Source organism: Ovis canadensis, chromosome 26 (assembly GCF_042477335.2).
Source record: "Ovis canadensis isolate MfBH-ARS-UI-01 breed Bighorn chromosome 26, ARS-UI_OviCan_v2, whole genome shotgun sequence".
NCBI lineage: Eukaryota > Metazoa > Chordata > Mammalia > Artiodactyla > Bovidae > Ovis > Ovis canadensis.
The window spans coordinates 38,603,739-39,757,171 of record NC_091270.1 but is presented as its reverse complement, the minus strand read 5'-3'; the positions used below and the strand labels follow the sequence as shown (position 1 = coordinate 39,757,171).

The 1,153,433-nt window shown below is 40.5% G+C and overlaps 5 protein-coding genes, 2 long non-coding RNA genes, 2 other non-coding genes and 2 pseudogenes across 22 annotated transcripts; 7 read left to right on the top strand and 4 right to left on the bottom strand.

Annotated features, from left to right (window-relative positions):
- Positions 1-45,150: 45,150 nt before the first annotated feature.
- On the bottom strand, positions 45,151-93,168 carry LONRF1 (LON peptidase N-terminal domain and ring finger 1). 2 transcript variants are annotated; one of them, XM_069573148.1, is made up of 12 exons: positions 92,175-93,168; positions 67,591-67,709; positions 66,226-66,348; positions 63,095-63,244; positions 62,320-62,560; positions 62,123-62,219; positions 60,124-60,238; positions 57,040-57,161; positions 53,893-54,051; positions 53,617-53,779; positions 48,819-48,971; positions 45,151-46,507 (listed from the first exon to the last, which is right to left on the bottom strand). In XM_069573148.1, the coding sequence occupies exons 1-12, from the start codon at positions 92,920-92,922 to the stop codon at positions 46,349-46,351; spliced, it is 2,349 nt and encodes a 782-aa protein (XP_069429249.1). In that variant the 5' UTR covers positions 92,923-93,168; the 3' UTR covers positions 45,151-46,348. The 2 variants fall into 2 exon arrangements, with proteins under 2 accessions (XP_069429249.1, XP_069429250.1); XM_069573149.1 differs by lacking the exons at positions 57,040-57,161; positions 60,124-60,238 and having other exon boundaries at positions 92,175-93,115.
- Positions 93,169-99,960: 6,792 nt separating this feature from the next.
- On the bottom strand, positions 99,961-226,351 carry LOC138431014 (uncharacterized). Of its 2 annotated transcripts, XR_011253496.1 has the most exons (5): positions 226,206-226,351; positions 159,329-159,408; positions 155,906-156,009; positions 147,404-147,459; positions 99,961-101,615 (listed from the first exon to the last, which is right to left on the bottom strand). It is a non-coding gene; the product is annotated as an uncharacterized lncRNA (long non-coding RNA). The 2 variants fall into 2 exon arrangements; XR_011253495.1 differs by lacking the exon at positions 99,961-101,615 and having other exon boundaries at positions 145,544-147,459; positions 155,906-156,013.
- A 58,002-nt stretch (positions 226,352-284,353) lies between these two features.
- On the top strand, positions 284,354-346,011 carry TRMT9B (tRNA methyltransferase 9B (putative)). Of its 7 annotated transcripts, XM_069573144.1 has the most exons (7): positions 284,745-284,951; positions 285,322-285,472; positions 310,115-310,379; positions 319,937-320,133; positions 328,052-328,206; positions 337,121-337,294; positions 344,191-346,011. In XM_069573144.1, the coding sequence occupies exons 5-7, from the start codon at positions 328,053-328,055 to the stop codon at positions 345,210-345,212; spliced, it is 1,350 nt and encodes a 449-aa protein (XP_069429245.1). In that variant the 5' UTR covers positions 284,745-284,951; positions 285,322-285,472; positions 310,115-310,379; positions 319,937-320,133; position 328,052; the 3' UTR covers positions 345,213-346,011. The 7 variants fall into 7 exon arrangements, with proteins under 7 accessions (XP_069429246.1, XP_069429244.1, XP_069429245.1 ...); XM_069573143.1 differs by lacking the exons at positions 284,745-284,951; positions 310,115-310,379 and adding an exon at positions 284,389-284,655; XM_069573142.1 differs by lacking the exon at positions 284,745-284,951 and having other exon boundaries at positions 284,954-285,472.
- Positions 334,311-392,980, bottom strand: LOC138431015 (uncharacterized). The gene is made up of 3 exons (XR_011253497.1): positions 392,900-392,980; positions 390,230-390,324; positions 334,311-334,937 (listed from the first exon to the last, which is right to left on the bottom strand). It is a non-coding gene; the product is annotated as an uncharacterized lncRNA (long non-coding RNA).
- Positions 392,981-413,631: 20,651 nt separating this feature from the next.
- On the bottom strand, positions 413,632-931,645 carry DLC1 (DLC1 Rho GTPase activating protein). 6 transcript variants are annotated; one of them, XM_069573135.1, is made up of 18 exons: positions 931,541-931,645; positions 830,483-831,630; positions 727,396-727,545; positions 719,565-719,705; positions 626,365-626,398; positions 443,420-443,491; positions 437,904-437,985; positions 431,537-431,600; positions 428,555-429,963; positions 427,493-427,669; positions 424,880-425,039; positions 424,552-424,750; positions 422,713-422,926; positions 420,952-421,066; positions 419,114-419,332; positions 418,100-418,317; positions 417,189-417,362; positions 413,632-416,168 (listed from the first exon to the last, which is right to left on the bottom strand). In XM_069573135.1, exons 2-18 carry the CDS (start codon positions 831,503-831,505, stop codon positions 416,048-416,050), a joined length of 4,572 nt encoding a protein of 1,523 aa, XP_069429236.1. In that variant the 5' UTR covers positions 831,506-831,630; positions 931,541-931,645; the 3' UTR covers positions 413,632-416,047. The 6 variants fall into 6 exon arrangements, with proteins under 6 accessions (XP_069429236.1, XP_069429235.1, XP_069429238.1 ...); XM_069573134.1 differs by lacking the exon at positions 931,541-931,645 and adding an exon at positions 845,028-846,145; XM_069573137.1 differs by lacking the exons at positions 626,365-626,398; positions 719,565-719,705; positions 727,396-727,545; positions 830,483-831,630; positions 931,541-931,645 and adding an exon at positions 596,858-597,393.
- On the top strand, positions 465,525-466,064 carry LOC138431150 (2-iminobutanoate/2-iminopropanoate deaminase-like). The gene has a single exon (XM_069573371.1). It carries the CDS (start codon positions 465,582-465,584, stop codon positions 465,993-465,995), a length of 414 nt encoding a protein of 137 aa, XP_069429472.1. The 5' UTR covers positions 465,525-465,581; the 3' UTR covers positions 465,996-466,064.
- Positions 905,120-907,630, top strand: C26H8orf48 (chromosome 26 C8orf48 homolog). Its single transcript, XM_069573140.2, has one exon. The coding sequence runs from the start codon at positions 905,593-905,595 to the stop codon at positions 906,400-906,402; it is 810 nt and encodes a 269-aa protein (XP_069429241.1). The 5' UTR covers positions 905,120-905,592; the 3' UTR covers positions 906,403-907,630.
- Positions 931,646-1,000,715: 69,070 nt separating the features above from the next.
- Positions 1,000,716-1,000,787, top strand: TRNAS-GGA (transfer RNA serine (anticodon GGA)). The gene has a single exon. It is a non-coding gene; the product is annotated as a tRNA-Ser (tRNA).
- A 3,372-nt stretch (positions 1,000,788-1,004,159) lies between these two features.
- On the top strand, positions 1,004,160-1,006,237 carry LOC138431163 (cytochrome b5 reductase 4 pseudogene; annotated as a pseudogene).
- Positions 1,006,238-1,012,708: 6,471 nt separating this feature from the next.
- LOC138430917 (DNA methyltransferase 1-associated protein 1 pseudogene) lies at positions 1,012,709-1,013,963 on the top strand (annotated as a pseudogene).
- A 2,565-nt stretch (positions 1,013,964-1,016,528) lies between these two features.
- Positions 1,016,529-1,016,600, top strand: TRNAS-GGA (transfer RNA serine (anticodon GGA)). The gene has a single exon. It is a non-coding gene; the product is annotated as a tRNA-Ser (tRNA).
- Positions 1,016,601-1,153,433: the final 136,833 nt, after the last annotated feature.

The window sequence follows — 1,153,433 nt, the reverse complement described above, 5'->3', positions numbered from 1 at the left end:
TTTTTACCTAAAGACAGAGCCAAAGATCTCATGGTTTTCCTCTTGAGTAGAGAATGGCCCTTCCCCCTCTTCAGTCTGGGGGACAACAGACGGTCCTGAGAGCCTGGGCAGAATAGTCGCAGTGCAGAGGAGAGATAAAGACCCTCGGTCAGGTCTGTTCATTAAACTGCAAAGGCAGAGGAAGGAGAAGGCAAGCTCCTGTCTTTGCTTTGTGTTCTCTAGAATCCCACCAAGTGACCCAAGGCTGCAGTATCAGGCAAGTGGGCGGCTGTGTATTTCAAGGTGTAAGTGTACCACTGGGTCCACGGTGTTGGCAGAGACTTGGAGGAGCAGTTGGACCAACAAAGCTACGGAAAAGAAGGATACCAATGACACAAAACTTAGACACGAAAAAGAAGTTTTCAGAATGAATGGTACTGGAGTGCAGGTATAAGGATCGGGGGAGAGGTAAAGTGAGGAGAGATGGAAAAGACTGAAAAAGAGAGAGACAGCAGGGAAATAGAATTGAGAATACTGGGACCAAAGGACTTCCAGCCTCTACGTGATATGAGGTTTGAACGTCAGTCACTCTTACAAATGTCTCATCAAGGAGAGCCCACCGGACCAAGGTCTGTCTACACGGAGTGAAGCAAGCCTCTCCCACCTCTCTCTGTCACCCTTCAAGGGGAACCTTGCCATCCAGAGGGAGCAGATCTCAGATGGTGACAGGGGTGATGCTGCAGCTGCTCGGCGTCCACTCTCTTGGTAAGAGGGGACAGAGAGGAGAAGTAGAGCAATTTCAGGAGAGAGAGGAGGACAAGAGGAGGAGAAGGGATCCTGAATGGGGGTTCTGATGCCCCTGGGGACTTAGAAGTCCAACATAGGAAACGCGGTGATGCCGGAACAAGAGGTTCAAGTGATCACCTGTCACCCACAGGGAAACTGCAGTCAGTGGTCACAGAGGTACCTGGATCCTCTGCCCATAATGGGACAAGTGCCCAATATTAGATGCCATAAATCTGATGTCAACCAGTGTTTTTGATCTTCCCTGATTTCATGCATTGGGGAAGGAAATGGCAACCGACTCCAGTGTTCTTGCCTGGAGAATCCCAGGGACTGGGGAGCCTGGTGGGCTGCCGTCTATGGGGTCGCACAGAGTCGGACATGACTGAAGCCGCTTAGCAGCAGCAATCAGAAATCAGTCCTGAGTATTCACTGGAAGGACTGATGCTGAAGCTGAAGCTCTAATACTTTGGCCACCTGATGCTGGCTCATTGGAAGAGACCCTGATGCTGGGAAAGATTGAAGGCAGGAGGAGAAGGGGACGACAGAGGATGAGATGGTTGGATGGCATCACTGACTCAATGGACGTGAGTCAGAGTAAACTCTGGGAGTTGGCAATGGACAGGGAAGCCTGGCGTGCTGCTGTCCATGGGGCCGCAAAGAGTTGGACATGACTGAGCGACTGAACTGAGCTGAACCAGAGCCTGTCAGTTATTTTGTAAGTAGACTGGAGTGCTGGAAGGAAAAAAGAAAGTTAATGGCTTTGGGTACTTAGCCTTGGGTAAGCCTCTTTGTTCTTCCTTTTAAAAATATATTTATTTATTTAAATTGTGTCTTTGGCGACATCAGGTCTCTGCTGTGGCACGCAGCGTCTTCATTGCCTCATTCAGGATCTTTCAGATGCAGCCCATGTTTCTCCAGTTTCGGCACCTGGGCTTAGCTGTTCTGCACCATGTGGGATCTTAGCTCCCCAACCAGTGACTGAATGTGCATCCCCTGCATTGCAAGGCAGATTCTTAACCTCTGGACCACCAGGGAAGTCCCTGTTTATCCTTCCTGAATAAGAGCTTTAGGTCTTGGAGAGGCTCACTCATCCACATAGATTTTTCAGGCTGTTCAGGGTCCTCTGTGTCCTTTGGAGTCTTGGGGAAAGGGCGGTGGGGGTGTGATTCACAGGAAGGGTTGGAATGTGGGTCTTTGGATTCCTATAACATATTAGTGGAGGCGGGTGTCAACTAAAAAATATAGTCACAACGTGAAAGTAGAGAGTTATTTTTTTTTTGGTGGGAATGTTTAGGACTCCAAGCCTGGGAGATAGCATCTCAGTAGCTCTGAGAAAACTGCTCCAAGGAGGCAGGAGGGGGAAGTCAGGCTATATACAAATTTGCAACTAAGGAAGCAGGGAGTCTGAGCATCAAAGATCAGGTATCAAATTAAGGAATTTAGCCTTCTATATATGGGAAGATGCATGCTTCTAGGCTCACTGAATTCATTCCTTTCATATGCACCTCAGCTATCTGGGGCCAATCCTGTTCCCTGTTCACCTTAAGGAGTGGCAGATGGCTGCTTTTTGCGTTCCCCCAGCTCCTCAGCAATCAGCATAGAGGGTGGCAGCATCCACTGGATCGCAGTTTTGGGAGCCATCATTCACATTTGGAGGCCAAAAATTTCTGATGGCTGTGACATTTCTTGTTTATAGATACGGAGGGAGATATTTTCATTTCACAGTCCCTCTCCATGGTCATAAATCTGACTATATTTGGGAGACATTTCATGACCTTTTTTTTTTTTTTTGGTCCCCTGTTATTGGGAGGCTCATCTAAGATCAGGCGAAGGTCCTTGTTGATAAGTCACTCCAGGTGTTAATTTCTGGATGATGCCTATTGATAAGTAATAAAGGATGTTCTGGATCCTCTATCTTCTAACTTAATAGGATCCAGGAGATATTCCCCTTATTGCCTCTTCCTACACCTAGAATCACATTACTACAATTATTCTATGTCATAAACGTGATCTATTTCTTCAAGATGTTTAGCCATCATTAATTTGGCCAGAGGCCTGGTTATACATAACACAAAAGACAACAATCTTAAAAGATTAAAAGTAATACAGCTAATAAGGTGATTAAAGTTACAAACAGGGATTTAAGGCATGGGGTTTCAGAACCAAACCATCTTCCTAAAACATCACCCATTAGAGGATTATCTGGTACGTAAGCACAACATTCAGTTTGAATTATAGCACAGGTGCTCCCTTGAGATGCTGTAAGGACATTAAGGGCCATATGATTGTGTAAGACAGCTTTTCTCCTCATAGAGATGTCAGAATTTAGTAGACTAATAGCCTGGTTGCTATCATTTAATGCCTTTTGAGTAAGGGTTGTTAAAGCTTCAATGTGAGAAATAACATTTTCCAATCCTACTGAAGGTGCAAAATGGCTGCTGTGTGATCATACCAGTGAAACACTGATCTCTTGGGTCATGGGACTCCTATTAATGGTAAATTTGCAGGAGTCACATTTAAGTTTGTACATAAGTGGCCTCGAGCCCCACGGAATCCTAAAGTACATCTTTCTGGCTAATCTGGTGGAAGCCAGGGTCATAGACTGGATCCACAAAGCCATTGAGTCCAGTTAGGTACTAGCCAGTATATTTCTGGACATCTAATCCAATCTGTCCCATATCAATCACTATCTTTAAAGAGAAATGATACTTTGGCAGTTTTCATAAGACACTCAGCCTAATTTTCTAGTGTTATTTGGTTAATTATCTTTATTATGATTGAATTGTTCCCAGCATAGGGGGCCTTTAGGCTTAGATGACCATAGCCTGGTGTTAGCCAGATAAATCCATCCCTTGAGTGAGTAAGTATCTCTCCTAATAGTCTAGAGTTTACTTTTTTGTTTTTTCTTGACTGGAATTGCTTGTTGCTGTTACTGAGCTTTTGAGTAACCTTAAGGGAAAATTCATATTTATGGCCAGAATTAGTATGTTTGATTGGTCAAGTGAGTGAGTCCCATCTAGTGATATCAGTAGTAGCCCAGACAGAACTATAATTCCTTTCTTCTAAAATAAACTAAGAGCCATCCAGTCAGAGCCTTGGCGGGGAGAAACCCATCAAGGTAAACCAGGAGTACTGGATGCAGGTAATTGACCACAAACACAGCAGTTTGATTTATTTCTAAAACTCACATAAGATCATGCCCATGATAGGCAAAACATTTGATTCATATGTAAGAGTCGAAGAAACTAAAAAGAAAACTTATGAACAATCATACAGGTGAGGTCCAGCATCTTGTGTCAGCTGTCTGCTTGTAGTATCATCTTCTTATCCTGGCCATGGTGATTTCTTATTATTAGAGCATTGTTTTAAGGTGACTTTGAGGTCAGCAATTCTCACTATAGACCAGTCTGGTACAGGAGCCCTTTTAAGGTGGGAAATGTGAATTCAAGGGTCAATTACCTTCAGTTTTGCTGTGCATGACCTAGTCAAAAGAACCTAAAAAGGGTGCTTCCATTTAGGTTGAAGGGAGTCCTTTAAGTAATCTCCTTTCCAATAAACATAGTCTCCTGGTTGTAAGTTAGGGGACATCTGGTCTTCATTTGAGGATAGATTACTGCAATAAGCTTTAGAAACAAGTTTAGAATGACTTGCCAATAAGTTGATTAAACCCTTGCAATAATATATCTCCCTTAAGTAATGTCAGAGCATATAGTCCTTCACCCAGTCTCATTGGTCCCCCTGTAATAATCACAAAGGGAGATAAATGATGTTTGCCGAAGGACTGGATCCGAGGTTGCAGAAAACCAATGGAAGGGCCTGCGGCAAAAATAAGGAATAAGAAATTCATAATTTTAGCCAAATGAGTTTTAATTGTTCCGTTTGTCCTGTTCACTAACCTATAAGACCTGGGCTGATAGACACAATGGAAATGTTGCATAATCGGCCAAATTTTACAAATTTCCTTAACAACTTGTCCAGAAAAATGGGTCCCTCTGTCACTATGTAGTTCAGAGGGGATTCCCCAGATGGGAATCACTCTAAAAGCAGTTTCCCTACTGATTGTGCTGTGGCCCTTCTGCGTGGTTAAATATTTAAGTACAATGCAGTTAGGAAACTTGGATATTTTTACAATGTATAACATCTTAGTATAATCACTAGAATTATGACTGATAATATTATATCAGGACATGTCGGATGTTAAGGATTCCATATATATTTTGGAATATCTGTATTAATGATATTTATATATTACAACCTAAAAGTTTGTTTTCAATCACTTGATAATGTGTTTAAATTAAAAATAACAAATAAACTTAGCTTAACATTCATCTCTGAGGTTCCTCAGATACGTTTCTTTGAAGCATCCATCCTAGAGTCAGCTGGAGGCTAAAAAGCATAGTTAGATTTTGATATTTGGGAAGTTTGTCAGAAATATCAAAAAGATTTTAAAACACAGAATCATGGGTCCCTGAAACAATATCTATTCATTTAACCAAGATCACAAAGAAAATAAATATAGATCATTTAAAGGTACAGAAACTCACACGAACTTTTATCAAAATTGACACTTAAAACAGAAATAGTTTCCAGTCTTGTATTAGCTTAGTTAACTTCACTCTAAATTTAGTTAATCCTGACTATGTATAAAACCTTTCCCACAGAGTTCCTCTTTATAATCTCTCATCACTTTTTGTATCCAGCCTGTTTTTCATTTTTCATCCAAATAAAATCAACCAGCTCATTTTTTTACTAAAATTTAATTTCTCATATCTTTTTTACTAAAAACATGCATTTTATTTCCTACTGAATTTGAAAAGTTACATTTCTAAAATATGCTTTGAAGTTTTTATTCCAAAGTTTTTATCTTATTTACATTTTCCTTGAAGTTTCATCATGTTCAGTTATATTATTGCAAGAGATTAGTAAGTTCTTAGGTTTAATAAATAAGTACAATAAAGTATTATACTTAATTTTCATGACTCTTAATTGACCTCTATATTAATTCAGATCTATAAGCTTTAACCATTACTATCATGTATCAACTTAATATTGAATATTTCCTGGTTCAATGAACCTGAAAGTCATCTGGCCAGTTTTCTTTAAGTGCTTTTTATTAAAATTAAATAGAGCTCTTTATAAATTCAACTTTAATATATCTTTTTGAAGTAGAAATATCTCATATGTATAATGTACACACAGATGTAACAAACTAGAGATCTCACGGCTTTACTAAAAGATTTAGATATGAACAAAGTATTCAGTTCAGTCGCTCAGTCATGTCCGACTCTGCGACCCCTGGGACTGCAGCATGCCAGGCCTCCCTGTCCATCACCAACTCCCAGAGTTTACCCAAACTCATGTCCATCGAGTCAGTGATGCCATCTAACCATCTCTTCTGTCATCCCCTTCTCCTCCTGCCCTCAATCTTTCCCAGCATCAGGGTCTTTTCAAATGAGTCAGCTCTTCTCATCAGGTGGCCAAAGTATTGGAGTTTCAGCTTCAGCATCAGTCTTTCCAATGAACACTCAGGACTGATTTCCTTTAGGATGGACTGGTTGGAACTCCTTGCAGTCCAAGGGACTCTCAAGAGTCTTCTCCAACACCACAGTTCAAAAGCATCAATTCTTTGGCGCTCAGCTTGCTTTATAGTCCAACTCTCAAATCCATATACAATTACTGGAATAACCATAGCCTTGACTAGACGGACCTTTTTTGACCAAACAACATCTCTGCTTTTTAATATGCTGTCTAGGTTGGTCATAATTTTCCTTCCAAGGAGTATGCATCTTTTAATTTCATGGCTGCAATCACCATCTGCAGTGATTTTAGAGCCCCCCAAAATAAAGTCAGCCACTGTTTCCCCATCTATTTGCCATGAAGTGATGGGACCGGATGCCATGATCTTCGTTTTCTGAATGTTGAGCTTTAAGCTAACTTTTTCACTCTCCTCTTTCACTTTCATCAAGAGGCTCTTTAGTTGTTCTTCACTTTCTGCCATAAGGGTGGTGTCATCTGCATATCTGAGGTTATTGATATTTCTCCCAGCAATCTTTTTTTTTTTAATTTCAGCTTGTGCTTCTTCCATCCCAGCATTTCTCATAATGTACTCTGCATATAAGTTAAATAAGCAGGGGGACAATATACAGCCTTGACGTACTCCTTTTCCTATTTGGAACCAGTCTGTTGTTCCATGTCCAGTTCTAACTGTTGCTTCCTGACCTGCATATAGGTTTCTCAAGAGGCAGGTTAGGTGGTCTGGTATTCCCATCTCTTTCAGAATTTTCCACAGTTTATTGTGATCCACACAGTCAAAGGCTTTGGCATAGTCAATAAAGCAGAAATAGATGTTTTTCTGGAACTCTCTTGCTTTTTCCATGATCCAGCGGATGTTGGCAATTTGATCTCTGGTTCCTCTGCCCTTTCTAAAGCCAGCATGAACATCTGGAAGCTCACGGTTCATGTATTGCTGAAGCCTGGCTTGGAGAATTTTGAGTATTACTTTATTAGCATGTGAGATGAGTGCAATTGTGTGGTAGTTTGAACATTCTTTGGCATTGCCTTTCTTTGGAATTGGAACAAAGTATTACAATATTGATGTAATTTTACTAGTTAACATTTGGAACACCTTAAGATTGCTTGCTCAGATGATTAAGGTTTAGTATCAGTAAGGTTTGGCTGAGGGAACATTTGTAGCAGTTTAGATTTAAAACTGCCACTTTTTCCCCTTGGTTTGCAGGTCTGGCCTGCTTATTTGGGCCTAGTATAGGTCCTTGAGGCTTCTATTCATATTCTGGTTTAGACATTTGCGAGACGAAGACAGTTGTTTATTTTTTCAAAGAATGGTTTTGTCACCTAAAGTTGCTGAAATCAATGGCAAGATTTTTATCAAACTGAAATGTAATTTGCCAAGTTCAATGTTTTATAACTTTCGGTTCTGTTCAGTTCAGTTGCTCAGGCATAACCAACTTTTTGCAGCCCTATGGACTGCAGCACGCCAGACTTCCCTGTCCATCACCAACTCCCAGGGCTTGTTCAAACTCATGTCCATCGAGTTGGTGATGCCATCCAACCATCTCATCCTCTGTCGTCCCTTTCTCCTCCTGCCTTCAATCTTTCTCAGCATCAGTTTTCCAATGAGTTCTTTGCATCAGGTAGCCAAAGTATTGCAGATTCTGCTTCAGCATCAGTCCTTCCAATGAATATCCAGGACTGATTTCATTTTGGATGGACTGGTTCGATCTCCTTGCTGCCCAAGGGACTCTCAAGAGTCTTCTCTAACACCACAGTTCGGAAGCATCAATTCTTCAGTGCTCAGCTTTCTTTATAGTCCAACTCTCACATCCATACATGACTATTGGAAAAACTATAGCTTTGACTAGATGGACCTTTGTCGGCAAAGTGATATCTCTGCTTTTTAAAATGCTGTTTAAGTTGGTCATCACTTTTCTTCCAAGGAGCAAATGTCTTTTAATTCCATGCCTGTGGTCACCATCTGCACTGATTTTAGAGCCCAAGAAAATAAAGTCTGTCATGGTACCTGTTGTTTCCCCATCTATTTCTCATGAAGTGATGGGACTGGATGCCATGATGTTTGTTTTTTGAATGTTGACTTTTAAGCCAGCTTTTCCACTGTCCTCTTTCACTTTCAAGAGGTTCTTTAGTTCTTTTTCACTTTTTGCCATAAGGGTGGTGTCATCTGCATATCTGAGGTTATTGATATTTCTTCCACAATCTTGATTCCAGCTTGTGCTTCTTCCAGCCTAGCATTTCTCATGATGTACTCTGCATGGAAGTTAAATAAGCAGGGTGACAATATACAGCCTTGAAGTAATCCTTTCCCAATTTGGAACCAGTTCGTTGTTCATGTCTGGTCCTAACTGTTGCTTCTTGACCTGCATACAGATTTCTCAGTGTTATTTCCTTAGTGGCAGGTAAGATGGTCTGGTATTCCCATCTCTTTAAAAATTTTCCACAGTTTGTCATGATCCACACAGTCAAAGGCTTTGGCATAGTCAATAAAGCAGAAATAGATCATCTTCTGGAACTCTCTTGCTTTTTCCAGAATCCAAAGGATGTTGGCAATTTGATCTCTGGTTCCTCTGCCTTTTCTAAATCCAGCCTGAACATCTGAAAGTTCTCGGTTCATGTACTATTGAAGCCTAGCTTGAAGAATTTTGAGCATTACTTTGCTAGCATGTGAGATGAGTGCAATTGTGTGGTAGCTTATAACTTTAGAGTTTTAATTTATCATGTCTTCAAAGGTTTGTATAAAGCACTTAGCAAAGATTTTTCTGAGTTTATAAATTAAAGCAAAGTCACTTTTTAAAAATTAACCCTTGAATGTTAGTCCCCAGTTTTCTTATTTTGTATGACTGAGGTAACTATTGGTTTCCTTAGTACATTTAGTTATTTTCTTAGTGGCAATCTATATGCCTTGCTTGAAAGTGAAAGCCACTCAGTCGTGTCCGACTCTTTGCAACCCTATGGACTATACAGTCCATGAAATTCTCCAGGCCAGAATACTGGAGTGGGTAGCCTTTTTCTTCTCCAGGGGATCTTCCCAACCCAGGGATTGAACCCAGGTCTCCTGCATTGCAGGCAAGTTCTTTACCAGCTGAGCCACAAGGGAAACCCAAGAATACTGGAGTGTGTAGCCTATCCCTTCTCCAGCAGATCTTGGAATTGAACCAGGGTCTCCTGCATTGCAGGTGGGTTCTTTACCAGTTGAGCTATCAGGGAAGCCCATATGCCTCATTTATCCCACGGTATAATTAAATAAGAGCTGTTAGCACCTTATATAAAGACCATTTATATATGCCAATTTATATTGTTGTTGTTCAGTCACTCAGTCACGTCCAACTCTTTGTGACACCATGGACTGCAGCACACCAGTCTTTCCTATCCTTCACCAAGGGACTTGCAAGAGTTGTCTCCAGCACCACAGTTTGAAAGCATCAATTCTTTGGCACTCAACCTTCTTTATGGTCCAACTCTCACATCCATACATGACTAATGGAAAAATCATAGCTTTGACTAGACAGACCTTTGTTGGCAAAGTAATGTCTCTGCTATTTAATATGCTGTCTAGGTTTGTCCATCTTTCTCCTTAGCTGCTCCTTGGTCTCGTGCATAGGTCTTTTCAGAGGCTGAGTATCTGAGTATATAGGTAGAAGGGGCAATGGATGGGATCAGTATCATTCCTATTATGGCAGCAAGGCTGCTTTCTTTGCTTCCCAATCTGCCCTGGGGGTTCCTTGGATAATCTGAGAAATTCCCTTTTGGTGCCTGTTTTGGTGTTGGATCTGTTTCTATGAAATGTAAAACCTCAGCCTCATATTTTATAGAATTTCTTGCTCTTAAAAGTTCTCTTTTTCTCCTGATAGCTGTGTGGGCATGTAAAATAAGGATGGCATATTTTGAGTCTGTGTCTCCTTCCTCTAGGGTTAAGGCTCAGGTTAGAGCTATCATGGTATCCTTCTGGCCTGAAGTGTTGGGTGGGAAAGGTTTTGCATCTCTGACACTATGAGTATTCACCGTAGCATCCCCTGCCCTCCTGACTGTGTCCTTCATAAAGCTACTGCCGTCAGTAACCATTCTTCCCCAGAATTTTCCAGTTCCTCAGTTAGATCAGACCTACTGGCATTAAACCTGGTTAAGGGATCTGAGGCAAGAATGTGTCAGCTCTGGGCTCTCACCAGGCATAAGCGTAGCCGAGATGAGGATGTGGTTAAGTTTTGTGGGTTAGCTCTCGGGAGTCAAGGAGCATGGCATGGTATTAGTAAGACAGCCTTCAGTTAGCCAATAGAGGCCTTTAATGTCTGGAATCCCTTGCCCTTGATAAGGTATATGGACTTCCTGTGGGTGTCTAAAAGTAAGCTTGTGAGCTTCTTTTACTAGTAAAGTAGTAGTAGCTACTGCCCAGAGGCAGCCACACCAATCTTGGGCCATGAAATGTAGTTTTTGTAAAAATACCTAACAGGCTGAGGAACTTGCCCAGTTTCTCTATGAGAACCCCAGAGCTGTGCCTTGCTTTTCAGCCATATATAAGATGAAGGGCCTTTTCAGGCTGGGGTGACCTAGAGCAGAGGCTTTGGTGAGGGCCTGCTTGATATCAGTAAAAGCCTTTTCCTGTTCCCCTCATTCTAAAGTAATAATTTTGACTCTGAGCCTTAGTGATTTCATGTAGAGGCTTAGCCATTAGCCCAAATTTTGGAATCCACATTCTGCAAAATCCTACCATGCACAAAAAGGTATAGAGATGTTTCTTTGTCTTTGGAGTTGTTGATACTACGTCTCTAAGCTGTGTCCAGCTCTGTTCATGGGATTTTCCAGTCAAGAATACTAGAGTGGATTGCCATTTCCTTCTCCAGGGGATCTTCCCAATCAGGGATTGAACCCGTGTCTCCCGTGTTGCGGGCAGATCTTTGGAGTGCTTAGGCCTGATATAGCTTGTTTTCTATGTGGAGGTAACTGTCTATTTCTGAGGTTGCGTAGTGTAGTCCAGATATTTACCTCATGGCTTTGACATTTGTTGTGCCTTTGAGAGGCTCTGTAGCGCCCCCAAAATTAAGGACTTAAATGGTCTTTTGATCTGAGCCCTCTATGGTGAGGTAGATATTAATATGTCATGCACATCCTGTAGAACAGCCTGTTCTTTGAGGTGTATCTCACAGAATTGTTTTCCTAGGCCCTGGAAGATCAAGTGTGGACTCGCCTGAAACTCCTCAAGGCCATAATGTCCAGGTGTATTTTTACCTTTGGCCTAAGTGGTGGTTAGTCCACTCAAAGGCAAACATATACTGTAAGGAGAGATAGACTGGATGAGGTTGAGCACAGTAAAGCCTAGGCATCCTCAGGGATTTGAGGTGATATTTCATAAGGATCGGCCACACCGGGGTGAATAAGGACCACAGCATCATTTCTTGCTCTAAGTTTTTCTACCGCTCGATATTCCCCAGGAGACTTAATGATGGGAAAAATAGGAATATTGCATGGAGACTGTCAGGGCCCCAAGAGGCCCTGAGTTAAGAATGTATTTATGAGGGGTTATAAACCAATTCAATGGGATTATTGTCTCTTGTTAGGCTTAGGCCAGAAGCCACTTACCCCAATTCTTACAGGTTGGGCATTGATGGCCCTCCTGGGTTCTCCTTGTTCCCAAAATGCAGGTTCACTCCCTGTAGACTATGGCTGGGGATAAGACCTTGCTCTTCTGGTTGGTCTCATGTAGTCAGAGTCAATATATGGGGCTGGTCCAGCTGTCCTAATTGTTTAATGGTCCCAAGGAGCCCAGGAGGTCCCTCCTCAGTAGTGGGGTAGGACACTGAGGGACAACCAAAGGCACGTGAGATCAAACACTGTTCAGGTTGTCAAGGGAGAGGCCAGTGAAGTAACAGGGGGGAGGGTTTCCATTGACACCAGTCTCTGTGCAGCTTTTGAGGAAAGGGGCCCACTGTGAGCGCTCAGGACAGAGTAAGTGGCTCCCACATCCATTAAAAAAACCCGATCTTCCTACCTGCCACATTAGGGACCACCCAGAGCTCCTTGATAGACATCTCAGAGGGAGCCCCCAGAATCCGCCCCCATCAGTTTAGCTTGATCCCTGGCCTGTCTTTTCTCACTTTGGGCTCTCTCTTCCTCTTCAGCTTGATCTCAATTATCGAATATGCTAAAGGCCACCTCTAGGAGTTGGGTCATTGGGGTTTGGGACCTAATTTTAACTTCTATAGTTTCTGCCTATCATCAGGGGCAGATTGACCAAATGTTGTGCCACCAGGGGTTGACCCTCAGGAGGGTAGGGGTCAATGTTAGTAAATTTTCTACAAGCCTCCACAAGCCGGTCCTGAAAGAGAGCTTTGTTTTCTTTTTCTTATTTGTTGTTATTCAGTCACTGAGTGTGTCCGCCTCTTCGGGACCCCATGGACTGCAGCATGCTAGGCTTCCCTGTCTTTCGCTATCTCCTGGAGTTTGCTCAAACTCATTTTCATTGAGTCAGTTATGCCACCCAACCATTTCATCCTTTGTATCCCCTTCTCCTCCTGTCCTCAATCTTTCCCAGCATCAGGGTCCTTTCCAATGAGCCAGCTCTTTGCATCAGGTGGCCAAAGTATTGGAGCTTCAGCATCAGTCCTTCCAGTGAATATTCAGGGTTCATTTTTTTTTTATGATTGACTGGTTTGATATCCTTGCTGCCCAAGGGGCTCTCTAGAGTCTTCTCCAAGACCATAATTCCAAAGCATCAATTTTTCAGCATTCAGCTTTCTTTATGATCCAGCTGTCACATCTGTGCATGACTACTGAAAAACCATAGCTTTGACTATACAGACCTTTGTGGGCAAAGTGATGTCTATGCTTTTGAATATGCTGTTTAGGTTTGTCATAGCTTTCCTTCCAAGGAGCAAGCGTCTTTTTATTTCATGACTGCAGTCACTGTCCACAGTGATTTTGGAACCCAAGAAAATAAAATCTGCCACTGTTTCCATTGTTTCCTCATCTATTTGCCAGTAAGAGATGAGATTGGATGCCATGATCTTAGTTTTTTGAATGTTGAGTTGTAAGGCAGCTCTTTCATTCTGTTCTTCACCTTCATCAGTTCAGTTCAGTCACTCAGCTGTGTCCGACTCTTTGCAACCCCATGAACTGCAGCACGCCAGGCCTCCCTGTCCGTCACCAACTGCTGGAGTCTACCCAAACCCATGTCCATTGACTCAGTGATGCCATCCAACCATCTCATCCTCTGTCATCCCCTTCTCCTCCTTCCCTCAATCTTTCCCAGCATCAGGGTCTTTTCAAATGAGTCAGCTCTTCGCATCAGGTAGCCAAAGTATTGCAGCTTTGGCTTCAACATCAGTCCTTCCAATGAATACCCAGGACTAATCTCCTTTTGGATGGACTGGTTGGATCTCCTTGCAGTCCAAGGGACTGTCAAGAGTCTCCTCCAACACCACAGTTCAAAAGCATCAATTCTTCGGCGCTCAGCTTTCTTTATAGTCCAACTGTCACATCCATACATGACCACTGGAAAAACCATAGCCTTGACTAGATGGACCTTTGTGGACAAAGTGATGTCTCTGCTTTTTAATATGCTGTCTAGGTTGGTCATAACTTTCCTTCCAAGGAGTAAGCTTCTTTTAATTTCATGGCTGCAATCACCATCTGCAGTGATTTTGAAGCCCCCAAAAATAAAGTTAACCACTGTTTCCACTGTTTCCCCATCTATATCCCATGAAGTGATGGGACCAGATGCCATGATCTTCGTTTTCTGAATGTTGAGCTTTAAGCCAACTTTTTCACTCTCCTCTTTCACCTTCATCAAGGGGCTCTTTATTTTCTCTTCACTTTCTGTCATTAGGATAGTGTCATCTGCATATCTCAGGTTATTGATATTTTTCCTGGCAATCTTGATTCCAACTTGTGATTCATCCAGCCTGGCATTGCCCGTCATGTACTCTGCATACAGGGGCTTCTCTTGTGCGCTAGTAGTAAAGCACCCACCTGCCAGTGCAGGAGAGGTAAGAGGCACGAGTTCCATCCCTGCATCAGGAAGATCCCCTGGAGAAGAGCATGGTAACCCACTCCAGTATACTGGCCTGGAGAATCCCGTGGACAGTGGGGCCTGGCAGGTTACCTTCCATAGGGTCACATGGAATCAGACATGACTGAAACAACTTAGCACACAGACACTCTGCATATAAGGTAAATGAGCAGAGTAACAATGTACAGCCTTGACATACCCCCTTCCATCTTTGAATCAGTCTATTGTTCCATGTCAGGTTCTAGCTGTTGCTTCTTGACCTGCATACAGGCTTCGTGGAAGGCAGGTCTGGTGTTCCCATCTCGTCAAGAGTTTTCCACAGTTTGTTGTGATCCACACATTCAAAGGCTTTAGCATAGTCAGCGAAGCAGAAGTAGATGTTTTTCTGGAATTCTCTTGCTTTTTCTATGATCCAGATGATGTTGCCAATTGATCTGTGGTTCCTCTGCCTTTTCTAAATCCAGCTGGTACATCTGGAAGTTCTCAGTTCATGAACTGTTGGAACCTGACTTGAAGGATTTTGAGCATCACCTTGCTGGCATGTGAGATGAGCACAGTTGTGCGGTAGTTTTCTACTTAGGTTACGCCTTCGACCCTTTCATATTAATTGGCTTTTTGATAGGGTTTTTCATCACTTGTAATAACACAGTGGATCACATGTTTCATCACTTCTATTCCCTCCTGGCAATTATAATTTCAGTGTGCCTCCTGACTTGAGACTACGTCTCCCCCATAAGAAAATGTTCAGGTTGGTCCCTGGCAAGCTGGTCACTATTCCCCTGGGCTACTGCCCAAATTCTGTTTTTTCTCAAGGCCAAAGCAAGTACTATAGATGGGACTATTTGGATATTCTTCTAAGTTAAAGCCCAGAGTTAGGGCCTGAAGCCCTGCAGCAAATTTACTAGTGTCTTCAGTAAAAGTTTCTGGTTGCATTGGGCTAACTCAGTTAAAGAGAAGAGAACATGTACTCTGCCATTTCACCATTTGCCACTTCCCTTCGAGAACATATTTTCTCTGATCCTGGATGATAGGAAGTTCCACTATGAGTTACTCCAGGGGCATGAGTCTCCATTCAGGTGTGATGAAGGTATATGGGACATAGGGAGGTGACTTTTGAATTGGTCAGAGGGATCTGGGAAACTCGGCGGCACTGGAAAAGCAATGGAGACTTGGTTTCACCCCTGAAATTGGGGAAAGTTGTAAGAGAGTCATTTAAGATGTCGAGAGTGCTTTCTGATTCGCCAAGCTTTTGCTTACAGGAACTGGGTAGAACTTGTTTTTAATACAGAACCATGAAGGCTTGAACAAATCCATTTTGGGACAATAAAGATCCAGTTGCAAGATGGTATTGTAATTTAGAGACCCATATTCAGGCCATTTTTCTCCATCCCCCTAACTTGCATAAAGGCAAGGCAGTGTTACAGTACAATTTAAGTTTTTCCCTTTTCACTCTATTTTTCATAATTCACAATTTGAGATCTTCCAGATGTTAAAGAATCTTTCTGCAATGCAGGATACCTGGTTCTGTCTCTAGGTCAGGAAGATCCCCTGGGGAAGGGAATGGCAACCCATTCCAGTATGCTTGCCTGGAGAATCCCATGGACAGAGGAGCCTGGTGGTCTATAGTCTGAGTGAAGTTGAGCAAGCGAAGTTGCTCAGTCATGTACGACTCTTTGCTATCCCATGAACTGTAGCCTACCAAGCTTCTCTGTCCATGGAATTTTCCAGGCAAGCGCACTGGAGTGAGTTGCCTTTTCCTTCTCCAGGGGATCTTCCCAAGCCAGGGATCGAATACAGGTCTCCCACACTGCAGGCAGATGCTTTACCGTCTGAGCCACCAGGAAAGCCCATAGGTCTATAGTCTATGGGATCATAAAGAATCAGATATGACTGAGCAGCCAACACTACTACTACTAAGGATACAGTCCCGAGGTGTTTCTTCTGGCTTAGAGGAAGATCCTCCCATGTTCAGTAACCTGCAACCAAGAGCGCTCCCAGAAATGAAGTCCAGAGTCCTGGAGACATTTACTGGGAGGTTCTTGTCAGAGGGGTTTGGAGTGTCCTCTGAATTCCCTTCTCATCTGATAGGAATTTGAGGGTCCTCTACTCTCCCATCAGTTCCTAACCAGATGTCTCTGGTCCACCCAGTCTCTCACATGAGGGGTACCTGATAGGGGACGTTTGAAGCAGTGCCAGGGTGTCATCAGGACTCTCCTTGAGGGGGATCTGTTGTCTATAAAGTTCATGTCCTATAACAGTTTTCCCTGTGTTGGGGTGTATTCCTTGATATTGAGAGTCTATTAAACCTAGGATGTGGCCTCCTTGGAAGTGGCCAGCCCAGTAGGTAGGTGTAACAGTGTATGACCTGCCAAAGCCTGGAGTAAAGGGGGTCCCAGAGGTGCAGAAAGGAACCTCCCAGAGGAACTGGAGTTGGGCTCAGTGGACGATGTCATGGGGGTCAGAAAATGCGGGCCTGGAGGTGGGAGGATTCTCATGGGATTTTTTGGACATAGAGTAGGGTGAGAGACTGGACAGCAGAAGAACCCAAAAGTTTTTCCTCTGTCTTTTCAGCGGATGTGATAAAATTGGAGAGGGCCTGATGATTCTATTTGATGCAGGCAACAGTGAGTTTGGACAGTGTTTCCTGTGTAATTTAATATATCAAATGAACCCAGTTTAGGATATATTTTTGGGGTGCTCCAGGGGCCCTTTGAAGCACCATAAAGTAGGTTGAGGTCAAAAGAGCTTTAGTTAGAATTTGGGGAATGTGTCAGAAATCTCAAAAGTTTTTTTTATAACTGTATTTATTTATTTTTATTTTTGGCATGCTGGGCCTTTGTTGCTGGGCAGGCTTTCTCTGCTTGCAGTGAGCAGGGGCTACGCTCTAGTTGTGGTGTGTAGGCTTCTCGCTTCGGTGGCTTTTCTTGTTGCAGAGCCCTTGGGAGCGTGGGCTCAGTAGTCACGGCTCCCAGTCTCTAGACACGGGATCAGTAGTTGGGACACTGGGGTTTAGTTGCTCCGTGGCATGCAGGATCCTTCCAGACCAGGCATTGAACCAGAGTCCCCCTGCATTTCAGGTGGATTCTTTACCAGTGAGCCACCAGAGGAGCCTGTCAAAAAGTTTTTAAACACCCAGTCAGATAGAATCACAGAGGAAAACTAAACTATTACTCATTGAGCTAAGGGGAAAAAAAATTTTTCAAAAGTAAATACAGATTACTTAAGGGCACAGAAACTCATCATCTGATATCAAAAGGCGTATTCCAGGAAAACTGTTCCCTTGTGAGAGAGAAACCAAATCCACTCCTGCATCAAATCAACCTATTCTTAATCAAATGTGTCTACCTAATTAATTTAATCCAACTTTATAAAACCCTGACCACATAACAAAATTCCTTTCTCAATGTTCCTCTTTCACAAACCTGCTAATTTCTGTAGCCGTACTTTGTCCCTTATTTTTTCCCCATTCAGAAATAGCCAGTTCCAGGACAAGATCACCCTTTTCCCTTTCAACAAAGTACATTTCCTTTCCTCATACCTTCTTCTCCGAAAACACCCGTCCTACTTTCCTTAAACAACCATGAACTGTCTGCTATGTTAGCATTGTATAGATTAGTAAAAACAGCTCAAGGTGACACAAATCATTTTTAGTTTTTCTCTCACAGGAAACAAAAGTAGGCAAATTTGGACCTGTTTAGCCATTAATATTCCCAATATTTTATCTTATTTGAAATGGCCTGGATGCTCAATGAATTCCTGTCATTTAACTTAATGTAGTTTCAGTTTATCAACATTTGGAAAGGGTATTTTAGATAATTATTGCTACAGAGTTTACCAAAAAGTTCTTATCCCAGTTATATTTACTCAAAAATTTAATCATATCAGCCTATTTTCCCTGTTGACAAATTTAACAACAGACACAATATGCACTTATTATAGTCAGTAACCCTACATATGATAAGATAATTGTATTTAATGTTGATCACTCTAAAGTCAGGTATGCATTAATTAAATGCACAAGTTGAAGCTAACTCCAATACCAGATATTAATTAAATGTTGACTATTTCCCAGATTACATGAACCTGAAATGTATCCTGGGAGCCTCTTTGTTATTTCTGAGAATGTATATAAACTCTCCTTTTCCTTTAAGCCCATTGAATACAGCTCATTTAGAAGTTAATTTTTACATAAAGACAAAACCAGAGATCTCATGGTTTTCCTCCTCCATTTTATATAAATGGCTCTTTTTTTCCATCTCAGTCTGGGGAACTACGGATGAATCAAGTAGTTGCTGAGAGCCCAGGCAGAATAGTTACCTAGGAAAAGCAGAGGAGGGAGAAATGCAAGACCCTTACTGTCTTTTTTTCTCTAAAATACCACCAAGTAACTCAAGGCTGCTCTTCAGTCGCTAAGTCAAGTCTGACCCTTCGAGTTCCCATGTACTGTGGCTAGCCAGGCTTCCCTGTCATTCATGATTTCCTGGAGTTTGCTCAGACTCATGTCCATTGAGTCGGTGATGCTATCTAACCATCTCATCCTCTGCTGCCCCCTTCTCCTCCTGATCTCAGTCTTTCCCAGCATCAGAGTCTTTTCCCGTGAGTCAGCTCTTCCAATCAGATGGCCAAAGTACTGGAGCTTCAGCTTCAGCATCAGTCCTTCCAATGAATGTTCAGGGTTGATTTCCTTTAGGATTGACTGGTTTGATCTCCTTGCAGTCCAAGGGACTCTCAAGACTCTTCTCTAACACCATAGTTCAAAAGCATCAATTCTTCGGTGCTCAGCTTTCTTTATGGTCCAACACTCACATCTATACATGACCACTGGAAAAATCATAGCTTTGACTAGACGGACCTTTGTTGGAAAAGTAATGTCTCTGCTCATGGGCTATTGAGTTGTGGCACGTGGTCTTGGTTGCTCTGCAGCATGTGGGATCTTAGTTCCCCAGGCAGGGATTGAACTTGCATCCTCTGCATTGCAAGATGAATTCTTAGCCACTGGACCACCAGGGAATTCCCTATTTATCCTCCCTGAACAAAAGCTTTAAGTCTTGGAGAGGCTCACTCAAAAAATCCACCTGGAGTTTTCAGGTTGTCCAGGGTCCTCCATGTCCCGTGGGTCTCAGGGGAAGTGGGGGATTCACAGAAGGGCTGAAAGTGAGTCTTTGGGTTCCTATAACATATCGGTGGAGGCAGGTTTAATCCTGGACAGATGAACCCAGGGCTCCTTGCAGCGTAACTGCTGTCCAGTGCTCAGCAGGACTTGGTAAGGTCCCTTTCATTTGGAAGTGGATGGTGGTCAGGGAAGTCATCTTTTGAAGTCATCTAATAGAGCACCCATTCCCCACAGTTTACAAGTCTAAGTGAAGTCGCTCAGTCATGTCTGACTCTTTGCAACCCCATGGACTGTAGCCTACCAGGCTCCTCTGTCCATGGGATTCTCCAGGCAATAGTACTGAAGTGGATTGCCATTTCCTCCTCCAGGGGATCTTCCCAACCCCGGGATTGAACCTGGCTGTCCCGCATTGTAGACAGACACTTTACTGTCTGAGCCACCAGGGAAGTCCTTACAAGTCTAAGCAAGGGAATTATATACTTCTTTAATTAGTTATTGGGCTTCCCTGATAGCTCAGTTGGTAAAGAATCTGCCTGCAATGCAGGAGATCTGGGTTCAATCCCTGGGTTGGGAAGATCCCCTGGAGAAGGGATAGGCTACCCACTCCAGTATTCTTATCTGGAAAATTCCATGGACTGTATAGTCCATGGGGTCGCAAAGAATCAGACATGATCAGAGGATAAAGCATCTGCCTGCAATGCGGGAGACCTGGGTTCGATCCCTGGATTGGGAAGATCCCCTAGAGAAGGAAATGGCAACCCACTCCAGTATTCTTGCCTGGAGAATCTCATGGACAGAGGAGCCTGGCAGGCTACAGTCCATGGGGTCGCAAAGAGTCAGACATGACTGAGCGACTTCAGTTGACTTGACTTAATTAGTTATTACAATAAATCAAAAGAATGCCTCAAGGCTGTAAAAGCTTTATCAGACCCACTCCCACAATTTACATTTTAAGATAACAGGATTAGAACTTAACAGTAGAAAGATTTTACCAGGCCCACTCCCAAAATATACATTCTAAGATCAGGATTAGTCAGAAGGTTTTCAGGAAGGAGAAACTGTCCTCAAGCAGGATACATGGTTGTTATATAATCCTTCAGTTCAGTTCAGTTCAGTCACTCAGTTGTGTCCAACTCTTTGCGACCCCATGAATCGCAGCACACCAGGCCTCCCTGTCCATCACCAACTCCCAGAGTTCACTCAGACTCAGGTCCATCGAGTCCGTGATGCCATCCAGCCATCTCATCCTCGGTCATCCCCTTCTCCTCCTGCCCCCAATCCCTCCCAGCATCAGAGTCTTTGCCAATGAGTCAACTCTTCGCATGAGGTGGCCAAAGTACTGGAGTTTCAGCTTTAGCATCAGTCCTTCCAAAGAAATCCCAAGGCTGATCTCCTTCAGAATGGACTGGTTGGATCTCCTTGCAGTCCAAGGGACTCTCAAGAGTCTTCTCCAACACCACAGTTCAAAAGCATCAATTCTTTGGTGCTCAGCCTTCTTCACAGTCCAACTCTCACATCCATACATGACCACTGGAAAAACTGTAGCCTTGACTAGACGGACCGTAGTCGGCAAGGTAATGTCTCTGTTTTTGAATATACTATCTAGGTTGGTCATAACTTTTCTTCCAAGGAGTAAGCATCTTTTAATTTCATGGCTGCAGTCACCATCGGCAGTGATTTTGGAGCCCCAAAAAATAAAGTCTGACACTGTTTCCACTAATTCCCCATCTATTTCCCATGAAGTAATGGGACCAGATGCCATGATCTTCGTTTTCTGAATGTTGAGCTTTAAGCCAACTTTTTCACTCTCCTCTTTCACTTTCATCAAGAGGCTTTTTAGCTCCTCTTCACTTTCTGCCGGTTATTGATATTTCTCCCGGCAATCTTGATTCCAGCTTGTGTTTCTTCCAGTCCAGCATTTCTCATGATGTACTCTGCAGAGAAGTTAAATAAGCAGGGGGACAATATACAGCCTTGACGTACTCCTTTTCCTATTTGGAACCAGTCTGTTGTTCCATGTCCAGTTCTAACTGTTGCTTCCTGACCTGCATACAGATTTCTCAAGAGGCAGGTTAGGTGGTCTGGTATGCCCATCTCTTTCAGAATTTTCCACAGTTTACTGTGATCCACACAGTCAAAGGCTTTGGCATAGTCAATAAAGCAGAAATAGATGTTTTTCTGGAACTCTCTTGCTTTTTGGATGATCCAGCAGAATCCTTAGTACAGAGTTTAAACTGAGTTGTTTGTTGTGTGATCATCAGTTCCTTACTTAAAAAAAACACTAAGACTTTATGTGACTAAGACTAAGGAATGTAGAGAGAGAGAGAGAAAAAAAAAAAAGATATTTGTCCTTTCCTCCTCCTTGAGAATTCCAGGCCCCTATCTCCTCCTTGAGAGCCCCAGACCCCTTTTTCCTCCTCAGGGGTCCTGGACTTCTTATCAACCTGCCTAGGAATTGACTCTCTCAGGATGGCCTTCCATAGGTTGTTTCAAAGAGGCTTAACCTAGTGGTTGTTTTAGGGGCTGCTCTGACCCTTATGAGAGCTGTTGACAAGCAGGCGTTACCACAGTTCTGATGTTTCCTGACAGAGTTTGCCCAGGGCTTTCTCTAGAGTATGATTAGCCTGTTTTATTTTTCCTGCGGACTGAGGTCTCCAGGATGAATGAAGGTGGTATCTGTAAAAGCTGGTGCAGAACTTCTGTTGCAAATGAGGGGCCACTGTTGCTCTGAAGGTGGTGGGGCAAACCGAACCTAGGGATGATTTCTACTAGAAGTGCTTTAGCCCCTTCCGCTGCTCCTGTCCTAGTGGGGACCCCCTCTACCCATCCAGTGACAATGTCTGTGAAGACTAACAAGGATTGAAGCCCTGGGGCTTGTGAGGGAGATCTGTTTGCCAGTCCACTCCTGGAGAAGTCTCTCATCGCTGGACTGAGCTAACAGGATGGGGAGGCTTGAGGTTGCCTCTTGGATTGTGAGTGGAGCAGAATCTGCAGGCTTAAGTAGTCATTTTGGTTATTTCTGGGAGCCCTTCCCCTGTAAAAGGACAGAGAACAATGGTAGACATTGCATTTCTCCCCAGATGGAATCATGTGACCCTTTAATAATTTTCCACTGGGAGAAAGAAGTATGAGTGATTTCTCATGAACATCTTACTCCTTAGTTCCTCCTTCATCTCACAAGCAGGTCTCTTTGGAAGCTGAGTATCTGAGAAAAGGTTAGAAGGGGCAAGGGGTGGGGTCAGTGCCATTTCTGTTATGGGCATCAGGGCTGTCTTCTTTGCTTCTCAACCTGCCCCGCAGTTTCCTTGGATAATTTGAGAAGTTCCCTTTTGGTACCTGTGGCAGTGACTGAATGTTACCTGTTTTGGTTTTTGAGCTGCTTTTATGAAATATAAAAATCTCAGCCTCATATTTTATAGAGGAATTTCTTGTTCTTAAAAGTTATATTTTTTTCCTGACAGCTGCATGGACATGAGAAGGAAGGAAGGCAAAATTTGAGTATGTGTATGTATTTATAATTTTTCCTTCCTCTAGGGTTCAGGCTTAGGTGAGAACTATCAAGTCATCCTTCTGGGCTGAAGTGTTGGGTGTTAAAGATTTTGCTTTTCTGATACTATGAGCACTCACAATAGCATTCCCTGCCCTCCTGACTCTGTCCTTCATAAAGCTGCTACCATCAGTAAACCATTTGTCTGCAGGGTTTTCTATGGCCTAGTCTGTTAGATTAGACTTATAGATTAATCTAACAGAATAGGTTCAAGGGTTCTGAGACAGGAGTGTGTTGGCTCTGGGCTCTAATTAAGCATAAGCGTAGCCAGGACGAGGTTGTGGTAAGTTTTGTGGGTTAGCTCTCAGGAGTGAAGGGGCACAGTGCAGTGTTAGTAAGACGGCCTTCAGTTAGCCAGTCGTGGTGTTTAATCTTGGAATCCCTTGTACTTGATAAGGGGTCTGGACATCCTGCAGCTGTCCAAAAGGAAGCTTGTGAGCTGCTTCCACTAATAAAAGTGGTGGCAGCTCCCGCCTGGAAGCAGCCAGGCCAACCTTGGGCCATGAAATCTAGTTTTTGGAAAATACCCAGTAGGCTGAGGAACTTATCCAGTTTCTGCATGAGAACCCCAGAGCTCTGCCTTGCTTTTCAGCTGCATACAAGATGAATGGCTGATTGGGGTGACCGTGAGCAGGGGCTCTGGTGAGGGCCTGGTTGATATCATTAAAAAGCTTTTCCGGTTCTTCATTCTAAAGTAATGATTCCTTAGCTGAGCCTTAGTGATTTCATATAGAGGCTTAGCCATTAGCCCAAATTTTGGAATCCAAATTCTACAAACTCCTACCATGTCCAAAACAGTACAGACACGTTTCTTTGTCTTTGTTGTTGTTTAGTCACTAAGTCATGTCTGACTCTTTGAGACCCTGTGGAGCCCAACAGGCTCCTTTGTCCGTGGAATTTCCCAGGCAAGGTTACTGGAGTGGCTTGTCGCATCCTTCTCTGGAGGATTTTCCCGACTCAGGGATTGAACCCACGTCTCCCGTATTGCAGCCGATCTTTGCAGTGCTTTAGGAGGAGGCAATGGCGACCCACTCCGGCACTCTTGCCTGGCAAATCCCATGGATGGAGGAGCCTGGTAGGCTGCAGTCCCTAGGGTCACTAAGAGTCAGACACGACTGAGCACTTTCACTTTTCACTTTCATGCGTTGGAGAAGGAAATGGCAACCCACTCCAGTGTTCTTGCCTGGAGAATCCCAGGGACGGGTGAGCCTAGTGGGCTGACATCTATGGAGTTGCACCGAGTTGGACACGACTGAAGCAACTTAGCAGCAGCAGCCTAAATATAGCTTGTTTTCTATATGGACATAACTGTGTATTTCAGTTTGTAATATATCCCAGATATTTAACTCATTGCATTGAGATCTGGTGTGCCTTTGAGAGGCTCTGTAGCCCCCCCGCCCCCCAACCAAATTAAGGACCTCAATGGTATTTTGATCTGAGACCTCCATGATGAGGTATATATTATATCATGTACCTGCAGTAGAATCACCCATTCTTATAGCTGTATCTCCCATAGTTGTTTTCCTGGGGCCTGGGGGAACAAGTGTGTGCTATCCTGAAAGCCCTGAGTCCATACTGTCCAGGGGTGGTGGTGCATTTGGCCCGAGTGGTGGTTAGTCCACTCGAAGGCAAACAAATATTGTGAGAGAGATGGACTAGGATCCAAAAGAAGGGCTCCTTGAGTTCGAGCACAGCAGAGCATTTAGCATCCTCGGGGATCTGAGGTGATGTTTTATAAGGATTGTGCACAAAGCTGTGTAGGGACCACAGCATCATCTCCTGCTCTAAGGTCTTGTCCCACTCAATATTCCCAGGAGACTTAACAACCGGAAAAGCAGGAGTATTGCATAGAGACTGGCAGGGCACCAAGAGGCCATGTGTTAAGAATTTAACTACAAGGGCTTCTAACCCTTTCTTTGTTTCCAGCTTTATTGGGTATTGTCTCTTACAAGGGCAAGTGGCTTCTAGCCTAAGACTAATTCTTTCAGGTTGGGTATTTAAGGCCCTCCTGGGTACTCCTTGGTCCCAGAATGCAGGTTCACTCCTTGTAGAATATGACTGGGAATAGGACCTTGCTCTTCTGGTTGGTCTGATGTAGTCAGAGTCAAAATGTGGGGCTGCCATATGTCCTACTTGTTTAATGGTCCCAAGAGAGTCCAGAAGGTCCCTCCCCAGCAGCGGATTAGGACACTGAGGTACCACCAAAAGGCGGGATTGAAACACTGTTCAGGTTTTCAGGGGAGACAACAGTGAAATAGCAGGTGGGAGGCTTTCCATCGACACCAGTCCCTGTGCAGCTTTTAGAGGAAAGAGGCCCAGTGTGAGAGATCAGGACAGAGGAAGTGGCTCCCTCAATTTAAAAAACCAGTCTTCTTACCTCCATGTCAAGGACCACCGGGGCTACTTGATGGAGACAGACTTCTCCCAGGCTGCCTTAACTGTGCAGCATCTTGTGAGTGGGAGCCCCCCGCCCCTCCCCTTCCAGACCAAGGGCAGCCCCTTTTCCAAAGACCTGTTTGTTTGCAGGCTGGGCATGGTTCAGGAGGCTCTTTCTGGCTTTCTTGGTTGTGCCAGCAGGAACTGTCTCCCAGGAGTGGTGGGGTCAGTGTTATTGGTGTCAGTATATTTTCTGAAAGCCTCCACAAGCCACCCCTGAAAGAGGCCTGGGTTTTCTTTTTCTTCTCGCGTCACTCCTTTAACCCTTGTACACTTAATGGGCTTTCTGATATCCTTTCTCATCCCTTCTAATACACAGTGATCTTATGCTTCCTGACTCTGTTCCCTCCCAGAAATGATAATTCCAACAGGGCTCCTGACTTGGGTCGGCATCTCCATTCATAACAGAATGTTTGGGAGGGCCCCTGCCAAGCTAGTCACCATGTCCCTGGGCTACTGCTCATATTCTCCGTTTTTCCTCAGGAGTACAACATGTAGATAGGACTGCTTGGACATCCTTCCAAGTTAAATAAAAGGCCAGAGTTAGGACCTGAAACCCTTCAGCCAACTAACTAGCCTCTTCCGAAAAGCAACCCACTCTCTATTATTGGCGGAGGGGAATGCATTTGAACGTCAAAATGGAGTAACTGTGCCAGAACTAGGGCTTCCCCAGTGGATCAGCAGTAAAGAACCTGCTTGCCAACACAGGAGCCACAGGAGACCCGGGTTTGATTCCTGAGTTGGGAAGATCCCTTGGAGGAGAGCATGGCAACCCACTCCAGTATTCTTGCCTGGAAAATCCCATGGACAGAGGAGCCTGGAGGGCTGCAGACTATGGGGCCGCTCTTTGTGGACAAAACTAATGAGATTGAGCACGCAAATCAGTTAAAGAATAGGGCACATGTACTTTGTCCCTGAGCCATTTGCCACTTCCCTAAGAGGTCATATTTCCCCTGATCCTAGATGATAAGTTCCACTGCGAGTTACCCCAGAGGGACCCATCTCTTCTTCTTGGCGTAATAGCCAGTCTGCCCGATACTGGGCGGAAGCTCCAAAATTTATAGTTTGGTCCATAAGCCCCCACGCCCACACTCCTAGAGGTGGCCTTTGGGGGTATTTAATAATCAAGACCATGCTGAGGAAGAAGAGAGAGTCACAGGGAGAGACATAGGGACTAGGGACGTGGAGTTGTGGGTCAGAGGGATCCAGGGAGGTGGGTGAGCCCAGAGAAGTGAGTGCTCTGAAGAAGTAGGGGTACTGTCAGGAGTAGGGGGGGCTCAGTTCCCCCTCAGGAGTTAGGGTAATTAGAAGGGGATCATCTCAAGAGAGTTCTCTGGTCCCCTGGGCTTTTGATAACAAGAGTCTGGGTAGAATCTTGGCAAAGGGCCATGAGGGCTTCAACATAGGGAATCTCAGCCCACTATCCTAGCTTTGGGCAATAAAGATCCAATTGCAGAATGGTGTTGTAATTTACAGAGCTATTTTCCGGCCATTTTTCTTCACTGCTGAACATATACCCAAGCAGTGTTGCAGTAGAATTTGTTTTCCCTCCTTTGTGTTATTTAGCCACTCAGTGGTGTCCAGCTCTTTGTGACCCCATGGACTGCAGCACCCCAGGTTTCCCCGTCCTTCACTATGTCTGAGAGCTTGCTCAAACTCACGTTCATTGACTCAATGATACCCTCCGACCATCTCATCCTCTGTCACTCCCTTCTCTTCCTGCCCTCAGTCTTTCCCAGCATCAGGGTCTTTTCTGATGAGTCAGTTCTTCACATCAGGTGGCCAAAATATTGGAGTTTCAGCTTCAGCATCAGTCCTCCCAATGAATATTCAGGGTTGATTTCCTTTAGGATTGACTGATTTAATCTCCTTGCTCTCCAGGAGACTCTCAAGAGTCTTCTCCAGCACCACAGTTTGAAAGTGTGTCTGTTTTTAAAAGTACCCAAATTCTTATGCATACACCCAGAGGTGTTTCTTCCAGCTTGGACGGGCTTCCTCCCATGCTGGGTAACCTGCAACTGAGAACAAAGGAGCTCTGCTAGGCACGGAATCCGTGCCCTGGGAACGTCACAAGGAGGCACCTGAAGGAGACTCAGAGCATCCTCTACATTTCCTTTGATCTTATTGCAGATGGGGTTTGGAGTGTCTTCTGCTTCCCCACTGATTCCTACCTAGACGTCCCTGGTCATCCTTGGTACCTTGTGCAGGGTGTCCCCTCATGTGGCCAAGAGAGGACATTTGAATCAGTGTTAATCCGTTGCCAGGATTCCACTGGGGATAGATCTGTTGTCTAGAGAGTTTATGTCCTATGACAAGTTTTCCTACACTGGGGTGTATTATTTATGATTGAGCATCTACCAAGTTTATAATGAGGGCTTCTGGGCAGTGGCCAGCCCGAAAGGCTGTGCCTGGCAGTGTGTTGGCTGCCAAGGCCTGGAGGAAAGGGAGTCTAATAGATGCCAAGAAGTACCCTTGGAGAAAGTGGAGTTGGGTGTTACAGATGATGACACAGGGTTCAAGACCCAGGAGCTGGGATGTAGAGAAATTCTCATGGTATATATTTGGACACTGAGTGAGCTGAAAGACCAGACGGCAGAAGAACCCAAATTCCGTGACCCTACTATCTGGTGGCTAAAATAAAGTCATCAGGCACTTCCTAATTTCATCTGACACAGGCAACAGCGAGGCTGGCAGCAGCGGGGATGCAGTTTAGGAATAAGGTCCAGAAGATCCTTCCCTTAAAGCGCCTGGGGATACAAAGTGAGAAAGAGATCTTGCTGTGCGAATACAGTGGGACAGAAAACCACAGACGGGGCGCCAGATGGGCCAGAGACACGGAGAGAATTACACACAGAGACCCCTTGGGCTCCCTCATGGCCAGAAATCACATTCCTGTCGGCTCCCAAAGGACAGCGTCAGCAGTCACCCAAGTGTTGTTCGGATCCACACGGCCTGGGGGACGTCCCTGGCCACCCTCAGCTGACCGGAGTCGTAACACGGGGAGTGCGCTGAGACCATGCCCCGCGGGTCATGAAAATAAAGCGAAGCAGCGAGTGAAGGATGGCACGCGCAGAAAAGTCAGGGGCCTTGAGCTGTGGCCGGCGAAGCCCACAGTTTACCTTGGATTCTCAGCTTTTGGTACCAAAAATGATCTTGGGTGGCCTCCACCTGCCACGGCCTGAAGTGGGGTCTCAGTTCCCCAACCAGGGACTGAAGCCAGGCTGCGGTAATGAGAGCACCGAAGCCTCGCCACTAGACCAGGAGGGCCAGTGGCCAGTTTCAAGACCCTAGGTCATCAGCTTTGAGGAAAGAAATTTCAACAAAGAGATGGAAGGTAGTGAGACAAGTACGTCGTCTATTGGGGGCGGGGCCGGGGCGGGGGGCGGTCAGGAAACGTGTGGATAGACACGCAGGCAGACTCGGAGAAGTTGCACTCTTGGAGTAGTTCAGATCACTTACGTGGGTCGGTTCTGGGTTCCCTCTGGCCAGTCGTCTTGCCTTGTCTAGCTCTGAGTCCATGTCTGGTCCACCTCAGGGTCCTCTCCTCATGCCTGCGCACCTTTTAGACAAGATGGATTCCAGTGCAAGGGTTTCTGGGAAGAAGAAAGTCTGGTGCTCCCTGCTTTCCTTGACCTCTGAGGAACCTTTCTGTGTGTGTGTAGTTTGGGAGGTCTCCTTGACCTCAAGACTGAGAAAGGTATCGCCTCCTCTTCTTCTCTCCAGAAAGGACTCAGCTCCTCCTTGCTCCTGCCATTATCTTTATCCTGGAGTATCTGTTCACAGAAGACAGATTCCAGCTGCTTAGCCTGGGGCTCATTATAACTTCTGCCTCAGTGAGAGTGGACATCCTTGTCTTGTTCTTGATCTTAGAGGGAAATGATCTCAGCTTTTCACCACTGAGAATGATGTTAGCTGCAGGTATATCATGAAGTTGCTCAGTCGTGTCTGATTCTTTGCAACCCCATGGACTGTAGCCCGCCAGGTTCTTCCATCCAGGGGATTCTCAGGCAAGAATACTGGAGTGGGTTGCCATTTCCTTCTCCAGGGGATCTTCCTGACCCAGCGATCGAACCCAGGTCTCCGGCACTGCAGGCAGACTCTTTACCATGTAAGCCACCAGGGAAGTTGGTCATATATGCTCTTTATTATGTGGAGGCAGGTTCCCTCTATGCCCACTTTCTGGAGACTTTTCTTTTTCCCATCATAAGTGAGTTTTGAGGGCCCTGGGACTTCCCTGGTGGTCCAGTGGTTAAGAATCCACCTGCCCATGCAGGCGACACAAGTTCGATCCCTGGCTCAGAAAGATTCCAGATGCCGTGGAGCAACTAAACGCATGGGCAGCAACTACAAAAGCTTGAGCTGCTAGAGCCTGCCTGGTGGCTCTGCATGGGGCCACCACAGTGAGAAGCCCGCACACTGCAACTAGAGAGCTGTTCGCCACAACTAGAGAAAGCCCTCCTGCAGCAACGAAGACCCAGCACAGTTGAAAATAAATGGGCATCGAATTGTGACAAAGGCTTTTTTGGCATCTGTTGAGACAGTCATATGGTTTTTATTCTTCCATTTGTTAATGTGGTGTATCATACTGATTGATTTGCTTATACCGAAGAATCCTTGCATCCCTGGGATAAATCCCACTTGATCATGTGTATGTTCATTTTAATGTACTCGGCTTAATGGATTCAGTTTGCTAGTATTTTGTTGAGGAGTTCTGTGTCTATGTTCATCAGTGATATTGGCCTGTAATTTGTGTGTGTGTGTGCATGTGTGTGTGTGATCTTTGGCTTGGTATCAGGGTGATGGTGGCCTTATAGAATGAGTTCAGAAGTGTTCCTCTCTGCAATTTTGGGAAGAGTTTCAAAAGGATAGATGTTAACTCTTCCTGAATGTAGAGTTTGCCTGTGAAACCATTTGGTCTTGGGCTTTTGTTTGTTGGGAGTTTTAAAATTACAGTTTTAGTTTCATTACTTGTGACTGGCCTGTTCATATCTTCTGTTTCTTCCTGGTTCATAAATTGACTTTCAAAGTGATCATTTTTAAAGTCAAGTATTTATTCTGATAGTTGCCATGCTTAGCATGTTTTGTGCACCCACCCTCTACCCCTCTGAGATACGTAATGAATATTTACCTGCTAGAAAATATGTAGTTATTATTTTCATCATTTTATAGATTAGAGAACTGAGGCTTGGAAAAGGTAAGTAGCTGATCAAAGATTTCACATTTGGCAAATGTTCATAAAAATACTCATTTATCTTTAAAGACCATGGGTAAAAAGTGTTCCCCTTCTAATATGGATGATATTTTTCTGGAATAGAAAAAAACACTTAAAAAACACTATGGCCTTATGTAAGAGCATATGTTTTGTCCAAATGAGAAATCCTTAAGAACAGCGATCCAATTCCTACTGAAGCGGAGGTGACCGGCCTCATTTTATCTTCAGATGGGGCAGCACCATCTAGTGGTGAAGAAAGACATAGCCCCAGTGAATGGTTTTCCTCATTGAGTGAGTGAAGTCCTCAGTCGTTATCTGACTCTTTGCGACCCGGTGGACTGTAGCCCACCAGGCTCCTGCGTCCATGGGATTCTCCAAGCAAGAATACTGGAGTGGGTTGCCATTTCCTTCTCCAGTTTCCTCACTGGACAAAGTTAAAAAAGATAGTCGCTTGGTTGTATCTGATTCCGTGGACTGTGGCTCGCCAGTATCCTCTGTCCAAGGAATTCTCCAGGCAAGAACACTGGATTGGGTTGTCATTCCCTTCTCCAGGGGATCTTCCCGACCCAGGGATCGAACCTGTGTCTCCTTCATTGCAGGCAGATTCTTTACCATCTGAGTCACCAGGGAAGCCCCATTCTTTATTCTTCATTGGACAACTAACCCCATTTTTAAGGGTTACAGAGATTTATTTCAGACTCCTAATTCAAAGTAAAATGACCAAATATGTTAATCATTTTTACATGGAAAAGTTTTACAACAAATACTAAGAGGTGATGATTGAACAGAGGTTCAGGCCAAAGGCTTGCATAATGGGAGAACTGATAACTGAAGATGGCTCCAGGGACCCAGAGCTGAGGCGGAGGCGGTCTGGTCTGCGAAGGGAGGCATGAGGCTGGGGGCTGGAAATGAGGGCAAAGCGGGGCGGGGGGGGGGGGGGATTAATACCTGTGGGAGTCAGGAAGGTTCCACTCAGGATTTGATCCCAAGGTGCCATGGACATCAGACCCCATGTTGAGCAGAAGATGAATAGGGGGAAAGTGAAGAATAATCCAGACCCTGAACAATGAGTCCTCAATGTTATTCCCACACTTGGCACCTGCCTTCTGCTCTGGAGACAGGAAGGACCTTGGAGAAAAATGCAGCCACACGAATCCCTCAGGGAGAAGGCTGTTCGTCTGATGTCTTCTGTGAAGGCAGTGTTGACCTGAGACAAATACATGGCTATTTCTCCAAAGACAGGTTTATTCAGGATCAGCAGGAAATTGTACTTCAGGGGCTGCAACCATGGCAAACAGCATGTGAGTCTGCCACATGGCAAGGGCAGAAGAGCACTTTTACAGGGGGGAGGAATGTTGGGAGGGCTCCAGCAAACAGAATCCACGGCTTGTCCTTTTTTGTTGTCCAGTCACTAAGTCGTGTCCGACTCTTTGCTATCCATGGACTCCGGCATGCCAGGCTTCCCTGTCCTTCACTGTCTCCCAGAGTTTGCTCACATTCATGTCAGCGATGCCATCCAACCGTTTCATCCTCTGTTATCCCTTTCTCCTCCTGCTTTCAATCTTTCCCAGCATCAGGGTCTTTTCCAGTCAGTTGACTCTTCGCATCAGGTGGCCAAAGTATTGAAGCTTCAGCATCAGTCCTTCCAGTGAATATTCAAGATGAGTCCTTACCAGGAAAGAAGAGATATTTCTTTTTCCTGTCAGTCTGCTGTTGTCACAGGACCCGAGAGCTCCCCCTTCTGGTCTCCATACTCTTTTAATAGAAGTTTCTGTTTATTTTTTCATACCAGCCTTTAACAAACCCAGGACATGGGGTCTCAAGAGACTTGGACATGACTGAGCAACTTCACTTTCACTTTTAACTTAACAAACCCAGCCCTACTTGTTTGAGTCTCTCTAAAATATGAATGGATGGCCAAAAGTCATCATACATTCAAGGAAAAGCACTGGCATGAAAAATGAAGACCAAAACCAACAAATGGGGAAAAGAAGCTGAGTGGAAACAGGAGATGCAGGAAGGGAACAAAAGCTATAGTTAATAGTGTCAGAAGAGAATGTTGGGGGGGGGGAAAGGGGGAGAAGAAGAGGAGAAAGGGGAAGAAAACAGAAAAAAGACTTTGAAGTTGATAAAAATGGTAATTGAAATAATTTGTGATTAAGTTTTGAAGGCTAATGTGGAAATTCCAGGTATGTTGAACATTAAGAAAAAAAGGAGATAGAAAATAGACAAAAGAAAACTAGAAGTTGAGAACAAATCCAAGTGGAGAAATCCGTCTAAAGGAATTTTCAGAAAGAGAGGAGAGCAAAGAGAGGTGACTTGTGGTCCTCCAGTGGTGTCTTGGCAGGGCCTTTCCTATTTCTTACGATGGGTACTTAGTAGGTCTCTCAATAAAGCCATGGGTTATCCCGTTCTGGGAAGTGTTCTGGGAGGGCTCTCCATGTCCACAGAAACAGAGCTTATTCTTTTCAAATGCTTCATAACATTCTGTTGTCTAGAACTGATAACAGTATGTTTAACTACCTGTTCTTCCATTGGTGAGCATTTAGGTGTTTCTGTGTCTTGGCATTACAGATTACTCTGTAAGCTCTCTCCTTGCAGAAGCTTGGCTATTTCTCTTAGAAATATACCTCAAGGCAAGATTTCTAGATCACAGAATATGAGTATTTTTAAGTTAAAATTCAAAGGTTGCCCTATATGGCACACCAATTTATGCTGTCACCAGTTGAGCTTGGGGGGGCCATCTCCCCACACCTAATAATGGATGCTAATGATTTATTGTTTTCTAACCTAATGTCTTAAGGTGACATCTCTTTATCATCTTTTTAAAAAATTTACTTTTGGCTCTGCTGGGTCTTCGTTATGCACAGGCTTTCTCCAGTCGCAGTGACTGGGGGCTGCTCTCTGGCTGCAGCGCGCCGGCTTCTCACTGCCGTGGCTTCTCTTGTCATGGACCACAGGCTGTGGTGCAAGGGCTCAGAATTCGTGGCACACAGGTTTAGCTGACCTGTGGCATGTGGATTCTTCCTGGACCAGAGGAAGACAAACCCATGTCCCCCTGCATTGGCAGGCAGATTCTTAACCACTGGACCACAGCGAAGTCCTCTTTATTGTCTTAATTTGCATTTTCCTGACTACTATTGAGGTTCCACAGTTTTATGTACTAATGATTTGCATTTCTTCTTCCTTGAATTGGCAATTCATATCCTTTGAATATTTATATTGGATTATTTGCTTTTTCTTACTGATTTATAGGAGCTATTTATATATTCTGGACAGAAGTTTCTATCTCAGAAGTTGTATTTTATTCTAATCAGTTTTGTCTTTTAACTTTGTTAAACATCTGAATTATAAGGAGAACTTCCTGAAGGCAGGGACTCTGTGTTACTCCTATTTGTTGCCAAGCATCTGGCCAGACACATTATATGTTCACATTGTGTGAATGAAACGGAAGTGACTGTGGCTTCACAGCCGCCCTGAAGGCATTTTTACAGGTGGCTCTGCAGCCAAAGCTCTCGGTGACTTCTCACACTGGGGGGGACTTCTCACACTGGGGGGGGGGGTGGGGGTGGGGGGGGTGGGGGGGGGTGGGCAAAGACCAGCTTGAATTTAAGCTGTAAGTGGATCACAGGAATGCCAGTGACATACACTCCCAATCGTTAAGAGCCATAAAGAACCATGGTAGGTATGGATCGCTGAGAAAGCATCCTCTGGTTATCTTCCTCAGCCTAAAACCAGGATCTAGTCAATAGTCTAACATAGTACAAGGGTGTTATCTGTGTGGTTTGACTAGCTTACAGAGATGCATATATCTTTAGGGTCAGAGTCCACATGGCTCAGATGGTAAAGAATCTGCTTCCCATGCAAGAGACCTGGGTTTGATCCCTGTGTCAGAAAGGTCCCCTGGAGAATTCCATGGACAGAGGAGCCTGGTGGGCTACAGTCCATGGGGTCATAAACAGTTGGACACAACTGAGTGACTTACTGTCAAAAAGTTTGATTTGACAGTGGACTCATTGTCCCTTTTCATATTTCAACACCAACAGGAAGAAAAGTCAACCAAATGGGAGATAAACTAGTAAAAGATTGTGGTGTAGGTGAAAATTCACTACAGATAGTCTTTATGTGGCATCGTTTTAATAGCATGAAGTTTGAGATTTGGCATTTATTCATATGTTAGTGTCAATTGTTACAAATTTTGAATCTTTGAAAGCTCATGGGTGGAATTTTTAGATTTCTTGAGATTTATTTCTACAACTGAGGAAATGTGACAGATGGAGCTTCCTGCTACATTGTTGTTGTTTTTTTCCAATTTTCTTCTAATTTAGCTTGAAAAAACCTCCAGCAAGCCTCTCCTATCTAAAAACATGTCCAAATAGTGAACAGAGCCCTTATGGAGCTGGAAAATTCGAATGCGAGGAAGAAATGAGGAAATTTTGCTTGTTGCTTATTATATGTATTACTTAATTTTCATATAAAAATGTGCTATATATTTGTAATTACATTAAAACTAAGCCACCAAAAACAATTATCTAAGTCTGTGTGGTGAGCAGTCAGCCTAACCCTTACTTTTAAGGTTTGGGCAGTACTCTTCGCTGAATTTGCAAGTCTTCCTGGTAATCAGTGTGAGGTAGGAAAGGAAGTGTGAGCTTTGTTATTTACAAGCAAGTCCCCCTATTTCCTCCATTTCCCCGAGACTTTCCTAAAAGCATGACATCTCAGATTGCAGTTATCTTCCTGGCCACCAGGGGACGCTTACGTGCCTCTACAGGGAAAGAGATTTGAGTTAATCTCGACAGAAATTTTTAGAAATTCAGGATATTTAACAAATCACCGTATTATCCCATGCAAGTGGAGTTTAGGTGTTTCTTGACATATCTTTATGAACAGATCAGAAAATTTTACCTTGCTAAGAAATTCTTTTTTCTTCTTAAGAAAAGCTGGCATTGTGTTTCAACCTGAAGATACCCGTATCTAAACTCTAAACTCATAGTTAAGATTGTAGGCATTAGATTAACAATCAAAACATGCAGAGTTTACACATATTCACCTCACTCCAAATCGTAGGTTGACCCCACGTAGGTAAAACGTCAGACATCTCTCAGACTTGCCCGTGCCTACAGGATAACTGAAAAACATTTGCTTCCTTCCTAATCCTGGGTTACATTGCAAAGCAATATTCCATTAATTTAATACAACAAAATGGCACAAAACCCAGGGCCAACCAATCCTTGGGTTTTCCTAGCAGTCGAGAGTGATTCCAGCACCCTTAGCCTCACAGCCTTTTTTAACTTCCCCACTGTATTTGTCTTCATTAAAATATATACACAAACGCATGACTCATAATAGCAAAAAGAGGAGAGCGAAAAAGTTGGCTTAAAGCTCAACATTCAGAAAACTAAGATCATGGCATCCGGTCCCATCACTTCATGGCAAATAGGTGGGGAAACAGTGTCAGACTTTATTTTTGGGGGCTCCAAAATCACTGCAGATGGTGATTGCAGCTATGAAATTAAAAGACACTTACTCCTTGGAAGAAAAGTTATGACCAACTGGCTATGGTTTTTCCTGTGGTCATATATGGATGGATGTGAGAGTTGGACTATGAAGAAGGCTGAGCGCCGAAGAATTGATGCTTTTGAACTGTGGTGTTGGAGAAGACTCTTGAGAGTCCCTGGACTGCAAGGAGATCCAACCAGTCCATTCTGGAGATTAGCCTTGGGATTTCTTTGGAAGGAATGATGCTAAAGCTGAAACTCCAGTACTTTGGCCACCTCATGCGAAGAGTTGACTCACTGGAAAAGACTCTGATGCTGGGAGGAATTGGGGGCAGGAGGAGAAGGGGACGACCGAGGATGAGATGGCTGGATGGCATCACAGACTCGATGGACGTGAGTCTGAGTGAACTGCGGGAGATGGTAATGAACAGGGAGGCCTGGCGTGCTGCAATTCATGGGGTCGCAGAGTCAGACATGACTGAGCAACTGAACTGAATAGCGAAAAAAAAAAAAAACCTGAAAATAAACCATGTCTATCAATAGTAGAAAAATTGTAGTAAACTCATAAAATAGTATGACAAGGAAAATGAACAAACTATAATAATCATCTTGATTGAAATAAGGCAAGCACAAAGAATATATATCATGTGATTCCATTTATATAAATTCAAAAAGTTAGGATTGATCAATGGTTTTAGAAATCAAGGTAGTTTCATTTGGGGAGGAGGTGAGGTAATAATAATTTGGAAGAGCAAGAGGCATTTCTTGGTACTAGCTTTATTCTATTGCTTAAATCAGATATCTTCATTGTGTGATAGTTCATTAAAACTTTACATTTTTGCTGTCTACACTTTTTAATTTTTATTTTATATTGGAGTATGGTTAAACGTTAGTTTCAGGTGTATAGCAAAGTGAATCAGTTATGCATTTACCTATCACCACTCTTTTTTTCGATTCTTTTCCCATATAGGCCATTGTAGAGTACTGAGTAGAGTTCTCTGTGCTATACAATAGCTCCTTATTAGTTATCTGTTTTATATATAGTAGTGTGTGTATGTTAATTCCAAATTTATCCCCCCCTTTCCCCTTTGGTAACCATAAATTTGTTTTCTACATCTGTAACTCTATTTCTATTTTGTAAATAAGTTCATTTGTACTATTTTGTCTAAGATTTCACATATGAGTGATAGCACATTTGTGTTTCTCTGACTTCACTCCAGATGCCAATTTCTGGGTGCATCTGTGTCGTTGCAAATGACATCCTTTTGTTCTTTTGATGACTGAGTAGTATTCCACTTACACACACACCACATCTTTATCCATTTCTCTGCTGATGGGCTTTTTAGGTTGCTTCCATGTCTTTCTATTGTAAATAGTGCTGCAATGAACACTGGGGTGCACGTATCTTTTCAAATTATTATTTTCTCCAGATATATGTGCAGGCATGGGATTCCTGGATCATATGGTGGCTCTATTTTTAGTTTTTGAGGAACCTTCATACTATTCTCTATTGTGTATGGTGTTAGGGAATGTTCCAATTTCATTCTTTTACATTTAGCTGTCCAGTTTTCCCAGCACCGCTTACTGAAGAGACTGTCTTTTCTCCACTGTGTAATCTTGCCACCTTTATCATCGACTGGGTGACTATAGGTGTGTGGGTTTACCTCTATACTTTCTGTGCTGTTCTGTTGATCTATATTTCTGTTTGTGTGCCAGAACCATACTGTTTTGATTACTGTGGCTTTGCCTGTATCTTTTTGAATTATGATTTTCTATGGATATATGCACAGGAATAGGGTATCTGGATCATGTGATAGTTCTTAGTTTTTTTTAAGGAACCTCCATATTGCTCTTTTAAAGTCATTATTGCTTTTAATTGGAGTATAATTGCTTTGCAATGTATTAGGTTCTGCTGTATAGCACAGTGGATCAGTTATATGTATACACATCTCCTCCAAGGTCGTCACGGAGCACCAAGCTGAGCTCCCTGTGCCATGCAGCAGCTTCCCTCTAGCTGTTTTACACCTTAGTGTATACATGTCAATCCTAATCTCCAATCTGACTCACCCTCCCTTTCCTCCAAGGGCCACATGTCTGTTCTCTGCACCCATATGTCTCTTTTCCTGCCCTGGAAAAAGGTTCATCTGTACCATTTTTCTAGATTCCCCATATATGCATTAATATATAATAGTCGTCTGACTATTTCACCCTGTATGACAGACTGTAGGTCCATCCACATTTCTCCAAATGACCCAATTTCATTCCTTTTTTATTAAGGAAAAAATTTTAATTTATATTGGAGTATAGCCAATTACCAATGTTGTGATAGTTTCAGGTGGGCAGCAAAGGGACTCAGCCATACATATACATGTATCCATTCTTGCCCAGCTTCCCCTCTGCTCCAGGCTGTCATATAACATTGAGTTCCCTGAGCTATACAGTAGGACCTTGCTGGTTATCCATTTTAAATATAGCAGTGTTTACGTGTTTATCCCAGACTCTGTAACTATCCTTTCCCCCCGTCAGTGTTCGTTCTCCAAGTCCATGAGTCTGTTTTCTGTTTTTCAGAAATCATTTCTTTTTAGATTCTGCAATTAAGGGATGTTGTGTGACATTTCTCTTTGTCTGACTTACTTCACTCAGTATGACAATCTCTCGGTCCATCCATGTTGCTGCAAATGCAATTATTTCACTCTTTTCAATGGCCGAGCAACATTCCATTGTGTCTAGGTATCACGTCTTTACCCTTTCCTCTGTTGATGGACATTCAGGTTGCTCCTCTGACTTGGCAACTGTAAACAGTGCCTCAGTGAACACTGGGGTACATGTGTCATTTTGAACTATTGGTTTTCTCAGTATATGCCCAGGAGTGGGATTACGGGTCCATATGATAGTTCTACTCTTAGGTTTTTAAGGAACCTCCCAACTGTTGTCCACAGTGGCTGCATCAGTTTACATTCCCGCCAGCAGTGCAAGACGGTTCCCTGTTCTCCACAGTGGGAGGAGGATTTTCTTGTCCGTGTCTCTCGCTTTCACTGGCTCTTCTGAATGGATCTTCCAATAGATGCTTCTAGAGTCTTCAAAGCAGAATTATTTTGAGTCTCATCTGTTGATTCATCTTTAAGTCCCTTCCTTTCTTCATTTCTGGCAATTTTACCTACAAATTTCCCAACTCTAGTTACTAGAATCAACCGTGTCTAAAAGAAGTTTTCAGCCAGTTTCAAACCCACTTCCACGTGGCTTTTGCATCAGAATTCTTGTTGTCAGTCTGAACTGAATGTATTAATGTCCTGAGATTGTGGTACAAAGCATCACGAACTGAGTGGCTTTAAACAATAGAAATCTATCCTCTACATACTAAACCAACAGAGCCATCTTCAGAGTTCATGATGGAGTGGGGCATCTCCACCGAGGGGGCCCAGGATAAGAGAGAAACCCCCTTATTCACCAGGCAGGTAAGCACTGAAAAGTCATCCACTGATATGAACCCAGGCAGCTGGGAAAGCATAAACCACCAACACAAACAAAAGGCCTCCAGCAAACTGTTTTGATTTTTGTTAAAGATTAACAATTGTTAAGTAGAGCCTCGGGTACTGAGTTGAAGGATGAGCCATAATTTGAGAGACGAAAAGAGAAAGTGAACCAGAGAAGGTTATTACTCACAGGTCCTGGCGGAGGTCCATGGCAGCCTCTGGGGGCCACGCAGAGCGGCTGAGGCGGGAGCAGGCAGAGCGCCAGCTGCAGAGGACCGGGGGCGCGTGCCATTATTAGGGTCCACAGGCGCAGTGCTTTGCAGGCCCTGGGCTAAGGCACAGTTCATTCAAACCATAAACAGCAAGGTTTAAGTAAGCTCCAGGGGCTCTTGGGCACAAGTGGAGAAAGCTAGGAGGCAGGAGAGACTGTTTATCAGCAGTCATGTCAGGAACTTGTGACTCCAAATTGCTGTGCAGAGCACACGCTCGTGGTTCAAGGCCCCTGCTGGCCCCTTAGTCACACAAAAGGATGCCAATACTCCAAGTATTAAGGAATAGCTTAGTGAACCCCTCAACACAAACCAATGCCCAAACTTGAAGACATATCAAAGCAAATGATCTCAACTGAAACACAAAGAGGAAAGAAAGGGGAAGCACAACAGAGCCTCAAAGATCTATGAAAGAATATCAGTGGGCTAACATGCAAGTAATTATAAAAAAAGGGAAAAGAAAAATGCACATATGGAAAGATGCACGTGTGTATATATGTGTGCACTGATTGCATCGTTTGATAACTTTACAATGAAATACTAATTCTGAAACTCTGAACAGAATTCAACTATTTTTCATACTGAGAGAACAAGGAAGTTATTAAAAAATTGGAGTGCCCAGGTAAGAATCTAGCTCACTTAAAAGAACAGAAATTGGATTTGCATTAGGTTTTCAGCAGCAACATACATGCCTGGGCTTAGAATGGGCTCTAGTATTTCAGAGGAACCCAATCAAAGGCTGCACACTGAGAGACCTGGTTATCGCCATGTCTATTTTCACTTGGCCCTTAACCACCCTGTCTTGGGCTTCAACATTTGAATACAAGAGGTAATTCCAGAGTCTCCTCTAGCTCTACTGATGTGGAAACATTCCCGGAACTAGAAGTATGTTTTTCTTTCACTCACTGGCTTGCCCAAGGAGTTACTACCACCTTTCACCTTGTCATTTTTTCTTTGTTGTCCTTGCTTAGATGTGTTCTAGCATGTTAGGCTGTTCCGTGATTTGTTTCTGTAGGTTGCCACACTGCTACTTCTCTGTCTTCATATTCAGTTTGTTAGTGATGATAAAACTGAATTCAGGAATCTCACATGCACACTCCTTCCTTCCTCCTTTCTTTCACTTTCTGGAAGGGTCCATAGCCTTATGTTGGCTAATTTCAGTGACTGGCTTACAGTTAAATCAAATGGATTAAGATTTGGGAACCACTGAATGTGTGCGGGTGTGTTAGTTGCTTAGTCATGTCCGACTCTTTGCAACTCCACAGACTGTAGCCCACCAGGCCCCTCCGTCCATGGGATTCTCCAGGCAAGAACCCTGGAGTGGGTTGCCATTTCCTTCTCCAATGCATGACAGTGAGAAGTGAAAGTGAAGTCGCTCAGTCATGTCTGACTCTTTGCAACCCCATGACTGTAGCCTAGCAGGTTCCTCCATCCATGGAATCATTGAATACTTAGCAACAAAGGCATTTCAAAGAATAGAGATGATAAGCATGGGGTACATAAGTATATGAGATTTTTCCATTGCTTTGAGTTTTTAATTTGGGTCTCTGCTACTTGGAACAAGGTGGGATAAGAAGACCCCACAGTCTGACATTGGGTTGAAGATTGTTTTTCTGTAGCTAAGTTGTGTCTGACTCTTTGAGACCCCATGGACTGCAATATGCCAGGATTCCCTTCACCGTCTCCCGGAATTTGCTCAAACACATGTCCATTGAGTCGGTGATGCTATTTCAACCATCTCTTCATCTGTCACCCCTTATCCTCCTGTCCTCCATCTTTCCCAGCATCAAGGTCTTTTCCAATCAGTTGGTATCAGGTGGCCAAAGTATTGGAGCTTCAGCATCAATCCTTCCAATGAATACTCAGGGCTGATTTCCTTTAGGATTGAAGATTAAGAGCATTTTAAAGATCCTTGATATACATACCCTGCAATACTACTTTCTAAAAAGGTTAGCAATTTACACTACTCCCCAAAATATAGGGCTGAGCCTGATCTATCTTGGTGAGGTGCTTAGACACAAGTTCTAATGCCATTACTGTAAAACACACTCCTCCTCCGAGTGGAAAGCCTGTAGTCAAGAGTCATGTCAGTCATTTTCAGACCTTCTTTGCAGTCTCAGAACTTGATGTGGGGTTAAGGTTGAGCCAGACTGCCTGGGTTCAATCAGTTCTACCATATATTAGCTGTGTGATCCTTTGGCAAGTTACTTAACTAGTGTTTCTGTTTCTTCATCCTTACAAAGACACTACTTCACAGGACTTTTCTGAGGATTAAATGTTGAGTGTCTACCACATTTTGAAATGAAGCCTATATGCTTCTCAATATCCTACCGTGACAAAAAAAATTTCCTTAAGGATACATTTAAATTTTGGTGAACAGCCAAAAAGTATCTGGAAGCAGGTAAGAGAACTCATTTATTAAGCTACTCATAAATGTCTTCTTTTTAAAAAAAAATGTTGGCATTTACATGCTGGCTTAGGAAGAAAATTCATCTCATTGAGCCAGTCATCTCCCTGTGGATCGATGAGCCAATTTGAGTTATTGCTATTTTGTCTGTTCTTAGTCACCTAAGTTTGCTTTATTGTCCCATTTAAATGGATGACCTCCATTCCCTAAAAAAGCCCGTAGGTTGTTTTATTACTCTTGAGTCAATTACTTGTCTTGTTTTTTCTCTGCTCGTCTTAATAGTTGTACAGATAGACATGAAAACTTAGAATCTCTCTGCCATGTCTTGATCTTTCCCTCCTACCTTGCTCTACTGACCTCTGCACTGTGTTCTGGAAAGGACCCCAACCCACCTTCTGCCTCATTCCTTCATCCTGTGTCTGAATTCATCCTTCTGTTTAACTCACCTGCTTAGTATATTTTTATGATTCATTCACTGATTCAAAAAACTAGGCTTCCAGGTGGTGCCAGTGGTAAAGAATCCACCTGCCATTGCAGGAGACGCAAAAGACGCAGGTTCCATCCCTGGGTCAGGAAGATCCCCTGGAGGAGGAAACAGCACCTCTCTGGAGTATTCTCACCTGGAGAATCCCATGGAGAGAGGAGCCTGGCGGGCTGCAGTCCATGGGGTCACGAAGAGCTGAACACGACTGAGCACTTTCACTGCCTCTACCCACCTCTCCACTGTGTTCTGGAAAGGACTCCAACCCACCCTCCACCTCATCCCTTCATCCTCTGTCTGAATTCATTCTGGTTAACTCATCTGCTTATTTTTATGACCCACTCACTGGTTGCCAAGGACTGTCTGAGGAACATATTTTAGATCCCCAGGTAGTTTTTGGAATTGCACGTCCTCCAATCAAAGGGCACAGGACTTGTTTTGTTTAGAGTGTCTTTCCGCAAATTCATAGGAGTTGACTGTCTACTCGCCTTTGTTCCTTCCTGTGGCTACTCTGGTTCAGTCCCAGGCAGCCTGTTTCTGCTGACCGTGGAGAAGGCTGGGACACAGCCTACGTGAGGGAGGTTGGTAGCTTGCTGTCTGTGCCTGAGGGCTCGCCACCCCTTTGGGGATCTGTGGCTATTTATGGTTTCGTGGTCTTCTCTGGCCCAACGCCCACATTCAGTGCTTTGGCCTGAGAACAGCTGCTGTTGCTGCCTGCTGCCTAGGCCAAGTGGGAACAGGCCAGACTATCCAGCCACCTCCCCAAGGAATCTGCCTGAGATTCTCTACCAGTCTGGGGCTCCCCTGTAGTTCTCCATTTCTATAAAGCTATGCTCTCCTCTGGTCTTCTATATCAGATCCTGTTTCCAAATCTCAGAAATTCCCCCAGAACACACTGACTTTGGTTTTGCAGCGCCATTCGATTTCATTTTCTTTACTGTCACCATTTTGAACTTGGGGAGGAAAGCAAGATAAAGGTATTTTCTCAATCTAAACATCTTTATCCAACTTCCCTTTTTAATTGGCATTTATTTCAACTCTGTTCAGTGGTCAACCTATGTCTTGGAGATTACGTTTGTCTAAACTGCTAGACATTAGTCTCAATACTCGAGAGGCTTTATGTATTTAATTCAGGTATCCCCCATAAATGCTATAAGGAAAGTGCTATGGATTCAGGGTGCTAGCTGAGTGAAGGTGTTCAAGTTGACCTTGAGGAATAGGAAGAACTGCACATGTACAGACAAGTGTTTAAGAAGGGAAGAGCAACAGCCAGCTACCTTGGCTTGAAATATGGAATTCCTGACAGAACTTAGTCACTTAAAGTGACAAGAGAAAATATGTCAGATTCTTCTGCTCTTCCCCCACTGCCCCCCCAATAAACTGAATGGGAATTATAGGAGGAAAAAGATTTCCAAAGATTAAAAAAAAAAAATCTATAGACACAGTAATTATCAGGTATCATTTACCACAAAACCGGGGTCAAGTGATAAATAAAACCCATGAATTTCCATTAGAAAGCACGTGTATACAGACAGAGACCATTTGCTGCTGCTGCTGTGTGTGCAGACACACTGCAGAAACATACCACAGATGCAGATATAACACCAGTAACGCCTACTGCCATGTGACACATAATTTGAGAACTATCCAGGTGAACTCTTCATTGATACCGCCCAGACACTATTTAACAGACATTAGATAAAGTTTATTATAAGAAAGTGCAATCTAATACTTCAGAAACTACTCATATGGTACTTTTGGGAAACTGCTCATTCTTTGAATATTTTCTGTACAACTATTCAAGATTCTTGAGTAGCATAATTGTGGGGACAAAGGGTGGCCCTCTAGGCAGTCACTTCTGCCTTTTTGAAAAATAAAAACATTCGATATTAAGATGACTTATTTATATTTGAAAAATTCTAGCTGAGAAAAATTCTAGGGCTACTGGGGACCTAACTAGTTAAAACTTTGGTCAAGAGGAATCAGTAAGAGTCTTATCTTTATCCTTAAGGGACATAGATTTTTTAAAATTATTTTTAACTGGAGAATAATCACTTTACAATGTTGTGTTCATTTCTGCCATACATCAATATGAATCAACCAAAGGTATATATATGTCCTGTCCCTCTTGAACCTCCCCTTCCCACCCCGACCCACCCCTCTAGATTGTCACAAAGCACCAGGTTGAGCTCCCTGAATCATATAGCAACTAGGGACAAATCTTTTAAGAGGTTGCAAAATGTGTTTTAGAGGATGGGCCTAGAGCTTCCTTAAGACACTTCACTGTTTGGTCAAAAGACGACCAAAAAAACATTTCAAAAATATTTTGAAAGCTGTATTATTTACATCTCATAACACAAAACAGTAAAGAAAACTCAATGTTCTTTTTTTGACACTGACCTAATAAGAAAAAAGTATTATGAATTTAGCTTTTATTCAAAATTAAATAAGCAAAAGCAAAATTTTTAAGAAACTTTTTACAAATTACTTACATAAAAGAAAGTTAAGAGGGACAGTCACAAGTCTGCAACAAATAATTACAAAAGTATCTAGGGCAGCATGAATACAGACCATGTCACAGCATAGTGACCTAACTGTGATATGAATAAGGCATAACTAACATTGGCACCAAGACCAGGATTTAAAAAAAAAAACATACTTTAAAAGCTTAGTTCTACATTAAGCTTCTTCTCTTCCCTCAGATCCTTAATGGGTTTATACTATGTAATTTTTTTAAACAAACACATCATGTCAAACTATAAATTACACAGATGGGCAGTTAATGTGAAAAGCCCCCCCTAAAATGTACAAATGAACTGGTACTGAACTGAGTTCTCCATTTACCTTTATGTACAGTTAAGTGTAAACCATATTTTCACAGTTTTAAGTGTTTTATGAATAGATGCACAGTACCAAGTCAGGTTTGCAGTTGTTCCTGAAAACTGGCTCTAGGTTCTGCATCCGATGCCCATCGGCTATTGGGATGCAAGTATTTACATAAATAAGAAACTGTGTCATAGTCAATGGTCAAGACGGTTCAGCAAGAGCGGTATTTCCGACAAAGAGTGATACTCAATACCATAGCTTAAATACTTGTGCAAAGTAAGCATTAGGACAGAGAAATCTGAGGCAAATTCAATTTGCAAAAACTTGTATCGCTACTGTTGTAAACTTGGGCAATAAATGACCCTCGGCAAGTACTGCTCTCTATGGCTTTTTTTTTGTTTTTTTAAATTTTAAAGCCAGAGAAAATGCACTCATACTACCCACACGTGCAGAGACACACACACGCACACACCCACCCCACATACACACACAGTTCTCATTTCATTTAGAGTATGGTACATAGTGCAACTTCATCACAATGTAGAGGTTTAACACACATTCAGTGTGTGTTTTTCTGTGCAAGTTCTTAGTGGTCTAAATCCTAGTTGAAGGTATTCGTTTGCAGAACCACATGACTCAGGAGGTTGAAGAAGAAAAAAAAAACAACAACAAAAAAACAGTTTCCTTACATTTCTCAAACCAGCACTGGATGTGCAAAGGCAGCGGACAACCTGGCCATCACCCCAGCCAGATTAGGGTAATTTTAGAGGAGGATCCAAGCAGTTGGTTACTTAGATTGGTCTCTGGAAAAATAAGTCAGTATATGCTGTATCTTTGTCAACCGTTCTTTCAAAGACTTCATTGACAAAACCGACAGCTGATAGCGGGGGTCAACGGGAAGGACAGCAAGAAGCCACCAACACCAGGCCGGTCCATTAGGGATTGCCTAAGAAGAACCCACATTTTATAATGTTAACAAAACAAGTAGTTATGTAGGCCCAGAAGCAACATACCACCACCAAGCTAATCTGGATTGAGCAGTTCACAGTGTCAGATTCTCTTTCTAAATAAAATCTCCCTACCGTTTTCCACCGTGGCTGTAGCAACTTCCATTTCCACCAACGTTCCCTCTTCTCTACTCTCTCTCCAACATTTGTTATTTGTGGCCTTTTTAAATGACCTGTGTGAGGTAGTAGTCTTTATTTCCTCATTGACCGATTGGTTTTTTAGTAGCATACTGTTCAGTTTCTATTTAATCATTCTCACTTCTTTTCCTGTAGTTGATTTCTGATTTCTATACTCTTTATTTAGTGAATGAGGTTAGCTCTGTGTCCTAGTATGTGCACTTGAAGAGAATGAACTTTTTTGGATGTCTATTTAGAAAAGACTTTTCATTACTTCTTTTAGGATAGGTTTAGTAATTGCTGTATTCTTTTACTTTTTGCTTTTCTATGAAGTTGTCTTTCCTTCTATTCTAAATGATAATCTTGCTGGGTCGAGTATCCTAGGTTGCAGGTTCTTCCTTTTCAGCGCTTCCAATATATCTTGCCACTCCTTTCTGGCCTGCAGTGTTTCTGTAGAGAAACCAGTTGACAGCCAAATGGGGGTGGGGGGGGGGGTCCCTTGTAATTAACTGTTTTTCTCTTGTTGCCTTTAGAATCCTCACACTTTTGTCATTTTAATTATAACATGTCTTGGTGTAGGTTTGTTTGGGATCCTCTGTGCTTCCTGTACCTGGAGATGTGTTTCCTTCTTTAGATTTGCAAAGTTTTCAGTCATAATTTCTTCAAAGACATTTTTGATCCCCTTTTCTCTTTCATTCCCGTCTGAAATCCCTATTATGCATAGACTGGCCCACTTTATTTTATCCCATAGGGATCTTATAGTGCCCTTTTTTTTTTTTTCATTTGACTTCCTGTCTGCTGTTTTGATTGGGTAATTTCCATTATTCTGTCTTCCAGAACACTTATTCTTTTCTTATTCTCTCTTCATGATTCATTCTGCTATTCATTGCCTTCAGCTTAGCTTTCATCTCAGCAAGTGAGTTTCCTAATTTTTCTCAGCTCCTCTATAGTTTCTAGTTCCTTCCTAGAACAATCTGCATTTATGTTGATAGCCCTTCTTAATTCCTTCAATTATTTTCACTGCCTCCTTTTTGAACCTGCTGTCTACTAGACTGAAGAGGCCTGTATTTCATTGTTCTCTCGGGGAATTCTCTTGGGTCTGTTTACTGGGAGTGCCTCCTCTGCGTCTTCATTTTACTTACATTTCTCTTACTCTGGGTTTAGAAGAAACAAGTAAGCACTGTAGTCTCGGACGGCTATTTACAAGTGGGAGCACCCCTGCACAGCTTGTGTGGGTTTAATAGATTTTGGCCAGAGTGCTGTTTGGTTTGGACGCCTGCTGCCTCTCTCCTCAGGATGCCTGGTCGTCGCCCCTCACTGGGGGCACGCGGCTCCTGGATGCTTCTGGAAGGGCGGGGGTTGGCGCCCACTCAGGGAACCCTCGGTGGCAGCAGCGAGTGCGGCCACCTCCAGAGTCCGGAACGCAGCTAACACCCCCAGAGCTCGTGTAGTCAGCCCCCTGCTGCCTGAGAGAAGCTCCTATGGTGGTCCTGCGCCCCCAACAACGGCGTCCTGCCTCTCTGGCAGCCCAGGCTTCTTTCCGTGCTCCCCCAGCAGGGAGCGCCACACCTCAGCCCCTTCAGGCTCTGACCTCGGAAGTGCCCCCTCTTCCCTGCTGGCCTCCCTGCCAGTGAGGGACCTCCCAGGAACTGTTTCTCCCTCATGGCTCCCTCCCAGGGGCGCAGGTCCCATCCCACTTCCCTTCTCTCGTTTTTCCTTTCCTGCCCGGTTATATGGAGATTTCCTTGCCTCTTGGAAGTCTGAGGTCTTTCCATCAGCATTCAGTAGGTGTTCTGTGAGAATCGTTCCATAGGTAGATATAAGTTTGATGTGTCTGTGGGATCTTGATCCGACCTCCTATGTCCCACATTTGACTCCTTATCCCTCACTAGACGGCCTTTCTCCTTCTCTGGCACTCACTCCTAACAGACATCTCAGCTCACACCTGTTTCCTTTCTCTTCCTATATAAGATGCAGTGGGTACCACTGTGCTAGAAATATATGGTCATGAGTCTAAGGACCAGGCCAAAGAAATGTTGAATGAAACTCTAAAGATGAAGAAACTTAAAAATCTACCAATTTGAGTTTACACACAGAGTGAAACTTTTGGAAACAGTATCAAAGCCATCGTACCTGGAGGTTTTCCTCCCGCCCAGGCATTGATCCAAAGTGCTGAAGAATCTGGCTTCGAAATCTGTCTCTTAAATTCTGAAACCAGCTGCAGGCTTGAGAGTAGACCAAATCATGAAGTTGCCGGAGGTTCTCTATTTCATCTTCATTCTCAACCTAAAAATACAACAGTAAGATGTCTGTGTTTAGTCTTCCCATCCACACTACCAACGTTATAGAAGTGGGGGAAAAATATTAAAAAAGGAATACCTGTCTCAATGCTGGATTAGAGTGTTATTTTTTTAAAAAAGCTTTCCATTTTTTATTGGAATATAGCTGATTAACAATGTTGTGATAGTTTCAGGTGGACAGCAAAGGGACTCAGCCATAGGTATACACGTATCCATCCTCCCCCAAACTCCCCTCCCTTCCAGGCTGCCACATCACACTGAGCAGAGTTGCCTGTGCTCTACAGGAGGTCCTTGTTGGTTATCCATGGCAAATAAACCAGAGTGTACATGTCGACCTCAATCTCCCAAACTATCTCTCCCTTGCATTCCTCCCCCCGGAAACCATAAGTTCATTCTCTGAGTCTGTTTTGTAAATAAGTTCATTTGTCTCGTTTCTTTTTAGATTTCCACATACAAGGGATGTCATATGATATTTCTCCTCTTCTGTCTGACTGACTGCACTCAGCAAGAAAATCTCTAGGTCCATCCATGTTGCTGCAAATGGCATTCCTACTTTTTATCGGCTATGTAATATTCCACTGCAGATAGGTACCACTCCTCTGTTGATGGGCATTTAAGTTGCTTCCAAGTCCTGGCTATTGTAAACAGTGATGCAGTGAACACTGGGGTGTATGTATCCTTTCAGACCATGTTTTTCTCTGGGCATATGCTCAGGAGTATTATTCTTATGAACACAGTAAACCCCATACACTATACATTTCTGCCTCACATAGTATCAATAGGCCAGACTAAGAAAGAGAGCAAGGCCTGACCTCCCAGCACAGCTAACCTGGCCTTGCCGAGTTAGCAGTCCAGCTGGGAGGGGCAAGATGGAGAGTGAGTTCTCAGATAAAGGTCTATAGGGACTGGGAACTCATCTCTATGGATCAAGGGCCTTTGAAAAAAAGCAGTGGAACAGAAAAGCAGAAGAATACAGTTGCTACAATGAAAGGTAAGACTGGGGGAGGTCTCAGGTGCAGATCTGCTGTGGCAAAAGTAGGAAGAGGACAGAGGACAAGTGTAATTACAACTTTTACCAGGGAGTCGGGTCAAAAAAACAAAACAAAACACGCAATAACTTAGCATAATAAAGCCAGAATATCAAAAGATAGAGAATACATTATGCAGTGATGAAATTCTGCTGTAAAGTCCTACCTCCATCCCCTCTGTACGCTCTCTCGACTACTGGTTCATCAAACCGCAAATACAAAATTAAATGCTCAGCCTTCCAGCCTAAGATCCCAAACACTAGGCACAGAAAACACAGGTGGGAAGGTTGAGTGTGTGTGTATCATCCGTCTGATATTGATTTCTTTACCACACACTCATATTCCACTCGCTCTGTGCCAGAGGGAACTGTATTTCACGTACATTGATGCATCTGAACAAATGCGGCCTTAGTCAGCCTTTCATATGTCAAGGATGACTTAGCATACAAACAATGAGACTCTAAAAAACATCCTGATATGTAAAAGGTTAAGACTATAGTACACAAGAGACAAAAGAATGTAACTTTTTAATTTTTTAATGACTTGAAAAATAAAACCAAAGATGAAAAAGCATCTGCTTTTTCACAACAGTGTGGATGTGCTTAATGCCACTGAGGGGGTACTGGTACAAAAGCAGACATATGGATCAACAGAATGGAAATGGAGAGCCCAGAAATAAACCCAGAAACCTGCAGTCAATTCATCTTTGATAAAGGAGGCAAGAGGTATTGGAAAAGTTGGACAGCCACATACAGAAAAATATAAACTGAAAATGCCTTAAAGATTTAAACCTAAGACATGACACCATAAAATTTCCTAGAGGAGGTCACAGGCAAAACGTTCTCGTAAGTCAGTCTCCCAAGGCAACAGAAATAAAAACAAAAAGATGCTCATCACTGCTAATTATTACAGAAATGCAGATCAAAACTACAATGAGGTACCACCTCACAGTGGCCAGAATGGCCATCATTAGAAGTCTGCAAAGAACAAATGCCAGAAAGGGTGTAGAGGAAAGGGAACCTTCCTTCATTACTGGTGGGAACCTAAGTTGGAACAGCTACTATGCCAAACTGTACTAAAAACAGAATTACCGTATGATCCAGCAATCGTACTTCTGGGCATACATCCTGATAAAACTGTAATTCAAAAACATACATGCACCCCTGTGTTCACAGCAGCACTATCCACAGTAGCCAAGACACAGAAACAATGAATGCATAAAGATGTGGTACGCACTGCTAATGTGTAATCAACAAGGTCTTACTGTATGCACAGGGAAATCTACTCAATATAATGTGGCAGCCTAAAATGGGAAGGGAGTTTGTGGGGAAATGGGTATATATAGCTATGGCTGATTCCCACTGCTGTCCACTTGAAACTATCACAATATAGTTAATTGGCTGTACTCCAATATAAAATGAAAAGTTAAAAAAAAAATGTACATACATACCATACTACTCAGGCATAAAAAACTTAAAAATGCCATTTGTAGCAACATGGCTGCAACTACAGTGAAGTGAAGGCAGAAAGAGAAAGACAAATACCATGCGATATCACTTACATGTGGAATTCAAAATTTGACACAAATGAACCTGTGGAACAGAACCATGGATACAGAGGATACACTGGTCGTCGCCAAGGGAGAGGGGACTGGTGGAGGGATGAGGGAGGGGTTAGCAGATGTAAGCTTTTATATACAGAATGAACAAGGTCCTACTATATAGCACAGAGAACTATGCTCAGTATTCTATAATAAATGAAAATGGAAAATAATTACATTTTTTAATATTTTATGTATAAATGAATCACTTCACTATTCAGCAGAAATTAACACAACACTACAAATCTACTATACTTCCATTTTTAAAATCTTGATTAAAAAAATAAACATGTTACTTGTTAAAACTATTACAAAAGAAAAAAGTATCTAGTTTCCAGCCTTATAAAATTCAAGGGACCAAACCATGAACTTTGGTAAACAAGGAATGATAAAAATCATAAGTCTTGGTTAGAAAAAGGAGCTAAAAAGCTGGCAGAAGTTTTAAAGTTATGGAATTTCCTTGCAATAACAGAATCTAAAATGTTATTGAAAGAAAACAGAATTACAACACCAAGGGAAAAAATAGCCTTGATATAAAAAACAAATTTGAGATGATTTCCCAGAATGAACAAGAAATCATTACACAGATGAGGCACTAAGATGAAGAAAAATTTAGACATTCCTATAACTACAACATAGAGAATTCAATTCTAAACATCAAATCCCTAATACTTTCAATATTCTATCATATTGTCATATTTATATGTCATATACATATATAGTCAAGGAATTTTGTCAGCAAATCCAATATATGCAGATGTAAATTTACACAAAACTAAGTTTATTAGTTTTACAAAAAATATCACCTTTAGGAAATGAGTCCATTAATCAAATATGCTAAGACACAGACTATATCAATCAACTCAAAATTCCAACTCAATACTTCTAGCTCACTGCACAAAGTTTTCCCATAGCATCTTTATAATAAAATAGGATAGGCAGTAGCAGATTTAATGAAGTTTATCAGCAGAGAAGCTTATCAAGACTGCAATGATAAAACACAGCACGTGAAGCCAGAGAGCTGGCTTTAAATTATTATCATCTTAGCAAATTATTACTAATTAAAACTCCTGAATCCTACTTTCCTTACCTGCTATCTGACTTTTGAAAATTCAGTGAGCTACTGTTTGCAGAAATGCCCAATGCTAACACTCAGTAAATGCTGCTTGGGATGATCAAGCAGATCAATGAACAAGTGATAATATAAGATTTTCTCATTTTCTAATGCCCTTCCAAAGAAAACTGCCTTTAATTTGATATTTATAGTATCTCAAATCATTTTTCTGGTACCTAAACTAACTGCAGATGCTAAAGCAGGTACTAGAAATGTTAAAAGGGTAGCATCAACCCTATTCAAGAAAATTATCACACTAACCCTCCCCAGGTAAGATATCACCTATAATTATACTGACAGTGCTGTATCTGTGATGCTCTAGAGTTTGTGTCTATGTTATCACTGAGGTTATCTTAAGCATATCTTAATATAGAGAACCATTCAAGGATTTCATGTTTACTTTTACACCGAAGTTCAACCTACTGCTGACTGTATCAGCTTTTACTACTAATTAATTTAAAAGGGCAGGACTTAGCAGGTTTCATAACTTAGGCTGCAAGTTCAACACCCTGCTTTTGTTAAGTAACTGCCGTGCAGCTACACATGTGACTACATTCTAGGCACGGTGGTGGTTGTCAAGGAAGTAGAAATGAACAAAGTCTAGGCTGTGGTCTCCCAAGGTCTCTTGGAACTCATAGTAATTAAGAGCAAGATGATATTAAGGTCCACCTGAAACTGTCACAACATTGTTCATCAGCTCTCCTCCATTATAAAATAAAAATTTCAAAAAACAAAATGAGAAGAAGGTAAATGGAGCTAATTTGCTTAAGTATTAATGAGGGTCTCTGACAGGAAGAACTGGTTAATGTGCCTAGAAAACTGCAGCTTTCACGCCTGTACAATGCCTAGGACAGAGTATACCAATACTCAAAAGGGTAGGTTTTAATACCTTAATATCTTCCAGGTATTCAATGTCTGCAGTGCAATATCCATCTTTCATTCCTCTTTTTAAAACCCTAAACCGCTTTCCTCCAACGGTATCAACCACAGACCGTCCATCAGGCAAGAAATGTACATTTCTAATTTGTAACATACAACCATAATCTGCAAAACTAGAAGAAAAACTCTAGTTAGTACCAAAAGTTCAAGCCACAGACATGCACGTTCTCAGCAATATTCACAGAAAACTCAAGAATCAATAAAAACATTTAGACAAAAAGCATACCTATTCTGTGCATCACTGACGCACATCCCAAACTGTTTAGTTCCAGTCTGTATACTTCTTCGAATCATCAATCTGTATCTTGGCTCAAATACATGAAGAGGGCAAGGCACAGTGGGATAGGCCATAGTGCAAACAAATATTGGAACATTCTTGGTCAAGCTGAAGAAGAAAAAAATTGCATTATTATATATCAGAAGATACAACAAAAATGAGTGAAACTTTCAATAAATAGTAGAAAACAAAAATGTACTCTGAAATCAGGTAATTTTCATTCTTGGCAGGAATAAGAATCAACATCCCCTTCATTTAAGCTCATGTTGATACAATATTAATCCTAAAACTGTCTGCAATCCTCTTACAAGTAAATTCAAATTTATAAAGTTGTCATATAGAGCTATGTACTTTTATGAATAAAAAAGCAATTGATTGTAACTATATTAAAAATGTTTAAAATATTTGTAACATGACAGTTATTATCTTCTATCCATAAAACACTCTTACTCTTAGACAACAATAAGTGAGCTCCTGCAAAGGACAAAAAACATTTTAAAAACTTTGTAGTCACTAAAATATTTCCTTACTAACAAAAGCAGGTAATTCAATGGCATACAATTTTTTCCAGATAATTAAAGTGATACAGTTTCATTCCCAGATTGGCAGGAAATATGAAGGATAAAGGCAGTGCTCAGTTTCTCATTAATCTAAAGAAACCCTTTGGCAAGGGTATGGGGGAAAACTGGCAGTTGACGGGGGCAGTTTGAAATAGTACAACCATACTGAAGAAGAATTTGGCTACATACATCAAAAAATTTTTTTTAATATTCATATCCTTTGAATCAACAGGTGTGCTTTTTTCTGCAAGTATTGTAAAAATGTTCAATGTGTATAGTAGCCAAAACTTAGAAGCAAAAAGAGCCAACCAGTAAAATAAATTATGATGTAACCATAAAATGAGATACTATATTTAGACTTTAGATTAATGAGAAAAGGTATTAAATAATAGTAAAATAATCCCATATTTGTTTATAATGTATTTATATATATTAAAATTAGGAAGGACATATGCCAAAATGCCAGTGGTGATTACCTTTGAGTTACAAATTATGGCTGTAACTCCCTGCCCACCCCACCCCCACAACTAATATTTTCTACTCTTTCTTCAAAAAGACCACAATGTGAAGTCTATATGTAATACATGTTTAACATACAAGTCCTAATTCCTCTACTTTTAAAACTGTGTCTTTTACCATCACTATTACTCCTTGGAAGAAAAGTTATGACCAATCTAGATAGCATATTCAAAAGCAGAGACATTACTTTGCCGACTAAGGTCCGTCTAGTCAAGGCTATGGTTTTTCCTGTGGTCACGTATGGATGTGAGAGTTGGACTATGAAGAAGGCTGAGTGCCGAAGAATTGATGCTTTTGAACTGTGGTTTTGGAGAAGACTCTTGAGAGTCCCTTGGACTGCAAGGAGATCCAACCAGTCCATTCTGAAGCAGATCAGCCCTGGGATTTCTTTGGAAGAAATGATGCTAAAGCTGAAACTCCAGTACTTTGGCCACCTCATGCGAAGAGTTGACTCACTGGAAGAGACTCTGATGCTGGGAGGGATTGGGGGCAGGAGGAGAAGGGGACGACCGAGGATGAGATGGCTGGATGGCATCACGGACTCAGCCGTGAGTCTGAGTGAACTCCAGGAGATGGTGATAGACAGGGAGGCCTGGCGTGCTGCAATTCATGGGGTCGCAAAGAGTCAGACACGACAGAGTGACTGAACTGCACTGAAGCACTCTTATGAACATAAAAACCAGGGTGGGGGGACACAACCCAGTATATCTTTTAATTAGCAAAACTTGTTAACTACCAGAGAATGAGCTACCCTTAAGAAAACAGCCCAGTTAGTACACAGCAAGATTCCCAAGGCTTCTCTCCATCACACACAGCTTCCCTTGCATCACTACTGTCATTCATGAATTCCAATCTGTGTGTGTGTGTGTGTTGGCGGGGGGGGGGGGGGGGGGGGGGGGGGGGGGGTGGTCTGGTCCTGTCATTATGTTTAAGTATTTTAAAAATCTGAAGCTTTCTTGTATCCAGATTTTTGCAGTGTTGGTCCAAAAGGTCTATAATCCACACATTAGAGTATTTTCTATCACAAAGTCACAATAAAATATCAGTTCCATCAGAAGACAAACCACTGTCAACTCTTTCTTCTACTGAAGGCCACTGACCCAATGACAACATTTGGTGGACACATACTAAAAACAAAAGGTCTGTAAAGCACAGTTATTTTTTTCTTAGAAACAGAAAATGTTCTAAATTTATATTAAAAAAAAAAAACTAGAAATAGCATGTAAAAATTACAATTTTGGTCTTCAGTGTCCAGTTAAAGTGGGAACAAAGAAGAGTTAAGAAATTAGAAACCCAGTGAAGAAACTTGGAGACTGCAGAAAATGTTGAAAGAGGTCAAGTCATGGAGGGAAGAGAAAAGAAGAAAAGTGTGAGAAACCAACACACAGAGCAACAAAACCAGCTCCAAATTACCCAGCCCTGATTAGCTTTCTATGTGCTCTCAGTAGCACCCTGCACCACTGAATCCCAAAGGTACCACCAGGTTTTCCACCTTCCTGATACTAAGTCAATTATGTGAACAATCAGTATCTTCATTGAGATTTTAGCCCCTAAAGTCATCCCTTCCAATTTCAATCTCAGGTCTCAAGGTCCCACCCCCTTGCAAACCTCTGATTGGCTACTCCCCCTGCCAATCCAGGCCACTTACCCTCTACTTTCTCCTGTGGGCGGGGACTGACAGTTGAGGGCGGCAGTTCCCAGCAACCACCTCCACCAGCCTGACGTCCCTGGAGGAACACCCCGCCCTCGGCTGCCCCCCAGCTAAAAGACTGCTTCAGTGTGGAGAGCTGTCAGGAAGTCACTCCCAACAGAACATCTGGAAGTTACCAAATAAACCTGAAAACTTCTGAATGTTGAAGACAGGGGAAATTAACCAATATTTGTTTACGATATGCCTTTGACTAGACTGGGTTGAACTACAGACAGAACCCAGCTGGCTGTGCGGAGGCTTCTCCTCATTATTTCAGAGGGTAGTAGTTTGATTTGATTATGTTAATTTGTATGAGAAGAAACTTACTGTGAGAGTTCAGCAGTTTCTTCATCATATATTTTTTTTCTCTCAGACAGCTCATCAGGCAGATACTTCACTATTAAATCTTCCAACAGCTGTGTGACACAGTACCTCCTATCGGCTAGATACTGAAAGACAACATTATTTTACATTCCAGCACTTTTTTCCCCCTACAGTACAAAACAGGTAAAACAGTTTAACTCATATAGTAAAGCCTTTATTACATATTTACCCAGTCAGTTCTGAATTCATTAGGAAAAGCAAGGAACAATGCAATGGATGCTGTTAAACTGGAAAACCTGCCTGAAGCTTAGGTCAAGAGCATTCAAGGTAAGTCTGCACCTGAAACAAATTCTGTAGATAAGACGACCCTTGTCTTGCTAGGATCACACACCATTAACAGCAGTCAGCCCTGCTCCTGCTGTCTCCCACACCAGAGGTAAGTTCCTTCTGACAGTGCATGCGTATCTGAAACTAACATTTTAGTCGAGAAGCAAAAATAAGGAATACAGAAAATAATGAATTTGCCTTATTTAAGAAAAGCAAAGTTGCTCCCTTTTTTTGTTCCAGATAACTTTTCTTTCAGATTTTTCTTCTGCTGTCATCCCACTGTGACTATTGATGCCCTTATCTTATCAAGAGGCTGCTTTTCCTATGTGAGTCACCCTCTGGGTAAGGTGGTACGTTGTGCCACTCCCATAATACTCTGAACTCTGATACATTTTTGTGTTACTCTCTCTTCCAACTGCCAAAAGCCATCTGACTATCCTTCAAGGTCTGGCTGCAATTTTACCTTTTGCATAAAGTGTTCCTTAATTATTTTTCTGTCTCCTAGGAATAACCTTTAATGTATAGAAGGCAGCTACCATACCCTGCACTATATTAGCTGGACAGGGATATATTATATCTGTGTAACTAAACTAAGAACTGCATAGAGCCAGGGACCAGTTCAGAGTGTGTACACAGAATTCTGAACAAAATGTGTGTGTGTGTGTATGTCCAATACCAATTTGCTTAATAATGAGGAAAACTCTTGTGAGACAACCACAAGATAAAGAGAAACCAGCTTTTCCTCTAGATCCAGCAAAAATAAGGGTTTTGTCAGTATCTAATGAAGTACAGAGTAGAAAATATGAATGGTGGGCAAAGGGCTTGTACTTGTGGTTTTTAAACTTCAGCATGAACCGTGGCTTGTTAAAAGTGCAGACTGCTGAGCCCTCACCAGGTTCTGATTTAATGGCTCTGGGGAAGGGTCTGCGAATCCGTATTTTTAACAAGTTCCCAGGAGATATAGATGCTGCTGGTTGGGGGAACATACCTTGAGAACAACTGGACAGATGTACTCTTGAGCAGATAATATACACATATATATAGATAACTTAAGAGTTTATTATAAAAGTAATCAAATTTGAGATATAAAAGCAATTTCAAAGTAATAAAGACGTTTTAAAACTTAAGACTCATGTATTAAATTTGGGAAATATGGCTTCTCTTCCATTACTGGTAAGGATCTAAATTTGTACATTACTTGAGACCTAGGCAAGTTGGCAATTGGTTGTAAGAGTCTTAAAATATATGACCTTTGATCCAGTAATTTTCTCCCAGGAATTTATCCTAAGGAAAGAGTCAAAGACACTGACCATCATATACTTAAAAAAAAAAAAAAAAAAACTTAAATGCTCCAAAACAGAAAACTGTTGTATCATTGGACTAGTACGCTGCTATGAAAATCACATCTCTGAAATGCATTCAGATGAAAAAATGAGCAAAGTAAGTAGGAAGAGCAGAAAACTAGAGCATATCCATTTTATCCGTGTAAATGTATTTTTAGACTTTACCAATTATACATGGTGTCTTCAAGTCAGGACAAAGGATAAAGTTATTTTTAAACAGTATGTTAAGTTTCTAAATAACATCCTTACTTTGTTTACCTTAGAGCTTCAGACATTTAAGGTGTGATAACTCTAAACTTAAAGCATAGTAAATATATAAGCGTATCAAAAAACTCTGAAAAACCAGGAAAGATAGCATGTTTTAGAGTACTTTATCTGAAAACAGAGTCTAAAAGTTGGAAATGTAAAACTCTTTAAGAATAAAGATTTATTTTAGGTTTCCCGATTCTGTAAACATTCTGTTTTGTGTTCTACTACATATAGGGTTGCTATGCTGTATGAAATGTAACAATACATATATGCTATATGATATCCGTACAGCGCTATGCTTTCTACATAGGAAATAACTATTTTTAATAGCAAAATGGTTTTCATCAAATTCCTACATCGTATTTGCAAGACACTTACTTTCTTAAAATCTAGAGACAGAATCACCCTCCTGGATCAATGCTACCACTGCAACAAGAATTCTAAGGCTCTGGCCTCACCTTTGAGGACATCAAGCAGGACTGAAGAGGGTGCTGCCCTCCCACTGGTTACAGAAGAGACCCACCTGAGATCCAGCTGTTTTCCTAATGCAGGTGATCGGTGCAGACCACCTGCCAGACAAGGAGGGGTGTGGGAAGCTGTGCCTCCCTCTCCTTGCCAGGCTACCACTTTCTAGAACTGCACTGTCCAATGTGGGAGCCACTACTCACACGTGCCTACTTAAATGTAAATTAATTAAAAGTACAGTCCCTCCCACACATGTGGCCAATAGCTGCCATGTTGGCCAGCATAGATACAGGGCATTTCCATCAATGTAGCAAGTCCTACTGGACAGTTGGTCCAGGTGTTAAGGGGACTGACTGAGGCCTGAAATCCAACCTAAAAATGGGGGTGGGCGGCAGGGCAGTTGAGATTCCCCAATACTGTCATTAAAATCAACATATTCCTGACCAGGTACTTGATCACACCTCAGCTATTTAAAAAATTAAGTATGGGGATTCGGTCTTCAGACTGCTTTCTCCCACCCTCTCCAAACTCACTTTCCTCCAATACTAGCAGATGGGTAATGAGACATGCATGATCCCTTTTGGTCAATCAATATGTATAATGTAATATATTCTGAACCTAATAATCATTATTTCTGTGGCTAAGTAGAAATCAAACCATGTTGCTACACATAAGAGCAATAAACAAATACACAAATGTTTACCTCTTTTAAGCTTTCTTTGCAAAGAGGACAATATGGTGTGTGATCTAAACAACGCTCAAGACAGTTCTTACAGAATGAATGTCCACAAGGGGTTGTCACTGGCTCAAAAAACAACCTGAAATCAACCAGAATACATGTTAGTTTTCACCATAAGCCGTCCACTGGAAAAACTGAACAAATAATGGAACCGTAACACCAGCTTCTGTTTAGAAGAGGAAGGAGGGCTTGACAGGCACGAGAGGAGGGAAGGACCAGTGGTAAATGCCAGGTACAGCCTCCTGAACTGTTTAAAAGTTTACCATCATCAGGGGTACCCTGCTTGGAGCTGTACGGACTAATATCACCACCACTCACAGGGGCTACTGCAGCCTTGCAACGGGGCTGGTCCAAACTGAGATGGGCAGTACTTCTAAAATACACACCAGATTAGTGCAAGATTAACACTGTAAACTGTATCATTACCTATTCATTTGTTTTTGTATATACTCATCACTTTAAAACTAGTTTTCTTATAAAGCTTATAAAAGCCTTACTATATGAAATTCATTCAAAATAATCCACTAAATATGACCATTGAATCCTAAAGAAAACTGATGCTCAAAACCAGATGTGGTACTCAAACAATATGGAAAAACTTAATTTTCCTTACATTTTAGTTATTTCCTGAAACACAATACTTTTTGGGAGTTCCCAGAAGTATTGTTAGATGTATAGGTACTTCAGAAATCATCGGGGTCTGATCCCCTCACCTTAAGATGAAGCAGCCAAGCGTCAGGATCAAGGGACGTGGCTCAGAAATACCTGGTGTGGCCAGTTCCAGGTGCTTGACACACTGTTCCCTTGCCTCCATCACAATTTTTATAAATGGAAAATGTTCTTTCCAAATTATCAGTCTTAGAATTACAAGCATTCACATAATGGAAATCCTTATCCAGTGTCACTTAAAAAGGATTTTGGAGTTAAGATACATAAACAAGACAGAATCACATACACACAATGCATCACTGTATTCTTTCCCAAATCTAAAACCATGGAGTCTCAGTAATAACATGTATAGCTTTTACAGTACAATTCCTCAGATACTTTCTATATTTTAGTCATTTGATTCTTTTAAGACTTAAATATAGCATGGTGGTAAAGAATCTGCCTGCCAGTGCAGGAGACGTGAGAGATGCGGGTTCAATCCCTGGGTTGGGAAGATGCCCTGTAGAAGGAAATGGAATCCCCCTGCAGTATTCTCGCCTGGAGAACTCCATGGCCAGAGGAACCTGGTGGGCTACAGCCCACAGGGTCGCAGAGTCAGACACGACGGAGAGGCTGAGCACTTGTGCACGCGCACACACACACAAATCCTGACACCACCTTCCAAGTGAAAAGTCAAAGTTAGCTGCTCAGTCATGGTAAAGAAAGGGAATGGGCCCACCAGGGAAGCCCCTTCTAAGTAAGGAAAAGCTAAATAAGGTTCAGAGATTATATTATTTGCCCATGATGTGAAAGGAAAACCAAGGACTAAAATTCTTATCTTTTGGTTTTTAATTCACTACTCTGTTACTTCACATTGCTTATTCTTAGAGTTCAGTTCAGTCACTCAGTCGTGTCCGACTCTTTGCAACCCCGTGGACTGCAGCACACCAGGCTTCCCTGTCCATCACCAACTCCCAGAGTTCACTCAAACTCATGTCCATCGAGTCGGTGATGCCATCCAGCCATCTCATCCTCAGTCGTCCCCTTCTCCTCCTGCCCCCAATCCCTCCCAGCATCAGAGTCTTTTCCAAGCAGTCAGTTCTTCGTGTCAGGTGGCCAAAGTATTGGAGTTTCAGCTTCCGCATCAGTCCTTCCAGTGAATATTCAGGACTGATTTCCTTTAGGTTAGACTGGTTTGATCTCCTTGCAGTCCAAGAAAGTCCAGTTTTTACAGAGTAGATTACCTTTATCTACTCTGTACTTATTTATTTACATTAATATAAAATATTCATCTCATAAAATTTGACAAACTTACCTCATGCAGAGAGAACACTCAAAATCTGAGACATCTATTAATTCTTCTGGGACATCACCATAAGTTAATGAAAACGTACAGACTTCAGTGGGAATTTCTATTAAAACAAAGAGATGGGGTTATATTTTTTAGGAAAAAATTTGGAAGCCATTCTGAATAAATCAATGTGTTTTCTGTGAGTGTAGTGAAATTTTTACCTCCCTGTCTTTTCAGCTTATTTCTTCCATCTTCATTTACAATCACATCCTGGTCTAAAAGAGACAACTTTCTTTTCAGCAGAACACCTTTCTCTTGAATGCAAAGTGAGGGTTCCGAGGACACTCTTTTTAAACAGTCCTCTCTGGCAGGCATGTCTGTTGAATTTATAGCCTGTGCTGACCGAGCACGGTTTAGGCTTCCTTTGACAGGCTCTGAGGTGACCTCTGCTATTTCTTCATTCTACAAAAAAATGCAACAAATAAGGGTAACTGACTGTATGTTTTTACTGCCCTTATTGCTCTCGCCAAGAACCAAACTGAAATGAAACTGTGATGTCTTGAAAGGTTTATTTTATTGTCCATTTAAAACAAAACCAACTTTTAATGCTAAAACCCTGGCAAGTAAAGGATTTTTGTCAGTACTTAGAGAGACCTGGACATCAAGCTGACTTCTATCATAATGAGGTTTAAGTAGTCATGCTAATATAGTTGTTTCTACTACAAGGAAATTAAGATAAATACAATGTTCTGTTTTTTTCCAAGAGACAAACGTTTCTGACATTCAGGAGATGTAACATTGTGACTAATGAGTAGGTATGTCACATGAAAGTTTTTAGTGTAAAATAAAAGGTCACAGATGGAATCCTATTAAGATAAGCCTTACTAAGTTAGTACCTACACAGATTTTAGTATTAATATTTGAAACTAGGAAAGCGAAGATCTTGTCAAGAAAATGGATACACTAAGCCTATGACCGTCTCTTCTCACCCCTTACCTGCTCTGGGCTCAGCTCACTGGCAGAGTGAGACTCTTCCATCACTGAAGGAAAACTGAAAGGTTTGTTTTTAATACATGGTAATGAATTCCAGGAAGAGTCCTTCAGGCCTTCTTTTAAGTTTTCAGGTGACAATAAATCACATAAAATCTGTAAGGAAGGTATCATAAAGAATAATGAAAAATATAAAATATTTTATTAAGGATAATTTAGTTACTTAATATTTAAGAGGGCTTCTCTTGTGGCTCAGCTGGTAAAGAATCTGTCTGCAATGTGGGAATCCCTGGGTTGGGAAGATCCCCTGGAGGAGGGAAAGGCTACCCAACCCAATACTCTGGCCTAGAGAATTCCATGGACTGTATAGTCCATGGGGTTGCAAGAGTCGGACAAGACTAAGCGACTCTCACTCACCTCACTCATTCAATATTTAAGAATTTCTGGAAAATTTCATATGGAGTATAAACTATAAAAATATCCAATCACTGTTGTACACTTAAAATAATATTGTAAGTCAGCTATACATCGACTACAAAAAGAAAACTTACAGCTAATATTATTTTTAACGGGCAGGGAGGGAACAGGTTAAGCAAAAAAAAAACAAGGACTTCCATGTTGATTTTAAAGGTCCTGCCAAAACCAAGGTGTGCCTCCAAGGGGGTCAAACCACATCAAAGAAATGGTTCAAAAGGAGGGCTCAGGGGTGATTAGACTAGTGGTGTGAGAAGGTGCCCAGGTAAAGGCTGACATGTATATATAAGGTTTGTAGAAAGAAGAGATCTTAAAGAGAAGTGGGAAATATTTACCTCTGACCATCAGCAAGTCCCATCCTGTCAATATAGTTAATGGTTCATCCCAATGTATATTCTAAGGCTGAACTTAGACTGTTTATGTGAACTTGGACCTTTAACCACAGAACTAAAATTCCATGTGTTTACAGTGAATCTAGCTTCTCCCTGAACCAGTGACCTGTGTGGTCAGTCACCACCCCCGGCATTATCGAGGGCACCCCATGGCAGCCGGCCCAAACGGAGGCAGCTACAGTATCTAAACTCTGGGTGCTTCTCTCAGAAATACCTCAAACTCTCCAACAAGGGGATGACAACAGAGGAACAGACTGGCTACAAGGAAATGAGAGGGATTCAAATTTGTTTGCTTGTCAAATAAGCTGTGTGTATATGTACAGCATATACACATTTCTTAAAGTCTCAATTTGGAAGTTTGGTTTTTCAGCTGTTCTATCTGTCAAGGCACAAAAGTCAGAATTTTCCACAAATCTTTATAATGTAAATAAAAAGGAAATATACATGGTATTAATGGAAGTGTGTGTCCCTGTAGGTGCTCAAGCAATAAACCATTTAATGAATAATCACTAAAGAATTTGGATATGTTTTTATATTTCCCCGATTAAAAAAAAAAAGGTATTAAACATACCCTCACCCTAGAAGACAGTTACTTGACTCCTAGGTATTTACTGAAGAGAGATAAAAACGTATGTCCACAAAATGACTTGTAAAAGATTGTTCGTGGCAACAATTAGAAACAATCCAAATGAAAATCACCACTAACTGTATTTATCACAAACTGTGATATGTTCATACCACAGGATACTTGGTGAACAATAAAAAAGAAAAAAAGTTGCTAGATGTGTCTCAAAAACACGTTGAGCGAAAAAAGAGTATATACAGTGTATGTGAAGGTCCAGAACAGGCAGAACTAGTCTGTGGCACTAGAGGTCTGAGCAGTAGCTCCCTCTGGAAGCACAGAAAGAGGAGATCTGCTGCAGAGGAGACGAGGGAGCTTTCCAGGGTGATCTGAAAGAGTCTGTATCTTGACTGGGGTGTTGTTCCACGTGTACAATTTCTCAAAACTCACTGAACTATAAAATGCCTTTTATTATATGTAAATTATACCACCATTTACCCCCCAAAAAGAAATAATATTTCAAGGCTGTGGGTATTTTGCATTCACTTGACCTTATTAACCAACAAATAATTACAGGAAAGTAAGGATACCCAGCAGCATGGAAAATGCAAAACTATAAGCCCTTATAAAGTCTGCAGTCTCACCAGGGAGATCACTTTAGCAAAGAGAGCACAGTTAAGAATACACACAACAGTAAACCATCTTTTGTTAAATCAGTGGCTGGAACATGTATGCAAACAAACTTCATGGAGGATGTTGGCTTATTCATAAAGCATTTGGAATGCAAGAAAAATCCCAAAGTTCTCTTACTTTAAGGTACATAAGAATCTCCTGAGGTGCTTGTTAAATTATACTCTAATTCCAGAGATTCTAATTCCAAAGGTCTGTGGTGGGACCCAGGAAATCTTTGTGTTTACCATGCACCCGAGATGACTCTGACAAAAAGCCATGTTCTGAGCAACACTAAAAACGCAATTAACGCTGTGGCCTCTTTGGGGGACACTGAAGGAAACAACATGACTGGGCACTGAAATTTTATTAGGATAGATTTTCCCAGAACATTTTTCAGAGACTCTAGTCTTCCCAGATGTTCTGTGAGTAAATCTGGCAAAAGCTGAACGCTGTTGTCATGCTAGCAAAGCAAAAACTCTTGAGAGGGGCTGAAGAAATCTGTTTGATTGGTTTAACCCAGTGTTTCCCAGAGTCATTTGATCAGAGAACCCCTTTTCCTTTTAATTAACACCTACCACTGAACAAACTCTGGAAAGTGATGTATGGAGTACTGAGAAAATTAAGGCAAAATAAATTGAGTGGGGCAGTACTATTGGCAACCACGGAAAGCAAGCAAAGTTGAGACCTGAAATGAAAGGCAAAGGAAGCCAATAAAAATTCCTGAGCAGGAACATCATGACAACAATGTTTAATTAGGAATGACTGGTCTGGCTCCCATGGAACAGACTATTAGAGAACATCTAAATTTAACTAGGCGAAAGTAATGCATTTAACTCTCTCTGAAATGTTCTGATTTGGGTAAGAACTCAATATGCTAATAAGCATACTGAACCTGAAAACCCCTCATCAAACTGCTACTAAATCTGACTTATGGACACCCCTTATGTCCTTACCCCAAAAGTCTAGCGGGCGTTTGCAAAAAGACCTGTGTTGTCGGGAAACTGGCTGGAAGTGTTAAGAGTTGTTAAACGGATTACCTTTTCTACTTCTAGCTTTGCAGGTGCGAAATCTTCATCGAGCGCTAAGCACTGAAGAAACAGTTGTAAGGCATCACCTAAAAAACCAGCATCGTGGAGGACTTTTCCTTTCCTGAAGTACACCTTCAATAAAAGCACACATACCCAACTTTTATGGATGGAATTGTTTTTTGAAACATCAATATCACGTAAGGTTAAAAATAAAAGTTCTGCTTGGAAATGTTCATTTTGAAACTCTGAATGACTCTCAGGAGCCCAAAGCATTTTACAGGCACATTTACACCCTACCCGGGATAGGCACCTATGATTATGAGGTCCAGAAAATGACTCCAAAGCCACATTTCTAATTATATCCCACCAATGGTAAGTCCAGAGGATTCTTTCCTGTTTAATGGTTTTAAGAGCTTCCCTGGTGGCTCAGTTGGCAAAAGAGTTCTGCAACGCAGGAGACCTGGGTTCGATCCTCGGGTTGGGAAGATCCCCTGTAGAAGTGCATGGCAACCCACTCCAGTATTCTTGCCTGGAGAATCGCACGGACAGAGGAGCCTGGTGGGCTACAGCCCATGGGGTCTCGCAAGAGTCAGACATGACTTAGCGACTAAACCACTGCCACCACCAAAGCTGTCTGTACAAATCATTTTCCCTCGTATTCTTAACACTGATTTGACTTGTACCAACTGGTCATGTCATCATGAGATTCTGAATCATTTTCTTTATTAATTTATAAATTTTAGAGCATCCTTACTATACAGTCCTCAAAGGCATAGCTTTGAATGCAGAAAAAAAAGCCACATTAAAAGATGATTTTTAACTTAAATAACATACATGGGAGATGGATTGATTTGCCTTGACAGTATTGGTAAAATGGAGAATTCGTAAACCGATTATATAATACATACATGCTGCAAATCTTTTTTCAAAAGACCATGGGCAAGGCCCCCATCTACCGTATTGAACGACTGCCTCATCACCCAGTTCCCGTCACAATGCCTCAGTCAGCTGTTCAGCCACAGAAGCTCTTCTCTCTCCTTTAATAAACCTCCTCCACTGATAACTTCTTTGGGTCCATCTCCACAATAGTACATCTTTGAGGAAATGCTGTATATTAAATTCTTTTTTTTTTTTTGTCCTGTGCCACGAAGTCAAGTTGTTCTCTAGTTAAGAAACAAATGTTTCTTATAGTCTAAAAAACTGTCAGATGATATTCATCCACTCAAAATATTGACCTCAGACTTCTAGAACTATTCCATATATTTAAAAGAAATCGCCCAATCCATTTCGTTGTGACTTACAATCATAATTGAAATGCATATTCCCTACAGTTGAACTTCTTAAATGCATGCAAATGTAAAACAGTAATTTTACCTCAGGCCAATTTGGCAGCTGAAAGAGAACTGCATTTAAATCTTCTATGGCTGCTTTAAACTCCTGGAGGCCAGCATACGATTCAGCTCTGTAGATTTTCAGAGTCAAGTCGCTGGGCTCTGAAATCAATGTTATGAAGGCTTGATTATTTTTAAAAGATTACTGTATAATCCACAGAAACATCATACTAAAGTAAGAACTGACTCAGCGATTCTAGTCAATAACCACTGACGCAAAGGCAGTGAGCCAAGCACAGTACAGGTGCAACCCACTGGCATACTGACATTTCTCTAACTTACAGCAAATCCTTATGGTTAGATTATTTTAGTGGAGGAAACTGATTTTTTTTTAAAAAACTGAAAATATTTTGATAATATGATCACCCCTAAGAAACTGAATGTTTTCCTAACATAGGCAAAGATTTAGAAGATGTATCTCAGATGTTTAGAAGATTTGTCTTTTTGTGGTAAACCTTTTTTTATATCTGATTTTGAAATCTTTATAAATGACTACATGTGTTAACTACTGCACACAGAATTCCCATAGTTACAAAGACTGACCGAGGCACGATCTTATGAGAGGACACGGTGGTCCTGTTTCTGGAGGAAATGGGTTGACACGAGTCAGGTTTCTTAAGAGGGAAAATTTTTTAAATTCCTGCCATTAGTAAGAACAGGATTGGATGGCCCCAGAATGACTTACTTTCAAATATTTGAGGGTAAAAAGCTTTAGGTGATAATTTCACTATGCTCTCTGTCTCTACTTGAGAAACCGAACTCGTATCCAAAGGCACTAAAACTTCAGACACTTAGCTGGTTCACTGATGGTACTACAATCAATTCCTACAGGTCACGTGGGATCTAGGAAGATGCTACAGATGAGCCTATTTCCTACAGACTCAGATGCAGAGGATGGACACATGGGCGCCAGAGGAAAGGGAGGGTGGGACAAACTGAGAGGTCAGGATGGACATAGATACACTGCCATGCGTGAAACTGCGTGTGGGAACCTGCGGAGCGGCGCAGGGAACTCAGCTCAGTGCCCTTTAATGACCTGAGGGCTGGAGGCAGACCCAAGAAGGAAAGGATTTTGTATACTTACAGCTGCTTCACTTCAGTGTATAGCAGAAACACAACACTGTAAAGCAATTATATTCCAATAAAAAAAGGTAAAAAAAAAATTACTACAGGTACATGGATTCTGAAACTGAAGTGTAAGCCAGAAATCAATTTTCAATTATCTACAGATGACATTAACTTGACTCTTCTTTTTAAAGCTATTATTCATCTTTAAAGGCTTCCAAAATGTATGCTTATAAAATACAGCATTCGTTGTGGGAAGGGCATAAAGACCTTACCACCCACCGTCCTGGGCAAACAAAACAAAAACTATAATAAAACTCCTTAATAGCTTCCTTTACTCTAGTTTTTAAATGATTGCTTTTTTACAGATAACTCTTGATTTAACAATTAATCAGACAAGCCTTTTCCAGTTGCTGGTACTTAAGAACTCAAACTGTTACCTCAAATTTATACCAATGAAAAAATTTTAAGAATAAAATTAGTATTTCATGAAAATAGTTCTTACTTCCTAAGCAGAAAAAGACACGTCTGGAACATTTCATCTTTCGTTTCTTAAAGCAATATAATTGTAAATCATTATCTGAACAAAAACTCATAGAAACTGAAAGCTCCATGTGATTAATCAATCAAGAATGAGGAGTCTCAGCACCAAGATAGATAGATGCTGGAGGGGTTTCAAAGATGTTACTTTCTCCTTTTCTCTGAGGAGCTTACAGTCACATTAGGAAATCCCATTTTCTTGTGAAATGGCATCACGTGGTCCTGACCAGACAAGCACAACTGGAGTCCGGGAAACAGGGAGCAGCAGGTGCCCAACCGGTCCAAGGAGTGGTCACCACAGCAGCGTCCAGCTCCCTGAGCTGGAGAGGATGGGGACCACGTCGGGCACAGCTAGGGTCCTGCCAAGAGCACCCCTAGGACCCGCCTGTGCTCCGGCACCTCCAGAGAGAGGGGCTTCAGTCACAACCAGCAGCCCCCTCCACACTCGGATCCGTTACTGGATTGCTTTTCTTCTCACGTGTTTCCTTTTACAGCAGGTCCCCCGACACGACCCTGGAGGTAGTGCCCACGGGGACCTCGTGAGTACCCTACGCTCTGATCAAGGTCTTTACCGCTTGGCGCTAAAGCGCCAAGCTTCCCCAGGGCAGTGCAGCAGGAAGGGGCTGGGGAGACCTCCATCTTTACAGCGCCAGGTCAGTCCACCATGCTCCTCCCCTCCGAGGATGCAAACAAGGAGCTCAAGCTACCCAGGCTCCCTGGAAAGCTGGTGTCTACTGGGATGAGAAGCGTGGTAGACCCGCAATGGAGATGACAGGAGGGTCAAATCTTAAAACTCTTGTTCCCCAAATCCTTGTAGGTTCTGTTCTTACTGAGCATTTCACATACCAATGGAACAGTGATTTTGACTGACTGTTGGGGAGGGGGGAGCCTCATCAGTTGAGTTCAAACTCCCAGAACATTATTAAAGAGATTAGGGCCACCCCACTTGTTTCCTTCAAGCCCTTCCTAATTAAAAAAAAAAAACAACCACCAATGCATGATTGAAGCCCTCTGAATAGTATATGGATACAGAACATCTGCCCTCTGTGTCCATTTGTGGGAAAGGCAACTGCAAAAAAAATGCCATCAGCCAGGCTGTGTCATTAACTCAAGTGTTTAACAGGCAACAGATATTTATGATCTGCTCCGGGCGAGGTCCCGCGGACCCTGGGATGAACTGATCACCCCTCTGCACGAGCCACCGAGGAGGGCCTGCCCCTCAGTCTACGGCTGCAGGTATGCAGTGCCTGGCGCATCACAGACTCGGAAATATAAGGATGTGTCAGGGCCGAGTGTACTGGGCAGGATTTAATTCCTACCTCTTCTTTTTTTTCACCCTACCTCCAGCTGCATCAGATTTCCAACAGCCAGCTGTGCTTTTCCTCAGGCTCAGTACACTTCCCACACCTCAGCACCCCCAAAAGGATATGTGTGCTGCACTGTTAGTAACACTGACTGTCCAAATCTAACCTTTACCACAGTCAGTTTTACCTCCTCTAGTATTTCCCCAATCCATCCCAGGTCGTTTCCAATCCAATTGCTAATAACAACGTTTTGAAAGCCAAAATTAAGCTAAGACTATTGTAACAGCTTGCTAACTGCACACCCTGCCTCCAGTTTTATCTATACGTACCTCACCATCCACAGATATAGTTATTTAGCACAACATCCAAGTTCCTGCGTGCCTGGGTCCTGCCCATCTCTCCAGCCTTATTTCCCATCAATATGAGCCTCCCGGTGAGTCCCAAGAGGACCTAGCTACTCAGCCCCATGCACGCCTTTTTCTACCTCATGCCTCCTTCCTTTTCACAGAGCTTCCTCCTTGTGAGACTCCCCCTACGCAACTCCCCTCTGTCTGGACAACTTTCTCTGATCCAGTAAGACTCAGCTCACCAACCTCTTCTCCAAGACGCTTTCGTTTGCATCTACTGCCACTTGGCATTCCAGAAGGATTCAGAGCCTGGAAGCCAGACAGCCTGGCTGCAACTTCTGCTCCTCCACTCACTCACTGTGAACTGGGGCAAATTACCTCTGTACCTCAGTTTCCTCAGCTATAAAATCTGAGTTTTTTTTCCACCTATGGTCAACAAAGGACGCAAGACTATACAGTGGAGAAAAGACAGTCTCTAATAAACAGTGCTGGGAAAACTGGACAGCTGCAGGTTAAAAATGAAATTAGAACACCACACATAAAAATAAGCTCAAAATGGTTTAAAGACCTAAATGTAAAGATTCATAGACAAGCAAAAGCTAAGAGAATTCAGTCCCACCAAACCAACTGTACAACAAATGTTAAAGGAATTTCTCTAGGCGGGAAACACAGAGAAGGAAAAAACCCATGAACATACATATTGATAATTACTTTGAATGTAAATGGATTAAATGCTCCAACCAAAAGACAAGGGCTAGCTGAACAGATATAAACACAAGATCCATATACATGCTGTATACAAGAGACCCACTTTAGACCTAGGGACACATACAGACTGAAAGTGAGGGGATGGAAAAAGATATTCCATGCAAATAGGAATCAAAAGCAATACTCATATCAGATAAAACAGACTTTAAAATAAAGACTATTACAAGAGATAAGAAAGGACACTACAGAATGATCAAGGGATCAATTCAAGAAGAATATACAACAATTATAAATACTTATGCATCCAACATAGGAGCACCTCAATATATAAGATAAGTGTTAACAGCCATAAAAGGGGTAATCGAGAGTAACACAATAATGTGGGACTTTAACACCCCACTTACACCAATGGACAGATCATCCAGACAGAAAATAAATATAGAAACACAAACTTTAAATGACACAACAGACCAGATAGATTTAATTGCTATTTACAGGACATTCTGGGGCTTCCCTGGTGGCTCAGACAGTAAAGAATCCGCCTGCAGTGTGGGAGACCTGGGTTCGATCCCTGGGTTGGAAAGATGCCCTGAAGGAGGGCATGGCAACCCACTCCAGTATTCTTGCCTGGAGAATCCACATGGACAGAGAAGCCTGGTGGGCTAAAGTCCATGGGGTCGCAAAGAGTCAGACTACAACTGTGCGATTAAGCACAGCACAAGACATTCCACCCGAAAGCAGCAGAATACACATTCTTCCCAAGTGCACACAGAACATTCTCCAGGATAGATCACATCTTGGGTCACAGATCAGGACAAAGAAAATTTAAGAAAACTGAAATAGTCTCAAGCATCTTTTCCAACCACAATGTTATGAGATTAGAAATCAATTACAGGGAGAAAAATGAGAAATTATATCTGACACTGCAAAAGAACTGAAAAAAAAAACCACACACACACACACACACACAGAGGCTAAATAGTGTGCTGCCAATAACCGAGAGATCACTAAAGAAATCGAAGAAAAAAAAATACACAGAAACCAATGGTTTTTCTGGTGGCTCAGTGGTAAAGAATGCACCTGCCAATGCAGGAGACATGAGTTTGATTCCCGGTCTGGGATCCCACATGCCCCGCAGCAACTAAGCCAGTGCACCACAACTCTTGAGCCTGTGCTCTTGAGGCCGGTAGCCACAACTACTGAAGCCCGTGCATCTAGAGCCTGTGCTCCACACCAAGAGAAGCAGCCACAATCAGAAGCCTGTGCACTGCACTAGAGAGCAGGCCCCACTCACTGCAACTAGAGAAAAAGCCTGCACAGCAATGAAGTCCCAGCACAACCAAAAACAAAACCCACAATGATCCACAACTTACGGGAGGCAGCAAAAACAATTCAAACAGTTCTAACAATCAAGAAACAAGAAAAATCTCAGTCTAACCTGACATCTAATGCAACCAGAGAAGGAAGGACAAAGAAAACACAAAGTCAGTAGGAAAGAAATCATAAAGATCAGAGCAGAAATAAATAGAAAAGATGAAAATAATAGCAATCAATAAAACTAAATGCTGGTTATTTGAGAAGATAAAATTGATAAACCTTTGGCTTTAGCCAGATTCAAAGAAAAAAAGGGAGAGGACTCAAATACTAAAATTAAATGAAAAATGAGAAATAACATCTGACACCACAGAAATACAATGATCATAACCGACTAACTACTACAAGCATCTATATGCCAATAAAATGGGACAACCTGGAAGAAATGGACAAATTCTTAAAATGATACAACTTTCCAAAACTGAATGAAGAAGAATTTTAAACTATAAACAGACCAATCACAGGTAATGAAATTGAAACTGTAATTAAAAATCTTCCAACAAACAAAGTCCAGGACCAGATGGTTTCACAGACCAATTCTATCATTTATTTAGGAAATTAACACCCATCCTGCTCAAACTCTTCCAAAAAACTGCAGAGGGAATTCATTCCATGAGCCCACAATCACCCTGATAGCAAAACCAGACAACGATATCACAAAAAAAGAAAATTACAGACCAGTATCACTGATGAACATAAATGCAAAAATCCTCAACAAAATACTAGCAAAGAGAGTCCAACAACACATTAATCAAACACCATGATCAAGTGGGATTGATCCCATGAATGCAAAGATTCTTCAAAATATACACATCAATATGATACTTCATATTAACAAATTAAAGAATAGAAAAAACATATGATCATCTCAATAGATGCAGGAAAACCTTCTGACAAAATTCAACATCCATTTAGATAAAAACTTTCCAGAAAGTGGGCAAAGAGGGAACAGACATCAACAGAATGAAGGCCATGTACGACAAACCACAGCAAACATCATTCTCAACGGTGAAAACTAAAAGCATTTCCTCTAGAGGAACAAGACAAGAATGTCTGCTTTCACCATTTTTATTCAACATAGTTTTAGAAGTCCTAGCCATGGCAATCAGAGAAAAAGAAATAAAGGGAGTAAAAACTGGAAAAGAAGAAGTAAAACTGTCACCATCTGCAAATTCCATCACACTACACATAGAAAACCTGACAGATGCCACTAAAAAAATACTAGAGCTAATCAATGAATTTGGTAAAGCTGCAGGATACAACATTAATGCACAGAAATCTCCTGCATTCCTATACACTAATAACAAAAGATCTGAAAGAGTAATTAAAGGAAACAATCCCATTTACCAATGAAAGAGAAAGAATAAAATACTCAGAAATAAACCTATCTATAGAGACAAAATGTGGTGCTGAAGTTACACTGTCAGACAGTTCGGAGTTGCCTCACTGCCTAGAAATCTGTCGGCAAAGCTGCCAAATGAATAATCTGCCTCAAGTCCATGTTGTAGGACTCACCTGGGGTCATGTATCTCGGGATCTTCTGGCTCCACCACCACAAGACATTATTCTTGCATCTGATGTATTCTTTGAACCAGAAGGTAAATCTTTTTTTCTTCTCAAGTCAATTTAACCACAGACACAATGAAATTAAGTCTATTAAGAAGTCTTTTCTTCCCAGACTTTGAGGACATTCTAACTACAGTTTACTTTTTGATGCAGAAGAACCCCAAAGTGAAATTGTGGTCTACTTACCAGGTAAGAAGGTAAGCCTGAATCCTGGTTTAAAACTATAAAACACTGATTACAAAAGAAATCAAAGATGACACAAACAGATGGAGAAATATACCATGTTCCTGGACTCGAAGAATCAATTCTGTGAAAATGATTATACCACCCAAAGCAATCTACAGATTCAATGCAATCCCTAACAAATTCCCAATGGAATTCTTTACAGCTTTAGAACAAAAAAATTTACAATTTGTATGAAAACACAAAAGACTCCAAATAGCCAAAGAAATCCTGAGAAAGGAAAATGGAGAGACATCAAAAGCAGAGACATCATTTTGCTGCAGAGTCAAAGCTATGGTTTTTCCAGTAGTTGTGTACCAATACAAGAGCTGGACCATAAAAAAAAGTCTGAGTGCCAAAGAATTGATGCTTTCAGACTGTGGTGTTGGAGAAGACTCTTGAGAGTCCCTTGTACTGTAAGATCAAATCAGTCAATCCTAAAGGAAAAACCAACTCTCAATATTCATTGGAAGGACTGATGCTGAAGCTCCAATACTTTGGCCATCTGATGCAAAGAGCCAACTCACTGGAAAAGACCCTAATGCTGGGAAAGATTGAAGGTAGGAGGAGAAGGGGGTGACAGAGGATGAGATGGTTGGATTGCCTCACTGACTCAATGTACATGAGTTTGAGCAAACACTGGGAGGTAGTGAAGCACAGGGAAGCCTGGTGTGCTACAGTCCATGGGGTCACAAAAAGCTGACTGAGTGACTAAAAAACAAGAACAACAACATGCAGCTCAATATCAAAAACATCAGCCCAATCAAAAGTGGCTGGAAGACTTAAACAGACATCTTTCCAAAAAGACATACAGATGGGCAAAAGGCACATGAAAAGACACTCAACATCACCAATTATTAGAGAAATGAAAATCAAAACTACAACAAAGTATTAGTTCATACCAGTCAGAATGGCCATCATCAAAAAATCTACAAACATTGATTAGCTCTAGTAATTCCATTCACCATTAAAACAAAAAATAAAATAAAATAAAATACTTAGGAATATATCTACCTAAAGAAACTAAAGACCTATATCTATAAAACACTGGTGAAAGAAATCAAAGAAGACACAAATAGATGGAGAAATATACCGTGTTCATGGGTTAGAAGAATCAATATAGTGAAAATGAGTATACTACCCAAAGCAATCTATAGATTCAATGCAATCCCTATCAAGCTACCAGGCACATTTTTCACAGAACTAGAACAAATAATTTCAAGATTTGTATGGAAATACAAAAAACCTCGAATAGCCAAAGCAATCTTGAGAAAGAAGAATGAAACTGGAGGAATCAACCTGCCTGACTTCAGGCTCTACTACAAAGCCACAGTCATCAAGACAGTATGGTACAGGCACAAAGACAGAAATATAGATCAATGGAACAAAATAGAAAGCCCAGAGATAAATCCACGCACCTATGGACACCTTATCTTTGATAAAGGAGGCAAGAATATACAATGGAGAAAAGACAATTTCTTTAACAAGTGGTGCTGGGAAAACTGGTCAACCACTTGTAAAAGAATGAAACTAGAACACTTTCTAACACCCCACACAAAAATAAACTCAAAATGGATTAAAGATTTAAACGTAAGATGAGAAACTATAAAACTAGAAGAAAACACAGGCAAAACACTCTCCAACATAAACCACAGCAGGATCCTCTATGACCCACCTCCCAGAATATTGGAAATAAACGCAAAAATAAATAAATGGGACCTAATTAAAAGCTTCTGCACAACAAAAGAAACTATAAGCAACGTGAAAAGACAGCCTTCAGAATGGGAGAAAATAACAGCAAACAAAGCAACAGACAAAGAATTAATCTTAAAAATATACAAGCAACTCCTGCAGCTCAATTCCAGGAAAATAAACAACCCAATCAAAGAGTAGACCAAAAGACCAAACAGACATTTCTCCAAAGAAGACATACAGATGGCTAACAAACACATGAAAAGATGCTCAACATCACTCATTACCAGAGAAATGCAAATCAAAACCACAATGAGGTACCATTTCACGCCAGTCAGAATGGCTGCAATCCAAAAGTCTACAAGCAATAAATGCTGGAGAGGGTGTGGAGAAAAGGGAACCCTCTTACACTGTTGATGGGAATGCAAACTAGTACAGCCACTATGGAGAACAGTGTGGCGATTCCTTGAAAAACTGAAAGCAGAACTGCCATACGACCCAGCAATCCCATTGCTGAGCATACACACCGAGGAAACCAGAATTGAAAGAGACACGTGTACCCCAATGTTCATCACAGCACTGTTTATAATAGCCAGGACATGGAAACAATCTAGATGTCTATCAGCAGATGAATGGATAAGAAAGCTGTGGTACATATACACAATCAAATATTACTGAGCCATTAAAAAGAATACATTTGAATCAGTTCTAATGAGGTGGATGAAACTAGAGCCGATTATACAGAGTGAAGTAAGCCAGAAAGAAAAACACCAATACAGTATACTAACACATATATATGGAATTTAGAAAGATGGTAACGATAACCCTGTATGTGAGACAGCAAAAGAGACACAGATGTATAGAACAGTCTTTGGACTCTGTGGGAGAGGGCGAGGGTGGGATGATATGGGAGAATGGCATTGAAACATGTAAATTATCATACGTGAAACGAATCGCCAGTCCAGGTTCAATGCATGATACAGGAGGGATGGGATGGGGAGGAGGGAGGGAGGGGGGTTCAGGATGGGGAGCACATGTAGACCCGTGGCAGATTCATGTCAATGTATGGGAAAACCACTACAATATTGTAAAGTAAAAAAAAAAAATCTACAAACAATAAATGCTAGAGAGGGTGTGGAGAATAAGGAACCTTCTTGCTCTGTTGGTGAGAATGTAAACTGATATAGCCATGGTAGAGAATTGTATGGAGGTTCTTTAAAAAACTAAAACTAGAATTACCATATGACCCAGCAATCCCACTTCTGGGCATACACCCTGGGAAAACTGTAAGTCAAAAGGACACGTGTACCCCAACATTCAATGCAACAGTACTCACAATAGCCAGGACATGGAAGCAAAGCAAATGGCCAAAGACAGATGACCCAACGTTCAATGCAACAGTACTTACAATAGTCAGGATATGGAAGCAAACCAAATGCCCAAAGACAGATGAATTGATAAAGAAGATATGGTACATGTATACAATGGAATATTAATCAGCTATGAAAAGGAATGGAACTGGGTCACCTGTAGAGGTGTTGATGGACCTAGAGTCTGTCATACAGAGTGAAGTCAGAAAGAGAAAAACAAGTATCATGTATTAACGCATATATGTGGAATCTAGAAAAATGGTACAGATGAACCTAAATCCAGGGCAGGAATAGAGAGGGAGTCATAGATCACGGACACGTGGACATAGAGTAGAAAGGAGAGGGAGAGATGAGTTGGGAGATTCACTTTATTGCACAGCAGAAACTACTATAACACTGTAAAGGAATTATAATCCAATTTAAGAAGAAAAGACCTAAATGTAAGGCCTGGTATTAGAAAATTCTCTCAAGAAAACATGGGGAGAAAATACTCTGACATAAATCTCAGCAATATCTTTTTAGATCTGCTTCCCAGAGTAATGGAAATAAAGCCAAAAATAAATGGGACCTAATCAAATCAAAAACTTCTTCACAGTAAAGGAAACCATAAAACAAAAAGACAACCCACCAAATGGGGCTTCCCTGGTGGTTCAGTGGTAAAGAATCCACCTGCCAATGCAGAAGACTCAGGGTCAATCCCTGGGTTGGAAAGATCCCCTGGAGGAGGAAATGGCAACCCACTCCAGTATTCTTGCCTGGAAAATCCCATGAACAGAGGAGTCTTGCGGACTACAATCCATGAGGTCTCTAAGAGCTGGACATGACTGAGCGCACACGCGTGCACAGAATGGGAGAAAATATCTGCAAATGAAACAACTGACAAAGGATTAATCTTCAAAATCTGCAAACAGCTCATGCAACTCAATGCCAAAATAAACACCACAATCAAAAAATGGGCAGAAGGTCTCAACAGACATTTCCCCAACAAAGACATACAGATGGCCAAGAGGCACATGAAAAGATGCTCAACATGGCTAATTATTAGGGAAACGCAGACCAAAACAACGAGATATCACCTCACATCAGTCAGAATGCCCATCATCAAAACCAATAAATGCTGGAGAAGGTGTGGAGAAAAGGGAAACTTCCTACACTGTTGGCAGGAATGTACACTGGTACAGCCACTATGAAGAACACCTCCATACTAAAAATAGAGTTACCATACGATTCAGCAATCTCATTCCGCAACATGTATCCAGAGAAAACCAGAATTCGAAAAGATACAGGTACCCCAATGTTCACTGCAGCACTATTTACAACAGGCAAGACACAAAAGCAAGCTAAATGTCCATCTACAGGTGATGGACGAAGATGTGGTACACAGACACAGTGGAATACTATTCGGCTATAAAAAAGAATGATACAGTGCCAGCAGCAGCAGCATGGATGGACTTAGAGACTAGCGTACTAAGTGAAGCCAGAAAAAGACAAGAAAATACCACATGATACTGCTTATATGTGGCATCTAAAAAAAAAAAAATGATACAAATGAACTTATTACAAAACAGACACAGAATCTGCCTGCCAATGAAGGAGACTTGAATTCAATTTCTGGGTCAGGAAGATCCCCTGGACAGAGGAGCCTGGTGGGCTACAGTCCATGGGGTTGCATACAGTTGGACACGACTGAGAAGTAAACCACCACCACCATCACATTTGAAACAGATAACCAATAAGGACCTACTGTACAGCACAGAGAACTCTGCTCAATATTCTGTAATAAACTAAATGGAAAAGAATTTAAGAACAATACATGTACTATATATATAATTGAATCACTTTGCTATATACCTGAAACTAATACACTGTTAACCTAACTCCAATAAAAATAAAAACTTATTTTTATTCAGAGGATAATTGCTTTAGAATGTTGTGTTGATTTCTGCTGTACAAAGAAGTAAATCAGCTAAAGGTATGCGTATACTCCCTCCCCCCACCATCCCACCCCTCTAGGTCATCACAAGGCATGTGAATTGAACTTCTTGGCTATACAGCTGCTTCCTGCTCGGTTCTCTCTTTTACATGTGGCCATGTGCATTTGTCAACGCTACTCTCTCAATTCGTCCCACCCTCTCCTTCCCCCAGTGTCTGCAAGTCTGTTCTATTTCTGCCCCGCAAACAGGTTCATCGGTACCATTTTTCTAGATTCCATGTATATGTGTTAATATACAGTATTGTTTTTCTGACTTACTTCACTCTGTATAACAGGCTCTAGGTTCATCCACCTCACTACAACTGACTCAAATTTGTTCCTTTTTATGGCTGATAAAATAAAAGTTAAAAAAAAAAAACTACCCCCAAGGGAAGAACTGAACTAATTTTCAATAGACTTTTTAAATGCAAAAATATACACAAAGGAGCAAAGGGTAAGAATTTTAAATATGTGAGAATAATTTTTTTCAGTTAATACAGTTATTTGGTAACAACAAAAACTACAAACTGTTCTAAATGATCTACAGCCTTCAGAACAATCCTATGTGGGTCTAACATTGTTCACATTTTTATAAAGAAACTGAGTACGGAAAGTTTAAGTATCTTGCCCAAGACCAAACAGCTCGTAAGTGAAGGATTCTAGATGCTCCCTCCAGCCACCTGGATCCAGAGTTCCTGCTGTTCACCTTTGCTAATAACAGGGCTCACAGGGCGTACTTACAACAGGGCTTGGTACATTATAAGCTCTACTTAAGTGTTTGCTATTACGATTGTGTTCCATCACTGTATGTGCGTGACATATATTTAATTATAAAAAAATCTGGTTTTGAGCTCCCTCCATTATTTACTGTCTCTGTATCCTCTATTCCTGCTTTGATAAATGTCTGCTGAAGCAGGGAAAATTCATTAAAATCTGTCCCCTTGGGCTCGTCAATCCTTGCCCTCATTCCCTCTTCTCTTCGACATGGTGGTATTGTCAGTACTTAGGTCAGTAAAACAACTGAAATAAAATTCTGCTACACATCTGAGGAAACTAGCTTTAAGTGGTCCAAGGTACCACATGGGCTGCAGGAAGAGAATTCTCCAAAGTGGAGACTTCTCAAAGAAATCTGTTTTCCAGTAGGTGATGGATAGTAAGAGGTGTGTACACATCATTTATCTTCAAGACACTTGTTTTGAATAACAAGTGTTATAAAATATTTACCTAGAAACTTTGAAAAATACAGAAAATTAAGAACCAAAGATCCTTTTCCTACCACAAAGCAATTCATTAAAATCTGTCATCTTAAGCTCCTCATGAACTAAGAAATAACCAGTGTTGGCATATAACCTGTACTTTTTTACCTGTGTGGGTAGATTACATTTTTAATGTATAGTTTTATGAAATATACCATATATACTGTGTATAATCTGCTTTTTATCAATGTGATTATATCCACAAGATACTTAATGGTTGCAAAGTATTCCATTATATATACCATCTATGTAAAATTCCCTATTCTAATTTCTGCTACTGTAAAAAGTACTGCAATGAACACTTACCTATAAGCTTTTACATATCAGCTTATTTCCTTATTTTCTAGAAAGCTGAGTGTGCAGAAAGCTATGTAGATATATTATACAAAGTCTTCAATATATTCTGCTCACCTTCCTTTTATAAAAATGTTACACTCCCAGAAGCTGTGTGTTTTTGTTTCCTAGGAAAATAGGAATGAAGAAGGATGTACGCTCACCTCCTCCTGAGAGAACACCAAAATCACAACTAGCTGTTGAACAACCACCGACAGGAGGATGCTGGAACCTACCAAAAAAGATACCCCACATTCAAACACAAAGAAGCAGCCGCTGCAAGACAGTGGGAGGGGCACAATCATGATAAAATCAAATCCCATACCCACCGGGTGAGTGACCCATAGACTGGAGAACCGTAAGAACTGTAATACCAAACAAGTTCTCCCACTGTTGTGAAGGTCTGGAACCCCACGTCAGGCTTCCCAGCCTGGGGACTCGACAAAGGGGCTGGCTGGGAATCCCCAGGGAATCTGACCTTGAAGGCCAGCAGGATTTGATTACAAGACTTCCACAGCACTGGGGGAACAGAGACTCCAGTCTTGGAGGGCACAAACCAAACCACGCGCACACCAAGACCCAGAGGAAAAGAGCAGCGACTCCACGGGAGACTGAACCGAAACCACCTGCTGGAGTGAGGCTCTCCTGGGGAGGTGTGGGTCGGCAGGGGCCACGCACAGGGGCGGGACACTGGAAGCAACAGGCTGGGAAAGTCCCCCTCGGTGTAAACCCTCCTGAAGGTAGCCATTAAGCTGACCTTAGAGCTGGGGGCTGGGTGGCCTCAGGCCAAACAACTACCAGGGAGGGAGCGAAAACCCACTCATCAGCAGACAATTGGATTAAAGCTTCAGTAAGCAAGGGCGTCCCCACCAGAGCAAGACCCAGTTTTCCCCACCACCAGGGAGCTTACACAAGCCTCTTAGCCTCCTCCATCAAAGGGCAGGCAGAAGAAGCAAGTAGAACCACAATCCCACAGCGAGTAAAACAAGCCACATTTCAGAAAGTTAAGGACTTCCCTGGTGGCTCAGATGGTAAAGAATCTGCCTGCAATGCAGGGAGACCCGGGGTTGATCCCTGGGTCGGGAAGATCCCCTGGAGAAGGGAATGGCAACCACTCCAGTATTCTTGCCTGGTGAATTCCATGGAGAGAGAAGCCTGGGGCCTGGCAGGCTACAATCTATGGGGAGCAGGGAGGCAGACACAACTGAGAGACTAACACACAACCAGCATGAAAAAGCAGAAAGTTATGTCCTAGATGAAGGGACAAGGCAAAACCCCAGGAAAACAACTAAAATGTAGAGGAGATAGGCAACCTTCCAGAAAAAGAATTCAGAATAATGATAGTGAAGATGATTCAGGATCTTGGGGAAAAAATGGCAACAAAGATTGAGAAGATGCAAAAAATGTTTACCAAAGACCTAGAAGAACTAAAAAAGAAACAGATGAGTAGTACTCTAGAAGGAATTCACAGCAGAATAACTGAGGCAGAAGAGGGGATAAATGAGCTGGAGGACAGAATGGTGGAAATCACTGCCACAGAACAGGATATAGAAAAAAGAAGGAAAAGAAATGAAGACAGCCTAAGGGATCTCTGGGACATTAAACAGACCAACATTTGCATTATAGGGGTCCCAAAAGGAGAAAAGAAAAGACCTGAGAAAATATTTTAAGAGATAATAGCTGAAAACTTCCCTAACATGGAAAAGCAAATAGTCAAGTCCAGGAAACACAGAGTCCCAGGAAGGATAAACCCAAGGAGGAACACACCAAGACACATAGCAAATCAAACAGACAAAAATTAAAGACAAAGATAAAATACTGAAAGTGACCAGGGAAAAACGACAAATAACATACAAGGGAACTCCCATCAGGCTATCAGCTGATTTCTCAACAGAAACTCTATAATCCAGAAGGGAATGGCATGATATACTTAAAATGAAATATTATGCAAGGGAAGAACCAACAACCAAGAATACTCTATCCAGTAAGACTCTCCTTCAGATCTGATGGAGAAATGACAAGCTTTCCAGACAAGCAAAAGAGAATTCAACACCACCAAACCAGCTTTACAACAAATGCTCAAGGACTTCTCTAGGCAGGAAACAAGAGAAGGGAAAGACCTACCTACAGAAAATAAACCCCTCAAATTAAAAAAACAGTAATAGGATCATACATATTGATAATCACCTTAAATGTAAATGAATTAAAAGGACCAACCAAGAGATAGACTGGCTGAGCAGATGAAAACACACGGAAAACACGTGCACTTCCACTTATCACATCACTGTGCTTGACCCCCCAAACTGTATGTATTTATTTCATATTATTAGGTTAATCATGTTTCCATTATGGCTTGCAATTGTAATTATCTTTTATTTTTTGTCTGGCTATTGATTGTAAGAACTGATAAACATCTTTTACTACTGTGATTATGTAACTATTACCCACTTAATATCACTGTATCATGACTGGTCAACAGAAAAATAGAATTCTGTATCACCAAAACTACCATTTAATAGGAAAACCTGTAATCACTTTTTAAAATCCAGATACATGTCATAATTATCATGGCATTTTTGGGGGGGGGGGAAATGCCCAGATATTGCTTTTTCTTTTTTGCCAGAGCTCCAGATATGTTTCTAACGAGCTGCTGCTGCTGCTAAGTCGCTTCAGTCGTATCCGACTCTGTGCGACCCCATAGACGGCAGCCCACCAGGCTCTCCCGTCCCTGGGATTCTCCAGGCAAGAACACTGGAGTGGGTTGCCATTTCCTTCTCCAAAGCATGAAATGAAAAGTGAAAGTGAAGTCGCTCAGTCATGTCCGACTCTTAGCGACCCCATGGACTGCAGCCCACCAGGCTCCTCCGTCCGTGTGGTTTTCCAGGCAAGAGTACTGGAGTGGGGTGCCATTGCCTTCTCCTTCTAACGAGCAGCCATGTTTAAAAACAACTGGACTATATGAGGAGCTTTTACTTTTATTTAGTTTGTTTCACTTTTTCTATTTCATATTCAGTGCTCCCATTTCATTTACTTTATAATTTCCAATTTCTCCATCTCTCCCTTTTTTTTTTTATGTTCTTTCTCAAGCACAGTAGAAAAGCTTTAGTATACATATATATATATAAATAATATGTATAACATATTTTAGAAAATGAATTTCTGCCTAATTAAAAAATTTTTGACATTTTGATTCCATTTGTTCAACTTATTATGAATAGAATGCTAGATTTCTAATTTTAAAAAATATACATGCAACAAGCAACAAAGGTTTACTGCATAGCACAAGGAACTATAGTCAATATCTTGTAATGGAAAGTTAAAAAAATAATATGGGTATATGTATAACTGAATCACCAAGAATTCTACTTTTTGAAATTTAGTAATGTTTATCTTTTTGCCACTTTTTCTAAATCTCCTATGGACACTAACAACAACATATGAGATACAAAATTTTAAATATATCTGTGTAGGATATAAGATTAATATACATTAATTAAACATAAATCTATTACATTCAAGTTATTAACGATATCATTCAAGATGCTCTGATTCTTTATTTATTCTGCACTTTATAAAATATTCTTAGAGAAAAGTTAGTATGGCTCATTATGATTATATATTATTTGTTTTCCCTTATATTTCTTCTGATGTATGTTTCTTTGTTATTAGGTGTCTAATGGTTTACAATGTCTATCTTCTTTGTGAACTTTTTATCATTAAAAAATATTCCTCTTTGTTTCACTTAAAATAATTTAAAAATACAAATGAAAAACAGCATCATTATTTTAGTGTGCCATTTCTCAGTGAGTTTGACCTTAAAACTATTTATTGGCTATTTGAATTATTTATGTGTAAGTATAAAAATTCCCTGTTCATTTCCTTTTTATCATTCCTCTTGAGTGTCTTTTCTTTTTATATTTATATGTTCAGCTAGTTTAAGAATTCCAATGGCTAACTGAAATACCAAATTTTTTCTGTAGAACTTGGTTATCACAGTTACACTAAGAGCTGCTGACTGACAAGTTATTAGTGATTAATAAAGTCCAGGAATAGTAGTTTGGCATACTAATTAAGATCATAACCACTAGATTCAGAAGATCTGGGTTCTGATTCACTTTTGACCATTTATTTAACTCTTTGAACCTCTGTCTCCTCACCTATAAAATGCTCAAGATACCTACATCTTAAGACTGTTGTGAGGGGACGTCCCTGGTAGTTGAGTGGCTAAGACTCCATTCTCCCAATGAAGGAGGCATGGGTTCGATTCCTGGTCAGGGAACTAGATCCAGTCTGCCACAACTAAAGATCAAAGATCCTATGTGTGGCAACTAAGACCCAGCACAGCCAAATAAACAATTTTTTTTAAAGGGATGCATGTTAACAGTTAACACAAGGCCTGGCACATAAGCGCTCAATAAATAACAATTACTGTTAAATTACAAAATATTTCAAAACAAGTTGATAAATAAATGACATCAGTTCTTAATACAAGGTAAAGTATTTTCTACATCTTTTACTCAAATAATCCTTAGCCAGGTAAGAAATATCTTTGGGCTTCCCTGATGGCTCAGAGGATAAGAATCGGCGTGCAATGCCTGAGACCTGGGTTTTATACCTGTGTCGGGGACATCCCCTGGAAAAGGAAATGGCTAGCCACTCTGGTATTCTTACTTGGAGAATTCCATGGACAGAGGAAATATCTTTAGGGATTAGTAATGCAGGTTGCACAAAAAGAGGGGAAGAGAAAAAGAAAAAAGAATGATCCTATTCTATTAACACCACAAGAAAAAGAAAAAAAAATTGAACAGAAACTTCTGCTTAGCATTTTAGAGTTCTCTTAATATCTTTATAACGCAAGAGGCAGTAGTGAAAGTCGCTCAGTTGTGTCTGACTTTTTGTGACCCCCATGGACTATACAGTTCATGAAATTCTCTAGGCCAGAATACTGGAGTGGGTAGCCTTTCCCTTTTCCAGGGGATCTTCCCACCCCAGGGATCGAACCCAGGTCTCCCACATTGCAGGCAGATTCTTTACCAGCTGGACCACAAGGGAAGCCCACGAATACTGGAGTGGGTGGCCTATCCCTTCCCCAACCCAGGAATCGAACCTGGGTCTCCTGCACTGTAGGTGGATTCTTTACCAACTGAGCTATCAGGGAAGCCATTAGAGGCAGAATACTATACAAATACATTTAAAATTATACTTGAGTACACCTAAGCCTCCAGAAATATTTCACTAAATATAAAAACAAGACTGAGTAAACCAAAGTTTAATATATAAATAATGAGAAATCTATGATAACTGAGCTTTGGTAAATCTTTCATCATTTGCTTGATGAATAAAAAGTAAAAACACAGAAATTATTTTAAACAGACCACTTAAGAGTTATTTATATAACCCCCTTTTTCATTTTCTATAACAATGAGAAAATGCTGTTATAACAGTGACCGTGAGGCACTGCAAAAATCCTAAAAGTGGACTTCTGAATTAAAGGAAAGATGAATCAGAGATATACAGGATACACATTCAGTTTGTTAGAAATCAGTTAAGCAATAAGCCCCTTTTCTAACTATTTTCAAGAAATACTAATTTGCTGCAACTTTAGGAGGAACAAAAAACACAAACTCTCTTGAGGACAGGCACTTGATTTTATTCACCTCTGTATTTCCAACACCTAAAACAAAGCCTAGTATAAAGCAAGCACTTGATAAACACTTGTTAATAACAAGAACACTTAAGATTTATATGCTCATTTTAAAATCAATAAGTCTTAGAAGCAATACCCACATGCCCAGTTTCTGCTTTCAGTTGTAACTTGGTTACTTGCTTGCCTTTAGAAAGTCACTTTCTTGGAGCTCTTTTTCTACATTCTATGAATTCGGGGTACTAATACAGCCTCTCCTATCTCACATGATCTTTGTCGCTCAGTCCTGTCCAACTCTTTCCGACCCCATGGACTGTAACCTATCAGGCTCCTCTGTCCATGGGATTTTCCAGGCAATAGTACTAGAGTGGACTGTCATTTCCTTCTCCAGCAGATCTTCCCGACCCAGGGATTGAACCCAGGTCTCCTGCATTGTAGACAGACGCTTTACTGTCTGAGCCACCAGGGAAGTCCTCAGTTAATGGAAGTGAAAATGTGTTGCGAAGTATAAACCACCATATAAATGTCAATGTTTACTGTTTCAAGCATTTGGCAGAGTAAGTTAGGGCATACGTAAGTTTGCATGGTAAGTCACTTCAGTTGCGTACAACTCTTTGCGACCCTATGGAATGCAGGCTGCTAGGCTTCTCTGTCCATGGGATTCTCCAGGCAAGAATACTGGAGTGGGTTGCCCTGCCCCACTCCAAGGGATACATAAGTTTGAAGTGAAGCCTGAGTTTCTCACAGCCTTGTCTGACTCTTAGGGGATAAATTAAATTCAAATCTCTTCATGTTAACCTCATTGACTAATAAAATGTTAAAAAACCTTTTACATTTTCTTTAAATGTATTCAGTATTTGCCTACAATTTGACTAATCTTTTTTTCCTGGTGGCTCAGATGGTAAAGAATCTGCCTGAAATGCAGTTCGATCCCTAGGTTAGAAAAATCCCCTGCAGAAGGAAATGGAAACCCATGTCAGTATCCTTGACTGGAAAATCCAACGGACAGAGAAGCCTGGCAGGCTACAGTCGATCGGGTCTCAAAGAGTTGGACATGACTAAGCACCTAACATACACATAATTTGACTAATCTTTTTATCAGGAAAGCCTTGCAGCATCTATATTTTATTGATATATGCTAAAATGTTACTACTAATTAACATATGTAGGCCAGAATCAGGATTTAACCCTCACTGTTAATATACCCTGGTGGCTCAGATGGTAAAGAATCCGCCTGCAAAACAGGAGATCCGAGTTGGATCCATGAGTTGGGAAGATCCCCTGGAGACGGGAACAGCAACCCACTCCAGTATTTTTGCCTGGAGAATTCCATGACAGAGGAACTTGGCAGGATACCCACCATGGGGTCATAAAGAGTTGGACATGACTGAAGCAACTCAGCCCGCACACATGCACTGGTAATATTAATGTGGTAGAGATGAAAGAACAGGACTTGATATTATAAGATTTAGATCTCAATTTTAGTTAAATCATCTTCTAGCTGGGGCACAAATTTTACATTTTAAGAATATTTTAATTAATATTTACTGGGTATTTATCCGCCTGGCACCATTCGGAGCACTTCACATGTTTTGACTCTCTTTAATTCTCACAACAGGCCTAGGCTGTTGTTATGATTGTTATCTATGAGGTAGACACGGCTCACTTTTCAGATAAGGAAAGCAAAACAGGGAGGTTAGACACAGGGAGGTTAGAGCAGGTGGAGACTGCACTGGGATTCAAACCCAGGTCGTTAGACACCAATAGGCACAGCTCTAACTACTAGGCAGTACTAGGCACCTCAGGCGCTTCAATTTCCCTCTGAGGATAATAGTACTCCATAGAATTCTTTGTGACAATGAAATGATATAAAACATTTTGAAATACCTGACAAGGAATACATAATTAATAATCAAAACAGAGATTTCCCAGTGGTCTAATGGCTAAGACTCTGCACTCCCAGTGCAGCGGGCCCAGGTTCAATCCCATGTCAGGGAACTAGATCCCCGCACGCTGCATCTACAGATTCCAAACGCCACAACTAAAAACAAAACAAAAATGAACCCACATGCCTCAACAAACAGAAGATTCTGAACGCTGCAAATAAGATCTAGCATAGCCAAACATTTTTTTTGAATATTAAAAATAAAACTTTTTTCTCCAAGTGTTTTAAATAAAATGTTCTCTTCCCTGTGACTTTTATTTACTTTCTAACCATTTTAAATTATAAATTATACTGTTCTGTTGGTCTTCTTTGTGGAGAGAGGGGCAAGCCAGTGTAAAAATTCATTAAAAATAAAACAAAGAGCATAGCTGAGTGGGATCATTTTAAGAGTCTTAAGTATAAAGAACCAAAGCAGAAAAGATCTTTACATAATATTCCTGAATACCAAAAAGACAAAGTTATGAAACATCCAAAAGTTAATACCAAAAGATCAATGGATTAAATGTTATCTAAATATATTTCAATTCAACAGAAACTTATGTAATCTCAATGGGAACGTTCTGATTTTGGCAAAGGTTTTCTAGCTTTCCTTTCTTGTTGAAAGGGCTTAAATTTGGATGTGTGTGGGCTAACTGTAGACTGATTAGTTTTTCTACTTAATAGTATTTACTTGTTTCATTGCAAGAATTATACGAAGAAATTATAGTCTTTTTCCACTGTTAGCAATAATGAAGGTATCTGGGGTACAGCTGTCCCATTATACAAACACATTTCAAATGCCTTTCTAGCTAACTAGCTCTCAAAAAGTTAAACCTTAACTGCACAAGTAGATTTATAACTCTACTAAACCTTTTTATTTACCCTCATAAACTGTTAAACACATAATATCTGCGCTCCATCAACTATAATTTGTTAGCTCTAAGATTTTTTTCTTCCTACTTTGTACTAAAGATTCAAAGGATGAAAAAAGTTATCCTCATTAGTACCAATCAGACACATTTCGGAGTATGGAATTACAGATTTTTCAAAGACCTAAAACTGAGGAGAAAATGGACGAAGTCAAAGGAGTCTTGGGTTCTAGTCCTGCAAAAGTAGAATGAAGCAGCTGAATGGACAAAATTCCCACATGTAGTCTATGCAAATTGAAAAAAAAGGAGAAAGAGTAGATATTTCAATCTTTTCCTGTTAAAAAATAATATCCTCAATCCCAGGCCCAAATCTTCTTTAATTAAAAACATTATCGGTCATAGAACGCAAAGCTAGATCTTAATTAGTAAATACTCCCTGTTCTTCTGTGGATTAGGACCTGAGTTTTTTCAAAAAGCCTAATTTAAGAGGTCAAACCATTTAAATCAGTAGGAGTTAATAATGAATAGGGCTGTCAGTAAGTTTCTCCTTTATTTCACACTAGTGGCAAAAAACTTCCTTGGGAATTGATGCTACACATTTTCATCGGATGAGCCCTAACGGTAGGATGAATCCTGATCCAACATTTAGAAGAAATTCAGGACACACTGTTGCCTCCACACATCAGCTGGATGTGTGACTGTGGACCAGTCGGGTCACTGCCCCAGCTTCTGCTTCCTCATTTTGAGGAACGTGTCCTAGATGGTCTGTCCTTCGTTGACCATCCAAACTCGATTCACCCAGAGAGAATGAGCTGCTGAGGAATTTTGTCTTCCAAATAGTTCTGTTTTGTTCTGGGTCTATCATGCTACTTCTATAACTGCTACTGCCCGTAAAGATACTGAAAGTATATGAAAGCATGCCAAGTTTGCGGTCTGAATTCTAAAGGTATTCAACGACTTAACATGATGACTACTTCAAAATGACTGAGCGCTTAGGGTTAAAAAAAAAAAAGCTTCCAAGATGCTTTCACTTACAGTTTATAAATGCACCTCAAACCTCACATCAGTTTATCTTCTTGGTGATTAATTCTACTTCCTTGGTGGTTAATTCTCCAAGTATTATTCTATTCCACCTTGAAATATGCTTACTTCACACAAGGGTTAACAAGGACAAAACTGACACTTCAGGCCTTGATCATTGTGTGGGAAACCGTCCCGCGCATCACTGGATACTGAAAGAGCCTCCGTGGCCTCTGCCCACTATTTGTACCAGCACCACTCCACTCGCACAAGGGGTGGCCACCAAAAACGTCTCTAGATATTGCCCCTGATAACGTCCCAAGAGTGGGGGTGGAGGGAATACCCATGGTAGAAAACCACCGATTTTACAACGCTTCATTTTACACAGCTAACTACCTCCGCCAAGGTCTCTTTCCACAGCCCCAAACCACCTTAAGAAAAGTGGCTAGCCTAGGTTAGCAGGCTGAAACTGCTTCTTGGCGGCGAAAGAACAGACCAAAGATCTTCAGAGGCCCTTCGCCGCCAGAGCTTGATCAAGAGTGTGGAAAGGCAAACACAAGCGTGGCCACGAACTCCATCAGAGACTACCTCTATTATCTTCACCGTGAGCTACGTGCATTCGAAAGGAAGCACAAGCGTTTCTGAAATAAGCACGCTGTGAAACAGACAGGTGGACACCATCAAGAGGCAGCAAGTCTCTGGGCGTTCTCATTCAAGACTGGGACAACCCTGGGCAGCTCCGACCGGGCCTCCGGGTGCGGGGTGCGGGCGCCCAGCTCCCGCCACGCCCACCCGACGTCACCCGTTACACAACGCCCTCCACCACCCCCACCCACCCCGGCTTATGCAATTCTGCCTCCCGCGGCTTCCAATTGCCCCGGTGACTTTTGCGGGAGACCAAGGTATATACGTTGCACGCCCATCCTCGGCTGGGGATCCACTTCCCCGCCCCGGCAAGGAGTCTCCCCGCGGCGGACCCGGCCCGGGCGGCCAATTACCGGAAAGAGCGCGGCAGGAAGCGAGCCGACGCTCAGGCTCGCCCAACACCCTCCCCATCCCGCGCTCGCGCGGCCTCGCCCGGCCACCCGCTCCGCGCCGCTCCACTCGGGGCGCGCCCGCCACAGCGCCAGGCCGAGGCGTAGGAAACCCCGCGCCGCGTCACAGTCGGCTCGAGGGCGATCCCCATTGTGACCGAAGCACCTCGGGGCACCGCCCCTTCCCACACACACCCCCCAAAACACACACAACCCGGGACCCCAAGACGCAAGCCCTGGGAGGCAGCTGGCCTGGGGCGCAGACGAGCTTGGGGCCGCCCCGCGCGTTGGGAAGGAAGGGTGCGGTCGCGGGGCCCGCGCGCTCACCTGCTCGCAGCTCCTCGCAGGCGGCGGCCAGGGCCTCCCGGTAGCGCCCCTGGTGCAGCAGCTCCCCGAGCCGGCCGGCCGCCCGGGCTCGCTCCCGCTGGCCCGGGAACCACTTTTCGGCCAGGTGGTTGAGAACGACGCTGGTCCTGAAGCCGGAGGAGGCGGTGGCGGTGGCGGTGGAGGTGGCGGCGGCGGCGGCGGCCGGAGGCGGCCGCGGGGAGGTCCCCGGGGCATCGGCAGCCGCGGCGGGCGGCAGCCGGTCCCGGCAGAGGCGGCAGCGCGCGCGGAGCTCTCTCCGCAGGCAGCGGCGGCAGTAGCTGTGGCCACAGGGCACGGTCACCGGCTCGCTGAGGAAGCCCCGGCAGCCCAGGCAGCTAAGCAGCCCGCCGGCGCTAACGCCGCGGTGGGCGCCCCCCGCCGGACTCGCGCTCCAGCCCAAGCCGTGGCGGAGCCGGTAGTTGAACACCAGGCAGTCAACCAGGGTGCCGAGGCACTCGGGCCTGACCGGGGCGCCGCGGCGCAGCGCCGCCGCGTACGCCTCCAGCGCGCCCTTCAGGTGGCCGCCCAGCGCCAGCAGCTCGCCCCGGCGGAGCAGCAGCTCCCAGCGCTCCGACTCCGCGGCGGCGCGCTCCAGCCGGTCGCCGCCGCCGCCGCCGCCCACTTCCCAAAACCGGCCCTGCCTCTGCGGCCGCGAGTCCACCTCCTGGCTCCCTCCCGGGGAGCTCCTCGCTACGGCCGGGGAAGACATGGCCCGCGGACGGCTGCTCTGCCGCCGCCCGCCGCCACGGTCCCCGAGCCTCCGGGGCGCGCGGCTCCGCACGCGGCCCGCGAGCAGGGGGGCGTGGCGCGCGGACACGGCGGGGCGGCGCGCGCCCGGGAAGCCCCGAGGGCGGGGCGCGGCGGGCGCGGGCGGGGACGGGCTGCGCGGCGGCGCCCGGGACTCCCCCGCACGGCCCGCGGCCGGGTCCCGGAGGAGGCGACCGCCGGCCCCGCCCCTGTCGAAGCCCCTCCCGGCGGGAGGCGCGAGGTCAGATGATCCCCCGGCGGGGATCTAATTGGCTTCTCCGGAAAGAGGGGCCTGGCTTGTAACTGAACAAAGCACGGAGGAGCCCGAGGCTCCATCCCCCACCTGATTGCTCCGCGGGGCCCTCACCCCCACCCCCAGTCATAGATTCTCCCCTAACCTCTTCTTCGCTGGCACTTCTCCGCCCGGCAGCCGGCCTCGCTGGGCTGAGGCCCAAATCACCATCCCTCTCCTGACATAAACACCCACCTAAGTTGGGACCCGCCCCCCCGTTCCTGTCCCCTGGGATCTTCCCAGTGTAGTTTACCACCGGTCCGGTGCTCATCTGCATTTTTACTGGTTTATGCCCAACTTCCCTGGTGGCTCAGAGGTTAAAGCGTCCGCCTGCAATGCAGGAGACCTGGGTTCGATCCCTGGGTCGGGAAGATCCCCTGGAGAAGGAAATGGCAACCCACTCCAATATTCTTGCCTGCAGAATCCCATGGACAGAGCAGCCTGGTGGGCTACAGTCCACGGGGTCGCAAAGAGTCGTACACGACTGAGCGACTTTACTTTCATGCCCAACTTACAGATGGACACGTAGAGGCCGAGGTCTCAGGGAAGCGCACAGTCAGTGGGACGACTTTGTGACTCCCTAAGTCTAGAGTAGGTCAACTTTAGGAACGAAATGTGGCTCAGATGGTAAAGAAATCTGCCTGCAATGCGGTAGACCTGGGTTCCATCCCTGAGTCGGGAAGAGCTCCCCTGGAGAAGGGCATGGCCTGAAGAATTCTTCTTGCCTGAAGAATTCCATGGACAAAGGAGCCTGATCGGCTATAGCCTATGGGGTCGCAAAGTCAGACACTGAGCAACTAACATTCTATGCACACACTACCTACCTGACATGACTCCCTGAAGAGTGTAAGACAATTTTGCTTGGTGCCAAATTACTGCTGCTTTTCTAGTTTAAAACTCAGTCCCCCATCTCGAGGGAGGAAGCCCACAGGTTCCTCTCCACAGTTTATTTACTACTGCACAACTGGCTAAGGCCTACATTTGGCATTTTTTAAAGAGAAAACGCCAGGATGGATGTTTTTCACGAGGCAGTTACCATATCACTGCAACCCAAGCAAGGTCTGCAGTTTTGCCCACAGGAGAAGGAAAATGATCTGGTTTTTGTATAATGGGTTATCTTTCCTTGAAACTTGGTGGCAACCAGTTTAAAGCTCTCTGTTGAAAGTACTGATAGATTTGATTGTAGGGTACTAAATTGTTAGGGGCTTCCCTGGTGGCCCAGGCAGTAAAGAATCCACCTACAATGTGGGAGACCTGGGTTGGATCCCTGGGTGGGCAAGATCCCCTGTAGGAGGTTACGGCAACCCGCTCCAGTATTCTTGCCTGGAGAATCCCCACAGACAGAGGAACCTGGTGGGCTACAGTTCATTGGGTCAAAAAGAGTCAGACACTACTATGCAACTAAACACAGCACACAGCATAGATTGTTAAAGCTGTCCTTTTTTCAAAGGTTAGAAACAATGGCCCAGAGAGGGAAAGCTATTTGCCCAAAATCACACAGCTAAAAATATACAAAGGTTTAAAAATCACTCTACTCTTAGTCTGCTATTATTAGATCTTAAATAAAAATATTTCGCATGAGATTTTCAAAACAGCTAAAGAGAACATTAACCTGAGCATGCTATGTCTGAACCTGGCTAACGTTCCATCAGCATCAGGCAGTTAGGCTCAAAACTGCTTTGAGTTACACGTATTTCTACTACACAACTAGCAAATCTCCCTGCCCTCAAGGGAACAAGGAAAAAGCCTAGGCTCCTGTTCCTATAGGGTGCGGAGTTCACTCATCATCCACACTGAACCTAAGCAAATTGGAGCTGAAACCCCAGGAGCAACTTCCAATCAATGGAGGTGGGGTGTATTGCGATTGATTCACAAGCACAACCCTGAATCTGATTCCAGGCCCCTGAGTTACTGCCATCCTTCAATACACTGAAGATGACATTAGTCAGATACCCACAAACTCATCTGAAACTTGAAATCGTAAGTAATAAAACAAATATCCATATGCCCATGGACGTTTACTTTTGTGATGTATTCCTATCCTTAACAGCCACTTGCAGAATGTACAGTAGTAACTACTTAACACCTGGGGTTCATGATTACACAAAAAAGTATAAGTTGATAAATATGCTTATATTTCTTATCAAATATAATTCAGGTTTAACTAGGGGATTTCCCCCCAAAGTAAAATATAATATTCAGAAAATAATATGAAACATCATTTGTCCTTTGGAATTTCTTTCCCCAATAAATGTGACAAATAGCCACATCTGAATCTGGTGTGAAATAAAATAGTACAGTTTTGATAATATGGGGGCAGTGGATGGGACTGTAGGAGGAATCTCGCTGTGTTCTCCTTGGCATTTCTGAATGGTTATAATTCGTGTTTGCTGGTTTATACATTTACATAACTGGTTCTCATTTATGTAACTTATTTATGTAAGAGGTTGTACTGCCTCTGTGGCCTTTGTGTGCTGCACAATTTCCCTCTGAATCAGGAAGTCTGGGGCAAAACTCTCACCGGCTCTAAGACAAGTTACTTGTCTGTCATTCTGTGCCACCACGAGAGGGTATGTACTTTGATGTGGCTGCGTTTTCAACTCAGAGGAGAGAAAAATTAGTATCTTTCTTCATTCATTTTTTTTTTAAAATTGGACTTTGGTCTCTGACTCACCCAGCAGCCTGCCACGGAAGAGAGGGAATCCTGTGTGTGTGTGGGGTGGATGAGGTGGGGCGGTGGCGGGGGGCAGGGTAGCTAACCTCCAGACCAAGAGGAATAGGATGGGGTAAAACTCTCCTTTCTTTCCCTTCCAGCGTTACTTACTTGTGCCTTTGCTAACAAAGTAGTAAAATGATGAGATTTGTATTTCATTTCAGTTTTTTTGTGTTGTCTTCTAAAATAGATCAGTTATGTAAGAGTACGAAGAAAAGCATATCTGTTTCCTAATTTGGAAAATGCTTATCACCATCATTCCCTGCGTATCCCAGCCCTCCCCCGCCCCCACTGCGCCAGAAGGAGCCTTTTCCTGATATAGTTAGGTAAACTATTTAAGCATCATGTAACACAGTGCTTTTCCTGTGCACGAGTCAGCTGAAGATGTGTATCTGGACCTCCTTTTTTCTTTTTCTTTTTTTTTAAACTGTGGGTGAATTTACCATTTGTTTCTTCACATTCTTACCATTAAAAAAGAAGACAGACAGAATTTAAGCTTTAAAGAGCCAAGCGAAATTATCTCCTCTTCCTGATTCATTTCAGTTAGTAACATTCTGGTCAATGCATTGATAACAGTCAATTCTAAAATGAAATATAATCAGTGTGTAGCCAATAGCATATTGATACGTAAGGCCCAGATGGAAGGGAGTTTAGAGCCCACCTGGCACGCCCCTCGTTTTACAGCCATGAGGATACTGAGTCCTGAGGAGCTGCTCGCTTATGAAAGTCACATTAGACAATCCACAGACCTGGACCGCGTCTGTGCCTCTGTGCCAGGCAGGAAGCCTCTGGCCTCGCTGAGCCTCGTCTGCCACCTGTAAAATGCCAGAACTGGAACTCTCTTAGGTGCCTCCTGCCTCTGGAGCAGAGTCCTGGGGGTTGGTTTGAACACAGTGAGAGGAGGCAGATGGTCTCCCAGGCACAGGAGCGCAGCAACGTGACACCTGATGAAAATGTAACAGCAGAAGGTGAAGGCCGAAAAGCAAAAAGGAGGGATGAGAAACACACTTGATGGGTGCACACCCAGCCATGTCCTGAGGAGGGAGAACCAGCCCTGGGACGTGAGCGTTTTCAGTTGCCGGACAGAGATCCCCCACCACACACACCTCCTCGCCCCTTCTAACAGTCTCTGAGAGGCTGGAGGAAAGCCTGGGGGAGGGGAGCTGGTTACATAACTTGGGCATTTGTGGGGAAGTTTATATAAGATGCTAAAAATACAGTATATGATTGCAGTAATGGTGTTCTAAGTGAAGAGCCCTAATGAGCACAAACTGAGTAGGTTAAATAGAGGTGATGGTAAGTAGATGTCTAAACCCAGTGGCCTGCAATGACTACTGTCTCACCAAGTTTATTGCCCAGTATTAAAATAATGTTATCCTTGGTAGCTCAGTATGTAAAGAATATGCCTGCAGTGCAGGAGACCCGGCTTCGATCGCTGGGTCAGGAAGATCTCCTGGAGAGGGAAATGGCAACCCATTCCAGTATTCTTGCCTAGGAAATCCTATGGACAGAAGGGCCTGGCGGGCTACAGCCCATGGTTGCAGAGTCAGACACGACTCAGTGACTAAACCACCATCCCCATGGGGAACACCATCAAAGGGCTCAAGAGCATCATCCTTAGTTCTTTTCCAATACTCTGAAGAACATAGAAATGCTAAGGACAGAACCCATCTTCTATTTTACTGGTAGTCAAATTGATAAAACGAATGCAGTTCCCAGTATCAAGCTGTTAAACAGAAACAGACACAGGAATAAATTCCACACATTATTTAACAAGTTCTGAGAATTAACCACATACAAATCCCCTGGTATTGTCTATGCTCCTTCCTTCTCCTCTCACCCCTCACCTTAGCACTTACTGTCACCTGAAATACACACACACACACACACACACACACACAGAAAGTGTGTATGTCTATCCTCCAAAATGTAAGCTCCTTGAGAACTGGGATTTCTGCCTGTCTTGTTCACTGATGTGTCTCAAGCACTCAGGGCATTAGATAATAACTGCTGAATGAGTCACACACAAATTAATGCTATCACCTAATACTCTTCACCCTAATCAGAGATAAGAAGACATTACCATTAACACACTAGGACAATTTATGTTCTTCATTTCTCGTGTTTCATACCTCCAATCAGGCCTGCCAGAATATCCTTCTAGTTCTGCTTTTAGAATATATTCAGACTCTGACTCCTTCTCTCTGCTCCCTCTGCTTCCCAACTCCCTGCCACCCCCACCATCAACCTGGCTCAAGCCATCAGTATCTCTACTAAAATAACATCATGGGTTTTGGTACTCTTTAGGTAAGAGAGAAGATTTTGCAGGTGGGAACAGATAAAAAGAAAATTATAACCAACAAAAAATATGTGTACATATGTAAACATAAATCAAGAAAACAAATACCTAACAGTCTAATATAGAAAACCTTTAATAACTTGAAAATTATAAAGCACTACTCATTTGGATAGAATCTAGCATTATTACTACTACTGCTATTTGGAAATGCTTCTTAAACTCCTGGGTGTATCAGAAAATCTTTGAACATTTGAGAAGATCTGCTGGGATGCTTATATGGGTCCAAAAATTCTTGGGAGTTATCCTCAACTCCTCTCTTTCACTCACACTTCATGAATGGTGGGCCAGAAAATCCTTTGGGCTCTACTTTCGAAATATATCCAGACTCTGACCCCATCTCGCTCCTCCCCTGACACCACGCTGGTCCCAGCCACCAGCAGCATCTCGCACCTAGATTCCTGCCACTGGCCTCTGCTGTTGTCATGACACCCTTTCATTGTTACCAGCATCTTCGTGTGCTCCTCGAAACACAGCAGTTATTTCTTGTTTTAACTCAGAAGAAAATCCAAAGGCCCATCCATGACCCAGAAGTCAGTACTCGGTCTGTCTCAGCCTCCAGCCCATTTGCTCTCTCCTCACACTTCTCCAGACCCACTGGGCTCACCAGGACCTTGGTCCTTTCTGTTCTCCCGGTCAGCGATACTCTTTTGCCAGAGATCTTCCAGGCTGCCTTTCTTTCTTCCTTTAGACTTTGGGTCAAATGGCACCTGTGATGTCTTGCCTAGTCTCCCTATCTCTTTTTCCAGTTTTTTATCTTTGGCTTTTATCACTAATATAACTGTTACGTTTTCTTTCCCTTATTTATTGTCTGTCTCCTCCAAGAGTATGAGTTCTACAAGGGAAACTTTATGTAATAAACTGCTCTATTCTCTGTTGGATTTTCAATGTCTGCTGCTACTGCTAAGTCGCTTCAGTCATGTCCAACTCTGTGCGACCCCATAGACGGCAGCCCACCAGGCTTCCCCATCCCTGGGATTCTCCAGGCAAGAACACTGGAGTGGGTTGCCATTTCCTTCTCCAATGCATGAAAGTGAAAAGTCAAAGTGAAGTCGCTCAGTTGTGTCTGACTCCTAGCGACCCCATGGACTGCAACCCACCAGGCCCCTCCATCCAGGGGATTTTCCAGGCAAGAATACTGGAGTGGGTTGCCATTTCAATGTCTAGAACATATAAATAGAGCCTCAATTTAAAAAAAAAACTGTGGAGTGAAAGAATAAGGAAGGGGCTCTAGTGCAACACACAGAGGGTGCACAGAGTGAACACACACGTGTGCTCTGGGGCTCAGCTTCTGCTTGGGATGGCTTTGGCTGTTTGTGCCACAGTTGGAAGTCTATGGATTTAAGGATACACAATGCAGTGTATGAACCACTGTACGATCACAGCTGGACTTAACCATATAGAATGGAACCTCTAACATGGTTTCTTATGACAGGATCTGACAAAATAATATTTGAGCTAGAGACGTAGAAGTAGAGTTGCAGCATCAGCATACTTAAAAAAAAAAACAATACCCAGTGAATTTACTCCTTGAAAGTTCATGAATGGACCCTCAATCTGGTAAAGTCCCCAGGCCCATCAAATGCAGAGGAGCCTCTGCTCCCATCTCTTCCCCATGTGGTTTTGTTTCCTTTGTACATTTCTGAGGTTATACAGCTTGACTGGGCTGTCACCTGGTTTAGAGGATAAAGCCATGCGGTGCATTTTTGCTTGACTCATTTTCAGCTCATATGTGACTTTTTAAGAATCTGAGTTATTAGATAAATCATAAGGATTTGAGGTTGTAATTCATAAAATAATGAGTGACTTGGACAAGGTGAATGTTTGCAGAATTTCATCTGAAAGACTGGAGTATGTTAGCTATATGGGGAGGGTATTGGAGCTGGTGAAGGAGATGGAAGCATGTGAGGTAGGAAGACACCTCTGACTGGGTTAGGGCAGTGATCTGTGTCCCAAGCCATCTACAAGGTCAGTGTCATGAAAGGAGAGATGATGACCCCAGATGATGGAAGACTTCCTAACCAGGAGGTGAACACATACAGATCAGAGTCAAGACGAGGACACAATGGTAGAATGAGCAACCAGATTAGTTGTTAAGAAAGTTACGAGAAAAAACAGGAGAAGAAAGGCATGAAACACAGGTTGATATGCATTATAGGTGATCTTTTTTCAATGTCTAGCACATGCTGCAGGTCAGGTTAGTTTAGGTAAATGCAATAGAGAGAAGAATCTCTCTTTTATTTCTCTACCAATGTAACATATCTAGGTGAGGAGACAGTCGTTCAGACTTAAATGAGAATGGATGCTCTTTCAAACTTGATGAAATAAACAAGATAAAGAACTCTTTCAACTAGTATGGAACACTAGTTATCACAAAAATAAACAAAATATATTAAAGAGTTGTAAACAAGCTAAAGAATGGGTACATTAAAATACTACAAAAGGAGGTCAGACTCTTGCTCTTTAGTTCCTAATTCATGTCTGACTCTTTTGTGACACCATGAACTGTAGCTTGCCAGGTCCATGGAATTTCCAGAGAAAGAATACTGAAGTAGGTTGCCATTTCCTCCCCCAGGGGATCTTCCCACCTCAGAGATCGAACCTGAGACTCCTGCATTGGCAAGCAGGAGTTGTCAATGGTTCTTTACATTGAGCCACCAGGGAAGCCCAAGTGAGACTCTACAGAAATTTAATTTAGTAAAAACAAACAAACAAACAAACAAAAAAAAACAAAAAACAATGATGCTTTCCCAAGATCCAGCCTTTGAGTTTTCTGTTAGTAACAGGATCCTGGGCTGAATGGTCCAGGAATCTCACCCAGTAGGATAGCTCCCATATTCTTATGTCTCTCCTTAATTAATCCCATTGACTCCATTATGAAACCAAATCAAAAACACATGATAATTATGAATAAAATGCCTTGTGATCAGAAATATCTTGATCATAGCTCTAAGCAAAACGTGAAACATAGAGTATGTTTTGGTATACAAGTGTCAGTGTGATGATCCTTCCCACTGCTAGCTGACTAGCTCATAGGAACTCCCAGGATTCTGGCCACTGATTTAACCTGTCTGCCTTCTGATGCCCTCTCTCAACACCTGCCGTCTTACTTGGGTTTCTCTTATCTTGGACGTGGGGTATCTTTTCATGGCTGCTCCAGCAAAGTGCAGTCGCTGCTCCTCACCTTGGACGTGGGGTAGCTCCTCTTGGCCGCTGCCCCTGACCTTGGATGTGGGGTAGCTCCTCTCCGCTGTGCTCATGTGCCATCGCAGCTGCCATCAGAGGGCAGACAGACTGAAACCACAATCACAGACAATGAGCCAATCTGATCACATGGACCACAGCCTTGTCTAACTCAATGAAACTAAGCCATGCTGTGTGGGGCCACCCAAGATGGACGGGTCATGGTGGAGAGGTCTGACAGAATGTGGTCCACTGGAGAAGGAAATGGCAAACCACTTCAGTATTCTTGCCTTGAGAACCCCATGAACAGTATGAAAATGCAAAATGATAGGACAGTGAAAGATGAACTCCCCAGGTCAGTAGGTGCCCAATATGCTATTGGAGATCAGTGGAGAAATAACTCCAGAAAGAATGAAGGGATGGAGCCAAAGCAAAAACAGCACCCAGTTGTGGATGGCATTGGTGATAGAAGCAAGGTCTGATGCTGTAAAGAGCAATATTGCATAGGAACCTGGAATGTTAGGTCCATGAATCAAGGAAAATTGGCAGTGGTCAAACAGGAGATGACAAGAGTGAACATCAACATTCTAGAATTCAGCGAACTAAGATGGACTGGAATGGGTGAATTTAACTCAGATGACCATTGTATTTACTACTGTGGGCAGGAATCCCTTAGAAGAAATGGGGTAGCCATCATAGTCAACAAAAGAGTCCAAAACGCAGTACTTGGATGCAATCTCAAAAACGACAGAATGATCTCTATTTGTATCCAAGACAAACCATTCAATATCACGGTAATCCAAGTCTACTGCCCCAACCAGTAACACTGAAGAAGCTGAAGTTGAACAATTCTATGAAGACCTACAAGACCTTTTAGAACTAACACCCCCAAAAGATGTCCTTTTCATTATAGGGGACTGGAATGCAAAAGTAGGAACTCAAGAAACACCTGGAGTAACAGGCAAATTTGGCCTTGGAGTACAGAATGAAGAACGGCAAATGCCAGCAGAGTTCTGCTGAGAGAATGCACTGGTCATAGCAAACACCCTCTTCCAACAACACAAGAAAAGACTCTACACATGAACATCAGCAGGTGGTCAACACCAAAATCAGATTGATTATATTCTTTGCAGCCAAAGATGGAGAAGCTCTATACAGTCAGCAAAAATAAGACCGGGAGTGGACTGTGGCTCAGATCATGAACTCCTTATTGCCAAATTCAGACTTAAATTGAAGAAAGTGAGGAAAACCACTACACCATTCAGGTATGACCTAAATCAAATCTCTTATGATTATACAGTGGAAGTGAAAAATAGACTTAAGGGACTAGATATGATAGACATAGTGCCTGATGAACTATGGATGGAGGTTCGTGACACTGTACAGGAGACAGGAAGCAAGACCATCCCCAAGAAAAAAGAAATGCAAAAAAGCAAAATGGCTGTCTGAGGAGGCCTTACAAATAGCTGTGAAAAGAAGGGAAGTGAAAAGCAAAGGAGAAAAGGAAAGATATACCCATTTGAATGCAGAGTTTTAAAGAATAGCAAGAAAAGATAAGAAAGCCTTCCTCAGTGATCAATGCAAAGAAACAGAGGAAAACAATAGAATGGGAAAGACTAGAGATCTCTTCAAGAAAATTAGAAATACCAAGGGAACATTTCATGCAAAGATGGGCTCAATAAAGGACAGAAATGGTATGGACCTAACAGAAGCAGAAGATATTAAGAAGAGGTGGCAAGAATACACAGAAGAACTGTACAAAAAAGATCTTCACGACCCAGATAATTACGAAGGTGTGATCACTCACATTCACTTAGAGCCGGACATCCTGGAAGCATCACTACCAACAAAGCTAGTGGAGGTGATGGAATTCCAATTGAGCTATTTCAAATTCTAAAAGATGATGCTGTGAAGGTGCCTCACTCAATATGTCAGCAAATTTGGAAAACTCAGCAGTGGCCACAGGACTGGAAAAGGTCAGTTTTCATTCCAATCCCAAAGAAAGGTAATGCCAAAGAATGCTCAAACTACTGCACAATCGCACTCATCTCACACGCTAGCAAAGTAATGCTCAAAATTCTCCAAGCCACACTTCAGCAATACGTGAACTGTGAACTTCCAGATGTTCAAGCTGGTTTGAAAAAAGGCAGAGGAACCAGATATCAAATTGCCAACATCTGCTGGATCATGGAAAAAGCAAGAGAGTTCCATAAAAACATCTATTTCTGCTTTATTGACCATGCCAAAGCCTTTGACTGTGTGGATCACAATAAACTGTGGAAAATTCTGAAAGAGATCGGAATACCAAAGCACCTGACCTACCTCTTGAGAAACCTGTATGCAGGTCAGGAAGCAACAGTTAGAATTGGACATGGACCAACAGACTGGTTCCAAATAGGAAAAGGAGTACGTCAAGGCTGTATATCGTCCCCCTACTTATTTAACTTCTATGCAGAGTACATCATGAGAAACGCTGGGCTGGAGAAAGCACAAGCTGGAATCAAGACGGCCAACAGAAATATCAATAACCTCAGATATGTAGATGATATCACCCTTATGACAGAAAGCAAAGAACAAAAGAGCCTCTTGATGAAAGTGAAAGAGGAGAGTGAAAAAGTTGGCTTAAAGCTCAACATTCAGAAAACGAAGATCATGGCATCTGGTCCCATCACTTCATGGGAAATAGATGGGGAAACAGTGGCAGACTTTATTTTTCTGGGCTCCAAAATCACTGCAGATGGTGATTGCAGCCATGAAATTAAAAGACGCTTACTCCTTGGAAGGAAAGTTATGACCAACCTAGACAGCATATTCAAAAGCAGAGACGTTACTTTGCCAATAAAGGTCCGTCTAATCAAGGCTATGGTTTTTCTGGTGGTCATGTATGGATGCGAGAGTTGGACTATAAAGAAAGCTGAGCGCAGAAGAATTGATGCTTTTGAACTGTGGTGTTGGAGAAGACTCTTGAGAGTCCCTTGGACTGCAAGGAGATCCAACCAGTCCATTCTAAAGGAGATCAGTCCTGGGTGTTCATTGGAAGGACTGATGTTGAAGCTGAAACTCCAATACTTTGGCCACCTGATGCTAAGAGCTGACTCATTTGAAAAGACCCTGATGCTGGGAAAGATTGAGGGCAGGGAAAGATTGATGCTGGGAAAGAAAGAAGGGGACGACCGAGGATGAGATGGTTGGATGGCATCACCAACTCAATGGACATGGGTTTGGGTGGACTCCGGGAGTTGGTGATAGACAGGGAGGCCTGGCGTGCTGCGGTTCATGGGGTCGCAAAGAGTTGGACACGACTGAGCGACTGAATTGAACTGAACTGAATTTAACCCGATTCTGACACTGGTTTCTGTCTGTGAAAATTCAGACCTAAAATCTCTGACTCACATCTCAGGTGACAATACTTCTGATCCAGTGTGAAAAGAACCAAAGATTCCCACAGGCGCATTTATGACCAAGATAATGTTGCTACAAGTGCCTTTGGCCTTAGAAGATTTCTTAATCCAGATATTACTATACTGCATCAACGTCCCCTAGTACATCAAAAGAGGTTTAAAAAAAATTAAGGTCTGTCCCTTAGGCAGGCTTTTTTAGATTCAGATCAAACCTTTCTGACCAGAAGGGGTATTCTGAGTAACTAAACAGCTCCATTTTTGTTTCCCTTAAATTTGATGTTGCCAAGTTATCTGGCCCCAAATATAACTAGATAACTCAAATGCAGTCAGCAAGAGCTGAATTTATGAAGCTTTCATTTATATCTGTTTACATAAGCAACTTGCTTTAAGAATGTCATGGAATTGTTTATATGACAAATCAAAGCTGCTTTGTGTTTCTCTGGGGAGGGGGGAAATAGAGCCATTTAAACACGTAAGAGAAGTTTCCAACTGCCGAGACAGTGTGAGTTAAAAGACACTGCTGCAGGCAGTACTGCCAAAAATGGTTTTACCCAGAAGGTAAGCCACTTGAAGAGTAAGCTTACCTGGTGGCTCAGATGGTAAAGCGTCTGCCTGCAATGCGGGAGACCCGTGTTTGATCCTTGGGTCGAGAAGATCCTCTGGAGAAGGAAATGGCAACTCACTGCAGTAGTCTTGCCTGAAAAATTCCATTGACCGAGGAGCCTGGCAGGCTACAGTCTATGGGGTCGCAAAAGAGTCAGACATGACTGAGCGACTTCACAAGCCACTCGGACACTGCACACCCATGTGCAAAAGTTTCTCCAATTCCGAGTATGATGAGGGAGTTTGATATATAATTTCTAAGTTCCCTTCCAGCTCTGAGAGGCTGTAATTTCTGCACAAATACATCCTTGCTTTTTTGATATTTTTCCAGTGGAAAACCAAGTCGTTTTGGTCCATATGTGAAACCTACTTTTATAATTCAGAGAAGGTAATGGCACCCAACTCCAGTACTCTTGCCTGGAAAATCCCATGGACAGAGGAGCCTGGTGGGCTGCAGTCCATGGGGTCGTGAAGAGTCGGACATGACTGAGCGACTTCACTTTGACTTTTCACTTTCATGCATTGGAGAAGGAAATGGCAACCCACTCCAGTATTCTTGCCTGGAGAACCCCATGGATGGGGGAGCCTAATGCGCTGCCGTCTCTGGGGTCGTAAGGAGTTGGACACGACTGAAGCGACTTAGCAGCAGCAATTTTTATAATTAAGGCCTCCATTGGTTCCGCCCACAGTGGAGTGGGCAGTGCCCTAAGGAGGCGGAGTCGACGCAGGCACACCATACTTCCTCCCAGGGCATCGGCGCCATGGTACGGTTTGGGGTGGAGGGTGGGCAGTGGATAGTGTCCCTACCCCGAGGGCGAGGTGGGGGGTGGTTACAGGGGGGCGAGGACAAAGGGCGGTGTGACGGCGCTAGGTCACAATGGTCACAGAGGGTTAAAGGTGGCTCCCTGGGATGTTTTAGGTGGGGGCTTGAGGAAGGCAAGCAGTTGAGCATCTCGGCCCAGGTTCAGGAGTGAGAGGGTGAACGGGCCTCTCTATGAGGCCAGGGGCGGGCTGGGGGCCCTTCCTGAATGCGCCACCACGTCTCTCTCTGTGCCCTTGGATGCACGCGGTTCGGATCCAGACCCTTGGCTCGTACCCAGCTGGCTGAAAGGACGAAGGGTGGGTAATCAGCGCCCCCATCCCTTCCAAGTTGCCCCTGCCAGGGTGCTCTGGAGCAAGAAGGAGGCCCTGCGCTCAGCCACCTGACCGCCAGGCCTGCTGAACACCCCGCGGCCTGCGATATGCGGAGCCACGCAGAGCTATATTGAAAACAGATGGCCATGAACTATGCATCCAGGTTACCATATTACCCAGGGGAAGGCTGCATGCGGTACGCGTGATTACCACCTGCACAGAAAGCTACAGCTGCACAAGGGAGAGTGTGCTAATTCAAGTGCACACTGATCTTTAAGAACGGCTCTAACCAGATCAGCAAGAGAAGTGATCAACAGACGCGCCATATGCAAATGCTGACTGGGAGCCTCCTATCCACCAGTGCCAGCCTTGCAAGACCTGGTGCTATGCTGCTGGCCCGACCAGTTGTGAGGAGCTTGCCAGGTGTGGTGAGACACCCAGGGAAGCAGCGGGGCCCTACAAAGACCTTGGAGCTAACCAGGCAGCTTCTGCTCAAGTGTGTAAAGATAACCATCTACAGTCAGAACAAACAAACAACAGCCCCACCTGAAACTTGGCACTGGCCACTCTTTTTCCCCTTCAGCTGCGTCCCCGTCAGTTCTAAGAGATCACTCTACTCATCAGAAAAACCTTGTTTAGCCCTCAAGACCATCAATGGAGCCTTACACTTGTAGCCAGGCCATCCCAGCTGAGGAACACAAGCGACTTACCTGTGTCTGAAGCCAAGCCCAGTAACCATAGAGCTCCAGGGAGCAGGAGACAGCCCCCAGGTCTACAGCAGCTGCCTTCCCATCGTGTCTGGGGCCACCTCCTCTATTAACACTACAGGTGAAGAAGTCCAGGATGCCGCCTGCAAATCCTGTGTTCACGGAAGCACACTGTCTCTCCCGGTCACAACAACTGTGTGCTTAACAAAGGAGCAGTGGTGGTAATGGCATCAAACCCAAGGTGGCAGAGGGGAGCGGGTAGAGGTCACCCCTTTATTCTTATTCTTCAGATAATTACCTTGGTAAAATATACAGCATGCACCAGTGTTACAGGGCTTTATACAGTTGTTGAAAATGTAGACATTAATAATATAAATATAAGTAAGTGTGCCATAAAATGTGTAAGAAAAGAATATTGTTTTTCAACAGTGAGTGGGAGAGAGGTCGTGAAGTGGTGGCTACATAAGAAAATTACAGGACTTCCCTGGTGTGTCCAGTGGCTAAGACTCCATGCTCCCAATGCAGGGGATCTGGTTTGGATCCCTGATGGCGGAACTAGATCCCATATGCCACAAGTAAGAGTTCACGTGCCACAACTAAAGATCTGCATGCTGCAATGGCTCAGACGGTAAAGCATCTGTCTGCAATGCAGGAGACCTGGGTTCGATCCCTGGGTTGGGAAGATCCCCTGGAGAAGGAAATCGCAACCCACTCCAGTATTCTTGCCTGGAGAATCCCATGGGCGGAGGAGGCTGGTGGGCTACAGTCCTCGGGTTCGCAAAGAATCAGACACGACTGAGCGACTTCACTTCACTTACAGCCAAAAAAAAAAAAAAAGAACCCTAAAAACATAACTACGTATGATCCAGCAATTCCATTCCTGAGCATTTATCTGAAGAAAATGAAAATACTATTAGAAAAGATACATGCACCCACCCATGTTCAAAGAAGAAGCATTTACAATAGCCAACATATGGAAACAAGCTAAGTGTTCATCAGCAAATGAAAGGATATGGAAGAAGTGGTATCTATATACACAATGGAATATTACTCAGCCATAAAAAGAATGAAATTTTACAATTTGCAAGAGCATGGATGGACCCAGACCTTTGAAAATAAGTCAGACAGAGAAAAAACACTTATATGTGGAATCTAAATATAAAACAAATGAATAAAACAAAATAGAAACAGGCTCACAGATACACAGAACAAACTAGTTGTTTGAGAAGAGAGAGGGATTAGAGGAGGGAGGAGGAAAGAGGTAATGTAGGAGATTAAGATGTGCAAACTATTGGGTATAAAAGAAATAAGTTACAAGGATGTAATGTACAACACAGGGAACATATCAAATATTTTATAATAACTTTAAATGGAGTATAATCTCTAAAAATATCAAATCACTAAGTTGTACACCCAGAACTAATATAATATTGTAAATCAATTATATCTCAATAAATAAAGAAGACGGTGTGATGCTACACAGTAACATCATCCCAGCAAGCAGCAGAGTGAAGTTGCTCAGTCGTGTCTGACTCTTTGTGACCCCATAGACTGTAGCCTACAAGGCTCCTCTGTCCATGGAATTTTTCAGGCAAGAAGAGTACTGGAGTGGGTTGCCATTTCCTTCTCCAGAGGATCTCCCCACCCAGGGATCGAACCCAGGTCTCCCACATTGAAGGCAGACGCTTTACTGTCTGAGCCACAGAGAAAAGGTCTTTAACCTCCTGAAGGCAGCATTGTGGTTGGGTGACTGCCTTTGCTCATGTTAGTGACAAAGTACCTTCAAAGTATTCCCTTAAGTGAACCACACAACCTAGCTTATACATCATCAAATGCAACTGGGTATTCCATTGTCAAAGTAGATGCCACTTATTAGCTACTATGTGACACAGGCATGTGCATTATCTCCTTTCCCTTAACAGTCTTTGAGACAGGTACCATTAACCACATTTTACCGATGACAAAACTGCATTGAGTAACTTTCAAAGTTGCACAGTTAATAAGAGGTAGAGCCTAGATTCAAACCCAGAGCCAAAGTTCTTAATAGCAACCAGGATGTATCTGGGCATTTTGGGGGCAAGAAACTAGAGAAGGGGGCTACTCTGGACAATAAAGAGATAAGTCATAGCTTTCTTACAAACATAAACAACTTTGTTTTAGAGGTAAAGAAAACAAGCATACACCATTAGTGACTAGGTAGAACACAAAGGATCCCTGCAATAGGAAGTGACGTCCAATTAAAGATGAAATAAATGCATAGATTCAAAGCTATGGACCATAAAGAAGACTGAGCGCCAAAGAATTGATGCTTTTGAAATGTGCTGGAGAAAACTCTTGAGGGTCCCTTGGACAGCAAGGAGATCAAACCAGTCAATCGTAAAGGAAATCAACCCTGAATATTCATTGGAAGGATTGATGCTGAAACTCAAGTTCCAATACTTTGGCCACCCGATGCGAAGAGCTGACTCATTGGAAAAGACCCTGATGAAGATTGAGGGCAGGAAGAGAAGAGGAGGACAGGACAACGAGATGGTTGGATGGCATTACTGACTCAATGCACATGAGTTTGAGCAAACTCCAGGAGACAGTGAAGGACAGGGAAGCCTGGAGTGCTGCAGTCCATGAGGTTGAAAAGAGTTGGCCACGAATGAGTGACTGAACGACAACCACATTGTGTATTTTGATGCCACTCTCCAAAGAGCTTGCACCTTATTGTGCAAACTTACTGAAACAGGATGTTGTGTTGTATATAAAGCACAATTCAACAGATGCATGCTCTGAAGGGAACTGACTCCTAGCCAGTGATGCACTGGTTATGAGTTTCTCTCTCCTTTCCTTACATAAGCATGTTTATGCAACATCAATACGCAGAGCAATAGCCAAAAGATGTTGTGATAACTGACGAGAACAGAGAAGTTCTGCCCAGCTCAGCACTTCTGGACAGTGCTGCCTTATGAAGAGGGTATCTCATAGTAAGAGGTGCTCACCTTGAGAGCATAGCCCCTGGAGATGCATAGTCAGTTCATTTATTCTGACTGCTTCTTTTGGGTTGATGGTAGTCTGTCTTTAATTTCTATTTATGATTATGTTTTTCTAGTTGCTTAATTAACTGTACTTAGTTTTGGCTGCACTGGGTCTTTGTGGGTGTGTGTGGACTTTCTCTAGTTGCAGTGCACAGGCTTCTCGTCGTGGTGGCTTCTCCTGTTGCCCAGAGCATGGGCTCTAAGGCGCTCGGACTTAGTTGCCCCGAGGCGTGTGGAATCCTCCCAGATCAGGGATCGAACCCCTGCCCCCTGCATTGACAGACGGAGTCTTAACCACTGGACCACCAGGGAAGTCCTATGGTTAGGTTTTGATTTAAGGAACTATAAATTTGTCAAAGCTTAAAAAACTTTATCAAACTTAAAAAACTGACCTAGCTGAATACCTGGTCACCTTCCTAAAGGTCTCTTGAAAGAATTCTTTGTTAGGAAGTATTTTAGACATAATGATTTATAATGGTATTTACGGAGCTTAATGTTAGGTCTGAAGGATTCACTTGTAAATTATGCAGATTTGAGTTACATTCATGCTAATTGTGTTAGTTTAGAAAAGTGTTTATATAGATATTAAATCACTGTGTTTTGGGAGACACTGTTCTACTAGACCTGCCTGTGGTTAGACCTGATTACTTCAGTCTTCCTCACCACTTCAGCTCTTATTTTAATTAGTGTTTATGTGCACCCCATAAGTATATAATTATCTGTACATATCTGCTCTACACCCTCTAATTTGCTTTGACTCTTTTTTTTATTGCATTTAAGTTATCTTTTTAGTATCTATCTATATCTATCTATCTATCTATCTATCTATCTATCTATCTATCTATCTATATATATATATGTCTTCCTCCTCCCCAAGCCTCAAAACTCCTAGCAAAATATTGTTAACACACACAGGATTTTGTCTGACAGTAGAGTTCCAAGTCAATTAGCAAGTTTCGAGTCTTGCAGCTTTGGAGATGTCTCAAAAGAATCAAGCCTAAATGATTCCTCCCAGATACCAGTCATCTCTTGGGTGGTTTCTTGTCTTTCAATTACTTGTTTATGTAATCAAATGGCCACGGGCTCCTCTGAGAGCCTGTGTTAGAAGGAAATTCAACATCTAAACGAGCATTCATCTGTAAAGGATCTTACTGTGTCTAGAGGCTAAGAGAGTTTAAATGCACATCTATTTCTATATTATTCACTTCCTTTCTTATTCACTTTTTTCCAGGCTTTTCCCTCAGATCTATCAGTAATACCTCATTTCCGCAAGCCTGTGCCTACAAGTATTTTCAGAGCTCTTTTGCCTCCATCACTTAACCTTATTTGTGAAAACCAAATATTTTCCACTCTGAACTTCTCTAATGGTTCAACTGGGAGAGTGATTGTTTTCCATGGCAAAGCAGTCTTCACTTTACAAACGAGACCAAGGACCTCTCATCTCTTCTTTGTATAAATATGAATTGAGCCCATTTTGCAGGATGAAAAGAGTTCTGTGAATGGACGGTGGTGATGATACTACAATAATGTGCTTAATGTCACAGCACTCTACACTGAAAAGTGGTGAAGATGGTACAGGTTCTGTTAGGTGCAGTTTGCCACGACTGTACAGCGTCTGTCCTTGTGCATTAACTGTGGGCCTGCACTGTGCTCCCTGCTGTGGCCATGACGCTGAGTGACACCTCCTGGTCCAGTGGGACAGTCTGGTCTCCTGACCAGGTCGTGCTTCCAGTGTGGCACAGTGCTGTGCAAGGTGTGTAAGCTATGTCACTGTAACTGAAAACCTGGCAGTGGGCACCTAATTTACCTACAGGGACTCTGAGAAAGACTAACATTGAGAGGTGATGTTAACATGAGATGGGTCTGCTTATTTCAAGCTGGCAGAGAAGAGTTTCAGCACTGAGGGATCGGCCAAGGCAAAGGGTACAAGGTCAGGAATAATTCTATGTGTCTGAGCAATGATGGAAGGAAGGCCTGGAAATTCATGGGGATAAAGTATGGAAGGACAAGAAGTTGGAGAGGAGCCAGCATCCAGATCATTCAGGTAAAAAAAGATTTGGATTTTACTTCAGGTAAAAGGAAAGCCACTGAGAGGTTTTAAGCAGGCGGACTGGCCTGGTCTTATTAATATTTTAAACAGAACACTCTGACTGCAGTATAGAGGCTGGGTTGGAGAGGGAAGAGTTGAAGCAGAGAGGATAAATAAGAAACTTTTGAGAATAAAAATATAGTTTAACTTAAAAATGCAATGGAAGGGACTTCGCCAGTGGTCCAGCAGCTAAGACTCCGTGCTCCCAATGCAGGGGGCCCAGGTTTAACCCCTGATCAGAGAACCAGATCCCGCATGGTGCACCTAGGGATCCCACGTGCCACAATGAACACTTGGTGCAGCCAAACAAATATATATATATATATATATTTTTAATCACAATGGGAATTATATTTTTAGGGGCTACCTGAAAGGTAATGCAAATACATAAATGCAAAACACATCTATCAGTATTGGTTTGCTTTGCTGTAAGAATCTAAACCTTTTATTTGACCCCACCCCCCTTTTTCTCCTCTGTCAGTACACTTTAATTTGCTTTTCCTTGTATTATTCCTGAATATACAGTGAATGATTTTTGACCAATGAGAGAATTTACAATAAAGCTATCTGTAACCTGTCCCACATGTTAAAGCTCAATATTCAGAAAACAAAGATCATGGCATCCAGTCCCATCATTTCATGGAAAATAGATGGAGAAACAGTTGAAACAGTGGCAGATTTTATTTTGCAGGGGGCTCCAAAATCACTGCAGATGGTGACTGCAGCCATGAAAAAGACTCTTACTCCTTGGGAGAAAAGTTATGACCAACCTAGACAGCATATTAAAAAGCAGAGATGTTACTTTGCCAACAAAGGTCCGTCTAGTCGAGGCTATGGTTTTTCCAGTAGTCATGCATGGATGGGAGAGTTGGACTATAAAGAAAGCTGAGCACCAAAGAATTGATGCTTTTGAACTGTGGTGTTGGAGAAGACTCTTGAGAGTCCCTTGGACTGCAAGGAGATCCAACCAGTCCATCATAAAGGAGATCAGTCCTGGGTGTTCATTGGAAGGACTGATGTGGAAGCTGAAACTCCAATACTTTGGCCACCTGATGGGAAGAGCTGAGTCATTGGAAAAGACCCTGATGCTGGGAAAGATTGATGGCAGGAGGAGAAGGGGATGACAGGGGATGAGATGGCTGGATGGCATCACTGATTCAATGGACCAAATTCCGGGAATTGGTGATGGTTAGGGAGGCCTGGCGTGCTGCGGTTCACGGGGTTGCAAAGAGTCGGACATGACTGAGCGACTGAACTGAATTGAACCTGTCCTGCATCACTCGTATGTAATGTATTACCACTGTGATTATTTAAATATTGATTGAAAAAGATAGGCTAAGCAACATTTCACTGGCTGAAAAGATGTCCAAAATTATTGACTGCGGTCTGACCCTCAGAGGTTGGTATTGTCTTTCCCCTGCTTCTTACGTGAACCATCTTGATTCTTCCCTGGCTGATGGACTCTTCTGGAGTCTGAAAAGAAGGGACCTGGAGAAGGAGCGCATCTTTGGAGTGGGCCACATACGTCAAGAGGTGTCTGTTTCAGCACTAAAGAATTGGAACGTTTGAATCGCCCAAAACCAAGAATTGGCAGAAAACACACGTGGAATGAGGGCAGATTTCTCATCGCCAACAGTGAAGATAAAGTTGCACTGATAAAAATGTCACAAGGCATTCCTGGCAACACTGGGTCATCAGCCTTCATCTCATGAAGCAGAAAGATGTAAGAGCATACTTCATAACTGTGCCTACTGCATGACTCAAAACCCTCACGGGCTGTTCAAACCACAGAACGGGACTCTGTGTCCCTACCCTCGGGGCGGTGATCTCAGCACCACCATCTCACTGGCAAACTTCCCACGCTCTTCTCTGTGGCTCACCGGCCCCAACCGCCTCTCCACGTTGCTCTGTGTCTCTCAGAAAATAACTGAGAACAAAGTGTAGATGGAGGAAAGTGTTTACTGGTTCAAAGATATTAACTGCTAAAACAAAAAAATTTCCCATAACCTTTCAGTTAATGAAATAGTTTTCTCTTCCCTCACGCAACAGTCTATGCTGAGTTGGAAGATGGTGATGAGGGGACGGGGTTGGATCTGCTGCGCAGAGTCACTGGGGAATCCGAGCTGCTAGAGGCCCTGCCTTTGTACACAGGCGGCTTCTTGGGGAGGGAGTGGGAAATGGAAAGTTGTTCAATAGGTATAAAGTTACGGTCATACCAGAGGAGTTCTAGAGCTCTGTAGTATAACGTGGTGCCCCTCCTTAGCAATATGGAATAGTGCACTTGAAAGACCACATGGGCTTTTCTTTCCATCGACTGAAGCAACTTAGCATGAGGATGACATATATTTCAGATTATTTTTCATTATAGGTTATTACAAGGTATCAAATATAGTTTCCTGGACTATATGGTAAGTCCGTGTTGTTTATGTATAGTAGTGTGCATCTGATACTCCCATACTTCTAATTTATCCCTTCCCCTCCCGTTCCCCGCTGGTAACCATAAATTCATTTTCTACATCTGTGAGTCTCTTTTGTATATAGATTAATTTGTATTATTTTTAGATTCCACATCTAAGTGATACCATGTAACATCTGTCTTTTTCTGTCTGACTTGTCTTGCTTTGGATTATTCTTTCAGAGAAGAATGTATGAAACAGACATGTGTAGCTCTAGTAACGTGAAAGTGAAAATTGCTCAGTCATGTCCGACTCTTTGCGACACCATGGATGTAGCCCACCAGGGTCCTCTGTCCATGGGATTCTCCAGGCAAGAATACTGGAGTGGCTAGCCATTCTCTTCTCCAGGGGATTTTCCTGACCCAAGGATTGAACTTGCGTTTCCTGCACTGCATGCAGAATCTATTGCAGCCTTATCACTCTTAATTGAAGCCATGAAATTAAAAGATGCTTACTCTTTGGAAGGAAAGTTGTGACCAACCTAGACAGCATATTAAAATGCAGAGACATTACTTTTTCAACAAAGGTCCGTCTAGTCAAGGCTATGGTTTTTCCAGTGGTCATGTATGGATGTGAGAGTTGAACTATAAAGAAAGCTGAGCGCAGAAGAATTGATGCTTTTGAACTGTGGTATTGGAGAAGACTCTTGAGAGTCTCTTGGACTGCAAGAAGATCCAACCAGTCCATCCTAAAGGAGATCAGTCCTGGGTGTTCATTGGAAGGACTGATGTGGAAGCTGAAACTCCAATACTTTGGCCACCTGATGCAAAGAGCTGACTCATTTGAAAAGTCCCTGATGCTGGGAAAGATTGATGGCAGGAGGAGAAGGGGTCGACAGAGGATGAGATGGCTGGATGGCATCACTGACTCAATGGACTGGACAGGGCGGCCTGGCGTGCTGCGGTTCATGGGTTCACAAAGAGTCGGACACGACTGAGCGACTGAACTGAACCAAACTACTCTTAATGTCTTTTGACTCACTGGAATTGACGATAATGTAAGATCTACAAACTCAAAACAGACTTTTAGTTACTGATGCTTATCAGACACCTGTATTTTAATACCATGACTAAAATGAAGGAGAGTAAGGGGAATTCCCAGCACTCAGATGAAACTTGAGTGCTTCAAAAACCAAACTCTGATTCTTTGGGCTTTTTTTTTTTGGCAATAATTTTAAACCACTTTTATTTATGCTGCTGTTAAGTCCCTCTGCCTAAACCTACTGAATCAGAAGTCTTGTCTCAACAAGCCCTCCAGGTGATTCTGAAGGATACTAACATCAGAGAACCACTGAGTTAGAAACTAGCTAAGTGAGGATCCTTGGAACGCTGGTGTTCCACTTCTGATTGTCACATTGCTGGCTGATTATGACTATTAAGTATTTTCTGATTAAATGGCTTTATATTCACTGTGCCAATACTAAAACTCATATCTTTGGGAACGATTCTTCCAGATTCAATCAAAATGTCAAAAGAACTCAGAACAGATTAAGTCATTACATTCTTCTTCAAACAATGCATGCAAAATGCCAGCCTAAGAAATGTACAAAAGTTGCAAATCAGCTATATTCCAATATAAAATATTTTTTTAATAAATAAGGAAAAAAAAAGAGAAATGTACAAAAGTGAAGTGTCCCAGTTGTGACTAAAGGGTGATGGTGGTAGACCTAGAACCTTACTTGTTGACCTTCCCAAGCCCCAAATCTGTCCCTCCTCTAGCCCTACAATGGCCCTGGAGTCACTTCTGTGGAGTTTCTGCAGGAAATACTTTTTAAAAATTTTTATTGGGAGTACAGTTGATTTACAGTGTTCTGTTAGCCTCAGGTGTGCAGCAAACTGAGTCAGTTATAAATATATCCAGTCTTTTATTATTATTATTTTCCCATATAAACCATCACAGAGTACTGAGTAGAATCTCATGTGCTATACAGCAGGTTCTTACTAGTTATCTGTTCTATTAATATATAATACTTGCTTATTCAGTCACTTCAGTTGTGTCCGACTCTTTGAGACCCTATGGACTGTAGCCCACCAGGCTCCTCTGTCCATGGGATTCTCCAGGCAAAAATAGTGGAGTAGATTGCCATTTTCTTCTCCAGGGATCTTCCTTACCCAGGGATCTAACCCATGTCTCTTTGTCTCCTGCATTGGCAGGCTACTTCTTTACCAGTAATGCTACCTGGTATTACTGGTAAGCCCTTATTCACATACATAGTACTGTGTGTCTGTCAATCCTAATCTCTCCAATTATTGCCACCCTCCACCCCTTATTCCCTCGTAACCATAAGCTAATTCTCCACATCTATGACTCTACTCCTCTTTTGTAAATAAATTCATTTGTACCATTTTTTTTAAAGATTCCACATAAAAGTGGTATCTTATGATACTTGTCTTTCCTCTGTCTGACTTAACTTCACTCAGTATGTCAATCTCTAGGTCTACCCATGTCGCTGTAAATGGCATTCTTCTTCTTCTTTTTTTAATGGCTGAGCACAGGATATTGAAAAGCATTTGCTCATAGACTAGTCACCTGGCCCTTCATTACATACTGCCTTGGCCTTGTACCCAAGCTTCTCACACTCAGTCATCTCCTAGAACCATTGACAGAACTCAGGGGAGCTCTTTATTACATTTGTCAGTTTCTTTTAAAGGCTATGACTCAGGAACAGACCGATAGAAGAGATTCAAAGGGCAAAGTGTGAGGATGAGGGAGGGTGTGAGGGGCCCTGCCCTCTCTCAGTCTGCTGCCCTCACTGAACCAAGACGCATCGCCCACCCCACCGGGAGGTTCTCTGAACCCTGTGGTTTAGGGGGGTTTAGGCAGATTCCATTCTATAGGATTAGATCAGTGAACTCAATGTCTGGGTGCCCAGCCCTTCTCTTCTCTCTGGGGCTGAGAGTTCCAACTCTCCAATCACACAACCTGATCCTCTGGCAACCAGCCCCCGTCCTGAAGCTACCAAGGGATCCACCAAGAGTCACTTCAGTGGCATAAACTCAAGTATGGTTGAAAGGGGTTTGTGCTAAATAACAGAAGACACTCCTATCACTTCTACCCCTCAGGATATTCCAAGGGTTTTAGAAAATCTGTGTCAGGAACCATTGACAAAGACCTAATACATAGTTCTTAAAGCATCACACTTCTTATACTTCCCTTTTGCGTTATTTTATCATTGTCTTTTGTTCGTTTAATTTTTGCATGGACTCAGTTTCTGAGTCCTTTCATGAATAAAGCAGAAGAAAAGATCACGGAGCACTAAATAAGGTAAAGGGCACACAGAGCAGACATGCTATCAAAACCAATATAGCCAATAAGACAGCCAGGTAACTAAAGGCATGGGTTCCGTGTGCAGTGCATTTCTTGTATTTTTCATAGTTCTTGTATTCTTCCATGCCAACTAAATGGAAGAAGGAATATAACTGGCACATGGAAGCCCAGCAAGGTGGCAATGAGAGTCAGCAGCTATTCACATGGTTTTTTACTTAAATCATATAGGACCTTTATTTTTCTCCAATGAACCCTATGTTTAGGAAGATTTTATTCGCTAGACCAACTTACTAAGTAATAAATTATTTCTCCAAATTCTCATCATGTAGATATAGGTCATACATTCTCAACGGGGGCAAAAAAATGGTTTCTATGGAGTGGCTAAAAATATCTTACTCTTCTTATATATAAAGCACAGATATATATAGACACATAGACATACACAGTGCAGAAAAACATCTGTAATATATCTATGGTATTAAAGTGTCACAGGAGGGTTATTAGGAACAAAAATACATCTAAAAAGATTCCTCAGGGGATGATAATGGGAAAAAAGGGAATGAAGCACGCATATAGGGCTTCTCAGCTGGCATTGATTGTAAAAGAATCCGCTTGAGATTCGCGGAGACTTGGGGTTGATCCCTGGGTCGGGAAGATCCCCTGGAATCCCCTGGGAGAAGGGACTGGCAACCCACTCCAGTATTCTTACCTGGGAAATTCCATGGGCAGAGGATCCTGGCAGGCTACAGTCCATGGGGCCACAAGAAGTTGGACACGACTGAGCAGCTGAGCACAGGCACCCATATAAATGACTCCCAATCAGAAGATTTGATCTGTGAGACTTACCTGTATTATCACATTCAGTTGGAATTCCAGTCAAGAGTAAATAACGTCAGGACTTTCCTGGTGGTTCAATGGCTAAGACTCGGTGCTCCCAATGCTGCAAGTCTGGGCTCAGACTTGGTTGGGGAAGTAGATCCCACATACTGCAGCTAAAGATCTCGTAAGTCCCAATGAAGGGGGAAGATCCCATGTGCTGCAACCAAGGCCTGGTGCAGCCAAACAAATAATAAAGGAGAATAGCAGGCAAAAATGGGGGTAGGGGGTCACAAAATCACATCACTGAGTAAAACAGGAAGCCTGTGAAGGGTTTGAAGAGAGGAGTCCATGATGTGATTTTCACCTTCAGAAGTTGGTTGTCTTGCAGAGAACAGATCTTGATTTGGTACGCATGAAAGAGACCAAACCAACTGGAAGACTACTGCAGAGGTCCAAGCAAGAAACAGTGGCGGCTGGACTAGGATATTCTGATTCGGGATATGTTTTTACAATATGTTTTTTAAAAAAATCCAAAACAGCTCAATATCCCCATAATAAAAGTTTTAAAATTAGGAACTGCAGTATTATCCCAAAGTTCTAGGTCTTACTTGGGGGGAATCTTTGGTAATTCTTCAGGTTGGCAAAAAATAAATCAATAAATCTCACATCCATAGGAAAATTTTGTTTGTAGCTGGACTGAATTACTATTTGGACAAAGAGTGGCTCTTATTAAAAGACAAGCTTCATATGTTTTACACAATATGTGTGCTCAGTCACTCAGTCATGTTGACTGTTTGTGACCCCATGGACTGGAGCCCTCTGGACAGGCTCCTCTGTCCATGGCATTTTCGAGGCAAGAATACTGAAGTGGGCTGTCATGTCTTTCTCCAAGGGATCTTCTTGACCCACAGACTGAACCGTGTCTCCTGCATCTCCCACATTGGCAGGTGGATTCTTCACCACTGTGCCACCTGAGAAGCTCATTTTGTTACATGGATGTTCCTTTATTTTGGAAGCTGTCAGTATTTCCTTAACTGCAAGTAATCTAAGTTGATATAACATGCTATATCCTGTAGCTATTGAAGTGCATTTGTATTTCCAGAGCTCAGAAAGTACACAATAAGTATTAATGAATCTTTCTGGGCAATTTTTAAACTTCTGGCATTGATCAACTGTTACACTTACTGTGGTGAAACTTTCTTCCAGATAAACCCCGAGTTTGGCTCTGAAGTCTGTTTTCCAATCCTATTAATCAATTTTGCAAGCTGCCTCAAATTCCTTTTGGTGAAAGACTGTCGTAAATAAGTAAAAATAATCATTGGTTAGTCCAGAAGTGGGGAAGTACAAGCTAGTATTACACGCAAGGCATCAGGGTTGGGACATATTCTGCATATGGGAAAGACCGTTTCTTCTCTGTGGTTATACGGGTCATACACTTGTTTATCATCCTCTCCTCGCTGCTGCTGCTGCTAAGTCACTTCAGTTGTGTCCGACTCTGTGCGACCCCATAGACGGCAGCCCACCAGGCTCCGCCATCCCTGGGGTTCTCCAGGCAAGAACACTGGAGTGGGTTGCCATTGCCTTCTCCTCATCCTCTTCTCAGGCTAATACAAAAGGCTGTAAGGAGCATATAATCCAAGAGTCTACTATCAAAACAAGTCCATCTCATCAAATGTGAGCTTCCACTTCATTTTAGCAATGACTTGAGATCATTTGTGAGGGGTTATAAAGCATGTTTTCAGAATGGGCCTGTATTTCTTACAAAGAATAGAATTTATAAGGGAAAACTAATAAGACTTTTAAAATAGAGACTTAAACTGGCTTATTCATTTCTGGAGTGAGAGTAAATTATATTGCTAAGTCATATGTGGGTTTCCCAGGTGGCTCAGCAGTAAATAATCCACCTGCCAATGCAGGAGACATGGGTTTGATTCCTGGGTCAGAAAAATCCCTTGGAGTAGGAAATGGCAACTCCTCCAGTATTTTTGCCTGGGAAATCCCATGGACAGAGGAGCCTGGCAGGCTACCGTCCAAAGGGTCAACAAGAGTCGGACACAACTAAACAACTGAGAAAAGTATTCACAATATTCCTATATTTGTAGACCCCAGAGAACTCAAGACACCCAAATTTTTGGTGTTTAGGAAGTCAGTTCTGATCTATACCAGCCAAGACCAGGAGCCCATTTACAATATTTGAAAACTTTAATGGAAGTTCTAACTAACTTTGCAGCTCTAGAGATGAACTTTTACAGGAAAAGTAGCAAGCCAGCAAGCGCCTACAAATGTTTGAAAGTCAGCAAGGGCCTACAAATGTTCAGGGGTGTTCTCTTTAATTCTTGCTCTTAAGACTAACTTTTTGTAGTTGGAAAAGACTCTGATGCTAGGAGGGATTGGGGGCAGGAGGAGAAGGGGACGACAGAGGATAAGATGGCTGGATGGCTTCACTGACTCGATGGACATGAGTCTGAGTGAACTCCAGGAGTTGGTGATGGACAGGGAGGCCTGGCATGCTGCGATTCATGGGGTCACAAAGAGTCGGACACAACTGAGCGACTGAACTGAACTGAACTGAACTGAGGTCCTTATATGAAAAAAGAATGTATTTTGTTAGAGAAAAACAAAAATTGAATTTATGGCTAATTTCTCTCAATCGTCTTTTTCTACAAGACCTTACTCCAAGGATATTCAGAGAAATAACATTCCAGTTCTAGAGACAGTTACCAGAGTCTCACACACTACAGAGTCAACATATTTCATCTCTGGGTTGCATGTTTTAGCATTCTAAACTGCCTTCTTTCCAACACAGCTGGGCACTAAATTTCCTTCTCAGAAGGTGACTAAAGCAGTTTGGGGATCGTGGTAATGTTGTATCACTGTTATTTCTGGATTTGCTGGCTGTCCTTCTGTTACCTAAGAGAGTGCCTCATATTTTTGCGGAACTGTACACTCAAATGGGCATAGTTAATGTGGTGGCATGACTAGGATTTACTCAAATGGCTCTCAGGAAAAATAAAAACAACAGAAAGAAAATGATAAATCAAATGTACAATGTTAATGACTGGGTGATGAAATGAAGGTTTTTTGCATGATTCTTGCAACTTTTCTGTAAGCTTGAAACTATTTCAAAATAAAAAGTAAAAACCTTTCAAAGGGCACAGTTTGAAGAGCCTCCAACTGGCCAAAGTTTGCACTATGTGAAGCTCAAAAAGAAAATGACTAATTTTAATCTGATGAATAAATAAGAATCTATGAGTCCACAATGATATTTAACAAAGGCTGAAAGAAAACAAGAGGAAGGAAGGGAGAAAACAGGAAAGAGAAAAAGAAGTGGCAGTTAATTTGAATTTTAGTTTAATTTGAATTTTTTAGAGAAAAAAATTAAGCATTTACTCTGCCATCAGTGCCAACAATCAATAAACAGTGTGTCCTAAGAAAGTTGATGTTTGACAGAAAACAACAAAATTCTGTAAAGCAGTTATCCTTCAATTAAAAATAAATAAATTATAAAAGAAATAGGAGAATTTTATGTGAGCCAAGCCAAGGAGTATAGCCCAGGTAACATGGATTCAAGAACCACCTGAACTGTGTTCTGCTGTACTATAAAATTGGGCAGGGGGTGAGGGAGGGTGGGCTTATGTAGGCAAAATCCACCAAGTTACATAAATTATTTGTACAGAATTAGGACTAGAGTTGGCAAGAAGTGAGAGTGCTTGTTAAGCAAGGATTGGTTGGGATCCAAAATGGTTGCACAGTTAGAAAGGGAGACCTTGAGATCCTAAGCATGCAGCTGCCAGCAGATACTCTATCGAAAATGCCTGGTGGGGTCCTTGAGTTTGACACAGTCCACAAAATTCAAGTTCTCAGTGATACAGGAACATGTCTGAACAATGGCCATCTGGCTCCATTCTGGATGCCTGAACCACAGTTACTCCATTTTGATTTTCAAATGATCTTAAATAGGTTGTCATGGTCCTTTTTTTTTTTTCTTTTAATGTGGACCATTTTTAAAGTCATTATTGAATTTGTTACAATACTGTTTCTGGTTTTGTTTTTTGCTTTTGTTTTTTTTTGCTCTAAGGCAGGTGGAATCTTAGCTCCCTGACCAGGGATTGAACTCGCACACTCCTTATTGGAAAGCAAAGTCTTAACCACGGGTGACCATCAGGGAAGTCCCTCATCATGATCTTTATGAGAATAATTATCATCATCACCAGTTGCTGAGTAAAAGGAATATTTTCTTTTAGGAAGAATGTCCACTCACATGTTAAAGAAATGATAGATTAAAAATCACCATTTAACAGCCACTATATGTGTACCTATGGCTGAGTCATGTTGATGCTTGACAAAAAACAACAAAATTCTATAATCCTTCAATTAAAAAATAAATAAATTTTAAAAAAACAGCCACCAAAGAAATAATCAATTATACAAAGATCATTAGTGCATGCTGGGGGAAAAAAGTGTGTGTGTGCGTGTGTGTGTAAATACACAAGTAAAGAGATAAAAAGTGAAATAATGATATGTTATTGAATCTATGATATGGGTGTACAGACATTCTCTGTATTATCCCTTCATCTTCTTTGTATGCTTGAAAAGTTACTAACGTACAAAATCCTTTTCAATATCAATGTCACTCTATATTTGACTAGAGTATAGAAATCAGGAAAGAATCCATCCTATCAGTTGTTAAAAGACTGTGGAATATTTATTGCTTTGTTCACCCCCTCAACCACAAAATATATTAACGGAGGGGATTTTCTGCTGGCCGCTGAATTTAACTAAAGACCTTAATCTCTGAGAGCTGCAAGATGATTTGCTTGGCAGGTGCACAGAAGTGTTCAAGAAAACCTGGCATGGGGGATATGTCCTTAAGTCCCCCATTGATGAGTACTCCTGGCACCAACCACAGAATCAGGCTGATTGATATTCTGAACCTAGAAATTAAATCTCCAGCTGCACTTGAGACTTACCATCTGAGAGTCGGTATTATTCACATACTAGGATAACTGAATTTTTTCTTATTCTCTACTCTTATTAATATACACCTATCTCAAGAAAATTCTGAGGAAACGGTAAATATTAAATTATGTCTTAAGTCAAATAAATAACCTAACTCTACAACTAAAGCAACTAGAAAAGGAAGAGTTGGAGAACCCCAGAGTGAGTAGAAGGAAAGAAATCTTAAAAATTAGGGCAGAAATAAATGCAAAAGAAACAAAAGAGACCATAGCAAAAATCAACAAAGCCAAAAGCTGGTTCTTTGAAAGGATAAATAAAATTGACAAACCATTAGCCAGACTCATCAAGAAGCAAAGAGAGAAAAATCAAATCAATAAAATTAGAAATGAAAATGGAGAGATCACAACAGACAACACAGAAATACAAAGGATCATAAGAGACTACTATCAGCAGTTGTATGCCAATAAAATGGACAACGTGGAAGAAATGGACAAATTCTTAGAAAAGTACAATTTTCCAAAACTGAACCAGGAAGAAATCGAAAATCTTAACAGACCCATCACAAGCACGGAAATTGATACTGTAATCAGAAATCTTCCAGCAAACAAAAGCCCAGGTCCAGATGGCTTCACAGCTGAATTCTACCAAAAATTTCGAGAAGAGCTAACACCTATCCTACTCAAACTCTTCCAGAAAATTGCAGAGGAAGGTAAACTTCCAAACTCATTCTATGAGGCCACCATCACCCTAATACCAAAACCTGACAAAGATGTCACAAAAAAAGAAAACTACAGGCCAATATCTCTGATGAACATAGATGCAAAAATCCTCAACAAAATTCTAGCAATCAGAATCCAACAACACATTAAAAAGATCATACACCATGACCAAGTGGGCTTTATCCCAGGGATGCAAGGATTCTTCAATATCCGCAAATCAATCAATGTAATTCACCACATTAACAAATTGAAAAATAAAAACCATATGATTATCTCAATAGATGCAGAGAAGGCCTTTGACAAAATTCAACATCCATTTATGATAAAAACTCTCCAGAAAGCAGGAATAGAAGGAACATATCTCAACATAATAAAAGCTATCTATGACAAACCCACAGCAAACATTATCCTCAATGGTGAAAAATTGAAAGCATTTCCCCTAAAGTCAGGAACAAGACAAGGGTGTCCACTTTCACCGCTACTATTCAACATAGTTCTGGAAGTTTTGGCCACAGCAATCAGAGCAGAAAAAGAAATAAAAGGAATCCAAATTGGAAAAGAAGAAGTAAAACTCTCACTGTTTGCAGATGACATGATCCTCTACATGGAAAACCCTAAAGACTCCACCAGAAAATTACTAGAGCTCATCAATGAATATAGTAAAGTTGCAGGATATAAAATCAACACACAGAAATCCCTTGCATTCCTATACACGAATAATGAGAAAGTAGAAAAAGAAATTAAGGAAACAATTCCATTCATCATTGCAACGAAAAGAATAAAATACTTAGGAATATATCTACCTAAAGAAACTAAAGACCTATATATAGAAAACTATAAAACACTGATGAAAGAAATCAAAGAGGACACTAATAGATGGAGAAATATACCATGTTCATGGATTGGAAGAATCAATATAGTGAAAATGAGTATACTACCCAAAGCAATTTACAAATTCAATGCAATCCCTATCAAGCTACCAGGCACATTTTTCACAGAACTAGAACAAATAATTTCAAGATTTGTATGGAAATACAAAAAACCTCGAATAGCCAAAGCAATCTTGAGAAAGAAGAATGGAACTGGAGGAATCAACTTGCCTGACTTCAGGCTCTACTACAAAGCCACAGTCATCAAGACAGTATGGTACTGGCACAAAGACAGACATATAGATCAATGGAACAAAATAGAAAGCCCAGAGATAAATCCACACACATATGGACACCTTATCTTTGACAAAGGAGGCAAGAATATACAATGGAGTAAAGACAATCTCTTTAACAAGTGGTGCTGGGAAAACCGGTCAACTACTTGTAAAAGAATGAAACTAGGTCACTTCCTAACACCGCACACAAAAATAAACTCAAAATGGATTAAAGATCTAAATGTAAGATCAGAAACTATAAAACTCCTAGAGGAGAACATAGGCAAAACACTCTCAGACATAAATCACAGCAGGATCCTCTATGATCCACCTCCCAGAATGCTGGAAATAAAAGCAACAATAAACAAATGGGATCTAATTAAAATTAAAAGCTTCTGCACAACAAAGGAAAATATAAGCAAGGTGAAAAGACAGCCTTCTGAATGGGAGAAAATAATAGCAAATGAAGCAACTGACAAACAACTAATCTCAAAAATATACAAGCAACTTCTGCAGCTCAACTCCAGAAAAATAAACGACCCAATCAAAAAATGGGCCAAAGAACTAAATAGACATTTCTCCAAAGAAGACATACGGATGGCTAACAAACACATGAAAAGATGTTCAACATCACTCATTATTAGAGAAATGCAAATCAAAACCACAATGAGGTACCACTTCACACCAGTCAGAATGGCTGCGATCCAAAAATCTGCAAGCAATAAATGCTGGAGAGGGTGTGGAGAAAAGGGAACCCTCCTACACTGTTGGTGGGAATGCAAACTAGTACAGCCACTATGGAGAACAGTGTGGAGATTCCTTAAAAAATTGCAAATAGAACTACCTTATGACCCAGCAATCCCACTTCTGGGCATACACACCGAGGAAACCAGAATTGAAAGAGACACATGTACCCCAATGTTCATCGCAGCACTGTTTATAATAGCCAGGACATGGAAACAACCTAGATGTCCATCAGCAGATGAATGGATAAGAAAGCTGTGGTACATATACACAATGGAGTATTACTCAGCCGTTAAAAAGAATTCATTTGAATCAGTTCTGATGACATGGATGAAACTGGAGCCGATTATACAGAGTGAAGTAAGCCAGAAAGAAAAACACCAATACAGTATAGTATACTAACACATATATATGGAATTTAGGAAGATGGCAATGACGACCCTGTATGCAAGACAGGGAAAGAGACACAGATGTGTATAACGGACTTTTGGACTCAGAGGGAGAGGGAGAGGGTGGGATGATTTGGGAGAATGACATTCTAACATGTATACTATCATGTGAATTGAATCGCCAGTCTATGTCTGACGCAGGATGCAGCATGCTTGGGGCTGGTGCATGGGGATGACCCAGAAAGATGTTATGGGGAGGGAGGTGGGAGGGGGGGTTCATGTTTGGGAATGCATGTAAGAATTAAAGATTTTAAAATTTAAAAAATAAAAAACTAAAAATAAATAAATAAATAAATAAACAGTGCTGCGATGAAAAAAAAAATAAATAAATTATGTCTTGTATTCATGAATACTCAATCTAGTATTCTCTTCACCTGAGAACTATCTCCATGATGGAACAGGGCAAAGAGAAAGCTCAGGATTTCCCTGGTGGTTCAGAGGCTAAGACTCCACGTTTCTAAAGCAGATTTCCTGGGTTCAAACCCTGGCTGGGGAACTAGATCCCACGTGTTTCAACTAAGACCCAGTGCAGAGAAATAAATAAATATAAAAACAACTTGGAGAAAGCTCATCAATTCTAGCAAACTTTAGTGCCATCCTCAAATCAACAAATCCACTCATAGCTCATCTCCAAAGAAGATGTCCAGTTTCTAAAGCCATTCAGTATAAAGCTCTTACAGTAAATACAATTTTCTGCACAAACATAGCACAGTGATTTCTAATGTTTCTATTCTTGTTGCAAAATATATTTAAAATTATTTTAATATCTAAATCTCTGAATCATATCACATTGAAATATGACATGTCTTTGTGGATAAAAACAGATCTGACCTACAACTGCACTGTTTATGTGGCCACATGGCCTACTGCTCCCTGGGGACCAGAGGTTCACTTTAGTGACAGTATTTAGCTAACTGAAATGAATTGCTATCATATGCTCAAACTGGGCCATCTATCACAGGCCTGCCACAAACTCTAAGATGGAATAAGCCAGCTCTACAATCATGTGCAGCAAAACTCCCAAATGATACAGGGGAACAGTGGAAAAATAGAATTGCATTAAACTGTAAGTTCCAGGGACAGTTTGTTGGGGGTAAGCAGCATAAACAACTTTGTAGAAAACTTTCAAAGATCCTTGCTTTATATACATCATTCGTTAAAAAGGATGGATGAGCTCTCATTTTAGCATCTAGTAACTCTATAACTGTACTTCAAGGGAGTAATGGTGTTCAAACTGGGGTGCACACTCTTCTGGATATGTACAAGAAGATTCACTGGAGAAGTTCTATTTACTTTTCACCTAAACACAAGTAAGTTTTACTAGTACTTAATATTCAGGTTGACACTGGAAGCATCCCTCCAGCTACACGTTAAGCTGCTATTGGGTTATGACCTATGGACACCAAGGAGAACCTGATGGGACACCGCACATGTGCTGACAAGCACCTTCAGCGTCCAGTCTATTCGTATAGAAAGCTGTTTTGCATGACCCAGGGAAGTTGGGGAATGTGTTACCAATGGATGGGCTTGGGAAAAGAGTTAATACAAAAACAAGTGCAAACAGCAAGGTCCTACTGTGTGCCACAGGGAACTACATTCAGTAGCCTTTGATACACTATGTGAAAGTGAAAGTCGCTCAGTCAAGTTTGACTCTTTGTGACCCCATGGACCACACAGTCCATGGAATTCTCCAGGCCAGAATACTGGAGTGGGCAGCCTCTCCCTTCTCCAGTATAACGGAACAGAATATGAAAAATAATAAATGTGTATAACAGAGTCACTTTGCTGGACAGCAGAAATTAACACAGCATTGTAAATCAACTATGCTTCACGAAAATTTTTAAAAATACTAAAATAAAGGTAAAAATATGTCTTAAGCAGAGACCCAACTGAGCAGTGAACCCATAAATAGATGTCATTTTCAAGGCATTCAAATCTAAAGAACTTACAGGTGGTAGAACTACTTCTCAGTGGGCTGAATAATATTTATTATCTTGCTAATCTTCAAACAAAGCTGTACGTTTAAATAGTTGTGAATTGTACGTGGTTGGCTAAATGTGGGTAAATTTCTATATTGAAGGTCCAGGGGCACGGTCACTAATTATAATCAGGGAGTGAGCCAGTTCCATCAAATTAGCTGACGTGTGAAACAAGAGAGCCCTGAAACTGCAGTTCTCACGGGAAGAGGCTGCAGGAAAGCCAAGGCCTTGAGAAAGCACACGAGGCCGGGCCAGTTGACTTGATGACCCTCCATCACACTTCAGGTGCTCTGAGCAGCTTTTGGATTTGATTTTGCTTGAGACACTGAAATCAATGCAGTTTACCCTCTCGTCTAGGAATACGCGGGGCAAGAAACATTTCCCATTCCAACCAGAGGTTCTCAAAGTTTGCATACTATAAGGCCAACTGTAATAGTAAAACAATGAAAAATTACCTGACATTGCTCTATGAATGCCACTGTGGTCAGTTTACATGCATTATCTATATCATTACACAATGTTTCTGAAGAAGTTTTATGACCCTGACCACACCTCATCTTAAAACAATCATGACTTAATGTCTTAATTCATATAAGCCAAAGACATATGCAGACTTTCTTTTCCCTGATAACCAATTAAAAAGCACAAGTTTTCTTTACACAGATATTTCAGACTTGTTTTAATTCAGTTCAGTTCAGTTCCATCACTGAGTCATGTCCGACTCTTTGCGACCCCATGGACTGCAGCATACCAGGCTTTCCTGTCCATCACCAACTCCTGAAGCTTACTCAAACTCATGCCCACTGAGTCGATGATGCCATCCAACCATCTCATCCTCTGTCGTCCCCTTCTCCTCCTGCCTTCAATCTTTCTCAGCATCAGGGTCTTTTCAAATGAGTCAGTTCTTTGCATCAGGTGGCCAAAGTATTGGAGTTTCAGCGTCAGTCCTTCCAATGAATATTCAGGACTGATTTCCATTAGGATGGACTGGTTGGATCTCCCAACACCACAGTTCAAAAGCATCAATTCTTCAGCACTCAGCTTTCTTTATAGTCCAACTCCTGCATCCATACATGACTACTGGAAAAACCATAGCCTTGATTAGACAGACCTTTGTTGGCAAAGTAATGTCTCTGCTTTTTAATATGCTGTCTAGGTTGGTCATAACTTTTCTTCCAAGGAGTAAATGTCTTTTTAATTTCATGGTTGCAGTCACCATCTGCAGTGATTTTGGAGCCCCCCAAAATAAAGTCTGCCACTGTTTCCCCATCTATTAGCCATGAAGTGATGGGACCAGATGCCATGATCTTCGTTTTCTGAATGTTGAGTTTTTTAGCAGACTTTTCCACTCTCCTCTTTCACTTTCATTAAGAGGCTCTTTCATTCTTCTTTGCTTTCTGCCATAAGGGTGGTGTCATTTGTATATCTGAGGTTATTGATATTTCTCCCAGCAATCTTGATTCCAGCTTGTGTGTTTTAATTATTCCAGCCTTATTATTCCAGTAGATGACTAAATCTGCTTCCAACTCCTTCAATGTGAAGCTTTTCAAAATGCCATGTATGAGGGACCTCCCTGGTGGTTAGGATTCTGTGCTTCTACAGCAAGGGGCTTGGGTTCCATCCCTGGTCAGTTCAGTTCAGTTCAGTCGCTCAGTCATGTCCGACTCTTTGCGACCCCATGAATCGCAGCACGCCAGGCCTCCCTGTCCATCACCATCTCCCAGAGTTCACTCAGACTCACATCCATCGAGTCAGGGATGCCATCCAGCCATCTCATCCTCTGTCTTCCACTTCTCCTCCTTCCCCAATCCCTCCCAGCATCAGTCTTTGCCAATGAGTCAACTCTTCACATGAGGTGGCCAAAGTACTAGAGTTTCAGCTTTAGCATCATTCCTTCCAAAGAAATCCCAGGGTTGATCTCCTTCAGAATGGAGTGGTTGGATCTCCTTGCAGTCCAAGGGACTCTCAAGAGTCTTCTCCAACACCACAGTTCAAAAGCATCAATTCTTCAGCTCTCAGCCTTCTTCACAGTCCAACTCTCACATCCATACACGACCACAGGAAAAACCATAGCCTTGACTAGACGGACCTTAGTCAGCAAAGTAATGACTCTGCTTTTGAATATACTATCTAGGTTGGTCATAACTTTTCTTCCAAGGAGTAAGCATCTTTTAATTTCATGGCTGCAGTCACCATCTGCAGTGGGAACTAAGATTCCATATGTTGTGTGGCATGGTCAAAAAATTAAACAAAACAAACCATATTAAAGACCTATTCCCTGTATCTCTGTGCTTCTGATTAAAGCCCAGCCCAGGGACTGCTGAGCTCTGTGGTAACTCTCAGTATCCCAGGGCCCACTTGGGATTGCTCAGAAGTGTAGCTCGAAACAAGAAGTTGATGCCATCTAAAGCTACCTCCTGGCTCAGAGGGTAAAGCATCTGCCTGCAATGCAGGAGACCCGGGTTTGATCCCTGGGTCAGGAAGATCCCCTGGAGAAGGAAATAGCAACCCACTCCAGTACTCTTGCCTGGAAAATCCCATGGACAGGGAAGCCTGGTAGACTACAGTCCATGGGATCGCAAAGAGCCGGACACGACTGAGCGACTTCACTATACACTATAAAGCTACCTTCTGGTTCATGGGGGGCCCTCCAGGAAGATGGAACATATGTTATCTCATTCCAAATTTTCTTTTCTGGAAAGAGGAAAAAGAAGTGTAACAACTATTCATGAGAACTTAATATGGGCTCTGTGGTTCACTAAGTGCTATTGTATTTGTTCCCTGGAGATGGAAATGGCAACCCACTCCACTGTTCTTGCCTGGAAAATCCCATGGACAGAGGAGCCTGGCGGTTACAGTCCATGGGGTTGCAAAGAGTAAGACACTACTTTGTGACTAAACAACAATAACATATTTGTTATTTTACATGTTGGCAGGCTCCAGAGTCACAGGACCTCATTCACACCTTATTACTCCATTTATGAGTTATTTGGGCCTTGGTTTCCTCATTAGGAAAGAAAGAATAATAATAACATCTACTTCATAGGATTGCTCTGAGGATGAAATGAATATTTTTTTTCTGGATAAAGTGCTGAGAACATGATAGTTACATAGTAAGCTGTCTAAGAAAATCACTCCTGTGTTTACTACAACACACTCCACTTCTGTATTTTTAGTTGGAAGGACTGACTGCTGAAAACCAATTCACAGAAAGGTGCTCTTCAACTGAATTTGGACTTTATGCCTTTGACTTCCCCTCTGCCTGGAACAATAGTGTAACTAACCTGTTACTGGCTTGAAATATGTTATTTCTTTATTGGTTTATGAAATTTTGGCTTGCAAAATATTATTATAAATGATAATTCCTGTAGTGAACCTGTGTTAAATAAATTACTGGTGAAGACAGTCTCTGAGAGTAGTTTGCCTCCAAATAAAACATCTGTGCTTCTGACCGACCATCCATAAATCAAATGTCCCCATGATCCCTTCCTTGGGTTTGACCGATTTGCCAGAGTGGCTCACAGAACTCAGGAAAACAGTTTACTTACTAAATTACTAGCTTATTATAAAAAGATATAACTCAGGAACTGCCAGATGGAACAGCCGCAAAGGGCCAGGTACATGGAAGGGGCTGAGGCTTCCACATCCTCTCTGGGTGTGTCAACCTCCTAACCCTTCCACTTGCTCACCAGCTGGGGAGCTGTCTGAACCTCATCATTTGGGGGTTTTACAGAGTCTTCCTGAAGTAAGATGGCCAATGAAATCTTTGGTCATCTATGATGGGGCTTCACAGGTGGCTCAGATGGTAAAGAATCTGCCTACAATGCAGGAGACCCAGGTTTGATCCCTGGGTCAGGAAGATCTCCTGGAGAAGAGAATGGCTACCCACTTTAGTATTCTTGCCTGGAAAATTCCATGGACAGAGGAGCCTGGCAGGTTACAGTCCACGAGGCTACAAAGAGTCAGACATGACTGAGCAACTAACAGACACACACACACACACACACACACACACACATACATGAAAGATTCATCCCCCAGCACCTCTCCCCTCTCTGGAGGTCAGGGGGTGGGGCTGAATGTTCCTACCTTTTCAATAGCCAGTTGGTTCCTCTAGTGAATAGCATCCATCCCTAGGGGCTTTCCAAAAGTCACTTCACTAACATAAACTCTGGGTGGTGAACAAAAAATGAATAACAAAAAACACCTTTCTCACTCTTATCACTCAGGAAATTCCAATGGTTTTAGGAACTGTGCCAGGGATAGAGTCAGAAGACTAACTATATATTTCTTATTATTAAACACAGTATCACAAAAGCACTCAACACAAGTTGGTTGGTTTAATCTAAATTCTGATAACAACCCTACAGGGTAGATAATAATAATTTTCCTTTTGCATGGAGAAAGTAAGCTCAAAGTGATTAAGCAAATTTTCTTGGTCCCGCAGCAAGTTAAGTGATGATGCTGGTATATTTGTACCTGAGCTAGTTGGCCTGACTTGATATTTTAAGCTCTTTTCTGTCCACCACACAGCTTCAAAGAGAAAAGTGTATATGGCAGAAATGAGAACCAAGCAGAGACTTATGAAACAGAGCGTCATCCTGTGGGGCCCTTCCAGGGAACAAAGGCTTTCCTGTGCCCCCCGTTTCTGGTGTGTAGGAAAAAGCCTTTAGCCTTCTAGACTTCCCCTGAGTTCCAGAGGGCAGATCTGAGCCGTTACTAATTAGGGAAGGTGGGGGGTGCAGAAACAAAGGAAAAACAGTCAGGAAACCACAGCGCAGCATGAAGACAAAGTCCTAGTTCCTTCTCAAGGGATGTATACAACCATCTGATGCATATCTTCGAGTTGTTCTACAGGAACCAAGGCCCCCACCCAGGTGGAGGATGGCAACTTTGGGCTGAGCAGGAGAATTCCTGGAACACGGCCCTGTTACCTCACCAGCAACCAATCAGGAGAAAGTCATACCTCCTTCAGCCCAAATGCTGCCTTTAAAAATTCTTCCCTGAAAATCATTCAGGAGTCTGCCCGGGTCTTTCGAGCACAAGCTGCCCATTCTCCTTGCTGGGCTCCGCAATAAATCTTCTTCTGCCCCAAGCTCTGAGGTTTTGGTGTGTTTAGCGTCCCTGTGCACTGGGCACATGGCCTTGGGTGTGACAACACTTACAGTACAGGGGAGGCTATCCAAGTCATGTCTGTCCTTCATTCCTATTTTGGTCAAAATATCTGGAGATCAGATTTGCTCTAAATTCTTTCCAGAATATAATGATTATGGTAATGAACTGTGAACTCTAAATTCTGAGGAGCTATTTTATGAGTTGTGGGAAAATCTAATTATTTCTTCAGTGATATGGAATAAGCTATGTATGGAATGTGGCTTTGGAGTTTCAAGTTTAACCATAAAACTGTTATTCTTGTTACTAGAATGGTAACAAGAACCAATTTAAATACCTACCCAAGTTCTGAACTACTTACTGCCTGTACCTCAGCTTTCCCCCTCTTCCCTCTTCCATTTACTTCTACATATGTTTGTTCGACACTAGAAAAACTAAGCCTTTTTTTTTTTTTCCCCCTTAGGAACTGAGATGCTTTACTTCTATAAGTAAAGAATCCCTTGACATTGAGAGAGCTAGCAAGGAACAACGACACAGCATGCTTTTCTTTTTTCCATGCTGTAGGGAAGTGGGATAGTTCAGGCACCACATCTATTCTCTTACATAAGACTTATGCAAGAGATGTGAGCCAGTTTTTTCCTGAAACAGTGCCAGAGCTAATTCAGATATTGAAGGGCCTCTGCTTCCTAATATTCCTGGTAAGCATGGCATAAGCTTACTTTACTTAGTTCACTTAGGTTATTTTTAAACCACATGGGTAAACACACACATACACACATTTTAAAACATCCTTGCCAACACAGTGGAAGCTCATACTGTATTTGTTCAAGTGTGCTTAGCCTGGGTGGGGAAGGGGAATAGAGAAAGGTTTGGGATGGTTCACGGTACTTTTTCAATCTTTCGTAGAAAAGTACACAATAATTGAAGACATTTTGGAAACAAGCTATTGATACTCATCTGGACTTTGGTAGGACAGAACTCCCACGGGGAAGGCAAACAGTCCTGTTAAGTGGCTCAGCAGCTGGAGTTCTCTTACTTCAAGTGCGGGGTTTCCCAGGCGGTACAGTAGTAAAGAGTTAGCTCACCAATGCGGGAGACTTAGGAGACATGGCTTTGATCCCTGGATCAGGAAGTTCTCCTGGAGTAGGAAATGGCAATGCACTCCAGTATTCTTGACTGGAAAAATTCCGCGGACAGAGAAGCCTGGTGGGTCGCAAAGAGCTGGACATGACTGAGCATGCACACACACACTTTAAGAGTAGGGAGAGTCAGGCAGCTAAAAGCGGAGTGACTCTGCCAGAGACAAAGGGGAACTCAGAAGCAGAGATAAATCAGAGATCTTGTTTGGTCGACCTGAGTCTCTGGGAGTGTTGTGTCCCAACCTTGCCTTTCCTCTAACACATGACTTGTGTTGGCTGGCTGAGCATAAACAAGTCCTGTTAAGATACGTTTAGGTGGGGCACCCTTTTTCTCACATTGCAAGGTAGAGCGCACAATCTCAAACCCAAGTATCAACTGACAGTCGAGCCAAGCAAAATAGCTATTGTAAAATATTAGTAAACAAAAACCTCAATTAAATAGAACCTGGAGACCAGAATGGGGAGCGCTCAGGCCCTGTGATGGCATCAAAGACCAGCGTTCTTTCCTGGCAAGGACTCAGCCAACGAAGAGCCATGGACTCTTTGTTTACTGTACTTTCCCCCAATTTCCTTTCCTCCTTTATATAAATATTCTTTCCGTGCTGAGTGAGGACTTGCCCGTGGCTCAACAAGTGATTACAGACCCTGAGTTATAATTCTCTACTGATCCCAAATCCATCATTTATTTTCCAATTATATATTTTTTATTTATTGTTAATTGAAGGATAATTGCTTTACAAAATTATGCTAGTTTCTGCCCTACATCAACAAGAATCAGCCATAGGTATACCTATGTCCCCTCTCTCTGAGCCTCCCTCCCACTTCCACCCCATCCCACCCCTCCAGGTTGTCACAGAGCACTGGTTTGAGTTCCCTGAGTTATATAGCAAACTCCCACTATTTATTTTACATATGGTAGTGAATATGTTCCCACGCTACTTTCTCCATTCATCCCACCCTCTCCTCCCCTCCTCCATGTCCACAAGTCTGTTTTCTATGCCTGCATCTCCATTGCTGCCCTGCAAATATGTTCATCAGTACCATCTTTCTAGATTCCATATATATGTGTTAATATATGACATTGTTTTTCTCTTTCTGACTTACTTCACTCTGTATAATAGACTCTAGGCTCATTCACCTCATTAGAACTGACTCAAATGCATTCCCTTTTATGCCTGAGTAATATTTCATTGTGTCTATGCACCACAGCTTCTTTATCCATTCATCTGTCAATGGACATCTAGGTTGCTTCCCTGATCTAGCTACTGTAAATAGTGCTGCAATGAACATTGGGTACCTGTCTTTTTCAATTATGGTTTCCTCAGGGCATATGCCCAGGAGTGAGACTGTTGGGTCATATGGTAGTTTTATTCCTAGGTTTTTAAGGAATCTCTATGTTGTCCTAAATAGTGGCTATATCAATTTACATTTCCACCAACAGTGCAACAGGGTACCCTTTTCTCCTCACCCTCTACAGCATTGATCATTTGTAGATTTTTTGATGGCCATTCTTAAATGGCAACCCACAGCAGTATTCTTGCCTGGGAAATCCCATGGACACAGGAGCCTGGCAGGCTACAGTCCATGGGGTTGCAAAGAGTTAGACACGAGTGAAGCAACTTAGCATGTATACAAGCATTCTGACCATGGGGTCCCAAAGAGTTGGACATAACTGATCAATGGAACAACAACAAAAACAATCCTGATGAGTGTGAGGTGATAGCTCATCGCAGTTTTGATATACATGTCTCTAATAACAAGCGATGTTGAGCATCTTTTCATGTGTTTACTAGCCATCTGTATGTCTTCTATGGAGAAATGTCTGTTTAGGTTTTCTGCCCACTTTTTGATTGAGTTGTTTGTTTCTATGGTATTGAGTTGCATGAACTGCTTGTATATTTTGGAAATAAATCCTTTTTCAGTTGTTTAATTATTTTCTCCCATTCTAAGGGTTGTCTATTCACCTTGTTTATAGTTTCCTAACCCATCACCAACTTGATGGACATGAATTTGAGCAAGCTCCAGGAGTTGGTGGTGGACAGGGAAGCCTGGCAAGATGTAGTCCATGGGGCTGCAAAAACTTGGATATGACTGAGCAACTGAACTGAAACCCATGTTTACTGAAGAAATATCTAGCAGTCTGTTCGATTCAGGTCAATGCTATCTATGAATAGAAATGATGAATAAGATATCTATTTATCTATTTATGAATAGGAAATGAATTTTAACCAAGATTTTTAAAAAATCAAGTAATTAATTGAAAAAGATGAGTTCACACTATACATTATGAACTATATACACTTAATTAGAGCTTAATAACTTAACTGAGCAAATTTTAATACATGGTGAGAATTCTAATACCACTTCATATCTATCCTTTCTTCCTGACAAGTGTTGAGTTGTTGACTTCTTTCAACGTGTCTGGGAGCATTGTTTCTGTTCTGGTTTGGTCAGAATTCTCATCTTACATTGAGCCTCCAGGTTCTACTGATCTTTTTATATATCTTCTGTTGAGTCTAGAACCAGGGAGTTTTGTTCTGAGTTTGTCACTCTTATGTATTAAAGCAGAAAATAGTCTCTTGTATTATGACTGTTCAAAGTACTAGTTTTAGGTATGGTCTCCACCAGCTATATTTAAAGGGCTGCAATTCTCCAAGTATCCCTGTAAAATACTTGCCACATAATGGAATTGTCTTCTCTCTTTATCATGTGACCTCGCATCCTCTCCCTCCAGAAACACCTTCTGTATTCTGCCTTATTAGGGCATTGAAAACAGCGATTTCAAGCAGGAAGAAGTAATTTCTGGATCAGACCTGAGCAGATATGTCCCCTCTATTGTTCTAAGTCAATTAACATCCTGACACTTTCAAATCATTAAGAGCTCCACCTGGGAGCAGAACTTCAGAGTTTAACCGTTAAACCATTTCAAACTCACTAACAGTTGGGCCTTATTAGAATCACGTGGCCCATAATATGAACAGAATACACTTTTTAAAAACTTCCCAAACAATAAATATAACTGCCATATTTGTCTCTCAAAATTTGATTCCTCCAAGAGATATTTCATGTTTTAATCTATCCAATTAATGGAGTCAGAATAGAACCAGCTATGGTCAGAGGGAACGATGGAGACACTCAAATTCCATGGTTTTTTTTTTAGAGAGAACAGGGTATATTCTGCATCTTTAATTCTTCTCCTGAAATTCTATACTGAGAGGTACTTCAATCATTACTTTGAATGTGAAAACTAAGTTATTCCTGTGAAGGGTTATATGCTCTCAAAGGTTAATATCTGAGCTGAATTTAGTGAATAGATACCTTGAAACAAGACAGGCTCTGCTAGATGCTGTAAGAACAGACAAATGTGCCTTGACGCTTTGTGCCACGGGACAAGGTAGCAGAGACCGAGAAGCCGTTAATATGGTGGGGAAGGGAACTAGAAACTAGCATTGGCCAGTTCCCTGCAGTGTGAGAGGCTGCCTAATTCCAGACTGTTGCCTTTTGATAGGAGCAGTGAAGCCTACAGAGAATCTCTGGGTCCAGACCAGCACTGCCCAACAGAGCTTTCTGCAATGATGGAAATACTGTCTATTTGTTCTATTCAGTATGGTAGCCACTGGCAACATTTGGCTTCTGAGCATTTAAACTGTGGCTAGTACAACCACAGATTTAATTTAAAATGTTAAGTATAAATAACTACATGAGGCTAGTGTCTGTTGTATTAGACAGTGCAGGTTTAGACCATGTTCCTTTTAACAGTTCTGCCTATATGTTGCCAAGATCAAATATAATTCTAATTCTTTAATATCCCTTCTTCATTTTTTTAATTCAAAGAATATTTTCAATTGAGGTATATCAAATTAGTATTACTACTAATTATTACTTTCATATATTAACTTCTTACTAAGTACTGAGTTCATTTATTATTATTTTAACTCTAACAACAGACCTTAAAGATAAATATTAACTTTTTCTTAATAGATTAAATAAACAGGTTCAGAGAGGTCATGAAGATAGGAAAGGGCATGTCTTTGGATCTGTCTTTGAGGTCTTTATTCTTTCCCCTACCTCACACTAAAGACATGAAACATATAAAATATCTTACAGTTACTTTTCTGGATCACACCATACTTTAATTATACTTTATTAGCATGAATAATAGAATTTATCCCCCCTCCATCATTTCTATACCTATGTCTATTTGATACAGCCAAAGAGAGCTCACTGATGTCCACAGCAGAAGTGGTTCTCTTAGGAAATACAAACAGAATCATAAAAGACATGGACAAATTTATGACTAAAAGGGCTATAAACTGCTATTATCCTTCTGGGATATAGTTACTTTTAAAGCTTGTTAGGTAGCACAGTCACAAATTACCATTGCATGTTGCTTGAAGTAGCTATTCATAGCTGAACACTATTATGGATTGACCCTGGCATGACTCGGTTCAAATTCCTATGTTCTTATGATAGGCTATTAACAAATGAAGGAAACAGAATTCTATCTAAACCTCAGTTTTAAGTTAATAATTTACTTGTTTAGGGATGATATCAAGCTTTATCAGTATCATTATGCAAAAATATTAACTGCTTGAAAATGTAAGACATATGAAAATCAAACAAAAGCAAAAGTATTCAAATAAATTCATGAATTCACAGGAAGCAATATTAATTTTAGAAAAGGCAGAAAAACACAACACAGTTGTAAATGAACCCAATTAATGAATTTTTAAGTGCTCTTTTCAGCTGTCAGATTTAGTTTTCTCAAACCAGAGTTTAGATGGTGGTAAAATGAGCAAAAATGGAAAAAGAATAGACTAAGTATCCAATCAAAGCCACAGTGTCAAAAGAAAGCCAGATTTTTGAGCAAGCAAGTAAGGTCAAGGCTCAGCTGTTTTAGGAACAAATGGCACCCTGCAACGTGAGCTGAAAAAGAACTCTTAAAGCTAAGAGTTAGTCCTCAGGAGAAAACCAAGCAATACACAAAATAAAGCCCATGGTAACTGGCAAACTTAGAGTGGGTCAGGTATTCTTAAAAAGCCCACATGGGTGGGCAACTGGCTTGGCTAGGACAAGGGATGCTACAAGTAGGGAGAAAATGAAGTCAACAACGGAACAATTCAGCCACTAGGAAGACTGCTACCATATAAGACAAGAAATAAAGTCTCTGAGAAGACGGTATATGGTGTGGTCTGAATGTCTGCATCCCCCTCAAATTCCTATGCAGAAATCCTAACCACCACCCCCAACCCCACAGCAACGTTACACAATAGAGCCCTTGGGAGGTGCTTAGGTCATGAGGGTGGGGCCTTCATGAATCGGATTAGTGTTCTTATAAGAGATCCCTCTGAGCTCCCTCACTCCTTCCACCATCTGTGGGTACAGAGAGAACGTGCTGGCTGTGAATCAGGAAGCTGGTGGAACACAACCATGGCTGGTGCCTTGATCTCTGCTCCAGAAATGTGAGAAATGACCTTCTGCTGTTTGTAAGCCACCCAGCCTGTGGGATTCTGTTAGAGCAGCTCGAATGGACTAAGAGAGTACAAAAGCCTAACTACTGAAGAACTAGGGTTGAATGAAAGAAGCCATTTGTGTAAGCCGTGACTATACAGCTGACAGAGAGCTAGAAGCATGGCTGACTCATTGCTGAGCAAGCAAGCCACTCCCTCGCAGTCAGGGGACAACGACGTCTCAGCTAGAGTAGGGGTGTAGCTGGACCAAGAGACGCCGCTGTTCAGTCTTTAAAGATGGTGTGACCACTGATGTGTAACCTTCTTGAGAAGATATCATGGCTCTAGGAAATAACACTGAACACATCTTTTCTTGTGGCTCACTGGGCAAAGGTTGAGGTGCCAGTTCCCTTATGTGCCCATGAACAGACACGAAGTGGGGGCAGTGGAAGCTTGGAAGGGAGCAGGGAGCACGGTAACCTAATTCTTACCTTCCAGCTTCTCCCTAAAGGCATAGATGGAATTAACCAGAAATTTTCACCCTGATGGTGTAGGAACACCCTTTGTAACACAGGTGTTTTCTGATGGCAACAGCAGATGGCCCTCTTTTCATTTCACTGTCCCCTTTCTTCCCTGTGAGAAGCAAATGCTACAGTGTCTTTCCTGGGTCTTTCCTACCCAGGAAAACTGCAGAATGTTCCTTCTATGTTTGCTTCAGGGATGGGAAAAATGGTGGGTACAAAAGGCCATACTTCTCCTACAGTGCCTAATAACATGTCTCCGATGCCCCCTGGCAGTGAAGGGCACACCCTAGGAAACTCAGATGTCTTGATGCTCTTCCACCAGGCAGGCATTTAGACCCTTTCGATAGCTATCTATTGTGTCTCTCCATTCATGTGTGAAAAGTCATAGGAGTTGCGCTTAAGTGTTTAGCTTGCCTTTTTTTAATCTGATAGGGAATCTGGCTTCTGAAAGGAGCCAAGGATGGGGAAGAAATGGGGAAGGTGTATTTTGGGGCCCACTCTCCAAAAGGTGGCAGGGAAATCTGCTTTCGCTCTTTTCCATCTCAATTTTTCGTTGTTTTGCATGTTTGATTCTCCCTCATAACTCCGGGGTTTAGTTTCTTTTTGAAACTATAAATTGGGCTAGAATCACAGAACACTGGAGCTACTTGGCAAAGAATCAATGTCTCATAATTATCACAAGAAAAGCATTAAAACGAGCAAAACCTATTAAGAATATTCCTGTAGACATTTATAGATACTTTCTGTAATAAAGAATGAAGTTTATATTCTGTCTAGTAGCACAATATGCTCAGGAGGAGGCAAAGATGCTATTGAACAGTGAAAAAGAACATTGCAAAGAATTTTCCAGTCACACAGTTTTAAGGATGATATTCTAAGATGGGGATAAATCTCATAATTGGAATCATACTTTCTGAGACCTAATTTTAAAAGTTTAAGCTTCTGGAAATCTCTTACTTGTTTGTTTACAGTTATTCTGAACATTTGTTTTCTGTTATCTATGATGAAATTTGAAAAGAGCTGGATCCTAGACTAGGGGAGTGTCCTGCTTTTGCTTAAAAAAGCCCTGTTGGTTAGCATTTTTGCACGACTTCTGAAAGTTATCAGAGGTGAGAAAGGTAACTGAAGCTCCCAGAATCACGAAAAACTACAAAAGAAGCTCATTTTTATAAACAGTATTGTCTTATGTAACCCCCTGGAAGACACCCAGTTCTCACTTCTAAGAGCTCTTATGAGTCAATTTGTCATTTGATATTTTGTAGAGTTTGCAGTAAATTGGAAGAAGTGAATTCTTCTATTAAACTTCTATGGTAAACTAAATCAACGCAATTTTGTACTGCAGTTCTATGAGGGAAGCTATTTTATCTCCTGTCCTTGCCCCGCCGGTTCCCAACATCAAGAACAGTTTCTTACACGTGCTATAGGCACAATAAGTATTTGCAACATGAAACTGAATTTTGAAAAAGTTTCCTTTTTTAGGGTATGGAACTGAAAAAAATATGAAGCCAGAAAGTCTCTCAACCGCCACCCCCATGAATTCCCACCCCCGCTCCCCGCTACTACCCCTCACAAGTGTCTGCCTTTCCTGGGACTGGTGATGAGAATAAACCAACAGGAAAACAGATGCCGATTTATTAACAGCTGGGCAAAGAACTCAATCATTCCAACTCAAGGCAGATTTGGCAAATAAGCTTTAAGTCTTGGGCAGCTCAGCTGGTAAAGAATCCACCTGCAATGCAGGAGGCCCTGGTTCGATTCCTGGGTCAGGAAGTTCCCCTGGAGAAGGGATAGGCTACCCACTCCAGTATTCTTGGGCTTCCCTGGTGGCTCTGGTGGTAAAGAATCCACCTTCAATGTGGCAGACCTGGGTTCAATTCCTGGGTTGGGAAGAACCCCTGGAGGAGGGCCTGGCAACCCCCTCCAGTATTCTTGCCTGGATAATCCCCATGGACAGAGGAGCCTGGTGGGCTACAGTCCATGGGGTCGCAAAGAGTCGGACACAACTGAGCACAGCATTGCACAAAGAAGGCTAAGAAAGGCTTCTTTTTGTTTGGCCCCTGAGTCTAAGATGAGCAGGAGTCCACTTAGCCGCCAAGATGCATCAAGATAGACAGAAGAAGGTCTTAAGGCAAGACAGCAGCACCATCAGGGTCCTGGGCTTGAAGCACAGAGCTGACCGTGTGGACACAGGAAATGACTCAGATGAAGCTGTCCTTTAACACACCGATATTCTGACCATAGTTAAAAAGTGGCCAGTGGGAGGCTCATGTTCTCACTAACCAGGAAACCACTGGTTCTACTCTGGATGGGGCCAGTGGAGGACTCGGGGGGCAGGGCAGAAGAATGAGGGTGCCTGCCCTCCTCCTGTACAGAGGTGGGGAGCGGAAGGGGAACTGAGGGTCCCCTGACAGGGAAGCACAGACACAAAGGTGGCGAGTGAGTGTTGAACTCTCTTGTTGGATTCCTGTTGAACTCTACTCTCCAAGGAAACCAGGCCATAGAGTTGGGATTTTTGCCCTGGACCCAATTCAATACATGAATGGTCCCCATTGGACTTCTGCTTGACACCCCCAACCCAGCTTCAACCTGTCCATTTTATTTCCCTCTACTCACTAAACTGCCACTAAATTAGACTTCTTTTAAGTTCCTTAAACAGTCTCTGTACTTTTCTGTCTCCACATCTTTATTTTATTCCCTTCCACCACTCTGTCATAAAACTGCACAGTGGGCCCTCCATATCCGAGGGTTCTGCATCTGTAAATCTGACCAGCTGTGAATGGAAGATATTATTTTTTTAATTCCAGAAAGTTTGGAAAGGCAAAACTTAAATTTACCTAGTGCAGGTAACTATTAACAGAGCAGAAGCCTGCAGTGCTGTAGTTCATGGGGTCACAAAGAGTCAGACACGACTTAGCGACTGAACGACGACAATAAGTAATGTAGAGATGACTGAAAGTATATGGGAGGATGTGCATGGGTTATATGCAAACACTGTGCCATTTTATATAAGGGACTTGAGCATCCGTCCTGGAACCGATTTCTCACAGGCACTGAGAGATAACTGTACATCCTTCAAGACCCAGCTCAGATGACACTTCTCTATGACAGTCTTTGGTCACCCCAACCAGAAACAGTCACGTCTTCATTGGTGTGCCCGATGTGTGTCTTATAGTGCAGACAGCAAGGATCTAGCAGGTGGAGTCTGAAACCTGGCTCCCCAGGCTTTTAGCTTTGACCTTGAGCAAGTTATCTTTTTTCATTACTAGATTTCCTCATAGTATTTTATGTAGGGAGATGCCATGTCATAGTGATTGATATCATGGTTTTTCCAGTAGTCATGTGTGGATGTGAGAGTTGGACTATAAAGAAAGCTGAGCACTGGAAAATTGATGCTTTTGAACTGTAGTGTTGAAGAATACTCTTGAGAGTTCCTTGGACTGCAAGGAGATCCAAACAGGTCATCCTAAAGGAGATCAGTCCTGAATATTCATTGGAAGGACTGATGCTGAAGCTGAAACTCCAATCCTTTGGCCACCTGATGCGAAGGACTGACTCATTTGAAAAGACCCTGATCCTGGGAAAGATTGAAGGCAGGAGGAGAACGGGACGACAGAGGATGAGATGGTTGGATGGCATCACTGACTCAATGGACATGAGTTTGAGCAAGCTCCAGGAGTTGGTGATGGACAGGGAAGCCATCATGCTGCAGTCCACAGGGTTGCAAAGAGTCAGACATGACTGAGTGAACTGAACTGAACTGAAATTATATAATGCCTGGCAGACAATAAGTCAGTCTCCAAAAAGGAAGCCTACCATTACAGCTGTAGCCATCCTTAGCATCGATTCAAGAAATGGTGAAATTATATTTATGTGTAGACTTATCTCCTCCTACTGTATAATTCACCTAATGTGGGAAGGAATTTGCAGCTTCCCATTTCTGTATATCTCTCACCCTCACCCCAGCGTCTCACATGATGCACAGAAACAATATAGGTGATCAACAGAATGGACTTAAATGCACCAAAATAGACTTGGCTGTCTATTGTACATCAGTTCATATCCTACTCAATCATTAATTGCTGCTTACCTTAAAAGGGCACCGTATAACCTAATTAGTACTGTAGAACACTACATATACTCATTTACTCAAAGTATCAGATGACCAAAGTTTGTATTTTTGCAATCAGATGTTCTTTTAAAAACAGAGCTTTGTTTGAATAAAGAATTAGAACCTATTAATCTTTTATCCTAACGTTTGCCGAGCCCCTGCCAGAACTTCAGGCTTTGCCAACCTTTTTTCCTCCACCTCTTTAACAATTACTTTTTTTAGATTTAATCTGATTTTGCTGTTATAGCACACTCATCAAGATCGCGGAACGAATAAAGATTGCTGAAATGATGTTCATCATTGAGGGTAATGACGATTCTCTACAATCTGTACTCTGTGTCTCTCTGTTTGACCAGGGCAGGCTTGTGCCACAGCCCGGCTGGAACCACGTCTAAACTCTGTAGAGTAGACAGATCCTTTCTGTGAGGGCTGAATCGATTCAAGCATATGCCTCTTAAGCTCAGCTTGGGGGGGGAAAAAAAATTAGGAAAAAAATAAAACCAACCTGTGAGTATGGGAAGTTTACATGCCATGAACTCCACACTATCATTAAAAGCAGAGTTCTTCCAGAATCTGGAAGTAACCAACAGGGCCCCTTTGTTCCAGCCCTGCAGTCCTAAAAGAGCAGTTCCAAGACAAACAGCCTGGAGGGGCACCCAGTTGGCCCTGGGCACGCCTGCCAAACAAGCCCAAGACGGTTCCCAGGAACCTTCCGCGCCGGCTGAAGTGTTGACAGGCTCGCGAGCAGAAAGATCGGGCTGTTAATACGAATCTACAGCTCAGAGTCAGAAACCAACCTACTCATATTTCCCAGCCCATCCACCACTCCCTTTCTCTCTTCACAACAGTCCAAGTACAGATTCTCTCTCTCTTTTTTTTTTTTTTAAAAACCTTCTTCCAGTAAAGTATTTACGTCCCCTGCTTTCCTCCACCCGGAAAAAACATAAAAAGCTGTTAAGGTTCTTATTAATGCCAAGTGGAGTCAGCTCAGCTCCCTCTCTGCCCGCCAGCCCCACCCCCAGCCCACAGCCCCAGCCCCACCCCCACCCCAGGTTCTCGCGGATTCCAAGGGAGGGGGGGGGCGAGGCGGGGGGAGGGGCGGCCTTGGCAGCTGCGCCCGGTCCGGGTCCGCCCTCACCTCCTGCTCGGTCATGTCTTCTTGGGGCCCCATGGGACATGGAAAGTGTCTTTTGCTTACAGAGAAAGCGGGAAGCCCTGCAGCCCATGAAGCTTTCATTTCACTTTCTTCTAAAAAGTCTTTTGTTTTTCTAAACACACCTCGAAGACTGGTCTGATGGTTTTAGAGACATCGGTCCATCCATTCACAAGATATTAATGCTAGCTAGTGAAGCTCTGAGTTGGTAGACTTAAAAGTTTAATGAGAGGTCAATTAGACCTCAAGAAAGCTGGAGGGAAAAGTCAATGAGTCAGAGAGAAAGAGACCGAAATGTTAGCTGCTCCAATACTGATCTTCGTCTGTTTCTACAGTAATAAAACCCTTGACATTGAGCTGACATACCTGACCACCTAGAATAGAGCCTTCCTCTCTCAGGTTCCTCAGCAGCTATGGGAGGCCATGAAACTAAATTCTGGACGATGGGATGGAAGGAGCAGCTCTAAAGGCTCTTTGCAGAGCATGTTCCTGAGTCCAGGGCAAGCCCATTCTTCCAGCCCTTCCTCAATCCTGCTGCTTGACCAGGGACCTGGTGCCAAAGACAACATCCCAGGAATGACAACCCAGGAGTAATAAGACAGAGGGACCTTGCACGATGCAGCCACACCACCACCCCTGGAGTGTCTATCCCTGGACTATTGCATGAGAGAGCTACATTCCTATCTTGTTTATGCTACTGTTCTTTTGAGTTTCTATTTTATTTCATGTAGCCAACAATAATTTAAACAGAGTTGGGTTTTCCGTGAAGTGAATGAAGCATAAAGTCAGAAAGCCTCCCTTGTCTGGGATTATTCCAAGGCTGGAGGCGGAAACTTAGTGTTGTTTGCATGGTCATTTTGTATTCTTTTCCTTAATGGGTTCCCCTAAATTGCATAGGCCCCACAACCCTGAATTCTTACCTTATCTTCAGTAATTCAATGAAGCTCTTCATGTGTGCCTCTTCTGGTAAGCCAACCTGAAATAAAGAACTCCATAAATACGTCCATTTTCTCCTGCATGACATAAACTTGAACATACTTGATGAGATTTAAGAATATTACTGCCCACTGTTTCTCAAAGTATACATTGCTAGATAACAATGATTGTTGTATGAAAAAAGAGTTTTATGATAATGTAATTTGGGGAAATGCAATATAATCTAAAGCATTTGTGTCTATGATTTTAACTTTAACATCTCTCAGAGGATTTAATTTGCAAGTGTGAATAGGGAATCTTCCTGAGAAAGAAAAGGCTGTGTTTTTGAAACTTGAAAGTCCCTCCGTTATGTCTGACTCTTTGAGACCCCATGGACTGTATAGTTCATGGAATTCTCCAGGTCAGAATACTGGAGTGGGTAGCCTATCCCTTCTCCAGGGGATCTTCCCAACCCAGGGATCAAACCCAGGTCTCCTGCATTGCAGGCAGATTCTTTACCAGCTGAGCCACCTGAGAAGCCCAAGAATACTGGAGTGGGTAGCCTATCCCTTCTCCAGAGGATCCGCCCGACCCAGGGATCAAACCAGGGTCTCCTGCACTACAGGTAGATTCTTTCTGACTGAGCTACCAGGGAAGCCCAGGACAACTAACCATCTCTCCTCTTCTAAGGAGTAGTTTGTGGGCTAGTTTTCTGTGGAGCAAGATTCAGAAATTCACCAGGTCTCAGCTGGAAATATTTTTATGTTTTATGTTTTAATATTTACTTTAAATTTTATTTATTTGGCTGCACCAGATTATAAATTGCAGCATGCAAACTCTTAATTGCTACATGTGGAATCTAGTACCCTGACCAGGGATCAAATCCAGGCCCCCTGCATTGGGAATATGCAGTCTTAGCCACTGGACCACCAGGCAAGTCCCCTGTGTTTTATTTTTATAGCATTAGCAGAACAAGGTGATTTTTCTTCCTCATCTTTTTTTTAAGTTGCTGTCTGGAGTTTGTTGCCCAGTAAGCAGGAATGCCAACAACACTGCCATTTTTAGATTGACACTGGCCCAACTCTCAAGTCTCCAACAAAAGCTAGGAATATTATGTACAAAGTATTAGATCACCTCTGCAGGAAACGGTGTGATTTCAGAGAAGCTGGGGTCACACTGAGGTTTTATCTCCCATGAGGAGGTTTTTTTGATAATGAGGTACAAAAAGATACAACCACAATTGAGAAGTAGTTTGCATAAAATATCTTTTTTTTCCCCCTTATGTCAATGCTTGTAGAAATGTCCCAGCTCATTTGTGAGTTAGAATCTCATTACAGGGAAATAATTAGTCTCCATGCTTCTTGCCTTTAACTAAAACTTTAGCATTCACACTTGTATTTGTCTTCTTAAGTTTCTGTAAGAGTTCCACAAACTGGGTAACTCAAAACAACAGGATTTTACTTTCTTGCAGTTCTGGAGGCTAGAAGTCTGACATCAAGATGTCAACAGGGCTGTTCTTCCTCCGAGACTCTGGGGAGAGTCCTGCCTTGCCTCCTCCTAGCTTCTGATAGTAGCCTTCAGTCCTTGGGGTTCCTTGGCTTACAGCTGCATCCTACAATCCCTGCCTGTTTTCACATGGTTTTTCTCTTTTCGCAGAGGTTAGAACTTCACCATATCTTTTGGGAGGATACAGTTCAACCCATAACAACACCAAAGAACCCTTACTTATCTGCGGGGCAGCATGCTGTCATAGTGGACAGAGCTCAGAGTTAGGGGTCAGAAACTCTGGACAAATGTCTAGCCTACATTTTCATACACATACTGAGAATAATAATACATGCCTTGATGTCCATCTAAGGGTTGTGACAAAGATCTAGAAAAGTGCTTTGTGGCCTCTCAATGATAGTAAGTGCTATTCCTATCTTTAAGGAGGCACATGCTCAGTGTGGGCAATCATCATTTAGTATAGAATCCCTTGGGCTTCCCAGGGTGGCTCAGAGGTAAAGAATATGCCTGCCAATGCAGGAGACATGGGTTTGAGCCCTGGGTCAGGAAGATCTTCTGGAGGAGAAAATGGCAATCCACTCCAAAATTCTTGCCTGGGAAATCCCAGGGACAGAGAAACCAGGTGGGCTACAGTCTGCTGGGTCACAAAGAGTTGAACATGACTAAGTACATACACAGCAGCAGCGTATCATCCCATAGCTAACTGTAGATAACCATTCTGACCTCTAACTCATACAGCTACTTACTAGACAAGGGGAAGATGTTTTTCCCCTTTTTTGCTGCCCGTGCATTGTTAACCAAGCAAAGTCAGGTGGTGAGGTGAATCCTCGCAAGTGCAGCCAACTCAGAAAATGAATATGAAGCACTGAGTAATGAGAAAATGCCCATAATGCTTTAATAAAATTCCCTGCGTTTTAACTCAAAGGACTGAAAAATGTTAGTGAAAGGCTTTTTTTTTTTAAAGACTAGATATTAATGAGTATATTCAAAATTACTCAGCATTCATTGTACATAAATGGCAACCCAAAGTTTTTGATGCAATAATAATAAAGCAGTAGAGCCGACTCATTAGAAAAGACTCTGATGCTGAGAAAGGTTGAAGGCAGGAGGAGAAGGGGACAACAAGAAGACGAGATGGCTGGATAGTATCAGTGACTCAATAGACACAAGTTTGAGCAAGCTCCAGGAGATGGTGAAGGAAAGGAATCCTGGTGTGCCGCAGTCCATGGGATTGAAAAGAGTCAGACATGATTGAGTGGCTGAATAATAGCAGAGTTGTGGTTCTTAATCTGAGGTCCTTGATCTCTAGAGTCACTGGAGATAGTAATAGGAATTTGCATACAAGCTTTCATTTTGCCTAAGTCTTTTCACTTAGTTAACTAAAGTTATCATAACTAAAACGTTCATCTTTTTTCTTGGGTGTGAATTTATTACATAATTTTGACTATACTGGTTTTCTCACGTTGGGTAGATATTCTCCTTGGCAACCATATACCTTTTTAAACAAATACAAATGAATCAATTATGATGACACATTTAAAATCATTTAAAGAATCAAAATGGAGTAACTGGTTCAGGCCACCAAAATGGAGCTAGGTGGTTCTTATGGATTTGGTTTCAGACCTGTTTTGGCATTACAGAGAACCTGAATTGTCTCAACTGTATCAAATTCGCGGACACCACCAGCGTTTTCAAAATAGTATCTGCTAGCAGCTGCCAGCTACAACCTTCTGGTCTCAAGGTTGTAATTTATAACTATGCAACCATTTCAGAACACAGTCAATCCTTGCTTAACATGCACTCTTACTTCTTGCTAACTCCAATCCTATTTTTTGACAAACATCTTACATAACTTATCAGTTCAGATTGTTATTGATTATCTGCATCAATGTTTATATGTGTAGTTATTTTAGTATACAGAATCTTAAGAAAACATGAGAACAGAGGGAGATTGAGATCTTAAGAAAGGATTCTTAGTAGTTAAAATGTCGAGAAAAGGGTAGATTAAAAAGGTGGATACTGATCATATGACCCCCCTTTTCATGAACACAGACAAAACAAGGCAGTCTCCCAAACTCTTTGTTCTATTTTTACTTAAAACCATTACTTGACTTAAATGCCTTAAAATCATTACTGTGACCTTCTAGAATTTCCTGAACAGTTTCTGCTATTTAAAATGTAGTTGGCTGATTCCTTTCACATTTCAGAAATTTCCTGTATCATTTTAATGATTATGTAGAGTATGACTTTGCTCTCAGCATTATAAGTAAACAGAGCCAACACACTAGGAAGAAAAATTTATATATTTAGGCAAAACCTTAGAGAGGGCAGAAAGCTTTTATGATGTGTGGGCGCATGCGTACTCAGTCATTCACTCATGTCTGACTCTTTGTGGCCCTCTAGACTGTAGCCCTCCAGGCTCCTCTGTTCAAGGGATTTTCCAGGCAAGAGTGCTGGAGTGGGTTGCCGCTTTCTCCTCCAGGGGATCTTTCCGACCCAGGGATTAAACCCACATCTCCTGTGTCACCTGCTCTGGCAGGCAGATTCTTTACTATTGAGCCATCTGGGAAGCTTTTATGATACAAAACCTGAAGTGAGACAAAGTCTGGGAAGGTAAAGTCACCATTCCTGAAAGGTCTCAAACCCCAAATCAGATTACTCTACACAAGGAGCCAATGATGTTCTAGTAGATTTATTGAAGCCATCATGAAGATGTTTATCATGAAGATCCCACGTAGACCCCACACTGTCTGGAATCCCTGAGGAAATCAATAGAAACGGCATCCTTGACCATTCTTAGCTGGTTTCTATTGCTTTCCCTGAACTTTAATTTTATATAATCTTATTTATCATACAAGTTTTCCTGTGTGTACATGCTAAGTCGCTTCAGTCATGTCCGACTCTTTGCAAACCCATGGACCATAGCTCGCCAGGCTCCTCTGTCCATGGGGATTCTCCAGGCAAGAATACTGGAGTGGGTTGCCATGCCCTCCTCCAGGGGATCTTCCCAACCCAGGGATCGAACCCGCATCTCCTGTGTTGTCAAGAGGGTTCTTTAGTGCCACCTGGGAAGCCCCACAAGTTTTTCTTAGAACTGCATAGATCTTTACAACAAAGCACTTTTCACTCCCTGGGAAGGATGTTCCGGAGGCCAGGGTATGCTTTCCTTTCATCCAGAGACTCAACGTTAAGCAGCTCCTTGTCTCTACCTTTTCCAATAACTTGTTTTAAAATCAGTTCATTTTCTTTCAAAGTGGGGTATCACATAACATTCTCTGCTGGAGGGCATATGGGGTGAGAAAAATCACTCCTCTAAGTGATTTTCAAAATGTATCCTTTCTCATAAGGTATATCATACATACATATCAGCATGAAGGGCTCTGCTCAATGACATTTTACTCAGTGAACCTATTTGTGGCGCCAGAAATAGAAAAAGAAATCAAAGTTGGTCAGCACTCTAGATGCCCCTCTAAAGCCACCTTCAAATCATTTCCAACCCTACTCCACCCCTGAAAATAACTTAAAAAAATTTTTTTATCACTACAGATTAATTAGTCTGGCTTTAGTCAGAATATATGCATCTGTACCTGACTCAGTTTCCTATTTGTTGAGGCTGCTGAAGCAGTGAGTGGTTCATTTTTATTGCTGACTCATACTCTGGTATGAAAATGTAACAATTTACTTTTTTGTTCTATCTTAGATGAATTTTTGGATTATTTCTAACATTTGACTATTAAGAATACTGCTTCAATAAAAATTATTGTGCATGTCTTTTAGAGAACACACATATATATTTCTGTACATCACTACATTTTGCTATTATCTATGCTCTGGATATTATTTGCATTTATTGTGTCTGTATGATAGAATATAATATAATGGTGTGTTACTATGTATCTCTTCTCAACTCCTCATTCAAGAGCATCAGGTAGGTAGCATTACACTGGTTTTGGTGGCAATAAACACACCATAGAGACTGGCAATTACTAAAAATCAGGACTTAAGTGTTTTGTTGATCATCAAGACTTACAAAGATGGGGAAAAATATTAATAATGCAGATAAAGTGTAAATGTGTATCATACCAGTAGTCACTAGATTGTTATAGCATAAAAATAGAGAGAATATTTTTGAATATTTGAAAACCATTATTCAATTCAGCAAGCAATTGTTCCTATTATTGACAAGTGAGTGAAGCTTCAAAACATGTGTTTTTGGTTTCACTTTGTTTTACTTGTGAACATAAAAATATCAATCAACATTTATGTTGGATATCCACTTGGAAAATGTTAACCATTTGTTAGAAAATCTCTGGTCAGAAGGTACAATTATGTTCAGTTTTAGTAGAAAAGACCGAACAGTTTTCTAATTTACACTCTTATCAGCAGTACATGAGAGTTTCAGTTACTCTTCATATGCACATGTACTATTTCATTGCAAGTACTTTTTTTTTGAGTTTTAGTCATTCTGATTCATCTGATATTTGCTGTTGTTCTTATTTGCATTTCCCTAATGACTAATAATGTTGAGCATCTTGTCAGTATTAATTAGCCTTCTGAATATCCCTTTGGGAAGTGTCTATTTTTATACCTTTTGTGCACTTTCTTATTAGGTGGACTGTGTTTTTCTCATCACTTTGCAGGAATTCCTTATATATTTTTTATATATCTTGTATCTGAGGTCTTCTATCTTCTAAAGATCTTTGTCAGATATACATCTGACCACTTGCAGCTTAACTTTTCCTTCTCTTGATGGTGCTTTTAGATCTTAATTTTAATACAGACCTATTAATCAACCTTTCCCTTTATGGTTTCAGTGATTCATTAAAAAATATTAGCCTACACCAAGGTCATGAAGACACTCTCCTAGGTTACATTCTAATAGCTTTATTGGTCTTTCATGTTTAGATCTATATAGTGTCCCAGGAGTCAATTTTTGTAGGTGATGTGAGATGCACATTTAAATTTGTTTTTTCTACATAGGTTTTCAAATTCCATCTAAGTTTTCCAAATGGATACCCATATACCATTTGTTCAAAATACCATCTTACCCTATTGCAGTATAGAGTTGTTCAGTTGCTTAGTTGTGTCTGACTCTTTGTGACCCCATGGACTGCAGCATGCCAGGCTTCCCTGTTCTTCACCGTCTCCAGGAGCTTGCTCAAACTCATGTCCATCGAGTCAGTAATGCCATCTCCCATCGTCCCCTTCTCTTCCCCTTCAATCTTTCCCAGCATCAGGGTCTTCTCAAATGAGTAATTTCTTCACATCAGGTGGCCAAAGTATTGGAGTTTCAGCTTCCACATCAGTCCTTCCAATGAATATTCAGGACTGATTTCCTTTAGGATGGACTGGTTGGATCTCCTTGCTGTCCAAGGGACTCTCAAGAGTCTTCTCCAACACCACAGTTCAAAAGCATCAATTCTTCGGTGCTCAGCTTTCTTTATAGTCCAACTCTCACATCCATACATGACTGCTGGAAAAACCATAGCTTTGACTAGATGGACCTTTGTTGGCCAAGTAATGTCTCTGCAGTGTAGAGTAACTGGTCATAAGCTGAACAACTGTCTATCTCTTTATGGACTCTGTTCTATTCCACTGGTTTATCTGCCTTTCCATGTATCAAGACCACAGTGTTTAAAATAAGTCTTGATATGAGGTTGTGTAAATTCTGTAACTTGATTCATCCTCAAGATTGTTTTTATTATCTTTGGCTTTTTATACTATCATAAAAATTTAGAATTAGCTATTTCTCGAGAGAGGGATCAAAAGGGAGGGGATGCCACATAACATAATCTGTTGGCATATAAGTAGTGCGATTAGTCTCTCCTGATTTTGATGATGCATTAGGCTTATGAACTCCAAATTAGAATGACTTGGGCAGTAAATAGTAGAGGACTTCAAATCAACTGGTTTAAATGTTAAAGCACTTTGTTATCTCAATAAACAAGATTTTATTCACAGTATGATCAATATCTCTGGGTTCACTTCTATATGATTGTCTTCCATGTGTCTTGGTTTTATCTTCAGGCTAAAAGATCACCTCATTTTCAAGTAACATGTCCGTAAATAACAATATTCAAAGGAAGGAGAACTCTTTCTTTTTTAGGTTTTTCTTAGGACAAAAAGTTCTCCAATCAGACTTCCCCCTCTTGCCTCATTAGCCAGAATTATATCCAATGTCTTTGCCTAAATCAAATACCAGTTAAGAGAATGGGACCACCATGAATGACTCAGATAGGACCTTGGGCTAATATTATTTCTCATTAGGTACATGTTCTTGCCAAAGAGGGTGTCTATCTGAACAAAAACAGAGTGGTAGCTATAGGGTAAGTATATAAATGTTTCTGCTACAATTTCCCTTTGGTTACTCAACATCCAAACACATTCTACTTCTTCTGTCTTCACTTCCAAAGATAACTATGCTTGTGTGAATGAACATGAGTGCTTTCTTAGATGGATGAAAATAACCCAGTGTCTCTTTTAGTTAATACGTCCAGCTCCAATTCTGTGTCGCTGGATGTTGTGAAGTCTTACCAGAGCCTTCACTTCCCAGATGAACCAGTGCCAGAAATCCTCTAACACTCTATCTCTTTATAGTCCTCTCTATGCAAATATAAGAGCAAACCTCACTGCAGTTAGGGGACATTTTGAAGTGCTCTCAGCCCTTGATTTGACATCTGCGTGGATCCAAGGTCCCTTACGCCAGGGGAGCCGGGCATCACTGAGCCCTTTGTACACATGTTCCTGACTCTCTCCAAGGCATGATCATTCAATGATGATGAAAGTTTCATTACTGCTGCTCGGTTTCTGCTTAGACATGAGGCATTTTATGATTCCAGTTAATACAAGATACCACTGCAGAACAGGAATAACCAAAGCACTTAATCACAAGATTGAGCCTTCTGATCTTGAGAGACAATGCTTTCCTATTTTAACAGTCACCACAGGAAACCCCAAAAACAGTACTCGGAAGAGGCTTCCAGGAAAGCAGAAATACTCACTGAGTCTCAGGAGGACTGAGCAGATACCTTACTCGCTCTATGACTTGGTCAACGGGTACGAGCAGTGTCATGCTTCAATCTCATCCCAGCAACCCTGCTCCGGACTTGCTAACAGAGAGGAAAAGAAGCAACAGGGAGGGATAAAGAGAAGATCAGGACCTGTCTGAAAGTCACATGCTTACTCATCCCCACTTCCCATATATCTTCCTCTGAATCACAGAATGGTGGAGAATCTGGTAAACAGGAAGGGGGAGTTCCAGCTAAGACACAATCTTTGTAGATATTCGGTCAGCTGAGTTCAGTGTCATTCATTTAAGTTGAAACTGATAACACTTTATTGAGGTGGTCCAAAGCAGACAGATCTGTATCTAAGCATCTTATTTTTAGTGACATATTTTTAACTGTGGGTGTGACCTCTGGGAAAGTTATGTAAGCAATCTGAGGCTTAGCACTATCAATAACTAGCAGTTATTCAGGACAGGTGGTTAATAGTAACTGATGCAGTATACGTGATGCCTGGCACATGGCAGTCAGTGCTGGGTGACGCTGAATTGTCTTCCTGATTACTGATAAGGATGGTGTGTGCGTGACAACAATAAGACAAAGAGCTTTGGCAGACTCAGTTCTCATAGCCACAAATGGTATTAAGTACAAGAAAAAAACCTGGAACCTCTCCAAGTAACTGACAACACAATGTAACATAATGGAAAACAATTGCCAAGTGAAATCAGAAATCATGCAAAAAACTCTAACAAAAGTGATCTTGAGGGAATTGCTCACAGAATACACACATCATCTATTGATAACATTTGTGAGGTCAGGATAAAATATGCTATTTGCATTTCCAACGGAAGGATCATGTGAGCTGGATCACGAGAATTTATGTCAGTGGTGCTCTGAAAAAACTGCCACTACGCCACATCAGTTGCTGTTTAGTCACTAAGTCATGTCTGACTCTTCAGAGCTAGTACTTGATGTTATTTCCAATAGACCCCAACCAACCACAAGTGTTAGCACCATAAATCAATTTTCCTAAGACCTCATAGTCTCTGGATTAATCACACTTTAAAGTTTTGAGCTGAGAGAACAAACAAAATACAGAGAGCTAAAAGCAACTATAAATCTTTCTGGATCAGCAAATTTGATATCAGTGCTATTCAGGCCCCCTCTTTGAAATTTTTGTTTATTGAGCTAAAATACATCCAACATACTTTGAGCATTTTAAAGTATACAGTTCAATGGTTTTAGTACATTCACAATGTTATACAACCATCACCATTATCTAATTCCAGAATATTTCCCTTACCCTCCAAAAAATACCTCTTTTTTTTTTTTTTTTTTTGGCCAAGCCACGTGGCCTGTGGGATCTTAGTTCCCTGACCAGTGATCAAACCTGCACCCCCTGCAGTGGAACTATCGAGTCTAACCCACTGGACCACTAGGGAAGTCCCAGAAACCTTTCTTTTCAAGTGAACATTTGGAGGAGGAACCTATTGATTCCAGTACTAACACATATTTTCAGACTTAATTCCAAAATACAATTTAAAAAAAATATACTAGGGAAAAGGGGGAAACAGGGAGAGAGAAATATGGTAGCGTATTGTAAGCATCGATAGTGCATTATGCCTGGCGTGGCCTTCCTGCAAGGAGGCCTGCAGTGATCTCCGCCTCCTGACAGCCACGCCCTGTGTGACCCCCTCCTCCATCCAATCAGGCCTGGTCAGGGGAGCCGACAGAATACTGCAGGCGGGATGCCAGGTCATTTCCTAGATAGGTTTATAAACGACAGGGCAGTTTTCCCTTGCTCTGTCTCTCAGATCTCTCCCTCTGGGGGAAGCCAGCTGCCATGTCATGATGACGCTCAAGCAGCCTATACAGTGGCTCACCTCTCAGGAATCAAGGCCTTCAGCCAGCAGCCATGGGAGGCAGCCATCTTGGAAGTCAGTCATCCAGCCCCCTCAAGCCTTCAGATAATGCGGCCCTGACCAACACCTCCTGAGAGAGCCAGAACTACCCAACCAAGCTGCTGCTGGATTCCTCAGTGTTAGACACTGCAGGTGATGATAATGAAGGTTTTCAGTTCTCATTATCAGAGAAATGCAAATCAAAACCACAATGAGGTACCATCTCACGCCTGTCAGAATGGCTGCTATCAAAAAGTCTACAAACAATAAATGCTGGAGAGGGTGTGGAGAAAAGGGAACCCTCTTACACTGTTGGTGGGAATGCAAACTAGTACAGCCACTATGGAGAAGAGTGTGGAGATTCCTTAAAAAACTGGAAATAGAACTGCCTTATGACCCAGCAATCCCACTGCTGGGCATACACACTGAGGAAACCAGAACTGAAAGAGACACATGTACCCCAATGTTCATCGCAGCACTGTTTACAATAGCCAGGACATGGAAGCAACCTAGACGTCCATCGGCACACGAATGGATAAGAAAGCTGTGGTACATATATACAATGGAGTATTCAGTTCAGTTCAGTTCAGTTCAGTCACTCAGTCGTGTCCAACTCTTTGCGACCCCATGAATCGCAGCACGCCAGGCCTCCCTGTCCATCACCAACTGCCAGAGTTCACTCAGACTCACGTCCATTGAGTCAGTGATGCCATCCAGCCATCTCATCCTCTGTCGTCCCCTTCTCCTCCTGCCCCCAATCCCTCCCAGCATCAGAGTCTTTTCCAATGAGTCAACTCTTCGCATGAGGTGGCCAAAGTACTGGAGTTTCAGCTTTAGCATCATTCCTTCCAAGGAAATCCCAGGGTTGATCTCCTTCAGAATGGACTGGTTGGATCTCCTTGCAGTCCAAGGGACTCTCAAGAGTATTACTCAGCCACAAAAAAAGAACGCATTTGAGTCAGTTCTAATGAGGTGGATGAAACTGGAGCTATTTATACAGAGTAAATTAAGTCAGAAAGAGAAACACCAATACAGTATATTAACCCATATATATGGAATTTAGAAAGATGGTAATGATGACCTTATACTCAAGACAGCAAAAGAGACACAGATATGAAGAAAAGACTTTTGGACTCTGGGAGAAGGCGAGGGTGGGATGATTTGAGAGAATAGCATAGAAACATGTATATTACTATGTGTGAAATAGATCACCAGTGCAAGTTTGATGCATGAAGCAGGGCACTCAAAGCTGGTGCTCTGGGACAACTCAGACAGATGGGATGGGGAGGGAGGAGGGAGGGGGGTTCAGGACGAGGGGACACATGTTCACCCGTGGCTGATGCATGTCAATGTGTAGCAAAGACCACCACAATATTGTTAAGCAATTAGTCTCCAATTAAAATAAATTAATTAATTAAAAAAATAAACAACAGCAAAAAAGTAAACTAAAACAGAAAAAAAGAAAGTTCCACACTGCTAAGTTTTGAGGTAGCTTGTTAGCAGAGTAATAGATACTTACGAGAGTGGTGTCAGAGGAATGACTGAGCAAAGCTGCCAGCAGGAGGAGACGAAGTACAAGTGCCTTATAGAGTGAAGCGTCTGAAACACACAGAAATACAGAATTACAGTCAACGCGCAAATCCTCTACCCACCACTCAGCTTAGACAGGTGGGACCACAGCTTCCCTTATGGAGTCCTTTCTCTGCCACCAGTGCCCTATTACAACCTTTTTTCCCCATCAAGACAGTCGTTGTTCAAATAAAACCGAACTCATACAGAAATCAACAGAGGGGCACACACAATGTGATTTTTTTCTGCATTCCATTTATGCCTAGAGATGGAGTACTTTTATCCTCTCCATCTTCCTAAGGATGGAGCTGAGAGAAGGCTGACAAGTTATCTTCCAGAAGGTCTTTCTAATGTTCTCTGTGTCTATTTCCACTGGATTTTTTTTATGAAAGAGGTAAAACAAACAAAATGAAACAATTAAAGTAAATGCATGTATACTATCATGTAAGAAACGTATCGCCAGTCTAGGTTCGATACAGGATACAGGATGCTTGGGGCTGGTGCACTGGGATGACCCAGAGAGGTGATATGGGGAGAGAGGTGGGGGGGGGGGTGGTTCAGGGGTTCAGGATTGGGAACTCATGTACACCCGTGGCGGATTCATGTCAATGTATGGCAAAACCAATACAGTATTGTAAAGTAAAATTTTAAAAATTAAAAAAAATAAAGTAAATGCAAATAAAATGGCAAACCACTTTAGAATAACTGGGTGGGGGGGGGGGTCAAGGAAGAGACAGCTTGAAAATGTTAAATCAGGAATTAATATCTTTACCATTCCTTGGTTTTCTAGAAAAGGGCTGGTTTCTCCTCTCCTGCTCAAAAATACACTCAGACCCTCTATTCTTTGAGTTGCGTAAACCACTCCACGTGTTTTCTCCTGGCACCAAAATATGTTTGGATAATTCAAACCTCCAGTCTGTTCAGATCTTGTTGAAACGTGTTTGCTTTGCTAACTCCTAGTAAAGTAAATGTACTTTTAGAGCTTGGTCATGGACTTAAGTCGCCAGATGTTTTTGCCTGATACCATGTCTTCCTGTCACCTTGTCAACAAGTTACCAGAGGTGGGGTTAATTCTCATTTTGCAAGAATGTGACCCAGAAATGTGTTTGATGAGCCTGGGCCCTGGTTATCTCAGATTTACAGAGGCTCTTAGATTACAGCTCTGAGAATAAGCCAGAGGCTATCGTTACTCCCCTTCAAGATCACAGTGAAGGAGCTGGAGCAACTCAGTGAAGCTACAAGCCACGCTGTGCAGGGCCACCCAGGACGGACAGAACTGTGAAGAGTGCTGACAAGACATGGTCCACTAGAGGAGGAAATGGCGACCAATCCAGTATTCTTGCTTGGAGAACGCCGTGAACAGTATGACAAGGCAAAAAGATAAGACACGGGAAGATGAGCCCCTGCAGGTCGGAAAGGAATCCAATATGCTACTGGGGAAGCATGCATGAGTATAGTCGCTCAGCCCTGCCTGACTCTTGGAGACCCTATGGACTGTAGCCTGCCAGGTTCCTCTGTCCGTAGAATTTTCCAGGCAAGAATACTGGAGCAGGTTGCCATTTCCTTCTCCAGCGGCTCTTCCCAACCCAGGGATGGAACTCTCATCTCATGCATCTCCTGCATTGGCAGGTGGATTCTTTACCACTGTGGCCCCTGGGAATCCCCATGTGTGGAGGGCAATTACTAACAACTCCAGAAAGAATGAAGAGGCTGGGCCAAAGCAGAAAGGACGCTCAGTTGTGGTTGTGCCTGATAGTGAAAGTAAAGTCCGATGCTGCAAAGAACAATATTACATAGGAACCTGGAATGTTAGGTTCATGGGTCAAGGTAAATTGGACGTACTCAAGCAAGAGACAGCAAAGCGGAACATCGACATCTTAGGAAGTCAGTGGTCTAGAATGGATGGGAATGGGAGAATTTCATTCAGATGACCATTATATCTACTACTGTGGGAAAGAATCCCTTAGAAGAAATGGAGTAGCCCTCAGAGTCAACAAAAGAGTCTGAAATGCAGTACTTGGGTGCAACCTCAAAAATGACAGAATGATCTCAATCTGTTTCCAAGGCAAACCATTCAACATCACAGGACTCCAAGTCTATGCACCAACCACTGATGTCAAAGAAGCTGAAGTTGACCACTTCTATGAAGACCTAGAAGACCTAGAACTAACATCAAAAAAAGATGTCCTTTTTATCAAAGAGGCTTGGAGTACAGAAGCAGGAAGTCAAGAGATACCCAGAATAACAACCAAGTTTGGCCTTGGAGTACAAAATGAAACAGGGCAAAGGCTAAAAGAGTTCTGTCAAGAGAACACGCTGGTCATGGCACACATTCTCTGCCAACGACCCAAGAGATGACTCTACATATGGACATCACCAGATGGTTAATACCGAAAGCAGATTGATTATATTTTTTGCAGCCAAAGAAGGAGAAGCTCTATACAGTTAGCAAAAACAAGACCTGGAGCTGACTGTGGTTCAGATCATGAGCTCCTTATTGCAGAACTCAGGCTTAAATTGAAGAAACTAGGGAAAACCACAAGGTCCTTCAGGTATGACCTAAGTCAAATCTCCTATGATTATATGGTGGAGGTCATGAATAGACTCAAAGGATTAGATCTGGTAGACACAGTATCTGAAGAACTAAGGACAGAGGTTCCTAACACTGTACAGGAGGCAGTGACCAAAACCATCCCAAAGAAAAAGAAATGCAAGAAGGCAAACTGGTTGTCTGAGGAGGCTTTACAAATAGCTGAGAAAATAAGAGAAGTGAAAGGCAAGGGAGAAAGGGAAAGATATACCCATTTGAATGCAGAGTTCCAGAGAAAAGCAAGAAGAGATAAGAAAGCCTTCTTAGCTGAACAATGCAAAGAAATAGAAGAAAACAATAGAATGAAAAAGATAGAGAGCTCTTCAAGAAAACTGGAGATATCAAGGGAACAAACATTTCAAGCAAGAACAGACACGATAAAGGACAGAAATGGTAAGGACCTAACAGGAGCAGAAGAGATTAAGAAGAGGTGACAACTTAATACCCAACTGAATGCAGGGTTCCAGAGAACAGCAAGGAGATATAAGAAGGCCTTCTTAAATGAGCAATGCAAATAAATTTGTTTTCAAAGAATTACATTACCATACAGCATGCCTCTCTCTCTTGTAAGTGGAGAAACTGCCTATCGGCCTATTATCACAGGTATTTTTTTTGGTAATGTAACAAAAATTTAATATTATAAATGTGACTATAATACTATGTGCCATACACACTGCATAAAGATCCATTCATTGGTGTATAGGTTAGAATACTGTGAAGCAATCTTATCCATTGCATTAGGCTGCTGCTGCTAAGTCACTTCAGTCATGTCCGACTCTGTGCGACCCCAGACACAGCAGCCCACCACACTCCCCCATCCCTGCGATTCTCCAGGCAAGAACACTGGAGTGGGTTGCCATTTCCTTCTCCAATGCAGGAAAGTGAAAAGTGAAAGTGAAGTCGCTCAGTCGTATCTGACTCTTAGTGACCCCATGGACTGCAGCCTACCAGGCTCCTCCGTCCATAGGATTTTCCAGGCAAGAGTACTGGAGTGGGGTGCCATTGCCTTCTCCTGCATTAGGCTACTATTAAGCAATTGCACTGCTGCTTCTTTAATTATCAGTGTATAAATCATTATATAAAAAGAGGAAAAGAAATAGAAAAATAGGAAAACAATAGAATGGGAAAAACTAGAGATCTCTTCCAGAAAACCGGAAATACCAAGGGAACATTTCATGCAAGGATGGACACAATAAAGGACAGAAACTGTATAAAGACCTAACAGAAGCAGAAGATATTAAGAACAGGTTGCAAGCATATACAGAAGAACTATACAAAAAAGGTCTTAATGACCCAGATAACCAGGATGGTATGATCACTCACCTAGAGCCAGACACCTGGAGTGTGAAGTCAAGTGGGCCTTAGGAAGTATCACTACAAACGAAGCTAGAGAATATGATAGAATTCCAGTTGAGCTATTTCTAATCCTAAAAGATGGTGTTGTTAAACTGCTGCACTCAATATATCAGCAAATTGGAAAACTCAGCAGTGGTCACAGGACTTGAAAAGGTCAGTTTTTCATTCCATTGCCAAAGAAGGGCAATGAAAAGGAATATTCAAACTACCATACAATTGCACCATTTCACATGCTAGCAAAGTTATGTTCAAAATCCTTCAAGCTAGGCTTCAGCAGTACATGAACCGAGAACTTCCAGATGTACAAGCTGGGTTTTGAAGAGGCAGAGGAACCAGAGATCAAATTGCCAATATTTGTCTGATCATGGAGAGAGCAAGGGAATTTCAGAAAAATATCTACTTCTGCTTCATTGACTATGTTACAGTCTTTGACTGTGCGAATCACAATAAACTATGGTAAAGTTTTAAAGAGATGGGTGAAACAGTCCACCTTACCTGTCTCCTGAGAAACCTATATGTGGGTCAAGAAGCAACAGTTAGAACTGGACATGGAAGAACTGTTGTTGCTGTTGTTCTGTCACCCTGTCGTGTCCAACTCTTTGCAACCCCATGGACTGCAGCACACCAGGCTCCCCTGTTGCTCACAATCTCCTGGAGTCTGCTCAAACTCATGCCCATTGAGTTGATGATGCCATCCAACCATCTTGTCCTTTGTCGTCCCCTTCTCCTCCTGCCTTCAATCTTTTCCAGTATCAGGGTCTTTTCCAATGAGTCAGCTCTTCGCATCCGGTGGCCAAAGTACTAGAGCTTCTGCTTCAGCATTAATCCTTCCAATGAATATTCAGGAGTGATTTCCTTTAGGATTGACTGGTTTGGTTTCCCTGCTGTCCAAGGGATTCTCAAGAGTCTTCTCCAACACCACAGTACAAAAGCATCAATTCTTCGGTGCTCAGCCTTTTTTGTGGTCCAACTCTCACACCCATACATGACTACTGGAAAAACCATAGCTTTGACTATATGAACCTCTGTTGGCAAAGTAATGGCTCTGCTTTTTAACATGCTGTCTAGGTTTGTAACAGCTTATCTTTCAAGGAGCAAGCATCTGTTAATTTCATGGCTGCAATCACTGTCCGCAGTGATTCTGGAGCCCAAGAAAATAAACTCTGTCACTGTTTCCATTGTTTCTCCATCTATTTGCTATGTAGTGATGGGACTGGATCCCATGATCTTCGAATGCCATGGAGGAACTGCCTGGTTCAAACTTGGGAAAGGAGTACATGGGCTGCATGTTATCACTCTGTTTATTTAACTTGTATGCAGAGTACATCATGCAAAATGCCGGACTGGATGAATCACAAGCTGGAATCAAGATCACTTGGAGAAGTATCGACAACCTCATATATGTAGGTGATGCCTTAGGAACTAAAGAGCCTCCTGATGAGGGTCAAAGAGGAGAGTGAAAAACCTGGCTCGAAATACAACATTAAAAAAACTAAGATCATGGCATCCTGTCCCATCATTTTATGGCCAATAAAAGGGGAAAATCAGATGCTGTGACAGACTCTATTTTCTTGGGCTCCAAAATCACTGCAGATGGTGACTGCAGCCATGAAATTAAAAGTCATTGGCTCCTTGGAAGAAAAGCTACGACAAACCTATACAGAGTATTAAAAAGCAGAGGCATCGCTTTTCCTATAGGTCCATATAGTCAAAACTATGGTTTTTCCAGTATTTGTGTACAGATGTGAGTGTTGGACCATAAAGAAGGCTGAACACAGAATTGAGGCTTTCAAACTATGGTGCTTGAGAAGATGCTTGAGAGTCTCTTGGACTGTAAGGAGATCAAACCAGTCAATCCTAAAGGAAATCAATCCTGAATATTCATTGGAAGGACTGATGCTGAAGCTGAAACTCCAATAATTTGGCCACCTGATACGAAGAGTCAGCTCACTGGAAAATTCCTTGATGCTGGGAAAGACTGAAGGCAAAAGGAGAAGAGGTTGGCAGAGGATGAGATGGTTAGATAGCATCACTGACTCAATGGACATGAATCAGAACAAACTCTGGGAAATGGTGTAGGACAGAGGAGCCTGGTGTACTACAGTCCAGGAGTTGCAAAGAGTCAAACACAACTTAGGGAATGAAAAACAACTGTCCAGCTATTAACATCAGAAGTTGGTAACCCAAAGGAGCTCATCTCCTGTTCCATCAAATAAAAACACGACACAAATACATATTGTTAACTGGGTAAGAAGGTCAGACATTGGCTCCATGGGCCAAGTGGTTTATAAAACAGGCCAAAAAAGGTCATCAGACACTGCTTTGGTCTCTCAGAATCAGGTGTTAAGACAAAATTATAGTCTTTGAGCCAGACTCCTTTCTGCATCTTTCTCCTCTATTTCTATTGGTCTATTTGGACTGTGCTTTGTTGGTGAGCTTACTTGTTAATTAAAAATTTTCTGTTGCTTACATTTTGAACTATTTCAATGATAAAGAAAAGCTCAGAAACAACATAATGGAAATCCGTGTATGCAATACCAAGACTGAACAAATGTTAAAATTTAGATTGTTTTTTTGAGAATGAACACAATTTAGGCAAAATCAAGACTAGTTCCGTGGTGGACAGGCCGTTGGGTTGTACCCAACGAACCATACCTGTGTAAAGTCCCCTCTGCAGAACCTGTGACTTCTTTCTAATTGACAGAATGTGGCAAAGATGATGCAATGTCCTTCTTTTAATCAGATTATGCTACATGGCAAAGGCTAAAGGATTTTGTAGATATGATTAAAATCCCTAACTAGTTGACCTCAAGTTTACCCAAAGGGAGATTATTCTGTTTGGGCCTCATTTAATGAGGAAGTAAAAATAAAAATTAGTCACTCAGTCGTGTCCAACTCTGTGACCCCATGGACTGTACTCCACCAGGCTCCTCTGTCCATGGAATTCCCCAGGCAAGAATAATGGAGAGGGTTGCCATTTCCTTCTCCAGGGGATCTTCCTGACCCAGGGATCGAACCAAGTTCTCCCACATTGCAGGCAGATTCTTTACCATCTGAACCACCAGGGAAGCCACCATTTAATGAGGGGGGCACCTTAAAAGGGGAACAGGGGATAAAAGACTTCTAAAGACTGAGAACCTCTCTCCTCATCACTGGCTTTGTAAAAACAAGCTGCCTGTATTCTACAGTTGCAAAGAAATGAACTGTGCCAATAACCAGAGGGAGCTTGGAAGCAGATTTGTTTCTAACTGAGGTTCCTAAAGAGAACACACTATGGTTAACACTTTGATTTCAGCCTCGTGAGACCCTGCTCAGAGAACCTAGGAAAGCCTTGCCCGGATATCTAACCTGCAGAGACTGTAAGATAGTAAACTGGCATCAGTTTAAGCTATGAAGTTTGCAGTAATTGTTACTCATAGATTTAAAAAAAAACCTAATACAAGCGCTGATCTCATTTCTTCATCTCCTTCCCCAGGGTATCCCATGAAATGATGTTCAGCTTTACTAGAAGGAAGGGAAATACACATTTACATAAGGAGATGCCATTTCATACTCTTTAAAATTGACAAAAATCAAAATGCCTAACAACCCCAATGGAGTAATAGGAAGTGTCATGTATTGGAAGTGGGAATGAAAACTGGTAGAACCATTTCAGAGAGAGGTTTATGATGCTTTTGTGATCTAACAAGTTAACTTTTAACAGCTTTTCATACTTTTTACTACATATATTCTGCATGAAAGTGAAAGTCACTCAGTCGTGTCCAGCTGTTTTCCACCTCATGGACTGTAGTCCATGGAATTCTCCAAGCCAGAATACTGGATTGGGTAGCCTTTCCCTTCTCCAGGGGATCTTCCCAACCCAGGGATTGAACCCAGCTCTCCCACATTGCAGGCAGATTCTTTACTAGCTGAGCCACCAGGGAAGGCCAAGAATATTGGAGTGGATAGCCTATCCCTTCTCCAGTGGATCTTCCAACTCAGGAATCAAATCGGGGTCTCCTGCATTGGAGGCAGATTCTTTGCCAACTGAGCGATGAGAGAGTGAAGTAAAAGTCACTCAGTCATGTCCAACTCTTTGTGACCCCATGCACTATACAGTCCGTGGAATTCCCCAGGCCAGAATATTGGAGTGGGTAGCCTTTCTCTTCTCCAGGGGATCTTCCCAACCCAGGGATCAAACCCAGGTCTCCCACATTGCAGGTGAATTCTTTACCTGCTGAGCCACAAGGGATGCCATAGACTTTATTTTAATGTATATTATTCAGAAACAGTTGGTATTTTGAGTGTTTTAAATTTTATGTAAGTAGCATACTTTAGTAACTTGATTTTTTACTTAATATTCTGACATTAAAATTCATCTACTTTTATACTTAACAGATTCTTCTTTTTAACTCAGTAATACATTCCATTATATTACAATATAGCACAGTTTATTCATTCTTCAAACTATACTGGGGCAACCACACCTGTATTCATCTTAGGGGCAGTTTCCCTAGTGATTACACTGAAAGTGAAAATTTAAATAAGGCTGAGCATCACTTTGTATGTTTTTGGTCATTCTATCTTCTTTGCTAAATGCCTTTTCATGTTTTTTACCCATTTTCCTGCAGGGTAGTTATTATTTTCTTTGTTGACTTAAAGGGTCACTACAAAGCTAGTGGAGGTGATGGAATTCCAGTTGAGCTGTTTCAAATCCTAAAAAATGATGCTGTGAAAGTGCTGCACTCAATATGCCAGCGAATTTGGAAAACTCAGCAGTGGCCACAGGACTGGAAAAGGTCCGTTTTCATTCCAATCCCAAAGAAAGGCAATGCCAAAGAATGCTCAAACTACTGCACAATTGCACTCATTTCACATGCTAGCAAAGTAATGCTTAAAATTCTCCAAGCCAGGCTTCAGCAATACATGAACCATGAACTTCCAGATGTTCAAGCTGGTTTGAGAAAAGGCAGAGGAACCAGAGATCTAATTGCCAACATCTGCTGGATCATCGAAAAAGCAAGAGAGTTCCAGAGAAACATCTATTTCTGCTTTATTGAGTATGCCAAAGCCTTTGACTGTGTGGATCACAATAAACTGTGGGAAATTCTGAAAGAGATGGGAATACCAGACCACCTGACCTGCCTCTTGAGAAACCTGTATGCAGGTCAGGAAGCAACAGTTAGAACTGGACATGGAACAACAGACTGGTACCAAATAGGAAAAGGAGTACGTCAAGGCTGTATATTGCCACGCTACTTATTTAACTTGTATGCGGAGTACATCATGAGAAACCCTGGGCTGGAGGAAGCACAAGCTGGAATCAAGATTGCCAGGAGAAATATCAATAACCTAAGATATGCAGATGACACTACCCTTTATAGCAGAAAGTGAAGAAGAAATAAAGAGCCTCTTGATGAAAGTGAAAGAGGAGAGTGAAAAAGTTGGCTTAAAGCCCAACATTCAGAAAACGAAGATCATGGCATCTGGTCCCATCACTTCATGGGAAAAAGATGGGGAAACAGTGGAAACAGTGTCAGACTTTATTTTTCTGGGCTCCAAAATCACTACAGATGGTGATTGCAGCCATGAAATTAAAAGACGCTTACTCCTTGGAAGGAAAGTTATGACCAACTTAGACAGCATATTCAAAAGCAGAGACATTACTTTGCCACCAAAGGTCCGTCTAGTCAAGGCTATGGTTTTTCCAGTTGTCATGTATGGATGTGAGAGTTGGACTATAAAGAAAGCTGAGCACCAAAGAATTGATGCTTTTGAACTGTGGTGTTGGAGAAGACTCTTGAGAGTCCCTTGGACTGCAAGGAGATCCAACCAGTCCATCCTAAAGGAGATAGTCCTGGGTGTTCACTGGAAGGACTGATGTTGAAGCTGAAACTGCTTTGCGGAGAGCTGACTCATTTGAAAAGACCCTGATGCTGGGAAAGATTGAGGGCAGGAGGAGAAGGGGACGACAGAGGATGAGATGGTTGGATGGCATCACCGACTCGATGGACGTGACTTTGAGTTAACTCCAGGAGTTGGTGATGGACAGGGAGGCCTGGCGTGCTGCAGTTGATGGGGTCGCAGAGTTGGACACGACTGAGCGACTGAACTGAACTATATATTCTGGCTCTCAATCTCACCAGTTTTATGCATTACAGGTGGCTTATCCACTCATTCCCTTTCAAAAAATATATTTATAGTGAACCTTGTTTTCTCACCTGAAAAATGTGGATTATACCATGTACCTCACAGATAAATGACAAGACATCCATGCAAGCTTCTGCTCCCATGCCAGGGACACTTTAGATGGTCAGTGAATGTGAGTTTCCTCCATCTCCTTAAGGATCTTCTGGATACAAGAATAAGGCAGTGCCTAAAAGAATGGACTGGAAGCGGACTGAAGTCTTACTGAATCCCAGTGTCACCCCCTTGCCAGTATTCTGATCTTGGACCACACTGCTTTAAGTCATCTAAGCCTCAGTTTGCTCATTTGTAAAATACAGATCATAATGCTTGCTCTAACGAGTCACTCCAAGGAATAAAGCTCTGTCTTCCACAGTGCGTATAAAACAATGAGCTATCAGAACAACAGCAACTGCTGTCATTATTATCATTATTATTATGGAAGATGAGAACTGCAGAAAAATAACAAACAGAAGGTGGAATATGACAAAGTCTCCCCATGTGAGACACCAGCTAACTGGTATCACAGGCAGAGGTGAAGGAGAGATTACATCCAGTCAAGGGTTGCTGGCAATTCAAGGAAGGTTTCACAGAGGAAATGTCATTTAAATGCAGCTTGGGGGACCTCCGTGGTGGTCCAGTGGCTAAGATTCCAAGATCCCAATGCAGGCGGGCTGGGTTCCATCCCTGGTCAGGGAACTAGATCTGACAAGCCTCAACAAAGACAGAGGATCCCAAATGCTGCAACTAAGACCCAAGCAGTGAAATAAATAAAAGAATATTTTTAAACTGTAGCTTGGAAGAAGGGTGGGTGGGATGTAGATAGTTAAACCTGAGGAGAAAGACAATTTTGCAAATAAAACCAAAAAATGCTGAAGTATTAAGCAAAATAAATAAAGAAACAAACAAAACTCCTAGTATTCCAGCTGTGCAGAAGCGTGGGATAACCTGAGAGGGGCTGTCGACATCCTGAAAAGGAACATCAAGACTAGATCAATGGAAGCTCCTGGATGGCTTAGGACTCTGAAGTCAGATGGTGATCAAAGAGCATTTAATCTTTGGAGATATCAAAGTATGATACATTTTGCATGAAAGAGAATCACATGCCCTAAAAAAAGGCCCTTGCTGGGTAACTACAGAGTGCTTTGGGCTATGGGATCACACTTGTCACCCAGGAGTCCGTGAATGAGTGCCTGGAGGTGGCAGTGGGGAGGACCGGGGACAGTGCCTGTGACTGAGATAAAGGAGTCCAGCAGGTGTGTTCATGGAATCAGGCCCTGGGTCAGCGGCCTATGGAATCCAGCTTGGAGCTGCTATTGACTCCCATCCTGCACTAGGAGTCAACCAGGTAGGCATATTTCCTCTCTTACATGGGATCAGTTCTTAAATAGGACCCAGAAAAGGCAAAGTGTACAGTCTTCTTATAGACAAACCTGGTAGCTTGTCAGCAAAAGAATCCGCTTGCAATGAGGGGATGCAGGTTCAATCCTGGGTCGGGATGATCCCCTGGAGGAGGAAATGGCAACCCACTCCAGTCTTCTTGCCTGGAGAATCCCATGGACAGAGGAGCCTGGTGGGCTTCAGTCCATGGGGATGTAAGAATCAGACACGACTTAGCGATTAAACCACTTACCACCACGGGGCCAGATAGTAGTTTCACAAATATTTTGTTTTAAATGTGGGTGAAACACATTTACCTTCAGGAAGTGTGGCTTTGGACAAAATGTGCACCACCGATTGGCCATTTAAATCATAGAATTTGGCTGTACCAAAATATATTGGACTTACAATGATCTTTGTTTCTTGTGTTTTATCTGGATTTTTTTTCCAGTTTATCACATGATTGCTAACTTCAAAAGGTGTTTTTGGTCTTTCTTACATAAGGAATCTAAAATATTCAAACTCAGAGGAGCAGAGGGTAGAGCGGTGGTTCCCAGGGGCTGGGGGAAGATGGAAATGGGAGGTATTAGTCAAAAGGTACAAAGTTTTACTTACACGAGATGAATACATCTTAGAGAGCTACGGTACAGCATAGAGCCAATAGTTGACAAATACTGCACTGAAAATTTGTTAAGAGGGTAGATACTATGTTAAATGTTCCTATACAGAAAAAAATTATAAGTACAGAGGGTGAGAGGAAACTTTTGGAGGTGATGGATATCTTTATGACACAGATTGTAGTGATGGCTTCATCAGTTCAGTTTTAGTTTAGTCGCTCAGTCGTGTCCGACTCTTTGCGACCCCATGGACTGGAGCACGCCAGGCCTCCCTGTCCGTCACCAACTCCCGGAGTTTGCCCAAACTCATGTCCATTGAGTCAGTGATGCCATCCAACCATCTCATCCTCTGTCGTCCCCTTATCCTCCTGCCCTCAACCTTTCCCAGCATCAGAGTCTTTTCAAAAGAGTTAGCTCTTCACATCAGGTGGCCAAAGTATTGGAGTTTCAGCTTCAGCATCAGTCCTTCCAATGAACACCTAGGACTGATCTCCTTTAGGATGGACTGGTTGGATCTCCTTGCAGTCCAAGAGACTCTCAAGAGCCTTCTCCAACACCACAGTTCAAAAGCATCAATTTTTCAGTGCTCAGCTTTCTTTATAGACCAACTTTCACATCCATACATGACCACTGGAAAAACCATAGCCTTGACTAGACGGACCTTTGATGGCAAAGTAATGTCTCTGCTTTTTAATATGCCATCTAGGTTGGTCATAACTTTCCTTCCAAGGAGTAAGCGTCTTTTAATTTCATGGCTGCAATCACCATCTGCAGTGATTTTGGAGCCCCCCAAAATAAAGTCTGACACAGTTTCCCCATCTTTTTCCCATGAAGTGATGGGACCAGATGCCATGATCTTCGTTTTCTGAATGTTGAGCTTTAAGCCAACTTTTTCACTCTCCTCTTTCACTTTCATCAAGAGGCTCTTTAGTTCTTCTTCACTTTCTGCCATAAGGGTGGTGTCATCTACATATCTGAGGTTATTGATATTTCTCCCGGCAATCTTGATTCCAGCTTGTGCTTCCTCCAGCCCAGCGTTTCTCATGATGTACTCCGCATACAAGTTAAATAAGCAGGGGGACAATATACAGCCTGACGTACTCCTTTTCCTATTTGGTACCAGTCTGTTGTTCCATGTCCAGTTCTAACTGTTGTTTCCTGACCTGTATACTCAAGAGGTTTCTCAAGAGGCAGGTCAGGTGGTCTGGTATTCCCATATCTTTCAGAATTTCCCACAGTCTATTGTGATCGACACAGTCAAAGGCTTTGGCATAGTCAATAAAGCAGAAATAGATGTTTCTCTGGAACTCTCTTGCTTTTTTGATGATCCAGCAGATGTTGGCAATTTGATCTCTGGTTCCTCTGCTTTTTCTCAAACCAGCTTGAACATCTGGAAGTTCACAGTTCATGTATTGCTGAAGAGTGGCTTGGAGAGTTTTAAGCATTACTTTGCTAGCATGTGAGATGAGTGCAGTTGTGTGGTAGTTTGAGCATTCTTTGGCATTGCCCTTCTTTGGGATTGGTTTCACCGGTGTATACTTATCTTCAAACTCATCAGGTTGTATATATTAATATGTATAAAAGTACTGGTTGCTCAGTCATATCTGACTCTGCAACCCCATGGACTGTAGCCTGCCAGGCTTCTCTGTTCATGGAATTCTCCAGGCAGGAATACTGGAATGGGTTCCCATTTCCTCCTCCAGGAGCTCTTCCCAACCCAGGGATCAAACCCCAAACTCCTGGCAGGTGGATACTTTACTGTCTGAGCCACCAGGGAAGCCTTGAAATATGTATAGATTTTTGTATGTCAATCACAACTTAATAAAGTGGTTTAAAAATGCTTTGTTCTTATATTATTGTTTTGTTAACAACTGAACATTCCAAAACCTATTTATTTATTCATAAGACAACTGACTTTCAAAAGATAATGAGATCCAGCTGCAAAACTGTATGTATTCAAATTAGGAGTCTGAGGTTAGAAACATGCCTATTTTTTTTTTTTTAAGCAAGTTCTAGGCTTCAGCATGCTGAATGCCTTTTCTCAATAAGGAAATGATGAGTAATTCTGTCAGCAAAACCAGACGGGCATCATGCCGCAAGAAATGTTTATCCCTTCACCTCTATCACCTGTTAGAAAAAAATCCAAAGACATTTCTAAAGGAAAGACAGACAGCGTTGACAATGAAGTTACCCTACTGCTGTCCTTCTTGGTCTAAAACGATTCTGCTGGTGTTGACTGCCCAGTGAGTATAGATTGAGCTGAAATGATCTTTGCAAGACCAGCAGCTCTTCTTCATTTTCTGCCAGGACTTTTGTAGTATCTGGCAAGAAGTAAGTAAACAGCGGTGTGTTCACCATTATCAATTGATCACCATTTCTTAAGAGCCATTTCAACATTTCCTCTCATTCTAACCTAATTGGTAGACAGCATAGGAAGCTTTTTAAAACAATGCCGTTGTAATGAAAGCTTATTTGTCCAGGACTTTATAAACAATGATTAAATTTTTAAAAATATTTATGCGGCTGCATCAGTTCTCAGTTGCAACACGTGTGATCTTCGCTGCGGTGCGTGGGCTTAGCTGTCCTGTGGCATATAGGATCTTAGTTCCCTGACCAGGGATAGAACCTGTGTTCCCTGCACTGAAAAGTAGATCCTTAACCTCTGGACCACCAGGGAGGTCCCACAATGACTAATTAATCTGAATACCACAACCTCTTTTAAGACAGAAGATAAAGAAGTATGAAATGGACAAGTTGATAGCTAGCTTTTAATTCTTTATCTCAAATGACTTGCTGGCTGGATGTTTCATGAAAACGTGCTCTCTTTTACAAAACAGGGAAATGGGTCTCTGAGAAGTTCCTTGCCTTCTCCTAGTACAGATGTGATGGTGGTTCTAACCAGAAACACAAGTCTTAGGACTCTTCATCATTTATGTCTGTTGTCTGTCAATTTATGATTTGCAAAGGACACTTGAAATGCTATTTCTCATCAAGAGACTTTTATCTTTGTCAATAAATTAACTGAGGCAATTTTTAATATTCCTATCAATTTGCTGTAATTTTCCCCAAGTAGCTGCTCCAGATGGTGCGTTAGAAACCAGAACACAGGGTATGAAATGTTTTCAGGATACAATGCCATCTCTAATAATACTTCCTTCTAGATAACACGGCTAACCTTTTTCCTTCCTAATACTGTCTAATTAACCAAGAAGGGAGCTGCCAATAGGAAAATTCCAATGTTCCCGTTCAGAACTAGGGCTTTTTTTTTTCTTATATAGACTTCAGCTCCTGCAAACCTTGGGGGAAACACAGCTCACAGTAGTGAGCAATTTGGCCTTGCTGGTAAAGAAAACATCACACTTCTCATCAGTTTCATTTAGAATTAAACTCGAATCATTGTTTTGAAGATAACAACAAGCTGCAGCATTGATATTTTATGATACGGTTCCAGGGGCACAAAGCAAACATTGAGGCCCGGACACTTTCCTCTCATGTTCTGCTCCATGTTTTGCTTTTGTCTTCCTTTGGTCCCAGTCCTAAGAATCCTTAGGTTGAGCACAGGACTCTTTTGAAAAAGTAAGTCTCTGCTCAGATCTGGTTTATAGGCTCATCCTTGTAGTCATGCCCCTGACGTTTTAGAGACAAGACAGCATATGTGGGCCCCTCAGGGGCCTGAGTTGCACAAAGTCTTCTCAGGTTGCCTTCTGCAAAATTTCCATAGCACTTTCTCTTCTTCCCATGAAATTCAACACTATTAGCCTCAGGTCCTTAAAAAATGGAATAGGCTTGTGGTTGGGCAGCATCCACGAGGAAGAAACTGGAACCCATTGTCTCCCATCCTTGGCCTTGGGCAGCACACTCTCACTGCTGGCAGAGGGAGCTCGTGACAGATGGGACGTCAACCACCACTTTCGGAATACAACTTGGCTATGCCCGGGCCCCGTTTTCAGTTTCTTGGCAGCTTGTTTTGGTAAAAATAAGTCATCAGCGTGAGACGAGTGTAGAAGCATCATGTGAACAAGAAAGGTATACACTGTAACTGCCTTGTCTGTGATCCAAGATAAGATCTTGCATAGACCTTCTCCTTCCCCACCCAAATCTCTGATGTAATTTAAACAGTCTAACCTGAACGCTGAAACAGTCCTTCTGGGATTAAAAAACAATTCTCAGGGATTTCACTGACAGTCCAGTGGTTAGTACTCTGTATTTCCACTGCAGGAGTCATGGGTCTGATCCCTGGTTGGGGAACTAAGTTCCCACCTGCCATACGGCCAAAAAAACCAAAAGAATTCTCTTTTGGATGCAAAGCCCTGTCTCTGACCATCCTTCTCTCTGGGTCTTCTCCTAAGATGGTGCTGTTGGTATAGGAGGTGGAAAGGGGTGACCACACAACTTCTTGAGTTTGGGGACTAAGGAGTACTCTGATCTTGTGTTGAATCTGGAGCGTGATCTGGCAACATCTTCTAGCCTCTGGCATGATGTCGCTTGATCAACTGCTTCCAAACCTGCTGCCCAGGGCCAAGGAACTCATGGTTCCATGTTCTGGGCAATGCTTCCAGGTGGCACCGGTCAACTCTCACAGGCGGGCTCGGTGTCTCTGCTTCTTTCACTGCCTGCTGACTCCCCAGTCTTCCTTTTATCCTCCATGTGGTCTACCCTTAGCCTCTATGTGAGTCACACTGCCCCATGCTACCAGCCCCACGGCAGCTCCGAGGGCCCTCAACACGGGAAGGAGAGTACCGTGGGAAGCCGTTTTTCTCTACCTGACCGCGCTGTACCTCCAACTTTATTTGGATGGACTGTTCCTTGTCTAATAGGTGACCCAAATGAACAAGAGTCCACGTGCTGATTTTAGATAACAACTTTCCGAAGGAAGACTCAGGACACGTTCATCAGGCCATCTCGCTCCTCTCTCTCCCTTTCCCTCAGCTCCTTGTGGCCTTTGCATCATCATCTCAGGGTGGAAAAGGGCAGCTCTCTTGCCCTCATCTGCTCCGTCTGCCCCTTCATAAAACTCTAAGCCGAAGAAAAAGATAAATGAATTGAAAAAGATAAATGAAATGAAAAGGATAAATGAATTAATCCTTTCTTATGGTAGAATCCTTGCCAGAAAAGCCTTTGTTTTGCTTCATTTGAGTGACATGTCAAATATTTTTTAAAGCTCTAAGTGTTTTACTTTGTTTAGACTAAACCACAGTGTAACTGACAGAAGCTGAACATTAGGTGTCATTTTGTTGTTTGTCGTTAGTTTGTTTTGTGTTCCTTTTATAGAACATCTCAATCCCCTTCCCTCCCTCAGGCAGATGACTACCTGGAATGCCCTGGGAACAAGGCCACGCATTAGGAAAGTCAGAAGTATAAAAGCACATACATAATTGTTAAATCATTTCTCCCATGACATTTATGCTGTCCCAAATCTTCACGGAGATCTACCAGAATAAGTTTAATTGTTGATGCCGTTGTCTGGAGGAGGAAACTAAGATTCACCTTTTAAAAAACAGATTTCACACTGAATCATGCTGGCTCCAAAGACCAAGCTCCTTTCCTGGGTGACATGAAGTGAAAGCTGCTCAGTCATGTCTGACTCTGCAACCCCACGGACTGTAGCCCGCCAGGCTCTCCTGTCCATGGGATTCTCCAGGCAAGAGTATTTCAGTGGGTTGCCATCCCCTTCTCTAGGGGACCTTCCCAACCCAGGGATGGAACCCGATCTGCTGCACTGCAGGCAGATTTTTTACTGTCTGAGCCACCAAGGAAGACCAACCATGCTGCTTGGAATAGCCGGAAGTTTAGATATAGATCATGAGCCAAGAGCGGAGGTCAAAAAAGAACCATGTAAATGGCATCATCCACATGGACTACAGTACAGAGCCAGAGCAGAGACAAATGTGGTTCCCGATTCCATGGTCCCAGGCGATCTCGGGAGCGTGAAGGTTTAAGTAAATACCAGGCCATTCAGTAGAAGGTCTGATTGCTTGTTTAATAATAAAAACAGAATCAACTGATGACTTCATTAAAATGGGGCAGGCTTTGAGGCTCATTCTCTGAATTCTACTTCATCTGGGAAGCCCAGAGATCGTTCCATAATCTTGTGGAGGGAGGAAGAATAGATGCTGCTATTCTGACTTCTGTATCCCAGGCTTCCTACCAAGTCTCCGCTACTCAGGTCAATGTCCTACGATTGGCGTTTAGAGAATTTAAAGATTAATGGGTATCATCTTCATAGCTAGATACTAGATACTGCATCTCAAGCCTGCTTCATTTTAAGTTTATAAAGACATGGTTGTGTTTTCAGTTGTAGAGTTTACTCCATGCCCATTTCATTCTCCTCCCTTGTTTTTAATTGATATTATAAAGAATGGTGATGAATGAACAAGAAAGCTGGAAGAACAAAGAGCACCCATCTGTGGGCAGGGAGAGGAGGGCATTCCTGCGTGAGCATGACCTCAATGGGGCGTTAGAAAGGGAGTGAGGTGGGAAGGACAGCCTTGGGAGAGGAGGTGGCCTGGTGTGGAGTGTGAGAGCCAGACTGGGTAAGAAGGGCTGTGTGTGCAGGGTGGGAGTGCCTGGGAAGTCACAGCCCTAAGAACATCAGGAGGGGGTCTTCCAGCAGGGACCCGGGGGTGCTGGAGCCCAGGTGTGGTGGGAGAAGCGTCCACATGGAGGAGAGGGTTATGACAGCAGTCAAGAGATTGTTTACCTACTGGGGAATCAATCAAAGAGGTAACCACATTAAGGGTAGTGGGAAACAGATTTCTCCCCATCACAGAAGAGAGAAAACTAAACAAGTCCAGGGCTGTTGGACTGGAACTGAAAGTATCAGTGTGAGCATTTGGCTTTTCAATATATATCAAGGTAGATAAAGAGATACAAATAGATTTAAACATACAGATGAACACACACACATATAGTCTGGCTGTCCGCTGACAGCATCTTGGTGAACTGATGCTCCAATAACTGTGAGTATCTAGTATTCAGACCTAGTTTTTCAACACCGTTCTCCACAAAAGGAAGTCAAGGTTCTTAGAGGACTGGCCAGTTCAGGGCCGAGGCAAGGAATGTACATGATGAAACAGAAAGATCTTTTTTGTGTCCAAAACTGAAAAAAGTGCTCAAAGAATGATGGAGGCACGGCAAAAGGACACAGGGGCTCCCACTGGTCATGTCTGGGACAATCTGTCCTTCAAAATAAGTAATCCTACTGGGAGATTATGGGTTTCCCTGGTGGCTCAAGGGTAAAGAATCTGCCCACCAGTGCAGGAGATGGGGGTTCAATCCCTGGGTTGGGAAGATCCCCTGGAGAAGGAATGGCAACCCATCCAGTATTCCCGCCTGGGAAATCCCATGGACAGAGGATCCTGGTGGGTTACACAGTCCGTGGGGTCACATGACTTAGTGACTAAACAACAATAACAACTGGTAGATGATAACCTATTAAAAAAACTAGGAAACTATGAGTCACACAGATATAAATAAGTAAGTTTCATGAAGATTGGGGTATTTCTTCTCAAAGTACCTTTGCACAAAAGACTTATTAGTTACAAGGAGAAAAAGAGTCGCCTGGCATTGGAGAGTGCAGCAGAAGACACTTTAGTCAAGTGATCAAGGTGAACATCACCAATAACAGGAGAAATTGAAATGAGGCCCCACCAATCAAATGCAGTGAGGAGACCTCAGCATCACACTGGGATGTTCTCAACAAAGATGCAAAACCTGAATCCAATCACGAGGAAGCGACAGATTACTCTCCACTGAGGGACACTGTACAAGGTACTCGCTTATCTTCAGAAGTGCCAAGGTCGTGAACATCAAGGAAGTGTGAGGAACAGTCCAGAGTAAAGGAGAATGAAGAGACCACTCTGTGATTCTGAACAGGATGCACTGGCCATAAAGGATTTTCAGTTCAGTTCAGTCGCTCAGTTGTGTCCAAGTCTTTGCGACACCATGGACTGCAGCACACCAGGCCTCCCTGTCCATCACCAACTCCCAGAGTGTACTCAAACTCATGTCTATTGAGTCGGTGATGCCATCCAACCATCTCATCCTCTCTCCTCCCCTCTCTTCCTGCCTTCAATCTTTCCCAGCATCAGGGTCTTTTCCAACGAGTCAGTTCTTCTCATCAGGCGGCCAAAGTACTGGAGCTTCAGCTTCAGCATCAGTGAATATGCAGCACTGATTTCCTTTAGGATTGACTCCGGCACAATTAGCAAGGAAGGAGGTCTGGGGCCCAAAGATAAATTTGTATCGACATCAATTTCCTGATTTGGAGGTGGTCTTATGGCTCTGTACAATGCTGCTGTTTGTAGGAAATGCACCCTAAAGTGTCCTGCCATTATGGGGTGTAAGGTTGGTCTCACTATCAATGATTCAGAAAAAAAAGGTCTGTGCTATACTGACACCTTTCATGTGAAAAACAAATCTTTAAATAATATATTAGAAAATATGTAAATATGTAAAGAAGTTTAAATTTTTTGATATTTAACATAAACTTCAGATCCTGGCATATTTATTTCTACAGCCATCACAGGTGATTAGACAAAGGTGTCTAGTCTGATTTGAAGCAGAAAAATGCAACTAGTGTGAAGCTTCAGGTTCAGTTTCTCTGAATTATCATTATTATTATCATTATTACTACAGTTTAAAATCATTGCAAAATGTATGGAAAAGTTGTAAGAACAGTACGCCTTTAACAGTACTCCATAAACCTTTAAACTTCACCCAGATTCAACACTTGTTAACATTTTATGAGATTCAGCTTTTCACCTCTGTGTTTTCTTCTATCTGAACTATCCTATGATAAGTTGCAGACAACACACCCCTTTCCCCTTAAACCTTTCTGCCACTATAGAGACAGGCAAAATATATAAGATATATATATATAATTTACTTATTTTAATTGGAAGCTAATTACTTTACAATATTGTGGTGGTTTTTGCCATACATTGACATGAATCAGCCGCAGGTGTACACGTGTCCCCCCTCCCGAACCCCCCTCCCACCTCCCTCCCCATCCCATCCCTCTGGGTTGTTCCAGTGCACCAGCTTTGAGTGCCCTGCTTCAGCTGGTCATCTATTTCACATATCTTTACACAGAGCTATCTACCTATCTATATGCATGTGTGCATGGCTCAGTTGCTTGAGTCGTGTCCAACTCTGTGATCCTATAGACTGCAGCCCACCAGACTGCTCTGTCCATGGAATTCTCCAGGCAAGAATACTGGAGTGGGTTGCCATGCCCTCCTCCAGGGGGTCTTCCCGATCCAGGGATTGAACCTGTGTCTCCTGCATAGCAGATGGATTCTTCACCACTGAGCCACTGGGGAAGCCCATATATCTACCTATACATAGACATATCCATATTTATATAAGTATATTCTTCTACATGACCACAGTGCAATGATCAAATTCAGGAAGTACAGCATTGATATAATATAGAGAGTCCATATTTTAATTCTGTTAATCATCCCAATAATTTCCACATTTCTTAGTGCAAGATCCAATCCAGGTTCAACTATCACATTAGCCTGTCATGCCCCCTTCATCTGAAAGAGTCCCCAGACTTTCCTTGTCTCTCATGATATTGACAGTTGCTTTGTGAAGCATTTCTCCATGTGGGTATGGTGTCTTTCTCTGGATTATTTTTCTTTTACCTCCTCTCTTTTCTTTGCCAGGTTTTCCCAACTGTTATAGATAGCCCTCTTTCTATGTTCTTGCTGCTGCTACTGCTAAGTCGCTTCAGTCGTGTCCGACTGTGCGATCCCATAGACGGCAGCCCACCAAATCCCAGAAACAGACATTTGTTCTGCTGGGCAGATTGCTCAGTTCAGTTCAGTTCAGTTCAGTTGCTTAGTCGTGTCCAACTCTTTGCGACCCCATGAACCACAGCATGCGAGGCTTCCCTGTCTATCACCAACACCTGGAGTCCACCCAAACCCATGTCCATTGAGTCAGTGATGCCATCAAACCATCTCATCCTCTGTCGTTCCTTTCTCCTCCTGCCCTCAATCTTTCCCAGCATCAGGGTCTTTTCCAAGGAGTCAGTTCTTTGCATCAGGGGGCCAAAGGATTGGAGTTTTAGCTTCAACATCAGTCCTTCCAATGAACACCCAGGACTGATCTCCTTTAGGATGGACTGGTTGGATCTCCTTGCAGTCCAAGGGACTCTCAAGAGTCTTCTCCAACACCACAGTTCAAAAGCATCAATTCTTCGGCGCTCAGCTTTCTTTATAGTCCAACTGTCACATCCATACATGACCACTGGAAAAACCATAGCCTTGACTAGATGGACCTTTGTTGATGAAGTAAGCGTACTCTGCTTTTTAATATGCCATGTAGGTTGGTCATAACTTTCCTTCCAAGGAGTAAGCGTCTTTTAATTTCATGGCTGCAATCACCATCTGTAGTGATTTTGGAGCCCAGAAAAATAAAATCAGCCACTGTTTCCACTGTTTCCCCATCTATTTGCCATGAACTGATGGGACCAGATGCCATGATCTTCGTTTTCTGAATGTTGAGCTTTAAGCCAACTTTTCACTCTCCTCTTTCACTTTCATCAAGAGGCTCTTTAGTTCTTCACTTTCTGCCATAAGGGGGGTGTCATCTGCATATCTTAGGTTATTGATATTTCTCCCAGCAATCTTGATTTCAGCTTGTGCTTCATCCAGCCCAGCGTTTCTCATGATGTACTCTGCATACAAGTTAAATAAGCAGGGTGACAATATACAGCCTTGACATACTCCTTTTCCTATTTGGAACCAGTCTATCGTTCCATGTCCAATTCTAACTGTTGCTTCCTGACCTGCATATAGGTTTCTCAAGAGGCAGGTCAGGTGGTCTGGTATTCCCATCTCTTTCAGAATTTTCCACAGTTTATTGTGATCCACATAGTCAAAGGCTTTGGCATAGTCAATAGAGCAGAAATAGATGTTTTTATGGAACTCTCTTGCTTTTTCCATGATCCAGCAGATGCTGGCAATTAGATCTCTGGTTCCTCTGCCTTTTCTAAAACCAGCTTGAACATCTGGAAGTTCACGGTTCACGTATTGCTGAGGCCTGGCTTGCAGAATTTTGAGCATTACTTTACTAGCATGTGAGATGAGTGCAATTGTGCAGTAGTTTGAGCATTCTTTGGCTTTGCCTTTCTTTGGGATTGGAATGAAAACTGACCTTTTCCAGTCCTGTGGCCACTGCTGTGTTTTCCAAACTTGCTGGCATATTGAGTGCAGCACTTTCACAGCATCATCTTTCAGGATTTGAAATAGCTCAACTAGAACTCCATCATCCCCACTAGCTTTGTTCATAGTGATGCTTACTAAGGCCCATCTGACTTCACATGCCAGGATGTCTAGCTCTAGGTGAGTGATCACACCTTTGTGATTATCTGGGTTGTGAAGATCTTTTTTTGTACAGTTCTTCTGTGTATTCTTTCCACCTCTTCGTAATATCTTCTGCTTCTGTTAGGTCCCTATCATTTCTGTCCTTTATTGAGCCCATCTTTGCATAAAATGTTCCCTTGGTGTCTCTAATTTTCTTGACGTGATCTCTAGTCTTTCCCATTCTATTGTTTTCCTCTATTTCTTTGCTTTGATTGCTGAGGAAGGCTTTCTTATCTCTCCTTGCTATTCTTTGGAATTTTGCATTCAAATAGGTATATCTTTCCTTTTCTCCTTTGCTTTTCGTCTCTCTTCTTTTCACAGCTATTTGTAAGGCCTCCCCAGACAGCCATTATGCTTTTTTGCATTTCCTTTTCTTGGGGATGGTCTTGCTTCCTGTCTCCTGTACAGTGTCACGAACCTCCATCCATAGTTTATCAGGCACTATGTCTATCATATGTAGTCCCTTAAATCTATTTGTCACTTCCACTGTATAATCATAAGGGATTTGATTTAGGTCATACCTGAATGGTCTAGTGGTTTTCTCCACTTTCTTCAATTTAAGTCTGAATTTGGCAATAAGGAGTTCATGATCTGAGCCACAGTCAGCTCCGGGTCTTGTCTTTGCTGACTGTATAGATTGTTCACAACATACGATTTATTCTAACTTTAAAAAATGTTTCCGGATGAACAATGGATCAATCCCTGAGAAGTTTCAACAATTTAGAATTATATGAGGACCACAAACAGATTTGTTGAAAAGAACTCAGTTCACAGTTGGAATGAACTCTTTATCACTGACTAAAGAACTAAGAATAACTCTATGTAGGAAGATACAAATCATGGGCTCACGAACCATCATACCCACAGTATGAGATCGGTGTTAATTACCAACTGCGTCTTTCTAAACACCTCTAAACCTCTTAGCCTGGAGGAATGAGAGTACCGATTCTGTTCCAGAGGGTCTTCCTCGTGTTGGCTCCGTGTTGGCTCCGTGTTGAGCTCTCACGCTGGTTCCTTCCTTAATACCAGCGCACTGCTGCGTTGTAAGGAGATGTGTAAGTACATAGCGTGAAAAGACAGACAACTAATTGTAAGGAAAGAGAAAACAACCTGAGACCAAAGGAGCTCTTAAGTGGGCTTCATTTCAGGGAAGGCAGGGTGAGGTGGGTAGGATTATGCTAAGTACAGAAACAGAATATAATGTGCTAACTATGTAACAAAACATCCACCTCGTTTAGCAGTATCATAACCCCAAGGTTCTCACAGTTACAGTCTTTTCATGCCTGCCAATATGGGTAACCGTCAGCTTATACACTATGGACATGATAGTGGACAATTTAATAATATTGGGAATATGTGTCCGGCTGGAAGAATGGTGCCCTAATCATATGCATATTTCCCCTTGATATCTGGATAAATTATACGATATAAAAACCTAGCAGTATTAGTACACATATCCTTCTACTGAAACAACTCTTAGCTTGCCAGATGGAAAGGTCATTTAGTAAATGTTTAAACAAGCATTTAACAACATTAAAATTCTTTGCTAATATTTTAAAATACTCTCCTATGAATAAGGGCATTTTGTTTTAATCTGCTTCAGACGCAAAACACAAGACTTTAGAGAGTTGAGCTAGGCCTGCTTCCTCGGCTTCCAAGTCTGTGCTGCCACCTGGTGCTCCGAGGGCCTCAGACTTCGACACAAACGAGTTTGGTATTTCCTGCTGCCTGCTGGACATTAAACAGGATGTGTCTCTCACTGCAGCCTCTTCCTGTCTCGCTGAAGACGCCGCAGCTTCTCACCCCTGACTTTCCTATTCCTGCTACTGTTCCCAACACTGGGCACGACGCTGACCCACCCAGTGCCTGACTCATCGATGCCTCTTAGCTGAATGAACGAACGGTGCTTGCTATCCAGACTAGAAAACATGAAGCCATTTTTAAAGGCTGCTTCTTCTTCTCTCCCCCCATCAAATGGTCAGGACTCTTTTTACCTTCTGCCATCCCTTAGTTTAAATCTTTACAGTGTCACGTCCAGACTAATTCTCACTTATGTGCCTCCTCTTCCAACTGAAATCTCCCCCTCTTCTTCTTTCTGCCAGCATCTTATTTTTCTTGAATGCCTGTAGCCTTTGCTTTCTGTACCAGAGATGTATAAGTAGGAGGTAGTCAAGAAGATAAGGCTTTAGAATCAGTAGGTACGGGTCTGAATTCCAATTCTGTCCCCTACAAACTGGGTAAGTTAAACACATTAATCTCCTTAAACTTCAATTTCTTCATCTGTAAAATGGGAGTAAATAATCAGTTGTTCCAGGCATATATACATACATGTAAAGTGAGGCAGAGCAAGACTGTTATTTTTAAAGACTACTTTCATCTGAGTCACTGGTCAAGGCAGAATAATATTTCTTAAAGAGAGAATTGCTCTTTTGTTTAGAAAATATTGTGTCTTTGGGTTTGAAAGGCAAACCTATATTTCTTATTCTCCTTCTACAGAAGTCTAGATCATGCAAAGAATTGAATTCAAAGAGAGCTAACTTTCTCTGCTGAATAAAGTATTTGAAATCAGATATCTCTAGCCAGCCCAGGAAAGAGGGCATAAGGTTGATGAGGCTGAAATATGGAGAGAAGGTGGGCTAAGTGGAAGGGGACTTTGGAGGGAAGAGAAAGTCTTAGTTGCAAAATATTCAATTTTAGGTTATTTTCTATTCTGTACTTAATTTTTCCCTTTATTTTTTTCCCTTCTAACTCCAGAAAAGTTTGTTGCTATAATGTATGTGTGGGAGTGAGGTTTTAATGAATGAAGAAGGGAAGACTTTCATGAGTGGGCTTAAGAGGGAAGAGGATCAGCATACAAGGGATGGCTCAGAGGGGTGTGCTTGAGACTCAATTCAGGAGGAGGAAACCTGGGGAGAGGAGGCAGGAGGATGTAACACTCACCACCCACTCTGTCTCCCTCAAGACACACTGAGGAAGCCTCCCAAGAAAAACAAACCCTGCCGCCTTGCTGGTGGGAATGTAAATTCATGCAGTCATCATGGAGAACAGTATGGAAATTCCTTAAGCAACTGAAAACAGAGCTACTACCACATGATCCAGCAATTTCAGTCCTGGGCATCTATGCAGAAAAGATGAAAACTCTTAATTCGAAAAGATATATGCATCCCAGTGTTCACAGGAGCTCTATTCACAATAGCCAAGACAGAGAAGCAACTTAAGTGTCCACTGACAGAGGAATGAATAAAGAAGGTGTTGTACATAAATACGACGGAATATTATTCAGCCATTAAAAATGAGACAACGCTGTCCACAACAACCTGGATGGACCTAAGTGAAGTAAGCCAGACACAGAAAGACAGGTATCATATGGTGTCACTTATCTGTGGAATCTAAAAAAACCCGGTACAAATGAACTAATTTACAAAATGGAAATAGATCACAGACACAGAAAACAAACTTACAGTTATCAAAGGGGAAAGTGGAGGGGGATAAACTAGGAGTTTGGGATTAACAGATACACATTACTATATACAAAATGGATAAGCAACAAGGATTTACTGTATAGCATGGGGAACTATATTCAATATCTTTATATAAATGCGACTGAACTGAACTGAACTGATACAATATCTATATATATATATAATGGAAAGAAAATGAAAAATAAGACATGTATATGTATTATATATATACAATATATTTATATGTATGTATGTTCAAAAGCAGAGACATTACTTTGCCGACTAAGGTCTGTCTAGTCAAGGCTATGGTTTTTCCTGTGGTCATGTACGGATGTGAGAATTGGACTGTGAAGAAGGCTGAGTGCTGAACAATTGATCCTTTCGAACTGTGGTGTTGGAGAAGACTCTTGAGAGTCCCTTGGACTGCAAGGAGATCCAACCAGTCCATTCTAAAGGAGATAGCCCTGGGATTTCTTTGGAAGGAATGATGCTAAAGCTGAAGCTCCAGTACTTTGTCCACCTCATGCGAAGAGTTGACTCATTGGAAAAGACTCTGATGCTGGGAGGGATTGGGGGCAGGAGGAGAAGGGGACGACAGAGGATGAGATGGCTAGATGGCATCACTGACTCGATGGACGCGAGTCTGAGTGAACTCTGGGAGTCGGTGATGGACAGAGGGGCCTGGCGTGCTGCGATTCATGGGGTCGCAAAGAGTCAGACATGACTGAGCGACTGAACTGAACTGAAGTGTGCTCAGTCACTCAGTCATGTCCAATTCTTTGCAACCCCATGGACGGTAGCCTGCCAGACTCCTCTGCCCATGGAATTTTCCAGGCAACAATACTGGAGTGGGTTGCCACTGCCTACTTCAGGGGATCTTCCTGACGCAGGGATCGAACCTATGTCTCTTGTGTCTCCTACATGGCAGGCAGATTCTTTACCACTGCACCACCTGGGAAGTCATGTATACATACATACATACATATATACATACATACATATATATATAGAGCATATATTTATGTATGTATATTTTCAAATGTAACTCATATGCATATGAAAAAATATATATGTATAATATTATACATATCTATTACACATACATATATATATATCTTTTTCAGATTCTGCTATAGGTTATATACACACACATATGCATAATGTGGTTCCCTGATGGCTCAGCAGTAAAGAATCTGCCTACAATGCAGAAGATGTGGGTTCGATTCCTGGATCGGAAAGTTCGCTTGGAGGAGGGCATGGCAATCCACTCCAGTACTCTTGCCAGGAAAATCCCATGGACGGAGGAGCCTGGCAGGCTATAGTCCATGAAGCTGCAAAGAGTCAGACACAACTTAGTGACTGAGCATGCACATGTATATAATACATATACGTATAAAACTGAAGCACTTTTGCATATGTCTGAAACTAACACAACATTGTAAATCAACTGTACTTCAATTTTAAAAAAGCCCACCTCCCCCCAATGTTGTGTGAGACTTTGCACATTATGAGGGATAGAGGCTCCAGGCATTTTATCTCAACATTAAAAAGAAACAGGCCCACAGAAAGCCAAAGGACATGGGACCAACAGAGTTACATTTGAAAATCAGTTCACGTGATGCCTAAGGGAAAGGAAGCACTCAAAGAGAGTACGTTAAGAATAACAACTGTGTCACTATCGAGCCACTATCATTCTCATTTATTCAGAATCTTGTATGTGAGTGTTATAGTCCATCTCTTAAAGTGCTGAAATGGATTTCTGATTATGTCTTTGTGTGCACTGGTATTTTTCTCTCCACATGAGTTTCTCTCCAATACAGTTTAAACTCTGGAGACTGAGGGCCATAGCTGGGTTTTCTATACATGCTCCAAAGCTCCTAATCTGATATGCTGTACAGAATAAACTCTCAAAATGTTTTTTGATTGAGCTGCCCTGGTGTGCGGCACCAACTCTGCACTTACGTACTCCACTGATTCCATCCAGGAACCACCTGGACAACTTAACCTTTAGATGTTCTCCAACTCTCAGCTCCCTCCCCTTCCAAACCTTTAAGGATGGGTTCCCCTGACAGAGAAACAGATGCTTTCAGATTATACTTTTTGTCATTCTTGAAAATGTGGGCTAGGTTGAGATTTTCAATTAGCAGCATGAATGCTTCATTGAAAATGGGGATCACTGTGGAAATGTTAGCCCAGTGAGGCTACAGTTTGGAGCCTATCCAAGGACGTCCATGAGCAAAAGGACCTCCTCACTCGGCAGCTCTGTGCAGCGGTCCGTAAACCGGGATCCGGGCAGCCCCGCTGGGGTGAGGCCCCAGTGAGTTTATTCACGTGGGGAGGCTAAAATGGCCTCCATATAACTCCCCACCTCTTTTTTTTTTTTTTTTTTTTTTGCAATCTGTGGTTCTGAGAAGATGAATGTTTGACTTATAGCTAGAGTCACCACCTGTGACATTGCTTCCTTATTATCCACTGGAGCAGAGCATGGAGTATTCTCTGCCCCCGAAGAATCATCAACATCTGAAGTAGGGGCCACAAGCAAGAGAAGGGGTGGGGAGAGGAGCCGGGACTTGGACATCTCTTGCTCCTGGGACACCTAAGACTCATTCATTATTCAATAAAACCTACAGTTTTGAACCTCTCAAGTTGTACTCATTTTCTTATCATTGAACAAGTTTATCAGTATAAAAATTTAATGCTATAGATAAGGCTGGAGAAGAAATATTTACTGTATCTAGGGAAAATTAAAGGGAAAAAAACCTAAAAGCATTGTTTTCTAGATTACTAAAATCACAGATTTATTTTTTACTCTATTTCACTTTATACTTTTATTAAAGTATAGTTGACTAATTAGTCAACTCTATATTTTAATAGCTTATTCTCCCTACAGAGTTATTATAAAATATTGACTATATTCCCCAAGCTACATAAAATCACAGGTTTTTTAAAATGTGCATTTAGAAGGCCTGAATTAAATATTTTTAAATTACAAAAAGTAAGTTACAACATAAACTATGTAGCTTAAGATCCAACATACATCTCCTGTATTTGCTGAAGGCATAATATGTGCTCACACAGCTGAGGGTTTTTACGTGCGGAGCCTCAGTTTGTCCACAAAGCGCCTTATTATAATAGAGCAATGTTTTCCAAAGTGGGGGATGAGGGTCACAGGATGGAAGATGGTTTCAGGTGGTGCAGCGAGTCTCTCAACTGTCACAAGCAGTCAGAGAGTATCAGCAGACACGCTGAAGCATCACAGGATGACTGAAGTTTAAAAACATTGATGGAGACTAAGAATCGTCAGTCTGTTTCATAGGCGAAGAATGCCAGGGAAAATGCAGTTATTTCCCCAGGGTTTAATCCAGAAAACATCAGAGCTGTGATGTATATTTATTCACATTCGAAGACCAGGGCTGGCCTTTCATTCCTTTTCTTTTTGTTCTTAATCATTAACTGTGAGCTATTTTAAAACAGAAAATATTTTGCTGCACTGGCATCAATCTCCTTACCTTCTTAAGAGAAATAAAACATTCCAGATATTGCCAGAGTACCACCCAGGCCTTTCCTTTCCCTTCCTCCCCCAAATAACTACTCTCCTGAAGTTGGAGCATATCCTTTCCATGTATTCTTTTTCACTTTTATCATACATGCAAATTACAAAAACAATATAAATAGAATCCAAAAAGAAAAAAAGAATGCTATAAAATGTGATGTCTTGTCACTGGGTTAGTAAAGCTAAGAGGAAGACTTGAGGAGGAGGGCAGGCGCCAACAATGGCCAGTGGTGGTAAACCGTGAGGAAGGATTAGGTTTACAAAGTTACACAAATTGCATTTGTGCACATCCTTTAGCGACGTGTTTTTTCCTCCACTCAGCACTGCTTTGAGATTTCTTGTGTTGAAACACATCTTTGTAATCCATGCAAATGAGCCCATGTACTGTGGCTCCATTTCAAGAACTGTGCTTCTACTTTTTAAGAAGAGATTACAAATAGTGCTGCTATGAATACTACTGATCATGGTTCTGGGGCAGAGCTTCTGGTGGCATCTGGGGCTGGATAACTCTTTGCTGTGGGGCTGCCTGTCTGTAGTAAAATGTTTAGCAACATCCTTCGACTCTACCCACTAGATGCCAGAATCAACTACCCCATCACCCATCCACACTCCTCCCCTTGAATCACGACGACCAGAAATATCTCCGGACTTTGCCAAATGTCACTGTGAGGCAAAATCTCTTCGTTTGAGAACCACTGCTCTAGAGGCTATGGTTAGAGTGGAATTTCTGAAATGTTAAGTGTGTACACCTTTAGCCTACTTCAGCACACTGCCAAATTGTTCTCTAAAGTTGTACTAATCTACACTTCCATCCAGGTGGGTGTTTGTTGTAGGGTTTTCATGCATACACTTCAACAAGTTAAGGCAGACAGACCCCTCTATCCTTGGTTTACTAAAGGCAGTATCATGAATAGGAGTTTAAGTTTAGCAAAATAATCTTCCTGACTCAGTTGTCTCCATATTCATTAATGTGATGAATTTTATATTTTTTAAAGACATGTTATTCTCTTTTCCTGAGAAAACTTCTTGGTTCGGGTGGGCTTTTAAAAACACTATGTTGGATTTGGGTGATATGTTTTATATGCCTCTCTGCTCAAAAGTGAGATTACCCAATAATTTTTCTTTCTTTAATGTTCCTGTCTATTTTGTCTATTGAACACTTGAAATGTGGCTAGTCGACTGAGAAACTGAAGTTTAAAGCTGCTTTAATTTTAGTTAATTGAAATTTAAATAACTACATATGGCTAGGGGCTTCAATATTGGAGAGCAAGTTCCAGAGTCTCAAGAATGTGCTACCTACAGACATTACAAAGAGAATAAGCAAGTTCTTTTCTCTCCTTCTTTCCTTTCCTGAACACAGTCCTGAAGATGTTAGATACAGCTGAGTGTGGGAGAGGGGGAGCCAGCCAGAGGGTCACAATCTGATCAGTTACAGGGAAGTTGCCTGAATACATGATTATATTAAGGAATTGTTGTATTAAAACACCACTGTGATTAAGATATTGTGGTTATTTTTTTTTTTTAAGAAAAAAATAATTATCTTGAGATAAGGGGTTTCGCTGGTGGCTCAGACAGTAAAGAGTCTGCCTGCAACGCGGGAGACCCGGGTTTGCTCCCTGGGTTGGGAATGGCAACCCACCTCAGTATTCTCGCCTGGAGATTCCCACGGACAGAGGAGCCTGGCAGGCGACAGCCCAGGGGTGGCAGAGTCGGACACAGCTGAGCAACTAACATTTATCATTGATGTTGTTGCTCAGTCACCAATCGTGTCCAACTCTGCGACCCCATGGACTGCAGCATGTCGGGCCTCCCCGTCCCTCATCTTTAGATATGCATAATGAAATGTTTGTGGACGAAATGGTATGATGCCAGTAATTTGCTTCAGAATAATCCAGTCGCGTCTGGGAGGGGGGCAGCCTGGAGATACAGATGAAACAGGACTGGTTGTGAGTGGGTACCTACTAAAGGTGGGTGATAGGTGTTTGAAGGTTCATTAGCCTGGCTTCCCTGGTAGCTCAGCTGGTTGAGATCATTGCAAGAATCCACCGGCAATGCAGGAGACCCCAGTTTGATTCCTAGATTGGGAAGATTCCCTGGAGGAGGGCACGGCAAACCACTCCAGTATTCTTGCCTGGAGAATCCTCGTGGACAGAAGAGCCTTGCGGCCTACAGTCCATGGGGTTGCAAAGAGTCAGACCGGACTGAGCAACTAAGCACACACACATTCACATATGTTTAAAATATTTAATAACAGAGACTCTTTTTAAAAGAACTTCTTAATTATTTGAATCTGTAAAGAGAAAGCTAGTATTTTTCTACCTTTGGCCAAAATCCACCTAAAACATGCAGTTGGACTTTCTTCTAACTATGGCTTTAGCTGTATCATACCAGTTTCCATGTATGATGGTTTTATCAGCCTAAATATTTTCTCATTTTTGATTTAAAATTTTCTTTGATCTGTGAATTACGTACATACATGATTTAAAAATGTCTAAATATTTTGGAGTGAGATTATTTTATTCCTTTTTAATTTTATAAATTTGCATTTAGACAACATGGTTGTTTGGTTATTCACTCTTTGGATTTTCTTTTTTAGATTTGCCTTTTGGTCAAGCATATGGTCAGTTTTTGCTGATGCTTCAAGTGTACTTACTTAAAAAAGAATGTCTAGCTAGTGTTTAGCTCTATACAGGTTCACTAAATCAAGTCTATCTTGTGTTTTTTATATATTCCATATCCTTACTAATCCTGCCTAAAACATACAATAGCACAAAGGAAGGGAGGTGTGTTAAAACTAGAAATCACTCTTTTTTAAAACAATTTCTTTATGTAACTATGACAACATTTTCTTTATTGTTAGGTTCACACAAGTTTAGAAATATAGCTTCCTGATGAATTATTCCTTTTATCATTTGCAACAAATATTTTTCTCTCTCTATTCTTTCCTCCTAAAACTCATTTTATATATGCCTATAATTTTCCAATCTCCACCGTCATGTCTCTTAATCTCAAATATTTCCATGTATTTGTTTCTCTTGCTGTATTGTAGATAATTTCCCCTCATAATTTTTTCATTAATTATGTTCAACCTAACTTCTCGCAGGATTTTTTTTTACCTTAAATGTCTGTGTTCTTTATTTCTGGAATCTCTATTTGATGGTTTTTTCCAAATCTGCTGGCTCTGTCAACATAGGGTCTTATTCTTTCTTAAAAGTTTTGATTCACATTTTAAATTATTTTGAACAGCCTTTCTTTATCCTCTGACGGTCATTCCATTAAACTTAGTTCTCAGAACTGTAAACTCACATATTGTTTCTGTTGCCATTCACTCACTGTGTCCTCTTATATAAGCTGACACGTTTTACAACGAGCTCATCTTTATCAGAGCTTGGTTCTCCCTGAGACCCTTCAGTGGTGTGGGCTGGAGGAACATCATTTTAAGCAGTGTTACATCTGCTCTTCCTGATGGTTCTACTTTTTACCACCCCCCGCCCCACAAGACTTGACTTTCTAAAGTCTTCCCAATGTCCTGGCTATTGCATTTCAGATCACAAATTCAGGTGAGGTTCTGGTCTGTGCCTTTTGAGAGTAAGAGCTGAATTTTTTCCCTGCAGATTCTCTACACTGAGGCAGAGCTTCCCTGTGGTCCCTCTGTGCCAGAGTGTGACATTTTCCTTGGTCCAACTGAGATGTCATGACTTTTCAAGGGGTGGAGAGGGTCTTGGTTATAACTCTTTCATGTGTAGACCCAGAGTCTAATTTCCTACCCCCACTCAAGCATTAAACTCAACTCCCTATGTGACTCTGCCCGACATCCCAGCAAAGCATAACTTTATTTTGTCTTAATTTCTAGCTCAGCTATGCATTTCAAATAGTACTTATTTAGATGTACACTCACTTCAATCTAAGCATCATTAGATTGAGGTCAAGGATTTCATCAGTTTTGTTCACTGACATACCCCAAGGCCTGGATAAGTACCTGGCACAAGGCAAGAGCTCTGTAAATATTTGTCAAAAGAAATGAAGACAGAATTAATGAGTGTAACTCACTCCCTAATATGTGTGTGTATATGCTGCAGCGGGTGAAGGGCACTTCTACACGTTTAGAGTGGGATCTTTTTCAGATCGTCCAGTCAGCACTAAGGAGACAGACCTGTACAAACAGGCATGCATTCTGCCATCCCATATGCCAGGTGACATTAGGAAGCCCTAACCCCATCAGTCCTCAATCCAAATACCCAAATCTGGACTTCATCCTTCTCCCCTAGTCTCCCATTTTTAGCCCACCCTTCCCAGTGGTAACCCCTTCTCCCCAATTCTACAACCAACACCAACCACCAACTCCAGCTCAACCTGAAACCTATCTCTCACATCCTTCAACCCTCAGTCTCCTGTCCAGCCATAAATACTGTGTGTGCATGCTAAGTCACTCCAGTCATGTCTGACTCTTGGCAACCCTTGCTAGGCTCCTCTACCCATAGGATTCTCCAGGCAAGAATACTGGAGTGGGTTGCCATGCCCTCCTCCAGGGGGTCTTCCCGACCCAGGGATTGAACCCGAGTCTCTTACGTATCCTGCACTGGCAGGCGAGTTCTTTACCTCCAGCACCACTTGGGAAACCCCAAATCAAAGCCCCCATTCCTAAATGGAATATCCGACCAAGAACCCACTGAATCCATTTATAGGGCCAGGGGCTTGGTTTTGCTCACTGCTATACCCAGGGGGGTACCTAGCACCAAGAAGGAGTTCGGTAAATACATGGTAAGTAAAATAAAGAAGAAATGAATTTAACTGCCACTCACACTGAAATACCGTATGGTATAAATACACAACATGCAATCAAAACTTCTGCTTTCAAACAAAATGAAGATAGCAAAAATATGCACCCCAAAGTCTGGTTGTACAGTTTTTAAGTGCCTTTGAAGTTTTCCAATGTGGGATGGTATTTCAAGCTCCCATGCTACTGTTACCAATATAAAACAAAGTAACAGACATAAGCTAAGAAAACAAAAATCTTCCGATATAAAGAATAAAGATAGCAGAGAAAGATTCAGATTTTAAAAAACATATTGAAATTCCCTGGCCTCAGTTTCCAATTAAAAATGGGCAAGCTCAAGTTCAGAAGTTAAAAAAAATTAGTTATAGAAATCTTCCACCATATTTTTGGACCTGAAGTAGGGAGGAAAAAATGGAGAGCCTCTTTAGAAACTTGATTTTGTTGAAAGTCCTGTGGCCTCAGTTTCTAAACAAAGTTTTCAAATAAAACAAGCCACAAAAATAGCAGCCCAAAGCCCCAAAACAAAACTTGGCTAAATGTTTTGCAAAAACCTACCAAGTTCAGTTTCCAATGAAAACAAACAGTAAGAAAAGCATACAAACTAAATTCATACACAAACTAAGTTTCTTCCTTAAGGAGACTTTCCCTAAACTTTCTCAAACCTCCTCTCTAAAAGTTTTATTTAAAAAAAAAACACACTGTTTTTTAATGAGAAAAAGAATCTTCTTTCAAAAATAAAAATCTACCTTCTCCTGAGTTGGAAGTCAATTACAAAGAGCTAAAATTGGCCACAAAATCTGTTTCCCTCTCCTCTGACAGCTTCGAAGTAAAGGAATAGTATTTGGCAGGACCTTAGGGCTTTGCGGAGCTGATACTTGAAACAGAACTCAGCACACACGCTCCTGGGATCTACCTTTGTGGGGCAGATATTCCAAAAGAAGCTCTAAGGCGGCACCTGTTCTCCACGTCCTGCTTCATTCAGGATCCGTAAGGACAGCGCATCCTGGAGTAGTAACTGGGATGTCAAAAAACGACTGGAATTTTCAGAATCTCTTTATCATGTTGTATCCTTCGGGCCCTTCCAAAATGATCTTGTTTTTGACCGCAAAATAAATATAAAAAAGTATACCCAGTTTAAAATGAACTCGCTGAATTTGTTGTAATCATTTTGAGGACACGCCCACTGGGAGCTAACTAAGTAAAAACATTAGGTATATTTTCATGCCTTTTACTGAAATAGTTTAAAAGTGTCTTTTCTCTGGGCATTTGTACAGGGGGCCAGGGGCTGTTTAAGAATATCTTAGAGGATCCCATGGTAATAAATGTCAAACAGCTGAACAACCAGGAGACGAAAATCTTCTTGGAGATTCCACTCTGAAAGCAGCTGCCACCTTGGACATCAGAAGTGCCCCCTCGGGTGCTACAGGGCGTTGATCACCTTGTCAACTGTGCATCTCTGACTCCTGGACGTCTTTCCTGAAGTCTGACCGCCTTCCTTCTTGCTTTGATTGGGGCAGACTGTGGTCCTTCTGCCCTGGCTAGAAAGGCACGGGAAATCAGAGTCTTGTTCTGCCTTTGCTCTCACTGACCCTTTATCTCTCCCCTCTTCCCTTTGTTTAGGGACTCAGGAAACAACTTGTCACAGCTTATTTTTTATTACAAAGACAAAACTTTAAAAAAAAGTCTTGGTTGGGAGTTGCCTGGAGGTCCCGTGGTTAGGACTAGGTACTTAGCTGCAGCCGCCCTCCACCCCCCTACCCTGCCCCCAACAAAAAGTCTTGGCATTCTATAGGCTTCTCCAGCTAGAAATCCTGCTGGGGAAATGAGTCTGGGAGATCCATTCCTGTTGTCTAAAACAGTTATCAGAGGGAGGGGAAAAAAAAAAGACATTTTGACATCTTCTGACTTTAATGTTGTGGAGAAGTTAAACTTACAGAAGACCAGGCATGTTTTGTTGAGGGAGTCTTTCTCAGTTCCCTGGGGGCGTTCCCGGGAGCCCTCCTGCTGAAACTCCTGAGAGGCGGGGCTGTGGAATGGCTGTTGTGCTGTTCATCCAAGTAGCCCAGTGACCTGCGTGCCTTCAGCTGCCTAGGTACGTGTGTGCCCAGTCACTCTCAGTCGTGTCTGACTCTTTGCAACCCTATGGACTATTATAGCCCACCAAGCTCCTCTGTCCGTGGGATTATCCAGGCAAGAATACTGGAGTGGGTTGCCTTTTCCTCCTCCAGGGGATCTTCCCGACCCAGGGATCAAACCTGCTTTCCTGTGTCTCCTGCATTGGCAGGCTGATTCTTTACTACTGGGCCACGTGGGAAGCCCAGCTCCTTACAGCATGTCTTTTAATACTTAGAGACAGGAAGTAAGTGAAGACTGGGGTCTTTATCAGGTGGGAATTCGGAACCAAGAGGCCTGCACAAAGGAAGAACTTTCAAAACACCATTAACAAATCCAGCCCAGCAGCAGGAGACACAGCAAGGAGTCAGGTGTGTTTCGCTCTTTCTGCCACCGGGCCCCCAACCTGACATCCAAGACAAAGTGTTCACCATTATTCCACAGTTAATTGCCTTCTCTTGCCTCTTACCCAGAAAACTAAAACCAAATACAGGATTATTTATCTGCTGTTACTGCTTTATAAGCCTCCAGTATTTCCCTGTCTTTATAATCAGAAGGACTTTCTCAGAGTCAACTGAGCAGAAGGCTCATCCTAGACTAGAAAGTCCCTGAGATCAGAGGTCAGGAGCTCTGTCAGGTTAGCAGCTCCTGTTTCAGCGTTCCGTGAGCATCTTGGTGTCTAATTATCTTTACTCCAGACTGGATGTGGATGTTTAACTTGCCATTATTAGAAACATTTATTATTATTAGAAAAAATTATTAGAAATGTCTTGTTGGGGTGATTTACATATATATTCTATTTAATTTCAATAATAGTTTTGCAGGTAAGGTATTAACTCACTTAAGAGGCTAGAACACAATTTCAAAGAACATTCTGCTCAAAGCTAGAAATCAGTGGAGTGAGATTTAAATTTGGATCTAACTTTAAAGCACTTGATTTTTTTTCCTGCTATGCACTCTTGCTTCCCACATATTCTATGTTGTTGATGTTGTTTAGTTGCTAAGTCGTGTCCGACTCTTTTGAGACCTCATGGACTGTAGGCCGCCAAGGCTCCTCTGTCTATGGGATTTCCCAGGCAAGAAGACTGCAATGGGTTGCCATTTCCTTTTCCAGGGGATCTTTCTGACCCAGGGATTGAACCCATGTCTCTTGCGTTTCCTGCACTGGCAGCCGGGTTCTCTACTGCTGAGCCACCCAGGGAAGGCCCACATACCCTACGCAGAATATAAAATCTAGTTCAAGCCTTTACCAGCCTCGACCAGCAGTGTACTGGAGCTGGCTTGTCGGAACCAATCATGAGTCAATTATAAATGTTTCTGGCTGCATGTTCACAGACTTCAGATCTGTGACTTTAAGTGATTAGCAAACATTACAAATCAGTGCTTTTCAGAGTGTTAACTGCTAAATATATACCAGCATACCACTATCTTCGAACTATAGTGCCTTCCTAATTTTCACATCAACATCCATGCAGACCATGTAGCAGAGAAGTGTCAGTAGGTCAAGAAGCAACAGTTAGAACTGGACATGGAACAACAGACTGGTTCCAAATTGGGAAAGGAGTACATCAAGGCTGTATATTGCCACCCTGCTTATTTAACTTCTATGCAGGGTACATCATGCGAAATACCGGGCTGGATGAAGCATAAGCTGGAATCAAGATTGCTGGGAGAAATATTAAGAACCTCAGATATTCAGATGACACCACCCTTATGACCAAAAGTGAAAAGGAACTAAAGAGTCTCTTGATAAAACTGAAAAAGGAGAGTGAAAAAGCTGGCTTAAAGTTTAACATTCAAAAATGAAGATCATGGCATCTTGTCCCATCACTTCATGGCAAATAGATGGGGAAACAATGGAAACAGTGAGAGACTTTAGTTTTGGGGGGCTCCAAAATCACTGCAGATGGTGACTGCAGCCATGAAATTAAGACACTTGCTCCTTGGAAGAAAATCTATGACTAACCTAGACAGCATATTAAAAGCCAGAGACGTTATTTTTGCCAACAAAGGTCCATTTAGTCAAAGCTATGCTTTTTCCAGTAGTCATGTATGAATGTGAGAGTTGGACTATAGAGAAAGCTGAGCGCCAAAGAATTGATGCTTTTGAACTATAGTGTTGGAGAAGACTCTTGAGAGTCTCTTGGACTGCAAGGAGATCCAACCAGTCCATCCTAAAGGAAATCAGTCCTGAATATTCACTGGAAGGACTGATGCTGAAGCTGAAGCTCCAATACTTTGGCCACCTGATGCCAAGAACTGACTCGTTGGAAAAGACCCTGATGCTGAAAAGACTGAAGGCAGGAGGAGATGGGGACGACAGAGAATGAGATGGTTGGACGGCATCACTGGTTCAATGGACGTGAGTCTGAGTAAGCTCCAGGAGTTGGTGATGGACAGGGAGGCCTGGCATGCTGCAGTCCATGGTCCACTGAGTCTCAGAGTCGGACTCAACTGAGTACCTGAAGAGTAAGACGCTGTAGGGTGTTAAATGTACCAGCAGGGGGAGCCTAATTCTCATATATATGCTCTTTGCCTCCTCTTGGAAAACAGCAGCAACGCCTATGAAAAACAGAGAACTCAGCTTTGATAAAAGTTCACCAGAAACTCAAACATACATTAGAAATAGAGATAAATGCCATTCAAATAAATTTATATTGGCAGAACAAATCAGCATTACCCATGCTAATGGAAATAAGGGAGAAGCTTATACAAAAATATCTAGCAGAAACATTAAACAAAGAACTTGGAATTTTAAAAAGTCATGACAGCTTTTTCAAAAAGAAAGTCAGAAGTACTATGCATTTTGAATTATCTTATCTAGGCCTATATATAAACCATGCAATTTTCAGAAAGCTTATTAAAATATTCAAGGTTCTAAAAACTCTTCCAAACGATATATAAATATAATGAGACTACAATCTAAATTTCAATAGCACTTTAAAAAACTTCACAAGATTATTCTAAATTTTACACCCCAAAATAAAACATTAGGAAGGCATTTAAAATACTGAAAAATGGAAATAACTTTTAAAGAGGGAACTTTTACAAAATCTGAATTTTCAGATTTTGTATCATGTCATAAAGCATAATAGTAATAATTAACACACTACCACACATGTGCTAAGACATATAGACCAAAAGAATATAATGGATTATATGAACCTAACTACTGAGGATTTGATTACAGGGGCATATCAAACTGGTGGGAAAATTGTGAATCATTCAATAAATGGTGTTGGTATAATTATTTTACATATGTCTGTATGTACAATGCACTAAATGTAATTTATAGACTTCCCAGGTGGTTCAGGAGTAAAGAATCCACCTGCCAATGCAGGAGATGCCAAAGATGTTCCCTGGGTCAGGGAGATCCCCTGGAAGAGGAAATGGCAGCCCAGTCCCGTATTCTTGTCTGGGAAATCCCATGGGCAGAGGAGCCTGGCAGGCCACAGCCACAGGGTTGCAAAGAATCAGATATGATTTGGCGACTGAACACACACATCATTGCACCTAACACATGAACTGCAACTCCATTAAATGGTCAGCATTTCATTTCCCAAACTTTATTATAAATGTTTTGGTACTATTTGAATCCAGCTCTTAACAAGCTTAAGGATACATCCTAAGAGGCTCCATCTCGGTTACATGCTCACACCTCTATTAATTTCAGAGCCCTGTGGGCATGCATGACATACTGTGATTGCCCACAACCCTGGTCAGGAGGAGAGGACTTTGTTACAGGCTAAGTGGGGGCTGGAGAGACACAAACCACAGCCAGTATAACTGATCCAACCCAAAGTAGATGGTTAGTCCCTGCTTCCTTTTCCAGCCTGCCTCTGTAACATAGACTTATACTAATACTTCCTGTATAGGCTCTAATTGACGGCTAGAAATTAGCCACCCTCAAGAATCCCTTCAATTCTTTCAGAGAGTTTTGAAAGGTTCTTCTCCTGTATGTTCCAGAATAAGCTTTTCTGGCGCTTGTCTCCCCATCTCGACCCCTGGCTGCTGTCTCTGGCGGGGCACCTTCATGGTGGTGTGGCTCTTTTGAGAACAGTCCTGCATGGGTGACAGCTGTGTGTGTGTTTTTTTTTTTTTTTAAGTCTTTACTGAATTTGCTGCAATATTGCTTCTGTTTTATGTTTCGGTTTCTTGGCTCCGAGGCATGTGGGATCTTAGCTCCCAACCAGAGATCTAACCTGCACCCTCTGCACTGGAAGGCAAGGTCTCAACCACTGGACCAGCAGGGAAGCCCACAGCGATGCTATTTTACCCTAAAACCCAGACTGGAGAAAAGACACTGCTTTCAGGGGCTCCAGCTGCTAGGAGAAGCAGTTTCTCTTGTAATCTTAGGTCTACTGCTTCCTAGTATATGTCAGTGTTTCAAACAGATTGCTTTACAGCCAATCTACTTGGTGTCTTTAATTAATCCTCACTTATCCCTCAAGTGCTGACATGAATTGAGCTTTCTCTAAATGGGTGGGTCTCCTCTCTCTGTGACCTCTGGTCTGAGCAGTCTATTCTAACCCTTCTTACCATGTATTCTTTCTTGCTATGGCTGTTTGTACCGGTGCCTACTTGATGCAGCCTCTGTTCTCGACTGGCTTTATTTATGGAATACTTCCTTTAATATTAATATGTGCAATGATTCACCAATTAAGTTTTCCTGAAAATCCGTAGAAACTAGTAAGTCTAAAACACTGAATTATTTCAGATCAAGTGAGAAAAGATGCTCAATAGTAAATATCATTTTTAGCTTTAAGTATAAAGAGTAAATCAGGGGACTTCCCTGGTGGTCCAGTGGTTAGGAATCTGCCTTGCAAGGCAGGGGACATGGGTTCAATCCCTGGTCGGGGCACTAAGATCCCCACATGCCACGGAGCAACTGAATCCATGAGCTACAATTAGAGAGTCCATGCAGCACAGCAAAAGACCCTGCATGACACAGTGAAGATCCTGTGTGCTGCAACTAAGACCTAGCACAGCCAAAAAAAATTTTTAAAGGGTAAATCAGGATCTGAGCAGAAGTTAATGCAAACCTGATTATTTCCTTTGATTCTGATGCAGCTTAGTACCCACGCATGCCTCTGGTAGCTGGTTAATAAAAGTTTGCAAATTTATGCTAGAGGCTAACTAACCTACTTACTGAGAAGTACAACACCCCAGTATTAGTTTCAGTCTAACAGTATGCAGACCAGCCTATTAATTGTGATTCTCCACTGAGGTATTCTGCATTCTGCACCTTAGTTACTTGGTATAAATGTTCAGCCAAGCTTTTCTGTAAAGAGAAAGATTTTTCTCTTGGGCTTCATAACAGATGGCAAACCACAAGAGAAGGCAGATTTATTGTTTCATTTGTGGAAAAAAATCTGTCAAGAGAATTCCATGTATCTTAAGAAAGACTCAACCTTCAGAACTGAGAGCATGCATTCATAAGATGTTATAAATACTTTATGCTGCCCTGTTTCACCACTGTTAGTAAATTCTGAGTGCTGTGGAGGAAGGGGCCTCGGGCTGGAGAGTCAGACACCAGTTCAGAAACCCTATGCCACCTAAAGTTGTGTGTCCGAGTCAATCACTTAACTTGTTCACCGTGTATATAACATCAGGATTACAATAAGCACCTCTGAGGGCTGGTTCGATTTGAGTGAAGGCATGGCAGTGGCATAAAACACTGGTTGAAATCTAGCAGGTGACCAACAATACAAAATCCTTTCCAATGATCTCCATGGATTCATTAAATCTGCATTTCCCACAGTGTACCTAATCAACATCATGACTTTAATAGTTACTACACAATGAAAGCATTCTGTGATTAAATGTGTTTGGGCAAAACTGGGCTAAACAAAGAGCAGATGGCTTAAAGAGTCTCTTTTTTTCCCCCCCTTTCTAAGCTGCAGGACATCCAGGAGACTTTTATGCGGATCTCTAAAGCAGAATTTCCCAGCCTTATTTGAGCATGGAGTCCTCACGATCATGGAACAGTAGCAATTGCAAGGTACATTTAGGGAAATACTAAGTTATCCTCCACCAGAGACAAATCCTTCAACCACAAATGCCTTTCTTGTTATCCATACTACGGAATTAGGATGAGACTGGTTCTCAAATATTTTCTTCAAAGAACTTTTCTTTTTTTCTTATTACTGTTAATATACTTGAAGGAAAGAAAATGGCTTGCTTGAAACCATAGATATATTTCTCCCATTATTAAAACAGAGCTCTGATTTGGCATATTAAGTATCGACTATACTTAGACACATTTGCACAGAGTTCTAGAAATTTTTTAAAAAGTGGAAAAAGACCAAAAGGCTGTTCAGTCTCATCTCTGCCAGGGCAGGGATCCTTTCAGGGCAACGTTTTCTGACTTTTTCAGGCTAATAATTTTGTACAGTCAGCATTCAGAAGTGGTGTTCTCTTTCATCACCCAAATCTGCAAGAGGAGTGAGCCTTTTTCATTTCTCTCACTTGGAATAATGAGGATTAAGACTTGGCTGCCTGGCGAAGCTTCTAGCTATTTTCACCTTCTTGAAAACAAGCAGGAGAGAAGAAAATGTCAGCCTGGATGAAAGAAGGAGAGGGCAAGGAGACAGGGAGCCTAGTTGCCCTTGTGGACGAACAAACTACAGCTGAGCCAAAGGGACTTGGCATGCCTTAATGCTGTGCTGTCATTGTTTGGAAATCCTCCCTAATTTTTCAACAAATGAGTCTACATTTTTACTTTGCACTGAGTCCCTAGAATTATGTAGCTGGTCTTGGAGGGGGAAATTGAAGACAGGGTGTGACGCTTTCAGTGTCTGGTGTGTGTTGGCTGGAATCTAGCACTGACCGAGGTCATATTTGGTCAGAGCTCTTGACGCAAATGCCACTGACAGAAAAATAAAATATTTCAGCGGGCTAAACTATGTGGCAGCCAAAAAACAAATTGAAGTGATAAATATATATTTTGTGGGTGAGGCTTTCTGAACTAATAAAATCTGAAATCCTTAGGAAGTTACAGAACCTGAACAAACAGCCTGGGGATTACTAAGCTCTTAATACAAACCCTCAACTTGCTCAGCCATCAATTTCCTTTATGAAGAGTTGCCATGGTGATGTCTATCACACCTGCCAATCACTTCTCTGCACCATTCATCTAGAAAGTAAGTAGTTGATATTATACACAAAACAGATAACCAACAAAAGCCTGTTGGCTCAGTGGTAAAGAATCCGCCTGCCAAAGCAGGAGATGCAGGAGACACAGGTTCAATCCCTGATCTGGGAAGATCTGATAAGCCATGGAGCAACTCAGGCCTGTGCCACAACTATTAAAGCCCACGTGCCCTAGAGCTCATGTTCCTAAACAAGAGTCAAAGGAAGCCACTGAAATGAGAAGCCCTCACACTGCAACTAGAGAGCAGGCCCCGCTCGCTGCAACTAGAGAAAGCCTGCACAGCAACACAGACCCAACACAGCCAGAAATATAAAACAAAACTATATCCAATATCTTGTAATAAACTATCATTGAAAAGAATTTGGAAAAATATATGTGTATAACTGAGTTACTTTGCTGATACCTGAAATTAACACAACATTGTAAATCAAGTATATGTCAATTAAAAATAAATTTTAAAAGGCAAAGAAACAAATAAAAATTAAAGATAGTAGCAACTTTCCTGATGGTCCAGTGGCTAAGACTTGGCACTTCCAACCCAAGGGGCCAGGATTCCATCCCTGGGCAAGGAACTAGCTCCCTCAAAGCACAACTAAGAGTTCACATTTTAAAACTAAAGTTCCCCCATGTGGCAGCTGGGACCTGGAGCTTTTATTACGTTGTTAAGTTCAGTTCAGTTCAGTCGCTCAGTCGTGTCCGACTCTTTGCGACCCCATGAATCACAGCACGCCAGGCCTCCCTGTCCATTACCAACTCCCGGAGTTCACTCAGACTCACGTCCATTGAGTCAGTGATGCCATCCAGCCATCTCATCCTCTGTCGTCCCCTTCTCCTCCTGCCTACAATCTCTCCCAGCATCAGAGTCTTTTCCAATGAGTCAACTCTTCACATGAGGTGGCCAAAGTACTGGAGTTTCAGCTTCAGCATCATTCCTTCCAAAGAAATCCCAGGGCTGATCTCCTTCAGAATGGACTGGTTGGATCTCCTTGCAGTCCAAGGGACTCTCAATTATGTTGTTATTATTTATTAAATATTAAATATTAAAATATCAAAAGATTGGGATTTTTATTATGTTATTATTTTTATTATTAACATAATAAATGGATATGTTTAAATTTTTTAAAAAGTAAGTAGTTGTGGGCTACCCTCAGAAGAAATACTAAATAGCAATCATTTCAGCCATTTTGGATGAATCATCCATTGGGATGACAATGTTTGAAAGCACATTCAGACCAAAATCATAACCCCACCATTGATTTTTTTACTCATTAAGAATATTTAAGAGCTTTATATAGACATAGTTTAATACATTATAGATGCTTAGGAGAAAACTGCAGAACATATAAACATTTATGGAAACATTTTTTTAAACTGACCCAAGAGAAGGCTTGTATTTTCCAGTCAGTTCCATAAGAGAGGTAAATAAAAGAGAAGAGCTTTCCTGTTGCACCAAAGTGGAAGAACCTGCATCGAAGACTGAAATGTCGCTTGTGAGGAAAAGAGAAGAAAATCAAGAGACTGTCCTGTCACTACAGTCAAAATAGGAGCACTGCAGAGAAGGAGAGTCAGTGGTGGCAATCCATCACCATCCTGGAGCATGGGGCAGGCAAGTACAGAATGGGCAGCCCATTCTCGCCTCTCTGCTTACTTTTCCCTTTTCATCTGAGAGCTGATCTCTAGGAACCAGTCTTGATATCACTGTGATAAAAGACTTTTAAAAAAATTAATGACATTTCAATAATTGCTAATAACTACTTTACAAATTACTTCAGATCTTTAAATTTGGGGAGAAATTTCCTTCAAGAATCATTTAGCTGTAAAAATGTTTCTATCCATTATTTATTCAACTATTCATTATTTTATGTCCAGCTTTCCCAACACTACTTACTGAAGAGACTGTTTATTCTCAATTTGTATATTCTTGCCTTCTTTGTCGTGGATTGGTCACATGGATCAAAGGATCCAATAAATAAGTGGATCTACTTCTGGGCTCTCTGTTCTTTTCAATTGATCTATGTGTCTGTTCTGTGCCAATATCATACTGTTTTGAGTGCTGTAGCTTTGTAGTACAATATAAAGCCAAGGAGCACGTTACCTCCAGCTTTGCTGTTTTTATTCAAGATTGGTATGGCTATTCAAGATCTTCTGTAGTTCCATACAAATTATAGAATTATTTGTTCTAGCTCTGTGAAAATAATGCCATCAGCATTTTGATAGGGATTGCATTACTTCTATAGATTGTTTTAGGTAGCACGCACATTTTAACTATATTAATTCTTCCAGCCCCTATCTTTCCATTTATTGTACAGTCTTCAATATACCGCAGCAGTGTGTTATACTCTTCAGAGTACAGGTCTTTCACTTCCTGATTTCACTTCTTGATTTCTCTTTCTGATAATTCACTATTAGTGTATAGACACGCAACAGATTTATTTATATTAATCTTGTATCTTGCAACTCTGTTGAATTCATTTATTAGTTCTATAATTTTTCTGATGGCATCTATAAAAATATTGAGTTACTATGTTGTACATTTGAAACTTCTCTGTAGCTCAAATGGTAAAGAATCTGGCTGCAATGCAGGAGACCAGGGTTCGATCTCTGGGTTGGGAAGTTCGTCTGGAGAAGGGAATGGCAATCCACTCCAGTATTCTTGCCTGGAGAATTCCATGGTCAGAGAAGCCTGGTGGGCTATAGGCCATGGAGTTTCAAAGAGTTGGACATGACTGAGTACACACACACACACACACACACACACACACACACACACGTGAAACTAACATAATATTGTAAGTCAACTATATTTCAATAAAGGACTTTCCTGGTGGTCCAGTATTTAAGAATCCACTTGCCAACACAGGGGACCTGGGTTCGATCCCTAGTCCAGGAAGATCCTACATGCTGCAGAGCAACTAAAGCTCGTTCACCACAACTACCGAGCCAGTGCTCTCGAGCCTGTGAGCTGCCAAGCACTGAGCCCATGAGCCCTAGAGTCTGTGCTCTGCAGCAAGAGAAGCCACCACAGTGAGAAGCCCACACACTGCAATGAAGAGGAGCTCCTGGCTCGCCACCATCAGAGAAAGCCAGAGCATAGCAAGAGGCCCAACACAGCCAAAAGGAAAAACAAAACAAAACTATCAGTTCATTTCAGCCGCTCAGTCCTGTTCAACTCCTTGCAGCCTCCTGGCCTGCAGCATGCCAGCCTTCCCTGTCCTTCACGATCTCCCAGAGTTTGCTCAAACTCATGTCCATTGAGTCGGTGATGCCATCCAACCATCTCATCCTCTGTAGCCCAAATTGTACTTCAATAAAAACAAATCCCTAAAAAAGAAGCATTTAGCTGAAAAAGCCAAAGAGATATAATTTTAAGTGGTTTCATCACAAGACCCTAGAATAAAACAGGCTAATAAGCCATTAGTGAACTTTTAAAAATCTTTTTTTAGATATTTTATCTACTCTGATAGCAGAAAACTTACTCTCCATCATTTTTCATGTTTTTATCTCCTAAAAACGTAATATACAAGATTACTTTATCTTCAAGTCTATTTTCTATTTAATCTAACTTAATTTCTTTTTCCGAGTCTTAAATGCATATTTCACTTGCAGACTTTATTCTTTGAACACTGAGACTGGCAGTCTCTTCCAGACAGAGGTCTTTAATTTGGTTAGCAAGCTGTTTTTTTCCCAGAAGGCTCTATGAGAGGAGCCTGCACATCTGTGCCTCCTTTCATATTAATATTTTACCCTCCACTCAGAAACTGATGATCTGAAGGGAAAAGAATTGTCTTTTCCCAGTGGGGCTGAACTGGAAGGTTTTCTTGTGTGACTCGCAGCCATTCTCAAGTGTTATTCCGACTTTGGCTAGTGGCCTCAGTTATAAAGAATTTTGCAGGATTTTTTTTTTAACATGGGCCCCCTTTTTCTGCTTAATTACATAGCAGAGAGGAGTGGGGAGGGGAGCTCTGGGGAGCCATCTGCAGATGCTGAGGACAAATGAATCATTTCTGCTGCACCACCTTTTCTTCTTCATTCAAAATTGTTCTTCAACGGGTGATTCCAAGCTAGATTTGATTCTCGTCTTGCTTTAGTTTCATGATACAACTACAGATGCTTGTCTTTTTTTTTCTTTTGAAGTGTCTACATCCCCAAATAATCTTTCTCACATGATACCACCTATGCAGTCCCAGTTTATTTGAACTATATGAAATGACAGTGCTCTGAAGAGATACCTCCATTCCTATGAGAATGTAGTCATCAGGCCCACAGATTCAAGGCTCACTTAAAAACATCTCAAGGATTTGTGAGTCACATGTGCCAAGAGGTACTTTGATAGATCACTCATGCACATTTTTGATTAGAAAGGCTGAACAGGTCCTTCAGTGGCTTTACTGTTCCTGGAAAGACAAAAGTTCTATGATGAAGGAACACAGCTCAGAGAATCATGAGCATCAATTATCTTTAGAATCGGTGTCAAAACCAACTGGATTTGGAGATGGTGTTTTTTGTATCCACTTGAAACAGTTTTAGAAACTCAACCGCAATTCATTTTAAATTTATGAACCACAAAGAAGTTCTTTCCTCAATGTTTGTTAAAATATGGATCTTTTGAGGCTTATATTTAAGCTCTGTTTATTTGTCCTTACCTCATGGATATTGGGGTAGTGATTGCGGAAGGAGTCAGAGAAGATTAGAGATGGGACGATGTGATGGGGACAAACCTTATAGGGAGATGGAGGTTAAAGTCCTTCATAACTAATTGCAATCTACCTGAAATTTGTTATCTCCACGTGTTACCAGGATTGTTAATAACTGAGGGTGCTAAACTCAACATTTAAAGTGGATGAAAACTAACTGAATCAATAATTGAATAAAAGTGCTACTTGTTATAGAAAATGTTCTTTTTTGAAGTTTCTTTCAATGACCTGAATTTTATCAGATACAATTCTTTTTGAGTTTCATTCTATTCAAGCTTTGGAATGAGGAATTATATTTTAATCTGGAGTTTCTATGTCATTTTAATGCTGGAACACAATGTTCTTAGTTACTTTTCACAGGGCTTTCAGGTATAACATGTTTCAAAAATAATTATCAGAAGTTTACTTTGAAGGGAAAGATTGGAAAGAAAAATCACTGTAATTCAGAATAATGGGGGATAGACAACTGAATTAGTGAAAATAGAAATAATTAATTCATGTTAATTTTACCATTTTCAATTGCAGAAACTAATTAGGAAGTATTATCCATCTTTGTATCATTTCGCCATGAGACAGTATGTTCGTGTGCATCTGCTTGGCTTCCATTTCTGTACCATCAGCTTCATCTGGAGCCCCATGGCTAGAACGCAGTACTCCTTCTTAAAGATCTTAAACCAACTGACTAGTGACTATATTCATGAGCTCTTGCAGGTTGAGTCTTAAACTCCCAGAAGCACCAGACTGTGAGTCTCATTAGAGCAAGAAAGGGCTTGGAGCTCGACAGGGAGACCTGGAGACACCGGAGGCTGATGAAGCTACAGACATGGGTATAATTTTCCAGGCAGAACATAGAAAGAAGGAAAGAAACTTTGGACATAAGCCTAGAAAATGTCTGAATTTTTGTTGTTGTTCAGTCGCTAAGTCATGTCCGACTCATTGCAACCCCATGGACTGCAGCATGCCAGGCTCCCCTGTCCTTCATTGTCTCCTGGAATTTGCTCAGATTCATGTCCATTGCGCTGGTGATGCCATTCAAGCATCTCATTCTCGGTCATCCCCTTCTCCTTCTGCCTTCCATCTTTCCCAGCATCAGAGTCTTTTCCAATGAGTCAGTTCTTTGCATCAGGTGGCCAAAGTATTGGAGCTTTAGCATCAGTTCTTCCAATGAATATTCAGGGTTGATTTCCTTTAGAATTGACTGGTTTGATCTCCTTTTTGTCCAAGGGACTCTCAAGAGTTTTCTCCAGCACCACAGTTCAAAAGCATCAATTCTTCGACGCTTAGCCTTCTTTACAGTCCAACTGTCACATCCGTACACGACTACTGGAAAAACCATAGCTTTGAGTAGATGTACCTTTGTTGGCAAAGTGATGTCTCTGCTTTTTAATATGCTGTCTATGTTTGTCACAGCTTTTCTTCCCAGGAGCAAGAGTCTTTTAATTTTATGGCTGCAGTAACTGTTCGAGGTGATTTTGAGTTTAAGGGGGAAAAATAATAGGAGTCCATAAAGAGATAAACAAGGATAGTCAGAAAGGTAGGAAAAGGTGGGAATCCCTTCCCAGTAATCGGAATAAGAAGAAGCTTTAAAAAAAAACAAAAACACCAATTTTGTATTTCTGCTGAGATGGTTGTCAGAGCATTTCTGGATTCAAAATTCACATTGTGAAGACAGGGCAATTTTTAAAGTTTTTATTTAGAGTAATATTGGGATCAAATAATATTGATTAATGTTTGCAAAATGTCTAAGATTTTTTTGGGGGGAGTGGAAGACATATATGCTATATACATAAATAAGAGAACTCCTATTTCTTCCAGGTAATTTCTTTGAAAAAATGTGAAGGTTTCCTAAAAAAAAAGGTCACTACTCTATCAGCCTCATAATCAAGAAAACAGACTGCCTCTATTAACATACTGTCATGCCTTTCTAGCATTTTGGCAAATCAGTAGTATTTCCCAATAAAATTCTTATCTACCACTTTTTACTCTGTCCATTGAAAACCAGAGTCGTACACATTGAGGAGGCTCTGCTATGCATCAGTATGAGATTGGTCTGCATTTTCCAGAGTTAAAATATGTGAAAAGCTAGCTGCTTGGTACCCTTAGCGGTATATAAAGAAAAATAACAATGAGCCAGTTCTCTTTCTCTCCTGTCTTGCTTTCCATCAGTCATTCAACAAATATTTAAGAATGTTCCTTGATGACAGTCACTGAGCTGGAGATTAAGAAGTATTAATATCTAGGGTGAGATAAAGCTTTCAAGACGAATAAAAACAGAGTTCGAGCACCTCCACTTCCTGAGACCCGTGTGTGCCAGCCCCCCGGCAGGCCCTTTATGCACCATATCACCAGGCAGACCAGGCTTTTGCAGGTCAAAGACATCCAACCTGGGGCCTTCTTTAGCAAAAAGAATAACAAATTACAAAAACAATGCTAGGTACAGAGCCTTAAAAGAATCACATCACATTACATCACATTTCTTACCTACAGACCTATTTAAAAACTCATCTCTTTCACAGCTGGAATAAAACCCAAACATTTCACCTTGGCCTTGAAGGTCCTATGTCCCTTGACCCCTTGTAGAAGTCCCTTTGGAGCCATATATTAAATACGAATGTATGCTTCCCTATTTGAAGTGTCAATCAAATTGATGTCTGACAGAAATAGGGAAGAAATCACTAGATCAATAGTTCCAAAAAATTCAATTTTCAAAAGACTATTTGGAGTGCTCTTTTACTAAAGGAGATCCCTGGCCCAACACCGTCACACAGAGCTCCAGTTTATGGATGTGTCCCACAGATATATACTTTAGCAAGCCGTGCCCCGAGAAAGTCTGATCCAAAGAAATAAAATTTATCATTGTTCTAAATCCAGACATAGGGCTCAAAATTTCAAATAATTGAAAATTATTAATAGCAGAATTTTGTTTTATATTAATTGTAACTGAAAAGTAGAAACAGTTCTCAGTTCTGAGCTGCTCATAAAAATGGCTGGGCCCCAAGTTCCCCTCCTACTTTACTCCCAGATTAAGATGTAGCTGATCTGGATGACTTCTGCATACTATGTGTCCCAGGTAATGGACCGTATATTTCCAAGAGACATTGTAGGACATTCACCTAACATAAGACAAGTATCCGTGGTGTAACCTTGAGGATTCTACTGCACATCCCATGTGATCACACAAAATGGCAGTTTGGACCAACAATAATATTGGCTTTCAACCTATTATTCTGGGATCTCTCCATAATGACGCTCGTAAACATTTTGAGGGAACACACAGTGGCCACGGGAGAAAGGTTAGGCAGGGAAATGACTTGCTAGAAAGAAGTGGCAAAAAAGAAGTTAAGATGGTATGCTGATTTAAGAGGGAAAGGCCTGCTCTGTGCTAGCGATTAGACTTTATTCACATATTCTTACCACTTTTATCGCACTTACACTCCTATCACCAAAGTCAGCCTCGAGCAAGTGCAATGTTTTCTCTTACCAAGAATGGCAAGTTCCACCTACCCTAAGACAGACAGCAAATATTAATATTGAAAACAAATATTATCAAATGTTAGAAGTAGAGAGTATGATGAATCCCACATGTACAGATTATCACCAACAACCACCCATTCAAGGACAAGTCTTCTCCATTCACCTGTCTCACCTCCCTTCACCTTGAAGATAGATATTAATATGGAAAAGCAACTAAAAATCACCCAACCTTTCAGAAAAATAGTGTCATGAAGGAGCAGCCCCAAATTTAGAAGCGCTACCAATTGTGGAAACAGAGCTAACAGGGGAGACACAGCAATGAGCAAACTCAGAGGCTGCAAGGAAAATACTAACCACAAGGCAAGAACGCCAGCTCTGACAAAGCAAAAGTTCCAAACAATGCAAACAATATTAAAATAAGGGAACTTCGGGAACTTTTAATTGAATATGTAGGTGGCTGTTGACTTCACCCATGTACAAGTAAAGCAGTGTCTCCTCATGTCTTCTACAGTGTCCTCAGAGACCTTGTGAACCAGAGCAAACATCAGGAGTTGCCCATCAAAATGAGACTAGGTCTCAGTTAAAGATGAGCCTTACCTTTTCTACTCACACGGGGCATCTGAATTTTGACTGTTGAAGCATCAAGCTTTTGCCAATGACAATGTCAGCAGTATCGGAATTTTGACTTGAAGCCCTTAAGAAACAACACTGGAAGCTAGTGCAACAAAAATATAGCTGGTAAAGATATTTTGAACAAAGTAGTTGTAACAAGACCATAAAGTTTCCAGGTTAGCCTACACACCTTCACCCCAGCGAAGTGATCAGAGACCTTAGGTACTACTGTTTCTCAAGCTTACTACACCAGATCTAGTCAACACCACACCCAAAGAAGACCAGCACTTTTCCAATACCCACTAATAAAAGACCTATCATAACTGTTGCAATTTTCTTGAAAATGTCTTTTTCCTCCCCTGTATTAGGTCCCTACATCTGTCAAGATAACACACACACTTTCTTCTTCTTCTATTCCCGTCCTCTCCCTCTCCTTTCCTCTGATCGAAAGACTCAAACTTTAAAAAATCCTAAATGCTTTCCTGCTTACGAAAAGTGTCTTCCTAATTTAAACTTGCTGAGAAACAAGTCTTGAAGCAGAAAATGTGTCTGATAATAGTGTGAAAAAGAAATAAGCATAGCCCCTTGGGAAAGAATTAAAAAGAAAAAAAAAACTTGGCAGGATTGAAAAGTCTAGCCCATTATCTTAGCAATAGCAAAGAGTTTTTTGGTTGGATGAATAATACATGATTTCTTCAGCTCAGACTGTTATCTCTGTATTTCGTTTTTCTTTTGTAAACAGGCAAATTAATTATCAGAATCGGAGGACGCTGTTCAACAATCAGTTGTAAAGTTTCAGGAAAAGTCTAGAAGAGAAAAAACATAGTGGAGTTCTAAGTTGCCCCTCACCACTTCCTCCCTGAAACTAAAGTATCCTTGTGAATTGAATGTGAGGAAAAACAGCTGAGCTGGTTCAGTTCTATACTAATCATTGAACTAAAACCTCTGCAGAATCTAATTGTTCAAAATCTGGCATTATTAGAGTCCTTGCAATCTGAACTTTAGTCCTGCTCCAAGAACAGAATGAAATGTACTTAATCACAAGAAGGAACAGTACAATATGGAACAGATGATTAAAAACCCAACCTTCATTAGAAATTCAAAGCTGAAGCAAAGACGACCAAATCTTCTGTCTGTCTGCTACCCAAGTCAGACTTCCAGAGCTTTCCTACTAATACAAAGTCTCCTTCTGACCTGACGCTTTTCAAGTGTCTACCCTAAGCAGTCTCTCATGTGTTTTGTTATTGGTGGGTGATCTGTTGACACTGAGCCCAGGAATGGATGTGAATTCTGCAGTGTTGGTATTAAAGGGATCTTCTAGATTCCACCTCCACCGGTTGTACCAGTGATAAGACACCCATGAAGGCATTTTGGAGAACAGAACAGCAGTGAAGAGAACAGAAAAAGAAAATCCAGGAAGAGCAGACATGGGCAAGAGAAGAACCCACTGATTTTCAAGAGTCCTTCTATGGCTCTGTAAGTGTTAGCTGTTCAGTCATGTCTGACTCTTTGCAATCCCATGGACTTTAGCTCGCCAGTCTCCTCCATCCACAGAATTCTCCAGGCAAGAATACTGGAGTGGGTAGCCATTCCCTTCTCCAAGGGATCTTCCCGACTCAGGGATTGATCAGGTCTCCAGTGCTGCATTGCAGGCAGATTCTTTACCGTCTGAGCCACCAGGGAAGCCCGACTTTTCTAAATTCCTCTCTTCCTTCTTTTAAGGCCCACTGCTCTCCATACCCGCTTCTGTCAAAGCATATGTAACTGTGGTTGCATTTATTATTTATATATGAACAAAAATTTTTATAAGTGAGGGATTAAAAATGAACAAATGAAAAATAAAGACACAATATTCCTGCACTGAGGGCTTTTTTCCTCTCAAAATAATCATGATGAATTGGGAAAAGATCATACTAAAAAGAAGACAGTTTTAGTATTGTAAATTATCTTCATCTGAATATTAAGAGGTCTCTCTGTCTAGTTTTAAAACAGTTTCAAATATTTCAGTAATTTGCTCTGACCCTTGTAAGGCATATGCACTCTTGGTATGTCTCTTGCTTTCTAGCTGGAAACTTGCTAGAGAGAGAAACGTTTTGTAGATTATGAAATCCTGCTTATACAAAATATCTGCATAGCAAGACAACTCTGAATTTTAAGGTATCATGAAGAAAGGCAGGCTACTACCCAAGACCCTGATATTTATAAGTTTTTCAGAGACTCGAAAATTAAAAGTTATGTTTGATATCACAAATGGTAATTGTGTTTTAAATACATCTAACTGTTCGAAATCTATTATCTATCTTGTTCTCTATCACCTATCTACGTCTATCTAAAACTGTATGATAATATGACTTACAGAATATGAAAATACGAGTATGTTCCTTTGGTAAGAATAATTGCTCTCCATGTGTTTTAAATTTTAAGAAATGAGGGTGTAATTAACCACTGAAGACACATTCAACAACAGTTCAGTTATTACAGACCATCTGTTATGTTTGTGGACTGTCAAGTTGGACTAGGTTTCAGAAGTCATAAATATCTCAGTTGTGTTTTTTCCTTGGGACTAGTGCCATGTGTGTGTGGTGTGTGTGTCTGTGTGTATGTGCGTTGGAGTAGTGATAAAAGTAGTCAAGGGGAGAGATGAGTGTTCCTAATTAGGCACAGATGGGGAAGGACCAAGGTTTTGCTCCAGCGTTTTCAAGTGAATTGATTTTCTCATCTCACACTCTTTTTTTCAGAACTTTCCCATATTATTGAATCTCTGAAACATAATGGGGCAAAAATACTTATTTAATATATATTTACCAAGAAGGCAATGGCAACCCTCTCCAGTACTCTTGCCTGGAAAATCCCATGGACGGAGGAGCCTGGTGGGCTGCAGTCCATGGGGTCGCTAAGAGTCGGACACGACTGAGCGACTTCACTTTCACTTTTCACTTTCCTGCATTGGAGAAGGAAATGGCAACCCACTCCAGTGTTCTTGCCTGGAGAACCCCAGGGACGGCGGAGCCTGGTGGGCTGCCATCTATGGGGTCGCACAGAGTCGGACACGACTGAAGCGACTTAGCAGCAGCAGCATATTATATTTATTTACTATATGATAATTCTAAGTAGCTGCTTCTTTAAAGTTAAACCTGTTGCCTCTTTGGCTTAAAATGGAATCCTACCATGGTTGTATTGAGGTGTTGTTTGGGGGGATCTATCTATGGCTAGAATGTTCTGCAACAGCACAGTAGAGTGTGGCTCTCGGGTGGCAATCTAAAAGTGCATGCATAGAGGTTTGAGGGTTCTATGAGAAATGATACTATCTTTGACGCTTTCATCAGAATTTTTCTCTGGAAGAGGCAAATATTCATTTAAAAGGAAACAGAATGCACTAATCACAAAAGAAAAGACTGCTCCAGTTGAATGCTATTGAAGTCAAGAACTTCTTTCCAAGAAAGACACACCACTGAAAGAGTGAGAGGCACTCTGAAGACAGAGAGAAGACGTACAATACATGTATCTGTCAAAGGACCATCCAGTTCAGTAAAAAAGGACAACCCAATTTTTAAAATGGGCAGAATATTAAAGTAAGCCTTTCACAAGAGGATACCCAACTGGCCACCAGCAAATGAAAAGGTTCTTAACACTGTCATCAGCAAAACGAAAATCAAATCAATGAACTATATTACCCAGTCTCTAGAATGGCTAACATTGAAAAGACAGAGTACCAAATCTCTCATCCCAGCTGTGAAGAGTTTAAATTGTTGCACTTGGAAAACTCAGTAGCAGTTTTTACTAAAGTCCCACATATGTCTACCCTGTAACCCAGCAATTCCACTCCTATTTACCCTGGAGAAATCAATGTATGTGTCCACCGAAGACATCTCCAAGACTTGTTCATAGTAGCCCCAAACTGGAAATATGCCACCAACAGAAACAGATACCTAAGTTTAGTATATTCATAAATAACATATCCGCGAAAAAGAAAAAACTGACTGGGACATGGGTTCAGTTTTAGAGACGATGTTGAGGAAAGTAGCCAGACTTAAAAACAAAAGTACGTGCATTTATGTAAAGTTCAGAAACAGGCAAAAGTAATCCATGGTGATACACTCAAAACAGTAGTCACTTTAGCAGGATTTGGTATTAATTGGGAGATGGCATGAGGGAGCCTTGGAAGGTTCTGGAAATGTTTTAATCTGAATGGTCAGTCAGTCAGTTCAGTCGCTCAGTCATGTCCGACTCTTTGTGACCCCATGAACTGCAGCATGCCAGGCCTCCCTGTCCATCACCAACTCCCAGAGTTCACCCAAACTCATGTCCATCAAGTCTGTGATGCCATCCAGCCATCTCATCCTCTGTCATCCCCTTCTCCTCCTGCCCCCAATCCCTCCCAGCATCAGAGTCTTTTCCAGTGAGTCAGCTCTTCACATGAGGTGGCCAAAGTACTGGAGTTTCAGCTTTAGCATCATTCCTTCCAAAGAACACCCAGGACTGATCTCCTTTAGAATGGACTGGTTGGATCTCCTTGCAGTCCAAGGGACTCTCAAGAGTCTTCTCCAACACCACAGTTCAAAAGCATCAGTTCCTTGGTGCTCAGCTTTCTTCACAGTCCAACTCTCACATCCATACATGACTACTGGAAAAACCATAGCCTTGACTAGATGGACCTTTGTTGGCAGAATAATGTCTCTGCTTTTGAATATGCTATCGAGGTTGGTCATAACTTTTCTTCCAAGAAGTAAGCGTCTTTTAATTTCATGGCTGCAAGCCGGTAGTTAACATAAACAGATACACGTGTAAAAATTAATTGAATGATACCCTTAAGATTTGTACAAGTATGTATCTCATGATCCAATAAAAATATTTTTTAAAGCGAGGGTAGAAAATGAAAGCAGAGTAGGGCCCATCAAGTTTGAGAAACTGTGCTATAGCAAATACACTACACTTCTGTACAAGAGAAGAAAAACATTAATATTGAGGAGGAAATTATTTTAAAAAAACTAGAAATGCATGAACTTAAATATACATTATCTTAAATAGAATATTTGTTGGCATTATAAATACCCCCTATCTGTTAGAATATATTTACATATTAAATAACATTTCCAATTCTTACAATTATAAATGCAGTTCATTTCATTTATATAACTTGAAGTTAGAAAGGAGCTCATTTCTACCACACCATTTCAAAAGCAATCTGGATCTCTTCCCTGCGTCATTTTCACTTCATTAATTAACATCTAATTTATAAGCATCTCAACAGTTGAAGCATTCTTGCAAATAGGGCAAACTAAAATAAGTCTAGACATGTTTAAACATCTTGGAAATGCAAATGACTCTTTCCCATTCTATCTGGTAGTTTCAAAATCTTCCCCGTGAGGCCTTCCTGACCTGCTTAATCACAAGCAATCACTCCATTCTTCGTGTTCCTGTAACATTGTGTTCCAACGTCTATCACTACACATGTTCCTTTATAAATAATATTTGCTAAACTGTGAGTTCCTTGAGGACAGAGAATAAGTCTTATCTACTTTTTTTTTTTTTTCAGTTTGCAACATTAGGGAAAAATTGTTTAGCTTCAAGGGGGTATAACTGATATGCAGCAAAACTGGACACATTTACACTATACTTCTCTGTTTTTATTTCTTTTTTTCTATGCTCCCCACCTGTACATTTCATAACCAACCAAGTCTCATTCATTTTGCAGCAGAAAGTTTGTACCTCTTAATCTCCCTTACCTCTTTCTCTCAAGCCTCATTAATCTCTTAATTCCTTTTGCCTTCACATTGTGGGCTCTCAATATACGTCTGCTGAACGACTGAATGCCTTAATGATAGACAAGTCTCTCTAGAAACTTTCCGAGTGTCTTGGGATATTTACCAACTTTGAAAATAAAGACTGAGCAGCCCTACTACAAGTTCCCTGAACTCCACACCCTGCCCACAGAGACCCTTCTGCCTGGAATCCCCTTCTCCTACACATCTGTCCCCACCCACCTTTTCCTGAATAACTTTTCATTCTTTTCCAATTCAGCTCAGAAGCTGAGACCCTTGAGTCTCCCACCTCGGACTGGGTTATAGGGTCACTGGTACCCGTTTGCCTGAAAGCAGGTGTGGATCTCCCACCCAGATCTTCCTGAACTTGAATAGTTCTGTCCTATACAGGTTTCCAGCATGTGCTCGGCCAGAACTCAGAACTCCCGGTCAGGTTTGAGGGCTTGTAAATGCACAAAAGATATTCAGAATAAGGGTACAATCGAGTGGCAGACGTTGCTTCCAGGCCTCACTCATTATCAGCGAGGGGTGTCTTCAAGGGACACAGACCGGGCCCCGGGTGGGGGTGGGTATGAGACTGAAGGCTGGAAAGCTCAGAGCTGTGGATGCCAGCACTCGACAGAGTGCTTGGAGCGCCCACTGAGACCACCTGGCCGCCCCTTCCTCCTCAATCCCTGGCCTCTGAGGGGACCCCAGGGTCAGGTGGGGAGCTCCTGTGATCACTGCACCCACTTCCATGTGACAATGGTGGCCCAGGCTCCTTCGCCCAGACTCATTTTGAGTAGGACCTCCCTACTGTGGAGAAGGCAATGGCCCCCTACTCCAGCACTCTTGCCTGGAGAATTTCATGGACGGAGGAGCCTGGTGGGCTGCCGTCTATGGGGTCACACAGAGTCAGACACGACTGAAGCGACTTAGCAGCAGCAACTGTGTCCCTGAGAGGAGGGCTCGCTCCCCTCAGCCTTGGACTTCTTCAGGGCTCTGTAACTTGATGCAGCTTAGATGACATCGCTGCAACCAGCCTTTGTGCCTATTCTCCAAACAAGGCTCAGGTCTTTTTCCAGCTCCTAGATCTGATGGTGCCAGCATCTCATCTCCATAGTAACGGAGGCGCCCCTCAGGCGCACCAGCATGTCCTGGGTTACAGTGCAGTGAGTGGTTCCCCCCAGCTCCGCCTTATCTGCCTGTCACAAGTCGAGATATGCTGCTAGTCCTTGAGGGTGGGGCACCATTGCTGAGACTCCCTGGTCTAGGAACCTCCCCAGGGAATGAACGAGGGGTTCTCCAGGCTCTACCTACTCCTCAATTAGGCAAGACTGCATTCTGCTCATCAGGCCTATGAAAGCTCCACCCTGGCCAGCCACATCCTTCCATCCTTGAGATCCTTGGAAGGAATGAGAGCCATGTCCTGCATCTCTATACTCCCAGCCCAGCACTGTACCAGACCCAGAGGAGGCACCAGAAAATGTCTGCTGATCACACGACTGGACTGATTGACTTGCATTCAGTTCCACACCCTTGGGAGGATGCGTATCTCCCAGGGAAGGAGAACAGAACCCAGAGAGGTTGGGCAGATGGTCAAGGGGGATGGTTCTTCTCTGCCAAACTGCCCCTCGGTCTCAAGGATGCAGGGATGGCAGCCTGGGCTTCCTCACAGCTCCAGCTGGCCTTCAGAAGAGGGATGAGGGGGCTCGTGTCTGAACTGGAGTTACTCCCTGGGCAGGAGCTTTGCAGCAGAGCCAAATGCTGTGACAAGATTAACTCATATGATGATTCACTTAACTGCATAAGATTAAACCAGTAACAATTTGTTGAGCAACTAGTATGTAGACACTGTAGAGAGACAGAAATAAAGGGTGGTGTGGTAGAGACAGGAATGAATGCAAACTCTGCCACTAGCTGGTTATAGACCTTGGGGGAAAGTCTGTCTTTTGGTCCTAAGCTTCTTCAAAAGCATCTACTGTGATTTCAAAACTCAATCTCAGCCCTAAGCGACATGAACAATAATTGGCAATACAAACAAAAGCTCACTTGTTCTTCTGTCTGAGATGATCATCCTAAGGATCCTGCCAGTGTCCAGGCACTCGGAGAAGAGCCAACAGAGAGAGGCTTGCCTGGCAGCTGCTTTGGGCCCTGAGAATCTGGTCGCCCCCTGTGCAGCATTGCAATGGTCCAGCAATCCCACTCCTGGGCATATACCCAGACAAAACTATAATCCGAAAAGACTCATGCACGCCAATGCTCACAGCAGTTCTAGTCACAATAGCCAAGACGTGGAAGCAAACCAAATGTCCGTGTACAGATGAATGGATAAAGAAGATGGTGTAAGTGTACCTCTGTCTGTAATACTGGGCTGTGCTGTGCTTAGCCACTCAGTCGTGTCCGACTCTTTATGACCCCATGGACTGTAGCCCACCAGGCTTCTCTGTCCATGGGGATTCTCCAGGCAAGAATACTGGAGTGGGTTCCCATTCCCTCCTCCAGGGGATCTTCCAAACCAGGGGTCGAACCCAGATCTCCTGCTGCTGCTGCTAAGTCCCTTCAGTCGTGTCCGACTCTGTGCGACCCCACAGACAGCAGCCCACCAGGCTCCCCCATCCCTGGGATTCTCCAGGAAAGATCTCCTGTGTCGGCGACGGAATGACACACCAACACTGCAGAGTGGTTTAAATCTTTATATTTTTTTAACACTTGCTTCTTCCAGCTGTTTAATTTTATATCTTTTGTACAACCCCCTACAGGGCAAGCTGCCAAGCACTATGATTCAGAGACTATACAGTGCGCAGGCGCAGGGCGAGATAACCTTTACCTTGGCTTATTTACTGCAGCTAAGACTTTGTTTGGGGGAACTTTCTTATCAACTTAGAATCCGTTTTGTCCCAAGGTCTGTTCCTTTTGAGGAATCAGAGAAACATCCTTGTGTGCAAGCAATGTTCTTTTCCCACGGGAACAAACAGGATTTTTAGCTGAGCATCTCGTTAGCAAGCACTTCTCAATCTTCTTTAAACCTAGTTCCCTACACTGGGCAGAACATCTCGTTTGCAAGAATGTCCAGCCCTGGTTGAGAGTCTCGTTTGCAAGCACTTCTCAACCTTCCTTAAACCTAGTTCCCTACACTGGGCAGAACATCTGTTTGCAAGAATGTCCAGCCCTGGTTGAGAGTCTCGTTTGCAAGCACTTCTCAACCTTCTTTAAACCTAGTTCCCTACATCTCCCCCTTTCTTTTTTTGTAGATGCTGAATAAGCGCTTGAATACGCAAAGCTTTTTTTTTCAATTGTTTCCCTTTTCGCCAGCGCCGGTAGACTATAAAAGCAATAAAACATAAAGCAACAATTAACAAAGTATTCACAAAGGATGTTGTTAACAGTGTAGATATATGCCCTAAAGGATTAAGGTTGTCTAATCCTTCTTGAAGACTTTTTAATATATCAGAACCAAGAATATCAGGCAGCGTCTTACTAAAAGTTGACAATATAGTTTGTTCCAATTCCATAATTTCAGCAGTTAAATTTTGGTGTCCCACTAAAGACCTTTTTACTTTTTTCCAACCCTCACTCATATTAAAGGGAACAGGGGTTACACATAGGTGAGATGAGTTCTAATCACATTTTAACACACTCTTTGTAGCTAACACAGTCACTTGATCTCCGAACCAGGAAACTGTGTGTTGTAAATTCAATACATCAGTAGCCAATTGAGCGTCCAAATCATGCTGTTGTTGCCACAATAAATGAGCATCTTTATGCCATTCCCTGACAAAATCAGCAGTCTGTATGCCTTGATGCAAAGCAAGACCTGCTACAGTTGCTGTTGCTGTTAACTGAAGCCACGGCGAGAATTGATGCGATGACAATGCCAAGCATTCTTCGAGATCGATGGAGAAGAGTTTGTACAGCATTTACAAGATGAGTGACAGCAAAAGAGTCCGACCAAGGTCGAGTAAGATTAACAGGCAACCAAAGTTTAGTCCGTGCTTTCACAATGACCAAAGAATAATTACTGGAATGGACCATCTTATTTTTAACATTTTCCCACCAAGAACGATTTATACATTGAGTCAAGTTACAATCAGAACATGATATAACTCCCAAAATTTCATTCCAAATCCATTGCCCATACAGTAAAGAATAAGGAAATTTTACACATGCTATAGCAGAGTAAGATTTATTAATATGCAAATGAACTTGAAATGGCCCCTTAGTGATATCACACTTTTTTCCCCCTTTATTTTTTCAATGTATTTTTGAAGAGTCCGATTAGCTCTTTTAATTATAGCTTGTCCTTGACTATTATAAGGAATACCAAAAGTGTGCTTAATATGATATTGTTTTAAAAATTGAGATAATTTAGAGGATTGATATGCGGGAGCATTATCAGTTTTTAATTTTATAGGTATGCCCATAATAGCAAAACAAAATAGTAAATGAGTAATAATAGAATCTGCCTTTTTTGAACTTAAAGCTGTAGCCCATTGAAAATGAGAATAAGTATTTATAGTATGATGAACATATTTTTGCTTATCGAATGAAGAAATAAAAACAACATCTATTTGTCAGATTTGGTTAGATTGTAGTCCTCTGGGATTTACTCTAGGAGGGGCAAAGGGCAAAATAAACGGTGCACATATGGAACAAGAACGAACAATGCGTTGAGCTTGTTTTTGCGTTAACGAATAAGTTTTTTGTAACCCTTTAGAATTAGTATGATGTAAACAATGTTTTTGTGTTGCAGACTGTAAAGGATAAAGTAAGGCATCAATATTTGCATTTCCTTGAGATAATGGTCTGGGGAGAGAAGAATGAGCTCGTATATGAGTAAAAAAGACAGGGTTAGTTCGCCTAATTAATAATTGTTGAACCTGAAAAAATAATTTATCAATATTAGTTTTTAAAGTTACCGGTAAAGTGGCTTCAGGAAGATAAATACATGAAAAGACGGCATATTTAGAATCAGAAACAATATTAATAGGAATATCAAAAAAATCCTGTAATGCCAAACAAATGGCCCAAAGTTCAGCAGGCTGCACAGAAGAAAAGGAATGTGGAACAACTTTAGAAGTAGTATCAGTCCAATAGCCAGCAGTATTTTTATTGGCATCTGTAAAAATAGTTTTTCCTTCAACTGGAATATTAGATATAGGAGATTTACAAACCATTGATGTATGTCGAAGGAAATTTATCATTTTAGATTGAGGATATTGATTAGAAAAAGTCCCTGAATAAGATGCAAGAGCTATCTGCCAATTTTTATTAAACTGTAAGCAATTAGAAATTTGGGTGGAAGTAAGTTGAGTAAAAATTGTTTGAGGGTCACTTCCAATTAACTGAATAATACGGCCTCGACCTTTCAAAATAAGGAAAGCAATTTTATCCGTATAAGTAGTAAGCTTTTTTGTATAATTATTGGGTAAAAATACCCACTCAATCAACCCTGCAGATTGAGCAATAACTCTAGTAGGAGAATAGGGAGTATGGAACACTATGAAATATATAGGTTGATCCTGTTGTAGGTAAGTAAGAAACCCTTTATTTAACCGTTGCTCTACAAAGTGTAATTTCTCTTTTGCTTGAGAAGTAAGAGATCGAGGACTGTTAAGAGCAGTATCACCCTCTAAAGTAGAAAATAAATGACGCAATTGATGTGTAGGAATCCCTAACGTGGGACGTAACCAGTTAATATCACCCAAAAGCTTCTGAAAATCATTAAGAGTTTTTAAATTATCTTGTCTAATTTGGACCTTTTGAGGTTTTATTTTTTGTCGTTCTAAAATAGCACCTAAATATGAAATAGGAAATTTAGTTTGAATTTTTTCAGGAGCAATTTGAAGATTAAAATCACTTAAAGCTTTTTTTACATGAATAAAAAATGTATCTCGTTCCTTTTTACTAGGAGCTGCCAATAGAAGATCATCTATATAATGATAGAGAAGACAATTAGAAAATTGTTGTCTCACAGTAATAAGAGCACGATTAACAAACTCCTGACAAAGTGTAGGGCTATTAATCATTTTTTGAGGCAACACTGTCCATTGATAACGTTTTACGGGCTGCCCATGATTATACACTGGAATAGTAAAAGCAAATTTATTTCTATCTTTTATTTGCAAAGGAATATTAAAAAAAAACAATCTTTCAAATCTAAAACCATCAAAGACCAATCCTGTGGAATCAAAGCAGAAGGGAGACCTAATTGCAAAGCTCCCATAGGTTTTATACATTTGTTAACTGCCCTTAAATCAGTTAACATTTTCTATTTACCAGATTTTTTCTTAATGACAAAAACAGGAGAATTCTAAGGAGACGTAGAAGGTTCAATATGGCCAGACTGAAGCTGTTCTTTTACTAATTGTTTTAAAGCCTCGAGCTTCACTTTTGGAAGCGGCCACTGCTCAACCCATTTAGGGACATTAGTTAACCATTTTAATGGGAGAGCTCGAGGAATCTGAGCAGTGGCTATAAGTTTTCCGACGAGATGGTGAGTGTTGTTTTTAAAGAAAATAAAAGATCTCTTTCCCAGATATTAATAGGTATATTAACAATGTAAAAAGAAATAGATACTTTCTTTCCATTAGACAATTGGCATGACAAAGGTTGAGTGCTTCTCCACACATCTGCTATTGATCTTAAGCCTGTTAAAACAAGAGGAATTTTTTCTTTTTTCCAGTCATTAGGCCACTGCTGGAGAGAAATAACCGAAACATCTGCTCCTGTATCTACTAATCCTTTAAACTGTATACCTTTAATAATCAGTGACATTAAAGGACGAGAGTCATTAATAAGCATTTCCCAAAATATACTTTTTTCCGTACTTTTAAAACCACCGACTCTCTCTCTCTCTACCTCAGCCTTGTCAGCAGCTACTAGAAATAGGGAGGCGTAAGGTGGTGCAGAAGGGTTAACAGCCTTGGAAGTTCATTTTTTATTTAATAAAACCTTTTAAAAGGCAGCAGTCATTGCTTCTACAGAATCCGAATCCTCCCCAGAACTCACATCTCTATCTGGCTCAGTGGATGAATCTGTACTATCATCTGGAGGTTTGGGCAGAGGCCGAGGTGAAGCCCCCTCCTCAAAATAACATGAGGCGGCCTCACTATCAGCAGCCATTAATTTTAAAGCCTGTGTTATAGCGCTATATAGAGTCCACAGCCTTAAAGGAATCACATTTCCTTTTTGATGCTGCCTTCTTAACTCTTTTTGCACCACTTTCCATTTCTTTAAATTTAGCTGTACTTTTGTTTGATATTGAAACCAATAACAATGCTGCTCTATAAGACAGAACAACTCACTCAAGCGGCGAGTAGACGTTTTAATTCTTATAGAATGCAGGAGCCCCTTAACCAGCTCCATATATTGTGACTTTAAAGACGGGGAATTTCCCATAGTTTTTTTTGTTTGTTTGTTTGTTTGTTTTTTTTCCGAAAGTCCCCCTTTCAGCGTTTTGTTCCGGGGTGCTTTCTCTTTTGGATTTTTATTTTTTTCTTTTTTTCGAAAGTCTCCCTATCAGCCTTTTGCTCTGGGGTGTTTACCCTTTCGGATTTTTATTTTTTTCTTTTTTTCGAAAGTCCCCCTATCAGCCTTTTGTTCCGGGGTGTTTACCCTTTCGGATTTTTATTTTTCTCTTTTTTTTGAAAGTCCCCCTATCAGCCTTTTGTTCCGGGGTGTTTACCCTTTCGGATTTTTATTTTTTTTTCTTTTTTTCTATTTCCCGAAAGTCCCCCCTTTAGCCTTTTGTCCTGGGGTGCTTACCCTTTTGGTTCCGTCGAGCCCCACGTTGGGCGCCAGATGTCGGCGACGGAATGACACACCAACACTGCAGAGTGGTTTAAATCTTTATATTTTTTTAACACTTGCTTCTTCCAGCTGTTTAATTTTATATCTTTTGTACAACCCCCTACAGGGCAAGCTGCCAAGCACTATGATTCAGAGACTATACAGTGCGCAGGCGCAGGGCGAGATAACCTTTACCTTGGCTTATTTACTGCAGCTAAGACTTTGTTTGGGGGAACTTTCTTATCAACTTAGAATCCGTTTTGTCCCAAGGTCTGTTCCTTTTGAGGAATCAGAGAAACATCCTTGTGTGCAAGCAATGTTCTTTTCCCACGGGAACAAACAGGATTTTTAGCTGAGCATCTCGTTAGCAAGCACTTCTCAATCTTCTTTAAACCTAGTTCCCTACACTGGGCAGAACATCTCGTTTGCAAGAATGTCCAGCCCTGGTTGAGAGTCTCGTTTGCAAGCACTTCTCAACCTTCTTTAAACCTAGTTCCCTACACTGGGCAGAACATCTCGTTTGCAAGAATGTCCAGCCCTGGTTGAGAGTCTCGTTTGCAAGCACTTCTCAACCTTCTTTAAACCTAGTTCCCTACACTGGGCAGAACATCTCGTTTGCAAGAATGTCCAGCCCTGGTTGAGAGTCTCGTTTGCAAGCACTTCTCAACCTTCCTTAAAACTAGTTCCCTACACTGGGCAGAACATCTCGTTTGCAAGAATGTCCAGCCCTGGTTGAGAGTCTCGTTTACAAGCACTTCTCAACCTTCTTTAAACCTAGTTCCCTACACTGGGCAGAACATCTCGTTTGCAAGAATGTCCAGCCCTGGTTGAGAGTCTCGTTTGCAAGCACTTCTCAACCTTCTTTAAACCTAGTTCCCTACACTCCTGCTATTCAACCATAAAAAGAATGAAATAATGCCACTTGCAGCTGCATGGGTGGACCTAGAGATGATCATACAGAAAGTCAGAAAGACAGATACAATAAGATTTCACTTTTATGCGGAATCTAAAATATGACACAGATGAATCTCTGAAACAGAAACAGACATGGAGAACAGATGTGTGGTTCCCAAGGGGGAGGGCGTGACAGGGAGGGTTGGCCTGGGAGTCTGGGAGTGGCAGATGCAAACTATTATAAACAGAAAGGATAAATGACTAGGTCCTATTATACAGCACAGGCAACTATATTCAATATCCTATGATAAGCCATAATGGAAAAGAACCCTCCTTCCAGTGCAGGGGACGTGGGTTCGATCCCCAGCTGGGGGACTAAGATCCTACATGCCTTGGAGCAACTAAGCTCTTATGCCACAAGGAAGCAATAAACAAATATTTTTTTAAAGGATATGATAAAGGACACAGATGAACACCCAGGTGGAAGAGTTGCATAGGAAGGTGTGTGGGGAGGGGCAGAGGGCCCATGCCCCGTCCAGGTGTACCCTTCTTCCAGCATCACCACGTGGCCCCCAACTGAGAAACTCTTCAAACCCCGCCCCCCTTGGATTTTGTGGAAGGTTTTCTCCCATAGGGATGATCAATCATTAACTCCCTTTGCAGCCTCTCTTCCCTCTCTGGAGAAGGGGATGGTGCTGCAGATCCTAAGATTCTAATCCAGGCTTGTTGGTCTTTTTGGTGACTAGCCCCCATTCGGGAACCCACCAAGAGTCACCTCATTAGAACAAAGGACACTATTATCACCCAGGAAATTCCAAGGGATAGAGGAACTCTATCAGGACAGGGGCTCAAAGACCAAATACTAGAACAGAAAGTGCTCCCAGTGCTCTGATCACTAGGAAATTGCAAGAGTTTTAGACCTCTGTGCCAGGAAGTGGGGGCAGAGACCTAAAAACATATGTCTTTGTATTACCTAACAGTAGCATTAGAGAAAAATCTGCAAGTTTTGTGTCTAACAAAGTAATAAAGGCCCACATGACAGCTGTCAGGCAGTTCAGTTCGGTTGCTCAGTCATGTCCAACTCTTTGTGACCCCTTGGACTGCAGCACGCGAGGCCTCCCTGTCTATCACCAACTCCCGAAGTTTACTCAAACTCATGTACATCGCATTGGTGATGCCATCCAACCATCTCATCCTCTGTCGTCCCCTTCTCCTCCCGCTTTCAATCTTTCCCAGCATCACGGTCTTTTCCAATGAGTCGGGTCTTTGCATCAAGTGGCCGAAGTATTGGCATTTCAGCTTCAACGTCGTCCCTCCAATGAATATTCAGGACTGATTTCCTTTAGGATTGACTGGTCTGATCTCCGTGCAGTCCAAGAGACTCTCAAGAGTCTTCTCCAACACCGCAGGTCAAAAGCATCAGTTCTTCAGTACTCAGCTTTTTTTATAGTCCAACTCCCAAATGCACACGACTACTGGAAAAACCATAGCCTTGACTAGACGAAACTTTGTTGGCAAAGTAGTGTCTCTGCTTTTTAATATGCTGTCTAGGTTGGTCATAACTTTTCTTCCAAGGAGCAAGCGTCTTTTAATTTCATGGCTGCAGTCACCATCTGCAGTGATTTTGGAGCCCCCAAAATAAAGTCTGTCAATGTTTCCACAGTTTCCCTATCTATTTGCCATGAAGTGATGGGACCAGATGCCATGATCTTGGTTTTCTGAATGTTGAGTTTTAAGTCAACTTTTTCACTCTCCTCTTTCACTTTCATCAAGAGGCTCTTTAGTTCCTCTTTACTTTCTGCCATAAGTGTGGTGTCATCTGCATATCTGAGGTTATTGATATTTCTCCCGGCAATCTTGATTCCCACTTGTGCTTCATCCAGCCTGGCATTTCACATGATGTACTCTGCATATAAGTTAAATAGCAGGGTGACAATCCACAGCCTTGATCTACTCATTTCCCTGTATGGAACTGTTGTTGTCCAACAGTCCAAACAACAGTCCATTGTTCCATGTCCAGTTCTAACTGTTGCTTCAGACAACAATAGTATAGGAAAGAAAGACTAGAGATCTCTTCAAGAAAATTAGAGATACCAAGGGAATATTTCATGCAAAGATGGGCACAGTAAAGGACAGAAATGGTCTGGACCTAACAGAAGCAGAAGATATTAAGAAGAGGTGGCAAGCATACAAAAGAACTATATAAAAAAGATCTTCATGACCCAGATAACCATGATGATGTGATCACTCACCTAGAGCCAGACATCCTGGAATGTGAAGTCAAGTGGGCCTTGACTACGAACAAAGCTAATGCAGGTGATGGAATTCCAGTTGAGCTATTTCAAATCCTGAAAGATGATGCTATGAAAGTGCTGCACTCAATATGACAGAAAATTTGGAAAACTCAGCAGTGACCACAGGACTGGAAAACGTCAGTTTTCATTCCAATTCCAAAGAAAGGCAATGCCAAAGAATGCTCAAACTACTGCACAATTGCACTCATCTCATACACTAGTAAAGTGATGCTTAAAATTCTTCAAGCCAGGCTTCAGCAATACTTGAACCGTGAACTTCCTGATGTTCAAGCTCGTTTTAGAAAAGGTAGAGGAACCAGAGATCAAATTGCCAACATCTGTTGGATCATTGAAAATGCAAGAGAGTTCCAGAAAAACATCTATTTCTGCTTTATTGACTATGCCAAAGCTTGACTGTGTGGACCACAACAAACTGGAAAATTCTTAAAGAGATGGGAATACCAGACCACCTAACCTGCCTCTTGACAGCTGTCAACTCATTCTAAATTAAATTTTCAAGACCCCTAGGTTAATGGTTAACTTAACTGTCTCTGATAAGCACAATATTCTGCTCATTATAAGGAAAAAATCCATCAAATTGATTTATGAGTAGATTATAAAAAAAATTGATAGCTGGTGACTTACTGATGAATAGCAGGTTCATCAACAGCATGAGTTTGAGACATTACTTCTGACAGCATGTAAGTCATTTTCACTTTACCTTAATGTCCTTTTTAGGTAATAGGGCATCTCAACACACTCCAGTATTCTTGTCTGGAGAATCCCCTTGACAGAGGAACCTGGTGGGCTACAGTCCATGGGATTGCAAAGAGTCGGACACGACTGAGCTACTAAGCACAGAAGTATTAGTTTAATAAATAATATGATAAAATAATATTTAGGCTTGTAGTGGCCAATTTCCTATTCAGAGAAACTTATCAAAGGTCTGATGATACTCCATATAGTGATAATTCCCAGGAAAATTTGCCCATTAACAGGTTTATATTCAACAAGGAGGATGCCAATTCACCACCCAGACTGAAATCACAACTTGTTTTAAAACAAAAGCAGAGAGACTTCCCTGGTGGCCCAGTGGTTAGGATTCTGTTCTTCCCCAGCAAAGGGCCTGGGATCTACCGATGGTTGGAGAACTGAGATCCCCAAGCTGGGTGCTATGGCCAAAAAAAAAAAAGAAAAGAGGACCTGAGGTTTAAGCATACTTAAAAGGTCTACAAGACAGGCTATAGTCCGTGAGGTTGCATAGAGTTGGGCATGACTTAGCAACTAAACAAAAAAACATGCAAAAAAGGCCTGAAGATCACAACAGAAATCCTGCTAAAATGAACCCAGGTGTCCCTATAAGTACAAACAGTGAAATTATGTGTAAGATATATATGTACACACACAGACATGTACCCACAAACACGTACCTGTTTGAATGTATGTACAGCTGTACCCCCAGCTCAGTCTGCTGAGAAAGCCCAAGGTGGGAACCTAAGTAGCACTAAGTACCCAGATCATGGTTTAAGATCAAGTGTTTGCCCTTCTTTCCTTAAACATCAGGGTAGGTCCTGATATTTATGTCATTTCCCCACTTTGCACCACAGGTAGGCCACTACCAGATTAAAAACTGGAAGCTAAGAAGTGCAACCACGAAGCAACCTAGATGTCCATCAGCAGATGAATGGATAAGTAAGCTGCGGTACATAAACGCAATGGCATATTACTCGGCCATCAGAAAGAATGCATTTGAATTAGTTCTAATGGGGTGGATGAAACTGGAGCCTATTATACAGAGTGAAGTAAGTCAGAAAGAAAAACACCAATACAGTATACTAATGCATTTATATGGAATTTAGAAAGATGGTAATGATGACCCTACATGCAAGACAGCAAAAGAGACACAGATATATAGAACAGTCTTTTGGATTCTGTGGGAGAGGGCGAGGGTGGGATGATTTGAGAGAATATCATTGAAACATGTATATTATCATATGTGAAGCAGATCGCCAGTCCAGGTTCAATGCATGAGACAGAATGCTCAGGGCTGGTGCACTGGGATGACCTGAGGGGTGGGATGGGAGGGAGGTAGGAAGGAGGGTTCAGGATGGGGAACCCATGTACACCCATGGCTGATTCATGTCAATGCATGGCAAAAACCACTACAATATTGTAAAGTAATTAGCCTCCAATTAAAATTAATTAATAATTTTTTAAAATGCAACCACAATAAAGAGGTAGTAAATAGCTGAGCTGATATTTGAATGCAGCTCTATTTGACTCCAGTATTCATCTTCCTGACCACTGGGCCTTGATCTTCTTAATAAGTGCATCCTTGTCTCGCTTCTGGTCAGCACAGACGAGTTCATGTTGCCAGACTGTGTTTATTATTCACATCACAATCAGTGATTCCTCCCAGTATATGTGGACTGTCTCTGATCCTAAGGATTTCAAAGAATGGGAGGAAGCTGGTACAGCAAAAGCTTGTATCTAGAAGTTATGTCTATGAGAACTGGTGTTTTATTAAAGCTCTAGGAGCCTGGGCCTTTTCAATAAAATATGACTTGCAAGAAAGAAATCTTGCTCTTAAGGTAAAAACAGGCTTTTTGGGGGAAATCCAACAAAACAAGTATGATTCAAAATCATCCTTACTTTTCTCTTTAAAGAAAACTCTTAGTTCTCACATAAGTCTGAACCCCAAATCCCCTCGTGGACTATATGTGGGCAAATACAAAGGAAAATGATAAAAGGCATAGCAACGGCAGCCATCATTTTTCATTGTAACCTTACTGATCTTAGGATCCTGGTGTAATTGGTGAGTTAATATTTTGATGTAAAATATTCCTTTCATAGTCATTTTGCTCTTAACACAAATAATAAACAGAGATTTCCCCCCTTATAACCACTGTGGCTTCTAGATAGTATGAAATCAAGTAGACATTTGGAAAATAAATGATTTTTATGACTAATATGCGGCTTCCCTGGTGGCTCGGCAGTAAAGAATCTGCTTGCCAAGGCAGGAGATGTGGGTTCAATCCCTGGGTCAGGAAGATTTCCTGGAGAAGGAAATGGCAACCCACTCCAGTAGACTTGCCTGGGAAATCCCATGGACAGAGAAGCCTGGTGGGCTACAGTCCACAGGGTCACAAAGAGTCAGATACAACTAAGCAACTAAATAACAACAGCAGTGACTGACATAAAACCCTCAAACTGACAAAAATAAACTCTGGAACCTAGATTCCCCCAAACAATTTCTTAGGTAATGACCAGGAGTCTTCACCTCACTAGATACACAATAACTAATTCAGAGGCATGAAAATGAAAACAAAAAATATTTTAAATAATTTAAGAAATAAAACTGGTCTTCATTAGGAAGGCTGCATTAACCATTGTTCATTTCTCAGAAGGGTAAATGCTTACTAAAATCATGGAAGTTTTTCCTGGTTACACTAACTTTAGAAGATGAGTTTCTTTCAGCAGTTCTGCAGAGGAGGTTTGCCCTGCTTGGTCTCAGTTTATTAGCGCCAGAAACAGGAGGGGAGTCTGTGACACCTGCGGTCTGAGGAAACGTGCCTTACTGGTGCTTCCAGAATCAGAGTGCTTCTCACGCCCTGCTGCCCCTTCCCTGGTCTTTGCCGCCTCCTCTCTCCCCTGCAGTATTTCAACCTAGTCACCTGAATTTTGCCCTTGTCCAAGCGGCAATGGCACCCCACTTCAATACTCTTGCCTGGAAAATCCTATGGATGGAGGAGCCTGGTGGGCTGCAGTCCATGGGGTCGCTAAGAGTCGGATACGACTGAGCAACTTCACTTTCACTTTTCACTTTCATGCATTGGAGAAGGAGATGGCAACCCATTCCAGTGTTCTTGCCTGGAGAATCCCAGGGACGAGGGAGCCTGGTGGGCTACTCTCTCTGGGGTTGCACAGAGTCGGACACGACTGAAGTGACTTAGCAGCAGTAGCAGCAAGCTGCACAGCCACCAGGGTGATTACGCTCAAATAGAAGCCAGATCAAGTTGCTCTTCGGTTTCAACTCCCCTAATGCCTCCCAATTTCTCTCAGACAAAAGGCTAGAGTTTGGGGACCTCCCTGGTGGTCCACTGGCTAAGACTCTGTGCTCCTAATATAGGGGGCCCGAGTTCGATTCCCAGTCTGGAAACTAGATTCCTTGCACCACAACTAAGAGTTCACATGCTGCATGTGCCGCAACGAAGATGGAAGATCCACAGAAATACTTTCTTTTTAAGCCAGCACTTTTCGCATGGTTCCAAGGCACTCCGGGGTGTGTACTGCACTTGCCTGCCCCCAGGTCTTTTCTCTTTCTGCTCTTTGCACTTGCTGCTGCCTTTGCTGCGAACATTCTTTCTCTCCCAGGTTTTCATGTGGCCAACTCTTGACACCAAGTCTCGGCTCTGCTGTCACTTCTATGATGTGTCCCCATGGTCCCAGCACATACATGTAACTTGAACGACCCTGCCCACCTCCTCCCATTACCATCCCATACCATTCCAAACTGCTCTTTTTTCTCTTCTTCCACAGCACTTTCCATTCCAAAATACTACATAAACTGACATATTATTGTGTATTTTCTCTGTAATCTACTCCTCACCCCCAGTAGAACATAGGCTCCCTGAGAGCAGGGGCTATTTCACTACTGTTCACTAGTAAATGCCCAGTTCCTAAAACTGCCTGACCCGTTGTAGGTCCTCAAAATTACTTGATGAAGGAAAGAATAAGTTGTTATTAATAAGCCATTTCATTTTTAAAATTAAAATTATGAATTACACACAGCACCTCATTCACAGAAAGCCTTGGTTGTTTTTCTCTTCCTCGTCACAATGCAAATATCTTTATTATCCATATTTTAAATAATTTTCCTGGTATCCTCATTTCCTAAACATCCATCACTGGCTATTTCTAAACTCAAGGTCAGCAGCTACTGATGTTTCATATATTTGAGCTAATGCAAATACATGAATTTAGCAGACATCACATGGACAATTTGACCTTTTGATTTCACTGTATCTCAATTTCTTCCATTCTACTGCAAGTAGAAAATGTTCATAACAAGATGTTCCTTATGACTTACAAAATTGTTTCTGCCATCAGGTAAGATATTTGATTTTTAAGTGAATGTTCTTGTGATAGTACAAAATGATGCTATAAATAAGGGTTTTGTTTTTGATGTTTTTGTTGTTTTATTTCTTTTTACATTGCCATATTTTTCTTCTGATCATGGGTTCTTATGAGTTTTGTTCTAGGACAAAAGGCCATTAAAGCAGGTAATAATATTCTAGCATTTGTTTCACAAGAAGATTTATTATTTATTTGCAGATATTCTCCAGAAGCCAAGTTTTACGTCATATTTATGCATACTATTACTTAGCTAGTGAATAAACAGTATAACTTAATTTCTTCAGTAAAACAGCATAATTAAGAAATGCAAGGAAGTTGTGTTCGGGAAGGCGTGCGGACATGGTCAGCTCCTGTGGGAGATTCCTGTCTTTTGCAATTTGTCTTAAGAAAGAGCAGATTTTCTACCTCTAAATATTCCTTGGTGCAAGTCACCCTGTAGATAGTTAGAACTTTTTTATCTTTAATATATTTTGCCCAATAGATTTCCCTTCCTGGCTGTGACTGGCACTGACTCTTTTCCTAAATGCTATACGTTTCCTGGGCTCATACTGATACTAGGGTGGTTCTAGAAGTGGAATGTCCATTTCCCACAGTTCTGAATTTTGAAGGGCTCCGAGCCAGGGCTAAGAAAAGGGGCTGTCGGAGGGTTGGGTTTCTGCATCCGTAGTGCTAGGTTACCAATCAGGCTGCTAACTGCCTCGCTGAGACACTTCCCACTGTTTTCTTTACTAATCTTTATCTTCTATATCCCACTGACCACAGCGTGTCTAGGATGTTGTCAGCTACAAATTGCACTTGCCATGGGTGCACGCCATCCACCTCTAAAAGGATTAGATCGTGTGCTGCTATTAGACTAGATCCGAGGCTGCTGATCTTCGACACCCCCTGAAGGAGCTCAGGGTGGACAGCAGAAATGAGGCTCTCTGTGCTCGAGAAAAACTGGCAGGACAGGTCTTCAGATAGCAGCTGGTTTTATGAGCCCAATTCTTTTTTCTTATCTCCTCATATCTAGAAAAGCACTAAAATCCTTCATGGTGATGACTGTTCCTTGTGACTAGCAAAGGCTTCATGAGACTAGTAGAAACCTTCTAGAGAAATATACGCATTCTATCTTCACCAAAAATCACATATTCTGACCTTTCCCCCTCTGCCTCTTTGGAGCAGTCTCTCAGAGCTATCTGAGGTGCTGTTTCCTGGGCTATTATCCCTTATTTTGCCCCAAACAAAACTGAACTTGCAACTCTCACGTTGTGTACTTTTTTTTTAAGGAGACAACGTTCATTTAAATCTGATATAATTAGCCTGACATGGTTCCATTTGAGGAGGGGAAGTTTTCTATTTTCTCTGATCACAGAAATGTCCTAGATGGGGAAAAGAGCTTTGCAGTAAGACTCAAAAGAACATGAAAGGTGGGTTAACTTGATCAACGTGACCCTGATGTTAAGACGTCCGAATTTTGTTTCAGATAATGTTTCCATCAATTCGTGAAAGCTAACATCAACGCTTCCTATCTGTCCTCCAGGAGTCGATCAGGCTGGAGACTGACTTGAAGGGCCGGGCTCAATGGTTTCTCCGTCACCAAGATCATCCAGTTCCACATCCTTCACTTACTGCCCAGAAGCCAGATATGATAACATCTAGTCTCTGTCAGAGGGAGCTTCAGAAGGACTTTGAAATGCAACTAAATGTTCTTCTATGTAACTCTAAATAAGGGTGTTATGTTGTGAACACACTGAATTATAATTCTCAATATACTCAAAGACAGTACTATTAAGTACCAGATATATAAAATATTTGTTAAGCTAAACTACTGAAATATCTACTGAAATACAAAAAAAAAAAAAAAGGCTGGCTTGAGACTCAAAATTCGAAAAAATGAAGATCACAGCATCCAGTCCCATCACTTCAAGGCAGATAGATGGGGAAACAATGGAAACATTGACAGACTTTATTTTCTTGGGCTCCAAAATAACTGCAGATGCTGACTGCAGCCATGAAATTAAGATACTTGCTCCTGGGAAGAAAAGCTGTGATAAACCTAGACAGCATATTAAAAAGCAGAGACATTACTTTGCCAACAAAGGTCCATCTAGTCGAAGATACAGCTTTTCCAGTAGTCATGTACAGATGTTGAGAGTCAGACCATAAAGAAAGCTGAGCACCAAAGAATTGATGCTTTTGAACTGTGGTGTTGGAGAAGACCTTTGAGAGTCCCTTGGACTGCAAGGAGATCCAACTAGCCCATCTTAAAGGAAATTAGTCCTGAATATTCACTGGAAGGATTGATGCTGAAGCTGAAGCTCCAATACTTTGGCCACCTGATGAGAAGAATTGACTCATTGGAAAAGACTCTGATGGTGGGAAAGATTGAAGGCAGGAGGAAAAGGGGATGACAGAAGATGAGATGGTTGGATGGCATCACCGACTCAATGGACATGAGTTTGAGCAAACTCTGGGAGTTGGTGATGGACAGGGAGGCCTGGCATGCTACAGTCCATGGGGTCGCAAAGAGTCAGACACGACTGAGTGAGCGACTTAACTGAATAGAGGGAGGCCTGGCGTGCTGCAGTCAGTGAAGTTGCAAAGAGTCAGACATGACTGGGCGACTGAACAACAATGTTAACTTTAGATGGATGATCCTCACACTGCCTAGAATTGGGATTTAATCTCAAACACCTATCTCCCATAAGTCATCATATAAAACAAACACATAGTGCTTTGCATTTTATTATTTAAGTATCCATATGTTGTATGCCATTTTGAAAATTAAAATTGTCCAAAGTTCAATGACTTACCATGATTACTGTACTATATCACTAGACTTTTCTAACTTAAAGTCTGTATATTACATTAATATACAGCACTATTTTAAGAACACAATCTAAGAATGGCTATTCTTAGTGAGACATTACAGAAAGTTCTGTTATAATTTGTGAAAAAAATTAAATTACAATGCTATAAAGCAGCTGGGAGTCCATCTGTTGTCCCATTAACTGAGACAGCTCAAGACGACTCTGGTTTCCTACACCCCCACAACCAGTACTCCCCAAATTATTCATATACTGGCACACACACAGACAGGGACAGAGAAAGTGGGAGGGTCTGCTCACGCCTGAGATAAATGACCCCAGGGACTCCGGCCATCTGAAGTCTCCGCTGGTAGCCCCAAGGACTCAAGGGGGTCAGTAATTTAGCTTATCTGTGACCTCTGCTATGTATGCCATACCAAATAGACCTCTTGCCATGTACCTAAAGTTTAGGATGAAATTACACAAATGCTTGAAGAGATATGAAACATTATTAGTCACCAATTCAATTCAGTTCAGTTGCTCAGTCGTGTCTGACTCTTTGCGACCCCATGGACTGCAGCACGCCAGGCCTCCCTGACCATCACCAACTCCCAGAGTTTACTCAGACTCACGTCCATCGAGTCAGTGATGCCATCCAGCCATCTCATCCTCTGTCGTCCCCTTCTCCTCCTGCCTTCAGTCCTTCCCAGCACCAGGATCTTTTCAAATGAGTCAGTTCTTCTCATCAGGTAGCCGAAGTACTGGAGCTTCAGCTTCAGCATCAGTCCTTCCAATGAATATTCAGGACTGATTTCCTTTAGGATGGGCTGGTTGGATCTCCTTGCAGTCCAAGGGACTCTCAAGAGTCTTCTCTAAAACCACAATTCAAAAGCTTCAAATCTTCAGCGCTCAGTTTTCTTTATGGTCCAACTCTCACATCTGTACATGACTACTGGAAAAACTGTAGCTTTGACTAGATGAATTGTTGGCAAAGTAATGTCTCTGCTTTTTAATATGCTGTCTAGGTTTATCACAGCTTTTCTTCCCAGGAGCAAGTATCTTAACTTCATGGCTGCAGTCAGCATCTGCAGTGATTTTGGAGCCCAAGAAAATAAAGACTGTCACTGTTTCTGTTGTTTCCCCATCTACTTGCCTTGAAGTGATGGGACCGGATGCCATGATCTTAGTTTTTTAAATGTTGAGTTAATTAGTCACTAAGCAAATGCAAATCAAAATCACAATAAAGTACCTCCTCACACCCACTAGAGTGGCTAGTAATGTATAAGGCTTCAGTCACTGTGGAAACAGTTTGATAGTTCCTCAAAAAGTTAAACATAGAATTTCCATCAGTTCAGTTCAGTCGCTCAGTCGTGTCCTACTCTTTGCGACCCCATGAATCGCAGCATGCCAGGCCTCCCTGTCCATCACCAACTCCCAGAGTCCACTCAGACTCACGTCCATCGAGTCAGTTATGCCATCCAGCCATCTATCCTCTGTCGTCCCCTTCTCCTCCTGCCCCCAATCCCTCTCAGCATCAGAGTCTTTTCCAATGAATCAACTCTTCGCATGAGGTGGCCAAAGTACTGGAGTTTCAGCTTTAGCATCATTCCTTCCAAAGAAATCCCAGGGCTGAATTATCATATAACCTTGCAATTCCACATCTGGGTATATACCCAAAATAACTGAAAACAGGTCCTCAAACAAGAACATGTACACACGTGTAAATAGCATACACACTATTTACAAAAGCCAAAATGTAGAAACAGCCCAAAGGCCCATCAAGAGGTTAAAAAGCAAATTGTGGTATATACATTCCTAGTCCTTGTTAGTGCTCAGTTGTCTCCAACTTTTTATGACCTCATGGACTATAGCCCACAAGGCTCCTCTGTCCACAGAATTTTCTAGGCAAGAATACTGGAGTGGGTTGCCCTTTCCTCCTCCAGGGGATCTTCCCAGCCCAGGGTCTGAACCTGCGTCTCTTACGTCTCCTGCATTGGCTAGAGGATTCTATACCAACTGTGCCACCTGGGAAGCCCAGGTATATACATTAAGTGGGTATTATTCAGCTATTGAAAGGAATGAAGTACCAATATATGCTATTCTTCCAAAGCATTATGCTAAGTTAAAGAAGCCAGATATAAAATATCACATATTGTATCATTCCATGTATAAGAAATATCCAGAATGAATAAATCCATAACCACAGAACACAGATTCAGTTCAGTTCAGTTCAGTCGCTCAGTCGTGTCTAACTCTTTGTGACCCCATGAATCACAGCATGCCAGGCCTCCCTGTCCATCACCAACTCCCGGAGTTCACTCAGATTCGCGTCCATCGAGTCAGGGATGCCATCCAGCCGTCTCATCCTCGGTCATCTCCTTCTCCTCCTGCCCCCAATCCCTCCCAGCATCAGAGGTTTTTTCCAGTGAGTCAACCCTTCGCATGAGGTGGCCAAAGTACTAGAGCTTCAGCTTTAGCATCATTCCTTCCAAAGAAATCCCAGGGCTGATCTCCTTCAGAATGGACTGGTTGGATCTCCTTGCAGTCCAAGGGACTCTCAAGAGTCTTCTCCAACACCACAGTTCAAAAGCATCAATTCTTCAGCGCTCAGCTTTCTTCACAGTCCAACTCTCACATCCATACATGACCACTGGAAAAACCATAGCCTTGACTAGACGGGCCTTTGTTGGCAAAGTAATGTCTCTGTTTTTTAATATGCTATCTAGTTTGGTCATAACTTCCCTTCCAAGGAATAAGCATCCTTAATTTCATGGCTCCAATCACCATCTGCAACAGATTAACGGGTACCAAAAGCTGGGAGGAATGGGGAGAAATGGCTTAATGGATAAAGATTTCACTTCGGAAAGATGGAAACGCTTTGGAGCTAGAGAGAGGTGGTGTTTGCACAACACTGTGAAAGTACTAAATGCTAATGAATTGTTCACTTTTAAATGATATATGTGAATTTCACCTCAATCGATTATTTTGTTTAATTACACAAGTGAAGTAAAAGTGGATAATTTAAAAATTCTCCAATGTATTTTGTCGATCTGGATGGTATGACCAATGATTTAGGTGCAAATTTTAAAGTTCACCATATGGTACAGAATGTTTTTTCCCCATTAGGCAGAAAAACTGTGCCAAGAAAATAAATGGTTTGTTCTATTTCAATGGAGCACTCTTCACACCAGCTATTTAAGACAAGAAAAATAGGTCAATTTATTGGGTTATGCTGACAAAGGAGGAAAAGAAGGAAAGTTGTGGAATAAGAGAATCATACACTTTCATGAAGGTTTGTTGCTAAGTTGTATTTGACTCTTAGAGACCCCATGGACTGCAGGCCACCAGGCTCCTGTGTCCACTTATTTTCCTACTTTTCCCTAAATTAGAGTATGTTCATGATCTCTGCACTTGTTGTTCATGGGGATAGAAATGCTGGAAATGAAAGGGACATTAGAGATCTCTCCTGACCATGGTTTGACTATAGCCAGACTCTACTTTAAATTACTTGCTTCATAGAGAAATGAATACTACTTGTGTCATTTGAACCCCTTTGAACCAAACATACTCAACAGTGATGGTTAATTTTGAGTGCCAACTTGGCAAGAATAATGTGCCCATTACTGTAAAAGTATTTTTTATTTGATGTGATTAACATTTACAATCAGTTGACTCTAAGTAAAGCAGATTACCCTCTATACAAAGTACCTCCTCCAATCTGTTGATGGCCTTAAAAGCTAAGACTGAGGTAACCTGGAGAAGGAATTCTGCCTCCAGACTGCAATGCAGAAATTCTGCCTGGGTTTCCAGCCTTTGGGCCCCAAACTGTGAATCCACTCTTATCTGAACTTCTAGTCTGCTGCTTGCTGTACAAATTTGAGACTTATCAGCTTCTCAACTGCGTAAACCTATTCCTTATCTATCAACAGAGAGAGACACTGAGAGAGTGAGAAAGATCCTTTTGATTCTGTGTCTCTGGAGAACTCTGACTAATACCATCACTTCACCGTCACCCTCTCACCCTGATCAGTCTTGGCTATTAATATATGGCCACTGCTACATTGCCAATCTCCCTCCCCACAAGGCCACTACATCAGAAGTAATCACTGAGCCCTCACAGGCTTATTTGCCTTAGACTCACTCCAAAGAAACCAGGGCTTAATTATTTTTTGCTCCTAGATTCACCCTGCTTAATAATACCGAAACTACAGAACATGGTGTCATCAGGTCTCAATGACAGCACAAAATGATGGTACATTTTAAACCGAGTATATTCAATAGCTAAACATATTCAGTGTTACTTCCTCAAAGGAAATAAATTACAATAACACTCAGAAGCAAGTAGCTGACAGCCATTCTCTTGTCCTATTTTCCAAGATGAGACAATAACAAACACCATTAAAAAAAAAAAATCCTATACACAGCCTGCATCAAACGAATTTGGAAATGGCTAAGTTTTACTTCATCTCACTCTGGGAGACTGAAGACATATAATGCAGACCTGCAGAGGAAAAAGCAAGGTCAGCCTGTATGCAAGACAGCAAAAAAGACACAGATGTGTATAACGGACTTTTGGACTCAGAGGGAGAGGGAGAGCGTGGGATGATTTGGGAGAATGGCATTGTAACATGTATACTATTATGTAAGAATCGAATCGCCAGTCTATGTCTGACGCAGGATACAGCATGCTTGGGGCTGGTGCACGGTGATGACCCAGAGAGATGTTATGGGGAGGGAGGTGGGAGGGGGGTTCATGTTTGGGAACGCATGTACACCTGTGGTGGATTCATGTTAATGTATGGCAAAACCAATACAGTATTGTAAAGTAAAATAAAGTAAAAAAAAAAAAAAAGAAAGAAAGAAAAGAAAAAGCAAGGTCAGCACTGCTGTGTGGTACGTGGTAACTCAACCAGCTTCCTCACTGGGAACACATCCTCACAAAAGACCAGGAGAAAAAGATGGTTCTCAGCGTTCTTATAAAATTCAATAAGGAAGCTCTGAGACCTTCATTGTTATTAATAGGCAAGAGAAAAATAAATTAGAAAAATAATGAAACCATTATCACCTATCAGATTTATAAAAATTAAAACACTTGGAACATCCAGGGCTGCTCAAAATGTGGTTGAAACTTCCCATGCTGCTGACACTGGTTTCAATTACTCAACAATCTGGAAAAAAAAAATCTGATGCCATCTATTATCTCTCTTCATGTTTACAATGCATTCACTTACCCAACAACCTTGCTGGGAAATAAAAGCATTGGAACATGGCGATTTATGCACCAGGATATGCATTAAAGCATACATGTAGCATAGTGTTAGTCCCTCAGTCATATCCGACTCTTTGTGACCTCATGGACTGTAGCCCGCCAGGCTCCTCTGCCCAGGAGATTCTCCAGGCAAGAATATTGGAGTGGGTTACAATTCCCTTCTGCAGAAGATCTTCTCAACCCAGGGAGCAAACCCAGATCTCCTACATTGTAGGTAGATTCTTTACTGAATAAGCCTCCAGGGAACTCCCATATTAAAGCATACATGAAGTTATTAAAAAAAGAAACCCAGCTAAAAATAACAAACATGTTTATAAAAAGCATGGCTGAATAAGCCAGAATATATTCTATAAAATACTAAGCATATACTAACAGTAATGAAGTATATTACAAGTATTAATTTGGAGGGCTGTTCATGAAATATAGTCAGTGACAGCATAAGCAGCAGAGAGATGTATAGAGTGTGAATTCATATTTATAAAAAATTCCTACGTTGGCATCAACACGTTTGTTTGCATATGTTTGCACAGAGAAAGGCCTGGAAGAACACACACAGAGTGCTAACTCTACTGCCAGTGAGATGCAGATGGGGGTGAGGAAGGGGATGGCTGTTGTCAATGTTTCATTTTTGTGCTTCTGTATTGTTTGACTTTGTATTGCTTATATATATATTTTAAATTAGAGGATACTTACTTTACCATAGTGTGATGGCTTTTGCCATACATCGACATGAGTCAGCATTAGGTATACATATGTCCCTTCCTTCTTGAACCCCTCTCCCCACTCCCTCCCTTTCCCATATGCTAGACTGTCACAGAGCTCCAGCTTTGGGTTCTCTGCTTCATACAGCAAGCTCCCATTGGCCATCTGTTTTACATATGGTAATATATATGTTTCAGTGCTATTCTCTCAGATCATTCCACCTTCTCCCTCCATCACTGTGTCCAAAATCTGCTCTTATGTCCACATCTCCTTTGCTGCTCCGCATGTAGGATCATCAGTACTATCTTGCTAGATTCCATATATATGCATTAATATACGATATTTGTCTTTCTCCTTCTGACTTACTTCACTCTGTATAATAGGCTCTAGGTTCATCCACCAGTCTCTTTCTACAGCTGAAGAATATTCCATGATGTATATGTACCACAACTTCCTTATCCATTCATCTGTCAATGGACATCTAGGTTGCTTCCTAGCTATCGTAGATAGTGCCGCAATGAACACGGGGTGGCTGTGTCTAAATTTTCTGTGCACTGTTTTGACATCTTAAAAAACCTTTCTGGCTGGGGAGAGGCTGCCCTTTCCCTGATCTGGCCACTCCTCTGAGACAGGACAGGGCTCAGTCCAGCGAGTCTCTGACAGGCACACTAACTGATCCAGAGTAACACTTCCATTCTCTGGCCTGTGCACCCCAGGAGGTAACATTCTTCTGCCTCAATCACCCCAAGGCCAGGTACCTGGCATCTGGGACCACCCATGTACTTTAGAGCCTGAGGAAATTATTTCAACTAGCCAATTGCAAGAGGTTCCCCGGTGGCTCTGCAGTAATTTGCCTGCAATTCAGGAGACCAGAGTTCGATACCTGGGTTGGGAAGATCCCTTGAAGGGCCTGGCAACCCACTCCAGTGTTCTTGCCTGGAGAATCCCATGGACAGAGGAGCCTGGCGGGCTACAGTCCACGGGGTCACACAGAGTTGGACACGACTGAAGTGACTAAGAAGCAGCAGCCAGTTGCAAACTGTTTCCCCTGTCCTGCCTTTCTTGAGCGCGCCCAGACAGGCTCTGGTCTTGGTTTTCCCTTTGCTCTTGCTGTCTCCTGACAATCCTGAGGCTTCCCCACCTGGCCCTGCTCCACCTGCTGAGCTTCCTATATCGAGGACCCATGAGAACCATGCAGGTCCGACTCCCTGAGCCTCTCGTGTGTCCCCTCTCGCGGCTGCACATGACCGACTGCCATCCAAAAGACACAGAACAGACGTGTTATACAACCCTGTACATATTCTGGCATTTAAAACCATCTGGTATTACTTTATCACTAAATTTGTTGCTGTTGTTTCATCACTAACTTGTGTCCAACTCTTTGGGATCCTGTAGACTGTAGCCTGCCAAGCTCCCCTGTCCATGGGATTTCCCAGGCAAGAGTACTGGAGTGGGTTGCCATTTCCTTCTCCAGGGGATCTTCCCAACCCAAGGATCAAATCTGTGTCTCCTGCAATGGCAGGCAGATTCTTTACAACTGAGCCACCAGGGAAACTCCATCATTAAATTTATTTATATTATAATAAATTTATGTATATTTAATTGGTATATTTATTTATATTTAATTGGTGTAAATTTATTTATATTTAACTCTATCATTAAATTTATTTATATTTAATTGGTACTTATACTATTATATTAATTTCAGGTGTACAGCACAGTGATTCCATATTTCTATAGACTATATTCCATTTAAAGTTATTGTAGGACCTCCCTGGTCATCCAGTGGTGAAGACTTCGCCTTTCAACACAGGGGTTGTGGATTTGATGCCTGGTTGGGGAGCTAAGATCTCACATGCCTCGCAGCCAAAAAACCAAAACATTAAACAGAAGCAATACTATAACAAATTTAACAAAGACTTTAAAAGGGGTCCACATTAAAAACTCTTGAAGACATTAAAAAATTTAAAAAATCAAGTTATTGTAAAATATTGGCTATATTTCCTATGTTGTATCATATATCCTTGCAGCTTATTTTACTAATAGTAAAACAGTCTAACATTTAAATAAAATAAACTCTTCAACAAAAATCTAATATAGAAACTTAACAGACAATTAAATCAAAAGAACTTTAGCTTTCATTACTTTTATTACCAAAGGGATAAACACAGACATTTCAGGTAGGTGCAAGGGCTTCCCAGGTGGCGCTAGCAGTAAAAATAACTGTGCTTAGTCACTCAGTCATGTCAAGCTCTTTGCAACCCCGTGGACTGTAGCCTGCTAGGCTCCTCTGCTCAAGGAATTCTCCAGGCAGGAATACTGGACTGGGTTGCCATTCCCTTCTCCAGGGGGTCTTCCCAACCCAGGGATCAAACCCAGGTCTCCCACATTGAAGGCAGATTCTTCACCGTCTGAGCCAATGCAGGAAACATAAGAGACTCAGGTTCAATCCCTCGGTAGGGAAGATGCCCTGAAAGAGGGCATGGGAACCCCCTCAAGTATCCGTGCCTAGAGAGTCTATCCATGGACAGAAGAGCCTGGTGGGCTACAATCAATGGAGGTGCAGAGCCGGACACAATTGAAGCGTCTTAACACACAGGGGCAGAAGGATCTGAGGACAAAGTGCACCACATCTACATGTGCAGGGAGCCAATTATAAATGTGAGTGTCCCATCTACATGTGCAGGGAGCCAATTATAAATGTGAGTGTCCCATCTACATGTGCAGGGGGCAATTATAAATGTGAGTGTCCCATCTACATGTGCAGGGGCCAATTATAAATGGGAGTCGCTAAGAAGGCTTAAGAAGGCCTCTCTTCAAGGTTTCCTCAATATCTAACCCTATTCCTTCCATCAAGCTCTTGATGTAAGACTATTTCATTAGAAATGGTATCAGCTGCTGGTGGTGATGTTTAATTTTAGCCTCTCATTCTTTCCTTTTAGTATATGATTCACACTATTTGTCTCATGCCTTTGGCTTCATTTTAGGAAGCAGATGTTTAACCTCCTGTTCCTTGAGCTAGTAATCTCTATAATTAAGAATTCCGAAAGAAAACTGGAAGGGGTACAACCTAGTTCTTGGATAAAATTATATCTGTGCATGGGAAATTTATTTCCTTCCGATTACTTTAATTATAACTTAAGCACTTATAGCATTTATTTAGCATTTAAATCTTAACAACAAAGCTTTACTTAAACTGGAGATTCCTGGCTGACTTCTCTCAAATTCATCTTTTATTTTCATTTACATATTTGCAGCCAGTACATTTTTATGGACTATTTTCAAGTTTTAAATGTTTAACAGACTAAACTAAGGGAAGGCTCCACTCTGCCATGTGAATGATTAAACACTGAAACTTCAGAGGTTTAATGCAATAACAGCTTTACACAAAGTGAGGTAGACCAGTTGTCTGTCTTCCATTTTGAAATGACATCCTCTGGTGCATGAAGGGCTCCAAGGGCACTGTGACAGGGGAAGAGAGGGTAAAAAGAATGTAGGGGGTCTTTTACGTACCAGGACTTAACATGACTTGCTTTACTTTTCTCCAGATTCTAATGGGCAGACTCTGAGCTCAACAACAAGGGAACTGTGACATGTGGAAGGGTATTTGTTCATCCAAAAGAAGGGGGAAGGGATGGAAGACAGACAGGGGAGGGATATTTGTTAGGTACCATCAGTATCTACATTAGATAAGTGTTTAAAATAACTCCCCAAGGTAGAAAAGCAGAGTGGAAGGAAAATTTTTAACATTGTACCTTTACTTCTTGCTTGATGTTGCTTTAACACTGCATGTTGGAATTTTCTAAGCTTAGATACAGAAGGTACTGATTCTTACTGGGAACAAGTGGAACACTCCTAATTGGGTGACAAGTGTGGTCAGGCAGTGGGGATGGTTTCAGCTTAGAATAGAGTGAAAGTTACGTGTGGCCCCTGGGAACGGACAGACGAGAGAAAACAGGGTTGGGGTCTAAAAAAGAGAATGATACTCAACTTTCAAGGTATTTCTGGAAGGTCAAGGAGTAGGTAGATTTTCAGTTTCAGGAACTCTTCTTCACATACTGAACCTTTGCTCATTCTTATTCCCTAGGATTGCATCAATATTCCTCTTTCTGTTTCCCTACTCTATTTCTCATAATTGGTCACATGCAAAAAAAATCGGAAGTTTAATTCATGAAAAAAAGGTTGACGATTAGAGACAAGCTAACATCACCACAATTTTTATAAGGAAAGAATAAGCTATCAAGAGACTTCAGAAGATGAAGCCTAAGGTCCACTTCTATCATGAAGAAGATTGAGATGAATGAAATATAGTCTCTTTTCTCAACTAGTTCACAATCAGGTAAGAGGAGGTGAGCTGTTACTGTCATGTAATATGACACAGAACCTAAGAGCTCTATGCACAAAGTTACAATGGCAGTTTACAATGCATAGCATACATACTTGCCTGTGAGGAAGGTGGGCAGGGACCTGTCATAAAAGGGATGTGTATGTCTCAGAACAAAGAGACACATGCAGAGTCAGACCCCTGAACTATCACGACTTGGTATGCAAGAGTGGGCCAAGCTGGATGTGGGAAAATGAGGGGAATGATACTAGAAATAGAGGCTGGGATCACAGCATGCAAGTCCTCAAAAGCCAAATTAGGATATTTGAACATCTGGGAGCAAATAACAGCAAGCTATCACAGATTTTATAGGGAATAGAATGATTATGTGAGAAGCTTCCCAAACTGGTGTTTGTATAACAATGTCTCTCACCAATGCCTACAGTCAACATGATTTGACATATGACAACATATCTCTTTCCTAGAGATTCACAAAAACTCTAATGAACATGATATACACTTGATAATTCTTTTTTTTTTTTTTGGCATTTGAAGGAGGATGTGCAAGAATATTTGTACCCTGTACTTTATTTTTTAACTTTTTAATTGAAGTATAGACGACTAACAGTAGTGCGTAAATTTTAGGTGTATCGAATAGTAATTCTCATCTTTATTGCAGATTATATTCCATCATAAGTTATTACAAGATATTGGTATAATTCCCTATGCTACACACTAAATCTTTGTTGCTTATCTATTTTATGTCTGGTAGTTTGTATATGTTAATCTCATACTCCTCATTTGTACTCCCCACACTTGAGAATTCTTAAAATTAAGAAGCTTAACTTGGTTTAGCATAGTATTTCCAAAATACAATTAAGTATGTGTATTATTTTTCTATTGCTGTGTAACAAAACATTTCAGTTTTAGAAAATTAAAGTCTATTTATTAGCTCACAGTCTGTGCATCAGAAGTCTGACATGGCACACATAGGTTCCCTGCTGCAGTTTTAACAAGGTTAATATCAATGTGTTGTCCAAGTTAAATTCTCAACTGGAGGCTTTGTGGGGCCTGCGTCGGGGTGGAGAGGGGAATCCACCACCAAACTTTAATACTGTTGGCAGAATTCAGTTCTTTGCCTCTTTGCTGTTGCAGAACTGATGCCATTTCCTTGCTGGCTGTGGACCCTGCTGCCTCACTCACAGTTCACAGCATGGGGGTGGGGGTGGGGGTGGGGGGTGGGAGTGGGGAGCTTGCTTTCTTCTAAGTAAGCCGGGGAAGCCTGGTGTGCTGCAGTCCATGGGGACACAGAGTCCGACACGACTGAGTGACTGAACTGAACTGAAGCAAGCCAGGGCACATCTCTCTGTTTTCTTGTCTCTGACCAGAGGGCTCATAGGTTAGCTTAGGCCCACCAGGATAAAATTTTCATTTTAAAGTCAATCAATTTGGGCCTTTAATTACATCTACAAAATCTCTTCCCAGCAGTAATGAGTATTTGATTGAGGAACCAGGAATCTTGAAGATCCATTTAAAAATTCTGCCTACCACAATACGCAACTTTTTTCTGTGGAAAATATTTTAGGATACCGCAAAACAATATTTCACAGCTGCCCAGTTTGGTAAAAAAACAAAACAAAACTAGACGGATGTTGTAGAAAGAATGCTCCAGAGAGAGTATCCCGAAGTGTGGAAACTGGGAAACTGGTTAAGATGCAATCGTGGCTATCAAAACAAGATAAAATGAACATCTAAACTGAAAGAATTTGGAGGTATAAAGATAACTTGAGGAGGAACAGAGTAGGAAATAGTAGACTAGACAAGTCTACTATTAAGTTCAGGACAAGAAACGGAACTGACAAAGAAGAGACAATGAGTTTGGTTTTCAATATGTTGAGTTTGAGGTCTGTGCTGTACATGGGAAGAGAAAAGTTTGAAAGTTTAAGGAAAGACAGGAATTGACGATATGTATGTGGGAGTCATCACAATGGGTAGGATTTCCTAAGTTGGGTGAATAGAAGAGCATGGAAGAGGAAGGGGGATGGAGTGAATAAACATGTTCACTAAAACACAAGAATTAATCTAAAAACAATAAAAGAGCTGGTTATTTTACCTGCAAAGCAGGTTTACCTGAGGGCAGCAAGGAACTGCAATGTGCTACTATGGAGAACCATGTACAAATCAGTAAAGCAAAAGGAAGGAAACTCTATTTTACAGAGGAGAAGGGCAAATTGAGAAGGGATGTCTAAACAAAAAGTTCATTGGATAAAAGTGGAAGTGTGAAGTTCAGTGGCTGAGCTGGTGCTAGACTGGGAGAAAAATCTTTCTTGCTCCTGTGGGTGGTAGTAATGTGATGCTCACTTCCTTCTAGAAAGGCAAGGTGCACCACTTCCTGCTGGAACACATACTGGCCTTGTGCATATCTACACGCGTGAGAGCTCCCTCTTCTGCCCTCCAGACTCTGCTGTGGTAAAGTTTTTCTTTATTAATTTTCATACAAGCAACGCCTTATTAGGACAGGAGAAGGCTCAGTCAAATTTACATTAATATTAGCAGAGTATTTAATAGACTACCCCATGAGATCCCTGCAGATAGATGAGAGTTACATAATAAATATTTGCATTCAGCAGTGATGATTCATGAGTCTTTGTCAAAAGAATTAGTGGAAAAGAGTAGTGGTCTTTAAGTCAGGGGAGAATCTGAACTCTTCTACTAAAAGTGAGTTCATATAATAATGGATTAAACAACAACCACACACACTTACACAGTTCTTGAGTAAATGAAAAACCAGTTGTGTGTCCTTGAACCATTCAACCCACTTTCCAGGTCTCTGTTTCTCATCAATATGAATGCTTCATGAGATATTCTGAAAAATCCATTTATCTCCAAACTTCTAAGGCTTATCAACTACAGAAGTAGTTGCAAAGCACCACGCAGGTCTCATCTTTGATCTGCCCTGTTTAACATTTTTGTGATTTGGATATGTACATAGTAAGCAATCATGTAGTTAAAACAAATCTGAGAGACACGGCTAAGTGACAGATGGCAAGAATCAACATTAAATTGTTGGCAGGAATCTGGAAACAAAACCACAAATAATTAGTCAATACTTTGACTAAACAAAGATTATTGCTGGAACTTAGAATTTACTTCCTAAAAAATGTAGTTACAAGGCGAGTAGTACGATTTCCAGATGAAGCCACTCACTTCTCTCTGGTCGGTTCCTGAGCTGCGGGGCTCCCATCAGGTGCTGAATGGCCTTCCTCTCACAGTGCAAACAGTATCCTCCGTCCTCTGCTGCTCCCCAACCTACTGTTGCCATGCTCCAGAGTCACTTAGCACCTTGTTTCACTACGTGACTTGCCTGCAAACCAGAATTTCCTCCTACAAAGGATCTCAACTAGACGTTATTCTAAAATTTTTAGAATTTTTAAATGACTGTGTTAATACAGTGGAGTTACACCTTCCATCTTAGGGCTGGGAGGTGGGCCTCTCTGGCCCCACCCACCTCATGCCCCTCAAGCACAGTTCAGTTCAGTCGCTCAGTTGTGTTTGACTCTTTGCAACCCCATGGACTACAGCACTACAGGCTTCCCTGTCCATCACCAACACCCAGAGCTTGCTCAAACTCATGTCCATCGAGTTGCTGATGCCATCCAACCATCTCATCCTCTGTCATCCCCTTCTCTTCCTGCCTTCAATCTTTCCCACCATCAGGGTCTTTTCCAATGACTCAGTTCTTTGCATCAGGGGGTCAAAGTATTGCAGCTTCAGCATCAGTCCTTCCAATGAACATTAAGGACTGATTTCCTATAAGGTCACCCTTTTTGAGCTGTTCCTTCTAGCCTGGAGGCACTGGTCATTTTGCAGTTTTTTCATTTACCAGCTGGGGACTCTACCAAGGTATATGTGCCTATCCATTTATAGAGTGTGTGGGAAAAGGAAGGAAAGACTCTTCTAAATGTCCTCCACCATCTCTTTAACTCTCACTGCTTACGCGCTCTGTAGAGAGCTATTCTGCATTCACTGAGTCTGTTCTCCTGAAGTCAAAGCCTGAAAGCACTACTATGTCCTCTTTGTCCAGAGGAGGGTCCTGCCTAGGACAAAACTTCCCTATCAGAGAAGGAAGATGACTCAAGCCTAGGCCTGTCACTGGAATTTGATTTAGAAATGAATGATTGCATTTAAAGGATTACAAATCTATTCAGTTTACCTTGATTTAATTTCATCTATTGATTTAATACAAATCTTGATCAGGGGAATCAACCAGGAATAATATGTCATTTGCTAATGAAATAATTGCATCAAAATAACAAAAAGGTTATGACCCAGCTGAATGTATACAGCTCCCAACACAACATAGCAATATGGTTTCGTTTATTTCTTTCTACAGACAAGGAGAGAAGGGAGGGAGGAAGGAGAAGATGAAGGGAGAAAGAAAACAAAGAAAAAGCTCAGCTCAATTGAAGGATTTCCTAGCCATCTTAACTACTGGTTTATGTAAAGCTAAAATTAGTGCAAGTCATTCAGTCATGTCCGACTCTGTGCGACCCCATGGACTGTATAGTCCATGGAATTCTCCAGGCTCGAATACTGGCATGGATAGCCTTTCCCTTCTCCAGGGGATCTTCCCAACCCAGGGATCAAACCTAGGTCTCCCACGTTGCAGGCAGATTTTTTACCAGCTGAGCCACAAAGGAAGCCCAGGAATACTGGAGTGGGTATCCTATACCTTCTCCAGCAGATATTCCCGACCCAGGAATCAGACTGGTGTCTCCTGCATTGCAGGCAGATTCTTTACCAACTGAGCTATCAGGGAAGCCAGTAGCTAAAATTAGTGAAAGTGAAATCGCTCAGTCGTGTTCGACTCTTTGCGACCCCATGGACCGTAACCTACCAGGCTCTGCGGTCCATGGGATTTTCCAGGCAAGAATACTGGAGTGGGCTGCCATTTCCTTCTCCAGGGGATCTTCCCAACCCAGGGATCGAAACCGGGTCTCCTGCACTGCAGACAGATGCTTTACCGTCTGAGCCACTAGGGAAGCCCTAATCCCTCCCTTAATTCAGCCCTTTAATGAAAGTGGTTTGCAATGTAAAATCCCAGAAATTTTACTTCCCTTTACTATCCTGATTCTATGGCCTGCACATAGATGCTTCCTGGTGGGCCTCTTCATAAATGTGGAGTTTGAACAATGGTCCAAAAAGTCTGGTAACAATTTCCTTACTGAGAAGACGTCAGTAGACCATGTCCCTTGGTCCCAAACCTGTGGACCCTGGACTCAGAAATTTGGAAAGGTGATATTTAGGAACTGAGCTACATGGCTCTGAAGGTAGGACCATGTTTTTGATTTAGCGAAGCAGTCTCTGAGGACACACTGTTTTCCTGTGAGAAAACAGAGGATGTTGTGTGTGTGGGCGGGGCAGGGGGAGGGGCGGTCCGAGCATTCTTACATAAAGACTTTCAGCTTGCTTCCTGAGATGATAGGACCTAAATGCAAGGATTTTATTCAGAAATTATAAACCACTTCAGGACCCCGAATTGTGGATCATAAGTACTCAGCTTTTCTTCAGGCTTCAATAATTGTTGAGTTCTTTCTACCATGTATAAGGCATTACACTGCATCTTGGGGCGAGAAAAATGCACATGGCAGATGCCTGCATCTCCAAGGTGGGAGACAGATCTGAGGTGCAAGGAAAGGAATGATATCTGGGGTTACTGGGTAACAGAGAGATGCAGCTTTTAAATATTATCTCAGCATTTGATGGTTTATGGAGTGTTTTCCCAGATCTAGGGGCTGAAGAGAAGACTGGGTAGCGAGGTGAATTTAAAAATCCATTCCAGTGTCTGGGTATATGTAGGAGTCCAACCGAGTACTGTCAATATCTTGAATCAATAGTTACCTTTCATCTCTGTTGGCAAGTTAGCGCTTCAAATGTCATAAACTAAGAGCCAGGTGATGAGGACTTGAAAGAAGGACCTGATTCTATGGCAAAATCCCTCCAGTGGTCTGTTTTCAGTTCAAGGTCTTCACAGACAGATGAGATAAATGCATCTTAATATGTCCTTGCTGGAACTCATCTGACAAAAGCATCTCTGAAATTCCTGGAACCATCCGACTAACAGACTTAAATATTTAACTGCTGTCAGGTTGGAAGGTTTTTGGAACATTGAATTTAAGCTAGAACATTAAGTTTAAGCTTTCCAGTCTTTTAGCTACCGGGTAGGAACTGACAGATAAGAACTGGGAGATGGAAATGAAAATATACCCCAGGAGTCTTTTACATTGTCTTTATCATACTTTGATCCACTGGCATATTCTCTTATGCCTGGCTCCCAAGGCAACCAGTATAAGGGATCAGAACAACCCACTGGTGAGTCCTTATCAACAGTGCTGAAAGGGCAAGGAACAACGGGATGAGCAGGACTCTGTATCTGGGAATGCTCTCCAATTGTGCATTAGGAAAATAATCATTTTCCATGATTATTCTTAAAACATAAAAGAGATAAAATTGTAAACCACAATAATTGAGATCTGCAAGTAGGGAAGCCTAAGAACTTGTTGTTACTGATCACATATGATGGGTCAAACACTAAGCTAGACACATCACATTTTAGATCTCATTTAATCCTCCAAACACCCATAAAGGTGAGACAGTCTTACTAACTTGTTACGTGATACAAGCTAAATGCTTTTGATTTTTCAAATCTGTTAAGGCTTACTTCATGTAAGCTCTGATTACCTAAAAGCCCAATGTGTGCTGATCTTGAGAGAGTAGAAGTATTATATAACTTGGAGATTTTGGTATCAAATGCCTCTGCTTAAGAAAAGCAGAGAAAGACAGAGAAAATAAATAGAAGAAGAGAAAGAAGAGGGTGCATAAGACAACATCCAAGGATGAAGGGAAGGAAGCCAAGAGCAGGCCAGGAAGGAGGGATGTCAGGAGGGAAAAAAGTGTTTTATAGAATTAAAATTTTTTTTCTTGCTAAATATTTACACTATAAACCATTTCCACTCTTCTTCCAAAAAATCTCCCATATTTTAATAAAATCAACAGTGGAAGAACATTAAGTCTTACTTCAAAAAGGGCATGGACTGAGAACAGAGGTTGCCAGGGCCAGAGGTGTGGGAAGCAGCAGCTTGTGAAATACACAGAGTTGGGGCAGTTGAGACTCCAAGAGTTTGAATGGCAGCCTTAAAATACAATAGCTAGGAAGTGGAACCAGGATTTGGTACTGTTTCTGGCTTCCCTGGTGAATCAGTGGTAAAGAACCCGCCTGTCGATGCAGGAGACTCAGTGTCGATCCCTGGGTCCAGAAGATCCCCTGGAAACAGCATCCTATTCCAGCATTCTTGCCTGGGAAATCCCATGCACAGATGAGCCGGGCAGGTTACACTCCATGTGGTCACAAAAAGTCAGACATGACTTCAGTTCATTCAGTTCAGTCACTCAGTCATGTCTGACTCTCTGCAACCCCATGGACTGCAGCACTACAGACTTCCCTGTCCATCACCAACACCCAGAGCTTGCTCAAACTCATGTCCATTGAGTTGGTGATGCCATCCAACCATCTCATCCTCTGTCATCCCCTTCTCCTCCTGCCTTCAATCTTTCCCACCATCAGGGTCTTTTCAAATGAGTCAGTTTTTCCCATCAGGTGGCCAAAGTATCAGAGTTTCAGTTTCAACATCAGCCCTTCCAATGAATATTCAGGACTGATTTCCTTCAGGCTTGACTGGTTGGATCTCCTTACAGTCCAAGGGACGCTCAAGAGTCTTCTCCACAATGCAGTTCAAAAGCATCAATTCTTCGGTGCTCAGCTTTTTTTATAGTCCAACTCTCAAATCCATACATGACTACTGGAAAAACCATAGCTTTAACTAGATGGACCTTTGTCAGTAAAGTAACGTCTCTGCTTTTTAATATGCTGTCTAGGTTGGTCATAGTTTTTCTTCCAAAGAGCAAGTGTCTTTTAATTTCATGGCTGCAGTCACCATCTGCAGTGATTTTGGAGCCCAAAAATATAAAGTCTATCCCATGCTGTCTCCCCCCAAGGTTTAGGAAGCATCAAGGTCAACCTCATCTCCTACAAATAGAAAGCTTAGATTCAGAAAAGCAAACTGACTTTCCCAAGGTCAAATTGGTAGGTTCTCCCCACCACACCATGGTTTGTGGGATCTGATCTTAGTTCCCTAACCAGAGATTGAATCTGAATCCTAACCACTGGCATGCATGCATGCCAAGTTGCTTCAGTCGTGTCTGACTCTTTGCAACCCTACGGACCACAGCCTACCAGACTCCTCTATCCATGAGAATCTCCAGGCAAGAATACTGGAGTGGACTGCCATTCCCTCCTCCAGGGGATCTTCCCAACCCAGGGATCGTATCCAAGTCTGTGGTATCTCCTGGACTGGCAGGCAGGTTCTTTACCACTAGCACCATCTGGGAAGCCCTCTAACCACTGGACCTCCAGAGAATTTCTCAGGTTTGCTTTTTTTTTTTAAATAGCTAAAACTAGAACTCAAATTTTTTTCTAGAAAGTTTTAATCCAATTAACTTTCCACATTTTTGTCATGGTCTCCAAAGACTCAATATCATAAAGTCCAATAGGAACATCTCAGTTCCATCTCACCAGACTTTGTGGCAAGGTTTTAAACAACTGATCATTTTTCCCTTCTTGAGTCATCTTGATATCCTGGCTTTGATAATGCCACACTCTTCTGGTTTCCTCTTAGAAGGAGAATGGCAGCCAAGAGCCTGGAGCTAGCCTGATGCTAACGGTCAGCCTTGGTTTTGCCAATATCTGGCCTGCATGCACTGCTGGACTCCCTTAAACATAAACAATTGCACAGAAAATCCACCTTAAACAAGGCCATGATGTGACCACCAGGCATCAAAACAAGAGACAAGACTGCTTCCTAATACTGTGTTCACACAGACCTGTGTGTGAACACAGTCCAAACCACAGAAGACCAAGCATCCCCCACCCTGGTTCTGCAGAAGCCCCCTAATTAGCCTCCCAGACTCCACCGTGGCTTCCTCTCCTGAGGCATAGGCTAGAATCTCATCTTGCTAATAATGCAGAAAGGAACTGACTAGAAGCTGTTTCAAGAGAAGCAGTAAAAAGGCTACAGAAACAAACACCAGCTTGAGTCGCAATCCAAACTTTGATGATTCGTATGGTAGAACCAGGCCACCAAGAGAGCTACCGCCACTGCTATAATCATTCGACTGGTAAGGCGACACACTCCAAACCGTGCAGCCTCGCCACAAACAGGAAGCCAGCATGTTCAGAAGCTGCTTCTCCTGGCAACAAGACCAGCCAGCAGAAAACAGAGGAATCAGCCATCTCATGGCCTCAACCCTATTAAATCTCATGTGACTGCATTTGTTTGGTGGAACCAACATCACCTCCAGAACTCCTACTAAACAGGAACCTGGCAATGTGGGTTATATTCTTCTGGTGTCTCCAGGACCAAGAGGTGCTCTACAAAGAGGCTGGAGTAGATACTGATCATCAGAATCTAGGACCTATTATCCTTGTCAATCTCAACTCGGTCAAGCATAAGCCTGGTGATCCCACCCCTCCTTGGTCAGCATGCTCACAGAAGGTGCGCCATCTGCTGGGAATAAGACTCCAAGTGCTTATGGGATGGCATCTAGGTGCAGACTCCTTCCACTCTCTTCCTTGCTCTTTCTGCTGGGGCCGCTCTGGCTTCTTACGCCCCACCCCCCACCATGCTGGAATATTCTTATTCCCAGACTGCTTGCTTCTCACTCTGTCCAGAAAGGTTTTCCCTCAGATACTCATATTGTCTGTTGCCCTACTTCCCACAGCACTCTGGTCAAAAGGCCAAGCTGCCCTCTCCTGACCACCCTGCTCCATCAGCTCTGCCGCTCACCCTCCTCAGCTCCGCTCCCACTTCACCCCTGCCCCCTGGTCACACCTCTGTCATTTTCTATGTCTGTAGCCTGCTTTATTTCACCTGATAGCTTTTATTGCTTAATTATTTTGTTTTTAATTTTTGCTGTGCTGGGTCTTTTTGCGGTTAAGGGCGGGCTTTCTCTAGTTGCAGTGAATGGGGGCCACTCTTTGCTGCAGTGCGCGGGCTTCACCTTTTGGTGGCCCCCTTGCTCTGGAGTGCAGGCTCTGGAGTGTGTGCTCTGTAGTTGTGGCGCATGGGCTTAGTTACTCTGAGCCACGTGGGATCATCCCAGACTAGGGATCGAACCTGTGTCCTCTGCACTGGTGGGCAGATTCTTAACCACTCGATGACGGGGGAAGTTTCCCCTCCTGATAACTTTTACACTATTGGGGATTCTATTTATCTGTTTGAATGTTTATACAGTTGACCTTTAAACAACATGGGTTTGAACTATGAGGGTCTGCTGAGACTCAGATTTTTTTTTTTTCCATTAAATCCATACTACACTGATAGCATCCCTGGTTGAATCCCCTGATACAGGACCATAGATATGGAGGGCAGACAGTAAAGTCTGACAAGGGTTTTCCAATATTTGGAGGGTTAGCACCTCTAACTCTGACTTCAAAGGTCAACTATAATCTGTCTCACCTCATGAACATATAAGATTCACAATTTGGCTGTGTTATACTTGGGACCGGGAACAATAATGTCTGGCACACAGCAGAGGTCAGTAAACATATATTTGTAAAATAAATTGATTATTCACTCCATCAAAACAATCTCCAAAGTGTGAACTAAGAAATGTAGGTATCAGTAATGAGGGAAATGGAGTTCAGGTCCACGTTCCTTATCCTCAACTCTAAAAGCCAAAAACTATTAACTCGAAGTTTGGCAATTAAAAAAAATAAAACTCAACCTACTTTTTTCATGGAACACCATTTTTACTTGAAAGGACAAATGACAGGAAAACTATGACAAACATATCTTTAAAGAGGAGTGAAGTGGGCATGTAGGTTCAAAGAAAACAACTGACAATGTTTATTAATGATTAAGCTTAAAATTTAAGCTTTTAAATGAAAATTAGAATTCTGAAAAACTTGTATTCACCTTAGTAAGCTTGTCAGCTTTCCAACAGTTGTCAACTTTTTTGATGAGCTCAGTGGTTATATTAATGAAAAGAACTTTACAATTTTGTATAATGAAATGTGCTAATATTTGCAAAATCAGCATAAACAAGTATTTGCCAAATAGCCAATGGATCGTGTTACAAAATGAATGGGTAAAAGATCTATTTAAGTTTCAAGACAGATCAAGAGATTTTAATAAACTAGAGTACAAAAATTTCATTGATAAGATTTCAGATTCCACAGTTTTACTAACCTCTGTGAACTCACTAATTATCAGGTTGTGATGTAGTCTCAAACAAAAACATCCACACTTATCTGAGCAAGTTATTAAAATACCCTTTCCTTTTCTAACTACATATATGTGTGAGGCTAAATGTGTTTTCATATACTTCAATCAAAAAAGCATATCACAACTGACAGAATACAGAAGCAGATTAGGATCTAGTTCTCTTTTATTAAGCCAAACATTACAGAGATTTGCAAAACTGTAAGGTCTTCCCCTTCACTACTCTTTTGTTTTAGAAAACAAAGTTATTTTTCATAATGAATATGGTATATGTGGGTTTCCCTGGTGGCTCAGCAGTAAAAGAATCCACCTGCAATGCAGGAGCGGTAGGAGACGTGGGTTCGATCCCTGAGTTGGGAAAATCCCCTGGAGGAGGGTATAACAACCCACTCCAGTACTCTTGACTGGAGAAGCCCATGGACAGAGGAGCCTGGTGAGCTACAGTCCATAGGGTCGCAAAGAGCTGGACACAACTGAAGCAACTTAGCATGCATGCATGGATGGTATAGAGATTTAAATATAATGTGCATTATGGTTACTTTTAGGCTTCCCTGGTGGCTCAGATGGTAAAGCGTCTGCCTACAATGTGGGAGACCCGGGTTCAATCCCTGGGTTGGGAACATCCTCTGGAGAAGGAAATGGCAACCCACTCCAGTACTCTTGCCTGGAAAATCCCATGGATGGAGGAGCCTGGTAGGCTGCAGTCCATGGGGTCGCAAAGAGTTGGACATGACTGAGTGATTTCACTTTCACTTTCATGGTTACTTTTAATGAATTAATAAATATTTCTACACTACCAGTCTCCATTTCTAATACGGCAAATATTGATAGATATATTCCATATGACAAAAGCTCCCTGAAGTCCTATAATTTTTTGAGTATGAAGGGATCTAGAAATCAAAAATTTGAAAACTGCTGTTTTAAAGCATATTCTCAAATTAATATGCAAGTTAAATTCAGATGAAACCATACACTAATGATATATTTTTATATCATGCATCCTAGGCTGCTTCAGTCATGTCTGACTCTTTGCAAACCCATGGACTATAGCCCACCAAGCTCCTGTCCCTAGGATTCTCCAGGCAAGCATACTGGAGTAGGTTGCTATGCCCTCCTCCAGGGTATCTTCCAGACCCAGGGACTGCACCCGTGTCTCCTGCAGCTCCTGCATTAAGGTGGATTCTTTACCACTGAGGCACCTGGGAAGCCTATTTTTATGCAACTCAACCAATTAATTCTAAAGTTCTTTGGAAAAAGAAAATGTGCGTTAATAATCAAGGAAATTTCAACAAACTAATCAATGAAAAGGGACATTCCCACTTACATTAAAACAGAACAGAAAACTACAGAATTATAATTGTACTGGGTATAGAAGTAAATAAGGAGATTATGGGAAAAAAATGAAGACACTGACTCAAAATATAATTATGGACAGATTTAGATGAAAAACAATGTTGGATTCTGTTTTCGTTAAGATCCTTGCTGCTGCTGCTAAGTCGCTTCAGTCGTGTCCGACTCTGTGTAACCCCATAGATGGCAGCCCACCAGGCTCCGCCGTCCCTGAGATTCTCCAGGCAAGAACACTGGAGTGGGTTGCCATTTCCTTCTCCAATGCATGAAAGTGAAAAGTGAAAGTGAAGTCACTCAGTCATATCCGACCCTCAGCGACCCCATGGACTACAGCCTTCCAGGCTCCTCCGTCCATGGGATTGTCCAGGCAAGAGTACTGGAGTGGGGTGCCATCGCCTTCCTCAAGGTGTAGGTAATAAAATCCACTCAAACTAGCTTAAGATAAAAGGAATTTATTAAGGGGTATGTGGAGTTCACAACATTGTCTTAGTAAATAAATGAAGAAAAAGATTCCAGGCTGAATTTCCAGGAATGATTATCAAAACCAACCCCCAGAATTAAACAGTTAAGGCACCTGATGCACGCACAAGAGGCAGCTGCAGAATCAGGAGCTGCTACCACAGCTGCCCTTTCAGAACAACAACTCTCTGCCATCTCAGGAAGCTGCCAGCATAGGAATCCATCTGCCTAATGAGAAGCAGCCGCCATAGATGTTGATTCTAGAACTTGCTGGTGCTGACAAGATCCAAGTCTGCCGGATGAACACCCGACGCCCTTCTTTTCTCTCTAAACAACTCAGTTCAAATATAAGTCTCATAAGTATCTCCTACTGATGGAATCAGACTCTCATCCAAAAGTCCTAGTGAAACTGAAATCTGGAAGAGAGTGGAATGATCTTTGAGTGAGGTATTCTATTGTTACCCATGATCCTTATCTTGCACCTAACAATAACAAATTACAAAGGTGTTATAAGAAAATATAGGCTAGAGAGTTCCCTGGCAGTCCAGTGGCTAAGACGCTGTGCTTCCAGTGCCAGGGGCCCGGGTTCAATCCCTGGTCAGGGAACTAGATCCCACATGCCGCGACTATGACCTGGGGCAGTCAAATAAATAAATATTAAAAAAAAGAAAACATAGGCCAATATTTTTGTAATCGTTAGAAGAGGAAAGATTTCATAAGCAAAATACAAACTCCAGAGGCCCCTGTATGATAAACTGATAGGTTTGACTACCTAAAATTTTAAAGCTGTTACATGAAAAACAGAGACACAAATAAAATTAAAAAGACTTGCCCTAACTGGTATAAAATATTTGTCATACATTAGACCTTTGGAACCGGAGAAGGCAATGGCACCCCACTCCAGTACTCTTGCCTGGAAAATCCCATGGATGGAGGAGCCTGGTGGGCTGCAGTCCATGGGGTCTTGAAGAGTCGGACACGACTGAGTGACTTCACTTTCACTTTTCACTTTCATGCATCGGAGAAGAAAATGGCAACCCACTCCAGTGTTCTTGCCTGGAGAGCCCCAGGGACGAGGGAGCCTGGTGGGCTGTCATCAATGGGGTCGCACAGAGTCAGACACGACTGAAGTGACTTAGCAGCAGCAGCAGCAGACCTTTGGAACAACAGTGAGGAAGCAGGGAAGAAAGTCTCTCTGGGGCTACCAGTGCCTTACCATGTGCAGTGGGTCACAAGTTTCCTCAAGATTGCCCCTGTTTCAGCTAGAAAATGAGGAGAATGGCCTAGACACTTGAGACCTTGCAGACATGTCCAAAGCCAAATTCATCACTAGATCTCAAACCTGCTCTGGCTCCTAGGTTCCCATCTCAGCCAGTGGCTCTGCTCTCCACACAGTCATGCAGACCAGAAACCTGAGTGTCGTCAGAACGCTCCCTTCCCCTCACCTCTAGTCTCCTCCTCAGTCACAGGTTCTGCCCCTGCTCCCTCCTAAACGTCTTCCACCACTGCCATCTTACTCACAGCCCCAGCATCATCACCATCTCTGCTGCCTACTGCACAAGTCCCAGCCTCCACCACACTCTCCTACTCTTCTTCCACACCAGAAGCCACGAGGGGGAATCACACTTATATCAAGATCTGGATTTTTTTAAACTGAGGTATTCTCAACAAAATGACTTTCCACATCCAGAATAGATATGCTCATTCTGTTCAGTTCAGGTCAGTCGCTCAGTCGTGTCCAACTCTTTGCGACCCCATGAATCACAGCATGCCAGGCCTCCCTGTCCATCACCAACTCCCAGAGTTCACTCAGACTCACGTCCATCGAGTCCGTGATGCCATCCAGCCATCTCATCCTCTGTCGTCCTTTTCCTCCTGCCCCCAATCCCTCCCAGCATCAGAGTCTTTTCCAATGAGTCAACTCTTCACATGACGTGGCCAAAGTACTGGAGTTTCAGCTTCAGCATCAGTCCTTCCAAAGACATCCTAGGGCTGATCTCCTTCAGAATGGACTGGTTGGATCTCCTTGCAGTCCAAGGGACTCTCAAGAGTCTTCTCCAACACCACAGTTCAAAAGCATCAATTCTTTGGCAGTCAGCCTTCTTAACAGTCCAACTCTCAAATCCATACATGACCACAGGAAAAACCATAGCCTTGACTAGACGGACCTTAGTCAGCAAAGCAATGTTTCTGCTTTTGAATATACTACCTAGGTTGGTCATAACTTTTCTTCCAAGGAGTCAGCGTCTTTTAATTTCATGGCTGCAATCACCATCTGCAGTGATTTTGGAGCCCAAAAAAATAAAGTCTGACACTGTTTCCACTGTTTCCCCATCTATTTCTCATGAAGTGATGGGACCGGATGCCATGATCTTTGTTTTCTGAATGTTGAGCTTTAGGCCAAATTTTTCACTCTCCTCTTTCACTTTCATCAAGAGGCTCTTTAGTTCCTCTTCACTTTCTGCCATAAAGGTGGTGTCATCTGCATATCTGAGGTTATTGATATTTCTCCCAGCAATCTAGATTCCAGTTTGTGTTTCTTCCAGTATAGCGTTTCTCATGATGTACTCTGTATATAAGTTAAATAAGCAGGGTGACAATATACAGCCTTGAATACTCCTTTTCCTATTTGGAACCAGTCTGTTGTTCCATTTCCAGTTCTAACTGCTGCTTCCTGACCAGCATACAGATTTCTCAAGAGGCAGGTTAGGTAGTCTGGTATTCCCATCTCTTTCAGAATTTTCCACAGTTTATTGTGATCCACACAGTCAAAGCCTTTGGCATAGTCAGTAAAGCAGTAATACATGTTTTTCTGGAACTCTCTTGCTTTTTCCATGATATAGAGGATGCTGGCAATTTGATCTCTGGTTCCTCTGCCTTTTCTAAAACCAACTAGAACATCAGGAAGTTCACGGTTCACGTATTGCTGAAGTCTGCCTTGGAGAATTTTGAGCATTACTTTACTAGCATGTGAGATGAGTGCCATTGTGCAGTAGTTTGAGCATTCTTTGGCATTGCCTTCCTTTGGAATTGGAATGAAAACTGACCTTTTCCAGTCCTGTGGCCACTCCTGAGTTTTCCAAATTTGCTAGCATATTGAATGCAGCACTTTCATAGCATCATCTTTCAGGATTTGAAACAGCTCAACTGGAGTGCCATCACCTCCACTAGCTCTGTTCGTAGTGATGCTTTCTAAGGCCCACTTGACTTCACATTCCAGGATGTCTGCTCTAGGTGAGTGATCATACCATCATGATTATCTGGGTCGTGAAGATCTTTTTTGTATAGTTCTTCTGTGTATTCTTGCCACCTCTTCTTAATATCTTCTGCTTCTGTTAGGTCCAGACCATTTCTGTCCTTTATCGAGCCCATCTTTGTATGAAATGTTCCCTTGGTATCTTTCCCATTCTGTTCTTTTCCTCTATTTCTTTGCATTGATCACTGAAGAAAGCTTTCTTATCTCTCCTTACTATTCTCTGGAACTCTGCATTCAGATGCTTATATCTTTCCTTTTCTCCTTTGCTTTTCACTTCTCTTCTTTGCACAGCTATTTGTAAGGCCTTCCCAGACAGCCATTTGGCTTTTTTGCTTTTTTTTTTTTTTTTGCATTTCTTTTCCATGGGGATGGTCTTGATCCCTGTCTCCTGTACAATGTCACGAACCTCATTCCATAGTTCATCAGGCACTCTTATCTATCAGATCTAGGCCCTTAAATCTATTTCTCACTTCCACTGTATAATCATAAGGGATTTGATTTAGGTCATACCTGAATGGTCTAGCGGTTTTCCCAACTTTCTTCAATTTAAGTCTGAATTTGGCAATAAGGAGTTCATGATCTGAGCCACAGTCAGCCCCTGGTCTTGTTTTTGTTGACTGTATAGAGCTTCTCCATCTTTGGCTGCATAGAATGTAATCAATCTGATTTCAGTGTTGACCATCTGGTGACGTCCATGTGTAGAGTCTTCTCTTGTGTTGTTGGAAGAGGGTGTTTGCTATGACCAGTGCATTTTCTTGGCAAAACTCTATTAGTCTTTGCCCTGCTTCATTCCGCATTCCAAGGCCAAATTTGCCTGTTACTCCAGGTGTTTCTTGACTTCCTACTTTTGCATTCCAGTCCCCTAGAATGAAAAGGACATCTTTTTTGGGTGTTAGTTCTAAAAGGTCTTGTAGGTCTTCATAGAACCGTTCAACTTCAGCTTCTTCAGCGTTACTGGTTGGGGCATAGACTTGGATTACTGTGATATTGAATGGTTTGCCTTGGAGACGGACAGAGATCATTCTGTCGTTTTTGAGATTGCATCCAAGTACTGCATTTCGGACTCTTCTGTTGACCATGATGGCTACTCCATTTCTTCTGAGGGATTCCTGCCCGCAGTAGTAGATATAATGGTCATCTGAGTTAAATTCACCCATTCCAGTCCATTTTAGTTCGCTGATTCCTAGAATGTTGACGTTCACTCTTGCCATCTCTTGTTTGACCACTTCCAATTTGCCTTGATTCATGGACCTGACATTCCAGGTTCCTATGCAATATTGGACAGCATTGGACCTTGCTTCTATCACCAGTCACATCCACAGCTGAGCCACCCTGCGCCTGAGGCCAGGGGCGTTGGCCCTTAGGAGCCACCCCGCACTGGAAGCCAGGGGCAGCGCCCAAGGCCAGGGGCGATGACCAGGAGGAGCAACCCAAGGAACGATGGCTGCGCGGGCGTAGGAGGGCCTAGAGGAGCTATCCCACGTTGAAGGTCAGGAAGGGCGGTGGTAAGGAGATACCCCTTGTCCAAGGTAAGGAGCAGTGGCTGTGCTTTGCTCGAGCAGCCGTGAAGAGATACCCCATGCCCAAGGTAAGAGAAACCCAAGTAAGATGGGTTTGCAGGATGGTGTTGCAAGAGGGCATCAGAGGGCAGACACACTGAAACCATACTCACAGAGAACTATTCAATCTAATCACACTAGGATGACAGCCTTGTCTAACTCAATGAAACCAAGCCATGCCGGCAGGGCAACCCAAGACGGGCGGGTCTTGGTGGAGAGGTTTGACAGAATGTGGTCCACTGGAGAAGGGAATGGCAAACCACTTCAGTATTCTTGCCTTGAGAACCTCATAAACTGTATGAAAAGGCAAAATGATAGGATACTGAAAGAGGAACTCCCCAGGCCAGTAGGTGCCCAATATGCTACTGGAGATCAGTGGAGAAATAACTCCAGAAAGAATGAAGGGATGGAGCCAAAGCAAAAACAATACCCAGCTCATTCTGTAGATGGGACAATAAAGAAGTGTAGTTCTTGTGGAAGGTTATTGGGGAACAACCATGGAATTTTTAAATGCACTATAAATATCCATATATAATATAAATATAATGCTTTTGAACTGTGATATTAGAGAAGACTCTTGAGAGTCCTTTGGACTGCAAGGAGATCAAATCAGTCCATCCTAAAGGAAATCAGTCCTAAATATTCATTGGAAGGACTGATGTTGAAGCTGAAGCTCCAATACTTTGGCCACCTGATGAGAGAAACTGACTCATCTGAAAAGACCCTGATGCTGGGAAAGATTGAAGGCAGGAGAAGAAGATGAGGATGAGATGGCTGGATGGCATCACTGACTCGATGGACATGAGTTTGAGTAAGGTCCAGGAGTTGGTGATGGACAGGGAAGCCTAGCATGCTGCAGTCCACAGGGTCACAAAGAGTCAGACAGGACTGAGTGACTGAACTGAACTAATATAAATATATATTTATATATAATAAGATAATAAAATAATATAAATATTTACATAAGTGTCTAAGTGAAGTCGCTCAGTACTGTCTGACTCTTTGCGACCCCATGGACTGTTGCCTATCAGGATCCTCCTTCCATGGGATTTTCAAGGCAACAGTGCTGGAGTGGATTGCCATTTCCTTCTCCAGGGGATCTTCCCAACCCAGGAATCAAACCCAGGTCTCCCACGTTGAAGGCAGATGGTTTACCATCTGAGCCACCAGGGAAGCAAATTTATAATTATATAATATGTAAAATATTTATACAAAATAATATAAATATTTATATATAAATAAACAAACTCCAATACTTTGGCCACCTGATGCAAAGAACTGATTCATTGGAAAAAACCTTGATGCTGGAAAAGATTGAAAGCAGAAGGGGATGACAGAGGATGAGATAGTTGGATGGCATTGCGTACTCAATGGAAATGAGTTTGAGGAAGCTCCAGGAACTGGTGATGGACAGGAAAGCTTAGCATGCTGCAATCCATGGGGTCATAAAGAGTCAGACATGACTGAATGAATGAACTGAACTGAACTGATAAATATCCTTTGGTACAGATATTGTATTTACCTGGGACTTTCCAATCTGTAAGAATACTCATATACGTGCCTATAAGGACATAGGCAGTGATTTTCTTTATAGCAATTCATAATAATAAATATTGAGTAAATTTAAATCTCTATCCTTGGAGACATGGTTAAATAAAATGTAGTATATCCACATGATGGATGTTGCAACAGCAGTTAAGAATGAGGCAAATCTATCTGTATGGACATGTGTTTCAAAATATAATGGTTGAATAATAAAGGGTTGTAGAATAATATATGCAGTTTGCTGGAGCAGCCGTGAAGAGATACCCCACACCCAAGGTAAGAGAAATTCAAGTAAGATGGTAGGTGTTGCAAGAGGGCATCAGAAGGCAGACACACTGAAACCATACTCACAGAAATCTAATCAATCTAATCACACTAGGACCACAGCCTTGTCTAACTCAATGAAACTAAGCCATGCCCGAGGGGCAACCCAAGATGGGTGGGTCATGGTGGAGAGGTCTGACAGAATGTGGTCCACTGGAGAAGGGAATAACAAGAAGACATAAGAAAGCCTTCTTCAGTGATCAATGCAAAGAAATAGAGGAAAATAACAGAATGGGAAAGACTAGAGATCTCTTCAAGAAAATCAGAGATACCAAGGGAACATTTCATGCAAAGATGGGCTCGATAAAGGACAGAAATGGTCTGGACCTAACAGAAGCAGAAGATATTAAGAAGAGATGCCAAGAATAGACAGAAGAACTGTACAAAAAAGATCTTCATGACCCAGATAATCATGATGATGTGATCACTCATCTAGAGCCAGACATCTTTGGAATGTGAAGTCAAGTGGGCCTTAGAAAGCATCACTATGAACAAAGCTAGTGGAGGTGATGGAATTCCAGTAGAGCTATTTCAAATCCTGAAAGAGGATGCTGTGAAAGTGCTGCACTCAATATGCCAGCAAGTTTGGAAAACTCAGGAGTGGCCACAGGACTGGAAAAGGTCAGTTTTCATTCCAATTCCAAAGAAAGGCAATGCCAAAGAATGCTCAAACTACTGCACAATGGCACTCATCTCACATGCTAGTAAAGTAATGCTCAAAATTCTCCAAGGCAGACTACAGCAATACGTGAACCATGAACTCCCAGATGTTCAAGTTGGTTTTAGAAAAGGCAGAGGAACCAGAGGTCAAATTGCCAACATCCGTTGGATCATGGAAAAAGCAAGAGAGTTCCAGAAAAATATCTATTTCTGCTTTATTGACTATGCCAAGGGCTTTGACTGTGTGGATCACAATAAACTGTGGAAAATTCTGAAGCAGATAGGAATACCAGACCACCTAACCTGCCTCTTGAGAAACCTGTATGCAGGTCAGGAAGCAACAGTCAGAACCGGACATGGAACAACAGACTGGTTCCAAATAGGAAAAGGAGTATGTCAAGGCTGTATATTGTCACCTGCTTATTTAACTTATATGCAGAGTACATCATGAGAAACGCTGGACTGGAAGAAACACAAGCTGGAATCAAGATTGCCGGGAGAAATATCAATAACCTCAGATATGCAGATTACACCACCCTTATGGCAGAAAGTGAAGAGGAGCTAAAAAGCCTCTTGATGAAAGTGAAAGAGGAGAGTGAAAAAGTTGGCTTAAAGCTCAACATTCAGAAAACAAAGATCATGGCATCTGGTCCCATAACTCTATGTGAACTAGATGGGGAAACAGTAGAAACAGTGTCAGACTTTATTTTTGGGGGTTCCAAAATCACTGCAGATGGTGATTGCAGCCATGAAATTAAAAGACGCTGACTCCTTGGAAGAAAAGTTATGACCAACCTAGGTAGCATATTCAAAAGCAGAGACATTACTTTGCTGACTAAGGTTCGTCTAGTAAAGGCTATGGTTTTTCCTGTGGTCATGTATAGATGTGAGAGTTGGACTGTGAAGAAGGCTGAGCGCCGAAGAATTGATGCTTTTGAACTGTGGTGTTGGAGAAGACTCTTGAGAGTCCCTTGGACTGCCAGGAGATCCAACCAGTCCATTCTGAAGGAGATCAGCCCTGGGATTTCTTTGGAAGGAATGATGCTAAAGCTGAAACTCCAGTACTTTGGCCAAGTCATGTGAAGAGTTGACTCATTAGAAAAGACTCAGATGCTGGGAAGGATTGGGGGCAGGAGGAAAAAGGGACGACAGAGGATGAGATGGCTGGATGGCATCACGGACTTGATGGACGTGAGTCTGAGTGAACTCTGGGAGTTGGTGATGGACAGGGAGGCCTGGTGTGCTGCGATTCATGGGGTCACGAAGAGTTGGACACGACTTAGCGACTGAACCGAACTGAACTGAACTGGAGTTGGGAATGGCAAACCACTTCAGTATTCTTGCCTTGAGAACCCCATGAACAGTATGGAAAGGCAAAATGGTAGGATACTGATAGAGGTACTCCCCAGGTCAGTAGGTGCCCAATATGCTACTGGAGATCAGTGGAGAAATAACTCCAGAAAGAATGAAGGGATGGAGCCAAAGCAAAAACAATACCCAGCTGGGGATGTGACTGGTGATAGAAGCAAGGTCTGATGCTGTAAAGAGCAATATTGCATAGGAACCTGGAATGTCAGGTCCGTGAATCAAGGCAAATTGGAAGTAGTCAAACAGGAGAAGGCAAGAGTGAACGTCGACATTCTAGGAATCAGTGAACTAAAATGGACTGGAATGGGTGAATTTAACTCAGATGACCATTATATCTACTACTGCAGGCAGGAATCCCTCAGAAGAAATGGAGTAGCCATCATGGTCAACAGAAGAGTCCGAAATGCAGTACTTGGATGCAATCTCAGAAACGACAGAATGATCTCTGTCCGTCTCCAAGGCAAACCATTCAATATCACAGTAATCCAAGTCTATGCCCCAACCAGTAACACTGAAGAAGCTGAAGTTGAACGGTTCTATGAAGACCTACAAGACCTTTTAGAACTAACACCCAAAAAAGATGTCCTTTTCATTCTAGGGGACTGGAATGCAAAAGTAGGAAGTCAAGAAACACCTGGAGTAACAGGCAAATTTGGCCTTGGAATGCAGAATGAAGCAGGGCAAAGACTAATAGTTTTGCCAAGAAAATGCACTGGTCATAGCAAACACCCTCTTCCAACAACACAAGAGAAGACTCTACACATGGACATCACCAGATGGTCAACACCGAAATCAGATTGATTACATTCTATGCAGCTAAAGATGGAGAAGCTCTATACAGTCAGCAAAAACAAGACCAGGGGCTGACTGTGGCTCAGATCATGAACTCCTTATTGCCAAATTCAGACTTAAATTGAAGAAAGTAGGGAAAACCGCTAGACCATTCAGGTATGACCTAAATCAAATCCCTTATGATTATACAGTGGAAGTGAGAAATAGATTTAAGGGCCTAGATCTGATAGATAAGAGTGCCTGATGAACTATGGAATGAGGTTCGTGACATTGTACAGGAGACAGGGATCAAGACCATCCCCATGGAAAAGAAATGGAAAAAAGCAAAATGGCTGTCTGAGAAGGCCTTACAAATAGCTGTGAAAAGAAGAGAAGTGAAAAGCCAAGGAGAAAAGGAAAGATATAAGCATCTGAATGCACAGTTCCAAAGAATAACAAGAAGAGATAAGAAAGCCTTCCTCAGTGATCAATGCAAAGAAATAGAGGAAAAGAACAGAATGGAAAGACTAGAGATCTCTTCAAGAAAATCAGAGATACCAAGGGAACATTTCATGCAAAGATGGGCTCGATAAAGGACAGAAATGGTCTGGACCTAACAAAAGCAGAAGATATTAAGAAGAGATGCCAAGAATAGACAGAAGAACTATACAAAAAGGATCTTCACGACCCAGATAATCATGATGGTGTGATCACTCATCTAGAGCCAGACATCCTGGAATGTGAAGTCAAGTGGGCCTTAGAAAGCATCACTATGAACAAAGCTAGTGGAGGTGATGGAATTCCAGTAGAGCTATTTCAAATCCTGAAAGAGGATGCTGTGAAAGTGCTGCACTCAATATGCCAGCAAGTTTGGAAAACTCAGGAGTGGCCACAGGACTGGAAAAGGTCAGTTTTCATTCCAATTCCAAAGAAAGGCAATGCCAAAGAATGCTCAAACTACTGCACAATGGCACTCATCTCACATGCTAGTAAAGTAATGCTCAAAATTCTCCAAGGCAGACTTCAGCAATATGTGAACCGTGAACTTCCTGATGTTCTAGTTGGTTTTAGAAAAGGCAGAGGAACCAGAGATCAAATTGCCAACATCCGTTGGATCATGGAAAAAGCAAGAGAGTTCCAGAAAAACATGTATTTCTGCTTTATTGACTATGCCAAAGGCTTTGACTGTGTGGATCACAATAAACTGTGGAAAATTCTGAAAGAGATGGGAATACCAGACCACCTGACCTGCCTCTTGAGAAATCTGTACGCAGGCCAGGAAGCAGCAGTTAGAATTGGACATGGAACAACAGACCTGTTCCAAATAGGAAAAGGAGTATGTCAAGGCTGTATATTGTCAACCTGCTTATTTAACTTATATGCAGAGTACATCATGAGAAACGCTGGACTGGAAGAAACACAAGCAGGAATCAAGACTGCCGGGAGAAATATCAATAACCTCAGATATGCAGATGACACCACCCTTATGGCAGAAAATGAAGAGGAGCTAAAAAGCCTCTTGATGAAAGTGAAAGAGGAGAGTGAAAAAGTTGGCCTAAAGCTCAACACTCATAAAACGAAGATCATGGCATCTGGTCCCATAACTCTATGTGAACTAGATGGGGAAACAGTGGAAACAGTGTCAGACTTTATTTTTCGGGGCTCCAAAATCACTGCAGATGGTGATTGCAGCCTGAAATTAAAAGACTCTTACTTCTTGGAAGAAAAGTTATGACCAACCTAGGTAGCATATTCAGAAGCAGAGACATTACTTTGCCAACAAAGGTCCATCTAGTCAAAGCTATGGTTTTTCCTGTAGTCATGTATGGCTGTGAGAATTGGACTGTGAAGAAGGCTGAGTGCTGAACAATTGATGCTTTTGAACTGTGGTGTTGAAGAAGACTCTTGAGAGTCCCTTGGACTGCAAGGAGATCCAACCAGTCCATTCTGAAGGAGATCAGCCCTGGGATTTCTTTGGAAGGAATGATGCTAAAGCTGAAACTCCAGTACTTTGGCCACCTCATGTGAAGAGTTGACTCATTGGAAAAGACTCTGATGCTTGGAGGAATTGGGGGCAGGAGGAGAAGGAGACGACAGAGGATGAGATGGCTGGATGGCATCACTGACTCGATGGATGCAAATCTGAGTGAACTCTGGGAGTTGGTGATGGACAGAGAGGCCTGGTGTGCTGCGATTCATGGGGTCGCAAAGAGTCGGACACGACTGAGTGACTGAACTGAAATGAAGATAACATCGATGTAAAAACTGCTCTCCATCCTATTTGTACAGGCAAAAACTTATTGGCAATTGCATAGAAGTCTAGAGACATTGGCTCAGATAGTAAAAATCTGCCTGAAATTTAGGAGACTCAGGTTCAATTCCTGGGTTGGGAAGATTCCCGTAGAGAAGGAATTAGCAACCCACTTCAGTATTCTTGCCTGGAGAATTCCATGGACCTAGGGCCTTTTGGGCTATACTACATGGGGTTTCAAAGAGTCAGACATGACTTTCTCTTTTCTTAAGACATTACACACACCCTTAACAAAAGTGATTTCTGGGAAGGACAGTGCATCTAGGGTGGGAAAGAGGCTGTGAAAAGAGCCAATATAACAAAATCTGTACATCTTTTAATTTTTTACCAAAACATAGTTGGATCTTACAATTAAAAAGTGTATTCTGATGCCTTTTTGCTATCTGGCAATAAGTATATTTTATTATGTTTCAGGGCATAACATTGGGCTGTTTAATACAATCACAATTATGGTAGGCATTTTCAGTGGTTAGCTATATTTTCTGAAATCAGATTGTGTTTATATTTTGGATAATGGCCATATTCTTAATAATTAATTCCATGCAATTTTCATCACTTTACTTATTCACATGTGACACACTCCCTGATTTTATCACTGGGATAGTACTAATTCCTGAGCCTTCAGCACTAGAGTCAGCCTCATAGGTTGCTACCCCATTACTTTCTCCCCAGATTATGAGGGTCCAATTTTCCACCTCCATGTAAGCATGAATTTGTGACAAATTACAGAAGCCACAAGCGAAAAGTAATACATGGTAAAGGACTCTCAAAACTCTGTCTTTCCTGAAACAGTACAGCAGTATTGATCCAGAGCAGTTGAATCATTACGATCTCTTCTGTAAATACATCAACCAGACAGAAATAGCTTATGAGAACAGAACCTCTTCCTGCGTCAAAGTGCTCTGACTGTGGGGTAACTAAGAATCATGGAAGACTTGAAATTGCAACAAAAGGAATTTAGGTCAAGTTTAATGATGAATTTCCCATCTGGGAGTATTATTAAATATTCAAAGAATTATAAAACCCTGATGAATACCTATTCTAAGGAAGAAGAAATGCACTTCTCTCCACCGTCACTGATAGCACTTTAGCCATTCCACAGCCTTTTCTTTTTTTTTTTTGGCACCTTAAAAGGTCTGAGTTTTGTTTTCTCATGAAATACTGGTAAATCAGGCTACCCTGGGCAGAACTTGGTGAGCTTGGGACCCTTTTAAATTCAGCATACTTTGCTAATTTCAGGTGTACAGCAAAGTGACCCTGTCATACTCCATGTAAATCAACTATACTCCAATTTAAAATTTTAAAAAGAAAAAAAAGTTCAGCATGTTTTGTGAGCATGCTGCCACAAGTATATTTTAATTGCCTCCCAGGTACCACATTCTGTGTTTGCTGCTGGGAAATACAGAAATAAATTATATGTAATCCTATAAGCAAAGAGCTTATCAAATCTGTAGAAGAATGTCAGGCACTCATCTGCCACAGGCTCCTTCACTCAGTCACTGCTTGACAAGCATGACTGAGTGCTGACAAACGCCAGCACTGGGCCAATACCAGAGACACAATGGCAACCACACTCGATGATGAAAATACAATAAGAAAATGAAGTTCAGTAACAGTTTAGAGCGGAGCAAACTTAGTTCGCCTGTGATAGGAAATAAAGCTTCACACAAAGGACATTTGAGCTGAGTCATAGGTAGGGTTTTAAAAGGCACAGATATAGGAGAAAGGAATTTCAGGTTGAAGAAATAGTGGGAGTAAATGGAAGAGAAACATGATTGTAGAGGACAGAAGGGCCTGGTGCCCAAAGTGCGTGTGAAACAGTATGTGACAAGCACAGTTGAAGTGCTGGAAACAACCCCTGAATCTCAACAACTCACATCCCATCACAGTCAGATTTGTATTCAGTCGGTAGCCTTCCAGATGGAGATTCACAGCCCTATGCATCTACCAGTTCTCTCTTCCATGAAGCTGTGTATGTGTGGATCTGAGAGAGACAGATACACAGACAGACAAAGAGCAACAGAGGGAGATACAGAGGCAGGAAGAGAGGTCAGGCCACAGAGGAGGCTGCAGGCAGTGGGGACCATGCCTGCAAGGGCACACATTGCTTCTGCCCGCATTCTTGCTCCCAGAACTAAGTTATGCAGACATGGTCCCACTAAACTGGAAAGGAGACGTGACTGGGTCACTCCTCCGTGTGCTGAGACTGTAAGTACACCAGTTTGTCACCACTTAGCATTGTCTGTGCCACAGAAATAAAATCATCTATGAAGGTAATTCACTGAAGCATTTAAATATTTAGGGCTTCTCAGGTGACCAAAGAAAGACAATGCCACAGAATGCTCAAACTACTGTAGAACTGAGCTCATTCCACATGCTAGCAAGGTTATGCTCAAAATCCTTCAAGCTAGGCTTCCACAGTATGTGAACCCAGAACTTTCAGATATACAAGCTGGGTTTTAAAAAGGCAGAGGAACCAAAGATCAAATTGCAAACATACACTGGATCATAGAAAAAGCAAGCAAATTTCAGAATAGCATCTACGTTTGCTTCATTGACTACACTAGAGCCTTTAACTGTGTAGATCATAACAAACTGTGGAAAATTTTTAAAGCGGTGGAAACACCAGACCACCTCACCTGCCTCCTGAAAAACCTATATCCATGTCAAGAAGCAACAGTTAGAACCTAACATGGAACAATCATCTGGCAAAACTGGGAAAGGAGTATGCCAAGGCTGTATATTGCCACTCTGCTTATTTAATTTCTATGCAGAGTACATGATGAGAAACGCTGGGCTGGATGAATTCCAAGCTGGAATTAAGATTGCCAGGAGAAATATCAATAACCTCAGATGTGCAGATGATACCACACTTATGGCAGAAAGTGAAGAGGAACTAGTGAGCCTCTTGATGAAGGTGAAAGAGAAGAGTGAAAAAGCTGGCTTAAAACTCAACATTCAGAAAACTAAGATAATGGCATCTGGTACCATCACTTCATGGCAAATAGGAAAAAAATGAAAAAAAAAAGCATATTTTATTTTCTTAGGCTCCAAAATCACTGAAACAGTAACTGTAGCCATGAAACTAAGACACTCACTCCTTGAAAGAAAAGCTATGACAAACCTAGACAGCATATTAAAAATCAGAGACATTACTTTGCCAACAAAGGTTCATCTAGTCAAAGCTATGGTTTCTCCAATTGTCACATACAGATGTGAGAATTGCACCATAAAGAAGGCTGAGCACGAAAGAATTGACGCTTTCAAATTGTGGAGCTGGAGAAGACTCTTGAGAGTCCCTTGGACTGCAAGGATATCAAACCAGCGAATCCTAAAGGAAATCATCCCGGAATATTAATTGGAAGGACTGATGCTCCAATATGCCAAGACCCAACTCATTGGAACTCATTTCCTGATGCTGGGAAAGAGGGCAGGAGGAGGAGAGGGCGACAGAGGATGAGATAGCTGCATGGCATCACTGACTCAATGGACATGAGTTTGAGCAAACTCTGGGAGACAGTGAAGGACGGGGGGCCTGGCGTGCTGCAGGCCATGGGGTCGCAACGCATCCACCTGCCAGTACAGAAGACTCAGCAGACTCGTGCTCGACCTCTGGGTCCGGAAGGTCCCATGGAGTAGGAGATGGCAACCCACTCCAGTATTTTTGCCTGGAAAATTCCATGGACAGAAGAGCCTGGCAGGTTACAGTCCATGTGGTCACAAAAAGTTAAAAATGACTGAGCGACTGAGTACGCACACATTTAGTATTTAAGTATTAATCCATAGACCATAATCAGCATTGTGTATATTGCAAACAAGTGTTGAGAAACTGTTTTGCAAGGTGATGTGCTAGACTCTGAACATGCAAGAAGTGACAATATGCTGAAGGAGCTTACAAACAAGAAAGGCATCATGACTTCCACATAATGAGAGAAGTAACACAGAATAACCTACAGTAAGTGCCAAGAGACAGAGCAACAGTAATTATGGCTTAACTGTATGACTCATACAACATTACTACAAAAAGAGAAGCAGATATAATGTTCTCCAGGTTTTCATACAGCTCTAACGTAGGCTTATAGTGTTCTCCAAACACAGAGACAAATGCACAGTCCTGCCTTTTAAAATTCAGAGCTCCAAAAAAGAAAACTGAAAACCTTGTGTAGAGAGCAATATTTGCTCTCTGAGGGGAGATGCAGTTCATACAGCTGTCACAGTGATTTATTCAGGAAAGCTTCTGAAGGAACTTAATTGATTTTCTGACAAGTAAAAATAAAGAAGTAAATAAAACTTTTGACATTTTTATTAGGATCATTTACATTCATCACGTAGAGGTGGTCGATCATAATAATTAAGAATATTAGCATTGAGGTTAGAACCAAATCATTTTAAGTCCCAGCCCATCATTTATTAGCTTTGAGCAAGTTATTTAACTTCTCTTGAGCTCAGTTTCCCCATTTGTTAAAAACAAACAAAGATAATAGTAAAGATACTGTTGCCTTGGGCTCTCCTGAAGATTACATAGTTAATGCTTTGTTGTACTTTGTCCAATACCTGGCACGTGCTAAATATTTTTTCAGTGAATTTTTACAATGATGTTAACATCAGGGTTTTGGGAGCTTACTTAACAACATGGTATGTTGCACAAAGATACAATTTAAAATAAAAATGAATACAAGACCCAATTTTGATTTTAAAATATTAAATGGACTCACACAGGCAGACAGGGAGGAAATGCATTACAACGTTAATGATAGTGTCCTGAAGTGGTACAGTTATGCATCTTTTTCACATAATTCTGAATTTTCAGATGTTTTTAGAGTAAACATTTATTTCATACATTCTCCAATATCTCAAAAAGTCCTTCCATCTCTTCATATGTACACACAACTGCTTTATTAACATGATGTGATTCTTTTATGTTGTTTTCTCATGAAATCAAGAAAAATTCCCAGAGGAAATTCTTTGCTTTACTCTCATGTTAGAATAATCGGCCAGTAACATTACAGTTTAACCTGCTGAGAAGCACATAATCCCTGCTCTTAGATTTTTTTCTCTCTCAGTCAATAGCAAAGAGCAAAGATATCTTTTCAAATCCTTGTTTTTCCCCTTCTTTCTCTAACATGTACCTGGATCCCGAATCATTTGGACAAATTTCAAATGATTTCTAAGATACAATTTCACTGAATGGTTGAACGTGACAATCAGAGACACAGAACTCTAGAACTCCAAGCCATTTCAGGCTTTCTTTAAAGCTGGAACTAAAATACACTGAATGTTTAATATGCTGTAGTTTATGAATTTAGATGTAAATGGAAGTTTTGAAAAAAAAGTTCATTTTTATTCCCATGTAAGATGCCTTTCTCTCTTGCATGAATATTTCTTCAGTTAAGTTAGCCCATGGGTAAAGAAAATTATTTTAACATGGACTCAGTTTGGATATAGGAAAATTGTGCTTGGCACTTCTCTTAAATTGTTCTCTTCACATTAGACTGATTTGATTTCCGATCAGATAGAACTGAGCTCACAAGGGATGGCTATGTATATTACATTACCATGCCTGTATGTGGCCAGAACAGTAAGTGCAAAAGAACTTTGGCCTTCGGGAATGGAAGAGCCACTGTCCAAAATGATGGAGGAGTTTGCTCCTGCAATAACAGAATGTTTGGGCCAAGGGCTTTCCTACCTGTCTAACCCCTGGCAATGACTTCAACCTCTGGGCCAGTTCACTTGTAATTCTCCCCATAGGAAGGCATTTTCTTCCGTTTTGTTATCCTTGTTAGGTGATGATTGTTCATTTTCCTTTTAGGTAAGAAAACAAAACAGGGACTTCCCTGGCAGTCCAGTGGCTAAGACTGTGCCTTCCAATGCAGGGGTGCAGGTTTGATTCCTAGTCAGGGAGTCAAGTTCCCACATGCCTCAAGGCCAAAAAATCAAAACACAAAACAGAAGCAATAATGTAACAAGTTCAATAAAGACATTAAAAATTTTCCACAAAAATAAAAAAAATCTTTAAAAAAGAAAAATTAATTTTCAAAACCCAACATACCCTTTTTCTGACCTTCTGTGTCTTTTCCTATTGCTCAGTTGGATATTCTAATGCTTTTAGTCACCTCCCTACTCATTGTCTTATTTCCTTTTTGTTTCGCTTGTTAAAGAGGAAAAGGAAGAACAAACCCCAGGTGAGCAGGTATGAGCCCAGTCTTACTCAAGCCACAGATGTTGTTTTCTCTGATGATTTGCACACAGATTCCTCATAGTCTTTAGGTTACACTCCTTGCTCAGCCAACTGCTTTGAATAACAGGGTGAAACCAATTTTTGCAGCCCTTTCCCATGGTAGCTCAGTGGTAAAGAATCTGCCTGCATTGTAGGAGACCATTTGCAATGCAGGAGACTCGGGTCCAATCCCAGGGTTGGGAAGATCCCTTGGGGAAGGAAATGGCAACCTACACCAGTATTCTGGCCTGGGAAATCCTAGAGGCAAAGAGGCCTGACGGGCTACCGTCCATAGTTTTGCAAGACCTGGACACAACTTAGCAACTAAACCATTGAACCAATACCCTGCTCTGGTCTCAGCCAACTGCCTTGAATAATGGGGTGAAACCGATCTTTGCAGCTCTTCCTCATGTTAGTGTATATCTTTGCTTGACTGCTATTTCCAAAAACAATCAGTTGCATTTCCACAATACAAAAGATGAAACCAACTGGAGAAGGAAGGAGAAACCAGCATGGCAAAGACTGTGTTGTAAAAATATCAGCCTCATTATTTGTCCAAACGCCTGAAGAGACTTTGTATTCTACCGTTTCTCAACACCCTTTCTCAACAACACACCAAAAAATCCCATGGTTCTTGGGACGGGACTGTGGGTGCCTGGGAAGCATGATTGAAGAATCTAAGCTACTCCATTTTGTAAGGTTCCGGGAAAAGAGCCTTTGGAAATCCCCTGACCTCACCCCGCCACCTGAGAACCAATCAGAACCCTTGGCCAGCCCGGGGAAATTCGAATCAAGGCCAGGAAATGGGAACCAATCAGCATCCGTGGCCAGCCCGGGAAACGAGAACCAATCAGAACTCAACACCTAACCCTTCACCAGAAGGTGACCAATCAGATCCAGAGACTCCCGTTTTTTGAATTTTTCCCGTGAGAATACCCTATATAAGCAACGTAACCCAGAGCTCAGGGCTCCTCCCTATAGCTGCTTTGTCGGTATCGGTGAGAGCCCCAGCTCAAGCTTGGTAATAAAAACTCTCTTGCTTTTGCATCGGATATTGGCTCCCTGGTGGTCACTGGGAGATTTTGAGACTTGGGCATAACATGATCTCCCATCTTATGTGTGGATTCCTTTCGAAAAGGGCAGCAATAAGTCAGAGGGCCTCTTTGTCTGTCTATCCAGATACAAATAACTCTACCTGTTAAAAGGAGCTGGGTTCCAGGCAGCTCAAACTCTAGAAATATCTTGCTCTTGTTGAGTCTAAATGTGCTGGCCTGTAACTTGCCTTTGTTGGCCCAAGTCTGCCTCTGGAGCACCTTGAAATAAATCTTCCTCTTTCATCTTGCAAGTTCTTCCTAAATTCTTCTTGCGAATTAAATAGAAGCTAGTACCACCTATGAGCTCCGCATCTGATCCTTTTAAATCCAGATTGGAAAATAGGAAGCTCTTACTCAACCTTAAGATCATAAATGGGTAAGATAAACAAGGCACCAAGTGTGAAAGTGTTAGTCCCTCACTCCTGCCCGACTCTTTGCGACCCCATGAAGGTGTAACTTGGTTCCCTGAATTTTCATGTGAATCATCTAAGACCAGAGATCTTGGCTGAGATCGGGGTCAAAGAACCCTGGTCATTGCAATTCTGGTGGTAGGACCGTGGGAGAATAGTATTGTCTTGCTTGTTCTCAGAAGATAAAAACACTGTGATGTGACAATTACAAATGGTTTTCCAACACATTTTGTTATTGTGCAGTTTTCTGCAACTATTTTATGTCAAGTTGACTTCTAGTAATGTGGGTGGGTGGGTGCTCAGTCACGTTAGTCGTGTCCGACCCTCTGTGACCCCACAGACCGTAGTCTGCCAGGCTCCTCTGTCCATGGGATCTCCCAGGCAAGAATACTGGAGTGGATTGCCATGCCCTCCTCCAGGGGTTCTTCCTGACCCAGGGATTGAACCTGGGTCTCCTGCATCTCCTGCACTGCAAGCAAATTCTTTATCACTGAGCCACCGAGGAAGCCATGTATTAGGACCTAATCTTAACTACTAATTTAGTCTAAATTTTAAAAGTTTTAACCCCACATGAGAGTTCCAAAATTATCATCAAGGAAAAATAAAAACCACTTTAAAATTCACCTTCCATCTTCCCCAGAATATCTAATCTTTGGGAACTGCGTATACACACATAACTGCACACATAAGCACATGTGCACACACACACACACACACACACACACACACAATGAATCTACATCTCCATTTTTCCTAGAGTTGACATTCTGATAAACTCAAGATCACCATTAACAACAGGTAGATGTAATCAAGATGCTTACCCAGGGGTTTGAGTTGACATTTGACTGTACCTAACAAAGCAGAACATAAATACAAGTAATCTAAGCACAATACAAGATAGGGCACATATGGCTGTGTCTTTAACATAGCGGAACAGCTTTCCAGTATGGAAACAGTTGGTAATTGTGACTTCTATATTTAAAACAACTGGACTTAAACTGCGGCACTCAAGTATTTAAAATAATATTAAAGGAAAGGAACAAGAGGGCCTTTCGTATGTTAATTCCACTTCTCACATACTTGATTAGTGTTAATAACAGCAGGGAGCCACAATCCATAAGATCCATGAGGACAGACTGTGGCTACAAATAGAAATATGCTTTGCTCTGAAACTGCATATCATCCCCTTCATAAAAAAAAAAATATATAGAAGAATATAACAGTGAAAATTTCATCACTCAGAGAAAACCACTATTATCATTTTGGTATACTTACACAGTATTTTTCCTGTACATATATGTGAACATATGATTTACCTAACCTAAAATCTATTCAAAATGCTTTTTCACTTTTTATTGTATTTCCAGGTCATTAAATTTATCTTCAAAATCATTTCTCTGTATTTTTCTACATGCTAAATGTTCTACTTTTTATATGACACATTTTCTGTTGTTTGAACTTCTTTTTTACTCTTTATTTTCCTACCATGAAAATAAGGTCACTTTCCCACTCCATATCTATTTGATGCTGAAAACAAACAATAGATTAAAAAAAAAATCAGACTTCAGATTCTGTGTCTTTTTTTTTCAAAAGTGCTTCTTGAAAGAGAATTATATAGTAGCACTACAAAAAACAAAAAGATAAAATAAATAGGAGACATGTGTCGCTTGCTGTTCCAGTGAAAGACTGATTTCCCAAAACGACAGGATCACAAGCAAAAGATGATAAAGAGCAACACAGCAGAAATGAAGAGAAAGGGGATGCAGAAACAATGCTCACACAATGACAGAGATGGACAGGAAGCAGGGAAAGGACCCAGAGGGTGGAGGATTCCAGCAGGGCAGAAAAACAAGGCTATTTTACATCCTCAGCAAATGTTTTGAACTATACGGAAGGTGAAGGGGCTGATGCTGGTGAAACTGTTCGTACATAGAAGAACTTCTGCCATAAAGAATGTTCTTGATAATGCTACTGGGATTACAGAAAATTCACCTGTCACCGTGCTGACAAAGGAAACAGGATGCATTTAGAGACAGATGATCCATGGATTTGTCATAATGGAACAATAGCCAATAGATTAAGTGGCAGTGGGTTGTGATCAGTGTTTGTTGTTATTTTATTCAATACTCTGTAATATAGAAACATATCAAGTCACTTACATGTAAGAAATTGATGCATATGTTCATTCAACGAAAACTCTGAACACCTCCCCACGTACAGCTCTGGGCTACATACTGAGGCTGAGTCCCACTGCCAAGTTCCCACAGGGAGAGAGATTAGCTACATGAACGCTCATGACAGTCTGTACCTATCCTCCCTGGGACCGGTTTCAGTTTGAATGACATATTTCATTTTTGGTATCTGTGATTATTTGATTAATGTCTGTCATTTCACTAGACTATAAGTACTACAAGGGTAGGAATTTTATCTGTTTTGCTCACCACTGTTTTCCTAGCATAGTGCCTGGCACATAATAGATGTTCAATGAATATTTGTTGAAAAAAATGAAGAAATACTTTCAAAAGTTAGTGATAAGTGTTATAGGAGGCACATAGATAAAGACCACTAAAGTTTCAGGATAGGGTGATTAGTTCCAGATAAAGCTAAAAGTTTTCAAAGAAGAGATGGTTTTGAAAGTCAGGACATGGAATTAAACAACATAATCACATAGGTGAGAAGGAATAGGACATAAACAAGTAAAGCAGAAACAATTAGAAGGGAGGGAGGGAGGTAAATAAAAGTATTGCAAAGATTGATGGTAGATGGTGGCTGCCAGTGGGATACGGAGGGCCAGGAGAAGCAAAGAGTTTGAAGATGAAACTTCAAGTGGGAAGTGGGAGGATGGGATTGATAGAGAAATGCAAAGAGAAGCTGGATGAGGTCATGGAGGGCACAGGACCTCAGATTCAAATGTACTGCGGTCACTCCACAGGGGAGGTCAAGCAAGCTGCTGGCAATATGGGTTGGGAGGTTTATGCAAAGACCAGCTCTTGAGACACCTTCACAGAGATTTTGCTTGTACTCATCAAAATGGATGAGGCTGTCCAGGGAAAGATGATAGAGAAAAGCAGAAAACCAGGACAGATGCTTGAGAAAGATTGGGATTTTTGGTAGTGTTATTTTTTACATAGTTCAGGAAGATGGAGAGGCCCATAAAACCCATATATATATATGCAGCTTTGTCTCCCGCTGCCCTTTTAGAAGAGCCCAAGGAATACCTCAGTATCTAGTATGGAGCCCTCGTCCAAGGACACAATGCAGCTCTAACGCCACTGAATGGAAACAAAAATGAGCAGTGGCACTTCTGTGGGCTGGCATGCTATGCAAGAACATGTACCATCAAACTCATGATTCTTCCCCTTTTAAATGCCAAACGGAGTTTATATAAAAAGGAAACGTTAATTTGATTCCCCTTGGGCATTAAGACAGAGATGCCCAAGCAAAGTTTCCCAATATAGCATGGCACTAGAAAACTACTCCAGAATCACAAGCTCTATCTGCTGAGCTCCTCTTGGTACTGCCTTACATAACATCATCGAGGTGTTATATGAGAGGTGTAGTTGGGTCCCCACAGGAAACCGTGCCTGGAAACACAACTCAACTCATCTCGGTCCCATAGGGTCAGGAGTGTCATACTCAAACACAAGGAGGGACAGAACAGTTACTCAACATGTTACTTTTCCAATATTGGGTAGCAGCATTTTTAAGTCATAGGCCTCTTAAGATTAAGTTGTTGCACCAAGCGAAGGACCTGATAGAAAGTAGCTAGCCCTATTGTTACAGAAGCGGGGGGCTGGGGAGAGAGGAATCTGTGTCCAACTTTCCGCAGAAACTTTCAACCTAAGTTCCATCCCTTCTTCTGACAGACGCTACTTGGATGGGTCTAGTCCGCAGGCCATGTGAGTGAAAAGATCTGGAGAGTACGAGCAGCGGCACCTGGGACGGAACCCCTCTGATCTCCGGTTTTGCCAGATACCCAATGGGGACCTTTCGGTGGCAGAAGGTGGTTGCCAGGATCAAATGAGAAAAGACGCGCTGAAACGTCACGCTGCTGTCACCCAGGTACGGCGTTGCTGCGCTCCAGGTGTGCTCGCCTCGGCCTGGCCTCCCCACGGAGGACGGGCCGCGCCGGGAGACACCGACGAGAAGAGGCAGGAAGGTCACCCCGATCGCCGGGCCAGGCGGCGCGGCAGAGCCTCACTTCCCGGGCGCGTTCGGGCGAGGCGTTTCCAGGGGACCGGGCCGAGAGGCGGCACTCCCCGGGCTCCGCTCTGCGCCCGCCGCCGCCCTCCCGGCCCCGAGGCGCCGCTGACCCGGGTCCCCAGGCCGCCGGAGCTCGCGAGCCGCCGGGAGAGGTGAGGGCGGGTCGGGGAGGCGGGGACAGAGGCGGGGGCGGGGAGCCGCGGCGGTCCGGAGGCCCGCGAGCCCCGGGAAGCCCGCACCCGGGCCGCGGCGCGGGGAGGCGCTGGCGGAGCGACGGCCCCCGGGCCCTGCCCCAGGCCTCCGCGGGCCGCGCAGCAACTTCTCTTTGGCAGCCCCGGGGGCGCGCGGGCGCGCGGTCCCACTCGGCCACGCGCGTCCCCGGAGCCCAGCTCCCGCGCGCCCTCCGTCTATTTTTCCCCCCCCATCGCGTTCGTTCTCACACTCCAAAGTAGGTCACCGGGTGGAAGTTACACCAGGCGCAGCCCCTGGCTTTGATGCAAAGGCAGCTTTTCCGCTTCGGCTCCAGGGAGGGGCGGGGGGTGGGCGGTGCGGGAATGCTTTGCAACTATTCCGTTTCGTAGAGCTTCCCGCCCCCATACCTCGCGGCCAGGGCCAGCGACCGTGGCGTTGACCGTGGTCCGCAGAGGAGGGGAGGCGAGGAGCCTCCCTTCCACCCTAGTTGGGCCGGCCCCGCGCCTGCCCTCCCCGCCTCGGATCCGGAGGAGGGGGCGCGACAGGTCGCCTCCCGCGCTCTCGGGCGCCCGTGTCCCGGGTCTGACCGCCTGGGGTGAGTGCCTGCTCTTCCGCTGTGATTCCAGTAGCCAAGGGTGACCTGCTTACCTTGAAAACTTAGACGTGATCCGAACAGCGGAGCCTGGCGTGCAGGAAGGGACTGCGGGGATGGGCTTCGGATGTGACAGCGGATAAATCAGAACCCGGAGCTGCAGGAAACCTGTTTGGTGTCTAAAGGTGAAAATGAATTTGTGTTTTCCTGGAGTACACGTGTATCTTTCCTTTTGGAAGCTATCACTTGGGAATTGATTTTTAACTAGCTGGAGGCAATAAACGAACATAACTTGAAGCCAGAAAGTTTGTCAGGGAATATTTTTTAGTTGATATGGAAAAACTTACTGAAATAGTCCAAGCTGATGTCAAAAATACAGTTTAAGAAAGAATATCAAAACGAGATTGGCAGAATTTGTGTAGTATTTGCTCTGTGTCCTTACGTATTATCTGAGTTCTTAGTGACAAACGTTCTAAACGTGCGATGCATAGAAAGAGGGTACGGTTGTAAACAACTACCGCAAAGGTAAAGCTTTATATTGGTATGTCTGCATGCATTTAAATGCACACAGAATATTTCCTGTGGGCGAAAAGCTAGAACGCAGCTATGTCATTTGAGTTTAAGGTTACTGGCAATAATACAGGTTAACAGTTGGCTTTTAACTCCTTGTTTCAGGAGCTGAAGTACTATTATTCATGTGACATTAGCACAGCAAATCCTTGACATTTCTGACTGATGAACGGTTAATCTGTCTTGAAGTTTAGGAAGGAACAATTGTAGGTTTTTCTGTCCTGATGCCCGGCTGGAAACGCAGTATGAAGGAGTCTCCAGGGATGGTGAGGGCTGCTCTAGAGTAGCTCAGAGGGAAAGATCATTGAAGAGAATGAAAGCGACTCCCTGGTGGCCCCGATTGCCCATAACTTCTTTTAAAGTGGACCTTGACAGGTTGGAAAGGATCTATCTCCTCACCAAGGAAACTGCTCCAGAGAACTGCTTTCTTAATGCATTCGGTCAGATTTGAGAGGCGGGCTCTCTATAGACTCTTCTCTTAGTTCAGAAGAAATCCTTTTTCTAAGAAGATTCAATTAATGAAATGATGTTCTTTGGAAATACTTTGTCCTTTTGTGTGTCTGTCTCCATATAGCAAACGCATCAAGGTTTTAATAAGATTTTAGTGACCGGAGGGATGGGAAATGAAAAATGCTATGTCCTCATGGTTAACTCTGCCTTAAAGCAGAGGGGCAGTGGGGGGGAGGTGCTTTCCCAATACATCTTAACCCTCTGTGTACATAAATCTTCTAAAGCCAAATCCTAATGGGGATTAAGAAGCCTGTAAAGAAGGTATTAATACTTTCAGTATTTCTGATAGGTGGATACAGGGATATTTATATGCACTCCACTTGTAAAGAATTCATATGCGCCTTTAAAGAACATGTGTCCGAAATCTGAGACCCATTATGACGGACAATTATCAGCACTACCTTGAGGAAGGCAGAGGGCCAGAGAAGCTTGGCAATAAACAGGACCTCCGTGCTGAGGAAGAAATGCAACTAAATCCTGTGTTTACTGCATGTAGATGTTCCGATTCGTATTTTAAATGGGAACTGAATCAGCTCTCACGGTGATTTATAGCCTTTCTATGAAGTATCGTTGCGATCAAGCTGTCAGCACTTGCCTGTGCAGTCTTATGCTTTTAAGCGTAGATAAATTAGGACGTGTTCTAAGGAGAGTGGCAGCAAGGGATGAAGACTGCTTGGTGATTTACTTAAGGACAGACAGAAGGAACTAAATATGGAGGCTGATTCTGGTGCAGCTTGGTTGGTGGTCAGGGTGAAAGTGTGGGGGTGCTAACTGACCCACCGAACATCCCTTCACCTGTGTGATTCTCTTCTCTTGATGTCATCAGACAGCCTGAACCTCTAGCTAAGAGGTGTCCAAGAGGAGTTGCACCATTCAGTTTGGGTACTCACTTTCCAAACAAGGAAACACTTGGAGTTTGAGCTCTATCACCTGGACTGAATTGCCACATTTCCTCATCTGCGAAATGGGAATAATATTTCGTACTAAGGTGGTGCGTGCATGCATGCTAAGTCGCTTCAGTGGTGTCTGCCTCTTTGCGACCCTATGGACTGTAGCCCGTCAAGCTCCTCCGTCTGTGGGATTCTCCAGGCAAGAATACTGGAGTGGGTTGCCATGCCCTCTCCTGGGGATCTTCCCGACCCAGGGATCAAACCCGCATCTCTTATGTCTCCTGCAAAGGCAGGTGGGTTCTTTACCACTAGCGCCACCTGGGAAGCCCACCTAAGGCGGTAGTCGGGAGCAAATGGAATAACTGGTGTAAAATGCACATTGTGAGCTGTCTTACAAGAGAGACAAATATTATGGCTTAAATCTCATCTCCTAGGGCTGCAGAGGGGTTGCTGTGTAATTGATGGTAGAACTGAGTATTTGGGTGACTCATTCTCCTGTCCTGGTAAACTTATACTTTTGTACAATACATTACAGGGTACAATAGACTCTTAGCAATCAGTGTTTGGGGGGGAATTAGAGGCTTATACTGTCAAGCCTGTATCTCCTCCCCCATGGACAGACCACTGGCTTATCTAGCTGAACAAAGTTATGTGTAGTGGTTCTGAGAGGTAATGATGAGATAGCAGGGGGAGGAAGGAGATGAAATTCTAAAATCAAATTTAAATCTTTTATAAACTAGCTTCTGTTAATGCCATTAAAGTGTGGTTCTCACAAAACGATAAGAGTCCATAGTTTTCCCCTGGGCAGGTACATATTTAGAAATGGAGTAGTTGGGGCTGAAGCAGCAATATGACTCATGCAGGGTTTTATTCGTTAAGCATCCCTAAGTCACCTGAGACATCAAGCTAAAGCCTTCAGGATGCAAAAAAAGCAGACGTAACCCCTCCTGGAAGCATGGCTGCTGGTACTACACAGGTAAACCAATCATTACACCTGTGCTGAGTGCTGTGCAGAAACATGTCAAGGGAGGAGATGGGGAATTTGACCTGTGGAGGCAGGGAGGTCAGGAATATGTGCTTTAGGAAGTGATATTGGGGTTGGGAAAGATTAAAGCCTAGTGAACCTGCAGAGATTCTGTGTGCCTGCTGTGTGCAGGTTTCCTGATGAGGAGAGAACGAGCGGCAGAGAGAACAGATAGCTTTGCCGAGGGGGGCAGTCGTGTGTGAGTGGGGCTTGAACAGCAGGCTGGGCTGGGAGACACGCTTGCTTTTCTTTTACATTAAGAATTACATCTCCATCGAATCTTAATTGTTTTGTGTAAACAGTTTAGGATTTGTTTTTCTTACAGATTACTCTACTGAATTATAAAAAAACATACTGACAATCTTTTTTTTTTTTTAAAGCTGCTCAGAGCCTAAGCCAGTATTTACCATAATTGACTAGTCTGTCAACTCTTTGCATTATTAACTGTCTGACTTTAAAGCCATCTGGATTCATTTCCTTTTTAAAAATCTAATAGATTTTTGTTTAGACTACAGATTTTGCATATTTCCAGCTGCATGCACGCATGCTTAGTCATGTCCAACTCTGCAATTCCATGGGCTATAATTTCCAGCTACTAGATTTCTTTTTATCCATCTTATCTATTAAGAGAAAAAACACTATGTATAGACGGATTTGCCAGGTGGCGCTAGTGGTAAAGAAGCTGCCTGCCAGTGTAGGAGATTTGAGACATGGGTTCTATCCCTGGGTCTGGAAGATCCCCTGGAAGAGGGCACGGTAACCGACTCCAATATTCTTGCCTGGAGAATATATGGACAGAGGAGCCCAGAGGGCTTCAGTCCATGGCGTCACAAAGAGTTGGACACGACTGAAGCGACTTAGCATGCACACGTGTATAGGATAGCTGGAAATAAACAAAATATATGCATTTATCCAGTTTGAATCTATCTATTCAAGAGGTGATGGATTCGCTTGATTCTCTCCTGTGGAAAGTGCCCCTGCATCTGCATCTGGGACCCCATGAGCCCAGCTCTGTGACACTAACAGGTCCGACAGGGCAGTGCCACCCAGGCCAGGTCACGTGAGGGTGCTGGCAGAGAACTGTTGTCACCAGTGCCTGGTTTTGGATTTTTTTCCCTCTTCTCTTCTCTCTTCCCTTCTTTCCCCTTCCTTTCTCCCCTCTTGTTATTTTTCCTTTCATGTTTTTCTTTTTTTCTTTTTCTCCAAATGTCTATTTCTAAGCCTTTATGTTGTGGCCTCATCCTTGGGCCCTAAGAGTGGTGCCCTGATTTGGGGAGTTCTTGGTGGCAGGGCCTGTGACTTCTCCCTGGTCCTTAAGGAGTCACTGTGGAGGTCACAACCATTTTCCCGTTCGTGGTTCTCTCCAGGCTTTACCTGCTGTCCTGGGCACTGAAGGCTGTCATCTTTCCTTTCTCTTGTTTTAATGTCATGGTGCAGATAAGAGAAACTATCCCAGCTATTTTAAGCAGAAAGGGGTTTCATATGGGAAGTAGGTGCTCACAGGAAGGCTGGAAGGAAAGGCTGCTGCTCAGAGAGGAGAGGCTGCAGGCTGGGCTGGAGGGGTGAGCCCCAGATAGCTCCACGGAACTGGCGTCCTACAGTTGCTGCCGTCGTTGCCCAAGTCCGGAGGCTGGGAATCAGAGCCACTGCCTGAGCTGCTGACATCAGAGCTCACTCTCTGAGCTGTGTTCAGTGTTCAGAGAAGCTGCTGCATAGCGCCACTCCACACAGGAAGCTAGTAACAGAATCTGGTTACCAAGGACAGAAGCAAACCAGCGAACATCTTCCTTAGACACCCTCTACCTCGCTTCTCATCCAGGTTCTCTCACTTGGCAGAACCTAAGCTGTGCCCAGAACCCTGGCTGCAAGGGACTCTGGGAAATGTAGCTGATGGTTTTCCAGCCTAGAGACAGAGGAAGGCACACCTGGAGGAGACCAGAATGGATGCTGTGCGACACTCGATTTCCAACGCTTCCTGGAAACAGATTTCATCAGAGACTTAGCTAGAATATTTCATTCAAAGCAGAGAGATGATATATTGTAAGAATCAAAAAAGGATCCAGTTGCTAACCAATTTGCATTTCAAGCAGATGGATGTTACAGCCATTACAGATGAAATTGCTAGAAAAAGCATCAAGCAAATAAATCACTAAAATTCCTAAGCACCTACCCCTTCCTGTGGTGGTTCTATTTGAATATGAAATAATCTTCTTTTGTTTCAGTTTTGTAATTGAGGTAAAATACCAAGAAAACGATTTTTTAAAAGCTCCTCCCCACCCAAGTTCCAGAAAGCCTATCTACTTAATGAACAGCAATACAAAGGAGGAACTAGGGTCTGAGCAGGGATATAATAGCTTCTGGAAGGCTGGTTCTTTCATTAAATGAATTATCTGTGTGGCTGTGTTTCTACTGAATCTTTCTTTGCTCTGGAACTATAATGGTTTTTTTTTAGAGATTAAATAGAGAAATGTCCTGTTAATTGGGGATTAAAATAAGAGTATGCTTGAATTCACTCTAATTACTTATTTCTTACTCTGAGGCTTTTCAGATTTTTTTTTTTGAGTTATTAAAGTAAATATGATTGAAAGTGAAAGTGAAAGTCATTCAGTCATGTCCAACTCTTTGCAATGCCATGAACTCTATACAGTCCATGGAATTCTCCAGGCAAGAATACTGGAGTGGGTAGCCTTTCCCTTCTTTAGGGAATCTTCCCAACCCAGGGATCGAACCCAAGTCTCCCACATTGCTGGAAGATTCTTTACCAGCTGAGCCACAAGGGAAGTCCAAGAATACTGGAGTGGGTAGCCTATCCCTTCTCCAACAGATCTTCCCAACCCAGGAATTGAACTGGGGCCTCCTGCATTGCAGGCAGATTCTTTATCAACTGAGCTATCAGGGAAGCCCTGATTTGAAGATCAAATATGATTTGGTCTTTACAGTTCCTAAGTAACTCATTATCATTTATTTGTACTCAGAAATTATATTAGCACATCTAGGAATTAAGTATTAATTATTGAATGAAATCATTTTATATTTGCTTCTGATATTTGAACCTAAAAATTAGAGAACAGCAGCTGAGGGAGATGGAGTTACTTAGTGAATGTTAGTCTAATACATATATAATATCTAATTGATTTTCATGTCTCAAAAGGTGAGAGTTCATTCAGAGATCTGCTTTGGTTGGTAATGAAAGAATTTAAATGCAGAATTATAAATGCTGCCTGGGATAAACCACACTATCATACTATAGGTCCAGTGGTGACAGCAAGAGTTCAGCCACTCGGCCCCATGTCACCATAAATAAACACATCAAAATAAAAACAGTACTCTTTCTCTATAAATGCAGCTTCAGGACAAATGCATTCTCTTCCACAGTGAGCCCCCAACTAAGCCCATGTACAATATATTCTCAGGGAGGAACTGGTTGAATCTAACCTTAATCGGATTCACTGTGAGGAATAGTAAGTGGTATTCACCTTTGTATGTTACAGTAACACACAAATGACCTAATTCCAGCTTTTCCCCACCCTCCTCTTTTTCTCTCTCATTCCTATTTGAGTAAATATTCAAGAGAAAAACCTGGCTTTTTCCTCCCTCTTGGCTATAAACATGATGAGTTCTTGTCTTCAGCTATATGGAGCTTAAAGATTAAGTTGTAGGATACAACTCTGTTGTTTTTTTTTAAGATTGAAAATCAGAATGGTCTTTCGATTTGCCAAGTGTATTATAGAGCAGAAGAACATCCAAATCTTAAATCACTGGTTAGATCACTGATGTGCCAAATTGAATCAGGGATATGGGCAGAGAGACCATGGGGTTGTGATATATTTTTTAAGGCAAAATTTATATGACACACCCACAGCTAACATCATACTAAACAATGAAAATGGAAAGCTATCCCTCTGACATCAGGAACAAGGACGCCCACTCTCAACACACTTATTCAATATGGTACTGAAATTAGGCAAGAAAAATAAATAAAAAGCATCCAAATTGAAAAGGAAAAACTTTCACTATTTGAAGATGACATGATTTTATATATAGAAAATCCTAATGACCCCACCACAAACTATTAGAAATAATGAACTATTAGAAGTAAAGCCTCAGGGTGCAAAGTCAATATATAAAATAGTATTTTGCATTTCTATACACTAGTAACAAACTAATATTAGTATTATGTGTTGCCAAAGTGCGCACTAACAACACACTAGCAGAAAAAGAAATTGAGAAAACAATCCAATTTATAAAAGTCACAACAAAAGGAATAATATAATCTAGGAATAAATTTAATCAAGGAAGTGAAAGACTGGCACCCTGAAAACTATAAGACATTACTAAAAGAAATTAAAAAAAGACAAAAGAAACTGAAAGATATTACATGCTCATGATTGGAAGAATTAACATTGTTAAAATTTACATATTATCGAAAACAATCTACAGGTTAAGTGCAATACCTATCAAAATTTCAACATTTTTCACAGAAATAGAACCAAAACCCCTAAAATGTATTTAGAGCCACAAAAGATCCCAAATAAGCAATCCGGAGAAAAAAATAATAAAGCTGGATTTGATTTTAAATCATACTATAAAATTATACTGCCTAATTTTAAATTATACCATAAAAACATAGTAGTAAAAACAGCATGGTATTGGCAGAAAAACAGACACACAGATCAACAGAACAGAATTGAGAGCCCAGAAATAAACCTCTACACATATGGACAATTAATTTACGGCAAAAGAGCAAAGAACATACAAGGAGAAAGGATAGTCTCTTCAATAAATGTTCTTGGAAAAACTGAACAGCCACATGCAAAAAATGAAATTATATTAGTCTTAGTTCAGTTCAGTCGCTCAGTCGTGTCTGACTCTTTGCGACCCCATGAATCACAGCACGCCAGGCCTGCCTGTCAATCACCAACTCCCAGAGTTCACTCAGACTCACGTCCATCGAGTCCGTGATGCCATCCAGCCATCTCATCCTCTGTCGTCCCCTTCTCCTCCTGCCCCCAATCCCTCCCAGCATCACAGTCTTTTCCAATGAGTCAACTCTTCACATGAGGTGGCCAAAGTACTGGAGCTTCAGCTTTAGCATCATTCCTTCCAAAGAAATCCCAGGGCTGATCTCCTTCAGAATGGACTGGTTGGATCTCCTTGTAGTCCAAGGGATTCTCAAGAGTCTTCTCCAACACCACAGTTCAAAAGCATCAATTCTTTGGCGCTCAGCCTTCTTCACAGTCCAACTCTCACATCCATACATGACCACAGGAAAAACCATAGCCTTGACTAGACGGACCTTAGTCGGCAAAGTAATGTCTTTGCTTTTGAATATACTGTCTAGGTTGGTCATAACTTTTCTTCCAAGGAGTAAGCGTCTTTTAATTTCATGGCTGCAGTCACCATCTGCAGTGATTTTGGAGCCCAAAAATATAAAGTCTGACACTGTTTCCACTGTTTCCCCATCTATTTCTATTTCTATGTTAGTCTTAAACCATACACAAATAGAAACTCAAATTGGATTAAAGCCTGATGTAAGAACTGAAACCACATAACTACTAGAAGAAAACATAGGCAATCTCTTTGCAGCTGGTCTTAGTAATGTCTTTCTGGACATGTCTCCTCAAGCAACAGGAACAAAATCAACCATGAAACAAATGGGATGACATCAAACTAAGAAGCCTCTTCACAGCAGAAGGAACCATTAACAAAATGAAAAGACAGCCTAACAAGCGGGAGAAGATATTTGCAAATGATGTATCCAATAAGGGCTTAATATCTAAAAAATTACCAAGAACTTCTACAACTCAACAATAAAACAGCCAGACAACCCAGTTAAACACAGGCAGAGGAGCTGAATAGACATTTTCCCAGAGAAGACATGCAGATGGCCAACAGGCACATGAAAATATGTCCAATATCACAAATTATCCGGGAAATGCAAATCAAAGCCGCAATGAGGTATCACCTCATAGCCATCAGAATGGCTATCATCAAAAACACAAGAAACAGCCAGTGTTGGAAAGGCTGTGGAGAAAAGGAACCCCACATATACTGCTGGTGGGAATGCAAACCAGTGCAATCACTTATGGAAAACAATATGAAGATTCTTCAAAAAATTAAGACTAGAACTTCCATATGATCCAGCAATTCTGTTCCTGGATATTTATTTAAAGAAATAAAAACACTAATTCTAAAAGATATATACACCATCACGTTCATTGTACTACTTAAAACAGCCAATATACGGAAACAAAGGCCTACTGATGGATAGATGGACAAAGAAGATGTGGTTTATGTACACAACGGAATATCGCTTAGCCATAAAAAGATATAACCTTCCATTTACTACAACACTGAGCTTGAACATATGGTAAGTGGAATAAGTCAGATGGAGAAAGACAAATACCATGTATTTTCACTCTTACGTGGAATATAGAACAAAACAAAATAAATGAACAAACCAAAATTTGAAAACCACAAACAAACATACAGGTACAGAGAACAGAGAAGTGGTTATGCAGTGTGAGGAGGACAAAATGGGTCAATGGATTGATTATACAGTGTAAGTGAGAAATAGATTTAAGGGCCTAGATCTGATAGAGAGAGTGCCTGATGAACTATGGAATGAGGTTCGTGACATTGTACAGGAGACAGGGATCAAGACCATCCCCATGGAAAAGAAATGCAAAAAGGCAAAATGGCTGTCTGGGAAGGCCTTACAAATAGCTGTGAAAAGAAGAGAGGCAAAAAGCAAATGAGGAAAGGAAAGATACAAGCATCTGAATGCAGAGTTCCAGAGAATAGCAAGGAGAGATAAGAAAGCCCTCTTCAGCGATTAATGCAAAGAAATAGAGGAAAAGAACAGAATGGGAAAGACTAGAGATCTCTTCAAGAAAATTAGAGATACCAAGGGAACATTTCATGCAAAGATGGGCTCGATAATTAAGAAGAAGTGGCAAGAATACACAGAAGAATTGTCAAAAAAGATCTTCACGACCCAGATAATCATGATGGTGTGATCACTAATCTAGAGCCAGACATCTTGGAATGTGAAGTCAAGTGGGCCTTAGAAAGCATCACTACGAACAAAGCTAGTGGAGGTGATGGAATTCCAGTTGAGCTGTTTCAAATCCTGAAAGATGATGCTGTGAAAGTGCTGCACTCAATATGCCAGCAAATCTGGAAAACTCAGCAGTGGCCACAGGACTGGAAAAGGTCAGTTTTCATTCCATTCTCAAAGAAAGGCAATGCCAAAGAATGCTCAAACTACCGCACAATTGCACTCATCTCACATGCTGGTAAAGTAATGCTCAAAATTCTCCAAGCCAGGCTTCAGCAATACGTGAACCGTGAACTCCCTGATGTTCAAGCTGGTTTTAGAAAAGGCAGAGGAGCCAGAGATCAAATTGCCAACATCTGCTGGGTCATGGAAAAAGCAAGAGAGTTCCAGAAAAATATCTATTTCTGCTTTATTGACTATGCCAAAGGCTTTGACTGTGTGGATCACAAAAAACCGTGGAAAATTCTGAAAGAGATGGGAATACCAGACCACCTAACCTGCCTCTTGAGAAATCTGTATGCAGGTCAGGAAGCAACAGTTAGAACTGGACATGGAACAACAGACTGGTTCCAAATAGGAAAAGGAGTATGTCAAGGCTGTATATTGTCACCCTGCTTATTTAACTTATATGCAGAGTACATCATGAGAAACGCTGGACTGGAAGAAACACAAGCTGGAATCAAGATTGCCAGGAGAAATATCAATAACCTCAGATATGCAGATGACACCACCCTTATGGCAGAAAGTGAAGAGGAACTAAAAAGCCTCTTGAGGAAAGTGAAAGAGGGGAGTGAAAAAGTTGGCTTAAAGCTCAACATTTAGAAAACGAACATCATGGCATCCAGTCCCATCACTTCATGGGAAATAGATGGGGAAACAGTAGAAACAGTGTCAGACTTTATTTTTGGGGGTTCCAAAATCACTGCAGATGGTAATTGCAGCCATGAAATTAAAAGACGCTGACTCCTTGGAAGAAAAGTTATGACCAACCTGGATAGCATATTCAAAAGCAGAGACATTACTTTGCCGACTAAGGTCCGTCTAGTCTAGGCTATGGTTTTTCCTATGGTCATGTAGGGATGTGAGAGTTGGACTGTGAAGAAGGCTGAGAGCTGAAGAATTGATGCTTTTGAACTGTGGTGTTGGAGAAGACTCTTGAGAGTTCCTTGGACTGCAAGGAGATCCAACCAGTCCTTTCTGAAGGAGATCAACCCTGTGATTTCTTTGGAAGGAATGATGCTAAAGCTGAAACTCCAGTACTTTGGCCACGTCATGTGAAGAGTTGACTCATTGGAAAAGACTGTGATGCTGGGAGGGATTGGGGGCAGGAGGAGAAGGGGACGACCGAGGATGAGATGGCTGTATGGCATCACGGACTCGATGGACGTGAGTCTGAGTGAACTCTGGGAGTTGGTGATGGACAGGGAGGCCTGGCGTGCTGCGATTCATGGGGTCGCAAAGAGTCAGACGTGACTGAGTGACTGAACTGAACAGAACTGAACTGTACAGTGATAAGAAACTTAACTTTTAGTGGTGAGCACACTGCAGTGTATACAGAAGTCAAAATATAATGCTGCACACGTGAAATGCATATCATGTTACAAACCAGTATTACCTCAATTAAAAAAAAAAAAGGTTTTTTGGGTTTAAAGAAGTAAAGCGTTTGTAAGAATGGGGGGCTGCTTTTGGTATTTCAGTCACTGTTTGGCAAGTAATCAGTAATTTTTTTAAAATGTGAAGGGTGGCATCAAGGAAAGGGGAACCTCATTCTGATCAAGGATTTCAGTCCTATGACCACATGAAATTCAATTCCAAGAATTGGCTTGGAAGCAGACTTTACCCCAGAACCTCTAGCTGACAGCTCACCCTGGCTGATTATCTTGGTCTCAGTCTTAACCATAGTCGGAGCGGAAAATTCAGCTATGTTGTGCCAAACATCTAACCAACAGAGTTATGAGCAAATAGATAAGTGTTGTTTTAAATTAAAAAATAAAAATACTGGAGACTGTAGCATTCTCCAGGACATCGTGTTTATAATTAGAGTGATTCTAGAAAATGCAGGCATATTCTAAATGTTAAGATGTTTCCAAATGAAGATGGCAATACAATGATTTATGCAATCACAAAACAAAACCAGGGTGATCATGTGACTTATTGTTCAACCTGGGACACTTTTGAGAGCAAAAAGCCGGGGCACTGCAGGCAGACCTTGTTATATTGTGCTTCATTTTATTGCACTTTGCGGATTTTGTCCCGCCTACAAATTGAAGGTTGGAGGCAGCCCTGCATCGAGCCAGTCTATCAGTGCCAATTCTCCAACAGCATGTGTTCACTTTGTGCCTTTGTGTCACTTTTTGGTAATTCTCACAATATTTCACATTTTTTCATTGTTGTTATATTTGCTATGTTGATCTGTGATCAGTGAGCTTTGATGTTAACTACTGCACAAAGATTAAGACTCCCTGAACGCTGAGATGACAGTTGGCATTTTTAGCAATAAAGTATTTTTTAATTAAGGTACATACATTTTTTTATACATAATGCTGTTGCACACTTATAGGCTACAGTATATTACAGACATAACTTTTATTGTAATGGGAACCAAAATTTCATGTTCTTCACTTTATTGCAATATTTGCTTTATTGCAGTGGTCTGGAACCAAACCCACAATATTTTCAAGGTCTGCCTGTATTAATGAATGCCTGGGGAAAAAAAGCATGGGTGGGGACTGCCCCAGCAAGCCTGGACTTAAGATCTCACCCAAGATTAAGGTGTTGTGTAGCATTATTGCATTAATTGCAACAGTGACTTTCATAAAACTGACCATTTTAACCATTTTTAAGTCTGTAATTCAGTGGCATTAAGTACATTCATACTGCTGTGCAATCATCATCATTCATCTCCGAATGTTTATCATCTTACAAAGCTGAAACTACACCTATTAAACAGCAACTCCCCATTTACCTCTCCTCCCAGCTCCTGGCAACCACAGTTTCTACTTCCTGTTTCTATGAGTTTGACTACTCTGCTGCTGCTGCTGCTAAGTCGCTTCAGTCGTGTCCGACTCTGTGCAACCCCATAGACAGCAGCCCATGAGGCTCCCCTGTCCCTGGGATTCTCCAGGCAAGAACACTGGAGTGGGTTGCCATTTCCTTCTCCAATGCACGAAAGTGAAAAGTGAAAGTGAAGTCGCTCAGCTGTGTCCGACTCTTAGCGACCCCATGGACTGCAGCCCACCAGGCTCCTCCATCCATGGGATTTTCCCAGCAAAAGTACTGGAGTGGGGTGCCATTGACTACTCTAGGTACCTTATATTAGTGGGATCACACGGTATTTGTCCTTTTGTGACTGCCCTAATCACTTAGCAAAATATACATTGATGCCGAAGCATATATCAGAGTTGTACTTCTTTTTAAGCCTGAATAGTATTTTTCTGTGGGTTTCCCTGTGGCTCGGTGGTAAAGAATCTGCCTGCCGATGCAGGAGACACATGTTCAATTCCTGGGTTGGAAGATCCTCTGGAGGAGGAAATGGCAACCCACTCCAGTATTCTTGCCTGGAGAATCCCACAGACAGGAGTCTGGTGGTCCATGGGGTGGCAAGGACACGGTCCAATAGAGCTGGACACGGCTGAGTGACTAAACACCACAAGTATTCTTCCGTATGTATATACACATTATGTTAATTCATTCATCTCTAAGTGGATACTTGAGTCGCTTTGGCAGTTGTGAATAATGCTGCTATGGGCATGGGTGTGGAAATCTCTCCACAAGTCCTTGCTTCCAATTCTTTGGGATATAGATCCACCATATTGATTTTTAAATGAAGTTAAAAATGGAAGGGGAAAAGAACATTATCTCCTGTCAGGATCTTTTTCATTACACTTCTCCAGCATCATACTTTGTTGGGCGGAAGTCCAGCGCTGACTCTGCAGAATTCATCAGCGAAAGGAATCTGGGATCATTTAAACTAGCTGCCTGCTGATAAAAGCACCCAGGGTCTCGAATTCCATCCTCACACAAGGAAGCGAGCTCTTCTGTCACAACGGTCATAACGCGCTGACCACAGATGTTTTTAAGAGAAAAGGCGTGGCATCTAGGATGTCATCATTGGAGTCAGGGAACAGCCTCCAGCAGCATAAAGAACCAGGGGATCAACAGCATGAGATCAAACAGAACTAGTCCACGTGACCAAAAATGTGACACAGGGGACATGAACTTCCTGGAAACAGGCAACAAACCGACAACCACCTGTTGGCTTGGACGGGGAGACGAAAGGAGACAGGCAGCAGAATGTGGTCCTTCTACATAAAGAGAAAAATATTCTTCCTTTGGCCACGGAAGTAGGTAATAATGTCAAATTAGGGGGCTTGGGATGGACATGTACACACTGGTTTATTTAAAATGTATAACCAACAAGGTCCCACTGTATAGTACACCGAACTCTGCTCAATGTTATGTGGCAGCCTGGAAGGGAGGGGCGTTTGGGGGTCAAGGGACACATGTAAATGTATGGCTGCATTCCTTCGCTGTTCACCTGGAGCCATCACAACATTATTAATCAGCTATGTGCTGTGCTTAGTCGCTCAGTCGTGTCCAACTCTTCGTGACCCCATGGACTATAGCCCACCAGGCTCCTCTACCCATGGGGATTCTCCAGCCAAGAATACTAGCCTAGTGGGTAACCTATCCCTACTCCAGGGGATCTTCCCAACCCAGGAATCAAACCGGGGTCTCCTGCATTGCAGGCGGATTCTTTACCAGCTGAGCTCCCAGGGAAGCGCTGATTCATTGCCTATACACCAATACAAAATAAGAAAGTTAAAAAAAAAATGATGCATCTGATCTCAACTTATTAGTCCCTTTACGGAAATTGTTGTTATTTAGTCGCTCAGTCATGCCCTGACTCTTTGGCAACCCCATGGACTGTAGCCCACCAGGCTCCTTTGTCTTGAGGGTTCTCCATATAAGAATCCTGGAGTAGGTTGCCATTTCCTCCTCCAGGGGATCTTCCCGACCCAGGGATCAAACCCACGTCTCCTGCGTTGGCAGGGAGATTCTTTACCATCTGAGCCACCAGGGAAGACCTTTATGGAAATAGAAACATTAAAATATGGCCCTTCATTTGAAATTTTTTAATTTGGTTTCCATTGGGGGTTTATAGATCTGGACAGTAATACTGACATGTCTGGAACAAACAAAGAATTGCCACATTTGCTGGGTGGGAATTGCTCCCTCTCTTGAAGTCTCATTGGCAGATACCAGCCTTCTGTGGAGTCAACCAAGAAATCTCATTCATCTGTAATAGCAGACTTGAAGAAACTTAATAAACTTTTGGTGATCAGCAGTAACTGAGCTTCAGAAAATATATCTGCAGAAGTTACCTGCCAGCCAGAGATGATAGCTGAGAGCCCAACAGGTGTTAAGGAGCATTGAGAAAAGAAGACCCAAAGTGAATATCTCATGGGTGCCGAAAGTGAACAGCATCCACAAGTCTGCTGGAATTAGACTGCACTTGTATTGCTGAGTACCAAAAAATTATCAGGCAAATCCACACAAAACCCTGCACACACATGTTTATAACGCAAACATCCCAAATTCACAAATAATCAAGATGTCCTCCAACAGGTGAATGGACAAACTGTCTGTTCATACAGTGGTATACTAGTCTCTAGCTGTTGTTGTTGTTGGTGGTGGTGGTGGTGGGTTTTTTTTGGCTGCAGCATGCACAACTTCCCTGACCAGGAATTGAACCCACACTCCTTTCATTGGTGGTGTGGAGTCTTAACCACTGGGCCACCAAGGAAGTCCTGGAATATTATTCCGTGATGAAAATGTCTATGAAGCTACAGAAAGACATGGAGAAGGAACTTTAAGTGCATAACTGCTAAGTCAATAAACCAGGCTGAAAAGGCTAAATTCTATATAATCCCAATTTTTAGACATCTGGGAACAACTACAAAGACAGTAAAAAGATCAGTGTTTGCCAGGGGTTTTTGGTGGGGAAAAAGAGGTGAACTAAGTGGACACAGAGGGTTTTATGGCAGTGAAACTATTCTGCATGGTGTGTGGGTAATTGTGGATACATGACATGTTGCATGTGGCAAAGCCCATAGTACACAATTATACAAACTGTGAAGTCTACTGCCTACTATGGACACATTAATAATAATGCATCACGATTTGCTCATCAGTTGTAACCAAAGTTCCACACCAGTGCAAGATGTTAATTTTTAAATTACCTAAATATTAAAAAATATATATTAATAGGTACTTCATGTGCTAGAGAAGAAAATGTAAAGAATGTTGCCTTCAGTAGGCCAGGTAATGGCATGTCAGGGAACATGGCTCAATTCAGGGACATTAATAAATGAGAGCATTTCTGTCATTCCAGTCCCAGCTGGAACATTTTACAAGCAGCACTTACCCTAGGCACTGACACTTCACCCAAGCTCTTAGGAGATGAGGAAGATGTACTCAGTGAGACTTCTAAGCAGACTACTTCTTGCCATCCAGTTGAATATGGGGTAAAGACTAGGACCAGAGCCCAGAGAATCCACTGACAGGCCTGAAACCAGAGAAAAGGTCGCTTCTGAAGCAGTCAAGGCCATTCATCATCAAGGCCCTCCAACCTTCTATCATTAATTTTTCCCTCCTGCAGACACTGCCGGGATTCTCCAGGCTGGCTTTCCTCTGCAGGAAGCTCTTGAGACTTTGCATCTAGTTGGCAGAAATGCAAACCTACCTTTTCTTGTTTCGCAAGCCAAGAATGTTATATTTCCCACATGACCATGAAAAATCGGGCCAGACGATCCGCCATTCCCTTAAAAAAGCTACACAGACACACGTGCACATCCATATGTATGCAGAAGATGTATAAACCTCCAAGTGGAATGTTCAGCCAGATATTTTTAAAGTCATTTATGTTAGATAATCTGTCTATTTTACTTGTTAAACCTTAGGCCTTTTGAGATGAAGTGGAAGTATGTGCATACAGGAGAGGTTTATTCTCATTAAGATGATTATATTTTGGATATGTTGATGGTTTTATGTATAACATACCACTTTAGGATGATAGCGAATGTTCAGAAAGCAGAAGTTACTCGGAATCCCACTACAAGTGCTGTTAAAAACAGAAAACTGTATTGTAGGCAAGGTACACCCTGTGGACTCAACTGTCAAGTTACAAACTTTTAACCACATAGTTTGATGCTCTTAATGATTCCCAGGGTTTTGTGTATTATGTTTGTCCATTTAAAAAAAAAGGAAATTGAAGGATAATGGAATAATTTTTAAAATGAAGGAAAACTATGTATTTTGACACAGAAATTTTTATTACAGGTAATAGTAATCATTAAAGCATTGATTCAGGTTATTGAATACTTTGTGTATCAATTAATTTAGTTAAAGCTGTGACTACTTTAGTTAGAGCTTGGATTTGTTTATTTAAACTAGACCAGACTGTGGCAGGGTAGACCCCTGCACTCGCAGAATTAGTATAGGAGGATTTTAGTCATTCAGAAACATAATTATATAGTTTTCTTTTACTTACGCATTGGCTCTCAAGTATTTATAATGGCGCGCATTCTCACTGTGACCCAGAGCTTAAATAAACCTCACTCCACAGCTGACATTTTCCTCGCCTGACCATGTCAACATCATGGTCTTCCCTCGCCATCCTTACATCCTGCAGCCATTTCCTTTCAAGCCTTCTTTAGCATCCTGAACCCTTCGCTTGAGCAGCACTGAACCGAGGCTTCATGCTGGACAGATGACCAGTGGCTTCAGAAAGAATATTTTCTAGTCCACATACTAACAGTGAGTTCCCCAGGTCTCAGTAAAATGACCATCCTGTGGAACTCAACCATAGTTTCTCTCCAGGATGGTGTTTCTCTGAAACCGAGTGATGGAAACAGGTGGCAGGACGACCCGAGAGACCTTGGTGATGGAGTGTGTCGGATGGCAGCCAGGCTGTGATGGGTTGAGAGGAGACTGCAGGACAAGCAGACGGGTGGGATTCATGGACCCCTCTTGAAAAGGGAGGAGGAAGACGAGAGTAAAGCTTGAGAACAGAGGCAGGGCCTGGCAGGGCTTGCCTTGTGTGTGGCTTTGTGTTTCTGTTTAAGCAGAGGGGGCTCTGTGTGTCTGCTAGCCGAGGAGAGGAGGCCACGGGCAAGAACCAAAGGCCGGGACAGAAAGAGGGGTGAATGCGGCTGATGTCCCCGTAAAGATGGGATCCATGGAGGAGAGAGGCCAGCCTTGGCGAGGAGTCTGAGGATTCTGAAACAAAAGGGATGCATGAGACTGGAGCACAAAGAGGGAAATGGAAGAGGTTTGCATTTTCTTAGTGAAGTCGGAGCAGAGTTAGCCTGAAAAGGCACTGTTTTGTCAATATCCCTGACTGCCCAGGGAATTAAGATCCTGATGTAAACAATCAAAGTGAAAGCTTTGGTTTCACATCCATTTGCCCCCATCTGACCCTAGTTTTTCATGCATGAGCTGTACAACATCTCATTTTCTAACAGTTCAGGAGGCCATCAAACAAAGATCTGGTGAGCAAAGTACACTATTGCTTGGCCCTTCTAAGGAAAAGGCTACTTTTAAAAACTCAAGTCATTATTGTCCTTTTTGAGTTGTTATTTAAAAACTATTTATCAAAAACATTATATTCTATCTTTATTTTTCAATATTTCACCTGTCCACGTCATTGGAATTGTACATCTTGGGGGGGCTTCCCAGGTGGCTCAGTGGTAAAGAATCCGCCTGCAAAGCAGGGGCCGCAGGAGACGCGGGTTCAATCCCTGAGCCGGGAAGACGCCCTGGAGGAGGAAAGGACCACCCATTCCAGTATTCGTGCCTGCAGAATCCCATGGACAGAGGAGCCTGGCAGGCTACAGTCCATGGGGTCACAAAGGGTCAGACCCCACTGAGTACGAGTGAGTGAGTTCCAGTTCATGACAGACACATCATCGCCTTTCCTGGTAAAATAAGTGTGCATGTCACAAAATAGACAGTGTCTTAGCATGGGCTGGCATGACCACGTACCACAGACAGGGTGGCTTAAACAACAGAAATATGTTTTCCCACAAGGCTCCAGCTGGTCTGGTTTCTGGTGAGAGCTCCCTTCTTGCTGGCTTGCAGACAGCCACCTTTGCCCTGTGTCGTTTCATGACCTTCCATCCGTGTGCATGTGGAGAGAGACCTCTCTGGTGTCTCTTACCCTGCCGGATCAGGACCATACTCTTATGACTTAATTTCATCTTAATTACCCTCTGATAGGCCCTCTCCAAATACAGCCACATGGGGAGTCAGAGCTTTAACATGTGAATCCTGCAGGAGATGTGGGCATTCAGTCTACGAGGATGGCCCCCTGGATGCCATTCAGTGCTTATCACCATCACCAAGATAAACTGCCACCTTGCCATCAGTGCTTTATGTTAAATCTTCTGTCTTACTTTTTAATTTAGAATCAAACTGTATTTGTTTTTTTTTAAGTAAATTATGATGAAACTGTGAAGGATACAAACAGTATTTATAGTTTTCAATTAGAAATAATAAACAAAGTTTCCTTATAGGCTTACTGCTGAAGAAACCAACACGGTCATAAAACGGAATATGAAAACTGAAAAAATTAAACTTTCCAAAACAGTCTGGTTTATTCTGGGCACAGACTTAATAACTCTTGCTGCTAGGAGAAGTACAATTTACTGCCATAGGAAAGCTGAAAATGTCAAACATATTGTTATAAAATACAATGCAAGCTGCCTGCAAATTAGACCTCTTTTTTTTCAACTGGCATATTTCCTCCTTCTGTGCAGCTTTTATTTCTGTGGCCCTTACTTTGAATTGAATGCCTCAGTGTGTGATGTAAACATTCAAAATCCGTCACGCACTGGCTGGTTTTAGAGGTGAGGGCTGCTGCTGACAACAGAGGGCATTGCAAGGTCTGAGCTATTAAGAAGGAGCTCAGCAGAAATGAGACAGAACTAGCACTGATATGAACACACAGCCAGGAGCTGAGGTCAGCGAGCTCTGGGTAAAAAAAAAAAAAATGAAGTTTGACCATCAGAGGACCAGCACCCACGGACTGAGCAGGAGGCCAGTAAGCCTTTCTTAGCCTCTAGATCATAACCCAGAACCAACACAGTACAGACGTCATCAAACTGGTTCATCTAAAACTCATGCCTCTAATGACCCAAATGTTTTTTTCTTCCTATTTTAGGTAGATTTCCAACAGGTTTAGTTGTTTGATCTCTCTTAAACTCCAAGCCAATGAAGAGCAGCAAATTAGAAAGGAGAAGAGAGAGAGTGAAAAGTGACTGCCCACAGCAGTGCAGGGCAGAGAAACAGTCAAGACGCCACTCAGCGTAAATGCAGACGCTCTGTTAGCATCGCTGGATGCTGGAGAGCACTGCTGCTCTATTATGAAAGGGAAAGGGAAAGTCGATCAGTCGTGTCCTACAGTCCATGGAATTCCCCAGGCCAGAATACCGGAGTGGGTAGCCTTTCTCTTCTCCAGGGGAATCTTCCCAACCCAGCGATCGAACCCAGATCTTCCGCATTGCAGGTGGATTCTTTACCAGCTGAGCCACAAGGGAAGCCCAAGAATACTGGAGTGGGTAGCCTATCCCTTCTCCAGAGGATCTTCCCGACCCAGGAATCCAACCAAGGTCTCCTGCACTGCAGGCGGATTCTTTACAAATGCATTACGTAGGCTCTTTAGAAAGACAGAACGGAATTCCCTAGTGGTCTAGTGGTTAGGACTCCACGCTTTCACTGCTGAGGGCATGGGTTCAATCCCTGGTCAGGGAACTAAATTGTGGGGAAGCTGTGGGGAATGGCCAAAAAGAAAAAAGACATAAAAAGTATGTGGCATATTTGAAATATTCCCCCAGAAGTGATTAAATAAACAATACCTTGGCAACAAAAAGGGTCAACCTCAGCTGCTTCTAATGTTCAACTATGCGACCCAGTTTTGTTTTGTTTTTTTTTTAATTAAAATTGGTCTAAATTTTGAGTTTAGTTCAGTTCAGTCTCAGTTGTGTCTGACTCTTTGAGACTGCATGGACTGCAGCACACCAGGCTTCTCTGTCCATCACCAACTCCCAGAGCATACTCAAACTGATGTCCATCAAGGCAGTGATGCCATCCAACCATCTCATCCTCTGTCATCCCCTTCTCCTGCCTTCAATCTTTCCCAGCATTAGGGTCTTTTCCAATGAGTCAGTTCTCATCAGGTGGCCAAAGTATTGGAGTTTCAGTTTCAGCATCAGTCCTTTCAATGCATATTCAGGACTGATTTCCTTTAGGATGGACTGGTTGGATCTCCTTGCAGTCCAAGGGACTCTCAAGAGGCTTTTCCAACACCACAGTTCAAAAGCATCAGTTCTTCAGCGCTCAGCTTTCTTTATAGTCCCACTCTCACATCCATATGTGACTCCTGGAAAAACCATACCTTTGACTAGATGGACCTTTGTTGGCAAAGTAATGTCTCTGCATTTTAATATGCTATCTAGGTTGGTCATAGCTTTTCTTTCAAGGAGCAAGCGTTGTTTATTTTCATGGCTTAGTCACCATCTGCAGTGATTCTGGAGCCCAAGAAAATAAAGTCTGTCACTGTTTCCATTGTTTCCCCATCTATTTGCCATGAAGTGATGGGACTGGATACCATGATCTTAGTTTCTTGAATGTTGAGTTTTAAGCCAGTTTTTTCACTCTCCTCTTTCACTTTCATCAAAAGACTCTAGTTCCTCTACTTTTGGCCATAAGGGTGGTGCCATCTGCATATCTGAGGTTATTGATATTTCTCCCGGCAGTCTTGATTCTAGTTTGTGCTTCCTCCAGCCCAGCATTTTACATGATGTACTCTGCACATAAGTTAAAAAAGCAGGGTGACAATATACAGCCTTGACATACACCTTTCCCAATTTGGAACCAGTCTGTTGTTGAATGTCCAATTCTAACTGTTGCTTCTTGACCTGCATACAGATTTCTCAGGAGGCAGGTAAAGTGGTCTGGTATTCTCATCTCTTTGAGAATTTTTGACAGTTTGTTGTAATCCACATAGTCAAAGGCTTTGACGTAGTCAATAAAGCAGAAATAGATGTTTTTCTGGAACTCTCTTGCTTTTTCGATGACCCTTGGCAATTTGATCTCTGGTTCCTCTGCCTTTCTAAATCCAGCTTGAACATCTGGAAGTTCTCAGTTTAAAAACTGTTGAATCCTTGCTTGAAGAATTTTGAGCATTACTTGGCTAGTGTGTGAGATGAGTGCAATTGTGCAGTAGTTTGAACATTCTTTGGCATTCATTGCCTTTCTTTGGGATTGGAATGAAAACTGACCTTTTCCAGTCCTGTGGCCACTGCTGAGTTTTCCAAATTTGCTGGCATATTGAGTGCAGCACTTTCACATCATCATGTTTTAGGACTTGAAACAGCTCAGCTGGAATTCCATCACCTCCACTAGTATTGCTTGTAGTGATGCTTCTTAAGGCCCACTTAACTTCAGACTCCAGGATGTCTGGCTCTAGGTGAGTGATCACACCATTGTGGTTATCTGGGTCATTAAGATCTTTTTTCTATACTTCTTCTGTATATTTTTACCACCTTTTCTTAATATCTTCTGCTTCTGTTTTGAGTTCAGTACCTGTCTATTTAGCACAGGACTTCGCAGACCAGCATAGGAGCTGGCTGGCACATGCTCATACCACCACCCTCCCAGAGGAGGAGCAAAGCAGACACAGGAGACCAGAGAGGCTAGGCTTCTAGAAACAGGTCCCGTTGGAGGTGGGAGGAGCCTGTGTGCCCTGGAGTTGGCCCAAAGGGAGGTGCGTGGCAGGGGAGGGACAGCTGACCACCTCATTTCTCCAGCTCAGAGGAGCAAAAAATAGAGGTTACAATATTACTTGTTCACCTTTTTCAGTGTCCCTTTCAAGTTTTACATTATGAGATTATAATTCAAAGGTATTTTAGGATCAGGTAGCATAATACCACTGGCTAATACTTCTGAGGTATGGGAAGTATAAGTGACAAGATTTTAGGTAGCATGAAAATTAATTTTCCACAGTACACAGAAGAATTGGGTTGAAGCAGAAATGTTCTGTGGATTTCATGTGCAAATTCTGTTTAACTCTAGAGCCCAACGTAAATCACTTCCTATATTTGTTTTCTCTCTGAAATAATCATCTAAAGGTATGCCCAGGGCCCCAAAATCTTGTCAGTTAAATTAAATACTAATGTGTTAGGCAAAAGCCAACAAGACTCTGGTTGGCAAAAACCAAGAAGGGTGGCTCAAAACGCCATCTGAGACTTTAGGAAAACCTGTTCCATGATGGCACAGACAGCGGCAGAGTGAAAACTTAGGAATCGAGGGCTTCAGAAGCAGGTTGTTAACTCCTGCTCCATCTTAGCGCTTCCACACACAGACAGGCCCTCCAGAGACCTCAGGAAGTCAGAGGGACAATGACAAACATTTGCGTACCCCAGCAGTTCTTCCTGCGGAGTTGACATTAAAATAACTTCCTCTGTTGGCATGTGACCAATTCAGGCTCTGTCCATTTAGATTATTTCGAACATTTTGCCCCTACTGAGCTAAACCTTCCTAATTAAAGCAGCTTGTTAACACTCATAATTTCTAGGGAAGGCAAATTCTCCTGAATTTTCCATGTTTCTTGTTAAGAATGAAAGCTGTCCCTCCCACAGTAGAATTACAGTCACTAATCAACTTAGAAAGCCAGATCATTACTGAACACATTTTTAGAACACTGTCTTTCTAAAATAGAAAGTAGTGAATGTCCATATGAATGCAATAACTGCTGCTGCTAAGTCGCTTCAGTCGTGTCTGACTCTGTGAAACTCCATAGAAGGCAGCCCACCAGGCTCCGCCGTCCCTGGGATTCTCCAGGCAAGAACACTGGAGTGGTTGCCATTTCCTTCTCCAATGCATGAAAGTGACAAGTGAAAGTGAAGTCTCTCAGTCGTATCCGACTCTTAGCGACCCCATGGACTGCAGCTTACCAGGCTCCTCCGTCCATAGGATTTTCCAGGCAAGAGTACTGGAGTGGGGTGCCATTGCCTTCTCCACGCAATACCTGGGAGTACGCTATTAGCAGATGATGGATTTCTTTTAAAGCACTGTTGCAAGTTTGACTACTGTCACTGCCATTGTCAGGCTGAATGAACTTGGGATACAGTTTCTAAAACGAGACACCACCATAGATGAATTTCCGTTTCCAATGAGATGCTACCCAGATCATAAAAGACACTCATGCTAAGGGACTATACAGGTCTGCAGAATTATGTGCCTTTCCTGGGATGTGGCCTGTTTTATAAAGACAAGGTCAGAAGGGGAAAAAAGTGGGCAGAGATTCCTGATTTCTATTCCTTTAACCTAGAAAGCCATGGGCTTCTTCTTCGGAATTTCCGGAAAAGAAGAATTTTCCTTCTTAAACAAACACGGATCCTTTAGCAATTTCTGATGTATTTGTCATAAAGTGCTACTGCAGCACTCTTAATTACTAGAATCTCTTCATGTTCTCTACTCTGAGATCTGGGTATTTATGGCATGCAGAGTGAGAGGAATCCTGTCAGGGAATCAGTCACCAGGAACCCTGGTGATGTTCTGATGTGAGACCTAGAGTCCCTGTTGCCGGGATGTTCCGTCGCCCGCTCTGGGAGGGATCAACCCTCAGGGTGAGGAGCCGAGGCAGCCCAGAGGGTTCAGCTCTGAGTCACTCACAGGAGGCACCAGCAAGACACCCCCACCTCTTCCGCAGGTATTTTTCAATGCAACAATGTCCACTAATTACGAGAAGAGCCGAGCTATGATGAACAGACGACATGCCGTGTATTAACTACTCTGGCCTGGCCTGAGCAGCGTCACAGAGAGATGCAACCGACCTGCCATCCTTCAGAAGCTGTCGCAGAGGCATCTCCTCCTCAGACACCTGCGATAGCCGGAGTCCCTTCCCCTTCACGGTGACACCCAGCCTTCCATCCTGGGCTGAGACACAGCTGCCTGCTTCTGTGTTCACACAGCTTGTGAGTCCACTGTCCTGTTTTGTGTTACTTATATATATAAATACATACATGTACACACATATGTATACATATGTGTGGATATATACAATATGTATATGTACGTGTGTGTCTGTATATATGCGTGTGGGGGAGAGGAGAGAGAGAGAATTATTTGAGATCCCGGCTTCCTCACTAATAGTGAGCCTCCCTGACGATCAATCACTACAACGCTGCTCGGTTTCCTTCCAGGAATGAAAACTATGTTTTCTTACTCATATACACTTTATACACATACATATTGTATTTCACCTCTGTGAACAGAAATGTAGAAACAATTTTCTCTGGGTCTCTGTGACTTCATCTTAGATATAAAACAACAACAACAAGCAGATTCACTCTGTTCACTTTTGTAGACCTGTGCTGTCGTTAACGGAGAAGGCAATGGCACCCCACTCCAGTCCTCTTGCCTGGAAAATCCCATGGACGGAGGAGCCTGGTGGGCTGCAGTCCATGAGGTCGCTAAAGAGTCAGACACGACTGAGCGACTTCACTTTGACTTTTCACTTTCATGCATTGGAGAAGGAAATGGCAACCCACTCCAGTGTTCTTGCCTGGAGAATCCCAGGGGCGGGGGAGCCTGGTGGGCTGCCGTCTATGGGGTCACGCAGAGTCAGACACGACTGAAGCGACTTAGCAGCAGCAGCAGCAGCAGCAGCAGCAGCTGTCCTTAAACAGACCAGTCTCTTCTTTCCCTGTCCTTGAACTTTTGACTCTGTGATGTCTTTTGCATAAGCCTGTTTTTCCTCTGTTCTCACTGTTTCTAAAGTAGCGTTAGACCTTTATGTTGCACTGTTCTCCATCACACAGAACAGTAAAGAGAGAATGGTTACAGCAGTTGCACGCTACTTTGTACTGCACCATTATTCCATTTCCTTCCCAATCCGTTGCATGGACTGTTTTCCAGTTCCACTCATGGATCACTATCCCAGATTGTCCTGTGGACCATTTTCGGGTTCCTTCTGAGGATCATTATTCCAGTTCATTCTCACGGCTCCATGGATGCAGGGCTCCCTCCTGTGAGCCTGTGCCCCACTGCTCAGGGTCGGGCTGGTGCATTCTGAGCTGTCTGATCCGTTTATAAATGTCAGGGAAAGAGAAGAGCTGGCTGCTCTGACCTGGTCTCTGTTGAGCTATTGCAATGTATTCCGAGTGTCAAATGTTTCATGCAGCTTTCAATATTAACACTGCTCCGCAGATTAGGGCCTTAAAGATATCCAGGCAAGTTTAAAAAGTATGAGCTACAGAAAATTAGAATTTCATCCGGACCTGGAAATAGGAATTGGCACCAAAGCTTTTTATTCAACTGTCAGTCACTTCACGCTTTGCCAGGCTCCGTCTATGGAAAGGATACGCCTGAGGACAGTGATGAGAAGAAATTCGAGTCTGGGATAGACTCTCAAGGCTTGAAAGTTCTCTTGTGCTCTTGGGATGGTAAAGCACTCTTCTATCTGAAGAATCAGAGTCTTTAATGAAGGAAGGCACTTCACAAATGATCTCTACTTTTTTATATTGAAGATGAAGTCACAGATACCGAGAGAGGCTAAGTGACTTGCCAAGGTCACACAGCAGTGACAGCGTAAGCCTATGTGGTCACCAATACAGTTAAGAGTTCTCCTTTTGAAGTCTTTTATTTGTGAAGTGTAACGTACTGGTGTTTCAGTTTTCAAACTGTGCATTTTATCGGCTGAATGGATGTAAAGGAAGAGCACCCTCCTGTGCGTCCCCTCTGCTCTCACACCGCTTCACTGTGGTCCCCAGACGTGGAGCTTTCCCACACATCAGGCACCTCTGCTGCACCAGATGGGTGTCCTACAATTTAACTCAATCCTGACACCACCCGCCTGAGACAGACGCGGATACACAAGATAAGGGCTCAGTGCCACAAGACTGCCACCCTCCCTCCCACCACACACACCTCAGATGCCACTGGAGGTCCAGGCTGTCATCCGTGCTCTAACCGACTGGTTATCAACTGGTGGTTCCCATGACCCCGACTGACTTAGCAATATTGTTTTTACTGTGCTGTGGATACCCACTTTCCTGCGCTCGTTCTCTCTCTCTCTCTCTCTCTCTCTCACACCCACCCACCCACCACACAGCATCCTGGGGAAGAGAGAGAAATGTCTGTCTCATCCCTAAGTGGCAGGGTCCATAGAGAAACTGACTAGGGATGGTGAAGCGCTCTGGGGGTAGCAGCTGGGCTCCCTCCCACCACACACACCTCAGATGCCACTGGAGGTCCAGGCTGTCATCCGTGCTCTGACCGACTGGTTATCAACTGGTGGCTCCCATGACCCCCTACTCAGATTAATTTGTTGAAGTGGCTCACAGAACTCAGGAAAACATTTTACTTAACTGGGTTACCAGCTTGTCTCTCAAAAGGTATAACTCAGGAAGAGCCAGATGGACGACATGCACAGGGCAAGATATGGCCCTTTCAAGGCCCCAAGCTTCTGCCCCTTGGAGCTTAGACCGTGACACCCTCCTGACACATGGACGGGTTTCTGTCCACCAGCACGGAAGCTCTCCAAATCCTATCCTTTGGGGTTCTTACAGAGGAATGATTGATTAAATCCTTGGCCCTTGGTGTCTGAACTCTCTGGAGGTCTGAGGCATAGGCCTCTAGGTCCAACTCTCTAATCACATGGTCCCCCAGGCAACCAGCCTCATCCTTAGGGACTTTCCAAAGGTCACCTCCTAGGAGGAAAGGGGATGGGAAATGTGTTGTGTTTTTTCCAGTCTTGCCTTTTATGACATCACACCTATCTTCTTCTAAGCTGCTGCTGGGGGGACCACGACCACCCCTCGATTTTAACACAGACTGAGGACTGGTTTTGTCAAATTGACACCAGTAGCAAATGCCTGGGGCAAGTCAGGTGTTATATTTTCATTTTTTCTTAAATCTCATCTTCGATTTTCTTGTTCTTTTCTGGCATTCTTTAATCTACACCATCAAAATGAGTTGTGATGCAGTTATAATAAATACTGCCTAGTCGGTGCCCACGGGGGAGTGGCCTTTGATAACAGATCTCATAATCAATACTGGGCTTTCTTATTTCCTTCTTCTTTGTGTCCTCCTCCTGGAGCCACCCCCACGCCTCACAGGGACACACATTCCTCACCCAGATATGACCACCTTCATTTCCTTTATTTTTAGATTCTGGAGATACCATTCTGCTCCAACACGGAGTCAATGTAGATGCACAAGTTCTTGAACATTTTCAGGAAAACCAGATATTCTTTGGACTATTTGATCTTTCCCTCAGTTTATCCACGTTCTTTTCACATGTATTTCCTCCAGGGTAACCTTTCCCTTTCAGTCCCTGTTGGGATTGCAGAGAGGGTCCCGTTCTCTTAGGGTTACACATGTTATTGTTTCAAAGCCCTCCATTCGTTCTCCTCATAGGATTTCAACCAGAAATACCAGTTACCTTTGTTCCTACCGTTTCTGCTATAAGGAGGTCCTGTGTAGCATCTCTCTTTCTCTCTCTCTCTCTTTAGTTGCTAAGTCGTGTCCGACTCTTGCCTCCACATGGGACTGTAACCCACCAAGCTCCTCTGTCCATGGGATTCTCCAGGCAAGAATACTGGAGTGGGTTGCCATTTCCTTCTCCAGAGGATCTTCCCAACCCAGGGATCGAACCCGAGTCTCCTACACTGCAGGCAGATTCTTTACCGACTGAGCTACAAGGGAAGCCCCTGTGTAGCATAGGGAACACTGATTAGAGAGGCAGCTGGTTTGCCTGCCTCGTTATTTGGAGGGAGTAATACTCTCGTTAAAGGATCACCACAAAGTATAAAAGCTGAGGTCACTTGCTGCTTTGCTTTTCTATCAATCAATCATATGTCTGCCCCCCCCCCCCCGCCCCCGTTGTCATTCAGTTTCGCTGAGTCACTCTTGCATTTGCTTGTAGCTTCTCGAGAATAAATGCCACCCATCCCAGTTCTTCTCAGAACCACCAAAGCAACTGTTGCCTAGTAGTTGCTCGGTCGGTATTTCTTGGATTAAAATAGTCACAGTAGAATTCTAACAGCACATGGCTCACCTCTCCTTTAATGCTAATGTGCATGCGTTGTTCAGTCGTACAGTCGTATCCGACTCTGCGACCCCATGGACTGTAGCCCGCTAGGCTCCTTTGTCCATGGGATTCTCCAGGCAAGAAGACTGGAGTGAGTTGCCATTTCCTTCTGCAGGGGATCTTCCCAACCCAGGGATCATACCTGTGTCTAATGCATTGGCAGGTGGGTTCTTTACCGCTGAGCCACCAGAGGAGCCCGCTAACACGTTGATTACTACTGGTGATCCACAGTCTCCTAACCTCATTACTTTCTTGTTCTGCACAATCTCTTGATTTAATTCACTTCCTTTTTTGTAGTGGGATGGGTTTTAAATTATAAATATTAACTGTTTCTGGGCGAAAAAGAGTTCCTAATAAACACCTTATTACCTCTTCACTGGACTGGCCCAACAACTTTAACTTGTTGATTGTGCAGTGACTGTCCATGTAAATAGAGATGGTCATTAACTGGCTCCTCGAGTTTGCCTCTTGGGTCAGTCCACTGGACTAGGCTGGTGCTCAGGAGAAATCTATTTTTTAAGCTCTCTGAATCGGACCAAACTGTATTTGGTCATGGCTGAACACTATATGCCTTCTCTCTTTGGGAGTAAATGGTAAGAGTTAAAGAAACATCACTGCCAAGTTTTAGAACAATGATTTCTAAATGATCTCTAGAATAGCCTGCTCTGAGCTTCATGTCTGTCTTACTTGGTTGTCCTTCAGATAAACAGAAACACTTATGTCCAAACCTAAACCCTTGCTCAGATATATTCCTTCTGATGGTGAACTACAGCATCATCTAAAGCAACCTCTTTTTTATTCTTCTCTGCCTTTCTTTGTGTATTTTTATCATAGACATTGACTGAATGCTGTGTAAACTCCAATACCCAACAAGACATCAGCGATCGTGAGCTCCACTGTCCATATCTGGAAAATGCTGCCATCAATTACAGACATAATGGATATATACAAACAGCCCAGGCAATAACGCGAAATACAATGTGTTACCGGTCACTATGGCATTTCCATTACCAATACCTAGTCCTTCGTACAGCCTTTTGCCTGCAGATGCAAGTATCCTAAGTAAATTTCTCTGGACGTGTTCTCAGGTATTCCAAGGGAAGAGTTTTTCAGGGTTTATATACGGTCATTACCAAAGTTTCCTTTTGTCTTTCATGCTTACTCTCTTTCCCTCTGTGTTAGGACGCTGGTGGTACCTCCTACAGGGTCAGCCGTATCGGTAGCACTGCTTCCTCTTAAGTGTGTTCTTTGTCTTAACTCTTCGTCAATTTTCGTTGTTGTTGTTCAGCCACTCAGTCATGTCTGATTCTTTGCAACCCCATGGACTGCAGCACACCAGGCTTCCCTGTCCTTCACTATCTATTGGAGTTTTCTCAAACTCATGTCCATTGAGCCGATGATGCCATTCAACCATCTCATCCTCTGTCGTCCCCTCCTCTCCTGCCTTCAATCTTTCCCAGCATCTTTTCCAGTGAGTCAGCTCTTCACATCAGGTGGCCAAAGTATTAGAGTTTCAGCTTCAGCATTAGTCCTTCCAATCAATATTCAGGGTTAGTTTCCTTCTGGATTGACTGGTTAATCTCCTTGCTGTCCAAGGGACTCTCAAGAGTCTTCTCCAACACCACAGTTTGGAAGCATCAATTCTTCGATGCTCAGCCTTCTTTATGGTCCAACTCTCACATCCATATATGACTACTGGAAAAACCATAGCTTTGACTAGACGGTTCATCAGTTAGCAAGTCCTACTAATGTGATGCTCTCTCCTTAATATCTCCTGTATCTCACCCCCTCCTAAGCATCCTTAATATCATTTTCTGTCTAAAGGATTTTACTAGGTTCTTTCTCTGTGAACCTGTCCGGGAAATACTAGTCTACACTCTTGCTGTGGACTTCTGGAAACAAAATCCAAATTTGTCTTTTCTCTCACTGGCATAACTGTTGTTCACCATTATGTTCAGGATAAAGATCTAAACTCCGTAGAAAGTTAAACTAGGTCCTGTGCGGTCTGACTCTTCCAGGTTCCTATAGTATCACCCGCTCTCCCTTCCTGCCTCCCCACTGACTGTATAGTTAGGAGTGTGAAGTCAGGAATCTAACTTTCTGGTCTGAAATCCTGGCTCTGCCACTTACTAGCTATGTAACCTTGGCAAGTCACTTGTGTTCTCTGTGCCTCTGCTTCCTTATCTGTAAAATGGGGACATGGTGGTTCCTGTTTGATTTAGTTACTGTGTGGCTTCAGTGAGTTAATATATATGTTAAATACTTATAACAGGGCCTCGATAACAGTAAATAATTAATGCACATTGTGTGTGTGCATGTCTTGCTATTATAGTTAAGTTACTTGAAGTTCATCGAAGTCTCATTTCCTTCCTATAGATGATGTTTCTGATAGCTAGAACCGCCCACTCCCATTTTGCCTGACTCACCCCTACCATCTTCTGAGCTGTCAGCCTCTCAAGGGAGTCTCACTGCCCCTCCCCCTGAACAGGCTGGCTGAGCTGCCTCACCTACAGTTCCTACAGAACCTGTGCACACCTGGATCATAACAGTCCTCACACCAGGTGCGGGCTCTGGGCATCTGTGGTTTTACATACCTGATGATGGCCCAAAGATCTATGATGTAGTGATCTGTAATAGCTCTGTTTTATCTATTAATTTATCAATCAACTGATTGACCTGTTGATCCATAGGTATAATTAGTCAAGGCATAATTAGTTTAGGGATTCAGAAGCTCAAAAGCTCTCAGGATGTATCCATGCCAAAAGTGAAAGTAGTACCATATTTTAACTTTCTATTTCTTTGTATGCTTCCTATATTAAACTTTGGATTCCTAAATTGGGAGACTTAAAAAATCTTTATCCCTAAGCACCTTATATATAACAGAAGTTCAATTAGTATTTGTTGAATGAATGAATGAATCTTTTAAATTTAATACAGAAATTACTTTTTTTTTCCCCCTGAGACATAGTTTGAGGTGCTGAGTCTCTTCCCAGGAAAATACACACACTTGGTTAACCTCAAAATTTCATAAGGTTTGAGTCACCTTTGTTCTCAAAGATGGTTTCTAATTTATTCAAGGAGAAAAGAAGAAGAAATGCATTTTTAATACTAGATACTCCAAAGATGTGTGGCTGATAAAATGAAAGGACTGATCCAATTCAACTTATTAAAAGAAACTACCTACCCTATTTTGTCTTTGCCCATAAACTTCTTGGAAAAGATAAAATTATTCATTTTTAACAGAGGCAAGTTTGGATCATAATTCAGTAAACTTATGGAAAGTCAATTATCTTTATAGGTACTTGAGGAATATGATTTGGGTGAATAGAGAAGTTCCCCACCCCTGCTTTCTTTTCCACCCCAGTAGCTCACACATGCCCGCGACACTATCTGAAATTCTTTTCATTCACTACACTTTGTGACTAAGTCTCAGAACACCCTGTCCTCAGTGCCTATCTGAGAGGGTGAATGCATTTGGACACTCATGCCTGAAGGCAAGGTGCTTAGACAGTCAGGCTGGCTGGGGACAGAGAGACAGTCAGGCTGGCTGGGGACACAGCAGCCCCTAGGTCAGGGCTGGAAGCGTGAACCCGTGGTGTCTTGCTTTAGGCTTTGCCACTAGCATGGAGTTTCAGACAACGTCATCTCCTATTCCTTAAAAAATTAGGAATAAAACTGCCATATGACCCAACAATCTCACTACTAGGCATATACCCTGAGAAAATCGTAATTGAAAGAGACACATTTATACCAATGTTCATTACAGCACTATTCACAGTAGCTAGGACATGGCAGCAACCTAGATGTCCACGGACAGATGAATGGAATACAGAAACTGTGGTACATGTATACTACGGAGTGTTATTCAGCCATAAAAAGGAATGTTTGAGTCAGTTCTAATGAGGTGGACAAACCTAGAGCCTATTATACACAGTGAAGTAAGTCAGAAAGAGAAAAACAAATATCATATATTAACGCATAGATGTGGAATCTAGAAAGGTGGTACTGATGAGCCTATTTGCAGAGCAGCAATGGAGATGCAGACATAGAGAAAAAGACTTGCGGATACAGTGGGGGAAGAAAAGGGTGGGGCGAACTGATAGAATAGCAGAGAAGCATATACGTTACCATATGCAAAACAGATAGCCAGGGGGAGTCCGCTGTATGATGCAGGGAGCTCAAACCTGCTCCTCTGTGACAACCTAGAGGGGTGGGGTGGGGTGGGAGGTGGGAGGGAGGTTCAAGAAGGACGGGACATATGTACGTATACATTCGGCTGATTCATGTTGATGTACAGCAGAAACTAACACAGTATTTAAAGCAGTGATCCTCTAATTAAAAATAAATAACATGTGACAGACACAACACACATACACACAAAACATCCTCTCCTTTATGGTTAAGGCAGGCTCGAGCCAAAGGAAAGATGAAATCTTTTGACTAGTAACTCTTTCAAGACTCTTTCTCAGTGTTCTTCCTAAAATGCCAACCTTCATGGCTCTCAGTGGTACAGATCGTATGCCTGCATGTGACTGAGAGACGATGGGTTATATGCACACTCTGAAGACCAGCAAGAAGCTTTGCAAAGCACATGCAGATCAGTGCTTCTTAAACAGGGATCAAGACTGGGGTGGGTGGAGAGCCTCAGCAAGTTCAGGGAAGCCAGTACATCCCACCCCACCATCCTGAGAATCACTATGCATAATAAAGGGGCACAGTTTGTGGTACTGAGGTGCATACGCAAAGGACGTGAAGACCAAGGAAAGGGACTGAGAACTCTGATCAAGATGAAAGTCCATTCGCCTCATTTACAGATGAATCAGGCCCCCAAATGTTACACGATGGGCTTTTCCTACTGCACCGGGCATCTCTCCAGACCTCATTTTATACCCCAAGACCTCCCCATTACAGAGGGTTTTTCTGCATATGTCCTCTTTTTAATGTAACTCAGAGTCTTTTGATGAATTTCATGACAAACCCATTCTATTATGTAGAAAGAAAAAAAATAAGTGTGAACAGTGAAGAATAACTAGGGGTACTTGTCAAAGTGACATGGAAATAGCTGATAATAAGAACAAATATTGAACAGTTAAATTGTACTGGGATGACTTAATAACATTTAGTCATATGTCTTAAAAAGTTACAGTAATTAAACTACTGGATTCAAAGTTGACACTCAGTACTTGTAATTTTTTGAGGAACAAGATGAAATCATCATATTTAATTTGGGGAGAAAGTACTGGGTGTTTTACAGAAAGCTGAGGGATTGATTCAGAAACTGCTCTTATAGTTCTGGCACATTCCACATATTAACAGTTCATTCTAATCCCTTCTTCTCTGGGTAATTCAGGCATATGTCAAGAGGTCAGCATGGGCTGTAGCTGGTTCAATAGTTGTATTACGTAAAATGAACTTCAGTACTTGTTTTTTTCCTAACAGAGCCTGTATTCCCCGCGAAGACTCACACAGAGCGGCTCACCGTGTGAAAGGACCTCGCTGTTTGATTCTCCTCCCACCACACTGCGTTTACATTACACACAGAAAATTATGAGCAACAACTGTCACTCTCTGAGGGTGGAAACTGCCATGAATCAAAAAGACAAGAAGTAATTTTCTGTAATCACAAGATGACTCAGGTTAGTAGCTTTCTGTTATTACAGCAATTCACATAATACGAGCGTATTCAGTAAACCTAATTAGGCCCAATTCCTATCATTTAAAAGTTATGACATTGTGATATAAAGTAAGCTGGAGTTTCTTTTTGCGCTAGGTGGAAAAAAGAATTTGAAACTAGTTTTAAAGTAACAAGAATGTATTCAATGTTTTATTAGAGAACAAAATGTGTTTCTAGGACGTCAGCATATTGTGAAATGATAGTTTTTTATCATACAAAAGGTTGCAGTATAATTTGTATTTGAAAATAATATGTAGGTATAAGTATCATGCATTAAATTTTTTTGTAAAAGATTAAGTAAACTCAATTATATCATGATGAAGTCTTTTTATAATGTAAGTAAAGTCTTTGACCTGACTTGACCATTTTGTATTTAAACTTTAGAATCACAGTTTGAATATATCTTTGAAATTTAAAGCAGCCCTATGCTCTTTTTAAAATATGTGTCTTCTGTGGCATTTATAATAAAAGAGCAATTTACAGTATTTATATTTGTTTTCAGTTATAAAACTGGGGCTATTTTGTGTCTAGGGTATATCTTTGAACAGGCCTCTGCAAGGGAAGGAAATTAGGAAACACAAAACATGACTGAGAAAGCTTATTTTTAGCCTTGGGAGCCTCTGAGAGCCTCTTGGCTCTTATCAGGGGATTAGTGATTTATGACCAAATATTTGAGGACCAGCTTATCTGGAGTAAAGCATTGTTGTCTTGCATAGGGAGCTAAGTAAACAGCTCGTTGATTCATTGGTTCTACAGTTAACTACTAAGTGAAAGCACTATGATACATATAAAAGAGAGGTCCAGTTTCAGTTCTGCCCTCCAGGAGCTTCTAACTGAGCTGGGAACATACACAGAGTTGAGAGTTCAAGACAGAATCAGGAGAAATGCTCTAAGAGTGACAGCAATAATAAATATGCAATATATAGAAATACTAGGGGAAATGGTTATTTTTATTGATAGCTACCCATAAAGTCTTTACAGAGAAGGGGGAGGCTGAGCTAGACTTCGAACAGCAGGTAAGATTTCAGAAGGGAAGCACTACAGATGAGAAAGAAGAGCCTGCTGACGTTAGCAAAGCCCTGAATGAGGAGCTATAAACAAGGCCCACTCAGGGAAACGTGAGTAGAGTTCTTTGGGTGGAGCTGAGAATTTGAGTTGTCCCAGTAAAAGGATATGATTGGAAAGCCAGACTGAGACCAGGTCCTGGAAGCTTCTGAATCCTGGATGGAAGAGTATAAGCTTTGTCCCAGAGCGGTCTCTTGAACGGTTTTCAACAGGGAGAGGAGATGATCAAATGGATATTAGAGGAAAATTATCCAGTACCAGCATGAAAACAGAGATTCTAAACTGCTTTTCTTGAGTTCTTGGAGGGAGATTACAAGCTACTTCCATCAAGCCAAGAACAGCAGCATGCAATGTGGTCTCTGCAGTCACCTTTTACTATAGGGTATGTCTCCAGCCAGTGAATGTTAACTGAAAAAAGAGTGCTGTGACCTCGTCACGTTATGGCTGTATGCGAGGTGACAAGGGGACAGAGAGACTGACTAGGAAGCTGTAATAACAGCTCAGATACTAGGCTGTGGCCATTAAAAAAAAAAAAGATGTAGCTGTAGCAAAGATGGTGGCAGTACAACAATCTGCTCATCTCTTGGGCTGGCACTGGTTCCAACAGGACACTGCATCCCAGTGTTCCGTTTCCAGGACTCCAACCAGAGTCCTTCCATCTGTGGGAGCCAAGTCCTGCCGGGCTCTGGAGGCCGCAGCACCTCTCTTCCACCGTGGCACCCCCTAAGGTCCATGCTATGATCATGAAGATGCATTCAAGTCTGAAATAACTAAAGTCCTCTGCCTGCAAAACAAACTCTTCCTCAAGCAAGAAGGGATCTGTTGGGAGTCTATCAAGTAGCTGATAGAATAGGAAAAAAAAAAAAAAAAAACCTCAGGAAAGGTAAGACTTAGGAGAAACTGGAGGATATTTCCTCTAGTGATTTGGCTTCAACTATCTCTTGTCAGTTTCCCAGGGGAGAGACAATGATTTTCTTAGATGAGGTCATGTGTCCATCCCTGTCCTACATGACTGGCTGGCTCCAACATCACGTGGAGTCCAAAGGGAGGTACAGTTCCTCAAAGGAAGAGCAGATGGCACAGGTTTTTAAAAGTTTTTAATTTCTAAAATGTCTAGGCCTGTGAATAATGGTCATAAATGCATGGACTCAGGCTTGGGGACAGATTACATATTTCCTAGAATCTTATATCTCCAAATGTTTTTCCACTACTACCTTTGACAGATCCTCTTACTTTTCAAACTAACATGTTATTGTTAAGCACACACACACACACACACACACACACACACACACGCACACGCACACATGTGGACAGAAAGTGCTTTCAGCAACACCTTGACGCCTTCATGCTCCCAGGTCCCCAGATATTAGCATCCTTTCTCCCGGCCTCTCTCCTTACCTTCCTTGGCTCACAGTATTAATTTTAAAAAGTGGGAGACGGAATTATATTCAGTTTTCTCCCAATTTACTTCTATCTACAGTAATGAGAAAAATGTTACTGTTTATGAAGGAAAAAACAGGACAAACTCACATAGTAACAAGTGATCTTCTAATAGAACATGGCTGATAGAGTTTACTTTTCCATTATCTAGGTACATAATCCACATCTCATATGATGAGCTGTGTATTGCCCTATTTTTGGCTAAAAACATGCACACTGTCCACCCATCAAGAGCAGTCATTTGGAGACCTGGGTTGGTGCTTCCAGGATCGCAGAAATACACTCTGGCTGGTAAAGCTTCTGCCCAGAAGTTTTCCTCTGCCCAGATCTTTTCTGATCACATGTAATGGTCAAAGCATATCCCATGGCTTTGCCTGAATCAAGCTGGGTGGAGAAGTGTTACCCTAGTTACACACCCAGAACAGGAAAACCAAATATCTGTGACATATTACTGAGCACCCTGTGGCTAGAAGCAAGAAGCACTGATGTTTCTCTGTTTGGTCCTCTATCCACGGGAAACACACCAAGCCACTGACCCCTCCTACTAGCTTCCTAGCCCTTTCTCTCCCCTCTTCTGCTCTCCAGGGAACCACTTTCCACTGCACTTGAAATCCAAACTAGTTCTTAGATGCGCAAGGCATCACTTTCTGTGACTTATTCTTCCTTTCAAGTTTGTCAGCATGCAGATTAGGAGCCTGGCTAAAGCAAACCCCACATCCCTAGCTTCAGCTGGAGCCCTACACTAGTGCTGTAGTACCAGTCTTACTAGCTTAGTCATAGGACCAAATTCACAAGGAATCTGCATATATGTATAGTGCAGGAAGGGCTTCCCAGTTTGCATAATGGTAAAGAACCCACTTGCCAATGCAGGAGACTTAAGAGATGCAGGTTCCATCCCTGGGTCAGGAAGATCCCTGGAGAAGGAAGGGCATGGCAACCCCTCTGGTATTCTTGCCTGGAGAATCATATGGGTAGAAGAGCCTGGCGGGCTTCAGGCCATAGGCTCACAAAGAGTCGGGCATGACTGAAGCAACTTAGCATATACACACGCACACAGAACAGGAAATATAAATCCACAGAGTGTCAAGAATGTCAAATTGGATGGCCCCAGCTCTGCAAATCAATTTCACAGTCAGCTAAATATTCTGCAGAATATAATCTTAAGTGTAAAATACAACAAAATGGATTTATACTGTTCACATGCTTTCAAACAGCTCTTTGAAGTTACTTGTTTATGGTAGAAGCTGGGCAATGTTGGGGAAGAAATTACAGAAAGGTCTCCATGTGGTGCTCTTCAAATACTACAGATTCTGAGCTTGCAGATGGAGCCAGCTTGAAGGGAATCAAGCTCATGTTGATTGTCACTTTATCAATGTGTGTGTGTGTGTGCTCAGTTGCTAAGTTGTGTCTGACTCTTAGCGACTTCTTGGACTGTAGCCCACCAGGCTCCTCTGTCCATGGAATTCTCCAGGCAAGAATACTGGAGTGGCTTGCCATTTCCTTCTTCAGGGGAATCTTCCTGACCTAGGGATCGAACCTGGGTCTCCTACGTTTGCAGGCTGATTCTCTACCACTGAGCCACCCGGGAAGCCCTTAACACTGGCAAGTGCAATAAAGCAAAACGTATTTGTTCTATAGTTCTCAAGACTGTACTGCCCAACTGATTCCTTAAGGGGGGACAATTTTAAACAAACCTAAGTCTACTGAGATTTTGATAACAGAGAAAAGCATTCAGTGTTTGGGTTTTTCCTCAAGTGTAGGCAGTTATAGGCAGCCATATGTTTACTTTGTATTCTAGTTGAGGGTGTAATATAAGCTGCTTCAGTTTGGGTGGAAGTTTTGTCAGACATCACAAATGAGATTTGTACTCTCTTAAGAGTTGCCAGATTTTTTGCAGGGACTGTGGGCAGGGCCATAATAGTTGAGGATAAAGTGAAAAGTAAAAATCACAAAGTCGTGTTTGACTCTTTGCGACCCCATGGACTATGCAGTCCATGGAATTCTCCAGGCCAGAATACTGGAGTGGGTAGCCGTTCCCTTCTCCAGGGAATCTTTCCAAACCAGGGATCTAACCCAGGTCTCCCACAATGCAAGCAGATTCTTTACCAGCTGAGTCACCAGGAAAGCCCAAAAATACTGGAGTGGGGATCTTCCCAACCCGGGAATTGAACCAACCTCCCGTGCACTGCAGGCAGATTCTTTGCCAACTGAGCTATCAGGGAAGCCCATTAAGGATAACCTACTGTTAATTTAAGAGTAAATCCTGAAAAGCTCTTCCTTGCAGTGAAAGGAATGATGGAATGAGAATATCATCATTCTCATCATTTGAGAATATCACCATTCATGAAATAGAGTGAAAGTCTGCCATTTGCAACAATGTGGATATTATGCTTATAATACTCAATGAGAGTATTATGCTTAGTGAAATAAGTCAGACAAGGAAAGATAAATACCATGAGATTTCACTTACACGTGGGATCTAAAAAATTAAACAAACAAATGTACATAACAAAACACACAAAAAACAGACTCACAGATAGAAAGACCAAACTAGTGGTTAACCCACTCCAGTATTCTTGCCTGGAGAATCCGATGGACAAGGGTGCCTGGCGGCTGCAGCGCTTGGGGTCACAAAAGAGTCAGACACGACTGAAGCAACTAAACAACAGAGTGGTTAACAGGAGGGAAAGGGGAGGGGCAAGGTAGGGCTATGGAATTAAGAGATACAAGCCATGTATAAAACAGATAAGCAACAAGGTTACACTTTAGCACTGGGAAATACAGTCATTATTTCATAATAACTTTAAAAGTATAATCAATAAAACACTGAATCACCATGTTATAAACCTGAAACTAATACAGTACATCAACTACACTTCAGTTAGAAAGAGTCATCAATGGATTGGACGCTGAAGGTGGTGAGCGAGGACTTCGCTGGTGGTCCAGTGGTGAAGACTCCAAGCTCCTGCTACAGGGGGAGTGGGTTCGATCCCTGGTCGGGGAACTAAGATCCTACATGTCACATACGGTGGCCAAAAAAATTAAAATAAAAAAAAATTGGTGAGTGAGATTATGGAAACAATATTTACATGGTCTTTAAGTATCTCTCATCAAGATATTTCTTAAATACAAGGTGGAAGGTGGGCACTTTACAGTGGGGTAACTCCTCAGACGCCATCTGAGCCAAGTGCCTTCTACTCCCCAGAGTGACAGAGACCAGGGAGTCGGGGGTGGAGGGAATACAGAGGCTGGCCAAGGACAGCACCTTCTCTTGCCACATTCCCATCTGCAAGCTTGTGGGTGTGCAGGGTCCCCTCTTCCCACACTCCCCAGGTTATTCTCTTACCCTCCATACTCAGAGTCTACTCTGGCTCTTTCTTTCTTTGTTCATTTATTGAAGGTCTGCTGTGTGCCAACTACTGGGGACTCGGCATTAAATAAGATAAGCCCTTGTTACCTAGGCTCTTCCAGTCAGGGCTACAGAAAAAAAAACACCTAATAGACTTACAGCCCTTAGTAACCACAGAGGACGCATGGGATGCGAGAGGACAGGGGGTGGGACTCAGCCAGCTGGTGAGCAGCAGTAGGGCCAAGTGGGTTCTTCAGTGATTAAAAATACTTTAATACTGATCGGTACAAAGTCACGGTCTGAGCCCTGGCCGCTGCCCTGGGATATCCTCACTCACATGCCACAGGAGAATAATTAAAAGATCAAACCCTAAACAAACAGAAGCCTTGAAGACCTGCTCTTCTACTCTCCCCACTCCTTTTTATTTAAAATTGTTTTCTGTTAAATTTTTGGCTGTGCTGGCTCTTCACTGCTGCCTGCGGGCGTTCTCTAGTTTCAGTGAGTGGGGGCTGCTTTCTAGCTGCGGTGCAAGGGGTTCTCACTGTTGCAGAGTCTGGGCTCCAGGGCACACGGGCTTCAGGAGTTGTGGCACATGGGCTAAGTTTCTCCACTGCATGTGGGATCTCCCCAGACCAGGGACCAAGCCTGTGTCCCCTGCACTGGCAGGTGGGTTCTTATCTATTGCACCATCAGGAAAGTCCTCTCTACTGCTCTCTGATTGCCCTTATCCTGCATGGGAGGTCAGAGAAGTCCTTCTGGAAGAGGTGATGCTTGGGCCAAGAATGAATAGAAGTTAGCCAGGTAAGGCACAGAATCTGTTCCAGCCCCTGGATGAGAGAGGATGCATCAAGTCTGAGAAATCCCGGGTCACTAAGTATGACAGGTGCCCCGATGCTGGGGAAGGAAGGTGAGAAATTGCTGCAAGAGGTAAGTGAAGGCCAGATCAGAAAGAGCCATGGATACCCTCCTGAGACACCCGGCCTTGAGCAGACAAGCCATAAAATGCCTTTGAAGAAGTCTAAGATAGGGAGCAATGGTAACCCACTCCAGTACTCTTGTCTGGAAAATTCCATGGGAGGAGCCTGGTAGGCTACAGTCCATGGGGTCGCTTAGCGTCCGACACAACTGAGCGGCTTCACTTTCACTTTTCACTTTCAAGCATTGGAGAAGGAAATGGCAACCCACTCCAGTATTCTTGCCTGGAGAATCCCAGAGACGGGGGAGCCTGGTGGGCTGCCATCTGTGGGGTCGCACAGAGTCGGACACACTGAAGCGACTTAGTAGCAGCAGCAGCAAGATAGGGAGCAGCACAGTTTTATGGTTTTAGAAAAACAGTTGTGGCATAACTGAAGGAAAGAGACTGAAGGGACAAAAAAAAAATTTACAGGTGGTTGAAGTAACTGAAACAAGAAATGAGGTCTTTTCTAAAACAGAATCAGTAGGATGTGAAGAAAATGGTTGGAATCCGAAGACATTCAAAAGGTAGAATCAATCGGACTTTGTGATTGGACTGGAGTTGCAAAATGATGCTATAAAATTTTAATCTCTTTAGCATCCAAGAGAAGAGCTTTATCCAAAGTGAACCACTGCTAAGACCTTTGTATGTTTCCAAAATTAAGGCCTCATCTTGCACAGAAACACATTACAGTTAGCTCATTCCCAAATGACTGTTTTCTGAAGATGTACAGCTAAGAGCGATGCATCTGCTAGTCTTTCGACAATGCTGGTGAAGTTCCGGTGAAGGCTGTGTACTTTGCAGTTTGTAAGAGAGGGAGGGGACATATGTATACCTCTGACTGATTCATGTTGATGTTTGGCAGAAACCAACACAATTCTGTCAAGCAGTTATCCTTCAATTAAAAAGTAAATAATTTTTTTTTTTAAGAGAGAGAAAGAAAGAAAGGATAAAAACAGCATAACCTTGGCAGTCGTAAGTTCCCATTTTAGGAAACCTGCATCTCCATCAGCCGTTCCCGGTGCCCACTCTGAACCGCATCCCCTGGCATGGCCCCACTCTCCCCAGGATGGACCATGCAGCCGCCCAGCTGGAGAAGCAGCACGTGCATGATGTGTACGAGAGCACCGCGCCCTACTTCAGCGACCTGCAGAGCAAAGCTTGGCCCCGCGTCCGCCAGTTCCTCCAGGAGCAGAAGCCAGGCAGTCTCATCGCCGACATAGGTAACCCGGGCAGGGCCACGCAGTCTGATGTGTATATACTCCGTGCCTTTCCTTTTCAGATTCATTTTTCATCTCTGTTCTAACCGGAAGTCTGAAACTGTGTCCTTGGCATGTCAGCACCTAGAATATTCACTTTATAGCAGAAATTCATGAGGTCACACGAGAAAGTAGAAAAGTTCCCCAAATCTACATTTAGACAGAAGCAGTCTTCTCAGAGCCTTTGTGCATATCCTTTCACAAATCAACCCGACCTTGGCTGAATCTGCCTGGACTGAAACGGCAGCTTGTGAGTCTGACCATTTTAAATGTAGATTCCTTCACATGTGGGAGTACAGTGTTTTGGTGGCTCACCTTGAGGGGCTTCCACGCCTTCTACAGAAGAGCCAGAATTGTGTATATAAAAGAGGTTCTATCTGGCATCCCTGGTGGCTCAGACAGTTAAGAATCTGCCTGCAAAGCAGGAGACCTGGGTTCGATCCCTGGGTCAGGAAGACCCCCTGGAGAAGGGACTGGCTATCCAGTCCAGTATCTTTGCCTGGGAAATCCCATGGACAGAGGAGCCTGGAGGGCTACAGTCCGTGGGGTTGCAAACAGTTGGACACAACTGAGTGACTAACATACACTCACAAGAAGCCCTATCACCTCTTAAGAATCTCAGGAATTCCTTCCCTTAACTATTCTGTAGGTGTTTTATTATTAGAACATAAATTGGATCATATCTTCATAATCCCTGATTTGCTGGGAAGTTTTCGGCTCAGTAGGTTTTGGAATCTAGAAGTGGTAGCCACGGCCCAGGAGAGCTCAGGTTAAGTTTTAAGACAAGGTATGATTACACTGGAAGCATTCCCACCTAAATCTGCTCTCTAGCAACTGCATGCAGCCAGGACCTGTATAAATCATAAGTCTGGAGTCACAAGTTCTGTTTAATTTGACATTCAGTCAAAATGCTGGTAAGAGAAATAGATGTGCCCAGGGCTTTCAGCTTGTTAAAGATGGTGCGAGCAGGGTAGAATTCGAAGAAGGGGTACATGTCATGTAGAAGTGGAGAATCTTTAAAAATATCTCTATCGTGTTAACTTAAAAAAAAAAAAAAACTGGTTTCAGAAGATGCAGTGGGTTTGGAACTCTTACCACTCATAATATAAGCAAAGTACCAGGATCTTAAATCAATTGGGATGAAAAGGTTTGGAGACAACAGAATGTATTCGCTACTTTCTCATGAAAAAAAGGTGCATGTTAGTTGTTCAGTCGTGTCTGACTTTCTGCGATCCCATGGACCGAAGCCCACCAGGCTCTTTTGTCCATGGAATTCTCTAGGCAAGAGTACTGAAGTGGGCAGCCATTCCTTCTCTGGGGGATCTTCCCAACACAGGGATTGAACCTGGATCTCCTACATTGCTGGCAGATTCTTTACTGTCTGAGCTACCAGGGAAGCCTGATTATATCTTACATCAAAAATTCCAAATGGAGCAAAGATTTAAATATAAGAAAATAAAGTGATTAAAGGGCTAGAGGACGACTATGTTATTTTTAAAAATATTTTCAAAAGCCAAAGGCATCTCCATGCATGACACAAAACAAGTCAGAAACCATAAAAGAAAATACAATTGATTGTCGTCATTTACAGAAGTCAGATTCTATAAAGCTCCTGTGAACCCAGAATTAGTGAACACTGAATTGGCACCCCAAGGGGAAATACAGGATTAGGTTCCTATGAGCCTGTGGTCACAAAACTGGTCAACACCTAATCTTGTTTCATGTGTGTTTCTGTTTAAAGACACTCGTGCACTGTCAGTACAGGCTCTGGCATTAGAAATAAACGTCAGCAAATAGATGCGTATGCAAATACTGATCTGTGAGTAAGGAAGATTGACTGCATTTAGTATTTTTGACTGCATAAAATTTAAAAGGTTCTACAAGGCAGAAATCTAGACATAAATATAAGGGAAGTAAAAAACCAAAATCAAACTAGGTAAAACTAAGTGCAACATACCTGATAGAAAAAAAAAAAGTAATTTTCTTAATCAACAGAACTTTCTTCAGAGTCAGTATGAAAAACCAATATGATGAAACCATATGAGTCAACAGTCTGAATATTAGGGGAATACAAATTGCTTAAATTTTTTTGATAGGTAATCCATTTAAATGGCTTAGTAACAAAGGTACATAAAAATGTATAGTGAGAATTATCTTCCCATGCCAGCTCCCAGCACCAAGTAACCCACATCAGAGGCACTATGCTCTTAGCTTCTTGTTTAATCTTGAGATACTTCACATAAATATAAGCATATTTGTGCATGTAAGTATGTGCCTGGGTAGCCTTACCTTTTTCAATTACACAAATTAGTATGTTATACACAATACAGCTAGCTTTTGTCTCTTTGCATATTGAGATCAAAAGAATCCCCCTGGAATGCAGGAGACATAGGAGATGTGGGTTTGATCCCTGAGTCAGGAAGGTCCCCAGGAAAAGGGAATAGCAATCCACTCCAGTATTCTTGCCTGGAGAATCCTGAGGACAGAGGAGCCTCGCAGAGTACAGTCCAAAGGGTTGCAAAGGGTCGGACGCGACTCAGCACAGCACAGCGTAGTGTTTGTTCTGTAGCTATTGAGTATGAAAAGCTGCATAGCTTTCTATGCTAATAACACCACACCAACGGCGATGTATGTTGTTAGCTACATTTTGCTACCACGAATTACAGCACAAATAACATTCTTTAAGTATCCCCGTGCAAATCCATTGAGTAAATTTTGTGTGCTCAGTAGCTCAGTCCTGTCCCACTCTTTGTGACCCCCATGGACAGTAGCCCACCAGACTCCTCTGTCCATGGAATTTTCCAGGCAAGAATACTGGAGCAGGTTGCCATTTCCTTCTCCAGGGGGTCTTCCCAACCCAAGGATCGAAACTACGTCTCTTGTGTCTCCTGCACTGGCTAGCAGATTCTATACCACTGCGCTTGGAAATCCAAATGTTATTTTATTCATCTGCATCTTTTGACTTTTATGTTATTTATAGTTTTTTACTACTCAATAAATAGTAGGATTAATTATGCAATGAAAGATAAGTTTAAAAATAAAATTGAAATTAAGAAAAATCAATAAAAAGGAAAGAATCCAAAGGGATTAGTAGAGGAAAGGAAGGAGAAAAATACTGTTAGTCACTCAGTTGTGTCCGGCTCTTTGTGACCCAATGGACTGTTGCCCTCCAGCCGCCTCTGTCCATGGGATTCTCCAATCAAGAACACTGGAGTGGGCTGCCATGTCCTACTCCAGGGCATCTTCCCAACCCAGGGACTGAGCTTGTGTTTCTCACGTTGCAGGCAGATTCTTTACCACTGAGCCACCAGGGAAGCCCACAGAACAAGAGAACTATCCTCCGAAGGAAGTACTTTTTCTTTCTCGGTTTTCCACTTAGTTAAAAAAATCAAGTCTATGTTGGCTAATTTGACTGATATTTAGATTAGCAATTTGTAATTAATGATTTGGGCTTCCCTCACAGCTCAGTTGGTAAAGAATCCACCTGCAATGCAGGCGACCCCGGTTTGATTCCTGGATCGGGAAGATCCCCTAGAGAAGGGATAGGCTACCCACTCCAGTATTGATGATTAATAAAACTCTGCATAGGTAACAAACATGCAAGGTAACTGGGCTCCAGTTGCCCACACAGGGATTGCTATGTTATGCTGTTTTAGTGGTGCAACTGTTTATTGGCTAAATTTTATTAAGCACATCACCCTGTTCCCCAGCGAAGCTGATCTGCTGAGGTGTGCGATGACGATTCCTGAACTATGTCTTCAGGGAGGGATCAGAAATGAAGGGAGAGCAACTGTGTCTAAATATAAAGAGCACTGAAGATTCAAAGACGGCAGAATGAAAGTACCCTCAGGAAATACTGTAGCTTGTACAATGAAGGCAACCTTTTCCTGAAATGGGCTACTAACTTAAGGCCATTAGAAGAGGGCACATGCAGGGATAAGCTGGGAGACTGGGACTGATATATACACACTACTGTATGCAAAGTAGAGAACTAATAAGAACCTGCTGAGAAGAGCACAAGGAGCTCTACTCAACAATCGGTCATAACTGATGAGGGAACAGAACCTGAAAAGAAGAGGGGATATATGTGTATGTACAGCTGATTCACTTTGCTGTACACCTGAAACTAACCCAACATTGTAAATCATCTGTATTCTGACAAAAAATAAATAAAACAGAACCATATTTGGCTAACCAATCCCTTCCAGTATAACCTTATCCTTATATATAAAACTCACATTTCTCTCGACTCAACAAAGTCTTAAACTGATAAATTATGAATACAAATAGACTATAATATTTAAAAAGAACATGGTACATGGTGGGTGTTCTTCGGCTTAAAATCTTTACTTTGATTAGTTTAGAAGCAAAATAAAGACTAGAGCTATATTCCTTTCTGTGCAAGGTGACCTTTTCACCTGACATCAGAGACAACTATCCTAACAGTATTGAGATTTTTATTTTTGTACACATAACTAAAACTAATTTTTCAATAATCAAAGTTCCTTTTTACCTTTTAACTCTCAATTATTTTCCCCATATTCTGCGGTCAGACTTATTTTGCTAAGTCATTCTCTAATTACCATTTCTTCTCTGAGTCAATAAAAATTTAGAGCTCCTACTAAGGGGCAGGCACCATGCCTACAGAACAAAACATATTCCCTCATCTCTGACTTCAAAAGGTTTAGGAGAAATAAATAGGCTGTATTCTTCCTTTTCCCAAAGGAAAAGAGAATTCTCTTTCAGATAAGGTCTTAGCCAAAAAGAAAAGAAAAAAACAAACAAACTTCAATTTAAAAAATGTAGCTCTTTCTGCAAACTTCGGAGGGAACATTCAGATTAATTATTTCTAGCAAGTACTTACTCACCATGGGCCAAAACATCTTGCTGAACTGAGGTAATTATCTGTTTTCTTCCTTAGCTCTACTGTGGTGCAGAATACGGAATAGAGGGGGATGGAAGCACGCAGACACCTGCTATGGTCGCTCTGCAGTGCTACAGGAGGTTATCATTTAATGAGATTGTGTAAAGGAGCATGACTGCTGTGTACAGGAGCTGCCGAATCAAAAGTGTTCTGATTTACTTCTTGCTTGTTTAAGATAATGGGGTGACTAGGTTTGGCACTATTCTTCATTTCCTCATTAGGATAAAATCTCCCCTCTCTAGCACCTCCAGTTCTGCACTCAGGAAACAGATAATTGCCCTGTACTCAGGAGTCCCATTACTATCTTCAAAAATGAATGCCATGTTGGACGAATTGGGAGGGCAGCACAGACCTACATACACTATGATGTGTAAAATAGAGAGCTAGTGGGAAGCTGCTGGATAGCAGAGGGAGCTCAGCTCGGTGCTCTGCGATGACCGAGAGGCTGGGGGTTGGAGGGAGGTCCAAGAAGGAGGGGATATGCGTATACTTATAGCTGACTCACTTTGTTGTACAGCAGAAACTAACACAACATTATAAAGCAATTCAATAGGTATTCAGAACCAAAAAAGAAAAAAGAATGCTGTTAAAAATGAACATGAGCGAATTCCCTGGTGGTCCAGGGGTTAGGACTCGGTGCTCAGGGTTCAATTCTGGTCAGGGAACTAAGATCCCTGCAAGCAGAACAGCACAGCATCCCCCTACACACACACCAAGAAATGAATATGGGATAGATCAAGGGCATCAGGGGGCAGTGGAAACACTTCAGGAGACGATAAGATCTAAGAGGACCTCAGTTTCCTCATTGCTACCAGATGCTCTCTGAACACATCCCTCTAGCTCTGATATCTCATGAACCTGTTTTTATTAGTATCTTGGAAGTAATTTCCCCTTTTATTTTTCTAAATGTATCCCCTGAGCCAGTTCAAAACAGCAGAAAAATTTACAAGGTTATTTTTCTTAAAATATGAGCATCATCTTTGAAATGTTCGGGATTTCAATTTTAAAATACTTTATGGATTATATTTTCCCCATGATTGCTCTCACACATTGGATCCTTTTTCTCAAAAGCATTCTTAGGGAGTATGGCTATGAGATCTGAAATATTTCTAAGACATCAATCATTTAGACTGAAATAACAAAGTTGAAATCTTATTTTTTATTCACAAGCTCTCCACTGTCTCAGCTGGCATTGGCGAATCTTAATTATGTTTTTAGTGTCCCATATAATTTTGATTAGCTCCTGTTAAGGAGTTATCATCAAAGAGTGTTGTGATGTATTTCAAAAGCAGCAACTGAATCATCTTTGAACAGTGGTAGCTATCTTTCAGGCAAAAAAATTTAGAGCCAATGCCAGTAGGCAGGGATATAAGCTCTAGTGAGATCTTTAAATATTTCTGAAAAAAGAAATAGACGATATGTCTGCGCTAGAACAGAATACTGGACACTAGACCATGGAACGTTTTGTTTCAAGGTGACCGTTTCTTTATGTCACTAGCTTCTTCAGCATAATATTAGGGAAATCTGACTGATCTAAATCTAGGCGCTGTGTGAACCTTGAATTATCTGGGTCTCTGCCACTGGAAAGCAAATGTCAAAACTGGTTTATTTAAGAAAAAATAGTTCTTTGTTAGAGGACTTCCCTGGTGGTCCGGTGGTTGAGACTCTGCCTGCCAGCGCAGGGGACGCAGGTTTGATCCTTGGCCCAGGAGGACCCAACAGGCCGCAGGGCAAGTCATCAGCGCTGAGCCGCTGCTCTAGAGCCCGGGAGCTGCAACGAGAGAGGCCAGCACGGTGAGAGGCCAGCGCACGGCAACAAAGACTGGCCCCCACTCTCCGCAAGCGGAGAAAGCCTGCGCTCAGTGACAAAGAGCCAGCACAGCCATAAGTGGACAAATAAAGAAGTTTTTTAAAAATAAACTTACAAGAGCTAGCACTGACAACAGACTGCATAAAAAGATACTGAAACCCTTTTTTCATTCAAATTTTAAGTTTCTGAAAGGCCCGTTCCATTGTATAACTTATTTTATAAGTTGTTACAGAAATTGAAAAGTTGTTACATAGTGGCAAGTTGTAAGAAGTTTTGATAACACAAGACTAAATGCCCAGAACACATAAATCTAGAGAAATATGTATGTGAAAGTAACTTATAAAGAGACTGGATCCTATCACTAGAATACTAGGGAACTGTTATTATTAATAATAGTTAGGATCAGCAATAATAGCACTACTATTATTAATGATACTATATTATTAAATTTTATTATAATTATTATATTTATTATAATTATAATATAAAATTATATTATATTCATAAAATTATAATAATAATAAAATATTATTATATTATTATTATTAAATAATAATACTAGGAACTATTACTATCTGCTGGGGGCCACCTGACATTTCTTGCTTGTGCTAGGGAACCTGTACTAGGGAACTATTATTATTAATAATAGTTAGGATTAACAATAATAGCACTACTATTATTAATAATACTATTAATAATGTATATTATTATACTTTGTTATAATTATTATATTATAAAATTATATATTATAAATATAATATAAAATTCTGTTATATTTATTATGAAATTATTAAATTTTATTATAATATATTATATTATTAAATAATAGTACTAGGAACTATTACTATCTGCTGGGGGCCAGCTGACATTTCTTGCTTGTGCTATCATGTTAAGAAACCCCTATGGACATGACCTTATTCAGTCAGTTCAGTTCAGTCACTCAGTCGTGTCCAACTCTTTGCGACCCCATGACTCACAGCACGCCAGGCCTCCCTGTCCATCACCAACTCCTGGAGTTCACTCAGACTCACGTCCATCGAGTCTGTGATGCCATCCAGCCATCTCATCCTCTGTCGTCCCCTTCTCCTCCTGCCCCCAATCCCTCCCAGCATCAGAGTCTTTTCCAATGAGTCAACTCTTCGCATGAGGTGGCCAAAGTACTGGAGTTTCAGCTTTAGCATCATTCCTTCCAAAGAAATCCCAGGGCTGACCTCCTTCAGAATGGACTGGTTGGATCTCCTTGCAGTCCAAAGGACTCTCAAGAGTCTTCTCCAACACCACAGTTCAAAAGCATCAATTCTTTGGCGCTCAGCTTTCTTCACAGTCCAGCTCTCACATGACCTTATTAAACAGTCAATAAATAATATTTCCTTTTCCTATTTCCATCTCCTTTTCTCTATGTATGAACACGTCCATGCTCTCTGAAGGCTCTTCATTTGCGTGCCTACAATCCATGCTGGGGGTTCTGTCTTGGTTGGTGAGACCTCATTTTATTGCACTTCCCAGATACTGTGTTGTGTTTTGCACCAACTGAAGGTCTGTGGCAACTTGGCCTTGAGCAAGTCTACTGGAGCCATTTTTCCAAGAGCATTTGCTCACTTTGTGTCTCTCTGTCACATTTTGGTGATTCTCCCTGTATTTCAAACCCTCCACCAGAAGAAACACTTACAACTTGCTGAAAGCTCAGATGATGGTGAACATTTTTCAGCAATACCCTATTTAAAAAATGAGGTATGTACATGGTTTTTGTAGACTTAATGCTGCTGCATGCTGAAAAGACTACAGTGTAAACACCATTTTTAAATGCACTAAGAGGCCAAAAAAATGTCGTGTGACTCACTTTATTGCAACACTTGCTTTAATGCCATGGTCGGGAATGGAACCCGCAATATCGCCAAGGTTGGCCTGTATCAAGTTATTGCTATTCCCTAAGACAAAGGATGGAGAAGGCAATGGCACCCCACTCCAGCACTCTTGCCTGGAAAGTCCCATGGATGGAGGAGCCTCGTGGGCCACGGTCCACGGGGTCACACAGAGTTGAACACGACTGAAGTGACTTAGCAGCAGCAGCAGCAAGACAAAGTAACTGGTAGTATTGCATTTTCCACTAAGGATAGCATGTAACACAGATTTTTCTCTTACAGGTTGTGGAACTGGAAAGTATCTGAAAGTGAACAGTCAGGTACATACCCTGGGCTGTGACTACTGTGCACCATTGGTCGAGATTGCCCGGAGCAGAGGCTGTGAAGTCATGGTGTGTGACAACCTTAACCTCCCCTTCAGGGATCAGGGCTTCGATGCCATCATCTCCATAGGCGGTAAGGCAACCCCATCACAGGGTCGCTCTTCACCGTGAGAATAACGTTACCTGGTTGAGGACACTCTCACAACTCAACATCCATTCTTTGTAGAAAGATCCATGTAATTCATTTAATCTAATTTTTAAAAATATATTTCAACTGAATTATTTAATTTTAAGTGTACTTACAGTGGTACATGAGATTCTTTTATCTAGTTTAACCTTCAAACTGTTGCTTTCCTCTTTTGGATGACTCATTCCAGTTTCTTCCACTTATGAATGACAAACTATTAGGGTTGTACTCATTGAAAACAGTACTTTGCTCTACTGAAATGAAGCCAGCTTCTTACAACGTGAAGTAGATCTCTAGAAGTCATACTACTTTTTTCAGCCCACAAGTGTGGCCTTTACTAGCAGAATATTCTAAGAGTAATGCACTGACTGTCACTGGAAGGATGTCACCAACCTGCCACTCATGGTACAGAAGTCTCTGGGGAAGACAGGCCCGCCTGGTCCCAGGCTGCCCTGGTTTTACATTGCCCCCCTGTTCTCTCACTGTCAGAGATCATTCAAAAATCTAGGGAATACACCAGTCATATTCTCCCAACAAGTGTGCCCATAAAATACACATGCCAAAAATGAAAAGAAACAGCAAAAATCCATGCCTGAGGTATGTACAGATTGGGCTCATTTTCCTAGAGGAGGAAATGGCAACCCACCCCAGTATTCTTGCCTGGAGAATCCCATGCACAGACAAGCCTGACAGGCTACAGTCCATGGAGTCGCAAAGAGTCAGACACAACTGACTGATCACAAGGCTCATTTTACCCAATACATGTATTCCTGAAACCTAGTATGTTGCTCATATTTAAATATGCTAGGGAATCATGCTATGTAAGGGAATATTATGGCAAATTCTTTTCCAAAGTGAGAAATCTTGTGCAAGGCAAAGTATTTCCTCCAACACACTTTTAAAATAATTAACATATTTGAATATAGCAAGCTTTATCAAAGCAAAGTGAATCTGTACAAAACTGACTGCTAGATATTAATAAAGATACAGAATACGACTATTTGCTCTCTCCTGAAATAAACAAGAAATCAATTTATTAACACTAATTGGGAACTGTATATTTGCAAAGTGAGGGGATGCGGACCTGGATGTCATGACCTTGGAACCAGTTAGGACTGGCAAGAGGTGGTTGCCATGGAAACCTGCTCGTTGACAGCCCTACTTCTCTGCTTTTGAAACTGTTAACTCCATTTGGTTGTAAGAATTAAAAGAAGGGATTCTTGTTGAACCAAGAAACATTACACTGTCCTCTGAATCTTCAGTAGGAAGTTTTTGGTTTGGTCACGCCACCTGAAGAACTGGAAACTGCAGAGAGGTCAGAGAAGTGCTTGCTCTTTTGTTTACTTTAGTTGTAGAATTTCTGCGGCCAGCTACCTATAAACAGGCTGTGCTGCTGAACCACCACTGGGGCGTGGGACTACTGACCAACTTTGCTCTTTCAGAAAATGCTCCACGTTGTACATTGTTGAGTCCTTCTTTTCGGTCAGCTGAAGTCTCTTGCCCGAAGAGGAGATGAGAACAGCTGGCTGCCATCTTCCAGTGAAAAATGCTTCCTTCAGTGGAAACCCAGCATGTGTTTTTATGAACTGTGGTCATTTTCCAGTTAGTTTTTACATTTAGAACTAGGGGAAATTTCACTAAACTGTCTCTCCTATGTCCATATAGATTTACTTCCCTATTTAGAATATGTATGTTGGCATTTCTTGCTTAACACGAAGAAATATATTTTCACTATTTTTAAATACATAAATATATATTTTCCATGTCTCTTAATAATAATATGAGAGGGTAGGCATCAAACCTAATTATACATTCCTTATGTTTTACTGACAGATAACAAAAAGAAACAGTCTTTCTACTTACTTTTAGAATAGAATGATAAAATTTTTATAAAAGTTTGTCCATATATTCAAATGGTGTAAACAAACTTTTCATGCCAGTCGTTCTCAACTTGAGATTATACTGTACCCCACTCTCAGGGGATATCTGTCAACGTTTGGAGGCATTTTTGGTTGTCACCACTGAGTATTGTATGTTCAACTGTTGTCTACTTGGTCCCCACTGCCTTGCAATAAAGAATTATTCAGCTTGTTTAAAAATGCCAATAGTGCTGAGGTTGTAAAATTCTGCTTCATACTAAACCCATAGATTCTGAATAATTATAGTCAAATGAGACACACCTGAAAAATTAAATAACAATACATCATAAAATACCAAGATATAACAGGACTTTTAAGATGACTACGTGGAACCTCATATGATTCTGGAATCCAGTCACTGAATTCAACCTACCCATGTGTTCAATCAACACCCTATCCTACAGGAAACATACACCAAGTGCTACTTTTGCCTTTAAATTATGATTTTTAAACAACAAGGGACTTTTCTATTCTTTAAAATTCAACACAGTTTCCTGACATTGATAATTCATATAAATATATCTTTTAAGTCCCACTTATTTATAATGTTTCTTAACAGAATATGTGTGTATAGGCATGCATAATACATTTTATATGTATTGTAAGTTTTTCTTTTTCTGAAACATCTGGCTTAAAAGTTACTTAGTATTATATGTTAAAATATAAAAGATTCAGATATTTCCTGGGTGAAATTATGGCATTAAAATGGATTATCACATAAGCAATAGTAAGGAATGAAAAGTATAAAGATATTCTTCCTTAAAAACAAAACTTCTGAAGCCAAGAATCCTAAAATGTTGAAGTCCTATAAAGTCTGCTAAGAAGACATTACTATATTAAAATCATCCTATTTTAATGGTGTTTCTCCCCTCTCATAGTCAAAACACAAGAATACAGTCAATTCTAATTATTCACAGAAGTTATGTTCTATAATGTCCTGTGAACACTGAATTAACAAATACCGAACCATTGCTCCCAGGGGAAATACAGGATTAGGTTCTTGTGAGCCTCTGGTCACAATATTTTTGTCAATTAATCAACACAGAAATCATGAACAAAAACACAAAAATGCAAAACACACGGCACTAAATAGACCGTGAAGAGGACACTTGCTGGCACTGCCGGAGCGGAGACAGAAGGTGGAGCAGCTCCTCCTCGGGCCCCAGCTGGGAACACGTGACTGAGGACGCTCAGCTTCTTGGTTGTTCTATGCACGTCAAGGAATGACCACAAAAATGCTGAGCATGCAGAGTTCTGAAGTTATAACATATTTTAGCGAGTGGGCGAATCTGTGGACACAGAATCCACAGGTGACAAGGATCAACTGCGTTTAAAAAACACACCCACAGAAGCTTCAGGGTGAATTAGGTGCAAGCCATGGGAGATATTAATGACCAGGGGTAGTCACAGATCTGAATGTTAGTGCTCGCCTAAGTCTGACTCAGTCCTGACTTCCCTGTCCCCCTTCGGCTCATTGACCAAGACACTACTCAAAAAGTGTAAGCTCGGGGCATTACTTTCTGGTGGCCCAGTGGTTAAGATTCTGCACTCCCAATGCAGGAGGCCTGGGTTGGAGCCCTGGGTGGGGAACTAAGATCCCACAGGCCCTGCTTGCTGCATGGTGTGGCCGAAAAATAACAAAAATTTTAAAAGACATCAATAAATTTAAAAAAAAAAGTGTACGCTTTCAAACTGAACTCTGCAAAGGGCTCATTTTTCAGTGTCACTAGCCTGACACCTAGTGAAGTAAAGTGATCAGCCAATGATCACAAAGCCGGTCACTGCTAGATCCAGGACAAAATACGCTGGTGTCTTGTCCTCTAAATGCATCTGAGGGTTTCCCTGGTGGCTCAGTGGTAGAGAATCCGCCTGTCAATGCAGAAGACACAGGTTCAATCCCTGATCTGGAAGGATCCAACATGCCAGGGAGCAACTAAGCCAGTGCACCCCAACTACTGAGTCTGTGCTCTAGAGCCCAGAAGCTGTGACTACTGAGCCCATGGGTCACAACTACTGAAGCCACAAGGCCCGGAGCCTGTGCTCTGCCACAAGACCACCGCAATAAGCAGCTTGCGCACTGCAACCAGAGGGTAGCCACAACTAGAGAAAAACCCATGCAGCAACGAAGACCCAGCACAGCTGTAAATAAATAACTTACATGCATTTGAACCTCGTGCCTCTAGGTTCCTGCATGGTATAGTAAGAGAAACCAGGGTTTGTGCTCTGCTGATGGGAAAGCAAACCTACAACACAAAGTGTGCCTCTTGGATAATCTCGCTTTGACAGCTCTCTGTGCCATGTAAACGAAAGAGACTTATTTGTACCTCTGCATTATGCTAAGGCTACAGGCACTGTTTCACCCGCTCTGCACTCACATCTGAGCAGCAATGTCCAGACGCTCTTTAGAGCCAATTTCCCACTCCAGTATTCTTGCCTGGAGAATCCCAGGGACAGAGGAGCCTGGTGGGCTGCCGTCTGTGGGGTCGCACAGAGTCGGACACGACTGAAGCGACTTAGCAGCATGCATTATGCTAAGGTTACAGGCACTGTTTCACCCTCTCTGTACTCACATCTGAGCAGCAATGTCCAGACTCTCTTTAGAGCCAATTTCCTACCTGCAATAAGTGATAACCTTGTGTGAGGAAAAATAATGTGGTGTTTTTTCTTGACACACTGTGATTAAACTCTAGGAGCTCACAGACTGCTGCTGCTGCTGCTAAGTCACTTCAGTCATGTCCGACTCTGTGCGACCCCCATAGACAACAGACTAGTACTTTCTAAATACTGTTTGATAAAAATGCATCTAATAACCCCCCTAAGACTAGATACAGGCAATCCCACTTGACTCTCATTTTAACTTGCAAAGAACTGCAAGTAAAACAGTGACCTGTAAGTTGCTTTTTCTTAAGTAAATACAATTTCATATTATATTAACATTATGAAAAATTATAAGGAATCATTTGGTCTGGAGGTTGGATGGCTTACCTTAGCATTCTCTAAACAGAAAATTTTTTTAACATTTTCTCTACTTACACTTGCTTAACTTATTAACCAACTGTATTAATCAACCAATGGTATCAATCTTAATAACAATGACTGGCTCAGATGGTAAAGCATCTGCCTACAATGCGGGAGACCCAGGTTCAATTTGTGATGCTTCAGAAGTACAAATCATTCATTAAAACAAGTTATTTCATAGAATTCTACTAGGGAATATTTACCTAACTTAGGGTTAGCTCTCCCTTTCAAATTTTATTAATTCACACTGGTCATTTTTCTGGCTAACAAAATTCACAGGATTTTAGAACTGGAAGAGGCCTTACAGATTGTTCATTCTAGGTGTCTTCTTATACATGAAGAGACAAAGTCCAGAGAAGTTAAATAATTGTCCAAGATTCAGTTCAGTTCAGTTCAGTCGCTCAGTCGTGTCCGACTCTTTGCGACCCCATGAATCGCAGCACGCCAGGCCTCCCTGTCCATCACCAACTCCCAGAGTTCACTCAGATTCGCATCCATCGAGTCAGTGATGCCATCCAGCCATCTCATCCTCTGTTGTCCCCTTCTCCTCCTGCCCCCAATCCCTCCCAGCATCAGAATCTTTTCCAATGAGTCAACTCTTCGCATGAGGTGGCCAAAGTACTGGAGTTTCAGCTTTAGCATCATTCCCTCCAAAGAAATCCCCGGGTTGATCTCCTTTAGAATGGACTGGTTGGATCTCCTTGCAGTCCAAGGGACTCTCAAGAGTCTTCTCCAACACCACAGTTCAAAAGCATCAATTCTTCAGCGCTCAGCCTTCTTCACAGTCCAACTCTCACATCCATACATGACTACTGGAAAAACCATAGCCTTGACTAGACGGACCTTAGTCGGCAAAGTAATGTCTCTGCTTTTGAATATGCTATCCAGGTTGGTCATAACTTTTCTTCCAAGGAGTAAGCGTCTTTTAATTTCATGGCTGCAATCACCATCTGCAGTGATTTTGGAGCCCAAAAAAATAAAGTCTGACACTGTTTCCACTGTTTCCCCATCTATTTGCCATGAAGTGATGGGACCGGATGCCATGATCTTCGTTTTCTGAATGTTGAGCTTTAAGCCAACTTTTTCACTCTCCTCTTAGAGGCATATCTCACTTTATTGTACTTTGCGGACACTGCATTTTTACAAATGGAAGGTTGGGGCAACCTTGCACTGAGCCTGTTGTCTACTGGCGCTGTTCTGGCAATAGCGTTTGCTCACTTTGTGTCCCTGTGTCACATTTTAGTAATTCTGGTAACATTTTCAACTTTCTCATTATCATTATCTTTGCGTGGTGACCTGTGATCTTGGGTGTACTGCTGCAAAAAGATTATGACTTACTGAAGGCTCAGGGGATGGTTAGCAGTTTTTAGCAATATTTTTAAATTAAGGTACATACGTTGTTTTTTAACACAATAATGCTAGTGCACACTTAATTGGTTACAGTATAGTGTAAATAGCACTTTTATATGCACTGGGAAACCAAGAATTAGTGTGACTTTATTCATTCCAGTAGTCTGGAAGCAAACCCACAGTATCTCCAGGGTCTGCTGATATAGGAAACAAAGTTAAAAATTATGCTTCTCCTGAAACCAGGTCTGCGCTATTTCTACCATCTGCCCCAAGCTGCAGGAAATAAGGAGTACTTAGCACATGTCAAGGGCTTCTCAGGTGACAGTGGGAAAAGAATCCACCTGCCAATGCAGGAGATGCAAGATATGCAGGTTCAATCCCTGGATTGGGAAGATCCCCTGGAGGAGGAAATGGTAACCCACTCCAGTATACATCAAAAGTGCATCACTGTTATACGGAAAATACTAGTCTATAAATGTGTAGACTAGTATTTATATAGAAAATACTAGTCTATAAATGTGTATACACACTGAGATCCAGTTTCTTCTTTTTCAGTCATACATCATTTTTCTACAAAACAAAGAAGAATCAGAGCCATAAAAGAAATGGCCAGGGTCCTGGCTCCTGGGGGCCAGCTGATGATTTATGTTTGGGCCATGGAACAGAAGAACCGGCACTTTGAGAAGCAAGACGTGCTTGTTCCCTGGAACAAAGCCTTGTGCTCCCAACCCCTCTCGGAATCCGGCCAGCCGGGGAGAAAGCAGCCGTGTGGGCGCCCAGAAAGAGGCCATCCCTACCACCCGCCCTGCTCTGCCTGCCCCTGTTCCGTGTGTTTCGAGGGGCGCTGCAACTCGAAGCGGTCCCACAGTGTGGACTGCAACTCTGTTCTGGCTGGCACCTGCTGTGCAAATATTTCCAAGGAAGGCGAGGAAGAAAACGGATTCTATAACACACTGGGGAAGTCGTTTCGCTCCTGGTTTTCCTCTAGATCTTTGGATGAATCCACTCTGAGGAAGCAAATTGAAAAAGTGAGACCCCTGAAAAGCACAGAAAGTTGGGCCAATAGCACGATATCCATCCAGCCTTCAAGACACTCAAGTTTCGACTTAGGTCATCCAGAGACTTTGTCAGCAGGAGAGCAAAATTTAGATGAGGAAGTGTTTGTGGAGCCGTCTCAAGGACCTCTGGAGTGGCTGAGGGCGCCCACCACATGCAAACAGCTAAACGGAGACCATCCCGGAGTCATACGGAGAAACGGAGATGGGAATTTTCTGGGTGGCACCAATGCTAAGGAGAGCTGTGTGGATGAAGATAACTTAGAAGAAAGCACCGCTTCCGTTAGTAAATCATGGAGGAGGATTTCTGCAGCAGATTCCACAGACTCCAACCCAGGGGACGCCATTTCTGTCGAAGAACAACAGCCCGACGTTTTGGATTCCAGAGCCTTTATGCGTTACTACCACGTGTTTCGAGAAGGTGAGCTCTGTGGCCTGCTGAAGGAGAGTGTGTCGGAGCTCCATATCCTGAGCTCTGGGAACGATCATGGCAACTGGTGTGTCATTGCAGAGAAGAGGTAGAGCTGTGACCGATGGGATCATCTCAGACACGCCCTCCAAAAGAGGAGCCCCGTTCTTCTCACCGGGTTTGTGATGTGATTCCTGGAACTGGCATCCAATGTTGTTATTTGGTCTGCGTTTAATCCATTTAGATTCTGGTCTGTAGAGACTATGAATTCAGCATCTTTTCAGTCAAGCGCAGTGCTTGGCTATCTAAAGCATCTGACAAAGTCTTTGTGGTTAAAGGTTAATAGAAGAGATCTGAAGAAGCACTAGAACATGAACTCCAATATGGGCAAATTGCCCTAACAATACATGTGTCCCTGTTTTTCAGTATTATATTGTGATTTCAAAAGATTCTGCATTTAAGTGTACCTTGTAAAAACATCATTTGTATGCAGTAAGGGGGTAATTCCTAGCTCTAGTTATAATTTACCACTGCACAAATGTGATCAATGATTTCATGGCCAAGGCCTTGCTTCTGCTTAAAGTCTTTACAAAGGTGAGAGACAGCGGAGAGAGACAAGCAGGGTTCTGAGAACTTTTCTAAACGATAAGCGAACTTGCTTCGAGGAAGTAAATAACAAGGTTTTTGATGTTGCCCAGAAGGCTTTTAAAGGCACTGTCAGCATGCCGAGTAGATATGTGGGCACTAGAAGACGTTGCAAGTCATCCAGGAGGAATTTTTCCAACCTTATTAGAAGCAGGAGTATCCAGTCACGGAAAGTCCAAGACCGACTAACGAATTTTCATCTGGGAATGATGCTTTTCTTATGCAATGAAGGGATATTTAGAAAATAAAAATCCGGTTGAAGCAGCATTTTATGTTGGTTCTCGATACACGTAGATCATTAAGGTACAAGATATTTGGACTTGGTGGAGGGCTAACTATTGGATTTTTAAAAATAATATCTGGGCATTTATCCTCTTGAAAGGGACTACATTTTAATGATTGTAGTAAGAATTTAGACAATCAAATCTTACTAACTAAAGGTTCAATTTCTGCCACTTTATAGACAAATGGATAGGTGGGCACTGCCTGATCACCACATCTGTCTACTTTTAACCATGGATCTGTTTATATCCATGTCGTGGATACTGAGACATAGCTATGATTAGGAAAAGCAGGCATGAGTTGACCCAGGAATACAGTCTCAGACAGTTCCTTAAGAGGAGAGAATCAACACTTGACAAAGCCTTTTTACTGTATGGGCTACTATAAACCTGGAGGATACCCAATTCTTGTTTTGCTTTCCACTGAAATCACTACAATAGTATAACTTTTTCTCTTCAGTGATTGTGCTCTAACTAAAAATACTGATGATACTTTCAAAGAAGTTTAAAGGGTTATTTTTAATGTGCATCTGAAAGTACTGAAGTTTACTACCCTCTTGGCTTCAAAATAAGACTGTGTCATCACCTTTTCGGTTGATGAGGTTGTTGGGTGGAAATGAGATCTATGATTTGTATTGTTCTGCACACAGTCTGCATTAGAGGGATGATAAAAACAGACATAAAAGTGGAATATAAATTAAAATTTAATTTAATGTCTTCCATTTCTTAAATGAGGATATTAAGCCATGAGTATAAGTGGGGTTTTTGTTGGAAAGAAATGTTCTCAGAGTCAGAGACATTCTTACAATTAAGGCTTGATGACCCTTCTATTGTGAGTGGATTTTTCCTCTCCTTGAAGTCTGTTGTCACATACATCTTCATTACCAGCCTTGCTGCTTGAAATCTGTTTATAAAGCCATGGCTCTCTGGGAGGAAAGCCACCATGTAAGTTCCACCACGTATGTGGAACTCAGATCATTAGACAGTGCCAGAAAAGCTTTGAACAAACCTTTATGTGCAACCTCCTACACACACACACACACACACACACACACACACACACCACTTTGTATAAGCTAACTCTCTAGAATGGTTTTTGAGAGAGGAATATTTTCATATAATTTTGATTTGACAAGATATAAATAAAAAAACACTAATACTACCAATCTTTCAGTCTTCAACTGCTGAGCACAAAGATTCTATTCATCCAGATTATTTTGTATGCAAACAACTGACTTTCCAGTTGATAATCTCTCTTTGTTATATTCATGTGAGAAACACTCTTAAATCTTACTTCTGTCTTTGAAGATGTATACATACACACACACACACACACACACACACACACACACGTGTGTGCTAAGTCACTTCAGTCTTCTTTGTCATTCAGTGGACTATAGCCAGATAGGCTCCTCTGTCCATGGGATTCTCCAGGCAAGAACAATGGAGTGGGTTTCCATGCCCTCCTCCAGGGGATCTTCTCGACCCAGGGCTCTAACCCACATCTCCTGCAGCTCCTATGTTGCAGGCAGATTCTTTACTTTATATATATGTGGGCTTCGCTGGTGCCTCAGACAGTAAAGAATCCACCTGCAATGCAGAAGACCTGGGTTTGATACCTGTGGTTGGGAAGGTTCCCTGGAGAAGGGAATAGCAACCCACTCTAGTATTCTTTATAGTCCAACTATAAAGAGTGGAACTATAAAGAAAGCTGAGTGCCAAAGAATTGATGCTTTTGAACTGCAGTGTTGGAGAAGACTCTTGAGAGTCCCTTGGACTGCAAGGAGATCCAACTAGTCCATCCTAAAGGAAACCAGTCCTGGGTGTTCATTGGAAGGACTGCTGTGGAAGCTGAAAATCCAATACTTTGGCCACCTGATGGGAAGAGCTGAGTCATTTGAAAAGACTGATGCTGGGAAAGATTGAGGGCAGGAGGAGAAGGGGATGACAGAGGATAAGATGGTTGGATGGCATCACTGACTCAATGGACATGGGTTTGGGTGGACTCCGGGAGTTGGTGATGGACAGGGAGGCCTGGCGTGCTGCAGTTCATGGGGTCACAAAGAGTCGGACGTGACTGAGTGACTGAACTGAACTGAACTAGTATTCTTGGGGCCTCCCAGGTGGTGCTAGTAGTAAAGAACTCTACTGCCAATACAGGATACATAAGAGATGTGGGTTTGATCCCCGGGTTGGGAAGATCCCCTGGAGAAGGGCACAGCAACCCACCTCAGTATTCTTGCCTGGAGAATTCCATGGACAGAGAAGCCTGGCTGGCTGTAGTCCATGGGGTCACAAAGAGTCGGATACAACTGAGCAACGAACAATTTCACTTTCACTTTCATATATATGGATATAATATATCCTTATACTTCATATATACATGATACATACATGTAAATATCTTGATCATTTAAAATTTTGTTCATCTTAGGACTATACCCCAAAGGAAATACAAATCTAACTGAGTTTAAACACACACACAGCATTTGTGAGTGTTTAGTTGGCCTTGACTTGCTCTATTATAGATTTTACTTTTCAATTCAAAGTACACACTTTGAAAACTTAGATTCCAGTATTAACACTGGAGTGTCTTTCCTGCTTCTCTTTTACTTGCTGGCATCATTGCAGATGCCACTATCTAATGTGGAAGGAAGCATGTCAGAAGGTCCTTAGAAATCTCCATGGGCTTATCAATTCCTTGCTGGTCTACTTAAGGAATTCCATATAACCAAATGATCTAGAGGAAAGTGCATTATCACATACAAAGGATGCGAGTAAGAAGCAAGCAAGTGGCCCATTTAAATTTTTACTTTTAAAACTGTCACTAACGTGACCAAATGACACCAGCATGTCACTAACAAACCATCTAACATGTCCTGGAGAATCAATTCGGTTCAGTCCTCCCTTTCACCACACATTCCTATACACAGGATGGTGTGTGGTTCCCGTTTTTAGCTTGCCTTTCTGCGTCCTTCCAAATTCTAAACATCCGGACTTCCTCTGGGTTTTAACTGACCATCTGTTGAATGGGCAAAAACTGGCAGTAATCCAGAGAAAAAATAATCCCAATACAAATCAGCCAGGAATGTTAATGTACTTGTATATTCATGGCCACAAAAAGAATAAGCCCTGTTAGATTTTTTTTTGTAATAAATAGTTTTGGAGGAGGACAGAGGATCTACCCTCTAATAGTTGTGGGGGGAGGGTACTTTTTTTTGGTAGCAGTTTTATTGAGATGTAATTCATATACCACATCATTCACCCACTTAGTGAAGTCGCTCAGTCATGTCCAACTCATAGCGACCCCATGGACCACAGCCTACCAGGCTCCTCCATCCATGGGATTTTCCAGGCAAGAGTACTGGAGTGGGGTGCTAGTGCCTTCTCCAAATTCATATACCACACCATTCATCCACTTAAAGTATATAATCAGAGGTTTTTAGTATATTCATAGAGTTGTACAACTATCATTGTAATATAATTTAGAACATTTTCATCATCTGCAGATGAAAGAAACCTTGTATTCTTTATCTTTAGCTATGACCCACCCAGTCCCCCCAACTTAAAGTAACCACTAATATGCTTTCTGTCTCTATAGATTTGCTAATTCTGGACATTGCATTTAAAAAGTATCATAGACTATGTGGCTTTTTTTCTTTATCTTCACTTACTTTTTTAACATAAATTTATTTATTTTAATTGGAGGCTAATTACTTTACAATATTGTATTGGTTTTGCCATATATCAACATGAATCCACCACAGGTATACACGTGTTCCCTATCCTGACCCCCCCTCCCTCCTCCCTCTCCATACCATCCCTCTGGGTCATCTCATAGTTGCTTTACAATATTATGTTAGTTTCTGCTGCACAGCAAAGTGAATCAGCTATATATATACATACATCCCCTCTTGGATTTGCTTACCATCTAGGTCATCACAGAGCATTGAGGCGAGTTCCCTGTGCTATCCAGTAGGTTCTCATTCATTATCTATTTTACATATGGTCATATATATGTCAATACCAATCTCTCAATTCATCCCCCCAGTACCATCCTGTGTCTCTATTTCTGCTTTGCAAATAAATGCATCTGTATCATTTTTCTAGATTCCACATATAAGTGATGAGAGGGTACTCCTTAAAAATGAGCTGTGAGCTGAATTCTACCAAAAATTTAGAGAAGAGCTAACACCTATCCTACTCAAACTCTTTCATAAAATTGCAGAGGAAGGTAAACTTCCAAACTCATTCTATGAGGCCACCATCACCCTAATACCAAAACCAGACAAAGATGCCACCAAAAAAAGAAAACTACAGGCCAATATCACTGATGAACACAGATGCAAAAATCCTTAACAAAATTCTAGCAAACAGAATTCAACAACACATTAAAAAGATCATACATTATTATCAAGAGGGCTTTATCCCAGGGATGCAAGGACTCTTTAATATTTGTAAACCAATCAGTGTGATACACCACATTAACAAATTGAGAGATAAAAGCCATATGATTATCTCAACAGATGCAGAGAAAGCCTTTGACAAAATTCAACATCCATTTATGACTAAAAAAAAAAAAACCTCCAGAAAGCAGGCATAGAAGGAACATACTTCAACATAACATAAAAGCCATATATGACAAACCCACAGGAAACATTATCCTCAATGGTGAAAAACTGAAAGCATTTCCCCTAAAAGCAGAAACAAGACAAGGATGCCCACTCTCACCACTACTATTCAACATAGTTTTGGAAGTTTTAGCCACAGCAATCAGAGAAGAAAAAGAAATAAAAGGAATCCAGATTGGAAAAGAAGAAGTGAAACTCTCACTGTTTGCAGATGACATGATCCTCTACACGCTGCTGCTAAGTCACTTCAGTCGTGTCCGACTCTGTGCGACCCCATAGACGGCAGCCCACCAGGCTCCCCGGTCCCTGGGACTCTCCAGGCAAGAACACTGGAGTGGGTTGTCATTTCCTTCTCCAATGCATGAAAGTGAAAAGTGAAAGTGAAGTCGCTCAGTCATGTCCGACTCTTAGCGACCCCATGGACTGCAGCCTACCAGGCTCCCCCATCCATGGGATTTTCCAGGCAAGAGTACTGGAGTGGGGTGCCATTGCCTTCTCCAGATCCTCTACATAGAAAACCCTAAAGACTCCACCAGAAAACTACTAGAGCTCATCAATGAATATAGTAAAGTTGCAGGATATAAAATTAACACAGATAAATCTTTTGCAATCCTATACACTAACAATGAGAAAACAGAGAAATTAAGGAAACAATTCCATTCAATTGCAATGAAAAGAATAAAATACTTAGGAATGAATCTACCTAAAGAAACAAAGACCTATAGAAAAGTTTATAGAACTTTTACATGTTTCTATATGTATTTAATATGTTTCTATAGTTTATAGAAAACTATAAAACACTGATGAAAAAAATCAAAGATGACACAAATAGATGGAGAAATATACCATGTTCATGGATCAGAAGAATCAATATAGTGAAAATGAGTACACTATCCAAAGCAACCTATAGATTCAATGCAATACCTATTAAGCTACCAATAGTATTTTTCAGAGAACTAGAACAAATAATTTCACAATTTGCATGGAAATACAAAAAACCTTGACTAGCCAAAGTAATCTTGAGAAAGAAGAATGGAACTAGAGGAATCAACCTGTCTGACTTCAGGCTATGCTACAAAGCCACAGTCATCAAAAGAGTATGGTACTGGCACAAAGACAGAAACATAGATCAATGGAACAAAACAGAAAGCCCAGAGATAAATCCACACACCTATGGACACCTTATCTTTGACAAACGAGGCAAGAATATACAATGAAGAAAAGACAATCTCTTTAACAAGTGGTGCTGGGAAAACTGGTCAACCACTTGTAAAAGAATAAAACTACAACACTTTCTCACACCATACACAAAAATTAACTCTAAATGATTAAATATCTAAATGTAAGACCAGAAACTATGAAACTCCTAGAGGAGAACATAGGCAAAACACTCCAACATAAATCACAGCAGGATCCTCTATGACTCACCTCCCAGAATATTGGAAATAAAAGCAAAAATAAACAAATGGGACCTAATTAAAATTAAAAGCTTTTGCACAATGAAGGAAACTATAAGCAAGGTGAAAAGACAACCTTCGGAATGGGAGAAGATAATAGCAAATGAAGCAACTGACAAAGAATTAATCTCAAAAATATACAAGCAACTTCTGAAGCTCAATTACAGAAAAATAAATGACCCAATCAAAAAATGGGCCAAAGAACTAAACAGACATTTCTCCAAAGAAGACATACAGATGGCTAACAAACACATGAAAAGATGTTCAACATCACTCGTTATCAGAGAAATGCAAATCAAAACCACAGTGAGGCACCATCTCAGGCCAGTAAGAATGGCTGCTATCAAAAAGACTACAAACAAAAAATGCTGAAGAAGGTGTGGAAAAAAGGGAACCCTCTTACACTGTTGGTGGGAATGCAAACTAGTACAGTCCCTATGGAGAACAGTGTGGAGATTCCTTAAAAAACTGGAAATAGAACTGCCATACGACCCAGCAATCCCACTACTGGGCATACACACCAAGGAAACCAGAATTGAAAGAGACACATGTACCCCAATGTTCATCACAGCACTGTTTACAATAGCTAGAACATGGAAGCAACCTAGATGTCCACTGGCAGATGAATGGATAAGAAAGCTGTGGTACATACACACAATGGAATATTACTCAGCTATTAAAAAGAATGCATTCGAATCAGTTCTAATGAAGTGAATGAAACTGAAGCCTATTATACAGAGCGAAGTAAGTCACAAAGAAAAACACCAATACAGTATATTAATGCATATATATGGCATTTAGAAAGATGGTAATGATGACCCTACATGCAAGACAGCAAAAGAGACACAGATGTAAAGAACAGACTTTTGGACTCTGGGAGAAGGCAAGGGTGGGATGATTTGAGAGAATAGCATTGAAACATGTATATTATCATATGTGCAACAGATTGCCAGTCCAGGTTCAATGCATGAGACAGGGTGCTCGGGGCTGGTGCACTGGGATGATCCTGAGGGATGGTAAGGGGAGGGAGGTGGGAGCGGGGTTCAGGATGGGGACACATGTACACCCCTGGCTGATTCATGTGAATGTATGGCAAAAACCACCACAATATTGTAGAGTAATTAGCCTTCAATTAAAATAAATTTTAAAATAAAAATAATTTTTAAAATGTCCAGTCTTCAACACTTTTCAGAATAAAAAGATACAAAGGGCTTTTCTTTGGGGGAGAGGGGATGGCTAGCTACTGAGAAAACAAACACAAATAAGCATAAGGAGAAAATAAAGGGTACACCTAATCTATACTTCAACATTTAATAAACCACCTTAAATTTAAAAGAAAACATGAGCTGTGAGCACTCAATTCGGGGGACAGAGGGGTAGGTGGGGTATAACCACTGGCCAGGCAGCTACAGTCTGGGAAGAACAAATGAGCGCAAGCCTGAGCACTTCTCTCCTATTGTGAAGGAAACAGGAAATAATGAAGAGAAGCTAGCTTCTCAAATATCTAACATGTATTATTTTATCTGTAATCCTGACCATAGCTAAGTATACTTATTGTTCCCATTCTACAGATTAGGAAAACTGAGTCAGAAAGAGATCAGTTAAATTGTCCAATGCCACATGCATAGTAAGAATCACACAGCTAGTAAGGGGCAGGGCTGAGATTAAAACCCAGGCTGTCTGCCTCCCAGTCTCTGCACTTGCCTGTAGCACCACACAGCACCAGTCACGGCACGATGCAGACTATGGGAGCCTTTCGAGGGAAGTGTGATTATCCCCTTTACAAATAAGCTTTGGTAAGGTTAAACCAAGACTCCATAGTTAGACAGTAATTGGACAGGAATCCCTTAGATATTTCCCCCTATCTTTTACATTAATTGTAAATAGCTTTCCATTTGACTTTACGTTTAAAAAAAAGTCACAAAAATACTCTTTGACCACTTTTATCCAACTCTTTGATCCTCTGAAAATTGTTGTTACTATTTTCTCATTTCACAGGTGAGAAAACAGAGGGCTATGCAGATATTTCATTTCTTCTGTTTACTGAACCCTGCTATGTGCCAGACACATAGGATACAAGGAAATGAATATCAGGGGCTTCTCAGGTGGCACTAGTGGTCAAGAACCTGCCTGCCAATGCAGGAGACATAAGAGATATGGGTTCAATCCCTGGGTTGGGAAGATTCCCCAGAGGTAGGCATGGCAACCCATTCCAGTATTCTTGCCTTGAGAATCCCATGGACAGAAGGGGCCTGGCGGGCTACAGTCCATAGGGTCACAAAGAGTTGGACATGACTGAGGTGACTTAGCACGCATGCACACAAGTATACAAGAATATTAGAATTAACTAAACTGAAAGTGCCAGACTGGAGCAGTTTTCATATTCATCGTGCACCTACTACAGCGTTGTATTGTTTTGTTTGAGAAAAGCAATCTACAAAAACCCCTCTTAGAGAATCACAATGCATATGAGCGTATTTAAGGCCTCCCCTAAAGTAAGCTGGGATTTACCTGAGCTTGACCTCGACATGGTAACATACTCCAGCACAAGCATTCTGTGGAACACGTTTCATGAAATAACTCATCCGAAACAGAACTCACAGCCGCAGAGAACAGACTTGTGGTTGCGAGGGGGGAGGGGGAAAGAAGCACTAGGAGTCAGACGTTGCAAGATGCAAACCACCACATACAGAATGGATAAACAACAAGGTCCCACTGTAAAGCAGAGAACTACCCTCCATATTCTGGGATAAACCATAATGAAAAAGAATATTCAAAAAGTATGTATCTATGGGTATACCTGAGCCTGAATCACTCTGCTGTACAGCAGAGATTGGCACAGCATTGTAAATCAATTGTACTATAATTTAAAAGAAGCAACTTATTCAAGAGTAAAATTAAAACTTCTCAGGATGACCTGTACATGCCCCCCTGCATAAATTCTCTTCAGTATGTTTCAGTCTCATCTCCTGCTATTGCAAAAAAATTTTTTTTCTGTTCTGCAATCTGCTGTTTTAAACAATACTTTCATTAGGGTTTACATAATGACAAGTAATTATCACTTCCCCTGGATAAAAACTTGGATTTTAAACGCCAATGGTAATCCTTCTCCAAAGAAAAATGCATGGAACAGGCATCATTCTGTCAATTCAAAGGGCATCTGAGATACGTGTTATCACACATCCATCCGGCAGATGGACACACCACGGGAGTGAAATTACAGAAGCATCAGCAGACCCCAAACCAGGATGCTCAACTCCTCTCATCCCAGTCTTAACTCAAATGTATGATTACTGATTTGATATTATAGACTCCAAATTTGCAGTCACAATTGTCTACAAAATTGGAGTGGGGATATTTTAAAAGGACTCTCATCAACCCAGGATTGAAATGATACTGCAGATAGAAAGCATTTGGCATGGCATGGGGAACATCAACACAGAAGCCTGAGAGCCAATCAAAGAGAAACACTCACTGTGAACTGCCCTATTTTTTATTCGCCACAGGTCCCACAGTCGGGATGTGAATCATTTCAGCTATAACCCACATTCTGTCCCCCTCTAGATGTGGGTCTTTCCCAGTCAATTACGCACTTGTCATCATTCTATCTGGGTGGGGTGTATGTTAGTCACTCAGTTATGTCCGACTCTTTGGGGCCCCATGCGGCTTGCCAGGCTCCTCCATCCATGGAATTCTCCAGGCAAGAATACTGGAGTGGGCTGCCATTTCCCTCTCCAATTTGGGTTGGAGCAGAGCTGTAATGCAACCTGTATGGCCAATCTGATGGACCGTTTGTGAGAGCTGATTGTCAAACTGGATCTCTCACGGGGCAAATCAGTACATATTTTGTCTCTTCTTCAGCTAGAGCTGGGAAAAATATAATTCACTCCAACCCAATTGGTTATTAATTAACATACATGTAACTGCATTTCCTCCACACAAAACATTTATTTTTCTCTAGATATTACCCCGGCACAGAAAAGACACAGGGTCTCTGTTGTGAGTCTGCAGCCGGTGTCACTGAATATTGAATTGCATGAAGAAATCACCACCTATTTTTACGCCCACCACGGGGTTTGGCTAAATGATGGGCATTTCTCTAATGAGCTAATCATTCCTTAAGAGTTTCTATTAATGCATGTAGATGGACATCATTAGTAAAGGTTTGCTTTTCTGCTCATTTACACAGAAACTAGCAATACTTAACGGCACACTAACGTGTACCCCAGTGAAACTTCTGAGATGCTTTAGCTTTGTATGTAAAAGCTGTCCCATTTTCTTTAGATGTTCTCTTAAACATGTATTATGTAAATATATGGGTGTGTACATATATATATATATTCCTAGATGTCTAGCATTTGCTATCACTAGTGACCTTTTTATGTATATGTGAGATATTAAATTAGCAATTACAGTTGAAATGTATTTCACTGAATAGATTTTTTTCGTTTGGGGAACTATGAAGAGAATTGTCTTTTATTATTGTGCCTCCTCTGATATTGGTGTGTATTTGTATCAAAAGTGCAAAAATCCTACCCTTGCACATTATACAGTCAGTTACTTTAGCTTTTCCTAGAAGAAACTAGCAACAATTTTAATAGCATGTGTGTGCATGCTCAGCCATATCTGACTCTTTGCGACCCCATGGCCTGTAGCCTACCAGGCTCCTATGTCCATGGGATTTCCCAGGCAAGAATACTGGGGTGGGTTGCCGTTTCTTTCTCCAAAGGATCTTCCCAACCCAGGGATCGAACCTGTGTCTCCTATAGTTCCTGCATTGGCATACAGATTCTTTACTACTGAGGCACCTGGGAAACCTTTAAAAGCACAAGTTGATGTAAAATATCGTGACTGTTCTACAAACCTGAACATATTTTATTTGCATTAACCAACAAATGTTTAGGATCTTTTGCAATAAGTATTATTAAAAATAATGTGATTCATGTGCTTATGAAATGTTTGACAGTTTCAGTTATGTCTAAATGTACTTTAAAAAAATGTTACTAAGATGAACAAAATCACCTTTCATTTCTACTCTGAGTGTGACATGACAGGTATCACCCTCTTTCTGTTCAGACAGCCACCTCTCCTTGGACATACAGAAGTGGGCAAATTTGTATTTGGATTCTGTCATCTTTGTCTAGAAGAAACCAAGCTAGGAATTTAATAATAGAGTGTCATTAATGTGTTAATAAAAGGCTGTTATTGACTAAAACAAAGGACATCTTTTAAGATGGAATAAAACTATTAGACTATCTGAAAGTGGGCATGTGTGAAAAAACAGTATTAATATTGAAAAGCATCATTTTTTACATTTTAAGAATGCAAGCACTTTTATTCTTTTTCCTGACCTGCTCCGTCTACAGCCAGTCAGCTTATTGGCAGAGCTGGGGTAAGGGTGGGTGGTGGGCATGGGGTGAATGAAGTAAGAGGGGCCTGAGGCCAGCCCTGCCGTGGCTCCAATGCAGCTCAGCGGGGCCACATTCTAGCAGCAGATGGCACCCTGGCTTGGGCAGCGCTGAGCACCTCCCATCCCTTCCCTGTGATGGAGGAAGCTATGGCAAATCTCTGAGCGTCCGTGCGCTGCTGATAGCTGATGATGTGGGCTTGGTCCCTGGGGGTCATCGGTCAAGGGTTAAGAAGAAAGCCAATCATCCAGCCATCACTCTAGTTTTGAGTCCCAGCCCAGCTGCTTGGGAGACAAAAATGAAAAGTACAACAAATGAAATACACTCTGCGCCCACCTTTTGGCAAGAATCAATGAAGCTGAGTGTACTCTTTGGTGGAAATCTCTCAATGTAAAAATCGTCACTAGTTCTTGTCTCTAGAAACCATCACTTCTTTCATCTTTGTGCTCATCTTGGAATTTTCGAAATATCTAAGTGTAAATTCAGCTTTAAAAGCCCTATGCATCATGGGCTTGTTAGCAGTTTCTAGTATTTTCTTGATGGTCGGAATCAGAAGGAAATAACCAGTTGCAGTACCTTTTTACTGCGCTCATCACCCCCGGCCCAGTCCCCGGGGAAGGACACAGAAGACAGTTCCCAGGATGACGGTGCACCTGTGAACAGCCGCAGGGTGGCGGCCGTCAGATGCTGGAGCTGCCAGAGCCCCCAGCTGCCACTGAGCCTGAGGAGGAGGGACTCGCCCAAGCCAAGAACCACGCCTGCGCTTCCCACCACACCAGCCCCCACTCCTCCGGAGTTCCAGGCCTCTGCGTCCATCCAGGACTGTCACACTGCAGCCCCCAGCCCAAGTCCCATCTCCAGGGAAATCACCCCAACCTGCTGCTCCACGTTGATTTCTTCCTCGCCATCCTGCAGCCCTGTGCATTTAGGATAGCTGACAGCAGTACTTGCTGCATTCACTTTCAGCAAAGAATCTTCCTGCAACCTTCCTGAACCAGCTACAATTTGGTCTCCTCCTGTCTTTCCAGTTAAAAAAAAAAAAAAAAAAAGCGAGTTGACCATCACCTTCCCAACTCCACTCACTTTTCTGCTTAGGGTCTTTCTCCTCCATGCTAACCCCACTGTGAGCTCCAGAAACCGACTCTCATTTGCCATTTTAAAGAGCAGCCGTAAAGGGACATAATGGAACTCCCCCACCCACTGGCGACTCCCAGGCTGGCTTCCCAACTTGGGGAAGGTAGAGTCCGGCTCTGGCCACTGGAATTCTGCTCACTGTGGCCTCAGCTGGCCGGGGAGGCCGTGTCTCAACTTCACTGACTCCCTGAATTTTGAGTTTCCTCCCAAGATAACTTCTCATAGGTCTCATGGTTCTAAGTCCTCTAAGACTCCCCAAGTGGGAAGAGTTAAGTGTTCACTTTTTTGTGAGATTTTTCTTTGAGGCCTGATGATAACTGATGTTGTGGGCTTGGTCCTTGGAATTCACTGATCAAGGGTTAAAACGACAGTCACCAATATTTAAACCATCAATTACTAGCTTTTTCTTTCTCTTGAAAGAGGCCACCGTATTTGGCCAAGTGCATACAATGAAGGGGGCTTCCCAGGTGGTGCTAGTGCTAAAGAACCTGCCTGCTAATGCAGAAGACAGTAAAGAGTGGCGAGTTCGATCCCTGGGTGAGGAAGATCCCCTGGAGGAGGGCATGGAAACCCACTCCAGTATTCATGCCTGAAGAACCCCAAGGACAGAGGAGCCTGGCAGGCTACAGTCCATGAGGTTGCAAAGGGTCGGACATGACTGAAGCAACTTAGCATCCCTGCAAACAGTGAAGAGTGTGAGAGCTGAAGATACTGATACAAAAGTAAATCCCTTCCTTCCCACAAGTCACTCCTGAAAAATCAGGGCAGCCAGGCCTCAGTGTACAGAACTCTCTTAACCATGAACTTAACCCAATCCATGCCTTTGAGCAGCCAGGGCTCAGTAACTGGTTGACAGAGATGCCATCTGATAAGCAGGCTGGAGCAGTCCCACTAGCAAGAAGCCAGTCTGGGCCCCAACACTGCCCCATGGAGGCAAGGAACCTGCCTGGGGTAGCCCCACGTGTACCATGAGCCTGAGCGCTGGCCCCGCGTCTGGGAAACTTGGCAAAGACTCCTGGGCCCACGCTTCAGGCTTGGCATAAAGTGGGTGGAGCTGCCACTTCCCAATGACTCGGTGGAGCCATTTCCATGGGTCCTGTTCCTGGGCTGTAATGAGAGACCACCGTCCCTGCCCAGACAAGGTGGTGGTCTGCTTGTGTGCGCCCACATCAAAGGCTTCTAAAGTTTTCTCATCAAAGAAATGCAGTTGAATCCCCAAAGTTCCACGACACAAGATGACTGCATGGACGTTGATCATTAGACTGTCGTCATCCAATCCTGCAGTCTATTTTATCAATTGGGGGCCCTCAGTGTGTGGGCTGAAGTGACCTGCACACCTCCTACAGGCAGAGCTCCTTGGTCCAGGGGGAGGCTCAGCACAGCAGTTGGAAGAACCGTACCCGTTCCATCTAGTGAGGCCTCCGCCCTCAGAAGGGGGTGTCCATGGAGAACCTGCCTTGCTCTCACTACAGAGATACGTTGGTACAGGCAGACCGTGTGTGCCTGCAAGTCACAGATGCGGCCTTTTTTACAAAAGGAAGGTCTGCGGCAACCCTGTATTGAGCAAGTCTCTCCAAGCCATTCTGTCAGCTGCATCTGCTCACTTTGTGTCACATTTTGGGACTTCTTGCAATATTTCAAACTTCTTCATTATTCCTGTGTCTTCTATGATATCTGAGATCAGTTATCTTTGATGTTACTATTGCAAAAATTATGAATCACTGAAGTCTCAGAGGATGGTTGGCAATTTTTCAGAAATAAGGTATTTTAAAATTAAGTTCTGTACAATCTTTTAGATGTAATACTGTTGCACACATAACAGACTATTCTCATGGGCCTTGAATGCCTCCCTGTAAATTCAGACTTCAAACTATAATGTCAGAAAGCATGGGAGGGGTTTGGACTAGCTGCTTGGGAAGATTCCTCTGGAAGGCCGAAGGTGTAGCGGGAGGGGCTGAACTTCCCAGGTGGCACCAGTGGTAAAGCATCCGCCTGCCAATGCAGGACATGCAGAAGACACAGGTTCAGTCCCCTGGAGGAGGAAATGGCAACCCACTCCAGTGTTCTTGCCTGGAGAATCCCACGGACAGAGAAGCCTGGCGGGCTACAGTCCATCGGGTCCCAAGGGTCAGACACATGAGCAAACACGTGTTCCGATTCTGACAATGGAGCAGATGGAAATGAAAATAAGATACAGTGCAAAGTTCAGAGAGAACGAGCTAGAATCTGATCAGAGAATCAGGGAGACGAAAAGGAGGAAAAACAGAGCCCAGCGGGGGAGCTGAGACTAGAGGACCCTGCAGCGACGGTGGAACTAGGGCGCCCTCTTCTGGACGTAAAAGCCGGCTGTGAACCACGCCGTCAGCACACGCCAGCACCACCTAAAGGTCTTTCCAGAACTAGCTGATGCTGAGTCAACACTAACTTTCAAACACCTGCTGCTGCTGCTGCTGCTGCTGCTGCTGCTGCTGCTGCTGCTGCTGCTGCTGCTGCTGCTGCTGCTGCTGCTGCTGCTGCTGCTGCTGCTGCTGCTGCTGCTAAGTCGCTTCAGTCGTGTCCAACTCTGTGCGACCCCATAGACGGCAGCCCACCAGGCTCCCCCGTCCCTGGGATTCTCCAGGCAAGAACCCTGGAGTGGGTTGCCATTTCCTTCTCCAACGCATGAAAGTGAAAAGTGAAAGTGAGGTCGCTCAGTCGTGTCCGACTTCGCGACCCCATGGATTGCAGCCCACTAGGCTCCGTAACTAACAAATTGGTAACTCAGTAGTAATTCAGACAGATCTATGCAAACAGAGGCTGTCCAAGCCAGCTGCTGTGTCTTCTAAAGCACACTGCCTCATACTCAGATATGTTTAGTGATAACACAGGATCACACTGGACAGAAGGCAGAAGAGAATATAGTCTGTGGGAGAAAAAGCAAGGAAGGTCTTTGGGGGGATATCAAATGTGATAAAGGGCTGAAATGGTGATCTTTAGCTGCTAAGGCAACACTGGAATACTTCAGGCTACTGAGTGTTGAAATGCGGAGGGTCTGAACAACTTAAGAATACTGCGCATGCAACCTGGCAAAGAGAACAGCGGAAGGAAGCCGGCTGCATGGGTGTGAAGCGACTCAGCGCGAGGCCTCTGGGGCTTCCTCACGAGGTACCCCCAGCACCCTGCTAGGCTTTCACCCCGCACCAACTCCCTGATTTCCACATCCACCCTGCGATGCACACATGTCCTGCACAGAGAGAAAGGGCTGCTCCAGCCTGAGAGGCGTGAGAAGAGAACTGTCAGCAGCCTTCCAGCGCCCACTGCACGACCCCCGCGCCCTCCAGTCTCACCCCCGACTCGGCGCGGGCGCCCCCAGCTCCGGCCTTGCTGCCGCCCGGCTATTCCTCACACAGCTCAGGACGCAGGGGCTCCGCACTGGCTGTTCCCTCTACTGGGAATGCTTTTCCCTGAAGTACAAGCAATGTGTCCCTCACTTTCTCCCAACCTCGGCTCAGATATCACATCCTCAAAGTCGTCTCCCTGATCACTCAATTGTACACATACACACACCACACACACACCACACACACACACCACACACATACATACCACACCACACACACACCACACACCTACATACCACACACACTCACACACCACACAAACACAGCACACACATACATACCACAGATGCACTCACACCACACCACACACACAATACACACCTACATACCATACACACTCACACACCACACACACACCACACAAACACACCACACACACACCACACACCTACATACCACACACACTCACACACCACACACATAGCACACAAACACAGCACACACATACATACCACAGATGCACTCACACCACCACACACACACACCACACCTACATACCATACACACTCACACACCACACACACTCACAAACCACACACACCACACAGCACACACACACACACTCACACACCACACATACATACCACACACATACCATACCACACACATACCACACACACACACACCACACACACAATACACACCTACATACCATACACACTCACACACCACACACACACCACACACACACCACACACCTACATACCATATACACTCACACACCACACACACTCACAAACCACACACACCACACATAGCACACACACACACTCACACACCACACATACATACCACACACATACCATACCACACACATACCACACACACATACCACACACACAATACACACACCTACATACCACACACACACCCACCACACACACATACCACACACTCACACCACACTCACACCACACACACTCACACAAACATAGCACACACATACATACCACAGATGCATTCACACACCACACACACACACCACACCACACATACTTACCACACACACACCCACACACACACCACACACACCCCATATACACACACCACACACACATACCACACACAAACACACACCATATACACTCCACACACACACATCACACACTCCTTACACATATCACACACACACACACACTTACAACACACCCCCCACAGACACCCCACAAATACACACGTTCCCCTCCAAGCTTCGTGTTGGCCCACAGCCCTCACCATCTTTACATACTACATTTTCTCTGTGTACGATATCTCCTCTCCACGCCCCAGGACGCAGGCCTCTAAGAGGACCTGGATTCAGTTTTGTGGTTGTATTCTCTGTCCACGGGCTTAAGCAGTCGGCTTGATCCATCCTGAGCCTCAGCTTTCTCATCTGCACAATTTCCTCGCCAGTAAACTGAGGTTCATGCTGCCAGTTCCAGGCAAACTGAGTAAGACACAACCTGTGTTTGAGTTTCAAAGCATCAGGAAAAGCAAGGGCTATCGAGGAGGGCCCCCGGCACAGGGTGAAACCTAACATCCTCTCCGAGCAGGTGGCCCAGACATCGTTTAAAAGGACAAACAGGACAAGAACAACTGTGAGTAAGGAAGCTGAGACATTTGTCCCATTCTACTTGTAAAAAGAAAACCATTAAGAGTTCAGTATTGCTTAGAAGGATACAAACAAAACTGAAAGAAATAGAGGAAGCAAGCATTTCCAACATCAACAGATCAAATTCGGAATTTCTGATTTATACAAAGGCATTTTTCCCAGGAACATATCCAACTAGGAGCAGCCCAATGGTGTCAGGCCCAGGTCAGGGCCGTGCTTAGGAAAGCCAGGTAGCACACCCATTGATTTTCAGCGTCCCCGCCTCACTTTGTGCCCACTCTGGTCCCTCCATGTCCCCAGCCGGCCTTGGTGGTCCATTCCATGGCCAGGAGCCCAGGGACACGAGGTGTCCTGCAGGGCATCCATCCCTGGAGGACATCCCAAGCCCAGAGTAGGAAATTTCCTGAACCTGGCTGTCCCTTCTCCAGGTAGGCACTCGCGTTCCCTTGGGCCCGGATTTCTAACCCATGTTAACTCAACAGCTGAAGGAAATTCCCACAGCTCCCGGGGAACTCAGGCCTCCTCCTGTGCGGCCCCATCCACTGCAGCTCGCTGCCACCATCAGAATCGCCTAAACCTCCCCCGGCCCCCCTTCACTTACAGAAGTGGTTGGCAGCCCAGCCGTGGTGAAAAGCACAACATCCCAGTGAACACCATCCACTCCGAACCCACCAGTTCAGAGCTCGTGCTTCTAATTCACCTTGGATGTGCAGTCACAGTTGGGCACCTGGCCCCTGGAGTCCCAGAGCCTCTCCTGGCCACAAGCCCTCCTAAGCCAGGGCCTCTCTCTCTCACCGCCTCCCTCACCACCGTCCACACAAACACCTAGGGGATGCTCCCCGAATACACCTGACCACTTTGTGCTGGGGAGGTTTTGCATGTCCTCTATGGGTCAAGGACCTCATGACTCAACAGTGTGGTCCCCAGACCAGCGCCAGTGTCACCTGGGAACCGAGAACGGCAGGATAAAGAATCTGCATTGCGGCAATATCCCCTGCTGATCTGCTGATCAGTGGTGCTGGTAGTTTAGTCGCTAAGTTGTGTCTGACTTTTGCAAGCCCATGGACTATAGCCTGCCAGGCTCCTCTGTCCATGGGATTTTCCAGGCAAGAATACTGGTGTGGGTTGCCATTTCCTGCTGATCTGTAGCAACATTCAAGTTTGAGAGACAATCTAAATTCTTTCCCAGCTCGCATCTCTGCAGAATTCACATCGCACTTCTCTCTCTCACCTGAGTAACTCTTCTGGGAAGCTCCTCTCACTTCATCCTCTTCATTCTCCAAAGAACTAACCCTCCTGCTTCATGATTCCACATCTGTAACACCCAAGCACTGAAGCCAACATACTTCCCTGTACCTTTGTTAAATGATGCTAGGACCAAACAAAATAACCAAGCTATTTGCTTCAGGAAACACATGTTCCTAGAAGAAAACCCTGATGCAACCTGACTGCTGACTCACCAAGACTCACAGCTGGTGTGTGGAGAGGGGCCCCAGGCCCCCACCCCACCATGCCCACCAGTCCAGAGAAGGCTGGGAAGGCGGAACCCGGCCCAAACCCGACCCCACAGTGCAAGATGCACCCAAAATTCACCCAGCCGAGCCCCCGAAACTATACAAATACCCAGCCCTAGCTTCCTTTTCTGAGACGCTACAAAGACTGTCTAGGTGATGGTCCCCCTCATGGCGACAGAACTAATAAACTTAGCTTTGTAAACAAACAAACAAACAAAAAACTCAAAAGTGCCTTTTTAATGAAAAAATAGCAAATAAGAAGTGAAATAAGAGGAAATCATCTAAGTTTATATAGTCAATCTTAACGTCACCATTATCACTATGACTGGAGAGAGTCTGAAGTAATTTTCTGAATATTTTCAGTAGATACTGGTTAATGCCCATTGATTCTACTCTGGGTCCTTGAAGTAACACCCACTTCCTAATCTGGGCTTTTCTCCCTCATAGTTAATTATACATTATCCACATTCCACTTCCAGGAGACAAGAGAAGACAGGTCACTAACATTTTTTTTATGAGAACAATGCATATTGTCTCTGAACGATGTCGCTTATTAAACAATGCACCTTAATGTTTAAGACTAGTTAGTGAATGTAGCAACTCTGTTAAAAAGAGCAAGAGAAAGACTTAGGAGGCTTCCATTCAGCCCATGAGTGATCACAGCAACTATGAGCCCATAAGTAATGAGCACACTCTTTCTTGAATCAACAAGTTTGTCTGGTGGCCTTTTAGATGGTTGACAGACAACATACCAATCACAGAATACAGCAGTTATTGATCAGTACGGTCACTCTCACCCCCATTCCCATGGCAATGCCCCTTTATCCGCTCAGTTTCTGAGGCTCAGGAATTTGGAGGTTTTGCTGGCGGGTCTGACCCCGGGTCTCTCAGGAGGCTTCGATCAAGGTATCGCCTGGGGCTGTCATCTGGAGATGTGATGAGGCTGGAGGACATGCTTCTGAGATCCCTCTCTGACATGGCTGGTGGCTAGAGGCCTCAGTTTCTCATCACATGGACCTGTGCATGCTTAGATGTCCTCATGACATGACAGCTAGCTTTCCCCAGAGTCAGTGATCCAAGAGCAAGCAAGCAAGAGGGAAGCCACGAAGTCGTCTATGACCTAGTCTCAGAGCTGACAAAGCATCATTTTTGCCAGGTCCCCTGGTCAGATAGAACCACCCTGAAATGATACGGAAGCAGCTACACGAGAGCATGAGTGCAGGAGGCAGGGCTCCATGGGGGCCATCCTGGAGACAGGCCAGCACACAGCCTGATGAATTAACTCAGAATCTGAGCCCAGGAGCACTGTCTGAGGCCCCGTGACAGCATCTAGTGACGTTTCTGCCACTCTACCAAATGAATGATGATTGAATGATGGTGACTGACCAAGAGGATGTGTGTGAAAAGAGCCCACAGACATTCAGGCATCGCTGACAGATGTTTATCTGCAAAGGGCACTTTGAAGTCACCTGGAGCTGGCAATTGTGGTCTTGAAAAAAAAAACCAAAACACTGGCTTGCTTTCTTCCTTGGTTTGTTTACTCAGCTCCAAAAGGAGTACAGTAAGAACTTTGATGACATTTTATAGAGATTCAAAATTGGATGTGTAAGGCAAGCAGCAATTATTAATCAATTGATAAAAAATAACTATTGTAAAGATTACTTTATAATTCATGATAGTGTAGGGTAACCATCTGAGTTGACAGACGTATTTCAGTTTTTGGAAAGAAATTTATAGATTCATAAAAAATAAATCTCTCCCATTTTATAACCACATATAAATCTCTCCCTCATATAACTACATTTCAGAAAAAAAAATCCATTCCCCTGCAACTCGAACACAATCTCATCACCATCTTTCCTTCCAGCCTTCAATGCAGTTTTCCCGTAACTGGAGTCAAGAGTGTACATAAAGTTTGCTTTTTGTTTCTTTCACTCTATGTCTTAATGCTGAAACTTCATACAGAGTTTTATACAGAAGTGGTTCACAATGTGTCATACTTAGAGCAGTCAGCTGAGGGTGGAAGTGGGAGGTGAGAGCTGGGGGTGGAGGATAGAGGGGAGGCATCCCAGATCAGTCAGTGCTCAAGAAGGCTGTGTCAGGATCAGCTGAGGTTCCGAGGAGGAGAAGTCCTGGAAGTTATAAAAGGCCGTTGAGGCAAAACAGCAGGAGGTGCTGAGAGATTCTGGAAGTTGTGGTCTAAGGGGGAAGTTAATTACCTAACCAATCTCTGATCTAATTCCTCTTCTATAAATCATAGATGTTACATGCACCTACCTTTATAGGGTTGCTGGTAGAAGGGTTAGTCAAATTAAAATATGTCAAGTGCCCAGCATATGGGAAAGATGTTATTACTAAAATGGTAAGATTCCATGAATCAAGAACTAGGATTTACCCCAAAATGTTTAGTAGCCATTCTTAAGAGACCTCTTAAGCATACAGTTTATGCCCTAAAATAAACTAATTGATGGCTAATTTCTATTGTATAATATAGGACAGTCCGTCTGGACATGAGGTCAGTGTGGGACTGATCATTAATCAAAATCATTGATAACAAATACCAATGTCAATAGGGCTTCGCAGGTGGCACAGTGGTAAGGAATCCCCTGCCAATGCAGGAGACACAGGAGACGCAGGTTTGACCCCCGGGTGGGGAATTTCCCCTAGAACAGAAAGTGACAACCCACCCCACTATTCTTGTTTGAAGAATCCGATGGACAGAAGAGCCTGGCAGGCGACCGTCCACGGGGTCACAAAGAGTCAGACACAACTGAGCATGTACACGCACGGCAATGCCAACATGGACCAGGAGAGTAACCTAAGCATCCCGGCAACAGGATGCTGGGAGGAGCGTGAAGCCTGCAGGGTGCAACCCCACCTCCGGGGGACAGCAGCTACTGGGCTCACTGCTCTGCAGGCGTGTCCACCAGGTTGCCAGGTGACCACGAGGGAACATTTTCATCTTTCATCAGAATGGGTGTGCTATCCACAAAGCAAAGTGAGGCAACAGGGACGTTTTTGGAAACCTACACGCACATGAACTAACCAGTGGTTAGCTACCGGGGTTCCTAGCACGGGGAGAACAGTTACACTTTCCTGCTCATACCCAGCTGTTGAGGGTTACTTGATTTATATAGTAAAATACAGTTAACGTAGGACTTGCCGGGTGGTGCAGTGGATAAGAACCCACCTGCCAATGCAGAGGACATGGGTTTGATCCCAGGTCCGGGAAGATCCCACATGCCTCAGAGCAACAAAGCCCGAAAACCACAGCTACTGAGGCCACAAGCTGCAACTACTGAAGCCGGAGCACCCTAGACCCTATGCCCCACAAGAGAGGCCACCACCGTGAGAAGCCCACGCACCACAACAATATACAGTTAATTTAAAAAACATTTTTTAACTACACACTGACTTCCCATCACTTCATCACAAACACAAGGGGAAAAAGTGGAAGCAGTGACAGATTTCCTCTTCTTGGGCACTAAAATCACTGTGGATAGTGACTGCAGCCATGAAATCAGAAGACTATTGCTCCTTGGAAGAAAAGCTATGACAGTGTGTTAAATACCAAAGACATCACTTTGCTGACAAAGGTCCATATAGTCAAAGCTATGGTTCTTCCAGTAGTCATGTACGAATGTGAGAGCTAGACCATAAAGAAGGCTGAGTGCCGAAGAATTGATGCTTTGGAACTGTGGTATTGGAGAAGATTCTTGACAGTGCCTTGGAAAGCAAGGAGATCAAACCAGTCAACTCTAAAGGAAATCAACCCTGAATACTCACTGGAAGGACCAAGGCTGAAGCTCCAATACTCTGGCCACCTAACACGAACAGCCGACTCATTGGAAAAGACCTTGATGCTGGGAAAGATAGAATGCAGAAGGAGAAGAGGGTGACAGAGGATGAGATGGTTGGATGGCATCACCGATGCAATGGACTTGAACTTTGGCAAAGTCCGGGAGTTGGTGAGGGACAGGGAAGCCTGGGCGTGCTGCAGTCCACGAGGTTGCAAAGAGTCAGACGCGACTTAGTGACTGAATTTGTTGTGGTGCGTGGGCTTCTCACGGTGGTGGCTTCTCTTGTGGGGCATAGGGTCTAGGGTGCTCCGGCTTCAGTAGTTGCAGCTTGTGGCCTCAGTAGCTGTGGTTTTCGGGCTTTGTTGCTCTGAGGCATGTGGGATCTTCCCGGACCTGGGATCAAACCCATGTCCTCTGTGTTGGCAGGTGGGTTCTTATCCACTGCACCACCCGGCAAGTCCTACATTAACTGTATTTTATTATATAAATCAAGTAACCCTCAACAGCTGGGGATGAGCAGGAAAGTGTAACTGTTCTCCCCGTGCTAGGAACCCTGGTAGCTGACCACTGGTTAGTTCATGTGCGTGTAGGTTTCCAAAAACGTCCCTGTTGCCTCACTTTGCTTTGTGGATAGCACACCCATTCTGATGAAAGATGAAAATGTTCCCTCGTGGTCACCTGGCAACCTGGTGGACACTCCTGCAGAGCAGTGAGCCCAGTAGCTGCTGTCCCCCGGAGGTGGGGTTGCACCCTGCAGGCTTCATGCTCCTCCCAACAACTGAAATTAGCTGCAGCTAATTTCTTAGCTGACTGCAAAACATTTCAAGCAGTCTTACACCAGAGCCAAGAAACCCATTAACTTTATGCAGCCCAGCAGTTTTCATGCTGTTTGATCTGAAAGCTTTGTTTGCCTCATAAAATGTATTAACACCCTAGAAAGCACACTTTGGGGAAGGCTGCTCAGCTTTCAAAAGAGAAGACCCAAGCAAACCAATTAGCAGAAACACATAGGAGGCTGCCACAGTGCCATGCCGGGGCACCCAGAGCTATCTCTGCAATGGTGCTGACGGACCTCTGCCCCCTGCCATCACCGCGCCGGCAGCCCGGACACGGCAGCTACCCCTGGGGGCCTGACCCTCCGTCTCTCCTCACTGCTCAGCTCCCAGGGAAGAGGGCTGAGTACCATGTTAGCACTTAAAAAGGCGACCTTCCCCCCGAATCCTTGGAAAACTTTTTTTTTTTTTACTATTTCTCCAACAATCACTTTGTGATAGAAGCTTTATGAGTATGTGAAAGATAAATATCTCCTCTTCTGATGAGGCCTGAATACACTTGGTGTTGCGGGAACCCTGTGAGCGGTGTTATGATGAATTATAAGGACAACAGTGTATTTTCCCACTTGTTTCTCTGTATCTTCTTTACCCATTTGTTGGCACAGAGAACAGGCAGCGGGAGCCTTAGATTCCTTGACTGTGGTATGAGCATAATAATGTTCATCTTACTGAATCTGTCAGTGAGATCTTTTTAACTATTAAAAAGGCAAATGCGTGTGAAGTTCCTAAAACAGTATCAGAGACGCAGAGGAACCCCATCAATGACAACTATCAGTATTCTTGCTACACTTTCTCTCGGAAGATGGAAAGAACAATGGGTCCGAAGTGTGTACAGTCACAAAGATTGCAGTGCCTGTGGTTAGAGGACATTTCTTAAAGGGCTGGAAGGATTTCAGAAACGATCTTTTACTTACAGGTGAGAAACAGGGACACTGAGGCCGAGGAAAATCAAGCCAGTTACCCATGTTTTTCACAGGAGTGTAAATTCCCAAACTTGGACCTCAAACTAAGAACGCAAAACCTCACTGAAAAGTTTACACCTGAACAAGACTCATCTCAAGGGAAGGCGTTAGTCGCTCAGCCGTGTCTGACTCTTTTGCTACCACGTGGACCGCAGCCCCGCCAGGCTCCTCTGTCCATGGGATTCTCCAGGCAAGAATACTGGAGTGGGTTGCCATTCCCTTCTCCAGGGGATCTTCCCGAGCCAGGGATCGAACCCGGGTCTCCTGCGTGGCAGGCAGATCCTTTACGGTCTGAGCCACCAGGAAAGTGAAGATGCCCACAAATCTTCACTTCTCACAGCCCCAGGGATTCTGTACTTACACACATTTGCATGGTTAACAACACACTGGAACTTCCTGGATACTCAGTGACCTGCTGCAAAATGTCCCCAGTATTTTAAGGTCCTGTTTGCCTGTGTTTCACAGCCCACGGGTTTTCTTGGGCAGGCATAGCAAGAATCGGGCAGCAAAGCATCAGCCCAGCCCATCACTAGATGGCGCTCCACCCACTCCTGACGCATCTGGGAAAGCCAGGAAGGGCCAGCCCAGGTTGAGAAGTACAGAGACCTTATCACATCCTGGTTCTAGTTCAAACGTTCATACTAGGCCGCGAAAGCAGAATGAGTTTGATTTGCCATGATCACCCTTCGTGCTTAAATCTAATTACATTGAACAAAAGTAGAGCAAAGCTGGAGAAGTGGCTGCCGGCCCAGCACCTCTGGGCTCTACTGCGGCGGGGTGGGAGGATCCTGACACAGTCCAAGCTCCAGATCCACCACCAGCTGAACCGTAGGTGAACACCCTGCGGGGTTTTCTTTCTCAGAGGAAGGAGACCGTCCATAATATCATTCTAGAGGCAATGGGAGCTGAATGATGGAGCCAGTGAAAGACAGCCATTCTGGAAGAACTGAAATACTCTTGGACTTAATGTTGGGCTAATAAAGGGAAAGGCAAGGGGATGAACAGTAGATGGAAAGTAAAATGAGAAAGAAGAAAAATGAATGTTTCAGAATAAAGAGTGTGGTGAGCTGGGGAATGAGGTTTTTACAAGGACTCGGAGTTGCAAAATTTCAGAGAGGGAAGGAACCTTATAAGGAAGCAGAATTGGGCCTGGGAACTAAAAAATTTGCCCCGAACTACACAGAGAATCCACAGCAGGCAAGCACTGGGCCTGTATTTGTGCTAAGCCAGTGCTCTTTCCAGGAAAACACGTGGCACTCCGCATGTCTGAATGAAAACGTTTCACAAAATCCAAGGAAAGCCATGTAGAGACACCCTTCCGTCTCCACGGGCAGTATGCACACACATCCACTCTTCCAACAACACAGGAAATTGAAGGAAGTGATCTGAAACTTCAACCGCGGGCACAGCTGCTGCAGACAACATTTGACACAAAAGGCCGAAATCCGTGCTGTGCATTCACACAGGAAACCCAACTGGAGCTGTTTGACCCTATTTAATAATCAGTTACATGCTCACAAAAGAATTCCAGAGCAGAAACAGAAGGGAAAGAAAAACCACACACACATACACACACACACAAACCCTTTTTCTGTACGAAGAAGAAGCATTCCAAGAAGTTTAAAGATCCAGCTAGTTTATACTTTCACAGAAAATTTGGTATTCTGTGATACTATTGCCTTCGCCAGCCCAGGGTGATGGCACGACCAGGTAGTCACTGAGATCATTCAAATACATCAAAAGCATATTTTACCTCAATCATACTTATATTTCAAGTGACTCTGTGTGTGTGTGTGTGTGTGTGTTCAGTTGCATATTCGCGTCCTCCTCTTTGTGACCCCATGGACTACAGCCCCTCAGGCTCCTCTGCCCGTGGGATTTTCCCAGCAAGAATGCTGAGTGGGTTGCCATTTCCTGACAGTATTTTGGACCTAAACACTTCTGATAATTATCAGATGTACTGTGGTTTGGTGGGAAATGCTGGGCAGACCTGTGGTTCTGTCACCCACTTAGGGGCTGTGTGATATTGGGAAAGATACTTAACTCCTCTGAGCCTCTTTCTTCTATCAAAATGGGACTGAATAACTACGACCTCACAGGACAGGTCTGAAAAGAAGTGAGAACAGCCATCACACAACACAAAGGAGCATCCGTGAACACGAGCCTCCTTCCTTCAGTGTTGTTTTCTAATTCACACCATTGGTGTGGAGTTGGCCTCAACTAAAAAGAAAAGGGACTTGGTGCCTTAGATGGTAAAGAATCTGCCTGCAGTGTGGGAAACCTGGGTTCAATCCCTGGGTTCGACCCCTGGGTTGGAAAGATCTCCTGGAAAAGGGAATGGCTACCCACTCCAGTATTCTTGCCTGGAGAATTCCATGGACAGAGGAACCTGGTGGGCCACAGTCAGTGGCATCACAAAGAGTCAGACACAACTGAGCGACTAACACATAGGAGGTATATAAGCAGGTATAAAGAGAAAAGTGAGAAGAAAATGCTTCATTTTCTTTGGAGCCACTGCTGAGTTCTTTTAAGCCTAATCTAGGCCAGGGGTTCTCCAAACATTTTGGTCTCAGAATCCCCTTAACACTTTTTTTTTTTTTAACCACTTGCACTCACAAAAGAGGATTCTGAGGAGCTTCTTTTCAAAAAAAAAAAAAAGAAGGGTTATCAATATTTACCATGTTAGACATTAATACTGAGACATTTTAAAAATATTTATTTATCAAAAAAATAATAATGCATTACACGCTAACATAAATTATGATGGTTTTCCCAAACAAAAAAACATTTAGTGAGAAGGGTGATGTCATTTACAAATCTCTTTAATGTCTTGCTTAATATAAAACAGCTGGGTTCTCATAGCTTCTCTGCTTCTACATTTAGCCTGCTGTAATATCCTAGTTGAAGTTTATGAAAAAAAATCAGTCCCCGAGTGTGAGAGGACTTTAACATGCTTTTTAAAGAAAGATAATTGTATATATTCTTTGATACAACTAAAAACAGTCAAGTGCTCATTTCTTTCCAGTTAATTTTCAGTGTGGAATCTGCAGCCTTGTCGATGAACTTCTAAAGCTCTCTTCTATGAAAGCCATTGATCTGTTTTGCTCTCTGAACAGTTGGTTTTCTCATGTGTTCCCACATGTGATTTTGTTAACATTTGGAAAATACTGACTCACTGAGCTATACAGATCACTCCAAATGCTGATCTATTTTATCACACAACATCAAAACTCCCATTATTAATATATCACCACCAATCTCATCAGAAGGCTTCCCTGACAGCTCAGTTGGTAAAGAATCCGCCTGCAATGCAGGAGACTCTGGTTCGATTCCTGGGTTGGGAAGAGCTGCTGGAGAAGGGATAGGCTACCTACTCCAGTATTCTGGCGCGGAGAATTCCGTGGACTGAATAGGTCACAAAGGGCCGCAAACAGTCGGAGACGACTGAGCGACTTTCATTTCACAACCTCATCAGAAAAGTCTCTATAAGGAAGCTGTTGAGCTGCCTGTGATGGACTCAAGTTTTCCATAATTCTAATTTTCTCTTCAAAATTAAAATTTTATCCCTGGCAGCTGAGAATGTCATTCATCGTTTCACCTGACAAGCTCACTTTATTCATTTTCAGCAGATTATCTATGAAATGCCCCAGTCTAAATAACTATCGTTTGTCTTTCATTCTTTAAAGTAAAATTTTTAATTTTAACTTTGAAAAATTAAAATAAATTTTAATTTATTAATAAAATTTTTTTTTCCCTGAGAAAACCAACATATTTCACTTTTCAGCAGAAATGTTATATGTATTTCCCATTTGATCACACAGACATGAAACAGACATGTATTCCAGGTTGAGGTTTCATAAACTGAACAGCTTTCACTGATAGATTGAGGACATTCTTCAGTGAGGCTGGAACCTGTTTTGCTGCATATGGTCCTAGTTTGGTGCCTCTGCCCTGATTCATGCTGGACCTTCTCCCGCTTCAGCAACATCAGTGGAAATGTCACCACAGTGAAAGAGTCAACATCACAACACTGTTTTGAAAATAGTTTTGACCTTACAGACTGAAAGGGTCTGTCTCAGAGATCGCTGCCCTCGGGGCTCTGTGGACCACACTGTGATAACCTCTGCTCTAGCCCCCTCCCCGCACCCTGACGCCCTTTCCTGGGCTCTCCATCCCCCTCCTCGCCCGACCAGTGACCTCTGGCTGCTCTGAGTCCTCCTTTGGCTGCACTCAGCGAAATGCCCTATTTCCCCAAGTTCTCTGGTTTAGGGCTGACTATATCCTCTCTGTATATTGTCACCTTGCTTACTTAACTTATATGCAGAGTACATCATGCGAAATGCCGAACTGGATGAAGCACAAGCTGGATTCAATATTGCCGGGAGAAGTATCAATAACCTCTGAAATGCAGATGACACCACCCTTATGTCAGAAAGTGAAGAGGAACTAAAGAGCCTCTTGATGAAAGTGAAAGACAAGAGTGAAAAAAGCTGACTTGAAACTCAACATTCAAAAAACGAAGATTATGGCACCCGGTCCCATCACTTCATGGCAAATAGATGGGGAACAATGGAAAGAGTGAGAGACTTTATTTTGGGGGGAATCCAAAATCACTGCAGATGGTGACTGCAGCCATTAAATTAAAAGACACTTGCTCCTTAGAAGAAAAGCTATGACCAACCTAGACAGCATATTAAAAAGCAGAGACATTACTTTGCCAAGAAAGGTCTGTCTAGTTTCTAGAAAGCTATGGTTTCTCCAGTAATCATGTATGGATGTGAGAGCTGGACCATAAAGAAAGCTGAGCGCCGAAGAATTGATGCTTTTGAATTGTGGTGTTGGAGAAGACTCTTGAGAGTCTCTTGGAGTGCAAAGAGGTCAAACCAGTCAATCCTAAAGGAAACCAATCCTGAATATTCATTGAAAGGACTGATGTTGAAGCTGAAGCCTTCAATACTTTGGCCACCTGATGCAAAGAATGACTCACTGGAAAAGACCCTGATGCTGGGAAAGATTGAAGGCGGGAGGAGAAGGGGATGACAGAGGATGAGAAGGTTGGATGGCATCACTGACTCAATGGACAAGAGTTTGAGCAAACTCTGGGAGATGGTAAAGAACAGGGGAGCCTGGTGTGCTGCAGTCCATGGGGTCAAAAAGAGTCGGACATGACTGAGTGACTGAACAATAATATCCTCTTTCTTCAAAAACAACAACAAAAATGATTCCATACCTATTACATGCCAAACACTGTTCTCGGCACTAAAGATACAGTCATCAAGAAGATTAGCAAAGTCCTTGCTCTCATCATCCTTACACTTTAAAGGGAAAAGACGAGACAATAAACTTGCAAATATCATACAAGATAGTCTCCAAGTCTCGTGAGAAAAAAAAAAAGAGAGAAAGAGAGAAACTGATGTAAGGGAGGGAGACAGGTGTGTAAGAGATGCTCCAAGGAGAGGTGTCACGTTTGTGCATCCAGCCTGACTCATGGCAATTCCTGGGTAGAAATGGGAATAAGGGACATTCCCAGAAGACTGCCTGGGGCAGCACTGGAATACCTCCTGGAAAACTGGGAAGAGGAGGGGAGAGGGTACCGCTTGGTATTTGAAAGGTATTTACCAGCTAGGGGGTGGTAAGGACTGGGCAGCTCTTAGTCTTCTGGGGCGGAAAGCAAGGCACAGGGGAGAAGTGACCTAAGAAGGGCGCTGGAACTTAGACAAGAAGCCACCCTCTCTGCCGCTCCACTGAGGGCTGATGTGGGGCTGCTGAAGTACCAGGCGCCACCTGGCCTGCCTGGAGGCTGGTGGGAGGAGGGGACAGGAGGGGACCGGCATTATTTGTAATACGATGCTTCCAATACCTTGGCTGCCAGACCCAACTCACAGTGACATCCACAACCTGTCACTTCTGCTCCCAAGTTATTACAGAGCCACATTTTCCATCGAAACCACTACGCACTTAAACTAAGACAGAAATAAACAAAAATGAAAAAGAAATCACACCCAACTGGCAAGAATGGCTTGGAGGTTCCACTGCGTGGAGGAAATCACGTCACACCCTTGAGAACGCTTCTCCAGAATTACTTCTTGGCTGGCTCTCCTGCGCTTTAACCCAACAGGATGACACTGTGCTTCATGCTGAAGGAACGTGTCCTCTGAAGGCGGGCTGTGTCTCTCAGGAAGTTTCTGGGGTTTTCTTTCACTGAACACTTCTGCTCAGTCCTGGGAGGCATCTCTTCTTGCCTGTGGCTCAGCTTTTTGTACCTCCTTCCCCTGGAATCCGCCTCCTCTGACTGAGTGCTCCTTCCTCCTCTGAGTGCTCCTTCTTCCTCTGAGTGCTCCTTCTTCCTCTGAATGCTCCTTCCTCCTCTGAGTGCTCCTTCCTCCTCTGAGTGCTCCTTCCTCCTCTGACTGAGTGCTCCTTCCTCCTCTGAATGCTCCTTCCTCCTCTGAGTGCTCCTTCCTCCACGAGCTACTGTCATGTTCCACAAGGCTCACCCTTTTCCCATGAGTTACTGTAACCCCAACAAAGGTGTGCTTTCTCTTTCCCTGGTCATTTCTCTTTAGCCACTTCCTGTCTTTCAGAAGGCATACGCTGGCGAGGCCTAGGGTCTCTCCGCGGATGCGGCACTTGACACAGAGGATGTCTATGGGACTTGAAACGTGCAAAACCTCCCTGAGCTAGAAACGCTCGTTCAAGGGCATCCACGCAACCCCCTCCACCCATTAAATCATGAACGACTCCCGCTACTTGTGAAAGTCGCTCACTCGTATCTGACTCTTTGTGAGCCGCCCCCTCCCCCGCCCCACACCAAACAGTAGCCCACCAGACTCCTCTGTCCCTAGGATCCTCCAGGCAAGAATACTGGAGAGGGGTGTCATGCCCACCTCCAGGGGATCTACCCAACCCAGGGGTGAGACGCAGGTCTCCCACATTGCAGGTGGATTCTTTACCATCTGAGCCACCAGGGAAACCCCAAAATACTGGAGTGGGTACCCTATCCCTTCTCCAGGGAATCTTCCTGACCCAGGAATTGAACTGGGGTCTCCTGCCTTGCAGGCGGATTCTTTACCAGCTGAGCTCCCTCTCCTTACGAAATCATAAAATTCTGTAGAGCAGGGACCTTTCCCTGTAGCCCCAGTCTTTGCAGATTGCTGATGCTTTTATGGAAAGGATGTCAGAAAATGTGCCCTACTCAGCCACCCAGGCTTCTGCCTGCTGTTCCCAGAGGCGGCTGGTGGGGGAGGGGTGGTGATAAGCAGGAGGGCGGTCTTTGTCTTATCTCTGTTCCCCACAGAGGACTTCTGCTGTAACCACCCCTTTCCCAGTGGTGTCACTTATCATACAGTCCCCTTCTGGGCTGGCTCTAAAATGTTTAAAGTCTATTTATACACCAACTTGATAGTCAGCAAAAATAAGACCGGGAGCTGACTGTGGCTCAGATCATGAACTCCTTATTGCAAAACGAGTTTGCAATTCAGACTTATTCAGATTTAAATTGAACAAAGTAGGGAAAACCACTAAACCATTCAGGTATGACCTAAATCACATCCGTTAAGATTATACAGTGGAAGTGACAAATAGATTCAAGGGATTAGATTTGGTACACAGAGTGCCTGAAGAACTATGGATGGAGGTTCGTAACACTGTACAGGAGGCAGGAATCAAAACCATCCCCAAGAAGAAGAAATGCAAAAAGGCAATGGTCGTCTGAGGAGGCCTTACAAATAGCTGAGAAAAGAAGAGAAGTGAAAGGCAAAGGAGGAAAACAAAGATATATCCATCAGAATGCAGAGTTCGGAAAAATAGCAAGGAGAGATAAGAATGCCTTCCTAAGTAGTCAAAGCAAAGAAATAGAGGAAAACAATAGGATGAGAAAGACTAGAGATCTCTTCAGGAAAATTAGAGATACCAAGGGAACAGTTCATGCAAAGATGGGCACAATAAAGGACAGAAATGGTATGGACCTAACAGAAAGTGAAAGTGAAAGTCACTCAGTAGTGTCTGACTCTTTGCAACCCTGTGGACTATACAGTCCATGGAATTCTCCAGGCCAGAATACTGGAGTGGGTAGCCTTTCCCTTCTCCAGGGGATCTTCCCAACCCAGGGATGGAACCCAGGTCTCCCGCATTGTAGGCAGATTCTTTACCAGCTGAGCCACAAGGGAAGCATTTCATGCAAAGATGGGCACAATAAAGGACAGAAATGGTATGGACCTAACAGAAGCAGAAGATATTAAAAGGTGGCAAGAATACACAGAAGAACTATACAAAAAAGATATTCATGACCCAGATAACCACAAAGGTGTGATCATTCACCCAGAGCCAGACATCGTGGAATGCGAAGTCAAGTAGGCCTTAGGAAGCATCACTATGAACAAAGCTAGTGGAGGTGATGGAATTCTAGTTGAGCTATTTCAAATCCTAAAAGATGATGCTGTGAAAGTGCTGCAGTCAATATACCAGCAAATCTGGAAAACTCAGCAATGGTCACAGGACTGGAAAAGGTCAGTTTCATTCCAATCCCAAAGAAAGGCAATGCCAAAGAATGCTCAAACTACTGCACAAATGCACTCATCTCACACACTAGCAAAATAATGCTCAAAATTCTCCAAGCCAGGCTTCAACAGTACGTGAACTGAGAACTTCCAGATGTTCAAGGTGGACTTCAAAAAGGCAGAGGAACCAGAGATCAAATTGCCAGCATCTGTTGGATCATAGAAAAAGCAAGAGAGTTCCAGAAAAACATCTACTTCATTGACTATGCTAAAGCCTTTGACTGTGTGAATCACAAAAACACTGTGGAAAATTCTTAAAGAGATGGGAATACCAGAACACCTTACTTGCCTCCTGAGAAACCTGTATGCGGGTCAAGAAGCAACAGTTAAAACTGGACATGGAACAACACACTGGTTCCAAACTGGGAAAGGGGTACATCAAGGCTATATATTGTCACCCTACTTATTTAACTTATATGCAGAGTACATCATGCAAAATGCCAGACTGGATGAAGCACAAGCTGGAATCAAGATTGCTGGGAGAAATATCAATAACCTCAGATATGCAGATGACACCACCCTTATGGCAGAAAGTGAAGAGGAACTAAAGAGCCTCTTGATCAAAGTGAAAGATGAGAGTGAAAAAACTGACTTAAAATTCAACATTCAAAAAACGAAGATCAAGGCATCTGGTCCCATCACTTCATGGCAAGTAGATGGGGAAACAATGGAAATAATGACAGACTTTATTTCCTGGGGCTCCAAAATCACTGCAGATGGTGACTGCAGCCATGAAATTAAAAGACGCTTGTTCCTTGGAAGAAAAGCTATGACCAGCCTAGACAGCATATTTAAAAGCAGAGACATTACTTTGCCAACCAAGGTCCTTATAGTCAAAGCTATGGTTTTTCTAGTAGTCATGTATGGATGTGAGACTTGGATCATAAAGAAAGCTGAGCAGCGGAGAATTGCTGCTTTTGAATTGTGGTGCTGGAAAAGACTCTTGAGAACTCCTTGGACTACAAGGAGATCAAACCAGTCAATCCTAAAGGAAATCAGCCCTGAATATTCACTGGAAGGAATGATGCTAAAGCTGAAGCTCCAATACTGTGGCCACCTGATGTGAAGCACTGACTAACTAGAAAAGACCCTGATGCTGAGAAAGATTGAAGGCAGGAGGAAAAGGGGATGACAGAGGATGAGATGGTTGGATGGCATCACCAACTCGATGGACATGAGCATGAGCAAGCTCCAGGAGTTGGTGATGGACAGGGAGGCCTGGTGTGCTGCAGTCCATGGGTCACAAAGAGCGACTGAGCGACTGAACTGAAGTGACTTCAGCAGCCCTCCACGACCTCATCACCAGCATGGTAAGAATCAGATACACGAAAGGCTTCATCTAATATTTCTCGGCTTCAACATCCTTTTGCCTGAATCATCACAACTTCAGCACTTCTCTCCTGTTTCCTTTCTGACCTCTGACATGTGCCTTGGCTACATTTTATCTCCCCAAAACAAACTGCTGTAGAAACGTTAACAAGTTAGTCCCACATGTCTGTTGCAGGGACATTTTTCACATTTCCAAATCCTATGAATCACCAATAGCTTTCATGGGGGCCCTGGGGAACACAGCAGGGAAACAGCATGCTTTAATAAGGTTAAGGCAAGTCGGTATCACAAGGGAGCCAGTAGGTTTTCACAGCTGCAGAACCCAGTTCTATTCCACCAGATAGAACTCTAAGTAATAACATGAGTCATCAGCTTTGCCTGCCGACTGACTGGATTAGGATGGGGGTAGGTGGAAGCCATGACGGCGTGGGTGGTGGCCAAAGGTCAGGGAAGCCAGCAGGAGATCACAGAGAAAACAAGCCAAGTTCTGGAAGAGCTGCTTTCCCTTCATCCATTCTTCTGAAAACCCTACACTTTACGGCAAATTCACATCCTGAAAAGGCAACCTAGGGAGATGAGGGTGCGTTCCTAGCTGGTCACTTTATCCCACCTCATCCCAGATTCTTAGCTTTATATTCACCTTCAATCCACACCTCCAGCTCTTTGGGTTCTGCAAACATCTGATTTGCCTCTTAGCCTCTTGAAGTGGAGCCTGCTTCCTGTCCCACTGTGTCTGCTCAATCCCTCACTTTGAGCATCTCCTTACAGTCCTTGAAAATCCTAAGAAACCACTGGCTCCATCACCCCTGGCTGAACCAGTAGTCAGTGGTAAGCCTGGGAGAACCTGCACTCAAAGATCTGATCAAAAACATACTCTTGGGATTTCCCTGGTGGTTCAGTGGTTGGGAGTCCGCCTTCCAAAGTGGCAATGAGGATTTGGTCCCTGGTCGGGGAGATTCGAAACCACATGCCGTTGGACAATTAAGCCCTTGTGTGCTGCAACTAGGACCCGAGACAGCCAAATAAACACACAAATATGAAAGAAAGAAAAGACACGTTCTTGCTTAAAATCAATATTAGAAACTAAAAATATAGTTACCATATGATCCGGCGATCCTGCTACTAGGCATATATCTGGAAAAGGTGAAAATTAACTAGAAAAGTTACATGTACCCCAATGTTCAAAGCAGCACTATTCACAACAGCCAAGACATGGAAGTAAGCTAAATGTCCACGGACAGAGGAAGGGATAAAGAAGTGGTACATACATACAACTGAATGATATTCAGCCATACAAAAGAACGAAATGATGCCACTGGCAGCAACATGGATGGACCTAGAGATTATCCCCTGAAGTGAAGTCAGAGAGAGAGAGACAAATATCATATTATATTACTTACATGTAGAATGTAAAAAAAGAAAATGATACAAATGAGTTTATTTACAAAACAGAGGCCAACTCAAAGATTTTGAAAAAACAAACAAACAAAAACTACGGTAACCAAAGGGGAAAGCGACAGGGGAGGGATAAATTAGGAGTTTGGGATTAACAGATACACACTACTACATAATGGGCTTCCCAGGTGGCAGAGTGGTAAAGAATCTGCCAACACAGGAGACGTGGGTTTGATCCTTAAGTCAGAAAGTTACTCTGGAGTGGGAAATGGCAACCTATTTTCCTTGCCTGGGAAATCCCATGGACAGCAGAGCCTGGAGGGCTGCAGTCCGTGGTGTTGCAAAGATTCAGACACAACTGAGTGACTGAGCACGCATGCACTGCTACATATTATAAAATAAATAACAAGGATTTACTGTACAGTGCAGGAAGCTACATTCAAATCTTATAATAACCCATAATGGAAAAGAAACTAAAAAGAATACATATACACACATGCTGCTGCTAAGCCGCCTCAGTCGTGTCCGACTCTGTGCGACCCCATAGACGGCAGCCCACCAGGCTCCCCCATCCCTGGGATTCTCCAGGCAAGAACCCTGGAGTGGTTTGCAATTTCCTTCTCCAATGCATGAAAGTGAAAAGTGAAAGTGAGGTCGCTCAGTCGTGTCCGACTCTTTGCGACCCCATGGACTGCAGCCCACCAGGCTCCGCCGTCCATGGGATTTTCCAGGCAAGAGTGCTGGAGTGGGGTGCCAGTGCCTTCTCCGATATACACACAGACATACACAGAAAACACCAGGAACCCCCGGTGGCTCCGATGGTAAAGAGTCTGCCTGCAGTGTGGGAGACCTGGGTTTGATCCCTGGGTTGGGAAGATCCCCTGGAGAAGGCAATGGCAACCCACTTCAGTATTCTTGCCTGGAAAATTCCATGGACGGAGGAGCCTGGCAGGCTACAGTCCATGGAGCTGCAAAGAGTCAGACACGACTGGGTGACTAACACAACATACACATGAATGAACCATTTTGCTGTACACCTGAGACTAGCGCAACAATCGACTACGTGTCACGAACATTTTTAACATTAAGTGAATAAAACAAAAGTTGTGTTTTTTGCCCAAATCTTAACTCTTCAAATATTTTGTTTTTCACTATAATTAAGCTCATAGAGAAGAGAAATAAAAGGAGCTGAAATCCTAACCTATGTAGATTTTCCATTATGTAATACCTGCTCATTTATTTTTAGATGAAAATTTATCCTGTTTTGTAGGGCTTCCCTGGTGGCTCAGATGGTAAAGAATCTGCCTACAATGCAGGAGACCTGGGTTCAATCCCCGGGTCAGAAAGATCGCCTGGAGGAGGGCATGGCAACCTACTCTAGTATGCTTGCCTGGAGAATCCCCATGGACAGGGGAGCCTGGCAAGGTATAGTTCATGGGGTCCCAAAGAGTTGGACACAGTTGAGCAACTAACACTTTCTCCTATTTTGTAACCTTCCACCCAAGGCCTGGATGGAAGGTAGTAAGCATTGATAATGTTAAATTTTAAAAAGCTGAGATTCAGAGCTCGGTTATTTTTCTTTGGCTCTGCACAGTCAGAGCACAAAACCTGCAATCAACTTCCGTGTGCACACTTCGTGCATATATTAACACTGTTTACTAAAGCCAGAGCATTCTGGCCATTGCTGCTGAGGAAGCAGAAACTTCCCTCAGCCAAATTCCCAGAATATAGAACGTGAGTGTGAAGGAGAAACTTGACAAACACGTGACATTCACACTTAGGGGATGACAAATGGATGTCTTCAGCCACGCCATAGAAAACTGGTGTTCCTATAATGCTTTATGCTTTTCACATACATATACATATATGTATATGCGTCAGGTGCTTAAGTCCTGTCCAACTCTATGTGACCCCATGAACTATAGCTCACCAAGCTCCTCTGTCCATGGAACTCTCCAGGAAAGAATACTGGAATGGGTTGCCAGGCTCTCTTGCAGGGGATCTTCCCGACCCAGGGATCGAACATGGGTCTCCTGTATTGCAGCTAGACTCTTTACCATCTGAGCCACCAGGGAAATCCTATGTTTTTCAAGGCAGATGATGATCTCCTGAATGGAAGGAACTTCATCTATTTACTCTGAATACCCTAGAGAAGTGCCTCATCCGTGGCATTCAATAATTGTTTGGGAAAATAGACCAGCTATCCTCTCACTTTATACTTGGAGCGTGCGTGGTCAGTTGTATACAGCTCTTTGCAGCCCCATGAACTATAGCTTGCCAGGCTCCTCTGTCCATGGGATTTTCCAGGCAAGAATACTGGAGTTGCCATTTCCTACTCCACGGGACCTTCCTGACCCAGGGATTGAACCTGTATCTCTTACATCTCCTGCACTGGCAGGCAGATTCTTTATCACCATGCCCCCTAGGAAGCTCCACTTTATACTTTCCCCATCTTTATATATTTTCCTGAGCCCCTACTCAGACGCAGCATCCAAGGTATTGATTTCCTTGGCCTGCTTCAACTCAAGGTTCAAGCAGATGAAACCAATACCCAGGAGACCCTAAGCACCATGGCAAGTCTTGCTTGGAATCCCTACATCAAACACAACGTTCTTTCAAGGGATGTTCCATGGGGAGAAACAGATAAATACTTTAGTTCAGTTCTGATAACACACAGGTCTATTTGTTTCCTGTCTGACTCCAGGCATAGGAGGACTTTTGACACAAGGAAGGCAATTTGTTTTAGAAATGTTTTCTTTCATTTAAGGTTTTGTTTTTTGTTTTCTGAACTTTCAGCTCACTGACTGGGCCAAATAATTAAATCATGAATCTGGCACTTCAGGCATGTAGATTACATCTTTTTCTAAGTTGCTTTTACATGTGGCATTTATTTGAAACAAATTTACAGGCAAGAATAAAACCTTGGATTTATTGCCAATAGAACTGGACTCTTGAAACCCGAGACATCACGTAATTCATTTCTACAGTGCATACTGAATGTGGGCACGCTAAGTCACTTCAGTTGTGTCCAACTCTTTCAGACCCTATGGACTGTAACCTGCCAGGCTGCTCTGCCATGGGATTTCCCAGGCAAAATACTGGAGTGGGTTGCCATGCCCTCCTCCAGGGGATCCTCCCAACCCAGGGATCGAATCTCCTGTATTGGCAAGTGAATTCTTTACCACTAGCGCCACCTGGTGGAGAAGGAAATGGCAACCCATTCCAGTATTCTTGCCTAGACAATCCAGTGGACAGAGGAGCCTAGTGGGCTGCTGTTCATAGGGGTCGCACAGAGTCGGACACGACTGAAGCAACTTAGCATGCATGCATGCATTGGAGAAGGAAATGGCAGCCCACTGCAGTATTCTCACCTGGATAATCCCAGGGACAGAGGAGCCTCTTGGGCTCCTGTCTATGGGGTCACACAGAGTCGGACACAACTGAAGTGACTTAGCAGCAGCAGCAGCAAACAGTAAGAAGCCAGCTTTGTGAAGCTCAATTTTCAGACTTAGTGATCGATAAGATGGGTGAGTGTGAAGGAGAGGGAGAGACCATGCAGGACTCCCAGGCACCTGCTTTGTGCACCTGGCTTGGCGTGTTAATGTTCGTTCCCAGAGACCGAAAAAAGTGAGGAGGGGATTACAGGAAAAGTCAAAAGGTATGTTCTGGGCTTGTCATGTGTGTACTGGCTATGAGAATTCCCAAGGAAGCTGTCAAATACATACAGATGTGTCAGGATCCCGGCTGGAAACCAGGGTTATGTGAGGAGAGTTTAATAAAAGGATTAAGCCAAAAGGATCATTTGTGTTTTTTTCCATAGGATGTCTCTAGTAGCACTTAGTTGTCTTTAACTTCATTTGAAACAATTTTGTTAGATTGTATTGTGACAGCTGTCATATCAGTATGCATTAAATAAAAATTTATCAAAATTGATGAATTTCCGTGTAGCCACTTCAATATTGGAAATGAAAAAAGCAACATTTTCGGCATATTATGCTTTATTATTTCAAGAAACATAAAAACTCATAATCTTCCACCAGGATACCGCAAGACCACATGTATATTTGATGACCGGACAAAAACTGTTACAGCTTGGCGAGGAAGTCCTGATTCATCCGCCACATTCACCAGACACTGCACTTTCGAATGTCCATTTACTTTGGTCTTTATAACATTATCTTATTGGAAAAGATTTCAATTCTCCGGCAGACTGTAAAGGGACCTGGAATAGGCCTTTGCTCAAAAAAGAAAGTTTTGGGAAGATGGGATTATGAAGTTGCCTAAAATATGGCAAAAGATAGTAAAACCAAAAGGTGACTATGTTGTTCAATAAAATTCTTGGTGAAAATGAAAAACTGTCTTTCATTTTTATTTAAAAATCAAAGGAACTTTTTGGCCAATCTAATACAAAAGTGTGAGCAGAGTGTGCCATGCTCACTCAGTCGTGTCCAACTCTGCGACTCCACAGACTGTAGCCCACCAGGCTTCTCTGTCCATGGAATTCTCCAGACAAGAACTGAAGTGGGTTGCCATTTCCTACTCTAAGGAAGCAGAGTTTCAGACAAGCAAAGAGAGCTGACGTGGTCACCCTGAAGCAGGTAACCACACCTAGGCCTGAAGGAGCAAGTGAATGGGGCAGTAACTGGTAGAGAGAGAGCTGGGTAGGTGGAGAGGCTCTCATGGCAGGAGCCGTGGCCCTCAGGAGCGAGATCCACTCCAATGTGAACCACAGACAGGCAGCTGGGGACTAAATTTATTGACCTCACTCTCCTCCTGCCTTTCAACTTTCTGCTGGAAACTTCTACTGGCCAAGCCCACAGGAAGCGAGAGATTTTCTGTCCACGTGGCCCACAAAGGTCAAAGTGCCAAGGGCAGAGGGAAGGGTCAACAAGAGTAGAGAGTGAATCTAGGACACACAGAAAATGGACAACACAAGGCAGTTGGATACACTGAGCTCCAAAAAGATGGATGGGCTAGTTGGAAATAATTGGTGTATGGTCTGGAATCAAAGCTTTGGAAAGAGATGAGGTTATGGAAGCAGAGAGAACGAAGAAAAGGGACCAAGCACTAAAGCACTGAGACATTAGGAGCTCGGCTAGACAGTAAAGAGGAACCTGCAAAGACTGAAAGGACTGGCCGGAGACCTCGGAGAGAAAATAAGAGGGTGGTGTCCCAGAAGCAGAACCAGGAGACGGTTTCAAGAGGAAGAACAGTCAGCTGACTCTCCCGAGTCCAGTGCTCCTGGGAGGCTGAGGAGCAGAAACGTGCCTTTCGGATCTGGCAACGTCATTCAACAAGTCTATTAGTACCATGCTCATGGGGGTCTAGATTGAGGACACCCCGATCTAGACAGGAAAGCAGATACCATACTGTGGGATGACCACTCACAGAAACAAGGAACAAGTGCCTTTGAGAGCAGAGTGGGTCCTGCAAAAAGTTTCCTAAGGATAGGGCTTCCCTGGTGGTCTGGTGGCTGAGACTCTGCACTCTCAATGCAGGGGCTCTGGGTTCTATCCCTGGTCAGGGACCCACACCCGTATCCACAGCTAAGACCCAGAACAGCCAATTAAATAAATAAAATTTCTTTTAAAGTTTCCTAAGAACACTAAATTGATGCATAGAATGTAAATTCTTTGAAATAAATAATGCCAGTGCTTAAAAAAAAAAAAAAGCCTTGCATTTTTAAAAAAAGAGAAGGAAATGAAATTCAGAAAAGTAAGCAACTTGGCATTAGTACTTGCCTCAGTACCCAGTTGGGAGGATCCCAACAAACTAAATATTATCTTGATTTTGGACCTTCTTGGTTAGATCTTCAGAAGATAAACCTATGACCTATGCTTTATTCGTGTGAAAATGTTATCTATTTAAAATTTTCCATGAAATTAATATATTTATTCCATAAATTTTCAACAATAAACATAAAGAAGAAAATTAAACTTATTACTGCTAAAATTAAATCCATACTACTAACTTTTTAGTGTTTTTTTTCCATTTTCCCCCTAGGTTCATGTATGTTTATATAAACATTTCTCTTTAAAAAATGTTTTATACATAATCAGTAGCATGAAAAGGCAACTACAGAATGGGATAAAATACTTGCACTTGATAAGGGGCTAATATCAAGAATATATAAAGAACTCCTACAACTCAACAATGACAAAACAAAATAAAAATGGGCAAAGGCTTGAATAGACATTTCCCCAAAGAAGACAAACAAATGGTCAATAAACATTTGAAAAGATGCTCAACACCACTAATCGTCAGGGCAATGTGAATCAAAACCACAATGAGGGGGGCGGAAGATGGCAGAGAGTAAGATGGGGAGATGAAGGAAGAAGATGGGGAGATGCCTCCCCACAAATATATTAAAAACTCCTCAAAATAGGAAGCCACTCCTACAGAGCAACTTCTAAACCACAGCAGAAGATCCCAGGCCTCCAAAAAGGCAAGCTAATCTCTCTGGAACAAGAAATCAAGCCAATACTATAAAGCAATTACTTTTCAATTATAAAAATTTTTTTTAAAAAACCACAATGACATACCACCTCACACCCATTAGGGTGGCTACTGTTATCAAAAAAAAAAAAACAAAACAGAAATAACAGGTGTTTCCAAGAACAAGGTGTTATTAGAACCCTTGTGCAAACTGATACAAATATAAAATGGCGCAGCTTCGATGGAAGTATGGCAGTTCCTCAAAAAACTAAAAACAGAATTATAACCCAGAGTCTTGAAGAGATCTCCACACACCTACGTTCATTAGTCATAACAGCCAAATCACAAACTCAACACAAGTACCCACCAACAGACAAATGGATGAACAAAGCACAATACATAGATATAATGGAATATTCTTTAGCCCTGAGTAGGAATGAAATTCTGACACATGCTATAACAAGGGTGAACCTTGAGGACAAAAAGCTTAGTGAAATCAGCAGTCACAAAAATACAAATACTGAATGATTCCATTTATACGAGGAACCTGGAGTCATCAAAATTCATAAAGACAGAAAGTAGAATGGTTGTTGCCAGGGACTGAGGGCAGAAAGAAAAGTAGGGAGGGAGCAATGCTGCTGAACAGTAGGGAGTTTTCATTTTGCAAGATTAAAAAAAAAAATGTTCTGGAGATTGGCTGCAGAACAACGTGAATGCACTTACCCCTACTGAACCGTGCACTTTTTAAGATGATAAATTTTGTTACAAGTATTTTACCACAGTTGAAAATTTAAAACATTTTGTAATTTTACTTCATTTAAAAATAGCTGAACACCTTTTCATATCAATTGAACACTTTTGGTATTATTTTAGTGGTTCTGTAAAGCCTATTTTATTGTTCCATACCTTATTTAGTCAAATTACAGGTTTTTTTTTTTTCAAATTCAGGTTTTCTACAAAACCCAAACATCATAAACAAACTGCAATGGACAGTGTTCAGCTACTTTTTGGACTCACATGAATTATTTCCCTAGAATAAATTCCTAGAATGGAATTGCTGGGTCAGAAGAGAGGGGGACCATGTCAAGGGTGAGACTGGGGTGGGAAATGCAGTATGAAAACTAATCAACAGAGGCCTGAAGTGGGGTGTGGTATAAATTAAGTGTTACATAAGTGTTTGTGATTAGAAAAAGGGACTGTAACTTACTCACTTATTCATTCCTTATCTAAAATGTACTGAGACTCCGCCATGCCTCACTGTTCTAGACACTGTGATACCATGTTGCCCCATGAGATGCTCTCTTATCCCTCAAGGAATTCAAAGACTAGGGAAGAGAGAAACAAAGAAACCACCAGCTTCAGTGTGGCGTGGTACATGGAGAAAGGGAGAGGTGCCCAAGGGCTGACGGAAGCCAGGAAGAAGGCTCACCAATTGGGGCGGCTTCTCCATGGGACTTTGTGCATCAGTGGGCTGCAACTTGAGGGACAAGTCCGAGTCACTCAGACTTCGAGAGTGGATAACCCCATGGTATAGCGCACCTCCGAGATGGCACCCGATGATCCAGACCTCCTGGATCAGGGCCGTTCTGAGTGCCCAACAGAGAAGACAAGTGTGCGAACTCTGAGACTAGGTCACAAAAAGCAGTGCAGCATCCTCCGCGCTCTGCTGGACTGCCTGCTCTAGGGGAGGTCAGTGTTTGGGCCATTCGAACAGCCCTGTGAAGAGGCCCAAGTGAAGAGGCACCCGGGCCTCTGACCAAGAGCCAGTGCAACTCACCAGGCAGGTGAACGAGCCGTCTCAGCAGCGGGTCCTCCAGCCCAGTGGTGACTGCAACCCTGGCCAACGTCTTGACGGCAGCCTCGTGAGGGAACCTAAGGCGGAACTGAGAGTGATCACTGGTTCCGTAAGCCAAGGAAAAGTTTTGGTGGATTTGCTTCTCAGCGATAGTTAGTTTAACATATTACATCTAAAATTTCTAACAATGGGAGATATTTGGGGTGACCCCAGAGAAGGTTACATGTGGGGGACCAGCAGGAAATGGAGAGGAAAGCAGCGGCCAGATGATCCTCGGCCGTGGTACACGCTGCCGCCCCTCCCTTCCCTGGCTGCTGGACCCCGTCTTGTTCACGTGTTAGGTGGCATCTGGATGAGGACGTGCGTGTAAAGGACAGTGAGTCAAGGGGAAACCCTCAAGGCTGAGGCAGAATGCTCTGCTCAGCCACCCACGAAAGAGGGGCCACGGAAATAGGGAAGAGGAGGAGAAAGAGGAACGCCAAAAGTCAGAGTTTCAAAACAGAGGGAGTGGTTGATGCTGTCAAAGGTAACAGATCTAATAAGGGGACTTCCCTGGTGGTCCAGGGGTTAAGATACCACTCTTCTATTGCAGGGGGCACAGGTTTGATCCCTGGTTGGGGAACTAAGATCCCTGCACTAAGATCCTACATATCACTGCATGAGGCAAGGGCAAAAAAAAAAAAAAAAAGGAAATCTAACAAGGCCTAGAAATGGGCACTGGAAGGGTCACCCTTTGTGTCCTTTGTTAGGACCGTCAAAATGCTGGGTCTGACCGGAACACCCACAGTCCTTCAGCGGCTCCTGTAACACCTCTCACTCCTCTGTTCCTTTGTCCCCTCCCACCTTCTCTTTTGGGCTTCCCTGGTGGCTCAGCGGGTAAAGCCTCTGCCTGCAGTGCGGGAGACCCGGCTTCAATCCCTGGGTCGGGAAGATCCCCTGGAGAAGGCAGTGGCAGCCCACTCCAGTACTCTTGCCTGGAAAATCCCATGGATGAAGCCTGGTAGGCTACAGTCCACAGGGGTCCCAAAGAGTCCAACAGGACTGAGCGACTTCACTTTCACCTTCTCTTTTCTTCTCTTCCCATTGGCCTCCTGGCCTCTTCCTTGCTCCCACCTCAGGTGTCTATGCTTTCTGCCTCCCAATGCGTGGAAGTTTCCTCACTGAAGTCCACACTGCTCCCTCCTTCCCCACCTCCAGGCTGATGCCCATCGCCTTCTGAGTGTGACCTCCCATGGGTCCTGCAGTTGAAACTACCATCCCCACAGACACACCTTCTCTTCCGTCCTCTGCTCTCTTGCTCCCCCTACTGATCACTCTACAGGCCACATCTTTTAGGGCCTTGCTTTTTGCATCTCCCCTTCTCTAGGGTGTCAGCTTCAGCAGTTTGAACTCTATTCCCAAAATGGAGGACTCAAGTGTTCTCCAAACACGAGTTAAACGCTGCAAAAACAAGGCACAGTTCCTGTTTTCAGGACTCGTGACCTCCTATCACAGGGTGACGGCTGCTACATCTGAAGCATGCAAAGCACTAACAGGTCTCCAAGGAGTGAGGGAGAAAGCAACTCTGGAGCAGAGAGAAGGGCATCACACTGCGATGTGTCAGGACCGTGGGGGTGAGGGTGGAGACAGGGACCGGTTGAAGGCAGGCTGCAGAAGGTCTGGAGAGGCGCACACTCAAGAGCCCTTAACCTATAGGGCAGAGGCTTTCAAACTGTCCCCGGCGCAGTCCCAGAGCCTCACACCTGCCAGGCCACTGGCCGACGGCAAGCAGGCAGGATGGAAAGTGGTGTTCAAGCCTCCACTGATTTACATATCATGCTTCTGATGAGTCCTTCTCCTGAAGGCTCCAGTCCCGCCCACCAGGATTTTGAAAATCATGTCGGCCGGTAATGAAACCTGTGGCCTTAAAAGAAACACCAAGTCCAAGGAGAATCAATCATTTCCTTTGACACAGGAGGGCAGGCCAGGCTTGGGGGCGGAGGGGCGGTGAGGTGGGGTAAGACTGTGCAGGTGTTCTTGGTCAGCTCTGGCAGCAGTGGGGTGCAGAAACCAAACCTGGGCTCTAAGCAGGGCTAGAGCCGTATCAAGGCTCGGCCCGAGAGCAGAGCGGCCTTCCGCGCGTGTTAACTAACAAATCCCGCATCCTGGGGCGCACCTGTGATCGGCGCTGCTGCACTCGCTGCTGCCCAAGACGTAAAGCAACTCGCGAAAAGACCCACACCCTCATTTGGTGGCCAAGGTGGGGTTAGCTCTACCCAACTCTGGCGTTTTAAAAGCACTGTTTACAGTCCTAAACCACCAGATAAATACAGTGCAACAGGCCGGAATGAGACGAGGGCAGGGAACGCGGCGGGGGGAGGGGGGCAAGGACCAGGGAACGGTGGGGGTGGGAAAGGAAGTCAGGGAGTGGGGCAGGGGGACTGGGCTGGTCCCTTTCGGGCCAAACAAGTTTCGTTATCTGCCAAACCGGAGAAACTCGTGCTCTTGCAGCCACCTGCTCATTCTAGGGCATTGCTTTGCTTCTGAAAAGTATAGCAAGTACACGAACGTGCCAGATCCCCATTTTTCGTCCATTTCTGGGAAGATGCGGCGAAGGGAAGGAAAAGGAGGCGTTTTCCTTCCTGCATCACACCCATATCTGAAAACGCTGACCTTCGGAGTCCTCTCTGTCAGGGGCTGGCGCGGCGGGGGCTGGCTGGCTGGCGGCTACGTGACTGCGCGCTCGCCGCGCCCCCAGCCGCCCGGGACGGACACGTGCCCCTGCCTGGCCCCGCCCCCGCAGCCCGGGCGGAGGGAGGGGCGGCTCCTCGGCCTCCCTCGCCCCCTCCCCCGCCTCCCCTCCCCGTCCCCCTCCCCCTCCTCTGCGCAGCTCCAGGTGTCCAAGTCCTGGGAACCTTGGACGCTCCAGACGCAGGCACCTCCTTCTCCTTCCTGGATCCAAGACGTGAAAGGTCTCCAATCTTGAGTCTTGGCTTCCTAGTTCTTAGACTCACAACTTGGTGAGGCTCCCTAAGGGCCCTTCCGGATGCTCTAAGGTCTGGGGCTGTGGTTCCATGAATGATGCTTTTCCACTCTGCAAGCATCAATGAGACCTTATCTGTAAAGCGCCGTGAGTTCCTTGCGATAAAAATGCTGACTTAATTTGTCACCCATCGCTTGTAAAGTCAACCCAAATGGTATTTTAAAATCAACATTTACTTAGATGTAACCCAACCATAACAACCTTCCTGTGCAGCTTGCCAAATACTACAAATGTCAGGCTAGGATCTGAATCATTACTTCATTTTTACAGATAAGGAAATGAAACATTGTTTGTTAAAATAGTAATCATCATGATATTATTATTACTGAAAGTGATCCATTTTGGGTGAAAAACATAAATTGCTAAATACATGTATACATGTATATCTGAGAAGGTCTTCTGGAGCCACTTTCAAAGAATGGTCCCCATCTGACCTTACACAAAAGGAAAGAGCAAAGCGCTGTTATCTTTTAAATCAGGAAAATAAGCGATTTTCTATTTTCTTCCCTCTTTTGTAAGCACTGACATTTGAGAGGTTTCTCACCAGCACTTGAGCCTAAGCCCGGCTGTGGCAACCTGGGGGGCACCTAAAATGATGAGTTGGGAAGTGGTAGAAATGGGGTCTGCAGATTTTAGGGAAATATTAATACCTTTCTGTTGCTTTATTGGTTGTGTGGCATGGTCTCCGAGACCCCTAAAAATGGTGAGCAGGGTAGGAAGGAATGAGGTTTGTCCACATCCTCTTGCTCCCTTTGTGACGCTTGGGTGATGAATGTCCAAGGAACCTCAAGGGTGAAGGTCAAGCTGCCTAACTGGTCTGGGTGGGTGTGGTGGAGATGATAAAGGAATCTCATCTCCAGACCCCCCTGGGTGCAGTTCAACCTGCACTGCAGGCCTAGGAGACATGACCATGATCCTCGCTGCCCCATATATGGGCCCAGGGAAGCTGCCTCCAGTAAAACAGCTGGGAAGCAATAGGACCAGCTTTCAAACCCTGCATCTCAAGTCCAGCTTCAGAACTGTCTCCTTGGACTCCAGGAGTCTTTGGACTCCATCAGCGTGATGGCCCTGGGATGGTAGAGACTTGCTGGGGGGCAGGAGATGTGGGTCTCTCTAACCTACCATGAGCTGGCTCCAAAGCAGGGGGATTTGTGGAAAAGAAATAACACAGGAGTTAGCAGCCTATGGACTATTGGCCACTCCAGCCTGTCACCAGTTTTCGTACATCTAGCCAGTTAAAACTGGTTTTTTCACTTTTTTTTTAATAGTTTTGGGGGAAATAATCAAAAAAGAAGAATATTTTTCCCTGCCCATAAGTGAGATTTTATTGGAATGCAGAGCGTTCACTGCTTGCATATTGTCTGTGGCTGCTTTCACATTGCAAATGCAGAGTTGAATGGAATGGATTCTCGGTATTTGTGGCCCTTATGTTCTGTAAAGTCACCAGGAATACTCAATCAGCAATACTGAGCCACTGCCCCTAAGGGAAATACAGGGTGAAGTTCCTGCAAGCCTCTGGCCACATTTTTGTTAACAGATCAATACATTAACCTTATGTTTTGTATTTCTATTTACAGAGACATTATTTTAATATATATTGCTCACTCACTAAGACTGAACTCAAGACCAACTGCAGTGTAACTCATACTTGGACAAAACTTATGTGACACATGAAGTTTCCTCTTTTAAAGCACATCGCCATCTTCCTGTGCATGGGACAGGAAGACAGCCCTGCAGAGCGCTGCACTTGGGAGCCGTTTTAAACAGCAGAGTCACTCACACAGTGAAACAAACATGACACGAAACAGACTCCAGAAAGAATGTTTGTGCACAGTGTGTGAGCTGAAATACCAGGCAGGAGCTCTCGTGTGCCCTCACTGCTGAGAGTGTGGGTGTCAGGCGATTCATATGTTTGGCTGCTCTTCACACACCCATGGTGGAGGTTTAGTCACTAAGTCATGTCCGACTCTCGTGATGCCATGGACTGCAGCCCACCAGGCAGGCCCCTCTGTCCATGGGATTCTCCAGGCAAGAATACTGGAGTGGGTTGCCATTTCCTTCTCCAGGGTCACATACCCATAAGTGACTGCAAATGCACAAATATTGAACTGGTGGGGGGGGGTGCTTCCCTGATAGCTCAGTTGGTAAAGAATCCACCTGCAATGCAGGAGACCCCGGTTCTATCCCTGGGTTGGAAAGATCCCCTGGAGAAGGGAAAGGCTACCTACTCTAGTATTCATGTGGAGAGACTTTTCAAACTATGAGTCAAAGCTTCAGTGTCTTCCCTTCATGATCTGCTTTTCATTCAACAAACATTTATCTATACTTTTACATTTGCACGAGTCTGTGCTGAGAGTGGTAAGCTGTTCAGAGTTACTAGTTTAAATAGGAACCCCCACCCCTGCCCTGCCCCCGCCTTGGTCAGCAGGCTTCCAGGAGGGCCCCAGTGGTAAAGAACCTGCCTGATACTGCAGGCAGACACGAGAGACATGGGTGAGCACCCTGGGTCAGGAAGATCCTCTGGAGGAAGACATGGCAACCCACTCCAGTATTCTTGCCGGGAGAATCCCATGGAGAGAGAAGCCTGGCGGGCTACAGTTCACAGGGTCGCACAGAGCCGGACACGACTGAAGCAGCTTAGCACACATGCACGTCCCTTGTCAGTATCCTGAGAAGTGAAGGCTGCTGGGAGGAGAGGAGCGTTGACACACAGGGCCTGGCCACTTTATAACTCGGATCATCGGTCTCCGAAACGGATTAAGCAGTTTGCTTGTTAGGACTTTCTGCGATCCAGCAAGGGTGGAGGCAGTTTACACCCTGAGCCCCTGATACAGTGGGAGGAGGGCGGCAGAGGGAAGGTGCAGGGGTCTGAGGAGTGAGGCAGTGCCAGGAGGGGCCGGCAGGAGGGGCCGTGGACTGGCTCTGCGGAGTTTCAGGTTGAACTCTGAAGATTCCCATCTCAAAAGACAAGGACAGGGAACAGAAAGTCAGTTCTGGGAGCAGACTCAGTGGAGGAAAGTCTTCAGCCCTTAGGAGTTCCGGGTGTTAGTCACTCAGTCGTGTCTGACTCTTTGCGACCTCATGGACTGTAGCCCACCAGGCTCCTCTGTCCATGGGATTCTCCAGGCAAGAATACTGGAGTGGGTTGCTATTTTCTTCTCCAGAGGATCTTCCCCACCCAGGGATCAAACCCGGGTCTCCGGCATTGCAGGTGGATTCTTTACTGTCTGCGCCACTATGGAAGCCTTTTTTAATGCGGGGTCTCTTCTAGCTGACCCAGCAGATGGAGGGGCCTCCGCTCCACAGCCCAAGCAGATCCAAACCAAATGCCTAACTGTGTCCGGTTCTCCTCTCCGGGCTTCCCTGATGAAAACGCAGCTCTTTGAGGGAACCTAAGGATTAAGTGTCTTAAGTATTTACTTTTCTGATGTCTGGCTGTATCCCAAGAAGGAACTCAAAGTACCGAAAAGAGTGATGGACTGAATAATTTTGAAATAAGCCTTCACAGGGAACTCTTTCTCACTATCCTTTGGGTAAGACTTAAAGGCATCTGTTCACGGACTTAGAGAGACCCTAGTTTGTGTCATTAATTGAGGGACAGTCCATGGACATCATTGACTCAATGGATATGAGTCGGAGCAAACTCCAGGAGGTAGTGAAGGACAGGGAAGCCTGGCGTGTGGCAGTCCATGGAGTCACAAAGTGTCGGACATGAGTTAATGACTGACAACAGCAGCAAACCATAGACTTTAGAAACAGCTGAGGACTGTGGAAGGGGAAACCACTCGGAGGCCAAGCCAGGAATTTTTTCAGGAAACGGTTTGGGGTCCGCCCTAGCCCATGAACAAGTCCTAGCTTTATTTTACAGAGAGGGCTCAAGGTGATCTTATCCTGGAAGATTTTCAAAGTCCACTACCCCCTGCAAAAATTCCAGCAATGCTTGCATTGTATGTACAGACAGGAAACTTGTGTTTCTCTCCCAAAGCCCCTGCAGAGTGTAGTATGCCTGAAGTCCCTTCATGCCTACCCTGACCCTTCATCTAGGTGACAGGATTCTTCTTCCTGTCTCCTGACACCGAGACAGATACTCAGTTTAAGAAGTAGCATCCTAAAAATCTGATCCCACTGAATTTCTCCACTAATCATGTCCTGTGTCTCTCAACTGCCAGGACTTAGTGGTATCAAAGGGATAGTCATGGATGGCAGATTAAGTAACAGGATGTAGGTTACAGGATTACAGGATGGATAACAACAGTGTGACCTTCCCCATCCCCCACCCCACAAACACACATACCTCAGGCCAGCAGCTCAGCCTGCACATAAACCGACATGATTCTTAGGCACTGCAGTGTGGGCCTGGAAATCCTGGCTGGGGGACAGAGTTCATCCTAGCCACCGGAAGCACTAACCATCTACTTTAGCATCTGATCTTATGGAGAAGTACCATCTAATGAGTCATAGAACTGGGTCTCTCTACCTTGAAATCTGCTCCTCTTTCCCACCTCCCCGACCCCTATGTGTCATGAGCCTCTCAAGGTTTCCAAGCAGCTTCTTATACCTGAGAAAAGCAGGTGCTAAAGATAATGCTAAAAAGAAAAAGAAGAGTCAGATGAGTAGATGGTCAGCCCTTTCGTGGAGAGGATTAACCTGAAGGATTTGTCAAGTCCAGAGGTCTCTTCCCAGCTTGGTGGAATCCCGGACTCCCCTTATGGATCAGGTTGGGAAATCCCAGTCTGACACCTCATCTTTGAACTAGGATGCAGCCTCCTCCCGTGGTCCCAGCAGTTTATACTGATGCACTTCAAGGGGACCGGGATGTGGAAGTAGCAACAGGAGTCTGAACTGAAAACTTCAGCCCTTTAGCTTCATGTACATTAAAAACATTTTTTTCCTCCTTGTTGTTGCAACCACATTCATTCTCTTCATGCCTCTTCCAGAGGGGAGGCTTTAGGCAAAGATAAGGGGATGTGAGGAGAGGCCCTTTATCTGGAAAGAGAAATGTAGAATAGGAAAGAGAGGGTGGCAGTTAAATTACATACAATATGCTTCTTATCCATTAGGGACACATGCCTGGCAGTTCAAAGATTTTAAAGGTAGCATTTCCCCAAATGCTTTTGCAAGCCTAGATTTCTGTGTGTGAGCTGTTTGTGCTGAGTGAAATAAATACCTGAAGACTCTATTGCCTTTTTTTTTTTTTTAAAGAGAGTCTCTGTATAAGCGAGGGGGTAAATGACTAGAAAAGTCGGCTAAGTTACAGCGTATCTACCAGGAAATAAATATAACAGAGCCCCACCCACCCATCCAAAAACTGGCCAACGTAATTCTCAGTGCAGACAAGGAACGCAATTACACACAGCTCTGGTAATGCTGGAGACAACTGAGGTCTTCATTACAATCGGAGAGAAACACACATAGGACGCATTTGGAGTTGAACCTTATTCTTGTCATTTGCCAGAAAGAAATTTTTGCCCTAATTAAAATTTCCTCCAGGCTCCACTAGTCCTAACTCTGAGGATAAAAGCTTATTTAGATCCATCCTCTCACAGAGTCCAAACTGATAACGAGAAGACGATAACCACCGTCCAGTTCTCGGCTGCGGGCATGGCCTGGAGGAAGAGATTCCTGTATCCAGCAGACCCAGACCGGTGGCCTCCTCTCCACCATTCTCCTGAGACCAGAGCCTTTTTTTTTTTTTCCAGAGTGCAAAATGCTTCTTATTAAATACCTTGGTAATGCAAAAACAATTTGTTTTTAAACACAAGAATCCACAAAGACATCCATTGCCAGCAGTGGACATTGAATAAAATTGCCAGCTTGCGTGAAAGGCAACTATAAAACTGTGCATTTGGTTTCTGACCTTGTCCAGATAACCCTGTTTATTTGTGTAAACTCACTGTTGCTCCTGAATGCATCGTAGAAAAGTCTTCGTCCACAGTCTTGGATTATTCTAGAGTCTAAGGAATGCAGATCTTCTAGGGACGTTTTCAAGTCCTCTCTTACTTCTGGGTATTTTGAGGAATGTTGAAGCCATTCTGACCACCATCCCAATTAGCCATGAGAGCTTTCCTGGTGGAAAATACCCATTCTTCATCTTCTGTCTTCAAAGCCAAGTATCATTGTACAGGCTCCCCTGGTGGCTCAGTGTAAAGAATTCCCCCTGAAATGCAGGAGCCACAGGTTCCATCCCTTGGGTTGGGAAGATCCCCTGGAGGAGGGCATGGTAACCCACTCCAGTATTCTTGCTGGGAAATCCCGTGGATAGAGGAGCCTGGTGGGCTACAGTCCATGGGGTCGCCAAGAGTTGGACATGACTGAAGCAACTTGGCACGCACGTGTGCACGCATTGTTGTAAAACAAATGGTCTGTGTTCTGCTCCACACACATTTTTGGAGTTCTGGAAATATGCCAGGCACTATGTTACGTGTTGGGAACAGAGGCAGGAGTAAGGTAATGTTTGCCCCTAAGAGGTTGCTGTCTGGTAGCAGAGCCAGACCAAAACCAAAACACAAACCCAGACAGTGACAGAAGAATCTGGGAAAAGAGAACCCAGAGGGAGACTTCACCCACCTTGGTGGGCTTCTTAGTCTCTGAAAGGATGGCTTAGAGTTCACTGGGGAGGATTTAAAATATTCCATTTATCTCTGTCTGAGAGTATTTGGAAATGTGAGCAGGCTGGACCCTTTGGTCACCTCCAGAGATGCCTGTGGCCTTGCGGGTGGCTCCCAACTCACTAACTAGGACACAGGCTAAGGGCCATGCATTTGCTGTGGGTTCCTAGGCTATTTGCCAGGCAGGGTACTGTTTTATTCTTAATCCTCAGAAACTTCATATTTTAAAAACTGATGTCTATCAATTAAAGTGTGTTGATTAAGTAAACCTATTTTTCCCATTATAATGTAAATAATTTAATAATTTAAGTGATATGTGTGCTCTGTGTGTCTGACTCTTTGCAACCCCATGGACCATAGCCCACCAGGCTCCTCTGTCCATGGGATTCTCCAGGCAAGCATACTGGAGTGGGTTACCATGACCTCCTCCAGGCGATCTTTCCTACCAGGGATCAGACTCACGTCTCTTACACCTCCTGCGTTGGCAGGTGGATTCTTTACCACTAGCGCCACCTGGGAAGCTCTAAATGACATATAACTATTATTAATTATAATCAGTTTATTGGCACATAACTGCCAGTTGAAACTGCTGCTTATCACAGGATAGCAAATGACACTACACAGGGAAGGATGTAGTTTCTTATAAAATCAACCATTATAATTAGTTTGTACAGGCTTATTGTGCTAAGGCATGATTTGAATTAGACTTTTCTTGCCTGTTTTTTTTTTTTTTTTAAGATAATGCAGTAGCAACCAGTTTTTGTTTTGTTTTGTTTTTTTCTGGGAAACACTAACTTTGTGAAACAGGGACTGGGTCTGAGTATCAGGGACTCTAGGGCAATTTCTGACTTTTAAAAAATTTGATGTGCACATTTATTCCATTTAATTGAGTTTTTTAGTTGATGCCAGTCACTCTTTTTTCCATTCCACTTCTCCATGAGGCCTCCAGCCCTGTATGGAAGGGATGTAGAAACAAAATTCATCCTCTTTAATTAACCTAGGCATTTGTGAACCTAAAACATCAAGTTAGGGAGAAAATCCCTTAGATTCCCGGTAATTATCCAGGCGCCCTTCTCTCCCTGCATCCCAGGGTCCTGGGACCTTTTATAACGTGACCTCCAGGCCCTGTGGCTTGCACAGCACAGATGGCTTCTCTGTTCTTCTCCGGGCCAGGACAGTCCGTGGTTTCAGCTACCGTCTACCCTTCCATCCATGCATCACACCAGGCTTCTCTCAGGAACTCCTGACCTAGATCATGTCCACCACCCACGGGTCAGCTCCGCTGACACGCCTTCGGAAGGCTCAGTGCTTTCACAGCTGAACTCACTGTACCTTCCAGCATCGCCCCAGATCTGTTTCTGCTCCTAAACCGCTTATCTCAGACGGCAGCCTCCACCCCTCCACCCAGGCTGTGGGGTGGGGTTTAATCCTCATCCCCAGTCTCTCATTCCAACCAGACTGTCACCAAGCCCTGTGGTCTGCCTCCTAACCAACCGTGTTTCCAGTGCCTCCTCTCCTCTCCTCATCCCCATGGCGCCCTCTGGGTCTTGGCGCCCTCTGGGTCTTGGCGCTCATGATCTCGGGGTTGGGGGACTCCTGTGAGGTACTCAGTACTGCCTTCCCGGCCTCCGACCTTCTTACTGGATCCACCCTCCACACCACCTGCAGCCTCTTTTAAAAAGTCGGATCTGATTCTATTGCTTCCCTCCGTTAAAGCTTTGCAAGCTTCCCGCTGCCTGTAGGGTGACATTCAGATTTTCAAGAAAGGTATGCAAGGCCCTTGTCCACCTCACTGCTCCTGCTTCTCCCAGGTCTTTCTCCTGCCACACCTTCCCTGCAGAACACCTCCTCCCATGTGCAAGTGAAAGTGAAAGTTAGTCACACAGTTGTGTCTGACTCTTTGCAATCCCATGGACTGTAACCTGCCCAGCTCCTCTGTTCATGGAATTCTCGGGGCAAGGGAGTACTGGAGTGGGTTGCCATTTCCTCCTCCAGGGGATCTTCCCAACCCAGGGATCGAACCCAGCTCTCCTGCATTGCAGGCAGATTCTTTACCAACTGAGCCACCAGGGAAGGTATTTCCCACGTCCAGAGCCCTCCCAACTTCCTCCCCAAGCCAGGCTCCTCCAAGCTGCCCACCATCATCACCCCTGCCTGGAATGCATTTCTGCCCTCTCCCTCGCCTTCATCCTTCAACACCCAGCTCAAATGTCACCTCCTCCTCAGGGCATCAGGGTGGAGTCACCACTCCAACACATTTTATTAAAATGATTTCTCTGTCTGCCTCCTTGAAAAGACTAGAATCACCTCCAAGTCAAGAGGGATGACATATGCTTCTGTGGCTTTCCTTTGTTGGTACCTAGTAGTTATGGATTCGAGAGTTGGACTGTGAAGAAGGCATGCTTTTGAACTGTGGTGTTGGAGAAGACTCTTGAGAGTTCCTTGGACCACAAGGAGATCCAACCAGTCCATTCTAAAGGAGATCCATCCTGGGTGTTCATTGGAAGGACAGATGTTAAAGCTGAAACTCCAGTACTTTGACCACCTCATGTGAAGAGTTGACTCATTGGAAAAGACTCTGATGCTGGGAGGGATTGGGGGCAGGAGGAGAAGGGGACGACAGAGGATGAGATGGCTGGATGGCATCACCAACTCGATGGACATGAGTTTGAGTAAACTCCGGGAGTTGGTGATGGACAGGGAGGCGTGCTGTGATTCATGGGGCTGCAAAGAGTCAGACACGACTGAGCGACTGAACTGAACTGAACTGAGTAGGTATTCAACAAATGTTTGTTAAATGAATAACCAAGTTAAAATGGAGGACTACTGCTGCTGAATTCTAGAGACTTCATGAAGAAAAAAACTGTCAGGTCTTCACCACTTTGCTTATGGAGTCTGGTTACCCAAGCTTGGACAGTATTCATCTTAATTAATATTGATTTGATGAATATGGATAGTGTATTTTAGGCACACGTTTAAACCAGGAAAGACTAAGAAACAGATATTTAGAAGTAATGATACCTAGTAATTACTGTGCATTGGGCAAGGTTCTATTAATATTTTTTTGTATAATAATTTCTTTGCTATTGTTATGTCTATTTTGCAGATATGAAAACTGAGGTTAAGTAACAAGTTCTCTGAGATTATATGCTTAGTGTTAATGATGGTTTAACTGTGAAAATCTGTCCAGAGTCTGTGTTCCCACCTGTTGCACAAAATGATGTCTGTTGTTTTTGTTGTTATTTAGTTGATAAGTTGTGTCCAACTCTCTGTGACCCCCATGGACTGTAGCCCACCATGCGCCTCTGTCTGCGGGACTTTCCAGGCAAGAATACTGGAGTGGGTTGCCATTGCCTTCTCCAGGGTACCTTCCTGACCCCAGGGATCGAACCCGAGTGTCTTGCGTCTTCTGCATTGGCAGGAAGATTCTTTACCACTGAGCCACCGGCGAAGTGCCAAATGACCTCTAGTATAATATTAAAAATAACAATAGCTAACTGACTCAGTGCTCACCACATGCTGGGCTGTGTTCTAAATGCTGTATGTGGTTTACCTGATGGGGACCCAGACAGTTTAACCTAGCCATGCTTTGATTTTCTCAGCTGTAAAATGACGTAACAATGCCTCCCAACCTTACAGGTGTGCAGTGAGGATTAAGCAAGATAATAGATGGAAACGCTAGAATTGTGCAGACTTACGCACTTAAGTGCACAATGATTCATGTAACCCAATGGCCACCCACAGCTTTAGGGACTACAGTAGGCATGACACTCCTGGGCGACAGTGACATGGGTCCCAGCCCTAGAAGAGCCAGAAGTGTGAATGACAGTCACACTGGAGCACCTGACGGAAGTAAACTCAGAGGGAAATGGCTATCATCAAAGCATTCATGTGCTGTTTTATTGGAGAGGAGAACTCAAGGCCCTCCGGGTGACCGCTGTCACCCTAATGTGACTTCTGGCCCATTTGTTGCTGCAGTTTGAAACCTAAAGGCAGTCACAGACTCTTGCAGGGTTACTGCTTCCACTTCTGGAAGGTCAAATGGTGGGATTTAGTTATCTTGAAAGTCTCATCCAATTCAACATGCTCTGACGCCACAGCCCCAGGCTCTGGTTGACCAGGATCTTTTCTCAGTCTGTCCTTCCTTGCTGTCCCAGAGGAAGGCACCTTCCTTCTTTTCTTAAAGTCACCCTTCATCTTGTGAGCCCATTCTGTCCCTGTAACAGAGGGACTCTGAAATTGTCCACATCCCTCCATCTCCATGGGCAAATTCCCTTTGTCCTCAAACCTATGCACGTGTGCCCCCGAACTTAAGAAAACATTGCCCCAATCTGCTTTCTCCAAATCCCCTGCTGTGTCTGTACCTGTCCAGCTTAGTGAAGGACCGTTAATTCTCTCCCCAGTGCCTTACCACATCCCGTAGCATTTCCTCATTTTGCTGTCCTTGCCCAGTGAGGGCAGCGGGATAAAGAATTCTTCAATCCATCCAGCAGAGATAGGCTGAATACCTGCCAATTAATAGAAGCAAAAGAAATACAGAGTGATCTTCCTGCTTTGCAAATTGAAGCCTAAGAAACTACTTGAACGATTTTTTGTTTTTATGGTTTCTTTTTTTTTTTTCTTGTTTGTTTGTTTGGAGGGATGTGGGGCAGGAAGAGGAAGCATATGGAGATGGGAAAGATGGAAAGAGATGAAGGAAGAGAGAGAGGGAGTCTTCCAGGCCACCTGGGAGGCCAGGGGAGGGCCTGGAAATAAAGCTGGTTGGAAGGCATGAGGAGAGAAAAGTCACAGGAGAGAGGAAGTATTAGTGTGAAGGAACAGGGGCCAGAGTGAGGGGAATTCAAATATCAAGAGGATGTGAAGAGGAGGAGGTCAAGGAGTTTAGTGTGAAGACTGAAGTAAGAAATGGCATTTCATTAGGCAACATAAGAAAAAGCATCTGGCTCTTTGTGTCTCCAAGCACAGAGGTAGGTGTGGAAGGGGTGGTGGAGAGTTAAGAACTTTAGTGAGTATATTTTAATGATTAGACTCTCTTGCTTGTTTCCTCTTTATCCTGTTTCTTTCTTCTGCTGCTTACTTGAGGGTTTTGTTGAGAGGCACGGCCCTATATTTCCTGATTTCTATCTCGATGTGCACTTTTCTTGGCATAGAATGTGTTTAGGATCAGAGAACTCTGCAATGTAGATCAACACCAAGAATGAAGTTATCAGTCTTAGAAACTGCTTTCCTAACTGTTAGGTCTGCTTTGTTATGAAATGGAAAAAAAAAGAGAAGTCAGCAAAAAACGCGATCCTGAAATTTAAATGGCCACTGGTCCCACTGATGCCAGGCTGACCTATGTTCTGGAGTCACTGAAAGGGGGGAGTTCCCGGAGGATCCTGGTGGACCTCAGGATCAGCTAGCCAAGCTGCCCATGGGTGGCAACGTGGTGAAGATTAATCTGACCAAGAGTGTTTACGGCACTGGGTTGGTTAAGAACAAACATCTACATCCTTATCCTGCCTTACCAGTCAGGTTGCTTGGCTTCTGGAAATTTATCTTCTTTCCTTTCCGGATGGTGGCAGGAAAACATATCCCATTTTCAGTATTCTGGGTCATGGGGTGAAATATTCTCTAGCTCTTTTGAGATATTGCAACATTTTGCACGGCCCCAGGGACTTCACATCTCTTCTTACTTTAATAATCTTTACAGTCTGTGTGACCTCTTCATTTCCTGCTTTCCTGGAATGATATTAATGGTCTATTCATATTTTTATATTTAAAAATACTGCAACAAAATAGAGCTTGACTTATCTTTGCTATTGAAAAAAATACATCCTATCAGCCCAGGAAGTCAAGAAAACTGGTTTCTCTGGAACTTGACATTAAATCCCCTGTTTCCTTGATGAATTATCTGAGCAGGGCTAGGAACCATCACTCAACTACAGACCAGTGACTGGGAGGAGTCAATGGCCTTGGACAGTGTTCAGCTTAACAGCCTTTGTAAGCTATTTTTCATTAAGAAAACTCTCAAACCATATGCCAATAAAAAATATTTCACACACAGTTCTAAGACCCGTCTAGACCTCATTCAGTTCAGTTCAGTTCAGTTGCTCAGTCGTGTCCGACCCTTTGTGACCCCATGAATCACAGCACGCCAGGCCTCCCTGTCCATCACCAATTCCTGGAGTTCACTCAAACTCATGTCCATCCAGGCACTGATGCCATCTAGACCTCATTAGCAGTTTTAAATAGTATGTATCTTGTTGAAAATTCAAAGAAAACGTTGTTCAGTTGCTAAGTCGTGTCTGACTCTGTGACCCCGCGGACTGCAGCACACCAGGCTTCCCCATGTAAACTGTACTGTTTAATACCTTAAATCTTTGATAACTCTGAAAAAGAGTGGAAGGCAGTAAGCAATGTAGTGAAGACTCCTTAGAAGCAAAAAGCTAGGACCCACTGTTGAAGATGTATCTTTATCTTAGAGTTGTTACCACCGACTTTGAAGTTCTGACGCCGCACACATATCAAACCTGGACCAAGAACTCCTCTCACAATCTAGAAAAAATGGTACAGATGAACCTATTTGCGAAGCAGAAATAGAGACACAGATGTAAAGAATAAAGCATAAATGAATGCATGCCAAGAAGCTAAGGGTGGGATGAATTGAGAGATTGGGACTGACATATATATATATACTATCGATACTATGTATTAAATGTTACTAATTAAGATAGAAAACTTACTGTATGTGTAGCACAGGAATTGTACTCAATGATCTGTGGTGACCTCAATGAGAAGGAAATCCAAAAGAGAGGGGATTATGTATATGTATGACTGATTCACTTTGCTGTACAGTGAAATTTAAAAAAAAGAAAATAACTATTACTGAAGCACACCCTGGGCTCTGACAGCTGCTGCCAAGTGGCTGCTCTCACCAGCATGCAGGAAGGCCTAGACACCAGTGACGAGGGAACTGAAGGGACAATTTGACCGCGAAGGGACCACTGTGGTTCCTGGACAGCAGCATCTGCCAGGATGCCTGGGCCTGCAACAAGCCTGGGAGAATGTTCTGAATGACAAAGCATTCTTTCAGATCAGCTCCAGCTTATCTCTGGTTTGGTTATGTAAAAATACTCCACCAGCAAAGAAAAGAGGTCATCCAGCTCAAGCTTGAGAAATGCAGGAGCTGGCCACAGGACAAAGGACACACAGTTTTAGCCTCGTGACTGGTAGAATAGTTAGTGGATACTATCTGACCTGAAATGTGGATTTCTACAATTGATTAGATTTCTTTTCCCTGCCTTCCTCCTCTTTTTTTTTCCCCCTCCTTCCTTCCTTCTTTTGTTCTTAGAGGATTATTGTAGGTGATAGAGAGAGAAGACGGAGAAGGCAATGGCACCCCACTCCAGTGCTCTTGCCTGGAAAATCCTATGGACGGAGGAGCCTGGTAGGCTACAGTCCATGGGGTTGCTAGGAGTTGGGCACGACTGAGCGCCTTCACTTTCACTTTTCACTTTCATGCATTGGAGAAGGAAATGGCAGCCCACTCTAGTATTCTTGCCTGGAGAATCCCGGGGATGGGGGAGCCTGTTGGGCCGCCATCTATGGGGTTGCACAGAGTCAGACACGACTGAAGCGACTTGGCAGCAGCAGCAGAGAGAGAAGAATTGGATTGCTTGGAATTATTCTCAGATCTTTGGAATAAAAATTACACTGTCCAGTACAGTAGCCACTTGCTCTTGCTTGCTTGCTCAGTTGCTTCAGTCTTGTCCGACTCTGTGCAACCCCGTAGACAGCAGCCCACCAGGCTCCACTGTCCAATCATGTCTGATGTCGAGTCATAAAAAGAGTAAGGTTTTTGCTCTCCATGGTGCTTTGTATCTTGATAGAAAAAGAGAAAGAAAGAAATGAAAATCCCCTATGAGGAATAACATCTCTAGCCCTCAACTCACTTTTTTTTTTTAAGTCTAATGAGATGAAAAATCTCTCCAAAGAGGTGTTTATATTATAGGTGTCAACACAGCCTTGGGTCCAGACAGGCAAACCGGCTGCTCTAATGGGAACTGTGTATACACAGTGAGGGTAATTACTTTGGCTACAGCCGCCGACATGATTTAGCAAACCCCCAGCCTGCAAAGCACTGATCATTCCCTGGAGAATGGGTCCAATTTCCCTGCAACTGCACAGACCTACCTGAGTTTTCCCTGCCACAGGCTCTTTGAGGGTTTTTGTAATTTGCATTCCTTAGGCAACTGGAATTTAAATTCCTTAGGCAAATTTCATCCTGATGGAATACCAAGATGACATGCATGCCATGATCTCATTGTTTAGGCTTTCTGCTTTAGAATCATGTATGTATGCTTCAGCAGGCAAGTGAGGGAAAACATGTGGGCTAAATCCCACTTTGGTTTCATGAAGGATCCCTTACCTTTCAATGTGCTCTTGCTTCTCAAAACACCTTCACGAATATGTCAGTGGCACTTCATGGTATTCTTGGCTGGTGAAAAGGGCACTGTGATGAACTGCAGAAAATCACAGGACGGGGTTTCTGCAGATTAAGGGGCCTGTAAATAGCTATTTCCCTTGTATCCATGAAGCACTGCAAGACCCACCCAGGTCGGGTGGGTTGCAATCAGATGACACGTCAGATTTTTCTGCAGGTACAGATGGGGAGGAGCGAGTCTCCTGTCTCACAGGAGGCATCACTGGAGTCTTGGTATACCACAAATCACGTATTCAGTTTGCAAACAGAACTACAAATTCTCTAAACCATTAACCTAAAGCAAAATTTTTGCCTTATATTTAACTTTAGCCTACTTAATTTTTCCTGAAGCCTCTCAGTAATTGGATGACAGAATAATTTCTTGGGAACTTTGACTTAATGTTATTTTGCTATGGACTTCCCTTTTCTCTGTGTTCCTTCTGATTCCAGTGCTAAGATGACCTGAGTGAATTGGATCTTGCTATGAGAAATTCTCCCAAAGTAAGAGAAACCAAAGTAAGATGGTAGGTGTTGCAAGAGGGCATCAGAGGGCAGACACACTGAAACCATACTCACAGAAAACTAATCAATCTAATCACACTAGGACCACAGCCTTGTCTAACTCAATGAAACTAAGCCATGCCCGTGGGGCCACCCAAGTCGGGCGGGTCATGGTGGAGAGGTCTGACAGAATGTGGTCCACTGGAGAAGGGAATGGCAAACCACTATTCTTGCCTTGAGAACCCCATGAACAGTATGAAAAGGCAAAATGATAGGATACTGAAGGAGGAACTCCCCAGGTCGGTAGGTGCCCAACACGCTGCTGGAGATCAGTGGAGAAATAACTCCAGAAAGAATGAAGGGATGGAGCCAAAGCAAAAACAATACCCAGCTGGGGATGTGACTGGTGATAGAAGCAAGGTCCAATGCTGTAAAGAGTAATATTGCATAGGAACCTGGAATGTCAGGTCCGTGAGTCAAGGAAAATTGGAAGTGGTCAAACAAGAGATGGCAAGAGAGAACGTCAACATTCTAGGAATTAGCAAACTAAAATGGTCTGGAATGGGTGAATTTAACTCAGATGACCATTATATCTACTACTGCGGGCAGGAATCCCTCAGAAGAAATGGAGTAGCCATCATGGTCAACAAAAGAGTCCGAAATGCAGTACTTGGATGCAATCTCAAAAACAACAGAATGATCTCTGTTCGTTTCCAAGGCAAACCATTCAATATCACAGTAATCCAAGTCTATGCCCCAACCAGTAGTAACGCTGAAGAAGCTGAAGTTGAACGGTTCTATGAAGACCTACAAGACCTTCTAGAACTAACACCCAAAAAAGATGTCCTTTTCATTCTAGGGGACTGGAATGCAAAAGTAGGAAGTCAAGAAACACCTGGAGTAACAGGCAAATTTGGCCTTGGAATGCAGAATGAAGCAGGGCAAAGACTAATAGGGTTTTGCCAAGAAAATGCACTGGTCATAGCAAACACCCTCTTCCAACAATGCAAGAGAAGGCTCTACACATGGACATCACCGGATGGTCAACACCGAAATCAGACTGATTATATTCTTTGCAGCCAAAGATGGAGAAGCTCTATACAGTCAGCAAAAACAAGACCAGGAGCTGACTGTGGCTCAGATCATGAACTCCTTATTACCAAATTCAGACTGAAATTGAAGAAAGTAGGGAAAACCGCTAGACCATTCAAGTATGACCTAAATCAAATCCCTTATGATTATACAGTGGAAGTGAGAAATAGATTTAAGGGCCTAGATCTGATAGATAGAGTGCCTGATGAACTATGGAATGAGGTTCATGACGTTGTACAGGGGACAGGGATCAAGACCATCCCCATGGAAAAGAAATGCAAAAAAGCAAAACAGCTGTCTGGGGAGGCCTTACAAATAGCTGTGAAAAGAAGAGAGGCAAAAAGCAAAGGAGAAAAGGAAAGATATAAGCATCTGAATGCAGAGTTCCAAAGAATAGCAAGAAGAGATAAGAAAGCCTTCTTCAGCGGTCAATGCAAAGAAATAGAGGAAAAGAACAGAATGGGAAAGACTAGAGATCTCTTCAAGAAAGTTAGAGATACCAAGGGAACATTTCATGCAAAGATGGGCTTGGCAAAGGACAGAAATGGTATGGACCTAACAGAAGCAGAAGATATTAAGAAGAGGTGGCAAGAATACACAGAAGAATTGTCAAAAAAGATCTTCATGACCTGGATAATCACGATGGTGTGATCACTCATCTAGAGCCTGACATCCTGGAATGTGAAGTCAAGTGGGCCTTAGAAAGCATCACTACGAACAAAGCTAGTGGAGGTGATGGAATTCCAGTGGAGCTATTTCAAATCCTGAAAGATGATGCTGTGAAAGTGCTGCACTCAATATGCCAGCACATTTGGAAAACTCAGCAGTGGCCACAGGACTGGAAAAGGTGTTTTCATTCCAATCCCAAAGAAAGGCAATGCAAAAAATGCTCAAACTACCACACAATTGCACTCATCTCACATGCTAGTAAAGTAATGCTCAAAATTCTCCAGGCCAGGCTTCAGCAATACATGAACTGTGAACTTTCTGATGTTCAAGCTGGTTTTAGAAAAGGCAGAGGAACCAGAGATCAAATTACCAACATCCACTGGATCATGGAAAAAGCAAGAGAGTTCCAGAAAAACATCTATTTCTGCTTTATTGACTATGCCAAAGCCTTTGACTGTGTGGATCACAATAAACTGTGGAAAATTCTGAAAGAGATGGGAATACCAGACCCCCTGACCTGCCTCTTGAGAAATCTGTATGCAGGTCAGGAAGCAACAGTTAGAACTGGACATGGAACAACAGACTGGTTCCAAACAGGACAAGGAGTACGTCAAGGCTGTATACTGTCACCCTGCTTATTTAACTTATATGCAGAGTACATCATGAGAAACGTTGGACTGGAAGAAACACAAGCTGGAATCAAGATTGCTGGGAGAAATATCAATAACATCAGACATGCAGATGACACCACCCTTATGGCAGAAAGTGAAGAGGAACTAAAAAGCCTCTTGAGGAAAGTGACAGTGGAGAGTGAAATAGTTGGCTTAAAGCTCAACATTCAGAAAACTAAGATCATGGCATCCGGTCCCACCACTTCATGGGAAATAGATGGGGAAACAGTGGAAACAGTGTCAGACTTTATTTTCTTGGGCTCCAAAATCACTGCAGATGGTGATTTCAGCCATGAAATTGAAAGATGCTTACTCATTGGAAGAAAAGTTATGACCAACCTGGATAGCATATTCAAAAGCAGAGACATTACTTTGCCGACTAAGGTCCGTCTAGTCAAGGCTATGGTTTTTCCTGTGGTCATGTATGGATGTGAAACCTGGACTGTGAAGAAGGCTGAGCACCGAAAAACTGATGCTTTTGAACTGTGGTGTTGGAGAAGACTCTTGAGAGTCCCTTGGACTGCAAGGAGATCCAACCAGTCCATTCTAAAGGAGATCAGCTCTGGGATGTCTTTGGAAGGAATGATGCTGAAGCTGAAGCTCCAGTACTTTGTCCACCTCATGCGAAGAGTTGACTCATTGGAAAAGACTCTGATCCTGGGAGGGATTGGGGGCAGGAGAAGGGGACAACAGAGGATGAGATGGCTGGATAGCATGACTGACTCGATGGACATGAGTCTGAGTGAACTCCGGGAGTTGGTGATGGACAGGGAGGCCTGGCGTGCTGCAATTCATGGGGTCGCAAAGAGTCGGACAGGACTGAGCGACTGAACTGAACTGATGAGAAATTTGTCACTGGATTAAAGAAAGATCAGCAGATGGGAGATGGGCTGGGGTAGGATCAGTGAGGTGGAATTTCAACTCTTCCTTCAGGCTCTGAACACTTTAACCTGTGCCTTAGAAGGATAATACCTATGCTTCAAAGGGTGCGTGTGAGGATTGATTATGTGAAAAGTTGACAGAAGTGGCAGAAAGACCCATGAATGTTGGTCTATGGGTTTGTCTATGCGAACTTGAACAGAATTTGTATCTACTCTAGTGTGAAGATTGTATAAATCTTATGTTGAATCGGTTCACCGTGCTTTTCAGGTCTACTCTATCCTTCTACTGCTCTGTATATGCATTCTATTAATTTTGGGGAGTTTGATATTGAAACTCCAACTAAAAATCTTAATTGACTACTTAAAATAATTGTATATATTATATTGTTGTATATATTTGTATATATATTGTATATATTATACACAAAGTAATATATAGTGGAACTATTTATAACCTTGTTCTGTATTTTTCAAGTCTGCTGGCTAATGTGTTATCATTCTTTCATAATTAAAAAAAATAAATGAAAATCTCACATACCTCCTTTGCCTTTCTCTCTTTCTGCATGCATACACACTCACATATACCCCTCTAGCCAGCGGTGCTGGAAAAGCACCAGTTTGGATTATCTTTCCTGGCTTTCACTTTTTTACTTTTCCAAAATCTCAGCGGTTCCCCTTAGCCCTGCAGGCACATTTCAAGAACTTTAATTCTTAAAATTAAGAATCCACTTCATTTTGTTAGAATCTCCCAAGTTACCCTATCTGTAAACTGGTGGGCAGGATGCTATGGGGTGTTATCATTTCTTTATTAGTGTCCGTGAGAATAGATTTTCAGGACTGCAGTATCTTCAGGTCTGAGCTCCATGTGGGTGAAATAATAGGTGTTGGAATAACTGACTAAATGAGGTGACAAGGACAATGGGGGTGATGAGAGCAATCTGAATCTACCTTGGTGCCTGTGAGAGCATCTCTCCCACCGTGGTAACCACACTTAGCCTATGAGGAAGTCATGACTCCAGAGGCATTCAAACAACTGAACTTTTCCTATTTCAGGCCTGAGACATTTTGATTTTTCATTTTATATGGCTCTGAGGAAACCAGGACTGGAGGCAGAGGCAAATAAAGAAGGCTTTGGGCTGTGTGTGTGTCTTAAAAAAAAAAAAAAAAAAAAGTTCTATTGAGGTTGGTTTTTCCCCTTTACTATGCCCATAGTATTTGTCAAGAGCAAATTTTAAGATCTGTATCACATTGTATTGGAGAAATGAGACTGGCTGAATTTCGAGCCCCAAAACTCTCTAATTTAGAATCCAGAGCATTTCTGTAGAGCATCTATGTCTTCTCCAGTTTGAACTTTGAGATTTCACTAGATGTAACAAGTTCCAGTCCCTCCCATCTCAAAATGGGCACGGATGAGCCAGTGACAGAGAGCATCCTAGATTCAATCCATTCTCAAACAACAGACACAAATTCAATCAATTCCATTTGGCAAATAATAAATTTATTAGGTGCCTACAAGTACAAAACACTGAAAGCTGCTGTAGGAGATTATAAAGACATATAGAAGAGCCCTGCTCTCAGAGAGCTTACAACCTAGGCATTTAGTCACAATTAGTAAGTTGGGGCAATATTACTGTAGGTGGTTTAAAGCGGACTTCTTGAAAATGTTCATATCCTTCACATTCTCCTCCGGTCAAATATGTAAGGAATCCTTTGAACAGGAAAGCAAACAGTGGGAAAGAGACCTTTTATGGAACGAATCCATGACCTTGGCTTTGCTTATGAGCATCTTTCAGTTGCTGTTGCTTATTCTTGTAACTTTCTCAGCATCGTTTCCTCGTGACCTTTGTTTGGAGAGCATCTCAGTGCTTCCTGAACCTTCACCAGGGTTTCCTGTTTGTGAGTGAGTGGCTCAGTTGCAGTTTGGCCTTGGAATGATTTGCAGTCTGATTTTTTCCTGAAGCAAATCTATATTTTCATTTCAGTTGATGCTAGGATGGTAAGCCTTGCCATCTGTGGTCTGAAGGGTGGTAGAGAGATGCAATATAGTGGAAAGCAGGCCAGACGTTTCCCTTACTTTAAGCATTTAATAGTGCACTTATTGATTATATTCTGTACAGATATAGAGCAAGTTATAAACCTCTTCTTTTATTTACTTTTTTTCACTTAGACTGTATTCATGTAAAGTGTATTTACATTAGCAAAAAAACAAAAAACAAACCAAAAAGCCTTGAGGTACAAAATCCAAAAGAATATCTGAGGTATAAATACAAGTATATTTTAAATAATAATTTTTATCATGCTTTATCTATGTTGGAAAGCACAGTGGACAGGTAGGTGTACATATTTCTTAATAGAATGGTATATACAACATACACTCTTACAAATCTGAAGGCCATTAAAATTGAATATACAAGTATATCTTCATGAGGAACACTAATATCCAAAATACTCAAATTAAACTCTGATCTGTCCCCCGCCCCTTAATTCTTCAAACAACCTTTGAAATAACACTGACAATGGTAACTAAATTATAACAAAATTAAAATCCTTCTTACAACTCTCATTCATACATTATTCACTTTTGATCCATATAAAATAAATTTCACTAATACTGTCTTTTGAGCCAACCTTTACTATTACAGTAAAACCTGTATAAAGACCACCCTTCCAAAACCCTGCACTAGTGTATTTTTATTTGTTTTTACTGTGATTAGAACTTTCCATTACTACTAAAATCTATCCCAAGGGCTTCAGAAAAGAGAAGAAAAAGAAATATAGGAAAAACAAAACAAACCCTCTTTGCTGATAAGGACAAATCCAATTAATAAACATATGCAGCTTTAAAAAAATGCTGCTAATAACCATAACGACAACAAACAACTTTTTGGTTGGGTTACATTTGCAAGGAGTTCCTTGGGACATAGTTTTCCTGTGTTCCCATACGTAGTGCCTTTAAGAGTTTCTCCTAACACAGATATGCAAAGACTTTGCAGATACATAGAAAGTGTTGATACTTGATTCAGAAGTAGACAGAGTGGTCAGTTTTCACATCTCAACTTAAAAACCAAAAACAAAACAAAACTGCTTTGGTGCTAGCAAGGAAGAATTTCCATCCCTGAATTCACCTGTACTGGATAAAAACAACTTTGCTCCTTGCAATCAGATTTAGAGGCAAACTGCGTTAGAAAGGGGCTATCTGAGTAAAAAGAGGAGGTTGGTGGAAAATATGTCTACTAATTCAGAGAAGAAAAGAAAAAAAGACATGGGTGGGTTGTCCAACACCCCAAATAAAATAAAGGGTTCCCTTTCTGGACGATTCCATGGGTAGTCAGATATTCCAGGTTAAACTGAACCTGGTGTATCAAAATCCTTCTTGGAGGTGTCTCAGTGTGCCAGACACTGCGGCCCAACTTACACATCTCTGCCATTCAACCAGCAACAAACACACATACACACACTCCTCTGTGCAAACCTTTCTTTGCTCTTCTCAGTGAGAAAACATGTCAAAGAGGACCAACTATTCCAGTGGATACACCCATCCCTCCACACACTGCAAAGAAAATGACAGGTACACGCACACAGACACTGACATTGCAAGAAAATGAAGTCTCTTCATTATCTTCCCTAATGCAGTTATAGAGTTTTGCTTCTCAGAAGCAATTCAAATAATATATATATATATTTTTTTTGCACAGTCATATATTCCAGTCAAGGTCCATAATACAGACCTTACACAAACAGGAAGCAGCTTTAAAAAGGTATCAAATCGCTATAGTCAATTCCCACTCTCCAATTTGTAGTTTCGTTTCAGGATCAGACACTGAATCCAATCTTCCAAGAACTGGCAAGTGTTCTAGAAACAAACGCCCAGACAGTGGACACGCTTCAGGAATCACCTAGATTTGGTGTCTTTGGTTTCAGTGTTCTGATGACTGAAGGAGTCTCGGATCTTTACCACTTCAGCTGCACACAAATGTCCAAAAGATTTCGTGTACCACTCTGGCATGTGGCCCCTACGGCAGACAGAAAGGAAACGCAAACAAATTATTCAAGTTGGAAAACCCTGACTCAGCCGAAGGGAGTTCTGAATACACTTCTATTTTTTGACGTGCAAATGTGCAAGTAAAGATCTCTCTTACTATCCCAAAGTAATCTCCTGACACCTTCATCACACTTATGGAACCAGAAGTTTCTCTAGGAACAGCATACTGAGTGCAAATATGGGGTGAGACTGGGCTTCCCTGGTGGTTCAGACAGCAAAGAATCTGCTTGCAATGCAGGAGACCTGGGTTCGATCCCTGGGTTGGGAAGATCCCCAGCAGGAGGAAATGGCAACCCACTCCAGTATTCTTGCCTGGAGAATCCCACGGACAGAGGAGGCTGGAGGGCTACAGTCCATGGGGTCACAAAGAGTAGGACATGATCGAGCAACTAACACACAGAGACTGGGTATAACTATTCAGGAAAGCTCTGACAAATCAAACAAAAACAGATAACAGATACTTGAAGTACGGCAATGTAAAGACTTCAGACAAGAACTGATTTAGCAGGAGAGCCACTTTGGAAAGTTTTCAGAGGTTGATTTTTTTTTCTTGTTGGTATTACTTCCTGCATTTTATTCATTTTTTGATAAGAAATAACACTGATCTAAGACACAGAGCATAGGCCTAATTAATTAGTAAAAGGGTATGTCATATTATTCAAATATCTTTGAATACAAAATAACACATATCGGCTTGCTGATTCAAACTCTCATTTCCTGTGGCTTTAAGCTCATGGCAGAACCATCATATCTGCATTGCTTTAATGCCAAATTCTCTCAAGGGTGGAAATTAGTAAGTGTATCCAGAAGACCCGGAAATGTGAAGGAGTTACTTTATAAACACTGCTCTTCATGGAGCATCCAAGATGCAAGGATGTATTCATTTAAGTCTTTTTTTTTTTTTTTTGCATAGACAAAAAGTCTGAATCTACTTTACGCCCCTCACTCATGATGTCAAAAAAAAAAAAAAAAAATCAGCATCAGAACGTACCTTAAGTCTGCTCTGCACATGTAGGTGAGTTTGGATTTCCCTGACCCACAGGGTTCGATCAGATATCTGGCCAGGAGCACATTGACCCTCACTCCCACCACAGGGGCCCGGTCATGATCCACCGAGGTGAGTAAAAGGGCACAGGCTCCCTTGGGCAAATTAGTCCTCCATGTTCTGCAGAGACAAAACAAGAAGGGGAGTAAATGGGAGGTTCCTGGAAGCCAAGCTTAAAACGGGGCCTCACTCTTACAGGAGGGAGCTAAAAGGCAGGATAGGGGCCCCCTGGTGACCCAGCCTGGGCAGAAAGCATCCTTGTGCAAGAACTCACGAATGGCTCACTCTGTACAGAGCCCCTTCTGCAGTGGGTATACAAGCTCACACAGTCAGTTCTTTGAAAGAGAACCAAACTGAAGTGAATTTGAAAACCCTTTTTATGTTTCACAAATGTACTAGAACGTGGACGTCCAAACTTACTCTGTTGGAGAAGTTCTGGACTAATGATGTGACATTTCCTCAAAGATTTTTGAAATTCTTCCTTCAATAATGTCTTCAGAGAATGTAGGAATTACATATAAATCAGCTTCAACCACAGCTCACTTGGGACCCAAATGTTATTTCCTGGCTGATGCATTCACTAGCTATTTCTGAGAAAATCTATCCTAAAGGGGAAAAAATAGCTACCACTGAGCACATTTGATGGACTGTGCCTCTCTCTCTGAGCTCAGTTCCAAGACTTCAAACCATTTTTAGGGATGGACACACTGCTGGAATAAATGCAGATGTTATCTTTCTTATCTGGAAGGGTTCAATGCTTTTATGGAAGCACATGTTCTATTTTAAGTAATTTTAATGTAACTTTCAGTGACATATAAGCTCATTCTTGCCACAATAATCAATCTGGAAGCTCTCACCTCAGAACGACATAGTCCCGAGCAGGATGGGGCGCCATACTGTTTTGGACGTACTGGTAAATTTCAGTCTGGCTGTCCAGGATTTCAATCACTTTTGAATCCAACAAGTCTACATCCCAGAGGTGCTGCTCTTTCAGGAGGCGCTTTAAGATTTCCTCGGGTGTTGCAGGGACTTCGATGGTTGCCCGCCAAAGCCTCAGAGGCGGTCCTTCACTCACCTGAGAAGAGGACAGACTTTTCAGTGCCGAGACAGTCCCTACACATCTAGGCTCTTAAGACAAGCTGCTAGCCGGGTACATGGACCTAATGCTTACTTCTGACTTTAACAGGCTGCTGACCTCAAGTATGTTCAAGATCAGAAAAGAAAGCAGATAGGACAGCTGGCGTCACCTCTGATTTTATTTGTTTTCCTGGGAGACCCGTATCAGGGTCAATGCAATCAAAGTAAGATTTGTTTGCACATCCAAGCCTGCATGGCCATCCGGACTGTGCTCAAGGTGTTTTTCTTCTCAAGGTGGTAGAGACAAGTCAACAAATACCTCCATGTTCATGGAAAGTCACACAGGATATCTCTGCCCTCAAGGGGCTTTCAAGTTAAACCAACCATCCCTGCCCCCAGCACTCCTTGCTTATTAGAGGGCCAGGAGAAGAGTGACTGAGAACGGAGGAGAGCCTGAGGGGGTTCCAATCAAAGGATGGAAACAGCCAGCTCCTCATAAAACGCCCGGAGGCCCAAGACCATTAGTAACACATTCCAGGAAACTCTTGCATGATTCTGTGGAGCCAGAGGATTTCACTAGGGAGCTTCCTCTGACGTGAGTTCAATGAGCACCATCCCTCACTGAACTGGTTTCCACTCTTAACCTCGGGGATAATGAATCACCTACCTGCCCAGCTCTAGAGGGAGGGCAATGAGTGACAGACCGCCACTGTGTTGGCAAAAGGGTTTGGTCTCTAATGAATCCAAGTCCCAACCACCAGACTCGGAAGGCCGACAATGAGGATACGACTTACCTTCTTATAGGAGAGCTCAGCCTGCTCAGATGTGGAGTAGCTGACCCAGCCTTTGAACTTCTCCTTGACCTCTTTAAACAGGCTGTCCACACAGTCTTGGAGGAAGTGTTGGTAGTCGGCTGAGTCATCATTACAAAGGCGTCCTAACGCTTCGAGGGTAAGGGGCTTTAGCTCCTGTTCGGTGTAGGAATTTCGACATCGGCTCATTTCCTCAGGAACCTGGGAGGGGACACAAGAGACAAAAAGGATGTCTGTTGCCCATCGGTGGAAGTGGCAGGATCCTCAAGGTTGTGAAAGCAATCTAATCCCCCTGCCTCCATCAGGTGAAGGGTGTCCCTGCTGACTTCACATGGTATCACGAGGATGCCAGCAGAGCTACCTTCATAAAGGTACCTAGAAGGCTTATTCCTGTGTGAGGTCCTCCTCTTTAGGAAGAAGTTGGAGTAGAAGACAAAGTGACTAAACAAGGCCTATACTGATGAAGACACAGAATTTTTTTTTTTTGAAATTGAAGTATAGCTAATTGTTTTATATACTCCATTTAAAGTTATGATAAAATATTGGCTATATTCCCTGTGCTGTACAATATCTTGTGGTTTAACCCCTCAAACCACTATTTTGCTCTCTATACCCGTGAGTCTGCTTCTGTTTCACTGTATTCATTCTTTTGTCTTATTTTCTAGGTTCTACATGTAAGTACATACTTGCTTTTCCCTGCCTGGCTTATTATACTAAGCATAATGCCCTCTAGGTCCATCCATGTTGTTGCAAATGGCAAAACTCAAAATTTCATTCTTTTTTTTTTTAATGGCAGAGTAGTATTTCATTTTATAGACATACACACAGACACACCCCACATATTCTTTAGTTCTTTATCCTTTCCTCTGACCGACACTTAGGTTTAGTGTTTTTTTTTTTTCCCCCTTGGATATACACCTAAGAGTGGAATTGCTGGATTCTAAGGTAGTTCTTGGGGGAGGCTATGGCACCCCACTCCAGTATTCTTGCCTGGAAAATCCCATGGACGGAGGAGCCTGGTGGGCTGCAGTCCATGGGGTCGCTAAGAGTTGGACACGACTGAGCAACTTCACTTTCACTTTTCACTTTCATGCACTGGAGAAGGAAATGGCAACCCACTCCAGTGTTCTTGCTTGGAGAATCCCAGTGACGGGGGAGCCTGGTGGGCTGCCGTCTATGGGGTCACACAGAGTCGGAGATGACTGAAGCACCTTAGCAACAGCAGCAGCAGCAAGGTGTTCTATTTTTAATTTTTTGAGGAAAGGCCATACTGTTTCCCATAGTGGTTGCACCTCATACAGAATTTACTTCAGATAATTTGTAGCTTTTGTTTTCTAAGTAAAGGGGTATGAAGGTTGGCAATTTCATGAAACGTATTAACTCTACTGAGCTTATATATTACAAAATACATAAATAAGACATTCTCAGACTACATATATAATTTCCAGCTTGGAAAAGATCTTTTGGTTATGATGTGAACAAGTATGGAGCCCAAGATTTTGCCCCTAATTACATTATCCTCAACAAATAACAATGGAGAAGGCAATGGTAACCCACTCCAGTACTCTTGCCTGGAGAATCCCATGGACAGAGGAGCCTGGTAGGCTGAAGTCCACGGGGTTGCTAAGAGTTGGACACGACTGAGCGACCACCTTCATGCATTGGAGAAGGAAATGGCAACCCACTCCAGTGTTGTCTGGAGAATCCCAGGGACGGGGGAGCCTGGTACGCTGCCGTTTATGGGGTTGCAGAGTCGGACACAACTAAAGTGACTTAGCAGCAGCAGCAGCAACAAATAACAAAACTTTCCATCTCCCTACCTGGAAAAGCTTCTTGCACTCAGCAATCATATGGGCTAGCCCTTGAGTGGCAGCGAGATTCTCATTCAGATCTTTCTGATCTGGTTTGCCCAAACTCTGTTTTCTTTGCATTACCCTAGAGAGAGAAATGAGGGAGAGACAAGATTCAAATGTTTGTATATTTTTAATCAATGTGTTATTCTAGGAAACCTAAAAGAGAGAAAAAGGCTATTTCACTGGAGCTTATTTGACATTAAATAGTTGAAGAGAGTTTTACTTTGGTCACTAAAATTTCTCAGTTGTATCAACAACATACAAAAAAACATGAAAGAGACTGTCTCTGATGAAATCCAGGCTATTTAAAACCATCATGTTAGGGGCTTCCCTTGTGGTCCAGTGATTACATATCTAAGCTCCCAAAGCAGGTGGCATGAGTTCGATTCCTGGTCGAGGTAACTAAGATTCCCCCATACCATGCAGCCCATAAAAATAAAACCACCATGTTAAATAGGTTCCTATTGAAACAGAGAAGCTTCTAAGGTCTATACATGTGGGGTGGGGAGAAGGAAAGGCAGCTCTGACTGGTGGGTGGGTGGGAAGCACTGGTCATTGGGGTAAACAGGATCATTCTTTCCAGTTCAAAATTAAACAGGAGCCCCTCCTGTTGGTGAGAGAAAAGTCTATTGTTTCCTAGAGGTTTTGTCTTAATCTTATCTGATCTCTTTCTACTGCTCCCCTTTAGTTCTCTATCCCATTAAAGCAGGAATGCTCAGGTCAATGGTTAGAACTAGTTAATTAAGCATTGTATGTCTTTCGGAAGCAAAGCTAACTTCACCTAACACAAATAGGCCCCATCCCAACAGCTGAGAACTATCTGTCAAGTTCCTTTAGAGTTGAGGAAAAGGATCAGCAGGATGAATTTGGTAGAAAGGAGTTAATGATGCCTTTCCTATTTTATATAAAATATTTGTGTAAGTAAGAAGTTCCTCTGCCATTTTTTCCCCATCAGACAGAAGCAACTTAGTTACTTAATGGACCTGCCCAGCAGTCCCACCTCATGTATAAAATAGATACTAACAGCAGCTTCACCTCCTTCAATTGTTAGGAGGATTAAAGTTGATAATGAAAGCCCAGGGTGTAGACCCTTGCTGGGGACAGAATACAGTGCTGAGCAAACATCAGCCTTAGTTATTTTCCAGATTCCTCGACTTCCATAGTCACTTCACCTTCTCTACATCTAAGGAGAAACTGCAACATTGGCTCAGCCAGGTTCTTAACTTCGAGGCTGAACACCATCCTTACTTATTTCACATCCAGCTCCTTTCACTCTCTGGCACAGGCCAGCAGCTCGGTTCTACTGAAGAAGCCAAGCCAGACTGGCTCTATTTATGCAGAAGCCAAGACTGGTTTTGAGGTCAGTAAACCCTCACGATTCTTTGTGGGTAGAAAGCATGATGACCATGTTACCGAGGGCACTGACAAAAGGGTCAGGGGAAACCCTTGTCGTGGCAGAGCAGGAATGCAAATGTTTTCTCAAAAGCGGGTTAAAACTAGATTGTCTTGGAGGCCACACGGCCAGGGCTGAGTAGGAAGGATGGGAGAAGCACAGGGGAGGAACGTGGGCTGCGAAAGAAGGAGGTCAAACTCCGTTTTGCTGGATTCAGGTACTAACACAACAAAAAAACAGGTGGACAGCTGTGCCAGGACAGCTGAGGCAGCCGCGGGCTGAACAACGGGGCGTGTGCATCCTCACCGCGCGTGCGCAGCTCACTGGCCGCGTACCTTGGGGAGGAGTTCTCTCTCTTCAGAGTGTTGAGGTGGAAGAGAGAAGGCGCCAAGCACACGGCCAAGTTGGTGGGGGTCATCTGGTTCTCCTTGACGGCTGCAGTGACATCGCTCAGGAAGTAAAGGAGCGTTTGTAGGACCTCTCGGTTCTCGTCGGGCAGGAGCATGATGGCGGCCTTGATCGCCTGGAGACGCTGGTCCTTGGGCACATCTGCACGACACCAGCACTTCCCCCGTCAACCCAGTGATTTTCCATGTACGTTTGCAAGGAAACGTCCCAAAAGCAAATAACTGGCACCAAAGACCTCAGCCCAGCACTGAACAAGCACTTGCAGAAAGTGTCCTTGAGGTTAATATGGAAGAGATTAGGGATTGCACCAACGTCACTACCCTCAAGTATTTCCTGCCTGTGGAGGAACTGAGAATTTTAAACACCCACCATGACAATATACTCCTAAATCCACCTCAGAGTTCAGCTCCAGATGATGTCTGCTGTTTTCTTTTAGTTTACAGAAATTTGGTTTCTTTCTTTTCTAAGTACTTTTTTTCAAAACTCCTAGTTTCCTCAATTACTGAACATTATAGGCTTATACTTTTGTTCAGTTTCAAGAAATTATTAAAGACACATACAAGAGTACAAAAACTGAGATTTTTTCACTTTGACTACAAAGTGTTCAGCGTCTCCAAGGACTTTCCTAATTTTAACTGATCTGCTCATTCTTTAAATGAGGAAAGGAAGCTGCTAAAATATTCAATTTAAACAACAGATGTTTTTTATGTAGTAATTTAAGCTTTGGAAAGCCTACTGAGAGGCTAGTAGTAAAAATACATGCTTGAGAAATAAACCCATAAAAATATAAATAGTATAACAATATAATGTATATATATGTATAAACTAATAAAGCAGGTAGAAAATGCTAAACACAACTTTCAGGTCTCCTATACTAGGCAAAATTTTTCTTTTGAAAGGCATGTGGTGGAAAATTCAAGTCACTCAAACGCAGCTCCATAGGACAAACTGATTAAACAGCTCCATGGTTACAATACATAACAAATACCTTGGTGGGGGAAATGTGACCTGTGTTTTCATAAAATCTGAAAGGATGAAACAAATAATGAAATAATCCAGACCAGCTCCATTTCTCATAAAATCAAGTCCCATGCGCCAATTCTAAAGACAATTCTAGCTCTGAGAGAAGCTGCTTTTAAATTACATTGCTGTAATACCACACTGAGCCAAGAAAAACACAAGGCTGTAAAAGCTATAATCCTGATCTTGATCATTAATTTAGACAACTGTTTGCTTTAAGCTTTACTTAAAAGTGAGATGGGCATGGGGATTGTTTTCCCAACTATTTCTGGCAGAAGCTGAGATGCATAACAGAAAGATTATTTATTCATTTTACAGCAAGATAAAACACATGGACACCTGTGAAATTTTAAACACAACAGGCTTTGCTAGAGAGAAGTGAAGCAACTGAAATACCTATAGACAAGCCAGAGAGAGAGAGATCTTGGAATCTGCTCTTTTAAGTATGTTAGATTAACACTATTCTCGAAATGAATGAAAAAAAAATGAGTTCTTAGATTTGAATGTAAAAATGTACAATTGCTTAGTAATCGGAGAATGATGACAAAGGAGTTTTTCCTGCACTACTCAACAGATGTACAGAAATCTGTTTTGCAAACAAGGCAAAAAAGAAACAAAACAAAAACTGATGACCTGTCTCTAAGAGGTCATGATGTGGGTCCAAAAGAATGGCATCAAAGGAGCTACAGGTTTTGGCTGACCCCTTTCCCCCACCGCCAACCATGTCAAGGTCAAAGAATACTCACATTGGTATATCTGCAGAAAGGTTTCTGAGAGTTTGTTTGTCATCAGTGGCTCAGGCAGATCTCGAAAATACTGCTTCAACATGTCTGCCACATCATAAGCAGACTGTCCCTCATAGTTGACACAATCTATGGTGCTTTCATTCATCTGGCGCAGAGCCTGAATCCGGGATTTGACACCCGATTTTCTGAAGAGGCCAACCTTTGTTGGAAAAACAAAATAAAATGTAAAGTGTCAAGAGGGAAGCAACATTTTCACTGCAGAACTAGAAAATGATGCATGCACCTGAGCTCCCATGATTAAGTGGGACCTGCAGACATCGGCTCTCACCTGATCCAAACAATGGTTGCGGAGGTAGCGCATGGCCTGCTGGATGCTCTGGGGGAGGGGCTGTCCTGTGCGCTGAACGTTGACTGTCAGAGGGACCCCAAATACATTCCGGTCCTTGTAGTCTGGAACCTTGATCCTTTTCATGAACTTGGGCACAGCCCTATTGAGAAAATATTGGAGTCGGGAGGGATACATTGACTCGTCTTCTGTACATTTTGTCCACCTCTGCAGGTAAACCATGTGGGTTCTAGATCTGTGCTAGTAAGGTGGCTATTTAAATTTAAATTAAACAAAATTACAAATTCAGTTCCTTAGTCATATCAGCCACATTTTAAGTGCTCAATAGCCATTTGTGGCTGGTAGCTACTTCTGGACGGTGGAAATATGGAACATTCCTACCACTATAGAAAATCCCACTGCACAGTGCTATTCTAGATTTTCTAACAGCTGGGGCCATGAGGCCCAATAACATTTCCTCAGCTGGGGATGCTTCCTCCACTGCTAGCTCTGAGAATGGGGCCTATATTCTTAAGGGAGAACATGGGCTTCCTTCCAAAGTGGCGGCACAGGAAGGAACGAGAGAAAGCTACAGTCAAGACCCTAAGTAGGCACTTCATTTGTCCTGAAAATGGATGAGCATCATTTCTAAGCTCTTGATGAGATCCCGAAGTATTTAGGGTGAAAAAAAAGATCAGAATAAAAAAAAAAACAGCAAATGCATGATGTTGGTCCCACATAATGAGAACCAACTCCAGAGCTCAATGTAGGGTGCGGGGTGGGGGTGGGGGAGGAAGGCAAGCGAATGACCTGAAGTCAAAATAAATTCTCCTGCTGATGACCCGAGAGAACACAACATCTTTAGCTTTCTAAAGGAAGACAGAGGAGAACAATGAGGGTTTTGTGAGCCTACCCCAGGCTCCCTGGAGTCCTGACACCAGGTCCAGCCTGAGCAGTGTGTGCAACAGCAGGAAACCGCTGTCATGTATTTAATGCTGTCAAGCAGAAATTCCAGCTCTACAAATGACCTCTCTGAGTGGGACAAGGAAGGGCAAAGCTGAACAGGAAAAGAACTTTGTGTAGAGTTTCTCCTTACTCCATGGATCCCACAGCATGAGGCTTTCACGTTTGGTTTTGACTCACGGGAAAAACTGACCAGAACTCAAGAAATATTCTGGACTTTCAGATTCTTGAGGGTTTGGTGGTGAGGGGGGGTGGTGGGCCACTCAGAACCGAGAATGTGAAACATGCAGTTTTAAATAGCCAGCAGGGAAACTCTGGCTCGAAGCACAGAGGAACCCTGCGGAAGGCAGACTGCCCTGACTTGAGACTGCTAAACCCACAGCCACGGTGTGTTTCTGTTTATAGCTCTAGGAAAGGTAAAACTGAAGCGCAGGGCCAAATCCGTATTTCCATACAGTGAAGTATATGGATCGAGGCTGTAAGTATGCATAATACTCGCTTTGTCGGGGGAGAAAAGCCCAGCGGCGGAATGTACAAGGAACACATTACGATCTCCACTGAGAATCTGAAGCATGTGGGGGATAAACCAGTCAATACTTATTTCTGTCATTCAGAACAAACAACTTCTGTATTTAGCAGGGCTCACATAATAACAGCCTTTGAACAGGAGATGCTTTGATGCTGAAGTTAACCTCACTAGGAGTCCCAAGGAGGGGAGGAGCTGGGGAGAGAAGTTACGTTGCTACAATGATTCTGGTTTTGCTACCAAGTGCTACTCATGAAATGGACCAAGTCTCCATTTTACAAAGAACTAAAATTGTGCAAGTGGATAATGAACACTTAGATTAGTGAAAAGACTGAAGGAAACCCAGCTGATACTGCAAAAGGCGCTGGGACGTCAATGTAGAGGCATTTGTCTGCTTTGCACTCAGTAGGAAAAATATGCACATAATGGCTCCTGTCCATGACCTATTCAGCCCAGCAGTCTACATCTCACGGTATACACACCAAGGGCAGTACTTTTTGAGAGTGTGGACAGTTCAATAAATTTTATTTTCGTATATTATTTTTGTTTATAATATATTAGCATGGTAAATTCCTTTATTTTTCACTGCTCAAGAATCTTTGTTGGAAAAAACATAACCTGAACTCTTTAGCCCAGGTAGATTTTTGTGATATTGCAGATACCTATATCAATCAAAAATTATTTCTAAAAAACGTGCATGAAGCACTGTACATCAAGCATTTCAAAGTTGCTCTATGGATAGGATGCTCTAACAATCTGTGATCTAAAATTTTCTTCCCTTCCTTCCAAAACATGATCTAATTCTGTACATGTATTTGCCTGTAGTAGGCTATTCCTACCACTGGGAAGAAAGAGCCTGGACAATGTGGTAGAAGAGTAAAGAAGTCTCACCCTATCAACTGGCACTTTGTCACTCCTAGTGCTGAAAACTCAACCAAGCCTGATGGAAATTCTCTAAAGCTATACCAGCTTAAGCAGTATTGCGCATGGACTCAAGAATGCAGACACTTACAGCATCGGGATGATGAACTAAAGATACAGGATCCACCTGTTACACCCTCAGTGCTGGGACAGCGCTGGTTGAAAATGTTTTCAAATATGGTTCACTGGGCAGTTTAAACCCTTACCAGCTAAAGCCATGCTTATTAGAAGGCGTGTATTTCTCCAGCAGGGCGGTTAACTTCAAGAGGGAGTACTTCTGCAGCAGGTTCATCTGGGCCACAGACTGGCAGTTAATCTGCAGTGACACGGAGTTTAGGCTCGGTCGATGAGAGCTCTGGAAGCTGTGCCATCTTAGCCTGTGCCTGCGAGAGAAGGGGGTGGGATGTTAGTACGAAAGGTTTTTAATGGGTTGACACACAGTCAGCAGTGGGTCACTCACTGGCCTCTGATCTTAGGAACTGAGAAGATTCGATTTCCATTCCAGTCTATTTACTTTGTCCTGTGGTAAAATACATACATAAATAAAATTTACTCCTTTTACCACTTTTAGTATACAGTTAAGTTCCCTGGTGGCTCAGCTGGTGAAGAATCCGCCTGCAAGGTGGGATGCCTGGGTTCGATCCTTGGGTTGGGAAGATCCCCTGGAGAAGGGAACAGCTACCCACTCCAATATTCTGGGCTGGAGAATTCCATGGGCTGTATAGTCCATAGGGCTGCAAAGAGTCAGACACGACTGAGCGGCTTTCACTCAGTCAAGTACATGAAGCATTAAATACATCCATAGTGTTGGAGTTCCCTGGTGGCTCAGTGGTAAAGAATCTGCCTGCCAAGCAGGAGACATGGCTTCAATCCCTGTGGTAGGGAAGATCCCCTGGAGGAGGAAATGGCAACCCACTCCAGTATTCTTGCCTGGGAAATCCCATGGAGAGAGGAGCCTGGCGGGCTACAGTCCATGGGGTCACAAAGAATTGGACACGACTGAAGTGACTGAGCAACGATGACGACAAAGTGTTGCACAATCAACCAACCCCGCTATCCATTCACAGAACTGACTTCTTCCCAAATTCTGGTACCCAGTGAACAATGTTCATTAATTTTTTAGGATGATAGGATTTTCCCATCTAGCACTTTCCTTAGGAATTTCATGGCTATAAATGGTTCAATCCCATGTTCCCTACACAGCAAGCAGAAGCAGCCCCTTTCTGATCACCTGCCCCTCACCCCCACCAGGTAAGAAAAACTCTTACCTGTTGCACCTGGTCAGGGAGGCCCCGACCCCAGAATCCCTCCTTTCCGGGATGTCAGAGGGCTCCTCAGGCTCATTCAGTGAGTTGCCTGTGCTGTCCAGGTCACTGGGGGTGGCTCGGTCATTGTCCACATCCAGGTGTATCTGCTTGGGAGAGGACGGGCATGGTGAGACCGAGTCCAAGGCCGAGTCGGAGTCTCCCTCATCGGAAAACTTCTCCGACCACTGGTTGACTATCCTCTGCATCCCCTTCACGTGGTAGAGGATGTCGTCCAGCTCAGGGAAGATGTCCTCGTTCTCCAGATCGGCCAGGTCACCCGAGCTGGAATAGAGGATGGAGCCCGGCACGTTGTCGTAGATACTCAGGCGGCTGCTCACAGAGCTTGAGGAGTTACGCCTCTTAAGTTCCTTGGGGCTGCTGTTTTCTCTCCTCAGGCTGATGTGCCCGGGGCCGTGGAAGCTCCCGGTCCTCCAGTTCACAGAGCTGTTATTCCCTGAGGGAGAGAAACTGCCATTGGAAAGGGCTTTCGGGAAGGTGCCGGGCTTGTGATCTTCTGGGATGTAGAACACTGTGTCCTCTGGGTAGCTCTCCCGGTTTTTACAGTTCTGCTCCATGACGTTGTTGAACGTGGACTGATTGAAGGGATCGAAGCCCTCCAAGTACATGCCTCCCCGCTTGTTGCAGGCGCTGAGGCTCCGGGTCCTGGTGACGGGACTGGGAGTGCTCACGTTGCTGCTGGTCTCAGACTGGCTGCTGCTGCTGCTGGTCTGCGTGGAGCTGGATATGCTCCTCTTCCGTACCATGGGGACGTTGATGTGGTTGCCGTTGAGGGCGGAGATCTCCACGCAGTTCAGCTGCTTCAGTTTCTCCTCGTCTACCCCCTCCTGCAGGATGGGCCCGCTGATGATCAGACCCAGCTTGGAAGGCGCCTTGTGCTTGCTGTGGTGGGAGCCCTTGAGCTTTAAGCTCTCCATGCGCTTCAGCAGGCTGTGCGTCTTAGACTTGGCAGTCTTCTCATGGCCCTTCATGCTGAAGCTGAAGCTGGACAGTTCCTTGGGAGAGGGCAGGCTGCAGAAGGAGTCATCGTTGCCTACAAAGGTGCCGGAGGAGCAGACGCTGAGGACGGAGTTAGTCCGGGCTGGGGCCTCCTCCCCGCGCTGGGGTGCATGGCTGGTGAGGCTGCCTGTGCTGCGGACGGAAGCCACCTCCTGGTGATCGCTGAGGTCCGTCAGCATGTTTTCATGGCTCGGGGCGCTCTTCAGGTGGACAGTGTCCGGGGACCCAGGGATGGGGTCCTGCTTTGGAGAAAAGACGTCGAACTCTTCAAGCCGGGACCACCTCTTGCTGTCCCTCTGGAAAGTCCATTTGCCACTTATTGCACAAGGCTCGTCCTCGTCGGAATCTTCACTCTGCAAAGACAGAAGGGAACCATTCGTCCCCTGAAACCGGCAGGTAGCACGGAGCAGGGCGTGCCCTGAGGCCCGGGGCCAGGAGACTGACCATAATGCCATTCATGTCAATACCCGCCCTTACAGCTTTATTATTATCTTTTAAAATAACCAAGATGAATGTAAGCATTTCACAGGAAAAAGCCTGAGCAAGCGTTTCAAGCTAAAGAAGAGTCATTTTATGGAAACTCTGGGATCTATAGGCTGCTCTTAAATAGCTCACAGAGGAAACCTCTGAGATCTGTGAAAATTCCAGGCATGTAAAATATTTTGAACTGGAATCAGCAATGGGTAGGACTCCCTCTGGTCTGCCTCCAGTTTTGCTGTCCGTTGATAGTATGTGTTTATATTCCGTTTTGCAACTAAAATGGTGGTTCTCGAACACTCTCATCTCTCAGCCTCTTCCCTGTTCCTTTTCATTCCTCTCCCACCAACACGGGAACCAGAGTTAGTGCCACGAAAGTCCTATGGCGTTTCAAACTCAGGCATGCTCCAGGCCATTTAATAAGGCCACACGAATACCCAGTTCTGCTGGCATGTAACATGCGCACACCCGCAGAACATCTCTGCTGGTGATGCCCAACTTATAGACGGGACCCAGGGTTACACCGCGACAGACTATTGCATCCAAGCCCCTTGATGGGATATCAAGAGGCGCAGTTCAGTGACACATGTGGAGTGTCTCCCGTGAGCAGGGCCCCCCGGGACAGCGGGTGGAGAGCACTGAACGCTGACATGCAGGCTCCTCTCCACAGCTCCTCACAGCGTGAGGTGGGGTTCCCGCTCATTCATTTAAAAGGTTTAACTCCCCCAGGAAGGCAACTTGGCGCAGGTTAGATAATTAAAATTGGTACTCTGACAGTGAAAAATCTGTTCTTTGACCAAACTCACTTCTGTTTATTCTAATTTGTGGCATTCACTCCCACCACTACACCCACCTCTTCTCCTAAGATCTCATAAGACATCCTCACATTTCAAACACAGGAGAAAATACCATCCGAATCAGTTACGTGCCGGCATTTCACTAGAATGTGTGGGATTTCCAGCCTCCCTCTTTCTCCTCTAATTCCTTTTCTCCCTTCAAAGCTCTAGTCTTCCATATCCCACCAGCCAGCCTTCCCTGCCATCTCTACAGCTTCAAAACATAGGTACTCTTACACATGGGAAGACAGAGTTCCCAAGAACTTCAATTGCAATTTCTGCAGGGAGGCAATGCAAAATGCACCAGAATTCCTTAAGCCTCATCCCTTTAATATTTTGCAGGCATTGAGTTAATGAGGCAAAATCACAGAAAATCTGTTCAGATCAAAAATAGCAGGCAAGACACAGGGTATTGGCTAGCTGCAGCTATTGGTTTCAATTACATAAGGCTACGCAGTTTTTGGTAAACCTGTCTGGATTATAACATTTAAAATGTAGGTATTTTTAGAACAAGGAAGTAAGAATTTGTGAAACAAAATCTATCACAAAACACATAATCCAGTTTTTCATCTTCTCCTTTGTTCCTACTCTATGATACATTTTATATACTCACTCTTTTCCGATGAGGACTGATTTCCAGCTTCATCACCGCACATTTATTTAAAGTATTTAGACGCCTACAGTGCAAAGAAATAACATTAGCAAAGACAGGAAACCAAGGAGGGGTGGATAAATATTTTTTCCAAACAGTTGACGTGTTTGAGTTTCTTTAAATCCATTAATTGAGAAGAGTATCCGAAACTTCTTTAAAAAGTGAAGTTTAAAAATATTTTTATATTTCACAAGTTTTTTTCATTTACATTAAATATTACTATTTTACAGTGAAATGGCACACTGCAGTGGTTCTGTAAAATGCCTCTTATTCTTCACAGAACAAACAACCCTCATTTGAAGACATGTATTCTTCCAATAGCCCCTAAGTTGAGCCATTAAGTATTTCTACCCAGTGCCAAGAAGTAAAAGCCAGTGGTCTCCTTTCACAGAAGCAGGAACATGAATAAGTAACCAAGCTGAGCTGTTGGCGAATAAAGTGTTTGCTGTTGTAATGTATTCTATCTCAAATCAAAATTCAAATGTAAAAATTTAGTTATCTCTGACAAATGATAAACAAATGATAGGTAGTCTGTTAAAAAATTTAGTGAGCTCTGTACAGAAAGGAGATTTGAACTCTCTTTACTACTTAATTCTTTTTTCAGCTTCCTGTATAGGACAGGAAAATGCATTGGTATAGTCGTAGCAATAGTGCAAATGATTAATTTTAAAAACTGTATACTTCAAAGGTCAACATCTTTAAAAATTCAAAAAATAAGCGCTTGAGTCAGATTCTTCTTTGGAACAGGAGTCAAATTTTTTACTCTGAATGCTTTAAAAAAAAAAAAAATTCCAGCCAAAGAGTAATAATTTAAAATTAGGAAAGTAATTTAGCTTCATTGAGAATGAAGTACTTAAAACAAAGCAAAACTCCACCTCACTGGGAAATAATGAAATAACTCAAAGAAAGAAACCCTTTACAGACGCAGGAATAAACGGCATGTAAAACTGAATGACAGCTTTTCAGGCCCCAAATCTTCCTAACATCTTCCAGATGACCATCACTTAGTTGTCTTCAAATGGATCCTTAACATAGCTGCTGTCCACCATCAGTTAAGACTGCAGTTCTTCCTATTTCACAGGACAAGCACATTTAATGCACACAAGTTCAAACTGATTCTGAGCCCTCTTCAAGGCTCTATCGTTCTGATCCTGTCCTTGCAGCTTGTCTAATAACTTGGATAAAGGAGGGTAGAAAGTATTTTTGCCTGCTGATAAGACTGCCTTTGATTTCATAGATTATGTGGTAGCCTGCTTATAGGATAAACAAAGATAATCCTAAACAGAGCACCTATGCTCAGGAAAAGTCTTTCTGATAATGGGAACGGAAAGAACACAAATAACTTAAAAAAAAAAGTCCACAGACATTAAAACGAGTGGATATAAAGTCCCTTTCAAAGGGGCATCCATTACTTCAATGACTTGTATCCACAGTGTTTTAGTTCTCAAATGTTTTTAAGATGTAAAGAATCCAGGATGGTTACAGTCTTAGGTCTGGGTTTCATTAATCAAACCTGAAATCAAATACCCACTTGACTTCATTTGGGCTTTAATGGTCGAGTGGTGTTTATAATCAAGTTTACTAAGCATGGATGCCTCTGGGGGTGGGGGAGGGACTTACTTCACAAGCTGCAGATTTGAGTCAAACAGAAAAGAAGGTCATTTTTGTAAAGGTCAGTGTTACCTTTTCCTCTAGGTAGTACCAAGCTAATGGAGCTTCAAAACTGAAGCCCCGGAGTTATTCCTGAAGTTTTTATGGAATTCACGTGTCCCCTAGACACCTCCAAAGTGAGGGTACTGGGGTGAAGTAGCAGTTGGGGATGCACTCTGGGTCAGGCATTGTGCCTGGAGCCTCACGTGTATTATTTCGTCTTGATAGAGACACTGCTATTTATTTTCAATGTCTAGATGAGGAAATGAGGCTTGGAGTGGACACAAACCTGGTCCAAGGCTATAGGACTAAAGCACGGTGACTCTGGCCCTGAGAAGCAGTCTCTTCCGCGTTCCTTTCTAAAATAAATGTTAATCATGATAACATATGGGAGCAGCTTCTACCCTAAGTATGACTCCTCCAGTGAATGGCAGAACACTGGTATCTCACACTGTCTGTCCGGAAGCCCGGGGGTCCTTTCTGGCCCCCAGGGTCCCTGCTGGCTCAGCTCCTCAGGAATGTGTCAGTCTTATCTGCTGGGCAACTTGCACTCTGCTCAGAGGGGGAGGGAGCACAGAGTGAGCCATCAGAGGTTCAAGAGCTTTGCTGGAGGAGCTGCAAGCACCCTGATAAAACCATGGCAGGCGTGGTCCTGGGCCTCACGTAGTCAAAGTGAAAACAGGGAAAGCAGAAGAGAGGTGAGAAAGGAAAAAGGAACGTATACCTATGGCCTGATATATGGCAGAAACCATCACAATATTGTAAAGTAATTATCCTCCAAAGAAAAAAAATAAACAATTTTTTTAAAAAGAGAATAAAACATAAAAAAAAACAACCCCAAGAACATTGTTCCCCCATCTCTCTCTAAGAATATACCCCCAAAGAATAAATACTAGCCAGGTGTCAAGAACATCCATGAATAGCTTACCAGTTTTATTCTACTTTGAGATGCTGAAGGTGAAATGAAAGGTTCAAAGAAATGTATTTCCAAGATGCTGTTATTATTTGGCACTAAAAGGATAATGTTGAGTTTCCTAAGAAATATACTATTTAAAAGTATAAAAAAAAGAAAAAAGGAACAATTTCCCACATAGACCTGACAAATAAAAATTCTTCCAGGCCTTAAAGATATTTTCTTGGAATTACTGCAATTGCTTTTCTTTCAATAGGACCAAAATAGTAACATAGCTGAAATGTACTAAGTGGCTGGGTGCTTCACAGAGCTTAGGCTCTTCAAGGGCAGTTTAATAATAAAGTACAGACTGAAGATGCTACTGTCATTATACGATTTGTCATTATATGATGATCACTTTATTTAAGTAATTCTTTGGTGTATTCATAGGAGTCAGTTGTAACCTCACAGGAAAACAGCAATGTGGGATATACGAAGTTAGAGAAGATTTCAGAAAAGGTATTCCAAGAGGTCACAGTTTGCATTATCATCTGCATATGCTTCAAGACAAGTGAATCACTCCTCTAGTATTAATACTGAATGTGATGCTCTCGGAATCTTGGCTTTATCATCAGGGTTGGATCATAAGAGCAAAGCTAGCGCCGACTGGGACAAAAGCCAGTCTCTCCAAGGAAACAAGTATGTTTACTCCTTAAAAGTGGTGCATGTTAAGAATGCTGGTGAGCAATCCAAACCCAAACAATCTAGTAGTTGCATAATTACAACTTTCGGTCATTACAAAACTGTATAGAACTTTATATTATTTAAGACAGTATCATTATCATTCTCAAGAACACACTGCCTACAAGTTTTCTGCTCTTAGTAGATTATGTTGAGAGGTCAGCGCCTACTAGATTATTGACCAAAAGGAGCTTTAAGATCTGCACAAAACTTGTAAGTACATGAATGTTTATAATAACCTTTAAGCAGAACATGGGAGTGTGTACTAGTATGTAAATGGGAGCTTTTGCTCTGTGTGTGTGTGGATGGGAGGGGTGGCAGGAAAGAGAAACCATGCAAGAATTATTTCATTTAAAACAAACCTAAAGAAGTTTTAAAAACACTATTAAATATTTAATATTTTATTAAAGTAAAACTTTTAGCTGAGTTTCTGTGAACTACACTACCATATGTATTTAAAATCAACTGCTCAAACTGCTCAAACAAGGCAAAAACATGGAAGTCTATGAAAGAGTCTGTCTAGGAAAAAACTTAACAGATCACAAGGCAAAGTTTCAAACAACACTATAGATTCAGGGTCTGCTGGCCCTTTGAATTTTGTGGGCTGAGAGAGTACACAGAAGAGGCCAGTCTAGCAAATGAGATAAATACCATCATCAGTAAAAGCAAGTGTCCCCAACTACTCTGATGACATCCCAGGATCTGGAGGGCATTTCCAAGGAAGACGCTTGCCACTTCCTTCTTCTTCAGAACATTCGTTTAGCCCTCTCCAAGGAAAATCATTTGCCATAAGAAGTCTGTTTCTATGAAAGTGTGGACAAGAGACCTTGGGTTTTTCAGTACAATCAACTTGATGACTATTCCTGAATTCTGAATCCTACCCCAAGCCTTTCTCCACATACGCAAATCTGGGTGTCAGTTTTAGGCCCGATAATTTTTAAAGCACTTGACATCCATCATTGCTTTTCCTTCTTATACTTAACCTATGAGATATTATTCTACACATGGGGTCACAAAGAGCTGGACACGAGCGGGTGACTGAACAGCAATAACAGCAAGAGAAACCGAAGACCGATCAGAATACACTTGTGGGATCCAAAGAGAGAGCAAGGTCTAGTCGTTTTTAGGCTTTTCTTTCCATCAAAGATCTAAGAGTACAGATTTACTCCCTTCAAAGAGAGGTAGACGCTCTGATGGTGCTGAGAGCCAGCGTTAGCCACAAAGTACGGAGGACGCCCTTAAACCCAGAACAGGGTAACTACATTTCAAACTGATATTTAAGAAAAAAAAAAAAAAAGAATCTAATCATGACCCCTTGGGCTGTGATGCTGCCATGATATTTTTATGACCCAGAAATTCCTAAGCCATTGCTGCTGTTTACAGGGCACACTCACTCAGTAGCTTGAAATGTGTGAGACGGATGATCTGACGCAATGAGTTATGTCTCCTAGGACACATCTTAGGAGTGACCTCATTTCTAAGCGTTATCACCAGTGATGAATTGAGAAGAAATTAATTCTGTCCCACAGCTAAGCATTCAAACATTTCAAAAATGTCTGGAGTAATTTATATTCCAGATGTGGTCTCCTTCCCTCCTAAACTGCGTCGGGGACATTTTTTCATTACAGATGACATAGCTATGATATTATACACTCTGCAGGGTGTGGGTGGGGGGCTGTGGAATCAGGTTCCTTTCAGAAAGTGTCTACATACCCTGGGCTTTTCTAAGCAGTCATTCAATTGGATTTGGAAAGTGACAGTGTTTCTGTGGTTAATGCGGCATTTTTTTTTTCTTTCTGAAGCCAGGAGAACTAGTCCATTCCATACTCCATTGTAAATACCATATTTGTCTTTCCCTAAAACTCCTGCTTAAGTTAGGTGCTTCAGAAACCAATGGATGACATAAGAAAGGCAGAAAACAGTATTTTCACAGAGCTACAATTGCTTTCTTTTTGCCTGTAAAAGGGAAATACATCCTGGGTGTCATTCCACCTCAATGATGCTTTTCCAAGTTAAAAGTAATACTGAAATTAAAAGAAAATGAATTTTACAATCAAATAAACAAGTGAACTAGTCTGTGTATGATCTTTTTCTCCCCAGAATTCACCTTTGATGGCTTACAGGTTTTGAGAAAAATTACAAGGATGACTAGCTTAAAAACGAATAATACGTCCTGAAGAGCTGGAGAGGACTATCAGTGTCCTGTCATCGTCTGCTGTGTATTTTATCACTTCCACTTCGTTAAAGCCTGCGAGCTGCTCAGTGTGAAAATCCACCAGCACCACGAACAAGGGTTTCTGACAGTTTTTCTCACATTTCCCATCAGTGCTCATTTGCTGCCTGTCTACTTTCACAAGGCTGTGCTGAGCTATTTTACAGCCGTATTTAATCCTATTATTATGAATGTGCACGTGGGGAAGCTCAAGAGGTTCAGAGATGCTTTCCTGGAATTTAAGCCATGGTCCTCCTGCCTCTAGTTTGGCGTAGTCTCCCCGTCCCCCACATCCACTGATTCCTCTAAACGTATTACTTCCAATCAACAGCAGCTTTGACTCTTTGAGGGCACCTGGGTGGAGCTGAGCAGTCAACTACACTGCCTTAAAAAAAACAAACCCTGTTTCAGGTTTTCAAACCGCCTGAACACTACCTGTTTCAGGAAGCACATGGTATCAAATATGGAATGCTACTGAGTATGCCCTAGGGCAGTGCTATTTTAATGGCAATACTAAATAATAGGAAGTTACTAATTTTACTTAAAAGGCCTATGATTCATGAAGAAGTAAATCTCTATATACAAATACTATTCAAAAACCTGACATAAACAGGGGCTTCCCTGGCCGTCCGGTGGTTAAGACCTCGTGCTTCCGCTGCAAGGGGCACGGGTTCGCTCTCTGGCTGGGGAGCTAAGACTGTGCATACTGTGCGGCCAAAGAGAAAGAGACCCCTGACCTAATTAGAGCAAAAGCAAACTCATCTCAGGGATGAATACTGTGCTCTTAAAAAGGAAGGAAAGAGAAAGAAAACACTCAAAACATTTCAATTTACCTGCATAAAGCCTCAATAGCATCTCTGTCCAAAAAATCATGCTCTCTCTTGACTGAGGAAATATCAATGGGGAACAGAAGATCTGTAAGAAAAATAAAAACAAATATACTTATTGAGCATTCAGACTCTTGCCAATCTAGCCCAGTTTAGCAGAGAGAGAGAGAGAGAGAGAGAGAGAGAGAAACAAACTCTCAAAAACAAGATAATTTCTTGAATACTTACTGTGTGCAGGTTACCTCATTCCCTACCAAGTGCTATGGGAATGTAAAGCAGTTTAAGACAATATCTTGTGTCCTAAAGGAGCTTGGATATCAAGTGGTCTGCAGACTCAAGTGTCTGTTGTCAAAGATAAGTGGTTCAAAACACTGTTTCACCTTTAAACAAATCAGCAGTCAACAGACCTGCTATATACATTATAATTTAAACCAGAATGAATACCAGAAGGATGCTCCCTTCTAACGTGGCTGTTTCCTCCCTCCCCCCACCATGTGTGTCTTTGCTCACATTTGATCAGGGAAGAGGTCACAGAAAGCCAGGCCAAGGAAAGATCTAGAGAACAATGGTGGTTGTCAATGGAATCCAACCATTTGCATGACATCAAAAGCTAAAGAGAATTCAGGATGTGCTATTTTTAAACAAATACAAGCACTTCCATATGGCTTTCCAGGAGCTTATATAAATCCCCCTGAAACAAAAGGCCAGCTCTAAAGCTGGTGTAGAACCACAGAATCCCAAATCCTTTTATTTGTAGAAGAGTTCACTACTCTAAGAATACGTTAAGTTATCTCAAAATCGAAAAGCAGAAAGGGGGAAGGGTCAATTCAGTGGAAGAATTCCCTTTTCTGTCCCTCGTTGATAAACACATCCAGGAAGAGTAGGGAGGAAGAAGACCAGCAGTGCTTCCGTGGAAAACGACAAAGCTCTGGAACTGCCACTAGATAAGGGCGAGATATCCTTCTTTGCTGTTCCAAGCTATTAAGGTAAATAACGGGCCTTCCTAGTAAAAAACTTATAAAATATCGTGAGGAAGAGTCCTTCTATGCAGCTCTGTGGGTCAGGAACAGAGCACTGCAGGACACCGGAATACACAGAACCTAAAGATCCCTTTGGCCTCCCAAATGGCTAATGCTGCAAGGGGAAACTGCCATGGCTGTTGGTAGTTTTGGAGACACAAGTAACGAATAGTATTCCAGTTCTGGGGTTGACGTGGGAGCACGTGATGGTTCGTTATGTTTTTATGGCTTCTAACTTTTGACCATTGCTTTTAGAGGATGGTACCAAGCTCCTCATTTTCAGTCATCAATTTTCCAGAGATTATACTTATAAATATCTTTTTTTCCCCCAATGTTGAAAATTAACATAATGAGTGTTGTGGTCTATTCTTTTTTCCGAAGGCTAAAGTTAGTGATCCTGTTCTCTGAGTGGTAAGACAGACAGACCAATGAAATAGCTAGAGCCTAAAGATTCATGAAGAAATTTACAAAATTCAGTATTGGAGGACTGACCTCTCTTCATTACCTTCTAGACCAAATGATTAGGGAAATGATTAGCAGCACCACTATAGTAGCAATAAGAGAGAAGACTTCTAGTGAATGTAAACTATTAGTAAATACAAGCAAAGCAGATTCTAAAGCTGTTTGAAGCTTCTGGCAACTGTATTTCACTTTGAACAGACACCATGCACTCTAAGTATTAAAGGACAGGGCTTATATTAAAGAATATGCTTGTGATACTTAATACATGTATACCATAAAGTTAGCATGCCTGTTGAGTGCATCTGAGACAGCAACTTTGTTATTTTAGCAATTCTGAACTCAGTGTGCCCAGAGCTATATTTTAGATTACTTTCCTGACCCAAATTAACTTTAAAATTCTGTTTCAGAAAGGAATTCTAGGAAAAGTAGGGACTACACGCAAGAGAAGAGTGAAATAATTACTTTTTGTTGTTGTTGTTCAGTAGTTCTCAGAGTTCTTCAGGTTAGGATTTAAACTTCCAGCTTGGGTTTAAGCGCTGGAAGTATATATTGTCAATGACCAAAATAAAGCTAGGAATCAAGGAAAGAGTGTGGTGGTATGCGGTGTGTGTACCTGCCCTGAACAGAGGGACGGGACAAAGGAGAGAAATTACAAACGCTTAGAACAATGTATAGTACAACCTCAAAGTAGATTTAGGCTTCAAAAGACTTGTAAACGTCAAGGGACCCCCAAAATGTAACTTGCGAAAATACAGTCAGTCTCTTAGGATTTGGAAAGATGTAAGCAGAGACCGGAAGGGGATCTCAGCAAAGATACACATCACAAGAAAGGGCTGCTTGGCAGCAAATCAACACTAAAAATTGACATAATTGAAGGAAATTTAATTTCTAAACAGGAGAACAAAAGGACAAGCATGTTACTGCCACTGCAAATGCAATTATCTTTCCATATCTCCAGTAGAGCTGTGAACTGAAAATCCGATAGAATGCTGGGCTGCCCCCACCCAACCCCCTCCAAAGCCCTACTGAGAGACAGAGGTGCTGCAAATGGTAACAGGTCCAAAACTCTCCTACAGGAATAAGCAACTCCACATAATAAGCACGCGGGCTAACCAAACACCTTAAAAGAGAGAAAGAAAGGAAGGAAGAAGGAAAAGGAATTGGAGATATTCTGTGAAATGGAGGAACAGTAAGATATTCTACATAGTCTAATTATAAAATAATTTTAAACCCATCTTCATGGGGAAATATCGTACATTCAGTCTGGGCTACAAAGAGGAAGAACAGGGATTATTAATGAAGTAATGAGTTAGATTAGCTGAGTGAGCTAGGGATATAAAAATGATCTCTGTGGTTCCTCCCCAGTTTGCTTCTGGGGAGCATCCCTACTCCCTCCATTTCCCTCTTCAGTGCAACCTGCTGCAAGGGGACTCCCCTGCTGGTCCACGGCCTGAGACTCCATGTTCCCAATGCAGGGGGCCCAGTTCAATTCCTGGTGGGGAAACTACATCCCATAAGCTACAACTAACAGCCAGTGGAGCCAAATAAGTAAATATTTCCTAAAAGCACAGCCTGTTTATCTTGGGAGCGCCTCCAAGCTGACAAACTGTATCCGATCTTGGCATTCGTCGTTCAGTTGCTAAGCTGTGTCTGACTGTCACCCCATGGACTGCAGCACATCAGACTTCCCCGTCCTTCACTATCTCCTGCAGTTTGCTCAGACTCACGTCCATTGAGTCAGTGATGCTATTCAACCATCTCACACTGTTGCCCGCTTCTCCTCCTATCCTCAGTCTTTCCCAGCATCATGGCATTCTGTTCATTTATTAAAGAAGAATGCTGGTGACCAGCAGATACAAGAGGGAGCACACTGCCATTGCTACAGGAAGCAGCCTGCTTGTTATCATCCTAGAAGGATGGGAGAGCAAAAGAAACATCTTAAAATCACTGTTTATCGTGAGAAGAGTTGAACATCCCTGGTGAAAAGACTGAAATGACATTGTTTAACCTCATTCTTTCAGCAGTTTTGTCACATAATGCCTGTCTCATAGCATCTCCTTCCTCTTAAGTGGTGAAAAAGATGTATTCTTTCAGTATAAATCAACTAAAATTATGCTTGCTTTTGAGATATTTGGCAACCCCTTAATGGTGTACTCTGAGGCATGAACTGTTTTATTTTCACAAAATCTGCAGCATCTCCCCAAGTGGTGGACACCCCTGATGGTGCAGAATTAATACTGGCTTGTTGATTAGCTGAATGGATGGTTGGATGGATAGATGGCCAGACAGATGAATGAGAGACACTTGGCAATAAGAACAATAAGCCTCCAGTTTGAATGAATAACCTCTTCCTCCTGGATTATACAGAGCACACTCTGCCCACCCCAGGCAGCCAAAGACATGAGTGAGACTCATGGTGCTCAGCACCCTGTTTCGGCATCCAAGTGATGCTCAGGGTGCTGAGGAAGACATGAAGAACCAGCAAAAAGCCAGCCTGAAAGTGAAAGTGCTAGTCACTCAGTTGTATCTGACTCTTTGCGATCCCATGGACTGTCGCCCACCAGGCTCCTCTGTCCATGGGATTCTCCAGGCCAGAATAGTGGAGTGGGCTGCCATGCACTTCTCCAGGGGATCTTCCTGACTCAGGGATCTAACCTGGATCTCCTGCATTGCAAGCGGATTCTTTACTGTCTGAGCTACCAGGGAAGCCACTAAAAGTCAGCCTAGATCTTGGATTTTTTATTTTTAAAAAAGGGTCCACTTTTTTCTTAGTTAAAAACTGAATAACCTAGGAGAAATAATAATGACCAAATGACAATCTAAGGAAAAGTGAAAAGTCTAATGACAAAGTAGGGAAATATATCTACAACACATGACCAACAAAGCCTTAGTGTTTAGAATAAAGAGGTCTTATAAATTATCAAGAAAAGCACAATCAACTCAAGGGAAAAATGGGCAACAGATATTTTACAGAAGAGCAAACACATACGGCCAGATGGCATGAATAAATGTGTCTTATCATCAACAGCTAGAAAAATGGCAGTCAAAATCTGTAAGATATCATTTTATATCCATTTGAATGGCAAAAATTAAAGTCTGGCAATGTCAAGGGTTGAGAGCATGTGCAGAGACAGAATCTTTTTATATTACAGGGAGGGGTGGAATCAGTACAGGAACTTTTCAAAAACTTCCATTACGAAGTTGTACATACATCTTTTCAACTACCCAGTAATGCTACTCTTAGGTATGTGTGTCGGAGAAGGCAGTGGCACCCCACTCCAGTACTCTTGCCTGGAAAATCCCATGGACAGAGGAGCCTGGTGGGCTGCAGTTCATGGGGTCGCTAAGAGTCAAACACGACTGAGTGACTTCACTTTCACTTTTCGCTTTTATATATCGAAGAAGGAAATGGCAACCCACTCCAGTGTTCTTGCCTGGAGAATCCCAGGGATGGCGGAGCCTGGTGGGCTGCCGTCTCTGGGGTCGCACAGAGTCAGACACAACTGAAGTGACAGCAGTAGCGTGTGTGTGTGTTATTCCATGATGGTTACTTTGGCCAGGGGGCGGCAGAGCGACAGAGACTGGTAGGTCTGCTACTATCAAGGTCCTAGCTTTTTTCGGGGGTGGTGGTTTTAGGTGCTTGCTATATTTTTTCCTTCATGAAATATTCCAGTAAATAATAAAATGTCTGAAAATAAGCTGCACATCAATAATAATCATATACCAAGGACATGCTTATGGCCATTATAAAGGAATGGCATGGGACTTCTTTGGTGGTCCAGGAGTTTGGAATCCACCTGCCAATGCAGGGGACACGGGTTTGATTCCTGGTCCAGGAGCAGCTGAGCCCGTGCGCCACAGCCATTGAGCCTATGCTCTGGAGTCCATGCTTCGCAACAAGAGAAGCCAGCACAGTGAGACACCTGCGCTCCACAGCTGGGGAGCAGCCCCCGCTGGTTCTGTGAGCAGCAACGAAGACCTAGCGTAGTTAAAAGTAAATAAATGAAAAAAAAAAAAGAAAGAATGGTGCTTCCAGCTTACCTTCATAAAGCTGGGCATACTGGGGGAATCCTGCAGCTCGGAGCCAATCACAAGCTTCTTTGGCTTCAATTTCTGGAAGAGAAGAGAGGACAGACAAACATGTTAGCTATGTGTAACTCTGCTTCTTCTTCCTTAATAAACTCTGGTTTTGTTACAGAATTCCCTGATGAGAAGGGATAAGCAAAACACAAAATCCACTTATTCAAATGGTTTAAATTGTTTGCATCTTTTCAGACTTTAAAAGACACATATAATTATCCATCTTTCCTTTAAGAAACAAAAATGGAGTCTCAGGAGTAAGTCCCTCTGTGCTGCTTCTGTGTTCTGGTTACAAATAACTACAAAAACAGGGCATCATGAGAAAGTTGAAAGAGGATTAAATAATTGATTTTAGGTCTGGGCGCCTTAACTTGATTTACTTTTCACATCAATAGAAGGCCACCAAGTACATCTGACACCTTGGAAGAGAACTGGCTTGACCTGATGGGATGCGTGTAGTGGCCTGTATGTTGTGAAGGTGCCTCTTTGGGTCTATCAGGGAGCAGAGAGGTGCTGGAGGGCACTAAGCCGATAAACCCCACAGTCATGGCAGGCTGAAATGCCCGAAACAGCTTCTAGTACCCCGTGGTTAACATCTTATAGACAGTACGGATAAACAGTAAGGCCAAGAGCAACTGACGTGGTGTTCAAATTCATTCAAGCCCTACTTACGACCCCATTAAAACTGACTCACAGAGGAGTTCGGGGCAGAGTCATTAGTTTTTTAGTTTGTACAAAAAATATTCTTTCAACTCTTCTTCCCACCTTCCTCAGATCCTCAGAGTACTTAGCGTGTAAGGCTGCTGCTGCTACCGCTAAGTCGCTTCAGTCGTGTCCGACTCTGCGACCCCATAGACGGCAGCCCACCAGGCTCCTCCATCCCTGGGATTCTCCAGGCAAGAACACTGGAGTGGGTTGCTATTTCCTTCTCCAATGCATGAAAGTGAAAAGTGAAAGTGAAGTCGCTCAGTCGTGTTTGACTCTTAGCGACCCCATGGTCTGCAGCCTACCAGGCTCCTCTGTCCATGGGATTCTCCAGGCAAGAATACTGGAGTGGGGTGCCATCGCCTTCTCTGAGCATGTAAGGCTAGTCACTCATTTATAAATGTCTCAGTATAGATTAATTTACTCCACATTCAAATGTTCATTACACTTTTCTCCTCTGAGCCAGATAGGAGGTGGCTAACCCATCAGAGAGAAATATATATATGTCTCACTTTAATATATATCCCACTCTTGTGCAGTAACTTTATTGTTTTAGAGCAATAGGTTTGAACTTATTATTTCATGAGTTCTTTGAGTCTTTAGAGAAAAGAGAATTGAGAACACTCAAATTCATTAAAATAAGTAAGGATGGCCTTACTGAATGAACATGCCAAAGAAAAAAGCCTGCTACTGTCTTCTGATAAGTTAGTCAATACCTAAACAAAACCACTTATGGCAGCACAGAAGCAATAAAAGACAGGGCAAGGTTTATTACTCCGATGAATCTTTTCAGTGTGGTGATGAAAGTAGCATCATAAAGCACAAGATTCAGGACTGAACTTTGGGGTTTTGAAGGACAGAGTGGCTGGAACGTGTCACTCTATTGACATTGAAGAATCTCAATTTCTATACTGCATCAAACAATATATCAAACTGTCCAATGAGAGATCTGCACTTAACAGTTTACCTCATTCAATAAGGAATTAAAGAATCTTTAAATAAAATCATAAAATAAATATTTCCCAGAAAACTGTATTGCTGGAAAAACATATAAAAGTTCAACAGTTTATTTTAAGAGATGTGGAAACTACTTTCTTCTCTACCCCCATGGCCATGGCACAAAGACAGACATGGAGAGAAAAGAAGCTAAACGTTTGTTTTTTAAAAAATATTTTAAATATCTTGCTTCTTCTACTGTATAGAGGTTATTTCCACTGAACAGATTGTTAAACGTCAAACAATAGATTGTTAAAAAGTAAAAGTATTTGCTTTCTACATATTTTACTTAATAAAATAGCCAGAAATTCTCAACATCTACTTTTTCTGGACTATATTCAGACATGCTATCAGATCAGAGCACACACACAAGCCTTAATTGGACACAATTCTCCAGCCAGCATCACCACTTATTTAGAACATGTTCTTGATTTCTTATTAAAATGGCTTCATGCCAAGGGGCATGAAAGATGTATGGCATTATTTTCTCTACAGAATGATTAAATTTATTTATATAATACCTAACAAATCACAAAGTGTTTTCACATATGTGCTGTGCTTGATTGCTTAGTCGTGTCCGACTCTTTGTGACCCTATGGACTGTAGCCCACCAGGCTCCTCTGTCCATGGGGACTCTGCAGGCAAGAATACTGGGGTGGGTTGTCATCCCTCCTCCAGGGAATCTTCCCAACCCAGGGATTGAACCCAGGTCTCCTGCATTGCAGACAGATACTTTACTGTCTGAGCCTATTCATTTAAAGTCACTTCAGGAATACATAAATGCCTACGGATGTCTTGTCACTCTTATTCATCTGCCACCGCTAAGAAAAACAAACGCCCCCAAATGACCAAAAATTGATCTAAAAATCTCTGTTCACATAGTCACTCTTCTTAAGGGCAGTTGGTTAGAAAGAAACGATGTGAATAGGCCAAGGTTCGCATCTTGTGCAGATAATTTAATGGAAGGCTTACAGTGGCTAAAAAGCAGCACTTTCAAGAACTACAGAGATCAATATTTTCCCCTGCCTTTTCCTCTCCCTACTATAGATGAGAATGTTTTTCTTTTAGATACCAAACCACAGGAAACAGACACGCCTCTATTTAGTTTACATTTAACAATGTCCACTCAAAAAAGTTTAAGATGCATAATAAATGAGAACTTGGTGCTTCTATAGAAATCAGAATTAGAAAAACTGTAAAAAGCTTGTCATTGATTTTTTAATAAATGGGATAGTTACTGACTTCACTCTCACCCCTTTGCAGTTACCAAGAGAAAATGGTAACAATCTAAGGTCCATTTTATTTAATATAAAAAGAACCCATGTCTACTACCAGGTCAGGTAGGGATGTACCCTTTCTAGTTCCCTCCTGACCCAGGCCACGACTTCCACCCTTACCCTAACTGAGACTCCAGGGTTCCTGTTCTCTTTCCTGAGACTCCTGACACCAACCTTGCCTCACCAAACTTCCTACATTACAGTTTTGATCTTGTCTCTCCTGCACAAACTTCCCTGGAGCTCCTGCTTCACTGCTTAGAAAGCAAGTCTAGACATCTCCCTGGGGTTTCTAAGGTTCTCCATGTGGCATGGAACTGTTCAGCTCCCCAAACCTGCTCCATACCCCAGCCAAAGTAAACCTGGTCCTTCTTCACCCACCAACACATCCCTGGCGGAAAATATTCTCCCATTCTCTCATTATCAAATTTTACTCATCCTCCAAGGCCTCAGCCAAGTGTCACCTCCTATAGGCAGTCTTCCTAGATGCCTCCCAACAATTCCATCAATGGTTAACTTTTATTGAGCACTCACTGTGTACAAGGCCCAGTTTAAGCACTTAAGGTGTATGAATTCTCTGACTTCTCATATTGATCCTAACAGGTGAGTTGGGAATATCCCTAAGATATGAAGATGAGGGAACAAGTGGGGAAACAACCACTTCTTTCCATTCAGTTGCCACAGTGTGACAGAGAGCAAAGACTTGCAGAAATGAGCAACCCCAATTTCCCTGGAAAAAAAAAATGTATCAATGAACAACGTTAACAATATTAAGCCAAGCCATGTGAATGCTGCATTACTGCTGGCACTTTGACTCCCCCTGTGTCTGTTTTTGGAGGCCTCTAACTGGCTCTCAGGACAATCTTTTTTTTTTTTTTAATTATTCACCAGGCAAAAGTGCCATCAGAAACTGAAAATGCAGTGGAAATACAATGACACATTTAGATCTGGGTTTTCTCTAAGCCAACAACAGACAAATGTGTGAAGGAGGAAATAGGAAATTTTTATTGGAACCAGCTTCAGTAATGACTTGTGTTACATGAATGAGCCTCGGGAGAACCTTTGGTGTCTCACTGGGAACCATGAGGCCGTATCTGCACACTTCCTGGCATGATGGGGTGACCCTAGTTTCCCCTCACCCCTCAACAGTAAGTTAGAAATTCCCCAACCCCGTCATCGTTCCGCGGAACTCGCCATCTCAGTGACTGAGCAATGATTGTCGGGTCTGAGCAGGATGTGAGTACTTCCACCTTCCCTCTGCTCTGTCTGCCTGGTGGAAACCCTCGCGGAGCTTCCTGCCTTCTTTGCGATTTGCCATGTGCTTCCAAAATCGGGCCTCAAGGCAAATGCTCCACGGAATGCATCTCTTAAATACAATTCTAAGGAATCGGGAGGAATGTAAGAAAATTCAAGCACGTTCCGGATTCCGTGGATTCCCCCAACGCGGGCAGACTTGCGGGCACAGATTCATGGAAACGCGGATGCTTCACCAGCCGCGGAGAAGCATGTGGCTGTGTGAAGGGAGGCGCTGCTTTCTGATCTAAACCAAGATTCCTAACCCCGGTTACAAAAATTCCTTCAAATGGAAGGAAGAATTACTTCAAAGGATCAATTCTCCTGCCTCCACTCAGGGCACCCACTTTACAGTACTGCCATACAGCTGGGCACCAACAGGCCCACCTTCCCTGGCAGGTGGGTTTCTCGTGGGCAGAGGAGCAAACCCCAGCCTCAGACACTTGACCTCAGAGGCTCTGAGCCCGGGTCCTGGCGGGCATCATAACCCGCCCCCACCGCCCACCCCCAACTCCCAAGTGTTCTCATTTTCTCCATCTAGAGAGGAACCCGACAACATCTTTTTAAAGAAGCTCCTGCTGCTAAGTCGCTTCAGTCGTGTCTGACTCTGTGCGACCCCATAGACGGCAGCCCACCAGGCTCCCCTGTCCCTGGGATTCTCCAGGCAAGAACACTGGAGTGGGTTGCCATTTCCTTCTCCAATGCAGGAAAGTGAAAAGTGAAAGTGAAGTCACTCAGTCGTGTCCGACTGGTAGCAACCCCATGGACTGCAGCCCACCAGGCTCTTCCATCCATGGGATTTTCCAGGCAAGAGTACTGGAGTGGGGTGCCATCGCCTTCTCTGAAAGAAGCTCCTAAGTAAATGTAAAGGTAGTCAGGATCGGGGACCACTGAACCAGGTAGCATTTCTTCATATTCCTTTATCCCAGACTCTTTCTTCCCAAGGTATCCTAGCATCCTTCCCACGGAACTCTCTGATAACCCCTGCTCCTCCCTACCCTCATGAACTCTCTCCTAGTCCGAAGGCTAGGTGAGCCCTGGATTGGTCTGTAGGAAATACATGGTTTATGTCATGCCATGTCATGTCATGTCACTCCTCTGCTCAGAATTCCTAGATGACTGCCACTACCTTTCAGACATGACTCCTCGGCAGACCCACAGACATCTTAACTCGCCCTCTGCCCAGCCATTCTGCTCATGGAGGGCCTCCAAATGCAAGCTCGGCTCCAGTCTTCCTAAACTTGCGTTTCCCAGGATGCACAGGCTCTTCCTCGCCTATCTCTCTTGCTGCAGATAAATTCTCCCTCTGCACCCCATCAACCTCTCTCCCTTTCCTTCCCTGGGATAATGAGTATACCTACTAGAAGCTTCTTAATTCATTTGTTTATCCGGAGAGACTACTATTTCCACATTGGAAGCACATTTACATTTGTTTGAAGGCTAAGAATCCATTGACATTTGACTGAGAACTATGACTTAAACCCCTATCTCTTTGCAATTAATAAATGTTCAGCACACATACACACACACACATATGCTGCCAAAAGATTGGCTATTGGGAATTACCTATGTAAAGTGAATTTCTAGTTGGGCTAAGTCAGATAGCACAATGTATATGTTAATATTTATTAAACTCTTCTGCTATCTAATCACAGCAAAGATTATGACTAGCCACTAGCAACATTCCTACCCTCAGGTGCCTAAAAAAAAAAATTCTAAACATCTGCTGTGCCTCTTCTCAAAGAGACCAGAGAGGAAGCTTCTGCAAGACCAGTCAATATAATTCAGCTCCTGGGCCATCTGGCCTCCCAGTAGCTGACCCAAATCCACCTTTAGATATATTCTAGCACAGCCACACATTTACGTGCAGCTAATCACCCTTCACTTCCTTGTTCAGCTCAATATTTATTTATTGCACATCCAGGGTCTGTGCTGCCTGCTGTGTTCAGGGACAATCAAAGACACAGGTCGCTGCCCTGAAGCAGGAAGCCAAAGGGAAAGGTAATTCACAATTGAGGATACTCAGCTGATTCTCTTACGAATGAGTTGGCTTCCGAAGGGCTCTTCTGAGATCCCTGTATTTAAGTCCCAAGGGACCCTGTCCAGGCAGCCCTCAAGAGTCCCCTTTTCATAGATGAGAGCCAGACTTCTGACAGCGGCCCCTGTGCCCTTGCGCCTTCTTCCATCCTGTCACCCCATGGCCCCCGGGCTAACTGACCCACCCTCATAGGCCTCTTCTCACCCATCCCATGCTCCCTTTTCTGCTTTATCTTTTCTTCTCCCAAAACATTTATTATGTTTACTTTGTCTCTGCCCTCTGTATACTCACCAAAGGCCAGTTTCTTTGCTTGTTTTACTCTTTGATATATCCCAAGCACCACCAACAGTGTGGGATACATACTAGTTACTCAATAAATACCATAGAAATAAATGAACTGCAATGTGATTTTCTTCTAGTAAAGTGGTCTTAATTTTTTCAGATCAGGAGCCACCGTGAGAAATACATTTTACATTGCCCCCCCCCCAACACATGCATGTGTACCTATGCACACGTTCATGTACACAAACGTGTGTATATAAGCATATATAAAACTGAAATGTATCCACAAATAACACTTCTAATAAGTAATGCAGTCTTACATTTTTTTAATGGAAAAAAAAAAAGCTATTTGTTACCTCCAAGAAAAAAAAAAACAACAACAACCTGTTTGAAATATACTGTTCTTACACAGCTTTTTCTTAAACAGAAGAGGAAAAGAAAGAAAGAAAAACAAAGGAAGGAAGGAAGAAAAGTAAACTAAGAAATATGAATTCAGAGGCAGACAGGGGAGGGAGGGAAGGGGCTACTGGGCATTCATTTCAATATTCAGCCTTTATTTGGAGGGATTATGATCTTTTATAGAAGGCTGGATTGCAAGACAGGAGACTGGGAATAAAAGAGAATAAGCTAAGAGGAGAGCCGGCAAAGCACAGGTGTGTGTGAGGGTATGGTAAGCAGACTCGATTTACTGAAACACACAACAGAGGAAGGGGAGGTATGCAGTGAAAAGCAGGTTATGCCAAAGAGCAGATACAAGCATCTCCTTACCCTGGTTACCCAATGAGCAACCAACATGATTTCCTCAGATACAGAAGAGCTTTGCCTCTGAGTGTCCCAAGTTCCTACTAATAATCTGCCACAGAAAGGGGGCAAAGTATGATCTGTAACAGGTCAGGGAAACAGGTCCAGGAAAGAATCCATTGCTTAGTTAAGTAGCCTTAAGAACACAATCCTTCTGGACTGGTTTCCTCATCTGTAAAATCTGGGATTGCCACAGGCTGTGCAGATTCCTTAAGTTTCTGATTCGAAGAATTCCTTTATGCCCATTTCCCGTGTTTGTCAAGACAACCTTCAGACTAGGTTCCATCTGTTAATTTTCCAGATTTATCATCAATTACACGGAGACATTCTTCTTCCCTCAAAAAACTGATCAACTGTATAAAACTGAGTGGCTTATTGCTAAAATATCTAATTTGTTTCCTTTTTTGAAGGGCGGCGGGGGAGCCATGCCTTGTGACTTGCAAGGCTCCTACTTCCCCGACCAGGGATCAAACACATGCAACCCTGCACTGAAAGAATGGCATCCTAACTACTGGATCGCCAGGCAATTCCCTCTAATTTGCTTCTTAATAGATCAGTTTCTAGATTTGTTCCCTGAAGCCTATGATCATATTACAGAGAACTCAAAATCCTAGGCATTTTTGCATATCCATGTCTCAAGCCCTCGAACTAAAATTAGTCTTTACAGGAAGAAAACACTCCAACGCATAGAAAACTCTTGAGTTAAAAAAAAAATCAAAGTTTTACTTTGCTTATTGATCTTGTACATTTGTGTTTCAGTTAACAGCACCATCTTGACATCAACTCAGTCAATGAACTGGGGGCTGGAAAGCCTCTTGGAACTTTTCCATTTTTTCCTCTTTACAAATGAGGAAGCTGGTCCAAAGTTTAGCTATCAATAATTTGCTTACGGTCCCAGAGGGCACCCCCTCTCCCCCCACCAGCCCTCACTCCTGTTTAGAGAACTTTCTGCACACGGCAGTCTTGCCCACAAAGATTACCCTCACTTTGAAATCACTAGACTGTTTTTCAATACAAGTAAGAAATGGGAGTTTTGAGGGAGTTCTCTTTTTAAGTTTTTTTTTTCCTCCAACTTGAGATTCGGCAGATACGTTGCTTTCTAGTAAAGAACATTCCTAGAAATAATATAAAGGGGGGGCAGGACCCATTTTCCCTAATGATGTGATGACAACTTAATAAATGGCTCTGCTTTAAAGAAGGGACACATAAGGCAAGCCCACACCTGATATTCTGCACAGGAGTCCACACTCCAGCAATGTAGAAATTAAATCAATTAAAGTTTTCTTTGGGGATTACTGAGTTCAAGTGTTTGCAAAACACTATTTTTAACACACAAACCAGGAAAAAAGCACATAGCTCACATCAAAAAATACATGCCTTTTCCGTGCAAAGGCAAACAGCTCTGTATCCATTTAAGCTCAGGCAGGACTGGGCGCTATCCGGCACTCCAGGCTTGAGCTGATCCAACTGTTTCCAGGAACAGAAATCATCTCCCAATGAATCAGAAACTGGCACTTACTACCCAGCACACACACACAAAATCAAACTTACATGAAAATAAACTGTTAAGGAAATGGATATTGCATCATCACATCTTTCTACTTCATTGCAATCTGAGGTGGAGCAAAACCCACCTCCATCTACACACACACACACACACACACACTCTCTCTCTCTCTCTCTCTCTCTTCCAGTATTTTGCACCAAATATTTGTGCATTTCAAACCACCTATTGCTAAGAAAAAAGATTTGAAGTAGTTTCTTAGATGATAACTCAATAGATTAGGAAAATGATTTCAAGAGAGGAAGCCATCTTAAACCAACTTTAAGGTTCCTTGTTTTTCCGAGTCTCATTTTTTTTTTCCGCTAAGTGAAGAAGATGGTTTAAAATTATATAACTTGCTTCCTTTTAAACTTACTTTTTCAAGGCAAAAATACTTGGTTACAAACCTAAAATAGCACCTGCCTCCGTATCTCCACCATTCAAGACTGACATGCTCATCAAGTCTTCCACATGTGTCTGCAAAGCCTATTCTATGACAGTAAGCACCTCTCCCCAATCCGTGGCTTTCGCCCTAGGTTCTACAGTGTCATAGCTCAGGAAAGATAAAATACTGTGCAAAACTGTAGTGCTACAAAACTTTAAGTTAGAAATAAAGGGAATAGTGAGGGATGGTACAGAAACTATTCACTCATATTACAGTCCACCCTGACAGAGAAACAAACGAAATCTAGAATTGAACGAAACATCAAGCTGCCTTATCAAAGACCGATGAAAATAAAAACATGGCAGATACTCGTTAATACAAGCAGATTTTAGCCACTCCTATGTCTAACCTCAAACAGGAAACACTACAGACAGACCCTGCTTTACTGTACCTCACAGATACTGCTGTTTTTACAAATGGAAGGTTTGTGGCAACTCTGTCAAGCAAGTCTATTATTGGGCCACTTTTCAACAGCCTTTTAAAAAATTAAGGTTTGCATTTCCTTTTTTTTTTTAGATGTAATGCTATTGTGCACTTAACAGATGACATCATAATGTAAATGTAACTTTTATATGCACAAGGAAAGCAAAAAATCTGTATAACTTGCTTTATTCTTATAGTCTGGAACCAAACCTGCAGAACCTCCAAGACATGCCTGGGTTCAATTCGACTTTCTGACTCTTGAGCAAAAGGTGTAAGAAATAGAAGTATTACTGTCTCCTAGGTGAGCAAAAGAATTATTTTCATCAAAACTGCTTATGACATTCAGCCCCCCCAAACACACACAATCCATTGGTCAAAATTTGACCCAAGTATTTTTGTTTAGTTTAGGACATTATTGGTTTTCTAACATATGCTTTTCCTACAAACACATTAAAATCCTCATTTTGTTGCTTCCCTGTTTTATTTATACAAGAGGACAGGAAGAGGTCTCCTGCTCCATTCAACTCACATATGACCTTGGACTAGTCCTTGAACTTCCAGGCAACTCAGCTGCCCCTCAGTAGGGAAGAGGCAATGTTTTTCCAGGCTGCCTTTGCATAGATCTGGAATTTCCCCTGGAATGACTTTTGCAAACGCATAAGCATCATACAAGATCCCTTTTTGGTGTCACACAGTTGGAAAAACAGAGCAGTAAAAGAGAGGTCCTTGATGGCCTCTCCAAACTCGGGAGGGCAGGTGAAAATGAGTGTCACAAAAGGCACGGCAGGGCGGGAGTGCACGGGCCACAGGCCATCTCACCTCCCAGGTCCCTTCCTCTCTGGCGTCCCAAGCGCTGCAACCTGGGAAATGCTATGAACTCAGGGTGTGGAAAACTTCTGTCCCTCAGACATCCTCTGGAGACTCTTGCAAGGAGGAGGAAGGCGCCTTTCTGTCGAGCTGCAGGAAGCAGCCTCTAGCCCTCTCCGCAGGACACTCAGAGGTGGGGCAGGGGAGAGAACAAAATGTGGATGGGAGGCGTCAAAGGCATCTGAGGACTCTATGCACTGACCTCAGCCTTCAGCTAGCTTTTGATTTTCCTCCTGGGGGCAGAGGGGGGAAGACATGAGAAGGCCACCCGGTTGAGGTAGAATGTGTGGATGGAAAAGGAGCTTACTTCCCACCGTGAAACTCACTCCAGTAGCAGCATAAAAAACAAGAATGAAAGATTAAGAGAGAGACTTGATTCCCACCCTGTGTGCTGGCTTGACTTCAGCAAAGGAATACTGTTTTTACCCTTTGGTCCTCAAGAACATTATTTCCTAATAGGTAGGCCTTTTCAAAATGCCATTCAAAATGTTTCCAATGACCTCTGGGAGAAAACTTTCCCTTGGAAACATTATTTTGGAGTGCTTTCACATAAGTAAGCACCGTTCAGTATAGTCAACAGAGACCAGAAAATGGTATCCAAAACTCCTTCTTCACATATTAAAGACAGAGGCTTGAGTTCTCCATTCACGAGGCCCCTGAGAGGGGACGCAGAAACCACTCATTTGTCAACCTGGGACCCTAACATTACATCTCTCTACCTACCAGCACAAAGAAACTGTGGAGTAACTGCAAGGCTCCGTTTGGCCACCAAATATTGTTTCCTCAACCGAATCAACTCCTGCCAAATGCATGTCCACAACTGGAATCTACAGTCACAGACACCTGGTTGAAATCCTAGCTTTGTCATGTACAGTAAGTGATCTCAGGCAAGGTATTTAACTCTCTCCCAGGGCTCAGGTTCCTCATCTTAGGAATGGAAATAATTAGAGCTACTTTGTGAGGTTGTATGAAGATTACATGTGACAATGAAAGCAAACTTAAGAATACATTTTAACTTCTATAATGTGGCTCAGTGTGTTAAGAGTCCGCCTGCAACGCAGGAGACGTGGGTTCAATCCCTGGGTCAAGAAGATCCCCTGGACGAGGGCATGGTAACCCACTCCAGTATTCTTGCCTGGAGAATCCCTGTGGACAGAGGAGCCTGGTGGGCTACAGTCCATAGAGTCGCAAAGAGTCGGCCACGACTGCGATGCCTGAGCGCGCATACATAATGTCGCTACTATTCTGTTAAAAGTCTATGTATTAAAAAAAAAGTATGTATTTTTTATAAAAACTAAAAAGAAGTATCCACACTAGAGAAGGCTGACTGTTGCTTATTAGAAACTATAAAATGTTTATATATACATGTACATACACATATATACAGACGTATACATGTATGTAGGTATAGGCTAAAAACACAATACTTTATTCCTACCCACTGTTAATTACGATGGCAAGGAGGAAATAGCTAGTGAAAAAAAAATGTTGAGACCCAATTAAAGAAGTTCCAGCAGAACTAGACTTACTTATCACTGATGATGATAATCCTTAACAATAACACAGGCTCCCACAAGGAAAAACGCAGTCAGGAAGAGGCTTTCTCAGCTGGGAATCTTAGCCCTTTCTCATTAATTAGATTTCTGACTCATTTGAGGTGGAAAGAAAACACCACTGATCATACTCCCTCCACCATCTATTCCTATAAAAACGTATTTTAACTCTACAGCACTGTCCTCCTTAAAAAGACTAAGAATTATCCTCAAGTTCTGGAATTCCTCTCTACACAATGGCCACACAATCGGAAACACAGACAACTCTGAAAATCCACTCCAGAAAAGCATTCTCCTCCTAATTTCACAGCCATGGAAAAGAGGCACTTGGCACTGTGCTTTTAGGACACAGCGTTGGACCTTTATATCTTATGGCTGAACACCAGTTTCCACCGCCCACCCCTCGCCCTGCGCCACCACAGCAAGGTCAATTTTTGATGTCCTGCATGCTATGCAGATTACTCCTTGTATTGTAGCCCCACAACGCCAAAGTACATTAGAGGTAATCTTGTTAAAATGAACATTCAGAGAAATGACTCCGTTTAGAAATTAAACTCTCTCTCCTCCACCGGATTCCAACTCACATCATTGTAAGCATTAGACTAAGTCAACTTTACAAATGAAAACCACTCTTCTGCCCAGGCCTGCTTTATAATTTCAAGAATAGGCTCAGCTGTACCATGAGCCTGCTTGTGCTGTAATGTTCTAAAGCACAGAGAATTTGGTCTTTAGCAATTTGGCAATGTCCAGGGAGGAAGGGGAAACATCTGAAGTTATTTTTACTTTTACAAGTCCTTTGGTTGTACACAGTGAATGCTAGGGTGGGTCAAGTATTGTCTAGAACCTTCAGAGTCATTTTTTTTTTTTTTTTTTTGCATGGCCTCATTTCCGTCTTCCTGTTGCTAGGAAGGGGAGCTAAGCATGAGAAAATCGTGTTTACAATACTGGACCATCCTGTCCAGCACAAGGCTCTCTTCAAAAGAGTACAATTCACTTCACCCACTGTACTTTGGATGCCCCATTCATCTGAACCAAACCACCCTCCCCTGAATATTTTCAAATTGCATATTTACCCATCGAAGCCATAAAAATACCACCTTCATTTGAATGTTGCATCATGGCTTAAAATCTCCATGGGGACACCAAGGGAAACCCAAGTACTTATTTTTGTATTTGAAACCACCTCTTGGAATCCCACCAAGCCTCTGATTAGAAAGCATCTCACCGGGGCCTCCCATACCCTCTTAAAGACCCACACTAGTTTTACAAGGAAGAGTTTAACTACTATCTACATTTGTCACTTCACAGTGATAAACTGTTTAATCATAACATGCTTTTCCATTAATCTGCTATATTTTCCAGAAGCAACCAAGCAATCCCCTTTAATGTAAAAACGCCCGGAAATTTCGCTCCATCTTTGGTTTTTGAACTACAAGACAGAACAATAATAAAATAAACAAAGATAAAAAGGCTTTAAAGGGGCATCCGGTCTCTCACCTTTGCTCCAGAACTATAGGAAAATCCTTTGATTAGTCCAGTGTATTAAAACTTGGAATACTGCCTTCAATTAGCCATAATAAACTGTTTAAGCTTTTCAGTCTTTAAGGAGTTAGAGGTTGTGTTTCTCCTAAGGTCCACAATTTGGAAGTTAAGACACAGGTAAGTCATTGATATGACACTTGTCATTCACTGGAGGGAAAGATGAAGTTGGAAGCTACTTAGTCCGATTCTGTGGAGGAGGGAAACCAAGTCAGCTCTCTGTCTTGGGCTTCCAGCCAGTTTGGTATAAGGTGTCACTCAGCATGAATTAAAATAAAATCTGTTTTTGTCAAAAGCAAAGTTTTAAAACCAGCTGGGAAAGTCAGTCCGCTGTGCTTCATTTTAAACGCTGAACAGTAGTGCTAATGAAAAAAATACGCACTCAGGTTTGGGCCACGCTGTAAATCTGGCATGCCACAATAAAAGAACACACACAATCGCCAACATTTTCTCAGAAAACGTCTCGAAATAACGTCTGAATGCACATCTGCTAACTATTTGACACTCATTTCCCAGGACTTGAGTTCTATTAGGGGGACTGTTGACTTACAGGGCACCCCTCCGACCATCTGCTGCAGTCTGCAAGCCAAGATGGCACTAGGTCCCTCCATTAATTTCTCACTTATGCTCCGCAAATTATCTCTGCGGAGGACCAGCCTGCAGGCCAGATGGATGCTGAATTAGTCAACCTCTTGGAGCTGCTGATAGATTTACATCCAGAGTTCTGCTGGGCTATTATTTTCCTTCAATTCTTCAGCAAATAGAGTTTTGAAAAAAACAAAAAGGTAATCTGAGACTCGGTATTCTGCCTTCTTCAGAGCTATGATTTTTTTTTTTCCCATCCAAATGCGTCATATGCCCCGCCCTCGTGAATCTTTCGGTAACGGATGGCTGTGCCTGGACCGCATTCCTCCGCCTCACCGGCAATCACTAAGGCAGCTTCTGAATCCTAAGAATGTACCCATTTGCTAGCCAAGTTGAGTGTAAAATGACTGGGGCAAAGCAAGCTTGGGCAATATTTTCTTCTCCACTCTACATGCAGGGGTTCCCTCCTTCTCTAATTAGCACACACTGGGTACTGAACATCACAGAGACTGTGCTCAGCCCTTGTCGTTTGATCCTCAGCACCTCCCAGCGCGGTAAACACAGTTATGACGCCCATGGGGCAGCTGAAGGAGGTACGGCGAAGTGTCAATTCCCAGATTCACTCAGCTAGAAGGCTGCAGACCACTATTCCCACCCTGCCGGCCTCACCCAGGGTCCGCGCGCTGGAAAGGCACGCGGAGACTCTTAAGTTACACGTGGCGGCGTTGGCTTGCCGCGGCCAGAGGTGTAACTCCTGCCTAAGGATCAAAGGCTCGGTCCGCCAGGCTGGAGGTGGGGACAAGGACACGGGGGGGGGGGGGGGGGGCAGGGGTCCAAAAGGCCGTCGCCTCGCTATACGGAAAAAGCCAGATCGCCGGTTGTGCTTCCTTCCTTTTGGCGGCCCCGGGGATTCGCGGCGCGCGGGCGCCTCCTCCGGAGCCAAGGGCGTGGGCATCTCAGTGGGGCATTTTAGGAAACCCAGTCCAACGCCCCAGCACGTGAAGGCACAGTCTTCCAGCAAGCGCCCCACATGCAAGCCTTGGGGCTGGCTAAAACAGCTGCAGTACTCTCCAGGGGCAGGCAGCCACCAAAGCAAGACTTTCCTGGCTAAGCCTGAGTTACTTTCCAGTGTTTAAAATATTTGAACAAAAACGGTTGGAAATTAAAAGTTTTTTGGTAAGCTCACTTTTAAGCAGTTGAGTATCTTTTTCCAAGGGTCACCGCAGTCTAAATATCCCTAAATAATAAGATTCTCAAGGGAGTCAACGCTGATTTTGGACTTGTAGCGTGAAGGACAGCAAGCGCCGAGCCCTGCAAAGGTCCTCAAAGGGAAGAGAGTAGAAAGAAGCTCGCTCCGCGCCCCCTCGGAGCCAGAGGCCACCGCCTCGGATTTAGAATAAGAATAGAAAGACCGCCAGCGACGCTGGGCAGAGGGACTACGCGTCTTGCGACCCCGGCCCGGCCCTGTGCCGCCCAGCCCGGTCTGCACCCCCAGCTTGCGCGGGAAGTTATTGTGGGTTTCACTTTATCATTTACGGTCGCCCCCCACCCCTACCCCCACCAGCCCGCAGCCCTTCCCAGAGCCCACGGGGCACGTCAGCCCGCGGCATTACCCGAGATTAAGACCTCCCTCCCCGGACGACGACCCTCGTTTTCCCCACACTCCACCTCCTGCACTCCAAGAAACACGGGCGACTCGGTTCCGAGCCTCCTCGGAAAGCGCTGCCAAAGCACAGAACGTCAGGCACCGACTTGACAAGGCAGGGTGACATTTCCTCCGCGGCGGGTTCCCTCCGCAGCTGGCTCTCGCGGCCGGCCGGACGGCAAGGCACAAGTCTAGCTTACGTGTTAGGATCATGGTGTCCGGCTTCTCTCTGCACATCAAGTGCGGCAGGAGACGGCGGGCGCGCGGTGGGGAAATCGAGGCAGCCCCACGCAGCTTGGCTCCGGCGCCTGGACCCACGGCGGCACCCGAGACGCGCGCGCCCCTGCGAGCGATCCTCAGAGCATCCTTGCTCGCCACCCCAGAAAGAACGCGGGGTTTGCCCGAGGTCGAAAAGGGGGAGCGCTCAGAGAGCTGAGCCAGAAGCCCGGGAGCGCTGCTGGCTCCTGCCGCAGGGAAGTTCGGCCATGGCCGGGACCGGAGCCCTGCGCCCTCGTACTAGCCGCAGGAGCGGTCTGCCTCCCGCCTAGCCGGCAGGCCGCGCCCTCCTGCAGCGCCCACCCCAGAAGGGAGGAACTAGACCCTGCGCGTCTCCTCCTCCCCGCCGCCGGGGTTTCCAGCAGCGTCTCCTGCTGGCCTCAGGCCCCGCCCTGCTCTCCCGGCCCCGCCCCCTCACTACCAGGCCCCGCCCCTCCCCTCATCCCGCACCGCCCAGCTAGCCCGCCACTGCCCGAGGCCTCCCCTGGCGCTGCCCCCGTCAGGCCCCGCCCCGTCCCTCCTCCGCCCGGGGCTGGAATGCTTTTCCCCGGGCCGGCAAATCCGCAGGAGGAAGCGCCTACAAGTCTCCCTTTAGTGGTCTTGGGGGCAAAGGCAAAGGCTGGAGCCTGGGGGCATTTACTTGCTGGGGAGGTCTGGGCTCCACGCTGGAAACACTTTCCCTCATCTTTTTCTTGGTACGTTTGCACACTTTTTTTTTTTTTTTCACTTGTTATCCTGCCTTTCATCATGACTGGAACCGCATAAATTCCTGGGAACCAAGGCGAGGTGGGGAGGGAGGGGTGAATCAGTGTTTCATTACATGTAAAATGGGAAGAGGACAACCTGTCCCTTGGACATTCATCATTCATTGCTAAGGTGCGCAGGGGTACAGAGGAATGTAACTGACGCTGTAGTAGAGAGGGACGGCTGTTACTCCACGTGTCTAGTCTGTGTGCAGCCAGAGCCAAAGGTTTCCTAACCAAAGCTCTTGGGCCACAACCCAGTGCAGCTCCTGGAACTGGTAGAGCAGACTCTAGACTGCAGAATAAGAATCTCTGATGTTGAGAATCTGCTTTTTTTTTTTTTTTTTTACAAGCCCTTGGGTGATTCTGGTGCACTGCAATTTGAAGACCCCTGATATAAAAGGAAGCTTTATTTAAAAAGATTACAATTGACTATAATCTCTGTAAAATTAAAAAGAAAAAAAACTCTGATCGAGATTGCATGAAAATTTCCTTTGAGGCTAGTCAATGCTTTCTGCCTATTTCCTCTGGGTAAAGAAAACATCAACTTAAACCCATTCATTAAACAAATACATCCAGAGCATTTATTCACCATGATCCAAACACTGTTCTAGGCTCTGGAGATTCAGCAGTGAGAAAAAAGATACACATCCCTTCCCTTCTGGAGTATACTTTCTAGTGGGGAAGATGCACAATAAACAAAATAAGTCAGTGAAATATATATAATGTCTTAGATGGGGATATATAAAGTAGGGGAGGAGATAGGAAAGCTTGGAGCAGAATCTGTTTTCAAATAGGGTTAAATACAAATGGGAGAATTTAAACTAATCTCTTGATTAGTTTAAACTGTATTGATTTCATAGCTGGATCTTAGTTGACATACATGACTTTTTCACCTCATTTCTTCAAAAACAAAATAAAAACACTCATTTCACCACTGATTTCCTAATTTATCCAAACCGGAATTGGGCGCTGAGGAGTGACATCCTGGGACTGCATGGGGCTCCTCTATTTAACGGTTATTTCCAGGGCTTTTACCTACTTAGAGCTGCTGGGGACCCCAAGATAAGCAAGGGCAGGCCCGCCTCTGCCTGCTTAGAGTTTAGTCTGCTAATAAAGCAAAGGGCTTATGAGAAAGAGGTCCTGTAAGGGCCTGAAAAGTGGGGACCCGACCTGGCCCAAGAAACAAGAAAAGGGAATGTCCCTCTAAAGTCCAGGAGCTGGAAGAACACTCAAAACAGCTGCCAGCAAGGGGGAATTCAATTCAGGGGAAACTGGAAAAATAAAGGCAAGAACTTTCAATTCCTTACACTACTGTGTTGACAATTTTTTAAAATCCTTAACAGCAAAAAACAGTGTAAACCACTATAAAGAAAGAAGGCATCCCATGATCAGATTTGCATTTTGAAATCTTTGCTCAGTGCGCAGTGCATACTTCTTTAAAACGTGAAAAAGAGGAATATTTCCCTAAACTTCCCTTATACACTAAATTCTCTTGTTTAGAAACAATCCAAACCTTAAAAACATAGATACTCTAAGTCTCTCCTCTAAAACATATCAATTCTCAGAATAGGTTCTTAATGCTTATTATTAGTTGGTTGAAGTTGTATTTTTCTTAAATTAGGTTTCTAAGAGTCTGTGCAAGCCTGATGTACCATCTGCCACTAAGTTATTCATCTTTCCAGAATAAAACCGGCTAATGTTAATATTTTTTGTCTCTTCTTAAGTCTCATTCCTTTTTCCTTGATTTTTTAAAAATATCTTTTGATGTGGCCCATTTATTTATTCATTTTTGGCTATGCTGTGTCTTTGTTGCTGTGCAGGCTCTTTTCTAGTTGCAACAAGCGAGGGCTACTCTTAGCTGTGGTGTTTGGGCTTCTCATTGCAGTGGCTTCTCTTGTTGCAGAGCATGGGCTTTAGAGCGCGTGGGCTTCAGTAGTTGTGGTACATGGGCTTGGTTGCTCTTCGGCATGTGGGATCTTCCCAGATCAGGGATCAAACTCCTGTTCCCTGCATTGGCAGGCAGATTCTTTACCACTGAGCCACCAGGGAAGCCTCTTTCTCCTTGATTATTTCTCTTGTTTCATTCCATCTCTTTGGAGGTTTGTGTGACGTGGATTGCTCACCATCTAAAAATAATAGTGACCTCCGACACATTTGCCATGGTGATGCGTTTTCATATAGCCTCCCCTGAATCTCATCGTCTTCTTCCATTCTTTGGTTTCCTAACATAGCCTGTTGTGAAGTCGCTCAATCCTGTCCAACTCTTTGTGACCCCATGGACTGTAGCCCACCAGGCTCCTCCATCCATGGAATTTTCTAGGCAAGAGTACTGGAGTGGGTTGCCATTTCCTTCTCCACAGCATAGCCTGTGAACTGGGCCAAATCCCAAATTTTATTTTTTAAATTCTTACTCCCATTTCCTAGAGAAGGAAATGGCAACCCACTCCCTTGCCAGGAAAATCCCATGGACGGAGGAGCCTGGTAGGCTATAGTCCATGGGGTCGCAAAGACTCGGACACCACTGAGCGACTTCACTTCTTACTCCCATTAGAAATGGATATGCTACATTTAGAAAGCTGCTACACTTGTAGAATGTGGTTGAAACAGGACTTTTGAAATAGGTCACTTACCAACTGTGTGATGAATATATTATTAGGCCCCTAAACTTTAGCTTCATCTTTGAAAAAAGAGGTTTGAAACAGTGCATATCTCATGATGTTTTTCATGAAGATTGATAAGCTCATGCATATTACAGCTTAGCACATAGTAAGTACTTGATAAGGCTAGACATTATTATTATATATTACTAAATGGGCACATCAAACTAAGCCATGCAATTAGTATTTAAATAACCATCTAGGAGAAGATGAGGAGAAGGCAATGGCACCCCACTCCAGTACTCTTGCCTGGAAAATCCCATGGTCGGAGGAGCCTGGTGGGCTGCAGTCCATGGGGTCTTGAAGAGTCGGACACAACTGAATGACTTCACTTTCACTTTTCACTTTCATGCATTGGAGAAGGAAATGGCAACCCACTCCAGTGTTCTTGCCTGGAGAATCCCAGGGATGGGGGAGCCTGATGGGTTGCCATCTATGGGGTCACATAGAGTTGGACACGACTGAAGAGACTTAGCAGCAGCAGGAGAAGATGAAAACAAAACAAGATTTTGATTTCAACCTTTGTGTATCTAAGGAACCGGTACAAACTGGGACAAGGAAGAAGTGGGGACGTCATTAAGAGCTAAACACACAGTGGTCCTTTCCAGATGAAAGAGGTCCCCAGGAAAGAGCAGCATCCTGCCTTTCCATTTAACCATCAACTTATCAACCACGGTTTCATTTGTCTATCACTGGAAGACACCATTAGCCTGGGTTTGTCAGCCAATGCATGGCATGAGATTTGGATACTGAAACACTAGACTCTAAGAGGCACATAATAAGGCAGCTCATTTCCCTGCCCACAGTATATATGGTCCTCTGGTACACCTTTGATAAATGAGAATAACAAGCCCTCACAAGGACTTCACTGGTGGTCTAATGGCTAACACTCTGCACTCCCAATGCAGAGGCTCCTGGTCAGGGAGATAGATCCTACATGTCACAACTAAAGATCCTGCATGCCACAACTAAGAAAGATGCAGCCAAATAAATAAATATTTTAAAAAACATCACAGATTACCCTAGGTTTTATTGCTACTGTTGCTGCTGCTGTTCTCAACGGTAGGTTAAAACCAACAACAAAGAAAATATTTGACATAAGGACCTGTGATGCTGCCCTTCACTTCCTGCCACACTCCTCTCAGTTGGAGCATCAATTACAGGGAAGTCATTCACAAGGATAGCCAGGCCCTGTCATTTACGTGGATGTTTTCACGTTCAAGGGCTGTATTACCAAGGCAAACAAATCACATGGCGAACTTCTAAACTGCCAAACAGAAGGCTGGGTGACTAACTGGGCTACCCTTTGATTCCCGTGTTGTGTCCATTTTGCGACCCACCAGGTTCCTCTGTCCATGGGATTCTTCAGCCTCTTTCCTGATGATTAATATTATGTATCATTGATATTGCCCCAGGACATCCTTCTTGCATTTTTTTTCCATTAAAGAAAAGAATAGAACTCAGATATCTACAGGTAGTCATGCAGATAATGCCAGTGAGGAAAGCAAGTCATAATGGGATGGTGAGAAGTTGAGGAACCCAGGGCCCCTCCAAGAGGGCAGTGCCACTCAGGCTCACTTGGTTGTTGGCTTGTGTTAACACAGCAACCCATTGTCCTGGGTTTAAAGATTTTTTTTTCAAGAGCCCCTAGATTTCTAAATTTTTATACCACATGTCACAATTTTTAGATGCTGGAAACTAATTAAAAAAAAAAAAACCAACCAACCAACATTGAAACCCATCCCTGTTTCAACTTTGGGCTTCATTTAGCCCTGGGGCAGCTAGCTTAAACCTCTGCTCTAGTGATACAAGCCAAGCAATCTCTTTAAAAATTTATTTCTCTCCCACAGGAACTAAAAGACTTTTGCACATGGAGAATGTTGTAATATAATTTGTGTTCAATGGACCATTGTGAAATGTGTGTGGGAAATAGTTTTTTATTTTTACTGTTCAAAGGAAATGTGATAAATAATAGAAAGGAGTGAAATAGTTTGTAAACAGTATACAATTCAGAGAAATAATTAAATTTGAAATTTAATGGTTGTCCTTAAAACATTCATTTATGATGACGCTTCCATACCCCAAATCTGGATTCTTTTCCCACTGTTTACCCTGGTATTCAGCCTTTTCCAAAATATTTGAAACCCAGATGCCAGCGGGTATAGGATGGTAAAAGAAGAGAAAAAGCAAGGTTTAGGAGGGGAAATCTTAGCCTGCTTGTAATTCTACCTACAATAGCGGAGGCTGGCGGGCTACAGTTCATAATGTTGTAGAGTCGGACATGACTGAAGTGACTTAGCATTCACATGATAGCTCTCTTATTCAGTCAGGGCATTTTTTGACTACATCTTTTGAACACATGAAGTTTAAAATATGGGGAAGGGAGGCGAAGCGCGAGCGAGAACCGTGTGCTGTGTAGTTGTTTCCGAAGGGCAGCAAAGGAAAAGGGTTAGCCATGTCATCTTTGGTCAGAAGGATAATCAGCACCGCGAAAGCCCCCGTGGCCATTGGTCCCTACAGTCAGGCTGTGTTAGTCGACAGGACCATTTACATTTCAGGACAGCTAGGCATGGACCCTGCAAGTGGACAGCTTGTGCCAGGAGGGGTGACAGAAGAGGCTAAACAGGCTCTTACAAACATAGGTGAAATTCTGAAAGCAGCAGGCTGTGACTTCACGAATGTGGTAAAAGCAACGGTTTTGCTGGCTGACATAAATGACTTCAGTGCTGTCAATGATGTCTACAAACAATATTTCCAGAGTAGTTTTCCGGCGAGAGCTGCTTACCAAGTTGCTGCTTTGCCCAAAGGAAACCGTGTTGAGATCGAAGCAATAGCTGTGCAAGGACCTCTCACGACAGCATCACTCTAAGTGGGCCAAGTGTTATTTAGTCTGGAAATTTCATAGTATTTTTAAACTAATGGCTTAATCCTTGTTGGAAAGTATAAGGTTGAAATATCTGAAAATATTACGGAAATACCATATAATAAGGGAAACGATATGAATTGAAGGTTAATGATGAATCTAGTTACTAATATTACAAATTATACTTCTGTAACACTTGTACTGCTGGATGTGGGAAAACAGACATGCCTTACTGAGTTAACTCAGCAGGATAAAAGTAGAAGGAAATAACATGTAGGAAAGATGAGCTACTATGCCTGAAAAGTAAGAAGAAGCACCTAATTCAACTAAACCCTATTAATTTAATGATGGGAAGTATTTTATTATGTCAGATATGTGATTTTTGCTTGAATAAAACTAAAGCATTTAAATTTGAATGGCAGAGATAAAGGAGAAGAAACTGGACCAAATTTTATGTAGGTAATATTTTTCTAGTGGAAATAAAATAGCATGCAGATTTAAAAAATAAAAAATAAAAATAAAATATGGGGAAGGTTAACAATCTATCAGTCAGTTTTAGTTCAGAGGAGGAAGTCCCTTGTTCCTGCATAAAGGTGGTAAAAATCTATTTTCTGGATAATCACTTAAGCCTCAAATATGATCCAGCCTAGCACAGAACTTTTATTATTCAACAAATATTTATTAAACCCTAGAAGAGGCAGTGTGCTGATGAAACAAAATTGAACAGGAATAAATAGGTTATGGGATGTTATGTACCGAATGGTGATTATAGTTAATAACATTTTACTGCATATTTGAAGGGCTTCCCAGGTGGCACTAGTGGTAAACAACCCGCCTGCTAATGCAGGAGAAGTAAGAAGCTTGGGCCCGATCCCTGTGTCAGAAAGATGCCCTGGAAGAGGAAATGGCAACCCACTCCAATATTCTCAACTGGAGGGGTCCTGGGTTCGTCACTTCTTGCCATACCACTGTGACTTGCTTTCCTCACCAGCATTACCTGCCTGAGTGTCTGTAGACACCTGAGTTCTATTCTCTTTTTTAGTGGAAAAGATGAAAGAAGGATGCCCTTGGGTAATATCAATGATACACAAAATTAATCATTAGAATAGAGCCTGGAGAATCCCATGGACAGAGGAGTCTGGTGGCTACAGTCCCTAGGATCCACAGAGTCGGACATGACTGAAGTGACTTAGCACACATGCATATCTGAAAGCTGTTAAGAGCAGATCTTAAAAGCTCTCACCATGAGAAAAAACAATTTGCAACAATTTGTGGTTCAGTTCACTTCAGTTCAGTCCCTCAGTCCTGTCTGATTCTTTGAGATCTCACGGATTGCAGCACGCCAGGCTTCCCTGTCCATCACCAACTCCACAAGCTTACTCAAACTCACGTCCATCGAGTCAGCGATGGCATTCAACCATCTCATCCTCTGTTATCCCCTTCTCCTCCCACTTTCAATCTTTCCCAGAATCAGGGTCTTTTCAAATGAGTCAGTTCTTCGCATGAGGTGGCCAAAGTATTGGAGTTTCAGCTTCAGCATCAGTCTTTCCAGTGAACATCTAGGACTGATCTCCTTTAGGATGGACTGGTTGGATCTCCTTGCAGTCCAGGGGACTCTCAAGAGTCTTCTCCAGCACCACAGTTCAAAAGCATCAATTCTTTGGCACTCAGCTTTCTTTATAGTCCCATCTCACATCCATACATGACTACTGGTAAAACCATAGGTTTGACTAGATGGACCTTTGTTGGTAAAGTAATGTCTCTGGTTTTTAATATTTTGTCTAGGTTCGTCATAGCTTTTCTTCCAAGGAGCAAGCATCTTTTAATTTCATGGCTGCAGTCACCATCTGCAGTGATTGTGGAGCCCCAGGAAATAAAGTCTGTTACTGTTTCCATTGTTTCCCCATCTACTTGCCATGAAGTGATGGGACCGGATGCCATGATCTTAGTTTTCTGAATGTTGAGTTTTAAGCCAACTTTTTCACTCTCCTCTTTCACTTTCATCAAGAGGCTCTTTAGTTCTTCTTTGCTTTTTGCCATAAGTGTGGTGTCATCTGCAGATCTGAGGTTATTGATATTTCTCCTGGCAATTTTGATTCCAGCTTGTGCTTCATCCAGCCTGGCATTTCGCATGATGTACTCTGCATATAAGTTAAATAAGCAGGGTGACAATATTCAGCCTTGGCATATTCCTTTCCCAATTTGGAACCAGTCTGTTGTTCCATGCCTAGTTCTAACTGTTGCTTCTTGATCTGCATACAGATTTCTCAGGAGGCAGGTCAGATGGTCTGATATTCCCACCTCTTGAAGAATTTTCCAGTTTGTTGTGATCCACATAGTCAAAGGCTTTGGCATAGTCAATAAAGCAGAAGTAGACGTTTTCCTGGAACTCTCTTGCTTTTTTGATGATCCAATGGATGTTGGCAATTTAATATCTGGTTCCTCTGCCTTTTCTGAATCCAGCTTGAACATCTGGAAGTTCATGTACTGTTGAAGCCTGGCTTGGAGAATTTTGAGCATTACTTTACTAGCATGTGAGATGAGTGCAATTGTGAGGTAGTTTGAGCGTTCTTTGGCATTGCCTTTCTTTGGGATTGGAATGAAAACTGATCTTTTCCAGTCCTGTGGCCACTGCTGAGTTTTCCAGATTTGCTGGCCTACTGAGTGCAGCACTTTCACAGCATCATATCTTAGGATTTGAAATAGCTCCACTGGAATTCCATCACCTCCACTAGCTTTGTTCATTGTGATGCTTCCTAAGGACCACTTGACTTCACATTCTAGGATGTCTGGCTCTAGGTGAGTGATTACACTATCATGGTTATCTGGGTCGTGAAGACGTTTTTTGTATAGTTCTTCTGTGTATTCTTGCCACCCTTCTTATAATATTTGTGGTGATTGATGTTAATTAGACTTATTCTAGATTTATCACAATGATCATTTTGCAATATATACTTATATTGAATCATTATGTTATACTCCTGAAACTGATATAATGTTATATGTCAATTATATCTCAATTTGGGGCTTCCCTTGTGGCTCAGCTGGTAAAGAATCAGCCTGCAATGTGGGAGACCTGGGTTTGATCCCTGGGTTAGGAAGATCCCCTGAAGAAGGGAAAGGCTATCCACTCCAGTATTCTGGCCTGGAGAATTCCATGGACTGTATAGTCCATGGGGTTGCAAAGAGTTGGACACGACTCAGTGACTCTCATTTTCATATCTCAATTTTTAAAAACCAGTAAATGATAGAGGCAAACAAACAAACAAAAAACAGAATATAAAGAGAAGGCTTGGAAGAGAAAGCTCTTGGGTAGAAAGTAGAAGCAAATACTGTCTGCCACAGCTCCCTGGTGTGCTGGACACACTGAATTCTCAATCTTGATTTAGTAAACCAGTGGGCATGCTTTCCTGAGATACTTATAATATTCACAGTAGAATCTCCTTTGAAAGGTTATTTCATTTAATAGCTGAGATAGTTAATCAGCCCAAGGCCTCACAGCCCAAAACGGCAGAGAAGTGACCCCAGGACACCTAATCGGTGCCTCTGCCACCCCCAACTTCCATCTGTGCTTCACCAAGGATGGCTCTGATTCTTTCAAGTGGCGTTTGACAACACAAACATCAGGCCAGAGAAAAGTAAAAATTGGGATCTTTTTGAATCCACAGAAGACAATGGCCTAATTTCCCATTGAATTAGACAATTTTAATGGTATGCTTTTGATTCTTTGTCTATTCTGACATTATTCTCAATTGAACAGGATTTTTTTTTTTTGAGCTTGTAGCAAATAACTTATTGAAAGTTGAAGATGGACAATGTTATTTTATAAGAATTAATAATATTTAATCTTTTGCTTATTTAACTTTTGTGACTATAAAATATTTGGCTGTTTAAAAATTTGGAAAATATGAAAAAGTATAAAGAAGAAAATAAAACCCTTCTCATAATTGCACTACCAGAGACAACTGGAGATGTAAACCATCTCCAGTCTGTACTTATTTTACATTTTATGTCTCTCTTCCCAGTCTGTTTTTCTAAGGACAGATCCTTTATTGTACAACACTGGAATCTTAGTGTGTATATTGTTTGTAATATTTTCTTTCACTTCATATACTTGAAGAATATAGCTTTTTAAAGTTGCTTCATATTTCTTCTTATGGATATACAACACATCGTTAATCAATATTGAACTTCAAATTTTTCACCATTTTTCCTTTAATGGATATTCTTGAATAAAAATTTTTAAAAACCAAGAATGATAATTTCCTTCAGGAAAATTCACTTACTTTGAATTAAGAGGTAGAAGGATATTAGGACATTTGATATATATTTCTAAATTGTCATCCAGAAAGTCTGTACTTATTTTACATTTTCACCAGTGTTTGAATGTACCCATTTCTCTACAATGCTAAGCATCATAACATTATAATTTCCATTACTAATTTAATAAGCAAAAATATATTATCTCATTAAGTCTACATTTGTTTGACTATTAAACTGGATTAATTTATTATAGTAAAATATATGTAACATAAAATTTATTTTAACCACTTTTAAGTGTACAGTTCAAAGGCACTGAGTACATTCACATCATTTTTCTAGCTCTCACTACTATCCACTGCCGGAGTTTTGTCATCCTCCCCAGCTAATTCCCCATTCTTCTTTCCCCAGCCTCTGGAAACCACTGTTCTACTTGCTGTCTCTGGGAATCTGACTATTCCATGCAACTCATGTAACTGAAATCATACAGTATTTGTCTTTTTGTGCCCAGTCCTTTTGTTATACTGGTTGAGTGTTTTCATATTTATTAACCAATGATAATTTTAAAATTTGCCTATTTAATCCCACAGTTTTGTTCTTTTTTTTTGATGAAGCATTTTGTCTTTTCTTAAAGATATTAACCATTTGTCATTTGTCCCTATAAAAAATATTTTTAGTAGTTTGTTATCTGCCTTTTAAGCTTAATTACGATATTTTAAAAAATTAACAAACAAAATTCAAAGATCTTATTTGTTTTTCTTAATGATTAACTAGGAATTTACTTAAGTAGTTTTCCCAATGTGGTTTGAAGCCAGAAATGCTAAGACACAAAATCAATTTGCAAAGCGAGGTCATTTAACAGGTGGGACTTTTGCTTTAGTTATAAGTTTCATTATGTACTCAAAGAAATATTCTAGGTATCTTATTTGATTTTTCTGTTTACTCTAGAATCACATATAGATGTTATATATAGAGTAAGGCCTCCATAAAGACTTACTGCAAAGGCTCCAGGTTTAGTGTATAAGTTGGAGACCTAGGGGCATTGAGTTTCCTTAGCTTTGAAAATCTGTGTGAAATCATTCATTAGTTTGTTTTTACAAAAGAGATGTTTTGTGTTCACTTGAGGTGTAATGTGTTGCTTTTCTTCATAGCAGATTGCGTCTTAAAATAAAAATACTATGGCATGGGTTAGGGTGACTGCCTGAAAAATAATAAACAGCTCTTTTTCTCAGCTGCTAACTACAGCATGTTGGCCATTATAGTATTATTTCTGGAAACCCCTACACAGCTCCAGATCATTAACTTACTTTAATGGCCAGAAGGAGAATGAAGCTGCAGTCAGTCGTCAAGCTTGGCTTTTCATGCATAGCTAATTCAGCCAATTATCTCTTTTATGAATTCAGTTGAATTAAGCTGCTTGGGGGGAACTAAATGACAACACATTAGACATTTTAAAAATAGCCCTGGCTATAGGAGTCATGAATTGTGAAAGACTGATGTTTGAAGATTTATCAGGAAAGACCAGAGTAGGTTGACTCTCTCCTAAGCAAATATTCTACTGCCAGACTCACAGCTATTTCTGTATTGATTATCATAATCTTTTTCATGGGTTGACAAAACAAACATACAATAAAGGGCATAAAAATTAGAAAAGCCCACAATGAATGTCACAACTGAGTTCTCCAGGTGTGAATTAGAAAAATGAACTGTGAGGGTCCTTCAGTCCATGCATGTGCAGAAGAAAGAATGTTGAGGCAACTCACGTTCCTGCCCTGGTCACAGACACTATCAATGACCTTGAGTTGCTTACATGATATTATCGCTTGTTCCTTAGTTTATCTTAAAAATTATACATATTAGATATATATGGTATGTTTGTATTATGCTTTATTGTGCTGTGCTCAGCGCTCAGTTGTGTCCAGCTCTTTGTTACTCTATGGACTGTACCCACCAGGCTCCTCTGTTGATGGGATTCTGCAGGCAAGAACACTGGAGTGGGTTGCCATTTCCTTCTCTAGGGGATCTTCCCAATCAAGGGATCAAACTCGCGTCTCCTGCATTGACAGATGTTTTCTTTGCCACTAAGCCACCTGGGAAGCCTCTATATTTTATTATAGATAAATAAAAATAGATATAACTTATATGACAAGACAAGGATACCGGATCATTTAGCATTAGGCTGAAGACATAATTTGGAGGTGAACATTATTATCACAGATAAGATATTTAACTCAGAGAGATTATACTTAGCAGCTTGCTTAATTTAACATTGTTAAGAGTGGAAGAAGCAAAACTTGATCCTGGGTCTCTCTGCAACGATACTTGTGAGCTTGGAGCAGGTTTTTGCGTCTCACCTTTTCTAGAATGTAAATTGAGGGGATGGGACCAGTGGTTCTCTCAGTTCCTTTCAGCCATCTATAGATTCTAGTTTGTCCTGATTTACAGTGTAAAGTTGAATTTACACTCACGTTCCTTTCCTTGTTTAGGGCTCTAACATATCCAACTTTCAAAAAATCTACTGATTTAAAAAAATAGTGGAAAGGAAGAAGCATCCACTCTTTCAGCCACCATGCCTCACACCAATTCAAAATAGAACATGGTGTCCCCTGAGTGTGCTGTTGCAAATGCCTGGACTGCACCTGCTATGGCAGAACTCTTTTTCCCGGGACAGGCAGTTTCTCACGTACAGAGCCACATTTCTTGAAAATCCCCAAGTAAAGCTGAACAACCTTCTTGACTATCACTGAGGCCTCATGAGGTATGTGGTGTGGTCCCCATACATGCTCGTGAAATTCAGACCATGTAGTTTGGTTTTGTAGAATTTCAAGGCTATTTGCCAAAACGATCTTCTTAAAAATGATCTCTTCCTTTTTTCCTGTGTCATTGTTCTAATTTGCCGATCATATTTTGATTTTAATCTTGCCACCTGGGTTTTGAAATGGACTGCCTGTATTTGTGTGATTTCTTTCACACTTTTCACTAAGAGTTATTTTCCACTTTCCATACACTTAGTCTCTCTTCAAAATTTATTTTTCTTTCTAAGAAACTTATTGTGATTGTTATAAAAGAATATAAAATCACCATGGAAAAGTATTACTGATAGAATATTTTGGACCCATGCCTTTCCTCACAGTGATACAAACAGTTTAAAACAACTACCAAACTAATAAAAAGATGACAATATGTGTGCTGGCTGTCTTGCTTTTATGCACTAAAACCTGCTACGTCTGAGCCATTATCTACTATGTTTGACATGTAACAATACTCTTTTGCGTAGTGCTCTTAAATATAAATGAAATTTATATTTATGAAATTATATAAATGAAAATAAAATTATATAAATGAAATTTATATTTCTATAATGAAATTTCACTTTCAATAACATTCAATAATTGAGCAGGATATTTTGTTGTATTTTTTTCTGATCTTTTTCTTCTCTCATCTTCCATTTCCCACCTCCAAAATGTTTTTTTTTTCCACTTTAATAGCCTGACTATTTCACATTCTGGAAAAGGTAAAACTATGAAGACAGTCAGACAGAAAAAAAGATCAGTAGTTGCCAGGGGTTAGAAGGGAGGGAAAGTGAACAGGTGAAGTATAGAGGATTTTTAGGGCAGTAAAACTACTCTGTAAGATACTATAATGGTAGACACATATCACCATACACTTGTCCAAACCCATGGAATGTCTAACACTAAGAGTGAATACTGTGGACATTGGGTGATAATGATCTGTCAGTGCAGGTTCATCAGTTGTGACAAACATACCACTCTGGTGAGGGATGTCAATAAAAGAGGAGGCTATGCATGTGGGGGAAGGATTGGAGTTATATGAGAAATTCCTTCCTCTCAGTTTCTCTGTGAACATACATCTGCTGGAGAATATAAAGCCTATTAAAAAATATGAGAGGCTTTAGAAGAACATGCTGACTAAGATCCGTCTAGTCAAGGCTATGGTTTTTCCTGTGGTCATGTATGGATGTGAGAGTTGGACTGTGAAGAAGGCTGAGTGCTGAAGAATTGATGCTTTTGAACTGTGGTGTTGGAGAAGACTCTTGAGAGTCCCTTGGACTGCAAGGAGATCCAACCAGTCCATTCTGAAGGAGATCAGCCCTGGGATTTCTTTGGAAGGAATGATGCTAAAGCTGAAACTCCAGTACTTTGGCCACCTCATGCGAAGAGTTGACTCACTGGAAAAGACTCTGATGCTGGGAGGGATTGGGGGCAGGAGGAGAAGGGGACGACCAAGGATGAGATGGCTGGATGGCATCACGGATTCAACGGACGTGAGTCTGAGTGAACTCCGGGAGATGGTGATGGACAGGGAGGCCTGGCGTGCTGCGATTCATGGGGTCGCAAAGAGTCAGACATGACTGAGTGACTGAACTGAACTGAGAAGAACATGCAATCTCAAACGATAAGGACACCAAACACCATAACTGTTTTGGTGTCCCATAAAGAGTGAATATAGAAAATGGAGCAAAGGGGCCACATCTGAGTTCATGGTAACTGACGATTTCTCAGGACTGATGAAAGACTTCAATTCACAAGTACAGGAGGCATAATGTATACCAAGCAGAATAAACAGAAATCCACACCTCGACACCATTCAGTGAACCTGCAGAATATTACTAAAAGAAACAAATATTAAAAGCACTTGAGAGAAAAGAGCAATCATCTACAGAAAATGGTAATTAGATTGATGGTGTACCTCACAACAGCAAAAATGCAAGTCAGAGAACAATGGAATATCTTCAACTTGAGGTGGGGAGTTAACTTTGAAGTATGTGCCCCTCAAATTTTTTTTAAGGATGAAGGTAAAAAAACATTTTCAGATAAGTAAGAATAGAAGGAGTTAACAACCAAGAGAACTTTACTGATGGAGATTTGAAAAGACATACTTAAAGAAAAGGGAAAATGACCTTAAAAGTCTGAGATTCTAGAAAGAATAGAGAGCAAAGAATGCAGGTAAATTGGGAAGCAAACTTGTCTATGGAAAATAAAAACAGTATTAACAATGATAATAAGAGGTTTATTTGTGAAGAATAATTGGAGTAGAGTGTTCTAAGGTCCTTGTGTTTATTTACTAAGTATGCATAGCAAAATTTCAAGAATAATCTCTAAAAGACTAAAAATAGTGCATTACCTCTAAATCAGTATAGGGAAAAACTGGAATAAGAAAACAAAGATTTTGAAATGTTTTGAAGCAAAAAAGGCAGAGGATAAAGACATAGGAGACAGCAGGTCAAATGAAAAACACCAAATGAGGGGACACATATATTCCAATATATTAGTATTTATGCTGCTGCTGCTAAGTCGCTTCAGTCGTGTCCAACTCTGTGCAACCCAATAAATATAAATGGCCTCAAGTTGTCACGTAAAAGTCAAAAATTATAGATTATATTGGTCTCTTAAAAATAAAAATACAGCTATATATATTATTTGAACCACATTAAAAAAAATGGAATATGGAAAGGCTGAAAGTAAAAGAATAGAAAAGAATTTACCAACCAAATACAAATCTAAAAAAATTAGGGTAGCTACGTAAATACAAATAAAAGGCTTCCATTCAAAAGGACTATAAATGATGAAAAGTTACTATACGGCACTAAAAAGCTCATTTAATGAGGAAAATAAAGTAATTCTGAAGCTCTGTGCCTCCAATAAAATAACCTCAAAATTTACAAAGCAAATATTGGTAGAATTTGAGGGAGAAATGGACAAATATCATATTGGTGAGAGATTTCAACATACTTCTCTCAATTCTGGATAGGTTGAGTAGGCAGAAAGAAAAGCAAAATAGGCAAGTTTTAATGACCATGTATAGACATCTGTACCCATCAATTAAAAAAAAAGAATATATACATTCTCAACATTGCAATGTTAAGATGGAGCAAACCAGACAAAACAAAACCATGATCATATACTAAGACATAATGTGAATCTCAACACATTTTAAAGAAGTGGCATCATGTCAACCACTCTGGTAGTTTTAAAACACATCACAAAACCTTTTGCAATCCTCTCATCAAGTGATAGAATCAGTGTCCTCTCTCCTGGAACCCGGTCGGTCATTGTGACTTCCAATGACTAGAACATGGCCTGAGGGCTTCTGCCCTACTTCTAAGGTGGGTTAGAGAAAGTCATGTAGCTTCAGCAAGTTTTTCTTGGACAGTTGCTCGCTCTGGTGTCTTCCATGTAAGATGTTTGGCTACCCTGAGTTCCTGATGTGGAACCTCCAAACAGAACGGCCAGGAGAGAGATGCCAGAAGAAATTCAGCTGTTTTGAGTTTCCCCAGCCCAGGCACCAGCCATGTGAATGGAGAGCCCAATTCCAGTCATGTTTTGACTGCAACTGTCCAAGAGACTCTGAGGAATGCCTAGGTGAGTCCAGTCAACCTCCAGAGGAAAATTCGTAAGTGATTACTATCACACTATGCCCTTAGTAGTTTGTTCTACAGAAACAGATAATCAGAACAACCACATTCTCTGACCAAAATGCAAATAAGTTAGAAATCAGCAACAACAATATCTGCCACCACTCCAGTATTCTGGCCTGGAGAATTCCACGGACTCTATATTCCATGGGGTCATAAGGAGTCGGATATGACTGAGTGACTTTCATTTTCACTCATAATTTAAGAAACTACTAAATATCTCATGACTGAAGAAGAAATTATAATGGAAAATGTTAAATGCTGAATGACAGTGAAAGTAGTGTATATTTTAAATGGTGAAACAGAGTGGAAACAAGTATTTGATAAAATATATAAACTTAATTATTTATATTAGCAAAGAAAGGCTAACTATTAATAAAGCACCCAGTTTTGAAAAAGAATGAGGGAATTAACTCAAAGAAGGCAAAATAAGGAAATTAATAAAAGAGCAAAAATTAATAAAATTAGAGGATAAGAAAGGCATGGAAAACAAGTCGTGAATAAACACATGGCAAGATACTTAAACTGGTTAGTAATAAAAAATGAAAATCAAGACCATATTTTACACATAGAATATTCACAATGAAAGAGTCTGACAATGTCAGGAAATGTTGGAAAGATGAGAGCCCATTTATATTGCTAGTTCAACGTCCTAGGAAAGCAATTTTATATTCATTTTAAAGCTGAACACTGTCTATGCTATGACCCAGTAATTCTGCTCTGAGGCTTGTTGCCTAGAGAAACTGTTGCAACTGTACATCTAGAAAACTGAAGGAAGCATACACTAATATATTAGGAAAAACTGGAAATAATCTAAATGTCCATCTAATGGAGAACAGATCTTTTAAAATGGCATATTTACACAGAGGAATACTACATGTGCAGTGGAAGTGAGTGAGCCATAGCTACACAGAACAACATGGACAACTCTTTAAAACAATGTTGGGTAAAATATCAACATTAAAAATGAAGCCTTACATGGTAAAAACATTTCATAAAATGTAGAGGGAATAATAAATTCAACATTCAGGATTGTGTTAGTCTCTGGAGTCAAGGAGACTAGCTAAGGTAGAGTGCATAGGTAGCTTTAACAAGAAAGGTAATTCCAGATATTTAGTTGGGTTTGGGGTTAATGGTTTGTTGTATTATTATACTTTATAATTTATATTCACATACATTTTCTCATTGGTATTAAATATTACATCACTAAGATTTTAAGTGACATAATCCTGGAGAAAATTTGTTTCTTATACTGGTAAGAATCCTGAAACTTCCATTTATTTGCTGCATGACTATGGAGAAGTACCTTTATTTTCAAATTTTATTTTCCTTATACGTATATGGCAATGGGCTTCCCCAGTGGCTTAGCGGTAGAGAATCCACCTGTAATGCAGGAGACGCAGGAGACTTGGATTCAATACCCAAGTCGGGAAGATCCCCTGGAGGAGGAAATGGCAATCCACTCTAGTATTCTTGCCTGGAAAATTCCACAGACAGACAGCCTGATGGGCTACGGTCCATGGGGTGCAAAGAGTCAGACAAGATTAAAGTGACCAAGCAACAGCAGCATACAAGGCAACAATAATACCTTCTTGGGTAGGTGTGAAGATTAAAATAGATTGTGTTTATAAAGGGCTCAATATTTACTTATATGCGAACTTATTAAAACATAGGAACTGAAATTGTACCTCAAAAATCTGTTTTGGGGGTACATGTGCATATTTTATCTGTTTAAACTTCTCAATATACTATATCAATAGCTGCAATTATATTACACTGCTATTTTATTTGTGTCTTAAAAGGATTCTTTCTCTTTTAATTACTATTGTCGTGTGTTATAGTATTATTATTGAAAAGTTCCATAACTAGTGACTTAATGAAACTAAAAAGAAAAACACTTAATTTTTTAATATCTAAATTTTTCATTCAAAGCAATCCCCTGCTGCTGCTGCTGCTGCTGCTGCTGCTAAGTCCCTTCAGTCGTGTCCGACTCTGTGCGACCCCAGAGACGGCAGCCCACCAGGTTCCCCTGTCCCTGGGATTCTCCCGGCAAGAACACTGGAGTGGGTTGCCATTTCCTTCTCCAATGCATGACCCTATAGCTATCTTATTTTCTCCTTTTACCTTCATTTGCATTATGAAAGCTAAATAATATTAATAATGATGATAATAATAGTAGTAATAATCATTTGACTCTGTAAAGGAATAACTGTGTGTGCGTGTTCTGTTGTTCACTTGTGTCCAACTCTGCAATACTATGGATTACAGCCTGCCAGGCTCCTCTGTTCATGGGATTCTCTAGGCAAAGATCTTCCTGATCCAGAGATTGAACGAACCTCTCCTGTGTCCCCTGCATTGGCAGGCAGATTCTTTTAACATTGAGCAACCCGGGAGGCCACAAAGGAACATCTACTTTCTGCTATTAAAGTTTATTCTTATTGCATAGCATCTAAGACATGAGACTTTCATGTTTATTTCAGTTCTGTGTTTTTAAAAAAGTTGTATCATATTGCTATCACTCATGCTATTAGAATGTCTAAAGTTGGGAAGATAAAATCCAAGATAGGGTTACAGAAAGGTTCCTAACATTTCTTAGCACAGAGTTCCAGAGGGAAAAGCAAACCCCAAAACTTGATCTGGAAGTGACAAGACATAGCTGGTTAGTTCTGATACAGCCCTACTCCTGAAAGACACTTTGAAATCTGCGTTAGATTTAGAAAGAATGAAGGAACACTGATGAATGTGGTATAAATTTTAAATCTTTCTGGGATACTCAACCTCATATTAAAGCTTTTATTAGCATCCTCCAAACAGTGTTGGGGCATAGACTTGGATTATGGTGATACTGAATGGTTTGCCTTGGAAACGAACAGAGATCATTCTGTCGTTTGTGAGATTGCATCCAAGTACTGCATTTCAGACTCTTTTGTTGACCATGATGGCTACTCCACTTTTTCTAAGGGATTCCTGTTCACGGTAGTAGATATAATGGTCATCTGAGTTAAATTCACCCCAGTCCATTTTAGTTTGCTGATTCCTAGAATGTCGATGTTCACTCTTGCCATCTCCTGTTTGACCACTTCCAATTTGCCTTGATACATGGACCTAACCATCTAGTCAAGGCTATGGTTCTACCAGTGGTCATGTATGGATGTGAGAGTTGGACTGTGAAGAAAGCTGAGTGCTGAAGAATTGATGCTTTTGAACTGTGGTGTTGGAGAAGACTCTTGAGAGTCCCTTGGACTGCAAGGAGATCCAACCAGTCCATTCTGAAGGAGATCAGCCCTGGGATTTCTTTGGAAGGAATGATGCTAAAGCTGAAACTCCAGTACTTTGGCCACCTCATGCGAAGAGTTGACTCACTGGAAAAGACTCTGATGCTGGGAGGGATTGGGGGCAGGAGGAGAAGGGGACGACAGAGGATGAGATGGCTGGATGGCATCACCGACTTGATGGACGTGAGTCTGAGTGAACTCCGGGAGTTGGTGATGGACAGGGAGGCCTGGCGTGCTGCGATTCATGGGGTCGCAAAGAGTTGGACACGACTGAGCGACTGAAATGAACTGAACTGAACTGAAACAGTGTCAGATATGAATCTATCAGTTCACAATTTATATATTTTTTATTTATTTGTCTGGTAGGGTAAGTTTGCATATCTGTGTCTAAGAGCCACACTTCAGTCAAAATAATGATTTTGCTCATGAGGTTATAATAGAAACTGAACACAACGGTTGTTATCTCTGGGATTCTTCCTCAGAACTGAGCTCAGTCTCCCAGGGGAGTGAGAGATCTAACCCAAAACCCTGACCTAAATAAATCTCAAGGGCAGAACTGAAGAATGGCAAGTTTAGGGAAGCTAAATTAGTATGCATGGATTTACTTCCCCCCTTTTCAAAATGAATGCAGTGCTTCTTCATACAGCTTTGTGACCTAAATTGTTCTGTCCCAGTAGCTTTCACCAACCTCAAATCCTGAACTCAGAAAAGAAAGTTCTTTCATGCTCATTTTCAGATCTTGCAGCTCCCACTGACAAAGCTTCATCTGGATATTCCACAATTAGGAAGAGGTGGGAGCCTTTACCTGATAATTACATGCATGGAGCGTGAACAAGCAGGTCTACTGTGACCGAGGCTAAGGTTTAAACAATGTGTGAGGGGACACCCTGTGACTGAGAAAAGAGGCTGTCAGAGATGTAGAACCCAGTTTTGGTTTCTAGGCCATCAACAGCCACTCAGGAACTAAAGGGAGAAACTGCAGCTAAATCCTGAGAGTGTGTGTGTGCGCAGGTGTATATCACTCACAAATGGGGCACACACATGCTGGCATCTCCTCACAGAGGGCTTAAGAGGGTTTTTCCTAAAGACCTAACTGTTAGCTTTTAGCCTTGATGCTTACTTCTCACTCTTCCAGAACAGTAAACACCCAGTTTGATCAGTAAGAAGGTGAGTAATATGTGTTTTTTAGGAAGCTGATTGGAAATCTCTCAGCAGAAACACAGTACATAAGGCACAATCTTATTCCTAGTTCCCTGACAAAGCTTAACTGATGCAAACTTTCAAAACCTCTCTGTTTGCACTTCCTTGTCCGAATCCCACCCAAGAATCGAGCTCTCTTCCTAACTTCTTGTTCATATGTGAACCCTATTCTTTTTCTTTAATTTCCCTGAAATTTCAAAATAGTGCGACTAAGCTGCCCCATTATAGTCTGGACATTAATAATCGCCTCATTTCCTACTCCCAGAACTCACTCTGAAATAGTCCCTTTCTTTCCTAGGGACAAACTATCGACTCAGCTTCTCTTGCCTCCTACAAAGGGTAGGCAAAGCCCTGCTCACCATCGGTTCGTAAAAATCTCCGCATTTGTCCTTTCTTTGCCTACCCCTCACCTCATTCTATAATTCTTCCCGGCTCTATGCAGATCCACCTACACCTTCAAATCTCCCCGGACAAACACGGACAACATTAACATTTCCCAAGTGCTCTTTTATGGTGGATGACTGTGTCCTGCATCTTCAGAAAGGCAAAGAGATACTGTAAACTTGGCCAGCCTTCCCAGCAGCTGGAAGAACATCTGTACATAGGAAGGAACGCGATATAAACCAACTAGCATCCCAACTGGCTGGGGCTGGGATAAAACAGGTGCCTATGAGACCAAAGGCTCCGTTAACAGTCACCGGGGTCATCAGGCCTCTTGTTTGCACTTGGTTTGGGAAAGCCTGCCTAAGTGAATTACTCACAGTCTGAAACTGAGACTCCATGCTGTTGGTAACCACAATACTTGTTTACAGAACTCTTCCGAAGGATGTACTAGGCATTTCCCAAGATCTGTCAGCTCTGGGCCAGGATTAAATCAGCTATTTGTCTCTGAAGGGTGTAATACTGCCTGTAAAACCACCACCACCAAAATGTCTTTTGCAGCCTGTGGTGTATACACGTATGTGCGCATGTGTGAATATATATTCCCCCAACCCTTTTAGGAGCTTAAGAGAAACCTACAGGAAAGACAGGACTCTGGTTGGGTCAGGAGAGGATTTTCTTTTATTACATACACCATCTGTTTTCAACAACCATTAGTTTGGTTAGAAAACATTTAATGAGTGTTTTTTTCCCCTTCCTTTTTTTTTTTCCCTTCTTAAAATATTATATTTTTATTTATTTTTGGCCATGCCACACAGTACATGGAATCTCAGTTCTCTAGCCAGAAATTAAATCTGTGCCCCCTGCATTGGAAGCACAGAGTCTTAACCACTGGACAACCAGAGAAGTCCCAATGAGTGTTTTCTTTTAAAATTCATCTCACCCTCATCAAAGAATCATAACCAAAGAGAAGTGATGGAGAATAAGAATTGGAATGGTTTGCCCGGCAGGCCCAATGAGTCCTTTAAAGGTATATTTCTTTCTTCTAATTACATTAGACAGTGATTGGAAGGATGGTCACTAATAATAAGGGTTTCATTGTCTCTCCTGGTTTCTTTGTTGCCCATACCCTAATGACTCATTCTGTGGTACTTTACAAGGAGCCCTGGAGGAGCCCTGGTCATGTGGTTCGCGGGGACAGACACAAGATTGTCAGACACAGGACTGGCTGTAAAGGAAAGGAGCCTGCGATGGCTTTAATATCCCGTGAGACAGAAGCATGACAGATTAGTGGGCAGCTCCTTCCTTCTCAGGAAACCAGGCCTCTGGCTACAGCTTTATCTTAGCTCAGTCTCAGATCTTTATAAACACTTTCCCCCTGAACTTTAAAGGACCTGCGCTTTTCAGTAATACTTAATGCCCATGAAGCAAAAACTCAGATAAAGGGTTCAAGCATGAAATCTTATTGAAGCGTCTGATTTCTCAAAACGCTTTCTATAAACTCAAGACTTCACGTCCAGAAAAAGATGACAATTGCAAACATTTTCACCAGAGAAAACACCAGCCTGAAAAAATGCTTGAGCCTTGGTAAACGATTTTGAATCTCAATTGTTTTATAGAAATACAAAAAGTTGCACCATTAGGGACCAGTTGTAGTCAAGGCCTTCCATTAAGATTCCTGGACAAGAGATGTTTAGAGACAGAGCAAGCCAGTTGGGAGGTAATAACTAGAATAACAGGAGATGGAACCGTATGATGATAAAATATCCCAGGAAGAAGAATTGTAGTGAGGGGAATATGAATCCTTATAAAACATGCATAAAGATATGTGGGTGTATGTCCAACACAAAAAAAGACTTGAGTCCATAAAAACAAGGACATAATGTTTACTTGGGAAGACTCAATATTTACACGTCAGTTCTCCCTTAATTAACCCATCAATTTAATTCAGTTCAGTTCAGTCACTCAGTCGTGTCCGATTCTTTGCAACCCCATGGACCACAGCACGCCAGACCTCCCTGTCCATCACCAACTCCCAGAGTTTACTCAAATTCATGTCCATTAAGTCGGTAATGCCATCCAACCATCTCATCCTCTATCATCCCCTTCTTCTCTGCCTTCAATCTTTCCCAGCATCAAGGTCTTTTCAAATGAGTCAGTTCTTCACATCAGGTGGTCAAAGTATTGGAGTTTCAGCTTCAGCATCCACCCTTCCAATGAATATTCAGGACTGATTTCCTTTAGGATGGACTGGTTGGATCTCAAGAGTCTTCTCCAACACCACAGTTCAAAAGCATCAATTCTTCAGTGCTCAGCTTTCTTTACAGTCCAACTCTCACATCCATACATGACTACTGGAAAAACTATAGCCTTGAGTAGATGGACCTTTGTTGGTAAAGTCAAGTCTCTGCTTTTTAATATGCTGTCTAGTGAAACAGCTGGCTTAAAGCTCAACATTCAGAAAACTAAGATCATGGCATCCGGTCCCATCATTTCATGGCAAATAGACAGGGAAACATTGGAAACAGTGGCTGACTTTATTTTTCTGGGTTCCAAAATCACTGCAGATGGTGATTGCAGCCGTGAAATTAAAAAACACTCCTTGGAAGGACAGTTATGACCAACCTAGACAGCATATTAAAAAGCAGAGACATTACCTTGTCAACAAAGGTCTGTCTAGTCAAGGCTATGGTTTTACCTGTGGTCATGTATGGATGTGAGAGTTGGACTATAAAGAAAGCTGAGTGCCGAAGAATTGATGCTTTTGAACTGTGGTATTGGAGGAGACTCTTGAGAGTCTGTTGGACTGCAAGGAGATCCAACCAGTCCATCCTAAAGGACATCAGTCCTGGGTGTTCATTGAAAGGACTGATGTGGAAGCTGAAACTCTAATACTTTGGCCGCCTGATGTGAAGAGCTGACTCATTTGAAAAGACCCTGATGCTGGGAAAGATTGAAGGCAGGAGGAGAAGGGGATAACAGAGGATGAGATGGTTGGATGGCATCACTGACTTGATGGACATGGGTTTGGGTAGACTCCAGGAGTTAGTGATGGACAGGGAGGCCTGGTGTGCTGCGGTTCATGGGGTCGCAAAGAGTCAGACACAACTGAGTGACTGAACTGAACTGAACTAGGTTAGTCATAACTTCTCCCAAGGAGCAAGCATCTTTTAATTTCATGGGTGCAGTCACCATCTGCAGTGATTTTGGAGCCCAAGAAAATAAAGTCTGTCACTGTTTCCACTCTTTTCCCATCTATTTGCCATGAAGTGATGGGACCAGATGCCATGATCTTAGTTTCCTGAATGTTGAGTTTTAAATTTAAGTTAATTAAGTACCAAGAAAACAACAACTGTATGTTGTAAGAGTAATGATCACTAATACGAATTGCATGCTCTGTCAAGTACTTTCTGAGTGTTCTCATCTCTTAAATAGTTTAATCCCTCAATAATCTTATAGTTATTCACTTCCTCATTTTATAAGTGAGGAATTTAGGCAGAGTTTAACAACTTGCCCGAGGTCACACAGCCAGTAAGCAGCAGAACTGAGATTTGAACCCAAGGGTTCAGGCTCTAGAACTTAACTATTATCTGTGCTTTCACATCAATGGAACTGAAGACTGAGTCTAGAAACTGATTTAAATACAAGAATTTAGATGGTATCAAATGTAGCGCTGTGGGACATGGGAGAAAAAGAGGGATAATCATGTGGCCATCTTATGTGGCCATCTGGAAGCAAATAAAGTTGAACCCTAGCCCACTCTTTACCCAAAAGTATTTTTCAAATGTATTGGGAATTTTAAAATGTAACCATCTGAAGATAATCTGGGTGGGTGAATGACAGGAACTGGCGGAAGACACTTAAATTTTATATTACTGGCATTTAGTGTCTGTTAAAATTAATTATTTTTAAAGGAGAAAGAAAATAAAGTGGTAGGGCTGCCTACAGGGTGTGAGTGAGAGAGAGAGGTGTATGTATGTGTGTGCGTGTGCATGTGCATGTATGTGTGTGTGTGTGTGTAAGTGATATGAATTAATGCTGGTGCTATTCAGACCTGTTTCTGAAGGAATAGATCTCTGGAGGTTTACTCTACCCAGGAAAATGTGGCTGTCCTGTGTCTATGTCTATGTGATGTTTTAGATGGTTCATTTTTCATACTTTCTTATTAACAGTATGAACTTTTCCTCCAGGTTACTGAATATAGTGTCTGAGTTTCTTGGAGTGAGAGATGGTGCTAGAATTTGGAGCATGCTTTGGGGAAGCTCAGTGCCTATGAAAAGGCAGTTATGCCAGATTTTCTGAAGTTTACATCCTGGTCTGCAAAAATTGTGCTGAAACAGCACTCAGTGCTGATCATGGTGGACAAGTCTGTGTGCTTTTCCTGACAGGTGCAAATCCTTCTTTTGGGGTTCATTTACTAGTTTAAAAGTAGAACACAACAATTCTGAGTTTATAAATATATATCCAAAAGAAATGACTCAATACATTTGATGGGTTTCAACGCTATCTCGAGTAAGCTTTAAAGCATCTTTGTTTAGTCAAGTTATAGATTGTTCTCAGTAAAGGAAGCGATGCTTTTTACCCTGCATGGGATATGGAGACAATGATGAGAAATAAATTGAACTATTTCCAGTCAAATATTAGTTTTTAGAAACTAATTGTAAGTCTTAATATTTAGAAACTGATTGTAAGTCTTAATATTAAATTAATGTTGTCTTCTTCTTATGCTTAAGAAATGTCTGTATGCAACCACCTGGGGCCTTTTCATCAATTATCTGAAAAGGTCTGCCTTTTTTGCCATGGGGTAAGACGAATTTTGTTTAAGCTTATGACTTAATATTAAGGCTTGGTAACTGCTTTGGACACCACACACTCAGGCATCTTCCTTTCCACTCTGTTGCCTCTGTATCTTGTCCCTCTGTTGGGACTGTTCTCTGCTTTAATATTTTTGAAATTAATTCTTTATTTTGTTGTTCAGCTGCTCAGTTCTGACTCTTTGCACCCCCATGGACTGCAGCCTGCCAGGCTTCCCTATCTTTCACTATCTCCTAGAGTTTTCTCAAACTCATCTCCATTGAGTCGATGCTACCATCCAACCATCTCATCCTCTGTCACCCCCTTCTCCTCCTGCCCTCAATACACAGTTACATATAGAGAGTATGGAAAAAATAGACAATACAAATATCAAGGAGGAAAAAATATGGAAACAAGTACTCTTAATATTTTAAGTTGTAGATAAGGGTGCCCTATTATATCAATCTTTGTTTTTCACAAATTGAAAAAATTCACATCATACAGAGTAACATTTAGAAAATCAACATAGAATCGAATGAACTTGAAAGTGGACCTCCCCCATCTACTGAGGTAGCTAATATGATTACTCAAATCATTTTCTAAGCAATTGCCAGTATATTTTATATATTCTGCATACACGTATATGAATGCATTTTTTGTTCACAAATTTCTATGTGAATTGTTCTACAACTTGCTTAAGATATATGTATATATAATAAAAATAATGTACATGTCTTCATGTTAATGTATACAGATGTACCCAATTTCTTTCAAGGTCTGGATAGAATTCTGCTACATATGTATATCCTAACACTAAGCTGGTTAAATAACTCGCTCTCTGCGGATGACCATCCATAAGGTACTCTAGCCAGTCTTGACTGCTGCAACCCCGCCTCAGTGACTATCCCCGTGCTCATAGGTTTTGCACAGTGAGCACATGGGAAAACCACCTCCTCCCGAGAACAAATGAAAAGAAAAAAAGGAGACTATATGGTTGGACACTAACATTTTTAGTCTTAGAATGTTAAATACTATAATTATAATGGATGTCCTCAGTTCAGTTCAGTTCAGTCACTCAGTCATGTCCGACTCTTCGCGACCCCATGAATCGCAGCACGCCAGGCCTCCCTGTCCATCACCAACTCCCAGAGTTCACACAGACTCACGTCCATCGAGTTGGTGATGCCATCCAGCCATCTCATCCTCGGTTGTCCCCTTCTCCTCCTGCCCCCAATCCCTCCCAGCATCAGAGTCTTTTCCAATGAGTCAGCTCTTCACATGAGGTGGCCAAAGTACTGGAGTTTCAGCTTTAGCATCAGTCCTTCCAAAGAAATCCCAGGGTTGATCTCCTTCAGAATGGACTGGTTGGATCTCCTTGCAGTCCAAGGGACTCTCAAGAGTCTTCTCCAATCCCACAGTTCAAAAGCATCAGTTTTTCAGCGCTCAGCCTTCTTCACAGTCCAATTCTCATATCCATACATGATCACTGGAAAAACCATAGCCTTGACTAGACGGACCTTAGTCGGCAAAGTAATGTCTCTGCTTTTGAATGGATGTCCTACTTTATAATTATTTCAGTTTTAAACTTTTAATCTACTTATATGCTATAGAAAAAACACGTTCAACAAAATCAGATTATTTTCAATACCTCAGAAGTACCCTAAAATATTGAGATAAATGCTTTTAATTAAAGTTAAGCATTCTAATATTTAATACATTCCCCTGTACTTTATGTTGTTTACTGTACTAATTTGTAATTTGAAGGTTCTCATCATAACTTTGCTGAAAATCTTGCTCATTTTAGAGTTACCCCTTATTTGAGATTTCCTGTTAAATAACACTTATCGATGAAAACTCAATAAAGATATCATTTAAATAGTTTGCATGAGGAATAAAAGAACCCAGGGCTGTAGGTGAATAGTAACTTTATCTGTCTATATTAACTATATGCCAAAAGCCTATATAAAGGAATTTGAAACCTCCTAACTAGTTTCTGTTTGATAAAAATGAAACGTTTTTGAATAGATGAAATGGAAACTAATCCTGTTTAATTTTTCATTCTGAATCCTAATTTTTAAGATTTTTTTAAAAAAGAAATGAGCTTTCTAAATTTATTTTTAATATGTTTTTACTTTTTAAATTTGGGAAATGTAGTAATTTATTCTCCTGTTGCTTTGCTTATTCAGCAAGGAGAATCAACTCAGCAAAGATGTGACTACAGTATTCAAGATGAATAATCTCTAAACTCCAGTACTATTTTTTTCTACTGGAAAAGTTAGTTTCGATTAAGATGTCATTAAGCTCACTGGTGACCAACCACTCAACCCCTTGCCTCAAGCTGTGCCTTACAGCAAGCTCCTACCATAAATATGATGCCCCAAAGGCCATCCCGAAGGATCTAAGTTACAGTCACACAAAGAATATTGAGTGCATAGATTGGTTTTGTCCTGACTTTCTCCCTGCTGTGCCAAATGATTGCAAGGTTATGAGGTTAGAGTGTGCTGGATGTGCCAGATACTGTTTATATATTAGCCCTAACTTTGCCTTACATTGTTCTGCCTTGTGAGACGCCTGGAGGAAAACTCTTCTCTTCCTTTCCACCAAAGCCTAGAAAAACTCATCAGATATTTTCTCTCGGAAATTCTGACTCCTGAGTCATTGGTGGGCTATGTACTCACACACTTCCCATCCCTTCCTTCCAGGGTTTAATCATAGTTGTCGGTTTGGAGGAGGAAAGGGTAGATTCCCACATGTATAAACTCTCGAATGAGAGGTTATGAAAAGTCCAAATGTCCCTGTGTCTGAACTGGCTAAAGAGAGAATGTCTACAACTCAAAAGTCAGGGACTTTGGGCAAAAGTCTTGCTGAGGGAGCGTGCCTGGCTAGGATGCAGCGTGCCTGGCTAGGATGCAGCGTGCCTGGCTAGGATGCAGCCAGCTTGTGATAACTATTACAAGATCTGCTCAGGAGCAACCTGATGCCTCTGCCCCTTTGGAAGTGAACACCTGCCTGAAGTCAACGTATACTTTCAGAGGATACATGAAGGAGAGAAAGAATAGCTCCCTCCTGTTGCCTTTCCGAGGGAATAACCTTTCTCCCCCCCTTCCCCCTCCCCAACAAAGTTTAAATGAAAATACCAGGATTCACTGCGGTGACAGAAATTTGATTCCCAGAGAGGAAGCATAAACAATTGCGTGAATGGAGCCCACGAAGAACCTTCAGACTGATTTACCAGGAGCTCTCTGGGACTTCTCATGCAAACTCCACTCCCTGAGTCAGAAGAGGCAGAGTGCCTCTCCACACTGTGACTTATAAAGTGAGCGCCATCGCCCACTGCAACTACAGTTTTCCCGTTTCGGTAGACACCGCTCAGCAGGTTTGCAACACTGACACATTAAGAACTTGCAGACTGAAGACTTTTTGAGAGTAAAAGACAAAATGAAAACTTAGTAACTTGAGGCGGGGTTAGAGAAAGAGCGAGAGTGGGAAGTGCTTGAGCCTGCAGGAGTGTGGAAAATGAAAATTCACTATGGAGAAGAAGCACATGTGTTTTTGCAGGAAAGCCTGCTAGTAGTTAGATCCAGAGGAATCAGGATCTAAGGAGAAACAGGAATAAGGAGAGCTATAATGAAATTAAAAAAACCAAAACTTTAAAATGACTATGATTAGAGGTCATTTAGCATTTGAAAAATAACAAAGCATTGGTAATCACCATGGAGCTATTTATTGGCTATTTATGGGCTAACGGAGCTTAATCTAGGCAGGCTGAGGGAAGAGAGGTCAGACTGTGTGTCCCTTCACAAAAATAATAAATATAATACAGGGACTGTGACCTAAAGGGGGAACTTCAAAAATGTTGTTCTCAGCTCTAGAATCTAAATATGTGGCACTGTGACTATATTTAAATTAAATCTAAATGCAAAACCTGGGAGAGAATCTGGTATACTTTCACACTCTGACTGGGAACTCAGCTGTTATAATTTTTACTACATTTGAATCACAATGATACTCTTTTTCTTTTCCCACCAGAGTAATTCACATTTTCCCTCTCAATGTTTACTTATTCTACGTACTACTTGATACCAAAAATAAAGCAACATTTTTAAAAAAGAAAAATATCTTACCAGTTTAGCTTATCCACTAGTTTACAGCAGCAGAATTCTTTGAAACTAGAAACCATGGGAATATTTCAGGATTTGGAACTTGTGCATATAAACCAGCTGGGCTTTGTTTAAAATTTTAAAGCCTTCAAATACTTCACTGAAAGAAACCCAAGATATCTTTTTTTATAGATGTCAAGAGGTCACATTTTTATTGGTTCATCTGCGTGTCAAATAAAAAGTCCTTAATATTTTTAACCACAGTAGGTCTCTAGGTTCTCTGCCCAATCACCCTATATCATCAAGATGGGTTTATTGTGAGTCTAATTTTTGCTAAAACACAGTACTTATTTGTGGGAGTCACATTTACTCAGACTTGTCCGTCTTTCTATTAAAAGGAATTCAAGAAACAAAAGAAGTAAAATTTTACAAAGCACTTGCTCTTTTCTGGGTAACCAGGTTACATTTCAATTTAGAAACAACTGTTCTGAGTGCACTTGTGCACACACACACTCATGCTGAAATAATCTGCATATCTGGGGAGAACTGGCTAAACCTTTCCCCTAACTTCTCTATTCTCCATGAAAGTTATGATGGGATGTTGTCAGACAAGGTGGTGAGGTTCTGGCACAGATAAGAGATGGGGAAATGCATCCTATCACATCAGGTTGTTCTTCCTCAGGTCAAACAGTATATTAGGGGGGTATCTATGAAGCGAGATGATCCTTCCCATAGTAAAATCTGGAACATTCTCAAAGCAGCTGCATATATACTTATTTTCAGCTATAGCCCTGCTTCTCTTCCAGTGCTCTCTGTAAGGATTCTGCACTTAATCTTTACTGCTAGTCCCTACCCTGGTAGCTCCGTTGGTAAGGAATCCACCTGCAAGGAAGGAGACCCAGGTTCGATTTCCTGGGTAGGGAAGGGAGAAGGAAATGGCAACCCACTCCAGTATTCTTCTTGCCTGGGAAATCCCATGGACAGAGGAGCCTGGTAGGCTCCAAGGGGTCGCACAGAGTCGGAGATGACTTAGCGACTAAACCACCACCACATTCAGAACCAACACACACACACACACACACACACACACACACACACACACACACACCCTCTCTGTCTGTCTGTCTCACTGTCTCAAAGTATGAAATGAATCTAGGGTCACCTAGCATCGTCAACAGAAATAAGATGAGCACTTAAGAGTCTGAGCTCCAGACCAGCCGTGAGTGCCATCTATCCCTCCATGAGCAGTGCCACTTCTGGGAACCAGAGTCGTATTCTTAGAAACAGCTGCAGAATCTAGCAAGGAAATTTATGTAATTAGCGAAGCAGGCAGAGATAGGATTTTTGGCTTCAGATCGAAATTCCACTTCATGATTCCAAGGTGGAGAGTGTTTTGTTATCTACCCACGTGGGACTGATTTCCCTCTTAGGCCTCTAACTCAAATACCAGTACTGTGGCGAGGGCCCAAGAAACTGCAAGAGATCGAGGCAGAAAATTCTTATGCATCCACTCCCCAAAGTTTGGGATTCACAGTTTCAGGTGAAATTCAAACAAGGGAAGCAAAGTTGGGGATCTCACACTATTCTCCTTGTGAGGTGGTGGTGTCAGCCACCCCAGAGGCCCAGGACTGGTCACTCACAGTGACTCCAGAGCAGTGTCCTTTATCAGGGATTGGGACAAAGCTGCACATTCTTGCTTTGAGGTCTTTCTAGGGGTGGAGGAGGGACTTCGTTGACTCTCCTTGCTCTGTGCCCTGACACGAAGCCTGAGAACCCTCTCCCTCGCTTGAGGCACCATGTCATTCAACATCCCCTCTTTTGTTTGTTTATTATGCAACCTATAGGCGTATCATCTCAATTATAAACCCAGACAGGGGCTTTCCCCTCCCCACACCCGCATCCCTGTCGCCTAATAAATTTCCCTGGGTGAGCTGGCACCCGTCCTGTGGAACACATCCCACACATGTCCTCTAGCTCCCCAGGTGGCAGCCGGGGCAATGTCTGGAGCCCTTGGTGGGCCAGCTGATGCATGGTCCTTGGGCCATTCTTCCAGCTGAAGCACAGATAACAAAGAGGAAGAAGGGAGGGGACCCAGGGAAGGAGTGGAAACCTAGCCAAAAAAAAGGAGTGGGGAGGAACACAAGCATCAGTAGCGCCAGCTTCAAGTCATAAACCTTTGACTCATAGAGAATGACTGATGAGTGGACCAAGCACTGGTTTAAGTCAGAGTATTCCAGTACCTGTCCCAGCTTGATTTAAAACTTGGACACACTACTCAGCATCTGCGCGTGGCTTTTGGGGGTGCTGCCCTCCTGGACTTGGCGGCTAGGCGGTCCTATCTCCTTTTCTCCTCACTCAAAGGGCGAGGGGACACATCTCCCTACTTTCTACTGCTTTTCTTCTCTCTCTCTTACTTGGCATTGGTAAACCTCCAGGATGATTTGGCTTTGAAACCACAGAAAGCTTACTGCATGCTAACTCTCGCTTAAGAGAGAGGACTTTTATCAGGGAGGGGGACACAGGAGAGGTAAGGACAGTCAGTGCCCTTCACTGTTTTGAGGAAACATTATGTGGAGGAGGGGGTCTTGTTAGGATGGATCTGGGGTGTTGGCACTGGAGGAGATAGGCCTATAAGACATTGTTCTATATCTAAGCAAAGATTTGGACTAGACTGAAGCTACTTACAACGTATGCGTGCAACCTAATCTACTCATCTCTCTTCACCTTAAAGGTACCATCTCTGTGTACATGAAACAGAACTGAAACCTCGATGGTGAATACATTTGTTCACAATACTAGCATAAATAGCTACAACAACAACAACAAAGCTAAAAATTCCAAGAGCAGCTTTCAATGGAGTAAAGAGTGGTAGGGATCTTTTAGGATAATCTGTGAGGGCTTTTTCAAAGAAAAGTCCTGATCCTAAATTAGCCCATACTCCGCCTCCCTGATCCTTCTGAAGTGAGACTGATAGGTTTTATGTGCCTCTGTCACTTAAGGAACCTTATCCCCAGAGAGAACAGTCCCTGGCCAGTATCCCTTCTGAGATACAGAACATATAGAATGCATCAAACAGCACAGTGGAATGCGGGCCCATGTTAGGAACCGTGAACTTCATGTTGTTGTTGTTGTTTAATTGCTAAGTCAAGTCTGACTCTTTAGGACCAGGCTTCCCTGTCCGTGGGATTTCCCAGGCAAGAATACTGACGTGGATTGCCATTTCCTTCTCCAGGGGATCTTCCTGACCCAGGATCGAACCTGGATCTCTTTCGTCTCTTGCACAGGCAGGCAGACTATCACTGAGTCAGCTGGGAAGCCAGAACTTCAAGTAGAAGGTCTACAAATCAATATTTGTAGTTATTTGTAGACTGAAGGGACAAACTATTTCATTCTGGTATGAACCCTGTTATTAAAATACAGGTAGAAGTTTTTGTGAATAAAATACAAATTTGTTTCAAAGTATACTAAATTTATAGCAGCATTTTTGGGAGGGGTACACTTCAGTCAACAGGAAATAAAAGGAAAGATAAAATTCTGCAGGCATTTACAAAAGCTTTTTCCTTTAATAACGAATGTAAAATTGAAAGTTTAGGAACCAAGACTGACGAATGCCTGCCTAGATAATGGAAACTTCTGATAAAAGAAACACTGTCATTACTATTATTGGAACAGCTTTACCACTTAATAGAAACATCATAAGAAGGAGCTCAGGAAAAGATAGACAAGTGTAGGACCCTGGTAGAGAAACTGAGACAATTCTGGAGATTGAAGAGTATCAAAGTAAAAGCAGTTATTATCTTGGCAACTAAATGGTGGTAGGCTATCCTTTTACACAACTAGGTTTGGAGGTGTGCTTAAATGCTTATCAAACTGGCAGATCTCTCGGGTCATTGTCCGCACTGCGAGGTTGACACTAAATAGCCTAAGTAAGACTGAGCCTCCCTAAGTTATAACCAGATATTGTTAGTAGTACAGGCAGACTCCTGACATGCATACACTAACAGCTGAAGGATAGTCAGGGAGCCTATTTTTTTAGCTCCAACCTTGTATGTGTGTGGGCTTCCCTCATAGCTCAGTTGGTAAAGAATCCGCCTGCAATGCAGGAGACCCTGGTTCGATTCCTGGGTTAGGAAGATCCCGTGGAGAAGGGATAGACTACCCGTTCCAGTATTCTTGGGCTTCCCTTATGGCTCAGCTGGTAAAGAATCCACCCGCAATGCGGGAGACCTGGGTTTAATCCCTGGGTTGGGAAGGTCTCCTAGAGAAGGGAAAGGCTACCCACTCCAGTATTCTGGCCTGGAGAATTCTAGGGACTATACAGCCCATAGCATGACTCAGCAACTTTCACTTTCAGTTCTGCATGTCTGTTACCTGGCTAGTAGTCAACTAATGTCCATCATTTATAATATGACCACACTTCCTTAATATAAGTTAGAGCTGTGACATAACACAAATGTTAATTCCTACATTATAGAACATTTTACCTCATTCTATTAGTGTTGGATTGTTTGATTGGTGAACTGCTGATCAACTTTGGGAGAAAGGAACATAATTAATCACTTTGTGTTCAGCACTGCCTGCAAGACCTCTCAGAAAGTACCCAGGACTAAGACATGCTTTTGAAACTGGATGGCAGGCTCCTTAGTCTAGGGCTGGCAGACATTAAGGTGGTGGAGGAGTGACCCCTCCAATCTTATGTAAGGGGTTCATTCAGCCAGATGAACAAAGTACCTGTGGTAGCACCAACTGGGTAGTTCTTCCCCTTGTGTGTGTGGAGTGGGGTGGGGAGGTCATGGTGGTGATGCATTGTGGTGAGTGAAACAGTGGGAAGCAGAGGAAAGCTGCCTACTGCTTCTAGAACAAAGTAGCTAAATGCATTCAGCAGGCAGTCAGGGAAAAAGGAGCCAGCAAAATCAAGATGGTAGCCATGGCCCAACATGGTGAGATAGTACTCATCCAACCAATGAGAGTAGGCTGGTCTTTGGCCAATGCAGCCTGACCTCTTCCCTTGGTTTCCTAGTATCTTTCTGTGACATCTTATCTCCTGATATTTCCTTCGAGACATTCTGTGGCACTGACTTTAACCCAATCTTATCTTTATAAAAATATTAACTGGATCTTAGACTAGAAACATCACCCCTCTGGAGCTAGCAGTACATACCTAGAGGAGATGATTATACTTATACACCAGGAAAGAACTTTTTCTAATAACGTGTGTTTATTCTGGAGACTTCTCCATCAAAGTTTTTGCAAATGTTCTACCCAGAAACTTGACTGTGTTGAAACAGGACTAAAGTTGGTTGTCAGCTTGGATAATTCAGTAGAATAACCTGCAAAACTATATTAGTGAAAAAGGAGCTATGATGACTATGAAATTAAATCCAAATCAGAAGAGACTGTGAGCCTGGACTTTCCACTTCCTGGTGGGTTTTGCAGTATTTTGTGAGCATAAGCTTGTGGACATGAGATAGCCCTGGAGACAAGTAAAGGAGACCACCGTTAGAACAGGTAAGCAGCAGAATGGAGACTGATCTGACTCTGGAAGTGGTTCTCAAGTTGTTTTCTCTTTGCAGTCACATTGCCAGCTAAAATGCAGGATGCTCAGTGGCACTGGAATTTCAGACATATATCAAGTAATATCTTAGTGCACAAAAATATATCACATCATATCCCATATGATATCTGGGATATACTTAAAAAACAAAACCCTCACTGTTTATCAGAAATCCAAATTTCACTGAGTGCTGGTTATTTTTATTTGCTAAATCTAACAACCTTATTTTATACTGTGGTCTAAATGGATTTTCAATGTTAAGTTTAAAAAAAAAAAGGGCAGATGAAAGAAAGGTAATTGGCTTTATTCAGAAGGCAAAGAGCTTAAAGTGGTTTGAGCATGATACACTGAAAAGGTGACTGGTAGATAAATGGTGTATAGACTGAGAAGCAGTATTTCTATATTTCCAGAGGGATTCTGACCTTGTCACAAAATTTTCTAGTTGTGAGCACTTAGTTTCAACACCCAGCTAGTGGTCTCTCCCTGAATGAGTGTTCTGTTGGCACAGAACTGTTAGTTGACAGTGGACCCAGGGCCAGGATTTCTGTTTGCCATGGCTCTTTTAGAAAGGAAGATTTGACCTGGCTTCCTGAAACTTACACAGTTGCTACTTCAGCTACATTTTCCTGAAGAGTATAACCAAAGCATCGGGAAGCTCCAATGAAACCATTAGCATCCACACCTCTGTGGATTCCCCTACCCTGGCTAAATGGGCTGACCACACATGAGTGGCAGTGATTCTCTATCCACTCAGTCTTGTGGCTTGACAGGAAGTAGGATGAGTGGCCTCCTTTGGTCCATTTCCTTAAGCACATATTGTTATATCGGCTCATCTGAGTCACTCAGATGATTAGAGAAGTCCAGAAAGCTAACCCAGAAAAAAAGTGTTTAGGTTCACTCCTATTACGCCCCCCCGATGGCACCCCACTCCAGTACTCTTGCCTGGAGAATCCCATGGATGGAGGAGCCTGGTGGGCTGCAGTCCATGGGATCGCTAAGGGTCGGACATGACTGAGCGACTTCACTTTCACTTTTCACTTTCATGCATTGGAGAAGGAAATGGCAACCCACTCCAGTGTTCTCACCTGGAGAATCCCAGGGACAGCGGAGCCTGGTGGGCTGCCGTCCATGAGGTTGCACAGAGTTAGACACGACTGAAGCGATTTAGCAGCAGCAGTGGTACAGCTAGGTACTATATCACTAATTATGTCACTGAGCTGGGGCAATCTTCTGAGAGGTGGGAAGCAAGTTACGAAGGTTGGGAAGAAGTCTTATCTCTGTATCTTGCAGCACATGTCCAATAACATACCTCAACTAAACTGAGGAAGGAAAATGGCAACCCACTCCAGTATTCTTGCCTGGAAAATTCCATGGACACAGGAGCCTGGCAGGTTAAAGTCTATGGGGTCGCAAAGAGTTGAACACGACTGAGTGAGCACTAACAAACCGGACCATCTTTCCTCTCAGTCTTTCCTTAACGGCATGATATCACAGAAGTCACACGAGCTCAGGTCCCAGCATCTTTTTTGACCACCCACCGCTGCATGGTGTTCTCTTCCCACACAGCTGATGAGCTATTAAGCCCAACACATCTGACCTCTGCAGGGCATCTCCCATTGTCCTTGCTACCGCCCTCACTCAGGACGTCATTACTTTTCATTAGGACCACTGACCATTAACTAGTGTCCTAGTATCTGATCTCTCTGCTGTTTAAATCATCTTATTTAAACTGATCAAACAAGCCAACTTGAGGCTGCTGACTCATTTTTTCTCAAACACACCTTAGATGGCGAGTTTGGCCGTTTAAAATCCGCCAAAGGTTTCCTATCTCATACCAGGTCTGCCTACGAGAGAGGAAGCAGGTGGGGGCTGGCAGGTGAGTCCAGCGGGCGCTGGTAATTTGCTGCCCTGTGGCTCTTGAGAGAATTCCTACTTGTCAGCACTGGCAAGAAAGGAGGCAGGTTCCCTGAGCCCTGAACCCACTTCCATATGATGAGAATGAAGAAAGTTAGAGAAATTGTGTCCAGTTCATCTCCTTTCAAAGGAAACAAAACCACGAAAATGGACTGAATTCTGAACAAACAAATCAGAAGACTTCAAGAGACTTGGATAGAGCTGAACTATACAGCTAGAGGAAATGAACAAAAGACCTTTTCTAGTGGAAGAAATCTGTGTACATGCTAGGGTAAACACTCAGCAAGAAGACAATTTGGAAAATGGTTAAAAAGGGAATTAAGGGAGTAAAAGATACTAGAGCTAACAGAAGCGGACTTTGCCAAACCACCCTTTGTCTTAACATTTCCTAGGTTCTTAAGACTAATTGGTTCAGACTTTTTCTGAAAGGCTGCAGTAGAATTTAATCTTCATGTTAGGGATTTGGGGACTCTTTAGTAAGCGACTCTGATGACACAGAATTACACGTATTATGTGTGGGACCTGGACCATAGCTCCCTTTGGATTCACCTGGGTTCTTACACTCATTTCCCCAAGGATTACGGATTAAAACTGAATGGCTTCTCAGTGGGGAAACATTTTATCTTCTGGGTCTTGACGCTGTTATTTGTGGCCTGATTGATGATGCCTAAAATCAGAGTCCAGCCCCCAAGGAATGCACAGCTTTTCATGTGAGTCTGGCTATGTGAGAATTCATCACCGCAGCTACGAAAACCATCTTCTATGACAACTGCCACTGGATCAGTGACTTAACTCTAGAAGGAGCCCCACAAAACAGTATTTCTTGAGTCCATACAGTCTTGCAAATGGCATCACCGGCATGGATTATTTTCGCTGTCAAATCTCCAACTGGGTATTTTATGAAATCATGATTTAAAACAAAAGCAAAAACTAAACTTATTTTTAGATCACTCACTCAATCAATCTGGTCTTTTATTACTCACAATACTACTGAGTACCATTTACTTAGTCCATGTAGAGTCTTACTTTTTTTTTTTTAAATACAACAAATTCATATTTTCTCTTTATTTTTTCTGCCCCAAGGGATATACAGCGTCTGAAAATGAGGATCAGACTAATTCTTGCAAATAAAGCCTGTCTATGGCACAGTGAAAACATTGCCACAGTGAGCACATTTCTAGTAATGCTGCCACACAGGATTCAACTCTCCATTTTTTATTTCTTAGTGGTCACATCTAAGACAAAAACTGTGTCATTAAGACTTTTCTTAAAATAAGTAAAGCAGCACAGTTTTTAGAGCTGCTTCTCTATAAAGAAATTTACTAATATGAATATTAGACAGCTTTCCAAAATTCTAATGGGTGGCCAAGCCAGTATCACTTCCCAGATGAAACTCTTCTTCTCAGAGCTCTAGTCTGTATCTAGATATTGTCCCAGATCCACTTCAGTTCATTGTATCATCGGGTGCCAGAAAGGAAAATCTAAGAGGGTTTAAAAAAAAAATCTTTTACCACCAACAGCAATTAGGTGTCATTTTTTACTGTACCTATCATGAAAATAAATGAGACAAGTCCTTGAAATTGATTTTTATGCTTAAAATATATAGACTGATGGTCAGGGTATTACTGCCAATCAGGAAAGGGAGTGGAAAGGAACACAGGAACCTCAAAGGAAAGGAAAGGACACAGAATCTTTTGTCTTTTGTTCCGAGATGGAAATAAACCCTCTCCCGTCATGATAAGCCTCCTTTTGATCTTCCTCTTGGAATAAGGCGAGGTAAACAACTGGATGTTTTAAATTTGCTTTTACAAATTCAGAGTGAAGTCCACAACAAACTCACTGTTGATGGCCATTATTTCAGTCAGAGAGCCAACCACAGAAGTGACCCTCTTGTTATTCTATCTACTTTCCTAAGGATGCCCCCAAACCCCCACGGCAGGCAGGAAGTGGACTTGGAGATTAGAGGGCTGCTTTTCCTGATGGTGACCCTACAGTTAGGACTGCTGGGTGGATGCATCTAATTTATTGTCATAACGTTAGGGGGAACTCATACTCCTCTTAGCACCGTAGCAAAGGTCACAGGTATAGGAAATGAGATTTAGAATTTTCTGTGAAGTGTATTACTAGTCCAGAAATAGTGCACAGCCATAGATCTTTATCTTCATCATGTTATGGGTCGGGAGGAAACGTGACGTGTAGAACTTGGAAATTTGGGGGCTTTACTTCTAGATGCCTCAAGGTTAGAACCTAATAACACTGTTCATTTTTAAGTTTTGATGTCTTTGTTTCTCATAGATCAACTACATCTGATGAGATACTGTTTCCAGAATGTTTATATTTTAATATCTAAGAACTAGAAAGAAAAGCAGTGGAATGTAACTTTTTTTTTTTCTTTTGCTTTGAAGTTTGGATACACAGGGATTTAAATCTTGGCTCTGTTGTTGAATTACTTAAGAGAACTTGGGCAAATTACTTAATCCTCAAGACTTGAGTGTTTTTATAAAATGGGGAAATAATCACTACCTTGTAGGGGTTTATTGCTTTTAAATTTAAGGGCTAATACTAGATAGCATATTGAAAAGCAGAGACATTACTTTGCCAACAAAGGTCCATCTACTCAAGGCTATGGTTTTTCCAGTGGTCATGCATGGATGTGAGAGTTGGACTGTGAAGAAAGCTGAGTGCTGAAGATTTGATGCCTTTGAACTGTGGTGTTGGAGAAGACTCTTGAGAGTCCCTTGGACTGCAAGGAGATCCAACCAGTCCATTCTGAAGGAGATCAGCCCTGGGATTTCTTTGGAAGGAATGATGCTAAAGCTGAAACTCCAGTACTTTGGCCACCTCATGCGAAGAGTTGACTCATTGGAAAAGACTCTGATTCTGGGAGGGATTGAAGGCAGGAGGAGAAGGAGGCGACAGAGGATGAGATGGCTGGATGGCATCACCGGCTTGACGGACGTGAGTTTGAGTGAACTCCGGGAGTTGGTAATGGACAGGGAGGCCTGGCGTGCTGCAATTCATGGGGTTGCAAAGAGTTGGACACAACTGAGCGACTGAACTGAACTGAACTGATGTGTAAAATATCTTGGAATATTGTCTGGCTTTTAGTAGAGATGCAATAATAAACAGTTCTTTTTACTAATAAAAACCACAACTGGTCAGGTGTCAGGGCACCTAGGCTTCAGTTCACACTTGGGTTCTAGAACTTGCTTGTGGCTTTGGTCAAATCTTAACCTATGGAACTTCAGTTGCCCTCTCTGAAAAATGAAAGAGGTGGTCTAAATCAGCATTTTGTTAAAAGCCTATTGTTATTATTGGCTTTCATCAAATTCCCCAAGACATTAAGAACACGGAAGAACATTCTATGATTTAGATCACTTAAGCACTAAAATTCTGTGATTTATGCAATAAAGCTGATTTCAAGCTTATTTAGCACCAAATTTTAATTTTTGCAATTGTTATTAGGCCATGCCATGCTAGATAGGACTACTGATATAGTAAAAATTCTTCATAGATTAAAAGATATGATAGATGCATTTCTACATGTTCCTTAATATTTGAAGAGCTAGTAGTTCTCAGATGATGATTCAAGCACAGTAGAATGTCTCAATTAAAACACAGTCATTATCGCTGGGAAGAAAAGTTATTAAATAGTCTTTCACAGTTAGAAATTGAGAGAAGTATTATGACTTGATAGTGAGATGTAATGGGCATGTGCTAGTGGTCCCAGAAGACCACTTTGAATGCATGTTTCTATACCTTATTGCAGACTACCTATTTTGCAGACATCTAATGCTAGAGGAAACAATCATTTAGAGCGTCTGAATGACCTCTGTTCATTCACAACAGAATGATCATCTGTTCATTTCCAAGGCAATCCATTCAATATCACAGTAAGTAATCCAAGTCTATGCCCTGACCAGTAATGCTGAAGAAGCTGAAGTTGAATGCTTCTATGAAGACCTACAAGATCTTCTAGAACTGACACCCCAAAAAGATGTCCTCTTCATTATAGGGGACTGGAATGCAAAAGTAGGAAGTCAAGAAACACCTGGAGTAATAGGCAAATTTGGCCTTGGAGTACAGAATGAAGCAGGGATAGACTTTTGCCAAGAGAACACACTGGTCATAGCAAACACCCTCTTGCAGTAACACAAGAGAAGACTCTACACATGGACATCACCAGATGGTCAACACTGAAATGAGATTGACTATATTCTTTGCAGCCAAAGATGGAGAAGCTCTATACAGTCAGCAAAAACAGGGAGCTGACTGTGGCTCAGATCATGAACTCCTTATTGCCAAATTCAGACTGAAATGGAAGAAAGTAGGGAAGACGACTAGACTATTCAGCTAGGACCTAAGTCAAATCCCTTACGATTACATAGTGGAAGTGACAGATAGATTCAAGGGATTAGATCTGATAGACAAAGTGCTTTAAGAACTATGGACGGAGGTTCATGACACGGTACAGGAGACAGTACAATGACCAAGGAGATCAGATCAAGACCATCCTCAAGAAAAAGAAATGCAAAAAGGCAAAATGGCTGTCTGAGGAGGCCTTTCAGATAGCTGTGAAAAGAAGAGAAGTGAGAGGCAAAGGAGAAAAGGAAAGATATACCCATTTGAATGCAGAGTTCCAAAGAATAGCAAGGAGAGATAAGAAAGCCTTCCTCAGCAATCATTGCAAAGAAATAGAGGAAAACAACAGAATGGGAAAGGCTAGAGATCTCTTCAAGAAAATTAAGAGATACCAAGGAAACATTTCATGCAAAGATGGGCTCGATAAAGGACAGAAATGGTATGTACTTGACAGAAGCAGAAGATATTAAGAAGAGATGGGAAGAATCCACAGAAGAACTGTACAAAAAAGATCTTCACAACCAAGATAATCATGATGGTGTGATCACTCACCTAGAGCCAGACATCCTGGAATGCGAAGTCAAGTGGACCTTAGGAAGCATCACTACAAACAAAGCTAGTGGAGGTGATGGAATTCCAGTTGAGCTGTTTCAAATCCTGAAACATGATGCTGTGAAAGTGCTGCACTCAATATGCCAGCAAATTTGGAAAAGTCAGCAGTGGCCACAGGACTGGAAAAGGTCAATGTTCATTCCAATCCCAGGGAAAGGCAATGCCAAAGAATGCTCAAACTACTGCACAATTGCACTCATCTCACATATTAGCAAAGTAATTCTCAAAATTCTCCAAGCCAGGCTTCAAAAGTATGTGAATAATGAACTTCCAGATGTTCAAGCAGGATTTAGAAAAGGCAGAGGAACCAGATATTAAATTGCCAACATCCGCTGAATCATCAAAAAAGCAAGAGAGTTCCAGAAAAACATCTACTTCTGCTTTATTGAGTATGCCAAAGCCTTTGACTGTGCAGATCACAACAAACTGGAAGATTCCTCAAGAGGTGGGAATATCAGACCACCTGACCTGCCTCCTGAGAAATTTGTATGCAGGTCAAGAAGCAACAGTTAGAACTAGACATGGAACAACAGACTGGTTCCAAATCAGGAAAGGAGTATGTCAAGGCTGTATATTGATTGTCACCCTGCTTATTTAACTCATATGCAGAGTACATCATGAGAAATGCTGGACTGGATGAAGCACAAGCTGGAATCAAGATTGCTGGGAGAAATATCAATAATCTCAGATATGCAGACGACACTACCCTTCTGGCAGAAAGTGAAGAACTAAAGAGCCTCTTGATTAAAGTGAAAGACGAGAGTGAAAAACCTGACTTAAAACTCAACATTCAGAAAACTAAGATCAAGGCATCCTGTCCCATCACTTCATGGCAAGTAGAAGGAGGAAAAAGTGGGAACAGTGACAGACTTTATTTTGGGGGGCTCCAAGATCACTGCAGATGGTGATTGCAGCCATGAAATTAAAAGACGCTTGCTACTTGGAAGAAAAGTTATGGCCAACCTAGACAGCATATTAAAAAGAAAGTTATTGCTTTGCCAACAAAGGTCCATCTTAGTGAAAGCTATGATTTTTCCAGTATTCATGTAGGGATGTGAGAGTTGGATTATAAAAAAAGCTGAGCACCCAGCAACTGATGCTTTTGAACTGTGGTGTTGGAGAAGACTCTTGAGAGTCCTTTGGACTGCAAGGAGATCCAACCAGTCCATCCTAAAGATCAGTCCTGGGTATTCATTGGAAGGACTGATGTTGAAGCTGAAACTCCAATACTTTGGCCACCTGATGCAAAGAACTGACTCATTTGAAAAGACCCTGCTGCTGGAAAGACTGAAGGTAGGAGGAGAAGGGGATGACAGAGGTTGAGACGGTTGGACGGCATCACCGACTCAATGGACATGAGTTTGAGTAAACTCCGGGAGTTGGTGGTGGACAGGGAGGCCTGGCATGTTGTAGTCTATGGGGTCGCAAAGAGTCAGACACAACTGAGCGACTGAACTGGACTAACGGGTAGCCATCTTAGAAGCTGTGGAAACAAAGGAAGAAAATTACTACTCTTATCAAAGATTTAGAAATCCTTCAGTGGTACCGGACAAAAAAGCGAATACCCTATCCTCACTAGTTACAACTGAGGATGAAGGCAAGAAAGGAAGAAATAAGAAGTTGCTATGAAATTATCATCTCTCCCAACAGAGTGTCAAGTGTTTCTATAAAGGACTAAGTGAAATTTACCACTTTAATAACAGAAAGTGAAGAGGATCTAAAAAGTCTTTTGATGAAGGTACAAGAGGAGAGTTTAAAAAGCTAACTTAAAATTCAATATTCAAAAAACAAAGATCATTGCATCTGGTCCCATCACTTCATGGCAAATAGGTGGGGAAAAAATAGAAACAGTGACAGACTTTATTTTCTTGGGCTCCAAAATCACTGTGGACAGTAAGCACAGCCATGAAATTGAAAGACGATTGCTTCTTGGAAGAAAAGCTGTTCAAACGTAGGAAGCATATTAAAAAGCAGAGATCAATGTGCGGGCTGGACCATAAAGAAGGCTGAGCGCCTAAGAATTGATGCTTTTGCACTGTGGTGTGGAGCAGACTCTTGAGAGTCCCTTGAACTGCAAGGAGATCCAACCAGTCCATCGTAAAGGAAATCAGCCCTGAATATTCACTGGAAGGACTGATGCTGAAGCTGAAACTCCAATACTTTGGCAACCTGATGTGAAGAGCCAACTCACTGGAAAAGACCCTGATGCTGGGCAAGACTGAAAGCAGGAGAAGAAGGGGATGACAGATGATGAGATGGTTGGATGGGATCTCTGACTCAATGGACATGCGTTTGAGCAAGCTACAGGAGATAGTGAAGGCCAGGGAAGCTTGGCATGCTACAGTCAGTGGGGTTGCAAAGAGTCGTACACAAGTTAGCTACTGAACAAGAACAAAGTGAAATTTTCCAGAATGGTATTATTTATGCCATATAGGCTGAACTGATCTAGGCTTATTCTTATCCTCAATTCATATTTTTTAAAGTTTCTAATAGATATAAGTCTGTGGGGACTGAGCATTCACCAAGCTTTCCTAGGTGCTCCATTTCCTCTTCAAACATTGTTCACATACAAGAGAAAGAGGGTTTTTTTGTAACGTCTAGCATGAAAACATCTAACTAAATCCTTCCAAAAGGCACTGCTAATGATGACATTCAGGCTCAAATTCCTTGAGGGAAGTCAGTGTTTCTAGAGAAGGTGATGCTCCAGAGGAGGACCTTTTGTGGAGGAGGGAAAGGAAGAAATTTGGGTCCAGTGCAAATTCTGAATGAACCCTAGTGCTACAGCTACAGAAAAGGCTGACCTTGGGAGCAGGTTTATGTCCATAGAGCAGAGCTCAGGATTAGTTTACAGGCTCAGGAGCTAGTATAAGACTAGTACATCTATGCGTAATCGTACATCTATACGCAATCACCCCATAAAAAAGCTGATCCTAATTAACATCAACCCAACAAGAACAATAATTATGCTTCATCTATATGGCGCCATGCTTTTGAGAAAAATGTATTTTTTATAGACATCATTTGGGGGTGCTATTTTTATATCTAATTTACAGAGTCTGGGGAGTTAAAGATGTAATTATTTATTTTAAGAGTTAAGTTCCTAGACTTGTAAGACACTTATGTAAATATTTCAGTAATACACTTTCAGCTTCATTAACAGAGACCCTAACAGGGTGTGGCCAGCAGCTCTTCAAACCTAAATCCCTGCTTTAGAAAATATGTGAATTAGAGAAACTAAAGGAAGGAAATCAATAGTTACTTAGTATCGAGTATGTTACACACACACACACACACACACAAAGGGCTGGGGTTTTAACACTTAGGAGTGCATTTATTCCTCACATAGAATAATTTCCTGTGAGATAAGTAGTATTTTAGTATTATTGTTATACTAGGATTAAATGAGGCCATTTGTATAAGGAATTTATATCTGGGCTTGCAAAATAGCAATTCCTCAATAAATGTCAACCATTATTATAATTCTCTTTGACAGATGATGCAATTTAGAGTCAGTTTATTTTATAGACTTCCCCAACTCACATAGTCAGCAAGTGACAAAACAGGGATTTGAACCTGCCTTACTATAGTTGGTTAGGAATAGATACTATTTTGAACAAACTTCTGATTTCATATATATGTATATATATATATATATATTTGTGCAAAAATCAGAAAATGGAAATTCTATGTTTAACTGATCTAATAGGAGTTTCCTAATCCTCTGTGAAAAGGAACACAGGAATCAGCTCCCAGAATCTTTCAGAGACTGCAAGATTCAAACAAATCCCAGATTTAGCAACCCCCAGATAACTCTCTTTCTGAGTTCCCTGTCTCTTGTTAATTTCTGCTACTTCTCCAACATTATCAAATTGATGTTGCTACTTCTTTATTTCAGACCCTCATCATCAGGTCACCCCTAAATTATCAGTCTGTATAAAATATTTCCTTTTTTCTCTCTGTTGAGAGGTCATTGAGACTGCATTTCTTCCCAGCACAGTTAGGATGATTCTTTTGAAATGTTTTGAACTCCGAGTAAACACACATATTTGAAAAATTGACATATTTTTGAAAGGTGCTTTCTGGAATTGTCTTGACTATCTTGAAGTGAATAAAGATTTGAATCCTCTTTTTAAAGGTCCCCATAGATTGAGTCCAGACTTCCAGTTATAAAATAAATAAGCCACAGGGATGTAATACAGCATAGGAAATAGTCAATAATATTGGAATAACTTTGAACAGTGACAGAGGGTAAGTAGACTTATAGTGGTGAGCATTTTATAATGTTTAAAAATATTGAATCACTATGGCATACACCTGAAATGAATGTAATATTATAAATCAATTGTACTTCAATTAAAAATAAATTTTAACATTACAAAAAAAAGGTCCCCATCAGAGGTCTGGCTTCTTGCAAACCAGTAGGGGAACCTCTTTCTGAATACACTCCACTCCCTCAGAGCTCATGTAGGATGGGAACTGAAGCGTTTCCTGTGGTCTCTTTTCAGACCAGTCTGATGACTTAACTTTTGGTGCTTCTAAAGAAACCAAACAACATTACACTTTCTTCTCTTATTTTTTAGCTACTGGATTAAGGATAGAACTATTTAGTGTATTGAATTTGAAGTACATATGAGACTAGAGATCTGGAATGATTTAAGAATTAAAATGCATTTTGAGAACCCATATTGTATTCATTTATTTGGCCCATGTTTCCATCAAATGTTAAACCATAAATAAAGTCCACTTTTCCTAATTTAAACATGGCTGACAGATGTTTAAGTGCTTATCTTCAACTTTTAACCATCTGCCCACACTCTCACTTCTCTCTTGTTTTATAAACACACATTAAAAAATCAACATATGTTTGAAATAATTATAGACTCACAAGAAGCTGCAAAAATAGTTACAAACATCACTCAGCTTTCCCAATGTGCATAATCAAAACCAGGAAATGGACTGGCAGAACACAATTAATTAGACTACAGACTTGAGTCAAATTTCTTCTGCATGCCCTCATTAAATAAAAAAAAGTCTTTGTGTGTAATTCTCTGCCCTTCATTACATGCAGATATAGATGCCTAAAGCCATCACCACCATCAAGATACACTACTGTTCTGTCACCACGAGGGAATTCTCTCCTGCTGCCCCCTTAAAGCCATACCTTCCTTCCTCTTTCCTACCCCCTGCAAGCACTTATCTGTTCTCCCTTTTTATAATTTTGTTTTCAACAATGTTACAGACACAGAGTCCTGCAGTTTGTATTGCTTTTTCATTATGAGTAGAGGATAAACTTACCCACTTTTTAGATATGAATCTGTAAAACTCAAACTTCTCAGCATCTTATGTCCTTAAATTGTATTTCTACTTTTCTGCTTTTTCTGGATACAGAATTCCTTACTATATTTCATAAAAAGTCAAATGTATTCAGGTTAGGACCTGGTTCGGTTTTATTGCTTCTGAAGCAAGAGTTTAATTGTTTTTCATTTTTTCTCCATTTCCTCTAGGGGAAAAAAATGGAATAAGTTTTAAATTGCCAAGAGAAGGATAACAATTGCCTAAACATAAGCACTTTCTTTGTTACAGAAAAGACAGCAGGGGAGGAAGAATAACTAATGCTTCCTTCCTCTCCCACCTCCAATTCCATGTCCTAATCCTAGGAATCTATGGAGATGTTATGTTACTTAGCAAGGGAGAATTAAACTACAGATAGAAGTTAAGTTTACCAATATGTTGACCTTCAAATGGGAACATTACTCGGAATTATCCAGGTGGGCCCAGTGTAATCACAAGGGTCCTTACAAGTGGACAAGGGAGACAGGAAGTTGGAAGGAAGAAGTACAAGAAGAATTTGCTGGCTGTTGCTGACTTTGAAGATGAAGGAAGGAACCGTGAGCTAAGGAAACTGGGACAATCTCTAGAAGATAGAAAAGGCAAGGTTTCTCCCCTTGAGCCTCTAGAAGGAAGGCAGCCCTGCCAACACCTGGAAGCCCAGTGAGACCCTTTTGGATTTGTGCCTTCCAGAACTGTAAGGTGATAAATTTGTGTTTTTGAAAGCTTGTGGTAATTTTTTAATACAAATAATAAATTGATTTTGTTTTGAGTCACAGAAATAAGAAGTCATACTAACACAATAGTCAACCTTGAAACAACTGAAGGAGGCATTTTATACAAATATTTCTCCATGATCTTTAAGAACAGAATAAAGTTCTGCCCATTTAGACTGATGGTGAGTTAGTATATAGAGTTTTACCCATTTCTGTATAATAATCTAATTATTATTATACTATTGTATAATAATCTAAAATGGAATATAGTCTGCAAAAATACTGAATCACTATGCCACTCACCTGATAAAATACAACACTATAAATCAACTACACTTCAATAAAAACTCTATTTCCTGCAAAAATGAATTCTTACTTGAACCATTAACATAAACAACATTTCCATTGCATTAGTGCACCTTTGTTGTATATGGACGTATATGTGCACGTGTGCTCAGTCACTCAGTGTGCCTGCCTCTTTGTGAACTCATGGACTGTAGCCTGCCAGGCTCCTCTGTCCATGGGATTATCCCAACAAGAATACTGGGGTGGGGTGCCACTTCCCGTTCCAGGGGATTGTCCCAACCCAGGGATTGAACAAGAGTCTCCAGGAATGCAGACGGGGCCACCTGGGAAGCCACGTGCACATATATCCATATACAAAGAAATGAACAAATGATTTTATATATAACATAGGCATGCATGTAGTTTTGTGTCATTTTTGTTTTTAAATTAGATAGAAGAACTTTCCAAAGTGAAACAGCAACCCTCTACTCCAATTTTCAGAACACAAGTATGTATATTAGAGGCATTAATAGAATCAGGAAAAGCATTAAATAGTACTTTAAGCAAAAGAGAAAAAAATGGGAAAGATTACTGCCTCAGCATATTAATGAATATCAGAAAAAAAATTTGAAACTTCAAAAATAAACAAAAATAGAGAAAAACAATATAATCAATTTCTATGTACCAAGCACTCAGCACTCAATCAATTCATTGTCAACTTGTTTTGTCCAAATCCCACTCACTCGATCCCAACCTGAGTGGCTAATTGTGAAGCAAACCCCTGACATCACATCATATCATCCATAAATATTTCAGAGTGCATCTCTAAAGGATAAATTTAAGTTTTAAAAGACTTAACAATAAGCACACCTAAGAATTTAATGACAGTCTCTAAGCATCAGTTCAGATCAGCTCAGTTCAGTCACTCAGTCGTGTCCGACTCTTTGTGACCCCATGAATCGCAGCGCGCCAGGCCTCCAACTCCCGGAGTTCACTCAAACCCATGTCCATCAAGTTGGGGATGCCATCCAGCCACCTCATCCTCTGTTGTTCCCTTCTCTTCCTGCCTCCAATCCCTCCCAGCATCAGGGTCTTTTCCAATGAGTCAACTCTTTGCATGAGGTGGCCAAAGTACTGGAGTTTCAGCTTTAGCATCAGTCCTTCCAATGAACACCCAGGACTGATCTCCTTTAGGATGGACTGGTTAGATCTCCTTGCAGTCCAAGGGACTCTTAACAGTCTTCTCCAACACCACAGTTCAAAAGCATCAATTCTTCAGCACTCAGCTTTCTTCACAGTCCAACTCTCACATCCATACATAAACAGTGGAAAAACCATAGCCCTGACTAGATGGACCTTTGTTGGTAAAGTAATATCTCTGCTTTTTAATATGCTATCTGCTACTGCTACTAAGTCGCTTCAGTTGTGTCCGACTCTGTGCGACCCCATAGACGGCAGCCCACCAGGCTCCCCCATCCCTGGGATTCTCCAGGCAAGAACACTGGAGTGGGTTGCCATTTCCTTCTCCAATGCATGAAAGTGAAAAGTGAAAAGTGAAAGTGAAGTTGCTCAGTCGTGTCCGCCTCTTAGCGACCCCATGGACTGCAGCCTACCAGGCTCCTCCGTCAATGGGATTTTCCAGGCAAGAGTACTGGAGAGGGGTGCTATTGCCTTCTCCGAATATGCTATCTAGATTGGTCATAACTTCCTTCCAAGGAGTAAGTGTCTTTTAATTTCATGGCTGCAATCATCATCTGAAGTAATTTTGGAGCCCCCCAAAATAAAATCTGCCACTGTTTCCCTATCTATTTCCCATGAAGGGATGGGACCAGATGCCTTGATCTTAGTTTTCTGAATGTTGAGCTTTAAGCCAACTTTTTCACTCTCGTCTTTCACTTTCATCAAGAGGCTCTTTAGTTCCTCTTCACTTTATGCCATAAGGGTGGTGTCATCTGCATATCTGAGGTTATTGATATTTCTCCCGGAAATCTTGATTCCAGCTTGTGTTTCTCCCAGCCCAGCGTTTCTCATGATGTCTCTAACCATAATACCTATTAAATGTTCAAATCCTTAACTCTCCCACAATTTTTAAAATTTTATTTCTTCTAGTTGAGTATCAGAGTGGAACAAAGCATTTTTATGTGACAATGATATATTAGTGATTAAGTCTACTGAGTCTGAGGGTTTTGAGTTTACATTTTGTTTTAGACACAAACTTTGTGGGATACTTGGGTTGCATGAAAATTCAAAATATATTTCCCACCTTTCCTGTTATTCTCTGAAAGTTTTTTAATAAGAGGAGCTAGCTATTGGATGATATGCCATTAAATCTGTGTGTCATCTGTTTACTTTGAGGAATAAAAATCTTCAGTCTTTATTATTGTTGTTTAGTTGCTAAGTTGTGTCCAACTCTTTGTGACCCCATGGACTGTAGCCCGCCAGACTCCTCTGTCCATGGGATTCTCCAGGCAAGAGTACTGGAGTGGGTTGCCATTCCCTTCTCCAGGGGATCTTCCTGACCCAGGCATTGAACCCGTGTCTCCTGTAGTGCAGGTGGATTCTTTACCACTGAGCCACCTGGGAAGTCATAAAGAACTAAAATGCACATTTAAATTACTTAAATATAGCAGCTCTCAGCATAATGAATATACTGTTTATAGAATTTAATAAGTGCAATAGCCTCCAACCATCCTTCCCTCAAATTCCTGCCTGAGAGTTGTGGTAACGCACTTGAGGTTTAGAGGCTTATTGGAATATAAATTACAAAGCAATCACTCTTTCAAATGGAATTTGAAGGAAATAATACAGAGTGATAGCAGGAACTGCAAATGAAATTGTGGTGGTCTAGGGCAAAAGTGCCAACATTCCCGTCCATTTTGCTATTTTATACTCCAGATGCTGTTCCCATCGTTACTGTGACCAGGAGAAATTCTGGTTCTTGGACTGAGAATCACGTAAAAACTACGTGCTGTTTCTGGACAGAATGGAAAATGCAGAATCACAGTGGACCTACTCCAACTTAATATCTGTAGGTTAGATTTACAGCAGTGAAATTAACTTATTCCTTCTCTAATTTCCTCCCTAGTATTTGCTGGAAATTCACACACCCAACATTTCCCGCACACTTAAAACTAAGATTTCAGATGATAGAAAACATTTAAGATGATAACATATATTTGATTCTTACTTATTTCAGTGGATATAAAACATTTCAAGTAAATTAAAATAACTATCTGTTTCAGCAAAAAATTCAGAAATTTTTTTTATCTCAATCCTGATCTTACAGCAATTAAAAAAAGTTTCCACGAATTGCAGCTCTGAGTGAGAAAAGTAAACAATATGGCTTTAAGACAAAAAAACAGAACTTCTTTCTGACCTGGAAGTAGGCAGGCTTCATAAATAATGCAAAAAAAGAAAAAAACACACACAGAAAACCCATTAATGATGAAAGAAAAATGATAGCTATATTATGTCAAAATTAAGATCTGTTCATCAGGAGATAGTATTAAGAGAATGAAAAAAAATGAGGGAAAAATTTTCACTATATATACATCTAGTAATGGTTTTTATATCCAAAATATATGAAGAACTCCTAAAAATCAATAAGAAAAAGACAATCCTCTGACTGTCACGAGAATAGTCAAGATGAGACAGATGGGAAACATCAAGTGTTAGATGTGCAACAAGTGAGATTCTCAAAAACTGTAGGAGGGTAAGTTGGTACAGTCTGGAAAACTATTTGGTAGTATTAATCAGCTGTGATACAGCAATTCTACCGAATATACACCAAATGGAAATGTGCACACTTGTTCTCTAAAACACAAGCGCTAGAACATTTATAGCAGCATCATCTGTAATAGCTCCAAACTGGAAACCATCCAAACGCACATCAATAGCAGAAGAGATAACAAACTGTAGTTCAGTTCGCCTTTGAACAACATGGTTAGTGGTGCCAACTCTTCATACAGTCAAAACTTCACATGTAACTTAGAGTCAGCTCTGCATATCCCTGGCTCATTGTCAGAGGATTCAACCAACCTAGGATAGTGAAGTAGTGTAATATTTACTGCTGACAAAACTCCTGCACAGTTCAGACCCAAGCTGTTCAAGGGTCAACTGTACATCAACAGAACAGAATGCCACAGGACAATAAGAACAGCTACGCACAGCAATAATGGACGTGTCTCAGGAGCATAGTTCTGAGTGAGGCAAACTGGACACAAAATAGTGCAGACTGTGTGAGTATGTTGTGTGTGTGTGTTAGTCACTCAGTTGTGTCTGACTCTTTGCAACCCCATAGGTTGTAGCCCACCAGGCTCCTCTGTCCATGGAATTCTCCAGGCAAGAATATTGGAGTGGGGTTGCCATTCCCTTTTCCAGGGGATCTTCCTGACCCAGGGATGGAACCGGGTCTCCCGCATTAGAGGCAGATTCTTTACCATCTGAGTCACCACGGTAGCCTGTGACTATATTCTGAGGAAGGAAACAAAGCTCTGCTGTTAGAAACCAGGAACCTTGGGGGTGTGTGGTGGTGTGACCTGAAGGGTATGTGAGGTATCTCCTGCAAAGCTGGCGATGTTTTGTTTCTCAATGTGGCTTCTGGATAAACAGGTGTGTTAAGTTACCAACCTCTACAAGTACACATACATATTTCTGTGTATATATTATCCTTTAATAAACAGTTAAAAGGCAATTACTTTGCATGCGGGCTTAGCGTGCCTATTTGGTTTGATTCTCTTTTCATCAACATGTCCTTGGCTTTGTGATGCTGGATTTACTGTGGATTGCTGGATGTCAGTGGCAGCCCCAGATGTAAACCTTGAGTTTGCAGTGGATTCATACAGATGGCTGGTAATCCGGGTTCTTATCAAACGCAGATTGTGTTTGCAAGCATTCCTCTACCTCCTAAGGTCACATTTCAAGGTGTCCACTAATCGGTATCTTTTTTCTGAAGCTGATCAACTGTCTGCAGCCCAAACTCACTGTTCTTTGCTCTGTGCTTCCATTGTTCTTTGTTTGTACTTGTGTTACAGCACTTACTCTGTTACTTATGAAGTTGTACTTAGTTGTTTGTGTCTCTAAGCTTGTCCACTGGATTGTTAGCCTCCCTGAGGAGAAGTGCCTTTTCTGAGTCACACAGCACAGTGACCAGATACGAAATAAACGCTAGATTGTCTTCAGGACTCCAGATCTGCAGTCTTCTAAAGCCACGTATTGCTCCAGTAAACCTTGCTGGCTCAACCTTTAGCCACACCTAAATCCCTTCTCAGGTTCCCCAGGTGGCTCGGTGGCAAAGAATCCCCCTGCCAATTCAGGAGACACAGGTTTGACCCCTGGGTTGAGAAGATCCCTGCAGAAGGAAATGGCAACCCTCCCCAGGATTCTTGCCTGGGAAATCTCTCGGACAGACGGGCCTATGCTTTTTCATGGGGTCGCAAAAGCATTGGACATGACTAGTGATTAAACAACAACAACAACAAACCCCCTCTCAGCACTTGCACTGCTATCAGCTTGTTCTAGGCCAGCATCATCTCCTGCCTGGGCAGTACCAGTAGCTTCCTCGTTTCCTTCCTTCTACTTTTGTCCCCGTTGAGTCTATTAGTTTAGTGGTCAGAGTGACTCTTAGAATTAAAGTCAACGAACATCGCTCCTCTAAAAATCCTCCATGGTTTTCTATCCTAGAGTAAAAACCAAAGTCCTTTCAACAGTCTATCAGGGCCTTCTTTCTGTTACCTCTCTGACCTTTTTTTCTATATCCTTTCCTTTGCCACTCTCATTCACATACGGCCTCCTTGGTGCTTCTTAAGGAAGAACCTTGGGGACCTGCCTGGTGGTCCAATGGCTAAGACTCTGTGCTCCCAATGCAGGGGGCCCAGGTTCGATCCCTAGTCAGGGAAATAGATTCCACATGCTGCAAGTAAGACCTAGCCCGGCCAAATGTATATATATATATATATATATATATATATATATATATATATATATATATATATATATATATATTTTTTTTTTTTTTTTTTAAAGAAAGACCTTTGGGGGAAAAGGGACCCGAAGCTTGCTCTCACTTATAGGACTTTGCACTTACTATTTTCTCTGCTTAGAAAGCCCTTTCTCCCAAGAACCATATGGCTGCTACTCTTCCCTTCATGTTTTGACTTAAATGGCACCTTCTCAGAGGGCCCTTCTCTGACCACCTTGTTTCAAATGACACTCACATTCTCCTTATTCCCACCAGCTCTGTATTCTTTCTTTTCTGTTTTATACCCACCCCCACAGTACCTATTATTAATACCTACCAACATAATAATATATACATAATATATAATTCACTTATTCTCTGTGATTTGCCTCTTACCAGTAGAATGTAAGCTCCGTGACAGCAGACATTCTGTTACAGTCATTGATGTGTCCCCAGAGCCTAAGGGCATCCGGCACATAATAGGTGCGTCAATAAATATTTGTTGAATGAGAGAGAGTCTCTTTATCCTCTCTGTTTTTCTCACTAAAATAAACACAAATCGCTTTCAGGCAGGGATCATGTCAAATTCATCTTTCAGAGTTTAATATGGTCTCTGGCAAAGGGTAAGTGGCCATTAATATTGAAGTGAACTGTTGAAGAGAAACACACTCTATGATTCTCTGAATAATGCATTCCAAGATGGACATTCCAAGAAGGGCTGGATACATGATACAGAGGAGAAACAGAGAAGGCCTCAGTTAACCAACAAATACATAGTTATTAAATGTTATATTACATGAAAATGTAGATAGAATTTGGAAAATAAATAGAGGCTAGGGAGATTCTGGATTCTTACTACCATGAGAGTAGGGAGTGAGGATATTAATCATAATTACTTGGGAATATTTGAGGGGTTCAACACTGCTACCTCTTCAGGAGAGCCTCTCGCATTTATGGAATATTGATTACGTGCCAGACTTCTGGATGAGATTTCCAGTGGCTTCCCACTGGTGTTTTCTTGGCCCTCACCCCTTGAGCTCCAGCCTGAATAACCGTATTTCTCTATGTGGTGACACTTTCTTATAGAAGAAGTAAAATCATACTAAAAGTTAATATTTTTCTCTTGCTCCCTTTCCTCCTCCTCCTTCTCCTTAATGGAAAAGTATTCTTAAAAACAAAATAGTTGCTTTGGGAGTTTAAGTTGCTATATAGAATCCAGGATAATTATTTTAAGCAGGTCCATACAATAGAGGCAGCTTTAAATGACTAAACCAGCTTTTAAAGCAGCTCCATTGGCAGTAAAATTTTTACTTAAGGGAAAGTAATGATAAACATGAAATTTAGACTAGTAGTTACTACTGGGAGGTGGGAGGAACTTTCCAAGGCATTGGAGACAGCTTCTTAAGCTAGATGGTGAGTACATGTTATTACCTTTCAATATATTTCTATGAGACACATATTTTTATGAAATATTAAAAAAATTAATTGCCCCTCTGGACCAAGACTTTTCTCAAACAACCATTTAAGACCCTTAATGTATATTAGAATTAAAGTAAGTCACTTTAATAGCATTAAAATTTTCCAAGGTAAAATAACTAAGCATTTCAGCCCTCCCTGTGGAAAGCTTTTATGTAAGAGGCTTTCAACAATAGAATCTAAAATAGCCTCTTCCTGTGAAGGTTGTATACAGATTCCTTTTGTTTGTTTGTTTATAAGTCATTTGTTTTAAACTCTAAATAATCTTCTCTTAGTGCCAATATTTGGAATTCCAGCAAAGAGGAAAAGCCTATTTAATAACTCAAAGAACTCTAGTGATGATACACAGGCCTAACCACTAAATGTAACTATCACTAAATAAAAAGGCCTTCACATCCAAATTAGGAACACAAGTAGCATGGAGACAAAAGAAGGAACTCCTAGAGTTTGCTTCTGCATAAGCTCCACGCTTTAGCAGAGCAGGAGAGAAGCATCTGGCCTGAGATAGGTGTGTTAGGAGAGTTTGGAGCAACAGAAATATGATATAGCCACTTTTGTTATTTAAAAATTTTTCTAGTAGCCACTTTAAAAAAGGAAACACGTGAAATTAATCTTAATACTGCTGCTGCTGCACTACATATAGTTTATTTTACCCAGTATATCCAAAGCATCATTTCAACAAGTGATCAATATAGAGATTATTAATGAGATTGTTTACATTCTTTTTCTCACAATAAGTCTTAAATCTGGTGTGTATTACTTCAAAGAGTGGGTCCATTTGTGGAACCTACTGCTTTGCAACTATAGATGATATAGCCATCTTTTACAAAAAGATGACATTAATAATACAAAATTATATATGACAGTCAACGTTAATTTAGAATGAAAAAGGCATCACAAGGAATTACTGGAGATTTGAACATTCAGGCCCACCCCCATCCCACTCTTTTGACATCTCTCTTGGCAACTCACCAGAAGTACTTACATAGAAGTGTTTCTTGACTCCAACCTGGCTTCCCCTCCCCAGCTTGAACAGGACAACTCCCGGCACTCACAGGGGCCCCACCTACGTCAGGGTCTCTGAAGTGTTTAAGTTTTGTTAGTGTTACAGGTGAAGCCTTGATCCCTAGCACCTAAAAATGCTGGAGATAAGGTCTTTAAAGGGGTGACCGAGTTAAAATGAGGCCATCAGGCATGGGCCCTAATCCAATATGACTGGTGTCCTTAGAAGAAGAGGAAGAGACACAGAGGACAGGCCAGAGCAAAGTAATACAATCACCTTCTCAGTAAACGTCCTCTGCTTATGGACTCTGCTCTTTCCTGCCTTATCCCCTTGCTCACCAGCAACTTCCTCCTCTCGGTCTGTTCTGATCCAACCCAGCCTGAGCTTTCTCTCTTCAGGTCTTCCGAATGGAGAGACCTCCTGGGCTCAGAGTGCATTTACACTTACTGACTTTCATCATCTAACTAAGGAATTCGAGCTTCCATGGGACCACTCCTACGTTAGTCCCATGTAGTGTTACTTCGACTTTTCAACATATCCTTCCTCCCTTATGAGGAGGGACAAGACTTCAAGACTATCAGGGACAATGTCATGTCAAATAAGAATATCACCAATACTTCTTTCTGGGGGGATGTGTTTGTGGGATCTCAGTTCATTGTCCAGGGACTGAACCCAGGCCATGGCAATGAAAGCACCAAATCCTAACCATCAGACCACCAGAGAACTCCCTCAAACATTTCTTCAGCTATCTTTTTTAAATTAGGAGGGAGGAGGCCCATCCAACGCTGCGGATGATAAAACAAATACAAGGGCAGGGGGGACTCTTTAAAAATGTTATTTTCAAAATTAAAAGAGAATAGAATTCACCATACTTGCTGATAGTCGAGTGTTACATCTGCATCACGGCAGTTATGGCTGAAATCCCCTAATCTTTCCCACTGCTTCCTACTAATGCAGTGGGTCAGAGGCATTTTTTTTTTTTTCTTTTCTGCTGCAGCAACCCAATCCTGGAGGTTGCCTTCTGTTTTTCCACTGCTTACAACAGTAACGGAAGTTCACAAGAATATCTTCCAAAAAACTTTGGCCAGAACCAAAGGAAATGAGTACATTCAAGGGTGAAAGGATGATTCAACCTCTTTCAGTGCTTAATTCTTGGTTTGGTATTCCTTCTGAAATTGCTGAAAAGAATGCCAACAAGTTGTAATTACCATGGTGCTCCCTGGGAGATGGAAATCTGCCAGAAGTCATTGGATTTCAACCAGAAATTCATTTTAAATAAGTCTTCGAAGGAAATGAGTATCTTTTGGGGTTATTTATAGGGAATATCTGTGGTCCTTTCCCAAGTTCACAAGCATGCCTGATACAGAGTTTCATAGAACTATGCTTATCTGCACTTTTCTGGGTGCAGGCTTGAATGGGTGCTAAATATAGTAATTCATTAAAAGGCTGATAAAAGAGAGTGGCAAGTATGTGGTCCCAGAATAAGGGTACCTCCAAATCTGCATTTGCTCCTCACAGAGAAATGTATGCTTATTCTCCTAGTAAGAAAATATATCTGGGTTCAAAATATTTATCAAATGTCATATTTTTCCAGTAAACCAAGGTCCTCTAGGGGAGACATCCATCACCATCCTCAGGAAAGTGAGAGGCCTGCTTTTGCAATCAGAACGGCTTTCCAAGGCTCTCGTGCCAACCGCCTTGTGGAATGATTCAACCTCAGCTTCGGAAACTTCCCTGGGAGCTGAGTGGGCGGCCATGAATCATCTCTCACCCTTTACACATGTCATTACCGATCACCTTGGAATATTATGTGAAAATAACACTTTGCATCTTTGTCAAGAATGCTTTTCCTAAAGGGTGAAACTTATCTCAGTAACTTTTATGTTGAAATGACAGTATTTTATATATGTTATGCTAAATAAAATATATTATTAAACTTAAAACAAAACAAAAAGAACGCTTTCCCTGATGATGTTAGACAGTCCCAGAGTAAAAGCAGGCCCTGGTGTGTGGTGTACCCTGAACTGAATACATTCCAAAAATGTGTGCAAATGCTTCTCTGATTCTGAGTCAAATACCTGATCTGGAGGGCTGTCTGTCACAGTCAAAGCCTGATGGTCTGGCAAAAGCACAAGGACTTCATTTTGGGAATTAAAAAAAACAACAACTAATTTTAGCCCTTTTATAGTCAATTTGAAGGAGCATTGTGATCTTCAATTCTCCCAAGAAAACCTCTCTTTAAAAAAAAAAATGCTATGGATACACTGAGAAAAATATTGAGAGTAGTTTTCTAGCTATTTCTCATTTATTTGGCCACAGCTGATGCCATAGTGTCCTACCACGTGGGAAGGAATGGCAGGAGCCTTGAAACCTTTGGGCGCTAATGCCACTTTACACTGCCAGTTTGCTGTGCACTTTTCAAGTTGCCTAGACTCCCCAGGATACATGTTGAAGTTGACTGATAGAGTTTGTAACATTAGGCGATGGCAGTCATTCTGTTGAAAGACCAAAAGCAGATGAATCATCTCATCAAAATGTTCTTACAAACAGTGACAGCTGCAATGGCAATTCTGACCCTTCACATATAAATAAAGAGCTCCCGTCAATGGAGAGCCATCAGGCTAAAGGGATTGTGAATGCGGCTTGTTGAAACCAAGTCAACTTACGATAACTACTGAAACCATGTCCCATGAAGAACAGTTGATTGAAAGGAGGTTACCTAATTTGTAGAAAAGACGATTCAGAGAAAATCTAGTAGTTTCTCTGTGTGACTGAAGGACTTCTGTGAAGGAGAATTAAATATGTTTTTGCTTGTGTGATATCAAAGAATATGGCCACAGCAGAAGCCACGTGGAAACAGATTCCAGGCCAACTCAGCGGTCTCCTTAAAGACCCCCCAATACCAAATAACATGCCCTTCCCTCGAGGTGTACAAGTGGACATTTGATGGTCACGGGGCAGAAGCACTCCTCTTTTCCTAGATTTCAAGAACATCTAAAAATAAGCAAGGGGATCATTACAGAAATTTAGGCTGCAGCTTTTTATTTTGCCACTTAAGGATATTTTGCTTTTTTTCTACAACCATTTAACAGAACAAAGGATAGAGCTAAGACGAATAGGAAGGAAATACTGTAAGAATCAAGGATAGTTCTTGAGTAGTACTAAACAAACTCAGCTCTGTGAAAGATGTACCATCTATGTAACTTGAAACACACAACAACCAACACTGTACATGCTACATTCACACATACACACAAATGTGGATGTAAGAAGAAATTAGAAATGTGCATAGATTAGAGTGGATGGAAAGACAGACTAGGATAGTATGCATGCATATGTGTATGCTAAGTCGCTTCAGTTGGGTCCAGCTCTGTGCAACCCTATGGACTGTAGCCTGCCAAGGCTCCTCTGTCCATGGGATTCCACTGGGACTAGACGGGACATCTAGTTTAAAAACGACAACAATTTGAGCTACACTATTTTACTTCTTTATATAAAAAATGACAACACAAATATGATAAAATGTCCACACTTTTCAATTCTGGATGCAGGAAGCAAGAATGTCTGCTATCTTTTTATTTTGTGTTTTTCTCTGTTAAAATAATCACCCTCTCCTACCAAACAAAACAGAACAAAACATCAAGCTTCACTACATTGTCTGTATTTTTCTCATTTCAAAACGCACTAACATAAATTAAACTGTCTATTACTACTGATCCACAGGCCACTATCTGGGAGACAGGAGTCTTCTTTTATCCATTGTATCTCACAGCCCACTGTGGGGCAGGTACTGAGCTTGTGCTTTCTTCTATCCTGTGATTCTGTGGTTCTATGATTCTTCATTTTCAGTAGATACTCCTTGTACAGTTGCTTTCTGATTTTACATTTCCTCTGAAACCAGGAAAAAACTGCAATTATGCCAACATAGTTTGTTAATAGAAGCTATCGTATGCTGATTAGACTCTCTAATTGGTAGCTATTTAAGCCCTTGATTTATTTTAAAAAGAGGGAGTGAGACTGAAGCAAAAAGGTTTTTTTTTAAAGAATGAAGGAATCTCCAGCAAGCTAGTGGTTTAGTTGCTCAGTCATGTCTGACTCTTTGCAATCCCCTGGACTGTGGCCTGCCAGAGTCCTCTGTCCAGCAGATTCTCTAGGCGAGACTACTGGAGTGGGTTGCCATGCCCTCCTCCAGGGGGTCTTCCCAACCCAGGGATCGAACCTGTGTCTCTTATGTCTCCTGCATTGGCAGGTGGGTTCTTTACCACTAGCACCAGCTGGGAAGCCCATAAAAATAATAATGATTGCCAAATATATAACATATAATATCAATTATATAAAATAATATAATAATTATGTTACATTAATAAATTTTAGAAAGTGTTGGCAAGGGGAAAAAGCAAAAAAAAATGTTCACTCCTCAAATTAATGCTAGTAATTCTTGATTTCATGGTGATGGTGTTTGTTTTGAACTGGGACTGTTTACAAAGGCAGCATAGAGATGGTGGACCTGGTTTTAGATGTTTAACAACTCAGATAAAGCTGCAACTCCTTGGTATGACATTGAGATCATGAAGTTCAATCAACATATACAACTAATAGCAATTTACATTTTATTATGAAGTTTCACTGTAAACTCATCCCTAACCACCGATGTCCAGACATGACTTCTTTTCATGCCACTGAACTCACTGACTAGTAAACGTGTCTTTGTTCCTTAGAATACCACTGAAACATAACTTGCCCTGGGAAGCTTTTCTTTCTACTCTGCTAGAAAGCACTTGCTGTTCCCTTTGTGTTCTGTTTTTTTTTTTTTTAATACACTTTTATTAAATAGTTCCTATTTATTTTTAAGTATTTTTTTGTATTAAAATAGTTCTTATTTTATGTTAAAATTATATTTTATGTAAGTCTTCCACACAGGACAGTGAGGAGAGGATGTCATTTCTATGGCTTTATGAATGATGACATAGAGATAAGCGAAATGGGTAAAAGCACAGACCAGGTGAGCTTAAGACCCTGAGCCTGAAACTAGGTCTTCTGTCTCTAACTCATGTTCTTTCCACTCCGCAGCACCACCCTTTATAGCAGGACAGGATGCTCAGTTTCACTAAATACTACAAGCATCATCATTGTTCTTTAAAATGATAGTAATGAAATAATTTAAGTAACAATGACTCTTAACAGTCTACATTTACTGTGTGTTTATAATATGCTCACAATGTTCTAAGAGATTTAGATGTATTAATTCATTTAATCCTCATAATGATCCTATAAGTACTACTATTATCTTTACTGTACAGGTAAGGAAATTGAGATGCTGAAAGATGAGATAACTTGCTTGAAATCACCCAGCTAAAGAGATGCAGAATAGAAACCCACACCCAGGTGGTCTGGATCTGCCATCTATATTCTTAATGGAAGTAGACTTAACTACTGGTCTTTTCTCTCCTCAATGGAACTTTGACCATGAACAAACTCTAGAAGGTGAGTTTCCATTTTGACACTATACACACTAGGGAACCAAGATTTGTCTTTCGTTTTACATGTATAGCCTCAACTCTAATTACACAGCGCAAAGAGAGTTGGGGTTGATTCAGATGATTGAGTACATTGAATTTCATATGGACAGTTATTATGAAACAAGTAGACTTTTTATCTTTGGAATTTCCCCCTCCTCCTCTACAGATAATAAAGGAAACTGGGGAATTGAGAGAGAAAAGGGAAAAAACAAACGATTTCTGATTTGTTTGGGACTCCATTCAAGGTTGGAGGTATCATTCAGAGTTGTGTTTCAGAGTGTTCAGAACAACTGTTCTCTTTTGACGTAACTTTGAGATGAAAAAATAAAACTGTAAAATATGTTGTGACAAGCTGCTATGTGAACATTTTACATGTAGAACAATAAAGAATAGAACAAACACTTTCATTACAGTTTACATTGTAAACACTGAGTATAAAACCTAAATAACAACAAACTAAAAGCATATGTAATGTATACTATCATGTAAGAATCGAATCGCCAGTCTATGTCCGATGCAGGATACAGCATGCTTGGGGCTGGTGCACGGGGATGACCCAGAGGGATGTTGTGGGGAGGGAGGTGGGAGGGGGGTTCATGTTTGGGATCGCATGTACACCCGTGGTGGATTCATGTCAATGTATGGAAAAACCAATACAGTATTGTAAAGTAAAATAAAGTAAAAATAAAAATTTTAAAAAAAAGCATATGTAAGAAAAAATCTTCATAAATATTTTGTGCCCTTTAATAATAATCAATCAAAAATTCACTTTATTAAGAAAGTAAATTTAAGAAGGCAATATTGAACAACTATCAGAATCATAAAATATAGCTGAGAATGTATCCAAGAAGAAAAACTTCTCATTTCTAACACATTAAAATATAATTCATGGTCATTATTTTTTTTTAATTTTAATTTTTACTTTATTTTGCTTTATAGGACTGTATTGGTTTTGCCATACATTAACATGAATCAGCCACGGGTGTACGTGAGTTCCCAATCCTGAACCCCTCTCCCACCTCCCACCCCATATCATTTCTCTGGATCATCCTCGTGCAGCAGCCCCAAGCATCCTGTATCCTGTATCGAACATAGACTGGCGATTCGTTTCTTACCTGACAGTATACATGTTTCAATGCCATTCTCCCAAATCATCCCACCCTCTCCCTCTCTCAGAGTCTAAAAGTCCATTCTATACATCTGTGTCTCTTTTGCTGTCTCGCATAGAATGATCTTTCTAAATTCCATGTATATGTGTTAGTATACTGTATTGGTGTTTTTCTTTCTGGCTTACTTCACTCTTGCTATTGCAGTTTACTAATTAAGAAGAAAAAATAATTTATGCCGCTGAGATTTTAGGAGTCACCAAAATGCCTGATATATATTCTGGACATTCTTATCTATACCTTAGCAATACTGAATATACATCTCTCATTGTTTCCTTAAAATATATCTTGAATACTGTATATACAGTTTTATTCTTGGACATTTGGGCCAAATGACCTGGTTCTTTCTCTTTCAGACTTTCTTAAATTACTGTCTTTTTCCTGTCCCTACATTTTCCTAATTTGCCTGTTTGCTGCACTTTTCCATCCTTCTCCTCTGTATTAATTAATTCATTTATTCACTCATGCTACATCTATTTCACTTCCTACACCATGGCTTCGTATCTACCAAAATTGAAACTTCTCCCTTTGAACATATTACATGTCCTCTCTTTGTCAAGGACGCCTTGAGCTTTTAGTCAGAGTCAGTCTCTCCTACAAAATGCACAGCGGGAAAGTAGGACCCACTCCGCGGTCTCTCCTGAACACCCGCTTCACTCTTCTATCCTGTCCTTCCCTAACCTGACATCATTTGGGCCTCATAGTGTTTAGGTGATGTTTCTGTGTTTTCTGTTTCAGGTTGTAAGGTACTAGAGGGTACTCAGAATGAAGTGTCAATAGTGACCATGCTCACTTCTTTTAAAATTTTTATTGGGTGAGTTGTTTTTTTTTTTTAAACAATACCTGCGCTCTACTCAGCCAAGATAATGAGTAGGGAGTTTCACTCAGAAATTAGAAACAAGGAAGATAAGTAAAGAGGTGATAAGAAGTACCTAGTTTCCTTCCACTGGTTTTGGAATTATGCTGGGATGAGTATTTCTAACTTGGACAATTCCCAAAAGTAACATGAAGAATGAATTTTCTATGAAAAGGAAGAAAGAGAACAAACCCAAAGCTGTGTATAATCCCCTCTAAACAACGAGTCAGCTATTTGCATGGCCTGGTAGAGTGAACTGGTGGTGTCCCATCTGTTTCTTTGGCTGGCTTTACTCTAAGAATATATTTCCTCTCCTTCTGTACTGAGTTGTAAACACAGGCACCCTCTTTTAAAGGCCAGTGTTCCTCAGGGTTATGGACAGAAGAGGAAATTCCTTTTAAAATAGCTTTGTGATAGAACTTCTGTCCTTTACACGAAATAAACCTTTTGGGAAACAAAACAGAATGGATGGGAAATAACATGATAAGAGAAGAGCTCTGTACTTTTGCATTAATTTCAAATCTAACCTCTTCACTAGGGGAGTTGTTAAAAGTTGGTGCTGACTCATTTCCCTCCCTCAGCTGTAACCCTGGCGAGAGACACCGTTACAAGTCTCGCACTTACTCGTAAGTGTTAGTGACTTCTTGGGTTTTTGATGTGCTTTGGGTCAACAGAGTCATTGCAGCACTCCTATCATGGGAGTGACTTTGAAGAGATTCTTGAGGCTTGTAGGGGCAAAAACGCTCAGGAGGAAAAACTCCTGTTAAGAAACATATTGCTGTAAACCTGAAATATTTCTGAAGTCTTCATTCAGTCTAGCAAACTCCAAGGACAAATGGACCCATGGTTGTGCTAACATACAGGGCCTGTGTGGGCTGAGGGGTTGGAAAACAGAGGGCCTGTGGGCTCTGCTGAACTCTGACAGCAGTAAATTTTGTCACAAAGTTCACTTACTTTCAGATATTTGAAGGTCAAGGTAATGAGAACCCCTGGCACAGACTAAACTTAAATACACTATTACCCTCAGACTTTGAAGATAGCTTTAGTACTCTCTTGATTATTGATATGGGCAAAGCTCAAACTCCAGATTAAAAAAAAAAAAACCTTTTACATAAAAATAAATAAATTACTGTAGATATAGACAATTTCAGGGTAATATATGCATATACCTATATACTCACAGGTTTTAGAAGCAATAAAATATTTTATTAAGCTAAAGTCATGGCTATTTCATTTCACTATGAGTAGGATACTTTACAAATGAAATAAATCATCAGCAAATAAAATGCTGCACTTTAATGATCTTAAAACATAACATCTTTTTAAATGGTCACTAGATATTTTGCCGATTTTGCCAATTACTTGTCACACTTTGGTTGGAAATTCTGAACCATTCTATTCATTTATTAACTCAGCCAGAGAACTGTTTTAAAATTTATGAGAATGCTTGTGGTCAAATTCCTCCATTGCTTTTACCTATGACTCAGTGGAGAGAATGCTTTTCAGTTGGTTAGTGGTCCAAGCACCTGTCTTGTATTTTGGACGGTAACTGTAACTATGACACTAATTGGCTTGTTCCTTAGCACTTTCTCGATCATATTGCTTGAATTGGGCCAATCTTGTAATGGAGCATTTTGTGATCACACGCTAAAATGAAACTATTATAGCACAGATGGTATTACTGGGAGGTCACCCTAGGAAAAATGAGACAGCACTGCAAGTTTTACTTTTCTATAGGAAAACAGGGTTCATTTCAGCCTGCAACGTCGTCTAATACACATCATTTGCACCTCCAAGGATACCTAATGCATATTGTAAGGCAGGGCTCTGAAAGTGGGATCTCCCACCCCAATGAGTGTGCAACTAAGGCTGAGTGCTACAGCTAGAGGCCTGCATGCCTCAACAGAAACCCAGCACAGCAACCCCCCCACCCACAAAAATACTCACCAATGGATAAACAGAGGTAACCTCAAGAGATTTAAAAGACATATTATGGCATTTGAAAAGAAACCTGACTGAAAATAATGCTAACCAGGCAATATCCATAAAGAAGAACAAGCTAAAGCTGATATTTATTCTACTCCTAATGTAAACTCTTGATATGTTGACAAATCAGATTTGGCAAAATGTCTTCCGCCACCTGCCTCTGCCATAAAATTTTCAAAAAGACTATACTGATATTCACATATTGATATTCATGATTTTTCAGAATGAAGCTTGACCTGGGGTAAAAGTACACCTTGAGGTGAAATAAAGTTATAATAATTAGTATGATGCATCCACCCAGGCATCCAAAATATGCTCCTTTGATTGTTTCCATGATGATTAATTATGTGATACTCAATCTAATGTTTAATTTTAAATGTTAAGAAGCCACAATTGAAAATTTTCACTTGATAGATTGACAATACACTAAAGACATATTAAGGAAACACTTGTTCTTCTTGTCTTGGTAAAAATGCTTAAAATAATCCTTGAAAAATAATACAATGTCAAGTTAGATTACATTCCTTTGATAGTAAACACTTACAAAAAATTCATAGTAAATATTATTAAAATTTGAAGAAACAACTTTTATAACAAATTATGTAATGGAAAGGGCATGGTACGGTTAAATGAAAGCACAGATGTTTCTCATAGGTCTCAGCTTATATAGTATTTGCTAAATTTTATTTCAATGATGGAATATGAATGATTACCTTCTCACTTGTATTATGAGTCACTAAAGGAAAGAAAAACCAATGAGGTGATATTCTTACAATAAATGACTCTTTCAATAAAAATAATATTTTTCAAAAAAGCTGTTAATTTAACCACAGAAAGTATTCTAGGCTAAGTTTACAGAGACAACATTGCAGAATTAATAGATGAGCTATTTTAGCAAGGAAGTAAAAACTAAAAAGTGTACAAAATGCTATAGGATGATGTTGACATTCTAATGATTTTAATTTAAGAAACTAATAAAACATAGTGAATTCTTTACAATATTTGAAATGAGGTAGGGAGTGACCACAAAAATCACTCATTATTATACAGAGGTTTACCGGTTATTTTACAGGAAAGAACTTGAACCCGAAGATAAGTTACGTATGTTTCTTTTTCTACAAAAGCATATATTTAAAATTTGTTAAAATTTCTATGATGATAAGTTGCTGTTACTATTACATGACCTGAACATACATTTTAAAAAATCCTATATGATTTGTTTCCCCAAGATAAAGGTGACATTTAAACAATGAGGGGGGAAGTAACTGCTTTTTAAAATAAACAAACAATGTGGATTATCTACAAAGCACTCTGAAAATATTTTGGAGATGTGTGCATTGTTATGTGAATTTTTTAATGAAAATTATGTGTTGTGTCTCCTATTAAAACTCCCATAAGCAAAGTTAAAAGAAACTGAATACAGCTTTCTAGCTATTTTTTTTCCTAAATGAAGAGTTGCAGTAATTTCAAGCATACGTGTTAAAAATATAAAAATGCAATTTCCTACTTGTTTTTAAGGGATCAACACAAAGATATTTATCAGTGAAATTTCAGCAAAGTCCTTTCTTTAGACTGAATGGACAATTTTGTATCATGATATAGTTCAAAAGTTTCATAGTTTCATTTGGTCCAACTGGAGTTACCTATCCTTTGCCTGGTGGCCTTTAAATTCAAGTACTTAAACAAACTGACAGTTTGAATCAGGATGCAATCTGTTAACATCAAGATTTAAACACCAAGTTGAAGTACAGTCTGCACATTTCTTTTTCTAAAAATTATTAATGATAACATTTATAGAGAAAGCAAAAAAAATGTTTAGCACTACTAAAATGTAAACCTCAGCCTTAAAAAGACATTTTCCATGTTTGCTTTACATAATATATTAGTATTATTACACACAGCATTACATGTGGATAATTAAAGCAGTGGTTCTCAGCTGGGGCAATTTTACCCACAAGAGAACATTTGGAAGTGTTTAGAGATGTTTTCGGCTGTCGTAACTGAGGAAGGTACTTTGACATCTAGACTGTAGAGACAAGAGATGCTGCTAAACATTCTACAATGCACAGAACAATCCCCCAAGGTAAGAATTACCTGGCCCGAAATGCCAATAGTGCAGAGCCTAAGGAATTCTGCTGCAGAAATATATAAATATTATATACATATAATACATAGTATGCACTCAAAATATTTCACTTAGGTGTGTACTCAATTTAAAGTTTCTAAACCACTGTAAGTTATGATTTCTCAGAAGTTCAGTTATGCTGTTTGGTTCAAAGTGCAAAATATCTGGTATTTGTTTCAACATACCATAATATCTTGACTCAAAGTTCACCTAATTTTTACCCCTGTGAATTATAAATCATGCCTGACAAAAGAAGGACTTCTTCGGAAGCAAGGCCACATCTGTATTATATCTTCAGAGCTGTTTTTCTATTGTTTTTCTAAAGTACCAAAATGTTTAAAACAAAGTTAGATTTTCATGAGGTTCTATAACATTTGCATACAGAATGCAAGAAATTTAATCTCAAAGTAGGGACACTATGATGAATTTCATAAAACTTATCCTTCTGATTACCTTGGAGTTTCCAGGCAAAGAGCTGAATTTAAAAACAGCTAAAGACTTTTGTTATCAGGATCTCTATCTCTACTTTGGTCAGCCTTTAAAAGAAAATTGTGGAGATAAACGCAACTGTTAGCAGTTATCACTTTTTTTTCCTCCAGTAAGTTGCAGATTTACAATTTTAGTTTTCAAGGTTAGTATATTAGTTTTCCTGTTTTTGGTGCAGGAGGTGGAAATTAAAAATGGACCAGAGGTGTTAAGAGTCACTTTCCAGCTTTAAATTCCTCTTATCTGATAGTTTATCAAACTTCCGTTTCCTTTCTGCAATGCCCAGAGCTTCAGATCATTCATGAATCATGGCTTCACAACAGAGATTTAGCGACTGAGTTATAAAATTAAAAAGGCAATGGAGTTTTGAATATAGGACCAGACAGATGGAGATAAAGACAGACCAACAGACAGACACACTCACACACAATGAAATGAAGCAAGATAGTTTTACAGGTATTTCCTTAAAACCTGGAGGAGCTGATGATGGAGGGAGGATATCATAAAAACCTTCTATAAATAAACAAAAATTAATTGTGTAGTAGTCCTTATTTGGGGAGGGCCAGTGAGTGATTTTAGCTTCCATAGCTCTGAATGTCTGTAGGGCATGGTTTTATATTCCTGTGAGAAGATGGAGAAAGGCAGAAGGAAACCAACTGAAGTTTATGTAATTTATATTGTTTGTATTGATTGATTTTCATGTTATTTTGTTTTAGTTGATGCTAAAAAATGTAAAGAACGCAAAGAATAAGGAAATAAAGTGAATGTTAAGAATCACTGATGGCTTTGATTTTTCTACTGAATTTTCCTAAAGCCTGTACATTCTCTGCTGTTCCTTTGTATTAAGCATTTTTTTTCAATTCTGACTACATTTAAATAGTGTTTTAGTAATAAAAAATATTCATTAAAGGAGAATATCAAAGTTTACAGGATTGAAATATATCGACAAGGCTTATAATATTTATTGGGAGCAAAAAACTTCAGAAGAAGAAATAAAATACACTGAGCCTACTAATAAGTTGTAAAACTGGAACATAAAGTGAACAGAAACAATGGATTTGATCGCCAGTAGAGATCCATATTTCAACATCATTTCTGCAAATTCATTTATCATGTTAAATCAGTTTTGGAAAAGCTCCTTCTCAGACATTTGGAAAGAAGGAAATTGGTACTTTGATATCATAAGGCACATGGTCCTACTTGTTATTTGGTAACTGGTGGCTCAATAGAACCATTTTGAATTTTCCATCCTTCAGTGATTTGATAGTTAAACACATATATTTTGACATCTTTTGGAAAAACTGTTTTATGCCTTCATTATCTTCAAAACAGAAGCTATATAAGGCATTTGTCATTCTTACTGCCTTTAAATCTTTCTCTGAAGTTCTTCATACAAATCCTAAATAATCTAGTAATCTAGGTCATTTCATCTGTAGGAGTAACATAGAAATCCAAAACGAATAGTGTTTTAGTTTTCTCATTCTTCCAGACTGAAAACTCCTGAACAAATGATGGGGTGGGGGAGAAGAGAAAGAAAGATTGGTATCTCTTGCAGAGACCTTTTAAAGATGGACATTGATCTATTTCTAAAACCCATTGGCATCCACTGCATTAGTTACCAACAAATACTAGTCATGCTTCCTCTGTCTACTAGATAAACACCAATATAACACCATACCATGCTTGTAAGGGAAATGTCAATTTCTTTTTCCTATTTCCTTATCACTGAAACTGTTAAACCTTAATAGCTATAAAATAGAAATGAAAAGTCAGCTGGCATTAAAAAGAAAAGCAAGGAAAAAAAAAAAAACAAAAGAAACCCCAAAGCAAGGAGTTGGGGGAGTTTTAAAAAATCTCCATGAGGTCCTGGCAGGTAAAACAATCCTGTGTGTTGTAAATATTAGTGTTCTAGAATGAAAATTGAATACAACTCACACATCATATGTTGGCAAACTGCAGCTGATCAAGCGTGAGATTAAATAAATCATAACCAGGACTTTACTCAACATAGAAAAGTTGTTCCTACAAATGCTTGGCAGCTTGCCTGATGGACAAGAAATAATCAGTGCCTTCAGTTTAAACTAACAGTGTATAAATACGTAAACACATTAGGGAGAATTTAACTTAATATTTCAAAGGCTTCCATCTCTGTTTAACAGCTAGATAAATGGCATTCTTTTTATTTTGGTCCTATAAGACGGCCAGCCAAGCTTGCAGAGTTGCCTCGATCCTGCCTAATCCTCTCCTAGGATAAGTCAGGTCTGTTAAGACACAGTTAAAGAGTACTCAGCTTTTCTCTGGAACACTCAGTAACTGCTGTTTCTTCTCTTGAACTGTAAGTTCCACAAGGGCAGGGGCTGTGATGGCACTGTTTACTGATATGTCTCTAGCACCTAGGACAATGCTTGACATACACGAATGAATGAATGAATTCAGGTTTGTTCATTTCCTAAGGCTGTATTTTCTTTTCATCTTGCTTCCTCTGAGGATTTGGTTTCGGTATTGCTTTTGGCACTCATTTTACCAACGAAGATTGATTTAGAAAACGTTCATTTTGATGTGATACTTTAATGTCATAAACTTGAGGGAAAGGTGAAATGGATGAAAAATGATGACCTAGTTTTTTCTTTTTGAATTTTTAAAAGATTTTTTTGACGTGGACCATTTTTAAAGACTACTGAATTTTTTACAATATTTCTTATGTTTTATGCTTTCTTTTTTTTTTTAAGCTCCCTGACCAAGGATTGAACACTGAACCTCTGCATTGGAAGGTGAAATCTTAACCACTGGACTGCCAGGCAGTCTCAATTACCTGGTTTTAATGACAGGCTGCCTGGTATCACTGTCAGTGCTTGTGTTTTCTCAAGTAGCTTTCTCAGAATAGTTTCAAGAACTTCAAACATGCCTTTCATCCTCATGTTATCTCTGTGATACGTGAAGTATTTTTGATATCACCATATAACAGCTTCGGAGGCAGGCAGGTCTGAAAGGCAGAAGTCCAGAAATGTTTTCCATTTGACAAAATGTTTGTGTCTGCTTCTGGACTTCACTCATTTTAGTTTGACCTGATCAAAATTTGCTTTACTCTAGGGTATTGGACTGGTTTTTATTTGCATAGCTATATTCTGCTTGCTATAATAGAGAATTTTAAAATGGCTTGTGCTTTACTTTTGATTCTTTAAGTTTTGAGAAGAGATGTTTAACGTGGTGGGAGCTTAACTATAATTTATTTGTAATTTCACAATTAAAAGTAACATTCATTTATTCATATTAATTTTCATTAACTTATTGCCCTTCTTTATAGTCTCAGAGATGATGGTAAAAGACTTTTAATAAAAATAATGCAGGATAATATCAACATTAAAATGCCCCAATAATTAACTTTTTTTATTTTTATTTTTTTAATTAACTTTAAAATACTGAGAAAACAGGTCTTTCCCTCAAGAGTGATTACTGGCTATAGGTATCAGGAAAGCAAAATGATCACACAAACCTCATGAATGTGCACTCACACCCACTGTGTATGGGCTCACAGTTACGTATCACACACCCTCACGTGTGCTGAGTCACTTCAGTCGCGTCCGACTCTTTGCGACCCTATGGATAGTCCACCAGGCTCTTCTGTGCATGGGATTCTCCAGGCAAGAATACTGGAGTGGGTTTCCACGCCATCCTTCAGGGGATCTTCCCAATCCAGGGACTGAACTCGAGTCTCTTACGTCTCCTGCATCGGCAGGTGGGCTCTTTGCCACTAGCACCACCTGTGAAGCCCACGACAAACCCTCAAGCACACTCTTCCAATCTATGACACTGTATTCTTGAAACGCATATTCTTCTCTATTTCTATGTAAATTTTGACAAAAAATGCTTCACTGAGTTTATCAAAAATCTTTATGTTTTCAGAAAACATATAATTTGGGGAGATGCTGGAAAATTATTGGTTTTTACCCCAAGGATATGGATTTTAAAATATAAGATGTTAAGAAATAAAACTAATAAAGCTGACTTCACCCATGAATCAAATCAGAAACAAAGGGATTCCATTTCCAGTGAAAAGAAACCCCCAGCAGATTCCTTTCCCCTCCTTGGCTCCTCTTCAGTGATGAAATTTCATGTTTTAGGAGCCTTGGCCAAGTCTGCAGTTATGGCTTCCACAATGCAATAACACCTCAAACCAAGGTTTCATGAGAATTTGGTACTTCAGTTCATATCAGAGTAAGTACCTTTTTTCTGTTTGTTTTGTTTTCCTTTATAAGAAGATCTATCCTGGAATTTCCCCCTACACCAAGTGAAGAGCTCAGGTTATCATAAAGAACAACTTGCATGTTGATGTAGAAAGTGAGCAAACATTATTAATATAAATGACTAAGAAATACTCAGAATGGGAACTTCACTGGTGGTCCAGGGGCTAAGACCCCGAGCTCTCAATGCAAGAGGCCTGGGTTTGATCCCTGGTCAGGGAGCTAGATCCTACACACCTCAGCTAAGAGCTCGAGTTCCACAACTAAAGATCCTGCATGCCACAACTAAGACCTGGTGAGGCCAAGTAAATAAAAACATAAAATACTAAAAAAAAGAGAAAGAAACATAGATATACTCAGAATGGCTAAAGAGAATGGAACATGGGCAAACGCGAGTCCTTCAAACCATGAAGAGCATCCTTAAATGACTGAGTTAGCGTTCTTCTGTTGTTTCAGTAGTTCTCTAGGAAAGCCACATTTTACATTTTTGGAACTCTGCTGACAGGCTGTCAAGATAGCTCTCCTCCTTGCTTGGTTTGGCGGTCTCACAGCCCTACCTGGGGAAGTAGGGCCTGTGGCCTGCGGTGACTGCTGGGGTTTCAGGCTCCTCTTATCGCTGGCGGAACTGGCATCTTGTCAAGCCTTACTGAAGAGCTCTTATTTCTGTAGCCACTGAAGAGACTGGAGTACAACAGTCCTGCCAGGCGCACACCCGCCCAGACTATGTTCTCTTCCTCGGAACATGGAAAGGCCACTTTTGGGGAAAGGTGTAAGGAGACAAACCAGCTGCCACTTCCGAGGGGGCAAATTTGACCCCTTTGTGCTCTTATCTGCATCCACTTCCAACAGCACTGATTCATCTCTGCTGGGTTCCAGAGAAGGTAAAAAGGAGCGCGGAAAACGCTTGATGTGAGTGCTCATGGCCACGAATGAGTGACAAGAGATGGGTCTTGGTGGACAGCTTTGATAACAGTCTTAGTTCAGGACGGGGGTCAGGCACTGTCACACCCAGCCCCACAGATGTACCCGGTGTTTGATCAACCACACAGCCACCCGGGGAGAATGCACACACAGCACACACTCCTCGTTCATTCGCACGCTCCTTGATTCATTCGACAGTTTATTGAGTGTACCATGAGCTGGCACTGGTTCTGAGTATCAGGGTCACAGCAGCGAACTAAACGGCAACCCACTCCAGTGTTCTTGCCTGGAGAATTCCAGGGACGGTGGAGCCTGGTGGGCTGCCGTCTCTGGGGTTGCACAGAGTCAGACACGACTGAGGGGACTTAGCAGCAGCAGCAGCAGGGTCACAGCAGTGAACAAAGCAACCCCAAACCCCTGGCCTTTCGAAGCTTATATCCCAGTGAAGCCTACATTCAAAATTCTCTACAAACATGATAAAACCAGTAGGCCATTTTCCAAATGTGTTAACAATACATTATTTTAATTAAAAATAATTAACATGTTAAAATTTCTACCTTGGTGCCAGGCTGATGAAATCTGAATTTAAAGATTGAATATGGGAAAATAAAACCTCAAAGATAACGTATTCCATTATCTATATATGCTTCAAAAATACTACCATAGTAATGTTTAGACTTTCCAGGTGGCACAGTGGTAAAGAATCTGCCTGTCAATGCAGGAGATGCAAGAGGTGCAGGTTTGAACCCCAGGTCAGGAAGATCCCCTGGAGCAGGACATGGCATCCCACTCCAGTGTTCTTGCCCGGAGAATCCCAGGGACAGAAGAGCCTGGTGGGCTGCTGTCTACGGGGTTGCACAGAGTCGGACACGACTAAAGCGACTTAGCAGCAGCAGAGTCGGACACAACTAAGCACACAGCAGCAAGCGCCCTGCAAGGTAGGACAAATTCAGGAAAACTCAGTATCTAGTTTTCCTTAGAATTCTATTGTACGTTGATCATGAAATATTAAACAGCCACTCTTAGAAACCACATATAGCTTTTACTTGTTCAATTCTACCTCATTACACAAAACCAGTTCAGAAGCTCATGGAGTAACCTGCCTGCATTTCTGTCCACCTCTGCAAAGGGCCACAACTCACTCCCCAACACATCCTCAGAAGAGTTGCAACAGTCGGTTTACCAGGTCATGGAAGTGCAGGGGCAGCAGCTACCTGGGGGAAATGACGGGGTGGGGTCTTCCCCCAGCTGCCTCCACGCTGGCCCCTCCTCCACTCATGCTGTTTCCCTGGAAACGTGTCCGAGATGGTCGTCCTTACCACACTGCCTCCCTGCCCCGTGACAAAACAAACCACCCACAGCATCACTCTGCTCTAATGGGTTTCTGCTCCAGATGGTCCTGTCAGACCCAACCTCATCTCCTTGCCAGGCTTTCAAGGTCCTGATACTCTAAATCAACCCAATCTGGTAACAACCACAATCATAAAGTGAACAGCAATATTTCATATTTCCTCATATAAATCGATTGTATACATGGGATTTCATTTGATTAAAATGATCTCTATTGACAGAGTGTTACTCTGAATTTCAGAAAGGTCAGGTGATTTGCTCAAAGCCACCCAGCTGCCAAGTTAGAGCCCAGTGCTTCTGAGCAAACCAGTTCTCTGGCCACTGCTTTTCCTTTCCATGACCCACTCTCTTCTCCAGCTGGCTCCAGCTCATTTTCACTTCCCACCACTGGCCACACTCCTTCCCGACGGTAATACTCTTCTGCTCAATTTGCCCCAGCCCTGTTCCCAGCTGGACCTGCTAATACATTTCAGGTCCCTTCCTTGCCCCAGGCTTCCCACAAAGTTTACTCTTCTTTTTCTGAAAAATTTCCTTAGTGAAGGTTTAGCCTAGTTTCTCAACCTCAGAATTACTGACATATTGAGACAAATAACTCCTGCTATGGAGGGGATGTCGTGGTGCATTGTAATGGGTGGACCAGCATCCCTGGTCTCTACCCATTAGATGCTATGGTGCCTCCAGCTGTGGCAGCTAATAGTATTTCCAAACATTGCCAAACATCTTTTGGGGCCAAAGATGGTTGAGAGTTGCTGGCTGAGCATGCAGTTATTCTCTAGTTGAATGATGTGGGTCTGGTATGTCTCCTCATGAGACTTCAAGTGTGGGCAGAACGCATTTTCTTAGTATTCTCTGAAGATGTCTGCACTCAACAAATATTACAGACCTTTGCCTCTCCTTCCAGTTTCATATGGGAGCTGCTGACCATATCTTCACATTCCTGATTGACTTTGAGTTTTATGGCACAGTAATTAAGAGTCTAGGCTATAGAATTTTAAGAAATGGGCATTAAAATCACCTCTATCATTTGTTAGACAACCCACTGAATGAAAGAAAATATTTGCAAGTCTATAGACATTTCTCCTAAGAAGATAATAGTAACTAGTACATGAAAAGAAGCTCCGGGTCACTAGCCATCAGGAAAAAGTAAATCAAAACCACAATAACATACCACTTCACACCCACTAACATAGCTATAATTTAAAAAATGGAAAATAACAAATGTTTGTGAAAATGCCGAGAAATTAGAACCCTCAGGCATTGCTGGTGGATGTAAAATGGTTTATCCTTTGAATAAGTTCAAAATAAATAACTATATCACTAAAAATTCTACTGGATCTAGATACAAAGAATTGGAAATGGATGTTCAAACAGAAACTTGTATAAGAATGTTCACGGCAGCTGAACAATAAATAAATTTTCACAATGGTTAAAAAATGTAAACATTTCAAACAGCCGTCACTGGATAGATAGATAAAGTGTAGTAGAATCATACATGGAATACTATTCACCCATAAAAGGATGAAATACTGATACATGCTACAACATGGGTAAAAATTAAAATATTATGTTAAGTGAAGCAAGCCAGACACAAAAGGTCACATATTGCATAACTGTATTTACAGGAGACCTCCAGAATAGGCAAACCCAGAAAGCAGATCAGTGGTTTCTAGGTGTTGGGGAGCAATGGAGATGGGGAGAGACTGCTTAATGGGTATGAGGGGTTCTCTTTGAGGTGATCAAAATTTTCTGGAACTATATAATGGTGGCATGCAGAGCAATGTGAATACAGTAAGTACTTCTGAATTGTATATTTTTAAGTCGTTAAAATGGTGAAGTTTGTGTTTCGAATATTTTGCTACAATAAAGAAAACTGAATGCCTGGTAATGGTTCAGTAGCAGAGATGTCAGTGAGGGCTCTTTTGAACAAGGTACGTTTCTGAGCACAAAGGAGATACAAAATTTAAACTTTTCAGCAAAGAAAGATGAGGGTGACCAAAATAAAGATGGAGGCCTGAGCAGAATGGCTGGTGGGACAAGTGGGGTTCATATAGAAATGCTAAGGTAAGTCCTTTTATATTCTACTATAATTACATTCTATAATAGAGTTACAGTCCACTATAGAATTATATTCTATAATTTTGATCCAAGCAAGAATTGCTTTAAAGCACAAAATATATTTTCCTCAGAGATCAAATGCTTCCAGATTGTTAAATACAGCTATCAAATGCTTCCAGATTGTTAAATACAGCTATCAGTAAGTGAGCACATCAAGTAGGATGCTATGTTCCTTGGATTTTGTAATCAGATATTATTGTCTTCTTACCCTTAAGAAAAGGAGCAAATATCCTTCGGCTCACTCACAGTTCATCAATTTTTATAACGTTTGTTTTATAAATACTGCGTTCCTGTGAAGGAGAGAGGTGTAGACACACATTGCATATTTATTTTTTCTACATCAGAGGGTTCCATACATCACTGCTTTAGGGACTAAATACGGCTTTTGATTTACTATTGCATTAAAGTGTCCCCCCTCAAAAAAAAAAATACAGTTTCAAATAAGGACTGTTAACCATTCACGTGGAGATCAACCGACTCAGGAGGCGTGACTGTGTGTCCTGCAGGGGAAGTACGGTGACAGCCACACAGTCACAGCCTGGAATGTCGGCAAGAAGGGCTGTGGGCTGAGTGATGAGAGGTAGCCCCAATAAGAAGGTGTGAGGTGACTGGATCTCAAACCTAATGGTGCAGACTCGGGCCAAGGCAGGACTGGAGGTGACTCCTGTGCACAAGGAGGTGAAGGGACTATCTCTCAAGTCTTCAATTCTTAGCCACTTTAAACTCATTGGGTTTTCTCAGCCCTGAACTAAGGTCGTCACCTTTCACAAGTTTTCCCTACAAACTAAACAAACGCTGTTGTGTCGCTACCTCGTTCTCTCCCGGGGAGATGTTAGACGCCACTGACCTCGATGATTGCTGCTGGCAGCACACCCAAATAGAGACATCTAGGCTGGAGAGGGGCCTCCAACGCTGGCTGGCAACCAGAATCCTTCCCCAGAGACCCATCCCACACGATGGGGAAAACGGCTTCCAAAGGCTTCCATTTCTTAATGCCAAGGAAAGCATTGCCAAGGAGAAGTTAGTCTTAGTTCTTCTTTTAAGAGACAACAAAGAAGGTTGAAATTCTGAAGTCTAAGAAGGTCTTTTGGTTGTTTTCATCAATTAATATTTTGGCAATCTCTGGCATTTACAGTACTGTGCAATGGAAGATATCACAGACATACTACATCAGGAAACTTAGAGCCATCCTCAAAAACATATTTTTGATTTAATCACTCACCCTTGCTATTATAGATGAGAGGGGGATAGAGGAAGCCCTATATCTTCAAACGTTTCAGATTATGGTAAGAAAATATTAAAAGGTAGATAGTGTAGATTATCCTATGTTGGACTTTAAGCCATTGTACTAAAAGTGTTTTGAGAAAGGAAATTTACATTCCATATCAGCATTTTGTTGAGTATATTGATAATGTTTTATGTAGGCTAGAAACATGTCTAGAAACATAGTAAAATAAGAGACTAATTATTAAAAATTTCCCCTTGGACTTTACCTTCTGATTCCTCCTTCACCAGAATTTCCCCAAATTCTACTTGCTAAAATTCAAAAGAGTTTCTAAACCCCAGGCACCCCCTGGTGATTCCAGAACTCTGTCTCCTAGCACAGCTTTCCTCCTGTCCCTGCTGATTGTTTTTCCGAGATACTGTTCTTCCACACCTTTCTGCTTTCTAGGAACTATGCCTCCCTTCTCCACCATGATGTGAGGAGTTTAGGATTAGGAATTGAACAAACCTGGTTGAAATCTTAATTCCATCCGTTACCAGTTGTGTGACCTTTTGGAATCTTCCTAAATATTTGTGCCTTGATGCTTTCATTTGCAGAGAAGGGAGAGTAACATTGTAGGTTTGTTGAAGGCTAATGTGACACACTATATTTAAGTCACTTAGTACAGAGTAGTGCACATAGTAGGCACACAATAAAAACTGTTTCCTTAGCTCATCAGACAAGAACTGCACCTTCCCCTCGCCCCACAAGTCTCTCGGGGTCTAATATCTTGTGGGGCATCTTTGCACCTAAGACAGTTGTGTTTTGTTTAAAGAACAATAAATGCTCATTTAAACTAACATTACAATCTATTTATGTCTCTGAAGCTTACTTTTTGTGTTATGTCTATTTTTGATCATTCCTTTGATACTTTTCTTCAATGCAACAAGGATTAAAAAGTCTAAAAGAAAAAACTGACCACCAAGGATATTCATTAAATAAGGTAAAAAGAGAATACATAAAACTAACGTTAACTTCATGTTGCAAACCAAACCATCAATATTAATTGGTATAGCAACATTTCTTTGTACACATTTTTGAGCAGGAAACTTGAAAAAAGAATTACTTGGTTGGCTAACACCACTGGAATGTCAAATTCCAATAAATAACAAGCACTCCATTTTATTGGACTGCTAGGAATACATACATATATATATATGAAAGTAGAGCATTATAATTTGAAAAATTTATTTTAGTCTTTAAGTCTTTAAAACTGGCTTCAACTGTTTCTACTTTTATATTGCTTTTAATTTTTCAGTGGTTAATACATTTCAGTAAAAGGTAGAGGGTTTTAAATTACATGGTAAAATAGAAACAAATCAAACGATTTCCTAAAAATGTGAAGAATGTCTGAAACTAACTCTAATAAGAAAGGAAAATGTACAGAGAGTATGTTTAAGAAGCTGTTTCTTTTTGCATTTATTTTACCCTGAATTGCCATGACGAGATTATCGAATTTTTGGAATAACTATAGGCTCTGAGGGCATATAAAATATCTGACAACAAAACTTTTTGTTTTTGATTACAAACAATTGGGATCTTTTGATTATATTTCACATAAACTGTTTCTGTTTAACATATGATGGTTTCAGAGTGTGGTGGTCCCTAGGAATGTTCACCAGTACTTCAATTCTCCTTTTATTGGGTATATGTCACGTTTGTCTTTCACTACCTCCTTGAAGATATATGTATCTATATAGTTTGCTTTGGCTAAATGAACATTTGTAAGTAGACGTCTTTAAGAGTTAGTGGGCAATTCACCCATTCCCTGGCTCCAACACTGGAAAAATTAGAGGAAGAAAATTGATGCCTGTTCATGATATATGTTCATGCCAAGGTGAAGGAATGCAGAGTATATGAAATGAGAGGAAACCTGGAGACGCAGTGGTCAAGGTTATGGAGACATTCGGTGCCAAGTGAAGTGTTTGAACTCTATTTCAAAAGCAACAGAGGAACTTCTGAAGGTTTTTGTGAACTGGGAATGAGGTGACCAGAGCTGAGCTACAGGAGAAGCTGGAAAAGTTTTCAGGTGCATGCTAGAAAAAGCCTAGGGAAAAAGGCCATTGTCATAAATGGACTGTTCAGGCTGATTCTGATGAGAGCTTGAAAAGAAAAGAAAAGTGAGCTCCCTGCAGAGACTGAATCTGCTGGCACCTTGATCTTGGACTTTCCGGGCTTCAGAATAAAATAAATTAAATACATTTTCTCTGTAAAACAACCAAAAAGCTTTTCAGAAAACAGTGAATCTTCTATAAAAACAATGACTAGCTACTTGTTTTCTGAGACATGTACATGAAACCAGAGCCTATTTTCTAGAGGATCTCATTGTCAATGAGCAGATGGCCGCTCTGCTGGTCAGAGAAGCTTCTTCATGAGCTAAGGGGCCACTGAATCTCATTAAGGTTTTTTGCTTCTTGGCTGCTGTTGGAGGAATGTAAAATTCTTTGCAAAGTGTGAACAAATGGTGTCGACTCATCTGTTTATTACGGACGTGAGAGCCTACGTAGTATCTGAGAGCTCCAAACGCCACTGAAGTTGATTTTAGAACACTGATAATTGTTTATGGGCAGGGCAGGCTTGGACAGGTTTTGACATGTGTATCCCTGTCCAGCAAGACTCGGACATGGGGTGGGGAGCTTCAAGTGGTGGTCAAGGGTGAATTCTATTCTGAGAAGGTTCTGGTTTGTTTTTCCTGCACTGCCCACTTCCTTCCTTAAGGAGCTACTTCCTCTTAAACGACATTTCCTTGCCCCATATTAGCACAGGGCCACATGCACAGTAAGGGTGAGACAGGGTGGTAATCCACAGGGTTGAGCGCTTACAGATTCTCTCTCCTCCAGCTATGTCGACTGCAGCTGCTCACCCGGGAACCAAAGGCCAACTTTCTCACCCAGCAAATAACATAATGCATTGGGTAAGTTAACCATCAAAGACAAAACCAAAAAACAGAAGCTTCTCTAGGAATTTTCTAGGTAATAACGGAAGATGCGCTTCTGGGTTAGGGGCTCAGTCATTTATTTCTTTGTGAGGGTTTCAGTGAGTTTTCCTATCTGTATCAGGAAACGAAACGCCAATCTGAAGAATTCTTGGAGACCTCAGCCACTTAATCTCAACTAATTAAAGTCTGTTTCACAGGAAATGCTTGTTTCTTCTATACCCCTGTGTGATTTTAAATAGAAAGCTGATATTCTTATATAAAGGTGGGAGTTCTGCCGAGAAGAAAACCATACTTCTTTTTCAAAGTGGCTCTTGACTGAGAGCGTGTTTCCCCTGGACTGTTGAGGCAGCCCCAGGACGCTTTCAAAGGCGTCATTCTCCAGGCACTCCAACCAATGTAATCATCACATCTACATCTGAAGATTTCCCAAACAGGGGAAGTAAAGAGATTGGTCCAACAGAGTTCAGGAAGGAATGTGAACAGCCTGGCTGGCACCTACAACCAAAGAGGGCAAACAGATCATTCACTTCCTTCCCGCGGAACAGGTATTTCTGAACTCACCACTGGTTAGAAGAGAGCTAATAAGAACGCTAAACTGCACATGCAACACACAGAAGGGGTGATGCCCATGTGCATGGGTCCATTTTGGGGGGAACAAAACAACAGAGACTGCCTTTTTTTCTGCAGTTGGAAAATTATTTTTTTCCCAAAAATTGCTTAATTGACTTGAATATAACACTCTTGATGAATGCTACTTTTGATTTACATTGTGAGTTTTTCCTTAGGAAGTTAGAATACAACTATTTCACATATACTTTCATATTTTGGTAAAGATACAGGTGGCTCAGATAGTAAAGAATCTGCCTGCAATGCAGGAGACCCGTGTTCAATCCCTGGGCCAGGAAGATCCCCTGGAGAAGGGAATGGCTACCCACTTCCAGTATTCTTGCCTGGGAAATCCCATTGACAGAGGAGCCTGGGGGGCTACAGTCCATAGGGTCACAAAGAGTTAGACAAAACTGAGTGACTAACACTTGCACTTTTTCATAGAGAAATTAGTGCTGCTTACGTGATAGTGAACACACATATATACTGCACTCTACCAGAAATGCTTTGTCTGGTTTCAAACTTTAAGTTAATGGCAGAATAGAGTATGTGTACTATTTTCTCAAGTTTATGCATTACTATTAGATAAAAACCCAAGACACACGCCCTATGGTCATAATGAGTCCTTTAATTCAATGCACACTCTCAGAGGGACAGATATATGCATTTTAAGACATGAAAAGAGATAAATTAAATTTTTGAGATAGCTGATATCTGTAATCATTCCATGGCTAATTTATTGTGATACTGGCTACTGTTTTACTTCCCATCTTATATTAAGGCATCACATACAAAGAGGTAAAGTATTAAAGAATACCATTTCACACAACTAGTGTGATGGCTTTTATATTTCACTGAATAGAAATACAAAATACTTTGACCTGCATATTGGGGCATTTTATGTAGTGGACTTAATCTTAAGTGTGAGAAGGTACTTTACAGAATATCTCTACTCTGTTCCCATCCCTTCATTTTTTCCATTAGTAAATGGGATAAATGTAATATTTTGAAGGGCTGTTAGGAAAGTTACAAGAGGGTATGTATATCAGGGTAATTTGCAACAAAACCGAATGGGCTATGGTAACGACTTACTAAATTCTTGTTCTAATATTATGATTAGAGCTTCTTCTCTTTCAATCTGTATATTTGTCAAAAGAGCATTCTTAAACATATTTTATTTCCTCTATTGTGACTCATGATTCCTTTTGAAGGAATTTCCTGTTCATATAAACAGGAAACACACAATTACTACAGAACACCTAAATAAAATTAAAAAGAGAAAACACTTGCAAATTACATATTCGAGGATTCATGTCTAGAATACATGAAGCACTCACGCATGTGTGTGTGCTAAGTCACTTCAGTTGTGTCCGACTCTTAGAAACCCCACGAACTCTAGCTCACCAGGCTCCTCTGTCCATGGGATTCTCCAGGCAAGAATCCTGGAGTGGGTTGCCATGCCCTCTTCCAGGGAATCTTCCCGATCCAGGCATTGAACCCGCCTCTCTGCATGTCCTCAGTAATAAAAAGACAACTTGGTTAAAAAATAGGCAGAGGATTTGGATGGACATTTCTTCAGGGAGGGCATACCAATATGGTCAATAAGCATAAAAACAGGATAAGCAGTACTATCCATGAATACAGAATGGGAAACATACATCAAAACCACAAAAAGATACCATGTCATACCTGCTAGGATGGTTCTAATCAAAAAGAGAGACAGTAATGTGTGTTGGTGAGGATGTGGAGGGCTTGGAACTCTCACCTGATGAGAGCGTAAATGCTGCCGCAGCTTTGGAAAACAGCCTGGCACATCCTCAAAAGGTTAAACATAGAGTTACAATGTGATCCAGCATTCCACTCCTAGGTATATACACAAGAGAAATGAAAATATATGTACACACCACAACTTGTATAAGAATGTTCACAGTAGTATTATTTATGATAGCCCAAAGCAGAAACAACCCAAATGTCTGTCTACTGATAAATGGATAAATAAAATGTGGTATATACTTACAATGGGATATTGTTTGGTAATAAGAAAGTATTGATACATGCTACAAGACTTTAAGTTATCAAAGCCAGTTGTAAAGGATCATATTTTGTATAATTCTAGTAGATGAAATATTTGGAATAGGCGAATTCATAGAAGCTAAAAGTAGAGGAATAGTTGCCTGGTCATGGGGGGATGGAGGTAGAAAGGTTTGTGGGGAAAAGGTAGAGTCACTGCTAATAGGCACATGGCTTCTTTCCTTTTTCCCCCTCACCTTTGTTTCCCAGCTTTACTGACTTATAACATTGTGTAAATTTAAGGTGAACAATGTGATCCAGTCGAGGGTTTCTTTACAGGGTGATGAAATGTTCTAAGATTGCACAACTCTGCGAATATACTAAAAACAACTTGAATTATACACTTTAAAAGGTGAATTGTATAGTATGTGAATTATATCTCAATAAAGCTCTTGAAAGATGAGGGGTAGAGGGAGAATATGCTTCTTTTTCCTGGATTCTAAATTGTGTTTTTCCTTAAAAATAATGGATGACTTGATAAGATGCAGGAACAAAGAAGCTATCCACCTCCAGATTGATGAAGAGAACCTGGCCCCAAGAAGCTAATGATAAATTCTGAAAGTGTTCATTTCCTTCACACTGGTGACCTGCGGTTATCGGGAGCATTTCTATCTTAAACCAGATGGATTAGTAAAAATGATTTGGTCCCGTGCAAACCAAAGAAGCTAATGGTCAAAAGCTTTGATGCTGTCAAACAACTAAGCAAATAACACATTAGATGAAAAGAAAACAGACGTACAGACACCACTGAGGGAGCCTTTGATCTCCTCTGTGGTGGCTGCTCACTCATAAAGGACACTGAAAATTGTTGCTTTTTTCCTATTGAGCCTTCCCTGACTTATTAGGGTCACTGATTTCATGTGCATCAAACAGGCGGGAAATGGCACTGCCTTCTAAGGGGGGACTTTGATGTTTTATTGATACTCGCCAATAAACCATTTCTTGCACTCTCAGCCAGTAAATAGCGATTACAGGATACCTTAAAAACTACTATATTTAGCTTCTGCTGGTGTGAACAGAAGGTGTGCCGGAAAGGGTTACAGCTGAAAGTCCAGAATGCCTTGGAAGTCCTCATCAGACTCACGCAGCAGCTTGCTTTTTCTAGTTTATTGTTTATTTCTTAAGCTTACGAGTCATTGTTTGTCTCACAAAACTGTTAAAACAGTAAATTGTAAAGCAAGGTTAGGCTGCAGCGCATCCAGGATAGCTCACATCATCACTCCTCTTTTAGGTTTTGATGCTTGGGGAGTTGAGGAGAGACAGGCTGTCTACGTACAGTGTATGGAGTATGTGTATAGGAGGGTTCTAACCAGACAGACATTGTTTTCAGGATTACATAGAAAAGAAACACCATGCAAAGGGTTGTAAGCATTTACCACTTTGCTTATGGTTGGAGAAGGGGCTGGTGGGTCACTGTGTCTCATGCCTCTTGGCCAACAGGAGAGACACATGGGGGCCAGGACACTCAGCACAGGAGAAAGTGGTCTGGTCTATCACAGGACTTGTGTACTGTACAAATAGGTGCCTGACCTCCAAGTTCTTCAAATTCTTGGTTTTATTGCTAAGCCTCAATTTCTTTTAAATCCTGATAGGAAGACGAGAGAGAATCAAGGGAGGGGTTTTATTCTTGTTAACTGATGGAGATGATTGCCATTTTCTGTTTAATGTATCACTGAAGAGCGCCAGCCTTAGGGTCAAAGGAATTTGGTTAGAATCCAAGACTCACCATTGATGACTGTACACATACGGGCAAATTACTTAACCTTTTTACTTTTCCATGACTAAAGGAGGTGATCTCTAGCGTTTCTGTGCCTCTAAATATTTTAAATCAAAAAAGACACAATTAAGTCCTTAATTCCTAATTTACAAAAGGAATATATGTTCTTTGCATAAAATTTAGAAAACATAGAGAATCAATGAGTTAGAAATTTCATTCACTTTATAATCTTGGGCACCGCCAGGTCAAAGACGGTTAGAGTAGGGAGATAGAGCAACAGTTATCTTGTCCAAACTTCTTGAAATTTAACAGATGAGGAGCCTGAGATACGACCTCTCCAGGATCACACAGAGTGCTTGACTGAGTGTTCTGTGCTCATTAGTTTAAAATGTCTTACCCCCTAATTGTTTGCAAATGGCATGTTTTGATCTTCCCCTTCAGTGTTCGCTACAAAAGTGGGAACTTGGAACCATTCTTTCTGTTTTTCTTCGGCCACACCTCATGCTATGCAAAAGCTCCCTGACCAAGGATCAAACCAGCACCCCTTCCCCCAGTGGAAGCGCAGCATCCCAACCACTGGACCAGCAGGAAAGGACCAAACCATCACTTCTTATATGGAGATAGACTTGATTGTATTTTCTTCACAAAGGGAATCCTTGTGGCTTTTTAAAAAACATGTTGCTGTGTTCAGCTGCTGGCATCTCCACAAGACACAAATAACCTAGGAATCCCTACATATCTGGCACATCCAACTTAGCCCACTGTTTACTCTGATTTACTCCCAGTCTGTCACAAATGCCCCTCTTGAGTTCTTAGCTCCCTAATCAGTATGGTGGCAGCTGTTCTAAACAGAGGTGACCCTGTTTCACTTGGCCACTGGTCTCAGCAGCAGACACAGTATGGGGTCAGAGGTGAAGCAATATTAGGAGACCAGAGAGCCAAACTTACAGGGTTGGGGAGACCAACAGTTCTGGGCCAAGGAATGCTGAAGCTGGGTTGGGGGTTAATGTGCGGGGACAGTCCTCCAGTCAACCGCACACACAGTAACTAGGTAGCCATTCTTATTTCTTTGCCATCCCAACCTGACCCTTCAACTAAAATCGCAGACTCTGGGGTGTGAAGAAAACCAGGACTGAAAGGCTGCTCCCCACAATCCATCTTCACATCAAGTGATATTAAGGCTGCCTTGGCAACTGCAAGAGAAGCAGCATGGTTACCGCGCCACTTCTGGAATTTTAAATTCAAGTATAAGCTATTTCTGTACATTCATAAAACATCGTACTGTATTAGAGTTCTTAAAAATACCCATTTATTTCATTACACTGTCTTCTTCTGTAATAGGTGAAAAAATTGTTTTAACATGAAAGAAATAAAGCTCTTCCATGATTGGTTCTGTTTGCTTGTTTTCTCTGAAGGAGCAATAATATTTGGGGAAGAAATAATGGCACGTGTAGCAAACAAAAAATATTAAAAGGATAGTATCTCTTCACATTTTTGACTACTGCTAAATAGATATTTTACAACTCTGGTTTATGTTTGTGTATAGCCCTTGGCCACTGTGATCCTCATTTCAGACAGATGTTCCTATTTTCATCTGAAGTTTCAATACATTTTTTAGTATGTTCTCTTTCTTCCGAATAGTTAAAATTTTCTTTTCAAAAGATAATGTATTTTAAAGACGGACTCTCTTTTTTATTTTTAATTTTTTTAATTTTACTTTACAATACTGTATTGGTTTTGCCATACATCAACATGAATCTGCCACAGGTGTGCTGAGTTCCCAATCCTGAACCCCCCTTCCACCTCCCTCCCCATACCATCTCTCTGGGTCATCCCAGTGCACCAGCCCCAAGCATCCTGCATCCTGTATCGAACCTAGACTGGCGATTCGTTTCTTACATGGTATTATACATGTTTCAATGCCATTCTCCCAAATCATCCCACCCTCTCCCTCCCCCATAGAGTCCAGAAGTCTGTTCTATACATCTGTGTCTCTTTTGCTGTCTTGCATACAGGCTTATTATTACCATCTTTCTAAATTCCATATATGTTACTGCTACTGCTGCTGCTAAGTCGCTTCAGTCGTGTCCAACTCTGTGCGACCCCATGGACGGCAGCCCACCAGGCACCCCCATCCCCAGGATTCTCCAGGCAAGAACACTGCAGTGGGTTGCCATTTCCTTCTCAAATGCAGGAAAGTGAAAAGTGAAAGTGAAGTTGCTCAGTCGTGTCCGACCCTCAGCGACCCCATGGACTGCAGCCTTCCAGGCTCCGCCGTCCATGGGATTTTCCAGTCAAGAGTAATGGAGTGGGGTGTCTATGCGTTAGTATACTGTATTAGTGTTTTTCTTTCTGGCTTACGTCACTCCGTATAATCGGCTCCAGTTTCACCCACCTCATTAGAACTGATTCAATGTATTCTTTTTAATGGCTGAGTAATACTCCACTGTGTATATGTACCATAGCTTTCTTATTCATTCATCTGCTGATGGACATCTATAAAGACTGACTCTTATTTTTAATTTTATTCAGGTCATGGAGTATATTTCATGGAAGGAAATTTGCATAGGATAAGCATGTACTCCAAAGGAATTTTAAGTAAAGGCCCTATAACCCCACATTCAGTGTGCACCTCATCTTCCAGCACACTGTTTCAGTTCCAACAAAATATTCAAACCCATTAATGAGCATCAAATAATCTGGCCTGTCATCTGGATATTTCGTCAACACAATGTTTTGATACTTGGATATTTCTGAGTTGTTCATTTCATCCAGCTGTTTGATAATTAAATAAATGCAACCTTCACATGCCATAAATCCTTCCAGCAAGAGAGTCTGGGATTGAGGATCTGGTTGCAGGAATGAATCCTACTGGTTTATCATCTCTCTCTGAGGCTAACATCATAATAACTGAATGCCACAGAGTCTCAACCACTGATAAGCTACAACAATTAAATTTTTTCTTTGTCTTTCTTTTTTTTTCTTTCTTATTTTTAAAACAATGGAGTATATTCAAGGCAGTGTTAAGCCCTGAATCACACTGTAATTCTTTTTCACACAGTTTATTTGCATTCCAAAAAACCTGATAACAGCATGCAATTCACTCCAAGCTAGAGACTGGTCCCTCATCCATTAGCTGAAGACAAACACAGGTTCCAATAAAACATTTAGTAAGTGGCTGGGTAATTCAGGACAGGTCTATTTCAAGCCTATTTCCTGTTTACATAAGCATCCAAGTCTAATTCTAATTAGCATTCTGAAATCAGCCTTAATTAGTACATATATTTTGGATAGTTCATTTAAGAAAACACACAGCCTGTGAAGAAAAGATTTGTACACATGGAGATCTGAGGACAATATTACAAATGAAGAAAACTGTTTCTAAGCGCTACCATTTCAGATCAAAGGAGGCTAGATAGGGAAACATTTGCCAAGTGGTAGAAATACCTTTGCATGGTTATTTTTTTAAACATGTGTCTTAGGTCGAACATAAAATAAAACAGTGGTGCATGTAAGTTATATCTGTAGAATGAACATTTGAGAGTTACATGGATTAAATTTTGAAGCCTCACTCAACCATAAAAGGCACACAAATGCTGGGAAGTTGAATTTGGGGGGGTTGTTTTCGCAAAGAAATGAGTTGTATATAAAAAGCCCAAATTACTGATTTATAAATAATGTTTAAAAGAAGACAAACCAGAAAATATTTTGAGAACTTTAGGAGGACTTGAGTTTTCTCTTTTAAACATCATCACCTTTCTATAAATTAGACATTATTATGCCTACTTTTGAGGTGAACTACAGAAGAAAGATTCAGAAAAGTTCAGCATCTTGCCCAGCGCATTCAGCTATTAAACCACTGACACAAAATTTGAACCTAACTCGTATTTATTTAGATTCCCTGGTAGCTCAGTTGGTAAAGAAACCCACCTGCAATACAGGAGACCCAGGTTCAATCCCTGGGAAGATCTCCTTGAGAAGAGAATGGCAACCCACTTTAGTACTCTTGCCTGAAAACTCCCATGGACAGAGGAGCCTGTCAGGCTACAGTCAAAGCCCATGTTCTTTGCTGCTCACACATTTTGCAGCCTCTAAAAGTTTTTCAGTCAACTTAGTGATGACTTAGCATGACGTCAGTCATGCCCGACTCTGTGACTCCATGAACCGCAGCATGCCAGGCTCCTCTCTCCACCACTGTCTCCTGGAGTTCGCTCAAATTCATGTCCATTGAGTTGGTTATGCTAACCATCTCATCCCCTTCTCCTTTGGCCATCTATCTTTCCCAGCATCAAGGAATGTTGGTCTGAATCAATAAGGGAGAGGCTGAATTCTAGGTAGAGGTCAGGAGCCCATGAGACAGTGAGACCAGGCTACCTGGGACAGGCCATCCCTTGTAACAGACAAGTGGGTGGGAAATGCTGCTCCTCTGCAGCCCTGTGGTGCAGGAGCACAACCTTTGCACCCCTGCTGCTGACCTGGGAGTGCTCTGTACTGTGTACAGTAGTCACCGGAATTGGGCAGGTAGGATAATCTTCATTACTGTGCATGCTGCGCTTGAGGCATCAACTACCACAGTACATTAATTTAAAAGGGCTTTCCAGGTGGCACCAAATGGCAAAGAATCCACCTGCCAATACAGGAGATGAAAGAGATGTGGGTTCAATCCTGAGGCTGGGAAGATCCCCTAGAGTAAAAAATGACAACCCCCTCTAGCATTCTTGTCTGGAAAACTCCATGGACAAAGAACCCTGGTGGGACACAAAGGGTCCATGGGGTGGCAAAGTGTCGGACGCGACTGAGCAGGTATGCCACGCGCACATGCGTTACTTTAAAAAGATAAGGTAAAGTTCAGCAGATTTACAACAACAACAAGAAAATGGAGCAATTTGTGTACTTCTAACATTTTCTGCATCATATTGGCCATACTTTTCCCCAAAGGGAACTCAAGTTGTTTCTAGGGTATAAAGAAGCTGTACAGGAGTGTATAATACATTTGATTAACAGGCAATTTACTTGTGATAGCTGTTTTCTCCTGCTCATTTTTATTGTGATGGGATCTTACCCAGCATTTAATAATAAAGAGCATTGAGGCTGCTTGCATTTTTATAAGTATATCCATTTAGAAATGAAAAACTGGGAGCAAGGCAGTAAAAAGAAGAAATACACTTTATCTTTTACTCTAATTTTACAGATGAAGTATCTAAGGTCTCTTTGACTATGGAATGACATTCGATGGGCCAAGGACGACAATGGCTTTATTTGCACTTATAAAATGAGGTACTGATAGTTTGATGTTGGGTCTAAAGCTGGTCCCTCTTTCCTCTGGGAGCTATATGGAAAATATGGAGAGAAAGCATTGCATTCTCCTCAAAGCTTAAAGCCAAAAGGAAATCTGTATATTCAACTAACTCTAACCACTTTCATCTTTGCAGAATGATAAATTTCCTTCAAGGAGTGGTATTCTGAGCCTGTGTATAAAATATCAACCTGGGGCTAATTTGTGTTAATTTTCTTGTGCAGAAGAAAGAAATGCAGTATTAAAGCACAAAGCCTCATAAACTATGGATTCACAATAATTAATCCATAGGTTGAACCCACCAATTCTAGAGTTTTCTTCTTTTTTTTTAGCTGAAAGATAATTGAATCTTTTCCCAGAAATCATTGTCTTGGAGGATATTTCCTAAGAAATGGGGCCAGATGGCTCATCATCACCCACTAGGCCGTAGTAATAAGTCAATTTGGACAAATTGCCATGTACACATTCAGTCGTGGCAGCCTTTAATTTCTAACAGCTTTAAAAGCATCCATTAAAGCAAAATAGAGGAGAAAGGACTAAAAATAGCTGGCAGTTTTTTGGAGGATTGTTTGAAGACTAGAAGGTTTGGTACTTATTATACAAAATGCTAACAGTAAGAAGCAAGAAGAAGCAGTAAAAGGCAAAGTGAAATTTAAAAACCTACAATTAAGGTATTATCCATTTTCTGATGTTAAAATGGAACCTATTTTTGAAATTCTGAATGATATATTTCTAGTACATCAAAAATATATTCTGTTAATGTAGAATGCTTTAAACCATATAAACTAGACAAATTCATGAATTTACTTAAAGATTAAAAGAATGTAGAAGGTAGGCTCTACTATGGTGTTTCAGCAAGGAAAATGGTACAAAATCAAGGTGTAGAAGTCTCTCTTTGACTATGATCTCTTTAAGTCTCACTCAGTTTTCTAATACATTGTTATGTTACAGATTCTTGATTTTCTGCAAACTTCAAAGATTTTATTTATTAGTTCAATTCTTTTTAACAATCTTAGTTCAAGTTGATTGCCATATCAGTTAATGGTATTATTTTACCTTAACTGATGGGAAATGTGATTATAAAATTCTGTCTGATCCTCTTTATAAACTGATGTTAAAAACAGAATTAAAACTTAGAATTCCTAACCCCCTAATTAGGCTGTCAACCTTGTCATACAGTTGCTCTGCTCATATCCATAGGAAATTACCTATATAATGATGCCTTCAGTGAGGAAAAAAAGAAAAATATGTTTGAGTGTATTAAACCATAGGTTCTTAATTACATTTAAAAATTTATTAAACTCTGACAGTATTCCTTTTATGCTCTGAGCCAGGTAACTCTTATTGCATGTGCTTTGGAGATAGAGTTAAAAGAATCAATTAAAAATATTTAGCATAAATGTTATACAGGGCAACAATTATCACCTTTCTATTGAAATAAAAACAACTTGAGGTTGATGTTACAATCTGATCTCTATCTACAAAGACTTACTACTCACCCAGGTAAACTGTTAGGTAGTAGAAGAACAAAGCTATAGCTAGATGTTCCTAGCTCCTAGGCCTCAAGGGGATAAAGGAGACATGGTGGGTCCTGAAAATAATTTGACCTTTCTAAAATAAGAAATAAAATACAAAGCACCAAGTCTTTTCAGTTATGGAGTTTTTTTTTTCCCTCAGTAAAATGTAGAGACTGGAGGCTTACATGGCTTCAAAGTCCCTACCAGCCCTGATCTTCCATGATTATATACAAATTATCCTCATCCAGAAGTTCTTCCATCCTTTCAGGTGTTTTGCTTGTTCTGAGGACCCTCCAGTGCAGTCGTTAGAACCAGGCACAATGGTTCTAACAGGGGGGTTGGCTGCTGCTGCCCAACCATGGCTTGGATTATACACTTAGCAATTTGAATCAGCCCAGTTTCCTGGAAGTTCATAAAAACCACTCCTCTCCAGAACCAAGCATTTGCTGAGCCTACTGTGTCATCTCCTAAAGCAAATCAACCCTGAATATTTACTGGAAGGACTGATGCTGAAGCTGAAGCTCCAATACTTTGGCTACCTGATGCAAAGAGCCAACTCACTGGAAAAGCCTGTGATGCTGGGAAAGATTGAGGCAGGAGAAGAACAAGGCAACAGAGAATGAGATGGTGGGATGGCATCATCAACTCGATGGACATGAGTCTGGGCAAACTGTGGGAGATAGTGAAGGATAGGGAAGCTTGGTGTGCTGCAGTCCATGGGGTCACAAGGAGTTGGACACGACTGAGTGACTGAACAACAAACAACTGTGTGCCTTGTACTCTGCGAGGTGCGGGAGTATATAACTGAAAAGAAGACAGGTCCCTGTCTTCAGAGTACACAGTCTGGTTGGAAAGCCAGAACAAAACCAGGCAAAATGGTGCGGTTAGAAGTCAGGTTCTGAATATACAATCACTTGATTTTTCTCTTTCTGCCTTATATAAAAAGGACTCTGGGTAGGAGGACTTTGAGAGTATTGACCTACGGCTATAAGTTTCTTATCTCTAATCTATAAGCAACAATGCGCAACACATCATATCTAGTGCTCATGGTGAAGAAACAACTACAAGAGTAGCTAAGATCTGCAGATGTCTGGGGAGATGAGGGGCTTCACATTAAATCACTGAAGACTGGGCTGAATACTCCAGGACTGGGATACTATGGAGGCAAAGACACAAAAATAGGAACCACTTTAAGTTGTGTGTGGAGCAGTGAAAAGTCCAAGGTAACTGCAACAGGTATCAAGGTTGGGTTATACGGGGGGAGACAGGTAGGACACGATCAGACCGGGGTCTACCATTCCATCACCTCTAGTGGATCCCAGGCACATAATCATCAAGTGACTCGATATCATTTGGGGATATTAGTTCGATCTGTCACCATGGAGAGCCTTCCTCAGTGTGAAATGTTCCAGGATTGGATCCAGGATCCCAGTCAATATTACACCATATTCTAAGGACCCAATGAAACAACTACCTAATACACACACACACACACACACACACACGTGCCCAAACCTCAAGAGGGAAACAATCCTGATATGTAATCTCCAGCCTATGCCATGTTTTCTGCTTCAAAGAAGACTCCAATGAGGGGAAAGTATTAGAAATGGGAAGCTTTCCAGAAGAAGAGTGTTAAAATATTGGCTCCTGCAAAACCGTAACCCAGAGAGAAATGTTCTCCTCAAACAACAAAACAGTTTACAAAGTGGCTTGAAGTCAGTTGGAGAGAAAGCAGAGTTTGGGAGGTAAGCCAAGGAGCTTGCATTTCTGTGATGCTTGTTCTGGTGCCAGTGATAAACACGAGTGCATCCCACCAGCCCTCTGCCTGCTGAGAGCTATCTAAGTGGCTACAGCGCTCTCCGAACATAAATAATCTTAATCTTCAAATGAACAGTAGGCACAAGAGAACAAGATCAGGGAGACTTTTTCCTTACCCCTTTATGGAAACTTCCAGAGGAACAAACTTCAGCCTACTATGGAAATCTCACTTGGAATAGCTGTTTCTGGAACCTCAGGTGTATCTCTGTGCAGCTTACCAGACTGGACTTGCTTTTTTCCTGTAATAGTGACCCCTAAGCCACAGAGGGCAAAGCCTCTGCCTGCAATGCAGGAGACCCGGGTTTGATCCCTGGGTCAGGAAGATCTGCTCAAGAAGGAAATGGCAACCCACTCCAGTACCCTTGCCTAGAAAATCCCATGGATGGAGAAGCCTGATAGGCTACAGTCCATGGTGTCACAAAGAGTGGGCACGACTGAGCAACTTCACTTTCACTTTTCATTGGAGAGGGAAATGGCAACCCACTCCAGTGTTCTTGCCTGGAGAATCCCAGGGACGGGGGAGCCTGGTGGGCTGCCATCTCTGGGGTCGCACAGAGTTGGACATGACTGAAGCGACCTAAAAGCAGTAGCAGCAAGCCACAGAAGCTGTAGAAAAAGTAAAGGGCTTAGCCAGTTTCAAACTCACACAGAGGGGCTTGTTCAAAGGAACATTAAAGTGACATTTGAGTGAGTCATGTGATAGTTCATCTAGTCTTCTTTAAGATGTTTTAAATACAGATACAGGAAAAGGATACAATTATCACTCGGCAGTGTTTTTTTTTTAAGCAACATCATTAACCAAGTTATTCATGAACAATTTCTATTCAGATGGAAATAAATGTATTCTCTTTAATTTTATAACATTAATTTATTTCATAATATTGGTAGGAAAAGCCCCAGAATGGGGAAAATCTGAACTTTTTCTGGAGATGCACATTAATAGCATAGACCAGCCTGTTTGCTTCACACTGTCACACTGGCAGCAGGTAAGGGTGGCTTGGCATGCAAACTATTCAATTATGAGTTGTTTTGGATAGTGTTGGACCATAAAGAAGGCTGAGTGCTAAAGAATTGATGCTTTCAAACTGTGGTGTTAGAGAAGACTCTTGAGAGTCCCTTGGGCTGCAAGGAGATCAAACCAGTCAATCCTAAAGAAATCAACTCTGAATATTCACTGGAAGGACTGATGCTGAAGCTGAAGCTCAAATACTTTGGCCACCTGATGTGAAGAGCTGATTCATGAGAAAAGACCCCAATGCTGGGTAAGATTGAGGGCAGAAGAAGGTGATGACAGAGGATGAGATGGTTGGATGGCATCATCAACTCAATGGATATGAGTATGAACAAACTCCAGGAGATGGTGAAGGACAGGGAAGCCTGACATGCTGCAGTCCATGGGGCTGCAAAGAGGAGGACACAACTGAGTGACTAGACGAAAACAACAAGAGTTTTCTGTCCACTAATTGTATTCAGGAGGCTGAGAAAGATGGCAAGAACAGCTAAAGCAGAGATGAAGAGGAAAAGGAAATAAATCTATGAGGGAAGAGAAGGAGACAGCTGGGAAAGAAAGGAGAAAAGCTCTGGGGCTTTTCTACATCTAAGTTATTCTTGCTGCTGCTGCTGCTAAGTCGCTTCAGTCGTGTCCAACTCTGTGCGACCCCATAAACGGCAGCCCACCAGGCTCCCCCATCCCTGGGATTCTCCAGGCAACTCTTTGCGACCCCATGAATGGCAGCACGCCAGGCCTCCCTGTCCATCACCAACTCCTGGAGTTCACTCAAACTCATGTCCATCGAGTCGGTGATGCCATCCAGCCATCTCATCCTCTGTCGTCCCCTTCTCCTCCTGCCCCCAATCCCTCCCAGCATCAAAGGCCACTTAGAAATGTATTATTATGCAAATTTCTGTAGTAAACACCTTCAGTATGAACAAGCAGGAGGTCCTATTGCGCTTGTACACAAGTTTTCCCAGACTAAGGAAATGTATCTGTTTAGGGTACATTTTTTCCCTTTGGTTTCTTTTTCTCCAGTTCCTGGTCTTCAAACTCATTCTGCCCTTTGATACGTTTTTATATTCTAGCTGACTTTAGACTGTAGATCATAAAAGGAAGAGAAATAGAAAATTAATATTGAGGTAAGAGGCTCTGCGGATGTAACAGAGAAAACGGAAGAAAAGCTTTTTCCCTTTCCTTCTTCATACTCTGCCCTCACGTTCTCTGAAGGGCAGAGGAGTGCTGCGAGGAGCAGCTCCCAGGCTTTTCAACAGGGACAAAGGATGCTGATGGAGAATGTCTCTCTTGGTGCCCCCCCCCCTCAGTTGGTAAGGTCTACTTCCTAGGGACCCTGCTGGGCTGCAAGGAAATAAGAGGCATTATTCGTGCACCACTCACTATCTTTCAGGAGCTAACCAGCTGGTATGGACTATCCTGACCATGTGTCCCTTTCATTCGTCCTTTGGCAGCTTGCCTTTTGGTCATTTACGATGCTTCAGTAATGCGGTAAAGTTTAGACCTGCCCATTTGTCTCACCCTTAGGAGCACGGATGGCAGCTTTCTTGGAAAGGCAATTGAAAGGGCTATGAGGGGATTACGATGGATTAGGATTATCTAAACTGGTGGTTTTCAACCTTTTATACTAGCAGTCCTTTAACAGGTTAAAAAAAAACAAACAAACAACAACTTGAACACCCTGACGGGACAGTAATTATACTGTTAGTGTTTGCTGAGGAAGGTGAGCATGTGCTCATAAAAAAGAAAGTCTTGTTCATCTCGTCTTCTTGCTCTTCAAACACATTCTCTTCTCTTGCCAACACATCTTGGAAAGGCATCTTTCCTAGGGCATCAATAATACTATGAATTCCTTGTGGTTCAGACTCAAGTAAAGCAATGAAGGTTTACAGGGGAAGCCTGGTATCTATCATCTGTTGGAAAGTCTTACTGACACAAATACAGATTGTTGAAATGTTTTGGAATAATGACTAGGAAATAACAAGGGAAAACGAAAGAAAAATCTCTTTCCATTTCACGATAGGTGTTTCCATTTGTGAAGGCTTAAATTTGAAGATGGTGGTTTTCTTGTTTAGTGATGATTCAATATATGTGTGAATTCTAAAGAAACTGAAATCAACTTAGGAATGCTGGAGGTTATGGAGAGTATGATCCTACTGTGTTTTGAGCAGTGTTGCTGCCTAGTTAGTGATGGGCCTCGGGGTGAAGATTCAGAGTACACGTGAAAGGCATACCAGCCAGCATCAGGAAGAGTTGCTAAGATGTACATGGTCAAAAAGAGTAACCTTTTATTTTTCCTGTGCAGGGTCCACATTTGTTGTTTCTCTTTGTTCACTGTTTGAACAAATTGTTCTCAGTATCTGGACTCCATCTTCTCTCAACAGATAATTAGTCTTCATCATCAAGAAAATAGAGGTGATAAGGTTTGAACGACTTCAAGTAATTAGCAACATCTGCATTCTTGGAACCAAAAAGAGCTGCTCTTATCTTTCCATGGATTCTTATATTCCCTCCCCCATTCTTTTCCTATCTGCTGATCACACCCAAGTCAGTATCTATCTTCTGATAGATACCCTATCTATCTTCTCTTTCCAGTTTAGACTCAGACATGCACCTGACCACTGGCCACGTGCAGTGGGATGGCCACAGGCACCTCATACTCACCTCTTCCTCCTTAACCTGATTCTCCTCCAAAATTCCTCATCTTACTGGAACCACCATCCCTTCAAGCACCCAGGGTAGGAACTGGGTAGTAAATCTACATATACTTTGCTCTTTCCTTCACTCCACACGTATGCTAAGTCGCTCCAGTCGTGTCCGACCCTGTGCAACTCAGGGGACTGTTTCCTGCCAGACTCCTCTGTCCATGGGATTCTCCAGGCAAGAATACTGGGGTGGGTTGCCATGCCCTCCTCCAGGGGATCTCCCCGACCCAGGGATTGAACCTGCGTCTCCTGCATCGCAGGCACTGCAGGCAATTCTTTTAACTGCTGATCCATTAGGGAAACCCAATGTTAACATCCCAGGTATTATTTTACCTTCTAATAGTTATCAAGTCCATCCCTGACTGTGGAGCTCAGCTAAACTGCCTTCATTCAGGCTCTCTACCCTGGATGCTTACAGGGACCCTTAACGACTCTTCACTCTGCCTAAAAATAAGGTCCCTGCCTGCTCATGTGTCATTCAAGACTTTGCATGACCTTCCGTTTCCACTTTGATCTGCCACTTTCCTTGGTCCACTTCACCAAACTGTACATACTAACCAACTGCTTATATTCTTTTTACTTGAAATTTCCCCCCGACCTTTCTTCCTCTGACTGACTGTAACCCACCTTCTCTGAACCTTATGACCAAGCTAGGTGCCCCTCCTCCGTGACCCTATGATACCTGGTGCATACCTGTCTCTTTTCACCCGTATGTTACATTATATTATAATTAACAGTTAATGCATTTTTCCCTCCTACATTTTTCCCCCTCCATCTGATGCTTCCAGTCGTGAAGGAAGATGGTTGCCTATACTGTGATGCAATGGTTTGTTTTTCGAAAAAATGCAGGAAGTTTCTGACATACTTTGAGAGCCAAGCTGTAGTCCTTGCACCGCCTTGAACTGGGGCAGGACTGCCACACACTTGTGACCCACAGAATGTGGCTGTGTGACCTTAAGGTCAGGTCAGAAGCCGTGATGCTGCCTGGCCTTTGCTCTGGAGTCCGGTTCCACCTGATAAGAAGTCTGGCGGCCCTGAGGTTCCCGTGCTGGGAGGAAGCCCAGGTCACATATCCAGAGGCCACATGTAGGTGTTCTCATGAGCCCCAGCTGAGGTGCCAGCTGACGGCAAGCATCAACCGCCAGACTCAGATGAAGAAACCTCTGGGTGGCTTGAGCCCCCGGCTGTGGCGTCACCCCAGTCTTTGAAACTTTCCCCTCTGAGCCCCCAGATCTTGTGATGCAGAGGCCCCTGTGTTCATCCTAAATCCTGCCCCACAGGCTCGGGAAGCTTCCTAAATGGTTGTTTTGCACCACAGTGTTTGGGGTGGTCTTGTAGCAATGGTAACTTAAGCACACCCACAGCAGTAATCTGCTCATTAACTCTTTACTGACTCATCACTTATTGATCTCACCTCATTATTTCATCATGCTCCTGGTGATCGTGTCCTAAATAAGCTAATGCCCCCAAGTCATTATCTCAGGGACTTTTTAAACAAGGGAAATCCAAGTTAAGATACTGCCCAGCCCCCACCTTCAGAAGTTATTCAGGTGGATGTAAAACATTAAAAATGCTTTAAAAAAACACTTTAACAGGCTACAGAAGGGGCCGGAACTTAGACCAAGACAGTGGTCCTGAGAAAGCACAATTACCAAATAAGGCAGAGTAGCCTGCTTTACCTCCAAGGCTCTTTGCGACCCCATGGACTGTAGCCCACAGGGCTCAGGCAGGAATACTGGAGTGGGTTGCCATTCCCTTCTCCAGAGCCTCTTCCCGACCCAGGGATCAAGCCCAGGTCTCCTGCACTGCAGGCAGATTCCTTACCATCTGAGCCACTCAAGGAAGCCCAAATACCAAACACTGAAGGTCAAAAGTCCAGTAACAGCTTTTGCCCAGAATTGAGATTTTTAGAGCCATTTGCAATGATGGCAAATTAAAAGAAGAACTGAGGTAAAGATATGTTTTCATTTAAAGAAAAAAAAAATAACTTTCTTTCCAAAAGTCTGAAAGCAACACAGGTATACCTGTGGCGGACTCATGTTGATGTATGGCAAAACCGATACAATATTGTAAAGTAATTAGCCTCCAATTAAAATAAATAAATTTATATTTTTTAAAAAATATCTTAGATTTTTTTTTTTCTGTAGGAGTCTCAGGTATCTCAGGTAAGATTGATTTGATCAAAAAAGAATTAGGAATTAAGATGGCAATAGTGGTATCCTTAGTGTTGAGTGAACTTATTGATAATTCAACATATGCAGTGTTCCTCCTTTTACCGGGTAGATCCAGTCACACGGTGGCGTTCTCAATTGCGTTTGTATGTGTATGTGTGTATCTCGTCTAAAATAGAAGAATTTGATGCTTCAAACGCTTTAGAAAATGAAGACCATTCAGAAATCTTACTGAATAGAGTCCAGGGTTGATATCAATTTAGTATTCATAATAAAGGTACCTACAAAACCATGACTGCTTTTACATGACCACATTCCATCATCCAACATTCACCTGCATAGCGCTGCCTCACTCACTCCTTCACCATATTTATCTGAGCTGCCATTCAAATGTCTGGAGATAGTCCAGGGAGAAGGGCTAGCACAGCGTCCCCGGGCCTAGCACAGTGCCCAAGACATGCTTCTAATATTTACTGGATGAATAAAGCAGTGCATAAAGCAATGCCTCCCATGATTTAGATCATAAATACTGTTCATTCCTGTCTTGTTGTCAGTACCGTGCCCCACCCAGAAGTGACCTTGATTGCAAAACTATAATGAACAAACCCAGACTGAGTGTCTCTATTCAACACAGGCAGAAACAGCCTCCTCTGTTAACGAGCATACCATCCGGATAGCCTGTGTCCTTAACCACGTTGCAACGAGTTTCACCTCCTGCCCAGAAAGAAGCCAGCAAGTTGCTTTTTAAAAGTAAGTATTTAATGTATAACCACTGAAAATAGAGAGATAAGAGGCAAAAAATGTGGCTGAAGTGATGGTGAGGATTCACGTCTTGGTTGGATGCCAACTGAAAGTCAGTTCCAGTTGCTCCATTAGCAGTCCAAACTTCAGGCACTGCCAGACATTACTATCTGCTTGTGCAATTTGGCACAGTTGCTACTAGGTCCGGAATATAATTGCAAAGCTAGTACACCCAATACTTTGCCCTGAAGGATCCACTATAGAAGATGCAGCACCTTTTAAAAGAGAGACACACTATATGCAATTATAGTACCTGTTAACACTTACAGAACACCAAGAATATGCCAGGCAGCTTTCTAAGTGCTTTGATTAAAGTGGCTCCTTTCATCCTCACAACAGCCTCATGTGGTAGATGTGTTACTATCATGCCCATTTCACGGTTGAGAACATTAAGGCACAGAGAGGTGAAGTAATCCGTCCATAGTTACCCACATTGCATGTGGCAGAAAGGGAGTTCAAGTCCCCTAAGTCTGCCTCCAAGATCTATGCTCCAAGTAGCCACAATGCTTTTGACAACGACGGTGTCTGCTTGTCCCGATGCAGTGCAAATATCTGACTATGAAGACACATTACAAGTACACTCAAACAGGTGCAAAAAATAGACCAGCTTTACCTCCGAGGCTAAATACCAAATGCTGAAAGCTAACAATGGTGCAGGAATAATTTTCTAACCGAACTATGCAATATTTTATTAGTAACCAGCCCCGCCCTACCTGAAATTGCTCAAAGTTAAGTGTTCTTTCTGGACTGCAATTCATTTTAGTGAGATATTGTTTATGGCAAACCTAGTAAATGACATCTAAATGATTAGCTGCAGTCTTGCAGTCACTTGAAACCATGCCTCTGCTCTCTGTCACCTTTAGTTATGAAGCAAAAGGCAAGCCATTTGATATGGAAGTTTTGGGAAGGCAGGGACCTGTTAGTCCTGGTCATCAGCTCTGTACTTGCACAGAGCGGGGGCTCAGTAACTAACTGATGCACCTCTTACATCACACTGCCTGGCACAGCATTTCCTCACTCCTGTCTTATCCTCCTCCCAGTCCTTGTCCCTGTACCACTGGTATCCTCACTTAACTGTTAATGTACTTTCTTACGTTCCTAACATTTGCTGCATCTTCTGTACCTCCTGCTCTGACTGGAGACCTGGATCTCAGGAAGCACACCTCTTCTCTTGCAGCTTTCTCCTGCTTTCATACCCATTAAATAACTTGCAGGAAGAGCCGTTCTCTCTGAACTACTGTTTCCTGATCCTAACGCTCCAAACGCTCCCCTTTCTTTTGAAGTTGAGGCCATCAACTCTACATCAATCCCATCTGCTGCTGCTCCTCCTTCTTCACGGAAGACTCTAGCTCTTGGTTCATACACTTCTCTTTCATTTCAGCTCCAACAGACTTACCAGGAGGCCAAGTTCCTGTAGAGACTGCAACCTTACAATTTCCATCTGTGCTTCAACCTGGCAATTCCAAGACCATCACTGGACACAGTATCGATCGTTTTATCCCCTAGAGGGCTTGCTTCAGAAATGTTCAGCTCCAATACCTCATTCTGACTTCAACCTCCCATCCCTTTGCTTCCACAGCTCGGCTCTGGGTGAACCACTCATTCATTTCTTTCTGACATGCACCCTCAATTCCCTGGCATCCCAGCTTCTTCCTGCCTTCAGCCAGACAAATCTCCACACAGAATTAGAGCTGCAATCCACTCCTTTTTCTTTCCTGTGATAGTAAGTTACTGCTGGAGAGAATCCCACAGCTTTGCAGATAGGAGCTATCACCACTCCAGGCTCCCTAACCTTCGTGAGGCTCTTGACTCATTTCTGGACCTTTCTCTCTCTCCATTCCTTAGTGATTCCTCCAAACCTTCCTGACTCATCTCAAGCTCTGAACCATTTGTATCAGATTGCGTCGCTAGAACTGCATTAAGAAAGTTGAGACTATCTGTTATGATCTATGTCAGCTCTCCAGACACTCCTTGTCAAGTGATCTCTTACCACAACTATCTCCACTCCATTTCCACTAGTCTCAGGCTTTAACTAGTTTCTTATTCCTTTTTCAGAGTTTTTACTTCTATTTCTTTCTCCCTCACTCCCTTCCTTCCCTCTCCCCTTCCCCCTCTTCATCCTCTTCAACTGGCAACTCTCCCTTCAGCTTAAGTCTCTTTCATCCTGATTAAAAACCAAACAACCCAAACAAAAATAACAAAAACAGAAATTAACAGAAAACCAAAACATATCTGGAACCAATTCTCTCCCATCCCAAACAATCCCCATCTATTACTCTTTTTCCGTATTAGACAAATGTCTCCAAATGATAAGCCTTCATGATAATGACTTGATCATTTTTGACCCAAATAATCACTGCTCCCTGCCAGAACAATATTGTTCCCATCTGCTTCATCAAGCTTCTGCAAAGATCTCAGATAGTTCTTTGCAGTTCAGAGTTCTGGTTGAAGTCAGCTGGCCAACAGAACATCATTTCTTCTCTCACATGTTCTTCTTCAATGACTTCTACACTTAGGAATGTCATAAACTAATAAGATTTCCAAACTATGTGCGCAGAGGATTTGATTGCTAATTTTTATTATCTTAAGTAAGCGCATTAATCCACATCATCCAAAACCAACTTCTAGATGACTGCAATTTCATCAAAGTCAGGATATTTTAATGCAACAAAAAAGTTAGAAGGAATAATGAATAAAGACGGAATAAAGGATACGATTTTAAATTGAATACTTGGAAAGTAACATTAACCTTAGTATTAATTTAATAAAGTATTAATGCATTTGATACTTAAAAACATTCAGCATGTTTCTGGATGAGTCTGCTCAAGCTGCTGTAACAGAATATCAGAGAATGAGGGCCTTAAACAACAGAAGTTTATTTTCTTACAGTTCTGGATGCTGGAAATCTAATAAATTTCTGTTTATTACAGTTCAAGGTGCCAGCAGGGCTGGGGTCTGGTGAGGACTCTTTCTGGAGTGTAGACAGTTACCTTCCAGCTGTGTCCTCACGTGGCATTTTTTCTCTCTGTGTGCATGTTTCTGGTGCTTCTTGTTCTTAAAAACACTAGTCTTATTAGATTATGACCCTGCCCTTTAGATCTCATTTAATCTCAGTTACTTTCTTATAAACCCTATCTCCAAATACAGTCACTGAATTCTGAGGTCCTGGGTGTTTGGACTTCAACATATAAATTTGGGGGCTTCCCAAGTGGTGCCAGTGATAAAGAACCCATTTGCCAACGCAAGAGACGTAAGGATGCAGGTTTGATCTCTGGGTCAGGAAGATCCCCTGGAAGAAGGCATGGCAACACACTCCACTATTCTTGCCTGGAGAATTCCATTTACAGAGGAGTCTGGTGGGCTACAGTCCACAAGTTCACAAAGAGTTGGACATGACTGAAGTGACTTAGCACAGTTCAGTTCAGTCGCTCAGTTGTGTCCAACTCTTTGCAACTCCATGAATCACAGCATGCCAGGCCTCCCTGTCGATCACCAACTCCTGGAGTTCACCCAAACTCATGTGCATCAAGTCGGTGATGCCATCCAGCCATTGTCCCCTTCTCCTGCCCCCAATCCCTCCCAGCATCAGGGTCTTTTCCAATGAGTCAACTCTTCGCATGAGATGGCCAAAGTATTGGAGTTTCAGCCTCAGCATCAGTCCTTCCATTGAACAGCCAGGACTGGTCTCCTTTAGGTTGGCATACACGCATATAAGTTTGGAAGGGCCACAATTCAATCCATAATAATTGTTCATTTCTCATTTTGTTGCAGGTCACTGGAAATTTCCTCTTGGATTGGCACCAATCTGCAGGCCAGGATTTGGAAAACACAATTATAAACACTGCAAATATCACATATTTGTTGTTCAGTCACTAAGTCATGTCTGACTCTTTGCAACTCCATGGACTGTAGCATGTCAGGCTTCCCTGTTGCTCACTATCTCCTGGAGTTTGCTCAAATTCATGTCCATTGAGTCAGTGATGTTATCTAACCATCTCATCCTCTGCCACCCTCTTCTCCTTTTGCCTTCAATCTTTCCCAGCATCCGGATCTTTTCCAATGAGTCAGCTCTTTGCATCAGGTGGCCAAAGTATTGGAGCTTCAGCAACAGTCCTTCCAATGAATATTCAGGACTGATTTCCTTTAGGATTGACTGGTTTGATCTTCTTGCTGTCAAGTGTCTTCTCCAGCACCACAATTCGAAAGCATTGATTCTTTGGTGCTCAACCTTCATCATGTTCCAACTCTCACATCTGTACATGATTACTAGAGAAACCATATCACATATACTGTTTTTTAAAATTACTTATTTTATTTATGTATAGGTTTAGGCCTTGTTGCTGTACTTCTTGGTAGTGTACGGTCTTTAATTTTTGTTCTTTCTAAAATTTTCTATTTATTTTAAATGGCAAAGTGCTTGAGGCAGAATCCTTGGGTGCAAAGACTTTTAGAACAAATTTATCCACCCAGTCAAACACAGTCATTGAGGACCTAACATATAAATAGAATGCAATCGAATATTGCCAGATGTGGTGTCATGGAAAGAAATCTATGCTTAAAATAATAAGATCTGGATTCTTAAACTCTCAGAGATTAAGCTTCTTCATCTTTAAAATGGAGATAATCACATATGTTTCCTTAATCTCTTTGAAGGAATTCCATGGGAATTTATGTTGACTTTTTTTTTTTAAGGTGTAAACACTACACAAATAAAGGCAAAATAATAATTATTAGAGAGATAACGCAGTTGGGTTAAAAATATTGAGACATGGGACTCTGATGGTGGCACAGTGGATAGGAATTTGCCTGCCAACTCAGGGGACAAGGGTTCGGGGATCCCTGGTCTGGGAAGATCCCTCATGCCGAGAAGCAACTAAGCCCATGCACCACAACTACTGAGTCCGGGTTCTAGAGCTCGTAAGCTGCAACTGCTGAGCTCAAGCGTCTGGAGCCTGTGCTTCACAAGAGGAGCCACTGCTAAGAGAAGCCCGCATGCTGCAACTAGAGAAAAGCCCACGCAGCAAACCGAGACCCAGCACAGACAAAGATAAATAAAGAAAAATATTGAAACAGGAAAGAATTAGGTGAAAAAGCAATTCTTACACAATTCACTATCTACAGTTATTAGGCTACTTGATCAGGGACTTGGCCTGCCCCTGGTATTAGAAAAGCATTTTACAAGTTTTAATGATGTTTTTTCAGACTGGATGGGTGCTGGGAAAACCAGATATAGTAATAATTTGGCCAAGCAACTGAGTTTTAAGAGTATTCATAACTGGATAAATATGGAGGGAAGTCTTTATTTTGTCACTGATCTTGTCCCAAGTAGCATTTTGGTTAAATTAAATTTAAAAAATCTTTGATTACAAGTTCTAAGTGGCATGCTTACGAAGTCTATGGGTGTCACAAAGCTAAAATAAAGAGCTAGGATATGAAGAGATAAAGACTTGAAATTATCTCAATAGACTGGAATGATGGGTAAGGGGAGGTATCTGTAGGGTGAGCAAAATTAGATTTAACTGGAACGTGGGCCAAACTTCTATTTAGATTCAGTAAAATCTAAACAAAATCATGCTGCACAAGAGAAAAGGCCTGAGGATTCCAGTTCCTGCTAAAAAGACCTCTTGCTTATAGATGATCAAAACTTAATATGAATCATCAATAAGACATAAGTGATAAAAAGACAAAGAATAAATACATTGCAATTAAAGATTACATTAATGCTTCTATAAAGCCGAGGCTAAGACAGGAAAGAATCGTACCATGTCCTACCCTGCTCAGAGCAGATGAGGGTATCTTATCAACTACACAGGGCTGCCAGGAGGCTAGCCAGCATCTAGCAAAGGCTGTTTAAAGATCCTGAGACATTCCCCAGTAAGAAAAAGCTGACATGATTAAGGACACACATCCTGGAAATAAGAGCTTAACTTTCTTACTTGCTTCCAAATACCTAACGGTTCATCATGCAAACATTTTATGGGACCAAAGGATAGTCCCATTATAATTGTTCTGTTAAGGTGTCTGACCAAACAGAAAAGGCCTAAGACTGGGAGTAAGAAGAATGTCTTGACTCTAAGGGCACACTTCTACTGAGGCGCAAGCTGTATTCACAGAACATGGGAAGTATGATCAAGAACTGAAACCAGAAAGGTAATCTCATCATGAACAGCTTACACTGGTTCACTGTTAAACTACCATGTATACTTTCATGTACATATTGTGAAGTTATAAAATGTTCACACAAAGTCATCCGAAGCACTGAGGTAAATGGGAAGCTATCATATGATCCTGTTCCCGAACCCGGCAATAGCAGAGCAGAACTGGGGGTAACACCCAGAAAACTGTGGGAACAGTGTCAGGTTAAACCAAAGTTGAGCTGTTAACACTATGTAAGAAAGTATTCAAAATGTGTATGGCACTCATCACCATAAGAGGTGAGATCAGTTAAAAAATGAAAAGCCATGTGAATATCATAAATAAATTAATGGCTACAGAGCTAAAATGAGTTTTTAAAGAAGACATTCTTATTGAGGATTTTCTGAATTTCTGGGCATGCCTGTCAGAGAGTAACAGCAGCAATGCTTTTTCCAAACTGTTCTGGGACCTTCATTGTCGCGTGAATCTGCTCCAGCGTAATTGCTCTTGTGCCAGTTCTCCAGAACAGTAAACACTGTGTTTGTTGTACATACATGTTGTGTTTATATACTTAGAGATGCATGTGTTTATGTACACATACAACTAGGCTTCCCAGGGGGCTCAGTGGTAAGTAATCCACCCGCCAACGTAGGAGACATGGGTTCGAACCCTGGGTTGGGAAGATTCCCTGGAGAAGGGAATGGCAACCTGCTCCAGTGTTCTTGCCTGGGAAATCCCATGGACAGAAGAGCCTGGCAGGCTACAGTCCATGGGGTGGCAAAGAGTCAGACGTGACTGAGCGACTAAACAACATCACATACAGCTAAAATCAGATTAAAAGAAAACAACTACAGAAATTTTCAAATACTCATTATTGATTTTATTCCGTTTCCTGTTTCCTTACTACGTAATATTGAACCTAAAAAGACTTAACAAACTGCCTAACTTGTTTTAAGTGAAAATAACAATGGAATGAAAATAGGCTTCTCTGAGCAGGCCCTGGGGCCCATCTTCCACAGGCCGCACATCCTATGATGGTCTGAAAGTGTGTTTAAAAAGGCGAGGAACTGTTACTCGGGGCCCGAGCCATACACTAATTGCATTTTCCCATCTTCTCCGACCCCATCATGGATCAAGAAGCTACTGCCACTGCTGCTAAGTCACCTCAGTCGTGGCCAACTCTGTGCAACCCCGTGGACTGCTGCCCACCAGGCTCCTCCATCCATGGAATTTTCCAGGCAAGAGTACTGGAGTGGGTTGTGTTGAGTCTGAAAATAACAACCAAAAAAAAAAAAACCACCCAAAAAACCAAAGGCAGCAAATGCTTACGAGTAACAAAAACACGGCTGAGTTATCACATCTGCACTTCATCACCACGACCCTGATGTCAGGGCACAGCCCAGATGTTAACTAGAGTAACCATCTAAAGTTTGGGTGAATGTGGTCTTCCCTTTAATTTACAAAATCCTTCTTGCAAAAATCCTTGAAAACATTACAGCTCAGGGATATAAGTAGTCTACCAAATATTTAGGAGACCAACTTTGGGATTACACAAATACACCAGCTTTCTATGTGTTTTTATCTCCTCGGAATGCTGTGGTCACCTACCTGGAATCCCACTTCCTCTCTCCACCCCCAGGAAAAGAATGAAGAAAAGAAATAACAAGTACTTGGAAAGAATGGCAAGAAGAGGAATTGCGAATGCACAAATGAGAAATGACCAGTCCTGGGCCTTAGAAGACATGCAGACAGAAGTCAGGACACACTTCCTCCCCATTCAAGGGTAGATTGCCTATGGCAGCCTGCTGGGATGAGTGTCGGGATTTCTGTGTTTTATGTATTCTCTCCACATCTTCTAGGCAGCTGAAGAACAAGAGAAGACATCAGAGTACAGATGGAAAAGAAGACAATAAACTGTATCTTAAATTTCTTTCCACTTTTGATTACTATACTGAAGTAATGCATAAATGATGCCTTATACACTTTTCACAGTCATATAATTAATGAAGCTACGCTACACGGGCTTGTCTTTGGGATGATACTGACATAAAATGGAGTAAAACCGCATTCCCTATCTCCTAACCCACCCGCACTCCCAACTGCCAAATACCATTGGAAAAAGTGACTGGATAAAGACCAAACTATGGTTAAAAGCCTGGAAAACCCTATGGATGGAGGAGTCTGGTAGGCTGTAGTCCATGGGGTCGCTAAGAGTCAGACACGACTGAGCGACTTCACTTTTGCTTTTCATTTTCATGCATTGGAGAAGGAAATGGCAACCCACTCCAGTGTTCTTGTCTGGAGAATCCTGGGGATGGGGGAGCCTGGTGGGCTGCCGTCTGTAGGGTTGCACAGAGTCGGACATGACTGAAGCGACTTAGCAGCAGCAGCAGCAGCAGCAGCATGGTTATAAGCATGAGTTACTCATAGATGAAAGATCTCCTGAGAAGGGAATGACAACCTGCTCCAGTATTCTTGGGTTTCTCTGATGGCTCAGACATTAAAGAATCTACCTTCAGTGCGGGAGACCTGTGTTCAATCCCTGAGTCAGGAAGGTCCCCTGTAGAAGGGAATGGCTGCCCACTCCAGTATTGTTGCCTGGGAAATCACATGGACAGAGGAGTCGGGCAGGGCGTCTTCGGTGGGGAGCTACAATCCTACAATCCGTGGGGTCACAAAGAGTCAGACACGACTGAGCAACTAACACTTTCACTTTCTTTCACCCCTTTGTGGTTTCACATACGGGGGTTGTGACATGACTAAAAGTCTCTTTGCTTCAACAAAATATTTAGAGTTCACCGAACAAATACCTAGAAGGCAGAATGGTGCTGGTTAAGGCAAAGATCCTAGAGACAGATGATCTGGTTTCAAATCCTGACTCTCTCACTACTATATGATCTTGGAAGATTTAACAACCTGCTGGGATGAGTTTAGAATATTGCTGAGTGACAATTAATCTATTATAAAATTGGGAAAGTAATATCTATCCTATTGTATTTTTATGAAAATCAGTGATAAATGTCTGAAAATCCTACAGGAGTAGGGTTCCCTTCTATGGCAAGGGAAAATGCCATTCCCTTCAACAGGGGACCTTCCTGACCTGGCTTATAAAAGCTCAACAGATTACATTATTAATTATACTAAAGGCAAAGATGAGTCCTATCTATTTTTGTATCCCAGTATCAATAACCTCAGATATGCAGATGACACCACCCTTATGGCAGAAAGTGAAGAGGAACTAAAAAGCCTCTTGATGAAAGTGAAAGTGAAGAGTGAAAAAGTTGGCCTAAAGCTCAACATTCAGAAAACTAAGATCATGGCATCTGGTCACATCGCTTCATGGCAAATAGATGGGAAAACAGTGGAAACGGTGTCAGACTTTATTTTGGGGGGCTCCAAAATCACTGCAGATGGTGACTGCAGCCATGAAATAAAAAGACACTTACTCCTTGGAAGAAAAGTTATGACCAACCTAGATAGCATATTCAAAAGCAGAGACATTACTTTGCCAACAAAGGTCCGTCTACTCAAGGCTATGGTTTTTCCTGTGGTCATGTATGGATGTGAGAGTTGGACTGTGAAGAAAGCTAAGCGCCGAAGAATTGATGCTTTTGAACTGTGGTGTAGGAGAAGACTCTTGAGAGTCCCTTGGACTGCAAGGAGATCCAACCAGTCCATTCTGAAGGAGATCAGCCCTGAGATTTCTTTGGAGGGAATGATGCTAAAGCTGAAACTCCAGTACTCTGGCCACCTCATACGAAGTGTTGACTCATTGGAAAAGACCCTGATGCTGGGAGGGATTGGGGGCAGGAGGAGAAGGGGACGACAGAGGATGAGATGGCTGGATGGCATCACGGACTCGATGGACGTGAATCTGAGTGAACTCCGGGAGTTGGTGATGGACAGGGAGGCTTGGCGTGCTGCGATTCATGGGGTCGCAAAGAGTCAGACACAACTGAGCAACTGAATTGAACTGATACAGTAACTTGATAACTGTTCAGCAATAGTTTTTAAATATATGAATGAATGAAAGCGGAAAGAGTAAATGAACAAATTCAGGGGTTGAAACCACAGCCTCTACTGAAACCAAGTGAGTTTACCCTCGGTTTCCATGTTTTTATTTTTTTGTGGGACGCTCTGTCCTGTGCATTGCAGGGGACTTTGCAGCGTCCCTGGCCTCTTCCTGCTAGATGACGGCCACTGTTTTCACTGTCTCTGCACCCTCTGCCAGGGTTCAGCATGTTCCCCCTTATTCCTGCATCTCGCCTACATTTGCTGGACTTTACCAACCCAGTTCCATCTCCACCGTCTGTCACCATCACTTTCCTCAGGACTTCAGGGACACCTTCTTTGTTAACAGCCATAGAGCTGGGTCTCACCTACAGGAAGCTATTCATACTTGTTAAATAAAAGAATATTGCCCTTTTTTATTGTTTAATGTTTATTGTACCCGTCTTGAGAGTAGGGGTCATATCCTATACCTTTTCACAACAACACAGCATCGTGATGAACAACTACTTAGGCACATAGCATATCTGGATTGAAGGACATTTAGCAATAATGCAACTGAACCCCATCTCTGAAGATGAAGAACATGAGGATTACATAGGTTAATGAACTGCTCAAGTCTCACAGAGCAGATATAGTCCCAGACTGTGGAATACAAATCAGACTCTTAACTAATCATGCTTGGCTAAACAGATGAAAAAAAAAATCCTAAAGGAAGTTTGTAGTAATCACATGTATTTATTACTATGTAACTCAAGCTTTCAAAATTCCTAAGAACTCAAACAAGGTCTCACTTAGATTAACTTACCCCAAGAATAATTGCTTTTCTTGTCACAGATTTCTAAAATAATTTAACTAGTCAAGAAACAAGGGCAGGCTTCTTGGAGATGGCCATAGGTGACTTGGAATAAATACCAGTAACATACTGATTAATGTGTAGAATGAAGGATACTTTTAAAACACATTTCGCAGCCTCTGAACCTATTACCTGCATTCTATACACTAGTCTAGTGTGTATTAGAAGATAGGATCAGGGACCAACTTCTCCCTTGAACTTCTTTCTGAAGCACTGAAATCAAGACGGTTGACCACAGCGGCCATATCTTGCGCTGCAAGACCAAGTTGTCTGACAAGGATTTTCTGTCTAATCTCGATAGGCAGTTCAAAAGAATGCAAACACTTTATCTTTTTTTTAAAAAACGCCAAAAATCTGACATGCCCATTGAGCAAGTGAGTAGCACTATGGCTACTGGCAAGGATAGATGCTCTCATGTGATAATCTACTTTCTATATTTTAGTCATCGTGTGAATGGATGCTCTGGTTAAAATGCATATTCATGAATAAGGAATTGCTGGCTGAATTTAGCACTGAAAGTATTTTAGGGGAATATCCTGATTTTATCAAACATGTTAACTGCCTACAGGATATGATGCCGACTTTGTTTATGTCAGCTGTAGGAAAAAAAAAAAAATCTTTTTTTAAAGGAATAGAAGCTGTGGGAAAGTGGCACAATGAAGCTAGAATGTTCCCTTAATCCTAACCAGCTGTCCTTGCTTGAATGCATGTGAATTTAACAGCAATTTCTCTCTCTTTCTCATAATGTGCTTGGTGAGTAGCCTGCTCTGTATGCATTTTATCAAAGCAATGACAGAGCTGTCTTCCAACTACCAAAATGTCTAAGACAATACAAGAAGGACATATTCAAAAGTCAACTTAAACAAAATGTATGTAAGTACCAAAAACAGACTTCTCTAAGGCTTTTAAATGCCAAGGAGCCACAATTAAGTAACTACTGAAACATAGCAAGTTTCAATTCACTTAGCCTGTTTTTAGAGTGGTTATTATCTCAAGTTGAATCACCCAGCAAATCACAAGTGCAAGGGTGAGAGAAACACAACATTCCAGTACCTGAAGATAAATAGTCTAAGTGTCACACTCCAAACTCCTCAGATCTTTCAACTACTCCTCCTTCACATTTTTCTTTAGGGACTGACAAATTATAAATCCTTGACTACAGAGGAAACTGTAGATTTACTCTGAATCTCTTGAAGTAATAGGTCAAGAGGATACACAGAAGGAAGGAAAGAAATAACATTTTTACTTTTGGTTATGAAACTATGCTATGGAAAAATATGTAAAGAGTGAGTGATTTTGGTTTTTGTTAGTTTCTAAAAATGGTTACCCACATATGCTCCCATTTATTGATATTTCTGCTTCCTGGGTTTTATTTCATTTCTTTAAGATAATAGAAACATCATGGACGTGGGGTTCAAGAGAATCGAGCTCACATCTGTATTTAAACTCCTACTAATAATGTGACTTTCGACAAGTTGCTTAACAGTCTGAGCTTGGGTTTCCTGACTTGTCAATGAGGAGAAGGCTATCCGCCTTAAATGGCTGTAGCAGCACTTAGAGAAATGGATGACCCATGTAAACTGCTGGGCTATTCCACAGGTTCTCAATGAAAATTGGCCTTTCTTTCTTCTGATATGCATTTCTGTGATTTCTCATATGGGCAGGAGACTGTCTAGAGCTAGCCTTTAAAACAGTTTCATTTTGCAACTACAGGAACAATGACAAAGTAAAAAAAAATTAAAAATGATAATTACAGAATGCCCATCAGTCACCCCAGCAGTATCTGTCATAAAAATTACAGCTATAAACAAAGATCTTGGCCACACTATTCCTAAACAATATGAGAAATTATGAATACCAAATGCCCACAGACAATCCAATGGCATGAATAATAATGGACTGTAATGACCTGAATTGAGAGAAGTTAGAAATATGTTAATTTAACAAATTTTATGAAAACATATTAATACAGAGCTAGGATTTCCTTGGGACCTCAGAGGGATGTGAGCAAGTGAGGGACTCTGAAGGTCATTAGAGTGATTATATATCTGCCTCGGACTGTGGGGGTACCGGGAATCAGTGCTTTTTATTATAATTATTTTATAAACATAGATACTGCAATCTTCAAAAATTTCACAACTTCTCCAAACCCATCATATTTCCTCCGTTTTTTTCCTCCCACCTGCCCTGCTTGAATTGGCATGTAAACTTGTTTCTTCTGAGTAAGCCATGGGAGTGTTGACTTATTTGAACTAGTGTGTGTGTGTGTGTGTGTGTGTATGTGTGTGTGTGCTGCCTGAAAAAAAAGTGTACTGGTATGCTATGTGGGTGCATACCAGCGATATATACAAGCACCAGAGATGTTTTTTCTGTTCAAGTAGATTCCTATCTAATTGGGTGGAGAAGACTAACATATGAAATAGCAACAAAGAGATGAAATAAATAAAAAGAAGTATATAATCAATTAAATACAACACTGAAAGAATCATTAAGTATTCAGTTTAGTTCAGTTCAGTTCAGTCGCTCAGTCGTGTTCGACTCTTTGCAACCCCATGAACTGCAGCACGCCAGGCTTCCCTGTCCATCACCAACTGCCGGAGTCTACCCAAACCCATGTCCATTGAGTTGGTGATGCCATCCAATCATCTCATCCTCTGCTGTCCCCTTCTCCTCATGCCCTCAATCTTTCCCAGCATCAGGTTTTTTCCAATGAGTCAGTTCTTCTCATCAGGTGGCCAAAGTATTGGAGTTTCAGCTTCCACATCAGTCCTTCCAATGAACACTCAGGACTGATCTCCTTTAGGATGGACTGGTTGGATCTCCTTGCAGTCCAAGGGACTCTCAAGAGTCTTCTCCAACAGCACAGTTCAAAAGCATCAATTCTTCGGTGCTCAGCTTTCTTTATAGTCTAACTCTCACATCCATACATGACCACAGGAAAAACCATAACCTTGACTAGACGGACCTTTGTTGGCAAAGTAATGTCTCTGCTTTTGAATATGCTGTCTAGTTTGGTCATAACTTTCCTTCCAAGGAGTAAGCGTTTTAATTTCATGGCTGCAATCACCATCTGCAGTGATTTTAGAGCCCAGAAAAATAAAGTCCGACACTGTTTCCACTGTTTCCCCATCTGTTTGCCATGAAGTGATGGGACTGGATACCATGATCTTAGTTTTCTGAATGTTGAGCTTTAAGCCAACTTTTTAACTTTCCTCTTTCACTTTCATCAAGAGGCTCTTTGTGTTACAAGACTTCAAATAACATGGACATCAATAAAGGCTGACATTGTTCTAAATGTTATAAAAGCAAGAGAATTGAAAGGTGGAGATGACTTGTACTAGGGGACTCTGCTCTGTTGGAGGAGAAATGAGCATAGCGCTTTAGTGGAACACAGGGAGATAGGGATGACTAAAGAGAGTTCATCTAGGTAACAGAAGACCTTCACAAATGCACAAATGATTTTGGTTATACATGCCTAAGAACTGCACAACACAAGGGTTTTGGGCAAAAACAGTGACAAAGTTAAGATGGCAGTGGCATGCAAGATGGATTGAAGTGGCAGATGCTGGAGTTACAAGGACTTGTAACTTAGAAGACTTGTTAGACTTTATCTCCTGAAAAATAATGGCAGTCTGTGCCCCGGTGGTGGATGTGGAACGGGAAAGGACGGGGCAGACACTGAGATACACAGAAAGTGAATTTGATAGTATTTGATCACCAAGGTGGTATGAGGGATACAGGGTTGGGGAGGCAACCTATAGAAGTTTATGAGGTTAACCTTGCAATTGTTGAGTTTAATCTCATGTTGCAAGACCACCAAAATTTGATGAACATGTCCAGTAGACAGTTGGAGATACAGGATTAGAGTTTAAAGGTGAGGATAAGATAGACAAAGTTGGCTAGCTAGCTAGATGAGTAGATAGATAAATGTGTAAATAGACAGACATGTACATAGATAAAATAGATAAAGGAGAAAGGCTTAACTAATGCTGGTTGACACAGGTGTAACTATCATACCATATATATATATATATATATATATTTAGGGCTGAGCGCTGAAGAATTAATGCTTTTGAACTGTGGGGTTGGAGAAGACTCTTGAGAGTCCCTTGGACTGCAAGGAGATCCAACCAGTCCATTCTGAAGGAGATCAGCCCTGGGATTTCTTTGGAAGGAATGATGCTAAAGCTGAAACTCCAGCACTTTGGCCACCTCATGCAGAGAGTTGACTCATTGGAAAAGACTCTGATGCTGGGAGGGATTAGGGGCAGGAGGAGAAGGGGACGACAGAGGATGAGATGGCTGGATGGCATCACTGACTCAATGGACGTGAGTCGGAGTGAACTCCGGGAGTTGGTGATTGACAGGGAGGCCTGGCGTGCTGCGATTCATGGGGTCGCAAAGAGTCGGACATGACTGAGTGACTGAACTGAACTGAACTGACTGATAATAGTTTGAGCTTTAGGAATTATCACATAAAATTAAGGATATAATCCAAAAATAATTTATGAAAAAACAATATACATGATGTACAAGGGAGAGGGTACTGATCCAAATAGCTCCTAAGTGTTTGGTTGATACAGAAAGAACGTGAGATGTTTTGTCTCAACTTCCTGATACCTATTTTTTTCTTTTAGTTGGTTCTATACTAAATGTACTTGTATATTTTGATATACAATGTTCATACATGCATTTCTGCTTTTGGCAATATGTATATATGCATTTGGTTTCGGCTTCAAAGAAGAATGTAGATTTTAGAAGGAAAGAGAGAGATAAACAAACCCACAATATACTGGGATGAAAAGATTGCAACTGGTTGATGGGAGAATGTGATTTTAATAGAATGAGCAAGAATGGCCTCTCAGTTGAGGTACCATTTATTGGAGACCTGGATGAAGTGAACGAGAGAGCCATGTGACTATCAGGAAGAGTTTTCCTAGAGGAGGGAACAGCAATTGCCAAGGAAGAGCAGAGGCCAGAGTACAGGGAAAGGAATGAGCTGGAGGAGAATATAAGAAGGTGACTTAAGAGAGGCAGGCAGGCTTCAGGTCAGGTGAAGGCTTCTTGGCCACAGTACAGATTTTATTCTAAGTGCAAGGGAAAGCTACTAAGGGTTTTGAGTTGAGCAGTTACAGGACATGATTTACATTTAAAAATATCCCTCAGGTTGCATGCTTGGAATATACTACTAGAGAGAGGCAGAGGCAAAAGTGAGTGAGTGCAGGCTGAGTTGCTCAGTTGTGTTTGACTCTTTGTGACTGCATGGACCATAGCTCACCAGGCTCCTCTGTCCGTTGGGAGGCCAGTTAAGAGACAACAGTATGAACACAGGTTGGAGTGATGGTGGCTTGGCCCAGGTTGGCAGTTCTGACGATGGCAGTCAGAACCTCCAGGCATTTTGCTGGGGGAGCTGACGAGACTAGTGGATGGAAGGAGTGCAAGGTACGAAGGAAGAGAAAAATTAGTGATGAACTGAGATGAAAAGATAAGTTTTACGGAAAAGTGAAGCACTCGTCAATTTTGGACGTGTTACGTGATTTTTGGCCAGTTACTTACCTGTCTGGACATATTTCCTCATTTGTAAAACAAAAATATAACAGGACTAATAAATCTACTTCAGAATCTACTCATATGTGTGCACATAGTTGCTCAGTCGTGTCTGACTCTTTGCAACCCTGCAGACTGTAGCTACCAGGCTCTTCTCTCCATGGGATTCTCTAGGCAAGAATACTGGAGAGGGTAGCCATTCCCTTCTCCAGGGGATCTTCATGACCCAGAGATTAAACCCAGGTCTTCACTGGTAGGCAGATTCTTTACCATCTGAGCCCCCAGGGAAGCCCACTTCACAGTGTTATGTAAGTATTAAACAACACTACAAGAGAGGCTCTGAGCAGAGCCCCACACTGCATGTCAGGGGTCCAGCTAAAACTAAATGTCAGCAAGCTGAGGAAACTTATCATCCTTCTGAGTTAAAAAAAAAAAAGTTTAAAAACTTTAGCTACAATTTCTTTCGTTAAGTCCTTTTTTGGGGTATGGGCACTACTGTTGGTGTGGGAAACAGCGTTCGTTCTAAATGTCAATTATGTTATGAGTGCTAAAAATAATCATTTTTATCGTGACTGTCATTGAATAAGTAAATTTAGTATAAAAATTATGGATATTAGAGACATTCTAACTGAAACAGGAGACTTAAAAGAAGGGACAAGGTTTATATTTCAAGGAGAAGAACAGAAAGAACTTAAAAGAATTGCTTGAGGGGAACATATTCCATGAGAAATTATAAAAGGCATCAAAATTAGGAGGAAAATCAATAATTGTGTGATTATAAGAAAATCAGCATATGCTTTACAGAGCATGGCTTGTTTCCATCCAGACTTCATGTTCTCAAAGAATGACTTGTGATCAACGGTAAAGTGAAAAGAGATCATTTAACTAAGGAAGCCATAAATTCACCAATATTGCCAGGCAACTCTGAGGAGCCCATTTCCACAATCATATCTGAGGTCTTCACAGTACCACACAGTGCACTGCTTCCAACTTATCAATACAGAAAGAGGAAAGACTGCTAGGTGGATGGGAAAATGCATGTGCAGAGGCCACCATGCCCTTACTCAGCAGTCTCAGTTTTAAAACTCAATAACCATCTTTAGTTATATCTCTCTGAGAAAAAGTTGAGGTAAAGACATTGATCTTTAACAGGCATATCATTCTAAAGCATGATGCTTTGCTTACAAAAGATATCTTTAAATAAAGCATTGCTTTTTACTTATTTAACAAAGAAGAATAAAAAAATAAAATCTACACTTATTTTTTGAAAAATTAATGCTTCTGCCATTTGAGGATAATTATCCATCATCTGAGGAAAGACTTGCTCTTCAGTGACATTTGTCCCTGGGACTTCCCTGGCAGTTCAGTGGTTAGGACTCTGTGCTTCCAATAGAAGAGGCTCAGGTTTGATCCCTCATCAGGGAAGTAAGATTCTACATGCTGCATGGAACGGCAAAAAAAAAAAAAAAAAAGGTTTGTCCCTTATGCCAGGTTTTCACACTTATTCCGGGGAACCCTTGGTCCTCATGGAAGCCTTCAGGGGAATCTTTTTTTAACTTTGGTGAAGAGGAGGTATTTCTTCGGAGAAGGCAATGGCAAGCCACTCTAGTACTCTTGCCTAGAAAATCCCATGGACGGAGGAGCCTGGTAGGCTGCAGACCATGGGGTCACCAAGAGTCGGACACGACTGAGCGACTTCACTTTCACTTTTCGCTTTCATGCATTGGAGAAGGAAATGGCAACCCACTCCAGTGTTCTTGCCTGGAGAATCCCAGGGACGGGGGAGCCTGGTGGGCTGCCGTCTATGGGGTCGCACAGAGTCGGACACGACTGAAGTGCCACAGCAGCAGCAGCAGCAGCAGCAGCAGCAGGTAGTTCTTAAAATAGGTTATTGTGAGAATATTATTTCTGAGTCACACTTTCTGTTTCCTCTAATTCTCGGATAGATTTTCCCTCCATTTTCTATCCTCATCATGTACCTAAGTTGCACGAGTGCAACAGCTCAGTCGCTCAGTTGTGTCCAACTCTTTGTGACCCCATGGACTGTAGCCCACTAGGCTCCATCTTCCATGGAATTTTCCAGGCAAGAATGCTGGACTGGGTTGCCATTTCCTACTCCAGGGGATCTTCCTGACCCAGGGATTGAATCCATGTCTCCTGCACTGGTAGGCAGATGCTTTACCATTGAGCCACCTGGGAAACCCTTAAGCTACATTTGTACAGGCATAAATGAACTTGACATGTATTATCACTTTTAAGCAGATATTTAATTACATATTAAAATGAAAAATATTATTCATTATTTATAAGCTTCATTCCAACCCTATTTATCTAATTTTTGCTTAATTCTATTAATAACTTATAAATCCTTCATGATATACTTATATACGATATATACATATAAAAATTTATATATGTATATGACTATATATATAAGAACACATACATTTATATGTACTCATACATATATATTGATATATATAAATTTGACTTTGTTAATATCTTATACTCTTTATATTTTTGTGTTTTTTTTAAGTAAATATTCTACGAGTTTTACAGCCCTTGAAAAATTCTCTTCTATTGAGATATTGGGTATTCTTCTATTGAGATATTTGGTATTCTTCTATTGAGATACTGGGTGTGCAATACATGAACACCTACCACAGTTTGAACAGTTTGGCCATATAAGATGTGCATAACTTACTAAGAAATCCCATCCTTACAAGAATTACTCTGTCACAGAGAAACTTCTACACATATGTACAGAGAGGTATAAACAATAGTATTCATTCCTAATAGTAAGTCCTTGTAATAGCGCATAACTGAAAACAAACTAAATGCCTTTCAGCTGAAGGATGACTAAGTAAAATACAGCATATTCATAAAATAAATAATAAGAACAAATGATCTTTTAAGTTTCACCATGAATAAAATAATTCTCAAGGAAAACCTATAGAGAATATTTTTTGACATAAATCTCAGCAGTATTTTTTGGAACTGCCTCTAAAAGCAAAAATAAATAAATGGGACCTAATTAAACTTAAAAGCTTTTGCATAGCAAAGGAAACCATCGACAAAACAAAAAACAACATACTGAATGGGAGAAAATATTTGCAAATAATATGAGTGATAAAGGATTAATAGTCAACATTAATAAACAGTTCATACAATTCAACATCAAAACAAAAACCAAAACCAAGCAATATGATTAAAAAATAGGTAGAATACCTGAATAGACATTGTGCCAAAGAGGAAATGTAGATAGCCAACAGGCACATGAAAAGATGCTCAGCACTGCTAATCATCAGGGAAATGCAAATCAAAATCACAATGAGATATCACTTCACACCTTCAGAACAGCTATCATCAAAAAGAACATAAATAACAAATGTTGGTGAGGATGTAGAGAAAAGGAAGCTCTTACATACAGAGTTGGTGGGAATGTAAATTGGTACAGCCACTGTGGAAAAGAATATGGAGGTTTCTCAAAACACTGAAAACAGAAATACCATATGACTTAATTCCAGTCCTGAGTATATACCAAAAAAGAACGAAAATAGTAATTCAAAAAGATTCAGGCACCACAGTGTTTATAGCAGCATTATTTATAATTGTCAAGATGAGGAAGCAACCTAAGTGTCCATCAACAGATAAATGGATAAAGAAACTATTCAGCCATAAGAAACAATGAAATGTTGCCATTTGCAAACAACATGGATGATCTTGGAAGGTATTATGCTAAGTGAAATAAGTCAGACAGAGAAAGACAAATGCTATGTTATCACTTATATCTGGAATTAAAAAATACACAACAAACTAGTGAAAATAACAACAACAACAACAAAATAGACTAAAGAACAAACTAGTAGTTACCCGTGGGGAGTCGCAATACAGGGTTAGGGTAGCAAGATATGCAAACTATTAAGTATAAAATAAGCTACAAGGATATATCATGTAACACAGACACTATAGTCACAATTTTATAATAACTATAAACTTAAGTATCACCTTTAAAAATTGTGACTCACTATACTGTGCGCTCAGTTGCTCAGTCGAGTCTGACCCTTTGCAGCTCCATGGACTGTGGCCCGCCAGGCTCCTCCATGGAATTTTCCAGGCAAGAATACTGGAGTGGGGTGTCATTCCCTACTCCAGGGGATCTTTCCCACCCAGGAATGGAACTCACATTTCTTGAGTCTCCTGCACTGGCAGGAGGATTCCTTACCATGTGCCACCTGAGAAGCCCATATAACATTGAACAAAAACTAAACATCAATAAAAAGCTTAATTGATAAAAAATAGATTCAAAAATATAATTCTGAGCAAGATGACTTACAGAATGATATCTGCAGTATGGTCCCACTTAAAAATTTTAAATGTGCAAAATAATAATTAACATTGTTCTGGGTTACTTACATATATAATAAGAGGGCAAAACCATCATGGGAAGGATTGAATCTCAAGTTCAGGACTAGAATGTCAGGGGGAGTTGGGGAGGAAATGGGAGGGAATGGGATTCAGGAGGGGCACACAGTAATTTTAAATTAAAAATTTTGAGACAGTAATTTTAATGTTTTATTACTGAAGTTAGTGGTTGATACATTTTTCTTGTATGTCAAACATTTAATTAATTAATGATAATCTTGCCATTAGTTAATTGATAACATATCTAAAGATGTTTTTGGATATAATATTTTTGGAAGGAAAAGGTACTGATTTCAAATGTTACCTGAACTGTATCGAATCAAAAAAACAGCGAGTATGTTATGAAAACAGCAATTTAAGCCACATGAGACACTGTGATCAAGTGTCCCAGGGTAAGACTGCATGGACCATTAGCTAAAGCAACATCACCTTCATTTTACAAAAGCAATTAGTACATGCTTCAGTCTTCAAAGTGAGCAAGGATTACCTACTCTTAAAAAGTTATTAAAAGCACTTGGCTTTTGACCCTTGGAGCTCACTGGGTCCAAAGTATGGGTCAGCTTTTTTCCATTGTAATAAAAATTACAAAATGCTATTTTCCTAGACTCTATTTAAAAGCACAGATGTTACATAAGTTATTGTGATTCAAAAGCATGCACTTTTATGTAGAGAAAAGTAGATAGCTCATGTCATGGTGTTTCATTAATCAGTTAAAACACTTTAAGTCCAGGTAGGGACAAGAATATGGAACAAGGACAGGAAAGTAAGCACACACAGGACAGATTATGAATTCTGACCTAATTCAACTTGTAGATCATTTTCAGTGCAAACTGGGTAAAGAAAAAGCAGACAGTCACAAAATCGGCTGCAGTCAGGGTCTGTGTGGGTTGGTAGGGGGATTAATGAGGATGAAAGGCCATGAAGGTTCACGCCAGGAATACTTCATGGGCAAAGTGGGAGTCATGCTCAGGGTAACAGAAATAAAAACATTTTCTGCGAACTGACCTCACAAGAATGGGAACCTGGAATGCGTGTGGCGGTGGCTGAGAAGATGGGTGCGCTGTTTTGACCCATTCATTCCGGTGTGATCAGTGAGCAGGGGTTTACCCTTACCTCCCTGTTAAGGCCCTTTCCAGATGCCTTCTTTTTATTTCCCTTTCTTTCTTTAAAAAATATTAAATGTTTATTTTTTCCCATTTCCCAGCTTATTAACACTTGGCTCTTATTAACACTTGGCTAATCCTTGGGGTTTGTGCAGTGTGGCTGGTCACAAACTGTTGTTATTGTCTTAAATGGGGCAAAGGGGCATTTACAATAGATTTTCAGCCTGCACTTTGAAATCACTTTTCTGAGGTTTAGCCTCCATGTTTATCTTCAGCTGTGCAAAGACTATGCTGCGCCAAAGAGCTCTGGCTGGAAACACAGCTTGGGTTCTAAGTCACCAATTTATACAAAGGATCACTGAAAGACTGAAAGAAATCTTTCTCTTCTTACCCTAGCCAAAAAAAAAAAAGAAGGAAAGAAGAAAGAAAGAAGCTTAATAAATATTATGCACAAGATGTTGTACACAAATTGGGATCCATTACTGAATGTACATCTCACAAATGTAGAGTATCCTATGTGTAACATTTCCAGTGCCGTTCCCATCCTATTGCTATCAGGGCCACCTGCATACAAAGAACACAAATAAGGCATCCTTGGGTTGTCTTGTCACACCTCTACATTTCCCATCCTGGTGCTCCCAGCTGCACACAAGTTTTGCTGGCATTTGGTTGCATGTGGTCTGTAGCCCTAGCATAAAAGAAAGGACCTCAGTTTTCCCTGTAACTGAATGGGACAGTATTCTACTCTGGTGTGTGCTCAATCGTTCAGTCGTCTCTGACTCTTTGTGACCCCATGGACTGTAGCCCGCCAGGCTCCTCTGTCCATGAGATCCCCAGGCAAGAATACTGGTTCGGGTTGCCATTTCCTTCTCCAGGGGATCTTCCTGACCCAGGGATCAAACCCACATCTCTTGGGTCTCCTGCATTGGCAAGCAGATTCTTGACCACTGTGCCACCTGGGAATGAGTGCCGGCTGTTAAATAAGCCCTCTCCAGAGTTCCTCAGAGAAGGCAATGGCACCCCACTCCAGTACTCTTGTCTGGAAAGTTCCATGGACAGAGGAGCCTGGTAGGCTATAGTCTGTGGGGTCACTAAGAGTTGGACACGACTTCATTTTCACTTTTCACTTTCCTGCATTGGAGAAGGAAATGGCAACCCACTCCAGTGTTCTTGCCTGGAGAATCCCAGGGATGGGGGAGCCTGGTGGGCTGCCTTCTATGGGGTCGCAGAGAGTCAGACACGACTGAAGCAACTTAACAGCAGCAGCAGCAGCAGCAGCAGCAGAGTTCCTATCAATCAATAACACTTACAATAAGAAAATCTACCCAGGTGAACTAAGACTTGAGAAGGCTTGGTACCATGCTCATCCACACGTTGCTGTGGGTTTGGTCCTACCATTCCTTTCCTGCCCCCACTGGTTTATCATCTCATTTGTTCACCCAGGAGCTACACATGAGTCAATGTGCGTGTGCTCATTTCATTTGGCTGGAATTCACTAAATGAAATTCTAGCTTCTTGTAATAGCACAAAGGAGAGGTGTTCCTTTTGCAGTCTGAAAGTACATGCTCAAACTTGTTTTCATCGGTGAAAAATTATAGTCCAAAGACTGACTCATCTGAGGTGAAAAACAATATGTTTGATGGCATCCTTTACAACCTGAGATGGGTTTCGTTTTCAAAAGTTTTATTTTAAATATAGCATATTGTAAAGGTATATGAGGAATGTCCTTACTCATCCAGTTTAGCTCTCTTTTTTTTGGCCAGATGTTTATGTTGGTGAGAAACCAATAACACTGTCTAGACCTCTAGGATATAGTAATCAAGCATGAATGGAAAACATTCAGAGGTCACACTTCAATCTGGACCTACAACATCCTGCTATTCAAAACCAGATTAGAGATGATGGCTCATGATAAGCTGATCCACACCGAATGCTGAGTCAGTGATTTGAAAGTTGTCTGCAAAAAACTAAATATGTCACCAAAATTCTACAAGATAAAACAAAGTCTAGACATCATTAAAGGAGCTGAATCTCTGCCCCTACTCCAGACTGTCAACAACCAGATGCTACGTTGTGACTTTTACATCAGCATCCTGTAAATCAGAGAGCCTTAGTCTGTTTTTGAGAAGAGGTTCCCTGAAGTCTTGGCTTCCTGAGGGATGTACGTGTGTGTGCTGAGTGTCCGTGTGTGTGTGTACACAACTGCCTAGATGTGTTCATACTGATAATAAATGCCTTTAAGAGACACAGAGAGAAAAGTGATTTGTGGTGTCAGGATACTTAGAGATTACCAAGCAAGATTTCAGCTGGCAAAATATGCTGTGTTTTTTGCTATGTCCTGGTGATTTCATTGAGAGGCTGTTAGTTAGTTTTTCATTAATAGTGTTTCAGCTCTTGACTGAAATAATTTACTGATTAGAGATTCTTGCAGTACAGGATCAAAACTGACACTGAATTCAACACAAAGATATTTTTACTAATCAAATAAAGAGGAGACTGGATATCTCGGCAAATCATAAAAACAGCCTCTGTTCTCTTCACCTCCTGGTTGCCACTCTCAAGCCCTTACTGAACTTTTGACTGGGAATACATTTGTGTTATACTGAATGCAAGGTGTGGGTCCATGACTATCTCAAAAAAGGACAAACCTTATTGCTTCCAGCCTACACTGGAGCAAAACTGTGGTGGGATACTTAGGAGGCAAACAGGTGAATCCATTCAGTTACTAGTGTGAGGATTTTTTTCCCCAGTGTTGAGGAACATCCATATAACTTATCTGGCTGAACATGTCAATGCTATTGTGAAAAAAATTTTCAATATGAAACCTCTGTATTTATCATCCTCCGAGCACACACGCATGTATGCGCACGCGCACACACACACACACACACACACACACACACCGCTGCTGTCACATCCTCATAGTGACACAGAGGCTCTTCTCTGCAATGATTCAAATGTTTTCATTTCCATGTGCAATAATGGAAAAGTGATAATTCATGATTTGAAAAGCTAGTTATCTCAAAGAAATTTTCACGTATAAATAATGTTTATTGGGATACAAATAAGCATGACTCTACCAAAGTACAGAAAAACCAGTAATGACATAGTCTGGATGTCTTTTATTAATGTACTTGGGTCAGTAGTCAGTTCCTACTGTAGGCAGACAGGAGAGAGACAGTGGGAGGAAGGGGAGGAAGGAGAGAGGGAAAGAGGGAGGAAAGAAGAAATGAGGGAAGAGAAAAGGAGGGACGCAAGGGGGAGGGACAGATACTGACTGGTTCAGCAAGCGCCTTATGGGATCCGTCAAACCATGCCCTAGAGGCTAGTTTTCTCTGTAGGTTACTTTTTTTCCTTCCAACTAGACTCTAAACTGTGGAAGTCTACGGACAGTAATTTACGCTGTATATTTTCTAACAGCTAGCATTATAGTCAGTGCACAATCAAAATTAGCTAATTTGTAGCTAGTACAAGGTTATGCCCATGCAATGCAAAAACCCTCTGTCACTCTGCTTCAGGGGATGGTGTCTGCCTTCTTGGTTGTACAGCCTCTGAGCCATATCTCACATTTTCTCTAAGGCCCCTTATTTGAAAACAAAATGTTCAGCTTTAAAAACTTTCTTGCTTTCTTTCATCCTTTGGCTTCTCTACTTGGAAATACTAAGATGCCACAATTAACTGGATTTTTTGGACTATATTAGAGAAGTCACTTTTAAGAGAAAATGAGGCCATGATAGGTGAACATACTTTCAGTACTCAAAATATGCTCTAAAATGTGGAAGCTGATAAAAGCAGTATTAATTCAAAGTCATACCTTCTTTGGTAATTTTCTCACTGATTTAAACTCTGCATTTGATGGATAATTAACATTCAAATTATTTTTTCTCTAATTTTCAAATTACTGAAAGCAATCTAGAATGTTACTGATCTGAAATGAACTAAAATTTTTTTGAGATCATTATATATATACGAGAATACAGAATTGCTTCACTATGATTATATGTGTGTGTGTGTTAGTTGTTCAATTGGGTCTCTTTGTCATCCTATGAACTGTAGCTCACCAGGCTCTTCTATCCACAGAATTCTCCAGGAAAGAATACTGGAGCAGGTACCCATTTCCTTCTCCAGGGGATCTTCCTGATTCAGGGATCGAACCTGGGTCTCCCGTACTGCAGGCAGATTCTTTACTGTTTGAGCCACTACGGAAGCCCCCATGATTACATACTTGACCCTCAAATTCTATTACCTCAAGTATTTTTCTGTTCAGAGTATGATATAACCTTGGTGACTGGTAAACATTTAAGAAAATAATAATTATGCTGTATTTTTTGAGGTGTAATAATTATGTCATATTTTAATATAACTCATCCATCATTATCTTTCTTTTCTTTTAAAAATCCAAAATAGGAATATCTCTTTTAAAGTTATTATGGGAAGAAAAAATGTCCTCACTTCCAATTTGGTTCCATGAGAAATTCTGTGAAATAACAAAAGACTTAGAAAAATCTATTTTAAGTCTATAGCCCATGTATGTTGAGATCTGAGATCAATCTCATCAATAAACTAAAATATTTAAAACACAATCTCCAAGTTTAGCTCATTTGGAATTCTGAATCAGTCAAAAGCACCCTGTTTTAGATAGTGACATATTTTAAACTTTAGCACATTTCAACTTTGTAAAAAAGTCAGTATCTCATCTTAAAAGAAACAATTAAAGCTATGATCTCATAGCACTTTGGAGGTATCGAGTCTTTGTTCCATGAAGAGAATGGCTAGTTCATCAGGGAAGATGCACTAATTTGCCTGATCCTTCTTTGCAGAGAGGGTCTCCCCTTGCTCCATGGGGTTGTCCTCTGATGGGCTGATTTACTGATTTACATTTATAGGTTACTCTGCTCATGTTCCATCCCTCCCACCTGTGCATGATTTCTCTATCTTCAGCATTTTGGAAGATGCAGTTTGCACTATGGAAACAATAAACGGATCATGTATATCTTTAAAAACTACATGTGTTCTTTCCAATACTGCCCCTTCCAAGTGTGTCTTTTCTCATCCCCTCGAGAGTCACTGGTTTAAAGATCAAATCAGTGACAAGTTTTAGACCTCTCTCAAAGTCAAGAGACACTGCACAGTTCTTCCTCAAGAAAATGGGGTTCATGTTGCCCATGCTGGGTCCTTCTTAAATTCAAAGGTAGAATTCAGATGTGATGTTCATGGCTGGTGGTTAAGGACTGTGTCTGTCTTGTTAGTTATCTGGTGCTTAGCACAACATTTCGCATATGACAGATTCTCAATACATATTTGTGATATTAATTAATGATGATGGCATATTTGGATGTTTCTGATTTTTGCCCATGGACATTCATTAATGGATTTTTAAGGTACTGCCAAAAATACCCTAGCTTAAATGGAAATAAAAATAGTAGTACATACCTCTCAGGATCATTTTTAAGATTAAAGCACTTGGTAAACACTCAAATGACAACTTATTGTTATTATATTATTTGTCATAAAGAATGCATCCAGTGATAATAACCACCTCAGGCTGGGTGCCATATTTAGTTCATATTACAAAAAAATTAGTTCATACTAGCTGCTTTGTCTTTGATGATTGCCTGAGGAATGTAACAGTAGTCCTGTAGTTGCTAGTTTGATTATTAAAGGAATGAGTAACTTCGGTTTTTTCCATGGTTAGGTCTTCATCAATAATTCCAGGAAAATGATTCATAAATATCAGCGGTTGTTCACAAGCAATGTGGGAAGAGCACAGAAGGATCAATATGAACACATCATCATTACAAGTAAACAGCCCCAACACACGCCTTGTGAACAGCATATCTTCTTTCTTCAAGAATGGCCTATTATTATTAAGTGACAGGAACAAGAAATTGCAAAACACATAGAAGGCAAGCTTGACTTCACTCTACTCCTTAATCATTCCTCTAAAATAGAGGTCCTCCAGTGGAATGTTCTTTTAAATCCAGTTTTGGTTTCATGATACAGATTTTGATGCTTAGGCAGACCTGTCACTAATATGAAACAGTCACTCCGTTGTGCCCAACTCTTTGCAACCCCATGGACTACAGCCCACCAGGCTCCTCTGTCCATGGAATTCTCCAGGCAAGAATATTGGAGTGGGTAGCCATTCCCTTCTCCAGGAAATATTTCCAACCCAGGGATCAAATCAAGGTTTCCTGAACTGCAGGCAGACTCTTTACAGATTGAGCCATCAGGGAAGCCAGTAGGGAAGTCACAAATACAACCCTTCTATTAAGCCCCTGACTTTGAACACATCTCATGGTTGTAATTGTAATGACCTTTGGCAAACTATGCTGGCTGTTCATACATACTATTTTATGCCATTCTTTTCTGGAGAGACGTACTATTTTAGATGAAGAAAGTTACAGAAGTTTCACTCCAGAAAGGGAGGCGTGAGAACTATCCCTTTCAAGCGGCAGCCTTGATGTTGAGCACACTTTTTCCTACTTCAGAGCTGGCCCACGTGCTTGGATCTCGCCTGCTGGTGCTGCTCTCTTTCCCATGTTTGGCTCCAACTATCTAGCAATTTTCAAAGCAGGTTCCAACTCGTTTGAGAAGACTCTCAGATATTGTATAATATATCTAGCCTGACAAACTCATATCCAAAGACTGATTCCCTCATCAGCGTGTGAAAACAGTTATTCTCTAGTCAATTCTTTCTGGATTTCAACCCAGGTTCTGTAAAAGTCACCTTCGTTAGAGTCTTCTTTGTTTTGCCCCACAGGTACAGAAGTAAACCCCAAGTTCCATTCAAATGTTACCTTTTCTTTTCATTTCCTTAGGACTGGTGAACTACTTTTGCCCAAAAGACTTAGGCAAATGTTGGGGTGTCACCCTCTAGGGGCAAAGCTTCCTTGCAAGTAGAGCATAAGGAAACAGGAAGTTATACCAACCAAAAGCTGACAGAGGGTTTACTTATGACAATGACTTTTCTGAGGACTTTGCATAGTAACTCACATGATCCTTAAAACAATTTATGGCATAGATACTATTTTCATCCCTTTTTAAATTGGTGAGGAACACACTTGCCCAAAGTTACCCAGGCAGTCTGATAGCACAGCCAGCTCGCTCAGTAACTATATTATATTCCTTCTCATTCAAGTTGGTCTCAACATCAGAATGCTTTTTTTTTTTTTTTAACTGAAATAGTAACATCTAATTTAATACACGCTCATATCCACCCTTCAGAAGGCAACTGTGTCTCATGAAGCATCATTAATGGTTGTCTCTCAGGCCCTTCAAAATGTTCTATAGTGTTGCATTCTTCTAGAGAAGTCTGTTTACTGGAGGAGCCTGCATAGTTTGAGGCATACATCACTCTTGGTTAAAAGACATTCTATTTGCCCTTACTTGCTTTTCACGGTGAACCAATGAGTAGAAAACAGTTCACAGGAGTCAGTGTTTGTGGTTGCCTGTCATGGGAAATGGGCCAGAATTCTTGATGCCCTACTGAATTCAGAGCCAATATACTGCACAGTGTGTCAAGCATTCTTTTTTACTGGTGAAGTGGAGACTTGGTCAGCTGAAATGTAAAAATCTACTTTCCAAAAGATAGAAGATGCTGAACATCCAACAAAGTATCCCCGGGGGCAGGGAGGGGGGCTCTAACCTAACAGAGATATCTGAAGCATTTATTCTATGCCTATTGAATCTCACTGCTGCTGCTGCTGCTAAGTCGCTTCAGTCGTGTCAGACTCTGTGCGACCCCATAGACCGCAGCCCACCAGGCGCCACCATCCCTGGGATCTCACTGAGACTGGTCTAAGTTTTCTTAATTTCTTCATAGGCAATTCAGTTCCTCCTCTCTTTAGTGTTTAGCCACGGAACTAGTGATGTGTGTTCATAATAGGTTGGAGTATTTAGGTTTATTCCCCTTATGTCATCTTTCCCTAAGAGAATAGATTGAATACTTAAAAAAAATCAGTATGTCTTACACTATAGAAATTGTTCTTATCTTGTGTGTGTGTGCTTAGTTGCTCAGTTGTGTCCGACTCTTTGTAACCCCATGGACTGTAGCCTGCCAGGCTCCCCTGTCCTTGGGATTCTGCAGGAAAGAATACTGGAGTGGGTTGTCATGCCCTCCTCCAGGGGATCCTCCCAACCCAGGAATCGAACTAGGGTCTCTTGCATTACAGGTGAATTCTTTACCAACTGAGCTACCAGGGAAGCCCTGTTCTTATCTTATTACAGGTTAAATAAAAGCTAATATTGTATTGCTTTTTGGTTAATTTGTTCAGTCCACTTTCCAAGTTGATGAAAGATACTTCACATATGTCCTCTGGATTTTGCCTTACTTTCTGTCTCTCTGTGTCTTTCTTATCTTAATATATATATTTTTAAATTTCCTTAGAGGGAGTCCTGTTGGTGCATCAGTTTAAACTTGTTAGTGGATCTTTGTGAAATATACATCAAAGGATTCCAGCCATCTCATGTACGATAGGCTAGCATCTCAGGCAATAAGAATTTTTGACTGAAAGCATTAAGCAGGCATTTTTAATTCAGGGTCTATGGAGAGAATTCAAGGTGTCCATGAACTTGGAGGGGGAAATAACATTTTTATTGTCACTAAACGTAACTGAGATGTAGCATTTTTTTGAATTATGAATGTTGACAAATTGACACCATTCCACACAGTGGTGCTAGTATCCCTGTGACTTCATCACCAGTGGGAGTGAGACTCTTCCAAACCACATTACAGTTATCACAAAATACCATTTACACTCATCCTTCCTCCATAGTTATGGCAGTTGTCACACCCACTCCAGATCACACACAACTGCAGTTCTGTCCACAGATGGGGCTGCCGGCCCCATTCAGCCACTAAACAGGAAAGCTGAAGCTTTGCATGTTGCCACCTAGATACGGATGTTGTTGCCCAGGATTTCCTCTCTATGATGGTTGGTGACAAGGAGACGAATTAAGGATGGTTGTTCAGTTTAATGGCTGCAGTAACAATCTGCACACCCACATCTTTTAAAAACATCAAATTTATATTTAATTCCCTATATTGAATCCCATGGACAGAGAAGCCTGGTGGGCTACAGTCCATAGGGTCTCAAAGAGTCGGACACAACTGAAGCAACATAGCACCTGTTTTGAACACATTATCCTGTTATAGAATTCATTCATGTTATAGTGCCATATCACAAATTTTGGGTTTGAACACCTTGATCCTTATATTTCATTCTAATTTGTTTCTGCTATAATTTTATACATTTTATTAATATATTTAAAAATACACATTCTGAGAAGTGAGTTCAGAGGTTTCACCAGAATGCTAAAGAGATCCATTGGCACAAAAATGTGAAGTCCTACATGAAAGGATTAAGGGGCAACAGGTTTTTCAGGAGTGAAATGCTCCCCATAGCCAAGATGCCCCTGAGCCCAAGGGGAAGAGTGGCAAGGACATAGCACACACGTAAGACCGATGCACCATTTGTCCCGAGAAGGGCTGTCAGCCCCACCTGCCACTCACTGTTAACCTCAAAGTTCTAATTCCCTGAAAACACAGTGCTGTCCTATGCTTTTAGGAAAGAAAAGAGGCTGAGAATAATGGCTGCAGAGAGGACGTGAGTCAGAGAAGCCCCGTGGGCTGTGGTTGTGCAGAACCAGCAATTACACATAAAAAGGGGGATGCAGTTAGGACAGTCTGTCCTGTCACTCCTTGCGACTTGCCGGTCTTTCACTAGCAGCAAGCACCAGCTCCGTCTTTCGTTTATGTGAGGCTGTGGATCCTCAAAAATAACAGATGGAATTTGTTTTATACATAAGAGTTTAAGGCAGGGAGAGGTAAACGATGGTTTGCATATATAACACCGTTTGGAGTAGAAGAACTAGGAGCTTCTAAGTTGTGTAGTGTGTGTGTGTGTGTGTGTTTGTGCATGTGTGTGCATGTGCGTATGTGTGTAAGAGAGAGAAAAACAGAGACCTGCATTGATTGAGAAAGAAGATATCTAACAAGGAAACTTAAAACTCTGTCCCACGGCCAAACACTCCAGTCAGGTGAAACCTCTGAAAGAAACTGAAATCTCAGATTAGTGTTTGAGAAACTTGGTGAAAGTCATCAAGGTAAAGACCATCATGGAAATAACATTCCAGGTACTATTAACAGAAGTTATTTCCCTCTAGAGGCCTCCAAACACGTTTCACCTGTCACCTCATTAACTTCACAGCATAAGAGAAGTGGGCGGTTTGGATTTTCTACTGCCCTCCATTCTGCAAGAGAGGGCAAAGTGGTGTGATGTAGAATAAAGACTGGATCTGATGTTTAGAGAAGTGGCTTTCTGTGGATAATTAACAGCTAATATTTAGCCTTTGGCCAGTGGGAGGGGGTGCAGAGGAGACGTTTGAGGGAAAGTGTAGAAGTGTCCTGAGGTCTGGATGTGCACCAAATAGGTCTCCACTTGACTGAGCTATGAGCCAAGCAGGAGAGAGGACACAGAAAGAGTCCAAGTCCCCAGCAATCACAGTTAGCTATGGTAGCCAAAGTCCTTTCTTGTTCAAGTATCATATCTGTGTAAATTATATTCTACATTATATGTAGAATTCTACATATTCTACTGTGTAAATTACCAAAGAGGTTCAGATTTGTCTTAGAGAACCCTGACAAGATAAAGAATTTCTTCCTTCAGTAGACCTAAAGCTAAAGTCCCATTTGCTGTTAGAGCTGGGGAAATGTTTACTTTTTATCACATGTAAAAAGTAACTATTTTTCTCCAGGAGGTCTTCATGAGGTGCTATATTTTGGACTCCATACAGACCATTAATATATAACAGACAAATGACAAAGGAGAGACAATAACTTTCTAGGGATAATATCCTTATTCTAAGAAACCAACAGCTGTCAAAAGCTCTTCATTTACGAAAATTCAAGAGGAGGTTTGGGGAGCAAGACTGTTTGAATCAACCTCTAGTTTCAAATTAGAGCACCAAGCTACAATAAAATATTTTTGTGTTATTTTTAATAAGGCATGATTTGTGAAATCTTTCCACTTGGGACAAAGGATTTGTCAAGAAAAGCAACAGTGAAGCAACCATTTTTTTAAAGAGTCAGTCAATAGAGTCATGAATTTTACACTCCCGTATCTTATGTCTTAAACTTCTTTTGGCCAACTGGAAATTGTTATTACTCAAATCTACTTTAAAAAAAACACACACTATAAAGTTGGATTTCTTCAGGGTATCATATTTTACTCTAAAGCCACAATAAAATTATTAAATCTAAAATGTTTTACTCTTTCTTCACTACCTTATGGTAGACTTGACATTGTTTACTCTTTCCCAGTTCTGAGCAGTATTATTTAGTTTAACAGAGAGAAAGATTTTCGTGGGCATTTGAGACAAATTTACAGCCTACAATGATAAGTAACTGGCAGATTATCTTCCTAATCTACTTTATCACAATCACAAACCTTAACTTTCACCTCTTCAAGTCATGTCAGTACAATTAGGTCAAAGTCAAAGGGCCTTTTATCAAGAACACATAGCACAGAAACCTGGATTGACACTTGGAGGCCACATCCAATATTTTTAACCGTTGAGAACTTCATTCACTCTATGGAAAAACAATTGGATTAACCAAGAAGGTTAAGAAAACATAATCTTTGACCCATCCATGCAAATAGCAGAAGTATACAGACTTGGAGAGTAAACAAGAAGGAGCCATTAAACACTATTGGGGTGCCTTCCCTGGATGCAGAGAGGTTTTGTTTTTTATCATGAGAAGCTATTTTTAAAATCAGTTTATGAATATTCTTAACACCACAATCAGGCAGAGGTTCCCTTTTCCTTAACACACCCTTTCGAACAGTCTGCCATTCTGTCACACGAACGTTTGAACTGCACACTGTATTTATGTTTTATTATATTTCAAACGCCTGCCTCCAGCATACCTGACACCCTCTTGGAACTCAGAGCAGCCCCAGGCTGCCAGAGGAAATACCAGCAGGCTTTCACTGGGCTGCATAGATGACTCCCCTGCCACTCAGCCTCCCAGGCCCCTCTCTGCATAGGCCAGGCCACCTCACCAGACCAGCTCCACAGCCGACCCTCCCCGGCCCATCCGACCTCGGTGCTTTCGCCTGGTGGTGTTCATCACCACTGATTCCCTGACATTTGAAAGGTCCTTGCTTTTGTTTTCAAGGTTAAAAAAAAGAAAACAAAACAACCCACAAAACCTCTCATAAAACCTTATCTAGAAATGATCAGACCAGAAACCAGAGAGGCACTGGAGTTAAAAAAAAAAAAAAAATCACTCCAGAAAAGCTAAACCTCAGAACAAGGGAGACTGAAATCCTTGCCATGACAGTGATGAACTTCACCCCGTTGATGAGCTCTTGCATGATCCGAGTTAATAACTGCGCCTGTATATTTAATTGTTTTCCTTTTCAGACCTCTCGTCCTCGCCCGCCCCTCTTCGCCTCTCACCTGCCAGCCGCCTGTCTCGGGTGTTTTTCCAAATGACATCCAGGGCTCTGGCCGTGGAGTCTCGGATGTGATCACTGAAGGACCTCCGGAGAGGGGCTCTCGGGGGCCGCGCCATCACGTGGGCCTCGGGGTCCCCCATCCGCCGCCGCCGCAGCGGACTTCAGCGCAGCCCCGGCGCCGCAACCCTCCCGCGGGGCTCGCTCCTGCGGCGGTCCCTCCCCGGCGGCGGGCGGTCGCTGTGCGAGGCGGCCGGGGTGCGTGCGCGCCGGGCCCGGGGGCGAGCGAGCCGCGCGCGAGCCCCGCGCCCTCAGGAGCCGGGCATTGCGGCTGGGCTCGCGCCGCGGCCCGGGGAGCGCCGACTGCAGGCGGCCGCCTGGCCCCGCGCCAGACCCGCGCGGCTGCCACATCTGGAAAGGCTTACAAGTGAGCCAGCGACACCCGCGCGCAGCTCTCGGGCTGCCTTCGTGGCTGTCTAGATGATTTTGGCTTCCTGTGTGATCCAGTAACCTGACTTGGCAGAGCTCGGCTGTTGGTCTAGGCAATAACGTGTCCCCCTGCCCTGGCAGGATGGGTACCCTTTCGTGTTTTGAAGGAAAGGCCGGGCAGGAGGCAGAAAAGGGACGGAGGGAGAGGAGGGGTGGGCAGGTGGGGCTGTCTTCCATCTTCACGGCTAATTCTCACTCACATTTGTGTTTTATTAGCTCATGTGTGTTTCTACATTAGGCTGTTTATGAGACAGAAAGTCCAGCCTTTAGTTGTGGTTGTGGGAAGGAGCTAGGGCTGTAGCGAACATTCTTCAGATCAATCTAGATTCCCTCTAGGAAACAGACACCTGCGTTTTAAAGCGAAATATTAATCAGCTCCTTGTATTTCCCCTCTAACTATGCTTCTACTTACAGCCAGTGGTTTCATCAGATAATTCTAGGTTTTGCCCTTAAATAAGGATCAGATGTCCTTTGGTTTTGTGAATCTTTTGGCTCCCGCTAAGCAAACTTCATCATTGTAATTGCACATCAAAAACTCTGCCCAAAAGAATTTAAAAAATAAATAGTGCCAAGCACCATGAAATCAAAATATGGGCCAACTGCTTCTTTTACAAGATATGTTTTTGAGTTTCTAAAATGCCAAGTAAATCTATTTCTCTGCCAGTGAGTTTGGCTGATTTTCTGCCTTACAATGCGTTAATAATCCTGTCTTTTTTTCACTGTTCCCTAAGTCAAATCTTACAACTTTCAGCCTTTGGCATGGAGGCTTAATACTGGCATCAGATAGTATCTAAGAGCTAATTTATAACTTTTCAAAATTACAAGATGCTGTAAAAGCACTTAGTAAATCGCAAGGCATGATGCAAATGCTAATTACTATTGTAATTATTTTTGTACATGAAATCATTTTCAACCCACGCTGATCCTGAATCTCCAAATTTCTGTAGTGTGCATCCTTTTTCCCGTCACCTTTGACAACTGAATTATACAAAGGGTGAGAATTAAATTAGTGTAGTTGTGCTCACGAGTTACAACTAATACTAGTACTACTCCTTATCAGTAACTCATGTGTCCTAAATTTACTGTTTCCAGGGTGCTCATGCCCTTGAGTCCCTCCAAACTGAGAACGTGCTCCTTGGTAGATACCACTCTGCTTTATCCCTGGGCTGGGCATAGATAAGGAGTCAGTACCAACTGCTGAGGCATGTAGACCTCTGTGCCTGTGGGAGACAACCCCAAGGGAATAGTCTCCATAAAAATCTCAAAAAATCGGACTGCCTAATACCTGGTTCCCTTTTAAAACGAAGCACCCAAAGTCTGTGTGTATGTGTGTGTGTCCTTCAAAGAAGCCTGGGCACTTTGAACCAAGTTTACTCGTTTACTGGTCAGATGGAACAGAACAGGTCTACGTGGACACTTTTTGCAGAGGAGCAGCATGAAGCAACCATAGCATAAGCAGGGGCACACCCTGTGCTAGGGATGGGGAAGCTGAAGATAAATGGAACCCTGGCTCTGTCTTGGAGGAGGGAAAAAATCACACTGACTCACAAATGATTTCAAAATAGTGTGATTAGTTCTATGATTGAAGCATGTGCCAAGGAGCACTGAGAAGGAAAAGGTAGCCTGGATTCCTCACTCCTGTTAGGCGTGGACTTCATCTAAACTTCTAGAACTATGACAGAGTCAGGGACATGCAGTCATTTCTAGCACAGATATCAACAACTGATAGTCTGAGTCATGCAAAGAGACCGACTACAAAGGCACAAAGCTCTTCTCTACCCAAACACAGAAAGGAAGGGGGAGCGAAAGAGAGGAAATAGCATTTACTGAGTACCTATGATGTATCACAGGCTCTCCTAGCACTGGCTGTAGACCCACTTATATAGACCACTACTGTTATATCGACTACTATCAGTGTTACTTTGTCCTCTTTATTGATGAGGAAGCTGAAACACAGAGAGAAATGTTTTGAGAAAGGTCAGATAGTAATTGGCAGATCCAGGATTCACACCCAGTGCTGTCTGCGTCCAAAACTCATTAGCCTCCCAATCAATTTTAATGTTCAGAAACAAATAATAGTGATGATACTGATTCATTAAAACTACCTAGGCTCAGCTGATGCTAAGTTATGGATCAAAACGTCATAATCTTATCCAACTAAAACCACCACTGGACCCACTGTGTGGAGGAAGAAGCCAGAGTTTTAGATGTTTGAGGTGATGCCACCTATGGAACATCAAGGTCAATCAGTCAAGAGAACCGAGAGCTAGTCAAAACATATTGTCAAATGATGGAGCACTCGACTCAGATCTCCAAAGTGTTCCCAAAGGACTCTCCTTCTTTGCAGCACTCTCTTTGCAGGACAATACTCCTAGTTTGATACATTGCTTCTTAGAAAAATCTTCTTATGCTAAGTACAGGTTCCATTAGGTAGAATGACCTAAACTATCTGAAAGATTTTTACGTTTTTTTAAAAGGAAAATACCAACATAAAGGTTGCTTTTTTCTTTTCTGGCCACATTGCATGGCATGTGATATCTTAGTTTCCTCCCCAGGAATGGAACCTGTGCTCCCTATAGTGAAGTGAGGATTCTTAACCACTGGACTGCCAGGGAATTCCCATAATGTAACTTTTACTGAGAGATTACTGGAGAGGAGAGACACAGCTAAATGTTTTCAAGCAAGGTGGGCTTTAATTTCTGATTTTACCATAGCCCAAAGTAGGGCTGGCAACTTGGCCCCTCATTTCTAAAAACTCATTAAATCCAAATTTCATTGTGAGGTCATTTCAAGTTCTTATGGAGAAACTTGGCCACATACCATGGGTATGGTGCAAACAACATTCTAATACACAACCAACTTAAAATTATATTTTTATTTCTGTTTTCTATCTGCACTTACTGGCCATCAGAAATGTTCCACAACAAAAAAGTGGCTTTCAGAATTTATTGTTTATAGAATAACTCCTCAAGTTATATTTCTACAAATTTGAGATAATCCAAGTCTCCTGTAATTGTGAGAGGTGAATACAGTATGTGATAATTAGTGTTGGTCTCAGTTTAGCAGATGGGAGGAGTGGGAATACGAGAAGTCATTTGGTGTTTTTCAAGATCCTGCTGGGAATTGTAAGAGCAGTGAAAATAGCAGCACCATGCCCTGATTGCTTTTCAGCTCCTGCTTTTTATGATAAAGGACGAGTTTCAGCCATTGGTGGAGCTGCCCTCTGACCTGAGGAAGCTTTGCAAACTCGTCTAGATCCCTGGAGAGTAGGGATTCTAGTCAGTATACCAAGCTAGAGATTCTGGCTTATGTATGTCTCTAGCATTTGCCATCTAAGCAAATCATCCCACTCTGGCAATGTATTACAGATTTTATCTAATTTATAAATGTCATCTTCTTATTGCAAATAAATCTTTTAATTTCATAGTGTTTCTAGGTCTGTGTGCTTTGATCTAACAGCAGGGACACCTTCTAGTCTGAGCCAGTGTAACATAAATCTGCTTTGGTCTTATGGTTACTCTCATTTGCTGATGCAACTTACTTAACCCTTTTAGGACTACTCAAATTTGGCTCAGAAGGAAAAGAATCTTCCTGCCAATGCATGAGACATGGGTTCGATTCCTGAGTTGGGAAGATCCCCATGAGAAGGGAATGGCTACCCACTCCAGTATTCTCCCCTGGAGAATTCCATGGAGAGACAGCCTGGCAGGCTATAGTCCATGGGGTCAAAAAGAGCTGGACACAACTGAATGATTAACACTTTCAAAGTTCTGATAGATTCTTTCTAAACAATGTCAATGATGGGAAATGGAATGGTTATTAAGAGTCACTGGCATGCATGGACCTAGGTCTTTGGTACAGGAAGGAAATTATTAACCTGCATTTGGTTAAGCCCTGTGAGTGAGACAGCCCCTGCAATAGGACAGCAGGTTTAGGGAATGACAATGTCTGCCCTGGCAAAATAAGTCTATCTCCAGGGCTGTAACTTCACAAAGGAGTTCTCTTCCATTAGGTAGGTATCCAAAAGCCCATGTCAAGGAGAATTCATAGTCTGAAGCTTCTGTACCTCTGAAGAATGTGTAAATGGTTTCTGTTTACTCCAGTGAATAACATCTAGCATGTAGATTACATGCTGCCAATGACTGCTTCGTTTTGAATTTTGTTTAATTAATATGATCATCTTTACTGCATTTACTACATTTGTACATTTACTACTACATTTGGTGCAAATGGCAATTTTATTTCTTAATTTGCCTCTACGTTTGGAACACTAAGGGGCTTCCCTAGTGGCTCAGAGAAGAATCTGCCTGCAATTCGAGAGACCCAAGTTCGATCCCTGGGTTGGGAAGATGCCCTGGAGAAGGGAATGGCAATCCACTTCAGTATTCTTCCCTGGAGAATTCCATGGACAGAGGAGCCTGGAAGGCTATACAGTCCACAGGGTCGCAAAGAGTTGGACACAATTGAGCTATTAACACTTTGGAATGCTAAGGGTTACACTGAATTTGGTTGAGCATCTCTTTTGTGATAAACTCTAACGTTCTCAAAGGGCTCAAGTCAAGGTCGTGTACACTGTTAGGTATCTATGTATGCTTGATGGACCAGAAGACCATAATGACCATATTCTTGGTGATCTCTGATCTGGCAGACAGGACTCTCTTAGAATCGATATCTATGTATATAGTTCTTTAAATATTTATACTTTTGTCAAATGTGCAAAGCACATAAGTATAGTGATTTATTACCTAATTTACAAATAAATGTATATATTTGGGTTCTATGCTAAGAAAGTTTTACTGATGGGAGTTAATGATCAAAGTTCAGAGACTTTCTCTGCAACTAATGATATATACCAAAATCATACTATCTTTCAGAGTAAAAACTTGTTTAGGGCATAGTGTTGAATAAATATAAAAGAGGAAAGGGTGTAATAGAACAGGAAACAAATATAACAAGAGAGAAAAAGACTTCCTTTTCTTCTTGACTGATGCAACAATTTTTTATTTCCTTTTCAACTATGGATATCTCATGCTTTCTGAAACAAAGTTCACCTGGGCTGAGAGAAGTCACGCCTGTGAAAAAGGAAACTGCTATGGAATGTTTGTGTTACCCCCAAATTCTGATGGTAAGGAGGTAGAGCTTTTAGAAGGTGATGGGGTTATGAGAGTGAAGCCCTTATGAATGGGATTAGTGCTCTTAAAAAAGAGACCCCAGAGAGCTCTTCTGCCATTTCTGCCATGTGAGGGTTCAGCAAGAAGACAGTGTCTATGAACCGGGAATTTAGCCCTCAGACACTGAATCAGCCAGCACCTTGATCTTAGACTTGCCAGCTCCAGACTGTGAGAAATAAATTTCTGTTGTTTGTAAGCCACTCAGTCTATGGTATTCTGTCAAAGCAGCCAAAACAGACGAAGACAGAAACAGGCTTTATTTCAGCCCTGCTTCTGGACAGCCTTGTGACTTTGAAACAGCATTCTCACAACTGCTAAAGATGGGATTGACTAGATCGCTAATTCTGGCCCAGAGGGGAAGATGGACATGGTGAATATCAGAATCATACAGGATGGGGCCTCTCCTTTTGAAGTGAAACAAAAAGGTAAAATAATTCTACTGGGCTAGATGGCCTCATTCCCTTTCTGAAAAATACCTCAACAGAATCTTAACTATTAATAAATTAATGGATCACTTTTAATCCTTTCCTCAAGCTATGTTCAAGTGGCTTTGAATATATTTCTTTGGAATTGTTCATTTATCTTGTTTTACTCCTGTCTCAATTATTTCTTTCTCATTTTCTGTAGTTGACTCATTTTCTATACTGACATTTTTAGCAAAGAGATAATAAAAAATGATAGAGAATGGAAAGAGAAAGTAATGGTGCTCCCATAATTTTTTAATATAATAATTTCAAATTTTATTTTGTTATGATTTCAGAAAGTTAAAATATTTTAAATTTCTATAGAAAAACATACATGGATACCTCACCAATACTAATGCTAAAAAAATAATGCATATATAATTTATATTTTCCTATAAATATAAATTTTCTTTCTTATAAAATAATAGGCTATCTAATGGTAAAATAAATCATAGGTACAGTAAAAACTTTAGAAGGAAGTGATCTTTTTCTTAGTCTTAATTTTCTTTTAATTTTAAATTCTTCCTTTTATTCTTTTAGTTTCCTATCCGTTATTCTTCACAATGTAAAATTCCAGTATTTTATTAATTAAAGGAGTCTAACATTATGACCAGAGAAGGCAATGGCAACACACTCCAGTACTCTTGCCTGGAAAATCCCAAGGACGGTGGAGCCTAGTAGGCTGCAGTCTATGGAGTTGCTAAGAGTCAGGCACAACTGAGTGACTTCACTTTCATGCACTGGAGAAGGAAATGGCAACCCACTCCAGTATTCTTGCCTGGAGAATCCCAGGCATGGGGGAGCCTGGTGGGCTGCCGTCTATGGGATCGCACAGAGTCGGACATGACTGAAGAGACTTAGCAGCAGCAGCAGCATTATGACACAGAATTATAGTCATGTAATTTCTCTGCTTACTCAGGTTTAAAGTGTATTATGACTACTATGGATTGTTTTTAATTTGTATTTATTTTAATTCATACCAGCTATTTTATGGATAATCTTATTGAGATCTGCATCAAAAAGAAATTAACCTCTCACCGATTCTGAATTATAAGGCTTCCTTCTGGAAAACAAATAATATATTAAAACTGTTTATTTTACCTTTCTGTATGTCCACTGCCACAAGTCTCAGTAAGGAATGCCAGGTATGGATTATCCTTTGGATTATAACAATTAACAATAACCTCAAATAACATGCTACACTAATATAAATCATAAGTAATTCTGGATGATAGCTGAACGGTATACTCAAGCATATACACTCAGGAATAATTTCAAAGTCAGACCAAATAGGAATCCAAATATTTGTCTATGTTAATGTAACCTATTGATTACACCCTTCTAATAAATGTTTTATATTGTGATAAGACCTGCAACAGTGCCAATACTAAAAGGCTGGGATGTTTTTGTGAAAAAACTCTTTTACAGGTTGACTTAGCTTTTGTCCATGAAGGGATCCTGCTCTTTCTCTTCTCACTCTCTCTCTCTCACACACACACATAAACACACACACGAATACAAAACAGTGTTTTTCAGAAAATGTAAAATAGATAATGCAGGACTGTAATCTCTAAAAGGTCAAAAAAGCAAATAGATGAGCTATCCTATTGCCCCACCTTACTGCCTGGGAGAAGTTTCTGGGTCATGGAGCAGAAATAGGAAAGCCACACACAACCTGACAGTCTTGAGGGGAAAGAGATCAGAGTTTGTGGGACTGAAGCAGGGCAGAAGGCATGGCATAGAGAGTGAGCTAGAAGGAACTCTCCAAAGCCAGGGAAAGAGGTATGGGAGGTCAGGAGGCAGATAACTTCCTGGAGCTAACGAAGTGAAAGTGAAAGTCGCTCAGTCGTGTCTGACACTGTGCACCTGTAGAGCCCGTGGAATTCTCCAGGCCAGAATACTGGAGCGGGTGGCGTTTCCCTTCTCCAGGCAATTTTCCCAGCTCAGGGATCAAACCCACGTCTCCCACACTGCAGGCAAATTCTTTACCAGCTGAGCCACAAGGAAGCCCCTTTCACTTTCACTGAAGCCTAGGATTGCTTCTGTTCCCACCAATTGGCATAAGGAGTCCTCAGGTAATCTGGGGCACTGGATGAAATCCCCAAAAGAGTTATGTGTCAGTAGGGGGACTAAATTAGTGTCAGAAAAATGGCTGCTACTGACCTGCCAGCAGAAGAAAGGAAATAATAAAGATAAGACAGAAATCATGGAAATTGAAAATGGACAAATGATAGAGAAGATCAAATCTATTTCTTTGAAAATAATCAATAAAATTGATTAACATCTATTTGGGTTAACTAGAAATAAAAATTAAGTTTAACGAGGTCATAAGATTCAAGGTCAACATAAAATAATCAGTTGTATTTCCATATACTAGCAATTAACAACTGTAATTAAAATAAATGCTACTTATGATATGATTAAAAAATATAAACTACTTAGAGACAGATTTAACAACTACTTAGAGACAGATTTAACAAATATGTAGACAGAAACATATACATTAAATGCTATAAGAAACTGCTAAGAGAAACTAATGACCGAAATAAATAGCGACATATACCATGTTCATGGATTTGAAAACTCAAAATTGTTAGGGTTTTCCCCATAATAATCTCCCCTTAATAATACATAGATTCAACACGAAAACAATGAAAATTCCATGAGGTTTTTAAAAAAAACTTGACAAGTTGATTCTAAAAAGTATTTTTGAAAATACAAATGACTAAATGAACCTAAAAAGACTTTTAAAAAGAAGAGCAATTTTTAGATGATTTACACTACCTGATTTCAAGATTGACTGTAAATCTTCAGTAATCAATTCAAGGAAGGATGATACTGATTGTAAGGATAGACATATAGGCCAATGGAATAAAATAAAAATTCCCAAAATAGGTCCATACTTACTACACATTCAGTTGATTTTTGATAAAGATGCCAAGGTAAGCCATTGGGGTAGGATAATTATTTTCAAATGTTGCTGGGATAACTGGGTAACCATATGGGAAAAATGAATCTCCACACTTACCTCACACTTTAAGCATTAAGTCTAAATGGACCATGAACCAGAAACCTAAATGTAAAACTCTAAGACTCATAGGAGAAATTTTGTGACTTTAAGTTAAGTAAAGCTTTCCTAGGCCTTGATAAACATGAATCATAAAAAAAGAAAAGAGAGAGAACAAAATAGAACAAAAACCTCTGTTCTTTTAAAAGGTCAATGAAGAAGAGAGAAATACAAGCTACTGGCTGGGAAGAAATATTTGTAAAGCATATATCATAAACAACTTGTTTTTGGAATGTATGAAGAATCTTATGATTCAGTAACACAAAGGCAAATAACCAGGCTTTAACAATGGGGCAAAGAATCTTCATAAAAGAAGATATATGAATGACCAGTAAGTACAGTAAAAGACGATTGGCCTCACTAGGGAAATGAAAATTAAAAGCATATTACATGTATACTATCATGTAAGAATTGAATTGCCAGTCTATATCTGATGCAGGACACAGCATGCTTGGGGCTGGTGCATGGGGATGACCCACAGAGATGTTATGTGGAGGGAGGTGGGAGGGGGGTTCATGTTTGGGAATGCATGTAAGAATTAAAGATTTTAAAATTAAAAAAAATAATAATAATAAAATAAAATATATGTAAAAAAAAACAAAAAACAAACAAACAAAAAAAAGCATATTGAAATACCACTACTTACTAAAAGTAAAAAGACGAACCATACCAAGAACTATATTGGAGAGGATGTGAGGCAACTGGAATTCTTATACATTGCTGGTGGGAATGTAGAATGGACAGACAACTATCCGGAGATGAGCACAGAAATAGAGGAAGCATTTAGAAACATCTAAATCAATCCTGAATATTCACTGGAAGGAATGATGCTGAGGCTGAAGCTCCAATACTATGATCACCTGATGCAAAGAGCTGACTCGTTAGAAAAGACCAGGATGCTAGGAAAGATTGAAGGCAGGAGAAGGGGACGACAGAGAATGAGATGGTTGGATGGTATCACCAACTCAATGGACATGAGTTTGAGTAAGCTCTGAGAGATGGTGAAGGGCAAGTAAGCCTGGCGTGTTGCAGTCCATGGGGTTGCAAAGAGTTGGACACGACTGAGCGACTGAATAACAACAAAAAAGTAGTGTTAGGGGGCTTCCCAGGTGTCTCAGTGGTAAAGAATCTTCCTGCCAAGCAGGGGATGTGGGTTCAATCGCTAGGTCAGGAAGATCCCATGGAGAAGCAAATGGCAGCCCACTCCAATATTCTTGCCTGAGAAATCCCACAGACAGAGGAACCTGGTGGGCTGCGTTCTATGGGATCGTAAAAGAGTCAGATACAAGTTAGCAACAGAACAGCACAGCATAGTATAATAGTTTGACAGAGTAATTCTATGTCTGTTGAATCTGATCATAACACACTTTGCCTTCTTTTTTTTTCTGTTTTTGCCTCAATTTTATTTTTTCAGTGCTCTCTTTTTCATTTTAAAATGGTATATGTCCAGAAGAGATAAAAAAAATTGGTCACCATAAATAGTTTGGGGAACCCTGCTCTAAATGTATGTATAATATACCTAGAGAAAATAACTGCTTGAGTATTTCAAGGGGTGGTAATTTAGCTTCCTTGTATCTACATGGAGAGGGGTTCCCTGGTGGCTCAATGGTAAAGAATCTGCATGACAATGCAGGAGGCATAAGAGACTGGGGTTTGATTCCTGGGTCAGGAAGACTCCCTGGAGAAGAAAATGGCAACCCACTTCAGTACTCTTGTCTGGGAAATCCCAAGGACAGAAGAGCCTAGTTGGCTACCGGTAACAGGGTGGCAAAAGAGTGGGACACAACTTAGCAATTAAACATTAGACAACAATAACAACAACAATCTACATGGAGAAAAAAGGTAAAACACTGTTTCATAAGTGTTTCAGTTCAGTTCAGTTCAGTCGCTCAGTCGTGTCCGACTCTTTGCGACCCCATCGACTATAACCCACCAGGCTCCTCTGTCCATGGGACTTCCCAGGCAAGAATACTGGAGTGGGGTGCCACTTCCCTCTCCAGGGGATCTTCTCAACCCAGGAATCGAACCTGCATCTCTTGCATTGGCAGGCAGATTCTTTACTGCTGAGCCCCCAGGGAAGCCCCTAAAATCTTGTGTAAAGACACTGTAAAGAAAGTTGAGCACTAAAGAACTGATGCTTTTGAGCTGTGGTGTTGGAGAAGACTCTTGAGAGTCCCTTGGACTGCAAAGAGATCCAACCAGTCAATCCTAAAGGATAAGTCCTGAATATTCATTGGAAGGACTGATGCTAAAGCTGAAACTCCAATACTTAGGCCACCTGATGAGAACTAACTGGAAAAGACCCTGATGTTGGGAAAGATTGAAGGTGAGAGGAGAAGGGGACGACAGAGGATGAGATGGTTGGATGGCATTGCCGACTTGATGGACATGAATTTGAGTAGGCTCCTGGAGTTGGTGATGGACAGAGAAGCCTGGCATGCTGCAGTCCATGGGGTCACAAAGAGTTGGACATAACTGAGTGACTGAACCGAACTGATTTTCTTTCGTTTCCTAGATTCATATGATACCTCCTTTTTATCTTAAGACTATCACTCATTACTTCTTATCATGAACATGGTGAATTATAATAAAGTAGAACTAAAGTTTTAAAAGTGTATCACCAAAATAAAAACATAACCCAAAATCTTCTGACTTTTCTCTAAACTCATCACTGAATTCCTTGTGATGTATACATATTAAAAGTCCTTGATCAGTGTTGACTATAGCTGTAATCTAATGGATTTTTGGTATTGTAGTACATCATTAAAAAAAAAAAGTTTCTGCCTCCTTTTTCCAAGCTACTTAATAAAGAGTTAAGAATGAGGATGTCTAGATTTCTGCAGCTGGGGTAATACCACTGATTAATTTGAAAAGATTTACTATTCTTAGTGAAAACTAAAACCCCTCTCTGAGGCCTGCCAGAGTCTGGACTCATCCCATTTTTCCCTATCTTCTCTCCTTCCAAAGACAAACTCTGTGCTCCAGCTGGCCAGGCCACACCATTGCATCAGCGTGTCTTGCGTGTCCCCACGAAGCCTAACTTCGCCAACACCACTTTCCTTGCCTAGAAACGTGTCAGATGTTCCATTCCAGCTTTCACAGCTTTCTGTTTCCCCAGACTTTCTCTGGACTGTTCCAGCCCAGGTGTCCTCTCTCAGATAAAAGTCTAGAGTCTCTTGACTATCTTACCACTTAGTCATTGCTATGTATCTTGCCCAGCAAGCTGGAGGCATTCTCAAGGGATGTGTCCTCAAGGTCTGGAATAAGGAAACTCTGTGCTGCCTCAACAGAAGAGGCAGGAAAAGAAACATGTACTGACACCCCTCATTCCCAGACCTCCCCTCCAACCCCGATCTCTGGTGCTGAGCTTTATAGTGGGCGGGGGGGAGGGGGGGCGGGGGCAAGGAGAGAGAAAGAGGGTAAGGATGGGCTGACATTTGGCTGGACTTGCATTAACCTGGAATAGGGATAACAGGTTCCACCGAGGGGAAGCTAAAGACTGTGGACTTACTAAAGAACTATAATGTTTACATCAGCTGTCAGCAGTATATGGCAGTGATTTTTCAGTGTCACTTGGGCTGTTTCTAGGATTCCATAAATTATGTATAAACTATTTACATCATTCCTTCATTTCCCTCTCTGAACATGACTCCTGAGATTTTTTCCTTTTCCCTAATTCATCGAGTCTTTCAGCCATCTGACTGTCCAGAATCACCACTGCACAGGTTACTCCTTCATCTCCAAACACCCTCCATCTCACAGAGGGTGGAATTTCTGTTATGTGGTGCTTGATGCTTCTTGCTAGGCCATTCAAAGATGAGGATTAGCCGCAGGAGAGGACGAGGTGGGTGTGGAGAAATTTATATCTAAAACAAGAACCCGTTCCAGATAAACATCTCCTTATTGAATGTGAGGGGCTTCCCCAGTGGCTCAGAAGGTAAAGAATCTGCCTGCAATAAAGGACACAGGAGACACGGGTTCTATCCCTATGTCGGGAAGATCCCCTAGGGGAAGGCATGGAAACCCACTCCAGTATTCTTGCTGGGAAAATCCTACAGACAGAGGAGCCTGGCAGGCTACAATACAGGGGTTGCAGAGTCGGACACGACTGAAGTGACTGAGCACACTGAATGTGAGAAGTGGAATAACCAGGACCTCCAGCTCTTCACTGCAGAGTCTCTGTTTGTTTTTTTTTTTTTTCTCCTCCTATCATATGTGCATCTGGAGTTATTTCCACTGCTTTAAAATGCTGTTATTTTAATTTGATTAGGCAGTGAGTATGCTGGATAATATGTGAACTATAGGACACAATAGGACACCTCTCATGACTTTGCTTGTTTCAACCAACTTTTCATAGATATCCTTTCTCTCACCTTGACCATAAGCTCTCCGAGGCTACTGTCTTAAATAGTTTTATAACCACAGCACACTATTTGGTAAAAACAGATATTCAGAAACATTTCTGGTTATATTTATGATAAAATATGACATTTCTCAAGTCTTTCAGTGTCAGGATAATTTTTCTTAAGCCTTAGGCTTTTGTTATGCCGTACAAACTTTGAACTATGTAATGAAATTTATGTGCCTGTGGAAGAATAAATGTGAAACTTTCATTGACATTAAGCAATGATCCTTAAACTTTAGTACGGATAAGAATTCCCTGGAGAGTATGTAACATTTAAGATTCTTGGGTCTAAGATATTCTGATTAAGGAAGCATGAAGGAATATAGGAAACTGGGTTTTAAAACAAATATTCTAGAAAATTCCAGATGTACAAGCTGGATTTAGAAAAGGCAGAGGAACCAGAGATCAAATTGCCAACATCCACCAGATCATAGTAAAGACAAGAGAATTCCAGGAAAAAAAAAAAAAAAACATCTATTTATGCTTCACCGACTATGCTAAAGCCTTTGACTGTGTGAATCACAACAAACTGTGGAAAATTCTTAAAGAGATGGGAACACCAGACCACCTTACCTGCCTCCTAAGAAATCTGTATGCAGGACAAGAAGCAACAGTTAGAACTGGACATGGAACAACAGACTGCTTCCAAATTGGGAAAGGAGTAAGGCTGTATACTGTCACCCTACTTATTTAACCTATATGCAGAGTATATCATGTGAAATGCCAGGCTGGATGAAGCACAAACTGGAATCAAGATTGCCAGGAGAAATATCAATAACCTCAGATATGCAGATGGCACCACCCTTATGGCAGAAAGCAAAGAGGAACTAAAGAGCCTTTTGATGAAGGTGAAAGAGGACAGTGAAAAAATTAGGCGTACAAGTCAACACTCAAACAGTGAAGATCATGGCATCCAGTCCCACCACTTCAGGGCAAATAGGCTAACAATGGAAACAGTGACAGACTTTTATTTTCTTGGGCTCCAAAATCACTGCAGATGGTGACATGAAATTAAAAGACGTTTGCTCCTTGGAAGAAAAGCTATAACAAAGCTAGACAGCATACTGAGAAGCAGAAATATTACTTTGCTGACAAAGGCCCATCTAATCAAAGCTATGGTTTTTCCAGTAGTCAGGTATGGATGTGAGAGTTGGACCATAAAGAAGGCTAAGTGCTGAAAAATTGATGTTTTTGAACTGTGGTGTTGGAGAAGACTCTTGAGAGTCCCTTGGAAGGAGATCAAACCAGTCAATCCTAAAGGAAATTTACCCTGCATATTCATTGGAAGGATGAATGAAATCAGTCTGAACTCAGACTGATGCTGAAGCTGAAGCTCCAGTAGTCTGGCAACCTGAGGCAAAGAGCTGACTCATTGGAAAAGACCCTGATGCTGGGAAAGATTGAAGGCAGGAGGAGAAGGGGATGACAGAGGATGAGATGGTTGGATGACATCACCAGCTTGATGGACATGAGTTTGAGCAAGCTCCAGCAGTTGGTGATGGACAGGTAAGCCTGGAGTACTGCAGTCTGTGGGGTTGCAAAGAGTTGGACACAACTGAAGAACTAAACAACAATTCTAGAAAATGTTGAAGCGTACTTCAACATCTTGCATTAAGAGAGTATGGTTTTATTTTCAATTAAAAATGCCATTTTTCTTTCAAGCAGAAAAATTATTAAATCTTCTTTATGTGTAAGGCATTCAAGGATGAATTAGACATTGGTTTGATTATATAGCATGAAAAAATAAGTCTTAAAAATCATAACAAAAGGCATAAAAAGATAAACACTGTATGAGAAGTTTAAATATAATATAGAGAGATCTGGTAAAAAGGGCTGTTTTCAGAGTAGTGGAGATCTTAGAAGCTTTCAAAGAGGAGGTATATAAAGCAATTTGGAGATAGCATCAAAGGAAATTTTAGGAAAAGGTAACAGGAGTAGTGAAGACTCTGAAGTAGAAAGAGCAGGATGTGGAGAGTATACACATTCCTGTGATGGAGTCTCAGGGGCAGCTGGAAACAAGGTGGGCAGTTTGACTCACTGGGCCTGGACTTTAGGTAGACACATCTCTATTTGGATGAGACTTCTAAGAGAAAGTGTAAGGACAGACAGGAAAAGAAAATCCAAATATCAATGCCATGTAACTCATTTAACATTTAGGAGGGGGCTCAGTAAGACAAAGATTCAATCATAAATATTATTTGTTAATTGCATTAAATAAGATATTAATGAGTTCTATGATATGAATAGTGTAACTATTTCTATGTGCTCTATGATATTAACATCTATGATTTGAGGCAAACAAAGTTAAGACTCTCGAATTGGAAGATTAATACCAATATTCAATCTAGTAAAATAAAAATCAAAGCACTGTCTATCTAATGCATTTCTAAAAAAATAATTCCATATAATTGACTAGGTACTTTATATATATACATATACACATACATATATTTTTTACCATCTATATCACTTACGTAGACACTTAAATATAAACCAGGCTCAATTCCAGAGAATCATAAAAATGTTATAAAATATTCCTTTGCTCTCCTTCCTCTTGAAAACAAAACAAAACAAAAATCTGAAACCCCTAAGGGTTAAATAACTTCACTAAAGAAAACAGAAAGGAGATAAGCTGAAGTCATGGGAAATGGTAGAGAAAGAGCAAGAGGCTGGAAACCTACCACAGATGGAGGAAAGATTTTCCAGATGTGGAATTCTTCCTATGGATCTGCGCTGTTGGCCTGGCTCACTTAAGTTCTACCGGGACAGAAAATGCAACCATGGCTTCCTTCTATCTGTAATCTAACTAAACCTCTTTTGCTGAAATTTTATATTTTGTTTCCTCTGGGAAAAAGTCTTGCTATCTGTGATCTACAGTTAGTTTTTAAAAACTGGCTTCCATTCCAGATGGGAGTGCTTTTGAAACACCCGAAATTATTTGTCTGTGTGTCAGAATAGCTCTATTGCGAAAGTCATTTCTAACATCTCTTTGTCACAATGCTTGTGTCCACATCACAGAGGGCCAGGGAGCTGCCTGCGTGTGAGGACAGTGGGGTCACTGCTCTGTTTACGTTCTGCTGTCTGGGACCATCTGGGAGCACGGCTCCTGATTAGCTGCAGAGTGATGAGTGCCATCTTAGAGTCAGGGTCACACGTTAGAGCAAGATAACTTGTTTTTTTTAAGGCCCCCAAATTTGGTACTCAAAAATATTACAAAACAATGAAAGTTTCATGCTGTAATAAATAAGCTGGTGTTCTGACTTACCAAAAATCACAAATTTAGAAAACCCTTATATTCCCCACCTGGCTGAGCTGGGTTTTACACAGATGAAAGCTACTGTTTTCATGACTGCAGCTAGAATTCAATCATTGGTGGTCTCAGAGGGGGAAAAAAATCATAGAAATGCTTCTATATCCCACAAACATAGGTGACGTTTTAAGATTAAAAAAATACTAAGTCATAAGATATAGGTTTAATAGAATTCAGATTTTTTTCCTTTTAAAGACATTTTTAAAAATGTATCAACTGTCTCACTCCCTGATTATTTGTTTGTATGCTTCCCTCTTTTGGTTTTACTGTTAACTCTTATTATTTAATATCTGACATATGTTAATCATATTCAGTGGAATAAGGGAATGTGAATATAGACTATAAAAATATGAAATTGTTGAGGGCAACAGCACTTGACTCAAATGAATTACAATGTAAATTAAAAACTGAATGGCATGGTCAGGATGACGTTAAGTGATTTTATTTTATTTTATTTATTTATTTTTTTTACGTTAAGTGATTTTAAAAGGAGATGATTTATTTGGTCAAGGGGAAAAAGACAATCAACCCATGAATCTCATAAATACAAGATATGATGGTTGAAGGCGACTGAAAATGGAGAAACACGTTCCCTGGGTTAACAGGTAATTATGAAGTAGTAATAGAGCTCTGTAGCCTAAAATGGCAGCATAACTGGAAAACTAACTTTATTGAACAGTCACTATATATGCAGTTCTTGCTAGATGTTTTAGAGTAAAATAAATAATAAAATCATAAAATATTCCATGGTTCTTCACGGTTGCTGCATATTACATATTTTGAACATGTTCATATTATACAAATATATGAAGCAAAAAATAGTGTTAGAAGACAGATAAACAATTGACTATTTTTGACACTAATTATATTCAGTATGGATTTGGAGAAGGATGCCTAATTATCTGAATGCAAAGAACTCATTCACGTTGATGATGTTGTTCAGTTGCTAAATTGTGTCCGACTCTTTGCGACCCCATGAACTGCAGCATGCCAGGCTTTCCTGTCCTTCACTGTCTCCCGGAGTTTGCTCAAACTCATGTCCATTGAGCCAGTGATGTCATCCAACCATCTCATCCTCTGTTGTCCCCTTTTCCTGCCCTCCATCTTTCTCAGCATCAAGGTCTTTTCTAATGAGTCAGTGCTTCACATCAGGTGGCCAAAACATGGGAGCTTCAGCTTCAGCATCAGTCCTTCCAATGAATATACAGGGTTGATTTCCTTTAGGATTGACTGGTTTGATCTCCTTGCTGTGAGATGTGAGGACATAGAGATACCCTGCAGATGAGGGGTGGGGACCTCCTGAGAGCTGGAACTGATAGAAGCAGTTTCCTTTTCCATCTCTTTCTCTAGTTTGCATCATCTCTACTCTTCTTTTTTGGGTCAATTGCCCCTTTACCCTGCTCCTCTTTGCAGAATCATGTTTCCTCTGTGACTCCATCTAACAGTGGAGTCCAAAGTACCTGTTACAGCTTGACTGAGTTTCTCTGGCTCATAATGTGAAGAAGGAGAGAGAAGGAAGGAAGGAGGAGGAAAACTGAAAGAGAGAAACAGATCGTCCACTGGTCACTCAATGTATTCTCTGGCCTTGAGTCACGTGTGTCTCTCACCCCAGCCACCTGCCCCCAGTCCAGTGAACTCTGGCCATGGGCTAGGATGGGGGGAGGGAGGTCACAGTGTTCATAGGGTGCCACTTGCCAGGGCTGAAGATAAGATGAGCAGTGACATCTGTTTGATTCAAAGGAAGAGCTCATCCAACAATAGAGCAACTGAGGTTTTGGGCAAAAAATAACACTTAGGCAAATCCTTGAAGGAAGTGTATGATTTGGAGAGAAAAACAATAGAAGAGTGTTTTGGGAACAGTAAACTTCAGGAGCAAAAGCATAAGGAGAGAAATAAGTAGACCACATAAACTATATGAACTATCAGAGTTTCACTAATTTCAGTCATACTTTTATTAGAAGACTCAGGGATGGGAGACATGGCGCTGTTAGGCAGGACAAGGTGGAGGGAGCACCAGCTTTGGAGCAGGAGAGAGTCAAATTCTGTGAGCTTAGGGTGTGCTAAAGATGATGTCGAGGAAGCGTCTCTTCTCAGAGACCGCGAGGCAGGTGCACAATAAATAACTGCTGTGGGTAACACATTTAGTAGTGGTATCTTTCTTTTGAAAACATGAAGAAATTCTGAAGGAGAGAGATGAAGTAATCACAATCAATGGCTAAGAGAAAAGAGTCACTTTTGCCTAAAGAAGAAGGGATAAAAGTTAACAAATGTGGTGTGTGCAATATATTTTATGATCAATGAGTTGAAACATTTTTACACTACAAGTATGTTAAATAAGCTCCTTTAAATGTGGCATATTCAAGCAATGCAATATTAATACTAAAGAGTCGGACATGACTAAGCAACTGAACTGAACTGAACTGAACAAGAAACAAGCTATTACATTATGAAAAGACATGGAGGAACCTTACATGCATAGTTGTAAGTGAAAGAAGCCAGTGTGAAAAGCCTACCTGTTGTACCACTGAGGCATCACATAGAATAGCTTCCCTGTCTTAAAAACCCTCTGTGCTCCATCAGCTCATGCCTCCCTTTCCCCAACCCCTGGCAATTCCTGATCTTTTTACTATGTCTGTAGTATATGTTAAAAGAATCTTATATAATTTGAACTGTACTTTCCACTCAGTTTTCCTGTGAACTGAAAATTTCTCTAAAAAAATAAAGTCTATCAATTCAGTAACCCCCTCTTAGGTGCACAGCACAGTGCGAAGGATTCTTACAAAGCTGCTGAGGGCAGAACATGCAATGGACAATGGCAATCCACATATGATTAAGAATGAAAATGACCATAACAGACTATACATGCTGTATCATTTAAAAAAGCATGAAATTAATATGAACAGGAGTTGTCACAGAAGACTACAGTGAAGGTTGGACCCAAATGAGACCTTGGGGGATGGGGGAGTTAATTTTCTGGAAGGGAAGCAGGAGGAACAAGGGTCAATTTATACAGAAGCAAATTCAGGAGAAAAGCAAGGTTGCTACCATGGTTACAGCGGAAGACGCAAGTTAGGGGAGGACGGGAGATAAGGTGGGAAAGGAAGGGTAAGGTCTGATTAAGGAAAAATTTGTTCATCAGCCTCAAGAACCTTGGCATTTAACCACTACCTGCAGCATAGTGGTTAAGAACACACGCTCTAGCCTGTGTTGCTTGCTTTGAATCTTGCCTCGGCGGTAGTGTGACTTTGGTTATTTTAGGAAACCTCTCTGAGTCTCAGCTTCCTCATCTCCCTAATGTGGAAAACATTACGTCTACGCTATGATTGCTAGAGGATTAAATTAAGTCATATCAATAAAGTGCTTAAAAAAGTGCAGGCACAGAGTAGATGTTTGATATTGATCCATTCAACCATTCATTCGACAGACATTAAGTCAAAAACCTCCTAAGAGGCTGGTGCTATACAGGTGCAGGGAAAATGTCTGCCTTTCAGGAAATCACAACACAGCAGGGAAAACACTGGATAAATACATAGAAGACCAGAGACTTAAAAAGGGTAGATAAAGGAGTGATGACGTGTACCATGTTGTTCTCCATTTATTTATTTCCTCAAATCCATAGAAACAACAGATTTAACATTTATTTTAAGGAGTTTATCACCAGGATTGACATAATGTTGTAGGTCAATATACTGCAAAAACAAACTCATAGAAAAAGAGATCAGGTTTGTATTACCAGTGGTACAGAGGGGTAATTGGATGGAGGTGGAAAGGTTCAAACTTGCAATGATAAAATAAGCAATACTAGGGATGTGATGCACAACATGAGGAACACAATCAACACTCAGTGGTGCTCAGTTGCCTCAGTCATAGCTGACTCTGCGACCCTGTGGGCCACAGCCCGCCAGGCTCCTCTGTCCATGGGATTCTCCAGGCAAGAATACTGGAGTAGATTGCCCTTCCCTTTCTCCAGGGGATCTTCCTGACCCAGGGCTCAAACCCACATCTCCTGTGTCTCCTGCATTGTCAGGCAAGTTCTTTACCATTAGCTCCACTGCTGTATGTTATACAGGAAAGTTGTTACGAGTGTAAATCCTAAGAGTTCTCATCACAAGAAAAAAAAGTTTTTCCTATTTATTTTGTATCTTTCTGAGAGGATGGATATTCACTGAACTTCTTGTGGTAATCATTTCATGATATATCTATGTCAAATCATTATGCTGTATACATTCAACTTACACAGTGCTGTCTGTCAATTAAATCTCAAGAAAACTGAGAGGGAAAAAAAGTAGTTTATAACATTAGCAGTTGGGAGTCACTGGAATATGTTTTCTGGGGAAGCAGAATGGTTAGAAAAATTAAGACAAAAAGCAAAACCCCAGTCTGGTGGGCAAGTGAGGGCTTTTGATGACCATTTTGCTTAAACATCACTCGTAGAACTCTAGAAGATCATTTCTACATGATAACGGTAGTCAGGGCAAAATAGTTTCTTCTAGTCATGAACCATTCTCCTGAAATGGCCAAACTGGTACTCTGGACAGCCTGCACATAACAATATGAGCACCACCCTTTTCTTGGGTATTGGTTACTTTATTATGATTGTAAATTAGTGTCTTAGATGTCCCACTTAGATAAGCCGTATCTCAAAATCATACTTTAATTATAAAACAGAAATACTTATGGATCCATCTGGAAGAAATACTGATCTCAATCTTTTGCCTATAGAAACACAAATCAAAGTCCTTAAAACCAACAGAGGATCAAGAAGAGAAGAAAAATATGATCACACCAGCAGAATTTTTGGCCAATCCATACTCACGTCAAAGTAATACCTCTTATATGTACCTTTCCAGGGTAAGTGGCACGTTTCTAAAGAAATTAGAATAATACACAATTATCTTGTGGGCATGTATTTGTGTGTATATTCAAACTATTAATAAGAGTAACCGAATTGCAAACTGTGGACTCTATGAAGGTAAATATTTGAAGGGATCAGATGATCAGATATGATTTTCAAACTAAATGCAAGCTGTATTGCTTTGTAAATAAAACTGATAGAAGGAGGCCTTTTCATAAATTGTCTTTCTTCAGGGGAGAATAAAAATGACAAATGAACCTTTCTACTAATCAAAGGTCAATGTCAGTTAAAATATGGAAATGCAGAACTGCCTCATGAGCCTGTCCAGGTAGTTCATAGCCACCTCTGGCTGAGAGCCATTCTTTTAGTGATAACGTCAGATAGCAAAATGTTCACAAGACTTTTTAGAGGAAGAATTTTCAAGTTTGTCAAATACTGTTGAAAGCTATGGTCACTGATAGATCAGAGATGAACTAAACGCCAGTATGAGTTGTTTGGTAAATCACATAAATGGATTGATTTAAAACTGCTTCTTGAGCATCTGCTCTGTGCAAGATCATATACTGGGTGAGGGCTGACAAAGATGAAATGAAGGGTTTATTCCTTCATGGAGCTCACACCCCTGATGTGGAAGAGAATTCATGAACAGCAATACATCATAGGAATCATTAAATACTGTAAAAAGATACCATTCCTTTTTGATAACCACTCCATGTGCAGGAAGCAATATTTGAATTGCTACTTGTTAAAAGAAAAATTATCAGGCACTTGTATTGCTTGTAATATAATTGAGAAGAAAAGGAAATATGTTTGCTTGGTTCTGGTGATATAGTAGCTTTATTTTACCTACATGGTAATAAATGGAATACCAATAGAACATTAAGAAACAGACTTAGAAAATTATCTGTACTGGAAAATATCCTATGAATTCAAGATCTTTGGCATTTAAGAATAACTTACTTATATTTTTCACGAATTCCTTGATACCTGAAAGCTAATGTGTTTTCTCTCAACAGCCCAGTCAACCACAGCCAAATTTTTCATGGATTAGTTTACATTAGGTTTCAGAAAAACTGAGAGGTTATTTGTGGGCATACTCTAAATTCCTTTCTCATAAAAAATCAGGCAAACAGAGGCTATAATACTAAGAAAAGTAAAATAAGTGATATTTATAAGCCATTAGTAAAAAACTAATGAAATTCATTTTCTGAGAGTGAAAGGAAATACAGAATTTGGAATGTTGGCCAAAGGCCAGTCTAGCCCGATAAAGACAATTTTCAGATCCTGTCTAACCCTGTGAAACAGCTGGGGGTCTTTGCAGTACAGAAAGTGTTTCACCTAGAATAAAATGATAAGATTCTACATTTGGCTTTGGGAGTATTGTATTTGGAGATTTTAAAAATATCTCATTTATCCATTCATTTACCGAATATAGGGCAACTACCATAATGCCAGGCATTCGAAACACAGCTGAATGAAACAAAATTCCATCTTGCAAGATGCTTAGAATCTAGTGAGTGAGACAGCCCTAAAACTGACCTAATCTGTACTAAAATGGAGACACAGAATAGGGCACAATCTTTCAGAAAAGAATGCTGAAATCGAGCAGCCCTAGTTTTGTCTGTCAAATCTTTTTGGATCTGTCGATATTGGAACATAATTTAGAGTGGAATCTTACATTGCATGGGCAGGTCTCTGAATTAAAGAAATGATAATAAGACTGGAAAAGGAGGAATATCTTTGCATTTTAGTTTTCTTCTTTTTGTTATCGATCATTTTCCTTCTCAATGGTCAAAGGCAGCCAAGAAAATTAATACCAAAAGGCACTGTGTCTGGGCTTTGTTATTTACTGTGTTTACAAGGAGCTTGTAATGAAATTGTGAAAACCTCGTTTTCCCCTCTTACACATCTCACAAAGAAGTGCTTGATTTCTATGTTCTGTGTTGCCATAACACAAAGTTTGGAGAGACTATGAATCTGTTATATGCCTCTGAAAGCTATCTTTCACGAGTGTTTCAGGCTATAATCATTAACTATCTTGATTTTTAACATTTTGTGACCAACAAAATAACCTAGAGACAGGCAAACAATCATCCGAATAAAAAGGACCAATGAATGTAACCAAAGTTCGATTCTGAATCATCTTTCTCAATGGTGCCCTTTGCACATTTGTATGGAATAGATCCCCAAATAACATCATTAATTAATTACCTAGTTGAGATACTCGGCAGTTGTGTGGGTAGCAGGCATAAAGAAGGGAGTTGAGGTGAGGAGTCAAAATGTTTCAGAACCATATTAACTCTAAAGATTGAAGCCAAAGCATTTTTGTAATTATAATTAATTGGTTAACATGTATTTACAGAGAACATACTATGTGCTAAGAGCTGTTTTAATTACAGAGCACACAAAGATGATATTCCTGTTCTAGAAACACTCATAGCCTAGAGAAGAGATCATACAGAAAAGCAAGATGACAAAACAGTAATTGAAAACACAGAGTTTTCTAGGAGCACAGAAAAATCAAGGACTAACCCTGCCTTGGAAATAATTCATGAAGGAGGTGTTATTGTTGGTTAAGTAGCATTTTCAAGACCAAAAAAATGCAAAAAAAAAATGTTATTTTTGGCTCATGATTGTGGTATATTTTTTATGGGTTACTCTGCAGCCTAACAAAATTTGTGCTATATGATTTAACTTTAGAATGAGAGATTTCATAGTACCCCCTATGACTTATGCTTAGAGAGTCACATTTTGGTGACTAAAAAGCAATGGTAATTTTCTAATTTACATGCCTTTGGGCAATAGAGGACACGTTCTAAATAGTAAGGATGGATATTTTTCTCCCCCATGTGATTAAGTGAAACTCTATTTATTTATGATAAAGAAAAACATGGTCTATCTCTTCTCTTTTTCCTGAATAAGTAATTTCTCTTTTTCTCCCTCTGTCTCCACCTATCATCTGTATTTCTAAAAAGGTAGTTGCATGATCTACATAGAAGTAGAAAGATCAAAGTTAAAAGGTGTTCTGTGGCTGTATATTATGGCTGAAGTTGGACAAACTAACCAACTGACAAACACAAAGGAACAGAAAGAAGAGAAAATATTGGTGGGTTTATCAGTGAAACCCCTAGCAGGAAACAAATGGCAACCTGGGTAAATTGAGTGGAGTTAAATAACAGAACTATTGATAAAGGTGCAGGGGAACCACAAGGCCAGAGGAGAGAATGATTTAAAGAACATGGGAATTTTGGGTGGAAAATGCCAGCTGTGATTCCTTGGGAGGCAGATGGGGGAATAAACGACCCAACCTCACAGCCCTATTGTCCTCCCAATCATTATTCTCCTGTTGAGGCTCCTCACTGGTGCAAGAAGACAGAAAAGAGAGCAGCCCAAGTTTTGCCCACACTGGTCCACCTCCAGATCACAAAACTGGGGAGAAGGAGGGTGGAGGGTGAACTCGAGGGGTGACATGGGCATATGCAGTGCGATACAGCGTCCAGATTACAAATGGCCAGTGACGTCAGGCAGGAAGGTTTGATCTTATCACGCAATCAGTAAGGAGGTTAACAAAAAGCTGAAGTAGGAATCGATATGATCAGGTGATGCTTTTCAAAGATAATTTTGGTGACAGTGTAGAGAGTGAACTGAGGTAATGATAAGTTAAGGCAGGGAAACCAGTTCTGGATGCTGTTTCCAAAGTCCAGTGCAAAGTGGAGGGCTGCTTTAAGACAATGGCAGGGAGAATGGACAAGGGGTGATAGGATGACAGGACTATATGCAGGAGGCGAGGGAGAGTGGGACCGAGTAGGCAGGATCCAATTACCCCAGCATCTAGGACATACATTGCTCAGGGAGCAATCTTTTGTGAAAAATCAAAGGTTATCTATTCACTTGAGAGAATTTCACATTAATAGAGCTAAGAATTTCTAAAGAGATATTAAAATATGGACAAGTCTGCCTACACTGTGATAATCTTCTGTCTGAATGAACTGACTCAGAGGCTTCTGGAGAAAGTGATCTCTTTCTTCCACATGGACAGCTGCTCAGCAGTGTTAACTGTTGCCCTGAGGAAGTGTTCAAGAACTCTGAGCAGACATGGTCAGGAGTAACACAGCTAGAGTCTCTCCACAGCTAGAGTCTCTCCGGCTTTCACACGTGGAGGTTATAAGCACAACTCATTATCGCAAGACACAGCTACCATTTTTTAGAGCCTACTTTGTGCCAAGCATTGTAGCCTTACAATTACAATATGGCAGTTTCTTTACTTATTCTCTAGAAATGGGAAAATGAAGAGGTTAAGTAATTTGCTCAAGGCTACAGGGACAGGAAGCAGATGTGCTGGAAAATATACCAGTGGCTTTGGGCTCACTCTTTACAGATTCTGGTGGCATAAAGGAAGCTAACTGAAATTATTCTGTGTTGGATACAATTACACATACTAATACTTGTGCGATTAATTCTGATTTTTTAAAACAAAATGTATCGGACTCAGGTCTGGAGAATGCACATTCCAATATAGAATTTCTTGAAAACAGTATTTTTATTTGATTCTTTTCTTGGGAGCCTTTCTGAATAACTTGGGTTAAGAATTTTTCTTTGAGAAGAGGAAAAGGAGGATGATGGCCCAATGCAATATTCTCCTCTAGAGCCTGAGTTCCTTCTGGGTGAGGACTAGGTCTTGTTCATAACAGCTTCCTTGATAAAACTTAATATGATGCTTAGTGCATGTTGCTGTTCAATACATATTTGTGGAGTAAATGAACCAATGGGATGCTGTTTAACAACCACAGTCTTCCTTTGGAGGGCTTTGTCATTCCAAGATGGCAGAGAAGCAGCAGAATGATTCCACTAGGCTGAATTTATGTAGCGACACAGATCAGAAGAGAAGACAGCTACTTAGACCCCACACTGGGGCAACCACACAACTGCAACTTAAGAATTATTAATAGCATGCTCCCCAAATGATTTTGTTTAGAGCTTCATAAAGCCTGGTGGAGCTGGTTCCAGTTGGCTTGGATGAGAGGTCACACAGATTAAAATAGACTTTCTTAATAAGAAACAATAGGCTACATTCATTTAGCCAAACAGAAAAAAAATGACAGGCCTTAGGGGTGGGAATGAAGCTTAATCCTATTTAAAGGCTCAATTAACCCCCAGAAGATTGAGTAGGTCCTCTGCCTTTCCTGTCATTTCTCTGTCTAGCAGAGCTTAAAAACAAAGATTCATAAAAAGGAATAAAGATATTCATATTTGTATATAAAACACTCAAAATATTTTAAATATGGCATAATAAATTTTAGAAATTTAGGAAATTGATTAGACTTTCATGGTCCTTTAAAGCCTTTTGAAATGAATCATACTCTCTTTTGAATTGGCAAATCTGTTGCCAACTGATTAAAATATTCAAACATTAGCCTCTATCTTAACATATAAATTCATTGATTAAAAAAACATTTCTTTCTTGTATTTATGTTCTCAAACAAAATTGTATTTCCTCCTTCTTGTATTTCCAATTATATTTCCTTATAATGTACTGTACATTCTCAAGAAATCTAACTTAGAATCCACTCTGGAGTGAATTTCAATCATTCTAATGTTTTAATGCACAAAAGCCAGGTTCTGCTCAAATCAGCCCATCCTGGGTTAAACGTCTGAGACAGGGCATCTGGGGGCTCGCTTAGGTCACACATACGAACCAGTGCATCGGACCTTTCACAAATCATCTGTGAATGAAACTTATCAACTTAAAAAATTTCTGCCCCAGAAATGTAAAAATGACCCAAAGAGATAATTAAATAGTGACACTTAATTTCGTGTTTTTTCTTGGTTGTTGTTATTGTTGAGGAGAAAAACATCTGGGATTATGGTTTTTTTAAAGTGGTGTGTGCATTATATGTATGTTCCCTGTTTAATTAGCTCTTTGTTTTAATAAAAATGTCTTTAAGAGGAGCTTGATAATTGAGGTGCTTCTCCCTGGCACACCGACGTCATTTTAGCAGAAAAGGTCTTCACCTCTAAGTCTCTCAAGCAGTGGCATTTCCAGCCTTTCTCCCCCTGCCCCTCCAGCTAAGAATTCCTATCCTAATTTTCTCCTTGGGGTATGGAAGAATGTGCTGATTTTCTGGAAGAAGATGACAACTTTGCTCTGTTACACCCTTTGTTTAAACCACAGCCAATCCTGCAAATCACAGAGAATATCACAACACAAGATAAAGCACAGCTTTGGCTGAAGTTCCTTTTTCTTTGTGATGCAAATGCACTCTTCACCATTTATGTTTTGTTCTAAGGAGATAGCTAATATCTCAATTATTGATGGTATGAGAGCTTGTAATGGTAATTTGAATCTGCTTAGTATATATCATTAGTCCAGCGCATGACACCAATGCAGGATAAACCGAGCAGTTTTTCTCTTGAACTGACACAAGATACCAGTTCCATGTTTTTCTTTTATTTGGATGGTTTACCTTTCAGTATATTAGACAGAAGAGGCTAGACACAGCCTAAACAGAGGAGAACACTTTAGCTCTTGGAAGGACATAAACTATGAAAACTTGTGTGTGAAAACTATCTGGCAGCAAAAATCGAGTCACTGAACTTGACACAACATCCCCCATAAAATAATCCTATCAGAACAACTCTAATGCATTAGTGTAAAGTCACTTGAAGTCATGACATCTTTTAGATGATTCCATAAGCTTTTAATTTGGCTTTTAAAAATTACACACATCAAAGAGCTAAGTGATGTGCTTCAAGCTTGGTAAAGCACCTTTAATCTGTTTTTCAAAAACAGAATTTTTAAATTTTACACAGAAAATGTAAGACCATATTGAGGATGATCAACAGATTGTTAAAAAGCATACCATTCCACCAATCTGAGTCTAATTTTTCATATTTCTGCATTTCTTATCCCCATCCACTTCCCATAATATTGTTAAACAGTTATAACTGTACCACAGAGCACAAAGATATATTACCATTTCTCTCTAATGAACTGTCCATATGGCTTCACAATTGTATTTTTGATGGTATGACATAACCTTTAAACAAGTACAACTTTTTCTAGGACTACTGAACAAGCTACTAAAATCTTTAAAAACCCTTCATAATCTTGGTCCCTCAGTAGCCTCAGGGGACTGGTTCCGGGACTCCCTGGCGGACACCAAAGTCCACATATGCTCAAGCCTCTTACATAAAATGGCCCAGTACTTATACACAACCCACACACACCCTCCTACATCCTTTAAATTCATTCTAGATTAGCTATAATAACTAACACAAAGTAAATGCTATGTAAAGAGTTGCCTTTGTGGCAAATTCCAGTTTTTCTCTTTTGGATCCTTCTGGAAATCTTTGCTTTTTCAAATATTTTTGACCCAGATTGATTGAGTCCATGGATGCAGAACCCATGGATACAAAGGGCTGACTATATGAGCAACAGATCTCCAAGGACCATTCCTCAGTACACTGAACAACACCTAATTGTTTTTCTCAAGAAAAGAGTTGTGATCACATTTACAATTAAGGCCACAAGAATTACACACTTTATTCTAACAAGATACAATGTTATGTTAGAAAACCATATTTTTTCCTTGCATTTTGAACAAAACTTATTTTCCAGGAATTCAACCATAACTTCTGCCCAGAAACTGAGGAGATATATGCATTTTAGATATTTAATGAAATGTCCACATAAAGATGGAATTTTATTCTAAAATAGATAGGAGTGAAAACAAAACCAGCATCAACTTACCAGCCTTTTCCTTCTCTGAGAGACCTGGAATCGCCTGAAAAAGAAGAAAAGCCACAAATTGTGGTATCATTAGAAGGAAATAGCAAACAATACTATTAGGAACAAAATGATGCCCCATAAATGAAGCAAAAATTAAATAGGGCCTGACACTAGAAATATCAGAGAAGAGGAACTGAATAGACATTTTTCTTTTCAAAGAAGGCATATAAATGGCAAACAAGCACATGAAAGGTGTTCAGCGTCACTAATCATCAAGGACACGCAAATCAAAGCTACAATGAGATATCAACTCACGCGTGTAGAATGTCCATCGTCAAAAAGACAAGAGATGATTAGTATAGGTGAGGATGTGAAGAAAAGGGAACCCTTGTGCACTGATAGTGGAAATGTAATTTGGTACAACCATTACGGAAAGTAGAATGGAGTTTTCTCAAAAAGTTAAAAATACTTTATACTTTCCATATATATGATCCAACAATCCCATATTTGAGTATATATGTCTAAAGAAAAGGAAAGAGGATATCAAAGTGGTATCTGCACTCCCATCTGCACTGCAACATTATCCACGATGGCCAAGATATGGTAACAGCCTCAGTGCCCACTAATGGATGAACGGATAAAGAAGATGTGGTGTGCATGTGTGTGTGTGGTTGTGTGTGTGTGTAATATTATTCAGGCCTGAATAAGAAGGAAATCATACCATTTGCTGTAACATGTGCCTTGAAGGCATTATGCAAAGTGAAATAAAGACAAATACAACATGGTATTTTTAATATGTGGAATCTTAAAAAAACAAAAAGCATGAAACAGAGAGGGTAGCAGTGGTTGCCAGGGGCTGGTGGAGTGGGAGAAATAAGGAAGGCTCAGTGAAAGGTATAAATGTTCAGCTATAAGATGAATAAGGTCTAAGGATTGAATGTAAAGCCATGGGGATTACAGTTGATAACTGTATTATACAATTGGTATTTTTTAAGAGAGTAGAATTCAAATGTTCTCACCAAAAACAGACAAATACGTGAGGTGATGGGTATATTAATTAATGAAAGAGGGAATCCTTTCACAATGTATGTGTTGTGTGCTTAGTCGCTCAGTTGTGTCTGACTCTTTGTGAGCCCATGGACTGTAGCCCACCAGGCTCCTCCGTCCATGGGGTTTTCCCAGGCAAGAGTACTGGAGTGGGCTGCCATTTCTTCCTCCAGGGGATCTCCCAACCCAGGGACTGAACCTGCATCTCCCGTGTCTCCTGCATTGCAGGCGGATTCTTTACCCTCTGAGCCATCAGGGAAGCCCTTCACAATGTATACGTCAATCAAATGATGTACATGATCTGATACATATAATCATCAATCAAATGATGATTGATTTGATATGTATATATCAAATCACTACAATGCACACTTTAAATGTCTAAAAATTTTATTTGACACTTACACTTCAATGAAGCTAAAAAGAAAAAAGAGAGCGAGCTGTGGCACTGTTGTAAAGTCACTAGATCCAGCTAAGCTCAGAGTAAATCAGTCATGTAATTGTTTTCCTCTCTGAAGACAGACTTATCTCACCCTTAAAAGGTATTGCAATAAGTGAAACTAAAAACACTTTGAATATGGATCAAATTTTTTATAGTTCAGTCTTTTTTCCCATTTTGGGAGGCAAAGAATGTTAACTGTTTGGTCAGTATCTGGGCCTTTCAAGTCTCTGTCCAGTCCTCTCAAGGCTCAGATTCCTCCTTCATAAAAGGGGATAAACACCTCGACTTCACAGGGCTGCTGAAAGCACCAGATGTAGTGGCTTCTGTAAAGCACATGAGGTCCTTAGGAAAAGACAGCCGCTCTATTTGCTACTATGGGGACTGGTCCAATGAGCAAATTACTGAAATGAGAGGTTTAGACGTTCAATTTCTACTAACAATTATCTATCACTATTATTTAGAAACTGGAGTTCAGGATGAGATGTCTTCAACAGACTTTAAGGTAGAATAGTATAGTTCTATTCTTTGTGGATACCTTAAAACAAACTAAGGAAGTGAGCTTCTGATTGCCATTCACCTCAGTCACTCATGTATAAAATACAGTTAGCATGAGGGTATTAACTTTTATTGGAAAGCCTTTTATAAATCTATCTGGCCCACTGGGATTTCACGCTTTCTACACCATAACCACTGACCACACAAGACGTCTACAAGCATGTCTCTCTCCCCCTCTTTAGGGGACAAAGTCTTCAGAGTTGAAGGAAAGAAAATAGGCTCAAATGGGAAATTAATTTTGTTGCACGTGTGTATGAGAGAGAGCGAGAGAGGGAGAGAGGAAAGTTCATGTGGACGTCTCTTATAGGTCAGTCTAAGGAAATAATATCAATCTCCATTTTTGGAAATCTCAAAGATCAAGATTCTTATATCTTTGTGAGATATTGATTATTGTCGAGAACCTCACCTTTGGAATTTACAGGATTTGGAGATTAATGCAGTTTTTCAAATAAGGGAAAACTCTATGGATAAAAAAGTGGAGGAGGATTTGTTTTGGCAAGATCGATCTACAGTGAAAGCATATTTTGACTTAATCTTGATCTATCTTTAGTTGTTCACTGCTTGTTCTCTGGCTGTGAATGCTGACTCTGCATCCTGGCAAAGATGCAGCCCTGAGGAGAACATCCAGTTATTAAATGGCAGAGAGGAGGACCACGTCCAGACAGCAGGGCATCAGAAGGACTGCACAGGCTTCCACCCCTGTCCTCAGCACCCTTTTATTTACAACAAGATCATCTGATTTCTTCTTTTTTTCAAGAATTTCTCTGATTCTGCCTTCCCTTCACAAGAAAGACATCCTACAGCTTTGGCAATATTTATTTACTTCTTATGTCTCTATTTTGGGAAAGGTCTAAGAATGGAATTAAATCCATACTATATATTTTAAACCTTGGCTCAGATTTGTCCCCTGACTAAAGATAAGGGCTTTTAAATTAAATTTTCTCTTTTGCTTCAAGCAAATAAACAACAAAACAAAATAGAAACCCTTTTGTTGACAAGACTGTAAAGGGTGGTAATAGATAATTGGCTCAGATGGTAAAGAATCTGCCTGCAATGCAGGAGACCCACGTTCAAACCCTGGTTTGGAAAGATCCTCTGGAGTAGGATAACTACCCACTCCAGTATTCTTGCCTAAAGAATCCCATGGACAGAGGGGCTTGGTGGGCTATACTCTACGAGGTCGCATCGAGTCGGGCACGACTAAGGAACTAACACTTTCATGGAGAAAGTTCCTTAGTGTATGAAGAGCTAACACTTACTAGGTTCTCAGTATGTACAAGGTACAGTTTTAAGATTTTACCTGCATAAACTCACTCAATCCTTAGACCAACTCCGTGAAGTCTTTAAAAGCACAGTAAGTTTTGTGAGGTCACATTGAAAGAATGGAAGCCAGGACACAACTATTCACATGATGATCTTCGAGATCACTAATTTCAAAATGCTAATCAGAGTATTTTGAAACAAAGGAGAAGAAAGATTTGCAGAGGTCCTATGGGCAGATATTGACTTAGACCACAAAATACTTGTGCAGGATGTCTGTATGGAACATTTAGAAATTCTCTAAATAAGCTCTCTCTTGGCTAAAGTGTTTTAGACAAATTGAATGTCTTACCCCAATTCCAAGTTGACCAGTGACAGGCCTTCTCCATATTTTATTCTATTTGATTACAAAGTATGTAACCAAGCATGTGTAAGTAAATATTTAATAAAGATATTAGCCCTATCAAACAAAAATATTTTAGCCTCCAAAGAGCCAGATCCAATATGTCACGTAGACAGTGCCAGTCACTCTAGAATATCACCCCATGCTCTGCATGATTCTTTAAGTTACCAAAACTCACCTCCATTAAATAACAGCACTAGCCATATCAGCACACAGAGAAAGGAAAGTCAAAGTTTAATGTATCCAATATCTAATAACTTTTCTTTTGAAGTATAATCACATAGTGATAACAGCTGGATATCCTTCAGCTGATTTATATTTGAATTTGAGGGAGAACCATCTCTTTAGAAAATGGTTTATGAATACACTGACTAGATTCGTGAAATTTTCTAGCCATGAAAGGCAATAAATTAAAAAAATGCTGACACCTGAATTTCAATTAATTAAAGCTATTTGTTGTTTCTTAATTAGTAGCAACTTGTGTGTGTGTGTGTGTGTGTGTGTGTGTGTGTGTAATTCATGATCCAGTTGAAGAAGATACACGAGAATAGTTCCACTCAGAGGTTGCTGAATGACAATGATTAGCACCCTTATTGGTGTGACATTAATAGGTGTAGAAGATGTAAATAATTAGGACTACCCAGGCAGAAATGGGATGGTTTTCCTGGGTGTTGAACCCCTGGGGAGAAAGTGCTGGTCAGAAAATTTCTTTTTGCCTTTGATGTAAGAATACTGGGGTGGGTTGCCATTTCCTTCTCCAGAGGCTTTTCCCACCCAGGGATCAAACTCAGGTCTCCAGCATGGCAGGCGGATTCTTTACCACTGAGCCACCAGGAAAGCACATTTCTGGGCGTGGGGAAAAAAAAAAAATCACTTCATGCAAGCTGTCTGTATCGTCTGGTACAAAGTAGGTGTTCATCAAATTTTTGTGGGAATAAAAAACCAAGTGTCTATTTGTATATATAGTTCAAGTAATATGCATGACTGTTGCTTATGAGAAAGCTCCCATAAAAAGCATATTTTTGAATTCATTAGGGGTTTTTTCTTAATAGCTGCCATATGTTTCATTTGAACTGTATCCTCAGGAAGTGATTTAACATTTCTGGCAATAAAGCAATTAAGTAGGATTTTCCTGCTGGCCATATGGGTTCGCTGTAACTTCATATTTTCTTCTCTCATTTCTCAATGGAACAAAGGGAAGTCTAGTAATAACTTCCAAATGAGAGAAAAAAAATTATTCATCGTCTTTTGTTATTTTTCTCCGTGATATTCAAATGATAGGAAACAACCTTTTCTGTGGCTATCCTTACCTTCCAGTAGTTCTCCACATGCAAAGATTTTCATTTATGTTGATTTGGTGAGCTGTTTTACAATTGAATTTTTTAAAAGCCATTAAGCAGAAAGGTTTTGAGTAAAAGGGGAGGAAACAATTTGCTTTCTCTTAATGAAGTCTTTTAAAGCTGTGTGTGGGAACCTAGACTGTGTGTGTGTCTGTTGATGTTTCTGGACATGAAACGTGTTGGGAAATGCTCATTTTGACGTGCCTTGCGGAAACGCTGTAGACATACGTTGATTCATTTGGTCTGTTGCTAGAATAGCTTTCTGCACTTACAGAAGGACCTTAGCTGGATACCTTTTAGGAATTTATACCAACTACACAGAGGCTGCTAACATAAATAGTAACGTAAGTAATGAATGTTGTACCTGAATCCATTTTATAAAATGACAAAACATTCTAATTGATCTTGATGATTTCTAAGTTCATCTTAATGATTTCAGGTGAAAATGGAGTAGGATTTTTCCTCTTTAATATGTTATTTTTATTAATATGTCAAGTCATATATATTGTTGTTGTTGTTCAGTCACTAAGTCATGTTCGACCCTTTGCGACCCCATGGACTGCAGTACGTTGGGAGATAGTGTCCTTCACTATCTCCTGGAGTTTGTTCAAACTCATGTCTATTGTGTCGATGATGCCATCCAACCTTCTCATCCTCTATCACTCCCTTCTCCTTTTGCTCTCAATCTTTCCCAGCATCAGGGTCTTTTCCAATGAGTCGGCTCTTCACATCAGGTGGCCTGATGCTCCAAAGTATTGGAGCTTCAGCTTCAGCATCAGTCCTTCTAATGAATAGTCAGGGTTGATTTTCTTTAGGACTGACTATTTGATCTCCTTGCCATCCAAGGGACTCTCAAGAGTCTTCTCCAGAATCCACAGTTCAAAAGCATCAATTCTTCAGTGCTCAGTCTTTTTTATGCTCCAACTCTCACATTTGTACCTAACTACTGGAAAACCGTAGGATCTATATGGACCTTTCTTGGCAAAGTGATGTCTCTGCTTTTTAATACCCTGTCTAGGTTTGTCATAGCTTACCTTCCAAGGAGAAAGAGTCTTTTAATTTCATGACTGCAGTCACCATCTGCAGTGATTTTGGAGCCCAAGAATATATATTATTTAATATAAAATAATATATATTATATAATATAGAAATGTATATATATATATTATATAGAAATGTATTTATATATTGCCTAAGAAAGTTATGTTTTTCTTAGTGTTTTGGAATTGGGATGATAGTCTACTACCATCAAAAAGGCCTTTTGAAGGAATTCCCTGGCGGTCCAGTGGTTAGGACTCCACACTTCTACTGCAGGGGGGAACAGAGTTCTTTCTGCTTGGTTCCACAAACCATTCAGTGTGGCCAAAAAAAAAAAAAAAATACCCTTTGAAAGTCACTCCCTTACAACAAAGGACAGCGATGAGAGGCTGAAAGCTTCTACTTGTAGGTTCCATGTAGGGAAAAATGCTACCGTTTATTTCGTCCTTTCTGTCTTCATAGGTAGTGCTTATTTTGTATGTTTTCAAATATTAGAGGTGCTGGCCATGGAAGTTTCTGGAATATTGTCTTTTTCTATAGGAATTTTTCTCTATTTGCCTTCTTAAAAATGGGAAGAATCAGTGACAGTAAATTATTCCTTTCCTTTAAGAATATTCCCTTTTATTCCCACAAAATATTATATAGTAAATTTCAAAGTACATAATTATGTCCCTAAAAATTGGAAGAATATGTCCCTCAGTGATGGAACTCCCTCGGTCTCAGAGGAGAGCACACGAGAGTCCATTGTGGGCACAATGGACAACAGGAAGAGGTTGGAAAGTCATATTTTTGTTTTGAAGACATGAAAGACAACATTAAAGGAAAGTAGGTACACTGGAAAATGGGTTTGTTTCCATGTCTATTTACAGACTCTTTTGAAATCACTCCTGTCTGTGATTTTGTTAACCAGTCAATGATTTCTGTGTGCTTTCATCTGAACAAAGAAGTTCATTGAGAAAGCTGTGTCTGATTGGCAATCTGATATCATCTGTTTTGGTTTACAAAGTCGTTCTCCAGCTTTGACAGTCATCTTTCACTGAAAACATAGACTTTATTTTTAGAGCAGTTTGAGGTTTACGACAAAACTGAGAAGAAGCTACAGAGTTTTCCCCCTAAATCCCTTGCCTGGACACACGCATATTATCAATAACGCCCTTACTATTATCAAAAATGCCCACCAGAATGGTACACTTGTTACAACTGATTGGCTTACATCGTCACATTATTAGCACTCAGAGTTCATAGTTTATATTCAGGTTCACTCTAGGTGTGGTCTACTCTACAAGTTTGGACAAATGTATAAGGACAGGAAAAAAGTGAATGTTAGCTGCTCAGTTGTGTCTGACTCTTTGTGAAGGCCAGGCTTTTCCGTTGGTGGAATTCTCTAGGCAAGAATACTGGAATGGGTAGCCATTTCCTTCTCCAAGGGATTTTCCCGACCCGGGGATCAAATCTGGGTCTCTCACATTGCAGGCAGATTTTTTATCCTCTGAGCCATCAGGAAAGCCCCTGTTTAAGGACATGTATCTACCATTATAGTATCGTAGAGAACAGTTTCATTGCTCTAAAAATCCCCTGTAAATCCTCTGTACTCCATTCATCCCTCTCTCCTTCCTAACCCCTGGTGACCACTGATATTTTTACTGTTCCCATAGTTTTGCCTTTTCCAGAATATCATATAGTTGGAATCAATGTAGCCTTTTCAGATTGGCTTTTTTCACTTAGCAATATGCACTTAAAGGTTCCTCTGTGTCTTTTCATAGCTTGATAGCTCATTTCTTCTTAGCACTAGATATGTTCCACTGTGTGAATGTGTTAGTTTTTTACCCATTCAGCTACTGAAGGACCTCTTGGTTGCTTTCAGATTTTGGCAACTTTGAATAAAGCTCCTATAAATGTCTGTGTGCAAGTTTTTGTATGAACATAAGTTTCCAATTTCATTAAGTACTAATGAGTGCAATCGCTGTAAGTGTGGGTTTAGTTTTGAAATGTTCATCTTTTGATGACATAGATATGTGAATACTTGTATTAAATAAGTCTCGGTGGGTTTACCCTTCTGACTTCTATAGTCTCATCTAGTAGTGTGTAAGATTCATAAGCAGAGAACAAAGTTCTTACTTTAACATATGGTTATAGTTGAAAGACGACTGGTGAGACTTCCCTGGTGGCCCAGTGGTTGAAAACCCGCTTTCCAATGCAGGGGACATAGGTTCAACCCCCAATCAGGGAACTAAGTTCTCACATGCCACAGCTAGAGAGGCCCACACACAGCCCCTGCTGAGCCTGCTCTCTCTAGAGCATAAGAGAAGCCTGTGTGCTGAAATTACAGAAAGGCTGTGCACTACAATGGAGACTCAGGGCAGCCAGAAATTAAAAAAACTAAATTTAAGAAAAGATGACGAGTGATGATCCTCTTCTCCTGACCTTTTCCAGATATAATCTAACAAATATCTCCCTTTCAAGAGCAGCATGTAGGTTGCTCACTGGTTTAACAAAGTGCACTCAGACCCAAGCAGCTCAGGGCAGCTCACTCCTGACTGATAGAAGCGTCAGGTGTGGCTGCCGTACGCGTCCTCGGTGGACAAGCCAGTTGTGCTCTGGTGCCTGCTGCAGCCTACAGGATACACAGAGTCTGGTGGGCTAGGAGGAGATGTGGGCTAGGTTTATACGTGTGCATACAAGAAATGTGTAGGGAAACAAAGGTGGAGCTACAGTGGCACTTGTTATTCACTGGTAGGAAAATCTTCAACAGTAATATAATTGTTGGGTAGCAGGTTTCTTTTTCTTTTTTTGCAGTAGTTATTAATATAATTTTAACAGCTCCTTTAACTCTCAAAAATGTCCCAGTTTGGATAATAATTTATATGAGAACAAGGATATCATCAATAGCATCCTATGTCCCTGGTTTTAGGGTAGGTTTGGCCTATAGAAAGCCCCAGTATGAGATATAAGGCTGTGATATTATTTATAGTAAGAAATATATCTTTGGATCTTCCATCCCTTTCCTAGCATTGCTGCTGCTGCGTCGCTTCAGTCGTGTCCGATTCTGTGCGACCCCATAGATGGCAGCCCAAAGCTCCCCATCCCTGGGATTCTCCAGGCAAGAACACTGGAGTGGGTTGTCATGTCCTTCTCCAATGCATGAAGCGAAAAGTGAAAGTGAAGTCGCTCAGTCGTGTCCGACTCTTAGCAACCCCATGGACTGCAGCCTACCAGGTGCCTCCGCCCATGGGATTTTCCAGGCAAGAGTACTGGAGTGGGGTGCCATTGCCTTCTCTGAACACATATGCTACTTCTACCCATTTCCCTTGTTCCTTACAGAACCGGTCTAATTGTAAAACAGTATCATACTTGAGAGACCCTCCTAGAAACAGGGCTCCTAAAACGCTTGGAATTTTCTAAGTTAGGAGAGTGATAAAAGGTGTTTTCTGTTATGCTAATGAGGTGACTCTTTGACCCCACTTTGAGATGGGGGCTGGCTGCCAGTGAAGCCAACCAGCCTCCTGGAAGGGGAGGGGTGCAAGTGGGGACCGAGTTCAGTTGTCAGTGGTCAGTGAATTGCCAGGAGTCATGCCTATGTAAGGCGCCTCCATGAAAACCCAAATGGCCAGCTTCTGGGTTGATGAACACCTGGAGATTTGAGAAGACTGGTGTATTCGAAGAGGGAATATTCCCATACCTACTCCTTTGCAGTTCTTCCCCTGAGTTATATCCTTTCACAACAAACCAGTAGTCTACTAGGTAAAATGTTTCTCTGAGCTCTGCAAGCCAGTATATCAGCTTAGTTCAACCCAAAGAGGGAGTCAGCGGAAGCTCCAGTCTATAGCCTTTTGGTCTGAAGCACAGGTGATAACCTGAGCTTACAAGTGGCATCTGATGTGGAGGGAGGGGGCAGTCTGTGTGACTGAACCCTTAACATGTGAGATCTGATGTGACCTCCAGGTGGATAGTGTCAGAGCTGAGTTAAATGGAAGGATACTCAGTGGTGTCTGGAGAACTGCTTGGTGATGTGAAAGAAACCCTCTCCCACATGGGAAACCTCTCCAAAGGGGAAGGAGTATTTATTCCTGTGGATCCTACAGTTGCCTTGAACTGTCCTTTTACCCAAGGTCATTGCTCTTCTCAAGCAGCTAACTCTGCAGACTTTTCCCCTCTGGGTCCTGTTAACTTCTCTTCGGGGCCGTGAGGTAATCATGGCTCAGCTAGGGGTACGCCCTACTAGTTATTGCACTAACCCTTGTATTTCTCCTCCCTTATGACCTTGTAAATAGTCCCTTTGTAACTGATCCTTCCCCCCATATAATCCTATTTCAAGTGCTTCTTCTATTTCCTATTGGAGCCCTAATTGGTACACTTCTCTTCCTTTCTTTCTTCTATGAATGTGCACAAAAATTTCATTTCTCCACTTGCTCCCCTCTCTCTCTGTGGGGCATTATGTAGGGTACAGATGGTAATAAAATAAAAAGCCTTAAGAACCACTGACGTATCTTTTAATGTCTATCTTAGTCCCAGAAAACTGCATTTCAAAATAGGTCAGTGAATTGTGAGCCTCCTGCGAAATGAAGTTTGTGACACTGCCACATTTTCAATTCCTGCTAATGTTGACGAGGTTAGAGTCGTTGAGGATTAGGAATATAAGACTTGGGGAGAGCAATGTACTCAGAGAAGGCATGAAAGCCTGTAAGCTTTAAGATTAAGTAAGAATAAGAACAGTTAGCCATATTTTTGTTTTTAAATTTAGATGGAAGGATTGGAAGGATAATTAGCCATACCAAGTTTGAAATCATCAGCATCCAGGTAGAAGTGCTTCAATGCTAATTTTCTATATAAAACTTGTTAAGTGTATTTTGCACATTAGCCATAAAAGTGAGACTTTGTAGACATACAAGAGCCAACTGAAACTGACATATTACTTTAGAAGTTAGATAACATTTTGACTTCATCTTTAACTAAATGTTCTGCTAAATATGTTTTCAACAAATACTTATCAAAGGCTGAGTAAGAGATAGGAGATGGCAGAAGGCAATGTTTCAGAGTTTCAGAGAAAAGACAAGGTTGAAATGACCATGTGTACCACTTTTTTGACAAATATCACTAAGGAACAAGTGCTCACGTCTTCCCAGGGTGTGCACCCAGGTGGGGAAGAAACAAGGCAGGGTGGAGATGGCCTGGATTAAAGGCACTAGGCAGAACCAAATAGGGAGGCAGAGTACAGAAGGGGAGATGTTTGAAGCAGGACCATTAAGAGACCTGTGTTTACAGGGGCAGGTGGAAGCTGAGGAAGACAGAAAGAGGTGGAGAAAAGAACGGCAAAGAGAGAAGCGGTTCAAGAAGGGTCACGTGATTGTAGGCATCAAAAGGGTAGTGTTTTGGGAAAAGCCGGACAAAATGGTAAACTGCCTCACTGCCATGGGAACAGGCAACACATAGTAAGAGGTGACTCTTATCCAGCACCTATTCTGCGCCAGGCACTCTTCTAAGCACCTGGCACATATTCAGTTCAGTTCAGTTGCTCAGTCGTGTCCGACTCTTTGCAGCCCCATGAACCGCAGCACGCCAGGCCTCCCTGTCCAGCACCAACTCCCGGAGTCTACCCAAACCCATGTCCACAGGGTCAGTGATGCCATCCAACCATCTCATCCTCTAGCGTCCCCTTCTCCTCCTGCCCTCAATCTTTCCCAGCATCAGGGTCTTTTCCAATGAGTCAGCTCTTCACAATAGGTAGCTAAAGTATTGGAGTTTCAGCTTCAACATCAGTCCTTCTAATGAACACCCAGGACTCATCTCCTTTTGGATGGACTGGCTGGATCTCCTCTCAGTCCAAGGGACTCTCAAGAGTCTTCTCCAACACCACAGTTCAAAAGCATCAATTCTTCAGTGCTCAGCTTTCTTTATAGTCCAACTCTCACATCCATACATGAATACTGGAAAAACCATAGCCTTGACTAGATGGACCTTTGTTGGCAAAGTAATGTCTCTGCTTTTTAATATGCTATCTAGGTTGGTCATAACTTTTCTTCCAAGCAATAAGTGTTTTATTTTCATGGCTGCAGTCACCATCCACAGTGATTTTGGAGCCCAGAAAAGTAACATTGTTTCCACTGTTTCCCCATCTATTTCCCATGAAGTGATGGGACCGGATGCCATGATCTTCGTTTTCTGAATGTTGAGCTTTAAGCCAACTTTTTCACTCTCCTCTTTCACTTTCATCAAGAGGCTCTTTAGTTCCTCTTCACTTTCTGCCATAAGGGTGGTGTCCGCATATCTGAGGTTATTGATATTTCTCCCGGCAATCTTGATTCCACCTTGTGCTTCTTCCAGCCCAGCCTTTCTCATGATGTACTCTGCATAGAAGTTAAATAAGCAGAGTGACAATATACAGCCTCGATGTACTCCTTTTCCTACTTGGAACCGGTCTGCTGTTCCATGTCCAGTTCTAACTGTTGCTTCCTGACCTGCATACAGATTTCTCAAGAGGCAGGTCAGGTGGTCTGGTATTCCCATCTCTTTCAGAATTTTCCACAGTTTATTGTGATCTACACAGTCAAAGGCTTTGGCATAGTCAGTAAAGCAGAAATAGATGTTTTTCTGGAACTCTCTTGCTTTTTCCATGATCTAGCAGATGTTGGCAATTTGATCTCTGGTTCCTCTGCCTTTGCTAAAATTAGCTTGAACATCAGCAAGTTCATAGTTCATGTATTGCTGAAGCCTGGCTTAGAGAATTTTGAGCATTACTTTACTAGCATGTGAGATGAGTGCAATTGTGCAATAGTTTGAGCATTCTTTGGCATTGCCTTTCTTTGGGATTGGAATGAAAACTGACCTTTTCCAGTCCTGTGGCCTAATAAAGTGTGTAAGTTCCTCAGTCGTGTCCAACTCTTTGTGACCCCACGGACTGTAGCCTGCCAGGCTCCTCTGTCCATGGAATTCTCCAGACAAGAATATTGGAGTGAGTTGCTGTGGCCTCCTCCAGGGGATCTTCCTGACCCAGGCATTGAACTCGAATCTCTTACATCTCCTGAGTTGGCAAGTGGGTTCTTTACCAGTAGCACCCCCTGGGAAGCCACAACTGAGTGAGCTCTCTCCAAAGCCAGGTGCTAGCAAGGAGCACTTCAGATGGAGCTTGCTTTCAAACCCTGGATTTTTCATCCATCAGCAGGGATGCCAAATGGCTAATTTATACTTAGAATGGGTATACCTTTCACCATGGTCAAAAGTAATTGGTTTAGTGGATATTTAGTTTATAAAAATGTTTCTGATTATGAGCATATCAACAAAAATGAAAGCATACAGGAAGCATAGAATAGACACTTGACCCCAGACAGCAACTGCATGATAACTGAGATTCCATTTCTTCTCCTTGGCAAAGAATCCTTGCAGAAATCATGCTCTCAAAACCACCCCACTATGGTCTGCTTCCCTCAATCGACTCCTTGGATCCTTCTCCAAACATTGTTCAATTCTGTGACTTATTGTTTAAGCTGACAAAAGGTAGTTTGGGTTTTAAATGATCAAACCGGTACTAATTAAAAAAAAAAAAGAAATATATTCTAAACTTCAACAAAATGGCACTGTATTATCTTAAACTCTTTTTGGAATATATGGCCTCATGGTGACTTCCGCTCTCCATGAATTGAGTTAAAAACTTGTCCAATCAATTCTTTTTAAGAACCTAGGATCCTGTTGGGGTAACTCCAAACTTTTATATCGGGTGCCCAACTTCATCCAAGGATCCATTTTCTGTACTTAACAAAAGAACATATTTGCTAACATGTTTTAAAATTAAAACATGAAAATAATATATTTCCCATTTCTAAGGATTATAATACAGTAAGATTCCAAAACCACAAAACTGATGTCATCCGAATTACTTAAAATGCAGAATCTAGTACCAGGAAAGAACAACACATTTTTTGAATATTTAGGTTTATTAACCTATACAGGACACAGGGAAAGAGTAAAGGAACTGAAGACAGTGATGTGACCCCAAAGTGAGAGAGCTAATCAGTTCAGTGCATTTGGATAACAAACAGAAAATTCTCTTTGTAAAGAGGCCTTTTCCTCTTTCCTATGAACCGCTGTCTTTTCTATAGGAAATTACCATTATATGAACCCTGAGTCAGGAGCACACTTCATTCAGTTCTCAGGGTTTTCCAAAATTTCTATCTTTATTTTTTTAGGTAAGAAACAAATATTCTTTTAAAAGGACTGTTATTTGCAGGCTCTGCTGATAATGATTCACACAAAATCTACGTGGCCTAGATGAAAGAGTGACCTATTTTTAAGTGTCTTTGTAGAAATTCAGTAAATGTCTCACATTCTCTGCTAGGCCTACTTTTAATTCTCATATCTGTTTTTCTTACTATTTGGGTCAAAATTCAATTAATAAACTGTACTTTTCCATATATTCTCCATGCTGAGAACCTTGAGTACTAGAAAATTAAAGATTTATTGAGGTAGGTCTGAAAATATTTCTATTCAAATGATTTACATTACGGTTTTGAACAACTATTTTTTTTAAGAAGCTATAGTAAATTTTCCTTTATGATATGCAAAATTAAGAATAAAAATAAATCAAAATTGCTTTTATTAAATGCTTTAATTTGTTAATCAAAACATTTAAGATAATATCTACTGGCTCTTTTAACTGGTACCTATTGCTATTCAATACCCTTGATCATTTTCATTTTGAGAAACAACCATAAAATAAACAAATAATAGAGTTTTAATTATTATAGTTAAATGTTTAGAAGATTTTTGTTCTACTTAGGCAAGCACTGTAGTATTTTTCTCTCTTTTTACCCCTTGTAAAACTTTCTTACTTTGATAGGCACAAACTGTTACATTGAATTTACATTACTACCTTGGACTTCATATAGAGCTGACATTCTACCATCTAATTAATCCTCAAAGGAATTAAATTGGGTATTTGGAGAACTCAGAGCTAGTTCTATGGCCTCAAGAAAATTAAACACTTTAGATCACAGTTTTTTTAGTTATAAAGTTTTAGCGTATCTTTAATGTTTCAAACTTTAAATAATTCTTAATTTGTGCTAACACGTCACGAGTTTCTCTTGGAAATGTCTGTCAGCAAAAAACTTAGCCAAACTGAAACCATATGAGTTCTAGGAAGTAATATTTCTTTGCTGCATAGAGATGGTATTACCCATAGTGTTTACTGTGATGGTTTTAATATATGTCCAGAAATCTTTGACCCTCCTTCCTTTAAAAGGTGAAGGCTCATTCCCTTCTCTAATAAAATATGGTGAAAGGCAACTTCTGATGTGATGTTACACAAAGCGTTGCAGCTTCCTCCTTGCTCTCTCTTTTGTGTGCACTAGGATCAGCTAGTTCCCGTACCATAAGGACACTTAAGTCCCGCTGTGTGGTTCACATGGCAAGGAACCAAAGTCTCCTGCCAACAGGCATGTGAGTAAGCCATATTGGAAACATCCTCCAGTCCTAGTTATGCCTTCAGAAATCTTGATAGCAAGCACAGGACAGAGATGCTAAGCCAGAACCACCCAGCTAAGCTGCTCCTAAATTTCTGACCCACAGAAACTGTGTGGGATCATTCATCGTTATTTTAAGTTGTTAAATTTCAGGGTAACTTGATATGCAGCAATAAGTAACAAACCCATTTTCCTGTATATTCAAATAAGGAATTTATGACTATCTTTTGTACACATCTGTGAAACTAACTGAACTAAAATTCATCTTATTTCCTAGAGAACTAGATTTTTTTCATGCTCCTTTAAAAGATTGTTTCATGGGGACTTCCCCAGCAGTCCAGTAGTTAAGAATCTGCACTTCCTTTTCAGGGGACATGGGTTCTATCCCTGGTGGGGGACCAGGATTCCACATGCCATGCAGTATGGCCGCCCAAAAGCCATATATTTGGAAATTAATAAACATATTTGTAAATAACTCATTAAAAAAAGCTGTTTCATGTTCAAAGACATTAATTTGCTCCTAAGATTCAAAATCACAAATTTCCCCTCATACAATTAAATAGCATGTTCTTTTGTGGCAGACCTGATGTAAATCGGCAGAACAATGGGCCTCTCTATTCTTTACAATTTTTCTCTCATCATTCTTTGCAGCTAAGCATTCTGCTTGGGTTGATGATCATCAATTATTAGCATATTTATTGAGTTCCTCTGGATATTTTAAGCGAAAATAAGAACTATGCACAACATAATAAAAGCAGTTCTACTGTTAAGGAACTTAGATTTTTCAACAAGGAATGATGTGAGCGTACACAGTCAGGCATATGGTGTTCACACCATATTGACATAGACACAGACATAAGGTAATGCAGTAAAGTGAATGCCTTATTGTTATATAACAATTATATATTGTTATATAATAATACATAAAATATAACATGTTATATACATGTATATAGATATATATTAAGTATCTTAATTTATCCTTATAGTAATCCTGTGTGGCATCCAATAGGCATTTAACTTGGTGGTATTATTTCTTTTGAAAACAGATTTTCTCTAATTATTTTTTCTGATTATATCTTAGAGACTTAAAAATATGGAAAGGTACTCTAGTGCAATGTAAATGTATATCAACTCAGCAAGCTGACTTATGAAACATGTGAAATAGTACTGTATCTCAATGCATCCAATTCTGTGGCTTCATTAGAGCCTGTCAGCATGTCCTGCTGAGCACAGTAGGGACAGTCTGTTACTTGTACAGCCGTGGCAGATGCATGTCAATGTACGGCAAAACCAATACAGTATTGTAAAGTAAAAAAAAATAAAAAATAAAGAGCCAAAAAAACCCAAAAACAAAAACAAAAACACTGCCTACAGGGTCTAACAAATCAGACTGAAATCTTTGAGTCTTACATCAGAGAGAGATCTGGCCATGTCTTTAAAAATTTGTGTTGTTTTTGCTGCTGTTGTCTCTAAAGTGAGTTCATAAGGAAACTCTCTAAAATACCACTGTAAGCGCACAGAAGATTTTTAGTAGCTCATATTATTGACAAACATGACGCAGACATGTCTCTAGGGCCATTCCTCAAACATGACTTTAAGGGAAGCTCCAACTTTATCAATAGGACACGACATCCTTCTTTGTTTTCTTTTCTATGTTAATCTGAATAAGATCTTAGCTTCCAAAATTCAAGCCATGTACTTTTACTAATGAGGTAGAAAATGGAAGTTGTTTTTTTTTTTTTTTGACAAATTAGAATCTTATTGCACATCAAGCATTTGTAAAGTCTTTACTAAACAAAAGAATTTGGAACTTAAAGCAACCAAAATACAATTATAGTTGTGTTTTCCCTGATAAACATAGAAAGTGTTATGTTTGTGTATAAAATATACAAACATGTATATATTTTAAGGCAATTATTAGAGTATCAAATAGTCTTTTGACTATACTTTGGTGATGCTATGAAATGATTATTTACCATAAGATAATGCAAGTGACTGACTTGTTTAAACACTAAGTGCTAAAAACATTTCTGCTTTTCTTGAAATTACATGGGCATGTAAATGACTACACAAACAGACACAACTGGGAGTGAGGATCATAAAGAATTTTTTTAAAAAGAACTTTGTAACTAATGGCAATTATTTTACAAAACAACTGAAAAAATAAACAAGAAAAGAGAAATCTCAGAAGCTGATCAGTCTTTGCCTGTATAGCCTGTTTAGAGCCCTGAGAGCTTGGAAAGGAAGTAAAAGTGAGGCTAATGAGGTTTTGGCTTTTAGACCTGAGCCAGTCCCTTGAGGACACTGTTGGATTAGTTCAAGTATGGTGAGGGAGGGATAATATGATACACAGAAAAAATTTTTTTCTTGCTTCCAACAGTCCTACTAAATTGCACAATCCTTCAACAACACTCCTCAAACATTTAGACATGTTCTGGGACAATAATTTTTTACATACACAAAGATAATCTCAGAAGGCCTTAAATGTTATCCTGCTACATGACAGGTTGGCAAGTGGGTGGTTTCTAAGGACCAATCATAAGGTGGAGACATAAATGAAACAGGCTGAGTGAACAATTCTCAGTACATAATTGGCCTTTCATGTGAAGACAAACAGCTGCTAGAACTTTCTGGAAAATTCTATAGAAGTTTAAAAATTCATAGAAGAACAACTTTGGCACTGTAACAGATGAAAGTTAGCACTGAGTAATCTCTGGGAAAAGACTGCCTTCTTGCATCACATTTTAAAACATGAGGTGGTTTATATTTATTCCAAATTCAACTAAGAAAATGGTTCTATTGACCATTCACTCAATATATAATAAAACTTAGTATTACAAGGCAATGAGGAGGGTATTAAAAATTATGAAGTATAATTCCAAGTGTCAGTAAACTTGAGATTTAAGAGAGAGAAAAAGACATCCACATGCAAATTTCTGTAACAATTCAAGAAAACAAGAGGTAATGTTTGACAGTAAGAAGGTCTAGATCTTTATTTAAGGAAGTCCCACTCCAGTACTCTTGCCTGGAGAATCCCATGGACAGAGGAGCCTGGTGGGCAGCCGCCTATGGGGTCGCACAGAGTCGGACACAACTGAAGTGACTTAGCAGCAGTACACTTAGAGTATTATGTGAGTATCGGTTGTGTGAATGCCTGCTAAGTCGCTTCAGTCATGTCCAACTCTTTGTGACCCCATGGACTATAGCCCACCAGGCTCCTCTGTCCGTGGGATTCGCCAGGCAAGAGTACTGGAGTGGATTGCTGTGCCCTCCTCCAGGGGATCTTCCTGACCCAGGGATCAAACCTGCATTTCTTATGACTCTTGGATTTGCAGGCCAGTTCTTTACTACTAGCACCACCTGGGAAGCCCGAATATCAGTGGACTTCTACTTATTTTTTGGAATGTGGTATAGCAGAATGCCCAAAGGCTCATATAAAAGTACACATTAGTGTGTATATATCTTGTCATTCAGAACTCAAAAGCCACCCACTGCCTTCCCCTGTCAACTTACTAGGTTGGACAAGCAATATCGTGGGCTTCAATAAGTTGGCGCTCCAATATCTTTCCTCCACTAAACCCACCCAAAGAACCTGACAAATCAGATATATCTGGGTAGTAAAACAGGTAGAACTAGGATTTCTAGGCATTTCCATCTCAGATTAGCAAGGTTAATGGTTCTCAGACTCAAGTGTACATCAGAATCATCTTCTGGACCCTGCTCCTAGAGTTTGCTTATTCAGTCAGTAGGTCTACGGTGAGGCTCAAGAATTTATATTTTCTTTAAATGATAACCACTGTTGCTGCTCCAGCGGCTGTACTTGGAGAACTGCTGAGCTAGGAGACCACATTGGTTTGATTCTAGTTCTGAAAACAGAATCTGTGGCTGGAGTCTGGTAAATTGGTGGAAAGGCTGGCATGAGATGATGCTACAGAATTAGGTGACAACTAGGTTATATAGACTTGTAGTTCATGTTAAGCCCTGACAATCTCTTTGTGGGTTTTAAGGAGATGAGTCATATTATCTGATGTGCAGTTTTCAAAGGCCATGATGGCTGCATTGAGGAGAACGTATTGGGAAGAAGAGGATCAGATCTGAGTACTGATAGGTGAGAGGTGATAGCTCAGGGCTGGTGATGAAGATGGGGAAAGTGATCAATTATCACTTACATTTTGGAGGGAGAATCATTAGTAGACACTTGGCAGTGGATTGTTTGTGGGAACATGGGAGGGGGAGATGCCCAAGAAGACGGTCAGCCTTCCACCCCAGGGAGCTGAGAAGATGCAGTAGTAGAGGGAGAGAAAACTGCAAGGGGCATGGGTAGACTGGGTGGTAGCAGGAGTCAATTTCAGTTTTGGACAAGCTCAGTCAGACGCTTTTAAATCACTGGTTACAGGAGCGTGAAGATCAGAAGAGAGGTCTGGGATGAAGTATGAGTTCTGTGGGACCTAAAACTTACAGAGATGGGGCTTCAGAGTATGGGGGTGCCACATGGCAAGAGTGGGCCTGAACACTGGTATTTAAGGACCAAGCTGAGAAGGAGCCAGCAGAGCGAACTGACAAGGACTGAAAGAGAAGAAAGAGAAAAACCTGCAGTGTGTGATGCCATGGAGGCTTAAAGAAGCAACATTTTTGAAATGAGAGGGGCAGTCTGGAGGTGGAGGTGATGCTGAGGTCAAGAAAGATGAGAATGAAAATATGGTCACTTGATCCAGCAACAAGGAAGTCGAGGAAGGCTGAAAAACCAGCAGAGGCAGATGTGGACACCTGGTAGGGAAGCTGGACTGAGTGAGCTGAAGAGTGAGAGGGAGGGGAAGAAACAAAGACATTTGCTCACTGAATCACTGATTCAGACACGGATTCATCCAATTAAGTTTTAAACAAATATTATGTGAGCTCAGCCCTGGGGGAAAGAGGGAGGATCAGGTTCCTGCTTTGGAGTGGCTCATTACAGTCTACAAGGGGAGACAGAATGGCAAACACCTTCTCTTGTGCTGGTCTTCCCGGACTTTTCTCAAACAAGTGTTGCTCTCTGGAGGCATAAGCATCTTCTGATCGCATAGGTCTTCCCAATGCTTTCACACCAAGGTGCACATAAAAAAATGATAATATTGGTACAGATCACTGAGTTGACTAGAAAGGCTGCTGAAGGCTGGAGTTATGTCCTAGAGAAACACACCCCTCTAGCTTTTGAGATGAACAGAATCATACCCAGACTGACTCACCTCAACCCAGGTATGGTCTGTTCTATTCACATCTAGGATTCATCCACCAAAACTATGGTTCAGGAGCCCTGGTAGAAAATAAATACTCTCTGAAATAAACAATTTTCTACTGAGTTTTGGGGTTGCCTGGCTTTAGTTATTTTTTGACCCTCCACTGTTCTATGAGAGTATGAAATGTTATCACTACTGATGTAGCATTTAACGGATATATTTTTATTGAAAAATATAATTTTATTTGATTTTTATTTAAAAATCTTTTAACATATTTTTACTAAAATGTCATGTCTTATTTCTCCAAGGGAACTCTACGATCCCCCAGGACAGGAGATTTGAATACATTTTCTTTCTTTTCATCCTCCCTAAGCCAGTGTAGTATCTTGCACATAGTAGGTAATGCTTATTGACTGATACACACAGGTATGTGAAATTCATGTGTTCAGGCTTTGTTTGAAGTAGAAGAGAATGCATTGCTTTCTTATCCAAATATTAAAATCAACACTGATTTTTGCCTTTGGCTGACAGACTTATCTGATACTGAAACAACCTGGCAAAAATCTATCGAATGTGAAACACTAGCAGATTGTAGGCACACATTTTTTAAAAACCAATTATTAGATATTTAACTACTATACCTACGAACTTTTGACTGGACACAAAGTCTACCTTACTAAAATACAGGTGGAGGGTATTTGTGCCTCTTTCTCTGCACTACCTTTCTTGAGTAGAATATTGCATATTCTGTGAGCTCCAAGCAAACACCAGTTGTTGTTCAGTTGCTAAGTCATGTCTGACTCTTTGCAACCTACACTAGTTATAAGTACAGTAAGTCCCATACATACAAACCTTCAAGTTACGAACTTTCAAAGATGTGAATGATGAAGAGCTGATCGACTGGAGGCCCCGGAGAAGGGACAAAAAGAAACAAGAGGGAGAAAAGTAACAGAAGAACTGAAGAGATTCATGATGCAGGAAATGACAAGGGGATTTTCTTTATTTGAGGAGGTGCTCGTGTTCCTGAGACACGTGATCTGAACATGGAACAGTGCAGGAAGGCTGCAGCAGCCATTCAGAATGCAATCCAGGGCTGCTGTGACATCACTAGACTGTTTTTCAAGAGGGTAGATAGGATTGAATCCAGCCAGAAACTAGGACCTGTGCCATGAACATCAGTCAGTTCAGTCGTTCAGTCAGGTCTGACTCTGCGACCCCACGGACTGCAGCACGCCAGGCTTCTCTGTCCATCACCAACTCCTGGAGCTTGCTCAAACCCATGTCCATCAAGTTGGTGATGCCATCCAACCATCTCATCCTCTGGTGTTCCCTTCTCCTCCTGCCTTCAACCATTCCCAGCATCAGGGTCTTTCCCAATGAGTCAGTTCTTTGCATCAGGTGGCCAAAGTATTGGAGTTTCAGCTTCAGCATCAGTCCTTTCAATGAATATTCAGGACTGATTTCCTTTAGGATGGACTGGTTGGATCTCCTTGCAGCCCAAGGGACTCTTAAGAGTCTTCTCCAACACCACAGTTCAAAAGCATCAGTTCTTCACATCAGGTGCAAGTGAAATTGCAGCTTGCCCTCCATCTCCTATTGTGATGATTCTTCAGCTCTACCACGTCCCACCCCTTCTCCCTCCTTCAGTCAAAAAACTCTTCTTGCCTGTTCTCTTGATGCCAGCCCCTGTATGCCAGCTGTCGCACTGTACTAGAACAGTAGATGCCAACACATTCAAAGCAGTAACCAGCTATCTTTTTCCAAGTCTTCTTGGCCAGTAGGAACCTTCCTATTGTGTGGCAGTGATGCTTCTCATCACGTTCCCAAGACCCTACATCCTGGGTGTGCGACAACACCTGGAAAGAGGTTATGAGGTGGCCATCTAGCCAGAGGCTCTGATTATATACATCTGTCTTTCCCCACTTTTTGTCTTTTAAATTTTATTTCTGTCTGCTTAACTCTTCGCCAGACTCTCTGTGCAATAACTGGCTATAAACGGTTATTCTAAAATACTTTCCTTACAGAGTGTCCTGACCCTACAAATAGCTTAGCCTTACAGGTATGGTTTCCTCTCTCTGAAAAATGCTTGTGCACTTGAAATTAGGTTAAAATGAACAAAAAGAATAGATAGGAAAAAGAAAAAAAAAAGATAGAGCAAAGAATATTGCCCCCAAAAGTTTAAAATAAGACTCAAAGATTTAAGAGCCAGCAGAAAAGCTCACTCACTCATCCAAGACTCTTCTAAGCCAGATTCCTCGGGTTATAGGAGTTTGGGTGGCTTCCTAATTTCTGTTACACCAGCTCCCTAGTAACCAATTCTCATGTTATGAGAATTTGTTCTTTCTAAACCTAGGCTAAGGTTTCAGAGCCATTCAGTTCAGTTCAGTCGCTCAGTTGTGTCCGACTCTTTGCGACCCCATGGACTGCAGCACACCAGGCTTCCCTGTCCAAAACCAACTCCATTAGCCATCTCCTAATGATGGATAGGAGAAAACAGTCTTCTATTAGCTAGCAGTCTCAGTTGGTAGGGTTTTTTTTGCTCTCAGATCTAGGCTATGAAATGATGGCCTGGGTATACAAGGAACATGATGGGAAGCTATATGGATTGATGGCTTGTAAATAAGCCTGAACTTTTACTTTCATTTCTGACTTTTATTATTTTGCAAGTACAGGGAGATCTCATTTTATTATGCTTGTCTTTAGTACTTTGCAGACACTGTTGGTTTTTTTTTTTTTTTTTACAAATGGAAGGTTTGTGGTGACTCTGCATTGAGCAAGTCTATCAGCACCATTTTCCCAACAGCATTGATCATTTCGTGTCTCTGTGTCACATTTTGGTCACTCTCAAGGTATTTCAAACTTTTTCATTATTATTATGTTAGGATCATCTGTGATCAGTGATCTTTGATGTTACCTTTCTAAGTATTTTTCATTTCTTTAAGTTACAAACTATTTTAAATTAAGGTACATACATTAATTTTTTAGATGGAATGCTATTGCACATTTAATAGACTATAGCATAGTATAACTTTTATATACACAGGAAAACCAAAAAACCGGTGCAACTCATTTTATTGCAATATTTGCTTTACTGCAGTGGTCTGGAATCGAGCTCACAATATCTCCAAGGCCTGCCTGTACCAGACAGGCCACCTTGGTTATTTGATTATAGTTTTCCTTTTGTCAATGTGTTGCCTCATCCCATGTGACAGGCAGGTGAGAGGTGAGGGGAGCTTACTGAAAACTCCATAAGGTACCCCACATCTAGGTCCTGGCAAGTACATGCAAAGCATGCTTTAGTCTTTTGTTTAGTCACAAAGTTGTGTCCAACTGTTTGTGACCCAATGATCTGTTGCCCACCAGGCTCCTCTGTCCATGGAATTCTCCAGACAAGAATACTGGAGTGGGTAGCCATTTCCTCCTCCAGGGGCTCTTCCTGACCCGGGGACAGAACCCACGTCCCCTCCATTGGCAGGCAGATTCTTTACCACTGAGCCACCTGGGAAGCCCCAAGCTTTAGTCTTCTCATAAATTATTTACAAACAACAGAAGATACCCCAAGTGACAATTACTTCTGCTGTTGACTCTAATTTTGAAGCATAATTTTTACTGTGATACAAAAATGAGTTCCTCTTTCAACAATCAAACTGAGGTCTTGTGAGTTTTGGTGAGCTTGTTAAAAGTGCACTTTCTTTACTCTGTATGTACAAAATAATGGTGGATGGGAGAAAATGTTGTCTTCTCTTAGGTGGCGATTCCAGTTAGCAGGGTTCTTTTTTGTTCATAGATCTAGGTTAGGAAACCACGGCCTACGTGCACAAAGAACAAATCCTAAGCCTAATGTATTTTAATAAGTCTGACTCTGTGAAAGCTAGTACTCCAAAGAAAGTTGAGAATAAAGACCATCCAGTTTGAGGAATTCTGAGGATAAGGTATTGCTTTGTTAAAATAGCTATTGTGGTGGACAATTAAGAAGTGGGGAGAAATTAATATGCCTGGTTTTGTCATTTAACTACAGTTACTCTAGAATGTCTTCAAATTTAAAATGTTTATATTCTAACTCAGAAATGCTGCAGATAGAAACATCTTCAAATGCTAAACCAAAAAATAAATCTCCAAATGCTAAACCAAAGAATATACCACTTTTGTTTAAAAATACAATCTATTTTTTGAAATTTCTAGGATTTTCATAGCATAAATATTTTTCCATACCAAAAAGAGTGAAATATTGATATTGGCATGAAGTCAGTCCTTGCTCTTTGTTTTTAAGGAGCTTTAATATTATCCTTCCCTTGCCTTATTACTTTCTGCTAGTCTGTTCCTTAATATAACGCACTGAGAATGTGAGCACAGGACAATGTGTATAACTTCTGAGTATGAAGACTCAAATCATGTTTGGTTGAGTGCAGCTTCCATAAAATACAACAAAAATTTTCTAAAGTTAAGAATTAGCTTCAGCATTTTTAATGACCTTTAAATCACACATAATAAAATTTTGATTGGCCAGACTATTTTGGAAATGGAACATAACTTGCTTTTTTTTCTTAATGTAGCTTTAAATTTAAAAAGGGAAAAGGTTATTTCAACCATTGCTGAAAATCTTTGGAAAGTGGATCAGCATATTTTCTTGCCTTAGCAAATAAAGCATAATGAACACAATGCAATCTTTCTTTAAAGACTTTGGTTTTTGCAATGCCTTTAGCTCCTAATCATCTAAGCTGCACACCCCATCCTCTATTTTCAAGAAGTACCTGAGGGTCAGAGAATGAGCAGAGCATACATAGCATACCCTGGAAGTTTCTTGAAATAGTAAACACAGTATATGTGTATGTATGTGTGTGTGTATATATATATATACATATACACATATATATATATATATATATATATATGGCTTTACCAGTGGCCCAGTGGTAAAGAACCTGTCTGCAATGCAGAAGACCCGGGTTCAATTCTTGGATTGAGAAGACCCGATGGAGAAGGGAAATATCAACCCACTCTAGTATTCTTGCCTGGAGAATTCCATGGACAGAGAAGTCTGGTGGACTACAGTCCACGGGATTGCAGGGTTGGACACAACTGAGTGACTAACACTTTCATGTTCATACATATATATATATAATATACGCTGTAGGTGATCTTGGATTTGCCTTTTGTCTGAGAAGTAAGTTAAAGGTAACTTGATTAACCCATCAATTAATCCAGAAAATTAAGACAGTTTATGGGCAACAATACACTTAAGTGTAATGTTTTCTAAATTATACTGAGTCTCTACTAAAATGGATATATAGGGTGATTCTATGGTTCTGGAATATCCTGTCCAGAAGTTTACAAATATGGAATCTCTATCCTCCCTGAAGACAGGGAAATGGATTAAATCGCCTCTCTGGAATTTCTATAGCACTCTGAGTCTAGGAAGTTAAGTACAATTTAAGGAAAAACAGTTATTTAAGTAAAATTTAAGTAAAATAACTATAACTTTTTAAAAACTATGATATTATTTTCATACAGGGCTTATTACTTTTCATATAATGAAAAATTTTTTTTGGTTGTCTTATTACTAAAATGCATGTAAAATTCCTGCAAAATATCATTTCCCTACCAATATTGAATGAGTTTTTCCTTAAGATACAGAATAAAAATTTTCTAAGACTCAAACTGCTCAAGGGAGAATTTAAAAATGGCTCTCCAATTTAGTACTAGAGTGTCCATCATGTCTTCTCATTGAAAATAGGACATCAAAAAAGACTTTATTTAGAATATATAAAACAAAATGCCCAGCAACCCAAACTCAACACGAGTTCCTAACAGGTTCAGAATGCCTCCTCCTCCTTCATTACCTAACATTTATTTGTCAAATATCTATAAGCATGTTCTTTTTCTTAAGGTCTGCATCGGAGTAGGACTCTCACCATAGGATCTTACCAAATCCAGAGTTAGTCAGACACAAAGCATTTTTCGAGCATCTTCCCTGTGTTCCAGGCCCTGCTCTAGTATTGGAGACTGTGACAAACAGAACCAGAAAAGGCTTTCCTCTCAGGAAGCTAACATCGCAGGAAGGGAGACTGACCAAACACATCAAAACAGAAAGTTAATGTCATCTTCAGGTAAACATGAGGAAGAGGATAAAGTGAGATGAGGCCATGTGGTTCGGAGCGACCTGGGCTGGGAGAGGGGATGGAAGGTGGCTGAAGTCAGGGAAGTCCACTCTCCGGAGGTGGAATTAGAATTGCAAGCTGAGCAATGAGGAGACACAGGGAAGCAGCAGGAGCTGCTGGTGCAAAGTGCTTGGGATGGAAAGGAGCCTGCTTTGCTCTTAGTTCAGAGACTAGGCTAGAGCTGGTGTAGCAAAGTGAAAGATGGGAGGGAAGACAGGAAGAAAAGGTCAGGGAGCAGGGCACAGGACAGACCTGTGAGCTCTTGTAGGAATGTTATGCTGGCTGTAGGGGAAAGCGGCTGGGAGGGTTTAAGCAGGAAGAGTAGCTTGATCTGATTCATGGTTAGAAAGAATACCTCGTGCCCTGGATCCACTGCGGGGAGGAGGGAAGGCGGGGGACCAGCTGGGATTCTGGGAAACACTGGAAACTTGAGTTAGGACTTGGGAGACAAAGATCAGTTGTCTCTGGCCAAGGATAAGAAAAGGGGAAGATAACAGAATATTTTTGTTGGGGAAGTGGGCAGGAACTTCCTGAGACACGGACTGGATGGGTCATTTGAAGGATACAGAAGAATCAGAGATTGCTTCTAGGTATTTGGGTTGGATATTGACAGGAAACCTGGGTGTGTGGAGAAGAAACCAATTGTCCTACTTTGGCATGTTAAGCATGCGATGCTTGTTAGATATCCAAGTGGAGATAGGTCATAATTACGGCTATGCATTATCATTGCTGGCTATGCTCCACACACTGTTCTAAGCCCTTTCAGGCACAATAAGTAATTTAGTTCTCTCGGTGATAAATGCAAGCAGAGGCTACTATTACAACTGCTAAGGTTGTAATAAGTGTCATAGTCTGAACTAGTCCACAAAAAACCTGGCTTGAGACTTGAGCTGGTTATCACTGTGCTGAACTGAAGGAAGAGAGAAAAGGCTTATAGGAGAGATCTATATATCACATTTACATTTTTGAGTCATCAGCCTACAAGGCATCTTTAAAACCAGGGGGCAGGCTGAGATCTCCCAAAGAAAAGGGGTAGATGGAGATGAAAAGATGACTGGAGATAGTGTCTTGGGGCTTTCAACAGTTGGGAAGGAAGAGCAAAAGAATGTGAGACATAGCAACTAGTGTGATTGGAAGAAATCAGGCAAATGGAAATAAAATCTGTCTAAAGTTCATTGGTGTTCAAATATAAAACTTTAAAAAATATATTTAGAGAGGACACGTGAGTCCAACATTTTTCTCTATGGAACTTTAATATTTTTAGAGAAAACCATATACGCACATAAGAAATTCTTTTCCAGATAATTTCATTTATACTATCAAGTCATGAGACTTTTTGAGGTCGAAGACAATTAATGGAGAGTTATCAGAACCCTGACTGAATTTCTCAGAGCATATCTGAAACTAACATTCTAAATTTCCTTCGTGTTAAAGTCATTCCGTGGTCAAGTTGATGAAAATCCTTATTTTTCATAATGTAGGCCTTCAAGTAGCATAATATATATCACATATTCTGCCTTAGAGATAACACTAATAACAAACCAAACACTCAAGCCAAATCTAGATCTATTGTTCCGTAAAACCACAGCACCAGTTCCCTTATCCACACTACATAAAGACTGCCATGGCGCATGACAAAATGAACAAGCAAAATTAATCAATTATTGTTCACTGGACCTATACTGAAATGTGTATACTTCAGACTTTATTAATTTCGAAACAATTTGATTTCTGACAAGAGAATAGGTTTTCATAATTAACTGTTCTATAAATTATGAAAAAATTACTTTTTGTTTATGAAGGTACATTTTACTGCTTATTGTACTTGAATTATAGCTGGGAAAGGAAAAGATATGATATTCAGAATCTTTCCAAAAACTGGAAAGGATGCATATTTCCAAGGGCTCATCTTTCTTTCTAAAATATTACTGAGATTTTGTTTTCTCCCAAGTCTTATAATAGGAGCTAGAGATCATTCATCTCAACCTACAAAACATAAGTCATTATCTGCTAAACTCTAGGAAAACAAAGCCTCTAATAAAATTTACTTTTCTAACAATTATACAGTCCTAAGGTGAAGCTGCTTGATTACAAGATAATATGATTTATTATTGAGACTGGAGGTTGAATTACAATGCATGAATTACAACATATCGATATGTGTTATATTTGCTAAGTTATTTTAATATTTCAGACTAGGAAATGTTAACAATTCTAGGAGAAATTTTTTAACCTTCAGAAGGAGAAGTCCTATTTTTCAATGTAAGAGATTAGCTTCTGCTTTGAAGTTAAGTATACAGCTACTGAGACCTTACAAAGAAAAAGCAGTCAAGATTAAGCAATCAGATTACAGAGCTAAGCTATGTGTTCTACTGTGGGGAGCTGCTGTGTGGTTAGAGGTGGACTTATCAGAAGGCTGAGGTTGAATATGAGCTCTATCACTTATTAGCCACATGCTCTTGGCTTTAACCTCATCTTTTTTTTATCTATGAAATAAGAATAACTACAGTATTTGCAGTGCTGTTGTGATGATTAACAAAAATTTTTGAAAGCACTATGCAATATGCACCCAAATAAAAACTGATATTACTACTACGTGACATTAATCGTACCTCAGAAGACAAAAACCAAAACATTGTGATGGGAGTGTGTGGGTACTAAGTTGCTTCAGTTGTGTCTGACTCTTTGCGGCCCTGTGGACTATAGCCTGCTAGGCTCCTCCGTCCATGGGATTCTCCAGGCAAGAATGGGTTGCCATGTCTTCCTCCAGGAGATCTTCCCAAACCATGCATTGAATACGTCTCCTGCATTGGCAGGCAGGTTCTTTACTACTAGCACCACCTGGGAAGCCCTAAAACAGGAGTAAAATTTGTGATTTTTTTCTAATATATTTAAATGGATAAGTCATTGAATAGAAGTGAATGATTTCCTAAACAATCAGCTAAAGGAGGAAAAACAGAATATATAAACTAAGTGTAAAAGAATCAACTGTTTCTGGCTAAAGGTGGAAGGGAAAGTATAATTTCCTTCCTGGATGAAAACAAAGAAACATAACGGAGGGTTTTTTAAACAATTCCTTGACAATACCTTTACTGTAGAAATGAATTTTAGAATAGCATAAGAGAATTTAATTTCTTTATATTTCTGCTATTCTAAAATCTTGATTATATAACACATATAATATTTATATGAAAAAGTATAGTAAATGGATATTATTTACCAGGAGAAATATCAATAACCTCAGATACACAGATGAGATCACCCTTATGGCAGAAAGCCAAGAAGAACTAAGGAGTCTCTTGATGAAAGTGAAAGAAGAGAGTGAAAAATTTGGCTTAAAGCTCAACATTCAGAAAACTAAGCTCATAGCATCTGGTCCCATCACTTCATGGCAAACAGATGGGCAAACAATGGAAACAGTGACAGGCTTTATTTTGGGAGCTCCAAAATCACTGCAGATGGTGATGGCAGCCTTGAAATTAAAAGATGCTTGCTCCTCGGAAGACAAGCTATGACCAACCTAGACAGCATATTAAAAAGCAGAGACACTACTTTGCCGACAAAGGTCCATCTAGTCAAAGCCATGGTTTTTCCAGTAGTCACGTATGGATGTGAGAGCTGGACTATAAAGAAAGCTGAGTACCGAAGAATTGATGCTTTTGAACTGTGGTGTTGGAGAAGACTCTTGAGAATCCCTTGGACTACAAGGAGATCCTACCAGCCCATCCTAAAGGAAATCAGTCCTGAATATTCATTGAAAGGACTGATGCTGAAGCTGAAACCCCAATACTCTGGCCATCTGATGTGAAGAACTGACTCATCTGAAAAGACCCTGATGCTGGGGAAGATTGAAGGCAGGAGAAGAAGGGGATGACAGAGGATGAGATGGTAGGATGGAATCACCGATGCGATGGACATGAGTTTGAGTAAGCTCCGGGAGTTCGTGATGGACAAGGAAGTCTGCTGCAGTCCATGGGGTTGCAAAGAGTCGACATGACTGAGCAATTGAAGTGAACTGATTATTTTCATAACATGCATTGGATATTTGCAATATTGAGTTCAAGTAAAAGATACTTTGAGGCGGCTTCCCAGGCGGCACAGTGGTTAAGAACCTGCCTGCCAATGCAGGAGACACAGAAGACATGGGTTTGTTCCCTGGATTGGAAGATCCCCAGAGTAGGAAGTGGCAACTCACATCAGTATTCTTGCCTGGAAAATTCCATGGACAGAGGAGCCTGGTGGGCTATAGTCTGTGGGGTTGCACAGAGTCAGAGCAAGCAAGCAAAAGATACTTCTGATTGAATTAGTATTATTTTTAAATTAAATTACTCATTATCTGCCTCATTTGAGAATAATTAACCTCATTTGTAATTTAGAATGAATTCACTCATAGTTACATAAAATAAATGGTCCAATATATTAAAAGGTTATGATGAAGAGTAATAACATATTCTAGGAAATTTGTATTTTGTCATCAGTTTTAATCCCTTGATTTGATTTGACAATCATATTAGCATCACCGATTATAAACAAAAAACTAGGAGGTATATTCTGGTGTCTTGCCATGTTCAACTTTACTACATGAGAGAATTTAGGAGGATAAGACAAACTCAAAAAACTGAATTTCCAATATTATGTATGTATCATGCTATGTATATATACATAATTAAACCTACAATGCACTTTTCTCATAAATTTGGTAAAATAATACTAGGAAGCATAACATCACTACTGACCTTTAACAGAGATAGATTCATGATAGTAAAGAAAACTTAATGCCAGGCCTCCCTGTCCATCACCAACTCCTGGAGTTCACTCAGACTCACGTCCATCGAGTCAGTGATGCCATCCAGCCATCTCATCCTCGGTCATCCCCTTCTCCTCCTGCCCCCAATCCCTCCCAGCATCAGAGTCTTTTCCAATGAGTCAACTCTTCGCATGAGGTGGCCACAGTACTGGAGTTTCAGCTTTAGCATCATTCCCTCCAAAGAAATCCCCAGGCTGATCTCCTTCAGAATGGACTGGTTGGATCTCCTTGCAATCCAAGGGACTCTCAAGAGTCTTCTCCAACACCACAGTTCAAAAGCATCAGTGCTTCAGCGCTCAGCCTTCTTCACAGTCCAACTCTCACATCCATACATGACCACTGGAAAAACCATAGCCTTGACTAGACGGACCTTAGTCGGCAAAGTAATGTCTCTGCTTTTGAATATGCTATCTAGGTTGGTCATAAGTTTCCTTCCAAGGAGTAAGCATCTTTTAATTTTATGGCTGCAATCACCATCTGCAGTGATTTTGGAGCCCCGAAAAATAAAGTCTGACACTGTTTCCACTGTTTCCCCATCTATTTCCCATGAAGTGATGGGACCAGATGCCATGATCTTCGTTTTCTGAATGTTGAGCTTTAAGCCAACTTTTTCACTCTCCTCTTTCACTTTCATCAAGAGGCTTTTTAGTTCCTCTTCACTTTCTGCCATAAGGGTGGTGTCATCTGCATATCTGAGGTTATTGATATTTCTCCCGGCAATCTTGATTCCAGCTTGTGCTTCTTCCAGCCCAGCGTTTCTCATGATGTATTCTGCATAGAAGTTAAATAAGCAGGGTGACAATATACAGCCTTGACGTACTCCTTTTCCTATTTGGAACCAGTCTCAGGTGAGGTGCTATTATCATCTGACCGGCAGCTGATAAGCCTCAGCTTACTCAATTCTTGAGACACTAAAATAATAATAAGTAGTCTTTATTGGTTTGCAGAAATCAAAACACTCCATAGAATCAGCAATAGTTATGGACATCCAGAATTCTACTTTTGTATATTTTTGTTTGCTTTTTATTTTCCAACACAAAATGTCTATAAGTTCATCAAGAAGTTAAGCCAAACACATTTATGGATTAGGATTTTCTTTTCTTTTTTTTTTTAACCAGAAGTACTTCATATATAACCATGCATGTGTTTGGTAACAAGACAGGGAAATATCCATAAAAGCAGGAGGTCAGCAATTATTCAGAGAATGACTGATACTGAATTAATTAACTGAATCATTCTTTTGCTTGTCAGACAGGAATTTTACAGACTAAACTGCCTTTATTATAGAGTTGTGAGGTTAAGAGACAAAATGATGCATATAAGAACAATATTCAAAGCGAAAATGGCTATACAAAGGGGATGAACGTAGCTCAAATGATACAATAATTGACCTCTACGTCAGAGAAGACAAGGCATAGTATATGACTATTCAGGCCTCTGGTGACAGTCTTAGGATATTTATTAAAATGGATGCTTCATGTGAAGCAGTTAGTAGGCAAATAATAAGTGCTCAAGAATTAAAGTATTATCTTTTCAGTTCTCTAGTCTTTGTTTACAATTAATTTCTCTTTGTAGGGTACCGCTCTATGAATGATCATATCAGAAAACAGGCCACAGCATAGTATTTTACATCTTCAGTTGACACTTGTGTGTGTTTTAAAATCACTCTTCTGACTTGATACAGGGTAGAGATGTGCTGTCATTACTTCACTGTTCTTAAATAAAAAGAGAAGAAGGTTTTCACTGCCAGAAAATTTTCTCAAGGATCGGAGATTATGTCTGATTTAAGTTTAAAAGTCTATTACTATAAAAGTAAATCTGTAAGCATGTAAAGCAGGTTTTTTAACCTGGGGCCCCTCGTTTTTGAACCCCTAAAATTGTGCATCAAATTTATTTTTGCATGTGTATATTTACTTCAGAAAACAATCCCCCAGCTTTCATTAAATATACACAAGAATTGTGATTCTTTCTATATTAAGAATTATTGGTATAGAAAGTTCATAACAATGAAATAGTTTATGATGTGTTACATTTGTGGCTCAAGGGTTCATATTTATTTCTTCCTTCTTTGCTTTTCTACTCATTTAGCAAATATTGATTGAATGTCTACTAAGTGCTTAGAGCAGCAGGAATACAGCTGTGATTAAAGCATATAAAATATCTGTTGTTCTCACTGGACTTATATTCTAGAGGAACATAGATGAAAAATAATTAATAAAATGCAATATAAAATCAGGTAGCAACAAGGGTTATGAAACAAAAGCGGAGCCCAGAAGTCAAGCATGATAGGGTAGGGGAAACCAGGGGTTCAGGGAAGCCTCTCTGGTGAGGCGTCCTCAGAGCATAGACCTCAGAAGAAAGGCAGGAGAAAGCCATTCACAAAACTGGTGAAGAGCACTCCAGGAACTCTTTTTAGCTAGAAATCATCTTCATTTTTTTTATGCCGACTTTTCTTATGCCTACAGAAGAAAAGCTATGACAAACCTAAAGAAGTGAAAGGAAGAAAGTGAAGTCGCTCAGTCGTGTCCAACTCTTTGCGACCCTGTGGACACCAGGCTCCTCCGTCCATGGGATTTTCTAGGCAAGAGTACTGGAGTGGATTGCCATTTCCTTCTCCAATGACAAACCTAAACAGCATATTAAAAAGCAGAGAAATCATTTTGCTGACAAAGATCTGTAGAGTCAAAGCTATGTTTTTTTCCAACAGTCATGTATGGATGTGAGAGTTGGACCATAAAGAAAGCTGAGCACCACAGAACTGATGTTTTTGAACTGCGGTGTTGGAAAAGACTCTTAAGAGTCCCTTGGACAGCAAGGAGATCAAATCAGTCAATCCTAAAGGAAATCAACCCTGAATATTCATCAGAACGACTGATGCTGAAGCTCCAATACTTTGGCCACCTGATGCAAAGAGTTGACTCATTGAAAAAGACACTGACGCTGGGAAAGATTCAAGGCAAAAGGAGAAGGGGGTGTCAGAGGATGAGATGGTTGGATGGCATCATTGACTCAGTAGACATGAGTTTGAGCAAACTCTGGAAGATAATGAAGGACAGGGAAGCCTGGGGTGCTGCAGTTCATAGCGTTGCAAAGAGCTGGACATGACTGAGTGGCTGAACAACACCAGTCCTGTTTACTTTTTGTTGCTCCTTTTTTTGACTGTTTTCTTTCACAGGCCCAATGTCTGTAGATTTTGGCTATTTCCTCTCTTGTGAGATGAGGGTGTTCGACCAGCTGATTCCTTAACATGTTAACATACTGTGCCGCCTGTTGTTGTTTTATTGTTTTTATAAACTTCACATTTCAGAGTTCTCCCAAATTCGGTGACAATTTGGCCTAAGTCATACTTCCTGGGTGACTCAGTGGTAAGGAATCTGCCTGCCAATGTAGGAGATGAGGGTTCGATCCCTGAGTTAGGAAGATACCCTGGAGAAGGAAATGGCAACCCACTCTAGTATTCTTACCTGGGAAATTCTATGGACAGAAAGGCCTGGTGGGCTATACAGTCCATGGGATTGCAGAGTCAGACATGATTGAGTAAACAAGAAAAAGATACTTCGATTCAATCAGGAGTATTTTCAAATTAAATTACTCATTATCTGCCTCATTTGAGAATAACGACATGACTGAGTGACTAAAGCAACAATAACAATACATTCCATAATTAATTCACCAAAGATTCACAAAGAAATAAAATGTATGTCCTCACCTCTAAAGAGCTTGAAATCTGCCAGCGATAAACTTCCTGGAAAATTTAACTGTGCTCTATGCCTGCATCTAATTGTAGAGAATTTCAGGGTAGTTTTAGCAGCACCTAAGCCTGTCTGAAATTCCTCATGTTGTGGCACCAAAACCAGCCATGACTCAAGCTCAGGGATGTCCAGAATCAGTATTGCTCCTCTGAGCCTCATGTTGGGGGAAACAGGTGTTTGGTAGGGTTGGAGTAAAAAAAATGGATGGAGATTCACCTTTCAGCAAAATTACTCTTTTTTTCTGTTGAACCACTTTCTTTAGCCTGGAATCACAACATTAAAAAAAATAATAATAATGAACCAGTGGCAAACAAAAAACAGAAAAGAAAGGAAAGCAAAAGAAAGCCCTCAAGAAATTGTACAGCTTGATGTATGCCACCGTATGGAACAGAATCACTGGGAATTGTCCTTTGTCTACTCTCTTCCACAAAACTGAGACCAGTTCACAGACTAGAATGAAGCTGGTGGGTGGACCTGTAATGGAGCCCATAGAGCCCGTGAGTGTCACTCACACTCTGGGTGTGGGCGTGTGCTGTGCCTTTAGCTTAGAGCAGATGTTGGAACTTCTGCAGGGTCTTACACTCCAGGGTGCATAGGGATACCCCAAAGGGCTTCTTGAAATACAGGTTACTGGCTCCAAGCATAGTTTTCTGAGGACTGAAAGCTTTTACTTGTAAGAGTTTCAGGTGGTGCTGATGCTACTAGACCACACTTTGAGAATTCCCAAATAGCTCCTGATTAGAGAAATGCCACTGGGCTGCTGAGGGTATCCCACAGTTGGAATGTCACAAGGAATCCTAGCAGAAGGCCTTAAAACAGGGCAGCCAGGGTGTGACTCCAGGAAGTGGAACTAGCAGGCTCATTCTCCTGGTATGCAGCTGCTGAGATGCAAGATTCTTTTCAGACACGGTGTAGGTCTTAGGTTGGTGCCCCAGGGAAGGATAGGCCCCATCAAAGCCAGTTGAGAGCAGATGGATTGCATCTGTACCCAAAGTGTGAGGGGCCAAAAAGTCTTCCATCAAATTCTCTAATCACACATGAACACGAAATCAGCTGAGCAATCTTTCAGTAAGTAAAATAGTACTATTCACCATTCTATAAGCCAGGCAGTGATACACTTGGCCAGTCTGAATTAAAGAGTTTATTTGCTTTCACTTCCAAACTAAATGAATTCCAAACTAAAAAGCATTTCTGATCTTGAAGAATCTAAATATGATTGATGAGCTATGACAAAATTAAAGCAAAATCTTACCTCTTTCTATGTTTAAAAAATGTAAGTAATCCACAACAGGTAATAAGAACTTTCCTGCTTACAAACTATTTGATGATCCTGCTAAGAAACTATAACTTTATATTTCAGGGAAAAATGTTTAAAAACACATAGGAAATTTGGAGGGAACTCCAGAAAATTATATATGATTAAAGTAGCAAGTCAATAAGGGAACTGTTAGTATATTCAATATTTTTGTAACAACCTATAAGGGAAAAGAATCTGAAAAAACAGATATGTATGTATGTATATATGCGGGCTTCCCCAGGGGCTCAGTGGTAAAGACTCTGCCTGCAATGCAGGAGATGCCAGTTCCATCCCTGGGTCAGGAAGATCCTCTGGAGAAGGAAATGGCAACCCACTCCAGTATTCTTGCCTGGAAAAATACCAACCCATGGGGTTGTAAAAGAACCAGACATGATTGAACGGTTAAACAACAAAATGTACGTGAAACTGAATCACTTTGCAGTACACCTGAAACTAATGCAACATTTAAATCTACAACTCTTCAATAAAAAAATAAGATAAATAATAGCAAGAAAAGTAAACAGTTTGGTCAAGCAAGAAATATGTGACAGTTACTTTTATTGGCTGGTCTATGATCCCAATTGTTCAATCACAAATTTTGATATTTTGTAAAGGCATTTTTCAGATGTGATTAACATTAATCAGTTGACTGACCAAAGCAGATTACTCTTCATAATGCGGGGGGCAGGGGTGGGGTTCATTCAATCAGTTGAAGGTCTTTAGAGCAAAGACTGAACTTTCCCAAGAAAGAAATTCTGCCTCAACTCTGTAACACAGAAACCTTACCTAACTTTCCAACCTGCTGCTCTGTGGAATTTGTACTTAAGATTATAATATCAAATTTTTCCTGAATTTCCATCCTCCTGGCCAACTGCATAGATTTTGGACTTGTCAGACTCCAGAATCACATGAGTCAATCTTTAGAATAAATCTCTCTGCCTCTGTCTTTGCCTGTGTCTGTCTCAGCGTCTGCATTTATCTCTCTTCCTCATTTGATATCTATGTACCTACCCACCTATCTATTTAATCTCCTGTTGCTTCTATTTTTCTGGAGAACAGTAACACAGTGTATATCAAAGACAAGACAAGACTAATCAGACTGGAGTTGTTGGACCTCAGACTGTTTTTAATGTGACTATGGTAAATGCCACAGTAATTTTTCACTTGGACTACTTGAAGGTGTACTTAATGTTTCTCTTAATCTCCATTGCCTCCACCCTTTACCCATCAAAAAGCAGAGATACACATTGACTATTTACTATTGATACTTCTGTGAAACAGGTTAACCTGTCTTTTCTATAATTTCATTTGCTTTAAAGATGTTAAGAGGGATAGATTTATGATCCTCAGTGATTTGATCAAATTGAGAGATTGGATCGTCCAGCTTTTGTGCTTTCTCCAGTTAGTTCATGTCCTCTGCAGCCTTACGTGTAGCTACAACAAGTCATTATTCTGGCCAGAAACCGATGGCTCATTGCCTGAGACAGGAACATCACGTACAAGGCTGCTGTCTTGCACAACGCCTGGGATTGTGCAATGTGGTGTCCCAAATCAATTATGATCACTGAATGGAAAAAAAGTATTTAAACTACATGTCTCTGTACATTTAGAGCTAAAATGTGCTCAAACAAAAGTTATAAGATGGGGAATGTTGCCTATTCTGTTCAAGGCACTACACTAAGTAATTAGATATATAATCTTATTTATTTATTTTTTAACATGTCTATGAAACAAATGATGTTGATGATGACAAAGAGTCTTATTTTCTGGGTAAGAAAAAGAAGGTCAGAGATATTAATGACATCTTAACGTCAAACTCTTAGTAAATGAAGGGACATGAATATAAGTCATATCTGATTCCAAAGCCTGGACTCTAGGAAAATGAGACTTTTGCCTGGACTCTAGGAAAATGAGACTTTTGCCTGGACTCTAGGAAAATTAGACATTTACATAGTTTCAATGTCTTTATAGATACACCATCTTGATTTTTCTCAGAGAGGCACCCTTTTTAGACACTGATCTGAAGATAAATCTTCAGCAGGTGAATCTAAGTCAACATTGCGTATCATTCTGAGTTATTCAGGGACCCAAGTCTGAAATACTTACATATTTAAGTTTCCGGAATGGCAGCACAAAATGGTCCAAGCCATCAAGATGTTTGGTTAGTACCATGTTCTTTGGAAATGTGGTGAGGGTTTCTCAGAATCTTTGGATTTGTTTTGCTTTGATATTTTCTGAATCTTTATATCCTCTAAACCACACACTCACTTGCTCATTTATTTTTTCATTTAACACTTACTGAGTCCTTATTATATCCAAACTCTATTTTAAACTTAGGAAAGTATGAAGATGAATTAGCTATAAGTTCTCCTTTAATAGTCCTTCCAATCTGAGGAGTTCTAGTAAGTGAGAGGAGGACAGAGCACAGAGTGACAAGTGGGTTTACTGATGTTAGTGACAACACTGGCAGCATTATCAGTAAAGCAGTTCTTGCAAAACGGAGGTTGAACTGATTATGGATGAAACAATGCATGAGGTTACCCACTGTTCCTCTATAGCCCTCACTATAAAGACCATGATCATGATAATATAAGCCAGATTGCTCTATTAGGACAACAAGTATAAAAAAATCATTTGGGTTGATTTTTTTTTCCTTGTGGCTAGAAACAGAGAAGGAAGTAATAACCATAAAAGTGTATTTCACTTTGTAATAATTTGTGTGTGGTGTGAAAGAAAGAAAGTATAACTGTGCACACATTTACCCAAGTAAGTTTAAGTCAGTTCAGTTCAGTTCAGTCGCTCAGTCATGTCCGACTCTCTGTGACCCCATGAATCGCAGCACTCCAGGCCTCCCTGTCCATCACCAACTCCTGGAGTTCACTCAAAGTCATGTCCATTGAGTTGGTGATGCCATCCAGCCAATTCATCCTCTGTTGTCCCTTTCTCATCCTGCCCCCTATCCCTCCCAGCATCAGGGTCTTTTCCAATGAGTCAACTCTTCGCATGAGGTGGCCAAAGTATTGGAGTTTCAGCTTTAGCATCAGTCCTTCCAATGAACACCCAGGACTGATCTCCTTTAGGATGGACTGGTTGGACCTTCTTGCAGTCCAAAGGACTCTCAAGAGTCTTCTCCAACACCACAGTTCAAAACCATCAATTCTTCAGTGCTCAGCTTTCTTCACAGTCCAACTCTCACATCCATACATGACCACTGGAAAAACCATAGCCTTGACTAGATGGACCTTTGTTGGCAAAATAATGTCTCTGCTTTTGAATATGCTATCTAGGTTGGTCATAACTTTTCTTCCAAGGAGTAAGCGTCTTTTAATTTCATGGCTGCAATCCCCATCTGCAGTGATTTAAGTTTAGTCAACTTCTATTTATTTTGTCAAATTGGATAATAGATGGAAAATGAGAAATGATGAAAAAGTGACTCCAGTAGACTGAAAATTAAATGAATCTATAATTCCAGAACAGTGAAGTGGGACAGGAATTTAGAGCTCCCTACAGAAGTTGGTATAATTACAAACAAATCAAGAATTAAAAAGATAGTTGATCTCAGTTTCCCTAGAATGAAAACAGGAAGTAATGACTGCAGAGAAAATAAAGGAAATGAAACTGTTGGAAGCAGGGGTTAAAGGCTACCTCTTGGGAATGAGAGTGAGGAAGGGAAGGAGTCAGCAGATGACTCAAAGGTGAAACATCTGGGAAGAGATAATCGACTTATGTGGTTGATGGAGGGTTTACTGAAGTAATTTCTCATTCACAGTGTCAAACTCAGCAATGAATTTGGGTAAAAAGATAAAGCTTTCATTTTAACCTAGAAAAGAATGACTCCATAAACCTTTGATGATGTTGTTTAAGACGTTTATAAATACTATAAAGCCATTCACTTTTTCTTTAATCGAGCTGTGCATCATGTGGGATCTTCATTCACCAACCAGGGACTGAACCCTTACCCCCCGCACTGGAAGCACAGAGTCTTAACCACTGAACCAACAGGGAAGTAACATTCTTGTTTGTTATTGGGAAGCTCTGCTCTGTGCATCTGACACATCATGTTACACAGGGTGGGTACCTTCCATACATTATGAAATTATTTCGCAAGAGTGTGACATGCGAAAAAATATTCTGAAAATATGTCCTGAGTGGCACTTTGGGATTACACAATGGTATCCTTGTAGAATATATGTCATCTGTCTCTAAAGCTTGGGTAAAAGTTAAGTACACGTCTTTTTTAATGTAGAGATTCAAAACAGTATTAAAAGAGGCTCTTTCAGTTCAGCTAAATTTTTGAACCATATTTCAATTCTACTGGGTTTGAGGGAAGTAAAATTGTTCACAATCATAATTTAAGACTTTTCAGTTAGCAGCAGGAATGAAATGTAGACTAATTTGAATTTGCAAGTAAGTTGTAGTCCATATGTTCACTTTCAAGTCTTTTCTTCAGAATTTTGAAATCATCTTTTTGTAGACCAAAATAAATAAACAAAGAACCCGACCTGACATGGTAGCCCAGACTGTGAAATCTGCTCATTAAATCTCTTTAGACCATCATATACCTAAAATTTAACTGTTGTTATTCTTTGTAACATAAGCCACAGGTATAAGACCCTAATGACAGGGTGCATAGTTCCTCTAAAGTATGGACTCACTGACCTTCCCCTTGTCCAGGCAGGTGTGTTTCTAGGAGGAAAGTGACAGAGAAGCTGGATGGCCTTGCCAGGGTAGCCCCCCAGCACACACTCTTTTTATCTCACAGCCCCTAGCACTGGTTCTCTTGTTTCCCTTTCCAGGCACAGCAGATATTTCCTGACAACGTTTTATCTCTTCTTGGGTTCAGTTCAGTTCAGTTCAGTCACTCAGTCATGTCCGACTCTTTGCAACCCCATGAATCACAGCAAGCCAGGCCTCCCTGTCCATCACCAACTCCCAGAGTTTACCCAAACTCATGTCCATCAAGCCAGTGATGCCATCCAGCCATCTCATCCTTGGTCGTCCCCTTCTCCTCCTGCCCCTAATCCCTCTCAGCATCTTTTCCAATGAGTCAACTCTTTGCATGAGGTGGCCAAAGTATTGGAGTTTCAGCTTTAGCATCAGTCCTTCCAATGAACACCCAGGACTGATCTCCTTTAGGATGGACTGATTGGATCTCCCTGCAGTCCAAGGGACTCTCAAGAGTCTTCTCCAACACCACAGTTCAAAACCATCAATGCTTCAGCGCTCAGCTTTCTTTATAGTTCAACTCTCACATTCATACATGACTACTGGAAAAACCATAGCCTTGACTAGATGGACCTTTGTTGGCAAAGTGTCTCTGCTTTTTAATATGCTGTCTAGGTTGGTCATAACTTTCCTTCCAAGGAGTAAGTGTCTTTTAATTTCATGGCTGCACTCACCATCTGCAGTGATTTTGGAGCATCAAAAAATAAAAGTCTGGGTTCAGAAGTATCTAAAACTAGGATACATGGCTTTTGGTAATTTTACCAGGTAGTGCTAGTGGTAAAGAACCTGCCTGCCAATGCAGGAGATGTAAGAGACACAGGTTCAGTCCCTGGGTTGAGAAGATCCCCTGGAGAAGGAAATGGTGACCTACTCCAGTATTCTTGTCTGGAGAATCCCATGGACCGAGGAGCCTAGAGGGTTATGGTCCATAGGGTTGCAAAGAGTCGGACATGACTGAAGCAACTTAGCCTGAACGAATGTTTTAGAAAACAAAGTGAGAAAAAACTACTAAATGAATCTACTTGTCAAAAAAGAACATTACATTTTGGTGATGGTGGTGACGAAGAAAGCTTTATCTACATTTCTGAGGAAAATCAGAATCAGATAGTCCTGAGTGTGTCCTCATGGGTGCTTGAGGATGGGCTCGCACTCTGAGGCCAAAACCTGCAGTGTGAGCACAGAGGCACAAGAAGGTGCAGACCTGGGAATTTAATCTCTTTTCTGTAATATACACCCATTCTGGACCACCCTTGGTGTGCAGATTTAACCCTCAGTTAAACTGGTTTAATGGTTAGAGACAGCAGAGAGGGGAAGGAAGAGAGAAAAGAAAAGTGGCAGGTATTTCCATGGCTACTTCCAGGAGGGCTGGATCACCAGCAAATGAGGAAAGATGAAGAAGCCACACTTCCTCCCCCAGAAGCATGAGAAGCTCATTTCAGTATACAAAGTATGTATGGAAAAGGTACTTTCTATAACTCTTGCAACCCCATGGACTGTAGCCTGTCAGGCTCCTCTGTCCATGGAATTTTCCAGGCAAGAATACTGGAGTGTGTTGCCATTTTCTTTGCCAGGGGATCTTCCCAACCCAGGGATAGAACCCAGGTGTCCTGAATTGCAGGCAGATTCTTTACCAACTGAGCTATCAGATAAGTCCAAGAACATAGAGCAGGGGCTCCTAATTCTCTAGGGAGAAGAGAGTATTTTTAAGTCTTCCCTGGAGATTTCACTGTGTTGTTGTTGTGTAAATGGGGAGGGAGAGAAAAAAAGTTGTGTCTGAAGGGGAGGAGGTGGGAGACAGCATGGCCTCCATGAGGGTGGCATGTATGCTCCTGGTGGTTGGGCACAAGCTATTTCGTTTCCCTGGAGCATAAGGTCCACTATGTGGCAAGGGATACAAAACAAGCTATAGAGATAGGATTATTCAGGGCTGCATGCTAAGGTAAGGAAGTTGGATCTTGTTCTCTAGAGCACAGGGAGCTACCAAAGCTTAGCAGAAGTGACACTGAGAGATTTGCACTTTGGATGGACGATTGTGCATTTTGGATTCAAGGATGACAGACTGGAAAGGATATTGCTTCGGAGACTGTTGTCATAAGAAAGAAGGTGAAGACTGTATGATGACCATTGTTGGAGTATCGATAGCAGTACTGGAGGGTGTAATTTCTGATTCTAAAAAGGTGGATTCCAAATGGATACTTTGGTTAAATATGCCTGAATAAACACATTTACCCCAAACACATTGTAATAGTTAAGAGAGAGAGAAAACGTAAGAAAAAGAGATAACACAAGTCATACCAGTAACATTTTTAAACTCTGGGAAGTAGATGGACTGTTAGAGGGTGCAGAGAGCTGTTTTCTCAGCCTTCTTGGGGGAAGTCAGTAAAAAGGGATCAGATTCCTTAAGCTTAAAGAAATCTGAAACTCCAGTACTTTGGCCACCTGATGTGAAGAGTTGACTCACCGGAAAAGCCCGATGCTGGGAAAGATTGTGGGCAGGAGAAGTGGGCGACAGAGGATGAGATGGTTGGTTGGAATCACTGACTCAATGGACATGGGTTTGACCAAACTCCAGGAGGTAGCGAAGGACAGGGAAGCCTAGTGCGCTGCATTTCAAGGGATCACAAGTAATTAGACACGACTTAGTGACTAAACAATAACAACAAAGAAATCTGAACTCCCTTAAGGAATGGAGGCATCAGTTACTAGGGTTGGGAATTTAAGGATCAAAGAGGAGGGATGACTTTACATGTAATAGTTAGATTCCCAGATCTACAGGCCCACACTGCACAGCCAGTTAAGTGCCTGTCTGCTGTGTCAGCAGGGGACAGGAACTTGGTGCTCTGTGGAGACGAATTAGACAGGTTCTGGATCCAAGGCATCTGGGCAGAGCTGAGGGTAGGATGAGATGCAGCAGTGGAAGGAGTAAGTGAAAGGTTGGTATTCCCTTCTCCTTCACAGTTCCTTGGATTTTGACAATCAGACTTCATCTAGGAACTACTGGAGAATTTTTTTCTGGAGAAACTTGTCAGCCAAAGGGAAAAGACCAATAGATGTTAGCAGTTGAGAAACTTCCTAAAGAGAGCTGAGTTTCAACCAGATCACTGGTCATCAGTAGTCAAATCCCAGAGTGGCCATCTCCAATTTAACACAGAGCATCCAATCAATTTTAGTGACTTACTTTTATATATAAACATATAGCTAATACTCATCAGAAATATAAGGAAGGCTATTAACATGAAAGGCAGAATAAAAAAGAATACATACGAAGAGTGAAATTTGGAGAACACAGAGATGATGCAAAGAGGAAAATAAAACTGCAAAGAGAACCATAATTACAATTTAAAATTCAATTTAATGTTAAATTTTAAGAAAAAATTTTAAATTAAATATAAGTTTTAGAATATAAATTAGCACAAAAATTTCTCAGAAAGAAGATAAAAATGAAAAAGGCATAGAAAATGGAATACAAAGGTTTTTAAAAAATAGAGGATACGCCACAAAGGTCTAATATCTAAATCACAGGGGATATAGAAAGAGAACACAGAAAACCAAGAAGAAATAATTTTAAAACTGCAAGGATATCACCAGGAATGAAGGAATGAGTTTTCAGATTTAAAGGGACAACCAGGTACCTAGAAAAAAAGAGAGAAAAAAGAACAGACTAAGACATATCAGCGTAAATTCTCACTCCATTAGAGATAAACTAAGAATATAAATTTTTGATAGGTAAGATGGAAACGGTTCACATGTAGGATTGGGAATGGGTGTCATTGTACTTTTCAATAGCAAAACTGCAACTAGAAGGCAATTAATACACAGATATTTTATAGGAAAATAATTTCTAACCTAGAATTCTGTATCTGTCTAAGCTCTCAATAAAGTGTTGGGACAATAGTCAGGTATAGACGTTAGAGTTGGACCATAAAGAAGGCTGAGCCCCGAAGGACTGATGCTTTCAAATGGTGGTTCTGGAGAAGACTCTTGAGACTTCCTTGGACAGCAAGGAAATCAAACCAGTCAATCCTAAAGGAAATCAATCCTGAATATTCTCTGGAAGCACTGATGCTGAACCTGAAGCTTCAATACTTTGGCCACCTGATGTGAGGAGCTGACTCATTGGAAAAGACCCTGATGCTGGGAAAGATTGAAGGCAGGAGGAGAAGGGGATGAATAAGGATGAGATGGTTGGATGGCATCACCAACTCAATGGACACGCGTTTGAGCAAACTCCAGGAGGTAGTGAAGGACAGGGAAGTTTGGTGTGCTGCAGTTCATGGGGTCTCAAAGAGTCAGACACGACTTAGCAACTGAACAACAGGACATGGAAATCAATTTCAAAAATGACATTTCATGCACGAATTCTTAGGAAGTTGTTAGATAATTGGCTCCACCAAAACAAGGAAGTAAACCAAAAAAGGGGGTATGTGAATGAATTCCAGGAAACAAGGGATCCATTCCAAAAACCCCTGGATGAAGGGAACAGGCTGACAGCTGGGAAGAGGCATAGATGATAGATAATCCATAGTGAAGCAGAAGGGTGAAAGAGGAGAGTGGAAAAGCTGGTTTAAAACTCAACATTCAACAAACTAAAATCATGGCACCCAGTCCCATCCCCTCATGACAAATAGAAGGGGAAAAAGAGGAACAGTGACATATTTTATTTTCTTGGGCTCCAAAATCACTGTGCATGGTGACTGCAGTCATAAAATTAAAAGATGCTTGCTGATTGGAAGGAAAGCTATGATGAACCTAGACAGCATGTTAAAAGGCAGAGACATCACTTTATCAACAAAGGTCCATGTAGTCAAAGCTATGGTTTTTCCAGTAGTCGCGTACAGATGTGAGAGTTGGACCATAAGGAAGGCTGAGTAGTGAAGGACTGATGCTTTCAAACTGTGGTGCTGGAGAAGATTCTTGTGAGTCCCTTGGACAGCAAGGAGATCAAACCAGTCAATCCTAAAGGAAATCAACCCTGAATATTCATTGGAAGGACAGATTCTGAAGCTGAAGCTCCAATACTTTGGCCACCTGATGTGAAGAGTTGACTCACTGGAGCACCTGATGCTGGGAAATATTTGAAGGCAAAAAAGAGAAGGGGGTGGCAGAGGATGAGATGGCTGGATAGCATCACAGACTCAATGGACATGAATTTGAACAAACTCCATGAGACAGTGAAGAACAGGGGAGCCTGGCATGCTGCAGTCCATGAGGTCACAAAGAGTTGGACACGACTTATTGACTGAGCAAAAACTACAACATGAAAAATTTCTTCAATAAAAAAAATAAAACAAGACAAAACAAACCAGGGAGATTACCAGGTGAAGAATGTCAACATATTGAAAGAAGTTTTACCACTCTGGCAGAGTCTGGAGATGAATATGGCAGAAGAATTTAGAGCATAAGTCCTGCTTCTCTCAAAGGAGGTATCTAATGAGGGAACATTGTTTCCAATAAAGGAATATAATCAAATATTATGAGCTGTGTGTATGTTTGTTATAGGAGAGATAAAACTTTATCTTTTAGAGCTAAATAACTAAAAAGGAAAATCAAACAATCACAGTTAAGCATATTATTTAGTTAAGCATGCTATTTACAAATATAGAAGCACATATCAATAAAAACAGATTTCCTAATGGCTTAGTAGGTAAAGAATCCTCCTGTAAATACAGGAGACACAGGAGACACCGGTTCCATCCCTGGGCCAGGAAGATCCCCTGAAGGAGGAAATGGCAAACCACTCCTATATTCTGGCCTGGAAAGTCCGATACACAGAGAAGCCTGGCAGGCTACAGTTCACGGGGTCACAAAGAGTCAGACACAACTGAGTGACTGAGTATATGCACGTCAACAGAAACAGCATGACTTGTTTAAAATGATTGCTTTGGGGAGCAGAAATCCAGAGGGGAGAAATGGGGTGGGTGTTGCTACTTTTTTTTATACAGGTAGTCATACTGGGCTTCCGTGGTGGCTCAGACAGTAAAAAATAGGCCTACAACTGTGGAAGACCTGGTTTCCATCCCTGGATCCTGAAGGTTCCCTGGAGAAGGGCATGGCAACCCACTCCAGTATTCTTGCCTGGAGAATCCCATGGACAGAGGAGGCTAGTGGGCTACAGTCCATGGGATTGCAAAGAGTCAGACACAACTGAGCGAATAATGCTTTCACACTATGTAGTCATATTATTTTGGCCATTAAAACGTGAGCATGCTTTTTGTTGATACAAATTAAAATTAAACATCACTAAAGGAAACAAAGCGGAAATCACCTGGATTTGAAGTTGGCTGGGTAGGGGAGCTGACAAAGGTGGAGAATTACAGGTGAATGATTAGACTAGGCAATGGGAAGCTGATTTCAGAAAAGGACCAGGTATATGGTGGCAAGAGCTATGAGGAACAGAAAGAGATAAGCTGCATTTTAGATATCCTGAGCTGGAAAGTAGATGTGGCCTTAGGATGATCTGAACTAACTATATCAGTGATCCATCTTTCCGTTTCGCTTATCTTTTGCTTGTTTACTTTAATCTCTGGGAAGAGCTTCTCCACGTGGCAGTTGATGCGGCTGTAAGCATGTAGAGAATTACATTTTTCAGTTTGTGACCAGAAACTAAAGTATGCAGTCTTGCCTACAGGTCTGAAAATTTCTGGAGCTATTATGCAATCCAGGCTAGATGACCTGCTCCCCTCTGTGGCCAGAGGCTGGATGTGTTACCAGGAAAGGTGTCTTAACAGAGAAGTACTGCATACCACATTCATAACTTTTCTTAAAAATAATCTTCCCTTCTTTCAAGGCCCAACTACAGAGGTTACCATAATGATAGATGTAACTGCCTTAGCTGGAATTCATTTAGCCTTCCTTCATAACACCCACCGCTGTATTACCTGTATGTCCCTTATCATTTATTACAGTTAGTTGCATTTTTATCTGTGTATATTATATCTCCTCTCTGAGATTTTAAGCTCCTTATGTGAAAGTGTAAAATATAACTATAAGGAAAAACACAATCAGGTTTCTACCTAAATGAGAACGTCCAATAGTAAACTGGGAAGTGTGCAGATTTTAATGATTTCACTACTCAGACCTTGCCTAGAAGGCCCTTTGGGTAATTTTTTTCAAGCTTATTACTCATTCTCTTTTAAAAAAATGTTTTTAAATAAAATCTTTATAATTTTTACCATTTTGAAGATTAGTTATTACAAAACATTGGCTGTATTGCCCATTTTGTACAACACATCCTTGAGCCTGTGTTATACTCAGCAGTTTATGCCTCCCTTCCCCCCATTCCCCACTGGTAACCACTATGTTGTTCTTAGTCTATTAGCATCTTCTTCTTTTAAAATATTTGCCCTTTACATGATAATTACATTTTCTGTGAGTCTTTTTTTTTTTTTTGCCTGCATTACGCAGCATGTGGAACTTTCCTGATCAGACACAGAAACTCGTGCCCCTCTGCAGGGGAAGCACAGTCTTAACCAATGGACTGCCAGGGAAGTCCTTTCATGTGAAGCTTTTTTTTTTTAAGACAATTATATTTTTAAACAGTCAAATCTAGTGACAGATTTCATGAAGTAGAATTTTGAAGTAAATTTCTGATACAGATGTTAATTTAGATTTATATTTTTAAAATGGACAAATTCAGGAACAGTCTTCCTGGAGAAGGTAATGATAATGTAATGATGTTTACTTCCATGCTTTGTAAATTGGCTTCAGCAATCTTTATAAAGGAGTCCCAAATGCTTTTAAACAATGAGGTTATTTACTTAGTAAATATGATGATAGTATTTATTATATGCCAAGGATCATTTTAGATCCTTTGTATGTTTTAACTCATTTATCTCCACAATAAATTAATGAGGAAGGTACTATTATCATCTTCATTTCACAGATGAAGAAACTAAAGCACAAAGAATCTAAGAAATGAATGTTACAGACTAGGAGAGTTGGGCTTCAGTCTCAAATCAAGGTAATTCACCACTGATGACATGCTACACTATCATGCTATGCGTGCGTGCTAAGCTGCTTCAGTAATGTCCGACTCTGTGACCCTATGGACTATAGCCCACCAGGCTCCTCTGTCCATGGGATTCTCCAGGCAAGAATACTGGAGTGGGTTGCCATTTCCTACTCCTGGGCATCTTCCTGACCCAGAGATCAAGCCCAAGTCTCTTACGTCGCCTACACTGGCAGGCAGGTTCTATGCCACTAGTGCCACCTGGGAAGCCCAACACTACTATGGTAATGTTCTCTTTTCCAACATGCTCACTAAGGAAGGAGGTGGATGCTCTGCCCTTGAGCCAAATCCATCCTCCCCAGTTTTTGTACAGCCTGTAACCTACAGTTTTTGATGTCTAAAAAACAATGAAAGGGAATATATTATGGTACATGAAAATTACAAGAAATTGAAATTTTAGTATCTAGAGTGTGTTAGTTGCTAAATTGTGTTCAACTCTTTATGACCCCATGGACTGTAGCTAGCCAGGCTCCTCTGGAATTCTCCAGGGAAGAATACTGGAGTAGGTAGCCATTCCCTTCTTCAAGGGATCCTCCTAACCCAGGGATCAAACCCGGGTCTCTAATCTGAGTCTCCTGCATTGCAAGCAGATTCTTTACCCTCTGAGGTACCAGGGAAGCCCCTTAGTTTCCAGAAGTAAAGTGTTACAGGAACACATCCATGTACACTGCTTTATGTCCAGGCTGCTTTTGCAATATAATAGCAGAATGCAGTAGCTGTGACAGAGACTGAATGGCTTGCAAAGCCTAAAATATTTGCTATCTGACTCTTTATAGAAAAACTTTGCTGACCCCAGGCTTAGAAAAACAATACTTGTGCTGATGTCTATGTCACATTTCTCAAAAGAAATTCCAAAATATAATTGTTTTAGTAGTTTATATTAGTGATTTCTTTTGATGTTTCTTATTTTAAATTAAATTTATAGTCATAGCATATAATAACATATATCCATTCATTCATCAAATGTTTAATCCACATATGCCAGACACTGCTCGTAGAAAACATAGCAAAGTATAAAGATTAAAATAAAAACTTTAGTATCATTATTTTACTGTCAGTTCTCATGTTCCCACAAACATCTATAAGGTGCTTTGCACACTTAAGAGATCGATAAATCTTTATTAGTAATTAATTTTGTCACATTTTACACATAGAGTATGTTTCCCATTATGTGCTGAAAGGCTCCATATGCTTACAAAGAGTTAAAAGGAAGTTATGCACAGACAGCTTTATGATGAAAAAAAATGAAAAACATTAATGGAACTAGAAAAGAGGCAGTGGAACCCTGCAGCTGAAGGCAGGTCCTGGAGCCAGACTGTCTGCCTTCCAATCTTGCTGTGTTACTAAATTCCTGTTCAAGTTACACACGGAAACCCCAGTGTGGGAAATCTCCCTCCTCCCTGACTTCAGTTTCCTCATCTGTAGACTTCTGTTCTCGACATGAAAGGATCTGTAGGGTCTCAAGGATTTTGTGAACAGATATGCTGGCTTTTGACTTTCAACATTTCCATTAAGAGATGTTGTTTGTTGTGATGTGGGATAACAAGATCAGAACAGGGTCAAATAAATATTTACCACTGGCTAAACATTAACCAGTGCTTTGTAATATTAGACAAATTATTGTCATTTAAAAAGTAGAATCCTCATTCATGCGTGGATTAGCATATGGGCCTTTTCACTTTTCAAAGTGAAGTGATAAATATATAATAGTAGAGATGAATTTGATGCCTAAACAAATTGTCCAGAGCTATAGTTAAAGCCGAGTAATTTTTTTTACATCAAATCTAAATAGTTGGAAAAGTCCTCCTTTGTTCTCCAGTTCAAAACATGATTCATTTAGAGAAATATAGAGATAAGTAATAACTCTTCTTAGGGACACATTTTGCACCTAGACTTTTTACTTTTATTATATCAACAGGATAGTAAGATGAAAACGCTTATTTTTAAAAAGACATACATTTGAAATATCAACAGACTTTTAAGAGACTATCAATGAGACACTGCTTGAGAAAATATTTATGAATTTTCATTTAAAATCGTGACATTGTACAGGAGACAGGGATCAAGACCATCCCCATGGAAAAGAAATGCAAAAAAGCAAAATAGCTGTCTGGGGAGGCCTTACAAATAGCTGTGAAAAGAAGAGAGGTGAAAAGCAAAGGAGAAAAGGAAAGATATAAGCATCTGAATGCAGAGTTCCAAAGAATAGCAAGAAGAGATAAGAAAGCCTTCTTCAGTGATCAATGCAAAGAAATAAAGGAAAACAACAGAATGGGAAAGACTACAGATCTCTTCAAGAAAATTAGAGATACCAAGGGAACATTTCATGCAAAGATGGGCTCGATAAAGGACAGAAACGGTAGGGACCTAACAGAAGAAGGAGATATTAAGAAGAGGTGGCAAGAATACACGGAAGAACTGTATAAAACAGATCTTCATGACCCAGATAATCATGATGATGTGATCACTAATCTAGAGCCGGACATCTTGGAATGTGAAGTCAAGTGGGCCTTAGAAAGCATCACTATGAACAAAGCTAGTGGAGGTGATGGAATTCCAGTTGAGCTGTTTCAAATCCTGAAAGATGATGCTGTGAAAGTGCTGCACTCAATATGCCAGCACATTTGGAAAACTCAGCAGTGGCCACAGGACTGGAAAAGGTCAGTTTTCATTCCAATCCCAAAGAAAGGCAATGCCAAAGAATGCTCAAACTACTGAACAATTGCACTCATCTCACACACTAGTAAAGTAATGCTCGGAATTCTCCAAGCCAGGCTTCAGCAATACATGAACCATGAACTCCCTGATGTTCAAGCTGGTTTTAGGAAAGGCAGAGGAACCAGAGATCAAATTACCAACATCCACTGGATCATGGAAAAAGCAAGAGAGTTCCAGAAAAACATCTATTTCTGCTTTCTTGACTATGCCAAAGCCTTTGACTGTGTGGATCACAATAAACTGTGGAAAATTCTGAAAGAGATGGGAATACCAGACCACCTGACCTGCCTCTTGAGAAACCTGTATGCAGGTCAGGAAGCAACAGTTAGAGCTGGACATGGAAAAACAGACTGGTTCCAAATAGGAAAAGGAGTACGTCAAGGCTGTATATTGTCACCCTGCTTATTTAACTTCTATGCAGAGTACTTCATGAGAAATGCTGGGCTGGAAGAAGCACAAGCTGGAATCAAGATTGCCGGGAGAAATATCAATAACCTCAGATATGCAGATGACACCACCCTTATGGCAGAAAGCGAAGAGGAACTAAAAAGCCTCTTGATGAAAGTGAAAGAGGAGAGTGAAAAAGTTGGCTTAAAGCTCAACATAGATGGGGAAACAGTGGAGACAGTGTCAGACTTTATTGTTTTGGGCTCCAAAATCACTGCAGATGGTGATTGCAGCCATGAAATTAAAAGACGCTTACTCCTTGGAAGAAAAGTTATGACCAACCTAGATAGTATATTCAAAAGCAGAGACATTACTTTGCTGACTAAGGTCCATCTAGTCAAGGCTGTGGTTTTTCCTGTGGCCATGTATAGATGTGAGAGTTGGACTGTGAAGAAGGCTGAGTGCCGAAGAATTGATGCTTTTGAACTGTGGTGTTGGAGAAGACTCTTGAGAGTCCCTTGGACTGCAAGGAGATCCAACCAGTCCATTCTGAAGGAGATCAACCCTGGGATTTCTTTGGAAGGAATGATGCTGAAGCTGAGACTCCAATACTTTGGCCACCTCATGGGAAGAGTTGACTCATTGGAAAAGACTCTGATGCTGGGAGGGATTGGGGGCAGGAGGAGAAGGGGACGACCAAGGATGAGATGGCTGGATGGCATCACTGACTCGATGGACGTGAGTCTGAGTGAACCCCGGGAGATGGTGATGAACAGGGAGGCCTGGCGTGCTGTGATTCATTGGGTCGCAAAGAGTCGGACATGACTGAGCGACTGAACGGAACTGAACTATGTTAAACAATGATTTATTTTTATGTTTTAGCTTCTTGGGGTAGTTGGGTTATGAAAACTGTTTAAAAACACTTTTCAATTCAAAGGCAGGTCACTGTTACCTGTGAAGAGTGTGTGTGTGCATGTGTGTGCACACACATAACACACATGTGCTGGCACACAGGCTCACATTCACATATGCATTCCTAGAAAGCCATCAGATGCAAAAGTGAGTATGCTGCTAAGTCACTTCAGTCGTGTCCGACTCTGTGAGACCCCATAGACGGCAGCCCACCCATGCTCCTCCGTCCCTTGGATTCTCCAGGCAAGAACACTAGAGTGGGTTGCCATTTCCTTCTCTAATGCATGAAAGTGAAAAGTGAAAGTGAAGTTGCTCAGTTGTGTCCGACTCTTTGCGACCCCATGGACTGCAGCCTACCAGGCTCCTCCATCCATGGGATTTTCCAGGCAAGAGTACTGGAGTGGGTTGCCACTGTCTTCTCCGAAAAGTGAGTATAGGGGGAGTCTTTTGTTCAGGAAGCTTCCTATGTGAATTTACTTTAAATAAATAAAATAATAGTGTTAGTTCAGTCAATATTTTGTCATTAATATGTATATGGTACGGCTTCCCTGATAGCTCAGTTGGTAAAGAACCACCTGTAATGCAGGAGACCCCAGTTCTATTCCTGGGATGGAAAGATCCGCTGGAAAAGTGAAAGGCTACCCACTCCAGTATTCTTGGGTTTCCCTGGTGGCTCAGCAGGTAAAGAATCTGCCCGTAATGCAGGAGACCTGGGTTCAGTCCCTAGGTTGGGAAGGTCCCCTGGAGAAGGGAAGGCTATGGACCCCAGTATTCTGGCCTGGAGAATTCCATGGACTGCATAGTCCATGGGGGCGCAAAGAGTCAGACATGACTGAGAGAATTTATTTTAACTTTCACATATATGGTACATTGTCTTTGGGGGAAAAAAAATCATTAGCCAATTGTGATGATTACGGAAAAAATAAATTTATGATCAGAACATTTACAACACTACCCCACACCTATCAGTAATACCAAGTATTCTCGGTAATTCTAATTCTCCCAAGTAATCAACTCTTCTGTAGAGAGGATAAACAAAAGCTGAAATGCACAGACATCTACTTAGGAAAAAAATATATCTTAGTGAAACAACAATAAAGCCCCACAGTAAATTCATTTTATTATAAAATTAAACCTTCTTTCCTTTTCAAAGATACTATATAATTTGCATATCATAGATGATATTATGGGCTTCCCCAATGGCTCAGAGGTAAAGAATTCGCCTGTAACGCACGAGATATAGGAGATGCAGATTCAGTCCCTGGGTGAGGAAGATCTCCTGGAGAAGGGCATGGCAACCCACTCCAGTATTCTTGCCTGGAGAGTCCAATAGACAGAGGAGCCTGGCGGGCTACAGTCTATGGGGTCGCAAAGAGTCAGACAGCAACTGAAGCAACTGAGCACACAGCACAGGTGATATGATTCTGCCTTCTAAGTTTGTTAACATAGATCACTTTGCCCTGAATGGTGGCTCGGCCAAGGTGTCTTTTCTCTTCGAGGTGACAGTCTAGACTGGCTACAAGCGTTACACCAAGGGGAGGCTTGCCCTGCCCAGTTCTTGGAAGAGGAACTCCCAGGGAGAGGAAGAGGACAGAGGCACTTTGGTCAGGGGTTTCAGACCATCTAAAGAATTTTTTTCCTCAACTACATATGTAGCATTTCTTCTGAGTCAGATGGAAAAAAATGTGTTTGAACTCATATATAAAACCTGTAAAATGTTTCACAACCTTTTACTGCTTGTTTACTTAAAACAACAAAAGCTTGTTTTTCTAGAGCCCTTCCAGCGCTAATGGTCTACGTTGGTACGGTAGTCCAAGGCAAAGTTCTGGATTTACTTAGTGAAGGTTAAGAGTGAAACAGGCTAATGGATTTGTCCGCGGACCCCTGTTTCTTCATGTTTCAACCTCTTGGGATTCTACCCTCAGCCACAGTGAACTTCTCTTTGTTTCTGTAATTGGCAATGATGTTCCTTTTCAGACCTTCAATATGATGTTTATTCTGTCTAAAAACTCATATTCTGCTTCTTCACTTAGCTAATTCCTACTGATTCACCCTTCTCATTTGACTTAGTTACTGCTACCTTATATATACAACCTCCTTCCAGGTTTTGCTTAAATAAAACTTTTTCTAGGTAGACTTTCCTGGTTCTTGTAACCAGTTAGATGCTTTTGCCACAGGCTCCCGCAGCAACTTGCACTTCTGTCATAGCCTCTAACATATTTTGTTGTCCATCAAGTCCAATTTCTTTGTCATACGGACTTGACTGTGAGCTTAGCAAGAGCTGGGAATGGGTCTATCATCTTCACCTTTGCCTATTTCCAAAGCCCAATGTAGTACCTGGCATCAAGCAGTTGTGAAAAGATTCATGTTGAGTGAATGCCAAAAATAATTACCTGAGCTTTTAACACAGGTATGAATATAAACAGAACTTCCTTAAAGCAGAAAAAAGAAAACTGAAAATTGAACATGTTTGGTTTGAAATTCATTTATGCATCAAGTTCATTAGCCCCATTGCATGTTTTTTTTTTTTAATCTTTAATTCTTACATGCGTTCCCAAACATGAGCCCCCCTCCCACCTCCCTCCCCATAACATCTCTCTGGGTCATCCCCATGCACCAGCCCCAAGCATGCTGTATCCTGCGTCAGACATAGACTGGCGATTCGATTCTTACATGATAGTATACATGTTAGAATGCCATTCTCCCAAATCATCCCACCCTCTCCCTCTCTCTCTGAGTCCAAAAGTCCGTTATACACATCTGTGTCTTTTTTGCTGTCTTGCATACAGGGTCGTCATTGCCATCTTTCTAAATTCCATATATATGTGTTAGTATACTGTATTGGTGTTTTTCTTTCTGGCTTACTTCACTCTGTATAATCGGCCCATTGCATGTTTTGAATGCCACTAATAGTTAGCTTGGGCTTCCCAGGTGGCCCGGTGGTAAAGAATCTGCCTGCCAGTGCAGGAGATGAAGAGATATAGCTTTGATCCCTGAGTTGGGAAGACTCCCTGGGGAACGAAATGGCAGCCCACTCTAGTATTCTTGCCTGGGAAATCACATGGACAGAGGAGCCTGGTGGGCTACAGTCCATGGAGTTGCAAAGAGTTGGATACGACTGAGCAACTGAGCACACACACAATATTTAGCTCACTGAAAAAGCTCAGGTGTGCAGAAAATGAGTTTAAAAATCAATGACTGTCCTAATTTAAAATAAAATAAGACATCACTGGGAAGGTTATATTTATGATCATAACACTGTTGCACAATCAGATAAAATGTATTATTTTCTAGAGCTCAACCATTACTTTAAATAATTAATAATTCAAATATTCTAAATATTGTAATCACATTTTAAAAACATTTTGATATCTGAACTGAAAGTTAAAAAAAAAATCTATCCTACAGCTGCTGCTGCTGCTAAGTCACTTCAGTCATGTCCGACTCTGTGTGACCATTTATTGATTATCTGTATTAGTCAGTGAGGACTGTGTAACAAAATACCATAGCCTGGATGTTAAGTAAAGAACAGAAATTTACTTCTCACTGTTCTGAAAGCTAGTAGTTAAAGATCAAGGACCAGCAGATTTGATTTCTGATGGCGGACTCTCTTCCTGGCTTACAGATGACTGCCTTACTTCAAACCTCATAAAGGCTTTCCTCTGAGTACATGAGGGAGGAGAGCAAGCTCTCTTGAGCCTCCTCTGGTACAGACACTAATCTTATTGAATCAGGGCCCCACCCTTATGACTTCATTTAACATTAATTACTTCAATATCTAAATACAGCCACATTGACAGTTAGGGCTTCAAGATATGAATTTTGGGGTACCCAATGCAGTTTGTAGCTTTATCATTCTAGAATAACATTTTAATTAATACAACTTGAAGCTATGGGAAACAAAATTTTGGTCTATATTACACAAAGTAGTATTAATTCATTAAATTTTTTTTCAATTAAGTACTGTTATGATGATGCAAGGGAGTTCATTTTTCTGGAGTTCAGAGTGATAGTTACTGACTTGGGATTATCTTTACTGTAATTTATATAATCTGACCATATATCACACAAGGCATTTCCTCTTGAACTTTATAATGCTATCTTATTTAGACTTTCAGACCTGGTCATGAACTCAGAAATCACTCAGTCCAATTCCTTTATTTAAAGATGAGGAAATTTAGGTCAAAGAGTTAGAGCTGCCCATATGCCTAGCAAATTAGTCAAAGTTTTTCACAGTTTGTTTCCATTTCAGTTCAGTTCAGTTCAGTTCAGTTGCTCAGTGGTGTCTGACTCTTTGTGACCCAATGAATTGCAGCATGCCAGGCCTCCCTGTCCATCACCAACTCCCGGAGTTCACTCAGACTCACATCCATTGAGTCAGTGATACCATCCAGCCATCTCATCCTCTGTTGTCCCCTTCTCCTCCTGACCCCAATCCCTCCCAGCATTACAGTCTTTTCCAATGAGTCAACTCTTCTCATGAGGTGGCCAAAGTACTGGAGTTTCAGCTTTAGCATTATTCCTTCCAAAGAAATCCCAGGGCTGATCTCCTTCAGAATGGACTGGTTGGACCTCCTTGCAGTCCAAGGGACTCTCAAGAGTCTTCTCCAACACCACAGTTCAAAAGCATTAATTCTTCGGCGCTCAGCCTTCTTCATAGTCCAACTCTCATATCCATACATGACCACTGGAAAAACCATAGTCTTGACTAGATGGACCTTAGTCGGCAAAGTAATGTCTCTGCTTTTGAATATGCTATCTAGGTTGGTCATAACTTTTCTTCCAAGGAGTAAGCGTCTTTTAATTTCATGGCTGCAATCACCATCTGCAGTGATTTTGGAGCCCCCAAAAATAAAGTCTGACACTGTCTCCGCTGTTTCCCCATCTATTTCCCATGAAGTGATGGGACCAGATGCCAGGATCTTAGTTTTCTGAATGTTGAGCTTTAAGCCAACTTTTTCACTCTCCACTTCACTTTCATCAAGAGGCTTTTTAGATCCTCTCCACTTTCTGCCATAAGGGTGGTGTCATCTGCATATCTGAGGTTATTGATATTTCTCCCGGCAATCTTGATTCCAGCTTGTGCTTCTTCCAGCCCAGCATTTCTCATGATGTACTCTGCATAGAAGTTAAATAAGCAGGGTGACAATATACAGCCTTGACGTACTCCTTTTCCTATATGGAACCAGTCTGTTGTTCCATGTCCAGCTCTAACTGTTGCTTCCTGACCTGCATACAGGTTTCTCAAGAGGCAGGTCAGGTGGTCTGGTATTCCCATCTCTTTCAGAATTTTCCACAGTTTATTGTGATCCACACAGTCAAAGGCTTTGGCATAGTCAAGAAAGCAGAAATAGATGTTTTTCTGGAACTCTCTTGCTTTTTCCATGATCCAGTGGATGTTGGCAATTTGATCTCTGGCTCCTCTGCCTTTTCTAAAACCAGCTTGAACATCAGGAAGTTCACGGTTCATGTATTGCTGAAGCCTGGCTTGGAGAATTTTGAGCATTACTTTACTAGCGTGTGAGATGAGTGCAATTGTGCAATAGTTTGAGCATTCTTTGGCATTGCCTTTCTTTGGGATTGGAATGAAAACTGACCTTTTCCAGTCCTGTGGCCACTGCTGAGTTTTCCAAATGTGCTGGCATATTGAGTGCAGCACTTTCATAGCATCATCTTTCAGGATTTGAAATAGCTCAACTGGAATGCCATCACCTCCACTAGCTTTGTTCGTAGTGATGCTTTCTAAGGCCCACTTGACTTCACATTCCAGGATGTCTGGCTCTAGGTGAGTGATCACACCATCGTGATTATCTGGGTCGTGAAGATCTTTTTGAATTGTTCTTCCTTCTCCTGTACTGTATATTTTCACCATACTAGATTATTTGGCAATTACTTTTCAAGTCCTGACTGAAATCTCTCCAAGACTATTCTGCCCAAGCAGAAATGATTATTCATTTCTCTCTGTCTCTATAGAATGATTCCAAATGCTTGTATATCACTTCTTGAATTATATAAAAGTAATTTGTATTAATTTACATTGTTCATTAAATTATGAGGTTACTAAAGCTAGCAGCTGGGTTCCATTTATATTCACAAGTCCTAAGCTATAGTATAGGACCTTAATAAATGATTCTCAAACTTGATTTCTGAAGGTCACGTGGCTCACTAGTGATATGTCAATAAGTGAAATCTGGGTCTCCGAATTTTCTGATCGGTGTTGCCCTTACTCACTTCACTCTCTGAAGAGTGAAGTGTGACGAGAGATACTCCTTTTAGAGTTCTAGAATGTCTCCTATGGCAAAACCCTTCTAGGGCAAAGCATAAGTCAGAGAAGCCTCAGAAAAATCCTCCCTGAGTTAAACATGATATCTGAATTCACTCTGATGTTCTAGATGGTTAAAATACACCACAACCATGAAAACTCTTATATTTCTCAGGGGGCAAAGCCACCCTAAGAATTGAGTCTGAAAGTCACGTTTGAATGTTCGTGTTATGTCTGGTTTGCAGAAGGGCTGGAAGAATTGTGTAGGAACTGAGCGTGGTCACGTTGTAAGATGCCGTATAGAAAAATCACTGATGCCCCAAATAGATTAAAGGTCATGAAGTTAAGCCTAGGGCAACTGTTCTCTGAACTCTGGCACATTCTTACTGGGTTTCTACTGTTTTATTGCATTTGGCCCTTCCCTTAAGGTTTAGCAAGGATTGTGAAATTCTGAATAAAGTTAGAAGAAGACAGGTTGCTTCTCTTTCCATGATTCAAATTCCAATTCTTTTCCTCTTCAAATTGTTTTGTCCTGACAATAGTAGAGATATTTTGCAACAGATTTGTTGCATACATACAAAGATTGAGATGGATACAAAAATGTTTATTGTTATTTTTAATGCTGTATGAATATCTAGAATTAATAAGATATTAAAAATTTTGCCATACCCTGAAGATATAAAAATGTCCAGAAGAAATTAGAGGTGGGATACTTGATAATTAAAATTCCACTTTTAATTGAGGAATTTTAGGGTACACATTTTATAAAAATACCTGTCTATATATTCTCATAAACTAGGTATTATCTTAAAAGAGACAAGAACTTTAAAAAAAATTCCCAGCTAAATCTTTAAAAGTAACCATGCTATAGTATTCTGCTTTACAGCAAACATGCTCCTATCCACCTTAAGTTTTTCTGAAACTAAAAGCTGTAAGTCAGAAGACTCTGACTTACTAATTAACTGAAATTGATGTTATCAGTACAAGTCTCTTTTCCAATCTGAAAGCTGAAGAAAGGGGAATGGCCTTTGATTTGTATTTATTCCCAAAGTGCTTGATTACTTTGGTAAATATTCCTTTTTATGTGTTTGACTAGCAGCATAGACCATTATTAATTTACCTCCTATATTTTCTTCTGGCCTATGATAAGTGAAAGAAATGTAGTAAGACTTTTTTAAAGAAATAAACATTAAAATAGTTTCCCATCGTATCCATTAGAGTTTCTCTTTCCCCAAAATCACAAAACACAGGGTTACAATATCCTTGGAAGTACAACATAAAATTCCTGCTAAGGAAGGAGGCAGATAAGCATGCTAACAGAAAAGAGAAATAAAAATGAGGTGGTGAGCAGAACCTTTGATCTGAACCCAAGCACCCAAGATGGCCAGTTCTTTTAAATTTCTTTTCTTTTCCCTTTTTGCATATACTCCCTGACAAAGTTACTCAAAAGAAGACTATGTTACACTGCAAGCTTGTGGAAGATATTTGTTTGCAAAATTATGTGAAAGGCGATGTCTATTTGATTATGCAAAAGCAAAGCAGTTAGAATTCAACTCTTTAAACAGTGTTTGTCCTCTGATTCTCTTCTGTCTCACAAAACCTGCCCCCCCAATAAGCTGATCCGGAATTCCTGGCAATTGAAATGGCTTACTTTGTATCCTTAACCCGTCAATTTGACTTTATTGGGTAATGTTACGCTCAGGTAATGCTATACAAATCTGGGTAAATGAGTTTTACTTCAAAGACCTGGGCCTCAGATTGTAAACGAAAAGGGCCCAGTTTTGCTGGCCATGAGCACCTGCAGCTCCGCTTGAGGTCAGGGGGACGTGCTACTATTGGAAGAGGAGAAGTTTACTTTCAGCCGGTTCAGCAAAACACAACTCATTCTAAACACAACATCAGAAAGGAAATCTCAGCAAATCCAATGATGTTGAAATCTGTGCACAAAGGTAATCCAAAAACCGGTTTTGTGACATCAAAGAATTCAATCGTCTAAGGAATTTTGTAAAATTCTTTCAGGAATTCTCAAAATATTCTTAACTATTTATTATAAAAAATGATACAAAATAAAATAAAATATCAACAATACCAGGATTTCAGGAGAGATGACAGACAGTGACATAAAGTTTAAGCAATGAGACATTGTTATAACTTTCAACAAGTAAGAAGTTTAAGTTTTAAAGCATTACGATGAGGTATCAAAATGTACATGACATTAATGTTATTTTAGGTCATCGTAGAAAGATTTATCAGAAATGCCTAGCAAACTGCAGATGCATTTACACTTGATGGATTTGATAGGAATGGGACAGTTGCTAGTTAGAAAACATATGAAGAGCTACAGCATCACCATTTAAAAGTGGGTAAGCCAGGTTCCTCATCAGGGTACTTAGAAAGCATCCACCCAGAAGTAAATGAGATGGGCTGCCTTGAGCAACTTATCGCATATCTCTGAGTTCTAGTTTTCTATTCTGTAAAATGAAGATAATAAAGCCCACCTCGTTGGATTATTTTGAGATTTAAACGCACATAAAACTCAGCACAGGGCCTTGCCCAGCATGAACACTCAGTGAATGTTAGTTTACCTAGGGTGGTAAAAGTGTGAAACTCTTTCTATACATCAGAATCACCCAGGAAAATGAAAACATAGAAGTGCCAGGGCCTCACGACAAACCAATTAAATCAGAACCTGGGGTTAGGGACTGTACATACACTGGAATTATAAAAGCTCCCCTGGAGATTCTAATTACAGTCAAGGTTGCAAACCACTGATCTAAACTATCTAATTAGCCTAAGAGTAGTTTTAAACCCTGGCTGCACTTTGAAATCACCTGGAAACTTGAAAAATACTGACACCTGCATTTCTGTTCCTGATATAATTTGTACACCATTCAGTTTGGGAATTGGAAGTGTTAGACATTTTTCAGTTTATTTTTATTTTAATCTCACTTTATTGAAATATGATTGACACACACAGAGCTGTACATAGTAAAGGTATACAACTGATGACTCTGGCAATAAGTATACAACCATGAGAAACACTGGACTGGAAGAAGCACAAGCTGGAATCAAGATTGTTGGGAAAAATATCAATAACCTCAAATATGCAGATAACACCACCCTTTCAGCAGAAAGTGAAGAAGAATTAAAGAGCCTCTTGATGAAAGTGAAAGAAGAGAGTGAAAAAGTTGGCTTAAAGCTCAACATTCAGAAAACTAAGATCATGGCATCTGGTTACATCGCTTCATGGCAAATAGATGGGGAAACAGTGGAAACAGTGTCAGACTTTATTTTGGGGGGCTCCAAAATCACTGCAGATGGTGATTGCAGCCATGAAATTAAAAGACGCTTACTCCTTGGAAGGAAAGTTATGACCAACCTAGACAGCATATTCAAAAGCAGAGACATTACTTTGCCAACCAAGGTCCGTCTAGTCAAGGCTATGGTTTTTCCAGTGGTCATGTATGGATGTGAGAGTTGGACTATAAAGAAAGCTGAGTGCCAAAGAATTGATGCTTTTGAACTGTGTTGTTGGAGAAGACTCTTGAGAGTCCCTTAGACTGCAAGGAGGTCCAACCAGTCCATTCTGAAGGAGATCAGTCCTGGGTGTTCATTGGAAGGACTGATGCTGAAGCTGAAACTCCAATACTTTGGCCACCTGATGCAAAGAGTGGACTCATTGGAAAAGACCCTGATGCTCAGAAAGATTGAGGGCAGGAGGAGAAGGAGACGACAGAGGATGAGATGGTTGGATGGCATCACAGATTCAATAGAGATGAGCTTGGGTGGACTCCGTGAGTTGGTGATGGACAGGGAGGCCTGGTGTGCTGTGGTTCATGGGGTCGCAAAGAGTCAGACACAACTGAGAGACTGAACTGAACTGAACTGAACATAACCCTGAAACCATCACCACCATCAAGGTCACACACACAGACATCACCTCCAAAAGATTTTTCAGCCCTCTTTGTTTATTTTTATTTATTTTCCCTCAGTTGCTTCTAATATGCCCCAGGTTGAGAACCACACAATATTAGTAGAATGACATTTATCTGTGTGCTCAGGCGGCAAAATGTGTTTCCTTCTCTTTTAAAAATACTGTAATTTTTGTGATTATACTAGCAATCCATGTCTTTAAAAATCATGAAATGCAGAAAACTGAAGAAAATAGTAATTTAAAAATCCCATAATCTCACTGTCCAGATATAAACATCTTCAATAGTTTGTTTCCTTCTTTGTATGCTAATTGTTTTACATGGGGGCTTATGCTGCACATATAATATTATATTCCTTCTCTTTTTTATTTTACAGTTGACTATCTTTCTATTTTTAAAATTATTTGTTATTTTTATTTTTACTGAAATATAGTTGATTTATAATATTGTGTTAGTTTCAGGTGTACAGCAAAGTGATTCAGTTATACTTACATATATGTACATACCTATAATCATTTTTTTAACTTTTAATTTTGTATTGGGATATAGCTGATTGACAGTTTCAGGCAAACAGCAAAGGGACTCAGCCATACATGTATTCCTTCTCCCCCAAACTCCCCTCCCATCCAGGCCACTACACAACACTGAGCAGAGTTCTATTTGCTATACAGTAGGTCCTTGTTAACCATTTCAAATACAGCAGTATGTACACGTCCATCCCCAACTCCCCAGCTATCCCTTCCCCCATCCCTCCTCCAGGCAACCATAAGTCCATTCTCCAAGTCTGTGGATCTCTGCCTGTTTTGTAAGTTTATTTGTATCATTTCTTTATAAATTCCACATATAAGAGATATCATAGGATATTTCTCCTTCTCTGGCATTTGACAATATTTTTAATGTCATTTGGTTTACATTTCAGATATCATTTTAAAGAAGTAGCCTACCTTTAAAAAGTCTCCATTACATATTATTATTTTGCATATTTCAAAGAAAATTCCAGACAAATTATCTAGGAACTTTTTTGGCAAACTTCCCCTACCAAAATCAAGTTTCCCCGAGGAAGGAGAAACCTCAAGCTTCTTGTTCAAGGCAGAAGTCAAGAAGCTGACATTGGGATTGCTGCCAAGTTCTCCTCATCAATTCCATTGAACAATGAGCCTCTACAAGAAAGTCACGGCCCTGGATGCTGAGCACTGGGCCAGGTCATGGGTTCAACATCCAGCCAAGCTAAGATAGACCTCCAATGGTTGAGGCAAGAAGAGGGATGAACAGAAAACATCCTAAAGCCAAAGAAATAAATCTGAACTCAGAGCTAGAGTCACTGAATCACAATCAATAGATGCCAACCACTAAGTATCTGAGAAAATCGGCAGAACTTGCCAGTTTCCTGTCCCAAAAGAGGTAAAGTATTGAGTGGTGGCTTAAGCTAAAGCTAAGATGAATTAGCACAAACTAGCTTCATCTAGTCTGTGGAGTCAGTCTAGAAGCTGAAAATAAAATTTGCAGGGAAGGTGAACTCAATGACACTAAAGGATGCAAAAGCTGAGCAACGAAGCTTCAATCACCTGCTGGAAGTTAACCCATAAAACGGGAGAAAGAATCCATGTCTGGGGCACTGTAAATAGTCTGGCTTGGAAAAATTTCCTTGACATCCTTCTCCAGAATGGAAGTACTGGAGTGTGAAATTAGAACACTTGGTGCAGGCAGATTTCTGGGCACTCTCTAAAGTGGGAGCCAAGCACCTGATAGTGTAATCATTTCAAGGCTGAGCTTGAAGTGAGAGGTAAACTCTGATGTAGTGTCACCTTTCTAAGATGCCTCAGCTCACAACGCTTTCATTTCTGAACAAGGACATCTGTTTCCCATGCTGTGCTGGGCTATGCTAAGTCGTTTCAGTCGTGTCCAACTCTGTGTGACCTTATGGACTGTAGCCCACCGGGCTCCTCTGTCCATGGGATTCTCCAGGCAGGAATACTGGAGTGGGTTGCCATGCCCTTCTCCAGGGGATCTTTCCAACCCAGGGGTCGGATCCAGGTCTCCTGCATTAGCAGGCAGATTCTTTACCATCTGAGCCAACAAGGGAATTTGCCCTCTAGTATTATTGCCTGATTGTTATATGTATGCTAATCTTGTTACTAAAACAAAACTATAAACAAGGGAATGTGTGGACAAGAGAACGGAACTTACATTATGTTTAGAATAATGCACAAATTTACCCTAGTCTGGGTCCCTGTGTAACCTCTCTGCTGGTCCCTTCCCATTCCCTAAGCATTTCACATACTTTCCTGTTGCAGGGCCTTTGCCCATATTTCCTATCTAGAATTCTCCTCTTCTGGCTCTTTTCATCCCCACGAATGGCTTCTTCTCATCATTCAGGCATTACAACATCCTAGAGAGGCCTTTCTAGATTATCCTACTAAAAGATTTACTTCCTCTTATCTCTGTTTTTCCTATTACTTTCCTTATCACAATGCAGTCATTCATTTACTCCACAATGATGCATATTTGCCTACTCTGCATGGTAATGGCATACAATAGTTGGTCTCCAGGAGACTACACTTTCGGGGTAGAAACAGGACTCATACACTCTCATAAATCATTGCAAATTCCTAATCCTGTTAAGATCTATGAATGAGAGCCTGTGGAGTTAACCTGTAAGTATCTGACTTTGGATTTCTTTGTGGTTTGTTATCTGTCTCCCGCTTGAATATGTGTTTCCTAAGGGCAGAGTCCTGGCTTTCTATCTGGTTCTCCACTGTAGCCTCACAGTACGCACATTTAACAGATGTTAGTGAATAAATGAATGCCAAGCATTTACATTTACTCTTTCTGTTATACGTCATGGTGACCAGGAGAACTACATACCATTATCCTAATTTCACGGATTAACAGCACTGACGCTCAGATAAGACATTAGTTCTGGGTTGTGAAACTGGTGACGGAAACAGAAGTTGAACTAGCTTATATTCCAAGTTATTGCTCTTTCTATTTCACAAAAGGTACGGGAGACAAAGAAAAAATGACTGTAAATTGCGTTACTCTGATGTAGAACGTAAGCGGTCATTTTCCTGTGCAAAAATGAAAACAAACCAACCGACCTGCTACCATGCAAAAGAATCTTACAACTTTACTTTCCAATAGCATTGCAGGATCAACAAACTCTAACCTTGCCAAGCAAGCTCAAATATTTCTGGTGTTTAGTGATTGCAAAATTGGATTTTGTTTGGATCTCTTTATATTTGGCACCAAAACAGCAACTTGAACAATCAAGAGCAAAGCTGTATGCTTGTGTGGCATTTGCTTGACTTGGCTAAAGGAAACCAGGTACAAAGGCACATACTCTCTTAACTCTCTGTTCTCTAAGTTCTCGGAAACTGGGAAGAAATGCCTACAGTGGTTTCTTTATTACGTTGCATGCGTGTTAGCAGGGAGGGACTTGCACGTGTGTGCGTGTGCGTGTGTGCATGTGCAGGTGTGCATTTTGCTCACATATTTGTTTTTATATCCTCTGGTTTTCCCTCCGAGATCTCTCCTTTCAGATCTCGGATAATACAGGGCTAGCCTCCAGCTTTAGGGAAAAGCCAAGAGCTCAAGGGGAGCCAGAGAGTACTAGTAAAGTGGTTTCTGGCTGAGATTCTCAGGTGACACTCTGAACTTTGCACAGAATGTCAGCCTGTCAGCTTTATTTTCAGATGTGCTCCCGGCAGCTTGCTTCCCTCCTCACAAGCATTGTTTTCAAGTGTCCAGGTCTCTGGTAATGCCACTCCTAGTCCTCCTCGTGTTGGTGACCTTAAGTACTGGAACAAAGCAATCTCTAAACTCAAGGAGATTTCCTTCTTGGAATCGAGTTAGGTGATTTTTAAATTTATCACATGCTAAAGACTTCTTTCCAATCTTCCAAAGATCAATCAAAACTAAACATCTTCCCCCTAATTAAATAAAAGCATGTTTATCTTAAGAAAAATTGTCTCATATTTCTAATTCAATTACCTGTAAACCATCAGAACAATAAGAGCTAATTGTTGCCTACAAATCTCTTTTTGAGTTTGTTAAAAGCTAACTGAAAAGTTTTCCCTTCATATTTAAGTAACCTCATATTCTGCCAAGGATTAAGTTTGGTATGTTTGAGATTGGATGATAAATCAGTGCCCAGAGACTTTCAACACTTTCTTCATCTGGGACAAATGTCCTCCTGTTCTGATAAGTAATTTACATTTAATCCAATCTACATTCCATTAGTATAATCCTTAGCCATCTAATTCCATTTTTAATTTCCATTTCACAATCTCTATCCTATTACTAGCTTTCATGTATGTCAAGACAGTACCCTGTAGGAACACATTTGTTGACACAAACAGAGAAAAATTACTTTGAGTTAAACTGATTACTCCTGTCCTTTGCAATGAGTCGCACACTGGGCTATGGAATCTAATCAGTCAAGTGACCATGTGGCTTGTGCTAAGGTGATGTAGAAGGAGCTGATCCTTTTGTGGTGTGTATCCTCCCTTGTCGGAGAAGGCAATGGCACCCCACTCCAGTACTCTTGCCTGAAAAATCCCATGGACGGAGGAGCCTGGTGAGCTGCAGTCCATGGGGTCGCTGAGAGTTGGACACGACTGAGCAACTTCACTTTCACTTTTCACTTTCATGCACTGGAGAAGGAAATGGCAACCCACTCCAGTGTTCTTGCCTGGAGAATCCAAGGGACGGGGGAGCTTGATGGGCTGCCGTCTATGGGGTCGCACAGAGTCAGACACGACTGAAGCAATTTAGCAGCAGCAGCAGCAGCATCCTCCCTTGTAGGAGGACTTACTGGTCTCAGTTCACCTGAAGACACCACGGTATTTCCCGGATCTTCTGGAAGGTAAATGATTCTGTGCCTTCATCCTGCAATAGATGTGATCAGCCCTCAAACACAAGGCACCTTGGAGTACATGGGATTCAAATGCAGAAGGTGCCACAGATGTCAATTTTGAGAATCTGGGCGTCTGCCTTCCTCAATTAACCTCCTACAACACCTTCATTGTGTACCTCGGAGCAAGCAGCCTTGAGACGGTGCTGCTGCTGGGTTTCCAGACATGTGTCATTTCCACTGCATGCTTAGTAGGGCATAACTGCCTGAAGTGGGGAGACGGGAATGTGAGGCATGTCTCACTGAGGAGGAGGGTTTTTATTTTAAAAAATATCACTCAACTGCTAATGGAAACGTCAACCTCCCAGCCCTATTCTTAAAAATAAATAAATACAAGGAGTTCCTCGTGTGAGAGGCACATTAGGGACACAAGATATTCATTTCCATGAAGTCACTCACAGCAGGCCTGTCTGGAAAAATGCTTTCATCTTCTGGGATGGGAGGGGTGGGGGGAACGGTACCAGCAAGAAGGTTTAAAGACCAAGTCTTTGAAGTAGAGGTTGAAGTGGGAAAAGTGATCCCCCGGTCAGGTGAATGTGGGGCAGACCAGATTATTTCTATACTTCAGCGTGTGCTGCGTGAGGACCACAGAGTTACAATTTGTAGCGCAGAAGTTCTATGCCCAGCCCAACGGTGTTCACACGAGATTCCCTGAAGTCCTCGTGATCCCCCACCCCCACCCCAGGACTCCAGGGTGCAGAGGGCAGCTGGAGTGGGAGATGCCCTTTTGCCATAGCCAGAAGAGCTCTGCTTTTTGCTGCTTCATGGATTCCAGTGATGATGAATTTAATTCATTTAATGTATATTCACTGAACATCTGCTATGCTACTGGCACTGTTCCAAATATGGTCTACATGATAGAGACCAAGATAGACGTGGCCCTGGCCTCATGGAGCCTATAGCTTCGGCAAGGTTCTTTGTGGGCTGTTGGGAGGTGTGTGAGTGCTAACATGCTCACTCTGAGGATGAACAAACTGAGGCCCAGAGAGATGAAGCCTTCCAAATAATTAACTGAAGTTGTTGTTCAGTCACTCAGTCATGTTCAACTCTTTGTAACCCATGGACAGCAGCACGCCAGGCTTCCCTGTCCTTTATTATCTCCTAGAGTTTGCTCAAACTCATGTCCATCGGAGTTGATGATGCCATCCAACCATCTCTCCCTTCTCCTCTTACTTCAGTCCTTCCCAGCATCAGGATCTTTTCCAATGAGTTGACTCTTCATATCATGCTACCAAAGTATTGGAGCTTCAGCTTCAGCATCAGTCCTTCCAATGAATATTAAGGATTGATTTACTTTAGGATTGACTGGTTGGATCTCCTTGCAGTTCAAGGGACTCTCCGGAGTCTTCTCCAACACCATGCTTTCAAAGTATCAATTCCTCAATGCTCTGCTTTCTTTATGGTCCAACTCTTACATCCGTACATGACTATTGGAAAAATCTAGATGCTGTGACTTATATTTCTATGTTTTTCCTCCTAAGCTCAGAGCTCAGACAGGTAGAGAAGGGAATACAAAAAAAAATTCAGAAATACGCTCAGCTTCAGAGAGGTGAATTTCAGTTCCTGACTAGGTTTTATCTCTATGTGTGCTCATGCAAGCATCCTCTCAGGCTGCCATCCATGCTCTATACCCATTCTTGGGCTTGGGGGACATCAGACGCACAGGCCTCATTTCTTCCAGACCAGTGTCTCTGATTCACCTCTCATAGGAGGTCATCTGACTGTTCTTTGTTCCAGGAGCCTCCCCTTCAGTCTCCATCTGTTCACTTGGTCTGCACAGGTCTTGGTGAAATCACTGGGGCTCTGGCATTCTTCTCTGCCCTGCATCACTTCCTTCCTTCCCTCCCCCATGCACGGGGAATACTTTCTCTCCAGCCCCCATTCCTGCTGCTCAGTCTCCCAAAGGCGACCTTTGTCTCTTTCCCTTTCCTTTCTCTGTCCCCGCTGGGGCTCTGTGACAGTACTTTTATAATGCTGAAAACCAGGAAGGGGCGGCATACAATTTCATGTGTTTTCCCTTTGCGTGGGTTTCTGTCTTGTTCTCTCTGTCTGTTTAAAAGCCCTCACTCTTTTCTTTAAATTATTATATATTTCCTTGTTCCTGGTTGTGCTGGGCTTTTGTTGCCGTGTGGGCTTGTGTCTAGTTGTGGAGAGCCGGGTCTACTTTGGTTGTGGTGCACGGGGCTTCTCATTTCAGTGGCTTCTCTTGCTGCGGAGCACATGCGGGCTTCAGTAGTTGCGGCTCCTGGGCCCTGAGAGCATAGGCTCAATAGTTGTGGTGCGTGGGCTTAGTTGCTCCTCAGTTTGTGGGAGCCTCTTGCATCAGGGATCAAACCCATGTCTCCTGCATTAGCAGGCAAAATTTTCACCACTGGACCACCAAGGAAGCCCTCACTCTCTTTTAAGTGTTGGGTTTCAACTTTAGAGGGCTTTCCTGGTGGCTCAGATGGTAAAGAATCTGCCTGCAATGCAGGAGACCCAGGTTTGATCCCTGGGATGGGAAGATCCCCTGGAGGAGGGAATGGCAACCCACTCTAGTATTCTTGCTTGGAGAATCAGTCCATGGGTTCACAAAGAGGTGGCCACTCCTGGGCAACTGTCACAGGCTTCACTTTCAGCTTCCACTTCCTGCCTGCTGTGCCTCTGTCCTCTTCATGTCTGTAACCACCTGCAGTCCTGTCTCCAGTAAGGTTAGATCTGATCAGCTTTTACATGAAGAATGGCAACCTGCAGTGTGTATGACTCAGGATGTGGAATGTTCCTTACTCAGCCCATCCAGTCCAGATGGGACACATGATACAGAGTTGCTGGCGGTGATCCTATAATACATGCAGCATCTTGTTACAGGGAGCTGCTCACATGTGAGCCCTCATCACTCAGTCCTTGGCAGGGGACATGATGGAAGGAACGGGAAAAGCAGCCTCCACCTGTTAAAGAACTTCTCATGAACTGTTTCTTTATTACAGTACAAAACAAAACTAAAGAGTGCCTGCTTTTGAGAAGAAGAGGTTGTTTTTACACAGCCCAACACACTGACTCTCTCCTGTACCCGTCGAAATCCTAAAATCAATTGTCCATAATCTTTAGTTAACATTGTTTGTAGAAAGGAAACGTTTTGTGGTTTCTTCTTCTCTTCTGTGTATTTTCTTCCATCAAACTGAACTAAGTGAGGATGAATTTAATGCCTCGCCTACCCAGCACCAGTGCAAAGCAGGCAGGATAGAATTAAGTTGTGAGAGATCTTTGAGATAAATTGGCAAATGAGGGTGATATGATATTATTAGGAAAGGAGCCTTGGGGAAATTTTCAACTGAGAGATTTTATAGAAATAAGCATACTCTGTCTTCTAGCTCTGATTATCAATTGTTTTGTGGGGTCTCAATGAGCTGCTAGGACAGTTTTCTGTGTATAACCTCATCAGTTCAATCAAGGGCTGAATCTTTGACCCTGACCTCAAGTGACTGCTGTGTTCCAAATGGCTGAATCTTTTTTCCCCAGTAATGTCTAACTCAATGTGGAAAAGAAAATCAGAGCTGTTTTGTTGGAATAAGTGATAGCGAATTTTCAAAGAGATAAAGTTTTGATCCCTACTTCAGAGCCGACAGATAAATGTCCCCCAGTGATAAGGGTCCTTAAGTGGCACGTCATCTGTCTCCTCGGGAAATACATTTTCCATGACACCAGGCCCAAGTTCACGTGGTCTTTTTCTTCCTTCCCTTTCCAGTCTCCCTGACTCTTTTTCCACGGAGCCCTGGCCCCTTCTCCTTCAAGGTCAGGGCATCTCTGGCTGACTGAAGCGTTGCCTTTACATTTTATGCAACAGAGCTAATAATAAGGTTAAGTTATTTGCTGCAGGAAAATTACAAAGGACCTGAGGTTGATATAAAGGGACCTTACCCAACTGAAAAAGCAAGGTAATTCTTCCCAACACGGAAAAAAGAATCTTACAAAACATTAATGTTTTATCAGTGGGGGCACCTTCCACATTACGCATTCTTAGGCATGTACTGAGTTGATTCCTAGGAGGTGAATCTAGGTGGTCTGGTACAAACACATATACTCTGAGCTTTCAGGCTAAACAGACCTTGCAGAAGGACAGGTGAGGGTTGGGTGTGAAAGGTTCACAGTTTCTAAAATAAACGGAAGTGTTTTTTTTTTTTTTCTGAGCAGAGAAGCGGTACTGATGTTAGCAAAGCTCTTTCTGCTCAACCTCTCTCCAACAACATTAAAGGAAGGGGTATAGAGCAGCACTGTGTATGACGGCTGGGCTCACCTTCATATTGGCAGCCTGTGGTCCTTAAACACCATGTCTCCAGCTTCTCCCCATCTCATCCTGCTGTGCATAGATTTGTTGAATCTGGTTGAGCTTCTAATAGATTCATTCTTTCCATTCAATCTGTATATATATTTCCTTTCATAGTCTAGTAAGTTTGGTATCATTGACTTTGGGGGAAAAAAGATGATTTTTTTTCACCTAAGTCAACAAAGACCTGCTTCTTCTTTCGTTGTTCAATCAAATAGTCAATTTTTACTCTTTATTTCCTTGGTTTTTCTTAGACATTTAAAAGTGTTAACTGTGTCCTCCTTCTCAAAATGATGTTCTTTTGTATTCAGCCGTTAAGCAGCCTTGCTTCCTCCCTCCTCTTTACTCTCTACATTCAATACATGACTGCATGGATTATAATTTTTTTTAACATATCTTGAAGAAAAGCTATGACCAACCTAGACAGCATATTAAAAAGCAGAGATGTTACTTTGCTGACAAAGGTCCGTCTAGTCAAAGCTGTGGTTTTGCCAGTAGTCATGTATGGATGTGAGAGCTGGACTATAAAGAAAGCTGAGCACTGAAGAATTGATGCTTTTGAACTGCAGTGCTGGAGAAGACTCTTGAGAGTCCCTTGAACTGCAAGGAGATCCAACCAGTCAATTCTAAAGGAAATAAGACCTGAATATTCATTGGAAGGACTGATGCTGAAACTCTAATACTTTGGCCACCTGATGTGAACTGACTCACTGGAAAAGACCCTGATGCTGGGAAAGATTGAAGGCAGAGAAGGGGACAACAAAGGATAAGATGGTTGGATGGCATCACCCGACTCAATGGACATGAGTTTGAGCAAGCTCTGGGAGTTGGTGATGGACAGGGAAGCCTGGCGTGCTACAGTACATGGGGTCACAAAGAGTCAGACACGACTGAGCACCTGAACTGAATTGAGCTCAGAGCCTGCACTTAGGTCAGACCAAATCAGCTGCCAGTCTCCAGATGTGACCATTTTGCCTGGAAAATTCTTGGTTCTTGACACCTCCACTAAGGTAGCTCCATCTGTCTTTAAATACTTAAGAAATACTTTAGAGCACACATATCATATCATCTTTCCCTGATTCCCTCAAAACTAGTGTAGGTGTCCTGCCTGTAAGTTAGAATTGATTGTTTATTAGTGCGTCTCCCTGTTCAGCTGTGAGCTCCCTGAGGAAGTCTGTTTTATCTTGAGTACCTAGCACGTGCTTGGCACATAGTAGGCACTCAATAAATTATTGATGAGTAAGGAAGTAAATAACCAAAAGGTAAATTTGGCATATAAAAGCATCTTCACTACTGAGCAAATACTGTAAAAAGATCAACTAAAAGCTTTGGTTCTATAACACTTCATTCTGAAGAGCCAAATCCTCTTGTAAACACTGAACAGGGAGTGATGGATGCAGGTAACAGATGCATTAAAATAGACTGAGAGATGATTCATCTGACCTGCAACTTGAGATTGTGTTTATTGGGAAACAGCTATAGCCCCTTTCTATTTTCACTTCACTTTTTCCTTCTTTCTAAAATGTGTGCGTGTGTGATTTTGATCATGGGAAATAGCACACTAAATGTCTGAAGAAAATGGTGCTGAAGGGAATTGACCTTTATCAGGGATTATTTGAAAAGTCCCAGAAAATTCCAAAACAAAGGTTCAAAATCTTAGTTTCCTTGGTAATTGCTAATAAAGATTAAACATTTATAGAGAGAACTGCAGCCGATATGTCATTGTTTCCACGGGTAGCCTGTTTACAACCATTTTGTATACAAACAGCAGTATTATTCTAAGGTCAGTAACCAGGTCACTAGCCTTTCAAGAAAATATTCAAACAAATTCTTCTCTGGTAATGGGACCAGAACCTCATTTCTTCAGAGGCACCAACACAGTGCAGAAAGCCTTTCTAAGTGTTTGTGTTCCTCATGATAAAAAAGATGATTACTTGATGGCATCTGAATTATTATAATTATGGGACAAAATATGTTTTGTGTACTCTCCATCATATTCTGACCAAAGGTAAAAGTATTTCCTCCTGGAGGAGGAAATGGAAACCCACTCCAGTACTCTTGACTGAAAAATCTCATGGACAGAGGAGTCTGGCAAGGCTATAGTCCAAAGGATCACAGAGTCGGACATGACTGGGCGACTAAGCACAGCACATCGCACAAAAGTATTTTCTCATCTCCTTGAGTACAAAGGAACATGCCATTGACAGAAATGGAAAAATTAACAAAGGTACACAGATGCTTCATTTGAAAAGACACAGAATTCCTCTTAATATTCTGTTTAGCACAGATTTTCGCTCTTACAGAAAGAAGCCTATGCATTAGGTCATTAAGAAGCCAGATAACACATTTTCTGGAGATATATGTATTTCTAATTTATAATATATGTACTTCAGAGTATTCCCAGTGAGGAAAGACGGTGAGGATGCCACCAGCACCATGACCCAGCGTCGACCAAAGCTTGGCTCAGAAGACAGCAACAAAGAAGCACATCTAGAGAAACTAGCAAAGATGGCTGTAACTGAAACTCAAACGACAGTTATGAAGATGGATGCAGCCAGGGGTGACTGAATTATTCGTCGTTTTCGTCATCCTCAGCTTCCCAGATAACGACCACATTCATTAGTGTCATTCTGAAGACAAAAGCGGGCTGTTGGGTTTCCCCTGCTGATGAAAGGGCTCCTTCCTCTTTCACTTTTCCCTGTAGTGGAATATCCCAATCTTCCTGGGAACTTGACTCTAATAATCGCTCCTCATCTAATGCTAGGGCATGTAGGACAAGCATGTCCTTTATGGGCTGTTGATCTGCTTAGTTAACTCAATTGTCTTGGTCCTTTTCTGAATTATACACATGTGTGTGTCTCCCTAATTCACCCTAGCATGGAAAATACCAGAATTTGCTTCAGTTCAAAGAACAATCTGCCACAGAATTAAAGCAAAATGCAAACATACATGCTATTTAAATATTAATTGATTCACCAAAGTAACTTTATGTACTCCTTTTAAAGAGTACATCTATTATACAAACTGAAGTATAACAGCAGTCACTGGTAGAGAGCACACTGTGCATTGAGTACTCTGCTAAGGGACTTCCTTCCATAAGTCACTGAATCTTCATGAGTAGCCTTTAAAAACCACTAGTTGAATTACTTAATTAAAATTAATATATTTTACAACTAACTTATTATAAATAACAAAATATAAAATGCATACATTCATATATAAAGTAGTTTTATAATTTACTATAATTATTATGAGTATAAATTATCATTACAGAATATTGTATAAAGCTATATTACTCTGTTTCATGAAAATATTTACCATAATTTCTTGGTTTGGAGTGCTGTATCAAAATTTAACCTAAATCTAATAATTTTCCAAAAGAATTTTTAAAAACTCGTAAAAGGACAAGTTATATAGCAAACTATAATGTCATTATCTGCTTAAAAGATTTGTGTGGAAATGTTATAAATGGAAGAACTATATCTACTTTTTAATATTTAAAATTCTGCCTCTTGAAATAGGTCTCAACGGAATAGAAATACTACGTTAATGGCCATGTATTGTCATGGATTTAGATCCCCCACAGTGAGCACTTCACATCCAAGCTTCAACTTAACCTCTGACCCAAGAGGCCAAAGGGCAAGCTGACTAAAACCTAAATTCTTTAAATTTACTATCTAAATTGGAAATTTCAACAGTGATTATTTTTTTGCCTGTGATGAAAAATTTTTAAATTGTTCATATATTTCAAAGCTTGGCTACCATTTTAATTCAAAAAGCATAAAATACATGTAACTATGAGTTATGTATTAAACTTGTGAGACTATATACATATATATAATATCTTATATATTATTATATACCACTCGTCCAGTGGATCAGACAGTAAAGAATCTTCCTGCAATGGAGGAGACATAGGTTTGATCTCTGGGTTGGGAAGATCCCCTGGAGGAGGGCATGGCTACCCACTCCACTAATCTGGCCTGGAGAATTCTATGGACAGAGGAGCCCAGTTGGCTACAGTCCATGGGGTCACAAAGAGTCAGACACGACTGAATGACTGACACTTTCATTTTCATATGTTATTATATATTATCATTATAATACTGTTAGAGAAAGCACGCTGACTGAAACCACCCACCCTGGCCAGGCACCATAGTAACAGTTTGCATGAGTTGTTTTACAACAGGAGGTCCTGGTAAGGAACACAGAACTAATAAGCCTCCATCAACCCGAAGAGTTCAGGAAAGGTCAGAAGGAGATACCACATGTCCAATCACCTCCCAGAATCCTTCCCTCTGGCATCCATCTTGGCTGAACAAGGTGTGCACCACCAGGAAGGACTTTGAGTCAGAATGATTAAGAGCCCAGTTTCCGGCCCTGGAAGTGTTCCCCCTTCCTGCAACAATACTATGTATTATATACATATTGTTAACTTAAAAATATCAGGAAATATTGATATCTGAGATTCTTATTAGAGTGGCTTGTGGATTCTCTTCTAATTTTCTCCTAATTATTTTTGAGAGCACGAACACTGGAAAGATTTAAATTATATTCTAGCTACTGCTCTAAGAAAAATTATCAGAAAGAAGAAAGATGTTCCCATGTAGTCTTCGTGTGTCTTCTGGGTGAAGAGATGGTCTCGCTGTGAGGAACTAACTGATCCCATTCATTCTTATGCTGTCTGTGCAGTAGCTCCTACCTTCTCTTATAGAGAATATGAAGAGGATTTTTACACCATGCTGTAAACTCCATTCAACAATGCATGTGATCACTTCCCTGTTTAATAAGGCAGAGGACAATGGGGTGCTCCCCCAGCTGGGAGCATTAGTAAAGATGTGACTTTCCCCATGGCTCAGGGGTAAAGACCTGCCTGCAATGCCAGAGATCTGGGCAAGAGATGTGTGTTTGATCCCTAGGTTGGGAAAATCCCCCTGGAGAGAGGAAATGGCAACCCACTCCAGTATCCTTGCTTGGGGAGTCCTGTGGACAGAGAAGCCTGGCAGGCTGCAGTCCATAGGGCTGCACAGAATCGGACAGGACTGAAGCGACTTAACGTGCACGTATGGAATATTTTTGCCTGGAAAATCCCACACAAGGGTTGCAATATAGGATTACAAGAGTCAGACATGACTGGGTGACTAAACAATAACCAGTATTCCTACTGCCTCTAGGTCTTCCTTACAGGCAGCCTTCCCTGGGACCTGGCACTGAGAGCGCTTGGGGACCCTCCCAGTCACACCTTCGTCTGAAGCCCAGCACCTTTTCCTTCCCCTTCTCCCTGACCATGACCACCCTACTCATCAGGCAATTTTTGAACATGAGAAAGACAAAATCATTAGAATAGAAAGCGTGATTTGGGGAATAATAGAAATGTTAGGAAATAAGGCAGGTAACTGTGCGGGAGATGGGAGGCACGCTTTGTTTTATGGATTCATATAAGTAGCGGGAAGAGTGGAAATCTAGCGTTGTCAGGACACTTCATCTTCCTTGAGAATTCTGTCTCATAATATCATTCCGAAGCTCTGACAAAGTAACTGCCTGCTTTTACCTACTGAAGTCTTCCACGTGACGGGAAGTAAGACAAGACTGGTCTTTTCAGCCAATATTTAATCCTACTTCTTGTCATGTAACTCAAGTCAGTGGGTCTCAGTGTGTCAAGATTCTCCACCTGTTAAATATTGATTACTGTGGCTGATTTCATGGCTATTCAGTGTGGATTCGGAGAAGGCGATGGCACCCCACTCCAGTACTCTTGCCTGGAAAATCCCATGGACAGAGGAGCCTGGTAGGCTGCCGTCTATGGGGTCGCGAAGAGTCGGACACGACTGAGTGACTTCACTTTCACTTTTCATTTTCATGCGTTGGAGAAGGAAATGGCAACCCACTCCAGTGTTCTTGCCTGGAGAATCCCAGGGACGGAGGAGCCTGGTGGGCTGCCGTCTATGGGGTCACACAGAGTCGGACACGACTGAAGTGACTTCAGCAGCAGCAGCAGCAGCAGCAGCAGCAGCAGCAGCAGCAGTGTGGATTATGTGTGTCAGAAGATTGTAAATAACATGGGAGGAAAAAAATCAAAATCTGGTAGAAACCATCAGTGACAAAAAAAGTAGCTAATGAGTCTTTCAATTGTTCCAAACTCTTGCACTGTGACTTTGCAGCTTTTGGTTTTGGTAGATGAAGATGTTTTTGGTGGATAAGCTGGTTATCCAATGTGGTACAATGAAGATTTTTAGGGCTTGGCTCAAAAGAACCCACTAAATTGCATGCTTTTCATTTTCAGTGCCTATGATAGAGAGATTGGTACATGTAATAACTCCACTTTTTGTTCAAGGAAGCAATGAGAAAGAGTAAAAACTAGTAGAAGTAGGAAGTAATCATACATGTATTAAATCTAGCCCTTTAAATTACACATCATTTAATGAATCATTCTAAAAGAAGTTAAAAATACGAACAATTCTGTGACAAGAAGACACGTCTGTCACAAGAATTCTCTGTTGTGAAGAGGACATTTATTAATGGTGTTTATAAAACACTATAAAATACTTCTCAAAGGAACCGCTAAAAATTTGTAGAGAGGAACTATCAAATATATATAAAAATTTCTCAGTTAATTTAAGCCATAGATCCTTACGGAAATACAGCAAACGCTCCCTCATGATACTTGGTCTTATCTGTACTTTTGGCATTTATTGTGCAACATACGCTTCTGGAGAGCATGGCAAGTCCTCAGATATCCTCGGTGAATTCTTAAAGTTCCTGAAAAGTCACTTAAAGTTCTCTGGTCGTTGGAAGTACAAATTTCAAATAAGTGACTCCTAATGTTAAAAGGTTAATTTATATAACTAAATTGCCTAATGCTGCTGCTGCTAAGTCGCTTCAGTCATGTCCGACTCTGTGCGACCCCATAGACGGCAACCCAACCAGGCTCCCCCATCCCCGGGATTCTCCAGGCAAGAACACTGGAGTGGGTTGCCATTTCCTTCTCCAATGCATGAAAGGGAAAAGTGAAAGTGAAGTCGCTCAGTAGTGTCCGACTCGTAGCGACCCCACGGACTGCAGCCTACCAGGCTACTCTGTCCATGGGATTTTCCAGGCAAGAGTACTGGCGTGGTGGGTCTATTTTGTGTATGAAGTGATACAAAATTTGACCAGAAGATGGCAGCATTCTGAAAGGAAGAAAGAACAAGAAAGCAAACAGGAAAACAAAAGGCAAGATAGAGCAATCATCCTGCTGTTCAAGGGTTTAAGGATGACTATTTCAATGTGTTAATTTTTTGTATAATTTATTTGTTTTAAGGTATAATATTTCCTAATCCCAAGAATAGTAACCTGAGTACTCATAAGAGCCTACCTGTACTATTTTCTCATTAAAGAAGAAAGTCCTTTCAAAGATACAATAATTATACCTAGATAGAATTTTAAGTCAGTAGTGTATTCATTTTCTCTTGGAGTAAAAATAATATTCTAAAATAATACATATGGTACTCAAATTTATGTCCCAGAAAGATATTAACTGCATTAGAATTTTCTCTAAAATATCTGTTTGGGGTGGAGGAAAGTTCTTGTGTACTATAAAATGCATTATAAACATACTTTGAAAAACATGAAAATATTCTTCCATAGAGAATTATATATCTCTATATATCTACATATAATTTTATTTACAAATCTTTAAAAAAGAAAAAGTCCTACATCAGCCTGAAAGAGTAACAGAATTTTCCTATGTGCTTAACTAACAGCTTGAACTGAACTGAACTGAACTGAAAAGATACACAGGGGAGCATATACTCCATGTCCTTTTAATGGCCCTTCCAATTTGTACAGCAAATAGAATTATGGATCATCCGCAATGACAATATTCTTCAAACCAGTTAATGAGTAATGTTGTTTATTCTGTGTAACTCAGAAATATGCTAGGATAATTGTGGAAAATAATAAATGTATGATGGTAACTAATAAAAAATATTGAAATGATTTAAATTTTGTGTCTTGCTTTTAAGTGGAATTATGTATTTTTTGCCATAAAATTATTTTCTGGCTTGACAACACTACATTAATGAAAGTTTTCAGGTATTTGGTAAGAAAAAAATTACATTAGTATCCTATTGCTTCAAACACTTAAGAAAAATAGTCCTTCAGCCTGAGTCTGAATATAAGCAGGTATCCTTGGGGTCAATTCCTGCCACCCAGGCAGTTTCTAAGTCAGAATATATCCATTTACTCCATTAAGTTGTGCTGTGCTGTGCTTAGTCACTCAGTTGTGTCCGACTCTTTGTGACCCCACAGACTGTAGCCTGCCAGGCTCCTCTATCCATGGGATTCTCCAGGCAAGAATACTGGAGTGAGTTGCCGTGCCCTCCATGAGGGGATCTTCCCAACCCATGGATCGAACCCAGGTTTCCTGCATTGCAGGCAGATTCTTAACCACCTGAGGCACCAGGGAAACCCCAAGAATACTGTAGTGGGTAGCCTACCCCTTCTCCAGGGAATCTTCCCCACCCAGGAATTGAGCCAAGATCTCCTGCACTGCAGGCAGATTCTTTACCAGCTGAGCTACCAGGTAAGGCCCTCCACTAAGTTAGACTGACCTAATTCCCTCCATCCATGCTTGATCTGACCATTTGAGACCCACTAAGTGTACTTATTGCTGAAACCCATCCTTCTTTATGCCAAGAAGCTACTTGCGGTTCTAGAGTTCAGCTACAAACTAAATGTCCAGTAGCTCTGCCAGGCAGGGTTCATCCCTTGTCACTGCATTAGACCTCTTCCACATCACAATTCCCAAGAAATGGACTCATGCAGAAGGGTGTTTCTTCAGTACTTGTTGGAGTTGAAGAAGAAATCAAGCCCTCCAATAGACAAAACAAATTATGCTAGTATACCCCCAAAGTAGAAAAAAGTAAAAGTCTAGGCAAACAGCTAAACACTTACATTTTACCTCTCTGCAAGAATACAGTTATTTATTTTAAACCTTTGGCCTCCTTCATTTTTAAAATTGTGTTCAAATTTGTTAATCTATAGCTCAATTGGTATGACTGACTCAACGGACATGAGTTTGAGCAAACTCCGGGAGATAGTGAAGGACATGGAGACCCGGTGTGCTGCAGTCCATGGGGTGGTAAAGAGTCGGATACAATTTAGTGACTGAACAACAAACTACAACAACAGCTCAACCGTCTGTCAACAGACAAACCATGCTGGAGTATTTTCATGTGCCATCTGAGCAGTATGTTTTCTGACTTGATGTTTTTAAGGGAAACCCATTTTTTAAATAGTTTCCCCTCCTTTGCTGCTGCTAAGTCACTTCAGTCGTGTCTGACTCTCTGCAACCCCATAGACGGCAGCCCACCAGGCTCCGCCGTTCCTGGGATTCTCCAGGCAAGAACACTGGAGTGGGTTGCCATTTCCTTCTCCAGTGCATGAAAGTGAAAAGTGAAAGTGAGGTCGCTCAGTCGTGCCTGACTCTTTGCGACCCCGTGGACTGCAGCGTACCAGGCTCCTCCGTCCATTGGATTTTCCAGAGTACTGGAGTGGGGTGCCATCGTTTTCTCTGTTCCCCTCCTTTAGGGGGTATGAGTTCTGCCTTTAGCTGGGCCAATCAAGGAACTGAAAAGTGGTATTCACCCCATTTGGGTGTGTGCCTACTGGTCTTTAGTCCTGTCTAAATACACTTCAGAGAACAACAAAAAGGTACCACCATAACCTTGAATCTGCGGTTTAATCTTGCTCAGTGTTCTTACCTTTCAGACAGCAGCAGAGAAGAAACGTGCTGCCCTGGCAGCCGTCATCACAGCTCATCAGACACAGATCTGTGTGACAGGATGTTAAAACTGAAGTTCTGACTTAAACCCTAAGGTGACAGATTCAATATCAAAGTGAGTTGCGATACAGGAAAAAAAATGAAGATCTTATAAAAGGATTTGGAGGAGAATGCATTAGAGAACTCTCAATCTCCCCTAATCCTCAAAGGATCTAATAGGATGAAGAATCAGAACATTTGGGGAAAAGTGATTTTGGAGAGGGATTTGTGGTTCTGTGAGTCCTCTTTCACATTTTTCCCTACAAGGAAAGGTTAGCAGGGAGCCTGTTCTCATTTCAAGGCTGGTTAGAGGAACCTCAGTGGGATCCTTCAGACATGGAGAGGATGATGTGTCAACTACAACATGAGGTCCACAGGAGCCTAACCCAGCCCGTTCTATCCCACCATCTAGCACAATGGCTTACACACGTCCATAGTGAGTTCTTATGGGTTTTTTTGGGGGAGGAGGGGAAGAATTAAGTTTTGTAACATTAATGTTTACAACATTAATAGTATTCAAGTTCAGCTACATTATAAATCAGAAAGGCTTTTGTTTAACAAAATGTAGAATAATTTCATAAGACATGAATATATCATTTAGATATATTACACATGGCTAGTAAATTTTTTACATTCTGATTAAGATGTTCAAATATCTAATAAATATTTTAAAAGTTCAATATTAGGAGAAATAGAAAATTACTCTTTAACAAATATGTGAGCCCTTTTTTAGTCTATGTAAGTACATAAGAGAATATTAGAAATGCAGACAAAAATATATGTAGAACTATTCTTTATAGTGTTATATAATACTGTATTTAATACAGAAAAAACTATAAATGAGCTATCAGTAGGGAAACGATTGTACAATTTTGATATATTCACAAAATTCAAAAGGTAAAATTTAAATTTCCTTAAGAAACAAATTTACATAGAAATTCTACTAGTTCTGAGTTCTAAATGTTTTTATCTCATAATAGTTATTTAAAATTCTGACTTAACTCCCCAATAGACAGTTTTTTAAGAAGTAAAACTATCTACAGTTCAGTGTCTGAAATAGAGAATTTAATGATCTGAACCAGCAGAATTCCAGACTCAGGCTAAGGTGAGTTGCTCTGATCCAGAGCCTGCTCTCTCCCACCTTTTTGTTTTTGCTTGGCACCCAGAGCTCAGGACTCAGTGATGATGAAACTTTGTGAGTGAAAGTGCTGCCCGAACAGCAGAGAAGTTCTGGGTTAAAGTTCAGCTTTACCAGGATGCTGTTGGATATAAAGTAGACAGATATTAGGGGCTATCTGGACCCAAGAAAAAAATTCTCCAACATTTTTGAAGGCTGATATATAAGAGGGATGAATGTAAGTCTGGCTGGGACAGATGGAGGAAGGCAGTTTCAGGGGTGCCCAGAGGGCAGTCTGAATAGCACTGATTTATTATTATTATTTCCTTGTTTGTATGATTCTCTACATTTCACAGTATGACTAGTTTGGTAATGCCCATTTAGTATCATAGTGTTTATATAAAGGTAGTGCCTTCAAAATGAGTCAACGGACCACAACAAAATAAAATGGACAAAGCAATCTACGGTAAAAAGGAAGTAACTGGAGCTGTTTTCATGATCTGCTGCTGCCGCTGAAGTGCTTTAATCCTGTCCGACTCGGTGTGACCCCATGGACTGTTGCCCACTAGGCTCCTCTGTCCATGGGATTCTCCAGGCAAGAATACTGGGCAGGGGTTGCCATGCCCTCCTCCAGGGAAGGTGTTTAATAATCCAGAAGTTGCCTCCCTTACACTAAGTTGTCACAGTGGAAAGAACAGAGAGTCACTAAAAAGTGAGAGTGGCAAGAATAATGTAGGGAATATGAACTATTCATTTCATTCAAAACTAAGGAAGTAACATACAAAATGCTCATTAACTAACCAGAATATCAAGAACACTGGTAGCTTTCAAGTGACTGTGTCTTAGGACCCCATGAAGATAAAGAATAAACAACTCCCTTATTTTCATATTTTTGTTACATGACTCCAACTGTTCAGATGGGTGATATTCGGAATACACAAATGCTCTGTGGCTATTTTTACTTCTTCATTTAGAAATCTGGTTTGTGGTAGATAGCTCAAAACTATAGTCACGAAAACTCTCTGTGTAAATTTAGTGTAAAAGATACTGAATATTCACATGGAAAATCCAGTTAAACATTTCAACTGACTCTGTTGAAGTGAGCACTGAGGAGGCCATCAAACATCAGGGGCAGCATTAATTATCAATCAAAAATCAAAGAAAGGAATTACAAAAAGAATGGAGACACTGCATATGTAATTAGAACTTGGGGACATCTCAGTTTGAAATGAAGGAAGCGCTGTGAAGAAGGCTTACGGGTTATTATTACTGCTCAGTGCTATGAATTATATTCTTGGTTGCTGTGATGTGGCATGCTGTTGGCTTGCCATTTTACATTGCCCAGAAATAACTGGAAGTTGTTGTTTCTCTTGGATGAAAATATGAGCTGGATTCGAGAAGTAACATCAGCACATGGAAAAACTAAATTTTTCTCATTGTAATGATGATAACATACAAAAGTACTATTCATATGACCAAATCCTAGGTTGCAGATTTTTTTTTTTTACCATTTCTTGTCCTCATTTATATCTTTCATTTTCCCCATCTTTCTTCTAGTTGTAGGAATTCTGCTCTAGATGTCTAATTAACCAGGTTATTATACATGAAATATGAACAAGATAGAAAAACACATTTTCCAATTAAAAAAAATCACGTAACTACCATGTGCTCAGACTTTCGTATGAAGGATTAGTGTGTCTGGATGCAGGTTATGCTGATTCTTGGCACAATGAGACTCCTAGATTCAAAGTGAAAAATCTTACGTGAGGAGGTTATTGTGGAGCTCAAATAGCCCATCCCAAACAACACTATCAGGAAGTAATGTGCATGTGGGATGGAAACAGATGTTAGTAACTTCAAGCACAAGAAATGAGAGAATTTTGAATAATTTTAAGTAGAGAAGTAAACGGTTATGAAAAATGTTTCTATTCTTCAAAGCCAAGCTTAATGAATTAATATTTACTTATAATTTCAAAATCCAGAATATGTGAATGGAATCCTCTATGTTAAGAAATATCTCATTGTCATAATCACAGAATGATTTCCTTTTTAGAAGCATTTTTCCCTCAGCTCTCCTGTGGCTCATTTTTCCTTAAAAACACTATAAAATTTGCCTTATTTTTCTCTCTCATAAACAATGAGGATTTTAGTGAACAAAGAAAAATACTTTAAAAATCCACATACTTTAATGTTATTACTTAGCTAGATCTAAATTAAATTGTCACATTCAAAAGCATTACAATCAAAGGCATTTTTCTAAAACCATTACATTTTTGTTCACAAAGTGGTAAAGCTTACTAATTCAAATTTTTTGATGTTTTAGAAGAACTGGACTAAACTCTCTTTACAAATTCTGTGTGGTTATTTTTTCTTTTACTATGCTATTTTCCTTATTTACCATAAGTGACATTATGAAACAATATTTAAATTCTAGTAATTTTATGTATTTTCCCTCTAAGAAACCAGTAAAAAGGAATATTTGCAGTTCCTATTTGCAAAAAAAATGTTCATGTTTCATCCCTTTGTTTTAAATAGTGGACAGCATTAGACAAAATTACTAGCTTTGTTAAAAAATCTGATAATCACTTAAGCAAAAATACAGGATAATATCTTGGGAAAACAAAATAGAGACCTAAAATTTTGCATATGAATTGGGTTTTAAATGATCCTTGAAAAGGATGTGATTTGAACTCCGGAATCTACAGGCTGTTTTTCAGTTTTACTGTCTACCATATATGACATAATAATATGTCACATGCATAATGCCTTTAGCTTAGTAATTATATGTATGAGAGGTGTGATTACAATTTGTATAAATGCGGTTTATATTGGAAGCTTTATGGGGAATCTCTGATGGGTTTTCTTCTCTTTTTTGAATCAGTTTTAATTTCCTTAATATGCTATATAACTAGGACAAATGCCAACAACATTTTATGGTTTCATAGCAGATTAGACTGTATCATATTGGATGAAAAAAGGAAAAAATAAGATCCTGTTTTTAAATGACTTAAATGTTAACAACATTCATTAAAAACAACACTAAGTCAAAATTCATATACAAAGTCATCACCCTCCTTTTTACCTCCGCTTCAAAACATTTATGTATTTTAGGGAGGACAATACTATTGACAAGTGAATGGAAGACTCTCAGATTACTGTTTGTTTCTATTATGCCAGAGAGGAGAAAAACAGATTTATATAAGTGCCTCACAGTTGTGTTTCAGAGACATATGAGAGTTTTTGCTTTTTGTTTTTCTTCAAGGATAGGTTACAATGATCATTGGTCTTTGGAACTGTTGGTGAAAGCGGCTAAAATATCAGGTTGAATGTGGCATTGGAGTTCCTTCTTTTTTAAGTCACCAATGGCACCCCACTCCAGTACTCTTGCCTGGAAAACCCAATGGTCAGAGGAGCCTGGTAGGCTGCAGTCTATGGGGTCGAGAAGAGTCAGACATGACTGAGTGACTTCACTTTCACGTTTCACTTTCATGCACTGGAGAAGGAAATGGCAACACACTCCAATGTTCTTGCCTGGAGAATCCCAGGGATGGGGGAGCCTGGTGGGCTGCTGTCTATGGGGTCACACAGAGTCGGACACGACTAAAGTGACTTAGCAGCAGCAGCAGCAGAAATGACCATGAACTTGCAGTCAGGACATGCTCTTGAAGCTTTATTTCGGTCACTCTCCAGTAGTATTTAGGTAGGACTTACTCTGAACCATTCTTGGGAGGAGTTGGCGGTCCCTGGCTGGGTGGCATTCTATCTACCCTCAACTCCCACCTCCCCCATGAGCTGTGTCTCCACCCTTATCTATCTCATTGCTACTTTGGTGAAAGTGAAAGTCACTCAGTAGTGTCCAACTCTTTGTGACCCTATGGACTATATAAAGCCCATGGAATTCTCCAGAGAATACGGGAGTGGGTAGCCTTTCCTTTCTCCAGGGGATCTTCCCAACCCAGGGATGGAACCCAGGTCTCCCGCATTGCAGGCAGGTCTCCCGCATTGAGGGCTACTTTGGTAGTAATGATGAAAAGATTAGGGATGTATTTGGTCTGTGGAAGTGGAGCTGCTGTTGCCACACTGAGCTGCGATAAGATATATCTGTCTATTTTCACCCTGCGCCAATTATAGTAATGAAGGTTAATAATTTCTGCTGTTTTTGATGTCTTCAAAGGAGGGTTATTTTGTGATTCCAGTGTTCAATACACTCTAATATGAATGCCAATATCTTCCAACATTCCTTTTGATAGTTGAAGATACACTCAAAGCTGTCTAGCTGGGGTTCCAAAATGCCCCAGATGATTGAGGTTCTCAGTTCTGTGGTTGCTGGAATTCTATCACATGGAAACGAGGGAGATTGTTTTTCTATGAAGCTGATATTACTAAATAGCACAGAACACCCTCCCTGTTCTAGCAGTACTTATTTTTCAAATAAAATCTGTGTTTTTTTTAATCTCAGGCTTGGCCTCTTTCTTCATATATTCAGAATATATAAAGAACTCTTACAACTCAATAATAGAGAAAAAAACCTAGTCCGTAAAAAGACAAAAGGCTTGCATGGACATTTCTCTAAAGAAGGTATACACATGCCCAAGAAGCACAGTGGTGAATTGTTTGGTACATGAGTTTTATCTCAATGTTAAAAAAAAGAAGAATCGAACAGAAATCTTAGTACTGGAAAATACAGTAATTAGAGGATCGTCAAAAAAGCAAGAGAGTCCAAGAAAAACATCTATTTCTGCTTTCTTGACTATGCCAAAACCTTTGACTGTGTAGATCACAATAAACTGTGGAAAATTCTGAAAGAGATGGGAATACCAGACCACCTGACCTGCCTCTAGAGAAACCTGTATGCAGGTCAGGAAGCAACAGTTAGAAACGGACATGGAACAACAGACTGGTTCTAAATAGGAAGAGGAGTACGTTGAGGCGGTATATTTGTCACTCTGCTTATTTAACTTCTATGCAGAGTACATAATGAGAAACGCTGGGCTGGAAGAAGCACAAGCTGGAATCAAGATTGCCAGGAGAAATATCAATAACCTCAGATATGCAGATGACACCACCCTGATGGCAGAAAGTGAAGAGGAACTAAAAAGCCTCTTGATGAAAGTGAAAGTAGAGAGTGAAAAAGTTGGCTTAAGGCTCAACATTCAGAAAATGAAGATCATGGCATCTGGTTCCATCACTTCATGGGAAATAGATGGGGAAACAGTGGAAACAGTGTCAGACTTTATATTTTTGGGCTCCAAAATCACTGCAGATGGTGACTGCAGCCATGAAATTAAAAGAGGCTTACTCCTTGGAAGGAAAGTTATGACCAACCTAGATAGCATATTCAGAAGCAGAGACATTACTTTGCCGACAAATGTCCATCTAGTCAAGGCTATGATTTTTCCAGCGGTCATGTATGGATATGAGACTTGGACTGTGAAGAAGGCTGAGTGCTGAACAATTGATGCTTTTGAACTGTGGTGTTGGAGAAGACTCTTGAGAGTCCCTTGGACTGCAAGGAGATCCAACCAGTCATTCTAAAGGAGATTGGTCCTGGGATTTCTTTGGAAGGAATGATGCTAAAGCTGAAACTCCAGTATTTTGGCCACCTCATGCGAACAGTTGACTCATTGGAAAAGGCTCTGATGCTGGGAGGGATTGGGGGCAGGAGGAGAAGGGGACAACAGAGGGTGAGATGGCTGGATGGCATCACCGACTCAATGGACGTGAGTCTGAGTGAACTCCGGGAGTTGGTGATGGACAGGGAGGCCTGGCGTGCTGCATTCATGGGGTCGCAAAGAGTCAGACACAACTGAGCGACTGAACTGAACTGAAATGAACTGAAAGAGCTCAGTGTGGATTAAACAGCAGGTTAGACAAAGCTGACTAAAGAATTAATGAATTGAAAGATAGGTTGATAGTGATTAACAATGATTTAATGACCACCCATACTGATCAGTAGCTTTAAGTAAAACAACAACCACAATGATATTTCTGGGGTTTTGGTGCCCAGCTTTAAAATCTTTCATATAAAAACCCTATACTATTTAGTGCAGGAACAACTCAAGCAACCAATTATCCTGGTCAGAGGATGTCAGAATACTGTTGTGCAGTGGATGAAAGCACTATATAAAGATGGTATGACTACACATGGGTTGTTTGCCCAAGTGTCTAGTGTCAGAGGCATTACGAGACTACATCAAAGGAACAAAACAAAGAAGTTAAGTAAGAAATGGATGAGATTTTTTTCTCTGATAATTGTTGCATCTGGGACCATCTCAGTGCCTGTTTCAGTTGGGTGTTCCCTCTTTGTACTACTACTACTACTAAGTCGCTTCAGTCGTGTCCGACTCTGTGAGACCCCATGGACGGCAGCCCACCAGGCTCACCCGCCTCTGGGATTCTCCAGGCAAGAACACTGGAGTGGGTTGCCATTTCCTTCTCCAATGCATGAAAGTGAAAAGTGAAAGGGAAGTCGCTCAGTCGTGTCCGACTCTTAGCGACCCCGTGGACTGCAGCCTACCAGGCTCCTCCATCCATGGGATTCTCCAGGCCAGAGTACTGGAGTGGGGTGCCATGTAAATCACATTTTATACCTATTTGTGAGTCATGTACTTTTTAGTTACTTGCTGTACATTGTGTGTAAAGTAGGGACTGAAATAAACATTTACACCTAGTAAAAACAAAAAAGAGGGATGGATGAGATTTTTGAAATAAAGCACCAGACCTTGTTTTTAATAATGTGCTTTTTGGTAGTAGCTATCCTACCTTCTAGCTTTTTAATTTTTGTGTGTCAAATACATCTCAGAAATCTACTTGAATGCTCAGTTTTCAGCTTGATATTTATGAAAAATCTGAAGATTACTCATTGGTCCCCTTCTAATAATAAATATAAAAGTAGAAATCTTATTGAAACATTGGCACTTAGAAATCCAGAGACCTTACACACAAAAGGAAAGCCAAATATTTGCGGTAGTTAGTCACCATTATAAATAGATTTGTAGCAGCAAATCAAAAGTAACATGAAATCATTCTGAAGCGAAAGTAAGCATTCTGCAAAAATATGAGAGAAGTACCCGGAACAGAAGTTTAGTTCATTTTACGTGGATATTTGAAGTAAGTGTTCTCTGAATATAATGTTTCTACTTAATATTAGCGTTGAAATTTTAGTTCACAGTGAAAACAACCACTCTGTAGGATTCTACAGTTCTTTCTATTTTTCACAAAGTAGCCAGTCTGTCATTATTCCCTAAGCTCCAAATTGAGGGGGAGTATGTATTTAATACCTCATAAAATAGGTAAAATTCTTCATTCTAATATTTTAACCTAGGGATAACTGAAAACATAAAACTGATCCACTGCAAAAGACTTCTTTTCTAACTTTACTAAGAAGGAATACTCAAAATAATAGTAACATCAAAACCAGCAAAAAATAAACACACATGCACAGTAAAGCGGCCCTTCTGCTAACACAAAAGCTTGTTTTTCAAGGTACTTTTTTAATTGTTCTTTTTCTTTAAGAAATTTCCTAAAAGTCAGTTACCTTCGACAGTAGAGTGTTTGTCTCCCACTCTGGGTACCTCTCATGGCCAGCTAGAGAATTTGACTAAAGTCCTAGGAAAACCGATGGCTTTATGTTTCTTATTCTGAAAGCTTACTGAAGATGGTTACCATAAAAACATGTACATATCTCAACAGAAACATAATGACCACATCTATAAACATGGGAGTACCGAAGAAAGACTAAGGAACTGTATACAGAGTGGCAGCAATTTTTACAAATTATAAGGTGACCACACACTAAAAAATTTACATTTCAAGGGAGAAATAGCAGATACCAACAGTGATTACTTTAAAGTAAAAGATGAACACAGAATAAATGTTATAGTAAAAAGAACACTCTAAAGGTCATTAAAAGGTGCTTTAAAAACTGATTTAAGCAGAAATATCATAAAAAAGGAATTCCCCTCCCTTTCTCTTTCTTTCTCATGTGTCATCCCCACACCCGTTTCCAGTGTTCAGAAAGCCAATGCTCCAACATTTCCCAAATCTTCAAGCTAAAACTCTCAAGAGGTTTTGATCTTTTCCCTTAATAAGAATGTGGCAAAATCAGATTGTTTGGCTTCTATTTGAATTCTGCATTTCGACTTTCTTTGTTCATTGTGGAAAGGGAGAGACCCATGTCACTGCAGTCTGCCCAGTGACATACATAGTGGACCCTATTTTTTCAATGTACCATAAAATAGCACTGGGTAGTATGTCATTGGTTCTTCCCATTTCCAATAAATACAGCACTAACGTGTAGCGTGTCATTGCGTTTCACTGCTTTACACGCCTTCCTCTTTTGCTAGACTGAGATAGTTAAAGACAGAGAATATCTTTTCACTGCTCTCTAAGTCTGTTTCATCATAGGCACATGGCACATCATAGGTGTTCAATAAATATTTATTCCATCAAAAGTAATCTAGACATTCTTACAAGTGAACATATCTCCTATGTTTTAAATTCAAGTATTCTGTTTTGAGTTATATTTCAGATTTGCCTTTTATTTTAAAGGCAAGCAAAAAAAGCAATCCAAACTCATTTCTCTGTGTTAAGCTAACATGGACATTTAAAAAAAAATAATACGACACTATGATTTTCACTAAACTAGGAAAGGTTATTTTGGAGCCCTGGGACTTTAGATATTTGAAGTAGTAATTACTTCCTCCATAAATGTTACCTTTAGAGTCAAATACTGCTTTCCTGTTTCAGTTCAACTTTTTTACTTAAAGGAAAATGTCTTTTATTCACAATTCACTGTACTGTACTACTATATGTGGTCATTCTTCTATTCATTTGTTTTTGTAGCATTGCAAAGTCCACGAAACATCATAATAATGACAGTAGCTTAACACCATTTCAGTGTTTTTTCTGTGCCAAGCATTTTACCAAGCACTTGACATACCCACACAAAACTTACCATATGTGTGAAATTACATACCTATCTCTACCCTTTAATCTATCCATCTATCTGTTTATGTACCTATCTATCCATCCATCCATCCATTAATTGTCCCATTGGTAAGCCTTGTACTCAAAATAATAATACAGGGAAAATCATGTGAAGATTTTCATTCTTGTTTCTTTAAAGTTCTGAGTATCCAGCAACAAAATTTAATACCATATTTTGCATAATTTTAGAACAATGACCCATTTTAGTAAAGTACTTGTGTAATCATCTATAAAACAAACAAAAAAAACATTTGTTGGGTTATAGTTAAACATTTCAAGTCACTGCACTAGGAATCCAAGAGTATTTCTTCTAAATTGAATAAATGAGATATCAACTCTCACACGATGATCATCAACACTTCACGTTGAAACTGTTGAAACTTACCATAGACTTGGGTTTGGTTCCAGAACTGGCCACTGGGGCGGAAGACTGTGAGTCAGTGGACTCAGTGTTAGCAGGCAAATTTATTTGTGTCTGATTTATCGAAGTGGTATCTGTTCCACTCTCAGGTCCTGATTCCAGATCCTGTTAAAAAATTCATTGCTATGAAGGATATGTCCACACTCTCTACATGCCTTTCTCCCTGCCTCCCACACATTTTCACCTCCTCCTCCTCCCAACACACACAGACACACCACATAGTTATGACAACCAACACTGGCCTGTCACACATAACCATGCACTATTTTGTATTAATGGTTGTACTCTTTAGAGGGTCTCATTTTAGAATGCAAATACTGAAAAGAGGTAATACACTCCTTTAGCAACTTAACAGCCAATTGTGCATTGGAAAGGGCAGTAGTGGTAGCTAGCTAGGACACTGAAATAAGTCGGGAGATACTAATATAAGCCCATAGACAACCCTGGCTCATTGTGTGACCCTGAGTAACTCACTTCACGTTCCTCATGCAATGCAGTTATGGGTGTCGAATGAAAAGATAGTTCTCATTTCTTCTCACCTCACTCTATGTTCCCATTAAATCTCCATGGTGACACCTACCATCATGGCCTGGAATCATTTAGCTCAAGGGTATGTCTATCTAATGAACTAAAAGCTATTAAGGGCAGAATTATGGGGATATTTGTCATATGTAATTCAATTCCCTCATTTGAAAATGAGTGTAATCATCACAGGCACTCATAGAAGCTTATGAAGATTAAGCAAGATAATGCAAATTGTATACAACAAGCACATATTCAATTTCATTAAATGATAGGCATTACTGTAAATAATGTTATTATTAATATCATTATGTTTTCTGAGCAACTGATGCACAATATGTGGATAACACATGCCTGTTCAATGAACGTAATTACTCAGTAATCACTGCAAAGGTAGTGCCTTTAATTTACTAAATGCTATCTCCATGTTACACAGTAGCCTGAGAACACAAAGGAAAGGCAAGGATGAGGAGGATGCAAAGGGTGGTGGGTGGGAGGGAAGTGAAGGCATACATCACTTGATAATTTTATCCTGAGAAAATCACGATTTAAATATCTTTGTGTCTACTCTTTCTACATCTCAACTTTGCCACGGCCCACACGCGTAAATATCATCTACCCTGGACCCCGACTCTCTGGTCTTATGTTCTCCCATTCTCTTGCTTCTGTATGCTTCCGCTATGCTTGCTGTCTGTCAGTCCTTCTAGTACACCAAGGTGGTTCCTAGAGTAGCAACTATGCCCTTTCTAATTAATCCCTTGCCCAAGTATTTCCCTTTGCCGGCCCTTGTCACTCAGCTCTCAGTTTGAATATCACTTCTTCACAGAAGCATCCTTTGACATTCCAAGCTCAGTTTCTTCCCTTCAACCTTCATAGCATGTCATTCTCTGTTTTACAATCTTATCACCTTGTTTATCTACCATATATCAAGTTTATCCATCCACCATCTCTACCTATGTATGTATCATCTATCGACCTTTCACTCATTTCTATATCTAATCCTTTAATGTCTCCCTTTATTGGGACTCTATTGTATCACCAGAGTAGGGGTTTCGCCTGTCTTGTTCATTGATACATTCACCAGGCTTATAATAGCACCTGGCACTTAGAATATGCTCATAAATATTGTTTTATGGAAGAATAACTAGACTGACAGATATTAATATTTAACCAAGCGCTTCCCTTGTGGCTCAGCTGGTAAAGAATTTGCCTGCAATGCAGGAGACCTGGGTTCAATCCCTGGGTTGGGAAGATCGCCTGGAGAAGGGAAGGCTACCCACTCCAGTATTCTGGCCTAGAGAATTCCATGGACTGTATAGTCCAAGGGGTCGCAAAGAGTTGGACACAACTGAGCAACTTGCACTTTCAAGGAGGCTCAACATCTCTACATTAGAAACTATAAGGCATTGATGAAAGAAATTGAAGAAGACACAAATAATTGGAAAGCTATCTCATGCTCCTGAATTGGAAAAAATAAAATTGTGAAAAATATCATGCTACCCAAAGTGATGTATAGATTTAGTGCAATCCCTGTCAGAATGCCAATGACATTTTTTCAGAGAAAAGGAAAAAAAAAAATCCTAAAATTTGGATGGAACCACAAAAGACTGTGGATAGCCAAAGCAATCTTCAAAAATAATAACAAAGCTGGAGGCATCACATTCTCCTATTTCAAATTTTAGTACTACAGTAATCAAACAGTATGGTACAGGCACACAAACAGAGACAGAGATCAATGGAATAGCAATAGAGAGCCTAGAAATAAAAGCATGCACGTACAGTCAACTAACATTCAACAGTGGGGTTAAGAATACTCAATGGGGAAAAACAATCTTTTTAATAAATGATGTTGGGAAAATCAGATATTCACATGCAAATAAATTAAATTGGATCCCCGTCTTACACCACTCACAAAATTTAACTTCAAGTGAATTAAAGATGTAAATGTAAGATCTGAAACTGTAAAACTCCTATAAGAAAGCATAGAGAAAATGCTTCTTGACATTGGTCTTGGCAACAATTTTTTTTGGTATAACACCAAAAGCACAAGCGATAGAAGCGACAGTAAACAAATGGGACTATATCTGACTATATGGCTTCTGCACAGCAAAGGAAACAACAGAATTAAGATACAGCCTATAGAATTAGGAGAAAATATCTGTAAACCTAATATTAGATAAGGGGTTAACATACAAAATACATAAGGAACTTATACAACTTACTAGCAGAAAAAAAATCTGACTAAAAAATGAGCAGAGTGCCTGAGACATACATATAGGCAACAGGTACACGAAATGATGCGGAACATTACTAATTATCAGGGAAATGCAAATTAAAACCACAGTGAGATATCACTTCACACCTGTCAGAATGGCTATCATAAAAAAGACAAGAGATAATGAATGTTGATGAGAACGTGGAAAAAAAGGGAATTCTAGTACACTGTTGGTGGGAATGTAAATGAATATAGTTACTATGGAAAACAGTATGGAGGTTCCTCAAAAGGTTAAAAAAAGAACTACATATAATCCAGCAATTCCATGTGTAGGTATACATCCAAAGGAAATGAAATCACTGTCTTGAAGACACATCTGCACCCTTCTGTTAATTGTTATATTATTCACAAAAGCCAAGACATGGAAACAACCAAAGTGTCTACTGATGGATAGATAAATGGATACAGAACATGTGATATATATAAATATATACAAACACACACACAAAATGGAGTACTGTTTATCTACAGAAAAGAAAGAAATTCTGCCTCTTCTGACAACATGGAAGGGCCTAAAAGCATTATGTGAAATGAAATAAGAGAAATACAAATACTGTAGAAATCTCACTTCTGTGTGAAATCTAAAATAGGCCAAAACAGAAACAGGGTAGCGTGGTGGCTGCCAGGGGCTGGGAGATGGGGAAAGAGGGAACATGATGGTCAGAGGGTACAAGTTTCCCGGTGTAAGATGTGTAAGTTCTGGGGATCTAATCTTCACTTTCGTGACAGTATTAACATCACTCTATTATATACTTGAAAGTTGCTAAGAGATTAGATATTAAGTGTTCTCACCACATACATACACACAGGCACACAACTGTAATTATACTAGTTGATGGATGTGTTAGCTAACCTTATTTGGTTATTATATTGCGATTACAAACTGTATCAAATCATTACATTGTACACCTTAAATATTGTTATATGTCAACTATATCTCAATAAAGCTCCGAATAGAAATTTTAAAAGTGGAAAACAAAGAAAGTGTATAAAATACATACAAAAGAATAATAAATATGAAACAGAATACAACAGTCTTTAAGTATGTGTGTGTGTATAAACATATAACCCTAACCAAATTTCTCATTCCTGAGTGATTTCAGATTAAGGGCTACATTTTTTTTTTTATATGGAAAAGACATTTTACCATAAGAGAAAAATAATGTATTAAAATTTCATATTGAATCAACATTAAATGGATAATCATAAATAGCAGGTAATTTATAAACATCAAATGCATAATCTTAAGTAGCACGTAGTTTTTAAGCCATTTCTATTTGACATTTATGTTTACCAGAAACCATTTGCATTAATTTTCCTTCCTGTTTATGAATTAATTAGGTAAATAAGAGGATAACCTTGCACCTTTCTAACAATATAATAATTCTGAGGTAAAATAATAAATATTTTTAAAATCCACCACTAATTGTGCTTTTACCATTTATAGACAATACTGTACTGTTCCATGTTCACAAACATTTTGGAAGATATTATTATTATCACCTGATGGATGGTGAAGCCAAAGCTTAAAGCAAGTAACTTGACTAAGTTCACAGTCTGTGGCAGGACTGACATTAAACTCAGATCTGTCCAACCCTCACTTGTCCAGCTCTATCAAGGCAGCCTTCATAAATGTTAGCTCTACCCTTATGAACCTATTTGCAGGGCAGGAAGAGAGACACAGACACCGAACAGCTGTGAGAACATGGTGGTGATGTGGGAGGATTGAACTGGGAGACTGGGGTTGATATATATACCCCACCATACAGGGGGAAGCTGCCATGTAGCACAGGAGCTCAACTTGGTGCTTTGTGGTCACCTAAATGGGCAGGGCTGGGATGGGGTTTGGGAGGGAGGTCCAAGAGGGGGGTATACAAGTGCACACATAGCTGATTCACTTTGTTGTACAGCAGAAACTATACTCCAATAAAAATACCCTTATTTTATTTTTAAAGCCATTCTTTACTACTCCAGCTCATATTAACTCCCTTTATTATAGAGAATCTGCCTGCAATGTGGGAGACCTGGGTTTGATCCTGGGTTGCGAAGATCTCCTGGAGGAGGGTATGGCAACCCACTCCAGGATCCTTGCCTGGAGAATCCCCATGGACAGAGGAACCTGGCAGGCTACAGTCCACAGGGTTGCAAAGAGTCGGACATGACTGAGCGACTAAGCACACGGCACATTATATGTAGAACTCACTCTAACCTTTTCTTATAAATAATTTCAAACTGAGGTCACTGTTTCATTGTATGTCTTCCCCTCTGCCCTAAACTGTGGATTCACAGTGGAGTATGAGGGTGTGTCAGAGGAGGCTTCTCCTCCGAATCTGGGACACAGCTCCTTGATGGACAGTCAAGGTCATAATCATCTGTTATAACCCACTTATTCCATGGCACAATTATCAAATGGAATGGAAATCGCATGTGGAAAAATTTTTGATGATGAGAGGATGTTAAAATTAGCTTTAAACACCAAGGAACAGAAATAAAGAAAAAGGGATGACTTAGAAAAACACAGAGACCAAAAAGAAATTTTGAGGGATTCAGGCTATGTCTTATTCATCTTTAGCTCAGTGTCTGGTGTGAGTGAAGACATGGGAGAAGGAAAATGAATTAACAAATACCAAATATGTAGTCTGTATCAGATCTTCTAATGCATTTACATATCTTCTTTCATTAACTCCTCCCAACCAGCCATTAAGTAGGAAACAATCTCTCCTGCTTTTATGTGAACTTGAAGTTGAGAAATTAAACACTTTTCTTATGTTCTCAGACATTCAGTTGCAGAGCTGGCATGTGAACCCAGGCCTGCAGACTCCAAAGTTTATGTTTCTATTGTATTATTGGGCTTAGTTCAATTATCTGCTGAATTAAAAACTCAGAAACACATTTTTATTTACAGAATCAACCACTGCTCAGCGAGGATGGTGATGGTCCATGAGACAGTGCATGTGATATAAAATCCAGTTTATACTTGAAATGGAGAGAGAGGAAATAGTAGGCCAATCTAATCATCACCCACCTTAGCTCTTGTTTTGTATTGTCTTTACCTTCCAACAAAGAACCACATGTAGCAGGTAAGGGCTGTTTTGCTCTCTGAGCTGGAGATAATAATATGGAGTTTTATTTAGCAGAAATCTGTGCTGTGCTTTTTTTTCCCTAAATACCTAGTACTGAGGAAAGGTCAATATAGAAGGAAAAGAAGAACCATTAAAGAGATAGGCAGAGATTAGCAATTCACAACAGAAAACTTTAAAAGAGTATCCCACATGTACATTAATGGCAAAAAAGTACTGAGAAGCCTCTCCTATTGAAAAGTAGGGCTTTACATTTATTGAAAATGATGAAAATGAGCACAAAGTGAAATGGTGAAAATGAGCATGAAGCTTCTCTGCACCTTTCATCTGTAAACAAGGTTAAAACACCCTTCTTGATGGTCTTCAGGAGGCTACTCTGGTTGTGTTTCCTTCACTTGGATGTCTGTCCTACTGAAGTATGTGTGAAACACTGTGGCACCAGGGGAGGAGTAAGTGATTCTGTCTGGGAAGACGTATGGAGAATTAGGGAAGACTTAAGGAAATGGCAACCCACTCCAGTACTATTGCCTGGAAAATCCCATGGATGGAGGAGCTTGGTAGGCTACAGTCCATGGGGTCGCAAAGAGTCGGACACGACTGAGTGACTTCCCTTCTCCTCCCTTCTTCACTGTAAAGAAAACATCTGAGATGAATCCTGAAGGATAGGAAAAATTATCCAGAAGGTTACAAACAAAAAGAAAAATGTCATTTCTATTGGCTTTCTAGGTCTAGACTGAAGTATTTAATGTCATATTTTTTTTCATTTTTAAATTAAAATTGCTTTTTACTCAAGGTATCAGATTCCCATAATAGTCAGCTATGAAAAGAAGTATGGGATAGTGGTTGAATGACATGGCTCTTATACATACAATTACTAACTTTTCTATTCTTTTTACTCTGAACAATGTTATAAGGAAGGAATGTGTTAGCATACGTAATGCACACTATGTAATTCATTCATATATACTAAGGTTAGCTACTAATTTAACTTGCTTATTTTCTGTGAAATATTCTGTACCACAGTCAGAATAAGTCTTGAATAACTTCATAATCAATAGTAGAACTATACAAAATAATTTGATACAGAATAGTTCTATTTTGGTAGGTTCTCAAAAGGGGTCCGTGGCTTAATTACAAGTAAATTCTACCATCACGTTTGCTAGATATGCAAAAACTAAGCCATTTAATATGAACATAATATTAAATATGTGAAGTCTATAGACATTTTGGCATTTATGTCTTCTAAATTTTATCTTGGGTGTTAGACTCTCAAAAGAGAGTCTATCTTATATGAAATTAATGCACAGTAGAATAAAGTTTTCACCTCTGTCCTATTCATTATCTTTCGCTGAGTGAATTTTAGAGTGTTCTCAAGTTGATTTCAGGTAAATTCTTTCTTGTAATATGCTGAGTTAGTTCAATCAGCATTCATTCTTCCATCCATCCACGTGCCTACCCATCCATCCATCTACTTGCCCACTCATCTATCCATCCAATCATTCATCCATTCATCCACAGATACTTATTAACCATCTTCTATATTCAGTGTAAATTTGTGGGAAACTGGAAATAAAATACTAAACAAGATGAACAGAGCATCGCTAAAGGTGTTTACAACATATCAGAGAAGACTGACAATGAGGGAAACAACAGCAATGAAGAGAATTTGATCACTAGGAAGCAAAGTAACTTCCCAAAGTGACCCTCTTTCCTGTTTAATAATAACCATTTTCTTTTGAATCACACACGTCTCTTATGGACTCTGCGTGAAGCCTAGAATGATTTGAGTGATGTTTATGGAACACTATCAGGGTCACACGGGGGTAGATTGGGCCATCCAAGGTGTTTCATTCTCAAGAGGGCCTCTATAGGTGCAGGGACACATTCAAATGTGGGAAGCGGGAGGTGGGAAGCTCACAGGGACTTGCCGCCGCAGGCTGGTTGGTGTGCTGGACGGAGAGGAGCTGGAGCTGAGGGCATTCTCAATGTCCTGATCGAGCTGGTCCAGCTTCATGATCAGCAGCACCATCGAGTCTAGTCGTGCCCTATCTCGATCTTCTCTTATTTCCTGAGGAACAGAACACGCCGTTACTGAATCTGAAAGGCCATTTCCTGGAAAGAATAAAAAGTTCCCTGTTCTTCAATGGGACACAAAGGACACAGTAATATGCAGTCTTCTATTTAAGGGGGCAGGAACGTTCTATTCTGTACCATCAGTGGACTGTTCACTGGGAAAATACCGACCTCCTGCCAAGAAGGCATTTTTACAGGAATATTAAATATATGTTTTCTAGACCAAGGCACAATGAAAAAGAGGCATAACATCTGTGATACTGATACATTTACTATTTTCAGATTATTCTTGGGAAAAAATCAGTTATACACACAAATTATTTATAACATACTAATAATTGTTTTCAGGTTTTAAGGATGCATACAAGATAATATTTTTGGATGCCTATTTCTGAGGATAGTGAAAAAAAAGGAAAAGAATCAAATAAGGCAAAAAGTTTTGTTTTGTTTTTTTGTGTGACGCTACTTACTGCTTTTTCAAGCTATGTTATTGCCAATATTCATTTCCTTTTTTTAAATTTTATTTTTCTTTTTAATATAAATTTATTTATTTTAATTGGAGGCTAATTACTTTACAATATTGTAATGCTTAATAAGCCAATATTCATTTTCAACCTTCTTTCACCCAATTTTGAAAAAAAAAGCCTCTACAATCACATGAATTGTGATTACTTACTTTGAATTCTCTATAACATAGACATATATTTATGTAAATACTTTTTCTTATAAAAATAGTTAAGCTTCTCACTGACCATACAGAGTTATTTGCACATGACTGTTTACTATTCTTGTGTGTTCAAGTCATTAGCATTAGGAAACTTTAAAATGTCCTGTAATGTGCAAAGTATCAGGGTTGGGCAGAGTAAGGGTAAACAAAATAAAAAAGATAAAACATGAAAGCACTGTGAGTTTCCTTAGAAGCAAGACCTATTGAGAGGTGTCATGGACTCAGGACCAGCCCCTTTTGAGGTAAACGTCATTTGTGACTCATGTTGCCATTTTCTCATCTGTCTAAGATATTTACCTGGGAGAAATCAGCTTTGAAAGGACCGTCAGCAGTGACCTCAAAGGGAAACTCTACTGTGATGAAAGCCTGAAGGGTGTGGGTACCAGGGAGTAGTCAGGAGGTTTTGCTAAGGGGATGGATGAGTAGCGGCATGAGTGAGGTGACTGCTTGAATCAGATCTTTGATTTTGTTTTTGGACTTTTTCTTTTAATCACCCTAAATTCCCTAATCACCATTAGGGCAGACCCCAAAGAACAAGGACTAGGGTAATTGCATGGAGTCATCTAATGCCATAGGGGTCTCTGTACTTCAAACAGGTAAAGTAGACTGTTAATATCAACAAAAACTATTTTTCACAAGTCAAATAATTGGTTTATTAGATTAAGTTGGTCAAAAAATCATTAATTCAGCTACCATTAAGAAATTATTTGGGTAAGCTGAACCTGTACTTGGTTGAAAGTTTAATGTCAAACTGAAAGCCTTAGTCCTACTTCCATAAAGTCATTCATTTTGAGAATACATTAAGAATTTTTCTGAGTTATGTTAATTCCCTCAGAGTACTATACTGAATTATTTCTTCCGTTTCCTGCCATCATCTGTGTTGTCTAAAACAGTTAATGAGGCTTTGACAGAGAATTATAGAACTTTTGTGATCATAAAGTTTCATTGTGTTTAAGAAGGGCCAGGATATTTGCAAACAGATCTGAACGTTACCCTACATCATATTCCTCAATGCTACCGAACTTCGTGATATTTTTTTAAATGTTATTTATAGTAAAACACTGCTTATACTTTAAAAGAGTCCCAGAAATATTAAAAATTTTTAATTCTCTTTAAATAATACACAAAATGGAAGGATCTGCCTGAAGAGAAGACTCAAAATCTCCTTAATTACTCCCTCAATGTATTTGCTTATATAATTTCCTTCTCATTTAAACCAAACTTTCGTTTGTCAAGGTAATGTTCTTTGCATATCTCTGTGTTCACATATGCTTTTGTGTGATTGTCTTTCATTCACCAGTCATAACATCCTCAAGCATAAAGATGAGGTTTTACCACCAGGCAGACACAGAATCAAGTTTTACACTGCATAGGCAACACTTTAACAGGAATAAAAATATTAATGAAATCAATAGAAGCCAGTGAAATAACATTTCCTGGAGTGTTAGAAAATATGTCTTGATATTTTTCCAGCTACTAAGTTAACGTTGGATAAAACAGAATACCCTGAAGCTATCCTACCTATCAACAGTAGACTTAGAAACAATTTGTATTAACTGGATGCTGAGATTGTGCTTAAAAACTTTTTCAAGTCTATGGGCTGAGCATCGAATTATTTTAAATGACCTGCCAAAAGAATAAAATCAAGCAGCCTTGGTCTAAGATATTTCTTCAGAGAAATAAGCTTATTGCATTTCCCTTTCATTCATGGATGCTTCCTTGTTTATCATCTATTACAGCGTTCAGCCTGAAATGTAAAGTGTACAGACTAGCATCAAGCATTACACCTTAAGCATCACAAAATAGAGCTGGCTACAAATAAGATGCTTTGGATAAATCTTTTGTCCTTGTTGTTAAAAGCTCAAGTATGAATATTTTGCAAAGTTCTAACTTTTCATATGTCCGTGGCTAAACTCCAGCAAATAGCTCATGTCTGAAAACAAAGCTGTGTGTTTGCAGATTCTGGCAAGGTTGAACTCTACAGCAGAGCTTTCATTTCATGCTGTCACTACAGGCCAGGGGAAGAGGAACTTCTTAATGAGCGAGGCTGCCTTAGTTCTATGTATTTCAGTAACTGAATCCCCTTAAATCAAAGCCAAGATGTGAAATTTTCTCCCCTCCCATCTTCCCTGCAGTCACAACTGTTCTGTGAAAGGGAATAAAACGTTCATCAGTGAATAAGAGAGAGAAAATCTCTGCTGTCTTCAATATTATAGTCAACATGAGAAGACATAAGGAAAGTAAAAAAAATTCGTATACATAGTTTCTGATAGGAACAAGGGTAAGAAGAAAATAGATAGGGTAATGAGGTATACAGTAACTGCAGGGGAAGTGTCCCATCTGGTGAAGTGTGGTCAGAGAAGAGCTTTCTGCCAAAGTGAGAGTAAATCATGATGAGGATGAAAAAAAAATGAGGTAGAGGAGAGAAAGAGACAGATAGAAACGGAGAGAGAGAAAGAGAGAAATAAGGAAGGAAGGGAGGGTGTGAGGCGGGGAGGGAAGGGAGGAGGAGGAGAAGAGAGGGTAGTAGAACCCGGAAATCAGTGGCCCATGCGGGGTGGAGAGTGATGAGGACGCTGAGGTGAGAACAAGTTTGGTGAACAAGAGGAAGTGAAAAACGGTTAGGAAAGCCAGGAGAGGGAAAGTGAGTGGGAGAGTGAATGGGTGCTAGGACACAATGAGGCTGGCTATAAGCAGGAGTCAAGCTGTATTCTGTTACGAAGGTCACTGTAAGGAGGTCAATTTTATTCTTCGTGTAGTGGGGCAACGGGCAGGACATAAGCAAATGAGTTGTTTGCAAACTTTCGGAGTTCTTGCCACATTTTGACAACCAAACATTTTTGGAACCTCAACACATTTTACATCCAGCAATGCCACACAACTAATACAGGTGAAACAGCTTAGTTTATCCTAAGATGATCCAACCAGTCCATTCTGAAGGAGATCAGCCCTGGGATTTCTTTGGAAGGAATGATGCTAAAGCTGAAATTCCAGTACTTTGGCCACCTCATGCGAAGAGTTGACTCATTGGAAAAGACTTTGATGCTGGGAGGGAATGGGGGCAGGAGGAGAAGGGGACGACAGAGGATGAGATGGTTTGATGGCATCACCGACTTGATGGACGTGAGTCTGAGTGAACTCCGGGAGTTGGTGCTGGACAGGGAGGCCTGGCGTGCTGCGATTCATGGGGTCGCAAAGAGTTGGACACGACTGAGAGACTGAACTGAACTGAAGATGATTCTTCTAGTTCTAACCATAGTCCTTTTTTTCTGCTGAGGTCCCATGTTACAGTGATTATAAGGAAATAATAGAAATTTTAATAATCAAGTCCTATACATTTTGCGATCAAAGGGAAAAAGAAGTAACTGTTTAGGGATCCTGTTTCTTGGAAGTAGGGAGTGAGTGGGCAGTGATATGTCAGAAAACCTTTAGCAACTGGATCTCCAAATAAAAAGAAAGCCCTAATTTGCAGTGTGTGCCGACTTTTCTGTAGTGTAAATACATCCATGGCCAATTTCAAGCTCCCAGCTAGACATTACTGAATGCACTTTTGGTCTGTGGCGAGGTAATGCACAGGGGCTCCAACACACACACTAGGAGCGGCGACCAGTAGGACAGAGAATCATTCTTAGAATCTGACTTGAATGGAAATATTGACAATTAAACCAACAGCTGTAATGAAGGTGTAGTCAACATAATCATATATTGAAATAATGCATTTTATTTACTCTCCCTGATATTTGCTTCCACCACCCAGGTAGAGTTCAGTATATATTGTAGGTTTAAATTTAATGACCTTCTAGAAGGTTCTCTTTTTTTCTGGTAGTGGCTCCTTTATCTACCTTCTTGGTATTATCCCTTATCTACGTTTGCAAAACTCCCTGAAATGTATTATCATGAGCATATCTATTTGTATTTTTACTTAAGTAAGTCAAATTCATTTCTTTAGGTTACTCATTATGTCCCTTGGGTACTTCATTCAACACCTGAGACTTCTGAAACCTACAGGTCCAGGACAGTGGTATTGGTACCAATGTTCTGACTTTGCAGATGAGGAAAGTGATTCCAGCGAGTTTTAGGTCCAGGTCACATTTCTGTTGGTAAATTGACAGGCCTAGAATTGGCTCTCGCTGTGCCTTGCCCTAGTCTCTTTCCACTTTGCCTTCCTTCCATGATTAGTTTAGTAATCATTTCCACATCATGTGTACTCTCTTCCAACTCCCACACCCTGGTTTATATTCTTTCTAACATATAGAAACTATGTTTTGGAAGAACGCCAATGACCACAATTTATTACAAGATATCTTTGAAGCATCTGGTCCAATTCTTTATGCTTTATTTAACAATCATTCAGGATATGTTTATTGAGCGTCTACTGCAGGCACTGCCTCATCTCCTAGGAAGCTACTGCTTTCGTATTTTTACAGGGTAAGTTTTAGAAATGCTGTTGTTGTTCAGTTGCTAAGTCGTGTCTGACTCTTTGCAACCCCATGGACTGCAGCATGCCAGACCTCCCTGTCCCTAACTATCTCCCTGAGTTTGCCCAAGTTCATGTTCATTGAGTTGGTGATCCCATCCAACCATCTCATCCTCTGCCATTTAGAAATGTTATGGAAACAGATTCTGCCTTCCTCTACCTTTTCAGTTTCTCCCTCCAGAACTAGACAGCCTAAGTAAAGCCTGTTCCATGAAATAGCCTTTCAAATATTTGAAAAACTATGTTGCACCCATTTTCTTTTTCATGGTAAATCATTCTCAGTTCCTTTAATTATTTCTGTTATATTGTTTATATATATATGAAAACATAATTATAATGTTTTCAAATCCTTATTAGTTCTGTTTACTCTTCTCCGGATATGACATAGTTCTATCAGTGACCCAACTAATGGTTGGTACCAAGGATTAAATATATTACTTTACATGTTTTCTGACCATGAAGACAGAGAAGGCAAGTATTTCTCCATGTTCTGTATACCCTCTTTAACACAGCCTAAGAATTAAGTGCCCGTTTAGAACATGAACAGGCTATTCTTAACGGGATAGTCTCAATCTGCTTTTTTAATGAGAAGGATTTTTTCGGCTGTGCGCTGACCTTGAGTCAACCATGTGATATATGTCTCTTTCTCCCAGTATGTGCCTGCGTCCTGCTAAGAACAGAAACATCCTGTTGTCTTGAGACTGTAACCAGCTGTTGTCAAGGTATAGATAATGTACGTAGCTGCTGTGGAACAGATTTCCAGTTGTTTCTTTTTCAAACACAAGTCAGTGTATACTTAGGCAAATTACGAGAAAAACCTCCTTTCAATTTGGTTTGTTGTCAAAACCTAAGATGGCCCAGCCATGCAGTGTTAATTGGGCAACTGGAGAGAGCTCCTTCTTTACTCCCTTGAGGTACTTAGTCCCTGGGCATTGAAGTCACTTTGATCACAATGGTATCAGGGGAGATAAACAGAGATTTTAGGAGATCATTCTCTACAGGGTCATAAACTGGAACCCTTTGAACGGGAGCTTCTATGACCCCTCTTTCCTCCCCTCTGAGGAAGATAATTCTGACCCTCTCTCTTTCTCCAAAGGCTCTTTATTGAGCAGCACAGAACACAGCACATGCGCAGGGAGCGGGGATGATGTGTAAGTTATTGGACATTTCACAGACGGGGCAAACATGAGGTCCAGAGCAAAGGGTGGCTCCCTTAGAGCTGCACAGCCTCTGTTTTCCTTATGCCAAGCATTTGGAAGGGAACCAAAAAATTCAGTGAAATACCCGGATGCTTTCAAATAGTAGATATTTGGCTCAGCAAATTCAGCACTGCCTGAATGTTCTGCTTGTCAATGAGTTGTGGCATCCCATAGACAGGCATAATAAATTAAAGGCTAGGCCAGGAATAGAATTAAGACTTCCTGATTCACAAGCCAAGGTTCTGGCCTCTACACTGTCTTTGATTCCATACACATCTTACTGGCTATTCTAGGCTGCTAATACTCCTTGCTCACCCGTAAAAGAAAGAGACCTTTCAGCAACAAGCTTGGCTCAACTTCACTCTGAATTATTTGATCTAAAGCCAGCTGGACTAGTATGAAATCTCATATTAGTGTTATAAATTTCATTTGACAATAAATTCCTCATTCTAGACTTTCCTTTCTTAACATAATATCCTGCTTGAAGAATCAGAAAGTGATTAAATCTTTGTTTCGTCAGAAGCAGTGAAGATTTTCATCTGAGTTGACTGGCAGAAGCTAAAAATAATGTAATTATTTTATGCCAGAATTTCTAGGCAAGTTTAATAAGTCAGCCTTAATTTTTATTCAGGTGCACTCTGAGATAAAATTTATGCAGACTGGTAATAAAGGTAAACAGAGGTAATAAAAAAACACAACTACTATCTCCCACTTGCCAGATATAATCTGTTCAACCACAAAATCTTTGTATGTTATCTTTAAGGAATAATAACATATGCTACTATCATTTTAATATTAGATGATAGAGAGAGATAAATATTACTCTCATTTAAAGTTACTACAAGGAATCTTTTAACTGGTATGTACATTATAGCATTATATTAAGTGTCTGTGTTCAGTTCAGTTCAGTTCAGTCGCTCAGTCCTGTCCAACTCTTTGCGACCCCATGAACCACAGCACACCAGGCCTCCCTGTCTATCACCAACTCTCAGAGTTTACTCAGACTCATGTCCATTGAGTTGGTCATGCCATCAAACCATCTCATCCTCTGTCGTCCCCTTCTCCTCCTGCCCTCAATCTTTCCCAGCATCAGGGTCTTTTCAAATGAGTCCACTCTTTGCATCAGGTGGCCAAAGTATTGGAGTTTCAGCTTCAGCATCAATCCTTCCAATGAACACTCAGGACTGATCTCCTTTAGGATGGACTGGTTGAATCTCCTTGCAGTCCAAGGGACTCTCAAGAGTCTTCTCCAATACCACAGTTTAAAAGCATCAATTCTTCAGTGCTCAGCTTTCTTTATAGTCCAATTCTCACATCCATACATGACTACTGGAAAAACCATGGCCTTGACTAGATGGACCTTAGTCAGCAAAGTAATGTCTTTGCTTTTGAATATGCTGTCTAGGTTGGTCATAACTTTTCTTCCAAGGAGTAAGTGTCTTTAAATTTCATGGCTGCAATCACCATCTGCAGTGATTTTGGAGCTCCCAAAAATAAAGTCTGACACTGTTTCCCCATCTATTTCCCATGAAGTGATGGGACCAGGTGCCATGATCTTAGTTTTCTGAATGTTGAGCTTTAAGCCAACTTTTTCAGCCTCCTCTTTCACTTTCATCAAGAGGCTTTTTAGTTCTTCACTTTCTGCCATAAGGGTGGTATCATCTGCATATCTGAGGTTATTGATATTTCTCCTGGCAATCTTGATTCCAGCTTGTGCTTTATCCAGCCAAGCATTTCGCATGATGTACTATGCATATAATTTAAATAAGCATGGTGACAATATACAGCCTTGACGTACTCGTTTTCCTATTTGGAACCAGTCTGTTGTTCCATGTCCAGTTCTAAGTGTTGCTTCCTGACCTGCATACAGGTTTCTCTAGAGGCAGGTCAGGTGATCTAGTATTCCCATCTTCTTCAGAATTTTCCACAGTTTATTGTGATCCACACAGTCAAAGGTTTTCATAGTCAACAAAGCAGAAATAGATGTTTTTCTGGAACTCTCTTTGCCTTTTCAATGATCCAGTGGATGTTGGCAATTTGATCTCTGGTTCCTCTGCCTTTTCTAAAACTAGCTTGAACATCAGGAAGTTCATGGTTCACGTATTGCTGAAGCCTGGCTTGGATAATTTGTGCATTACTTTACTAGCATGTGAGATGAGTGCAATTGTGCAGTAGTTCACTCTCTATTAATCTCCCCTCCCATTTAAAAGGGATGTGAAAAAAATTGGTCACACATTTGCTCAATTTTTAAATTTCAGTGAGGCTTCAAATGGAGCATTTCTTAGCCTAGACTTTGCAAATTTCCTACACAGTCTCCTAAATTGTTTCAAAGGACATTTATGCAGCAGGTCCTAAGGAGTGCTTAGAAGTGGCAAGTGTGAACCAGGAGAGAGGTGTGTGGGCAGCAATTCCTCTCTATCCCAGGGGAATCTCAGGATGACTTCCTCCACTGGCTTTAAAGGTTCATTTTTGGTTGGGATATAATTTCTAGCTAAATAATTTGGTAGGCATTCTGTAACCAGTTTTCACTTTAAGTGCTAAAGCTTTAGATTGACATTCAAGGTCAATTAATGTATGTATTTATTTAGACACAAAATCCGCCTTTATGGATTATTCTGTGTTCTGTGTCATCATGCCTACACGATAACCTGCAAATCCCTGTAGTTTTTGTTGTTGTTGTTTTGTTTACAATTCTCAGAAGCTCTTTGCCAGCTCAGATATTAAAGGATACAGGACTTATTCTGGTTTGAAAACATAAGGAAAACATCTACTTAACATTAAAATTCCATAAATTATTTCCAAGAGTATTACGATGATCTTTCCTTAGATGTAGGTAACAAAGAAAGGCATAGATAAAAATTTATTTCTTTTCCAGAAAAATACATGACTTAATTTAAAAGAAAAGTCCTGTATGGACCTAACTTCTGTCTACTTTTCTAATTTTACCTCTCAGCACTTCCTGATCCTGCCCAGTGTTCCTCAAATTCAATCATTCTGAGGACAACTGTATATTTCTTGATATTTTTCTTTAGGTAGACTTAACATCTCACAGTTAAAAATGCATTTCCAACCTAAATGGGAAGGAAATCTAACAAAGAGGGGATTTATGTATATGTATAACTGCTTCATTTTGCTGTACAGCAGAAGCTAACACAATACTGTATAGCAATTGTATTTCAATAAAAAAATTTTAATGTACTTTTAGGATCTGAATAGACATTTTTTTTTCAAATAAGATGTAGAGATAACAGATACATGAAAAGATGCTCAACATCACGAGTTATCAGAGAAACGCAAATCAAAAAAACATCAGATATCTCTTCACAGATAGTTGTCAGAATGGCTATTATGAAAAAGATAAGAAATAATAAGTGCTGGTGAGGATGTAGAGAAAAGGAAACCTTTGTTCACTATTGATGGGAATGTCAACGGGTACAGCCACTATGGAAAAATGTACAGAGGTTCCTCAAAAAATAAAGAAATTGATCCAGCCATTCCACTTCTAAGTATTTATCTGAAGAAAACAAAAATACTAACTGGAAAAGATAAACGTATCATTATATCCATTGCAGTGTTATTTAAATAGTTAAGATATGGAGGCAAGTGAAAAGTCCAATGATGGATGAATGAGTAAAGAAAATAGAGAAAACGAACAATGAACTATTATTCAGCCATAAATAAGAATGAAATCATGCCATTGGTGACAACATGAATGGACCCTGACAGTATTACACCAAGAGAAATAGATCAGACAGAGAAAGAAAACTACTATATGATCTCATTCAAATGTGGAATCTAAAACAAACAGGCAAACAAAAACAAAAACTGAACTTATAGATACAGAGAACAGATTGGTGCTTACTAGAGCTAGGCTTGTTGGGGATGTGGTGGGAAAAGGGGTGAAGGGGGCCAAAAAGTACAAACTTGCAGTTATAAGATAAAAGTCACGGAGTGTGCTTTATAACACTCTACAGTAGTAATACTGCACTGTGTATTTGAAAGTTACTAAGAGGAGATCGCAAAAGTTCTCATTACAAAAAATTGTAACTATGTGTAATGCTGAAAGTTAACTAGGCTTCGATGTAGTGATGAGTTAGCAATATATACAAAAGTCATATCATTACTATTTACACCTGATACTAATATGTTATATGTCAATCATATATATCTCAACTGAAACAATGAATTTGTAATATATAATGCTGCATAAAATAAAATAAAAATGTATTTTCTATAAAATGACAAAATTATTAAAATAAAAAATCCTTACACTATCTGATGTAACCTCACATAAACCATACTATATTTTAGGAAATACTGTACTAGAAGCACAGAACCTTTGGGTTCTCAAATATGCCATGTTCTTTCTCATTTGCAACTAAGATTACCAGATTTAGCCAACAAAAATTACATTTGAATTTCAGATAAACACAAAATATATATTTTTAGTAAAGTCCCAAATATTCAGTGAGATAGTACTGTATGGGATATACTTATTCTAAACATGTTTTGTTGTTTATTTGAAATTCAAATGTAATTGGGAATTCTGTATTTTATCTGACAACTCAATTTTTTTTTGAGTTTTAAGCCTTTATTCGTTTATTTTTTAAGAGCAGTTTTAGATTCACAGCAAAATTGGAAGGAAGGTACAGATATGCCCCATATACCCTTTACCCTCCCTGCCCCTCCAACGCACATACACAAACATGAACACAGGCATGCGCACACAAAGCCTCCCTTATTGTTAACGTTCCTCACCAGATGGAACATTTGTTACAGCTGATGAACTTACATTGACACATCATACTCAAAGTCCGGAGTTTACTTCAGGATTCACGCTTGGTACTGTACACTCTGTGGGTTTGAACAACCATACAATGACATGCATCCATCAATATGGTACCTTACAGGGTGTTTTTACTGTCCTAAAAAATCGTCTGTGCTCTGTCTGCTCATCCCTCCCTCCCTCCCCTCACCCCTGCAATCACTGATCCTTTTACTGTCTCATTAGTTTTGCCTTTTCTAGAATGTTATTTTCTTGGAATTATACAAGAATTATACATGTAGCCTTTTCACATTGACTTCTTTCACTTAGTAATATGCATTTAAGATAGCTCATTTCTTTTCAGCACTGAATAGGATTCCACTACTGAATGTACCAAAGTTTGTTAATTCATTCATCCTCTGAAGAGGATCTGTTGGCAACTCTATTTTTGACTCAGTAATAATGCTCCTTTGGCTTAAAACACCTCTCCCTTGCCTGAGTATATCAGAGGAAACCCCTTGGTTTCAAATTCAACATCACTCCAATGAAGAACTTTTTCATAAGGTTCTTTCCTTGAATGAATGAACATTAACTGCCTTTCAAGTTTAGTGATACAACTTCAAAGAATGGAAATATTTTCTCAGTATCTTATTCAGAGTAGTAAGTATATGAATATTATTCAGATAATAATCCCAAGTAAATCTAAGAATTGGCACTTTGTTTTCTCTTTAGTAGCAAAATTAAATGTGAAAAATGCATAAGGCTACTCTCGTGGTATTTTTAGGATTACAAATTTACTTAAATTGTTACTGTTTGTACTAAATCTTCCATGAGAGAATAAATTTTTTGCCATCGTATATTTTATAACTATCAACATGTTATGTGTGTTTGTGGTTTTTCTGACATTAATGAAGAGCCCTCACATTGAAGAAGTATGGGAACTATTTATCTAACCCAATCCTCTCATTTTTTTTCCCATGTGATGATAACCTTGGCAAGTTAAGACTTTCCCAAGGCTACAGACTTAGTTAATGGCAGAATTGGAAACTCTGAGTCTCTTGATTCAACTCAGCTTTGCTTCCTATTACCCAATTAGTAACCACTAACACATTTAGTCCTTTAAGGCATTTTCTTCCATTCTAAAGGTAACCCAAAGGGTATATTGCCCATGCAAATTCACGTGCAGTGAGAGATCTGAGTTGAATACATGTAGATTAAAAAGTAGACTTAGTCACGCCTTGACTGGCACCATCTTACTGCTATTAATCTAGAGATTTAGAAGATAAACCACCCCACTAATGATTTGTTCCTTTCTTCCCGTTCCTTCTCCCTTTGTCCCGCCTTTCTTCATTTTTCTCCCTTTCCTCCCCTCCTCTCCCTTTTCTCCCCCCTTCCCTTCTTTCTGTCCTCTCTACAACAAACTCTATCAGGAGTTCTTAAATAGTAGCACACATCAACATCATCTGAAGAACTTCCTAAACACAGAGAACTAGTGACTTGTAGGTGTCTGACAGAGACAGAACATTGCATTTTTAGTAAGTTCCCAGCTATTGCTACTGCTGCTGGGAGCCACACCTTGAGAACCTCTGAACCTGGCAGGCTACAGTCCATAGGGTCGCATAGAGTCAGACATGACCGAAACTACTTAGCACACACATGAACACACACACAGGACAGCAATAGTCAGCAGTGGCTGATTATAAGGATTCTTGTAGAGCTTTGAAAACTTTGACATGCTAAGGCTCCACTGACCAAATTCTGATTCAGTTGGTGTAGCACAGGACCATGCTAGTGTGTTGTGAAAGTTCCTCAGATGTGAACACTGAAATATGTTACAGAGAGAGCCATTTCTATGGCTTCAAACAAAAATGAGAATAAAAATTAGATTCTGACCTGGAGTAATTCCACAAGAAATCCATTAATTCCCTATGGTAATAGTTCAATGGCAACTATACACCAAAAATGTCATAAAGGCATTCATAATATCAATAACCTCAGATATGCAGATGACACCACCCTTATGGCAGAAAGTGAGGAGGAACTAAAAAGCCTCTTGATGAAAGTGAAAGTAGAGAGTGAAAAAGTTGGCTTAAAGCTCAACATTCAGAAAACGAAGATCCTGGCATCTGGTCCCATCACTTCATGGGAAATAGATGGGGAAAGAGTGGAAACAGTGTCAGACTTTATTTTTGGGGTCTCCAAAATCACTGCAGATGGTGACTGCAGCCAGGAAATTAAAAGACGCTTACTCCTTGGAAGAAAACTTATGACCAACCTAGATAGCATATTCAAAATCAGAGACATTACTTTGCCGACTAAGGTCCGTCTAGTCAAGGCTATGGTTTTTCCAATGGGCATGTATGGATGTGAAAGTTGGACTGTGAAGAAGGCTGAGCACCAAAGAATTGATGCTTTTGAACTGTGGTGTTGGAGAAGACTCTTGAGAGTCCCTTGGACTGCAAGGAGATCCAACCAATCCATTCTGCAGGAGATCAGCCCTGGGATTTCTTTGGAAGGAATAATGCTAAAGCTGAAACTCCAGTACTCTGGCCGTCTCATGCGAAGAGTTGACTCATTGGAAAAGACTCTGATGCTGGGAGGGATTGGGGGCAGGAGGAGAAGGGGACGACAGAGGATGAGACGGCTGGATGGCATCACTGACTTGATGGACGTGAGTCTGAGTGAACTCTGGGAGTTGGTGATGGACAGGGAGGCCTGGCGTGCTGCGATTCATGGGATCGCAGAGAGTCGGACACGACTGAGCAACTGAACTGAACTGAACACTGAAAGCCTATTTAAGACCAATTATTAGTGATTTGATAAAAAGAACAACAACAAAACAAAAAGTCTCTCAAGTAGCAAGTTTTTGAAAGGCAACATTCTTACCTTGATTAAAACTGAGTATCAGATAATTAGAGTAAATATTAGAAACATTCCTACAATATTAAGAAAAAGTAAAAATGCTCATTATCACAAAGTATATTCAACACTGTACTTGAAGTTATGGCTGATTCAACAAAAACAATAGCAGCAACAACAAATCAGTGAGGATTATATTACAAAGGAAGAAAATTTGTGCCTTAAAAATCTCAGAGAATCATCTGATAACTTATTAGAACAACAACAACAACAAAAGGATTTGGTTCAGCAAGGAAACACCGACGCATTCGTGTGCACTGTCTTTAAACATTTAAAAAATGGAATAGAAAAAAATCACAATAACAACAAAGAATCATACAATATCTAGAAGTAACTGAATGAGAAAAATCAAGAACTTTTACAGAGAAAACAAAAAATGTCACCAAAAAAACCTAAAAGAACACTGAACAAATGAGGAGACATGTGGTTCTGAATAGGAACATTCTAACATGCTTCACATCTTCTGTATATATTACATATACATATTGCGTATATCGTCTTTCACCACTAGAATGTAGCAATTGTTGCCTGCTTGGCTCACTGATACAACCCAGGAATCTAGAGCAGTGGTAGACATATTATTGTCACACAATAAAAGTTGACTGAATAAATGAATGAAATACTGCCCTCCAATTCATTTATAAATCCAAAATAGTCTAACCCAAAATCCCATGTGATTTTTAATGGAACGTGGAGAGCTGATTATTAAGTAAAGATAAGGAAAAATCCAAAAAGAAATAGATAAAAAACATTTTTTGATAAATTTCTTTAAACATATACCAAAAAACAAAGTGAAAGTCACTGAGTAGCAATTCTTTGCAATCCCAGGCCAGAATACAGGTGTGGGTAGCTGTTCTCTTCTTCAGGGGATCTTCCCAACCCAGGGATCAAACCCAGGTCTCCAGCATTGCAGATTCTTTATCAACTGAGCTACAAGGGAAGCCCAAGAAAACTAGAGTGGGTAGCCTATCCCTTCTCCAGGGGATCTTCTCAACCCAGGAACTGAACTGGGGTCTTCTGTATTGCAGGCAGATTCTTTACCAACTGAGCTATGAGGGAAGCCCCACCAAAAAAAAAAAAAAAAAAGAGAGAGAGAGAGACAGACAAAGATAATATAATAAACACTGTGTGCCTCTCGGCTTAAAAGTTGTCCTTATTTTGTCAATTTTACTTTATCTTTATTTTTTAAAAAACACTTCAGTTCAGTTCAGTTCAGTTGCTCAGTAGTGTCTGACTCTCTGTGACCCCATGAACTGCAGCACGCCAGACCTCCCTGTCCATCACCAAATCCCAGAGTCTACTCAAACTCATGACCATCGAGTCGGTGATGCCATCCAGCCATCTCATCCTCTGTCGACCCCTTCTCCTCCTGCCCCCAATCCCTCCCAGCATCAGGGTCTTTTCCAATGAGTCAACTCTTCGCATGAGGTAGCCAAAGTATTGGAGTTTCAGCTTTAGCATCAGTCCTTCCAATGAACACCCAGGACTGATCTCCTTTAGAATGGACTGGTTGGATCTCCTTGTAGTCCAAGGGACTCTCAAGAGTCTTCTCCAACAACACAGTTCAAAAGCATCAATTCTTCTCTGCTCAGCTTTCTTCACAGTCCAACTCTCACATCCATACATGACCACAGGAAAAACCATAGCCTTGACTAGACGGACCTTTGTTGGCAAAGTAATGTCTCAGCTTTTTAATATGCTATCTAGGTTGGTCATAACTTTTCTTTCATTTTTTTAAAATATATATATATTTTTTAATTTTTATTTTTACTTTATTTTACTTTACAATACTGTATTGGTTTTGCCATACATTGACATGAATCCACCACAGGTGTACAGGAGTAAGCATCTTTTAATTTCATGGCTGTAATAACCATCTGCAGTGATTTTGGAGCCCTCAAAAATAAAGTCTGACACTGTTTCCACTCTTTCCCCATCTATTTCCCATGAAGTGATGGAACCAGATGCCATGATCTTAGTTTTCTGAATGTTGAGCTTTAAGCCAACTTTTTCACTCTCCTCTTTCACTTTCATCAAGAGGCTTTTTAGTTCCTCTTCACTTTCTGCCATAAGGGGGGTGTCATCTGCATATCTGAGGTTATTGATATTTCTCCCAGCAATCTTGATTCCAGCTTGTGCTTCTTCCAGCCCATATTTCACTTACATTATATAAATTGATTTTAAAATTCTCTTGTAAGAGGAAAGGCATATTAATCATAAATATCCTAAAAACAAAACAATTCAAATATTCTATGAAACATGACACAGTATAATTTTCAACAAATGAAAAGACTGGCACAAGTTAAAAGACAATTGCCAAGCTGAGAAACAATCTGGGTCATATGTAATGGAAAATTAAGAAATTATAAAAAGGCAACCTAGTAAAAATGGTCTAAACATACAAAAGACTATTCACAGGAGAATTAATAATGACATAAAATCCTAAGCTTCCCTGGTAATCAAAACAATGCAAAATTAAGTAAAGAATAAGAATTATTATTTTTCATCTATCATATTGTCAAGAAAAAATAATATCTTGACCACGTCTTCAGAAATACAAGTTTATACCTTATTTGGAAGGCAATTCAGCAGAATGTGTTTAAATTAAAGTAGGACATATCCTTCAACCTGGCACTAATTTTAGATGACTAACCTAGAGAATTACTTGCATTTATGTCAAAAATTTGTATGCCCAATACTATTTGTTAAGTAGTTATTTTTACTAGTGGCCGAAGAACTGGAAATATTCTATGCGGCTATCAGCAGAAACATTTTTAGGGTAAAAATTATGGTACCATAATTCCCTAGATAAGCACCCAGTAGTTCCAGATATGCCGTAGATTCACATGCACTGACACAGCCACAATATCCTGCCCAGCACTTCAGTTTGAGTTAGAAAACTGTGCCCTTTGGGAGAGATGCAGCCCCAAGCAAAGGTCCACTGTTTAATGAACAAAACTGCCCATCAGCTCCCACTAAGTGCTTCAAACTCGTGTCCTTGTCCAGGGCAACGCCCACACAAGTGAACTTAGAACACTACTATTCATAGGGAAAGTACTTCAGGAGGGTTTGTTAGGTGGAGAAATAAAGGTAGAATGAAACACCCTGTCGCTTGAAATCCTTTACAGACTGAATGAACATGCTAACATAACATGCATGCGCACACACACACACATACACACACATCAACACACACACACACCAACACGCACACACACACCAAAGTAAAATTCTGTATATCTATACACATACAGCTGCATGATCTGGAAAGGATACCCATATTGGGGGATGGGGTAGAACGGGGAGAGAGCAAAGGGGTAAATAAAAGAATATTTCAAGACAAATGAAAATGTAAACACAACCTACCCAAACTTACAGAATGCAGCAAGAGCAATTCCAAGAGGGAAGATTATAGCAATAAGTGCCTACATTAAGAAAAAAGAAAGATCTCAAAAAAACAATCTAATTTATACCTCAAGGAAAAAATAAAAAGAACAAATTGAGCCCAAAGTTAGCAGAAGGAAAGAAATAATAAAGATGAGAGCAGATGTAAATGAAATAGATACCAGAAAGACAATACAAAAGATAAACAAAAGAAAGAGTTGTTTGGGGGAAAAGATAAACAAAAGTGACAAATTTTTAGCTCAGTTCAGTTCAGTCGCTCAGTTGTGTCTCTCTGGGACCCCATGGACTGCAGCACGCCAGGCCTCCCTGTCCATCACCAACTCCCAGAGTCCACCCAAACCCATGTCCATTGAATTGGTGATGCCATCCAGCCATCTCATCCTCTGTCATCCCCATCTTCTCCTGCCCTCAATCTTTCCCAGCATTTTTAGTTAGACTAAGAGAAAAAGAGGGATGATTAAAACTAATACAATTATAAATTCTAAGAATTATAAGACACTACTATGAACAAATATATATCAACAAATTAGGTAGCTTAGAATAAATGCTAAATTTCTAGAAACAGACAACATACCAAGACAAAATGGTGAAGTCAGAAAATATGAACAGACAAAGGAGCCCTCCCAGCAAATAAAAGCCCAGGACAAGACAGTTTCACTGGTGAATTCTACCAAATATTTGAAAATGAATTAATACGAATCCTCAAATACTTCCAAAAAGTGAAGAGAAGAAATACTTGAAAGACATAAGGTCAGCATCATGCTAAATATCAATGTCGAAAAAGTATACTCCAAGGAAAGAAAATTACAAGTCAGTGTCTCTGATGAACCTAGATGCAAAAATCCTCAGCAAAATATTAGTGAACTGAATTCAAGATCACATTAAAAGGATCCTATACCATGATCAAGTGGGATTTATCCCTGTGATGCAAGGTTTAACATTTGCAAAAAAATAACTATGATACACTACATTAACAGAATGAAGAACAAAAATCATATTATCATTTCAATAGATGCAGAATAAGAATTTGACAAAATTCAACACTAATTCATGATAAAAACTCTCAACCAATCATGTTTAATAAAGGACATACTTGACAAGCCCATAGCTAACATCGTACTTAGTTGTCAAAAATTAAATGCTTTTTCTCTAAGATCAGAAATAAGACAAGGATGCCCACTCTCACTACTTCTATTTAATGTAGTACTGGAAGTCCTAGCAATAAAAATTAGGCCACGAAAAGAAATAAAATACATTCAAATCAGAAAGGAAGTAAAATTACCTCTATTTCTAAGTGATATAATTTTATTTATAGAAAACCCGAAAGACTCCACTAAACCCTAAAGACTCCTTACTGTTAGGACTAGTAAATGAATTCAGTAAAGTTGCAGGATACAAAATCAACATACGAAACCAGTTGCATCTATGCATTAACAATTAACTATATGAGAGAGAAATTAGCTATCTCATTTACAATAGCATCAAAAACAATGAAATACTTCGAAATAAATTTAACCAAAAAAAAAGAAAAACCTGTTCATTAAAAACTACAAGACACAGATGAAAGTAACTGAAGAAGATAAAAATAATTGCAGATACCACATGCTTTTGAATTAGAAGAATTAATATTATAAAAATATTCATGTTACCTAAAGTGATCTACATATTCAGTGCAACTCCTGTCAAAATTCAAATGGTGTTTCTTACAAAATAGAACAAACAATCCTAAACTCATACGGAATCACAGAAGACTGAATCACTAAAGCAATCTTGAGAAAGAACAAAACTGGAGGCATATTTCCTAATTTCAAAGTATATACCAAGTCTATAGTAATCAGAACAATATGGGACTGACATAAAAACTGGAAGATTCCACTGAAATGCAATAGAACCCAGAGATAAAACAATGACTATATGGGCAACTAACATTTGACAAGGTGATCAAGAACACACAATGGGGGAAAGACAATCTTTTCAATATAACTTATTTCATAGAAACAGAAAGGAGAATGGTGGTTACCAGCAGCTGTGGGGAAGGGGAAAATGGGGAAATATAGGTGAAAATACATAAATTTTCACTTAGAAGAAGAATAAGTTCTGAGACTCCAGTGTACAGTGTGGTGACTATAGTTAGTAATGTGGTACTTAATACTTGAAAATTGCTGAGAGGACATCTTAAGTATTCTTGCCACACACACACACACACACACACACGAGTTAACTATGTGAAGTAACAGCTGTGTCAATTATCTTGATTTCGGTGATCATTCCACAACATATATGGATATCAAATCATCATATTATATACTCAAGTATATACAAATATATTTATCAATTGTTCTTCAGGAAAGTTGAAAAAAATCCAGGTTGTAGATCATTTACTTTTAGCACATACATTTCTTTCACTGATCTCTTTTTGATGATTAATGATTAGAAAAAAAATAGCTAGTCAGTCTACAGGGTCGCAAAGAGTCAGACACGACTGACCAACTAAGCATAGTGCAACACAGTAGCTCCCTTACATTATCAAGTATTTCCTGCACATATACATGCCCAAATTAATTTTTAAAACCCACATGAGAAGAGATGGGAACTCAAGCTTCTCTGTAACCACTGAAGGACCTAGCAGAGAAACTGCCAATAGTAGGATTCAAAAGTATCTTTCAATTAATTAATAATCAGTTATCTACAAAATTCCAATCTTTAGTGAACATCCACATAGTACTATCAATCTCTCAGAGTCAAAGTTTCTAAAGAGAGAAAACATAAACAGCTACTATGGGAACTTTCCTTTTTAATTGAAGAGAACTTCTCCGAGGCACTGATAACACGCGTTGGCAGCAGAGTGGCTCATTGTTTGTGTCCTTACAAGACTCAGTGAAAACTCAAAAACGTCTTTGTGGTATAATATTTCTTGGAGTGAAAGGGACATTTGAAAAATAGCCTTTTACTTCCAAAATATTGTGGTTACTCATCCTCCAATTCCCTGAGATCATTAAGACCTGTTTGTTTGCTTTTCTCTTGTGCATAAGGAAACCAAACATGCCTCTTCTATCCCAATATGGCCATAACTCTTAACCCAAATTTCTGCCTAGGGAATCTCTCCAGCACACTGAAGAGGGTCTCTGTCTATATGCCTAGCTTTTCTCTGTATAAACCATGGGCCCATGAAAATGACCCATACGTTTCGATGGTTTTTAACTCAAATGCTCATATTCAATAATACAAGTCTCCTGCGGAGTTAACTGCTTACTACAATCAGTAGTAATTATTTAGCTACTAATTGTGTAAACACAAATAAGCACAGAGTATTAATAAACTGTGACTGATAAAGCTTGCAAGTTACTTTAAGAATAACATTAAATAGCACTTGAAAATGGGATTGAGTTTGCTTAAAATATTTGGGTTTGAGGTATATATAAATATGTGTGCGTGCATGCTAAGTCACTTCAGTCATGTCCAATTCTTTGTGAACCTATGGACTATACCCTGCCAGGCTCCTCTGTCCATGGGATTCTCCAGGTAAGAATATTGGAGTGGGCTGCCATGCTTTCCTCCAGGGGATCTTCCTGACTCAGGGACCAAACTCATGTCTCTTACCTTCCTGCACTCTTTTTAAGACTAGCATCTCCTGGGAAGCCCCATTTACATATAGTACATATATTTAATGAAGGTTGAAACAACAAATAAAAGTAACTTTCTCTGTTTTCAGAAGGTGGGTTTAAGACAGCACAGTATCATTCTTCTCGGAAGCCCAAGGGAAATGGGATAGTACTTAGTGATAAAAATCTGTTATTTTCATGGTGAAGTTATGAAACAAACAGACCATGAGTAGCAATTTAGAGCTGGAAAGGACTTGAGTTGCTTATAGCTTTTTTACCAATGAAAAAATTGTGTAAGATTAGTAAATCAAGAAACGATTGGCTTGCTAGGTTCTGACTGCAAGGGATGATAACTAGTCGTTGTGGTCAGTCTCTAAGTTGTATTCAACTCTTTTCAACACCATGGACTGTAGCACACCAGGCTCCTCTGTCCTCCACTGTCTCCCAGAGATTGCTCAGATTCATGTCCATTGAGTAGATGATGCTATCTAACCATCTCACCTTCTGCTGTCCCCTTCTCCTTTTGCCTTCAATTTTTCCCAGGATCAGGGTCTTTTCCAACGAGTCAGCTCTTAACATCAGGTGGCCAAAGTATTAGAGCTTCAGCTTCAGCATATTCAGAATATTCAGGGTTGATTTCCTTTAGGATTGACTGGTTTGATCTCCTTGCAGTCCAAAGGACTCCCAAGAGTCTTCTCCAGAGAGAAGGTTAAACTATATACTCTGGAAAACTACACACAATTAATGTACACATTAGTTGACAAATTGGTATGTTAGCCCATGTGAATCTCTTCTTTTTGAATGTTTAAGTTACGCATAGTGCAAACTTGGCCCACCTCTCTTTTTTTTTTTTTTTTAGGTCTGGGTTTCAGGTAAGTGGTTATACATTTTTCCCCCACATTTACTGAGCAACTATTAGGTCAATAACACTGTACCGTATACGTGAGATAAAACAAATCTTCTCTTCATTTAAGAAGTTCATATTACATCTAGTAGACTGTCATGCAAACAAGCAGCTGAAACAAAATGGGATGAGTATGAGTTTAGACCTAGAGCAAAGTGCCATGAAAGCAAAAAAATAAAAAAAAATAAGAGATTCTATTTGGGAGATATGGGGTCAGCTTCATAAAGAAGGCAATTAAACTGAGCCATGAAAATTGAATAAGACTCAGAGGGATGGATGGCATAGAAGTACAAGGGGTTCTGGAAATATAGGACACGAAACATTTTCGAAAAATAGATTTACACTGATTGAGTTGAGACACGATCTGAGATTAGCTCTGACTAAAGGCTTATGTGAAGCACAGCAAAGATAAACCAAATACAGAGAGCAGTTGACTTGAACTCCAGAGGTTCACCCTGTCCCTCATGCTTGCCATGCATTATCTTTCTATTTTTCCTCTTTACTCACAAAATTTCCTTTTCCAGGTCTTCATTATGCTACTTCTATGAAATAAATAACTGTATTTTTGTAAAAATATGCTAAAACTACAAAAAGCAAAGGATCCCTTTCTTCTCTCTCTGAAATCCCCACTGCCTCATGGTGTCACCTCAGTCTGGGGTATTTGGGAGTTTATGCATGCTAAGTCACTTCAGTCATGTCCGACTCTCTGTGACCCCATGGATTGTCGGAGGAGGCAATGGCACCCCACTCCAGTACTCTTGCCCGCAGAATCCCATGGACGGAGGAGCCTGGTGGGCTGCAGTCCATGGGGTCACTAAGAGTCGGACACGACTGAGCGACTTCACTTTCACTTTTCACTTTCATGCATTGGAGAAGGAAATGGCAACCAACTCCAGTGTTCTTGCCTGGAGAATCCCAGGGACGGGGGAGCCTGGTGGGCTGCCGTCTATGGGGTCGCACAGAGTCGGACACGACTGAAGTGACTTAGCGGTAGCAGCATGGATTGTAGCTCTCCAGGTTCCTCTGTCCATGGCATTCTCCAGGAAAGAGTACTGGAGTGGGTTGTCATTTCCTTCTCCAGGGGATCTTCCCCAGCCAGAGATCAAACCTGGGTTTCCTACACTGCAGGCGGATTCTTTACCACTAGCGCAACCCAGGAAGCCCATATATCCCTTATTTTTTTCAAGGTGAACCTAAATTTACCAGTGAAGTGATTTGCAGGAGCAGACCTGTTTCATAAGCTGTTGCGGAGGATCCCTGCTAGATTGGTAAAGTTTCACCACTCTGTTCTTCTGGTAACAGTTGAGCCCTAGTATAAAGTTTTAAGAATAATTTTTTTTTTACATTTATCAAATTTTCAGCATTTCTTAAACATTCTGTGGCTATTTAATCAGAAATGGCATTTCCACAGGATTTCTGCTTTGGTGTGTGTCATTATTCAATTTGATAAAATTCTATTCAAATTTTATTTAACCACAGATGTTTGTGGATAACTAAATGGTCAAATACATGAGAAAGCACAGATCTTTTCATAGAACCTGACACCATTACTGATAAAATAATTTGAAGTATATATTTTTCTACTGTGAGCATGTTAAAGAATTGGATGTTCCTATTCTAAAGGTCTTCCGGATTGAAAGCATCGATTCATTACAAACTTAGAAAGTCCAACCAAGGAGAAACGAAGAATTATAATCTTTAAAATTGTTTTTGTTGAGCAAAATATAATCCAAATGTGAATTTTAGTATGTCTATAAAACTAGGAAGTAAGTTAAATAATCTTAAGAAATGTGTTTATTCAATATAATAGGATTCTAAGGTGGGTAGTTTCTTATGTTACTGAAAATAGAAACAGCAATATTCTTCTGGCTGACAGTTCTCACAAAATTTGCAAATTAAAACAACACAACTTATTGCCCTACTGGAAAAGATAAGAGCAGTGGTTTAAAAAAAAAAGTCAGAACTCCATTATTTACTTAAAGATGTTTCTTCTGCTGTTGGTCAGAAATTATTTAATAGAACTGACATCCTTTGAGCAAGTATAAGAGCCTCTGCATTTAGTAATAATGCACCAACACATATTGAATATAAATGGCTGTAAATGTGATAATATGCATTAACATCGATAAATTTTGTGAGGAAGAGAGTAGTAAGAATTCTATGAACTTCCTCATATACCAGGTCACTAGGAATGTTCTTACAAGGCCTCCAAGCATTTGGGAGATGAGTCTCTTTCTGAGTTCCTAGGACACAATGTGCAATGGAAGAAGAAGGGTTAGGAAGAAAGGGTCACTATCTCTAAGGAAAATATGTAAGCGCCACAGATGCGCCCATCAAGCTGCTGTTTCCCACACACTCCACGGCTCCTCTTGAGCACAGGAAGGGAAAGAAAAATCCTCTAAAAAATTAACCACATGTTAGTATTGAAACGTTGCCAGGAACACAGACGACCCTAGGGGTTTGTTTCAAATCAATATTGATGGAGCCGTGGGGGGGGGGGGTCAAGAGTGGCACATCTTGCTCTTAGAGCTCACAGGACAGAGTATTTTTATTCATCCAAAGAGGAACATTCTGAAAACAAACAAACAGCGGTGGGAACGGTACAAGCAGCACTAACAGTCTGCCTGACATCTTTAGACTGATATATACAGAGAAGGTGGGTCACAATCTCAGTCAATCTCTGATTTACCCAATCCTGGGAGGCAGAGGGTTCTTTTTCAGCAGATGGTGACATGGGATATTAAAAAGCCCTCCTGGTTAATGAGAAATTGGATTTTGCTGGGATTTTTTATGTATTGGATCAATGTCACTATTATAGTATGTCGCAGCAAATGTGACCATGCCATATTGGCATGGTCAAACTAATTGTAGTTTAACATGTAAAGCAAAAACAACCTACCCCCATACTGCCCACCCCCCAAACAAAACATCTACAAATTATTTCCTCCCTTTTTGGAATGGACCAATCTGACTGTATGCAAATTGAACAGATGCTTATGCTTAATATTCCAAGTAATTGTTAAGTAACAGTCAGTTTTTTTCCACATACAGAAATTTCAGGCATTATGTATACAAACTGATAAGCAATAGGCACTCAACAAATTTCTTTTCTCTTATTTTCTTAGCCTCAATAGCATTTTCTAAATTACATACAGTGGTAGAGAAGTGAAGAGGTTTTATTAGCAGTAACAAATGCAGTGGTAAGTACATACTAGTATTTTCAGTTACCTGAATACTTACTTCTATATCGTAATAGAAACCATATTTATATATCAGATATAATTCCACTCATTGTCTACATTCAAGTAAACCGTGCTCTCAGTCTTTTTGCTTCATTTTCTCACTCTGTGCCATCTTTGTTCTGAGTATCATAGAATTTAAAGCTCAGAGGAAAACTTGAGACCATTCAGATTATCTTTATTTTTAAGCCAACGTGACAACTGAGGCCAAGAAGAGGCTTAGTCAGGACAAGGCTGATCCAGAAACCAGCCCTTCCCCCTCCCAGATGTGTTCCATGACTTCCTATGTACTTCGTTTCCCAGAGGGATTACGAATTTTATAGTGCTGTTGCTTTATTTTACATATATTTTCCCTTCTGTTTAAACATTGCCTACATTTATCTCTCACTCTAGGATTTCCTCCAATTCTCCCTACCGGCATTAGAGCTTATCTCAAGATAACTCACAATGAGACCCTACTGAAACATTTCTTGTTATGCGGGCTTTTCTCAATGTTGCCCAGTGTCAGCATACAACTGACCACCTCTATGTGCCTTTGTCTGACGCAGATGTGACCCAAACTTTAATCTGTATTTTGGGACTTCCTGCTCTTTGCTTTGATTCCGCCCTCTTGCACTGTCCTGACACTGGACTGCTCTGTTCTCTCCTCCGGCTTCCCACACAAGGACAGCTGGCTCAGCTCCCAAGAACCACTCTGCTCTTTACTAATTTCTTCCTCCTTTGCATTTGTATCGCCAGTGTACGGAGTGCAACTTAATTTCGCACCGGTTCTCTCTACTTGTACAGAGTCGGATTTTAACATGCGTGAAGATGAGAGAAATCTTTCTTGATCTGTGTCTGTCTCATGTCAGCTTGAAATCGATGCTACTCTTCAGCTCGGAATTCACCTCGTTTCCTACTCCATGTGGAAAATCCTACTCATTCTCCAGGGCATAATTTATTAGTTGTCCTCTCTGTGACTCCTTTCCTACTCCCTTTTCCCCACAGTTAATCAACTCCTTTGCCCTGCACTCACGGGCCCCTGGTTCTCTTATAGTCATTTTTGTCTATTTTCTTAAAAAAATTGTAAACTCCTTAGGGTCAAGAATAAATCTTGTTCCTTTAAATCCCATGGTTTTCCCTTGAGTCTTTTACAATTTCTGCCTTTTCTAGAAACATACTCTTAATCCTTTATTAGGCTGAAGCTCTCAGATGAAAAGATAATGTCTTCTTACTCCTTTGCACCCCTCACCATACCTAATAAAATGTTGAGCACATGGCGGTCACTGGACACTCCGACTGCTTGACCATCTGACCAGAAACCTGGTAGCGGAGTTCCCAGTTTGGTCTCAGAGAGACAAAAGCCCCTGTACAGATGGATTTGGACACAAGGGAAGGGTCATGGTTAAAATTTAGGGCTCAGGAAGAAAGGAATTTAGTTCTTCTTATTAGTCTTTTAATCTCAGCCATTTCTAGGTCTTTGGGTGGTCATGTGACAATGTAGAAAGATAACAATGCAAAAGAGAAGAGAGGGACTGAAGTCAGAAATACATGCATTGAGTCCACTGGAGTCTTGGGATAAGAAAACATGTCACTGGCAACAGATGCTGTGTGTGGCTTTCATCAGCTGTTTCCAGCACACACGTGGTCTAGCTTAATGTTCCCCAAACTGGTATCTGAGGATCCTAGCAGGGATTTTTCACTTGAGATGTTAATAGTTCTGACTTGAGAAAAATGTTTGAATAGTCAAATAAATTAGCAAAATTCTCTTTTCTGTGATGTGTATTTCCCAGGATTGTTTACTGAAGCATTATAATGCCCATTAGCATATTGAAAGCTTTGAGAATTCCTGAAGTAAATAAAATTATTTAGGTTTATTTAACCAAGCATTTCTCAAACATATCTGAGCACGCCATGCTTTTACCCATTTGTTTGTTTTTCACAGAACACTAGTTTGAGGAATGCTGACCCAGTTACTCCAGGGTGACTCAAGTTCAAAGGAAAAGGTTCTCCCTGGGAAATGGTAGGACTCCATCTGTTGAGTCTCTGAGAGGTAAGAAGTTGCCCAAGACAAGAGCTATAGGTAATGCTGAAGTAAATCAATTTTAATTAATTGGTGTTTCTCAGACTTTAATGGACTTACATATAAACTGGAGATCTTGTTAAAATGGAGATTCTAATTTAGTAGGTATGGGTTGGGGCCTGGGATTCTGAATTTCTAATAAAGTCCAAGCTGATACTGATGATGTTGGTCTTCAGGAAGCCCTTTAAGTAGCAAGATAGTAGAGTGTTTAGATGGTGGATAAAGTCTGGAAGCCACTGGGCTATTGTGGACCCCAGCGTTATTAGGAATTCAGTGAAAGGGTTGGTTCTCTCCGAGCAAGGAAGGCTGGGATGGCAGAACAGAGCTAGGGCCAAGGTTCTGCAACGGCACATGGCTATTTGGTTCCAGCTCTGGCTTTCTCAGGGTCTGTTGTCTGTTTCAGTGTATTACACCTGAGTGTGAGGAGCATTCTGTCTGTGTGTTCCCCAGCATATGCCATTCTAGAAAGTCTATGAGTGTTCAGCCTGATCATTTGCTTGCATTTATCTGATAGTCTTTAGTACACAATTTCTGAGTAGAGACAAAGAGGAATTGGGAAGTTTGAGAAGTTAAGAAGAAAATTAGGAAGGAATTATTCATATTGTTTTTCAAAAGGTCCTTCATATAATAATTCTAAACCATTGATTCAAACTTACTTTCTCCTTTTCCTCAACCCAGAGCTGTAAGGCCCATTTAGTCTAGTCTCTTCCTTAGCCTATTCACGTGCCATGCTAAGTTCCTCCTTCACAAAAGGATACAGGCTGTGTGCTTCCATGCTTTCCTTTTCTTTCCAATTCTTCCTCAGTGTGAGAGCCTAGCTCAAGTTCTGCTTTTTTCATAAAGCCTCTCTTAATCACCCCAAAGCACATTCTACAGAAGAAAACTGACACTAGCGCTCTTTGTTTCTTATTCCATTTCCAACATTCTTGTCTCAGTTACACTTGAGGTTCTTTGAGAACAAGGGACATACCTTATTATTATTTTGTAAATTTTAACTTTACTTTCTTATTTTCTGCTTTTCTAGACTCTTGCATTTTCTAGTTTCATGCTTGTGGCCAGCAAAGAAAACTTCTCTAAGGACTTTGTTATCTCATCTATGAAACACAAACATTGGACTAATGTGTGGTTTTCAAATACCTTGGAGATGTAGAACCGTTTTTCCCAAGAATATACTACATAGCAAACTCAGTTTTGGGGCTTCCTAGGTATTTAGTGGTAAAGAATCTGCCTGCCAAGCAGGAGTCATGGGTTCAATCCCTGGGTCAGGAAGATCCACTGGAGAAGGGAATGGCAACCCATTCCAGTATTCTTGCCTGAGAAATCCCATGGACAGAGGAGTCTGGTAGGCTACAGTCCATGGGGTCACAAAAGAGTCAGATACAACTTAGTAACTAAACAACAACAGCAACCCAACATATGAAGAGATCAAAGCAGACCTTAGTAGGGCTGCAGGGCAACACGGGGTGGGGGTGGGGGTGGGGAAGGCAGAGACTTTTCTCTTGCACACCCTTCTACTCTTTGTAGAGCTTCAATTAATCATAAAGTTGCACAAAATCTAGAAAACCACTGGATTCAACGATATTTAAGTTTGTTTCTTTTCTTAAGATTTTAAAGGCTGCATTTAATCACCAGAGGAATTTTAGCAGTTTATACTACAATAAGTGAACACATCATGACAAATAAAATCGTAAAATAGAATCCATATCCCATAATGACTTTTAAGATGTGGTTCACTGCAAGCCTGCATCAGAAACACTGTGATGCTTTTTAGGGGTGCCAGATCATTGGTCTCCTTTGAGACCAAGTGAATCATAATGGGTGAGACCTGAACATTTGTAGTTTACCAAGTCCCCACGTGGATTCGTATAAACATAGAGGTTTGAAAACCAATGATGTAGAGCAGTGATTTTTAAACAATGGTGCACGTAAGGATCAACCATCAAGTTTTGTGCAATGTAAGTACGTGGCTACTTCTACCATAAGTTCTGATTTAATACATTTTGGATGAGGTCCAGGCATCTGTACTTTTAAAAAACTTCCAGAAGTAATTTTCTGTGTACTGCTGAGAAGCACTGATACAGTATAAAGAGAAGTAAAATACCAAACATTGAGATGTGTACAGTTGCTGTCATTACGCAGCAAGTTTAGCTTTGAGTTTTCCAGTAATTAAAGCAAAAAAGAGAAAGTTTGAAATATCTTTTTGCCATGAGATGCAGAGCATAAAGTAACGCTCAGTAAGTATATGTTTATTTATTGGAAGCACTCTTGCATTTCCTTTTTTTTTTTTTGATGTCTCTTGTTGTGGTAGGAACACAAAATCCAAAGGTTAAATCCTCATGTGTTTTTGATGGCTTTTATTTTTAATTATACATTTCATATTTAAAAACTAAGTGATTCTTTCATGAGCATCTAAGTTGTTCTGGACTAAACCTTTTCTTAAAGCATGATGATACCCAGGCCATGCTCCTGAACAGTTATATCAGGATCTCTGGGGGTGGGACCTACCTCCAGCATTTTATAAACCTCGCTAAGGAATTCCAAGGTGAAGCCAAGGTTCTAGTTTCGGTCAATAGTTCTCAAGTTAGAGAATCCATAAAAGTCACCTGAAGGGTTTACTGGAATTGCAAATTCCCTTTTCTCCTACAACTGAGATTCTGATTCAATAGGTTTATCTGAAAATTTAGATGTGATTATGCTGCAGGGGTATATTTGAGAAACTAAACCTGGTGGGGGGAAAAAATCAAACAAATTCTAAAAGGAAATCTAAAAGTAAATGCTAGCATTAGATGTAAAAATGTGATGTATTGTTCCAATTTTGTTTAATTACCCTTTACCAGTGGACATGACTGGAGACCTCTGATCTGTGATGGATGCTAGGCGACAGTTACACATCTGAGTCCTGGGAGCTTGTGACTGACCACTAACTGCGTCAGGAGACACACTTGAGGACAACGGACCACCAAGACATCTTCAGTTACCTTAAGTCACCTTAAGTCAGTATTTTGAAAGATGATTTTTAGTTATTTTTGAAGGTGCTGCTCACTGTCTTTTTTTCTGTACTGAACTTTGGAAGGTAAAAAAAGTTTCAACTTGGAAACATACTTTATCCATTAAATAAAAAATTGGGAAAATTATCTGAAATACTTTGGCTTATGAAATTTGGTAACTGATTTTTAAAAACTCTATATAAGAGAAGGCTGAGAAGACTCAATATTACATTGCTTAATACATGTAATAATTAAGCATTAATAATTTTTTCCACCTTAAAACTAAATAGTAAATAGAATTTTATAAACCATTAGATTTTTTGCAAAATGAGTTTTAGGCCATTAAATTAACAACAGTGGATTATATTATGGATAAATAGCTACTGAGATAGAAAAATTCAGAATATATTTTTATGTTGAAAAACATTAAAATATAGCTTGTGCTGTTAATTGCTATCACATCTGGTTGCATGAAAGACAGTGATACATTTAAAAAATAAGAGAATGAACAGACAACAAATGAGGATGTTATAAAATCCTCAACAACATGAGGATAAACTCGAAGATCGACAATGTTTCTTCCATGTTAGTCAAGCGAGGGTTGATTAAGCTATAGCATCAGTTTGAGTCCCTCATAGAAACACTATTCAAACTAGTTGAAGTAAAAAGGAAATGTTTGGGGGATATCACCAAGAATCTAGGACATGGATTCAGGGATGCAGGCACAGACGTACTGAGGAATCTACCAAAGTTTGTGCTTCTTTTTAATCTTTGTACATTTTAGAAACTTGGTTTTTATTTTATATTACAGTTGATTTATAACGTTGTGTTAGTTCTGGGTGTGCAGCAAAGCCATTCAGTTATACATATATACACATCCATTCTCCCTCAGAATCCCTTCCCATGTAGGTTATTACAGAATGTTGAATATAGTTCCCTGTGCTATACAGTAGGTCCTTGTGGATTATCTATTTTATATACAGTAGTGTATATACATTAATCTGAAACTCCTAATTTAACCCTGCTCCCACTTTTCCCCTTTGGTAACCAAATTTTTTTTCAAAGTCTGTGAATCTGTTTCTGTTTTGTAAATAAGTTCATTTATATCATTTTTAAAGGAACACCAAAGTTATTACAACTCTGTCTCTCTTGTCTCTGTGATGACTTCATTTCCAGGTAGGTTTTCTCAATGTGATACCAAACCTGGCTACCTGGAGCTTAAGACTGAGTACAAGATACTTTCAAGACAATCTTTCTTGGACAAAGTACTCTCAGAAAACAAAACCAAGCAAAACAAAACTGGGTAACTGTGGCGAGGGAAGTAAGTTATGAGTGGCCAGAATAGGTGATATGCTTGCAGATGCCTAGGTTTTGAAATAGAGAGTTGTGGGTGGGAAAGGGTGCAGAATTGGGGAAGGGGGTCATGCGATTGACAGTGTCCTTCAGCCAAGAAGAGCAGATACAGAAATAAAAATATTCTGGGCACATAAAAGTTAATGGCTTCCCCTAATAGTACAGAAAATAAGTCCAAAGAAAGGAATATTTTTTTTTTTACCAGATCTTAGAAGTTCACATGTAACATTTTATCACAGGTCTTATGTTTGTCTATTTCAGTCAGTGGTTTTCTATCTCATTATCAAATTTTCTTGTTAACAGTAACAAACATTTATTTATTGGAAAGTATTCTTATGTTGACATTTTTAAATGATGGAGCAAAGCTAACAATATCAACAGGCTACTAACTTTGACTAAAATAAGTCCACTGTCACACAAATTATAATCAACTCACCAATGCATTCTATTTTAAATGAAACCTAAGTATAGTAAGCTTAATAACATATTTATTGCATTTCTTTGGCTATTCAATATAAGCAAATGCAAATGAATGATAGCTTAAAAATAGTATACATGGGAATCATGAACTAGTTTGAGAGCAAAACATACACCCAATAAAAATTACTGCGAGCAATTTTAAAACAATATATCCCCAGTCATTAAATGATATAATACATCCTATATGTACTCATGCTAATAAGATTAGAATTTTCATTTTAATCCTACAGTTTTATAACTCCTATACACATAACAGGCTTATTTACATTCTATTAAACATTATTGTAGAAGTGTTCAACTCTTTTCACTAAGAAAGACAATAGTTTAGTCATTAAGCTCAGTCATGTCCAGTTTTTAGAACTCCATGGACTGTAGCCTGCTACACTCCTCTGTCCATGGAATTCTCCAGGCGAGAATACTGCAGGGGTTGCCATTCACTTCTCCTGGGGATCTTCCCAACTCAGGGATCAAACCTGGGTTTCTTGCCTTGCAGGCAGATTCTTTACCATCTGAGCCACCAGGGAAGCCCAAAAAAGGCAATACTCTTAAGTTAGTTTTAAGGTTGATCTTTGCTTTACACCATTCAAGGCTGGAAAATTTCTTACCCAAAGGAAGATATTTTGACAATGCAGAGTATGAACTGCCTAAGTGAAAATGTAAGAAGATTCAAATGCTTTGAAATTTTGGTGACCTGGAGATGGTTAGGGACATTTGTAAGATAGCTCCAGTAGAGTCGTAAAGCTGCAAGACAGTTGCATGAAGTGTAAACAGGAGGTGAAAACATGAAGACAATGATATTAGACTGGCCCTACAAAAAGCTGGGCTAAGAAGAAAAAACACGTTCAAAGGTAGCTGCTATCTCTGCTATGTTCAGTTGCTTCAGGTTCGTTTCCTTTTCTTGTCTCATTCTGCCTCTTCATTTTTTTTTCTCTTTTCCCTTTTCAAACACTGGGGAGACTAAATCTAATTTGCAGGTTGAAGACAAAAACGAGAGAAAAAAAGTTGCTGATAGCACAGAAATTTAGGAAAACTGATTTAGGAAGAAGGGATGGGATGTGAACATGGGGGAAGATGTTGGTTGCGGGAGGGAAAAGGAATGCCTTTCATGAAACGAAGAATTCAGATGAGGGGAGACGACAGGGATGTGACGGAATTGTCTCACCCATCACTCTATTTTCTCTTTGAACAAACAGGCAGGTTTCACTGCTGAAGGTGCATCAGGGTGTTCTGGGGCAAGAATCCCCAGTAAGGCCTGAGGAGTGTGGTGAAAGAAATCTTTGAAATAGCCTTTCCAAGGGGTGGGGAGTGTCATATTTTCACAAGGGAAATTTCTATTATGGTAGCTGCAGGTTAGGAAAAGGCATGGATTGAAAGCTACTCTTAAATACAAATCAATCACAAAGGCCTGTCTCAACTGGGAAGCATTAACACCAAGTCTATTTTTCTGATTAACTGTCAAATATCTAAATGATAAATCCAAATATAAGTTGTATGAGTCTTAAGCTTTCTTCCTTCAAAATAGCAAGTAACTGATTTTTGTTTTATCTCTAAAGCTGACAGACTAAAGTGAGATTATATAATTATATGCAGGTTGTTGTTTTCAATTATGTATGATGTCAGGGTACTTTGGTCCTATAAATTTTGCAAGATGCTCTGTTCACACACACACACACACACACACACACACACACACACACACACCCTTCTTTTTTGGGAACAAATACAAAAAAATGACAAAGTTTCCCCCAATTATAATGTGTTGATTGGAGAGACAAAGAAAAGTGGATGTTCATATATGAGCATGGGTATATGATAAACTCTAATTTAATTCTGTAGTTTTACAAATGAGGATGATATTCCATATATAATTTCCATAACAATAGAGCTGAGATAGACTAACCTAGATAGCATACTGAAAAGCAGAGACATTACTTTGCCAACAAAGGTCCGTCTAGTCAAGGCTACGGTTTTTCCAGTAGTCATGTATGGATGTGAGAGTTGGACTGTGAAGAAGCCTGAGGGCCAAAGAATTGATGCTTTTGAACTGTGGTGTTGGAGAAGACTCTTGAGAGTCCCTTGGACTGCAAGGAGATCCAACCAGTTCATTCTAGAGATCAGACCCGGGTGTTCTTTGGAAGGACTGATGCTGAAGCTGAAACTCCAGGACTTTGGCCACCTGATGCGAAGAGTTGACTCATTGGAAAAGACTCTGATGCTGGGAGGGATTGGGGGCAGGAGGAGAAGGGGGAGACAGAGGATGAGATGGCTGGATGGCATCAGTGACTCGATGGACATGAGTTTGAGTGAACTCCGGGAGTTGGTGATGGACAGGGAGGCCTGGTGTGCTGCGATTCATGGGGTCACAAAGAGTCGGATACAACTGAGCGACTGAGTTGAACTGAATGACTTCTAAGCCATTGGTCTTTTAACAAAACAGAAGAGGGACATTTAGACACAGATATAGACCCACACGGGAGAAGACTCAGTCGTGTCCGACTCTTTGTGACCCCATGAATCGAAGCACGCCAGGCCTCCCTGTCCATCACCAACTCCTGGAGTTCACTCAGACTCACAGCCATCGAGTCAGTGATGCCATCCAGCCATCTCATCCTCTGTCGCCCCCTTCTCCTCCTGCCCCCAATCCCTCCCAGCATCAGAGTCTTTTCCAATGAGTCAACTCTTCGCACGAGGTGGACAAAGTACTGGAATTTCAGCTTTAGCATCATTCCTTCCAAAGAAATCCCAGGGCTGATCTTCAGAAGACTACGTGAGGACAAAGGGATAGACTGCAATGATGCCCCTTTAAGACAAGGAATGCTGAGAATTCCTGATGACCACAGAAGCTAGAAAGAGGAAATAGCGCGGTGGATTCTTCCTAGAGCCTTCAAAGGTAACAATGGCCCTTCTGACACCTTAACTTTGGACTTCTGCTGTTGCTGCTAAGTTGCTTCAGTCGTGTCCGACTCTGTGCGACCCCATGGACTGCAGCCTACCAGGCTCCTCCATCCATGGGATTTTCCAGGGAAGAGTACTAGTTTCCACAACTATAAGAAAATTAACTTCTGTTGTTTTAAGCCTCCCAGTTTGTAATACTTTGTTACACAGTGTTAGGAAACCAATACACAAGGTTTCTGATAACACACTGAAAGGATTCAAATGTGAAGTTTACCAAGAATAAGATAGAGACAAGGAATTTCAGAGCTTAGTACAACTTTCTCAATTGTAAATGAGAAGATTTAGGACTACTGAGATAACAACTACCTGCCCCAAATTGATTAATGGGAAGCAGGAACCAGAATCCAGGTATCTTACTTTCCCTCCTAACTTTCTTTTTCATGTTGTCCAAACGTATATAGGAAACATGCTGTCCTCTGGAGAGACACATCAGAAAAAGAGACACATTCTATTTCTGATTTTGCCTTATGGTATTTGTTCACCAGGTTTTGTGGCTTTCTTGAAAGTAACACATCAAATTTTATACATAATTAATCCAATATTAATTACCTATCAAGACTAATCCTTGAAGTGACTGTGTTGGTACACCAAAAGGACTGACTCTTTCTCAATATTCATTATCTTCACTTTTCCAGACTCTTCCATAAAAACAGATTTTGAGATTTAAATATATGTGTATATCATTATCTGGACAATTCAGTTCAGTTCAGTTCAGTTGCTCAGTTGTGTCCAATTCTTTGTGACCCCATGGACTGCAGCACACCAGGCCTCCCTGTCCATCACCAACTCCCGGAGTTTACTCAGACTCATGTCCATTGAGTCAGTGATGCCATCCAGCCATCTCATCCTCTGAGGCCCCCTTCCCCTCCTGCCTTCAATCTTTCCCAGCATCAGGGTCTTCTCAAATCAGTCAGCTCTTTACATCAGGCGGCCAAAGTATTGGAGTTCCAGGTTCAACATCAGTCCTTCCAAGGAACACTCAGGACTGATCTCCTTTAGGATAGACTGGTTGGATCTCCTTGCGGTCCCAAGGACTCTCGAGAGTCTTTTCCAACACCACAGTTCAAAAATATCAATTCTTCAGCACTCAGCTTTCTTTATAGTCCAACTCTCACATTCATACCTGACCACTGGAAAAACCATAGCCTTGACTAGATGGACCTTTGTTGGCAAAGTGATGTCTCTGCTTTTTAATACCCTTTCTAGGCTGGTCTAGGCTTTTCTTCCAAGCATCTTTTTATTTCATGGCTGCAGTCACCATCTGCAGTGATTGTGGAGCCCCAAAAAATAAAGTCTGACACTGTTTCCCCATCTATTTCCCATGAAGTGATGGGACCAGATGCCACGATCTTTGTTTTCTGAATGTTGAGCTTTAAGCCAACTTTTACACTCTTGTCTTTCACTTTCATTAGAGGCTCTTTAGTTCCTCTTCACTTTCTGCCATAAGGGTGGTGTCATCTGCATATCTGAGGTTATTGATATTTCTCCCGGCAATCTTGATTCTAGCTTGTGCTTCTTCCAGCCCAGCATTTCTCATGATGTACTCTGCATAGAAGTTAAATAAGCAGGGTGACAATATACAGCCTTGACGCACTCCTTTTCCTATTTGGAACCAGTCTGTTGTTCCATGTCCAGTTCTAACTGTTGCTTCCTGACCTGCATACAGATTTCTCAAGAGGCAGGTCAGGTGGTCTGGTATTCCCATCTCTTTCAGAATTTTCCACAGTTTCTTGTGGTCCACACAGTCAAAGGCTTTGGCATAGTCAAGAAAGCAGAAATAGATGTTTTTCTGGAACTCTTGCTTTTTCCATGATCCAGTGGATGTTGGCAATTTGATCTCTGTTTCCTCTGCCTTTTCTAAAACCAGCTTGAACATCTGGAAGTCCACGGATCACGTAATGCCGAAGCATGGCTTGGAGAATTTTGAGCATTACTTTACTAGCGTATGAGATGAATGCAATTGTGTGGTAGTTTGAGCATTCTTTGGCATTGCCTTTTTTAGGTATTAGAATGAAAACTGACCTTTTCTGGTCCTGTGGCCACTGCTGAGTTTTCCAAATTTGCTGGCATATTGAGTGCAGCACTTTCATAGCATCATCTTTCAGGATTTGAAATAGCTCAACTGGAATTCCATCACCTCCACTAGCTTTGCTTGTAGTGATTCTTCCTAAGGCCCACTTGACTTCACATTCCAAGTTGTTTGGGTCTAGGTGAGTGATCACACCACCGTGATTATCTGGGTCATGAAGATCTTTTTTATACAGTTCTTCCATGTATTCTTGCCACCTCTTTTTAATATCTTTTGCTTCTGTTCGGTCCATGCCATTTCTGTCCTTTATTGAGCCCAACTTTGCATGAAATGATCCCTTGGTATCTCTAATTTTCTTGAAGAGATCTCTAATCTTTCCCATTCTATTGTTTTCCTCTATTTCTTTGCACTGATTACTGAGGAATGCTTTCTTATCTTCCTTGCTATTCTTTGGAACTCTGCATTCAAACAGGTGTATCTTTCCTTTTCTCCTTTGCTTTTCACTTCTCTTCTTTTCACAGCTATTTGTAAGGCCTCCCCAGACAGCCATTTTGCTTTTTAGCATTTATTTTTCTTGGGGATGGTCTTGCTCCGTGTCTTCTGTACAATGTTATGAACCTCCGACCACAGTTCATCAGGCACTCTGTCTATCAGATCTAGGCCCTTAAATCTATTTCTCACTTCCACTGTATAATTGTTAGGGATTGATTTAGGTCATACCTGAACGGTCTAGTGGTTTTCCCTACTTTCTTCAATTTAAGTCTGAATTTGGCAATAAGGAGTTCATGATGTGAGCCACAGTCAGCTCCCAGTCTTGTTTTTGCTGACTGCATCATAGAGCTTCTCCATCTGTGGCTGCAAAGAATATAATTGTCTGGACAATTGGGGCTGTACAAATTCAGAAGCTCCTTTAGGAGCAACCAAAAACAATTTTTACTTTTTAAGCAGCGTTTTAACACATGGGGCTTCCCTGGTGGCTCAGATGGGAAAGAATCTGCCTGCAATGCAGGAGACCCGAGTTCAGTACCTGGGTTGGGAAGATCCCCTAGAGAAGGGAATGGCTACCCACTCTGGTATTCTTGCCTGGAGAATCACATGGACAGAAGATACAGTCTATAGGGTCGCAAAGAGTTGGACATGATTGAGCGACTAATACTTTTAACACAGGGCAACTGAAAAGTGCAGGTAACAGGTAAGCTAAGGAGGAAACTGTATTTTCCTAGAAGTCTGCTTCATTGCTCTTTTAAGATCTTGTGTCATGTGAAGATGTTTGATGCTACAATGTCCTATTTATCTTACCCCTTGCCCAAATGCAGAGAATATTAAAAAATTCACATAATACCAGAAATGTGAGAATGTATTTTGTCACTGGACTCTCACAGATTTGAGGTTTAAAAAAGGAACTTTCCCTGTATCTTTGTACTTCTGGAGGGACAGGGGCAGGGGAGGAATTGACCAGGATTACATGACTCAGTCCTGAGTTAAAAAAAAGATTGATGGTTTCTTATATAAAATATTCCATAAAATGTACATTTCTAAAAATATATTATTAAAAGGAAAACTTTGAGAGAATATATTTGAATTTCTAGTCACATAGTTTTTGAGATGTTTATCTTGAGTCATGATAATGTTATCTTGAGGCATCTTAATGTCATGTAGGACATTAAAATGGTTTTCCATCATCTCTCAGAGATTTCCCAAAAGCTCTGATGGCCCACAGAACTTTGACCTTGTCCTCAAAATTTATAAAGCTCTCACCTCTTTTTGCCCTCCTCCTTTTTTTCTGCCATTCCTACTGTTTTTCAAGCTGATTAATTAAGAAACAAAGACGTTAGCAAAGAGACTCAGTTTTCCCTTCAATGAAAACATTAATCAAGGTGAAGAAAAAATGGCCAGAAGATGAAGGCAAGGGAGTGCATTTGAAGGCCCTCTACTTGACTCTCATTAGACTTGCTGTTGGCTTTCTTTTAGGTCCACGTTGATTTCTTATATTTCTATGACATGCTAGTGGATATTTTAGTCCTCTGAGCATCTTTTGAAAGTTGAAATATGTCTTTTATTTTCTTACAGTCAAAACACAAGAGTTCTATCTTACACATGATCTATGCCAAGTGAATCATTTTCACATTAAGTAATAAGGTTTCCTTTCTGGTGATTAACTCTATGTTTATTGCTTTCAACAAATCACATCAGCACACATGAGCTCATGTAATGGCTATGTCTGAGGCTTACAAGGTCCACATGCTTATGTATAGCAAATAATATCTTTGTATTACTCGGGTAACTAGCTCCTAGGGAGCACTGGGTATGCAGACCTTCAGGGCCTCCTTGGTATGTTTCAGGGGATGATCTGGGTACAGGTGATGGTGTTTAAAACTCCCACACTATGCCATTCTCCGCCAGCAAGCACCATCAGGTCATAAATGCAGTACAAATGGATTCAAGTAACAGAATCAGGAGGCTGTCTGGGACCGCTAAAGGCCATCTGATACTGACGCAGCTCCTAAGCTGAATAACGTCTGCTTCAGACAAATGGGTTCCCAGTCTGATTTTAAAACTGTCCAGGACACTGAATAATTTTGAAATTCTTATACAATCTCCAGGAAAAGTGAACTCCTAGATAATTTATGCTGCATACTGAACTGCTCTTAGCTATCCTACAAAACTTGGTTTTGGGGTTTTTTTGTCTTCTGTATTTTTCTCTAAAAGCGGTGGTTCTCAATCCTGGTTGCACATTAAGGAGATCTGGAGAGCTTAAAACAAACAAAACACTGATTCTCAAACTCTACTTGGAACAAATTAAATCAGAATCTCCTTGTGGATTCTAGCACTGATATTTTTAAGGGTTGGCCAGAAAGTTCGTTCAGGTTTTTCCATGATATGTTACAGAAAAATCTGAACCAACTTTTTCTGCAAACCCAATTCAAGCTCCCGAGATTTTAATGTGTCATCAGAGCTGAAATGACTGATTTAACATATTGCCTTTATTGATGACAGGTGTTTAACAATAGTATCTTTGCAGCCTGATGGTAGACTAAACGGTATTGTTTTAATTTGGAATTGCCCTGTTTCTTTCTTAGCTGTCTCTCTGGAGTCAGTTTTCAACAAAGTAGCCAGAACTACTGTTTTTAAAACAAATCAGTTCATGTTAATTCCTTAGCTCGAAAAAATCGAAAGCCTTATCACTTAACATCCACATTTGCTGTGGCTAAAAAGGTGCTGTGATCTGGCCCACCCCTAAGGCCACATCTCCTAGGACCTATGTATCTCTCACATCACTCACCTCCCCTCTCAATTTCCAGCTGTTTCTCAAGCATGCCAAATGGAGTGCTGTTGCCGAGAAAACTCTTCCTCGGATTTTTACAGGCTGGCCTGCTCACTTTTTCAGGTCTCTCTATGCTCAAACGTCATTTTCATACCGAGACGTTTTCTGTCCCAAAGAGCCACTTCCCTTCTGGGATTATTCTTCATCTGCTGACTGTGATTCATTGCACTTATCAATACACACAAGACCTTTTAACACCAGGGAACAGTAAATCTTTCTATAAAGGGCTAAACAGTAAACATGTCAGACTTCGCACATCATGTGATCTCTTTCATAACTACTCAGCTTTACTCTTATCAGTGCCTGCTTGGTGAAATCTACGAACGTAATCAAGGACAACCACATGTTAATTGCTAAATACTTAAAACATGTTTCTAAACAGAATGGGCCAACTTAGCCACAGTAAGTGCTGATCATAGCTGAGCAACCCACGAAGATACAGCACTGACTTGTCTCCCATCATCAGGGGTGAAAAATATACAAATTACTTCTGAACCAAAACCACAATTACCACAGTTAAAAATGCTTTACTGCTAATATGGCCCTGGCAGAAAGTATATATTTTATGTCCTTAAAAAAATTTTTTTTAATCCCTAAGATACTAAAAACAAAAACGAAAAAACAACTCCCCTCAAGCATTTGTCTCTGCTTTTCCCATTTTTAATTTGTGACATGTACACTTATGATCGCTATGTATTTGTAAATAATAAAATAGAACTTGTTTAAAAAAAAAAGAATTTCCTGCATGTCCGATGGTTAGGACTCCACACTTTCCCTGCTGGGGGGCAGGGGTTCAATCTTTGGTTAGGGAACTAAGATCCCACAAGCTCAGCTATGCAAACAAAAGAATAGGTGGACACAAAGTTATGGAAATGCCAAACTTTTGTTTCTTTGTTTTCTTATGTCTTGGGTGTAATGGTCCTCTTGGTTTTGCTTTGGTTTTTAGAGCAGGTTCATCATTTTTGAATACTGTGAAACTGTGATAAACTTTATATTAAAGCTGTATTTTAATATGACCATTTTGAATCCTTACATGAAAATGTTCTGAGAGTTGCTCTAAACACACGCCAAAGAAGCAGTATTTAAGAAAACTAGGTTTCAAGAAATGGAACTGCAGGCAATATGTAAACAAGTGAATGTGTTCCAAGACCCCCAGTGATGCCTGAAACCACAACAGTACCGAATACTTGAGATACTATGTTTTTTTCCTATACATACATAACTGTGATGAAGTTTATTTTATAAATTAGGCACAGTAAGATATTAACAAAAAATAGCAAATAGAACAACAATATACTGCATTAAAAGTTATGCAAATATGTCTCTTTCTTCCTCAAAATATCTTTTATAAAAATTTAATGCTTTTCCCACCTAACTGTGGGCTTCCCTGGTGGCTCAGTGGTAAAATATCTGCCTGCAATGCAGCAGTTTCCAGTTCTATTCCTAGGCCGGGAAGATCCCCTGGAGACAGTAATGGCAACCAACTCCAGTATTCTTTTCTTGCCTGGGAAATCCCATGGACAGTGGAGCCGGATGAGCGACAGTCCACGGGGTCGCAAGCATAGGACACAACTGAGTGACTGAGCATGCACGCACCACCACTATGAGTAACCACCAGTTCAGTTCAGTCGCTCAGTCGTGTCCGACTCTGCGACCCCATGAATCACCGCACACCAGGCCTCCCTGTTCACCACCATCTCCCAGAGTTCACGCAGACTCACATCCATCGAGTCAGTGATGCCATCCAGCCATCTCATCCTCTGTCGTCCCCTTCTCCTCCTGCCCCCAATCCCTCCCAGCATCAGACTCTTTTCCAATGAGTCAACTCTTTGCATGAGGTGGACAAAGTACTGGAGTTTCAGCTTTAGCATTATTCCTTCCAAAGAAATCCCAGGGCTGATCTCCTTCAGAATGGAGTGGTTGGATCCCCTTGCAGTCCAAGGGACTCTCAAGAGTCTTCTCCAACACCACAGTTCAAAAACATCAATTCTTTGGCGCTCAGCCTTCTTCACAGTCCAACTCTCACATCCATACATGACCACAGGAAAAACCATAGCCTTGACTAGACAGACCTTAGTCAGCAAAGTAATGTCTCTGCTTTTGAATATGCTATCTAGGTTGGTCATAACTTTTCTTCCAAGGAGTAAGTCTCTTTTAATTTCATGGCTGCAGGCACCATCTGCAGTGATTGTGGAGCCCCAAAAAATAAAGTCTGACACTGTTTCTACTGTTTTCCCATCTATTTCCCATGAAGTGATGGGACCAGATGTCATGATCTTCGTTTTCTGAATGTTGAGCTTTAAGCCAACTTTTTTCGCTCTCCTCTTTCACTTTCATCAAGAGGCTTTTTAGCTCCTCTTCACTTTCTGCCATAAGGGTGGTGTCATCTGCATATCTGAGATTATTGATATTTCTCCTGGCAATCTTGATTCCAGCTTGTGTTTCTTCCAGTCCAGGGTTTCTCATGATGTACTCTGCATAGAAGTTAAATAAGCAGGGTGACAATATACAGCCTTGACGCACTCCTTTTCCTATTTGGAACCAGTCTGTTGTTCCATGTCCAGTTCTAAGTGTTGCTTCCTGACCTGCATACAGATTTCTCAAGAGGCAGGTCAGGTGATCTGGTATTCCCATCTCTTTCAGAATTTTCCACAGTTTCTTGTGATCCACACAGTCAAAGGCTTTGGCATAGTCAAGAAAGCAGAAATAGATGTTTTTCTGGAACTCTCTTGCTTTTTCCATTATCCAGCAGATGTTGGCAATTTGATCTCTGGTTCCTCTGCCTTTTCTAAAACCAGCTTGAACATCAGGTAGTTCACGGTTCACGTATTGCTGAAGCCTGGCTTGGAGAATTTTGAGCATTACTTTACTAGCATGTGAGATGAGTGCAATTGTGCAGTAGTTTGAGCATTCTTTGGCATTGCCTTTCTTTGGGGTTGGAATGAAAACTGACCTTTTCCAGTCCTGTGGCCACTGCTGAGTTTTCCAAATTTGCTGGCATATTGAGTGCAGCACTTTCACAGCATCATCTTTCAGGATTTGAAATAGCTCAACTGGAATTCCATCACCTCCACTAGCTTTGTTTGTAGTGATGCTTCCTAAGGCCCACTTGACTTCACTTTCCAGGATGTCTGGCTCTAGATGAGTGATCACATCATCATGATTATCTGGGTTGTGAAGATCTTTTTTGTACAGTTCTTCTGTGTATTCTTGCCACCTCTTCTTAATATCTTCTGCTTCTGTTAGGTCCCTACCGTTTCTGTCCTTTATCGAGCCCATCTTTGCATGAAATATTCCCTTGGTATCTCTAATTTTCTTGAAGAGATCTCTAGTCTTTCCCATTCTGTTGTTTTCCTCTCTTTCTTTGCATTGATCTCTGAAGAAGGGGAACTCTGCATTCATTTGCTTATATCTTTCCTTTTCTCCTTTGCTTTTTGCCTCTCTTCTTTTCACAGCTATTTGTAAGGCCTCCCCAGACAGCCATTTTGCTTTTTTTTCATTTCTTTACCATGGGGATGGTCTTGATCCCTGTCTCCTGTACAATGTCACGAACCTCATTCCATGGTTCATCAGGCACTCTATCAGATCTAGGCCCTTAAATCTATTTCTCACTTCCACCGTATAATCATAAGGGATTTGATTTAGGTCATACCTGAAAGGTCTAGCAGTTTTCCCTACTTTTCTTCAATTTAAGTCTGAATTTGGCAATAAGGAGTTCATGATCTGAGCCACAGTCAGCTCCTGGTCTTGTTTTTGTTGACTGTATAGAGCTTCTCCATCTTTGGCTGCATAGAATATAATCAATCTGATTTTGGTGTTGGCCATCTGGTGATGTCCATGTGTAGAGTCTTCTCTTGTGTTGTTGGAAGAGGGTGTTTGCTATGACCAGTGCATTTTCTTGGCAAAACTCTATTAGTCTTTGCCCTGCTTCATTCTGCATTCCAAGGCCAAATTTGCCTGTTAGCCCAGGTGTTTCTTGACTTCCTACTTTTGCATTCCAGTCCCCTAGAATGAAAAGAACATCTTTTTTGGAACCACCATCACCATGGAAAAATTAGGGTTGATAGGGACCAACAACCACCCTTTTAACTAAAGCACTTAATCACGTGGTATGGCCATAATTTTTGCAGTTAGAGATGCAACAGTAAAACGACATGGATTTCTTTTTCCTTCAATGCTTTCTAAGGGATAGAAGATTCTTTCTTACCATAGATCTTAGCAACCTCAGCACATGACGTTTTTTTCTTATAGGTCAAGACCTTTCTCTTCCTTAAAGAAGCACTTCACAGCTTCTCTTTGGCATATCGAAATTGCTAGTGTCACAAGCGTTGTGCTTTGGCATCATTATTAAGTAAAATAAGAATCACCTGAATACAAGTGCTGCAATACCATGATAGCCCGCTCATAACTCAGGTGGCTACAAAGCAACTAACCACCAGCCAGACAAAGGGGTGGTTCACAACCTGGACGGACGTAACTGGATCTAGCAAGATTTCATTATGGTACTTCACATGATGCACTATTCAAAACTTAAGGATTGTTTACTTCTGGAATATTCCACTTAATATTTTCAGACTGCAGTTGACCATAGGTAACAGGTCTCCCATGTAGCTAAGTCAGTAAAGAGTCTGCCTGCAACGTAGGAGACCCAGGTTCATTTCCTGGGTAGGGAAGATCCCCTGGAGAAGGAAATGGGAACCTACTCCAGTATTCTTGCCTGGGAAATCCCATGGACAGAGGAGCCGGGCGGGCTACAGTCCATGGGGTCTCAAGAGTTGGACAGGACTAAGCACACACATACAGGACAGCAACGGATTTAGGCATTGCACTTTTGTTACTGATAAAATCACCTCCACTAAAGCTATTCCAAGTTAATGCATCCAAGTTAAATTAGCAAACTTTAAATGTAATTACTACTTGAACCAACCCTGGTATTCTTTGCAATTATAATAGAAACATATATCTTGTGTGCTCTTTTTGAGTCAAAAAATCCGTTGAGGGATAAAACCCAAGCTAGCTATTTGTTCTCCAGCACTTTGGGGATTTGTAGCAGATCTAACATCAAAATACTACTGCTAGTTGTTTGCGATTCATAGAAAGAAGATTTACATTGTCTTCTGAGTACTACTATCCAGTTGCTGAACATCCCTTGGTGTCTCTGTCTTTTGTAAACCTGCTTAGTTTAAGAAAGAATGTCCTTCTTTTGACAACTCATCTTTGATGAAGAAGCTTATGATAAACATCTTAAACCTGGTAGACATCTTTTTCTGACCCATCAGCCTTTTGAATTTACTGTAAGGATATGCTTCCTAGTGGGAAGATGAAATGTCCATAAAAATAGTCTTGTGTTCCTCAAAGTGTATTCCTGGTGGCTCAGACGGTAAAGAAGTAAAGAAGTGAAATCACTCAGTCATGTCCAACTCTTTGCAACCCCATGGACTGCAGCCTACCAGGCTCCTCTGTCCATGGGTTTTTCCAGGCAAGAGTACTGGAGTGGGGTGCCATTGCCTTCTCCAATGGTAAAGAATCCACCTGCAGTGTGGGAGATCTGGGTTCAGTCCCAGGGTTGGGAAGATCCCCTGGAGGAGGTCATGGCAACCTACTCCAGTATTCTTGCCTGAAGAATCTCATGGAGAGGGGAGCCTGGTGGACTGACTGCAGTCCACGGAGTCACAAAGAGTCGGAGATGACTGAGCAACCAAGCACAGCACAGCACAGCACAGCACGAAGTGCATTCCATTGAACACTGCATTTGTGAAATGATATTAGGTTTTAGGTGGACACAGTTTTTGGTCACATAAATTTGGGAACTACTAGTTTCTTTACTGCAGGATCATCCTGGATAAAAAGGTCAGGGGATACTTTGATCTGTTATGAATTTTCAAGGAGCTAGAGCATATACAGGTTTCTCAATCTTTTTGATCATAGAAACTTGTAGTATATTTCACAGAAGTAGGGTTTCATAAAATCCACCTTGAGAAAAACAATTAAATTTGGCACCCATTAAAATGATTTAATAACCTGTGGAAATGTTACTGATACAAACTGCTTTGATTATTTTAAAATATGTTAAGAAATATAAATGGATATGTGAAGTAGTTTATCCATACAAATCTCAAATACCTATCTTAGTTCTTGTTGATTAGCTATGTATCTCAACGTAATGCCCAGATACAGTGATACTGCTTTTACATATTTAAAATTTCAATAAAAATATTACAGGACATTAAAGCAACTGTGATCATTTTTTGTTTCTGAGATGAAGCATCTAGCTCTGTTTCTGTGTAATACAGAAATATTTCAAAGTAGGTCATCATAATTCCTCTAAAATTAACTCTCGTAAGAGAGTAATATTTATGAAAAAGTAAACCAAAGAAACACTGCCCGCTAATAGAAGGAAGTCAGTTTAAAAAGGCAGAAAGAGCAGTAACTACTTCTTTTCAGCAGTAATTTCCTTTTCACTTTCCTACCTAGAATTTTGTGTTGAACTGCTTTTATTCCCCACTATCTGCATGTATGCTTAGAAATATTTTGTAAGAACACTGCTTTATTCAGCTTCCTCAGAAAGTGACTACTAATTATGATAGGTGATATTAACACTCAAACAGTTCAAATTTGTAATGTATCCTGGGATCTTTCTACCAAACTACCATTATGAAGAATTTCATTCATTGTCAATATGTTCAAAACCTCTATATGGACAAATGTGTCTGATTAGAAAGCCAGAAGAAACATGGTACTTTGTATATGTTTCTTTCATAATTAAAACCAAAGGGAATATGAAGGAAATTTTAGGAACACAGCTTTGCTTTCCTGTTAATTCATTACCCACAGTCCTTTTAGTAGTAAAAAGAACAAACTAGATGTATAATATATATAAAGAGTTACAATGTCAGGGTCTTTACTTGCCTTTTAGATACATGGATCTTCCATGATCTGTTAAATTATGTTGACCTAATATGAAATCATTCCTTATGGCCAATGGAAGTTTCAAGGACAGCTGAAGTTTTTTTTTTTTTAATACTTTAAATTTTCATTTTTACTTTATTTTACTTTACAATACTGTATTGGTTTTGCCATACATTGACATGAATCCACCACGGGTGTACATGCGATCCCAAACATGAACCCCCCTCCCACGTCCCTCCCCACAACATCCCTCTGGGTCATCCCCGTGCACCAGCCCCAAGCATGCTGTATCCTGCATCGGACATAGACTGGTGATTCAATTCTTACATGATAGTATACATGTTTCAATGCCATTCTTAAGAATCTCTGTCTTTTCCTTTAATTATCAAACTTGAGTCTGAAGTTCTTAACTATTTAATACTTTATTAAAGTGTTCCATCAGATGTTAATTTCATAAATACTAAAAAGGTCTTTAGTGAAGGGGCTGTTTAATTAGGGAAACACTATGTTAAATACAAGCAAGCATCTCAAAGAGGCTGTAATACTTCTCTCAGCCTTTGTGTGATCCGGAGCTTTATGTAGTTCCAAAAGGCAACTGTTGTATCGCATGTTCTATAACACGTCTTTGCTAACAAGTGCCTCTGTTTTTTAAACTAGGCAAATGTTCGGCATTTTTATCTATCCCTTCTACCCAGGATTTGCTATTCTTTAGGGGCAAGTTTAGCCAGCAATATCTAGAATCCACAAAATATCGATAGTTTAGTTTTAGTCATTAAGCTCAATCAGGTCTGACTCTTTGCAATTGCATGGACTGTAGCCTGTCAGGTTCCTCGGTCAATGGAATTTTCCAGGCAAGAATAACGGAATGGGTTGCCATTCCCTTCTTTGGGGATCTTCCTGACCCAGGGATCGAACCTGCATTGCCAGCAGATTCTTTACTGCCTGAGCCGCCAGGGAAGCCCCGCAAAACATCATTATCAGTCATACCTGTGATATAAATACAGCAATATATATTTTTAAGCTCTAGAGTAAATATACAATGCAAGGAAAAATATTTGTAAAACAAAGCAAAAATATTTCAGAATCATAAGTTCAGAGGATCGATTTAGAATTTTCAGCCTTCGAATGAGTGACAGAAGATTTCAATGACTGATGCAGTAAGTTTAGATGCATTTTAATGAATGAAGAAAATTACTATGTTAAACACTTTAATGGATTATTGTGAAGACCAAAATAATATTGAGTATTTATTATTATAAGCTACAATATTTCTCATCTATTGGTTATGATCCAGTTTTTAGTATAAAATATTATTCCACTGTATTGTTCTTGTAAAATCACAATAATACAAGCAACTGTCATTCATTGTTAGAGGAGATTCAGGGTGATTATCGCCAATATTTAGTGACGGTTATGGTTCACGGACATTTTCAATGCAATTTGGAAAAAAAACAGTCATTCCATTTCAGTAATAATTAAAGCTTTGCTTTATGTTTCTAATTATATTTCTTATTAGTTTGCACAGCTCCGTTTTCTTCTTCCTTAACTGGAGAATGTATATGATCTAGTCCCTTTTTTAATTAATATGTCATTAAAAAACCAATAGTCAAACACTTACACATGGTCTAGCCTTTTTTCTTATTTCTCCTCAAATGTATGGTCCATGATATCTAATTCCAAGAATATGCATATGTATTCTTTGCTGAGACTTTTGTTCCTTTAGGTCTTATTCCTTTTTAAATTGGAGAAGGCAATGGCACCCCACTCCAGTACTCTTGCCTGGAAAATCCCGTGGATGGAGGAGCCTGAAAGGCTATAGTCCATGGAGTCGCTAAGAGTTGGACACGACTGAACGACTTCACTTTCACTTTTCACTTTCATGCATTGGAGAAGGCAATGGCAATCCATTCCAGTGTTCTTGCCTGGAGAATCCCAGGGACGGGGGAGCCTGGTGGGCTGCTGTCTATGGGGTCGCACAGAGTCAGGCATGACTGAAGCGACTTAGCAGCAGCAGCAGCAGCCTTTTAAATGTTTTTCTCTACTTAATTTTAAGCAGTAATGACTGAATTTCTATTTATTTTTTACATGTGTATATAAATATATATATATTCTTTTATAACATTCTCTTCCATTGTAGGTTATTACAAGATATTGAGTATAGTTCCCTGTGCTATATAACAGATCCTTGTTGATTATCTATTTAATATATAGTAGTGGACTATATATTGGGCTTCCCTGGTAGTTCAGGTGGTAAAGAATCCACCTGCAATGCAGGAGACCCTGGTTCCATTCCTGGGTCAAAGACCCCCTGGAGGAGTACATGGCAACCCCCTCCAGTAATCCTGCCTGGGAAGGAGCCTGGTGGGCTAGAGTCCATGGGGTTGCAGAGTCAGACACAACTGAATGACTAAGCACAGCACGGCACAGCAGTGTGTACATTTTAATCCGAAACTCCCAATTTATCCCTATCCCTCAACATTTTCTCTTTGGTAACCATAAGTTTGTGTTCTATACCTGTGAGTCTATTTTGGTTTCATAAAAAAGTTTATGTGTATCATTTTTTATATGATATTATGTGATATTTGTCTATTTCTGTCTGGTTTACTTCACGCTTTTCACTTTAAGATTATCATTTTGACTGCTTTTTTAAATGATGACTTCCCTAAAAGTGGATATCACTGCATTTATTTTTACTTGTATTTGTAGCAGTGCTTAAAATTGTCAGAGGACAAAAAGCAAGATATGAAAAATATATGGAAATACAATTAGATAAAAATTATCTGCTTTATATTTTCCAAGATAACATTCATGTAATTGATCATTTTCAGTATCTTTATTTCGGATTGGCTTTTATGGGATTTTTAATTGGATCAGCATCAGCAAAGTCGAGGGGGAAAAGACAGAAGCAATGGTATTTAAACTAAGTGGAAGTCAAAGCCTGTCTCTAAAATGATTGAGTGATGAGGGGCTCAACTGACTTAAAACAGCACTGGGGTCTGACAAATGAAAACATCGTACAAAACATCTTAGTTGTCTTGAATGTGACATGGAGTGACGGTGGAAGGAAATGCCATTTAAGGGTATTATTTGCGTAGGGACTTGTAAAATTTTCTAATGTAAAACACCCCCTGCATTAAAGAAGTCACTCAGGCCACTGATTACACAAAAAAAGGGAAAAGGCCAGGACATTCATGTATAAGGTCATGCATTCTCCAAACTTCATATTTAAAACATATAAGAAGAAAGGCAGAAAAGAAGCAAGGAAGAGAGTGAGGGGAGATGGGAGAGAGAAAGGAAGGAAGGAAGATGGGAAGGAGGGAAGGAGGAAAGGAGAAAGAATTAAGCAAAAGGGAGGAAGAAAAGTGAGAAAGATTGAAGGAAGAAAGAGGGAGGAAGAGAGAAAGAGGGAGGAGAGGTGAAGAGAGAAAGTGAGACGGAGAATTAATCAACAGCTCCATGGTTTGATCTCAGTGCATGCTCTTAGTGTCTTTCCGCTTTTGTCCAAAAGTCAGTAGGCAGTTGGCCACAGTTTGCTCTGCTTATTACATGTTTAACCAGGAACAGAAAGCAGAATTATTTTGGAGGAGAGAGAGGCAGGAGGGTAAAGGAGGAATCTGAAGAAAGAAGGAGGAAGCTCTAGGCACTAACAAACATAAGCATGTACTTCAGAGACAAAAGCTCAAACACACAGCCTAGATCTCCACTGAGCTTGTAAACCAGGGGATGGAACAACAGCTGCAGGGCTTGTAGCATCTGACTTTCCATCCTAAACCCAAAGATATAAACACAGGCACAGAGTAAGGAACCACCAATTATTAAAGCTATTACCTAGAACAACCCCCCCCCCCCAAACAGAACATCTGGTTAATTCCACAAAAGCCACAGTAATAGGTAGGGACAGAATTAGCACCTATGACATGCTGGTGACTACAGACTTAACTAGACATTACTGTAGGGAGGCCTCTTTTTGAGTGATATCATCCTACCCTGAGGTGCAACAGCTGTAAAAGAAAGGAAAACAAAGCAAAAATAACCCAGACATCTCTCTTTTTCTAGTTTAAAACCCCGAGGAATCTGCATACTCAGCACCTAAGAGTCTTGCAAGGGACCAAACCTAATTCAGCATGTTGTTCAGCCGCTCAGTTGTCTCGGGCTCTTTGCATACCCATGGACTGCAGCACACCAGGCCTCCCTGTCCATTACCAACTCCCGGAGCTTGCTCAAACTCATATCTATTGAGTTGATGATGCCATCCAACCATCTCATTCTCTGTCATCCCTTTCTCCTCCTGCCTTCAATCTTTCCCAGCATCAGGGTCTTTTCTAATGAATCAGCTCTTTGCATCAGGTGGCCAAAGTATTGGAGCTTCAGCTTCAGCATCAGTCCTTCTAATGAATATTCAGGGCTGATTTCCTTCAGGATTGACTGGTTGGATCTCCTTGCAGTCCAAGGGACTCTCAAGAGTCTTCTCCAATACCACAGTTCAAAAGCATCAATTCTTCGACCCTTGGCCATCTTTATAGTCCAACTCTCACATCCACACATCACTACTGAAAAGACCATAGCCTTGACTAGGTGGACCTTTGTTGGCAAAGTGATGTCTCTGCTTTTTAATATGCTGTCTAGGCTTATTTCAGCATATCTACATGCAACTGAGAGATATAAAGAGACACACATTTCAGTGTACCCATATTCATCTGAACATATTTCAATGTACCTGTTTCATCTGAATATATTCATTTCATTAAGGAAGATTTAAAGAATCCCAAGAAAAGACTCAGGAGATAGTGTAAGCCATTACTGAATCATAGGGTTGTTGACTGAAATAGTGATCATCCCATTGGTAACATTGCTTTTATTCATGTTAACTACCTGAAAATTTTAGTAGTATATTGATCACAAGGCAGAATATCACATTAAGACAAAAAACTTTCTATTTGTTTTCTAAAAATTAAACAAACAAAAAACTCCCCAATGTCTAATTATGATATTTGGTGAAACAATGGTAAAATTCCTTCTGAAAAGAATGAAAATCAATACAGACATAAGTTCCACAACCGAGAACAAAGAAACATGAAAAATGTGGATAGAAAATAGCAGTATCAACGAGATTTCTGAGCATGCTTATCTTCCTGTCATGGTGCTACTCAAACAACAATCCTTAGGGATATAAAATGTATGATATCATAATGTATTTCAGCAATACCAAGACAGAATTTAATCTCCCGGATTTTAAGTAAGCTTATTTGTTACCTTATTGCATTATTTTTAAATTGTGAGGAATGAAAAAAAAATAACATTCATTTTTGTTTTGGTTTCTTGATTTCCATAAACCTTTCCCAATGGAAAAAATTGTTGGAAACCATGGCCTGGACTTGTTCATTTAGTCATGACTAAGTTTTAAATCATACACTTGAAGCAGAAAGTTTTGGCTCGGTGTAAATTAAAACAAAACAAAAACCAAGAAAAAAAAAAAGAAAAACAACAAGAAGTAGGTCTTAGTTCTTATGTCTCTTGTGACTTTAAAACAGTTCCCCAAACTTGTACTGTGTTCAGGGCTCCAGCCTTCACTGCATTGAGTAATATGTATTCTATGAGTTTCAAAGTATTAACAACTTATTTTCCCTATGTTGATTTTTGGAATCAGAATGTGATTCATTTTCCCAAGAAATAAAAAGATGTCTCTGGAAGCTGAGCTATCTTCAACACTGAGAATAAAATATATTGTTTTTTACTAAACATTTTTTTGTACATTCATGTTTTCTTACCAAGTACACAATTTATGCTACTAACTCTCTGACATCAAGTAATATCTACTTGGCATACATTAGATTTGGTTTAGTGAATGTGTGGTTGTGAAGAATTGGTCTGCCATACATTTTCAAATATTTTATCTTCACTGACCAGATTATCTCAACTAGAACATGGTAGAGATGGGATTTCTGTCCAGATAATCTGATTCCAGGGCCTTGGCTTTTTATTGCCTCTCAATACTACAGTAGGACAGAAAAACTTGTTTATTAGATACTATGTCTCTATTTCTTTTACATGATACATTTTACAATAAAATCTTCCCAGAGTTTGTCTATTTAGGTTTATACAGATGATAGGCTAAGATTTCAGGTACAAGTCACAAAAGAAAACTTTTTTTCTAGTATTTGCTACCATTCTAGAGTGGAAGTTGTGGTTGCAGTTTATCTTTTTATTTTTAGTTTTCAAATTGTAGGTGTTTTTTTTTTTGGTCAATTAGACAACCAAATTGATTTTCCTGATCCTTTGAGAATAATTTGCAAACTAATTTCAAACATTAGAATATCCTGTTTATTTCACATTTTTAAAGAAAGGTCGTTGTTTTTGTTCAGTAGCTAAGTCATGTCCCACACTTTGCAGCTCCACAGACTGCAGCACGTCAGGCTTCCCTGTCCTTCACAACTTCTCAGTTTGCTCCAATTCATGTCCATTGAGTCAGTGATGCCATCCAACCATTTCACTCTCTATCGCCTCCTTGTCCTCATGCCCTAGTCTCTCCCAGCATCAGGGTCTTTTCCAATGAGTCATTTCTTTGCATCAGGTGGCCAAAGTATTAGAGCTTCAGCATCTGTACTCCCCATGAATATTTAGCGCTGATTTCCTTAGGATTGGCTGGTTTGATCTTCTTGCTGTCCAAGGGACTCTCAAGAGTTTTTTCCAACATCACAGTTCGAAAGCATCAATACTTCAGTGCTCAGCCTTCTTTACGGTCCAACTCTCATATCCGTACATGACCACTGGAAAAACAATAGATGAACCACTGTTGGTAAAGTGATGTCTCTGCTTTTTAATACCCTGTCTAGGTTGGTCATAGCTTTTCTTCCAAGGAGAAAACGTCTTTTAATTTCATGGCTGCAGTCACCATCTGCTGTGATTTTGGAGCCCAAGAAAAGAAAATCTGGCACTATTTCCATTGTTTCCCATCCATTTGCCATGAAGTGATGAGACTGGGTGCCATGATCTTAGTTTTTTGAATGTTGAGTTGTAAGTCAGCTTTTTCACTCTGCTCTTTCACCTTCATCAAGAGGCTCTTTAGTTCTTCTTCACTTTCTGCCATAAGGGTGGTGTCATCTGCATATCTGAGGTTATTGATAATCTTGATTCCTGCTTTTGATTCATCCAGCCTGGAATTTTGCATGTACTCTGCATAGAAGTTAAATAAGTAGGTGACAATATACATATATGGCCTTGATGTACTCCTTTTCCAATTTTGAACCAGTTCCCTGTCCGGTTCTAACTGTTGCTCTTGATCTGCATACAGGTTTCTCAGGAGGCGGGGAAGGTGGTCTGGTATTCCCATCTCTTTAAGACTTTTAAACTACTTTAGATATATTTTCAGGAGTTCACTCTATCAAGCTCTGAAGTATTTCTGAATGCTGTATGTGTAAATCTTCCTAAACTGCGTCCTTGGTATAGTGACATATGGGAAAGATTCAAGGTCCAGGATACTGGCAGTATGGATAACTAAGTATTAACACATATTTTACTCCGAAGAGCCCAATTTTTGAAATAAAACTCATCTTGGAATCTATCCCCAGTCAACTTGGTCCACATCAGTGATTATAGCTGGACAGGCCTCTTACCAGGTGACTCACTCACATTCACAAATGCCCAGACTCACTCACCAGTCACAAATGGTACGTCACTGTGGGTATCCACTGACACTACGTACATGGAAAAAAGCCTGGTAATGAATCATGAAGTCCTGGAATAGAAGTATATTTTCAAGCAATATTCATGGGATTTCCCAGGGTTGAAAGAATAATTTTTTTCTGTACCTATAAAATTTCTTTTAGGAGGAGAATCTACATTATTCATAAAATGAATCCCATCCATCTCTTTTCTCCACAGTGTTTAATTTTTCATTTTAATTTCAGAAACATACCATCATGGTTTAGAACATTTTGGTTGCAGGTGATGTAGCTTCTAATATACTTCCACAAAGGCACACTAGCAGATGTGGCAACATTTTCTGGGACCTATAGGGACTTGGGGGCATTTGTGCTTTCTTACTAAGAGCCCTTTAACCATTTTGTTTTGAGACCAAGATGAACTCAGGCAGCTCTGGTCAGTTTGCTGGTACTTCATGGATTACTGAAAAAACCAATTTAATGAACATCTTGTACCTTACAAGCCACAATCATTCCAGAGGTTAACCTTATGAAGCAATTAAGAAAAATCATCCCAGTATTGTGAAATGACCTAGAATCAGAGATCACTGGGCTTGACAAAGGCGCTTTTTATGTAGAAAGCTAAGTATACAGTTGGACTTGAGTAAATAATAGTCTTTGGAGATGTGGAGATTGGCAGATAGCTCAGCTCCAATGCAGTTGATAAAACAGAAACAGAGGTAACCTTTGCCTTTGCAAGACAAAAAAAACAAGGAAAGGTCATTTTGGAATTCATTAGACAATATTTCCAGTGTCAAATGAAGGATAACTGCCTCTTTCAAAGAGGGGAATATATTGGTATTTGTTTTAATTAACTCAAGAAGTACAATTTTCAAGCTTTACTTATTACTTACTGGGTGTTGTATGCCTCACTGTCAAACATAAGACAGGATTTAGGAATCAGACTTGGGAGACATGAACTCCATGCTGTCCCTCTCTGTGCCAGTGGTAGGTTGTGATGTGATGTGTAGGAAAATAAATATCTTGATCAAGAACAGAATGGGATATTATCTAACTGAGGAGAAGTTTGCATTTGGTGGCAGATAAAACTTGGTAATATCAGATTACACATTTCTCCAAATGTGAATTATTGTGAAGTGTTGGTCGCTCGGTCGTGTCTGACTCTTTGTGACCCGGTAGATTGCAGCCCATCGGGCTCCTCCATCTGTGGAATTCTCCAGGCAAGAGTACTGCAGTGGGTTGCCATTTCTTTCTCCAGGATTATTGTGAAAGTCTCAGTAATTATGTGTGCCATTGGGATTCTCAGGTTTCAGTCTCTGAACCTAACCACAATTCATGAATCTTTTGATATCATTTTCTTATAAATTTAGGAAAATATGTTTTTAACAAATCAAGGAGAAATTTTACAATAAAACATATTAAAAATAGAGGTAATATAAGTTAGACAGTTTAGTATAAGAATAAAATTAGAACTAGATTTTGATAAGTAGATTTATTAATATTTTTAATTGAAATTATATCTTTTTATTTTCTGAACACTTTTCTAGTATATAACTTAATGCTTAGTCGCTTTAGTCATGTCTGACTCTCTACAGTCCTATGGACCAGGGCCTGCCAGGCTCCTCTGTTCATGGGATTCTCCAGGCAAGAATACTGGAATGGGTTGCCTTTTCCTTCTCCAATATAACTTAATAATATTTTACAATTTTATAGTTTAAGACTAAAAAGTTTTCCTGAATAATCTTACAAAATTAACAGCCATGAATAAATTTTTCCAAACACGACTATCATCAGAACAAAAATAAAAGCCTACACATACATATGTCAAATTTCCTAAAGAAAACTGTAAGATAAAGAAAAATAGAGAGTAAACGAATTTGGAAAAGAGGTGTAAAATCATTTTTTGCATGATTTAGGTCACATTTCATTTAATGGTGATTTCTTTTTTTTTTTAATTTACTGCTTTATTTGGCTGTGTTGGGCCCTAGTTGCGGCTCATGGGATCTTTGGTCTCTGCTGTGATAGGCGTCATCAAGTGCAAGGCGTTCAGTTGTCTCTGACTCTTTGCCGCCCCATAGACTGTGTAATCCATGGAATTTTCTAGGCCAGAATACTGGAGTGGGTAGCCTTTCCCTTCTCCAGCAGATCTTCCCAACCCAAGGATCGAACCCAGGTCTCCTGCATTGCGGGCAGATTCTTCACCAGCTGAGCTATCAGGGAAGCCCTTTGCAGTGGTATGCAGTATCTTTTAGTTGCAGAATGTGACTTTTTAGTTGTAGCATCTGGGATCTAGCTCTCTGACCAAGGATTAAACCTGAGCCCCCTGAGTTGGGATCATGGAGTCTTAGCCACTGGACCCCTAGGGAAGTCACAACTGGTAATTTTTAAAACAGACTTATTGCCTTTAAGCCTGACTTGTTTTTTCAGCAGCATCTAGCATCAAATTTTGTTTGAGAGACAGTGTTTAGAAATCTTACATAAAAAGAAAAAAAACAATAAGACTACAGCAACATTTGAGAGTTATCTAATGAGAAAAGGCCTGGCAGGCTATAGTCCATAGGGTCACAAAGAGCTGGAGACAACTAAGGCAATTTAACACACACACACGCATTCAAACAATATTTAATTAATTTTTCTACATAAATATATGTTTATAAATACATTAAACATAGTTGATTCAAAAAACTGTAGCAGATCATATTTATATCTACATCTACTTATAATCTGGCTCACCTTACTAGTTAATATCTGTTCTAGAAATTAAACATCATGAAGTGAGAGTTACTCAACTCATGTTATCCTATGGATGGCTGGTGGAGATACTGAAATATTTTCTACTTAATATCAAATTATCCAGATATCCTCATGCTAAGTTGGCAATGCAATTTCTTTATTTCACAAGGATTTTTACTTTACAACCATTAGCTGAAGCATTAGATACCAATAACTATCATATAGTCACTGGTAAAAAATACAGTAGTTAATTGAAATTATTGCTCTGTTCTCCTCGAACCATTTCAAGGGAGAACACTGATCACAAGTGATCTTAGAATGAAAACAATGGTACCTTGCACAGAACAACAAGGGTAACCTAGATCTGAGAATGGCTGCCTTGGCTATATATTTGATACAAACCATCCAAACCATGCTGATCTCATCTGGCTAAATCTAGAGTCTCAAGGTTAGGGTAAGCCCACAGGCATACGTGCTCAGTGGTTCTCGGACTGCTGGGTTTCCTCCCTGGGACATTCTAACGTCAAGATGGGTCTATTAATGGCTGTGTTTGCTTGGCTGCCTTCACAGCTGAGCTGGCTGCAGCATCCAGAGGACAGTGGCTATAGGATGAATAATAATAATGATGTAACAAAGTGGCTTGGGCTTCCCTGGTGGCTCAGTGGCAAAGAATCTGCCTGTGATACAGGAGATGTGGGTTCAATCTCTGGGACGGGAAGATGTCCTGGAGAAGGAAATGACAACCCACTCTAGCATTCTTGCCAGGAAATCCCATGGACAGAGGAGCATGGCAGGCTACAGTCCATGGGGTCGCAAAAAAGGTCGGGAACAACTTAGCAGCTAAACAACAAAGAAAGTGGCTTACAATTTTGTCTTTGTCCCTTTGGCAAGAGTTTAGTCTTTCCTCACTTGCTCTTCACAACAACCCTACCAGGCAATTTAGTTCTTATTTTACACAAAAACAGAGAAACAGGTAAGTGACCACAATGAGTGTCTTCAGTATTTTCATCGAAATCAAAGGATGCAATACTTTATATATAATTATTTATAAAAATAAACAGAAGTGGGATATAATTAGATACATAGTAACTAAAACAGATTAATTTTATCAAAAAAGACTGATAAATCAGTAAGTTAATTATAGCTATTCCTTTTTGTTGTAATTATGAAAATAGAAATTCCCTACATATTTATTAACAGAATACACAGCCTAGGATATTTTAGTTTTTGTTTTTTTCAGATAGATATATTTACTGAGTCTAAATTGAACAGTCAATTCATTTCTTTAGTTTAAGAAAGCATATTTCACTGGAAATTTCATGACTATCTGCAAAAGAATTTATAGAAATGCCACTAGCCTGGCTAGATTTTCTCTTTATTCAACTTCCTGTGTTTTGAAAGTCAATAGTACTCAATTATCATTGCATAAATGTTATTATTTCACAGTTAAATTTAATTATAAATACTCCATCTCTGTATGCTAACATGTTTTTGAATGTAAAAGATACTGATTTCTGCTAATTGTTTATGTAAATAAATACATTCTGAATTTGCAAAACGTGGCTGCCTTCTTTTTAATTCATGTCCATTCAGCTCACAATCAAAAATTGAGAACCCACTGCAAAACTTTTCTAATATAATAATATTAAATTATTTTATTAAATGTGCTTAAGTTTTAAAATCTTCATGATTAAATGGTAAAATTAAAATGTTTTCATTGCCACTAGATTAGAATTCCTTGCAATGGCATTTTGAATAGTGTGTAATGAAAAAGGCAGAATTATTTTTCGGACTACGTGCAGTTTGGCTTGTTCATGCAGTTACAAAAAAACAAATGTTTGTCCAACAAAACGCTGAGAGTCGTGTCTCCTGGGAAACTTATACAAGGTCATAGCTTCATGAGCATAAAAAAATCTTGTAAAAGCACACTAGCATGTAATACGAGAAAGTAAAGAGGTGGTTGGGGGAAAATGTGATTCTGTTAGTTGAAAGGAAAAAAATATTTAAAAAATCTATTAAGGAAAAAAAATAAGTTATTGTCTTCTTAAAATAATAGTTCATATGCAAAACGTGTTTACAAAGTACATTATTTCCTTAAAAGATCATTTCCAACAAGTTGCTGAGACGGAAAAGAGAAATGATAAAATGTTAGCATTTTTACAGAGAAGGGAGGAGTTTAGCTAGGAACAGAACTGCCTGATGTAATGAGAAGTGGGTATGAAAAGAGCTTCATAACAGTTGTAGAATGGGCAGTACTGGGACAGAGTGGTGCAGGTGCGGAGGTGGGAAAGATTACGCAGCACAGACAAGGGTGGCTGTGGCCTCTGCCAGCGCTGGGATCCTATTGGCTTCATTCACCACTAAACACTCAGCACATGGAAGACTCAACAAATAACTGCTGAACAACTGAACAAACAGCAAATAGATGAGTAAAAGCAAACAAGCTAATTAGACAAAGGTGTGAGAACTGATTTGATACTAGAACCTGTGGACAGTTCATCACAAAATAGGTGAAATGACTCCTTTGTTTCAAAAGCAAGTATTACAAAAAAGTATAAACAAGCACAAAAATAACTGCGTTTGGTAAAGAATAGGGCTTCCCAGGTGCAGTGGTAAAGAATCCGCCTGTCAGTGAAAGAGATGCAAGAGACGCGGGTTTAATCCCTGGGTGGGGATGATCCCCTGGCAGAGGGAAGGCAACCCACTCCAGTATTTTTGCCTGGGAAATCCCATGGACAGAGGAGCCTAGTGGACTCCTAGTGGACTCCATGGGGTCACAAAGAGTTGGACATGGCTAAGTGACCAAGCACAATTACACACACACATAGAAAAGGGAAGAGACAGAATGTTGTACTAAGAGAATCAGATGTGTTCAGATGTATACACTGTACACATGTTGCCCACAAAGAAATCGACTTGTCTGGCCTGTTAAAATGTGTGTATCAGATCATGTTACTCTTCTCCTAGGAAACCCTCCAAAAACTCACAAGATATTCAGAGTCAGGGCCCAAAGTCCTCAAATACCATCATTTCTTGGACCTTTTCTCCTATAGGTTTCATCCATCTCACTCTGCTCCAACCACACCTGCCTCCCCAGCTCCTATTTCAAGCACTTCCTGCTGGCTGTACCCATGGGCACTGCAGTTCCCTGACCCCACCATGAAAAGCTGGCTCATCCCCTCACCTACTTTAGGTCTTTACTACAATATTACTGCTCAACAGGGCATGCACTGGCCATCTTGTTGAAAATTGCATCTCCGGGTTTTTTTCCTGCTTCATTTTCACTTATCACATATACCTTCCTATATATTTTACTTAGATACCTCTTATGTTATGTCTTCCTCACAGTAATGTAAGCCTCATGGGGGTAGGGATTTTTGTCTGTTTTGTAGTTGTTGTGTCTATTTTGTATCCTAACTCTTTAGAACATTGTCTGAAAGACAGCATTTGTTGAATTAATGATAAACAAATGAACAAATTAACCAAATTAACAAAAATTTTGAGGCTTTCCAATTGAACAACATCTATTTTCCTTCATTTCCAAATTTTTCAAAGATGCAAATGACAATTATTAAGTAAAATGGCAACTATTATACAAGATAAACAGCTTTGTGTCTAAAAAAGGAAAAACATCAATTCTTCTACAGATTTCATGCAACAGTTTTCTAAAAGTAAAGTACTAGATTAAAGGTTCTTAATGTGGGGTTCACAGATCCCTAAGAATTTCAGAAAGAGTCTCTGAACCTGTGTATTTTCAGTCTAACTTGTATTTTGCATGGTACTTATTTTTCTGGTAAAATAGCTCACAGCCTTTGTCACATACTCAGACAGTATTTACAAAAGTATGGTCTCCTTACCATCTATATTGATATAACCAATGTTGGGGGATGCTTATAAAAATTGTACATTCCTGGGCCCCCTCTAGACACAGTGAAGCCAGAATCTCTGGGAGATGGGCATGAGATAAAATATTTTGCAGCCATTTTTCCAACTGACTTTTAATCAAAATTTCATTTCAAGATTCACTGCTGCCAGTAGGTTGTGACCTCTCAAATATGACAACCATTTCACCTGGCTGTTTTCAAGATTATATAGTATCACTTACATCTGATCATGTCAGCAGGACAGTGAGGCCTGTAAAGGTAGGTAGTTTCTCTGGTCCCTAGCAAGGAAACTGAGGCTGGGGAGAAGTGACTTAAACTAGTTGTCAAAGTTAAGTCCAAGGTTCTTTTACTCTATGTGTATACTTTCTGATGAGCTTCTTTCATAAAGAATTCACAGGGATCTTTGTAATATAGTAGCCATAACATTTCCTATAACACTCAAGACATTTACTGAATTTTTCAATGCTATCAAGTAAACATGCAGAGCAATGTAAACAGCTCCGGCAAAATGAAATTTTAGAAGCATTGCATGACATCTTTCTATATAGTTTATAACCTTTTTGGCTTTTTCATCTCTACCTGGTTCCTTTAGGTTGCAATTCTCTATTGTTTTTGTTCACACTGTCCTCTCTCTTCTCAATTATTTTTACTTTCAAGTCCAGCATCATCCAGTGTAGTACTTGTAGTTTCACATGTGAAAGCTGTCTTCCTATGTAGCCTTTGGAAGCAGGAATTATGTGCTTCCTTTTCTTTTATATGGGACTTGACAGTTAGTAGGTCCCCCAAATAAGATGGCCTTTGTGGCCCGCAGGTTTGAAAGCTGCAATCAGCTCAAAATACAGACTCTACCAATATGGTTGGGTTTTTTGTTTGTTTTTGGTTGTGCTGGGTCTTCATTGTGGTGCATGGGCTTCTTGTTGCGGTGGCTTCTCTTGTTGCAAAGCACAGGCTCTAGGGCTCGTCAGCTTCAGTAGTTGAGGAACTTGGGCTCAGGAGTTGTGGCGGACGGGCCTAGTTGCTTTGCAGCATGTGGAATTGTCCCAGACCAGGGATCGAACCTCTGTCCCCTGCATTGGCAGGCAGATTCTTAACCACTGCACCACCAGGGAAGTCCAGATTCTACTAATGTTGATTGAGTTCATACTACAGCACTCTTCTGAGTGTCTGCACAGACTAGTCTGGCTGTGTATCAAGCTTCAGAAAATCAACTCACAACAATATAATTAAATCTGCTATGCTATCAGTGGGCTTGAATGGTAGCATGCTTATTTTATTTTGTAGTTGTCATAACTGAAAACACTATCCGATTTTTAGAATACAACTTTAATTGTGAATTAGATTATCTGTAATTATTTCAAAAATCAGATTTAAAGTCTTTGGTTCTTAATACACTTTCTATTCTTATGCATGACTCTATACTCAGAATTTTAAAATGAGATTCTCTACAGGAAAAGTAAGTTATGAGTATAATGTACAGTAAGGAGAATACAGCCAATAACTATGTCATCTCTTAGTATAACGACATATCATAACTAGACTTATTGTGGCGATTACTTTGAAATGTATAGAAATATCAAATCACTATGTTGTGTAACAGGAACTAATATGTTGTAGGTCAGTTATACTGCGAAAACAAGCAGACACACAAATAAACCTATGGAAAAAGAAGTCAGATTTGTGGTTACCAGAAGTGGGAGGTTGGAAGAAGGGGAATTAGATGAATGTGGTCAAACATACAAACTACCAGTTATAAGATAATAAGTACTTAAATATCTTATAAGGGATGTAAGGTTAAACCTGACACATATAGCTAACACTACTGTATGTTATACATTAAAAGTCATTAAAAGCTTAAATTCCAAGAGCTCTCATCATAAGGAAAAAAAAACTTTTCCTATTTCTTTAATCTTATTAACTATATGAGATGATGGGCAATCATTAAGCTTGTGAAAATCATTTCATGTATGTATATCAAATCATTATGCTGTATAGCTTAAATTTTTACAGTGTTGTATATCAATTATATCTCAATGAAACTGGGAGAAAAAATAAAAATGCATCTCTCTTTCTCAGAGTATGGTAAACTCCTTTCCTAAATCTACCACTACGCCCTACTCATGTTAACTATTTGACAAATGTTTACTGAATAAAAGAATTAAGACAAAATACTTTTAAAAGTATAAGACAAAACAGACATAATTTCTATGTCTATTTTGTTGAATTATTTAAAATATTCTTCTATCAAACAAAAATTACTGTATATTATAAAACACACTCCTGTCTTAATAAATTATTATAATAATGACTAAGACATTTATTAGACTTCTTAGACAGCTTAGAAGTTTCTTAAACATGAAATCAGGAGAGATGAGACTAGAAAGATGTGTCTTACAGAATATATAAAATGAAGTTGACAATTATTTTACAAATATATCATTACTGAGGAAAAAAGAGAAAACTTACATAATAGTTATTCATTTTTAAGACAGCAAGGCAAGATCAGTTAATTTAATTAAATAACATGATGTTATAGGAAATTCTAAGGATATTAAGAAGAATAAAATATGAGCAGTTGTCTAGAGAAAGCCAATGTATAAACAAATGATGCTAAGTGAAAATATGAAAGTGAAAATAAAGTTCACACAAATACTCCTTAGAAATCTGGTGGTTTAGTTTAATCATATGATTTAGTCACACTCACACTCTTACCCATCCAAGTAGTAATTAAACCTTTATTGGTTACCTCTGTATTATGGGACTACAGAGTATTAGAATACTTGAAAAGAGGGATTATTTGGTATTTATCCAAATTATCATCACTTATCATCTTCTCAAAAATACTGTATTAAAATATAGAATATGTTCAAGAAGAACCAATACAGACCACAATGTTAGACAGTAAAGTAGTAAGTATGAGAACTTTGAGATGGTGCAAATCTCAAGGTATCAGTAGACACCAGAAAAATTCTCTAAATGTTGGGAAAGGGTTTGTGCAAAGTCACATTTCTTTCAAAAAGAAAATAGACCAATTCCAGGAACTACAGAGCACAAAGTTTAAGTCATATGAATATGCATTCATGCTAAGTCGCTTCAGTCATGTCCGACTCTGTGATGCTATGGATTGTAGTCCACCAGGCTTCTCTGTCCATGGGATTCTCCAGGCAACAATACTGGAGTGGGTTGCCACTCCCTCCTCTAGGGGATCTTCTTGACACAGAGATCGAAGCTGTGTTTCTTATATCTCTTCCTTTGGTAGGGAGATTCTTTACTACCAGTGCCACCTGGGAAGCTCCCATATGAATATTCTACATTCATATACTATCAGAGTTTAAAAAATTAATGTTATTCAAGATTTGAGTGTTACAAGTTTATAATGATTAGATGCACAACTTCAATGGAGCCATTTTGGCAAGATTCATGATTCCAGAGTTGGAGAAAACCTTAACCAACATCTAGTCTCACTCCTTTGCATTTCTGATAATGGGCACGAGGTCCAGAAAGATAAAGTCACTTTCCCATGGTCAACTTGGGTAAGAAGTAAAACACAGAACTTCTATCTCTGAGTCCACTCCTACTTCTACTAATTGAAGTTTTTATTTTCTTGGAGCCTTGATAAGATATAGTCAATAAAATGTTCCAACATGGGGTGAACCCGATAAATAATTCCCTTGTTATTTGAAATGCTAAGTTGACATTTGAGAAAACTCCAAAATAATACTTTGTTCTCTGTTACCACACAGCTCACACTGTACAGCATATGAAAACAGTGATCTGATATTAAGTCACTATTACAATTTTGAAATCACAGATGTTGCTGACACATTATAAGTCAGAAGTTGAAAGTACTTCAAATGACCTTTTGAAATATGGGTTCAATCTAATTGCAATTATTTTCCCTCTCAAAGCATTTCTACCACTCTCCTACCACTGCCATTTATAATGAACACTGAAAAACAAGTCTAGAATTTTTTTCAGTTAGGAAAAAAGTTCTCTTTTGGTTAAAAATCCACCCCCCCCTCCCAAAGTTACATGTTGCTAACTTTGTAACCAATTTTGTAAGCCAGGATAAAGATAAAGTCTCATGACATAATAATATAGACCATCCTTTTGTTGAATAAAATCCAACTAATTCACTAAGAACCTAAAAAGTTAATGCCTTCAATACAGTTCCATTATTACAGATTAATATATTTGTGTCCAGTTAGTGAATAAGAATTCTTTCCTAATAAAATCCAATTTTTAAGCAACCAATAAAACTACAGTTTGATTTTCTAAACTTAGCACATCTAAAAGTTCTCAAAAATGTGCTAAAAGTTCTAAGAAAAAAGAACTCTTGAAAGTTCTTTTTTTCCTCTTTTGAAAGTTCTTCTTTTCCTCCTTTGAAAGTTCTTTTTTTCCTCCTTTGAAATTTCTTTTTTTTTTTTCCAGGCTTTATCTCTGGAAGATTTCTAAGTTCTATGAAGCTCTGTTTTTCAGATTCCTTTCTTTCTCTCCTCCTCATTCATTCTGTTTCTTTTTCTTTAACTCTCTTCCTGGGACAGGAAGTTGAGGGTGTTGATCTTATCTGGATCTTTTCCAATCTCAGAAAGTGGTCTTAAAGGATTCTGATCTTAGATTTCTTCCTGATTTTATATTTCAGATAATTGTGTCAATAAATGAGTTTTAAATGTTTTCTCTCCTCCTCCTTCCCCATAGCTCTAAAATCATCAAGTGACTCCTTTGAGGCAAATTACTAGGCTTTTAGAGAAACAAGTATTATCTCTTCGCTCATTGAAACTGCACTGTTTTCCTGCCGGGGGTGGGCGGGGTGAGGGGGGTGGAGGGGGGAGGGGACGGGGTGGGGGGGGTTGGTGGGGGGAGCTGGTGCACAGTGTCAAGCCCTCTGGTACACAGGCCCTGGGCTTCCTGGCATCAGTGTGTTCTATTCTAATACTGTTCAACCTATTTCTGCAACACACAGACATTTCTGAAAGTTTGCTGTTACGATTTCCCTTTCCCATCTGGTCTAAAGAGTGGCCTCCTTGATTCTGAGAAAAGGGAAATGTTATGTAAAAACTACTTCCTGTGAATAAGCATAATAAAAGTAGAAAGATACAAATGTCACATAACATACTCTATAAAAATATTTTTGCGCACCACTCTTTTTATAAGTTTATGAGTAAGAGGATTGCCTGGGGAAAACCCCCTCCAGCTCACCCAACATGTGCCTGGAATGCCATCCCGATTCCACTCTGCCTGTTCCCCAAACCACCCCCTTCCTTCCATGAAACTGAAATGACTTCCTTCTTCTGAAACTTCTGCAGATGATTCTGCTCACTGCTGAAGGATTAGTATCTCGGCCAGTGCTTGGAAACTATTGAGCAGTTAATAAAGATTGCTGAGCACATGAACAAATGAACCCCAGCAGTCAGTGAGGATACCTGACTCTGAGATATGTATTGTCTGTATCCCTTGCAAGTTTTTAAAATGGTCTTGTACATTTTCATGTCAATAGGTTCATCTAATTGACGTAGCATTTAAAGAGCTGTTTCTTTTCTTCTTAGCAAATGCTTCTCTCTCCCAGCTCCTTGTGAAGTGCCCTTCCAGTTCATGATAAAAGCCCGGCAAATGTTGGTTGTCTAATTAAAAAATTTTCATAATGATTTTCCCCATGCTTATTGTAAATGTTCTATGCATCTATTCATTTAGTCACCATGACAGTTATATAGACCTCGTTTTGGGCTGGAGTTGCAAGGGCAAATAAAAAATGGTCTTTACCTCAAAGCATCTAATTTCCTAGGGTAGGGACAAAATTAACAGACATTGACAGTTTAAGGTCATGAGTGTCCATTTAATAGTAAAAGAGTACACCTTCGGGAGCACGTACAGGGTTCTGAGATGGGACACAAGAAAGCAAGGGCACACATGGGAAGGTGATGATGTGGGTCAGATTTAGGGGCACAAGGAGACGCTTAGCTCCTGTGTTTCCTGCTGCCACACCCCTGCTATTTCAAGGGTAAAAATGATCACCACTAGTGAGGAGTAGATGTCTAATATTAAAGGCCAGGCAAACGCTGGACTGGAAGAAACACAAGCTGGAATCAAGATTGCCAGGAGAAATATCAATAACCTCAGACATGCAAATGACACCACCCTTATGGCAGAAAGTGAAGAGGAACTAAAAAGCCTCTTGATGAAAGTGAAAGAGGAGAGTGAAAAAGCTGGCTTAAAGCTCAACATTCAGAAAACGAAGATCACGGCATCTGGTCCCATCACTTCATGGGAAATAGATGGGGAAACAGTGGAGACAGTGTCAGACTTTATTTTTTTGGACTCCAAAAATCACTGCAGATGGTGACTGCAGCCATGAAACTAAAAGACGCTTACTCCTTGGAAGAAAAGTTATACCAACCTAGATAGCATATTCAAAAGCAGAGACATTACTTTGCCGACTAAGGTCCGTCTAGTCAGGCTATGGTTTTTCCAGTGGTCATGTATAGATGTGAGAGTTGGACTGTGAAGAAGGCTGAGCGCCGAAGAATTGATGCTTTTGAACTGTGGTGTTGGAGAAGACTCTTGAGAATCCCTTGGACTGCAAGGAGATCCAACCAGTCCATTCTGCAGGAGATCAACCCTGGGGTTTCTTTGGAAGGAATGATGCTAAAGCTGAAACTCCAGTACTTTGGCCACCTCATACAAAGAGTTGACTCATTGGAAAAGACTCTGATGCTGGGAGGGATTGGGGACAGGAGGAGAAGGGGACGACAGAGGATGAGATGGCTGGATGGCATCACGGACTCGATGCATGTGAGTCTGAGTGAACTCCGGGAGATGGTGAGGGACAGGGAGGCCTGGCGTGCTGCGATTCATGGGGTCGCAAAGAGTCGGGCGCGACTGAGCAACTGAACTGAACTGCATGTTAAAGGCCAGGCATACCTGGGAATCCCAAAGACACAGCAAACACTACTGCTGTGACGGCTAACACTAAAGACAGATTCCTTTCCTGTATGGAACTATGTTCATGCTTCACAGTGTGAGGGGAAAACAGGTTCCCACAGATATAAAAATATATGTCCAGTGGTTAAGAATCCACCTGCCAATGCAAGGGACACAGGTTTGATCACTGGTCTGGAAGATTCCACATGCCATGGGGCAACTAAGCCCTTATGCCACAGCTGCTGAAGAAGCCCGCTCACCTAGAGCCTGTGCTTTGCAACAAGAGAAGCCACCGCAAGGTGAGATCAGCACAGCGCAACTAGAGTGAAGCACCCACTCACCCGCGCCGCAACTAGAGAAAAGCCTGCACAGCAATGAAGACCTAATAAAGCCAAAAGTAAATAAATAAATTCTAAATGTGTAGAAACCGCCATGCCAGTGAATTACATTCCTATACCAACGTGTCTTGGGATGATTTCAAACTACACATGGTATTTTAAAAGGGCATTTTCCCAAGCCCCTGCTTAAGCCCCTTGCAAAGTGTTACATTCATTCCCCTTTTTCTCCAGGTTTAGGAACAGGTTCATTGACTTACTCCAGATCACAGAGATAGTTAGGGGCAGAGGGGGGCCGACACAAGCACTCTTCTGTCAACACACGCTATCTTTCTGACTTGTGGACAAGTCAACATGCACGGTGTGTAAGAACGCTGCCTAAGATATGCTGTTAATACATGATGTTTCTGCATGTCTGGCACCAACAACTATAGTGGGGCATTTATCTCTGCTAGTATTTAGCACTTTCTACATTAGCAATACTGGAGAGGAACCTCGGTTCTAGCATCTTCTTTTATCACCCTGCTTTATACTTGCACTGCAAGGGGGAAAGTCACATAACAGGGATGGATGGGGTCTGATGAGCCTCTTAGTGTCCTTCCACCCCAGCCCCTTCCTAGGAAGGCACAGATCTACGGCTGCAAAGTCAAGGGCTGCACAGATCTTATCATTCAGCAAACATTTTCAACTTAGTCCCTGCAAATTCTATTCAAATATATTCAAGATAATTTTTATTCAAAATCTTCTAATCCTTCAGCTGTCATTTCATCCTGTAGCCTACAGTAACATAAACCATATGTGCCAAGAATAACAGAAATCCTGAGTCCGTCTGGGAACTTTTCTTCTATAATTTGGTTGGTAATCCATCCTGAAGAAGTGGAATGAAATACCTTTGCCATCCTTGTTCTCATTGCACACATGTCTGTTTTTACATCTCAATATAATACACCTTTGAAAGTGGAAGAAACGGACAGGGACTAATCAAAGAACTTTACAAGGTGCTGAAGTTCATGCTCTACCCAGAGCCTTTAGAATGATCACTGAACATGTTTTATTAGTTACTGCAACTGCTTCTGGAGCTCTCGTAGCTCTATGGTTTGATTTTTGATCATTATGATACACAGGTATCATTCATGGAAATAAATCAAAACTTACTAGCTTTTTTCTTTGTCATTACAGACAACATACATCTGGCAGTTCTGAATTGAAATATCTCAACTATGCAAGATAGCCTCTTCTACATTCTTAGAAAAGCAAGCAGAGGAGTTTGGGAGATGCTTTTTATCTGGTTGCCAGCATTCAGGGAACTTCACAAAAGACTATTATCTAGCATGATAACTTGGTGTGACTGAATACATATTAGGTTTGCAATTCTGTGGGAAAATGATCACTGGAATTTGAGCCTTGACTAGGACCACAAGTTTCAGATTCTATTAGTTGCAAAGAAGAATAACTGCTTAGGGGTGAATCTGACTTCTTGGAGATAAGATGGAGGAATCATGGAAAGGAAATATTTAAACAGAAGACTTAACACGGTATAGATTAGTTTCTTCCTATGTACTCAAGGAATAAAAGACTAATTTGATATATTTTCAGAATACCTGGCTATTCATTATCTTGTTTTTTCTATTGGTTACTTACAGATATTTGTTTACGAAGAAAACTTAACTGTATTTACTTTTGCAATAGGTCGAGTGGAGCTAGTGAATCTGGTAAAGATTTCATGTAGATTAGATAATTTTTTTAAAATCTTGATTTTGTGCTTAATTGTCTCCAAACTGAGACTGGTCATTTCCGGCCGTGGGGAAGAAACATTGTTCTAATAGCTGTTTAGGGCTATTATTTTTGGCTTATTAGTCTCTGAGGAGGAAACAGAAACCTAACATTTTGCTGGATTCCCAGGACCTATGTCTTTAAAGACTGGGATTATCACCCTTCCCTAGAGAGATGTCTGTTAGGGAAAGAGGGCCATCTGGGACTAGAGTGGCAGTTCTATTTGTGGGGACATGAAAGAGCTCAGAAGAGCTCTAAGGAGAAAATGACAGCTAAAATACTTCCTTCTCTGCAGTCCAAGGGATGAAATAAAGAGTTAAACTACAATAAAGGAGAAAAAAGACAAAATTTAAATACAGTGAAAAGTGTTCCCCCCACCCCATCCCATCCCCAACCCGAGTCAAGAAAGACTCAAGCTTAAGGCTGAAAGTGAGTAAAAACTGAAGCTTCATTGATGTGGGCAGAGGTCCTAGGGCAATTTATAGTGTTGGTGTTGGAGGACAGAGAATAAAGCTTCCTAAAGCCCTGAGCACCTTAGGAAGAGAGCCCACTATCCTGTTAGTCTGGAGATCTAGATGTGTTGTAACCAAGCACACTGGGTCCAAACTCATCTGGATTCACCCAAGCCAAACAGCAACACAGACAAACCAAAGGTAACAGCAGACACTCTCATCTTCAACAATGTTAGGGGGTTCATGTTTGAGAACGCATGTACACCCGTGGTGGATTCATGTCAATGTATGGCAAAACCAATACAGTATTGTAAAGTAAAAATAAAAATTAAAAAAAAGTCATAATCTTTGCCTTTGGGCAGTTTATCACTGAACTAGGTAAAATAGATTTCAAACACAAGAATTTTAAAATGTGGAAATAAAAATCTTTTAAAATTTTTACAGGAAAGTATATTCACATTTGTTACCATATTCAAGCATTTCTCTTTATTTTAATGCATCAATTTATATATGAAATGTATTCCATATATGCAAATTTGAAAGCAGGATTCCAGTGATTCCCTCTGAATCCACCATCTCACTGCAGCACTGGAACATGACCAATGATTTAAATCCACTTATATGTTCCTTTTCTTTCTTATCCTCACCTCCCTTTACGCTTTTTGCTTTTGTGTTTCATTCCTTTGCTTTCTTAAAAATATAATTTTTAAATTGCATATATGTATGCCTAAATAAAATATTACTTAGCTTTATTTTGAGCTCTATAAATGCACTGAACTTTTATGTAGTTTCCTAAAACTTGCCTTCTTCACTCTCTACATTATTTTACAAACACCCAGTGTTGGGGTGAGGTGTTTAATTCACTTTGAAAAAAGTGAAAGTGTTAGTCAATATTGGCTGACTCTTTGTGACCCCATGGACTATAGCCCACCTGGTTCCTCTGTCCATGGGATTCTTCAGGCAAGAATACTGGAGTAGGTTGCCATTCCCTTCTCCAGGGGAGCTTTCCGACCCAGGGACCTAACACGGGTCTCCTGCATTGCAGGCAGATTCTTTATCATTGAGCCATCAGAAAAGCTTTTAATTTACTTGACATCTGTATAATATGCCACTATGTTAACATACTACAATATATTTTTCTTATCAATGAATATTTGAATTTTTCTAGTTTTTTGCTATTATGAACAATAATGTAACACATATTCTTGTATAAATTTCTTGGAGGACAAATTCAAGATTGTTTTTAAGGATATATCTAGGAGTAATACTGGCTATTTCTAGAGTATATGAATATTTAACATTAAGATATGGGCTTCCCACGTGGTGCTAGTGGTAAAGAACCCACTCACCTGCCAATGAAAGACACGTAAGAGATGTAGGTTTGATCCCTGAGTCAGGAAGATCTCCTAGAGGAAAACACAGCAATCCACTCCAGCATTCTTGCCTGGAGAATCCCATGGACAGAGCAGCCTGGCGGGCTACAGTCCACAGCATTGCAAAGAGTCAGATACAACTGAAGTGACTTAGCACGCAACATGAACAAATAATGCCAAATTGCTCTCTAAGTTTGTTGTATCAATTATTTTGATACCCAGAATGTATAGGTGTTTTCATTGAGCCTAATCAACTCTTGACACTTCATATGTTAGACTCTGTAATTAATGATAATCTTAAGGGGGTAAAATGGTATATCATTGTGATTTTAATTATCATTGCTTTAAAATGCTTCCTTTATATTGTGTTTTGGTAAATAGGGTTTCTGAATTCTAACATATTAAATATAGCCACGTTTTCTTATGTACACTCCATATTCACTCAGTGTTCACTCTGTATTATTTATTAACTCCTTTGCTATTGAAAGTCAAGGTCATAAATTTATCTCTTCATGCTTTTTAAATATTTCAAGTTTTATTTTAATATTTAAATCACTGTGCTGTGCTTAGTCCCTCAGTCGTGTCTGACTCTGTGACCCTTATGGACTGTAGCCTGCCAGGTTCCTCTGTCCACAGGGATTCTCTAGGCAAAAATACTGGAGTGGGTTGCCATGCCCTCCTTCAGGGAATCTTCCCAACCCAGGGATCTAACCCAGGTCTCCCGTATTGCAGGTGAGTTATTTACCATCTGAGCCACCAGGGAAGCCCTTTAAATCATTAATCCATCTTAGTTATGTGTGTGTGTGTATGAGAGACAGAGATGATGGATTTAATTTTACCCTTTTCTATATAATCAATTTTCCAGGTATCATCCCCCTTTCCTTCATCCCCTCTATCTAGGGTTTCCAAGGTGGCTCAGTGGTGAAGAATCCACCTGCCATTGCAGGAGACGTGGGTTTGATCCCTGGCTTGGGAAGATCCCGTGGAGTGGGGAATCACAACCCGCTCAGTATTCTTGCCTGGAAAATTCCATGGAAAGAGGAGCCTGGCTGCCAAAGAGTTGGACAGGACTGAGCACGCATGCACACACTCTATGTTAAAGTCTCTATCTACATGGGGCCCTTCTGTTCCATTAGTTAATTTGTCTGTCCTTCATAAATATTACATTATGCTAATTCAATACTTAATATTTTGACATTTGGTGGGTCAGCCTGCTCACCTTAGGCTCCTTCTTCCATAATCTCTTTGCTGTACTCCATCTGTTACTTTTCATATACATTTTAGAATCAGTTTGTCAAGGTTCTTGGAAAACTCTGTTGACACTCTGATTTTAATTGAATTTGATTTTAATAGAAATGATGAACCAATTTTGGAAACATTGATATCGTTACAATATTGAGTCTTTCTATCTGTGAGTCTGATGTATCCCTCTACTTATTTAGATCATCTTTAAAATCTTTCACTCAAGTTTTATAATTTCCTGTATAAAGTATAACATAAAAAGGTACAACACTTAAAGATTTACTTCTCTGTGACTTATATTTCTTGTTGCTTTCATAAATGGCAAATTTTAAAACATACATTTTCTAAATTTTTGTGGGTATACTAAGCTCTTTTATTATTTTCAGTAATTTTTGTGGGGATTTCTGACAGGCAATGATATCATCTGCAAAGTATTTGATTCTTAGACTTATCACTGCTGCTCTTCCCCCATGGTAAGCCTCTCCAGAGAGACTATGGAAGTGTGTCCCCATTAGAAATACCATTTGCGGTAGGCTTAAAAAAAAACAAAATAGATAATACTTTGTTGGTTTAAGATAGTTCTAGTGTGTTCCTATGTTTTTAACTGAAAAAGCAAACAAGCCATAAATGGGTTTGGATTTTGCTAAATACTTTCTCTGCATCTCTTAAGATGATCATACATTTTTTTTCTCCTTTAACCAATAACGAAATGTTTAAAATAACACATACAGATTTTCTAGTGTTAAACAACCCTTTAATTACGGATGAACCAAACTTGATTCAGATGTTAATCTTGCCTTATACTTCTGAATTCTGTTTGCTAATATTCTGTTCCGGTTTTGCGTCTGTGTTCATGAGTGAGATTCACCCTTTCCTATTCTTTGGAACAGTTTACAAGTGGTTGAAATGATTTTTTTTTTCAGAGCTAAGTAGAATTTGCTTGTAAAACCATCTGGGTCTACTCTTTCTTGTGTAGGAGAATTTTAAAGACATTTTATTTTTATAAAATTGTATTTTTTCTTGGTTTAGTTGTTTTATTTTTCTAGTAATTTGTCTATTTTATCTAATTTGTATTGACCTAAAGTTTTGCATTGTATTCTCTAACTCATCTTTATTAGTCATTATATTCTACTTTCTTTTTCTTTCTTGATTTGATAGAAGTTGTTATATTTATTTTTAGGTTTTCCAAAATAATCAACTTTTTTGTTATCACTGATTCTTTCAATTTTATGCTTGCTTTTTCCCTTGATTTTTGTTTTTCTCTTATTTCCTTTAATTGGGTTTATATTATTCTACTTTTTACTGCTTAATACACTTGCCTCATTATTTTTCAGCTTTTCTTCGTTTATAATGCAACTGCTTAAGACTTTAGATTTCCCTACAAGCACCTCTTTTATTGCATTCCACAGGTTTAGATGTACATTGTTGATTTTATTACCACTGAATGATTACTTTTAAAATTTAAATTATGAGTATTTCTTGAATGATAAAAGTGAATATCTTTTAATTTCCAAATGTATGGGAATTTCAATTATTAAATTACAACCTAATTGTCTAATTTAACAGTCATGGCTCCTGAGTATGTGGTCTCTGATAGCATTTTTTTTTTAACTTCATTGAGACATACTTCATGGTCTACAATGTCAGTTTTCAAAATGCTCCATGTGTGACTGAGAATAATATGTATATTCTAATTATTATGTTCAGAGTTTTGTATGTGCATCAGATCAAGCTTGATTACTGTGCTGCTTAAATCAGCTGGTCCTTTATTAATTTTTTACTTGCACTCTTAATAATCAAGAGATCTGACAGTCTCATACCAAAACTATAGATTTCTCAAAATTTCTACCTAGTTATTGTTAATGCTTTCTTTATATATTTTACTTTTTTATTTGCTGTATGCTGTTTAAATTAACAGTATTTTTATGGTGAATTGAAACTTTTATCAGTGTTGGTGACATAATTTTGTGTGGTCATTTTAATAATTTCTTTGTCTGAAATATCTTTCTTTCTATTGCATTTACCTTTTTTCTTTTTCTTTTCCAAGTCCTTATACTTCACAGCATTAGGCTGGAATTTTTTTCCATATGATAAACTTTTAATTGACTACTGAAATTCACCGACATTTATTATGATTAGTGATACAGTTAGATTTTGTCATACCATATTAATACTTTTTTATTTATTTAATTTTTAATGTATTTTCCTTTTATTTGGGTACTGATTGGCTTGTTTGCATCCAGTCCTGTTTTCCAGAATTTGTTTATCCAATTCCATTCCTTTAGCAATTATTCTTAAAAATTTACCATTTATTTTTAGCATGGCACACTTATAAAATCTAAAGTCAACCCGCCCCCCCCCCAAAAAAACGTAACCTTTACTTTCTTGAAAGGTAGAAGAAACTTTGAGCTTTTTAACTTTGATCATCCCTCTTCTGAGATTTCCTTATAGTAGCTGCCTTCTCTGTTTTATGTGATTGAATCTCCTTCTTGATCTTAATAGGTGAGATGTCTGTGGGCATAAATGGGGTTGGGGGCCACTTTTTTTTTTTTTTTGGCCACAGAGGTTTTGCTTCTGCCCTAGCTAGGAGAGCTACCAAACTTGAGGGACTTAGCTCAGCATGGCCTCTCCCTCCCAGCCTGAAGCTGGCTCCAGATTCACTTTCCCAGTTGTATGCTGCTCCTAGCAGGTGTCGTCAGGCAGCCCTGCTCTTCCTGTCTGTCTACTGCTCAGCCTCCTATTGAGGTTCCAGGTCTTCCTTTTGTTTCTAGCACATGAAGAGATGCTCATTGGTGACCTTCCTTACCCCTTGTGAAACCAATGGCAGCTGAGAAAGTCCTTTCCAAGGTTTTGTTGTGTTTTTTTCCTTCTTTGGTGTTATGCTCAGCTGTGTTCGACTCTTTAAGACACGATGGACTGTAGCCCACCAGGTTCCTCTGTCCATAGAATTTTTCAGGAAAGAATACAGGAATGGGTAGCTGTTCCCGGCTGCAGGGGATCTTCAAAAGATCAAACGCATGTCTCTAGTGTCTCCTACACTGGCAGGTGGACTCTTTACCAATGTACCACTTTCCAAGGTTTAACATGACCTGAAAGTCGCCCAAGTAGTGTCCGACTCTTTGAGACCCCATGGACTGTAGCCTGCCAGGCTCCTCTGTCCATGGAATTCTGCAGGCAAGAATACTGGAGTGGGTAGGGGTTCCCTTCTCCAGGAGATCTTCCCAACCTGGGGATCGAACCCAGATCTCCTGCACTGCAGGCAAATTCTTTACCATCTGAGCTACTAGGGAAGCATTTAGATGAAGTGAAAAAGGAAGCTCCTTTGCACCACACTGTTTAAAGGAAGTCTCTTTCAATCATTTTAATAATGCAATAAAGTAAAAATTATTATCACATATTTATCTTGAAGAAATTTTGACACAGAGAGGCTAACCTGCACAAGACACAGAGCAATTTAAGAGATTAGACTCCCATATTTTTTTATTGTAAAACTATTAAAAGATGAAAAACAACTTTAACACATTAATACTAAAAGAATGTAGAATAAGAATGTGATCTGAGTTTTTGTTTTCATAGAAGCAACTGTTGTTTTTAGAGAATATGTGGAATTCAGTTAATAAGTGTACTGCTGGTGGTGGTTCAGTTCCTAAGTCATGTCTGACTCTTCTGCGTCTCCATAGACTAGAGACTGCCAGGCTCCTCTGTCCATGGAATCCTCCAGGCAAGAATACTGCAGTGGGTTGTCATTTCCTTCTTCAGGGAATCTTTCTGACCCAGGGGTCGAACCTGTGTCTCCTGCACCGCAGGTGGATTTTTTTTTTTCCTCTGAGCTACCAAGGAAGCCCAATCCATCTCCTCACATTTTCCTAGTCGCACCAATCCCTACCACTATGAGTTCCCATGAATCAGATCATTGCCATCAACTTGCTCTAAACAGTATAGAAATAACACAAATTATTGTTCAGGAATTCATTTCTTTGTCTCCTTTGTGACAGATTTTGTGATAATTTTCCATACTTGCATCTCACTGTTACTCCAACCACACAGATACAACTAACACATTAAATAACTTCCTCATTGTCACAATCTCATATATGGTGAAGTTCCAGAATCAAATTGAATTCTCTTTCCAGAATGCATTCTCTTACACTTTCTAGCTTTTATGAATTTTGCATAGCAGCACTGCTTTCGAGGATTGAGAATAAACGGGACAGTGATTATAGTCTGAATAGCAACACTGCCATTTAGATTTCCATAGGCCCATGTTCCAATGCACAGGTCAAAGAATAAAAGTCCCTTTCTTTTTCATAGTTTTGGAAGTTCTGGAATTCATCTATAGTTTAAATAAAGCCTTAGAAAAGTGAGATTAATATTGCTTTTCTAAAAAATCCTTTGTATTCCATTAGAACTAGGCTAGTCCATACCATGGCCAGAATAACAGGGTTTGGAGCCCTAATTCACTGAGCTCTGAATAAAAGCTCTGACACTTAACTGCTCTGTGATCCAGAAGCATCTTCCTTATTTGTCAAGGCCTCAGTTTTCTCATCTACCATCTTGTACCTAATGTGTAAGCTGTTGTGACAATTAATAAATCAGATAGAGAAAAACAAACGTATATTAATGCTTATATGTGGAATCTAGAAAAATGGTACAGATAAACCTATTTGCAGGGCAGAACTCAGACACCAAGGACAGATATGTGGACATGGGGTGAGGAGGGGATGGGAAAGAGAAGTGGGGTGAATTGGGAGGATGGGATTGACATATATGTACTACCATGTGTAAGACAGAGGGATAGTGGGAACCAGCACAGGAAGCTCCGCTTGATCTTGTATGATGGCCTAGATGGGCGGGGTGGGGGATGTGAGAGAGGTTCCAGACAGAGGGGATATAGGTACACATATAGCTGATTCACTTCGTTGTACAGCATAAACACAACATTGTAAAGCAACTATATCCCGATAAATTAAAAATAAGTAAATAAATAAATGAGATCATGCACATAAAGAGTCTGGATCTGATGCCAATGCACAGTTAATGCTCACATAAAAGGAATTACAGGTATTTGCAAAGTTAAAGTATATACAAGTTGCACAATTTTCCAAATCCTGAGAGTTTTATTAAAATTTGTATTTGAAGGTTAAGATTAACATGAAATAACTTCAATAAGAAATGAGTGATAGATTTCCTGAAAGATGTAACCTACCTAATTTGACATGATTTTGACCTTCTAAACAACATTAGTTGTTAAAGTTTGCATGTCTAGAGAAGTGTGATATCACTTTGCTAAAATCTATACAGACTAAATCCACTTCAACTATCTAAACAGTCTAAAGCTCTTGAGCTTTCCTGTAGGGAGAGCATAAATTGTGAAGAAAATTATATATATATACATATATAAGCAATTCTAGTTTCCATCCACCAGAATAGTGGCATAATAGCTCAACATTGTAGGAGAACATCCGCATAGGGCAGCTTATTTTTGTATAAAAAGTGGCGACTCGATTTCCGTTAATTTTTCTGTCGCTTATATAAAGCCCTTCCTAACAATAAATCCACTTGTGTTCAGCCACCCTTCCAACCTCACGTTTTTTTTTTCCCCCTTGGTGAACAAAGTTACTTCCTCTTGTGGAAGAATTTAATATGACATTTGAATAAAATAATCCTTTGATAAAACTGGAAAAGAGGAAAGTGCATTTGTCTTATCTGACTATATCACTTAAAAGTGATTCAGAAAAAGAGCAATTTACTGCCCAAGGGACTTTTATTTTTTGAGCATAATGTTCTAGGTGACTATTCTAATTGCCATTTAGTATAAAGAATGCCTTTCAGTAAAGTCCCTGGAATGCTCCTGGCAGATTCCCTCAGCTCTTCCGCTCCCACCCACTCCACTGGGTGACATCAGCTTGGGGCCTTACCCCAGAAGGACATTTCAGGGCTGGGGGGCAGTCATGAAGCTCTCCCACTTTGGGACCACAAAAATCCCAAAAGTTTCTTAGCTAACACCCTTTAAAAAATTGAGGCCTGTGGAAAACCTACGCACGGAAAGTCTGTTTCTATTTCAGTTGTGTATCAGTTAAGATGGAAAATTTTTAAAGTCCACACAGATGGTAAATAAATTTCTGCTACATGAGGCAGTTCCTGGAATAAAGCAATTTTCTCAAATAACAAGTGCCAACTTAATTTTTTTTTTTTTCAGCAGGACTTATTTTTAACTTTCCCAGGGAATGGTTGAGAGGCTAAGAGCAATGTCCTTCACCTTAGGAATCCAAGGCTCCTTCCAGAAGAAGCTAAGGCTTTTCTCCCTACAGACTTACTTATATGCAGACAGACAGACATACACTGAGTGAAGGGAGTGGTTGTTCACAGTCTTGGGGGAGGAGAATGAGAGAGGAGATGAGAAGATGAGAATTTTGCACAAATATTTGTGTCTTCGTTCAATGTTTAGTTTTCTACAAATTCCTCCAAACAGCATGTAATTAACTCATATTCTTGTGTAGGAATTCCTTAACAATCTTGAACAAATGGCCATTAATCCTTAGGGATTCTTTTCCCAGTTAGTCTTGGCCTGTCTCCGGAAACCTTCAGCATCCATCTCCTAGGACACGGTTGCACCCCGCTAATGGTTTGCTGGGTTAAACATCCCAGGGGAGAGACATCCTGGAAAGGGCTCCAATTGGCAGAGAATGCATGGGTCTTAAGCAAAACCATGCCACTTGCTAAAGGGTGATTCAAACATTTCTTGTAGTAGCAGAGATTCTCTGTTCAGAAGAAACACAATGACTATTAAAATTTAAATTGTGTTTGTAACACACTGATTACAGCAGAATGGGTGTAACAACAGAGGGTGAAAGAATGTGTTAGTCGCTCAGTCGTGTCTGACTCTTTGCGATCTCATGGACTGTATGCTGCCAGCTTCCTCTGTCCATGGAATTCTCCAGGCAAGAATACTGGATTGAGTCGCCATTCCTTTCTCCAGGGGATCTTCCTGATCCAGGAATCAAACCCGGGTCTCCTGCACTGCAGGCAGATTCATTACCGTCTAAGCCATTACAGCAGAATGCTAAATTTGCAGTCTTTACAAATTCAAACTTATTAACTTTCTCTTTTCTTTTTCTTAAAATCTTTCACTCAGCACTACAAAGGGTCTATCAATCTATTGATAAATGTTTACTGAGGGCCTGAATACGAAGTCACTGTAGGAGTATGGAAAAAAAGAAAACCTATCTTTACTTTAAAGAAGTTATAATTGAAGAGAGAAACACCACTGTACCTCATTTCACTGTTCGCCTTACCGCGCTTCGCGGTTACTACGCTTTGTGTTTTTTAAGAAAACGAAGGTCTGTGTTGACCGCTGCGTGGAGGGAGAGAACTGCGGAAGGTTTCCCACCGCACTTACTCACGTCATGTACGTTTTTTGCGGTAATTCTCGCGAGAGTTCACTTTTTCGTTACCTTTATACCTTTATATGGTGATCTATGATCCTTTATCGGAGAAGGCAATGGCACCCGACTCCAGTACTCTTGCCTGGAAAATCCTATGGACGGAGGAGCCTGGTAGGCTACATGGGGTTGCTGAGGGTCGGACACGACTGAGCAACTTCACTTTCACTTTTCACTTTCGTGCATTGGAGAAGGCAATGGCAGCCCACTCCAGTGTTCTTGCCTGGAGAATCCCAGGGATGGAGGAGCCTGCTGGGCTGCCTTCTATGGGGTCACCCAGACTCGGACACGACTGAAGCGACTTAGCAGCAGCAGTGATCCTTTATGTTGCTGTTGTAATTGCTTTGGTGGTCTTTTTTCGGCGACAAGTATTTTTTAATGAAGGTATATACATTTTTTTTTTAAGACAGTGGCTGCTGCTGCTGCTGCTGCTGCTACATCGCTTCAGTCGTGTCCTTAATAAACTACACTATATTGTAAACAGTCTGTTCCAGTAGCGCTAGTGGTATGCTGCCTGCCAATGCAGGAGACGTGAGTGACACGGGTTTGGTCCCTGGGTCGGGAAGGCCCCGTATTCTTGCCTGGAGAATCCCATGGACAGAGGAGCCTGGCGGGCTATAATCCATGGGGTTGCAACGAGTCAGACACAACTGAAGCAACTCAGGTGGAATCTCTGAGAAAAGCATTCAACCCACATGAAACAAGAAGACATTTTTCTGAAAGAGAATTTTTAAGTTCTTTTATTTTTATGACGCTCTTAGAACTTAGCTGCAGTGACAACTTAGTGTGGGTGTGTGAGAAATTCTGATGCTTGAGAGTAAACACTGACAAATCACTACATTGAGGCACGAATACAATTTACTAACAACATGTATGTGGGGATTAGAGAAGTGAGGAGCTGGGAGGAATGTGAAGGTTTCTAATTCAACACCCTCCCTTGAATAATGAGGACACAAGTCTGAGGAGGGGAAAGATTTGCTCAAAGGTGTTTTCAGAGATGTTGTCAACACTTTTCCATGACCTAACTCTGTGTCCGCTAGATCATAATGTAAGAAGCAATAACAGATTCAGTGTTTCTGTTCTGTGTATTTATGTGAAAACATGTGAATCTGGCTGGCTTCCTGAGAATAAAATACATCTGAGATTCACTCCCTCATTTTTTTCTCTGTTTTCTTTCATTTGGTCACTAAGTTTCCTGTGATTTTACACTAAATCAAAGGGCAATTGAATGAGAACATATTTTGAGAGTGATATAATGGCATTTTTCATAGACAAAGAAGACCACACTGTAATCTCAGTTTTAAAAAGAAGCAAAGTACTTAAAATTTGTAATTTTTTTTTTTTACTTAAAAAATATGTTGTATCAGGGTTGAATTGCTTAACAGTCTTCAAAAAGTGGTTTGAAGTACAGGAGAGATATTTTAATAATTAAAGTTGTTTCTGAAAATCTTTACTTTGGAAAAAAAAACTGATTTTCCATTTTCGTTCAAAAAGACTCAAATTTTCTGACTCTGAAGGGCCCAGCAAAAGGCCATCTTTCCTATCAGGTCTTTGGTTAAAAAATAGTGGTTCAAATAATGAATTTCCTCTTATTCTTAGGATGTGCCCAGAAGCCATGGAGATTTTTGGACATACTTAGTGAACTAAAGAAAGAAAGTGAATAAAAGACTCTATTATGAATAGCAACCATAGAAAATAAAGCTTATAAACAGTAGTAGTTTCATGATGAAAAGAAAGACATAACTGTAACCACAAAATCTCTTCCAGAGATGGGGAGACTCCTGGGTGTATTTCAGCCCTGAGGTAAACTGGAAGAAATGCTAACCCTGAGGCTGCTACTCAGGTCCTTAGAAGAACATACTAAGGACTGAGGTCAGTGATTGACACGTGATGCTTATGTGGTATTAACTGAGTTTGTGATGTGAAAGAGACCAGGATGTCATTTTGGAAGACTAATTAGCAAGAGTGAAATGTTACAGACTCACTTACACTCTCATCATTTCCTTCAACCCAGTATTTTCTGTAGTTCCTGCATCTTGGGTCATTATTTCATAATCAAGTCTTCACTGAATTACGAATGTGTGATGGAGAAACTTCTACAAGAATCAGTTCTCAGTACATCTATTATCTCCCAGGGAATCGGAGAAGTGAGTATGTTGCCTCTTGGAACAATAACAACAAAAGTTGTAGGAGTGAACTGTGATGATGAGAAGATATCCATTTAAAAGCAATAAGCATTTATACTTTTTGAACTTTAGAATAAATGAGAAATTATTTTAGTACTACTTCAGCAGCCTAATTGCTTTGCAAATCATTTACTGCTCTGTGAATATTGACTCTTCCATGACTTTCTGTGAACATCCAGCTGTAAGAGCTTTATTTTTACGATGGTTTTAAAACATTATACCAATTATCCAAAGCTGAATCTCTGTCCAAAAAGTTGGATTGAGGTTTCCAAATATTAGGAAAATTAAAAACATAAGCAAATATAGTCTAATAATTTCAACAGAATTTTCTAATGCCTCCAAGAAGTTTAAATTTAGAGAGAGGAGACAAAGGACATTTTCATTTTTACATACACATCAATGCCACAGTTCTTTTTAGTAGGGCTAGTTCATAAGTCAACTATGTAATTTGTCACCCAGATGGGACACTTCAGAGTGAAAGTGGGAGCTAAGAAGGCAGGATGTGGGGAAAATGGCATAACCAAAGCAGCTGGACCAACCAAGATGAATAGTCACCATGCTACTACAGCGTGTACCATGAGAGTTAGAGTTATGGATGTTTTTCCTTCAAGGTCTTTGAGTTTCTTGGGGAAAATGACAGTAACTTATTCATCTTTGATTATCTGGCAACTAATTTAATTCTTTTTTATCTGGCTTCCCTGGTGGCTCAGAGGTTAAAGCGTCTGCCTGGAATTCGGGAGACCTGGGTTCAATTCCTGGGTCAGGAAGATCCCCTAGAGAAGGAAATGGCAACCCACTCCAGTACTCTTGCCTGGAGAATCCCATGGAGGGAGGAGCCTGGTAGGGGTCCATGGGGTCGCAACGAGTCGGACACAACTGAGTGACTTCACTTACACTTTAATATAATACTTAAAGTTTAGATGCTAAGAAATGCTAAATGAATAATGATAGAGTGAATTAACAAAATTACAAACAAGTGTAATTTTATTGTGGGGTACACTTCTTCATGTATGTGAAATCAATGATTAAAACATTCAGAATAAAGGACATGAGAAGCTATCATAGTTAGTATTTCTTTTTCCCTTCTTCCCTAGTAAAGAAAGCAGTATTTTTCTCTTATATCAACCTTAATGAAATTGGAGACAGTTCTGTAGTCAGTTGTGATTAGAGGACAGACTCACTCATTAGTTTGTCCATGAGCCCATCCATTCAATTCATCCATCCATTCATCTATTCTTTCATCCATCCATCCATCCATCCAATCCACTAGATGACTTCTATTTTTCACTATCCATATTGATCACTGAAGCTACACGGGGGAAACACATATTCTTTGCCCTCGGTGAGCATATGAGTACCACCAAATGAGGGCATTTATTAGGTTCATCGTCAAGCAAGATGAAAAAAAGATTAACCTTCATTCATTTTATGTCTTTCCTTAATGAAGACATTTTCAGGGAGAGAAGAGGAAGAAATAGCTTTGCAAACTTAAAGAAAGTGGTGGGGGGTGAACAGTTAAGTTCCCAAGTGAGGCTGAAGTGAGGCAAGCAGGTGTACAGAGTAACCGCTATGAATCCATGATGGCCAAACAGCATGGATCTGTAGTGTTTCTATAGGAAACTCATTATAGAGTCGTGAGAACAGCCTTAAAATTCAAGAAGGACTAAATACAGAGGACTTTAAAATGCAAGCTGGGGGATATGAACTTTATCTGATAAAAACTCAGAGATTAGATCTGTTTAATGAAGGGAAATCACCTGCTGATGATGTCTTCTTAGGAAGGTTAAGCTGATTATACTATGTAGAAGGTGCTAGAATAAGAGAAAATACTGGATTCAGGGAGATAGCAAGGGATTTACTATAGTACCTTTTTATTTTAACATGAGCATCTAGAGAAAGTGGACATATGAGAAATGGAGACATATAAGTGATATATTCCTACAAGAATCACAGAGAGATGGGACAGCAGTGACCTATTTTAACCAATTTTCCTTAGCCATACTAGGAAAGGCTAACCAAAATCACTGTATCTTTAAGAAAAATCAATAGCAGGGAGACAGACCATGGCACAAAAAGAAATAATTCAGGTAATAACAACAACACATTGAAAACCTCAAAACCTCATGTGCAACTTAAATTTACTTTGAAGCAATGTGAGTAAAGCTCTTAAAATTACAGGAAATTAATCTATGTATCAAAGATGTGTTTCAGAAATTCAAAATGTCTATTATAAACTGTTATTAGACACATCATGCTCCATGTCTGTATATATCTGTTGGGCTAATCATAGTTCTAATCATATATCTGTATATATCTGTTGGGCTAATCATAATTTAGAGATTTGGAATCCATCTTTACTTTAGAAACATGTAGAAAAGTACCTGTGAGTTTAGCTGTAATGAGCTGTTATTATGGAAATAATAATTCTACACCCTCAATATTTTTCATGCCACACCCCTTAATCTTCCCACCATCTCTTGCTCAATTTACTGCTACATCATCCTAACTGGTTTCTTTGATTCCGGTTCTAATTGCTATCAGTCCATTATCTGTACTGCATCCAAATATACCTATACGATGTGTTCTGTCTCGCTCCCATTCATAGCTTTAAAATTCCAAGGTGCTAGTCAAGGTTTTCAAGGACAGTCACACTCTGGGCCCTGTGTGCCTACCCAGTCTCATTCTGTGCTTCTTTTCATTTCATATTTTATAGCCACATTCAACTTCTCCTAGTTGCTCAGGCTCAGTGTATTCTTCTCTCTCCCTTCTTTCTCTCAGAAAGCTCTTCCCAGTCCACCTTCCTGCCCTTGCCATTCTTCAGGTTTTATCTTAAAAGTTCACTCAAAAGGCCTGCCAGAACCCTTCAGACTGAACTTGGACCTCGTTCCAGGTGTTCTATCCCCCTGTGCAGGCTTGTCTTGCACTTATCTCTCAGTGTTGGTATCATCAATTAACAATCGTACTACAGTAGTTGAATTGTGGCCCCCAGAAGGAATGTGTGTGTCCTACAGCCTAGAATCTATGAATGTGATCTTATTTGGAAAAAAGGGCTTTGCAGATGTGATTAAGTTAAGGACCTCAAGATATGAGGGTACATATTTTTAAGTTCTTTAACATCCATAAGAATCATTATCTTGCCCACACTTCAGTGATTAAACAGGTTTAGAATTCTAGGTTTATTTGATGATATTCCTTAACTTTCCTGTGACCCTGTATTTAAACCATGAATATCGATGTCACAGTGATAACTTGTTTTTTGTTGTTGTTGCTTTGTTTTCAAGTCTCTGAATATGTTAAAGGCATTTTCTTAATCCTTGGATATATAAAACTTATCAGGATGTACCTGAGAGCAGCTTTGCTTCTTTTGGGCGTAATCCAATGTTTACTAAGATCTTTAAATCTGAAGAGCCATGCCCTTTACCAGCTTAGGAAATACTCCTTTCAATATTTTATGAGTATTGCTACCTCCCATTGTTTCTGTTGTTTCTGCCTGGAATTCCTATTAGATGTTTTTGAATAACCTGCATCTAAGTCTCTTAATTTTCATCTATTATTTGATATTTCTTTTATTTTTGCTTTATTAACTATGAGAATTCCTTGACTCCCTGTACCAGATCAACAGTTTGGTCTTTGGATATATCCATTTTATTATTCGCCATCAATTAAAACACTTGTTTAGGTCATATGTTAACTTACACAGCTCTTTTCCTGTTTTCATTCAATCACCTAGTCAATACAGAGTTATTGAGCACTTACAATGTACCAAGCCCTGTTCTGGATGTGAGGGAACAAACATCTTCTCTCAAAAGAACTTACTTTCTAGTTTAAGGAAGCATAAAACAGACCAACTAAGGAATGGGCCAAACAAATGCAGGAAAAGAATCAAGAGTAGGATCCTAGTGGTCGTGTTAAGAAGCAGATTCTAAAAGAAGAGAGAAGTCAAACTTTACAAATGCCATGGGTTAGTCAAGGAGAAACTTGGCACTGACATCAAGTTCATTGGCCAGCTTGTTCATAGCAGTTTGGATAGGAGCAGATGCTTGCTTTCAGTGAGGTTGAGAACAAAAGGGAGGACAGGAATTGAAGAAAGTGAGCAAGGCCAACTATTAAATAATGATTTAATAATTGCTATAAAGGAACACAAAGAAAGAGGAGGATGTGGTGTCACGAGAGATTTCTTTTTAATGGGATGTTTTTGGACATCATATTTGGAAGCTAACAGAAATGACCCAGTAAAGGAAACATCACTGATCCAAGAGAGAGGGCTGTTCTAGGAGTGATGTCCTTGACCTGATGAGAGAGGAGGGGGTCCAGGGCCCAGTGGTGGGACTAGGGTTAGATTGAAGCTGAGAGTTCATACCGGTAACAAGAGGGAAGGTAAGGAAGTATGAAGTATGCTTTCTGCTCTCTCTTTGCTGGTAAATATAAATTCGTTCCAAATTGAAGGGATGGGAGTGTATGTTTGGGTGGTAGATATTGCTTATGACTCACTCTTAACTGTATGAAAGTGAAAATGTTAGTCAGTCAGTCATGTCCAACTCTTTGCAACCCCATGGACTGCAGCCTGCCAGGATCCCCTGTCCATGGGATTTCCCAGGCAAGAATACTGAGAGTGGGTTGCCATTTCCTCCTTCAGGGGATCTTCCTGACCCAGGTATTGAACCTGCATCTCCTGAGTTCTCAGGCAGTTATTTTTACCACTGCGCCACCTGGGAAGCCCCTTCTTCCCTACCTTAAACAACTATATGTGTGCCAATTTTTGCTATAACAATCTGCGCAATAACCAGCACTCCAAATCAGCATGGCACATATACAAACTGAGTAGCAACTCAAATGCATCACTCACTATTAATGTTGTGACTTACCTTATATCTCTTGAGTGAATGCAGTTCTCTTAAAAATGAAAAGATTTATATTAAAGTTATAAATTAAATTTCTTAATCATCTGGCTTCATGCAAGCAATACAACTATTGCCCATTCATTCTCTATCAAAAACATACATTTTTCTTAGTGGTCAGGGTTGGAAATTTAGGATTACGATAATTATAAGGTACTGCATGGGAAAAATAGATTTATTTTTATTGTAAGTTGTCCAGGACAGGCTGATGTACAACGTTGCATGCTCTGTTTCTAATCTAGATAGAATTTTAGGTATAAAAATTTAGTGCTTTACATGATTATCAATATGTTTAAAAGAAAAATTTTCATGAAGATGATACTGAAATGACTGGCTAGCTTCTTTTCTCTTCTGGCCTCCTTAAGGATTGCTCACAGTATGGAAGTTGTTTGAAATACTTTTCAGCTTGTTTAAAATTTATCATGCCTCAACCCAAACACTGTGGACATCTGAGAGAAAGCACTTTGTAACTTCTAAGTGGACAGAGATAATATTTATGATAAAGGTCTAGGTTGATCATAGGGAAAGGGTACAGAATAACTGAATTAAATGAAAATTCATGTCTCAGGAAAGAGTGAGTTTTTACTATCAAACTAGAAAGCAAGAGAAGCTAAGAAAATCTTCATTTTTGACTCCATTTTCAGCTTCTAAAAATTTATATTTTTGTCAACATATACCTGAAATGGTAGTTCAGTTTGCAAAGACATTTTTTTTCCCCTGCACACAGAGTGGACAAATGTCTGAAATAGGAGGATAAAACATTTCCTTTCATCGTTCAAAAAAACCTTAATATTAGGTTTGTGTTACATTTCAGTGTTGGCCAATTCTTTCTGATTACTTTTAAATTACAGCTTTTGCATGATAATATGCAAGTCAGCATCTTTCCCGTGGGGCAGCAACTTTGCCTTGGTAACAGGACATACCTCTGTTAACATGCTAAATTACAGCTCTTTGGCCTTGTCAAGATACACACATTATTCCAGTTAAAGTGAAATGCATGGATGTTTAAAGTCTCTTCCTGTTGGAACAGTCCATGAACCTACGAAAAGCAAATTCTCCATATCTTATCTGTTTATATGATGCTACCTACAACAGTCCAGGCAATTGAGCGACATGTTGCTTGACAGGACATTCAACATCATGTGACCATCTTACAGCAAAATGAAGGCAAAATGCAAGGGATTTTAGGGATGGGTTGAAAATCAAAAGTCTCAGCTACACAATGGCAGATGCATTCTGTGAGAAAGATATTCTGCACCAAGAATTCAGCTATTCCTTAATGCAGGCTCTGGTCGGCTATGTTGACTCAAACACCACTTCCCTGTGCCTTTGAGGAGTGGAAGTGTGAGGAAAAGGTCCACAGGTCTCAAAGATGATATTCACCACAGAGGCAGAGCCTGCTTCTAGTTTCTTTCACACTGAGGAAGCAGAGCACCATCAGCTGACTTACTAACCTCCTGGCAAGAGCAACCACTTTGTTCCTATGCTATCTATCCTCTACTCCATGTCTCAGTAAAGACTGTACTTACTGCAGGCAGGCAAATATCACATTTCAAATTGTGCTTGATTACTGCATATATTGAAAATTAGGTACGTGTGTATATAATGTAGTCATTATTAATTATACATATATAATATATTATTAAATGAACTTATTTTACTCTTAGATTTCCTGCTATAGATTTGGGATTTATACATTCTGTAATTCCCTTAAGAAAAAGTTTAATTTATTGAGAAATTCATAAATGAACTTTGTGCAGCAGTAACGAATCTGCCCGCCAATGCAGGAGACTCAACAGATGCGGGTTCGATCTCTGGGTTGGGAAGATTCCTAGAGAAGGAAACAGCAACCCACTCCAGTATTCTTGCCTGGAAAATTCCATGGACAGAGGAGGCTGGTGGGCTACAGTGCATGAGGTTGCAAAGAGTCAGACACGATTGAGCACGCTCACACATAGCCATAAATGATATTAACATATCTATGAAGATATAAAAGTGGGAATCACTGCCTCATCTCATTTCATCATTGTTATATAACTGAACCATTCTGTTGATGCTTTAGTCATCAAGCAAATTTCCATGATTCATTTCACTTTTCTGCTAACTGATCAAATACTAGCTGGGGAGCAAATTAACATGGCTAGAGTTTTTTTCACAACCCATTAGTATGTTGAAACTGAGATTATTTGTTTATGTATTTAAGATAAAGCGAGCCCAGAAACTACTTAGCTAAAAATCTAAGAACAGAAAACTGTTTTGCCGAAGCTAAAGCCTGGTACATGAAGTACCATCCATCCTCTTTCAATTTCCATATCGCTATGAAATATTCTTCAAAAAAGGAAAAAAACCTTAATATTTAAAAGTGTCTGTTTACAAAATGGCATTTTTGAAGTATTTGCTTATTTCACTTACTTCCTTAAGTCTGTGTATTTAAAAATAAAATGGTATTTCCCAAGAACAGTTTAAAGGAAGCACAAAGAGATTCCTCTGCCTTATTCTCACAAACGGAAAGTCTCTAGTGCCTTCCAAGCTCAGCTCAGGCACACCCTGGGTGAAGCCTTCCCTGACCCACTCATCTGCAGGGGTTCCCCATCCTGGCTGGAGGCATGTGGGTTCTTAGCTCCCTGATCAGGGATCAAACCCACACCCCCTACACTGGAAGGTGAAGCCCCAACCATTAGATCACCAGGAATATCCCGCTCCATCGATCTTAATACTGTGTACCAGTGCATTAGGTTGAGCCAGGGTATTACTGTACTTGTGGTTCAAAACCTAGTATTACATTAGGTTCTAATAGTAATAGGTGTTAAGGTTAAAAGTTTGTTTAACTGAATATTTTGTTATTTTTTTATTTGTATTATATTGCCCCTACCACTGTGTAAGCTCCTCAAGGTAAGGATGCATATATGATGCTTATTCAGATTCTAAACCATACATGGCAAAGTGCATGGGGGAGTGCATATTCCAGACTGTACTCTATAATGATAAGCAAGGGTTGATTTACTTTCTAAATCCTCTCTCAAATGTTGTCAGTCTTTTTCCATAATTATTCCCAGACAGTTCAGCTTATTCTTGGATCTGTGACTAGGGCATTTTAATAAAACAAACAGAAAATAACAGCTCCTACTGCTAACAGATGAAGTCACACAGTGTTTGCTAGGTGTCAGGCCCTGTCCTAATTACTGCATGCATATGAACTTTATCTTCTCGAGAAAAAAATGAAGCATCCCATTATATAGGTGAGAAAACTGAGCAGTAAATAACCTACATGATTACAAAGCTGGGTGTGAGGGAAGCAGTTTGCTTTTAGAGTTCATCGGCTTAATTACTTTTTACAGAACTACAGCGTAGGGGCTGTGGAGATTTACCATGAGCTATGGAGTGTTCTAGAGATCTCCAACTAAAGTAGCTACTGTACCCTTATTGGCTATATATACTGTGACTCTAGGTTCCATAAGAATTTGACCAATTCCCAGATCTAATTCTGCAATTGTTCAGTTATTTATCTGTCAAAGCTTCACCTCAAATTTTGGCTAAATAATGGATTTTTCTAGCAGCTGTGATATGTAGCATTGAACCACATTTTCCATCTCATTTAATAACCTAACAACCTGTGATGTAGGGACTGTTGTCTGCATTTTTCAAGAATACATGAAGTTCACACAGATTAAAAACACCCCTCAATTTAGATGATGCTCTTCCTCATTACAGCTTAATTTCTTGGTTAGAAAATCAAGCTGAGACCAAGCTATTCATTTTCTAGACCAAATAATGATGCTATTTAAAAAAAAAAACACGAAAACAAAAACTCTGGGTTAACTTTCAATGTATATAAAAAGCAGTATATCCTTTTGAAGTTTTACTGGCTCAAAAAATAGAACCCAAAATGGAAGAGGTTCATTAATCACTAGTTTTATTCCTATGCCAATGTAGAAACAGAACTGAAAAAAGAATAAAAGTGGACTTTCCTATTTGCTTGTATTTCCTTTGAACATTTTGAGGTTATCTCTAAAGTAGCACTATAATTTTCTAAACATAAAATTATTTGTAGCATAGAGATCTTGTTGGCAGCAGGGATAAGTACTTTATTTCTGAGAACATGAGCCAGAAAATGAACAGATTCCATTGGCACCACTGTGCTTAATGCCCAGATAACAGAGGCAGGGCCCTGTTTTGAAGGTTTTGCTAGCTATCCCAACTTTTGTGGATACTGGCATTTCTTCGAGGGAGGCAGCCAAAACCTTTGGTAGTTTACTTGGTATTAAAAGATTAATATGTTAGTCCTGGTTTATAGTAAAAGAAACCCACCAGGAAGAAACTAAATCGGTTTCACTATTAAGATAGCCTCTAATGTGCAACTGGCTCTGAAACACCCATTAATTATTTAAAATAACATCATAAAAGTATATTATTTCTTGCTCCAATAAAAGCTGATGTTGGATTAATGTGAACTTAATAATGATCTTGTTACTAATAATGTAAATTTGCTGTTTTGGTCAAAGTCTCGGCTTGGATCAGAGGTCTATCACACATCATAACTACTTTTTTCAAAAATATCTGGAACAAGAAACATTTAAGATCTAATCACTCTCATTCAACGTATATTTTTCTGCCATAATGGCACCTGGCATCAAATCTCTCATTATGTGGTTTCCACACAGAAATTGAAAATAAATTTATTATTGTCTGACACTCTCTAAACAAAAGTCTCTCCATCTCCCTTATTCATTTGTCCTTTAATTTCTTACTCTATTATTCCTATCATCTCGTTTCTACTTCCAATGTCCCCCAAATGATATTAACTAGAAAAGCTAGGGATATTCTAAACCAGTGGCCTCCCAACATTTTTGATTATGTACTTTTCAGCAAGCATGTGTATACTATTTACTTATAACATATGCTTTCGTAGCAGCATATCGAATATCTTATAAAAATATACAAAATTAAAGGATAAATTACAAATAAATGTGAGTGGGGACCTCCCTGGCAGTCCAGTGGTTAAGAATCTGGGCTTCCACTGCAGGGTGTGTGGGTTTGATCCCTGGTCCGGGAAACTAAGTTCCCACATGCTGACAGGAGTGGCCAAAAAACAAACAAACAAACAAACAAATGTGAACGGATGTTCTAATAATTTCGTCTTTACAATCACCCTTGCCCACTCTTCGGAAGACAACTGAATAGTTTCTAAATAACATTCACCACTCTGATTGCTATATAACTATTTAGTCACAATTAACTGTTTGGTGGCAAAAGGTAATAACCATCTTAAATTTGAAGGATGCATCAGAGACCAGAATTTACATAATTATCTCTTCCCTCTCGTCCCCTCATCCCTCTTTTAGCAAGGAACTATTAATAGCAGGGAGAATAAAGAGGAGATTATAAAGTATGAGATAATTGGTCAGTGATTTTTGGTTATATAAGCCTCATTTCTTCTGTATCCATATGACTTGGGTTTTTGACGTCTGATATTGTCTTCTGAAAATAAATCCTTTACTCTGGCAAGGCTATTCATTCATTTAAGCACTTATGAATAGGATTCTAAGCACTGAGATGGATGCTACAGACACAAAACTGAATCGTTACAGACATAAAACTTCCCTCAAATGAGCCGACATTTTCGTTAGTAATGGTGGGACCAGGTGTATTTGCAATAAACATTTTAATCGGAGTAAGTCCTCTATGGGTGTAGACAAGCAAGCAACAGATCAGGCTGAGGAAACTGAGGAAAGTCCCTTCAAGGTGAAGACACTTGAGGATTTTAAACTATGAGCTTATCAGGTCTTTGCTTTCAGCCTGTTGGAAACACAGAGCATGAACACTGCCTCTAGTTGGCAGATTTCCTCCTGTGAAATGGCAGGAAGTATTATTTGTCTCCACCTGCTCTGTAATCACTGGAGTTAAAGTTGTGTTCCTTGTCTCCTTATTAAACTTGTACTGGTGACCATAACTCCATCATGTTGAAAGAGAATCTGATTTCTGCCTGCTACAGATGTCAAGGAATTATATTGTTGCTTTCTTTTCCAATTGACTGGTGCTTCCCTTGGTACCCAGTTTAGCCCATCCTTCTCTCTCTGTATCCCTCTTTGCCTCTCTCTCTTCTTGTTTTCCTTCTTCTCCCTGGTCCTATTCCTTCCATGCCATCCTCTCTTCCTTTCTCACTACTGTTCCCTCCCTCAGTGCTGGCATTATGTGTTAGTCGAACAAAAGCTGTATCTGGGGGTACTAGCAGCATTTCAGAGACTATACGCTTCACAGTGTAATGAACTCTGCCATTCAGCTTACAGTGGTGTACCATGGTCCAAAGAATGGGACCTGGGATGCTGAGGATGATCAATATTAATTACTTATTAATTTTACCATCTAGTGTTATCTTTTATCATATAATTAAATGTTTTCTGCATTCTGGTTGATTTCAGGGAATTATATTTGCTGTGAGGCAAAATATTTGAGCCCCAACTATCTGTAAATATTTTTTTGGCTTTCCAGTTGTTTTTGAGGCAAAAACTCAGTTTAAATGGCATGTAATAATTTGATGGGTTTTGCTGCCATAACATACAATATGAGCTACTTACAAAGCTACCAGCTTTACCTGGGACACAAATCCTGCTAAAAATATGGCTGAGAAGACCTGTGTTATCCATCTACACATAGATTTTCTACCTGGTAACAACTTTTCTCTGCCAGCCCTAGTGTTAGAGCTAGGGGAAAAGGTTTAAAAACAATACAGTCTGCTCAATAAGCCTATGAGTTTAAAACCAATGTGATCTTCATGTAAAATCATATTGTCATTAAGAATCTATTTGCAGAGCTATGTAGACTGAACCCTGTTTCCCAGTCCTTCCCTCACTGTCAACTGAAAAACAAACTCTAATTCTTCCACTAGTCCTTGCTTTCATTCAATGTTGGGGCCACAGCTTTTCATTTCTTAGACAATTGTTTCTTCCTTTTTATATTCTTCCAGCTGGCCTCTTATCTCAGTCCATTCTATATTCTGCATAATTTATTATGTTCTCTATGTCACCCATTGGCCAGTGTTAGCCTTCTCATGCTACTAAGCCCTCATAGAGGCATTAAGGAGACAGAAAAGATCAGGAAGGTCATAGAAAGAAATGAGAAAGCCATTTCAGATAAAAGTGTGCTTTTACCAAATGTGTATACCAAGGGAACATGTCATGGAAAGATGGGCTCAATAAAGGACAGAAATGTTAGGGACCTAACAGAAGCAGAAGATATTAAGAACAGATGGCAAGAATACACAGAAGAACTGTACAAAAAAACATCTTCACGACCTGGATAATCACGATGGGTGATCACTCACCTAGAGCCAGACATCCTGGAGTGTGAAGTCAAGTGGGCCTTAAAAAGCATCACAACGAACAAAGCTAGTGGAGGTGATGGAATTCCAGTTGAGCTATTTCAAATCCTGAAAGATGATGCTATGAAAGTGCTGCACTCAATATGCCAGCAAATTTGGAAAACCCAGCAGTGGCCACAGGACTGGAAAAGGTCAGTTTTCATTCCAATCCCAAAGAAAGGCAATGCCAAAGAATGCTCACACTACCGCACAATTGCGCTCACAACACACGCTAGTAAAGTAATGCTCAAAATTCTCCAAGCCAGGCTTCAGCAATACATGAACTGTGAACTTCCAGATGTTGAAGCTGGTTTTAGAAAAGGCAGAGGAACCACAGATCAAATTGCCAACATCCGCTGGATCATGGAAAAAGTAAGAGGGTTCCAGAAAAACATCTATTTCTGCTTTATTGACTATGCCAAAGCCTTTGACTGTGTGGATCATAATAAACTGTGGAAAATTCTGAAAGATGGGAATACCAGACCACCTGACCTGCCTCTTGAGAAACCTATATGCAGGTCAGGAAGCAACAGTTAGAACTAGACATGGAACAACAGACTGGTTCCAAATAGGAAAAGGAGTACGTCAAGGCTATATATTGTCACCCTGCTTCTTTAACTTCTATGCAGAGTACATCATGAGAAACGCTGGGCTGGAAGAAACACAAGCTGGAATCAAGATTGCTGGGAGAAATATCAATAACCTCAGATATGCAGATGATACCACCCTTATGGCAGAAAGTGAAGAAGAACTAAAGAGCCTCTTGATGAAAGTGAAAGAGGAGAGTGAAAAAGTTGGCTTAAAGCTCAACATTCAGAAAATGAAGATCATGGCATCTGGTCCCATCACTTCATGGGAAATAGATGGGGAAACAGTGGAGACAGTGTCAGACTTTATTTCTGGGGGCTCCAAAATCACTGCAGATGGTGATTTTAGCCATGAAATTAAAAGACACTTACTCCTTGGAAGGAAAGTTATGACCAACATAGACAGCATATTGAAAAGCAGAGACATTACTTTGCCAACAAATGTCCATCTAGTCAAGGCTATGGTTTTTCCAGTGGTCATGTATGGATGTGAGAGTCGGACTGTGAAGAAAGCTGAGCGCCGAAGAATTGATGCTTTTGAACTGTGGTGTTGGAGAAGACTCTTGAGAGTCCCTTGGACTGCAAGGAGATCAAACCAGTCCATCCTAAAGGAGACCAGTCCTCGTGTTCATTGGAAGGACTGATGCTGAAGCTGAAACTCCAGTACTTTGGCCACCTCATGCGAAGAGCTGACTCACTGGAAAAGACCCTGATGCTGGGAGGGATTGGAGGCAGGAGGAGAAGGGGAAGACAGAGGATGAGATCACTGGATGGCATCACCGACTCGATGCACATGAGTTTGGGTGAACTCCGGGAATTGGTGATGGACAGGGAGGCTTGGCGTGCTGTGATTCATGGGGTCGCAAAGAGTCGGACACGACTGAGCGACTGAACTGAACTGAAGGAGAAAACTTTTTTTTCAGTCATTCTAATATTTTTTCAGTCAATTCAGAATGTATTGGGTTTCCCCAGTGGCTCAGTGGGAAAGAACACTCCTGCCAAGTAGGTGATACGAGTTCAATCCCTGAGTCAGAAAGATCCCCTGAAGAAGAAACTGGCGACCCACTCCAGTATTCTTGCCTGGAGCCTGGCAAGCTATGATCCATGGGGTTGCAAAAGAGTCAGACAAGACTTAGTGACTAAACAACAACAATGAATGTATTATATTTGTCCAAAGATAAAGTACAGTATGTACATAAGTATAGTACATGGTATAGTATTTACCATCTGAGCTACCACTGCTTCCCTGGTGGCTCAGACGGTAAAGAGTCTGCCTGCAATGCAGGAAACCCAGGTTCGATCCCTGGGTCAGGAAGATATCTTGGAGGAGGGCATGGCAATCCTCTCCAGTATTCTTACCAGGAGAATTCCATGGACAGAGGAGCCTGGTGGGCTACAATCCATAGGGACGCAAAGAGTAAGACACGACTCAGCAACTAACACTAGACTATATGTACAGTATCCTGTTTTGGCTTTGGGCAATTTTTCCATAAGAAAGAGTACATTAATAGCATTTGATCAACATCACTTCGACACATAAAATAGTTCCCCAACATGAAAAGATATTCTGCAATGTGAAGTTAAAGCATCAAGGATTTGCCACATAATACCACAGGATATATATGCAGCCTGTTATCTCAGTTCAGTTCAGTTCAGTCATTCAACTGTGTCCGACTCTTTGCAACCCCATGGACTGCAGCTCGCCAGGCCTCTCTGTCCATCACCAACTCCCAGAGTTTACTCAAATTCACGTCCATTGAGTCAGTGATGCCATCTAACCATCTCATCCTCTGTTTTCCCCTTCTCCTCCTGCCTTCAATCTTTGCCAGCATCAGGGTCTTTTCCAGTGAGTCAGTTCTTCGCATCAGGTGGCCAAAGGATTGGAGTTTCAGCTTCAGCATCAGTCCTTCCAATGAACACTCAGGACTGATTTCCTTAGGATGGATTGATTGGATCTCCTTGCTGTTCAAGGGACTCTCAAGAGTCTTCTCCAACATCACAGTTCAAAAGCATCAATTCTATGGCCCTCAGTCTTCTTTACAGTTCAACTCTCATATCCATACATGAATACTGGAAAAATCATAGCTTTGACTAGATGGACCTTTGTTGGCAAAGTAATGTCTCTACTTTTTAATATGCTGTCTATGTTGGTCATAACTTTTCTTCTAAGGAGCAAGCGTCTTTTAATTTCATGGCTGCAGTCACCATCTGCAGTGATTCTGGAGCCCAAAGAAGTAAAGTCTGTCACTGTTTCCCCATCTATTTGCCACGAAGTGATGGGACCAGATGCCATGGTCTTAGTTTTCTGAATGTTGAATTTTAACCCAACCTTTTCACTCTTCTCTTTCACTTTCATCAAGACACTCTTTAGTTCTTCTCTTCATGTCATAATATACTGCCATGATATACTGGGATATATTTATGTTAGGTGTTGTTCCTCAACATATTCTTGTTATCATTTATCCTTCAATATACATTCTTTCTTCTTCTTTGATAATAGAATTTTTAGCAGACACCAGATTGCCCAGGATGCAAACTCTATTTCTTAGTGCTTATTGCTAGATGTGGCCATACAGCTAAGTTCTAGAACATGAAACAGAAACAAAAAAATGTGCTCTTTCAGGGTTCTTCCTTTACCCAGGAGCGTGGTCATCCTGGTACACTTCTCTCTTCTTACTAATCTGGATATGGATAAATGCTTAAGGTGGTAGACCAGTTGGATAAGAGGGTCTAAGGTTTAGAAAATATACCATTGCAGAATTACCTATACCCACTTATTATGTATGTGTGAGAGAAAGATGTTGGTCAAGCCACTTTTATGCTGATTTTCTGTAAAAGCAGTCAGATAGATAACATAAAGGATACTTTTGTTGCCTGTTAGAATGTGAGGTTTTTGTTCAAATGGGAAAATTGGATGTCAAAGCTCAAATCATTTTTATATTATCTTTTGTAGTTTATTCCGCTTGGTGACATGGAATATGTCTTATGAAAGCCAATAAAAATATTTTATATATTTATACAACTATTATGGCTATTCAAAAATTGGGGAACTATTTAAATAGTCTCTAGAGAAGACTGAATTTCAGACTCTCTTTAATTAGTAAACCACCATCAAGAACAAATATACTGGCTCTTAAAAAAAAAAGTCTAACCTCAACTCTTTCCCTACATGTTTTCCATCTTCACATCCCATCTGGTCTGAAGAGACCACTTCTTAGACTGTCTTCCTCCCCCACATTTCTTTGGAACTTGTCTCTGAGAGTTGCTCTTAACCAGCTGCCTTACCCCAAAGACCCACCCACAGCCTATAAGCGCTGGTCACATGCCACATGACCTTCTTGGCTCATGTGCTGATGTCTGCTCATGATCTATTTGGTTTTCCTTTGATTTCAGTGGCTTTGATTTAATGATATATTTCACCATATTGAAGGCAATTATTAGCTTAAAAGGTCAATATTTATCTATATTTATTACAAATGTAGTCACTCCAACTGAGACTTCTAATAAGTATGTCTGGCTATCTTTGATGGCCAGAAATATCACTGGAAAACAAGAAAAAATACATCACGCTGAACAACAAATGCCTGCCAATATTTATAGGTTTGAAGGAATTTATGTCTAAATTACAATGATAAGTCTGGAGTAGTATTTCAGTGCGTCCTGAGAACTACTCTTAGAAACTCTGTTTTTGTTTTTGTTTTCCTTCCAAGTCTTAGAACCTGATTATACTCCCTCCTGCAAAAAATTCATGTTCATAAATTCAATGACAGATTGGGTTCACTCATATGCCTATCAGATAATGAGCTGATTAAAGTTCTTTAGCTAAAGTTTTATTAGCTTATTCTGCTTCACCTTTCTAAGCTCTAATCTCAAAGCTGTCACCATGCTTGAGAAATAGTTTAAAATATACAGACAACTTAGCAAACTGCTTTCACAATCAGGCCCCTAAGACCTTAGACATGAACATGTCGTCCTTGTGTCTCTCCAGAGGCTTATCTGGAGAAAAGTTTTAAACTAGCTACACTAGAATTGTGTAATTGATTGAAACTTTTGTTGATATTCTGAAAAAGTCTGTATTTGCTTCCATGTCATAAAAGTAATAATAATCATAATAACTGTATAAATAAAGGGTCATCTTATGCCATGTAGAAAATGCTTCAGATGGTTAACTGAACCCGCATCTCCTGAGTTTCTTGTATTGGCAGGTGGATTGTTTACTACTGAGCCACCTAGGAAGACAGTCTGATATTAGGATATAATATTATTTTGTTTTTGTATCTGTGCATTGTATGCATTTTGCCCAGAATAGTATTACCTTTGCGTTTCCCTGGAGGCTCAGCTGGTAAAGAATCCACCTGCAACGCAAGAGACCTGGGTTTGATCCCCGGATTGGGAAGATCCCCTGAAGAAGGGAACGGCTACCCACTCCAGTATTCTGGTCTGGAGAATTCCATGGACCGTATAGTCCATGAAATCTCAAAGAGTCAGACACAACACCTTTTATAAAAAATATATAGGCCAAAAGTGGAAAATGCCCTGCCTCTAACCTTTTACTTCTGTTATCTCAGAGTAAATGTTGTCAACAATTTTGTGCCTATTTATCTAAAATTTTGCATATTCTTACTTAGGCATTTAGAGAGGGTCATAACCCATCTATATTTCTATCTATATCTGTATCCACATATTTCATCTTATCAGACTGAGACACGCTACAAATATTGGCCTGCCACTGTCTTTTTCTACACACACTATATCATGAGTACCATTCAGTTAGAGAACATGACCTCACTCTATCTTTTTCATGGCTGCACACCATTCCAAACTACAGATTAAACAATCATTATACACTAAACAATGATTATACATCCTTAATTGATGGAAATTTATGTCGTGTCCTTTTTGTCACTAACACACAACACAATGATGGACATATGTGTACATATATATTTATGCATTTGTTTTATTATTTCTTTTGGTAAAGTTCTAAAATGGCTAGTGGGCAACTTGAAGCTATTATAACATGCATTCAAAATCAAATGGAACAAAAATTCCTACACACTGATTCTAGAGGTTTCTTCTCTTATAACCATACTTTTCCAGAGTAATTTCCAAACCTCAAATTTTGAATTTAATCTGTTGATTACAAAGCACCCAAATGAGTTGTAGAGTCAAAACAAACACTCCTCCAGACAAAGCCATAATACTTTAGAATGATGAAATGCTTAAAATAGAACATTTAAGTTAGAACTTGTAAATGATATATAATTATGGCTCTCGTAATGCAACCATGCTATAGAGACACATCCAAGAGCAAATTCCTTCCTGCATTCTTAGAATTGATATAAGTATCCAAGTGGTGAGCATATGTTTCTGGAATGTTTAATGTTCCTGTCGGCAATTGGGCAGGGTCTGTCATATTTTAGGGTAACTATGTCATAGGTCAGTTAATACTTTCTTATGTCATTATTGCATTCCCTCCAACAGATTTGATTGACTAAATGGACATTTCTGAAAAAGCAACCTGAGCATTCCAATCATAACAACTTTATGTAGCATTAACATTCTAATACAATTTATGCAAGGAAGGAAGAGTTCGCCAGAAGCACAGAATGCTCTGTGGGCATGTATTAACAGTTTGTGCACATTGATCTTTGCTGTAAAGTTTTGACTTCACTTAAACTTACAATACGTTACTGATCTAGTTTGTTAGCAAAACCATGTTTATGGTTTATGGAAACCAGATTTCTTCACCAAAAGGGAGCAGGAGTTTTTGCTTCTCATTGTTGATAGCCCCAGTTGTGCAGAACTGAGTTTAGTTTTGTCTTAGGAGAGTTGGAATTATGGACTCATATTGTATCAAGAAGGGCAAGGTTGCTGCCCTGAAATGTCCAATCTGCAGGTTTTTTGTTTTGTTTTGTTTTGTTTTTTAAATGTCAATGGCATGTTAGATTTACAGAAGAAATGGTACTCGTATTTACATCAGGATTATAGAGTACTACATTGTGGGAAGAATGGTGGGAAATCCTGAAGGTATGACAAACTTCAGTCAAGAGTTCTCTAACTAAACCATGATTCATGTAGTTTGTCTCCAACCATTGTGTCTCACTTGCATACTTCTTAAGGGATCATGATATCTACAGGATTAGTCAAAGGTGCCTCAGCATAAGATTTTATTTCAGTTATTGATCCTTTTGGTCAAAAGTTAACAGAAAGTTCATACAGCTATGGATAGCAAATGTGCCAGGGTATCATTTAAAATAGCATTAGCATATTTTGGGGGAAGAGGGTACTGTTGCCTTGGTATATGCAAAGGGCTCATTTAAAATATGTGACTTATACCACTTTTATTATAATAAAATATATTTTCTAAAGGGGAAAGAGAAACAAACTGAAATATATAATTTTAATTTAAAGATATCATGATATTCTTTCAGAAAATTAGAGATTGCCCTTCAGATTTATGAGCTATCTGGTGGCTATTTAATTCCAAAGAAAGTGAAATCAGTTCTGTCTTCAACACAATTCCAAAATAAAATGTTCAGGAACCATTATGAATATTATTAGTGAAATAGATTATCCTGTTTTAATTTTAAAATATTGTGATGATTTTCCCAAGATTCTCTTTAAGTCACACAGCTACACTCTGGGGCAAAAGAAACAGCAACATATCTTTTTAACCCTAGCAAGAATAATAAATGATGGAAACAAGGATATTTACAAAATTCCAGAAGCCAGATAATTGGTGCATGTGTCTTACCTTTCTTTTACGAAGTCTGACTTGGTTATCTGTGGGTTCCTGGGTGGCCAGAGCCTCCGTGAAGTGTAAACACTGCAAGCCATCTCCTGAGTTGAACTTTGGAAGACTTTTGTTTTGATGTTCTGAGAAACCACTCATCTCCAGGCCATTTTCAGCTGACATTCCACTAGGGCAGGAAGGAGGCTGCAGAAGGCAGCTTCCAGGATCTGTTTTTAATAATGGCAATCCTCTGTCCATACGAGGAGTAGCCAATAACTTATCTTGTACTGCACTGCAGGTGTTGCTTTCATGTTCATCTTTAGGGAAGTCGGGTTTCCTTCGATGTTGAGCAATTACAGCAGAATTAAGCAACTGCTTTTCTGGCACAATATCTTTCACATTCAAAGAACTGCAAGCATTCGTTTTGGACCGATCCTTTATTTCACTTAAGCTTATCTCCTTACAAAGCTCCAGGCTTTTACTCACCACGTCAACAACTTTCCTGTCCCCCTTTTCCTCAACCAGCCCTAAATCAACTCCACCAGCCATTCCCCAGGAGTCATAAGAATCTTGGTTACTTTCCACAATGGGTAGCGTCTTTACTAAGGAGCCTGCTCCTTTGACGCTATGTTGGTCTGATGTTTCAGGCCCTTGAGTAGTTGGAATCTGTTTACCATCTGTGAGATACAGATCCGAATCAGTGTCCTCATCAGAAACATGCACGAGTGTTTCTGTGCTGGCCTCCAGAGAAAGGAACTGATCTTCACCTTCATGGCTGTCATCTTCACCCACCTCCTTTGAAATGTGACCCATTGGCCTCCCAGGAATCTCTCTCAGGTCTGAGCCGTGACAGCAGTCTGGGAGTGAAACACACCTCTCTTTGCGGTCCACATTTAGAGTTGCATCTTTTTCCATACTTGCCTGCAAGCTGTCAGCTACTAGTCCATGATGACATGCTGTGTTACAATCATCAGAACTAAAAGGCTGTCCCATCCATTGGGTCACATGTTCTTCCCAGCTTCTCTTTCTGATAGCTACAGACATGTCATCGTAGTTTAACAACAGACAGAGAGATACATTCCGTATGAGACTAAAGGAGATGAGACTTGATGAAAGATTACTTCAAATCCACTGACTGAAGAAGAGAGGAAGTTTTGTCATTTCACCACCTATTAAAAAAATAAAATAGATACATATAGTCCAGGATATAATTCTAAAGTCAAAATCTATCTTGGAAAAGAGTTCTTAAGCAATGCTAGGAAAGATTAAATGAGAGGTTTCTATAAAGCTTCCAATTAACAACCTTAATAGGGTTATTTCTTCAAAAAGCAGGCTAATATTAGAAGAAAATTTCACATTTAGTATCTCTGGTCAAAAATCATTGACGGTACTTTTAAGTGTAGCTGGGTTGATTTTTTAATGAATAACCCAGTAGTGCTAGTGGTAAAGAACCTGCCTGTCAATGCAGGAGACAGAAGAGATGTGGGTTTGATCCCTGAGTTGGGAAGATCCCAGGAGGAAGAGATGGCAACACACTCCAGTATTCTTGCCTGGAGAATCCCAAGGACAGGGGAGCCTGCAGGCTACAGTCCATGGGGTCACAGAGCGTCAGATATGACTGAGCGACTGAGCAGGAGCACGAGCGTGTGTGTGTGTGTGTGTGTGTGTGTGTGTGTGTGTGTGTGTGTGTATGCAATTTAAAATTCCACTAGGAAAATATCTGGACCGCTATACTTAATCATTCACCGGAAGAAACTAGTTGCTCTAGCTTACACGCTTCCCTAGAAACAAACTGCTACAGAAATCTATTGGTTGTTTGGTTTGAATTGCACTAAAGGTCACCAGGGAACTGCTCATGCAAAACCTGAGCTACAGAGATGACACGTGTGATATATTAGCATGTGAAAGAGCTAATACAGACCCCAAATCACCAGGACACAGTTACTCCAGGGAGTGACTAAGAAACTCCCGGGGTAATCAGTTTAGCTCATATTAACACAGAATTCATGCATATGAAGGCATACCACCCACCATTTGCAATGCCTTAGGGTGGGCTTCCCAGGTGGCTCAGATGGTAAAGTGTCTGCCTACAATGAGGGAGACCCGAGTTCGATCCCTGGGTTGGGAAGATCCCTTGGAGAAGGAAATGGCAACCCACTCCAGTACTCTTGCCTGGAAAATTCCATGGACGGAGGAGCCTGGTAGGCTCTAGTCCATGGGGTCGCAAAGAGTAGGACACGACTTGGCTCACTTTCAGGTTAAATATATTTACATACATCCCTTTGCTACTATGACCAGTTTGCAAGCTAGTATTGTTAAAGCTTAGAGAAGTTAAATGACTTGCCTAAGGCTACATATCTCAGGATAAGCCTGGATTCAAAGTAGGTACCAGTTCTAAGACCCAGAGAGGCAACAAACTTCATTGTCTCCATGGAATGAGATTCTACAGCCTCCTTTTCCCCCAGACATCTTTAATAGGTATAAAATCTAAACTCTTCAGGTAAGGATTCAGGTGAATCAAAAAGAAGATGTGAGCACAGTAAGACAACTGAAACAGTTCTTTAGGAATTTCAGTCTCATTCTGTTTGGCTTCCACGGAGTTTAGTTTGTATACTTCTGTTAGAATTTGGCCATAAAAATTTTAAGTAAACAAGAAAACCAGGCATAAGATAAGGTCAGGATATAAACACATTCCAGATATCCATCCATCCTCCCTGCCTTGAATTATTCAAAGCCTTAGTTAAAGGCAACAAATTACACCAATGTAAACGCAACCTTATAAAAATGACTAATCCAAATGTGTCCCATAATGAAACCTAATGACTGAATTGTAAAAGAAAAACCTCATTCAGGAGCAGACACTTCTAGTTTCTACACCACACAAGAACGGTCAGCACATAATATGGACTGGCTTATTGATTTCAGTCATAAACAAGATTAACCGTGGTGCTGGTTTCGGGTCACTTCAATCTGTTGAAAAGGAGTCTGACTGCCCACCAAAAATTTCAAGCTATTCTGAAAAAGCACATGCCAGAAAGGTAAATACTCTCATCCTGTAAAGACCAGGAATGTGCTAGAATTCTGGTACCCCAGACTGACCAAATATCATTCTGGATGCTATTTGGTTTCCTTAGAGGTCTGTGTGTCTTTTTGAAAATGGCCAGCGTTCACATTTTCCATGTTGGCATTCATTTTGCATTCAAAAGAAAAATATAAAGTCCCTGAATTCCATGCATAAGTCATTATCGTGTGGGAGGCTACGGAAAGTGGAAAAAACGCATAGATGCAGGCCAGAAAATTTCTGCTTTCATGGGCAAATTTGGGTTGTAATAGGGCGGTTCTGTTTTAGATGCTTTCTTTTCTTTATTTTTATCCAGTGTAGAAAGAGCAGGCTAACTTAAGAAATGCCAAGTGGTATTACTATGTCATTTCTAAGCCATATTTACATTTAAGTTGAGGCTGACTTCTGGTTTTATTTCTTTGATGAAGAAGGTGAAAGAGTTTTATTAACCCCTTGGGGAACAGATTACATAAAAGTTTTGCCTTTAAGTCCTTACCATAATATTAGTTAACTTAATGCACTCAACTTTGGCAAGTATTTTTATAACATAAAAGGAAGACAGGTAAACAGTTCTGAGACAATCTAGATGCAAAGAGAGACTGTAAATTATACCGATTCATATAGCATTAACTCCTTCTGTCTTAATTTCTTAGCTAGGTCCTTTGGACATTTCCAATATCATTCCTGGGAATTTATAGTGTCTTCATCTCAAAGACATAACATTTTTTAATTTTCACTTTGACCATCACCACTCTAGTGTGGATGTTCACTCCAAATCCTGTGGTCTGATATATTATTTTAAAAAATTATCTCAACAAGCTTTCTTATTCACATTTCTTAATTCAATTCTGATTTGTAAGATTCATAGTTAAAAATCCGTCTTCAGGATCTAAAGGCCGGAAACAGTAGTAATTAAAATATGATTATTATTGTCTGGGCTGCCCAGAGGGCACCAGGGGTAAAGAATCCTGACTGCCAATGCAGGAGATGAAAGGGACGTGGGTTCTATTGCTGGGTTGCGAAGATCCACTGGAATAGGAAAATGGCAACCCACTCCAATATTCTTGCCTGAAAAATTCCAATTCCATGGACAGAGGAGCCTGGCAGGCTACAGTCCATGGGGTCACAGAGTTGGACACGACTGAGTGACTGAGAACATTATTGTCCATCACATATGAGCACTCTAAACTCATTTTCTAAGTCATCTGAATTGACTCGAATCTGTCCTGTAAGATTCAGAAGTCTTTGTAAAAGACCTAAGTTTCCCTTGGAGCCTTCTCACCAGGCTGCCTTATTCAAAATTACATTTCTAACTACTGATGACTTACTTTGCAAACTTCTATTACCATTTTTTAAAATAATCGTTATTATGCAGTTTCATTCAGAATGAGCTCAGCTGCTCAGGGTTTGGATGGGGGATCTGGAAAAGTGTAAGTCATTCTAGGGTGTTGATTTTATGAAGTGAATTTCCATGGGGATTTTTCACTTTTTTAAATGTATGTGTTCAAACACCACTGTATTAATATAACAAGAAACCCTATGTACCTCTAATTATGTAATGATTCTGGAAAATATTTGTAAAATGTCCACATTTGCTTTTTGTGATGTTAGGGCATAGGATGTTTGGACACAGAGTGATTTAAAATGTATTATGTGGGCTCACTTACCTCCCTTTAACATAAGCATTTTGTGGCATACAGTCTGTATTTTAAAATGAATCAAAGTTGAACATAGTACTACAAACAATGGAAGATATTCTAGTTTGAGAATCCCTGACTTATTTCTGACATCAAGCTATCATGCTCTCTTTTGCAACTGCTTCTGAAATGAACACACATTTTGTATTTTGACCTTGCAGTGGTCCTCAGGGAAGAAGAACCCAATGGGAATCACTACTGTTGACACTATAGCCTCGGAGAGCTCAGGGCAAATGGAGTACTTGTGGCTGAAATCAAGTGGGCAGTACCTCAGAACTGACAGCAACACTGCCTGATCATAGTCGTTTATTCAACAAGTATTTATTTAGGACTGAACAGGCTACAGAAGGCTTCCCAGGTGGCTCAGTGGTAAAGAACCTGCCTGCGAATGCAGGAGATGCAAGAGACACAGGTTTGATCCCTGGATTGAGGTGATTTCCTGGAGTAGGAAATGGCAACCCACTCCAGTATTTTTGCCGGGGAAATACCATGGACAAAGGAGCCTGGTGGGTCACAAAGAATCAGACACAACTGAGTGACTGAGCATGCACGCCTGGGCTGCAGTCTGCTAAACATTAGGAATATAAACCTAAATATATATTAACTTGTTTTGCCCTTTCAGAGCACAGATGACATATATAGATATACGTACACATATATAAATACACACACACACACACACACGCACATGATTGACTACTGGGTTGTTTTTAGACACCTTCACGCAGATGTTGCATATTAACAAAAGAGAAAATAAAGGCATAATAGTACTGCTGGTTTCTCTGTCTTTTCCTACTTTCTTCTAGATGGCTTAGCTGGAATTACTTTTAGTTTTCCTTTATGTCTTTCTTCTTAATTACCCATCCTGTATTAAATTTCTAGGTCATGTTTTTCTCCTACTACTGTTATAACACATATGTGCATATGTCTGTGTGCATGTCTGTGTGGGAACTAGTTACCACATAGAATGTATTCAATCACTGGGAGAAGGAACGAATATTATAAGGGAAATAATCTCCTTTTAATCAAAAGTAAGTTAAGCTCCTTCCCTGATGGCTCAGTGGGTAAAGAATCCACCTACAATGCAGAAAACACAGGAGACATGGGTTCAGTCCCTTGGTCTGGAAGATTCCCTGGGGTAGGAAATGGCAACCCACTCCAGTATTCTTGCCTGGGAAACCCCATGGTCAGAAAAGCCTGGCAAACTACAGTCCTTTGGGGTGGCAAAGGGTTGGACACGACTGAGCAACTATGCACACACACACAGATTAAATTCCCTAACATAAACTCTTGCAAAAATAAAGAATGCTCCTAAACCAAGAAAAGAACATTTCTATCAATACAATGGCCCATGCTGTTACTAACCTAAGGGTCAAGTTGGTGATATGGAGAGATGGGGAACCTGAGCATCCTATAATGATTTGACATCTTAATGGATCTTGGCCTGAGCTCGGGGAGTCAACTTTGCATATCATCATGCCACCCAAACACTTATTGAGTTGAATTAGACAATCAGAACAGGATCAACCACAGTCAAACAGACACAGGTCTTCAAATGTGTGCTCATGAACAGCAAAGTAAATCTTCCTGACAGTGAGCATGGGTGGAGGTCGAAATGGAATTAATTTTCTTGATGGAGCTGTCAAAGAACAAATCATCTAGCAAACTAAATTGTAGCACATCTGGGCACCTTCCATGCCCCCAACTCAATGATAACATGAGAGGAGTGCTTTAACATGCAAAACTGGAGTCACATATGCAGAAGGCTTAGGATCAGCGAGAAAGCCTGGGACAGACATGGTTATTCTTAATCCTTGTATGTAAATGCATGATGAACAAATAGCCACACACACAAAAAATCACATATTTTAAAAAAGCATTTCTATGAGTCTAGTCATGGTAGCCAACTTTTAATAAAACACAACTAGCACTTATTCTTTAAAATATTCATGCTCTCTAATCCAAATTAGACAGGGTTAGAATTAGGCTTAAGGAGAGAGAAACCTCCTCCTCTCCTTAAGCCTAATGTTTTTGCATAACATGATGCAAAAATCTCTCACTACATGATCGTATGCAGATTTCCTTTTTTGTGGCAATCTGGGTCTCATTCCTTCACAAAGTCATTATTCATCTACTTTTACATACTGTGTCAAATGTTGGAATTTACTCATTATCCCTCATTAGCTGTCTGTGGAAAAAACAAACTCCTATTAAAATTCTTTATTGATAAATTATTTAATGGAGCTTAAAATATTATATCTGAAAAAGCTTCTGTGTCTTTAGGCTGTCTGGAAATTATCAACAGCCTTTTAAATTGTAGCATAAACCACCTAAAATGAAGTCCGTCAATGGAGTAAGTAGTATATCACTTTTTTCCGGCAGACACATCTAAGCTTCCATCATTTTTGATCTTAAGAAAAAGAATGAAGAAATAGGTACCCAATTAAAATATTTTTTAAAATGTTTACCTATTTTCATGTATATATTAGTTTTACTGAGCTTGGTAATTTTTTTCTCCTTCTTAGCTCTCAGAGTCAAGTATGTTCCAGGAAGCAAGTACATTTGAAAATTAACACGGTCAATCCACTAGAAGTCAGCTCATCCGAAAAGAGAAAGCTGTTACAAAATTGCAAATTATTATTTCTGAGTTGTCCTATTTTTACCTCCAGCTTCCTCCTATATAATGTAGCCCTGTGTGTGTGTGTGCGTGTGTGTGTGTAGTCACTCAGTCCGATTCTCTGTGACCCCATGGACTGTAGCCCGCCAGGCTCCTCTGTCCCTGGTAGTTTCCAATTCCCTTGCAGGGAGGAGCTCAGATACTGGCAGTGTCTGACTTATCACCACTTTATAGCTCAAGTCAGCCAAGTTTGTATTCCCAGAACATTTTCTTAAATAACCACGTGTAATGTGACTAAATCTTTTTAAATGTCATGATATTTGCCTGATATCACTAAAAGTTTTCTGGAGATAATTGGTTTCCAGGAGATCCCAGAATTAACACAGTCTTGGGGGATAATATTGTATCATGGATGCAGTAATTTCTAGATATCTATATTTCCTTTGGGATTCCATGCTTTTTTTTTATGTACATAGTCTTCTCAATAAGTGTTCCATTTCGTGCAGATCCCTTTGAGCATCTAGAACTACATAGGTATTTCTGCAAATAAATTCATTAATGAATGATTAATTATTTGGCTTTCTTTTCTGCAAACTCCCTTAAAACCAAAGAAAAGTATTGCTTTTGCTCTGAACTTGTTTCACTTGAAATTTTTGATGCAACAGGAAGCAGCTTAAAATTAAATTTTATATCAAATGTTTCATTGTCTTTTTTTATGGCAAAGCAATATGACTGATATGTGGTTTTCTGCCTTTTTGTAAAAAGATACTTCTATTCTACAACAGACATGAATTATAATGCTTTATCATCAGCATAGTGAGATGTGTGGCTTTGCTTTAAGTGGTCACTTTCTATTTCTAGCTTTGCTATCATTTCTAAGAACACTCCAACAGTAGACACAGTAATCACTAAATATAAATAAGAGATAGGGCTATAGCAAAACAGGTGCTCAAACAGCTTGGTGACATGATCCTGAGATTTCAGCCGTTTGATAAGCACAACTTTCACTGAAATCAGGAACATGAAATCACTTGAGAACTTAGTTACTTCTGTTAGGTTGGTATCCTATCAGGGATTGATGCCTCTGATATCAACTTTTGTCCTCTGCGGTAGTGGTAGTTTAGTCGTGTCCAGCTCTTTGCGACCCCATGGACTGTAGCCTGCCAGGCTCCTTTGTCTATGGGCTTTTCCAGGCAAGAATACGGATGTGGGTTGCCATTTCCTTCTCCAGATGATCTTTCCAGCTGAGGGATTCTTTTACGGCTGAGCCACCAGGGGTATCCTATATTTAATATCTATCATTCTCAGCTTATTTTTTCATCTGCATATGTATATTTGAGATTGTTTTTACTACCAACTGTCCCAAATACCCAAGAAATAGTTGGTGCATTAGAAACTTTCGATGATCACGGTAATAGTGATAGTAAAAAAAGCTTCCACGTATTAAGTGTTTACTGTGGATCAGGCCCTGCATTTGGTGTTGCCCTTTCATTGTCTCAGTAATAATATTCATAAGCAATAAGTACTCTATGTAGTGGGTACTGTTATTATCCTATTTTATACAGAGACGTTTTGGCAGGACTAAGGAATAGGTCAATGTCCAACACCTATTGGTGGCTAGTGTTTATTATCTCTATTTTTTTTGTGAGGGCAAGATGTCTGTTAAAGAATCTTTTTCTTTTTCTGGTGGTATGCATTCACTACTTAGGTTCTGTCTTCGCCAGTTTTCTAACTTCTAGAATAGGAATAATGAAAATCATTGAGAGAAATAATAATATTGGGCTATCATAATAATGATGAGCTGATAATACATGTAAAGCACTTAATCCATGGCACAGTGCAGTAATTCACTAGATACTAGGAGATGACGATGATGAGGAAGATGGTGACAGCAATAATTCTTTTATTTTGACAGATCTCAGCTGCAGAATCCATAACTGAGGAGGAACTGGAACTATCCCTTGTTTGCCCATGTTATTTCAATACAGATGAATTATTTGACCACAGAGTGAAATGCCATGATTCTTTCTTTCTTGATTCATTTGACCTCTGCTTTTTTAAAAAAAAAAAACAAAAAAACACAGAAATTTGTTTGCTATACTGTATGTGACCCAATTGGTACATACGAAGTCTCATCTGATGCTTATACCCAGTGATATAAATATTTACAGTATCTTCCAGATTTTACCAATAAAAAGCAGAAGCTCAAAGCAGATACGGGGCATGCTTGAAACCACAGAGCAGATTTCAAATGGCAAAGATGCAAGACTGAGCCCATTTTCTGTCTCTTCCCATGAGCTTTCCAGTATACCACCCCATTTAAATTGTGGAAAATTCACCAGTGCTCTGCTCTCAACTGGCCTCATGTAACTTTTAACTTTGAACTATTTTTGGATGCTCACGCTTCCCTCTGGTTCTTAATGAACTTGTAATAACATCTTATGAGAGTGTTGTTAACCTCTGGCCTCAGGCTCTGATGACTCTTGCCAACCTCTTATTTTCCTTCCTCTTTAAAAATTATTATTCAGTCATTACAGGATGTCTGGAAAACTTTAAAAAAAAAGTCTCACAACACCCACTCTTCAACATTGGTTTTCCTTTCCTTTCTTTCTTCTTTCCCTCCTATTTACTCCACAAACATTTACTAAAAAAACAGGTATTGACGGTACCTGACACACTAGATATTTTGCCAATTGCTGGGAATAAAAAGCAACACTTACTGAATTTCTGATCTTGCTTTCTGCTCTTCCTACTTTCTTTCTATCTCATTTACTAATGGCCTGATTCCCTCTGGATTATCTGAACTGTATTGCTAAGCCATTCTGTTATTTCAGTCTAATAAGACAACTTTTTCATACATAGAGGTCTTCCCTTGTGGCTCAGCTGGTAAAGAATCCACCTGCGATGTGGGAGACCCGGGTTCCATCCCTGGGTTGGGAGGATCCCCTGGAGAAGAAAAAGGCTACCCACTCTGGTATTCTGGCCTGGAGAATTCCACAGACTATATAGTCCATGGGGTTGCAAAGAGTCGGACATGACTGAGTGACTTTCACTTCACTTTCATACATACAAGCAGGTACAACTGCTTTTTTCAATCCTCTATCTTCTTTCATGAACAAGTTCACATACATGCTGTTTACACTGCCTTTTTTTTTTAAACACAGGAATTCCTGTTTAATATTTTCAAGTTCACTTATTATACTTTATAATACACTGAATCAAAATAAATAATCTCTTTTAAACTAGGTCTCAAGGTCCACCTTCACCTTTCTTCTGAATAACTTCCTCAAAAACTAAGTTCATCTATTTCTCAAAACTCTATGAGCTGACCCACAGTTTAGTGCCAAATGAGAACGGCAGAAATACATGCTCTATTTCTGTATCCATACCAAAGACAATCTGAATTTGGGCTTCTCTATTCACCTGTTTGACTTAAATTGCACAAATAAGGGCCTTATCATTCACTTGGAAGAAGGCGGCTCAATATTTATGCTATTTTCTTAAAATCTGGAGGAATTTTCCCTCATTCTCTTTAAATCCTGATGTAAAATTCTTAACATTTATTCAAATAATAACTGATCCAAAGCTAAATCATCACTCATTTGGAACTTTGCTGTACTATAATGATATCTACAGAGAGAATTCTCATTGTAAGATGATATTGATGCCAATTCATTCATTCTCTAAAAAGAAAATCAATGAAAGGATGGTCCAGTGGCTGACTCTGCACTCCCAATGCATGGGGGCCTGGGTTCAATACCCGGTCATAGAACTAGATCCCACAAACCTCAACTAAGAGCTCACATGCTGCAACTAAAGACACAGCATGCACAAATAAGACTTAGCACAGTAAAAAGAAAACAAAACCCAAAAGACATTTTGAATGTCCCAGTTTAGAGTCGTTTTGATCCTATAGGACTCTTTCTCTGTAAGTAAGATTAAACCATGCCTAAAGCATTTGTGGGCCTTCCTGGTGGCTCAGCGGTTAAGAACTCACCTGCCAATGCAGGAGTTGCAGGTTCAGTCCCTGAGTCAGGAAGATCCCCTGGAGAAGAGCATGGCAACACTCACCAGCATTCTTGCCTGGAGAATCCCATGGACAAAGAAACCTGAAAGGCTTCAGGTAGACTCAGTAAGTCTACCCCATGGTCCCCAAGGGTCGGACCTGACTTGCTGACTAGACAAAAACAAAGTGCTTGCTGCAGGTGTAGGTATGGGTAGGGGCTTCCCAGGTGGCGCGAGCCGTAAAGAGCCTGCCTCCCAGTGCAGGAGACATGAGAGATGCAGGCTCGATCCCTGGGTTAGGAAGAGTCACCAGAGGAGGGCACAGCCCCTGACTCCAGTATCTTGCCTGGAGAATCCCCGGACAGAGGAGCCTGGAGGGCTACAGTCCACAGGGTTGCAAAGAGTCGCACATGACTGAAGGGACTTGGCATGCACGTATGGTATGAGCATACTTGGATAGGGGCAGAAAAATTCTCTTTTTTATTATAATGTACTCAAGAAAAAATAAATAAAATGATGTACTACTCTCTTTTACTAAGTCCTTTAGTTAATCATGCAATCAGTTATATGGGCTATTGCTTTATAGTGTTTATTCCTCATTCCAATCATGTAGAGTGTGGAGACATTGGAAGTGTTGAACAGCTTATCTTTTAAGTGGTAATAACATCAGGAAATCCAATCTGGTTCATAAAAATGGGGAAAAAAAGGTCATGACTCACATTTTCTCTAACAACATGGGATGTACTAGAAATGAAACATATTAGTTTTATTAGAAAGGCTCTTGCCATGAAAAGTGCAGTGTTTCAGCATGAATAGCAACATATACTGTCATATATGAAGAATGGTACAGATGAAACAGCCAACTCCTCCATTTAACACTGCACTGGTCAGCCATTTATTTATATACCATAACAAATTCTGCATTCTACAACTAAAGGACTTTGTAGAAGGCTCAGAGTAGATATATGAACCAATTAAAGGACTAAAAATAAGCTGTTGAAGGCATGATGAAAAGAAGTAGGTTTATCTGGCCTCAAAATGTACACATATTTTCACATGTCCATTTAGCCTTTTCACATTTCCACTGAGGTAAAAATGCATAGAACTAGAAACAGGATACAGCAATGAAGATTTAGGTTATTTAAATAAAAACATGTCTGGGTATGTAAGATTCTTAAACTGATTCCAATGGGGGGCAGTAAAATCTTTCCTGAACGTCACTGGTTGGGTTGGGTTATAATGATACCATTTAGATACAAAGATATGAATCAGACAACCTCCTTTTTAACTCTATGTTTTTAAGAAACATCAGTTTAAAATTAATATAATTATTAGCATATGGATTGATTTCCTGGGCATAAATATGAAATGTAACAAACGGTCACAAACAAGTTACTCCTTTAAAGTGTTTGTTGAAGGTAGAAGAACACTTACGCATTTGAGGGAATTTCATTACTTAGTAAACTTGGTTCTTTTTTAAAACCATGAATTTTCTTTTTCCCCCATGCTGTAATACTAGTGGCAGCTGTAAGCCTTTTTTTTTTTTAAAGAAGCATTTCAGTTTTCCGTTTAAAGGTAGCCTTCTACCAGATATGGATATGTTCATACCCTATTATGCATAATTATTATTTGGGAGCAAGATGATGTGATATAAAGTTATCTGAATTATGACACAGGGTATGGTGGTTCCAATGTCATCTCTTCAACTAGCAGTGTGACCTTGGACAGGTCATTTTTGAATGCCATACTTCAGCTTTTTTATTGGCACCTTTAAGACAGTGTTAGAAGAGGTGACCTCTCATATTTTTTTCCTTCCTTAAAATTCTATTGAGGAAATTTATTAAATTATAATTTAGAAAAGTTAATATCTTATTTTAACATATTAAACAGATTCTTTTTATCACTTTTAAGTCTTAACACAACTTAAATTGTTAGTGAATAGTTAGAATTTGTCAACACAAGTTATTCTAGCATAAAATTTAAGCATGATTAGCTAATACAGCAAATGGTCACCTTATACCATGTCAAAGTTTATGATGAAAACTTTGATTTCATATGATCCAACTGTCAAACAGCTTTCATATTTCATTTAGGATATTTTGTGTTCATCTAATAAATTTGAAAATATGCATGGCTATTTGTTTCTTTCACATATCTTTCCATATTATTTCTATAAAATAATGGTTTTCATTCTAAATATTCAGAAGTATAAATATAACACTATGCTATCTATTAAAACTCTCTGCTATTTCAGTCATTACTATATTTCTTTCCTTATACACTGCACATGTAAACATAACTTAAAAACACTACAGTCCAGTGGAAATATAATTTTATGATTACATGAATTATGGACACAGATGAGCTTTTCATATGATTTTAGTGATTTCCAGCAACCTTAAAATGGTAATAAGGAATGTCATTGTCATTGAGATTTACTTTAATTATTCAAAAATATTTACACAGAATTTGAGCAGTGAATAGTTAATTCATCAAAGTTAATATATATCTTAAATCTAATTCTGATATTTAAATTTTTAAAAATCAGAGTAAATTCTATTTAGGAAAGAAAGAAGTTGTGAACTTTCATGTGTTTACTTTTTTGAAAAAGTAAATAAATAAACCATTTATTAGCAAGCTGTACATTAGCAGTTTGACCTGTAGTTGAAACTGGGTGGGGACATACTGAAGAATCCAATCTTCATATTTTAAACGAGACACAAACTATTCTTTGAAAGATGCATTATTAAGAAATAAAGTCATTCTAGTAGGAACTACTCTTCTGTTGGCAAAAGACGGGGAAAGAAAAAAAATCATTTACACCTCACACTTAATGTGTGACAATAATGTATTTGTTTCACAAAAGTCATATAATAAGGAAACTGGTCTTCTGGCTCTAGTGATAAATAAGTTAAGGATGAAAAAGACTTGAAAATGAGATCTTACTTTACCGAGAAAAAGAGTGAAGTCTCTCTGGAGCCTATTTCCGAATTGACATTCTGCTAAAACAGTTTGACCCACAGTTTTCTTCTTACTAAACCTTTTCCACTTCTGATTTCGTGGCTCAGCTCTAAGACCCAGGAAATCACCACTCACTCCGTGCAAGATGCTAACATGTCTCTCAATCTTTCTGCCTCTCTGTAGATTGCCTCAAAGCGGAGAGATAGATAGTCCACAGCGTCTTACCTCGACGAGGAGGAGCTGAAACGCCGAGGCATGACATGCTTCAACACTCAGCCTAGGAGAGGAGTCCGTCTCCGTTACTTTCTCCAAAATATAAGTTCACATTTCGTGGTTGAGATCATGGCTCTATTCTAAGCGGTTCTGCGCAGTGTGTGATTCTAACAAAAACAGCCTCCGCAGCTGGAGGGAGCCTTAGCCGAAGCCGGAGTCTGTCAAGGCGTTCCTAGTGACTTCTGTCTAGTAAATTCAGACTGATGTTTTGCAAAAGGGGCCTCCACAACCAGGCCCAGATTGCCTGCGAAGCATTTCCTGCCTCTGAGTGGTGTGCGTGTGAGAAAGACTGAGCCGGGAGGAGGGGAGGGGGGAGCCCTGAGGCCGGCGATTTAGGAGTTCTGATTTTACACAGAACTGAAGTGAGTTTGTCAAAACCCTTGAGGTGATTAGCTGGAGAGTTATAAAGCCGTAAAGCCTTTTTCTATCCCACACTGCTTATGGGGGGAAAAAAAAAAGATAGAAAACACAGTTCTTTCCTTCCTCTACAACTTTTCCACCGTATTCAGTGTATACACACAACGTAATCAAAATACCTTTGCAGGACTCCTTTCAAAAGATGTTTTAAGGGAGCAAGATGCAGTTAGAGTTTTAATACCGTAATTCTTCTAAATTTGAAAACCTTTTGACCGCTCCTTCATTTAAAATGCTGCAGCCAGATTTCACACCGTACCTGAGATCTGTTAAGTGAGATCCTAGGAATCCAGCAAACAGAACGTTTTCTTCAAGATCTCTGATCCCAAGAATCCTTCCCGGAAATAAAATAGTTTGTGTCAGGGCCCAGGCAGCCTTGCTTTTGGCCAGAATCCTCCAGTCACACACATCTAGTGCTGGAAAAGCAGAAGACAGACTCCATCTTGATCCTATTACAGTCTTGCTGACATTAACCACTTGCAACTGCTTCCATCCCGCAGAACACAGTCTGGGACTCACATCTCTCAAGCAGCTCACAGTATCTGTATCCTTCCTCCGACACAAATGTTGTGAACTATCGTCTGTTTATCTTTTCTGCTTTCTTATGCCTCCACTGGATGACTTCCTCCTAGCTGCTCTAGGCTGGGAACTTGGACTACCATTTGGTTTTGATTAAAACCAGACAGCCAACTCTGGAGAATGTAGGGAATAAGCTAATGGAAACTGCAAGTATGGCTTTAATTAGTGCATCAATTAATAATAAATGTTCGCTCCTCTTATAATAAGATGACACAAATATCAAGGCAGAGGAAGCGCAAGTCGTTTCAGGAAAGAAGTTACACCAATTCTTCCTTTATGACCCAGAATTCTCTTTGGGGAAAGTGGAAGGAAAGAAGAGTGATGTGGCCTTGGGACATCCAGGTTGTGCAGAGGCCGGTGCAGCAGGCTGGTTGTTTATACCAGAGAAACAGGAAACGGCATCTCTGAGTTTAATTATCTTGCTTGTTTGAAACTGTTCAGTAATGCCTCCCTTCTACTTTATTTACAATCAATGGATTCTCTTGCTGTTTATGACATAGGTATTTCTTTCAGGGATTAGTGATCAGATTAACCTGATCATTGGGTCTACATGGGGCTTACAACTACCCAGAGATTTCCAATAGTGAGAGGAACAATCCCAATTTATATATGATAAAAGAGGAACATAAAAAGGGATACAAGAACTATTAAACCTATTAGCCCTAGATCTATGTGGTACATCTCTGAAATTGTAAGCAGTTTTCATTATTCACATTTATTCTCTAATTTTTATCAAGACTAACAGACACCTAGATAGCATAGTGATCATGTTTTGAGTACTTTCTGATACTACTGAATAGATGAGAAGTCAGAGAGTATTATAGCCATTATTTCTTTTCTTATTGGGTAGCTAAAATCTCTCAAAATTAGTGCAAAGCATGAACTATCAGAAATATCAAACCCAATGCTTAACATTTGGTATGTATGTTAAATTTGGTTAGAACGGTAATGGGAGGGATAACACTTTATACATAATTTTCAGATGAGGAGCATTCAAATAACCTGGAGGGAGAAGCAATTTTTAGAAGTTTATCTCAAAACATTACTGATTAAAAAATGAGTATTTAGATTCCTTGAAGTTAACCTTCAGCCACAAGAAGGAAGTCCACAACTTCATAAATTCTTTAAAGGGTCATTTACATTCATATTCAAAATACTTCCACTGAAACTATTTAATCTTCCCAACTATCATTGTGTGTATCCTTATTGTTATCTTACAGATGAAGTATTAGAAATTTATGAGAGTAATTTTCTCACAATCAAATGATGGACAGTAGCCAAGTCTACTTTGGAACCCAAATTTTCTAACTGTAACACCCTGAGTTCAACTGTCTCTCTTGGCTCTCTCTTAATTGCTGTGTGAAACTAGGAAGACTTCTTAAACTCTCTGAGTTTCAGATTCCTCGTTATAAATAGGGACAAATCCACATAACTCCCAGATTGGAAAATAGGATTAAATTTATATACAGATATATTTATAAATTTATCTCTTTCCCTTCAGAAAACACTGGAGCAGAATGGAATGAGAATTGATGTAAGTTCTTTCCTAAAATAACTTGTATATCTCTATACCTATCTGCCTGTAGCTCTCCCTCTGGTAACAGAGGGCACTCAATAAACATTCTCACTCCGCTAATTCTTCTTGACTAGATTCTCCTCCTGAGTACTATAATCCCTCTCTTGTATAATTTAGCTTTGTTTCTGTTTATATTGGCCTGAGGAAACAACAAAACCCTGTTCACATAGATTTATAAATGGTTTTTTAGATATCCAGATACTCTTATTAGTAATTTTCTCCTTAACATTCTCTTCCCTAAACAAATAAGTCTTCATGATTTACTCTATTATTTAGAAGGATTACTTCCCAAATCTTTAATCACTCTTATTTATTTTTCATCCTTCAGTTGCCTGACTCCAAACAAATCCCAGAACTTATATTCTCATAAATGCTTTACCAAATATGAGGATAAAGATAATAATGAGATCGTTTCCTAAATATTTAACATAGTGTCAGGCACATAGAAGGGGTCCAAGATATTTGTCCTCTTCTCCTATCCACTTGTAAATCTCAATACAAAACTCCTTTAAATGTTTGCATATTATTCAGCTAATAAAATATGGTAGAGGGGCAGTTAAAAAGTTGAAAGCAAAGTATCAGGAAAGGACTCTGGCTCCAAAACTAACAATCGTGATGACCCTATTCAAATTACTTAGCCTGCATAAACCTTGGTTTTAGTCTCTGAATCTAAGGGTTTTTCAAAATTAGAGATGATAGTCCATGTCAACATGTCAAGTCATTAGACTTCATGGCTGCTGGGGCAGTCATTGTTATCTAGAATTATTTTTACCATTTAAGTAATTGCCTTTTTCATGTTTGAATCTCTATTCTATGATTGTTTTCCTGAGGACTTTTATCTGTTGAGCTCAGTTAAATGTATACATTTGGAACAACTTTATTGGTGGAGCAATTAGGTACTTTTTTTTTAAAAGAAAAGGGAATTATAGAATGAGGATTATAAGCTATTGTGAAGATTAGCTTTTTTTCCTGCTGTTATTGTTGTTCAGTCACAAAGTTGTATCCGACTCTTTGTAACGCCATGAACTGCAGCATGCCAGGCTTCCTTGTCCTTTTTCCCATGTCAGTTCAGTCAGTTCAGTCGCTCAGTCGTGTCCGATTCTTTGCGACCCCATGAATCTTAGCACGACAGGCCTCCCTGTCCATCACCAGCTCCTGGAGTTCACTCAGACTCACGTCCATCGAGTCAGTGATGCCATCCAGCCATCTCATCCTCTGTCGTCCCCTTCTCCTCCTGCCCCCAATCCCTCCCAGCATCAGAGTCTTTTCCAATGAGTTAACTCTTCACACGAGGTGGCCAAAGTACTGGAGTTTCAGCTTTAGCATCGTTCCTTCCAAAGAAATCCCAGGGCTGATCTCCTTCAGAATGAACTGGTTGGATCTCCTTGCAGTCCAAGGGACTCTCAAGAGTCTTCTCCAACACCACAGTTCAAAAGCATCAATTCTTCAGCGCTCAGCTTTCTTCATAGTTCAACTCTCACATCCATACATGACCACTGGACAAACCATAGCCTTGACTAGATGGACCTTTGTTGGGAAAGTAATGTCTCTGCTTTTCAATATGCTATCTAGGTTGGAGTAAGCGTCTTTTAATTTCGTGGCTAAAATCACCATCTGCAGTGATTTTGGAGCCCAAAACAATAAAGTCTGACACTGTTTCCACTGTTTCCCCATCTATTTCCCATGAAGTGATGGGACCAGATGCCATGATCTTCGTTTTCTGAATGTTGAGCTTTAAGCCAACTTTTTCACTCTCCTCTTTCACTTTCATCAAGAGGCTTTTTAGTTTCTCTTCACTTTCTGCCGTAAGGGTGGTGTCATCTGCATATCTTCCCATGTACCAAGATGTAAATAATAAACACTGGCTATGATTGGATAGCTAATCCTCAACTATCACTGGGAAATTTAAATCTGCGCTTTTCAGAATTGTTCAATGACTCTAAAGTCCAGCAACCTTTTGATTGTGCAAAGTGAGACCTATCCTTTGAAAATAATTTTTAACCCGTTATGAATTGAGTAGCAAACATCATTAATTCAGCACTCACACTTAACGTTTGTGATACTGTGGGTATAAGCAGGCTTTTATGTTTCTGTTTTAGTGAAAGAATAGTGTCCTAATAGTAATGAACTTAAAATTAATATAGAGAGACTGAATGTCTTTAAAGCACTTTAGAATTGTCCACACAAGTACATGCTGTGCTTAGTCAGTCGTCTTCAACTCTTGTGACCCCACGGACTGTAGCCCTTCAGGCTCCTTTGTTCATGGGGATTCTCCAAGCAAGAATGCTGGAATTGGCTGTCATGCCCTCCTCCAGGGGATCTTCCTGACCAAGGGATCAAACTCCTGCCTGTTGCATCTCCTGCACTGACAGGCAGATTCTTTACCTCTAGCGCCACCTAGGAAGTCATGAAGAAACTGTCTATGAAAACTGATAGTTCAAAAATCTAGGTAAAAACTTTGCTTGCAATTTATTGGAGTAACCACATGTGTGTCAGAGCAATAAAGATGTAGTATTTGATAGATTTCTAGTTATTTTTTCAGCAATATTTACATGTACTTTCTTCCAATAAGCTCATTTTGATAGACACATACCTATGTGGGAAAAAAACACAATTTTGTAGTTTTAATAACTGCATATGCATAATAGTTTTGGATCAGTGTTGTCAATGATCCAAATTTTGGTTAGCTCTTGATAAATGTTGATTTTTTATTTTTTATCATTGATTTTTGATCAATGTAATTTTGATTGGTTAGTTTTGGGATCAATGATGTCACATTTTTGATACCGCATTTTGCCAGATGTTTAGTATTCATCCAGAAGAATTTATTAAAGGAACATAAGTTTGACAATAAACTGACAGAAGTCGCAAAACCATATAAATTCTCCAAAACCCATTATATCTGCTTTTTGGATTATTATATACACTGCTTCCCTTGAAAATCATTCCCTTGTAATCATTGAAAATGATTACAACTCAGGAATAGCTATGAAAAAAAGTATACTGATAAATTCCAAATAGAAATTAAAACATAAATTTAGAAAACAGTTTAAAAAAAAAAGGAAGAAAGTAAAACTACACTGGCAGAATATATATGGTCTCTGAAAACGTTGAATCTCCCTACCTGTTCAAAAGGGCCAGGATATTCTCAGAAGTATGAAGATCCCAAGCCATGAAAGATACTTAGGAGAGGTCTGGGTGTGCCCAGCTAGTGGAGGCCAAGGTTAGTTCTATGTCCCACAAAGATTTGTTCTGTATGAAAACTTAGGCTAACATGACCATTTAGCATCCTTGTTGAGGTTAATATAACATTCTCTGAAATTCTCATTTCCCTGTATCTTCAGTCTATTAAAAAAATGTTTCCTCTTCTCATTAGGCTGAAAGCTCATTCTCTCTCTAGCTTCTCTTGTCCTTTCAAATGCTCTTATTGTTCTTATACATTGTCTCTTGCACCCTCTGTTCGCCTGGAAAAGGTGAAACTATCTGTGTCCAGATTTCTTCATCTCATAAAACTTCTGCTCCAGTTAAATCTCTGCCTTTTGAGAGTCATTCCACCTGACTCCTTATCCTTTACTCCAGCATCCAGGGCAGCGTCCTCAGTGTACCGCTGGAGGGGGAACGGCAGGGATGGGAGTCGTGAACTTGTTACCAAGGCTTATAGCCTTGAAGGAATATCTGTTCAATTTCTGTTAAAATACAAGTATACTTCTCATATTTGTCTCTTTAAAACTGAACCACTGGACAGCCTCAGAATACTTATCAAGTGACATACTTAACATCTGTCCTCACACTCAAGCAATACTTACTTGTATTTACTATGTTCATGATGCTGTTCTGTGCACTTAAGAAATATTAAACACCACCCAACCAAGAGAAAAAAAGAGGACTTTGCCCTCACGGACCTTAAAATGGAGGGCAGAGGATTAGTAATGCACAACCAGCATAAATATATAAATCATCTAGTATGTGAATAATTACTAAGGGAAGCAGAAAATGCAGAGAATGATAAAGAATATGAGGAGTGAGGGACAATCTTGTTACAGAATTAACTAAGGGATATCAGAGGAGATCTTTCTCAGGAACTTTTTAGTAAAAGTTTTAAAAGGATAGGGAGATGGCCATATAGATATCTGAGGGTCATAGAGTCTAGGCAGTGTAAACAAGAACCTAAAAAAGAGTGTGCCTGGCGGTTTCCCAAAATAGCAAGGAAATCAATGAGGCTGGGATGGAAGGAGGAAAGGGTAGAGAAGGACAAGATGCCCTCAGGAAGGTAAGGAAGAGTGAGTTAGTTAGGTGGTGTCTTGTAAGGACTTTGGCTTTGATTCTGAAAAGTGGTGCCCTGGCAAGGCTGAGTGGCAAGATCTGCTTTACTGTGATGGGGTTACACTGGCTGCTGTATTAATGGGCTAAGAAGAACTAAGAGCCAAAAAAGGACAACTGGTTACTAACCAGTTGGTTAGTAACTTGGTTACTAACCAAGGAGGTTACTATGGAAATCCAGGTGAGAGACATGAAGGGCTCTGATGAAGGTGATGAGAAAGGTGAACTCATTTGGTGTGTGATGCCACGAGATCTTTCCTGAAGAATTAGATATGCTACCTAAGAAGTAAAAGTGGAGAGATCTTGGTATATTCTGCATACAAGTTCTTTATCAGATGCTTTGCAAATATTTCCTCCCAGTTTAGTTTGTCTTTTCATTTTTTAACTGTGCCTTCTATAAAGTGGAAGTTCTTAATTTTGAGAAAAGAAAAATATAACAAAATTTTGTCTTTTATGGATTGTTTCCAGTCGCAAGGCAAAGAAATTAGGTTTCATTGCCCAATCTAGGATCACAGAGATTTTCTCCTATATGTTATGCTAGAAGTTTTATAGCTTTAGATTTTACATTTAGGCTCTTTGATACATTTAAAGTTAATTTTTTTATATGCCATAGTAAGAAGGTGGCTTAAACTTTTTTTTTTGAATGAGGATGCTCAGTTGCTCCAGTGCCATTTGTAATAGCTTTCCTCCACAGAATTGTCTTTATCCCTTTAACAAGAATCAATTGATCAAATATGTGATATTCTATTTCTTGACACTATTCTGTTCCATTGACCTATTTGTCTATCTCTAATGCAATACTGCATAATATTCATTATTGTAGCTTTACAGTGGGATTTGAAACCAAGTAGTGTAAATATGATAACTTTGTTCTTCTTTTTCAAAGTTGTTTGGATAATCTAGGATGATTGCACTTCTATATGAATCTTAGAAGCAGCTTGTCCATCTGCATAAAAGTGCTTGCTGGAATTTTGGTCAATTTAGGGCAGAAGTAACATCTTAATAACATTGTCTTCTGTTTCATGAACACAATCTGTCTCTTCTTTTATTTAGGTTTTTTGTTTCTCTTACAAGTGTTTCCTTCTTTTCACTGTAATAGTTTTGCACATTTTTGTCAGATTTATCTCTAAGTATTTCATGGTTTTGAGGCTATTGTAAATGGTATATTCCAAAAATTCCATTTTCAATTTTTTATTGCTGTTACATAGAACACACTTTATTTTCTTATTTGAATTTGTATCCTGCAATCTTGCAAAACTCACTAATTTCAGTAGCTTTTTGATGATCCCTAAGATTTCCAACATAGATTATGTTGCATGTGATTAGATTAGATAGTTTTGCTTCTTCTTTTTCAACGTGAACGTTTTAATTTTTTAATTAATTAATTCTGGCTGTTCTGGGTCTTCGTTGCTTTGCACAGGCTTTCTCTAGTTGCGATGAGCAGGGACTGTTCTTGGTTGCCGTGTATGACTTCTCACTGCTGCGGTTCTCCTGTCGCTGAGCACGGTCTCTAGGCACACAGGCTTCAGCAGTTGTGGTTCAGGGGCTTAGCTGCGCCACAAAATATGGAATCTTCCTGAACCCAGAATTGCCTGCATTGGCAGGCAGGTTCTTTTCCACTGCACCACTGGGGAAGTCCTGTTACTTTTTTATTTGTTGTTGTTTTATTCCACAGGCTAGAATATGCACTACAATGTTGAATAACATAGGTGTAAGTGAACAGTTTTGTCTTGTCTTGTATCTAAAGGAGAAAGCATTTGTACTCTTACCATTAATTATGATATTAGCTGCAAGGATTTTTTTTTTTTTTTGTAGATATTCTTTATCAGATGAGGGAATTTCCCTCCGTTTCAGTGGTTCTCAACCAGGAGTAGGATTTTACTTAATAAGGATGTTTACAGATGTTCAGAGATATTTTTTGGTCATTGCAACTGAACAGAGTGGTGCTTCTGGCTCCAAAATATGCTGTAATGCACAACTACAGTTTGCCACAACAAATGATTATCTGATCCAAAATGTCAGGTTCCCATAGCAAATAATTATCTGACCTAAATGTCAACCATATTGAGGTTGAGAAACCCTTCCCTACTTCTAGTCTGTTGAGAGTTCTTTTTAATCAGGAAATGATACTTCAATCCAAAACGATTTTTCTGAATAAGATTTTTACTTTTTAATCTGTATGAAGTTTTTCTAAGTCTGTTAATAATGCTGCATGTCATCAGTTGATTTTCAAACTTTAAACCAATCTTCCGTTCCTGGCATGAATCATTGTTATTGTTGTTCACTCGCTGTCACGTCCAGCTCTTTGTGACCTCATTGACTGCAGCATGACAGGTTTCCCTCTCCGACTCCCGGAGCTTGCTCAAGCTCACGTCCATCGAGTTGGTGAAGCCATCCAACCATCTCATCCTCTCTTGTCCCCTTGTCCTCCTGCCTTCAATCTTTTGCAGCATCAGGGGCTTTCCCAGTGAGTCAGCTCTTCGAATTAGGTGGCCAAAGTTTTGGAGCTTCAACTTCAGTATCAGTCTTTCTAGTGAATATTTAGGGTTGATTTCCTTTAGCATTGACTGGTTGGATCTCCTTGCAGTCCAAGGGACTCTCAAGAGTCTTCTGCAGCACCATAATTCAAACACACCAATTCTTTGGTGCTCAGCCTTCTTTATGGTCCAACTTTCACATGCATACATGACTACTGAAAAAACCATAGCTTTGACTATGTGGACCTTTGTCAGCAAAGTAATGTCTCTGCTTTTTAATACGCTGTCTAAGTTTGTCATAGCTTTTCTCCCAAGGAGCAAGCATCTTTAATTTCATGGCTGCAGTAACTGTCTGCAATGATTTTGGAGCCCAAGAACTTTGTCATGATGTATATTTTCTCATATATTATTGAATAACTTACTAAAATATTAAGAATTTTTGCAGCTATGTTCAAAAGGGTTAATGGTATGTTATTTTCTTGTTATCTTTGTTGTTGATTTCTAATTTAATTTCATTATGACTGGAGAATCACTTTGGATGATTTGAACTTTTATTGAGTTGTTTTATGGCTAAACATATAGTTCATTTGAAAAGAATGTGGGGTTTTTTTTGGTAATGTTTTTACAGATAAAATACATGATCAAAATCTAGAGAACTGAAAAACTTTCACCACTATTCTGTCAAGCAGGAATGAAATAGCATCTATTATACATAAATGAGGTATATAATTAAAGAACCATTAGTTTCAATGGGTTATCAGCCTTGATAGAAGTGATATATAAGCCATTAATAATAAAGAACACAATTAGAAGTGAAAGGTTGTTTATCAAAACTCTTGCAAAATGTTGATAATCTATTCAGTATCCAATAGGACAAGTTCCCATTTGTATAGTATCACTTCTACAGCCTGATCTTAATTTATTTTCTTGGATAAAACAATATACAACAGTGTTTTCTTTCATCTATTGCAGTGACCAGTTTCCATTTTGTATAAGAAGAGAAAAAAATTTTAAACTTTAAAATTAATGTTTTCATGAAATTATATATCTCATTTTAAGTTGGAGGAACATATGTTGGGCAGAATGGAGCAAAACCATTGCCAAAATTCAAATGTTAGAAAAATAGTTCAAAAGAGTTTGTAAAACATGTGTCATAATAGGTTTCCTCTATCTTTATGTTGGAAAGTTGAATTTCAGTATGAAAACAATCCTATTGTGGAATAAAATATAGGAGAGTTTCCTCTCCTTATATTAGATATTCCTGGGTCAAAATGGAGTTTCAATTACAGTTGCCAAGTTCCTATGTAGACAAATGAATCAGAGAAACACAGTAGCTATTTTATTTGGGGCCTTGCTGAGCTGCAAGATTTTTAATGAGTTAAAATAATATTTTGGGTTTTGAGAAGAAAGTGTGAACTATCAAAAACACAGACATTTGACTTTAAAGTTTAGGGCAAAAACAGTTCCACATGCTAAGTCATCTTGAGCAATAGACACACTGAACTTGGAAACAGAATTCCCTGAGTGATGGGCCCCAGGCCTGTTTTCTTTGGGTTCTGCATCAAGGAAGCCAGTCTGATGGTACTGAGGCTCGTGAGAGAAGAGTCTTCCATCACTAGCATGTAGGCTCAAAAATTTACATGTAAGAAAAATTGTTTTGCCTTATGTCTGTATAGCCCATGGGTTTCCCCGCAGTGCAGGAAACACGGGTTTGATCCCTGGATCGAAAGATCCCCTGGAGAAAGAGCTGGAAACCCACTCCAGTATTCTTGCCTGAGAAATCCCATGGACAGAGGAACCTGGCAGACTACTTACAGTCCATGGGGTTGCAAGAATCAGACATAACTTAGCGACTAAATCACCATATAGCCCATGCCAGGATGACTATTTGTTTCTTTTTTAGATGGGAAAATAATAATAATGATAATTACTGTTAAGAACTAAATTGGATAGAAACCACAGAATGTACAGATATATAAGCAAATAGAATAAGTGAATTAGAAACATTTGAAGAAATGGATCAAGTAATTGTGTTAGCATCTTTTTTTGCCAAGTGGTGATTAGGAAAAAAGTGTTAAACACAACAAATGTTTTTGTTACCTACACCAAGACCCAGGGCTTCCCTGGCAGCTCAGGCGGTAAAGACCTGGGTTTAATCCCTGAGTCAGAAAGATCCCCTGGAGGAGGGAATGCTACCCACTCCAGTATTCTTGCCTGGAGAATCCAATGGACAGAGGAGCGTGGTGGGCTACAGTCCACAACTGAGCAACTAACACATACTCACAGCAAGGCCCAGTGTTGTTAATGATTTTAAAGATAATTGTGACAATTTAAATAAAATTGAAATAATTATAATATAAATAAATTTAGACATGCATAAACTTTGCAAGCATTTTGTACTGTTTTATTTTCCAGTTTAAGTGAAAGTCATTTTAACATTTCTCTCCAAATGTTTTGTTATCCTAAGGCCTAATTCTAATAATATCTGCTTCTCTGTAAATGCCTTTCCAGATGACCCAAAAATTATATGTAACTACTCTTTTCTTTATTTTCTTTTAATATTGTATTTGTTTCCCTGGTGACTCGGACAGTAAATAATTTGCTTGCAATACCAGGGACCCAGGTTCTATCCCTGGATGGGGAAGATTCCCTGGAGAAGGGAATGGCAACCCACTCCAGTATTCTTGTCTGGAGAATCCCATGGATGGAGGAGCCTGGTGGGCTACAGTCCACGCGATCGCAATGAGTAGGACACGACTGAGCAACTAACGCACAATACTGTATTTACACCTCTTTTCAAACACGCCTCTTGTTTGGGGACTATTGTAAGGGAGATTTGCTAAAGAAATACCCTAAATTAAAGACTGGTCTTTGCCATTTAGAGAGATCATTTCTTGTAACTGAAATAAAATTTCAGGATGGAAGAAAGAAGATAGATAAGAAAAAAGGGAACATCTGTCTTGCAAGAAAGATGAAACAACAAAATTCTAGAAATTAATGGGATGTCACTGCCAAAAGCCTAGTTTTTCCTGTGTTGTAAATATATGTGACTGTCCTGCCTGCTAAGATGAATCATATCTGATTCTCCTATTGGGAACTTCTCCCAAGTTCCATGTCCTCCTTATAATTTTATTCCTGCTGCTGTTGCTAAGTCGCTTCAGTCATGTCCGACTCTGTGCGACCTCAGAGACGGCAGCCCACCAGGCTCCCCTATCCCTGGGATTCTCCAGGCAAGAACACGGAGTTTGTTGCCATTTCCTTCTCCATTGCATGAAAGTGAAAAGTCAAAGTGAAATCGCTCAGTCGTGTCCGACTCCTAGCAACCCCATGGACTGGAGCCTACCAGGCTCCTCCATGCATGGGATTTACCAGGCAAGAGTACTGGAGTGGGGTGCCATTGCTTTCTCCGAAATTTCTTCCTAACACTACACAATTAACAGCTGGGTGGTGGTGGGGTTGGAAGCTTGGAAAGTTATCAGGGAATCACATTTGAGCATTAGTTTAATTAGATTTTTTCCTCCTATCCATAGGAACAGGAATTTTGATTAGTGTGGACTGTGGTGGGGAGGGTTAGGAGAGCCAAGGAGGGCAATTTAGAACAAAGGGCATGTGTGGGCAGAGTGGGATTGAGCAGCTGGTCTAGAGTGACACTTTGGGGCTTATGGGAAACCAGAGTGAAACATGATGGCACCTAAGGGATTGAAGTTAAGAGTCAAAACAAAACAAAACAAAAAGGGCTATTTTGCAACCTTATGTGTAGTTGAGCAGTTTATCATGAGAGTATATCATGTTTAAATACTTTTTCTGTTGTCTGTGCTTATCTATAAACTTACTGGGGTCACAAGGTTAATGCACCCATTTCTAGAGAGAAATAGAATTATGAGATAATACAAAAAGAAACTTAGTTACTGCTGAGTTTTAAAAATTCCTTGAAATGGAAACCACAAAGGAAATTCTTAGTTGCTTCTCTCAGGGATGGCGGAAATTGGTAGGACAAGATACTCAGTTCTGGTTTTTGCTTTCATTCTCCGAAGACATTTCTGTGTTTCTTGGCTCCACATCTGTATATGTGTGTATGTGTGTGTGCGCGTGTGTGTATTTCCAGAGACATGTAGCATTTTCTTGAGCCAGACCACATGCCTATGAGTCAAAACTTCAGCCTGGGTTTGTCTTAAACCGTGAAGCTCTGGGTGTAACCTAACAGAATCTGGCAGGTTGTCTGAATAGTTCTTTCACCACTTGACCCAAAATATAGTAAATCAGATGACATATTGTTCCAATTTTAGATTAGTACTCATATTTTAATAAGGAAAGGAAGAGTGTGTTCTATCAAGATTTTCAAATACCAACAAAATCTAGTTTCAGATCCAAGCTATTACAGAATTGAATATCGGAGTCAATTTGCTTTTTTGTTTTATGTATGTCGGTATTTTGTATGTCCGTATTTTAGCATTTGCTATGGATTGCACTGTACACCCACCCCCGCCAACACACACACTCCAAATACATATTTGGAAGCCCTAACTCTGTGATGTGGTCATATTTGGAGATAATTAGATTTAGATGAAGCCATGAAGGTGGAACCCTTTGTGGGATACTGGTGGGATTAGAAACCTTGTAAGGAGAGAGATAGAGAGACAGCAGAGGTCACTCTCTGCCATGCGAGGACCCAGGACACACAGGAGGTCATTTGCACACCGAATAAGGAAGAGGGACCTGATCAGAAACCAAACTGTCCAGCACCTTAACCTTGGATTTCTCAGCCTCAGGAATTATAAGAAATAAATGTCCATCGTTAAACCATCCAGCCTATCATATTTTGTTACAGCAGCCTGAAATAATATAGCATGGTCAAGTTTGGAAGCGTCACTTAAAGTTAATACAAGAAACTGAATGTCTATATAAGTAATAGTAGTAGTAACAATGATAATGATGTGATAATGGAACTTTATGACTTATCCTTTCTGTCTTGCTAAAATGCCTGGGGCAAAGTAAATTAAGAAGAGGGTGAAATTTTATCATTCTTTCTAAGTAAATGTTGGTGCTGTAGATACTGAGCACAGGCGCCATTCTCAGCTCTGCTGTCTGTAAGAGGAATTAAAACTTTTTGCACCCCTATTAAAAAAAAAAGACAACATATATTACAAAGGGGAAAACACCATATATTTCTGCTCCTTTAAAAAATAGATCCAGTTATAGAATTTCGATTAGGTTAGGTGACTATTCTAGTCACTTAGCCAGTTAGTGACAAGGCTCCCTCCTCCCAGCCCAAGGAAAGTTCTTTCAGTCTCAGCATAAAAGCTTAACTGTATCCTATGATGTTTTTCTCAGGAATATTTTGTCTGTGCTCAGAATTCATTAAGACCTAATTAGAGCTAAAAGAGGCAAGATAAATTAAAGAGATTTGGGGCTTCTTTCAAAAGTCTGAAGAGACTTTCTTTTCCTGCTTTCCTGCTTTCTTCCCAGGAGGCAATAGGTACTGAACTGCCTATTGGGGTGGAATGGGACTAAGAAAATGAATGGGATGAGGCTTTTCTAAACTTGATTCTCCCCACTATCTAAGGGATATTTTAAGGATGACTTATCTCTCAGCAGCCCTGTCCATCTGTTTCTTTCTTTCTCTACTTACATACGCTTCAACTTTTCCTAAAAGGAGGAAGCCATCATTCAATCCTGTCTCCACTTGGAATTCTTAATTCCTGACTCTGTTTTTCGTTACTAAAGCTTTGGGAATCATAACAGATATGTACCGAGTGTTCACTAATTGTCAGACCATATTCTCAGGGCTGTACTGGTCTGCTACTTAAACCTGACAACAATCCTAGGAGCTAGGATCTATTAATATGCTCCTTGTATAGATAAGGTAACTGAGGCTGAGGTGTTTAACTAACTTGTCAAACTTCTCACATTGGAAAGTGTTGAACTTCAAAGCATACGCTCTTGACTCCTGCCTTTCTATGTGTGTGTGTTATACTGCTTACTACCCTTTCTCACCCTGTTGACACTTATCCTTCCATTTCTAAACTACTGTGCTTGTCCCTTTATCAAGTTCCTCTCCATATTGGCCTGAAATCATCCAGCTGTATACATCGAAAGGTATAAGATGAATAGAAAGGATAAATATTTTACATGCCAATTATTTAAAAATTAGATTCCAAGTTGTTTTTGTTCCTTAGTCGCTCAGTCATGTTCAACTCTTTGGGACCCCATGCACTGTAGCCCACCAGGCTCCTCTGTCCATGGTATTTTCCAGGCAAGAATACTGGAGTGGGTTGCCATTTCCTTCTCCAAGGATCTTTCCAATCCAGGGATCCAACCCACGTCTCCTTTGTCACCTGTATTGCAGGCAGATTCCTTACCCACTGAGCCATCAGGGAAGCCAACGGCATAATTCCATGTGAAAATTTGGAAATAACCTGTTGAATAAATGTGAATAAATGCTAATAAACTTGGAGTATGCATTAGTTGAAATGCTGTGTGCCATTAATAATGCTTAAATTAGAATACTAATTAATTAAGCTAGAAGCAATAAAACCACCATGAAGTAAAAACAAAAACTCACAAAAATCCATCCCATAGAGAGGAATGTTAAAAAAAAAAAAACACAGCAAAATATAACAGTGATTATCTTTCAATAATAGATCTTGGTGAGATATTTCTGTGTTCTCTTAGTTTTTAGTAATATCTAAGTTTTCCATTCTTGTTTAGTAGCTAAGTTGTGCCTGACTCATTTTTGACCCCATGGACCGCAGCCTGCCAGACTCCTTTGTCCGTGGGATTTCCCAGGCAGGAATACTGGAGTGTAGCCATTCCCTTCTCCAGTCCTAGGATCAAACCTGTGTCTCCTGCATTGGCAGGTGGATTCTTTCCCACTGAGCCACCAGGGAAGCCCTGATACTTCAACAGTAGAAGGACAAAACACTTGAAATCGTGTATAAATAGTGTATGTACAAGAGCTGAGATATCATGATTCTTAGTCAGCAAATACCTGTGGTTTCAGGTAAATAATTTCTTTGGATCTCAGTTTCCTCATTTGTAAAAAGAGCACAAGGGGCTGCATAGTAATTACAACTCCCATAAATCATGCTGTAACTTTCATTTACAGTAACTCTTAAAATCTTCCATGTAGCCATGAAAAGTAGACAATATGAGCTGACTTTTTATGGAGGAAAAAGTTGAATTTCTGAGCACTTAAGAAATGAACATTGTGTGGTGAAGACCACACAAAAATCAAAACCATGTATTTCCAAAGAGGATACCTAAAATCTCCTCCATCACAAATATTTTATATGCTATGTTCATATAGTTCTTATTAATTATGACCTCCTTTCTGCATGTCATTCTTTTGACTATTACCTTCAAATCCCTTCCAAGTTTTTAGGTCTCGTTCAATTGATTCTTTCCCATTTATGCTAGCAATTCCCAAGTATCTTTCCTATTTCTCCAAAAAATTTTGTTTAATCAGCCCAGCTGACTGTATCTTTTCATCACTTTTGGCACATACACAATGAGTATGTGAAGACCTTACATGTTTGAGCCTGCTCTAACTTCATTATCAATAAGGATGATATCTTTTGTTGATACTGTATTTAACTCTTATATACACACTTTACCAATTGCAAATCACTAGACAGGTCAGCATATTTTAACTTGGGTTTTGCAGATTAAAATAATTTGGAGGATTATACTGCGCATTGTTTTGAAGTCCCCATAAAGGAGCATATATGTTCTGTAAACTTTCAGTGCCTGTATTTTAGGCATCATTTTCCTTTTTATTCTCCAGTTGCCCTGGAGGTCCTACATGGAAGTTAAGGTACTGATCGCCAGAAAAGTGTGATTTAATTTCTCAGTTGTGTCTGACTCTTTGCAACCCCGTGGACAGCTTTCCAGGCTCCTCTGTCCATGGAATTCTCTAGGCAAATATTCTGGAGTGGGTTGCCATTTCCTTCTCCAGGGCATCTTCCCAACCCAGGGATTGAACCTGGGTCTCCTGCATGAAGGTAAATTATTTACCTTCTGACCCACCAGGGAAGTCCTGAACTCCAGAAAAGACACCATCAACCCTACTCATCAGAGATCAAGTTGCCAACATCCGTTGGATCATCAAAAAAGCAAGAGAGTTCCAGAAAGACATCTATTTCTGCTTTATTGACTATGGCAAAGCCTTTGACTGTGTGGATCACAACAAACTGTGGAAAATTCTGAAAGAGATGGGAATACCAGACCACTTGACCTGCCTCCTGAGAAATCTGTATGCAGGTCAAGAAGCAATAGTCAGAACCAGACATGGAACAACAGACTGGTTCCAAATTGGGAAAGGAGTACATCAAGGCTGTATGTTGTCACCCTGCTTATTTAACTTATATGAAGACTATGCCATGCAAAATGCCAGGCTGAATGAAACACAAGCTGGAATCAAGATTGCCAGGAGAAATATCAATAACCTCAGATATGCAGATGACACCACCCTTATGGCAGAAAATGAAGAAGAACTAAAGAGCCTCTTGATGAAAGTGAAGGAGGAGAGTGAAGAAGTTGGCTTAAAACTCAACATTCAGAAAACTAAGATCATGGCATTTGGTCCCATCACTTCATGGCAAATAGATGGGGAAACAATGGAAATAGTGACAGACGTTATTTTCTTGGGCTCCAAAATCACTGCAGATGGTGACTGCAGCCAGAAAATGAAAGATGCTTGCTCCTTGGAAGAAAAGCTGTGACCAACCTAGATAGCATATTAAAAAGCAGAGATATTATTTTGCCAACAAATGTCTGTCTAGACAAAGCTATGGTTTTTGCAGTAGTCATATATGGATGTGAGAGTTGGACCATAAAGAAAGTTGAGTGCCAAAGAACTGATGCTTTTGAACTGTGGTGTTGGAGAAGACTCTTGAGAGTCCCTTGGACTGCAAGGAGATCCAATCAGTCCATCCTAAAGGAAATCAATGAATCCTGAATATTTATTGGAAGGTCTGATGCCGAAGCTGAAACTCCAATACTTTGGCCACTGATGCAAAGAACTGACTCATTGGAAAAGACCCTGATGCTGGGAAAGATTGAAGGCAGGAGGAGAAGGGGACGACAGAGGATGAGATGGTTGGATGGTATCATCAACTCGATGGACGTGAGTTTGAGTAAGCTGTGGGAGTTGGTGATGGACAAGGAAGCCTGGCTTGCTGCAGTCCATGGAGTAGCAAAGAGTCGGACATGACTGAGCGATTGAACTGAACTGAACCCTGCTAACCAGGCAAAGAATATGCTCATGTGGATGTTTATCCATCACTGTCTCAACCAGAGCCAGCCATTGGCAACCCTCATGCCATTGCCTTCTCTCTCTTGGCTTCGAAAACTCTAAGACCAGCGCTACCATTATTTTGTTGTCTTGGTCTTCCTTAGAGAGTTTAGTTTTTATTACAATAGTTTTGCTGTTGTATCCCTTCCTGTATCTTTGGTAATTGTAACGGAGGGAAATCTAAACGACCTTACACTGGACATCACATCTGCCCCGTGCAACCCTGGCCCACATTCCCATAACTGACCTAGCCCTTTTGGACTCTCACTCACCTTTTGTTAAGTTATAGGAGATGCCTTATCTCTTCATAATCATTCAATTACTCAACATATAGTTACTGAACGTTCATTATGTGCTAGGCACTGACCAAGGTTTTGGTATCACAGATCAAGAATGAGACAAAGTCCCTTCCTCCTTTTGAAGTTTATATGCTGAAGGGGAACCGAGATATTAAGCAAGTGAGCATATATAACTTGTAATGATAGCTGCTTCATACAAAACACAGAGAGGAGGCTGCCCTGATTCAATAGAGAGGCAAAGGAAGTTAAGAGTTTCCATCCTGGGAGGTGACAAGGTGAAGTTGGACAGAGAGAGAAATTCTAAAGATTACAGGTTATAAGCACAGGGAATTACAGAGTTCAAAGCTTTGATTTAATATTATTTAGAGTGATAGGTAAGAGATGTGCATATTTGTAAGAGTGGTCCAATGAAGGAGGAACAAAAGTCCTAAGAACAACTTTCTCTATATTCAAAACTTAATTGGAACTTTAACTATATGAAGCAGCAAGGAAATTACACCTATGTTCTGTTTTACAAATGCTGAGATGGATTAAGTGCCTTGCTCCTTGGCAGGTGATTAGTGAGTTTCAGGGCAGGACAAACCCAAGTTACGTTATCCGTAGTCACAGTCTCCATCCACTGTCCCAGGTACCTCTTGATTTCAAAATCATGGGCTGGCCTAGCTCAGAGACCTCTAGCTGTAAGTCAGTAGTGAATTTTAGAGAAGAGACATTATATATCCATATGACATGATGACATTGCCATATATTTAGAGAATTTTCAATCATGTTCTCTTTTCTTCTTTGTAACTATGAAGTATTAGACCATCTGCACTTTAAAAATATCTCAGTGCATCCAGGAATCTGTTCCAAAATTACCATATTTTTGGAAAGCACGTTATTATTATGTGTTATAAGATGTAAGGGAATTTCATGTTAAAATGTCAAAATTATTAATATCTTTTTGTGGAATAGCCATTATATTTCTGTAAGATTTATAAAAGATTTATAAAAGTGTTATGCAATTGATAAGGTGGTGTGTTTCTGAATCTTGATGTTTCTCCTTTAAGCACATCACACATTTAATAAAAAATCTAAACAGTAAGTAAAAACACACTAGTCTGCTATATATAAGCACAAACACAGGCTAGAAAGATCTTACTTGTTTTTGGATCAAGAAAACAAAATCAAGGATGATAAAGGTTCTGTTTTTCCATTAACACAGCAAGAATCACCTTTTATAGTTGTGTTCTGGTTCTATTTCTTATACCTGGGACAAAAAATTATGACCATTTGGTCTGTTTAATGTTAGCTAGGCTTAATCATTCTAACACATATTGTTGTCAAACGCTGTGAATGGCAACACTGAATCTCACTGATTGTTCTTTTGTCATTTGGAGCATAACACACCATGGATAATGTCCGCAAAGTGCAAGATTCCACGCTATTTCTTTATCAGAAATAATGCAAGTTGTTCAAATTATGAAACATCTTGAGCCAAGAAAGAAAGAGAAGTCGCTCAGTTGTATCCGACTCTTTGCAACCCTATCAAGCTCCACTGTCCATGAGATTTTCCAGGAAAGAGTACTGGAGTAGGTTGCCATTTCCTTCTCCAGGGGATCTTTCCGACTGAGGGATCGAACCCAGGTCTCCGCACATTGCAGACAAATGCTTTACCGACTGAGCCACCGGGGAATCCAGGTTTCAGTTTAAAAAGTACACACAAGCTATGAGATTTTGACCTGCTTAGGCAAAAGCATGGCCGAGAGGAGCTACCCCACGCCCGAGTTCAGGGGCGGCGGCCGAGAGGAGCTCCCCCACGCCCGAGTTCAGGGGCGGCGGCCGAGAGGAGCTCCCCCACGCCCGAGTTCAGGGGCGGCGGCCGAGAGGGGCTCCCCCACGCCCGAGTTCAGGGGCGGCGGCCGAGAGGGGCTCCCCCACGCCCGCGTTCAGGGGCGGCGGCCGAGAGGGGCTCCCCCACGCCCGCGTTCAGGGGCGGCGGCCGAGAGGAGCTCCCCCACGCCCGCGTTCAGGGGCGGCGGCCGAGAGGAGCTCCCCCACGCCCGAGTTCAGGGGCGGCGGCCGAGAGGAGCTACCCCACGCCCGAGTTCAGGGGCGGCGGCCGAGAGGAGCTACCACATGCCCGAGGAGAGGGGTGGCGGCTGAGAAGAGCAACACCAAGTCCAAGGAGGAGAAGGCAATGGCACCCCACTCCAGTACTCTTGCCTGGAAAATCCCATGGACGGAGGGGCCTTGTAGGCTGCTGTCCATGGGGTCACTAAGAGTCGGCACAACTGAGCGACTTCACTTTCACTTTTCACTTTCATGCATTGGAGAAGGAAATGGCAACCCACTCCAGTATTCTTGCCTGGAAAATCCCAGAGACAGAGAAGCCTAATGGGCTGCCATCTATGGGGTTGCAGAGAGTCGGACACGATTGAAGCAACTTTGCAGTAGCAGCAGCAAGTCCAAGGAGCCGCGGCTGTGTGAGTGCAGGAGGGCCAAGAGGAGCTACTCCATGTTCAAGGTCAGGAGAGGTGGCCGTGAGGAGAAACCCCTCGTCCAAGGTAAGGAGCATTGGCTGTGCTTTGCGGGAGCAGCCATGAAGAGATATCCCACGTCCAAGGTAAGAGAAACCCAAGTAAGATGGTAGGTGTTGCAAGAGGGCATCAGAGGGCAGACACACTGAAACCATGCTCACAGAAAACTAGTCAATCTGATCACACAGACCACAGCCTTGTCTAACTCAATGAAACTAAGCCATGCCGTGTGGGGCCACCCACGAATGATGGGTCATGGTGTAGAGGTCTGACAGAATGTGGTCCGCTGGAGAAGGCAATGGCAAACCACTTCAGTGTTCTTGCCTTGAGAACCCCATGAACAGTATGAAAAGGCAAAATGATAGGATACTGAAAGAAGAACTCCTTAGTAGGTGCCCAACACGCTGCTGGAGATCAGTGGAGAAGTAACTCCAGAAAGAATGAAGGGATGGAGCCAAAGCAAAACAACACCCAGTTGTGGATGAGACTGGTGATAGAAGCAAGATCCGATGCTGTAAAGAACAATATTGCATAGGAACCTGGAATCAAGGCAAATTGGAAGTGCTCAAACAGGAGATGCCAAGAGTGAACATCGACATACTAGGAATCAGCGAACTAGAATGGACTGGAATGGGTGAATTTAACTCAGATGACCATTATATCTACTACTGTGGGCAGGAATCCCTTAGAAGAAATGGAGTAGCTATCATGGTCAGCAAAAGAGTCTGAAATGCAGTACTTGGATGCAATCTCAAAAACGACAGAATGATCTCTGTTCATTTCCAAGGCAAACCATTCAATATCACAGCAATCCAAGCCTATGCCCCAACTGGTAACGCTGAAGAAGCTGAAGTTGAACGGTTCTATGAAGACCTACAAGACCTTTTAGAACTAACACCCAAAAAAGATGTCCTTTTCATTATAAGGGACTGGAATGCAAAAGTAGGAAGTCAAGAAATGCCTGGAGTAACAGGCAAATTTGCCCGTGGAGTACAGAATGAAGCAGGGCAAAGGCTAATAGAGTTTGGCCAAGAGAATGCACTGGGCATAGCAAACACCCTCTTACATCAACACAAGAGAAGACTCTACACATGGACATCACCAGATGGTCAACACTGAAAGCAGACTGATAATATTCTTTGCAGCCAAAGATGGAGAAGCTCTATACAGTCAGCAAAAACAAGACTGGGAGCTGACGGTGGCTCAGATCATGAACTCCTTATTGCCAAATTCAGATTTAAATTGAAGATAATAGGGGAAACCACTAGACCATTCAGGTATGACCTAAATCAAATCCCTATGATTTTACAGTGGAAGTGAGAAATAAATTCAAGGGACTAGATCTGATAGATAGAGTGCCTGATGAACTATGGAATAAGGTTCATGACATTGTGCAAGAGACAGGGATCAAGACCATCCCCATGGAAAAGAAATGCAAAAAAGCAAAATGGCTGTATGGGGAGCCCTTACAAATAGCTGTGAAAAGAAGAGAAGCAAAAAGCAAAGGAGAAAAGGAAAGATAAAAGCATCTGAATGCAGAGTTCCAAAGAATAGCAAGGAGAGATAAGAGAGCCTTCCTCAGCAATCAATGCAAAGAAATAGAGGAAAAGAACAGAATGGGAAAGACTAGAGATCTCTTCAAGAAGATTAGAGATACCAAGGGAACATTTCATGCAAAGATGGGCTCGATAAAGGACAGAAACGGTAGGGACCTAACGGAAGCAGAAGATATTAAGAAGAGGTGGCAAGAATCCACAGAAGAACTGTACAAAAAAGATCTTCATGACCCAGATAATCATGATGGTGTGATCACTCATCTAGAGCCAGACATCCTGGAATGTGAAGTCAAGTGGGCCTTGGGAAGCATTGCTATGAACAAAGCTAGTGGAGGTGATGGAATTCCAGCTGAGCTATTTCAAATCCTGAAAGATGATGCTGTGAAAGTGCTGCACTCAATATGCCAGCACATTTGGAAAACTCAGCAGTGGCCACAGGACTGGAGAAGGTCAGTTTTCATTCCAATCCCAAAGAAAGGCAATGCCAAAGAATGCTCAAACTACTGCACAACTGCACTCATCTCACACACTAGCAAAGTAATGCTCAAAATTCTCCAAGACAGGCTTCAGCAATACATGAACCGTGAACTTCCAGATGTTCAAGCTGGTTTTAGAAAAGGCAGAGGAACCAGAGATCAAATTGCCAACATCTGCTGGATCATGGAAAAAGCAAGAGAGTTCCAGAAAAACATCTATTTCTGCTTTATTGACTATAAGCCTTTGACTGTATGGATCACAACAAGCTGTGGAAAATTCTGAAAGAGATGGGAATACCAGACCACTTGACCTGCCTCTTGAGAAACCTATATGCAGGTCAGGAAACAACAGTTAGAACTGAACATGGAACAACAGACTGATTCCAAATAGGAAAAGGAGTACGTCAAGGCTGTATCTTGTCACCCTGCTTATTTAACTGCTATGCAGAGTACATCATGAGAAACACTGGGCTGCAAGAAACACAAGATGGAATCAAGATTGCCAGGAGAAATATCAATAACCTCAGATATGCAGATAACACCACCCTTATGGCAGAAAGTGAAGAGGAACTAAAAAGCCTCTTGATGAAAGTGAAAGAGGAGAGTGAAAAAGTTGACCTAAAGCTCAACATTCAGAAAACGAAGATCACGGCATCTGGTCCCATCACTTCATGGGAAATAGATGGGGAAACAGTGTCAGACTTTATTTTGGGGGGTCCAAAATCACTGCAGATGGTGATTGCAGCCATGAAATTAAAACACTTACTCCTTGGAAGAAAAGTTATGACCAACCTAGATAGCATATTCAGAAGCAGAGATACTACTTTGCCAACAAAGGTCCATCTAGTCAAGGCTATGGTTTTTCCAGTGGTCATGTATGGATGTAAGAGTTGGACTGTGAAGAAAGCTGAGCACCAAAGAATTGATGCTTTTGAACTGTGGTGTTGGAGAAGTCTCTTGAGAGTCCCTTGGACTGCAAGGAGATCCAACCAGTCCATCCTAAAGGAAATTAGTCCTGAGTGTTCATTGGAAGGACTGATGCTGAAGCTGAAACTCCAATACTGTGGGTACCTCATGTGAAGAGTTGACTCATTGGAAAAGATCTCGATGGAAAAGACAGAGGATGAGATGGCTGGATGTCATCACCGACTAGATGGATGTGAGTTTGAGTGAACTCTGGGAGTTGCTGATGGACTGTGTGGCCTGGCGTGCTGTAATTCGTGGGGTTGCAAAGAGTCGGACTCTACTGAGCGACTGAACTGAACTGAGGCACAGGACTAGTGCATAGTGAGAGCAACTATGGAAAATAATGACAACAGCAAGAATTAATTGCTTCTAACAGTACAGGGCCTCCCTGTGTCTCAGATTGTAAAGAATCTGCCTGCAATGCAGGAGACCCGGGCTCAGGAAGATATCCTGGAGAAGGCAATGGCAACCCAACCCAGTATTCTTGCCTGAAGAATCCCATGGACAGAGGAGCCTGGCAGGCTACAGTCCATGGGGTTGCAAAGAGCCAGACATGACTGAGCGACTAACGCTACTACTAACAGTAATAGCAGTAACAGCCAACTCTTGAAACCTTAGTATGTCCTATGCTCTGAACTAGGCATTTGACATCAGTGACCACATTTAAAGATTCCATGAAGTGTAATAAAAATAATTAAAATTATTTTTGAAATAATTTAAATAATTATTAAATAATTGAGCACTCACTATGTGCCTAAGACTTTATAGGATTATATCATTTAATTTCACAAAACCCTTCAAAGTTCTGCAGGGAAATAGGCTTTTTTTAAAAATTTAAATCAAGGTTTGATATAATTGACATATACCCTTATATTAGTTTCCGTTGCACCACAGAATGATTTCATATTTGTATAAATTGTCAAATGATCACCATAATTAGTTAATATCTGTCACCACACATAATTAAATTTTGTGTGATAAGAACTTTCAAGATTTACTTAGTCAACAACTTTCAAATATACAATACAGTATTATTAACTGCAGTCTCAAATGCTGGCAAGTGGGAGCAGAGATCTTTACTAGGGTCCCCTGGGCATGGATACCACCTTTTCCCTCCAGCTGAGGAAGGAGACTTGCAAGGTTGAATGTGGTTCCAGAACCCAGAGAAACCAGTCTGCAAACATTCTTGAAAATGGTAATATATTTATGTTGGACAGACCCTTCCAGAATGATGATGTAGATACTAAGTATGAAAGTATAGCAGAACATCCAGAATTAGAGTTTCCTGATCTGGTGACACCTTACTCTGCAGGTGGCAGATGGTGTCAAGGGCAGCTGTGTGCCCCTGGTAAGGATGAAAAATTCAACAGGACACAATGCCAGCTTCCATTTACTCTTGTGCTGGGTGGCCCTTTTGCTTCAGAGATGTTTTGAGTGTGTACTTGGGCTTCCCTTGTGGCCCAGCTGGTAAAGAATCAGCCTGCAATGAGGGAGACCTGGGTTCAATCCAGATCCCCTGGAGAAAGGAAGGGCTACCCACTCCTGTATTCTGGCCTGGAGAATTCCACATACTGTATAGACCATGGGGTAGCAAAGAGTCAGTCACGACTGAGTGACTTCCACTTGGCTGTTCAAATGAGGAACTGACTCTCACGCTTCCGTGTGAGGCGTTTCCATAGGTGTGACATGTTGTCATTGCTTTTCCGGCACATTGAACCAGGGTGAGATGCATGTCCCCATTCTACAGATGGAGAATCAGAGGCTTAGTGTCACTCTGTGTCTTGTCCACAGTCATTCAAGTGATAAGTGGGGGAGGCAGGTTTCAACCTCAACTCTTCACTTATTATCCCCTCATTCTGTGTACATAAAGTACTGGTTGAAAAAATAGTCTCTCCCCTGCCCCCCAGCTAAGTGGATAACAACATTACTGATATTTTTTCCCCTTTGCCCACAAGCAATAATTTCATTTCATAAAGTTTTCCTATTTTCACATTTTCCTCTCACTCTGAAAACACATGGCCATTTAAACACCTGTCATTTCTTTTCTATTTAGTCATTTATATTCCTCTGTTCTTCATAGATAAGTCTTTACTCTTAAATCTTTTAGAATATTATTCTTCTGAATAATTTCACATCCTACTGTCACATCCAATCATAATCATTATTTATGTAACGTATTCATGACATTTAATTACGCTTTTGTTTGCTAGATCTACTAATTGTATCTTGGTGAAAGCTCAGATGAGATCAGCAAGCTGAGAGCTACTTCCTGCATGTTTACTGACCTCCCTCCGATTTGCCCCTTGTGGCTGGATGCCTCCTGCCCTTAGCAGAGTGGGTGCCCAAGAAATGTCTTTCAGGTTAAATATCAAATCCTCTACAGGTCAGCAAGTTAATAGCTTTTATTCTTTGCTTCTGCTGCTGGAGATGAAGCATTGGAGAGTTGCGGGGACAGGAGGGAAGGGAGGAAGAGGGGAGGTGTTCTATACTAAACATTGAAAGAATCTGTAGAGTGAACTGTTTCTAAGTAATGGGGTAGGAAGGGGTGATGAGAAAGAAAAATAAAAAGATTTTGTGTAGCAATGATTTAAATGACTGCTTTAATTTTCTTGACCAAACCTGGTATAAACTTGAAAATCTTTTCCAGTGCAGCAATGAAGAGAGGGAAGATTAACATTAGCCACAGGTATGTATATTTTTTGAAAAGCTTGAGAGGAAACCTGGTTCACAGAGATGTGTGAATAGAGCTTTATAAACTTAGTCACAGGGGACTTTGAATTTTTGATAATCACGTAGATTTTGAGGGCATAGTATATCAGTCCTGATAAAAGGAAGGTATAATGGAAATATAATGGTAGATATGGGATATTGAGAAACACAGACAGCAGAAATAAGTGAACAAATAGGCAGTTCAGAAACAGCAAGAGCTGGAGAAACTCAGTCAAAACTCACTGGTCAGTTCTGTTACTCCAGATAAGCGTTTCACTACTCCCTTAAAGTATTGCTATGATTAAAAATAGGTCTAAATTTAAATCAACCATTCATATGCTCCATTCCGCAGTAAAATGTCCGTACTTAGTGAATGACTTTTGTGGTCTTTATGAAATCCCAGGTTTAATGAGCCTTTCCAGATATGATTAAAGTGAGGTGATTGAAGGCTGGTACTTGACAGAAAATCCCACTCAATATTCCAATTTCTGAACTGGATACACCAAATACGTTACTTTCCTCTCCCTACAAAATCGTGTCTGGACAAATTCTGCCTTCGGCTATGCCACACATTTTCCGCTTAAGTATTGTTCAAAAAGTATACTTTTGACTCAATTAACTTTTGTTATCACGAAAATGTTTGCTAGGCTTAAAATTAATTATTCCTGAAGTCGGTAATGAGGTTGTTAAAACAAGATAAGAAACCCCAGTTTGTTAATGAAGCCTCAGGACATCACTTATCTGGGGATTTGTTCAAATAGCCATCTATAAACATGGTTCTGAATGTCAGAACAGACCCTGACTACAGAAGAAAACCAGGACAAGAAAGGGTTGAAACTATCCTCTCAGGAGTCAGCAAATCTATGTTATTTGTTTTTATACAATAAACGCAGGATCTTAACTGTTTAGAATTCTCTTCGAGAGACATGGAACATACTTCAAATTACTATGCTATCAAATAAACAATTTAACAGAGTAATTCTTTATTATTATTATTATTGTCTTCATTGAATTATAATTTACACACAGTAAAGTTGCAAATTTCAAGTCTACAATTTGATGAGTTTTGATAAATATACAGAGTCTTGTAATCACCACCAAAACTATGCTATGGAACATCACACTCACACCAGAAATTTTCCTGTATCCTTTGCAACAAGTCCTTTCTCTTAACCCTTGGCACTGGCAACCATTGATCTTTCTAACACTAGGGTTTTTTCTTTTTCTATAATTTCATACAAGTGAAATCATACATTATATTTTCTTTTGGACCTGACTTTTTTCATTCAGGATAATGGTTTTGATATGCATCCAGACCATTGTGTGTAGCAGTAATTCAACTCTTTTTTTCTGAGTGGGATTCCACTGTATGGATATACCAGGGGATCTTCCCGACCCAGGGACCGAACCCAGGTCTGCCGCATTGCAGGTGGACTCTTTACTGACTGAGCCTCCAGGGAAGCCACGTGGATGTACCACGTTATGTGCTTACTCACAAGGTGACAGACATGTGGATTATTTCCTGTTTGGAGTCATAGCAGATAAAGTTGATACAAATAGTCAAGGGCAAGTCTTTGGGTTGAGACATGTATTTCTTTCTCTTTGATAAGTACCTAAAAATGTAATTCTTAGGTCATGTGTTAAGTGTATATCTAGTTATAGAAAAAGCTGCTGAACTGTTCTCTAGTGTAGCTGAACTTTTTTAAAAAAGATCTACAATGTTGTGTTAGTTTCAAACATATAGCAAAATGATTCCATTTTATATGCACATTTTTTATACATATATATTTCAGATTCCTTTCCCTTATAAGTTTTTACACAATATTGAGCATGTTTCCCTAGACGAACTTTCTTTGATCCTCAGCCTTCTTCACAGTCCAACTCTCACATCCATACATGACCACTGGAAAAACCATAGCCTTGACTAGATGGACCTTTGTTGGCAGAGTAATGTCTCTGCTTTTGAATATGCTATCTAGGTTGGTCATAACTTTTCTTCCAAGGAGTAAGCGTCTTTTAATTTCATGGCTAAAATCACCATCTGCAGTGATTTTGGAGCCCTCAGAAATAAAGTCTGACACTGTTTCCACTGTTTCCCCATCTATTTCCCATGAAGTGATGGGACCAGATGCCGTGATCTTCGTTTTCTGAATGTTGAGCTTTAAGCCAACTTTTTCACTCTCCATTTTCACTTCCATCAAGAGGCTATTTAGTTCCTCTTCACTTTCTGCCATAAGGGTGGTGTCATCTGCATATCTGAGGTTATTGATATTTCTCCTGGCAATCTTGATTCCACCTTGTGCTTCTTCCAGCCCAGCGTTTCTCATGATGTACTCTGCATAAGTTGAATAAGCAGGGTGACAATATACAGCCTTGACATACTCCTTTTCCTATTTGGAACCAGTCTGTTGTTCCATGTCTAGTTCTAACTGTTGCTTCCTGACCCGCATATAGGTTTCCTAAAAGGCAGGTCAGGTGGTCTGGTATTTCCATCTCTTTCAGAATTTTCCACAGTTTGTTGTGATCCATACAGTTAAAGGCTTTGGCATAGTCAATAAAGCAGAAATAAATGTTTTTCTGGAACTTCCCTGGTTTTTCGATGATCCAGCAGATGTTGGCAACTTGATCTCTGGTTCAAGTTTCTCTTTTCTAAAACCAGCTTGAACATCTGGGAGTTCACAGTTCATGTATTGCTGAAGCCTGTCTTGGAGAATTTTGAGCATTACTTTACTAGCGTGTGAGGTGAGTGCAATTGTGCAGTAGTTTGAGCATTCTTTGGCATTGCCTTTCTTTGGGATTGGAATGAAAACTGACCTTCTCCAGTCCTGTGGCCACAGCTGAGTTTTCCAAATGTGCTGGCATATTGAGTGCAGCACTTTCACAGCATCATCTTTCAGGATTTGAAACAGCTCAACTGGAATTCCATCATCTCCACTAGCTTTGTTTGTAGCGATGCTTTGTAAGGCCCACTTGACTTCATATTCCAGGATGTCTGGCTCTAGATGAGTGATCACACCATCATGATTATCTGGGTCATGAAGATCTTTTTTGTACAGTTCTTCTGTGTATTCTTGCCACTCTTCTTAATATCTTCTGCTTCCTACTTTCTTCTGTCCTTTATCAAGCCCATCTTTGCATGAAATATTCCCTTGGTATCTCTAATTTTCTTGAAGAGATCTCTAGTCTTTCCCATTCTGTTCTTTTCCTCTATTTCTTTGCATTGATCACTGAGGAAGGCTTTCTTATCTCTCCTTGCTATTCTTTGGAACTCTGCATTCAGATGCTTATATCTTTCCTTTTCTCCTTTGCTTTTCGCTTCTCTTCTTTTCACAGCTATTTGTAAGGCCTCCCCAGACAGCCATTTTGCTTTTTTGCATTTCTTTTCCTTGGGGATGGTCTTGATCCCTGTCTCTTGTACAATGTCATGAACCTCAGTCCATAGTTCATCAGGCACTCTATCTATCAGATCTAGGCGCTTAAATCTATTTCTCACTTACACTGTGTAATCATAATGGATTTGATTTAGGTCATACCTGAATGGTCTAGTGGTTTTCCCTACTTTCTTCAATTTAAGTCTGAATTTGGCAATAAGGAGTTCATGATCTGAGCCACTGTCAGCTCCTGGTCTTGTTTTTGTTGACTGTATAGAGCTTCTCCATCTTTGGCTGCAAAGAATATAATCAGTCTGCTTTCAGTGTTGACATCTGGTGATGTCCATGTGTAGAGTCTTCTCTTGTGTTGTTGGAAGAGGGTATTTGCTATGACGAGTGCATTTTCTTGGCCAAACTCTATTAGCCTTTGCCCTGCTTCATTCAGTACTCCAAGGCCAAATTTGCCTGTTACTCCAGGTGTTTCTTGACTTCCTACTTTTGCATTCCAGTCCTCTAGAATGAAAAGGACATTTTTTGGGGGTGTTAGTTCTAAAACGTCTTGTTGAACCATTCAACTTCAGCTTCTTCAGCATTACTGGTTGGGGCACAGACTTGGATTACTGTGATATTGAATGGTTTGCCTTGGAAACGGACAGAGATCATTCTGTCGTTTTTGAGATTGCATCCAAGTACTGCATTTTGGACTCTTTTGTTGACCATGATGGCTACTCCATTTCTTCCGAGGGACTCCTGCCCACAGTAGCAGATATAATGGTCATCTGAGTTAAATTCACCCATTCCAGTTCATTTTAGTTCACTGATTCCTAGAATGTCAACGTTCACTCTTGCCATTTCCTGTTTGAGCACTTCCAATTTGCCTTGATTCATGGACCTGACATTCCAGGTTCCTATGCAATATTGCTCTTTACAGAATCGGACCTTGCTTCTATCACCAGTCACATCCCCAGCTGGGTATTGTTTTTGCTTTGGCTCCATCCCTTCATTCTTTCTGGAGTTATTTCTCCACTGATCTCCAGTAGCATATTGGGCACCTACTGACCTTGGGAGTTCCTCTTTCAGTATCCTATCATTTTGCCTTTTCATACTGTTCATGGGGTTCTCAAGGCAAGAATACTGAAGTGGTTTGCCATTCCCTTCTCCAGTGGATCGCATTGTGTCAGACCTCTCCAGTGGGTGTGTAGTGGTATCTAATTGTGATATTTTTTCATTTTCCTAATAATATTGAATATTTTTTCATATACTTATTTAATGTTTATGCATTGCCTTTGGTGAGGTGTCGTTTAAATCTTTGGCTAATTTTTCACTTTGTTTTTTTTTTTTTTTCTAATTAGTGAGTTGTAAAATCTCTAATAAAATCTGAATATAAGTCCTTTGTCATTACACATTTTACTAATATTTTCTCCCAGTCTGTGACTTTCATTTTATTAAGAGTGTCTTTTAGTGGGACAAATGTTTTTAATTATGATGAAGTTCATTTTTTCATTGTTTTGTGGTTTGAGATTTTTCTGTCTTATTTAATAAACATTTACATAGCTTAAGATCACAAAAATTTCCCCCCATGTTTTGTTTAAGATGGTTTATAGCTTTAGCTTTTATATATTTTTTCAGTTTTTATATTTATTTTTTTATAGCTTTTATTTTTAGGTAAGTGATCTGACACCACCCTTACGGCAGAAAGTGAGGAGGAACTAAAAAGCCTCTTGATGAAAGTGAAAGAGGAGAGTGAAAAAGTTGGCTTAAAGCTCAACATTCAGAAAACTAAGATCATAGCATCTGGTCCCATCATTTCATGGGAAATAGATGGGGAAACAGTAGAAACAGTGTCAGACTTTATTGTTTTCGGCTCCAAAATCACTGCAGATGGTGACTGCAGCCATGAAATTAAAAGATGCTTACTCCTTGGAAGAAAAGTTATGACCAACCTAGATAGTATATTCAAAAGCAAAGACATTACTTTGCCGACTAAGGTTGGTCTAGTCAAGGCTATGGTTTTTCCAGTGGTCATGTATGGATGTGAGAGTTGGACTGTGAAGAAGGCTGAGCACCGAAGAATTGATGCGTTTGAACTGTGGTGTTGGAGAAGACTCTTGAAGGTCCCTTGGAGATCCAACCAGTCCATTCTGAAGGAGATCAACCCTGGGATTTCTTTGGAAGGAATGATGCTAAAGTTGAAGCTCCAGTACTTTGGAGAAGAATCAACTCATGAGAAGAGTTGATTCGTTGGAAAAGACTCTGATGCTGGGAGGGATTGGGGGCAGGAGGAGGAGGGGACGACCCAGGATGCGATGTCTGGATGGCAATACGGACTCGATGGACGTGAGTCTGAGTGAACTCCGGGAGATGGTGATGGACAGGGAGGCCTGGCCTGCTGCGATTCATGGGGTCGCAAAGAGTCGGACATGACTGAGCGACTGAACTGAACTGAACTGAACTGATCTATGTAGAGATAATTGTTGTATATGGCATGAAGTGAGAACCAAGATATACATATGTATATATATGTACATGTATATATACATATGTATATCTTGTGTGTGTGTGTGCGCTAAGTCACTTCAGTTGTGTCTGACTCTTCTTAACCCGATGGACTTTAACTCGCCAGGCTCCTTTGTCCATAGGATTTTCCAGGCAAGAATATTTGCGTGGGTTGCCATGCCCTCCTCCAGGGGATCTTCCTGACCTGGGGGTTGAACCCATGTCTCTTATGCTTCTTGCATTGGCAGGTGGATTCTTTACCACTAATGCCAGCTGAGAAGCCCCATGCATATTGCATATGGATATAGCAGTTTTTTGTAACCTTTGTTGAAAAGACAATCTTTTAACTACTGGACTGACTTTGTACTTTAATTGATATTAAAGTCCCTATCAAATTACCTATGTATGTGCGGACTTCTTTCTGAAGCCTCTTCTCTGTGCTCATAAGTCTATCTTCTGATAATGTGATACTCTCTTGACTACTGGGAACTTCTATGAAGTTTTTATTTTTTAAACTTATCTTGGTTATTTTAGGTGCTTTGAATTTTCATATAATTTTAAGAAACAGTTTATGAATTTCTTCAAGAGAAAGTCTTCTGAAATCTTGATTGAGATTGAGTTATATCTGTAGATCAATTTGAGGAAAAGACACCTTTTAACACTACTGATTTCCAGCTCAATAAACAGGAGAGATCTCTAGATTTATTTAGGTCTTTTAAACATTCAACAATGTTTTATAGTTTTCGGTTAATAAGTTTTGTATTTTGGGGTTAAATTTACTCAGAAATATTTTTTACTTGTGATGTTATTCTTAACAGTTTTAATTGTTGGTTACTGAACTCCAATATTTTGGCCACCTGATGCGAAGAACTGACTCACTGGAAAAGACCCTGAGGCTGGGAAAGATTGAAGGCAGGAGGAGAAGGGGACGACAGAGGATGAGATGGTTGAATGGCATCAGTGACTTGATGGACATGAGTTTGAGCAAGCTCCAGGAGTTGTTGATGGACAAGGAAGCCTGGTGAGCTGTAGTCCATGGGGTTGCAAAGAGTTGGACATGACTGAACAACTGAACTGAACTGAATGTGTAATAGCATAATTTATTTTTGTATATTGAACTGTGAATTGTGATATGATTACATAACTTATAGATCTAATAGCTTTTCTGTGGATTTCTTAAAGTGTTCTACTTAGATAATTATATTGTCTATGCATAAGTACAGTTTTATTTAATACATATTTGTAAAAAGTCAATTATGCTGCTGCTTCTGCTGCTAAATCGCTTGAGTCATGGCCAACTTTGTGCGATCCCATAGACGGCCTCCCACCAGGCTCCCCCGTCCCTGGGATTCTCCAGGCAAGAACGCTGGAGTGGGTTGCCATTTCCTTCTCCAATGCATGAAAGTGAAAAGTGAAATTGAAGTCACTCAGTCATGTCCAACTTTTAGTGACCTCATGGACTGCAGCCTACCAGGCTCCTCCATTCATGGGATTTTCCAGGCAAGAGTACTGGAGTGGAGTGCCATTGCCTTCTCAGAAAAAGTCAATTATATACTTGTCAAATTTCTATTTAACAAATATTTTATTGTATATTGCAATTAATGCCAAAAGAAATTTGTCAAATGTTTATTTAACAAACATATACTTGTCATTTATTACACTTTAATATGAATTTTTTCTTTTTCATATCATAAGTTATATTGATTTTCTAATCATAAACTGCTTTGCGTGTGGACAAACTCTGCTTGGCAATGATGTGATAAATTGAAGAGGAAGAAGCTATTGCTTGTTTTAATGATTCTGTGCCCTGTATGTGATTTTCACTTAGTAAATATTTACTTTTAAATATAGTCAATTAAAAGAAGTGAATGCAAACTTGGAAAGAAATTTTTGAAGGGTTAGACTTAGAGAAAGTATAACTTTTCAGGCTTTCCTGAAGTAGTGCCTTTTTGCAGAATTGTGCAGTTTTTTGTGTGTTGTAAATTTCCTTAAATTCAGAAATAGATAATTTAGACAAAATAGACTACGCACCCATAAAACAAATATGGAAAGACAAAGATGACAATTTTACTATTCATTATTTTTTATCATTTGCATCCCATATCTAATGGATATGTACATAAATTGTATATATCCACACAAATAAGTCAATTTATCTCTCCTCTCTGTCATTCTCTCTCTCTGTCTTTCTGTCACATACTCAAGCACATTGCCTGCCACAACATGTTCACTAACACATACTCACAAGCATACACATGTAGGCAAATAAAAAGTACCTCAATATATTGGTCAGCCTCTCTGTCAATGGGATTTCCCAGACGATAATACTGGAGAGGATTGTCATTTCCTTCTCCAGGGGATCTTCCTGACCCAGGGATCAAACCTAGACTCCTGCACTACAGGTGGATTCTTTACAGTCTGAGCCACAGGGAAGCTCTAACATATTGGTCACTTAAATGATGAACCCAACAACTTGCAAACTAGAGGCCAAGCAAAGCTCTCAGAGCCACCAAACTGAGTTAAGTTTTGTCAGTGATTTTCCTTCTCATGTTTTTCCTCATGCTCTTATATAACATATATAATCTTTATGTATAAGGGAGAGAATGTGATATAATTGTTTGGAACAAGTTTTGCTATGTGACTAATCTTTGCATCGTGGGTTAAACAAAGTAATTTAGCATGAGGAAATGAAACTCAGCCAGAGGTGCAGAGATGGGAGGATCTGAGTGAGACAGCATGAAGGGAGAGATTACAAAAAGCAGAGAAAAGAACTGAAAAGTGTAGCAGCTGGGGCTGCTCAGTGATTGCATACTATTGTGCATGATTCATGCTCCTGAGTATAATCACAGAATTTTAGCACAGCCTAATAGCCTATGTTCAAGATGATGAAATGGAGTCATTAAGAATAAGTTAAGTCTGATCAGTATATTCTGCTCAACAAGCCATGGCAGTGTATAATCCATTTTAAAAAGCTGTCCGTTAAAATAGTTAAAAATATTTTGGCACTTTTTGGAGTAAGCTTTCTTTCTCTTGGGAAATTCACTTGGGAAATACACTTCAACATCTCTTTGTTCAGTTATGCTGCTTAAATGAGGAGTTTGATATATTCCGGAGCAGTCACCACCACTCAGAGTAAGGGTCACACAGTCCTTACACTGCCAACCTAAGGGGATGCTCTTCATATAAACTTCCAGTTTAATAGTACTTCCCCTCCAGAATTGTGCAGTATTGCAGCCCTGTTTACAGGGGCCAGAATTGAGTATTTCTGTTTTGTTCCCTTTCAATATCCTCAGTGCCAGGACATAATGCATGGTTCACAGTAGATACTTAGTAGCCCTTAAAATAATTAATTATGGATGAATACAACAGTAACTAAATATAAGCAGTAACATTTAGAAACAGAATGTTTGAAGAAGTAGTTATCAGAAGAATAAATACTTCATTAAATTCTCATTTATTAAATGACCAAAACATTCAGGATATCCTATGTAAGTGAGAACAGAACACGTGATTGAAAAGTAATAGGGGGCTTCCCTGATGGCTCGGTGGTAAAGAGTCCACCTGCCAATGCAGGGGACAAGGGTTTGATCCCTGATCGGGAAAGATGCCACACGTCATGGAGCAAGTAAGTCTGTGCACCGCAACTATTGAGTCTGTGCTCCAGAGCCCAGAAGCCGCAGCTACTGAAGCTCACAATCCCTAGAGCCCATACTCCATAACAAGAGAAGCCTCTGCAATGACAAACCCGTGCACTGCAAGTAGAGGGCAGCCCCTGTTAGCCGCAACAGAGAAAAAAGTCCATGCAGCAACGAAGACCCAGCACAGCCAAAAATAAACAATTTTTTTAAAGATAAAGGTAATAGGGAAGTGTCTATAAAGCAAAGGAAAGGACTGGGACAACTTCAGCTTCATATAGAGAGAGCATTTAGCCAAGATGATGATGCTAATGATGACAACACGTTGAATTTGAAATCTGGAGATTAAAATTCTACATCTGGCTAAATCATCTATGCTAACATAAATGATATTATATTTGGAACAAAAACTTTGTATTTGCCTTCTATCTTTTGTTTATCTACAAGGTTAGTAAAACTTCAGCATTATTATACTGTTATGGATAGCAATTAAGCAATTTAGAATCTAGTGTTTTCATACTTCATGATGAATAAAATGCCACCCACTCTATGAGACATATTAAAAATTAACCATTTTTGCAATTTTTAAGTTTATTGATTTCTTTAAAGGCACATTGGGATACCAGCCAAGCACAAAAATTCATACATAGTCATTAGATATGTGCATTGGCTTCAAAGGTATGTTGACGAGAATAAGAGAGCAGATTAAGAAAACAATTTTACGGCATCTTGGAACTCTTATCTGTTATAAAGTCTAAAACAGTTTTGAAAATCCTATAAAGGATATGCTATTTATAAGGCTGATGGTCAGCTTGTAAGATGTAATGGTTTTCTCATATTGGTCATTAATCTTTATTTCAGCAATAATCACAGACCACCATAAATTCTAAATACCCATGGAGTTTCTTGGTCTGATATTATTCTGCAGTTTAATGCCCAAGCATTAAAAATAGACCAAGAATTTGAGAATTTGTTTTCTTTTAATCAGTTGCAATGTAAAGTGTTTATGAATCTCAATCTTGAAAAACTATTTTAATATGACGAAATACTTTGGAACACTTTAAAAAGCCTTGACAGGATTGAATTACATCCTTTATAGTGGAATTGACAGAGGGACTTTTTAAAAAGCCATATTTAGCTGTAAAGTTTGCAAGATTATGTTTAAGGTGCAACTTGAAATCACCTTCCAGATGTCTCATTAATAGATTATGACTAGTTCATCCATGAATCACCAGCATGTCATTCTTCTTCTGCATTGAAGTTTCCTGCAAACTAAGGAAATACCAGAGTCCTCTGTTCTCTTGGGTCTTTTATTACAGGATCCACTCAGTCTGTACTGCCTCTTGATAATGAAAGCCAGCATTAGAAGATAGGCCATGCTTCCAATGGGGTCAAAATCTTAGTAATTGGCCCTAATTACTCTGGAATATTATATCCCAGGTTTAGGCTTCTTTCCATCGTCCGTATTGTATTCATCAATCATGGTTTTCTGTCATAACTTGGCAAGAGTCTCTAGAATGCTGTATATTGTTAAAACAATCCTACATTTCCTGAAATAGACATTCTATGTGTCCAAGGGTGAAGAAATCTTTGGAGAAGTTCTTTCTTTTTGAATTAAGTAGTATATGAAAAAATACTTTCAATAATAATCACATGCTAAATATCTAGACCAATAATTCCTTAAAAATCTTTTGAATAAACTACTTTCATTGCATGTGTACTGTTTATATAAAATAATGAGGAAATTTTCACACATTATCTGACAGAAAGTTGATGGTATAATGAAAATACAGTTATATCAAAGCAGTTTATTTGGAAAATTAATAATATTTTCCATTCAGAACTTGTGACTAAGACAGAGCTATTTGTATAGCCTTTGGGACATTCTTAATAGTTATTATTGGTTAATTATTGGCCTTTCCCGGTGAGTGTGTGCTCAGTTGCTTTTGTTGTGTCTGACTCTTTGCGACCCCAAGGACCCCACCAGGCTCCTCTGTCCATGGGATTCTCCAGGCCAGAATACTGGAATGGGTTGCTGTGCCCTCCTCCAGGGGATCTTCCCAACCTGGGGATCAAACCCACATCTCCTGTCTCCTGCATTGCAGGCAGATTCTTTACTGCTGAGCCACTGTGGAAAGCTCCGATCACTCCCTAGTCAGTTACATTTATTAAATTTATTGAAGAAGAAAATGGGTGCATCTGTCTGACAAAGCAGAAGCGGAACCATATATATCATTCTCTCGACTTAATACTGTTCAGGCCCCAAGGAAATATTTCTCTCCATCTCTTGTTCTTTGTATGAAAAAAGAATGGTGAGTATATTCTATTGCTATGAATGTTGTAAAGATTTATGGGTTTTGCCTCTGCTGGCGGCAGAGACAGACACAGCTCATGCATTTAGAAGGCATATTTGTCAAGGATGGAAAATACAGCAGACTTTATGTAGGTGTTTGGTTGCTTGACTTGTAAGTTAAATGTTTAGCCTCTATTTGTACTTTATCTGCCTCAGTTCCCGCCTTCATATATCTGACTCCTCCTCTCTTGCCAATTTCTTCTCTCAGAGCCTGCCTCTCTTAAATGCTTTATCTACAACACCTTTATCTCTCATTCAGGTTTCACTGGTTGTTTCTTCCTTGGAATCACTCTTTCTGTCTTGTGGGTGAAAAATTTTCATCTTCAAGAATCTATTTGAGTTGACACTTCTTTGAAATTTTCTCAAGAACCCCTGCTTCAACATGGATCGATCTAAAATAATAGTTAAAATATGAAATGCTAACATTAAGTGCTAATATAAGTCCTAAAATATTAAGTGCTTGTATATATTAATATATTAGGCTATTATATACAGGCATATATATGTGCTCAGTGCTTGGTTGCTTCAGTTGTGTCCAGCTCTTTGTCATCCCATGAACTGTAGCCCTCCAGTCTCCTCTGTCCATAGGATTCTCCAGGCAAGAATACTGGAGTGGGTTGCCATGCCCTCTTCCAGGGGATCTTCCCAACCCAGGGATTAAACCTGCATCTCTTGAGTCTCTTGCATTGGAGACATATGCATACATAGGCATGGGGCCTGGCACAGAGCAATAACTCAATATGTTTCCTTTTTTAAAATTAGTTCTTCTTGTTAAGTTTAATTACCCTCTCCTTTACCCTCATCTCACCCTCTCCCCCACCATACTAGATTAGCTACCACTATGTTTCCAAAGCATTCTCTACTCCCACATTGGATTGTTAACACTCATATACTCAACTAGTATTTGTCTTTCTGTGTATCTCTCATTCATTCTTTTAAACCAAGAATCCAGTATTAAGCTGAATTGACAAATTAGTTTCCAGAGGGAAAAGAGGAGATGGTATTTGCAGAGATATGTGAGGGTCTGGAATACAGAAGTAGAAATGGAGACAATGGATAACATTACAAGATTTTAAAATGAAATTAAAAAGCTATGAGGAATGTACAATAAATATTTACAAAACTAAAAGACGGGGCATTTGAGGCATTTTCTTTGATACTCCAATGGGTTGTTTATCTGGAAATGGTAGGGGATTGTTAAATGAATGAGTTTACTCCCTTATCCTTTTACTCCAGTTCCATTAGAGATACTCAGCTGCCTTACATCAACTGCCAAAACATCTTCTTCAAAGTCAATGTGGCTTATTTATATCTTCTTCAAGAAAAAAAAAAAAAAGCTCTCATTTAAGCCTGAGATAATTCTTTTTATTGTCTGTACCTGGCATATAATAGGTGTTTAACAAATAATGTAAAGTATTGCCCTTCTAAACAATAATATAACTGTAAAAATATGCATACATATGATCACTTTTGGAAAAAGAAGTTTGATATAAAAATTTTAATGGAAGTTCAGGATACTATTCTTAACCCTGGCCAGCTCTCATATGGAATGAGTAATGCAGTAGCTTCGGTTTACCTCGTATCTTAAGAGGACACCACCTCTTGATAGCATAGAAATACGAAGTATTTCTATGACATCATACAGATAAACAAGGCTTCCCAGGTGACTCAGTGGTAAAATTCTTCCTGCCAATACAGGAGACTCAGGAGACACAGGTTCAATCCTTGTCGAGAAGATCCCCTGGAGTAGGAAATGGCAACTTTTGCCAGTATTCTTGTTTGGAAATTTCCATGGAGAGGAACCTGGTGGACTGCAGTCCATGGGGTCAGAGAGTTGGATGCAACTGAGCACACGTAGGTAAATAAACAAGATAGGTGGTTATCAAAACTATCTAGTTTCTATGGATTGCTATTATTACTTATTATATTCTTAGCTGAGTCATAGGAAGCCTCTCATATTGTTTTTGACAACAGAATTTCTCTGTTTAGAAAATACTTTTTAGGCCCTCCGGAAAAATGTTGAAATATGTCACATGAGAAGACAATTATAATGACTGAATTTCAGTGAAATCTTTCTTGTCTCTTTTTATACTTTATCCACTCAATTTATAAAATATAAGAAGTTTATCCAATTTATGCACTTTTCTCTTTCCATTAAACTTAATAGTTATAATCGACCAATTATGTTAAAAATCAAGAAATGAGTATCCACCCATTAAAAAGACATTTTGTCACTCTAGGGCTGGCAAAAATTAGCAGTAAAAATACAGGAGAAAAATAAGCATGTTAAGTAGAGATTACTTTAAGTCAACTCCTCTAAAGACAGTTGTATCTACGTGAGGTGACAGGTCTGTGAGTAATAGGACAAGACACTGAGGGGCAGGTAAAAATGATTACAAGAGACTCAATAGCTTTTTAAAAAGCCTTTTCTTTAGCAACTCGTTATCCTGAAGAAAGTTATAAACTGTATTAGAAAACACTTCTATCTGAGTTGAAAATTGCTTCAAAAATTCTCGATGGAGCTCTAGATGAGGTAAGCAGATTTGATGGCTTCAATCCGGCAATTACATCCCCAGTCTCTGTGCTTCCACATTTCCCTGAGACATCCCAGTGAAATTACACAGAAACATAGCTGTGTAGCTAATACTCATAGCATAACTCATATATGTGACACAACTGGTCTAAAAAAGGTTGATACATTAAACAGCAGAGGAATTAGTTTTTAAGCCATGTTAAAGGATGTGGTGGAAAAAAAAAACAAACATCTGGAAAAGAACAGGTTGATTGAAATAGGCCTGCATGGTTTCAGAAATGGAAGATCATATTAAACTAATCTCCAAAAGAACTCTGAGAGTATTACTGCCAACATAGACAAAGGCAGTTCAAGGATGTAATACATTTGGATTTTCAGGGATCATATGAAAATGCTGGAGCTTAAAGGGTCAGTCTAGCAATGAGTTACCTTTTATCCTTCCCATTGTTTTCAAAGATGACGCTCTGGCTTGTTTTAGAGATACATAGGGACAGGCAGCAATATTTACATTCATTGTGCCTACTATGTGCTGGGCTATGACTGGTATTAGAGTGATATATCTTCATCCTAAGATGTCTGGTCTGGAAGCCAGGCAACTGTTTTGACAACACAATAGAGACAAACACTAATCCAGACAGATTTTACAAGACCTGCTTGAGATGTTTAAGGGGAATTTGAATTTTAAAATTAAAGCTGAGGATAGTCCTCATCCCCATCTAATGATGATGATATATGCAGGAAGGCATATGGTGTTCTGCAGAAGCACTTTGTAGAAATAGAAAAGAAATGATATAACCAGAATCTTAAAGCAAAATGTCATTTTGTACATTTTTTAGTTATTTGTAAAGCAACTTTGACTCTCTTAAAAGAAGCTTAAATCTTGTTGAACAGATAAGTAATTTAATTAGATTGGTGACAGCAGTTATCACTTGAATCTAGCTGCATGATTTATGTTTAATCATAGAATCATAAGCTAGAAAGAATCATAGACTATAGTTCCAAGATTCTTGAAGTGTGTTTTATAATACAAAAGTAAACCTTTTTATGGTCCAATAGTTTAGAAATTAATGGGCTAAATGAAGTGAAACTGGGTTTTCTTCTTAAGGACATTTCACTGAATTTACTCTCCCAATGTGTATTTTTTCCCCCACAAACAGACAGCACATAGAAAGTCTAACATAATGTTAACTGGAAATGGCAAAAGTTGGCAGTGTTCATTTTAGTTTTTTACCACCGGGTGTGTTCCCAGCCATGGGTTTTTCATATATCGCCTTTGTCATGGTAGGTTTCTTCTATTTCTGGTTCATTAAGTGTTTTTGTTGTGAAAAGGTGTGGAATTTTGTCAAGTTTTTTGTTGCATCAGTTGAGATGATTTGGGTCTTTTTTCCTTCATTCTGTTAAGGTGACATATCACATTGATTTTTGTCTGTTGACCCATTCTAAAATTCCAGGAGTGGATTCCACTTGTCATGGTGTATAACCCTTTTAATGTACTGCTTTTGTTTGCTCGTGTTTTGTTCAGGATTTTTATGTTAATATTTGTGAAGGATATTTGTGATATTCTTGTGGTGTATTTTGCCTGGATTTGGTATCAGTGTAAAAGTTTTCAAAATACATTCTGGATTCAAAAAAAGAAAAGAGAGAGCATGGATTATAGTATTTACCAAAGTACTCTGACTATGCACACACTTAATGGGAACATGCATTGGAGAAGGAAATGGCAACCCACTCCAGTGTTCTTGCCTGGAGAATCCCAGGGACAGCGGAGCCTGGTGGGCTGCCGTCTATGGGGTCGCACAGAGTCGGACACGACTGAAGCGACTTAGCAGCAGCAGCAGCAATGGGAACATGCAAGAATATGAACACTTCACGGGAAGATGCACTGGAAAACTCTTTGGAAGATACTGCTTTTGCCCAACTTCCTTATTTTGCAGAGACAGAATTAAGATTCAGTGGGTGAAATGATTTACACAGTCAAAAATCAGTTATAGTGAGCCAAGATTAAGAATCTTGCTTTTAGATTTTCAATTAGCACTCATTCTTTTAAACTATGGTCTTCAATTTGCATACACATAACTCTCAGAGAACTTAGGGATTTTCCTGACATATGTTGGCATAGATAGTTTTAAGGGAATCTAGTGCCCTATCTGTTTCTTAAAATTGAGTTGTCTTAAGAACAAGCCTGTGAGTTGAGTTGATCATAAGGGCAGATTGCTTTCTTTTTTCCTATAGTGTCTTCCAAGATACCCTTTCTTTTTATTTGATACACCTGGAAAAATGATTTACTTTTATAGAAAAGCCATATGCTTTTAAGAAATTTACCTGGCTGTCATTGGCTATCCACAGAATTATAAAGAGTACTATTAAAGGAAAAAGCTTGTTACTTCAGCTTACATAATATTGGTCTCATCAATGTAATAGTCATGAACACCCACAAAACATAAACACATTTACATTTTGATGGCATTTGCCTCTAATGTGCCATGGATTATTAATGATCAATGAAGTGACCTGTATAAGTCATTATATTGCAAACTCAGTACCCATTGATTTCATGTATGTATCTACTACCCTTATTTCTATTATTTTCGGTGAGTCTGTGTGCCTGTCTGAGACTAGTCCTTCCATCCGTGTACTAAAGTCCCTCCTCTCCCACCTACTAGAGGTATCACCTAAGCCTTTCTCTTTCTGTCTCTTGAATCTCTGTGTTGTACTATTCTCTTTCATATTAAAAACAATCCCCTCCAACTTTTATAATTTTTTTTAAAAAAAACACAATGCCCTTTTGATTCTGCTGGTTCCTCCAGCTCTTTCTCCTTTTTCTATTGCCTTTTATAGTAATAAATTCCCAGAGTTATCTATACTTATTGTCTCTGTTTTCTCTCTTCCAATCCTCTACAAAACTAATTGCCTTGTATCTTTGATCCCTATCACTTCAAAGCCACTCTTGTCAAGGTCATCCCAGTCTCTCCCATTAATAAATCTGATGGTTAATTCTCAGCCCTTGTCTTACTTCAGGGCATTGGATATGGTTGATCACTTCCTTCTCTTTGAAATACTTTCTTCACTGAGCTTCCAGTACACCACATTTTCCTGTTTTTTTGTGTGTATGCCCCTTGCCAGTCCTCAGGGTCCTTTTCTGGGCCCTTGACAGTCCCAGTCTTTGGACATAGGGCTTACTTGTTTCTCTTCTTATCTGTAGTCACTTCTCATATGACTTCCTTTAGCTTCTTGGCTTTAAATACAATCTCCATGCTTATGACTTTCAGCCTTCTACGCTGTCATCTCCGTGTTTTTTTTCTTGGTCTCCAGATTTGCATACTGCGATACCTACTTGACATCTGTACGTAGGTGGCTAAACGACATCTCGAATTTCCAAACACCCCATTTCCATTCTTCCTTTCCAATTGTTTTTCTTGTATTTAATCTGTTTCCACTAATGATAGCTCAGTCTTTCCAGTTTCTTATCCTTGACGCTTCTCTTTCCTCATATCTCATATGCCCAATGCCATTGAGAAATCTTTTAAGCTCAAAATTCAAAATGTCTCCAAAACAAGACCATTTCTTATCACCTCCACTGCTGTCCTTCTGGTTCCAGAAACTGTCATGTCTTGCTCAGACTTTTATCTTTGTGCACCAACCCCCGTCTTGCTTTCCCATCCTTATCCAACATCTGTCACAGCAGCCAGAGATGTCCTGTTAAAATATCTGGTTGAATATTCCATGGCTATTTTTCTTAGAGAAAATCCTGAAGAGTTTGCAATAGCCTACAAGACCCTACCTGACTGGGTTCTTAGTAACTCTCCACTATTAACCTCCAGTTCCTTTAATCTGCTCCAACCAGGTAACTGTGATGTTCTCTGTACGTGCCAGGCTGCTCTCAGAGGAGGATATTTATTCTTGCTGTTCCCTCCATCTGTAACACTTTTCCTCAGCAACCTCATGGCTCATTTCCTCACCTCTTTCTTGTCTGTTCAGATTTCATCTCTTCAGCAAGAGATCTTCCCTGATCACTGTGTTTAAAATAACAATAGTCTTCAGAACTTCCTCACACTTTCTGATGCTTTGTTTTTCTTCATATCATCTGCTGCTGCGGCTGCTAAGTCGCTTCAGTCGTGTCCAACTCTGTGCGACATATCATCTTGTGCCTTCTAGTGGAATTTACCTATTGTTCTACTTATTATGTGTCTCCACACAGTAGAATATGAACTGTGAGAAGACAAGCTTTCTTATGTGCTTTATTCGCCATGGTATTTCAAATGGAAAAAAAAGAGTGTTTGAAAAGATAAAATATGTACAGTATACCAACTTTGGAATAGTGAGTATATTTAGGGAGGGATGGTATGGAACAAAAATTAATGGAGATAAACAGTTTTATTTTTATTATTTAGTTTTATTATTTGTAGCATGTTCTTTTTCTTAATAATAAAGGACTCAATTATGGTAAGAGATCATTCTGATAACATATCGTTGGTGCATACAAGGGTTTTAGTTGTATTTTTCCTTTGAAATTTCTGAATGTTTAAAGCGTCTTCTAATGTTTTAGAAGAACAATTTGCTGTGAAAGGAGTGAGCACATCAGAAATGGAGCACATCTGAATGGCTGGAGTGTGGGTGGGGGACAGGGACAGATATCAGGAGAGGGGAAAAAGGCAAAGAAAAGAAAGACAGTGGCAAGGCGTAAGGTAGTAACGGCGGTACTAAGTGAACTCGTTTTATGAAAGGATGTTTTGAACAAGCATCACAGTGCAGTGCTTCTCAACCTCAACCTGCATGGGAATCACAGAGGGATTTTGTTTTAATAAGCAAATTCCAAGTCAGTTGGTCTGGGAGCGGCTGTGGTTCTGCCCCTGTGGGACTCCCCGAGGCGATGCCCAGCACTGGTCCTCGATCGCTGGTAGAATCCCTGAGAGAGTGGAAGAAAATACGGGGTCCAACCCCTAAGATTCTGATTTAACTGCCATTGGATGTGGGCTGGCCCCCATCCCAGAAGTGACTGCAAACCACAGCAGACCTTAAGAACTACTCTAAGGGATCAAGGCCAGGCGCCTTCCTGACTCATTGCCTCTAGTGAGGACTCCTTCGAGGTGTCGACTTCCTGCTGTCGGCTGGGAGTTGTGTGGCAAAGGTCACTGAACTGTACCAACTGATGGAGCAGGGATTAGGACGCAAATGCAGACCTAGGCTGGTTACCTGACAGGTGTGCTTCTTCTGAAGGAGGCCTAGCTGGTCAACTGTTTCAGGAACCTGAATCACCTTTACGAGCAATGCAACAGTAGGGAAAACATTCGCTGACTTCGGAGAAGAAAGCTATCAGAGATACTGCTGACTTGTCAGAGCTGTTGCCAGGCCATCAGATCAATCACTTAATCATTTCATTCATTTATTATTTTCCAAATGTACTGATGATCGGGCATGTGTAAGGCATATAATTTAATGGTGGAGAAGACAGAGTTTTCCCAAGCTTGGCAGGGCTTTCAAGCTTTAAGTTATGAGGGACAGAAAATTGTTATCCAATTGTGAATTATTGATAATGCGGTAATTGTTCTATGCACATTCTGGGTACTGAAATCATGAGTAGTAGGGATTGGAGGGCAAAGCTTGCCTGAAGAAATGACAGATAAACTGAGGTCTGAAGGGTGGGTGGTCATCAGGAGACCTGGGTCAGAAGCAGGCAGAAAGTGCTGTTGAATACAGAGTGATAGTCTATTTCTCAGGATAGTTCTCAGATGCGTAAACAATTTTCTTTCTCTTTTTCCCCAATGTGTTTTTATAGAAAGCCTTTAGTAACAGCATTATCCCAAATGCTTCACTTTGTTTTTGGTTTCTTTTGCAATTTGGAAAAGCCAGTCCATATTCAAGGAAGAAGTTTGAAACCAGCAGTTTCAGACAAGACAAAATGAGGAGAAGCTATAAGAAACATGGAAAGGAGGGACAGAGTCTGAGCTGAGTGGAGATAATTGTTCAAAAAGGAGTTGCGGTGGAAGGGAGGAAGAGATGAAGTGAAAAATGTGAGGAGTCTAGAGCTTGTGAAGGCAGCTTGAAGACAGGTGCATTAAGTCCAGTGAAAAACAGTGGTGTCCTTGACTAGGACATTTAAGAAGTCACCAAAGGGAAGCAGCCAGTTTGTAGAGGTATTGTTACTACAGGGTTGTGGGACTGATTGGAGGGGTGATGGGGGAGAGGACAGACCTACAGATGGCTCTTAGAATTTAGATTGCTGTGCTCATTTGTGGGTTTCTGCTCTGAGTTTCATGAGTTTTTAACCTCATAACCATAATCGCTTGACTATAATCCAAGTATGCAGTCTCTTTTATTATCTGATTGAAAGTTAAGTCACTCAGTTGTATCCGACTCTTTGTGACCCCATGGACTGCAGCGCACCAGCCTCCTCTGTCCATGGGATTCTCCAGGCAAGAATACTGGAGTGGGTTGCCATTTCCTTCTCCAGGGGATCTTCCCAACCCAGGGATGGATCGAACCCAGGTCTCCTGCATTGCAGGCAGACGCTTTAACCTCTGAGCCACCAGGGAAGCCATACTTTTATTATCTAATAATTCTAGACTTTCAATGACATAAGTATCTTCAAGTACTTAGTATGAAAAACAGTAGGAAATCAAATTACATGGAAACTTTTTAAAAATTGCCATTTCTTTAGTGAGGAATGGAATACTATATAAGTGGAAGCATGCTGCTGACCATTCCATTTGAATTCCTTTTGTCCTGTGATTCTTAGAATATGATGTTTCGGAGTCACTGGGCTAAGGCCGATCTGATGGTGAGATACAGTTTTATGCTGAGGGGTGGAGGGTGGGCCTGCCAAAGGCTTGGGAAAAATATTACCTACCCTGAGAACATCCAGTCAAGATGATAATTTGGCACTCAAACAGAAATTGCCAAGAATATTGACAAGATAGCATGATAATCTCACATGGAATTTGTCTACGTTAGTTAATCATGTTGTTCTGATACACTATAGTCCATGGGATCACAAAGAGTTGGACACAACTGAGTGACTTTCACTTCACACTTCACTTCAGACAACACTCATCAAATACAAAATCAATACTTAACTGAGATATCTTTTTCTGAAAGTGAAAGTCACTCAGTCGTGTCTGACTCTTTGCAACCCCATGAACAACTATATAGTCCATAGAATTCTCCAGGCCAGAATACTGGAGTGGGCAGCCTTTCCCTTCTCCAGAGGATCTTCCCAACCCAGGAACTGAACCCAGGTCTCCCACATTACAGGTGGATTCTTTACCAGCTGAGCCGCAAAGAGAAAGTGAAATACTTAGAAAAAAAAATCTGCATATAAATATTTTAAAGGTTGGCAGAAACTGTATTTGTAGTTTTAAACTCCTACTCCAAACGATTCCCACTTCAAAGTTGATTTTGATTTCTAACATACTTCTAGGCAATACAAGTGTTAGGTGAAGAATGGAGAATTATCTAAAAAAATAATCATTTTTTTGAAAAATTATGAGAATCCAATAGCTTTTTAAAGTATACTTTAAAAAATACCTTAATATGTGATATAGAGAGGTGATTCAGCAATTATTGGGAATAGTAAAAGTCTGACACAAATGCATTAATGCTATTAGTAGTATTATAATACAAAAATATATTCTGTTATTAGATATGTTCTAACATTAAATACAAATCTAAAGCTAATTAAGATTATAGCTTTGGGTTACTTATGGCATGTTCATTAATCAAAAACCAGGATATTTGATAGAAAACATTTTTTAATATAAATTATGAAGTGAAAGCAGGAAAACAAATTCTGTGTAGGGATATGAATCTATATGCAAAGAATTTAACAAGTTTGGTGCATGCATTTTAGCAGGGAAGAGGACCAAACTTAACCTCTGCTAGTTAGAACAGGGGCTGGCTTTGTGAAGTTTATTTTTCTAGCATTTGCATTCTATTACCTGACCATTTTGATCATCTCACTAAAGTTGGGAGATTAGAAAATCAGAAGAATATGAAGGCGTTAGCAATGTTGAACTAGCAGAGCCCAAGGAACTCACATGTTTTCATCGCTTCTTCTTCTTTTTTTTTTTTTTTAAATTCTAGCAAGCAACTCCTAGTTATTTGCTGTTCAAATTTGCTTTTAAGATCAGGAGAGTGCTTTGGACCATTTTATTGGGTGGGTAGGATAAAAATGTGAAATAATTAGAAAAGTAAAACACTTCTTAAAAATTAGATTATTCACCGTGAAGAGCCAGTAATAGATCTCTGTCTTCAGGTTCATTATGAAATGCACTCCAAAATTGTAATGATGGTGGTGACCACAGTGTCATGTATTGAGTAACGAGTTCTCCATATTATCTCGTTTAATACTTAATACCACCCCCAAAAGACGGCTGCTGTCCCTGTCATATTATGAGACAAAAATGAAGGAATTGATGCAACTCCTTCATTCCTTTTTTCTTTTTAAAATTCATGTGCTCTGACAAACCTTTCAATGTTTATTGTGTATATATAGGTTAACTGAAGTCCATATTTTATAGAGTCCTGTGGCAATGACTGGGGCTTCCCTGGTGACTCAGATGGTAAAAAATCTGCCTGCAATGTGGAGACCCAGATTCAATCCCTGGGTGGGGAAGATTGCCTGGAGAAGGGAGTGGATACCCAAACTTCAGTATTCTTGCCTGGAGAATTCCATGGACAAAGAAGCCTGGTGGGCTACAGTCCATGGGGTCGCAAAAGAGTCGGGCACAATTGAGTGGCTAACACTTTCATGGCAATCACTATTGTTTCATAGGTCACTTCACCAAAGCTTGCATTGGGACATATCTATACAATAACAGCCGAGGAAGGAAGGTACCTAATCAGATCACACAGTAGGAGGACCGCATGTTAAAAGATAACAAGTGGACCACTTTCAATACTTTCCAACTACATTTAGGATTATGCAGTCCAAATAATTTTGATCTCTTTGATGCCTTTCTCTGCATTCTGGATGAATTATATTCTTGTTCTCATTTTTATAGTGTTAGTTGTTATCACTATATTTAACATAGAGGAAGGCCTTGCAGGGGAGTTTTCACCCCTAAGCCTTTATCTCCAAGTGATTTCCAAATTATAAATTTGTGACTTTGAGGAGATGCTATAATAAAAGAGAGGAGAACAAAACAAAACAAACAAAACCGACTTCACAAACAGCAGAGCAGCTTAATGACAGAGAGTAAAGGGTCTCACAAGTTTGATGCATAAAATTTAGCCACAGAAAAGACAAGAAACAGCTTCTACTAGCCAGAACAAAGGCTGACATTGTGTGGTTTCAGTGGCATAATATGTGGGCTTCAAATAAGAGTTCTGGTCAGTGGGACATAAAGGAAGTGCTTCATTAGCTATCATAGTGCATACCTCCCAGGCCTGTACCATGGGGCAGCATGCAGCAAGGGCAAGGGCGCAAAGAATGAGCTATTCACTCAGGTTTCATAATCTTGCTCTGTTTCAGCCTCCTGGGTTGACAGCTTTCAAGTTAAGCATGGAAGGCTCTAAAGAAACAGTCCTACATTCTTCAGTGATAGAGTTTGTTTTTGGAAAATGCCTATCTAAAATAAAGAGATAAAACAAGTTAAGACTGTGAGTTCAATTTATTGCATTAGATGTCTTTCCAGAGCACAGTGATATGTTTATGATGACTGTGAAGACTTCAATAGAATACTTCTACAGAACGATTGGTCTCAGATGAAATTATTTGCAATTTCTATGTCATTCAACCCTATGCAATCATATGAATATTCATTGTACAGTGAAAGCTGACTTTGTAAGTAGGAAAATTACAGTGATATTGAGTAGAAGAAAAATAATTCTATGCGGTAGTTTTTCAGGAAAACCACTGTGAATTTTGATCTTTTACCCAGTCATTTAGAGCAACAGACCTCTCTCCCTCAAGGAAAACAAAACTATTTAACTCAAATTAAAATCAATGGCAACACCATTGAATTCATTTCATATATCTTTGAAGAGAAATACATTATATTTGGGTTTAAATTTATAATAATTTGCTCAATGCCAAGGTCAATCTTAAATCATGTTGCTGGAAGGCTCAGGGACCTAGCTGCATGAAATTGCATAAGGATGCTGAGAACAGCTCCAAATTTAAATTACAATGAAGGGGAACTAAATAAGGGTAGAAAACCTATATATTATGTTGTTATTATAGAATTTTCAAAATAAGATGGTGAAATATATCATACAATTCAAGTTCACACTTAACTCTCTTCCTTGTGAATAATATCATCATTGCTGCCCTTAAAATATTGAAGATATTTGTTTCTAAAATAATTGAGTAATTTATGATCTATACTTCTTTGAAATTTTACTAGAAAGTATGGCGAAGTTGTGGAAAGTCATTGTTTAATGCCTGCAAACATTAAAAATACTGAAATACACCAATCAAAATATCTTTAAAAAACTAAATAACATTAAAATTTTAAATTACTTGTTTTTCAATATGAACAATAATTTCTAACCTAAAATACTAGATATAAGCAATCTACAGTCTAGCCAGTCATGTTCAAGATAGTGTCAGAAAGTATGACTTGCACTCACAAAGGCACCCATGGGTTGTCAGATGTGTATAACGGACTTTTGGACTCAGAGGGAGAGGGAGAGGGTGGGATGATTTGGGAGAATGGGAATTCTAACATGTATACTATCATGTAAGAATTGAATCGCCAGTCCATGTCTGACGTAGGGTGCAGCATGCTTGGGGCTGGTGCATGGGGATGACCCAGAGAGATGTTGTGGGGAGGGAGGTGGGAGGGGGGGTCATGTTTGGGAACGCATGTAAGAATTAAAGATTTTAAAATTAAAAAAAAAATAAACTGCAAAAAAAAATTAAAAAAAAAAATAAAACAAATATGCTTCTTAATTCACAGAGAAATAAGTGATACTCACTGCAATTGATATTTTCCCCACTTCTCCCAGTAAAGTGGGAGGGAGCTTCTCCCTTCTGTAATCCCTTTCACCCAATAAATTTGGTAGGAGGTTTTCCTTTCTGTAATCTCTTTTTTTTTTAAACCCTGCTGACTGTTACGGGCTTGTCCCATTACAATGACAAGAATTACAGGACTTAGGGCTGTGCAGCTTGCAGTAAGAAGCAGCATATTGGAATTAACAGAGAACACTGCCATGATGACCTGCATAAAGAATAATACAAAGGGGGAAGGGAGGTGAGTTTTCTGTTAAAATCTCATCCTGTTCTGCTAATGTTCCAGCTACTGGGGAACCCAAAAGTCTTTCCCCCTCTGTTGTCTCCCTGTATGAACTTTTCTTGGGCTTCCCAGGAGGCCCAGTGGTAAAGAATCTGCCTGCCAATGCAGAACACTTGGGTTTGGTTCCTGGGTGGAGAAGATCTCCTGAAGAAGAAAATGGCAACCCACTTCAGTATGCTTGCCTGGAGAATTCCATGGACAGGGGAGCCTGGCGGGCTACAGTCCATGGGGTCACGAAAGAGTTGGACACAACTTAATGACTAAGAACACTGTAATGTACCTTTAGGCTCACCTATAAAGCAGTTTGTCTTAAGTCTTTGTACTTAATTTTATTTTTCTCACTTAGCAAATCACAGTCAGTCCTTAATCTGGTTTTCATATAAATCACATATTATATAGGTTGAATTATCTTCCCCACCCCCCAATTCTTATGCTGAAGTCCTAACTCAGAGTGTATTTATTTGGAGATAGGGTCTTTACAGAGGTAAGTTAAAATGAGGTTATTAGGGTCGGATGTGTGCTCAGTTGCTCAATCATGTCTGACTCTTTGCCACCCTATGGACTGTAGTCTGCCAGGCTCCTCTGTTCATGAGACACTCCAGGCAAGAATACTAGAGTGAGTTGCCACTTCCTACTCCAGGGGATCTTTCCCACCATGGATCAAACCCATGTCTCTTGCATTTCCTGCATTTCAAGTGGATTCTTTATTCCTTGAGCCACCTGGGAATCCTGTATTTCTGGTTAGGAAGACCCAATTTTAAAAAAATCCTCTGTGTTTATAAGTTCAGTGCATTTCAATAAAATACCATATGTTTTTTACTTTCATCCTAGATCAAGATAAGTTGGTTACAAAGTTCATCTGGAATAATAAACAAGAACATCCAAGAAGTTGTTGAAATGGATGACAGGAGTCTGGCCCAATGAGAGATTAAAACATTATGCATATATGCTCAGTCATGCCCAGCTCTTTTGTGACCCCATGGACTACAGCTCATCAGGATCCTCTGTTCATGGGATTCTCCAGGAAAGAATACTGGAGTGGATGGTCATTTTCTTCTCCAGGGAATCTCCCTGACAGGGATCGAACCCACGTCTCCTGTGGTTCCTGCATTGGCAGGTGGATTCTTTACCACTGAGCCACCTGGGAAGCCCTAAAACACTATAAAGCCCTTTAAAACTCTATGATATTGATATGTGAATAGAAAAACAGACCAATGTACTAGACTTGAAAGTCAAGGGAAAAAAAAAAAGACTAAGTGCATATGGGAATTTATGACAAAAGGCAGCACCTAAAGGATATAAAATATTGTTGGGCTCACTGGCTATCCATATGGAAGAAAATAAAATTAAACTCATTCTTCATACTGTACTAGAGAAGTAATCATAAAAAGATCAGAGTTTTAAAGCAAGGGAATAAAAAGAATCACAAGTACTACAAGAAAATATGAGTAAATGTCTTTATAACATGGGCATAGGAGATTTTTCTAAGTGTGGCTAAGAATCCAAGAACAATAGGGAAAATGATTGATAAATTTGCTCTATGAAATAAAAGCATTTTGCATGGAAAACAGCATAAGCAAGTAAAAAGACAAACTGGGGAAATCATTTAGAGCTTATGTCACAGAAAAATGAATAATAATCTTTTGATTTTTAAGTGGTTTTCAAGAACGGAGAAGAATAAAACAAGAATCTTATGGAAAATGGGTCAAATAAATGAATAGACAGTACACATAAGAAGAAATGTAGATGCCCCTTATACACATGGAAGGTGTTTGCTGCTGCTGCTGCTGCTGCTGCTAAGTCGCTTCAGTCGTGTCCAACTCCACGCGACCCCGCAGATGGCAGCCCACTAGGCTCCTCTGTCCCTGGGATTCTCCAGGCAAGAATACCGGAGTGGGTTGCCATTTCCTTCTCCAATGCATGAAAGTGAAAAGTGAAAGTGAAGTCATTCGGTCGTGTCCAACTCCTAGTGACCCCATGGACTACAGCCCAACAGGCTCCCCCATCCACGGGACTTTCCAGGCAAGAGTACTGGAGTGGGTTGCCATTGTGGTGTTTAATCTCACTTAAAATAAGAGGAATTCAATGTAAAATTACACTGCAATACCATTTTTCTTCCTTTAGAATCACAAAAATTTAAATTTAAGTGCAACTCCTGTTGGCCAGACTCTTGAAAATAGCCACTCTCACGAATTTACTGGCAAGAATGGAAAATGTACACTCCATATAGTGGGAAATTTGGAAATACTCGAAGAAACTACATATACATTGATTCTTGGATCCAGTAATCTGACTGCTAGAAGTCTTGCTTGAGTTACACCTCCAAAAATGCACAGAAAAATAGAATTTTTTATAACCACAGAAAGTCCATCAACATGTGGAAATAACTGTGGGAAAAACATTCCCACAATGGAATACCATGCAGCCATAGAGAGAAATGAGGAAGGTATCTACAGGTTGATGTAAAGTAACATCCAGAATATATTTTTAAGGGAAAAGAAAAACAAAAAAGATGTGAACCAATGTGTAGAATATGCTGAATATATTTTTTTCACAAGAAAGGGTATTCAAGTATATATTGATTTAAAAAAATAAACTTGGAAGGATACATCAAAAACATTAAAATAACAATATAGGAAATATTACAGTAAATGGAAAAAAGTTCTGCCTGCTCTATTTTTTCTTTTCAGTTTTTTAAATTGTTTTACATTGTAAGTGATATGGAGTATGAGACATGAGAACCAGATTAGCCAAATTCAGTGAGTGGACTTTGTTTGGATTTTGATTCAAAACTGTAATTGCCAAAACAGATTTTTGAAACACCCCAAAAAATGTAAATACAGAATAATTATTAGGTGATATTAAGGAATTATTATAATATTATGTTTTAGATGTGACAATCAGAATAATGTGGTTATGTTTTTAAAAAGCTCTTACCTACTAGAGAAATAAACTCAGGTATTACAGACAAAATAATATTATATCTTGGATTTTTAAATACTGCAGAAGGGAGGGGGTTAGATATCTCAAAAGCCTTAACATTATACATACATTTTGACGTCTCAATTACAATTTCTAGAATTTATCCTAAATATATAGCTATGAATGTGTATAAAGATTTAGCTAGAGAAATACTTATTCCAGAAGTTTTCAGGGGCAAAAACCTGGAAATGCCTTGTATTTAAATAATTGTATTAGTTAAATAAATCAAATAATGCAATATCACCTTTAAAATTACATTGAAAAAGAACTTTTATAAATTGAATGGGAAAGTGTTCATATTATTGCTAAGGAAGAATTCATAAAACCATAATCCAATATAATTTAGATTTTATTAAGAAAAAATTCTTCAAGGAAAAATATTAAGATATTATGCAAGTGTTTTTAGTCGCTATTTTAGGGAGATCAGAATTCAGGCAACATTTACTTAAATTCGTTGTTTAGTCACAAAGTTGTGTCCAGCTCTGCAACCCTAAGGACTGCAGTCTGCTAGGCTCCTTTGTCCATGGGATTTCTCAGGCAGCAGTACTGGAGTGGGTTGCCATTTCCTCCTCCAGGGGATCTTCGCGACCCAGGGATCGAACCCACATCTCCTGTGTCTCCTTCACTGGCAGGCAAATTCTTTACCACTGAGCCACTGGGGATATTAGTAGTTTATCTTTATCTTTTAAACTACTGACAATCAACATATGTTATCTTTGCAAAATATAATAGCTATTAGAGTAAAAGAGAGTTCTTCATCAAGCAATTCATCAATTTCAGAAAAACAGTAACACTGAAGACATAGAAAAAAATAATGTAAAGATTGAGAGATTTGTCTGGTAAAACATTTTTCAAATATGAAAAACAGCCACTGCACTATAAATTGAAATCATTTTTTATCGCGAATGATGTAAGATTCCTTTCTCCTCAAAAATGGTTTCTCACAATGAGATTTCTGATACATTCAACCTAACCCCTTAGGAGAGGAAGTAATTTTTCATTTTGCTTGATCACAGAACCAAGCACAGTGTTGTGAAGTTTATGTAGAGGGTAGACTGTTTGTAAAGGATCTTTCCACTTCATTTCTCTTATTCATAAACTAGATTCCCTCTTGGTGCCCTGGGTCCACCCCAGTGGCCCCTGGAAAGGGTAACAATGCCATCCTGGCGAGGAGGGCACTGTGACTCCTTGGAGGAGAAATGCTTGCCTGACAGGAAGACGCTGAAAGCTTGCCCTTCTGCCTCTGAGGAAAGAGAAATGAGAGGGAGAAAGAATCTGACAGGAAGACTAATATGTTTTGACCTCCTGTCTCTGGGGTTAAGTCCCGTAGCTGCAAAGCATATTTGATTGTTCAGGAAAAGCTGGAAGGAGAGCTTTTGCTCTCCTTAAGGACTACGAGGGAAGAGACGGTGACAGCAGGCCAATAAAAATGGTGCTGTGGCGTAAATCGGCCTGGAGCGCCTGATGGGTCTCTTTCCCTCTTCGGACTTTCCACCTTCATCTCAGGCAACTGTCAGTCACACTGTGGTTTCTAAATGACCCAGTGTTACAATTAGCCCCTAAGAGATGTTACGATGCTCGAGATTTCTGGAGGAGGACTCTCCACCAGAAGCTGTCTGAGGTTGCAACGGCTTTAGGCTATGCTGTGTCTTCCGGAAAACATTTTCCCTTTTCTCCACCACTTCTCAGAAGCTTTTGAAAGAAATGAAGTTACCTGTGGGTGTCAGATGCAGGCAAGATAGCCCAAAGAGGGTTTGACAAGGTCCAGTAGCCTAGGATTTTGTCAGGATACTGGAAGGGACCAGAATAACTGTGCCTTGGTGGGAACAGTTTGTGGTGGAGACCAACAGAGAAACTGGCACAAAGTTAGGGTCCCTACACCAAATGTCCCAAAGGTAATAAGGATTTTCCTCTGCAAAGTGCTGTCTCGGGAAGGAGAGGAGTGAAGGAAGGAAGGAAGGAGTGTGAAAGAAGAAACAGCTCTGTTAGAAGTGGTATTAACATTGCCTGAAGATTTGCCAAAAAGAGACTGACTGATATATCGGAACATCTCTAATTATCAGGTTAATAGTTTTTCATAGCTATCAAAATGACTGAGAACTTTTAAAGAAGATGACATTAAAACAAAGTTAAAATGTAGCATGTTCTTGGCATATTTGAGTATTGATAGCCAATTTTTTTTTTTTTTTTAGTTTTAGTTAATTTCAGTTTTTGCAAAAACTATTCTGAACTTCACAGATATTTAATAAATAAAGAAGCAATTATATAACAGTTACTGAAAGGCTGAAATGTTTCTGTGAATTTTCTGGGACAGCTACAAATGTTTCCTGTTAATTCCTCGATGTTTCTTTCCTGATAAAAACAAAAAAGGAATTTTTTTTAATGACATACTTTGTTCCCCCACCCCACCCCCACCAAAAGCTTGATAAAATCTGCTTTCAGTAGAGTGAGTAGGAGTGACTTGTATCCATTGGGATAGTAAAAAGATTTTAGATAAGATGGAAAGTTGCAACTGTCTCTCCCTTAGTTTTCTTCTTTATATATTCCTGTTCTTAAAAAACTTTTTTTTTTTTTTACTTTTTATTTTTTGCTCTCACTTGAAACATCTAAGGAAAAAGATTAGTTTAAGACAACACACTTGTTCACAATTCTGTTAAGAATTCAGAATATATATATTTCTTGCCAGTACTGCTCATGGACTGTTCTGAGATTTTGTTTTCACATGTGTATCACTGACCATGCTAATATGCAAAGAAAGAGAGAATCCTGGGTTCAATCCCTGGGTGGGGAATATCCCCTGGAGGACTGCATGGCAACCCACTCCAGTATTCTTGCCGGGAGAAACCCATGGACAGAGGAGCCTAGTGGGCTACGGTCCATGGGGTGGCAAATAGTCAGACAGTCTGAGCGGCTAACACTTTCCCACTTTTCACATGAATGTGTAAATATTTCAGGGAATGTGGGAGACTTTTGAAACAAAAATTAAAAATCAAAATCTTGAGTCCTTGAACTGGAGATTACTTGGATTTAACCACAAATTATATATTACCTCTTTTTAAAGATTAATATTATATGATAAAATATGATTTGGGTGGAATGAATGAAGTTGAGATCTCTTCATCTTCAATATGAAGCTGGCTCATATTTGAGAGATGCTTGTGGAACATTGCAGAGTTTTGACTCACTGCCAAAGCGAGCGCTTTTGTAATAACCTTAAATATATCTGGCCAGACTTCAATAACCTTCCCCATTCCCCTACTCCACCCCCACCCCTGCCCCACGGAGAGAACTGAGAGTGGGAAATTATCTCATTCAGAATTATCTCATTTGAAATTATCTCAGATATTTACTAAGACCCAGACTCGGATATTAAGATCTAGAAATATTTAATCTTCAGAGTTAACGTTTTATAATTTCTGAGAATAGCTGTTAATAAAGCCTTGTCATATTTTTAAAAAGTCTGTTGTAAAAGAATGTATTGTGAGTAGCGGCCTAATTTGAAGGGCTCAGGAAAAAGAAGACTGTAGTTCCTCGACCTTGTAGTACTTATGCCTAAAGATCCAGGCGTGTACTTGTGTGAGGCAATATTTATTTCTGTTTGCATAGTCATTCAACACATTTACTCAGTAACGATTTATTGAGTACTTTCTGTGTATCAGGTACCTGTTGAGACTGCAGCGCAAGACTGACAGGATTTCTGCTTTCATGGGGTTTTTAATCTGGAGGCGGCGGTGTGGGAGGTATTATCAAATGTGTGTAAATACAGAGTTGCAAACCCGGAAAGAAAGGCTGTGCAGTAAACTGTTGGGGTCAGTGGTGGACATGAAGCTCTTCCAGAAAAAAAAAGTGGGGGGCGGGGAGTGGCCTTGAAAGAGCAGAATTTAGCGAAGAGGGAAGAGTGGCAGTTGAAGTGCCATTCAGAGGAGCGCTGCCGGAACAAAGACCTGATAAACTGAGATCTGGGAAAACTGCAAAGTCGTCCCCAAAATGCCGGGGCACAAAAAGCTGCGAAAGGCGAGGCGGGAGCAAACGGTAGAGTCGGTGCCCTGCCACGCAGGAGTCTCACCAGGGTGGTTTCAGTATTTAGCTTTTCATCCAAAGATGTGCTCTGCGATTAGATGAGCTCTTAGCTATCTGATTGGCAGATACGTTCTTGCTTGTGTTTTTCTGGCCAGCAGGAGGAGGTGTGTTTTTGCTTCTTTGGGGCTTTTTTTTTTTGATCCATTTAGCCAGCGTGTGCATTATCAGATTAGTCAGAGCCCATCTATTCCTGGTGGGAAGGAGGCGTGTATACTTTTTTGACCCTTGGGGAAGGAGAGTTTGCAACCTCTTCTCGATCGTTATTGGATTTTGTACTAAAATAGCACCGAGGAGGCGGAGACTCGGGAGAGCCAGAAGAGAGGCAGGCTCCGAAAACGTACACGAACTGTGCGGGCGGAGTCGGATCCGAGGAGCGTGGGGGACGGGAAGGAGCGCCAGCGACCCTCTGCGCATGACCGCCTCTGGTTGCCAAGGCAGCGGGACGGAGTCGCCCGGAAGAGCTTCCCTTGAGGAACTGCCGGCTCCTAAAACTCATCCCCGAGGGGATCAGGACTGACCGGTTCCTGAGGCAGTCTTGACCACGGCAAAGCAGATGAGGCGCAGAGCCTGATGCGGGGTGATGGCCATCCGCCCAGAAGCCGGAGGATTCAGAGAAACAGGGAGAATTGGCCCCAGCGGACACCGGGACTATGGCAGACCTTTCTAAGGAGACCTTGGAGTCCTTGACTGATGAGGTAAAGAGTTCCGGTTCATTCAGTTCCTCTGGAGGACTGCAGCCCTGGTCTTCTGCCTCTGGGAGCAAGTCTGAGAGTGGATCGCAGCCTTCACGCTCGGAATATGGAGACCACCAATCTGAGCTTTCGGACTTCAAAGCTAATGTAAAGAAATTGAGCAGAAAATGGATCCACAACCTCAAAGGCAAGGAAACGAAGTCTGAACAGTATCGAGCGGACACTAAATATCAAACAGAAATCACTCAGGCATCCCTTGAAGAATTGAATGCCCTGCAGTCTTTCTGCACCGTTAAGGTAAACCTGATCCACCATAGAGCGAACTCTACGGGGAAAAAGAGCAGCAGGCATAAAAAGCTGCAGCTTGGACCCGAGGCAGAAGCTCCAGAGGTAGATACCTTAAAGTGTACTGTCCCTGACGAGCTTTTGAATAGAATCTATTTTAAAAACATGAGAACACCCAAACAGGTGGGGACATCTAAGCAACACATTTCTTCTCGGTGTCCCGACTGTATCAGAAAAAGGGCAGAACTGGCCCAATCTGCCTTCCTGAAACAGAAGAAGACTTTACTGGAGTCACTTCTACTCCAAGAGAAAATAGATGAACATCTTAATACGAAAGACTTCCTTACCCTTGTCAGAGAAGCACACCAGAGCCTTCCCAGGCTTTCAGATGACCCCAGAAGAATCTGGGACAGACTGAATGAGAGAAAAGTAAAATTGGATACTCTGGTTTTTGAAAGGTCAGATATAAAGCAGAAAATGTAGCAGAATGGAAATAGTGCTTATCATTCACCTTTTTGTCGGCTTACTCGCAAACCTCTTATTCTTAACCAAACAGGGGGTGGTGTTTATTAATGATAATGTGTCATGGGGGTAAATGTTTCTGTTGTGTATTTGAATAATTATCATCTCTGTAATAGGAGTGGAGTGGGCATGCAGCCTATAGCACCCAGTCCTTAGCATCTCCACCGTTACTGGGAGACCCTGAGGACAGCAGTTATAAGGTCCCACTCTGCCTGTGGTCACCCTCCAGTGGCCATCGTGGCAGAGCTTGGGGTGTGAAGCAGTCATGGGGCGGTGCCTGGGGACAGACTGAGGGCTGTCCTGCAGAGCCCCAGAAACCTCGCATGGCCTCCTAACTGGCCAGGCCCAGGCCTTAAAGGAGCAGCGAACCTCTTCCCCATCCTCATCTCCAGGAACTGCGGTCTCCTTGCCTGGCAGTTCAAGGAGGCCTCAGCAACTGGAGTAAACAGGGAATCTGCCACTCAGGTAACAGCTTCAACCAGCTTCAGTTTGTCTGTTCAAGTTTCAGAAGCTGGTTCAGCTTAAATCGGTTGTCTATCCTGAGTTAGTGGCCAGAGGTCAGGGATAATTTGTACAGACATGGAGCATCTACTTCGGGTCTACTGCTGTGGGTTGGGTCTCTTTTCAAAGAAGGGCAATTGTTGTGAGCTAGGAATTCAAATGATTGGTATTTGTTACAGCACATATTCCTATTGATCCTAAACAAATGATTCTCTCCAATTTAAATGAGAAGCCTGAGAGCCAGCTGTGTCCTGGGTTCCCAGCTGGGCAGGGACCGGGGACTTAGCCATGAGGGTGCCTGTCAGCTAAGATCTGCCTCCTCAGCTGGGCCCAGGCCCTGGCGGGAGGACCCAAACTGGTTGCAGGACAAGCGCTTCAGGCAGTCGTTGGCCTGTGCAAGGATCACCCTCCTCTTAGCCAAGCCTGGGCCTCAGAGGGTGAAAGTTGAGCTTTAGGATCTTGCCTTTTCTTGTCTGAACTGAAAATAACATTTATTTTGGTGAAGGTTTATGGGGAACACCTTGAGCCATGGACCAGACCTCAGGAACAAAGGATCTGCCACTAACAAATTTGTAACAACTAACACACCCTCCCTCACCTTTCCTATTAAAGGGATTTGTTGAAAGCCTTTGGGGCATTATGGGGTTCTTAAGGCATGGCCCTACAATAAACTGTTCTATGCTCCAAACTCTTGATGTTTTAATATCCTTTGGCCTCACTGTGTGTGGCCACATGGACCTGCATTCTATAACATTTCTACAGTCACTTTGGAAACAAGAGTTTACTATTCTTCCCTCACAGATTTAAGGACTAAAACTTTCCATCCAGTTTTTTTTTTCATATTATAGAAGGCAACATTTTAGTTGAAAGAGTTACAAAGTTTTTATAACAATCCAGAAGAGAGATACTGGCATTTTGGATTAGGATTTTGACTGTACAGGTAGAAAGAAAAATAGAAATCTAACAAGGATTTAGAAGGCATTCTTCGGTGAAGAAATGAATATAGGGGTTTAATAAAAGGTAAGTGTTAAGAATGTGACTAAGTTTCTGACTTGTACATTTTTATGATATAATAATTTCATTGAGATAGGAACAGTGGAAGAGAATGATGTTTGATTAAGAAGGCAATTATTTGGACATGGTTAGTTTGAGAAATATTTGGGACATTCACATTGAGAGGTTGACGAACATTTGGTTATGTGTGCTTGTGATCTGAAGACAAGGTCTAACCTAGAGATTTGAAGTAAAGGGTTGAGGCGGAGGGGATCACTGGAAGATACTGTAGTTAGAAATTGAAGTCATAGATGTGGTGAGTTCTTCTCGAAGAAAATAGAATAAGAAGGGAAGAAAGGCTATGACCAATTCTTGAGAAATTCACCAATTAGTGGCTGGGTAGAGGAGAATAAGGTTTCCCTGATGGCTCAGTGGTAAAGAACACATCTGCCAATGCAGGAGATGCGGGTTTGATTCTAAGGTCGAGAAGATGCCCTGGAGAAGGAAGTGCCAGTCCACTCCAGTATTCTTGCCTGGGAAATCCCATGGACGCAGGAACCTGGCAGGGAACAGTCCATGGGGTTCCAAAAGAGTTGGACACAACTTAGCAACTGAACAACAGCAACAACACAGGAGAATAAGCCAGCAAAGGAGATTGAGGAGGAGTCATCCTAGAAGAATAGAGGAAAACAGGAAAGTGTAGTATCAGAGAGCAAAGAAAGAGAAGACTTCAAGAAGGATGGGCTGTCTGAGCATGCCAACCCAAGAGTTCACAGGAGATAGTTTAGTCACATATTGGCCTCTTGGCCTTAACAGCAGTCACTTCACTCTTAGAATCTGGGCAGACTGACAAAGCAGATTGAGGAATAAATGTAAGCTAATGACATGAGGAATATGGGTATAGATTTTTTTTTTACTTGAAAGTGAAAGTGAAGTCGCTCAGTCGTGTCTGATGCTTTGCGGCCCCATGGACCAGGCTCCTCCGTCCATGGGATTCCCCAGGCAAGAATACAGGAGTGGGTTGCCATTTCCTTCTTCAGGGGATCTTCCCAACCCAGGGACTGAACCTGGATTTCCTGTGTTGAAGGCAGACGCTTTAACCTCTGAGCCACCAGGGAAAAACTCCTTGTTTTTAGTACAGTTAAAATATCAGCATAAAGGACTGATCTAGTGCCCCCTTGTATTTTGTTGTCCAAATCATGATTAACAACAGTCCGATTATGGTATGAATGCTGCTTATTTCTGAAATTCTGAGTAATTTCTTACATTCTGAGTAAATGTCACCAGTTTCCTAGATGACTTACAAATTGTTACTAATCTTATTTTCAAAGGAGGTGGTATGTAGACTTTGTGGAGTTTAGCTGTGGAAGGAGAGCAGAGGAGATAATTTTTCTACATGCCTTTACACCTAACCTATAATAATCAAAAATTTGTAAACATCAGCAAAAAATAGCTTTTGTATCATATTTCAATACTTCAATACTAGTCTTTGATTTTAGACCTTCATTTATGTATAAACATGCTCCTTTTTTTTCCTATAAAATTTATTGTATTTCTGTTAGTCATTCCTAGTTAAAATGGGAAATGAAATCACTACCATTTTCATAGTAACTTTTTATTTGAAACCCACACTATGTCATGCTTTATCTTTGCCATATTAGTATAAAAAATTCTGAATTATTTTCCCATTAAGGGTCATAATTCATCCCTTCAGTCAATTAAGTCTTCCAATCCATGCACAAGAGATTTTGAATTTTGTTTAGGTCTTTAATTTTGAAAGAAGTGTTTCATAGTTTTGTGCATTCAAGTGGCGTGCTTCCTTTATGCCTAAGTATTTACTCCATTGTTTGCTATAGTAAATGGATTTTTTTTCAATTCATTTTCTTTTTGGATGTTCATTGCTAGTGTGTAGAAATACAACAGATTTTTGCCTGTTGATTTTATGTCTTGAAACTACTGAATTTATTGATTTGCACTAACAGTTTTTAAGAAAAATAGATTCTTTAAGATTTTAGAGCTAGAAGATTTTGTCATTTGTAAACAGAGATAATTTTACTTCTTGCTTTTGATGTGGACATTTTTTTTTTTCCTTGCCTAATTGCCCTGGTTCTAATTTCCAGTACTGTAATGAATAGAAGTAGTGAAGTGAACATCCTTGTCTTATTTCTGATCTTAGGGGAAGAGCTTTCAGTTTTTAACCATTGAGTATGTTTGTGGGTTTTTCATAAATGGCCTTTTTCATTTGGAGTAAGTTCCTTTTTATTCTTAGTTTATTGAATGCTTTTGTATCATAAAGGGGTATTTCATCAGTTGAGATGATCATGTAGTTTGATGTACTCTTTAACCCATTCTCATGCCTCACTTTCTTTGCACTCAGCCCATAACCTTGAAACACTGACTAATCAGAATTAGATGTTGTAGTCTGTATGCTAAAGCACTAATATAAGTTTATAACACTTGTGTCTTAATAATCTTTTCTTTCTGACTTTAACAACTGGAGGGTAGAGGTTCCATCTTATACACTTTCCACAGGACTTAGCACAATGCCTGACACAGGATGGTGCTCAAGAAAAGTTTCAATGACAGAAAAATAAGTGCATCCAAATAATGAGATTTAATATGTCTTTTGCATCAGATCAAGAAAATAATCTGCTAGTGTTTTGCCTTTGTGTAGCTATTTTCTATAATTGTTCTCTTTCTCTCCATGGCTTGGATTCCTTTTTATCGTATACATTCATACTTTTTCTCAATGGTAAATTAGTGGAACACTTTTTGATATCTTTCCATATGCAGCCAATTAATACAGTATTCATGTAAAAGAATATAAAAATATCTCTCTGGAATTCATGTTTTCAGATAGAAAAACATTTATGTGACTTGTTAACTTCAAAGATAATTCATGACTTTTTGCAGTTTTGAAATGAGGTAGAAATTCTTGATGCTCATACTCAAAAATAGTTTTTAATTCTTCTGAACAAATTCAAAAGGAATGAATATCCTTTCTCCAAATCCTTTATAGCGGCACCCAAGAGATTCCAGTAAGTCTGGAAAGGAAAATCTATCAGATCAGATGCTAAGAAACCACATATTTTCCCAATGCACTAAAAATGTATCCGGCAACTTGGTACAGGATTAAATAAATGCAGCGTATGTAACTGTAGTATAGATAGTATATAAATATGCGTCCATGTAGTTTATGTTTTTTAATCTAGATTTTTAATGAAAAAAATTCTGCACTGAGAATCAAATCTATGCATTTAATGAGTATTAGAAAAACAAAATCCTTGGAACAGAAATAAGTGATGTGCCAGATTGAGAGAAAAGAAAGTTCAGTCCTAAACCTCTGAGTCATTCAAATTCCAGTCTCAGAATTGTTTAGGAATGTTTGGGACACCCAGCTCAGAATACCTCCAGTTTTAAACATGTTAGTTTATTTCATGATGAAGCCTAATATAGTAACATAGTTGTTTCTGCAGCAACATAGTTAAACAGGCTGCAAAGAAAATAAGAATTGTGGTTCTATGTGGGTGTGGGCTCTCCTTCAATTTTTTTCTGGAATTGACAGATGAAAAGTATATACACAAATAGTTAATCTGAGACAAAAGAGGAAAAGACAGCTGAATTCTCAGTTGACAATGCTCTCTGCAATAGAGAATTTCAAATTCTCCAAATTTCTGTAAACTCAAATTACAGTGGATATTACAAAATTCTATCAGAGTGGCTCCAATAATCCCAGAGCCTAGTTTTGATGAGCCCACTGCTGAGATATTAATTGGGGTTTAGGAGAAAGTATGTTATGGTCATTACATCCCAAATTTGCTTTGAATGTCAAGACTGATGACCCCACATGAAGTCTGAGAAGGTCTGGAAAGGTCTATCACTCACATATTGAGAATTGCTTCTGAGGGACACAGGGCAAACTCCCAAGCTGATCTAAAAATGGCTGGAGAGAGAGGAAAGATACTGGTTTGGCTTTTACTGTGATCAGGGAGTGGAGCTCAGGTGAGGATTCACACCTGTGGACTGGGCTTACATATCTGAACTTCCTGCAAGTACCAAAGGGAGCCCCGGGGCTTTTATCAGCTAGTGCAAATGTGGAGTGGGAGTGAAAGGTGGGCATGCACGTTTTTGACCGTCAAACATCAAAAATGGAATCAGACTCTTTATTACAGGTCATCCCTGATGTTTGACTCTTGATAAAAAATGCCATATTTCATTTAATTAAAATTTATCTTTCTTGAGTATGCTTGAGTAAGAGAACTCTATGAGGCCTGTAGCCTGAGACAGACAGGGGTAGGGAAAGTTCCACTGAACACCTTGTTCAAGAGCTCAACATTGTGTATTTTTAGAACTGAAATGGTCACCCTTATCATCTGGCATCTCAACGTGGATAAAGTGAGGCCTGTATTGTGGCTTTAATGTCACCTTGATTTATATTTTGGGTATCTGTGAGGCAAGAGACTCCCATAGTTATTTTCCCCAAGGATGGAAAACTTGGATAAATAATTGCTGTGGTTACCACTGGTGGAACTAGGTGGCTAGAACACTGCAATGGCCCGAGAGTCTGTAAACAAACACCGATGCAGGCAGTTGTTGGGCAGAGTAAAGCTGTTGACTGCATGAAATCCCGCTAATTTTGCTGATCCTTGAAGCCCATCCTTTGTCAAGGATGTCTGGATTAGGGAATTCAAAATAGCAGCTCTCCAGAAAGCTCTATAACATACAGTTTTGTCCATAAAGTGTATAGACTCCTACTCTTTTCACTCATTTGACTCCAAGGAGTCAAATGCCAAGGGCGCAGAGAGAAGTTAACTCTTAACTGGCAAGCATCTGAGGTCAGAGGAGGGCACCATTTCCTACAGCTGGGATACTCCAGAGGACCCCAACTTAGGTCCGGCCTGCAGCTAACACTTCTGCTTAGCAAGGAGGTCTCTCGATGGCTGAGCTGAGTTCATAGAAGGCTGCCTCCCTGCTCCACAGAAAGGTATGGATCTGCAGAGGCTCAGGGACTGAGAGTGGATATGTGTTTCCAGGGGACCAATAGGCAGTCTCCAGTAACCACTCTAGTGGTATATAGTATGAGGCTCAGGAGGGCAGTTTCTCATACCAGAAATCCATGAGCAACTTCCAGTCATCACAGGTGGTGCAGAGGTTTCAGGTGCTGTGAGAGGCCTTTGCTCCAGCTTCTGCAGTGAATGGTTCTCTGGGGGCAGGGAATAGGAACTCTAAGGGGAGAGCCTGCTGGACTGCCTCTCAGACATTCCAGAGTCCTTTGTTGGAGGGGAGCCCCAATTCAAGATGGGACAAATTGTGAATAACAGCGTAAGAAAGCTTAATAAAACTTGTAAATGAAGAATATGTTGCCTCCAGATCCCCCAAAGGCCTAAAAGATACTGGGTTTGTTTAACGTTGTGAGTGCAGAGAAGGTCAACTGCTTCTTGACAGTGTTAGAGATGCCAGGGTCCTCAGGTTACCAAATACTTTCAGAAATTTCACCAGGGTTGTAGGGCTTTGTACTAAATGCAGGAATACCCTCCCACCCCAACCACCCCCATTTTTGAGCTCCTTTCCTCTCCCATGTGGCTCAGATGGTAAAGAGTCTGCCTGGGTTAGGAAGATCCCTTGGAGAAGGGAATGGCAACCCACTCCAGTATCCTTGCCTGGAGAATTCCAAGGACAGAGGAGCCTGGCGGGTTACAGTCCATGGGGTTGCAAAGAGTTGGACATGCCTGAGTGATTAACACTCTCACTTTATTCTTCATCTCTTTTTTTTTTTTTCAGTTTTATCTTCCTACCTAAAAAGAGTTCTATTGTATTTCATGCAACTTAAAGTATCCACATCAAAGTCACCTAGAAAAAAGTTTTAATGCATTAAAAAATAAAATAAAAACTTGTGTGTGTGTCTGTGTATGAAGGAGGTAGAGCAAATGGAAAAAAATTCTAGTCTCATAGGGTCCCTGGGAGAGAAAGTTTCGGAAAATAACACCCCATCCACTCTCTCTGGAGAATAACTTCATCTCTCGTACAAGAGACTATTTCTATAAACCCACGGGAGTAATCACACAGAGCTCTAGGTCAACAGATTTTCCAGAAGTCAGGATGTGGCAGTGCACACCCCAGAGAGATTTTTCTCTCACAGTGAAGTAAGTGTTGAGGAAAGAACAACAACAACAAAAAAATTCTGCAACCACTCTTCAAGACAACATCATAAATGTGATATTTAATATGTTCATTTCACAGTGTTGGCCACACTGATAAAGTAATTAAATATTTAGCCATATGTTGATTCTTTAGAGGAAAAGGAAGTCAGGCTGTGAGGGAGAATCTGTGCTATGCCCCTGGCTGAGTTTCTGGTGGTTTGCTGACAATTTTTGATGCTCTTTACCTTATAGAAGCATCACCCCAGTCTTTGCCTGCAGGCTCACACTGCATTCACCATGAACGCATATTCATGTCCAAAATCTCCTTCTACGAAGGACACCAGTCGTTAGGATTTGGGCTCACTCCAAAGACCTCACCTGATCACCTCTTTAAAGATTCTCCAAATAAAGTCACTTTCTGAGGGAATATGAGTTAGAGCGTCAACATGTGCATTTGGAGAGAAACATACTGTAGCTATAACAGAGACAGCACTAAGGCAGAAGAATGAAACGCCCAGAATTTCATCTCAGTGAACTTATTCCAGAATCTTAATTAAAGAGAGGTGCTCAAGGTAACAATTTTCAACCATGGCTGCACATTAGAATTATCTGAGAAGCTTTCAAAATATACCCATGCCTGGGCCCTCCTTCTGTATATTCTGATTTAAATGTTGCTGAGTGGAGATCTGGCAGTATTTTCAAAAAATTTCCTAAGAGTATAATATACAGCTGCGTTTAGAGCCACTGTTTTAGGATGATAAAGCTTGAAGCAGGAAGACCAATTTGAAGGCTGTTTTATTCATCAAGGAAAGAGAGAACAAGGCTCTGAAACATGGCATCAGCACTGGAAAAGAGGAAGAAATAGATGTTTTGTAGAAACAGGAAGTAAATCAGCAGGACTTGATGACTCATTGAATTGGAGGGATTAAACCAGTCCATCCTAAAGGAAATCAGTCCTGAATATTCATTGGAAGGACTGATGCAGAAGCTGAAACTCCAGTACTTTGGCTACTTGATGCCAAGAGCTATCTCACTAGAAAGGACCCTGATGCTGAGAAAGATTGAGGGCAGGAGAAGGGGGAGACAGAGGATGAGATGGTTGGATGGCATCGCAGACTCGATGGACATGAGTCTGAGCAAGCTCCAGGAGTTGGTGATGGACAGGGAAGCCTGACATGCTGTAGCCCATGGGGTCTTAAAGAGTCGGACACGACTGAGTGACTGAATTGAACAGAACTGAACTGGAGGGAACGGGTGCAGTAGGGAAGAGCAAAAGGTGACACACGTTAGTTCCCATCAGGTGTATGCTGGTGCTGTCAGAAGATGTTAAAAATTAAAGTTTGCTTTCTTTGGAGAAAGCGTGATAATTGAATTGAGGTTTTTTTAGCAATTAACTTGCTCTTTTTGAGATCACTGTAGATTGACACACAGTTCTAAGAAATAAAACAAAAAAATCCCATATACCATTCACACAGTTTCTTTCTAGGGTAACATCTTGCAAAGCTATAGTCCAACATCACAGCAAGATGTTGACATTGATACAGTCGAGATACAGAACAATTCCATCAAACTGGGATATAATGAGCTTGAGGTGCCTATAGATAGTGATTACATGAGATTTGTTAAGGTGGCATGCTATAAGAAGTGCTCTTATCTGGTATTAATCACTCTAAAAGTACCAGAAATCTGCCAAAACTAAGATCAACCTACTTCAGTACCTCAAAGTAATAATATAGAATAAGGAATTTTTTTAAACTTTGGATTTACATAATGAATATCTAGCAGTAACTTGGGAGTACACATAGGCAACCACTTCACCTATAGAACAAGATCTACTTGGGGAAATTCTTTAAACACACACTTAGCCATGCATGCACATCCAGAGATGCATGCACACGTACCCCACAAGCATGTTTACACACAGGTGCAACTTCTATTAGAAGACACACAATTTTGTGAGCGACCACTTAGATGAACTCATATTCGAAGAGAGTGACGATTCTGTCTTTTAAAGGGTGTACTTTCATTTTAACTGCAGCCAAAAAAAAAAAAAAGATTAAAAACAGCTGGAACATGTGTCTATTTTCACCTCCTCCAACTGCTGGAACTTTGTTTTTGGATATCACAGACATTTTCCAAACAAAACTCTGCTGAACAAAATGATAAATGTGGAAGAGACATGTATGATTCCCTTTTTCTTTGACAAGCTTTATAGAATAAAAAGTACTGGTGTGCTTTTCAGACATAAAACTAAAACTTTAAATATCGCAAATACAGTTTTCAGTGGGTGACATGACATAAATTTACGTTTGAAGTTGGGTGATGTTGTCAACTTGAATGCTGGGTCTCTAACCAGTAGGTGTATTTATCTGGGAAGTAAAAATGAAGTCTTTTATTATATGTTGATATTTAGAAAACTGAAACAGAGTGCTAACCAGACTTTCAAGTTTCTGTCAGTACTTTATCTTTTCCCTTTAATCTCCCCTCCAAAATTACTATTGCTAGGTCCTTGTCATGTCATGCTCCAATTACTATAATAATTTTCTCTCTTTCACTGAAGGCAGTATGCTTTTATAATAATACACCCTAAATAATAACTCAAAATTAATCTCTTAAAAACACTTTTGGTAACATCACTTCCACTGTGTATAGACTAAAATCACAAATTCTTGGCTTTTATTTTGTAGGTCCTACTTCACTTTTCAGCAAGTATTGAGGCCTAGGTTTTAAAAAGTCTTCGGTTCAAATTCTAGTTCTTCCAACTACAAGCACGTTTTGCAAACAGTCCATTGTCCTAACCCAACTGATGCATTTTGAGGGTGTGAAATAATGGCAGAGCCAACAGATGGAAAATTGAAAAAAGAAAAAGATTGAAGATAATAAAATGGATCAGCCTTGGTGAGAAATTGATTGAAAAAAAGAAGATGGTATCAAGCATGATGTTTTTCTTAAGCTATCGTTTGTATTACCTAAGAGAGAGTCCAGGAAAGAGAGGTTTGGCAGAATGAGGAGGAAATCATTATTTTGAATTTGGTGTATGACAACTAGGTGAGTATATTTACTCCACAGCAGTTAAAAGCCAGAGAAAGAGAGACAAAGATAAAAATTTTGGAGGCAGCAGAAAATTATAATCACCGTGTTCATCCAACATAAGACCATTAAATATAAATTCACTCCACTACAGAAAAAATATAGCCTAAGTGTATTGCGTATTTAAAACCCCCAATTTTACTGGATAATAATGCAATAAAATTAAAGTGTATTCCACAAAAATGACAAAAAGAGTATTAAATGAAAGTTCAAATAACAATCTTGGTACCATTTACCTTGAACTTTTGGCTCAATATAAGATGATTCAGAAATTATGGCTACTTTACTATCTCAGCAGCTGTTTTCACAAAGACTAAAGATACAGACTTGGAATTCATGGTTAAGTGATATTTATTAGACTAGGAGAAGTATGGGGGCTGGGAGAGGTCATGGCTACCCTTTTGTTCCACATTTAGGGAAATTCCTTCATTCCGTGACCAAGCATACAGTTTAGAGATAAGAGAGAAAGGAGAGGATCACCTGGCTAACGAGCTAGATCACCCCAGGGCAGTTGACCAGGTGACAGATGGAGTCAGATTGCCCTCACATTCCTATAAGAGAAAATATTTTTCACAGTCCTGGACCATATCCACTCAACATAAAACAGAATCTGATAACAATTATGAGTTGCTAGTGCACAGTGAGAAGTCAAATACTAAAGTCAGTCCTTGCCAAGTTTTTCTTTGTATTTTAACCACATGATCCATATTCCTCATTACACTACCCTTCATCTGTCTAAACAACAGGCTGTTGTTAGTTTACGAAACTTAACCATTCTTAGTCCAGACAAGCTTCTTTAAATTTACAACATGTAGAGACTTTTGCAGTTCATATAATTACAGAAAAAGCTAATGGAAAAACAAAAAAGCAAAATCAAATCTTTGTAAGAATGTTTGGGAAGGAAATGGCAACCCACTCCAGTATTCTTGCCTGGAGAATCCCATGGATGGGGAAATCTGGTAGGCTGCAGTCCATGGGGTTGCAAAGAGTCGGACACGACTGAGCGACTTCACTTCACTTCACTTCACTTCAAAGGAACAACATTGCTCTTGCAGTAGTCAAGGGCAATGACTCTCCATTTCTTCTGGGAAAATTTTAGACGACATGCGCAGTCACATTCAGGTGTCTGTGACTTCTGTTGAGTTGATTTTCTGCTGTTCAGAAGCTCAGCTATTGGATCACAGAGAAGCATTTTTAATTTGCATTTATCTTATTTTAGAATCTTTTTTCATGTTGATTAGCTACTTCCGTGTTTATCTTATGGCTTATTCTTTGTCTCTTTCCTACCCAGTTCTATATGAAATGTTCATTTTTTTTTTCTCACAGATAAAAGGAGAGAGTGGATTATTGGTGATAAATAAATTTTGACTTGGACAAGTGAGATGGATGGTGGTGAAATACACTAACGTGAAGACAACTAAGGGAAGATTAGATTCATGAAGCAGGGAGAGAAAGCCAAGATTCCCTTTGACCTTGTGAAGTATAGTGAGTGAACCTTTTCCATATTGTGGGAATTTAAAATCAGCAGTTGGAAATAAATACCTGGAGTTGGTGGGTGTAGTGCTCCTGCTCAGTCGCTCCATCATGTCTGACTCTTTCACAACGCCAAGGACTGGAGCCCGGATTTTCCAGGCAAGAATACTGGAGTGAGTTGCCATTTCCTAATCCAGGGGATCTTCCTGACCCAGCAATCGAACCTGCGTCTCCTGCATTGGCAGGTGGATTCTTTACCACTGCGCCACCTGGGAAGCCCCTAGAGACCAGATATTTCTTCACTGGTATATGGGCTTTAGAGGCTTAGAATTGGGTGAGGTCACCTAGGGAGCACCTGCTTATAAAAAAACACGCCAAGAAGGGTGAGGTCCCTGGGCAATCCAGCAGTCAGAAACCAAACAGAGAAAGAGGATCAAGCAAGTAGAATGAAAAATAGTAGCTACACTGGGGCAAAAGATCTTATATTTATTGACTTTTTGAAATGACTTTATAAGTTTTAAATTCAACTGTTTTGCCCATCACCCCTGTTTTTTCTTTAGGATATTTGTGACTTATCGTTGAACTTTTTTCATGCACCAAAGACATGGACTCTTCGTTATATATAACAAAATGCTTAAATTCCATGTACCCCATTTGTCTTTGATTTCATTTATCTTTTGATATCTCTGCTTTTTGTAGCCAAATCAATTGGTTTTTTAGTGTACAAGATAATGCATTGCTTTTTTTTCTTCAAGTGTTCTCGTACAACCCAAATTTACTAAACATGGATCAATATATTTCTTTCAGTTTTTATGAAGTCTTAAAAAAAAAACAAACCTCTCACTCTCTAATTCATCTGGAATGTATTTTGATAACTGAGCAGACATTTTTTGAAACTTTGGGGTGAAACCTGGGTAGTCAATCTTGCTGCCAAGGTTCTTCCCACTGAGATGGTTCCCCTCAGTATCCTGAGTCCTAACCCTAAGAAGGGCATTAAGAGCAGAGCTCAGCAGAAGACCCTACTCCCTGAGCCAACAAGTTCATTTTGGTACATATCTGTGAGCCTTACTACTTTATAGTGACTAAGCAATGATTAATCTCTGTTAAACAGGTTTGGTCATGTTAGCTTCCCAACTATTCTATTTGAATCTGTTGCCTTGTAATTAATCCCAGAAATCTTATTGAGTCATGCTCTTTAAACAGGGTCCCACCCTTATGTCCTCCTCCCTTTTTTTCCTCCAAATATTCCAAGTTTGGGCGCTATTTCCTTTTTATTTCTTTTTAAGGGATTTAGCGTCAGTGTAGGAATAACATATTACGATCTAAGGTAGCATGGCTGTTCACATTTCTTCTGACTCTGCACTGCACCTCACCCAATTAGTGTCCCAGTTGCAAGGAATTTTTAATAAGCACCATCATCAGTCTTGTTAGCAACAGGCCAAGAGGAGGTGTTTTGGAGAGGGAGTCTGGCATCTCTAATTCCATTGCCTCGATCCCTCAGGGTCACTTTTTTTTTTTTTTTTTTTTATCATCACACTTACTTTAGGAACATCAGAGAATTTAACTGCCTCAATTCAACTGGGAACATGTGGCAGCCATGAGTTCCATTCATCAGATATCGCCAGGTCTTCTTCTGGGTCCATGTAGAATGGTAATTCTTTGGTCCCCTAAAACTAAGTGTTTCACCTGAGCTGGTCTGATCGGCGAGATGTTGAGTGGAGGTGATGCGTGTCACTCTGATGGAAGCCCTAAGGGTCAATTCACTGTTCGCCAACCTGCCAGTTCTACAGAGTAGCTGTCCTGGCAGCCTGGGTGCTGGACGCCGCCCAGCATGACAGAGCAGCAGCCACAAGTTTGACTGAGAAACAAACCCAAATTGTTTTAAATCTCTTTCCTTACCAGGTCATTTATTGTTACAGTCTAACGGAGTGCCTCCCGACAGATATAGAATTGGTAATTTAAAGTAGGTTACTGGGACTGGGCTTCCCTGGTGGCTCAGCTGGTAAAGAATCTGCCTGCAGTGCAGGAGACCTGGGTTCAACCCCGGGGCTGGGAAGATCCCCTGGAGAAGAGAAAGGATACCCACTCTAGTATTTTGGCCTAGAGAATTCCATGGACGGTATGGTCCATGGGGCAGCAAAGAGGTGGACAGGACTGAGCAACTTTCACTTTCACTGGGACTGGCCTAACTGGACAACATTCTATGAAAGAAGACATTGATGTTAGTCACATCCAGAAGTGATATAGTAAAAATTGATTAGGAAATCAGTTGTGCATACCCTGAGGGAAGGCTTTGTTGTGGGCAGACCTCCATCCTTGTGGTTGTGCTCATAATAGGTGCCCTGCTGTACACCAGGGTGCAACCATCATATTGTGGCAAAGCGCAGGCCAAGAAATTGAGAGAAAATGTTAATGTAAAGATCTTCTCACCATATGAAAATGAAAACGCTAAAATAAAATAAACGTAAAGCCTAAATATAAGGCCTCCTTATTTAAACAAAAACTTCCTGGTCTTCTGAAGTATAGGCCCCTTATTGACCTTGCCTGGGACAGTGTAAGACCTTTCTGTGTGGCCTAGTTGTATGTGTGTGTGTTAATTGCTCGCTTGTGTCTGACTCTTTGCAACCCTATGGACTGTAGCCCGCCAGGCTCCTCTGTCCATGGAATTTTCCAGGCAAGAATACTGGAGTGGCTTGTCATTTCCTTTTCCAGGGTAATCTTTCCGGCCCAGGGATCAAGCCTGGGTCTCCTGCATTCCAGGCAGATTTTTTACCATCTGAACCACCGGGGAAGGCCACTCATGTGACCTACTTAGATCTGTGTTTAGTTTAGAGCAGTTTTCTACAATTGTTGATTCTATTGAAGTTATTTTTATTTTTTAGCAACAAGCTATTTACTTATTCTTTCACTATCTATCCCAACATTTATGCCAAATTCTCCCAAATTGCTTCCATTATTTGCCTGCATTCTGAGATATTTCACAAATTTATGATGTTTACATCAGTTCTTCAATTTTCTCTTCTCTTTGGTATCTGCAGCCCTTGTTTTAATTGTGCAGATATCATTCCTTTTCTCTTAAAGCCAATTTCTTTACTTCTCATGTTGTTGTCTTTTCAAAACAATCTACTGACCACTTTTAAGACATATACTTGCAATGTAGGGATTGTTGCAGAAAGTTTTCAAGCAAGTTAAAAGCGTGTCATGTCACCCCATGGAATATACAGGCCATGGAATTCTCCAGGCTACGGAGTGGGTAGCCTTTTCCTTCTCCAGGGGATCTAACCCAGGTCTCCCACATTGCAGGCAGATTCTTTACCACCTGAGCCACCAGGAAATCCAAGAATACTGGAGTGGGCCGCCTATCCCTTCTCCAGCAGATCTTCTTGACCCAGGGATTGACCCAGGGTCTCCTGCATTGCATGCAGATTCTTACCAGCTGAGCTACCAGGGGAGCCCTCAAAACAATCGGCTGACCACCTTCAAGATATATACTTGCAATGTAGGGATTGTAGCAGAAAGTTTTCAAGCAAGTTGAGTGATAACCTCATTTGGAGTTGTTTTTATTTTACAGTTTCATACAATGCATGTTTAAGCCAATTTATTTCACCTTCCCTCTCAATCAATCTTATAGACTGTGGAAGCTCCTCCAAGATTTGACAACTGATTGACTCTCACTCTTTGATTTCTATTTTACTGTGAGTTTCTATAGATTATTGTATAGTTGTCTTTATTCGCTGAGAGAAAAAAATGGGATAGTCTGAATCACAGACACCATTTTTCTCTTCAGACATCTAGAGAATCTGACCGGGATGGCTAAAGGTCATTTGTGAAGTTGTAGTCATGACTGTTTTACACAGTCACAAGCATTAAGATCACTGAGAAAGAAAGGATGGAGATGATTCCTACCCTCCCAAATCAAAGGCACATTTAGTTACTTTCAAATTTTTTTGCTAATAAAAATCACAAGCATGCTCCTTTTGAATGAGGGTAGTGTTCTAGATGTCAGGTGACAATTCTCCTGACTCTTCTGTGATAAGTGTGTTTATTTTCATGAATGTACACTATCAAACCAACATTATGAGTACAACATCTTGGAATAATTAAAAAAAAACAATTAGGTAAACAGAAACAACATATCTTTCAGTATTCAAAAGTCATCTGTGTTTTTGGAATTTTGCCACAGAGAAATTCATCAAAATGAGATCCGTTCTGAGTAAATATTAAAATTTATTTTTAATCTTGAAGTCTTCAAAGACATTTTACAATCATCAAAGAAGCAATTTAGGAAAAAGAAGTAAGCATGCAGCAAATTTGTTGAAGAGCTATGACTCTGAGTTACAGAAAAATAACCCGGGTGAAAGATATGCTGGTAACTACTAGAGATACATATTTAAACATAAACACACTCTCAAGTAGAGAAAGATTACTAATTGTGAAAATATGTATCATTAATACAGTGCCAAAAGTTGCCTCTGGTTTATTACACTAATATCTTTAAAAAGATCTTTAAATAGAAAGGCACATTTTTTCCCCTGTAGACCCACAACTGTTAAATCAACCTTAGTAAAATGGTTTCAATAAATTTTGTGGGAAATCTGTGATTATTGCACGTTATGGTACTGGAATTTTTATTTCTAAATATGTCACTTGAAAATGATCTAGAAAAATAAGATAGTAAGTAGTCCTCTTTTTATAGAGCAACCATTAAATATGCATATGTCTTCTAAAACAGGGATCCCCGACCTCCAGGATCTAATTAATGCCTGTTGATCTGAGGTGAAGCTGATGTATTAATAATAGAAATAGAGTGCACAATAAATTTAATGTTCTTGAATCAACCTGAAACCATCCTTCTATCCTCCTTGTCTGTGGAAAACTTGTCTTCCACAAAACCGGTTCCTGGTGCCAAAAAGGTTGGAGACCATTATTTTAGAACTATATGTGATAAGCTTAACAATCCCCTGAATTAGATAGTTTTTAGTATACCTATACCAAATGGTTTACTTTGGGTACGTTCTTTTGAGATGAAAATGATTTAATTCTGTTTAATCAGGAGAGAGTGAAAAGGATGAATAAATGGATTCCTATGTATCACACCTTCATCCTATAGTCATTTACCTGTGGCTGCCTCAGCACAAAAACACATGCGGAGTCTCTCAAATGTGGCTTCTGGTTTCATGATTGCTTTGTCTTCTGGAAGCAGCAGGGTGGTGAGGTTGGAGACAGTTGGAGGATTGAAGGGTGGCCTTCTTGGCAAAGCCTTCCAGCTCCTATGGCTCACAACACCTGGAAGCAACAGCCTTCAGCCTCAAGTATCTCTTATTTCAGGTTCTGCCACAGAGGCTCTGTGGAAATTTCCTAACCCTCTTCACACCCTCTTCACACATCCTGATAATCAGATTTCTGGAGCACTTTCTCTAAATGTTCCTGATACCTTTATGGAAAAGCTAGCGCTGGGACTGCTTAGGAAGTTCACGGAAGAGCAGAATATGGGTGTTCAGGAGTATTTGCATTTTGAATGAGAGCATATGTTCTGAAGAAGGAGACAGAGAGAGAACAGGGAAGCTCACTGGGTTGCATATGGATACATATTTTCCAATGAAGTTTTTACTTTCTTTGTAAATTTTCCAAGGAACCTCAAGGTTTTCCTTCCAAAACCTTGGCTTCACAGAACTGACAATAATCACATGTAACACTTCACATAAACCACAGTTTTGCTAAGAAGTTAAACCTCAGGAAAGCTTTCTTATCGAACGCTTGTCATTGGCAAATCCTGAAAAAGGCAGTTATTTTAGAATGGTAATTGTTCTATCCTGTTAAATGCCTGCGCACCCGGTTCAGGGGTGGTGGGGTGTAGATCAGTACTCTGAACTGTAAATGACATAAACACACACTCTTATTCTTCAGTGTTCAGTTGTTTGAAGGAGAGATTAAAACAGTGGTGCCATCTTCTTCATAAAAAGTCCAACAAGAGCAAGAACAATTTAGATTTTTTCATCTGACTATGCCCACGTGAACTTTTATTGGCCAGATATCAATAGTATTACTTTTGCACTACTGGAGCCAAAAGTTCTTATCACATTTATTGATATTATTTTAACATTCTGAATCAGATTATCCACATTTAATTTGGAAAAAAAATTCAGCTGAAAGATGGATGCATTTCTAGCTTATATCTCAAGCTTTTATTATAGCTGACATTGGACCATTTTCAAACTAGAGGAATGACATAAAAAGTGACCGGGCCATCTGCTTTGCTTCTCCCATTTCTCACGCCAATTAATCATCCAATCTTTGTTGAGACTGCTAATTTTAGCCACTTGAATGAGTTTTAATACCATGTTAAAACTAGTAAAAAAAAGTTGCCTGAAACACCATCCACATTTATCGGACTATCCTTCTCAGCATATTGATAAATTTAGATATTTTGTTCTTTTTAGTTAAAATAAGCCGGAGAAGGCAATGGCACCCCACTCCAGTACTCTTGCCTGGAGAATCCCATGGATGGAGGAGCCTGGTAGGCTGCAGTCCATGGGGTCGCTAAGAGTCAGGCACTACTGAGCGACTTCCGTTTCACTTTTCACTTTCATGCATTGGAGAAGGAAATGGCAACCCACTCCAGTGTTCTTGCCTGGAGAATCCCAGGGACGGGGGAGCCTGGTGGGCTGCTGTCTATGGGGTTGCACAGAGTCGGACACGACTGAAGCTACTTAGCAGCAGCAGCAGTTAAAATAAGCAAATTTTATTTAATGTATCTACACTAGGATAAAGGTCATAGTGTGTGTGTGTGTGTGTGTGTGTGTGTGTGTGATGGAGGATAAAAACATTAATAGAATTACAGTGTATGCAAACATAAGAGGCATTGACCAGGCTATAGAAAATGATATTATGATATATGAAATGTGTGTGTATGTATACAGATATATATTTAGTGAAGATATTCTTATTCAAAGTCAACATTGTGCTCTCTTGCAGATCACCACTGAAAATACTTTTCATAACTGCATAGAATGACTGTTAAAAAAAACACTTGTAGATATATTCTCATCTATTTTTAATTTAAATTACTCTATCCAAAATTTGAAATTACATCATATATAGAATAAGAGAGCCACCAAACAACTAAATTTAGCCCCTTTTGTGAGGAATATAGACTTGAATAAATTATTGTGAGCTAAGGAAATTTATATCAAAAAAAGAAAAGTGTTATCAAGAGTCTGATTACTAGTTTTTCTCTGGCACTAGTAATGTTTTGCTTTCTGTCTTAAAGAAAAACAATCCCTCTAGGTGTCGATTTTCTCATCCAATGGAGAAGCTTATTTTCTAGAGTATTTGTATTAACAGGTGATTTAAAAAAGGTTTTTAAATAAATAAATGTATTAATCTGAAAACATTTTTAAAATCTCGTATTGATTTTGACTGTGCTGGTCCTTGTTGCCGCACAGGCTTTTCTCTAGTTGCAGAGAGTAAGGGCTACTCTCTAGTTGTAGCCCAGGGACTTCTCATTGCAAAGGCTTCTGTTATTATTGTGGACCATGAGCTCTAGGGCTCAGGTTCAATAGTTGTGGAGCATGGGCTTAGTTTCTCCAGGGCACGTAGTATCCTCCTGGACCAGGGACTGAACCCGTGTCTACCGCGTTGGCAGGTGGATTCTTTACCACTAAATCATCAGGGAAACCATGGTGAAATTTTAGTCTGATTTTATTTTCTTTGTAATACCTCTCTGAATTTTTTTTGACATTTTAATAATTGTAATTTTACTTAAAAATCTGAACTGTTGGGCTTCCCTAGTGGCTCAGTGGTAAAGAATCCGCCTGCCAGTGCAGGAGACTCCGGTTTGATCCCTGGGTCAGGAAGATCCCCTGGAGGAGGGCATGGTGACCCACTCCAGTATTCTGGCCTGGAGAATCTCATGGACAGAGGAGCCTGGTGGGCTACAGTCCATAGGGTTGCAAAGAGTCAGGATTGAAGCAACTTAGCACAAACACACAGTGGTTAGTGCATGCTGCTGATTCAAGCCCTTTCAGGGGTTGCTCGACACTGAGCAGGCTGGGGGGAAATGGGACTGCTGAGCCTAGGGTGGATCTGCTTTGGTTAGCTTCATTATTTACATACCCAACAAATATTTTCTTTGAAGAGTTTGACTGAATAAAATATAAGAGTGATTGCCAAATACTTCCTAAGATCCCTTTTAGAAATAATCTGCTATTTTCACATTCTTTTATAAGCTTAAAAGTATGATAAAATTTCCCTAGTTATCTTTATTTTGCTTCAGTTTACAAGATGATATTAACATATTTGCATTTGTATGCACTGGATTTTTCTTTAAATGACTCAATGCTAAATTTATTACCATTGTATTACTTTATTACTTTGCTTTAATAATCAGTATTAGATAGGTCCATTTACACAATGGCCTTAGTATATAACGAATCAGCCCAAAGTCAGTTCACTAGTGTATGTTGTTATGTTGACATTGCCTCATTCCATGAATGAGCTAAAAGTTTGAAAAACATTTAGGAAATATTTTGCCATTTGGAATGTTATCATTCCCAAACTATTATTTCATTTTTCAAATAGGAAAATATGAGATTCTGTATAAAATATAAATGTAAAAGTGATCTATGTCTGTAGTTATACTCTAAAAAATTATAGCCTTCATTGCTTCTATAACTGAAAAAGAACTGAAAATAAATTAAACATTTAACTTTAATACAAAAAAATAGGGCAAACAGAAGTAGCAGAAGAAAATTAAATGAAACAGATGAAACCTGAAAATTGTGAATTAGAAAGAAAACAAGTATACTGATTGAAAAAGTCTGCTTCTATGCAAAAGCAATAATAAAAACATCCCTCTCATGTGTAATTAAGACAAAAGGAAAAAAAATATATGCCATTACAAATTATAAAGTAGATATACTCACAATAGTGGGAGCAATTAGAGAATTATAAAGATCGTTATGTTAACTTCATGTTGCTGATTTTGCACATTCAATAAAATGAGTAGTGTTATAGAACAATAATAAATAACTCAAAGTGACTTGAATAGAAACTTGTACAAAATCAAGATCTATGAGTGGGAAAATTTTTGTTTGTTATTAAAATAGAACTAGGGGCAGGTGGGTTTTTTTTCTGTTTTTTTTTAATTAGTCAAAATATTCTTATGACAGAAGAATGGAAAGTCTTACTTTTATAATGATTTTATTACCAAATACTGATGAAGAAGGCAGAAATAAGATTAACCAAGAACATAAACATCTAGGAGTAAACTACAAAACCTGTGGAATCATTCTCTCAGAGAATTATGAAACATTATTAAAAGACACTAATAAATATATAAATAAATGAACACTATACGAAATACATAGATTAGAAGACTCAAAATTGAAATATCGATTTTAGCCATGTTTAATACGTAAATTTAATACAAATTAAAATCTCTCTCTTTTGGTAGAAATTGACAAAGTAATTCTAAATTGGGAGATGCAAAGTTTCTTAAATACCCAAGATAATTCTGAAGGAAGAAAAAACCTTAGAAAAATCTTATCTAGTAAGTCAAATGTACAGCTGAGAAAGGAAAGTGAATCTCTAATTACGTATGTATTAGTTTGCATGACCTATGAGCATGTTGACAATCTGATTCAAGTTGAACATCCTTAATCGGTTCGCTATTCTCCACTGAAAGTCACACAGTGGTGTTTGACTTTTTGCAACCCCAGGACCTCCGGGACAGTATATTGGAGTAAGTAGCCGTTCCCTTCTCCAGGGGATCTTCCCAACTCAGGTATCAAACCAGGTCTCCCACATTGCAAGCGAATTCTTTACCAGCTGAGCCACCAGGCAAGTCCAAGAATACTGGAGTGCGTAGTCTATCCCTTCTCCAGTGGATCTTCCTGACCCAGGAATTGAACCGGGGTTTCCTGCATTGCAGGCAGATTCTTTACCAGGGAAGCCCATTCTCCACTGAGCCTTGCCTAAATCAGAAGCACTACCTGATGTTATTATTTGGAGAAGCTGACACAGATGGCAGAACCAGAACTTTAAATCTGAAAAATCAATAGAAAGTATGCTTTTCTTCTAGAAGTTGTGCCAGCTGTTCAGACTATTTGGGATCCCACCTTATATAATTCTCAATTATTTTTTAATGGATTTGTATTGAATTAAGTGCACTGTGAGGAGACATATCTGTGTCTCTGATAATCTTTCATCTAATTTATAAAGTCTCTTAGGTCATGCGTTGTATAACATTCCGTGATTGAAACCTAGTAAGAAGAAATGAATTAAAGAATTCTTTGGGGAAATTAAGACCTAAAGTAATTAAAATATTCCAGTGAGGCTCAGTAGTCAACATTTCCTCTCAGATACATGCATAGTCCTTCCTATTATCTCAACCCCAGAAAATTAACTACAACTGGAGTGTCCAAGGGAGTTTTAAATAAAACTCAACATCAAAGAAATTTTGCATTTTCTGTCAATTACTAGCATAACCCTCAAGCAATCACCTTCAGTCAAGTAAGAAAGTAGAATAGACATAGTTCATATGAAGGGAAAGCAGCAATATAAATTGCTGTATAAATTTATATTGCTCCACTCCAGCAGTATAAATATATACCATAGTATTCTTGGACATAATTACTTTTATTCCTAGTAGAGATTTTTAATTTTTATGCCTTTCCTAATTATAGGTCATTTAAATATTTCTTTTTTTATTTAAACTTATTTTAACATAAAATATTGAAATTGTGATAAACAGCATCTGAAATTAAGTTTGTTCTCATTAATTTTCTTTCCATATTATGCACATATATAGCTACAAGCATCAACAGATCAAGGGCCTTTATTTGTGTGATCATGGTACAGTAACATTTTAAAGAATATAGCTTATTTTTAAAACAAGCTTTCTGATATAAACATGTGAAATTACATGTTGTCTAAAAATTGCTTCTACATAACAAGGGAACTAAGACAAATAGAAGGGACTAAGTATGAAACAAGAATGGCCATATGTGTTTGTTAATGCTTGGTCCTAGGGACCTAGAAATTCATTACCCTGCTCTGTTTTTATATATGTCTAAAATTCTTCATAGATTTCTTTTTAAAGTTAGGGCAAAATAAGGGCATTTCCAGGCTACTGAACAAACTAAATTATATCAAATTCAAAATCCTGTATTTCCAAAATTTTGGCTATAAACTTTCCAATTGTGAAGGTTTCTAGGGAAGAACTGTATTTTCCCTCTTATATTTAAAATTTGTTTAGATAAAAGCATCTGTAGCTAATATAATTTTTTATCTGCTATCAGACCACTTCTACATGTACTAATGATGTAACTGAATTTTAAGAGGTTTGCTAGGTTGAGGACTTATTTTAAGATATCAGAAATTAAGATTTCTTAAGGTTTTTAGGTGGCAGTACGTTAGATAACACAGCTGTTAATTGAACATGCTAAATTTTAAGATAATTAAAGATAATGAGTAAATTAAACCATTCAAAGAATGAGCAATATTAACAAAATTAAAAACAAATTTCTTACTCTGAAAACTCTATAATAAGAAGTATGAAAAACTTGCAGGCTAATATTTGCAGTGATTTGTTCTTGTGCATTAAAGATGCTATTGGAAATATGAACTTGATTTTTCTCATTAGGATGCTGACTTTAACTGTCACCCATCTCTATTTCAATGTAATGTTTCTAACGTCATTCATTGGTTTATGACAGTCCTGGCAATATTAAAACAGAAATCAATACATACAGTTCACTGATCTAGACAAAGTTTTATTGATGAGAATCAGAAGTTTTCTTCTTTAAATAGAAGAGAGATTAATGAATCAACAGAGAAGTAACAGAATCATATCAGGAATTTATAAGATTAATTTGTAGTAATATTATCTTCCTGCAAATTAAAACAGACAACGTATTCAATATAAGATGAAAAAAGATGCATAGTAAGTTTTAATTACTTATGCTGAAAGGTCCTACACTGTACATCATATTGACTATTTAAATCTTCCCAGTCTAAATGTTCAGGACCTTTGCCCTGTTAGAAAAAAAGCAAGTGAGTAAATGCAAGTGATTTTAAATTAAGGGGACTGCGCAATTACTTTAGGGAAGGGAAAATTAGCTTATCCATTAGCATTATAGGTTGCTGTAAGGGAAAAACAGGCTGTCTGTTCATTCTATTAACTCTCAACCTCAAGGCAACCAATCATTTCATTAGTAACATTGTTGATTAAGCAGCTCTGAATTAAAAAAAAAAGCTATGTCTTCAGACAATAACACCTTTGCACTGTGTTTCTCTAGAACTCCTTTGATCTATTTGGTACATTAGTCAATTGTCAGAAGAGGTAAGTGTTTTATCTAACAGAACTTGATCAATTTTATGAAAAAAGTTTATGATAAAAAGAACACTGTAAAATTTATTTTTCTAGTCAAAATAAACATAAATGAACATAATTTCAAAGCACAATGCTCAATCTGTATTGAAGTTATTCAATAAAGTAACAGATGAAAGTGTAAATCCTGAATAGTATCATCTGCTTTAAACAAAACAAACGTTTCACTTTGAACTTTGTAGAGGAAATCATTTTTCCAAACAATTACATGACATAGCACTGCAATTATCACTTACTGTTAAAAATTCATACTTCCACGAGAAAACATTTTACATTTTTAGATGAATATAATTTCCATCAATGCCAGAAAGTGACACCAAGCAAGCATCTTATGTTTTTTTTTTAAGTATATATAACCTTAGTCATTTTTCTCTACTTATAAAACTTCATTTCATGAGCAAAGTATTATGACTGTTTTCAGAAACACTTCAACATGCAAACGGCTTACATAATGATGCACATATATTGTTATATATGATATTAAGTATAAAAGGAAGAGTAAGACTTTTACCTGGTTAATCACCTGTGTTGCTCTGTCTGAAGCTGGCTAGAACAGATGGATTCCCAGGCGATGTCTTGTCGGATGATCCTGACTGAGGGTGGCCGCAGTTTGAAGAGGTGGGACTTGTCTTCAGCAATGAATTCCCAAGGGACTGCTTCCAATCAGGGAATGCTGTCGCAGACAATGAAACCATTCTCCATTTGTTGACCCTAGTTTTGTAAGTACGATCTGCTGTGGGTGTATTCAAGCATCAGTGGAGGGACTGACATATATTTCACTGAAGTTTATAGCATGCAGAATATTTTGAAATAAGGATTACATGAAAATGAGACTGATCTGTCATTTCTTGGAAGTTTTTCCACTGTGTATTTATTTCTTCTAATTTCCCCCCTGTTGGGACATAAAGCATAAAAAGGCTTAACTCCAAGCAGTATAATCTTTCAGTTAATGATACTGGGAAGCCCTCGGAAACAAAGCTGGTGGCAGGAGACACACCGTCTCTGCCCATGAAAATTTGAATGATGGGTGGGGAGTGGAATCTCCTTATTTTTGGAGCCTCCTTATTCAATTCTGGAGCAGGAAATGGCAACCCACTCCAGTATTCCTGCCTAGGAAATCCCATGGACAGAGGAGCCTGGTGAGCTAGTCTGTGGGGGTCGCAAAGAGTCAGACACGACTGAGCAATTAATACACTTACCCAATTCAAGATGGTATTAACCTGTTACACATTTCTATATCTGATGGTTATTTATGCATAGTATTGTCACCATAATTGTATACAGTCACACATTTAATTTCTGCATTGCAGATAGCTTTATTTGACTATTAGTCTGAGAGATGTGTTTTCTGGAAGTATGGTGTAGTTTTTCTAGTTTGTTTTGATACTCTCTCAGTTCTTTTAAGTATATATCTAGACTCCAACAACTCCTACCACTTTGACCTCTCCTGCCCCAGCAGAGCTGACTGGGGGCTCACTTTCTAACTAGCTTGTTCTTTGCTACACCTCAGTCCCACAGTCTGTTCTCTATACAACAGCCTGGCCGATCTTGTGAAAACCTGTCAGATCATGTCATTTTCCTGCTTCTCCTATAAGGTCCTACTTATAATAAGTGATCTTGAGATTCTTTGGTATCTTCCAACCAAATTCAGAATAAAATAAAAATTCTTAGTGATGGTCTGCCGTAGCCTGGCCCCTCACCCCAGCCCTGTGACCTCCCTGCACACTCTCACACCTTCTCTTGCACTGCCTCCCTTGCTCCCTGAGCTCTAGGCACCCACGCCTTCCCACCCTTCCGCAAAAGTGTCAGGGGCACTCCTGCCTCAGGAACTTGGATGTGCTGATCACTCTCCGGGGATACTCTGTTCCACATGGCTTTCTCTGCTTTTAATTTTCAGTTCAAATGTCAGTTTAACTAAGGGATCCTCCTTAAGTGCCTGTGAAAATAGCAAGTACACCTTCATCACACGCTCCTGACCCTGTTTCTTTTTTTTGTCATAGCATTTAGTTATTTATATGTTTTTGTTTATGAGTTATCTCATCCAAAAGAATATAAACTTCCAGAGAAAGGGGACTTTGATTTATCTTAGCATCTTGAATAAGGCTTTGCAGGGTAGGTATTGAATAAATGCTTTTAAATGAATGAATGATTAAGCTTTGCTTTTTCTTCCCCATTTTATAGAGTATTCTAACCAATACAGTGTAATAGAATAAATGAAATATCAGTCTATTCTAATGATAGCTTATGTTACTGTGATAGTTATAACAGCATAACTATCTAACATATCTTAAAATCTCAAAACCTGAAAACCCCTTAACATTCATTGTGATTCATCTTCTGATACCAGGTTGAACTGCATTTTAGTCTCTGGAATTGAACCTATGGACAGTTTTTTTTTTCCTGATGTTCTTTTATATCTGCTCAGTTAGCTTAATTACCTATAAGAAAATCTTTTCTGCATAAAATCTGGTTTCTTTCCACAAATAATCTCTCAGAAGATTCTGAATGCTCTTAATGGACCTTTTTTTTCTACCTTAAAACATGTGAAGCTTCTTTGAAGCACTAATTTACTATAGGTCTTAATTTATTCTTTCACAGTGAAAATTTATTTCCATATTCATTTTAGCAAAATCTGTACATCATATTAAAACATCTATTTACTAGAGATTAACATATGAGGTATCAGTTTTGTGAAACAGCATGCAAGTAAGGGTAGCTTTACCCTCCTCTAAAGTGAGAATTAACTTTCACATTTTAGCTCCGGTTTGCCCCAGTGGTTATTTCCAGACAATGTGAGGGAAAATGGTGCAACCAACATGTGAATTTCAATTTGTGAAAGGCCTCTATCAATTTGTAACTGTTTTAAAGTTTCTGCCAGGTCATCGATTAAGCTATGGGTGGTAATGTGAGAGAGCAAATGTGTTAACTCAGGGGATGTAGAATGCATAGGACTGGGGTGGTTTCAGAATGGTTGGAATGTTTAGGTCTTTCATTAGTTTGGTTAACAAACATATAGCCATGTATTTGCTGTAGCTATAAACTTGGTAAAGCAGTTGGAGACGGGACAACACCAGAGCAGTCTTGGTCTGATGGTTTTAAAGTAAAATGTTTCCACGTATTTTTAAGAATGCTTATTCATTTATTCGGCTGCATCAGGTCTTGGTTGCGGCGCGTGGCGTCATCATCGTGTCATGTGGGATCTTTCCTTGTGTTGCACAGGCTTCCGGTTGTTGTGCTTGGGCTCAGTACTTGCAGTACGTGGGCTCACTAGCGCAGGGTTAGGGCTCAGCTGTTCTGCGGGTGTGCGGGATCCTCGTTCTGTGACTAGCGATCCAACCCACACCCCCTGCATTGCAAGGCAGTTTCGTAACCACTGGACTGTGAAGGAAGTCCCCCAGATATGTTTTACTGTGTCTCTATTCTCTGTCTGTTTATCTACTTAACCTATTTAGCTAACTTTATTTAGCCACGCATAAGGGAAGATACTCAGAATATTTAAAACAGCCTTTCCTGAGGCAATAACTAAATGGAATGAAATTTGGCCATAATCCTTGGAGCGGAGTCCCGGTGGCTCCTTATGTCGCTAAGCATCACTCTGATTTGTTGGATTACAGAGACAGGGTCCCACTGTAGGTGCTGAGTTCCATAAGGGTGTTCAGGACACTTGATACAGTGACCAACTAATGACCAGCTAGCTAATGACGAATTGGTTGGGAAGTGTTTTACTACTTAACAAGTGATGGGATTTTTTAAAATTATGTAATCTCTGCCTTTTAAAATTATGCATGCACACAGAAAACAAATTTAAAGGATGGAGTAAAAATAAAACAAAAATTGTGGTATCTGTGTGGTTACTAAATACTAACCACAATAAATTCTCAGAGCAAGGATGCTTATTAATGTTCAGTTCAGTCTAGTTCAGTCACTTAGTCATGTCTGACTCTTTGTGACCTCAAGAAGGGCAACATGCCAGGCCTCCCTGTCCATCACCAACTCCGGAGGCCACCCAAACCCATGCCCATTGTGTCGGTGATGCCATCCAACCGTCTCACCCTCCCTCGTCCCCTTCTCCCCCTGTCCTCAATCTTTCCCAGCATCAGGGTCTTTTCAAATGAGTCAACTATTTGCACGAGGTGGCCAAAGTATTGGAGTTTCAGTTTCAGCATCAGTCCCTCCAATGAACACCCAGGACTGATCTCCTTTAGAATGGACTGGTTGGATCTCCTTACAGTCCAAGGGACTCTCAAGAGTCTTCTCCAACACCACAGTTCAAAAGCATCAAGTTTTTGGTGCTCAGACTTCTCTATAGTCCAACTCTCACATCCATACATGACCACTGGAAAAACCATAGCCTTGACTAGATGGACCTTTGTTGCCAAAGTAATGTCTCTGCTTCTGAATATGCTGTCTAGGTTGGTCATAACTTTCCTTCCAAGGAGTAAGCGTGTTTTAATTTCCTGGCTGCAATCACCATCTGCAGTGATTTTGGAGCCCCCCAAAATAAAGTCTGACACTGTTTCCACTGTTTTCCCATCTATTTGCCATGAAGTGATGGGACTGGATGCCATGATCTTTGTTTTCTGAATGTTGAGCTTTAAGCCAACTTTTTCACTCTCCTCTTTCACTCTCATCAAGAGGCTCTTTAATTCTTCTTCACTTTATGCCTTAAAGGTGGTGTCATTTGCATATCTGAGGTTATTGATATGTCTCCCGGCAATCTTGATTCCAGCTTGTGCTTCCTCCAGCCCAGCGTTTCTCATGATGTATTCTGCATGGAAGTTAAATAAGCAGAGTGACAATATACAGCCTTGACATACTCCTTTTCCTATTTGGAACCGGTCTGTTGTTCCATGTCCAGTTCTAACTGTAGCTTCCTGACGTGCCTGCAAATTTCTCGAGAGGCAGGTCAGGTGATCTGGTATTCCCATCTCTCTCAGAATTTTCCACAGTTTATTGTGACCCACACAGTCAAAGGCTTTGGCATAGTCAAGAAAGCAGAAATAGATGTTTTTCTGGAACTCTCTTGCTTTTTGATGACACAGCAGATTTTGGCAATTCGATCTCTGGCTCCTCTGCCTTTTCTAAAACCAGCTTGAACATTTGTAAGTTCACAGTTCACATATTGCTGAAGCCTGGCTTGGAGAATTTTGAGCATTACTTTACTAGCATGTGAGATGAGTGCAATTGTGCGGTAGTTTAAACATTCTTTGGCATTGGCTTTTTTTGGGATTGGAATGAAAACTGACCTTTTCCAGTCCTGTGGCCACTGATGAGTTTTCCAAATTTGCTGACATATTGAATGCAGCACTTTCACAGCATTATCTTTTAGGATTTGAAATAGCTCAACTGGAATTCCGTCATCCCCACTAGCTTTGTTCATAGTGATGCTTCCTAAGGCCTGCCTGACTACACATTCCAGGATGTCCGGCTCTAGGTGAGTGTGAGTGATCACACTTTTGCGATTATCTGTTAGTGGGTGGAAACTGATATTACAAATAAGCTTCAAAAGGTTTTGCTGGCTTGTCAGATTTTACTTTGTATATTTACTGATGAACAACACATAATAGAGGGAAACCTCTCAGCTCTTCAAGTTTCTTATTGCTGTTTTCATTCGTATTCGTATTCTTCTTCTTATTATTAAATCCAATATATAGATGGTAATTGACCACTAAGATCAGTATTGAGAATTGAGAAGAAAAAATAATGTTTCTCATTGGGAAATATTAGATTGCTTTTTCTACCCTCACTAAAATTTGTGCCACTATTGAAGCCTTTATTACTTCCCCTGTGATTATTTCTTGTGATACTTACCAGATTTGACTACTAGACTCTTTTCTGGAGTTGAGGACAGGAGGTTTTCATTTAAATGTGAGAACTCTAAACCATATAAAGAGCTCCTCAGGAAAAAGAGTCATTTTATCCATTGCTGTATTTCCCCAATCTTCATAAATCTTGAGCTATATGTATCCTTAATGACCATTTTTTTTTAAACACAATTTGTATTTCCTAATCTGTGTCACGAGGTATGGTGGAAGATGCTGGAGATAAGCACAGATATAAATATAAACTTGCCTTCTAAGGATTTCCCATCTTGTTGAGAAACTAGAATAAGCTGTCAAATGATAAATAAATAAACAAATCTGTTTAAGTGATAGATGGGTGATAAAATTAACACAAACTCCAAAACAGCTTCTGTTGTTTCATCCTTAAAAATAAAGAAAAGAAAAACATAACATAGTTTTTAAAAGTGTTTGGCAGTCTATGCAAGTCTTTCCCTAAATTATTTTGTTAATATCAGTGCAGGAATTTTTATAATGCAGACCTGAAATTACTATCCAGTCATAGTATCATTGTAACAGTTGTGGTCAGACTACAGATATTAAATTATGGTAAAATATCATTTATATGCAAAAGAGGTCAAGATCATGGGCAAAATCTATCAAGAGTAAGATGTGATTTTGCCACCAGGTATAGGTGGCACTAGTGGTAAAGAATCTGCCTGCCAAGGCAGGAGACACAAGAGATGCTGCTTTGATTCCTGGATTGGGAAGATCCCCTGGCATAGGAAGTGACAACCCACCCCAGTATTCTTGCCTGGAAAACTCCATGGACAGAGGAGCCTGGCGTGCTATATCCCATGAAGTCACAAAGAGTCAGACATCTCTCTCTCTCTCTCTCTCTCTCACACACACACAAGCATACAAACTCAAGTGCTGAAGAAAGCAAGAAATTCAGAAGAGTCTGTATTCTCTGGGTTGGAAGACAGTTTATACTCAGACTTCCAATCTGATTCTGAAGAAGACATTCAGTTACTAAGACAGATAAAATGTAGTTACTAATGCAAAACTATTTGGTTGCTTAAAAGTGGATATTTAACATTTTTCTTTGGAGAAAAAAAAATTAGCAGAAAGGTATTTTACAATAAGTTGTCCTCAAATGCAGACAGTTTGTATCTGAATGAAGAACATTCCACTGGCCTCATAATAAGGTCTCAACATTGAAATATGAGGAACTCTAGGGGTCAAATCTGAATAGAGCAATGTGGTAATCCTTCTCCAATAAGAAACTTGACCAGTTTTCCAGTCAATTTGACTGCCCAGTTCATTCTGCTGTCTCTGCCAGTACTTCTCCAGGCCGAGGGGTGAATAGAAAATTAGGACAGGATCACAGAGAAATGCCACTTCAGCTTACAACATTTCTTACATAGATGATAGATGTAGAAGTAGCTTTGAGCATTAAACACACACATGCACAAACATTTTATAAATGGGTATATAAGGTGTTTTTTAGACATCAGATTTATGAGGATGATATTTATTTTCTGATAAGCAAGGATTAAATGTAACTATGTAATAACAACATGTGAATATGTTATAAAAGTATATTTGGAGACTCTCTCCTGGGATCTATGGTGTTACCATGATACTGGACAGACATTTGTTTCTTAGTAAAGATTTCTTAGTGTGAAAAAATTTTTTACTGTAAATATAGAAGTTGGAATGATAATCACTAAAGAAGAACTATGTCCTTTATATTTGTTTTTAAAATATTTCTCCACAACATTTGAAGTTCATAAAATTAGTATATTCCCGGCTTTGCAAACCACTTTTTTAGATCAAATACAAGCTTAAGAATCCATTTAACTGCTCTTCAGCAAAGGAATAAATTTGTTCATTTTCTGAGCTCTGTGTTGTGCTCCAATTAGATTACTGTCTAACTGGTTTCCATCCACTTTCCGGATTACCTTAATAGAAAATAACATTACTGCCCCAGGTCATTTCTCCTGATATAAGTGGATTAGATACATATATTTTCTTAGTGCTCCTTTAGGGAGGTTTAATCCGGCAGCAGCATTTTCTGGATTTAACCCTGGCGGAGAAACACTGTATCCATTAGCGACCAAGGTACCCTTAGATGTTAACTAAGTTATCTTACTCCATTTTGTAGGTAGCTTGTGTTCTCTTTAGAGAAAATCAAATTCATAGAGAATTCTTTTCCCTTGGAAATGATAAACCTTTTTGCATGGTTAGCAGCTGCCGTTCTACCTTTTGATGCTGTACGTAGGGTGATGGAAAAGATGAAGTACTTCATAATCAAGACAGTGTCTCAGAAGAGATTGCAGTCATGTATATACATCTGGGAGAAAGCTCATTTTATATTTGAAAATAAACGTTTTTTGATGATTGAAAATCAAACCCTTCTCTTTGAGTGCTGAGAAATGAGAGAGGACAATTTGCATTTCACAGCTCTAGAATTATAAGCGTGGCATTGTGTCTTTAGCTTTTCTCCATGAGGAAGAGCACCATAAACCACTCTCCACGTGTTTCTGGGGCTGTTAGAAGCCCTGGGTGTCAAAAGGCTGGATTAAAGCCTATTATCTTAGTGATTTTCTCTGTCTCTTCTGGACCAAGCCAGAGGATTAATGATACATTTTTTTAAAAAAATTAGATTTATGGAGTTATCTGCATGTTGAAAGTGTATGTTTCCATTACCCTAATCTCTACACCCAAGGTCCTAAGAAACCTCTTTTCCTTTACTTCTTTTTATCCAGTCATCTTCCCCAGTCCTAAGATAGTCTGGTTTCCCCAAGTACACAGGGGCAGGGTTGGGTTATGAGAGGGAGGGGACAAATGACATACGTACGGGCTTGAATGTCAGCAAGCAGAAAGGTGCAGGTTTCCCTGGTGGGTCAGATGGTAAAGAAACTGGGTTCAGAAACCTGGGTTCAATCCCTGGGTTGGGAAGATCCCCTGGGGAAGGAAAGGGCAACCCACTCCAGTATTCTTGCCTGGAAAATTCCACAGACAGAGGAGGCTGGCGGGCTATGGCCATGGGATTGCAAAGCGTCGGACGTGACTGAGCAACTTCACTCACTCACTCAAGAAGAAAGGACCATTATGTGTGAAAACAGACTAAATTCCACTTTATTGAGGTCCCCCCCACCCAGGGACATATTTAGATAACTCTAAGCTAGAAGAACGAACGCAAAATTTTGCTTTTAATCCTCATATTCTAACATGGGCACAGGAAATTTTCATTTAATTTTACTGATTTTGTTGTTTGTTTGGAACATCAAGTGTGCAGTTTGAAATTCTTTAATGATTATTTATATATTATTTTCAAATTTGTCTTCTGAACAGTTAGCTCCATGGGTGTGAGATATCTGTGCACGTGTTGTTACTCATTTGTTTCCAACTCTGCGACTCCATGGTCTGTAGTTGACCAGGCCCCCCTGTTTCTGGGATTCTCCAGGTAAGAATATGGGAGTGGGTTGTCATGCCCTTTCCGGGGGATCTTCCCAACCCAGGGCTCGAACCCACGATCCCTGCATCTCCCACATTGGCAGGAGGATTCTTTATCACTAGTGCTGCCATACATGTGGGATAAAATGGTGCTTCCATTTTGATTTATTTATCTTAGCACTGGATCTGAAAAAGATTAAACAATCTTATCAAGCAGTTTTAAGCTGTTCGTTCCACCTTCTGCATCCACAGTGTGACTGCAGCATCTCAAGAAACTATGTCTGAATTACAAAAGCAAAGGTTTCGTAGAAGCCACATTCAGAAGACCAGTCACTTCTTAAGGGGAAAGAAGTTACTGTAATTGGCATACAGTACTCATGTTTCATCCCTAGGGATTTGAATAGTAACCCCTTCTGTCCCTAAAGCCAAGGGATCTCCACCATTGCTACTGTGATCCTGGAAAGGGAAGGAAATTGACATTGGATTGCAGTAGCCAGTGTCAGAGGCTGTCATACCAGATGCCATTCCTTGCTTAAGATTCTTCTTGCTAGGAAGCAGATTTGTATTTTTTTTTTCTTGCAGTAGTTTAATATATAATCTCTGAAATGATAACAATAACGACATTTCTCTTTTTCATCAATTTGGGATAGAATAAGTACATTGAAAAAAAAGTTCTTAAATTCTGTACAAATAAAATAGAAAACATGCAATTTATAATGGAATTTTATCAAATAGTTGGGAAACTAGGCAGTATGTTCTTGTGGAAGCTGCACCAGCTTTGGAAGCAATATTCAAACTTATGATCTTAACATGTCTTAGGGATGTATATATATACATATATATATATATATATATACACTCCATCTGGAAAATGTATATGTTTCCATTGTAATACTCTTGGGAATACAGTCAAATCATCACTTAAATGGGGTTAACAATATGACGTAGTAACAGACTAACTGAACCATATATTTTTTACTATTGTTAAAATAAGGATTTCTAAAGCAACTGGCACACTTACCATTCTCACAGGTTCACTTACAAAGTATCATGGAATTAAATGCTGTGGATATTGTGCCCCAGTATTGAAAAAAAGAGCTCGGATTTGATAGGGAAGTACAGCTTCTACTCATGACTTTGGGACAGAGGTAAACAGTTCCATTCTGAGTGATACGCGGTGTAAACTGCACTCTTACTTAGTCCAGGACTGCAGAAAACTTATTCATTCTTAGCTGCTGAAGGCTTTCATCAGTAGCTTAGTGGACTAAATCATTATTCTTTTCAAAAAAGTCTTTATGGATTTTTTTTGCTTTTATGTAAAATTATAATTATAGAATAATTAGAGTATAATTAGACAACTGAGTACATTTTCATGTGTTTATTTAAAGGTGAAGTTAAGTTTTATCTACCTGTTAAGAAATAAAATTACGGTTAGTGGACTAGCTATTTGAAAGCTCTTTTCTTACACAGCGTTCTTGTACTTTTATAAGCATTTTCAGAAAAGTGGAACTAGCACATTTTTCATCTAATGCCTTAAGATAATAAATGAGTAGAGACTTACAAGAATTTTAAGTGCCACTTAAAATAATGAAATTGGCTGTCCTTACCACCACTTTGAACAATAACTTAGTTTACTCTATTGATAACTCAGAGCAAATTTAATGCAAATAACACATTTACTTTCCTCACTATCCAGATACGTTACAAAATACTTCTAACTCTAAACATAGCTTTCTCCAAAATAAGTGTATGTTCACAGTAAAATTTTACTGTAAGGAGATTTCATCAAAAGAATGAAATTTTAAAAAGATAAATAACACATTTCCTTGAAAGCACATCTCACTATTATTCCTACATGCATGCATTCATGTTCAGTGATGTCTGACTTTTTGTGACCTCATGGACTATAGTGAACCAGGCTCCTCCATCCATGGGGGTTCTCCAGGCAAGAATACTGGAGTGGGCTGCCATTTCCTCCTCCAGGGGCTCTTCCCGACCTTGGGATTGAACCTGAATCTCCTGAGTCTCCTGCATTGCAGGCAGATTTTTTTTTTTTTTTTACCAATGAGCCACTGGGGAAGCCCATTATACCTACAGTGTGGAGACATTTACTATGAAGGAGACCAGCAAAGACAATGAATTGGGGAAATTTAAGGTGCAAGGTGTTTATTGAAAGAGGGTGTTGCTGAATAAGCTAGGTTAGGCAAAAGATATTATAAATAGCTCTTTAATCTCAATGGATTATTATAAATAGCTCTTTAATCTCAATTATAGAAATGTCATTATTTGCTCATACCAGAGTCTAGAAAGAGCAGGCAGTAACTCAGAATTCCCTCTTGTGAGCCTACTGCCTTATAATTTCAGGATACTCCTGGCAGCCTCAAGTTTCTACAAGGGTAAGAGAATGAGGAATCTTACACACTGGATACGTAATTACCTTAGTCCAGAAGATATATATCACTTTCACTCATATTCAGTTGGCAAGAAATAGATATATGATCTGGCCTACGTGTAAGGAAGAGAACCTAGGAATGTAGTTCTGTATCGCTCAGTCACTTCCAAGAACTTACTCTATACCACAGAAAGGGAACATGAGACCTTGGGAGTCAGCTGGCTCTACCATCATCCTCAACTCTCCTATTATAGATTTCAAACTCTTAGAGAGACAGGAGGGAGTCTGACATATGGTAAGTGGCTATGGGTTGAAAAAAATACCATCTCTGCCCTGGCGCCAAATGACAGTTCCTAAAGATGATTTTTTTCAAAGAAATACATATGATAATTCCATTCTCCCCCGCCCCCCCCCCCCCAATTGAGAGATGGGAGACTTTTAAAGTTGTAGAGAACATGGCTTTATTGACAATAGAGAGTCATGTCTGCAAGAGCGTATTATGACCGTTACTGGTGAAAATTTAGTAGAACGTGTTTTAGAGAACTGCTCCTTCACATGGACTTTGATTATTGACATCAGCATGGACAGTCAGAAGGAAAGAAAAGTGAGTTTCTCCCTTTTTTCTATTGGTGGTGGTCGCTAAGTCATGTCTGACTCTTACGACCTCGTGGACTGTAGCCTGCCAGGCTCTTCTGTCCATGGGATTCTCCAGGCAGGAATACTGGAGTGGGTTGCCATTTTCTTCTCCAAAAAAATCCTACAGCACCTGGTATTCCCAGTTAGTATCCCATCTGAATACCAACCAGGCCCAACCCTGTTTAGCTTCTGAGATCAAATGAGATCAGGCATGTTCTGTCTATTAATAATCATTAAAATTTTCCATTATCCTTGTGTGTAATCTACCTTCCTCATAATTAAAATGATCAGTTAGAAGGAGACTTTAACAGGAAACAGAGTTCATGGCAGAGATTTTCATTTCAGCTAATGTCATGAATTGGTAAGACGGAAAATCCTTCCCAATGAGAAAAGACAAGCTAACTAAGGTGGATAAAATAATAATTGACAAAGTCAAATGCTAGCTGAGTTCACACACACAGAGTAAGATGGGTCTGTAGGAGCTATAAATCAAGTAGGTGAAGCTTGTAAGGCTCAAAAAGCAGTGGGCTAGGAACAAGATGGAACATAAGATTTCCCAATAATAAAATGAAATTAAAAAACCCAATCAGCAAAAATATGTCAAGGAAAGATAAAGGAGAACAGAGAAACAACTAAGTTCAATGACAGAAAATAAATACAAAATATCAATAATTTCCATAAATATAAATGAATTTAATTTGTCAGTTATGAGAGAGAGATTATTACATTGAATACGTACGTTCCACCTCAAGGTATATCTAAAAGTAAAGATGAAAAAAATTAACAGAAAAAGAATAATAAACTAGGCTGCTGCTGCTGCTGCTGCTGCTAAGTCATTTCAGTAGTGTCCGACTCTGTGCGACCCCATAGATGGCAGCCCACCAGGCTCCCCCGTCCCTGGGATTCTCCAGGCAAGAACACTGGAGTGGGGTGCCATTTCCTTCTCCAATGCAGGAAAGGGAAAAGTGAACGTGAAGTCACTCAGTCGTGTCCAACTCTTCGAGACCCCATGGGCTGCAGCCTACCAGGCCCCTCCACCATTGAGATTTTCCAGGCAAGAGTACTGGAGTGGGGTGCCATTGCCTTCTCCGAATAAACTAGGCAAACACTCACAAATGAAAACAGAAGTGACTACTAGTGTAAAGAAATTGGCTTTAGTTCAAAACAAGAAAAACAGATTTTAAAGGAGTTATTGCATAATGAAAAAGGTCCAATTTCACTAAGAAATGTAACAATTCTTAGCTAGAATGCTGCTATCACATAACAAGTATTTGTGAGCAAAAATTGCTAGAACTATAAGAAACAATTGAAAAGTTCTTTTTGTGAGGGAATATTTTAATGTAAATCTCTTAATAATTGATTGAATCTGAAGACAAAAATTCATAACGATGATTTGAACATAACAACAAGCTTATATAACAGTTATATCTAGGAAATAGAAAGGCATATTCTCAAACTATTTGCCAATAAAATATCATTATAAATATATTTATATAACATACTTATGATTAAATAATGATAAATTGCTACATATTCACATATTTAATACTTAAAAATAGATTTCCATAAGTGTAAATATTATGAATGAGGAAAAACTTAAAGACATAAGTGACATAAAAATTCAAGCCAAGAAATCATAGAAGAAACAAAATAGACCTGAAGATAATAGAGCAAGATAATAATAAAAAGTGTGAAATTAGTAAAATTGAAAAGTTACAATAGAGAAGACCAACAAACTCAAACCTGATTCTTTGAAGAGACTAACTAGTCAGATCTGAAAGGTCTTAAAAAAAAGAGAGAAAAAGAATTCACAAATAAATAATATTAGGTATTTTAAAATGGAATATAATTAATGTGTCAGATGGTAAAGAATCTGCCTGCAATGCAGCCGACCTGAGTTCAGTCACTGGGTTGGGAAGATTCCCTGGAGAAGGAAATGGCCACTGACTCCAGTGTTCTTCCCGAGTCAGACACGACTGACTCACACTTTCATTTTGCACATGTTTGTCTATGTATCAAATTTGCTAGATACGCAATCTACAGAAACAGTTTAATTTACTACATTCCAGAAAGAAAATTAGAAAATACAAATTTAAAAGTATTCAACTCATAATAACAACAAAAAATAAAAAGTGCCTAGGAATATGAGGTTAGTGACATTGTACAGGAGACAGGGATCAAGACCATCCCCATGGAAAAGAAATGCAAAAAAGCAAAATGGCTGTCTGGGAAGGCCTTACAAATAGCTGTGAAAAGAAGAGAGGCGAAAAGCAAAGGAGAAAAGGAAAGATATAAGCATCTGAATGCAGAGTTCCAGAGACTAGCAAGAAGAGATAAGAAAGCCTTCTTCAGCAATCAATGCAAAGAAATAGAGGAAAACAACAGAATGGGAAAGACTAGAGATCTCTTCAAGAAAATTAGAGATACCAAGGGAACATTCATGCAAAGATGGGCTTGATAAAGGACAGAAATGGTATGCACCTAACAGAAGCAGAAGATTTAAGAAGAGGTGGCAAGAATACACAGAAGAACTATACAAAAAAGGTCTTCACGACCCAGATAATCACGATGGTGTGATCACTCATCTAGAGCCAGACATCCTGGAATGTGAAGTCAAGTGGGCCTTGGAAAGCATCGCTATGAACAAAGCTAGTGGGGGTGATGGAATTCCAGTTGAGCTGTTTCAAATCCTGAAAGATGATGCTATGAAAGTGCTGCACTCAATATGCCAGCAAATTTGGAAAACTCAGCTGTGGCCACAGGACCGGAAAAGGTCAGTTTTCATCCCAATCCCAAAGAAAGGCAATGCCAAAGAATGCTCAAACTACTGCACAATTGCACTCATCTCACACGCTAGTAAAGTAATGCTCAAAATTCTCCAAGACAGGCTTCAGCAAGACATGAACCGTGAACTCCCTGATGTTCAAGCCGGTTTTAGAAAAGGCAGAGGAACCAGAGATCAAATTGCCAACATCTGCTGGGTCATGGAAAAAGCAAGAGAGTTCCAGAAAAAGATCTATATCTGCTTTATTGACTATGCCAAAGCCTTTGACTGTGGATCACAATAAACTGTGGAAAATTCTGAAAGAGATGGGAATACCAGACCACCTGACCTGCCTCTTGAGAAATCTGTATGCAGATCAGGAAGCAGCAGTTAGAACTGGACATGGAACAACAGACTGGTTCCAAATAGAAAAAAGAGTGCGTCAGGGCTGTGTATTGTTACCCTGCTTATTTAACTTATATGCAGAGTACATCATGAGAAATGTTGGGCTGGAAGAAGTACAAGCTGGAATCAAGATTGCCAGGAGAAATATCAATAACCTCAGATATGCAGATGACACCACCCTTATGGCAGAAAGTGAAGACGAACTAAAAAGCCGCTTGATGAAAGTGAAAGTGGAGAGTGAAAAAGTTGGCCTAAAGCTCAACATTCAGAAAACGAAGATCATGGCATCCGGTCCCATCACTTCATGGGAAATAGATGGGGAAACAGTGGAAACAGTGTCAGACTTTATCTTTGGGGGGCTCCAAAATCACTGCAGATGGTGATTGCAGCCATGAAATGAAAAGACACTTACTCCTTGGAAAGAAAGTTATGAGCAACCTAGATAGCATATTCAAAAGCAGAGACATTTCTTTTCCGACTAAGGTCCGTCTAGTCAAGGCTATGGTTTTTCCTGTGGTCATGTATGGATGTGAGAGTTGGACTGTGAAGAAAGCTGAGAGCCGAAGAATTGATGCGTTTCAACTGTGGTGTTGGAGAAGACTCTTGAGAGTCTCTTGGACTGCAAGGAGATCCAACCAGTCCATGCTGAAGGAGATCAGCCCTGGGGTTTCTTTGGAAGGAATGATGCTAAAGCTGAAACTCCAGTACTTTGGCCATCTCATGCGAAGAGTTGACTCATTGGAAAAGACTCTGATGCTGGGAGGGATTGGGGGCAGGAGGAGAAGGGGACGACCGAGGATGAGATGGCTGGATGGCATCACTGACTCGATGGACGTGAGTCTGAGTGAACTCCGGGAGATGGTGATGGACAGGGAGGCCTGGCGTGCTGCGATTCATGGGGTCGCAAAGAGTCGGACACGACTGAGCGACTGAACTGAACTGAGGAATAAATCAATCATAAGGTCAGAGAAACTATGTGGAGAAAAGTATATAAATTTTGTCAATAAATATGAAAGAAAGTAAGCATATATGAAGAAATTAAAATTAATGAAGACCATGACTGACTCTGGCATATTTAGAAATTTTATAGATAACAAGTTTGGCATAATAGATAAGCCAGAGAGAGAGAAAAGCAAAAAGGAAGCTTTAAAATCATTTGGAATGAAAGAAAGTAAGAATATTTATAAAATTTTGGAGTGAGAACAAAAATGCCAAAGGAAATGATTAATACACTTGACTGTTAAAACTAAAAATGTCTGGTAGCAAAAGACACAATAAAAATGAAAAGACTGTGGCAGTCTGGAAGAAGATATTCGGAATGCAAAAAATTAACCAAGATTAGTATTCAAAACAGACTTTTGAAGCTACAAATCAAAAAGTAAAGGAAAACAACCAAGTAGAAAAATAGAAAAAAGATATGAAAAGGCAATTCATAGAAGAGGAAACACAAACGGCCAATAAACACATGAAAAAATGCTCAGTCTCACTAGAAATCAGGAAAATGCAAATTAGAGTCACAAAGAGATACCATTTCTCTGTCTTCAGACTGGGAAAAATCTGCATAGTCCAAGAATAACAAGCACTGGTGAAGATAGGGAGTGACAGAATTTCTTTTCACAGATGAAGAATAATGCTGGAGAGTAGTTTGCTATTATCTTAGGTATGAGGTTGTATATAGTTTGTCTCAGCAATTGCATTTCTCAACCTTATATCCTACAGATTAAAAATATTTGTACAATAAACATCATGGCAGCATTGTGCATTACAGCAAAAACCGGGAAAATGAAATGTTATCAATAAGAGAATAGTGGGTAAACTGTGGTATGTCTATCAAAAGTAATATAAACTTCAGTGAAGAATGAGTCAACGTGAGTTAATATACACTCTTGGATGATTCTCACAAATACTACGGAGAGAGAGAAACAGAAAGCTGTCGAGGAATTTACCAGTCTGCTAAGAGTCACAGAAAGTTTAGTAGCCCTAAAGAGTGTGCTATACATGGTTTAGGATACATACATATGTAGTAAAGTACAAAGAAATTCTTAATAAGGATAAAAACCAAATCCAACATAGGGATAACTCTATGATGGATGTTGTGCTGTGTGCTTAGTCACTCAGTCGTGCCCAACTCTTTGCAACCCCATGGACCAAAGCTTGCCAGGCTCCTCTGTCCATGGAGATTCTCCAGGCAAAATTACTGGAGTGGGTTGCCATGCCCTCCTCCAGGGGATCTTCCCAACCCAGGGACTGAACCCAGGTCTTCCACATTGCAGGCAGATTCTTTACCTTCTCAGCCACCAGGGAAGCCCATGATGGAGGTTGGGGAATGTCGTTTGGGAATTAAGAAAGCCTTAATTGTATTTGTAACACGGATGCTGAGTACCCATTTGTTGATATTATTGTTTGATATTATTGTATTATTGTTTATGCCTTTTTGCGTGTCAGAATGATTTATTAACTTTTTTCTCCAAAGGATACAGATTGTTAAATAAATCTAGTCTAGTTTGATGCTTTTATGGATGTACAGTTGGCTCTCTGTATTTGTGGATTCCTCATCCCAAGATTCAACCAACTGCAGACTGAAACTATGTGGGAAAAAATTCCATAAAGTACTAAAAAACAAAACCTGAATTTTCCCTGCTTCAGAAACTATTTATATAATATTGACATTCTATTTGGTATTATGAGTAATCTGGAGATGATTTAAAATATAGAGATGCATGTCATAGATTATAGGCAAATACTATACCATTTCATATATGGGATTTGGTCATCTGCAGATTTTGGAATCCAAGGGAGGGTGTCCTGGAACCAACCCCCAAAGATGTGGATAGAGAGGAACTCCTGTGTATTTTATTGATTGGTTCATTAATTGACTGAGTGGTAAGTAGGGTCCAGAGTGAGAAAATAACTTAATCAATGATATCTAGCTAGTTAATGATAGAATTAAGACTAGGGACCATATATCTGACTCAAACTCCAGTGCCTTAATAATTCCTGTTGCTAAGCAACAATAGAGAATAAAATGCTTAGCCCCTTTCTGCAATTAGGAGAATTGATTATGAGAGACAGTTAATGGACTGTTTAGGGTTACAGAATCAGAAAATAACACAGTGGTTTCTCTACCCTAATATAGTCAATAAGTACATTTAGCAAAAAAGGTAACTTAAGTGGCCATGATTTTTAAATCAGGTAAATGTTAAGCATGATATATTAGGATTACAAGATAAAATGTATATTATCTGAAAATGCCTACTAGGAGATTCGGATATATTATTTTCCCCTAGTGGAAGAAAGCTTAAGGGGACTATTTCTACCCATGTAATGGAAGAATAATTTCACCTTCAGTTGAGAAAAACTGAACAAACATTTTTGTTGTTACGTATGTGTAAAGTGAGTGTGTGTGTGTGCTTGTCTGAATATAGATTTTCTATGTTGATGGCAGAGAAAGGCATTAGCTATAAATATGTAATTTAAAAGGACAGAGGATGGCAAATGTATAATGTTAAGTAAAGTCAACCTGTCAAGGCAGAAGTCCAGAGGGCCAGAGATTACAGCACGGCCCCGCAGGTAGATGAGAGAATGGATCTCCCGTTGTGTGGCTTCATACTTAAAGTTGTCCTGGTACTTTTCTGTTATTTCATGCCTTAAACAATGACCTGGTGACAGAATACAGCTTTTAGGAATTGAGCAGTTACACCAAGTTCCCTTTCACTTTGATAAGTTTTCAGATGTTGCAGATACTTGTGAATCTTCTTACGAATCCAGGAAAGCTAGTCAGATTTGTCTGGATGTCTGAGAGATTTTCTACTTTCAACTGTATCAGGAGAGCTCCCTCCCTTGTTTTGTTTTGATAAATAGGGATTAAGATGGACAGGCAATAACCACACATGATTTGGGGTTCTTTGAAGCTCTCAGGGAAAATTACAGAGATAGAAGAAATTACATAGGGCTTAGTTGCATTTTTAAAAAATTTAAAATCCCTCCAAGTCAGTAACCCTAGCATGTTCTCTAGAATGAATAGAACAAATGTGGAGGCAAATAATCAATTTGATGGTTGTTTTTTACTGTTTTGAAGGGCCTCCATACTGTTTTCCATAGTTGTTGCACCAGTTTGCTTTCCCAGGAACATTGCACAAGTGTTCCCTTTCTGCCACATCCTCAGCAACAGTTGCTATTTCTTGTATTTTTCATCATAGTCCTTTTAACAGATGTGAGGTATATCTCATGGTGGTTTTGATTTGCATTTCCCTGACAACTGCACTCATCTCACACGCTAGTGAAGGAATGCTCAAAATTCTCCAAGACAGGCTTCAGGAATACGTGAACCATGAACTTCCAGATGTTCAAGCTGGTTTTAGAAAAGGCAGAGGAACCAGAGATCAAATATCCAACACCCACTGGATCATGGAGAAAGCAAGAGAGTTCCAGAAAAAAAAAAAACATCTATTTCTGCTTTATTGACTATGCCAAAGTCTTTGACTGTGTGGATCACAATAAACTGTGGAAAATTCTGAAAGAGGTGGGAATACCAGATCACCTGACCTGCCTCTTGAGAAACCTATATGTGGGTCAGGAAGCAACAGTTAGAACTGGACATGGAACAACAGACTGGTTCCAAATAGGAAAAGGAGTGCGTCAAGGCTGTATATTGTTACCCTGCTTATTTAACTTCTATGCAGAGTACATCATGAGAAATGCTGGGCTGGAAGAAGCACAGGGTGGAATCAAGATTGCCGGAAGAAATAGCAATAACCTCAGATATGCAGATGACACCACCCTTATGGCAGAAAGGGAAGAGGAACTAGAAAGCCTCTTGATGAAAGTGAAAGAGGAGAGTAAAAAAGCTCAACATTCAGAAAACTAAAATCATGGCATCTGGTCCCATCACTTCATGGCAAATAGATGAGGAAACAGTGGAAACAGTGTCAGACTTTATTTTGGGGGTGGGGCTCCAAAATCACTGCAGATGGTGACTGCAGCCATGAAATTAAAAGAGGCTTACTCCTTGGAAGGAAAGTTATGACCAACTTAGATAGCGTATTCAAAAGCAGAGACATTACTTTGCCGACTAAGGTCCATCTAGTCAAGGCTATAGTTTTTCCAGTGGTCATGTATGGATGTGAGAGTTGGACTGTGAAGAAAGCTGAGTGCCGAAGAATTGATGCTTTTGATCTGTGGTGTTGGAGAAGACTCTTGAGAGTCCCTTGGACTACAAGGAGATCCAACCAGTCCATTCTAAAGGAGATCAGTCTTTGGTGTTCTTTGGAAGGAATGATGCTAAAGCTGAAGCTCCAGTACTTTCGTCACCTCATGCGAAGAGTTGACTCGTTGGAAAAGACTCTGATGCTGGGAGGGATTGGGGGCAGGAGGAGAAGGGGACGACAGAGGATGAGATGGCTGGATGGCATCACTGACTCGATGGACGTGAGTCTGAGTGAACTCTGGGAGTTGGTGATGGGCAGGGAGGCGTGGCGTGCTGCGATTCATGGGGTCGCAGAGTCGGACACGACTGAGCAGCTGAACTGAACTGATGATTAGTTATGTTGAGCACCCTTTTATATATCTGTTGGTCATTTGCATGTCTTCTTTGGAAAAATGTCACTTCTGAGTGTGTAACAAAATCACTATTTTGAAGGAATATCTCTCACCCCAACGTTCACTGCAGCTTGACTCAAATAGCTAAGAAATGGGAACATCTGTACTTCAACAGATGAAAAGATAAAGGCAATGTTATATATGTAAAACATATATATAGTATATGTGCCGTAAAAAGGAGGCAATTCTTCCATTCGTATATGGAACCATATATGGAACTTCAGCACATCATACTAAGTGGGAAAATGTCAGAATGCAGAAAGACAAATGCTTATGGCCTCTCACTTTCATATGCAATCTACAAAGTTCAACTCACAGAAAAAAAAAAAGCAGAACAGTGGTTTCCCGGGCTGGGGGCTCAAAGCATACAAATTTCCACTTATGAGATAAATAAGTTCTGAGGATTGAATGTACAGCTTGGTAACCATAGTTAAGAATACAGTATTGCATACTTTAAATTTGCTAAGAGAATAGATCTTAATGTTCTCACCGCACAAACACCAAAAGGCAATGATGTGAGGTAATGGATGTGTAACTAGCTGTTATGTAGTACTGATTTCACAATATGTGTATATATCAAATCATCACACTGTACACGTTAAATTTATACAATTTTATTTGGCAATTATACCCCACTATAGTTAGAAAAATATCAATTGGCCCTTAGCTTCTTACTAGTCTGTAGAGCAAAGCTCCTAGGCTTGGTCCAGTAGAGAAAGTGGAGAGTAATTGTATAGAAGGATCATGCCCGCAGTAGTTATGACATCATCTGTACTAAAAAGATGAATGGGTCTCTGCCCAAGAAGGACAACCTATAACTTCAGGAGAACATTGGAAACTTACATGTAATGGATGGTATAAATACAAAGAAGAAAGTAGTCAGAAAATTCCTTGCTTCTCTTGCAGGTCCCCCTCCAGTGGCCACTGTCCAGGATATGTCTAGAGTCCTATGTATCCTATAGGAAAGGCACCTCAACTTAGAACCAATATTGAAGCTGTTGACTATATGGGCCTTGGATTAGCAAAAAGATCCAGAATTATGGATTTAGGAAGCTTCAGCAAGTGAATGGTCACTGAAACTATAGTTATTGCAGAAATCATGTACAATTAGAACAATGAATACAAAAACTTAAAGAAAACATCATTTAAGTTGGGATTATCAAATAGAAACTTTAAAGGAGATAGAAAAGAAAGTGATACGGCAAAAGTTGAGCCAAAAAACAGTTAAAAAATACATGAATAATACTCTCCAGGATTTTGAAGGACACAAATAATATAAATCTATTGCTACTGGGGCTTGCAGATGCCAACCAGTGACTTCAGTGGTAGCAGGTTCAGTGGAGTGATGGGCAGTGAGGACTTGTAGGTAGAAGAGGGAGGTTCCTGTTTTAATAAGTGAAGTGCTCTCATTGATCATTAAGGCAAGGAGAGGGATAGTGGTTGGAGAACCACAAAAAAGGTTAAGTTAATAATAGGGATAAGTGTAATAATAGAGGTAAGTTTAATAAACCTGCAGAAGAGGTTTGTTAAATGAAGTTTAATACAGGTATCCATTAGGTGTAAGGAAACCAAGAGAAGCTGAGAGACAGGATGCAAGGGTCCCAGGGCAATAAATACAATGGCATCGAAAGAGAGAGAGAGAGGATTGTATGAAGAGGGTGACCTAACATTATCTATAACCTTATGGTTGAGGGATGCTGCCAGTATCCAAGATGATCCTCCAGGGAGGAGGTGATCCTCCAGGGAGATGGTGCTCCTCCAAGGAGGCCATGTTCCCACTCTCCTCCCTCCTTTACCTCTCTTGCTAGCGTTCCCCATTCATAAGAAGTCAGAGGGTAAGAAATCTTTCGATGGTGTCCATGTTGGTCGAAGGAGAAGAATGGAGTGGACAAATAGAATAGCCAACAAATGGAGGGACAGTTTTCATGCCCCAGGTAAACTTGTGCTCCTTTCATCACTCATGTGTAAAGAGAAGTTTCTCCATTCAAGGAAAACTAATGGAATCAGTCAGCTCTCCAGACAACAGGAATGAAGAATTTGATCTGTAAGACCAGACATATTCCCATGACAATGAAAAATATAAACACATTTCCATTTATAATACTGGAAAAGTTCAAGGAAGTGAACATGTTATGATCCATAGTAAAATGTGCCATAAAAACTGTACATTATTAACAATGTGTAGGCTATGATGACGATACTCAATTAAAGAAAAAATAACATGATGTCAGAGTTTTAAAAACCATCCCTTTTTGTTGTTGTTCTGAAAAAATGGAAAGCAGAGAAGCTTGGAGTTTTACCAGGACTGAGTCTTTCACAGTCAACAATTGGCTCTTAAACTTGTGAAATATTTGGAGCATGTGTTTTTCTTTGCTTGTTAGTTTTCCCACACTACAGATTTTTTAGATTTTGCTAAGTTAATCCGAATGCCTGGTTCCCTTCTCCCTCAGCGTCCTGATGCATTTCCTCTGTGGGTCAAATTCCCTGTCTAAATAAGTACACAATTCTCTTGAAGAAACAACCAAATAAAAAGGAATGATAATGGACCAGCATTTCTTAGCATTATTTAAGACAAACAGTTCTAGTATTACTCATTTCAGTTTGTTCATTTAAAAATCACGACAGAGCTGTACAAAAGGATAAAATCACAGGGTTGTCTGTTTGTTTGTTTTTTTTTTTTTGCATGGTAAGTGTACAATATAAGATCTGCCCCTTTATCAAACGTTTAAGTGTATGATACGGTATTGTTAACCAAGAGGCACCAAGTTGTTTAGCAGATCTCTAGGACTTCTTCATCTTACATAACTGAAACTTTGTACCTTTTGACTAATCCCTCCCTATATTCCTCTACTCTCAGTCCCTGGAAACTTCCATGCTAGTCTCTGCTTTAATAAAATAGTAATGATAATAAATTAAGAAGGCAGGAGAAAACCTTTGCAGGTGGTGAATATGTTTATGGCACGGTTGTGGTGATGGTTTCATGAGTGCATACTTACCTCCAAACTGATCGAGTTGTCTACATTAAATATGTACAACTTTTTCTTTGGCAACTGTATTTCAAAAAACTGGCCTTAAAAATGTTCAGTTGGAGTTATAAAATCTTAATTAAAGTCACTGATTTGCTGTTGTTGCTTTGGTAATGGAGGTATTTTGCTTGGGGCCATTTAGTCATAAAGCAAGGTTTAGAGGAAGAAGTAAGTAAACTCTTTCAAAGGAGTTTTACTAAGCCCTTCATGATTTTGCATTGCTGTGGACGTCTTATTCTCTCAGTTTTGGGGACTCGGACTCTGGGCATAACAGAGCAAGCAACCAAATTCCCTGGGCTCATGGAGCTTACCAACTTGCTGCTTAGTAATAAACTAATTGGTGGACTAGTGCTACCTTCTGTTTTCCTCAGGAAATTTTAACCTCAAGGATTCCCAACACAATTGGCACATAAAGAGATCAGTTCTTAACTGCCTGAACGATAGTGCAGAAGTGCCTTCTGTTGAAAAGTCCCCACTTGTTTCTAATTGGCATTGGGTGTAGGAAAATCGTCTCTTTGTTATTCTTACATCCCACTTTGGAAGTCTTTCCCTTCCAATCTAGAGTCTATCCTGAACTTGAGGATGTTAACTTAAGTATCAACTGTAATTACATAAAAAGCTTCGGGGACAGATCCTTATGGAGCTGTTGCATTTTTTTTTAAAGAAATATTTTATTTTACTTTTACCCTGGTGGTTCAGATGGTAAAGGATCTGCCTGCAATGTAGGAAAACCGGGTTCAACCCCCCAGTTCAGGAAAATCCCCTGGAGAAGGACATGGCTACCCACTCCAGTATTCTTGCCTGGAGAATTCCATGGACAGAGGAGCCTGCTGGGCTACAGTCCATGGAGTCACAAAGAGTCAGCCACAACAGAGTGGCCAACACACACACACACACACACACACACACACACACACACACACACACTTTCTGGCTGGACCATGAGGCATGTGGGATCTTAGTTCTCCAAGCAGAGATTGAACTTGTGCCCTATGCATTGGAAGGGTGTTAGCCACTGGGCCACCAGGGAAGTCCTGGACCTATTACATTTTTAAAGTAATTTTCAAGAAGAAGACAAATTTTTTTCTTTTAACATTTCAAAACGACAAGAAATAAAGTAAGGCGATCTTTTGACGGGCTGTGTATGGTAGATATTTGTGGTTTAAGGACCTCCCTTAGTTAATGTATCATCAAATAGCTCAGAATTAGCAGGAACCTTCTCCCAGTGTTCACTTCGTTACTGAGTCTGTAACATCGAATCAGTAAATCTTTTGTACTCCTGCCATATTTGAATGCCATTAAAAGTGCCGTTGGCATTTTTCAAAAGCTAGTAGAAACTCCAGCCAGGTAACAAATAAGCTAATGACTCTTCATTCTAATTAACAATGAAGGGATTCTTAAAACTGAGGAGTTTGATTTTTGACACTCATGTCCCACTATTCCCTTCCTTCTCAGGTTTGTCCTTAAAAACTTAGTTGAATATTAGGATTTAGTAAAGATTTTGGGCAAAAATCATTCTAAGCAGGATGTCTCTTTGGCATTACAAAGCAATGGTATTTATCAACAGTAATTTCTATTTTTATAAATGGGAGATCATGTGAGTTTATAAGACAAAGCTGTCTATTTGTTAAAGTGAGATTCTTCATGCTCTCCCATGACAAGAAGAGGCACAAGGCTAATAATTTATCTGCTCACTCCCTGATTTTACTTTGAAAGCAGTAACTCTTCCAGCACTGATTTATGTATGTGTCAAATGTGATTTCTGGTAAATATTTACATGTTGTATATACAGAAACTTCAATTTTAAGAGTACCAGTAATTTATCAACATAAAGATATATTGATTTTTTTTTATGTGAAATCCCACAAATCCACATTAAATTAAAACAAAAACCAGTCGGAATGAAGATGTTTCCGTTTTAGAAAATATTTAAAGGAAGCCAGTCTTATTACTTCTACACACATATGCCTTATAGGGATACAGTTGTAATTGGTCAACGTCTTGAGATTATTTAGTTTAATAAACAGGTAGGAATGAGCTAGAGTTAATATCCATCCAGAATATTAAAATAATTCAAGAAAAATGTAAAATAAGGAGTTGTCAGCAGTTCAAGTCCTGCTTTGAAAACATATGTTCTCTCATGATCAAAAATGAATTTTATCAAAGCCATGGGAACTTTAAGCTTGAAAATATCACATCCCAGAAAATCGTGCATTGTAAAATGTGGGATTTTCAGTTTATTCTCGATTTCTTGATTTTCAACCGGATGACAGTTTTTAATGTTTACAACTATTGTTTGGAACTCTTAAAACTTCATACAAAACCATTTTGTTTATTTGCATCAATTCCTTGGACAGCTTCACAAACTGAAATGTTTGTGATACCTGGTAGTACATTACATTAGCACATCTCAAGTTGTATTTATGCTAAACATGAACTTTCACAACTCTTTATACATATATTCCTTGTGCAGAAGAAAAGATAATATAGGCTTTAGATAAGTATCTTGATAGGAAGAGAGTGTTCTGCTCCTTTCTCACTTCAGTTCAGTTGCTCAGTCGTGTCCGACTCTTTGCAACCCCATGGACTACAGCACACCAGGCTTCCCTATCCATCACTAACTCCCAGAACTTGCTCAAATTCATGTCCATCAGGTTGGTGATGCCATCCAACCATCTCATCCTCTGTTGTCTCCTTCTCCTGCCTTCAATCTTTGCCAGCATCAGGGTCTTTTCAAGTGATACAGTTCTTCTCATAATGTGGCCAAAATATTGGAGCGTCAGCTTGAATATCAACCTTCCAATGAATATTTAGGACTGATTTCCTTTAGGATGGACTGGTTTGATCTCCTTGCAGTTCAAGGGACTCTCAAGAGTCTTCTCCAACATCACAGTTCAAAAGCATCAATTCTTTGGTGTTCAGCTCCTTTCCCATTGGTCGTAAATCCTAGAAATTGCCTTGAATCAGCATATCTACAAATCTGTGTTCCCCCAAATAAAATCTGTGGCTCACAACTCACCTTCCATCCTGAGTACTTGCCTTTTCACTACTCAAGTGTGGACTGCAATAACGCCCTGTTTCCATGCTCTTTGTCAGGTTCCTTTGTAGTTCCTCCCACTAAACCGTTCAGTTCAGTGACTCAGTTGTGTCCAATTCTTTACAACCCCATGGACTGCAGCAAGCCAGACTTCCCTGTCCATCACCAACTCCTGGGGTTTTCTCAAACTCATGTCCATCGAGTAGATGATGCCATCCAACCATCTCCTCCTCTGTCGTCCCCTTCTTTTCCTGCCTTCAATCTTTCCCATCATCAGGGTCTTTTCCAATGAGTCAGTTTTTGCATCAGGTGGGCAAAGTATTGGAGTTTCAGCTTCTGGTTCAGTCCTTCCAAAGAATATTCAGGACTGACTTCCTTTAGAATTGACTGGTTGGATCTCCTTGCTGTCCAAGGGACTCTCAAGAGTCTTCTCCAACACCACAGCTCTGGAGAATTCCATGGACTCTATAGTCTATGGGGTTGCAAAGAGTTGGATATGACTAAAGTGTTAGAAATGATTTTTTTGTGCCTGAAACTATGAGTTTGACTATGTGACTTGCTTTGTTCACTAGAGGCCAGTGGAAGTGGCAGCAGGTCTGTGCTGAGCCCAAGACTCTAGAGTCCCAGAGTGCATCTCCTTGCTCTTCTACCTGTCTGCCATCACTTTAGGGACATCTGGGCTGGTTTGCTGGAGGCTGAAAAGTGCCTGGGGCAAGTTAGTGGGGGCCAATCCAGATAAGCAGATCTGCTGGCTCATCTCCAGCCAAATAAAAGCCCAACCTCAGACACGGAGCTGCTTAGGGACACCCAGCTGATTTCAGCCATTTGAACATTAACCACTCCTTGTTATACACTACTGATATTTTGCTTTTTGCTGTTAACTGATAGGAAAATTCATTCCATTGGAAACAGAAATGTTTATGAAGTGTTTTTTAAAATAGAGCCCTTCCACCTCCTGTCAGAATCATTTTAGTGTGCATTTTGGGATGTAGATGCCTAGGTTACATCTCACTGAATCAGAATCCTGGGAAGAGGTATCTGAAAATAGACATATGACCCAGTAATGATCCTAATGTCTTTTTGCAACCATAGACTTTACTGGCAAAAACAATTTAAGCAGATGAATTGAATCCTGGGTCAAAATTTGCAGTGATCTCACTGCAGATGGTGACTGCAGCCATGAAATTAAAAGAGGCTTCCTCCTTGGAAGAAAAGTTATGACCAACCTAGATAGCATATTTAAAAGCAGAGACATTACTTTGCCAACAAAGGTCCGTCTAGTCAAGGCTATGGTTTTTCCAGTGGTCATGTATGGATGTGAGAGTTGGACTGTGAAGAAAGCTGAGCCCCGAAGAATTGATGCTTTTGAACTGTGGTGTTGGAGAAGACTCTTGAGAGTCCCTTGGACTGCAAGGAGATCCAATCAGTCCATTCTGAAGGAGATCAGCCCTGGGATTTCTTTGGAAGGCATGATGCTAAAGCTGAAACTCCAGTACATTGGCCACCTCATGCGAAGAGTTGACTCAGTGGAAAAGACTCTGATGCTGGGAGGGATTGGGGGCAGGAGGAGAAGGGGACGACAGAGGATGAGATGGCTGGATGGCATCACTGCCTCGATGGATGTGAGTCTGAGTGAACTCCGGGAGTTGGTGATGGACAGGGAGGCCTGGCATGCTGCGACTCATGGGGTCGCAAAGAGTCGGACATGACTGAGCGACTGAACTGAACTGGTTTCTTGATACCTTTATAAGAAAGTTATTTTCAGTCTCTTTTTTTCCTGCTTAAAAGCATATGGTAAGTTCTAGCTTTTATAATCTTACATACAAACTCAAGATAGTCTTTGATCAATTTACTTGTTTGTTTTTTTCCTTTTTATTTTGGGATTCATTAGAACCATTTGGATCATGTAACTAAAGAGTCAAGAAACAGATCTTCAGGTATACAGCAAGATCCAAATGATTAAGCAATATATTTTAAAAATATATCTCTATCTTGCAGCTGTATTTATTTCTTTCTGTGGTCTTTCACTTTTAGGTTAGTTTTTTCCAAGCAATTCAAAAAATAGTCTCTAACGTAATCTCAGTAAATACCCATTCCCGTATTCTTGCCTGGAGAATTCCATGGACAGTATAGTCCATGGGGTTTCAGAGTCAGACGTGACTGAGTGATTAACACACAGTAAATACATGGGTCCTCTTTTCCTAATTCAGCAAATGTTTTACAGATAAGGCTTATTGTTCTAATTTAAATCAAGGGCTCATTCCTTATACCTGATGATTAAAAGAATGGGAAAAATTTTAAGCATGAACCCCATTCCCAATCTTTGGCAATAATCTTTGGGTCCCAACAAAATCATATGGATTAAAAATGAGGTGGATGAGGTTAACAAAAAGAAACTCAAACTGCTACATCAGAAACTGGAGGAACACATAAAAGGAGATGAAAACCAACAGGTATCATGCATAATTTAATATATTTATTATTCATGGCTTTCTCAATAAACTTTAAGGGTATATATATATATATATATATATGTATATATATATATTTAAAAGCCTCATGTATGATTGCTCTGGGGGAGAGAATAAGGAAAACCACAAAAATATTATGAAGTTGAGTTCAGGCCCTAAAGATCAAGTCAAGCCAATGCACAGAAGTATGCTCAAGTGTGTCAAACTCTCTGTGGCCCCATGGGGTAGCCCAACAGGTTCCTCTGTCCATGGAACTTTTAAGGCAAGAATACTGGAGCTGGTTGCCATTTTCTATTCCAGAGAATATTCCTGACCAAGGAATCAAACCCGTGCTTTTTATGTCTCCTGCATTAGGAGGTGAATTCTTTACCACTAGCACCACCTGGGAAGCCCTCAAACCCTAAGGATACTTACTGTCAATAGAAAATCTGATTCCGTTAAAAACTGATATTTTTACCTGAATATGAGTTCCTAACAAATATTCTAATCCTCAAAGGATGCCTATCAAGCACTTAGAGAAAATTCTCTTTTTTAAAAACACTAATGAAAATAACCTCTTTGGAATATAAAAATATCTTGATAAATGAATACTCTGAATTTGTAACATGGACATAAGATACCATTTAAATATCAATTTTAGTGAAAATAAGGATGTATCTAAGAACTAGATCTAAGTTTGTTTCAGTTGGTTGCACATTCCAGATGTTTACATTTATTGCTTGCTGGTTAATAAATACAGATTTGGAATTAACCGACAAATTTGCTGTTCACATTTCATTCCAGACTTATGGCTATGTGTGCCCAATTTGCCTTCCTAGAATACTATGTAATTCTTTTATTTCACAAGGCAGAAATATCCACCAGATGGTATAAGTACACACACGTAAAGCCCAGATGTCAATATTTTCAAAACTTCATTTTTAATGAGTGTTGGATGAACACAAACATGCATTATGTACTGGTTAACATTCAACAGTATTCAAATTCTGTGGGAAAAGTTGAGAATGTTCTCTGCTATAATATTCTCTGTCCATATGAAATCATGGAAAATGAGATAGGATGGAATGTAGGTAAAATTTTTTTTGCCTGAAATATATGAGAGATAATTGTAAATTCTGAATTAAGGTACAAAAACTCATCTGCGTAAGTGCAACAGTAAGATGACTTTACTTAACAGAAACATATGTGGAAAGATTTGGGAGCCTCAGCATAGAACTTCATGGGATGCGTTTTGAAATAATAGAAGTTAATGTGATGACGAGGAAGATAAATTCAGGAGATGACAGTCTTCTTCTAGTATGCCCTAGCATGAAAACACATGGGGAATTTTGTGAAGTTCTAGGCAATAAGCACTACGTGGAAAATGACAAATAGGAATTCACCCAGAAAATAATAGCTGTATCATATGGGGAATGCTTATTACAAATGGAACTATTTAAGTTGGAGCAAAGAAAACTTAGAAGAGACAAAGCACTATCACAAGCCTGCCACATGGAAGAATTTGTGAAAATGATAGAGGGCAAGCTTCTCATTAACATAAACTATAACATCCTAACATTAGCATCCATTCAATTCAAAATGGATCTTTTCTTGGAGGGTTGTAAATCTCCAGCCCTAGGGATGTTCATGCAGACCTGAAACAGAGAAGTCAGATAGCAGATGTTCTATCAATATTTTGACTGAATATGTGAAAATAGGGAAGATAGCTTACATTTATTGAGCACCTACTTTGCTCCTGTCTGAAAATAGTCATATAATTTATTCAATAATTGCTTCCACTGCAAATATTGTCTTCAATTTACTGATTACACAGCTGAAGCCCAAAAGCCAGCTTAACAAAGATCACAAAACAAGTAGAGACCCAGAATTCCTTTATAGATCTTTCTGGCTCCAATCTATGAATGGTCTATCTAGGTTGGATTTGTTTTTTTTTTAAGAATCAAGATTGTATAATCTGTTGATAAATATAGATAATATTGGCGTGGAGACTGTTAAAATGAAGATAAATGAGCATGTTACAAAATATTCAGTTCAATTCAGTTCAGTCGCTCAGTCGTGTCCGATTCTTTGCGACCCCATGAATTGCAGCACGCCAGGCCTCCCTGTCCATCACCATCTCCCAGAGTTCACTCAGACTCACGTCCATCGAGTCAGTGATGCCATCCAGCCATCTCATCCTCGGTCGTCCCCTTCTCCTCCTGCCCCCAATCCCTCCCAGCATCAGAGTCTTTTCCAATGCGTCAACTCTTCGCATGAGGTAGCCAAAGTACTGGAGTTTCAGCTTTAGCATCATTCCTGCCAAAGAACACCCAGGGCTGATCTCCTTCAGAATGGATTGGTTGGATCTCCTTGCAGTCCAAGGGACTTTCAAGAGTCTTCTCCAACACCACAGTTCAAAACCATCAATTCTTCGGCGCTCAGCTTTCTTCACAATCCAACTCTCACATCCATACATGACTACCGGAAAAACCATAGCCTTGACTAGATGGACCTTTGTTGGCAAAGTAATGTCTCTGCTTTTGAATATGCTATCTAGATTGCTCATAACTTTCTTTCCAAGGAGTAAGTGTCTTTTAATTTCATGGCTGCAATCACCATCTGCAGTGATTTTGGAGCCCCCAAAATAAAGTCTGAAACTGTTTCCACTGTTTCCCCATCTATTTCCCATGAAGTGATGGGACCAGATGCCATGATCTTCATTTTCTGAATGTTGAGCTTTAAGCCAAATTTTTCACTCTCCTCTTTCTCTTTCATCAAGAGGCTTTTTAGTTCCTCTTCACTTTCTGCCATAAGGGTGGTGTCATCTGCATATCTGAGGTTATTGATATCTCTCCTGGCAATCTTGATTCCAGCTTGTGCTTCTTCCAGCCCAGCATTTCTCATGATGTACTCTGCATAGAAGTTAAATAAGCAGGGTGACAATATGCAGCCTTGATGAACTCCTTTTCCTATTTGGAACCTATTTGTTCCATGTCCAGTTCTAACTGTTGCTTCCTGACCCAAATATAGGTTGTTCAAGAGGCAGGTCAGGTGGTCTGGTATTCCCATCTCTTTCAGAATTTCCCACAGTTTATTGTGATCCACACAGTCAAAGACTTTGGCATAGTCAATAAAGCAGAAATAAATGGTTTTTTCTGGAACTCTGTTGCTTTCTCAGTGATCCAGCGGATGTTGGCAATTTGATCTCTGGTTCCTCTGCCTTTTCTAAAACCAGCTTGAACATCTGGAAGTTCACGGTTCACGTATTCCTGAAGCCTGTCTTGGAGAATTTTGAGCATTACTTTACTAGCATGTGAGATGAATGCAATTGTGCGGTAGTTTGAGCTTTCTTTGGCATTGCCTTTCTTTGGAATTGGAATGAAAACTGACCTTTTCCAGCCCTTGGCCGCAGCTGAGTTTTCCAAATTTGCTGGCATATTGAGGGCAGCACTTTCACAGCATCATCTTTCAGGGTTTGAAATAGCTCAACTGGAATCCCCTCACCTCCACTAGCTTTGTTCGTAGTGATGATTTCCAAGGCCCACTTGACTTCACATTCCAGGATGTCTGGCTCTAGATGAGTGATCACACCATCGTGAATATCCGGGTCATGAAGATCTTTTTTGTATAGTTCTTCTGTGTATTCTTGCCACCTCTTCTTAATATCTTCTGCTTCTGTTAGGTCCATCCCATTTCTGTCCTTTATTGAGCCCATCTTTGCATGAAATGTTCCCTTGGTATCTCTAATTTTCTTGAAGAGATCTCTAGTCTTTCCCATTCTGTTCTTTTCCTCTATTTCTTTGCATTGATCACTGATGAAGGCTTTGTTATCTCTCCTTGCTATTCTTTGGAACTCTGCATTAAAATGCTTATATCTTTCCTTTCTCCTTTGCTTTTTGCTTCTCTTCTTTTCACAGCTATTTGTAAGGCCTCTTCAGACAACCATTTTGCTTTTTTGCATTTCTTTTCCATGGGGATGGTCTTGATCCCTGTCTCCTGTACAATGTCATGAACCTCTGTCCACAGTTCATCAGGCACTCTTATCTATCAGATTAGTCCCTTAAATCTATTTCTCACTTCCACTGTATAATCATAAGGGATTTGATTTAGGTCATAGCTGAATGGTCTAGTGAGAACCCCATGAAAAGTACAAAATATTAGTTACCTGTAAATAGATAAACCTGTCAATCAAACCTATCAGGAAGCTTATTTCTGCTGAGGGGAGACTGAAAACAAAACAAGATTCTTTCTTATAGTGCTTAACCCTATCTAAAATATATTCCTTGTAGAAGGAAATGGCAACCCACTCCAGTATTCTTGCCTGGAGAATCCCATGGACGGAGGAGCTTGATGGGCTACAGTCCACGGGTCGCAAAGAGTCGGACACGACTGAGCGACTTCACTTTCACAAGCACTATAAAGGGGACTCCCAGGTGGCTCAGTGGTAACAAATCCTTGATTCTTGGGTTGGAAAGATCCCCTGGAGAAGGAAATGGCAACCTACTCCAGTGTTCTTGCCTGGAGAATCCTATGGGTGGAGAGCCTGGCGGGCTACAGTCCATTGAGTCACAAATGAGTGGGACAGGTCTTATCAACTAAACAACATCAAAGCACTGAGATCTGTACATGAGGTATACAGATGAAGGTCAGGGAAGGTCTGTACAAAGAGGTCAGGGAAGACCTCTTTGAAGAGGTGAGCTATATCTGAGGCCTACGTAATGAGAAGGAGTCAGGTTGCAAGCATCCACAGGGAAGGAGTTCTAGGCTGAAGTAACAGAAAACCATGAGGTAAACATAAGCTACAAACAAACAAACAAACAGAAAGCCTCTATTATAAAAACTAGAGATAATTCATGACATGACGTCAGATAAAAGGTCAGATGCCAGATAGACCTTCTGATATGCCCAGGTGTCTAGACACAATTCATCCAGTGGAAAGTCTTACACGATATGGATCACATGCTTAAAGTTGTTTACTATTAGCTGGGTAGGATATTTTCAGTATTGACAAGAGTAGAAGCAAAGAAAGCATTATGAAAAGAATTGCGGAAGAATGAGAAAGTAATGGTGGCTAACAGTGGAAATGAGATACATGGATCATTTTCAGCTTATAAAGTCAACTTTACTGAAGTATAATCTACATAAAATAAAATATGCAATTATGAAGTTTGCTGAGATTTGACATATACATGTACTCTAGCTACATTTTTGAGGGAGCATCAGGAAGTACTGGGGCTTTCAGGTAGCTCAGGGGTAAAGAATCCACCTGCCAGTTCAGAAGAAGCAGATGTGATCCCTGGGTCAGCAAGATCCCCTGGAGAAGGAAGTGGCAACCCACTCTAGTATTCTTGCTTGGAGAATTCCATGGACAGAGGAGCCTGATGGGCTACAGTCCCTGGGCTTGCTAAAAGTCAGACACAATTTAGAGACTGAACAGGAAATATTGAAGTCTCTTGGATAATAAAAATATAAGTTTTTAAAATAAAAATGAAGTCTTGGAAAATACATTGAGGTTAAAGTTCCAGAGTATAGGGCAAAGAGACTAGATATATTGACAGAAAAGATAACAGGCACAGAGGATCACTGTGATCTAAAGCTATGAAGAGTTTTTAAAACATGAAGAATATAACTGATAAGAAATGATATTCCATATGGTTTCATGAGGGAAAATCCAAGTACTTCTGAAAGGAACAAAACCCAGGCAATATTAGTCTTATCAGCAGAACTAATTATTCATAGACAATGCAACAATGCCTTTAAAATTCTGAAGAGAAAAATTTTAGAAAAAATTCAATACCCAGCCAAACTACTAATCAAATACAAGAGTAAAATAAAGTCACTTTAATATATGCATCATCTCATAAAATTTCCTTTCTACATACCATTTCTTTTTGAGAATGACTTTTAAGATCTTTGGGATTCAGGAAATAGTAGATTCAACCCAAAGTAACAATAAAAGGACTTCCTAGATGGTCAGTTAGGTTGTAGGCCCAGAAAGTCAGAATGAGAAGAGTTAATGGAATTACCTGGGACTCTACTCTCTGGGGAAAAAAGAGTGGTCTAAAATATGAAATTTTAGAAAAACTTGAGAATATAATTAAGTAGAGATTTAAAATATTTTTCATTGTTGTTAAACTTCAATGATTGACTCATTCCAAAGATTAGCTAGACATCACAGAATTATTAATAACTATGGCTCACTCCAGTGTTCTTGCCTGGAGAATCCCAGGGACGGCGGAGCCTGGTGGGCTGCCACCTATGGGGTCGCACAGAGTCAGACACGACTGAAGCGGCTTAGCAGCAGCAGCAGCAGCAGACAGTAAATAATCTGTCTGCAATGTGGGAGACCCAGGTTCATTCCCTGGGTTGGGAAGATCCCCTGGAAGAAGGGAATGTCTACCCACTCTAATTTTCTTGCCTAGGGAATCCCATGGACAGGGGAGCCTGGAGGGCTACAGTCCATGGAGTCTCAAAGGGCTGGACACGACTAAGTGACTTTAACTTTTCACTCTATTATCAGCCCTGCTGCTATAAAAGTTAAATGCATAGTTGACTGTATGTGGATGGGATAGGAGACTGAAAGGAAAGGAGGCGTAAGAAGTTCTTCATTTCACAAAGCAAGAATTGCCACTATCACTAATGGATCAAGAGTAAGTACTTTAATTCGATTATTTAAAGTTGCCGTAGTAACCAGGAAAGCATCTACAAGCAATGAAATCACCATTAGATGGAAAGAGCAGGAAAAATAAACCTTACGTGAGCTGAATTCTCTCTCCTTTCAGAAATTCAATAAACAGCATCTATAATCAATAAGTTTAAAAAGTCAATATAAATACGTGATTCATATGTGAAGATATAATGACCAGAAGAATTGAGAACAACAAATGACTTTTGTCTCTGAAATTGAAACTGAGAATTATAGTTATTAGGATGAAATATAGTTATTAGGAGAAACATTGCTTTTAATCCAACATTTTCCAGAAATATTTAAGTTTTTGAGCCATGTGTATGTTTCATGTATTTCTTGTATCAACATGATAAGATGGTCTGTTATTGCTAAATAGTAATAGAATTTCTGAAACTTTAGATATGTTGGAAAATTTTAAATTGTTACAATACTGCTTTTCTTAAAATATCTACTTAATATGTCCATCAATAAAGTAATCAGTAATATTAAAAAAATTTGAATGTGATAAAAAATGTATTTGTATGCAAATAGGTGGAAATAGTGCTATTAACTTTGATGAAAAAAAGCAATAGATTAATAATTGATAAAAGAAAAACACTGATAATTCTCTGAAGTATGCCTCAGTTGATAATTATTTATCTTATTTGTGTGTTCTCTTTTCATTGCTAGGCAATTGAGATATTTATACAATTACATCACAGCTTTTTATTATTATGTGCTGGAAACTTGGATAATAAAATGAGAGCTCATCTTGCCCACTAAACTCAATTGAGAACAATTTTAGTTTAAAAAATATTGGAAGAATTAAGGAAGCAACCAGCCAAGCATTAATAAAAATCAGATGCACTATAAGTTGCACAAGATCTGAATATAATCTGTTCTTTGTTAACATCAAATAATTATTCAGTAGCATGAGGTTTCAATTCACTATGTATTAGGGATACTCAATAGTTAGTGATAAGTCACAGAGCAGCATAAATCAAGTGACTAATCGATTATGTTTGATGTGTTGCCATTTCTTGATGTCAGATTATCCATTAACCTCTGAATGATTTTTCACTGAAATAATTTGTATATATGTTCGAAGAATATGATCTTTATTATTTGAGGTCATTTGTAGCAATGTATTCGTATGGTTAGCAGTCTTTATATTCTGGAGCACTAATATTGCACAGACTGGATTGGCATGCTCTTATTTCTTAGCTAATTATAACTTCCATGGCATGTGACCGTGAAGGCATGAACTTGAAAACAATCCAAGAACTTTCACATCTCCGAGGGACCTCAGAAAGGAACATGCAGACTCTGACCAGAGATATTTACTTCTTTTTAAAGTACATTTTTATTAAATGTTTACTTTGATCCAGTTACTAGACATTTAAAACATACCCTGGAATCAGGATGCTTTACTTTGAAATTGATCATGGTCACTGTGCCTTGGGCAGGTGCTATGAAATCCAGAATCCTCAGGTTGACTTCCATGTGGACTCCCTGTTTTTTTTTTTTTTCTCTGACTTGTCACACAGTTTCTATTTTTGATCTACCACAATTATGTAAGTCTTGAATAATTTTCTTAATGGCCAGCTACAAAATACGTACCACCTTGTACTTATTCAAAAGTGCATTTTGATAAAGTTACCTTTTTGGTTTATTGTGCCATGTTGCGCTGTGCTCAGGCATGTCCGACTCTTTGCCACCCCATGGACTGTAGCCTGCCACGTTCCTCTGTCCATGGGACTCTCCAGGCAAGAATACTGGAGTGGGTTGTCACACCCTTCTCCAAGGGATCTTCCTGACCCAGGGATTGGAGTTGTGTCTCTTATGTCTCCTGCATTGACAGGTGGATTCTTTACCTACTGAGCCACCTGGGAAGCCCTTTGGTTTACTGTCCCATGTTTAATATAACCAACTTTTATTACACAAGAGATAATTGTATATCAGTTCAGTTCAGTCGCTTAGTCGTGTCCGACTCTTTGCAATCCCATGAATCGCAGCACACCAGGCCTCCCTGTTCATCACCAATTCCCAGAGTTCACTCAAACTCACGTCCATCGAGTCGGGGATGCCATCCAGCCATCTCATCCTCTGTTGTTTAGGGTATTTAGCTGTTAACTAAAGTTTCGTGGGGGTGGAACCCACCAATCTAGTGAGGATTTAGCTTAATTCGTCCTCTTCTCTGCCTGCCCCAATCCCTCCCAGCATCAGAGTCTTTTCCAATGAGTCAGCTCTTCGCGTGAGGTGGCCAAAGTATTGGAGTTTCAGCTTTAGCATCATTCCTTCCAAAGAACACCCAGGGCTGATCTCCTTTAGAATGGCCTGGCTAGACCTCCTTGCAGTCTAAGGGACTCTCAAGAGTCTTCTCCAACACCACAGTTCATAAGCATCAATTCTTCAGTGCTCAGCTTTCTTCACAGTCCAACTCTTACATCCATACATGACCACAGGAAAAACCATAGCCTTGACTAGACGGACCTTTGTTGGCAAAGTAATGTCTCTACTTTTGAACATGTTATCTAGGTTGGTCATAACTTTTCTTCCAAGGAGGAAGCCTCTTTTAATTTCATGGTTGCAGTCACCATCTGCAGTGATTTTGGAGCCCAAAAAGATAAAGTTAGACACTCTTTCCACTGTTCCCCCATCTATCTCCCATGAAGTGATACATCTTTACCTAAATAGGACATTTCAGAAGTCTGGCATGACAGGCAGAATTCACTGCATATAGAATTACTATTGCAGCAACAGAAAAATTCTAGAGCAAAGCAGAATTAGTAGTGCAAAGCATTTTTCTGTATTTTCTAGTTTATAATTTTCTACATGGTTTTAGGATTAAAACAAAATTTACTTCCTTTTTTCAGTATATAAACCATTAAACATATATTTCCATGCCTAATAAATGTAGTTAATTATGTCATGGAAAGAACTGGGTGGATGCTATGAAGATAAAAACTGTTTGACCACACAAAAGTCGGGTTCTGATTTAGATGTGTGGTGCTGATTTATTAAAGTATAAATGTCAGGAGTTACTGGTCACAGAATAGATACTAGGGTTATGTGACATTCTAAAAACATCAAAAACTTTTTGGCAATAACATTGAAAAGATAGGAACACTGAAAGGATAAGGATTAAGACAAGGGATAAACACTGTCTTCCAAGGACTTGTCTACACTAAGATTTTAGAAGTGCAGTTTTCACTGAAATGTCCTTAATCCTCTACATAGAACAGTTTAATGCTTCAGTCCCTCAGTTGTGTCTGACTCTTTGCAACCCCATGGACTGCAGCATGCCACACTTCCTTGTCCATCACCAGTTCCTGGAGCTTGATCAAACTCATGTCCATTGAGGCAGTGATGCCGTCCAACCATCTCATCCTCTGCTGTTCCCTTCTCCTCCTGCCTTCAATCTTTCCCAGCATCAGGGTCTTTTCCAATGAGTCAGCTCTTCACATCAGATGGTCAAAGTATTGGAATTTCAGCTTCAGCATCAGTCTTTCCAGTGAATATTCAGGACTGATATCCTTCAGGATGGACTGATTGGATCTCCTTACAGTCCAAGGGACTCTGAAGAGTCTTCTCCAACACCATAGTTCAAAAGCATCAATTCTTCGGTGCTCAGCTTTCTTTATGGTCCAACTCTCACATCCATACATGACTACTTGTAAAACCATAGTTCTGACTAGACTAACTTTGTTGGCAAAGTAATGTATGCTTTTTAATATGCTGTCTAGGTTGGTCATAACTTTTCCTCCAAGGAGTAAGCGTCTTTTAATTCCATGGCTGTAGTCACCATCTGCAGTGATTTTGGAGCCCAAGAAAATAAAGTTAGTCACGATTTCCATAGTTTCCCCATCTATTTGCCATGAAGTGATGGGACCAGATGCCATGATCTTCGTTTTCTGAATGTTGAGTTTTAAGCCAACTTTTTCACACTCCTCTTTCACTTTCATCAAAAGTTTCTTTAGTTCCTCTTCACTTTCTGCCATAAGGGTGGTGTCATCTGCTTATCTGAGGTTATTGATATTTCTCCTGGCAATCTTGACTCCAACTTGTGCTTCATCCAGCCCAGCATTTCTCATGATGTACTCTGCATATAAGTTAAATAAACAGGGTGACAGTATACAGCCTTGGTGTACTTCTTTCCTGATTTGGAACCAGTCTGTCCCATGTCCAGTTCTAACTGTTGCTTCTTGACTGGCATACAAATTTCTCAGGAGGCAGGTAAAGTGGTCTGATATTCCCATGTCTTTAAGAATTTTCCCAGTTTGTTGTGATCCACATAGTCAAAAGCTATATGGAAACAAGGAGGAAATAATAAGACACTAATGAGGTCCATCTAAGCCACTGTAGACAGATGGTTATGTACCCTTTTCTTCAATTTGCTTGAATTTGCAAATATTCTACCTCTAAAAAGCAGGTGTTATAAAAATACTGTGAAGGATTTATAGGACTTGAGATATATTTGGCTACAGTAGGTTAGGGAAGGTATATTTTTATTTTGGACTACAATAAATTCAGGTTTGGGTTATGCAAGTGCAATTATTTTCCTGAATATTGCATATATATTGTACATGTACACAAAGACATGTGTATACCTACATGTAGTTTAAGGAGTTATTAGTGGCATTACTTATAGATTATTTGGATTTCTATATTCAATTAATAAACTCAAATTTAAGGCACATATTTTTATCCCAAGAAAAGTATATCAGATCTATTAATATCTTGGCTTTTGTTAAGAAACCCATTATCTTCAACTCTCCGGCAACTAGATCCTACAAGTTATTACTTTCTGTGAGATAAGTATCGATTAATAAGACTTTTAAAGCTCATTTGTTATGAAATCTGTCTTCCTCTTTTGCAGGCAATATCTAAGTACTCTATGTTATTCTATAAACCCTGGATACAACACAGAGATATATGCTGTAGTTCTTCTGCTTAATTTTCTATTCAATATTATAGCTAAGTGTTGAAAATTCTTTTTCTTGCTGTTCAGTCATCGCTTGTCCGACTTTTTGCCATAGACTGCAGCATGCCAGGCTGCCCTGACCTTCACTATCTCCCAGAGTTTGCTCAAATTCATGTCCATTTAGTTGATGATACTATCTAACCATCCTATCCTCCACCACCCTCTTCTCCTTTTTCTTCAGTCTTTCCCAGAATCAGGGTCTTTTCCAGTGAGTCAGATCTTTGCATCACATGGTCAAAGTATTGAAGCTTTAGCTTCAACATCAATCTGTCCAGTGAATATTCAGCAATAATTTCCTTTAGGATTGACTGGTTTGATTTCCTTGCAGTCCAAGAGTCTCTCCAGCACCACAATTCAAAAGCATCAACTCTTCGACACTCAGGCTTCTTTATGGCCCATCTCTCACATCATACATGACTACTGGACAAGTCATAGCTTTGACTATATAGGCCTTTGTCAACAAAATGATGTCTCTGCTTTTTAACACGCTATCTAGTTTTGTTAGTTTTCCTTCCAAGGAACAAGCACCTCTGGATTTCATGGCTTCAGTCACTGTCTGTGGTGATTTTGGAGCCCAAGAAAATAAAATCTGTCACCGTTTCAACTTCCCCTTCTGTTTGTTGTGAAGTAATGGGACCAGGTAGCGTTTGTGAATGTCACGTAACTTATGGTGATGGTCGGGACAAAAGAAAGGGATGGAGTGCTCCAGGGAGTGGGCTTAGATCAACATTTATTAGCTGCCTTCTGTGTCTCTTTAAGTTGTTTTGAATTCTCAATTTACATTTGTTGGGGAGAAGCACAATTTAGAATAATAGCTATTAGAGCCAATTACTGTGGCATAAGTTTCCTTTCCCACATAACTACATACTAGCAATCTGCAAATCATAAGATATATAGAAGGAAAAAACACTGAGAATTGAGAAAGAAGGAAGGGGGCGGGGAGAGATAAATGAGAATGATGAGAATCTGCTTCCCTGGTGGCTTAGAGGGTAAAACATCCTCCTGCAATGCCGGAGACCCGGGTTCAATCCCTGAGTCAGGAAGATCCCCTGGAGAAGGAAATGGCAACCCACTCCAGTACTTTTGCCTGGAAAATCCCATGGATGGAGGAGCCTGGGAGGCTGCAGTCCATGAGGTCGCAAAGAGTCGGACACGACTGTGCGACTTCACTTTTGATGGCCCAAACAGCCATCAGAGAGTGCATTAATTCCTGAAATCCTTAAAGGTTATCCTTAGAAGTTAACGCTGTACTTGAAGATCAGCTGTTCCTTCACAGGATTTTTTCCCATGCATGATTTGCGTGAGTGTAACTTGGAAAGTGCTGCAGGTATGTGGGTTCATGGAGTGGTACCCCTAAAGCACTTGGACTCAATGTTTAAAACATTCAGAAGCTAGTCTTTAAAAGGTTAAATCACTGCCCCATGGGCATCCTTTTGCAGGCCGCCTGAGACAGTTGCAGTTTCTCCCCATGTCTTACAGGAGGGTGTGCTCCCTGGCTTGGCCTCGCTTGTGAAGATCTGCAGTCAGGTACCTTTCCCTTGGAATCCAAGCTGGTTGCCAGCACCTGTAGACCTGTAACCCTTTATGAACTTGGGAGATTTTATTATGGCTTACTATGTTATTCGTTTTCTTTTTTGGTCAAGCCTTGCAGCATGAGGGATCTTAATTCCCCAAGCAAGGAACCAGGGATCGAAACCATGCCTCCGGCTTTGGGAGCTTGGAGTGTTAAACACTGGACTGCCAGGTAAGTCTCTGATTATATTATTATTAAATATTTTTTTCAGTTGGTAGTTAATTCCAATTTTTGAAAATTCTTTGAATAAATTATTTTGTCAAGACTTTTCGACATAGGAAATTCCCTGAAGCTATGGCACTGTTAAATTTTGGCAAAGATGGGCTATAGTATGACCCTTTCTACTTAAGTAATGGATTTGGATTTCATTTAGAACAGGTATGAGGTACAGGAAGTAATTACCATCTCAGTCAGTTAAAAAGGTGTGACTGAAAGTCTTATTTGAACACAGGAAGATAGATTACATTTCTTTACTTAGCCAGATGATTGAACTTCATCAGGCAAACACACAACTTCCAGTTAAAAAGTGGCCGAAAGAAAAACCCCAAATGAAATACTCAGCTAATCTGTTCTTTAGTCTCCAAAATGCCTTGACTCTGCCATAACTTGTTAAACACATTATTGGTCTGATTATTTTTGGTAGAGTAGAAAATATGTTAAAGAGCAATGGGACTTTTCTCAGCCACAGCAATTCTTTTTCTGTTTTTTAATTATAAAAGTTTTTATACCATAAAAAGCTCAATTTTCCATAATGCCAGATATCGAACAAGACTATTCCAATTTTGGCGATTTCTTTCTTAACTTTGGCAGGGGCTTTTAGTGGGCACAGGAACATGGCTTAAATCCTTGATAGCTTGATACGACAAAGGGAGTTTGAAAAGGGAAATCAAGAGGGAAAAAAAAAAGAGTGAAAGGTTTGCTGTTTCCAGCAGGGCAATCTTCCCAAAAATAATTCCTTCTGGCCTCAAATCAAAGGGACTAGATAAGCAATTCCTCCCACCATCCTGGGAAAAGTGTAGAGCAGACCAGTTTTGCAATCCACTCAGAAAAGACTGTGGGAATTAGGAGATTTGAAATGCGGTCAAGGTGAATCTGTGAAGGGTCATTCATTCATTCACGGATGCAAATTTTACTGAGAACCTACTATGTGGTGTGCTCTGTATTATGCACGGGGAAGGCAGAGGTGAATAGAACAGAGGTGGCCACACAAAGTTCACAGTTATGTAAAAGATGCTGCTGTGTGCAAAGAGATAATAAACTCACATGGCAAGGTTGTAACACCAAGTTTGGTGGGAGCCAGGGAAATGCACAACTCAGTTTTCTTATGTAATTTGGGAAACTAAACAGAAAAACTGGTACCTTGGCTCCTGAAGAATGAATGGAGATTGCAGAATGACAGGTAAAATGATGGAAGAAGTTATTCAAGATGAGACCCAGGGTGGCAACTTGGCGGGGCACAATGAAAATGAGAAAGAGACATCATGAAAGTTACCATTTAGTTTCTACCTTATCAGACCCCGTGTGCATACTGCTTTACATGTATTAACTCATTATTTTCACCACAACTGTTTCAAGTTAGATGTTATTGTCCCCATCTTATGAATAAGGAAACCAAATGCCAAAAGGTTAAGTAACTACCTTTTTTTTTTTTTTTTTTTTTTTTAAATTTTAAAATCTTTAATTCTTACATGCGTTCCCAAACATGACCCCCCCTCCCACCTCTCTCCCCACAACATCTCTCTGGGTCATCCCCATGTACCAGCCCCAAGCATGCTGCACCCTACGTCAGACATGGACTGGCGATTCACTTCTTACATGATAGTATACATGTTAGAATTCCCATTCTCCCAAATCATCCCACCCTCTCCCTCTCCCTCTGAGACCAAAAGTCCGTTATACCCATCTGTGTCTTTTTTCCTGACTTGCATACAGGGTCGTCATTGCCATCTTCCTAAATTCCATATATATGTGTTAGTATACTGTATTGGTGTTTTTCTTTCTGGCTTACTTCACTCTGTATAATTGGCTCCAGTTTCATCCATCTCATCAGAACTGATTCAAATGAATTCTTTTTAACGGCTGAGTAATACTCCATTGTGTATATGTACCACAGCTTTCTTATCCATTCATCTGCTGATGGACATCTAGGTTGTTTCCATGTCCTGGCTATTATAAACAGTGCTGCGATGAACATTGGGGTACATGTGTCTCTTTCAATTCTGGTTTCCTCGGTGTGTATGCCCAGAAGTGGGATTGCTGGGTCATAAGGGAGTTCTATTTGCAATTTTTTAAGGAATCTCCACACTGTTCTCCATAGTGGCTGTACTAGTTTGCATTCCCACCAACAGTGTAGGAGGGTTCCCTTTTCTCCACACCCTCTCCAGCATTTATTGCTTGCAGATTTTTGGATCGCAGCCATTCTGACTGGTGTGAAGTGGTACCTCATTGTGGTTTTGATTTGCATTTCTCTAATAATGAGTGATGTTGAGCATCTTTTCATGTGTTTGTTAGCCATCCGTATGTCTTCTTTGGAGAAATGTCTATTTAGTTCTTTGGCCCATTTTTTGATTGGGTCGTTTATTTTTCTGGAGTTGAGCTGCATAAGTTGGTTGTATATTTTTGAGATTAGTTGTTTGTCAGTTGCTTCATTTGCTATTATTTTCTCCCATTCCGAAGGCTGTCTTTTCACCTTGCTTATATTTTCCTTTGTTGTGCAGAAGCTTTTAATTTTAATTAGATCCCATTTGTTTATTTTTGCTTTTATTTCCAGAATTCTGGGAGGTGGATCATAGAGGATCCTGCTGTGATTTATTTCTGAGAGTGTTTTGCCTATGTTCTCCTCTAGGAGTTTTATAGTTTCTGATCTTACATTTAGATCTTTAATCCATTTTGAGTTTATTTTTGTGTACGGTGTTAGAAAGTGATCTAGTTTCATTCTTTTACAAGTGGTTGACCAGTTTTCCCAGCACCACTTGTTAAAGAGATTGTCTTTACTCCATTGTATATTCTTGCCTCCTTTGTCAAAGATAAGGTGTCCATATGTGTGTGGATTTATCTCTGGGCTTTCTATTTTGTTCCATTGATCTATATGTCTGTCTTTGTGCCAGTACCATACTGTCTTGATGACTGTGGCTTTGTAGTAGAGCCTGAAGTCAGGCAAGTTGATTCCTCCCGTTCCATTCTTCTTTCTCAAGATTGCTTTGGCTATTCGAGGCTTTTTGTATTTCCATACAAATCTTGAAATTATTTGTTCTAGTTCTGTGAAGGTCAAAAAGTATTCAAATACACATTCGTCTGGTGCTCTGTGACCACCAAGCTCAATCACACAATATTTTTGGGCTTCCCAGGTGGTGCAGTGGTAAAGAATCCACCTGCCAACGCAGGAGATGTGAGCTTGGTCCCTGGGTCAGGAAAGCCCCCTGGAATAGGAACTGGCAACCCACTCCAGTATTTTTGCGTGTAAAATTCCATGGACAAGGGAGCCTCGCCAGCCACAGTCCATGGGGTTGCAAAGAGCTGGACATGATCGAGCAAGCTAGCAAAATAAATAAATAGTCTTTAGACTATCAGAAAACCTAAAATCTGCCTTGGAGAACCAAATTGAAAAATAACCTTCGGAATGGACATACAGATTTTATTGAAGAGAACACACACACACACACACACAAAACTTAGAGCTAGGTGAGTCCAAAAGTGGTCAAATCAATGACTTTGAGAATCCGTTTCATGTAAACTATCCACAGCTTGTCAATGTGGGCTCAGAGTGAGCCTTCCATTTTGAACTTACTGGTTAGGGTAACTCTATATTTTCTGTTCATTTTTTAGTCTGCTAAGTAATAAGTCATATAGACAGAGGTTATATACGAAGTGTGAAAGTGTTCCTCGCTCAGTCATATCCGACTCTTTGTGATCCCATGGACTGCCAGGCTCCTCTGTCCGTGGGATTCTCCAGGCCAGAATACTGGAGTGGGTTGCCATTCCCCTCTCCAGGGGATTTTCCCAACCCAGGAATCAAACTTGTGTGTCCCACATTGCAGGCAGATTCTTTACCATCTGAGCCACCAAGGAAGCCCCGATGTTATGTATAGCTGGCCCTTTAATTCAGTAGGATTTGCTTGACATGGTCTACTGTAAGTAGAACCGACAGTATCTTCAATTATAATTTTAAAGAGACGTTGCCATCTAGAGGTAACCCAGAGAGCTGATCTGGCATTGCCATAGCAAGATTTGGCATGGGGTAGACATCTGAAAGTCAGATGTTAAATAAAGTGAGTTAAAAAATATATACTTTAAGGACATTTCTGTACTTAACATACAGCAGACAACTTGCCTGTAGATACTGTCAATCATTCTTTAGATTCACTGTTAACAGAAGGATTAAATATTTTTATAATATTTAAAAGTTATTAACTTGTTTTCTTTCTTTTTAAAAATCTTCATTCTCCAAAACAACTTGTGTTGTTTTGCATTTGTTAAGCAAAGGCAAACATTTCCAGACCATTTTTCAATTTCCCAGTTATTGACTATATTCCAGAAATTAAGTGGTAGGCACATACTTTTTTTGGAAAGACAGCTATTCTAAATGGGAAGTCACAAGCCAATTTATTTACTATACAGTTGTACTGAAATATTTAATATTTCCCTTGGGGAAAAAATACAATCTTGATGTATCAGTAGTCTACAAAAGGGAGTGGGGTAGGTACTGAATGAGAAATAGGCTTTTATTTTAACATCAAATCTTGCATCTGACCTTTTTTTTACTCTAAAATGTCATTCTTCTTTCTTTCAAAATGTTGAGGCTAATATTGGGTTGCTTTTCTTGCTTTGTATCTGGTCCTTATTGCTTATCTAGAACCTTTGCTCCAGGTGACTTGACACCCTGCTCCATGCCTTTGTTGTTTTCTTCCACTTTAGTCATCATGAGCTTGTCATTGCCTCATGCTCACTCCCTAACATCTCAAGGTGATTCTTGGAATGATCCTTTCAGGGGGGAGGTTCGTGTAGGAGGACAGGGCACATATCCAGAGAGTGAGGCTCATCAGTTGATGTGAATAGCTCCGTCTCCATATACCAACCTGACATGATAACCAGGAAGCTAAGATTCGTCCAGTCGTCACTCATCCATTCTGTTCATTCATCCATTTACTCACACGGCACGCATGCGCTCAGCATGTGCACTCAGCATCTGTTACATGCCAGACATGATTTAAGTGGAGTGCTGAACTTGACATCAGGGATTCTTACCCTCTCAGACCTTACCATTTAGTGTTACTAGTTGCTGGTGAAGTACTCCCATCCCCGCAGTGTCCCTCGAATGTCTTCCTTGTTCTTTCTCTTGGTCTCTTTTCCCTTGAACATGTGAGACCATGAGTAGAGATCTTCATCAGAAGATTCAGTCTAGGCCCGTAAGTTTGGATAGACACCTTCTAGTGAGGATATGTGGGAAACATGGAACATCCTTTTTCATCAGCAGCTGTATCCCAGTCTACACTGCCAGCATCTTTATGAGATCTGGACAGTTTCCTTTAATCACTTCAGTTTGTGGTCAAATGCTTGGATTCTTCAGGAAATGATGTCATTTTATTCCTAAATTCTCAGCTGCTTGTCTGGTGTCCTTGTTAAATATCTGACTCAAGACTGGTTTTCCTGATATGAATAGCTCTTCCATGACGTAAAAGAATAGCCACCTCGGTTTTGATAACTCTGTGACTCTCTCTACCTGACCTCCTGCCTTAACAATTTTAGGGGATAATTACCAGAAAAAGTGATGGGATTTTTATCAGCTCCACAATTCTCTACAGCTTACAGTCAGATTTAACGCTTTTCTCCATGACAAATATGATATGTCTTTATTGCCAGCAGGAAAACAATACATCCCTAAGCTACATGAATGTCATTTAATGAATGTAACAACTGAGTAGGAAACAAATCCCTCAGGGAAAACGATCAATAAACTCTGAGATCCCTAACACCCCAAATTCTCCAGGGCAGGCAAGAGAGGCAGGAGGTTCTTTGGGGTGAAGTGCAGAACATACAAGCAATCTGAGATTTGACAGAGTAGGATGGTCCTTGTTCAGAGTATTGCTATTTTCAGGGAATGAATAGAGTTTCACGAAAGAAAACTGTCTAGTTAGGAGAGAGGGAAGGATGGGGTGTTTCAGTTGAGTGGGCTGCTTTCTTCCACCCAGTAATTCAGAGAACTGACTTGTTCTGTTTATGGCTCCCCCAGTGCCTCGACTCTAGCAGACCTTTGTTTTCTAGTGGAAGAAAAGGGATAAGCAGAATGGAGAAACCTCATCAGCTTCCTGACAGCCTTGTTCTGAAAGTGACAAACATCACGTTTGCTCATAATCTATAGTGAGTACTTGTCACTTGGCTTCTCCTGATTTCAAAGTGGGCTGCACCAAGCCCTCTGGAAAGGAAAGCACACATTTTTTAGAGTCTTTGAGGCGGGAGGAAGTATATATGACTACATGGTTATTAATGCCATTAAGAAATAACTTCAGTGTTTTCATGGTGGTCAGAAAATCATTCTCTCATAAGCAATTCTTAAATGATGTTGCAACCAAGGATCAAGTGTTTATTCTTCTCAAATATTCAGAAAGTGCAGTGTCCTTGGTGGGAAACAAGCATCAGTTTGGGAATTATTAAACAATATAACTAAGCTCTGTCGCCATCATTTATTGTTTATATCATTGTTGTGACTCTGAAAAATGCATGCAATCATAAGTCACTCTGTAGCTTAAAACCCCAGGGATATTTCATCTCAGCAAAACACCTAAGCCGTTTTCAGGGACTAACACTGCATGACCTAGTCCTTACCTACGTTTCCAACTCTTCTCCCTACATGTCTCATTGATTCACCGCACATTTGTCTCGCTAGCTTTCTTTTCTGCCTTCAGTCCAAGAGAATTACAGTCTCAAGACCTTTGCTGCTCCCTGTTCTTGTTCTTTCCTCCTCCCAGATTTGAGCAAGGCTGTCTGTTTCTCACCATTATGGTTTAACTCAAATATCACTTATTCAAGAAGGCTACTTGGCTGCTCTATGCTATCTTGTCAGTTCCTTTGCTACCCCCTCTTCTCTGTTTACATATTTGGTGTCTGACTCCTTTAGGGAAGATGTTGGTCTCTGTTCACTGCTATGTCTTAAGCATATAGGATAGGTAGCTGGCATATAATGGGCACTTGATAAATATTAGACTAAATATGAAATAAAGTTCCCTAATATCTTAAATATGATACAGATTTTTCCTTAATAAATTAATAAATAGTAGTTTTATTTATAAAATAGGAAATCATCATGAAATCTAGACAAGTGAAGCGCAGGTTGGCTTTTAAATGTATGTGTATGTGCAGGAGGGGACATCTTTCTGAAAGACTATTATGTCCAGTGCTTATGTACATTATCTCATTTAAAAATCGAAGCAGCCGCTTGGGGAATACACAATGCTGCTCATTTTCTAGAGGAGGAAATTCAGACTCATTAAGTTTAGCAGGTTTTCAGTTTATTCAGAGAATAAATCGGTTGAGCTGTAATTCAAACCTAAATCTTCTGGTTCCAGAACCCCTATTCTTTCCACTGAGACACTTCCTTAGTCAGCAGCCTCCATATTCAGAAACACCTCTTAACTATAGCATCACTTCCACCAAATACATTTATTAAAATTTGTGGTTAGAAAAATCATCTGGGTCACCTGAGAATGAATCAGTTAATTCACCAAAATACTAAACTAATGGAATTATTGGAGATATGGCACCTACAGTAAATCTTCCAGTCCTCAGTTAAAAATCTAACACTTTTCTGCATAATCTAGCTTTTCAAAGAGGTTAACTTAAGAAAGAGTGCCATTTGTGTTAGTTTGTATACCGGGGGCACCACTGCCTTCTCAGAAAAGTTTTATGAAAGTGTGCTGATATGTTTGCATTTTATCCATTGTGTATCTTTGAAATTTATAGACATCCAATATAAAATAACATTCTATGAAGATAAATCTACAGTGTTGGAATACTAGTCATAATTAGGATCCCTTCTTCTTTCAGGGCAATAAAAACCTGTCTTCTACCTTGGTAGGTACTCGTTATTTTTCTGATTTAACTTACAGAAAAGTAAAGCAAGTAAGTTTTAGGTCTATGTCTTATCTACTGTTGGAAACCAGGTAGAAACTTTAGGGAGAGTTTTGGGATGAAAAAGGAAATGACAATCGAGGCTTCATCACCATTACTGATTCTTTTTCTTTCCCAGGTCAAAGACCATGATATGAGCTTCATATTGAATAAAAAAAAGAATTTGACCACAAAATGACATTCTCATTTATTAAAAGCAAGCTTGGGGATTTTTCTCAAATTCAACCGAGGATTGGTATTCAGGTTTGAAATAAGTTACGAGATGCTCAGTCTGGTCACCTCTTGCAGAAATGAACACTCTGGCACATATTCTGTGATGCTTTTTCTTTTGTTGTGGAGAATATGGAATTATCTGATTATGACTGCTGTCTATTGTTCTTAAATGAGGTCCGTCAAGCTGTGTGAAGATCATATCCAGGAATGTGAATCATTCTGGGAAGGGGAAAGCTGTATAGCTAAGGAAGTTCCTGTTGTAAGCTTGTTGTCTGCTAATGATTCTGTCTTGTTTTCTGTGTCTAAAGAAAAGCCTGCTCGTTGAGTGCCTTAAAATGAGTGTGACTGGATGTCACCCTTTAGCCTGCATTAAGGTGAGAGTAATGGATAACACCTTGTACATCGGATTTCAGCTTTAAAGAAGGTAACAAAAGGAATTGGCAAACATTTCTCTTTGAAGCGCTTACCTTATTCCCCTGCACAAAAGGTACCTGCTGTCTGTGCCAGCTGTTCCTCACATGACCAGGTGAACCTTGGGATCACGGGGATCCTGGAGGGAGAAGAGGCCTGCCCTAGCCGGAGTCCTGGAAGCTCTGTGGGCAACACCAGCACCCCTACTGACCCACCCCTACATCAGCAGAGATTGATGGATCACTTTCTTGGGGTCCTGAAATTTCCAAGGCATTGTGGTATAAACACACTAAGTAAGACCCGGTCTACCACTGAGATGTGGTTCCCAGTTCTGGTTGGTCCTAGGCTGGAAGAAAAATTGATATCCTCATTAGCAATTAGAGATGCTGCCATCCTAATTTGTCTGAAGTAATGAGCTTCACATAATTTAATTGAATTTCTGCCACAGTCTGCTCTGTGCTCTGAGCTGCGTTCCTCACAATGGAAGTGAACCAAGCATGATCTCTGCTTTGCTATTTACAGTCTAGTGTACACACAAGACAAACAGACAAAAAAGATAAAAGGGGGCTTAGAGAGGAAAAGAGCAAAGTGAAGTAAAGCACACACACACACACACACAGAGCACACAAATAAACAAAACCCTGGAAGGAAGGCTATTGTCCTTGCAGTGACTGAAGAGAAACCTGGAACAAGATAAGGCTGGAGAAATAAACATGGGTCAGATCACGCAGGCTTAGCACTCTAATGCCAAAATATACAGGCATTGTGTATTAGCCAAACAAAATGAACATTTGCACACCTGCCGTGTGACAATTTCATTAAAGACTCACAACAACTCTCTATTTTCAAATGCTCAGTTGTATAGATGAGAAGTAGGATTTAACAGGATTAAATCCTACTTAAGAGGATTAAATGCTCAACTTCACCAGAAAATGTGCGGCAAAGCGTGGTGAAGAATCCAGTCCAGTGTGCCTCTCTTCAGGTGACTTTAACATGAAACAGTAAAACATTTATTTGCCGAACATTTTACACACACACCCCAAATAAATATATTTAAGAATCAAAGCAGCTGAAATATTTCCATGGGCTGTGGATAACAGGCTCACACAGGAGCAGCAGAGTGTGTAATCAGTGTTTAGGACTGAGTCTGACACCAAGTGAGAGTCTCCTTTTCTTGTTCCTCGGTCCTTCAATATTTCTTGCCTCCTACATCTTCACTGCCTTTGCCCTGGGCCCGCTTCTAATTCACCTTTATCCTTTCTTCTTTCTTCTCCTTCTTATTCTCTCACCTGGGTGAGCATATTGTTGTTACTCATTGCTTCCACATGCACTATTTCATCTTTAGAATACTCTAATCGATAGTCCTCACCCACAAACAAGTTAGTAACACCAACAACAAAACCAAGAATAGATCCAGCAAATGAATGGGTGGATTGGGACTAGCTCAGTGCTTTGGAGTCAAAAGACCAGCTTTGAAACCAGAGTCTAGACTGAATTTTTGCAGAACATGAGAAACTCAGCTTTACTATCTATATGATGAAGAAAAATTTTGAACTTTTAAACTCATAGTTTAAAACCTTTAAAACCTTTTAGACCCAGTTTGGCTATTGGAAATGGAAGTGACACGTCACTAGTGACAAGCCATGAAAAAATACCACTACTTGCACTGTAGGTGAGTAGACACTTCATCTGACCCATTTCCCACTGTAACTATTTTGCAAAGTTTTTAAATGAAGACTTAAACCATTGACACACATAATACTTCATGACATTTTGGCCCAAATCATCCTTATATCGTGACAGAATGACGTTTATTAGATTGATTTTTCATTTAGTAAGCAAACAGCCCTTTACTACTGACCTTAAACAAGCTTGGCATCCTGTTAGGCAGTTCACATTTCCTGGCGTGTTGTTATGGCGCCATCTGCTGGAAATTGAGGAGGTTGACACTAAAGACAGAACTTTCAAATAATGATTCATTTCCTTCGTATTTCTTTCTCATGTAACAAAATACTATGTGGTATTTAAACAATAACTCTAAAATGAGAGTAGTTTCAAGATTTATTAGAAAATCTAAAAGTGTAGAACAGTGTGTGTTATTATTGCTTTAATTCAAATATAAATTATGTTTTAAATATATATCTATATTTGAGTAGTTTTAATAGAAAGTATTATACATGTTGACATTTTTTATCTTAACAGTATTTACTTTGGGTGGAAGAGAAAAATCTAAATTTTTGACTCTGGGTATTTTACTATGTATGTCATCTTTTGATGACATAAAGTCTTATTTATTTAATGATTTTTGCTAAATAATTATTAAATCCTTCCAATGGGATTTATTGGAACATTTTATTATGTGTATATTGGTACCTTCCCCACCTGTAAACAGCAGGGCTTTGCATGCACTAACTTTTTACCTGAATGCAAAAATTCCCACCACTTATTGATGTTGCAGTGTGACTAGGTACTGTCTACCAGGGCATGGACTGGCTTACTTATCTTTACATCTCCAGTGTCTAACACACTGATCAGAATAGAAGCACTCCATTTATATGTAATTCCTAAGTACAACTTGTAACTTCAGTAAAACTCCCTTTTTCCCTTTTATAGATACATGGAGAAATCGAATTAACTTGGAATGAAAGGGCAAAAAAGAGGTCATGGTAAAATAAAGCAAGAACGGGGTCAATTATAGCCTATGAATCAAGAAACAAAATGCTAAAAGTAAAAGGAAAAATCTTCATATCAAACACATTAAAAATATATATGTAGTTCAGTTCAGTTCAGTCGCTCAGTCGTGTCCGACTCTTTGCGACCTCATGAATCGCAGCACGCCAGGCCTCTCTGTCCATCACCATCTCCCAGAGTTCACTCAGATTCACATCCATTGAGTCCGTGATGCCATCCAGCTATCTCATCCTCCATTGTCCCCTTCTCCTCCTGCCTCCAATCCCTCCCAGCATCAGAGTCTTTTCCAAAGAGTCAACTCTTCACGTGAGGTGGCCAAAGTACTGGAGCTTCAGCTTTAGCATCATTCCTTCCAAAGAAATCCCAGAGTTGATCTCCTTCAGAATGGACTGGTTGGATCTCCTTGCAGTCCAGGGGACTCTCAGGAGTCTTCTCCAACACAGGAACTGGAATTTCCGGGTGGCCTAGTCATAAGGATTCTGTGCTTCCACTGCAGGGGGCATGAGTGAGTTCGATCCCTGGTCAGGGAATTGAGATTCCAGATGCTGTGTAAAGAAAGAAAGAAAGAAAGAAAGAAAGAAAGAAAGAGAGAAAGAAAGTCGTTCAGCCGTGTCGGACTCTTTGTGACCCCAGGGACGGTAGCCTACCAGGTTCCTGTGTCCGTGGGATTTTCCAGGCAAGAATACCAGAGTGGGTTGCCATTTCCCTCTCAAGGAGATCTTCCTGACCCAGGGATTGAACCCAGGTCTCTTGCATTGTAGGCAGATGCTTTACTGTTTGAGCCACCAGGGAAGTCCACTGGCAGGCTGGTATAAACCCCTGTTAGGGTTTCTCCCATAAGCCACATGAGGTCACCGTGGGACTGCAGAGCAGTGCTCCTCACTTGCTTTGTGCAGAGCATGTCATTCACACAAGCACACTGTAGAGTCAGTAAAGTACAGCAGAAAACATGTTCGCTAGGAGAACAAAGAACTAGAGCTCCAAGCATCCCTTACCTTGTCCTGCAGAATCCCGGACAAGCCCCCAAGAGGAGAGGTTGCTGCTGAACCACAGATGACACCGGGATTCATGGCCTCCAGAGGAGAAGAATTCAATCCGGGGCCAGTGAGGAGGCTTGATCACTCAGAGCTTTTGTGTAATAAAGTTTTATTAAAGTATAAAAGAGATAGAGAAAGCTTCTGACACAGACATAAGGGGGCAGAAAGAGTGCTGTGCTGTGTAGCATGGCCAAAAAATAAATAAATAAATAAAAGAAATATATTTAGGAATTATTCTGATACAGTGGTTCTGGGAAGTAATGTTTAGAGTGTACTTACAAAATAAACAAAAAACACCTTAAACAGTATTTTTGAGATAGTTAATGTATAATATGTTGCACACTTTTAAGGTATACAATGTGATATGTTTTTACCTACATATACACCCATGAAATCATCATCAAATTCAAGATGGTGAACATATTGTCATCTCCAAAAGTTTAATCATCCAGATTAATCATCCATAAAATGCTTTGACTTGCCTAAAGAGCTGGGATGGCTGACCACCACCTGTGTTCAGTTCAGTTCAGTCACTCAGTTATGTCTGACTCTTTGCGACCCCATGGACTGCAGCATGCTAGGCCTCCCTGTCCATCACCAACTTCCAGTGCTTGCTCAAACTCATGTCCATTGGCTCAATGATGCCCCCCAACCGTCTCATCCTTTGTGGTCCCCTTCTTCTCCCACGTTCCATCTTTCCCAGCATCAGGGTCTTTCCCAGTGAGTCAGTTCTTCACATTAGGTGGCCAAAGGAATGGGGCTTCAGCTTCAGCATCATTACTTCCAATGAATATTCAGGACTGATTTCCTTTAGGATGGACTGGTTTGATCTCCTTGCAGTCCAAGGAACTCTCAAGAGTCTCCTCCAACACCACAGTTCAAAAGCATCAATTCTTTGGCGCTCAATTTTCTTTATGGTCCTACTCTCACATCCATAGATGACTACAGGAAAAACTATAGCTTTGGCTAGACGGACCTTTGCTGGCAAAGTAATGTCTTTGCTTTCTAATATGCTGTCTAGGTTTCTCATAGCTTTTCTTCCAAGGAGTAAGCGTCTTTTAATTTCATAGCTGCAGTCACCATCTGCAGTGAATTTGGAGCCCAAGAAAGTAAAGTCTGTCTCTGTTTCCATTGTTTCTCCATCTATTTCCCATGAAGTGATGGGACTGGATGCCATAATCTTCGTTTTTTTAATGTTGAGTTTTAAGCCAGCTTTTTCACTCCCCTCTTTCACTTTCATCAAGAGGCTCTTCAGTTCCTCTTAGCTTTCTGCCAAAAGGATGATTTCATCTGCATATCTGAGTTATCATGTTACACCACCTGCATGAAACTTGATAACTTCATAAGGTAGTAAAGTATGTTTTTTCTGCTTTGCTCTGGGTGATTTTTCTCCCTGCTACCAATTCTCTTATGGCAAGAAAGTAACCAAAGTTTCCTTTTTTCTCTGCTTTAGGAGATTTTTTATGTTGTGGAGCCATAAGGAGAAGTTTCTAGGCAAACTAAATACTAGCAATATTCCAGTTTTTCAAGCTTCTGCATATTGAGGGGATTTTATGGATAGTCATTCATCCCAGAGGGAATGGATTGGAGGTGAGGATTATTTTGTTGGAGATCTGAGATAGCTGGAGCTGGAGATATCTGGAAACATTTCCTTAGCCAAGACATCAGATGAGATTTCTATGGGTCTTGTGAATATCTGAGAACAGTAGGCTCGTAAAGAATCAGACATGACTGAAGCGACTTAGCACGCACACATACACCTGATTTCCTGCAGAGTCTGTCATGAAAATGCTTCTGGTGTTGAAAGATGTCAGAGGACTGATGAGGAAACCTGTAACCTTGGGATCTATGACAGAAGGCCAAGGTTGCTAATGAAGCATAGATAAGAGGCATATTATGGATGACTATTGAAGAAAGACTGTATGGCTAGGCTTCAACGTTATGTGAACTGAGAACTCCCATATGTTCAAGTTGGATTTAGAAAAGGCAGGGGAACCAGAGATTAAATTGGTAACATCTGTAAAACCAACGTAGAAAAAGCAAGGGATTCTAGAAAAACATCAACTTCTGCTTCATTGACTACACTAAAGCCTTTGACTGTGTGGATCACAACAAACTATGGAAAATTCTTAACAAGATCACAATACCAGATCACCTGATCTGCCTCTTGAGAAACCTGTATGCAGGTCAGGAAGCAACAGTTAGAACTGGACGTGGAACGACAGACTGGTTCCAAACTGTGAAAAGAGTACGTCAAGATGTATATTGTCACCCTGCTTACTTAACTTATATGTAGAGTACATCATGCAAAATGCTGGGTTGGATGAAGCATAAGCTGGAATCAAGATTGCATCAATAACCTCAGGTATGCAGATGACACTACCCTTATGACAGAAAGTGAAGAGGAACTAAAAAGCCTCTTAATGAAAAGGAAAGAGGAGAGCAGAAAGCTGGCTTAAAACTCAACATTCAAAAAACGAAGATTATGGCATCTGGTCCCATCACTTCATGGCAAATAGATGGGGAAACAATGGGAACAGTGACAGACTTTATTTTCTTGGGCTCCAAAATCACCCCAGATGGTGACTGCAGCTATGAAATTAAAAGACGCTTGCTCCTTGGAAGAACATCTATGACAAATATAGACAGCATATTAAAAAGCAGAGAGATTACTCTGCCAACAAAGGTTCATCTAGTCAAAGCTATGGTTTTTCCAGTAGTCATGTATAGATGTGAGAGTTGGAAAATAAAAAAAGCTGAGTGCCAAAGAATTGATACTTTTGAACTGTGGTGTTGGAGAAGACTCTTTAGAGTCCCTTGGACTGCAAGGAGATCAAACCAATCAATCCTAAAGGAAATCGGCCCTGAAGGACTGATCGGTCATTGGAAGGACTGAAGCTGAAGCTGAAGCTCCAATCCTTTGGCCACCTCATGGGAAGAACTGACTCGTTGGAAAAAACCCTGATGCTGGGAGAGACTGAGGGCAGGAGGAGAAGGGAATGATAGAGGATGAGATGGTTGAATGGCATCACTGACTCACTGGACATGGGTTTGAGCAAGCTCAGGGAGTTGGTGATAGGCAGGAAAGCCTGGTGTGCTTCAGTCCATGGGGTTGCAAAATGTTGGATACGATTGATCGACTGAGCTGAACTGAACTGAATGTCTATGACCAGTTTTTTCTTTTAGCGTTTTTTTATGCGGACCATTTTTAAAGTCTTTTATTGAATTTGTTACAATATTGCTTCCATTCTATGTTTGGTTTTTTTTGGCCATGAGGCATGTGGGATCTTAGCTTCTGGTGTAGGGATCGAAACCACAGCTCCTGCATTGGAGAGTGAAGTCTTCACCACTGGACCACCAGGGAAGTTCCTATGACCATTTAACACACTGAAATGTGGAAGTTGCAATTCTGCAAGCATGATTAATATAGGATTTTCCACTAGTCAGACAACTGGAACACTAAAGCAGGTTATATTCCATTTGGAAAAACAAAGAGAAAGTGACATTTCTTTCCCACTAGTATAGCTAGCTCAGCTGGTAAAGATTCCTCTTGCAATATAGGAGACCCCGGTTAGACTCTTGGGTCAAGAAGATGCCCTGGAGAAGGGATAGGCTACCCACTCCAGTATTCTTGGGCTTCCCTGGTGCTTCAGCAGGTAAAGAATCCACCTGGAATGCAGGAGACCTGGGTTCGATCCCTGGGTTGGGAGGATCCCCTGGAGGAGGGCATGGCCATCCACTCCAGTATTATTGCTTAGAGAATCCCATGGACAGAAGAGCCAGGCAGCCTACAGTCCATGGGGTTGCAGAGTTAGACATGACTGTGTGACTAAGTACAGCACAATGTTGCAGAATTAAGTCATACTCTCCACTTCCAGAAAGTCAAGTTAGGAATGCAGCTGGCTACAAATAGCAGAAAAGTCATCCAAAGGTGACTTAAACATAAGGGTATATTTTTCTCAAGAAATACCGACTAGATCAGCTGATCGCTAGTGTCCACCTGCCCCAGTTAGCATGTTGGCTCTGTTCTCCTGTTAATGTTTTAAATCTTAGGGTCACAGGCTGGGTTATGATAGATAGAGACTTATGTCCACGTTCAGGGCAAGAAGAAGAGGGAATGGGATCATGCCAATTCCATTTGTCCTTTTCATGGGAAAGCAAAATATGTACTTGAAACCTGCCAGTGATTTCTTGTTGTGGAGAACGGTTTCTCCTGACCGCATGTGACTGTGATGCTGGGAAGCAGGTGTTTTTGCATAGCCTAGAGTGGCAGTAAACAAGGGCTAAGGCACTGGTATCAGGCATGGTTCAGCAAATCCACAGGATCTGCCATGCACTGAAATTCCAAAGCGATCTGGCTCTTACAGAAGGCCCTCCAAATCTAGCCCTGATTGATCTGATTCATCTTCTGTTTAAACCAACAGGGACTCTTTATTCCTTCACAGGAGACCTTCATGGTTCTTCAGATGCTGCCTTAGTATCCTTGCTTCTGCTACACAGGTCTGATCCCCCTCCTTAAAAATTTTGCTTATATATATAACAAATATTTCTTCCCAATCTGTCTATGAAAAGTGAAGTGAAAGTCACTCAGTTGTGTCCGACTCTTTGCTACCTCATGGTCTATACAGCATATGGAATTCTCCAGGCCAGAATACTGGAATGGGCAGCCATTCCTTTCTCCAGGGGATCTTCCCAACCCAGGGATCAAACCCAGGGATCAAACCCAGGTCTCCAGCATTGCAGGCTGATTCTTTACCAGCTGAGCCACCGCGGAAGCCTATATGTGCATATATGTATATACACATATTAGTATACATATTTTTATATACCTAATATGTATTTATAGATATCATTTTTGTTGTTTTTAAACTTTTGGCCATGCTGCAAGGCATGTGGGGTCTTAGTCCCCTGACCAGGGATTGAAGCTGTGCCCCTTGCTTTGGCAGTGTGGTGTCCTAACCACTGGACTGCCAGGTAAGTCCCTGATATTCTTTCTTTAAATCCTACGTTCTTCATGATATCTCCTCCATAGGTCTACATTATATCAGTCTTCATGTTTTCAAAATGTACTTGTAGGTAGCATTTAAAATAAGTGATAATTTTGTATTTTTTTCATTTTACAGTTGAAAGATATCCATATGATTTATAGAAAGAAAAAAAAAAAAGGATTCTATGGGAACTTCTCTTGAAGTCCAAGCGTCATTTGCTCAGTTGTATCTGACTCTTTTGTAGCCTGCCAGGCTCCTCTGTCCATGGAATTCTTCAGGCAAGAATACTGGAGTGGGTTGCCTTCTCCAGGGGATCTTCCCAACCCAGGGATTGAACCCAGGTCTCCTGCATTGCAGGCAGATTCTTTACTGTCTGAGCCATCAGGGAAGCCCCAAATTTCTCTTACATTTAATAATTTTAAACAGAAAGATCTCAGAAATCTGTAAACTTCCTACTTCATATAGAAAGTCATGATGATTTCTGCGTAGCAATATTTCAACGCCTTTCTAAGGGACCTAGTAAGAAAGATAATGAAAGGGCTTGCACAAAAGTCTTATTTTATAAATCAGTGTTTTTTGTGATTATAAAGAGATTAAATACGATTTCTGGACCCATTCCTGAGCATAATTGATCCTTATACGATTTTAGGGTCCTAAAGGTACATTTTTATAAAGATCTCAGGTGATTCCGAAAGAGAGAGTCCATCTGATCATGCTTGGAAGGTCACCTCCACAGAGAAGGCAGAGCTGTTAAAAAAGGTGAGCCCCAGACCCTGGATGAAATCGAGAGAGCTGCAGCGTTCTTGTTTGTTCAGTTCAGTAGCTCAGTCATGTCCGACTCTGCGACCCCGTGCATCGCAGCATGCCAGGCCTCCCTGTCCATCACCAACTCTCGGGGTTCACTCAGACTCATGTCCATTGAGTCGGTAATGCCATCCAGCCATCTCATCCTCCATTGTCCCATTCTCCTCCTGCCCCCAATCCCTCCCAGCATCAGAGTCTTTTCCAATGAGTCAACTCTCCGCATGAGGTGGCCGAAGTACTGGAGTTTCAGCTTCAGCATCAGTCCTTTCAATGAACACCCAGGACTGATCTCCTTTAGAATGGACTGGTTGGATCTCCTTGCAGTCCAAGGGACTCTCAAGAGTCTTCTCCAACACCACAGTTCAAAAGCATCAATTCTTCAGCACTCAGCTTTCTTCACAGTCCAACTCTCACATCCATACATGACCACTGGAGTGTTCTTGTAGTTTGTGTTAATAAGCAACGACTCTGACCGCCTGTGAATCTTTGTCAGGAGAGTCCAACATTGTGACTGTCCAGCAGGCTGACTTGTCTGGACTACATGCCATACCCTCTGCTCTTAGTTGGAGCCAGTCAGTGAGCAGCCCTGGCAGAGGATTGGAGGGAGGAAGATGAATGGAGTGGGGATGGTCAATCCTCGATACCCCTACAAGTTGCCTTAGTCCAGCCTTGTCCTTGCACAGAGCATCATTGCTTATCTGGAGGTGGCCTGCCGCTCACAGGTCTGTCTTTCTGAGTTCCGGCAACCACTTCACCTCCTTGTTTCTTAGGACCTGGGATGTTAACAGTCACTGCTGTTGGATTCGGCTGCTATGCGTCATGGTTCCCCTTCATCTCTTTGACTTTTATTTATTTATTCATTTTATTGAAGTATAGTTGATTTACAACATTGTGTTGATTTCTGCTGTACAGCAAAGTGGCTCAGCTATATGTATTATATATATATGTAAAATGTATGTATATATTCTTTTTTCATATTCCTTTCTATTCTTGTTTCTCACAGGGTATTGGGCATAGTTTCCTGTGCTACACAGTAGGACCTTGTTGTTTATCCATCCTATATATAGTGGTCTGCATCTGCTAATCCCAGACTCCCAATCCTTCCCTTCCCCATGCCCCCCTTGTCAACCACAAGTATGTTAGAGAAGCATGTTCTCAATGTATGAGTCTCTTTCTGTTTTGTAGATATAATCATTTGTGTCATATTTTAGATATTTTATGTGCCAACACTTTCTCTATGAGTTTTTTTTTTTCTAATTTGAGTTTGTTGCTTGTTTCGTATTGTCTATTTGTGTAAAGAGAACTGGAAGACACAGTGGGACAGTTTAATATGGGTATAATCTGAACTCTATGAGTAAATGAGAGGATAAACACCATGAAAAATATGTAATATATAAAAATACAAAGCAAAAAAGAATAAATATCTAGGATGGGTTAAAGATAAATAATCTTGATATAGGGGAAGCAAAGTGCATATAAAAGAATAATAAATTGATATATTCAATGTATGTATAACAGATACTGAAGAAAAAGAACTGAAGAAAAATAGAAGACCTTAAAATCTGTCAGAATGAAAAATGGATTACACATAAATGAATAGTAGTTAAATTAATGTCTTCTCGTTTGCAAAGAAGGAAGCCAGAATACCCTGGAATAATAGATTTAAAAGAGTGAGAGAAAATAACTATCAACCTAGAATTATAGACTTGGGAAAACATTTCAAGGATGAGGGTGAAATAAGCATATTATATTTTTAGACAAAATAAAAACCGAGAGAGTTTATTTCTAGCAGACTAAAGAAATTTTGGGCTTCTCTTGTGGCTGAGCTGATAAAGAATTCGCCTGCAACGTGGGAGACATGGGTTTGATCCCTGGGTTGGAAAGATCCCCTGGAGAAGGGAAAGGCTACCCACTCCAGTATTCTGGCCTAGGAAATTCCATGGACTGTACAGAAATTTTTAATTAAATGTGATATAGGAAGAAGGAAATGATCTCTTAGGAAAATCTGAGAAGCAAGATTTTCAAGTCAGTTCAGGAAATGAAATACCTGAGGGTACGTTTAAAAATTATCAACTATGTCAATTGGTAACGATACATTTAATTTCTGGAGTTTAAAAATATAGATTTAAAATATTGAACAGCAATGGCATAAAATTTGAGAAGTGTATATTTCAGCATATTAAATTAAGCTCCCCTTATTAGAAGCATGACAGTCAGTGTTTAGGGGGTCATACACAGAGGCTGGGCTTCCCTGGGGGCTCAGTCGGTAGAGAATCTGCCCACAGTGTAGGAGACCTGGATTTGATCCCTGGTTTGGGAAGAAAGTAATGGCTACCCAGTCCAGTATTCTTGACTAGAGAATTCCATGGACAGAGCAGCCTGGCAGGCTACAGTCCATGGGGTCGCAAAGAATCGGACACGACTGAGTGACTAACACACACACACACACACACACACACACACACACACACACAGAGGCTAGGCTTGTATTTCAGTAGCAGAGATTTAAGGCGATTAATTATCTGGGAGTAATTCAGGGGGAAAATATCTAATGCAATTTGCAGTATCCAGAGAAGTACTTGACATTTTGCAGTTTCCTCCTCTTAGCATCCCTACAGCAAAAGTGAAACTGTATTTTGCCTTCAGACAGGAAGGTACAAGACGGCGATGGGTTGAGATACTGATGGGATTCCTTTGCCTGATTATTTGGGAGGAGTCTCGAGGGGTTTCTATTCCCAACCACACACCCTTTCTTTCCAGAGAGGCAGCTGGTAGAGAAGTCTACTTCTAAATTAGAGATGGGGTTCGCATGCTGAGTGGCTGACATGATAATAACTCAGAGCAGGGACTACCAGCCAGAACAAGGATTCCTTTCCTCTGCCTCAGGGTTTTCTTTAATTGAAATAGATTTCTCTTCATGTTTTATGCAGTTCTTATACTCGACCAAACTGCATTTTATGGATAAAAAAGAAAGGTCATGGAATCTCTTCTTTGATTTAGTTTTAGTTGGGGCCTGCACTGGAAAGTACAATGAATTCTTTTTCTTAGCAATGCTGGGCAAGTCCAGGTAGTCCATTTGGTTTCATTTTGGTTTGACTGCTTCCTACAGACAGGGTCTTAATTTCTTCCAATGAGAACCTTGGCACACTCTCATGGATGGGTAGGCTCTCCACGTACCTGATTAATTCTTAATGCTCTATTAGGTTCTGAATTCAAAGCCCAGACTTTTCCTTTCGGCCCAACAGCGATATCTGATTTTGGGTGCCATGTTTCAAGGGCCGTATAAGCAGTTTAATAATCTAGAAAGGTTTTCATCATTTATTTCACTTTTACCATTACTCACAGGATATGAAAAATAAAGAGATTGATTTTCTTTGCTCAGAACAGAATTCCATCTTTGGTCTTACTTCAGAGACGAGTATAGGTCCCAATGCATCCAATTGCTTTTCTGGAAGCCTGGTAGCTCTCAATTCACCTCACAAGTAGCTTGAGAGGCATGGTACTTTGGAGGACTCGGCTTCATCTGCTAAATACAATCTGTCAGCTGAGTGAATTAAGTCAGACAGAAAAGGAGAAATACTATATGACATCCCTTATATGTGGACTAGAAAAAGTAGTGATACACATGAACTTCCTTACAAAACAGAGACTCATAGACTTAGGAAACGAATTTATGGTTGCCGGGGGGAAGGGATAGTTAAGGAGTTTGGGAAGGTCATGTACCCACTGCTATATTTAAAATGGATAACCAACAAGGACCTACTGTATAGTACATGGGACTCTGAGCAATGCTATGTGGCTGCCTGGATGGGAGGCAGGTTTGAGGGAGAATGGATTCATGTATATACATGGCTGAGTCTATTCTCTTCTCACCTGAAACTACCACAACCTTGTTGATTGACTATACCCCAATACAAAATATAAAGTTTGAAAAAAAAAATACAGTCTCTCATGTCTTGTATGCTGCTTATCAGCATCATGTTCTGACACGAAAATAATTTAGCCTCTAATGTTAGTTTGCGTGTTTCTCAAAGAAAAATAAAATATTAATTTATATTTTCTCAAGGAAGTTTCACTTTGTCTAAGATCTGATTTTTTTAATGAGCAGGATTTCTATCAAACAATACAAGTGAAAAAGAATTTTCCAAATAAAAATTTCCCAAAACAATGCCACAGTGAGTTTGATCTCTTTTGACAGCCTTCATTTTTTTATTTAACAGGCTTCACAGAATTCAACAAATTTCTATGGAGAAGGTAGAGGGGTAAGGGCTTTGTTGATGAGTCTCACTTATTCTTAGTTTTGGATCAATGGGATTCAGTTGGTAGGGCTCTGTTCTGTGAGGTGGCATGGGATCCTATATTCCACATCAGGCGCTAAAGGAATGTCTATATTTTTGGGGCCTGAAATCTGCTTGTTCAGCTTACAAAAGTTCCTCTTTATTCTGGAATAGGAAGATCCATATTTATTTAAAAAAAACAGAGTTGTGAAATTTTAAACAAAATGTGAAGAATATCAATATATACATGAAACATAAATGTACAGCTCAATAAATTCTTGTAAAATGATCATTCATATAACCACTTCCCAGGTCAAAATCAAATGTGTTGACAGCACTCCAGAAGCAGCTCTGATTATCCCTCCCAAATATTAAGCCCAAACATGGCCGCTCTTAGCTTCTAATTTAGTAGTTTAGTTTTTCCCCTAAACTAATATAATTAACTAGAATCATTATTTATATACATCAATCTATATGCAAAGAGTCGTACATGACTGAGCGACTTAGCAACAATGTATATGCTATCTGTCTATAATAGATGGTCAATAAATGGATAGATAGTTACAGAGATAGAGTTGTAAATGTAGGTGTGTATACTTCTGTTGCTGACATACCTAAGAGTAGACTGTGGGGTCTTTTGTTACATGTTTCTTCAAATCAGTAGTGAATAAAAATTGTATATTATCTTCTGGAAACTTAATTTTTTGCTTTTCTTACTGAGAGCTATGGGCTTCCCTGGTGGCTTGGATGGTAAAGAATGCACTTGCAATGCAGGAGACCTGGGTTCGATCCCTGGGTTGGGAAGATCTCCTGGAGAAGGGAAGGGCTACCCAGTCCAGTATTCTTGCTTGCATAATTCCATGGACAGAAAAGTCTGGCAGGCTGTACAGTCTATGCGGTCACAAAGAGTCGGACACGATTGAGCGACTTTCACTTTCATCGAGAGCTACAGTTCATCTGGAATTGCTTTTTACATGATTGGATATATACGTTTTCTCGCTTTCCATATGGATACACTGATTACAGGGCTTTCAGGGTATCCACTCAATGTTCTCAGACATTGACACGACACATCCATCTTTACATTATTTCCCCTGTATTAAAATGTATCGCTTGTATCTTCTGAGTTAGCATTTAGTTAGCATTTATGGATTTAACTGAGGGCTTCCCTGGTGATTCAGATGGTAAAGAATCTGCCTGCAATACAGAAGACCTGAGTTTGATCCTCTGGAGAAAGGAATGGCAACCCTCTCCAATATTCTTGCCTAGAGAACTCCATGGACAGAGGAGCAGTCCATGGAGCTGCAAAGAGTTGGCCATGACTGAACGATTAACACTTTCACTTTCTATGACTTAACTGGTCAGATGTCAAAACTTTTGCTTCAGAGGGGAGATAAGGATGAAAAAAGAACTGAAGAATGACTAAAATCCTCTCTGCTTCACCAGCTGTTTTCAGAGAAAACCCCACATGGCTGTCTCACCTCAAGGAAATCTCTGTTAACAGGCTTGTCCATCGGTTAGCTACTTGTCCCAAACTTGATGCTGCCTTAGGCTAGCCCAGCCACTGGGCCTTCCTGTCCTCTTGTTTCTGAGACTGCCACTTTAACAGGTAACATTCTAAGTTAAGTAAGATCTCTCTGCAAAGGTAGCAAAGCTGTTGGTTTCCGTAACCTGCCCTGTTCTGATTAAATCCTCTGCCCTGACAGAGTTTGTGGGGTGAGGGGTTTGGGAATCATAGGTAAGAACTCCACAGGCCGGTCATTCTTATGGGAAGCTCCACAGTCTTTAAGAGTAAGCACTTCTGCTGGGGGGAAGTTTGTTTCTTGAATGCTGAAATGTTTGTTTTGGACACTTCCAGTCAACTTTATATTTGCTTTCTTGGGGAAAGGATTTGTTGACCACTTACTCCATCGTGTCACAAATCAGAGCTCACTGATGATATTTTAAGTCACAAAATATTTCATGCTTTTAAAAACTAAGTAGAATGTGCGTGTATACTGTATAATAGATTAATCAAATATTCGATTATCATTCAAAGGTAAGAAATATGGATTAAAAAAAATATGAGAGATGTTAGCATACTGCTACCATTTAAAGCCACGAAACTAAGTAGGATCACATAGGAAGTGATTTACATTGAAAAATTATCCTAGAACTAAGACCTGGGACATTTAAATATTCAGTGGCTGATGAGTTGATGTGGAAACAGCAAAGGAGGCAGAGAAAGTGATTACTGAGATATGGAAAGAAACAGGAGCAATGCCATGTAAACCAAGTGGGAAAAAGTGTTTTGTTTTTCAGCTGGGTTTATTCAACTGGGTTAGATCTTGCTGTAGCCAAATAAAATGAAGACTGAGATTAATACAGCTGCTTTGGTTACATAATGGTCACTGGAGATCTTGTTCAATGTTGTTTCAATGGGATGGGATCAACAGAAGTTTTATTGGAGTGAATTCTGTAAATATGAAAAGAGAACAATTAATTCCAGGTCATAATTTTGAAGAGTTTTTTTTCCTATAAAACAAGAAAAAATGACAGGGGTATAGCAGGAGCAGTCAATGGAGTCAATGGAAATACTATTTAATGCAAAAATGGGAGAGAATAAAGCAAGATTACAGGTATGATCTAGCAGAGAGAGGGTAATTGTTACAGAGAAGGTGGGAGCTGATTGTCTATCTTTATAAAAGACTGTTAGAAGAATTAGCTCTGAATAATGAGGAAGAGGCTGAGGAAGTTTGCAGAAGGAACACAGAAATATAGGGGAAATTGGAGGAGTTGGCTTTGACTAGGAATTCATTCACAGTAACAGAAAAGAAGGCAAAGCAATGGGCACAGGCTCGGTGGAGATAAGATGTCAGAGTGAGGCCTCCTGGAAATGGAAAGTGTCTTCTAGCCTCAATAGGTAGTAAGGCCATCGTTTGAGAATGAGGATAGCAGATGAGGTGTTTTATGTCTGAGGAAGAGAGTGGAAGTCGAGGTAGAGTGGAATATTTGATTCCCTCAAATAGACAAACTTGTGTTCCTAAAACAACCACATCATTTTTGTTCATCTGATACAGAAAGAACAGATTTCAATGAATCATTCGCTTTGAACTCAGTAATTATAATTTTTAGATAAATTTAAGCGTTTAGATCCACTAGGCTTTGTAATAGCCCATTTTGCATCATCGCCACGCACTCAGCATTAGAGCAGGGAATAATTACTGTTTCTGCATCCTGCTTTGCACCGTTTCTGGGTTTCACAGAGGGTTGCAAAAACCAGTAGGAGTTGTTCTCAGCATCATAATGTTATGTTTCATAGGTACAGACATTTTCTGAAATGAAGCTTGGTAATTCCAGGTTAACCAAGACTCTGAGGTTAAAAGTAGTGCCACTATGTTACTAATGCACCATTTTGCTCATTACTATTTATAACCCATCCATTTTCATTTGCAAGTCAAAATCAAATAACAAAAAAACAATATCGATGAACAATATATTCATCTAAAGGAAACATCTGTAATAGGTTATTCTAAGCAATCAAATGAGTAAACTTCTGCAAGTGGCTTGCTCTTGTTATTTATTTGCTATATCATGTCTCTTTGTGACCCCATGGGTTGTAGCCCACCAGGCTCCTCTGTCCATGGGATTCTCCAGGCAAGAATACTGGAGTGGCTTACCATGCTGTCCTCCAGGGGATCTTCCTGGACAAGAGATCAAACCCATTTCTCTTGCATTTGCAGGCGGACTCTTTACCACTGCAAGTGGCTACTTATGTGAAATATCTATTTTCTATACTAACCAAATAATTTCCATAGTTAATCCTAATTTTAACTTTCCACTTTGACTATTCAATACCACACAGACTAATAAACATGCAACGTCCATTGCACTATTTCCTCACTATTTGTTGTTGCCTCTGTTTGAACTAATGAGCAATACGCTACTAAGCAGATAAATTGTGAATTTCATAAAAGTGAAATGATAAATTTATCAAATAGAAGCTGACTGCTGCCTACTATATAAAATCACCTCTGTTAGATAATATATCACCAAAAAATTTAGCGGGTTAAAAACAACCATTTATTTCATAGGTCTGAGAGTTGGAATTTGGGGTTGAGGTCACTGAGTCTGGGTACTTCTGATCTCTGTTGGGCTCATTCACATGTCTGCAGGAAGCTGCCAGCTTGTTTCTCTTCCTCCTGGTTTTGATTCATCACTGGGCCAGCACTGGTCACATGACAGTGGAGGGTTCAAGACCAAGAAGACAAAAGTGCATATCCCTGGGGCTAAGCTCATGACTGGCAGCAGCAGTTCGAAATATTCTAGTGATTGAAGCAAGTCACAAGGCCAGCAGACATTTAATAAACCCTAACCCTTGGTGGGCTTCCCTGGTGGCTCAGAGGTTAAAGCATCTGCCTGGAATGCGGGAGACCCAGGTTCAATCCCTGGGTTGGGAAGATCCCCTGGAGAAGGAAATGGCAACCCACTCCAGTACTCTTGCCTGGAGAATCCCATGGAAGGAGGAGCCTGGTAGGCTACAGTCCATGGGGTTGCAAAGAGTTGGACACGACTGAGCGACTTCAGTCAGTAACCCTTGGTGTGAGGACCTGAAAAATTGCATTGCACAGGAGTCTGTATTCAGACAGGTGACTCATTTTGGTTATTTTTGCAAAAAATTTACTAAGTGAAAAATTAATCTAGGTTGCCATGCCCTCCTCCAGGGGATCTTCCCAACCCAGGGATCAAACCTGTGTCCCTCATGTCTCCAGCATTGGCCCTTGGATTCCTTACCCCTAGCACCCTCTGGGAAGCCGAATCCAATGGACAGTTAAATGGGCATGAGTAAAAATACTGGAGAAAAAGAGAGGGAAATCTGAAATTTTTTTAAAAAAATTAATTAAAAAAAATCAGGTTATGTGATTTACTGAAAAAAATGCCTACATGATCAGGAATCAGCTTTGGCTGTATTATGCAGTGGCAGAAAGGGAAATACACACCATGAAGAATAGTGGGGGTTGTTCCAATAGAGCATGTTAGAAAAATATATAATAGAATTTGGGTTTGTGTTAGGTGATTTGGGTGACAGTCTAAAAAAGGGAAGCCTAGCTCTGAATTGGATGCTGTCAGGGAACTGGGTGTCTTAATAAATAATCCTTATCTGGAAGAAAGGATGACTCCAGTGAGCCAGAGTGTAGAGTTCTAGCTGGTAAAGACGTGGCAGTGACTCATGTTAGCCAGGATGGAAGGATGTTTGTTGTTTTGGTGGTTTGCACAGAATCTCAGTTTGTACTTTGACAAATGTATTATAGTACCCTTAATAGACTTGATTTATTCGAAGTTTATATTAGGCTTCAGGTCATAGTAACATTGCTACGTTTCCAAGGAAATAGTTTCTTCTAATTCCCCTTCAAATTATTTGCTGTTTAACTTGTACAGTTATGGGGCTTCCCTGGTGGCTCAGATGGTAAAGAATCTGCCTGCAACGTGGGAGATCTGGGTTTGATTCCTGGGTTGGGAAGAACCCTCGGAGGAGGGCATGGCAACTCACTTTAGTATTCTTGCCAGGAGAATTTCCATGGACAGAGGACCCTGGCATGCTATATCTGTTTCATCCACTGCCTCTCAATCCACTTTGGTTAAAACATTTAGCAATGTCCTTAAAATTAAGATTTCCACTGTTTAGAAGAATCTATTGTACTAAATTAGGATCACTTTAGGTGTGGTTTTATATCATGGCCTGAAAATACACTTTTAAGTATTTTATCATGAAAAAGAGAATGATTAGCCTAAATCTCAATAAGAAATGAAATTCATGTACAATAAGTCATATATAGAGCTTCAAGAGGGATCATTTAAATTTTCTTTGAAGCAGTTTGTCAGTGGAATAAACAACTTTATTCACAAGTTTATTTTTCCTCAAAATTTTATCAAATGTTTAAAGTTTTAGTCACATTGATCATTTGGAAATAGAAGAAAACAAGGCTAAAAATAACCCTGTAGGTGGCAGTCAAACTCTAAATATGAATTTAGATTTTTCCCTTGTTACAGCTGATTGCTATCCTTGGGAAGCACTTTTTAAAAAGCCAATACACTTTATAATATTCTATTTACCACCATTTTGCAATATGTTTGAATTATTGGTTCAGCAGTAAATAATCCCCCTGCAATGTAGAAGACGCAGGTTTGAACCCTGGGTCGGGAATTCTGCTAGAGAAGGCAATGGCAACTCACTCCAGTGTTATTACCTGGGAAATCCTATTTCCAGAGGACACAGGAGCCTGGCGGACTATAGTCCAGTTCAGTACAGTCGCTCAGTCATATCCGACTCTTTGCGACCCCATGGACTGCAGCATGCCAGGCTTCCCTGTCCATCACCAACTCCCGGAGCTTGCTCAAACTCACGTCCATTGAGTCGGTGATGCCATTTGCCATCTCATCCTCTGTCGTCCCCCTCTCCTCCTGCCTTCAATCTTGCCAGCATCAGGGTTATTTTTCAAATGAGTCAGCTCTTTGCATTAGGTGACCATAGTGTTGGAGTTTCAGCTTCAGTATCAGTCCTTCCAAAGAATATTCAGGCCTGATTTCCTTTAGGATGGACTGGATGGATCTCCTTGCAGTCCAAGTGACTCTCAAGAGTCTTCTCCAACACGACAGTTCAAAAGCATCAGTTTTTCAGTGGTCAGCTTTCTTTATAGTCCAACTCTCACATCCATACATGACTACTGGGAAAACCATAGTTTTGACTAGACGGACCTTTGTTGGCAAAGTAATATCTCTGGTTTTTAATATGCAGTCTAGGTTGATTATAACTTTTCTTCCAAGGCAAGTATCTTTAAATTTCCTGGCTGCAGTCACTATCTGTAGTGATTTTGGAGCCCAAGAAAATAAAGTCTCTGTTTCCATTATTTCTCTATTTGCCATGAAGTGATGGGGCCAGATGCTATGATTTTAGTTTTCTGAATGTTGAGTTTTAAGCCAACTTTCTCACTTTCCTCTTTCAGTTTCAAGAGGCTCTTTAGTTTTTCTTCACTTTCTGCCATAAGGGTGGTATTATCTGCATATCTGAGGTTATTGATATTTCTCCCGGCAATCTTGATTCCAGCTTGTGCTTCCTCCAGCCCAGCATTTCTTGTGATGTACTCTGCATATAAGTTAAATAAGCAGGGTGACAATATACAGCCTTGACATACTCCTTTTCCTCTTTGGAACCAGTCTGTTGTTCCATGTCCAGTTCTAACTGTTGCTTCCTGACCTGCATACAGATTTCTCAAGAGACAGGTCAGGTGGTCTGGTATTCCCATCTCTTTCAGAATTTTCCAGTTTATTGTGATCCACACAATCAAAAGCTTTGATGTAGTCAATAAAGCAGAAATAGATATTTTTCTGGAACTCTCTTGCTTTTTGAAGATCCAGCGGATGTTGGCAGTTTGATCTCTGATTCCTCTGCCTTTTTGAAAACTGGCTTGAACATCTGGAATTTCACGGTTCACAAAACCTGTTAACCAGAAACAAATAGACTGCCAGACATTTCTCCAGCAAAGATGGGTTCATTCAGGATTTGCAGAGAATTATAATTTGAGTTCCTCAACCCTGCAAATTCCCACAAGGCAAAGGGAGGAGAATGCTTTTATAGAGAAGAAAAGGAAGTTGGGGGGTCGGGGGAGCTACCGTGAACAGAGTACATGGCTTTTCATTGGCTGAATCGTTGCCAAGAATGGAAAGGAAAGGAACCGGGCCTGTGCCCGGCCTCGGAGCCGGTGCGGGAGGTGTTACTCCACTGGCGTTGAGCTGAGCTGTCGAGTTGGGCAGCGGACCCCGAGGGGTCCAGGATGCTGAATGTCCCTTCCCAGTCCTTCCCGGGCCCCAGCTCGCAGCAGCGCGTCGCCTCTGGGGGGCGTAGCAAGGTCCCTCTGAAACAGGGCAGAAGTCTCATGGATTGGATTCGACTGACCAAAAGTGGAAAGGACCTAACGGGATTAAAAGGCAGGTTAATTGAAGCAACTGAGGAAGAACTTAAAAAACACAACAAAAAAGATGACTGCTGGATATGCATAAGAGGCTTTGTTTATAATGTCAGCCCATATATGGAGTATCATCCTGGCGGAGAAGATGAACTTATGAGAGCAGCAGGATCAGATGGTACTGACCTTTTTGATCAGGTTCATTGTTGGGTCAACTATGAATCCATGCTGAAAGAATGCCTGGTGGGCAGGATGGCCATGAAACCTGCTCTTCCTAAAGACTATCATGAGGAAAAGAAAGTCTTAAATGGCATGCTTCCTCAGAGCCAAGTGACAGATACACTTGCCAAAGAAAGTCCTAGTTCTCCAAGCTATGACTGGTTCCAAACAGACTCTTTAGTCACCGTCGTCATATATACTAAACAGAAGGCTATCAATTTAGATTCAGTAATAGTTGATCATCGGGATGATTCCTTTAGAGCCGAGACAGTTATCAAGGATTATTCATACCTTGTTCATGTTGCCCTAAGTCATGAGATTCAGGAAGATTTTTCTGTGCTAGTTGTTGAGAATGTGGGAAAAATAGAGATTGTCCTGAAGAAAAAAGAGAATACTTCTTGGAAACGCCTTGGTCATCCCCAGGAGAATCATAATTCAATTATTCCAAAGAAAGATACAGGTTTGTTCTACAGAAAATGCCAGTTAGTTTCCAAGGAAGATGTGACTCGTGATACGAAGCTTTTCTGCTTAATGCTGCCACCGAGCACACATCTTCAGGTGCCAGTAAGGCAACACGTTTACCTCAAGCTACCTATTACAGGTACTGAAAGTGTGAAGCCATATACACCTGTATCTGATTCCTTATTCTCAGAGTTCAAGGAACCAGTTCTTCCCAACAATATATACATCTACTTTTTGATCAAAATCTACCCTGCTGGATTCTTCACACCAGAGCTTGATCATCTTCAGATTGGAGATTATGTTTCTGTAAGCAATCCTGAGGGCAATTTTATAATATCCCAGCTCCAAGAATTGGAAGATCTCTTTTTATTGGCAGCAGGAACAGGCTTCACACCAGTGGTTAAAGTACTGAATTATGCTTTGACTAATATACCCAGTCTCAGGAAAGTGAAGCTGATGTTCTTCAATAAAACAGAGGATGACATAATTTGGAGAAGCCAGTTGGAGAAATTAGCATGTAAGGATAAAAGATTTGAGGTTGAATTTGTCCTCTCAGCACCTACTTCTGAATGGAGTGGCAAACAGGGATACATTTCACTAGCTTTGCTATCTGAATTTTTGAAAAGAAGTTCAGACACATCCAAAGTCCTCATCTGCCTCTGTGGACCAACGCCATTTACAGAACAAGGAATGAAGATGCTGCATGATCTGAACTTTTCCAAAGATGAGATCCATAGTTCTACAGCATAACGAAGAGCTGTCCTTCAACTGTTTAAATTTGTGATTACTTAAGGTTTTTTTTAAGAGAACATTTTTGAATATACTGAAGGGTTAACTAGAATCCAAGTTTCAGTTTCTTAAACAAAAACAAATGTTTCTTCACTATAGATACCTTGTGGACTTTATTTTGTACCTTAACTTATTTTACTACTGATATTTGTCCTGAAAAGTCAATCATGGCAACAAGTACAGATAGGATTCTTTGTTATGAATCACAAAGTTTGTTACCATGTAAACTGTATCACTGTTCTACAATAAGCTGTCTTGTTTTATGACATGATAAAGCAAATGATCATTTTGATCACATTTCTATGCTGTACAATGTCTGATTAGCAATACAGATTAAATTCTACATTGCACTGTTAACTCAGGAAATGATTATTTATGTCCTTGTTCTTATTATGAAAACATGGAATGTTATAACTTATTAAGTGATCCAAACATTTTGTGTCTATGGCCTTGATACCGAGTAGAATAAAAATATACTTAAGTACTTTAAAAAAAAAAAAAAAGAAAGGAAAGGAACCTTTCTTTTCCTTATTGGGCTCTGCTGTTGTCACAGCATGTGCGAGCTCCCCCTTCTGGTCTCTTTCAAGATTTATGTTTGTTAATTTTTCACAAATGCTTTATAAAATTGAAGGCAGCTTTGGACTTCCCTGGTGGCTCAGATGGTAAAGCGTCTGCCTACAATGCAGGAGACCTGGGTTCAATCTCTGGTTGGGAAGATTTCCTGGAGAAGGAAATGGCAACCCACTCTAGTATTCTTGCCTGGAAAATCCCATGGGTAGAGGAGCCTGGTAGGCTATAGTCCATGGGGTCGCAGAGTCAGACACGACTGAGCGACTTCACTTCACTTCACTTTCCTTTATTTAAGTTGAATAATCTTCATAGATTTATCCATGTTAGTAGGTATGCCTTTAAGATGTTTAAATTGTTAAATCTTCCAATTCTTCACTGGCCTCTTCAATATTAGCTGTCAGCGATAAATATTTATCATTTGCCTGTTTAAAAAACTTATTAAAAATGAATCCAGCTTTTTTAGTGGATATTTTCTTGTAATAACAATGCATATCAAATATAAAATGTGATATTTTTACATTTATCAATTAGTCTTTTCCCAAAGTCAAGTGAAAGTGAAAGTGTTAACACTTCGCAACCCCATGGATAGGAGAAGGCAATGGCACCCCACTCCAGTACTGTTGCCTGGAAAATCCCATGGATGGAGGAGCCTGGTAGGCTGCAGTCCGTGGGGTCGCTAAGAGTTGGACACGACTGAGCGACTTCCCTTTCACTTTTCACTTTCATGCATTGGAGAAGGAAATGGCAACCCACTCCAGTGTTCTTGCCTGGAGAATCCCAGGGATGGGGGAGCCTGGTGGGCTTCGTCTATGGGGTCGCACAGAGTCGGACATGACTGAAGCGACTTAGCGGCAGCAGCAGCAGCAGCAGCAGCAGCAGCAGCAGCAACCGCATGGATTATAGCCCTCCAGGCTCCAGGCTCCTGTGTTCACGGGATTTTCTAGGCAAGTATACTGGAGTGGGTGGGTAGCATTCCCTTCTCCAGGAGATCTTCCTGACCCAGGGATCAAATCTGGGTCTCCTGCATTGCAGGCAAGTTCTTTACCAATTGAGCTATCAGGGAGGATCCAAAGTAATATCTTTTCTAAAGTATAAATCATCATAAAAATTGAAAAGGTGGCACTTCACTTTTTTCTTTCAGTATACTGGGATAGATCTACAAAGTAATACATATTTAAATTTAGTTTCATTTTAAGTGTACTTTTAAACTTTTGTGTTCTCCCTTTAAAGTTTTTTTTTTTAATAGTTATTACTTTTTCTAAAACTATATTTCAGAAGACTCTCAAATAATGTATCTGGAGCTAGACCTTTCTAGGCTACAATTTGTTTATCTGAAAAACCAGGAAGCCAGATTAGATAAGACCTTAGATTTCTTCCAGCTTTAGGTTAGAAAGCATCAAAAGAGAAGGAAACTCATTTTATTTTTTCTGATATACTAAATTTAGGTTATTCTTTCTTGTCTTTCTAGATTATACCACATTTACTTCTTTGTCTTTTTCATTTTCTTTTGTGGTCTTCCTCACCAATGTTTTCTAACGTAGAGGCATTCCCATTTATATAGCAGCTTCTCCTCTAGGTTCATTGTAACCTTGCTATCTAGTTAATAGGAAGATGGCTTTGGATATGGCCCCAGGGCAATGGTGAGAGAAAAATCAGAGGGTCTCACTTAAAAGAATTGGGATGTTACATTTTATTTCTGGGAGGCAGTGATTTTGCCAGAGGGAAAGAGTCATTCTACTTTAGCAGGTTTTATTTTATTTTATTATTTTACTATTTTTACTTTTGCATCTTTACCCTTGGACTCAGGTGCTTGAACCTACAAGTCTGCTAAATCCTTCCATGACTTTTTATCACATTATATACAACAGTCTTTCAAATGTAAGGTCAGAGTGTAAGTCTCTTTTGATATCATGGTTGTAAAATGAGAAGTGGTGCTTATTTCAGATAAGACCTCTTTTACCATCCATGAAAGTGTTATTCATGCATAATACCTGAATTTTACAGATCAGTAAAAAAAAAAAGAATAAAACTGAAAAGATGGAGTAATAATATTTGTAACTACAGAAATCACAAATGCATGGCTGGATGATACAGCCACAGGTCATTTATTTCACTCCCTTCATCGTCAGAGAAATCTGCTGTTAAATTAGCCAGATAAATGGGTCTAAAATCTTTTTATGCTGCATCAAGGCCTAATGCTTCTTTTTCAACATCGTTAAGTCATCAATTTAGGCTTTTAATTATGTTTCAGTCACTGGACCTCACATATTGTTCAGTTGCTAAGTCATGTCTGACTTGTTGTGACCCCATTGACTGCAGCAAGCCAGGCTCCTTTGTCCTCCACTATCTATTGGAGTTTGCTCACATTCATGTCTACCATCTGCAGTGATTTTGGAGCCCAGGAAAAGAAAATTTGTCACTGTTTCCATTGTTTCCCCTTCTATTTGCCATGAAGTGATAGAACTGGATACCATGATCTTAGTTATTTGAAAGCTGAGTTTTTAAGCCAGCTTTTTCTCTTCCTCTTTCACCTTCATCAAGTGGCTCTTTAGTTCCTCCCTGCTTTCTGCCATTACACTGGTATAATCCGCATATCTGAGGTTGATGATATTTCCCTTGGCAATCTTGATTCTAGCTGTGCTTCATCCAGCCTGGCATTTCATATGATGCTCTCCACATAGAAGTTAAATAAGCAGGGTGATGATATACAGCCTTCACGTGCTCCTTTCCCAGTTTGGAACCAGTCTGCTGTTCCATGTCCCGTTCTAACTGCTGCCTCTTGACCTGCATACAGTTTTTTCAGGAGACAGGAAGGTGGTCTGGTATTCCCATATCTTTAAGAATTTTCCAGTTTGTTGTGATCCTCACAGTCAAAGGCTTTAGCATAGTCAATGAAGCAGAAGTAGATATTTTTCTGGAATTCCCTTGCTTTCTCCATGATCCAATGATTGTTGGCAATTTGATCTCTGGTTCCTCTGCCTTTTCTAAATCCAGCTTGTACATCTGGAAGTTCTTAGTTCACATACTGCTGAAGCCTAGCTTGAAGGATTTTGAGTATAACCTTGCTAGTATGTGTGTGTGTGTGTGTGTGTGTGCGAAGCTGCTTTAGTCATATCTGACTCTTTGTGACACAGTGGGCTGTAGCCTGCTAGGCACCTCTGTCCATAAGATTTTCCAGGCAAGAATCCTGAATTGGATTGCCATGCCCTTTTCCAGAGGATCTTCCCAAGTCAGGGATCGAACCTGAGTTTCTTATGTCTCTTGCATTGGCAGTAGGGTTCTTCACTACTAGGGCCACCTGGAAAGCCTCGTCAGTATGTGTAATGAGTGCAATTGCATGGCAGATTGAACATTCTTTGGCACTGCCCTTCTTTGAGATGGGAATGAAAATGGACCTTTTCTAGTCCTATGTCCACTGCTGAGTTTTCTAAATTTGCTGACATATTGAGTGCAGCACTTAACAGTATCGTCTTTTATAATTTTAAATAGCTCTTCTGGAATATACTTTCCACATATAGGACTTTAAAAAAAAAAGACTAGAAAATAGTAATTGAGCAGAACTCCTTAACACGTTCAAATTGTAATTTCCTTAATGCTTTGAGGGCAATCAAAGGAGACAGTTGCACATTTTCTTTTGAATCTTCATCTCTCAAATTAGTCCTGCTTAATTAAGATCTAGTTATGAATCCCCAGCTAAGTCACTCAAAGTTCAAGGTTTATGCAAAAAATGATTTCATCCCTGAATTTTGGAGAAATATGACAGTGGTAAAGTGATTATTTTCTCTTCTCTTAAAGGACTACAAAATAATTTGTATAAAGCAGTATAATTGTATATAATTGTACTGTTTGGTCAAGAACATATAGAAATGTTATTTGCCAACACCACAAAGGAGGTAGGTGGGAACAAAGCTGTATTGGGCTAAGGAAATGATACCAGTTGGTCATTCAAAGCTACAGGGACAAGTGTAGAGAACCAGAAAAAGTACATGAGAAGATATAAATATGTATATGATAAGTGTTATAAATGTATACCTGCTCTCATTTCTTTTCTCAGCTCCTTTAAAAAAATACAATTAAGTAATAATTGGAACAATTTATTGTTGGATTGGTATGATATATAGATGCAGAGCAAATAAGAATAATACCACAAAAACTCAAGCTCTTCAGAATTAATGTTTCTATATCTCAATGGAATTATTCCAATATAAATCTAGAGTATATTCTAATAAAATATATACAAAAATCCCCAGAGCAACAATTAAGAAAATCCTTTTTTTAAAAAGTAAAAATATATTAAAGAAATTACAATGTTACATTTAAAAATTTACTTAGTGCAAAAATACTTAATGTAAAGGAGGAACAGAAGAATAAAAAGATATTAGGCAGAAAACAAAAGCTTTGTGCCAGATATAATCTAACTATCAATAAAAAATTAAATGTAGATGAAGGAAACAATCCAATCAATCATTTTATATATCTATATCTATCTATCTATCCATCTATATATGTACTTAGTTAGATATCAAACTGTACCAAACCAATACAATGACCTATACAGGATAATAAGGGGCTTCCCTGGTGGTGCTAGTGGTAAAGAACCCACCTGCCAATGCAGGTGACTAAGAGACATGGGTTTGATCCCTGGGTTGGGAAGATCCCCTGGAGAAGGGCATGGCAACCCACTCCAGACTTCTTGTCTGGAGAACCCCAAGGACAGAGAAGCATGGTGGGCTACAGTCCATAGGGTCACAAAGAGTTGGACACCTGAAGCAACTTAGCATGCATGCACAGGATAATCAGTTCAGTTCAGTCACTCAGTTGTGTCCGACCCTTTGCAACCCCATGGACTGCAGCACATCAGGTTTCCCTGTCCATCACTAACTACTGGAGCTTACTCAAACTCATGTCCATCGAATCAGTGATGCCATCCAACCATCTCATCTGCTGTTGTCCCTTTCTCCTCCTGCCTTCAATGTTTCCCAGCATCAGGGTCTTTTCTAGTGAGTCAGTTCTTTGCATCGGGTGGCCAAAGGATTGGAGTTTCAGCTTCAGCATCAGTCCTTCCAATGAATATTCAGGACTGATTTCCCCATCAAACAGTGTCCTGGTATCTCAGAAAAAGAGCTTGCAGTCATTCTTTTACCTTTTTAATGTTTTTCTTAATGCTCTTATACCTACTGTTACTTATTGATTAGCAGCTTCATCTAAGAAATGAAACGGCCAGAAGCAAATATTTCTTGATATTAATCCAACGCCTGACACAGACCCCAAAATGTTTATGTATAGGTGAGAGATGGACATGCAGAGTTTTGAAGTGGATGCTGGTCTTCCTTTATGGCTAAAGGATTACAGTTGGAGTTGTCTGGAAGGACAATAAGTCTGTTTTCAAAGTATAGCCTCAGTCCCTAAACCGTCCTCCTTTGTCCTGCTTTGTACTATTGGAGCTGGATCTTGTCATCACTTAACATGGGATAATGTTTAGCATTATGGTAGAAGGCTCTAGAAGGGTCCCACAGGAGAAAAGACACTCTTCTTCCTGAACCCAGTGGTTTTCCCCTTTTGCTCCAGGGATATGGAGCTGAACTACCCTTCTCTTGAGGGGGTCACTCAAAAGTGCGCCCCCTGTGGGTGGCTTCTTAGAAAGTTTTATCAGAACTCCGGATGCAGCTTTCTAGTGAAATTAGTTCTCACCTCAGAGGGGGCTTCCCAGCAAGTTTCAGCGACCTGCTCCTCATTGTCTTCAGCTGGCGGCTTCCTAGTTATGCTCTGAATTCCCTAGTGCAGCTAGTTTCTGGCTGGCCGGGCCTGGTACTCAACACTTCAGGGAAATTCTCTCCCTGCAGTGGGAGGCAGCTGCACCTTCTCCAGCTGATTCTGAGCTTCAGTCTGGGAGACTTTCTCCTAAGATGCTCTTCTTTGAAAACTCTGTTTTAGTCCTAGCAGGAGTGGCTGCCATTTACACCTGCTTTTTCTGTATTCTTTAGATTCTCTCTATCATTTTTATTAGTAAATTCCCTCTAATGAATGGATAATTCTTCATATTCAAATTTCCCAATTCAAACGACTGGTTTGGTTACTGCCTGCGAGCCGACAATGGCTGATTCAGACACCATACAAGCACCGGGAAAAAGCCGGAAGATGGGCACACCCTCTGCGACCTGAAAGAATCCATCCTTAGCCACTTGGTCCTGAGCTTGAAAGGAGGTGTCTAAGCGCTTCCTTTTAAGTTCTCATTAGATTTTATTTCAATAAGGTTGTTGCATCCCTTTCTCCTCCTCCCCACAAAAAAAAAAAAAAAAAAAAGGTCCATGGTTTTACGGCTATAGAGGAGCCACCTAGCTGCAGCTTGGAAATCCAGGCATTTATCTCTCGGCACCATGGCTGTGGGTGCAAATGTGTAGGACATTCTAGAACTTGGGGATGAGAGAGGCACGGGGCTTCCGGGACCATCAGCAAGAAGTAGATTATCAAGCCAGACAAGAAAAAGCCCAAGAAGTCCTACGAAGCCCTGGCCTTCCAGAAGTCTGCGGACGTGAACCGGGAAGTCTACCCGCTGCTCTACTCTCACAAGAAGGATGTAGACCCACTGCTATCCAGTGACACGGGCAAGGCCACCGCACCGTGAGGGCCAAGTTCCCCAAGAAGACGTGGCTCTGGTAGTGGATGCCATCCACCAACCAAGCCTGCAAGGATGGAGCCCATTCTTCCACTGGCGACAGGCAGCTGAGGAGGGCAAGGCTGTCCCCTTGCCCACGTTCCATAAGACTGGCGGTGCCCGCGCATTCAGAGCAGGAGTACCAGCTGTAGTTTCACCACGATGCTCAAACAGAGGCAGAAACTGACCACCTTCTTGACCTCAGCCGCTGCTTCGGTCTCCCTTTTGTCGTTCGCCATGCCTGGGATGATCGCCAGCAGTTGACAGAGCCACCTGCAGAGGACTTGAAGGAGCGATATTACCACGTCTGAGCCAAGATGGACAACGTCCAGGCCGAGGTCTGGACAACACACAGACCTCGGGGTACCAGTGTTCGATGCTTGGCACTGGCGACGGCGGAAGGAACAACTGAAGCAGCGCTGTAAGTTGTCAGTAAGCACGCGATGGCGGATGAGTACCCACTATATAAGCTGCTCCAGCTCTAGTCCCGGCAGAAGAAACATAGTCGGGAGCACAGAAGGTTTTGATGGCCGCCGACCGGGCTGCCCAGCAACGTCCTCCTGACGCAGTCGCCTCACAAAAAAGGGGCCGAGAAGCCGGTTGTTCTGAAACTATGGGCATGACTACTAGCAGATGGAGCTGCTAGAGTCCATGAAACAGACTATCAGGGCCTGGAACCAGTGCTGGGTGTGGAGCTGAGCCTGCAGGAGCGGTTGGTGCGCAGGCTCAGCGAGGCGCGGCCCGAGCTGGTGCAGGTGGACCAGCTCGAGCAGGATGGCGCCGCCCGTGAGGACGAGCCCCGGGCGCTGGCCCCGGCTGGGTGCTGCGAGGCTGCCACCCCAGCGTCGGTGCGGGCCCTGGCGGAGCCTGAACCTGGCCTGGGGCCTGATCCTAGCAAGGGCACCATCGTCTACTATCATCGCACCCATGCGTCCACGAGGAAGCGATGGGAATCATCTCCAGCTCCTCTTCTGTGAAGAAAACCGAGAAACCGTGAGAGGCCGCAAGAGGTGAGGCATGCGGCTGCGTAGAGCTGGTGAGTCGGAAAAAAACAACCAAAATCCTTTTTACCTAAATGAGGATGAAGGGAGTAACTTTCCACATCAAAGTATGAAATGCTTCTTCCTGTCTATTTAAATCACCTATGTTTACATAAATATTTGCTTCTTTCAGTATGTAGTTTGTAGCATACTTTGTCAATGCAATCTCGGTTTTAAAGTTTTTTTACCCCCGAAGATAAAGAGTATCCTAAAGATTCACAATGAATTTCGCATGTTATTGTGTAACAGCGTTTATTACATTTCCTACTGAAGAATTTTATTCCCAGAGGAGAGAGAGCTAAAACTCTGGGGCAGAGTCGAAGGGAATATTTTTAAGTTCGAAGGTAAGGCTACAATACTTAGTACCTTAGTTTCATGTTCTGTTCCATCAGAAGAGTCCATTCTGTTTTAATGTGTAAAAGTTATGCTTTGAATTACCCTTAAATTGCTTAATATTTTCCTAAAAATTCCTGACGTAATATTTAAACCCTAGGAAAATATACACAATTTGCAGTGATTTTTTTTTTTTTTTGAGCAGTGATTTTTAAAGTGTGACTTTCTACATCCTAGTTCTTGGCTAAACTCCTCCAGAAGTATAAATTCCCTCTTAAGATACATGGTGACTGTATTCTTGGGGAAGAGTCTAAACACAGATTCAAGGTGGCTTATTTCAGTTTTGCCAACCCTACCTGCCTACTAGGTCTTCAGTGTATATCACCTGTTTCTTCTTGGGCTCGAAAGAATCCTTAAGCTTTAAAAAGATTTTTTAATTGAAGTATAGTTGAGTTACAAAGTTGTATTGGCTTTCAGGTGAAGAGTCCTAAAGCTTTGTGCGGAGAGATGGTATCAGGAAGAGCTTCAGGTGCTGTGTATACAATTTGTGACACAGGCATCTCTCCTCCTCCTTGGCTGTGGGCAGCGTGTTAGCTGGTAATAAATTGAAATCTGTAGATGATATCAGACGATAATGGTTGTTCCCTGTGCCAGACTTGCTTGTGTGATGTTCGGGTTGTTAGTTTGTGTGCTCTGCTGTCTGTAGTCCTGTGGGACAGCTTTGTCCTTGATCAAGAACACCTGTCTCTCATGGTTCTTTTCTTGATGTGAACCTGTTCACCATTTACTCTGGACATTCTTGCTGTGATTTGTAATGTTTTGATTTTCCTTTTAATTTCCTTTAGTTTTAACCCCTACCTCACCATCCCTTCCCCTATCAACAAAAGGCGAGGCCAGTTATTTTATACTGTGGAAACCCTATCCTTGAATCTATTGCCTTTGGTGGAAATCAAAACATTTGAGTTCCCCAAAGTCTTAGGATTTTGGAGAAAACAGCTAGAAATGAAAATATTTCAAAGCCACCTTTGTTTTTCTACCTTGCTGTAGACCTTACTTTAAGAAGTCCTCAGTTTAACATTTGCATGGTAAGAAACGAAGAACATATAAGGAGAGAAAACAACCCGGTTTCATAACTCTGTTATATCCTGCTATAGCTTGGTTTTTCAGATATTCTTTGTATGTTTCCTGTTGGATTGCAAATTTCACGAAGGGACATGGAATGCAAAATAAAGTTTTGTTTTTATTACTTGATACAATTTTACCAAAAACAATCTTACCAATTTCTGGGGGGATATGTGCCCACTTTTAATAGCTTATTGATTCTGAAAGATTATTTTAGAAACAAGGGGATCTAATTCAATGCTGGGAGATCTTAAAGTCAGCTTTTCCTTGGAGATGTGGAGACTGTTTTCCATGGCTGTCAGGACACAGTAGCAGCTATCATCAGGCCATGCTAGAATCATACAGTTACTTTTTACCTTGTTTTCGTTATGATTTTATTGGGTTGACTGAAAAAATTCGTTCAAGGTTTTCCATAAGATCTTATGGAAAAACCCAAGTGACCTTTTTGGCCAACCCTTACTTAGAAATCTCTCATAGGATAACTTCTATGTAATCAGAAATGTAGGCTCTTAAGCTTTTAAATGTAGCCTTTTTAAATGCTTTAGAACTTTAATTTGTAGTTTGTGAAATAGTGCTTGTAATGCTCATTAATGTTTAGTAACTTCAGAAATCACCAATTAGAAACTTCAAGATTCAGTTAAAAAAAAAAAGACCTCAAGGTATTCTCCTTTACTAGAGTTAAAGATTGTAAAGAGATCTCACTTCTATAAGAAGCATTCTACAAACAATACCAAAATTTAGTATTTCCATTTATAGGCTGTCTAATGAGTTTATAATGTTAACATTATACTTTAAAAAATTCATAATGTTTTCTTCCTGGCTTTTGATTTATGTTATTATTTTACCATTTCCTGAATCTTCTAATATATTGATTTGATAACTCTTACAGAATTTTCAGCTTTGTGACTATTTCAACAAACCTTAGGGAATAAGTGAAAAGTGATGCCGTTATTTAGATGATTTATCCTAAAGTTTGTACCATTCAATACAAAAAGCAAAAAGAAATATACTCAAGAAATAAAGACTTGCCAAAGGGATATCAGGGCTTCCCTGGTGGCTTAGAGGTTAAAGCATCTGCCTGGAATGCGGGAGACCCAGGTTCGATCCCTGGGTCGGGAAGATCCCCTGGAGAAGGAAATAGCAACCCACTCCAGTACTCTTGCCTGGAGAAATGCCATGGAGGGAGGAGCCTGGTAGGCTACAGTCCATGGGGTCAGACACGACTGAGTGACTTCACACCAAAGGGATATCAACACTAACTCTATTGTCCTATCTCCTAATCACTGTTTGCAGTCTGAAAATGATAAACTCTTATAACTAGATTCAAACTTTTGTTCTAATTTGGATAATTCTGTCATCAGAAAAAATATATAGACAACATTGCTTTAGAGACAACATTTATCTTTGATAAGGGAATGTGAAAGCGTCATTTGAATGAATCTGAATATTTTACAGTGATGTACAATCTGTTCGCTTTTCTTAAGTACAATGACTTAATCTCTTCACTCAGATTACATTTATACTCAGTGTTTGAAATACCATGTCTTCCTTAGGTAATTTGAAAAGGAGCACACATCAAGTGTGTAAATAGTTCAGTGACTATCCTTTATTTCAGTATCAAACAACTGTTTTCCACAGTATGTGTGTATGTATATGTGTGTATAAATATATATATATGTATGTGTATATGTTTTTAAAATTCTCAGTCTCAAAAAAGACTTTCAAAACAGCTTGAAATATATATATACACACAATATATATATTATATATATACATATTATAGGTATTTGTATATATTATACACATGTACGTACATATTAGGCTTCTCAGGTGGCTCAGTGGTGAAGAATCCACCTGCCAGTGGAGGAGATTTTGAAGGTGTGGGTTTGATCTCTGGGTCAGGGAGATCTTTTGGAGGAGGAAATGGTGACCTGCTCCAGTAGTCTTGCCTGGAAAATTCCATGGACAGAAGAGCCTGGCAGGCTAGAGTCCATGGGGGTCACAAAGAATCAGACAGGACTGAGCTATTGAGCTCACACTCACATTCATATTATATGTGCTTATATAGTAGATATAAATATACATAAATGTTTCAGGGTATTTTGAAAGTTTTTGAGACTGAATTTTAAAACCGTATTTTCATGGCAATCTAGAGTAACCATGGAAGTTCTAGGAGAATAAATAAAAGCACCTTGAGAATTTCATACTCATTAAAGTTACTTGCCGACAAAGATCCGTCTAGTCAAAGTTGTGGTTTTTCCAGTAGTCATGTATGGATGTGAGAATTGGACTATGAAGAAAGCTGAGTGCCGAAGAACTGATGCTTTTGAACTGTGGTGTTAGAGAAGACTGTTGAGAGTCCGTTGGACTGCAAGATCAAACCAGTCCATCTTAAAGGAAATCAGTCCTGAATATTCATTGGAAGGACTGATGATGAAGCTGAAACTCCAATCCTTTGGCCACCTGATGCGAAGAACTGACTCATTTGAAAAGATCCTGATGCTGGGAAAGATTGAAGGCAGGAGGAGAAGGGGATGACAGAGGATAAAATGGTTGGATGGTGTCACGGACTCAATGGACTTGAGTTTGAGTAAACTCCAGGAGTTGGTGATGGGGAGAGAGGCCTGGCGTGCTACAATCCATGGGATCGCCAAGAGCTGGACATGACTGAGCAACTGAACTGAAAGTTACTATAGCATTTGAATACAAATTTTTAGTTACATAAAATATGGCTTTATATAGCTATTAAATTGAGGAGTTTCCCCTGGAGAAATGGCAACCCACTCCAGTATTCTTGCCTGGAAAATCTCATGGACACAGGAGCTGGCAGGCTGCAGTCCATGGGATCACAAAACAGTTGGATACGATTTAGCAACTAAGCAACAACAATAAATTTTAAAAACATTACCAAAAAAGGTCCAGAAAGCTGTGTGTGAACATTTGGATTCTGATATTTGAAAATCACTCAAATCAACTCATTAAGTTGTTCTGGGACTGCTTAGAAAAAAAATGTACCATTTAAATATTTGAATTATAGGGAAATGATTCTTCATTGAGCCATAGTAAGCAGATTAAAATGTATCTTTTTTTAAAAAGAATATATTTGGTTAATTTTTTTAAAAGGAAAGAGATGTTGTTAGGTTTAAATGTTCAGTGTATGTCTTGTCTTGACTCTTTATAAAAAGAAAAAGTCTGAAATGGAAAGTAAACACAGCATGTGTTAATTATAATTCAGTAAAGTTGGGTAAAACCCCCCAGTACTATCCACTGTAAAAGATTTTTCAGAGGACGTTTCTTCACTTCTCTGGGCAGTCTGGAGAAGCAGAGATGGAGCAGCCCTGAGTGTTTATCCCCTTTGGAGATGTTTCACACTCTCTATGGGGGTGGCTGCTGCACACACACACTGTTCTGTTAGGGAAAAAAATGCTGCCTGAAAGAGGCCTGGGCCAGACCAGATCCTTCATGTTTTTTAGACTCTGTTGAAGGAGTAAAGCAAATACAATGGTCCCTGGCTGGAACAGCCCTTGACTGAACTGTGACATAGCCGAGCTCCCTCTGCTTCCCTTTCAGAAGCGCTCCTTGCCCTTCCAGTCTCTGTGGCCTCATTTAGTCTCGTTGACCAGCTCTCACTCCACTCTCTTTCTTTGCCAAACTCTTCATTCTGAAACTTCTCATTGTCCTTAGTCTTGCATGCCTTCCTGGGTAGCTTAGTGTTTTAACTGAGACCAATAAAGGCAGCAGTGGTTAATCAATGGTTTCTTGTGACTATCCATTTTGAAAGTAAAAGCACTTTTAATTGTGCCATTTGAAGTCTAATTTAGTAAGCGGAAGATTACCAACATTTGGCCAGCAAACCACAGGACACAGCATCTGGGGCAGAACTTTTTCGAACAGTTGTCTCATTTTACCGCATGTCTGCTCAGGTCAGTGTGGGATGCACACAGCCTCACACGTGCAGATAATTGCAAAGTTTTTGTTTTTGTTTTTTTTGAGCAAAGGGGGAAATCATTCACTTATTTTTTAGATGATGCTCACAGATTTCTACAAATTTGTAACTTTATATATTTAGCATGTATTCAGGGTAAGCAAACTTTGATAGAGACCTGTGATGTACCTTTCTTTGTGCTTTGATATTTTTATATTATGCATAAATAAGGTAAAATGAGATATATTTGAAGTCTTTACCTTATACTAGGGACTATTGGCTCAGAGTATTGTACTTTGCAAAAGAGGATTTTGTTCTTATGATATTCCTAGTCTTCACATTACAGTTGACCCTTGAATAATGTTGGGGTTAGTGGCGCTAACCACTGCTCCCCTTGCACAGTGGAAAATCAGTATATTGCTTGTGACTAGTTCACAGAAATGTAACTGTCAGTAATCTACTGTTGACCAGAAACCTTACTGATAAACATTTGATTAACACATATTTTGTATGTAATATGTATTATATGGACTTCCCTTGTGACTCAGCTGGTAAAGAATCCGCCTGCAATGCGGAAGACCTGGGTTCAATCCCTGGGTTGGGAAGATCCCCTGGATAAGGGAAAGGCTACCCACTCTAGTATTCTGGCCTGGAGAATTCCATGGACTGTATAGTCTGTGGGGTCGCAAAGAGTTGGACACGACAGTGACTTTCACTTTCATGTGTTATGTGGGCTTCCCAGGTGGTGCCAATCAGGAGGCATAAGAGATGTGGGTTTGATCCCTGGGTTGGTAAGATCCCCTGGAGGGAAGGCATGGCAACCCTTGCCAGTATTCTTGTCTGGAGAAACCCATGGGCAGAGGAGCCTGCTGGGCTACAGTCCATGGGGTCACACAGAGTCAGACGTGACTGAAGCGAGTTAGCACACATGTATTATATATTCAATAATATGGCCTTCACTGGTGGCTCAGTGGTAAAGAATTTGCCTGCCAGAGCAGGAGACACAGGTTTGATCACTGGGTCAGAGAGATCCCCTGGAGAAGGAAGTGGGAGTCCACTCCAGTATTCTTACCTGGGAAATCCCGTGGACAGAGGAACCTGGCAGAGCTGAGTCCATGGGGTCGTAAAGAGTCAGACATGACTAAACAACAGCAACAACATTCAATTCTATATCTTTTCATAAAGCTAGGGAAAAGAAAATGTTATTAAGAAAATCATAAGAGAAAATACATTTATAGCATGAACTATATTTATTTAACTTTATTTCATCTGTTTAAAGATGAAAGTGAATCATTTGTGTCTTAGTACCTTCATCAGTGTTGTCTTATGTGATAGAAAACAATGTGGATGTTATACATATTACTAACACTCAGCATCAAAGGTGAAAAGATAATGTCAAAGAGAGGCTCATGTTTACTTACAGGTATAAAGATGTATACATTGATAGTTAGAGAAGAAGCAGTGTGATTGCTTGATGGTAGCTGAGTTCAATGGATACGACTGCTTCACAGTAGTCTGAACTATACACTATGAATGAACCTTTATACAGTTTTTATGGCAGGTAGTTTAGTAGTCATGTCTCTAAATGTATTAAATTTTTGTTACATTAAAGACAAAACACTGATGCTGATAGGCTGATAGGCAGTCTCTCTGTTTACAAAAGAGAGAGGCATACTATATGGTAATGTAATTCTTCGAAAACAGTTATAAAATGTGGAAATACTAACCCATTTAATGCAAGAGTCTTGAACATCTGGAGATTGTGCTATCTAAGGGGGATCCTGGAACCAGTCCTCGAAGGACACGGAAGGACAGCTACAGAATTCAAAAGTGAAGGTGTAGAGGGAGACGTCGTTACTGGATTAAAAGTTAGAGGCAACAACCAAAGGCACAAGAAGAAGCAGAGAACTTTGGGAGGTAGAAAGTGGTGCAGAAGGGGAAAGCATGCCAAAATTTGGAAGCTGAAGTCATTTGAAATGGCTGTAGCATACAGAAAACTAGAAAAGAGAGGGGCGAACCTGGAGGGCAACAGGAGCCAGGTTAGAAAATATTTAGTGAACTATGGAAAGATTTTAGACGATTAGTAGCATTTAGGGTTTTAAGTAGGAGAATAATGTGACCTTTATGTTTGTTTTTTTAAAAACACTATTCTTGTTGTAGTGAAGCTAATGGATTGAGCTGGAACAATTCTGGATGCAAAGAAATGAGTTAGAAGGGTGTTCACGTAACTTAAATTATGGCTTGTGGCTATAGAACAACAAAAGAAAAGAAGTTTGTGATTTTGAGAAATGTTTAGGAGATAGAATACACTGGTAAAGAAGGAAGGTTGAAGAGTCAAGGATAATACCCAGTTTTCTTGCTTGAGCAACCAGGTGAGTCACTTATTGAAAAGTTGCAGAGGGCACTCAGCTTTTCAAAGAAACTTTATGTAAGGTTGACATGAGCATGAAACAATTTAAATGAAGAGGGGCATGGAGAATTTGGGTAGATTTATGGAGTGAGTTTTGGGGTGGTGGCATAATGTGAGAATTCTCAGTACATTGGTAATATCTGAATTGGTGAGAATGAAAAGAATGGGAAGTTAGTGTTTCTATAGTAGCATCTAAGAAGTGCTAAAAAATATGCAATTTAGGGAATTGTAGGAGAAGATATGGAGGAGGGCATGGCAACCCACTCCAGTATTCTTGCCTGCGGAATCCCGTGGACCGAGGAGCCTGGCAGGCTATAGTCCGCAGGGTTGCAAGGAGTCGGACATGACTGAAGAGGCTGAGCATGCAGCCGGCACAGAAGACAAACAGCAGTGTGCTGGCAAATAAAGAAACAAACTGATTCCTGGAGTTGTTGCCAATTTGCATGGGGTGAGCATCCCTGCTGTTATTTTTGAGCTGCCACTGTTACATCCTTGTGCAGCTGGGGAAAGGTGCACACAGTTGGTTCCCTTGAGTTGATGCCTGCTTGTTTCTTTATATCCCTGACCTAGAAGGAGAGGCAGAATGGGGGAATCATGAGCAGTGAGGGATTACAATCACTGCATTAAAAAAAAAAATCCTTTCAAGGCTTTGATCATGAAAGGAGGAGAGAGATGGGGAGGATATACTCTGTTTGGGGTTGGAGGAAGAACTGAGATGTAAATGCTAATGAGAAGAAGCCAGCAGGGAGAAGAGGCGATGCATGGTTGAAAAGTGAAGTTTCTAGAACTGGTTAGGTTTATGTGGAGTTGGAGAAAATGGGATTATAAGCAGAAGATGAAGGTTTTGGATGCGAAGAGGGTAAGCTCTTCTCTCTCAAGCAGAGAGGCAGGAAGGGATAGACGCAAATGGGTTTGCATGTTTATTGCAGGAACTGTAGAAGTTATCTTCGGATATGTTGCATATCTTGCATCAAAATAAGTCAGATAAAATTTGAGGTTCACGAAATGGTAAATATAAGCTTATAAAAAATAAATGTATACCATTAAATATGTAAATGTACATCAGCTGTTTTCTTTGTTAGTGCTTCCCTGGTGGCTCAGATGGTAAAGCGTCTGCCTGCAGTGCGGGAGACCCAGGTTCAATTCCTGAGTCGGGAAGATCCCCTGGAGAAGGAAATGGCAATCCACTCCAGTAATCTTGCCTGGAAAATCCCATGGACAGAGGAACCTGACAGGCTACAGTCCATGGGGTCGCATAGAGTCGGACATGACTGAGTGACTTCACTTTCACTTTTCACTTTCATATAAGATTTTATTTGAGAAAAAGAGTTATTTTAAAAAATTGAGGCTGATGGGAAAGGTGATGAGGATTGGAACTTTGAAGAGATGGCAAGTTGGAAACGAGTTGCTATAAAGTGTTCCTTTGTTGAGGTCAGTGACTATAAATTAACAGAGGCACAAATTTTATGATAAGGAGAAAAATATAATGAGAGGGTGACCATGTGAGTAGGTGGCTGAATGGAGCACAGTTGAAGGTTAGAGGAGATGAAATCACAGGACTCTAAGGTCAGGCTTATGTACCAGTAATAAATTTGGATATTGAAGTCACTGATGATGATGCTGCTGGAAATTAGGTAAAGAGAAAGCCCATTAGTTTTCAGTAAAAGGATGATATTGCTAAGGGGAATAAAGGGCACTGTGTGAGTAATACAAGTCGGGAAGTAGCAGCTTGGGGGTGGAATAACTCTAGGTGTAACTGGCTGATGAAAGGCGGTTGGTGTTCCTGTTGTATACAGGTAATGCAAAAGCTTCAAGGCAGTTGAAATTTTTCAGAATGGGTGTGAACATGGGAATCAGATTCTGGTTAAATCTGTAAAGCAAAGGTAATGGTCAGTTGAAGTAAGACTAATTGCTGGGTTCTGAAATTCAAATGATAGGTTTTTATAATTTTTTGGACTTTTTCTCCTTGTCTGAAGACTGTAATTTTGGGTTTGGAACAGTCTTAATGGATTTATTGTTTTAACATTAAAAAATGCACATATTCTATTTGAGGGTGGAATCCATACATCATTCTTTTTAATCCATTGAGTTAATACATTAATCTGCTGCTTTTGTGATGAAAGACTTTGGGATGGGGTTGGGGACAAGCACAACTAGGATTTCAAAGGCACTAGGTCCCTTGTGGAGAAGGACCGGTGTGAGGTGGTGTAATGCTACAGGAGGAGGCATTGGAATTGCTGAACACACATTTAGGTGTGATATGATTTACTTACATCTTGAGAAATGCTGGGCTGGAGGAAGCACAAGCTGGAATCAAGATTGCTGGGAGAAATATCAATAACCTCAGATATGCAGATGACACCACTCTTATGGCAGAAAGTGAAGAAGGTCTAAAGAGCCTCTTGATGAAAGTGAAAGAGGAGAGTGAAAAAGTTGGCTTAAGACTCAGCATTCAGAAAACGAAGATCATGGCATCTGTCCCATCACTTTATGGCAAATAGATGGGGAAACAGTGGACACAGTAGCTGACTTTATTTTTTTGGGCTCCAAAATCACTGCAGATGGTGATCGCAGCCATGAAATTAAAAGACGCTTACTCCTTGGAAGGAAAGTTATGACCAACCTAGACAGCATATTAAAAAGCAGAGACATTACTTTGTTAACAGAGGTTCATCTAGTCAAGGCTGTGGTTTTTCCAGTGGTCATGTGTGGATGTGAGAGTTGGACCATAAAGAAAGCCGAGTGCCGAAGAATTGATGCTTTTGAACTGTGGTGTTGGAGAAGACTCGAGTCCCTTGGACTGCAAGGAGATCCAACCAGTCCATCCTAAAGGAGATCAGTTCTAGGTGTTCATTGGAGGCACTGATGTTGAAGCTGAACCTCCCAATACTTTCGCCACCTGATGCCAAGAACTGACTCATTTGAAAAGACCCTGATGCTGGGAAAAGTTGAGGGCAGGAGGAGAAGGGGATGACAGAGGATGAGGTGGTTCGATGGTATCACCAACTCAATGGACATGGGTTTGGGCAGACTCCAGGAGTTCGTGATGGACAGGGAGGCTTGGCATGCTGCAGTTCTTGGAGTCACAAAGAGTCAGACACGACTGAGGGAGTGAACTGAACTGAGGACCTATGTAAGCTTTAGGTATGAGAGAATGAACAGAGGTGTTCAAAGACTGGCTATTCTCTATTTCTTAGTTATTTCTAAATTTTAGCCTCTGGTGTCTGGTAGCATTTAGTATCTTTGCTTTCAGTTCAGTTCAGTTGCTCAGTCATGTCCGACTCTTTGTGACCCCATGGACTGCAGCACGCTGAGCCTTCCTGTCCATTACCAATCCCCAGAGTTACTCAAACTCATGTCCATTGAGTCTGTGATGCCATCCAGCCATCTCATCCTGTGTTGTCCCCTTCTTCTCCTGCCTTCAATCTTTCCACTTTAGTGGGCTACTAAAGAGATACATACTTTTTATTAAAGCTATAATCTGCTTATCTCTTCAGACACACACCTCATTTTATTGTTTATCACTGCCCTCCAGAAGAAAATGGCACCTGTTAACATCAAATGAATTCATAATGCATCAAGCTCTTACATAAATTAGTTAATAATACTGGTTACAAAAGGTTTTACCTTTAAAAAGCATTTGAGAAAACTGTCAATGCCCTTGCACATTTTACTTAAACTTTATGAGCTGCTTTATTTAATATACCATAGTGGAGAACAAATGAACAATTAAGCAAAATCAATTACCTAAAGAAGTGCTTTCACCTGGTAAAAATGATTTTTAGGATGCAGATGGAAGTTTAGATCGTTCCTACATAAGGTAGTTTATATCCTCTGCACTGTGTGATAATGCGTATACTCTCACTAATGACAGAGACAGCCCAGAGACACAGGGGAGCATGCCGTGTGCATGGTTTTGTAGGGTTGCATGTGCAGTGGTGCATATCTAGAATGCCATGTCTGTGGAAGGGATGAGGCCTTTGATTGTACACAGAAGAGAACAGGAAACAAGAACACAAGAAAGGTGAAATGTGTTTAAAATGCATTATATTTTTAAATAAAAAATTAAACAGCACAAGAATATAACTTTATTTACCCGATACATTATAATCCTGTAAGTTTGGGTTGTATTTATTTCATGATTTTGATTTTTTTAATATAAATTTATTTTACTTGGAGGTTAATTACTTTACAATATTGTATTGGTTTTGCCATACAACAACATGAATCCACCACAGGTATTCACGTGTTCTTCATCCTGAACCCCCCTCCCTCCTCTCTCCCCATACCATCCCTCTGGGTCATCCCTGTGCACCAGCCCCAAGCATCCAATATCATGCATCGAACCTGGACTGGCGACTCGTTTCATATATGATATTATACATGTTTCAGTGCCATTCTCCCAAATCATCCCACCCTCTCCCTCTCCCAGAGAGTCCAAAAGACTATACATCTGTGTTTCTTTTGCTGTCTCACATACAGGATTATCGTTACCATCTTTCTAAATTCCATATATATGCATTAGTATACTGTCTTGTTGTTTTTCTTTCTGGCTTACTTCACTCTGTATAATAGGCTCCAGTTTCGTCCACCTCATTAAAACTGATTCAAATGTATTCTTTTTAATGGCTGAGTAATACTCCATTGTGTATTTGTACCACAGCTTTCTTATCCGTTCATCTGCTGATGGACATCTAGGTTGCTTCCAGGTCCTGGCTATTATAAACAGTGCTGCGATGAGCATTGGGGTACACGTGTCTCGTTCAATTCTGGTTTCCTCAGTGATTTTTGATATTTTAATATTTAAAGCTAGCTCAAGTTTCAAAATAATCTCAGTTCATAATTTCAAGCACATGCAGCACCCAGAAGTGTCCAGCACAAAGGAAACAACTACTGTCAGCTCTTCTTTTTGTTATTATTACTTATAAACTCAAAACAAGCATTCATACAACTTTGTACCTAATGGCATACTGAAGGTTGAACAGTAGGAAAATTAATAATACATACTTTTAAAACTTTCAGTATATATATTTTTAAAAATAAATTTATTTTAATTGGAGGTTAATTACTTTACAATATTGTATTGGTTTTGCCATACATTAACACGAATCTGCCACAGGTATACACATGTTCCCCATCCTGAACCCTATTTTAATATGCTTCAGTTCAGTTCAGTCACTCAGTTGTGTCTGACTCCTTGTGACCCCATGAATTGCAGCACGCCAGGCCTCCCTGTCCATCACCAACTCCCGGAATTCACTCAGACTCACATCCATCGAGTCAGTGATGCCATCCAGCCATCTCATCCTCTGTCGTCCCCTTCTCCTCCTGCCCCTATTCCCTCCCAGCATCAGAGTCTTTTCCAGTGAGTCAGCTCTTCGCATGAGGTGGCCAAAGTACTGGAGTTTCAGCTTTAGCATCATTCCTTCCAAAGAAATCCCAGGGTTGATCTCCTTCAGAATGGACTGGTTGGATCTTCTTGCAGTCCAAGGGACTCTCAAGAGTCTTCTCCAACACCACAGTTCAAAAGCATCAATTCTTCGACGCTCAGCTTTCTTCACAGTCCAACTCTCACATCCATACATGACCACAGGAAAAACCATAGCCTTGACTAGACGGACCTTAGTCGGCAAAGTAATGTCTCTGCTTTTGAGTATGCTATCTAGGTTGGTCATAACTTTTCTTGCAAGGAGTAAGCGTCTTTTAGTTTCATGGCTGCAGTCACCATCTGCAGTGATTTTGGAACCGCCCAAAATGAAGTCTGACACTGTTTCCACTGTTTCCCCATCTGTTTCCCATGCTTAGAACAGTCTTATCACCTTTTGCGTTATTGACCTTTGAGTGGTGCACCTTTCCTTTTAATGTGTCTTCCTGATCAAATGACACAGTAAATTAATTGAAGGCAAAAGTGTAGGTTTTATTTCCATTTCTGCATCTGTTTTAACATATGATACATAAATGATACTCCATACATTTAGTAGTATTCTCAATATGTGGTTGAATGGAGGCCCTGCAGATAAAAGGAGATTGAAAGGTGTAGACACTGAAATATTTGCTATCATTTAAAAATAAATATGAAGTGAAATTGTAATATTATTTGAGTCTTAGAGACTTGACATAATAATCTGAAGACTTTGTTATTCTTCTGTGTATTTATTTTAGGGCAGTTCTGCAGTGTGGCTTCTGGGCCTTTGAAATCTCTTTTAAAACAATCACTTTCATCCTCCTTTCCTATAGATTGGAGTTCTTAGTTGTGAATAACAGAATCCATTCTAACTATTTTAAATAGAAAAAGAATTTTACTAAAAGCATGTTATAGACCTCACAAACAACATTCGTAACGTACTTAACATTTTCTCTAAAACATGATATTACAATATTCAAACAAAATTATAAAATAAAAAAGCAGAGTAAAAGTCTTCTTTTACTCACTTTTCAATACACTATAATGTCAGAAAAATTTTAATTCAATTAAAAATTAAATCTATTACAGATTTTTAAAAAAAGTGATTGATGCTTTTATAATATGTTAATATTCTTCTTTAGAAATTGAAAACTTATACCTGTATATTAATTTGTCATAATAATGGATAATAACATTACAGTTTCTGTTTTCAAGCCTTAGCTTTGGAAAATTTGTCACTGACTTCATAAAAATGGATTTCTCTGCATATTTATATTCAATAATTATTGTGTAAGATTTATTGATCTAACTTATAACATATTAAAAACCAATTTTTACAATTTTAGCTTTGAATTAGTCACAAGATAACAGATACGCAAATATGTATAAATAATACATTTATTTTTAAGTATGAGAGCCTTGACATCTAAAACAAACCAGGCTGTTTAACCTGGTTAAACATTTTCACCTGTCGTTTTCACCTCTGACAGAGAAACTACAAGAATGCTGCATTTTTATAAAGAATTAAATTGGAGTTCATGGATCTAGGAAGACTTATACAAGTGAACTGTTTGATACTGAAATGTAGTATTGATAAAAAATTTTGATTTTTTGATTGATTGAAGAATTGATTAAAAAATTCTTTATGCAGAAATTTTCCACAATGTTTTTGTTGATTGGGAAAGAAAGAATTTTACTATGTTGATTATTGAATATTAAAATTATTTTGTAGTTTAATCTGACACTGAAATAAGAAGGGACCAGGTTCAAATCCTCCTTTCGATTATATAAGATCATTGTTACAAAATCAAGGACACGTCCCTTAATCTCAGTAAGCCTCATTTTTCTCATCTGCAAAATCTATATTTTTCAGGATTGATTACGCTTTACCCAAAGTAGTTAGTAGCTGAAAAAGAACAAGTAAAACCTAAAGTCTGTAGAAGGAAGGAGATTAATAAAGGTCAGAGAGGAAATAAGGTACTTAGCCCAGTATCAGAATAGCACATAGCTGATACCTTATAAGTAAATAACAGTTGAATGCCTGCATATTTTTCTGGTTTGTATACTTAATTTCTGCTTATGAAGGAAAACAAAGTATTAGAAATTTTTGTTTTTCATGATCATGTTCATACTGAGCAGATAACACATTGAAAGAAGAATTCATGGGACTGCACTGAATTCACCGACACACGCATGCACGCACATACAGGAGCCTGGAATTCCCAGTCTACACGCTTCCCTGCTCTGAACTGATGTATGACTTAAGGCGTTGACTGCCTCCACCCCGCATAACTCTGGAAAGCCCTGCGTCTGTCTCAGTTCTGTGCTTGGGATCACTGGAAAACTGTTTGCACCAGTCTCAAAGAAGCAGCATTTTTGGATCCAGATTTGTTGCAGATGCCTATTTATTGTTCCCAGACACAGAAAAATTACGAATGCAACAATCAGTGTACCTTAAAGATTTGGTATGTTTGGATAATGAAAAAAATAAGAGTTGATTAGACAAGCAGAGGAAATGTGTTTTCAGTTATAACTAACATCTGCTTATCTTCAAGAAGAATGACTTTATTCTTCCTTTTTGGAATTTTGACCTCCTAAAGAAAGAGTGCATATAAGCATAATTTTGGAAGTTTAAAAAGCCTGGGCCAAGTTTCAGATATTTTTTCTCATAATTTGAGAGTAGCAACAACTTGCTTATTCCAGCATTCAGTGCTCATTAATTATTCAAAATGAAGTCTGTATAGTGTTTTCTTAACTACTTAAGTGGTATGGGAAGATGTGGCTTCCTCTTTTTCTTTTTCTTTTTTTTTTAAATCCAGTCAACAGCTGTTCAGGTGTAATAATTTCCATAAGCTTTCCTCGGTGAGTTGCTAAACACATAGAAGTGCAAATGACTGTATTAATATATGTCAAAAAATATCAAACCAAAAATGTCGCTTCAGTCTCTGATCCTTTCTGGATAAATTTATCATTAAACAGACTACACAATAGAGTATCAGCTATCAGCTTCTTTTTTAAAACAAAGATTTATGTTTGGATTCTTCAAGTTTCCATTTGGAGGGTGTTGAAGGCCCCTGGCCAATTTTTATACTGAGTTATCTTTTGTTTACATTTCTGAACTTTTCTACGAATGATCGGCCAAGTTTAGAAATATTGCCTTTTGTTTTCAAGTATTTTTCTTGATAAAATCTCAGGAAATGCATTGATCAGTAGGGGAAGCACATAAGAACACAGGGCAAAGCTCTGTGGTGCCAAAGTAAAATTTAATGCACAGAAGTTAATGTGAGTAAATGTAGCAACTAGATCTTTCAGTCAGAGCACTTGCCCATGGTTTCTGTGGTGTATTGGGCTTTCTGACAGCATGGTGGCATCAGGTTGGACCTGCTTATATGGCAACTCACGGCTGCAAGGATAAGTGCTCCAGTGAGCAAAGAGGAAGCAACAGCATCTTTTATGACCTAGCTTTGGAAGTCACATAGTGTCACTTTTGCTGTATTGATGCTATTATATTAAAGCCAACCTAGATTCAAACGGAGGGGTTATAGATATCACCTGTTAATGGAATAAGTTGTCAAAAAATTGTTGATGTGTTTAAAACTGCTGCAAGCAGAATATATATCAGCAAGTGGTCATAGGCGTAATAAATTAACTTGCCTTGTCAATGTTGTAATTTGAATAAGAAGCCAGACATGGCATTGCAGCATAGACATGGGTACGTGCAGGGGTAGCCTTTCAGTGAATTGAGTTCTGATCACATTCTTACTGATGCAGAAAACTGGAGGTCAGAAAATAGTTCAGAGAAGAGGAAAAGAAACTCTGAGTATGGTTAAATTATAGAACCTGTCAACAAAGTTTTAAGGGGAATAGAGATTTTCAACAGGAAACAAAATTTCCTGGGAGTTTTAATAGGGTAGATGATGTGGGAGAGTTGAGTCCTTATCTAGCTCACAGTGGAGCAGACCTTTCAAAGAGCCTGTTTCCAAACAGTATCATATTTAAGTTACAATCAGGAATTTAGTGACTACTGTGAAATAAATTTTCTTAATTTGAATTAATTTTGTGATTATTTAAAAATTATTTTAGGTTTTATGTGTATAAACTTATCAGGTTTATATTTATCTTTTAAATTGGTCATTATAATAAAAAGAGGTTGAGATAGAGATTTCTTTGGAGTAACTAAATTTTCCTGGGATATATCACATTCTTCCTAATATTCAGCTTCAGTCATTGATGCTTTCTGTAATTGGTTTAAAAAGCATTCATTCTTAAATCCAATGTTCTGCATATTACTCTAATTTTTCTTGCTAAAATTATCAAGACTGGGTTTCCACTGACTAGAAAACAGTCATGTGTTAATGTTTTTAACCTCTTCAAGTTTAGGGTATTTAAACTCATATGAAAATATTATGGAAACATTAAGAATGAGTATGGGGCTGTATCTAAGCTAGATACACACTTGAGAAGAGATGGTATAAAGCAAGGTTGTCATATGCATCCTTAAGAGCAACCATGTAACTTTGGACATTTATTTAAGAAAACAGTCCTTATCAAATCACTGATCAGATTCAGTGCTTTTTCAAAATTCAGTTGATAAAGTGTTTTAAATGATAGCAAAACTATAGTCTTGTGAAAGTCTCCTAACTCAAGTTCTTCAAATGAATCTTTATAAGCATACAAAATTGTAAACTGTGGTTTTATAAGGCAGAGATATTTAGTTTCTCAGAATCAAATGGAAGGGTATAACCACTTACATCTAATGATTCCCTTAATTATTAATAGAGATTGATAATTTCTATAAGAGCATGATTTAGAATTTTTTGTGCACACTTCCTTTAGTAATAGCTGTGTTAGGGCAGTGGCCACCAGAGGGCAGTAAATATGCCTATAATAGGACGTAATCAACTAAGGTGTCAAGTCTCAAGTACTTTATTGTATAGTTTTTGCATGGCTTGTATTTTAGATTAATTGGAAACATTTTATACTATACAGCAATTTAAAGTACAGATATTATCAATGTTTATGGTCAAAATTGTATGTGATGTTAATAATAAACATAAGTAGTGTTTATAGAACAGTCTCTCTTACCTGTTGGCTGTGATGCTAAATATTCTCAATATATAGCACCTTCTTTTAAATCTCACAACAAATTTATAAGGTGAACCATTATTTATACTCATTTTGTTGTGTAAGAAACCAAGGCTTATTGTTACTAATCAAAGCCAAATATGTAGGAGATGTGGATTTGATCCCTGGGTGGGGAAGACCCCCTGGAGGAGGACTTGGCAGCCCGCCCTAGTATTCTTGCCTGGAGAGTCCCATGGGCGGAGGAGCCTGGCTACAGGGCTCAGACCATGGGGTCACGACAGTCAGACACGAGTGAGCACAGCACAGGACACGTTTAAGCCAGCATTTTAACTGTTTCTCTCTCTCTCTCTCTCTCTTTTTTTTTTTTTTTTTTGAGGAGGAGGTGGGAGGTGGGTTTATATGCTTAGAAGCTATATGCTTAATAAGTTAATAAGATTATGAGAAAATCGAGATGGCTGATTGTGAGTTGGTACAGAAAGTAAAACTTAGAAAAGTGAGCTCTTTAGTTTGTAAAGAAAACAAAAGATGTAGTACAACAGTTTATGCAAAGGAAAAAAAATACAGAGTAGTAGTACATTTGGTTCATTATTGGTGATAAGTTTAAAAAGTTATGATCTCAAGAGTCTAATAAATCTCACTAAAATGACTGCTACTTTGCTGTTTATTATGGGCTGAGTTGTATCCCCTAAAAACCCATATGTTGCAATCTGAACCCTTAGTACCTTAAAATAGAGCTCTGTTTAGAAATAGGGACTTTAAGGAGGTGATTAATTTGAAACGAGGTCATTATGGTGGACTTTCATCCAACCTGACCATAGGAAGAGGAAATTTGGACACAGATAGGGACAGAGGACGGAGAAGGCAATGGCACCCCACTCCAGTACTCTTGCCTGGAAAATCCCGTGGATGGAGGAGCCTGGTGGGCTGTAGTCCATGGGGTCGCTAAGAGTCGGACATGACTGAGTGACTTCACTTTGACTTTTCACTTTCATGCATTGGAGAAGGAAATGGCAACCCACTCCAGTGTTCTTGCCTGGAGAATCCCAGGGACAGGGGAGCCTGGTGGGCTGCTGTCTATGGGGTCGCACAGAGTTGAACACGACTGAAGCTACTTAGCAGCAGCAGCAGAGACAGAGGAACGACCCCTGAAGACACAGGGAGAAGACAGCCGGCTACAAGCTGAGGAGAGAGGCGTTAGGAGAAGCCAGCCCTCCCAACACGTTGACCTCAGACCTCCAGACTCCAGGATTGGGAGAAGATACATATCTGTTATTTAAGCCACCTGAGCGCGTGGTACTTTGCCATGTCAGCCCAAAAGACTAATACGGTATATTTTCCATAAAGAACAACAGTAGGGTGAAAGCTCACCCAGTGATGTATGTTCGCTTCTCAATACTGTCCTGCTTTCTGACTGTCCATATAGGTCCCTGTTTCCAGTATCCAAAGTCGAACCAATAAAACAGTTTGGATTGATGGGGTAGAGGGACAACAATGAAAAAGAGAGGGGCAGCTATTTATGTGAAAGAACGTTGAACTGGAGCTTTTTCAGTTGCTCTTTCTGCCGAGGTCTCTGGGCACAGTACTGCATTGTAAAGTGAGGTGCAGGACCCCCTGCAGAACTTTGAAAGGAGGTTTCCTAACTGGCTTTGCTGTCACAGCTGATCACTGACTCATGGCTTTTTAAAATCGATTTGGAGAAAGGAATAGGAGTTTGAAGAAGGCTTTAGAGAGCTCTGACAGTGTACTGGGACTTCCCAGGTGGTGCCAGTGGTAAAGAACCCGCCTGCCAAGGCAGGAGACTTAAGAGATGGGGTCCCTGGGTCGGGAGGATCCCTGGAGAAGGAAATGGCAACCTACTCCAGTATTCTTGCTGGGAGAATCCCATGGACCAAGGAGCCGGGGGGGGCTACGGTCCAGGGGTCGCAAAGAGTCAGACTGAAGTGTCTTAACGTGGCAGTGTACTGAGTATCAGATCCTTTCAGCTCAAGCTCAGGGCATGGGACTTAATGGGGACACTCAGGAAGTCTGATGCCCATCCCCTGAGCTTGGAGGTCACAATAAATTGATGTTTGACTCATGCTTCAGCAATCTAAAAGGCGAGGAAATGTGATTGGGTGGTTGTTCTGATGGCAGGGGGAAGAGTTTCCTGTTAACACAGAGCTTGTCAGAGCAAGTCAAGGATGCTTTTGCTGTTTCTTATGCACCTGGCACCAGGGCCATATATGTGAAATACGTGGAATAGAACCTTCTTATATCCTGTGTAAGAGAGCAGCCTTGAAAAGCAAAAGAACCAAGCAGAAAAAAAAAAAGGAGTACCATCAGGTATCCAGGATCTGAGAAAGCATGTGTGTGTGGCCACTTGGAGTAGAGATGCACGGATCAAGAAACCTTCAGATGAGTGACCTCCCCTGAGGCGAGCAGCCACTTTGAAGGCCCCAGGGCTGGACGGCATCAGCGTAGATCACTGTGACATCCAGAAAAGCCAAGTGAGAGAGTCCACCACTGTTCCTGCCTCACTCTGTTCCTTCTCACTCCCTCCTGCAGCATCGGAACCATCATGAATAAAAACTGAGAAAAGAGTGAGAAGGAGAAATTGACTGAATGTGCCCTGCTTTTCTGCTTCATGAACGAGCTACATGCTTAAGTGAAATTACAGCTCACTAGCTATTAGATGAAATCGAACGTTCCAGTTACTGAACTGCTTCTGTGTTTCGTGACCGTAGTGACAGGAAGGGCTTTTATTGCCCCAGTGTTCATTTTGTGGTGTGAGGAAATGGGGAAACCACCTGAGTTTGTTTTCTGGTTATACTCCACTAGTCTCTTTTACTAAATATGACAGCTATTGCAATTTATGATATTTATGCAAAATAATAGAAGTCAGAAATTTCAGATATATAAATTGACCTAAAGTAGATGATATTCAGTATGAATAATTGGTGCCTCATATAATGTTGAGCTTATGCATTATTTTAATGTGTATTTGAGGTGTTTTTAAATTTTCTGGGATCTTATGGATTAGGGAAATTCTCGATAAAAGAGTATTTCTTTAGGTTTCATTTAGTAATATGCCTATACCATATTGAGCTCAAGCGATGAATTGTTCATTTAAGGTTCATTTAAAGGTGTCAGACAGTATAGTAATTTAGCAGTCTTTCTTCCCGGCTGCCAACTGTGACTTGGCACCATGCATCAGGCTGAATGACACAGGTTTTTGGAGATTCGAATTTGGTTTCTGCATCTCATGGACGTGAACAGCAACTTTTCAAGAGCACTTTTATCCCCAGAGAGTGTATACAAATGAGTAGTTTGAATTGCTTTCAAAAAATAGCTTATCACAAGTATTTCTCATTTTTTCTACTTGTTCATTTAGTTATAGTTAGGCATAGCCAATCATAGCTGCTGACTGCTCTCATTCATTTTTTAGTTGGTAGTACTGAACATTAATCAGAAAGAAATTTTTTCTTTGTATAGTCAGCAATCAATTTTAGACCTAGAGTGCATTTTAAAAAGCAGAAGGCAAATAAAAGTGATGGTTTTCCTGGAGAAAAACTTGCATATAAAAAGACAATCAAAATCTCCAACAATACCCCAACTGTGAGTATTGTGTCTAAAAATCTACAGTTTATTGAGCCCTTGTGATATGTTAGGCATAAAGCTGATTTTATTATTTTCTGTTTACCTGTGAACATTTGGCTGAGGGGATTAAGTAGGCAAAAGGGGAGCATCTGTCAGAGGAAGAATTAATTTTAGGATTATCTAGGGACAGCATTTATGCACCCAGACACTAGAATCTCAGTCTCTAAATGGATGACAGGACAGAAGTTAAAAGGTAATAACAATAATTTACCAGCAATTTTGAGTTATGTAATTTTCCTTTTAATACTTGACTTACAATAAAGGTTTGGCTGCTGTAGCTGAGACCCTAAATAACAAAGGTTTAAACTAAATTGAATTTTAATTACCTTCCACCTGACTGACTGGGACAATGTTGTCTGGGTTTGCTTAGTTAATGCTGCAGTATCAGACATAAAGCGTCTGTCTCTGTCTGCCTCGTGAGTTGTCTTCCTCTGTGTATCCAAGACAGTTCCTACCAGCACATCTGCCTTCCAGCCAGGGAGCTGAAGGAAAGAGAAAGAGAGTGTATGTCTCCTTTATAAGACCTGCAAGTTGCTTGTATTACTCTTTTTTTTTTTTTTGAGATAAAATTTGCAAAATGCAAATTCACACCTAAAAAATTTAGAGTGTATAACTTGGTGTTTATTTTTTTTTAAGACTTGTACAATAATCACCAATATCTAATTCTAAAAATTCTCTGTTACTCCAAAAAGAAACCCCTACCTCCCAATTCCCACTTCTCCATTTTCTGGCAACCATCTACTTGCTTTATTTTCTGTGGATTTGTCTATTCTGGACATTTCCTATAAATGGAGTCATACAATGTGTGGCCTTTTGTAATTTCCTTCTTAGCACAATGTTTTTAATGTGAGTCTGTGCTATATCATATGTATGTATCTTCTACTTTTAAATTGTATCTTTTACTTTTAAGGAATGATATTCCATCATATGGATGTCTTCATTTATCCATTGAACAGTTGATGGACATTTGGATTAATTTCACCTTTGGCTGTTACAAATAATGTTGTTATGAGCAAACATATACAAGTCTTTGGACATGTTTTCACTTCTCTGAGATACATACATTGGAGTGGAATTGCGGGGCCATTTGGTAATTTAATGTTTAACTTTTTGTGGAGTTCATATTACTTTTTTCTCATACATCATTGGCCAAGGCTTTATGTTACATGGATTTTGGGAATATTGAAAAATTTGAAGAATATAGTCTATATTCTGGCAACTCCAGGCCAGCTAAAAATCTATTAATCTCCATATCTATTTACTCTTATATAAGGGGAGAATGCGTACTAGGAAACAACTAGTCTTTACCATGTGCATCATTCTGGTCACACAAATATCAGCACATTCTCTCCTTGCCCTGTATAGAATACAGGCACACCTTCCCAAGAAAGACAATCCAAATTTCTGTACCAGGACTATCGTCAACTCAGAGTCATAGGTATTTGAGATATCCTCCTCCATGTGTATCACCTCTGATTTAAATAAGTTACCTGTCCCCCAAAACATGTAGTGGACAATAATGATGGAATGGCCATATTACAAACTACTATTTGAAAAAGACCTTAATGGGAATTGTCAGAAGTCAGTGGTCAGTATAAAATATCATGTGCAACTTACTGGACAGGAAGAGAAAAGAGTTCTAGACTGGTAGATGAGTAAATTCCTTGGTTAGGCCATATCCTGGTTTGCTCTCTGGAAGAATCTTTTTGTCCTTTGTTCTCTGTGATCCCAGATATTGCCATCTGGAGTGTTTCTCATTGTCCATTAATCTGCACAAGTCACATCTATAGTGAGTTTAAAACTGTATCCTTGGAGAGAATCTACCACTTGAAAATAAGCCAAGGGGATAAGGCTATAATTTTAATCTGCTTTTTAGCTGCTCAAGTAGCTCACATTGTCTGGTCTTTAGGGAGAAAGCTTTTGGACCATAAAATTCTATCTCACTAAAATTACCTTTTGAGATTCACATCTTAAAATTATTTCAATTGATTTGATCAATTCCACAAGCCCCAGTTTACCAGATTCTTAGTCACCTTAAATTTCAGACATTGGGTGATGAAAATCTACCAAAAAAAGGAGCCAAATTCCTTTCACTTTCAGCATAGAAACTTGCTAGCATTGCCTTTAGTAGCTCTTATTCACCTTTGCTCAAAGTGACAAGAAACGACCAACACAAAACAATTTTGTGGCTTTCTTCCCCTAGTCCTTACAAACTCAGGGGCACATGGCCTGCCTCCGAGGATACAGGTAATTTCCTGAGACATGGTAAGGACACTGGTTTTCCCTATTTGCTGTTTCTGTGTTGGTCCAGCTGTCTTCTAAATGATCTAATTGCTCGTAATTCTGAATCTTCTCGGGGCTTCCCTGGTGGCTCAGCTGGTAAAGAATCTGCCTGCAGTGAGGAGACCCCAGTTTGATTCCTGGGTCAGGAAGATCTGCTGGAGAAAGGATAGGCTACCCACTCCAGTATTCTTGGGCTTCCCTGGTGGCTCAGCTGGTAAAGAATCCGCCTGCAATGCAGGAGACCTGCGTTCAATCCCTGGGTTGGGAAGATCCCCTGGAGAAGAGAAAGGCTACCCACTCCAGTATTCTGGCCTGCAGAATTCCATGGACTGGATAGTCCATGGGGTCGCAAAGAGTCGGGCAAGACTGAGCAGTTTTCGCTTTCTGAGTCTCCTTATAGCAAATGTTGCATTTGTTAAGGTATTCAGGTACTGTAACACAGACCTAAATTTACCCTGACTGCTTTCATGTGTGGTCTGGCCATAACTAGGCCGGGGTGGGTGATGTGGCGAGGGCATTGTGCCAGGGACCCAGGTCATTCTACATCATTTCTTCAGTATCGCTAGGGAATTGCCTTTTATTACATAGTCCAGGGTGGCCCATCTCCTTGTCTGCACTCTAGCTAGTGAGATGGTGAAAAGGTAAAGAGGAGAGTGTACTTAATTTCAATGTTGAGGCTCAAAAGTTTCACAAATCTCTTAAGCTCACATTCCATTGACCAGAAATTTGCCATATGGGCACACCTGGATTCAAGGTTAGTATGAGAAAATAAGTCTTTATTCTAAGCAATGATGCACTCAGATTAAAGTAGGACTTTTTATTTTTTATGAAAAGGAGAAAATAAATATTGGAGGCAGTCTAGCAGTCTCTTCCTTATTTCCAACCTGTTAGTATAAGAAATTATAGTAAGAATTATCAGTAGCTTAAAATTGATTATATTACAAGTAAAATTATATATTTTCATTGTACTATTTATCTCTAAAACTGATTTTCCTTTTTCCAAATTAACTTTATTTGGTCCCTAAGCCTGTAGTATCAAGTCGCTCAGTTGTGTCCGACTCTTTGCAACCCCATGGACTGCAGCCTGCCAGAGTCCTCTGTCTATGTGATTTCCCAGGCAAGATTACTGGAGTAGGTTGCCAGTTCCTTCCCCAGGGATCTTCTTGACTCAGGGATCGAACCTGGGTCTCCTGCATTGAAGGCAGATTCTTTAACACTGAGCCACCAGGGAAGCTCAGTACATTATATGATACAAATTTCAGGGGTAATAGATATGACAGCTTACTGTCATTCTTGATTTCTCTCACTCTTTTGACTTTTATGTTCTTTTTAAATAATAGTCCCAAGAACAGAAAAGAATAGCAATTCTATACCTACATACTTCTCTTGGACTTACTGGGCATGTAAGAAGTAGATAAAGAGGGTAAAAACAATTCAGTCCCTGTTTTTTATTTTTTTTTAAGCGAACAAGCTAAAAACTAGTTCTCACAGAGTTGATTCTAATTCATTCATTGATTAATAAAACAAGTTTCAGATCCAGAAATGTCATTCCAACTAAAATCTAAAGTAAAATCTAATCTATATGTGCTTTATATTCTAGCCACCGAAATTTTTTTCACTCAAGGTTCATGCTTTTTAACTGGTAATATCATTAACTTAAATCCTTTTCCTCTCCTTGCCCATTAGCTTATGAGATCTAATATCAAAAACAGAATAACTGCATCATAGGTTTCTCACATTATGATTTCATTCTATTTGACAATTTGTAATGGCCAATATTTTGTTTTGAGATTGGATGTCCTTAAGATATTTTATGGTTGCTTTTAGTAAACTGCTAACTTTACTTAAAAATCTAAATTTAATTTTCCAAAATTTTTTGTGGAAATAATTCAAATTAAGTGTCAGGTGATGGGATGATTATAGATGTCAGGCCACTCTTTGAACAAATTCCAATGATGAATCACACAAAAATTCATCTTGGTTTCATTTTATAACAGTTCTGGGAAACTGTGTATCCTACAAAACCCTACAGGGTATAAGGCTGTTCATCATAAGATTTATTAAAAAAGGAAACAGATTTTCTTAACATATTCTGGCCTGGAATAAATGTATTTTTATATTAGAAGCTTGAATTTGTACCAAGATACAACTTCCGTATTCGTGGTCTGTTTGCAACAATTGGCCTATAGATATATTTTGTTTGGTTCCAATGTAGTATTTTAAAGATAAAACTGAACTCATTGTTTGCATCTTTAAAATTAATTTTTTACATAACAATTCTTATTTGCAGCTTTTCTTTTTAAAAGTGCTAAGTTTTGGCCATGAGGAGTTCCCTGTTGCTATATGAGCTAACCAGTGGCTATCCTCTCAGTGGGCGTGAGCTTTGTCCAGTTCAGTTCACTAGTAGTCTTTTATTTATTTTGTTTTTTTTTTTAATTTAATTTTTATTTTATATTAGAGATGAACAATTTTGTATTACTATAAAGTGTACAGCAAAATGGTTTATTTATATATATATATCTATCTATTCCTTTTCAAATTATTTTCCCATTTTGGTTTTTACAGAATATTGAGCAGAGTTCCCTGTGCTACATAGTAGGTCCTTGTTGGTTATCTATCAATAGTGGGTATAGGTCTGTCCCAAACTTCAGTCTATCCCTTCCTCTGACCTTTCCCCTTCGGTAACCATAAATTTGTTTTCCAGATCTGTGAGTCTGTTTTGTAAATAAGTTCATTCGTATTATTTTTTAGGTTCCACATATAAGTGATGTCATATGATATTTGTCTTTCTCTGTCTGCATTTCTCAGTGTGAAAGTCTCCAGGTCTATCTAGTTGCTGCAGATGGCATCATTTCATTCTTTTTAACAGCTGAGTAATGTTCCACTGTGTATATATATGCACCACATCTCCTTGTTCTTCTGTTGACGGATGTTTACATTTCTTCTATGCATTGGCTGTTGCAAACAGTGCTGCAGTGAATTTTGGGACTTCCTGAATCCTTTCCAGTCATGGTTTTTCCCAGATACATGCCCAGGAGTGGGATTGCTGGATCATAAGGTGGCTCTATTTTTAGTTGTTTTTTTTTTTTTAAGGAACCTCCATACTGTTCTTCATAGTGGCTGTACTAGTTTACATTCTCACAAACAGTGTAGAAGGATTCCCTTTTCTCTGCACCCTCTCCAGCATATTTATTGTTTGTAGACTTCCTGATGATGACTATCCTGACTTGTGTGGTAGTATCTCATTTTAGTTTTGATTTGCATTTGTCTAATGATTAGCAGTGTTGAGCATCTTTTCACATACCTCTTGGCCATCTGTATGTCCTCTTTGGAGAAATGTCTGTCTGGAGCTTCTGCCCATTTTTTGAGTTTTTCATATTGTGCTGCATGAACAGTTTGTAAATTTTGGCAGTTAATCCCTTATCAGTGCATCATTTTCAGTTATTTCTCCCATTCTGTGAGTTGCCTTTTTGGTGTTTATTATTTCCTTTGCTGTGCAAAAGCTTTTAATTTTAATTAGGTCCCATTTGTTTTATTTCTGGTTAGATGTAAGACCATTTGATGGAATTTCAATAGAATTGGAAGGAAAGAAGTGGAGGGAAGGCTTCATTAGCAGCTAAGACTATTCTTTACTATGTTTTCAGAAATGCCCCATTTTGTCTTCCAGCTGAGTCTTCTCTGAAGCTCTTCCAGGAGCTTGCACTTCCCATCACCCTTCCACCTCAGTGTTTCTTAGAGATGCTGCTGCCACAGGGGCTATAGTACAGTTTCTGTTCTCTTGGCGCCTTTGGGGTCTTCTCCTTCTCAAATCACTTCCACGGATTGCTGTCTTCTTCCTTAATGACAGCCAGAAAATGAGATTTTCTTTTTATTTAGCAGTAGCAGCTTTGGGACCAAGATGGGATTAGTTCTACCATAGCTGTAGAGTGCCATAATAAATTGTAAGGAATTTTGGAATTACAGCAACTAGTCAAATCTTGGGGGAAGCCATTAAATCTGTCATTTCTAATCCTGTTGAAATGTTAATTTCAGTCACCAAATGCAAGTGCAAAAGTAATGTTCGTTATAGTTAAGAGTGTGGACATAGCATTTATATTATAGAATTTGGGATGAATTTCAGTATCCAGGTGCTTACAGGGATAAGACATCTGTATTGTACAAGATACCCCTTGTTACTGCTTTACAGGACGAGCTACTGTCCTTTACAGATATGTAAGTGAGATTCATGTACTCTTGAAAATTTCAGAGGCTGGTAGGATAAAAGTGACTATACAAACCATATTCTAAATTTAAAAGAAAATTGATGTAGAGTCTCAATCTTTTCCACTCATTTATAAAACAAAGCTAATGGACTTCGTAATTTCTAATTGCCTTAGGTTGTAAAAACCTGTGGTTTTTATAAAAAAAATAATTTACATGTGAAAGGTGAGAGTAGGTAAAAAGTAACATCTGGCAAAAATACAATGAGGTACTTGTGGAATATGCGGCAGAGTTACAGAACCATGACCTATTTATGCTGCATCCCAGAGATTCAAGATCGATGTATCAGAGCTGCTCCTCTTGGGCAGTGATCCATTGCCCGAATTATTTAGTATGATGCTCCATTTTTGGGTAGCCGAAAACCTCAGGAGGATACAGATTCTGCTCATTATTGCTATGTTTTGCTCGTTTTACTATATTTGTCACTTATTATTTCATATTTATTTACTCATGCTGAGTTACATTAGTCAGTAAATTATTTCCCTGGACTCTGATTCTGTCAAAGGTATATGAATTCAGTTATATTCTCCTAGCTTATTCTGTCTTCAGGATTTTCTTTCCCAGCATTTGCAAGCTTCAGCACTCATACTCCTTGCTTCCTCTTCAGCCTTAGAAACAAAAAATGAGCCACCGTGGTTTCCAAATTGATTCTCATGGTACCTCGCTTGTCGCTGCACTCAGGGTTGAAACCCTTCCTTTCTCTGAGTCAGTTGTCTTTGAACTAGCTATTCCGTATTGCAGACAGTGCTTGTTAACCTTGAGGATTAATGTTTGGTATTTTTAAAACCTCACTGAAATTCAGGACTGTAATTTATGGCGGTGGTTTACTTCAGTCAGATCTGAGATGTTATTCCTTTATAAAAATGCTGGCATTTATATGTTGCAAACTTGTCTGTTTAAACAGAATTATTTTCCTCTTAAGCATCTTTTGCTTTTCTAGGATAACTTCATTTGGTTCACAGCATCAGGAGCTTTCTCTGCCGCCCCATCACTCATTATTATTTCTGGGGAAGTAAAAAGCACTTTGCTATACTTCTTTTTTTTTTTTTTTTTTTCGGTCCCAACATATTTGTTGTTCAGTCGCAAAGTTGTGTCTGACTCTTTGTGACCCCGTGGACTGCAACACACTGGGTTCTTCTCTTTACTGCTATTTCCCAGAGTTGGCTCAAATTAATATCTCAAGTTCATGTCCATTGAGTTGGTGATGCTATCTAACCATCTCATCCTCTGCCGCCCCCTTCCCCTTCTTTTCTTTCCCAGCATTGGGGGAAATGAGTCGGCTCTTCACTTCGGTTGGCCAAAAGTATTGGAGCTTTAGCTTCAGCATCAATCCTTTCAATGAACAATCAGGGTTGATTTCTTTGAGGATTGACTGGTTTGATCTCCTAACAATTCAAGAGACTCTCAAAAGTCTTATCCAGCACAACAATTTGAAAGCATCAGTTCTTTCGTGCTCAGCTGTCCTTACGGTCCAGCTTCACATTGGTACATGACTACTGGAAAAACCATAGCTTTGACTATATGGACTTTTGTCAGCAAAGTGATATCTTTGATTTTTAATACACTGTCTAGGTTTGTCATAGCTTTCCTTCCAAGGAGCACACATCTTTTAATTTCATGGCTACAGTCACTGTTGATAGTGAAAGAAAATGAAGTCTGGGAACCAGAAAAATAATGTGTCAGTGCTTTCACTTTTCCCCTTCTATTTGCCATGAAGTGATGGGACTAGATGCCATGATCTTAGATTTTTGAATGTTGGGTTTCAAGCCAGTCTTTTTCACTCTCCTCTTTCACCGTCATCAAGAGGCTCTTCAGTTCTTCTTCACTTTCTGGCATTAAAGTGTTATCATCTGCATATCTGAGGTTGATATTTCTCTTGGCAGTTTTGATTCCAGCTTGTGATTTATCCAGCCTGTCATTTCTCATGATGTACTCTGAATATAAGTTAAATAAGCAGTGTGACAATATACAGCCTTGTTGTACTCCCTTACCAACTTTGAACCAGTCTGTTGTTCCATGTCTGGTACTAACTGTTGCTTCTTGACCTGCATACAGGTTTCTCAGGAGACAGGTAAGGTGGTCTGGTATTCCCATCTCTTTGAGAATTTTCCACAGTTTATTGTGATCCACATAGTCAAAGGCTTTAGTGTGGTCAGTGAAGCAGAAGTAGATTGTTTTTTTTTTTCCCCCTGAAATTCCTTTGCTTTCTCTATGATCCAGAGAATGTTGGCAATTTGGCTTCTGTTTCCTCTGCCTTTTCTAAACCTAGCTTGTACATCCAGAAGTTCTAACCTCACATTATGCTGAAGCCTAGATTGAAGGATTTTGAGCATAAACCTTGCATCAAGTGTTAGCTTGTACATCTGGAACTTCTCAGTTCACATTCTGGTGAAGCCTAGATTGAAGGATTTTGAGCATAACCTTGCATCATTATCCTAAATTAGAATTAAAAGTCTTGAATTCTATTTGTAGTTCAGCCATTGGTTATCCAACATTGGACAGATCCCTTGCTCTTATCTGGCTCATCCTTTTCTCAGGGAAATGGGCATACGTTTAATTGGTCATCCCCCTGTACAATCTTTATAAAAGAAAAATACCAGGTAAACAGGAAAAGGAATTTTAAAATTAGAATACCATATATAAATAGGTCTATAGTATAGTGTCATAGATTAGCAGAGTAACTGGCAGAGAGTATAGGCTTGAGATAAATATTAAAGGAGTCACATATCCAAGTTACTGCAACTTGTCATAGATTCATAGGATCAAAGACAATCTTATATTGTCCTCCTACATGTAAGGCCTAGAAGTGCCCCTCCGCTTATTAATGGCAAATCTGCCAGAGGATTAAAAAACCCCTGACTCCTATCTTGGCTCATATGTAGCACCGTTTTGGACCACTGCTTCTTATTGGAGTGTACATGCAGCAGATGTGTTTGACTTTGTAAACCATGGCTGCCAGTTGGAATACTCTCCAGTGGGAGAAGAGAAATGTTTTTGCCCCTAAGTGTTGACTTGGGGAATGAAAAATGTGGAGAAAGTAAAATTATTCTACTCAAGTACCTTTGAATGTAATCTGGAGGTTTTCTTGAAGTGTAGTTTTGATTTAGTTTCAGTCATCTCTCCTTCCAGATTTCATTATACCTTCTTCCGTCCGGAGCTCTCACCCAACTGCTTGCTGATTCTTTGGGTTGAGGTGTGATTTTGTTCTGGCCTGTCTGCCTCCTGTGCTTTGGCTTCTCCATGTAGAGCTTAGTTTCTGTACCATCTCAGCCCTGGAGTAGAACTCATTTATAAAAATTAACCTCTGACACCAAGTATCCATCCAGTTAGGTGACTTGACTGCATATATTTTGAGGGAGACTGTTTATAGTAAGGGGTCAATTGCATAGTTCACAGCTTTCTTCTATTTTGCCAGCATCTTTTTTTTTTTTTAAGGTTCTGTTTCTTTTTGTTATCTCTATCTCAGATTCTCTCAAGAATTTTAAATGCCTTCCTTTGTAGTTGACAAAGTCTTTTAGTTCTCCTGTGAGAAAACTTTGCAAGAGCCAACACAAAGACACAGGTTAAGAGTAGGGGGCTGAGAGGTATGAACTACCAGTCTATAAATAAATAAGTCACAGGGATGTAATATGCAGCACAGGGAATATATACAATATTTTATAATAATTTTGTGCTTTGTGCGATGTATAAAAATATCAAGATGCTATCTGTGTTTTATACCTGAAACTAATATACTATTTTATATAAGCTGTATTTCAATGAGTAAAAATGTGAAATAAGGTCTCATGCAAATGTAACAAAAAAGAATGTGGGGATTAGTTAATTTTATTATTTTTTAATGCAATGACTAAGAGAAATCCTGGTGCCACTTTGTAAATAATATTCCTCTATTTTGATTTATAAGCCCTTATTTTCATATGATCATACTAATGCAAGTGTCTGAAGCCTTATAAGTCAGATCATTCATTTTAGGTTTTATTTTGTCAGCGACATAATATCCAGCATAAACTATATTAAATGATAAAACTTCAAGGTTGATTTAACCTAGCAGTTGAAGAAAGTCAAAAAGAATAATTTTCATGTGTGGGTGGCCCCTCTCAAAAGTGGTGGGTGCTAACATTTGCTAGTATCTTTATTGGCTACACTCAGAGTATTGTTTCTCTCTCAACTTTAAAATTAAAATTCTGGATTCAATGCTGACTAGATGATTTATGTTATATGCTTAAAATTTTGATTCAAATCACTATGATTAAGTGGATCAGATAATGTTGATCAGTTTAGACCAATAAATGTCCACCAGTGGATCTAAGAACTCAGTTTGTCCATATGGTTCAGTATGGGTTGGGAGTTCTTTCCCAACAAAAATCTTAGAATTGAGAGGGTGTTGGGTAAGAGACCAATAATTATCAGCTATCCCATATGAAAAGCTTCTTTCCTCAAACTATGTGAATCCTAAAATGAGAAAGCCTATTGTTTGAATGTAACTTAAATATATATATAAATACACACACACACACACACACACACACATATATGTGAACTACAAATTGGCACTTGCCATGGGTGCTTGCCATCTTCCTCTAAGAGGATTAAGTCTGAGCTGCTGCAGCTGCTGACCTTGAACACCCTCTGAAAGGAATCAGGGTGAACAGAAATAAGGCACCCTGTGCTTGGTGGGAAAACTGGCAGGACAGGTCTTCAGATACTTAGCTATTTTCAAGAGCCAGTTTTGTGAGCCCAAATCTTGTATCTCCCCATATCTAGAAAAGCACTAAAATCCTTCATGGTGACTGTTCCTCATGACTAGTAAAGCTTCATGATACTGGTAGAAACCTTCTGGAAAAATATGTGCTTGATGGCACGTATTTCCCTTCACCAGAATCACATGTGTGCTGTCCTTGCCCCTCTGCCTCTTTGGAGCAGTCTCCCAGAGCTACCTGAGGTGCTGTTTCTGGGCTGCAGCCTTCATTTTGCCCCAAATAAAACTGACTTTGCAACTTTGACATGGTTAATTTCTTTTAAGCCAGTGTATTGTTTCAGTCTTTCAGACGCAGGGACAGTCAGTGCTGAATATTATCAATTATAAACCAAATCCAATTGTCCCTGTTTCTAGACTATAGTGCCAATTATTGCTGCTCACTGAATAGTAACTGCTCTAAATTGCCTGGGTTCAAAGTAGCCTTGACCTTTGTGGCCCCTGTAGTTGGATGAGACCCTGTGACTAGGTCTGGCCTATGTATATATGTTTTTTTTCAGTGAATTTTTAATGGAAGTGACATGTATCACTGTTGGGGCAGGCCATATAAATGCCGGTGTTGAGCCAGACCTTATAGAAGCCAGTGAAAGACTCTTAAGATTTTTTCCCTCTTATCACAGCATCTGGCATAGATCTAGGGAGAATCTCAGATTAAGGACAAAGAGGAGGTACTGAGCAGAGCTATCAGCTGAGCCCTGTAGGACATAGAAAATGGATAAGAAATAAAACTTTGTTGTTGAAGCCACTGAGAGTTGAGAATTGACTGCTGAGTTGAGTCTGTCTTACTGTACATGTATTAATCTGGTTTTGGCCTGGCATATTGTCACTCAGAGGGCCAGGGGCTGCATTTCCCAGTCGTGGCCATGCGGGAGCTTTTAGTCGTGACATGTGGCATCTGTAGTTGTGGCATGCGAACTCCTAGTTGCGGCATGTGGGGTCTAGTTTCCTGACCCGGGATTGAACCAAGGTCCCCTGCATTGGGAGCCTGGAGTCTTAGCCACTGGATCACCAGGGAAGTCCCAGATTCTATATTCTTTAAATCCTTGCCTTTAAGGTGTTTACTGAAGTAGTCTGTTCTTCACCCTAACAAATATATCAGTTGGGTAGAATAATATTCAAGGTGAAGGAGAGGTATATTAATATTACAATGCATGGTACTTCCTGGGAACTTGCTTATTATTTAATAGTAAAGTTAAGAAATATGAAAATTAAGAATTTAGAGGAAACTGAAGCAGAATAGGGCTGATGTATCATGTTATGGTGAGAGGATCCTGCACTTTGAAGGTAGTCAGGCACAAAGTAAGACTGAGTTTAGACTCCATTACCTGCTAGTTATATGATGTTGGGTGAGTGATTATAAAATGTACAATGATGGTGATGATTATTATTAATATTATTCTGTAAGTTATCTAGAGAAGTTTATGACAAATAATGGACATTCAATTGATGTTTTATTGTTAATATTAATTCAAAGTAGTTTGTATAAGCAGTGAAATTTCAAAAGATACATTTGCAAGGGGCAACAAAAATAGAGAATGTTTTGTGTGGATAATGAGGAGGAAACTAAAATTTGAAAGCAATAAACGTGTTTTTCTTTCTGGCTTACTTCACTCTGTATAATTGGCTCCAGTTTCATCCACCTCATTAGAACTGATTCAAATGTATTCTTTTTAATGGCTGAGTAATACTCCATTGTGTATATGTACCACAGCTTTCTTATCCATTCATCTGCTGATGGACATCTAGGTTGCTTCCATGTCCTGGCTATTATAAACAGTGCTGCGATGAACATCGGGGTACACGTGTCTCTTTCAATTCTGGTTTCCTCGGTGTGTATGCGCAGCAGTGGGATTGCTGGGTCATAAGACAGTTCTATTTCCAGTTTTTTAAGGAATCTCCACACTGTTCTCCATAGTGGCTGTACTAGTTTGCATTCCCACCAACAGTGTAAGAGGGTTCCCTTTTCTCCATACCCTCTCCTGCATTTATTGGTTGTAGGCTTTTCAATGCAGGATATAGGATGCTTGGGGCTGGTGCACTGGGATGACCCAGGGAGATGGTATGGGGAAGGAGGTGGGAGGGGGTTTCAGGATTGGGAACACATGTACACCCGTGGCGGATTCATGTTGATGTATGGCAAAACCAATAAAGTATTGTAAAATTAAAAAAAAAAAAAAAGGAAAGCTATAAAGGATTTGCCCTAGGAGAGGAGGTGAGTGAGTTAAGGCAGAGTTTAAACGGGTGTGTAGGAGGCCTGGGTGAAATGTACATAGGATAAATGGGGCATGGAAGAGATGGAATAAAGTACAGCAGAAAAAATAGAGAAGAGAGGATTGAGAAGTTAATTCTCTTACTGCTAGCATTTAGCAGAGTCAAGGATAGATTCTTTTGGGAAGACATGAAAGATATCATTTTGGGACCCTCTTTGTTGGGAAAAAGAATCTAAGATTACAAATACAAATTTAGGTACTACAGCAGGTCTGTGGATCCATTCTCCTCCCTTTCTAGGAAAAGGGGATGCTCTTAGGAGAGGAAGAAGGTGACTTCATCAAATTTCAGTGTAAACTTCTTGAGAACAGACCTCTTAGCAAGTGAACCAGTGGTATTTGCTATCATAAAATTTAATATCATTGGAATATTTTAGTTCTCTAGGATTGCTTGTGGAAGATAGACTTGTGGGATGGCTCTGGGGAAAATGTCATGTTAACTATGTGTAGCTATTTAAGTGGGCTTCCCAGGTGGCACCCTGGGAAAGAAGCCGCCTGCCAGTGCAGGAGACGTAAGTGATGTGTGTTCGATCCCTGGGTCAGGAACATCCTCTGGAGAAGGGCATGGCAACCCACTCCAGTATCTTGCCTGGAGAATCCTGTGAACAGAGAAGCCTGGTGGGCTGTGGTCCATAGGGTTGCAAAGAGTCAGACACAACTGAAGCAACTTAGCACAGCGCCTAAGTATAAAATGAAGATGTTTTAATGACAGGAATGCCTCCTTCTGTGTAAAGGGTGTGGCTATACATATCATTTGGAGATTTCATATATTAATTTCATAGTCCCAGAACACATCTGGGGGCCTTCATTGGAGGCCCTGGATCTTTCCCTTGTTTCCCTGAGCCTCATGATTACTTGAATTCTTTAAATTGCTAGTAATATTTGCAACTGGCTAAGATCGCTGATCCGTGTGAGTCTAATTTAACAATATGATTTTTCACGCATTATGTGCAGGGTTGTATTCCATACCTAAAAATCTCAATAGCTAAGGCGTTTATTGTTGTCTTTATTATTTTGGCAAAAAATAAGATGGGGAAATACGATGAAAGCTTGATGCCAAGTTAGTGGCCTGTCAGTCTTTGAAATGGTAAAAAACCCATTGCATATTACTGGAATAAGCCTTAATCGATGGAATTTGTAGAAAAATCCCTCTATATATAGGGGAAATGGCTAAATGGATAGAGTGGTTGAAAGGGGGGCAGATTAATTAAAAATTCTATTCACTGGTTATTGTTATCCTTGATAAAAGCTAGACTTTTAAAGGAAGAGTAGATGCCAGTGGGGAAAGATAAAGTCAGTAAGGTAAGGTTATTCCAGTTCTGGAAAGCCTCTCATGTCTCTTTGATAATGGGGAGAGATGTTGCTTTCATTAGCAAAGTAACTCAGCTGTAACTGTTGGTTACTCAGACGTTCATACTTGCAGCTGGAGACCCAGTTCAGGTAACTGTGGACTCCTAAGAGATTCTGTGTGTTCAAGTATTAGGATTCTTAAAACATCAGAAATCATGGAGAAATATTATTGGTATAATCTCTTAGAAATAGCTATTGAGGAGGTCTACAGTTTGTTACTGCTGAATGGAAGTGATTATTTGGGTTGATGGCTGATCCCCAGGTGCTGAGAACTTTGATGAGCAAAGGCATTTGGATGGTCTGCAATGAACAAGCTGCAGTTGACAAGGCTGAGAGAGTCTCAGCCTCGTGCTTACCTCTTAAAGGGCCATGCTGAATTCCCTCTTAACTGTCTGTTTTGAGAAAATTGACCACCTCAGCAAAAGGCTAAGCCATAAAATCCAAAAAAGATAACCAAAAGACCAAGCTCTGCTTGCTTCATCTCTGCTGGGTGGTTTAGACTGTACTCAGCGATTAGTGGCCTAGGTAAGCAGGACGTTCTTAGGAATGTTAGCTGTAGGCGCTCAGTGTGAAATAAATCCTGTGTGTAGGGAGTGTGCTCAGAATGGCATGGAGGTAAACCCAGGAGGGGTAGAGGTACTTCTAAGTTGACCAGGGTAGGAGTGGAATTAGGATTTGGAAAGCGGGACTACAAAGGATAGTCCCCTCCTTTTTTCTTCATGAAATGCTTGGGATGGGTATTATATGAAAATAGGGCATATTACCCTTTAGATATCTGCTAAATCTACCACCTGTGCAATTTTTTTAACGGGCTGTGATAAATGGGAACCTTTGGAATCATGTCTTTCTTAGTAATAAACATTAAGCTATAGAGAGTTCAAAGAGGGAAATGAAATTACTACTGTCATTAAGAAATGGCTGGAGCGGGCATTTTTGACTCATCTGTCTCTCTTGTTAATAGTTCTGCCTGGATGGTACTTATGGAAGACAGTGTCTACAGGTTAATATCATACTGTGGCCAGGGTCACTTATTTGGTTGCTCCAACTGTGTTTGACACAGTGGAGTCACACAGGAAGTGCAGAAGGCCCGTGGGGACTGGTATGATGTACCACTTTCTTCTCAGTAGCAAATATGCGAGCCAGTCAGGTACAGTTTGCAGTCTTGAGGAACAGAAGTCAGTATGCATTCGTTGTTCTGATACAGAGGAATTTGAATTCTCAGGCACACGGCTGCAACAATGAGGGAGGGCTTGAATGTGATAATGATTAGTATACTGCACTGATGACGTGATTGTCACTGAGTCCTCAGAGGAAAAAGCCCTGGAAGACAAAACAAGGCTGGCTGACCTGTCTAGCTAAGACTCAAGGCCTGGCTCAGTCTGTGAAATTCCTGGGGATTATGTGGATTGGAACAATATAGGGCATTCTCCTGAGAAATACATTCTCAGAAACTCTGCCAAGTGGAAAGACACTAGAAGCCTTCAGGATTGTTCGTGTGTTGAAGAAACTGCATTCCTCTTCTAGAACCTCTCATGGCCCCGGTTCACAAAGTCACTAGATAAATTGGAATGTTAGTTCATGAACAGAGGAATAATGATGAACAGAATTAGAGAGGCTGGTGGTACAGGCAGCCCCTCTTGGTCACCATGAACAATATTTGACTGTACATGGACCAAATGTTTGGCAGAAATGAAATGAGGTGAAGACATCTTGGATTTGTAAACTATCTGAAGCAGCTGCCTCAATATAGACCATTATAGAGCATTTTTCAGTTTGTTACTAGGAGTGGTGAAAATGACCCAGAGCAGAGACATCTTGGGTGAGAAAAACCAATCCCATCTTGGGTGATACGAAAGCATTTTGAAAAGGGATGGGGAAACCAGCTAAATTTAGTCATAGAGTGGTAGTGACCTGTTCAAAAGCGTCCTCAGGGCAGGATTGAGGGGGGTTTCACCACATAGACAGGGAATTGACCTTACGGAACTTTTATAAATAAACCTGGAACCTACTAATTTATTGGAAGACATCACATGAACTGTATATCTATGTATAAAATGGAGATGTATCAGAATCCATGTGGCTCCCACTGTGGGGTGACTGCACACTCTGCCTAGAGATGTCTTGGATTAACTTGGGCGGAAGCTGCATTTGAGGCCCTGGCTCTTTCCCACTTTGTCTCTGCCTCATCACTGCCTTATATCTATGAAATTATTGGTGAAAAAAGCTACCCTACTGTAGGAGTCTGGCTTGATATGAGGATTGGACATTATCTCAATTATGGAAGGAAATATTTACTTGGGTGAATAAAAGTAGTCACAATAAATCTCAAATCTGAAAAATGAATGAATGTCCAGAAAGATATTTTTTATTACTTAGTACCAGACACCTCTGCAAGACTTTCTTTTTCTCTACGTGATTTGGCTGCACCCTTTATAGTCACGTCTTCCTATGATAATCATCTTGAAGTATCATTTTGTATAGGAGGAGTGGAGAGATAGTTCCATCTTTCATCTAACATGATACTTAGTTTTTCATTATTGATGAGTTAGGCTAGGGGCCCCCGAGAAATAAATGACCTGCGTAGAGTTTTAAATGACTGAGGATGGAAAATCCTTCATACATTGTTCTTCTGCACATTTCAGACCTTGTTTATCCTGCACTACACTCATATTTTGGAACATCTACATATCACCTAGTCTTGTAGTTCTTGTCAGAACACTGAGTGAGTTGGTACAGCGGATGACAGAAGTACTCCTGAAGATCATTCCTGTCCAAGATGGCTGGGAATAAGTATGCACGATGGTGACTGGGAAGAGCACAAACGTGCCCCACCGAGCACAGACGGAGTGTTCTGCCTGCTTCTTCAGCTGGGTCCTCCACATCTCTGCAGTCATTCTGGTATCACTTGACATGAGGGCAAGTCTGACAATGGGAAGCGTCAGGTGACAGTTCTGATTTTTTTTAAAGTTTAATTTTATTAATTTCACATACGATGCTGTGAACAGAGTGCTTCTGGAGCCTTCCCAGGGCCTTGGAAGAGACCCATCAAGTTGAGGAGTCTTGACTGTTAAGTGTCATAGTAAATCTGCCTCTCAGTGGGGCCAGATCATGGAAAGATTTGAAAATGTTGTAGGAAGCTGGGCTTAATGCAGTCTGCATCTCATGTATGCAAAGGACACTGTTATAACCAGATAGCTTAGAAATTCAGAGTGAGTTAAAGATATGTGAGATGGGTAAGTGGTCTTCATATGCTAAGATTATTGTCAAAGTACTCATCAAATTTATTATACCATCAAAGCTCTTTGGAGAAAAATGTTCTGCCTTTGCTAAAGGTTTTCTAATGGGTACTGGGAGATGGAAGAGTTGTATTAAAGAGGTAGGATCAGTTTCACCAGGGCTAAATGCATTAGTGATGCATTAACTCATCCTCTGGCTCCATCAGATGGTTATCAGTTTTCTGAATCATCACCAAAGAGATTCCAGCTCAATCTTTTATTGAGGCTATCACACATTTCAGACTTTGAAATTCCACTGCCTTCATTCTGATTTATTTTTTTTATCCTGTCTAAACAAATCTTCAACTGTGAACATGCTTCTTCATTTGAAAAACAGGGCATGTTAACATTATTAAAATACTTGCCCTTTAGTTGGCCTTATCAGAAAAATAAAGCTCCGAGGGTTGCCAAAACTGAAAGAATAATGCTGCAATGGCAGAAGAAGCCTTCGAGATTGCTTTGTTTGATGATTTCAGACAGATAAATTTTGCAGTGCTAAAGAAGTGGAAACATTTGAGAAGTCACTGGAATGCTGACCCCTCTGGCAGCAGCAGTAAACTGCCCTCTTGAAGTGGAGATGTGGCCAGAAATGGCATGCTTATTACATCTGTTCCCACAGCCAGCCTAGTGACATTACATTAAACATGGGCCAGCATACAGTTGACTTGAATTGATGAATATTCCCTGTTCAGATTATAGACCTACATATTCAGTTGTCATGCCTTTTCTTATAGGTTATCAGTGGCACTTCAAATTAGCATGTCTACCATAAAACCCCATGTTTCCTTTACTGATCTGATGCTGTGAAATCTACACCCTCCCCCAGTTTATATTTCCTACATGAGTAACTGCTCCTCTCTCCATTTGAGAGCCCAGTTTTGTGAGTTCTCACCATCCTCTCTGCCTCTACCTCATTGTAGTTATTTATTATTATTCACATGTTTACCATGGTCGCTTTCTTATATGCCTCTCTGCCTTCAGTTTTTCTTTCTCAAGTCCACATTTCCAAATAAAATTCCCCAGTAATATTCTTAGGAAGCTAAACAAAATAAATCTAACGATGCCAATCATTAAATTAAAATTATTCAGTGGTCCTATCTTGCCAGCAAAACTGCCATCCAGTTTTAACCATGGCATGCAAGGGTTTCTGTGTCTTATCTTTGCCATTTTTTCCAGCTTTACTGACTGCCCCAGTGAAGCTGTCCCAGCCCCAGGGAGGCCTGGCGTGCTGCGATTCATGGAGTCGCAAAGAGTCGGACACAAATGAGCAACTGAACTGATATTAGATTCATTTAGGGATATTTGAGGCTACCAGGTCAAATTGATGTTATGAGTTTGTTATGTGAGACAAGTAAAATTGTTATATGAGACAAGTAGAATTCCTATGTGAAATACACAGAGGGTCTGTGTTAGAGGAGAGCCAGTAGGAACGGAACTTGGGACATGGATTTGAGAGACAACTGGAACTGCTCCTAAATGATCATGCAAAAGAGTAAATAAGTTTATTAACATGGTTGTGCCCCTATGGAAGAAGATAATCCTAGGAGTCTTACTAGATGCACCCTTATTTGAGATTGTGTGATTCAGAATGGTTGATTTAGAGTGGATGCAACTCCCTTTAAAATTTTAAGTTTTGTTAATCCTCCACTTGGTGGTAATTGTACTTTAAGACTGAAAATAAATTCTGAAAATTCATTGTGCAGGAGAGTAGTAGTACTAACACATACATATAGCAAAGATGGAAAGGATTGGAAAGAATGAAAACTAGCCTTTACTCGGAGATAGGTTGACTAATATACAGATGACAGCAATGCCTGTGAAGCAGAGGCCAGTAGTGGTCCGAGAGCATTAGCTCAGAGCCCTTGTGCAAGAGTCTCCTCACTGTGTGGTCTTGGGCGCATCACTCAGCTTCTCTATTCCCTGGTATCATATTCAGCAATAGAGCTATTCAGTGTCTTAAGCATGTGCAGAGTGCATGGCATGTAGCATGGCGTGTTTTAGGTGCTGAATCAATATACACCACTCCTGTTAAACCTTATTTTGCATTTATAATTCACGTCTTCAAAAAGTTTTTAAAAGACTTTTTTCAGATAATCAATTTATTAAAACCTACTGAAAAACATCTATTTCCACTTTATTGACTATGCCATAGCCTTTGACTATGTGGCTCACAATAAACTGTGGAAAATTCTGAAAGAGATGGGAATACCAGACCACCTGACCTGCCTCTTGAGAAACCTATATGCAGGTCAGGAAGGAACAGTTAGAACTGGACATGGAACAACAGACTCCAAATAGGAAAAGAAGTACGTCAAGGCTGTATATTGTCACCCTGCTTATTTAACTTACATGCAGAGTACATCATGAGAAACACTGGGCTGGAAGAAGCAAAAAGCTGGAATCAAGACTGCCGGGAGAAATATCAATAACCTCAGGTATGCAGATGGCACTACCCTTATGGCAGGAAGTGAAGAGGAACTAAAAAGCCTCTTGAGGAAAGTGAAAGAGGAGAGTGAAAAAGTTGGCTTAAAGCTCAACATTCAGAAAACTAAGATCATTGCATCTGGTCCCATCACTTCATGGGAATTAGATGGGGAAACTGTGGAAACAGTGTCAGACTTTATTTTTTGGGGCTCCAAAATCACTGCAGATGGTGATTGCAGCCATGAAATTAAAAGACGCTTTCTCCTTGGAAGGAAAGTTATGACCAACCTAGATAGCATATTCAAAAGCAGAGACATTACTTTTCCACAGAGGTCCATCTAGTCAAGGCTATGGTTTTTCCTGTGGTCATGTATGGATGTGAGAGTTGGTCTGTGAAGAAAGCTGAGCACCGAAGAATTGATGCTTTTGAACTGTGGTGTTGGAGAAGACTCTTGAGAGTCCCTTGGACTGCAAGGAGATCCAACTAGTCCATTCTAAAGGAGATCAGTCCTGGGTGTTCATTGGAAGGACTGATGCTAAAGCTGAAACTCCAATACTTTGGCCACCTCATGTGAAGAGTTGACTCATGTTGGGAGGGATTGGGGGCAGGAGGAGAAGGGAATGACAGAGGATGAGATGGCTGGATGGCATCACCAACTTGATGAACATGAGTTTGTATAGACTCTGGGAATTGGTGATGGACAGGGAGGCCTGGCGTGCTGCTATTCATGGGGTCACAAAGAGTCGGACACGACTGAGCAACTGAACTGAACTGACTCAGTATTTAAAATGTCTAATATATTATTAATTTTATGTTACCACAAATAATTGAAATAATTGTGTAAGGTACAAATGAATCAGGTTGAGGACAGTGCTTGGTACTCACATGGATTCATAGATTCCTTTTAAGGTCCGAAGGGGTCCTTGTATCACAGATCAGAAAGCCATTTCCTTTTCACAAATAATTATTATGGAAATCCTTGAAAAGAGTGATACTAGTCCAATTCTGTGGGAGAAGGCAATGGCACCCCATTCCAGTACTCTTGCCTGAAGAATCCCAGGGACGGGGGAGCCTGGTGGGCTGCCGCCTATGGGGTCGTGCAGAGTTGGACACGACTGAAGTGACTTAGCAGCAGCAGCATTCCAATTCTGTAGCATATTGTTTCTTCAGCAGCATTATAATTTGATATGCAAATATATAGTTTAATATGTTTTGAAACAAATTAAAAATAGGTTGTAATATTTAGCAATTAATCTGCCTCCTCCAAACCTTAGAGATTTTCTATGTTAAACATTCTGTAGACTTCAAAGGAAGAATGTAAAATAGACCTTATGTAAAGAAAACACTAATATGAGTGGATCATTGACCTGTTAAATATCTAAAATGATTTTCATTTTATCACCTTTGAGTAAATACCTCTGTAGTTCTTGTCTGTGTGCCCAGATTTCTTCGTATAAGACTACTAGAGGACCAGAAGTATATCTGAATTTTATAGTCACTTATGCAGTGTTTCTGCTTCTGCATCAAGTTGCGGCCAAGAGCTAGTTGAGGGTGAGCCTTTCTTAATCACATACTGATGGTTGCAGATCTAAGTGTACTAGTAGACTGATTGTCCTAATTTAATGACACAGATTTCATAGGGACAAAGCTAACAATTTTGATTTTTCTGCATTTTAAATCAGATAAATTTAGATCAGTGCAGAAAAGGAAGCAAAATTTAGTCTTAAATTGGTTGTGTTTGTGAAAGCTTTGCCTCAGGTATTTTCATAAACCCGAGTCTGCATAATTTTTAATTGAGAGAATATAACCTAGGAGAATATTTAAGAGCACTGCTGTTAGAGTGACAGTAATCTACAGTGTCTCCTTAATACTATTTTTTGAAACCCAAATACCTATATCTAATAATAATTTCTTTCCATAAACCATGTAATATTTTTAATATCATCTCTCTTTATTTTCAGTGAATCTTCCTATTCAATCTTCCTGTTCAGGTAGAACAGTGGTTCTTACCTGAACATTTGTTTTTGCAGTTTCAACTTAAAGTTCTGTTCTAATTTAAAGGTTTTATATACACTAAGTAAAAAAAAAAAATTTTTTTTTGTGAAAGCCTCATTCTCCTACACATTGGCTCTATACTTTAGAATTTAGCTCCTAGAACTGCCCCTCCTTTCACTTTGATTTCTGCATCATTAATTTTTCCCTTTTTTGGGATCTAAAAAACAAATCCCTGAATTTTCAAAAAAATTCCAAGTAACTAATTGCAAAGAATAATATTGAAGAATACTTACAAAGATACAAAATAGCTACCATCCAACAAGTTAACGTTAAAAATATTTTTTGTCATCCAATTAAAAAAAAACAGACAGGAAAATGCAAACCACACAGAGGAGGGAAAAAATCAAGTAAAAGTGACTCCAGTAATAGTGAGACGAATATTCAGCTGGATGAAGACACAGCTATGGAAGCTATCCCAAGTGAAATGAATAATTAGATAAATGACAAGAGCAGCATAACACACGCATAATTTGAGTCCACCAGAGAAGTGGAAAGGTGTAAAGAAAGTACATTTAAAGAAGTAATGACCAAAATGTTTCTGAATTTCTTGGAAAGTATACACCCATGATGCATGAGGCTCCTTGAAGTCCAAAGCACAAGAACCACGAGGAAGATGACACCAATCCATGCAGTAATCAGATTGCTCAAAACCTGTGATCAAGAGACGTCTTAGAAGCAAACAGCAGAAAATAACACATCAGGTACAGAAGGACAGGACCACAGATGTGGCTCCGTTTTCATCAGGAGCGATGCGAGTGAGAGCAGAGCTGAGCAGTGTCATAGGATACTAAAATCGAAACAAACCCTTAGCATCCTAGAATTCTGTCTCTAGCTAAGTACCTCACAGAATGAAAGCAAAATAAAGATGTTTTTCAGATATCCAAAAGCTGAAATGATTCCTCATCAGGAGACCCACACTGATAAATGTTAAAGGAAATCCTTCTGGTAGAAGGAAAATGATACCACGTTGAAATTTAGATCTATGTTAAAGTAGGATGGTCACGGGAAATGGCAGTTAGTGAGTAAATGCACATGTTGTTTTGCTAGGTCTGCCATAGTCAAGTACCGCAAACGGATGGCTTAAAATAACACAGATTTATTGTCTCATAGTTCTGGAGGCTAGATGTTCAAAATTGAGGTGAATCAACATTGCACTGTCTCTGAAACCCGCAGAGAAAGTACTTCCTTGTCTCTTCCTACCTTTGGTGATTCCTGGCAGTCCTTGGCCTTCCTTGGTTTAGGGATGGATCACTCCACTCTGTTGTTGTTTTTGCATAGTCTTTCCCCTAACATGTCTGAGTCCCTACATCTCTGTATCTGTTTATGTTTGCTCATCTCTAATAAGAACACTAGTCATACTGGATTAGGGCTCAGTCTACTCCAGTAGGACCTCATCCTAGCAAATTACATCGCAGTGACTGTATTTCTAAATAAGGTCATATTCAACCCACTCCAGTATCCTTGCCTGGAAAATCCCATGGACGGAGGAACCTGGTTAGGCTACAGTCCATGGGGTCTCAGAGTCGGACATGACTGAGCGACTTCACTCATTCACTTCTAGAGTTTAAGAATTCAGCATACCATTTCAGGGACATAGTTCAATCCATAATAATATGTATGGTTATTTTCTTATTGTTTCAGTTCAGTTGCTCAGTCATGGCTGACTCTTTGTGATCCCCATGAACCGCAGCATGCCAAGCCTCCCTGTCCATCACCAGTTCCCAGAGTCTACCCAAACTCATGTCCATTGAGTCGGTGATGCCATCCAGCCATCTCATCCTCTGTCGTCCCCTTCTCCTCCTGTCCTAAATCTTTCCCAGTATCAGGGTCTTTTCAAATGAGTCAGTTCTTTGCATCAGGTGGCCAAAGTATTGGAGTTTTAGCTTCAACATCAGTCCTTCCGGTGAACACCCAGGACTGATCTCCTTAAGGATGGACTGGTTGGATCTCCTTGCAGTCCAAGGGACTCTCAAGAGTCTTCTCCAACACCACAGTTCAAAAGCATCAATTCTTCGGAGCTCAGCTTTCTTTATAGTCCAACTCTCACATCCATACATGACCACTGGGAAAACCGTAGTCTTGACTAGACGGACCTTTGTGGAAAAGTAATGTCTCTGCTTTTGAATATGCTGTCTAGGTTGGTCATAACTTTCCTTCCAAGGAGAAAGCGTCTTTTAATTTCATGGCTGCAGTCACCATCTGCAGTGATCTTGGAGCCCCAAAAAATAGTCTGACACTATTTCCCCATCTATTTCCCATGAAGTGATGGGACCGGATGCCATGATCTTCGTTTTCTGAATGTTGAGCTTTAAGCCAACTTTTTCACTCTCCTCTTTCACTTTCCTCAAGAGGCTTTTTAGTTCCTCTTCACTTTCTGCCATAAGGGTGGTGTCATCTGCATATATGAGTTTATTGGTATTTCTCCTGGCAATCTTGATTCCAACGTGTGCTTCCTCCAGCTCAGCGTTTCTCATGATGTACTTTGCATATAAGTTAAATAAGCAGAGTGACAGTATACAGCCTTGATGTACTCCTTTTCGTATTTAAATTTGTTAAAAAATAACCGTTAAAGAATAAGAAATGTGGTATGAATTTAGTGTTCTTGAAATGCCAGGCATCAGTTAGGTGAAAATAATTGTTAATAAGTTTAAGTTAACTTTGATAGAAAAAGTATATATTGATGGGTACTGTTCTCTTTGTGTCAGTTAGTTTGAATTGAGAAATGGAGACTATCTCCTAGCAAGTACATGGGTCGTCTGTGTGGATCCCTGCTTATTTTACACAAATACATTATTGATACTGTATTTTAAAATTTCTTGAAAAATAAGTTGATAACTCAAAGATGTGTGGCTAAACGGTAGGTGGTAACAGATAAAATTGAGAACCTCTGAAGCGTAATAGATTCCATTGGCAACAAAGTGTTTCTGGTTCAATGATATGCTTCAGCTTACAGAGGAGAAGCTTTGTAATATATATACAAGTAGAGATTGAGCTATCTTAAAGACTCACAGGAAAAAATTGTCAGAATCCTTAAATAACAATAGCAAGACAGAACATTTGTTTTTCCTCAGCGATAGCTACCCCAACTGATACGTATCTCAAAGTGACTACATTTCATTAATTGGAACAGGAGACAGAAGGGTGAAGTGGCTGTTCTTCGATTTTATCATTTCAGAATCATCTGCCTTGCAGTAATGCGGCTGCATGCTGTTTGCTGTGCTTTGTTGCCTTCTGCTCTAGGCACTGCCACCCTTGAGTTGGCTCTCGAATCCCTAGGTGGAGAAACCATGTTACTCCCCTTTCTTAGTCTCACCATCCATCCTGGGTGATTGTGATTTCAAGGGTCAAGTGCAGTTTAAAGCATTTGCAATCGCTGTAGATAAAACCTGTGTGCTTGCCTCTTTAAGAGGTCTCCATGTTCTGGGTCAGAATGTGCTGCTTTCACGCTCTGTGCTCATCTGGAGAAAGAAGATATTTATAAACGTATTTCCTAACACCTTGAAATGTTACAAGATAATCTGTGACGAACTAGAGACCATTTTAGCTTACTATATTTTCTTGGACTCCAAAATCAGTGCACATGGTGACTGCGACCATGAAATTAAAAGACGCTTGCTTCTTGGAAGAAAAGCTATGACACACCTAGACAGCGTATTAAAAACCAGAAATATTACTTTGTCAACAAAGGTCCGTATAGTCAAATCTATGGTTTTTCCAGTACTTATGTGTGAATGTGAGAGTTGGATCATAAAGAAGGCTGAGCACTGTAGAATTGATGCTTTTGAACTGTGGTGTTGGAGAAGACTCTTGAGAGTCCCTTGGACTGCAAGGAGATTGAATCAGTCAGTTCTAAAGGAAATCAATCCTGAATATTCATTGGAAGGACTGATGCTGAAGCTCTAATACTTTGGCCACCTGATGCAAAGAGCCAGCTCTTTAAAAAGGACCCTGATGCTTGGAAAGATTGAGGGCAGGTGAAGAAGGGGATGACAGAGGATGAGATGGTTGCATGGCATCACCGGCTCGATGGATGTGAGTTTGAGCAAGTTCTGGAAGTTTGTGAAGGACAGGGAAGCCTGGTGTGCTGCAGTCCATGGGGTTACAAAGACCTGGATAAGACTGACTGGACAGTAACAACAACAATAATCCTCACAAAGGAGATCTGGACAGAGAGGTCCCACTCTCCAATGACCTGATCACAGAACCAGTTAGCTAAAGCTGCTTAGGAGATGCCATGTAAAATGAAAGTGCCCTGAAAGGGCTGATTCAACTAAAATTATTAATAGTAAGCAAAATAAGAATGAAAGACAGTTTACCACAAAGCAAGGATAAAGCATGATTATGATCAAAATAATTCGGTTTTGGTGATGCTTTTGAAAGTATTTTTGAAGCAGTAGCATCTTTGGAATATGTTCACAATTTTTTTTTCTTATATAATGATTTTTATTTTATTTTTCTGTTTTTTTAATTTTTTAAAATTTTTATTTTTATTTTATTTTACTTTACAATACTGTATCAAGAATAGTTATCCCTCTACATACATCATTTGGCAGAAAAACCCCATTAACTGAAGTTAATACTGTAACCTTAAATTGCATAGATTTCCATGATAAAAATAAAGTAATAACTAAATTCATAGCTTTATTAGCCAAATATTTGAGGCCACAGAAAGGTTGTGAGGACAGACCCAGAAGGAGGGAAAGAAGCCAGGGTCCAGTAAGACTAGATGCAGATTTCACTAAAAGCTTAATGCTGAGACCCTAATACCGAAGAAGGTCATCGGAAACAGCGCTTGTATTGACCTTGTATTCAGAATTACCTACCAGCTCAGACTGAATGCTCCTGTGGACTCCTCCTTTCAATTCTTGGTTAGGACATCCTGGAGAATTGCAGTTTCATCTCTGCTCTAACAGTGTTGTTACAGCAGTCTAGTTAGCACTCTCAGAAATCAGGATTCCCTAGCCTTTCCTTGTTTCCTAGGGTGTTTTTTAAAGCTCAAATTTATTTTTCATTGAGATAATGCTGGTTATAATATTATATAAGTTTTCTGTGTACAACATTATATTTCTACTTCTGTATACCCTACAGAGAGCTCACCACTAAAAATTAAGTTTCCATCTGTCACCATACAGTTGGTAGCAGTAGAAATTTAAGAAATAGAAATGTACTGTTGTAGACATGAAACTTATATAATGTTACAAACTAATGTAATGCCATATGTACTTTGTTCTTCAGTTTCCAAGTGTTTTTGGGTCTTGTTTAGATCAACAGGCATTACTAAATAATCCCTTCCCTTATTACTCTCTATCCATTACAGAAGTGTTCAAGTCATTTTTAAAACTTTGAGTGCCATTTAGTAGTTGTGAGATGGAAACAAGTATTGAACAAAAGCTCTCACTGTTTGCTGCCTTAACTGAGTCATTACCAACAGTTTGTTGCCCCAGTGACTCTTACTCTTGTGTCTCGTATTAATTTGTTTCATTGTGCTTGTATGGTTGGACTATGAGGCTGATCATTCAGAGACCATCAGACTAAATGGGACAGGCTCACTTAGAAAGTTACCTCAGTGTCCTTTGTGGTGAGATGAACAAGAAAACATTGAACTAGTAAATCCGTTTTTTTCTTGTAAAAAAGACATGGTTCTGGTAAAGAGCCATTGCAATACTCCTGTCAGCATCTAGAAAGGACGTTTCTATTTGTACAGCGCCTTTGGACACCAAATGTAGCAGCACTGTCTTCATTTCCATTTGTCCCTCATCTGGCTATTATATTTTTTATGTATTCCACATGCTGCTATTTCACAATTGTAGGTTTATGCTCTACCTTTTATTCTGTCCCATCTCATCCTGCTGGCAAATTTTTGTTTTATTTTTTCATATCAAAAGTTTCCAAGATACTTACATTACAAAGCCAGATGGAAGGTCCTTTATTCTGTCAAATCCTCACAGAGATGTGGATAATACTGTGTTTCCTAGCTGTTCTGTTCTGTATATTATTTTTCCATTAGCTGTCTTTCAAAAGAGACTTATCAACAAGCCTTTATTTCACTTTTTTTTTCCTCTATCCCAAAATGACCATAAAGATGCTAAAGTAAAGCTTCACTTAAAAAAAAAAAATCACGAGTTTACTTCTTATGGCAAAAACTACTTTTGTCTTCCAAAATAATGTTACAAGCCAACTTGCCAGTTCAAAAATGCACACCATTTGAGGCATGGGTAGCTATTGTCATTGACAGATCTTCAGACATACATCATTTGTTAAGCTTCTTTTACCTGAATTAAGACTGCACTCCAGAGCAAATATCATGTTCCTTAAAAAAAAAAAAGAAGAAATTATCTGTTTTTTTTTTGTCTCCTTGAAAGATCAGGCCTCATGCTCAAAGTTTCTAGACTGAAAAGAACCTCTTTCCACCAGACCACTCTTACATGATCCCCTGTAGACTGTGTGAGGTCACCTAAGGATATACTGCTTTTCCTTAGTTCTGAAAGCCATCAGATGGCATACAGGAGCAAAGAAGAGATGGTGGAAATAGAGAAATGTAATTGGATGCTTCCGATTTTCCAACTGCCTTAATATAATTTAATTCAGCCCAATTTACCAAGCCCATAATGCAGGTGGTTTTGTAAAGAAAAGAAAAGCAAATCAACTTCAACTGTAGTTGCTCATTATAATTCTATAACTTGATTTCATCCAGAGGAGGAAAGGCTGTTCTTATGTATCTGTTTTCATAGCTACATGAATATTTTCAAAACGAACAGTGTTTATCCAGAAGCAAAAGCTAACATGGTCATTGTTATCAAGCTACCAGCCACATTTTTCACAGAACTAGAACAAATAATTTCAAGATTTGTATGGAAATACAAAAAACCTCGAATAGCCAAAGCAATCTTGAGAAAGAAGAATGGAACTGGAGGAATCAACTTACCTGACTTCAGGCTCTACTACAAAGCCACAGTCATCAAGACAGTATGGTACTGGCACAAAGACAGACATATAGATCAATGGAACAAAATAGAAAGCCCAGAGATAAATCCACACACATATGGACACCTTATCTTTGACAAAGGAGGCAAGAATATACAATGGAGTAAAGACAATCTCTTTAACAAGTGGTGCTGGGAAAACTGGTCAACCACTTGTAAAAGAATGAAACTAGATCACTTTCTAACACCGCACACAAAAATAAACTCAAAATGGATTAAAGATCTAAATGTAAGATCAGAAACTATAAAACTCCTAGAGGAGAACATAGGCAAAACACTCTCAGACATAAATCACAGCAGGATCCTCTATGATCCACCTCCCAGAATTCTGGAAATAAAAGCAAAAATAAACAAATGGGATCTAATTAAAATTAAAAGCTTCTGCACAACAAAGGAAAATATAAGCAAGGTGAAAAGACAGCCTTCTGAATGGGAGAAAATAATAGCAAATGAAGCAACTGACAAACAACTAATCTCAAAAATATACAAGCAACTTCTGCAGCTCAATTCCAGAAAAATAAACGACCCAATCAAAAAATGGGCCAAAGAACTAAATAGACATTTCTCCAAAGAAGACATACGGATGGCTAACAAACACATGAAAAGATGCTCAACATCACTCATTATTAGAGAAATGCAAATCAAAACCACAATGAGGTACCACTTCACACCAGTCAGAATGGCTGCGATCCAAAAATCTGCAAGCAATAAATGCTGGAGAGGGTGTGGAGAAAAGGGAACCCTCCTACACTGTTGGTGGGAATGCAAACTAATACAGCCACTATGGAGAACAGTGTGGAGATTCCTTAAAAAATTGCAAATAGAACTACCTTATGACCCAGCAATCCCACTGCTGGGCATACACACCGAGGAAACCAGAACTGAAAGAGACACATGTACCCCAATGTTCATCGCAGCACTGTTTATAATAGCCAGGACATGGAAACAGCCTAGATGTCCATCAGCAGATGAATGGATAAGCAAGCTGTGGTACATATACACAATGGAGTATTACTCAGCCGTAAGAAAGAATTCATTTGAATCAGTTCTGATGAGATGGATGAAACTGGAGCCGATTATACAGAGTGAAGTAAGCCAGAAAGAAAAACACCAATACAGTATACTAACACATACATATGGAATTCAGGAAGATGGCAATGACGACCCTGTATGCAAGACAGGGAAAGAGACACAGATGTGTATAACGGACCTTTGGACTCAGAGGGAGAGGGAGAGGGTGGGATGATTTGGGAGAATGACATTCTAACATGTATACTATCATGTAAGAATTGAATCGCCAGTCTATGTCTGACGCAGGATGCAGCATGCTTGGGGCTGGTGCATGGGGATGACCCAGAGAGATGTTATGGGGAGGGAGGTGGGAGGGGGGTTCATGTTTGGGAACGCATGTAAGAATTAAAGATATTAAAATTTAAAAAAAAATAAAAATAAATAAATAAAAATAAAAGCACATGCAAAAAAAAAAAAATGTTTAGCTTCCCAGTTAAATTCAATCAGTTTAAAGGTCAGTTTCCAAAAGAAATGCATGACTCCTTACTTAGTACATGACATGTTGTCTACATGCATCACTCAGAATTAGTTTTAACAGTGGGACAAGAACTTACGATTTTGAAAAATAGACCATTGTGACTTGCATTTTCAAGAATGGCTACATAGATTATTCAGACCCAACATCCTCCTGAGAATAACTGAACTCTTTGGTTAAAATAAAATTTAAATGCCCTTTTGGAAGAAGCAAGACCCAACAAGGTTGAATTGAATTATATGAGATATGGTAAACAAAGAAGCTACTTTTCCCAGAGGGCATTTGCTGATTCAGGGAAGTTCAGACTTTGGTTTTCATGGCTGACATATCTCTGTTAACTTCTGATTCACTTCTCACTACTTTCCCCTTGTTTTTCCTCTGTTCTAGATACACTGGTCTTGAAAATGTTGTGGTTGTACTGGTAATCACCATATTAGGAAATGATTTATTGACCATTTCCCATCATATTGGAGAAGGCAATGGCAACCCACTCCAGTACTCTTGCCTGGAAAATCCCACGGATGGAGGAGCCTGGTAGGCTGCAGTCCATGGGGTCGCCTTCTAGCATAAAGATAGGATGACCATGTTAGGAATAAGCTCTGTCAAAAAAACAATCTATCGAATAATAAAACTGATGTCTTCAGTCTGTGGAAAAAAATGACCAGCATTAGTGGCTGAACTCCCTGGCATAAGCATTTGGTTTAGACTATAGAGTGCAGAAGCATGTTAATCACGTATCTGTCATTGCCCCTTTGCTTTTGTGTGCCATCCAGTGGCTGCCACAAGAAAGCAAGCATTTGACAACATAAACTGATTAAGATTGATCCTAGGGAATGAGCCCTAATATCCAGTTTCTATTAATATATTTTGTTTGAAAAAATGTTTCTCTCATTTTCATATTGGTGTGTCAGGTATATGTGAGACATTTATGGCCCTTGTTCCTATCATTGCTGTTCAGTTGCTAAGTCATATGTGACTCTGTTACCCCAAAGGACTGCAGCATGCAGGATATTTTGACCTTCACTGTCTTTCAGAATTTGTTCAGATTGTCCATTAAGTCAGTGATGCTATCTAACCATCTCATCCTCTGCTGCCCCTTTCTCCTCCTGGCCTCAGTCTTTCCCAGAATCAGTTTTTTTTTTTTTTCCAGTGAATTGGCTCTTTGCATCAGCTGGCCAAAGTATTGGCGCTTCAGCTTCCGCATCAGTCCTTTCAGTGAACATGAGGGTTGATTTCTTTGAGGATTGACTGGTTTGGTTTCCTTTTAGTCCAGGGGATTCTAAAGAGTCTTGTACAGCACCACAGTTCAAAAGCATCAATTACTTGGTGCTCAGTCTTCTTTATGGTCCAACTCTCACATCTGTGTGTGACTACTGGAAAAAACATAGCTTTGACCCTACAGACCTTTGTTAACAAAGAGATGTCTCTGATTTTTAATATGCTGTCTAGGTGTGTCATAGCTTTTCTTCCAAGGAGCAAGCATCTTTTAATTTCCTGGTAAGGTGATCTAGTATTCCTGTCTCTTTGTAAGAATTTTCCACAGTGTGTTGTGATCTACACAGTCAAAGGCTTTAGTGTAGTCAATGAAACTGAAGTAGATTTTTTTCTGAATTCCCTTGCATTTTCTGTGATCCAATTAATGTTGGCAGTTTGCTCTCCTCAGTCCTTTCTAAATTCAGCTTGTACATTTGAAAGTTCTCGGTTGATAACTGTTGAAGCCTAGCTTGAAGAATTTTGAGCATTACCTTGCTAGCATGAGAAATGAGTGCAATTGTCCAGTATTTTGAGCATTCTTTGGCATTGCCCTTCTTTGGGACTGGAGTGAAAATTGACCTTTTCTAGTCCTATGGCCACTACTGACTTTACTAAGTTTGCTGGTATATTGAGTGTAACATTTCAACAGCATCATCTTTTAGGATTTGAAATAGCTCATCTGGAATTGTATCACATCCACTAGCTTTGTTTGTAGTAATACTCCCTGAGGCCCACTTGATTTCATACTGCAGGATGTCTGGTTCTAGCTAAGTTGCTCCCTATCATGATTATCTGTGTCATCAAGTCTTTTTTTGTACAGTTCTTTTGTGTATTCTTCCCACCTGTTCTTAATTTCTTCTGCTTCTGTTAGGTCCTTAACAGGTGCTGTCCTTTATTGTGCCCATCTTTGCATGAAGTGTTCCCTTGGTATCTCCAAGTTTCTTGAAGAGGTCTCTAATCTTTCCCACTAGACCAGTCAGGTATGACCTAAATCAAGTCCCATATGAATATACATTAGATGAGATGAATAGATTCAAAAGACTAGGTCTGAGAGACAGAATGCCTGAAGAATTATGGATGGAGGTTTGTAATGTTGTACAGGAGGTGGTGGCCAAAACCATCCTGAAGAAAAAAAGAAATTAAGAAGGTAAAATGGTTGTCTGAGGAGGCCTTGCAAATAGCTGAGAAAAGAAGAGAAAGCAAAAGGTAAAAGAGAAAGGGAAATATATACCCAGCTGACTGTAGAGTTCCTGTGAATGGGAAGGAAAGATAAGAAAGCCTTCTTAAGTGAATTAAAAAAAAAAAACAGAGGCAAACAACAGAACAGTAAAGACTAGAGATCTCTTCAAGAAAATTGGAGATACCAGGGGAGCATTTCATGCAAAGATAACCTGAATGAGCTGCTTATATATTTTGAAGGTTAATCATTTGTCACTTGCTTTGTTTGCTGTTATTTTCTCCCATTCTAAGAGTTTTTTCACTGTGTTTATTGTTTCCTTCACTATGCAAAAGCTTTTCAGTTTAATTAGATCCCATTTTTTAATTTTTGCTTTTATTTCCATTACTCTAGGAGGTAGATTCTAGATCTTTCTGTAATTTATCTAAAAGAGTGTTCTGCCTATGTTTTCTGCTAAGAGTTTTATAGTTTTTGGTCTTACATTTAGGTCTTTAACTCATTTTTAGTTTATCTTTATGTTCAGTGTTAGGAATCGTTCTGATTTCATTCTTCTACATGTAACTGTCCATTTTTCTCAGCACCATTTATTGAAGAGACTGTGTTTTCTCCACTGTATATTCTTGCCTTCTTTGTCAAAGATAAGGTTACCATAGGGGTGTGGCTTTATCTCTGGGCTTTCTGTCTTGTTCCATTGGTCTATATTTCTGTTTTTGTGTCAGTACCATACTGTCTTGATGACTGTAGCTTTGCAGTATAGTCTGAAATCAAAAAGGGTGATTTCTCCATTCTTCTTTCTCAAGGTTACTTTGGCTATTTGGAGTCATTTGTGGTTCCATACAAATTGTGAAATTATTTGTTCTAGTTATGGCACCCCACTCCAGTACTCTTGCCTGGAAAATCCCATGGACGGAGGAGCCTGGTGGGCTGCAGTCCATGGGGTCGCTAAAGAGTCTTACACGACTGAGCGACTTCACTTTGACTTTTCACTTTCATGCACTGGAGAAGGAAATGGCAACCCACTCTGGTATTCTTGCCTGGAGAATCCCAGGGACAGAGGAGCTTGGTGGGCTGCCGTCTATGGGGTCACACAGAGTCAGACACGACTGAAGTGACTTAGCAGGCAGGCAGTTCTGTGAAAAATACCATTGTATTTTGATAGGGATTCCATTGCATCTGTAGCTTGCTTTGGGTAGTATAGTCATTTTCACAATATTGATTTCTCCAGTCCAGGAACATGGCATATCTCTTCATCTGTTTATGTTGTCTTTGATTTCCTTCATTAGTGTCTTATAGTTTTCTACATACAGTCTTTTGTCTCTTTCAGTTCAGTTCAGTTCAGTCGCTCAGTCGTGTCCGACTCTTTGCGACCCCATGAATCACAGCACACCAGGCCTCCCTGTTCATCGCCATCTCCTGGAGTTCACTCAGACTCACATCCATCGAGTCAGTGATGCTATCCAGCCGTCTCATCCTCTGTCGTCCCCTTCTCCTCCTGCCCCCATTCCCTCCCAGCATCAGAGTCTTTTCCAATGAGTCAACTCTTCGCATGAGGTGGCCAAAGTCCTGGAGTTTCAGCTTCAGCATCATTCCTTCCAAAGAAATCCCAGGGCTGACCTCCTTCAGAATGGACTGGTTGGATCTCCTTGCAGGCCAAGGGACTCTCAAGAGTCTTCTCCAACACCACAGTTCAAAAGCATCAATTCTTCGGCACTCAGCCTTCTTCACAGTCCAACTCTCACATCCATACATGACCACTGGAAAAACCATAGTCTTGACTAGACGGACCTTAGTCGGCAAAGTAAAGTCTCTGCTTTTGAATATACTGTCTAGGTTGGTCATAACTTTTCTTCCAAGGAGTCTTTTAATTTCATGGCTGCAGTTACCATCTGCAGTGATTTTGGAGCCCCCTCAAAAATAAAGTCTGACACTGTTTCCCCATTTATTTCCCATGAAGTGATGGAACCAGATGCCATGATCTTCGTTTTCTGAATGTTGAGCTTTAAGCCAGCTCTTTCACTCTTCTCTTTCACTTTCATCAAGAGGCTTTTTAGCTCCTCTTCACTTTCTGCCATAAGGGTGGTGTCATCTGCATATCTGAGGTTATTGATATTTCTCCCGGCAGTCTTGATTCCAGCTTGTGTTTCTTCCAGTCCAGCGTTTCTCATGATATACTCTGCATAGAAGTTAAATAAGCAGGGTGACAATATATAGTCTTGACGTACTCCTTTTCCTATTTGGAACCAGTCTGTTGTTCCATGTCCAGTTCTAACTGTTGCTTCCTGACCTGCATACAGATTTCTCAAGAGGCAGGTCAGGTGGTCTGGTATTCCCATCTCTTTCAGAATTTTTCACAGTTCATTGTGATCCACACAGTCAAAGGCTTTGGCATAGTCAATAAAGCAGAGATACATGTTTTTCTGGAACTCTGTTGCTTTTTCCATGATCCTGCTGATGTTGGCAATTTGATCTCTGGCTCCTCTGCCTTTTCTGAAACCAGCTTGAACATCAGGGAGTTCATGGTTCACGTATTGCTGAAGTCTGGCTTGGAGAATTTTGAGCATTACTTTACTATCATGTGAGATGAGTGTAATTGTGCGGTAGTTTGAGCATTCTTTTGCATTTCCTTTCTTTGGGATTGGAATGAAAACTGACCTTTTCCAGTCCTGTGGCCACTGCTGAGTTTTCCAAATTTGCTGGCATATTGAGTGCAGCACTTTCACAGCATCATCTTTCAGGATTTGAAATAGCTCAACTGGAATTCCATCACCTCCACTAGCTTTGTTCGTAGTGATGCTTTCTAAGGCCCACTTGACTTCACATTCCAAGATGTCTGGCTCTAGATTAGTGATCACATCATCATGGTTATCTGGGTTGTGAAGATCTTTTTTGTACAGTTCTTCCATGTACTCTTGCCACCTCTTCTTAATATCTTCTGCTTCTGTTAGGTCCAGACCATTTCTGTCCTTTATCGAGCCCATCTTTGCATGAGATGTGCCCTTGGTATCTCTAATTTTCTTGAAGAGATCTCTAGTCTTTCCCATTCTGTTGTTTCCTCTATTTCTTTGCATTGATCACTGAAGAAGGCTTTCTTATCTCTTCTTGCTATTCTTTGGAATTCTGCATTCAGATGCTTGTATCTTTCCTTTTCTCATTTGCTTTTTGCCTCTCTTCTTTTCACAGCTATTTGTAAGGCCTCCCCAGACAGCCATTTTTCTTTTTTGCATTTCTTTTCCATGGGGATGGTCTTGATCCCTGTCTCCTGTACAGTGTCACGAACCTCATTCCATAGTTCATCAGGCACTCTATCTATCAGATCTAGGCTCTTAAGTCTATTTCTCACTTACACTGTATAATCATAAGGGATTTGATTTAGGTCATACCTGAATGGTCTAGCGGTTTTCCCTACTTTCTTCAATTTGAGTCTGAATTTGGCAATAAGGAGTTCATGATCTGGGCCACAGTCAGCCCCTGGTCTTGTTTTTGTTGACTGTATAGAGCTTCTCCATCTTTGGCTGCAAAGAATATAATCAATCTGATTTCGGTGTTGACCATCTGGTGATGTCCATGTGTAGAGTCTTCTCTTGTGTTGTTGGAAGAGGGTGTTTGCTATGACCAGTGCATTTTCTTGGCAAAACTGTATTAGTCTTTGCCCTGCTTCATTCTGCATTCCAGGGACAAATTTGCCTGTTACTCCAGGTGTTTCTTGACTTCCTACTTTGCATTCCATTCCCCTATAATGAAAAGGACATCTTTTTTGGGTGTTCTAGAAGTCTTGTAGGTCTTCATAAAACCATTCAACTTCAGTTTCTTCAGCGTTACTGGTTGGGGCATAGACTTGGATAACTGTGATATTAAATGGTTTGCCTTGGAGATGAACAGAGATCATCTGTCATTTTTGAGATTGCATCCAAATACTGCATTTTGGACTCTTTTGTTGACCATGATGGCTACTCCATTTCTTCTGAGGGATTCCTGCCCGCAGTAGAGATGTAATGGTCATCTGAGTTAAATTCACCGATTCCACTCAGCAAACTTCTTTTGCCATAAACATTCCCCTCACAAACAGGTCTCAGATAATAATCCTTCCCATGGTCTCAGGCTGTGGCTTAGGTGCTCATCCTGGGACATTCTTTGTGAAGATCCTTGAACAAATGTCAATGGTTACTTTATAGATTACTTTCTGGGCACAACTGTAGAAGGCTTTGTGCTTTCTCATGCTTCTCTCAAGCGCCTTAACATTCTTTCCAGCCAACTCAACTGAAGAAAGGAAAGAACAAGCCAGAATCACACGGCCTTACTCCTTCATCCTGGGACTGTGCCTGTGAGATGAGGAGAGGGGGCTGGGGCCGTGCCTCCATTTTGTCAGTAATGCCTAACGCCGCTCCTGACGCGAACGTATTTCACATTCTCCCCTTGACCAGTTCTGCTGTCACTGCTTTCATATCTGTGTGGCTCCTGAATGCACATCCCAATTGATTTCTTATAGACAGATTCCATAATAGAATCTCTTTTCAGAAAAAACAAAAACAAAACCAAATCTTTGATAGAAGATAGTTTGTACTAGAAATTATCCGAAGAAGCAGGGATAAAGTAAGATTTGGGAAAATTGATCCATCACTGGTTAGATGGCAGTAAAGATCTGACCTGTGGGCTTTGTCTGGCTTGCTTTAGTGTGGAGTTGGTAAAATTTTCATTGGTGTTAACTGACTGGATGGACTGTACTTAACTCTTATTTGAGAAGTGTGAGGGAAGAAACAATTCTAAGGACTAAGAAATCAGATGGTTGCTGCTGGATAAAATCAAAGCATTGGACAAAGTCACGGAAAAGAATAGGTAATCAATTTAAGGCAGAGTGTGAAAGTGAGGGCCTTTTGGCTGTATATAAAGAAAATCTGGCCTTTTCCAGTCAAACGGCAGAAAACAACTGAGGATAAGGCTCAAGGCTTGATTTTAAAGCTAACTGATCTCTAGAAAAGAATTAATTCTCAGCCCCACCAAGGCTGTTATACCAGGGTCATCGCCTTAATTTGGATGGAGTAGGAAACTAAGCTTTGGATTGGGATATCTAGGTCAGTGCACTTGAAACAAAACACTGGGCCTGCAGAAGTGGCACCTTCTTCATATGAAAAATTAACACCGCATTGCTTGAAAGCAGTGTAGAAGCCTCTGCCTTCTAAACCATCATGTGCTTACAGCAGGATCCCACCCCTAACTTTGCTCCTGGTTAGTAGAATGATAATTAGAGTCAAGTCACAGCTTAACCTGGCTGAGGAAATACTGTTGGCTGGAAGGAGTTGTAGGAGCTCACCAGTGTGTATCAGCAGGAATGGGAGACTGTGTAAGATGACGGAATGGGGGATTCAATATAAGGAAGAGTTTATTGAAAATAAGATGATTCGTTTCTGCTCATTGACATCTAGGTTGCTTCCATGTCCTGGCCATTGTAAATAGTGCTGCAGTGAACATTGGGGTGTATGTGTCTTTTTGAATTATGGTTTTATCTGGGTATATGACCAGGAGTGGAATTGTTACACTGCTGTGTCAGTGTCTGCTGTATAGCAAAGTGAATCAGTTACACATGCATATATCCTGTCTCCTTAAGATTCTCCTCCCATAGAGGCTGTTATGGAGTATTGAATAGAGTTCCCTGTGCTCTGCAGTAGGTTCTCTCTACTATCTGTGTTATACATAGTAGTGCATATATGTTGATCCCAGTTTCCCAGTTCATCCCATCCCCTCTGGCTTTCCTCCTTGGTAGCCATATGTTTGCTGTCATACTCCATTTTTTTTTTAAGAAAGAAGGTTTTTTTTTTTTCTTTTAATAAACTAGAACATTTAATACCTTGGGAAGGGCCTTTAGACAAAGTGATAGATAACATGTTGGCAAACCTAGACAGTATATCAAAAACAGAGACATCACTTTGCTGACAAAAGTACCTATAGTCAAAGCTATAATTTTTCCAGTAGTCAATTATGGATGTGATAGTTGGGCCATAAGGAAGGCTGTGCGCCAAATAATTGATGCTTTTGAAATGTGGTGCTGAAGCAGACTCTTGAGAGTCCCTTGGACAACAAGGAGATCAAACCAGTCCATCCTAAAGGAATATTCATTGGAAGGACTGGTACTTTGGCCACCTGATGTAAAGAGACAACTTATTGGAAAAGACCTTGATGCTGGGAAAGATTGAAGGCAAGAGGAGAACCGGGTGACAGAGGATAAGATGGTTGGATGGCATTGCTGACTCAAAGGACATGAATTTGAGCAAACTCCAGGAGATAGTGAAGGACAGGGAAACCTGACGAGCTGCAATTTTATGCGGTCACAGAGTCGGGCATGACTTAGTGAATGAACAACAGCAACGACATGTACGGAGGCTCTTGGTGCTGGTGGTAAAGAACCCTCCTGCCAGTGCAGGAGATGTAAGAGGTGTGGCTTTGTCTCCTGGGTTGGGAAGATCCCCTGGGTGAGGGCATGGCAACCACCTCCAGTATTCTTGCTGGAGAATCCCGTGGACAGAGAAGCCTGTCAGGCTGTAGTCCATGGGGTCACAAAGAGTCAGACATGAAGTGACTTAGCACACACAGGAGCCTCTTAGAAGCATGGGAAAAAAAAAAAACAAAACACAGTGGCATGTACTTAATGAAGCAGAAATGTGAGGCTTACCATGGTAGATGGTAGACTATGACATTGATATCTCTGAGAAATAGGCAGACGAGTAAATCAGTCAGTCAGTTAAGTTCCATATAAAAGAAGGCCCTGAAAAGCCTACCAAAGAATGTCCTTTGGGCCTTAAAACCAAAGTTTTAAGATACATGCTGGTGAGAGTGATACCAGGATTGTTAAAGCAGCTCAGTGGTGACTTTGCTTTTTAGACTAGCGTTGATGATAAGAGATGTTATTATAGAACTGTGGATGATGCAGTCTCAAAATAATAGTCTCGGCAGTGACACTTCACCATAAATACTGAGACAGACACAGATGTCAAATGACTGTCAAAGTCACAGCCCAGGAAGCTTAATGTTTTAGATCATGGTGTTCCTAGGAGGAAGAGAGATGGGTGGAAATGTGAGAGTTGCTGAAACTACACAATCAAAGCTAAACGTAGGACACAAAATAAATTGTCAGGGATCTTAAGGCCACTGCTCCACTAGGAAGTCAGCAGCCATTGCTTGGTTTCTGGACCTAAACCAGTTGTCAGACCCAGAACCGTCGCTGAGGAGAGACCTGGTGACCCCGCAGCAAATGCATGCTGCAGTGATTCTCCCAGTACAGCCACGAGGAAATACAGCACCAACTGGGGTAACTTTATGCTGGGAGAGGGGAATTGCCAAACATTTTAAAGACTTCCGGACACAGGGTCTGAGATGTTATCTGCGGGAATCACAGCATTAACATAGCCTCCTGGTTGATGAGGGAAATTATGGGGACCAGACAGTAAACAAAAACCTGGTAAAGTCTGGTTCACAGGGCGTCTGTTCAGTCCAGACACCCATGAATTGGGCATTTCTTTGGTCCAGATGAATGACTAGACAGATATATACTTGGTGGAGCATCACAAGTTTCACATGCATCACATAATTTTCTTTGTCCTGTGGAATAAGAGCTGTCATAGTTGCATAGTAAGTCTGACCTAGTAAACTGGTAAATCAGTATTGCATCTTGGGCAGAAAGGCAATGCTATTCTTGTTAAGGGTCTAAATGATACAGGGATGATGGTGTTCATTTTATGCCCATTTAATTCACCAGTCTGACCCCTGGATGCTGCGTGATGACAGTAGATGGGTGCAAACTCAACCAGGTTAGGAGCCCTGTTTGTAGCTGTGGTGACAGACATGATATCTGCTTGATTGGATAATAAGGCCTTGAATATATGGTCTGCAGTCAAGACACTGACAGAGTTTATTCCATTCCCATCAGAAGGGAGGATTTAGAGTTTTTGTTCTACGATGACATTATGCAGCTAGGGCATCGCTCAGAATGGTGCTGATTTTCCTACTCTCTTTCATAACAACAGTCTGGAAGGATCTGGCACAATGAGATATGCTGTGCAACTATGTATCAGTGCAGTTTATCAGTGGTGTGCTGTTAATTCTGGGTCAGCAAGAAGTGGAAAGTGTGTTGGAAGCCTTGTGACGGTACATACATTCCATGGGTTGGAAAATAAGCCCTATGAAAATTTGGGTGCCTGCCACTTCAGTGTGTCTCTTGCTGGGTCACAAAGAGCTTGACTTCACCCCCTGTTCAGTCTGTTTTCCTTACTGCCTTATAGTTATTCTTGAGGCACTCTTCAGTGAAGTTGCTGTAGGAAATCTCTGTTTCCTCAAGAAAGAGTCTAGACACTTAAATGTTTGCAAATGGTGCTGTTCTCATATACTTCATAGTTCTAAGTTTGATATCTCTGGGATCCCAGAATTTTCCCTTAGTTCATGGCAAAATGGAACCCAACCAGCATGGCAACACTGTGTTTGGTCAGTTTGTGTCTATAACTTTCCCAGTATGTAAAGTGATCCAGTTAGTAATTTCTGAAATTAGATATTTGGCAAGTGTTTTAGAGCCAGTTAAGATTAGCATAATCTGTACTTTATTGGAAATTGCAAGGTAGATTTGCCCAACAGAACAATAGTTTTACACAACTAATGGAGTCTTGATTTTACTCTGATCAGGAAAAAAACAGATGTGGGGTATCACTGGAAATAAATGCTTCATGTGCACTGGAAAAAAAAATACTACCATATATTCCACATAATTTTAAATGGCTATGATTGATTTCCTTACTCCTTGGAAGGAAAGTTATGACCAACCTCGATAGCATATTAAAAAAGCAGAGACATTACTTTGCCAACAAAGGTCCATCTAGTCAAGGCTGTGGTTTTTCCAGTAGTCATGTATGGATGTGAGAATTGGACTATAAAGAAAGCTGAGCACCAAAGAATTGATGTTTTTGAACTGTGGTGTTGGAGAAGACTCTTGAGCGTCCCTTGGACAGCAAGGAGATCCAACCAGTCCATCCCAAAGGAGATCAGTCCTGAGCGTTCAGTGTCCTAGCCACCCAATGCAAAGAGATGACTCATTTGAAAAGACCCTGATGCTGGGAAAGATTGAGGGCAGGAGGAGAAGGGGATGACAGAGGATAAAATGGTTGGATGGCATCACCAACGCAATGGACATGAGTTTGGGTAAACTCCAGGATTTGGTGGTGGATGGGGAGGCCTGGCACGCTGCTGTCCATGGGGTCACAAAGGTTTGGACACGACTGAGCAACTGAACTGATGATTGATTGTGTTTAACATTCCATTGTGTAGAACTCTTTGTGACACCATGTAATTCAGCCTACCAGGCTCCTTTCTCCATGGGATTTTCCAGGCAAGAATGCTGGAGTGGGTTGCCATTTCCTTCTCTAGAGGTTTCCCGACCCAGGGATCAGGGATCGAATCCCTGTCTCCTGCGTCTCTTGCATTAGCAGGCAGATTCTTTACCACTGTGCCACCTGCAAAGCCTGTGGTTTGATTAGTCATTAGAAATAAGAATCGTAGCATGCATATGATCATGTTGGCCCTGTAGTTCGAGCAGGGACACACTAGCATACAAATTGCTGCGAAAATGGTAAGATGCTGCATAAGCTACGTTGTCATTAATAATAAAGTGCAAAGAGGCTTATCTCACTAAGAGTCTGGACAAGTATCACATAACTTATAAAGAGTTGAAAAGAGGGTCAAAGTAGAAAGAAATTATTTACCTCCCACAGATTTAATTCTGAGGAAGGGTGATACTGAAAAATCATCCAAGGAGGGTTGTAGAATAAGAGTTTGCCTTCCTTTTGTTAGGACAAGAGTAAAATAAAATTAAATACCGCATTTCCCCTAAAATCTCCTCAACTGTGATTAACACACAGAGTAGACAAAAGCCTTGCATAGAAAAAAAAAAAAAAGAATAAATTTTCTGAAAACCTAACTACTTTACAACTGGTATACTCTGAAAGGTGCCACTAAGATCTGTGAAGAAATCTATAGTTAAAGGAGTTTGCTTAATCAATTTGAAATAAGTTCCCAACTAAGATTGAATTTATAATCTTAGTAATACATTATTACACAGTTTGAGATTGTAATGAGGAAGAAAACGGAAGATGCATTTGATTTAGGAAGGCTGTCCCAAGTGTCTACAGTTAATCTGTCCCCCCTCCCCCTTTGGCTTTCTAAAGTATACTTGCATAATAAAAATTGAGCAGTTTTACATATTTAATGGCTATAACATGTTCATTTATACAAATTGGTATTTACATACGAAGCAAAACAGTGGACTGAGAAACTGCCATGAGCCTTATCTATACAATTGATGTTCTGTGTAGCCACTGACAGAGCTAAGCTTCTCCTCCTGAGAGGAAATGCCTAAGGTAAATTTTGTGTTCTTCATCATTTTGCTTTACGTTATGGTTTTCCTCAAATGGATTTATCCTTAAATAAAACATCTTGTATTTTATTTGAGTTTGCTTTATAGAAAAGGTGTTATACTCTTTTCTTCTGCGGTTGTTTTTCATTCATCATCTGATGTTATGTCTAAGACTCAACAATGTTTCCCTGTGGGGCAATAATTCAGTTCGGTTCAGTCACTCAGTTAAGTCTGACTCTTTGCGACTCCATGGACTTCAGCACACCAGGCTTCCCTGTCCATCGCAGACTCCTGGAGTTTACTCAAACTCATGTCCATTGAGTTGGTGGTGCCATCCAACCATCTCATCCTCTGTTGTCCCCTTCTCCTCCCACCTATAATCTTTCCCAGCATCAGGGTCTTTTCCAGTGAGTCAGTTCTTCCCATCAAGTGGCCGAAGTATTGGAGTTTCAGTTTCAGCATCAGTCATTCCAGTTGGTATTCAGGACTGATTTCCTTTAGGATGGACTGGTTAGATCTCCTTGCTGTCCAAGGGACTCTCAAGAGTCTTCTCCAACACCACAGTTCAAAAGCATCAATTCTTCATTGCTCAACTCTTTTTATAGTCCAACTCTCACATCCATACATGACTACTGGAAAAATCATAGCTTTGACTAGATGGACCATTGTTGGCAAAGTAATGTCTCTGCTTTTTAATATGCTATCTAGATTGGTCATAAATTTTCTTCCAAGGAACAAGCATCTTTTAATTTCATGGCCATAGTCACCCATCTGCAGTGATTTTGGAGCCCAAGAAAAGAAAATCTGTTACTGTTTCTACTTTTCCCCCTTTATTTGCCATGAAGTGGTAGGGCATGATGCCACAATGGTTGTTAAGTTTTAAGCCAGATTTTTCGCTCTCCTCTTTCATTTTCATCTAGAGGCTTGTTAGTTCTTTTTTGCTTTCTGCCATAAGGGTGTTGTCATCTGCATATCTGAAGTTATTGATACTTCTCCTGGCAATCTTGATTCCAACTTGTGCTTCATCCAGTCCAGCATTTCTCATGATGTACTCTGCATATAAGTTAAACAAGCAGGGTGACAGTATATAGCCTTGACGTACTCCTTTCCCGATTTGAAACCAGTCTCTTGGTCTATGCGTACAGATTTCTCAGGAGCCAGGTCAGGTGGTCTTGTATTCCCATCTCTTTCAGAATTTTCCACAATTGGTTTTGATCCACACAGTCAAAGTCTTAGGCAACTCCAATAAGGAGTTTAAAGTCACTAGAAGTGATGTTATGTCTAAAAGGAGTTCATTTCCAAGGGCCAGTGTAGTTTAGTAAGAGAGGAGGAGGAATGGCTGAAAAAAAAAAAAAAGGTGCAGAATTTAAGGAAAAAAATCCACTTGAAATTGCGTGAAGGAATGTTTAAATATCACTTAAGGCAAGAAATGAAAGGGCACTTCTGAGAAAAGATGGAGGTTGGAGTAAAGTTTGCTAATCAGAGAGATGTTTCTAGAGACAAGAAGTGTTGGGAACAGAATTGGAGGCAGCATGTGGCATAGAGAGTCCAGGGGGTTGTAGATGCCCACAGAAGGCGGTATTTCCAGTGGGGCCGGAGGGAAAGAGTTCTGGGAAGCAGGATAAGCCACCTCTGTTAGGGTGATAAAGTAGACTTACGTATACCTACATATGTGCATATACATATATCAAGTCCTGCCCATTCCACTTCCAAAATATCTCTAATATCCGTTTAATTCTCAGTTGCTAGCAGCCTAATTTAAGCTACCATAGTCTCTTACCATATCAAACTCAATTAAGCTTTTGCTCTGTACAGATCTGTTATGACTAACATTTTAGCCATTGTGACAGTTAAAAAATTAAAATTTGATCATTTTGTTCTCCTGATTAAAACCACACAATAGCTTCCCATTCCCAGTGCTCTTAGGATAAAATCCAAACTCTTAAGGTGGCTTAGAAAGCAGTTCTTGAGATCATTCTACAAAATCACTGTCTAAACCTCCTCTTCCCTTCCCAATCTCTGTTCCAGCTTCTCTGGCCTCGTGCTTTCTTAGAATTGCCGTGTGTATTGCACTCAGTATATTCAGACGTGTCCTTTCCTGTTCTTGGAGGATATTTCCTTGTTTTTTCAGTGATATTGCTAGATTTAGGAAAAATATATAGGATGTCCAGTTGAATTTGCATTTCAAATAAACAGCAAATAACATTTTAGTCCAAGTATGTCCCTTGCAGTATTTGGATGACTTGTTTTACCTGGCCACCCTGCTCCTTAGTTCCCCCGATTCCTTACCTTTCAGATTTCATCTTAAATGTTGCCGCCTCTCTGATTTTCTCAGACTAATTTAGATTTCACTTCTTACGCATTCTCATGACATGCAGTATTAATGCTGTGTCTTCCTCGTTAGATCATAGGCTCTGTGATTTTAAAGTAATGTATGGCATGTATCTAGCACAACATTGACACATAAGAGGAACTCAGTAAATACTTCGGAATGAACATTTAGCAAATAGTAATGAAACCCAGGTCAGTGTGGAGTATCATACATACAACATAAAATACGGTAAACCTCTGCTGAAATTCCAGGACTAATATATACCAACTGAGTTATCTTGAATAAGTTTATGTTTACTCAGCAGAAATTTGGGGTGATGGTACTCAAAATTACAAGGCTGTTGTCAGAATTACATGTGAAGGTACATAATACATGTTCAAAAAGTGCATTGCATTTTTCCTTCCTTCCTTCTTGAGTTTGGTAAAGAACTATGAGGCAGCCTCACCTTCTGTGAATCATTCAAAAGTTCCCTCTGATGCAGATTTCTCCTTGTTGCAGCTGTTCACATCAGCCTGTAAGGTACATACTCTCGCTCTCTCTTTAAGTCTGTTAATTTACAGCGTGGGGCTCTCCTAACTCACGGATGTCTTTCTAGGCCACAGGTTTGCTCTGATAAGCATCTGTGTGGAAAAGAAGATTTGAGGTTCTTTGGGGTCTTCATACACAAAATTGCTTTTTAAAAAAACTGTTTTGCTTTTAGTCGCTCTCCCTGCCCAGTTTTAGTTCAGCTGCAGCTTTCCAAGAACTTTCTTCTAGGACATGGAATGAAATTGAACCGACTGTTAAATCTGTAAATTCCCTCCTCTGCAGAGGTTGGATTGTAATGGGCATTGTAGTACAGTTTTATTGACTGAAAAAAACATGCACAACCTAAAAGTTGCGAGTTAAACATATTATTCGGTGGACATTCTTAGAACTTCTAGCCTGGGAGAGAGTATGTCAGATAACACTGAGTGGCTGCTTCCAAGAGAAAGGAGGAGAGCCAGGATATGTGGGAGTTTCTGCAACAAAACCAGGTGGTTAGAGTGTTAAAGCAGTACTCTTGTTTAAAAAAAACCAGACATCATCGCAAGTTAAGGAATTTAGCAGCTTTTTGTTTATATGTAAGGGAAGAGTCTGCTGCTGCTGCAGCTGCTAAGTCACTTCAGTTGTGTCCGACTCTGCGTGATCCCATAGATGGAAGCCCACCAGGCTCCCCTGTCCCTGGGATTCTCCAGGCAAGAACACTGGAGTGGGTTGCCATTTCCTTCTCCAATGCATGAAAGTGAAAAGTGAAAGGGAAGTCGCTCAGTCGTGTCCGACTGTTAGTGACCCCATGAACTGCAGCTTACCAGGCTCCTCTGTCCATGGGAAGAGACTGGGCTCACTGAAATCATTCCTTTCATGTGTACCTCAGCTCTCTGGGGCTAATACCATGTGTTTTCCCACAGTGAGGTTCCAAGGTACTCTGTCAGCGGTGGCTGCAGCGGCTGACTGCTGGAGGGGCTTGGTAGTGGGAAGCTCCTTTGTCTCCATCCTGAGTTTCTATAGGGCTCCCGTGGTGGCTGTAATGTGCTGGCTTGACGGCCGCAACACCCTTTGTTTACAGATATGGCAGGCAATATTTTAGTTTTCAGCTTCTTACTCGTTGATTTTTTTTGTTTGTTTCCTCTCCTCCACCCAAGATCTTCTATTAGACCTGGTTGCAGTGTGAGGGACAGATGGAGAATGGAATCCATGGTGTCATTCTTCCTTGTACATATTCTGTGTCTTATGGAATGACAAGAGTACTCGTTCACACAGGTAGTCACAGAGGAAGAGAACACAACACTTAAATTATTTAACAAAAATTAATTCTTCCCAAATTTCCTACCAATACTCTCTCTTCAGCCTCCATTCTGTATTTTCCCTTCTTCCTTCCCTGGTTTTTAAATTTATTTCCTCTATTGTGTCTTTCAATCTGCTATCTAGGTTGGTCATAACTTTTCTTCCAAGGAGTAAGCATCTTTTAATTTCATGGCTGTAGTCACCATCTGCAGTGATTTTGGAGCCCCCCAAAATAAAGTCTGACACTGTTTCCACTGTTTCCCTATCTATTTCCCATGAAGTGATGGGACCAGATGCCATGATCTTCGTTTTCTGAATGTTGAGCTTTAAGCCAACTTTTTCACTCTCCACTTTCACCTTCATCAAGAGGCGTTTTAGTTCCTCTTCACTTTCTGCCATAAGGGTGGTATCATCTGCATATCTGAGGTTATTGATATTTCTCCCGGCAGTCTTGATTCCAGCTTGTGTTTCTTCCAGCCCAGCGTTTCTCATGATGTACTCTGCATATAAGTTAAATAAGCAGGGTGACAATATACATCCTTGACATACTCCTTTTCCTATTTGGAAGCAGTCTGTTGTTCCATGTCCAGTTCATTACTTTGCCAACAAAGGTCCGTCTAGTCAAGGCTATGGTTTTTCCAGTGGTCATGTATGGATGTGAGAGTTGGACTGTGAAGAAAGCTGAACGCCGAAGAATTGATGCTTTTGAACTGTGGTGTTGGAGAAGACTCTTGAGAGTCTCTTGGCCTGCAAGGAGATCCAACCAGTCCATTCTGAAGGAGATCAGCCCTGGGATTTCTTTGGAGGGAATGATGCTGAAGCTGAAACTCCAGTATTTTGGCCACCTCATGAGAAGAGTTGCCTCATTGGAAAAGACTCTGATGCTGGGAGGGATTGTGGGCAGAAGGAGAAGGAGATGACAGAGGATGAGATGGCTGGATGGCATCACTGACTCGATAAATGTGAGTCTGAGTGAACTCCGGGAGTTGGTGATGGACAGGGAGGCCTGGTGTGCTGTGATTCATGGGGTTGCAAAGAGTCGGACATCACTGAGCAACTGAACTGAACTGATTGTGTCTCTCTTTTCTTTCTCCTTATCTTCCCATCATTTTCTGCATTTTATCTTTTCTCCCTCTCTTCCTATATCTTTCCTCATTTTCCTTTTCTTCTTTATCATAAGCAAATCTGTGTCTTTCTTTGAGGTCTGTAATTGTCTTTCTGAATAATAGCAAATACAAAAATCAGTTAATTTCTAGATCTGTCAGATGACGTGAGAGTTTCTCAACCTAAAACTGGGCTTAGCCCAGTCCTGAAAGTCGCAGAGGAACCTGTAGTCCTTTCCCTTTCACTGGATCCCTGCTTCTTACTCTTGCCTGTGCTTATGTAATCTGTGAGCTGTTATCCTAACATTTCTGCACTTGAAGCCATGTCAAGAAATGTAACTACCTAAAGACTAGGTTAATTCAGTCTAAAATGTGAGATTGAAAAGCAGCACCAAAAAAGCTAGAAATCTTAATAAGCAATTCCTAGTCTTTTCCTCCAAACTACTATTAAAAAAAAATCTCTCAGCATACTGTCAAATGTGTGATAGGATAGGTGAAAAATGAACTTATCTTAAAGGATGTACTGTGTGTGTGTCCCAGTGATTATTGTACTGCCTCTGGCTTCACACAACTCCTGTAGTTCCTCACTGTGGCAAGTAGAGACTGGTGCTTCGTTAATTTCCTTCTCAAGCCTTGCATGGCTGGGGATAACATATGCATTTGCTCCGACTGAAAAAGCAGACCTGGTGAGATACACCAGTGAGGGCGGCCGTTTTCTGAGGCTGTGATACCATCACCGAATGCCCACTTGCACTGCATGGAGCAGCCTGCATGTGAAATAGGCAGCCACCTCTATACAAAATAGAATGATACCAGTGATAACCAGACAGATTAATAAATCACTTTTACAACAGAAGCACAGAAACACAGGAAGGGAGGTCACCACTTTGATACCCTCAAGATACACTGAAAATGAGAAAAATAGCAAGCAATTTTGTAGGCCCTTATCATGGAAATCAGATTTGGCCAAAGAATGGTTCATGTCCCAGATGGAGCTCACCTCATTTCTTCTTCCTTTATTGGACTCTTGTTTTTTTTAACCCTGTTATTTATTTATTTTTTTAATGTGTTATGGTTATACAAAAATATCTTTTAAAATTGTTTGGAGGAGTCTCAGGGTTGATGTTTGGTTTGGAATATTCAAACACAAGTATTATAAGTGTTATATTCAGACAAGAAGAATGGACACATTGCCCTCAACATCACAGACTAGGGATATTCTCATAACTTTACAAGGTTTGTCATCAGAATTGATTTTTTTTCCCTCAGAAACTTAAAAAAAAATTGAAGTTTCGTTCCTGAAATTATTCCTACTATTTAAGCTATTCTGGTTTTTTTTTATTAAGTCCAGGTTCAGTGCAAGGGAAAGCAAACACGCTAAGAATTTTAAATAAGAAGGGATAAGGAATATAATAAAGGGAATTGGGTGTTTACAGAATAGCCGAAGGGACTGAAGGGAAGGATTCTGAGCAGGACCTGTGGCAGTGACTCCTAGAATAGTAACGGAGTGACTCATGAGGAGAGCCCCACTTCTGAGAGTGTTCCCGGAACCACGCCAGAATCAGGAGCCCACTCCCATGGCCCCTGAACATCCCCGCAGCTAGAGAACCGACAGCCAGAGCTGCCGACCAGGGACTGGGTGGATGGGCAGAGAAGCCCCGTAGCTGACTCACCCCGTAACTTTCTTTCCATGCGCTGCTTCCTCGCTGGAGCAGTGCTGTGTCACAGACACACACTGAGAGGTTCATTTGTAATTTCAAATTTCCCAGTAGCCTCATTTTTAAGAAGTAAAATGAAACAGGCAAACATTTATTTATTTAGCCAAAATAGAAAATAGAAGCACTTCAAAGAATAATAATCCATATAAAAATTGATGAATTTTTTTTTTTTTGGTACAGAGACTTCAAACGTACTATTTTATACTTAGTAAACATCTCCACTTGCACAAGATACGTTTCGGGTGCTCAGTGACCACACAGGGTTAGAGACTCTATGTCAGGTGGTACAGGGACAGGAAAGGGTACTACTTCACTGCTGCTGAGAAATCTGTGTTTCCTTCACATGTTTTCGATCTGAAACAGACAAAACGTGATGGGAAGATAGCTTCTGCCTTAGTGTTGGCTTCCAAATTTCATGCATGTGATTGGAGAATCTAATTTGCCTTCCCGAACCCTTGATTCAAAGGAATTGGGAACTTATGTTCTCTTTGTTTTGCTTTGATTTCTTAACTCCTCAATTAGAAGGAGGGCATAATTCAGATAAACTAATCTATAGTATCCAGTAGTTCTTTTAAAAAAGGGGAGGGCAGTTGCTCTGGGAATCTATCCATTGCATTTCTGTCATCCTACACACACGTTCATTTATGCTATCTTCTATTTTGGAGCACTTGTAGTTAACCAAGACTCTGTTTTATAAAATTTATCATCTTTTGTAAGCATGATGGTGTATCTCTGAAATAGTTTTCTGTTACTTATTGTGTCTTAAAGCTGTCTCCAACATACATTTTCTGAAGATTTCATCACACCTCAGGATGAGGGCTTTCCTCAGTTGTTTCTAAGGATTCCTACACAAAAGGACATCAGTGTGAAAAGTAAATTTCTTGAAAATTCCATGGTTCTGACCAGGTGATTCAGCCTGACTCTGTGGAGGGTTGCTCTGTTAACTCAATGAGCATGAATCCTTACAGTGCACAGCAGCAGGGGAAAAATGAGGAAATAAGATGCAGGCTTCTGGTCAAGATTCATATCATGAAAGGAGAGGAGCTTTTAGAGATTATTTATAACAAAGGTAATGAAATGTTAGTGAAGTTCAGGGCACATTTTCTGAAAGAAATGTAGTACTGTAGTAAGAAATCTACCAGTTCCCTCTTCCTGAAATGCACTCAGTGAGATGTTGGACCCTGCGTCTCCACTCCACGTTCAGTGCCTGTATTTATCACCTCGGTTCATGACAAGAATGAGCTAGCAGCTCCAAGACCTGGCTCATTTATTCTGTTTAGACACCTAGAATTTAATAAAAACCTAGACCTGTCTCCAAAGAATAAATAGTAGCATGATATCTTCTAGCACTATCTTGTCCATTGTAGGTGTGCTCAGTACACATATTGTGATAAATGCTCAAATTCATGTACAGTTGGTTAGAGTGACCACATTCTAGATTTAAAAACTTCAGCTAATGCCAAATGGATATCCTAAGATAACGTGAGAAGAGCGCTTGCGAGGCTGGTGCTGTCAGAGAGGGATTCATTAGAACTTCTTCGCCTTCATAGAATTGACACCCCCAAGATTTCGTCATCATGGTGATTTGTGTTTCCGGCTGAGTGTGAACTTTGCTATGACTGTCGTTGGAATTAGCACTTCTAAGCAGGTGGATTTTAAAAATCTGTCTTCCAACTTGACTTTTCTTTGAAAACTCTCTCTTCCAGATCCATATTTTCAACTGGTTGATGATGATCTCCAGAGCATTTTCTGGTAGGCAGGTATAGGTATGCTAAGTCCAGAATTATCCTTTTCCTAATATTCAATGAAACCATGTCTCTCAGTTCACTATTTTGTTTTTCTAACATCACCAGAAATACTTATCCTTCTGCTTAGGTTTAAAACTCTGAATAATCTTAATTTCTTTCTTTCTCCCTTTTCCTTTCTGCTACTGCTAAATTGCTTCAGTCTTGTCTGACTCTGTATGACCCCATAAACGGCAGCCCACCAGGCTCCCCCGTCCCTGGGATTCTCCAGGCAAGAACACTGGAGTGGGTTGCCATTTCCTTCTCCAATGCATGAAAGTGAAAAGTGAAAGTGAAGTCTCTCAGTCGTGTCCGACTCTTAGGGACCCTATGGATTGCAGCCTACCTGGTTCCTCCGTCCCTGGGATTTTCCAGGCAAAAGTACTGAAGTGGGTTGCCATTGCTTTCTCCTTTAGGCAAAACTATGAGCTTACTTCAGTAAATTATTTTTAAATACTGTATTTATGTCCATTGTTCTTTCCTTTTTGGAAGTTGGTGTCTTAATTCACAGTTTTCAGTAATTTTATTTTAAAAAGCATCCTGTAGACTTTTTTTGTTTGCTTCTTTAATGTATGGTTCTACAAAATTTGACACATATATTGATTTATGTAAAAACCATCATAATGAGAATTCAGAGCAGTCCCATCACTGCCCCCCACCCCCTGCCACAAATCCTGTATGTGATCCCTTTGTAGTCATAGGCTTCTCCCATTTCTACCTGAAGGGCTGATAGTCTGTCTAAAGTTGTGTCTTCTTTAGAATGTCCTGTAAAGGAATCCTACAGTATGCAATGGTGTAGACTGGCTTCTTCCACTCATCATAATGTCTAACATTCATCCAAGTTGTGGTTGTTGCTCTTCAGTTACTCAGTAGTGTCCGACTCTTTGTGACCCCATGGACTGCAGCATGCCAGGCTTCCCAGTCCTTCACTATCTCCCAGAGTTTGCTCAAACTCATGTCCACTGAGTCAACAATGCCATCCAGCCATCTCATCCTCTGTCACTCCGTTCTCCTCCTTTCCTCAATCTTTCCCAGCATCAGGGTCTTTTCCAGTGAGTTAGCTCTTTGCATTAGCTGGCCAAAGTATTGGCTTCAGCATCAGCCCTTCCAGTGAATTTTCAGGACTAATTTTCTTTAGGATTGACTGGTGTGATCTGCTTGCAGTCCAAGGGACTCTGAAGAGTCTATTCCAGAACCGCAATTCAAAAGTATCAATTCTTTGGTGCTCAGCCTTCTTTATGGTCCAACTTTCACATCCATACATGACTACTGGAAAAACTATAGCTTTGACTCTATGGGCCTCTGTTGACAAAGTGATGTCTGTGCTTTTTAATACACTGTCTAGGTTTGTCATAGCTTTCCTTCCAAGGAGCAAGTGTCTTTTAATTTCATAGCTGCAGTTAGCGTCAACAGTGTTTTTAGAGCTCAAGAAGAGAAAATCTGTCACTGTTTCCATTTTTTCCCCATCTATTCACCTTGAAGTGATGGGACAGGATGCCATGATTTTAGTTTTTTTAATGTTGGGTTTCAAGCCAGCCTTTTCACTCTTCTCTTTCACCTTTATCAAGAGGCTCTTCAGTTCCTCTTCACTTTCTGCCATTAGAGTGGTATCATCTGCATATCTGAGGTTGTTGATATTTCTCCTGGCAGTCTTGATTCCAGCTTGAGATTAATCTGGCCTGTCATTTCTCATGATGTACTCTGAATATAAGTTAAATAAGCCGAGTGACAACATACAGCCTTGTCTTACTCCCTTCCCAGTTTTGAACCACTCTGTTGTTCCATGTCTAGCACTAACTGTTGCTTCTTGACCTTCATACAGGTTTCTCAGGCGACAGATACGGTGGTCTGGTATTCCTGCTCTGAGAATTTTCCACAGTTTGCTGTGATCTACACAGTCAAAGGCTTTAACGTAGTCAGTGAAGTGGAAATAGATATTTTTTTCTGGAATTCCCTTGCATTTCCTATGATCCAAGGGACATTGGCAATATGATCCCTGGTTCCTCTTCCTTTTCTAAATCTAGCTTGTACATCTGGAAGTTCCCGGTTAATATACCATTGAAGACATCAGTAATTTATTTTTCATGCTGAACAGCGTTTCATGGAATGGTTGTACCACCATTTGGTTTATTATGTTCCAAAACATGTCAAATTTTCTTACTCTGCTGTTCAGGGACCCTTACGATATGTCTTCCACTTCAAGCCTGGTTCCCTTGTTTTTTCTTCTACGATTTCATTGAGGGAGGTTGTGCTCAGTTACATCATTAAAGTAAAAACATTTTGTTTTATAGTTTCTTTCAGTTTAAAATAACTTGTCCTTAAATCTCCTTTCTATTAAATTCTTACCCACTCTTCAAGACCATTCGCTAGGAAAATCTTCTTTTGAAACTTCTGAATAGGGTTTGCCTCTCTGAAAACTTTAGATAGTACTTTGATTTTATGAGACTAATCTTATGTTGATTTATAGCCATGCTTATCTTAGAGATTGTATATAGATGTAAGAGATGAATCATAAATGTTAGAGTGGTATCTGAGTTTAAATATTGGAAATCAATATATAGTGGATCATCAGGAATACACAAAAATATACAAAATCCCTTTAACTAGAATTTATTAAAAATTTTTTTATAACAAAATGGGATGAATGTAGCTACAGAGTATGTGCTTTACCTTCAGCAAGCACCAACATTTTTTTGTTTTTAAGAATTCTACATGAAGGCCGATTCAGACACTTCCTGACAAGATAAGTTCTCTGCCTTTGCAATGAGATGGGTCCCACATTTGGTTTGAGGGCCAGGTATATTCTCACTAGAAAAATGTCTTGAACTCTTAGTACTTGAGTTTGCTAAAATTTTGATTTATGTATCTGATTACATTTTTCTGTGTTTTTTTTTTTTTCCTTTGTGTGTTAGTTTGCTAGGGCTGCTATAAGAAAATACCACAGATGGGTGACTTAAACAACAGAGATTTATTTTCTTACAGTTGTTGAGGCCAGAAGTCCAAGACTAGGGTGGTAATGGGTTTGGTCTCTTCTGAACTTCTCTTCTTGGCCTGCAGATGGTAGCTTCTTGCTGTGTCTTTACATATATTCTTTCCTCTGTGTCCTCATATTCCTGGTGTGGCTCAGGGTGTTCATCCATCTTCATATAAGGACCCAGTAACACTGGATTAGGACCCTCCATAAGGTGTCATTTTATCTGGATTACATCTTTAAAGGCCCAATACAGCCAAGTTCATAGGTGCTAGAAGTTAGGATTTCAGTGCATGAATTGGAGAAAGGTGACACAGTTTAGCCCATAACTTGCTTAAAAGCCACTGCTTGAAAACTTTTCTTCCTGTATGACTTATTTATCAATAAATTGGTCAGGCTCACTCAATTAGACTGTCTTGGCAGAGAGATTTCTCATGACAAATTAATAAATTGACCTTCTGGAAAGTCTCCTGTGAGTTTAAGTTACATAAATCGGCATTTACTTGCCAATCAACTCAGGAACATCAATAAAATAAAAATTTTGAATTATTATGGCAGATGCTGGGGCAGAATTGTGGTAGATTTGAAAGATGAGTGCCTCATCTGGGCATCTGTTTTGGAAGGCAGCCCACCTTCCCCCGCTATGGTCCTTTGTATTGTATGGCCCTACATCACCTTCCCTTCGTGACTTCTGCAGTCATAGTCACCCTTGATATTTAACCTTGAGCAAGCTACTTTATTTCACTGATGATAAGGTAAACATTTCCCACATTTTACCACATTATTAATTTGGATGCATGAAATAAATAGATGATATTTCATGGTTTACTGACATTTTACTTATTGATGTAAATTAACATTTCAATTTAAAATTTAAGGAAGTTCAACTTAAAAACTTAAGTTGAAATAGGATACCCCTCCTTGCCTCTCTAGCTGCTTTTCCAGAATTAAGAAAATAAAAGTACATGCCCTGTAATGTGCTGAGGATTAAATAGGTGAACTATTGCTTGACATGGGTCTTGGCACATTATATACACTCAGGCAATATTGCTGTTACCATTATTTAATGTAAAAATTTTTTTGCTTGTACAAAGCCTCATAATAGGAAGTAAATAATAAATATTTTTGTGATGAGGAATTTGGATTTGGAGGGAGGAATTATTGCATATGACTGTTATTTCAATGATGGCAACCTATAACCACAGAGAAAAAGTTTGTTTATGAAAGTCCATTTCCTCAGATCCAGAGTTTGTCAGCCAGAGAGATGAGATAAGATAGTGAAAGTATTATGTCATAAGCCCAGATTTGGTCTGGACCTGAAAAACACATGAGTATAGTGGATTTGCAAAACATTATAAAATAACATTTATCTTATTAAAACTTTGCTATCATTCTCAGTACTGCTAGGATTCTCCTAAGACGGTGTTTAAAATTCTGTGACATTTACTGCAGCATTCCTCTATTTCAGCCACATCCTTCTTCTGGTGTCCTGGCCTTCCAGGGAGAAGGGCAACCTAAGTGAGTCTTAGGTTCTTGGCCAGTTCTACTCCGAAGTTTTACTTTTCTCTTGTGCCCTAGTCTGTATCATTGTCTCTTTGGTGTTATTGTCAGCAGACTCCACTTTAGAGTGGTGATAAGCAATAGAAAAATGTGTAGCCCTTTGTCAAAAAAAAAAAAAACAACAAAAAAAAACCTCTCTCAAGAATAATACAATCCCACTGCTGGGCATACACACTGAGGAAACCAGAATTGAAAGAGACACGTGTACCCCAGTGTTTATCACAGCCCTGTTTATAATAGCCAGGACATGGAAGCAACCTAGATGTCCATCAGCAGATGAATGATAAGAAAGCCGTGGTACATATACACAATGGAGTATTACTCAGCCATTAAAAAGAATACATTTGAATCAGTTTTAATGAGGTGGCTGAAACTGGAGCTGATTATACAGAGTGAAGTAAGCCAGAAAGAAAAACACCAAGACAGTATACTAACACATATCTATGGAATTTAGAAAGATGGTAACGATAACCCTGTATGCGAGACAGCAAAAGAGACACAGATGTATAGAACAGTCTTTTGGACTCTGTGGGAGAGGGTGAGGGTGGGATGATTTGGGAGAATGGCATTGAAACATGTATAATATCATATATGAAACAAATCACCAGTCCAGGTTCAGTGCATGATATTGGATGCTTGGGGCTGGTGTACTGGGATGACCCAGAGGGATGGTACAGGGAGGGAGGTTGGAGGGGGGTTCAGGATGGGAAACATGTGTATACCTGTGGTGGATTCATGTTGTTGTATGGCAAAACCAATACAGTATTGTAAAGTAATTAACCTCCAATTAAATAAATAAATTTATATTTAAAAAAGGAAAAAAAAAACCAAAAATGTTATCCTTCTCTCAGCAATGTTAGTTTTATCCAGTTTTCCTAATTGTGGGATGAATGGTGTTCACTTTTCAAAATAAATGATTACTTTCTTCTAGTTAGGAATCTTATTTAGAAAACAAAGAAGCAGGAAGAAATTGTGGTCACACTTAAGTCCTTGGGATTAAGGACATGTCCTTAGAATCACTTGGAGATTCTCCTGAGTTGCATTCTTCATGACCCAGAAAGAAACTCCCCTGCCGGAGTCCAGCCCCGGTGGATCCAGGGAATTCGAAGTGGAGACGGAGTCGGCGAGGAAAGACTTATTTATTTAGAAATATAAAAAGAGATTAGGAAAGAATAGTGTAGTAGGAAAATTAGTGGAGAAAAAGGCTGAATAACTTGGTTTACGTGGAGAACCAATAACACTCCAAGACAAGGAGTTTGCACCACCTATGTAGGCCACCAGCGCCTGCTTGAATAGTGGAGGGTGCCCCGCCTTGGGCTCCCTCTTGCGTGGGTTTTAGAAGCCAGGGCAAGTAAGTAGACATGGCGAGCCTCCACGCTCCAGATGGGAATTCAGCCAGAAAAGGGAGAAAAGAACGACATGGGGGAGCCAAGCATTGGTGCTAGACCCACAACTTTATTTTCAAAAGCAGCTTATATACCCCAAGTTGTACATAAATAATGGAATATGCAGAGTTACGCAGGGGTAGCAGTCCTGACCATTATTGAGACCAGTCTTTCTTTTTGCATACCCTCCTGTATACAAAAGGTCTTACGTGGTTTTACATCATCTTCTGGTCAGGGGGCCTGTTAACATTTTTATGGCTCTCTTCCTAGATAAATGTCTATCAACCAGAAAACTCTTTTTCCCTTGAAGTGATTTTTCTTTAATCTGCATCACCCTCAAAGTACTAAATAAAGTTACAGTCCTGTAGAACAAAGGTGCAGTGGATTATAACAAAGAAAGTGCTTAACTCAAAGATCTAATGTTGCCAATACCAGGGCTACTACCTGTTTTTTCTATATACCAACTGTATCTACAAATAAAAGATATGAAAACTTGGCAGCAAGTATTGGCTCAACAAATGAAACCCTTAATCAGTTCTATTCTACTGATTTTTACTCCTCGGAAGCCCCTACATTCCTAGGATGTTTTAAGCTTCCTGTGCCTCTCACAGTCGGGAGGCCACAAACAATCACATGCGCAGCTGTAAGAGTCCGGCAGGCAGGCTAGAAAGCCATCAGAAGGGTTTTTGGATTGAAACACTCTTATTATGCCCAGGAGACTTATTATCTAAAAGCTCTAAATTAACTTTTTCCAGAAAAAGGTGGTGGGGGGACAGCCCCCTGTTAATGTCAGAAGAGTAGGTGGAAAGCATAACACAGTAAAGCAGGTAGACTCTGGTTTTGGGAGCAGATGCACGAGCAGATCCAGCGAGGCTCCCTTAAGGCCTGACTCGCCTTTGCCTGTCGGGCCCCTTAACCTCATGACCTTTGCCACGGGCGGGACTCCTCGTGCTGGCTCCCGGCACTCCCCTGTGTCCGTCCGCACCCCATGGGGCACAGATGGCTTCCTGATGTCTGTGTCTTGTATCTACTGAAGGTGATTTTTAGGCTGGCCCAGAGTTTCCAGTTTATAGTTGTATAGCACCCTATTCTTGAACTTATGAAAATTGTATTCAAATCATTATTTATGTTCTACATTTGATGATGAGCTCCATGAGAGCAGGTTTATCTTCAGAGGGTAATAAAGATTATTTGGCATATAATGTACATTTTGTAGATATTTGTTAGAAAAAGGAATTAAATGACTGAATAAAGAAATGAATGAAGAAATGTACATAAATGGTCACCCCTCCCAGAAAAACCCTGACTTAAAGTATAAAAAGTTCAGAAACACAGAAAATAGTTTGACTTAATTCTGTTTAAAAACGCTGATAATGTTCAAGGGCTTTGTTTTCTAATCTTTCCTTGCAAAGGATGTACAAAATCCAACCCAGGCAGTTTCTTTATTCATTTGGGTCTCCAAGTAAATGTTACCCGTGAGTCTTTCCAGTTAAGAGGCATGGCTTCCCTGTGTTTCTTCTGATTCTTTACAACCAGAACTGTCTGGCCACCTCGGTTCTGCCCATTTACTCACTGTGTCTGCCACCCCTGATGAACAGGTCGTGCCTCTAAAGTGCATCCTCTCCCTTTCCTATCACTCAGCCAGGAGTCACTCATAGATGAGAAGGAAGCTCTTCTATTCTGATACAATTTGCCAACTAGTGATTTATGTTTATTTAATCATAATCACAATATGGCCCCAGCAGATAGCTACTTAGAGGTTTTCTTTCTTTCTAATTTAATTTATAATTATCGTCTTCAAAGTTTTATTCTGTGGGCCTTATGAAAGAAAGACTATTTTTCTCAGAATTTTATTTATATTAAGCAATAAGACATTGAGCTGCCAAACAAGTCATTTATTTGGACATTGTAAAGGATAAATGATATTTACTTTCCCATCTGAAGTTAATTTTGTAATTGACAGATTTTTTTCATATATTCTTATGGTTTTATTAGCATTTTATAGCATGTCTTATATTTGAGAGAACTGTTTTACACTCATTTTAATTAGTTATTTCTCATATATATATATCAATTAGTTTCAGTAATGGAAAGAGTAAAGTCAAAAAGATTTTGAAAAGCAAGATGTCACATATGCATACAAATTAAACTTTAATGAATTCCATCTGGGGATTATTACTGTGAATCACAAGTGGTTTTGGAGAAAAATGGTATGAATGACAGATGGGCCTTGCTAGTTTTCTCATCTCATCCAGAAGAGGGTGAAATGACTCGGTCTTTAAACATCTTTTAAATTGCTAAAGAAAATGGGCACACTGGAGGACTGTAGTATTTAGGTGGGAAGAAGAAATGACTTGAAGCAGGATAAAATACACATATGTGATCAGTAGCCAGTGTGATTATAATACAACCATTTAATGCTCAAGGATACAGGCTTATAGAGACTCTCATTTAGGTTTCATCTAGCTTTGCCACTTACTGGTATGTGACAAGTAAGTTAGTTAATATCTTTTACCCATGCTTTCCCACACACACAGTGGATCTATCAGTACCAATATAGGTTTAAACAAACTCTTCTACAAAGTTCTGAACTCAGTATCTGACACTTGATGATCCCTAAATGATGTTCACTGGCACTATTTGTATGAGTCATTTCAATATTTTTTCCTTATGCTATGATATTATATCCATCTCCATCCTGACCTTCAACTTTGATTTTGGACAGTTTTATGAAACTGCTCTGTTTTTAAATGACAGGTCATACTGTGACTTGATCATCATGGGTTAAAATCTAGACTCACTCAATCTGTGACTGATAAGAGTGATGTATATCTTATCTGGAAGGAAACCTTGGCCATTATCTTAGGCTTTCTTTGTGTCTCAGATGACTGTGAAACCAAACTGTCCTCATTGAGGAGTATAAATATATTTAGAAACATATCAAAATAGATATAGATAGGTCTGTGGAAAAGCTCCAAAACTTCCCTTCCTCCTAAAGTGAGCAGATGCTTCCTCTTGTATCAGGAAGTGCTATATGGGGCTTGTGAGGGCCATCACCATTTCATGTGTGGTTGATGACATCATTCTGGTGCCACATTAAGCCAGCTTTCGTGTGGATGTCAGATAATCGTTCTTAGTACCTCAAAGTTCTAATTTCATATTTCTTATGTTTTGAAATTCAACCAATAATTAAAAACCTGCATCAAATTGAGATCAGTAATAACATTGTCGGTCTCAAATATATTCCAGGCTAGACAGCATCAGATCACTGTTGATTTCAGTTTTATTTTTGAACATTTATGCACATTTCCCAGTCCCTGTGAAAGAGGCCAATTCCTGTTATATTCTGAGATAGCCAATTCCTGTTATATTTTGCCTAGAGAAGTCAGATGTTTGCATCAGATTCCTGGGTATATTGTAAAAGATTGTCATTTTTCTTTCATTCTGTGTCAACAGTCATCAGAGTAATACATAAAGGTGAGCCAAACTAGATAAGCAGATACATTCTTTAAAATGTAATGTTAGTTATGGCTGTGTGTTTAATCCACGTGATTTTTTACTTTGAACTAGCCTTTGTATTTGAGACAGAGCACAGAGATAATGCATTAAAGGTTTTTATGTGAATTGTTATTACAATATAAATCACAGACATTATTGAAAGTAATGTGTAAACATGGCATACAGTGAGAAGTCAGATATTAACATTAGTGCATTGATAGTCAATGTTTATTTAATGCACAAGCGTTGTGCAGAGTCCAGTGGAATCTAAAGAAGCATGCGTGACTGCTGAAGAGCGCGTGTTTAAAGCTGATGGAATATGGACTTGAAGCCTTCCAGTGTTCTCCGTGATGGCTGGGGACCATTCACGTGGGTTAGTGTCCGTCACTTACAGGCCTGCACTCGGTCCTGCATTAGCATTTTGTAGTCCTGGCTGGTGTTGATGTCCAATTCGCCCATGAATTTTCAGCCTCCTACTTGCAGAATTTGCGTTTGGCATCTGCCTTTCTGTTATTCTTGTATCTGGCTGTCACACGTCCAGCTCTACACCTGCCTCTGGAGTTGATTTTCCTGCTTTGCTTAGTCTCTTTTGGTGTCCAACCCCTTGCTGGCTGGACCTACATGCACATACACAGCTTAGGATCTATTTGACATAAATGGGCACATATATTACATAGCAGTGGATATATGTTTGTAGTTATATAAAATGGTACTTGGTTAGCCACATTTATTTCCTGCTTCTTCTTTTACTCTAAAAAGGTACATTTTCAAATATGCTTCTGGAAATTGAGGTTATTGAAATTTATTTTACATTTCTCATTTCTTTAATTTTTGTCTTTGTCAGTGACATTAATAGTTTATTCTGCCCTACCCCCCTCCCCGAGGAGAATGAGAAATGCTTGAGTGTGCTGAAGAGAGGTCTGTAAAAAGTAAGCATGTGGTAGAATTGTTTAAATATGATGTCCTTAGGATATTTAAGTGAGAACTTGACAACAAGAACCCTTAAAGGATATTATGACGTATTTGGGTAAAGAAGTGAATTTCCTTTTAAGTCTGGTGTCTTAGTTTGAGCCGTAGTAACAGAATACTGTAGGCCGAGTGGCTTGAACAACATTGTTTTCTTACAGTTCCAAAGACTGGAATTCTGAGATCACGGTACCAGCTTGGCTGGGTTCTTGAAAGGGCTTCTTTCTGGTTTATGTTCAGCCATCTGTCTATTCCTTGTATCCTTACATGGTGGGGAGCAGAGAGAGAGATCCCTTGTCTTCTCATCTCTCTTAAGGGCACTAATCTCACCCTGAGGGTCCTTCATGACCTTATCTAACCCTAATTATCTCTCAAAAAACCAGGCTCCAAATACCATTGCAGTGGAAGTACAGATGTTAACATATGCATTTTGAAGAGGCATCATCAGCATTTAGTCCCTAACACCTGGGGTGGTGGTTGTTCAGTCGCTAAGTCGTGTCCGACTCTGTGACCCCATGGACTGCAGCACGCCAGGCTTCCCTGTCCTTTACTATCTCCCAGAGTTTGCTCAGACTCATGTCCACTGAGACAGTGATGCCATCCACCCATCTCATCCTCTGTCACCCGCTTCTCATTCTGTCCTCGTTCTTCCCCAGCATCAGGGTCTTTTCCAGTGAGTCAGTTCTTCGCATCAGATGGCCAAAATATGGGCGCTTCAGCATCAGTCCTTGCAATGAATATTCAGGACTGATTTCCTTTAGGTTTGACTGGTTGGATCTCCTTGCAGTCCAAGGGATTCTCAAGAGTCTTCTCTAGTACCACAGTTCAAAAGCATCAGTTATTTGGTGATCAGCCATTTTTGTGGTCCCAGCTCTCAAATCCATAGAATGACTACTGGAAAAACCTTAGCTTTAACTAGATGGAACTCCATGGACATGAGTTTGAGCAAGCTCCAGGAGCTGATGATGGACAGGGAAGCCTGGCATGCTGTAGTCCATGGGGTCGCTAAGAGTCGAACACAACTGAGTAACTGAACTAAACCTTTGTCAGCAAAGTGATATCTCTGCTTTTTAATACAGGCTCTAGGTTTGTCATAGCTTTTCTTCCAAGGAGCAAGTGTCTTTTACTTTTATTTAACATGTGAGAAAAAGTAACCAAATCTATGAGAAACAGAGATCTGATCAAGAGAAAAGCTACAGGGAACAATGTAACTTGTCCCATTTTGAAGAATGGAAGAGTTTTCCTATTCAGGCTTTTGTATGTAAGCTCTCTTTGGCATAACTCTTTCAGAGACGATCTCAGGAACTTGAAAATATAGGGATTTATAATTCAGCAATTCCTTGGATGAAATGGCTAGAAACTTGGAAACAGAAGTCTGTACCCTTTGTTCATAAAAATGATCAGACTCATAGTACTAAGTCACTTCAGTTGTGTCTGACTCTTTGTGACACATCGGCCCATCAGGCTCCTCTGTCCATGAAATTTTCCAGGCAAGGATATTGGAGTGGGTTGCCATTTCCTCTAGTTGACAGATAAGTTATAGAATGCTCATTTATACTCAAATTTCAGGTAAACAATGAACACATTTTTTCATATAATTGAGTCCCATGCAGTATTTTTATTTGCTAAATTTGGAACTCCTACAAGTAAGTAAGTAATACATTTTTACACCATTGTATTCCAGAGGCAAACCATTATGAACAGGCTGGATTTCCCTGAAAGAAAGATTTGCAAATTAAAAACTACTGACCCCATAATGTGAACATTTTCATGGGACTCCTTTGATACAGTTGGCCAAAATAGTCAACTGAGAAGTATGGAACAAGGATACTGTGGTAGTTATAAAGAAATTCACAAATAGTAATAACCAGTTTATAACTGACTAGAAAAATTATATGTGCATGTGGTTCCATAATTGTTAATAATTAATAAATGCATTTCTTCCTGATGAATAAAGATTGTCTAAATAAGACATAGATTAAGATGATATGAGCACTTATATTTTGGTCTGAGCTCAAAGTAGGATATTCCACAAAATACTTGTAGAGAAGAAAACCTTCTGTCATGGGCCACTGGGTTTATGACCTACAGAAGCTATGCTGAGACTGTTGAATTAGTAATACATATATATTGATGGTGAATATTAGAAAATTATTACTAGATTTCTATAAGCTAGTGATTTTATTAGCTTACTCATCACCATTAATCAGGTTGAAAATATGGAAGAAGTTAAAAATACAGAGACCAATACAGAATTTTATGACTTATTAACTCAAGTGTATCCTTGAAAGCTTTCATCATGGCTGTTGGTTTTGCACGTGAATATTTTGGTACCCAGTGAATAAGCAAGAAAAGTTTATTATATTCTTCCTTATCAACTTGGAGAATATTTAGCACATGGGCTAGTTAATGTCTAACTATATTTTTAAAACAAAGTTTTAGGTGCAGTTGTATTACATGTCTGAGGTAAAAAGAATTAGCTTATTGAAAAAGTAAGAGAAGGATTAAATTAGGGTCAGAGCAGTTGTAAGTGGAGAAGCAGCATATGTTAAACTACGGTAACTTCTATTGAATAATTTTAGACTATATTTTTGAACTTCGATAATTTAATGAGAAGAATCCTAACTGTATTTCATTATATGTTAAATAATTAGAATGTAAACTGTTTTAAGAGTACTATGTTTATGGGATTAGTTTGTGGTGCTATGTGTTCACACTTAGGCTTTTGATTGTTAAAATTATTCCAGTTCCAAAGGTCACTTTTTTTCCTTAACTGTTGAACATGGCCATGTGCTACCCAATATTACTTTAAGAAGAATAGCACATGGCTCAGATGATAAAGAATCCACCTGCAATGCAGGAGACCTGGGTGCGATCTCTGGGTCAGGAAGATGCCCTGGAGAAGGGAATGGCAACCCACTCCAGTATTCTGGCCTGGAGAATTCCATGGACAGAGGAGCCTGGTGGGCAGCAGTCCATGGGGTTGCACAGAGTCAGACACGACTGAAAGACTGACACTGGTCTTTCACACTTGATTGCAGTTGAACAGCATGGGTATTGGCTTCCGGTTTTCCTTTTGGTATCAGTAGCTTCTGTGGTTCCCTTAAGAAGCGGAGAAGAATTAAGGTTCAGTGAGACTGAGTGCTGATAAATGACACCTGGACAGAGCTGAGTTATAAGGTAGTATCATACTGGGGCTGTGGGTTTACCCCTCCTCTGCCCTGCTTGTTACATTTCAACTTTAATTCTTACTCCTGTTTACACGACTTTCAGACCCTGTCATATAAGTCACTGTTTTACCCTCACTTTTCCCACTCTGACTTGTTTATTGGACTCACATTTTATGGTCGTCCTATTATGGCCACAAAATGTGAGTCCAATAAACAAGTCAGTGGGAAAAGTGGCCGTCCTATTATGGCTGCCAGAGAAGGCAATGGCACCCCACTCCAGTACTCTAGCCTGGAGAATCCCATGGGTAGAGGAGCCTGGTGGGCTGCAGCCCATGGGGTCGCGAAGAGTCGGACACGACTGAGCGACTTCACTTTCACTTTTCACTTTCAGGCATTGGAGAAGGAAACGGCAACCCACTCCAGTGTTCTTGCCTGGAGAATCCCAGGGATTGGGGGAGCCTGGTGGGCTTCCGTCTATGGGGTCGCACAGAGTCGGACATGACTGAAGCGACTTAGCAGTAGCAGTAGTATTATGGCCACTGGTCTTTACCCTTGCATTTAACTTTAGTAAAAGTTATTGCGTCACTTTGCTGTTTTTCCATAGCAGCTGTTAGAAGCCATTGCTAGAAGATCTATGCATTTCCTCCTCAGCCTGCCACATCTCTTCTCTCTGAATTTAGTTCCAAACTAACTGTTCACCTTGGAGGGTGCTTTATGGGGATTAGATACTGGATATATAGATTGTGCTGTGCAATTTGGAAGATGGTCTTTAAAGATAATTATAAACCAAAAACAAACAAACAAAAAACTATAAGCCAAGTTTTAGCTTCAGTGTTTTGTCCTTTATTGGCACCATCTCAGCCTCAGTCTCTCAAGGTCAGAACTGACTCCAGCCACCCAGAAGCCTAAGACATAGTAGTTTCCAGGAGCCTCTGTGACCAGAAACTTCTATACTTCTTGCCAGATTTGCATTTTTGGTAATATCTGTTAAACATTTAATCAGATTAATTAATTGATCTTAATGTGAGGTCAGTGAGTGTAGTTTACTTGATGTTTTATCCTAATTGAAAGATGCAACTTTCCCCCCAAATATCACATGGATAGACTCAATTGGTAGGAAATACAGGGTGAGTTTCAGCTCCTTTCGTGAGATATTTTTAGGCAGGCAGCTCTTCCTCTGCTTGTCATATCATACCTTGGAATCTAATATGGCCACAACAATTGTGTAAGCCAGGCTGATGAAACTCAGATGTGGACTAGTTAGGAAGAGGTAAAAAACCATCCAGAAGTGAGTGACATATCCCAGTCCTATCATGCTCCTGTACACTGTCAGCCAGAGAACTTCTCCTACTCTGAAAAGTATATAGAAGACTCCAAAGGGCAATTACCCTAATTATTTTTACCACCATATATGCAAGTTGACCACTGTTCATACATACATATTTGGCTTTCTTCTTTGGTTATGATGTTTTTCTAAGATCAGGTCCTCTTCTCCCTGCTGTACTTTCAACTTATTCCCCTGCACACTGTGCTGCTCCTTTGAATATTCTAAAGGTGGTTCAGCTTAAAAGCAACCCTTTTCTAGTGTCATACTCCCTTCCATTCTGTTCTTTTTCACTCTTCTGCTTTGGAGGCAAACTTCTTGAATAAACTGCATTTACTGGCCAGTTTCATTCTTCAGTCTACTAAAATCTGACATTTTTCCTGCAGTCCATTTGTGCTGTCCAGTATGTAGCCACTTGTCACTGGTGACTATTTATACTAATTAAATTTCAAAAAGTTAACTATACAGTCCTTCAGCTTCACTGCCCACATTTAAGTGCTCAGTAGACCCATGTGGCTATTGGATGGTGCAGATACAAAAACATTTAATCTCAAAACATTGTATTGGGTAGTATTGCTTCATAGAAAATACTCTGGTTTTAGTCATCATAATTCCTTCATGCTGGTAACCAATTTTCCACTTATCCAACTTGATGTGTTAACAGAGTTCAACATACTGACTGTTTGTGGCTTTTAAAACACATCCCTTCCTCAGCTTTCTTGCCTCCAGTCTTATGGAAAATTTAAAAAACCTCTTAGTAACTTAGTCGCCTTTGGTGTTTTTCCTTCTCTATACTCACTTAGTACTCCCTTGGATTCTATTCCTTTGGATTAAATTTCTACTTACATGCTGAGATGTCTTAAGTTCATTTTTTTTTTTGACTAGATTTTCATGGTTCAGACAAACATTTCTAAAGCTGAACATGGATGCTTTTCCTCTCCACTCCCCAAACATACGGTCATCTTACCTAGTCTCCCATAAGTCAGTCAGTCACCACCATCCTCCATTCGGTTTTACAACAAAAAATTGGTGTTTACCCTGTCATTATGCTCAAGTCAATCTTAAAATTATTGCAGCAACCCATAATTAATTTTCAGCTTCTACATTTGATCTCTTCCAATCTTTCTTCACACTGATCCAAAGCTATTTTTCAAAAAAAATCAAACTGATAATATTATTCGTTTCACTGGAAAGATTTCAATGGATTGTCATTTCTCTTAAATAAAAAAACAAAATCTTAGCAGTGGTCAGAGGAAAGTCCACACTTAAACTCATCTCATCTTCTTTGGCTCCTCTCAAGTACCATACACTTTCTCAACTTAGGATCTTCAGACATGCTGTAACCGTACCTGAAATATTATCAGCTCTCTCCCATCCATTTATTTTCCACTTACCTTTCTGGTCTTGACTTACATGATACTTTCTTAGAGAGACCTTTTCTAACCATATCCCTGGTTAGTTGAGATCTTCCTGTTCAGTGCTCTCCTATATTTTCTATTCGTCTTTCTTATAACTTACAGTTTGCTCAACATTAGTCTATGATGGTAAATATCAAATGTATTTTGGTCAATGAAAACATAAGTGAAATGGACCTTACTTTTATTTCACAGGTTAGTCAACTGATTTCCCTGTGGTCATATGCTGTTACATGACAGAGCCATGCCTTTCCCTCTGCTCCTGAGGAGGGAATTGAAGTCTTGGAGTCTTGTGTTTTTTGAATGGACATGATGAAAGAAGCATAAAGATGCTAGTAGGACTTATTATTCCAATGCCAGAATTTCTAGTCCTTTGGATTCACTTACCCATGAATCCTTATATTAAACGGTTTTGTCATGTTACCATGCCCGCCTCACTTTTGTTTGTTGGCGTATTATGTTCAGTTTGGGTCCATTTCAAGGGTAACTACACTTAACAAAAATTGGGAGTATTTGTTTGAAAGGAGAGGAAACATTCCAAATTTAATCTTTAGTATAACACAGTGCACTAATGGCAAATAGTTTTCAAAACAACCCTGGGTCATTATTAAAATGCTGATCATAACAAAATACTAAATGTGAAACACTTATCTTTGTGAAGATGGAGAAGTTACCTGCTGTGCCTTTGTTGAGTTTCCATGCGGACTAGGGTATGTGGAAACTGTAGACTCTGGAAACGGGGTTATGTGAGTATGCCAAGGACTCATCTTGATTAGGGTTTGTGTGACCCCATCGCTAGTAACTATGGAAATCTTAGCACCTAAGACAGAGGGCCAAAGCAATATTTTCTCTTTTACTTTCTAAGTCTCTCTAGCCAGAGACTCCAGTACTTGACTGCAGCACACTTACTTGTATTTTTATAATTACTAAGGGGAGACAATTTGCATTTGTTTTCAAAATACCTTTCTTCTGAGGCCTTGTTGTAGCTTCCCCTGTGTTCTCCTTCTCTGTGCTGTATGTTGATGCTTAAAACAATCACATGACACAAACCTTTTTTTTTTGTTGTTGTTAAAGACAAGGTCTTATTTCAAACTGAGAAAATAATTAGAAAACTGACAGGAATTCCTTTGGGTACAATCGTGTTTGTAATGAGAAAATTGTACATCATTGAAGTCAAAGGGCTTGGCCTTGGAAACTGAAAAATGCTCAGTTTTTGTCTCAAGGGCTAAACCCAGATGCCTATCACATCTCTACTGAAAGCTGGTTGTTTCTTTCCTGCCCAAATATGCCAGTCAGCGCCTTTCTGATGCCTGGCTGCTGTGTGTATCAGGTAAATCCTGAAGTAGTTACCCATTTCATTATGTCTGGAAAAAATCCAGATACAGGTGCATGAATTAAATCACTTACTTGTGCTTCACTTCAAGCATGAAGTTCAAACTCATTGGAAGCCACAAATTATATGCATGAGAGACTCCTGCAATTTCAGAAAGGACTGCACTTGACTGCTGGAAGGAAGAAAGGACACACAAGTGCTCAGTTCACCTGCCTGCTGACATCTTGCTGATAGTTCAGTTAGCATCCTATGGATAGTTCCTAAGGTCAGAAGAAAAAGCAGGGGAAATAGTGCTGTGACTCATCCCTACACCCTTGTGTAAGTAAAAGTGGAAATAAATTGGAAGAAGAAATACAGAGGTTTTTCTGCTTGTAATAATAAAATACTTTAGTAGTCCTATAGCATTCCTGTTACTGGAATGTAGCAGAATGTATTAATAAATAGAAAGTTGCTTTTAAAGGATCAGGACTGAATTTCATCAGTGATAATAAATATCCAAGTTACCAACTGCAGCACTATTTTTCACCAATATCCAGTATCTTCTGACCGATGGAAATGTGAATCCTTGAAGTACTAAGTTATTCTAGTCATATATTTGCTGTCATCATAGAGGCAAGACAAAAATGAGCTTGTAATGTTGTACTTTAATATAATTGAATGGCCATGAGAGTTTTAAATGTTGCAGTAGCAGTTCAGCTTCTTTCTCCTAGACCATTTGTTGAGGGGGAAAAGAAACCTTGTTGTTGAGTAGACACAAATGACCTCTAGCAGCATAGGACCTGCTGGTTTTCAGACAGAACTTGTTAAGAACTATAGTATTTTATAATAGTATTCTTTTTCTTCTTATAGAAGAAAAAGAATACTATTATAAAAAAACGTGCTTCTGGATCTTTGTGTACCTTTTGATTCTAAAGGAAATTTTTGGCTGCTAAGCAATGGTTAAGTTTGCCGCCAGAAAAGATGACATCACTACCAAATCCTTTAGAACATGTTTCTTATCTGGAGTAGCCTAATTCCCATTATGAAATCAGCCACATGGAGCATTTCTCTTTGAAGCTTAGGCAGTAACATCAGTGCTTTGGCCAAAACTGCAAGTGGCTGTTTCTTGACATTGTTATCATTTTCTTTCATCTTTGGGGCATGCTGGGAGAATCTGCCAGACTGCTTCGATTTACTTAAGAGTATTCCCTGTATTTACTTATTTCTCTTATCCCCTCCTGCATATCTTCCTATAGACCAGTGCTTATCAGTTTTTTATTTGTTAACAAATAATCCTTAAGCATCTAATTTGTGGTGGTCCTTGTTCTAAGACTTCGGGGGTGCGTCGTCTTTTCTTGATGAAGTTTACATTCCAGCACATTTACAAAAGGGCATTGTTGTGGTGATGATGCCAGAAAGGAATGAGGCTGCTTGCTGCTTCAGGGAACTGGTCAGAGTTTTTTCCTGCCTGGCTTCCGTGGGAGCTATGAGATTAATATGTAGGCACGCCAGTATCCCCATTTAAAATATATTAATGTGCTGTGGAAAGCTCTGATCTAGACCATACTGTGGTGACTGTGTGTGTGTCCACAAATGCATGCATATGCATTTGAACTGAGAGCTAACATTAATATTTGTGAATTGGGAGCTGAATACAAATGGAGACCCACATGTCTATGTGCCTACGTCTAAATCTTCTCTAAGTTATATGCAAAGTTAATAATAAGCTGCTAATTAAACTATGTCCTATCTTCATTTCTTGACAGAAAACACTTCCTTGATCCCTAGATGACCAGGATTAAATTAGGTTTCCCAGAGCTTTGGATTTCAGGACAGAAACTTGGCTGCATGGGCAAGAGGGACATGGGGAGTCTCCGGTATGAGACATGAGAAGGATCTGGCTTGGAAATCCTGGGAGGCTGTTGCACTAGCTTATGACCTTGTGTATTTTTGTTTTTGTTTTTGTTTTTTTTTACAAAAAAATTATTTTTATTTCCCAAACATGAACCCCCCTCCCACCTCCCACCCCATATCATCTCTCTGAATCATCCCCATGCACCAGCCCCAAGCATCCTGTATCCTGCATCGAACATAGACTGGTGATTCGTTTCTTACATGATAGTATACATGTTTCAATGCCATTCTCCCAAATCATCCCACCCTCTCCCTCTCCCTCTCACTCAGAATCCAAAAGTCCGCTCTACACATCTGTGTCTCTTTTGCTGTCTCGCATACAGGGTCATTGTTACCATCTTTCTAAATTCCATATATATGTGTTAGTATACTGTATTGGTGTTTTTCTTTCTGTCTTACTTCACTCTGTATAATCGGCTCCAGTTTCATCCATCTCATTAGAACTGATTCAAATGTATTCTTTTTAATGGCTGAGTAATACTCCATTGTGTATATGTACCACAGCTTTCTTATCCATTTGTCTACTAATGGGCATCTAGGTTGCTTCCATGTCCTGGCTATTATAAACAGTGCTGCGATGAACATTGGGGTACATGTGTCTCTTTCAGTTCTGGTTTCCTCGGTGTGTATGCCCAGCAGTGGGATTGCTGGGTCATAAGGCAGTTCTATTTGCAATTTTTTAAGGAATCTCCACACTGTTCTCCATAGTGGCTGTACTAGTTTGCATTCCCACCAACAGTGTAGGAGGGTTCCCTTTTCTCCACACCCTCTCCAGCATTTATTGCTTGCAGACTTTTGTATCACAGCCATTCTGACTGGTGTGAAGTGGTACCTCATTGTGGTCTTGACTTACATTTCTCTAATAATGAGTGATGTTGAGCATCTTCTCATGTGTTTGTTAGCCATCCGTATGTCTTCTTCAGAGAAATGTCTATTTAGTTCTTTGGCCCATTTTTTGATTGGATCGTTTATTTTTCTGGAATTGAGCTGCATAAGTTGCTTGTATATTTTTGAGATTAGTTGTTTGTCAGTTGCTTCATTTGCTATTATCTTCTTCCATTTAGAAGGCTGTCTTTTCACCTTTTGTTTCAGTGACCAAGAGTCCTATCCAGGACAGCCTCCTCTGCATACCTGTTAGACAATGTGTTCCTTTTCCTCTCTGTATTTAGTTGCATGTATAACGCTTCCCCTATTATTTCTTAAGTGATGCTCTAGCAACAGTGAGGATCACTGTAGAAGGGAGAGAACAGGAGAAGGACAGATGAACTTTTCAGGTTTCCTGGCCATCTGTCTTAGGCTGATGGAGCAGAAACAACCATGGTGAGCTGTGGAAGGAAGGGGACAGTGAGCCTCGCATTTCAGTTCAGTTCAGTCACTCATTCGTGTCAAACTCTTTATGACCCCATGGACTGCAGCATGCCAGGCCTCCCTGTCTGTCACCAACTCCCAGAGCTTACTCAAACTTATGTCCATCAAGTCGGTGATGCCATCCAACCATCTCATCCTCTGTCGTCCCCTTTCCTCCGCCTTCAGTCTTTCCCAGCATCAGAGTCTTTTCCAGTGACTCAGTTCTTCACACCAGGTAGCTAAAGTATTGGAGTTTTGCCTTCAGCATCAGTCCTTCCAATCAGTATTCAGGATTGATTTCCTTTAGGATGGACTGGTTTGGTCTCCTTGCAGTCCACAGGACTCTCAAGGGTGTTCTCCAACTTCACAGTTCAAAAGCATCAATTCTTTGGCACTCAGCTTTATTTTTAGCTCAACTCTCACATCCATACATGACTACTGGAAAAACCATAGCTTTGACTAGAACGACCATTCTTGGCAAAATAATGTCTCTCCTTTTTAATATGCTGTCTAGGATGGTCATAGCTTTTCTTCCAAGGAGCAAGCATCTTTTAATTTCCTGGCTGTAGTCACCATCTGCAGTGATTTTGGAGCCCCCCAAAGTAAAGTCTCTCACTGTTTTCATTGTTTCCCTATCTATTTGCCATGAAGTGCTGGGACCAAATGCCATGATCTTAGTTTTCTGAATGTTGAGTTTTAAGCCAACTTTTTCACTCTCCTCTTTCACTTTCATCAAGAGGCTCTTTAGTTCTTCTTCACTTTCTGCCATAAGGGTGTTGTCATCTGGTATCTGAGGTTATTGATATTTCTCCTGGCAATCTTGATTCTAGCTTGTTCTTCATCCAGTCTGACATTTCGCATGATACACTCTGCATATAAGTTAAATAAGCAGGGTGACAATATGCAGCCTTTACGTACACCTTTTCCTATTTGGAACCCGTCTGTTGTTCCACCTCTCAGTTCTAGCTATTGCTTCTTGACCTGCACACAGATTTCTCAAGAGGCAGGTCAGGTGGTCTGGTATTCCTATCTCTTGTAGAATTTTCCTCAGTTTGTTGTGATCCACACAGTTAAAGACTTTGGTGTAGTCAATAACGCAGACATAGATGTTTTTTCTGGAACTCTCTTGCTTTTTCAATGATCCAATGGATGCTGGCAATTTGATCTCTGGTTCCTCTGCCTTTTCTAAAACCAGCTTGAACAGCTGGAAGTTCATGATACACATACCATTGAAGCCTCACTTGGAGAATTTTGAGCTTTACTGTGCTAGCATTTGCTGCTGCTGCTAAGTCGCGTCAGTCGTGTCCGACTCTGTGCAGCCCCATAGACGGCAGCCCACCAGGCTCCCTCGTCCCTGGGATTCTCCAGGCAAGAACACTGGAGTGGGTTGCCGTTTCCTTCTCCAATGCCTGAAAGTGAAAAGTGAAAGTGAAGTCGCTCAGTCGTGTCCGACTCTTTGCGACCCCGTGGACTGCAGCCCACCAGGCTCCTCCGTCCCTGGGATTTTCCAGGCAAGAGTACTGGAGTGGGTTGCCATGTGAGATGAATGCAGTTGTGCAGTAGTTTGAACATTCTTTGGCATTGCCTTTCTTTGGGATTGAAATGAAAACTGAGTTTTTCCAGTCCTGTGGCCACTGCTGGGTTTTCCAAATTTGCTGACATATTGAATGCAGCACTTTCATGGCATCATATTTTAGGATTTGAAATCACCTCCATTAGCTTTGTTCATAGTGATGCTTCCCAAGGCCGACTTGACTTTACATTCCAAGATGTCTGGCTCTAGGTGAGTGATGATATCATGGTTATCTGAGTCATGAAGATCTTTTTTTGTATAGTTCTTCTGTGTATTCTTGCCACCTCTTCTTAATATCTTCTGCTTCTGTTAGGTCTATACCATTTCTGTCCTTTATTGTGCCCATCTTTGGCATGAAAATTTCCCTTGGTATCTTAATTTCTTGAAGAGATCTCTAGCCACACATTTGCTTAAACACAAATTACAATCTAACCAAATGCCATGACTCCATATGAGAAATACAAAACTATTTTCCCCTGATCCACAACGGGAAAGGTAGGGATAGCTTACAGAAATGGAAAAGGCATGGAATGGAAAGATAGGGTGTTTTTCCAAAACATAACCACATTTTATTTAATTTTCAAAGGAATGCACTGTGATCCACGTAGCCTTCTCTGAAAAAGCTATTTGCCTAACAGTCTCAATGGTTCTAAGTAAGTTTCTTAGATTTAAGGGATAATTGCTTAATTTTGTGTGTGTGTGTGTGTGTGTGTGTGTATATGTTTTAAATTTTAAGTAAACATTATCCAACTGCAATAATTGAAAACCTGTTTTTCACCTCAATTCTTTAGAGAGTCCTGCTTTCTAGATATGAATGTTAAATTTAAGTTGTAGTGAATAAATGTGATGGTATCTTAGAATTGTGTGAGCTCCCTGTCTCCTTGCCTTCTTTCCTTCCTTCCTTCCACCACTAGAAAGGCCTATATTGTAATTTCCCTGAGTAAAGAATGCAATTTTAACTTCTGGTGAGAATTTTAGTGTAGAAGGTTGCACCACAGTGATATGAGGAGTGAGGAGAATTCTAGATAATTTTAGATACCTGGATTTGCTCTAGTTACTTTTGACTGGAGGCAGGTTTAAGATACATGCATTGTCCACTACAGTGGATAACCATAACCTGAATGTACATACTCCTAATAATTTTATTACCTATTTTTTCAAGGGCCTATCTGGCATAGGTTTCAGTGATGTAGAAATTTAAAACTGTTGTTGGAAAATCCTAAAAGTTCTTCTGTTAAAACCTAAAATACATCATCAGAGTTTGATTGCAGTTGCTCACTTCCCATAACTTGCAATGGTTTCTAGCTCTCATGTCTGCTTCATACAAGTGAGAATTCTCAATTATAGATACTAACATAGTCTCAAAAAGTGGTTAAAAATGAAAATAGAATATGCTACCCAGAGGAAAATATGTCCTAATTTTCAAGTGCATGTGTTTTTATTGAATAATGCCAATAGTGTGGCAGAAGTAAAATTTGTCACAAGCTGAACTGATATGTTTGAAAACACTTAAGTACACACTGATGAAATTTAGTTAAAGGATCCAAGAGAAAACTGTTTGAAATTTATTGAATGGAATGTCTGAAGCATTGGGGTGAATGTAGTATTTATTTGGCTCATCCTTGATGTTTGAACAAAAATGTTTTGTTTACCTAGCACTTGTGTAAGGAAGCTAAATGTAGAGCTGTGGGAGCCAAAATCTTGAAACAGCTTTGTGCCCACAAATGCAAATTATTGATGAGTAGGAGCAAGAGAAGATCAGCAATGTTATATAAACCAATCCTAGGAGAGCTAGTTCAGAAGTATGATTAATTTAGTATCCAGGAATAGAATGAAATACAACTACCATATGATATACCAAAATCTCAGGTTACTTCCATTTTTCTTAAGTTATAAAATACAGTCTCTCAATAACACAAACAACATTCACATACTCACAGGACTAACAAATAAAACTAGAAAAATAATATCTTGAGACTTTCAGCAGGAGCAATGATGAAATGTCACATCATTTATCAGAGAGTCATACATCTATCTGTGGATATTTTTATTTCTTTGAGAGTGAAATGGTCAGCATGAAACTGGTAATTATTAAATAGTAGCATTTTCTTTGGAATTCTTAAACAATATTGGCACATTTTCTGTGCCTTTTCTGTTCCTTCTTCTTGATGGGATGAACTGTTATAGAAATTCTTTTAACTCTTTCATGGGAAGGATCTATTTTATTTAAAAGACCCAGATAGGTGGGTAAATGTTCTGATTGCCTTTCCATAAAAGATGTTTTTCGTTTATAAGATATGTAGTCCCATTGATGTTAAGGCTTTACTTTGATTAAAATATGGAAATTACTCACCTTTAAATTTCTTCTCTCTGAAGATATTTAGTGATAATTTTGTGTATTGAATCATAGAATAATTTTCGAGTCAGAGTTCAGATTAGTGGCTCAGTTTTGTCCGACTCTTTGCAACCCCATGGACTGTAGCACACCAGGCTTTGCTGTCCATCACCAGCTCTCAGAGTTGCTCAGACTCAAGTCCATCGCATCGGTGATGCTGTCCAGCCATTCTCATCCTCTGTCGTCTCCTTTCCCATCTGCCTTCAGTCTTTCCCAGCATCAGGGTCTTTCCCAATGAGTCGGTTCTTCGCACCAGGTGGCCAAAGTATTGGAGCTTTCAGCATCAGTCCTTCTGATGAATATTCAGGGTTGATTTCCTTTAGGATTGACAAGTTTGATCTCCTTGCAGTCCAAGGGGGACTCTCAAGAGTCTTCTCCAACACCACAATTCAGAAGCATAAATTCTTTGACACTCAGCTTTCTTTATGGTCTAACTCTCACATCCATACATGACTACTGGAGAAACCATATCTTTGACTAGATGAACCTTTGTTGACAAAGTAATGTCTCTGCTTTTTAATATGCTGTCTAGGTTGGTCATAGCTTTTCATCCAAGGAGCAAGCCTCTTTAAAATTTCCTGGCTGCAGTCACCATCTGCAGTGATTTCGGAGCCCCCCCAGAATAAAGTCTGTCTCTCTTTCCATTGTTTCCCCATCTATTTGCTGTGAAGTGATGGAACCAGATGCCATGATCTTAGTTTTTTAAATGTTAAGTTTTTAGCCAGCTTTTTTACTCTATTTCACTTCCATCAAGAGGCTTTTTAGTTCCTCTTTGCTTTCTGACATAGGGGTGGTGTCATCTGCATATCTGAGGTTATTGATATTTTTCCCAGCAATCTTGATTCTAGCTTGTGCTTCATCCATCCTGGCATTTTGCATGATGTGCTACTCTGCATATAAGTTTAATAATCAGGGTGACAGTATACAGCCTTGATGTACTCCTTTCCAATTTTGAAGCAGTGTGTTGTTCCATGTCTAGTTCTAACTGTTGCTTCTTGACCTGCATACAGATTTCTTAGGAGGCAGGTCAGGTGGTTTGGTGTTCCCATCTCTTTAAGAATTTTCCACAGTTATTGTGATCCATACAGTCAAAGGCTTTGGCATAGTCAATAAAGCAGAAGTGGATGTTTTTCTGGAACTCTCTTCTTTTTTCTAAGTCAGATTTATAAAAATATAATTTTCAAGTATAATTATAATGTATATCATATGTCATATATAGTACATATATTAGTATGTTATACTCAAATATGCATACATTAACCCTTTTTGGTGTACAGGTCTGTGACTTTTAACAAGTACATAATCATATAGCTGCCTCCATAATCAAGTTATAGGATACTTAAATCACCACAAAATGTCCCCCTGGGCCTCTTTGTAGTAAATACCCACTCCCTGAATCTGTAGGCCTTGGTTAACACTGATTTATTTTGTATGCCTATAGTTTTACCCTTTTCAAAATGCCATAAAAATAAAATCATAATATACATACCCTTTTGAATCTGAATTTTTTTCATTTCATGCATCTGAAATTTATTGACACTATTTCTTGTGTCAGTAGTTGTTCATGCCTTTATACACACAGATATATACATAGTATGTATATAATTTACATATAAATACTGTCAACACAAAAGAATGAATCAGTAGTCAGTCTAAGAAAGAAATGGAAAAATATATTTGAGTCAACTCGAGGATTATAACCCAGGAGACAATCTCAGAACTTTGAGAATGGTTTTGAAGAGCTGAAGGGGAAGGCCAGTATATATGTGATTTAGATGAAGGCATATGTGTCATTCAGGCATGCATTTGGTAGAAGGTTCTCTGTTCTGAGAACCTTCTAAGTACCTTAGTTAACGATTTTAGGGCCTTTATGAGTATGGGAAGATGCAAGAATCCAGGTTCATAAAATGTTTCTCCTGGAAATAACTCTGTGGGCCACTCTTGCCAGTTTTCTTAGAGTACAGAGCGGTTCATCCATATCTCACCGCAAATTCCTTGTCTGGTGTATTGTAGGTCAGTGGATGCAGTGGGTACTGACTTGATTCTTATGGGACTGGATGTTGGGAACATTTTTCCTTCTCAATTCCTTCTCTTTTGGTCCTAATTTTAACCAGGGTTTGGGAGTCTTTACAAGACCAGTATGTTCAACGGCGCACTAGGAATGCTCTTTTTTAGTTTTGGCATCTGCACTAATAGGCCACTGAGTGTGCTATTACTGTTAACAGTAGCCCGAAGCATCTGGACACCCTGTTTTACTGGTCTGTTATGGTCCAGGAAATGGTTCTCCTTTGTTACTTCTTCCCATATCTAGAGTTACACAGTTATGATCATTGATCTTGTACAACTACATATTTGGTCAGTCCTTTCAAGTAGCCTAATCAATTTAACTTATATGCAGAGTACATCATGAGAAACGCTGGACTGGAAGAAGCACAAGCTGGAATCAAGATTGCTGGGAGAAATATCAACAACCTCAGATATGCAGATGACACCACCCTTATGGCAGAAAGGGAAGAGGAACTAAAAAGCCTCTTGATAAAAGTGAAGGAGGAGAGTGAAAAAGTTGGCTGAAAGCTCAACATTCAGAAAACGAAGATCATGGCATCTGGTCCCATCACTTCATGGCATCTGGTCCCATCACTTCATGGCAAATAGATGGGGAAACAGTAGAAACAGTGTCAGACTTTATTTTTTTGGGCTCCAAAATCACTGCAGATGGTGACTGCAGCCATGAAATTGAAAGATGCTTACTCCTTGGAAGAAAAGTTATGACCAGCCTAGAAAGTATATTCAAAAGCAGAGACATAACTTTGCCGACTAAGGTCCGTCTAGTCAAGGCTATGGTTTTTCCTGTGGTCATGTATGGATGTGAGAGTTGGACTGTGAAGAAGGCTGAGCGCCGAAGAATTGATGCATTTGAACTGTGTTGTTGGAGAAGACTCTTGAGGGTCTCTTGGACTGCAAGGAGATCCAACCAGTCCATTCTGAAGGAGATCAACCCTGGGATTTCTTTGGAAGGAATGATGCTGAAGCTGAAGCTCCAGTACTTTGGACACCTCATGCAAAAGAGTTGACTCATTGGAAAAGACTCTGATGCTGGGAGAGATTGGGGGCAGGAGGAGAAGGGGACGACCGAGGATGAGATGGCTGGATAGCATCACGGACTCGATGGATGTGAGTCTGAGTGAACTCCGGGAGATGGTGATGGACAGGGAGGCCTGGCGTGCTGCGATTCATGGGGTCGCAAAGAGTCGGATACGACTGAGCAACTGAACTGAACTGAACTGAATCATCACTTTTTTAACCAGAAGCTCAGTCACACATTTGGTAAGACAGAATACAAGTAATCTAGCTAGTAAGATTACTATCTTAAGGAAGTATCTAAGCTATGCTGACTCATTGGAAAACACTTTGATGCTGGGAAAGATTGAAAGCAAAAGGGAAAGAGGGCAACAGGGGATGAGATGGTTGGATGGCATCAACGATTGAATGGACATGAATTTGGGCGAACACTGGGAGGTGAGGGACAGGAAAGACTGGCGTGCTGCAGTTCATGGGGTGGGGTTATGAAGAGTTGAACATGACTTGGCTACTAAAGGATGCAAAAATCTAAGAACTTCCACTAGGTGTGGCCCAGTATTTCCCCAGGTCGTCTGACCCATTCTGTTCTGCACCAGTTACTATGTTTAAGGGAAATGATATCTTGGAATTGTACATAAAGTTCACCAAAGTTGTCTATACCTACAACTTGATGAGTGGTGGGTCATTGTGACCTCTTAAAGAGTGAGAAAGGATTTTATCTTCTAAGGAGTTACATGACTGGTGCCAGAAGAAGAAAAATTGTCAGTAATTATTTCCTGGAAATTACTCTTTAGAAGTACAACTTAATTTGTTACTGTTCTTATGTTAACATTTTAAAATTAGCTACAAAAGCACTTCTAATCATGTTGTTACGTGCAAATCCAAAATTCATTTTATAAACCCTTAAGCCTGAAAATCACCAAAGTAGCCTAATTTAGGTTTGATAAAATACTGTAAACTAAAATCAAAACATGCATCTTGGTGCAGTAATATGTGAAAGCTTAAGCCTTTCAATTTAAATAGTTTTTTCCATGAGATAAAGACTACATACTCTACTTTTGTTTCTAATTTTTTTATTTAAAAATTCTGGTCACTTTTATGTATTTATATATGCCAAATTAAGAATTAAAAATGAAATGTTAAATCAAAGTGAACTAATTGAAGTTATACAAACACTTTTTGGTTGCCTTTTGCTAGCTATTTGGTGAGTGGTTTTTCTTATTTGTATTATGTTATTAATCTAAAATTAAATCTTTATGTAAAATGAACTAATAACTACGTAATAAAACATGTAACTCCAATAGAAATATTGAGTACAATTTAACTAGTAATTAAAATTACTACAAAAATTTTATATTATCTGTTACCTGATATGTAAGATTCATTGTATAGTATTACAGATAACTTGCCCTATTTTCCACAAGCTTGTATCAATCTTGATTATTAAATATAAGGTTCTGGTTTACATTTCTGTATAATTTGCTGAATTTTAAAACTACATGTTTCAATGAAGTACTACTGTATTTAGGAAAAGAATTTTATTTTATCGTAATACATTCCTTGTGTTTAGTTTATTTCTGGTATCACCTTGGATAAGATTTCTATCATCTTTTTATTTATTTAATGCAGTAAGCTCCTAATGCATCTATATTTTTCCTGTCTTCTCTCTAATCAGATATACTAATAAGTTACATGTACATAAACATATATAAATATGTGCATGTATATGTGTATGTACATAAACACATATAAATTAAAATATACAGAATACATTAGTTCATAGCTCTAAAATACTTGTGAATATATAAATTCATTCTGACAGTTAACTTGTACAGTAGGAGAGTTGGGGATCCTAATCTTGTTTCTATAGATGTAAAACAGACACATGGGAAAATAGAGTGAAAATAACCTAAATTGAAACACAGATCTCTGAGGTTAAGGTGGTTTTATTCACTCTATGGATTTGTTGTTGTTGTTGTTTAGTGACTCAGTCATGTCCAACTCTTTGTGCCCCAAGAACTGCAGCATACGCAGTTTCCCCATTTGCTCAAACTCATGTCCATTGAATCAGTGAGGCCATCCAACCATCTCATCCTCTGTTGCCACCTTCTCCTCCTTCCTTCAGTCTTTGCCAGCATCAGGGTCTTTTCCAATGAGTCAGTTCTTCGCATCAAATGGCCAAAGTATTGGAGTTTCAGCATCAACATCAGTCCTTCTAATCAATATTCAGGACTGATTTCCTTTAGGATGGACTGGTTTGATCTCCTTGCAGTCCAAGGGATTCTCAAGAGTCTTCTCCAGCACCACAGTTCAAAAGCATCAATTCTTCAGTGCACACCCTTCTGTTTGGTCCACCTCTCCCATCCTTACATGACTACTGGAAAAACCATAGCCTTTGAATGTCTCTACTTTTTAATATGCTGTCTATGTTTGTCATAGCTTTCCTTCCAAGGAGCAAGCATCTTTTAATTTCATGGCTGCAGTCACTGTCTGCCGTGATTTTGGAGCCCAAGAAAATAGTTTGTCACTGTTGCCATTGTTTCCCCGCCCATGAAGTGAAGGGACCAGATGCCTTGATCTTAAGTTTTTGAATGTTGAGTTTTAAGCCAACTTTTTCACTCTCCTCTTTGATCTTCATCAAGAGACTTTTTAATTCCTTTTCACTTTCCGCCATAAGGATGGTGTCATCTGCATATCTGAGGTTATTGATTGATGCTTCTCCTTGCAATCTTGATTCCAGCTTGTGCTTTATTCAGCCGGCATTTCGCATGATGTATAATGTATGTAAGTTAAATAAGCAAGGTGACAATATACAGTCTTAACGTACTCTTTTCCCAATTTTGAAGCAGTCTGTTGTTCCATGTCCAGTTCTATCTGTTGCTTCTTGACCTGCATACAGGTTTCTTAGTAGGTAGTAAGGTGGTCTAGTATTCCCATCTCTCTGAATTTTCCACAGTTTGTTGTGATGCAGGCAGGCAAAGTCTTTAGCATAGTCAGAAAGAAGTAGATATTTTTCTTGAATTCTCTTGCATTTTTGTGATCCAGTGGATGTTGGCAATTTGATTTCTAGTTCCTCTTCCTTTTCTAAATGCAGCTTGAACATCTGAGAGCTTTTCAGATTGGCTCTACCTTATCTAGATTGCTGCCAATTCTCAAGCACACCTTAACCCTTAACTATTTTAACTAATTTTATTGATGTATAGTTGATTTACAATATTGGTTTTGGGTGTACAACATAGTGATTCAGTGTTTTTGCAGTTTATATTTCGTTATAGGTTAAAAGAGGCAAGATAGTGGTCATAATTTCCTGTGCTATGCCATAGATCTTTGTTGTTTACACCTTGTATGTTATTTTTCCTTTGTGCCCTTTATACTTGAGATACCTTCACAATTTCTGCAGTCAGTTGAAATCCTATGGACTGTTGAAAATCTAGTTAGAAATACCGCCTTCACGCTTTCCCTCCCTCATTCTCCCTTCTACTCCATCTCTACGGCGTTGTGTTCATACTGTTCCTTATAGACTTTATTATGAATTGTTTCTTAGTAATTTAGTAACAGGCCTTCCATTACTTGAAGGAAAGTGACAGATGTAAATTGTGGGCATGAGAAGAGATCTGTTGATGGCCTAATCTCGATCCCTCTAAGAATCATGTCCTTACTGCTTTCATCTTTGGGGAAAAAGCTATTTGCACTTTCCCCCAAGGCAGAAAACTGGGATCTCTGCTTTCCCAATACAACAGCAATATATTTATATTTGACACTTGGCATTTGAAAAACATCTCACTAGGAAATAGTCTTCATTTTCATCACATACTTATTACTTCTTATAATTTGCCAAAATAAATGACACGTATTTTCTCCTTTTTGAATTTTTTAATGTTGAGTCATCAAAGACAGTTGAGCTCTCACAGAGATAAATGGAAATGAACTGACTATGTGAAAAGAAGCAAATTGACAGGAGTTAAATGAAGCAAATATTTCTTATATAAATGGTATCTATTCAGAACATCAGGCTTTGAGTAATTTGCTGTCATGGAGACTGACTTTGGAATGTAAAAATTGGCTAAAATAATTCAAATATGTCTAGTCAGTGGTTTCTTGAATATTTTGAGAAGAGTATGCTAGAAAAGATAATAGAAAAAAAAACCCAAATATTTTAAAGAAAAAAATGGGTTAGTCTTATGAAAAACAGATTTATATCAAAAAGATAAATAAAAATATAGATGTGGTTAAAATGCATTAGAATAAATTTTTAAGGCATTTTGTGCTTAATTGAAAAGTGACTGTTGCTTGCCAGTAGTTCTTTCTGTGATCCACAGATTCCTGGGAACTTGGGACAGTTTTAGAAGAATTTAAAAGGTCAGACTGATTTTCTAATGAAATAAGATATTTGCCTTTTTTATTGTGTTAACATGAACATTGTTGGGACTAAAGCAGTGGTGGGTAAAAATGCTGAGTCCATGGCAGAACCCTGGCAGTGGCCCCAGTCTGACCTGCTGGTCATTACATTCTTCACTGTCATGCTCTTATAAGAAAAAAAAGCAATGCAGTTTTTACTTAATGTCCTTGATGAAGCAGAACAAATGATGTGTTATTAAGCCTTGATTCTTTTTAATATTCTGTGTAACAAAATAAGAGGTACATATAAAGTGCTTCCTTTGCATACCAAAGTACAGTAGGAAAAACCACTTATACAGTTCCTTCAGAACTAAAATAGCTACTTTTTAAAATGGAAGAATCATTTAACTTTAAAGAATGTCTGACATACTTTGATTATTCAGATTTGGGCATTTGGGAGATGTTTTCTCAGAATGAACAAAGTGAGTATGTCACTTCAAGGAAAACTACTGTCAGTATTTATTGTCAATGATAAAATTCAAGCTTTCAGGTAAAAATTAGAATTTAGGAAGGTTTGTATGTATCACCTTGAGCTTGACAGCTTCCCAACATGCAAAGATTTTTCTAATGAGATTGGTGGTACTATTAACACATAGACTTTTTCAATTATTTTGTAACTTAATTACTAGTAATTCTCAACTAATGCATAATGATATGAAATCATGCATGGGTGAAAAGTCCATACAAAACGCAAGGTAGATCAATGGATTTTAAGGTTCAGGGAATAAAAAATTTATTGAAATGCATTCAGATCCTACATAGAAATTTACCTTTAAGAAGCTAGCTGTTGTTGAGATATGCTGTTGCATCGAAGAAGCATTGAAAATGCCTGTGAGGTCTGAGTTTCTTCATATACATCAACCTAAACCACATATTGATAAACTGACTTCAAGAGCAGATATGAGAAGAATAGCTGTGTTCTATTAAATCAGACTTTTGCAAAAATAAACATCAATGCCACTCTTCTTACTAAATGACTTTTTGAAAGTGTAATCATTTTTACTGAAAATATATTTATCTTAACATGTAATCTGTTTATTATTATTTAGAAATAAATACATAACTAATACTTTAATAATTCTCAATCTTTTAATCTATATGGTTAATATTGATAGATACTGTGCCTATAAACAGATGCTCTTTGGGACACTCAGTGATTTTTTTTTTTTTAAGAGTTTAAAGGGATCCTGGAAAAAAAAAAAGAACTCTTAGTGTAGAAAATAAATGCCCTAAAAATAACTTTTAAGACAAATTTGTTTCTTGAGATCATAAAAGACAGGAAAAGCTATGTGGAGGAGAAAATTTGGGACTCTATCACGAGATGCTTTGATAAGCTCTCCCATCTGTCAGGTACCTGATGCTGTTAATTGTCACTTAATTTTTCTGTGTCTTCATTTTTGCACCCTTAGTTGTGTGAATTGACATGTATACATTCTCAGTCTTGTACAGGTTAAGAATTAAGAACAAAACAGTCAATTTGTTTCACTACCTATCATTCTAACCTTCTCTGAAAATGGAAAGCCACTGAATATGCTGTGTGTCCATTTCTCCATTTCCATACTAGATCCTTTAATTAGTACAATTTGGTTTTTTAAAATTTAATTCCATCAGTTTTAGAAAAACTAAAAAAAAAGTTTTTGTAGACTTCTCTGACTTTAAGTTCTGTGGATAAATTTCAAATTCAGTTATTTCTTCTCAGCAAAATTTGACACAGTCACTTCCTGTTCCTTTTTAAAACATCAAACATTCACTTATTTTTTTACCACGTGCTTCTAATTCTTTCTGTTTGCCTGGCCACTCTTTGCTGACTCTTACTGGCTATTCATGTCTGTTTTCCTTGCCATTCATTGTGGGAATTTTCATTCTCTTCTTACTCAGTTTCTTACTCAAGTAATTTTATTTATCTTCAAGGCTTCATTTCATATCTCCCATTTTGTAGTGATGAGTCCCTGATTTTTATTTTCTGTGTAAATTTCTCTTTTGTTATATAGACATGTAGGCTTAACTGCATATTTGCTATTTCTACTGGGATGCTACAGATGTACCTCAAATTGAACCTTTTTTAACAGGATTTTGTAATTCCATAAATTTCTGGATTCTGATTATCAGTAGATGGAGCCATTTATCCATCTGGTTGCAGAATAAAAAGTCATAGTGCCCTTCTTTGATATCTCCCCCTAACCCATTCCCAGTTAGTGATCACTAACACCTGATGAATTTTCTTCCAAATGGAGTATTTTTTAAATTTATTCTCTCTGCTCCATTCCTTCCATTAGATCTGCACCCAACTAAAATCTTTTGCCCAGAACATGGCCTAAGTCCCCTAACTCATCTACTTGAGAGCCACTCCTTCCTGTCTGAAGTCTGGTCCCTATATTTGATAAAATGCAAATCTGATGATATAACATCACCACTTTAAATTCTTTGTTGGCTTCCTTTTGCTCTTTGATAAAGACCATGGCTGTTCATCATCTCATACTGGTCTTCCCATTAGTCAGTATTTTCCAGCAGTTACTGCTCCTTTTTAGTCCCTGCAGTGCACTGTGCTTGCCTGTACATCAGGCTCGTCACAGAACTTAGTTTCACCTCTTTACCTGTCTGACTTCTGTTCACTCATCTTTCTGATCTCAACTGAGATCTCACAGTGTATTCTTTTCCGTTGTATCACCTAACACAGTCTGTAATTGCAAATACTTAAAAATTATGGCCATTTTCCTTATGAAACTCTTAGGGAGAGTGGCTCTGTTTATTTCACTTGCTCTGTATTTTAAGTATCTTGGACAAGATCAGATAATTTTCAGTAAATATTTTTGGTTTGCATGTTTGAAAAATGTGATGTGTCTTAGGTGGACAGAGCTTGAAAAAAAATAGATGTTAGGAAGGAGAGTGGGGTGGAGGCGGGAAAGTGGTCTGTCCCGCCAAGGGCTTCAGTTTCTCAGTTCCTTTCCTGCTATAACATTCCGTGCCTTCTGATGAACATTTATTTGCTCAATTTTGATAATGTCTATTCTCTCAAAGGATAACATCTTTTTTAAATGCTCATACATATGGATTGACTGAATCTGCTGTTTTGTAGTTATCACAACTCAAAATAATATGGGATGCTTATCATCCCAAGAAGTTCAAGTTTTCAGTCTTAAAAAAAAGACTTATTTAAAGTATTCTTGAAGGCACATTCTTTTTTATTTGAATAACCACATTTCAGAAATTTCAAGCGGTTAAAATCTCTCAAAAAACTTTATATATCATGTATGTGTTATTTGATATCCAGGTTACAGATGTCAAATTATTGATTTTCTATTTTTTGTGTGAAGGTGAATACGGATATTAATGTATAATTTTACTAAATACATCACAAGTAATAAATACAAAACAAATATATTAAGCTGTCTGCCTCCGAAACTTTTGAAATATAAAAGCACAACTATGGTTGGGTTCTTGGTTAACAGAATAATTGCCTTCAAACTCCAGAATGTCTTGGGGCCCCAGCAGTGCAGCACAGGCTATCTGGACAGGTGGTACCTCTTAAATCCAGGCTTTAGTGTTCAGAAGTCACTTGGAGATTTATGTAATTTAACTGAGGAACATCATGAATCTGGAATTAACAGCCATACAGGACAATTTGATCTGGCATTGAATTATTTCTTGCCTACAGTATGAAACCATATGATTTTGTTTAGAGATGCTGGGGTAAAGTGTAAAACCCCAAGATGAGGATTCTCAAAGTTCAGGATTAAAAACACCTCCAAGCAAAACAAGAAAACCTACTTGACAGGAACCTCTGGCAAATGCTGTAGGTTTAGAGGGCACATTTTAGCTTCTGTCATGCTTGCTTTCTGACCCTGGTCCTACTTTTATTCTAGTTACATTGTTCTGCTTATGAGGCTGGGGACTGATACCATTCTGCTGCCCACACAAAGATAAATAAAATATCAAAAATGTATTGAGCTGTTATGCCAAAAATGATGGAGGGGAATTACGATCTTACAGTGCATATTGTAAACATTAACTGTGCTTACAAAAATGCACTTATGGATTTATTTACAGAAATTAAAAAGCTATTGAATTTCCTTAAACTTTATAGTGGTATTACCTTTATTTACTGAATTACTGTATAGAGTTTATCTGAGCTAGAAAGAGATAATCTTTATTTGGAAGATCGGAACGTGTACTGTCAACTCAAAGTAGTTTATTAGCAATCAGAGGAAAGCCAAGATATGAAATACTATACAAGACAATGAAAGATGAGAATATATGTCTAGGGATATTATGCCAAGGATGGAGGATTGTTAACATCTGTAAAAAGAAAATCTGAATACTCTGTTTCACTCACCGTTATGGTAACAGATATTATCACCCCATTTTATTTAGTACCATTTTATTTTCTGTCAGAATGTGTTGCATTTTTGAGAATTTTTTCACTTGGAAGTGACTGTATTTATTCAAAATTTTCAAAATACTCTTATTTAAAACTTTGTGATACATTTTACTTTAAAAGTATAAATATTCTACTACAATTTCTACTGTGTAATTTCTCCACATACTTCAGAACCTCATATATTTCTAAAGTTTTTAGCTAATGCCTAAGAAAGCAAATGAAAACATTAAAGCAATGAATTTAAAATATTGTATATTTAACTGTTAAAGGATTTAGGTTAGATATGTTATTTGTGCTTTTTACTTAGCTTCCAGGATAGCACTGTTTTGTAAAATCTGTTTTCCTTTTGGATTTATTCTCTTCTTCCTAATTTATTCTCTTCTTCTCTAATTCATGAGTCATTGGAATTATCAAAGAATTCTGGTAACTAATTCTGTTTTGCAAATATCTCCTCCCAGTGTTTCTTTTACTCTTGATTTTTAAAAAGATTTGTTTCTTGTCTATGAAGTAACATCAACTCTGTGCCTGCAAAAGTATATGTTCTATAGTCTCTTTTAAGAAATTTAAAAATTTTCTGTTGACAGTTACATTACTTATCTGTCTGTGACTGATTTTTACAGAACTAGATGTCTCTGTGTTTCTTCCCAAATGTTAAAATTTCCCAGCACAGATAACTGAAAATTCTTATTTTCCATCCTGCACTACCAAGCCATGTATCAGGTCGTGCAGTTATCATAAAGTATAGCAGAGTCAACACACGGTTAGAATAGTCTGATTCATAGAGTGGTGTTGACTGGTTGATTTTGGTTTTACTAGAAGTGAACTCCATAGGAAATCTACTTTATTCTTACTTGATCTGCATTGGAAGAAAAGTTCTCGATCACATGAACAAAAGTCTAACCTGAATCAGAGAAACAGAAGGTCAGTGGGACTCTGTGTTATTCTAGTACACGTGTAGCACGTTCGTGAGAGCCCGATATCTATCCCTCCAGGGACCGGGAGAACAGATTTCCCAAGAGACTCACTAGCAAAGAAATTGAAAGGTCCGTTCTAATTCTGCTTTTTACTTTCAACACAAATCTATTCTACCCGTTTGGGAAATAGGTAGAATATTAACAATAGTAACACTATTAATTAATAGTAATGCTATTTAATGGCGTTAGTTTCAAGGAGTATATAATGCATCTTGAAGGGCAATACCCTGTTCTTAGAATATATCATACCCACGTTGCTCTTTGAGAAGCTTATTTCTGAAAATACACATTCAAACATGGAGTAAGTGGGATCTTACTAGTCCCTGCTGTTGTTCAGTGGCTAAGTCATGTCCCGACTCTTTGCATCCTCATGGAATGTAGCACTCCAGGCTTCCCTGTCATCCACTATCTCCTGGAGTTTGCTGAAATTCACGTCTATTGAATCATGATGCTGTCTAACCATCTCATCCTCTATTACTCACTTCTCCATTTGCCTTCAATCTTCCCCAGCATCAGAGTCTTTTCCAATGAGTTGGCTCTTCACATCAGGTGGCCAAAGTATTGGAGTTTCAGCTTCAGCATCAGTCCTTCCAATGAATAATTGCAGTTGCTTTCCTGTAGGATTAATTGGTTTGATCTCACAGTCCAGGGGACTCTCAAGAGTCTTCTCCAATACCATAGTTTGAAAGTATCAGTTCTTTGGCACTCAACCTTCTTTATGGTCCAACTCTCACATCTGTCCATGACTACTGAAAAACCATATTTTGACTAGACAGATCTTTGTTGGCAAAGTGATATCTCTGCTTTACTAATACACTGTCTAGGTTTGTCATAGCTTTCCTTCTAAGGAGCAAGCATCTTAATTTCATGGCTACAGTCACTGTCCACAGTGATTTTGGAGCATAAGAAAATAAAATCTGCACTGTTTCACTTTTTCCCCTTCTACTTGCCGTGAAGCAATGGTACTGGATGCCATAATCTTAGTTTTTTTGTTTTTTAAGCATTGAGTTTCAAACCAGCATTTTCGTTCTCCTCTTTCATTCTTATCAAGAGGCCATATAGTTCCTTTGCAATTTCTGCTACTAGAGTAGTATTATCTGCATACCTGAGGTTGTTGATATTTCTCCTGGCAATCTTGATTCTGGCTTGTGTTTCATCTAGCTGGGCATTTCACGTGATGTACTCTGAATATAAGTTAAATAAACAGGGTGACAATATACAGCCTTGCCATATTCCTTTCCTGGTTTTGGACCAGTCAGTTGTTCTGTGTCCAGTTCTAACTGTTGATTCTTTGACATATAGGTTTCTCAGGAGATAGTCCTTGCTATCCTAAACAATTAGAAAAATGTATAAAGCAAATGTTTCCCCAGTGTACCATAAACAGAATGGGACTGCAGTCCCTGAGATAAGGGAAACAGTTAAAAGGAAACCTTTTGATCATTTTAAACTTCTGCCTGGAAGAAGTTTTGTACTGTAGCATAAGAATAGTAAACTCGTGTAAAGCAGAATAGTCTTACTGAATCGAGGAGAGTGAGATAAAAGATCATGGGAGCTCAAGTGGAGAAGAGCTGGCTATTAGATGAATAGATTCAGAAGTCTGATTGGAACCTCCAGTATCTGTTGCAGATTACTGAGTACCTTTCTTAGGATGGACTGTCACAAGGCTAAACAAACTGGCCATAAGGCAGTTAACTGCCTGTTTCTCTGAGCCCATACAGTATGCAGTTCCGTCCAGTCAGAGGGGCGTCCTCATCGAATTCACAAGGATGCATTCAGTAAACAGTCTTAAACAGTCACCCAGTCACTCTGAGATGAAGTGATTTTAGTAGGGCGGCCATTGAGTCTTTCTCTTATCTCTGTTAAACTCTTGAAATCTATTGGTGTTAGACACAGCTGTTAGTTTTTACTAATTGCCTGCTGACTGCTCTGTTGTTTTTGACAGTAAGCTGGGGATAAGTTGTTCCATGGTCTGATCCATTAAATTCAGACCACTTTGCATGGGCAGACTATGAGAATAGCCTTTGAGGTCTGTTCTGACCCTGAGATTACTCTTCTTAGCTGCTTCTTTCCCTGATTTTCTCTCATAAACTAGGTGGCCTCTGTGAGCTTGTTGATCTGATGGAGCTATCAGCCTCTCTCCACTTAAATTCTTACTACCAAAATTGACATTGTTTTTAAAAGCACCCCTTAGGCTCAAATTTTCCCACATTCTGTTTTACATAAAGTCAGTTTCCTGGGGAGAGCTCCAGAGTTCTCTGGTGATAGGCCTGGCCTTTCCCCTTGTTCCAGAGCTGGGGTAGCCGCAATGGCCCACTTCTCGGGGAGTATCACTCTAGCTTTGTAAGCAGGGAGCTGGGTAGGAGTGCTGTCTTACCATCTTTTCAACTTGTCTGAAAAGATGTGGGAAAAGGGCAACTAGGTATCTGATATTCTAGTTGAGTTGTGACTGGGCTTAGAACCTCTGCCTTCTGCGCAGGGACCGGGATGTGCGAGGGAGCCCTTGTCCTTTGAGCCCTGCATGCTTGCTCAGTGTTGTCCCACTCTATACCCCCGTGGACTCTAGCCCCGCAGGCTCTTCTGTCCCTGGAATTCTCCAAGCAAGAATACTGGAGTGGTCACCAGAGGATCTTTCTGACCTAGGGGTTGAACCTGTTTCTCCTGCATTGGCAGGCAGGTTCTTTACCGCTGGTAAGCCTCCTTTAAGCTATATGTGCTCAGAGTTTAGACTCAACAACCCATTGCTGGAAGGATATGGGAAAAGATAGTTATGTTTTCTAATCTTTGAGTGGAAGCTGGGGGAGAGGAAACCCCATTTCTTGACCATATTTGCCATGGGTTTATATAAAGCTAAGCTGATTTGGGGAGGAAGTGGCTCATGGTTTACATGCCATAGACTCTCACTGTTCTTATTCTTACCAAGATTTAATAAATTTTCTTGAATGAATTTTTTTTTTCATTTGCTGGATGCCAAAAGAGCTTCTTACATTGCCATTCTAGAAGTCATACTTCTCTGAAATACTGTTAATTTTTTTCACTACATTAGAATAATTATTTTTTTCTCTGCCATTTAAAAACATATAAAACATGGAATCTAGAAATCATGTTGTTAGTAGTACTTTCTATAAAAAGTACTATGTACATTTTCTATAAAAATGACATAGACTGTGCAAAATATGTCACACCTTTAAATAAAATTATTGTTATTAGAAATATGGGAAAATCATGTTTTCTCTGAAACAGCATGATGTGTGTTTTTATATAACAGCAGTAGAAATAAACATTTTGATTTGTATTCTTTGAAATCTTTTGTTGAACACCAAACACCAGGAGCTTTATTAAAAAAATATTTCCTCTGCAAACACAAGTATACATGATTTATAAGATTATTCAGCAAAGATTTTCACAGTAGTTAGAATGGGTAATTTGTATATGCTGCTTTTGAAAGAATCAACTGACAGTTTATTGTAATAAAACAAGATGTTCTTTTCTTAAGGCCTTTAGAAATGCAAAACTTCTTGCAGTTAACAACTTAATGTACAGCTATTTCTACTTATTTAATACCAGAATGTTCGATTCCTCACCGTGCAATGTTGCCTGTTATAGAGACACCAAATCTGATGTGTACATTTTAATTTTTTTTTACAGAGCCTGCTTGTGGGCTCATTAAGGGTATAAAAAATCTGCAAAGAATTATCCAGGAAGTCTCTGGATAAAAGAGTGACAAATAACAGCTGATAGACCTTATGAAGGAGTCTTATCAGTGTAAAGACGTATAAACCATAAATGTCAAAGGGAAGAATTCCTTGAAAATAGAACAAATAGAAGCTACTTTGGAAGCCTATTTAGTTAGGCCTTGGAATCTTTGCTTTAACAATTTTGAAGGGTAAAGAAAAAGTCATTTGATTTAATGTACATTATCACAGTTTGATTTAGATTTAATTCTTTTAATTATTTACCTATTCATTCTACAAGTATGTGTTTGAGTATGTAGCATGTATTGGTCAAAACATTATGGCGTTTTCCAATGAATTGGCTATTACGTTATAGCCAATATATATAAAAATAAGCCTAGTTGTTATATCATACCCAAATTTTATATATATTGGCTATAATGTAATAGTCAGCTCATTGGAAAATGCCATAATGTTGGGAAAGATCAAAGGCAAAAGAAGGGGCCGTGGGGTATCCGAGGATAACATGGTTAGGTAGCATCATTGACTCAATGGACATGAATCTGAGCAAACTCCGGGAAATAGTGAAGGACAGGGAAGCCTGGCATGCTACAGTCCCTAGGGTCACAAAGAGTCGGACACGACTTAATCAATGAACAACAACTAATAATGTAAATTATTATTTAATTTGGCTCACCCAAAATATTCCTAAACAGGGCACAAGTTTGATTTAGATTTAATCCTTTTAATTATTTACATATTCATTCTACAAGTATGTGTTTGAGTATGTAGCATGTATTGGTCAATGTTTCCAGTTCCTTGTTTAAAAATATAGACCCTTTGTGTTTAAGCTCATTCAGCTTTTCAATGTATTTCACATGGCTATATTTATACTTCTGGCCAGAACCTTCCAAATTCATATTGACTGAATATAATAAATAATGTGTGTGCTTACCATCCTCATTAGTATAGTGGTGAGTATCCCCACCTGTCATGTGGGAGACTGGGGTTTAATTCCTGGATGGGGAGGCAGCACGCCCTTTTTGGGCTTCCCTGGTAGCTCAGCTGGTAAAAAATCCACCTGCAGTATAGGAGACCCTGGTTCGATTCCTGGGTTGGGAAGATCCACTGGAGAAGGGATAGGCTACCCACTCCAGTATTCTTGGCTTCCCTGGTGCCTCAGCTGGTAAAGAATCCACCTGCAATGCAGGAGACCTGGGTTTGATCCCTGGGTTGGGAAGATCCCCTGGAGAAGGGAAAGGCTATCCACTCCAGTAGTCTGTCCTGGAGAATTCCATGGACTGTATAGTCCATGGGGTCACAAAGAGCTGGACACCACTGAGAAACTTTCACTTTCGTTTAGTCACTCAGTTGTGTCTGACTCTTTGTGACCCTATGGACTGTAGCCCACCAGGCTCCTCTGTCCATGGGGATTCTCCAAGCCAGAATACTGAAGTGGGTTGCTATGCCCTCCTCCAGGGGATCTTCCCAACCCAGGGATCAAACGCAGGTCTCCCACATTGCAGGTGGATTTTTTACGTTCTGAGCCACCAGAGAAGCCCATAATAAATAATAGGGAGGAATATTTGATACAGCTACCTAGATTGACAGAACTGGTCTTCTATACTAAATCCCTAGAGAACGACTTCAGACTTACCTGGGATTCTTCTTTTCCCCCCACAGTTCTTGTGTAATTGTGATGCACCACCCAGATGCCCTCTCAGAAACTCAGGAGTTTTCTTCCTGGTTGTTGAGAGGGTTGCGAAGGATACCTTAGCTTCAGCTTTTTTTTTGGAGATACTGAAGAACACTGCCTTGCCCAGAGTTGTGCTGCCTTTCAGAGCAGTCCACAACCAATGCCTGATCAACGAGGGGATATTAAACCCTGGCCCTCTTATCTCCAGCTCAGAAGAACTCTGAGGCCACGCCAGTCTCCACGCCAAGCCCTCTGTTGGGACTGCATCATGGATCAGGGTCATCCTCTGTCCAGCCACTTCTTCCTCCCTTCCCACGCACTAATCTCTGTCTCAGAGTCTACTTCCTGGGAACCGAACCTGAGACAGGTGCCAAACGCCACCCATCCACCTGGGGCAGAACCTGCGGCCGCACTGCGCGCAGTGCGAGTGAGAAGTGAGGCGAAGGGGAGCGAAGGCGGCAGTGTGGACCAGAGCGCTGTGAAAGGCGTTTTCTCCTCAAAGTGGCTTTCAGGAGATTGGGTACCACAATGGGTAAAATTGCTTAAAATGTTTGAGGGATGGTATGGGGAGGGAGGGGGGTTCAGGATGGGGAACACATGTATACCTGTGGCAGATTCATGTTGATGTATGGCAAAACCAAGACAATATTGTAAAGTAATTAACCTCCAATTAAAATAAATAAATTTATATTAAAACACAAATAAAAAAAAGTTTGAGGTTAACTTGTCTTAAAAGAATTTCTAAAAAGATATCATCATCTACTATTGCCACTTTACAGAAAATAAAGAAAATTTGAACTTCAGAGATGCTAGAAAGTATATTATCTATTATCTTCATTAAAATTCATAATATTACATTTATTAAATATAATATTTTGGGGGGAAAAACTTTAGTACAGGGCAATGTTTCAATATGGAGTTATACCACTTTGGAATATACCCCTGCCCAATATTTAATAATTGCTTCAATCTCTTCCTTGTTTTTGCATTGTCATTAAAATTATTACATTAAAATTTTTAAAAATTATAACTGATCATACTTCCACATCCAAATAGTTGAAGTCAGAAAGTAGAGTTGTCAAGATATTGTGGAAAATGCTTCTGTCTCTATAATCTCTGTGTGGTTGTTACATTGTAAAAAGACACTATAAAAAGGGCCAAACAAAAGGCTTATTAGTTTGTTACTGCTTTTTGGCTCAGTTGTCACCAGAAATATTTTAAGGGCAGTAATCCCAGGCTTTGTCAAACAACATATCTCACAACATATTTCTGAACTCATTTTACTTTTGTTTCTGTTGTCTTAATAGAAATAAAGAGAAATTTTTTGTCAATAAAATGAGTTTGCTAACAGGAAACAAATGAAAAAATGTAGATTTTCATTTATATGTGTTTTATTTTTACATTTGTCATCCTACTTTTTGACAGCAGCTATACCAGCAAGATAGTAAATATTTTACTACTCCATGTGTGTTCACAGGCTGCCACTCATTGCTTTTTCTAACACATCTTCAAAGAGTTTACCTTGCTTAAACATTTCTCTGACTTACTGAAGACTCTTGGAGAAATATGTATGTTTTAATGATTTGCAACTCATAAAGCAGCTTTTGTATTCCAAGTAAGGCTGAAAAAGCGATGATTTTAGGCCTAGCCACATTTTGAGGGAAACTTGACATATGCCACAAGGAAACTTGGAACATAAATGAAAGGATATCAAATCAGCATTTTTATTTTACACCACTGACAACGTATCACAAGTCAAAAATAATTCCAGCTGGACTTAAATATACAAACTGTCTTACTTTGAAAGTTGGTATGTCATTTTTGGTTCAGTAAGAGTGGAAATGTATACATTTTAAAAATATTCCTCTTTTGTAATATGTAAAATCCTAAGTTGATAGACTTGCTGTCAAATGCTTTTAAAAGAAAAATAGCCCAAAATAGGCATACTGATGAATTGTCAGGGATCGTATAATCAAAGATATTTCTGCATTGAAAAAGCCAAAATTATAATAGATTTAGAAAGTTACTTATAATTTTTGAGAAAATATTATGTTATGGGTGCTTAGAAAAACAGGATGACAAGTGTAAAATTATTGTGTACTCCTAGAAGGTTATATGCTCCTAAGTAAGAATAGTTTTTCTTAATGAATGTGTCCAGTTCCTCACCTTGAGGACTGAAATGCTGATTTCTAAAAAGAAATAGAATGAGTCATTATAGAAGCCGCACAGTTTGGAGTGATACTTAGTCCAAGATGTGGCTTATGAGAATTTCAAAATTTTAAAAGCAACTGTTTTATCCAACTTACCTGACTCTCTTAGTGTGATCTATATTTTTTAGTCATTTGCCATTTTAGTCATTACAAAATAATGAAAATTTGTACTGGCTGATACTTTAACCTTTCTGTTTCCCAAGGTCAAATCCTTACCCGTAGACTTTTTCATTTATGTAAGCTCCTCTCCATTTCAACTGCCAGTATATGTTCAGAACTTTTAAAAAACAGTTTTATCATAAACAGTTTTATCATATACCGCCATCCCTAATTATTTTTATATTAAAATAAATATTGACACACTTGTAAACTGAATAGCCCTTACCAAAGACAGCTATATATTTAATGAACTCATTAACTAATTAAAACCAGTGCTGGTTAAGTGTCTTATAATTAGAAGCCACTATGTAAGCATATGTTGAGCTTTTATAGATGAATTGACCACAGTTCCTGTTTTTTTAAGACAATACATTGACAGTTTTGGTAGTCTAAGATTGATGTGAATATTACATTAATGTACTCCTCCTTACTAAGTTTATTCTGATGAAAATTCGATAAGCATTTTTTGAACATCCTCTGTGTTCTGGGTGCTAGGAATACAACAGTGAGGCAGGTATACCATTGTTTTCCTAAGATTACACCTAACAGGAAAGTAGGTATATGATTCAGGCCATTGTCAATCAATAAGTAAATGCCAAATAAAAATCACTTCAGTGCTGTGCAGAACAAGGACTCAAGACCCTCCCTGATTACCGTAAGGTGACCACTCTCCTGTACAGTGAGCTGGTCTCAGACAGTTTACTGATGTGCAGACTCCTCAGGTGTGTGAAGATCCCTCAGTTGTTCCCAGTTTGTTAACCCAACAGGAAAGTTGCCTGCAGGGCCTGGCTTTTCCCAAGGAGCATCTTTGCTTACTGGCTCAATTGCATTGGGTCTGGTTGTTGCAGTCATGTTCATATTACTCTATTCCTTTGGATGAGGACTTACTAAACCTAAGTGTTTACATATTAATTAAATTAATTGTCTAGTAAGTTATAATTTGAAAGAAAGTCTTCCTAGAATCATGCTACTATGCTATATGGGAATAACATCTTTCCACCATTATAACAAACTTCTTTGCCTATTTGTTTACTGCGGGAACCCGAGGATCGCAGAAAGTAACACCCCAGGCACAGTTTTGCAAATACACCGGGTCAGAGTCAGTTTGAAGCAGTTAGGAACCAGTACTGGTATATACAGCTGAGGTCCAGCAGTGTCTGAAACATCATGTGCAGTCATTTCCTGGGAATCATTTGCCCTAAGAGAAAAGGACACATGGAAGAAATTCAGAGAAGACAGAAATAAATTAAAACATTAAATGTTAATAAGTTAAGGTCAGGTTGCTTGCTTGCTCAGTTGCTTCGCTGTCTGACTCTTGGTGACCCCCATGGACTGTAGCCCACCAGGCTCCTCTGTCCATGGGGTTTTCCAGGCATGATTACTGGAGTGGGTTGCCATGCCCTTCTCACAGTCAGGATAGTGCTCATCAGTTGTTTTACATATATAAACAAACATAGAAGAGACCAGAAGAATGGTTCAGAGACCTTGGAATTGAAGGAAAAATTCCGTTTTATTCCAGCCAAGATGGATACAAATCAGAAAAACTGCCTATTACAAAAAATTCTTGAATGTTCCTCTTGTAATTTTTTTCTGTTGAGACTACTTATGAACTAACTTCCTTTATCAATTGTTTTCCTGTTTTTTTCCCCAAACTGCTGTTAATATATCTGTGCTCAAGATACATTTTTATCTCAAGTATCTTATAAAACTTTTTAAATAGATCCTTATAAAACTATTTACCTTCAAAGTTTTATAGAAAATGCACATTCAGTTTAACTGGCTAAATTAAAGAGGAGCAACATGATATTACAGTGTCACAGTGAATCCTGAGAGAAGCCATTTGAATAGTGGGCCAAGTATAGCATGTTAGAGCTCCCAGACCATCACATCAAATTACTGACAGGGAAGATGAATTCTAGAAGGGTTAAGCGCCTTGTTGCAATTAGTTACTGACACAGTTGGCTAAAACCTAAAGCAGGTCGCGTGGTTTGCTGCTCGGCCCCATGTCTGCCCAACCTAGGATTGCTAAATTACTATTCAGAACATGACCTCACTGCCCTGCGGTCAGTACAGTTAGACATCAACACTCTAATAATATTTCCTCTGGAAAATTCTGTTGTTTTTGGTAATGCAAAATTTGGAAAACAAAATCAAATTTTTGTATCTTAAAAATATTATAGTGGCTTGTAATGACATCTGTGCTCTCTGCTCTTGATCTTATTATATAAAAAATCCAGAATTATTTTATGTACATGAAAATTGAGTTTAAAATTTTTGAAAAAAATTGTAAATAATGCAGTGAAAGGAATTTTGAGGAGTTAGAAAGTTAACTCTGAAATGATCAAAGTGAATTTAGGGCTTCCAGTTGAATTGTCCCTGTATTGAGGAATTCAGCTAGGAAGGGCAAGGGAAGGAATGTGCCAAACAAAGTATACTGATTTAGCTGCTGTTCCTTCTGGGTCTGCACTGAGGTGGCAGAAAATGAGACTCAACTATCTATCAATCTACACAGATGAGTGGCTTCCCAGGCGGCTCAGTAGTAAAGAATACACCTGCCAGTGCAGGAGATGCACATTGATCCCTGGGTCCAGAAGATCCTTTGGAGTAGGATAGGGCAACCTGCTCCTGTATTGTTGCCTGGAAAATTCCATGGACAGAGGAGACTTGCAGGATACAGTCCACAGGGTAGCAAAGAGTTAGATACGACTCAGCTACTGAGCACACTCACATGCCACATGACAAAGTTATGCAGAAAAATATGACAGTAGAAAGCCTTAAAGGTGAAAAGTAGGATAAGTATTAATTTACTTGGCAGGATAAATTGGGAACCTACCCTGGGATGCAGGGGAAGACATGATGCAAGCAAATTAACCTTGCAGGGTTCCCTCCAGAAGACTTGGAAAGTGAGAGAAGTTGGTGTTTCAGAGGTGCAAAGAACAAGGTCCAGGATATTTCAGTTTATTTATTTATATTTTTAGAAAAGTATTTGTTGTTAAATCACTGTGTGTGTATGTTAGTTGCTCAGTTGTGTCCAGCTCTTTGCAACCTATGGATTGTATGCCCCTAAGCCCCCAAACTCCTCTCTCCATGGATTTCTCTAGGCAAGAGTACTGGAGTGGGCTGCCATTCCCTATCCAGGGGATCTTCTCCACCCAGGGATCAAACCCAGGTCTAATCACTAAGTCCTTGCATTCCTAAGTCTTTGCAACCTTGTGGACTGTAACACATGAAGCTTCTCTGTCTTCCACCATCTCCCAGAGTTTGCTCAAATTCATATCCATTGAATTAGTGATGCTATCTAAGCATCTCAGCCTCTGTCACCCCCTTCTTGTTTTGCCTTCAGTCTTTCCCAGCATCAGGGTCTTTTCCAATGAATTGGCTCCTTGCATCCGATGGCCAGAGTAGTGGAGTTTCAGCTTTAGTGATAGTCCTTCCAATTAATTTTCAGGGTTGAATTCCTGTAGGATTGACTGGTTTGATCTCTATGCTGTCCAAGGGACTCTCAAGAGTCTTCTTCAGCACCACAATTCGAGAGCTTCTATTTTTCAACACTCAGCATTCTTTATGATCCAACTGTCATATCCATACATGACTACTGGAAAAACCATAGCTTTGACTGTATGGACCTTTGTCAGCAAAGTGATGTCTCTGCCTTTTATTGCACTGTCTAGGTTGATCGTAGCTTCCCTTCCAAGGAGCAAGTGTCTTTTAATTTCATAGCTGCAGTCACCATCTGCAGTGATTTTGGAGCCCAAGAAAGGAAAATCTGTTACTGTTTCTACTTTTCCCCCTTCTGTCTGCCATGAAGTGATAGGATCTGATGCCATGATCTTAGTTTTTTTTGTTGTTGTTGAGTTTTAAGCCAGCGTTTTTGCTCTTCCTCTTTCACCCTCATCAAGAAACTCTTCAGTTCCAATTCACTTTGTGATTAAAATGGTATCATCTGCATATCTGAGGTTGTTAATATTTCTCCCGCCCAGTCTTGATTCTAGCTTGTTATCCACCCGGCCCAGCACATCACAGGATGTGCTCTGCATGTTTGTTAAATAAGCAAGGTGACCGTATACAGCCTTGTGGTACTCCTTTCCTAATTTTGAACTAGTTCATTGCTCCATGCCTGATACTAACTTGCTTCTTGACCTGCACACAGGTTTCTCGGTAGACAGGTAACGTGGTCCAGTAGTCCTATCTTTTTTGAGAGTTTTCCAGTTTGTTATGTTTCCACACAAAGGCTTTAGTGTAGTCAATAAAGCAGAAGGAGATGTTTCTCTGGAATTCTGTTGCTTTCTCCATGATCCAGCAGATGTTGGCAATTGGATCTGTGGTTCCCCTGCCTTTCTAAACCAAGCTTATACATCTGGTAGTTCTCGGTTCATGTGCTGCTGAAGCATGGCTTGAAGGATACTGAGCATGATCTAGCATGCGAAATGAGTGCAGCTGTACGATAGTTGGAACATTCTTTGGCATTGTCCTTTGGAATTGGAATGAAAACTGACCTTTGCCAGTCCTGCTGAGTTTTCCAAATTTGTTAACATACTAAGTGCAGCACCTTAACTTTATCATCATTTAGGATTTTAAATAGCTCAGCTGGAATTCTGTCACCTCCATAAGCTTTGTTTGAATAATACTTCTAAGACCCACTTGATTTCATACTCCAAAATGTCTGGTTCTAGGTGACAGACCATACCATCATGGTTATTCAGGTCATTAAGACCTTTTTTGGGGGGGAGGATGCAGTTCTGAAGTGTATTCTTGCCACTTCTTAATCCCTTCTGCTTCTGTTAGGTCCTTACTGTTTCTGTCATTTTTCATTCCCATCCTTGTATGAAATGTTCCCTTGAGGCTCTAATTTTCTTGAAAAGATGTCTAGTTGTTCCCATTCTATAGTTTTCCTTTATTTCTTTCCATTTTTTCATTTCAGAAGGCCTTCTTTTCTCTCCTTGCTATTCTGTGGAACTCTGCATTCAGTTGATATATTTTTCCCCTTCTCCTTTGCTTTTCACTTCTTTTCTTTCCTCAGCTATTAGTAAAGCCTTCTCAGACAACCACTTTGCTTTCTTACATTTCTTTTTCACTGAAATGGTTTTGATAACCGCCTCCTGTAAAGTGTTACGAATCTTCATCCATAGTTAAGCACTCTTTCTATCAGATCTAATCTCTTGAATCTATTCATCATCTCCACTGTATAATCATAAAGGATTTGATTTAGATCATAAATGAATGGACTAGTAGTTTTCCCTACTTTCTTCAATTTAAACCTGAATTTTTCTATAAGGAGCTCATGGTCTAAGCGACAGTCAGCTTAAGGTCCTGTTTTTGCAGACTGTATAGAGATTCTCCATCTTCAGCTGCAAAGAATATAATTAATTTGATTTTGGTGTTGACCATCTGGTGATGTCCATGTGTAGAGTCATCACTTAGGTTGTTGGGGAAAAGTGTTTGATATGACCATTGTGTGCTCTAGACAAAATTCTGTTAGCCTTTGCCCCACTTCATTTTTGTACTTCCAGGCCAAACTTGCCTGTTATTCCAGGTATCTCTTGACTTCCTACTTTTAAATTGCAATCCTCTGTGATGAAAAGGACATTTTTACTTGGTGTTAGTTCTAGAAGGTTTTGTAAGTCAGTATGGAACTTGCCAATTTCAGCTTCTTTAGCATTAGTGGTTGGAGCACAGACTTGGATTACTGTCATGTTGAATGGAAATGAACCAAGACCATTCTGTCATTTTTGAGATTGTACCCATGTACTGCATTTCTGACTCTTTTATTGATGTCGAGGGCTACTCCATTCCTTTGCAAGGGTTCTTGTCCACAGTAGTAGATATTAATGATCATCTGGATTAAATTCACCCATTCCTGTCCATTTTATTTCACTGATTCCGAAGATGTCCATGTTCGCTCTTGCCATCTCCTGTTTGGCCATTTCCAATTTACCTTGATTCATGGTCTTAACATTCCAGATTTCTATGCAGTACTGTTCTTTACAGCGTCAGATTTTACTTTCACCAGCAGACACATCCGCAACTGAGCATTGTTTCCACAGTGAGGTGCCCAGCCACCTCATTCTTTCTGGAGCTATTGCTAATTGCCTTCTGCTCTTCTCCAGTAGCATCTTGGAGACCTTCCAACCTGGGCGGCCCATCTTCTGGTGTTATGTCTTTTTGCCTTTTCATACTATTCATGGAGTTCTCATAGCAAAAACACTGGAGTGGTTTGCCATCCTATCTCCAGTGAACCACATATTGTCAGAATTTTTCAGTATGACCCGTCCATCTCGGGTGGCCTTGCAAGGCATGGCTCATAGCGTCATTGGATCTTGCAAGCCCCTTCACCACAACCAGGCTATGATTTATGAAAAACATAGAGATATATGTTTTTGAAAATTTAAAAGGGTGAAAAACAGTTAAACTCTGGAAGGATGCACAGAGCACTAGTAACAGTGGAATGTTCCAGGAGGGAGACTGATCATTTGCAGGGTGATGTGTGATGGTGAGTGCATGCCCTTTTCTCTGTTAACTATTTAAAATGAAAAGGGAAGTTGGAGAAGGATCATCAAGAGATAGGTGTCCTTTGAGATCCAGTGTTTTGAGGAGAGATCCCGAAGAGAAAGAGCAGAATCAAGGGAAAGAGAGAGGAGAGAGGAAGAAACAGGAAGGGGGAGAGGAGAAGGAAGACAGAAGGAAGAGAGGGAGAGATTCGAGGAGCAGATGAGCATCCCAAGAGAAAAAACAAAACAGAAATAAATGATTTGGCATACCAGGCCAGGTTTTGAAAAACATTATTTTAAGAATTCTGAAGTCCAAGAAAGGTCTAAAATTATATAGCAAGACCCTAAGCTGCAAATAATAAAAGCAAAGATGGGGAAATTTTTTTCCTTTGTGTTAATAACAAAAAAACCCCTCCCACTTTACTAAAGAATAAAAAAGAAAACTGTTTTTCTCTTGGTATTTGAGATAGAATGGAATCACCTCTTCTGTTGATTTGTGGGTCCAATAACTTCTAACGAATTCCATGTTATATTGATAACTGTAGTTTTATTGTTAATAACTGAATATTTCTCTTAGTAAACATAGTAATTTTCATTAAAAAATAAAAGGTTATAGCCAAAATTCAGTTATGTTCAGTTCTTTTCTAATTCTGAGCCCTACAATCATGGCTTTGTGTTGACTTCTATTGATGTAAGTACACTTTTACTTGTTACTTTCTCAGAGGACCTCATAAGCAAGTCTGCAAATGTCTCAGTACCAGACTGGTCACTTTTTCTGCCAAATCTGCTAATTTTGTGTGCATTACTAAGAAGTTTCAAATTATAGCTAGTATCCACTAAGCAATGATATTTGTTTTATTTCCAGTGAACTGTATGAAGGTATATTCAGGTGAGATGAATAACAGTTGCTTGTGTAGCACTTGCTCTCCCTCTTTTCTGGGGGTGGTTGAATTTACATGATGCCTGTGTGAATTTATCACCATCCTTATTTAGTGTTTCACACCAGCCTCTCAACAAGCATGCAACTAAGTGAAAAGACTATTACAATGAAGGGGCCAGGTATGTGCTTTTCAGGATAGCCCTTGCTGACTTCTGCAGTGACAGCTGAGCACAACAGACACTCGTTTCCACAATTAGGAGGCAAACTAGTGAGAGCGGTGGTGTGACATGGTGGCTCAAAGTATGGGTTGCAGAACCTGGCTGTGAGTTTACATTCCAGCCTTATGGCTGGATTTGTGGTCCGTAGGCAAGTTTTCAGCCTTGTTATTCTAAATTTCCTCTCTGTAAAATGAAGGTAAGGTTGTTGAGAGGATTAAATGTCATAATGTATATAAAGACATCAAAACAGGGCCTGGAAAAAGAGCAAAACACCCTATTAACAAACACTTGCTGTCATCATCATTAATAGAAGCGGTAATAGTTATAATTCACTGTGACTATTCCTAAACAGTTGTTAAGTGAAACAGCAGAGGCATTGGTTAAATGCACATAAGTAATTTACCTTGGTCATCTTGGTTTTGATAACATGGGATTTATGACTGACGCTTGTTTAAAAACTATTGCCATTTCACTTTCTGTTGATTTTATACATGTGTTGTTCAGTTAATATGTGCCCAATGTATTAGTTTGCTTTGCTCATTCCCACATGTTCTAATCAAGTTAGACCACCTTTACCTAGTGGTCAGAAGATGCTACATGTAATTGAGTCTCCTAATACCTCAGGGTTTCAAGGGAGACCTTCTGGTGGTGACTTTACTCAGAGGGTGTTTTCCTGAGTTGACTTGCACAGTGATAACTAAATTGTTATTTCAGCTTCCGTAGGCATTATCATACAGACACCGAAATATGTTGGTAGGTAAGGCACCTCCAGGAATTATATAAAAATATGAGGTGGTATCACAGTAAATGGGGAAATGGAGATATGGACACTTGTATCCATAAATGAAATGAGGAAATCAGGGATGAGAATTGATTTCCAGAGAAAGAAGTAACCAGTGGAGATGAGACTGGGTGTGGAGTCTGAAGCAATGGGGCAGAGCACAATGAATGTCGCACTTATGAGACTAATGAGTAAATTAGCTTAGGAATTTGAACCAGCAATCCTAGGAGAATGCTGCTGGATTCAAAACAATAGGAGGGATAAAAACAGTTCTGTGATAGAAGTAAATCTGTTAAGACCATTCAGTGTTCTGTTCTTTGGTGAAGTATTTCCCGTGCTCATGCCTATTTTCACCCTAGTCAGAGCAAACTTCCAGAAAGTTGACTCAGACGACAGCAGAAATACTCTTGCTACCACTCTTGGCCCTCTTTCCACACGCTCCTCCCGGAGGATGAAGATCAGGGATGCTGCAGACGTGTGCCTGTGCACAGTAGGACTCGAAGTAAACTTTAAATCACATCATTGAGTGGAGACAAAAATTTAAGAAGAAAGATTGGATATGGCTACGGCTTCAAGCTGATGGGAGACTTGACATAATAACTCAGGGTTGTGACGGAAGCAGAGGCTCTTTTAAGTCAGTAACGTAGTTTTGGAGGAAGTTGTCCTGAGTATGTGGTGGCCGGTTGATCGTTGAGCTGGACTGAGGCAATGGGGGGCTCCTCACCTGCTCCCATGCTTGGAATGTACACTCTGTCCTCTATTTCCACAACAGGAGCTGTTTTCAAGGGTACAGCCTTGAGAGAGTATGTGTGGTCGAGACCATCTGGACTGTGTACATGACTGGACCAATCAAAGTATAAACTTCAAGGCCTGGGGGTGGGGGTGTGTGTGGAGATCTCGTAATCTCAAGGCAGGCCTTATGGGTAAACTTGGTGGTTTATTATTCCTTTCACCTGCCCCATCTGGAGGGGTTTGCCTCTTTCTTGGGTCTCTCTTTGATCTCCGTGTATGTGGACCAGTTAACGAACCAGTGCATTCTGGTTATGCAAACAGGAAAAAATGACGAGTGTAACAGAACTGGAGAGACCATTCATTTATTTCCCCACTGGGAAATGTGCCTAATACTTACAGATAATTTGGAGAGGAGGCAATTACCCTGACACCTATAATAAACGATTCAGCAGTGTCTTATATCCACCCATCTCAGTCCCCCAACCTGAGGTCTGAAATGAACTCCCCCTCTTCTGTCTCACTGAAGATAATTTTGTTAGGTAATAGTTTCTCTATGTTGTGAACAAGATACATTAAAGGACAGAAAAAACTGGGCTTTCTGATTTCTCAGAACGGAGTAGGTACAGAAAGAGTTACAGTGATCCATGCTCCGTAAGAGTCCTTGCTGGTCACCAGACATTGCTAACACACACTACCAGGCAGATGAAAACACTATGTAGGAACAGGGCAAAGTCACTGTCCTTTGCTAAATCGTTTTATGTTTTCTCATTTAAAAAATGGGTCTAAATACTATTTAGTTATGTACAACTAAAAGCCACTTAATCTTATTCCTTGTTAGTTTTTGATATTCCTTAATTTGCCCTATTGTAAAATATCTGCCAGGATTCAACACTTGACGCATTTTTCCCCCATGTCTATTAGTAATCTTTTCTTAAATAAAGGAATGCTTTCAGCCAGTTTCATATAGAGCTGTAATTTTGCTTGTGCACATTTATTCATTGGGATCGACAAAATAGGTCAGGTCCACGGCTTGTCTGTGTAAACTTAAAAGTGACATAGAAATAGAGATGTTCATAACTCTAGGTTAGGGGATGTTTGCTTCAGGAAAAATATTCCATAGTAATTCCATAAGTGGATCTTTTAAAAAGTGCAAAGTTCAGAGTATATAAAAACATCCTGTTTAGCAAGAAGATCATCTCTGGTCTTTTTTCCTGAGCAATTTTGGTTAGGTTTGTCTGGTTAAGAAGAGTGAAATAAAATCCCTACCCTGAAGACATAAGCAGGAAAGCAGGCAGTTTATCAGGACACAGAGATAAAGGATTTAATTGAAAGCAGAAGCAGTAAATAATGACAACTTAAAAACCTAGAAGATGGGCCAGAGAAGGTTAAGAATAATGAAGCAGCTAAAATCTCTCCATTTAGCTTCTCTGTTTAAAACTCCTGCATTCTCACTCGAATTAGGGTGTCAAGTAAAAATTATATTTCTGTATTGGGGTAGCTTGATTTACTCTTCATAGATTTATTTTCCTCCTTACAGCATCTTCCGTCCCACGAGAGGAGTATTTCACCACCACATAGATTCTTGTTTTTTTTTTTTTGGCCAGAAGTTTCCTTGCTGACCCTTATTTCTCTCTGCCATAGATCTACACTGTCCTACATCGGGGCCCTCCTTCAGCCTGAGCCCCAGAATGACTGTGACTGGGAGCAGAGCCGCAGCTGCCTTGCATGGCCGCCTACTGTGAGTGACAGACGCATGCCTGTTATTGTAAGCCTTTGAAATGTCAGTGCTTATCACAGTCACATCATTATTAGACCACACTAAGTAGGGTCATAAGCAGAAAATAGTGCTTAATTAACTTTGGAAATGGATATTTAAAATACAATTCAGAAGTCTATAATAGTCTATCTGATACTTATCTTTAGCTATACTGCTAAGATACCCATTTATATATTTACATACAGTGCCTATTACATTCTTTAGACTAAGTACTCGGAGTAAATTCACAGTTCCCTAATGTTTGATATCTTTAACTGAAGCATAATAATTGAGATTCTGATCTTTTTTGCTAAAGTCTTTAGCTTTTTCATTTTGATGAAGTCAGAGTTTCAAGTGAATCTTCAGTAAGTTGAATTTTTATTACTACATATGTTGAGTAAATCCAATATATGTTGGATTTTTAAAATAGCCTTTTCATATTATTTTGCATATAAGTTCCCAGATAAAGTATATATATTTGTATAATGTTCCATTGAGACACATGGCTCTTGGCATGCTCTCCATTCTAAAGAGATGCTCAATAATAAAATGATAAGCAATGTCATGTAGAAACTTACTAACATAAGTCATATTTCATTCTGTTCTGTAGTAATGTTTTTATAGTGTTTTTATCTCTTCACATTATCTTAGTGCTTTTTTCTTAGAAAATTATAGCCATATATCTTAATAATGCTATGTGTTTGGGCATTATGCAGAAGAAAGATTATTAGTGATAGACATGCCTCTTTTGCCTCTTGGGTATTGAAAATATAACTTGTATTATGGCCAAATATATTTCTTCTATGGTTGAATAAGCATGAGTCTTCCATAGGACTCTATGAAGTGTGGGGATGGGAGAAAGTGCCGCTGACAGCACTCCCAAGGGTTCAGAAGTAATCGTCTGTATGATAGAAAAATACGTGAATCTGACTCAGCTTTAGGGAAAGCTTGGCAAACAACTAATACCAAAGGAAAGCCTGCGCTATCAAAAGTGACTTCATTATATGAAAGCTACTTACGTCTGGAAAAATAATACCACTCATGTCACAAGTGAATTTCACCAAAGACATTGCTATTATGGCCCTCTAGGTACTGGTAGAATATTAATCTTTCATGTGATGTGAAAAACTGGTCACATATCTGTGAATAAAAACACAAAGGTCCTTTATGATCTTTTATTATTGGTGTGAGATACTCTTAAGTGCATCCAGCCTAGTTTCCCTTTAAAGTGGGTCATGTGTGTTAGGAAGACAGGCTGAAATTATGAGCAACTGTGATTTCAGTCCTGGAGGGACCGTCCATAATAACATTTCCCTTAGCCTAGGTAACAAAATAAATGCAGTGTTTAAAAGCAACACTTCATTTACTCAATTGGCTTTGTCTGCTCAGTTTAAAATTATAAGTGACTCTTGAGCTTTTCCACCCACTGATTTTTAAGTTCAACTGACATTTTAACTGATAATCAAATCCTGTCTTTCCATTGATGTTGTTTATATAATGGAAATCAACACAAAACAACTTAAAAACGGTATAAGAAAAGTGTTGGGACTTAATGATAACTTACGTGGCAAATCCAGCTTTCATTTAGAGGGTAAGGCTGTCTGAGGGGAGATGATTTATTGCAATGAAACAAAAACCAATCTTCTGTTTTGCCCTTTGAGGAGGATGTGGAAGGGGAGTAATCTCCCCTAGTATCACCAGACACAACCACATGGTCCTGAGACAGGGAAGAGCCCTAATTCTTCACATTAAAATTCATTCTCAGAGAAGTCTCAGAGTTACGGATTCTTCACAGTCTCTCTTTTCTTTTACCTATTTCCTTGAAAAATTTCACCTCCCCTACTTAAGTGAATACACATCAGCCCCCATCCTCAATCTGATCAATTCACCATCAGTTACTTCATATAGTCTCCCACTGATGCTCCTTCTTATCATCACTGTTATATCTGGAAAAGAGAGTTAACATTCTGTTTGCTCTTCACTGTACTTTCTTTTAGGTAATAGGCGTATCATCTCTCCCTTGCTTGTAGTCTAGGTGTTTTGTAACCTTCTGTTATACTTTTTGTAACCTTCTGTTACTGCTGAGATATTCTTTATGTTAACCCAGAAGAGGGGTCGCCACTTTCTCTTTCTTCCATTCCCATTGCTCGCTCTTTCCTGTTGAACCTGACCCAGCTTTAGATTCAACCTGAATACAGCGAGTGTCCCAGCAACCACTGTTAACTGATATGAATTCACGTATGAGAACTCTCAGTCCTGTGTAGCACCTTCTTGATGAACTTCAGCTCAAAATCCGAAGCCTTCTTATGCCTGTCCTCATCGCTGGGGAATTAAATATTTATGTGGTGACTCTTTTATCACTCCAACAGAGTTTTTAAAATCTCTTGAGCTGCGTGAATTTTTATTTAATTGCGTGTTTATTCTCACTGGAGTAGCTGTAACCTGTGCATAATCATGAATGGGAGTTACTGCCTGAAAATCTGAGCCCCTGAAGTACCTCGTTGTCCATATGCCATGCCCCTTCACTTTTATGGAATGGTTTTCTACTGCACGTTTTGCTTTCATTATGCATCTCAGAGACTTCATAACTTCCATACTCTATAGGTACTTCCTCCACCTCCCTCATGACTCCCCCAGTCTGGTTTAAACCCTGATGACTGAAATCTCAGTCTTCTATCCTGCTGACATCCTGTCATGTTTACCCATCAATTCCCAACCAAGAGTGAACGTCTGTGTGAGGCATTGCCGACCCTAGACTGCTCAGCCTTCACCAAGACTGCGTGCACTACAGATTTCAGCTGTTCGGGATCTGCTGTTACAAAATATGATCTATTATCCTTTCATTTTCTTTATCATCAGTTTTTCTTATAATCCCCTCATAATACCCTCTTCGATTAATAAAATACTGTCTTCAGCTGTGGTTGGGAGGGCTTGAATCTCTAAGAAGGTAATGCTCAAACAAAGGCCTGGTGATGAAGAGCAGTCAACTGGGCAAAAATCTGGGTGGAGAGTACTCTAAGACAAAGCAGATTTAAAGATTTTGATGCAGAAAATAGTTTTGTATCTTAAAGAAATAGAATGTCTGGCTTGAGAATACTGCAAGGTGTGCTAAATAGGAGGTGAGACCTGAGAGGTAAGCAGGGGTCATGAAGAGCCTGCTAGTCTGTGGTAAGAACTCTGAATTGTCTTCCAAGTGACATGCAGGGGGTCTCAACCTTTGATATTACTGAAATTTGGGGTCAGATCATTCTTTGTTGGGCTGTCCTATGTATTGGGGGTGTGTTTACTAGCATGCTTAGCCTCTGTGCACTAGATGCTGGTAGTACCTCCACATCATGGTGACAGCACAATTATCTCCAGACATTGTCACTTCTCCCCTCAGAGACACAGTCACTCTCCAGGGAAGCCATTGAAGTGTTTCCTGGAGTAAAGTGACTTGATTTGTTGTGTGTTTGAAAGTGTTGATCAGGTTGTTTGGAGAGGATGGGCTATAAGCAGGTGAGGTTAGAAGTAAGGACAGTTCAGAGGCTGGATCTGCTTTCCAGGTGTGAGTAGGTAGGTGGTGTGATGGAGCATGGGGATTGTTATGAAGGTTGTTTCATTCACATTATGTTTGTCAGTATTCCTGGAATGGGGTCTTACCAGGTATACAGAGCATTCAGTTACCAAGTAAAGTTGTCAGTAAGAAGTTGCATGAAAACATCTGGAGCTCAAAGGAGAGTTTAAACCTGAATTTACTAGAATAAAAGAGTTGGAGTCCTTAGCATTTGTATTATAATAGTTGAGTTTTCAGAGGACCAGTGAATAATAGCCCTTTCTCAATTTGAAAAGGATTAAAAATATATGCATAGAATTTTTCCTTATACCATGTATAAAAACTAACATAAAATGGACCAAAGACTAAATATAAAAGATCAAAGTATAAAATTCTTAGAACTTTAATGTACATCTTCATGACCTTGGATTAAACAAAGGCTCCGGCCATGAAAATCATAAGCAACAAAACAATTAATTGCACTTTATCAAAAATGAGATTAGTTACTTCAGAGGTTACTCTCAAGAAAGAGAAAAGACAGTACACAGAATGGGGAAAAATAGTGGCATTTTCTTTGTCTGATAAGAGTGTAATATCTAAAATATATAAAACTTATGACACTCAACAATTAAAAAACCCAACTTAAAAGGGGACAAATGATTTGAATAGCTGTTTCTCCAAAGAAGATACATTAATGGCCAGTAATCTCATTAAAAAAAAAAAAAAAGCATTCAACATCATTCAACATCAACATACAAATAAAAACTGTGGTAAGATAGCACCTCACACCCACTAGGATGGCTTTAATGAAAAAAAGATGGATTTTTATTAGAAAGTGAAAGTGAAGTTACTCAGTCATGTCTAACTGTTTGTGACCCCATGGACTGTAGCCCGCCAGGCTCCTCTGTCCATGGGATTTTCCAGGCAAGAATACTGGAATGGGTTGCCATTTCCTTCTCCAGGGGATCTTCCTGACCCAGGGATTGTACTTGGGTCTCCTGCATTGCAGGCAGACTCTTTACCGTCTGAGCCACCAGGGAATCCCTTTTATTAGAACACCGTATTTTTCCAAAACAGAAAGATATGTATAGGAGTGATTAGAGTTCAAAATATAATAGTAATTATAATAGATCTGGGTTGAAGATTATCAACCAATTACACCTTTGGGCGCAATGAACTTCTGTTTATCCCCATAGTCGCAGGTGGAATTTTTACTGGGACTCCACCCTCAAAGATGCAGATTTTCAAGCATCCTCTTTGCAGTGGACCAAATAAACGAGAAACACAGGAGCAGCTGAGCCAAGCCTACCAGGTTTCTTCTTGCAGATGTACCAGATTACATAAGAAGCCAGAGTGAGGCAAAAGTGTTAAGCCTTGCCCAGATCTTTCTCATGGATACCTGAACTCAAAGAAACTGAATGCCTTATGAACACATGAAGAACAGACCTGAGTTCAGTTCAGTTTTTTGGGTTTTGTCCATTTTGTGGGTTTTTGTGTTCAGTTTTGAATTTTGTGACCACGGAACTTTTCAAGTGAAGGTGGTGGAGAGATGAGTACATGCATATGGTGTTACAGCCTCATGTGACTCTAGACTCTTAAGCCTCAAGAAAGGACAGAGAAGGTTAAGAGTGAGTCTTACCAGAGTTCTCTCTTCCAGCCCACCAAATTAGGTTCACAGCTGCCGTAAAAGTGGTTGAACAGAAACAGTGGATAGTTCATGTTCAAAAGTGCAAATTCATGATGGATGTCTGCTACAAATTTTAAAAGCTCTTATACCATGATGTTTATTGTTTTCCTAACACTTACAGCTTTTTATATGGAGACCTTTAATTTATGTTTTTGTGTTTTGGTTATGAGAAGAATTTTACTACATAAATCTATTGGCTTGGGATTGAGAAAAAACATGTAAAAGTCATGATGCCTAAATATTTTTCCTAAAAATGTTTATTCAGGCGTTTATAGAACAAATTGACAGCATTTTGTTGCTATAAAAAGAGAAATAAATAAAAATCTTCTCCAATGTGGCCTGCCTTTTCTGGAGATTATGCTGAATGGACTGTTTTATTATGATAAGCTAAATAATCCAAAAGTTTCCACACACTGAAAAACTTAATGGTTTGTGAAAGAAAGGTGTCCTGGGAGCTGGTATAAAAGCATGGATATAAAAGCAAATACACCAGGCCCTCACGTTTATAAGAAAATTATCCAATTCATTGACTACTGATTGCATTGTATTATCTGAATCAATACCAATGCAGTTAATGTGGCAGTTAGAAATCATAAAAGTGAAGATAGGATAATTGTTCCCCTAAACAGAAGCCTTATGTAGATATTTTAAACCTCATATAGCAAAATCACATTGAAATGTAGAGAAACATGGACCGAAAGAGTGCTGCTGCCCTTAAGCAACTTGAGGTTTCCTTTGCTCTTCAACAGACTTCTTTTACTGTTGAATCAAAATGTTAAGTGCCTGCCAAGGCCAAAGGGAGGAGAGTTTAACAGATTATTTTTACAGCTTCCTTTACAACTAAATAAACTCATTAAGCATATTACCCATTCTATATTTTCATTGCCTTGAACATTTTTAAACTATTATATCTGTCTTACATAACAGAGTCATAGAATTTTAGAGACGGAAATGACCATATAGATCATCTAATGTAATTCATATTCTAGATTCTGCCTTTCACAAACCATTAAGTTTTTCAGTGTGTGGAAACTTTTGGATTATTTAGCTTATCATAAAAAAAACAGTCCATTCAGCATAATCTCCAGAAAAGGCAGGCCGCATTGGAAAAGATTTTTATTTATTTCTCTTTTTATAGGAACAAAATGCTGTCAGTTTGTTCTACAAATTCTAGAATAATTCATTATTCTAGAAAATAATGTCTGCAAATGTTAAATAATTAGGTAAAAGTTATATTTTTAACTAGAATTGGAGCTGAGAGTCTTAATGGCTCCTGAGTCCAGCCTCAGAATTCTTCTTGGAATATTCTCCTGGACAGAATTCTTGTAAGCCTTTATTCTTAATAAAGTTTGAATTTTTAAGGATAAAACAAGAAAATGTTTTGTCTGGTAAGTTGAATCATTTGGTTCTGAAAACTGGAGACTTTTGTCAACTCGAAACACATTATCCTGTAGCTGTGGTTTTTAGGCTTTTGGAATTTTTGTATCTGTCCTTCTTTCTAAAGATGTTTTCCTTGTATTTTCAGTTTTCGCTCCTTTTTTTTTTTAATGAATTCTGGATTTTTTTCAGTTTTTGTCTTTTGATTAGCCTATTCGCTTTTCTCTTGTCATTGTGTTGTCTACTGCTTCCACTGTGTATGTTCCCTAATTTTTATTACAAAGTACAGGTCTGGGGAATGCCAGAGCTTTCTCAAATGTACAGGCTTGTGTCAGCCATTTATGTATCACTTGAATTGTCCACTTTCCAGGGTGTGCTGTTTCCTGGATTGTGTTTGATTCTGCCTCAGTCTAAGTATTACTTAATTCATTTATGTTTGTCAGGGTAGACATTAAAGTGAAAGTGTTAGTCACTCAGTCGTGTCTCTTTGTGAGGAATACGCTCACCAGCCCAAAACCAAGGGATGGATCCTGAGACACGAAGCACGGCAAAAGCAGGACTTTTAATGACAGTCTTTGCAAGATTGGGTGTCTGGCGGGCAGGCACACCCAGGGTGGTTACAACAAGCAGTTTACTCCCTAACACACAGGTCTTTCCCTCCAGTTCCCCATTGGCTGAGTACTATGGGGTGTACAATCTTCCTGGATGTTGCCTAAGTTTCAGTATTTCCATATAGGGTATCCTTTCTCCATTCCCAACTTACATCTGCATTTTTCAACAAAGACTTTCTTGCTAGTTTATCCCTTCCCCCAGCATCCTCTTTGCTTAGGGACCCTCCAGGTGCTTGAACTGTGTCACCTCTGCAAGTCTGTTTAGGGCATAGGCAATGGGTAGAGTCCTATCTCTTTAGATTATGATCCAGTCTAATCCCCCTCCCTCAATCCTAACTTTATCTAAAGAGTCCAGACCTCAATTTTGTCATGTCCACAAGTCTAACTGTTAGTGCGTTTCCACTCAGAGCTGGCTACTTTGCCTCGAAAATGGACCACTTCAAGTTTCTCTCTTACATCTTTGTGACCTCATAGACTGCAGCCTGCCAGGCTCCTCTGTCCATGGAATCCTCCAAGGCAAGAATACTGGAGTGGTTGGCCATTCCCTTCTCCAGGGATCTTCCTAACCCAGGAATTGAACCTGAGTCTCCTGCACTGCAAGGCAGGTCCTCCGCCATCAGAGCCACCAGGTAAGCCCTGGTGTGGATGTCAGGGAATCTCATTCCATTTGGCTAAATTTTTAGTGTTGTTGATTCCTCTTCCCTAAAGGGCAAGAGAACCATTCATCTTTCTGTTTGTTTTCCCCTTTTGGAGTTATTTCTTTCTTTTCATAAGTTTTTACAGAACTATATGGTTTCTTTTGAATTTACTAAAATGTCTACTGTATTTCTACTCACTAAATTGGATACATAGATCCTTTCAGTAAATCCTCCCTATTTCCCAAGGTCAGTAATTCTCACACAACATAATAAGTGCATGAAGAATAGCAAGGATATTTTAGTTTGTCTGAACTTTTTTCCAACACAGTACGTTCTGTTTATGACAACTTGTATTGTTACATTCAACACAACTGAAAAATGTAAAAATAGTGGAAATGGCAATTTGAACAGCCAGCATTGTTAGAATACATAGCCCTTCCCACTTTATGGTGCTTAAGACCTCGAAAGATTGCACAGAATGGAAAATAACCATAAGAATCCTGACATGACTGATGTAAAATAACATTTAGTTCCCACAGAGAAGCCTTTCTTCAAAAACCCTGTTAAGGTTAAACATCTTTCAAAAATTCAACAAAGAACACATAGCATGAAAATTGACTCTTAGTAACAC

Bases quoted from the DNA above. Each gene is read 5' to 3' on its own strand.
- LOC138431150 (XM_069573371.1), top strand. From the start codon at position 465,582: ATGTCATCTTTGGTCAGAAGGATAATCAGCACCGCGAAAGCCCCCGTG.
- TRMT9B (XM_069573145.1), top strand. From the start codon at position 328,053: ATGGACCATGCAGCCGCCCAGCTGGAGAAGCAGCACGTGCATGATGTG. The intron at 328,207-337,120 runs GTAACCCGGGCA...TTTCTCTTACAG, and splicing joins CAGTCTCATCGCCGACATAG to GTTGTGGAACTGGAAAGTAT. The intron at 337,295-344,190 runs GTAAGGCAACCC...CTTCTTTTTCAG, and splicing joins TGCCATCATCTCCATAGGCG to TCATACATCATTTTTCTACA.
- DLC1 (XM_069573135.1), bottom strand. From the start codon at position 831,505: ATGTCTGTAGCTATCAGAAAGAGAAGCTGGGAAGAACATGTGACCCAA. The intron at 437,986-443,419 runs GTAAGCTGGAAG...TTTTTCTTACAG, and splicing joins GTATGCCCAGCTTTATGAAG to ATCTTCTGTTCCCCATTGAT. The intron at 425,040-427,492 runs GTAAGGGTTTAA...TTTTCTCAATAG, and splicing joins AATAAGCATGGCTTTAGCTG to GGCTGTGCCCAAGTTCATGA.
- C26H8orf48 (XM_069573140.2), top strand. From the start codon at position 905,593: ATGGCAGACCTTTCTAAGGAGACCTTGGAGTCCTTGACTGATGAGGTA.
- LONRF1 (XM_069573148.1), bottom strand. From the start codon at position 92,922: ATGTCTTCCCCGGCCGTAGCGAGGAGCTCCCCGGGAGGGAGCCAGGAG. The intron at 57,162-60,123 runs GTAAACATTTGT...GTTGTCTTTCAG, and splicing joins GCAAAGAAAGCTTAAAAGAG to TATCTAGCCGATAGGAGGTA. The intron at 54,052-57,039 runs GTAAGTTTCTTC...TTTCTTCTTCAG, and splicing joins GAAACTGCTGAACTCTCACA to CTTGACCAAGAATGTTCCAA.